The sequence below is a fragment of the Microcebus murinus genome, chromosome 13 (assembly GCF_040939455.1).
Source record: "Microcebus murinus isolate Inina chromosome 13, M.murinus_Inina_mat1.0, whole genome shotgun sequence".
In the NCBI taxonomy this organism is placed as follows: domain Eukaryota; kingdom Metazoa; phylum Chordata; class Mammalia; order Primates; family Cheirogaleidae; genus Microcebus; species Microcebus murinus.
The window spans coordinates 44,878,760-46,032,192 of NC_134116.1; the positions used below are offsets into that span (position 1 = coordinate 44,878,760).

Sequence of the window (1,153,433 nt, forward strand, 5' to 3'; positions counted from 1 at the left end):
TTTCAGTGAAACTCTTGCAAGTTTCCCCTGGTGGAAATTACCTCCTTAAGCAGGACCTCTATTTCAGCTGAGTTGCTGGTTATGAGGAAAGAATCACAAATTTCATAAATTGGCCACTGGAAGCCATGATGAGGGAGTCTATCCTACTTCTTCCTTCTATCCTTCTTCTTCTTTCTTGGACCCATATATCAGGCACTGGATCAGCACATGACCACCTCCAGGAGGACAATGCATTTGAACTCATTGTATTTTCCAAAATGGCTACAATATCTTCTATCCCATGTGTTTTTCTGCAACATATCTGTCATTCTTATATCAGGAGGTAGAATCTAATGCTCCCACCTCCTTAATCGGAGCTGAATTAGTAAGTATCTTGACCAAAAATAGTGTCAATGATGCTATTATGGACCAGATCATAAGAAGTTTTACAGCTCCCACATGTGTCTCTTAGAATACCTGCTATTAGAACAAGAGTATGGATACCAGATCATTGGGGTTCACTTTGGAGAATATCTACTGCATCATCTGTAAAAGAAAAAAAAAGCAAGTGTTAAGTTGGAGGAAAAAAGAATGCTATACTTAGAAAATGAACTTTTGAAAAATAAAAACAAATTCTTGAAAATTTAAACCTTGATATTAAGCATTAAAAATTCACTGGAAATTTAAAAAATAAAGTCCAGATGTTAAGATGTTAAATATTTCCAGATATTAGATTTGAAAGACAAAGTATTAGAAAATTATTTTAACAAAAGTGCATTGTGATAAAATATGTAGAAAGCTAGATGCCAATAATTCCTTCTATCCCATGTGCTTGCAACTAGTCCTATCATGTGATGGAGTCTATTTTCCCTCACTTTGAATCCAGCCTGGCTCTGATATTTACTTTGACCAATAGAATTTGGGAGCAAGAAAATCCATGATAGAAAATGGAGAGAAATGTCCATTTCTAAGCTAGCCACAGATATTCAATAAATAATACTCAGTTGCTCATTTACATAAAACATTTTGAAGAGGCAAATGAAACTACCATATGTTGGTATGGTATACTGAGTGAAGGAAGAGCAAGTATTTGTCTGCTAACACCTCCCTATCTCCTATATTTCAGTGCTTGAAGTTCACCTTGTGAAGTATTAAGTTTCCTGCTAACTTGTATTGATCCCTCTGAATAGTCACTAGGGAAGTCAAATCTGCTACCACCACCACACAGCATAGAGGTGCTTTATTTGAGCTTGAAAGTGGTGAGAACTCAGAATGTCTATAGTTTCACTAACACTGACTTGGCTGAAATAGATGCTGTTCTCTGTCCACAGTAGGTGCAGTGGAGGCCAGGTTATCACTTCAAGGAAGTCTGATAGAGTTAGTGGTATTAGGAGATCTAAGGACACTGTTGGCAGCCATGGATCTCCATTTGGTAAGCATCCCAACTCAGGAGATAGGTGGGACTGAGCAAATCTGTTAGAGGAGCACATACATTAGATTTCATGTCATCCATTGCTTATGCCCCTCAGATCTGTTCACATTCTTGAATATCTAAATATCACTCTAAGAAGAAAATATGATTATACTACTTATTTACCAAGAATATAGGAACAAATTCCTTCATGTGAGGTGGAAGCAGTTGCAGAATTCTAAAAAGCATCACAGAGGTTTAGCAAACCATCCACACTTTCTGTCACTGCAGCTGCTCTTGAGCTATGATTGACATTCCTCCATTCACTAATTTTAGATTCACCGCCCCTAGCCCCTTTGACTAATATTTCACCTTGCTTAGTGGAATAGTGAGGTGACCAAGATCTGCATATCCAAAGGTTCTGATTGGAGTTGTCTTTCTCATTTCAGCCTAAGTTTGCTGCATAGAAGAACCAAGAAATATCACATTGAAATGAATTCATTCCATACACATCCCTTCCTGTACCCATTGTGCACAAGCAACCCCAGCTTCTCTTGGTAATCACAGTTAACTATACCAGGGAGTCTAGTCATTCTTTCTTTGTCCCTGGAATGAGGATTCCAATATAGGCGAGTGACATTTGCAACTTCCATTTCAGTGAAACTCTTGCAAGTTTCCCCTGGTGGAAATTACCTCCTTAAGCAGGACCTCTATTTCAGCTGAGTTGCTGGTTATGAGGAAAGAATCACAAATTTCATAAATTGGCCACTGGAAGCCATGATGAGGGAGTCTATCCTACTTCTTCCTTCTATCCTTCTTCTTCTTTCTTGGACCCATATATCAGGCACTGGATCAGCACATGACCACCTCCAGGAGGACAATGCATTTGAACTCATTGTATTTTCCAAAATGGCTACAATATCTTCTATCCCATGTGTTTTTCTGCAACATATCTGTCATTCTTATATCAGGAGGTAGAATCTAATGCTCCCACCTCCTTAATCGGAGCTGAATTAGTAAGTATCTTGACCAAAAATAGTGTCAATGATGCTATTATGGACCAGATCATAAGAAGTTTTACAGCTCCCACATGTGTCTCTTAGAATACCTGCTATTAGAACACTTCCTTTCAGAACCCAGCTATCAAACCCAAGATACATGGAGAGGTCATGTATAGATACTTGATTTATTAGCCCCAGCTGAGCTCTCAGCACTAACTGTAAGTCAGGTGAGTAAGTTATCAGCCCCACCCAGCTTTGCAGATCCAGCTAAAGCATCAGCCTGAGCCTCAATTATCTGATCTCAGTCAACTAAAATCCCCAATGAGGATATTCCAGTTGAACCTAGTCAACCAACAGAAGAGTGAGAGAGAATAATAATTTGCTGAAGCCACTTATTTTAAGGGTAATTTGTTGTGCAGCAATAGATGGCCAGAAGAGTATCCCAAACATCACAAGGATTAACTTTAAGGTGATAGCTTAGCAGAGATTTCAATAAACACTTTCATCATTCCATGGGAACAGGCATTTTGGATAAATGGAAAGCATAGTAAGATCAGAAAATCCCATGGTCATGCAGCCACTATCATAAGTCATTCCTATTATATGTCTCCCTTAATTAGAGACAATGCTGTTTGAGATATTATGCTACTGGATCAGGCATTCTAAAGGTCATCAAGATTTAAATATGGCAGAGGGAAGACAAATCCATATACACAGTAATTATCAGTTTCAGTGAAAGCCATCTTTGTTCCCTCCAAAGTGGAAGGTGCCTAATATAATCTACCTGACACTACATGTTTTCTTTGAGTAATAATGTCAGCGCTGGTCTTCACCTCAGCATGTGAGCATTCTGCAATAGCTAACCCAGCCTTTGAAATAAGCAACCCATAATTTTGATAAGTACCTACCCACCAGCCATGCCACCATAGCTATTCTGTTCATAGGATCATGTTACAGGTAATGGGATAGCTGAAGAAAGAGGTTTTCTGACATGCATAGTACAGGTCATCCTGTCCACCTGGTTTTTGAGAGCCTGCTCTGTGGTAGAAGGTCACTAGTGGGCATTAATATGAGACACAAAGATCTGTATACTTTGTGTCCTCTCCCATAAGTTCACTCATATAACTCTTCTCTAGACATCCTTATCCTTAATCTTCCATTTTTATTTCTTCCCAGCCATTATCCTCTACACAGAATTTCATGTTTATCCATATATTGGATCATACTCCCTCTGTGCAAAGTGGATGACTGAGTATTTTGCTCACAGACTTGCCCTCTGATATGATTTAGTTTCATTAATGTTTTTCAGGGCCACCTATGAATGGGGGTATAATGTGGCAGCAGTTCATTTACTGATAATGCCAACATATTGTGATGTTCCATCTGTGAGCCAGGCCTAAGTCTTTTCTTCCTTTGTCAATTGGTCAAAAGTTATCCTCCATAAGGACATAGTTGTGAGTTGAAGGATAAACATTGAATAAACAGAAGTAAGTGACAAGGGAGTCTGGGCCATCTGTTCATTTAATTTACTTGTGCTTTCTGGATCTGCTTCAGCCTACTCCTAAATGTGTCACTTCTATCGAATATGCAATTGCTATACCACCTGCCTAACCTTATGACTAATTGAATTCAAAATAATTTAGTTTATAGTGGAGAGTTCTGGTTATACAATCTCTTGGTTTTCCTTAGTCAGGTGCTCAGAAAATATCAGATGCTCACATCAGAGCAGTTGTTGACATGTGCAGACAAAACTATACCTTTTGAATATAGGATAATTATCTGCTATGGTGGGTTTGGCTTTGCTTCAGGACCCTATATTATTAGCCCATATCCAGACACTCAATGCACAGTCCTTATTTACCACAGATTCCTCTAGCATAATTGGGTCTATGGATGAAATAGTTACAGCCTGCACTGAAGACTGGATCACTGAATCTCATCCAAAACTGACAGCATTCAGAATATTCTATTTAATGGTTTAGAGATATTTTCTCAAGTGATGGTGCATGTTGCCTTCATGATGCAAAGAGGCTTATGAAATGCAGTAGCTCTTTCTTTGTGTTGTACAGTGCTATGAGCAACAATTTGTATTTAATTTAATGCAGATGTCTTGGAATACCCAGATATCTTGGAACTCCTGAAAACGTCACTAATCTGCCAGGCATCAGGATTTATTACTATTTTTCTGGCAATATTTCCCTGCCCTGATTGTCACTTGGATATAAGATACCTGTTGAGGCTACACAGTCTATTTTGTGGTTTAATTCTATAATCAGATTTTTGGTCTTATTTTCAGTCAAATCTATCCTGTAACTATAGAAGATAAAAGTCTTCTTGAAATCTACTATAGAGGCTCTTTGGCTTTGACAGCCTATCTTAAGTTGGTGATTAGTTTTTAATGAGGTCTTCAAAGTCATACAGAAGTTATACTACATTATTAAATGTTTAATTATAACTGGCCTTATACTAATCAACTGCACTTGCCTTATATTTACACCTCAAGTGAAAATATGACTAACTATGATGCCATTGAATATAAGGAGTTATTAACACCCTACTTAGCAAACGAAACATGGACCTATTTCATTCAGTGTGAAGTCTACTCTAAAATCTCTACATCCTGTGAGTTGACTTGCCAGGGCCTGCTTGGTCAATTCTTTCAGTTCAATTTCCCTCTAAACTGTGGCTTTAGCAGAGGCTTGCATGATAATACGTTGTTGTTGTATGAAATCCTAGGTAGCAAGTGGGAAGTAAAAGTGGATATGCAACAAGGGTTCAGAGAAAGCCAATACAAGGTTTATTATTACCCAGCCCCAGCTTTACTTGGTATCATACCTGGGCTTGGATTTCAGAGCTGCTACAACTCTGACTGCAGTGGAAATGATGGAGACTGGCTAGTTTTTAGCCTAGGAACGGCATGACAGCCAGCAATGTTTAATTGTTTAGTGATGAGGTAGAGGAAGATGCTGTGGCCTTTTATTGATTAGACAACAGGAAAGGAGAGTGGGGATTAGAGAATTCAGGTGGGTACATAAATTGGGTCTGAGAACATAAATTACAAAGTACAAATCTAAATTTTGAAGATTGGACAAATTTTCCTAGTATATTCTGGGTTTTATTGTTAGATTAGTCATGTCAGGTAGACAGCGAGGGATTCGGGTCTCCCGGGGACGAAAGTGGGTGCCTTGCCTTGGTGCTGGCCTCAAGCAATTGCCCCACCTGGGAAGAAGGACAAGGGAGGGTCCCAGGGCCCCATCTTGGTGTTGCCCCACCTTAATTCTGCCCCCAGTGACTGCCATACCTGGGAGAAGAGGAAACGCCCTACCAATGTACCTGTCAGATCTTAGCATGCCAACTGCAAAAGAATGCAGAGGACTCACTAGCCCGCAGGCCAAGTGGCACAGGTACAATAGAGTCTGGAAGGTGATTTAAAACAACCTAAGACTAATTACCACATCATTAGTTTAAATCTACTTTGTGGTTTACCCTGACAAATGGGCTTTCAGAGAGGCTCATGGGATATCTGCAATAAGACTCAGGTCATATAACTCCCAGCTATCCAACAAAGTGGTTCTATGATGACATCTGAACTATGGGGAGGTCCTATCTGGACCAAATCAAACCCAAGATCTCATTTGCTATGATGAGAAGTCTGGTAGTCATCTGTGGCATATATATCTTGCTCTGTAAACCTGTATCTTGCTTTTCTCTATAATCCTATTCTGTTCCCCCTCAATAAATTTGACCTCATGCTTGCCTTATTTTGGTGTGTCTGGTCATTCTTGGGCCAAGGGCACACCAAGAACCAAGAACACAGAACAAGATTGCCATAAACAACAATCACACCTGGATTAATAGTAGCAATTGGTATCATTTTCTTCAGATAGTTTGTATACTAGGAAGTTAGATACATTTTCTTGATTTTTTTACTACAAAACACATTATTTCCAGTTTAGAAATGTAGTAAATGAAACTAAGATGAAATAACAATCCATTATCAGACAGTCTTTGTGATTCCAACCTACGTCTGACTTTAAAGCTTATTCTTTTTCTACGACAGCATGACAAAATAAAAATTTTAAAAAATGCTGCTGGTCCATTGCTTTGTAGTATAAAAAAATGAATATCTATTTTGTCCCTTTTAAACTTGTAATATAAATTTGGCATAATTTATTACTCTTACTTGACAGGTAAAAAACCTGAAGGTCTTAGAGGCTAACCATCATACCCAAGTTCAAATTCTTTGAAAGCAGAAAATTAAAAAAATACTTTCACCACAAATCTGCAAATTCAGTAAGCCACCATATGGACTCCAGGAAACAGAAACATTTTAAAAATATGGTTCACCTTTATATTATGCATCTTGTTTTCCCAGTGTTCATTGCTCACTTCTGCCTACTAATTTGGTTATATTTTTTCCTATTAAAAAGGAAGGCAAAACTCAACGAAGAGCTGCCATAAGATAGACTTTACTTGGAAAGCATTCCTACTAATGGAATACCACAGAAAAATACAGTAACTCATAATGTCTAAGAGGAGGGTATGTCTATAAATTATTTTGCAATGATTAATAAATCAGTTTTCTCTTCCTGCATTAGTAGCAAGTTCTAGATGTAACAGGGTGGTCTGTGGTAATAATAAAGGTGCTCTTGGGGTTTGTAGTGAGACATTCAAGTATAATATAGGCACCAGAGGCAGACTGACCTAAGAGCTAAACCTTGTATAGTCAATTAGTAGCTACAAGACTGAAGGGGAGTTAATGAGCCTTTCTGAACTCAGTTTTCTAATGTGTAGAATGGAAACATCTAACTTGCACATGAAATGGGAATATTCAATTTGTGTCAATGAAAGGTAATATTTGCAATTGCTTTAGTAGATGCCTAGTTCCAGATTCCTCAATACCTGGTACCTGTGGTTTAATTTCAATATTTTAAATCTTTATTGTATTGTGTATATATTTTAGAAAAGACAGAGTTTTCCTTCCTTTTACTGCGAGTACTCATGTATTCCCACAAAGCTGGACACGAATTGAGTAGCTAGCTAATTAATCTCAAAATGCTATATACCCACATGAATTAAATTCTTATTTTTATCATAAGTCACTCACTAAAAATAAAGAGCTGTTTTAGGTTGTGTAAAACATTGATTAATTATCTATCACAAAGAAAGGGTTCGGGGATATGTAAATTCCTTGCGTTTCAATAGTAGAGTATTTAACTCAAATCACTAAACTGAGTTATTTTATGGTCGAAGATGAAAAAAAAATGAGTTCTTGACTATGAGAAAGGGGTAACAGAACACAGGAGAATGACCCTATTCCCCATTTCTGCAGCAGCATGTGAAGTCTGTTGCTGTGAAGTGATTGAACAAAATCACATATGGGGAGAGGCAACAGCTGTCTCCATAAAGCCTTTGGCCTCCTGCTGCCCTCTGTCCTAGAGGCAGACGTGGTGGTTGATGGCTGCCCACCATGCTATACTTTATTGCTTCATTGACTGTATTGCAAATGCTGACAACGGTTTACCAGCCGCAAAGAAATTATTTGATTTACTCAAGTTCCTTTGCTACCATTTCAGAGTCTTGCATGTCCTTGGTTAAATGGTGCCCTTGTAAAATTGCAAGGCAAAAAATAAACTGTTTTCCCCTTAACCAAATAGATATAGTGCTGTGATGTGAAATTACTGAAAAAAAAAATGTGATTTGAGGAAATTACAGTTCCTTGTTTAGTATGTATTGTGCATGCCCTACAGCTTTCCCTAACCAGTAGCTCCCAATTTCATTTAAATTGTAATGATTTCCTTTAAGGACAATTAAGTTGCCTAAGAGCAGTGCATGCATACTAATGTCGCAGAGGCAAGGCTTAGTGTAGAAGAGAGTAATAACTGTTTATTAATATGATAATTAAGTGTTAATGCTTAGCAACCTAATGATATCTGTTAAATAACTTACATTTTAAAGCCAAATCCTGGCAAATGGAATTCTATTAAAAATAACAAAATGCAGCGAATATAAAAATAAATGATGCTAATCTGCCATTAATTCACATATATTTTCTGATTTGCATCTCATATGAAAGAAGTCCCCTATTCTCTCTTTTCTACCAAATATGCGAAACCAGTGTAATTATCCATGGGCATTTCAAAGAGTTTTTTATGCTTGTGGACGTTTATATATATTCAAAAGGAAGAGAACTTATAAAAAGTAAATATGAAGATGAATATCATTTTAGGATATTTTAAAAGCTATTTGTATTCTGGATTTTCCAAAAATTCTAATATAAGAAAATTATAATATCAAAAATATGGTATTCAAAATTTTAACACTTTCTATGGGTCCTAATTCTCAAGCTTCAAATTATCATTCTTCTTTTCACAAACTATTTCATAAATAATATTCTATATTTATTCCATAAATAATGGATACTTGCAATTTTCTCGGTATTATCTGATTATTTTCTTTTTAAAATTCACTTTTAAATTTTAAAATGTATACCATTTATTAACATTCAACCCTTTATTATTAATAATATATTTTCAGTGATATGTACATTCGACGGTGTCACTATCCATTACTAATTAAGAAAGTTCTAGCCGATGTTAAATGCTGAGAGAACAAACAGAAATTGTCAGTGTTCTCACAAAATGGGTAAGAGATGATTTGCTCTACTAGTGCGGGTCACTTCTATAAATGTAATGAATAAGCCTTTCATGTGTTGGTGTGTTGCTTCCTTCAGGATGCTCCCAAACTTCTCTGTAGGTTGAAATGAGATATAACAGTATCTTCTTCATCGAGTGATTTTTGCTCTTTGATCTGTAATCTGAACTTAGCAATAAAAGGAGGAAAATATCCTAACAAAAGCCACGTTCCTGCAATCCTGTGTTTCTTGCACTCTGCCAAACCTCTTTCCTCATTACTGCTCTGTTGCCTAAGTGTACAAACTGAGCAGAGTCCTCTGAAGAAGACAAAATGCCTAGTGAAGCTCTCTTCAGAAAGTGATGTATATAAATGTATATAGAATTAAGTCAGCCAAATGCTTAGTGTATTTAATAAAATGGAGGGTGAGAAATAGTTTTTTTGTTGTTGTTGTTGTTGTTTTTTTTTTTTTTTTTTTTGAGACAGAGTCTCGCTTTGTTGTCCAGGCTAGAGTGAGTGCCGTGGCGTCAGCCTAGCTCACAGCAACCTCAAACTCCTGGGCTCAAGCAGTCCTGCTGCCTCAGCCTCCCAAGTAGCTGGGACTACAGGCATGAGCCACCATGCCCGGCTAATTTTTTCTATATATATTAGTTGGCCAATTAGTTTCTTTCTATTTATAGTAGAGACGGGGTCTCGCTCTTGCTCAGGCTGGTTTCGAACTCCTGACCTCGAGCAATCCGCCCGCCTCGGCCTCCCAGAGAGCTAGGATTACAGGCGTGAGCCACCGCGCCCGGCGAGAAATAGTTATTGAATTTAATAACAAAGAACTTTTTAATGACCTTAAAAAGGGCAATATTCTTACAGTACTAGGAGCTGGATCAGACTGCAGTGGGATGAAGTGTGAATTGGGTTAAATTAAATCACAAAGAAATTAAAATAATGTTCATAAGGCTTGGCTATAAACAAAGGGAGAGAGATTGGGCATTAGTTAGAGGGAGAATATAGAATTGAGCACTATTTTAAAGACAGAGAATACATTTACTTTATATGATGAGATGTTAAAGGAATAGTTACTGTGGAAAGTGGTGTAAGATGAGTAGGAAAGGAGTAAGAAATAATGAACAAGGTCCCCAAAGAAGTAAAACGAGATGAGGGAACACAAATGGAGATTTGGGCCCTGAGTTCTATAGGAGCACTTGTCTCTGATAGTTAAGGAAAGGTGAGGTGGTTGTATTTTTAGTTTGAAAGCTGAAATCTCATACCAAATTGCCTTAAAATATTCAGTGAAATAAAACACACGGTTACCTAACCTTTTCTTTACTACAAGTAGTTTTATGTTTGGTGTATTTCTCTTCAAAATACTAAGCAATAGAGTTTTTAAACTACAGACTTTAACAGAACAGTCGTCATTATTCTCCTTTAGTCTGCAGACCTCTCAACCTTGAAGGTTGTTGCTGGTCTAGTTAGTCATTTCTTTTTCTTACTTCTGGCACAAGTTATCATCTTGGGTCTTTCTTTCAGTCTCTAGGGTAGTGAGGTATTCTTTCCTGTTTGGCCCCAAGTTCATCTCTTTGGCTTCTGATCAAAATTATGCTGACATACTGTCTACCTCCTTGCAAACTTGGCTGATATCCATAATGTAAGTGGAGAAGGCTTCCGTCTCTTGGCTAATTCTTCTATTCAGATAGGGACATAAGTCCTGTTTCCTGCCTTAAAACATGCTAGATATTATGTTTTCCTACTTTTTCTGCCTTATAAAAGGGAAGGCATATATCTTATCTTGTACAAAATGTTGTAAAGAAGAAATGGCAGATAGAAAAATAAAAGATTGCTTTTGCTATAAATGCTAGTTAGCTATTTATATTCAGGAGTTTGAACTTTCCATTAATATTCCAAGAGCTTGGAAGTTTTTGTTATTTAATGCATGTCTCCTGAGCAATAAATGAAGGAATAGGATCCAGATATCTTGAAATAGAGAATAATAGTTCGATTAAGTTGGAGTTTAAATGAATTCTTATTTGATTTCATAATTAAGTAGAATAAAATTTGTGTGTATGATCTAGCCATGTGGAAATACTAAAAATAACACACTCCAATAAAAATGTTTCCACAGAAGATTATGTTGGAGGCCAAACTCAGCTTAGGGAAAACTAGAAAACGCAAAAGTCTGGAGACAGCATACCACCAAAAGTTTTCCTTGTGGCCCTAGTGGGCAAACACATGTTCCAGTGGTTTGGGTTGGGTAAATGGCTAACAGGTGAGTTTACTAAGGGATTCTAAATGTGCACAAAAAATTTATCCCTTGGTGCCATATGTTTCTGTTATATTTATTGTATTTTTTCTTAATCAGATTTTCTAATATGACTTTGCGTCAAATGCTTATAAGAAATTCCATATACTGCCTAGTCGAATGAGGTTATTAAGTGGACCACACTATACAGGAGATCATATTAATAAGACACTAAATCAGAAAGCTTCATGCTAATGAAAGTATCATGGGTACTTTAGTTTTTAAAAGGGAACTAAAAAATAAACTATTGATTTCATATATAAAATTGAGCCCATATATTTATATGTCTTCCCTGTACAGGGGAAGAAATTATCAAGTAAGTGTGATAAGTTCTACAACAGGGCTAGAAAAATAATAATATTGAAAAAACAGAATCAGTGCTATCAATAGAACAAAAATTGAATGAATGTTTGTAATAGAGGAACGAAATGAGATTGGATTAAGAACAAAAGTTATTTTTATTTACATAGCATTTGATTACATATATCAAAAGAAGAACAAACAGGAACAAGTAGATTTGTTGATTCCTGCCCCCCCCCCAATATGCACACCTGTGTGTAAGTTTTGTGGGTGGTTGGGGTTGAAGAAGTTTAGAAACCACACCAGGACCAAATCTGATTTTGACTTACATTCTTAGGGTTATTTGGTGACTCATGTAGACAATCTAGAATGGAGAATCTACTAAAACAGTCAGGGAAGCCATTTTCCAATGAAATGTTAGACTGTGACTGCACTAATAACTACAGAAGAAGAAAAACCTTCAGTAAGCAGTGAAATGACCAAATCGGAATAGTCTCCACTTCAACATCTTTCCTAAATCCTTCTCATTTAGGGTGCAAAGTATTTTTAATACCTCACAGGCAAACGATGAAAGAATGTAGAGATTATGTAGCATTAGGCAGATATTAGGTCAAAAACAGAAGGAACCCTATTAGCACCCTTCACTGAGCCCAGCCAGCTACTACATTCGTCCATGGGAAAGGTGCTAGAGTGAGTTCTACCCACCAGCTTCTAGCATCAGAGGTTTCTGCCCTACCCTAGCATTCATTTGGAGAATTCTCCAAGCATAGAAGAGAATTCAGTGATGAGCAGCCAAAAAGTTCACTATGTTGTTTATGTCCTCGGTACCAAAAACACAAAAACCTCAAAACTTAATATAATGCCATGGTCCAAACTTATAAATGTCATATTCTCTGAACCCATCGTAATAAAACTAGAAATTAACAACAAAAAGCCAAATAAAATAAAATGACTGATCACTTAGAAATTGAACAGCACTTGTTAATAAATCTGGGATTAAAAACCAATTCAAAAATTCAACTACAGGAGTATGCTACAAGAGGACTACAGCAGAAATGAGAGCTAATCTGCCCTTCAAAATCCCAGAGGAGCACGGAGCTGTAAGTCAGCACTTAACATGAAGAGCTGAACTAAGAAGCAGAGCTGAAAACCAGAGGATTCATTGAAGGTCTATAAAAGGAACAACCGTGCACAATGCATGTCACTCTCCCACCACTACACACACATACACACACACACACACACGCACACACCCACTCACCCACCCACACACACACACATACACACACAAGCTTAACTTTTGGCAAAAGGAAAAGCAGTTATTCTCTAAAGAAATTGAAATAGTAATAAAGTGAGAGCAAATGTTTCTAATGGAGTTTTGGAGTCTGAGAGTAAAAATCCTCTCTCTTCTAAGAATTTTAAAGTCCCCGACTGGCAGCCCATCTGTTCATCCTAAAGTGAAGACTGACAGTCAACCCTAACTTTCCCATACTTCGAGGTTTCTGTGAACTTCCCAGGCAGGGAAAGTGAGAAATCATCTTGTATATATACCAAAAGAAGAAATCCATACCATCTTTTAAGTGGTTATTCAGGTGTCCTCAAATTTTTTAAACAGGGGGCCAGTTCACTGTCCCTCAGACCATTGGAGGGCCATTGGAGAGTGTGGTGCACATTCCACACATGCACTGTGGGCCCTGTACAAGTTGGCTGCTAAGCAGGACAGGCAGCAACAGCTAAAACACCCAGCGGGCCGGATAAATGTCCTCAGGGGGCTGCATGTGGCCTGCGGGCCGTAGTTTGAGGACGCCTGGCTTAATTCTTAAAATAAATGGACAAGCAGAGATTTCCATATATATATATATATATATATATATATATATATATATAACACCAGTGGCATGAAAATAACAACCAAGATTAATAAAACAAAAGCTGGATTCCCAGAGAATTATGTAAAGGAGGGTATCAAAATATATAATTAGTATATCCAGAGAAAATGGGGAAAAGTTGCATTTTTAAATTTTATGTTTTATTGACATAATAATTGTCCATGTTTATGGGGTACAGTGCAATGTTTTGATACATGTATACCATGTGTGATGATCAAATCAAGGTAATTAGCATATCCATCACCTTAAACATTTCTAATTTTTTTGTGTGGGGAATATTAAAAAGTTCTCTTCTAGCTATTTGAAAATATATAATACATTGTTGTTAACTATAGTCACCCTATAGTGCTACAGGACAATAAAAATTTTCCTTCTTTCTGGTTGTAATTTTGAGCCCACTAAGTGAACTCTTTGAATCACCACCCTCCCCAATTCCAGTCCTGTAGAAACCATTATTCTACTCACTACTTCTGTGAGCTCAACTGTTTTAGCTCCTACATGAGTGAGAACATGCTGTTTTTATCTTTTTGTGCCTGACTTATTTCACTTCACATAAGGTCCTCAAGACTCATCTATGTTGCCACAAATGGCAGGATTTTGTTCTTTTTTATGGCTAAATGATATTCCATTGTATATATGTACCACATTTTCTTTATCCATTCATCACTTGATGGTCAAAAAGTTACAATTTTAACACAAAAATAGAACACCAAGGGGTGGAAAAAGGAAAGATCAGAAAAGAAAAAAAAAAAAAAACCAACCATATATGCTGGTGAGTCAGATACCTTCTCCTCATGGTCATTTATATTTGAAAATTGTTTGGCTGAAGACCATGCCAAAAATTCAGGCTTAAAATGCTATTATCGCCAAGAGAGGAAAGAAAATTCCTAAAACATTAATTAATGTGCAAATGTTATTAAAATGTTTTAATAAATCAAAATTTTAGCAGCTGGGCACTAGTAGGTGTAGATGGGGTAAAATCCTGGGGCAAAATGATAGAAATAAAATAAAGAAGGATATCAGATATTAAGGACACCTGCTTACACCAACAGGCTTAGAATCTACTGTCAGTGATTAGTTTAAGATGCTAGCAGACTCTAAGTTTCACCACACATGAATAGGATCTTCTAAATACCTTACTTAGGCCTCCCACCCAGGTGTACTGAATCAGTACCTCCAGGGGCAAGGCCCTAGTAAAAACCTAGGCTCCAATCAGGAAGTGAGGAAATGAAGAGTGGGTGAGTGGGCGGATGTGCAAGCCCTCAAATTCCACACCTGGAAGAATAAAAGGAAAGTCAGCTCCAGGAATGTGTGAATCTTCTGGACGTGGAGCCTGAAGCACGGATGCACCCTCTACGTGGTGAGTAGGCTCCTCTGTTTCTGCCCTACCTCTTCTGCTGTCTATTACAGTAACAGCGTCTCTAAATTTGAAGCACAAACTCTCCCAAAGGAAAGGCCTGCTTGGTGTAATCTTAGATCAGTCACGTTGCTTTTCTAACCCTCAGTCTCTCCTTTAAAATAAAGATGCTAATACCTACCATGCAATGCTGCTGTGAATATTTACTACAATGGTAATATGAGGAATACCTAAAAGGGAGCTATTAACAATGGTGAGTTTGTAGCTCCTACTAACAAATAGTTTGCCTAGACTTTTATCTATAAATATGAATAGCATTGCTTTTTTCCTAGAAATATTTACAAACATTATAATGACTGCTACAGCTGCTGTTTATATTAATAATATTATACTCAGGACTCTCTAGTTAGCTATTGATGTGGATATGTTTTCTAGGACAAATACTTAAGATAATGCATAATATTAGTTAATTAAGCATTTTTTTTTTAGTCAATAAGAGAAACTGTAAGGCAAAGATTGACAAAACTTAAAATGTACAGAAACCACCAGGAAAATTTGTTAAAGAAGCAAACTGCTCTCCCAGACTTTCTGATTTGGGCCTTGGCATAATTCATGCAGAACCCATAGTTTCCCAATTCTATACTTGGGGAATCAGTCCTTGCATATGAATTGTTGAGAAATTAAAATATCTTTGTCTGTCTCTGAGTCAGCTATTTCTGGTTGAGCCATTTATTACATCTTAAACTATTAATAGAGTTTAATATCCCCATCTTTACTCTTACTTTAATTCAAAAGGAAGAGAGTTCTGCTATAGGGAACTCAATTAAGCCACTCATTACTATAAATATGATGAAGGTAGAAAATTTTATATTACCATAACTCCTGTAAGGTACTTGCCAGCAGATCCAGGAGAAAGCTTAGCAGAATATTTATGCTGCATCTAACTTCACAGGTGCAAACTGTGAGTAAATCTGCAGTTGAGTTATTTGATCAGTGCTAGTGCTGTGATGTGATAGCTCAATACACAAGATCCGGCTCAAATAAATTGAGGTGGGAAAATGGGTTGAATGTAGTCAAACTGCCATTTCAGATTCTTGTTTGGAGATAGAAACAGAATAATTTATTTTAATTTTTAATTGGTTGTTCTGTTATCCAAAAGCCATAAGTCCATTTGTTTAATAAATAACTACTAAGCACCTACCATGTGTCAAGGAACATATCTGAGAGGGTAATTTATTCTTAGGCTTATAAAAGGCTTTTAGTGAAACTTGGAGTTCAATTTTGTCATGAACTAAGAGAATAATATTGATATTAAAAGGTAAAACTGTGTATGACTATTTCCATTTGAAATTTTCTACACACGTCTGTCCCCAGGGAAAGCAAGTTGGCTGATTCTTGAGTTTTGCACTTATGAACCTCAGTCAGTTATACGTAAATTATCAATTCATCAGCACATAGAGCCACACAAATGATTTCATTCTAATCTGTATTTTTATTTGCTTATCAAAGGATTCACTCTGTTTTAAAGCCTCAATAGTCTTTTAGTTCTCCACAGGTATCTTTTAGGGCTCTAGGAAAGAATCCTCAAACATATCCATTATAATTACCAAAAGAAAAAGAAATTCAGAACATTTTTGACCTAGTAAAAAAAAATTCTCTCCTCTTCCTTTTCTCAAAATAAATGCCTGGAATGATTAAGATAAGATTTTTAAGTATGACAAAATATGTTTACTAAGTCAATATTAGGTAATATAGTAAGTAAAGTTGTATGTGATAGGTAAGCTTGTTCCACTAATACATTTGAAAAAACTTAGGATTCAGATTTTTAAAAATTATTCATAGTGGATTAAACATAAAATATATGGGGATTTCCTTAAAAATTCAATGCTGTCCGTCTTTGTCAGAAATATTTTATCATTATTTCTATAGGAAAATCAGATTTAATTTATATCATTTTGACTTAAAATATCATATATAGATCTGTAACCCACCTTATGTGTCAAGACTACTTTCTCTTGGCTCCCTTTTTTTTATTGGTAAATTCAACTTGACTTTTTTTTTTTCCCTAAGGATATCAGCATTATAAAAACTACACCATCCAAGGAAAACAGAAAGGGAACTTTGAAATGACCTGGAGAGATTATACTGGCTCTCTGAGTACAGTGAGGTGCAAGTAATCAAACTGGTGGGAGGAAATAAAACTGATGAGATATATAGATAGTAATCTGCTAATGGAAAAATAAATAAGTTCAAGGAAGATCTAGGAGAGATAATGGGAAATACAGTGAATAAGACCTTCCAGAGAGAAGGCCATTTTAATGACAAGTTGATTCTGATAACTAGAAATTTTGATACTAAAAGAAAGGAATCAGATATAAACAAGGAGATGACCGCAGCTTTAGGATTACGTGGGCCCTAAAAGGTCATTTCTTGATTATATAGTATTCTAATTAAAACCCTATTTCAGTGAGTCTAGTATTAAAAAATGAAAATATTCATGGAAAGAGTTAATGTGAAGAATGCAAAAAATTTATAGGTACTCACATGGTAAGAACTTTCTCTGTGTTTTCCTCCGGTACACCCATAACTATACAGAATATCCTGTTTGTTGCTTTACTTGATTCATTCTGCTGTGCATATTTTGTACTTTTTGAGCAAGAAGACAATAAGTACTGTGGTGAAATGATGATGGTATAATCTCTGAGATCTCTCATGCCTTCCTTCCAGCAGAGAAAAACTGAATGGTGTATATTAGCAGGTCTTATGTTTTCTACCAACATCTGGTGGTACAGAAAGTTCCTAAACAAGAGTTGTGTGCCATCGGGTCTCTGAGCTACTTTCTCTACACACTATGCTCTCTTCCCTCTAAATTTTGAGGTGGAAGATTTCTTCTCACTTAACCTTTTTGGGAATGGGTGAAACTGCTAATCAATTATTCTTTCCTTTTTCCTGCCTTCTAAACCAATTGAGAGATGTGAAATTGTGGTGTTCAAAGTGGGCATGTTGTCACTAACAGACATGCTGGAGAAAGCAGTTCAGGGTGATTCTGAATTCGCTTAGTCCAGAGTCCTGGCAGAGCCCACTTGAGAATAAACTGCAGTCTGTAGAGCTGAAGTGTTTATGTAAACCATTGTCTCTCTCTGGCCCTGGTAGGAAGGGAAGGAAAATAGATCCTTGAGCTTAGAAACTTTGCAAAATTGGTACATTTGATTGAGTGAAAGGTAAAAGTGAGGATTAAAAGAGGAAAACAAGAGTGTTTCACTAATTGATGTACTTCCACATCAAAGATGAGATTATTTTTAGCTGTGAAAGAATCCAAATATGGTGAATAAAACATGGCAGAAGCTTAAATTCTTTATCACTAAATTCTGTGTGTAGTAAGGGATTATATGGCAGCTCCAGGATCCTGAGGAACCCAATCCTTTTTAATTTGACTTTTTTTTTTTTAATACAAATTCCACTTTGTGCTTCAAGAAAACTCCAAATTCAGGCAATACATCCAGTAGCCAACAAAAATGAGGAAAGAAGAGGGGAAGAGTATGCACCCTTCCTTCAAGAATACCAACCTACAATTGCACACAGCCATTCATCCTATAGCACATTGGTCAAAACTAAGTCATTTTCAATCCTTATTTGCAAAAGACTAGAAAATGCAGTCTTTATCCTGTGTGCTTATGCTCCAAGCTAAAATTTAGATCTCTAGTACCAAGAAAAAGAAAGAAAGAAAGGGAGAGTGTAGAGTAGGGACACAACGAGCAATTTCGACTATACTCATCAACTTCTTACACACTAATGTGCTGCTGGAGTAGAGTAACAATCGCATATTTAATCATTGATTTTCTTCCTGTGGCCAATGAATTTCCAACTATCTGATATGAATTATTACCATTTACTAGTTTGATTAGTGCTAGTGTTTTATTTGCTGCTTTTCTTTTTGTTTCTTGTTTGTTTCATTAGGTGTGGGGGAAAAAGAATGTTTTGACCCTGTGTTTATTTTATCTTTTCTTTGTCACCTTTGTTTGGTTTATGTCATTGTATTCACTCAGAGTACTTAGCATTTTTTCAGCCGTGTGAGACTCACACTCTACACTTTTAAGAAAAGATGTACACATATAATAGACTCATACATATACATATTCTCTTATATTATTTCAGCTGGGGTAGCAGTTATAAAAAGAAAACATATTTCCATAATTGTCAATTGATTCTTCACTAAACTTTAAAATGTATGCATCTTCTCTATCTTGCTCAATTAAAAGCTCCTTGTGGATCAGTTTGTGTATTTTTCTTTTTTTAACCACTTTATTGAGATATAATACACATACAAAAAGCTGTACATATTTAATGTGTACAACTTGATGAATTTTGAGGTATGTATAAACCTATGAAATTATCACCATAATCTTTGCCATAAAACTGTCCATCACCTCTAAAAGCTTCCTTCTGCAATCTTATTTATTACTACTGTGTGTGTGATAAGAATACTCAATCTACAATCTCCCCCTTAACAAATGTGTAAGTACATGATACAGCATTGTTAACTATAATCACTGTGTTGTACAGTGGATCTCTAGGACTATTTCTTCTTGTGTAACAAATCTTGTGCCCTGTGACCAATACCATCCTCTTTCCCCCTCCCACCAGTCCCTGGCATTCTACTCTCTGCTTCTTTGAGTTTGACTATTTCAGATTTGTTATATATATGGTATCATATACTATTTATTTTCCACGTCTGGGTTATCTCTTAAACATAATATCCTTCAGGTCCATCCATGTTGTTGTGAATGACAGGGCGTCCTTTTATAAAGTTGAATAATATTCCATTTGTAAGTATACACCACATTGTGGACATTTTGGTTGTTTCACGTCTTGACTATTGTGAATAATAGCGTAATGAACATGGGAATGCAGATATGTCTTCAAGTTCCTGATTTCAAATCCTTTCAATATATATCAAGTAGTAGAATCACTAGATCATATGATAGTTCTATTTTTAATTTTCAGAGGAAAATCTATACTGTTTTCCATAATGGCTGCACCAATAGACATTCCTACTAAGTGTATACAAGGGTTCCCTTTTCATTTCTTTGCAAACATTTGTTAACTTCTGTATCTGTTTGCTTTTGTTTGGATAATAGACAATAAGCACAAGGTGATAAATCACTGTGGTTTTGATTTGCATTTCCCTGGTGAGTGATGTTTAGCACCTTTTCAAATATCTATTGGTTATTTGTATGTCTTCTTTGGAGAAATATTTATTTAGTTTCTTTGCCCATTTTAACTGGATTATTTGTTACTAAGTTGTAGGAGTTCCTTATATATTTGAATATTAAGCTATTATCAGGCATGGTTTGTAATATTTTCTGCTGTTTTGTAGGTTTCCTTTTCATTTTGTTGATTACTTCCTTTGCTATAGAGAAGATTTCAGTTTGTAATCCCAATTGTGTTTACTGTGCTTTTGAGATCAAATCCAAAAAAATCATTGCCAAGGCCAGTGTCAAGAAGCTTTTTTCCAGGAGTTATATAGTTTCAGGTCTTATGTGTAAGTCTTCAGTCCATTTTGAGTTGATTTTTGTGTGTAAGTATACAATTTTATTTTTTTGTATGTGGAAACCCAGTTTTTTAATACATTTGTTGAAGACACTATCTTTCTCCCATTTAAAAAAATATTTTTGGCTTTTTTTGTCAAAGATCAATTAATAATTTCTGCTTTAGTTTTTCTGGAAACTCTGTTCTATTTTTCTGTATGTCTGTGTTGTACTCTTTTGATTACTATTCCTTTGTAATATATTTGGAAAACAACATGTGATGCCTCCAGCCTTTTCGTTCCTCAAAATTGCTTTGGTTATTTGGGGTCTTTTCTGATTCCATATGAATTTTAGAATTTTTTTCTATTTCGGTTAAAAAAATGCCCTTGGGATTTTGATTGATTGCATTGAATCTGTAGATTGTTTTGAATACTATAGACATTTTTAACAATATTCTTCTAATCCATGAGCATGGGATATCTTTTCATTTATTTATGTCTGTTTTCATCTCTTTCATCAGTATTTTATAGTTTTTAGTGTACAAGTCTTCCACCTTTTTAAGTTTCTAAGTATTTTATTTTTTTGATGCTAGTATAAATGAGATTGCTTTCTTAATTTCCTTTTTGGACAATTTGTTAGTATATAGATAGAAATACAACTGATTTCTGTACATTGACTCATGTATTTTTTATTAATCTTAAAATTTGCACAGCTATAAAATAAGAATGAATAAATTTTGGGGGGAAAAAAGTGAATAACAACAACAACAACAAAAATGGGTAAGACAATTCATGTAAAAAGAGATAAAAAGAGAAGGAATGTAACATGGGTGAATTATTTATGCTCAATCTTATAAAATAGAAATATTTGGAGTATAGGTAAAAACAGGCTAGACCACCATGGGAATCAATTGAAAAAAGACAATATTCAATGTCCAATTTAGGGTATCTACCTATATTACATATTAATTTATCATTATTCAAAATATGTAATTGGAAACATTACTAAATATGTAAATTGTAGTTAAAGTGGGCAAGTTAAAGTGGGCAAGAAAATATTTTCACTAATTAGTGTTCATATTTGCCATTCATCAGTTGATGCACAAAATAATTGAATAATTTCCCTTATATGCCATTGTTTTCCTTTACTGTAAATAAAATGAACTCTCATGAAAAGAACAAAAAAAATTCTTCTGAAAATAATATTTTATGTCTTAATACTTAAAGACAAACCTCTGGACAATATTACTAGGAGTAAGCTCAATGACTGACATTGTATATAGTTAATTTCACCAAAGTAAACATACTCATAATGACAAAAACATGGATATATCAAAACAAAATTTTATTAATGCTGTCATGACTCTTTGTGGATTGTTTTTATTCCATAAAATTGATAATACTATGTGTGTTAATCTGTTTTGTATTGCTCTAATGGAAATACCCAATGCTGGGTAATTTATAGTAATTTATTTAGCTCATTATTCTGCAGGCTGTGCATCGTACCAGCATCTGCTTCTGGTGGAGTTTCAGACAGTTTCCAATCAAGGTGGAAGACAAAAGGGAAGCAGACACGTCACAAGAAAGGGAGGAAGTGTCAGACTCCTTTAAACAAGCAGCTCTCCCTTAAACTAGTAAAGTGAGAACTCACTATCCCAGAGAGGGCATCCAAACCATATCATTATGTAATAATAGGGCCACTGTGTTTTTGTGGTGTATGAGCCTAAACAGGCTTTAAGGAGATTTGGATTCTGTACCTAACTGAACTGTTCCACATGATTAAGGCTAACTCTGAGAAATAGCTTAGAGAAAATGAATGGTTAATTTGGAACATGGTATCAGGCAAATGAGTTTTACTCAAACTATCTTCTCCATATAATTCTAGACTAGTAAGTTTTCATTTTTTCTTTACATGAATGTAATTCCCCATTGTATGTGCTGAGTACTTGTATTATCAATTATCATCATATTCAATTTCAGAGTGACTTGCCACAGGACAGTTTAGATGACAACCTTGGTCTCTAGGTCTTTGCTACTCATCAGGAATGATATAATCTATGCAGGTATAATAGATGATCATTATTAAACTATATAAAATTTTGTATGTGTGTTTTTAAATGCCTCATATATCAAAGAACGTGCTGTATAGTGTTATAATGTCATTCTTGTTTTCAATATCCACTACCATGTCCGCAATAGAGTTTTCAGCATCAATGAAATAAAAGTCTGGGTATCTTTTAATTAGGCAAGATTGAACCATTTTTTGCCTAGAATTAAGTTAGTTTAAGAATTACGAAGTGCAAGGTAAGATGCAAATGGAATGATTGTCAGGCTGATGGAAGATACATGGTATAGACATTGGCATCTTACTGAAAATTCTGGTTAGTGGCACAATTGTCCACTTAGAGCAAGATTTTATAAAAAAAAAATTACCTAGATCATGAAAGAACAGGAAAACATCTGTAATAACTAGTTGCACAAGTATATCAAGGTAAACTGGAAACAGAAGCCAAATAATTTAAGGTCCATGTGATTTTACATGATGGTGAGCAACACATTTTCTATGACAAGGATAGCAAGCTCAACATCCAGAGTTTAGATTGTCATTGAAGGTAGATCCCAACATTATAGGATTAAGGAGTAGAGCAAAGCTTCAATCTGATGACAAAATCAATATTGATCTATATTGGAGGGAAACAACTTATAAGACACAGTCTAGTTCTGCTTACAAAGCCACCAATGTAAGAGAAAGAAAACTATGAATTTGGAGCAAATGGACTCCCATATATTCATCCATGAAATTCTAATCCATGTGAGTCAAGAAGGCTATAAATAATCCATGGGAAACACTATCAGTCAAGACTGCAGTGGTAGAACATCAATCATTCCAGGTGGGTGAGGTTGAGGAAGGCATGACCAGAGGAAATAAGTTGAAAAGTAGGAGAAGATAACCAATATACAACATTTGCTTTTGCATAAAATAAGAATGACCAACAGAAAAAATGTTGAAAACAAGAGAAATGGAGTAAATTTTCAGATTTAACAAAAATGTTTAAGGGAAATATGTATAACAATTATTCTAAACAAAGGATTTTCAAATCAATGCTATGGAATTTGACATATTTAAACCAAGAATAAATAATTAAAAGTAGGGTAGTCAAAAATGAAATTATGATATACTCTATAGTTATTACAAACTTGAAGAGGATATGTAATTACAATGTAGAAACAGGGATGTATTATGTGCAGAGAGATACTGACGTGACTGTCACCGAATTTAGGGCTGTTTCCAACATTTTTGTTTCAACTAGAGACAAATGACAGATTTTTTTTTTTTTATAAAGCGATATAAGACTAATTTATAAGCAATAGCTGGCCTAGAACTATTTAGCAGCTCTAGGGTTTTCAAAAAATATTTTTTACAACTTGTCCATCTAAATATCTTTTTCAACCCCAATAAGGAAGCTAATCTTCAATATTTATCATTAATATCCAGCCCTGCTCATCTTCTTTAGCTATATTCAGGCTTTCTGAGCTGAGAAAATCTCAGCTTTGTAGTCATTAATGATCATTATCCTTAAATGAAAATGTACTAGAAATAACTTTTATATCATTCTTAGTGGGTAATTTAAGAGATAAAATAGGAATATTAATGTTGAAAAAGTATAGTGTAATAGTCACTAAGCCTGCTGAAGAGAATATCAAGCTACAAGGATAACCAAGGAAAGAAGTGTCCTTGTTTGATATTTCATGTAAGGCCTTTGCTATACCATTTCTCTTACCGAGGGAAGAGAAAGAGAGGAAAAAGAACAACTTCAGCCCTGCCTTCTAAAGCAAAAAGAAAGTATGCCAACCAGTCCAACCTAACACTAATACGACGCTTTGTTTCCAGTGACTTGAAATATCAGCATTCTGTAATTGCGAGATTAAATTATTTATTAAGGCCCCAATTCATTCTTGAACTCTCTGTCTTTTAAGCTGACAATTTAATATAACTTTTACTCTCCTTCATGAAGAAGTATACGTAAGCATGAAGTCCCACTTGGCAGATACTGCCTCTGTGCTCTTCAGTGGAAACAGAACCCTCAGTGGTAGTATAACATCATAATACTCCCGAGACTTTGTCTCAATAGTAGGTAGGACTCAGCTAGTCCAGAGTCAAATGGTGATGGACACTTACCCGTGAGTTATACAGCATCTGTTGAGGTTATGCCACATGCCAGTTCGTGCTACTTCCAGATCAACTCAATAACACCCCTCTGTCATAGTTCTTGACATTCCACTGATTCAGCCCTGTGCTGTAGTGTTTAATAGTCACAGGTTGATTCCACTCATATCTCTCATTCCTATAGTTCCTGAGGATTGTATATTCTACTTACCCCTTTCTTTCATTCTCTTATTATACAACTTTCTATTCCTTCTATTTTATTGTATAATCCAATGCCATTGCATTGCAAAAGAAGGTCACTCTATTTAGTCTATTTGTATAAACTTTTATTTACTTCTACAAATTGAAACCTGAATTTTCCCTAGAAATTACAACTTTTTCTGCTGTCTGCACAAGTAGAAACTGGTCTTTCTCTCACCTAACATTATTGACCATGAAGCCAGAGAGTCATGACACATTCTTTTAAGCATGTTTTTCAAAGCTTGATCATTGTTTTCACTCTCACATAAAACTCCTTTCAAATTCACACTCTCTTGCCCTGCTTTATCATTAATATATTTTGATGGATCATTTGCTCACATTCATTCAGGAGTTAAATTGAACCAAAGCCTCCTTCATTATCACAACTCCTGCTGTAAGGCTGAAAAATATGCACATCAATTTGGATATCCATCAATCAAGTCTAAATTTTTAAACATTTTTCTCTATTCAGTGACCTCTAATACTACTCTATTTCAGCATCTCACTCCAAAAAATATATGAAAACTTGAAGTCATTATCCTAATTTCTTATTACCACTTTCTAACCTTTGTTATCTCATTTTTTAAACAGTACACCTGATATAGACAGAATGGTTTAAAATATTATATTTTTGCAACTGGGAAAAAAGAGAATTTCTTAAACTTTCAGGAGAGTATAAATAGCGATGAATTTCTTGATGTTGTAAAGAGAGGACATGAAACAATTTTCTTAAAAAATTTCAATAGAAACAAAATGCCAAATATATATTTGTAAAGTTGAACAAAATAGCAACATCACTGGTGAGATTAATAAAAACACAAAGGGCATAATTAAAAGGATATGATCACAAAAAAGTTTAAAATATTTGAATGTTAAAACACATTATCAATAACTCAAAACCATAGACAAATAGGCAATTTCTTAAAGAATAGAGCTTAACACAACTGACTCAGGAAGTCAAAGAGAAACTGAAATGACTATAAACATTACTGAAATTAAAACGGGACCTGAAAACTTACACCTTGGACAGGAAAATAAAAAACAAAACATGCTAGGCCCAGATAGTTTGTGTTCTTATCACCTTGTTGATTTTCAAGCTTTCAAATAAGATTTTTTTTAAAATTCTAAGGCTATTTATCCCTAAGTAAGGTTTTATTTTTAATAAAAATGCTTTTGGGAAGACAAAATTCCCTGTTCACAAATGAAGAAACAGAAAATTAGAATGATGAGCTGCATGGTCAAAGGAACAGTAATCTCCATAACTGTTCTCATTACAATGGCTGCAAAACAAACTAGCATGTTTGTTTTAAGAACTCAGTGACTTAAAACATTTATTTTGCTCATGGATATGGTACCTGGGAGGCATATCATAATTTGTAGACATGTTTTAAAAGCATCACAGTGACTGGGTACAGTGGCTCATGCTTGTAATCCTAAAAGTCAGGAAGATAACTTGAGGCTAGGAGTTTGAAATCAGCCTGAGCAACATAGAGAGACCCAGTCTCTACCAAAAAAAAAAAAAAAAAAGAAAATAATTAGCCAGGAGTGGTGGTGTATGCTTGTAGTCCCAGCTACTAGGGAGGTTGAGTGAGGAGGATGGCTTGGGCCCAGGAGTTTTTGAGGTTGCTGTGAGCTATGATGATGCCATTGCATTCTGTCTCCTACCCTAGGCAACAGAGTAAGACCCTGTTTCCAAAAAATAGAAAAAAAGTCATTATAGTAGCCATAAGACCTGTGTCTTCAAAAACATGGATAGAACAGGGAGACTTAAAACTGAGAGTTCCCCAAAGAGAATAGCCACAAATGATTGAGAACCTGAGTCTCACTCTTAAGGAAAGTGTATATGAGGAAAGTCAAACCCAGAGAGGGAGAGAGAACATAAGTGTATTGATCTCCACCAGGATTTGAGAGAAATAAACATGTCACCTTTCCCTTCTTTGAGAATTTGTAATCACCAATCTATCCCTAACGTGAGTTTGGAGTTTGAGTCTGGTAAATGTGAGGTCAGTCTAAAACTGAAACATGTGTTGAAAAATATTAAATATTGAAAAATATATTGAAAAATATTAATATCTGCCTGAATCAAAGTAAACAGTTGCCCCCAAATTTTCCAGAGAATACTAGAAAGAAAAAAAACACTCAATTTTGAGATTCATAATAGAATGATAAAGTAGCAGTTTTGTACTCAATATTCTTTCCCCCATTTCTCCTTAATAACAGAAACTCAAATTTGTTGTACTAGCAAGGTATACCTAGTCAGGAGACATGGTGTTCAAGCTCCCTTATAGACAGTGGGTAGACAGGTGACTATTCTGTCCAAGTATAGGTTGTTGCATCAGGATCCTCAGAGGACTTCTTAAAAGAGGGCTGACTCAGTTTTACTTGTCCTTTGACCCTTTTCTCTTGTCTTTCTTCCTTTTCTCTTGTCTTCAGAAAGTGATTGTTATGTCATGACTAGAACTCTTGGAGTCCTTTTTGGAGCCCAAAGATAAGATTTATAATTATCTGCCTACTTTGAAATCTTCCATTTCCTCCTTTTAAACAACATGAATTAACTGTCTTCCTTCCTCTTCCCCTTGTTCTTCCTTTCCTTATGTATTGTGTTTAACATGGTATAAGAAGAAAATGTACAAGCATTGCAAAAGTGATATATTTTTCAAATATAACAAGAAATCCAGGACTAAGGTGGTGACCTTGTGACGTCTTCAATGCTTCAAAAACAATCTACTTATGGGGCCTGAGGTCATTGAAGTGTGACATTTCCCCTCCAGTGCAACATGACATCTGCATTCCTAAGTGTAACAAAGACATTCCAGAAGATAAAAGGGGAAGGAGTAAAGTTAAAAGGGAATGACAACTGAATGTCTCTTCTAATCCAAGAATAAACAGCTGTCCTGTGAGCCCTGCCAAACAAAATCTTATTGGCTAGAAAAGTGTCAGCCCTCACCTAGATGGACAACAAATGGGAGAAACCAAGTGTTAGGTGGGCACATTACTAAGCCAAACAAAACTGGGTTGCAGTTAGAAAAAAAGAAGGGCAGAATGAACATGGAGTGGACATCCAGCACTGTTACAGTATACATCCTCTTTCCCCAACAATCTGATTTTCATTTAATTTCATGTAGCAAGCCAAAGTGATTGGAATATTTAATATTTAGCTCAAATGAGACAAATGCATATGAATTTCAAGAGAGGAAAAAAGTCATGGAATTTCAATAATGGCTTTAATTATTGTTATGTACAGACCATTTGGCAAGTCTTTTAAAGAAATTACATTAGTGTGCATGGCAGCATTCAGATTGTTATATTTATTTAGCATTAAATGAACATTCTTCTCTAATTTATTAAAAGAAAACTAGGATAACTTTTCCAACTTCCTGGTGAAATCTTTTGAATATTATTATATTCTTAACCCAAATGTCCTTATTATATTTCCCTCAGGCGTTTAGCCATTTTGTTACATCTTACAGCAGCAATAATTCTCTATTCCATAAAAAAGTGGAATTTTACAAGCAGGACAAACGGTTCCATAAATTAAGAGGAATACCTGCCTATGCTGAAATAACGCATTTCTTTCTTATTCATACTTTTGTGATGTATTTGTCTTGAAATCACACTCTCATTTTTTTCTTAAATTTACAGCTTCTTTTTATGGGTTAAAAAATCCAGTGAAAAATTGGTTGACAACTAGAATATCAAGAAACAAGGAATTTATAAGGAAAATACATATTTCAGATATGAATGTGTTCTCAAAACATGTATCTTATCCTAAAATATTTCTGAATATATTTAGTAGAATAAGATTTTTCTCCCAACACACTTTTGAGTAATAGTGTGTATGTAAATTGTCACATAGTTGAGAATTCTTTATTGTTTTTCTAGACTAAATAATCTCATTGCCATAATACATTCCTTCTATTTAAGAGAAAGTCTTCTAGTATTAATCTAATTCTATACCTGACAATTGCTGAAGGAAACTAATTTGTAGAAACAATAGTATAGCAACAGTAACTTACACTCTGCATTTCAATAAACTTTACATATTTTATCTGATTTTTTTTCACATGTTACAAGTAAGGAAGCTGTATCAGAATGAGTAAGTACTTTTCATATTTCCACACTTAAATTATGTAGTTGTTGATAGAATAAGGAATGGAACTCAAGTGCATTCCACAAGCTAGACATGATAATAAGCCGTGTAAAAATTGAAAATAATATTTGTGGAAGTTAGCTTTCTAGCATTTCTTTTCCCTTTTATGTAAGAACCTATTAAATGTCAAGAAAAAAGTATAAAAGTCCAAGTATTACTCATTTTTTTCATAACAAATGTGGCTTAAGAACTTTAACTTCAGGATTATGAAATATTTCTCTCATGATATTCTAAGAAAAATCTCTTGGCAAAAGCCAATACTAATTTATATTTTTATAGATGTATAATTAATACCTTGAACTTGTATATTTTCTCTGCAAATGGATCAGACTTCATTCATAAATATGTATTAAGCAACTACTATATGCCAGGACCTGTGCTTATTGGAAAAGTTTGTTAGTCTATAAACTGTCATAAAAAGAAAAAAGTCCAGGTTTGCAAGAAGAAAAAGTTAAAGTTAAAATTAGTTATGTATCTATTTCATATGATTTTTTAAAAATAAAATGCTTACTATTTCATTTCTATTTCAATTTCAGATTAAATGCAGAGCTAAGATTGCAGAGAACACTTAGAAAGTCATTCTAGTTGGAGAATCATGAGTTCTCTCCATTCAACAAGTATTGCTAAAAGTCTACTGGAAACATCTAGGCAATTAAACAGATACATGAATGAAAAAGACATACACAGTGACCTTAAGCATTTATAAAATTTAGAAGTTAAAAACACTAATTACAGTACAAGGCAAAATGGGAGGTAGATTTTTTTTCTTACAAGTGTTCAGTACAGAAAGGGAGAAAGAGAGAGAATGAATATTGCTCTGGGACATCAAAAAGTGCCTTCCCTGTTTAATCTTCATGACAGATTTGCAAAGTAGACTTTCTTATCCCCATTTTATTGCTGAGGAAAAGTGAAGAGATTTGATAATTTGTAGAGTTTCTGTCAAATTATGTCTCAGAGACTTCCCAAGCAGAGTGCAGTGGCATCATCATAGCTCACTGCAACCTCAAACTTCTGGGCTCAAGTGATCCCCCTGCCTCAGCCTCCCAAGTAGCTGGGACTACAGGCATGTGCCATGATGCCTGGCTAATTGTTTCTGATTTTAGCAGCGATAGGGTCTCGCTCTTGCTCAGGCAGCTTTCAAACTCTTGAGATCAAGCAATTCTCCTGCCTTGGCCTCTCAGAGTGCTAGGGTTACAGGTGTGAGCCACCACGCCCAGCCTGTCTCAGAGATTTTTGGAAACAAAGTATTCCCACTGCCTCTCTGCCCTCACCCCCTATCCTCACCACCACAATGACCTGTATTGATCATAAAGTATCTGTAGAACAAACATTTGTTGGATTACGTCACTTAAATTTTGGAGGTGTCTGTTTACTATACATAGGATATTTTCAATCAAAGCCACATTGGATAAAAGAGTAATAAATGTCAGTGTTTAAGTATAAAGTGATGAGAAATGTATTTTGTCTGGAGTATACATCCTATGTAGGACAGTAATGGGGGATCATATTGTAAAGGCCAGTTGGGTCTATGTTATGGAAGTCTTTTGATGCCAGATGAAAAGCAACTGTCCTCAATTCTGTGGGTATAATTCAATATTTAGGGAGCAGGTTCAATGTCATTGTATGAAGATTAATCGCTAGCAAGTAATGCATAGAATAAAAATAATTTCTAATCTAATAAATTGATTAGCCTACATTTTCAAGCTGTACTCTCTATTAAATGGATATAAACAATTCTTCTCTAAAATGTTTTTTATTAAAGACGTGGAATGAGATAAGTTGAAGACAATCATTTTTGTAATAGTTAAATGTTAGCTGTATTTATTGGACACCTAAGAGACGGCAATAATGTTAGGAATATAAATATTTTATACTAAGTCAGACACAGTATCTATTCAACTAACCGATACTTGAAGAATTGCCAAAAGCTATTTTTGTGAAAACATGGTGGTTTCACTGGAAGTAAAAACAAAAATTAGTATCCAGTAGTTTGTAGCAGTTGCAATTATCAATGTAGATGAGCAAAAGTACAAACACCAGTAGATGAATGAGCGATTTTTGAAACTCATATAGAAAGATAGTGCACACCCAGGAAGTCTGAAGAAAGGTAGCAGATCCCTGCACCATGCCTAACCTACCCCAATTCTCCATATATTCTAATTATAAACAGTGATAATCTGTTGAGTGTTAGGGAGAAAAAAAGAAAAAGTTCCATCCAGTTCTATGGAGATGCTATAAATGTGACCAGAAGACGGCCTTGGAAAAAAGATAATAGCAGAGCTAGTATAAGTAGAACATGATGCAATGCCTAACATGCATTTCCCTCAGCCCTAGTATCACCCCTGCACAGATAATTGAAATATACGTACAGTATCTTTGCAGATTTAAACTTCCAGAGAGGCTATATCCTATTTGAAGACCTCTGCAACAATACATGATCAAGTAGTAGTATTGAAATAGAGAGTATAAATTACAAAATATATCCATATTTGTTTAGTATATTTGATTTGGTTTGACATTAGGAAGATGAATGGTGAAAGTGATGTTTATAAAGTTTAATTTGCACATTTGACTAGATTTGACCATAAGAAACCTTGGAATCAAAAGATATTAATCCGGTTTCCAAGAACAACAGATCTTTATTGAAATACACTTTGGAATTGCTCTCCTGTAGCTTCATAATATAACTAGGAAATTAAAATGTCCAAGATGTCCTGCAATAGCAAAACATCTTTAACTTGATTTGAGTTAAATATTTCGTCAAGTGAAGTGTTTTGTTCATTGTTTCTTTGAAAGCAGCCTAGTAACATCTCTTTAATATCAAATGGAGAAGTGCAAGACCAGAGTGTTTTAACTAGTGTTTTTCAACCTTGGCACTGTGGACATGTTGGACCTGTGTTTGTTTGTTTGTTTACTGCTGCATAACAAATCACAAATTTGGTGACCTAACATGTATTTTGTAGCTCACAGTTCTGTAGATCTGAAATTCAAGACAGCATGGCTGGGATCTCTGCTCTGGCTTGGCTTAGCATTCTCATCTAGAGACTCAAGATCCTCTTCTGAGCTATTCCTGTTATGGGCAAAATTCAGTTTCTTGTGGTTGTGAAATTGAAGTCTCTGTTTCCTTGCTAGATGTCAGCCAGGAATTGCTCTTGGCTCCTAGAGGCCCTTCTCAGATCTTTGATCGATGGTCCCTTAAATCTCCACAACAACCTCCCCTGTGTTGAATCCCTCTCATGCTCTGCATCTCTGATTTCTTTCTCATCAGGAGAAAACTCTGCTTTTAAAGGGGCTCATACCTGATTATTTCCCTACCTTAAAGTCAGCTGTGCTACACAACAATCATAGGCTTGCAATCTCATATTCATGGTTTAGGGATTATACAGGGTGTGTACACTGGGGTGGGGTGGTAAACGTTCAGAGATATCTTAGAATCTTGCCTACTATCAAACTGGATAATTCTTTGTGTTACGAGTGTTGTTTCATGCATTGTAGGATATTTTAGCATCCCTGGCCTCTACTCACTAGACAACAGTTATACCCTCCACACCAGTTATCACAATCATGTGGCTTTGGAACTTGTCAAAGTTGTTTAAGCTTAGAGACAACTGTTTGAAACTCTATCCTATTATCATGAAACTCAGTGCAAAATAAAAATATGCATAGCCCTGTCTTTTAAAAAGTCCAAGTATGGATTGAATTAATTTATAATTTTATTAATAACATGGGCTAATCATTAAGTATATCATTCCAACATTAGTACAATATACATTTTTACTCATGGAAACACAGCATTAGTTAAGCTTTACTACTTGAACAGTAACCATGACAAACCCCAGTTAAAAAAAAATAGGCAGATAAAGGGCAGCATATTGGGAGCTCAGGAACTTCAAAGAAATTGGACTCTACTTAGAATATTGAGATACCTCATTAATACAAATCATATCTTAGGACTACATCGGCCTTCAGGTCCTAGTTTCCTTTAATTTGATACAGATTTTCTACCTGTGGAATTTTCTCTACCTTGTTCAGATTCATTTATATCTTCAATAGAGAAGATTTTCAGGGTTTTAAGTTCCAAAATTTTCCAACTAACTCTGTAAAATAGAAGTGTCTTTTATTAGTTCTGAAAAGTATCTTTTGTGAGTTTCTGGGGACAGCCTCTTGAAATGTTCTCAGATTGCTGAAAATTTTCATGTCCATCCTCTCATAATATTTTTGAATTTATGGATTTTTATAACATCCCTCATCACTTTTATTTCTCCAGGTTGAAGAGTTCTAATTTTTTTTTAAAATCTCTACTTATATAGAAGCATTTTTGCCTCCATAATTCATGAGGACTTGAGTTTTTGTGATGAGAGGATAGTTTGCTTTTTTGAATCCTTGATGCCAGTTGTGTGGAGAGAAGAGGAGTGGGCTGAACTGGCACAGTACACATTAACTGTGTGACTTCAGAAAATTGAAAGTTAGATACTCATTGCCCTTTTACCTAAGAATTGTACCACATACCTTTTAGGATTGCTAAAAAATGCAAAGTGTAGCAGATAGGACCCAATATAGTATTTAGCTTTTAGAAAGCTCCAGTAAATCTATTCATTTGTTTAAGCAATACATTTTGAAAACAAATCTGTGGCAATGCGGAGTATTTAGGAATTGGAAACATGCACATGTGAGTACACGTGCGCACGCACACACACGCACACACACACACACACACACACACACACACCCCACAAATATACACACTAGGCATGGCTTCATTGGTCTAGTAATATTTTTTTCCTCCTATGAAGAGGAAAGAGGAGGACAAAGATGCTGATGATAATGTTTTCATCCTGCTTATTCTAATTCTGAGAAGACCTACTAGTAAGAAATAGACTGCTAGTTCATATACTGTGATCATCCTCTGTGGGGAACTTAACAAAATACAGACACCCAGGCCAACACCACAGCCCAGGGTACTCTAATTCATTAAGTTTCTCTTGGGAAATACTATATAAATGTTCAAAAAGGGCCACTGGTAAGTTCAATGCATAATCAAAGTCCAGAAGTTACAGCCATCTGGGCAGTGATTTATGGCTGCAAACAGCATCATCTACTGACCAACTGAGTATTAATCTTTAATAATTTTATTGCATTGATATGGATTTTTTCAGTGTGGTAATTTCTTATCTGAAGTGCAGTTTCCAGAAATGTGTATACTCTTTCAGGTTGAATACATCATTACTTTATAGAAATGTATAATAGTATTTCTGTTTTGTGTTTAACACTCCCTAGGATTCTCAATGCCCCAAATATTGTGATGATATATTTAAAACAAAATACACAATGACACTTATCCTGGAATACAACTGACATAAAGAATTATATTAAAAATGAAGTAATGTCTTATACCTAGTACAGGTATCAATATCTACTGTGAAGTTCATATGTTTCTTCTCCATTTATACAATCTCTCATGATAATCTTTAGAGTTTGCTACTCATTCTATTTCATTCTCCAGAAGTTTTAGTGACATCTACAAATCTAGCAGATTTACTAATCACTTAAAAAATCTTATATAATAATAAGAGTGGGAATAATAATCTTATTAAAGTAAGTAAATGCTGATGGTCTCAAGTAATTTTTAGAAATCCTTTTGTTCACAGCTTTCAATCTAGTATTTACTTCTAATCTAAAATAATTTTCTTTAATTCAGTTTTTTAATTCATTACCAATTATTACCTTGTTTCTACTAATCATTTGGGTTTTTTATAGTAGATTTTTTTCAAAAACATTTTAATGTTTTTGGTCTAATTGTTCCCCCATTCCTAAAAAAAAAAAAGTAAATGAACAACAACCAAAACAAAGCTCTAATAACTAAAGTGATTTCCACTTACATAAGTTTTGTTTTTATTCCTTAATATGTACAATGCCATAAATACTCCCTAATCCTACCTTTCATTACATCTTCCCCAAAAGAAAAATGTACAAAAATGAGACTAACTTTTTGATACTTTCAGGGTAAAATTAATTGGTATGCTTAAAGGAATTATTTGTTAATTATAAGGTATTACATCTTCATAATTTTCCTATTTTCTTTCTCCAAATTCTTGGTACTTGCCTATTTTGTCATCTCTGACATTACCTTCAACTAATTGGCCTTTAAGTTTTTACCACAGGTATCAGTAAGGCACATATTTTACTTGGTGACCAAAAGAATGTCAAACACAATGGATGACGCTAGAGGCATTTTCCCACCCCAAGTTATATACTTTTCTCCAATGTTCTTAGATAAATAGTAGCCCCAGTTCAGGGTGTATCCCAATGTGTGTTCATGCATGTGTGTCATTGAGCTTCTTGCTGAACCTCCAAAACTGGATTTTATTTGCTTTGCAAAAATGAAGTAATATCACATTTCCTTTACTTCTAGTGTCCTGGAGCAGTTACTACCCATTGAAAATACAATTCGTATTGGTTCTTTGCCTTCCTTTAGTATTGTTGGTTCATAATAATTCTGAAATGCACCATTTTCTTTAGAAATTAGAAGTAAAACTCTATAATTGAATAGAAACTAGATGTGATTTGGGCTTTTGTAGTCTTCTAGAACAGATGCATGTGATACCCCATTAAAATGATGGACAGAGTCCCAGAAAAAGAATCCTAAGGTTAGTAAATTTTGCATTTTTTAATAAGAGAAGTAAAGCTATTTGCTTATGACTATTTCCCAAAGGCACTAAAAAGCATTTATTTTTACCAAGGTTATTATTCAAGGCAAGAAAAGTTTGGAATTCTCTCTTTTAAATATATAAAGTATATGTTATATTTTCTAGGATGATGATGAGTCACAACTAAAAATATGTACTTTTGAATTGAGATGTCTCACACTTGAAAAAAGCCTAAAGGCAAAAATGCTTAGATATTTGAAATTACCAAGTTTTATATGCTAACACACTATCAACTGACGGTGTGTGTGTGTGTGCACGCGTGCATGTGTATGTATGTGTGTGTGTATATATATAATAAAAATGTAATAATTTGTAAAAGATTTTTACTCACACAAAAAATTACTCTCAACTTCCAGGAATATTATATTTACCTTTACATTCAGAAAACAAGATTCATAAAATTAAGTCAACCAGCAAAGAAATAATACTGGTAAAACTGAAATAATTTATAGGAATTAGAGTCACAGAAGGTAGATGGAAATATCACTATCCAAAGATTAAATATTTGCTGAAATATGTCATTAAGCAAACTATAGTAAATGTTTCAACACATTTTCATCTTATACTATATCTTCATAGGACACCATAATTTTTTTGGTTTTCTTTTTTTTTTTTATTTCGGCATATTATAGGGGTACAGATTTTAAGGTTTCAATAAATGCCCATTTCCCCCCTCCCCCCAAAAGTCTGAGTCTCCATCATGACCATCCCCCAGATGGTGCACATCTCACTCATTATGTATGTATATACTCACCCCCCTCCCCCCTCCCACCTGCCCAATACCCTATTACTGTAGTACCTATGTGACCACTTAGGTGCTACTCAGTTAATACCAGTTTGCTGGAGAATATATCTTGTGCTTGTTTTTCCATTCTTGGAAACTTCACTTAATAGTATGGGTTCCAGCTCTAACCAGGAAAATATAAGATGTGCTATGTCACCATTGTTTCTTAGAGCTGAATAGTACTCCATGGTATACATATACCACATTTTATTAATCCATTCTTGGATTGATGGGCACTTGGGCTGTTTCCACAGCCTTGCAATTATGAATTGTGCTGCTATAAACATTCGAGTGCAGGTGTCTTTTTTGTAGAGTGTCATTGGATCTTTGGGGTAGATGCCCAGCAATGGGATTGTTGGATCAAATGGTAGAATCACTTGTATCGCTTTAAGATATCTCCATATTGCTTGCCACAGAGGTTGAACTAGTTTGCAGTCCTACCAGCAGTGTAGGAGTGTTCCTCTCTCTCCGCATCCATGCCAGCATTTATTGTTTGGAGATTTTTTGATAAAGGCCATTCTCACTGGGGTTAAGTGATATCTCATTGTGGTTTTGATTTGGTTTTCTTTTTATTTTCTTTTTTTTTCTTTATTATTTCAGCATATTAGGGGGGTACAAATGTTAAGGTTATGTATATTGTCCATGCCCCCCCTTGAGTCAGAGCTTCAAGCGTGACCATCCCCCAAACATTGCACATATCACTCATTATGTATGTATATACCCATCCCCTCCTCCCCCTCTCACCTGCCTGACACCCAATAAATGTTATTCCTATATGTCTACTTAGGTGTTGATCCATTAATACCAATTTGCTGGTGAGTAAATGCGTTGCTTGTTTTTCCATATTTGAATTAGATACTTAATGAAAATACATTAAGTACAAAGGAGTCACTAAAATATATGTAAAAGTTAGAACTAGGCCACAAAAAATATTTAAATATTCAGAATTGTGATGTTCTCTTTTATGTAGTATTTTGGTTTATACAGCCATTGGCAAACTTTATCAAGTAATAAATATGTATCTTAGGCATAGTTCTATCAGTTTTAAATATTTTTTTAAAAAATAGAATAACTATACAAATTTTAAAACTAACAATTTAGTAAAGAACAAAAATCTAAACTCATTATAATATATTGAGCTAATGGCCACAGCTTTGGAAGGCAGACTGTTTTAGAAAACTAGCCTGGGCTTTGAAATGAGAATGAAATCATTTTGAATTTCTGCTCTGTTATAAATAAGCTTCATGAATCTGTCATATCACTTAACCTCTCTAAATACAATTGTCCTTCTGCAAAATGAAGATGTAAGTTCCTGAAGGTGTTAAAAGGCTTACCTGAGACATGGAATTTGTAAAGTACTTAGTTGAGTACCTAGCATGTAGTAGGCATTCAATAAGTAGTTACTATTGTGTTCAATAGTAAGCAGTTTTTTCCAAGTGGGAAGAGTATAGAAAGGCATATTAGGAAAGGTTTCACTGAGATGATATTTTAGAACTTGACCTCAGGTGATGGCTTTTCCTTGTGTGTGTGTGTGTGTGTGTGTGTGTGTGTGTGTGTGTGTGTGTGTGTTTCTTCTTTTTATTTTATTTTATTTTATTTTTTTTGAGAAGGGGTCTCACTATGTTGTCCAGGCTGGTCTAGAACTCCTGGGCTCAAGTGATCCTCCTGTCTCAGTCTCATAAGTAGCTTGTACTACAGGCACACACCACTACAACTAGCTGAGGATGACTTTTATATACAGTCTACCTGTCAATACCATCAATTTACTCTAAAATTGTGTTTGTCCCTGACCTTAAAAACCCTTACATTTTTTTTTAAAAAGGGTACAACATAAAGAAAACCTGCAATTATGTTCATTTAAAAAGTTAAGTTGAATCACAGTGACCAAAATATGATGACCAAGAGCAGATTTTTAGAAATACAAAGCATGACCTTGAATTAACTATACTCAACATATCTAAGTCCTATCACCTTTAAATTACACATTACTTTAAATAAACCATTATTGACTTGATAAATTTTTCTAGGAATCAGAACAATTTTAACTATGGTTTAACAGCTTCCCTGAAAGTATTTTTTGATATTTCTAATGAGTTGCTGGGAAGAGATTACTCATGGTGAAAATAAGTGATTTTGGCCGAGCCATTTTATAGACCTCCAGACCTATAAGCCCTTGTATCACTCAGGGACCTTTCCTTCAGAGACATGGAAAGAAATGATTAGAATGAGGAGAGGCTGGAAGTAGGCAAAACTGCTAACAAGCGTAGAGATCAAAAAAGTAACATAAATTAGTGGCCAGGTCCTGATCCTTGGTTCTATTTTCTATGTGAGTAAGTGTTCAAGTTTGCTTTGGGAATATTTGGGCGTGTTTACATTATTTACAACATTATTTCTCAATCATATAATTACTAAGTTCCTATTAGATGTCTAGGACTAATACAGGAATATCCAAAAGGAAAATAAAATGCAGCACACTCTCCACACCTTTGAGAACTTAGTCTATTTGGTCAAAGAAAATGCATATTATATGACAAGAGGCCATGACCAAAGAAACTGGTGGGGGCACGTGGTACAAGGGAAAAAGAGGATGTTACCTGGGGAGGGCTGAGGCTTTCTGGATGAAAGGAAGCCTTGGTTAAGGGCTAAGCCTTGCCATGCAAGAGTTAAAGAAATGAGGAAAGGAAAAATAGCATTGCAGGAAAAAAATAATGCAGTCCTAGGGTGGGAAAGAAACTACTATGATAGAGTTGAACTTTGAACTGATTAAGTAAATGTGTAAAATATGCATTCTTAAAAACGAAAAGACTGAGATTTTTTAATTGGCAAACTTTCTGCTCTTTAACCCTATTTCTATATATCATTGTCTGATATAGTATAGTGAGTATTAAAAGACTAACTTTGGATCAAACATGGAAAAGAAGAATCCATAATTTTTGGCCCAAGAGAAAGTATTGGGTGAACACATGCCACCATCTCACAGGCTCAGAAGTGCACAGGTAGAGCGCACGTGCCAGACCCCTGTGCCTTTCACAGCCTCTCTGCCTGTCCAGGTCGGCAGAGTAGTTTATGAGCGCTCAGCATCGTTGAAAAGAGAAGGTTGGCAACATGGGGGTGGTTCAGGTAAACTGAACAAAGAATCAGACTCAAAAGTCAACAAACCCATTGAACTTTCAAGGTGAGATAGGTTACTGTCAAACAGAGTTTATACTACAGACAAATAAAGTAGTTCCTTGGCCACATGGTTATGGGTAGCATTCACTCACACATTGCAAAAGAGCAGATACTTGCTCAGTTTCTACACAGCTGTGTGGCTTTGTGGAGAAGGGGTGACTGATCACGTGGAGCTGGCACAGACTAAGTGATGACTCCACTTGTTCTCAAATTGAAGACCTTACAGATTTTAGGGCTTAGCTCTCAAATCCAAGCTTTTGGAATTAAATTTTTGTTTCTCTCAAACTAATGCCTTTGAGATGAATGTTGAAGCATGTTTTGAAAGTCAAAAGATAAGTACTGTCTTTCTAGTTATCTGAACTTTTCCTTTCCTGGAGGCTGGCAATGTGGAATGCCACAATTTCCCAGACTACAGGATAGTAAGGTTAATATGGGAACTCATATAAACATGCACACACACATATATACCTACACACATGTATACGTGTGTGTGTGTGTGTATATATATATAGCAAATAGGTTTATTATATATCTATTATAGATATTTTCAAATTATAATTTTTAATGGCTCCTTTGAAAAAATGCTCCATCAATAAATAGATTTAGGAAACATACTTTTGTTTATGTTTTTTGGTAAGTGATCATATATATTATCATATGAAATATTAATAGTATATGAAGCTTATTTATATTATATATAACATTCCCAATTAATTTGACCATAGAACCCATTGCTCTAAATATTTTACCCTTTCATGAGTGCTGAAGAACACATTATGCAAAATGCTTCTAGATGCCATAGAAATTACCTTTTTAAATGAGCCCTTTTTCCTCTCTGCCATCACCTACCTCCACCTAACAGCTCAGAGACAGTGGAAACACTATCTTATTTATTCTGGACTGTCAGTATCTGACATGTTAATAAATTATAGTTGGGCACAATATAGTTTTGTTCAAATTCTCTCACAGTTTGGAGATTTTTCCTGGTAAGTGTATCAAGAACATTCATTCCTTACCAAGACATTGTGCATATTTAAATTTTGGCTTTTATTATTGTCATGTTGGCACAGCTTTCTAAGGATGAAGGAAAATGAAGTAAAACTATATTTAAAATCTTGTAACTGCTTAATTAGTAAATTATTTTTCTTATGCTTTGGGATATATCTCTTGTGCACGTGATATGAAACCCCATGTTAGAAAGAAACGCAAAATCTGATTACCTTTAAACAATTATGATAACATATAATTAAAGCAGAAAGGCAAACAAGAAACAAAAACAGTTGTATTATCTGACAATCTTACTATTTAGAATGCATTATGATATTCTATATTCAGTAAAACACATATAAGCAATTTGTTAGAAAATAAAATGGTATAAACAAGCAACTACCAAAGGAAATAAAAATAATATACATCACTTAAAAATCTCAATTAAAAATTTTTCTCCATTAGATTAGTAAAAATTTAAAACATTTATCTTAATGTTAGAAAGGTTTTGAGTATACTGTTGGTCCGTCTTTAAGTTGGTACCTATCTGGAAGACAATTTAGAAACACATCAATACATCACATGCATTCCCTATAACTCAGCAATTACCATTCTAGATATTTAGCATCTACAGAAACAAAGATAAATATATATGTACCATGATGGTCAACACAGCATTGATTTTTAGGAATAAAAAATTCATGGGAGTAATTTCTTTTAATGTCCCAGGTTTATTGAGATAATTTACAAATAAAATTGTAAATGATGTCCCCACCAATACTGGAGAGGGTGAACTTAAGTATTTCCAAGCAGAGATGTCTATTTAAAAACACATATAAAAATCTACAAGCACAGTTATTTGTACCCAAGTGTGGGAGGAGTATGGGGAGAACCTGAGAGAGTCTAGTGTCGTTATAGACCAAACTGTTAGCAGGTGAAACGAGAGTATATGGAAAGGACAGTGTGAGAAGAGGTCGTCCATTCTCTACCATATACTGTTCAGGTTTTCTTTTTCCCTGAAGGAGTTTGTACAGCTTTATAGCTTAAGAAGATATTTTAGCTTGGTAAAACATTTCTATATATGAATACTTCACTTTGATGGAGAAAAAGAATATTAAAAATAAGATCAAAAGTGAAATTTAATCCCTAATGTAAAACAATTCTTTTCATATCATACTAAATAATCATGTTTAACTTGGATTTTTTAAAATTTCTATAACAAACTTAAATTATTGAAGAAAATACTAATTTTCAGTCATTGAAAGCAAATTATTAGGGGTTTGAATTTAGGCAGATGATTTAATTTTAGGATACAATGTGGTAAACAAAGATAATGCAGGTATACAGATTATTAGAGTTATAAACAGCAAGTATAATTCATGCTGATAGCATATTTTAAAATATAAAGAAGTGAATGCTATTGAAACAAAATCACTAAAAATGGTCAAAATTGGAAAATAGCAAAACCTATGTAATTAAATATTCAATGTGAATGATACTTTTAAAAATAAATTGAGACTTGGCAATTCCTCTATGAATCTTTTAAAGTCTTCATAATATGCATATCTTAAAGAAAAATTCCAGTTTTGAAGTATAAATAATTTCCCAGGTTCATTTTCCAAGACTTTACAAAGATTTTTAGAGGAAAATAAACCATGTTCATGCTGGATGATTTATACCTCATAAAAGGTTAGTAGAATACTAGAAACCTGAGCAATGCATGCATTTATTTTAGTATAGCCAACTGAGTTTTATTAAGTTTATAATTCTGTGTTACAGGAGAGATGCACATGCCTTATAGACCTGACCACTGTATCATGATGTCACATATGTCATAGATTGGAGCCCAAACCTGAAACCTCAGAAAAATATCAAGAACAGACATCACAGGAGTCTGATAACTCTCTTTAAACTCTGTTAGCTGTCTACAATGTATTGTGGGCTTTTAGGTTTGCTTATTTGTTTAAAGAACAAAAATGTACTTATTATAAGTGATAAAATTACTTTTTTTTTATTTCGGCATATTATGGGGGTACAGATTTTAAGGTTTCAATAAATGCCCATTTCCCCCCTCCCCCCAAAAGTCTGAGTCTCCATCATGACCATCCCCCAGATGGTGCACATCTCACTCATTATGTATGTATATACCGGCCCCCTCCCCCCTGCCCAATACCCTATTACTGTAGTACCTATGTGTCCACTTAGGTGCTACTCAGTTAATACCAATTTGCTGGAGAATATATCTGGTGCTTGTTTTTCCATTCTTGGGATACTTCACTTAGTAGTATGGGTTCCAGCTCTAACCAGGAAAATATAAGATGTGCTATATCACCATTGTTTCTTAGAGCTGAATAGTACTCCATAGTATACATATACCACATTTTATTAATCCATTCTTGGATTGATGGGCACTTGGGCTGTTTCCACAGCCTTGCAATTATGAATTGTGCTGCTATAAACATTCAAGTGCAGGTATCTTTTTTGTAGAGTGTCACTGGATCATTTGGGTAGATGCCCAGCAATGGGATTGCTGGATCAAATGGTAGATTCACTTGTATCGCTTTAAGGTATCTCCATATTGCTTTCCACAGAGGTTGAACTAGTTTGCACTGATAAAATTACTTTAAGGGGGAGGGGATAACAAATATGAATTAAAGAGCAAGCAATCTGAGAAATATCTAGGCAGCAAATTTAAAAGCCAAATGATAATGCCCTAGAACAATTTGAAAACTGCTGCAACCCTCTTTTGGTCTGTGTGTAGTGCTATAACAAACTACCACAGACTAGGTAACTAAAAAACAACAGATATTTATTTCTCTCAGTTCTGGAGTCTGGTAAGTCCAAAATCAAGACACCAACCGATTCAATGGATGGTGAGCGCCTGTTTCCTCAAGGATGGCAGGTTTTTTGTTTTGTTTTGTTTTGTTTTTGCAGTAACATCACATGGCACAAGGGATGAGGGAGCTTTTAGGGGCCTCTTTTACAACTATACTAATTCCATCTATGAGGTTTATACCCTTATGATCTAATCACATTTCAAAAGCCCCACTTCCTAACACTATCATCTTGGGCCTTAGGATTTCAGCATATGAATTGAACAGGGAGCAGGGCATAAGCATCCAATGCTTTGCAAACCCCAATAAAAGATTAAAAAAAATATTTGTGAATTAGAGAAGAGGAAAGGAGCAAAAAGAATGGAGGGAGGCTGAGGGTATGTCTGGCAAGCAGCTGGGCCAGCAGAGAGCAGACACGAAGCATGATTCTTTTAGTACCTGAGGTTTAGTCTGGTTGTAGGAATGTTCCTCAGGAAGTGCAGACAGGAACCAAGAGGGTAGGCATTATAAATGTTGACATCTAAGGCAAAGTGATGAAATCAAGTTCAAATCAAGACATATCACACATAATCAGGCAAGTAAGTAATTGGTTTTTAAAGTCCCTGGATGATGATGATGCTCAGGATCAGGCCAATGACAGTATTTGACTCCTCCGCTGCTTTGTGAATTAAGGCTAACTCCAAACAAGGTGGGGTAGAAATGAGAATAGATCTCAACACATCAGAAACAGGTGGTTCAAGATGCCTTCCAAGCTGATAGGAATTCTGCACAGACTCAGAACAAGTAAAGAACTGAAAAGGAAACCGGAAAAATAGGACTGGGCAGGTACAGATAGAGATAACAGAGGGGGCTGGGCTCCATGCATGTTCAGGTCTCACCCTGTCATTGAAGGTACCTGGTCAACTCTCAGGTTGGTGGCAGGCCCACCTGCTGGTAGGCTAGGCTCCCAATTTACTAAAGGGAATATTCTTATTTATTTGGGACTGCAACAACACAGGGCTGAGTAAGAAGGAACAAACATTCATCCTTCAGGGGAAACCTAGAGCACTCACTGGTACTTTATAACCTGGAAGGTCTTTCTGTTTAGCTTGTTTATTTGATTTGTTTTGCTTATATTTGTCTTTCCATATATGAGCAGTGAGTATAACCTTTCAACATAGTGCAAAAGCCCCAGCAACTTAAATGGAGGAACAAAGAGAGATGCTCTTTCTTAAGGCTCTTTCTCAAATGGCTTTACAAACAGAAATTTACCTTGAAGTGAATTCATGAACTCACAAGGTGATAGTCTTTCTTTTAAGAATTTAATTTCTGCTGAATGGCCAAGCAAGAAAAACTGTCTCTATACTCAGATAACTATGACCGAAGACTACCCCTTCTGCCAATCAGTAAGCTAAACATCACTTGCCACCCTAGAGAAATGGGATGGGCAGTAGTAGGGAAGATGAGCAAGGAGACATGACAGAGCAATGAGAGGTGAGATTTAAGTCTCTGCCCTGAACAATGCATTCTACATGCAAACTGACAAAGAATGTTAGATGTTTACTGAATGTTCAAGCAGAAATAATCAGATGACTGGATGCTGTTCCAGGGGCAACCAGCACAGGTGATGCTTTATTCATTTTGATGTAAATTAAGCAACTTATGGGATATATTTCTAAATCTAATATATTTAGATTGTATATGTGTATGTGCACATGTGCATGTGTATGCATATATAACATTTACTTTTCCCAGTAGGCGAATGATTTCATGTTTGTTTTAACTTTTTCAAAAGCCCCTCTCACAATGACTGTAAAGAAATACAGCAAAATCCACAAGGGTGAAGAGCACAGAAACTAATAAGCAGATGTGAAGCTTCCTCTAATTTTTAGAAGATCAAAAAACAAATGAAGCATATATTCAGACAAAGGGAAGAAAACTGTAGTTCGGAACACAGGAAGTTTGGAAGTAAGCCTGGAAAAACCCAAGACACACAGCAAGTTTGAGAGTAAGAAAGACTTACGTGACATGAGGTTATATACTTGCTGATATGTGCGAGAGAAACCCGAAATCTCAGTCTGACGATGTAATAGAAGTTCACTCTTAATGGGTGAACTCCTGATCAGCGATTGGCCCTCCTCTAAAGCATGAGTCCTGGACCATGGCTACTTCTACCCTATGCCTTGAGCATCTTCAGAAAGAAGATGCAAAATTAAACCAAAACAAGAACTATCTATGCAGAACAATCTGTTAAAATTTTACATTCAAAGTAAAAGGATACTATGAAAAAGAAACCTTCAGCAAGTATGAAGAAACATTTAGCATTTCAAAATATGATTGGGAATAGAATTTTTTTAAAGCAATAATAGAGAAGAAGGGAATTTCTCTGCTGAATAATGTCTAATAAATGAAGAAATAATAAAATTAGAAAATCCTTATTTTGTAACACATAATATAATTGTTGATTCAGGGATTCATGTGAAAATTATCAATGGATGTCAGAATTAATTGGTGCCAGTTTGTCAAGTAACAGAATATGGAGAGTCAATGCATTATCCTGCGGATCATTTACTGGTTGGTTGAAAGGAGGAACAATCCCCTATGATGAAAAAGCTTGCAGTTACTTCCTTAATAAAATGACCATATTTTCACGTCATGAATTGTGAAACAATCTGGCATTATGGGTCTCCTGGCGTAACTGAATATGAGGAACACAACCTCACCTATGAACTATTGCCCTGAGTGTTCAGCTCTAACCTAATCAAGACCTGCCCCTGTGCTATACAATATGGTATTCACAGGAATTGTGACGAGTCCAAATTAAGATGTGCTGTAAGGGTAAAATGCATACCAGATATTATAAATATAGTACTTTAAAATAAAGTAAAATATATTATCATTTTTTATATTAGTTACATGGCCAAATGAAGTAGTTTGGATAGATCGGGTTGAAGTAAACACTAAAATAATTTCACCTTATGTTTTGAGGCTATTATGACATTTAAAATTATGTATGTGATGCAAATTGTATTTTCTATTGGGCAGCACTGCTTTATATCTAACTTCAAAACACAGGTCACAAAAAATTGCTTCCCTAAGAGGAAGCAATTCAGCAAATCCACATTGTGGAATGGTCTACCCTATAACTGTTCTAAACTCATCAGAAATTCAATAATATGGAAAAAAAATAAGGGAGCTGTTTTAAACTGAGACTAAAGTAGAACAACAAAGGCAATGTCAATGGATTAGATTGAATTTAGAAGGTGAAGAAAACACAAATGTCCTGGGAATGAGCTTAAAAAATTCAATAAGAACTAAATTTTAAATGATGTTATTGAATTACTATTACTTTCTTAAGTAATATACCTAATGATATTATATTTATGTAGAATATCATCCATATTCTTAGAAGATGTATTCTGAATGATTTTTCAGTAACAATCTATATATTACTTTCAAATGTTTGAACAAATATATGAGAAAAGAATCAGTAATTGGAAAAATATTAAAAATTGCTGAAACTGGATAGAGTATTGTACGATTTTTCTACATATGAAAGTTCTCTTATTAAAAAGGCAAAAGTCCAACTTAAGAGATGGGCAGGAATAGCCAAAAATTTTACATCTTCTATTCTATGGTGGTATCCTATTTTCTTCCATACATATTTACATTGATTTGATATGTATACATATATCTAAAATATATATATGCATATATAGGAAATAATACAGAACTATAAGAAATCTCCATTAAAATAAGTTATTATATACATTTATATTGATTCAATTCTTTCCCTTCTATTCAGTGATTATTTGCTATTTGTGTTCAAAACACCAGATGTAAATATGGTGACAATATTCCATCACTATCATCAACTCTGTAATTTTTACTCATGTAAATGTAAAATTGTAATTGAATAAAATTGTATTGGATTTTATGGATATTCATTGTAATTAAAACATCAAATTATGAGAAGAAAAATACTTTTATAGTAACTTGTCATAGATTTCACCCTTAAATAGGCATCTCCACAGCTTTTAGCAACTTGGCAAATTACATTTTAATGCTACATATCTGTCTTATTTGGATTGACTTGAAATTTACCCTTTACTTTCTCTTCCTAATCACAGAATTACATTTATAATTTCTAACTCTGTAAGTGCAGATCTCCCATAAAGAAGATACTGAAATAGAATCCTACTCATCTCCAAAAACTGCAAATACACATAACATTGGTTAAATGATACAAAGTCGACTGTTTTACAAAGTTCTGTAGTACTCTGGAAATTAAGGATCATGTAAAAATAAATTTTGTACAGCAACATTTCTATAATTTTAACTATAAATGTATATATTTAATAGTCATTTAACTTTAAAACAGATACTACAGATACCTGAAAAGATTGTCATAGAAAACAATATGTTTTTCTACTATTCACTGATTTTTGACAATGGAAACTTCATAACTGCTAATATTTATATTTAAATAGGCTACTAGCAAGGTACCTCTCTTTTGATACCTTTTTAGGGCCTATGTACCCCACAGAGCATAAGTCACCATTAATTGATGAGTAATTCCCCAAGAAACAGACCTTAGAAATCAGCACATTGCGTAAGTTAATGAAACAGGACTGGAAAATGTTTGCCTTAAAGAGGAAAGACAAGAAGAAATAACAAGAAAAGCACAGGTAATTTTGTTGCCTCTGAAAGAAATATTTATTATAAAGTATATACATTATATATTAGCATTATTGAATTGCTAGTTTTTCTAGCTATTGATTCTTCTCTATATTTTGCAATAATATGACTATTTCTGATCTGATAATTAATTTATTCATAATCACAAAATTAAATGACCATCCAATAAATGCAACAAGTTGAAAACATGATTAATAAAAAGTATTTCATTCAAATAAATTCTTTGACAGTGTATTTGTATTTATATTAGAAAGCATAGCCCAAAATCCTGAATGTCTTATGGTTGCCATTAAGCTAATTTTAGGAAATATAGGATTTTTTTCAGATTTATAATATTTATAAAAGTTATAGCACAGGCCCATTTCACACTTTCGGGCATTTTCGTTTTCCTATGCATTACAAAAAAAGTCCTCTAGATGGCAGTGTTTACCACAGTTAGAAATTATTTTAGCGCTATTTTAACTCTTACAATGACATTCAATTGAGCTAAAAACTAAATAGCTAAAATTCGATTTTTCTTGCACTCAACATTTCTTCAGCATTTTTGTTTTGCTGTGAATGAATGTTTAATTCAGCAAGTTTTTGCTTATTTATTAGGTGGTTATTGCAATTTAATTTGCAAGTATTCAGGAACAATTAAGTTGACCCAAAAACTTTAGAATATAAATATATAAGTGATCTGTATCCTTTGAGGGAATTAAAGTAAGTTATTGAAAATATGGTAACCAGGATTAAAGAAATCTTAGCAACTAATCACACACATAGCATTTTTTCCCAAGCTTATATATAATCACAGATTTGAAGGGGGTTATAGATGCTTTGTTAGAATTTATAGTCTTAGAATCAAGGCAGGTTTCACCTTGTAGGTGAAATAATTTTGTTTTAATTTTTCTCACCTGATGAACATTCCAAATGAGTCATATATATATATCAGAATCTAGGGCAATCATATTTTTTCAGAAAACTTGTGGGTGGGTTAAAATATTTTTAACTATTACATTGTAGAAATGATAAAAGCATGATATAAATTTACCTTTCATTCTGGATATATTGCACACAAATATAAAACTAATAAAAATACCTCATATATCTATTATAGAATCTTTTCTGAAAATGAGGATGGACAGAAATGTCCAATGTAGGCCCTGTGGTTAATTTGAAAATTTGCTGTGCCCTTTATTGATATAAAGATAGAACATTGGTTGCCAAAGCTTAGGATAAATTTATTTCTTCAGATTTCAAGTATTATTTTCGACAAATAATTTGTAACATATTTACTACAAATTCTTCTAGGTCCATACAAATGAACTCCAGTGATATTTTAATTTTTGATTTGGAAATTTAGAGACAGATTTTCTAAAATAATATATAAATATACCAATGCTGTTCATCTACAGCAGAGTTCCTCAATTTTGGCAATACTGCCAGTTGGGACAGATAATTCTTTGCAGTGTGTGTTGAGGAAGGGGGAAGTTGTCCTGTGAATTATAGAATATTTACATCATCCCGGGCCTCTAGTCACTAGATGCAAGTAACACCCCACCTCGTCCTTCCCGTGAAGCCCCTCCTCCTTCCATGCTTCAAATATGGCAATCAAAATGTATCCAGACGGTGCCACATGTCTCCTGAGAGGCACAATTACTCACTCCCAGTTGTAAACAACTAATACAAACATTTGATTATTTTTTTAAATGTTCTTATTCTCCCTTATAATCGTAAAATGCCAATCAAGTAGCTCTGAGGAAACAATGGCGGAACAACAATAATGTTGGACAATGACTGGACAACAATAATGAAAGGAAACCAGGTACCCACCATTAAAGGTTCCCCATCTCTAATTCCTTCTGTGGATCATCATTTTTCTCACGTTTTCTTTCTCAATCTTCGTTTGGTATTCCGACCTATAGGATGCTTCTAATCACTACATCACTAATTGTTCACAGAACAATTAGACTGATCTCAGAGTATCTCTCTTACAGATTCAGGTTCTTTGGTGAGTGGGTTTGGCCCATTTTAAATTTATCTTCATAACTGCAATCAAGTGTTAGCAGAGTGAGTCAGATCCATCAATTCCTGCATGATAGCCTGAGTCCACCCTGTGTGAAGATAGCTGCCTTTTAAAATAAACATGAGGATGAAATAGACATTTACAAAGAAGGAGAAACTCTTGGGTGAGCTTTGGAGATGACTCAAAGGTGTCCACCTATGTATTTTATTACTGTTGACACCTTCCATGCAGAGCAGTGACCTGGTACCCCCACATTGCTCAACAAGTGCCCTAAGCCCCCCTGTTCTATTCAGTCTGTTTTCCCCTAAAGGATACCAGGCTCCAAATAGCTGCACCCCCAGCCCAAAGTAAAATTAAAATTTAGCTCTAGATATCCAATCTCTGAGAGGAAGTAGGAGAAAACCTAAATCTAATTAATATGTGGATGATATATAAATTCCTTGACCCTCTGCACAGTACTTGCATCAAAAGAATGCTCGGTAGCAAAATTAATCTCTGAATGGTGAAAAGGTAGGAATAATTTTTTTTCCCAAAGTTCTGTTTTGGCTTTCCCCTCTATTCCATGAGATGTGATACATTGTATTTAAGATGCCTTTTAGGTACTTGCTACTCAAAGTGTGGTCTGCAGATCAGTAGCATCACAATCCCCTGGGAACTTGCTAGAAATGTAGGACTTCAGCAACCCCTCTAACATATCAGAACCTGTATTTTAAGTTAACAAGATCTCTGGGAAATTTTTATTCACATTAAAGTTTGAGAAATAGGAAATCAGGTTCAGTTAATTACCCTAAAATTTTATTTAAATCACAAAGTCAACTTTAGTATGATATTATGTTTACAATAATAATTTCAGTAAACAATCTGGACCAACACAAACATTATAGAAACACTAATTATTGTAAACTAGATTGCTAGTATATTTATTTATACATATAATCAAGAACTTGCTAGTGAGTATTCAAACTTAAGGTTAATGGAACAAGCAAAATGTTCAAAATCTAAAATATAAAGGAGAGAGATGATTCTCAGGGTAGAAAGCCTCTACTGTGTAAAAAAAAAAGAGTAAGAATACCCATTTGAATTGTGCTTAGGATATTATAGATATTGTGCTAATCAGATTTTTTTCGGTATAGCAGGTATTTTTAATAGGGATTTTTTTATGTAGTGAGATTTTTAAAATAAATTTTTGAATGAACTAATTAATAGATTTATAGCACTGAATATATAGCCTTTATGTGTCATAATTCATGAAATTCTCACACTTTTTCCTACTAATTATGGTATTTACCTAAAGTTTCACTTGGTTTTTAGGATCTACTTATCTCTCTTTATATATCCAGAAGTTGGCCTTATTCTATGGTGAGGGAAGTATGACTTGTAAATAATGTAATTACTCTCTTTTAGTATAGCCATTAAAGACACCTCCATTGGTATAGTTATTACTTGTAGAAATTAAACAAATAAAATAAATTTGTAATTAGAGCATAGATAAATAAAACATGTGTTTGTTTATTTATTCTTTAAAATCAAAACATTCCATACATATTTTTGTAGCATAAGGAAACATTTATAACCATTTCAAAATTATTATAAGTATTTATTGTCATATTTTACAAGTGATATTTTTCTGAAGAGATTTTTTTTTAATTAGGCTTTATAATAAGCACCACATATAAATTTTCTCATGACATACTATTTTAAATCTCTCTCATAATAAGCACTACATATAAAGTTTCTTATGACATACTAATTTTTTAATCAATCTCTCTCATGGTGCCTCCTGGCTTACTTTGAAGCACTAACCACATTCCATACAGCTAAGAAGTTTCTTTGAGGCTTTCCTAATCCTTTCTGAATGTTTCACCATTGTTACACCAATGTGTAACTGAAGCACAGTAAATTCATAGGCATGAGACTGAAAAGATGTGCATTGTAGGACCATTTAAAGGCTTATAACAGTGGACACTACAGAATTGAGATTTTCATTTATGCAAAAACTATTTTAAACAATATTTGTGTATAGATACACACAGACATGTAATTTTTGTAAGCAGAGTGATATTAACTTAATGCCCATGCAAAATATAACAGTATCATTTAAAGGCTGAGCAGTTCCTATTTCCATCACTTAGGTGTTATCAGTGATATGGAGTTAAGCCAGCAGCACAGAAGTCAACAGTATACGTTGTCTCCCTGACTCATCCTAATTCAATTAGAGGGGGACTGTAAGTGGAATTTGGTTCCTAGGAAGAGACTATAAGAGAAAAATGAGGCTTATCCATCTTGCCCTATATTTTTAAGTCTATTTATAAGCACATTATGTAACAAATTGGGCTTCTAGAAGAATATCATGTGAGTTTATTAAAAAAAAAATGAGAAAGGGTTGGTCAGAGAAACAGAAAATAAAAATTTCCAAAATAATGTTGTTTTGGATAACATATTGTAGATAACATGAAGTATTCTACAACATACTCAAAATTTAATGAAATAATTTTAAAACTTATTGTAGTATATTTATTTATATTTTTTAAAATTCTAATATCTAAAAAAATAATTTTCCTAATTATTTTTGGAGAAATGCTATTGTGTTTGAAATGTGTTCTTTCCTCAACAGTTTTCTGTCTCTATTGTTAAGTGTAAATACTAAAGGTGCTTCCAAACAATGTGCATGCTTTTCCTATGTCCTTGGACATTATCATTTTATAAATCTGAATTGAATAGATAATACTTGATATTTTAATCTAACAGTTTTTACCTACAGAAATAAATGTTACAAGGTCCCAAGAAATAGAAACTTTTTCATATTGCATTTCACTGGAAATTATGACATTAATCAAATTATTGAAGATTAAACATGATATATATTTATTCTCTTTATGCTATATTTAAAACATTTTTTCATGTTCTCCTACATGATTGCTTAGCTCTACCTGTGATGAAGAAACCATTTGTTATGAAAGCTATGTCTATAAATAATCTGAAATCTTAAAAGAGGAATATCAAAACTTGAGAATTCAGTATTTTCTTTATTTATATAGTAATCATGATAAAATACTGGTAATGGTAAATGTCAGTTTATATTGTGATAACTGTTAGAGCTACAAATCTGACATTTATAATCGTTGTCAGTCATAAAATTATAGCAAATTGGGATAAATTTAGTTCAGTCATTCAAAGAGAATGAAGGTTGTCACCTGCTTTCCTTTGTGATTTGATTACTTTGGACTAGGTTTTCCTTAAGAAAAGGAGTGAAAAGAAAAGAAATGGTATTCAAAAGGAAAGAGCTAATAATAAATAGTGAAGCAAAGGAATTATTCAAGGAACTTACTACACTTTGCTAGTTTGCACAGCCTTAAAAGGTGCTAATTTTCGTTTTGTGGTGTTAAAATTCTGCATTGTCATTTTCTAAACAGTGATAATACAAATAACCCTTAGCATTTTTAGCACAATCCCCACCCCCAGTACAGTGCAATAGTCTAGTCTCTTTTGTGAAATAGGGACAATAATACCTGCTGTGACTGAAGAGCCCCTGTGATTGATTGATTAATGTCTGTTAGACACAATAAGACATCTGGATTAAATGAATTTTAGAAGTACAGGCATAAAAGTATTTTTTATTTAATTTTTAACTGATTTGAATATAGGACTAGTATATTAGAAGTTAAAAATATTAGCTTTGAAGTCCTTGAAAAGGTCATTTGATCATTCTAAATACTTGAGTCTATGTCTTTTATATAAAGTGTAACTTACAGAAGAAGCATTTACAATCTCTGTGTGAAGTGTAATTTCAAAATGCTGAGTGGTAACTAGAAGAAAATCGTAGACGAAAATCCAATTAACAAACTGAATTGCTTAATAATTTAGGTTATTAAATGTCATTGCATGGAAATTGTTGTTTAAATATACAAATAGAACAATATTAAATTTGTGGGATATAAAATAATTTCATTAACTCAATATCTGTTTGTGTATATATCTGCAATAGCATTTTAGTCTTTAGTTAGCTGACCGAAGGTGACTTAGCTTCACAAGTATCCCAAGATCTATATAACCAGCAGAGAACACTAAGGCAATTTTATTATAGCCCATATGGCATGATTCCTAAAGTACTAATCAGGTACAACACAGGTGAGAACATCATAATTCCTTGCTATAGAAAATATGCATTGATAAAGATGGATAAGTGTTAAAGAAATCTAATTGGAAGTGTAATATAAGTATGTATTGAGAGATCTATATTGGAAATCATATAATTGGAAACCTAACACTTTATTAAATTCACTAAAGAAAATAAAATGCAGCACAATACCAATAGATGTTCCCTTACAAAAATGAAAATTAATGTTTTCCTAATTCATAATTATGCAGATATAACTTTTAAAAATAGTACAGGAGAGGTGGGTTGTGAACAGCTGTCATTATGCAAATGGTTAATATAGTGTTTTGGACAAAAGCCTCAAGTTATAGAGAGGGTTAGGAATATGACCCTTTATATTTAATTTTCTTCTAGGAATATTAATGAGATCTCTAATAATAGTTCTCATTCTAGAATTTAGAAGTTGGAATATAATAGGGCAAACAAATCTCAACTATTCTAGCTTTAAGAGGGAAAACTGGTATGTTTGAGGAATTCCACTAATTTAGATATGTCAAATAAACACCTATAAGATAGAATGCCCTGAGTCAGTAGCTCTATTTCTATATTATATTCAATCTCCTTTAAAAAGGATCTAGACATATTTCATTCTGGGGCTTTGACCTGTGGTTTTCTTTAATTGAAGTCTCATAGTCATAAATTAAATCATGTGATGACTTTTTTCTCTTCTCTAACCTACATCTTCTGTTCCTACTAAGATGTAATAATGGGTTGTTCTAACAAGTAAAGCTATCCCTTAGCAAACAGAAACAATTCCGCTTGATAAGGATGTTAAATAATTATTGCTAAGCTATGTGTTGGGACTACAACATGACTTTGAAGTGACTACGGTATGATTAGAATATGATATAACTGATGCTTATGAAATGAACTGGAAAGTGGCTCTCCTGCTATGTTTATTGTAAATGTATCAGAATGATGGTTCATTTATTTAAACATAGTTCAGAGCATAAAATAGGTGAGAATTGGAACAATGTACTAGCTTTAATTGTAGATTTTGTGAATGGCAAAATGATCATTCACTGTTATAAGATAATAGAATCATCCTTTAATTCACTGGTCTTGTAATTGTATATTTTTCTCTTGACTTTGGATACTTAAGCAGTTCTTTTTATTGTTAAATTTTGTATATTCTAAGCAAACAAAATGTTACTATAGTAAGAGTTACTTGGTTATTTTTAAAAAATACCAACATACTGCCTGCAAGAAAAATGTTTTATAGCTCACATATAAGGGATTAATAGATTTTACAGTGGGCTTTTAGACATTGTAGTTTTACTGTGATTATTCACCCGAGGAAAAGTTAGAATAAAAAAAGAGCCTTACAATTTCATGTGTGGAAATTATGTCAAAGGAGTTGCTTAAATAAAATATACAACATATAGCTTGGTAGGTTTGATTGGTAATGTCTTTTGTTTTTACTTTTAACTTAAACACCTAAAATTACGTTATTATTTTAAAAGAAGACCAATGTATTCAAAAATAAGACGTATTCTCAAGCCATCACAATGCATACGTACATGTACATGAAGAGCCTTCAATGTACATCCCAGTACAAATGAGGAAAAGAGGTTTAAAATACATGCCCTTCATTCCTCCTGTAAGTTAGGACAAGTTATTCAATCATGCATTAAGACCTTAAACAACCTTTATAGGTCATTCAGAAAAATACATTTTTTTTTGTTCCAAATGAACTGTCACTATATTAATGCCTCAAACTTTACTCAGATATCTGTGTTGTAGGTACAACCATTGCACAAACCTTCGTGATTTACGGATATTAAAAGATCAAATGTAGGTAGTGTTTGGGGGTGCAATATTTGAGGAATAAGGTCAATTCTTTCGGAGTCATTCCATCCAGTTCTTGTATGAAAATAAGAAACGTGAGGATACTACAGAGCTGGAGTGACAGAAATAAATTGCACGGGGGAAAAGGGGAAAAGACAAGTATTACAGTAAAGTTGCAATCAGCAGAAAATGCATAGGGGAAAGGAAGTGTTCCACAGCCTGGGAAACAGCTGCACGGGATTCCTTTCTTCCAGCCTCTCGGAAGCAAAGTTTGCAGTTAGGTGAGCTGAAAGCGGGTTTTGCTGCTGCCGCCTGTCTGGCCAGCCGGGTTCTCAGGATTCGGGGCGCTGCAGGCGCAGAAGTGCAGGGACAGCCACGGATGGGCCGTCGCCGCCAGTCCTGCTGCGCGAGAGGAGAATTCGCACGCACGGAGGACTGGCCGGGGCTGGCCAAAGGGATCCCACAGGCTGCTACTTTTTCTTTCCTAGGCAGTTTCCGTGACCCTGCTTGTAGGAAGGGCTCACATTAATTTTCTCTCCAGTCTCGACTGAGATTCAAACATCCGCTTCCCCCACCGTTCACTATCCGCCCTCTCCGCCCTTCTTTCCAGCGTCCCCGCCAGCAAAAGCGTCCGCGTGCAGCACCGGGCGTGCTGTCCGTCTAACGCGCCCGGGGGATCGCCGGCCCGTGCTCCCACCGAGCGGTGGCGACGCTTCTCGCGCCTCGGGTCCCGGACAGACTCCCCCATCTGTGCGTTTTGGCCCCTCCACTTAGCAAGGAAAAGTGCGAAATGTGCGCCCGGAGACGAGCCGCCTCGGTGACCCCTATCCGCCAGTGGCGACGCCCAGGGCTCCCCGGATCCGTGCTCGCGCGCCCCGCCGGGCTCCCGCGCCGCCCACGCCTGCCAGACCGCCCGGGCTCGGCGGTTCGCTGCCCCGCAAGCGCCTGCCTGCGAGCGCCGCTTCCGAGCGGGCCTGGGGAGCGCCAGCGCTTCGCTCCCCGGCCAGACCCTGCTGGGCATGCTCAGTGCACCTCCCGGAACCCGGCTCTCCCGGGGCCGGGATCAGATCTCCGGGTTTTCGCGGCTGCCGAGGGGGCGCGGAGGAGGGGAAGCTGGGAGACAGTCAGCGCCTTGTTCCGCGCCCCCTCCCTCGCGCCGGCCGCGGCCGCCCGCACCGCAAGATGCAGGCCAATCAGGGGCCGGGGGCGGGGCCTAGGCCGTCACGCCCTCCCTCTGGGCTTATTGAGAGTTATATCAAGAAATTCAGTTCAGAGAGAGGAGAGAGGAGAGGGAGAAGGAGAGAGGGGCAGAGGAGAAGAGAGAGAGGGAGAGCTTGCGAGACAGGAAGGAGCGCCTGAAGAGTCTCTGAAGCACGAAAGAGACAGCTGATTAGGAATTTCTGGGCAACTGTCACCGGGAGAGCAGCCAGAGAACCACCATCACCCCAACTCTGACGTCTCCTCCAAGAAGTTAGAGACTTAAGCAGTATTGACATCGGGTGGAAATGGTACGCTTGATGCTGTGGAAAATGCCCCTGAGCTGAAGAAGTGCAACTGGATGTTGTATGTGTGTTAAATACCCAGCAGAACCCAGACCCAGTGGGTAATAGAGACGAAACGTGGAGAGAATGACTAACGACAAATCTGTGAATTTGTTCTCTGGAGTTGCTAATTTGCCAGCCCGAAGCAACACATTTTACAAGGAGGAAACGTTTCGCTGCTTCTGATTTCTCCCCAAACTGGTGCTACCAGATGCATGGCTTTCTATGTGTTGGAACAAATCATTCCTAACTGCAGCATACTGGGAAAGGGGAAAGGTTGAGGCAACTAACGTAAGTGTAAAGTTTTGCATGCACAATTGTAAATTCTGTGTTTAGATATGTCCTCAGTGTAGACGAGGGATGTTTGTAATTGGGTGGACTGTTGGGGCAGAGCTCACCTACTCGGCTGTATCTGCATCCCTACCTGCATCTCTGCCGGAACTAATCGCGGGCATCAGCTACCGTGCAGCCTAATGCAGATAAGATTAGAGCCTGAGAACTGACCAGTCCTACTCAAGTAGGTAGCTTCCTGGAGCCTTTGCACCCATTTAAATTGCAGTTAAAGGAGCATCTAAGCAGAAGCCTTTTTACCTGCATTATCGCTTTGCAGTATTTATGTGTGGCAAATGTTACCAATATTATAACCAGAGATCAGGATTAAGAAACTGCCTTTTTTTCCCCCCCCCTCTCTCTTTTATGCTCAGTAGAAAATATTGTGATGTTACATGGGAATGTTAGCTGCGTTTCACTTACATCTCGGCACTCTCTTCCACGTCTAGGACAAGGAATGTTATATTATTATACATTTTTAAAAGTTTAAATGTGCTTATTAATCCTAATGGGAATAATTTGTCAATATGGAGAAAGGAGAGCAAGCTCTGGGTAAGAAATTTGAAGTCTTGGTATTGTGCTTTTAGGCAATGAGGATATGTAGTGGCCGGTGACTATTGCTTCTGATGCTGCAGCAGCATGTCCGGATGCTCGTTTCCCAGTAAGATTGTATTAGAAGGCAGTTGAAGAACTGGGAGGAAAGAAAGGTAGTCTTTTTAGAAAAAAGAGATGACTCAGTGTAGCAGAGAAGAAAACACATTTGACATGTGACAAAGCAATTAGCAGGAACCACAGCTAAATACTTAGGGTTTTTCACTTGCACCTAAAAAAACTGAGGGAGGTGGGTTAGAGGCCAGGAGGCGGTGGGTAAGACAGGGGGAGGGGAAGAGGAGAACAAGAATGCATGTTTTGAATTAAAATAGTAATCTAGAAACAACGTGGGTGAATACAGGTAAAAATAGCAGCTGTCCTTAATTCAAAAGTAGAAAATTTCATTTTCTCTGGGCAAATGCAACAAGCAGGGGATATTTAGTGTTTTTATCCACAGAGTTAACTTGCAAACAGTGGCAGAGCAAACTACCATGTTTACTAATATGTAGTGGAAAATATATTGTGATATTTTGTGATGGTGTGTTTTTATTTACTGAAGAATAATATTGTCTATACGATTGTGTTGACAGTGGCTGTCTCCAAATAAGTGATGAGATGTAATGCATCCTCCAGTCCATGCACGCTTCCTCTTGCAATTCGTACATCATTCCTCAGTGGAAATCTTTAAGCCCTAAAATCCAGGAAAAGAAAATAAATACATTATCATGGACCTGAGGGATTTTTACCTGTTGGCTGCTCTGATTGCCTGTTTAAGGCTGGATTCCGCAATAGCTCAAGAACTTATATACACTATTAGAGAGGAATTGCCTGAAAATGTGCCCATAGGAAACATACCAAAGGATCTGAACATTTCTCACATCAATGCTGCCACAGGGACCAGTGCCAGCCTTGTCTACAGACTGGTTTCTAAAGCTGGGGATGCCCCTTTGGTGAAAGTATCCAGCAGCACTGGAGAAATTTTCACAACCTCCAATAGAATAGACAGAGAAAAACTCTGTGCTGGAGCCTCTTATGCTGAGGAGAATGAGTGTTTCTTTGAACTTGAGGTGGTGATCCTCCCCAATGACTTTTTCAGGCTGATCAAAATAAAAATAATTGTCAAGGATACCAATGATAATGCCCCCATGTTTCCATCTCCTGTCATCAATATTTCCATTCCAGAAAACACTTTGATCAACAGCCGCTTTCCAATTCCATCAGCAACAGATCCTGACACAGGCTTCAATGGTGTACAGCATTATGAATTGTTAAATGGGCAGAGTGTTTTTGGACTGGATATCGTGGAAACTCCGGAGGGAGAGAAGTGGCCACAATTGATTGTTCAGCAAAACTTGGATAGAGAACAGAAAGATACCTATGTGATGAAAATCAAAGTAGAGGATGGAGGCACTCCACAGAAATCCAGCACGGCCATACTGCAGGTCACAGTAAGTGATGTAAATGACAACAGGCCAGTGTTTAAAGAGGGTCAAGTGGAGGTGCATATTCCAGAGAATGCTCCCGTAGGTACTTCTGTAATTCAGCTCCATGCCACTGATGCAGATATAGGCAGTAATGCTGAAATCCGGTACATTTTTGGTGCCCAGGTTGCCCCTGCAACCAAAAGACTCTTTGCTTTAAATAATACTACTGGGCTAATTACAGTTCAGAGGTCCTTAGATAGAGAGGAGACAGCCATTCACAAAGTGACAGTGCTGGCTAGTGATGGCAGCTCCACTCCTGCTCGAGCAACGGTTACCATTAATGTCACCGATGTAAATGATAACCCTCCTAACATAGACCTCAGGTACATTATAAGTCCTATCAATGGCACCGTGTATTTATCTGAGAAAGATCCCATCAATACAAAGATTGCCCTAATTACAGTTTCAGATAAGGACACAGATGTGAATGGCAAAGTGATCTGTTTTATTGAAAGAGAGGTCCCATTTCATTTGAAGGCAGTATATGACAACCAATATTTGTTAGAGACCTCGTCTTTGTTGGACTATGAGGGCACCAAAGAATTCAGCTTTAAAATTGTTGCCTCTGATTCTGGGAAGCCCAGTTTAAATCAGACTGCCCTGGTAAGGGTTAAGCTTGAGGATGAAAATGACAACCCACCAATTTTCAACCAGCCTGTAATTGAGCTGTCAGTTTCTGAAAACAACCGACGTGGGTTATACTTAACAACTATTAGTGCCACAGATGAAGACAGTGGGAAAAATGCAGACATTGTTTATCAGCTTGGACCGAATGCCTCCTTCTTTGATCTGGACCGAAAGACAGGAGTTTTGACAGCCTCCAGAGTCTTTGACAGAGAAGAACAAGAACGATTCATTTTTACAGTAACTGCCAGGGACAATGGGACCCCTCCCCTCCAAAGCCAAGCGGCTGTGATAGTTACTGTTCTGGATGAGAATGACAATAGCCCCAAGTTTACTCATAATCATTTTCAATTTTTTGTGTCTGAGAATCTGCCAAAGTATAGTACTGTGGGGGTGATCACAGTGACAGATGCAGATGCTGGAGAGAATAAGGCTGTGACTCTTTCTATTCTAAATGACAATGATAATTTTGTGTTGGATCCATATTCTGGAGTCATAAAGTCAAATGTCTCATTTGATAGAGAGCAGCAGAGTTCCTACACTTTCGATGTCAAAGCCACTGATGGAGGACAACCACCTCGTTCCTCTACTGCAAAAGTAACCATCAATGTCATGGATGTCAATGACAATAGCCCAGTTGTCATTTCTCCACCATCTAACACTTCCTTTAAGTTGGTGCCCCTCTCAGCCATTCCTGGCTCCGTGGTAGCAGAAGTTTTTGCAGTGGATATCGACACTGGAATGAATGCTGAACTTAAGTATACAATAGTGAGTGGAAACAACAAAGGCTTATTTCGGATTGATCCAGTAACAGGTAACATCACTCTGGAAGAAAAGCCAGCACCTACTGATGTTGGCTTGCACCGTTTGGTGGTCAACATAAGTGACCTGGGGTACCCCAAGTCTCTGCACACACTTGTGCTTGTGTTTCTTTATGTTAATGACACTGCTGGAAATGCCTCCTATATCTATGACTTGATCCGCAGGACTATGGAGACCCCGTTGGACAGGAACATAGGGGATAGTAGCCAACCCTATCAAAATGAGGACTATCTCACCATCATGATTGCCATCGTCGCAGGCGCCATGGTGGTCATAGTTGTGATCTTCGTCACTGTTCTGGTGCGCTGTCGCCATGCATCAAGGTTCAAAGCAGCTCAGAGGAGCAAGCAAGGTGCAGAATGGATGTCCCCGAACCAGGAGAACAAACAAAACAAGAAAAAGAAAAGGAAGAAAAGAAAGTCTCCCAAGAGCTCTCTTTTGAACTTTGTTACTATCGAAGAGTCCAAACCCGATGATGCAGTTCATGAACCTATCAATGGGACGATAAGCCTGCCGGCTGAGCTAGAGGAGCAGAGTATAGGAAGATTTGACTGGGGCCCAGCACCTCCAACAACCTTCAAGCCTAACAGCCCTGACCTGGCCAAGCACTACAAATCTGCTTCTCCACAGCCTGCTTTTCATCTCAAACCAGACACTCCAGTTTCTGTGAAAAAGCATCATGTGATTCAGGAGCTCCCTTTGGACAACACCTTTGTCGGGGGTTGTGACACCCTGTCCAAACGCTCTTCCACTAGTTCAGATCACTTCAGTGCCTCAGAGTGCAGTTCCCAAGGAGGCTTCAAGACAAAGGGCCCCTTACACACCAGACAGGTAAACGAGCACTTTTACTGGTCTATAAGTACTGCATACAAGTGCCCAGTCAACCAGTATTAATGTGCCAGTGTGTCTATTGTTTTGGCCTAACTTTAGCTTAGTTACAAAGAGGAAAAAAAAAACTTGACCCCTTTTCTATTCCTCTGGGGCTCAGTTGAGAATTTTTAGAACAGCTTTGAAATTTCTGAGTTCTGAGAATTATTTAACCTCCCAGTTTCCTTCAAATGGCAAAAGATGAAAAGAGGAAATTATTCCAAAATGTCCCAAGATAATGTTTGCTGAAGAGGAAAACCTGTCCTGATATGCCAAATTCTACTCCTGGGGTTTCCAAATTGACTGCTTCAAGATTTGCACATTACCTTTTGATCTAAAAAGTCACCTTCAAATCTCAAGTTTTAAATGACGTTTGAAGGTCTGACTGCAATTACGGTCAGAGCTGTGGTTGCTAAAGGGGTTAATTTTTTTTTTAGTCTCTGAACAAGATAGTAGAATATTAAATGTACATCAGCTGTGAAGCACATGATCGTTGATAGATTGCAACTAAGCCATATAGGAAGTCTTCTCTTTGATTTCAAATTATTTTATTGTACTATATTAAATTGGGTATTTAATAGAAAGATTTTTAGTGTCCACAATGGCCAAATACTCTTTCAAAAAAAAAAGAGAAAAAAAGGAATGCTTTCTGCCTAATATAACTGATTTATAGAGAAAAGAATGAATCCATTGTAAATATTCTCTCATCTTAGTAATGCATAAGTGATCTGTCATAACTCATTTTAAACTGTGAAATATGCCATATGAAGAGGGATTAAGAGGCTAAGAAACTCATATTTCAACCAAATCCAGAATTAGTTTTTCTTAGGTCTAATAATTCCTTGTTAATAAAGATTTAAATGCAGCGCTGTCTAATTTATTTCACTGGTGCTTGTCTGTTGCCACAAAATTTGAATATCGATAATAGCCTGTAGATGGCACTAGGGTATCATGTCGCTTATGCTGGCCAGGTGCCAATCCCGCAGTAGCAAGGCTAGGGGGGAGGGAAGGATCAAGCTGGTAGTACAGCCAAAGATACCTTTTATTTAATGATAGTTGCTCTGGAGCAACTAGCATTTAAGTTCATTTGCTTGCTCTTTTGTGATTAGCTCTCACCACACCAACTTTCTAGGATTTCGTAATGCAAGTTCAATCTTTGTTGGTAAGGAGTCCAGAGTCCACCTATGGTGATGACCCATCTGTACTTGTTAAAAATAAGGAACATATAGATTTTAGAAAGTCAAGTAAAGCAAAATTAATTTTCAGTCATTGATTAGTCTTTGGAGAATCAAGAGCTTTTCTTTATAGGCTGGGGAGGAGTAGTGTGTCTTAGTGTCTTATTGAAACTGTTTTCCCCTTGACATCTATTATTTATTGCTCTGGAATGACTTTAAGGCTTTGTGATAATAAGATATTTATAAAAATAATTTTGACAGTGAATCACACAGATACTCCCAGAATATTAAGTGTAATGCCTATGAGTATACAACCAAAGTTTCCATTTCTTAAAGTAGAATATTAAACATCTAAAGCATTTTAAAAGTACAAATGCTTACAGCTTAAATACACAGGATAAAAATAATTTAAAATAAATCAGTATACAAGTTATAAAGGAGGATATGAGGTTATTACATATAAGTAAAAGTTCGAACAACTAATTTTTTGTGTTAATTTTATTAATATTTGAAAAGAGAATGTTTTAAAATTTAGAAATTGTTCAGACTTAGTAAAGGCTTTTAAAAGTTATTAAATAGTGAATTATGATAAGAAAAGTAATTTATGAAACTAAAGGGGTTTAATTAAAAATTGCTATATTAATAGAAAGAAAGAAAATGGGATTTTGTTATTTACTTTTATTGTGAAGGTCGCTTATAATATACTTACGGTATTTGATGATTTTCATAATTATGTTGAAGAAACTAATATGATTTAAAACACTTCTTGTAAAATCTGAAATTTGTTTTCTAAAGAAATATTCTGATATACTTCCAAATCATCTTTCTTTTCATATAAGCATGGTGGGTACTTGCATTGCTATACAAACCCACTTTTTTTCTGACTTCTCCCCCAAAAGTTGAACTTATAGATATATATAATGCAGTGACATAAATGTTAAGTGCATTTCAGCAACTTATAGAAAAGATCTTTTGTTGGAACTAAGTCAGTCATAAAGATATTTGTTTGTATGATGTAATCTTTCAAATAGGATGCTGAGTAATTCTCTAACTGGAAGGAAAGTGCATTTTAGGCATTCCTTGTGACCATGTGTCACATTACAGTTCTCCTGTAGGCATTCCAATGTTCAAATGAAGCTATAATTCACTATTTAGATAAAGAGCTATTGAAATGGCTTTGCTTATACCTTTTAGAAGTTTTCATGCTGAAAAAGAAAAGTGTGATGTTGGAGAAAAGGAATATTGGAAGTAGGTAGGGAGGTGATGGTTATATACAAAGCAATATGCACAATTTTAGGAAAAATGTGCATGTTTTTTATGAATGAAGAACATAAATTATATATTACCCTTTAAAAATGTGTTTTCATTGATCTATATAATTGTTATCTAAAGATATTCTAGTTAAACTAAAAAGTAAAAACTTTTTTTAGCCCCTTCACTTCAACTAGTGGCTTTTATATAAAATGTGCTCTCAAAGGTACACAATTTGAAGAAGTGATGTTGTATAACTACAAAAGCTTTCAAAGTGATTTATAAATTCAGATGTAATCTGTGAAGATTTTATGAGTGGGCACAATTGCTATTGCCAGGAACCTTCTTTCACTTTATGCTGCTAATTGATATCTGAGTTAAATGCAAGATCTTGAGTAAAGGGTTAACAAAGTTAAATATCACAAATTTGTATTGTATACAGTGAAAACACAGTGTCTGACTTTTACAGCATGGGTTTGTTTGTGGTGCATGGATTCCTACTTTGTCTTTTTTCCCCTTGCTGTTTTTCCCTTGTGTGAACCTGCAAAGAACACAGGAAACAATTGTAAATCATATTCCTCATTCGCTTTATTCTACTAAGCTTTCATTTTTTTTGAACATAAAAGATCTGTCACTGGATTTTCCACAAATTATTTTTTTACAAATTTTTGGAAGTGCCCTTAGCCTTCACAGATTGAGATTTTTTTATTATTTATTTATTTTTTTTAGCAAAAGACTATGTCTTGGTATTTATTTATAAACACACACACACACACACACTCTACAAGGCTAAGAAAATGACAACATAATTTCAGTAAAGCTTTAAGTGATAAAGTACATTGGTATGTTTGCCTAAAAGAAAACCAGTGTCATTGGTGGATATAATTTTAAAATATGACATTATTTCCCAAATTGTAGGGTATCTCAGAATCACCTGAAGAACTTCTTAAAACATGGATTGTTGGCCCCACCCCAGAGGTTCTAATTCAGTACCACTGGGGTCAGGCCTGAAAATCTACATTGCTAAAAAGTTCCTAGGTGATGTTGAGGCTGCTAGTCCAAGGACCACACTTTGAGAACCACTGCCTTCACTTATGGGAACAGAAAATGTCAGCTCTCTCCCTTTCATATCATCATATCCAGAGGACTTGTTTTTGCCCAACTCTTAGCCCACTTATTGACAGCTGTTTTATTGTAGCTGGAGGCTTTACAGTAAGCTGTTTATTGCTGCTTCCCAACCCGTTTGACAGCATTTGGGGAATTAATTTGCTTAACCCCTGTGTGCTTTTTTGGGGGGAAGGGAGGAGGGAAGATAAATGAAAATGTTAAAGTAAAAGAAAATAGTGACCCATTTACATTTGACAACTTCCTCAAGAAATAAAACAATCTGTATGAGTGGCACTAGAGTTTGTTTCTTAATAAACAGTCATTTAATTTTCTAAATGAAATTCTCATTTTAGAGCTTCAAACGTCCTAACTTTTCACAATCTAGAGTATTTACTTATACATACATTTGTGTATATATTGAAGAATTTATACATTGAAAATGTGCATGCATGGTGTACTTAACATGTGTACATATATTTTTACAATGTAAAGGGAATCGCTTCTTTTCCAAATCATTTAGAGATACTATATTTATGATTGCTTTTCATTTTTGAGTAATACACTACAACCACTCCTGAAATGCTATTATGTCACATGAAATGCACAAGGCAGTCACAGAATTGATGATATTTAGAACAGTCAAAAAGAGAAATGCAATTTAAAGTGAAGGGAGCAAATGTTAACTAATGTGAGACAAGCAAAAACTTTATGATATTTTCAACTATTAAATTTTGGAGTACATAAATAATTAAATAATGATGGTTGAACATGGGTGGCATGTAGAGAAAAATTATTCCCCAAAATGCAAATTTTATTTTTGAAATGTTATCAGTTATGATTTTTATTTCTGCTTCTCTTTGGCTAAGTGCCCTATGGTCATGAAGTCAGTATTCATATTTGCAGGATAGGAGAATCCCTTGGATATTGATTTAAGTTTTTGAAATGAGGATGTGCCAACCATTCATACTGGTTAACTTTCCTATTGGAATTTCTGAGACAAATATTTGATTATTGTTTTTCCTCTTGTTAGTCCTAAGCTAGGAAATTCAAAGTGCATTTATTTTATCATTCATTCCTAATAACCTTAAGAAGGATAGAAATGAAAAGTTGCCACTGTATTAAACATAGGAATGCCTGCTGATTCCTGAACACTTGTTAACACAGAGAAAATAGTTTGTGTAGTTAAAATGTTCTATTCTCCTATATTCTAAATTTTGTTGCAATCAATTCTAGATAAAGAAACAAGGCACATTGGTGTTCCCCTCAGTTTCACATCAGTCATCGTCATGGTGTTACAGGAGAGGCATTGATATCATAAAAATTAACTTTTAAATATTGTACTTATAATAATACGTTCTATATTCTTATTTAAATAATTTTAAACTATCATTGGCCTTCTCATGATTGCACAAATTAAAATTTATGAAATAGTAAAAATAAAATAGAATTTAGATTTAATGCAGAATCTCAAATCTAAAAATCAGATTTTCTCATAAGCAATTGAGATTTATATTGAATCTTGAGGTTTCATATTGATATATCTAACTATAAAGTACACCCAAAATATTAGATATGGCATCTTAATGTATTATTTTTACATTAAATTATTTTACACTGGAATACTTAGATATGAAAGTGATACCTTTACATTGTATTTTCTTGTAATCTATGTTTCCATAGCTATTTTTATTTTATTTTTGAAATTTTTTGGTTTCTAATTTTTTTTTTTTTTGGTTGGAGGAATTGAAAACTCCCCGAATACTGAAAACTACAGTGGTTGTGTTGGTCCAGCCATACCAATCTGGGTGTTTATGCGATTTCAGGGCCAGGTCAAATGTCTATATACTCCTTTTTTTTAATATTGTCAGTTTTACTTTGCTAAGCTCTTAGTTTCTATATAGTTAGAAACAAAACAAAACTGTGAATCTAGTGTATTGTTTGCTATTTTCATTTAAAATCCTTTGGTAAGCTCTCTCTTAGTCTGTTTTCTTGAAGGTGATCCTTTATTAAAAATATAGTCTCTTGCCAATGTTAGTAAATTGATTAATACCTTATATATTTAATTGGGTTAGAAAATAAGAATGATTTAATGTGGATTTTTTTTTTTTTTTTTTTGAGACAAAGTCTCACTCTGTTGCCCTGGCTAGAGTGCTGTGGCATCAGCCTAGCTCACAGCAACCTTAAACTCCTGGGCTCAAGCAATCCTTGTGCCTCAGCCTCTCGAGTAGCTGGGACTACAGGCATGTGCCTCTATGCCCAGCTAATTTCTCTCTATATTTTTAATTAGCCAATTAATTTCTTTCTATATTTAGTAATGACAGGGTCTTGCTCTTGCTCAGACTGGTTTCGAACTCCTGACCTTGAGCGATCCTCCCAGAGTGCTAGGATTATAGGTGTGAAGTACTTTGCCCACCCCTTAATGTGGATTTTTAAACAATTTTTCCTTTCTTTTTTTTTTTTATCCTATTTCTCTTTTCTAAATGTCAGAGTTCTCAGTCAGACTGGAAAAAACTTTTAAACAAGTCCTTAGCAAACTTCAAATAATTCTTCAGACCTAATTTCACATTTAATATTTTTTTAATAATTTACTACATATCAGGGCCCTAAAATTTATATCAGGTTTGTGAAAATATGACTCTAATCACAGGCCAGGTATTAGTGAACATTCGGGAATGCAAGTCAGGTGCAAGCTTACTCTAAAGTTTCTTGGAGGCATAAGAGTCAGACTTTCTAATAAGTAATAATGCTAATGTCTTGTGGCCTTTTTAATAGCACTTCCCAAATCTGCATCATACTATAGAATTAAGTACAAATGTAGAAATATGATCTCTCATAAGGAGATAAGGAGATATACTCTGCTGTTTAAGATTTCATCAGTTGTTATTTCAGAAAACTGTCAAATCTGTCAAACACTTCATTTGGAAAGGAACACATGCTTTTTGCCTTTGTTTGATACAAACCTATTGGGCTGTCAGTCATCAGAATCATAGAACAAAAAAGATATATTACCATGATTGACACTTTACGTTTGATTTATATTATTTTCCCCAAGCCAAGATTCATTAAAATTTGAAATTCCTAAATAAGTTAAACAACTGTCCTTCCTCAACAGTAAAGTGTGATGACAAGAATAAATTGAAAAAACAACCCATATTTAATCTTTTCCATTCATATTTTTGTCCTATAGGCAGTTTGTCTCCTATAGACAAGAACAGAAGCAGAATCAGTAGAATTTTCTGAGCCATAGCATGTAACTTTAAGGAATTCTGAACTCAAAGTTATTCATTAGGGATCTGTTTTTACATATTTATCCATTGTTTAAATGCTATATGAAAATATTTTCCCTTGATCTTTAACAGCTTGACTGATTACAGTCCCATAAGCATATATCACATGTAAAATGATGGACTTGGGACCACCTGTACAGTTAGGAATGGTGAAGATAGAAGCACAGGCAAGATCTTTGAGGCATATTTGATTGATTCTCTTGGGTCACTTTACACTGATTTTTCCAGATCCTTGAGAATATATGAGAAATTAATTTATCTGTTCTTGAAAGGACTTCACTACATACAGCTTCATCACTTATTATATTTTTAATTATGTGGGCTGCAGGAAAGAATGGAAATTTGGTCAATTTTTATTATGTGTGTATAATATCTTACATTTTTTTTTTCTATTGACTTAATGTTTATTGAGTCAAACGCTGAAGTAAATGGACTCCTACATAGGTTTCAGAAATCACGTCACATTCTTCCACAGTTTCTCTTTCTATCTGACCATCTCTACATTTTCGTACTGCATTGCTTTGTTATTATCCACTCTCTGGGCCTTTTTCAGTCTGGTAGCAGTTGATTAAGAAACACGCTAATCCCTTTCAGGGTATTGAGGAACTAATGGATTGCAGAGTATTTGGGTCTTTAAGCTTCTATTGTAAACGGTATGAAGAATTGTCATTGATCTGATATTTGCATATATCTCTCACAGTGCTAGTTACTTTGCCTCCTTTTTTGTCCCTTTAATCTTCAGCTTTCATCCTGAGAATATTTATTTTAGTCGGAAATAAGCATGCCAGTGATAGAAATTTGGGATTCACCTCCAAATGAATGCCATCACAGACAGGGAAGCTCTGGCACATTTTGCATAGATCTGTATGAACACAGTGAACCCTTCATAAGCTCTTAGATTGCAGGAAATCAGTGCTGAAAATTAAGTGGGGTTTTAAAGATTTGCAAAGTAGAGAGCTTTGTATAATGCTGGTATTGCAGGTGCCTATTAAATATGAAGTAAAGGCTTTGTAATACAACTAGCTAACACATTTCCCTCCACATTAGAGTGATTTATAGCCTAGGGAATTAGTCTTGCCTATTTTTTCCAAATGCAGATACTTTGGATGTGTCTGAAAGAATAAAAATCTCAAATACATGCCTTGGAATGGGCAGATTTGCTCTTTGATGATTCTAATTATTCAAGAAAGACAGTGCAGGCCTGCTTGTACTTGCTTGTGGTACCCCTGATGCTCAGATCTGGCCTTCACCTCTCCTCAGAAGAAACTCAATTGTGTGTTCAAACTCTCCTCCGAACATAAATCAGATTAAAACCTTAGGTATCTATAAGACTATGTAGTATTACCATAATGAAAAGGTCTAAGTACTAAGTGAATGCTTTCATCCTCATAGGAATTGCTGTTGAATCATTTCTCAAACTGTATTTTTAGAATTCATCTTTGCTCCATTTGTAAATAGTGCATATTTATAGCACAGCATTTCATTCTAGACATACATGGATTTCAATATATTTACCTTGATGACAGTGTTCAGTAAAATCACTTGGAGTTCTTTAATGCTCAATGTCTTTGGGTAGACCTGTTAGAAATAAATCGGTGGAAATAGTCATGCATATTTTAAAGTGATTTTACAAATCCTATGTTTTTGCCTACCAGAAAAAAAAAATATATAATCCATGTGCAGCCCACAGTAGGCACAGTGGCTTGTGCGAGTCATCATAAATGATTGATTTTTAAAATAAAACAGTTTTTGTGCAAGACAATAGTGACCACAATTCAACGAATGATTTTTTTTCTTCTCATTAAACAAACCTCAATAAGGAAAAGAATGGGAGCACAGAAGGATTTATGAAATGAAGCTGTATCTTTTATAGGAAGAAAATGTCTTCTGCTGACAGTAGTAGTTCTATAGTAGATATTTTTTTCAGGAAAAAAAGGACTGGTGGCTTTTTGGATTCGGAGGATGCAACCAATCTGTGCCTCTGTGTGATAGCAGCTGCATGCTGAGTACTTTCAAATACACAGCTACATAGGATTCTGCAGGAAACTTTCCGTAGAAGGTGCAAGTGACAAATGGATACAAAATGGAGTGAGTTCTGAGTTGTGAGTTGATACCCTCCTGTGTTACATATTCATGTCATTGAATCAATTTTCACATTTTAAGTCTAGAATTACAATAGCCTTTCCTGTATGAGTCAGCCGTGAGCACACCTGGACTGGCAACTTTTCTTTGTCCCATTTCTTAGTATTCACTAGGTGGAATACATTTGTGTTACTAATATACATCTGGTTTCTTTGTTTCTTGCTAGATTTAAAAATGAAACAAAATTATTAATATTTCTGCAATCTTCCCAATATATGTGTGTGTATATATATGTATATTCTTGCTTAAGGCAACCATAATATAACAAATAAGACCTACAATATGTCCTTCTTGGTAGAAATAGTAAATTCATATTTCTTTTCATTTATGGTTTCAGATAATATATTTTTCTTTTGCTATTTTTAAAGTTGTTTTTCCTACTGATGTCTTTTTCAAAGTTAAGGAATAACCTTAAATTTTAGTTACATAGATTAATAATGTTTCAATGCATTCCCAACCCATTTAAATTTCCAACATAAAAGAGATGGTAGAATTTATATGAAAATAAATTGTCTCGGTTTTTTTTTTTTTTTTGCCTCAAAATTGAAATAAGAGTCAAAATTGCATGAGACCATAATAAGTTAAAGCAGACACAGTCTTTAGGATATTTTGGTTTGAGATGAACTCATTTTCATTCTTGGTCTTGATGGCACAATCTGCCACACAGTGGCTGCAAAATATGTTGAATTAATACATCGATTGATTTTTAAACATGGTAATTATTAAGCAAAAGCATTTTAACACCTAAAGGCTCTGTTTTAGACAATTGAATTTTGCTTTAGCTAAGGGTTATTGACTTCTGGATGATACTGGGAGCAACAGTCCTCAGGGTTTGAACTATTCCTGCAGGACCATCTGTTATTGGCAGGCAGGGGCTCTGCGTCCTCTCCAGCTGATGCAGTGTCAACCCCAGGCGTATATTCAGGATTGTTCAAAACAGGGCCCTAGTTCCTGATGATCTTTCAGTCTCAAATGGGAGTTCAGTCAAACCAAATACTGGTATATCATTACTTAAAGCATAACAATTACAAAGAATATAGGAAAGTCCCTGAAAGGAAGAGGCTGTGTCTTTCTTACCGTCGCATTTCCAATACTGAATCTGCAACCAACAAAAAGAGTGAACTTAGTAGGAATTCAGTAAATGTGGGTCTAACATGAGAAATATCAGCAGATATTAGAATTATACTTTCTATATGTGTAATATCTTCTACTGATTTAATTTCTAAAACAACCATAGAAAGAAGACATTATCATTCTTGTTCAACATATACTCTTTTGTCACTTAGGGGTGTCTGTGGTTTCCAGTCTCCCTCATTTCTTACACACCACCGTGTCTGCTCATCATATCATGTTTTCCATATTAGAATATAATGTGGCGAGGATGACCTAAATAAACAGGGTCAGATTCCTTCTCTTTGAAGCCTCCTCATGCAAAACTTTCATTTAAACCTTTGAATATTTGCATTCTAAACATAACGATCCATAGATTTACTTTATCTTCTTGATAGAGATATAAGAAAAATAAGGTATAACACTGAAGTCTTCTTAATAGACTTTTGAACCATCCAGACAGTATGCTAGAATCAAGTATAAATTCTATAAAAAGAAGCAAAATAGTAATTGAATAGTGATTAAGGCAGTATCTAGCTACTCTATTAATTTTAGAAAGATAAATTTGGTGTCCAATAGAACTCATAGAATAGTTTCACTTTTTCAAGACTCCAAAGGACCTTTGAGATTATTTGGCCTATTTAATTATTTTTCCAACTGAAGAAATGGAGACTGGGAACTAGTTTGATACTTGGAGTAAGAAAAATGACTTGGCGAACTGCTACATAAAGACTGTGTGACATTGGGCACATCATTTAAATGTACCAGTCCTTGCTTTCCTTGTCTATTAAATGGATATAATCATGCTAAATCCATAAAGTTGTCATGAGATTAAATGAGCAGATATATGTAAATGTCTAGCCGATTGTAAAAAGACATTTAAAAAAGTTTCTGTTTTTCTACTTCTTTTGTCCAAGAATACCAGCTTACCACTGGCAGAAGTGCACACATTCATTTAATGAATTGTTCTTTTAGCTTTGTTTTTGGTAGTTTTCTTGAATATGAGCTTTAGTACATCTTTTTCACAAGCAAGTCATCTGCATTAATCTGATTTTGGATTAAAACATTATTTCTTGATTAGTTAGGACTTTTGAAAAGTTGATCTTTGTAATACAGTATCAGAATACAGCATTGGGATGTTCTGTTTCTGTCTTAGTCCCTGTTATTTCACATTTGTATAATTGTTTCATCTTTCATTTTGAGTATTTTACCTATTTCATTTGTGTGTCATGTTTTAAAATTATTCTGTTCCTTTTAGTATTTTTTATTCATTTACTTCCCCGTATGTTACCCACAGAAGGTCCACCCGTCTGGAGATTTTCACCTTACGCATTCGCTCCTATTATAAAACAACATATAAGAGAGTGAATCTTTTTCACAGTCAGTACTTAACACAGCTGGAGTCATTTGAAACCTGCTGGTTCTTGCTTCCAATTATTCCATAGACTAGAAAGCATCCCTGTTGAAGCAATGGCATCCATGGTGTAATTAAACTAGTTAAAATGCCTTGGAGTATATGGATTATATTTCTGGGATTCATTAAATTTATGCCAGAAGCATAATAACCAACATCTTTTATTACTTTTCTTATTTTAAAATAATATATATATATATATAGTAAGTAAGATTTAAATGTCTGGATATAGAAATTTATAATATTTGAGTATGTGGTTGACATAATAACAAATGAGACCCAACAAATAAAAATATAATACATATGATAGTACCTAACAAACATTAGAACAAAAATCATTTCCTTTTGTTAGAATAGCTAGAATCATCAAGATAAAGTTGCTGATTTGGATGTTGAGCAGAATATAGTGAGCATTTGTTACTAATTCAATTAACTTTATCAACTAAATAAGAACTAGATATAGTCAAATTTCAACTGGTCTTACTGTGATTTGGATGGTATAATTAAATTTTTAACTTATTCCTGACCTTGACCACCTTTCTGTGCAATTCAGTTGTTTTTAGATTGGCCTTTTAGTTTAATTCTAGTTTTATGTGGTAGCAGTTCAGTAAGAAAAAGGACTTTAAAATAAAACAAAACAAACTGGCAATAAAATATCCATTTTTTGTGCTTAGAAAAGCTTAATGAAACAGATAAAATCTGGCAAAGTAGCATGGTTTCCTTTAGGCTTATGTGTGTTTTATGCTAAGATATGATATCCATTTTATAGCATTGCGATACTGAACAGGGTAGGGACATAGTGTGGATATTATCTTGGGTACCAGACATCATAAAGTTGTAAAGATTATAGCATGGCATATACTAGATGTTCAATGAATTCTACTTAATCCCACCACAAGGGCAAACATGAAAACAATCAGGCTAAATGACAGCATTCAACAAATTTTAAATGGTAAAAATCAGGCCTTAAGGATTTAGAGTCATTGTTTTATGTGAAATATTTAGCATTCTCATGGCATCAAGTACATACCATATGAAGCCATATATTTATTATATACATCTAAATGTAAATTAAGATAGCTATCATTTTATGTTGTCCATATCAATGGTTTTCTCCATTAATTTTTAATAATGGAGAGGTTACTGTCCCAGAAAGTCTATGTAAATTCCAATTCAGATAATTGCCAAATACTTACTATATGAAGAAAATTATATTACCTGTATTGTACTTCTCACATCTTTCCCCATAAGAGCAGAGTTCACTTGATTTTCTCATACAGTAATGTAAAGGACTTTTTCTGTCTACTACACACTTATCTTATTTGGGCATAAGTCTGACAACTAGATAATATCCAACTTTTATCACTAGACTACTGAACCATTTTATATTTTTCTTAATAGATACAAATACTTATTCTAGAAATATATACTATAATTTTAAATTTGTATTGTCTTTAAATTAGCTGATATATAACTGTTAAATTTTCTGCCACCAAAGACCTGTAACACAATCCATTGATATATACACAAATTATTATTTTTTAAATTTTTTGTTGATTCTATTATTCAGCATACATCTTATGAGTCACTTCTATGATCCAGGAATAGTATTAGAAATGAGAATTTTTTAAAAAATTAAAAAGACATTCTCTTTGCTTTAAAATATTTCAGTGAATTTTTAACATAATACTTTTTTTCTTAGAATTTCCTTATTTAAAAAAATATGAGTTCTCTCTCTGTTTTAAATAGATTTCATCATTTCCCTGAAATATATAATATTTTATAAAGTCTCTCTCTCTTTTTTTTAACTGCTCCTGGAGACTTGATCTTTCAGTGGGGTAATAAAATTCTAAGATCTATTACTCTAATTATAAGAATGCCAGGTTTAAATTTATCCTTTGGTTAATTTAGAGAGAAATGCACTTTTTCATCCTTAAAATCACACTTCTTCCACAGGCAAAGGTGTTAATAAAATATAGTTGCAAGTAAAACTTCATTTTATAAAACTATATGAGAGTAGCATATTTGCCATATTAAAGATTACTCTTAAAATATGGCATACATTGATAATGTTGAGTAATAACCCAAGTTAAAATAGACAGCGGTTCTCTAAAAATGGAGTTTCACTTGCAAAGAAATCCATTTCTAAAGGGCTATTTCAAGTCATGGTATTCTGAAAAAGAATGTCTGGTTTCAAACTTCACCCTGTGAAAAGACGCAAGTCTAACATGGACATGTAACATAGATGTTAAATTCTGGCTAGAATAAATTTTTGGTTTAATTGGCTTTTGCCTCCAGATGGTTCTGATTTTGGCAAGTTCATTTTCTTATGAATATGTATCACAATATTTCAAGGAATCAATGCAATGACATAAATGTTGAAACTAGAGGTTTTTATTATATATATTTTTTCCTGAATTGAGAAACATTCATATCCTGAAATTTGTTTTTCTATAATAGATAAAAATGTCATAATTGGGCTTTTTAGGCAAGACAGACTATTTTATTTTTAACTCAATTATTTTTAAATCACTAATTTATATATGGCTGAATGTTTATATAAGCAGGTCATTCCAAAATTTTAATATCATATTTAAGCAAAACTCTTATTTTGAAAAATAATGCACATAATGCCTCACCTGCACATTCTTGTGCAAACATATTTTAAAAGATAAATCTTTATTGCCAGAAAATGTACTATTTTAATTGCAATTAGACTTCTGTGATAACCATCAAGCTGGTGCCTAATTCTAAAAGGATCTTTCCAACTGTTCCGTGGATGCATACACTTAGGCAACTATCACCAAGTAATTACTACAATTTAAATGAACTACAAAACTGAAACCTGCCAAAATATGTAGACCTCAGGAATAAAATTTATAATAGCACTTGTTAATTAATTGGTTAAAATATAAGTAAATCTTTTTGAAAATCAGAAATGGATTGATACGACAAATCGTATAACTATATATAATTCACTTTTTAATAATATGAAAATATGAACTGTTTGGTAAACTAATTTAGAATCAAGAAACAGGAAATATTAAGCTAAGATAGATATATTTAAATAAAGGTAATAATGGAAATCACATGAGTGTTGCCCTGTCTGTAGTAACTGATTTCTACATAAAATCAGAAATGTGGCAATCTCATCATTACTCACAGAGACAATTAACTTAGTGTTTGTACATCGTTTCAGTTCTTTGCTTGTTATGATTTTAATAAGTGATTATGCAATGCATTAACAGAGAAAATAAACCAGTAGTAATTTTTAAAATCAATATTTGGATTTCCTCATTTTCTAAACTTTGATATACATTACATTCTCATTTTTGGCTATAATAATGTCTATTCAAAACCATTTAAAGTTTGCTAAAATTTCATTTAGCATATTGAAAATTAAGTTTTCTCCTTTGAAAATTAAATAATTGGACTCAGCCATTTTTTCATTTCTTTTATTAAAAACTGAACTGCAGTTTTTGTTAATTACTTAGGAAAACATCACTCCTTGGCAGGTTTTCTCTTGTCACCCAACATCCATCTGGCCCACTTCTTTCTTTCATCAATTAATATATGTTCAAATAGTGCAAATCAATGTTAACATTGGCTCAAGAAACACAATTACAAAGTAAATAACATTATTCAGTCCCTCCTAACAGTGAAGTATTTGCAATATTTGCATTGTTTGTATAATCTATGTTATCATCTGTTGTATTAGTGTTGATAACAGAGTATTGCCTTTATCGTCTTAAAGGCCTTTGCCTGATTAATTTTCCCTTTCTGAACTAGAAAATTAACTTTTTGCTCTAAAGCAGAAATCATGAAACAGAACTGTAAAACCACAAGCAGATTATTAGTATTTATAGTTTGGAAAACTATCAACTTTAAATCATTATGTAGCTGCCATAATTTTTATCAGTAATATTACTCTTATGTTTGACTTTATTGTCTGTGGTGAGACATTTAGATGAATTTAGTATTTCAACTTTTATGAATGTTGGAGAATTGCACGTAGTTTTGAGATGTATAAATATAATAAAAAATATCAGTAATAATTTTGACTGATGAAGTTGATTACCAGGATAAGTCTTAGAAAAGTTAATTAAATCAAATAATACTCAATGATTATAGGAAACCTATTGATTCAAAGAAAAAAAATAGAGTTAAATTGAAGAAATTTGAATAGAATTCTGAATAGTCAGAACTGCCAATCTATTGCTGAAGGAAAAATCAAATTTGGGATTTAAAGGACTGAATTGCAAATTAGCTGAAATAACACCCCAATATACTACTTGAAATGTTAAACAAGTGTTATTGGTTACATGGATGTAAATTAAAACTGTGCTTTGCCATAAAAGAGCCTACCACATTCTCTTCAAAACACTGCGGAACCAAGGACCAAAAGGATGGTTCTGAAACCTGGACAGCAGCCTAGGACTCCTAACTCTGTAATACCTCAATGGTTTCTGAATCTCTCCATTTGCTCGCAATTTCTCACTGCTTACTGCATTGTGCTATTTCATCTTACAACAAGTTTAGGAAAATTAGAACAGTTATTTTAGAGTTTTGGGTGGAGATATGGTAAAGAAACTGTGGGTGGATGGGTTTAGGAGTTACTTTGCAAGTTTGGAAAGTTAAGATAGATGGAGGAGATGTAGTTCCCAGAAATGCCACATTTTGGCCACAAGACACATTTTTATCATATCAAACAACCTCTTCTAAGGCTGATATCCCGAATGTACAGCAACAAATATACCCTCCTTAAAATATTCTAAATGCTTCCAATTTGAATAGGGGTTAAAATACAGATGTGGTAGATAAATCATACAAAAAAACATAAATTCCAAAGGAATTCTTCCAACGTTATAGTCCTCCAAGTGTGCCAATGACATATCTCAAATAGATGGTGCTCAGGTGGGACATTTTGAGTAATGGCTTAGTTGTAGAACTCAAATACTGGGAATTTATTGAGTTCTGCTCTTGCAATGCATTGTGTTGGCTTTCAGGACAATACTCCAGCTCTTTTCAGGGGGAAGAGATGAGTGTTCCCTAATAAAGGAGTGGATGTTATAGCTATTACTGAGAGATAGGAAAGATCTATAAAATGTATAGTCTAAAGTTTCATTTAAAATACCATTGAAATAAAGTTGGTTGAGAAATCATGAGTGTTTTCTTGTCTGCAATGACCAACTTCAACACTAAAGCAGAGATGTGGCAGTGTCAGCGTCACATACATTGTCAGTAAACATGGCACTGTTACAAATACAGATTTTGTATCCCTGTCTCTTTGCTTCTTTTTATAAGTATTCCTCCAGCCACTTATATCAAAGATCTATATTCTGGTCAAGGCTCCAGTAGTGCCAGCTCCTGCATGCTTTATTGTCAGATTCAAACATGACCAGCAGCAAATATACCTAATTTTTTTTCAGCCAATTCTTTGTCATTTCTGATAACAGTAGTAAATTTATTTGTAGCAATAAAGAAAATATGAGAGAAACCTTTTTTTAGTGCCACATGATTTAATCAGTGCTTGTGTCAACTTAATTGTTTCCTAATCAAATACTGGTATCAAATTGTTTGTTCAAAATTGCCTGTGTATTATGGAGATTTTGCCCCTACAGCAAAAAAGGGACATAAATATTATTAACACTAAATGACAAATATATTCTTGGAGAATAACGATATTGCTCTATGGACATTAAAAGCTTTCTAAATATTCATTCCACAAATATTGGTCATGTGGAGGCTAAAAATAAAATCTCCAATTTTTAAATCTTATTAATTTATGTGACAGGAAGTTATAAAGAATATAAAAGTAATATAAAACAAAAAATTGATCTGTGTCAAATGAACACTCTAGGATTTTTGCATAAGACACATTTTGGCTATTTTGGGCATTCATTAATTGAATGAAATGTAAGCAGTTTCTGGCAGGGTGAGAAGCTGGATAGGCCAAGACTTGAAATCCTGTGAGTTCATGAAGCATTGTCAGAGTGTGCCTTTCTGGAGACAATATAGAAATCACAGCTATTTGATTAATCAAATCAGTTCTCTATTGTAAAAGTACAAAGAGATGATGTCACTGGAATCTGATTTGGAGTTGGATGCTTGCAGATTAATAAACTTGTGTGGACTATGCCTTCCAGTGTTTTGCCTGGAAAAGAAAGAAATTCATTAGGAATTTAGACAAAAGCAACAACATAACCATAATAGAGTTAGAGTAGCCTATATAGAGGAAAAGCTAACAACAAAAATAATAAATTCATTAATCTCAATAGTATGATATTGAAATTGAAACTAATTATTGATAACCTTAACATAATCAATCATTTGCTTTTTATTACTAGAAATTTGAACATGCTTTTAAACATATGTAAAAATGATCAAAACAATCCACACTAATTTCAGCTAAATAGTAAACAATTTCACATAAGTGGAAGATATTTGGGGCTTTGTAAAGAGAAGATCACAATGTTCCCCTTGTCATTATTATCTTTTTGTTTCCAGAAGTTCAGTTTACAATGCTTTGAAAGTAGATTTCCAACACGATAATGATAGTAGCTGATATTTACTGAGTGCTCACTATGTGCTTGGCATTCTTCTCCGTACTTTACACATATTAAGTCATTAAATAGGACCAACTACTTTTTGAGGCATGTACTGTTGTTATTGTCCCTCTTTTACAGCTGAGAAGTTAAATGATTTGCTTCATGTCACAGTTCTAGTAAATGTAGAGTAGTCCGAGATACCAGCACTTGAAGTCTTATGCCAGAGACTGTGGTCTTAGCTACTAAGCAATACTGCCTCTATCATTGAAGTTTCATATAAAACAGAAAATTGTAACAAATCTGCAATAATCAATTGTGCCAAAAGTAAATTCTTCCTGTAAAGGTAAAAAAGATACCTAAAATCTAATTTAAATTTTTATTTATTTTAAACAAGGAAGACCATACAAAGGGTAGAGTCCTGGGGCTGGCTTCTTAAAATTTTTTTAGTGTGCAGATTTTGCCACTGAGTGCATAGCATGATGATGCAACAATTTCTGAGATATAGGAGATTCTTTACAGTTTACAATGAACTTTCACGGGCAGTACATAGTAAAAATAGAAATTAGCATTTGTATGTTTTAGGCAATAGGATTCTTTCAAAAACAGTGGATTTTAGCCATTAAAGCAATTTGCTTATCTCAAAATAGAGCAGAATTTTGTAATTATTCTTATTGTAAACTACTCCCTATCTCAGATAAGAAGAGATCTAGAAGTGGGGGAGGTCAAACTTTAATGATAACAACTAGATCTCACTTCTCTACTAGACTAGAAAGATGCTTTCATTAAAAAAAAAAAAAAATCTTATTCCAGGCCCAGTTCCCAAGTGGTTTAGAAGTGCCAACTACCATCCATGACTGCACAAACCTGCCAACTAAGATCAGCATGGGCCTTCCCTCAACCTATCTGTAATACACTGGGAGAATACATTTGCATTTCTATTTAGAAACATGCATATAATAAGCTATTTTATTATTGTTTATACAATTTTAGCTGTTTTCCTAGAGTAGAATTTTCACTTTTATCACTCAACCACAAAAATTATTGTTATTATACATAAATAAATATGCCATATTGCTGGCTGCTTAATGTCTTCCTTGCTTAAAACTTTAACAATATTTGGTAAAAATTTGTCTACCACATGTTGACCTTTCAAGATCCCTCTTAGACCTGAGAACTAAAGAAAAACCATTTCAGATGTATAGTGAAATTAAATTTGGTTAACATGGATTACTATGATCAATGCATTTTGATAAAACTTCTAAGTGAAAATGTTACAGTTGTAATTTGAGGTATATTTGAAGGTTAAAATGCAAGAGCCAAGAGTTATGGATGCTTTCTCCATTTTGTTTGGCAAAAGAAATTAATTATTGGAATAACATGCTACTCTTTTTGTCCATTGTATGTAGTGCATGTGAATCACGAAATCACTTTCATGAATGCTGTTCTTATTTAAAACATAAATTCTGCAACATTCTTAGAGAATCAAAAAGATCTGTGTGTTCAAAGAGAGTTTCTTGGTATGAGACAAACTTAAAATTCTAAACACTTGTAGTTTAAACCTTGAATTTCTCACATTGTATTGTGAGAATTCAGTTGTTTTCCAAAGCTTGAGTTGAGAGAGATTTTGGGGCAGCAGCTTTTTATTGATGATCTTTACTGATAAATTTTAGTAGGCAGAAAAATTTCAGTTATTCTAATTAAACAACAATGTTGAACATGTCAACTGAATGTAGATCTTATGTTGTTAATTACACAAGAATTTGGTAAGGGCGTACTTTTACATCAATCATTGATATAAGAAAGTTAACTTCATTTGTTAAATTTTCAATGAACTAGATTGGCAGAGTTTCCTTTGTTTAAATTATTAAGGAAAGATATTGGGAAAGCCATAATTCTTAGACATGAGCTTAAAGATACACAGGCAAGTTGCCTTTTAACCCAGTGGCATATTCAAAGGTAGATATCATTTATGGTGGAGATATGAGGAAGAGTTTTTGTCTGTATATTTGTTTAAACAATCATGTTTAGAGAAGTTTTTTTTTTTTTGAAGGATATTCTTTTTGATGGGACTCATGTTTAATTAGACCAAGCATAAAAACACTTTAATCTCTTTTCAGCAGATTTTCATGAAAGAGTGCCAAATGGTTTTGGTTTCACTATAGGTTACAGTCTTCTGATAGAATTCCCACTTGGGATTTGGAAACCAAAACTCTGTCATGCAGACATGAATACAATAGCCTAACATGATGTGTTGATTTAGCTTTCTAGATTACTTAAAATATAGCTGGAATTCTCTTTTACCTAGGGACAAAACATACAAGGCTTTGTGAAAAAGTAAATTAATTTTGCATTGACATTCTGGGTGTTAGTGATAATTTGTAGTGACATTATGCCTATTGGTTATGATTGTGACAGGCAGGCAGACTGGATCCAACTGGACATTACAAGAGCCAAATTTAATAGTCTTAGTATTGGACATTTCTGCCTTGAGGAGAGCAGAAGCTTTACAGCATGCACTTTGTTTTCTACCTCCACAATTATGGATTAATATACATCAATTCCAGGCAGTTGAGGAATGACATGAGAGGATTAATGGAACCGGACAGCATTATACTAGTGAAGTGAAAATTCTGTCATGATTTTTCTGCAATGATGTAGTAGACAAGGCAAATGAGCACCAGCTCCTATCCTTTGCACCTTCAGAATTTCAAGAAAGTGAATGAGAACAGAAGTGGAAAAATAACTATGTAACTAGAGCTGACATAATAATTTTTTTATCAAATACATATACCTTTTTACACAAATATTAAGAATTGGTTCAACTCAGTGACCCAATACTGTGTATAGTATATGATTTTATCCATTTAATTACAGTCACTTTTAGTCTCAAAAATATTTACAGAAAAGGTATGCTTAGTTCATGGCCACAATAAGAAAATTAGATGCAAAAATGATTATATACAATAAAACTTATGTGCAATCAGATGCATTTTGCTTTATGAAATGTGTCTGGGGATAAAAGAGTTTCTTATACATTTTTAACGTTTTAATACAAATATTTAAACTCCAATATATTAAAGGTTCCTCTAACTCTGTTTTTATTTTGTTGTTGTTGTTGTTTTTTTCCTACTACAAAGTTTATCTATCACATTTAAAATTATGGCAGTATTTTCTATGAATAAGGCTGTGATTTTTTTTCAAGTTATTTGAGAACATTTTAACTGTCTTTATTGCAAATTGATTGTTTCCATGATGGCACCTTAATAAAATTTTCATTCTTGGGTTTTAATTTGGTAAGCTCTTGCACATAGTTATACACTTGTTTCTGATGGGAATGCTAATCTTTAGATTTTTGACAATGTGAGTTTTTTGATATGTCTATTCAGTAGAAGATGTAGACATCTTTTCCTTAATTGCATGCATTCTATTTTTGAACCACAAAATATATTTAAATTCTGTACAAGGATTAGCAAAAGTGAACTACAGCAATATTAAAATGACTTATTTGGTATCATTTTTACAGACCCAGCTCACTTAGCAATGACATTCTAGTAATTCACAGTATCTTTTAAAGCTTGTTTTTTATTATCTCTTGAAATAGTAATTTTAAAGCCAAAAGGATCAGGAATATGTCAAATTTAAGATGATCCTTTGGAAATGAGAGAAATCATGAACTCGTTATTCATGCTATATTTGAGGTGATTGTAAATACATTTTTTGACATACAGAATGACATTAAAACAGAATTATAAAGTCTGTTAACTATAGTGATGGAGTTTAAGAGGCAGATAAAATGAAGTGATTCTTTAACCTTTCAATAAATTTGTCTCCCAATTTAAGAGTATTTGTATTTTATGAAAACTTGTTTATATTTATTTGCTTTAAAAATTAAGAAATAATTAAAACATTTGAAGTTCTTATTTAGTTTCTAACATTAGGAGAGAGTGGTCAAGAGTCTGGTATGTCTTAATTTAGGGCGAATGTATACATACTTCATGGTTAAGTGAATCAATGCTACTGTCAAGCTCTTAAAGCACTGTGTTGAGATGACATAGTTATTTGTTTAATTAACCCCTGGTCATTTTACCAGGAAAGAAATAAGATACTCTTTGGCAATCACATGTAATTTGAATTATACTTAATCTTTTTGTTACCCTGGAAATATACAAACATGTCACATACACACACACACAACCCTAATACAAATATGGACAAAAAGAACATCCCCACTTGTATGTTCCTACATTTCTTCTTCTCATAAACTAAGTGTTAATAGCTCTGATGGTATTTCTCTCACTGAAAAATAAGGCACCATGCTGAGTAAGTCAGAGCCCATGTTTTACAGGTTTATGGTCCTCACTAAAAGTAGATAAAGTCTGCATTTGTCTGTGTCCTCAACAGAGCCCCCCTAATATCACCTGACTTCTTGCAGAAAGTGTATATGCTTTTCGTTTTAACCAGTAAAAGGCAACTTGGTGAATTATAGAGATTGACTGGGTGCTTGACATGTGGTGCAGCAATATTAAAAGAGTGGGAATTTTGGTACTGGGGAGATCTATGACAATTTAACTTATTGTTTTAAGATATGCTTTTCTAAAAGCATATGGTGATATCCTAATATTCTGGAAACATAAAAATGTAACTTCAGTTCACATTACAATAGATTTTCTCATTTTGCTTTTGTGGTCCAGATGTAAAAAGTAACAACAATAATCATGTGCTCCTGGTCATTTTATAATCGTTTTCTGACATTACCTGGCAGTTTTTGTAGACATAGCCAGATAACCATATGGTTCATGATTTAAATTCATAGTATATCTTTTAAATCATTATTGCCTTTGTAATTTTTGAGGGTGATCAGTGAGTGGTCCTTCTCACTTTATCACACCAAAATAGGTGGTTATGTTTGTTTTTTTTTTCTTTTACCTTTTAAAGAATCCTATAGAAAATAAAACAATTATTTTCAAATTTAAAAAACTTGTTAATTTATATTTATTTTACTTCTGAAAGAAAGCCACATTTTTAAATACCCCAAATTAATTATCAAGTGTAACTATGGGCCAAAAATCATTTAATATGGCTGAGAAATACATCACTTATTGTGCTATAATGTATGAATAATAATAAATGTAAAAACACTTGACATCACATTTTCCTATAATACTATTAGTCTATAGGTAGCATTTATAATACGGTATATTCTATTGCTACTTTGTGAAATAAATTCTCGAGATTCCTAGAATCCTAAGGCACTACACAAAGCATTATTATTGAAGAATTATAGCAGAAGATTCTCCAGTTGAAAGTTGATAATTAAAGATAATTATTTACCATAAGTATTGCAGAGTAGATAAGAAGTTCAATGTAGCAATATATTTCTATTTTGATTTCAAATTAAGTTTTTATTACACAAAAACTAATTGGCTCAAGAATTAGGTGATCTATTTTAGAAAATTTAAAATAGCTAAAATGATGTTGAAATATGTTATATAGATAATTTATCAAAAATTTATTACTGTTAATGATTGGTAGAATTCTTTTCTCCCTATGATAGTCATTTAAGTTGAATGGGAATTTAGTAATATACAGGGATGCATCTTAATATCTATATTTGCTGAACAGTGGTAAACATACAATTAAAACTTGTCCTCATTAAAATGGACTTTTGTACACTATAATTTGAATTAAGTAATAAATATATAAAGTATTTAAAAAGTTGTATATCAAAATGTATAACGTTCCATTATTGGCTATATTTTGTAAAACATTTTTGGTGTAATCAGTATTACTCTCACATGTCAAATCAAGTATTCTACTATTTATTTAAACAGATATATACCTAATGTATTTGGAAGCTTATTGCACTCATATAATTGTATATATTGTGGCTTCAAAAGTCTGTACTTATTCTTGCTTTAAAAAAGTAGTATGTGCATTTCTTTCCGATTTATTTTTAATTAATTATATTAAGGAAAACATCCTTTACTAAATGTACCTTAAAATTCACAATAAAGTTTCAGAAATTGTTTTGTACAATGTTGAGACTTTGTGTTGAATTTGTTTGTGAACATTTTTTGAAATTGTGCTCTGGTCTTTTAACAAGGATTCTCTTAACAAATCTTATTGATAAAATGATGAGTTAAAACATGTGGTTTGGTTAACAGCTAGCCCCTGTTTAATTGAGAGGTTGTTCTCCTAATCAACTAATTGCTCATACATGTGGAACCTTGGCTAAAGGACACCAACTGAGTTTCCCCCCTTCCCCCAAATCACTAGTTACTCATTATGTCCACTTTTCCGCATTGCAATGTCAAGCAATTTGCACTTTAACTGAATATTCTAGACTACAGAGAAGCAGTTACAAGGAGGTAATGTGGAGAAAACATATGCACCTCTGTTAAACCATTTATGTTCAATTTACAGAATTTAAACAGATATTTAAGTGTAAAAACATTATATTTGACATACTATTTTAAAAGATAGGGCTAGACTCTCAAATACAGGAGATATAAATGAACATATTTGGTTTGGGTTTGCTCACTGAAAAATAGCCTCACTTATTTTGCTAAGAATATTCAGATTTCTGGGCTGAGATCAAGTCATGTATCATTATGAATCACCATGGTATTTAATATCACCCTATGAAGGCTGCTAGGATACAACCACTTAGCTATTGCCACAGAGAAAAACATGTACTTCTACACTGCTGTTTAGGGATGTATTTGCTTTAGCTATGTGTTCTTTATTTTGATTCCCCTATGAAAAGAAGTGAGGGGTTCAGTTAAATTTACATAGCAAATGACCTCAATTCTAGATTGATTATTTTATTTGTGTACTTGTTAAAAACAAAAAATCATTGATGCCATTAAAAATTCCCAGCATCTTTCATTTGAAAAGGGCTCCATTTTTAAGGATATTCATTGAAAGAGCAGAGATGAAAACTTACTAATCATAAATGTGAAATGCATATTCCAAAATTGCTGTTGGTTTTCAAGTTATATTTATTTTAACCAGAGACACTTAGCCCATTCTGACCTATTTGCTAGTTTTGCTTTGTTTTTGCCTTTTTTTCATTTTTAGATTTTTTAATGAAAAGGGAAATTTAGTCAGGTCCATTTGACAAATCTATTTGACTGAAAATATTGTCAGCTTGCTTTGAGGTTCTGATGCTGCACACAAAATGGAACATGTTTTTAATTTCCACCCATAAACAAAAATAGTTTGCATAATGAAGTAGTCAAATTTGAAGACTAACAAGAAGTGAACAAGTGGCTTATTGATATCTTAGTTAAATATTAAAAAGCTAGAGATAACAAATGCTTTTCTATAAAAAAGAGGTGAATTCAAATATGTATTTTCCACTTTAATTAGTTCATTGACATTGTTTCTAATTTTAATATCCAGCCATTCTATCCATTCCTTTCCTGTTTAACATTTTTTTCATGAGATATAATTCCTTACAAAGATTTTTCCCACATTTCTATGTATAAGTAATACGCATTATATCAATACACATCAACACAATACATTATCCAAATCATTTTTACCACTTAATTTCATTTCAAAAATGTATTCTGATATTAACATGGAAGACTGCATATGTATTATTCTTCACATTTTAGAAGACACAAATGATTTTCAACTGATAAAAATGGTTTGGGAGGGAAAGGAATGAATTTATGCCTCACCAACAGTATATTTTGATAAATAAAACCAGCTAATTTAGTTTATACTCATAATTTAATTATTTAATCACTAGGAATAAAATTCTTAATCTTACAGATGTATACATATATGGATATGAATACACATTTATATTTAAATACCCAGATATAAATATAGTATATATGCATATAGGTATAGAATATATTTTACACATAAGTTTATATAGATTTTAAATGACTGAAATATTAACTTATCTATACCCTAAAACCTGGAATTTATGTTATACATTAAATATGATCAGTTATCTATTATGCAACCGACCAGATTTTAACACACATATTAATGTCATTTGTTCGATATATTTTAAAAATGTATTAGCTTTATTAAATTTTTGAATATAGTTTTTGAAATTATCAGCACTAATTTTTTTCTTCACCTAAATTTCATAGGCTAATGTCACTATTTTTACTATAGCTGCTTTTGTTATTTAAATATGTTTCCTTAATAGTTCACAATCACTGTTTTGATTTTTAAAATGTACATTTATTAATATGAACATATAAATAAATTCAGAATTCTCAAATTAGTTTACATGAATCATCATTTTAACTTTTGTTTTTGATAAGTTATATTAATACATTAAAATACTATGACAAATAAAAAGAGTGATTCCACATTTCATTTATTTAGTGTTTATTATTTACCTTTTTTATGTTGTGTGTGTTTTGCCAAGTGGATGTTTATGCATAATTTGATGTGTTTCACATGCTGCAATTAACCTTCTGAATAGAAGATTTGTAAGGTAACTGTTTTGGTGGGGAAGGGGATAAAATTGGAAATTTCATATGCCAAGTAGGATTTAAAAACCTGATAAAAATTCAAAGAAAACCTGGCAGAATTCTTGGTACATAGTAGGCATTCAACAAATACTTTTTGGATAAATAAATTACAAGAGACTCTTCATGATAAATTTCTTTGTAAGTGTATATCAGCAATTATAATTTATACATTTTTTCAAATAAAATTTCATATAATCTTGTTACAGAATAAGATGCACATTAGAGTCAATTTTAGTATTTTATTTCATATTTTTTCTTTACATACCTGCAAGATATAACAAAGTGTGTTAAATAACACCTAATATTTGTTTTTTTGTTTTGTTTTGTTATACAAAATCTCTATATGATATTTCAAATAAATTATGGTCCTTATAGTTCAGAAAAATCATTGGACAACTACTTGCCATTTCTTGTGTAAAAAAAAATTTAATAAAATATTCTTTTATTTTTAAATTATCAAAAATAATGAAAAATGAAAAACCTTTTTGTTTCCTTTTGATAACCATGTATTACTTTCTTTGCATTACTAGTTAATTCATGTCTTGCATAGAAGTGTAAGAGTTCTAGAATTAACTCATTTATAAATTATAACTATTATTTGGTACATTTATGAGGCTTTTCGTAAATATATATGTTAAATACATACATGTAATATTGTGCCTTTTAGAAATTACTTAATCACTTTGCAAATTCGTGATAGCCTTAAGCATATAAATGGTTATCGGTATAATTGAAATTTTTTTGCTAGTTTAAATATTAAATTTGAAAATGGACAGTTCTTAAACCATCAATTTGTGTTTTGGATTCATTTGATTATCATTTAAAAGCTATAGGCCCACTCTCCAGAGAAATTCATATACTACACATATTTATTTTTAATTACAAATCAAAGTTTCCACAGACTTTGTGGAGCCCAGCTATAAAATCTTCCTGGAGCCTATGGCCCCAGGTAACAACCAAATAAAAAGTTATTGAACTGTCAATGCACCTCAATAAATATGCTTTGAAAATAGCTTAGAGTATTTCAAATAAAAGGAATTTAATATTCTTTTCTCAGCACTAGCTATTTCTTGGAAAATGAACTTTCTTTGGAACCAGTCCCTGCTATAGAATGGCTAACAGTTTGGCTCCCTTATCTTATGCAGTATAAAAGTGAGGTAACACATTAAAGACAGACATTTTGCCATAGGAATGAATGCATTGATCACATTAATGAAATGCTTTAATGTATAGGTGATGCTGTTAGCAGACATGCAAATATATAGTCAGAGCCAGCCAAATAGAATAGGGCAGCTTTAAATTTAAACTTACTTTTGATGTATGCAGTCCTCTTTATTTGTTAAATTTGATTTTTTTTTTTTTTTTTTTTTTCTTTTTTTTTTTTTTTTTTTTTTTTTTTTTTTTTTTTGAGACAGAGTCTTGCTTTGTTGCCCAGGCTAGAGTGAGTGCCGTGGCGTCAGCCTAGCTCACAGCAACCTCAAACTCCTGGGCTCGAGCGATCCTTCTGCCTCAGCCTCCCAAGTAGCTGGGACTACAGGCATGCGCCACCATGCCCGGCTAATTTTTTGTATATATATCAGTTGGCCAATTAATTTCTTTGTATTTATAGTAGAGACGGGGTCTCGCTCTTGCTCAGGCTGGTTTTGAACTCCTGACCTTGAGCAATCCGCCCGCCTCAGCCTCCCAAGAGCTAGGATTACAGGCGTGAGCCACCGCGCCCGGCTTGATTTTTTTTTTTACATTTTGTCCATTGTCCTTTCACTGCTTTAAGGTTGCATAGATAATCCCTGTGGAGTGACAGTACAAAGGTATAATTTCCTGTTCACACTCACATTTCCAACCTAGACTTTGCTTGACATTGTCTTTCATCTTACAGAGATAATAATAAAAACAGTACTTTTTTTGCTTATAGCCACATAAGTTTATGAATTAACTTAAACTAAAACAGTGTTTGAACCCTACAAAAATGTGTAATTGCTATTTCTATCCCCATTTTTCTGAAAATTAAAGCTAAGCGTTCGAGCCTTTTGTAGGGTCACACAGCTCCTACATGGCTAGATGTTTTTTGCTTTGGTTTGGTTTTTTGTTTGTTTTTTAATCTAACACTCATCTCAAGAAACCAGATTGATTTGAAAAAGAGACCAAAAAAATACATTTTATAAATAAATAAATGAAATGTTTACATAAGCATACATCAATATTTACTTGCCCAGAATTCAAGTTTGAAAATATGTATAACATTTTATCTATTTATAATATTTTAATAGTATTTGTCATATATGTAAAACTACTTTTCGTAATACATTTTCACTATATGTAGTTTCCCTTAACTCATGATCAAAGACATTTCAAACTTAGTGAATTTGTATGTTTTTGTGTGTTTTGTTTTTCTGTGAATCTTCTGCTAGAACCAAAAGATGAGAAGTTCTGATGGTTTTCTAAGACATCCTGGATGAGATTTCTAATCAATGCAAACTTATTTTCATGTCTCAAGTACCATTATTTCTTTAAGATGTATTTCGCTATTCCCCTCCAGTTACAATTCATCTTTAGTATTTGGCTAATTCACATCAGCATTAGAGCTACTATACCTAGTAATTATTATGAACTAAATACATCCTACACATTCTTTTATTCAAGGATTGTTTTTAACCCTCAAAACGGCTCTACGGGGTAAATGGTATTTTTATCCTCATTGCATTGATGAAAAAACTGAGTTTCACAGATGCTAAGTGATACTAAGTAATGTATCCAAAGAGATTCTTTAACTCTTTGGAGTTAACAAATTAAGTGGAAAAAAACCCAAAAAAACAAAAAACAACAACAGCATTTCAACATAGCTTCTCCTTTAAAAGTTAATGATGTGTTTATTTTTTAGAACTTAATTGAGGCACATCTTACATATTATATAATTCATTCATTTAAAGTACACAACTCTATAACTTTTAGTAAATTTATGAAGTTGTGCAATCATCTCTATAAATCAATTTAGAACATTTTCTTCATTCCAGTGAGATCTTTTGTGTCCATTTACTGTTAATCACTGTTCCCACCCCCAGCCCCAGACAGCAATTAGTTTACTGTCTCTATAAAATTGACTTTTTGGGGCATTGACATATTCATAAAGTAATGCCATATATAATATCTTGCATCTTGTTTTTAGTAATCATTTTGGTACTACTTTTAAATGAATGTAGCTTTACATATCATTACAATTATTAATATTGCAAAACTGTAATAATGCCTCCTTATGTCCCTATGAACATGAATCTGTCACAGCATTACCAGTTGGCACAGAGCCTTTCTTTACTCAAAAAGTTCTGGTAAAATCAGATAACAAATTATCATTGCTGTACTAGAACTGTAGTTACTTTTAAAGATCTTGAAATGTATGAAAACAAAAAAATAATCAAGATATTAATTACACAGACTATATTGACTATACTTACATAAGCCTTTTTTTCAGTGGTTTGAATGTATGTCTCATGGAGAGTTCTCAGTTGACACAACTGATTCAGGTTCCCATTGTTAATTGAGCCAGCAATTCTCCTTTCACACATAATACAGCCATTGTTGTAAACATTCCTGACTTTGTATTAATGTTGTCTCTTTGTTATTTGTTTGAAACATTTTTCTTTTGTTTTCTTTTGTTTCTATATTTCAGCATCTGCTCTAACTGTTGAGTGGTTCCAACTGTGCACCTTATGTCAGAGAAGTTAAGAAATCATGAAACTTTTCAGTCCTTCCAGAGCAAATTAAATGAGTAGAAACAAATACTCAGTTTCCTTGCAATTATTTATAGAGATTATTAGTAACCCCAAATTATACATTTTAAATGATAATAAACCTAATAAAATAATAAATGCGAATATTATTGTTGATGAGAAGCAAAGATATTTATATTGTGAAATAGCACACGATCCACATTTTATTTGTTTTTAATCTTAAAATGCCATTCCTGGGTTTTTTAGTAATAAATTTAATTCCCAGACTGTAAATTTTGAACAAATATTTAAACAATTTTATTGTCTTAACAAATATTAAAGAGATAATATGAAGAGATGACCAGAAATAGCCAATAACGGAGTAGTTCTTTGAAAAATCATCAAACCTACGAAAAATCAAGTACAAAAACATAATAGAGATGAAAGAGGAGTCACAAAGCTTATTTTAGATTCCTGTTTTCATGATTGAATTTTTGTCCCCTATGTTTTATTTTGGAGAAAATGATTTTTGGAGTAACTCAACATTTGTAATACAGAAAAATATTAAATGTATTTTAATTTCTATAGTGCTCATATGAGTGCAATGATTAATTAGTAAATATTTGAAAGAGCTTAGAATTGTGCCTAGCACAAAGTAAACAACATTAACTGTTTGCTAAGTAATATTGATAAAACTTTCAAAACTAAATTTTCTTCTTAATTTAACTTTAACAATCGTTTTTGCTTTCACAGTCTTCTTCCCAATCATTTGTAAGAAAATATTCATCTTGATTCACATAGTAGAAAAATTCTAAGTAATCTATATGTATAAAATTTGAAAGTTTCATTGTTTCGTTTTAATGTGTGTATGTGTAACTTAAATATTAGTGACACCGAAGTTAAATGTTAGCCCTGTTTGTGTAATAAAATCCGATTTAACAGAAATATTTAAAACTGGTTTCACTTCCATAGAAATATGGACAGAATTAGTAAAAGGTCGTTTCCATGGGGATTTCAGGAGACTTTCAAATAGAAAAATTAAAAGAACCTTTCTTTTGAAGCTTCCAAAACTCAAAACTAGAAGGTTTATTTTAAATTATTACTTGTAACTAAAGATCCCTTCTTTCCTTTGATGGAAGTAATTAAGAATATATATCCAAGGTAATCTACAGTAACAGAGGCTATGCATAAGAGATTATTTTTATATGATTTATTTCTTTTAAAAATCTCACATTTTAGAGTTTAACAGATAGGTAATCTAAATGGGATTCATGTTCATTTCTTAAACCTAGACCAGATTTGATATATCTGTGCTTACTTTCCTGCACTTATTTTTATGGTATTAAATATAATGAAACCTGGCTAGAAGAAAAATAGATAAAAGACTTTGCAAAAAATACTGCGTGACTGGAAAAGATGAATTTACAAAAGAAGAGTGCCAGAGACTTTCTTTCTCTCATGTGTGTGTGTGTGTTGTGTGTGTGTGTGTTTTAATCTCCTGTAGTGCATAGCACAAATCCTCATTTACAGTTGACCAAGAACTAAATCTTCAAGGAAAAGGAACATCTTATGACACCACTCTCTTTGGTATGGGATTTACTTGAGTTGACAGACATCTTTATTTCACTAGGCTAAAAAAATTTACCCTGGACATAGGCAAGATCTAGCATGTCACTAGATATATATTTGGTTACAAACAAATCTGACTGTAGTCGGGTACATATGAGCATAGTAATAATATGTTGTGCTATAATTGGAATTTCAAGTACATACTTCCAGTTTATCTTTCTAGTTTTTACAAAAGCAATTAGATGTTGAGGGATAAAGGAGCAACAGAACTGAGGTGCTCTCCATGAGAATTGGTCAGAAAGTTCCTGTGAAAGAATTTACCTTTCTGCTATTTATTGAAAGAAAGTACCATCTCTCATGAACTTCCTTACTATTTATTGAAAGAAAGTAGCATCTCCCATGAACTTCCTTACACATGGAGGGAAGTTATGTGTGTTCTTGGCAATGATTCAATGGACAAAATATGTGAATTGATTTTAAAAGGTTCAGTTTTGCACATAAAGGTAAAGAAATAACTATCCCTCTTATAGATTATCCATATTATGTTATCCACATCTCTTGAGAAATCTGCCCCACTCACCATGAGATCCACTTTTCTGAGGTTAGCCACCAATGCCCAGTTATTCAGCCTTCCTTCCATTTGATGAGATAGCCCAGGGCCCTTCTGATACATTTCTAACATGGTCCCTCTAGTTTTGAATTCAGTTTTTAAGTCAGAATGAGTATGTTCTTATCATTTGAAACCCAAAGATCTAAAAAAGGTGTGATAAAAGCACTTACAAACACATGGGTTTTATATTTATATTATAAGGAAATATATATGCAGCTAAGAAGTGCTATAGAAATGGAAACTATTATTTCTGACTGGGATGATCAGAAAAATCTTCACAGAAGAGATTGAATCTTGAAAGAAGTGTCTCAAATAAAGTTCAAGTCAATAATAACTTATATTTGTTTGGATGTTCAGGGTTTTTTTATTTTATACTTTTTCACTCAATGATTCACAAAATTTAATAGGTTTGGAAAAGCAGATATTTTTCTCTCATCTTAACATTGACAAAATTAAAGTCAAAGGGTAGAATGCATAGTGCAAGAAGAACATGTATTATAATCTTAATATGTACTAGGAACTGTGTTAATCTCTTTCTAACTCTCCCAGTAATTCTTTTAGTTATGTTCTGATTTGCTTCAATTTTTAAAAATGTATATTTTAATTGGCTTATTAAAATTATATATATTTATCATGTACAGCATGTTGTTTTGAAATTTGTATACATTGCTCAATGGCTAAATCAAGCTAATTAAATATTGATTTGCCCCAATGTCTACTAGTAGGAAATCATAGTAGCAGAGTGACTTGTCTAGGTTTGATAGCACGTGGTTCAATTACAGCAAGAACCTGTCATCGCTGACTTAGTTCAATTTCTTTCTTTCATACAGTTTCTCAAAAGAGGATTAGCAGAGTTTTAACAAAGAAGAAGAGAGGAGAATGCTCTTGGGAAGGGCATGAGACAGGGTAGGTAGAGGAGAGAGAATAGCAGGCAGAACAATATAAGGCAAGTCCTGGTGAGGGTGCTAACAGTTTGACCTGCAGAGATCTGTGCAAAGAGAGGAGTTAGAGAAACACCAGAAGTGGCAAGCTGGTGTTAAATTGCTGTGAGCCCATGATAACTTTCCAGGTATTTCTGTTGTCTCCACTGTTTTCAAACTGCAATGGGGATATGTTTTTAACTTTCCATGAGAGTATATATTATTTTCCTTTAAAAGTGGTTGAAATAGTTATAATCAGTAGGAAGCAATTCAAGGTGGTGAGCAGGACAGGGACATAAACAAAAGAGTGGTTTATAGAGATAATTCTTCAAATTTATCCAAATACTTATCAAGTGTTTTTTGATAGCCAATTATAGTCTAAAATCTGGGGACAAAAAATGAACAAGATATCATCTCTATTTTTCAGGAATTTATATATATATATATGATATATATATATATATATATATTTTTTTTTTTGAGACAGAGTCTCGCTTTGTTGCTTAGGCTAGAGTGAGTGCAATGGCGTCAGCCTAGCTCACAGCAACCTCAAACTCCTGGGCTCAAGCGATCCTTCTGTCTCAGCCTCCCAAGTAGCTGGGACTACAGGCATGAGCCACCATGCCCGGCTAATTTTTTCTATATATATTAGTTGGCCAATTAGTTTCTTTCTATTAATAGTAGAGACGGGGTCTCGCTCTTGCTCAGGTTGGTTTCGAACTCCCGACCTCGAGCAATCCACCCGCCTCGGCCTCCCAGAGAGCTAGGATTACAGGCGTGAGCCACCGCGCCCGGCCAGGAATTTATATTTTTAAGGAATGTACATTCTTCAAGGAATTTATAATCTAGACAGAAAAATGTACTAAACAGATGAAGTAGTTATAAAGTAATGTAGTAAGAATATATCTGTATTACTTTTGGAATTAGGATTTAGACAAAAGTAAAATTGAAAAGCTCAGAGAACGAATTTGTTTTTCTTCAAAAAAAGGGAGTATTTTCAGGGCAATCCTCAAAGTAGTAGTATATATTGAAGCATCAAAAATATGTTTCATTGTTTTGAGAAATTCAATCTTAAGAAATTCAGTCACATATGAGTAGAATGTAGGCTAAGACCTTGAGAACATCTCATACATCTGTTAGTGTTTTTCAGCAAGATGGAAAATGGAAATTACCAATTTGACTTTTTTACCATTGTCTACTAATCTATAAGAAGGTCAAATGAAAGGTTACCTTCATTTTAAACATTACTAGGAAGTTTACTTTAAACATTACTAGGAACATTTTAAATATTACTAGGAAGGATCAAGAACTTAAGGAACATAGGACACTAAAAAGGCTATGTGTATTTTATCTGAAAGGTAAATTTAAAAAAGTCTGCTATATTTTGAAAATATATAATTTAAGATTACAGAAAAGATTGAGTTATTAATACTAAATCTATTAACATTAAAAAAATCTTTGTTGACAAAACCATATTATTAGCATATTTGAGCATGTCTGCATTTTAAAATTTAATTACTAATTTATATTATCAGCTTTTTACTGGACTCTGATCACCCAATATTTTCAAAGTAGAAATCCAAAGTTCTATCTTGGAAAGCACATTATTCAATTTATTAGTTTATCTTTCTCAAAATGATTCATTAAGTGCTCAGTTTCCTCTCTATATTGAATTAACTATAAACAAATCAAAACACAATAAAACATTTCCTTGTATGTTAAGGTATCAAAGTCTAGCTGGACTTACCATAAAGAAGTCCAGTAGTCTTAGATTTTAGAAAATAAAAATTAACCCTACAAAAATTCATACATTTATTATCAAACATTAATATTCTGTTCACAATTAGCATATTTACCTATTTTATTTTCTACCTATCTAATATTTTGGTGCATTAGAAAAGAGGCATAACACCATAGTATAGTAAGAGTCAGTTTCAAGGGGCTAGTGACAGGAATCAGTTAATAGCTTTAAGCCTCAATGTCTTTATCTGAATGATCAGAAATTTAGCGTAGAATTTCCAGGAGTCCTTGCATATTTGACATTCTATTAGGACTTCCCCAAAACTGTTTGAATAGTATAAGCCTTATAAAATGAGATTTGCAAATAATCTGTCTATTGATCAATTTTAATTTCAACAAGGGCATCAACTTTTCACGTACCTTTGTGCGAGTATCAAAATTTGTATTACTTTCAATAATTTTCCTTTAAGAACACTTTTTATTTTGTTTAAGAACTAACTACATCCACTATCATATTTATATAAGTAAATAAGTACATCATATTTTTTTTTGAAGAAAAGTTACTTTATCTTTGTAGCATTAGCCTACTAGCTTCTTTTTTTCTTGCTAAGTTCTGTATCTTTACCTAGAATGATATTTTCCACGTTGTCACATGGCTTTCTTGATTACTCTGTTCAGTTCTTTTCTCAGTACTGCCCCTTCAAGGCTGTTTATACTATATAATTTATATCTATCTATTTCTATTTTGCTTCATAACACTTATTCACTACCTGACTTTATTTTGTACCTTTATTTTTTAATTGAATATAATTTATGACTAATTAGAAATAAACTTGATTAGGAATGTTTCTTTATTTACAATTCAGCTGTATCCCTGTTGCCTATACTGCTATGTTGTATAAAGCAGACACTAACCACATATAACAATTTAAATTTCAATTAATTAAAAGTAAGTAAGACAAATATTTCCTCAGCCACACTAGCCACATTTCAGCAGCTTATTAGTCACATGTGTCCATGTTTGATGGACATCACCAGAGTGATTGATATATAATAGAGTCACAATAAATAATGCTTAATGAATGAGTAATAAAATCCAAAATCTTAAATAAAAGTTAATATATACTTTTTGAATTAAGACTTTTCATCTTTGTTTTTTTAAGATGGAATTATTTTTATATAGTTATAGATATTATAAAAGTGAAAACATAAAGCTTACTTCCCAACTCTATTTAAAAAAAATATTAATTAAGGGGGCACAAGTGTTTTTTTTACATGGATTTCTCATACAATGCTTAAGTCAGGGCTTTTGGTATGCCCAACATCAGTGTATGTCTGACACTTATTCACAAGTAATGTCAAAGATTTTCAGGGAAAGCCACTGTAATTTATTTTCTCTTTTTAAGTATGATTCCAAATATTTCACTAAAAATATTTAAAAAATAATATTGAAATTAGCAAACAATGTATGTTAGTCAAATAGAATTAGTGCTACTATACATGATTACAGGAGGAATTACACTTCCTTTGCAATGAAAAATACTTTTTACTTAAGTTTTTTTCTATGATTTCATAAATAACAGCATTATCAAAATGAAAGTCCCAAAATCTATTTAAAAAAACCTTTTATTTGCTTCATATTTTCAGGTACAATAAAGATTTAGAAAAAATTTAGGTAAGAATTGAGAGGGCTGAGTATTTATGACAGAAAATAATATATTTTCTGTATAAATTATGTATTAGTATACAAATAGCTATAATATTAGTATAGCATTGTTGACACAGCAAAGTAAGTGACTTACTATCTCAGTAAAGTAAAAAATCCCACATAGATGCATAGAAATTGGTATGATAAACATAAAACTCAGTTTTCCCATTTCTGGTTAAAATTCAACTTTATTAAGCAAATCATAGCATATAAACTGTCTTGGTAGTTTTATTACTGTAAATTTCTTATGAAATTTTTGCAATTTGATTTTACACTTAAAATTCACTCTCTTATCTTAAAAACATAGGCTTTAAAATCTCTGTATTATCTGGTGGGGAATAACAATCTTCTAAAACTGACTACAATGATGGTTGCACATAGCTGTAAATATACTAAAGTCATTGGATTGTGCACTTTTAATGGGTGAATCATATGGTATATGAGTTATATCTGAATAAAGCTATTAAAAATAAAATATCTGTATTGTGGATATAGTTGCATTTTCTATTCATCTATGTCAAAAAATAACAATATATGTGATTTCTAAATTTCATTACAATTAATAGGCATATATACATGATAATATGTGTGATAATACATATTTATGTATAAAGTTGTATAAAATCTAGAATACAGTTCAATAAGAGCATTATTTGTTCAGTTGTACTTTAGAAAAACAGAATTTTATAGCTATGCCATTTAAAGATGTTAGAAGGTCCTCTGCTGGAAATAGAAACTGTTATCTAAGGAAACCCATTATCTAATCCTCATAGGTTACAGCAAGCCATACTGTGTAAATCAAATCCATTTGTGGACACTTTGGTGCACATTTCTATACTCTGCCTATCCTCTATCCCTAGAGGTTCAACAAGACATGAGGAAAGACAGTTATGATTGTTTTCAGTTACTGAAGAAAGAAGCTTTTATATTTACTGGGAGGATCAGAGAGCCGTCCTACAACCTGGAGAGCTCCCTGGGCTCCAAGTTTTAAGCTGTTGGGGTGTGCTTGTTCTTTTGTTTGTCTTTCAGGGCTTTGTGGAACAGCATGACCATCATGTTCAGCTTTGATGCCTGTGGGGGATAGGTTAGACATAAAACACAGTACAGAGAAAGACAGATGCTTGCTGCATTTGTATTGAAAAGTTTAGAGGAAATATGTTGAAAGTGTCTGGGTCCACAGAAATTGAAACAAACAAACAAACTGACAAACAAAAATACCTGTAAATTGCTGTTAAACTTATGGATGGTTTCCTCTTTTAAGACTCATTGAAATGATCTTAATATTTCAATGCTTGCTTTAAAATACTGTCTTTTGTGCAGACTTTAACAGCTGAGCCTTATAAAGCCCACGAATTTTCCATGTCTGAAGCTTAATGAGCAGCTAATGTATATATTTATTTTGGGGGTGTAACAAAACAGTATGTTAAAAAATAAACATTAGTGTATCTAACTAATTGCACATTAATTAAGAGTTATTATCCAGTTGATCTTTCACCAGTGGAAAATGATTTTCTCTTTCCTCTTTCCTTCATTCATCCTAATCTTGTCCTCTTGTGGCAGATCATTAAACATTAACTAATTCCGTTTGAGGTCTTGCTACTCAAAATGCCTTCTGTCCATGAACCAGAAGCATCTGTGTCACCAGGGAGCTTGTTAGAAATGCAGAATCCTACTAAATCAGAATCTGCATTTCAACAAGATTTCCAGGTGATTAAGAAGCAGTCTTTTAATGTAGTATGCATTATATTGCAGTAGATATTTCCTAATCCTACATAAATTTTTGATTCCTGAAATAAGATTGTGGTTTTCTATTACATAAAACAATCAGTTCATGAGTTTTCAAATTTAGAATCGCTTAACATACTCAAAGGTGAGTCGATGTAAATTATTTTCAGATTCTCTTTATCCATTAAGACAATTGTTATTATGAGTATATACTCTTAGGATTCAAGAGAGAATGAGATGTATAGCTCTTTCCAACAGTAGATTGTTTCATGTTTATTGGTATTTTATTTGTATTTTTCTTTACATCAGAACAAATTTTATCTTTTGAAACATCTTAAATGTCATTAAAAATGTTTCCAACTAGTTGAAGAGTATCAATGGTAGAGTGTCTCAATGATACTGAATAACAGAGTTTTTTTTTTTTTTTTCCCAGAAGATTTGGAATATATAGTCCCTTATAATGTCTTTGAAATCCTTAAGAATCGTAGATTGAACGCCTGAGCAAATTAAACATATCAAATGATTGGCTTTAGTTTATAAACTCTAATTGTGTTAACTTCACATGTAAAGATTTCCTGGCCTATGATGAAGCACATTATTGTAATGTATACTTATTATAAATATACATATATATATGTACATTGTAATCACTTGTACTATAGGCCACATATTTAAATATTAATATATTTTCACAAGGGGTCTATAACCCTGAATCATGACCCCCCATCTTCCCCCCCACACCCAAGATATTATTTTTTTAATCTATACTCATCCTCGATTCCTAGTTCTAATTTTAACTATTCCATATAATTTTCTTGAGAAATATTTCCTCTCGCCATGTTAGCTAATGGTTTTTCTACCTTGAAGTCTTTCACACATTCAATTATTTGAAATCCCAGAAAATAATTTGGAAAAAATACCATTTCAATTTTTGTGTCAAAAACGTCATAATTGATTATGAAGCCTAATGCATTTAATAAACATTTCTTGTTAGCTTAACAAATTTACTTCTTTCTGGGCCATACATTTTTAACCATATAGCAGAGATACAGTGGATTCTCAAAGTAAAATGTAGGATTACTGAGGAATTTTCAAAATGTCACCAAGTTCTTCTTAAGAAATCTATTATGTGTACTACACAAAGTATAGCCCTATATTTTAAGATTTGTTATAAGTAGCTATTTGTTACAACACTAGCTCAATATTAATATATTTTATTAAATTCTGTGCAAAGAAAAATAAGTTGTTATTTTATATTCTCATATCCAATTGTTGATGGTTTTTTACTCTTCTCCACTAAACAAATAAAATGAGGGAATATCTAAAATTAAGCAATGAAAGTAGAAATACATATTGCAGAAATACCATTTAAGAAAATGTAACATACGTAACCTTAACACTTGTACCCCCATAATACACTAAAATGAGAAAAAGAAAAAAAAGTAATATGAGAATATAACAATATTCGTGATGTTGGTCGCAGCATTTTTACCTTTATTTTAATGGAAAACAAGCAATATATTTATTTTAATTACCAGGCTCTGCAGTGGATCAAAAATTAGTGTGACAGTCAGTCACTGTTCTCAAGGGCATTGCTAGGTATGGGAGGTACGTGAGCTGAGTAGACAAGTAATTATCATAGAAGGTAGTATATGACAAGTGCCATAAGTTAAAGTCTGGACTATGTAGTACAATAATTCTGTGGAAGAAGTTATTGCAGTCAACAGAAAAGGGATGCGTCAAGATTAGGTTGAATGATCTTTTGACAGGTCAGAAAAGGTCACTTGAAATTAATGGAAAATAGTAAAAAAAAAACCACACTATTTATAGAATTCATGTTTTTATTCTTTAAGATTGTGAAATTACTTTCTCAGATAACACAAGAGAGGTGCATTTTGCAAGTAGAATTTTTATTTACAATTTATGAACACCCCTCACCCTACCTACATCTCAGTTTTTAAAACCTGTACCTCTACAAATACACAGAGATCTCAATGAGGATCAAATAAGACTATCACATGTTCAAAAGGCAAACATGGTTCAGAATTAACACAGAATCTATGGCATTAAAATGACCTTAACGTTCATGTTCATAATTTTTGTTGTTAATGAATCTGTGTGACTTTAATTACCAGTGTTGTTTCCTGTGTCATTTCATAGTATGTTCCAGACACCAACCACCTCAACAAAGTTTTATCATACATTTTCACTAATCAAGTGGTTGTGAAGTAATGATTAAGGAAAAAGACACTGTTCTCTTTCTTTACTGGGCATGAAACACAGAAAATTTAGTCATATAAATTATTAGATGTTTTAAAAAGAGGCAAATGCAGTATTAGGGCCCTAGTTTTCTCATAAACATCATGTATTTAAGTAAGAAGAGAATGAATAGAGTAGAATAATTAGCAAAAAAGATATTGCAAATCTTTATATTAAATCTTATTTTATAATCACTTAAACAGTGTTGTTATTTTTTGCATACTTTCTTAAACAAATTGTTATTTTAAAATATAACAATGATCTTTCATTACAAAAGTATAATTAGATGCATTACTTAAACACCATTTCTCCTTTTCCTCAAACTTCATTCATGTTATCATTTTTAAGTTTTTGACTTTTGAAAAATAATAAGGTGTAAAATGTAAAAAGTATTATAATTATAGTGATTGTTTTTACCAAGTTTCTCTGAGGCTCTCCTCTTTAACCATATCCCAAAGACCCAAGAGATACATAGTAAAAATAACAACTGAAATATTTGGAGTTATGGATGGACTCATAAGAAAAAGCAAGAAACAGGCTGTGGATGTCAGAACTTATAAGGGAGCTAGTTCACAGCAGAGTTTTCAAAAAATATATTTACCCCCATTGCCCAAAATTCCACCTTGCATACTTAATTTTGTATTTTTTCTTAATGGTTTGAATTCCAGGATTGGAGTTGTTAGAAATAATTTTGATTCCAGCCACTTGCTTTGTTACTGGTCTGGGGTAAAATTTTAGCCTCTCTGATCCTTAGTTTCTGCATTGTTTGCAGTGAGGGCTCAAATGCATTTGAAGGGCTAGGCCTAAAATATGAGTAATTATTCTTACTGTTATCATTATTACTAATGGCTATAGTAGTAGTAACATTGTAGCAGTTGTTCAAATCTATAGATAAGTAAATCTATTTTATTTCTCCCAACACTTAGCTAAGAAAGCTGCAATGAGCAAACAGGGGCATTGTTCATTTTCTTTTTTCGGGAGATTGAAAAAAATGATAATTTTAGAATTTAGATCCTTCCTGCAATGATGTCTTCCAACATTGCATGAAAGTTAGAGATAGTAGTGAAGAACTTATGGCATAATAAAAGCACTTGAGGACCAGGACAGAGGGACCTAAAAGAGGGTGCCCCCAAATAAATTTTATCTATCTCCTCACTTTTCCAGAAAAAATTAATGAACACTTTATTGGACTTCCTTCAACCAATAGTTTCTTAGTCTGGGAGGTGAAAATTTACCTTCAGTGTATGGAGGGATGTCACCAGAGATTAGTTCATCTAAGTTCTAATCAGTAAGGATTTAAGTTGCATTCTGAGGGGAAAGAAAAGTGACTAAATGTTTTTAGTAGTGGGATAGCTGGATCTGACCTATAATTTTTAAAAGATCATCAGATTACTATGTGTGGAACTTACCTTAGAGGAGAAAGCATGAAACAAGAATAGAGATAATAATACTTTCAACTAGGGATAGCTAAAAAAAGGTAGCGAAGAATCGTGAGAGCTGGGATATGTCATACACATGTGGTAGAGCTGATATGACTTGTTGATGGCTTCAATGTTGGGGTGTGAAGGAAAAAGAGGATTTGACTCCTTGGTTTTTCACTTGAATGACATGGGAAATAGGGAATCCCGAGTCTTGAATAGATTTAAGAAAAACTAGGAGTCCTATTTTAGGCAGGAGTTTAAAAGACCTCTTTGATATCCAAATAGAAATGTTAAGTACCTGTTTTTCATTTATGAGTCCTGAAAAGTAAGGAGGTTGTATCTGGAGATATATATTTGAGGTGCACCATTGTGTTGCTTTAATGTCTGAAACTATGATATCAGTGTCTGTAGCAAGTGACAGAAGAGATACAAGGAGAAAGCCCTGAAACATGCCCACACTCAGAGGCAGGAGGAGAGGAGCTGCCAAAGTACGCAGAGAAGTGTTCAATAAGGTGAGGAGAAAACAGGGACAGTGGTGCCCTGGAAACTCAGGGAAGAAAGTGTTTCTAAAAGGGGTGAGGGGAGATTGGCCGATAACATGCTGCAGAGGGGGCACACAGGTGTTAGAAGGCAGAGAGTTGATCATTGAAGATAGATAGTGTTTGTGTCTTCAGAATGGTTATAGAATTCATTTTGTATTTTTTATATGTCCTGCATTTTCAGTTTCTTCTATGTCTCTTTCGTGACTTTAAAAGAAACAGCTTGATTACATTGTCTTTCCTTCTTTCCAAGATTAACCCACATTACTTGATTTCACACCCACTTATAGAGCTGACACCGTCTATAATTCTTACCATATTTAGGATATTTATAGAGAATGTTCACGTTATACTGCTTCTGTTACTGTTACCTACAAAGATTTAAATACCATGCCATCTTAGCAAGTTAAAAAATATGTTAACTTTCTATGCTTTTTAGTTGTCTTGATATTCATTTCACAAACATGTTTTGAAAATGGTCTATGTGCTGCTTCTACCCAGTCCTCTTTCCTTTTTCTCCCAAACCTCTTGTGATAGGAATTTCCTCTACAACTTGTAAAATTACTCTGCCTAATGACACCAGTGATTTCCTAAGTACTGAAACCGGTGGCTTCTTATGATTATTCTCCCTGTGCAGCTGCTTTAAGTAGGAAGTTGAAAAAAATTATTTGCACCATTTGCAAGTTGGATTTACTGTGGCTTAAATTTCAATAATAAATCCCCAGGAACTCCTCTTTTGACTTAAGCTTTTCATACACTGTAGTTTGAAAGCCACTGATCTAGAAAAGCAGCATTATGTTAATGTCTTTCATAGAGGACGACACCTAAGGTAAAGGCCAAGCTGATTGTCCCTGGGTTCCTACTCATCTCTCACTGTTAAATTTCACATTAATTTGAGATTGATTTTTAGTAATTAAAATCACAGTTATATTAGCCTCTTGACACAGATTTAAAATGAAGAGCTTTAACTTTATAAACGATAATGCTTATTGCGGTTGATGGTTCTAAAAGGTAACAATACAACTCGGTAAACACATTTGGAGTTGCTCTCCCTGAACATGAGCCAGCATCATAATCTGCTTATCAGTGAGAAATGTTCAGGGAGTGTGAAATTCAACAAGACAAGCCAAAGAAAATTAATTCCGACTTGCTTCAGAAATGCCAATTGACCTAATCTTCTCAATCTATTAATTTTGAAGGTAGAAGGAGCAATAGATAGAAAAGCCTAAGGGGTAATCACAATGGCACGAGACTTAGGAGCAGCTCTCAAAGTCAGCTCTGCTCATGAAGACCAACCAGGGAATTTTGAATAGTTATTTTAAATGGGCACTGGCCATGCAGAGTCTTGCAGGTCAAAAGCAAAATCCAAAAATCAATAACAAAAAGTGAATTAGGGAACCTGAAAACATAAATAATGTGATGGGTTGATTTAATACAAGTGACTCTTAGAGTTGGAGGCATCCTGTAGTAATAACAGAATAGTGTCTTTCAGTGAGCCATATAGAAGCTCAACAGTGGGCTTTAGTAGCAGATTTGAGTATAAGAAAAGTTTTGAATCATAATACTTGTAAAATGGTGCAAATATTAAAAAATTGCTGTTAGTTATATAATATAAAGATTGTGCTTGTGTGCTTCAAGCCGTGTAGCTGGTTTATTCTTTCATTTTCCATTAGAAATAATAACAGAATGTGTCCATAATTATGTATCTCTAATTAAGGCGATAAAACTGATCTTCTAGAAAATATTATAGATTGTTAAAAAGCATCTCAATCTATGACATTTAAATAAAATATATCTTAGCACTTTCATTCTGCCTTTCAAGGCAATTGAATTTTGTAGAAAAAAATTATAAGAAATAATATCGTCTGGTCATTTGGTGATTTAAAAGAAGTTCTAATATAGGTGATTATAATTGACAATATATATGCAGCAATACATAAATTTTATTTTGGAGTTTTACCGGATGTCAGAAATACAGATCATGGATTTTTTAGCAAACTAAAATTTTAAGTCTATACTACAATCAATATTTGCTTTTATGTTCTACTTCTCTCTTCCCTTCTCCTTAATCTTGACTTTGAAATAGTTTTAAAGATGATAGAAATAGATCTCCAAGAGAAGTAATGAGAGTAACTTGAACTGAGCAGAAATGATGTAGACGAGCTTAATTTTTTAATCATTTTTCTCCAAAATAGCAACTCTTGGTTATAGATGATCTATGCAATATTTAGTTCATAAATGAGGCCCTTAAAAAGGCTGCTGGTATTGCCACCTTCAATTCTAATGGAGTATGACAGGCATAAAAACTAGATTAAATACCAGTGATTATTATAAATTAAATAAAAAAATGGTTAACACTAGAAATCTGTTTTTACTTAACTTGGTTTGTTAGAATATAATCCCTGTAGTCTTGATTTGACCTCTAATCTAGTTACTTTAACAACCTAGTTCATAGTCATTGAGCAGCTGTGTACTGAATAGCGTTGGCTGATGACCTGTGAATAGATTGTTGTAGATCAATCACAGCTACTGACCCTTTTTGGTAAGCACTTTTACCTATTTAAGCCTGCATGATCCAATTACAAGAATTAGTTGTGCAGATGTTTAAATAATACAAATGAAATTTCTACATGGAGTTTTGGGTCTCACAACTTTGAAAGTGAGTATTGGTTCGACAATTACTATTAGCATTGGACACTAAGTAACCTCTCTAAACCTCAGTTTTCTCATCTGAAAAACAGAGATTTTACTATTTAACTATAGTGGCTAAAAAAATGCAAACTCAACACAGTGCCTGGGATATAGTAATACATTTACTTATGTATTCATCACTCAATAAATGTGTATTGAGCAATTATTATGTGCCACAGCAGTGTCTAATTGGAAACTCAAGCATAAATATACAGGTTTATATTTAGAATCCCTGTCCTCGTGGACTTTGCAGTAGAACTGGAAAGAAAAGTAACCGAGCCTTTGCATCTTTCTATTTCTGATAAAGTGTAGAGCGCCAAGTTTTGTAGCTAGGGTATCTATTTGCAACCATATTGGACCTCAGGAAAGTCTTTGTCCTTCAAGAAGTTGTTTCAAAGAAGTTAAAAATGAAACTATTTGTGTAAATCTTTACTGAATGTCTGGCACAAAATAAGCATACAGCAAATGTTATCTATCATTAATATGTTTAAGATAAGATCTAGAAATTCTAAGTTCAGTAGAACATAACTGAAGCAAAATTAGGGGGAAGGCGATTCAGGAAAATGCAACAGAATGTGCAAAGAAGTGGGGAGAATGAAAGTGGCACTTAGAAGAGTTAAAAAAATTGAACATGGCTGCTGCATAGACAAACCAAAATAAATACAATATTCAAGGCCCAAGTTATGAAGAGGCCAATTATAAACTAAGAAAATGTAGACATTATTCTAAGTTGTAGCAGAAGCACATCAATGTTTTCAATGTAAAAAGTAGACAGACTTGAAGTTCTGACTCAAAGGTTGGGGGGAGGGCAAGGGCAATATACGTAACCTTAACATTTGTACCCCCATAATATGCTGAAAAACATTTTAAAAATTGTTGACATAATGAAATGCTAAAATAACCATAATAAGGAACAATTTTTGAATGTTAGAATAGTTATTGTGTGATAAGTACTTCACATGCAATATCTCATTTATTCCTCCCAACATATTATTTGCCTTCATTTTACAGTTGAAGGAATTGAGACAAGCACAAATAAGTGATTTTCCTAAGATAGGACAACGACAATGGTGAAATGGAATTCTAACCTCTTTTATAGTAGTTTGACCTTTAACTATCAATAGCATTTTCCCCCATCTTATGCACCTGAGCAAGATCTCTCCCAGTATTCAGAGAGGTAAGATGGGAAATGGCAGTAGCAAGAAATCAAGAAATAATATCACCTGCACTAAAGATAATGGTGATGCAGTAAAGAGAAATGGACAAACTTGAGAGATATTTAAAGTCAACCACATATGGTACCTAATTGTATGTTAGGTTAGAGTGAGAAGTGTGATTCAAAGGTGTCCTTCAGGCCTGGCTTGGGCAGTTGAGCAAGTTCCCTATACTGAGCTAGGGAACATAATGCAGAGGGTTGATTTGAGGAGTGGAGGTTAGAAATCATGAGTCTGAGTTAGGGCATGTTGAGATTGAGGTACCTGGGATATAACCACCTTGAGAGGTCTAGTATGGTAAAGTATGTTTCACTGTCTGGAGGCAGAGGACCATCAGTGGTAACTGGTAACACATGATATGTGAATCCTTGACTGCACAAGGTTATGACAGAGAAGAGAAGACAGCAAAGGACAGAAACACCAACATAGGGGAATCAACACCAATATTCAAGGATTATGCACAGAGGCAAGATTACAGGGTTGTGTATTCAGAGATGGACAGAGGAAAGCAGGGGTCAGGGGGTGAAAAGATGAGAGAGTATTATCAGAGAGATCAACAAAAGGAGAGAAGGTCAACTTGTCAAATGCTGTGAAAATACTAAGGAAAAGGATAGAAAATGAAATACATTTGGTGAAAGGACTCCTGTGAGAGAAATTTCAGCAGAGTTGTGGAATCCAGATGGCAGACAGGCAAGTGAACAAAATGTTGAGGTGAAAAATTGGAGAGAGAATGAAGACAATTTTTTAAAGAAGATAGATTCTGAAAGAGAGAAGATACAGAAGCTTGGAAAGGTGGCAAGTGGTAGAGGATTTAATTAAAGAGAGAAAGCATTAATTATTTAATAATAATAAGTGATAGGAATTTTTATTTATTTTTATAGACCACTATCTATAAAGTGGTAGAGCAATATCAGAAACTTTGCATGACTTGTGAGTAATCATGTAAATAATAAAGGCATCTTACTGAATGTTTACTCTGGGCTAGACAGAATATTCCTTATTCACAATAGGCACTTAAATTTTTGTAAGAACTTATGAAGAAAGCGTAACTGTTCTCATCTTTTTTGAGATGAAGAAATTACCACCAAGATAGATCACACAATTAGTACCCAAGGTGATTCAATAACTGTACTGACTTTCTTATCTGAAAGCAAACCCATATAGCATATATATTTTTAATTTTTTGTTTGTAATAAGATCACAGGACTCATATATTTATATATTAGAAAGATAAAAGTAGGATAAGTTAAAAAAATGGGGGCTGATAAAAGTATCCTCACAACTTAAAAAAGGGACTGTCTATGTAAGCGACAAAAAAAAAAAAAAAATTCCCATAAAAGAACCAGGTGGATATTGGGATAGATGAAATTTGATCGAGGGGGAAAATCATGTATTCTTACTTAATGTCATAGATATATTCTTATTTAATGTTGTAGATAATATGTATTCATTTTCACTTTGTTTAAAAATATTAATACTACAGGAAATGTGAAGTTGTGTAGGACTGTAGTTGAAGCATTTCTAGATATCTTTCATAGGTCCTAATAGAGGCTCTTTTTGTTTTTGTACTTTTAAAAAACATTCAAAAATGTTTTATAATAATGGGATTTTTAAAATTTTACTTTTAAATATTATGGGCCCATAATAGTTGTCTTTATAGGGTACATGTGATGTTTTGACACAAATAATGTTTGGATAGCAGAATGATTTTAGTCAAAAATCTTAACATTGAATTGAAAGTAATTTTTAGTTGAAGAGGAAATAAATGAAGGGAATGGGGCAAGATACATGTGCAAAGATCCAGGCAGATCATCTAGTTAAGCATGGGGGATTGAACCTGAAAAGATTTATGGGACCCTGAGCAATTTGCTTTATGCTGGTAATAATTGCAACACCACTTGTTCCCTACTTCCCTTATTAACTTTCTCTGCATCACCGCTCTTTTGGAGTTCATCTATCTTAATGAAATATTTGTCTTTTGTCTTTCTTTCCTGCTTTATATTTTAGACCTTATAGAAAATTGAAACTAGTTTTCTCAGCTGGACACATTCACTAGCCAGAGGCGAACTTTGCTTCCAAGTTAGATTCCATGCAATTTTCCCCATTAGGCATTTGTTTCATTGTCTACATGAGAGCAATAAAACTTATCAGCTAGCTCAATCAAATACATCAGCTGGAAACATCTTCTTGCTGTGAATGAAAAGACTAAGTTTTTTTTTTTAAAGATAGTTTATTTAGATTGTGTTGTTACAACAATGTGGATCTGTTGTTTGAACATTTTCAATGTCTGCATTTTTGTGTATTTGTAAACTCTAGTGAGTGTTGGCATTTCATATAAGTACTATCACAATTTTCTTTATAATTAGTTAAAGTATGGGATTTGAGATATGGGTTTTAGATGAGTTCACACAAGTATAGAAATAAGTACTTTATCTGTAACTGATTCAAACAATGTTTTTTTTTTATTTCAAAGTATTAATTAAGGAGTTCAAATGTTTTTCTTACATGGATACCTTGTCTAACGCTTAAATCAGGGCTTTTGGTGTGTGTGTCACCAGAATAGTGTTAATTGTTCCCAATTGGTAAGTTTTTATCCCACATCTCCCTCCCTTCTCTTGATTTCTCCTGTCTTTGATGTTGTTTTATGCCCTTGTGTAACCATCTATTAGCTCCCACTTGTTAGTGAGAACATATAGTGTTTGGTTTTTCATTCCTGAGATACTTCATTTAGGATAATGTTCTCTAGTTCCATCCAAGTTGATCCAAATGACACTATTTCATTCTTTTGTATGGCTGAGTAGTACTCCATGGTGTTTGTGTGTGTGTGTGTATACACATACCACATTTTTTACCCACTCCTGAATTGATGGGCACTCAGGCTGATTCCACATCTTTGCAATTATAAATTGTGTTGCAAAGAACATTCAAGTATAGGTGTATTTTTGATAAAATGATTTCATTTCCTTTGGGTAGGTACCTGGCAGTGGGATTGTTGGAACAAAATAGAAAACCCAGAAATAAAACCATATACCTACAACCAACTTCTCTTTGACAAAGCAGACAACAACATGCATAGGGGAAAGAAAGCCCTATTCAGTAAGTGGTGCTGGGAACACTGGGTAGCCATATGCAGAAGAATGAAACAGGAACCCTACTTCTCACTGGTAAGGTTTCATTGTCTTTCTCATCCTAAGGGAAAACATGTTGTTGAGGTCTTTTTCACTCATCTAAGATGCCCTGTGAACCCTGTATGGGAAGGTTCACTGGTACAGAGGGTACGGCGAGCAAGTATGAGATGAAGGCTTAGGTGGAAAGAGGTGAGGAAATAGAAGCTGGATTTCAACCAAAAGGAACATTTCTGTACGTATATATGTGGGTACATATCTAGTGTTTATTTGATTTTTTTTCTTTTTCCACATTTTATAGCCCTTGTTTTTTCTAAGCCCTGCATAGTGTTCCTGTGGATGGTTAAGGTGGTTCACGTGTAAGAGGATTAGTGGGGGGAAAAGTTCAGATTACTTACCACATCAGGGTGATTTATTCACCATAAATTTTGGATTGTGGCGGGTAGAAAGCAACTAAGATCACTTTATTTCTGGGATTGCAAAAATTACTTTCCTACAATATTAATAATTACTTTTAGTCATTAGAAAGCTCATTTCTCTAAAAAATGTCATAAATCTCTCAGGAATGAGCACTTACTGTCCACGTTTAGAGGATCATTAAAGATATATTTAACAAAGTTATGTTTGCTGCTACCCATATCTGGATGTGTATGCAAAAATGTTCAAAAGCAAATTTCCCTACACCCTTTCAATTTGTGTAAATGCCTCTTTATCAAAGAACATTTAGTATTGTTTAGATCAAAGTAAATGAATAAGTATTTTTCTGTCACAAAAGAGGCTTTAATTTCTTTTTAAATTTACAATGACTCATTAAACATCAATTTGACATGAAAACAAAATAAATGAATTAAAGGTTAGTTTCAGATGGAAAGAAAAGAAATCTAGGATGGATGCATCAGCTGTCTATTTAATGCTAAAGGAACTTCCCCCACACAATCTTGTCTTGCCTCATCCATGCTTACCTGAAAAATGAAGCTTTAGCTATCGGTTCAATGAACAGATAAATTCACTATCAACTGTGTTTATAATTAACAATGTTTAAAAGCAGCACAGCATTCTTAACTGAACTTTCTATAAACAGAAGCGTTTTAATAAACAAATTTCTCCCTTCCCTTCCCCCTCCCTCCATATGTATGTTCGTCCATATTTATCTATTGATTGTCTGCCTATTTGCTTTTAGTAGTATATTTCAAAATTAATATTTTATATACAAGGACACAAGGACAAGTTGTATGCATATTTGAAATGTGTATACTTAAGAGAGACATATAATTTTCCTATAAATATTCCTGTTAGTTCAGTCAATGTTTTGTCATGCAAACCATTCAATCTATGAAAAAATGAAGATGCTTTAAAAATTTTTCTCCCACCTAAAAAATGAAGTGATGAGTATAATAATTATAAAATTTAATATCTAGAAATTATATGGGTTGGTAATGTTTTTGGCTCTTATGGATAGTTTCTTTTGAGAAGTAAAACCTGTCACCTAAGTTGTTGAAAAGAGTAAGTTTTTGGTTTTGTACAAAATGATCTTTTAAAAGTACAAATAATTCTTACATACAACTCTACAGATTAAGCCTCTTGGGGAAGATTTATGGTTTGATATGAGGGTGGTGGGGTTCTGTTTTATTTTTGTCTTTTAGCTGGAGGCATAAAATACCATTTTATCCCTGTAAAGAGTACTTAGAATTCAAAATTCAAAACATATCTAGGCACACACTTCCTGCTGCCTCGCTAACCTATTTTCCAGGGTCATTTTCTTTCAAGTGCAATTAAAATTTTTCTCTGTCGAACTGAAGTGTGTACCAGAGGCTCTTGGGATTTGAGTTCACCATTCCAGACTTTTATCTAGAGCAGGTAGCCTAAGTGAATTTTCAATCTTGTGAAACTCCTGCAGTGAGGCTGCATAGGGGAAAATGGAGCTAAGTACTGACAGATGAGCCACGAGTCCCTATGTTGTGAATCAGGGATGCAGGTGAAAAAAAATATATATATAATGTGCTGATCTTAAAGGATATATCTTTCAAGGGGCTAAACTACTCACTCCTACATTTTCTGCTTTAATACTCCTCACAGGAAGGTGGATTTAATATCCATACCTCTCACATGATATACTTTCCCACCCTCTACCCCTATTTCAACTTATTTTTGCATTACTAACTGCAAATTCTATTTAATCAAGAAGATCACTATGGGAAAAACAAATCTTAATGTAGATAAGCTTCAACCCTTCCTTTTCTTGCTCCTTTTTTTTTGCCCATTTGTAAAAATAATCATGATGGTCTAAATTTCCTTTACTTTCACTTATCCTTAAACAAAGATTTTTTTGTTGTTGTTATTTTGAGTTTCCAGAGCTGTAAGAATCAGAATTTCAGAGAGTTGAGTGACTCTCTGCTTTTCAGACTTTAACTGCTTGTGGCTACAAAGATGTTGAGTTTCTGCCTTATTTAACTTAGTCCTACAGTGCATTAACTTTGAATTAGCTGCCAATATTTAAGAATTAAAAATTACTAGCTTCACTTGAGTGTTTGGATGTACTGGCAACACCACCCATTCTTGAATGGCCACAAAAACGTTCTGGAGTCAGGCTCCTGCCATCATTTTAGAAAATACAGGCACCCTCAAATTTGAATAGTACCAACAATAGCCTGTTATCCCATCACTCGAAGTCCCATCACCCATCACTCGAAGTCTCTGCTTTCATTCTTCATGTTACTTGTGAAACCATTTAGCTTCACTTATTTACTTCAACTACCTTTTCACTGACCTCATTTAAGTGTGTTGATTATTCTATAGGAAGGGTGTAGACGTTGTAAATTTTCTGCCATCTCTTATGAATTAGTATGTGCTACCTGTTAAGGTGTGTTTAGAATGATGCTGGAGGTGTCTGTGCTCAGAAGAAAACTCTGCTTTCAAGAATTCCACTATGTGCTAGGGGAGGCCAATGAGAATAATCATGCTAGATATAGTTGACATATACTTGAGATATGAAGGACAGTAAGGGTGCCTGAAAGAGTCTCATGACAGCAATTGGAAGAGAAGCTGACGTTTACTGAGCATTTATTTTTTTGTCAGACTTTAACACACCTTTATGGACTTCGGCTACATAATAATCTTGTTAGTCCCTATTTACAAATAAGAAGCTGAGGTTCAAAATCTCCTCTGATGTGATAAAACTAATAAGTGATGGGCTTAAGTTTTGACTGTGTATCTCTCTCTCTTACATTATGCTCCTTTAGTGTTTTGAAAATTTTCACATCTTTGAGAGCAGCAAATTAAATGCAGATATCTCTATCAGTAAAGACCTTTAGGGAAATAAATTATACTACTTTCATTCATTGAGGGCTTACACTGTGCCTGCCATGTTGTTAGGTACTTTGCATAGGTTTTTTTATTTACCTGTGCAATTTCCCAGTTTGTAGGAAAGCATTACAGTCGCCACTTTATATAAGAGGCAACTCAGCTTTAGTGGCCTCACATAAGGTATACAAGGTCATAAAACCAATAAGTTGCAGAGGCAGGATTTAAACCCTGGGGGATAATTTCTTAAATGTATAGTTTCTATGCACTACACCATTAAAGGTATTGATAAACATGCATAATAGCAATTAACATATAACATAACCAGAGATAAATCACTACAATCATAATTTTGCCTGAGTCTAGTTCCCAAGAGTTTGAATGAGATCATATAGCTCAGTGGCTTGGCTGATGACTCCCAGTTTCAATTCTGACACACGTGGAAGAAGTATATCAATTTGCAGCAATATTGAATGAATTTGATCTTCTCAGAAATTGAACATAAATGATAAGTGGCAATCTATGGACCCCAAAGGAATCTGATGTTAATGAGAATAGACCCCCAAGCACCATCATGAGCTGAAAAAGTCAACCATTACCTTCATTTTTAAATTCTACCCTAACTCTTATATGTTTATGATTGCTTATACTTAATGTAGATGCCTTATCTTTAACTTTGTCTTTTAAATATTGTTTGGATTGGAGTGCATAAAATTAATAAGAAACATTATTTCCAGTAGGTAAATCTACTTGGTAAAAAAAAAAATTGATAAAAATCTCTCAGTGATGATATGGCACCAGTCTATGGTAAATGGATTTTGCTATGCTGTGTTTAATGTAGGAGAGATAAGTTCTTTGGGACAGGAGTTGTCCAATTCTATGATATCACCCTTTGATAGCACCAGGGGTATGGTGACCATATTTTTCTCTGGATCATGATTATATGCAACTTTTTAATCCCTAGTGTTTTTAATTTTTACTTTTGGTAAAGATATTTAAACAGGCATTCCCATTGTTATTATATTATTCTTTTGCAAAAGAATTATATTGCACAAGTTTAATTCTTAAGGTGTAGCCTTTCATAAACTGTCCTTTACTCTTGAAAATCAAATGACATTTCTCATTTTATACTTTTTTTCATGTTTTCTAGGCAGCCTCTCTCCTTATCTGGTATAGAAATAATCCTTTCACCTTAGGGTTTACCCAATTTTTAGGTCACTTTTAGAAAACATTTTTTGAAACCTTATGTGAAGTGCATTCGTCTATGTTAGGAAAATTATCATCATCTCCGTTTACAAGGAGTTATTGTCTACAGCTGTGTTATATGAGTTACTATTTTTTGAAGGTTGGACATTGACTTACATGATTATGTAAGTTTTAAATGTTGTTAATAAAGCATTAAAATCAAATACAAGTGCTGAATGAAACTTTGTAAAAGAGAATAAATATAAGCAAATTAATGATTTTATATTGCTGTAGTGCCGATACATGTGAATAACATAAACTAGTTTTTGTTCTCAAAGAACGTATCATCTGGAATGAGAAAGCAGTCTGTAAATAGTCAGATACCAATTATATAATAAATCATACAAAATAAAAGAACAAGATTATCACAGGATGCTCTACATAGTGGTGCACCTAAACCATTCAGGGAGCTGGTTGTATTGCTTTGTAACTTGACATTGTAACTTGACATAGTCAGATATAGTAGAAAAAGAAACAAAGACCCACAAGAGTCTTTCAGCAATGAGCCAATTGGGCAAAAAATACAGAAGAGAAAAATATGTCCTAAAAAGATTAATTCAGTTTCTTAAGATTTCAATTAGTAGAAGCAGCTTTAATAATAAAAATAAATGTTGCTGTTAAATATCTTATTAGGAAAATACACGTACACTTCATCGGATTTTTTTCAGTAGCTTAAGATTTTATGTGAGTTAACATTGACATGGCAGTTTCAATAGCTACAGAGTAAGTTAAAACATTGTTTAGCTTACAAAATAATCTCTTAAGTCCACTGTAGAGCATTTCAATGACAGTAATTAAAGAACACTTCAGAATCTGTTATAAAATTCCAGTTAAAAGAGGCCAAAAGAAGTGTAATTATCAATGATATTATGAGTTAATAATATTCTGGAATTAAAAAATAAATAAATTAGAAAAAAATCTATGTAAGAGCTTTCTTTTTTAATAAAAATGGAAGGACTTTTTCTATTTTATAACATAGAAACACATCAGTGTGGAAGATCTTAATTTTTGTAATGAAACATTAAGTTTAAATACAAACACCATAAAGAGTGTTGCAAATTATATATAAATAAATTGGAACTCATGATTTTAAAATGTTATAGCTTCAATTTCCTTAAAAGGTGGATTTTCAATAATTGTATATTTACGGCTTTATATTTGCATTCTTGGTTCACACATCAACCACAGTCAGTCATCTGTATTTCAAGTGTGACCATGCTCTCCATTCAACAACAAACATTTATTTTATACAACGATGCTGAGGACTGCCAGTGTCACCAATGTGAGTAGGATAACGTCTTTAAACATAAAGAATGTTCAATATCTTGAAAATATGTGAGGTTAGAGAAGAGTATGTAAAACATATACAAATAACTGCTTGTTCGACAAGTATTTTTTAGACATGTATTAGAACAGTTGCTTACCCTTATGAACAGTCAAATAAATCCAGGCTTGTTCATAAAAGATGACATAAAAGTGATTCATAAGAGAGTTGTAGGGATTCAGAGAAAGTTGAGCTCCATCAAATTAGAGATTTCAAATGTTTAAAGATTGAGGTAGCATTTTTAATTTTTAACTGTTATGGGTATATAACTTGTATATATTTATGCGATACATGTGATTTTTTCACATAGGCATACAATGTGTAATAATCAAATCTTTTAAATGAACATTAAATGGAGATAATTGATAATTGGTAGTCTTTTTGTGTATTTTTTCATGTATGCTTATTGCCCCTTTTTAGAGTCACTGATGTCCTTTTTAGTATTCTTAGTATAGAGCTAGTGTACTCTCTATATTTCTTCTTCTTCCTTGTTTATTTCCCCATGGTTATGAACATTCTGTATCAGCCTTTAGAATCAATGTTCCTGAACTACAGCAATACAAGATGGTGATATGATGCTGAGGTTTAGCAGAGGGATTATATATTGAAATCATTTCCAAATCAGATATCTTACATTAGAAGAGGGGTATAAGAATAAAGGCTTTGTCACAACTTGTCATAAATGCGAATATGGATTTCCACTTGCTCTTGGATAATAAGTGATTTTCTAGAGAAGTTGTCTACAACATATTTACCTTTATCAGTATATTTTCTTCTCTCCCAGAGTTCTATTTGTCATTTTTAATATGAGCTTTTGTTATCTATTGCTGTAAAGCAAACAATTTGTTTCTTCATGAACTAGCAGGCCTATGACCTCAAGCTCCTGGAAACAGCTCTGCTTTTTCTACTCTTGTTATTTGGGTGTATTAGAGGAAGCTTGGTTTATGACTATTGCAGGTAACTCTAAATCCCTTTATGCATTACCCTTCATGCTATTGCTAACATATTAGATTAAGAATATAACTCTAGACAGTTAATCTTTTATATTTGATTACAGTGCAATAATTACTATCAGGTTGGAATCAAGAATAAAAATTTAAAAAAAAACATGATATTTTGATTAAATTGGGGCTTAGAACTTCAGCATATTTAAAAAGCTGTTGAAAACAAATTTGAAATGAATAGATGCTGAAGCTGGACCTCAGTCTGTTATTTAAAGTAAGTGACTCAAAATGTTGATTTTCCTGCCACAGGGGAAGCTCAACACATGTAAAGAAAAAGCTATTGACTTAAAGCAAATGAGTTAGAAGGCCACATCCAAAGCCTTTCTATAGTTAAGTAAAAACTTGATGAAGAGTGGCTTTTTTCCTTCTGAAGCAGTAATTTGACTTTATATACTAGAGAGTTATATGATACAGTGCTTTTCAAAGTCAGGTATTGTCCTTATTGATTTTTATATTATCATTTTTCAATCCTTACAATCATACTGTTAAATAAATATAATTATTTTCTTCCCATTTTAAATAATGGGAAACAGAGACCAAAAGAGTTTAAGTAATTTGTTGAGAGCTGTGCAATTATTATATTTGGTAGAAGAAGCAGATTAATTCTAGCACCAGATTTCTCTGCTCTAAACCATTTCACTAAGGGCACACATAGCCCTTTATAAAATCAAATAATGTAGCTTAAATATTTCACACTTAGATTGGATCAATGATTTAGAAAATAATAATGAATTCTCATAAATTTAAGATCATAAGACATAATAAGGAAGGGAATTGTTGTAGGACAAGGAAACCAGAACTAAATTATATAATTACTAATGACACAGTGTTGAGAACTCTTGCTTTTCAGTTTTCATTCTAAACTTAGGTGACTATTAATATCATGCAAAGTCCATTTCCAGTGTTAATCAAAGAAAAAATATTTTCCAAATAATCAAAAATATATAAAGTTGTAGTCTTTGAGGCAGGCAAATGCAGACATACTGCACATAGACTTTGTTCACTTTTTGGGCCACTTTTAGTCCAGCATTATACCTTTTTTATCCAGATAGAGAGAAAGAACATTATTTCACTTATTACCACTATAATAATATGGCACAGAATAAAAAAAGCACAACAAAGCAATCAAAATAAAATAATCTATCAAAAACCCTTATAAATTCTTATCGGTCAAGCTTTATATATGGGTCTAATAAAATAACTACACACTTTCATTTGACAGAAAATATCAATTATGTTGTGTTACCAAACTAAAACAATATACTAACAAAATAATTTCCATAAGCTCATTAAATCATTATATTGGGGTACATATTCAGATATCCACATTTTGTGTAGTATGAAACTGGGTTTCCAAAGAGGTGAACTGACTTGTTTAAGATTATACTGTGTAGTGAAATCAGGCTTCCAATCAAAGATTTTCCATGAATTCAATCCATTCACAGTTATTTATTGGATGACTTGTCTAGGTTACACATTAGAGGTTGGGGGTATAACACTAAGCTAAACAAAGATAGTCCTTATGGCACTTACCCACATGTAATAAAAAATAAAAACAAGTAACAATTTATTGTATGTAAAGTGCTCAAAAGGCATCAAAGAAGAATGAAACACAATAAGGAGCCAGGGAGTTATGGTGGATGTGAAAATCATTTTATATGGAGTGTTTAGCACAGGCTGTGCCAATAAGAAAATCAAAAGAAATCCATTCTAGAGCCCATGATCTTAACTATTTAGGCAAACAGACCTATATCACTGCTTTTCTAACTCAAGAAAAAAACAAATTTAGAAAGCCTAACTAATCATATTTTTTGAATGTGCTTAAATCATTACTTATAGAGAATATATTGTCTGCAAAATGAGTAGAGTTATGTAGCATAAATCAACAAACCAGTCATTCAAATATGATATATTATACTAGTGAAAACATGCAAATTTCCATGCATATTAAAAACTTTTTCAAATTCACAAGAAAATGAACTTAAATTTTTAAAATAAGATAATAATTAATGCCTATCCAACTGTCATTTTTTTAAAAAGAGATAAAATATTAAAAAATTAACTTAGATTCCAAAAAATTCTCACAAAGAGTTGTTGGCAATATAACTTAGAATAGCTTTTTTTTTTTTCCTGAAGGGGATGGATAGGTAATAGATAGAATAAAAATCTTACTTTGTACTAGCTTCAATCTCAATTCTGACATTTAATTCCAGGATATTTTAACTGTTCATAAAATGGAGCAATATCAGAGTTACTGAGAACATAAGTGAGATTTTTATCACAGAACATAGTGCAGTAAGCACTCATAAAATATTGGCTATTATTATTGTAAAGTATATAATAGTATATTCTGCAGCCAAAATATTCAGCTTTAGAATTCAATTGCATGCTAAAATTTTATTAATATGTGGGTAAATTTAAAAAGCACATTACCAAACAATATTTATAGTGCAATCTCACTTTGTAAAAGTAATCATGTATTTTATAATGGATAACCATATTTATATTGCAATTTATTATTTAATTAGTTTAAACTTTTTATTCATCATCACAATTCACTAATAAAAAATAAAATGAGAAAAATAATACCAAAAGAATTAACAATTTTGATTTCTGAGTGGTAGAATTATGTGTGATTTAAAAATTTTTATTAATTTGTTCCTTCATATATTATTTTCAACACACATTGTTAAGTACCTACTAGGGTCATGTTTCAGATGCTCAGGATGATGTGGTCAATAAGATCACCAAGGTCTCTGCCTACTGAGTTTTCATGGAGTTGTCTAGTCAACAGGTACATGAATTAATTTGTAAGGTAATTTCCACAGGGTTAGTGCTGATAGGAACCCAAACAGAATAATGGGATAAAAAGTGATTTTTTGTAAGGGCAGGAAGAGGAAGGCAGAATTTCCTATGTATGAACGTGGTCAGGGAAAGTCAAAGGAGTTGAAAAACTAACTGAGGACCAGGAGGATGTGACCAAGAGAGACCTGTGAAGAGAAATCTGCTCAAAGTCTTGGGATGAGAATAAGCTCTGCCCATCTGAGGATGGAGAGATGAGCATAGCAGAGTGTATGCATTCTGAAACGGTAGTGGAAGTTTGATAGCACATCCCAAGGCTGGAGTAGAATGTTATATTCTTTTTAATACTTCTGATAGTTTTTTTCAGTTTTTCTATATTAGACATCTGTTTTCAAAACTTTAACTGAAATTTATATCTGTGATATTTAAAAAGGGCAGAAGTACCTAAAATAAAAATGTTTATAGATAAAATTAGAACAACAGAAAATAAACTTGAAGATTCATTATAGTTGCATTATGTGCAAAGGCACATGCATTTGGCAATAACTAGAAGATATTAAAATGAGAAAACTAAATTTTTTAAACTTTCAACTAATTAATTTTTACAATAAGGTAAAGGAAAAATCATATCATTTATTCCCTTCATAAACTTCAGGAATCTCTTTTATCTTTTTCTTCAAATTCTTGTAGGCTGCCATTATGCCCCTTTCTATTATCATGGCTTGGTTTCAGATCACTAATAAACAATTTGGATTGTATTTTCTGATAGTTTACCTTATAAGGTACAAGAAAAATGTAACAATGTAAGTCACTGATTAAAGAATTGCACATTTTGGACACCTCAATGTAAGTGATTATATGCTTTTGTAAAACATGCAGTGATTAAATTCAGTCACTTGACATAGCAAATTTGGGGATTAAAAATAAACTTTTCTCTTGGTCTGCTTTGGCATATGAGTAACTAAAACCAGAAATTGTAATTACTGTCTGAATATCTTCCTACAAGATCAAATGAGATGTTAAAATGATTTGAAGTTAGACTTTAATGTTTTTGATATGACCTTGTTATAGAAATCCTGCTCTGGAATTTTAAATGGTTGGAATATAATGACAGATATGTAAGATAGTAAAGTTACAGTATGTATAGATGATCATTTTAATAATGTTGTTTTACAAATGAGATTAAAATACCCATTTTGTCTTCTGAAAGCACTATTCAGGATCCTGTATGGTTTTTCAAATGTAGGTTTATAAATACTTTCTTTAATACAAATTATACATGAGAGTAGCTTGGTTCATCTCTGTTAAGCAGTGACAAATTTATGAACAATTGGGACAATTTAAATTGAAAATCATGATATTGCACAGTTTTATTTATCAGGGCTAGGTAAGATCTGTGTGTGCTTCTTTGTATTGTATTCCTTTTGATTCTCATTCATGCCATGCGCATGGAGTTGCTACAGTAACCAAACATGTCAAAGTCTGGCTTTGGCTACTTCTCTGGTTTTATAAGCCAAACTTAAAAATGTTACTCTCTATATATGGCAGCTAATTAATTGTCCTGGCTACTCAGCATCATGATCTAAATGTGGAAAAACTGGATAGCAAATAAAGGGCTGTGAAAGTACATATATGGTTTTCCCCATATTTTCTTGTTAACTTTTCTAAATTTCACTACTAAATTTAATGACATACTTCAGAAATATTTTCTGTTTTAGTGCTTCAAACCAAAGTACTATTTTTTTTTTTTTTTTTAGTTAGGAACAGCACAGGCAGTTGTGTATTCCACAGATGTCTTTTTTTTTTTTTTTCCTGAATACATTATTACTGAAACAGTAATGTCTACGGGGTACTGGATCAGTTTTCCTTCCTCTCTGATGTGGAAAAAGATGTTAAAGACTCTGAAGCACCTTATCTTCTCTACTGACTCGGGAGTTTTAGAAGAGGGCATTGAAGTATGGCCAATTTTCTTTTCTGATGTAGAATCCTGCAGGCCAGGAGCTAGGTCAAAAACTGCTGACCTTCAGTGAAGAATTTCTTCTGGTGATCAGATAGGAAAGGCTTTTGATGGTTGTTCTGTGAGCTAGCAGTCCAGCAAGTCAAAGTCCACACTGTTTATAGTATTTGGTATGTGGCATAAGAGATAAACTTTAATAAAACTATTCTCTACCAAAATTCCCAAGAGAATATATCTAATCCACTTTAATCAACCAAAATTTTGAAACTAAAGTTCTAGAGACAATCCTTCAACGAGTCAGATTCTTTCAAAAGGTAACATGTATTTTGAAATACTTATATTTTAGGAGAAATTTGAACTGTAATTCAAGAAAGGGACTAACATATCTTTTGGTCTTGTCAAATGTTATAATCTACAAATGTTAGTTTTGTACACATGCACATTATTTAGGATGGTTATCTAGGCCAACAAGTACTAATAAATGGAAGGAATAAAGCCAAGGAAAATTTAGCCTGAATATGAAAAATTAATAGCACTAAAATTATTGGCTTTATAATTGCTTCCCAGAAGATATGGCAAAATACTCCACTCCCAGGGTCACTTAAGAGGGCTGACTTGAACAAAATGCTTAGACTGTGGATTAAGCTGGCTAATAAGTTTTGACCCTCTCTAATTCCCAAGCTCTGTTGATTGCACATAGAATCTCACAGTTATCATTTTAGTAAGTCCAGGGTAGGGTGAAACTCTTTATAATCCTTGGAGGAATTATGTTGTTGCTATTATTATAGCATCTCTGCTTGTGAGACTAATGGGAAGAGGCACAGATTACAGAGAGTTAGCAAGAAGAAATAATCTCCTTTTCTCTCCTTAATTAACTGTTAATTTCCCTCTCCCTACTCCCATTAACCCTGCCTGACAGTTCCTAGAAATTAAAGTGTTTATTAATTCCTGGTCTTCTGTACACTGTCATGGGTACATGCTATAGTCAACAGTTCCCTGCCATGAAAAAAAAAAAAAATCTGCATGTGTGTCTGTGACCTGCAAAAAGTCACTTACTCCTCTTGGAGTTCAGTGGCTCTCTTTGGAGCTTACCCTCAGATAAGCTGCAAGAGCCTTGAAGTTTATGGATAAATTAATGTTTAAAACAAGAAGGAAGCAATTTAGCTATTCAGAGGAGACTGGAGTCAGAGGGTGCTAAGCCAGGTGTTCTGTCACTGAAGAGGTGTAAGCATGAATGTGGCTGTACAGCACCAAGGCAGACCTCCTGAATAATTCATCACTGCCCTATGCTCTTCTGAGGCCGTACTCCTATTTATGAACACAGATTATACTGTTATTGATTGCAATCCTCGCGGAGGCATTTCATTAACTGGGAGGTTTGTCTGTTTGCATATGCTTTGTTTCCCTGAGAGTATCCTTGTATTTGAACAGAAATTTATATCTGAAGTAAAATTAAAGAGAATTGTCTAACAATTCTGGTTCATTCTGCAATCAGGAAGGGGATTGGAAATGGTTCCCTCCAGATACCCAGGTTGTTAAATCATTTTATTCCAGTAATTGGACTGTGATCCGTAAGTGTGATGAAAAACACCCTAGAAAAGTACCCTTCCCAAGAATCTCTCTACCTACTTTATTTACCACTGCTATTCCAGATAGATTATCTGAAATTTCAGATAAATGTTCCCATGGCATTTGGATTTCAGAAGTGCTTAAAATATATAAGTGATTCGGAAAATTGTTGGGCCATTCAAAAGCTAGCTCCTAACCACATTAATTCAAAGGGTGTGAGAATTCAGTTGTATTCAGTGCTGCATGAATGTCCAGGAGGGGACCCAGAATCTGACGCAGTAAGAATAATGGTACGCTTAGGCTCCTGGGAGCACAGCAGCCTCTTTTAAGAGGGATCATGAATGATGCCTGTACCTCATGATACTGTAGGAACTGCTTCAAATAAAATCTAATTTATATCTGATAGAAACGCAATGGTGGGAAGGGTTACCACACCCAGAATGTTGTCTAAAATCATGGTATTTAAACCATAAACCCCAAAATAAGAACAGCCTTGAACTGACAAGGTTGGACTTTTAATCAAAATTGAAATATGTAGATAATTTTCTATTGCAGAAAAGGCAACTTATAAAACTTTTGGAGTATTTGCTGTTGTTGCATTTTGTTGTTGTTGTAGATAATGATTTGCTAGTTTGAAATCTACGAAGCTGAAGAGAAATGAATCACAAAAATTCAGAGGAGTCAGAATTTCCCAGATGGCAGAAATGCTCATCTGAGGAGACTCTTCAGAATGTCGCTGAGCTGGAGTTCTTTGACAATGGACAAAGTAGGAAACAAATTCATATCAGAAGTTTCTTCATTTGCACAGTTGCAAAGAAGTCCTTAAAATCCCAGAAACACTGCAAAAAGTAATAGAAAATAAAACAAACCAGAAAAAAGCCACATTCTTAAAAATATATATTTTGGCTAAATAGTTTAATTACTTCTTTTTTGCAGTATTGGTATCTTTACACTGATTACTACATTGTTTTCAATGTCAGGTTCATTTTTTTTTCTCTAAATGAATTTATTTCTTAGAGTTGGTTACTGAATGAATCCATTCTCTAAAAGGATATGGTGCCATTTGTTAGCTCAACAAATTATTTACCATTTGCCCTTTTAGTCATTTTTCCAGTTATTTTAAAGTTTTTAATGAAAATGTTTAAATATGGCTGAGTAGTACTCCATAGTATACACACACCTCATTGTACTAATTCACTCATGTATTGATGGGCACTTGGGTTCTTTCCACATCTTTGAGATTGTGAATTATGCTGCTATAAACATTCAAGTGCAAGTAAATAAATTGCAAATCTAAAATAATATTTTATTTTAAAAAAAAAGTTTTACTCTCACTTCTGGAACTCTGTCTGGCTTCTCTGATCTCCATTATTTCTTATGTGAGGTTCAAGCAGTCACACTATTGCTTTTCTTTTTGTAAATTCCATTTCATTTCAAGAAGGTTTGGGGAAGGCCAAGTGTGCCAATAACATGCTAGATGTGATGCAGCATGATGGCCTCAGGTCAAGTCATGCCCATGCACAGCCCAAAACATTTAGCAGGAAACCTTTTCTCTTAGCATCAATTCTAACCCCTTTGCCATAATTTATATGTCTCTGTATAGAGTGCTCCACTCTCCTGGTTTGTCCAGGACTGTCCTCATTTACCCAGAAACCTGTGTCTCAGGAATCCTCCAATCTCAGTCAAATTAGGACAGCTGGTCACCCTACATGGCAACCCTCTTGTTTAGAGTTTCTCCCACTCAAATTTCTCCTTTCCTTCCAACCATTTCCAGTTGTATGATCTTGAAGAAATCATCTAATTTTTCTTATCTTCAATTTCTTCATTCATAACATAGGAATGATGATAATATCTCTTTTTATGCTTCTTTTGAAGATGAAAGATAGTGTGACTGGGCCAATGTCTGGCTTATGATCCATGAGCAGAAATGATAACCTTCCTCATTAGGAGTTTGATTGCTTTGGGCTACAGGGAGACTGTTACTTCTTCCTGCTGATGAGAAATAAACTAAAGTAGTATAATTTTAACATGGTATGGACTCTTTGCCTAAGTCATTCAGTGGTCATAAAATTAGATAATGGTACTAAAAAACACCATAGAAGGCAAGTCCCATTTACTGTATCTCATAAAGAAAAAACCCGTAATAAAGAAACATTTGTTTTGCATCTGTCTTAGTCAGTTTGGGGAAGATCATAGGATAGGTGGCTTAAACAACATTCATTTATTTCTCACAGTTCTAGAGTCTTGGAAGTCCAAGATCAAGGTGCCAGTATATCTGATGTCTGGTGAGGGCATTTTTCCTGGTTTCTAGGTGGACATTTTTTATTGTATCCTCACATAGCAGACAGAGAGAGAGAGAGAGAGAGAGAGAGAGAGAGAGAGAGAGAGAGAGATTGAGATTGAGATTCTCCCTTTCTTGTTTCTTGTGGTAAGGGCACTAACCCATTCATGAACCTCCCACCCTCATAACCTAATTACCTCCCACAGACCCCACCTCCAAGTATGATCACAGTGAATTTAAGCTTCAACAAATAAAGTTTGGGGGAAAACAAACATCCAGTCTACACCAATGTTCATGCTTTAGGGCCTTTCATACATTGGGATAAAAAACACTGAACTGAAGGTGATAGTCTACACTTTTAACTCCTGCTTTTGGTTTGTAAGCTACATAAGTATTCAAACAAAGGATATATGGAACCAAGCAAAGGCTATAAGGAACCAAATAGGTGCTTGTTTCATTAGCTTTCATTGTGTGAAGCAAAATGAGGAAGGATGCATTCACTTCCTTTGGACCTAAAATAAGTACTAATAAGTATAACTTTGTAATTTATCTCTTAAGAACATTAAATGGGCCAGTGATACAAATTATGTAAATTATAAGAGCTTGTACACAGTGTAATAAAGAAAGGTATTTTAATTATAATTTTTCAGGAAAAAAAGGTAAGATTCTGACATTCAGTTACCTTTGTAAGAAGTTTACTTTTAAACTCACTCCATCTCATTTGGCATCTAAACTCACCACAGATGCTTTATGATTTTCTGTTTTTAATTAATGTCAACCCCCAGGTTGCAGTGAGAGTTGTCTTATTTCCCTGCCAGAGCCCAGACTGAGAGAATTATGCTGGCAATGAAGAAATGATGATGCCCATTAAGGTTTCAAACTCAAGTTTCAAACTTCCCAAAAATCTGTGTCTGTTTGTATGTTAGCATTAAGGCTGCCTTCTGCTAAAGGCCCTTGTGATCACCAGAAAAATTTATTTAATAAATATTTAGGCTAAAATTGACCACAGTCATAATTTTATTTCTATTTATTTTGCTCATAGGTATTATTATTTCATTAACTCACATGCTAAGTTTTATTTCCTATCCAATAAAAAAAATTATGCAGAATTATAGACATTTACCTTTCCATGATCTCATACGAGTCTGAGAGTCAGCAGAGTTTACCCATAGTGTAGGACAGTGTTATAATCATACATGTGCCTTCTCAGAGAATTTTAGAAAAGTGAACCTTTTTAAGCTGCTGGGTAAAAGGTAAATAATAATTCTCAAACTTGCCAGTATTATGCTTTGCCTCTATCCATTTAAATAATATAATTTGAGCAGTTAGTATATGTACGTCTTAAAGGCATGTATGTTTCAAACATGACTATAAGAAAACTCAGCTGTCAAGAAACTTGCAATTTAATAGAAGAGATTTTTAAATTACATCAATCCTGATAGTGATAATGGCCTAGGTAACATATATGCAGACTGTTGGGGAAAGGAAGAATGTAAAGAAAGATAAGACATATGATGCAGTTAAGATATATTAATGCCTGAACATTTAATAAATTAATATTTATACAATATATGGCAGGCATTGATCAAGGCACCAGGGATACAGTGGATAACAGAGAAGATAAGCAACATATTTTATAAAGCAAAAGAAGAAAGAGGTAAAATTTTATTATTATTTAACAGATAATGTTAAATACCCTGAGGAAATGTGTTGGAGAGTGACAGGCAGCGGGGATATACTATATAGACTAATATCCCATAAATTACAATATTAGAGCCGAGATCTGAGGGGTGAAATTGACCAGCTGTGTGAGACTCAGGCATGTGAATGTTCCAGGCATGAAGAAGAGCAAGCCAGAAGTACTGCAGCAGGCATAGGTTTGCCGGTTGTATTTCTGAGTTGGTTCTAAGGTATGGATAAAATTTAGACACTGAAGCAAAAGCCCGATGAGATTGATGGTACTTTCTAAATTTATTATTTCCACAAAACAGCTTCATTGTGTTGGCTAGTTCAGAGTGAGTCAAATATTTTACCCTTCTTTGTACAGTTCTTAGTATTCTATATATTTCCTTTAGGGTATCTAGCTTCTGTCAACAGTGAGTAATTCCTCAGAAAATACAGAGGAAATAAGGAAATCACCCCTGGGAGTCAGAGAGGATGACTTTTTAAAAATCACCTAATGGAACACATCAGGCATCTAGCATATACTCCGTTGTTATAAAAGTACAATGACATTTGTTTTCCATACGCTTAATAATTATTACTTAAAGTTATGATCCAATTTCAACATAAACAATTTTTGTTTTCTATACCTCTTTTTTGCTTTTGGAAATCTTCCCATACTTGCTTAACAATCTAGCCTCTGATACAGTAATATTAAGTAATCACTAAAGCAAAGCCTTATAACAAATTTAAAAATATTAGAAGGGCCTGAAGCATTGAACTATCTCTGAAAAACCTGAAAGATTTGGAAATGATACTACAATTACTTGAGCCTGCTTGCCTATCACACTGAGTTCCAGACAGAGCTTTAGTTTGCTTCTGAAAAATAACTGATGTGAGCTTAAAAAGATAAGTTGCTGAGAAATAGTGAAATATCTGATAAGCTGGGATGGGATGCCAAAATACAAAATTGAAAATCATCTGTGCAGAAAGTATAACCCCTTTGACAGGCCGGGATCGGTGGCTCATGCCTGTAATCCTAGCACTCTGGTTAACCAAGACTGAGGATCACTCCAGGTTGGGAGTTCAAGACCAGCCTGAGCAAAAGTGAGACCCCGTCTCTACTAAAAATAGAAAAAATTATCTGGGTTTGGTGATGCGTGCCTGTTGTCCCAGCTACTTAGGAGGCTAAGGTAAAAGAATTGCTTGAGCCCAGGAGTTTGATGTTGCTGTGGGCTAAGCTAATGCCATGGAACTCTAGCCTGGGGGATAGGACAAGACTCTGTACAATAAAAAACAAACAAACAAACAAAAAAAACCTTTGAATGAAAATAGACATTAAAAGAATATGATTAATATTAGGTAAAAAGAAATAATTATAAGATAAAATGTCTTAAGACAACATGTTACAAAAACAAGATAGTATCTCTTTCTTACGTATCTTAAACTGGTGGTTGATTATCCTATATATTTACTTTTTATGTCTTATATGAGGAGAACTTTCCCATTTTAATTTTCTGTTTATTTTTATTCTTTTTTCTCTTACATTTGTTTTCAATTCAATGCACCATTCTTTTTAAATTAGTTGCATAAAACAATATATGCCTTTGAGCAAGGTGCCAAAGTATATGTGTGTATTCATTTTGTATCTTTTTAATTCTAAGGTCACAAGGCCAAACGAGACTGATATTGCTTTTGTTATTCATACAAAATGATATCCTTTGGCAATTCAGTTATTTCAGGGTGAACTAAATTTTTCAACAGTGCCTGTTAGACTGTAAAGGTATTATTTCAGCAAATGGTGAATCTTCAGTAACTTCAGATAAAAGCATCCTAGAAAAAGAAACCTCTGGGTAAGCAAAAGGGGTAGATAGTAGAGGATTTCTAAGTGCATCAATTTTGCAAAAAATTGCTTAATTGTATGACTTTCTTCAACATATGGAATGCCCTTAATATGTCAGGCATATCAAATAATATAGAGAGAAAATGACACAGATTTTACAGGTGAGATGCTTACAATCTGATAAATAGAAAACATGTTTAAACAAGTTAAGTGTATTGTGAGAAGTGCCATAATATATTTGCTTAAAAAATATTGTGGAAAGGAAAACTAATTCTGTCAGACAGGAAGTTAATAAGAGGGAGCCTAAACCGGGTCATAAAACCATACTGGTACCCCAGGGCAAGTAAGCGGGGTAAGAAGAGGGGAGAACATGCCCATAAACCCAGAGGTGAGAAAGAGTGCAGGTTCAGGTGAGAGTGATTAGTGCTAGTTGGAGAAATGTCCAGAATGCTGCATTATGGTGGGGACAGTGGTCAGAAAAGAGGAAGTGGCATTTACTTCCATAATAAGAGCTATCACCCTATATACAGGTTAGAAAGAGACATTGCTTCCTGGAGGTCTAAGCTTCATGCCTCTAACTACCATCCTAAATTTATTGGTCCTAGGTATTAAAATGTAAAATGTTCTCATCTTCCACATTCTTATTCCTTGAGTATAATTTTGAAAGAGATTCTCCCAAAGAAAGTGAATTTTAAAGTAGCATTAATGATGATTCTTTCTTCACATTGATGGAGGAGAGGCTTTGTTCTTTTTCTTGTGCTGTTTTGTTTTAAGAATATAAGGACAAGAAAACATGCCTCTGAACAGAGCTGATATGCCTTTCTTTCCACTAGGGTACCAATCATTTTGAGGCTGCAGACATTTTCTTGAGATGTTTAGGTCTGTTATGTCTAAGGGGATTCAATTTAATCAGAGATTTAGAAATATTCTGTTATCCACTAAAGATATGCTGATTTTTAACTGATTTACTGCTGTTCTTGCAAAATTGAAGAAATGTTCAGAGATTTAGGTTAGAGAAATATGTTTTTCATAATTTTTCCTTCATCAATAAGGTAAAATCAGAAGTTTATCAATGTCATGCTTTTTACTCTGAAAGGTACAGAGAGGCCTTAGGCACAAGTGGATTTCTGGAACCAGTAGATTTCATAAATTTGGACTAAATTGTATCAGGCATGGAGTGCTGCCAAATTCTAATTCATTAGTTCACTGCTTGGCAGAGTTCCTTTTTCTATCAACAGTAAAACACACAGGTTTCTTCTGGGGGTATGGAATGTTCTCACTTCCAAAAGGCAGCTAATGCTTTTATTTAATGTAAAATTTATAATTCTTAGAACAAATATGACACAAAAAAGGTCTTGTATGTTCTGTAGTTCTAAGAAGATAAAACTGGGGTTAATTTGTGAAGTATCATTCAAATTTCTCTCATGTAACTTGGGATGAATGTTTTAAGAGATGATAAATCCTTAAGAAATTCTTAGTTCACTCACATAGTCCTGCAACAAAAAAATTGTTTCCCTGTAGGCTAAATGATGATACTGGACCTTTGAGTGCACTGAGCTTTGGTCTCATAAAAATGAGTGCAGCCTAGAACATCTCCTGGGTGGGAGATGTTCCCTGTCGCTCTCCTATGGCTGATACTTCCTGAGTCTTGGACAAGGCCTCTAAAGCATATAGTCCCTGAGCATAATTATATTTTTCTCTTTCTGATTGTTATATGCCTCAGTTGAGATCAACCAAAAAGATGATTTTTATCTTCATTTAAGTATTGCATAAAATCTTTGTCAGCTGTATTAATATAAGAGAAGTATTCCTAATTGTTAGTTGGCTCTGTGAAATGAGGTCATTGAATCATAGGGGTCTTTCAGTTCTAACCTTACGAGATTTTGGATGGAACACCTTCCTCTTAGATTTCCTCCCCAAGTTGAAATTATGCCCATTTCTTTCAAGCAAATAATCAAAAAAGTTGCAGCTATCGGTTTACAGCAGAACCCAATTCTGCTTCTTTTTGCATCTCAGACACATGCACCCACACCCAGAAATGCTTAAAGAGAAATGGAAAAGGAAGTAGGGTATGAGGTCATGTTCTTTTAGTGCAGTTAATATTAATATTTCTAAAGAGGGAGAAATGAGGGAATATAAAAGTGAAAAAAAGATTCTGTCTCTACTTACCAAAAGTTTGACTTCGGTAGCAGCAAAAATATAACAATAAATGGCCCTATTTCAAGAAAGTACAGAGATAAAACCCACAAATGTGATAAAGACAAAATACAACAAAACAATGAGCTGTAAGTATTCATGTAAGGATTAGTTCTGAAAAGAATGGCCAAATAGATCCTCAAGAAGAAAATGACCCTTCCACTGGACTTCGAAAAAGATTGGGAATTTTTCTAGAATCAAATAGGTAAGGGCAGAGGAAAAGGCAGTGTAAAGTAGAAGTTGTATATGGAGAATATTGAATCCAGTTTTGCCATAGATTAAATTTTATTTAGTCAATGGACAGTAGGAAGCAATTGGAAGATCTTGGACAGGGGAGACTCACAATTAAAGTTGGTTAAATAAAAAGGTTACCCTAGATGCAGCATTTAGGTTGGTTTCAGGGGAATTGACCACTAACTCTGTTTGCTGATAGTAGTGCGGTAGAGAAACATAGTCTTCTTGGAGTTCTGTTAGGTTAGTGAACACAACCAAATATCTGTGGTTACAAAGGGTGAGTAATAGTAATAGTTACTCCATTTTTAAGTGGTTTTATTGATAAGTCAAAAAAAAAGGATGTTAGTAAATGGTTCTCTAATTAGAAATTGTTGATCTCACTCATAGATATAATTACAGGCACTTATTTTTGATGTATTGTGTTTAAGAATCACATGATTTAAAATACTTATTATTAAAGCAAAACTAAGAGATTGAGTGGAGGAACACAATGGGACCATTCAAATGAATATGAAAGCTGATAATTATATTTCTCATTAACATTTTTACGAGATATCATAGTTTTTTCCATTCTTTTTTACCTGGCAATGCAGTCAAAATGTGGCTTAAAAATATAATAATCTCTGTTAATATTGATTTTTTTCTGACTTGTATGGAAAGTTATGTCTTGGACTTTTTGTTTTGATTAAAACTCAAGTTATGTTTTATCATTTAAATATGGATTGCAAATATATCTGCCTGTATTTGACCTGCAAAGAGTTTTAGCTTTGGAATTTGGGTTTTGAAAGTGAATATCAGTTACTTTTGCAACCAAGAAATACTATAACCTTGAGTCTTGGTTTCTTTCTTTGGAAAATGGGAAATTTAAAAATACTATACAGGGTATTTTAAGAATTAAATATGCTAATTTCCATTAAAGTATTCAGCTAAAAGCATAATTTTTTAAATATATATCTTTTTTTAAATTTCAGAATGTTACTGGGGAGGACAAATGTTTTGGTTACATGGATTGCTTTTGTTTGAGTCAAAGTTATGTATGTTCATTACCCAGATAGTGTGCATTGCACCCATTAGGTATGAATTTAACCATCCCCACCTCTCCTCTTCCGACCTGCTGATTTCCCTTGAATTTTACTACCATATGTGCACATGAGTATTGATCTATATGTTTCAATTTTCTAGTGAATATATATGATTTTTGTTCTTCCATTCTTGTGATACTTCACTTAAAAGGATAGTCTCCGGTTCCATCCAGGTTGTTACAAAAGGTATTAGTTCACCATTTTTTATGGCTGAATAATACTCCATGGTATACATATACCACATTTTATTGATTCACACATGTATTGATGGGCACTTGGGTTGTTTCCACATCTTTGCAATTATGAATCATGCTGCACAGACATTTGAGTGCCAGTGTCTTTTTTATAGAATGTGTTTTTTATCCTTTGGGTTAATACTCACTGGTAGGTTTGCTGAATAAAATAGTAGGTCTACTTTTAGTCCTTTGAGGTATCTCCATACTACTTTCCATAGAGGTTGTACTAGTTTGCAGCCCCACCAAAGTGTTCATTTCTCTCCACATCTTCACCAGCATCTGTTGTTTTGGGACTTTTTGATAAAGTCACTCTTTCTGGAGTTAGGGGATATCTCATTGCAGGTTTTATTTGTATTTCCCTGATGACTAGACACATTGAGCATTTTTTCATATGCTTATTGGCCATTAGTCTATCTTTTTTTGAAAAGCTTCTGTTAATGTCTTTTGCTCACTTTTTAATGTTGTTTTTGATGTTTTCTTGCTGATATACTTGAGTTCTTTGTAGATTCTGGTTATTAGCCACCCCTTTATTAGATATATAGCATGCAAATATTATCTCCCATTCTGTTGGTTGTCTATTAGCTCTCATGATAGTTTCCTTGGTTGTACAGAAGATTTTTAATTTGATCAGATTCCATTTATTTATTTTTGTTGTTGCTGTGATTGCCTTTGGGGTCTTCTTCATAAATTCTTTGCCTAGGCTGATATCTATAAGAGTTTTTCCATCCTCTTCTTCTAGAATTCTTATAGCTCTGTGCCTTAGGTTTAAGTCTGTTATCCATTATGAATTAATATTTGTGAGTGGTGAGAGGTGTGGATTCTGTTTCAGTATTCTACATATGGCTATTCAATTTTCCAACCACCATTTATTGAATAGGGATTCCTTTCTTCATTGTATTTTTTTTTTTTTTTTTTTTTTTTGCTTTGTCTAAGATCAGATGGCAATATGAGGATGGTTTTATATCTGGGTTCTCTGTTCTGAACCATTGGTCTGGGTCTCTGTTGTTGGGCCAGTTCCATGCTGTTTAGGTTACTATAGCTTTGTAGTATAGCTTGAAGTCTAATAAAAGGATGCCTCCTGATATTTTCTTTTTGCCTAAGGTTGCTTTGGCTATTCAGGGTCTTTTCTGGTTCCATACGAAGTGTAGAATTATTTTTTTTTTTAGAACTGCAAATGACATAAATACTTTAATGGGGCTTACATGACATCTGTAAGTCACTTTTGGTAATACAGACATTTTAATAATGTTGGCTCTGCCAATCCATGAGCATGATATATTTTTGCATTTGTTTACATACTCTCCAATTTACTTCCTCAGTGTTTTATAGTTCTCCCTATAGTTCTCCCTGAGGTCTTTTACCTCATTGGTTAAATATAGATTTCTCTTTCATCTAAAACTTCTTACTGAGATGCTCTGGCAGCTGATGTGGTCTAGTCAGCCATCTTGATCACCTAAAAGCAGAGAGTTTAAACACTATACAAATGTATTTTTTATTACTACTGCCATTCCCTAGCTTTAAAGTTAATAATCTTAGATTTTTATATAGGAAGAAAACACTTTTAAAGTAATTTTTCTTCACAGAAGTAGAAATTGCAATTCCTTTGTGATCTTAGGGTAACAAGTAATCATAAAATAATCCAATAAAAATTCATGACCATTAAAGTAATATTTATAGTCTGATTGTCCCTTTAACATTACTTTGTTTTGCATGAAAGTAGAAGTTTTCTTCAGATTTGTTTCTTTTCTTTCCTTTCCTGCAAATACAACTATAATGATAATCACATTAATGAATATTTATCAAGTCCTAACATTATGCTGGGTACCATATTTAAAATAAGATATCTCATTGAATTCTTATTAGACCTGTAACGTGGGTACTATGATTATAAACATTGGATAAATTAAAGAATGAGACTTAGAAATATTAAAAATATCATATCCAGCATGACACAACTAGGTGAAGCAAAGGTTCAGCTCAGGCAGTGAGCATCAGGATCCCGTGTCCTTGCTATATTGTGCTTGCTGTTTACATATTGATGGGAAGGTTTTTTTTTTGTTTGTTTGTTTGTTTTTTGAGACAGAGTCTCACTTTGTTGTCCAGGCTAGAGTGAGTGCCATGGCATCAGCCTAGCTCACAGCAACCTCAAACTCCTGGGCTCAAGTGATCCTCCTGCCTCACCCTCCTGAGTAGCTGGGACTACAGGCATGCACCACCATGCCCGGCTAATTTTTTGTATTTATTTTTAGTTGGCCAATTAATTTCTTTCCATTTATAGTAGAGACGGGGTCTCACTCTTGCTCAGGCTGGTTTCGAACTCCTGAACTCGAGCAATCCACCCGCCTTGGCCTCTCAGAGAGCTAGGATTACAGGCGTGAGCCACTGCGCCCGGCTGATGAGAAGGTTTTTAAGATTCACAAATTATAGAAGGGCAAGTCTCTGTCTTAGCACTTTTTTTTCACATAATTCTTCATCTTAATATTCCTTTAAGATGTGCCATAGTATTGACACATATTTGGCCAGTAAATATATTTGAAGGACCATATAGTAGGTTAGAGCAGGGATTTGGAAGCTCAATAAAAGTTTGCTTCATTGGATGATTCATTCTTGAGGAGACTGACAAAGTTATGTAATAGTCTTACATCATAAGAATCAAAGACATAATGTACATTTTTTAAAAAATCAAAGTAACTTGCTTATTCATTAAATTCATCCTGGGGCAGTTTTCAGTGGCTATATTTTTGTAATTTCATATGTAGACCCAAACCTTAAAGAACATGAAACCTCTAGGCCTGGATAAGCTTCTTCCCAGGATTTCAATGGTAAATAAAAATGTCTTTACAATATGTGTAAAGAACGTAGAGAAGGACTTCAAAGGACATGAAAGAAAAAAATGACTGAAGTAAAAATGCTAAGTTTTAAATTTAAATGAATATGTTGATTGATTCAGAAAAGTGGTAATTTTAAAAAGAATGTTGGCTTCATTTTCTTTAATCTTTTCATTTAAAATTAAAACTTGCATGGGTGTTCTAACCAAATGCTGGTTATTGCATATAACAAGAAACAACATAATTTACTTTTTTCTTTTTTTTTCTTTCCCTGTGATTCATTGCACATGTGCATGTTTCTGTTACCTAGGAGAGGAACCAGTGCACATCAGCTGTAAAAATCCAAAGAATATAAGTATTCCTGTAATTGGTCCCTAACTGTCTAGAGAGAGCTGCTTCACACAAAGAAATGGTCTTGAACAAATCTTATTCGATAGTATGTTTCCTTCAAATCACAAAGGGGAAGAAAAATACAAATTCCAATTAATGTAATTTTGCAGGGAAAAAAAAAAAAGACATGGAAGGTATCCTTAACATCCTCGATATGCTTATAAATTCTCAAAGCCACTGAGACTTAGTGAATTCTGAGGACTTAAAGTATGTTAAAAAGATAGACCCACATTTAAATGCTGATCTCAACTTTTCACTGGGGACCACTAAAAAGCCTTTCAGAAGAAAAGACCAGGATCAGCAAAACATGAAATCATTATAGCAGCAGACTTTCTAGGTCTGCTTTATATTATACTTTTGAAAAGGACATTTGTTTAAGGATATGATGGTTTTATCCTGCATGTAAAGCAAACTCATTTACCAAGGTAGGGGGTGGGAGGAAAGGAAGGATGGAATGCTTTGACTGTGAGGTCACAAGCCAAAACCAAAAAGAGAACCGGCCCAGTTCCCAGCTATTTTTTTAGCAATCCATCTTCAAAAGCATCCTTTTAAAATCCAATGAAGGGCAATATGAACAGTGGACATTGTAAATGTGTCCGTGAAATATAAAGAGATAATTTTGGTTATTGAAAAGGTGGTAGTAATAGTACAGTCCCCAAATTTTCTGGCCTTCTTTCAAAATTACTCGATCTCAGTTATTATTTATTTTTGTTTAAAAATAAATAACTGGATAGGGCACCCTCTTCCAGCCTATTAACACTGTGAACATTAGCCAACGAGGTCACTTTAAAGCAATACAAGCATAGATTGTCTCCAGGCATGGTGCAGGCTGCCTGAATAGGAGAACCAAAGACTAGGCCCTGACTCTTTGGACATAACCAAACAGCATGTTATTGCTCCCCTAGTAGGGTACACACTCACGATTTTATATTTATGATATGTACCTCCTCTCATGCTTTCCTAATACCCTACTTCCACCTCTGTTATTAAAAAATACAATAAATAGATATGAATAATGGCAAAGATAAGCCATTTTATTTTTTCAAAATTATTTTTCACTCAAAAAATGAAGGTCTGACAGAAAGTTTAAGCATCCTATGTTCAGATGTTGATCATAAGAAATTCAATGAGAAAGAATGTTAAGCTTAAAAACAATGGTTCAGGAAGCCTTTTCAGATGAACTGTAATACTTGTAGAATAAAAAAAGAAAACGCTATAGGCTAGATGAGGAGAACAGAGAAATGGTCCATTACAGCATCTTTTCTACATTGTTTATTTACTTTGTATGTATAAAAATCCTTCTACTTGCCTCTGGGCAGCTATATAACACAATTCAAAAACATAAATGAATAAACCTTAAAAATCACAGAATCACAGTTGTTTCTTGACAAACTAGAATCTCACTTTCTATCAGAACACAGAGAAGGGGTGTGTGAGGTGGAGGGAGCTTTAATATTTATATTTACTTTATGAAAATGTTCAGACAAAAACTGCTCTTAAGTGGAAGTTTGTTTTGACTGGATTGGGCTTTTCTGGCAGAGTATTTTTAATAAAAGAGAAAGAAATTGCCAGTTATCCACAAGCATTGAAAGCATTTCAAAATTGGAACCCCTTCATAAGTCCTTAATGTAACCACTGCCGCTTCTAAATGTGAATAGTCTCAAAGATTCCTGGAAGGATCTATTTTGGATAGGGTCATTAGGTGGTTTCTGATGTGCCATGTATATTTCTATGCACTTTACAAAATTTACTGAGCAGATGATTTTTTCAAAGATTTTCATTGACACAAATAATGGCAGAAAGCCTGAATTAAGATGTCCATCCAAACAAACCAAAGATAGTCAGACTCTTTTGTTTTTTGATTTTTTTATATTTTAGAAATTTGGCTTCAAAATTATATCAGTAAATTTCTTCTGGGGGAAGAATACATTATGTGTGATATTCTTCATTGTACAAATCATCATATATTCACATTCATTTTATGTGTATTTTATATATATGTTTAGTTTTGTACCATCTTAATTTGCAAAGTAATTTATCCTGAACATGTAGCTTCATTAACTAAAATTTTAGCAAGGGCTTTATTAAATACAAGGATTTCTGCTCTTTTTCAATATTGAATATAACAGAGAGACTGTTTAGCATGAATTTCCTGGAAACACTTGAAGACATTTCAATGTCATTTTATGTTGACTGAAATGAAACGTGTACTATTTCCTCAATTACCTGCCTAAAACATTCAGCAAAAAGAGACCTATTAAATCTGAAGATTAAAGGCAAGCCATCTTTATAGCAGACAAAATTAATTCTTAAACTTATTGCCTTGCAAGTTAAGAGAAAAGGACTTTCTGATTATAGATATTAAGACCTTGTAATGTCATCTTTCAAAAGCAAGTATTAATATAAAATCCTTATAAAATATGATTTTGGTGTCATTTTATTGACAGATATATCATCTCTTCTGAAGTTTGAAGAATGTCATTGAAGTGACTTTCTAAACACTTTAGGAAGACTTTTATTCATTATACTAGTATATTTTATATCCTATAAAAAATAGTACAGTAACCATCTAGAAGTAATTTGCCTTTTGAGATGGACTAGTTTGCATTAATGCCTCCCTTAGTCTTTATCCGTAAAAGATTTCTATTACTTATTTCTGGATTTTAAGTCATACATCTGAACATATTTATTGAAGCATCAAAAGGTGTTCTTTATATAGTCTACAGTTTTATACAATAGGGCTTACAGAATAAACTATAATGCAAATGATAATAATAATAGGATAAGACATGCTTTCCTATTATTCATGAACAGATTCTTGTTATTATTGAGACATCATATTTTGTCTTAATTAAGACCCTTGAGCTTCTGTGGCACTAAATAAGGTGCATAAAATCCCTCAACATTCCTATCATGTATGAGAAAGGAAGAACAAAAAAATTTGACAAGGTAAAAATAATTAATTCAGAACACTTGAAAGAAACCTAAGCATCTTAATAGAGAGGTACTTAATTTACAAACATCTTGTTCTGACTAACTCATAAGTTCTTGAGGAATCCTACTTCTTTGGGGTTTGATACTAATATTTATACATTCATGCAAAGGCAGCTTTGAATAGTCATCATGCATACATGTTGAGATAGATTTCCTTTTTTTACTGTCATCATTGCATTGTATTATGGTATATAACAGATTTTCCCTTAAAACCAGAGAGAAAATGAATATCTGATTTAAGATAACTCTCACACCCCTATTATTTTTTATGTCAAACACTAAGGATGATAGGGAATCTGAAAATCTGTGAACACCCCTACCTCTTAATTCAATCCATGAGGTATTTATAAAATAGGATAATTTATGTGATTTAGTATCTACAGGAAATTAATGTAGAAATTAAGAGGGTTAAAGTGACAGGTGAGATTTAAATCACTGACAAACATGAGAGGTTTTAATTCAAAAGAATTTGACTGCTGAGACAGCATTTCTCATTTCTTACCACTTTGTTTTGTATGAAGAAAATACATAGTGAATTATAGAACCTTTGTATATGCTCTTTGCCTATTTTTTTCCCTAATGTATACCATGCTAACCTTTTATCAACAGCTTTCAAAAGTAAGTAGAATAAATTGTTCGGAACATTGGATCTGATATACAAACATATTCTTTGGACACGCTATTAGCATTGTTCAGTAGTGAATGAAAATAATCGTTTACACAGGGATTTAAGACCCTTGACATTTTTACTCTTTCAGTGTCAGTTTGGTATATAGCAAGTGTCTAATGTTTTACACATTTAATACATGTACTTGTTCCAAGAACTATAGATATTTCCCAGAATGAATATTTTATAAAATTTATGAATTTTTCACTAATTAACTGAGGTGGCTCAGAATTAATAGACATTTGTTCTTTATTTGAACTGCATTTTCTTTAGTAATAACAACAACAATAATAAAATATTAGTAACAGCAAGGCTCTTCTTATACGATCGCTATTAATTAGGATGAAAAACAAAAAATGAAAAACAAGATCATTGTTCCTAAAAGACAGTTACCACAAATTTTACAAAGTCGTAGCACCTTCTTCCTCTTCCGTTTTAAAACATTTTCTTCCTTACATTGTTCCCTGGAAAATAAGTCCACTATCATTAAAACAAATTAAAAATCTCTTTTGGAAATTATGTGGCAACATCATCAAAGGGAATTGTTGTTCTAAAGAATTCTATTTGCATTTCCTCTTTATACATTTTAATGTTGGGAAGCTCTTCAAATGTACCTTTTTGCCATTTTTAGACTAAAAGAGTTCCTTTGTGATAGTTTTGCCCTTCAGGGAGATATGAGACCTCATTCCTCAAGGGAAGAAATAGAAAGTGTGTTTTCTGGCAGTGTTTATTCTCCCAGAATGTGCAAGTGCATAATGCTTATGACTCCCCTTACTATCTGTAGGAATGCACTTCTTCAATTTCCCTTTCATGGTCTACCTAAAGCATGCAAATGCTGTGAAAACTTTAAATGAGATTGAATTTAACATAGGGCTTTGGATGGAGGACTCTCGCTGAGAAGGCGTATCCCTCACTCATGATCTCACTGCCCCAGAGTTCAGTCTGTTGTCTGCCCAGCAGTGTCCCTTCTTTCTTACTAGATTTTTGTGATTTTCCTGAAGCAGTAAGCTCAACAGAGAAAGAGCATATTCTCAGAAACCTCTCCTACATTTTTCGATTTAAATACTACAGATGTATTTTCTTACTAGACCATTTTGGAGGAAATGGGATAGCTTAATGTTGCTATTCAGTTTACGGATAAAAGTAAAGGAAAGAAGAGATGAGTAACCTGGTACTTAATTCATATTAGCTTATTATGCTCATCTGCATTATGAAGTCAGTGTGACTGGACCAATTTTCCAATAACTGGCAGAGGGAACACTACACAAAACCCTAAAACCTGGAGCACACTTAATTTAACCACAAGGTTTCTTAATTTTAAACCTTAAATTCCTTAATATTAAATCCTCTTCTACCTTATAGGATTGTTGTAAAGCTCAGTTTAGGAGATTTACAGGAAAGTATAAAGAGTAAATTGTATAAAAACAAGTTATTAAAACAATTACAATAGTCTTATTGTTATCCAAGATACTAATGATGTATTTGATGAAACAATCTTATTTTGATATATTTAATATATGTTTTAAGGGAAATAAGCAGATTTCTTAAATGCTTATTTCTTCATTTCATTGCTTTCATAAAACTTATGTTTGTTTCTAAGTTTTATGAAGGTTTCCATTTCAGAAACCAAACTGTGATATCCGTAGAATTTATTTAGATTCATTTATTCTTTTAACATTTTAATTTTACCTTCTTTAATACCACTGTGCACTCCCAGACGTTATCTTTGTTCATATTGTACTCTTTGTTTGAGTACATACTGGAGCCAAACACTTTTAATTGCCAGGAAGAGAGTAGTGAACTAAGCTGTTACCTTTATTTTCATTTAAAGTTCAAACATCAGGTATGAATGGGACCATTGAAACTGTTGCTGATTTAAAAGCCACAAAATTAATGTGAATTATAAGCCCTGATTGTTAAAATACCGGTTTTTGATATAGAAATCAGTTTGAGCCCTTTGTCCTAGGTCTTTGATGTAGAGCAATTTTATTTCTATATTGAATCAATGTAAGATCTTCACTGAGGTAATTAATGGTGATAAATGGAACCAGATAAAAGTCTATTAAAACTTATAAATTTACTAGACCATACAAAAGTGTAATTCTATTTGACTTTCTTAAAACTTGCAGTAGCAGAACAATGGGAGGAAAATGGATTAATTGACGACATTCTGGATCCGAATGAACATATTCTGATATTTACATGTATCCTACTAGGCTGTCATATCAGGAAAATTGTTTGTTCTTTTGATGGTAACATAAAACAGAAGTCACCAAAACCACCACAATGTTCTCTACCCCAAAGTGTATTTAGATAGTTGTCTAAAATTGTTTCATATAAACTTTCAAATCCCATATTTATAAATGGTGTAGAGGCAAGTCTTACAGCCCCTGAAGGTACTAACACTTTGAAAATAAAGAATTGGTGGTGCCCAAAATGCACTCCATATGATGTTGCCAGAAAATAATGAATGATAAAGATGAGACAACATCTTAGTTGAGACCTAGGAACACCGTTACTCTACATAAGCTAATACTGATACATGACTCTGTTTTCTACCTTTCATCTTCCCACTGCTAACCTTTCATACCATCTGCTTTTCAACTCTTCTTTTACCACTCAGCCCACCATTCCTACTCAATATGTGCTTGTCTCTCTTTATTTTTGTCCATCTTAAGGACCATCTTTGTTTGTAGAATTCCAAACAAAATGAGTAAAGCCACTCTAAACTTTTTTCTTTAGGGCTCTAATTGCTATTAATCACATTTTTTTTCTTTTCTCCTTTGTTAGGGATCTAGTTCCTTACCTCTTTTGATGGCCAACGTTGCTCTGCAAAGATAGTTTCCAATAAGACGTAAACAGCAAAATAGCAAGTATTACAAACAAATGAAGGAAAAAATGCAAAATTAAAAAAGTTAGGATCATAACATCGACTCAGGAAAGAATGTATCCACTGAAGGACCATGCAAGACACACAATGTTCATGTCATACTTGACTTCACACTTTCCAATAGCCAACATGAGGAGATAAATGTCCTACACAGGATCCGTAATGTCCAGAGCATGCTTTTATCAAAATTTAAGCACTAACTTTTTGTTACTCTAAGAGGAGATAAATATATCTTCTGATGGTACAAATAAACATATCAATGGCAGAGGCACATTAGAATTAACTAGGGGGAGGGTTTAAGAAGTACCAGTACAGGCCTCACTCCAGATAAATTAAATCAGAAACTTTATGGGTGGAAACCAAGAATTTATCGTGTTTTTAAATGCACTGAACATAATCATAAAGCGCCTCAGCTTGGAGAACACCTGATCTGCTCCATACTTCTAAGAGACAGGACTGATTTCTTGACTTGAAGTAGCTAAATAGCAGATGTATGTACTTGTTGTTATCATTTTCCTGGGTTTTTTGATTTCTATGTCAAAGAGTTTGAATTGGTTACTTTAAAGGGTCAAGGTTGCAATATTTACTTCTTGTTTTTCCACCAGTGGACTGATTTTTGCCTTATCTCTAATAGCTTTTGTGCCATACGTTTTCTAGAAAAAGCTAAGATATACGTGGATTGCCACCCATGGTCATCATAATTAATGGTCAATTCTGGTTATGTGAGCCAGACACTTTGTACAACTAAATTCTGGACCCCAGGAGGTACATTTAGTCTTTCAGACAATAATTGACTGAAAGTGTTCTCGTCATAAATCAGTAGCCATTGATGCCAGCAAGCATGTTCCTTTATGATTTAACCCTTCCTTAAACTTCAAGAATATTGTTGCTGTAGAAAACAAGACAATGGGGGGTGATTAGAAAATAACATTTCCAGAAGAAGGGAAGGTGGCTGATAGATTTACCCCACAAAAGGTATATTTCAGAGGAAAAATAATTCGATCTTGTCACAAAAATAATTCCAAATACCAAAAAAGACTAAAAATAAATTCAGTCGGCTTAATTATAAGTGTTTATCATTTGCAACCAAATATCAGCTGATGGGAACTGCTTAGGAGTTAATGGAAACATAATTACCTTATTTCAAGGGTTCATATGCAGAGTCAGATGGGGTAGTGCAGAGCAGATGTCATGCTATGGGCAACCTGAACCTATTACAACGATTGCCTCTCAACTGGATTGGGTAACCAGATGTACTAGTCATACACTTTGAAAGGCAAAACTGCTGATTATCGGGGCACTTCTAATTTTAAAGTAATAGTAATATATTTGGGATATGTTCAAATCTGTGGTGATAGTGCATATTAATGGCCATTGCAAATTCAAGAAACAGCAGCTTACAAATAAGTCCCTGTATGGTTTTGTTTTATTCATAGAGAATTGGGAGAAAAGAAAATGAAGTCAGAGAATTTGGTATTATCACTGTTACTTTCATTGGTAACTTCTGTGCTGGAATCAAATGGAGAATTTTCTCTGTTTGCAATATCCAACTGTGCCGAATCTCTGAGCGATTAAAGCTTGTTAATAGTGGTGAAGAGTCAATAAGACTGCTCAGAGATTTGAATGGCAATGTTGAGCAGTCAGAACAAAAACCAAATTATTTTAAGGAAGCAAATTTGATTCACACGTAGTGTGACAGCCGACGTCAGAAGAAAGCCTTTTGTTAATGTTTCAGATGGTTATGTTATTACTTGGGTGATTTGACAGAATCCACCATGGCTTATGCAAAATAGGATATGGCAGATGTCAGGGCAGAAGAAGATGTACACGTGATAACACTGACTAGAGTTTTGCCTGAAGAATTGCGAGGAGTGTCATTTCCTTCCTGTATCAACCTAATGCTTTGGATTCTTACTATGGCAGATCCATTTTCCCGATCACACAGATATACATACAGTTGATACTGACTCCTATTATTTTACTTTAAACCATAACTGTTCCACTTTTTTACCTAGGAGAATTTCGTGTGGCTTGATCAAAGTATTTAGTGACTCTTATGTGTATAGGCTACTTTCAATGATATATTAACATATTAGCAATAAGTTCAGAACTTTAGATAAACAGGTGGCCCAGACTATAAATAAATAATGAATAAACAAAAACATTACAACCAAATTTGAAATTTTTCTGAAATTTACACAACCCACATGAATAATGGGCACCATGTATTGTGTGCTTGTGGTATGCCAGCCAAGGTTCTGAACATTCCAAATATTTCAGTTCATTTAGTCCTCACAACAACTCAATGAAATGAGCATATATTGTTTTTGCCGTTTTATACAGGAAGACACTGAGAATCAATCAAGCAGAGTACTTTGCTGAGAATCTCTCAAATAAATAGTGAATGGGATTCAGAACTACTTCATATGATAAAGAAGTTTGGGCATTTTTCTATTTAGCTAAAATGGACATCTTCCCAATCTGCTAAAAATTCTTACAAATATCAGTTTAGGTAAGAAACCTCTCTCTCTCTCTGTCATCAGACATTTTTTTTCTTTACCACATGATTTATGCATGACTACTGAAAATAAGACTGAAATCACATTGTTTATGGATATTCCTTTCAGCTTCAAAAATTTTCAGAAATTTTTCACATGGAATTGAACCTCTTTCCTCTTTTTGGGGGACATTTTTTGAGATGCACTTTTTAGGAAAAGCCAAGTCATCGATTATGAACAAAGAAAATCAAATAATCCCTGTGGTTGATGACATTTTTAGGCCAAGCAGCTTTTTTAGTAGCTGGAAGAGACCACCAGTGAAGAAAGAATTCCCTTTTATTCCTGTGTATAAATAGCACATAAGTAGCTTCGGTAGACACTGTAACAATAGCACTACCTCACGCTATTTCAGACAGAGCTGAAAAAAAATGTGCATAGGTTAAATGTTCTAAAATGTATTATAAAATTACATGTCACAGGAGCTGAAAGCCAATTTCCATTACAACACAGCTTTCCCGTGTAGAAGTTGAGTCATCTCTATTTTGGTAACTGCTCTTTATCGCCAAAGATAATTCACGCTATATTTTCATCTTCATGATGGAAGTGAGAGGATCATCCCAAAGTTTTTACTTACAAAATTGCACTTGACAAAGCAGGCTGAGGAAATAGTGATAGATACGCTGGTGCTTTCATTGAGCTTATAGTTTGAGATTTTGATGGAAAAGATTTCATTTAAATAGATTAACCAACAAGTTGTTATCTTTACATTACTACCTGACTATGGCTTGGCTCTATGAATAGGCAATGATAAAATATTTACTGAATAAAATGAATGAATGAAAAGTCCTAGCTTCTCACATTGCTACACAAGTGATACTGCAGAATAAATAAATATAACTAATTTTCATAAATCACTATATAGAGACTTCTATTCATAGACACATTGTGTAAAATTTGGGGAGAGAGAAAATAGAGCCACAGAGATTTTAATGTTATGGCTATTATTATTATAATTATTAACTAGCATTAGTAAAAGATAAAGGTAAGGTCCAAGCAATTGATTCAGACTGCAATTTTAGTCTCCATTTCAAGGCATTTGACAGTACTATCTATCAGAAACTATAGCATTTATGTATACTTTAGTTAGCCTTCATAGTGGATACAATTAAATACAGCATATTGAATTTTCAAAGTATAAACGCTGTCCTCCCAAATTTTCTTACTTAAGCATTATATGATGCAACAAACCTAAAGGACCAATGGCAGGTCTAGAACATAATGAAGAGAAACAGGTACTGCAGTGAAAAGCTGGTTCATTCCCCACCTTTTCACTTCTACAGTCATTCATCGTTTAACGGCGAGAAACATTCTGAGAAATGCATTATCAGTCAATTTCATCATTGTGTGGACATCATAGAATGTATTTACACAAACCTAGATGGTATAGCCTACCACACACCTAGGCAATATGGTATAGCCTGTTGTCCATAGGCTACAAACCTTTACCGCATGTAAATGTTTTGAATATTTTAGGCAATTGTAATATACCTGGTACAGTAAAATACAGTATTATAATCTTATGAGAACACTATCTTATATGTGGTCCATTATTGAACAAAATGTCATTATGTGGTGCATGGCTGTACTTAAAAGCTTAAGAATATTCCGTATGGATAGAGAGAAATAGTAATATCTGAGGTGGCACCTTAGCAGACTTATCAGAGGGGCCCTTTTTTGCTTTCTGGGAACAGGCATGTTATCATAAATGAAGGTAGCATAGATTCCCTGCAATAGACACTACTAGGTCTTTAATTATTCCATTGCCCAATATAGTAGTATATGAGAACAAAAAATCTGATAGAAAAGCATGCCAACCCCTCTCTTTACTTTGCAAATGTAGTACACATTCTCCCACTTGTACTTTTCTCCAAGAGTATTTTGTTGGTTTAATTACTCCTTGAAAGTTTACTGCGTGTGTTTTCAAATTCTCCTTGTCCATATATTCGTTCTCCATCCCTCCCCTCAGAACTCTGCCATTTATAAACCACTACTTGTTGGCATCTCATAAACACTACCCACTAGTGTTCTTATTGTGAAGTCACCTTATCTAGTAAAATGGTTAGATGTTCAACATGGTCATTTTAGAAAACCTCAAGTTTTATGTGAATCAAAGTAAGAAAGGTTGACAAAGGAAAAAGAAAAGAAAAAAACTCCTTATAAAACATGACCTATAGGAAGAAAATGGAGGGAGATGTAGAAAATATAAATTGAATATATGCAATTGGAGTTTACATTATGTTATTTTCCAAGCTATGCTCTGAAACTGAATGTCTAGTTTGAGCTATGACATCACCCAAGAGCTTCTATCCTCCCCTAAGTCATAGCTTTATTAAATAGCAACAAATAAATACACACATACTACAAAATATTTTAAATAAATTTTATCAATTCACAACAGACATTTTGATATTTCTGAAAGTTTGCTAAATCTTACAATCAATGGCATCTTAAAAGTACTTGATAATTTTTAATGGCATAGGAAATCATAGTACATTGTATAATTGATGGCATTGTAGATTCAATGAAATACATTATTATTCACAATAATAGTTAATGTTAATCTTCCCTACTTAGAAATGATTTGCATAAACCTAAGCATATTATATAAGAGGCTGGAAATTTTTTTTCTTTTTACATTTCATTGCCACCTCTTAACTACATCTTTCTAGTTGCTATAGCACAAAAATCAACTAACACAACATGATTTATTTTCCTCTTTAAGTAATCAGTTGTTTGAAAGAGTTTTAAACATAAAATTGGATGAAGAGTCAAGGAGTTTAAACTGCCATGTTACTCATGCCAGATGCCATTTTTGCATTGTTTTAAAAGCTCTTGGAGTGTATTTATAGATGGCTTGTTTGCTCTGATGCATGTTTGTAGGTGTGTATTTGCTGCTGTTTAGCAGTATTTTCAGATGTACTGTAGCAGCAAGCCACCCCACAACTCAGCCTTGGATTCCTTAAAAATGTTCCTTTGAATATAAAGAAAAAAGAAAGAAAGGGGGTGGGGGTGGGCAAGCTTTAAATAAAGAAGAATGCACATGTTTAGAGGAAAATGCTGCAAGAGGGAACCAAAATTTCAATGACTCTGATTCTCTGGGGTCACCTTAATTCTGCGTGAACAGGAGGGCTAGTGATTCCAGGTCCCTTTGGGAAGACTATGTGTATGAACCATGGTGAATTAGAGTGCCAAAAGGAACAGCTTATTCTGGATTATTAAAATGGCTAATTCTGTGATAAAGGGTGATTTATATCACTTATTACAAGTTTGTGTTTTTATCTAAATGAAATGACCTATATCTAAAAACCTCAGGGAGTGTTTTGAATTTTAAATTCTTCTGAATCCTGATCTGTGCTATATTGAAAAAGGGAAAAGAACAAGATACAACCATAAGAGCTTTTGTTTTTTAAATTGAATATTTTTGTCAACATTGACTTGCATAGTTTTATCTAAAACACTTGGGGGCAATCTTAGAGGATTTAATAAAAAATAATCACCTTTATAAGAAGTTAAATTGCTCAACATCAAACATAATTATTGGATATACATAATTTTAAAGTCATCAAAATGCTACTGATTTTGAATGAGATTATGAGTGGGAGTCTTCAAGACCTGCTTTAATAAATTTTTTAAATGAAACCTATCTGTCTATAAACATTTATAGTCATTTTTAGGTAGAAGTCTTTCCTATTCTACCCTTCCTGTGGACTTCCTAAAAGAATACATAAGACTTCTATATATTCCTAAACTAAATTAGTACATGAAACAGTCACTCTTTTTAGTATTACTTTTGATTAATTCATTGTGTGAAGAGTCAAGACTTGACTATTAAGATATTTTCTTAGCAATGTGTTTTTTTTTTTTTTTAATAACCTTTCATTTCTAGATGAAGGACACAAGAAGAGGCAATTCAGTCATTTAGATAAAACACAAACTGCCTGCCAGGGAACCTGGGCTTGTTCCAATTCTCCTCTTAGGCAAATCTTTTATCTTCCTCTGATACAGACCAGGGTTCTATAGTGCACTAAACTAATGAAAAGGGTTGTCTTTTTCTCTAACATTATGACATAGAATTTAGGTTTGAAATTATAGAATGGTAGAGGAGAAGGCGACCTATAGTCATATAATCCAACTTTTCAAGCAATATAAGAATTCCAATTCAGAATTCCTTACAGACTCATTCAGCCTCTATGCAAATGTATTCAGATATATGAAATTCATAAATTTTTAAAGAAAGCATATTTCATTATGGAGCTTCAGTTATAAATAAAACTAAAATCCACTTCTATGTTATTTTTGTCTGTTGTCCCTATTTCTATCCCCTGAAACAGAAGTAGATGGAACAACTTTTCTCCAATTTAGGACCCATCAAAATTTTGAAGCAGCTTATTGTGCCCTTCTTGTTATTGTAGATAGATCTAGAAGCCACATTTCAAATTTATTCTATATTTTATTTTTGCAATCTTACCTTTCTTTTCAAAAATCTGATACATATATGGGCATAGGAAGCCCATGAATAGTCTGGCAGTGTCAGAGTATTTTTGAAGTCTTGTTTCTCATGCTTTGGGTACCTTTTTTAATTTATCTTTTGAGGAGCATCACTGAAATATCTTACAAGAAGATGGCATTTTAAACTCCAGTACATAAAATGAGCATTGCAGGAATTCAGGAAACACGTAAAGTGGTCAGAATAGGCTTCTTGGACATAATTGGATCTGAGCACGGCCTTGAGGAATGCATAGAGTTTTAACTAGAAGAGAGAATGAGGAACATTTTCTTTCTGTCTGACATAACACTTTGTATTGAATTCTTGAATCCGATTGATCTCATAATACATTAAGGACCTCGATATTTTTGACAGATGCTTTGTCAACCATGTCTGTAGTCGTATATTTAAAGTTCATTTATTTTTTAATGCTATGTTCTGTAATTTTTGTAAATTACTACTAACATTTATCTTGTTAATTCCCACCCCCTATTACAGTCTGTTAAAATTATTTTTTAATTTTTGATGTTATCTGCCTTTGTTGTTATGAACTATGTGATATGTTCTATTTGGCACATATGCCTTCTACATCTTAATTTAAGCTATTGCTTTAAACATGGAGAAAATGGAAAATCTTTGAACTGTACTTTTTGTTTGCATACATACCAGGAAGTAAACTCAATTGTGAACCCACCTAAGAAATATCTAGCTGGAGAAATCAGAAAAAAATTTCTTGGAAGGTATAGTATAGCCTTTTAATTGTGGACTGGAAGGTGAGCAGACCTGGGGGAAGGACACAGGTAGAATGGGGAGCAGATTTCCAATGATCCAAATACATTCTCGGAAGTCGGAAAGTACAGGAACATAGTTCAATGGGAGCATTGGTTGCTCATTGGGAAGAAATGAAAACCGAAGTTCAACTAATATCCATTCTTTCCTTGTTTCCATAGATGAGAAAACCAACTTTAATTTTCTAATTCTCTGATTCTTCATCCTTTTTTTAAACTTAACAGTAAAAACTTCAGTCATATCCAAAGGTACATAAAGTAACTTGGTAAATAATTAAACTAAACTAGACACTTACGTTTGTAATCCTTATGAAGAGAAAGCACCTGCTTCCTGATAACAGGTAACAGCAGCAGAAGTTCCAGGTAGGCCTTCAACTGACTTGGTGTAAGGTCTCATAGTCAAATGTGCAGATGGATGTGTGAGCAGGAGTTGAGCTCTTATCAAAGGTAGTCTTCTATTATCAGAACAAGGACAGGGTTATGTGGGGTATTACAATGTCTATTGAAACTGAAATTATATACTTATAGTAATAATCTCTGTCTGAGAAGCACATATCTCAGGTAAAATCATAAAGTCCATGCTGAGCTGCTGTTGCAGCCAAAGATAACCATTGAGATAGAAACTGAAAGTTCTGTGAAAATTAGATGAAGACATGCTCTTAGTTGTTGTTTTTCATTTTATATATTTCCCAAACTTTCTCTGAACTTTCTCCATTTTGTTTTTGCTACATTTCTCCGTAATCATTATTAATGTTTTCTAACAAGTGATATTGAAAACTATCATATCACCCAGATTTTGTGAACGTGATATTTTCTGACCTGGTATAATTATAGTAGCAATGAACTGTAAGGTTAGAAGTTAAGATGTCAAAAGTTCAGAAATGTATTACAAAAACTTGGCAGAATTTGCTATTTTAATCATATGTGTTAACCTTATAAGTTTAGGAAAGATGTTGGTAAAGCGTGCCTTATTTTTCTTTCAAGTCAATTTTCCTGCAGCAATAACCAGTCAGAGAGAGGTAAACTGTCTCCCATGATCAGTGGGGATGACTCCATCTCTAAAGAGGTAGGATTCCTTTAATAGCAACTTCCTTCATCCCTTCTATAACCCCCATTTTGTGATAGTAGTAAACTGGAGACCAAAGGTCCAATTATAATTTAAAATGTAAGTCTAAATTTTCTATTTAATTAAAAAATGTGGTACCTGGCCTAAGCTATAAGTACAGTAAATATGCACCAATTTAGAGTATCTGATCTTTTCTTCTTTATTCTCTTTTGTTATGTCTGTATTTTAATCTATCAGCATTTTATTATTTTAATTGATATCTTACTTTCATTTCCTCACTGAAAAAAGCATTATAGAATATTAAAACTATTATAATATCCTTTAAGCAATATGCCATTTTTGGAGTACTAGACCTATTAATTTTAGATAATTCATACAGGAATAAAAGACTGTAGAACTACCTTACTTGCTACATTTAGAATTAAAGACATATATTATCTATGATAGTTATCTAATAGCTTTGCATTTTTTTGTTTTGATTTTAAATACATATTCCTCTTGGATGTATTTTGTTTCTGGTAGCAAGATGGTATCAGAGACACATTGAAATAATCCTTTACTGAAGAGCTAAGTGACTACATCTGTCTCCTGTTTCTTTCTTTGTGTGTGCAGAAAGTGAAAATGCTCATTCATAATAAGAAAATGTAAGTCTGGTAGGCACCAAGGTTTTAATATTTAATTTTCTACATTATAAAGCAGACTCTTCTCTGCCTTCCCATAAATGCAGAAATGGATAAGATTAATTAAACATTAAACCATTATTCTTTGTGAAAGAAAAGTCCATTCCTATCATGTTTGATATACTTTCTTTCCAAGGTGATCTTTCCCAAGTCTAAGTCCTTTTTTAAGATTTTTAAAATAATTAATAATAAGGAATGTAGTAATTTTACTGTCATTTTTCTTTTACTTTTTTCCTGGCGTTATTTTGAAAGACTTTAATATGAATTGTGAATTGAATCCAGAATATATAATTTATTTGATATTATCAGACCTAACACTTATTCACTAATTTTGTAGTAGAACTGTCTAGAAGAATGAAAAACAAATTTTTTCTAGCTCTTTTAGCTATAGAGAATATATATACTCTCCATAATATATATTTGATTCTTACCTATATAATGTGTGTGTGTATAGATAGATAGATAGATAGATAGATAGATAGATATAGATATAGATATTTGACTCTAGGTAAGAGCAGATGATTGTGTCCTTAGCAGACAATCTTGTTAAAATTCATGAGTATATTGTTTTAAGCAGTGACTCATTCCTATATACTAATAAATTCACAAGGTAAAAAAGTCCAAGAAATATTGGGCCCAAAATATAGAGTTGAATAAAGCTAGAACATTGGTTTGAAACACACACACATATATATTTTTCATGCATATTACTTTTATCATGCATTTGTACTGTCTAACATGTGTAAACAAAACTCATAATTGCTTGCACTTTTTAAACTGTGGGCATAATTACCATGAACATAATTATAGCATTTGCCAGATTCTGTTCATTGCAAAGGGGTTTTGTTTTCCTCTTTCTTCTTCTTTTGTTAGGCAAGGTTATAAGCTATATTCACTGTCACATGGTATGTCTTCTGTACTTTATAACAACATAGAAGAAAACCCACAGAAACATTTAAGCATAAAATAGAAATATAACAGGATTGTTTATAATCATTATTAATAGTAATGTCACAACAAATTTTTATCAGAGGATTGACTTCTATCCTGAGGTGTCATCAAGTTAAAAAAAAATAAATTTCCAGTAATTAAGTGATTAGGACCAAACAGGAGAATATGTCTGCCTTTGGGAAGAGACAAAATGATTAGATAGACTAAGCTCAAACTTACCTCTACTATCCCCTTCTGACCCTTTCTAAGAGTAGTTATGGTTTCAGCAAATTGTTAAACTCATGTACCACTGAAATTTCTTTGAGCAGGATTGTAGACTACTAGCTGCTCCATCCTCCTTCCCAGGAGGCACTTCATATTGTAACATAACGGTGGAAACTCAAGATCTCCTAGGGGAATTCAAGCAATGGAAATGCATGTAACATCATCGTTTATCCACAAGGCTTAACAGAAACTCGACTTCCTATCGTCCACACTTTAATGGAAGCAAAAGTTTACAACAAATAATACAAACTGGGAGTAAAAGGGTGATAATAACCCCACTGAGTGATATGAATCAAATAAAATGAAAAAAAAAATAAAATAAAACCTAAGGAAGGTCTTTGTGGTACCCAACTGCCATAACTTTGATTAACCCTGCTGTGTTTCAGCACCCAGGTCATGTGGACCCTTTGACACCGTTTCTTTGAGATGTCAGTCACATTTCAATAACTTTTCAGTGTGGGCTTGTAAGTCCTGTCTCTTCATTGACTTTGAATGAGGCAGGTTGCTGATGAATGCAGCTTGAAGTGTCACTCAGAGATACCAGCATTGTGTTGCCTTTGATTGGCATGTCCGGGGGTTGTGGAAAAATTCCAGCATATCCAAATGTGCTTCTCTAAACACTGACTGTCTTTACAGCAGCGTTTTCTCCAGTAGAATCTGCTCATACCCTTATGGTGATGACTTGTTATTACAATGTTCCCTCTCACTATAGATGAGGTACAGCCTAAAGGGAGGGGTAGGTTCATGGGACTTGGGAACTCAGGCTGTGTTTGCAATTCTGATTCCCATAAGCCTTTGGGGCTACAATTTAACTAATGTATCACATTAACTGCCACCTGCAGAGTCTATCTAGCAACCTAATTACTTTGATGAGAATACCTCTGTAATACCGTCCTATTTGGCAAAAACAAGTGTTGCTAAAAAGATCCCAGAACATCCAGTTCATCTGGAAAAAAAAATTATAGAAGCATTCCCTTCATTAACAAAATGACAGACTTATAAACAACTGATTTGCCAATTACCCTTATGGACCATAAAGTGCTCTTGTCCCAAGAATTAATTCCTTTTCAAAAGATGGCATTAGCTGTTGGTATCCACACTAGTACAATTAGAATAAGTATGGCTTTATATGTATATATATATACATGTGTGTGTGTGTGTGTGTGTATCTCAAATACAGAAAATCTTGAAATTGAATTCAGAGATAGCTGAAGTAACTGGGCATGCCTAAAATGTCCTTCCCCATAGCACAAGCCTTTGTTCTGTTGTAGTGCCAAGAGGGGACACACCCACACACACGCAAGTACTCTGCAGTGGGTTATCAGGGAAAGAATCACCACCAAGGTCTCCCAAACTTCCATCTTCATGCAGAGAAGTATGCTTAGGCTAGGTATAGCTAGACAAGTCACAGGAAAAATACTCCCAGGAGCAGATTCACTGCCCTTGTGATATAATTAGGGATCAAGAGACAGAAACATTTGGACAACTGTGTACAGCTATAATTTCATGCTCATAAAGTGACCTTGGGTGGGGATAATTTCAGAAAACACCCTTTCAAACTGTTCTTCCATTGAGTTCATCAGGTCAGGTGAGTCAACCTCTCATGAAGCTAGAAGAAAAGCTGCCTCCATGGGCATCTGGGTTTGTCTCTCATTACTAGAGACCAAATTCAATTAATTTAATATTAATTTCAGTAATAAATCTGCTTTTATAATACAAATATCTCTGGGTCTATCATAGGGCAATGATAATTTATCTATTATTTTCTGCATAATTCCATTATTTCCCACCTAACCCATAGCAAAGGACAATGGACTCAAGGAAATAAAAACCTTGATTGCCATGGAAATGAAACACCATGGCCTAAAACAGCGGAAAGACAGTAAGGATATCTGGGAAGTCCCAAAGTTTCCAAACTTTGCAACGACAAAATAGTTTAAACTATTTTAAAAATTTGCCTTGAGTCAGCCCTTTTTCTCCTCAAAATAAGGAAACTTGTTTATTCTCTTCTTGGCCATGCCTGCCTCCATGCTGCCAATATACAGAATCATTAATGCCTTAATCCATAATTAGTTAATTACTAATAAGTTAAACAAACTTTTGGGAATTATCCGTGACATCTAACCACTATGTATTGCATTGTTTCCATATTTAAACAACTATAAAAACACATATATTTATAAATTGATATTTTCACTATACTGATCTAATGAGTGCTTATTTAAAAGAAATAAAGTTTCATTCTATTTATGAGTATACTACAGTTTACTGAAGAACAATGCTATGGGTTGATTGAGATAGTTAAATTAAAAATGAAATAGCTTTAGTATAATAACCTACTACAGCATAGTGGCTCAAATCTCAGGCTCTGGAACACATTGGTATAAATTTGAATTCTGACCACTACTACTTAGTACCGCTACTTATATGATGTAACTGGGTGTTTTTTTAACCTTTTTCACTTCATATTTCTCATCTGAAAAATGAGGATATTAACAGGCCACTGGAAATATTAAATGAGTTAGTACAAGTAACACAAAACAATGAAGAACATGTGATAAGCACTTGATAAATGTGAGCTGCATTTGATACACATACATATTCATAAAGAAGAATTTTTTATAAGAACGCTATAGTTGGCAGTTAGTCAAAATAAAGGGTAGAATAAAGCAAGACACTGTGAAAATGTCAATCCAAAACAAATTAACCGAAAACAAGTAAGAATATAGGAGAGACAAGTACATTTGAATATATAAGAGGTGCACATAATCTATATTTTATTGAGTTCAAAACTAAGAAATAAATTCCAATTGCAGCTTAAACTGGATGATGGTGATATTTATTGATAACAAAACAGATTAGTGACAAAAATTCAAAAATGTGTAGTTCTTGGTCCTCTCTGCTTATTCACATATGCTGTGCTCAAAATTGTGCTGTATTTTAATTCGTAGCTTATTATTTTCTACAACAAAAGGAGGAAGAGAGATTCTTCCTTGTCTGCCATAGTTTTGTTCCCTTCTACGTCAGACCAGGTAAAGTCATAGAGCTCTTAATTTCAGCCATGCCCTCCATACCCATACAGTGTGGGTATGGGGGATTTCTCCCTTATAATCTTGTACTAACTTTCTGTTGGCAAAAGTGACACACATGCTCTGTACTCAGGCTGCAATACATAACTCCACAGGTTGAAATTCACATCACTATGAGGCCCAATGGTCGACTGAAGAGAGTACCGATCTAAAAGCTAGGAAGGAAAAACAGGTAAACGTTTTCTGAGTATCTTCTCTGTGTCAGAGAGACACTTTACATCCATTCTTCCATGAAATTCTCACACATCTCTGAGCACTCCAATTTTGCAGGGAAGGAAACTTACTGAGGCTGAAAGACTTTGCCCCAACTCAGAGGATTCATGAGTTGCAGAACTAGGATTTGCACTGTGCACTGTGCACTGTGCACTGACTCCAAGACCAGGAGCCTCCTTCTCCTTCCAAATGACCTGGGTTCTAGTTCCAGGCTTGTCACAAGCTATGATAACTTAATAAGTCACACTCCTAATGTGTTAATTTAGGAAGCTGTACCAGGACCCATCTGGAGCTTGAGCATAGCTAAATTAGTGAAATCCAATGAGGTGAAAACAAATACATTCATGTCATTAACGTGAATGCATCACACAAAAGGGACACAGAAATCTCTTTGTCAAGAGAGAAATACATCTAGCCTCACAGGTATACGGCTTCCTGAACAATTTATTCCTCTGCCAGGTTAGATGAAATCTACTTTGGACAGCAATGGTTATGGGGTGGGAGTTGGGGTAGGAGATTTAAAATCCCAGAGAATCCAAAGTCTCCTTCTGTTCCCACTGCTTCTAATTCACTATGTATTTCAAAACAAAACTCCTTTTACTTTCTCTTATCTCCTCTTCCTCCTCCGAAATTTAATCAAGGCAAAAGAGAAGCATTGCCTTGTGAGGTCAATGATCTACACCAACAAATAATACCACAGAAAAGTAGGGTGATATGCTGATAGGTGTTAGGTTATGAAATTTAATAAAGAACAATGTTGCTTGAAAAGTGCTTTGAGTCTGTCATAAATTAATACTGGGCAACCAACAATATGTTTATTGTTTTACAGCAAAGAATTGATTAAAAAGCCCCATAGGACTGTCTACCTTGTTACAGAATTAATTTTTAACATGTTTTTCTACTTCACAAGATTGTAAGCTGCTTGAGGAAAGAAAGCAGGTTATTTATTTTCTCTTATTTTTTATTACACCTATAATATTCCCATATACATGTTGGGTTTTCACTAAGTGTATATTAAATTCTTCAAATAAATATATATGCTTACTATGTCTGAGATACTTTCACTAGTAATTTATCCAGTTAAGTTTAGAGTTTTCATCTTTTTATTTATTTTTCATGAATAGCGAAACCTGAGCATACTTAAAACTCAGTTTGATCTTCCTTATCCCCAGTTGATAGCAATATGGCATACTATGGGTGACACTGCTTTGACAATATTTAGTAGTTGAAGAGTGCATATATTATACTCTTTTGAAATCATGGGTTCTTTATTATTTAGTATTTAAAAACAAACAAAAAAGTTATGATTGAAAATAATTGGTAAATTACAATGAAATATTTATATTCAGTCATAGCCAGACATGATAGTAAGCATTTTGTTAAGTTTTCCTTTAACTCTTCAGATGATGCATATTTTTGTGAATTAAGGTACTGTTTGTGGAGATTCCTTAGTACTGAGCATCTTACTAATTAATCTGAAATAATGTACGTATTAACATATATATATATAAATAATAGACATTTTATAATCTCCTGTTACACAGTGTTTTATGAAAGAAAGTAGAGAAATCAACTAACTTATTTGAATTTTTTTCATCATTTCTTTGAAACTTGATTTTTCTCAATATTCAGATCCTATTCTTTAATATCTCAAATTTTATTTAGATTAAATAAGAATGGAATGACAAATATTACATTTAGTTGTAAGCACAAACTCTTTCCTAATCATACTTTGAGAGCTTAATAATCATATTAGCCAATGATGAGTATCATAAAATTACTTTAGTAATATACATATCTGAATAAAAGAAAATCAAAGAAGGGCTTAAGATAGTGCTTAAAATGAAAGATATAAAAACATAGAAGGTTTTCTATCCAACCGTGTGTATGTTTATAAAGGATGGGGAGCATCTTTCTTTGCCTTAATCATGTGAATAGAGTTGCTATGTTGGAGCACAGCCAAGTCTTGATTGACTCTAACTGGGGATAGGCTAGTACAGGAAAAGATGAAGCTCTGGGCATCTCTCAGCATTACTTGTAGGAAATATGCTGCCATATATGTCCGCTTGAAAGTAGCAAACTGTGGAAATCTATTTATTTGTTTTCTGCTCTGGAAACTTAACTTTTGTAAATCAGGTAATAATACAAAAATGGGTAGAATAAGGTTCTTTGCTGCAACATATCTAGAGAGATGAGTAGATTTTGTTCTTCCAAATTTGAAGGGAGGACTCAGGCAAATTTAAAAGTGATTATGTTAATATGCCAATGAGGGAATGAATGAGAAAACCTAAAAGAAACTTAGGAAATCTGAATATTAAATTTTATTAGCTCTACGGAGTAACTGTTTTCAATATTTGCGTCACCAACAAAGTCAGACTTTTTTCTCCAAAACAATAAAATTAATTTCATGGGTAAACTTATCTACATATTAAAAACAATATTACTTATCTGATTTCCCTGGAGAACTGTCTGGTAAGATAAAGTTACATTGAGCTGAATAGGATTCTTTGCTTCCTAAATGCTAGTTCACACTGAGCCTTAACTTTCTCACCTGTAAAATGGAGAGAATACATGCTTCATGAAGTTATTGTTTGTAATAAACTAGCAAATGTGTATAACATGCCAAAAAAAATGAAGGCATTCCAAAGATATTGTTCCTTTTTCTCAGGCATCTCTACCATGCAAGGAAAATGATCAGTGCTTACAATTAAATGCTATATTTTATTATTTATACATCCACTTCATTTATTGCAGTTGGCATTGTCACATCTGTAATTCATTTATTTATAAATAAGGAAAAAAAGAAAGACAGAAATCAGGAATCTGGATCATATAATAGGAGCTGGATAAAGGTCTAGTCAATAAATCAACTTGGCCATTTTAAGATAGATGCATGTTCTTCTTTAAAACAATACATTTAGGGTATATTCATCATAACCAACTATACCATTAAAAAAAAAACACAACAAAACTGACAAACAAAAAATATCTAGAGATAGGTAAAAAAGTTGAGGCACAAGTTTGTTACATGATTTCTATAAGATGGTATATGGTTATTCAATGGCAAAACCAACATAATGCCAAATATTTTGCACTATCAAATGCAGACTACTTTCCATTTTATAACAAAAAGATTTTCCTTACAGAGACAGAAACAATCATATGATCTGTCATCAAGAAAATTCTATTTATTGCTATAATACGAAAACTTTTTCTAGCCAAAAATTCTTGAATAAGTATACTTTTAAGCAGCATTCTCTTGAGATCACTGATAATATGTAAAAGAAGACTAGTAAAAGTGATACAAAGTAATGTGAAAAAGGGCAAAGAAAAATACTGTAATTATTCTGTATGGTGTAGGGGGAAAAAAAGCTTAAGATACCACAACACACAACAGAGACATTAAAAGTTAACATTGCTCCAGGCAGCAATATGTTGTAATTCTCTGGCAGAACACAGAGCAAATTTTCCCAATCCCAGTACAGTAACTCATGAGGCCTGCAGGTTCAACACATTTTAAAACGACAGCTCGTTCTCACTGTCTGCTTGAGGGACAAATAGTTGGATCATCCAGGAGGGGCAAGAAAAGTACATCCCATACAACATTTTATAGTCTAAATAAATCATAGTTGCAAAATTTATAATGTATATAAATTTTTATACTTTATAATAATTTCCAAATTTTATGAAGTAAATATTTATGTAAAGAAATATCCTGAAAGTGATGATGATGATGTATTATAGCTTTGTATATCTGTGTCTGTCCCACCTCTCTACTCTGAGTCATTTGAAGGACTAACTTTGTCATTAATTTGTGTCTCCAGAATCTTGCTTAGTATATGCTAAAAAGTCAGTACTTGTTAAAGAGATTAATGAGTAGGTAGATTTTGTTAACAATGGAATGTTCCTTCTCAATGGAATAGTAACTCTAGTCCCTTTTCCTCTATAGTAGCCCAAGTGATTTCCTCAAAATAAGGTATTTTTCAGCTGTCAACAAAAATAATATGCTGGTTCCTTATTGCAGAATTTCTATATTTTGCATCACAATACATTAGAAAGTAATTTGAAAACTCTAAAGTATGATATAAGTGAGAAAAAGTATGATTAATTTATTTCAGCAAGTATTTTAAAAGGAACTAAAATTTGACATTGCAGACTCAAATATTAATGAGACCTAATTTTTATCATACTGGATGAAGTATTCCTGTGACTAAACAACTGATGGAATGTGATTGAGCTATGCATGAAGAGCTTTATAAGCAATAATGACAGAGAAATTGAGTTTATTGTGAAAGGGAAGAGTTAGAGATAATTACAGAAAAAGTGACGCTTTGAACTGGATCTTTAAGATTGGGAGGTACAAGGATTAAAGGAGAGGGGGAAAAAAGGAGGAAGGTCTGGATAAGTAAAGCAAAGTTGTTGTGGCACCAAAAGGAATTAAACCCTCGCTTCTAATGCCAAATTCCAGGGATTAGTCATGAAGGCTATCAGTGGTTCACATGCATAATGGACAGTATCTGCATTCACATGGGTGGCCTGTGCAAAAAGAAAAATCGATGTTAAACATTTGATTATAGATTGCATGTAGCCTCAGATAAGGACAATAATACAAAATAAATGCCTTTTCAGGATGCACCATCAGCCTTCTACAGGACATTAACACAGGCCTGTATTATTACCTTTTAATGCATGCACACGATATGCAACAGAATGTAGAAGACTTACTTTTAATTCACACACAACATATTTAGGCTTGAGAAACAATAGAAAGTCTTAAATTCTTCAGGAATTTCAACATTTTTGTTCTTAGGGATGGTATTAGATTATTAAAGAAGTGGCATATCAAGTTACAGAGCAAGAGGAATACACATATATAATCTTTGTTTTCTGCATTTATTTTCTGAAAAAACAGACCATGGAAGATCTAGTAATGTGAAACAAAAGGTCACTAAAGTGTTTAAAATCCAATATTTCCAGCCCAACCTACTCAGGACTACTTGGTATAGTATTTTCCTAATCATTTTTGCACAATTCTTGGAAGCCCTAAATCTATGTATGTGGCTCACTCCACCATAGCATATCCTAGTTATTTAAAGAACATTACAAATCATTGCTTAAATAACTCTAAAATATGTGGGCTCCACCTCTCAGAATAGATTGCATCATTTGGCCAATCAATGCTTAGGTCTAAGGGCTACTCCTGAATTAAGAAGAAACAAATGAATTTTTGTCATTTTCCTGTTGTAAGTCAGCCCTACTTCTTATTTGGACAGTTTTTCGGTGTCTACTTGGCTCTATATTTTGGTTCATGACCCCTATATTTTTTGCTAGTTTATTAGTGAGTAGAAAGTCCTGCATTCATTTATCTTATATTAGATAATATAGACTAATCTAAATGCCATTTGAAATATATATATATAATTTTTATTTTTTTATGGAGATAGTATCTCACTCTGTTTCTGAGTCTAGAGTGCAATGGTGTCATCATAACTCTCTGCAACCTCTAACTCCTGGGCTGCAGGGTCCTTCTGCCTCACTTCCCAAGTAACTGGGACTACAGGTGCATGCCACCACGCCCAGCTATTGTTTTCTATTTTTAGTAGAGATGGTGTCCCACTCTTGCTCAGGTTGTGAAAGATATTTTAATAGTCATATGTAGTTTGTTAAAGGGAGTAAAATTTATATACAGATAAATAAGCTTGCCTTACTAATGCAGTGGTAGCTTTCATGATGCTGAGGAGAAGGATGTTTTGATTATAACAATTATAAGCTAGCTCCCACAGATGACTGCTTATAGAAAATATGTACATACATCATACATTTTATTCCTGGTTAAGACCCGGGAGATCCAAATACAGCTGATTAAATGGTGATGATAATAACAATACCATCATCAAAAATCAAATCAAGAAGCAAACTTTCAAAAAAAGAAGAAAAAGAAAAAAGAAAAAAAAAAAAAACTCCTAAACTTTATAAGGCTTTAGGCCAATAATGGATTTCGAGATGGAAGCCTTTTGTTTTTCTATCCATTACAGCCTGGATGAAAGGACATTCTGTTTCTTACTTGATATATTCTAAACATGATCTTACACAGTTTGTGCTTTAATTCACTGCTATAAACCACCTGCTACTGCAAAGAAGATGTTTTAAATCCTAAGCACAACTAAATTAATACTCATATGATGCATGCCAGGTCATATAGCTTTTTTTCTGAGCAACTAAACTAATTTAAATAAGTTACTTGTTCTACATTCAGATGCTGACCCTGATAAATTGTGGTGACATCCAGAAATTTACTTGTTAGGAAAAGGTATTCAGGATAAATAGGTTGTGGTGTCAAGGTGCTGCAGTGCTATATATATGTGTGTGTGTGTGTGTGTGTGTGTGTGTGTGTGTGTATTTAGAAGCTTGCTTAAATTTTGATACTATGTTCAGGTCACTCTTCAATTGAATATTATCATACTTTTTGGCTTCTTGCTTTGCAAAAACTATGACAAGTTGGGAAGTTAATTTAAAGGTGTATGTGTATGTTTTACCTTGCTTGGCTTCCAGTCATATTTATAATAGATCTTTCACAGACAAAGAAAAAATGCTGGGAGCTCACTTTAATGAAGCATAGATAAACAAACAAAATCCATTATGCCATATGGCAATTATGCCATACGATTGAATTTATTACCAAATAAAACTGTTGGCTTATGCATTTCACAGTTTATACTATACTTATCTAGTGTTTTTAGAGGTTTTCTGTAGGGTTAGTTGCCTAGACTTATACACACACACACACACACACACAAATACATACACACAAAAAGCCCTTGTTGTAGGAAGTGTAGGAAAATGAAATCAAACTAGAACAGTGAATAAAAGTACAGACTAGTTCTCTTCCAGTCCTTCCATAAAACAAGTGCCAAGAGCTCAGAAAACATTTACTCCAATGAATATAACATTCTATCTGTTTGGTTTGGATAGGTATATCCTTGTAGCAAGTATCTGCAGCAGAATTTTCTAGAGTATGTGGTCTTTGGTTTCTAAAAAGTAGGTAGATATTTTCTCACCTTAAAGTGATTTAACATTGCCCATATGAACTCTTACCTGCCAGTTAGGATGCTACATATTAACTGAGTTCAGACAATCTCAGTATTGAAATTTAAATTCATTTTTTCATTTATAGAGTGATGTTAAATTTTTCTTAAAATTTCATGTATTCTAGCCCTGATCATCCAGTCAACTTACCCAAGCTCCTCATGGAAATTACACTAAGCTAATGTCTACTTTTTGGGGGGAGTCACCGAATAGTTTTTGCATTTTTATGTGGGCTATCTTGAAATCCTCAAATAAGTTATATTTGAAATTTGACATTTTTATGACTCAAAATCTTTCTTAATTTACACACTTAATTAGGTCACATTAAGGAAAGTGATTTTAAAAAAATCCAATGCAAGCATTCATCTGTGAAAGTGGACATTTATATTATTACTCCAGATAAGATTGCTCTCTGTGGTTCAGAGCCCCTGATGCATTTAATAAGTGCAATTTCATACCATGCATACATAGACAACCTTATAAATAGCATTCAGTGTAACTTTTATTCAGGCTATACATTTATACTTACTCTTTTTCCTTTCTTACTCTTTCTTTCATGTTTCTCATTTTTCATTAAAGCTACCTTTAAAATAAACTGAAAATGTGATGCTCAGTGATACTTATATTTATAGTCATCACAATCCCATCCCCCAAGAACAAAGCTGGATGTGAACCACCCCCTTACTTCCACTTGGATATGCAGTTTGACTTTCTCAATGGAGTTGGCAGAGATCCTTAAGGCTGAAAGGGAATTCTTCAAGGAGGACAATAGTGCTTTTCTTTGGCAGTAGGAAAAGATGCAAGAGAACACAATTAATTCCCTCCTCTCCCCTTCAATGGCTCAATTCAGCTGGGCCAGTTCACCAGCATTTTCAGTGATTGGCATGGAAAGGAGTACAGAAAAATGGATCCACAGAACTCCTCCTCAACAGAGACAACTCACTTATCTATAACCTGTCAAATTTGCCACCAATTAGTGTCAGTATCATTAAGTTCTTTACAAATTGGTCAAGATGCTTTTTTTCTGTTTTTTTTTATTATTATTGATTGTGTTCTAAGAATATATCCTTAAAGTTCATCTTCCTACACTATCTATTAAGTTTCTTTCTTTTACTTTTTTTAAATGGATAATGTAAAAATATGGTGATATAAAGTTGTGAATAAAATTTTTCCTAGCTCATGTAGAAATGGAAATTCCCTGAGAGGCAGCGTTAATAATGGGTCGACACAGTAAGTTTACTGGAATGAGTTTGACACCGTGATTGCATTTCTGAGGTGCATTTGTTGTTGCTTTGAGGGAAAATATGTATATTGGGTCCAACAGAGCATAGAATTTTAAATTAACCTCTTATTTTCCTCACCTGGAACATAATCATTTCAATAATATTTTCTTTTGTGTGTATTTATGGTGAGTGGAACAAAGAAATAATAGGTTTGATTCTATTAATATTTGCCAGCCTTATTTCAGTTAGTTGAGCTTAAAGTGGGGAAATATTAGTGACTGTTCACCCATGGGTTTTTTAGGTAGCTTGAATAAGTCTCAACCCAAGATTTTTTTTATCAAGTTGAATTCAATAATAATTTATCCTCTTCAGATTCTAAGAGCCATTAATACTTCATTTGGAGGGTATTTCAATTAGCTCTCTTATCATTTCCCTCTTCTTCCTCCCTGACTGGATAAATGTTCCAAGGAAGCAAGGATAATGTCCAGATGACTTTCAGAAGTTATATCAAATTTTGTCAGAATTTCCTTTCTAGGTAAATAAATTTTTAAAAAATAGAGAAATATAATTAAAAATAATTTATAAATATGAAGATAACATAATGCTTTTATCTAATTTTATCTAATTTTGCATTGCTGTGTTTCCAGCATTCTCTGGTTAATACTGTGATCAATATCAACATATCTAGGCTTGAGGGTGTCTGTGAGTTTTCACATACCAATAATAATAATAATAATAATAAAGACAATCTTTCAATATCAGGCATCTGAGAGAAAGAAGGTGAATAAGATTTTTTTTAATGTTCTTTTCCAAATCATATTACTCCTCCCAGGAGGTTAGCAACTTAAAGCATGTTGGAGTAAGGCAAGAAGAAAACCAACAATAGGTTATTAATAGTAAAAACATGAAAGTGTTTAATTTACTTACATTGCTACTGCAAGGGGCTCCTAATATTTAGCTCCATCTATTGTCAGTCTATGTTGCTTGCTTGTGCTTTCTCATTTACTCATCTCAAAATCATATGAGATAGGAGCTGATGATATTCTCATTTTGATGATAGGAATCAAAGACATACTGATTTAAAAATACAAGTAGGTTATATTGTGAAACAGTTTTTTCAGCTGATGAAATGGCTTCTTGGAGGGTTTAAGTAACTTAGCCAGGGCCACATAGCTGGCAGCATCTGGATTCAAAACCAGATAGTCGACTAGCAATTTTGGTCCTCATGACTAAGTAAAGCTGTTACTCTTTATGAAGTAAGTCAATAAAGAATAAAATTTGAAAGAATATATATTATTATTCTCATCCTGATATACAATGAAAACATGTCAAAGTTTAAATTTAATTTATTAATTAATGAGGGAAGCAGTAAGTTATAATATCTAGTCTGAAGGAGAACCCCAAATATCACACATTGTAGTCAGATAAGGTATGCTGAAATAAATTTACAAATAGATATAAAATTGGCAAAACAAGTAAACATCCAGAGGGGGATAATCAATTGTATTTCACTGGACACAATTTTCATTTTGATGAATAAGAACTAATTGCATTACTAAAGGTATTAATTACACATTAATCACCTTAAGTGTTCCATTGCTGAAAAGGCATATAAGAATCACTTTATTCTCATAGACACCTTTATTTCAGGCAAAAGATATGTAATAGCAGCAGCAAAAGAACAACTTGTGTTAAAGTGTTCAGAAATATCAGGTACAAGCTCTTTTTCTTTTCTTTCTTTTTTTTTTAATTTCAGAATGTTACGGAGTACAAAGGTTTTGGTTACATAAATTGCTTTTGTACCATTTGAATCAAAGTTATAAATGTGCTCATCACCTGGATAGTGTGTATCATACCCATTAGGTGTGAATTTATCCATCTCTTTCTCCCTCTTCCCACCTGCTTGTTTTCCAGTGAATGTTATTTCCATGTGAGCACGTAAGTGTTGATCGATTAGTTCCAAATTAATGGTGAGTACGTGTGGTGTTTATTTTTCCATACTTGGGATACTTCACTTAGAAGAATGGTCTCCAGTTTCATCCAGGTACAAGCTCTTTTGTCCTCCCACCCCTGAGTGGGTTACACAGAACATGCATGTCCCCAGGGCTTGAACCATCACCAGCTTGTATGCAAAGCATCTCTGCCAGGAAGCCCAGAGTTGGCTCAGAGTGGGAGCTGTGCTGCTCACATAGGTACATCCTAACTATGTGACCAGCATTAACCTTGACATCCATCCCTAGGCTTCCCCAAAACCAGAAGCAAATTATAAATCCAACTATTATTACTAAACAATGCTACTAGTCTTATACATCCTATTCCAAAGCAACATATGGACTTATGGCTACAGAATATCAGTTATCTATAGTTAATAGATTCTATAGTACTGGGTCAATAGCTATAGAAATTAGCATGTGGTAAATCTAAACTAGCTGAAATTACCCACACTATGTACTATTATTTTTCTACAGTTTAAATTCTATCTGCACAGAGGTATAACAAAACAAAACAAATAAACAAAATTTCGTGAAAGACAATGAGATAATGATGAGGAAGAGATAGCACAGATGAGTTAAATCAAAGATGCCAACTAAATGTCAAAATCTTTCACAAGTTTTTCATATTAAACATACTAAAAAATAAAGCAATTCCTACATAAAGCTAGTCTAACAAGATGTAAAGTCAACACTCCAGACAATATTTTCCTTTTGTTTTCATCTAGCACCAAATTTTCTGATACATGAACACATTTATTATTGACTTTTTCTGGGTTTTTTCCCTCACCTCTTGAAGATTTTAGTTTAAAAGTTAGGATGCACAGAAGGGACTGTTGCATAGTTCTGGAGTTAATTTAAAACTGTTTATTTGCAAAAATAGTTGAAATTTTACATTCATCAATATCTTGTCTTATAGAGTAACTGTGCAATATATTTATTTAAAGGTGTTTACAACAAAGAATATCTTTCTCTGCTCTTCTTCATTTACCTCATTCCATTCATTTAATTAAAAAAACCAAAAAGACTGTGAGAGCAGTTTAAACTATGTAACTGCAGATACCTTACTGAAACTAAATGAAAATGTATTTCCCATAATTTGAAACTTTGAGCTTTGTCTACTGCATATATTCTCAGTGGAGAGATATAGCCCCTAAGATGGCTAAAATTGGTTCCTGGGGAAGGAAATTCTTATTCTTTGTGTGCTAAAGTACATATATACATACATTACATAAATAGATATATACTTTACCTGTGATATTATAATTTCATGGCATTGGCAATTAAGAAAAAATGTCTTAAATGCTGCTTAAGAAAGATATTTTTAAAAAAGGATAAAAAACAAAATTCTACTATAGTTTATGGGATAATGAATTACAATATAGTCAATTGATGAGTTTTGTCTACTTTTTTTTTACATTGTATGCAACCAAATGTTTTGACATTGAGCACAGTGAACTCAGACTTTTCTTTTGAGTTACAATGAAGCTATTTCATGTTCTCTAATTTGATTCAAATAAGAAAATAAATAAAACTTGGGCTCTATGGTTTGAAGCATTATTATTTGTGATGTACCAAATTCAGCACCTTGATTTTTAATTAGCTCTATCCAGCAAAACAAGTACATTTCATTGACTTCCTCAGTGATTTCATTTCTTTGTATGATCCAGGTGTTTGATAGGCAAAGTTGTGATGGTTACTGTATCAAAGGAAAACATGATCTGGCAACGCATAAACTAATGTAAGGTGTTCCTATGACCATATGGAACATGAGTAATTAATAACGATGGAAGGAAGAGTAATTATATCACTTGCAGTTTTTTGAGGAATATTCTTCTAGCTGATAATGTGGTTGAATTTATAAGACATGGAACACTGGAAATCACCTGCATTAGGAATGTATTAAACATTTCTCTTTGCCTTTTCCTAGAAATGCAGAGGATACATAGTCACAAATAATTTGTGTGGGTTTTAAAAATAAATTTATATTTATCTAATTAAGATTACAGGCTGATTTAATCTACTTTACTATACTTTTACTTAGTATAGTATTATATTGTGAATTTGAAATTCCAATGAAGTTTCAACCTGAAGGCAGAATATTAATAAGGAAACAGAGTCTAAGAGTAGGAAATAAGATCACACCAAGGCCAGTTAGATGATTTTAACTGAAAAATGAAATATTATTCTGAGATTGGGCTAAAGTCACAAGGAAAAGGAGGCCCACATATATACGTGAAATTATCTTGAAGAGGCCTTACATATTTTTGCATTTTAATCATATAAAAAATGTTAAGTTTATTAAATGTTTGAAAAATTTATAGCTTCATTTTTAAAAAATTCTTTGATAGAACCTCAATTAGTTACTATACTTTATTAGGTATCCAAGATACAGTGTGAATGAGAACCCTTTCCCTGTAAGACTTGTGATGCTGCAGATGGAAAAAGCAATATACATTGAGAGTTACAGTAGAATGTATCTGCTGTGGATAAAAGCTCTGCTGCCGAATGCAACACATGGGTTTAAATATGGATCTTCCACACAGGATCTATGTTTTCTTGGACAAATGTTTCTTTATCCATTAAATGACAATCATAATAACTGTGTCATAATGCTGCTTTGAAGGTAAATATATATAATGTGCCACATATGCTGCCTAGCACAGAGTAAGACCTCAGAATAAATTAATAATAGGGATAAAGAAAATGATGATGGGAATGATATTAATAATAATTGAATACATGGCATTGTAAGGAGTAATGAATAGAAGCACACATGAAAGTTGGATCCTGACTCTAATCCAGGTCAATTACAACTTAAGTGCAGAAAATGACAGAAGTGTAATCTAAGTGGCAGTATTCTGATGCACAGATAAAAATGTGTATAAAGCTAATGTGCTTACTGAGAGAAAAGGTGAGAAGGGACAGAGGCATGAGGTAACAAACAGTTGGATTAGTGGGTGGATAAACTAACTACATCTAAAATTATGTGAGAATTTCCTAAAATTTAGTTTCAGGTTAGGGCAATAACATCATTCATTATATAAAGTCAATAACTTGATTATAAATAACGATAATGGTGGCATGCAAAGCTTAATTAGCATAATGAGATAAAAATTGCACACAGGCTCATGTTTTTTGTAGCTACTATAGTTTGTCTTCTGTTCCACTGGTCTTATCAAAGTCACTCAAAAATAAGACTTCACATGCCAATTTCCAGTGACTATCCCACCTCCATTGAAATAACTAAGAAAATAGTGCCTATAGAAAAAAATGAGTGGCAGAAAACAATCTTGTTAATTTTACAAGAACAATTAAAAATAAGTAATGTGAGAATGAATTGTACATTTCTCCAGTCTTCCCTTAAAATAATTGTTGGTGGTAGTGTGAGGAATTTACTATTTTCATAATGGGTCATTGCTTGGCTGGTGTTTGTTATATAGCCCTTGGAGTGTACCACACATGTGTAGTACAGCCTAAGAGTAGTCCCCTTGGCCTAGTACTCACATACCTGGAAAGCACATATGTTTGTTTATTTGTTCAAGTCAAGTCTTCTCCCCCCCCCCTTTTTTTAGACAGACTCTCCCTCTGTCACCCTGGCTAGAGTGCAGGGGCATCATCATAGCTCACTGCAGCCTCAAACTCACTCCTGGCCTCAAGTGATCCTCTTGCCCAGCCTCCCGAGTAACTGGGACTACAGAATCACACCACCACACCTAGCTAATTTTTCTATTTTTAGTAGAGTGTGTTCTTGCTCTTGCTCGGACTGGTCTCAAACTCCTGATCTCAAGCAACCCTCCCCCCGCTCCGTCCCTGAGCCTCCCAGAGTGCTAGGATTACAGGCATGAGCCACCGTGCCTGACCTCACGTAAAGTCATATAGCCAGAAGTATTACTTGCCTACAAAAATATAGAAAATAATCATGTGTTAATATCTCAAATGATAATTACTACATTTTAATTCCATGTGTTATTAGATTTTTTAGTTCTCTTATTTTGTATTCCAGGTTTATGTACTTAATTTGACCTCTTATGCTTACTTTACAAAAAGAGACTTGAAAAATATATATTTGTATACACATACATGCACACAGAATTAGAACTTCTTACTGATTCTGGTTAAAGAAATATTACTCCAAGAAGCCATCATACAAAGAAAGAATTGTATGCCATATAATGAAAGGGGCATGAGATTTAATTAGATCCTGCTGTTTATTTATTCAGACAGTCAGTCAGTAAGTATGCATGGAGTAGTCACTTGTTCTACATGCTAGGAATAGAGAAGGCATTGGCTTCATGGAATTTTCAATCTAATAGATAAGACTATAAACCTGTGATAAATAATTTATATAATTTCAGATAGTGAGCATTACTATAAAGAAAATTAATAGGGTAAAAATAGACTGGGTGAGAATGCTTTATTGGGGGATAGTATAAAAGTAAGCATTGGCTTAGAGTCAGAGAGTTAAACATATAAATCAAGGCTCAGCCATTTCCTAGGTGCGTTACTTAGATTCAGTGAACTTCTGCTTCCTTATCTGTAAAACAAGGATCACACCAACCTTGTAAAATTATCGTGACATTATAAATATTGTGTATAATGCCTAGTGCATAGGTCTTCAATAATTGTCAATTATTAAGAACCATACAACGAAAGTTACACAGATCCTTCATATAGTTGTGTCTTTTCTATAATGTTCCTTTTTCTAAGAGATGATTTTTTAAAGGCATCATAAACAAAACACTTAACCAGGTGTATGTATTTAACTTTTACTTCTCAGTGGAACTGAAGTAATTATTCTGTGGTCGTGGGTCTTTGTTTCTCTAAAATAGTGCAGAGAGAGGGTGGTCACATGCTCATTGAGTATTTTTAGAAATTATTTTATCTCAGTTTACTTGGTTCAAATGCATCATTACTGGCTGGCATTTCAGGGGCCACCTGGCTTATCATCTGCACAACAACATGCTGTGTGACTTTAAAAGAATCATTTCCATATTTTAATTTTCTGTAAATGAACACTTTTGCATAGCAGCTTTCCATATGATGAGCTTAAATCTAGATTATAAGGACTCTTGAAATGTGTACTTACTTAGATGTTGCTTTGTTGGTCTATTTATTATTTAAGTCTTTCATTTTTGTATGTGAAGCATCCTCAATTGAATTGTCAAGACTTTGAGATCAAGAACCCATCTATATCTTCATAATATTACAGAAGGGAGTACACAAAATAAATGTTATGTACATACTAAGTGGTCCACTTGTTATGGTTAAATATAATGATATTACATAAAGCACTTCAAGATGCATACTGTCCTTGTCTCCATATATCACAGATGTCTTGATATTTCATCTCATAAATAAAAATAAATCAAAGCTTCAGGATGCAAAAAATAGCTTGTCCCTAAATTAAGTAGAAAAATATAATAAATAATTGACCCAGCTGTTTTATTAACCCAAAAGAACAACTTTGATATAAATAAAATGTTTTCCTATTTCTAAAATAGTTTAAAATCTATTTAAGTTTAACCTTACTGAAGAGGTATTTTGAAATACGTCTTATGTCATTATGATGCTAAATATAGGGCTTTTCTAGAGACTTTTATTCAAATGGTTAGCATATGTATTGATAACACATTAGAAAGAATTACACACAAATTTTAGAGAATTTTTTAAAAAATCTGTAGCAAAAGTTTGTCTGTGCTTTCAGACTTGGCCTATTTCTATAAGCAAACCAACTGAAGACAGATGCATTTTAAAAAAGAAATATCCCAAGTTACATGATTAGACCGTGTTACTGGTTTACTTAGGAAAATGCATTTGATCATTTTCATAACAGATGATTACCTAAATCCTATTGGCAAAATAGAACTTCAAAATAAGTTAAGATTATATCTGCTAAAATGATGTTAGTTTCTGAAGGAAAAGTGAGGAGAGAGTGAGGAAAGGTAGGAGAAGGGTGAAAAAGTGGCAAAGGTTGATAACCCAGTCCCAAGTTAGAGATTATTTTTTATTTTTTTTTCCTTGAGTCATGACTAATCTTCATTACCTCACTTAAAATTTCTGATTTATGAGAGTCTGCAGAGGGTTAGATGTCATTGAAAAAAATTTTATAGAATGTATGCAACATATTTTTAGTTTATACAGATGTTTTCCAGACACTGGGCTGAGATCACTTACATCATTTCAAGTAGACCACATAATTTTGACTAAAATTGATTGAATATGACATGAAGATCATGGTATTGAGCTAAATTGTTAAAATCGTGCTAAAATATTTTGGTGGCCAAGTTAATAGTTTTGCATTATGGTTCCATAATAGAACCATATTTATTTATTGAGCTATAACATTGTTAAAATGTAAAACAATATATATTCCCTCAAATGCATAGTCACTGGAGTAAAATTAATGTATACTTATTTAAATTTATTAAAATGTTCGATTTTTCCACACCTCACTTATTTAATATAATACCCAGTTTAATTAAAATGGTGGATTTGTTTGATAAAGAAATAGTGATTTTCATGTTCCTATTTTCATGTTATTTTAAACAGTCCCTGTTATATCCTTGTGCATTATTCTTTATTTCTGTAGTAAATATTTAGATCAGGCTATATGCTATGCAATACTGATGGTACAAATGGAGATTCGATTTTTCTCTACAAATAGATTTTATTATTGTCCTTAGGTGTTATTTTTCTACCTTGAATTGACAAGTTGTTTATCGCTTTGCCATGGGTGACTTCTTGTACACATCTGCCTCCTTCCCATTAACTGCTACAATTTAAAACATTATGTGTTGCTTATTATGCATAATCTTTAGTTCTGTATAGCTATGCTAGCAGCATACCAGTAAATAATTTGTGTGTACCATTAGTTATTTTAATTATTTTTAAAAGATAAATATCCTGAATCAGAACTGCATTATCCTTAATATACCATGTTAAAATTAGAATTGTAGTATGGCCAAATTAACTTTTACCATAAAATATGAAATCACAACTGATGATTATTCTGCTGCTTTTCACTTAAAGATGATTTAATCCTTTGCTACTAAATGCAGAATATGCCCAGAAATACAGTTAATGCTTAAAATAACCTTGAGTATCTTACATTTCTTTTATATTTTATATAGAACATTTAGACTTTTAACATAGAGCACTTACAAATATCTAGCACATGATAAGTCCTTAACACATTTATGTTAGATGAATGAATAACTTAATAAACAGCAAATACATACAAAGAAAAGCCCCCAATTTTTTTTAAATAAATTATCCAATTTAATCTTCACAGTAACTGTGAAACAAGCAAGGGTACTGTTATGGACTGGCTTTCACATGTGAGGCACTTTATATACTTAATCTCCTTTAATTCTTACAGCATTATCTTCATCTTACTAATGAATAGATTTGAAAATTTATATGACTTGGTCAATGGCATCATTATTGAAGTGGCCTAGTGAGTATTGATCAAATTTCTGGCTGACTTAAAATCCCATCAAAGTTTCTTTCTTTACACTAAAATTAATATATAGAGATATATAGTTATAAACATATATGTGTATACATTTCTAAGATACAGTTGTCCCCAACTATAAACCAATACATATATGCATAAGTGTATATGTTTTGATATTATTAGATTCAATGATGTATATAATTAAATATTATGTATCTGATATACTAAATATACTTATCTTGGGTTATTAGTATGTTATACAATTAAGTGAATGTCAAAATATAAGCTTTGGAACTTAATAAATATTATTCTTAAGATATGTATAAATTGACAAGAAGAAAATAGAAAGCTGCTTACATAAAAAAAGAAAAATCAAAAGACAAAAAAGTATTTTATCACAGTTTTAAAAGGATGCGACATCATTCCTTCTCTCACTCATCTTCTAAAAAGACTACGTTTAATCTTCAAGATTAGATGATTTCTAAATGTACATCATCAAAAATCATGTATTTTCTTCTGAGTTGAGTAAAGAAAAAAGAACCATTTATTTTATAAATAGACAAATTTTATAATAATTATTTCATGTGCTCACTTCATCTCTGGATACTCAAAGAATTTGCAGCTAGAATTATAATATTTGAGAACTTTCCTGTCAATGACTCATTCTTTTCCAGTAATCTAGAGTGTGATTCTCAAAACCTGTGGCCAAATAGCATGGTGTTTTGTGGGCTGATATAAAGTGTTCTGCTTCTTTTGTTTTTATTTCCAAATTTTAGAGCTCCTTTGCCCAATAGTATCATTTTAATTTACTAAATTACTGACAGACTAAAAATCCATTTTATCTGATTTTATTCTTAGATCAAAATTACTACAAACCTCTATATTTTTGGTCTTTTGCCAAAAATGAGGGCAATTTGACATTATCTTCTTTCCAAATTTGTGATCCAACTATTAGAAAAAGACATAGAATACTGAATGAATGAAACAACTCCAAGACCAAGAAGAATTTTGAAAGAGTGTTAGGAGCAAGATATGTTGACTGTAGACTAGCTGTAGCAGAGCAACGGAAAAGAGAGGATCTGAGTTCAAGAGTGAGATCATCTTGTAAAGGAAAAATATCAAAAACATTTTAGCAAAGAGATTTTCTTTTTATTATTATTTTAGTGAAGTGGAACTGACTTAAAAGTGAGATTAAGGATTCCCTTGTAAAAAGAGGCAGGTCCTAAAGTTTAAAACCATTTCATTGTATAACCAGATATGATTTATATGTTTAGTTGTCTTAAGGGATCATTTGTAAAGTGTTGTGTTAGGGAAATTTGACATCATGTTACAGCTACACATCAAAACCTGTGTTGTGTTTGGGAAGGAAGATGGCTCTTAAGCAGGGAGAGAATGTGGAGAGTGCAATATTATAACAGGCCCTGTCATTGGTGTACTCTATGTTCCAGATACGTAAGGGTCCTTTAAAAATTCAAGTGAATTCATTATTTTTGCCATAAAATTCTGAAATATTTGAGTTTCCAGCAGTTCAATGCATAAACTTGGTAGTTAGAAGTAACAGAGATACATTTCTTATTATCCTCACAGTTAAATCTATCCTAAAACCATCAGGATATGCTTAAAACTCCAGGACCCAGATTGTAGACATGGTGCTGTCAGTTGATTCTTTATATGAATTTCATGAATTCCATGTCCATTCTTTGCATGAGATAACAGAGAGGAAAACATAAAGTTTAGGGAGTTGCTGCATTATATGGCAATCGACAGCAAAGCCTTACTTTGAGTATCTAATATAAGAACTATTTATTAAGTATATATGTTTATCTTGAAGTTTCTGATGTTAGATTCTTAAGACCACTAAACTCTAGCAGTTGGCCTCTTTGAAAGTAGATTGAAAGTCATTCACTTAGCCCAGTACATAACCACCCAATTGTATGAATTCCCTGCTCAAAGAACTTCACTGGCTCCCCACTGTCTACTCAATGACAGAAATTCCTTAGTCAGGCATTCGAGTCCCTGTGCAATCCACCGCTCTCCTATCTAATTATGTGAATGCAAGCTAAATTACCATGTTTCTTGTCTATCATACATCGCTTCTGTTTTAACATAATTTAAAACTATTTCCTTTACTTTGTAAGCAATATAGGTTTATAGTAGAAGATGAGGCAAATATAGAAAAGGAAAAAAAAGAATGAAAAGCCCTTGCTTTTCAACCACTTGAAGAAAATCAACATGAATTGCTAACATTGTTAGCAAGTTTGAAATTATGTTGAGTTTAGAGGTTTATAATCTTACCCTAATGCAGTATGTTTAAATTGTTTTACAATGTTAAACAATATATACATTTTTGTGGGCATCTCTGATAATTACTTGCAAATAAATTCTTGAAAGTGAGATTACTGAACTCTAAGGAAAGAAGATTTTTAAAGATTTTCAGATTATATCAGTTCCTTAACCTGCAGACAGCCTCACTAATTTAACCTCCCAACAGGCAAGGATGAGGTATCCATTTATTTCTCCAACCATCTTCACATGTGTTGGTATTTGACATTTTAAATTTATGAATACTTTATTTACAGCTTTTATGATTTTCTTAGTAATATATTTTTATTTTTATTGAGTTTTAACAATCTCAATATATTATATGTATTATATGGCGCTTGGTCACATATTGTGACATTTCTCTCAGAATTTTTACTTACATTTTGTTACATTTTTACAAACATTTAAAAATACGTGTATAGTGGAGCTATCCCTTTTCCTTTATTGCTGTTCTTTTTGCCATAATGCCTAGAAAAATATTTTAGGTAAATATTTACCTATATTTTTCCATGTTCTTTAATAGCTATTAATGTATTATTGCCCTACTGTATAAGTACATTATTTTTGTATGTGATGAGAGGTAGAAACATAACTATGTTGTCATTCACACAAATTTTTTATTAGTAAATTAATAGTTTTTGTTGTCACTTTAATCATATGAAGTAAATTCCCTCATGTATATACTAATCTCTCTTGATTTTGTTTTATCACTTGTATCTGTAAATTATTCTACCAGTAGTACAGTGGACTTATACTATGTTTTATATTTAACAGTTCAAGTGTAATCATCATCTCTTTTCCAGAATATCTCAGTCATTGTTAATTATTTAATTTTGTAGATTAGAATCTATTTGTCATGTCCCTCCTGCACCCTCAGAGAGAAATTTAAAAAATTTAATGCGTTTGTTGTTTACTTTCAAAAGTATGAAGGGTAAATATAGATGATAATTTGGGCATTTAACATGTTTTTTTTTTTCTATTTGAAAGTGTTTTCTTTCATCCTTTAGTACTCCTTTTGATTTTTATTATTTTATATGTGAAAACACAGATATTAGAGCACTGTTAGCAACATTAATATTTTTGAATGTCAGTGTTTTATATTTGTGCATGATTCCATTTTTAAAATATGCTCTCAGTTGTAGATGTAATTTGCCCATTTTACAGATGAGATCATTGAGGCTCAGAAAGACTTCAAGATAGTGAGATCACAAAGACATGTGACAAATGCTCTTAATAAAAGAGCATTTGTTGTGCTTGAATACAAACCTATAATTATTTCTGTCCATAAACTACTAAGAATCAAGGGATCTGAGGTCCAATTCTAGCAGTTTCATTATTAGACTATGTAAAATCACTTCTGTCCCTCACATTTGATGCATTTTAACCAAAACTCTGAAGGACTTGCAGTTTTCTGATTTTTTATTTTAGAACATTTTAATGTAGGACTTTTTAAAAGGGACCTCTCTGCCTTTTTATGATAGAGAAGGCTTATTAAAACTCACATAAATACTATGGCTCCCATAGAAAGAAACATTTTTATAAAGACTTAGTAGTGGGGCTAATATATTGTAGAAACTTGGAAATCTTCAATTATTTAACAGCATTGATATTCTGCTGAGAGACAATGCCATTGAGCAGTTCCATTCTATTCCATTATATATCAGCATTGGTTTTCCATTTCACAGTATTGGTTATTGATTGTTTTTGATTCTTTTTGTTACTCCTTTTATTTTTTCCTCAATGTCACACATTAATGTTTACCACAAAAAACCCCACAAAAACTCCTTGGGTCATAATTATAGATATTATAACCTAAACCTAGTCGTGAGTGATACACATGGAAATATTAGTTAGTTGGAGTGCATACATCAACATAAAAAATAAACAAGCAAAAATATCCTTACCTTATTTTAGAGTTACACGGTTCTACATTTGTTCTACATTTTGAGTTCTGTGAATACAAATACATATGTATGTATATATATATATATACACACACACACATACACACATATATGTGTGTGTATTCATATATGTGTGTATGTATATACATATATACATACACACATATATACACACACACATATATACACACATTTGCTCACACATATATAAACCCGCATGTATTTAGTAGGTGCTAAATGGGTGAAGAAAATTTATATCCTACTTCATTGGCAGTAAAAAAACAATTATTGAATTTTTTAAAGAAATCACTTTAATCACCCTATTACATTGGATTTCAGGATCAAAACTGAAATCCAAAATCCTATTGAATTTGCTATTCACGTATAAAATATACTCCCTTAACTTCTTTTTGTTCCAGCGACATAGGAGCTGATTCAGAGAGTGATGTTTAAGTGGCAATACACATCACAAAAATTGTTTTTTGATAATGTGTACTTGCTTATGATCAGATTGCATCTACTATTGTTTCTCCCTGAAAGCACAAATAAAAATATAGGAATTAGTGTTTGCTATTTTGTTTTACATGAGAAACCTCCATTGCTGGGTGGCAGTGGCAGGGGATATGGGTGAGGAATAGCATTGCTCTGGGGAGCTGACAAGACATTTGGTGTCAGTGAGTCTGATTTCTGCTGACAGGGGATGCTTCTTCAGTCTAATGGCCATGAGTAGGCATCTGAGGACAGCCTTGGGGGTGGGTGGGGGGATCAGGGATTCCATTCATGAATCACTTTGCATTCTAGAAAAATGTACCCATTTTCAAATGAGTGCATTTCTTTCCCAGTGGTTTTATCTCTTAGCTCTCTTTCTCTTCTTTACTCTGTGCTACTTTTTTGAGGCCTTTTTCCATAGATATTCCATTAGCAAGAGAAGTACAGATATTCAGCCTTAACTAAATAGGCTGAGAAAAAATGAATAGCTTATAGCAGTTTGCAAGCAGCCAAGCAATGAAATTGTCAGAGTGTTTGCTAATATTAGATAATATGGAAAAGAAGAAAAAAGTCTGTGAAAGTATCTCTCAGGAAGAGAAGAGCAATTAAAGGTCCTTTTGGAAGAATTGTTGGTAAAGCTGAGATAAGATAAAACTGCACTGATTGCTTTTTTGTGCTTATTTCTGAAGTTTCTAAGTGTTAATTCTAATATTAAATTAATATTATTCCTTAAACATATACATATGATCTATGATAACAATATTTCCTACATCTCAGTAGGCTTTACATTAATAAAGTTAGTATGATTCAATATATAAATATATCCTGTGTGCCAGTAGGCTGCACTTTACATATGTTTAATATGTCATTTTGTGATCTCCAAGTGTTTTTTGCTTTCTAAGAAAAAAAGCTAAAAAATCCATATAAGATCATTGCACAATTCCTGGTGCATACTGAGCACTCAGTAAATTGGCTCATTATTATTTTTATTATCACTATGCTTACTACTATTTCATAATCAATAATATAATCAGAATAAAAAATGCCAATAGAAGTATAATCTAATTAGTTAATATGTTACATGACCTAAAATGCATTAATATTTTAAGCAATGTCGTGTTCATGAGAGAGTGGGAAGAAGGAGCTTTTAACAAAGTTGTCAACCACTTCAGAGGCAAGGGCAAAAAACCATAGACTTAGTGACATGTCTACTCTAATGTTTTCTTTTATTTTCTTTTAAATATAGTTCAGTGATTTAAAATCACCAGTAAGAGTGTATTTGAACTTCTAGAGATGTGTAATAGATGTTATACGGGGCCATGGAGCACAGGGACCCATTATTATATTTCATTGTCTCTTTTATTACCTGAGGGTAAGAGCAGGCAATAGAACAAGGTGTCAAACTTACATTTAACCTTTGCTAGAGGAAGAAGCTAGATGAAGGGTTGAAAGGTATTTCGAAGTTATTATCCTTAGAGACTCCTCACTTGCTGTTTCTTTGCAGCTACCGAGCATGAATGTTATCCAGTCTGGAGTGTCAGCCCCTCAAATCAAGTTCTACTTAGTCCTGTTGTGTTCTCCACGGGGCCCTTCACCTGAGTGCCTCTGCTTTATCTAATGCATTGTAGATGAGTTAGCTTTCCCCACTGGGCAGTCTAGTCAGATGAATTGTGCTTGTAAGTACAATAATCTCCATTTCTGAATATTTAGAAAAAGTTATTTCTCTACATTATTTCATTTTAGGATATTCAAGATCAAATACCACATTCGCTGATTTAGTTATACTCCCGTAAGTTAGCTCTGTAGTGCCAGATAATAAAAGTTAATATTGGAAGACATTGAAATTTACCTCATGTATTTGCATTTTTACAAATTCAATCAAACATTTTCTATGATCCGTTAACTTTTCACTTGAATTAGTGATTTCATGCAAGCTACATTAATTATTTGACATATAGTGTATGTAAAAGGGTCATTTAGATTTGTCGAGCCAGACCTGTTCAGCAAGTTCTCTGTAAATCCTTTCTATAACAAAAAAGGAAAACTGGAGCATCAAGCTAAAGTTCTAAAAAGTCTGCCTAATTGGCAACTATAGTATTCACTGCATTTCTAGGTTCATGGAAATTGACTGTACTCTTTGGTAACTTTGGTGTTGCTTAGTTGACTAGAATCATTGGAGTGAGAGAATAATGACAATATGAATCCACAGATTTTAATGTAAAATCTAGATTCGGAGGGTTGAACATCAGGTCATCTTTACAAAGGATTGCCTGAAATGACATTTCTTTAGGCAAATGCTTTGTAATTTCTTAAATATCTGCATCACTTCTAGAAATAACTTAACCCATTACTTAAACAACCCACTACTATCCATCTTTTAATCAGGAATCAGTTTTGTTGTTTTACTGCTATTTTGTTTTTGGCTGTTTTACTGTCACATTTATTTTGATTTCTTTCTGATCTTTTTTGATTATTCAGGCCTCTTTATTTGTATTTTGTAACATATATATTCTAACCATCCTTCTCTGTCTCTTAACAATAATAAATCTATTTCATCAAGCAAGAGCAGATTGTGGGAATACAAATCTCTATCTCATCCTTCCTCTCTTGTATTATGCCCTTAAAATTCCTTTATTCTAACACTTTTGGTATGAGGTTGTCATGCAAACTATAAATCTCAGAAAAATTTTAGTTTAAATAAATGTAATCAGAAACAGGATTTTGCTAAAGAACTTAAAAATAATTGTAGCTAACAGAATATAATATTTATAATCAAAAGACAGAAAAATGACATTATATAGAGGAGATTTTGAAAAAGAAACTGTTTAATAAATAATACCCTGATTTTTTTCTTATGCTTACTTTTAAGAGGTACTTTCCTTAAGCATGTAAACATTCTTTAAAATTATATTATTTAATTCTAGATATATAGAATAACAACACTAAACAATGCTTGAGATACCTCTTTGTACCACCACTTAGCAAATGAGAATTGTTATAGAATGTCATAATTCAAAAATGATATAAGTATTTTTACATTCCACAAATTTATGTTTATTTATTCCATACTGGTTTTTAGCACTGTGTGATTTTTTTTAAAGAGTCATTTGTTCCTCCTGTATCTTCAGTTGGTTAGCCTGCTACATAATTATTTGTTTTTAATCTTGATAATGAAGCCAGTTTTGGTGTTTCAGTGCTTCAGGGTCAGAAATTAATCGTGAGTATTTTTGTGTACATATGATTGTATGTGTGTGCATGTTTAACTAAATCTGCTAGAATGGCTTCTGAAGAATTGCTCTAGCTTCTGCAATATTATTTTCATAATTTTTACTCATAAATGTGGATAACACTTCTCAGCTTCACAAGGATGTTGTTTGTTATTAGCTAATTAAGAAGTACTTAGCACGTTTCTATAGCACCCTGAAGTCCTTATCTGATAATCTGTCCCTCAACAGTAAAAGTTAGCTCTTCGTAGGTTTTCCTTGTTTCTATCAGTTCTAGGTATGTAGTTTTTCTTTATATCAAAAACTTATAAATGCTTTTCTCCACCATAAATTTGCTTTAGTGCTGGCTCCAGGATGTTAAAATTTAAATTAAATCTTTTTTTCTTTCCTGAAAAAAGTAACTATAGATCAAATGGTTATGGGAACAGAGAGGTCACTTTATGGTAGTTGTAAAAACTTTTTGTGCAACTCTTATCATAAAAAGCCGAGTTACTATTATAGACATAATGAGTCCCTCTTTTGGAATGGTAAACAGCTTAACACTTAGTGGGGTTTTTCCCTCATTTTAAAAATATTTTATTGCTAGACTTTGCTTTTTATTTGATGGTGTATTTTTAAATTGGTTGCTCTCTACTAATATAGTTTGTTTATATGTTTTTTTTATTTTGTATACAGATACAATGAATCAATTGCCCATAACTTTCACAAGGTTAAATGAAAACAGATGAGCAGGATAACTTGTAGTTAAACTTGTGTTTATATTTTGAAATTATTTCAATTTTTATTATAATATCCTTAAAGCATTTTTAAAACTGTGCAAGTCATGCATTTGAAACTGAAAGCATAGTACAGGAAAATGATGTTACCATTTTTACAAAGTTTTTTTTGTTGTTGTTAATAGACTCTATGGAGAGAGAGAGAGAGAGAGAGAGAGAGAGAGAGAGAGAGAGAGAGAATGAATCTCATTCTGTCTCCGAGGCTGGAGTACAGTGGCCTCATCATACCTTACTGCAACCTAAAACTCCTGAGCTCAGGGGAATCCTCCTGCCTCAGCTTCCTGAGTGAGTAGCTAGGACTACAGGTGTGCCCCCAACACCCAGATAATTTTTCCATTTTTTGTAGAGACAGAGTCTCACTCTTGCTCAGGCTAGTCTCAACCTCCTGATCTCAAGCTATCCTCAGCTTCCCAAAGTGCTTGGATACAGGCATGGGCCACCCCTCTGACCAGTGGACTATATTTTGTAGAGCAGTTTTAGGTTCCCAGCAAAATTGAAAGAAAAGTACAGAGAATTCCCATTTACCTCCTGTCCTAGTACATACACAGTCTCCTCAACTATCACCAGCCTACACCAGAGTTTTACATATTTTATATTTACTGTTAAAAGACATAGAAAACAGAGGCAGAGACATGATGCAGTATCTGCAGTGTTACCATTGCAAATATGGTTGCTCTGTTATGGTACACAACATTTATACTTGCTCAGTGGTGTAAACGAGGAACTCTCATAAAAACAGAAAGATGTGAACACTTCAAAGTTTTCCTTTAGCCCCAGGGGTCCCCAACCTTTTTGGCACCAGGGACTGGTCTCATGGAAGACAATTTTTCCACGGATGGTGGGGGAATGGGGGTGCCGCTCAGGCAGTGATGGGGAGCAGCTGCAAATACAGATGAAGGCGGGCCAGTCCCTAACCAACCTGATATAAATGAACCAGGATCTCCTTCCTTGAGATACTGAGGATTCTTGTTGTGTCATTAAGAACTATACCTATCTAGGGTGAAATTATCTGGAGGAAATTAAATTCAGGATTTCTATCTCTTGGTGTAATGAGAATATATTCTAGAGACACGAGATTCAAATAAAAATAATACTTTTAGTAAAATCTTAAATAAAGTATTCTGAGTCTAGGAAATAGAATGCTATTCAAATGATTTGGTAGAATCTTATTGGTTGTTGCTATACGAAAATTTAGTTAAAACTGACGGCAATACTGTAAATTGATAAGGAAAGTGCATTATAAGAAACACTACCCCCAACACGTGCACATACAATTTATTTTGTATTGTTTCTTTATTAATGGCTAACCTATCTAAATATTAAGTAAATTTTTTTCCTAAAATAGGAAGTCTCAATTCTGGTTTCTTAAGAAAAAATTTTTTTCTAGACAATATTAACTACGTTTTGGCAAAAAGAAAATGTTTATTATTATGTGCTTGTTCATCTTTAGCAGTGCAATGTGTATAATTATAAAAGTTAGCATTCTGTTCCTTCCTAGTTTTGAGTAACTAACTAAAATCTTCAATTTGCCATGGGGGAGTCAGACATGCCTTTTTGTAAAAGACATTTGGTTTCTAAATGTTTTTTAACTGTGGCTCTTTTGAGAGGATGAAGGTTCTAACTGCAGTTATTTTGACCTTGTGTTCTTATATAATAAACCCAGTAGAACATGATACATAAGCTATTATCTGACACTTTGTTTTAGGCTGGGGGAAGAAATTAATCATTTCTTTGGTGACAGCCTCTGTAGGTGACAAGTACTATGATAGGCATTTATATACATTATCTCATTTAATCCTTGAAACAGAAATCCAATGGAGAGAACTGATTATCAGAAAGTGAATAATGCATCTAAAGTCACACACATAAAAGGCAGAGATAAAATTCAGTAAGATGTAATGCCTCAATGGTTAATTTGATATGTACATTCCTGTCAAACATGTGTCCTCTCTTCTGTAGTAACAAAGAAGATGTTATTGTGGGCAGTTCTGACATCGTTTTATTATTGTCTAATTTACTGCACATGAACATATGGACTAACCCGGTGGATCTTAAATATATTACCTTTTTTATATAAACACTTAACATCTTTTATGAATTGGTAATGTTTTTAGGCAATTCATATTTTCAATGTAATAATAGAGTTCAGATCCAAACTGTAATAGTTAACACGCAATCCAAGTGAATTCAATTGTGATATATAGAGTTTGTTAAGAAACTCTGAAATACTTCTTGGACACAGCTGTATTCCATGCTGTCTGAGTAATTGGAATGCAAGTAACACTCGATTGAATCACACACAAGCCAAAGACTAATGCCTACTTCTGTGCTATTCATGCTTCAGTGAAGGTGGCAAAAATGAACAAAACAATATGAAAGAAGATTTGTCTTTTGGAAAAAAAAAACTCTCAAGCTTTTAAATCAAAATATATATGTCATAAGGAGAGCCAAATGTTTCACAGTTTTCCCATCAGCTGGGCAGACAACTTAATTTTCAACTATGAGGTGTTTTTTAGTTCTTAAAATATTATTGTTTCTTAATTGTTGTATGAGATTTTGGCCAGATTCTAGAGCTAACAAGACAAATTGATAAGTTCATTCAAGGGAATGAACCACTTTTAGTTCTAATGGCAGTAATGGGAACAAGGTTAGTTTTCCCAAGAATAGAATTTAGAAAATTCACAAGATTTAAAAATCAGAAGATTCATAATTCAAAGAACTGGCTTGATATTTAATTTTTAAACATATCTGTTTTATTAAGTGTGTTTATACAGGCAAAATAAAAAAGAAGCTAAAGTCTTTCTTGGTAAGTGGAACAACAGTGCTGGACATGGGTTTGTACCTTGGCATTCTCTTGCTATCTCTGGTGTATTGGGCATGATGCTTAAACTTATTTTCAACATATTTGAAAATACAAGCAGAGGTTTCTAGGGGAAAGAGTCAGAGTTAAATTTTATAAAATATCCATAGCATACAACATATTGAATATGCTCCATGAAGGTCAGCTTCATTTGATCCTCCCCTTATTAACCCATGACTATTAGCAGACCTATTTAGGAATGTCAAGCTACATTTGACTCAGACGTGAAAATGGTGACACCAGCAAGAAGGGCTTTGTTGAAAATTTGAAAGTTATTAACTGGAAACTTGAAAGTTACACGAATGGAAAATTGAAATATGAGAAGAATGGCATTATAGTAGAATGATTGGAAGACTTTTCTGTCAAGTATTCTCATTAGCCCATGATTTGAGTTCACTCCCGTAATTGCTACAGACTCTGCTTAGGAATGTCCTATTCTGCCCCTAAACACTCACAGGTTCTGACACCTTGTTTGGAAATGTGTACTACATTTCCTAACTACCTGTGATTTCATATCCTAGCTGTAGATCAGGGGAGTATAAAGATTTTCAGTGATCTCAGCAAATAGATTCTTCACAGTAAGTAAGAGTACATGGAGAGGAAGAGTAGAAAAGTCTTGTTCTGTTTTCAATTTCATGGCCAAACTACCCATTCCATATCTGGTACATTTTCTACAACCCCATATTTTCATCAATTTCCTAAAATGAGTAGGTAAGTTTATCAAGATAAATTATAATACATAAATAATATTGCAACCAGTTAGTAATGTTGGCTTTGATTAGATCATAGACCAAAGGCTGTGGCACCATTCCTAAATCATTGCATTCTGAAGGTGATGTCCAACCAGTGGTCTAATGGTGAATAGCTCCAATCATAAAGTCCCTCTGTCTGTAACTTTGTAGCTACTTTGCAAACAGGTATTGCCTCTAGTGGCTGAAATCTCTTCAAATCTGCTGTATTTAAATAGGTACATTGGTGTCCAACTGAGAAACAGAAGCAGAATATGCTAATTTTTAGAGAAATAATGAGAATATTTTTATCTGAAGTCTATTATTCTGATGTATTTTTGTTTGGTTTAGAGCCATGATATTCTAGTTGACAATCTTAATTTTTCTTTTAAAGACAATTTAAATGAATCAAATTTAATTCTTCATAAACCAATAAAATTAAACTCCCTTTATAGTTATTTTTTTGGGATTTCAAATGGTAACAAGCTGCATCTCTCTTTTGGTGCTCAAAATAGTCTTGGGTAACATCCTTTCAGGTTTGATAACTGATATTGTATTCTATTTAATATAGAAATTACTATTTTTTTTATTTCTATAGAGAGGCATGGTAGTCTATATCGATAAAAAGCTGAAATTCCAGCTAATATGTTAACCATGCCAGGCTTGTTGGAACTAAGAAAGGCTTAAGCCAATATTAGAAACTGATTCACATTGCACACATTATTATTTTTCTGTAAGAAGCCTAACGATGTTATAAAACTCGACATTACACTTGGAGAGTAAAATCACTGGCTCCTGGGATATTTCTCATTGTGCCTTTTATGGGAAATAAAATGGAATAACATAGGGGAGAAATCATGTGGTTTAGTGTTGTTGAGATGACAACTTTAGCAAACAAGGTATGCTACCATCAAGGAAGGCCAGAGCAATATTAGGCATTGAAACTGCCTCCTCAGTCCAAGGGAATAAAGTACAGGGGAAGAGTTATGATAGTGGCAGTAGTTCAAATCTCAATGGGCCCTTGGAAATGAGATTTTTGCTTTGCTCTCTTAGGTTTTTGCCTGAATTCTAATAGCCATATATATATCCAGGTACATTGTTATTGAGTAATTTTCTTTGCAATTCAATACAAGTTTAACAAGGAAATTAATAATAAACCATGTTATTGAAGTTTTGAATGCTACAAATTGAGTACTATTAATTCATATAGTCAAAAGCAAAATATTGAAAATATATTTTTTTAAAGTCTACCAGTAATGGGAGATTGGGATTGCTTTACATGTATGTATCATAAGCCAGATATATTATAGATTCTTGATGTAGAAATAATGAAAATTTAAGTCTCATAAAATAACTTAAGAACAACTCAAGTAAATGGATACAGGTTTTTGTTACCTTAAAACTAGGATTAGAATGAAAATAAGTTAATTTAAAACTGATGATTTCAGCATGAACCAGCAAGTCAAATCATTATAGAAACTATGCAACCAGTCTTAGAGTATATTGAAAATATTAAATCTTCTTTCTTATTTTTTTGTTTCTATATTTAAAAATAAGTATAACATACTCCCTTTAGAGGATTACCTTAAACCCTATACACCAAAAATATAAAACAATTTGCATAAAACAATCTGCATAAAATATTGTACCTTCTTTTTCTCATATTTTCTGACACGTTTAATAATTTTTGTTTTCATTTTTATCCTTCCACGTTTCAGGATTTCATTGCTATTTAGTACAACCTTTAATTTTGCAGCTGGCAATGGTTAGTTCAGTCACTACCATTTTTGTCCTCTTGATGTTTTACAATATGAATCCCAATATGGGCTATATAATACGTAAAACAAAGCCATTTCATTGGAGATGAAAGCACATGATTACATTTATTTCTTAGGAATCACTTGTGGATTGACACTATAAATAATATAAAGAAAAAAAACAATAAAGTATCTCTAACATACCTGAGGCAATATTGACAGCCAATTGATATTATGATTGGAACCATGCCAGACTGTTAACCAATCTATTAATTTGTACACACATTTTATAAGTCTAATGCTTATATGAGTATTAATATTTTTATTATACAATTGAGGCTACTAATACAAGGTAGAAAAGGGCAGGATCAGATATATGAGACCTCAAAGCCAGTGATCTCACAACAACAGTATAGTGTGTCCTTGAAGGAAATGCTAAACAAATTTAAAGGTTGGGGTTGCCATTTCAGATTCATACGCATATAAGCTAAAAATCTACATATAACAGTAAGAGAACAACATTGGCAGCTAGTCCTTCCAGTCATGGCAATCGACACATTCAACAAAACATGACAATATTTGTAATTGGAGTTTTATAAACTTTAGCTTTTGTAATTTATAATAGAATGGATTTAAATTTGCAAAATCTGCACCATATTAGCTTTCTCTCTTGCATTTTTCATGAAGTTTTTTGTGTAGATAAAACATAGATTTTATTTTGAATTTTAGTTTCATGTACATTTATAATATTTAAGTCATTTAAATAAAGAACATATGTGGTTTTAAATTCCATTGCACCAAAGGGATGTAGAATTCATTTAAATTATTACTTAAGTTCAAACACATTATGAATTTACAAATTCATTGAAGGAGAAACGAATTGAAACATTTTAGGAAGCATTGAAAAGAGAAAGAAGTTGAAACTGAGTCATTTCTAACCACTGCCAAATATAACACAGAAGTTTGAGGACAAGTACAATGAAGTTCTAAAAATGATAACACATTCTTAGATCTATAGTCTTGCTAATGTTAAACAAAAATAATTTCAGTGAAGACTATGGAATGAGACTTAATATGAACACTGATTATATCATTACCTACCTGTGTGAACCTGGATCAAGTCAATTAAATGATCACAAATGATACCATGTGTTCATTTACAAAATACTGTCTCAGATTATTTATGAGTTAACAAGTGTGAGTATCTAAAATGTGGTTGACTCAAGCCTTTTTGTGATTTAATATACCCTGCATAAAATATTGTACCTTCTTTTTCTCATATTTTCTGACACGTTTAATAATTTTTGTTTTCATTTTTATCCTTCCACGTTTCAGGATTTCATTGCTATTTAGTACAACCTTTAATTTTGCAGCTGGCAATGGTTAGTTCAGTCACTACCATTTTTGTCCTCTTGATGTTTTACAATATTCTTTATTCATCCTCCAATGAATTTATGAATCCTAAATTATAAGTATTGGCCATACAGTAAGCATAAGTAAGCACCAAATGAAGAAACAAATATCATCATAATTTTTAAGTTCAATATAGGATTACACCTTCAAATAGCTTTTTAATTCAAGTGTTTATGGCCTTAAAACATGTATTCAGTAATGAAATTTTACATGAGTATCCAAAAGCCATGCTATTCAAAGTGTTATCTAGGGACCAGCAACATTAGCATCACCTGGAAGCTTGTTGGAAATGCAGAGTATCAAGTTCCACACAATATAGTGAATTAGAATCTGTATTTTCACAAATTCCCACAGATCATTCATATACATATTAAAATTTGAGAAAGACTGCCCTAAACATTTTTTGTCCAACCATAATCTTCATTAATCATTTAGTTTGTTTATTCAACAGATATTTATTAAGTGCCTATTTTAGTTTTCTGAAATTCTTTCATTCTGATGTTTTGAGGTTATGGTCAATACAAAAGGGTAAAGGCTGATTTTGAATGACAAGTCTCAACAGACATTAGCCCCTTAGAATGGGCTACGGGAGAGGTTGAAAAGTCAATTAAGGAACTAAGGAAGAGCAACCTGTGTATTTGGAGTGCTGTTAAATGCAACATGGCAGATGTGACTCGCTGTGGTTAAATGTACCTTAAAAGCTGATTCCAGGAACAAGAAGGGTAAGGAAATGACAACAAATATAAAATTTGTACTTTTTTCCCCAGGGATATGTCTATTAACATCTGAAAAGAACAACAAATAAGTCTGAAATGCAAGCAAATGTAGGGAACAATATTGATGTTCTAGAGCAGTGATCTCCAACCTTTTTGGCACCAGGGACCAGTTTCAAGGAAGACAATTTTTCCATGGATGGGTGTGGCAGGGGAGAGGATAGTTTCAGGATTATTTAAGTGCATTACATTTATTGTGCTCTTTAATTTTATTATTATTACAATGTAATGTATAATGGAATAATTATACAACTCATCATAATGCAGAATCAGTGGGAGCCCTGAGCTTGTTTTCCTGCAACTAGATGTGCCCATCTGGGGGTTATGGGAGACAGTGACACCCGAAGTGTGTTGCTTATATCCAGTCTACACTGTAATTTCGTTTTGGTTGCTCTCACTGCAGAAAACCCTGCTTCCCAAAGATAGAATGTTCAAAATGGAAACAGCCTTTTCAGTGCTTTTGCGGCAATCTGAGGATGCTCTGCCTTGACTTTAATCCAGAATATATGGAGATTTGAAGTTGTCTCAAACATACTTTTAAGACCACCAACATTTGCAATCTCACACAGTTTGATCCTTTTCTAGCATAAAGGCAATTCACCTGGATTATTCACAAATGGGTCACAGATCCATTCTGTCCCAATTAGGGGGTCTTTGGTGGTTGGGAAGTAATGCTCAAAATCTTTTGAAAGCTGATATAGGTGATCATGCACCAGGTGGGAGAAAGAAGGCCCTGGTTCAGTCTCTTTTTCAATACCTCTGCTACTATTTGAAACATGTCAAAAATTCCAATGTTCACTCATCACCCCCATAATTCCAGTTTGGCTTTGAATGCAGCCACTTTATCCGCCCGCCGACTTGAACACAGTTGTTGTTCTCCCCTGAAGTGACAGGTTGAGTTTGGTTCATTGAGCAGGTTGAATATGTCACACAAGTAAGCAAGTTTTGTGACCCATTCTTTGTCGCTGAAATGTGTTGCCAGTGGTGACCCTTTTTCTAAAAGAAATGTCTGGAGCAGCATTTGTAACTCAAAAACTCTGACCAGTGATCTACTTTTAGAAAGCCATCTTCCTTGTGTGTGTAAGAGAAGATGTGTGTGCTCTGCCTTCATCTCTTCATAGAGCCGTACAAACAGATATGAGTTAAGGGCATGTACTCAAATGCGGTTGATAATTTTAATCACATCCTGCAAAACATTTAGTTCAGGTGACATTTTTTGGCTAGCTAGCATTTCTCTATGGATGACACAGTGTGTAGACTCACATTCAGAATCAGCCTCCTTGACCCAAGTAGTGAAACCAGAAAGCCATCCAGTCATGGCAGCCACTTTATCCTCGCATATAGCAACAAAAAGTGACAAATTCAGTTTTCCTGATATGTAATCATACAAAGAATTGAGTAGTTCTGCAGCTGTGGTATTGGTTGGCAACAAAAGTGCACATAAGGTATCTTAGTGCATATCCTCCTGAAAAATATATCACAAAAAACAAGCATTGCTACCTTGTTGTCAACATCATAGACTTGTCAATCTGGATTGTGTACCACAGTGACTCATCAAACCATGCTCAAACAACTGTGCCTCAAATATCCTCTGCTATTTCATCAATTTATCTAGTTATGGTGCTAGACTGAAGCCTTTCCTAAAAGTTCATGGCAAATGTTCTTAGCAGCAGACAGGATCAACTCTTCACCAATAGTAAAGCCTTTCTTAGCTTTAGCAATGTGGTTAGCCGCTGAGAGTGATGCTCTCAGTGTAGACACATTTGGTGAAGTGGTGGCCTTCAATAATGGCTTCTGTTCTTCATGTTCAAGTTTTTTCTTTTGAAAAAAACCAAAGGCTTGTCTTTTAATGCAGAGTGCTTGTTCTCTGCATAGCAAAACAGTTTTGAAGGTTTCATGGCTTCATTGGATAGTCAGTTGCCACATATTATGCAAAATGCATTTGGAGAATGTGAGTCACCTGTAGCAATGGACTCGTAATTTAAGTAGGACTCTTGGTATTTTCTTTTAAATGCAGTTTTCATGTTGTTGGTAGTCTTACAGTCTTCTGCTGTCTCATCATTGGGTCTTTCCCCCTTTTCAAAGAAGCTCTTCAGCAACATTTGTTTTTATACCCATTTTTGCTAGGGTTACCTTGTGGGCTTACCAAAATTGTGATTGAGACAAGTGTGCATTAATGGAAAGAGGCTCGAATGGAAGTGGTAAATGAAATAATGGGCAGGTATGCCCAGACTAAAATAAGTATCAGATTCTGACTTAACGCCTGCCACCAGACGCAGCTGTACAATTCAAGTACATCAATTCTCTTGCTACTACAAAGCGTGCCACCAGATGCAGCTTAATTGTGACTTGTCACTCACTGATAGGGCTTTGATCTGAGTCTGCAAGCAATTGATTTATTAATATTATGGTCTCTGTGCAGTCAAACCTCTCTGCTAATGATAATCTGTATTTGCAGCCCAGCCGCTCCCCAGAACCAGCATCACTGCCTGAGCTCCACCTAAGAGCATCAGGCATTAGATTCTCATAAGGAGCGCACAGCCTACCAGATTTCTCACATGCTCAATTTACAGAGGGTTTGTGATCCTATGAGAATCTAATGCTCCTGATGGCTGATCTGACAAGATGCAGAGCTCAGGCAGTGATGTTAATGATGGGGAGCAGAGTGGGTGTAAATAGAGATGAAGCTTTGATTGCTAGCCTGCTGCTCACCTCTTGCTGTGCAGCCCTGGTTCCTAACAGGCAATGGACCAGGGATTGGGGACTGCGTTATAGAAGATTCAGTATTTGACCATCGAGACCTTTTTTAAACAATGGGTTCTATTTCATATTTTAAATAATTTTATTTACAACATATATCTAAATAGTTATATTTCAAGAGCTTTTTTTGTCCCAGTATGATAAATTTTTATGTAAAAAAATTATGAAATTTTCATAAAACTCTATATTGTTTGAAGGCAGAGTCCAAATTTGTTTATCCTCCATATATCTATGGCCTAATATGATATATGGGTATAATATATGCAAAAAATAAAAAGCAGATGTTGAATAAAAATTTATTGAGCAGAACTTGACAGAAGTCTTTGAATTTATTCACCAGAGCCTTATCCTTCCTCAGATCAATCACTGCTATCTCATCAATAATAGAAGGATCGCAGAGGTTATACTTCTTGGACTTTATTAATAAGTAACAAACTTATTTAAAAGCCAAATAAAAATATAATTTTATACAAAGAGGCAATTATATTTCTGTACTTGTCTATAATAAAAGTCAAAAAGTGATGATTTTCTAATTTTACATCCTCCACGCATACTTTCTTCTTGTTGTTATAATATTCTGCTACTGAGTGTGGAATTGGATGTTAGAAAATGATGCAGACATTATTAATGATCTTTACTCTTCCTGGTTTTGATAAATGTAGTCTGAGACAACCTTAAACTTCACTGGGTAAAAAAAATGTGAATGAAGGCAATGAATTCACAAGAGAAATATAAAAGAAGATAGAGTGTGCTTGTTTATATGCTTTTATATGCTTTTAAATTCTGTCCTCTTTCTAGTTATGTTTTCTGATCTTATAGCTACTGCTCTTAGTCTTCTTTCATCCCACAAATTAAATATGATTCTATTAATTCAAGTGTCAGAGACAGGCACTGCAATCATTGGCTTCCTTGCCTTGCAGTGGATCTTACAGTGGTTAGGGCACCTAGTTTATAGCTTAACTTTTTTTTTTATTTTTACTATGAGCCCTGATGTATATTATGCTTCCATCCATTAAACACTCACTTTTCTTTTTCCTGGCTAGATGAAATAATTATACTATTTTCCCAAGTCTTCCTGAGACCTCTTAAGGAATAGTGATAACTTTCCATCTTTAGATGAGAACAAGTTAGCTAGTCTGTCAGAGGTTTAAATCTCATTAGTTGAGATACTCAGGTCATCATTAGGGTTTTCTTATGACTTTTTGCCAAAATTCTATGTTATTTTATATCAACCTTATAAGGACAATTCTGGAAGAAGATCTATAAGGGAAAAAGTTGTTTTGTTATTAATGAATTCTTCTGCCCAAGATGTATCACTGGCACATTTTAGATGCTTAAGAAAACTCAATGAATGAGTGCATGGTCTGCAGACTAGTATATTTAGAATATCATCTGAAGTTGTTTGCATACCCACTTATAGAGCTGGGTAAAACTAAACTCCAATTGAAAGTAACTTCAGATCCACTAGACGTGGGTTAATGTAATGCATTAAACAACACTATGACCTCATTCACAGAACTAGAGGTAAATGTCACATCAAGCCATTCAAGCAGAAATTCGTGTTCTTTAGGCAGTAACTCTGAGAGAATTAAAAAAAAAAAAAAACCTATGAAATAGACCAAATTCCCTATCTTTCACATTGCAAAGTAGCTACAATTCCTAATAGTTAGGCTCAGCAGCTTTTTGGGCTGATCAGGCTATTTTGGTGCTATATCAAGAGAAAATTTTGACAGTCTTGGCTGGCAGTTTAACCTCCTTCAGAACTGTTACAATCTGGTGGGGGAATATCCATGGAATACTAAAAATCTATCTTGTTTTAAACCAGTCATTCTCTTATAAATAATAGCTGTATTTCATGCATGATCCTCTTTTTGTTCTGTTGCTGCAGAAGCAGCCAACTAGGCAACAGAGGAAGCAAAAGTAAACTCACATATTCCCAGTTCTCTTGGCACCACTGATGAAAATGTCTATAATGCTTATGATGATCCAAAAGAAATCAGAAGAAAAAAACATGTTGGCTTGTGTTGTGTAAGTAAAGTGTGTGTAACAGGAGGATGGGGCATGGACAGCCAATGTTTGCCAATTGAGAAGAACAAGGCTTGGAGAGAGAGTGTGTTTTACAGCTCCAAAGCATGCTGCCGTTCACGAAGACTAAGAGATGAGCATTTAAAAAATTTTTAACTCACAGAACTTGCTTTTACCATTTATCTGCTAGTAATGGTTGAATTACTTACTATATTAAAATGTATTTCTTAAGGAAGATTAGGAAGTATAAACCTTTCTCTCTGTAGATTAGAATAAAATGGGGTTTGTGACATATTTGAAAACTGGTACTAAGAAGATTTATTCTTGTATCCTTTAATCTTTGCTCTCATGGAGCATATCACATACTTTTCTGAGGCCTGAAATTTGGAAGCCTAGTGGGGGGTTTTAGCTCACATGTCTTCTTGAGAGAACGGTTAAGCCCCTTCTTTGAAATCCAGGCAGTCCAGGTATTGTATATTAGTAAAAGACCTTCAAAATGACTGTGCACACTGAAACTATGCAAAGAGAGCTTCATAATCAATGAGAAAAATTACAACTACTCTGTGACCTCTTAATTGCTGTTTAAACACTGAACCTGTTTTTTTGATGATTATGAAGGTATAGGAAAATGAACAAATGGTAAAACTATTTTTTTAGTACACTGTAATTTAACCTTAGAAACATTGAGGGTTAAAGTTTTGCAAAAAAAATCTTATTGAGAGTAGTTTAAACAGTGCTTTTATTTTTCTTTTGTTGAGTATCTTCATATGGGCATGCATATTTTCATGCCTTATTAAATTGTCATAATCCTTTCTAAGTTTGAATCAACTTTGCAACATTTTATTATTTGCAGATTCAAAGTTTTTCTAAGAGTTCCTTTATTGTAAAGATTTTTACCAGTGTCACTTCCTCTGGGACATCATCTCTGTCATCACAGCTATTTTCCTCATTTATATTGATAACTTTATGATCGCTAAGTTCCTCTGGCTGCGGAGCTGTAGTCTCCTGAATAGCAGTGTGAACCTCTCTATACTCAGCTATTTTTTCTATAACGCAGTTATGTTATATCCAAATTTTACTTCTGATGCTGTTTTGTTTCTTTGCTGCACTTTCATCATTGTTGGCCAATTACTTCTTTCAATTATTCATTTTTTTTGGTAAAATATTGTGTGGTTTTCTCACTGGGAAACAGAAGGTGACAGAACTATATGATTTACTGTCTGTGCAATTTGAAAGAAGTGTCAAAATTGGTCACTGATATTCACATAGCAATTTGTGAATTAAACAGCCAACAGCAGTTTGTACTATGTAACTGTCCGAACTGTGCATTATCTTATCCAAGGTTAATACACCCAGGTGACTGAAAATTGAACTATGTTCTTGGGAGATAAATAAATAAATATTATGGTTTATAAGTAAACCATGATAAATAAAATTAATACATATTGCAAATGTGCAAATGAGGCCTAATTTATAGATAATTTGTTACTGAATTCTATCATTTAAGATACTTTATACCTAAAGATTAAAATCTTTTTAGATTCTTTGTCAAAAAACAAAGCATTGACAGTCCCTAGGCAATATTTGGTTTGTTTTCACACAAAATTATACCTGTATTTAATTTACCTGAATAGAATATTAATATTAATACTTTTCTTAGACATAAACATGGTTAGGGAGAAAACTCTAGGCTATATCAAGCTTGATCCCAGGAGTTCTTTTGGATCAAGGATTTTTTTCTTTCGCCTTCTACATTCTGAAACTTATTACTAATTCACCTATATGAGTGATAACATTGTGGCTAATTCATTCTTGTAAACTAGGTTATGAGAAAATACTAATTTATATTGAGAGATCTATTTACCCTCCACCCGTCATTTGGACAAATTTATTCCTCATTCAAAGTCAGGATCCTTCAGTCAAGGGATGAAATCACTTATTGGAATATTGCTTGTTAGGCACCGAAATAAAACATAGTAATATTTAGGTCTCAAGGTATTTTCCTCATTCAAATAAGCATATTCAATAATTTATCTTTCTCTATTTGAGAAATATTGTTCTTTTGATCATAGGTGGCAATTATTAGAATCAGACTACTTTATCTCCTAGTTGGTGTGAAATACATATTGACAAATTTAAGTTCCAAATGCTTATTGTCAACATTGCTTACAGGTCACCAAAATTAATTCATTTTATAACAATTCCCTTGTAAATATTTGTATTATACAATTCATAACAGTAATATTCTACATATATTTGATAATAGCTAGCACATGCTAAGTGAATGTTAAGTGTTTCTTTATCTTTCCTTTTTGCCTATTAGTTGTTTTTCTTGTTATTTTAATAATCTTTTTTTAGGGACATACAATATTGCTGCTTGTGGAGATTATAAAGCTCCTTAGGATTCCCAGGGCAATATTCAGAGATCCCTATCTTGATTGATTTTGTACTGGGAATATTTACTATATTTTATTTTTGTGGGTATTTAAATTATTGATGTAAAGACTCATTAATAGAATGAATTTTTCCCTTAAAGGAAAACATAGTGAATTTTTTAATATAGACCCCCTTTAACATATAGACTTCTAATCAGCAAATATACTGCCCTTATAAGATTTAATGGCAAAATATACCAGGAGCTAATGGGGCAAAGGGTATATCCATAAACTTTTAATCCATGTCCTAGATTTAGAGAAATTTACAAGAGCTGGAAAATTAAAACAAACTGAAAATCTCTTTTAAACTGAATTTTTAACTCATTTCAAAATGAGTCCTCCCATACTAACAAATTGATTATGTCATGTTTATATTTGGAATCTCATGAAGGTAGTTTCCAGAACAGCCCTCTCTGGTGTTTCATAGTTGCAGGATGTCTTGCACTAACATGATGTATACTCTGACATGTTCATTTTAAGGAGTCCTTTGTGCTATGTGCCCATGTTTCTGTTGACCATTTCCTTGTCATTTTTTTTTCTTAGTCCTAGGTGAAAAATAGTGATGGAAAAGTAAAAAAAAATAAATAAATACAGGGCTCATAATGTCTTATAAGGATACTTAGTGATATAAAGCCCCAGAGCTGATTATTTTCCTGTAACATTCTGTTTATTCATTTTTTAAATGGTCATATTTCCTTTTCCCAGTTAAAGTTCGACATTTTAAATTAGTATAGAGATCCTTTCTTCTTAATAACTCTAATGACACACATTTTCTGTTGCTCTCTCTAATTATTTATTTAAGGCTGATATAAGAATGCCTCCCAATAGACATCACCAAGTGGCCCTAACCCAGTTATGTTTTTAGACTGACTTTTGTTATTGTAACATGATTAAAATATCACATTAATTATGCAAAACTCTATAAAATGGAATTCAACAGAGAAATATGTGCATATTAATAATACATACATTATTAATCTGTATGAATCAGTTATAGAATATATCATCAATACATAGAGATTAAGTGTACCTTTATATCCTCATTTTCTTTAATCTTATACAGCTGAAAAGAGAAAACATATTTCAGGCTTAACCAGGACTCAATATCCTTTTCATTAATTTTATTTTAACTTCATAATCTAATTTGAATAATTATGTGGTATATTGGAAATTTCCAGAGGTAGTCTAGTATTTTTTTGGACATGGATTTTCATTTAACAAAAAACAAGTAGAAGTCAATTTCAAAAAAAAAGACAGAGTTTCAGAAGTTTGCTGTTAATTTTTATTTAAACATAGTAATGTGAAAGTTTTCTAGGCTGTTTAATAAGGAATTTGTATATTAGGAGAGCTCTGAGCACAGATATTGTTGGAGCAACATGAAGACATGAGGATGATAAGAAGTATCATTGACATATATAGACTTATGATTGGATATTTTTTTCAAAATGATTTTTGAGAAAAAAATGAAAATCTAGAATGAGGGATAACAGGATATAAAGAGATAAAACAATGGGTACAATTTGGATTTAAATATCAAACCACAACTCAGAGTAATATTAAACAAAGTGGGTAAATGTATAAGACCTAAATTATGTCTTGTCAGAGGTCAGAGAGGATCTTCCAATAAAGGAAAGTTAATTATTAACAATAGCCAAGAAATGAAATCAACCTAAATTTCCATAGATGGATGAATAAAGAAAATATGGCATTTATAGACAATGAAATATTATTCTGCCTTAAAAAGGAAGGAAATCCTGCTACTGGGATGGATCTGGAGGACATTATGCTAAGTGAACAAGTCACAAAAAGACACATACTGCATGCTCTCACCCATAAGTAGAACCTAAAAAGTGATGAATTCATAGAAGCAGAGGGTGGAATGGTGGTTGCTAGGGGCCCAGGAGGGGGAAGCAGTGAGTTGTTGGTAAAAGAATAGAAAATTTCAGTTATGCAATATGATTAAGTTCTAGAAATCTACTGTATAGCATATTGCCTATAGTTAACAATACTGTATTGTTTACTTAAATATTTGCTAATGTTAGTATATGTTATAATAATAATAACAATAATGATGAATCAGAGGATGGGGAGAAATTTTTGAAGATGATGGATAGGTTTATGACATAGATTGTGCATTTAGATGCCTTAAATATGTACAGCTCTCTGTATGTCAATCAGACCTCAATAGTATAGTCTAAAAATTAATTAATTGAATTAAACTTAAAATAAAAAAAAGAAAGTTAAGAAAAATCTGATAAAGGAAAATAGTTGGATTTCTGATTCTTGCCAGTCTCCAGGGTATAAATGTTAGATTTCAGATATTAATAATATATGTAATGCTAAAGATAGGATAGTATTTCAGCATTTTACGAACAGAATATTTGAAGTACAGGAAACTGAATATTTGAAGTTGAAACTGTAGGGTTTCAACATAACTCAAAATTAACAATATAAGGGAACATCCTGTTCTACAAGACAGTCAAAACTAGGCAACTATAGTTTCCTAATTTCCTAAGCACAGATGATGTTTGGTTAAATTTATAAGAAAACAAAACAAACAAACCAGAATTACCACATTACACAAACTATTACTGTCACAAATAACTATTTATGACATGTGATTACCATTTTCTTCTATATTCTTATCTTTGAATCGATTCCACTCACTATTACCAACATAATAAATTGGACAATGTTTAAATTATAGAATAATTAGGCATAACTATTTCTTTCTGTCAAAACTATATTGGATCATAACCACTACTGCCTTAAGATAAGAACATTTCAGATTAAGTTTGACTGGCAAATGTTTAATGATTTGCTAATCAAAAATTTTGCAAAATATTAAAAGTTCTTCCATTAGATTTCAAAAAAAATATCACACAAATAAATAGGTTTGTTTTCTATTATGCACCAACATATAGCTAATATGACCATATTCTTTCTGAATAATTTAATTTACAGATTGTGTCTTCTGTTGACACTTCTTTTATCAGGAATGATATTAGAAGTCATGAGAGCATCAGCTGTATTTGTTGACTACAATCTTAATAGGCTGTTAACATAGGACAATTGATCCTAAGGAAGTTTGCCTAAACATTAATTTGCTTTTATTTTCTAATTTCTACTAAAATCCCAAATTGATTTATTGATTTTGATTTGCTAATATACCTTAATGCACAAAGCAGTCATAGTTACCTGACTACAGTATTGGACTAAATATTACCACTTCATAGAAATACAACAATTAGAATAAATATTTCTAAATATTATATTTACAAATAAATAGCTAATCAGAGAAATGCATAAAGAGGGCCTTTTGGACATTGGCTACTAGTCCAAAAATGTTATTATTGTAGCATGTGTCCATCAGAATAGTAATTTTTAAAAATTTTGATTCAAATAGCCTTTTTACATAGTGCCCATGAAAATTCCAAAGTTGGCATTCTGAAGTCTATGTGAAGTACATGGACAGGAATAAAATACTTGTCATGGCTTATTGAGTAACTTGTTAAAACTTTAGAGCTTTAACAATGAATTAGGAATGATAAAATTATGTTTTAAATTACTATAAATATTATTAATTTACTAAAACAGTGTTTCTTTTCCACTTATAAAAATACATTTACAAACTATTGTTTTATGTTTGACACAGTTCAAGATATTTGTAAATAATAAGTAATTGTAGATTTCTGACTATTTTAGTTTTAATATACCTTTCTTTCATTCTTTCACCATGAAATGTATCCTAAATGTCATGCTTTTTTGCTCTCAAAAAATCCTCACTCCAAAGTTCCCTTACTCTGATCTTTAGTGCTTATCTATCATATTTTAGGGTCATGGTGATTGTACTACAAATGCCTTACATGTAGATTTCTTTAACTACTCTTGGATTGTGTTCATTACTATAAACTGACATTTTCCTAGTTTCTTATTCATGGGCCAGATCCAGACTGGCAACTGCAGGACTGTAATAGAGAATTGCTTTCTGATTTATTGGAATTCTATGAAAGATTTAGATATAAATATAGAGAGGGGCTTGAGATCATAAATAATGCTTTATTTTAATATGCCAGCCTCACTCTCTTCTAATAAAGGATCCATTGCGGTCTAATTCATTACAAATGTACTAAATTTCTAGAAGTTTCAAGTTGCAGCATTTACACCATATGAAGATAAATAAGACGTGATTCCTGCCCTCAATGGCTTAGATTCCAATGGGAGGATGAAATCTTGTTTAGGAAGTTCTATAATAAAAAATCTCTTCAAAAAATATTCTTAAGTTGGAAAAATTACAGAACGGATATATGTGAGGCACACATGGGATTTGAGCTTGCCAGTTTTTGACCATGTAAAAATTTAGACAGGTAGAAGGAGAATGAGGGCAAGGTAGGAAGTGCAAAGACAAAGTTGAAAAACATGACACTTTTTTGAGGAACAGTATGTTGGTTGGAATCCTCCAACAGAAGCAGGCACCAAGGTGAGAGAAGGCCCAAAGATATTTATTGAAGGATAAAGGATAGGGGCCTGGTGAAGATAGGGAAAGCCTCGAGATTAATGTGCGTCTCATACCTGTGAAAGAAGTGGTGGACAAGGAAGGACTAGATAGGGAGAGGCTCAGAACTAAGTGTAGGTACAAAAAAGTTTGGCTAGGCTGATGGGGCAGCTGGGAGCTGAGGTGCCAGCACTAATCCCCTGGCCACTCTTTGGTGGCAGCAGCCCAGGGTAAGGATGGCTTCAGGATTGATGGGTGGCCACTGAAAGCCAACTATGTTCCTGCAATATATTTGAAGGAAATTACAGTGGCAGATGTCCATTGACATTTCAGCCATCTGCAGTAATGCCAAGTAGTTTTGTTTGGCTGAAGCATGTAGAATATAACACAGAGAAGGAGCTGGAACCACATCATGAGGAGCTGAGATGGTATGATTAAGAATGTGAACTTTCTGTAATGGAAAGATTCAACAGTCTGGGCTAGAGTACCATGGCATCAGCCTAGCTCACAGCAACCTCGAACCCCTAGGCTTAAGCTATCTTCCTGCCTCGACCTCCTGAGTAGCTGGGACTACAGGCATAAACCACCATGCCCAGCTAATTTTTTCTTTATATTTTTAGCTATTTAGTAATTTCTTCCTATTTTTTAGTAGAGACAGGGTCTCAGTCTTGCTCAGGCTGGTCTCAAACTCTTGAGCTCAAAAGATCCACCTGCCTCGGCCTTCCAGAGTGCTAGGATTACAGGCGTGAGCCACCAGGCCTGGCCTGATAGATTTTTTAACGGGGGTAGGTTGGCTACACAAACCAAGTCAGTAGCACCTTTTATACTAATTCAACTGAAAAATGGCCCAAATGTTGATAGTAGTGGCTGAAATGCAATGTCAGTGAAATTGGCAATGGAATCAAAGAATTGGAGAGACATCATAAGAAAGATGAAAGAATGGGAAGAGAAGTGATTCTAAGTTTAAATCCAGATTTCTCAAACAATGTTTATGTCATCCATTGATCCATTTATTCAACAAATGTTTATCCTATTATGTGTCAAATACGATTTGAGAGAACAGTGGTAAGTCAGACAACAAAAAAGACAAAAATTCCTTTATTAATGGAGTTTGCATTTGAATGGGGTGAGACTGTAAAAAGTAAAATATGTATGAAGTGATGATAAGTATTGTAGAACAAACAAACAAACAAACAAAAAGCAGAGGGTACAGAGAAACCAAGAGTGCCAAGGAGATGGGGAGAGTCTTGATCTTTCAAATACAGTGATAAGGGACACCTCATCAAAATGACAATTAAAAAACAAATAGAAATAGCCTAGGAAGCATAGTGGTGAATATCTGAAACAGAGTGACAAAGAAGCCAACAAGAGCAAAGGCCCTGAGAAAGCATGTCTGACATGTTCCATAGACAGCAAAGGGGCCAGGGAGTCTAGAGAAAAGACAGTGACAGGGAGAGTGCTGGGGAACAATTCCACAAATTAATGAGTGATGCTGATTAGGGAGCATGAGCAAGAAGACACTGCGTAAACTTCAAGGTCAATTTTTGAAGAGAGGAGTGATATGATCTGGCTCCTATCCTCACTCTGCTTGATCTTGGGAAGAGAGGGTAGGCGACCAAGTTCAGAAAGAGGGCAACCTCATTCAAGGCTCTTCCAATATCAGGCAAGAGATGTTAGCACTTATGTGATGGGAAGGATTTAGATTTTGGATATGTTTAATCAGACATAATCTGACAATAAAAACTGCTACCTGTCATTATTATGCATATTTACCTTTCAAAGTTTAGAGCAATGGTAATAAACATATGTGTTATGTTACTTTGAATACGAAAATTAAACTGTATATTGTGCATACATTAAGTAGAGCTGGTGATCTGTCTTGATTAAATAAGATATACATACTATTTTTCCCCTTCCAGTAGTCTTCAGAAAAACCGCTTTGTTTCAAGAAGTGTTATGATCACTTCTATTAACAGTTTTTATAGAAATTAAAGAGGGCATTGCAGATGATTATTCATCTGTCAAAAATGCTATTTCCCTTCCTTGTAGTGGAGTTCTGGGTTTAAAAAACACTGGAGCAGAGAAGTCTTCCTTGACTGAGCACCCATATCACAGATTTCCACATCACCACTTTGCGCTCCCATAGCCCTCTCTATGTCACCTGCCATGGCATCTTTTCTTTGTAGATCATGCCAATTTGAACCTGTATCTTCGCTTTATCCAAGTAGCCCTTTGTACTGAATATGGTTTCTTCTTCTGCTTCATTATATATTTATTTTATTTACCAATTTTTAATGCATATTTATAGCTATTCACATATTGAAAAGGCATAGCTTCTCATAAATTTACTGAACCTCATCTATTCTCACAAATATAAATGCCCTATTATGCTAAATCTCAATATGTGAACTCGCTCTCAAGTGAGGTTTTACATTTATTACTGTCTATAAGAGATCTGTAACTGAAATATTGAAAGTGAAATATTAGGACAGTGTCTGGCACATAAAAGTGCTCAACATGTTTTTTTTTTTTTTTGTACATCCCCATACTATTCTATTTTTTATTTTATTTTATTGTATTGTATTTTATTGTATTTATTTATTTATTTTGAGACACAGTCTCACTCTGCTGCCCTGGCTAGAGTGCCGTGGTATCAGCCTAGCTGACAGCAACATCAGACTCCTGGGCTCAAACGATCCTCCTGCCTCAACCTCCCCAGTAGCTGGATCTACAAACATGTGCCGCCATGCTCATCTAATTTTTTCTATATATTTTTAGTTGGCCAATTAATTTCTTTCTATTTTTAGTAGAGATGGGGTGTTGCTCTTGCTCAGGCTGATTTCAAACTCCTGACCTTGAGCGATCCTCCCGGCTCGGTCTCCCAGAGTGCTAGGATTACAAGGGTGAGCCACCATGCCCGGCCCCCATAATATTCTTTAAGGATCATACTCATCATTTTTTGATCATGCTCATTTTTTTTTGAAATGGTTGGAAAAATATATGTTATAAGTGAAATGGTTTAGAATATGAACATTTGCTTATTTTCAGTTTTCTTTTAATTTCAATTAAAGCTTTGATATAAAAATAAATTAATAATTCATTCGTATGATAGCCTTCCAACATTTTTATCTAAATTCTTCCAATTTTTAAATGTATATAATTGCAGAATGGGACTTTACTACTATAAGGTAGAGTATTCTTACAGTTTTGACATATTATAATATGCCAGTATTTCTATTTATTATTTGTATAACTACCGTCATTCATTTATTATTTTATTAATTAATGAAAAAAGCACATTTGAACAATTCTAACTAGAATAATCAGATTGAGTGTTTTACTATTGTTAATAAGGAAAACAATGGGCATTTTTGCAGTTTTGTTTTCATGTAAAGCACAGAAGGTATCAGGTTATATGTAAAAATATTAAACAAAGAACATGGAAATAAGATGTGATGGAATTTTAAGTTGATGTGAAAAGAGATGGAGAGATTTTAGAAAACATTCTGAAAAGTTTCTATCGTAATTAAGAAAGGGAACAATAGTGATCTCTTGGTCCCTCCAGGAAGAATGCATTGTCACCAAGGAGAAGCCAGAGCTTGACATGGCAAAGCAAAATTTGAAATCGTATGTTCTCCGCTCCCCTCTCTTATGATTTTTTTTAAACAACTAATTGAATCAACTCAAATGTTATGCTACATAAGAAAAATAAGATTTTTTTTTTAATTTCAGCATAATATAGGGATACAAATGTTTAGGTTATATATATTGCCCTTGCTCCCCCATCAGAGCTTCAAGCGTGTCCATCCCTCAAATGGTGCGCATCTCACTCATTATGTATGTATACTCCCATCCTCTCCTCCCCCCTCCCATCTGCCCAACGCCCATGTTATTCTTATATGTGCACTTAGGTGTTGATCAGTTTTACTTAACTTTTAAAATTTTACAGTTGAATGGGACCATTTTATAGTACTTGTCTTGAGTGTTTTTTCTTTAGATGATATTATAAATGAAACTACTTCCGGAGTGGTACTTCAGGAAATAAATATCCTCTTGGATTGGTTTCAAGACAAAACTATTTTGTAATGATTTTACTCTATAAACTTTATATTGTAGGAAGATAGATGGATAGATAGGTAGAGGGATAGATAGGTAAACAGTATTTTAGTCTATTCTATCTGCTATAACAAGAATACCATAGACAGGGTAGCTTTAACAGCAAAAATTTATTTCTCACAGTTCTTGAGGCTGGGAAGTCCAAGATCAAGGTGGTAGTAGAGTCAGTGGCTGATGAAGACCTCAGTTCCAGGTTCATAGACTTCTGTCTTCTTGCTGTGTCTTCACATAGGGAAGGGGCAAAGGGGCTCTCCCTTGCCACTTTTATAAGAGCACTAATCCCATTAATGAGGGCAGCCTCATGACCCGATCACCTACAAAAGGCCCCACCTCCTAATACCATAATGTAAATTAAGAGTTAGTGTTTCAATATATAAATTTTGAGGGGGCATGTTCAGTCTATAGCTGATATATAGATAGATAAATAGATAGAAAATTTCATTTCAATGGAATAAAAGAAATGATATGGACCTAGTCTTGCATTTGCAGGGCTATAGTGCAAAAGTGTGACAGAAACCAGAAGATGAAGGCCTCAAGATTTACCACTAGAAATTAAAACGTCTTAAAGGAATTCAAAAGGTGGACCTTTAGTAGAAGTACTTAATTTTATTGGAAATAAAATATATTTTTATGTTGAAAACTGGGGTGTTTATCATATATTAAAAATGGAAGTAATAGACATTTATTATTTATTTAATTATATATATTATTATATTAAGTATTCGAGAAAACTATCACAAAAAGATGAAAGCTAGAAGACACAGTTAGAAATTTCTTTGAGTTAAAATGGTATAACATGCAAGTACAGCTATCAGCTGAAGCCAGAATATATAAATCCTAGGAGATCTTCTAAAGATCTCAAAATTTTGAGATTTTTGAATCTCAAAACTATGTTTAGAAAATATATTTTATTACACACAGAATAGTTTTACATAAGAGATTGGTGAAAGCTATAAAATTATAAAAGTTTAGAATGTAAGCAAATGATTCACTGATTTTTTTTTTACCAAAAAGTTTTATCTTTTAAAGATCTTCTGAGATTTATACATTCTAGCTTCAGTTAATAGCCTTAGGTGAATGTCGTACCACTTTACATCAAAGAAGTTTCTACCTGTGTCTAATAGCTTTCATCTTTCCCCTTTTGTTGTTCATAATATGCAATGCCATGTTTTTCTGTAACATGTCTTTTTACTAACCCACAAATCTATTGGAGATCATGAAAAGTATTTTTATCAGATATAATCACCAGTGGAATCCAACAAGATGATGTTTTAGTCCTTCCTTTTAATTTTGCTGCATTTAAATTAAGAGGATAAATGCATTTTGGTAAAAGCAAATATGAAGTACTGACAACATGAACCAAACATGGCTGTTATTAATACCAGTCTTGATATTTACTATTAAGTCATATTGCTTACCATTCATCTGGTAAGAAATAAAATTGTTGTCTTTGATATATATTTGCCAAAATTCAATTGGTCAACTATAAACAGACTCATGTACAAAATAAACTATTTTGATTACTTTCAGGCATGTTCCATGACCATCACTTTTAGTAGAATTTTGGATGACTTTATCACTTGATATATAAAGTTTCATCATAAAATTATTGAAAATGTATTATATTTGAAAGAGGTAGTCAGTACTATCTCCTAGGACAATTTTCCAGATTCATTTACCTCAGCTTTGTTCTGGGATACCATCTTTCAAATTGTGATTCTCAGACTATTTCCATAAGATGATAATAGATACTTTTAAAAAACTCAGATCTTTAGGCCTCACCCCAAATGATTTGGATATGCACACCCAGCAATCACATTTTTAACAAGCTCCTTGTGTGATTATCAGGTGTCTAAAGTCTGAGAATATGAAATGAATTTCAGGGAACCAGTTGAGCATATTTATTTGTGCTTGTGTAGCACCAAAGTTATCTTCAAAAAAATATAAAAAATACAATTCATTTCTGCATGTGGGTCAACCATTGTTGCAAAAGTTTTCTTTTGTGAAAAGAATAAAAATGAACTAAAATTATTGACCCCTAAGAATCATCTTGTATACATTGTTCGAACCCTTCCAGCAGTAACAGATATGTCTAATGTAATACAAATACTGAGATTTATTTATTTATAATTTATTTATTTTTTACACAGGCACTTCAGGATAGGAGATTTATTTTTCATTTTAGTGTTTATGCCTGTATTGTTACATAATGGAACAGATGCTGCTTGTAGGAATGTTGGAGTATTTACCATAATGCCAGCACTTACTTTTCAGAAGTATGTTCCATAAGAAATTCCCTCTCTGGTCCTTGGGTTTAACCATATGAACCCAAGGACACCCTCCACTGTCAACAATTAGGAATTGATATCTTCATATGGATAGTAAAGGAGAGAAAAAACAAAATGTTTTCCTCACCCATCCAAAGGTTCATGGCTGACACCTCTAAAACAAAGATAGATCAACAAGAGAAGAGCATAACACATTTATTTAAGCAAAGCAATATGTGACATGGGAGTCTTTAGAAATAAAGACCCCAAGACCCAGGGAAAATGGTGTATTTTTATGGACAGCCATGTAGAAGTGTGATTGGAGGACAAAAGGGTATGATCCAATGGTCACAAGCTGGGGAGAACTCAGCAAGGCCTGTTTGTTCTGATTATTCTCTAAGTCTGGGTACCTTTATTCCTTTCCTCTGGGTAAAGGGCAGGACCCTTCTAGAATGAGGGTTTTATGACCTACTTTGAGGGGAATTAGGTCAGATAATTCTCTTTATGGCCCCATAGGGAAAAGGTGGGAGAAGGTCATAGAGTGACCTTTCTACTTCTGTGGTTTTCTCAAATTCCTTCAGTTTAAAATACTCGGTGCCAAAGTGTCATATTTTGGGGTATTGTATTCTGAGCCTCAACAATAAATACATAGAGGTCAATAGTCACTCTTTGTTTGCTCAGAACTACATCGTTCAATGATCTAAAATAAGTCTTATGCAAAACCCTGCAGCTATTAGTTCTCAATTACATAAACTATATTGTAACTTCTGTACTTTTTCTAAGATTTATGAAGTAACAGGGTATTGAACCATGTTTTCTTAAGCATTTTTAATATTAAATAGTATATCTTAATATACTTTTTTGTTGATGATACAATTCTAATAAATTTATGTTTTATTTCTATAGGCAATATTGTTAAAAGTCAGTTTGCTGGGCAAAGATTATGTTAACTTTAACTTTGATAGGTACCACCAAATGACTTTTTCACCGTTGTTTAGATTTAGATTCCTACCAAGGTTTTGCCAAGGTTATCGGTCATTTATCAATTTTCATTTTTTTTAATTTTGTCAATTTAAGAGTCAAAAATTATATTACATAGTGATATCTGTTGCCTTTTTTTATTTAGTGAGGTTAGCCTTTTATATTTCCTCTTTTGTGATTTAAAAGGGTGGTGATCTTTAATTTGGTTTAATAAAATATTACACCAAGTGGTTAAGCATGAAACATAGAAAAGGGATCACTAAATTATTAAATTTGATCATTCTATTGTCATTAAAAAATTTGGCTCTTCCAATTTTCTTTACTATGCCTGGGGGTTGAGGGTCTGGGAAGAGGGAGTTGATTTACCTTAAAAAGAAATATCCCTAAAGAGAAATTGCCTCTTTTCTGGGAAGTTAGAAAGAATCAATATGTAGATCTGGGCATTCAGATTATTACCTCAATTTCCTAGAATGGCATTTTGTCAAAATATATGCCAAACTACCTAGAGCTTAGTAGCTTGATAAACATATAGACAACTGCTCCAGAACTGCTGAATTAGAATCTCTGGAAGGTGAGGGCAAGGAATCTGCATTTTAACATGACCTACATGCAAACTGTAATTTGAGAACCAATGCATTGAGGAAAAAGAAATGAACCAATTTGTACATAATTATTAGATTTTACATTCAAGAGCTAAATTGAACAAATAATTAGAAATACTTTCTACAGATCACAATGATTTTGTAAAAAGGAGAGCTTAATTTTCATTTTAAGATGCATAATTTACAAAAGAGATATACATTAAGGCAGACTATAATGATTGTAGATGTCCTCTATATAATTTAATCAGTGGCAATTTCAAGGCTTAGATGAAATAGCAAAGGATCACCATAAAGCGGTTGTTTTGCTTGTTCTACATAATCATTATAAACAAGCACAGCAGGTAGATTACTGAAGCGACTGTGAGACTGTAGAGGAAAAGTTTAAAAATAGTAGAGTCCACCTTCATGCAAACTGTAAGGTATTAATACTTCTCATGCTTAACAATGAAAAGCTGTCTACTTCTCAATACATTCAGTGTTATTGATTTCAGTAACCTCATAATAGTGTTGACAAATTGAAATGAATTTCTTTCTTTCTTTTTTTTTTTAACTTGTAAAGGTGAAATGAGCCTCACTTTTTCTTTTTAGCAGTTATGCTTGGCAACACTTAACATCAGGTGGAGGTTAAGTCTTATGATTGGTGTCTTTTTTTTTTTTTTTTTACAAGCCGATATCTTTAATGAACATAGATGCAAAAATCCTCAACAAATACTGTGTTAGAAACTGAATCCAATAGTATAGAAAGAGAATTATACACCAAGATCAAGTGGGAATTACCCCAGTTACGCAAGGCTGGTTCAACATTCTGAAATCAGTTAATGCAATCTATCACGTAACCAAGCTAAAGAAGAAAAATCACATGATCATATTAGTAGATGGAGAAAAAAGTATTCGACAGTGTCCGTCACTCATTCATTATAGAACGTGTCTTTAAAATTTTTTTTGTAGGTATACACAATCAAGGTGTAAATCTTAAATTATTCCCTAGTAAAACAGAGTAGTAGTATGCAGCCATTTAAAACTTCTACGTAGAAAACAACTCTATTTCATTTAAAATAATTTTTGTATTAATAAAGTAATAATTTTAATATGGGTAGACCAGTGGCAGGGTTGATAAAAATTAAGACATGGACAATTAATTTTGAAGCATTCTGAATCACAGAATGTTAAAAGACAGAGGGAAGCTTAATGAACTTTGTCAAAAGAAGTTCTTAGTCTTTTCCTTGATGTGACACAAAGGAGGAACGATACTCACATACCCAGCATATTCTTATGTACCTATATACCCCACATTTGACAGTCCCAGGATTATTCTAAGAAGCAGAGCAATTAGCACCACAGATTTTTTTAATCAACTAATCTGCTTAAATCTGTTCCCATTAATACTGTTTATTCTTATCCTTCATAATGGTAAAAAGGCAAAAATTTAATTAGAGTAAATTTCCTCACAGTAAATAAATGTAATGATTTCCTTCCCATAAAGAAGTTTTGTGGTCTACCAAAAACAAATTCAGACAGAAAGGAGATAGTCTATTATAGGGTGTGAAAAGCACTAGCCTGAGATCAAGCTGTTCTTTCTCAGCACCAGACTGGGAAGCAAGGGAGACTTAAGCAGGCTTGCAAGTGGCCTGATCCCTTTTAGGTGGGGCATAATCCTATTACCCTCTAGTTTTGATTGAAGGTTTTTTTTTTTTTTTTTTTAAATTAGTGGAGCATTCATTTTTTAAAAAATTGAAAATAATTTGAAAAAGAATTGCAAAGTTGAAAAGTATTTCAAATTTATTTTCTTTCAAATGTTATTTTCTCTACCACTTAACACCAATGCAGAAAATAAGGGCTAACCCTATATTTTCTCAGCTCACCTCTGTTTATTTGGGGTTTCAGGTTGATTTGGAGGGTAGTGGAACATACTGCTATCATTTATGATGTTCTTTTCCTTCCTTAAACTAAAGAATCTTTTTTTTTTGAAAAAGCATATTATTAACCATTCTAGAAATTCATTAGAAAGTGATTACTAATATAACAAGTGTTATACAAATGTAAGTTAAATGCCTTTTATTTTATGTCTTAAAAAGTTAGTCTTAAATGTGAAACAAGTGGTTGTATTTCATGTTCATTTTTATATAAATGTTACTATAAGAGTATTCCCAATTGTATAATGTCAGGAAAGTTTTAAAATTTTTCAAGAAGGAAATTTTGTGTGCAACTAAATTTTGCTTAGAGATCTTTCTAAATGAGACAGGATGACATTTTTTAATTCAAAGGCTTACTATTTTCAATTCAATAATTTGGACAGAATGATAGTCACACATGAATACACTTTTTTGTTAGGATTATTCTTTATTATCATATTTTCACATTACAGGATAATTTTAGAATTTGAAGTTGGATTAATTGTTTTTACATATAAACAGTTCTTAATGAGTTAAATGTGTCACTTTGGCAAATGTTTGAAAGAGAATTATTTTTCCGTTATTTTTTCTTCTTTCAATATTTTGCTGCATGATTCTAAACTACAAGCAATGGGCTGTTCAGAAATGAGTTTGAGTTTGGGGGTTGGGATCAAACACACCTGTGTGAACGTCGACTATGCCATTTACCTGTTGAAACAGAGATAGACTATTTCATTTTTCTGAATTTTAGTTTCCTCTTATGAAAAAATAGGTAATAATATTCAAGTCTTAGAGGTATTATTAAATATAATAAATCTATTGTTCCTAATTTTCTAAACACAATAAATATTCATTCTCTCTCCTCCTATTCCTCTTCCTGGTGGATAGAGACCACATTTCAGGTATCTTTCTATATCCAGCTTTTAGCATAATGCATATTTCTTGTGGCATGAAAAGCTAACTTTTGTTGATAATTACTTTTTGGAAAAGTAAACTTATAATAAATAAAGTTCACATATAAACCATATTTTAGAAACTCCTCAACACTTGAAAGATATTTTAAAAGAAATTTAAGTGTGGTAATATTTGTTAAGCATATATTGATCTTATTTATACTACTGCTTGTGATTGTGCTCTGTATAATTAGAAAGCATTTAACATTATTTTGTACTTATTATGCTTGTTTTACAGTGCTTTTTCTATTGTACAATAAAAATGTGCTATGTAGGAAGGGATTTGTCTAGGAGTTATCAAAAATAAGTACTATCTTGACAACTTTCTCTAACCCAATGAAATTATAAAGAATTACAAACTCAGTGACTGGAGAATGTCAGACCTTTCTTGGATCTAACTGAAGACTCTTTGGACCAAGGGATCATTAAACTTAAACCACACACAGACTTGCATGCACCTGATCCTATCTGCAGAGCAGTTTTCAGTCTTTAATATTCAAGTATATCTTGGATGAAACTGCCCTTTCCTCCCCCATGACCAGGACTTAACATCCCCAAATTCTTTCCCTACATCAGTGACCTACACAGAACACTTCTCTACTGTCAGGCATTCTCTTGCCTAACACATTGGTATACTCAGATTTTTGTTTTATTAGCTTAGGTTATCCAGAATAACCTTTGTTTTAGAATTTAAAAACCTTTGTTTTATTCTTTAAAATTCTTTCTTTTTTAAAAAGGGATTAAAAGAAAAAAAATTACATGGCTATAGGGTGGCTACTTTGAGAAGAGGGATGATTTTCTTACATTAGTGAAGAATGTGCCATCCAATAGGGTAGCTATGCAGCACATGAGGCAACTGAGCACTTGAAATTTAGCCAGTCGAGTGATTTGGAAAACAATACACAAAAAGGGGAAATATCTCATTAATAATATCTTATATTTATTACATGTCAAAGTGATGCTACTTTGGATATATGAAGTAAAATTAACTGTATTATTAAAATTCATTTCACCTATTTATTTTCATTTTTAAATGATGACTAGTTGGATATTTAAAATTATATATGTGGCTTACATATTTATATTGGGCAGTCCTGGTATAGAACTTAATTTACTAATAATATTTCTTTGATCATTAACACAAACATCTTTTCTCACAATTAAATTGAAGAATATAAAGTAAGATGGCCAGAAACAGTAATGAAAAGATTTCATCTAGAATCCTTGGTCAAAAAACTAACAAACAAACAAAACAAAACAAAAAAAAACACCACAAGAAAAGCGGCAAATAATCTTGGTAGGCATGACAGCCCTAGGTGTTTTCCACGCCTTAGCCATTTATCTCTTTCAGAAGCAGAATTCAACACCACTAATAGACAATAATACTATTGTGGATATAGATTCATGAGTTTAATATGGGTACATTATATCTGCTCTGAATATAACATTGAAGGGGCATTATAAGTGTCATATTCTTATAATCTGATTAGGGAAATATTGTATGACAACAATTACAGCCCAATTGGAAATATTGAAATTGGTCATAATAGGGACAAAATTACTAGATGTGTATTAATGTGGATGCATAAAAAGTGGCTTATTTTATTTTGTTAACTATGTTTATTTTTTAGCAAGAAAAAACATAAAATCTCTATATTTTAAAAATAATATAACAAAAATAATTTTTCTGCATAAAAGTCTTCACTTAAGATTTTTAAGCATTTGTCCCATAAAACAGAGCAAAAAAAAAAAAACAAAACAACAAAAAAGAAAGAAAGCTTTTTCATATGTGGTTTACTTTGAAGCACTCATTCTGTTCAGGTTTTAAAACTGACTAACCCAAATTTATGGCCTGCTTTGTAATGGTTGTTAAGTATTCCACTCAACTGATAGGCTAAACATGCATCGATATATTTTTCCATTATAACCCTCCCATCATTAACCACTTCGGTACGTTGCTCACCGGCCTCGAAAAACCTTGCCCACAGCCGGCACTCCGCTCTGTAGTTTGTACTGTGCATTGAGGATGAATCCGTTTTGCTCTTGTGTGATGAGGAAAGCTTTAAAGCACTGAAAGCTTGTTTTACTTTACAGGCAGCTTTAGTTGTAATGTAAATACATGTGCATATATGTTTTCATTACGTTATTTTTAAATGTTCACAATTTTATTTTGATAAATGAAAAATTAGAAAAGTCCTATCATGGCTGTCGGCTAAAGTCGATGCTCGGCTGTGTGCCTTCCTTCATATCGTGGCTATCGGCTAAAGTCGCTGTGCACGTTCATCTGTGGCTATCAACTATAGTCGATGCTGGTACCGAAGTGGTTAAGTATGCAGCTTATAATATTTTTTAAAACTAAATTACTTAAGGCAGGAGTGTTTAGTGAAAGAAAACACATGTTATAACATGAGTCTTAAACATATTCTCCAGAAAGTTGGAGTCAGCTTTTACTTTTACCAACAGTACAGGATACCATCTTTTTTTTCAAACCATGATATCTTTCAACTTTAATTTTTTAAAACATGTACTGATTTTTGTTTTCCTCCCTGATGGCGAAATATTCCAATTAACATGTGCCGTTTAAGCATAGCCTTAATTTTTTTAAGTATAAAATCAAAGTACCACCAAAGGGGTGACAAAAGCAAAATTCTTATTCTTTCATAGTAAGTAAAAAAGTATTAGACTTGCAATAGAACCTGCTGTCTCTACCAAACATGAGACTTTATAATTTTCATGTCAATTATTTTGCCAGAATCCTGGGTTTGGGGACCAAAGATGTCATGGTGGGAGTCTGCCCTGGGTTTTTGGAGTGCTCTTGGCCGAAGAATGACCAGACACACCAAAGTATTCAAGGCCAGACTATTATCCCAGCCTACTAACTCTTTTCTTGGAAAAATCACCAGCAAGGCCAATATGATGGAGTAATCTCAGACAAAGAGCAGTTTCACAAGAGCAGCTCTTCATTGTAGAATAAAATGGGTCTGTCTCTAAAAGTGGAGTCAGACGGACCAACTCACTCACTGACGCGCTCACTTACTACTTCTTGGATTGTTTCCTTTCATTAGCCCAATCTGGAGGTGGGCTTTTGGGAGGTGTATGTTATCAAATGATCAACAGGTGTCCTCAAAATTCCATCTGCAGATTCAAGCTAACAGCATGTTAATTACCCTTAGGTCACTCTAGGTCACTTTCTAAATCTTATTATGCCTGGGCAGGGAATTCTTAGATTGAGAAAGCATTCCATACTTCCCCAGGTGTAGCAGTTGCTCTGGGGGATTAAGGGTGGGGCAGCACCAAAATGAAGTGGCCCGCCCTTATCCTTCTTCCCAGGTGGAGCAATTGCTGGAATCACTACCAATAGGAAACCTTTGTCTCAAGAAAAGCCAGAGATCCTAACTATCTACGCAACAACTTGATTGACAGTTTCCTCGTTTCTAAAGAAGTAGTGATGGTAGGCAATACTTTCCAGTGGAATTTTTGAAATTCGAAATTAAAACTGACCAAAGCTGTATCAGTATCCTCTTATAAACCCTATCATTATGGGGTACTTAGTGGAATTTTTAGCCTTCATAGGTTCCTAACATATATGATATGATTAATCAAATTCCAAATTCAATTACATTTCATAGAGTTTTATTGGAGCTGAAGTTTAATCTGGAATTAGAATATAATTTTAGCCCAAATATTTGTGAAAGTATAATTATACATTTAAGTGAAAGATAAGTACTTATTCTCATGTACTCTTTTAAAATGAGACTAATAAAACAACTTTTTTATTGGCAAGTGAACAAATCTAAACTCTTAGAGTGTGCTCTTAAAAAAAGCTTAGCTGTGGCAGGTGTGGGGGAAGAACACTTGCTGTGTTTCTTTTCATTTTCATTTGTCACCATTTAGTAGGCTTGCAACAAAAGAATGATTGAATGCATGATTAACATCATGTAAGCATGCTTCACTCTAGTTTCCTGACAAGATACCAAATCCTCTGAGTTTTATGTGAGAAGTAATCTCAAGATCCAATGTCAGTATAATTCCCCAAGACAGCTTAAATATTTAGCATTCACTCTTAAATCAAGTAATCCCTTAAATTCATTCAGATTCCATTTCTAGATATATAGATATCAATATCTATCTATATTCATCTATTATCTATCTCTTCATATGGGTATATACATATACATTCACAAATACACATACACATGCTTTTCCTTTGAATTCTAAAGGATTGTTGAAATATGTGCCATTTGTTTCTCTTTATAATACTCTAATAAAATACATTAAAAAGGTGTACAAGTTCAACAAATTATATCTTCTGAGAAAGGCTAAACCTGGAAAAAATAAGTGGAAGAAACATTTATTGTGATTACTAGACTAGAGTCTCAGTAGACTAGGATTATTGTAAGTAAAATTGATTTGTCCATGATTTGATTTTAATCTAGCTTAGTAGAATCATATTCTACAAGGAACAGATATTTAATTTAGTACATTATTATGAAAAGGCTTCAGTTCAGAGCAGTTTAATGCATTTGATACGATAAAAGCACTAACTGATTATTAAGTTTTTAAAAAAGTTATTCCTTGTTATTTTATTACCATTCAAATAATTTCCTCTGCCTGTAATATTTATATTAAATATGGAAAATATTTTAGGCTCTTACAGTGGTACTAAGGCTGATTGTCTCTATAAAATGCAGCAATTTAGGAAGAAATAAATAGCATTTAAATTTTTGCTGCACAGATTGCTTTTTTTCTGATCTAGTGATTTTTTTCAGAGAAACCACTTGCCATAGAATGAGTTGGAGCTGTCTAGTTGCAAGCTACAGTTGTAAACAAGGTTCTATGGAAACCAATCTCCTGTAATTTTCCAGTCTACTGTTTTCCAATATCAAGGAGTTAGAACACTTGGCAATTTTGAAGATGCTGCTCAACAGAGGTCTCTAGCACTTTAACAGTTGGGACCAGATGGGACTATTTTCTGAGGTTAACAATCAGGCCAGGAGAACTATCCAAGCAAAGAAAAGAAGCAAAAGGGGAATTCAGAGGGTGGAGTATCATATTTCTTTTTCCTATTGAATACTTTATGCAAAATGTTCTTGCTCTCCTTTTTTCCTATAGGCTGGGCTGTTGACATTCTATAAATATCATTTCAATTCATCCTATTCCCTGTTGCTCTATAATCTATTTGATGTTCATTTTTTGTGTTGTAATAAATACAGAGAATATCTACTTTGTATGTACAAGTGTTAAGACTGCTTTTCCTTTTCTGTAAATCGTGATTAAAACTATCCCTTAGCTCTTTGCCATTAATTTGATTCATAGAAATTTTGTTATAAAAAGTTATAGAGTCAACTCCAAAAGGCTCTGTGCAGGTAGCATGTAATTCATTATTGTTTTTAAAATGAAGTGTTATAAACTATGTAAGACCCCATGGGCAAATCAGTAGTATGGTGCAGAGAAAAGGAAGATGATCATTGAAAGACTGTAGTAGCTTTTTTTGCTTTGGAAAGCGTCTTAAATTCTGTGAGCCTCCGGTTCATTTAGTAAGCTAAATGGAATCTTAATATCTACCTGCAAGAGTTACTGTGTGTGTATTAAAATTATAAAATTATGCAAAGTAGGTAAAGGACCACCTAAAGCTTAGCGTGTAGTTGGCCCTTAATAAATGGTAGCTGCTGCTTCTGATATTTATGCTTCCCGGCTCCCTTGTGGTAGATGGTCCCCTGTGAATAGTACACAATGAATTGTAGACTGAAGTGAGGTTTATCCCTGCTGGGCTAGAGCATGTAATTGCTTGTGGGAGATTGTCCAGAACTCTATACTTCCCTCTGCCATGGCAACCAGCAATGTTACAGGTAGTACTTGCTCCATGAGCTAAGACCCCAAGGTGAATAACACGCAGAATACAGCCTCAGCTGACCTGAGACAGACTTGTAATATGAGTAACGAATACACTGTTTGCTATAAACCATTAAGAATTTGAAGCTATGTATTGCACCATAATCTAGCCTCTCCTGATTTGCATAACCTTTAAGTAATTATAATATACTAATACCATCATAATTTCATTTGTATGACTTTGTTTAACAATTTTTAACAACAAATGCTGATTAGGAAGCTTTAATGCATATTTCCTGGATTGCTTCTCTTCCTTTTTATAAGAAAGGAAATGAATATATCCTGTTGTTCTCAAACATGTTAGAAAAGACTAATTTTACATCATCAATTTAATTAAGCTAAAGCATATTTTGCTAATTTCTACACAATTTTGACTTAGGACACAAATTCACTCCCAATACTTCTGATTTCAGAATACTTTTATAATTCACTAGATTACTGTATGAAATATATCTGTATACAATTTTGCAATTTTTTTTAAAAAAGGAACAGTTCTTAAAGACGAGAGCACCAGATGTTATACAGAACCCACAATTGTTCATAGTTCCTGATGATTATCTTTTTCTTCCTTTTCAACATATATCTGCCTCCGCAAATGTGAGCTAACAATATACAATGTGCAATATGCAGTCGTACAGTGAAATGGCAGGAGATGTGCTTGCCTTTTATATTATCTAAGATGGTTAACATTGTGAAAGAAATCTTGCATCCTCTGCAAATTTCTCCCTTACCACTCTTGGGAACTGCAAAGAAGGCTTTTCTTTTGTCAAATGACTCCGTAGCATACTCATGCCCATTCGGATAAACACTGGAATTTTTCTTGCAATGTGTCGAGGGATTTGGGATGCAGGTCACAAGCTTAAATGTGTTGTGTGTTTTTTGTTTTTTAATCTATCTAATCTCTCCAATTTCTTGTCTGTGTTTCACTATCTATTTGGAGCAAATAAGATTGATAATGGTACCTTGCTTTCCTGTCACTCGGGCCAGGTGAAACAGTATCACATCGCCCAAGCTGAATCAAGGCAGCACTCCTTCAGCCCATGCCTTATCAGTAATCTTTGACTCCCACCAGCTGGAACTGCTAGAGTGCTTCTTCACTCCTTCTCCTTCCTCCTTAAGATTCAGGAGTAATGAGAATTCCCTGCCCTTGCCGCCTGTGAGTCCTGGACTGAGATTACATCAGTTCATTTAGCTGGAGCTTTTCAGGCACTCCTTGGCAGGAATTGATTTCCTTATTTTGGTCCCTTTTCTTTTGGATTCTGCCCAAAAGACATACTCCAGAAAGTGAATTCTACCCTTGCAAGGTATGTTTCAGATAATTACCTGAAAATGTTAGAGAATGTTAAGGCAGTAGGGAGGTTGTTTTTCTTTATTTGTAAACCCACCAAGAACATGTGTATGATACACTTTTTAAAAAAGTGCTTTTCTTCTTGAGAGTTTGTTGAGGAGTAAAAGGCGTAAACGGAAATGAGAAAGTTAATGAATTTGCCTTTCAAATAATTTCCTCAATAATAGTCTAAGCATAAAAGGTCCTGAAACTATACAATAAAAACTTTTAAAAAGACGTGTACTTTCAAACGAATCCTTTCATCAGTGATGATGTCATTTACAACATGCATCTTGCTGGTTTTCAAACAGCAGCTTCTTCGTATGCAAATATAACTATTATATAACTATGCTAAATATATAGAAAGAGATATGGTTAAAATGTTTTTGCTCTCAAAAACCTTGCAGTTCAGTTGATGCAGTCTAATGCACAGAAAAAAATAACACCTGTTGATAACTGCTGGGTAAAGAAGCCCAGGTTATATTCTCTGGAAGCATCTCTCAATCGCTTACCCTATGGTAATGGAAACAGTGGAAGACCTAGGGAATAGCAAGTCACTTGTTTGAAGGGGACAGTTTAACTTTTGTTTTTGTTTTCACTGCTACTAAACAACACATATTATCTTTTTTCATATTTCATCTGACATACTATAACGTCACATGAGTAGAAAACGGTAATTAACTTTTTTAAAAAGTCACTCGTCAGCTATGTAAAGTGTAGCTTTATTTGGTTCTTTAATAATAATTTTTAAAAATAGGACAAATCAGAATTTATTTGTGAAACAAGGTACTCTTTTTTGACAAAGATGTTATGCAGAGGAATTCTAGTTTAAATGATCTTGAAGGCTTTAAAGAGAATATATCACAGAAGGTTTATATACTCTCCACCCATGATGGATTTGGAGGGAAAATCCAATCCACATTACCTGGGAAGGGAATGGGGGGTGAATGGAATACGACTGTCTTACTTTTGATGCTACGTAGTTTCGAGTCAGTGAATATTGCTGTCAGAGTGATTTAGAGAAACTAATTTGTGGAGAGAGGAGGAAATGGTAGTTAAAAGGCTGATTTGAACTCCATCTTGTTTCTATTATGTAATAATGATTGTCAGAATTGTGGTGCCGGTAGTGAGAATGGAAGTGAAAGAATTGATCAAAGTTATTTCAAAACAAAGCAAAAGCAATACTCAGGTCTTAGGGAGTGAGTAGGTATGATAGACAGATGAGAAAAAAAAAAGCATTATTTATGAAGTGACATAGCAGAGAAAAAAAGAGAAAAAACCAAAACTAGGTGTTTGTGGTTGAAGAGATCCCAGATTTGAAGCTTAGCTCTTTGCAACTGAGACAGGAGAAGTTGGTGGACGTTAGCTAACTTTTGAGAACTTTCATTTCCTTCTGGGTAAGATGGGAGTAATAATGCATAAAGCATAGGGCTGTCATAAAAACGATATGGAGCAAAGCATGGGAAATGCTCACTATGCATGATCTCCTTTTTGTGGAGTGCCTGTCCTCATGATATCCTTCCTGCAGCATGTTAAGATGTTTGCCTCTCTTATGACATTTTATAGTGAAGATCAAGCAATGTAACTAACCTGTCCTGAGTCACACAAATAATGAATAGCACATTTAGAATTTATATCTAGGTCTCTCTCCAAATTCAAAGTTGAAACCCCTCGTACACAGTTCACACTTAATAAATAGCATTTCTCTTCCTTACAGACAGTGTTTGCTATACTTTTTGAGCCTGTAATGAAAGTGATAGGCCCTCATACCAGAAGAAAAATAAAACAAAACCAAACAAAAACAGACACACATAGACACAAAATGTTAGCATTATGGATGCCCTTAAGGCAGTCACTGATAGTCAACTTCAGAGTTCAAAGTTTTCTATAAAAAAACTGGAAAAAAAATGTTAATTAGAAAGTCAATGAAACCATAGAAATAAGTGCATCCCCTCATTCAAAACATTTCCTCTGCTAAGCTTCCTGTGTTACCCTGTTTGATTAGGCAAATGTTTAGTTCCCTCATTAGTGTCTTGAAAGGACATTTAGATCCTCCTGTGAGTGGACTCTTCCCAAGAAAGCCACAAAACTACACTCCTGCCTGCATAACTCAAATATCAGAGGACCTCCTTGACCACTTCATCTACAATCACCCTCCACAACATGTTGCATTCCATACCCTGCTGTATTTTTCTTTATAACACATAATTACTTGATAGTATCTTATGTTTTTGAAATTTGTTTTATTCCTATTGCCCTGTTGGTTTGTCTGGGCTCTGTCTCCAGCAGCTATCATGATGCTAGCACAAAATAGACAGTTGATATCTATTGCATAAATGAATCAAAGAGTTTCTGTGCAGCAGGCAGTTACGGGTAGACAGCAGCACAACTACACTTGCTGTTTTAGATAAAAGAAGAAGGAACAGGAAAGAGAGGACAAAGTTATGCCTGAGCTTTTGGTTCAGGGTGCTAGACTGACCCTGTGAGAGCTCAGACTCTCCGGGGAACAGCTGTGTAAGAAGAGGAAAAAGAAAGCAACATGAAGTCAGTACAGTTGGAATGACCTCAGATAGGTTATAGTTAGCTACTAAAATGCCCCTTCAACCCTCTTTTTTTAAAAAATAAATGTTGAAAGATGAGACCCCCTCCACTTAAAAACTACACCTAAAAACAAGTAGAATGCCTATATTTATGATTATTAGATAGCTGACATATATTTGCAGGTTAACTATCTGATTAGTTTCAGGATATGGGCTTCATCTCCAGCTAAAAGCACTTTTCAAAGATGTGCTAATGCATAGAAAACTATTAACACAATTATTTGTTACTGTTTGAGAGTCAGATGTGAACCAGTTGCACAGATGTTCTGTTTAACATTGATCATAGACATGCTGTTATGGCTATTTAAGATCACCCAGGTTCTTCAAAGCATAAAAGTCTGTTTGCTCTCATTTATAGTATTCCTGTGGTGGGAGGAAAAGTATGTGTGGTTATAAGTTCAATTACAGTTCCTGGTTTATCGGTGGCAGTGTCCTAGACTAGACTGTGGCCCTGACGAGGTCAATGCAGTGAAAAATGAGGATCATGCTGAGTACAATGGAAACTTAAAATGAGACTGGGTTTAAATTCACAGCTGGGACTTGCACACTTGGCACAGGAGAACATAGGGTCACTATAGTAAGATAAGGAGTATTCAATCATATCCTGCAGAGAGGCTAAGATACTGGTTTTGTGGCTCTTGTTTAATTGCCTAGAACTTTTCCCTGGATGATGTATATGTTCACATGTGAGTGTTTATGTGTATATACATGGACATGCAGGTATATGTGTATTTTGAACAGATAAGCATTATTTACATACCGAGAGACAAAATTTTTGAAGTCAGAAAAAATTCCTTTTCCAATAACATAGCAATTCTTTTACAATACTTTAATAGAAAGAAAATGTCCAAAATGTGAAATATAAGGATTTAGAGATAACACTTCCTTGTGAATTTAAAAGCTATTGTTTAGGCATACTGATGTTTAAATTAGATATACATTGAGAATATGTAAGAAAAATCTGACTTCTAATTACACATTTATCATGCAGAATTTCAGAGAATAATACTAAGAGTCAGAAAACAACAACAACATGCAATTGTAGCCTAGAAAGAGAAAAGGGAAGGAAGAGCATCATATGCATAGATGGACTGGTGGTCTGGTGGACTTATTATGTGCCTGGTATGTCGACTGACCTTTTTTTTTTTTTTTTTTTTTTTTTGGTGGTTATACTATTTATCCTCAGAGCTCATTTAAAATGTAAGTATTATATCTATTTTTGGAGGAAAGAAAACAACATTTCTGAATCATTCAATAATTTGGTCACAGTCAAATTGGTAGCCATTTATAGAACCAGAATACAAACCTAGGTCTTTCTGAATTCAAAGTCAACCTTTATTATATCAGGTCTTAAGCAATTTTCCTTTTTTCCTCCTTTTCCCACAAAGTAATGTTACCTTGTTTTATTGTTTGCTTGTTTGTTAGTACATAATTTACAAAAGGTCATCAAAGAGTAAGCCTAATTTAGTGCTGGGAATGCATGAAAATTCCTCAAACACAGGAAATACATAGTTAATAGGTCTGAGTTAAGTACATTTCAGCTATTGAAGGTCAGCTACGGTGCTGTTGATCTATGACCTGTAATATGAACATTTTGATTATTTTCAAGAGTTGTCATACTGAGAATATCCTCTCAGTCATTTCCCTTGATCAGGTGCCAATGGATAAAAGATTGGATTGAATCTAAGAAAGGGAAGTTAATTAAAAAAAATGACTGCTTCCCTTTGGATTTCTGTCATTTATTTATTCATTCATTCAACAAATACCTACTGGTACTTCCTACTTGTGTAGACCTAGTCTGGATTTTTAATAGAGCCTAAAGGTTTCCACAAGGGTTGTGAACACAAATTTACAGACAGGTAATATAAAAAAGAGAAGTAGGTGTATGGAATCTATCTATAATTACTAAAAAGACACCCACCATATGTAAAAGTATATAGCTACTACTTAACACTGAACACTTGCCAACTGTTGCCATGTAGTGATATAGCATTGCCTGAAATATAATTTTTATGAGAAGATAAAAAATTTATATTTTTATTTGAAATCATTCATTTAAAAATATTGGCACAATATTTTTGTTGTTATTTAAGTATGTGCAGAAGAACACATTCAGCGTATAGCTCAACGCTGTGAAATGCTTCATCTGTGGAGATTATACTGTTTAATGTTTTCCACTACTAGATAGTTCCTAGAGGACTGTGATCATGTTTGCATATGCAAGGTTTAGGAGGCAATATATGTTAATAATATTGTTTGTTTAATAAGGTAGAGAAACTTATTCATTTAGGAAGTGATTGGTGATGCGCCTCTGACTGAGGTTGAGAGATTTTATGAGCACCTACTATACCAATGGGTACCTTGAGTTGATAATGTCATTTAATGGTACAAGCTAATGTTGTTAGTATTGCCCATTTTATAAATGAAGAAATACAACTAGGGTACATAAAGTTATATTCTATAATGAATACATGTAATCTTCAAATTCTTGTTTCAAATTATATTCCTCTAAGACATTGTACAAGATATTTAACCTTGCTGATCCTCAATTTTCTTACATTTAAAGGGAACATAATAAAACCTTTACAGATCTTTTGTGACATTTATTTGAAATAATGTATAGATGTCCTTTGAAGAGTCTGTGACACCTGGTTGGTTTGCAATGAAGAGTAGATAATACTATAGCAATTGTTTTATATTTAAAGCCTATGATCTGTTTGTTATGCCTCCTGAGGAAAAAGGTTGCCTTGTAGTATATGAGTCATATTGAATTCCATGAAAGCAGTGGCTTATTGTCTTTTCACACATTTGGTTATTTCTAAGAAACAATGCCAGTGGATGGTCAGGAAAACTAATGGCCATGCTTCTCTTTGGATGTAAAGTAGGCTTTAGCATCTCTCTCCCAGGCTCCTTTCAATCAAATTCAGGCTGCCCAGTTAATTCCATTCAGCAACAAAGCAGCCTTTACTTTAAGGAAAATCTATTTTGAATCATGGATTTCAACCTGAAGAATACATCAAAATTCATGGGGTAGTTTTGTTAAGCTACATGTATTCCTAACTCCAAGGAGGCACGTCAGAATAATTGTATACCGAGTTAAGAACCATTGGTCTTCAAATAAGCCAATTTCAACCAGAAATGTTAAAAAGACAAGAATACCCAATTTATGGTTATAATATATTTCATTTTAATTAAGTATAAGGTCATAAATCTGAGAATTTATGACAAATAGGGTAGTAATATAGTTACAGAATAAAGAGTTGTTCATCTTTGTATCTCAAATTTCTTGTACAGCATATATAAAGTTGTACTTGCACAATCCATGCTGTCTTAAAAGCTTGAGTTTAATCTGTAGTTTTTGTCTTTGTGATAATATGGTAGATGGTGATGGTGATGATGATGGTGATGGTAAAACATCCACTGACACTCATTAATACCAGGCATTATGCTCAGTGCTTTTCATTTATCATCTTATGCATAATAAAGTCATCATAATATGCCATAACTAAGTTACCATTTTTATCCTCATTTAACAGAGGAGGAAATGAATGAATGGAGAGGTTAATTAGTCAAAATTCACACACTATTATAGATTTGTGATTTGAACTAAGGCATTATGACTCCAGAAGGCAGGCTTTTCATTTTACATTTTGTTGTCCCTCATGAAGAGTAGGAAACTCTAGGGAGGCTAGGAGTCTTCCTTAAATGATTCTGAGGCATACTCTATCAAGAAAGCTTCTTTATCATCTGCAACATCGAACCCCTGTCCCCTCCTTTAGTGAATATCAATAATTTACTATGATTTTACTGAGAGCAGGAAATCAACAGAGATACAAAAATAGACATAGAGATACATAAATAGCATCTGATCAGCTAGTTAAATAGAATACTTGTACTGATGAGGTCCAGAAATAATCACATTTTTGTTAATTAGGCCTTCAAGTGCTGGTTTGTAAGTACCATCTGATCTTCTAAACAAATAAATACTTGGCACATAAGTAAATTGCAATTCTGGCCTCATTTAATACATTGGCCACCTTATGAGAATTGATATAACCTCTTAAAATAGCCTAATACCTGAAACTTCTCCTTTTGAAATAACAGCACTGAATTTTAAAGATTCCACTTAAGCAAAATGTATGCATTTTTGCCTGTTTCCTAAAATATTCTATTTCTTTTTTCTGTAATGTTTGCACTGTTTGTATTTAAGACATTATTTTTCTTAGAATATGGATCCACCCCCCAGGAGGTCTTGAATACTTTTATTTGAATCTAATCAGAAATCCTAAGGGGAGTACTGTGTATTTAAAGACATTCAGTGAATGTGGATTGTGTGAATACTAATTCTGCCCATTCTACCTGTTCAGATATATCCATATTTTTCTTAAAATCTTAGCAACAACACCAGAATTTTTTTCATAATAAAGAAATTTATCATTTATAAGCTGGAACTGCTCAGCATTCATTTTGACCAATATGTTCAATGGCAACTATTAGTCTCATATTTAAAGTTTTGACATATATACTATAATAATATAATATCAAAAGCCTCACAGCAAAGGAGAGTAATTTTTAAGTACATACATTTTCCTCATAAGGGAAAAATCACAGACAGGATCAAAAGAGTTCAATTACTTTTAAGTGGAAATAATAAACTGTAATCCTCCAAAGGGACATTGAGTTTCATAGAAGGACCAACACAGTGGTGCAAACTTTAACAGAACTTTCAGCAAGAATTCAGCCCCATGAAATACATTTAGAATCATATGGTTCTCTGGTGGTCTTAGCAAATAGAGCTGTGCTTATTTTACAGTTGCTCAACCAAACACATTCACTCATTTATTCATTCAAAAATATGTATGTTTTTCTACTGCATCTTGTATCTACTGCATACAAGTCAGAGTGCTGGCTAAATATGACAGATGCAGGGACATGAATGTTTCTGATTAAGGACTGTGATTTCTCTCAGGATGAATTTGGTCCTCTTATTTCTACTTTTAACCCTTCAATCTGCTTTGGTTCTGACAAGTTTCTCAACATTAAAACACTGCAATGTTTTTATTTCTTTTCCGAGGTGTTGAATGTTAACATAATAACTCTGTCAAAACTTGCATAAATCTATTATATGTGCATTAGAAAAGGAAGGCTGGAAAAACTCTAAAGCTTTACCAATACTAATTTATCTAACTTAGATGAATTAGACAAAAGCATGATATTCAGGAAATTAACTGTAATAAACCCAAGATCTTTTAAACCACTGTATACAAAAGTTCACATATTCCAAGATAAAATAAGCAAGAGTCTTTGTCCAGTTGGCTGTGGCTATATGTGTGTATATGTTTAATATAAAATATGTTTGTTTTTATATATAAATTAAAATATATGAAAAAATACAATTTTAAAAGAGTAAATTCTTCTTAATGAATTATTCTGTTAACTAAGTGTCCTCAATTAACATGAACTATTAGTGATATTTTAAAGAGATTTTGGAAATGATTCTAAATATATAGTCAGAAAAATTTTTTTTAAATTTAATGATTTGCCTCTCCCTTCCTTTTTCTCTTTATTTACCAGTCTGTCTATTACAAATGGGTTTGTTGGTTTCCCCAAGGTGAGTGTTTGGTGATGGGAAGGTGGAAATCAACAGTGTTTGTCTTCTATTGATGATAGTTCAGAGGTCCCACAGTTTTAGAGCATCTCGGAATAGGGAGTTCTCTTCCACTGAAAGGAGTGTCATATGAATATCTAGTTCATTTGGGGCTTTCTGAGGATTCAATGAGTTAATAGTTGTAAATTGTTTAGAACAGCATCTGGCATATAGTAAGTGATCATTAAATGTTAGGTATTCAATATTCAAGTAATCATGAAATTTGTTTCAAACATGGGTCTTGAAAAATATTTAAATAATAAACTTAGATTGTGCCATCTGTGTTGTCAAGATACTTAATGTAAATGCCAACTTGGCTTAAAAGGCAAACCATACGTTATGTATGTTATTCTACCAGTGAATTGTAAAGATATTAGGCATTGCTTTGTTTGGGGGCACAAATATGGAGGAGATTAATTCTGCACAAAGTCATTCTTTTTGAGATAGCTTATGGTCTGGAGAATAAAGATGTTCTCTCCCCTAAGGTCCTTTATGTGTACTATGAGTGTCTTAATGTCTTTTATGTGTGTTTCAGTCTCTGTACCCCTTCTAATACCCTTTATGTTTTTTTTTTATACTGTTAACTGAAATTTCCCACCCCAGAGTGCCATAATTTATTCCTTTTATTCTATAGCACTTTGCTGTTTCTTATCCTATGTCCTGTTTCCTGTGTGCTATTTGTAGCTTTTTTATCCGTATGCTCTTTTCTTCCATTCTGGGGTTCCTGGAGGATAGATCAAAAGTGAAGTTCTAAACATATGTATGGCATTTATTTGGCATTTATTTTTGGACAAAGCTCTGCCACATATTTCTCCTTTTTTCCTTTTTTTTTTTAAAATAAAATGCACTGGACAACCTAGATATAAATTGAAATTTCCAGTTTCTTTCACTTGTAGATTGTGCCCAATGTAAGTTCTATTGAAATAATCTTTATCACCTCTCCATTTGGGCTCTTTCCTGATGCCACTGGCTTCACTGAAACAAGGCACTCCATGGCACATAACCTCTCCACCCTGTTTCAGACTGTAGTCTGCATGCATCTTTAGCTCACTAATTTCCTTCCAAGTTCTGATAGAACTGCTTACTTCTCATGTCCATATGGGCAGCACCATATGGATATGTGCAGCACATCAAATACATTCTGTCTAAAATAGGACAATCCACTGCTCTGCCTGTGTGGTTTGTCTTGAGTTGATAACGTAACTACCTCCTCAAACCAGAAACCTTGAATTATCCTTTGAACTTCCACCTTCTATCTCTACCATCAAACAAGCTGCCAAGCTTGGTTCTTTTGCTTAATACATATCTTGTGAATTTATATATAATTTATATATCATCTATAGAAAATCTCACTTCCTCCCAGCCCACATTTATCTCCCTTCTGCCAGGGTTTTTCATGGAATGGCTGCGCCTCCCTCCTACCTGGTCTTGTATGCATTGTAACTCAACCCACTATTGTGCTTTCCTTTTTTTTTTTTCTTAAGCTGCTACTTGAGTGATCTTTTATAATGCAAATGTGATCCTTCTAACTAAAACTTCCCAGGGGTTTTCAGTTATCCTTCAGATAACCTCCCAGGCCCTTAACCAGGCTTACAAGGTGATCTGAGAGCTGACCCCTGCAGACCTCACTTCTTTAAATTCTTGGAGCCCATTAACCTCTCATTTCTCTCTTAGCCTTAGGGCATGTATTTTCCCTGCCTGAAATCACCTTTCCTTTCCTTTCCCTAACCTCTCATTAAAGGGCTAACTTGTACTCTCACCTCAATGTCATTTTCTCAGGATGCCCCATTGATCCTCTCCTACTGAGCCCCTGGCTGTATATACTGTACTCCCCGTTTGTTTATCTCATCATTCTTGTTGCTTATTGATATCTCCCAGCATACAACACCACCAAATAATTATTTGGGAAATTGAATTTGGAGTCAGAAACACAAGGGCCTAATTCTAACCATATCACTCATAGCAGAGTGACTGTGTATGCCACTTAATTTCTCTGAGTTTTATTTCCTTCATTTATAAAATGTGGACAATAATATCTGTCTTGCATGGCTGTGGTAAGTTTTAATATTGTATGACATCAGACAATGCCTGGAACGCTTAAAACATAGCATGAATGGTAGCTATTACTATCTGAACATTTCCCAGTGTAAAATTTTCAACTTTTCAATTAGTTGTATAATCTATTTATCCCACCTACTAAAGATGTGACTTAGCAAATAATATGATAGCTTAACATATATAAGGAAAAAGAGAGAGAATGTGAAAGGCAGGATAGTTTCTGCTTGCCAAATTGTAGAAAATGACCAGCTTCCCTTAAGTCTTTTCTTATTGGCCCTTCACTATTTAGTAAAGAATTTCCCTGTTGTTTTTACCTTTTCATGATACTTATGCTGCTGTTTTTCTTTTTAACTTTAAACACTAATCCTTACTCCAAAAAGATGGCAACACAAGGGGAGTGAATCAATGCTAATTTCAAACTAGTTGAATGTTTTCTCCCACCTTTTTAATATATTTGCATTTTACAAGCACCTTTTGGAAAAACAATGCCTTACCCCACGTGCTGTAATAGTTATTTTCATTGCTGAGGTCAGTCTGCTGGATAAATATTTTGGATCAGGTTATACTTAAAGGATCTCTAAACATTCTCTGGGTAGAGTGTGATCCCTGGTGCTATTGTGTCTCCATTTGTAGTCATTAATACAATTCAAAAGCCAAGTGAAAGACTAAGATTTCTAATCCCCCAAAGATCTATATCTATTGCTTGTTGAGCTTTTAGTTGTATTTTTATTACTAACTCTTGACATGTTTGTATATGCTGAAGATTTCAATTAAAACAGACAGCGGGGTGATATTGAATCAATACTTGTTGTTTTGTATCTAGGGAAAAAGAAGCAATATGAAATATGGAAATCTGAGAGAATATAAATACTCTAGGATACGCTGTGAGACATACCCTCCTCTTTGTCAGACAGACATGATTTTTAGAGCAGAGAACTTGCTGGCTTAAAGAAGACAACTTGCCGGTTTCATTAGTTTCGTATCTTACGCTAGACAGAGTCACTGTTCCAATCATTAAAGTATCCATCCTAAGCTTCCATTAAGTTTGAGCCAAATGACAGCATATTTTAGAAGTGCTTTGTACAATAACAATATGTAGCTGCCTACTGCTTATAGATGAGTAACCTTGTGATAACTAAAATCTGAGTTCTACTCTGTTTTTCATTCCTACTTAGGTTTAATTTTTATGCGCTTGCCAAGAACATAATTATTAGTGATTCTTATAAATACCTGGTGGAGATCACATTCAAAGAGAGTCATTCTTAGAATAGGAAAAAAAAATGCAAATATAAAGTACCAATGTGGTAAGAATTGGGTGTTTGAGATCACCATTTTCCTTATGGTAAATTTGTGTTTTTCCTCCAACCTGCTCAGGAGTGTGTGGAGAGTACAAACAGATTAGATAGAAAGAGCAATGAATTGCTTAGACGTATTTAAGGAAACTTCAGAATAAATGCTATCAGATCACAGGTATCTCTTGCGACCAAAATTTGGATGGGAAATCTTCAAAGAGCAAATTTCTAGTGAAGAAAATAGTGATTTTATTTTTACAACCAAGATATTTCATTATTTTGTGCCATACTGTGCACCCCACAAAGTATCATCCTGGGATTCAGAAGAGCCTGCAGGAAATCTTGTGACAAACATTTAAGGTCAACTAGATAACATTTTCATTCTCTATGATTCCCTCTGAATTTAATATTGTTCATTCTGAAGTCATTGTTCTCTGAAGGCAAGAAGCAGAATAAACACTAACTGTTGGATATCTTGTCTTGCTGCCTATCTGCAGACTTTTTTGGCTGCATGCAATTCTTCCAGAATATGATAGGAAGAAAGTATTTGTGTTTATACATTTTGTGTTTTTCCTGAACGTATTATTTTCCTACAGACTCATAATATTTCTTAAACTGTAAGGTACAAGTGTTTCTCAAATTGGCTGTTATTGCTTAGACTGGCACAGTAAATAATCTCCTTTGTTTGAAAAGTTAACCCTGAGGAAAAGATGAGGATACTCGGAAAGCTACCAGTAAGTACTTGGTGCCTTGTTTAAACACATGGCTCCTTTATAGTCAGCCACGGGTACAGATTCCTACAAAAGGTGTTAATAAGTTCTTGATATACACACACACACACACACACACACCTATGCCTCCTGGGCTTATGCTCCACCAACAATGAGGTGAGAACTATAATAGTCTACCCCTTGAGAAAACTCTGTTCATTGCTGGGAAGAAGAATCTGATTGCTTTTCCATAATGCCTGGAATATGTCGTATCCCTATTGTTGTAGATATCCAAGTATAAAACATAGTGTAGTAGATGCTTTGTTAATTTTTCACAGTTTACATAGTCCTACTGTTAGGAATGTCATTCCTTAATACAATCCTATAAGACAGTTAATCAGGACTATATAAATGATATGCTCAAGATTCTTTTTAAAGCAATGTGCTGGGCCCATGGACTAATTACTTCTATTTTGTTCAAACATTATGGTTTTTACATTTATGTACATGTTTTAATAAGCACAGAGAGCATAGTATTAATGAAAGCTACTTTCCATTAAAACAAGAAGTACCAATTAAGGAAGGCTAAAAATTAAAGAGAGCACACCATTTTTAATTTTAGCCTATTAGAAATATGTGATTACAATGCACTCACATCTAAAAAGCAATTTACCTTTCAAGGGTGACTACAATTTTTGGTCTCCTAAGGTTTTCAGTGCATGTTGGCACCATAAACCCTGCAGTACTACATTTAGCATTGTAATGTCTTCCGGCAGTTTTGCTTTGAGCTCAAGCTGTAATGGCCCCTTGTGTTTGCCTGCCAGTATAACAGAGGTGCCCCAGCAGCAGATTCAATTGTAGAGACTTGATATGATCACCTACTGTGTGCAAAAACTCTGTGAGTCATTGAGTAGGAGACACCTGTGAGTAAGGCAGAGGCCCTGTCTATAAACTGCCCACAATCTAGTGGGAGGGGTACAGGCTTTACTGAGCTTTTAATTAAAGCCAAATAGCTTCAGAAGTAGCAGGCCCAGCAAAATTCCACTCGGCACACATTTGTTCTATCCCCTACCCACCCATTCATTGTTATCTTTTGTTTTCCCGTGCAGTATGATTTCTTTCTTTTGGCCTCCTTCCTCTGAGGCTGAGAATATACATCTGTGTGGGAGTAAATGCCCTGAGTTACTGCATAACCACATGAAAAACAAACAGAAGGGACAGGCAGCATGCTATGCTTTTAGCAGCATGGACTTATTCCCCTTTGCTCCTGACAGTGTCACTTTAGGCCCTGAGCATATGGGCAAGGGCTTGTCTTCAGAGCCACTTATGGCACATATATAAAATTTACTGTGCCTTCCTGGAAAAATGCAGTGTTATGAACCACTCGGGAGAGGGCTGGATTTATGGATAGGGAAAAATACACCCAATCAAGCTATTAAACGCTGGCTTCCATGCCATTTTCAGCCTTGAGGACACAAGGATATGCATGAGGAGCTCTCATGTTAGGCTCTAAGATGAGCAAGTGTTTGGATCCTTTTTGAAATAAATTACCTGTCAAGATCTCTTTCAGGGATCAATCATTTGCACTATTCATAGTTTGGAATCATAGGTTTTTGAGGTCGATCATTAGAGATAAGGCAGTGGGTAACATATGTAATGACAGAAGTAGCATAAAAATTATTTTGCTATTACTGAAAAGAAATATAATGTCAAATAGCCTTTTCTCCAGTAATTAATCCCTCTAAATTAATTTTTCAAAGAATTCTGGTTCATAAAATGCACTGTACTTTTGTTGGTAGAGAAACTGGTAACATGTTCTACAGGGCTTTTGGTTGAATAATCATGAAGTATTAATTCATGTATGTCCTTGAATCAACCTTCCAGTTTGGCATTTGCATTCCCATTTCACTATGAAAGATATTTTTAAAATCAAGAGAGTTGGCTTTTGGTGTAAGTAAGCATATATTAGAACACAAGAGCTTGGTAACATGCTGTTAGCCCCTATTTCACTTGGAATGATAATGTACATTTTTCACTAATATGGTTTAATTTTACTAAAATGCATTACATTCACTCCTCCACAAGTTTATTTGTGAAGCTGTATCAGGATTGTCTCATGGTGAAATTGTGAGCTCAAATTGATAGGCAGCAGGGGTGGGAAAGAAATGGAACACTCATAGAGACAATCTTCTGGATGTCAATTTCCAATGAACAGAAGGAGGGAGAGTCCTTTGTATGTAACTATATATTTTGCATAACTTAACCTTTAAAGTGTTGTGTGACTTATTTATATATAAGAAATCAAAAGAAAATGCCACTCTTTTCAATTGCAGATGTCATTTTGGTTAAAGCTATTATTAGAAATACATAAATTAAGAATTTAGAAAAGTGTTTTCTTTTTACTTGGGTGGGGTTCAAAGAGGGAAGAGAATGGCAAATACACTTTGGCAGGTGCTGCTTACTATTTAACTCCAATATTTCATCTCAGTGAGCTTGTGAGTACCATGGCCTTTTGGAAAAGGCATTAGAGTTGGTGTTAAGAAATCTGAATATTAGCTGGTTTTACCACTAGTTGTATAACCAAGAGGACATCATTAGTCTGGGCCAGTGCCTCTCTTCCATTAGCACTTTAATATGTTATATATGTATTATAGCCCACACATATCACTATGCAGGCATAATGGTAATTCCTTTACATATTGCTCTATTTGAAATGTCATATAAGAATATTTACTAGATTATATTGCAATTATCTGTTCATGAGTCTAACTCTCCTATGAGACGGAGATGGTCTTATTGACACATTAGAAGCTTAGTAAGAGTCATTAAGCTGAGTTGACCCTCTATAGCCCTCATTTCTCAGTTGTTTCAAGTTGGTTTTTTATTGTGTCAAATGAAAATAAAATCATATTTCTACTCATCTAAATAAGGAAAGTTTCCTTAGTGCTTTCTCTATTGTTGTTATAATGTATTATGGCATAGTATTTTTTGGTATATGATTCCTCTGTTATCACAGATCATTGCTATTTCAATTTTATATTTATAGCTCAAATGACTCACACGGATACAGTGAACTAAATACATTCCCTCAACAGATTGTTCTTCGTGATAAAATAAGTGAAAAAAAAGCCCATAGATTCTTTCATGAGATGTTCAAACATATAGCAAGGACACTGTGTTTACCAAAATAGGAATCTTAACATTGTTCACTGTGGACTTACCTTTAGATCTTTTAAAAAAGCTGTGTCTTTTTATGTGTTTATGTTTGTTTCTGTGATACAACTATTAAGATTGTATTAAGCTTTAGCAGTTTTATCAAACAGAAGAAAATTTTTATGATTGGCGCAGTTTTGTTAGTCTGTCCCTATCTGTTAATCTTAAAACATATTTTAAGAGTTATTTTCTAAAATAGTCTTAGTGTATATCTCTCAAAGCTGAGTGTAAAACCCATTAGCAGCCCACACTGAGAGCTAATTGCTGGAGTATAATCTTGGCAACATTTTTATAACTGCTAGTGAGGTCCACATAGCTAAGGGGGCACATTATTGTATAATAATTATATTCTCAGGGGATTTTGTTCTTAACATATTATAATAGCATGGGCCACTGGCCAATTATGGAATTATAACCTGTTGGGATGAAGATCTCCTATTAGTATAAACTATTTTTGAAGTGTTTTGAGTTTATATTCATGGTGGATGCAATGAGTAACAGTTTGTTAAGTGCACTTCCTTTTTCTTTTTCTCTTTCATCATTAAAATGCTCTTGTACTATTCAGGAGAAAAGAAGGTAACAAGAGAAACATAAAAATAAGGAGTAAAATAAACATAAGAAAAAAAACAAACACATACAAAAAAAAATTAAGGGATGACAATTCCCAAAGTTTGATGGAAAGTTTCTCTGGACAGCCAAAATGATGCAAAGGTTGATCCCTTTTGAAAAGCAACACTGAAGTTTCTCATCATATTCCATTAACCTTTAGTAGTAGGTGTGATAAGGACATTAAAAACATTCACTTCTTCATGCTAAACTGTGATGAGTTTTCCAATTCCTTGGCTAAATAGCATCTTTGACTCTCCAGGATTTAGTGGCTTTTGAGGTCATTTTTGAGGTCATTCTTTTGAGGTCATTGTTTATTTTCAGACATAGGACAGACTTTTCTGTTTAATTGCTTGCTGGGTGATACCAATGTGTTATCAAAGAAGAAAGCAAGTGATGCAGAGATGTGAGGTGGAAAGACAAAGTTGTTGATGACTAGAAGGAGCCAGGTACAGTCGTGTAGACACAATGAGACGAGAAGTGATGTTTAGCGCATCATAGACAATACAGGGAAAGAGGACTGGAAGGATATTATACAATATAGCATCTAGTTTAGCCTGAACATAGAATTTATGTACAGGTTAGTGAAGAATATAGTAGGAAAGGAAAATCTGAGTCATGCTGTAGAATACCTTAAATATCAAGCTGAGGACATTTACCACATCAGGCTTTATAATTGGTTATTAGGCAATGACATGATATGATTGCTGGACAAATGGTTGTGTTCCTAATGTTATTTCACCCAGATTTATGCTGAGGCTCTTCCTACCTCTTGGGGATCTGAGTAAACTTGCCCTATCCCCCTAACTCTCTATATTTTGTGAAAGCCTCTACCTTTCCCCACAATTTGTAAATTCCCAAAGCCTCGCATTTCCCTTTCTCTGCTCTATTTCTGCCCTCTATGTATGCACAATCTCTACTTCACTCTGTATCTGAAAGAATGTTAGATTCAGGTCCCTAATTTTTCCATCAAAAATCCACAACATATAATTTACATTTTTAATAACTGTGTAGAAGATTTAAGAGGCCATACCCCTGCATTTCTTCTTCCCTGTACTCCCTCCCTCTCATTTCATTCATTTTCTCCCCCTTGATGAAGCCCTGATGCAAACTGACATCCTTGCCCTTAAGGGACTCCCTCACCACCTTTATGAATTTGCTCATATTCTTGAATAATTAATGTTTAGTAAGATTTAGTCACAGCCTGTTCCTGTCTCTGAAACTGGAGTGTAAAGTCAGCAGCCTTTCGAAGATCCCAGGATATACTTTAACATCTGCCATTTCATTTATGATACTCCATTGAAAGAATTAGACTCGTTTTAAAAGGGATGGCCTGGAGCAAGTTTAGGGCATAATTCTCTTGGAGCTGAAGAAATAAGTGAGTTATTGCACTCTGTACGTGTGTGTGCATATATTGTGCACAAACACACTTCCATACATGTCGGGAATGCAGTGAATACTTTTGAGAAGCGCTAAGAATTCCCTGTGAAATTGGCATTTGGGTTATCATTTTGATAGCCATAGACAATGGGACAGAAATTTTTATCTCTTCAAGCCACTCTAGTGATAGCTTGCTGTTATAAGGTTATATTTCTTCCATTTTCTGAATGGAAGGGTATTTTAAGCCTCTGTTTTTGAAATATTCTTACTTTTTTCTATTTTTCTCTCCATTGAATAAAGCTTCAGGATAAAGAAGTTTCAAAAATTAGTCCAATTTCTTTCTTCAGTCATGTCAATGTTTTCAGTTTTATGGCTGGTATCTGTCCCTCCATTACTCATTCCCAGTAGAATTCTGATTGTGTTTGGGTATCTTCCTAGGACACCCCAGAAAGTCCCTGCCCCAAGAATGGAATAGTGTTAAAATGATCTAATCTTGTTAGCCCCATTCCTCTTTCCATGAATTATAGATAGGTTGGTCTAAACCAGTTTAAGCTAATTTGATGAGAGGTTTGCACTAGCATTCAAACCAGTGTAGAAAACCAGCATTTCTCTCCTACATGACATAGACAAGGAGAGGTAGGTAGGTAGGTAGGTAGGTAGGTAGGTAGGTAGATATTAGTAGATAGATAAATTCATGATTATTACACAGGGAGCCATCCTAACAGCAGGTATCAAATTTATGAAGCAAGGACAGAGCACAGAAGAAGAAAGGAACTGGCCATTGATAGTAATTTTAAACCACTAGATAAATTCACCCTAACTTGCTTTAACTTTAGATTCTCTTGTTAGATAAGCCAATACTTTTCCACATACTTAAAGCCATCTCTTCTTTCTTATTAAGTCATCCTAGGTGTTTCCTTCTTATTTGAATCTATAATTTCAGCTATTGCATATTTTTATCTCATTGTCCTACAGGCCTTAAAATTTTTTATCACATTTTTTCCAGTGTTCTACTTGCTATATGTTTTATCCCTGTATTTGGCATTACCCATCCGCTTTGTCACAGAGAAAGAAATCTTAGATCTTCCTCTTGCTCTTCCTTTCCCTTCCCCCATCCAACTGATCACTAAGTCTTATGGATTCAGACTTCTCTGTATCACTTAAATGCTTATAGTCTTTCTAGACTAGCTTCAACTGACTTTCTTCAAGTCCCCATCATTCTTTACAGGGATTGTTGCGATAGATGCCAATCACTCTCTCAGACTTCCCTATCCTAACAATCCAATCTCCAAATTGATTCCAAGAGGAGCTTTCTAAAATAAAATTTTGGCATGTCATCTCTCTGCTTAAAATTTGTAAGCAGTTTCCTATTCCTTGAGGATAAAGTCCCAAATCTTTTGCATGACATCTGAGATGTATTTTGTCTTTTTCTTTTTATATATTGCTATGGAAGGATATCATGTCCCAATTATACTGAAATTGTAAAATTCTCTAAATATGAATTATTTTCTCACAACTTGAATTTTCAAATTCACCTCCTTCTATATAATCCTTCTAATTTATAATGTTTTTGTATGAGAGACTCTTTTTTTATCCTCCAAGACTGTCAAAGATTACCTTTTATGTAATTTCTCACCTAACATTCTTTAGAAAGCATTAGGTATTTCTCTATGGCATTCCCACAGCTTCATTCCATGCCTATATTAATAGATTTAACAAGACAAATTCTAATATTTTCTTGTGTGTTTCTCTACTAAACTCTGAACTCTTGGAGCTAAGCACCATTAGTCATTGTTTTTCTGGTATTCTAATTGTGCCTGGCACATAGGAGACAAGCAATGTTTGTTTTCAAATGAATAGCAAGAAAGAGAATTGCTAATGTAAAGAATAAAGGCTACTTGTATATGATGTCAACCCAATTTGTTAAAACGGAAAATTTTGAAGAGCTAATTGTTTTTGTTTGCAATTGTCTTTATGATAACACATGGCCAGCTTTATGTTTGTTTTGATTGTTTCGTTATAACTTAGATACTTGAAATCTTGCTTTGTAGTTGTATATTGTTTTTCTGTTCTGGAATGTATTCAGCAACAGGAAATAAGCTGGGTTTGTGTTAAGAATTTAAGTCATTAATCAGGAAAACACTATTGAAATAACAGTCTTTATTTATTTATTTATTTATTTATTCTACCAAAATCACATATTAATTACTTGATATTAAACAAATGCATATTCGGTTTGATTTAAGGAGAGACTATAGAAAGTAGAGATAGAGCCAACTCAGGAGATGATCTGTAGCTTATTTTGGCAGATAAGATGTTGCAGCTATCAGAATAGGCGAGGTCATATAGTAACAATACACACATACACACATAACCTCAGAGGCTCAATACTACAAAACTGTACTTCTCACTTGTGCTATAAGCCCCATGTTTGTAGAACACCTCCACTTTACACAGTTTGTTAGACATCCAGGCTGAAAAAATACCCACATCCTGGAGATGCACCATCAAAAACAACCCATAAGAACAACAACATAGGAAGAGAGAATGAAGAATTGTACAAGGGTTTTTGTAGCCACAACCAAGAAGTGACATTCTTCTTTTTGATCACAAATCAGTGGCCAGAACTAGTTATAGGGCCTTGCCTAACGGGCAGGGGGCTGGAAACATAAGGGAAGGAGTACATGGGATAGTCAGTGAATATTTCTTTCTGCCATAGTCTATGGTACCTGTTTTATAGATGTGGCTATAGCAATCCAGTCTTGGAAAAGTTAGTAAAATTTTTGAGGCATCAGGGAGAGAAAATAAAGACCTTTAATTTACCTCTTTCAAGTAAGCAATACTGTTTTTCACGTGAATCTCAAGTTTTAGAAGTTCATTATATATGGTACCACCTCAAACAGGGTTTCAATTACCTGCAGTTAACCACAATTAGAAAATATTAAAAGGAAAATTCCAGAGATGAACCAATCATAGTTTTAAATTGCGTGCCATTCTGAGTAGCGTGATGAAATCTCTCACCTTCCCACCCCATCTCTCCTGGGATTTGAATCATCCCTTTTCCCAGCACACACACCTTCTGAAATAAAATACCATTTGCTTCAGAAAATAGTTATAAATTTAAGACATTATTCTTATAACAACATTCTAATATTAGTAAAAAGTATTTTTAACCTTTATTTTTGAAATATACTTGTTTTCTTCCATTTATTCTCCCCACTGAACAAAGCTTCAGGATAACAAGTTTCAAAAATTAGCCCAATTTTTCTTCAGCCATGTCAACATTTTTGGTCCTCTGCCCACTATCTGTGACTCCACTCCTCATTTCCAATGGAATCCTAATTTGTGCTTGTTCCTTCTCAAATAAAAATACATATTTTTATGGCTTCAGTGTTATTTCATCAAACTGTAACATAATTTATTTTTATAAATACATTTTTATTGTTTTCCAAAATTACAAACATTTTACCAGCAAAATATATTAAATATCCCTTGTCTCCAAGCCAACATCCTCACCATCCACTCCCCCACCTCAATCTGTACTGCAATTTTTAACCTAAATGTCTTAGTTTGGGCTACTGTAACAAAGTACCACAGACTAAAGGGCTTATAGACAACAGGAATTAATTTTTTTACAATTCTGGGGGCTGGAGTACTGAGATCATAATACTAAATTGATTGGTCCTGGTGAGGTCCCCTCTTGCAAGTTTTAGAGTGTTGATTTCTCTTTGTATCCTCACATGGCAGGGAGCTCTCTGAGGTTCCTTTATTTTGTAATATTTATTTATTTTAAGAGATAGGGACTTGCTATGTCACCTAGCCTGGTGTTGAACTCCTGGGCTCACTGCCCAGGAGTTGGATCCTCCTGCCTTAGCATCCAAAGTAGCTGGGACTACAAGTTCTTGCCATCACCATGGCTTTGGGGGCCCTTTTATAAGGGCACTAAAACCATTCATGAGGGCTTCACCCTCATGAGCTTATTACCTCTAAAGTCCCCACCTAATTCCTAATTCCTAATTGGGAATTCCTAATTCCTAATTCCTAATTCCTAATTGGGAATTAGGTTGCAACATATGATTTTTGGGTAAACACAAATATTCTGAATATAATACTAAGCAAAGCAACTACTTAACAGAAAGCTTAATTATTGGTTCTTAATATTATCTTTATTTTTGTAAACAAGTCATATTAATGTGATTATTATTATTTAAGAACTTTACTATTATGAACTGTTTTTATATTTCTGAAAACAGATGCTTGTTTTCCCCACACCAACCAATTCTTGAACTTTCTAAATAAACAGCACCTCAGTGAACTACAGTTCAATTTGATTTTGACAGTAACTATCAAGAATTAGCACAGATCCACCAGAAGAAGTCCTTGGTCTCACAACACTGAATCCCCTTCCAACACCAATCACAGTTATTTGAGGTCTAGAGTATCCACATTTTTGTCCATCCCCAGCTACAAAGTTGAGGGCTCCCATGACCCCCTCTTCAGGTGTGATAATTTGCTAGAACAGCTCATAGAACTCAGGGAAACATTTTACTTATTATTAGTGGTTTGTTATAAAGGATATTATGAAAAATACAAATAAACAGCTAAATGAAGTGTCTCTAACACAGGAGCTTCTGTCCCGTTGGAGTTGCAGTGTGTCACCCTCCTGGCACATGGATGTTTTCACCAACCTGGACATTCTCTGAACTCCATCATTTAGGGTTTTTATGAAAGTTTCATCCCACAGGCATAATATATTATTAACTCAATCCCCTGCCTCTCTCCCTTCCCTGGTGTTTGGACATGAAGCTGAAAGTTCCAAGCTTCTAATCAAGGTTTGGTCTTTCTGACAATCAGTACATATGAAACCATGCAGGGGATTGCTAAGACTTGCCTCATTAGAACAAAAGATTTATGTAGGAGCTCTGTGTCAGGAACTAGGGCTAGGGCCAAATATTATAGCAAAAGATGTTCCTATCACCCCTGTCACTCAGGAAATTGCGAAGCTTTTAGGAGCTCTGTGCCAGAAACTGGGGAGAAAGATCAAACATATATTTCTTGTTATATCACAATATTACACTAGTGTGAAGAAGGGTGGATTAGTTGGTTAGATTTATAATTTCACTAGGAAACGAGATCTAATCTTGGTTCAAATATAATTAAATCAGATTTGAGGCATGTGCATGTTTCTTTAGGCAACCTGATATTTTATTATATTATGAGCAAATTATATTAAAAATTAATACTTTAAATATCATACCCAGATTGTATTTTCCTAAAATCATATGTGTGTATATATACACACATACACGCATATATATGTACATTTGAATTACTATATTTATGGTAATTAAATTTATAGTCATGTCTATAGCGATCTTAAAATATCTCTTTAAAAAGTTTAAAATTTGTGGCTTTTCATAATGTGATCAATGTTACAGTATTTTTACTCCAAAAACATTTAAATTAAATTTAATTCATTTTAAAGTTCCAAACTGATTTCTTATACTGGCAGCCAGTATCAAAGGCTATTTCCTTGGATTCTAGGTGAGTTCTTGATTCCAAGTGAAATTTTGTGCAACTTATTTTAAAGCGTTGTGATTTCTGTTTCTGGTCTAACAGCTGTTTTCATCTTTTACACATGAACTGGTATTTATAACTTAATGTTAAACTTTTAGGAATTATTTTATTTACTGGAAGATCTTACAACTATATTCTAATACTCACAGTTTTGTTCTTGGAATGACCCCCTTCATTTTGCCATTTCAATTTCAATTATCTTTTCACTATTTTTATTAACAAAAATTATTTTATAGGCCAATATTCTCAAATTCTTATCATGCAGCAAGATATTTCTCCACTGGTCATTAATTCAGGTTCTTTAGGAGTAAACTACTGTACATTTTGAACTGGTCTTCTTTCTTTTGTTTTTTTTTTCCTAAAACCAATATATATATATATATGTATATATATATATATATATATACATATATATATGTATGTATATATATATCTTTATTTCAAAATATTAAGGGGATACAAATGCTTTAAATTACATGTGTCATTTTTTTAATGCTTGAGTTCTGGCTATAGGTTTGCCTATCACCCAAATCATGTTCATAGTACCCATTAGGTTGGTTTATTTCCCATGATTGTTTTCCACTAGATTTTACTTCCCTTAGTGCATGTGTGTGCTCATTGGTTAGTTCTAATTTAATAGAGAGTTCATGTGGTGTTTGTTTTTCCATTGTTGAGATACTTGACTTAGGAGAATTGTCTTTAGTTTTATCCAGATTGTTGTAAAAGGTATGCATTCATCTTTTTTGTGGCTTAGTAGTACTCTATGGTGTACATATACTGCATATTATTAATGCACTCATGGATTGATGGGCACTTGGGCTGATTCTATATCTTTGCACTTGTGAATTGTGCTAAAATAAACATTTAAGTGTAAGTGTCTTTTTTGATAAAATGACTTTTTTCCTTTGCATAGATACCCAGTAGTGGGATTGCTGGGTCAAATGGTAAGTCCATATTTATTTCCTTGAGGAATCTCCATACTGTTTTCCATAGAGGTTGTAATAATTTATAGCTCCATCAACAGTGTATAAGCATTCATTTCTTTCTGTATCCATGTCAGCATCTATTGTTTTAGGGCTTTTTAATAATGACCATTCTGATAGGGGTAAGGTGATATCTTATTATGGTTTTAATTTGCATTTCCCTGATGATTGATTTGTGATATTGAGCTTTTTTTCATATGTTTATTAGCCATTTTTCTTTATCTTTTAAAAAGCTTCTGTTTGTGTTTTTTTACACACTTTTTAATAGGGTTGTTTGTCTTTTTTTTTTTTTTTTTTTTTTTTTTTTTTTTTGAGACAGAGTCTCACTTTGTTGTCCAGGCTAGAGTGAGTGCCGTGGCGTCAGCCTAGCTCACAGCAACCTCAATCTCCTGGGCTTGAGTGATCCTTCTGCCTCAGCCTCCCGAGTAGCTGGGACTACAGGCATGCACCACCATGCCCGGCTAATTTTTTTATATATATATCAGTTGGCCAATTAATTTCTTTCTATTTATAGTAGAGACGGGGTCTCGCTCTTGCTCAGGCTGGTTTTGAACTCCTGACCTTGAGCAATCCGCCCGCCTCGGCCTCCCAAGAGCTAGGATTACAGGCGTGAGCCACAGCGCCCGGCCGGTTGTTTGTTTTTTTACTTGCTGATTTGCTTGAGTTCTTTGTAAATTCTGATTATTAGCCCTTTATTGAATGTGTAGTTTATGAATATTTTCTTCCATTCTTTAGGTGGTCAATTTGCTCTGTTGATTGTTTCCTTAGGTGTACAGAAGCTTTTTAATTTAATTAAATCCCATTTATTAATTTTTGTTGTTGCCACAATTGCCACCGGGATCTTTTTCATAAATTCTTCGCCTAGCCTATGTCTATAATAGTTCTCCCAACATTTTCTTCTAGAATTCTTATGGTTTCATGCCTTAGATCTAAGTCTTTTATCCATCTTGAATTAATTTTTGTGAGTGGTCCTCTTTACCAGATGGTCCAGTTAATTTCATGTTGTGGAGATACTAAAGTATAATAGGCATATATTTTCATTTATGAAATGGAACAGTCCTGAACCATGCATGACCCATCTGAGTTTCTTTCAGTTCTATGCTCTAGCTCAGTACTTTCAGTTCCAGAGAGGAACTTTCAAAATATTTCTGTCATGTGAAAGCCACAATACAGTTCTTATATCAAGAACTGCAAAACTCTTCATATCAGTTAGATTTACAAAACATAATAAGACCAGCATTGTGTATTCAACGTAAACCAGAAAATTCCTCTAAGATGGTACCTATAGATCAGGAATCAAACCTTAATCATTTTGTGTTTATAGTTTTTGTCACTGTGGATCGTGATAGTTCACAAAGATGGCCATAATCATGAACAAACAAAACTTTTAAAATAACATTTTTGGAGTTGAAAAGTTGTGTTGGATTTTCATATTTGTTTATAGAATACATACAGTAAAGCTGAAGAATATGTCAATATCCCCAGGCTCAGGAGAGTGCATCTATATAAGTCAAGAAGCCAAGTCCATAAACTGTTTCAGGGCAAGCCAAGCAGGTAACAAAACTGCATGTTTAACATTGATAAAGTTTACTTCCTAACTGTACTTAACCCAGAATTGAAAAGGAGTTAAACAAAAACCCCAAACCTCCCCTGAATAGATATAGACACTCCCACCCCCTATGAAACTGCAACCAGAAAATAGTGTAGGATTTTGTGGAAAGTTGAAGGCGATGTAATCAGGGATTGAGGGGCAGGCTAAAGCTGCTTTTAACTAAGTCTGTGGGGTAATTTGAAAACTAGATCCTCCAGCCTAGTACTGGGTATATGTTAAACCCCAGTTTTAATTTACAACCCGTAATATAGTTTCCTTGGCAGTGATTCATAAATCTCCATTTCATTCGGACAACTGCTGCATGTTAATGGCGCTTTCTCCTGAGCAGCTTCTATCTATACTAAGCCTGCTTCTCTGACCACAAGGCTTCCGCTTAGAGAATACCACCCAATGCCAGTCTTAACAAATGCATAGCCTTATTGAAAATGTGCTGGTGCCTCACATTGTTATGCGGGTCCATGGTCATTAAAATTTTATCATATAAACCCTGCTGTCTGCACAGAAGAGGAATTGAAAATGTTGGCAACGGATGATCACATATTTTATCAGAATCTCCTGAAAGGGAAAACCAACATGTTTAGAGCAGGAAGGAACCAAAATAACATTGCCTTTAATTTACATATAACAAAATGTCAACCCCCCTGAAATTGACATTTATCTACTACAGTTCATTTTCACATTTCCCTTGAATGTCTCAGTTTCCCAAAGTTGCATGGCAGTTTGATCCAGTTGCACATGATATGATTTTTACATTTTTCTTGGAAAGCTGATATGAATCAAAGGATGCCACTGAGACCTGAAGCTAAAGACATCAAGCTATTGATTGCAGTGTTGACTTATCAAAGACCTGAGAGATTAGAGGGTTTAGAGCTTTATATAGGAATAGAGATTTGAATAGCTGGAACCTGATTTGAAGACTGTACTTTAGTTTAGGAAAAGTAGATAAAATATAAAACAATGGGGACAAAAACCAACCCCACAGTACCTAAAATATTTTCTTCAAATGCCCATACATTCCCCCAACAAAAATCCCTCCCTACAGTAGTGTCTGAATACATTTTGTTTATTGTGAAATGTGGCATTTTATGTTTTTCTTTTTTAGATTTAGAACAGACTGTGACTCTACTAGAATGCTGATATGCTGTTCCAAGTTTGGTCTTTGGCATGAGTACTCATTTTGAAAATAGAAAATCTATCAGTCTTAAAAATGCATAGAAATTGTTCTTTCTTGTCATATTTTAACATTTTGATGCTTGGAACAGTTTTAATAATTTGTCTATAAATTCTCAAGGTTAGAATTAGAGTATGGTCAGATAACTTTTCAGGGGATAAGAAAATCAACCAAGGACAAATGTTGGATTTTGTGCTAAATTTTAAGTATTTGTATAGATGATCTATCATTGTTTGTAAGCAACCTCTGAGTATTCTTCCAGAAGTAGTGATAGATTTTCTCTGATTTATCTATTTATGATTTATTATTTATGATCTATCTATTTATGAAACAACTAAGCAAATTTTTTACCTTAGAACTTCATATACACTATGAAGAAATTGACAATTATTTGATAACAATTGAACACATTTTCTTTTTCCTTTAAGTATTGTATAACACAGTTGTGCATATACAGATACATGTATAAGCAAATATATGCATATGTGTATATATGTACACACTACCAGCAAACTGTCATATTTCAAGACCATTGTGTTCATTAAGTGATTATACAATCCTTTTGTGTAGGAATAAAATATTATTCTAGGATTGATTTGGATAGTTGTTCAAATTGACTACACTTTCAGTGAGATATCCCTGAATTCATGTGCATTGAATGATGATTCAAATAAGTTTTGAAGATTTGGACAGACTAACTTTCCCTTTGTCAATTTTCCATTTATTTCCCCTTTTGTTTTTCCATATTTCATCTCTGACACATAGATGCAGCCTTTCTTTGGAAAAAAACACTTCCTGACCAATGGGTTAGTTTTCTTTTTCCTTTTCTTTTTACCTTTTTCCTGCTTGCCTGGTGGTCTCTGTCATTTATTTGGAAGTTGACTTCTTATTGCAGTGATCAACAGCCCTAACTATGAAAAATATTTCATTATGCTGATTCAACATTCAATAAAAAGATAGCTGCAGTGTTTGATAGCCCACAATCACAGCAAAAAGAGAGAGATCTTAATTTTCATCTTATGAGGTTGATTATTATTGATTCTTTATTTGTGCATTTCTGTAAAAGGAATAGCAGAGAAGACAGAAAGTCACAGAAGTAAGTCAAGCTTGTATTCTAAGAATTTTCTCAGACCTTCTAATTTTTTCAACTACACATCACAAAAATCAAGAATGAGCAACTTAAAAGAAAACTTAAAAAGCAGACTGAAAACAAAGGGCAATATTAAAAATCAGTATCTCAGATTTTTCAAACTGTTAAAATCCTACTGGTAGATCTGCAGATAATAATTTACTCTAATTCCTAGAGACACAGAGGTTGTTGTGTTTTGGAGGCAAGGTCTTCAAATTGTTATTTAGTACCATGCATGGAACAGCATCAATCTTGTTATATGTTAGGAACTATCTTCTTACATTTTCTGGCCTGGATATAATAAAACTAATTATAATCATGCTTCAAAGTTTTAATTCAAAATAAAAAGCATGAACATTTTTCCAAAGAGTCTCATGATGAGTTTCACTCAATATCATGCTAGTAACATGTAAAAACACCCTGGTTTTGCATATATACCCTAGGACAAGGGAGATCATTTTTTCTTTTCATATTCAGCAGAATTTTTACATAAATACAAACAATTCTACACTTAAGTTGGAATTATTTAATAAATTGTTCTTATTAAGAGTAAAGTTTTAATTTCAAAAGCCATTTACATTTGCATTTGCACCTATAATCTATGACTACTGGCTTTTCTAACAACTACCACTGGAAGCTCAATGGCTAATTGCAAAATTCTTGTTGGTACAAGTGCACCTGTGCTCTCCATAGAATTGTTCCTCTTATTAATACTTATTTGAACTTTTTTAGGGAAATTATTATTTTCCTTTATTATTGGCAGATTTCCATATCAATTGAAGTCTAAGTAAAATGCCACAAGGGATGTGTCTCTTTGATAGCAGAGTTTCCAGAGGTAGCTTATCTTCATACTGTAATAATGAATCATCTACAAAATAAATATTAATGCTCCAAAAAGTGCACTAGCAAGGCAAATGTTTCAGACATAAATAATGGAAAAAGAGATAAAAATACCCAAATAATTAAAAATCAAGTATTTTATAGAATTATATTATAAACATAGTCTAATGGACTTTTGGAAAGACCTAAGTGTTATGTGAATTGTATTTTACAGGTAGGAAAATAGTTAAGAATTCTAGAAGAAATAATTACTATTGATTGTAGAAACTGTAGATGATTTTTAACTTCATTACATATATTTAAATTTTCAGAAATAATTTTTTTTCTTGTCTGTTTGGTCATTATAAAAACTATGGATGTTTCCAACTTTAGATTATACAGTGGTTTTATTATTGGTTCTTAATACTTGCTTTCAAAATTGTTTATGGCTGGAAAAAATGAGGCAGCATTGCGGCTAACTCAAAGCTTTCCATAAATGGTTCAATTTTTCACCCTTAATTCTTCAAATATTAAGTTACTATGAATTAGTAATTCTTTTTCTTTTACTCTCACTATGCTGCTTTTGAAGCCATGGCATGTAGATATAGGTTAGTTGTTCTAAGTTTCCTGTATCAGTGCCACTAGGAGTATGAATAGATAACTGTGAATGACATTTTAAAAATACTAAATAAATAAACTGACTTTAGGAGTTGGGATGTTTTAGATCTTCTCGTACCTACTTTATATTTTATTGTCAAAAATGAAAAATGTAGCTTTCTAAGTCATTAAGGTAACACATTTAATCAACAATGGAAGAAAGATGAAGGTAAACGTTAAATATATGCAGTGAGAGACTCTCAACTTTCAGGATAATGATGTTAAGGAGATATACAGAACAAACTTATTTATTAATTCATAATATTTTTACATATTTGTGGGGTATGTGTGATATTTTGATACACAGTGTGCAATGTGTGATGATCAAATCACAGTATTTAGGATATCTATCACTTCTAACATTTGATCTCATGAAGTCAGAGAGTAGAATGATAGTTACCAGAGGCCAGGAAGAGTGTATGGGAGTGGGGATTAAAGGAGCTTGGTTATAAATATGTCGTTAGATGGAAGGAATAAATTCTAGGGTTTGATAGCACAATAGGGTAACTTGTTAATAAACCGCTTTTTTCTTTTTGGTTTGTGTTTTATTTCAGCCTATTACAGGGATACAAATGTTTAGGTTACATATATTGCTTTTGCCCTGCCCGAGTCAGAGCTTTAAGCGTGTCCATCCCCCAGACGGTGCACACTACACCCATTAGGTGTGAATATAACCATCCCCTCCTTCTCCCACCACCTACCCAACACCCAATGAACTGCTTGTTTGATGCAGAGTAGGGGACAGGGTACCTCTGGCAGAGATATACTCCTGGCCTCAGTTGAAGCTACATGCTCTAGGAAAGAATGCTGAGTCTAAGAGATCCTTCTAAGCATTCTCAATTACTAGAACAATTATAGTCTTTCACTATGCCCACATGTGCCCATTGAAAATGTTTTACTAAGCTACAGCTCCAGAGCAGGATGTGCCTGGGACATTTCTTTGTCAACTCCTACAAGATAAAACATAATCTCTTTCTAATAACAGGGTCACATAACCAGCAAGAAAAGTGACTGGCTCAAATACTGCAATGCGATGGATGTTCCAAGGCTTCTGTTAATTTTTACAATAGTTTTGACAGGAAGATAAAGGGTTCTGACTTGTTTCCACGTACTATTTATTAAATCAGAGACTTACCTGGAAAGATCAAAAACATAATAGAAATACAAAGTAAAAACTTTGAGTTTGGGAGTAGAAAACTGGAGAGTAATGAGAGGTTGCATTGGGTGAGTATAATTATTTATGTTGAAGTGTTCTGGCCAGAATTTGATGTGTTTTTCTGATTGGAAACAATGATGAGTAAGCATAGTACCATAATGCATATCGATCATTCAAAAGCACACTGCAAACTAAAAGGCAAACAACTTAGTCAAGGCTCTTAAAACACATACAGGGAATTATGCCAGGAAAGAAAGCTGCTTTCTAGGGAACATAGAGATATATCAGCTTTTGAATGAAGAGGTGAACCACTGAAAAGCTCTTTTTAGAAAAGATGGAAAAACCCAGCAGATTTCAAAAAAAGATAATTCTTTATGGTTGGGCTTAAGGCCTGCATGAGAGTCTACACATGATATTTTAAAGAGCTAGGAAATTAGAAAAAGTATTATAAAAATTTGCAAAGACTGCATTAGCATTTTTCTTAGGCAGCCATTATATTTCTCTCATGCTTCTTGGGTTTGCACAGCTTTTCACATATAAATCTCAAGTAAGGACAAACTGTAGGAGGATTTCACCTTCCCCTGTTTCTGCTCTTCCTTCTTGATTAAAAAAAAAAAGTATTTTATCACAATTACTTTTTAATCTGTCTTGCCCTACTATTATGAGTTCCTTGACAGCGGATCATTTTTTTTCCCCATTCATTTTTGCAGAACCAGTGTTTAAGTCAAAATATTTATTGAATAAGTTAAGAAATTGATGGGAATATATTAAGGGATTTATTTAAAATTACAGAGTTCATATAGGCTATTTTTACAAGCTAACTTGATTTCAGGCCAACATGATTTTTCCAGAATCATGTTTCTGATATAATTCAACTCTAGTAGTCTACATTATGTTAAGAAAGAATAAAGCTCTTTGAGTATGCCAAAATATGTCTAGCTCTCTTGTTTAAATTTGTAGGCAATTCATCAAAATCAAGATGTCATTTATTCTAAAGTGTCATTATGTGTGTTCTAATTTAAATAACATTTTTGAGTGGAGAAGAAATACATATTAGTAAAATATTTAGAAGAAAAATATATTTAGAATGAAAGTACAAGAAAGGAAAGTTTCAGTGTCATAAGCCTTGGGTTAAATTTTAATAGTTAAACATCTTTATCTTTTTCTCTAAATGTGCACTATTTAAAAATGAATTCATTACATATGTATAGTATTTGCCTGTTTCACAATGTAGAATTGCTATTTATCATAAAAATGTGTTTGCTATTTTTTGAAAGAAAATAAGCACACAAAAGTGAAAGAGTATGCACAAAATCAGCTACACAAAGTACATATATATGTTTATGCATTTACTTATCCTTCTTCATTTTAGAAATTTTTAAAGATGAATTTGTTGAGTATAATTGACATTGGATTAAGTGCACATATTTAAAATGCAGTTTGATAAGTTTTAACGTGAATAGACCTATGACATCATCACTACTATTAAGTCAGCAGATATATCCAACATTGGCAAGTGTTTACTAAATCCTTTGTAATTCCTCCGTCCTGCCCTCCTTGGTAATTTTTAACCTACTGTTTTAGGAATGGAATTCCTTTTAACTTAGTAGATAGTGGATATTCAACAAATGAAAATTAAATCAATACTAAGTTCACATTCCAAAGCCATTCTTTTTAAAGACGATAAGCTAGTTAACTTTTGATACCAGTGGCATGGTCATAATTATATACTTTTCATGTGCCCCTGCAGTCTGAAGAGAAAAGAAAAATAAAATAAAAGGGCTTCCTCCATATCAATAGGGCTTTTTGAACACTTAATGAAGAGAAAAGAAACCCATTCATATTAATTTTTCTTGAACATTTCATAAAGTATATTTGAAATGACTTATTTGATGTTTCATTACATTTGCCCAGTATTCTTAGAAGGACTTGTAACAGATGGCCTGACTTTTCACAGGAGAGCTAAACAAATATACTAAACCATTCTTACTTATCCATTTAGAAAAAATAAAAACTTAGAATATAGCATCACAGGTAAATAATTTTTTTCCTCTAGCATTTGTACACACACCCACTCACACACATACATTTATTATACATTTTACTGATATAAAGAATGAGTAGCTCATAATTTACAAATAAAATATACTTCATAGTGAATTCTATATAAAAGATTGGTTCTTACAGATACTTTCATTAATTAGCTGCAAATGACAAATGAGTATACTTGTGACATGCATATTAATATTTTCATTTATGTTTATAAGTAAAACAACTAAAACAATGAAGATATAGTTCAGAACATCACTCATCAATGCTATGAACACATTTTGTTGAATCATAGTTTTTAAATGCTAGAGAGTGTTTTATCATTTTTTTTCCTATTTACAATGTAACAGCAACAGACATGATATATTTTAAGTTTATGCTGTATTACTAATATTTCTCTATCACTGTCTTAAGTCTAGATAATCAAAGTCTAAATAATCAATAAAGCCATAAATAAGGCCCTGGTGTATAGTGTTTTCCAGTTTTTATGATGTAAATACTTTCACTGTATCCAATTTCAAGCTCCTAATGTTGAATCATTGAACGTGGAGTTCAGATGGGATGCACATAGCTCACCAATATATACTATTTCCCCAATGCAGGTACAACAGTTAGGAAAAGAATCTCAAGGACATAGATAATAATAAAATAAGCCAAAAAGTTATTTTAATTTATTAAATTATATGTCCATATACATTGATTTTAATGACTGCATTTAATAACTGGCTTACAAAATTCCTTAAAATTTAAAAGGTTTTAACAGCTCTTGTACCTAATTGCCCATAGAGTGCTGCACACATTAACATAGAAACTATTTAAATTGATCAAAGGCCATTGAGTATGATGGTAGTTACTCAGCTCTGATGCAAATCTTTGCCTTTTAGTAACCACCTGTTTTTTGGTCAATCTTTACTGATATCAACTTAAGTGTTCAACAGAATGTAAACTTCTACATCTTTTGATCTAAATGACCAAGTGTGTTCCCATTGTCTTTTTAAATTAGAATATACCGATTTAAGGTAAAATACCCAAATCAGTTGTTTCTGGCTTCCTGATAAAGAATATAGATTAATACATGGGCTAATAGTTGTATGCACGTTTCACTTTTCTGAAGTGCTAAGATATGAAAAAAAAAATATAGCAACCAAAACTACTTCTCTTAATACTGCTTCTCCTCCTCCTCATCTTCCTCTTGCTCCTTTTCATTTTTCTTTTTTTTTCCTCCTCCAGATAAATGTTTTATAATATGGAGCATTCTTAAAATATAGTCTAGTTTATTATTGATGTAATTTAATACATTATTTTTTTTATATTAATTCCGATAGATTTTTTTTTTTTTTTGCTTAAAAATTACATTTGAATTTTCTTCTTTCCAATCCAACTTGTTTTGCTTTTAAGTGTTTCCCAATCGCCTTTTTGTTATTTCTTCATTCTTTTGGCTGCTTGTAGCCATAGCAACAACCTGTGGTTAGCCATTGAGAGTCTCTCCATCCAGTAGCTTTGGAAAGGTTGGTTAAATGCCAGAGTATGTGTTCATTCAAAACTTCAAGAGTGTCCACTTACGTGTCCAGTCTTTGATACAAATTGAAAGTTCTCTCCTCTGGTTGTTTCTGCCCAGGCAAACTGTCTTTCATTTACTTGTTTCAAATTCTTCACTTGGATATTAGGTGTCGCTTAAAGTAACCATTAAGATAAAAATGATTCACTTCAAAAATGTCAATTTTATGTGCTTTTTATTTCCTGGAAGTTGATTGTGTTGGCACATAGAAGAGAGAGTTTTACTATAGAATTTCTGGTATGCCTTTGAAGTTCTGAAATTGTGTTACAAAGGATGCTAATGTGATTGCTTTTTTATGGGTAAAGAAAGGCAAATGACAGTTGGTGGAGAACAGAAAAAGGAGTGTGGGGACTGGGGCACTAATTTGGAACAGGTGTTGATCATTTTTGCCTAGAACATGTAGTGTAACTGTAAACAAATGGTCTCCTAAAAGAAAGGCTCAAAGCTAAAAAAGCTAAAAGAAAGGCTTTCCACGACAGGTTCCCTAAAAACCTTGCTGAAAAAGAAATGTGACTGTAAAACAGAAGTTTCAAAGTGGTTAACAGTGGTTGGTTGGAAATAAGAGCTGAAAGAGAAAACTGCATCGTGGTGATTGGTTTGATTTGGTGAATAAATTGCTATTTTCAGATTCAATTTGTATCAATAGGCAAAGGTCTGTACACCTGCACAACCTGTCACACTCAGTACCCAGGTCTCTGAAGCAGCCAATTGTAAACACTCGGTTTACCTTTGACAATAATTGCACCCTTATTCCTGAAGCTTTAACATAGGAGAGGCACCTTTGATGTCTGATTGTCAAGCAATACTCTTTTCTATCTCTAATGGAGAGAACATCATGCTTTATAAATTTAGAGAATATCACATAAAATTCTGCCTCCTTGTTTTTAAAATAGCTGAGAGTGTTGAACTGTTAGAAAGATTCAGCTTTATTAAATGTGACTGAACACTAGAAGTGCAAGATACTGTTTCCTTAAAGAAAGTAAAGAAATTACATTTTGGTTATTTACGATGCCCAGTGTAGCAGGTTGAGTTAAACAGGTATTCATGAATGTCATGCATGGTTCCTGGCTAAGAAGAGAAGGAGCAAAGTAATCTTACACACTTGTTTTCACCTTTCATGGGTGAGGGTTAGGGTATAATAAGCTAGTCTTCTGAAATTTTGATTCAATATTCAAGACCCTAATTAAAGATCATCTCCCTGTCCACTCACTTAGGAGCTGGAATATTCTTATGAAATGAAGAAAACTTTCATTTTTAGCCCTCAATGCACGCAAATTAATTACTTCATAAATATTTTTTTCTAACTTTCCACTTGGTGAATATTTTAAAAATCTAAGTTGCATATTACATGCAAGTATACATACATACATTAATGTATATGTATCTGTAGAAACCAAAATAATTTACATTTAAAAATTACAATATAATTAGTATAAAAAGAGGCACTTTCACATTCTGTAGTACATTCATAGTAGTATATAAACTGTTAAACCCAGAGTTATAAGAGAAAAACCATATAATTTGTTTCAATGATATTAGTACTTTTCTAGTATCAAAATTTTTATGGATACTTCAATAAAATAAAGCTACAATACTTGTCATGTAAGTATGCATTCAAGTATTTAATGATCCCTTTTTTTCCTGTTCCATTCATTTATTAAATATTTATTGAGTATTCGGTGATCAGGTATTGTGCTAGATGCAACTATGAGTGGTTCTTGCAGAATTCCACGTCTCTTCGAGAGGACTTACAGGTAGAGCAAAATATTCTTCTTTCTCAGCTAGTAGTTATACAGTTTAACAATATGACATTGCAGTTGTCACTTTGCTTCTTGAGTTTGAAGCTTGACTAGGTCTGTACTGGGTAACTTATGAATGAGTTGTACAGTGAAAGACAAAAAATGCAAAGGGAAACTGAAACTTTGAAAAAGCAATGTTTCTTTTATTTCACATAAAGAAAGAAAAAATATGATATACCAAGAAATACCAAGATAGAATATGTAGATATCTATATAATGAAAAAAATTACATTTAAATGTATACCTTATTTGAACAGTTTTGGTTTTACCTCAGTTTTCTCATATATATTTTCACTCATGTTTTAGCTACTGATAGAAATCTCATATATTCAGATTTGTAGGCTCAAAGGACTGAATAAAAACATATCATAATCCCAAATGACTCAGGTTAACAGATGACAGATACATAATCTAGTTCAAACCAAACACATTGTTACTGGTGCTATTATGATGATTCTATCCCCATAATTCTGTATATGATAAATTATAACAGGCTAGATTGATTTATTTAAACTCTCATCAGATATTTGTTTATTGACTGAAGTCTACATGGCATTTTTCCCTGTGGGAATTTGGCTAGTACACAGGGGAACATGCCAACTACATATTTTACTGTTTTGACTTTTCCAGCTGCTTTCTTGATGGACAGTCTGTTTCTGATTTATCTTTGCTGTTTCTGATTTATTTTTGCTTTGCAATCAGTTTGAGAATAAAGGAATATCTGTAATTTATCTTCTTATGTGTGGGGATACTTTTACAGGGGTTTAGCTCTACCAGACCCATATTATACCTGTTTAGTAATCAGACCAATATGAATACTGCTTGAGTTGCTATGGATCTAGTGAATCTTTACTTGAGCAATTAATCCAAGAATAATTTTGACTGTTGATGTACTCTAGCTTCTATTTAACTGCAGCTTGTCAATTGCTGGTGGGAACAGGCAGGTGGTTGGAGGTGTTGGCATTAGTCACACATGATATATCATAGTCAAACTGAGATAGGTGAGCATCATGCAACCTAATAAAAGCTTTTATTGTTTATTTTGTTTTCCTATTTTTTTTTTTTGGTTGGTTGTTTGTTTTAACAAATGTATTCTGCTTGCAAACATTTCTTGACTTTTGGGAAAAAACAACATATATACTACACAAAGAGACTAAAAATAAAAATATATGAGATAACTTAATACATGTTCATCCTGAAATATCAAATATAATGAAACATCAAAAGCTTGTTTGCAAAAAATTTATAAAATCCATTAAGTCCATCAAACACACACAAAAATATACCTAGGCAATGCCTAGTTTGTGAACAACTGAGAGAGTGTATTTAATACAGCAAATTATTAGATAAAAGTCACCTTATCCAGAGTCATTCAGGCAATCCTTTCTCCCAATTAACTGCCAGATAGCCAAAGCAGTTTGCTCATTATCCCTAGAGTAATACCTGGTATACGCTTGTGCTCCCCCTAATGTTTCCTTCTGTCCTTTCTGGAAATCTCTTACAGCTTTTCTGCTTTCCAGATAATTTTCTCCTTGCCAATTCTGTATGTTTCCACAGCCTGCCTGCCTTTGATGTTATTCTTTCTCTCCTTAAGCATTAACTGAGCACTTACTATGGACAAGTCAATGATTGGGCCCTGGGAATACACCAAGCAAAGAATACAATGCCTTTCTTCAAGAAGCTTAAAGTCTTGTGGGAGATCCACAAAAAACAAACATTATAAAAGAAATATGTAGATAGAAAATTAAAAAAGGAGCAACTGCCTGAAGGTGTTGAGGAAGGCCATATGGGAAACTTTTTGAATTGACATTTTAAAAATGAAGGAAAGATTCTCACATGAACTTTCTATGGGGGGATATTTCAAGAAGCAGAAAAAGAAAACATGATTAAACAATGACATGAATAATAGTGCTGTTCAAGGAGCTGCAATTATTTTAGTTCTACTTTAGAGCAAAGTGAGAACCAAGTAGGACAGTTAGTGATGGTGGTTATAAGAAGTCATGAGATCAGAAGTTGCTTATTTGTCAAATAACTTAAAAGTTTATCATGGTTTTGAGTTGAGGAAGGAGGTGACATGATCAAATTACATTTCAGAAAGAAAATTTACTCATCAATGTGCAGGATGCATTATTGAGCTTAGAGTCAGAGAGACTAGACCAGGGAACATTGCAATGAAATTATTGTTGAGATAAGGTGACTCATAGTTTTTATTTGTTTCTTTTCGGGAGTCTCATTGACAATTTTTTTTCAATTTATATAGTAACTCATTATTAGTCTATACTTTCTATTATCATCTTAAGTCCTATATTTTGTTTATTTTTTTTGAAATACAATATTAATCTTTCATTTGTAATTAATTTTACCCATTCATGACTCTTCCTCACTAAATTTCAAGTTCACTTAGAATCCTCGTGTTGTTATTTAGTTAACACAACTTTCCTTATTCTAAACATAATTTGCACATAATTAGCAATTAGTCAATATTTGCTGAATGTATTTGTGAGCCATCTCAGCTTTCACAAGATGGTGTACAAGAATGGTAACATGAGAAAATATATTGCATGTTGCAAATAGGTGAATTGCTTCAAATCAAACAAAAATTTGTAAAACCAAGAGATAAACAGATCAGCAGCAAAGAGTTGGATTACTACCAAGCAAGGAAGGTATACAAATGTGTCTGAGTTCGAGCATTTGCTCTTAAGTCCAGCTGAGTTATATCTCTGGGTCTTCAATGTTGTTATTTCCCCTCTCCTACACCATTAGTTCTACATTAATATGTGCTTTATGCAGGACCTATCTGAGATTTTTAAATGTGTAATTTTTCTTTGTGTACTACAAAAACTTTTAATATTTTTGTCCCTATTTGCCACACTGTTAAAGTCATGTGCACAATAGTTTTAATTACTCATAGACTGTTCATAGCAATGACTTTTTAAAATTCCTGGAGATTTTATAATTCTTGCTTTGTAGGAGGTTGTTACCAACAGTAACATTTACATATTACATTTGGGATATATTTAAGTTCTAAAAATACTAAAATAGCAGAAATGTTTAAAATATAATTTATCCTATTTCCCCTTCATATTTGATACAAAAATGTAAAAATAGAACTCTATACTCAGTAAACCTGGGATCATGGGCACATACACAGTAACAGGTGGGCACCACTCCTTTTTCTCTCATGGTGCCCATCTGCTGGTACCCATCTGCCTTATTCTTGTAAACAGGGTATTTTAAACTGTAAGGGAATATCAATGTCTGTAAATTGCTTAGAGAGCAAGATTTATTTAGATTCCCCAAAGTGATGGTATAATTCACTTAAAGTGAAACTTCATTTATAGTAAAACCGAATGAACGTTCAGAAATCTAAAATGTATTGTGTTGTTTAAATTGCATTTTTGGTTTATACATACAGAGCCACTTTTCTTGGAGCAGAGTTTACTCATAAAATCAAATTGAATTCTACTCTATTTCTGTTCAACTTATGCCCTAAATGAAATCATTCTATTTTTCTAAACAGTGGAAGACAGGACGTGGCCAGCTTTGTCTGGCCTGTATATGATTCACATTTGCCCACGTGTCAGCAACTTCTTCATACACTATGGCTATTTCAATAGCATCCACATTGTTCAGAACTATTGGAGGTTGCACATTGATTGTATTGCCCTTCTGAGAGTGTAGAAATGCTCTCAGAGGACACAAAAATGCCTAGTAGAAAATATCATTGAGCACTTAATGGGTGCCCTTGGGTCCTGTGTAGTAGGTGCTATTATTAAAAAAGACTACAATGTGAGAAGTACACTCTTGAAGGCTTATATGGGGAATTCTCATGTATAGCCTATACATAAATATAATAATATGAAAGAGCAAATGCTTTTATATCAAATCATTATATGAGACTATTGCTAAAATATTAGCTATAAAACAAGTCAAATGTGCTTGTATTCTGATTTTGATGAGTAGTAGCTTTGATGATATAATGGGTCAGTGAACTATTAGAATATGGGGAAAGTACAAATAAAATTTACTGGATCAAGACCAAAACTCATTTTTCAGAAGTTCATTTGCTGAGCTCCATAGGAGATTTGTAGGATTGTAAGGCTTGAGGTAAATTGGCAAGATGATTGGGGAAATGACACAATAACTTCCTCTCTATAAAGGCTTTGAGCCAATCTACTTATTTGGGAAGCTAATTTATCAAATGCATCTCTTAAATTATATAGCCTGCTTTTCCTGAGTAGCTCAAATTGTTTTACAGACATTATCTCATTTGTCCTCATAAAAAGATGGGAAGTTACTATTGAATGAATGCTTCATGGAGTGAATATGTTAATGAATGGAAATTCAAAGTAAGTGTTTTTCATCTCTACTGTATCACCCACTGGCTTTGTGACAATAATAAGTAACTTAGCCTCTATTAGTCTTATTTTCTTTAAACTATGGGGAAATATTTATACTTTTCACTTAATATCATGTGGAGCATTGCAAGAAGTCATGCCGATGCACAGGAAAATTCCTGAAATTCTTCCAGAGAAAAGCTCTAAATTTTAATAAACTTAAAGCTATACTAAAGCATGTTTTGGTATTGAATTAATCTCATCAAAAGGCAGGTTATACTTGTAGCATATCACAATGATCTTAATTATTGAAATTAGTTATTAAAATATGTGTTGAGCTCCAAATATTCACAAGGGACTTTGCTGGTGTGGGAGTTGAGGTGAATAATATGGTTGCTATCTTTCAGGAATATAGAATCTGATTGGAGGGGCAGACACACAAAGAATTAATAAAACAAAACAAGTAGTCGAGAGCCATAACTACTGGTGTGAACAATGAGCCATAATAGTGTAGATAAAAGATAGATTAATTCTGCTTCGGTGGAATAAAGACAACAATTATGCAAGCACAGAAATTAGGAAAGGAAGTTGGAGCCAAAACATAAGGAACTTGAATAATAGATGAATCCTATTAATGGAACTATCAAAGTTTTTGAGCCTTTTGAATCTGATCAATGTATTTAATCTGTTCAATGTATTTGAAAGATCATTGTGATGGTGGTAAAAAAAGTAGATAAGAAATGAGTTGTGGAGAGAAACAGAGGATAAATCCAATATGATCTGATGATTTTGAAGTTTAGTAAATAGGTCAATAATGACACCATTGATCAAATACTAGAAGTAGAGGAGAAGCAGCAAAGCTAAACAGAGACAAGGGGTAACTAACAAAGTATGATATTTGTAAATTAAGCTTTATTATCTTCTGTATTCCACATTCTCACTTAAAATTCATGCTATATTTTTAACAACCACCCCAATATTTTCAGATTTGACAGTTACCTGTTTTTAGACAATAGTGGAACCACAGGAGCCAGTGTGCCTGTTCAGGGGAGAGAGAACACAAGAGAGTGAGGCCCAAATTCAAATAACAATGAAGAGGGCATCTGCAAAGAGATGCTCATGTAGATGGCAGAAAAAGGTGGTAACTGAAAAGCCAGAAATGAAAGCTCTTATACACGTTTTAGAATAAAATCTTAATAAGGGGTAACCTAACATTAAATGATTTAGTGAAGTCAAGGAAACTTGATTAGGACTCATTTTGGAAGATCAAAAATTAATGTTTGCTGTTGACAATTACAGATTCACTGTGGAGTGGGAGGCAATGGTTATGCTATAGGAAAAAGAAGATGAGGATAGATAATTAGTTCAAGAAGTTTGGTAACTAAGGAGAGGAGAGATGAGACAGCTTCTTGAAGAGGAACAAGGCTCAAAAGAGATCTTTGAACACGGAGGGTATTTTAACCTATTTACAAACACTGAAGGGATGGATGGAGGCAATGGAAATTCAGAAAGGAGAACATAGTATTTCTAGAGTAAAGCTGCAAGAAATAGGAGAGGCATGAGATCAAAAACACAATTCAAAACTAATTGAGCCACTTTTTCCCAAGAGACTGCAAAGAAGTAGGCTACTAGTGGTACAGAAATAGGTCACCTGCTGAGGGGTTAGTTGTGTGTGTCGGGTGCAGGGGTGGGATTTTGAGAAGTGTGGTTATGGCCCAGAACTTTGTTAAAGAAAATGGGAAAGAAAGCCAAGTGGCTATGATTAAGTGTGCTTGGTAGCACTGAGATCAAAGTAGTGATATTATTGAAGGAAATTCATACTTTAGGTAAGTACAGCAATAGAGGGAACGTTCTGGGGAAAAGATTGAGGGTATCAATTTGTTTCTTTAGCAAGTGAATAAAAGTTCTAGAAGACACGATCAACCTAAAAAGGGCATTTTGCAAATAATTTGATATTAGAGTGTCCAGCATAGGATGGTGCAGTGGCTGCCTAAGGCAGTTCCTACCTCTACAAACAAAGGTCATCAGTATAAGATAATCTTACTTATTAAACAAGCTCAGAGCAGCTGTCTTGGGATAGTATTCTAGCAAGAAAGTAAGTTGGAATTTCCTATTAATCTCACTTTATAGAAAGTAGTCCTTCTTTGAGTGGGAACAAATAAATTACCTAGATTCAACAAAGAAAAGAGTTACAAAGTTCTGACTATTTTCAAATTTGAACAGAAAAATGTATATTTTGGTCTGGGTTTTCAGATCTTAACTAGAAAGGAAACAAGTGTTTCTAAGGAGTATGTAAATATAGCTTGAAGTGGGCTGATGGCCAGAACATTGGGTTACACACTGAGAATTAGAACAAGAGCATGGATCCAGAGAATGCTTGCCTCATGAGGGGTGTAATGTTTCTAGCAGTGCCTGTCATCCACCCTCATGACCTTTCCTCTCTTGGCTATCTTACCTTTTTTTCATAGTTAAGGTCAAAAATCTTATGTTAAACCTGTTTTTCTCCAATCCAAAATTGTTTTTGTGCTGTTTTATGCTGTTTTTATGTTTTTCGCCTATTTAACTTTCTTTTTTAAAAAATTCATTAACAATATCCAAGGACAAACAATCAGCGATGAGTCAGTATAATATCTGAGAAATGGCAAGTGAGCAGGCTCAGTCTCTATACAAATCATTCATTATGCCACCAACACAATGGTTTCAATGATATATTTAAATTTTGTTATAGTTACAGTGTATAAAAATCAGAACCTTGATCTACTTCTGGAGTTTATATCATTTTAAGAAATCAGAGATGTGGAGAAAGAATTATGTATACATTTGTTTATAGATATATATGGTATAGATATATATATGGTATATATATATATATGTATGTATATATATATATGGTTAGATAGATATACGGTTAAATAAATCGACATCCATAGGTGAAATCATGATTTTTTATTTAACATTCAATGATATGGAATAAAATGCTTATATGATAAAGTTAACTAACAAAAAATAGGGTATGAAAGTGTGATTCATATTTTAGGAGGCAGAAATATGTGTGTGAGTGTGTGTGTGTGTGCATGTATCTGTGTGTGTCTGCCTGTGTCTGTGTGTGTCTGCCTGTATCTGTGTGTGTGTGTGTGTGTTACATAAAAAAAAGCAAACACATGATTAGGAAGTGTGCTGGAAAAACTGTAATAGGATTTCAGCACTGGTTATTTCTGAGTGGCGATTTCCTGGGTGATTTATGTTTTTCCAATACATTCAACTAGATACTCTAAAATTTTTACAATGACCATGTATCACTTTTTTAATCATAGAAATGCTATTAATAATAAAGAATATTTATGTGATCACAGTTATAATTTTCTTATGCCACAATTTTATGGCATGCTTATACACACATACACACATACAGTAACCTAATCTGGTAATTGGGACTAATTATCTCCTCCAGGTGTGGGAAGTATGTTCTTTTGCACCGTGATACTTGATGCCAGCCAATTTACACTTAAGTCCTTTACAATTGATCCTCTGGGCCTTGTATGATATAATAACACTATAGAATTTTCTCTACAGTGTGATTCTTTAATCTTTTTAGACGAAATGGAAGTATTTGTTTGGAGTGTTTCAGTGTTAACCATGTGATTGAGTTGAAGGAGGAGAGTGTAGGAACCATCACAATTATGGGAGTGGAAGCTGGATGAATCAGAGGCTGTCTCTGCTGTTCATGACGTGGAATTCAATGTGATTCACTAACCATTCAATTTACTTGTAGCCTTCCTGTTCATTAGTCCATTAATTGTATTAACTGAGTGAAACAATGATTCAGAATTGTCTTATCAGTGTTCATTCAGCAGGAGAAATCTTGAGGTCCCATGGTTTGTTATGCTTTTTTTCTTTCCTTCTTGCATCAATGAAAAATTAGAAAAAGTAATTAAATACTGTGGGTAATAACTTGCTTGTTGTACCTTGAAAAAGAATGTAACTCATTATAGAAAACCTGACGGCCAGGCATATTTTCATTCTTTCTTGCTCTTTTTTCTCATGCACACACAAACACACACACACATAGACACATATATACTAGCAGATATTTAAACATAGTTTTGCTAATGTGACTATAGTCTAACTCACTAAATCCATAATTCTCAATAATACAACTATTACTAAAAGTACTATTAGAGAGAGAAGAGTTATTGAGGCCTAAATTTTGGCCAGATGCTATATAACATGCTATAGAAATACACATTTTTGACGGCTTTCAGCATTCATTTGCTAATGTTTATATTGCATAATAATTTATTTTATAATGTTCTGAAGGGGTTAAATTTATTTTATTTCTCATATCTTAATATTCTATTCAACAATAATGGAATCACCATTAAAAATCTTTTTAACTCAATTCTTACAGATTTAGTGTTTTAACTAAAAAAATAGAAGCAATGGAGTGATGAAGGAAGGAAAGAAGAAATAGAAACTACTGTTCTACATAGTTTATTCTAATCAAGACAAGGTCATGTATTTATCTTTAGTTTCAGGATTTAATGGATAATTGAATTAAAATATGTCCTCTTTATAAAGATATAAAGAAGAATTGACATGCTGTTTTTGCTGAGTAAAAACAAGATAAATTTGAAAATAGGCACTTTATTATTTTGGAGTACAGGTTTACTGATATTGGTAACCACCTAATCATATTTTTAAGGAACAGGGGATCTAAACATGGACATTTCTATCAAGAGAAAAACATTTTTACAAGCTAGTTTTATGAAGAGCAGCCCATGCTATTCAGCTTTCCAGCCATCATGCATGACTCAAGTATGTTATCTAACTTGTTGGTACTGTTATGTTTAATTTGGTTAGTCTTTTAGAGGCTTCTTTAATTAAAGATGAAATGCCTCAGATCATATTACAATGTTTTAGTGATGCTTCATGTGGGAAACAGGCTCTTTTTCCCATGACTATGAAGGGTAGGTGCTATATACAAGATGCTTCATTTTTGACATACCGACAATACTTCACATTAATTGAATCACCTTAAGATATTAATTTAACAGCTATCTAGTGAAAAGCATTTTATCAAACTTTCAATCTCCTATGATAAAACCAAAATAGTTTTGTTTTAGGAAACTAGTAATTATTTTGGTTCATCTTTATTACATGAAGTCAATAAAAGGCATTTAATAAATGTAAACTTGTGATTAAATATTTCACTAATCATGTTTTATTAGGCTTTAGACTTTAAATGCTGGATATAGGTGCAGATTTTTCTGCTTCCTCATGACCACATTGAATATAGTATATGCCTAGTAAGTATTATAGATGATAACTCTGTAAATAAATATTTTATCATAAAGTTGATACAAATAACATCATGATTGAAAGGAGCAATAAAAATTCATACAAATGCATGAAGAAAAAACAGTATGGTACTATATTCAGTAGAGTTGTAAGTTGTAAGTTTTTGCCCACATGTACATGTGTCTTAATTTCCTTATTTTTAGCTTTATATTGATTTAGGAAATTGTATTATTCACCTTGTAAAGTACATGAATATTATGATAAATATCACGGTATCTGTGAAATTCGTTTGAAACCATAGAAGAAGGGTACCTGACAGGAAATAAAAATAAAGTATCTAATCTTTCTGCTTCAGAAAAAAGGAAATCGAATAATCCCACATTTGATCTTGCCCATTCGTTTCTATTAATACCTCTTGGTAATGGTGACTGATCTGAGTTTGAATTACTTTCCTTTAAATTGGTAACGTCCAGTGAAATGTTAATATGTCCCAAAGTGTATCTCTGTTACCAAGGACAAGAAATTGCTGCAGAAATTAAGAGTTGTCATGAATTGGGCAATGCATACACAACTAGGGAAAAAGATATTACAAATAGAACAGGCTAACCTATTCATAGTAGATTCTTGAGCTAGTACAACACTCATCAAAACGATAGCCATCATCACAATCTGTTAACTAGTATTTTGTCCACCTGAAAGCTATAAAATATGACATTTTTATATTCTCCAATGTCATTCTCTTGACTTCCAAGTGTGCTTGTTCTGTTTGGAATTGGTGTGGTGTTATTATCTGCCTGTGATGTTGGGCTGTAGCTAAGTGAAATTAGCTTCCTGCCTCATAGGCTTTTGTAGGCAGTAGAGAAAAGAAAAATTACTAAAAGAACCTCTTCACTCCCTCTGTGCCTCAACGTAATGGAGTATAGCTTGTAATTTACCTGCTAAGAGTTAAAACCTTGAAGTCCTATCGTTGGGGGTGGCTTGAATCTATATTCGGTATTAGCTGAGGAACTCCGAGGAAGTCATTAACCTTTCTAGGATCCAGTTTTATCTTAAAACAACAACCATTGTAACAATAATAATAGTTAATTTTAGGGAAAATTTGAGGTTAGATTGTATTAATATGTGTAAAGCCCTTAGCACATTGCCTACCAGTTAGTAAGTCTTCAATAAGTATCAGCTGCTATTGTTATTTTAATTAACTTGATTAACTTGTTCTTTACATCTATAGAACATCAATTAATTAATAGATATGTAGCTTAGTAAAGTAATATCCAAAAAAACTTTACATTTATCCTCTTTAGAGAGAAACACATATAAAGAACTATTCCTTGCCTTTTAAGTTTGGTAGGGCATCTCTTTATTAAGTAGAAAAATTTCATTCTTAGGAATAAACATGTATAGTGTTTACTATGTGACTCGTTGCATGTCTTTATTTTATTGATACAATCAACACTTGATTTGATAAATTCAACACTAAGCACAAAAAATAAATGAATTAAATACAAAGTAATTAAAAAAACTAGTAGCAAGGCATGACAGTTAATAATCAATAAAGTGGAGCTAGATTAGTAAACAAAGAAATGGTCTTAATAGTCAAGGATAGGTGGAATCTGTTGTGTGGAGTAAGGACTAAAGGACTTCCCAAATGAGGGAAACAGATCACACAAGGCACATGAATGAAAAGGAATTTAACATGCTCATAGATCAATTAAAAATCTTAGATACTTGCAGTTGAGGAGGATCTAGGCTTTGCGTGACTTGAAGCTTATATATTTTAGAACTCTCTTTAAGGAAAGAAATACAAATTAATTATAATTTGTAATTATTATATAATTGTGTAATGAGGGGTCTTAAAAAATATGTGTTAACTGCTCTATAAATCCACAGCTATCTAGTAAGAGAAGTATGCAGTAAGTATAATCAAATGAATATGGTGGCCTCAAATTATGAACAGCTCTGAAATCCTGTAAGAGTTTATAATTGTGTGCTAGAATAGTGGTTCTCATAGTACAGTCCTAGCATCAGCCTCATATACAAACTTGTTAGAAAGGCAAATTCACTAAACCTCACTAAAGGCAAATTCACTAAAGGCCCAACACTAAAGTTGCAGATTCAAAAACTCTGAGGCCAGTAGCCTGTGTTTTAACAAAGCCTCCAGTTGACTAAGATACACACCAAAGTTTGATACCCACTGTGTCGGAAGATAGGCTCTGAGCTGCCATAGTAAAGGTGAGTTTGGTAATAGCACACTCTCTGAATGAAAGAGATTTGGGTGCATTGTGAATGTTCAGAATTGCCTAGAGGAGAGGCATACAGGCAAGTGGTGATTCTGCTACATTGGTAGGCATATAATGCATATAAGAAAATACATAAGAAAAAAAGGAATTGGCCAGATATGATTGTTGCATGTTAGGAAGAAGGAAAGTGTTTATTTTTGCTTAAGTCCAACTTCCCAGGCTGCTTTAGACAGCAACAATAAAAGTAAAAAGAGGTGGTTTAATGGAAGGAGAAGACGAGATTGGTGGATGGAGAAGGCATAGAAAATTCTGTTCTGAACATGCTGACTCTGATATGTCAATAAAACATCTAAGTAAAAATATCTAGTAGCCAATGAAGTAAAGGAACCTGGAATTAGTTGCAAGGACTGGAAATATAGAGTTAGCATATTTCCTGGATAACAATGTAACACAAAATAACATGTAATTATACACCGTCCTCACCTCACAAGAAATAAACCAGTAATTTTATCGATTGTATACTAGCTGATTTCTCCTTGCTCAAATTGTTTACATAGAAAAGAAATGTGATACAGTTCTTTTCCCAGTGGGTAGCTAGCACTTAAAAGAAATTCTACTGTTGGTTATAGTGCTTTTTACTCTCCAGTAACTTTGAATAGGCTTTAGCAATTTTAACTGCTAGGAAGAATATAAACAGAAATAAAGGATTTGTTGAAAACTTTTCACTATTTTGTTCCATATTATTATGTTTTTTTTTTTCATTCTTGTATTCCAAATTCTGTACAGCTATATACAAACTACATTTAATAAAATTTATCATTTTATTTGTACTTTTAAAGTATAGACATAATAAATATGTTTGTATTTCATGACAGATGCTAATATGAATGGTGAAGTAGGCTCCAATTAGAAGCTTTTCTTTTGGGTACAATGATAGAAGACCAGAAGTGTTTTCCACAAGCCAGTTTTTCAAAAAGCAGTGATATACTTGTATTTTATGTCTGAAATAATGGAAAGTCAATATACTCGTGAATACCCCCACCATTCCCAAATTCAGGAAAGGCACATTAATAAAAATGTTAGCCATCATCAATAGACTCAGAGAGATATAGATTTGGGGATTTGCTCACACAAATTGTTGATCAACCCTTGACAAAATGAGGAATATAGAAACAAAAGGGATATCACCTGCATGTACATGAGGATTCCCTTCAAATTCTCTTCATGTCCTCCACCACAGGACATGAACATAGCACATGGTTAGCAACTTTTTGCTAAATGAGTGAATTGAAGTTATTTACTTCTCCTCTATATCCCAATCTCCCAACTGTGGAGGAAAGCCAGGAAGATAGTAGTGGGTGTTTCCAATTTTGCCACACATAATATAAGAATATCTAAGCTAATTTAATGTAGTAATTCTCTCCATACACAGAATTTTAATTTTTAAAATCATTTTATTAACACATTTTCTAAAATGTGTTATTATTAAATTATATTTTCAAATTAAATATTTTAAACCTCTCATGAGCCCACTGTCCTATTGCAATTAATGTTTTAATTCTTCATTTTCTTTTCAGTTTTTACAATCATACATAATTGTATTTATCGATTTATTATCATGATTTATAGAACCCATTTATTTTTTATTCAAAATTATATTTTAAAAACTAAATGTTTTTTTCATTTTTACTGTTATTATTTTGGTGGCTGTACAATATTCAATGTAATAACATTGAATTGATATTCTAAAATATATTTAGGCATTTCCACCCTTATATTTTGTTGTTTTAGAAGTTGTGGAGTATAGCTCTTTCTACTGTTGTATACTTAGAATATTCCACAAAAAATTTTCAGAATAAGTTTTGATGTTCTCTGGAATATTTCAATATATTATACTCACACATTGGTGATAGTGTATATGCAAATACTTTGGATCTTGACATGGAGACCAAATTAGGTTTAGATAGAGTTTCTTTCTTTAAAAAAATATTTTTCCCTTTGAAATTATATACTTGGAATTAAATTCTATATTATATATTTGACAAATATATGAAATTATATATATTTCCCTTTAAAATTATAAATATAGCATAATTAAGTCATTTACATAAATAAATCATTATATTTTACTAAATATATATTACATAGCTACATATTATATATAATAATCAAATATAATATTCTCTATGTAGTAACGTTTACCACATAATAGAAACTAAATAAATGAAAATTACATCCAAATAAGTGCTTCCAAAGAAATTGATTTTTTATAAAAAGTGACCTTAATCCAATTTATAAGGCTAAAAAAACTATGTTTTTAAATATATCCCTTCACTGATCTACCTTTTCTTTTTGGTTATTGAGTTCCAAACGATTGTTCAGGGACCAGTGTGAAAGAGATTGCATAAAATCACCAGAGATATGGCTAAAAATACTTATTTCCAGATCTCATCAACCAGATCTTTAAGGGTTGATGCTTGAGAATCAGTATTTTGAATAAGTTATCTAGGTAATTCTGATAATTTCAGCCAGGATTCAGAACCAATGACCTAGATTACCAGGGACGCCCACTCCATTTCTATTCTGGTTTTCTATTTTTTATATTCCTCCATAATCCATCCTCCATACTTCAAATAGACTCCATTCTCTTTGGGCTGGATCTTAGGGTATTATTCTATTTCCTCTCTTAAAATCAAATTTTAATACTATTATTTAATGACGCCTATTGCTGCAGCTTTTTAGATTTATTATCTAACCCCTCTCTAAGGCCATTCTGGCTATGTGGTGGGACAAAATACATGTGAAATAAGCAGAATTATACTATTTAAATAACATTGAAACACGTTATTCATTCTTTGCTTTCACTGAGAGAATGCAATCATCATTTAATATCTAGCTAAATGTATTCCTTTAGTTTGGAAACTAGAAATGTACATATTACCTGTAGAAGATATTTAAAATGCACATAGACATTATCATAGTTGAATTTAATATGATTGCCACTGTAGTAGGTACAAGGGCCTAAAGAAGGGTTGGTGGGAAGGAAACTGACTATCCACTGGATATGGAATACCAACCTCAGAGAGAACACATGGAATGATTGAGAACAATAAAAGGTGCACTTTTATTTTTAAAAGTTTTGAGTGTGTGTGTGGGGGGGAAGGCAGAGTTCTAAAGACAAAGTGATAAATGCTACAGAAAGTATTGCAGAAAATCCTGCCTAGCGATTTTTGAGTAGTAAACTGCTAGCCAAACACACTTACCCAAAACTTCAGAATGAAAAGCAAAGGGACTTAAGCTAACTTAAATAATAATAGAAAGTCCTCTGACTTCATCAAGCAACTTCCCCTCCCTACTCCTCTTTCTACCACTTTTTTCAGAGATCTTAGTTTTGAGGATGTGAAACTTCTACTTAATCAGTGGGGAAAGCAAATGGATATTTGACAAGCAGAAATGTCTATGACTCTGCCTGCTTTAATGTTTGTTTTTTATTTATTCATTTATTTCTTCCCCAAGACAGGGTCTTGCTCTGTTGCCCAGACTAGAATGTGGTGGTGTCACCATAGCTCACTGCAACCTCAAATTCCTGAGCTCAAGCGATTCTCCTATGTGCATGTCACCACACCAGGCTAATTTTACATTTTTTTGTAGAGGCACAATCTCACTAGGCTGGACTTGAACTCCTGGCCTCAAGAGATCCTTCCACCTCAGCCTCCCAAAATGCAGGGATTACAGGTGTGAGCCACCACAGTTAGCCTGCTTGCCTTATTTTGAAATGTTTCCTCTAATCTCCTGATGAGGTTTTTAAACAGTAAATTCTACACAGTGTATATTCTCTTTCTCCTATGTTCACCTGTTTCCAAAGACCTTCTTTTCTGTCAGCAGGATTACAGAGAAGACAAAAAAGATGCAACAAATAATTTTAAAATGAATATTTGCCATTTTAAAGTGGACCACTTTGAAATAGTTGTTGTTTTTTCCTTAGATGTTGACATTTACAGTTAGAGAAAACTGATTTGAAGATTGGTTGGAAAATGCTAACAATAATAATAATAGCTAAGGTGTTTATTTATATGTTATTTGTCAGAAATAACAATAGCCTTAAATAAAATAAAATCTCATCTAATCTTCCTCCAAATCCCATGTATTTAATACCATTTCTTCACCCACTTTATGCTAAGGAAATTGAAACACGATTTAAGAAACATCTCTAAAGTAACACATAGTTTATTGCTGTTGACTAAGGCTCATTTTATTTAATACCAAGTGTGAGAAAATGGATCCCAACTTGGACACCATGGAAGCCCACATTCTATTACTTATTGTATATTTTTTAATATATGTATTTTAAAATATGTTCTATGTGATGAAATGCTTATACCAAAATCCAAGATAATTTTTTTTAAATTTCAGAAGCCAATATTTTCTGTGAATATTTTAAAGGAATCTAATTATTTTATAATATTGTGAAATTTTTTCAATCTATAATATGGCTTTTAACCATATGTTTACACTAAGGAAATGTATATCACAAAAGGAAAAAAGTTAATTTTTTTTCCCTCTGAAACCTACTCTGTTCTATTAAATAAATCAAGGCCCTGATAACACCACACTACAGAATAGGAACATTTTTCACAGGCATTTTTCTCTTACCAGTTCCTCAAAGAACTTCATCAAAACTAATGGGACTATAGAGAAGATTTATCAGAGGCTCGGTCAGGTCTGTTACATTTCTCCTGCACATGGGAACGGGCACATCCATCTGCCTTCCCCAGAGAGGAGGAGGATAGAGAACTCGTGATAGATATTATACCTTTTAAAGAGACTATTTTTTTTTAAATAAAGGCTCTTTCTTCCTATGCTATTCTCTAATAATGAGTAGCAATCATTAAAACTGTTCCTGTAAAGTGTTATTTAATTTTGTAGTTATAATGGATAGACTGGAGAGTAAAATATCTTGAGTGTATCATGACTAATTTTGCAACTGGGACAGACTCTTGGGCAGTGCATGAAGTAATGAAAGTTTCTGCTTCATACTATATTGGTTCTCTTTTAATCTTCATTCAAATTATTGAACGTGAAGCTTCGAGTTATATTCCAAGTCCACAAATGCTAGATCTAATAATATGTGTGCCCATCAAAAGCTGGTTACAATTAAGAAACATATCTTGTATAGATAGTTTCACATAGAATAAAAAGTCGAAACGTGAATGTAAACTTCTTTTATTATAATTCCTTAAAACAATATGGTGACAATATATGTTAATAATGAGTATAATATGGAATGAAGAGATAAATCAATTAAGTCTCTTTTGGTGTTTTTCTCCCTATTTTTCCATTAATTAAAATGTTGAAAGCATAGTGTGAGGGGCTAGAATGTAAGTTTTTTTTTTAAATAAAATGGGTTTTTAGTAATCAGATAACATCTTTATTGCAAGAAAGTTTGTAAAATTGCTTTTAGCATATAATTTAATACTTTCAGAAGTATTTTTGCTCTACACAATGGACAGCAAAATCACAGGAACTTGCCATATATACATACGTGTATACACTTAACATTGTGAGAGAGCTCCTCAAATGAACCAGGTCAATCAGTTTTATTGGGAAACTGAGGAAAACAATTCTCCTAAAAGTCAAGATGCTTTCATAAACCAATGTGTGGCTCTGTTACAGTCATCTCTGGCTAAATGTGATTTCCATATTCAACATTAAAAACAAACAAAGCAGGCTCCATGTACCCACAGGAATTACAAAAAGGCCCAGGACATAAATGGCTGAAAATAAAAGAACTTGATAGCCTGATAATTAATGGATAGATGAATATGTCACTTTTTAGCATCATTTATAATATGAATGAGAGACAAAAATAGCATAATAAACCTTATAATTAAAAGTACAATCAGATGACAAATATATAGAAAACAGAAGTTCATAGAAGATTAAACTCTCTGTTAGGAAGGGTAACCATTTTCTAATAAACGTGAAGTATGAATGATTGGATTTAGCACATTGCTAGTCCTACATGGAAACAAAACAGGGATCATATTTAGTTTCTAAAAATTGGTAGTTTTTAATTTTGAAAAGAGGAAAAAAATCACGACATGTAAAAACTTGATTCCTTAGACTCCTGATTAATTATAAAATTAATTTAAACACAGAATAATGACCTTTAGGACTGTGTTAACTTAAAAATTCAGACTTTTGTAAAATATGGTTCACATGCCTAGACTATAAGCATTTTGATATGTTTATTATAGCAAATTTTGACAACTTTATTTTACCTATTATTTTATTTGAACTAAATTAGGAAGTTATTGACTAACTTATGAATTTATTATAAGAAGCTTTACAATCCTTAGTAAATATCTGTTTTAGAGTGAATTTACTGACAGCAAATTAGATTTTTAATAATAAAAATTTTTCTTAATGATTACTCTGCCATCCATAGTCTAGCAATTGATAGAGTGTAGTTTCACATAAAATCCAATGTTTTGAATCTTTTACAATTTTTACCCCAAAGAATTCTGTAGATAAAGGCATTCTACTCTAAAGACTCTAAATAGCTTTCTTCTTCTATTAAGGAGTTGGTTGTAACTATTTCTGGGAACAAAGAGCACAATTTCTTAGCATTATTTCACATAATAAATATTTATTTTACAAATGATATAATACAGTAGAAACCCACATTTTTTTGCACAGAAACTTTGAGACACCAACAATAAGCTGAAAAATCTTCCTGATAATGAATAAATTCTTACCAGATTCCGGTGGAGTGGTTACCTGTATTGATAGACATGAAAACAAGGCAAGTAAGAAATGAATGCTAAGAAGGCTACTATAGCAAATGTATCCAAGTTGTTTGAATGGCAAAGTTGCCTCCAGTAGGGTCTCTCCTTAAAGAAAGTACCATGGGGGGACTCCCCTGTCCTCTCTGCCCCACTAAGAGTACACAGCCCCTTCTGTTCCTCCTACTTCTCAGATCCTATGATGCTCTCTCTCTCTTTCAGTCACAGCCAAACAACACTGGTCCTAATTAAACCAAGGGGATTGACATTCTCTCCTAGGTACTTAGAATGCTTTACCAAGAGCATTCTCAGACGGTGCCAAACAGGGAACAAGCCATAGCTTTTCCCATATTGGGATTTCTCTCTATCCTTGTTTTGTAAGTAGTAGAGAAAGAAACATAGTAAAACTTTAATTCCCTGAAGCACATCATAGCTCCCTATTCTTGCCCCTGTATGACTGGTGAAGTTCATTTTTAGGGATGTAGTTTGTAAAAATTTTAAGACACAGTTTTAAATGTTGTACAGTTTTGGAATTATGTTGCTGTTTCTTACTAAACCATGTGGTCAATAGAAGCAGAATAACTGTATATTTGAGTCTTAGTTGAAATATCCAGTCTCCCACTTTTATTAGTGTAAGGTGATTGATTTTTAACAAGCAGCTTGTCAGGTCTCTAGGTGGAAAATAAGCATTTCAATCAGACATACCTATTTGTGTGTTGAACTTATTAGCTGTATGACTTTGGCAAGAAAGTTTACCCTTCTAAGACTCAGTTTAATATTTTGTAAATTGGGGGTAGTTTTAATCACTATTTCTCATCTATCTTTTTGTAAATAAGTCATAAAACTGACAGTCCTCATAGTAAGTGCAAGACAAAAATATCAATAAAGATTTCATATTAATGACTTTAGCACTTTAAAAGTATCAGGAGATTAATAATTTAAACTAAAAGAAAATATTTTTATATTTGTTTCTTAGCTTAAAAGTATTTTAAAATAGTGTGAACAAAATTAATTGGTCCTGAATTAATCCTGAAATCCATGCTAAAACATGGATAAAAATTAAGAATGTTATTATTTTCTTTCTGGACAAAGAGATAATTGATTTTATTCCTTGTAAAACTTATTTTCCCAGAAATATGATTGAAGACTAGAAATGGTGGTATCACTTATCCTTTTAACAATTAAATTTATTTAGTTTAAAAGTTCAAAGAATGGAGGCCGGGTGTGGTGGCTCACACCTGCAATCCTAGCATTCTGGGAGGCCCAGGAGGGCCGACCACTCAAGGTCAGAAGTTTGAAACCAGCCTGAGGAAGAGCGAGACCCCGTCTCTACTAAAAATAGAAAGAACTGGCCAACTTAAAAAAAATATATATGTATATGTAAATAATTAGCCGGGCATGGTGGTGCATGCCTGTAGTCCCAGCTACTCAGGAGGCTAAGGCAGGAGGATTGCTTGAGCCCGGGAGTCTGAGGTTGCTGTGAGCTAGGCTGATGCCGCAGCACTCTAGCCCAGGTAATAGAGTAAGACTCTGTCTCAAAAAAAAAAAAAAAAAAAAAAGTTCAAAGAATTCAAAGAATGTAGCAGAACCTTGAAATATATGGTCCTTAGAACTGTAAGTAGGTTTCCTTATCTCCCTTCACTTCTTTTTCATAGGATCTTCCTGTGCTACTCTCATTTCCTATTAGCATTTCTACTATTTGTTGCTGCCTGACACCCGTATCTCAACCTTGCCTGACATCTCAGGCCGAATTAATTGAATTCAGAGATTAAATGACATTTGAAGTGGACTTTGAAGGATAATTATGAGTTTATGAGACTAAGTACAAACGAATAAAAGCTATAATCCAACCAAAGGCAGAGAGATAGAAAAGAACCCAATTTGTTTGGGAAGTCGGGTGTTATATAGTAGGGATCCCCAACCTATGGTGAGTTGTGTAATTATTTCATTATATATTACAAGATATTAACAATAGAAATAAAGTGCACAATAAATGTAATGGGCTTGAATCATCCTGAAACCAACCACCCTCCGCCCCCCAGGTCTGTGGAAAATGGTCTTCCATGAAAATGATCCTTGGTGCCAATGTTGGGGACTGCTGTTCTATAGGACAGTTGGCTAGGGAAATGGCTTTTGTTAAAGGACCAAGAGAAGGCTGGTCTAAATGGTAAAGGACTCTGAGTCTTTCAAAGACGCTTATGGTTTATATTGGATTTATACATATATAGTAGATAATGATTGCTTGAAGTATTTGTTTGCTTTTTGTTTTATTTTTGTTTTTAATTGAGCCTTAATAGTGTGATGTGATTTTTGTGGCTCTTTCATTGTGTAGAAACTACATGGGCAGCAGTAAGGAAAATTAATTAAAGAGCAACATGGAATAAAGGAATAGAGAACAATTAGGATTTAATTACAACAGCCTGAGTGGAAGATTGATAGGGAGCTAAACTAAGAATTGAATGTAGGGGCTATTTATAAGAGACATTGTAGAGACCACTGGCAGGAATTTGTGACTGATTTGAAGTGGACCTAGCTAGCTATGAGGACAATGGAAACATCAAGGATGACTGAGTTATGTTTTTTGTTTGTTTGTTTGTTTTACTGTGGCAACTGCTGGGATGAAAAGTTGATATCTTTCATTAAATAAATAAAAAGAGAAAGAGAAAGTTTGCAGGAGAACCTGAGAAGTATAGGTTTAATTTGAGAATATATTAACTGAGGTGATAATTATACAAGTTTGGAATCATAATAGGTAGTAGGACTATGAGAATTTGGAATTCAGAAAAGTGAACAGCACTAAAGATAGACATTTTAGAACTACTAGCTATTGGGGTATGTGGTAGCCAAAGTTAAGATGTGTTAATTTTATTTGGTTGATGTGGCTGACATATTGCTATTAATTTTCTTTCATTTCAAGAACTCCTTAAGCCAACATTCTCCAAATTATAATATATTCTCTTCCATTTTTGTCCTCTTTTAAACTCCTTGATTCTTCCCTTAGGCCCTTGCACATTCTCTTCTCACTTGTGAACACTATTGCTACTCTCTAACCTGGATTGATTCTTATTTACCCTTAAGGCTTCTATGGCTGTCCAATTTAGATAATTTTGCATATCAGAATTTTTCCTGTCACTTTATACTCTTGGTGTATAATATCAACAATCACAATTTGTAACTATGTATCTCCATAATTGCATTGAGTGCTATGAGAATTAAAAACAAACAAACAAACAAACAAATCTGCCCAGTTTCATACTTACTATACCCTTAGTGTAGCATGTAATCTGGCCTAGAATCCTTCCTTCCTTCCTTCCTTCCTTCCTTCCTTCCTTCCTTCCTTCCTTCCTTCCTTCCTTCCTTCCTTCCTTCCTTCCTTCCTTCCTTCCTTCCTTCCTTCCTTCCTAAGGACTCAGTGAATTTAACTATAAGTTTCTTTTGAATACGGCCTGATTTTCAAGTTCCAAAATCATAATGCTACATTAAGTCTGTGCTTTCTCTTGAGTGGAATATTTAGGAGTCTATTATTCACCCCCCTCCACACACACATCTCCAGTGTCCTCCATGTCTTATCAAACTCAGCCACCACTTCAAAGCATAGACAGCTCTTATCCTACCAAGAACTCTTCCTTTCTCTTTTCCTCTTCTTCCTAATGCTAGTTGAAAACTTAAGTAGTTTTCAATTCCAAGCTGAATTTTCTGTAGAATCTTTTATTTTTAAATTTAGAATATGATCTTAATCTAACTTTTTAGCTTTTTCTACTATGATTTGACAACAAACTTGGTACTTTCCAGCTAACTGGAACTATTCGCATTTGGACAAGTGCATTTGGCAACTTCATGATACTATCAGTTTTCTTATACATTCAGTCAGTATTTTTATGTGCATACTCTATGTCACTAGACTCTGAGAGTAAACATAAACAGGACCTATAAATTTAATGCTATTTCCTTCCTTAAAACACTCTCCCCCACAAGCATTGCTTATTAAAATTCTTCAAATCTTTGCTCAAATGTCACTATCTTAATAAGGCCTATATCACCTACCCTAATTAAAACTGTATTCACTCACTCCTACCAGGGGGCATGCTGAATACCAGCTGTCCTCCTCCACTTTTTCTTTTCTTCTTAGTACTAATGTTCTAACATGTCATAAAATATACTTATTTATTTTGTCTATTGAATATTATTCGCCTTCACTCACTAGAATGTAAGCTCCACAAGGGAAGGCAGAGACCTTTGACCATTCACCAAGGAACTCCAAATGCCTGGAAAACAGGAACATTCAATAAAGTATCTGGCTCAGAAGACACTCTCTAAATGAAATCTCCTTCAAGGACCCAAGCTACAGTTTATATAGCACTTGTCTCATGACTCTCAGATAAGGCACAGCATTCTCCTTTGCTGTATCTTCCTATTGAATAAAAAGCCCTGCAAGGCTAGACAGTGTTGTTCATGTATTTGTATCTTCCATAGCATTTAGCCTATAAACCCAGTAAACAGCAAATAATTACTGAAAAAAATGAATGAGGTTAATACACTAGGACATGATATACTGTGATGATGTACTATGTCTTTCAAATATTGTGGCCTAGTTGAGTCTAAGGCAAACCATTGTTTTGTTCATTTAGGCTGTTTTCATTTAAATTCAGTATATAAGAGGATTTTTAGACAGCAGTGATATAGATGATTTGTTCATTCTGAGCAGGTCAAATATATTTGATACAAACTATATTTTAGTAGCTTTATAGAATTAGATTGAGCTCTGCCTAAAAGAAGAAGAGTTCAAGAAGCTGTAGTGTTTGATACAGGAACACATAATATAACAGATGTTCTTTTCTTCTTTATAGGCACAGAAAACCATCTTAACTTTGCAAAATTAAAGCGCAGAACTGACACAAATATTGAACAATTCTCCTAACTTCCCAACCCAACCTCAAAACTTAGGGTTTGAAAATTGGTTACAGCTGTTCCGTTCTATTTCTTAGGTGTTTTTCTATGTTTGTTTGTTTTTGTTTTCGCTTTGCCCTTAGTGGTGGACACTTTTATGCACCAGCATTCAAGCAGAGCCTCTCACTGCAGGTGCATTTACCATTTGGGGAATGTGATGCCCTTGTTTTGTTAGCCTCAGCATTTTCCAAAACCTCACCTCGCCCGTGGCTCTTGTGAATATATCACTGTCCACCTTCTTTGCCTTTTGTATTTACCATTGTCTTATGCTTCAGCGTTTCCGATGCCCTTGAGAAGCCATAAGCATGCTTTACATTTGAAAGAGTGCCAGCTCACTTAATCAGGCTGAGTTTGAGAGGCATGGATGAATTTATTCTATCTAACATTTAATAAAAAATAATTTTAAAATGTGACTTATGCCATGACATGCTTAGCATTACCCTTCCAGGTTTAAATCTGAGAGTTGTCAGTGCCCTCCCTAGTCTGGAAACAAGACATGTTATCAATCAAGTGCGTGGGTGACAAGGCCGCTGATGTCTTCCCAAGGCTCTTGTTTAATAATTAATTTTCCAGTGTAGGCATGTTCAGTAAATGGATTACAAAACTTAAGCCCATTTAAAAGGTTTTAGAAATTCATTATTAGTTTTAAAAGATGAATGCACAAATTAACTACCCATGATGGATGAAGCATACCAAATATAGCCAGGTCCTGTGTGGTTTTAGCCTATAATTATATATAGTATAGAGTAGGATAAAAAGTCAGTACAGTTTTATAGACAATGCCACTGAATCACCGAGGAAGTGATTCATTTCAAAGGAGACTCCAAAAGGGAGATCAGATGACAAAATTGTGCTTTGAACATTTTCATCTTTTCTCTTGCTTTCAGAAGTCCTTAACCATCTAGCCTCTGGGCAGATTGACTGCTATTTCTGGAGTCAGTACCTCAGCTAAAGTTTTTTTTTTTTTTTTCCACAGAATAATATTATGATTTAGAATGAAAGAATTCTTATCAGTTATCACATCTTAATTTCCTTAATTAAACTTCAGTGCCAGTTATCAAGCTGTTATCTTTCAGCTCCAAACCTACCAGCTTCGTGGTTCCTGGGCTGGCTCTCAGCAAACCACATTCCCCTTTGCCATCTGGCTGCTTCTTCAGTTTGGCCAATAGGGCATGCTGGAGGGAGGCTGAATGGCAGGGGAGAGGGAAACTGTTGCTTCTTCCTTTGCCGGGCTGTCCCTTTCATGATAGCCACAGCAATCCACAGCAATGGCACTGTGTCCTGGCAGCAGCCATTTCCTGGTTGCAGTGCCAGTTTCTTTTTTTTCTTTTTTTCTTTTTCACATTCCTGGAATCAGTCTCATCATGACTCGGAGTAGCCAGGCCATGTCCTCTCTTTAGCAGTCTGTGTTCCAATTCTATGGGGCCCTCTGCCAGACTCCTAGTTTCTAATAACCCCAAAGTCTTTTGTTTCCTAGGCTGTACAAGTGTTCAAGCCTTCTCACCATTTCTCATAACTATGTTACCTCAGAGTCTTTTTTCTTATTCCTTTCTTTCTTTTTCTCACTTTTCATTTGTATCGTTAGTCCTCCAACACTTCATTAATAATTCCCCATGTTCAATTTTCTCTGTTTAAACAATTAATGTGCTCTGTGTTTTCCCAACTAGACCTTGGCTGGAACAAGTGCCACAGACAATCAATCAATCAATCCATCAGTATAGCCAGTTTGTCTCCAGCTACTAAAGGGACTCCATAAGATTGAATGATTAGAGTGTTCTATCTCTTTTATCTCAGGTCATTGAAAGTATTTTACATGCAATTATAATATATGTAAATTAAAAGATTTCTAATTCAATATTATTAGCAGGCTACTTCATAGCTTACTTACTCATTGATCCTTACTCTCCCACTCTTCCTAACTTTTCTATATTTTTTCTTGTATTTTAAGCCAGGGTATAAGGAGGAAGAGGAGTATGATAGTGGTTACAACCTTGAGAATCTCTTTCAACATTCATGGTATATGAGTTTGGAGGTCCGCTAATCCAGTCTCTCCACTGCCCATTCCATGATCCTTCAAAGTAAATTAGAAGCTTCAGGTAAAAAGCAGAGAAGCTACCCACTTTCCATTATTGTAATAACAGGTTTGCTTTCAAAATTTATTACTCTTACTTCTTAGTTACGCCTCAGATTACACTTAACAAAGGCTATGTCATGAATTAGTCTAACTTCCCACAAATGAAATTAAGTTAGAGAAACCAGAGGCAAATATTTTTTATAGTAAAACTATTGGTATTGTCATATTTTTCTGTACACAGTATCCAAAGTAAATCTCAAGTAAATTCAAGAAAATAGACAAAACTATTTTCTTGATTAATTTTTAAATGTATAGTTTACTTATTCTTTTTTTCAATGGACAGTTCACAAACAATTACTATGTATTATATGACATACTGAACACTAATTGAATATTTTAAGTGGAAAATTATTTGTGGAATCACTCTTTATTAAATAATAACTAGTGTTAGCAATACCTCTGTTACATGAGATAGTGGTTTTATAAAGACTGCAAATTATTTGTCCCATCTAGACTCTGTTTCATAAGAAATTTAAATTTTAGTATCTCAACTTGAATGTAAAATATTTCCCTCATATGATATTGCCAGACATGTTTTCTTCTTTGCTGCATTTTACATTTGAGATCTAGTCCATTCAGGATCTTTTTTGGGGGGAGGAGGGTAGTCAAAGCATTAAGTGATTAGAGACTTTTACCCTATAGCTCTGATTTACATGCTTATAAAGATAATTAATAGGCCAGAATAACGGTATACTTTCACCCTAGAAGTTCCTTGATGATGAAATTCCATGGCCCATTTTCTCTGCTGTGCTGTTTTTTGTCTTCTGGGCATGCATTTTAATCAGTTTGGTTTGTTAGTGTGATTAGTCCAAACTCGTCCAGGGCTGTACATCTGAAATAAGTCATTAATTAGCCAATATTTTTGTAGAACCCATTATAATCATCTAAGAATGTCAGAAGGCTGTTGAAGTTGGAAACAAAAATTTAAAAGAGCTCTGAAATTAAAAGAGCTCCTCTTCCAAAAGGAATGTGGTGACATATGTTAAAAAAATAAATGAATTAATATCAGAAGAGAGGCATAAGAGCTAAAGAGAAGACCATTGTTTAGATGGAACCAGGCTGGTCCACTGCCAAAGAAAACAAACAGCATTTCTGATTTAAAGTTGCCTCACTCTACTGGAGGGGGTGGTTTCCCCAGTACCAGATTAGATCCCTTGTACTGTCTTGAGACAGTGACAATCCCTTTCTTCCACTGTACCCTTACTGCTAGCATAAAATGTAAAACACAGTAAAACCTTTAGAAAATATATGATGAGTGCATGTATTGGTAGAGATAAAGGAACCATTTGTTTTCCAAGGGGAGTAATTTCCATCTTTCTTCTCCTGAATTCTCTGGTTATAATCAGATCACTGCTAGATCAACAGTCAAAACATTTATTTAGAGGTTACTGGTCATCATCTTAATATAGTTCTCTAAAAATCTGAAGTATTATATTACACTGATTTTTATTGTAAAATTATGCAAAAACATTTATTCTATCAAGTACTGATTTAAAACTTCCACCTAATTGGAAGGATATTATCTTAAATTAAAAAATATACTTACATAATCATTCATCTTTTTCTAACTTCAGAAATGTTAAGTAAGGCATGAGAATTTTCTTAATAATCAAGGAGTATGCCCTAATGATTTTTACATTAGCTCCTTCCTTGCTTCTATTTATATTTATGCTGGTGAAATTTATTAGTAGTCTTCATAGAAACACTATTATTTTCCCCTGAGGAAAATATTTTATTTCCCTCATGTAAATATCATTAAGTCCTGAAATAAAGAATTTATTTTGACTTTTATTTTGGGTTTTTGTTTGTTGTTTGTTTTCACATCAACCTCATACTTAATACTCACTTAAAATTATTTCCCAGACTTGAGTTCAGGTGAAAATGTTAATGGAATTCAAAAGCAGTTAGTCAAGTGAAATTACAATGAATAAATTAAATTTGAGGAAGACTGAAATAATAAAAGGTTCTAAGTTTATGAAAAAAGTAAATCAAAATTATGCTTTTAAAAATATAGTATGTAACTAAAGTAATTTCATTTTGAAATTCCTCATGATATTTTTATATATACTTTTTTCTTCCTGGAGAGTATATAACCTTTTGGGAATGTATAGAGAAGACAGTTAATTTTGCTAAGAAAACATTAATCATGCATTCTTGTTCTTCAAATATATGATCAAATACCTTACAAGGGTCAATAGCCTTGCTCTTATTCACTGCAATGAGAAAAATGTGTCTCGTCTGCTCTTCTCTATTAATAGTTTTTAGATACTAATGGCTGAGTCCTATGAAATTGAGTTTATACCTATTGATGTCATAGAGCTCCACCTTAATTCTACCATATATATAGCTTTAGGGCACTGTCTCACAGAAAAGTAGCCTTGTAGTGTGGCTTGAAATCTGGTAAAATGATGCCTCCTGATTTGTTCTTTTTGCTTAAGGTTGCTTTGGCTATTCAGATTTTTTTCTGGTTCCATACAAAGTGTGGAATTGTATTTTCTAGATCTGTGAAAATGACATTGGCAGTTTAATTGGTATTGCATTGAATCTGTAAATCACTTTGGGTAGTATAGGCATTTTAACAATGTTGATTCTGCTGATACATGGTATGTTTATCCATTTGTTTATATCCTCTGTGATTTCCTTCTTCAGTGTTTTGTAGTTCTCCCTGTAGAAGTATTTTCCCTCTTTGGATAAATATATTCCCTAGGACTTTTATTTTCTTTTTGCTATTATGAAAGGTATTGAGCTTTGATTTGATTGTCATCTTGACTATTGTTGGTATATAGGAATGCTACTGATTTCTGTACATTGATTTTGTAACTGAGACTTTGCCATATTTATCAATTACAGGATTCTGTGGCAGAATCTTTGGGCTTTTCTAGATATAAGATTGTATCATCAGCAAGGAGCAATAGTATGACTTGTTCTTTCTCCATTTGGATACCTATGATTTCTTACTCTTGTGTGAATCCTCTGGCTAGGATTTCCAGCACTATGTTGAACATAAGTGGTAACAGTGGGCAACCTTGTCTGGTTCCAGTTCTAAGCATTAATGCTTTCAGTTTTTCCCCATTGAATATGATATTGGTTGTAGGTTTGTCATATATGGTTTTTAGAATATTGAGGTATGTTCCATCTATGTCTATTTTGTTAAGAATTATTATCATAAAATGGTGCTGAATTTTATCAAATGCTTTTTCTGCCTTCATTGAGAGGATCATATGTTCTTTGTGTTTTTGTGTCTATTTATATGACAAATCATATTTATCAATTTGTATGTTGAACCATCCTATTTCTGGGATGAAACCCACTTGATTATGGTGGAATATATTTTTGGTGTGCCACTGAATTTTGTTTGTTAGGATTTAATTGAGAATGTTTGCATCTATACTTACAAGGAATATTGGTCTCTAGTTTTCATTTTTTGTTGTTTCCTTTTTTGGCTTTGGCATTAAGGTGATATTGGGTTCATAGAATGAATTAGAGAGAATTCCTTCCTTCTCTATATTATGAAATAACTTTTGTAGTATAGGTATCAGTTCTTCTTTGAACGTAAAATTTGGCTTTGAAACCATGTGGTCCTGGACTTTTTTTGCTGGGAAATTTTTTATTGCTGCTTCAATTGTGTTACTTGCTATTGGTCTGTTCATGAGTTCTATTTTTTCCTGATTGAGCCTAGAAAGCTTGTGTGTTTCCAAGAATTCATCTATTGTCTCAATGTTTTCAAGTTTATGTGGAAAGAGATGTATTCTCTAGAGATGGTATTTCTTATTTCTGTGGTATCAATTGTAATATCTCTGTTTTCATTTCTGATTGAGCTTATTATGGTCCTTTTTCTGTTTCTGGTTAATCCAGCCAGAGACCCATTGATTTTGTTCATGTTTTCAAAGAACCAACTTTGTGTTTTATTAATCTTCTATATAATTCTTTTGGTATGGATTTCATTTAGTTCTGCTCTGACTTTAGTTATTTCTTTTCTTTGCTGGGTTTTGGGATTGCTTTGCTCTTCCTTTTCCAATTCATTAGAGTGATTATTTTTGATCTTTCTGTCTTTTGGATGTAGACACTTATGGCTATGAATTTTCCTCTGCGCCTGCTTTTGCAGAATCCCACATATTCTGCTAACTTGTGTCCTCTTTGTCATTTAATTAGAAAAATTTCCATCTTAAGGATTTAAGATTTCCATGTTAAATTTCATCAGAATTTAAGATTTCCATCTTAATTTCCTCCTTGACCTAATAATCATTCAGCAGTAGGCTGTTTAATTTCCATGACTTTATGTAAAGTTGAATATTTCTATTGGAATTGATTTGTAATTTGATTCCACTGTGGTCTGAGAAGATACATGGTAGAATTTCTATTTTTTTAAATTTTTGAGACATGTTTTATGGCCTAGGATATGATCAATTTTAGAGAATATTCCATGAATCGATAAGAACATATATTCAGTGGGTTTGGGGTAGTGTTCTACAAATGTCTTGTAGGCACATTTGTTCTATAGTTCCTTTTAAATGCATCATGTCTTCACTTATTTTCTGTTTGGAGAATCTGTCACATTCCATGAGTGGGGTGTTGAAGTCCCTGGCTATTACAATGCTGCTGTTTATGATTTTGTTTCTATAAGGTAGGGTTTCCTTTATGAATGTTGATGTACCTATGCTAGGTGCATAAATATTTGGGATTGTTATTTCTTCTTGTTTGATTGTTCCTTTCACCATTATATAAATACCATATTGTGTTTCTTAACTTTTGCTGATTAGAAGTCTATGTTATCTGATATGAGAATGGCAATGGCCACACTAGATTTCCTTTGGTTCCCATTTGCAGAGAATATTGTTTCCCATCCATTCACCCTGAATCTGAATGAGTCCTTGTGGGTTAAATGTGTTTCCTAGAGACAGCAGATACTTGGCTTGTATTTCTATATCCATTCAGCCATCCTATGTCTGTTGAGTGAGGAGTGTTAGGAAGGGATCCAATCTGCAGGTGGCAGATTCAGGTCAGGAGGGTGGTTTCTAGTGGTGAAGAAGCCAGGGAGCAAGCAAGTAAAGGGACTGCAGGAAAACACAGAACACCTGACAATCATGTATACCAATCATCTGGTAACATCCCATACTTCTCCTAAACCCTCCCCCTCATACCATGCCAATAAAAGGAAACCACCTGGGAGTCTTTAGTGTCTTTCTCCACTGTTTGTGATTGATCCATTCCTTTCTCTGGAATGTATTTTCACTTTGTGTAGCTTCCTTCCTTTCTACAATTGTGTAGTTTGTTTTCTTTCTTCCTTCTTTTCAACTCTAAAACCTGTTTGTGTGAAATTGCTTCCTGTCTGTGTTCACTCTGTTGCACCGGCCCTCCTTGCAATTCTTTCATGCTAGGAGCCAAAGAACCAGGAAAGCATTTCTCTTTCAAAAACCTAACCCTGACAGCAGTTCAAGCCATTCACATTTATTGAAAGAATTGATAAGTGGGTGGATTTTCGTTCATCCTGTTGAGTAGAACTTTATTGCTTTATTATACCTCTTGAGCTGTCATAGTATCCAGGCTCTGACCTTTAGCTTTGGGAAGGAAAATTAACATTAACAATAGTGAGAAAACCAAACTTGATAGAGAAGTAATGCCCAGGTCCCCTTTTCTTGGATATTCTCTCTAGTAAGCTTATTTTTGACTAGAAAACATTCTTTTGTGTTGGGAAATAATGGAAACTTTTGATCAAAGTTAGGATGAGTAGGAGTTGGAAGATGGAAATATATTGGCTGTCTGCTAGATGATGAAAATATCAAATATAAATAAACATAAATCTTAGCATCATTATAAATCCAATGTAGAAACATCTACTTTATTCAGAAATGTCAGTTCTCTTTGAATGTAAGACACTGCAATTTTGCTTACCACTGAATTTGTTTTATATATATATATATAGGTTCTCACATTTGCTTAATTTGTTCTTTTAGAATATAAAAAGAAATGTTATATTCTTTTGAGAGAAAAAAAGATATAGAAATAATGGATTGTATTAACAAGTATTGTCTCTTGAGTTTTCACCAATCCAGGCATAGCTAATGCTTGGGGTTTATTGCTTATAATTATTTAAAATATTCTAAGTTGTAGAACTTTATTCTATTTCACTTCTCAAGACATTAGGGCATAGAAGATTATTACTATTTTAAACTCATTCAATTTAGCCTTTGAATTGGCAGGGCCATTCACTGATCAACTATCAAAATTTGCTAAGAATTAAAAAACTTTGCAAACAATTACACAAAAACAAAAGAAAACAAAGAGACCAACACTTTTTCTTCCATCTAAAAAAGTCAAAAATCTTTGTTAGCTAAAAGAAAAATTTGCTGATAAATTTATTATAATGCTATAGCCTGAAAATTTTATTTTTCATCTGTCTTGGAAATGTGCTATTACAGAGTGCTGTATTTGTTTTTTCTAAGAAAACAGCCTAGGCATCTAGCAGAGCAGTAATTTTGAATTGTTCTACAATGCAAGTAAAAATGCTGCCAGTCTGAAGAAGTATCCCTTTTTGTGTCCCCATTGTGCTCATGCCTCACCCTGTTCTTTAATATTCTGTGTGAGTCTGAGGAAGTGGCTGCTATACCAAGTGCTTATTCAATTAGACACTCTGTCACATGAAGTGAGAATGTAAATTTTAACAATAATTTGGATATCTAAAATAATTCACAAGTACATAGGATTGTTAGTTCATTATTCATGAATAAAGTGATTTAGAACTGAAGCTGAGATGAAAGCCTTTCTGGTAAAGAGGTTGAATAAAAAAGAAAAGACTTAGGATCACAAAGTAATTTCATAAAGTGCTAGTTCTACAATCAGGAAGTGACATTCATTACTTGATAAAATTAGTGGAGAAATAAATTTTACTCTGTTTCTCAAATCGTTGTATTTGTAAGATCATAGGAAACAAACCATTGGAAAGATGAAATTAAATTTTAGTTTTTTTATTAGCTACAATAATTATATCAAGAAACTTTTCTATTCCTAATAGTGATGAGGCTTGGTCTGATTACATAAGGTCATTTGGGATTTTGGTGGACCAGATGTAGAAAATATTTCTAGCTAATTTAACAAGTGATATCCATAAACTAGTTATAATAAGACTTTAAAAATATTTCACACCCTAATTGCTCCACATTATTTCAATTGGTATCACAATCAGTTCATGATTTGTAAAATATAGAACATTTATGCCAATACTTATTATTAATCATGATTGGGAAATGGCTGTAGATCTTTAATTCCTGCCCCCAAAGTCCCTTCTCTAAAACTCACCTATCCTCTTAGTAGTCTCACTGTTGCTTTGGGTATATGTTATGCTCTAACCAAGTTTGCTGCACGTGAAAACTTCTTTCATATGTTAGCAACTTTTCACACCATTTAGCTGTCCTGATTGGCTCCCCATGGTCTTTTCTGCAATCCCGATTGGTAACAAAATCTCTGGATAAGGAGTTACAGCGCCTCTTAGGTTCAGATCACCATCGCACTACCTATCAATGTTGAAGCTAGGAACAAGTCGTCTAATGCTTCTGGGCATTCATTTCTTTATCTAGAAAAATAAGTAGGAATAGATGATTCTTATCTCTATTTCATCAAGTTCTGAAATTCTAATTGGCACTAATTCTTTTCTCATTCTTTCATTTGTACTTTTGCCCAGTTCCTTCATTTACATCCCATATGGGAAGTATTTTGTGTGTTCTACTTTCTAAACCATTTTTAAGCACTCACAACAGTATATAGAACAATACTCTCCAATAATAAAAATTCAGTAAATATCCCAATAGTATGTGTTATCGTTTCTGCCATGGAATGTAATACCTTTCTTAACTTCTTTTTCAAATATAAAATTCACAAACTTGCCATTTTGTGCTTTGTGAGAGATAAATAGTGTAAGGAGCTCTCAATTGTTTTTTTCTCTGAGAGTTTTGAGAGTGGATTGGAAATGGGAATCTGGCAAAAACATACTCTATGTGAGATTTTATTGTATGAAAATCAGACTACCTGTTAAAAAGTTGTCTGTAAAATACATAATTTAATTTTCATGTTGCATAACCAAATTTCCATGGCCTCAATTAACTTACATACATTTTCCAATTAACTTTAATTTTTTAGTAAGCTAGGACTTTAGTCAGGTTTTAGAAATAAAATTTCCATTTAAAACATTATTTTGAACAGATATTTATGGTGTCAAGATGTATATTCTGAATCCATTTGGTGTTTTTAAATGAAACATCTATATTAAGTTAAGGTTTAGAGCCACTTCCCTTGCTTCAAACCAGGAGTATGTTGCCCAACCCCTTCATCTGGTGATTATTATGTAAAAGGAAATTACAAAAAACTAATGTGGAACATCTTTTCTAATCATGAAGCTGTAGCATCACAGTTTTGCGATTATGCAATTCTTTGCAATATAATTCCTGCCTAACAATGATTTAGTTGATTAAAAAAATAATGAGCATATCATCTGGCTTTTTTTCATTTTGTAAATTTATTAGTATAATACATATTATGTAGGTTGTTGATTGTGGCGATTCACTAGAAAAGTGCAAAACAAGGTCAAATTGGAATGCAGATGAGGTCATAAACTTTTAAAATAGTCAATAAAGCAATTAATGTATCAACAGCATGTGCTATTAAGCAGTAATGTAATGATGCTACTGATCACACCAGGGTCCTCTGAGTGTTTATAAATAGGCAGGGAAGCTGGGCTCTGTAGACATTTCACATGGTTGCCACAGAAAAATACCAACATTTCGCCTTGGAATCATTAACATAATTCCATTTCAAATGTTTCCAAGGAGCTAAAGATATACATATTACAAACCATACTTTAAATAATCAAAACAAAAACATCTAATATCTAAATCAGAGCCATTTTTAATTATTTACTTTTTAAATTATAAAAGCAATACCCAATCATTGTAATAAATGCAAGTAAAACTGAAGTTTGAAAATTAAAAATCAAAATCTCTGCCCTCTTAAATGCTATTTGTGGAGATAGCCTCAATTAATAGTTTAGTTTGAATTATTCCTTAAATTTTTCTCTTTGCAATATATATATAAATAAAATATATAATATATGAGGCATATGATATATGCCCATATATTATATATGCATAGGATTTTAGTAATGGAATCATACTATATTCTGCATATTTATTTTTCTCCATATCATTCAATTATGTGCTTGTTTTTATTTTTACTTTGGATACTTCAAATATTGAGAATGAAGCAAATCTTCTTATGAATCAGTATATAGGTTAATATTCAGTATAGTTGAAAATATCTTGCTATATATTTTTAGGCATCCCAAACCATCATGGTTTTAATACCCCTAAAAGCTATTGTAAAACCAATACTGAAGGTCTGCTATAGAAATATTAATAAGATGCTTAGGTAATACACATTCCTGGAATAAAATAATATATGTCATTCCCCCCCTTATCAATTGTATAAATGGACTATCTGATATTTGGACTTTATTTTCAACACCACTACATTTTAAAAGTATTATAGGGTTATACTTAATTCCAGGTCCCAAATGAAAAACATTATTTAGTTGCATTTGTTTTGTGATGATCATTTATTCATAAAAGTGCCAAAGAAAGTGCAGAAACCACTTATGTTTCTGTTTTGCCTGACATGATGAAGAGACCTTACCAGTGAAAAATAGACAATGTCTTAATTTATGAAGTTATAGGCCACATTCATGGCTAAGAGAATGGAGGCAGTGACTATTGACCAGATGAGGATTCATGGCTAGGACTGACTATCATTTTTCTGCACACTTTTTTTTCCCTTCCAGATCGCATAAAGAGTTTGCAGCATTGCATTGAAATTGAAGAGCCTAATTCGGCCCAACTCCAACATACAAACACACACATCCACAACTAAACATTTATTTTACTAATTTACATGCTTTTGTAGTTGAGAGGAGATAAGCTATTGTCAGTCAGTCACCCTGCAGTTATTATTACAGAGCTTGAACAGTACAGCAGCTGGGCATCATTCACTGAATGAGTAAATGTTATATCAGTCATGCAAATAAGCTATGTTGATGCCTGGTAGAAATCAGAAGGGAATTCTAGGCTATGAACTTTGATACAGTCCATGGTTGAAGAAAAAATAACTCTAAGCTTGTTAATATCTGAAATTTCAAATAAGCTTTAAGAGAAAAAATCATATGTAGAAGTATTTAACCATATATACTCAACATACTATACTAGGCATAGCTACTTGTTCATAGATCAAATTATGAAAACAATTTAAATATGTAACATAATCATAAGAATTTAAGTGTGAATAAATTAATCCTTTATGTTGATATTTAATTATCATTTAGCACTTTTATGCTATAAATGCCCAAATGTACTTTTGTATTTATTCAATAGATAGGATGTATTACCAGGGATTGATCTTGGAACCATAGTAAAGAAGACAAAAAGTATATATATTTTTGTCAAGGTAAAGAGGAAAACAGTAAGTCAGTGAATATACAAAGGGATTTCATCTTATAATAAGTACCATGGAAAAGATAACCCTGAAAAATAATAGTAGAGACCATGACAGACAATAATAACTGGACCAGTCAGGTATACTTTCCTAAGAATATAACAGTTGAACTAAGATCTGAATGATCCAGAGAAGCAATAATTAGGAGGGAAAGTTTTTCAGGTGGAAATACATAACAGCAAGTGCAACTAACCTGAGGCAAGGGTTCTCCTGGCAATTTGGAAGAATGGAGAGACAGCCAATACACTGGGTACAGGGAAATTGAGGTGGACAGTCCACATTTATGGAAGACTTTTAAAATCAACTTTTGGAAACAGTATAGGAAATTATTAAAACCTTTGTTATCACTAAAAATGCAAAGAAAATATACAAGTATTATTTGAAATTACTTGTGTTGTTGTTTTGTTAAAAGAGATAAAAAGATATTCAAAGTTATTTAGTAGAAATCATTTTGATAGTAAATTTTAATTACAGTTAAATTATCCCCTTTGTAATTCATTGTATGTAGATGGACATTATTTCTATTATTTACTTACTAGAGTCTAAACAATGTGTGGTTTTGTTTGTGAAATACAGTGGTGAAAAAAATCTTAGCATTCATAATACCCAAATATTTCTTCTCTCCCCTTTTACAACTGAGGAGACCAAAGGCAAGTTGGTGTCCGTGATTTGTCCTAAGCCAAACAAGCTGTGATAGGGAATCCTGTAGAAGTAAGATCTTCAGAGCACTCAGGCCATGTGTGCTTTCCTGCTGCAACACATGCAAATCTATACAGAAACACTAAAGAGGTGGAAAAATGAAGTTCATTCTAAAATGTAGATTATTGGAATCATAAAAGCATATGACAATTTTTATGACTACTTAAATGTCTGATTTAAGTAATTCTTAAAGCAACCCTAATAGATGGCTAATGCTATTCCAGACATTTTTAAAGAAATACATAGTGAATGAATTTCTTGTTCTGTGTTACAAAAAGTAGAATATGAACTAGTAAACAGGTTTGCCCAATCCTAGTATAATATTTGATAACGTTACAATTTTATTTACTTCTATTTTCATGAAATAGTGAATATTGTTACTTAGTATGAATATTTAGTTGTATAATATAAATATATATAAAATATAGCAGGTATCTATGTTTAGGAACATTTATTTCTTGTTTATTTAGTGGTACTTGTTAGAATATAATGTATAAAATAATAAGTTTTACCAAAACTAGCTTTTCAATAGAATAAAATATTTATTTTCATTCGATTACCTCAGTGAAAAATAAGAATGAGTGTATGGAGTAAAATTTTATGATTTCTGTTTCCAGAGCACACACTAAACTCACGTTTTAATTTGAGAATATTTTTAAAGCCATCTGCTGCATCTCTAGTAATTCTGAGAACGCAATCAGTTCCCAATTACCTTCTCAAAAGAAACATAAAGTAAAGCAGTGAATAATCCGAAGACTATTTATATTTGGCTAATTATCTTTCTATATTCTCTTTCTTTTTAGTTTTTTTCTTTCACAAGTTACACATACATTTCACCTCTCACACACTCATTTTTTTCATGAATTGAAAATGAACCTTTCTTTTTTTGTTATTTATTTATTTATTTTAGTGACCCATCTCTGCTGAATAGTGAAGGGCAACAAAGCATTCTGTCATTTTAAGCCACCTGCAAATTTCATTCTACAGCGGAACTTTTGAAACTTTGATAACTTTTTCCTTAAAAGGTAGTGACAGCTCTGAGCAGAATCTTTAACACTTAAGGAAAAGAATAATTTCTTAGCAATCAAAAATCATCCATTAAAAACAATGAAATGTCTTCTTTCTTCCATTACTTAAAACATAATTTCGATGTAAATATAAAGGTATGAAGAAACACATATGTGCTACTGTGGCTATATCTCTGTTACAGGATTGCATTATTAATTCTGGCAGGATTCCCATTCAAGTTAGCCTGCAGTTCTGGCAGCAACTTTTTCATTTGCATGTGTTTGAAAAAGCCCACAGGAGGTCATAATATTAATAATATGGCAGATACTCTTGACTGACAACAACAAAAAACCTACCTCAAACTGTACTAAACAAACAACCAAAAGACAAAAATGTGTTGACTTTCTTATTGGAAAGGCAAGAACATACAGGCTTCAGATCCCTGACTTGATCAGGGATTCTCTATTTCTTTGCCTTCTTCTGCATCCATCCTTGCTTTGTCTAAAGATGTATCCTCTGTCTGGCTTCCCTTTTGGTGGTGCAAGCAAGTGTTACACAAGTTCTGGAGCTCACAATAGTGCTTGCTACCTGGAACCATCAAGCACAAGTCCTAGGTTTCCCTCTAATTGGACCAATTCATTCATTAACTTACCCTGAAATAGTAACTGATTTCTAGGGAATACAATGTACAGATGGATCTAAGTTGGGTTATGTACTTGTCTTTAAATCAGCCATTGCACAAGGAGTTTTATTGTATGGATTGGTAAAGCTGCCTGGGGCGGTCCTGTTTAAAGCCAGGAACGAAATAATCTTTTCTAAACTATGATAATATGTAAGTACAAAAATACCAAATCCTACAATTTATCTCCTTAAAGGAACGAGAAACAAACAGAAGTACATTTATAATAAAAATGAATGTAAGAAATGATTTTTTGTTGTTTTGATTAAAATGGTATATAATTTCCTTCATAGATATATGCATTATATTTCTTAAAAGTGGTTTAGTTACCATAAAGACTGTATTATGTTAATTTTATCATGAAATAAAAATGATTGTATGAGTTATATCTTATTTTTTATTACTCAACAAGTTTTGTAAATGAAATTTATAATGCTTGCAAATGTTCACATTTGGAACAAATAACATTCACAAATGTTTAATATTAATATATTTAATATTGAATACAATCATTCTATAGCATATTTCATATTTATACTGTAGAATATTTTATACAAGACTACTAGAAGTCTGCTTTATCATGGAGGTCCTACAAATAAAAACAAGATAATAGTTGTATGTTACTGAATAAATCTACAAAATTCTGCTTTTGGGGCTATCAATTGGTGGTGGTAGGATTTCTGAAAGCTTAATGTCACCAGGTTTATTAATTCAACAAATATTTATTGAACCCTCTATATGCAATTTATCATCCAAAAGCATTGTTAACAAAGAGAAAAAAAAATCCCTTCTTACCCTTTGTACTAGTGGAGAAAGACAAACAATAAGCAAATAAACAAATAAGTAGCATGTCAACTGTTTCTAAGTGTAATAAAACAACAGGAAGAAAGTAAGGTAAGTGGATAAAAGCCAGGGTAGAGGGTGCAAATGTGGATTATTAGGTGGGTAAAGAAGGACTTTCTGATAAAAAAAAAAAAAAAAAGGACATTTGAACAGACACCAGAAATAAGGAAGAAGCAGGCCAAGAAAAACCCAGGCTGTGAGGAGGGATTACTGGGGCACTGTTGGAAATGTTCCAAGGTCAGGGAAAAACCTAAGTGCAATGGCCTAAACCAGGAGCTCCTTGGTTTATTTAAAAAGCAAGGCTTGCGTCTGTAATCTCAGCTATTTAGGAATTAGAGACCATCCTGGGAAACATAGTAAGACCCTGTCTCTAAAAAAGAAAAGGTTTTAAAAATTAGCCAGTCATGGTGGGCCATACTTGTAGTGTTAGCTGCTAGGGAGGTTGAGGTGGTAGGATCACTTGAGCCCAGGAGTTGGAGGCTGCAATGAGCTATGATTGCTCCACTGCACTCCGGCCTGGGTAACAGAGCAAGACCTCATCTCCAAAAACAAAAGAGAGAGAATTAGAGGAAGAATATAAGAGTTAAGAGTTGAGGTTGGAGTCAACAGGGACTGGAGTATGGACAACCTTATATTGAAGTATATATGTTAAGGACTTTAGGTTTTAACCTGTGAAGGGAAACTATTTCAGAACATTGAGAATAAAACTGACATAATCTGACATATTTAGAGGGAATATTTGATCTGCTGAGTTGAGCATAGGCTTTTACAGTGGGGAAGTGCATTATCTTTTGTACTTATATAGTCTTGCCTTCCAATGTTTCTGTCAATATTTTAACAATTACCTCATTTAATTCTGACAACAATCCTGTGAGGAAGATGCTGGCTGTTTTTACCCCCCAGTTTACACATTAGCCATGAGGCTGAGAGAGGCTAAATCTCCTGATGCTAAAGCAGCAAAGCCAGGGTTAAAAGGAGGAGGTGCTACATAGCCAAGCTTGCAACCTTGGTGTGGCCTTATATCATGTCCCATTCGGCCTCTCTTACACAGTTAATTAGGATTTGGTTAACAGCACATTGGCTAAGGGTACTGCAAATTTAATTAAGGAACTAATAAAACAGTATTTCTTTTAGTAGACATTTGTTTTTTGAAAAAGAATTTTAAAAAAACCCACGAAAACCAAAGGAGCCTATATAGGACAAGCATTGTTTTATCAATTCTGATCTTATTAGTTTAAAATTGTTTTTGTTCTTAGAGCATACCAAAAGTAGGAATACTGGAAATAAACTTTGTTTACCTGTATTCAAATACTATCAAGTTAAACATAAATACATAACTATGTAACTGTAACTACCATAAATGATATTGCATATGGTGTCTAGAACATGGATTAAAAAGAGAAAGGAAGATAATAAGAGAAAGATAATAAAATACTTTAATCTGCCTTTTCCTAAATATAAATGTAAATAAAATTATTAGACTGTGTTATTTAAGTAAACTATCATGGTCTGTAGTCTAATTTCTCTCAGATAATTTAATCCTTGCCTCAAGGGCATGGGGAAGAAAAAACCATGATTCTCACCCTTGCTCAGCTCCCTTTCAATAAAGTAATGGGAACTATTTGTCTCACTTCTGGGTTGAGATTGCAAGCATATAATTAATGGTGGGACAGTTGAGAGATATATACATAGATAGATAATCTCTCCCATGTTTTTGTAAGTACACACATGCATTTGTGGGAATGATTATATATGTGTATATAATATATATGGGTACATGTATGTGTATATGTGTGTAGTTTAGTATAATAATATAATAGGTTAAATATTTCCTCCCCAAATTTCTTACTGAATATAAAATGTTTTTTTAAATTAGAGGGGTTTTTGACATGAATTCTTTTAATTCAAGCTGGAGAAGATATGCATATTCTTGCTTTGAAAAACTCTATTTCCTGTCTTCAGAAATATATGTACATACCCAGATACCCTATTTGGTAATTGAAATACCAATAGTGTCTAAGGTATTTGGTCTCTCTGAATGATTTTGTGGGAATCATCCTTTTCTTCACCTGTATTGATTGTCACTTGCAGAGGTTGGGTTGCATTATTTAAGGGAAATTGTTAACCTTTAAAATAAATCTAATTATCTATCCACACAAACATGCACACATATAATCACAGCAGTTTATGGTATCTATGTAGTGTAATTTGTCAAGTACTATACAGTTGCAAGTACCCACTGACTATAAATATGTTTGAAATACCCTTTTGGGAAATCACACTTTTAATACCAATATAGAAATTGCAATGCACTAGATGTTGAAATGCACTACTTAGGTATTTGGAGAATTCATCCGTGTTAATAAAAAATAGAAAGCAAAAGAGAGATATGGCATAGTGATTAGTATGTAGTTAACACTGAATAAATAGACTAATTATTTTTGAGTGTTTCTAAGATCTCATTCAAATCCTTCAACAACCTGTGTGGTAGGTATTATTGTTACCATTTTAAAAATGAGGAAAATGTTAGATGTACTCACAGGATTTCAAATCCAATTTTATCTGACCTCAAAGTTATGATTTTCAAACCATGTGATTTGAATGTAATTATATGAAGAACAAAAGTATATTTTCATGAAAATTAAGCAGGAGTGTAGAGATACTATTTGATTTGTAATATGCAAGAAATACAGTAATGAACTTAAATCTGCTAAGAAAGAATGAGGGAACACACCAAAAAGAATAGAGGAAATAAATGATTTTGGTTCTACAATGAGCGAGATACCCCTATAGGTGAACTGCCCCTTTCTCAGGACTTTTATAAAAATTTTAATGGATAAACATAAATATACTTTCTCTTTTTCCATCAAAGTACCTTTTTTTCCTTATAACTTCTTCAAATTTAAAAGCTTAATGAAAATTTCACTCTTGAAATCATGAAACATATAAAAAATTTAAATATAATTCAAAACTATTTATAAAATAATTCTATTTGAAGTTTAGAAGCAAACATTGCCAGGGTATTGGAGAATCCAAGTATTATTTTCTCTTTTCCCAGAATTTCTGCTTAAAACATCCAGACTCACTGTTTTATTTAACAAGATGGGGTTTCCTGGGAGTGGTAATCTGAGTGAGCCAGTTTTGATAGAGGTGCCAGAAATTATCTAAGACATTTTTGATCAGGAGGACTTGGCAGATAGGACAAGTAGGTATGAGTGGTCCTCATTTCAGGAGAGCCTGGGGTAGGTAGGTCTTAAAGACAACTTTCACAAATTAAACCAAAGCAAAAGAAAGCCACTTCTAGCCCTACCTTTATAACCAAATATTGAAGAATATATATAGTGTAGAATATGTGTAGTATAGAATCTATATTCAAACACTTGTCCAGATCTACTTTTACATAGATATGAACATCTATATAATTACGGCTATTTAGTGTATCTGTGGAGCATATGCTATAGGAAAATGTGTATTTTATAGGATATGATTATAAGAGATTGGTGATTTTATTTTATATTTTTGTTACTGGTAAATAAGTCACTCTTGGACAGATTTTCTGTTATAAATCCTACCTATTTTAGACCAATGTTTTATGTCAACTTTTAACTTTTACTCTTTCAATATTTAAAAGTTGTCAGGCATTTAATAATATTTGCAATTGGCATGAGAAATTAGGAAAGTGGATAAACATATTGCATTCAGTAAGTAAAGAACTTTAGAGAATAATAAAAATATAATTAAAAAGTTAACAAAATAGAAAAGTTTTTTCTTTTTTAGTAGAAATTGAATAATTGACAGACTACTTAATAAGATGTAAGATTTCAATAAGTTTAAATTGAATTGTTTTAATAAGTCATTAAAGTAATAAAGAAAAAATTAAATCTTACTCAAGTATATTTTTTACTGTAATTTACTGCCTTTCAATTTATATCTTGGTCTTATTTTACTTTATTTTGGAAATTTCTTTATGGGCAATACTTTATACATTCTGTTAATAGATACAACACATAGAATATAGCACATGTTTAAAATAGACTGTTTATGGCAAAACACATGGAGCTTACTTTAATAAGCATTGTACAAAGGCTGACTATGATGGAACAAATATAGCTTATAAAACAGCTTGGAACCAGCATGTGTGTTTTTATGTATTTTTTGTTTATTTTGTTGTAGATTTATACTGAAGTTCACCCTAATTCTCTTTGCTACTTAAAGGGTTTTGCTAAAAGATTTGTTTATTTGACAGATATTTAGTAAGCTCCTACTGAGTGCCAAGTATTATGTAAGGAGTAGGACATAAAATAGTAAAGAAAGCAGACATAAACATAAATTTTATGATTCTTCAAAATTAGTGATTAATGAAATTTTAAATAAATGAGCATGCAAAGGAATATAGGTTTATAAATTGTAATAAGGATGTAATGGGAAAAGATATGAGAAAATATAAAGGGACTTACTTTATATCAAATCAGGAAATGTCTTATAGAAAGCAGTGCTCAAATTGAGATCTGAATGATGCATAAAAATTTCCAGAAGATAGAGTAGAAATTAAAGTGGTTAGAAATCATAAGAATTGGGCAAGATAATACATCTTTTTCTTATTTTAAATGAAAAACCATTTTAGGTAGAGGAGTGCATAATCCCATTTTACTTTTATAAGATTACCTTGGCAGTCTTGTGGGAAATGGACTTGGATTTAAGTTGTGGAGATGAATGGGGACGTGTATGTGCGTGAGAGAGAGTGAATATGTACCATGATCAAGATCGCCTCTTGATGGATTATATAGAGCTGGTGAGGATGACAGGTTTTAACACTGCTCCCCATTGTAGGAATATGAGCAACTGAATAATCAGTGCTGCCATTTATTGAGATGGAGAAATGAGATAAGGAACAAGTTGAAAGAGGAGTCAGAAGTTTAAACAGATAGATAAATAGAGAGATAGCTATCTCAAGTTAATATGAGTGTCATTGCCACATAAATGGTATCTAAACAATGGAAATAGAATATGTCATCTTGAGAAAAGAAAATAATTACTCAGAACTGAGCCATGAGGAATTTCAACAGTCAGTAGTTAAATAGAAGAGAATGAGATAAGAAGAAAGAGAAAGAAGCAGAGGAATAGGGAAAAATAACTAGCAGATTGTAGAGTGAGAAAAGCCAGAAAGAGAAAGAGAGAAGGAGAGGGGAGAGAAGAAAAGGAAGAGGGAAAGAGATTCAAGTATAATATGGTTAGTCAATTGTGTAAAATGAGCATAGACAAGAATCCATGTGATGTGATAGACATAGAGATTATTGATGGTCTTAGAAATATAGCATTTGGAATTGTAAGGGAGATAATCTGATTGGAGTATACAACTCTTTCAAGAATTTTGAATATGAGTGAAAGAGGAGAAAGTAGATAGTAATTTGAAGGAATATGGAGTTGGTTGTGTTTGTCATAAACTGAGAGTCATTATTGAATGTGTATTGTTGGGATATTCCTTTAAAGAGAAATGCTGAAGATTCAGAAGAAGTTCTTTGAGAAAGCATGAGGTGGGAGAAAAGAAATGGGCTCTAGAACACAGATTATATCAACTTTTTAATAGGAAGAAAGCTATTTCCACCATTGTTAATGAAAAAGATAATAAAAATGATAAATTCAGGGCCATGTAGATCTACAAACTTTTTTGATAAAATACAAGAATGTTTCAAATGACTTATTTTCTCAATGAAAGGTAATGCAAGGTCTTGTTTTTTCATTAGAATCCATACAAGGATATTCAGTTACAAAAATAAGAAAATGACTTAATTATAAGAAAATGCCTAGGGTCCATCTTTGCATGCATTGCAAGTCTATATCACTCAAAGACAATGAAAAGTCCAAAGTTTGTAGTTTCATTTTTGTTTAGGCTTAAAACTCTTTGCTCTGATATTTTATATCAACTCAATACTTACAATGTGTCAAAAAAAGGTCATGCCATTCTTTGCTACTCAAATATGGATATTTAGCATTAGAATAAAATTTAATTTTATATTTTCCTTATAAATATAAATGTGGATTTTTTAATAAATATAAATGTGTGTAATTTGGGGCCCTTACAACTTCATATATATAGTTTTATAAAAGATAACTATATATAGTCATATATATATTCTCATAGAAGATAATTAGTAGCTTAAGAAAAAAAACAATGTACGAGTCTCTGATCTAAAATTTACATACTTCCATAAAAGAAGACTGACTTAACATATTTTATAGATGATGTAGAAAACTGAAATGGGAACATATATTAATATCTCATATTAAATTTTACCTTAAAACACATATATCTGCACAATATATACCTTCAAAAAACTTGCCATATATCATGCTAAATAATAGTTACCTATATTTCTTATAATTATGCAGAAATTTCAATAGCTTTTATTTTCTAGATGAATAATATCTTGAGCAAGGACAAAATCAATTTTGTTTTTTTTTTTTTTTTATATTTGGTTTGCAGAGTTACTTTACCCTAAATATGTTAAAAGAGCTATCTGAAAATATCACTTAAAGGGTCTCTAAAATTTCATCATCTGAAAATAATTCTCCTGTTCTCTCACAGTCAGTGATAGCAACAATAACAGCAACAACAACAAAATCCCAACAAAAATAATAATGCAAGACAAAAACATAGATATTAATAACCTGAAACAATACGTCTAAAACATCATTTCTATATTTGGCAAATTAATCTTTAATATGTTGGTTTAATAAAAATTTAGAGATATTTAGGGTTTTCTTCCATTTATATTAAGAAGGCTTTAGAGTATTTTAAAGAATAAAACAGGTATGAATAGGAATATTAATTTGGTATACTTTCACTTAATATTATTGGTATATATCTGGGTTATCTGCTTTGAAATATTACAATTTTGCCTTTAAAATCAGGATTCTTTTAATTGCATCAGAGCTATTTTCTATAGGGAATCTTGTGGCATGGGCCATTTTCAGCGAGGAGATCAGATTTTACCAGAAGCACCATTTCCCAGCACTCTTTTCTGGTAGAAGCTGGGTTCCTAGTGGAAATGCTGCTGCTATTAGGATGATCTGAAGTACTCTGGAGAGAGACCTTCTGCTCACTTACCATTCAAGCTGGAACCTGCTATGACAGTTGTCAACAGTGCCCTTTCTGATGTCTCCCAGTTGTGTTCCATTTAGAATAAGTACTTAAAGAGACACCTGCTAGGAAAGCCAGAATAGAGAAGCTGCATGATTCTGGCAAACATATGTATACAATAATATCCCTTTCCTACCTTGGGCAATAACTTAATAAAGCCTTTAAGACAACAGAATCTTAAGTAGTCATCCTTTTTGTTGTTGATGAGAAGGAAGGATATGGATACCAGGATCAAAACTTTCTTTGTGTGCCTACAGCTGTGATCTGGGCACTACCACGTTATCCTGCTGCTATGACGCCCCAGCCATATGCTGCCGTTTATAGTACAGCCTATGATTCAGGCTGCAGCGCTTGTGAAATTGGCATAAAGGCTGTCATCACTGTACTCTAAACACCCTGCAAGCCAGATTTTTCTTCTTCCTATGGAAATTAGGCAAGATTCCCCAAATGTCAAGCATATAGATAGTATATATTTTAAAGATGTAAAGGTATATCTTATAAGAAAAGCAAAGGATTATTTATTAGTTATTACATAGGGAGAAGCATAAAAATGTCACAAATTGATTAATGACACAACCCAAACTTATTACAGGTTTCTGGCGAATAAGGAAAGTCACTTAAACATGGCAAACTAGGTGTTTGGCTCACTGGGGGTGAATTGGTAGGTGGTCTACTTTTCAGAATTAGAATTAGGAAAGTGTTTTTACATGGAAAAATAATTAAAAGTTAGGTTCAGATTTCTAAAAGAGAAGTCTGATTTTATTATTTTATCTTTATCCTCAAGAATTAAACTATGAAAACATGCTAATGCAGATGGTCCTATAGGAAAAAACAAAGCTAAAATAAACTTTCTTCACTCCCTCAAACATCAGATTTGTTCTTTTCCTCTTCTTTGATTACAGACAGATAAAATGTAACATCATGGCCTAGATGTAGGTCACACAAATGACAAATTGCAGTTTGCATTTGGTTTTATCCATTTCTCTGACTTGCAGCTTAAGGGACTTGTTCCAACTCTAGCACTACCTGTCTTGGCTAAGTATTGACTCCTGTTGTTCATCTTGCTCTTGAGCTTTACTGGGCTTAATCAGTTGCTACTCCTGGTAAAATACAGTATATATGGGAATAAGGTGTGTGCCTTGTGGAGGGCGATCTACAGTTTGTTCATGAAAAATTATTTGCAACTCAAAGAATTATTTTACTGGAAAAAAATCAGGTAGTGAAACATTCCACAGAGAAGATGAGTTTTATCCAATGGGCCCATATAATCCTGCTCAAATCATATGCACATAAGAGGTGCCTAGTACAACTTTAAATACATCTCCTGTGTATATTCTTTAGACTGACTACTTTATAACTGACTACCATATATTCTATACATATCCTTCTAATTTCTTACAATGAATAATAAACCATTTTTCCTCCAATATTTAAACATAAAATAAACAAATAATTGCTTGTAACCAAAAAAGTGATTTGTCAATGAAGGGACTTTAGGATTGAAGATATCCATTAGACTGATTGAAGTGGACAGTAGACAATAGTTACTTTGTGTATTTTTCCTCAAAAGACAAAGAAACTTCTCCTAGACAAGAGCAAGATTACTTTGCACATGACCTACCTTTTAGAAGAAATATTTTCCTCAGTGCTTCCTTTCCCTCTACCTATCTTAGCTTCTTATCATTTTATAAAAAATATAGCAAAAAATCACTTTTTATGGACTATTTTATATGATTAACTATATTGCACTGATTACTGAATTGCTTTCCGCATAGTTTCATTTAGAAATATACTACCTTTCAGTCATTGTGAAGTTGCTTCTAGAGGGGAATGATATCATAGCACCTGGTATATAAATATATTGCCTCCTACCATATTTTATTGCAATTATTTCTGTTTCCTATATTATACTGAGAACTACCCAAGGTCAAGTACATTCATTTTGTATTCCTGGCACCTAGTTACCTAGTTCCTGGCACACAGTGTGCACTTGAAAATGTTTTGCCGAATGAGAACATTAATAAATGCAGAAATGACTGTTGGATGAGTCTTCTATTCCTTTATCCCCTCTTCTGCCTACCTCTCTTTATCTTTGCTCTAAGAAAAAATGTTATCATTGACTAGATTGTTTGAACTTCTTAGAAATGGTTTTCAACTTTATGTAAAGTGGTTAGAAGCATGTTTTGTTAATAGTGCCTTGTTTCAACAGCTGGGTATGCTTGAGAAAGTGACTTAACATATTTATACTTTTGTTTTCCTAACTATAAAATGGAAATAATAATACCTATCTACATAGTGGGATGGTTTTCAGCTTAAAGAACTCCATACACATAAAGCGCTTAGGATAGTGTCTAACACAGAGTAAATGTGGAGTCAATATAAACATTATTATTAATTCTTACCCTAAAAAAAAAATCCATTGAGATAATTTGACGTTAGAATGGATTGTCTTTTCCTTGCCAAATAATTCATATTTTATTGACATCTCTCCAATTGAGGGAACTTCATGGTGTTAAAAATAATTCTGATTACTATAATTCACTAATTTGAGGTAATTTATATTTCTGCTTTTTGTAGCATGGCCTATCCATATTTCTGCTGTTCACTATAAATTCCACTAGGCTAAACAGAGATGCTTTATAGGCATTCATTCTGCTAGTTCTTGGTGAAGATATGGACTTTTTAGTGGAAATTTTAAACCCACAATTTTCTTTTATTAGCTTAGTACAACGATTAATATTCTCAAAATAAACAAGAGAGTAAAAGCCTAAGCATCTCTAACATCAGACAGCCTTTTATTAGTGTCATATCAAAAGTCATTTAAATACTATGTGGTTAAAACTGTCTTATTTAAACCAAGTTATGTCATAACACTGTTGCAGAAAAGGTGAATAGTTCACATTGTACTGCATGTTCAGTCGCTCATAATTAAACTTTACAATATAAAATTTCATTGTAGTGCTGCTTTCGACTCTCAACTGGCATAAGACCTGAAAAGCTCTACATGTGCAGTTTGTCATTTATGAATGGGTTTTGTTTCCAATATGTTTAATTAAGGTCAATTATTTGAAACTAGAAAGATGTTTTACTACAAAAACAATGTGTTTAAAGAAGTTAAGTTTGTAGGCTAGCCCGCAAATGACTTGCCCATGTATTACCTTAAGAAATAGTTCTATGGGATGTTACTAATACATAACTGTTACATGAAACAATGCTTTCAGAAGTTAAAAATGGGATGCCAAGACTGTCTCACCCTCAAATATGAACTGTAATTGCCCCATTCCCCTGCTTCTTTTCTAATCCAATTTCTGTACAGATGGAGTCAAGCCTTCCTCATTTCAAACCTGTAGTTTAAGGCTGAAACTTAAACAAGGTAAGTATTAGAATGACTCATAGAAGGAGTTGTAACTTGAGAGGGAGGAAGACAATGGGGTTAGATCAGGGCAAAGAGAGCTGAGATTTTCTTCTCTACAGTCTTTGCAGCTACTCCTTTGCTTCAGTAGCCTCCAAATGGGGGGTATGCTCCTTAAGGGGCAGTTGAGATAATGCATTACAGTGTGAGAAAAATATTAGATGCTCAATTCATTTCTTCTTAAAGATAAGAAGTAAATTTAACTCGCTGGTATTTAATATACGGATTGAAACTCACTCCCCATTAACAAGGTCGTTGTGGTCATATACAGCTTAGTGAGGTATTCTGACAGAGGAGTAGGGAAACTGTAAAGTGGAAGATGGACAATGGATACTTAATTACACATTTTCTTTTATAGTAGTGAAAAGTACCACATTCCTAATACATAAAGTAACAATTCTATTATTCCACTATAACTACACTAATTCTCAGCAATGGAGAAGTGTCCATTTTCAAATGGACAGTGCATAAAAGTAAACATAATATAAGCAAATGCAAGCAACCATCAAGAAAATGAAATGTATACTTTTGGAATAAGTTTTCTATCAGATACATTATACTTTTTAAAAACTATCTGTTCTGATAAGAACTAATACGACTAAATTGAAAATCTAAAAGGTATTTAAAATCAGATATTATGTCATCCATCTGTTATGAATAATAAATTTCATTCTAGATTTGTATTGTGCCTTGATAGATTTGCTAATAATAAAAATACATGCATATAACTAAAAATTAATAGTTACATATAGCAAGTACATCCTCACACTTAATTTTTTTAACTGATTCAAGTGCATTATCAAAGTATTAAATATGTTGAAACCACTGGTCTAGACCACCAGCCTGTCACCTCTTCCTTTTTCTTTGAGGACTTCCAATATCAGTGTGTCTTTTCTCCTTCCACTGCTCCACTTTGTCTTATAAGTATAGTTTTTTTCCTTTTCTAGCTCTCTGTGGAACACAACCCAGTCTTATAAACATTTCTTTTAATGAAATACTCATGGTGTACTGTCTTGTTATTTGATAGGTTTTTTTTGTTGTTGTTCTTACTTTTATCAACTTATATCACAAGGAGCGGATAAAAAAGATAAAACTGAACCTTTAGATTTCTGAAGGACTAAGGCGACATTTCAAAAGACCTTATGGTTTTTAGTACCTGAGTATTGGGAACTAGGAAAAGAGGTGATTGCTGAGGATTTGGAACCAAAGACTATGTCCTGGGGAAGCCACAAGAAGTAAAGAGCTCCTCAGAGAGCTAATTCCCCAAATGACACTACAATTCAGTGAGCCAGGATCTGAATTCAAAGAAGCAAAGTAGCAGTTTCAGAGTATGGTTACTTCCAGTTATATTTTATAGAGTGGTGACTGGAGAAAGGATGGATATACTAAATGGAAAATACAGAAGGAAAGAAAGTCTCTGAAGACAGTTGGCGGTTTACTTGATGCCAGATAAATTTGTATATATGAAATATGGAAGAAGAAAAGAAAAGTGTCTAGTTTTCTAACTTAGTTTTATTTCTTCGTCTTCTTTTACCATTAACATTTTAAAGAAAGGATTGAAAGACATGTACTAGTGTGAGTCATAGAGTTCAAATTTCGATCAGAATTACCAGTGACTCAAGTTGGTCTTGAGGCTCTGTGGTTGCCAAAACCAATTTCAGACTTTCTGTATCAACATAATAAAGATTGAACTATGGCAAAACATTCTTGTGAAAAATAAATGAGATAGCAAACCAGTATTTCTGATGGATATTTTGGGAAAGTGCCATAGATCTCAACAACTAACCCACAAATTAGTTAGTTCAGGACTTATTGTAAATGATGCTTTAGTAGTTTGAGAAAAATGAATTAAGAAGTATGACACACATGCTTGGTGGGAGCATAGAAGTCATTTCTTAAGCAGATGAACGATTGAAAAACATATAATTTGTGTGACTTAAGCCATGTTTCTTCGAAGGATTCAACACTAGGTTATAGTGTAAGGTAAGGAAAGGCCCACTAGAAAAACAGGCATTGTATGTGGAAAAAAATCTTTCTTCTGCCACTATTTGTGTCCATAATTATTCTTATATGTTTGGTATAAAAACACAATTATTCTGTTTTACATGTAGGAGAATGCAGGTTTGAATATCTTTTAGTAACTCTAAGAAATGAAATAATTACCCATGTATGTAATTTGATTTCTTGCATTGTTGTGTAAGTGTGTGTGTGTGTGTGTGTGTGTGCACGCGTGTATACTAGTAATACATTCAGGTGGAGCTTTCTATAATTGGTGTGAATTTGTGAATTTGCTTAAGTAAGATTGGGAAGTAAATAGTTATAATGCCACATCTTAATTTTCTTCCTTGGTGTTGAGAATGTTTCCATATAATGGAGGTCATATAACTAAAAAATTTATAATAACTTTAAATTATTAAGATCATATGTAATGATTTAATATTATCTTTTGGTATAGCACATTATTGCTTAACAATAGCTTGAAGTTACAACTGTAATGTAGTTAGAATGACTACTAATGAAAATGTTGAAGGGCAAGGAACTGTTTATTTTTATTCCTTCTAACTAAAATACCTTTTGGCCTTCTAAGGTCTCTTGGATATATTATTTGAAAAGACTTTCTCCCATTTTATTATTCTTGTTTTGTTTCTGCTCTTCATCAGGACAAACACATGTTCAAGGACACATCTGAAGGATAGAATTTATGGGCTGCCTGTTCCAGTGTGCATTAGATTTGCAGTCATTGAATAGATTAGTTTAAGCAATTAAAAGAGACACCATATAAACCTTACACAAGCATATAATGATGCCAGGAGGCAGTAATGGCCTTGAGAGAATATAAATCAAATAATCAGAATAAGATTATATTGTGGTTCGTTTTCAGAAATGCAAAGGAGAAAGCATAAACTTTTTCATGCATTCATCCTTGATCTTATTTAATGTTTTTGAGAAGACAAGAAAATGTGATTTTAAGAAAGGGATTTTTAAGGACACATCAGTAAACATTATTCTGGAGGTTTGTGTTTGGTTTTGTTTATATTCATTTGCATATTATGGACTGCTGTTTGCATAATAAGACCACTGTTATTTCTAGTCAGTCCATGGGTGATTACACATATGAATAACACAATCGTGTATCCTTTGTGATATACATTATTGTAATCTATGAAAATATCCTGACAATTCTCTGTACTGAAGACCAGTGAATCATGCTACAATGTTAGATGACAATTCCATAGTATTATACTGCCATTTAAAAGGGAGAAGATTCTAAAAACACACATACAATTTGTCCAAATAGACTTCAAATATGCAGTACTGTGATTAGAAAGCTGAGCTCATGCATGGCTACAGATCAGGGCAACTTGGCCCCCTTTGATCAATATCTATGACTTACATAAGTGCACAGTGATCTGCATAGAGAAGATGGTCAAATAATTAGACTGAGTAGGTGGTGATTCCTACACTGATCTTTATAGGCTCTAGACATAAGTATTCAATATAAGCCAGCCTTTCTTTTTTTAATAGACAGACACCCTCAGAGACTTTTAATTATAATGAGAAGGGGAGTAGAGTGGCTAACAACATAAACTTCACTTCCAGGAATACTCCTAATGCTGCCTGAAAGTGTTAGGGTCAGTTTTGTGACTGGGAAGGAATCCACAGCAAGAACTCAGGAGAAGAAAGCTGGATGCATGTTAGAAAACAGGGCTAAGCCTTTTTTAACTCTTTGATTTTTTCTTAAGAGTTGCCAAAGAAATGACTCACATGCTTGTTATTCTTAGTATGCATGCATGCCCACATAATTCTACATATTCCAACAAATTATTTTTTAGGTCCTTCTGCCGTGAAAATTATGTGAGAGTAATAATCATCACACTATTCCTAGTTGTTATACATCTAGATTTTCTGAAATTCTAATCAAGCATCAACCTGGAACAACTTTCCTAGGTGTGAGATATCTAGTTTCCTTTTGCAAGAATATCTAAGGCAGGTTTGCTTTTCCATTTCCTCCTCTTTCAGAGAGTATGTATTTATAATTTTTACGGGGGAAAAAGATAATTGTAGCTAGAATAATATCTTTAAAATATACATACTTTGGACACCTAACCAAGAGTGAAAATATAGTTATCAGTATGATTATTTTATGACCTACGATTTTTTCAGGAAGTTTTGTTATAAATTTTCATTTTCAAAAATAACATGTAGCTAATTAAGTTTCACGATTGTGTACATGTCACATTTCAGATTTATATATGAAGAAAATCTAACAGCTTATATTCAGAATAGATTTCGCTTCTATAATTGATTCTGTGTATATCTGTGACAATGGAATTTTAATAAAAATGCTTAAGGTCAGAGCACAAATATTTCTGATATTTTTGGTAACAGATGCTCTAAAGTGAATCAATCAATGCTTGCTATCGAAAAATGGTTTGAAAGAGAGGTATTTAATTAGCGTGCATGATCCTGTTTCATGTAGAAAGTGCTGGTCAAAAAGTGAAATTCAGATTTCTCAATCATACTACTGAAATTCAAGAGTACAGTATAATATTCTTTCACCTGACAGGATTATGCTATCAACATAATTGTAAGCTCTGGACTGTAGTGAATTTACATTTATTATTACCATGTAAGCTGTTGAATATAACAATGGGCAATACAATGTTGAGATGAAAAGTATCTATATTCACCCTTGAGGGGTTCTGAATTGCAAAAAGGGTTAAATGATGGATTTTTTTAAAAAAATAAAGATTAGTGGGTTTAACACTATTTCATAGCAAAATGTGTGATTGAAAATTAGGTATGCTGCAAACCTTTAGAAAAAAATATCACTAAGTAGTCACAGTAGCAAGAGTACCAAATAGAGTTCATTTTTAATTTTGAACAAATAGATCGGGAGTTTACTGGAATGCTATAGAAATAAATTAGCAATGTCGGTATGGCTTTTGATAGTCTTTATTATATTTCAGGGAACAGGATAGATAAATATGTTCTATTCGTTAGATCTAAGGGGATCCAGCTGTACTGGAAGGGAAACTGTGTGTCATGTGGTAATAGACAGGCTTTGGTGTGAGAAGGTCCCAGTTGAAATCCAGCTCTGGCAATATCTGTTTAAGTGATATTAAGTCATTTACCATTTTAGTCTCTTTTTCTATAAAATTAGATTAGTATATTAAATGGTTGTTATAATTGTTAAAGATCATATATGTATGGCTCCTAAAATATAAGTGATCAAATATGGTAATATGTGAATATCATCTTGGAAAGAGGTTTCTGGTATAACATATGAATTTGTCCCTAGACTATTTTTATGATTTTGATGTAGATATGTAGGTTATGCTTCTTGTATTTGCATGCAACATGAAGTTGAATTGGTGGCTGATATATTAGATTATTGACAGAATTAAAGTTTAGAAAATCTTGATGGATAGAAACAATATATCTAAGCTATCAACATGAAATAAAGTCCTCTACCTAAATACAAGAAACCAATAAAAGAAGGTCGAAGGAGTCATGATTTGACAACATCTCATCTTAAAGACTTAGGTGGGAACTCTTAGTTGATTGTAAGTGGAATATGAGTCATCCTGTGATGAGAATGCCAAGAAAAGCTAATGGAATCGTGGGCATCATTAATAGAAATATACTGTACAAAGCCATGGGGGGTAATTCCCACAGTTCTCTACACTGATCAGAATAGCTGGAAGATAATGTAATGTTTTGGACATTGCATTTTGAGAGACATTGTAAAATTAGAAGAGGACAAAGAAGTGTCTGGAAATGAGGCCACATAAGGATAGTTGGTAGGTAAAGTGTTATAGTCACTTGCAAGTATTTCAAAAGCTTTTATATGGAAAAAATAAACTTATTCTAAAACTTTATCTGACAAAACATAAGATTAATGGAAGTTATATAAGCAGGTAAATTTGGATTTTTCTGTAATGAAGTAACTTCTTTCTAACTGAACTGCTAAAAATGGAATGCTTTCCCTTATGAGGTGGTAAATCTCTTGCCAATGTAAGTGTTGAAGCAGATGCTGAATGATCTCCTGTTAGAACTGGATGAGAGGCTCTGCATTCTACAAACATATACTGAGTGCATGCTAGGTACCAGGGTTTCAAAAATCATAAACAGAGACCAGTTTATTGTCATGACAGTTTATTACTGTGAAAATAGCAATATATTCTAGGATGCAAGGAAGGAGACGAAGGAGCATCTAGCCTATCCCAAGTCCTCTAATTATCCTGCCAATGTGAAATTTTATAGTAAGTTTTAATAGGTTAAAAATAAAATGATCAAATTAAATTCTTGATGTCAAATTATTTAATTTGATTTAATTCAAAGACTTTTTATATGTCATTTTTAAGAAAAAATGTGTTTAGTTTGTCTTCTTCATTTTTATATTATATTTGGTATTATAGTTTTGTATTGGGTGTATCTATGGATTTTAGATAGCCCTGTGACTTATAAACCATGCATACATCTCTCGAAATTAGGGAAACTGTGTTACATTAAAGCAGCTCTGTCCTAAAGAACTTTCTGCAATGGTGCAAGTGTTCTATAACTACTCTGACCAATGCGATAGTCACATGTGGTTTCTGAACCCTTTAAATATGACAAGTGTGATTGAGGTACTACTTTTCAAATTTTATTCAGTTTTCATTTGCTCAAATTTAAATAGTCACATGTAGTGAAAAGTAACAACATTGGACAGTGCAGCTTTAAACAACTGGATTAATTTGATATCACTACATATAATTGCACCTATCAAGACATACATGTACAGAACATACAACTAAAGAAACTATTTTCTTTGCATTATGAGGATTTGGATATATGCTACTATTTTGGGTGATGTTTTTACTCTATTGTAACATGGAATCTGTCTCATGTTTGACAAAGTATAGTATACCTTGGTCTTTAACCTCATTCTTCTATTTTCAGGTCATCAGCTGCCTTGGTATAGTTCTCCTGCTTTGTTCCTTTTCTTTCACATTAATCTGTGAAAGTGTGCTTTTGATATATTTATTTATTCATATAGTTGGAAATCAGTCTATGAGCCACTTTTAGTTTATTCACTTGGGTTTAAGCCATTCCATTTTATTTGCTCATGTGTCCTACTTCTAAGTTACTAACAAATCTGTACACGTCTTTTCCAGTTTTCTTCTCATTTTCTGATTCTGTGTCTCATTTTCTCATTGCTTCACTATGAACTTCATTTCTGAATATTCCACTGAATGTGCCATTGCATCTATGAACAGCTGTCATGCCCTCATGACCCTGTAGCAAAAGACCTCAGACACTAAAATTATTGTGAAGGGTTTTTACATCATTGTAAAAGAAGCTTTAAAAAAGTCATCTTAAAATCATAGAAATTTAGAGCAAACATGAATATAAGAAATATTTGAATCTCTCTACTGCTTTTGTGGAAACTGCTCTAATTCATGCTTTTAATCTTTCTAGGAAATATATATTTTTTAATGGAATGATTCCATTTTCCTAAGAAAATCCTCATTATTGGCAGCCCCCACTGAATATATATCATTATAGACACCTTAGCATACTGAAGAATTGATACACAAATTTTCATTTGGCTGTTTTAAAGTTTATTACCCACATTTTCTGCTGCATCATTTGTTTCTTATTCAGAATATTAGTTTTACTTTTTATAAAAATGTGCTTCTGTCATCTTGTTTGATACTTGAAATAACTTAAACCAGTGGAGTAGGTAGGGCAAACAATACTATCCCTATTTGCTAAATGGGAAGACAAAAGCTCAGAAACCCAAGGGATTTACACAAGAGTTTATGTATATTGAGTTGCAGAGATGGGAGATGGACCAGGCCTTCTCTTGCTTAAAGTCCCTAATCCCTACGCCAAGAAATAAGAAGCACTATGTGAATATAGGATGCATATTTGTACAAATATGGCATATAATTCAGCTATTTCCTCATTCATGGTGTAAATTAGTAATGAGAATAATTTCAAAAGGATTTAGGTGACCTAAATTTCAAAGTGTAAAATACTCTTTGACCTTGAATTTCTGGCTTCTTTTAATTTATGATTTGGTATTGGCTTGCATGTTTTGAAGAAATGTATCTACAATGTATTTTTAGATAAAATTTACATCTATTTTCATATATTTTTCTTCTCTTTAATGCAACAGCTATAGCTGACATTAAAAATAATCCAAACTTATTCTATTAATATGGTAATAATGTTATCACCTTCGCTATGTTATTAGAGAATAATGAGTTGCTGTGATTAAAAATAATCGTTCATTCATAAGCAATACAATAAATAAATTATGGAACCTGCTGCGATAGATTAATAATAAATTTCTGTTCTAAGGTATGATGGCCCTAAGGGGAGAAGGAAAATAGGACAATTTAATATAAATAGGAGAGAGAGAGATCGTAAAAGGTCATGGTTGGAATGTTTAACTGTGCAGCTTGTTTTTTGGGGTACATGGAGGAGGCTGCAATAGCTTGATGAGTATAATCTGGAAGACTTCCTAAACATATGGAGTGGTGAGAAAAAGTGGCACAGAAATGCCAGTGAGGAAAGATGAAAATTGGATAAACCAAGGGAAAAGCCTGGGGGAAGGGAAGTGCCTGAAGGATGGAAACTAGAACAGATGTTGGGATGGCCATTGTGTTTTCTGACACCATGAGATTATTTTGACTATGCTCTATAAAAGAATAATCTCCTATAATAGTTCAATAAAGGGCTAAGCTGTCTGGAACGGTTAAAAATGATTTTACATGATAGCAATTTCTAGTTTCAGCATATTAATTAAAGTAGAATTTAGAATTAAGAATGTCCAATAATAGATAAGCTAGAGTTTTTAATTTTATTCATTGCATAGCATCATAATGACCTTATTTTATAGTGCGTGTTATTTTCCTTCTGAATGTAAGAACATTTTACAATGTCTGAAAGATATTAAATGCTTTATTGTTCTTTCATTTCTAAAAAGAAATATTTAAAAATGTTTTTTGCTCCAAAATGTGCAAACACTTGCTTGTTCTAGTTATTTAATGCATTCATTCTAGTAAATGAAAAAATACATAACAATATTTTTAGAATTTTAATTGATCATTGGGCAGATACAAGGTGTACAATTCTGTAATGTCCTTGAGTTCACAATTGCCCCAGATCTCTCACTCAAAAAATTTATACATTATAACATTAATTAACTTTAAGCACACACTTTTACTTCAAAAGAATATTTATGTATAGATGCTTGTTCTAGATAATTGAAGAACTATTTCTCGAATGGCATCTTGTCTATCATTCTGAAACTGACTGAAATGTTGCCAAGAATGGACTCAAGATATTAAAAGGAAAATTGCAGGGAAGAGTTGAGGCAGAGCTGCAAAGAGATCAGCTGCTTTTTTCCACAAAGCTAGGTCTCTTAGATAGGGGTCACCACAGAGGATAAAAAAATTGATAAGAAATAGAGAGAATAAAAGAATACACAGAGTCTAAGGTATAGTTTATAGTTTTATATAAAAAGATCAGAATAATCACAGCAGGGTATTTAGGAGACTGGACATATTTTTTGTGAATGTCCAGTAATATAGTTAGATTCAGGTAGGTTTTTATAATCATAGACATCAATTACCTGTTCTCAGGGTAACATGTTTGCATATCAGGGAATGTAGTTGCTCGGGGAGACAGGTAGTGGGTTAGGGTCAAAAGTCCTTTCAAAGGGCTTTTAACAAGTTTTAATCTATCTAGGTGAACAAACAGGCATAAAGTCTTTTAGGGACTAACTTTTAAGTTTTAAGAGGTAGTTGTCAATTAATAGAGGTAAAACAAAAGAGGTTTAGTGACTCTATATTTCTTTGATCTAGTTATTGTGGACTTAAAGGCAGACAGGAGAAAGCAGGAAACATGCTTTTTTATAAAACAAGTTGTTTATAACCACCGGGGCTCATCTCTGAGCAAAAGGCACTCATTGTCCCATCCTGTGGGCCATATTTGCCCTGTCTTGTCTTTTAAGAAAACAGGGAGGTGCACAAATTTTGAGATACTGGGAAGCCTTTTTGGAAAACATCTCTACTGGAGCCATGAGAGCCCTCCCTTAATAGCAGTCTCTGATAAGTGAATCATTGAGTTCACACATTTTTTTCAGGGTAAAACTCTGTAAACTCCTGTTTTTGTCTTTAATATAGCAATATTGGGTGATATAATAAAACAATGGTCTTATGAGCCACATCTCATTAATTCCTCAATCATATTTTCCCAACAGAAAATTTCTTAAATTAGAGACATGTTAGAATCCTGAAGAATATTTTTTCAATATTTTTTCCAGGAAAACATCCCACAAATCAGCAGTCCTCTACCTTTTTGGCATGAGGGACCAGTTTCATGGAAGAACAATTTTCTATGGACTGGGTGGTGGGGTGGGGGTAGTTCCAGGATGTTTACATTTATTGTGCAGTCAAACCACTCTGCTAATGATTATCTGTATTTACATATTTGCAGCCACTCCCCAGTGCTAGCATTCCCACCTCAGCTCCACCTCAGATGATCAGGCATTAGATTCTCACAAGGAGCTGACAACTTAAATCCCTCAGGTGTGCAATTTATAGCAGGGATCATGCTCCTATGAGAATCTAATGCCACCGCTGATCTTACAAGAGGTGGCGCTGAGGCTGTGATGTGTTCAGTGGGGAGCAGCTGTAAATACAGATGAAGCTTCCCTCCTCTCGTCTGCTGCTCACCTTCTGCTCACCTATTGTGATGCCCGGTTCCTAATAGACCACAGACTGGTACTGGTCCATGGCCCAGGGGTTGGGGACTGCAGTCATAGATGATTTATACTTATAGATTGAAACATAAATAGATTAAGTCATAAAAAGTACACAGTAGGAACAAGCACGACATGTACTCACCAGCAAATGGTATTAACAGATCAACACCTAGGTGGACATATAGGAATAACATTTATCAGGTGTCTGGTAGGTGGGAGGGGGAGGAGGGAATGGGTATATACAAACACAATGAATGAGATGTACAATGTTTGGGGGATGGTCACGCTTGAAGCTCTAACTCTAGGAGGGAGGGGGACATGGGCAATATTCGTAACCTTAACATTTGTACCCCCATAATATGCTGAAATAAAAAAAAAAGTACACAGTAGGTTTATTTTGCCTTGCAGCAATCATTTTAAATAAAAAAAAAAATAGAGAATTTGGCAATGACCCAGTAGATCAAAGCCAGGGAATGCACTAACTCCAAGTCATAGAGGTACAATTTGTTTATTACTCAAAGTGGTAGTGTTTAATCACCACAATTCATTTCCCTTATGGTTTTCGTGTTTGCTAACACCATTGGATTCTTTTTTCCTCTCTTTATCTGGTAGGCTTAGCCTTGTCTCAGAGGAAGCAACAAATATGAGCACAGAGAAAAGTATTTGACTTGAACCCAGTCTTTAAGTGCATCAGATAACATTTTCTTCCACAGAAAGTGTTAGAGATATGTGTCTGTTTAATGCTTACTCTATGGTCATTAAAGATAATCACGCTACCACTGGTTTCCTGAATATAAGCAACAGGCAATTTTGGGCTATTTATTCATTTTGTGCAGTTTTAAAACTCATGAATTATCAACACAAGAGGTAATTTATTATTGTATTTATTATTAAGTATGGAAGCTTCATAGTATTGCCAATAGTTTTAGTATCATTATTTTTTTCCATAACATATCCTAAATTTTTTTGCCTTTTTCTTTCCTTTTTTTTTTTTTTTTAATTTCAACAGATTTAGGGGATATTAGTGGAGTTTTGTCAGATGGATATATTGTATAGTGGTAAAGTTTGGGCTTTTAGTATTCCCATCACCTAAATAATATTCATTGTACCTGATAGGTAATTTTTCATCCATCAACCCCTCTCTGTCCTCCCCCTTTCTGGGTCTCTAATGTCCCCTATACACCCTCTGTATGACCACGCATACCCATAGCTTATCTCCCATTTATAAGTGAGAACATGTAGTATTTGGTTATCTGTTCCTGTATCATTAAAATGTTAATGTTTTACTTAATGCACAGTGTGAACACAAACTTCCCTTGAAAGGACATCTAAGATATTATACCTATTTCTACAAAAAAACAGTTTCCTTACTCAAAATTGTTACTGTACACAGGTCAGGAGCACACAAGATCTTCTTTTAGATTGATAAAATTAACTTCTGTGTTCACTATATGTTGACTCATTAAATTTTATTTTTATTATATCCCAAAAGAAGAATACTGAACATTTGAAGTTTTCAGATGGAGGTACTAATCCCACCTTTATCCCTTTGCTGACAAATGTGTTTATAAGATTATTTGTATATTATATTACATCATCTTTGCATTATTGGGAAAAGGGGAAGGGATGTCTTTTTTAAAAGTGCTAACACCAGTCATGAAAAGCAGAGTTTACCCAGTCATGAAAAGCAGAGTTTGCCAGTTTAGTATACTTAGTATAGGAATCATTAGGAATATCTATTCATAGGTAGTGAATTTTTAAATTTAACTAGATTCCCATTGGATGTAAACCCATCTCCTGGATATTCAATTATGAAAAGGAAATAAACTAAATAGCAAATACAAAAGGCTGGAAATGAGATTGTGCTTAAGAGCCAAGGTGTAATTTGGGAATTATATGACATTTTACTCCTCTGGAAATTGAGTCTTTTCATATGACAGTAATCTAATGTTTGATTTTTGTACATTGCCTTTTCATATAGTTTTTCAATGATGTGTTATATATAAAAGAGGAGATCTGCTTATACAGCCATGTACCACGTTAATGACATTTTGGTTAATGATGGGCTACTATATTAAGGTGCTCCCATAAAATTATAATACCATATTTTTACTGAGCCTTTTCTATATTTAGACATGTTTAGATACACAAATGCTTATTATTGTGTTAAAATTGCCTTTGGTGTTCAGTACAGTAACATACTGTAAATGGTTGAAGCCTAGGAGCAATAGGCTACAGCATTCCTAGATGTATAGTAGGCCACACCATCTAGGTTTTTGTAAGTACGCTCTATGATGTTTGCACAATGATGAAATTACCTAAGGAAGCATTTCTCAGAAGGTATCCTGCATGACTGCAATCACTGATGTTTTTCTTTGGAGGTGTCTATAGCACTTGAGAATACTCAGTTCTGACTCATCAGTTCTGTAGCTTTGCTGGAATACCTGAGGACAACTATTTACTTTATCTACTTTAATGTGGATCTAGCAGAGCGACACACATCTTCATTTAGAAGATTAAAACTATGTCAGCCCATCACCAAATTTTATACATCAAAGATCCTTTTCATCATCCCTTTATCCAATAGAACCAATTTTATCTAATGCATTATTAATTACGTGCTTTATAATTTTTAGTAGCCAAAGATATCTACAATTTATATCAAAGTTTTTGATCAACACAAAAAATTTTGTACTACTTTTTTCAATCAATTCAATTCTATCCAAACAAAAATATTTGATACTGGATAAATATTTAAGTTACATTAATTTAATTTAATTTCAATATCGCTTATATTTTGAAAAAGCATATAAGCTTCTATTATTCTCTCTGAGGTCCATCTTTAGGATTACATTAATTTTGTCAGTTCACTCAGTATCTATTTATTTAGCATCATGCAATGTGTCTGGTATTGAATACACAAAGTTGATGCAAAAGAGACTTATTTCCTTGCTTTGTGCCACTATTATACTCAAAGTCTAGTAAACCTTATTTCAGGGATATAATCCCCATGTCATTCACATGCACAAAAATAAACAAATAAAATAAAATAAAATAAATCATTGAGCTCTCTGATTGCTTTTATGACACTCCCTTTAAAATGATGAACCATAGAGTGTTCGAACATATGCTTTAAAAAGCATTCCAGTATTTCTTTTATGGTTCTATTTTAAATTGTATCATTGTTTAAAGAAAAATAGAAATGATAAAATTTTACACTAAAGTCATGTTAAAGTCAGTACCAATTGATTGAAGAAGTTGAAGATATAAAAAAATTTGAATATACAAAGCTGTGTATTAGTTTATCCGTTTAAATGGATTTTATAGCTGCTACATTTTAGAGATGACCAATAAATCAATTGTGTAATGTTTTGATTATTTTACCAATTGGCAGTTTAGACTGGTCAACCTTCCATAAAAATGAAGCTAACCATGGTTAGATATGTGTGGTTTTAGATAATTTGAAAAATGAAATCAACTTTTTAAAAAATTTAACAAATTAATTGAATGTTACTATTATGAATTGCATTAGTGATCCTATTTCCCTTTGAAAAATATTTTCCTCATTCTATATAATGCATTAAAACTGTAATGAATGCTGTTATTTTGTTTTCTTAACTGCCAACTATAAATTCTGTTAAAGTAATAATTTTGACACCAGTGGCTAGAATATTATAGTTTCTAAAGAAAAATTATTTATAATCTTAACTACTATTTCATGTAAAATCCAAAGAAGTATATAATAATGTGAGAGTAAGTTTCATTATTTCTTGGACGGAATTTAATTAACAGGAGAACAACTCCTTCCATGAACCCACTGTTGCCCTTTGAAATTCTTTGGAGTGGTTGAACTCCTATCAAATACTTTATAGTATTTTCAAAGTTACTGGAGGAAAGACAGTAGCTAAAATGAATGTAGATGTATAACTTATACAGTAGTCAACAAAGTACTGTGAACCACATGAGGTCCAGTGATCTGACATTGCTTGGAAATATTTAATTATAGGTCACTTTTAGAAATTAAAACAATTATTTTCATTTTATTTGTGATTATTTTCTATTACACTGCTTCTGCAAGATGTTTACAGAACACTGACACCTAATTTTGGGTCATGACCAAAAACTTTGTTTGAAATTATATATATTTTTAAGACAACATGAGGTCAGCAGAGATGTTTTGATTTCAGTTCAGCTGCAAAAATATAAAAACTGATCTTTATTGCATGTAAGTCAATTCACAAAATTTTCCGATCATTCTCTGTACTTTATTCTTGTCATGTCAAAATCCCTCCCTAGTATGTATTCTGTTGTGTTAGATGCTGTTTCAGAGTACTGAGTCACTGAAGAAATGAGATAAATGCCCTCAGTATGTTAAATGGGTTTGGAAACCGTGAAAAAATTTGACGGAGTTTCAAGCATTTGAAAAAGCATGTTGATTTCTACTTCATTGATTGAGGCTCAATGACTTAATAAAAGAGTAATCCAGGTTGTTCTAGATATAATGTCAAAAGAATGTTTTCTTAAGTAATTTCTTAATTGACATTTTAACTTATGAAGAGTTTACAATGGGCCAAATATTTTGATGATTTCCTTCATACCAAGAGGATACTCTTATTGGTAGTTTGTAATGGCCATACACTTTTATAGAAAGAAGTGATGAAAAATGTTTTTCTAAACCTTAAAGTCAAACTTCCCTTATTGCAACTGCTATTGCCTTCATATAACACATTTGGAGGCTCTAAGTGCTACCTCTTTTGTGTGCTTTCTGTTATATGAAGAGTACTGTATTCAAATAGGTGTTCTGAAAACATATTGTGACTATTCCTGAAATTTGTATACTTAAAGATGTAAATCTGTTATTTAAAATTATATTAAACCATATACGCTTTTACTAACTTGCCACAAATTGGAACATTTCTAAGTGACCATTTAAAATTCAAGTTCTAAAAAATGGAAGAAAAGACAAAGGTTGAGTTTAGTATAGAAATGATAGCAAGTTTTCAAAGAATAACTATAGTCAGACAAATAAGATGGCAAATTTAAATAGTTTCATTTCTGAGAAAAATGTCTAAGTATAAAACACAGCATGACAAATCTCTGCAGAGAGAACCACCTCCTCTCTAGCGTGGGTACTCAGCTGAGTGACACTTCAATGGAAATTGGGGGAGCTCCTATTTATGTTTAACTTAGCTTAAAAACAGCAAAGCTCTGTGCCTAATATAGAAATGCTCTCAGAAGATCTAGCTCATTTCATGGAAAAATAAAAGAACAAAAACTTTGAAAAAAATTATCTCAATGAATAGCCTGTCCTAGTTGTGCTAGTAAGGGAGGAAAAATGAATGGAAAGATATTTTTTTCCGAAATGTTGTAATATGTAAGAAAACAATGAGTCTTTAAATATTAACTGTTGTATAATTTATGTTTATAAAATTAAAGCCACTTAAATCCATGTTACTGATTTCTCATCTTTTTCTTCTCTGTTTATGTCTACCCTCATAAAATCTAAGGCATGCCATGAAAAAAGTGAGCAATTAACCCTTCCATATCAGTACTACTCCCTGACTGTGTTTTGTCATCTGAAACAATCCCTACTTCCTTTGATCTTGTTATTTCCAAACTGGGAAATTAGTCATAGAACTCTATGTTTTTCACTCAGTCCAGGTCACAACTCTAACTTTCTAAACACTCCGGTTTTAACACTCAGATTCCAGGATTATTCTCTTCATCACTAGATTTTATCTCCATGAGTTGTTCTCTTAATCATATTGTTCACTCTAGCTGGTTCAGTTATAGTGTATTCATTGAATTCATTTCTTTTGCCTTCAAACATGTCTTAATCTCGAACACATATTCAGGCATAATTCTTCCTTTTCTAAGTATCAATTACTTTTCTTATTGTTTTTGGAGCTAAAATTCTCCAGTTAGGTGATATATTCCAAATGTTTCTCTTATCTTATTCTCATAAACCTTATCATCTTAATCCATCATGAAAAGTATGATACCTCTCAAGTTTTTATTCTTCATCCCTTTGTATCTTACTTTTGTATTACTTATCTTGGGATGTCATAACAAAATACCACAGACTGGATGACTTAAAAAACAGAATTTATTTTCTCCTATTTCTGGAGGCTGGAAGTACTAAATCAGGGCACCAGCATGGTTGGGTTCTGGTGATGGCTCTCTTCCTAGCTTGCAGACGTCTGCCTTCTCAGTACATCTCACGTGGCAGAGAGAGAGGCAGGCAGCAAGCTCTCTGGTGTCTATTTGCATAAGGGCACTATTCCATCATGAAGACCCCACCCTCATGACCTCATTTAAAACTAAATATCTCCCAAAAGCCCCATCTCCTAATACCACATTGGGGTTAGGGCTTTAATTGCAGTCCTTATCAACTTTTCTGAATTACTTAACATTGCTGACTGATCTTCCTTTAGGAGAAGATCTGCTTTTCACTTCATGACATCCCACCAATGCATTTTCATTTGCTTTCTCTACCAAAAACTTCAATGAGGTCATAGATTCCTAATAGGCAGCACATTTGCAGATTATGTGAAACTTGGAGTTGCAGCTCTCTGTTAAAAGTCTGTATTGTAAGCTGGACAAAAGTCAGAGTAAAAAAGAGTTCATTGCAGCTACCTACACAAGTATGGTTAGAAGATTATGCGGCTTATCAGCACATGTCAGAAAGATGTTGGGATTTTAGTTGCGGGAAGTCTCAATATTAGTCAATAGTGTGATGTGACTGCCAAAGTGCAAATGCAATTTTAAGCTACTTTAGTCAGCACACAGCTTTCCAAAAAAGGAAGATAAAAACCTCATTCTATGCTGTATCTAACTGCAAAGCATTGTTACATTAACTTCTGGGAGCTACATTTCAAAGATATATATTAGGGTGAATCAAAACCAAGCATTATGAGTAGCCACTGTGGAAACTCAGAAAATTCAGTCTAAAGTGACATCAACTTGGAAGCCAAGGCTTCCCATGTCTTATAAATTGGAATAAAATGCTAACTCGAATAAAAAAAATCATCTTTGTTTTTTGGGGGGTTGGAGTGGGATACAACAACAATGGCCAATCTGAATATACAAACATTTAGGAATATAAAAAAGAGTCCAATTCCTATTTGTAATGTTGACATTACAACTGTTGCTTTTTCCACTACCACATTACATCAACTTAAAACAAAAGTTAATTCAAACCTTGTCATTGTCAATGTCTCTGTCATCAATAAGTTTACCTTGGGGGCCATTTAATATGTCATCTCCATTTTCAAGTTATTTGAGAATCAGTACTTTTTGAAGTTGATGTTCTCCCTAGAAATCTTAATTTCAATGAACCATATACTCCTTCCTTCCTTTAGTCAGTACATTCAATTTGAGCCCCTAATAGCTCCCAGGCACTGTTGTAGGTATAGGTATTAGGAATGACTCTGACCAAGAGTAACAGAACCCAGCCCTTATGTTCTTATCTTTGCATAACAAGAGAACAATTCATTTTTAGTTCATCCCTTAGGTATATATTTCTTACTGCCACAACAAATACAATTTCTCATTTGAATTTTCAAAGTGATCTTTAAAATGTGTCCTTCAAAGTCATAGAACACTTGCAGATTTTAGTTCATCCCTACTGACTAGTTATTCAACTGTGTTAAAGTACTTTGTCATTTCTTTTTAATAGTTGACCTGTTTAAGCATCCAAAATAGAAATTGATTCATGTTCTCAAAGGCTGATATATCTTTCTCAAACACGGCATATAACATGAAAGAATCCTTAAGAGACCCAATATAGTGTGAACCCTTTTGTTCCAAGGGAGAGTTTTTGGAAACATATTGCCTTAGATTTAAGTCTATATGGTACCTGATAAACCTTTTAAAAGTGACATGACTCTTTTTTACTCCAAAGGATTTATTTTGGGGAGGTATATCTCAGCTGATTTTATTTATTTGTATACTTATCTTACAATTATTTCTTAATGTGCTAATAATTTTAGTGTTCTAATAAATGAACTGACTCTTTTAATGACCAATTTTACTATCACAGGAAATCCTAACATAGAGCTGGATTACCAACATTGGATTGATTGATTTAAAAGCTCTACTCAAGAATCTTTAATTCTCTCTGAATTCTAATATGTCATATGATTTTAACTTGGTAAGAGGTTTTGAATAATAAGATCATGGATAATCAATGACATTCTATTGAGCAAGGATAGGTGGTAATCAGAGTTGTGATTTGAGATGTTCCATCTGAGGTAGAGCACATTTAAGAGGGAAGGTTTCCTAATCCAAGTGTCCTTGGTCTGTGAGAGAGGGTGCTGTTTGGTGTCACACTTTGTGCTCAGAGCATGGTTGAGTCCATGAACTGAGACTTGAACTAGTCTACATCTCAGAGGTTTGGTCCAAGAGACTATGGGAGAAGCCCAGGTTCCCTTTGTTGATACACTCCAGCACCCTTGATATGTTAGTGATCATTCAAGCTAACGTTGCTCTTGCAACAACCCAGAAGGAACTCTGTCAGCTGCAGATTATCCAATCTTTAGCTTAAAAATTTGTAGGAGGCAATGTGGCAAGTGTAAAGTAGTGGGCCTACGTGTAAATCATAGTTTTTGAGATCACTGGCAGGGTGGTCTTATGCAAGTGACTTAATCTCTCTGAATACCAGTTTTATGGATAAAGTAGAGAACATGGTTTTCATCCTATAGGACTGTTGTGAGAATATACATATAGAATGTGTATATATAGAAGTTATATGTTTAAAAATAACATACCTATGTGTATATATATACATATGTATACACACACACACACACACACACACACATATATATATATATAGTGAGAGAGAGAGAGAGGAGAAAGAGTTAAAAGTGTCATAGGGTCATAAGTCACAGACTAGTAGCAGTTGCAGAACATCAAAGAAAATAGATATTTATGTTATTTCAAGGTTGCAGAAGATCCTGAAACTCAATAGATTCTACTGCTAAGCCTGACTGTTCTATACTGATGACCCTGCCTAATCAGAGGTTTCTTCACTTGACATTGAGCTCTAGGCAAATTTAACTGCCTGGTGGGAAACATCCTAGTTGTCACATGTCCCTGAAATTGTATTTGATTTGCTGAGCTGCAGAAGTGCTGTATTCTAGTTAGTAGCAAAGGGGAGAGGTGAAGTAAAGACCATTGTTATATCTTCCAGTATCTCTGCTGGAAATAGAGTGTTTTTTCCTTGGTGTTCTGTGATGACCTCTATTTAACGTAAACTTGCCTACTGGAATTCTGAACCTGGAGAAGAAATATATATCCTAGATATACTAGGTGTGAAGACTATGAAGAAAGCCATCTCAGACATATACTGTACATTTGGTTTGTTGGTGAGGGAAGTGAAGTGATAAAAGAGGAGCCACAAAGACTTAACAACAAAACCATTATTAATGGGTACAGGGTTTAGGGTAGACTTGTGATGAGAAAGTTCAGGAAAAAGGAAAGGCGAGAAGACATTACTGCAGTTAGAATTCACTTTTGTACTATTTGCAATAATACATCTGTACAATGGAATACTTGCCAAAAAATTTCTGGAACAAGATTATATGTGTATGTTTACAAGATATAAAATAAATATTACAATGACTAACCTTGTGGTTGAGAGAAGGAGTGGAGTTTTCATCACTCATTCAGTGAGTATTCTTTGAGCATGTTCTATGTTCCCAGTGTTGTGTGTACTGTAGGTGCAGGGATGAACAAACCCTAGTAGGTGGGGGACTCAAGACAGAGTATAGTAAATAATTTCAATCCTCTAGCGTATGACTTCAATGTTAACATTTTTAGGTAGAAACTTTTCAAAACCATATTCTTACATATGAATGATTATTCTTTATGAGTGAACTTTGTACAGACAAATGCCTGTAGCATGAGGTTACATGTGTATATTTGTGCATAAATATGTTGGATTTAACATTTTTTTCTCAAAAATTGTAACTCTGGTGACTTCTTTTGGTGTTTCCTGCTTTCACATTGAGGGTTGAATAGCCAAGATGTAATGGAGGTTATAGCATATAATTGATATCTGTTAAATCTGTGACCTTACATTTAATATTTTATACTTCTTTGGCTTCACACTACTATTTATCCTCTAGTCTAGGTAAACTATTTCACTCTGTCATGATGAAGAATTTATGTTGGATGAAATGGATCAGAAAAAAAATGGAATATAAAAACAAGAAATACTCATTTCTAGTATACCTATCATATACTCGGCATTTTCATGTATTTAAAAACAAATCATTAACTTACATTAATTTTTTAAACATATCTGTGAGGCTGTCAAAGTACACTGTAGTTGGGCACATCAGCTTGAATAATTAGAACAGTGGTTGCTATAGATGCAGGAGGTTGAACATCACTTAATAAATACAAGGAAACAGAATCTGTATCAATTACTACCCAAGGTGCTTCCACAATGTATTGTGCTTTTGCTGGGGAAGCACTTGTACCCTGTCGTGCACCGTCAGCAGCCTGCTATTCATGAAGGAGAAACTAGCCTGTGCGTAATCACATGAGATGTTCATACATAGGAATGTAAGTATAGAAGATGCAACAAAATTTCGAGAAACAACTTGCAGAGTTACCAGGACTTTTAGTAAAGCCAGCTTGCTTACCTTAGGACAGATGCTCACCCCTACTTTAGCTAAAATCATCTCTAGTAACAGATGAAAGAAATAATTACAACACACTCCATGTTTATTTTATAGGGAGGGGATTAACATACAAATTCACCTTCTCTTTTGAAATTTCCTTTTAACAGCTAGATCCCTGCAGGCACTTAGAGATAGAAACTGTATTTACATACAAAAAAGAATTAGGAAATTAAGGTTGTTATCAGGAACAGAACTTAGTAACCTCCAAACTACCCTCTGTTTAAACAAATGCTCTAGAAAGTTCAGTGAGGAAAGTCTAGATAGCACTATCAATTCTGTGTGTTTTTGTTGGGAGATTTAGCTTTGTGGATTTGACATCTGTGACATTATGGATACTGACTTTATGAGCGCAGGGAGAACATTTTGCTCAGACGCACTCATCTTTGCTCTCTTCTTTCCAGTTCACTCCCCCAGCATTTAAAATGAACACTCAGGTTGCTTATATGAAAATAGGATCTTTGAGGACAGTGTCATTGGTGACTGCTGTTTATTTCTCATTGGAAGTTATGATGAGGTATCATCATAAGCAAATGTTATATATTTCTGGTGCACTGAAAAGTCAAAAATAAAACAGAGGAATAAGTGAATACTTACACCCAAATCCTTCATCATTATGAAGCATTTGTTAATAATTTATTTTTATGTGGCATTGAACTACATACAGGCTTCGCAGAGTGAGTTAAGCACTCATTGCACCATGTACTAGAGCTTTACAGATAACCAAGCAACAGGGCAGGATGGAAGACATTTCACCCAGTAAACATTGAGAAAAATAAATTAAATGATAAAATTCAATATTTTCCTGGCTTACAAGCCAAGGGTTAAGTGTATCTGATAGAAAATTCACATTCAACCAGCTGTCCTTAGTAATGAGAAAAAATAAATACACAATGGGAAAACCTGTCCCATGCCATATGACAGATGGATAGATAGATAGCTTGTGGAAGCAGAGCTGTTTGTTGTTAAGTAGACAATTTTAAGCTCTTCACATGGTTTTAATCGTTTCAAAAAGTCCACATGATCACCTGTCTTGAATGCTTATTTGCCTTGTCAAGGTCCTCACAGTGCTGAGTTGATATTTTCCAGGAAAGTATTTTCCACATATAGATACCTATGGACACCTGTTTTATTTTTTAAATTCTGCCACTTATGATTATTAAATATTAAGAGGACAACCCTTAATTTAACCAAATATTTAAAATGACCTAATATACAAAGAGGAAAAAATATTTTTCCGGAACAAAAGATATCACTTAACTTAACTAAAAATATCAAGACTAAAAGATATCATAGACAAAGATTCTTTATGGAGGACTTGCAGTGTTTCCCAATCCTTGATAAATTACATAAATTATCTCAAATTTTTAAAAGATTCCTACATGACATAGCATAACAACATAGTGAATTTGTAGATGAGGAAATTCACCTTTCTAAAGGTTGAATAAATCTCACAGCTATTAAGTGAAAAAACCTGGATTCAAATCTTTTGATTTTACTCCATTGCTGGATAATTTCACAGACACAGGCCAGAGAATCACCAAATTCGGGGAAATTTTGTGGATCAAATTGGAGTATGCACCATTTTTGAGCTATAGCTGAATCGGATTTTTGCTTTAACATGGAAATTTATTATTTTTTGTCACTATACTTATCACCTAATTTAATATATACAGACATTCTTTATTAGGCAGCATTATTTTTCATTTAGTGGGATAATCTTGTTTACTGATGTTTAATGTTCCAGTAATCATCTTAAAGTAAATAGAGTTAATATAGAACCTAGGCCTCTGAAGGTCCAAAGACATGTCTTCTAACCATTAGATTCCTCTACTAGATTATAGTTGTTGAAATTTGCTTGAATAGCATTTTAATTCTGACTCCAAAAGCCTTTCTGAGTCTTTCTTCTTTTATGCATTTACTTCATTTAATCAGAACCAGTGTCAGGCAAAATTGTGAAATATAGAAGTTCCTATTTCAGGGTATTCATTCTCCTGCCAGTATCCCTTTTCTCTTTATCTTGTTTCTGTACTCATTTTTCCAAAGCTCTATTCTATTTTTTGTTTTATTCCAACTAGTCTACTATGATGATAGTTGATAAAAGATTAAGGCTCTGAATCTCCCAGGAGTATTTACATTTTAATGGGGGTCTTTCCCCGATCAAAAAAGATTCCAAGATGCAGAGGAATGAATTCTAAAGGTAACAGGCGTGAGAGATATTTTTAGATAGGAGCATCTGGCTCGCCCCTCTAATCACATCCCATAAGCTGCCTACTCCATTTATTTGTAAAACCTTGGCTTTGCTGTTTACAGTGAGAATGTTCCCTGTAATTGCACAAGCTTTTTCAGAGGTTTGAATCCTGTCTTAGAGATGGTGTGATATTGGTACCTCAGTGTTTATTTCCTCTCCTAGTTCTGCATTTTTGATGACTGGAACAAATTCCAAAAGGCTTTTTAACGATGATGTAAGGCCTCAAACAAAATGAAAATCTGTTGTTTTAGCATATTTGGAAGAGAATAATTCAGCTGTCACAGGATGAAAGACTTGTCTGGAAATGCCATCTTTCCTTCGTGGTGTTATGATGCACACCTAAAAGGGAAATACCATTTTGGATAAATGCTAGAGTCCTCTTAGATATAAAGAAAGGAATTCATAATAAAGCACCCAGAAAGCTTTTGTCACTTCACCTGCAGAACTCTCTCTTTAAAGCATATTTAGCCAAGCTAGTACGCCTACTTGTTTTATCAAATGAAAGAACTGAAAAGATTAAAAGAAAGAATTTTTTTTTTTGCTTTTAAGCATTGATTTAGCATATATGCTAGATTAAATTGTGTGCTCTCACATAGTAATTTTCTGTGCAAAAATAGACACCCTACTGGGTAGTTTCAAACCTAAAATGCTGAATAATTTTCCAAAAGGCTCAGTAATTAAATGTGATGATAATGCATTAAAAATGGAAAACAATTTCAGGAGGGAGGCTTTCCAACATATCCTTGTAGTGAAGAAAGTTGGGAAAACATCCTGCAGAACTGGGTCTCATTTAGTCAATTAATTAATATCCTACTATTTGGCTGCTGAGTACAGCATTCTTCTTCACAAAATGTTAACGTTGGCCACTGCGTTTTAGTATTTCCGTAAAATCCTCTAGGAATTTACCTATTTCCTGCTGTACATTAGTCATTGTTCCTAACATTCTAAGGATGCTTTTGTATAATAGAGCTTACAATCACAGATAAGCTTTTCCATGCCATACTTCTTTGTTCTCCTGTATCATTGCACAGACTCAAGAATGAAGTAAAAAGAAAGAGGCATGAAAATCTGGGCCATACTTTTTTATTTCCTGTATCACTGTACATATTCAAGAATGAAGCAAAAAGAGGCATGATCATCTGGGCCCTACATTCAAATTCTGCATTCCAACTTACTTGCCAAGAGCAGGCATGACTAATTTTGAAAAGTAAAAAGTTAAGACACAACTCATACAACAACTGAAGTTTCAAAGAAGTCTCTAACCATGACTTTGGTTTACTGGTCAATCATTAATCACCAGAAATCTATTAAAATCCTAGCGTATACTAGAAACTATACTGACATACATTGCATCTATTTCTGAAGTCCAAATAAATATTAACGTATACATTTTGAGGTATCTGGATAACCTAGTATGTCCAAATGAATATGATGAGCCAAGCATTTCTCCAGAATTCCTAACTCATGTCAATAACAACACTATTCTCTGAGTCATACAACTAAAATTTATGAAAGCCTCTCTGAAAACTGCATTAGCCCCCACACACCCACATCCATTGCAGTGTCTTGTCAATCCTACTTCTGTAGAATATCTTACATCATTTTCCCACAATTTTAAAATTCTTTCTACCATATTGTATTTTCTTCTAGGTTAAATCATCCCAATAACCTACCTGATATCACACCTTCATCTAGTGCTCCTGTACAATCCATCTAACTCATTGAAGACAGATTCACCTTCTTAAAGAGTCCCTCTAATTATGTCAACCCTTAATATTATTACATCCCAAATAAAGCAAACTCGTTAGCCTGGGCACGCACAATCCTGCACATTTTCACCCCCGATAGACCTACCTTTCTAATCGTGTCCCATTTGTTTCCCCTAGTAACCAAGTTACTAGCAAAAATGAATGACTTATTACTTCTTAAAAAGAACATCTCACACTTTTCTACCTGTAAACAGGTACTCATGCTGATTCAATTCATCTGGTCCAATCCCCTAATCTTCATTACAAATTTATCACCATGAAGTCTTTTCTACCCACACCCCTATCTGCAACCAACAAAAAGTAAAATAAGTAGCAAGATGTTGTTCTTTAAACTTTTCAAAGCTTTATCTTTACCTTTCCAATGACAATTATTTTCTGCCTTGGACTGCAGTAAACTGTGTATTTCTTATAACACTCTAAGGAATCTTTTTTTTTTGAGGGAGAGCATAATTATCAGTTCATTTTTATAGTAAAGTTCATTTGCTTACAGTAAAATTTACATTAAAATCATATTGTCTTTGACCCTTGATTTCCTCATCTATAAAACAGGAATAGTAATTTGTTATTATCAGGGCTGTTTTGACAGTTAAATAACATAATACTATGTGAAATTACTTTAGCACATGTGTGCTTACTTTACCTCTCATTATGGAATGTCACAGACAGAAATGTACAGAATGAAAATTTCAAAAGAACTGTCTGATCTTGAATATTTCAGCCTTAGTAACCTGTCCTGCTGCCCATATCAATCTTCACCCCAAAGAGACTCTTCATGACAGGACAAACACACTTGAATTGTATGCATGGAAATCAATCTAGTTGATATTACTTAGTTAACATTTTATATTATTAGCTAAAATGTGACATTTAAAGCTACATTTTTTTTGTTTTAAAGTTAAGAAGGCTATTTGTATTAAAAAAGAGATTCATTACAAAAATACAGTACATTTATTCAACATGTGTTTTGTACAAGGCATATGGTAGCTTAGCTTTGCCGAAGACTATAATATTTGGAGAGGTATTTTTGAAAGATTCATATTAATTCCATATTATCCCCTTGGACTACTAAAATTTCATTAGGATTTTTTTCTAATAGATATATCATTTGTGATAAGATCAGAAATAAAAGAAGAGAGTGTTTTTGCTACAAAATTCATAAAGACTAGAGCTTGGAAAAGCCTAATAAGTCTTGGATGCTCTAGTTTTCACAAGCTGTTATAATTTTGAATTATATATTTATGGGCCTTTCTATGTTCTTTTATTCTACCCCTTTTCTGTTAAATACTCAGTACAATAGCATGTGCTTTTTTCATGGGTGTTATGTATTACCCTTTGCAAAATATTCTTAAGGGAACAAACTGGAAACAATATGTGTCTCTAAATGTAAATGTATGAAAATTTTTGTATTGTTTTATTTTCAATAAGATTTAATTATAACAATGTTTAATGAAAATCTATTTTGTTCTCAGATACTATTTTGTCTTGCCATGAGGCATCTCCTTGGGGTGAAGATTATTGGTATGGGCAGCAGGACAGGTTACTAAGGCTGAAATATTCAAGATCAGACAATTCTTTTGAAATTTTCATTCTGTACATTTCTGTCATGTACACCATGACACATACAAAAGAATGTCAGGATTGACACAAATATCAACCTGTTATATGAGAAATGAGGAATAAAGGCCAATTAATAAGAGAGTGGATGAAAATAAATATATTATATTCACTGAATGGAATATTTTATAATAGCCCACATACAACAATACTCAAAAGCATGGCTGCATTTTAACAACATAATATTCAGGCAAAAAAAATGGTTCAACAGACCTCATAGTTATTTATTTTTAAAATACTTCAAACACCCAATAAAAATGGGCTAATGACATGCTCAGGCATCCCACAAAAAAAGGAAATAGATATAGTCGATAAAAATAGAAAAAGAAATCATTAGTGATCAGGTTAATGAAAATTAGGGCTACAATTTGATGCTATTTTCAACCCACATACAACAATACTCAAAAGCATGGCTGCATTTTAACAGACAAATATTCGGACAAAAATAATATTCAGACAAAAATATTCAGACAAAAAATATTCAGACAAAAAATTCTGACAAAATATTCAGACAAAAAATTCAGACAAAAAAAATTTGGTTAATATTTTTTCAGACAAAAAAAATATTCAGACAAAAAAAAAACATGGTTCAACTGACCGCATAGGACATGGTTATATTTTATAAAGTTAAAAGAAAAGCTAACCATAAAAATATATGAATACATATTAATAAAATAAAAGTATATAAAAAAGTAAGCTAATAATATTGTGGGGTAAGGAAAATGCCTTCTTTTTATCCTTCTAGTTTGTTTGGCTAAGCTATGAATGAAGTCGACATAAAACAGATTAACAGGAGAAAAACAATTTTAACGATGTACGTATGCACACAAGTCCCACAAAAAATAAGATACTCAAAGCAATGACAGATAATCAAAACTCAAATAGTATGATGTGCTACAGAGATGGGTGCTTGGAGCTTCTGGGGTGAGGGTTAAGACAATTATGGGAGGATGAGTGAAAGTAAGGAATAGTGATTAAGGGTTGCTTTGTTATGCAGATAAAAGTCTCTCTGATGATAATTGTGACAGAGCAGCTCTCTTTCTGATACAGATAACTTTACTAATAAGTATCTCCTTTATAAATGTAAACTTTTTTACATAAGGTCGAGGAAGCTTTCCAGAGCTACCCCAGTGTCTGCAGTTTCTCAAAATAACCAGCTTGAAATAATCAATATGCCAGAGACGTATACTTTGGGGTGGCATATTCTGCGGTCCTGCAGTCATATTTTGGAATAGTGTGTCCTGAGCCACAAGCAGAATAATCAACTCAGAATTTAGGCTGGTTATCTTGAATTGGAATGTTAGGGAGAAGAGATACAGTAAAATTGCATGCACACACATGTGCACGCGCCCGCACACACACACAAAGGCTAGATTGGCAGATGGGCCTTAAATTTATGCCAAAAATGGGTTTCTTAACACTGAATGATAAAATTACATTACATTCTGCCACAAACAGCTGCACAACCTCAAACCTCCCCAAGTGAGGTTGTACATCTACCAAATGTAGAGCATGGAAGAGTAAACACAGCACAAAGAGTGTATTCCATGGGCAGCTGGCTTAAGTAAAAAGGACAGAATGGGAGCCATGGAACTTTCTGTGGGTGGTTGCTTGAGAGCTAAATAAGGTGAAGTACAAAATATAATTGGCGTAGTGCCTGTCACAAATAATCATTCAATATAAGCCTCTCAATCTCTGTGGGGAGAACTAAAAGATGAAGCAAGAAACTGAAAGTATTTATGGAAAATTGCACCTTATAGAAACTGGAGAGCATTTTATATCTTTATGCTAAATGTGATCTCTAAATTTTTCATATTTTAAAATTAAGGAGGTAGTTTCACTAAAAGAAGAAATATTAGAAAAAAATATAGAGCATTTATTGAACACATATTTGGTGCAAGACATACAGTGGTTCAGTTGTGAAAAGTATTGCTTTGAACTATTCTTAAATTATTCATCATAGCTGTTACCACCATATTCCTTACGCAAAATATACATTCAAGAAATTGCTTAATACTTCTCAAAGTCATTTAATAATCATTTCACTAGATTCTCACAATAATGCTAAAATATAGACATAGAATCATTATAATCCAAATCTGCCATTGAGAAATATAAATTGCTAAATTTTCAAGAGGTAGATCCAGGTTAATGCAGTTTGCATTCAGGAACGGCAGGGACTGAAAGACAATTCATTAGTCTTTTTTAGACAATTCACAAGTCACATTTTTACTTTGTTTCAAGTAGGCTTTCTGGCTCACATTGGTGCCATTCAAAGAAACAAATATCTACCGTCTCATTTCTCTCCTCCCCCTGCCCACACATACTTAATTGCTTGAGGTCTTGTCATATTTTTATATTGAGAGTTAGAAAATTATACCCAAGAAATACTATTTTTTAAATATAAAGCAAAAGTACACATGTCCTTTAAATATAGAGATCTATATCAATCTCTAGGGGACTCCAGAGAAAGCTAAACTCACGAGTATACAATTTCAAAAAGAATTTTAAGACCTTAGAGTAATTTTGTTTGAGTCTAATGGAGATAATTTTCATGTAATTTCAAAACTTCTAAGTTGAGTAAACCAAAAATGTTTAAGAACTAGAATTACCACTAGAGATATTATCTGGGAATAGTGAAGTAGAGAAATACCAGTTCTCTATGATTTTCATAGTCCTTGGTTATCTGTCTAGAAAATTGGGGTGGAAAATCCAAATAATGTTTAGTAATCTTCTTCCATCATTCCATTTCAAATAGACAACTATGGCTATGACCAATATATGTTCTACAATTAATTCCATGAGGACACAGTGGGGGAAAGGCGGTAGGTAAATGATAGAGTGCATTATTAGAAGGAGCAAAAAACCCCCACACATTTTAATATTACAGACCATCTATAATATAAAGGTAATTACCTGACTTATTCTGCTTAGTTTTCATGTTTTGCAAATGCATTATGATGACATGTTGTGATAACCACTTTTAATATAAATAAGCATGAGGCAATAATTTTTAAACTAGTGCAATGCTTAAAGGAAATGAGTCATGATATGCTTCCCAAACTATCAAATAGGGTTAATTAAAACTTCAGGTTTTTTGTTTCTTCTATTGTAAACTTCATATAATAACAGGAGTGATATATCGATGCCCATGCAAGGAAGGCTGTGAGGTTACAAGCACCTCTCTGTTCTCCAAGTTTGCTTTCCCAACACTGTTAATCCAGAACCTTGCTGACCTGTTTTTCTATGGGGATTCAGACACTTGGCTCAAGCTACTTGGATTAAATCAGAAAAACAATTCCATCATTTAAATTAAGAAACTCAGGTTTCTTATTAGATCTTTCCTAGCATTGTTTTCAGCTCAGAAATCATGTCATACAGAATGATTAAACATACCTACTGAAAGGATAAAAATGATTTTAGACAAGCTTCAGTAAGGCATGTCCAGATCAGCTAAAGAACAGGAGACAGCCCAGGTTCTCTGACACGTTTTGATCTCAGGCTTGGTAGCTGATGTTCTTATTTCATTTCTTCATCCTTCTCACATAAGCTAGAAATGTTCCTTTGGTTACATAAATCAGATAGGCAGAACACACAGTGTAGACTTAAAATATGGACATATATTGAATTCTGTTAAAGAACCAATTACTGCTTGCCAATGACCAGTAAATTCACTCGATATTTCAAAAAAGATTGTTGCAATAGTTCGTCATCCCAGAATGATGAAATAAAATGAAAGATAAACTGGATTACATAAATGTATCTAAAGAGCTTCATGCTCAGGCTATCTCAGCCTTATTTTTGGAGAATATTGAAAGACAGGTTTATTGAGTAAATATCAGAGACACTATCCATTTGAAGCAGAAAAGCTTCATGCATGTGCAAAGATTGACAGAAGTGCTACACCAGTACCTCACATTCATTGAAATTTGCCCAACTCATTGAATTAGGCATTGGTAGTGAGATTAATGCATTAAAAATATGATGTAATTCCATGGAATATATAATATGCTGTAACATAATGCCAATAATCCATATACTAAGTATACTCACCCATGTCTTAAACCACGATTTTGTATATTAACTCAAGTGCCTACCCAGGCACTTTAAAAAAAAAAATTTTTATTGTTTTTAGAGGCAGGGTTTCCCTATATTGTCCAGACTGCCTCAAACTCCTAAGCTCAACGGATCTTCCCACTTCAGCCTCTCGAGTAGCTGGGATTACACTGTGTGCCAACACACCCAGCGCTATTTTGTATATTGAAATGCCAAAACTTGTTTTCACCATCTCTCCTTAAAAACAGAAAATCCCTTTTATCAGAATATGTCTTGAAAAATCACTTAATAAGGCAAGCTGTTGTAAAGATACATTTTCCCAAAAGAGAACTGTTATAAAGAGTGTGTTATTGACCAAAGAGATAGAATAAAATATATCAGAGATGAATACAAACACTATATCATAAGGAATAGATACAACGTCAATAAACTTTATTATAATTTGGAATAGAAAAACTATGTTCCAAGGTACTAACATGTTTTTAAGGATCCCCCAAACCTTATATTATCATATGAATGAACTCAAAAATAGTGTGATAAAGGTATACTGCCTCTAAAGTTTAGATTTTAACAGTCTATATTGCAGCAAAATTATATATGATACATATACATATATCCAACTTCTAGACACATGGTCCATTATAGATAATAACTTTCATACTGATTTTAAAATGTTTTTTTCATTCAAACCCAGTATCTACCATTCATATTTTTTCTGTTAGTTCAAATACAGATTACATATTTTTTATATATGAAATGTGTCTTGATTATCTATATAAAAATGAGAGATCTGGATATAGTTTTAAGCATAAGTTCTTCAATTAGTTGCTTCTGTAATCCTCCATTTATTTTAGTGAGAGTGATTTTATGAGGATTCTGATAACCAAAATTTCTTAACCTATAAAATTACATTAATTAGAAATAAATTCTACTTTAATTAAAATATTGGCATTCTAAATTATTTTTGCAAAGTAAATTTCTTCCATAAAAATCTATGGCAGCCATTCTAAATGATTTTAATTTACATAACAAAAAGTATCCGAATATTTACTAATTTTCCTTTTCTTTAAATGAATTTGTGACATAATTATTGCAAAATCAGTCCGTTAATTTTGTTAGTTGTCTTTGAAAATGTAGGACCTTTTTGAAAAAACTGGATATTTTCTCCTCTTTCACTACTTAATGGAACATTAGTGGGTTGTTAATTGGATGAAATTCAATCAAGATGGTAACTGCCTTTCTAATGAATCTATTTTTATTTTGAGTATGATATTACTTCAAATAATTCCAGATTGATTCAAGGACATATGTTACTACCAAGAAGCAAAAATATGTTAAAATATTTCTGATTGATTCCTTGGATGGTATGACAACATATATCATATACAAATGATATTCCAAATATACATTCCAAATATTTTAAAATATTTTATAATTTTGATGAAAAATTGTGGTACAGAATTTAAAGAATAAATTAAATAAAATAATATCGGTAGTACAATATTAATTGAATGCCCAAAGTCAGGCAATGTTTTAAATACTTTAAACATGTTTATGCAAATATAACTTTTTAATGTAAGTGTATCATTAGCTACATTTTATCAATAAAGAAATTAAGACAGACAAATTTAATAACAAACCTGGGAGTCTCTAAACCCAAGCATCAAGACTTATTGATATCTATAGGGCAAAGTACAAGTAATGTCTTCTCTGAATTCATGTCTCAGGATCCACTACCTGTATAATACTATTTGAAGAACTAAGCAAAGCAATGTTCTCATTTCAGTATTTCCTTCTTTGAAGTTCATGCATATATTATTTGTTTTCTTTTATGATTCATACATTTGGTGCTACAATGCTTTTCTTCTGTTTTCTTTTTGACATTTTGTAGTTTATATTTTATTTCTAAGTCCATAATACATTGATTTTGGCATAAAATATGGAATAAAGATGAGGTTCTTCTATGCAAATTAATATTTGTTGAGAAAATAGCTTTTATTTTCTACTGAATTTTCTTTATATCTTTGTGGAAAAGTAGCTGTTCATATGTATGTGGGTCTATTTCTGGGATCTGTATTTTGTTCCATTGGTCTATCTTTTTATCTTTATGTCAATCTCAAGGTTTGATTGGTTGTGGCTTTACAATACATTGTAAAATCAGATATTTTAACCTTTCAACTTTTTTTTTTGAAGTTGTTTTGGCTATTTGAAATCCTTTGCATGCAAATTATAGAATAATCTTGTCAATTTATACAAAAAAATCCTGATGGGATCTGCTAGGAATAGATTAAATCTATTGATCAATTTAGGAAGAACTGACTTATTTAAAATAGTGAGTCATCCAAGCCATAAGCATGGCATATTTCTCCATTTATTTAGGTGTTCATTAATTCTCTCAGCAATCTTTTATAGTTTTTAGTGTACAGATCTTACACATACCAAAATTATCCCTACATATTTAATTTTTATATTAGTTTCAACTGTAATGTTTCTAAATTAATTTTTATTTTTAAATTTCAGTGGTTAGTCGTTAACCAGCATATAGAATTACAATTGAATTTTGCCTATTTATCTTGTATCTTGCAACCTAAACTCACATCTTATATCCTAAACTCATATGTTAGTTCTATTAATAGTAGCTTTTTGGTATATTTCATTGGATTTTCTAAGTAGACAATGATATTATTTATAAATATATACTATATGTGTGTGTAAATTATGAAATAGTTAAAAAAAACCGTGTGTGTGTGTGTGTGTATGTGTATATATAAGGTTAACTTTTTCATTACTGATTTGGATGTTTTAAATTACATTTTATTGCCTTGTTGTATTGGATAGAACTTCCAGTATCATGTTAAATGTAGTGACACTATACATCTTTGTCTTTTATTTGAACCTAAGGGGAAAGCATTTAGCTTTTCATAATTAAGTATAGTGTTAGTTATGGGTTTTTTTTACTAGATACTCTTCAACATGTTGAGAAATTTCTTCTCTATTCCTAATTTACTGAGAGGTTTTATTAGGAATTTATGTTGGAATCTATATATATTTATGCATGTATATATTATATATACACATATTTTATATGTATATGTATTTATGTATATGATACTTATAAATTTTATTAAAAAGTGATAAAATTGATTTAATAAAATATTTAACCAATCTTGTACTTACATTCATGGGCTAAATTACATTTAGTCACTGTAGTAGGGTTCTTCAGAGAAATAGAGCTAGTAGCACATCCCAATATGTTTAGAAAGAGCCTTATTTTAAGGATTGACTCACATCATTATGGAGGCTAGCAAGTTCCAGATATGCAGGGTGAATAAGAAATCTGGAGACCCAGTAGAGCTGATGTGTAGTTCGAGTCTGAAAGCTGGCAGGCTGAACCAGAAAGAGCTGATGTTTCACTCTGAGTCAGAGGAAGGAAAAAAGCTGATGTCCAGGTTTGAAGACTAGAAGGAATTCTCTCTGATTCAGGGGAGAGCCAGCCTTTTTGTTCCATTCAGGCCTTAATTAAATTGGGCCCGCTTACATTAAGGAGGTCAATCTGTTTTACTAAATCTACCAATTTAAATTTATTTTGAATATTTGGATTTATGTTCCTGGGGAACATACAGACATTTGGTTGTCTTTTCTTGTCATTTCTCTTCCTGCTTTTGGTATCAGACTAATGCTAGACTTATAGATTAAGAAATATCCTTCCCTTTCCCATTTCCTAGAAGAGTTTCTGTAGAATTTAAATTATCTGTTCCTGGAAAGTTTTAGAGAACTGTTGAATTTATGGACATCATGTTCTTTCTCTTTTCTTTTTTTCTTTTCTTTTCTTTCTCCTTCCTTCCTTCCTTCCTTCCTTCCTTCCTTCCTTCCTTCCTTCCTTCCTTCCTTCCTTCCTTCCTTCCTTCCTTCCTTCTTTCTTCCTTTCTTTCTTTCTTCTTTCTTTCTTCTTTCTTTCTTTCTCAGATAGGGTCTTGCTGTTGCCCAGGATCAGTGGTACAATAATAGCTCACTATACCATCAAACTCTTGGGCTCAAGGGATTCTACTGTCTCAGCCTCCCAAGTAGCTAGGACTACAGGCATGTGGCACCATGCCTGGCTAAATTTTTTCTTTCTTTTTTTTTTTTTTTTTTGATAGAAGCATGATCTTGCTATGTTGCCCAGGGCTGATATTTTTATGACTCATTTTTATGTACATTGTTGGATTATCAACTATAACATTTTATTTTGCTATTTTTATTGGTGGGTTATGATTTTTAGTATATATCTATAATGTACTACATTCTGTCTCCCAGTAATCTTCTACCTATTAATATATAATATAGAAAATACACAGTAGTACATTTTCATATGATATATATTCTAAATGCTAATTTTATGGTCAGGAATTTTAAAAGTAAAAATGTATTTTACTTTGAATTTGGGATAGGGTATTTACTGGTAAGTAAAGTATACTTTCTTTACATTTTGCCTTCAAGTATATGAACTATGGATGAAAAGAACTTTTTTTCATTATCTGATCACTTTGTTTCCAAGAGCTTATGGATCCTGAAAAGTAAAGGAAATCAATGCATATTTTTTTTAGCAATTGTCACGGATTCTTTTGTTTTACAAGGAGTCTTATGTAGTATAGATTGCTCTAAGTAAATTTTTAATAACTCAAAGTGAAAATATGGGACAGCTTGAGGGGAAAAAAATCTTTGTGTCCAAATACAAGCAAAATCCATTATCTTAGAGTAGCTAATGCCTTATATGCTACTTGAATGAATAAATATCTTTTATATAAATATTTTTATATAGCTCAATATAAACAAATATACTGATATGTGATTCTGAAATTAATTGAATATTTTTTGAGTAATTGTATATTGAGTAATTTTATAACTCTATTGCAATTACTTTACCTGTGATGTGTGTGCATGTACAATTTCAATTGAAGTGATTTTCATATGTGAAATTTGCAATTAGATAGACACACCCAAAATATATACATATCACTCAAAAGGAAAGTGTGATTCTATTAATAAAGTAATTTTTTGTCCTTTCTTGACTCTTTCAATAAAGTTATGATGATGGGGCTTAAGGTGAAAAAGAGAAGGAAAAAAGATGAGAAGCAAAAAGAAAATAAGTTTCATTTTCCTTTGTTTTTAAAGGATAACAACATAGACAGTGGTACATGCATGAAGATAGGAATTACTGAAGAGAGTATTGCAAACTCTAAACAACCATCACATGTAAAATGGCTTTTTGATCTATGACTGCTGCAGTTGTTTATAGGGTTTGCCACAGTATATTTCTTGTGCCTCAATTAAGTCAAGATCTTTCATTCTGAAAGAGCCATGGTAATAGCTTCATAAAAGTCCATAACTAAAACACTACAGCTAAATTAATGGATTATTGCATCTTGCAAACTTCACTGTATTCTAATTCTATGGCTTTGTAAAATATCAATTTTTAATTTATTCTGGTTTTTAGTATTAATTAAATTATTTTATTTAACTCAACTTTGCAACTATGATTATTTTAAGTTAAAGAAGCCCTGTTGATACTTTCCTCTTTTATTTTTTCTAATGGTAACTAATTACATCTCTGTGGTACTAGAGGTCCTCTAGTCTAACCATCAACTATCTCTGAGAGATAAGGGTTGAGCTTCTTTAGTTTGGAAGACTGAACTATCTGCCACTTATGGAGATTGCTAAAATTTATTCTGAACCATAGGAAATGAGCCATACTTTTAGAGCACTGGAAAACATGCCATACACAATATTGCTCCATCTTAATGATTATTAACTTACATACTTTTTGAATACATATCTAGCTAGGCATAAAGCAGTGAATTAGCAATACATTCCCTGCCCTCGTGTTGCTTGAAGACAGATTGGGAAGATAGGCACTTGAAGCTCTTACTCGAGGGGGAGGAGGGGTATGGGCAATATATGTAACCTTAACACTTGTACCCCCATAATATGCTAAAATTAAAAAATAAATTAAAAAAAAGAATAAAGAAGCAAATATGTAACTTTAAATAGTGATATACATTATACAGAAAGGAAAGGGTGATCTCAATTTTCTATTCTACATGTAACAACTTCAGATAACTGTTAAGAGCATGCTCTTTAGAGTTGGCATTTTTCAATGAGAAAGCTAATGCCACCACTCTAAAAATTTCTGCAAGTTAAATAACTGAGGTTGAAAATTTTTAGCTGTTTAAGAGGATAATAAAACCAACCCCATAAAATCCTTATGATTACCAAATAGGATAATGTATATAAAATCCATACCAAATGTCTGGCACATTATACAGATTCTAAAATGATTGGAGCCATATCTATTGTTATTACATGTATCTGACAAATAAAAGTAGATGGTAAAACTGGAAAAATTATATTGAGAACTATAATAACTGTTACAAATATTTAAATCTTATTTTTTATTGCTTGAGAAAAAATGGAAATTGTTCTGTCTTTCCAAATTATACACCACACAGTTTTATGAAATGGCTCATACAATCAGATCAATAGGTTGTCCAATCTCTGATAAATTAGTGAGACATGTCGAACAATTGTAACAGAAAAAAGTCTTAGATTTAATTTTAGAAGAATATCCCCATTTTACAGATGGCACTATTAGAGTTTAGAAAGGTTAAGGGACTTGTCAATAACTCACTATTATTAATCAATAAAATATTGCAATTCAAACTCATATATCTTCAAATCCAAAGACATTGTCAGCTAATATCTTTCTTATTTAGCAGCTGGTTAATAAAAGAGCTAGATGTGAATTCAGATCTCCTATGTCCATGTACAGAGATTTTGTTTCCAAGCACTGTCTTACTTCACTTTAGTTTCAACATAGTTTATATTGTACTTGTCTATATTTCTTTTGAATTTTAATTTTGCCACCCAACATGATGGCACAACTGTGTTAAATTTATTCTTTCTGAGATCTGGTGAAATATGTCTTTTAAAAATTAAACATCTTTTAAAATAACCCCTTAATTATTCCTTGTAAAGATCCAGATCTATCTGGTTTTTTGAACTCACAATATTAATTCAGAAACAAACAAACAAAAAAACCTGAGGCTCAGAAAAATAACTACAAGTTGTGTGGTCATATTGGAAAATGGTTATGATTAGAAAGTATGAAACCCTGATGTTAAGCTGTGACATGCATGATATTTAAAAATTATTCCAAATGGTATTGATTGAGTCTCCTAACACTAGAAAGCATAATTTGTATAAGATATTTAAAATAAACCAGGTATTATTTTAGACCCAAAGAAATATACCTCCATTATTAATATTATAGAAGGTTTCAGGATCAGTTCTTCAGAGAATTGTCTGTAACTAACTTTGAGAATGTTAGAACTGTTAAATCCTAATTTAACATTTATTTTTGTTTCCTTTATTTATTTTGAGCTAAATATTCTTCTTTTTCTGCTCTTTCACTGTTAATGTCTACATTGTGATCAAAACAATACTTCCAGTTGAAAACCTGTTACGTAATTATTGTGCAGGATAAAGATTTTGCTTTCCGTTATTCCACTGGAATTAAAAGTAACTATTCACCTTGACAGAGCTTATTTCTTCATTTGTTTGTGTTGTCGCTATGTTTCTATTTTTACAAGGTACACCTGGTTTTTCTCAATAAAAATAGGAAAACAGAAACCACTGAGTTTAACTCTGTATCAACTTAAAATTACTTTGCACGTCTTAAGTACTCAACTTAAAAATGAATGAATTAGTGAAGCGTAAAATTACAAACACATGAAAATGGAGCAGAACATCAAAAGAAAATGTTATCATCATAAAATATTCACTAAAATCTCCTTAGCATACAACAGTTCTGCTTTTTGCATTATCTGTTTTCTGTACTTAAGCTTCACTGAGTTTTGACATTTTCCCTAGATGGTTTAGATTGGTGAAGATCATTGAATAACAGGCAACTTAGTGAAATTAACAAAAGATCATTTTGTCGAGTGATTCTGCTGAGTCAATCCCAAATTGAGTTATTGGGAAATACTTGGGTGGGGTCATTTGCTTATCCAGTAGCAAGGCAGAAAGTGGGCAGGCAGGCTATAGGTATATTGGGTATATTTGTTTATCAACATGATTTGTATTTCTATAAATTCTGACATTTTAAAATTTATTATTTTGGTCAGTGTGATTATAAGTAAGTAGATCTTTGTCTTCTCTTATTTCCATTGGAACCCACTGTTTCTTTCACCCGGATTTTTTCTGCATAGCTTATATTTTTATACAATTATTGAATTGTAGATGTTTCATATAAAAACAAATGTCATGTTTGAGCTGTTTAATTAGAGCTGAGGCAAATTAATACAAATTTTCTAACTAATATTTACAGAATCTAAGACACTTCACAGGATTCTAAATTTGATTGATGACACTTTTATCTGCCTTGTTTGCCTGACATTCAAATTGCTGAAGATCTAAGCAGGAGAACTGAATATTTTGTCTTGACAGGAAAACTAGTAAAAATATCTCTTTCCCTGGGTAAAGTACTTTTATAAATCTAACCTATGAATTGACTAAGATATTCTTATTCCCAATTTAGACACTGGGGTCTAATACATTTACTTTACTATTGTAGCAATACCAAGTCTTGAAGTTTTTCTCGGTGGGTGCCAAATTTGGCTGTGTAATTTGGGTTATGAAAGAACATCTACTATGTGATGAAATAAACTATTGACAAATCATCTTAATCTTTCCTGTTGAGTTTTACAAAACAATGACTTGCCTTATTTGGCTAAAAAACTGAGAAACTTATATTTTCTAAACTGATTAATACTCTCTTTTTTAACAATGCTGGAAATATACTGATGTCATAGGTGAAAGGCATTTTGGTTCACAGTTTATTAAGAAAAAAGTTCTTTATGAAAAGTAGGCATTTGCTTTCTGACAGACTCACATACACTAAGAAGTCAGACAAATTTCAGTATACAAGGGGTAAAACCTAAAAAGGCAAAAAATATTGTGTCAATTTATTATAATATCAAGCAGTGATATAGTTCTCTGGGTGATGGTATATAAAAAATGTCTAATATTTTAAAAATTTTGCTACATTATTTCAATTTACATCTCATACAGCTCTAAGAATAAGGTTCCCAGAGACTCCAAAAATTTATTTTAACTACATATGTATTAACATATGATATTACATCTTATATATTTCTATATTGATATAAAAACTATATTAACTATTTCTAAGCAACTTGCTATTTTTAAAATTTTTGGTACATTACTGGATATTCTAGAAATGTGTTGTGGACATATTTTTTCCCTTAGTTACACTACTGTGATTTTTTTGTATTCTGAATTTGCAATATGTAACTTAAAACAGTTTCATAAGTCTTTTCTCATACATATATATACACATATGTATGTATATATATGTATGTGTGTGTATGCATATATGGGTATTTACATATTTGAACCTAAAAAAATAATCAAAGCGTTTTTTCCATCTATATTTTCCAAAGTGAATTATGTGACTTCTCTTCTTACACGTGATAGTAAATCAGATATTTAATTAGAATATGCTACACTTGAAACTATTTTTCTAGAGAAGTATTCTTTTTAAGTCTTTCTTTCATTTGGCTTTGTTTTATTTTGCTGATGTGAATTTTGAATATTCATCTGATTTTATAGTTATAGCAGACATATTTCAGAAATCATTTTGGAATCAAAGAAGTATGAAGGGCTTCAAAATCTCAGTTTTTAAAATAATTATTTAGGGCTGAAAACCAGTTGAAGGGATGTTCCTAGCTAACACTGATATTTTATGGAGGGAAAAAAGGAGGCACAGAAAATCTGGGTGAATTTAATGTTAAACACCTAGGAAGTGGCAGAGCTAAGATTTTTACTCAAGGCTTCTGCATCCTATGAATCAAAAGTGCTCTGGTAGTCTTTCAAGATGGATCATGAATTATTCTATAAGTTATCCAGAAGGACAGAAAGACAGCTTCCTTCCTGTTAATGACAGTGAGTACTAATATTTGTGTCCATTTGACTACCGACTTTCCTCTCACTAATCTACCACATACTTCATTCCTATTAATACAACAGTTTTATTCAAACAAAAGAAAGCACACACATATACCCACACAGATAAACATACATACATGCACTCTAGTACCTCATCTATTCTTAGTCACTGCAAATATAAATTCTTTCAGACACTCCATAGTACTTCCTGACATAACTGCTTTGGGGAAGAAGCATGTTGGTAATCATATTCTTTCGCTTCTGGAAAATTTTCATAAGAATTGAGATTATTGACAACATTAAACTTGAGTATAATTAGTTGGATGGAGTCAATGGGTGATGAAACCAGGTATTAAGGACTTGACACAGGAAATGTCTCCATTCAAGGGAAATTCCTACAGAGCAGAAAACTCATGCCAGTTGTTTGGTGTTTCCTGGTCTTGAGAACATTGGAAATATAATGCATTGAAAATCCAAGGAGTGATAGCATTTTTATCTTTGATTTCTTGTGTGTGTGTGTGTGTGTGTGTGTGTGTGTTTGAGAGAGAGAGAGAGAGAGAGATCCCCACCCTTCTCAAACATCATTAACTTCAGAATAAAATTAAATACGTTACATTTGTCTTTGACATCAATCACATTTGCGTACACTTTCTGAGGATATAACACAAGCATTCTGATTGGCCATAGGAATTATTTTTTTCTAGAGACTACTTAGCAATATATTTATAAATCACTGTGGAGGGTGAGTTTATTAAGGCTGTATTCATTTTATTCTTATTCTATTTTTTTATTTCAGCATATTATGGAGGTACAAATATTAAGGTTACGTATATTGCCCATGTCCCCTCCCCCCTCGAGTCAGAGCTTCAAGCGTGACCATCCCCCAAATGTTGCATCTCATTCATTGTGTTTGTATATACCCATCCCCTCCTCCCCCCTCCCACCTCCCAGACACCTGGCAAATGTTATTCCTGTATGTCCCCTTAGGTGTTGATCCATCAAAACCAATTTGCTGGTGAGTACATGTGGTGCTTGTTTTTCCACTCTTGAGATACTTCACTTAGCAGAATGTGTTCCAGCTGTATCCAGGAATATACAAGAGGTGCTGTATCACCATTGTTTCTTTCTTTTCTTTCTTTTTTTTTTTTTTTTTTTTTTTTGAGATAGAGTCTCTCTTTGTTGCCCAGGCTAGAGTGAGTGCAATGGCATCAGCCTAGCTCACAGCAACCTCAAACTCCTGGGCTCAAGCAATCCTATTGCCTCAGCCTCCCAAGTAGCTGGGACTACAGGCATGCGCCACCATGCTCGGCTAATTTTTTCTATATATATTAGTTGACCAATTAATTTCTTTCTATTTATAGTAGAGACGGGGTCTCACTCTTGCTCAGGCTGGTTTCGAACTCCTGACCTTGAGCAATGCACCCGCCTCGACCTCCCAGAGTGTTAGGATTACAGGCGTGAGCCACCGTGCTTGGCCACCATTGTTTCTTAAAGCTGAATAGTACTCCATATACCACATTTTATGCATATACCACATTTTATTAATCCACTCATGAATTGATGGGCACTTGGGTTGTTTCCACAATTTTGCAATTGTGAATTGTGCTGCTATAAGCATTCGAGTGCAGGTGTCTTTTTCATAAAGTGACTTTTGATCTTTTGGGTAGATGCCCAGTAGTGGAATTGCTGGATCAAATGGTAGATCTACTTGTATTGCTTTACTGTATCTCCATATTGCTTTCCACAGAGATTGAACTAGTTTTCAGTCCCACCAGCAGTGTAGGAGTGTTCCTATCTCTCCGCATCCATGCCAACATTTATTGTTTGGGGACTTTTTGATAAAGGCCATTCTTACTGGAGATAGGTGATATCTCATTGCATAGTTTATTCTTATTCTTAATACATTGTTTGTATTGTTTGTAATGGTAGACCATGTATATTCTGAGACTTTTTTTACATTTTTAATTTTTTACAATGTGGTTAGCTCATCTTTGACTATTAAGTGAACAACGAAGAAAAAGACAAAGTGATATTTATAAATGGAATTGGACTCATAAATAAAAATATATAACATTGTGTTCATAAATAATGCAGATTTTACAAGGCTGTAAGCTGATTCCTTTTTTTGAAGTAAATAGGTTGAGGATAGTTCAGTGAGCTGAAGTCAACAAAATGGAGTTGAAAAACATTAGTTGATGTGGACAGAAAAGATAGGTTTCCCTTTTGAAAATTTTAAAACCCTGAGCACATTCAGTGTGTGTTGCTACTTAATGCATTGTTCAAGTATTTCCTGCACATCCAATTTTTATGAGAACCTTAAAAGGCTTCTGGTAGACAGTTTAATCACATTTCCTCTTACCACTTGTATGTGTGCTTCTTATATGGAGGTCATTGTCATAAAAAGGAAACTTGTTTGGCTTCTCAGTGTGACTTATCATTTTTTTTTTTTTTGGAGGGGTCAGGGGACAATGGAGGCCTGAAAAAAACATTAAAGCAGATAGCATTTATGCCATTATGCCATTGCTTTTTTTTTTTCAAAAATGTGCTATCCATAATATGTGCAATACACATATTTGTATGTCTCTAAACTTGGCTCTACCTTCTTCCTTGCCGTCTAAAGGAATTAATGGCCATGATCATTAATAGATAAATGGCAACAGGACAATTGTTCATAATTCCTACAATGTATGTGTAGTCAGATGAAGTAATCTTGTTAAAATAGCTTCATAAAATTTTCATGCTCATACTTCGTCAATGGCTTTTACACCAAATATCCTATATTTATAGATCAAAGGCTGTAAGGAATTCAAACAGAGCTCTGAAACAGAAAACCCCAAGCAGTGTCCTCCCCAAGTTTCATTTTCTACCTGTAAATAATCTTTAGTTGAAGTTTTAGCTGCTGCTGTCACTGAGAGGGCATAGCAAAGTACTAGATCAAAATTACTAGAGTATGTTTTATAACAGGAACAATGGAGGAAATAAATTTTGGTCATTTTGTGAAAACTACTCAAAATGATCTTTAAGGTCAGAAATGGTGTTACAGTCTTGAATGACCAGAGCCTTGGAATGAGGACAGAATGCTCAATTGTGCTACCTTTAGGTAAAATAAAGGTATATATACCATTGGCTTGAGAGAGTACTCTCAAAGTCTGCACAGGGCTAGATCATATAATAGGAATATAATTCAGACATAAAAAGACCATATCTTCACTTTATAAGGTGAATACTGTTTTCTTATTAACATTGATGACCAGGAAACATAGACAAAAATCTGAATTTAACCACATAACTGCCAATTAATAGTGTCAGAATATATGCCTCATTTTGGCACTGCTACTAAATGATACAACACTTAGGAGGTTGAAAGAGCGCAATATCTCTTTCAGTTTTCTATTTATTTTTCTATCAGAAATTACAAAAAGTTTTGCATGGTATACAATGTGAAATTCACTGCCTCACTGTATCCCTCAGTATCTACCCATATTTCTCTTATTGTTTTCAATATATGGATTTTAGGGAAACTCGAACATTTAGAAATATAGCAACATAGTTTTAGAAAATTTCTTCAGTTATTCTGAGCTTAGATTTCCAAACAAGAAAATTGGGAATAATGCCATCTACCTTGTGTATTGTCATGGGAACATGAAATTCTATGCATACATTCCAGACAGGATAGAATATCTGAACCTTGTGCTAAATACATGGTATCAGTTGTTACCATCTTCATTATCATCACGACACCATCATGTTATTAAAAAGAGGCCAATCAAGTCTGCATTAACTTGGAGATATTTCAGAATATTTGTAGTCCAAGTTTTACCTAGTAACTGACCTGCCAAGCCCAAGCAGCAAGTGAATACCAAACTGGGAAGGAATTCATGGCTCCTGACTTCCAGTCCAGTGTTCTTTTTACATGATTATATTTGGAAAGAATAAATATTATAAATATGTCTTTCCTACCATTTTCCCACCCTTACTTTGTCAATATTATGGTTAGGGGGATATGAATTTAGCTAGGACCTCAAATTAATCAGTGTTATTTCATTGATGGTAATTACATGGATACCTATTTTCATTTTCTAGCTAGCAAATGTTCATTCAGTAGTTGTTATTGGCTGAATTGTGTTCCCCTAAAATTCATATGTTGAAGTCCTAACCCCCAGTACTTTATAATCTGACCATATTTGGAGATAGGGTCTTTAATGAGTTAATAAACTTAAAATGAGGTATTAAGGGTGGGCCCTAATTCAATATGACTAATGTCCTTATAATAAGAGGAGATTAGTACATAAACACTCATAAAAGGAAGCCCATGTGAAGAAAAAGGAAGAAGACATCCATCTATATATCAAGGAAAAGCACCTCAGAAGAAACCAACTCTACTGGCACCTCAGTCTCAGACTTTTAGCCCCCAGAATTGTGAGAAAATAAACTTCTGAGGTTTCAAGCCTCTCAGTTTGTAGTACTTTGTTATAGCAGCCCTAGAACACTAATACACTAGGCGCTAGACACTCTTCTGAAACTTTATCCACATTGTGTCATTCAGAGCTGAAATTTAAAACTAGTCATCCAATTTTAGTGGAAACATTAATTTTTCCAAATGTAGACTTCATTATTTTCCTTGGAATAATGACCATCTGAAATCAAGGAAAAACAGTAATAACCTGGAAATCTCTCATTAGAAAGCCATACAAATGTTATTCTAACACACTTTCCTAGTTCATTCCTCTAAAACTACTTTGAACTTTCATGTGCAGTTGTCATAGAAAATACTTTGTCATGTTTTACTAATTTTTTGTGTGCTCATCACTCTTAAAAGAATGTAAAGTAAGCTCATGTAAAATAGGGACTCTACCCCCAAGCACTTAGCACACAAATTGTATTGTGTAGCACATGTAAGTATGTGATAAATGCTGGTGGAATTACAGCCACCTCTATGAAATGCCGATCTGAGTACCTATGCTATGCAACTGACTGCCTTGGTGGTGAAACAGTTTTATAACATGATCTTTTAAATACCTCAATAATTAAATTTGCTTGGATGGTCTCCAGGAGAAACTACCTCATGCCAACGTTATTATAGTGAAATTCTAGAATGCTAATTCTGGTTCTTGGTTGTAGAGATCATCCTTGGTACCTAAAGCTAATTAACATAGTGACACCAATGTTAATCCATGAAGCTTACAAGTGGAAAACCCAATTAGGATGATGTGATATTAATTAGAAGAAAATAAGTTTGGATGGAGAGCCCAGTGATACAATAGGAGTGTCAATATGGTGTACATGGGGTTGGGCTGTGCGGTGAGTGGGGTGCTGTCCAAAGAGGGCATTGCAGTTGCAAACAATTACTCTGAGATACTGTGAAGATTATATTGACAGTATTTCAAACATTATTTAACTCTTTTAAAGAACAAAGGTATATCATAAAATGGTGGTAATTTATTTTATATACTTGTTTATTTATTTGCAGGTACTATAAAGTAGTTAAAAAGGGAAAGGGGGAAGTCATATTCAGGGGAAATCCATTATGAAACAGCTGCTCCTCCACTACTCAGAAAAGGCAGGGGAGCCAAGTGCAATGCTAAACATGTGAGGAGAGTGGTTTTTCTATTTAAACTCATTATTTTGGTTAATGGTATTTCACTGGGAAAATATGGTTTGGAAAACAAAATAACCTCTGGAAACATAACATTGTAATTCAGGTATTACTCCTGTCATTGCTGTTTTATTCAGATGATTATGTGTAGATAATAAATAAATGAAGCCTGCAATGAATGAATTATGATTAAATTACCATATCCAGAGGCAAAGATCCATTTTAAGAAGTATCGCAGAAAATTGTTAGGAAAGTATTTTTATGCTGCTGACTATTTATTTTATTATATGTTATTATATTATAATACAGTTGTACATTATAAATGTTTTGATAAAGTGAATATAAATAATTTTAAAAGGGACTAAATATGCTATTAACAAAAGAGGAATTGAATATGTAATAGGAATAAGAGGAGAATGTAGAAAATCAACTTAACAAGGTTAAATAGAGGATCAATAAATAACAACTGAAAACTACATAAATGTGTCAACCTTCAACTCAGAAACAGACGGGATGCAACTAAAATGTTGTAGCAGGAAAAACAAACTTTTATATTCTAGTATCATTTAATTAAATCAGGTCCGTGTATTGTGGCTTGTCCATATTGGACTACAAGAAGAATATATAGAGAGAATTTTAAAATACTAAATGAATTTACATTAGGGAAAACATTTATTAGGTGTATATTACAGAGGCAGAAAAGACAAAATATAAAGGAAGGTTTTTATGACTGAACATGGAAGTGTGTTATTTTTACATTGAAAGCCATCTGAGTTTTTTAAATAACGTAGCTTACCCAAAGATTATTTACAAATCATATGTTGAACTCTCTGAATGGACGATCATCTATCACTAGCACTGTACTTTCTAGTCCATTTAAAAGTATTTAAGAATAAAATATTGATAATTGAATCGAATTAATAGAGAATAAATTTAAAATTTATTTTAAAGCCATTTATGCTTTTTAGTTTATAAATTATATTCTTTCTGTTTTGAATTTGACAACTTCAGATCGGTTGCTGAGATCCTTAGTGTTTTTTGCAAAAAGTCATATTTATATTTGTGCCATTCATTTAGTATTCATATTACTTTGTGAGTTTTGGAAAGTATTAAGAGCTTATATTCTGTATCCCAGTGTGCCAGTTTGCCCTGTGGGATATTGACTTGTACTAATCCACATCCCTACAGACTGAAATAATAATATAACTACTCCAACCAACTCAAAATTTTAAACAATCTAACTCAGCAGTGAAATTCCTTTAATATGAGCATACCTGTAGGTATTTCTTTTTCTTTTTTCTTCATGTGTATATACTTGATATATGTACGTATGTATGCTCATGTATGTATAATTTTTTCATATCAGTGTTAATAATATACTTTTTAAGATATTTATGAGACTGATTAAACACAATTACAGATTATATTTTGATTTGATTTGATTTTTGTATTAGTACATTATGAAATTCCTTACATATGTTCTTTAAATGAAGAGCTTTCCTAGTACATTTAAATACTGGTAGAATCTCATTTTAAGTAATATTATTCAGAACACCAAAATTCTTACCTACATTCACACCCAATTAAAAAAATTAAGTTAATTGAAAATATGTACAAATTTCAAACATATGTTTTCCATTTTTTTCCTCACATAAGACATGTGCCTAACTGTGTAATATGTTTGAAAAAAATAATGTGGTGAGGAAAATACTTTGAAATGGGACTGCTTTATTATATTCAAAGCAGTACTATCTGAACGGGTTAATACATTTTTTCATCAATCCTGCACTATCCGTATTTGAGGGTTGCCTGAAATAAGATTTATTAATAAATATGTCTCTGAATATAACACTAACAATTTGATTTGATAAGTGCTAAAAAGACAGGTTTACCAATTGGAGAAGTAGTTTTTAAATGATGTACTTCCTGTGGAAACAGAGGGTTACTTGTTCAAGAATTTGTGGCCACAATTGAGTTCTTACCCAAAGGAATTTCCAGAAGTTTTTAAAATAATACAAGTTGAAAACTAGTATAAGGGTCAAATATGCTAAGGGCTGCCATTTAAGTCATAGGAGCTGAGAGTAGGTAGTGTCTTTAGTGTCATTTTCTTTTCTTGGTCCATATGATTCTTGCTTTACTTCTCTTCCACTATGAGTGGGTGCTTTTGAAGTCTGCCCTAAGGTTGCTAGCTCATTGCAGGGAATAGACAAGGCAGGAAGGTCCTATATCTTATATTTAAAGTAGGTTTAAAGATATGTTAAGCTTGAAGCTCTGACTTGAGGGGGGAGGAGGGGCATGGGCAATATACGTAACCTTAACATTTGTATCCCCATAATATGCTGAAATAAAAAGAATAAAAAAATTTTCAAGCATTCCTCAGCTGCCATTTGAAGCTGTTGTAAATACTATGATAACTTTTGTGTGTCTCTAGTATAGCATATTGTAACACAAGCAGCAAGAAAATAAACATTTGGCATTATTGGCAAATAATAAGTGATCAATAAGAAAATAAAAGATATGTTAAGCACTGAATTTAAACATCAAATGGACAATATTTACAGAAATGGGTCATAATTAGTAAAATGGAAAAGATTGTGGAGATGCCTTAATAAATTTTTGTTGATTGCTAGGAACTGCTTCACATTCATTATAAAAGCCATAACAGAACTGTGCAATTGCCAACACTTGGGCCCTGTAACTGTGCCAGGAAATTCACATCTGGGCTTTTTAACCAATTAGCTCTATGACATTGAGCAAATTACTTATTCACTCTATGACTCAGTTTCCTTATCTGTTAAAATGAGGATGTAGGTTGCACACATTGCATTGGATAATGGTGAAGATTAAAAAGAAGAATACATCAGAAGTACTTATAACTATGCCTGGCACCCAGTAAACAATGTTACCTATGATTATAGGCTTTTTATTTTAACCTGCAATTTTAAAATAGCTTCAAAAATATAGAACTAGATATGTTAATTGTCTTGGTTAAGATAAAGTCTTCATGATTTAATTTACAAAATGAAAATGTTTGAATACAAAATATTTAGACATAACTCTGTTAGAAAATAAGGTTTACGTATAATTACCTACACAACCAAAAGATGTGCTATATTTTCTCACTTTATTTATTCTCTATAGTCAAGATTTGGTACACATAATTAGCTATCAAACATGTGCCAATTGTATAACTGCTTATATCTATTAGCCAGGTGCAGAATAGTTTATAAATTAATTCTGTAAATCTGATTAAATTATGTATTCTGCCATTTTCCCCTGTTCAGATAGTGGGCATACAATTATTTGATTATCTACTCACCAGGTATCTAAGTTTTTCAAATTTGTGTACATGTTCTAGTGATCTGAACCATGCTATGTTAACCACATTTTGTCTTCAGTTTCTGACTTGAGGATAAATATTCTCATCCCTTTCATACTCTTGTGATATGATATAACTGAATATTAGAATATCATATATAAATAAAAAGTGATAAATATGCACTCCTAATTCTATTGGTTTTTAAACATTTAATAATATAATGAAGTATTTTTAAAAGATAAAAAAAATGAATGAGTTGGAAAAACCTGACCTAATAGCTAGTCTTGGTAGCATTACTATTTTCCCAAGGAGAATGAAAGGGAGATGCATTTTGATTGGTTCTAAGACATAAAGAAAAGCAAAATTGTAAAACTGAAAAAGACTAAGTTCCTCATTTCTAATACAATAGTGGCAAATTAGAATTTTCTGCAGTAGTAGCAATAGGAACAGATTGCATTTTAAATCATCATATCATTGACAGACAATTACATTCAGAACTTTCCAAGCATGAGGCAGTGGCAATGTTTGTTCACCAACAACAAAGTTATTCAAGCCAAAAGCCCAGGGAGGATATGAACATAAGGAAGTTACTTCTGGGTGAGTTGCTGGAATTAATTTCTCCTATTATTTTCCTCCTACACATCTCCTGTAGAATCCTGAAAATTAAAGATAGAAAATGCCAGTTAGCACTCCTTGAATCAGCTCTCCTGCCCATTCAGAAGCAAAGTGTACTACCTGTCTCTCCAATCTTAGTTTAGGGGGAAAATTCACATAAAAAGAAGGCAGAGAAGTAGTTTCCCTGGATTTGAAGAAGCAGTTGATAATGTTTTTAAATTTCAAATGTGACACCTTTCAAGTCTTTTTGTAAAATATTAGTAATTTTGATGAAGTGTATGTCTGCATCACATTTATTAATAAGTTTTGCACAATCATTTTACCAGTGCACAGTTAATGACAAGACTGCCCATCACTTTTACCTAGGGGGATTTTATAATACTTGAGTATAATAAATTGAAGATATGATATGGTTTCTCTCTATGAAGGAAAACAAATATTGGTATTACTTATACATGAGACAAGTTCACCTAAAAAGGATGTCATCTCAGGATATAGTCCACAAAGTTTACACAGATTTTTTTTTTGTTCTCTCAATAGTAATATTCCTGTGACAATGTTTTGAGCTTAACTGCTGTACAAACTGATTAGCTATGTGAAAACCACTGCCAATGACTTGAATAAATTTCAGAACAGTTTAAATGACTGTTCAAGCCACTAATCTTAAGATTGTTTTGTAGTTTTGGATATTTCTCCAAAAGTTTTGCTAACCCCTCACCTCATCCTATACTCAAAATAGGAAGTATTCTCAAAGACTGCCTTGTATTAAATTACTTTTTGTACATGCACCCTTGGGGACAGATAATCTGAAAGATAAACTACATTTTAGTCCTTTCGGTTTACTGAAAAACTAAGCAAAAACTAAGTTTTTCCAACACCTCTTGGTGATATTATGAAATTTGGATCAGATTGAAGAAATCCAGTTTCTGTTTGTAGAGTTACAATAATTAAAGGTGGTTAAGAATGTTGAATTTTAAAATGCTATCTAACATTTGTAATTTATTCACTTTGAGAATATACTAATTATCTGAAATATTTTGTCTACATTTTCTGTTTTACCAGGAAATTGTCTGGTATAAGTCTATGATCTGTTCTGGGATTATATTTCAGGCAGAGGTTTTTGCAAGGGAAAGCAAGAACTTCTGTCAGTTTATTATGTATATATTTTAGGGTCTTTATACATCATGAAATTCAGTACAAGCCTTGAGCATCCTCACTGCAAGAGGAAAACTCCCTTATTAAATTCTGAGCTTCACTCTAAGATAGTTTTATGTAAATGGTAGTCTCACAGATTTTAAGAATAACCCTATAATCTGGCTTCAGCATAATTTCAGAGGCATTCATATGAAGAGGCATTTTTAAAAGACTGATTGAAAATATGCAAACATTCAGGAGGTTATTGTTTTAGTATTCCTTTGATTTTGGAAAGGAGTTTTTTTTTTTTTTTTGGTCTGAAAAATTATGGCTCACTGGAAACAGGAATTCACTCAATAGAATTGATTTGGAACACAAAATACTACATAATTTTCAATATATCCATGTTACATAAATGCAGAAGGCTGCATAATTTTACATTACATGGCTTTAGGATTGGGGATTTGTGTTTGTTTTTGCTTCAACAATCGCCTGGAAAAAAGATGATGAATTATGAGGTGGTTACAGGCTTTAATTTTTTGATTGAATGGAGGAATTATATTTATAGAAGGTCATTCACTCCTGTGGGGGAAGGTTATTAATATAAGAAATTATGTGCTGAGGTAAACCACCTCAGTCAGACAGTGAAATTCATCATTCAGGACTTGTTTAGGGACATGCAAAATGCACTGTAAATTGAGTGTCTCCCTTTCAAGGGGATTAATGCTACAGCTTGGGAATTTTCAGAAAGTTGTGACAAGAGTCCTAAGGTTTAGTGACAGAATACAGTTATTTTTTCCTTTATTTACTTGGAAACCAAATCCATTTTGGGATATCTCTTTTCATTCTTATTCTGCATCTTATTTAAAAATGTCGAACAATATCTGTCTAATCTTATCATTCCCAAGTAAAGGTTAAAAGTCTTAAAATATGTAGGTTTATTAAGTCAAGTCTCTTACAGATAAATGCAAACAATGTTTAAATATCAAACATAGTTCTGAACAATAGTATGCCAATGCTTATTCTCAGAATAGTGTTGTAAGGGTCACAGCATGTTATTCAGGTTATTCTAGGGGCAAACAAGTTATCAGCTATATGATTATGTTTCCAGAAGTATAAGAATATTAAAAACATCGCCCTAGTTTTCTGTTTAGAAAAATGAACACCATTCTAGTTTTAAAACTTAAAAAGAAATAGTAAAGGCATATTACATGTATTTTTAAATTTTAATATCAACAGAACCTGATTTTGTATAGTCCCTCATACTTTTCAGATTTCTTTCACATTTAATTATCTCATTTGAGCCTCTTGGCCACCTTCCCTGACAGGCAAGAGAGGGGTTGTTATCCCCACAGGAAGATTGAGTCCTACATGTTATATCACTTGCTCATGGTTTTACAATGAATACAATGTTTTTTGTCCATTACAACACTCTGAGGACTATGCCTCCCTGCAACCTCTCTAAACTAACAGTCTATGAATGGCAGTGTAATGTTTAGTTCCACAGCATGATTTGAAATTGAAAATACTGAATTTACTTGAAAATATTTTTAAGAATCTATTATTTGTTACACATTGTGCACAACACTGGGGACATCTTTGGGGCAATAGACACAAAACCACACATAATTAGCATACAGATAAATGAATATTAGAGAGATGATATTTGTTCTGGATGCAAAAGAGGAGGAGGATTTAAAAAGGAAGGTGTAAAGCAATGAGTTGGGATTTGGACAAGTTGGTTTTAAGATGCCTGAACGAATCCTACATGAAATATTTTGCAGAAAATGTTTTTGTTTGTTTCAAATGAAGCATAAGAGAACAGTAGGTTCTGAAGGCATAAATTTGGATACAATTGCTTATAGGTGTGTAGGAGACAACTGAAAGTGTGGGGTATGACAGTTCCCAGAGAAATAGTAAATAGTGAAAAGATAAGATAACCAAAAATACAGACTTGAGAAACACCAATGTAAAAAATGTTTCCAATGGGAAATGAATAGTCAAGGATATTGACATGAACAGAGATACACAGGAGCAGACAGATTACCATTTTGGGAAAAAAGAATGATGGATTTCTAAGAGTAATTTTTGTCCAATATTAATAAAGCTGGGGCAAAACTGGGAATTAAGTAAGATGAAAGTAGAAAGTGCAGAATACTCTTTCCAAAGTACACAATGAGAGAAAAATGTGGAAAACAAAGAGTTGACTACACCAGTGAAAGATTAATTATAGGTAAATTAATTTTACCATGATCAAAAACCATCCTCATAAATCTTTTATAAGGGAAGTAACAAAGTTGTGTCATTATTTAGATTTATATCCATCTGATATGTAAGGGGTATTTAGTAGCCTTATCGTGATATTATAGTAGAAATAGGGGGTCAGCTAGTTGGCCGATGGGCACATATTCTATTTCTCTGCTTATTTTTTTCAAGGGGGGAAAATTAGTAAAAATTACTACCATAGTGATTATAAAATGTTAAATGGTAAATTAAGATACATTCTCCTTTTTTTTTGCCTAAGAATTAATAATACTGAATTTGAAAGTTTACTTCCCTTTGTTTTACTTGACCTTACCATCAATAAAAGGTAATAATGTGTTACATCTACTACCAGTTTAAAAAGATAGTCTTAATAAAATATGATATTACAATTATAAAAGTTGATGATAAAGACATTTTTGGTTATAATAAAAACTCATTTACACTAGTTAAATTAAAAGAGATCTTCTAAAATTCAAGGAGAGACAATAAAGAACACATGTGTCCTTATCTAAAGTAGAACAAAGAATAATAAATCGAGGCAATTTCTCTCTATTCCTCTCTCTTTCTCTCTCTGTCTCTGTTAACTATACATTTCTGAAAACATTTGTTTCCTTTCTCTATACTATATTCTCACAACTTGTACATGGCAGCTGTTGGGTCCTTGTATACACCAACAATTCACTTTCAGTCACCAACTAAGACCCTCTTCTTTCCCTCTTAGCTTAAATTTCCACAAAAGCATTGGGGAGGAACCAATTACCTTTGAGCATAGGCATATACATTTCATAATGTAAGACACTGGTCATCCCAGGTTTTGCTTATCTGGACATCTAGGCCACAGCACTTTCCTAATTTACCAGGAGAGAGGGAAATGAGAGAGAGGTGATTGTATCTTTTACATAGGGATGTCTCTTTAAGGGATTTCAATATAGCAGAGGGAGATGTCCTTAATAGTTTATCATACACATGATGTTAAAATGAAAACATGGCATTTTAAACATGCAGAATTGTTCATATAAATAAAGAGAAGTGTTACTCTGGAGCATTTAATAAGGGTATATTTATGTATCTCATTTATCCTTTTATAGAATTAAAAGAAATCTTCTGGCAGATTCTATCTTGTGTACATTCTCTTTGTATCACATGCTCACACCAAGAATTTGTTATTTCTTTCCCATAAACTTATTTTATACTGAATTACAATGAATAACTATCATAAAAACAAATAGCATGTCGACACATTTATTCGACCAGAGCCCTCTTGAGATAATGTCTGAATTTTCATCAAGACTGTAGTGATTAGTGTTTTTGATTATGATAATCAAATAACTCATTAGTGGTTATGTTTCAAAAAGGATTTCAAATATAAAATGTTTCTATAATATGGTGAGTCATTTGGCTCAGGCTTTTCAAGTAGGGAAAAAAATTGAAAGGACAATTTTGGCCCTTAATATCATGCATCAGTAAAATAGATATAAGGAGTGTGTCCCACTTTTACAAGCAACATATTCTGAAAGGCCTAGTTTCATGGCAGTTCATTTTAAAGTGTACTCTTCTTTACACATAAAGAATAAATTGAGCAGGAATCGTCGCCTTGTCTAACTTGGGATCAACATAAACCATTAAATGAATGGATAAAGGTTTCAACAAGTGAAGTGTTTTATTAGTTGGTGTTCAATATATGAAATAGGGAACTGAAATAAGGAAAAGTAGATACAGACTTTATTTTTAACGAAAATTTCATCTGCAAGTAGTTTCAGTTTAATGAGCAGCAGAAAATAAGGTTTTGTTGTCTTTCATTTGTACATTCGATAGCTTGTTTAAAAGTTTGTAAATATTTGCTGAATGCACACTTTATTAGGTGTGTGTTTGTGTATGGGTTTGCTTTCCTTAGGTAAGCTTTCCTTATTGTGTTTAGCTATTTATTTTAATAAGACTGTAAACAAATTTCTCTACTTCTTCATGCTTTAGAGAGCTCACTAGGGAATAGGAATGGGAAACTATATTCTGTATTTTGAGAAGATATGTACAATGTCAATTAGCTTAAAAACACAAAATACAAGTTGGTAAAGTTCAGTCAAGCCTTGCTCACAAATAGCCATTAACACAATAGGATCTAAGTTATTTGGATAAATTACACATATAGTTGTTATACTTAGACCTATATTTTGGGCTATATTCAAACACATATATATCAGAGTATTTGGGTTTAAATCCATCAGAACCTTCTTTTACACTGTTGCTTCAGAATGTCTGATTGGCCCTTTCGACTTCACAGATACTGAACTTGAGATATTTCAAGTTGAATGAAAGGTGTTTTTTAGGAATACATTTGAATATGGAGTTAAGCAGATGGTTTTCTTAGGATTTGGTTAAAAGAAATTTTGCCCCTATTAATGGACATCTGGATTAAACGAATTCGAGCCTCTAAATCCAGTTTATTGATGAATCTCTGTGATTAGCCTTTAACATGGCAGTGATCCGAATGCCCTGTGAGAATATTTTTTAGCTGTGTTATAAGGTCCTTTTAGACTTTGTGAACCTACAATTTAAAGTAAGGGATTGAGAATATGTCTGAATTTTTTTTTGCTTTGATTATCTTAAAAAGAAATTAAGATAGCTTTTTACCTTATGTCATCTAAACAGAATAAAATTCATCATTCATTGACCTCTAAATATTTTATCTTGGATCAGTCAGTCACTGTGCTTTAATTTCCTCATCTATAATAGAGGTGAGGAAAAAAATTGTAACGTCTCTTTCAACTCTAATATTTTTTGAGCCTACCAAATGTTGAAGTTGCCCAAAGGGAAAAAAAATGCTACAAATTCTTACTTGCAAGAACAATTTTCAAGCCCCGCTTCCAAGCTCTTTACAGAGTTTCTGTGCCACAGAAGGGAGAGAGAAAAAGACGTAACAGAACTTAAAGAGATAGGACTAACAGAAAGGAGAAGAGGGATTCAGAGCTACAGAGCTCAGTGTCAGGAGTCTGACTTATATTTACTCTGATTTCCCATTTCTTTTCATGCCTAGTCTCCGAAGAAACCAGCTACCTTATGCAGTTGAATCCTTCTACTTTGCTACCCATACAAAAAAACCCCACAAGCTCCTACCCTTTATAAATTGGATAAAATTATATTTTATTTTAAGCATGATCCATATCCATTTGGGTGATTCCAGAACATTTTGTTCACAGGATTAAATAAGATCTTACTATTTTGATACAAGAAAACCAAAATAAATGGGTGTGATGGTCTCATTCTCTGTTTATCTTCAGTCTATTAGTAATAAAATGGTAAGAAAAAGATTGTGTGAATAGTCTGCAAAGTCTTTTCCTTCACTGAAGGTGAGTAAAAGAGTCCAATCGGTTTTGTCAGATCTGTATCATCTAAGGTTGAGTTAAAAAACTGTTTTATGAAAGAGTTTGAAATTATAATAGAATGATAACATAAGATCACATGCTTCAATGAATAATTAGATTGTGTATATATAAAAACATTTATAATATATTGATTTTTCTAAAATTATCTACCTTGAATTATGTATTATCTTCATTTGAAAGTAGATTGCTATTATCAGTATTGTTACTACTAAGAGAAATGTTTTATAAAATGTTCTCTCTATATATATTCTTTAATCATGGGGGGGATCAGGGGGGATCTTCAATCCCCCCCTCCATGTCTTAAAAAAACTTAAATATTAATTCTTACTCAATTGGATTAAATATAGTTGGTTTAATATCACCGTGAGACAAAAACACATTGTTCTCTGACAGAGAGCTATCATTCTATATTCTGCCATGGAACACTATGTAGGAAGAAAATAAGACTAATTTTATTATCGTTAGGTTTTATTCCTCTTTCCTATATTTTGAGTTTTCTAAAATGATATTTACATATATTGCTGAATATATTTGGGAGATGCAGAAAACTCATTAAAATGGCCACATTTAATATACTGTCAATTATTTGAAGACAAAAACACTTATTTGTATTTTAACTAAGTTATTAAATAGATATTTGAATGAATGAATGAACACATCTGAGTTAATCTTCAGAAAAATTACAGCATTTAATGTTCTTCTGGAAGACAGTATAGAATCATATAGTATTTCATCAATTTCTTTAAAAAATTATTTTTTAGTTCTGTTTCATATTTATTAATACACACTTTCAAAGTGGATTTGTATATGTTTCTGTAATCTATTTCTGGTTCATTCTCATACCTCCCTTCATCAGTGGAACAACTCCATGAGCACAGATCAGAGAAGTGTTAGTATTCTAGAGTCATCTAAGTGTTACAGTTCTATGACCCGAGGATTAAAAGATAAACAATAAAGTGGTTTCACTGAACTTATATTAGTTTGAAGCTTGGAGACAAAGAAAGTAATTCAAAAGACAGACTCTATTAGCAGTGACTACATCTACAGATATTTCCTTGTTTGTTAAAGTATATTCCTTCGGGGATTCTTTGCCCAAATCTATAAGAAGAAACATTTTTAAGACCTTGAAAATAAGCATTTTCCTTTTGTGCTTTGGTTTTGTTCCATAAAATACTCAGAACTTTAATTTTTTTAAAATTAGATTTTAAAGAATACTCTGGCCTTTTAAACATTCACAGCTAGATAGATTTCAGGCTTGCTGAAGAGTTCCTCTCCAACATCACTGTGATTAGTTTCTTTAATTTGGCCTGATTTATTCTAAAATATTTCAAAAGGTATTGGAAGCACCAATTCTTTTTCTGGAAAGAAAGTAGAGTCGAGGCTAAGGCAGTAAACATCAGAGTTTTTTTTGTTGTTTTTTTTTTTGTTTTTTAAATCATACCTTTGATTGTGGTGTTTATTTCTTCAGGAATAAAAAATGTATGTGGAACACGAGAGTTAAAAATCATAATTTAGTTTTAATAGAGTAGCACATATTTTCAAATATATCAGCAAGATAAGAGCAAATGGTTATAACTGAAACACTGGCAAAGTTTTAGCTTCTCTGCAGTCTCTTTATCAACTAAATTATTTACACCATTTTATAAAGGTCTAAAGTTAAAAGAATGATGTTGAAAAAACAAAAAAAACCAAACAGCTCTACCTTCAGTTTTGGGGTAACACATCTAACAAGAGTTTGCATTTTTGAGTTGGATAGGTAGAGGAGATCTTCTAGTCCAAACTCTTTTTACAGATAAGGATGCCAAGGCTATGAGGCAAAGTCAGATGGTGGTATGGTGGTAGAGCCAAAGTTCAAGTCCAATACCCTCAAGTAAGAAATGGCATTTCCCCAGTGTATTCTGAAACATTCTTTTTAATCTAAATCCTTAATTAAAAAGGTATGCATTTTTATTCAAAACACTGGACAATTTGCATAACCGAATTTAAAATCAAAATATGAAACACTCAACTTACAGAAACACATTTTGAAATTATGTATTCAAGGATAGGGTTTGTTTGTTTGTTTTCAGTGTACTATAAAAAACAAAGCTTGTGCACTTGCTCTTGCTCTCCCTCCCACTCTCACAGTGTATGGTCTTATAAATATAAATTCAATCTTCAGGGATGGTTTTAGAAAGTTTTACAGTAAAAAAAGCATATTAAACTACTGAAATTATCTAAGAATTTGCCCTGAAAAGACAATATTTAAATAACTGGCACAGCCTTGAATTTTAAATTCACTTTAAAGCACTTCGGATTTGAATGTCTGAATTTATTACCTGATTTCTTGGGCTGAAGGTTGACTTGCAGACTGTTGTTTCTAAAGATTGGCACATGGATAGTCAAGTCTAATATTATGTTAAAAGTTTATTCTGGGGAAACTTTTTTCATGATATTCATCATATAAAGACATAATCACATCATTGGAAATTATATTCAATTGAGATTTTTACAAATCTCTCTTCTTACCAGAGAAATTTCAAAATATAATTCTCAGTGTGGATAATCTTTTCAGAAGTGTTTCACCCTAAAATTCAGGATGTGTTTGTGTTAGACATTACATATATTAACTTAGTATGGTAAATGATTTATTTATAGCACTGTTATAAATTTATAAATAAATATTTACATTCATATAATATACAATTTGTATATAGTAAACTATGTCATAAAAATATAGTACTTGATTTTGCCTACCACATACTTTTTCAATACAAATATATGCAATCACCTACATAAAACATGTATTCATAAAAATGGTGTGTGTGTTTGTGTATGAGATCACTTATAAATGCAATTTATCATGGTTAAAATGGCCACCCTGGCATAGAAGTAAAATATTTATTGTATGGAGAGCATATCCCTAAATCCCTGGACTTTCTTCCATCCTGATTTATACATGCATGTTAATGCCAGTTAATGGAACATACTATAAATTAATACTGTTGTTTTCTATTAAGTTAGTTTTAGCATTATTTGACACCCTTTTAGAACTCCTTAGAAATTTTAAACAATTAAAAAAATTCATTGACTTGTCTATTCTTGAGCATTAATTACCTTGAGTGAAGATGAAATGCAACAATGGAAACAAGGAAAGACAATTTCCTTCCCTGAAGTCTCTCAAATCAATGTGGAAATGTAACAAAAGACTTCACTCCTAAATTCCCAGTGAATACTTTTAAAACAGGACCTCTCCTAATATGTTTGAAATGTAAAATACATGTTTTTAATCTATTTTTATTTGTCTTGAGAAAACTTCAGTTTTAGTTGTTCTTCAAGGTGTAAATACAGTTAAGTGCTAAATACATGTTGGAAATCTCAGAGATTTTATAGCAATAAATAATAAAATAAATTTAAATGAACTGCAAGACAATTGTCTTTACTATAATCCTGATTAATTCCGCTATAGAAAATGTCGGTTATTGTATTCCTTGGAATATGTTTGGACAGAAGTTAGCATTTATTTTTAAGTGTCTGGAAAGTTCCAAACTCCTGCATTGCTTGAATCCATTTATTTAAAATGCAGAATTAAGTTGCAATGTGCAAGGCCTACTGGCATTAATAGAGCTTTGCTCAAGCAATATAACATGTAATCCTTTTGTAATTTAAAACCTTTCAATGCATTATTGCTCTTGTGAAATTGCTTTACAGTAAGGTACAAGAAGGGGACCGATGGAGAAATTATAAAGTATAGAACATTAGGTGTTTGAAATATACTTTTTGAGGAAATTTTATTTCGATGCATGCCCACAGCAACTGGGTCAAAAGAGTTGCATAAAACTCTAATATAACATCCATGAACCATTTAAAGAAAAGTGTTGTAATACACACAGAGGCAGCTATGATTTGTGGTCCTCATAAAAGTGGTTTTGCATTGTTCCTCCTTGTTGAGTAATGACCTGAAATTGCATCCAGTTTATCTATATAAAATTAGAGAGGTTGGTAGTATAGTAATTGCTTATGAAGTAATTTATAGCTAGATGTGGTGAAATAGATGGGCTTGTTCCTGCATTTATTTATTTAGCAAAATTATATTCACACCCCTGCACCCAGCACCCTAGCACCTCTGTCTTGAGCACTACTTTTGGCACATTTAATGTTCGGCTCACAATGATCTGTTCCATTATTGCACATTTAAAAGGAACCTGCTGAGTAACTTTGACATAAAATGCTATTGTATGATTCTAGATTGAACTACCAAAAATTCTACAAGCATACAAAACTTATTTTGCTGTTCTCCTGGCTTTCATTAAATAGTGTACAGAGAAAAGGAAACAAAATTCAGCCGAGGATAGCCCTCTCAAAAGCTGAATAATCACTTATTTTTGGAATGTATCTCTGTCTCTATTGCTAGTTCTATCTCTGATCTATCTCTGTCTGTATTTCTGCATTTGTCAATAATCTCCTAAGAAAAGCCTTGAAAGTCATACTCAGACAGAAAATCCTGACACACATTCTCAGGGTAATGGACAACAGAGTAGCTAAACTTTGTAGTAACCAAGATATTTATGGCAAAAGATTGTTTGGAAATACCACTTATGCAATAAAACATTGGGGGAAAGCTATTTTGGGTCACAGTACTTGGCCCCTACACATTTTATTAAATTGTCAGAATTGTTTGAAAAATGTCAGGCAGCCTATGACAGAGACCATTACATTGTGGAATAGCATATAAAAGGAGAATTTCTAAACAAAGAAAAAACATATAAGATATTTCATCTGGTACTTCAGCTTAAACCACTTACCAAGTTACTTTCAGACTTTAATTTCACATTTTTAGATTTTTTTTTCTAATCCTCCTTTTACTTAGATTTGTTAAGATTTTTTCTATAAACAAAGCAGTCCTTATCTCTTATGTTTTGGAATACATTGGTTCCATTTATTGTATCATAAGGTAGTAAATTGAAGTAAATGTTATACAAATGCTTTGCAAGTGACCCACTTGCAACAACAAAGCACACAATAAGAAATATCTTTTTATCTGTTTATTTAACTTGATCATATGGAACTATAATTGAGGGAAACCAACTGGTTTATTTAACGGCCTGTGCCAAAAGACTATATAAAATCAGCTTTTGTTTTCTCATAAATCCCATGTGCAACAGTCAACTTCTCACTGTTCATTGAGCAGTAGTGACTACCTCCATCTGGCTAGTCTTCCTGCAAACCTGGATTAAAAATGGAATGGCTTATTGGAACAGAGGAGAAAGGAAGTGCTTTTGAGGGAGAAGAGATAAGATCTATCCTTGAGATATCAGTAAGGGAGGGGAAAAAAAGGTGTCTCTAGATAGAAAGGAGATCTGGAATGGGGATTGTGAGAAGGGTGGAAGAAAATTTACATAGAGGAAGTGAGAAGAGTTGTCAGTGGGTTCCAGGGAGTATTGAAGCATATCCCAGTCAACTTGCATAGGGATTGAAGGGGTCTTCTGCTCTTAAAATAACCAAGAGCGTGGACTTTGCAAAGTCCACTGTGTAGGAACATGTGGCAGTGCCCAGAAGTTGAACATGAGCTTATTTATTCATGTATACAGTGGGTAAATTCAAATTATCTACTTAGTTAACATATTACTATGGCAAAGTGCTCTTTGCCATGAGCTGCTAAGGGTCTAGTTGGAGATACCAAGCATGATGAATAAATCCACTGCTTTGTTTAATATTCCTTATATAGGAACTCTCAAACTAAGGTACTAATGTACCTTATTTTTGTGATAGCATGTGTGATACAAACAGTAGGTCCTGAAAATGTTAATTTTGCAATGAATACGTTGGGAACAAAAAAAAGTCAATAAAGAAATGATCACCCAGGGAGTAAAAAGCCAAAGCAAACTAGGTAAATGTAAATCATTGTGAAAGTCTTGTGTTTATTCATTTATTTCACTTGGAAATATTTATAAAGAGCATAGCAATGATGTAGGCATTGCCCTATGTGTTGGAGAAGAACTGTCAACAGAAGCATGTACACTCTTGGAGTGAAAGAGATCAAAACAATGTAAATGCAGTAGAGAAAGACTTATAAACTATAGTACCAAAGGAGAAGGAGGAACTTTCATATTTATTCTTCACCAGGCTTTAGAAAAACATTTCCGACCAAAAAGTGACCAAGCCCAATCAGAAGGGACCTAATATGTACATGTTATCTTCACATCTGAAGATGCACAATTTTTGGATTTTGTAGTTTATAAAGCTCTCTTAAAACCGTTACTAATCATCCTGTGCTGTAGATGGAATAGATTTTTAACAAAATCGTACTAATTATTTTTCTATATGTGTATTCACTGTCAGATATCTGAAAAAAAACAGAAAAAGTGGAGAGAAATTAGAAAAATACCTATGTCCTCACTATCCAGAATTAAAATATACTAATATTTTGTGATATTTGTCTCCAATTTTAAAAGAAAAAATAATTATTTTGAAAGAAGAGAAGGAGAACAATTTAAAAAAGATAAACAGACTCCCTGTATACTATAGATACAGTTAATATTCCCTTTGTTTCTTTTTGTGGTCTGCCTTTTTTCCTTATTTCACATAAGCAATCCCTGTCTTGAAATTGTTATGCATTGTGGACATCTCTATTTCTGTGATTTGATTAGGCATTTTTTTAGTATTTGGTTCTAAATTTTATCATATTACATTTTCATTTTAAATCAAAATATATACCACCCAAATTGAATACCTACACATTCTATGAAGTTCAATGAACATTTTAGCTTTGTTTTCTAGTCATGATTAAAGATGACAGAAAAATAAGCCATAAAAGAAAAATGCATAGAAAATACTAGAGAGAAGGCTATGGATATACGCTCAAGGTTTCCTGAATTGAGATGGAATAAATTTCAGGACATTAAGTGATTAGAACAAATTTTCAGAAATAATGAGAATCTATATCATGGGTCACATAAAATATAAATGTTATCAGTTTCTAGAAATACTTATAAAAATATGTGCTTTGATACAAGCATGTTTGAGAATGTCCTCAAACATTCCTAAGAGTCCTTTCCTTGTCTGCTTACAAGTAGAAAATTGTTCATATATCTGTCTGAGAATGTATTTTGGAGTTAAGAACTATGGGTGTAATTGTCAAACTGATCAACTGCACTGGAGAAAATATTTATACTTTCTGAGAAAGTACTCAGGCCTTATCCTCTCTAGGATCCTCCCTATCCTTTCCATTTTAACACCACCAATAATATTAACAGTGAAATGATTCTAGAAAGAGGGCATGAGAAGAAAGCAAGCCATGAGTGCCTGGTGTCCTGGAAGGCTAGTGACATAAAAGTAACAAAAAGAGGGAGTGATCAGTCCTTGTAAGTTAGATGAGGACTGAGAATGCCCTTTGAATGACTAATGTGGACATCTTTGGTAATTATAGTAAAGCAATTTCAGAGGAATGGGGGTAAGGAAACCTATATCTCCAAAGAAATGAATGGAAAGAAGTTTAAGACATCAAGTATTGGCAATTCTTTAAAGTGGAATTTTTCTATAAATTTGAGTTTTTAAATTTACTTTTAGAATTTTTATACCAAAAGTTTTAAGAATGTTTTAGTATTCTTTGTGAAAGGAATCCTTAGTTTATTAAAATGGGTAGGAATAACATTTTCAGTGGGAGTTTTTTAACAAATGGAATTGTTATTTAATGAAACCTATAACATAAAAATACAAGGCCTTTATAAATAATTGCAAAAATTTTGTAAAAATGCCTTTGATTTTTAGCAAACAATCTTGATTTTGTAAGAAGGTAGGAGGAGTAATGGAATAATAGTGCACATAGCTGCTGCATTGCAGTTGGGTGGGAAATGTAAAGTACTCCCTTTTCAGCAAAGAAAACAGCCATGTCTTATTTATGATTATGTGATCTTTCATAAAACTTTTGTTGTACTTGCTACTGTTGATTTTTTCTTTCTATTGAGATCATGGTTATGAAGTACTTTCTTAGGAATTTGTGTCAAAAATGAAAGAGCTAACAATACCTGATTATGTGGCAGGTTTGAGTACGTATTTCTATAGGTAGAAATGACAATTTTCCCAAGAACTACAATGGGCGTGTTGGGGAGGAAAAAAACATCAAATGGGTTTTAAAGTATAAAACAAATGTATTTACAGTGATTTACATTTAATCTATTGTTATTGAGCTCTAGACCTCTCAAGTTTGATTTATATATGTACCCTGCAATATTAAATCTGATTTAGCAAATCCATCTTAACAATAATTTGTTATATAGTCATTCATGTTAAATTTGGCCACCAGTAAAATTCTTTGGTGAGAGATATCTTTAGTCTTTAAAATGAATCCTTTTGTTTTAGGCTGCAACTTTCCTCAAATTAGAAACTTGTTCAGAAGGATTCACAGTGATTACATTCTTTTTCCTTAAGAATTTTTTTCTTAAATATTTGGCTATTTATAATATTTGATCTCAAAATATTATTTATAGTGTCTTTCTTTCTTTTTGTTTTTGCTCTAATTCATAGATTTATAATCCCCAGGGGAAATTTACATCATAACATGCAATTTTTGAAAGTGAAGAAATAACAGTGGATTCAAATTTGCCTGTGATGACATTTACTGTTCTGTAAACAGAGGATTCTCCAGGATTAACACACGAGAGGCTTAGGGGTGAAGTCTTACTGGAATGGAAGGACTTACCAGGGTGTCATGGTCATATTTTATATGTATTCATTTTGCTTATGTTGCATATTTTCTTGGGGAACTTGGGAGCGAAAGGATTATTGATTAAGCTCACCCTTGGCACTGCCGCTGTTTATAAAGCACCTATCCACTGGGTAGTCATCCCTTATATTAAGTCCAGTTCTTTCACTTCTCATCACTGGTTCTACTGCTGAATTTAATGCACTAATAACTTCTATCTATTCTCAAATCAATCTTCACATGCTCCATGTTTGAACAATCATCAAACTACTCATGGCTCTTGAGAATTAATGTCTTTTAGCATTCTCATATGTGGTTCCTTAAGTCTTGAATGCCTGCTAACTATCATTTCCCCATCAATCTATTTCTTGATACTCTCCCCCTGTATCAAACCCTGGAGTGTAGTCATTCTTTTCTCTGTCCCTTAACAATCTGCACACGTTTTCATGTGGCATTTTCACATATGATAGTGGTTATTTATTTTCGTATATGTTTTCACTGCTAGAGTGAGAGTATTACAGTTATTAAATGCCATATCTTGATGAGCCAGTAAAATTCTGACACATAGCATGCACTCAGTAAGTGTCTGATTATAAACTAACAAACTTAATAGTGTGAGTGAATAAATAAGCAAATAGTTGAATCCACTTAGGGAGATATGGTAGAGTAGAAATAGCCCAAAACTTGTAGAGTTATTACTGGGAGTGTTTTACAGGGCAAATCCTTACACAAATGGCACTGAATACATCTGAACCTCTGTCTTTCCTATCTGTGAAAGGATTATATTTTCTACCTGTCCGCAGAGTTTTTTTTTATAGATAAAACATAAATTCTTGTATGTGAAGCTACAAAGCATTATATAGATAGAGGATTTTTTTCAGGTTTGGAGGTGTTATGATACATCCATTAAAAAGTATAACCCAATATGTGGTGGGTTCAATTAAAAAAGGGAGAACAAATGCTATGGAGGAAGATATCAGACTGAAGGAGGAATGAGTCCAAAATTTACTATCCTGTCATGGGGGTCACACAAAGAACTTTAACCTGAATCCTGGGATTCTAAACTCTTGCTACACATTAGAATTCCCTGGGTATTTAAACGTATATATGTCTGAGCTCTAATTTAACTGGTATGAGGTGGGGCTCCATCACCGACATTTTTAAAAAGCTCCCCAGGTGATTTTAATATAGAGCCAGGGTGAGATGCACTGCTGGGCCACAGAAATACAGGAAATGTTTCTCAGGAGAAAAACTGCATAATACATGAGATCTTTTAAAAAGATTAATCAGCATGAATAGATATGAGGAGAGGCTAGAGACAGGAATTGAATGATTAAAGTGTCTACGGACATCACAGATGAAAATAACTGTTTTAAAGTCTACTTTTTTTTTTTTTTTTTTTTTTTTAGAAAGCCAAGAAAGCAGCTGTGGAGAGAAAGGCCTTCATAATAAACAATGAATTTGTTCAGAGAAACTTAGGAACATTCAAATCATTAATATTGGCAAAGCAGCATTTGACAAAGTACACATAAAAGTTACTTAGGTTGCAAGCAGAGGTTAAAATGGCAATCACCATTTGTTAAATTACTCATGAAGACTTCCCAGAGGCAGAAAGTTTTGAATAGGGTTGAAATTAAATTGTTGATAGAGAGCACAGGCATAATAGAATTTTTCCATGCTGAAAGTTTTATAACATAGGCATTGGGTTTAAGAGCCTTGCCTTCCTAGTTGTCATATAGTTATTTATCTTAAACAAACCAAAATAAATGAGATAAATTAATTGATATCTTCAAATATAATGCCAGTACTTCAAAGTATATTCAAATATATAAAATGGTGGTCTTGGAATGAAAATATAGTGAACTCAATATATTAAAACTCTAAAACTCATTTACTTTTAAAAATTTCCTTGACAGCAATTTCCTAACAGATTTTTCTTTGAAATGGTGAACATAACATTTTATTAATAAACAGAAAACTTGACATACTAGTTTGAAAAAATGGTACCTTCCCTCCTAATGTCATAAACATATATGCATATGTTGTAGTTTTGTGGAAGAGGAATGGGTTTATATCAATGATGAATCTTTTCTGGAGGTGCCATGGTATACTTTTATTAAAATTGAAACCTTAAAAACTATGCAAAGTTATGCTTAATAAATGGCCAAACAGCAAAACTTATAAACATTTTTTGCCTTGAATCTAATAAGAGATTTAGGAAAGAAAGATGCAGGGAAACAGGAAGTGATGAATGTCATTTTCACAACAGAACTCTTGTGAGGAATATGGAAAACAGTCATTTTAATATTTTTGCAGAGAAATACAAGCCATAATTTAATATCTTATGTTCTATAATTCACATGTATGTGAATTATAATAATTCCAAGTGAATTATTTTAGTTCACCTGTTTTAAAAATGCTTTCTGTTTAATACCAGAAAAAGGGAACTAATATTTTAAGACACTAAACTTTTAGTTTTTCAGTTTTATCTATTTCAAGTGTATCATTTATAAGAGCAGTTCATGGGTAGATAAAGATATGGGAAATGGTCCCAGAAAACTGGGTAGCAGCACACCTTTGTGTAAAAAAAATTATGCCTCAGTCTCCTCATCCATTAGTGGAAATAATAATATCTTGTCATGGGTTAATACATGTATAATATATGTCAGACACTTAAATAATACCTCACACAAATAGTAGTAGCACCACATAAGTTTTAACTACTAAAATTATAAATGTAATAAGTAAATATTGATTTTAAAAAGCAAAGGAAAAGTAAAATAGCTAAATCTTTTATTTCTTTAGTTTTACTAAAAACATTTGGACAGTTTGTTCATTTGAAGGACATTTTCTATCTTTTTGGTAAAGACTCAATATTAATGCATGTATCTCTGAGTGTAGACCCTTGTTAGCTCAAATGGTGTTCCTTTATTAGGCTCGTAGTAAACAGCCATGTCTCTCAGTGGGCACTCTAAATATGGAGTAGTTTGTCACAATTATTTGGTAATCTCTTTCAGTGTAACTCACACAGCAAAAGTGACACTATTCCTGTCACTCCTCAGAAATGTCCCAGCTCTGCGGGTTTCCACATGCAGGAGAATGAAGAAAGCCATTACGAGGTATGCCATATCTCTGTAGAGACCATGTTAGTACTGAGCAATTTTCATTTTCCTAATGATTTTAAATACTCTATGATAACTAGCATAAATATTTTCTTTGCTGATGTCCTCTATGGTCACATTTTTAGACTAGTGCTTTTAATTATAACTTTAAGTAAATAATTTTAGAACAGAAATCTAACTATTTTTTCCCTCTTGGATAATGGTCCAACTATTAAATATAATGTTTATAAAATTGGATGAAAAGTATTGATTTTTACCTATTTTTACACTTACAAAATAGGTGCGATGTGCACCACCTGAGAGTAGGACATGCTTGATGTTTTGGTAAGGTGGGGGGGAGGGGGCGTGGGAGGAATGGCAAAGGCAATATATGTAACCCTAACAATATTTGTACCCTCATAATATGAAAAAATAAAAAATTTAAAAAAAAAGAAAGTAACAAGCAATTGGACTAATAATGTAAATCAACATCAGAACTCTGGATTTACATTATTAGTCCAATTGTCAAAGAACAGTGAAAGTAAATCTAGTATGCTATATTTATAAACAAAGAAAAGTAGACAAATTTTTAGAAACTTTTTATGGCACAAATTCTTACTTAACCCCGTCATGCTCCAGGCCTATTGCAATCTGCATGGTCTTGAACCAGGTCACCTATAAGGCCCCCGTCTCTGGTGATCTATGAAACCAAATAATGATGATGAAATTGAGAATTTATATTTTGTAGCCTGTACTCTGTGCTAGGGACTATTTCAATCACTTTATTTGTATATTCTCCTATCATTTACATTTTTCCCTTGGTCATTTTAAATTGATTTTGATTATAAAACATCTAATTTCTTAAGTATCCATTTTTTTTAATTCAGAGAGTTTTTTTATAAAATAAAACTTGAATAGAAGAGAGAAGTGATGTCAACTTTAGAGTTCTTTAAAGCATTCTAAGAAATAGGATTTCTGTATAAAAGCTTAATACCTGTAGACTAATAACAAAGTGAGTAGGTTTAGTAATTGACTTCTTAAAATGTATTAATCTATAGTTAACCATTCTTGAGAATTAACAATGAAAGATGATTATAATATACAAAGTTGGCATCTCTAATATATTATTTTTTCTTTATATTTAATAATGTACCAAACCTGGTAAATGTATGTGTTTTCCTAATTTGATTAAGAAATGATTTTTTGTGTGTAATTTATATTTCTCCCCTTTAATCACCTTATTAAAGCAAAAAGAAGATGTTTTTTCTAACATAGAAAAATATTTAACTGTATAAAACTACACTGTTGTTCAAATAGCAGTCATATTCTGCATTAATTAATGTTAATAAATCTGGATGAAGTTATTAAATTTGTATTATGACATTAGATACAAAATAAAACCAAAATTGATGTGACTAGCAAGCTTTTAACCATTATTAAGTTATTCTTAACCTATCACTCTTAAACTTAGATATAACAATTATTGCTTAATTGTAGAGAAATGTTAACATCAGCTATTGAGAAATTTTTGTGCCAGGCACTATTTTAAGCATTTCATATGTATTATAATAATTCTTCTAGTCTAAGATATCACTGAGTATATAATATGCTATAATTTTATGTACCACTAGGGAAAAACATGCTATCAATTGAACTCTGATAAATGTGTATTAAAATTTTTTTTAATATGCACTGAGTTTTAAAATATGGTAAATAAAATAGACTTTTTCATGTTAGAATTATTGAAATATGGCTTATTTAATACTGACAACAACACCGTTAGATAGGTATGATTATTATTCTCATTCTACAGATAGGGGGAGACAGAGACACAGAGACATTATGTAATTTGCTCAAATTCACATAGACAGTAATTAGTGGGGTTGAATATAGCCACACCCACATGGCTTCAGAAACTGCAAAGATAACTACTCTGTGATATTGACTAAGTTAAAACAAACAAACAAAAAATCTCACAGGCTATTTGACTGGCAGGGACCACAGAGATTATATATTCATATTACTGAAGCATATATATATTACATATAATGTAAAGATAATAGAGATGGCATAGCTTGCCCTCTGTCACAGAGCAAGCCAGTGATATCACTAAAATTCACTCCTAGGATTTCTGATCCTGAGTAATCTGTGACTCAACCTTAAAACATTAAAAGCATTAACATTTCCCAAACCAGTGTTAAAGAAAATGATTCATACTTGCAATTTTTTCTCAAATTAGGTTTCAAATAAGGTATTAAATTTAAACTTCCATCTTTAAATTTTCTCTTCCCAGTATACCTCTGTGATTGGATACACAGAGTACCATAATGATTAAAATAGAAGCACAAAATTTAAAAAGTGCACATTGTTTTCATGCCATAAATGCATATCACCTTTACTAAGCATCTTTGATCCATAAATTTTATTGTCATTTCCCTTCTATTACATTTCATTCCTTTTTCACATGGAAAAGTATAGAATGCAAACTGAGTTTTCAGTGTCTATATTCTGCAGTCTGTAGTAAAACATCTCATAGTTATTGGAATTCACACAAGACTGCATCTCAGTATGAGTAGCTGTTCCCTGTCACTGTTTCTGATGCTTGAGCTAAAGAATTTTTACAAAATGGTCTAGTGTTCAGTGTATGAATTTTTGAGATAAGACTTTTCCCTTGTAGGGATGAAAACCGAAAATCAATGTCAGATGGAAATCTTAACTCTAAGAGTTAGGGAGATTGGTGGAAGGGTTTCAAAATAAGTGTGAATTCTAGCTGCCAGACTTTGGAAATGTGGCAGTTATCACGAGTGTGAAATTCATGGGTGCAGATGGTTGATTAAGATATCCCAGGATGGGCTCCTGCTACAAATCTCCACAGCAAAATTGAGAAAATCATTTTGATAAGGAAAATATTTTTGACCTTTTATGTAAATTCATAAGACAGACTTTGCTGGATTCATAAAATTCATAGAAGTAAATTATCGGTTTCATGAAATTGCCAATTGTGTCACATGATGGAAATATTTAATAGAGTAAAAATGTCAAATAGTGAGTAAGAGGCGTGTGTTAGAAGGGAACTAAAATATGGTAAACTGTTACTATTACTATATGTCTTGTATTTCACATTCATCACCTCATTTAATATAATATAGTCTTCAGGGTAAGTATAATTTCCCTCCCCATTAGCATGAAGTTATCTGTGCACTTTGAGCCTAGATCACCAATCAAGGACATGCTGAAAGCTATAGTACAGTGAAGCTCAGTTTGTTACAAAGCCTAGAACTCTAGAACTAGTGTTTAAATAATATTAAATAGTGTAGGAGCAAAATGACATTACCTGTTCCTTTCATAGAAAAAAGGAAAAACATAAAACCAAGCCAAAACCTTTTCACTTTTGTCTTAGTTGGTCTTACCATGCATTGTCTTTTCTAAAAATATGCATATTCTAAACAAGATTTAGTATGTGGGTATTATAGTATACACTTGTATTTTCCTGTTTCTGCTCTATAATAAATATTATAGTTCATATCGTATTTTCTTCTTTGTGGTATATTTTATAGTTGTATTGCCCAAGTACATTGGCATAATTATGTACAAGTACATAAATAAATGTGCTCAGTCCTTAGAATAGATATTAAAGTGGATATAAGCTTTTAACTTAAAATAATTAGTAGGTAAATCATTCACTGGAGTTTTTAAATGTGTTATAGTAATGTTATTTAGGTGTAATAAAGTTATTTAAATTTAATAGATTTTTACTATTCACAATCCAGTTTAGTTTTATTTTCTTTCAACGTAAGACAGCCTTTTATAAAACCCCAAATGTAGTAAAATATATGCTCAAATATACATATACACACATAATATACATACATACATATATATTTTGGAAATAATTCCTAATATATCAAAATATTTAAATTCTCAGTAACATATGGCATTGGCCTCTAAAATCAGTAAATGAAGAAAAATGATAAGTAATATATTAAATCTCAGTCAATGGGAAACATTGCATATACAAACAATGAGTGGAGAAAGTATGTTGGAGGTCAGTATGGCTCATGCACTAGATTAGGACAAATTCCCCTTTCCACCCTCTTATCATGAAAGGTCCAAATACGTACCTCAGCAAAATAACAAATAATATACATCATGAATTGGAGAGTTTTTAGAGTTAAATTCTAACATGTACAACTTGGAAAAGTCAAAGATTTTATGTCATTTTATGTAAGATTGGCCTTGCGAAAAATTCCTAATGAATCACAGGACAAATTTTGGCTACCCATTCTAAGCAGTATTTAGAAATCTTTCCCTTTGATATGAATCAGTTATGTGTAACTTGTATAGAAGTAAATTTTCACTAAATGCGTTAAAAATATTTGTCAAGCCACTATTAGCTTCTAAGTAAGCAAACATGAATTTGAAACAAATTACCAAGAATTCAAAGAATTCACAGTACAGTAGTTTGTAGACAATGCATACACTCATGTCTAATGTCTATGTATAACACAATTTGCTAGAAACATATTGGTTTGTCTCACCTTGTTGAATTTATGTTTGAAAAATTTTAAGAAATGTTAATTTTAGAGGTATGTAGGCAAATAGTAAAATAGGCATATTTGATCCAACCTGCACTACCTGTCTCTGCTTTCTGATGTGAATTGATGTAATTTTTAAAATGGGACAATAAATATGTCCCTTAAAACAGGTAAATGTAGATAAAGTGCTTGGCATTCCTTCCTGTTTCTTGCCTACAAACATGATGTTGAGACTGTTCTTTGGAGGGGAAACAAATTATCCATCTTCTCCTTTTTGACCTTTTCCATAATTTGATGAACCCAGTCTATGAGTCATAAATTATCAATTCCTTCCTTCCTTCTTTTCTTCCTTCTGTCCTCTCTTCGTTCAACAAATTTTATCCAGCAAGTAGACAAAAGATCTATAAGTGCTGAATACATCATTCTGAGCAAACAGACATGGTTTGTTGTGTCTTAGATATTACACTCTAACTTATATCAATATGTTACCCTAAAATGTAAGTAGTGCTAAAATAAGAGATGCTCCAGATGCAAGAACACATAACAAGAGTAATGTAACCTAGTATACGAAAAATATAATGTTACCATCAGACTTGGAGGATTCTACTAGATGACTGTTCAGGAATGATATGGTGTGTGGTGGTAAAGGAATGAGAATTGTTCTTAAGTAGACAGCGTATATGAAAGCAAGGTGTCAAGAGAAGGCTTCAGAGTTTTGAGGAAAGTTCCACTTGTTCTTTATCTTCTCAATTCCATCCTCTTTCCCGGCTCCAATTATAAGGTATGGTTTGAAATGCAAAACTATAGTGGCTACAAACTTCACATTCTTAATGTGATATCTACACATATTTTTAGTTGCTAAGAACAATGACTATATAATATTTCTCAATGTGTGTTCAATATAATTGGCTTCAAAACTTCTAAACCCTTAATTATAAATGCAGATATGCATATTTATGGGTGCATTTCTACAAATAGATTTTTAATTTAAAAATTATTATATAAAATAATTTTGTATATAACATAAATAGTATATGATTACATCTATAAACATTCATATATGACTTTATATATAGTTAATAACCCCCCTTATTAAAGAGAGTTTACATTAGTGTTATTTTCCAGAGGATAAATAAATGCACCTGAACAGTGTACAGATTGGCCTTATGAATTATTTCACTGGAAATTCATGGAGAAGATTTTAGTTGGATATTCCCTGTATTTCAGCAAATAAAAACCAGTTATCAAATTTTTCACCAGTTTAATATTTCATTCAATTACTTAACACTGTATAAAGTGTTAAGTAACATACTTTTACTTTTTATTCAACATGTGCTGCCAGTTCTTTCTTCTCCACAGAACAAGTGAGCTTGGTGTTATTCACAGGAAGAGCCACATTTGACAGATTTGCTGATGGTGTCAGTGATGGTCGCAGCCTTGATGGACAGCACCGAACCTTGCTGTGGCCCAGCTCCTGCTAATTAGTTGTTTGAAGCCACTCTGTGTGCCACAGGCATAGGCTTCTCCTCCAAAGACATCTTTACCAATCAGAATGACAGCTGTGATGCAGCTGTTTGTGGAAAGAATGGAGTGCATGGGGGCGGGCAGACAGTCTTTCAAATAAGCAACAACCACAGTATCTTTGACTAAAGGATCCTGAAGATAAAACAGCCAAAATGTAGAATACAAAAAGGTATAAATCAATATCAGTTGGATGAGCATGGAAATCACACATGAAATGACATAAATAATGCCACACTTGTGAGAATGAGAGGAAAATGCAACTGCCTCAAAAGCACTTTTTAAATTCATTGGAGTAGCATGTTCTTATCATTAATGCAGCTTAAACATTTGCTTATGGAATTAACATGGATTTGTGGAGTTTTCAGAAGGTTCTGCACATGTCCATGGATACTAATGGGGAAGCCCTCCAGAAAGCATGGTAGTTGAAAACCTGACAGTATATGGTTATAAACATAACATATTTGGAATACTAAATATCCCAAGATACTGGAGACATGAGAGAAGAGTAAAAGTCATATGTGAAAAGTATGTAGAAATGGAAAAAATACCAAGTATCTTTTTCTTTTTAGAAAAGTATACTTATATTGAAATAATAATGACTGAAATTCTCTTCCAGTCATTGATGACTGTGAATGTGGGATCCCTTTTTAACTACTACTTGAGTGATATGGAAATCTCATGGACAAAGTACCTATTGTTAAAAGTGCACACTGACTAACCAAATTAAATAAATATTTTTCACATAGCATTTAATGGTACAAAACACCATTCCAATTCCAATATATCCACCAAGAATCATCTTTTTATGTGAGATATCTGTTATTTTATAAAATAAATTTAATGGTATACACACATTATAGGGTTTATAAATATGTTGTAAAATATGATATAAGCCACAGAAATCCTAACAGTGAAAGATACTTCAAACTTAAAATAGATTTTTGGATATTTGCAATGTATATTTATATGCTCATAAAACATATATATAATGTTATTATAATCTATAATCATATGTAATGATTACTTTAGAGGGCCTGAGATATAGTTTGGTATGTCACCGAAATCTAAGAGAAATTAAGGTGGAATTACAACTAGTCTTCTTATCTATTTTGTAGTACATAGAAGTCTGTATATAAGCCAAAGAATTTTATACCTATTTAAATGCTGGGATACATTAATTTATGCCAATAAAATAGAAAAATGATACAGATACTTTAAATAGTACACTATCTCAATGTGGACTTGATTTTAGCTTTTACTTCAATTTTATGTAATTTTTAGTTTAAAAATGTTAGAAATTTATTTACAAATGGATAAAGCATCATAAAATCAATCTAATTATTGAGGAATAATTACCTGGACTTAACTTTCTTTCTCTAGATAGTTTAGAAAAACAGTGAATTTATCTCAAACAGTAGGTGTGTGTTGCATACATTAAGTGCAGATTAAATCTCTAAAAAATACATTAAGCAGAGACTTTCTCATTTGTTTCTTCAATTTTGTAATTAGAAGAAACCTGGAATATTCAGTGTCTACAAAATATTAGGCATGAAAGTCATACATTATTAGTCCAAAACCTCCAGGAGTTCCTTATTTAGCAGCTTAGAGATAGAGTCTGAAACTGAATTTTAGAAAAATTTTCAAATTTCAAAATTTTCAAATTTTCAAATCTAATGAGTTTTATGAGGGAGATGAACAAACAACTGAAGGCAGAGTTTAAATGATCCATCAGCAGGTCATGTAGCTAAATTAGTGTCTTGCAATCTAAGGATGAGGACCAGTTTTTTTTTTTTTTTTTTTTTTTTAATGGACTGGATATAACAATAGAATAGGTTGTATAGAATAGAATAAATAGGTTAAAGTAGAACAAGGAGACAAAGAAAGGGAATAACTGGAAAAAAATAGAAGAGAATTAAAAATATTAGAGTGCATGGCATATAGCTAAAGTATTATTTAACTTAACTTTTATTTTAGGGGTATATTGTTTTGTGTACATGTGTGTTTTACTACATCTTGATGTGCATTGATCATTGTGAGTCAAGGTCCAAAGTTTCAAAAGCACTGGTAAGAACTAGTTCATGTTTCCATACTATGGTATGGAAATCATATATTCTTCAAAGCATTTTCATCATATTAACTGACCTAACAACTCATTGGGGTAAAATCTCCTATGAATCCTTGCTTACAGGTGAGTAAGTGAAGGCATAGAGAGGTGACTTACACACAGTTACCCAGCAAATAATGGTCTGTGCAGGGTTCAAACCCAGATGGGCTGTGCTTTTAGCCTACTAATCTAAGGCTGCTGACAAAGATGGCAGCAGACGCAGTATTAGAGACCAGTCTTTTAATCCACAGTGTAATGCAATACTGTTTTACTTTATCAGTTACCTCTGCTATTAGCCTAAACCTCAACCCTAGGTCAGAATTTATTGATGTGTGTTTCATGGATTAATTGTCCAGACTGAATGAGGTTGAGAAGTTCTGTCCTCAGCACCTCGTCTTGGTGATTCACAATTGATTTTACATATAAATGCATTTAACAACCATAAAGTAAATTTATCTATTTATATTTGTTCACTTATATATAAAACTCTATGATTATAAAACTATATTTAAAAAACACCTATTCCATATAACTTATTTTGGAGAATACTGGCCGAGGTCATGAATGATACCATTTGCTAAATGGGTTTTCTAATGTTATAATTAAGACTCTTAAAATGTAATTCTAGTCAGTCCTCCAATTTTAAATAAGATTCATACCAGAAATAAAAAATAAATGAATATGTGATGTCAAAGATATGCTTGCGTGTGCATGTACACTTGTTATGAAAGAGGTAAAAGTATTTTTTAATCTGAAAAAAATACAGAAACAGGAATTTTTTAAAAAGCATACATTGTGAAAAAAGGTTCATACTTTTTCAAATTGATCTCATAGTCTAATACGCCTATTCTCTTGGTGTATAATTATTTCCATATTTATGCCTGGAAATCAAACTGCTTTTAAGTGTACTTTCTGGCTGACTTATCTCAATTTTGACTTGATAGGTATTTAGGACATAAAAGCTGTCTAAAACAAATGGCTAGTAGAAAATTTCACCAAATATCATTTTACTGTTTAATTTTAAGTAATTTATAGACAAGCATTTTTTCCAAAATTTTACAGGAGTTTTATTATTGTTTTCAATGTGGTGGCTGGTTTATTTATTCATTTACTGGCATAGTTATATAAGAACTCTTCCAGTTGAGACCACAGAAAACCTTAGCCCCCTATCCACCCCACCCCCACCCCAGGAAGGAGAAAGCAACAACCATTGTGTTGAGTTTAATCTTAATTCAGAATGTCTCTAGAAAACACTATATGATGATTAATATCATAAATAAGACACATATTGATACCATCAGGAGAGCAAAATTTATATTCTAACTATGAATTGGAAAATTAGATAAACAAATTATGGTAGTTTATAACAATAGTATGTGACAGTGAAAAGAAGAAACCACTGATACATGCGATAGCATGATAACATGGACAGATCTCAACAGTATTATGCTAAGTGGGAAAAAAAAAAAAAAAAAAAAAACAGACCCAAAAGGCTACAAGCAGTTTGATTTCATTTCTACGACATTCTGGAAAAGGCAAAGCTATAAGGACAGAAATTACATCTGTGGTTGCCAGGAGCTGGGCTTGAGGAAGGACATTAACTACAAAGGAGCACAGGGAAAGTTTTGGGGCTGATTAAATGCTCTTTAACTTGATTGTGGTGGTGGGCTGTCAAAAAAAATTTTTACACTGACAGTTAAACAGGGAAGGAAGTTGTTATTCAAGACTGTTGCAATAGGTAGAGTGGTAGAACTCAACTTCATCGAAATAAAAGCTCTAAGCTAGTGGAAATGTATTGGAGGACATTAGGTAGGAGATTGCTCAATGTGATTAGGCCTTCTGAGTTTGCTAATTGGCTTTTTATCAAAGTTAGGCTCCTGTCCTTCCACTAAAACTAGGAGATAGGGACACTATCTTTTTCGATGAGTGCATTTTAAAGGAATGTCTTTAGGGCCTTGAGAAAGACAGTCCTGAGTTGTAAAACTGGCAATGCTGCATCTCAAAGGATCAGAAAAAAATTTACAACTGCAAGTTTTCTAGAGTAAATGGTCTCTTAAAAAAAAAAAAAAAGAGGTCAGAAGCCTGTGTAAAGTTTAGTCAAGCTGAGCAGAATGATAAGGGTGTCTTGGTCAGTTTCCATGACTGTGTGTTTGGTCACAATTCATAGAACTCTATACTCCTAAAGGGGTGAATTTTCCTGTAGGCAAATCATAACTTAATAAACCTGATATTAAAAAAAAAACACAGCTTAGAAAGATGTCATCTTTGGAATAAAACAAGAGCAGTAGAATCATGATGCCATGTGTCGATGGAAAAATGCACACTCTAAAATAATTTAAAAAGGTTTATTCTGAGTCAAATGTGGGCTATCATAGCCCAGGGGGACAAGTTCTCAAGAGGTCTTGAGAAAATGCACCTGAAACAGCCAAATTACAGTTTAGTTTTATACATTTATAGGGACCGGAATTACAGGTAAAATCATAAATCAATACATGGAAGGAATACATTGGTTCAGCCCAAAAAGATGGGGCATCTCAAAGTGGGACCTTACAAGTCATAAGTGGGTTTTAGGGAATCTTTAGTGGGCATTTGGTTGAAAGAGTCAAGTTTTGTCTAAAGACCTGAAGTCAGTGGAAATGAATGTTTGAATTAAGAAAAGGGGGTCTTCTATGTCTCATGTATTGCTATACTGGAATTAGGTTAGGAAGTAAACCACATTATATTGGGTTAGTAAAACCCATTTAATGAGATTTTATCATTTGTAAGCATGACTCACCAAGCTTCTTAAAAGGAATTTGGGCAATAGGGAAATAGGTCAGAGTTCAGTCCTTACATGGAAAAAGTGAGATTATAATCCCACCAGAAATGAGTCCTTTTCTCTTCTATGTATAGAACATCTACCACCTTTCTTTAGTGACATGATAACTTAACAACTTAATGTATTCCCAGATATCAGGCCTCTGCTCAGAAAAACAAAATAGAAAGTACAGTTGCTACAGATAATGAAATATGTTTGCTTGCATATGTTTCTGTTTCTTGAGTGGTTAAGAAAACCAAGAAGCTGATACCCAGAGGAATGTATTTGATTTAAAAAAATCAATAAAATAATATATCTAAATCTATCCCTTAACTCACTATTCCCACCACTTCACAGAATTGGAGCGATTGTCCTAGTTTTTCACCGACATCCAATGTACATAGTTAGGTAAAAAGTATCTCAGGGGGAGTGAGCTTTGCCTTATTGAATGTCCTTGTTTCTCAGAATGCAATAGTACCGTACCAGAAAAAGACAATTTCTGTATGTTGACTCCTGTACTGCTGAATGCTTTATTTTAATTCCAGAACCAGAGAGCATCTATTCTCCTTGTAGTAGTGATCAGAGGGCAAACTCATTTACACCATGGAGTAATGGCAAGGAGTTTTAGATGCAGGGAACTAAGATCTCCAGAGAACAGCACACTTTATGTATGTTATTAACAGGATTCACAAGTATCTCTCCCCTGCTTCAGTTGCTTCATTGAAAACACAAAAGGCTCATTTACCAGCACCCATAGGCAAAAGAATCATAGAACCAATCAGTCAATACACTTACTTCCCCCTTAGGCTCCTTCATGACCTTGAGAAGAGTGATGAATGATTTAAAGGATGGAACAGACAGATTTCATGATAAACCAAAAAAAAATTGTGTTCTGCTGCACGATGAAGAGAGAAATAAAATGGAGAAAGCTAGATATATGTTTAGTTTAAATAAGACCCAATAAATTCTATAACTGCTTTGTACAGTCTTGGCCCCGATTAGAGGTACTCATCCTGCACAGTAATCAGGACTTTCTCTATAAACCTCAGCCTGTTACAGTTCTTACCACATTTACTTTCTCAATATGATAGTACTTTACAGCTATCTACTAGATTATGGCCAGAGTTCCTAGCAGTTATTGATAACCAAACCATAGACTTTATATCTCGACCAGCACAGGCAGGAGGAAGGCAATCAGCACAGTGAATTTCCTAGCCTGGATATATCTTCCTGCAACTTGAAGATGATGACTCAGTTCTACAATTGAGCTTGTGATTCTCACTGTGGTAAAACTTCTTATGTCATTTTTATTTTTAGCTCTTTGGCACAATTATAGAAAATGATTGTAGAAAAATCACAGCTTCTGTAAGGAGGAGCCCTGCCTGCTTTTATTTTTTTTTATTTTTTTTTTTTTTTTTAAGGACAACTTTTTATTGCTACCAGAGGCTTTTATCATCAGTACATGGTGTGACTGCAATACCTTTTCCAGACTGTAAAAGGAGCTCAGGATCCAGAGGTCATTAAGAGAAATACAGGGGGGCTGAGAAGGCAAGGGGAATAACTTTTGTCAAGGAAATCCTAACAGTTTAACATAAAACTAGGGTACTGAATACAGTTATTACATGTTATAGACTCAAATCATAGAGCTGCTCCAACACTTAGACAGTCTCTCCTACGATTATTGAGTGAAAACTGAGCAGTTACAAAAACCTTAATTTTAGTTATTACATACATGTTTCTTTGGTGAGCACCTGGATATATTAACTTTATCACAAATTCTCTTATGCAAATTCAAAGATGCTTTCAACAAATCTAAGAGTATCCTAATTACATGCCACTTTTAAATTTCACTTTAAGATAAACAAAAATGAAAACGGTAATTATTTTTAAACTGTAGAAATTGAAATGAGACAAACATAAAATCAATGTGATAATATTTTCTATTGTCTATATTCTTTTTCTATTACCACCTCTGATTCATATTGGACAGCTCCCTCCAAAGTACCCTTTTCAGATTAACTGGAATTTCAATCATGGATTAAACATGGCTGTCACACTGAAATAATCTGTTCATTAAATTGCTAAAAAATAATTTTTGGGGTTTCCTATTCAGTAGAAGTCAGCATAGGTAAACATGCATAAAATTCATTAAGTACTCAATGGAGAAGCAAGCAAAAGGAAAAATAAATCAGGACACTGGAGACAGTTTTGCTAGCTATGAATTTTGGAACTTTTTAAAAAAACATTAAATGTGAATTTTTTACATGGGGCAAGCTATATTACATTCCAGCAGAAAAAGAGTACAACTGACATACTAAAAAGAAATTTGCTTATTAAAAAATTTTGCATCTTTTGGATTTTTTATATCTTTTTTTTTTTTTTTTTTGGTCTTTAAGTGCTTAAATAACGTTGAATTAGCTGGACAAGTAAATGAGGGGTTTTTTTTCTGGCTCACTTCAAATCAGCCTGATAAGGCATATATCCTTCTATAGCCTTTCCTGGTCTTGCCTGTTCTCATCCCCAGAGTAGTCTACCTTAGTTTGCACTTGAAGGTAACACTTATTGAATCTACATGACAGAAACAGGCTGCAAAGGTGGACAAGGGGAAACATGTCCCTCTTGTCTTGACAAATCAGTGCCACACACAGAACCCACATTTTCTGAAGCATTATCTTCATTATAGAGCCGTTTGATTCCATCATAGAAGTCATCCACTTCCATTTCCTCTACTTTGCGCTTAGCAGAGGTGTGCTTGCACCCACTGGCAGCTGGGAGATGATGGTAGAAGGCTGCTGTACCTCTGACTGGCACTTCTGGCTTGCTGTTGTCCTTGGAGAAATCTGAGCCTGGGACAGAGGAGGGATGTAATCTGAACACTCCTTTGTCACAGGTCACCAAGGTGTGCTTGAGGGGACGGTAGACATAAACGGAATTTAGAGGCAGGGAAGACTGCAGAGTAGAAAGGTGATGTGCCACAAGCTCCCGACAGTGGATCAACTGGGAGCTATCCATCTGTGCTTTCTGAAGCAATTCAATTGTAAGAGGAAGCCAATCAGGAATAAGTTTCTCCATTTCCAAACTAACCATGGCTAAAGCAAGCATGGATCCTTTGAATTGTAGAAGCTGGTTGCAGGCCATACAGTGAAGTAGTTGCTTGGTGAGGACCGCCAAATGTTGAGACGGGCTCAATTTGGGCAAATTGAAAAGTAACTGAGGCCTAGTTGACACTGCAATGGCATGGAAAATGTGAAGAAAATCCAATGGTGTGGCTGTGTGAAGATCCCAATTCAACTTATCCAGAATAATTCTCTCCATTCTCAGAATTTCAGATGAGGAACATCCACAGAAACTGTCTCTTGCCAATACTTTCAGTACTGGAATTCTCTCATCTTCCTCAACAGTCTTGGCAGCTAGGAAAAAACAGCTGATTGCAATACAACTCAAGTATTTTGGATGGGCCTTTACAGTAGCTAAAAACCTGTCCAAAAGACTGCTAGCCAGAGCAAATGTTTCCGGGTAAAGGTTGAATTGGTACTTGAGTTTGGCCAACCACTGAATTACTTCATCTCTCTGGGATGGAGAAACATTCTGATTTGTAGGCATTTTCGGCACATTGACCTTCCACATCTGGGCTTCCCTAGAGATTGCCTTTTCCAATAGGAAAGACAATCTCTGGTTTTCCAAAGGTCCTGGAAACTTCATGATATCCTCTGGATCTGCCTGCCACCCAGCTTGATGTAGCTACCTCTTCCTCCTCCTCCTCCTCCTCCTCGGCAGTGCTGTAGGCCTCACAGTGGTGACGCGGGGTCATCCGGGGACCCGTTACCACCGCATGCTCCTCGGCGCGCGGCGGCGGGGCGCGGGCCGGGCCGGCTGAGGAGGGAGGCGAGGGGACCGGGCCGCGGGGCGCAGGCGCAGGCGCGGGACGCACGGCTGCGGCCGGCGGGCCAGTCAGCGAATTAGTTCCATGGCGCCCCCGGGCCTGAGGCCGCCGCTCGAGCCCGGGTGCGGAGGGGGCTCCCAGTCGCCATAGGGCGGCGGGGGCCGGGGAGAGGCGGGGGGGGAGACCGGCTCTGCCCCTGCCCGGGGGAAGCGCCTCCGAGGGGAAATGGTGAAAGGGGGGGAAAGGGGGAAAAAGGAAAAAAAAAAAAGGAAGGGGAAAGGGGGAAAAAATAAGAAAAAGCGAGACAGAGGCGCAACCGCGTCCGCTCGCGGGGAAGGCTGGGGAGGGAGGGCCCTGCCTGCTTTTAAGAGGTTCTAAACGTTGGGGAAACTCACATACACTGTGCAGTGCATTTCTTGGTGGAGAAAGGCAGATAAAAATTTGTTTAAGAAAGGAAGAAAAGCAAAATTGCAAGACAGTTTATCTTTTCTATTCTCCACCCTCTCTTTCTTGAACCCTGCCTTCTGTTCCCTTTGCCTCAGCTGTTACCAGAAGTCCTCACTCTTCTAAGGCCTACCTTTCAAACATCACCTGCCTGTGATTCATGAATCTATGTCCTAAGTGTGTAGCAGAACTAAGATTGGTGAACGTACAGTTGATGAGAATGACAATCTGGAGTAGCTGGTCTCCCACATCCCTCTCACTGAGATGCAAGTGAGCAAAATGTATTAGCATAATAGCCAGAGGTGTTTGCAAGCTGAGTTCAGTAAAACCATGTCAGAGTAATTTGATATATCATAGAGTAACTTTTCAAAAGAATGACAAAATATGGGCGCAAACTTTTGGGACATTACTTATGTAACAATATCTCATCATTAACCACATTATGTATATGATTGTCCCTTGATTTAAAAACAATTTGATAACTTTAGGGTTTGCAACAATAGATTTTTTAGATATTATGGAGAAAATGACATTAACATTTCTCAAATAGGGTATTTTTTTTAGTAGTTTTAGCAATATAGGCATGCTTTAACTTCTCAGCCAGTGTCTAGTTTATTTTCAATACCAGGGATAGTGTAAAATAGAGATACGAATGGGCAATCTAGGTAATATTGAATAACATAACTCATACATAATTGTCACTTCTGAGAGTATATTAGAAATGAGTGCATTAGTACTAATATAACTATTACTTCTGTTTGGCAGTAGCTAGAACTACTGCTACTTTTGGTAACTTCCTATTATTACTGAGTACATGTTATTTATGAGGGTACTCTATACTTGCAAATCAGTATATTCCTTATTTGAAAGTTTCAAAATGCTTTTAATAACATCTCCCTATTATATAATACAAATATTCTCATGCTTCCTTTCCTACTTTATGTTTGTTAAAAAATGTCTGCTGTAGAAAATAGAATATAGCAATTTTTTTCTAGGGCAGAAAGCACATCTCCGTTTTTAATGCATGAGCAGGCGTTTTGGTTCATTAAGCCCAGTGGCACTGATAGTAAACTAAAGAGGAATGAAAGGAAGAGGAGCTGAAATACCATCATCCCACTAATGATACTGAAGCTGCTCAGCTTTACTGGGAGGCTGCCCAGACATTCCCTAATAGAAGCCATGATCCGGGATATGAACTTGGTGTTGTGGTGCCAAAATTGCAAATCCAGAAAAAAAAAGGCATTGCTAGAAGATTGTCTGGAATAATTTAAAGGAATATCTAGAAGTATGGTATGTGTGTGTATGTTATTATACTTGTGATGGGTGAATTACAGAGAAATTCTATCCAAAAAAGGATAGAAATAGGATACAACAAATAATGCAAGTGAGGAGTATTCTGTTATTTTAAGACTGTGTCAAGTAAGAATAGCAATTGTATCACCAGGATATATGGATCTTAGGTTGCATGAATTACAGAATATCTAGATAGCTCAGTGTCACTTTTGTATTTGAAACACTTAGCTCCTGAATGTTAAACAGTTTCTGATAAATGTAAATTTTTTGAAGAAAGGAACAAAATGCATGGCTCTTCAAATAGCCACACATTTCAACATATATCATAGTCCTATTAGGTATTTACTGACAGCTATAATAATTAACATTATTATTTCTTTCATAAATGAATATTATTGTTCCCAGTTCACCCCTGCAAATGAGGGAATACATAGAAATGTGCTCTTTGAAACTGGAAGGAAGAAAACAGATTCTCTGTTCAAATTGGGCTCATGCCCAGTTTGAACAGAGAATCACTCAGCTGTGGATGGCAGCTTTCGTGGCCTCTGGCTAACACAAACTCCTCAGTGGCTTTTCAAAGCCACTTAGAATCAAGTTCCAGCAGGCTCAAAGTAGAAGCTGCAGCTGCAGACACTGAGGAACACCTATGCGCTCCTAGTCTCATGCGCACAGGCCCCTTTCTCGGTTTAGTTCTGCTTTTGTGCAGGAGGATGGAGGGTAGGTAGAAAAGGGATGTTTGTCTCCCTCAATTTTCTCCTCCTTTTTCACAAGCCCTCAGAGTGAGATAAACCTTTTGGAAACTGGTCAGGCTTCTCTGAAAAACTCAGGTAAGAGATTGGGCTTGGTGACCTATTTGCCCTTCACAATCACAGGGAAACACAGAAATTCCTTTTATAAGTTTAATGGTCCAACAAAGGCAAATGAATCAACAGAACAAAAGCAGTAAAGAAGGCCGGGTTTGATCGTTGTACCTGAGATCTTGCTGAACATTTAAACGTGGTGTGAAAATCGATCAATGGTTAAAGCTGAAGGGACTTCCATAAGGAGAAAAAACGGTATTAATAATTCATACAATACCAAGAGGAGCCTATAGGGGTAGGCCATGGAACATATGGAAGAATTGAAGAAAATCCAGCAGAGATATCCTTAAATGAGTTTTTAGATAAATAAACCAGTTTTACGAGAAGGAGGGATAAGCTATATCTGGGTCCAAGGTGTTTACAGCCCAGCAGAAATCCCCATTTACTATCAGTGTTATTATAATTCCTCCAGTTTATTTCAAGTTTTGCTCTTATATACTTCAAAATAAATATACAGGAGAAATTAAGTATTCTATCAACTAGGGGATTAAAAGGCTTTTATTAAACTAAAAACATTGTAGAGTTTAGTAGCATCACCTAGCAAATTGGAATATTGGCTAATTTGGCAATATAAATGCATAATCTCAATTTTTACTTTAACCTTTTCTCCTTGTCTCACCAGTTTCCTATCCATTAAGTGGTAAGCCCAGGAAATTCTGGTAAGCCCAGGAAATATTTATTTATTTATTGGTAAAAGTTTAGGAGTATAAGTGCAGTTTTTTTACATGGATATATTGAGTAGTGGTGAAGTCTGGGCTTTTAGTATATCTATAACCTGAATAACATACATTGTACCCATTAAATAGTTTCTCATCATCCATACCCTTCCCACCTCCCCACCCTTCTGAGTCTCTGATGTCTATCATTCCACACTCTATGTCCATGTGTATACGTTATTTAGCTCCCACTTAGAAGTCAGAATGCAATATTTCACTTTCTGTTAGTTTGTACTTTTAAAAGATATCCAATAAAGGAAAAATCTTGGACCTTAATGAAAGCAAAATCTTGAAGCTATTACATAATATAAATTGTTATTTTATGTTATCATGTCTCAAAAGCAAGTTCATTAAATACAAACTATCTCAGCTAATTAAAAATATTCTTTTAATCTTCTATTTAGCATACATATGTTAGTATATTGATTATTCACCTTCACACGGATATTTTCTTAAGTACTCTGGAGATGTACATTTATCAAGTTCCTAACTTCAACACACACGTTTTCTAGGGCTTAATACAGATCCTACACACACATTTTTTTTGCAACCTACTTTGGACTATATGCTGTAATAAAGCACATAAGGTGAAAGAAGAATAGAAGATGAGAGAGATCCAGGCTGATATATCAAAGAGTGTCTCATGGAAGTGGTGAGATTTGAAGAGCATATCAGAAATTAGAAGCAGAGCTGTCAAAAGTTTAGAGAGCTTCTCAGGAAATCTTCTTGGTGTAAAATAGTCTAAGCCAATGAGGTAGTCAAAGTAAGGGGCAAAGGCTTGAAATATTTAGAGTATATTATGGTATACAGAATGCACTATCAGGATAGATAAATTTTAATCAATTTTTATTGCTGATATGATTTGTAAACCAAAAATAATATTCTGATGCTAAAGAGTTATTGAGATAGGCAACAATAGAATTAAAAAAATAAAAATTAAAAAAATATACTTTTGAGAGAAAAAGCATGTAACTTGTCATATTTCTTGTTGTAATTCACAAAACTTATAAAGGAATTTTCCCTTTCATGCACTAATGTTTTGGGAAATGGGAAAGAAAGGGAAAGAGAGATGATGAACTATTTTTATCATTTGATTGATGTGGTGTACCCACTTTATATTCTTTTATTTTTTTTCAAAGGCATCCCTTCTTTTCGATTACCTAAAAATATTGTAAACTTGATCAGTCTACAAAAGCTTTTCTTTTACAGTTGGTCTTGTCAACTACCAATATTACATTAGCTAATAAAGATATTATAATAGCAGGAGAGCCAGTCTAGCTTTAAGATCCTTTACTATGCTATTTTTCCTTTTATCTTCCTCTCCTTCAAAATGAACATACCACCACCAATGCACTCTTGCAACATATAACCACAGAAAATCAGTGTAACTAACTACGTTCTTTCAATACTCCTCCTACCTTGCATTGGCAGGTGAGTGCAGGACATTATGTGCACACAAAGTAAGAGTAAGAGACAAAGATAAAATACGTAACAGTGATGTGTTACTGACTAGATTCTAGAAGCTGTGGGAACACAGGAAGCAAGTAGATTCTGATAGAGGCCACGCTGAAGAACCAATACTGGGTGATATTTAAGGTCTGTCTTGAGTGACGATCAAGAATTCAGTAAGTAAACAATTAGGAGTAAAGACCCTTGAGGTGGAGGGAACAGCAGGTTGGAAAGGAAGGAGTTCAGATATAAGCATGCAGTTTTTTAGGGGAGGAGTGGGCCATCTGCGAAGGCTGGAAGAGCATTTCTCAAACAATACCCAATAAGATCGTGTTCTGAGGAAAAACAGTAGCAACGAAACAGACACACAAAATACCTTTGTCTAACAACAGAAAATATTTTAACTCCAGGTTTTTTTCCTGGAGAACTTTTTAACCCCTTTAATAGGCTAGTATATTTCATTACTCTCTCCTAAGATGAATCATTACAGGAAAATCAGTTGTGCCTTAGACCCCTATCTCTGGAGGCATTTAGTGTGACTGATATTTTATGGAACACAGCATGGGAAAGGCTGAGTTAGAATATTCTTATTCAGTAAGTAAAATGTTCCTCTTTTGTTAGAGGAAGGGAGATGCAGGTATTTCAGATTCATTGGATACCTGTAACTGGGACGTATTCTTTCAAACACACGCACATACTCACACACACACACACACACATACACACACACACTGATTATACATCTGACAATAGACCTAATACACTGTAAGCATAATAAAAAGATGATTTAAAACACAATATAAGTTTCTATGTAACTTGCAGTTGTGTTCACATTTTACAAAGGAGATAAAATACTATTTTCACTTCTGGAAATGACCAAATATTCATAGAGCAGGTGGCATTTGATCAGAGCCTTGGAGGTGATATACATGTACACAAGGGACTTCTAGGCAGAGGGAAGAGCATAAGTCAAAGTCTGTCCAGAGCTTCGGGGGATGGTGAGGAGCGCTGACTCAACTGGATGTGTGCAGCATGTGTTGGAAATTAAAGATGAGAAAAATGAGAAAAAAGGTTAATCTTATCTAGATACTGAAGGACACTCAATGTCATGATTAGGAGTTTGAAAGTTATTTTCTAGTCAGTGTGAAGGTATAAGTTTGTGAATTGTGACATCATAAAAAGGAAGGAACTTTGAGGACTTCATGAGATCAGTATTATTTATCTTCAATTAAGATAATGTGGGCAGATAGACCTTATGCATTGAAGTATTTTGTTGATGACAGTTTAGTTTTATGGGATTTTTATACATATATTTTTTTAATGCTATCCACCTGTAAAGGAACTTCTTTCCCATTAATTTGTGTCACAGTAAAAAAGTAGTTGCTGAAATCTTGAATTTAAACCAAGAAAAATTTCCATTGAGTATCTGAAATGTTAAATATATTTTCATGGCCTACAAAATTAAAATTTGATAAACAGATGTTTATCAAATGCTAGTCTGATTGGGGGAAAGTCATATCTACATACACGATGTTTTGAGGGTCATTATATGCTATATTATATGGAATTAAAATATAAATAAAATAGGTTAGAGTATAGACAGAGGAATGCAGGTTGCCCAGTGCCAAAAAAGAAAATGGAAACAGAGCCAAGTCTTGATGGATGAAGAAAATTTGGAAAGGTAGAGCGGAAGCATTAAGTTAATCTGGAAGGAAAAAGCATGGGCAAAGCTGTGACATCAAGGTTTGTTGCATTACTCATCTGGCATTTGGGAGGAAGAGGCAGGATTCTGACATGACAGATATTGTTTGTGGAGTAGAAGGGCATTAAAGAAATATGAGGCACATGATGATAACCAAGAGTTTCAATTTAGAGAAGAGTAGACTATCTTAAGGTTTTTAAAAACGCTAACCAGAATTTCTCCATGGCACATGAGATAAATGATAGTTTCACAAATGATTACATTGCCACCAAGAAAATTTCTGAGAAACCAATGGGTTTCATGAAAACAGAAATATACTTAATTTTGAATTGGGTGACTTGGATTCCTAGCCCAAATAGGCAATGCAGCAATAAGTTATATTTTAGATAAATGTAAATTTGCTTTTGAGAGTAGATTCCATTGCATACCAATTTAATAGTTTATACATAAAATGCTATGACTACTAAATTAACAGGACATGTATTTTTTAAATCATTGCTTAAGATTATCTTAGGTAAATCTATAAAGTTCTCCTGTTTTACCCACCAGTAACATTCAAGACATTTCCTTCCCCATATTCCATACATACAGTTATTTCTTTTCATTTGTCCCATTTCTCTTGGTTATAAATTCAAGTATATACACAACTTAAATATTTATAGAAGGCATTGGAAATAATTCTGGAGTTTTAGGACTATAATTCTGGAAAACTTATATTACTTTCCCATGCCATGTACAAGAACTCCTTTTTAGATGATTTTTGTTATTTTCTTTTGTAAAATATCTTTAAGTAATATCCTTCAAAATCACGTATTATTATATATCTCTTACTAATATAAACACTTCTCTAAATTACAAATCAAAACTGAAAACTATGGTATTCTACTAATAGTTTAATTAGCTGCATTTAATAGAGCGATATTATAGTACATAAATGACCTAACTACTGCTAGCTGACAACCTACTATTGTCAGGCATATCTAAAATATGTGAATTTTCTCACTTAAAACTCAAAAAATATTACTTTCCCCCATTTTTACAGAGGAGATTACTGAGATGTAGAAAGGTGTATCAATTTTCCCAGGATCACACAACAAGGTTGGTGTTGGGATCCGAACTGTGACCCTAAAATAACCATTCTCACCATAACATCACACTCAATATCATTGAAATTTTTCAAGCAATAAACAATTAAACTAATTGGTTAATTGTTAAACCAATAACCAATTGGCTCACAATACAATCATTTGTGAATTGAATTATTATGACAAGGAAAATAATCAAATATGTTCTGTGATCATACTGCCCATTATTTACTTTATATATACCATGCCAATTTGGATACTGTGACTTAGTTCTCAAGTTGTAGGTAAGAAATCTTTTTACTTGTATAGAACTGAAAAGGTGGTCAGACCTTGAGATTGAGACAATTAAGATTATTTATTCTGGGGCTATGAAATATTAGGTATAATAGAGCCTGGGAAAGAGACCCCCCCAAATAAAATTGGGTTTCTTTGCTTTAAATTTAAGCTTATTGCATTTTCTTGTCCAGCAATGTAATTATTTGTTTTCTTTCTATTTTTCTGTATATAGCCCAACAAAGTTTCAAAATCTTTCTGCCCTGAATATTGGTTTTCAATTACTGAGAATAAGCCATCCCATTGGAAAGGCACTTGTCTCATCCTCATCAATTCTCCTCTATTTCAAAGTTGTTGCTGTCACAAATGATGATGTCTGATGTTTGAACTTCATAGGATGATTGTACCCAGGGGCTTTTTAGGCAGCTGTGTTTAGTGTCCCATGGACATTAAAAGTAATGCCCTTACCATCACTTCCTAACAAAGTACTAGTCATATAGTAAGTACTATGGATCCAGCCAGTTGTTTTATCATTATTCTACTTACTTTGATTTATTCCTCAGTACTTCAATAGCACAATGCAGCCAACCTCTTATTTGTTCTATTCACTGCAGCTATGCACTGGGTTGAGTGCTTCACAGCTATTCATCCTTCCACAATAACATCTCCTTTCTTCTCCTGTATCCTGGAGCATCTTTTGGATTTGCTTGTATTCCTTTTGTTTGTATTTTGGTTCTGGGATTTGTTTGCATTCATTTGTAATAAACAGGTTTTTTTTTTGTCTCCAAAAAAAGCCACTTAAATTGTTTAAATGTGTTGGTAAGTTTAAAGGATTCCTTACTTCATTTGTTGTTCTGCTTTTTAATTTTACAGTATTAGAAACTGTGCAACCTATTGTGAAGTTAATGTGAATAATATTTTTATTTAATTAGACAGTTAATGTGTTGTCTCACAAATGTACTTTTGAGATTTCCTTTCATGTTTCCTTCCCATCTCTGGGTCTGGGCAAAATAAGTAGAGACATCTTTTGTCAAAGATACCTTTTAGTTGAGGTTATTTTTAAAATGAGCAAGATGATAAAATGGACTTCTTTCATACTTATGCTATTTACATGTAATTTGTCCAAAATTGACATTCAATATTTGGAAGTGCATTAGTTTCTTTTGCAAAGCTACCATGCTATCTGCAGGGATGTGTATGTGTGTATATTTCACAGAGGGGAAAAAGCAGAATAATAATTGGTAGTCAACCTCTGGGGATTGCAAGGAAACCAAGCACATTCATTCTGCTGGGTTCCCTCATTTCTAGGTATATTGTTTTATAGCCATCTATTTTCAATATAAGAATGTATTTTAGAGTAGAGGCTGGTCTGTGACTGTTGCCAAAGCAATTAGGTAGCCAGCTGTACAATTAGCTTAAGATTTGTATTTATTTGTTTTTCTACCACCCTAAAGAATTCCTCTACTGGTGGTTTGGTAAGAGAATTCTACTATTCATCATGACAAAATTCAAAGTAGAAGAAACATGCTTAAAAATTGTGAATTACATATATATATATGTGTGTGTGTGTGTGTGTATAGATAGATATGTTTCATTTGACTTCAGAATAAGTCACTGCTCTCTACTCTTTTTATGTGAGTTAACAGCAAATCGGCTAAGTGTCTGTTTTCCAAAAGGACTATTTTCTCCATGGGAGAGGCATAGCTTTCACAAATAACAGCTTTACTGTTTCTATAGTAATGCCTACTCCTTATTACACTGAATGACTGTGTATCATAGTCAGGTTATTCACCCTTATACATGCATTCCCCTGTTTACTTGTTTTCTGCTCACGTGATGCCCTGCCCAACTGGGAAGTGGCCATCATTAGAAAATAAAAACAACACAAAATACTGAAAATATCATTCCAGTGTTCTTGTTTGTCCTCTACTGTGTTGTTCATCTTCTGATCTAGGTTTTATTATACTTTAAACCAAGGGTCCTCAAACATTTTAAACAGGGGGCCAGTTCACTGTCCCTCAGACTATTGGAGGGCTGGACTATAGTTTAAAAAAAAAACTATGAATAAATTCCTATGCACACTGCACATATCTTATTTTGAAGTAAAAAAAACAAACGGGCAAAAACACCCGTGGGCCGTAGTTTGAGGATGCCTGCTTTAAACCCACCAAGATTCCTCCTAAATCTTACATTCCCAATTATTTTACTTCATTGGAAAAATCTTTGTTTATAAATAGATTTTTCTTATATTTGTCTATTTTGTTTTGAGTTCTAATGTGTACAAATCATCACCTATTGCTCATTCTCCTTTCAGGTCCAAAGATGCTAAAATCTAGTTGTTAATTTTGTCTGTCCATTGTGGTACCCAACATCACACTCCATAAAGATCCGATAAGGTGATCAAGACCAAAATATGACAAGGTGTTTCTTTAAAAAAAAAAAAAATGGTACGACTGCTCTTATCTTTAGCCTTTTTGTCAATTTTATTGCATTTATTTATCTCACTTTTTTACTTTCTGCATCTTCTTTTTTCCCTCTTATAACCTAGTTATTATTTTTGTATCATTCACTATCTGTGAAGATATTTCTGAAGGTTTTCTAAATCTCTTAGACTGAAGGCTGGTGTCAAATGCTGATCAAAAAAAAAAAAGAGTATTAGATTAAAAGTTTTGTCTTCTCTAATGTTTGATCTGTATTTAGCAAGTTAAAAGTTAATTTAAGCACCCAGAAAGGTGAAAGGGCTGGTGGGAGTCATTGAAGTATGGAAGTGTTCTCTATTCTTTACTGAGTTCAAAAGAATACAGTGCCAGGTAAGGTATTTTAACTTGCAGGAGCCACCCACCAGAGAAAAGAAAGAATGTAGGTTCTAAGGAGTTGAAGAATACATATTTTTTCCTCTATGAACATCAAATATTGTGTACTTGAAAGGTGCAGTCCAATGAAAATGTTGTTTCTTGACTAAGGTGTTGGTTTAAACATAAAACTAACTGTAAGATGCCTTGGGGGAAAAACTGGAGTAAAAATGATCTGATTGCTTGCACAAGTCTCTAAAGCTCAGAATCGGCAGAATGCAGGCACATTTTCCCAGAGGAAACCCCTAAAAGCCTATTGAACTGAAGTTGGTGACTCCAAGGCTTATGTAAACTTATATTCTCTAGTTCTTTAACTATTTCTGACTCAGGATTCTCCTGGAATTTAAAACCACTTTGGAAATATTTGAGAGGTTTAGGTAAAAACCAAAAAGTTTCCAAGAGAGAAAGTAATTCAATAGTACTCAGATTTGCATTTCTTTAAATTTTGCTTCCTATTAATTTTTTTCCATATAAATTTTATTTTATTTTGGGTTTATTTATTTATTTATTTTTATTTCAGCATATTATGGGGGTACAAATTTTAAGGTTTCAATATTTAATAATACTATTTGCCTATAGCATACAACAGTCTCTTTTGTTGTTTAATTGATTACGCCCTGGCTAGAGTGCAGTGACCTGATCATAGCTCACTATAACTTCGAACTCCTGAGCTGAAGCAATCCTCTCACTTCAGCCTCCCAAGTAGCTGTGACTATAGGCACACATCACTGTGCCTGGCTACTTTTAAAATTTTTTTTGTAGAGACAGAGTCTCTCTAGGCTGGTTTCAAGCTCCTAAGCTCAAACAGGCCTCCCACTTTGGCCTCACAAAGTTCTGGGATTACAGATGTGAACCACTGTGCCCAGCCACTTTTGTTATTTTGAATAGAAATCCAGTTTTTGATGGTCAAAAGAACATAATCTCACTTCCCTGCCTTTCAAATAATGTATGTGATTCTTTTTCAATTTTAAATTTGGCTAAGATTAATTGAACATCAAGCATGGTTAGGAGCTTTCATATACATTGTCTTATTTATTCTACTCAACTAAATCTGTGAGATAGGTTTTATTATTTTTATATTTAGATTATAGACTATTACAGTATATAAGGGTGATTCAATATCAAGTGATGACAGCTGTCTGAATTTCAGGATAGTGTTTAATATATATATATAGTATAACTTAAGGAAATTAAAAATATTATATTTATAAAAATAGTATTTGTGAAACTACCAAATTTTCTTTACAGTTATGTTTTACTTGCTGATACTTAAAACATTTTGATCTTTAGAAGTCTCTTCTCTATACTAATGTAAAAAATAATTTCTCTGACATAGTACTACTATTTTTTATGATTCATTTTTAGTTTGATTACCAATTAAGCTATAGAAACTACACTTAACATAAAATTGTCCATAATGATTATATTTGTAAGACAAAAACAAAAATCAAGTAATATCCAATACTAGAGAAATAGACATCTCTCCAAATTCACTCTTCTAAAAATTAAATTTCATTACTCTCTTTATCGACATATTGAAGAGCAAAGAAATGTATTTTAATTTAGAGTCAGGAAATCAGATTTGAATTAACAATATGAAACTTGATGTCATATGATTTCTTTTTTACCTCAATCCTTCTGAAGCAGTTATTTGTTATGCCATGCTTTCATTCTTAATCAGCAGTAACTGAATATCCGATCTGTAGTTATGATCTTATTTTTACACCGAGTAAGACAGATGCACAGTAATTGAGTAATATATTTTTTTTACTTCCTTACTCTCTGATTCTGATTCACAATATTCACTTTAATTCACAGTACAAAGTCTAATCAGTTCCGGTCGTTGGTTTAAGTAAGGTCTGGCAATACTTTGGTGAATAACTTTATCAACTACTGAATATTGTGATAATTCACATTAGGCATTTATTGATTCATTATCATTTATATGATGGCAAGACAGGAAAGCAAAGTTTACAATGAAGATATTCAATGCCTTGATAAACCGTTTTGGTGGTTAGCAATATCTAAATTTAAAATTCAAACTCAACCTTTTATGACAAATAGACATATTAGAATTGGCTGCCTTTCAAGATAAAGGTAGGACTTCAGGGCCTGGCATCCTGCCTGACACATAGCATGTGTTTACACCATTTAGGAAGAATGAAAGTTTCCCCAAATTATTCCACAACTTCAATAATCTATAAATTCTAGTATAAACAAATATGAAGGGTCCATTGGCCCATTCACATTTATAGATAACTATAAATTGGTAATAATGAACTATAAATAAAATAGGGAAAGATTACTTTTTAAGAATCTAGATAACAAACATATGGGATTATAAAGAAAAGCCAGGGGAAAACATGATTCTTATGGTAAGTGGGAATTTTTCCTTGGTTGACATTTAAAAATATATTGTGCAGTTTCTTTGGTTTTTTTTTTTTTTTTTTTTTTTTTTTTTTTTTTTTTTTTTTTTTTTTTTTACTGAAATAGACATTGGTGTGGAAACTGCCAAATTCCTTCTTGTAGAAAAGGAGAAAAATGTTTAAAGCAGCTTCTCACCCCTGTGCTTTGTATGCTCTGCGTATCTGGCATCATATGCACTCAGCGAGAATCCGCACGTGTTGATGTTTACCAAGCAGCAGGGTACACCATTTCCCACCGCAGTGCATAGGAAGACAAGCATAACATATGCTTGAATATTCCAAATAATTTGTTAGAAGATACATGTGGATCTACATCTAATATGAAATTAATTTTTCACAAATGCAGACTTCTGTAACCAGATTTTTACACAGTAGGTTGTGATATTGTAATCCCTCATTCATGAGCCATGTGTTTGGATTATGCTACTTGAATTATCAAAGTCATCTTGCTGTTTGAATGCTGCTGGCATCCTACTTGAAAACATTTTATAATCAAGTCTAGCTCCTTTAGGGAAAATGTTGATACTGCCTCTGTATGTGGTACAATAGAGGTTAGTTTGTGGCTTAAAGCTAACTTTTTTGTATTCTATGTATTTATGAAACATCCATTTTCCAAAAGATAACTGAATTCTGATAAATTCTCTCTCTCTCTCTCTCTCTCTCTCTCTCTCTCTCAGACACACACACACACAAACACACAAAAATACATGTGGTGGTTTTACACACACAATCTATACCTGCCTCCTTACCTCTAAAACTCTGATGAGAAAAGTAACTTAATGGCCAACAAAAATGGTCAACAGTTTTATAGAGTTTGATACTTAGAGAAGGTTTCAAGCCTCCAGATGCCCAGTGAAAAGAGCTTTATCTAATTAAATGAGTCTTGCCAGAAGTCCTACCAAGTATAGTCTACTGAGCACCTGTCATAAGCCAAATATCTCCTTAGTTCTCCTCATTTATCTCATTTACTTCTCATAGTTTTGTAACATTATAGTTATTATCATGCGATAGTGACGTAAAGCAAAAGGAATTCTATACATTACTATGTAACACAGTGCTGCCCCTGCGCTTAGTGTATTCTAGCCTTAACTTTTTATTACTGACTTTGGTGAACATCCACAAAGTAGGTTTATCATACCTACACGTAGTATGAAGTAAAATCTACAAGGTAGATAATGGAATCAGGGTAAGAAAATCTCCAAGTCACAAGAATATAAAAGATAAAAAAAAAAAAAAAAACTGTTTTATGTGTCACTCTCAACATGAGTTAGAGCTAAAGAGAAATATAAATAGAAAATTCACATCACCTAGCTTTTCAGTGAATAAAATGATAATACTTAAAGGCTCAAATTCATCATAATACATTTTAATCCAGCAAAAGTTAGGTTCTTACTGAAAATGATAATATTCTCTTATACTAGATGAAGAAATGTTCAGGATCATACCCTGGATTAATAAATGTTCAGGGTCTATATTAAAGAATTTAATGATGTGACTTTATATTGGGTTGGTCAGATAATATTTAGAGTTTCATATTTGATTCTGGGTTCCAGATTTGAAAGATGTATATCTATAGTAAAGTATATACAATGGAAGGAACTTGGAGAGATGCAATCTGTACATCATTTCCTGTGGCAAGCAAGGATATGATATATTTGGAAAACAAGAAGGCTTAGGAAGTTGGGGATGGAAGTAGGGGAGGACCTATGTTTGTCCTGTGTATCTTTAAACACTAAAAAGATTATCTGGAGGAAGTGGAGTGAGCAAATCTGCCGTGTTCAATGGGAATATTACATGAAGATTAGAAGAAAAACCTGACACATTGAAGGAAAATTCTTTAGAGCAAGAGGATCTATTCCACAGTAGAAATTGAATGATAAATAATGAACTTCTTGTCCTTGGAAATGCATTTCTAATATTAAAAAAATAAATTGGACTGTTTGACATTCACTATTCCTTCCATTTTGAATGCTTAAGATTATATACTTAAAATGTAGAATGAACTAGTGAGAGAAAATAGCTTATGCATATTTTAAATATATAAAAATGTCATTCCCTCTATAATTTAGTTTTTATGTTTTAATGTTTTTATAGATATTATGGTGACATTTCTTAGCAGGCAATTATAACATAAAATAACATAAAATAGACTGACGCATGAATGTTGCTTACAAAAAAATTCCTATTCAGATACAGGTTAGGATGACTTAATTTTTTTTCTTAACTTGTCAAGGAAATGGTTTCCAGAATAAATGGAGAAAATAGGAATGGTTTATAATATTTAAAGTTACTTTTAAAAATGTGTCTAAACACATTAAGAGGTTAGATGCTAGGACTGAAGTTTTAGACTCATGAATTTCAAAATGAGCTGTCTTCCTATAATCATCCATAAACAAATGGCATGATATATCTTTATATTTAATTAGTCTATATGTTGCCATCATCCCTTCACCCACTACATTTAAAGGTATGAAAGATATTGTTGCACAAAAATATTTTTGATTTCATAAGAGCACATTCTTAGAGTAAATTGTAAAAAAAAGAGAGAGGTAGAAGAGTTCGAATTGGCCAGTATATTTGAACATATCATTATTTAATTTTAAAGACTTGATAGTTGAATCCCACAGTATTTAATCCATATCTGTGTTCAAATATTATATTGGCTTTTTATATTTGCATTTCAATTGGCCTCACCGAATAATGCAATATAAAGAAAATCAGAAATAATGTTTTAAGAGAATAAATACAGATGAAATATTTGATTTTAAAAAGGATTTTTTGAAATTTTATTTAAACTCCTTTTCATGCTGTTTATGGACATTGCAATTTTCTATGCTACTTTTTCCTAAGACTGTAGTTTTATGAAGTATTATTGTACACTAAACCTTCTCCAAATATTATATTTTTACTAGATGTATGCTGGAGACATAGGTACAGGCAGATTGGCAAAATTATTTCAATGTTATTTATCAAAATTAGAATTGAAAAGAGCATGTCAAATTCTAGAGAAATAAAAGAAGTAGAATCTTGTGTTTCCCAATGAATTGATTCACTAACTTGATGAACATAAATTACTTTTACTGATACTTGTGCAAATCTGGCAATTAAATAGTTGTGGCACATAATGAAAGTGTATTTCACCATCTTGAAGTCAAAGATCTACAATGTATCCACAACATCATTAAATTTGACACTGTCATCAGATTTGGCTCATGCTTTAATAATTTTGCCATGTGTCCTTCATGGAGAATTTTGGTATCCAGCACTGTTTCAGACAGTTCTACAAAAGTTCAAAGTCTAGTCGTAGACAGACATGTTAAAATAATCAAAATGCGGTTTTACAAATATACCAGAGGAATGTTTGGGAAGAATTGTCACTCATTCTCATTGGGGAACTTGGAGAAGGCACACAATGGAGATAAATTCAAACATGTGTCTGGTAAGATGAGAAGTCTGTTATGCAGTTAAGATAGGGGAATATATTTCTGAGAAATAGAATAAAATATATAGGGAAAAAGAAATTAAGTAGCACTGGCTAGAAAATAAATTTAATTTTGTATGCATGCCAGAAAAAAGTTTTGAAAGTTTGTGCAAGGACAAATCAAGATGTGTATCAGACCAGGCACAGTAGCTCACACCTATAATCCTAGCACTCTGGGAGGCCGAGGCTGGAGGATTGCTTGACCTCAGGAATTTCAGACCAGCCTGAGCAAGAGCTAGACCCCTTCTCTACTAAAAATAGAACAATTAGATGGATGTGGTGGTGCATACCTGTAGTCCCAGCAACTCAGGAGGCTGAGGTAGGAGAATCACTTGAGCCCAGGAGTTTGAGGTTGCAATAGCTATGATGTTGCTATTGCATTCTAGCTGGGTGACAGAGCAAGACTTTGTCTCAAAAAAAAAAAAAAAAAAAAAAGAAAAGAAAAGATGTGTCATATGACAAAAGGTAATAAATTAACATGACAGTAACATGGGCATACATATACATGTATGATAGAAGACTACGCTGGCTGCAATATGAGCAGAAGGATTAAAATATACCTTATCCTGATTCAGAAGGATAATTAGAAGACTATCACAAAATCCACTTATGGAGCAATGAGTAACAGAATGACACAGCCTGAGACCATCACGATCATTTTGTTATTCTTATCCTCTGCTCAATTTCTCCTATCTGTGAAGAGGAATCTAAGAGAATTGTGTGTTAAGTAGACTTCACATCCTCTCCATAGACCCAATCTTATTTTCTCTTCTTTTCTTCTATCCTTAGTCTTTTCCAAGTCTTTTAGTTACTAGGAAAACTATAATAAACAAGGTATAAAAGGGTGATGGGGAATGGGTGTGTGTTTGTGTGTGTTGGGGGGGGGTGATGTTTACAAGGTTTTTCAGGTTCAAGTGAATGAATACATAGTTGACCGGCAACAAAATGTCACTCGAATTTGTAATTGTTCTTGTATAAAAACTAAACATGTAGGTACACAGAATAATTTTTTTCCCATCAATATCATCATGGTTCAAAATATTTCTGTTAGAGAGCACAGCATCTGGATGGGCACAGAAGTTAGATGGGAAGCCAGACAGTTTAAAAAATGTATTTGACCTCTCTTCAAATAGAAGACAGAAAAATGATTCAGTTACCTTCCCCGGAAGGGTTGCAAAAATAAAACAAATAATGTATGCAGCATATAGCCTAATGTAGACCTTCAATCAATGTTAGTTAGGGCAATGATGAAGATAATTAAGGCTCTATGCAAGGACAATGTTAAAACTCCTCATTATTGTTACTGCTGTTAATTGTTTCTTATACTCAGCTTTAATTTTTTTCTCTTATAATAAATATTCATCTTCAAATATTTCATCTTCAGTAATAAGCCAGGAACTATGACAAAGAATATCTTACCATAGGCAGCCTTGAACTACAGCTGACAGTTGTAGGTCAGACCTAGAACAGGCACAGAATCTACAGTTGGTTTCATCCAGGACTCGTGAATGAAGTTGTGTGTGGTTTGATTGAATCTACAATTTAGTGCATAGTCAGTGGGCCAGGCCTATTTAATCAAGCATTTTATTCTCTCACAGCATAACATATTTTCTTCTATTACTTTATCATAAATACATCTTTAAAATAGTTTTTAAGTGTATATTTATCATGCTAGTCTATAAGTAACTCATAGAGAGTCATATTTTTCTCATGTTTTTAAATCCTACGATTCTTAGCAAGGTGTCTGACAAATGATAAGCATGTAGTAAATACCTATTCATTAGTCAGATATACAATCCATTTTTCCCGACTTCTCCTTGAAGTGAACTGAATTTAGAAACTGGAATTCAATCGAATCTTTCCATATTTTTATATCATGTCTCTTATCATTGTGCTTAACTGTAAGTTTATTTCACAATCAAATTATACATGTCCAGTATTCATCTTTGGTTCTTATTTCCTCTGGGCTCTTGTCAGTGATGTTCTTTCCTCACATCATGAGAGACAAATAGTACCAATACCTTTTACAGAGAACCCCATACATTTCTGGTCTCACATTTTTTAATATTTTTCTTGTACATGATTGGTATTCCTCAAATATTTATTAAAATATGTAAAAGAAACATACAATGGTATATTTTGTAAATACATCTATAAAAGAATATGAAAACCACAGCCAGTAATTGTATAGGATTCTAGGATTCCATTATAATTGTATATTATCTTCTATAAAAAATTTGATGATGATTTGAAAAATGAGTTAGTCAGTATTATCAAAATTCACCATGTAAATAAATGTAATTAAAAAACTAATTATAGTATTTTGTCATGGTAAAATTACCTAATTTGCCCAGTTGTGCTGTTATCTTCATAGACTAGTATTGAATTTAGCCATGCTAAATTTGTATTGCATATTACATTTTAGCAGGAGTTTCAGGAACCCATTATTAACTGTCAGATGTCATTTTATATCAGTGAAATTTGAATCACTCATTACATTCTGGCATTTATATTATGACAGTAATTCAGTCTAGGAAACCTATTTAGAGAGAGATTTTAATTTTCGCTAATTTATTATTTAAATAATGTATTTTTTGCAATCTATCAATTATATTTATATGGATACCTACTATAAAGTAAACTTTTAATTAATCAGAATCAAATTAATTAAAATCCACATTTATTTGTGCATCAGTTTACAAAAGAAAAGTAGACTTTTTATACTTGATTTAAAAGGAAAATGAAAACAGTGAAAGAAGAATAAAAAATGATATTTGGATTTTTTTTGAAAAGTGGATACTTGTAGAGTCAGAGAATAGTCATCTCAATATTCTATACTTGACCCCTACAGAATTAGGGGTCAAGTATAAAATCATTTAGAATCATTTACATTCTAAATGATTTTTGAAAGCATTACTTTTTGTCAATGGCAAAACCCATGTTATCAAAGAAAGAAGACAGTTTGATATACATCCCATGATAATGCATTTTGGATATATTTTTAATAGCATGAGTTAATTAGTTTTCCTCAACTTTCAAATATTCAGCACAGTTTGTGTTTCTAAGTTTTTCTTATAGCCACACTCATCAAACATACATACCTCTGCTTTGTCTCATATATTTTATTGTTCATATGAAAATACTAAATCCTGTGCCATTCTGTAATTCAGCATTGCATTTTGCAGCCTTCCTAAAGGGAGGATGTATTACTTAGAGATAAGTAATTAGATATTTTAAATATTTAGATACACAAATATCATTCTATACTCTTAGTCTCTCTTATTGAGACAAATTGTTCCCTGGTTCTGCATCCATAAACATCACCAGAGAGAACATTAATAATCATTAGGTAGGTGCCTCTGTAGGAATTGGGAAATAGTTTAATGGGATTTTAACTTAAATAAGACCAACAGTGAGTAACACTTACTTTGCTATGGATCCTAAGGGTCTGAGAGATAACCACTAACAAGAAAATGATCATTTATCTTTTAGTTACTCTTCCTTTTCTATGTCAGTTCAAGGATAACAGGCTCAAAGAGTAAAACTGAGATAGGAATCCAGACCTATTAAATGTTAAATTAAAAAAATACAGCACAAGAAACTGATTTGCTTATTAATATAAAAAATTTGAAAACCATGCAGATTTAGTGTTGATTTTTCATTAATGACATCCATTGCCTTAGAATAACTGTGCTTTGCCTTAGATTTGCCAGATTTCAAAAATGTCACCAATTTAGTATATCTCTCTAAATGATTAAGGAGATTCTCATTCAACAAATACTGTATGCACCCATTTATACTCGCTATTTCTCTTTTTATGTTCTTGTTTCTCTTTTCTTCCATCACATCAAAGCAATATGCTACACACCTTCTATCCTCAATATTTTTTTATATAGAAATGGAAAGGTATAATAAAAGGGCCACATTTCAGTGAAAATGAACTTGAAACAACACATTTTACGAATAGCCTTTAATTCTACATAGGCCACATGCATTTCTGGTTCAAATAACTTTTGAGAAGAGTTAGAGGCACACATTTCAAAGGGTACATTGTCAGAGAACTAGACAACTTAATGTCACTACGTATCAGTTCTGATATAACTGCTGTAATTCAAAAATTTACTTTGGAAATAACCTGAAAGAAGTATAAAGTAAAAACAATCTCCATGCCACTAGAATGAGGCTTTATAAGAGCATATTGAGAAAGAAATGGACACTCCCAACACATCCTCTGTCCCTCCCTGTAATGGTCATTGGGCATCCCTAAGCAAGAGGAAAGATATTTTGTAATGTGTTTTTAGCAGAGACTCACTGGAAATTATGTAATCTCTATTACCAAATACTTCTGTCCTATTGGTAAGTCAGAGAATTAAAACTGCCTCTGTAAAAGAAAAGCTGAGAAGGATCAAAAGTTGTAATTTTTTTTTCATAGTTCCATAGGTTGTACTTAAAATAAAACTAATTCATTTTAGTAAAAAGAAAATTATTGCAATTAGTAAATACAGTATGTAAAGAAGTGTTTAAAATTGTAAAGATAATTTGATTACCTCCAAAAATAATAGAATACTGCATTCAGGGACTGTATGGTCTGTTGGTGTATTATTAGTATTTTCTCAGGAGGCAAGTGTGTCTATATATCTGAAATGTCCTTAGCTGCCATAATGAGCACAGTGGATTTTTAATGTACCTATAATATTCTTAAGGGTGAACTATTTTAACCATACCTACAAATTCATTTTAAAGTTCTTTGCCATTTCTCCAAACTACTTAGATTATATTTTTCAGGAGAAGATTAAGAGTAAAGAATATAGCTTTATGTTATGAAGAATAAAACTCTATAGAAGTATGAAGATTCTGTTTTAGGGACACACATGTGTAATTTTTTAATATATTTGCAAAACTCAATCAGAAGAATCTGCCTTAAAGATCTTGTCATAGCCCTTCCTCTTGTATTTGTCCTCCTTCTGTAGCTCTTGTCTTTCCTCCAGCTTCCCACCATGACAAAGTGATTGAGAACACTTTTGTTCAGCGACTGTTCCTTTTTGGTACTTTCCAAGTAATTGGTCAGCTTTCAAGTTTATTTGCATTTTTAAAACAATGCACAAAATAAAACATCCTCGGATCTGCTTAATGTTTCCTAGTTTCACTTCTAAAACACAAACAAGCCATCCAGGCCAGCCACCTGTAAAACACTAAATGAGCCTTGTGATTATTGGAAAAGAGAGATGCATGAGAAATTTTGGGGGCAGGAAAAAGGGGCAGAGTTGACTCTAAAGAAAATGAGTTTGCTTACGCATTTTGGATAGAGTGAAATATTAAAAGAAATATTCTAAATATTCAAACATATTTTGAAATGTGTTTTGGTAGTGATACAGTGAGATATTGAGAGTAAATCATGTATAATCACGTCTATTATTAAATGAATTCAAGTGTGACACATCAGCAGAAAAGGAACCTACACAGATTTTAGAATAAAGATGGGCTTGTTTCAAAGCACCTACTATCTGCTTTTCTGTCCTTCCACTTTCCTTCCTTGAGGGTCAGGAGGTGCATGGAATGTGCTTTAGGAACTAAATGGCCCAAAACTTCTGAATTGTTGCCATTGGGACCAAGAAAATGAGAATAGCATGCAGAATGTTTGCATTAGAATTTCCTATAATCCTATAAAATATTTTTTTTTTTTTTTTTTTTTTTGAGACAGAGTTTCACTTTGTTGTCCAGGCTAGAGTGAGTGCCGTGGCGTCAGCCTAGCTCACAGCAACCTCAAACTCCTGGGCTTGAGTGATCCTTCTGCCTCAGCCTCCCGAGTAGCTGGGACTACAGGCATGCGCCACCATGCCCGGCTAATTTTTTTTTTTTTATATATATATATCAGTTGGCCAATTAATTTCTTTCTATTTATAGTAGAGACGGGGTCTCGCTCTTGCTCAGGCTGGTTTTGAACTCCTGACCTTGAGCAATCCGCCCGCCTCGGCCTCCCAAGAGCTAGGATTACAGGCGTGAGCCACAGCGCCCGGCCTAAAATATTTTTTTGTATTATAATTTCCTATAATGTCCTGTAGTGCCAGAATTTCTCTAAAAATTGTGTATGTCACACAATTCATAAGGTGGCATATATATTTTAAATTTGGTGTTATCCCAATAAGTCAGTTTCAGAATGGACATAACCATACATTTTATTTGGACAACTAAAACTCAGTAAACTGACTCCCTGAGATTTACCTCAATTATTATTTATGATTTTCTAGGCAATTTACTTAGCACTTTTTCTATGTATTATCTCAATTAATTCTCAAAATCAAAATCTGAGGTGATTACTATTATTGCCTTAATGATGAGCAAACTGAACCCTAAAGCGGTTAAGCAACTTTCTAAAAGTTTTTTAACCAGAGAAGACAGAGCCAGAATTAAAATCTAAGCAGTTCATATTTAGACCTTACTTTTGTTTGGTTTTGATCATTACTCTAGCCCTATAGTACATTTAAGTTAGCCTCTGAGTAAGAATATTTACATACTTGAGTGACACAACTATTTTTAAAGAAATAGGATATTGCATACATGAAAATGTGGCATTCACCTCTCCCCTGTTAAGACAAATAAAATGTGTATAGATGAGAGTTTTTTACTTGTGATGGACTGCTAAAACAAACAAAAAGTTATATTTTTTCAAACGTCCAATAATGTTATGAAATTTTTCAATATTTAGTTTTTCTCCCATAATTATCTCTTTAAAATGTTCTGTGTTGCAACCATTCTTTCTACTTAGGTGTGCTTGAAAATGACAAATTATAGTATAAGCAGCAAATGAATATTAATTAAAAATCCTGGACATAGCAATGATGAGAATCATAGAAAAGTCTTTCCTGGTGGAGATGAGCTCATTTCATGAATCTAGATTGCTCATGTTATATGATATAGTAATAATTTGTGTTAGCAAATTATTCCATCCTTTATATTAAAAATTATTGGCTTGAGGGAATTTACAGAGTAGTTAGAGAGAAAACATAGGGAAAAATCATTATAATACAGAGTGACAAATGAAATGAAAGCTATAGTCAGGTAGGATACCCTGAATATGAATGAACCAATTCCATTCTAGGGCATCCTAATAGGTTTTTTGAGAAGAGAACCCCAAACTGAAATTTAATGACTTTGGAAAAAAAAATGGACTTCATTTCCTCAAGACTTTACATTTCAGTTATAATAATAATAAAGTTATTAACTAACTTTATTTGCACCACTTTATTGAAAAATAGCAAAAGTAAAATACATATATGACTTTAAATTCAAGTAAGAGATTTATATTTAACATGCGTTTGAGTGCAGAATGCCTAAACAGAGGAACAATATGGGAGTTCCATGATAAGCAATGATGTAGTGAATGTAAATCTTCTTCTTTCCTCGATAACAGGAAAATATATGTTTAGCTAACAGAAACAGGTTTTTTATTCACAAAATTGCTCAACATATTACACTTTACAACCTGACACCTACTCATCATATACACAGGCCACTGAATAGATGCTTTTCTGGCTTAAATCAAAGATTTTCAGCAATGATTCTCATTGCATGCACTCCCTTTTGAGCTAATAAACACCAACAAGATATGAAAAAAATGCTTAGACATGCAAAATCCATTCTATAAGGATTGTTAGGTATTAGTAATTGAGGTTTGAGAACACACAATTTAAATAATTACAAAGCTACTGTAAAGGCAATAGAGTCATGCTGTTAATACTGTTCACAGTAATACTTCTGTGACTAATGGTGGCATATTGCTGGAAAGTTGAATGGGAAACAAACAATAGATGGGAATGTTAGAGTTCATAATTGGGTTATAAAATGCTCATTTTGTTTTCACTTTTTCAGTAGTCCTTCTTTTATAAAATGAGGACTGCAAGAGAAAAAAGATAAAAGTTTACAACATTTTTTTTCCATGAGTGCTTTAAGTCCTTCAACTTCAATATAGATTTGAATTTCTTTCCTTGTTCTGTAATTTTGTTAATGGTAGTGTATAAAGTATAATGTCAGCACTATTTCATTTATTTAAAAGCAATGCCATTTTATTTATTTATAGATATGCAAAGCTCTGAAAATATTAAAATATTTTTCTAAGAGTTGAAAATAATGGGTGAATTGTATGTAATGGAAACAACATGGCCCATTGAAGGCATTTAGTGTCCAGAATGGAATAGCCTTTGACTGATTAAGTGGACAGACTTTATTGACTACATTATTAAATATGAAATCTATTAAACTTAAGTACAACCTTTCCCCCCTTAAAATGTTAACATCAGTGCCAGTGGGAGAGTAAAACTCGTGACATTTAGAAAGGAGAGAGATTCAGATGAGATTTACCAGAAAGAGGATATATAAATAATTGAATAGGAATGTCTGTAACAATGCAGCTCTTTTAGATAATGCGTGACAAATATTTCTGTTTTCTGATGGGGAAAAGTTTCTAATAGAGGGCTCAATCAGTTGTTCCTTAGGCATTGCAATCAGGGTAATTTTGGAGGCTTCCTTCCAAGTTCTGATTTATCACCCCAGTATCCCAAGGGCCCTCCATGTGATTGCCTTGGCACTGATATTTATGCTGGATGAACTGAAAGTGCCACACTTAACTCGATATTATCCTTCCTTGGGTCACAAGAGTGCTATCTTTCAAGTACATTTGGGTGATTTTCACACCACCCCATATCTCACCAACACGAGAGGTACCTCTTCTTTGCAACTTAGAAGCAGCCTACTAGACCTGTAAATAAAATTCAGCAAGTCTCAGTAAACATTTCTTTTCCCAGCTGGGATGCCAGTTCACAGAAGAGGAAAGTCAGTGCACTCAAGTGGGATAAATTAGTGCATTGGCTCATAGTACCAGCTTCGCAGCTGTGTCATGATTTCCTTTAGGGGTCTAGGAAAATGTAGCTTTTCATGCCTGATATTCTTTCCATTATTGTTATCTATCCTCTTCAGAGGTGTAAAGAAATGACCTTTCCCCTGGAAATGCCAAACTGCTTCTTTCAGAGAGACTGCTGTTGCTTCTAAAGAGACAGACCTCTGTTTCACTCTTTTGAAGAATCTGCCATTGCAATCACAGGTAAAGTACTTAGCAGGAGGAAGACAGTGTCTTGAGTCTCTAAGGTAGGCTCAGTCTCACAACGGGGCACTGGGGTTTGCCACTGCCTCAGTGCATTCAAGCTGCCAGAGCGCTTCTTGCATGCTGATATCTTTAGATAGTAAGACCTTCACTGTCCTTGTTTACATTCTTAAAGTGTGGCTTTTCTCTCTGCTGCAAGTTTGCAAGCTGACAGCTCTGGAATTTGAATTTTTCCATGTCTTATCAAATCAAGTACGGTAGCACTGACAGGGGCTTCCTACACTGCCTCCTCACATTAGTTTCTTGTGTAACTTAGACTAGAGACTGGTGTAAACTATGCTCACCAGCAAGCTGGACCTTGGGACAAAGGTAACAGGCCTACCCCAGCCGAAAGGCACAGAGTGGCATCCCACCAGGGGCTTCTGCAGATACTCTTATAGCTTTGGATAGAGTGTGAGCTTATGGACAGTGAGTTCATTCATACAGACTAGGAGGCAAAAGAGTCTCCTTTTGAACTCTTGCTGAAAACAGATGTCACTTAGGACAGGTATTGTTAGATTGGTTTAGACATTGACATTGTTTGGAAATGAAAATTGTTTACTCTGGGAACCTTGACTCTCTTACTCTCCTTTCATTTGCATAACATTAAATGATTGGCCAATAGCTTGATTTCCATACACACACACACACACACACACACACACACACACACACACACACACGTCTTTTTAATCCAATCTACCTTGTACAGAAGTAGATTGAGAACCTAAAACAACAAGCCATAATAAACATAGGCTGTGGATGTTTATAAATTTTTAAAATTTGAAAGTCTATTATATTTAAATGGCTTTGAACTGCTTAAGGTTACAACAAAAGCCAACTTTTTTGATTTTTATTAGTAGAGGTATATTTCCTTAAAGACAAGGGGTTACAGAACAATCAGCAATTATGCAACAATGGCACCAGAATGTATTCCCCCATGTACTTTTCCCATGGATAATAAAGTCGCTCTTAAACTGTATTTTCTCAAAATAATTTTAAAATTCCTATTTTAGAAATGCTTTCCTAATCAGGTTACTATTCACACAAGAAGTAATTTCTTAATTAAATGTTTGTTACTTTATATTATTTCACCAGAAACAATATTGCATACTGGTTTAATCACCAAATTTCTTCACTAACCTTGCACTGAAACGATTTTTGTGCCAGATATTCAGACTTTCTGTTTGTGAGAGCATTTAAATACTGACTATAAAACTCAAAGATAGTTTTTATGAGATATTATATAAAGCCAATTAATCTACCTAACCTAAATTTTACCCGTGAACTGTGCTTTAAGCTTAAGTGTTGGTTAAGTGTTGGCATTTCAAAGGCCCTTCTTGTCCAAATACAAACATTAACAGAAATTAATGGGAATTTCAACCAAAGAAACAGTGAATCAGAGTGACAATTCACTATACCAAAAAGGAAATGTTAACAATGGTGAAAAAGAGTTCTGAGTGTCCTGCAAATAGAAAGATTTCTGCTAAATTAAACATAGTTAAAATTTGGATGACCAAATAATCATTTGGATGAGAGAGAGTTTTATTTGTATTATTGACTTTTAAATGCATAAACTAGCATGGCAGCTCTTTGCTGTTCTTTTTAAAAATCACAATTTATCACACCCACATATTCAGTAAGGTGGCAAATGATAGAGCCAAAATGAATGTCTTTGCTTTGAAAAGATTTTTTCTAATATCTGATATTCAGGGCACTGAACAGTAGACTTCCCAAAGCTCATTTTTGCCAGTAATTACTATAAAATATTAAATAAAATTATGCAGTGATTATGTAGACATAATAATATTTATATCAGAGGAGATAGGAGAGAGAATGGTAAGGGCCTTATAAGGCATTAAGTGCCTAGTCTGAGCCAGACATTCTCCTAAGCACTGTGAAACAAAAATCAATAGAGGTGTGGGGAGTTGTTACCTAATCAGGGAGGCAGACATGTAAACAAATAATTACAACATGGGAGAATTGTTAAAATAGAAGACACTTTTAACCCTTACTAGAGCGTTACAAAAGCAATCTATGTAAACAAAAACATTGGTACCCCCATAATACTTTGAAATTAAAAAAAAAAAAGGAAGAAGACAATAGAGGCCTCTAGGAATATTATGCAAGACTTGGCAAACTCTGTCTCGTGGAAATTGGTAGCCTAAAGTTGGCAGAGCAGAGAAGCCTTCAAGGGTGGGTTGTGATTTGAGCTGATTCTTAAAAAAAAGAGAAATCAGACAAATAAAAAAGAAGAAGAAAGAAGGGAATTCCACACACAGAGAAAGTATGCACCAATGCTTGTAGGTTTAATATGAATATAAATAATTCAAAATGTCTGGACCCAATGGTGGTCTGTGGGGTCATGGCAAAAGATGAATTTGAAAAGACAAGAATATAGGCCATATGTAATCTTGTATGTCATGTGAGGAATTTGGACATTTCATCTCTACCACAGGAAGACAAGGAAATATTTTAAGTAAAGTTTATAAGGATCAAAACTGGTTTCTAGGTAAAATGAACACAATGAAAAGTATCCTATTATTTTTTTTTCAGGTTTATTTAGCGGCTTATTTAAGGAAATATCTTCCAAAATATAATCATTAGTAACCAAAAGAGAAAACAAGGCAAATAAAAACCAACTAAGTTATTATGATTAAGCTTTAGGAACAGGCAGAGGTGACCTTATTAATTTAGTTGTGTTATTCATCCTAGTAGGGATACTAATTTAAAGTAGCATTAACTAATTCAATTGAAAGAAAGATTCTATACATTCTAGTCAACACTGCACTTTGACAGTGTGGTGCTTCTTGAGTTATTAGATCCAGGTTAAGGGGTAAACAGTTCAATGACCGAAGCCGTGTTTTTTGCTTTGTCACCTGCTTTGAGGCTTTGAGGCTGTGGACAAGGCACATAATATCAGTATGTCTATAAGTTTGGAAAAGAAGGTCCTGTACCTTCAGTGTGGGGGCCATATTTCCAAAGAAATAGATACAGGACAAACTGATCTATGAAGCTTTCATATTTGCTATATTTCTTTTCTCCATAAAAATAATATTATTTAATCTGAAATCACCTGTATAATTAGAATTGGAGGGTTATAATTAGGAAAAACAAGGGAGATGAACATATAGTCCCCAAATTAAGAAGGAATTTGTTTAAACTTCTGATGTATAATATATGTTTTATATTAGTGTTAATATATAAATAGAGAAATATGAACAATGGACTGTATTTGTTCCTTAGTGACCTCCAGAAGTTGTTTTTAACATCACAGTTTTCTAAAATGTATAAGTAGAGAAGTTGCTACTTCACAGACTACTTACTGTTTTCTTAAGATTTTTTTTCTTATCTTCTCCACCCTAACTCCCTTGCACACTTATTGCTAATCAATAAGATGGAAAAAAAAATCTTGACTGCTCATTTATTTTCTAAGGGATTTCAGTAAACCAGAAGTACCAATGGAATAATGCTTATTTGCTACAATGCAAAAGAGTCCTTTGAATTTAATAAGTATACTTTGTGAATTTATGGTAAAGCACACCTTTCTCAATAGCCTCTGACTTCTTCAAAGACTTTGCTGTAAACTATTTTGAACATTCAGAGACCCTAGAATTTAAGACAGCTGAAGAGAATTTGGCATAATCAAATTATTAAAAAATAGAATCTTAAAGAAAAAAATTAGGACTAAAATAATATAGAATAATTTTAAAGTGACAAGGTTGAAATTTAAGAGATCAAGTCTTTATATAAAGACTGTCAAGTTCCTTATATTCCATTATGTAGTTTTTAAAAGAAAAAACTTTATAAAGTTTTGTATGAAAAAAGAAATGTGTTAAATAGAATACTCCTCCCCCAAGGTAAATACCTCTCTCATCAAGATAAAAGGGTTTGCACCTAGTTATTAGGGGGTATGATTGTAGCAATACTATTTTGCAAAAAGTATATAGATGAAGTTATGAATACTGTATCTCTCGCACAGGCATCTCTAATATCTGTGCTAAGTAATAGTTACTGAAAATCCATGTTTACAATGGAAATCCCATTCCCAACATACCGTCTCAGGCTTACATCATCTACTAATTTATCAGCATGTGGTCATAGTGCTGAAACAAAGGGATAGATAGGGTGGATAAACCTTTTATGAAAATTTTAACCAAGATTCATGATGTTCTAGAGAAAGGACAATGAGAGAACACATCTATCCTGTCTCTAAAGAAACACGGGGAGAAATTAATTTTCTGTCATTGTTGCTATGGGTTTCAGAAAATACTTCCCAGGCATAAAACTATCATTTTCAAAGGAAGCTATTTATTGTGGTTGATAACCTATTTTCAGGTGATCAGAGAAACTAATTATTACTGTTTCATATTTATTCTGTAAGACTACATGTCTCACTTGCATTTGAGCTCTCATAAGTTAAAAGGAGACTACATGTGACTTTCTCACATTTCCCTTGATGTGCAGTGTATTTTACTCTTCTTTTACTATTTCTAAGATGATGATAAAGCCTTTAAACTAATATCTCATCTGTCAAACCTGCTTCAGTGAGCTAGAAATTATCAAAACACTATCACATTTTATGTTTGTATTTATATGCCTCATCGAAGTTAGTAAATTATTTATTTATTAGTGTGGAAGAGCAAAAGACTTAAAAAGAAACTCCTCTGAATCTTCTGAAACTCTTCTGTATACAAGAAACTGTTCTTGTATTTAAAAGTAAAAGTGTTTATTAAAGTAAAAACCCACAACCATCATGTATTCAAATGGTCTACCTATCCCCCATTTACTTCTTTATAGAAATAAATTGACAAACCAATATTATTACTTTTTTGAGAGTCATGATTTCATCTCTTTATTTTTAGAGTAATTTATAAGATTGTTAATGTTTTACTCTTTCAATAGATATCTATGAAAACAAGTGGCTTATTTTTTCTCAAGTAGATAGGCATATATGTGTACTTATGTCTATGTATATATAAATACCCATAAATTGTTATTCCTTATTAAGAGAACAGAAAGAACATTAGATAAGTATATGAACAAAGGGTTTGAATTTTTAGCTCAACCACTCAGTTACTTATTTAATACAAATTGCTTAAATCTCCAAGCTTATTTATCTATCCATCTATTTATCTATTTGGTCAGTAAGTTTGGATAATAAGAGTAATAATGACACCTAATTTACAGAGTTGCTATGAGAATAGAACTTGAATATATAAACTGTTTAACATAGAGTCTGGAATAATAGCTCAATAAATGTTAGCTATTTATTTTAGTTCTTTGCCAGTTGAAAAGCTGTTTATATTTCTTTGAGAAAAAAGTCTAGCAAAATCAGAAAATGAGTGAAAGCTACAATAGCATAATTGTACTCTTTAATAACAGTGGTCCCATCACAGCAGATTGGAAGATTTGCACTTTGTCAGCACTCAGCACATATTAAGGAAACAATCAATCAAGACATTATTACAACACAGCAATCCCTAATCCATTATTCATCTCTGAAACACTAGTTGTAAGGCAAAGGTCTGTATGTTGGAGCTAATTTCTCATCTTATGTTATCATTTTTTAGTGAATGAGAGGAATGCCTTTTCTTTCATGGCCCAAGTCCACATTATTGTTGAATACAGTAGAGTCAGAGGGACATGATCAAATGTCACAGACTGCCATCTTCCAATTAGCATTGGTACCACCATGCCAAACTCACACTTACTCCCTTTATAATTTCCTCAGACTTTGTCACTTATGAAATAGTAGAAAGAGAAATTTAGTGTTACCTAAATTTTTCTGACCCTATGTTTAGATTTCCATTTAGAAAGGAATACATTCAGTTCTTGTTATACACAGTAGTTATGTTCTATAAAGACACCTTGAACAATGAATTTCTGAATACTGAACTATTGCTCCCAGGAGAAATGCAGGGTTAGGTTCCTGCAACCCTCTGGTTACGTTTTCATATATTGATCAATACATGCCCTTGTTTTATGTGTGTTTCTGTTTAAAGACACCTATCTCATACATACTGCTGATTCATTGACATTGAACTTCTGGTCAACAACAGCATAACTCATGCCTGAGCAAGGTTTATCTAACATATATTTTTTCTGTAAGGCATATCACAGACTTTTTGTGCTTAGTGTCATTAAACAGCACTTCAGCACAATCTTTGAGGTCTATTTTAAATAGCAAAATCACCAACAAAAAGCACAAAATGCAAAAAAAAAAAAAGTGGCAATAAGTAGTATGTAAAAAAGAAACTTGCTTACAATATGAGAGCTGAAACAGCTTTGCCTTGTTCAACCTCAGCTGGGAACATGTGCATCAGTGATTCAAAAATTTTAGAGCTATGTACATGTCTGTGAACAACTGCAAAAATGTGAATATTGATTTTGGGGTTACAAATACATTTTAACAAGTAGGTAAATTTCACAAATATGGAATCCATGAATAATGAAGGTTGACTATACCTATACAATAATCCATATTTTTTAACAAAAATTTATTCTTACTCTAGGATAACAATCATCCTAGCTAATTTATAATAATAATAGTAATAATAATGAGCATTTTTGAGTAAATGTCAGGTAGGTTTATATTCATTTAATAACCATGCCTATACTGTTCTTTTATAAACAAAGAAATAAAGGCTTAAAGAAATAAAATTAAATTCACATAACTAGAAATGGACTAGGAAGGGCTCAAAGCAATGTCTGAGTTCAAAGACATAAAGCTCTTAACCACTAGGTTACACTTATTATTACAAACAGTACAATATTCCATTATTCCCAGTAGAACAACATTAGTAGCTAAAAGAACAATATTTTCCATTTTAGTGCTCCTTTGATTTTTGGATTTTATGTTCAAAGTTTTACTTACCTCTGAACATACTATTGAAATGTAAAATAATATTTTCCTCTTTGTAATCTTATGAGTCCATATTCTTCTCAGTTTTGACTACTTAAATAATTCCATATTATTTTTAACATACATTCTCATTAAAAATGATTCATAGCCAGACACAGTGGCACATTCCTGTAGTCTCAGCTACTTGGTAGGATGAGATGGGAGAACTGCTTGAGCTTAGAAGTTTGAAGTTTGAGTCCAGCATGAGCAACATAGTAAGACCTCAGCTCTTAAAAAAAAATGAATTTATGTTCCCAACTAAGGTTTATTAAAGATTTATTTTAAACAAGACATTTGGAAGTTTCCCATAGAAACATAATAGATAGTGTCCTAGACCAGCCCCTCTAAGCCCATTTATTTCACAGTGAAAGTGGACTGTAGAAATTAAGATCAGAGAAGGATGAATTACAATGCCTACATCAACAGATTGAGAGGGAGATAAAAATTAATATATTTTTGCCTATCAGGTCACATAGCTGAGTGGTACTTTCTAGAAAGATGTACCTCTGTTAGTAGGTAGTCAACATTATCACCGTCATCATTGTTATCATTATTGTTACTATTATCATAGCCATCACCAAACATTGCTATCATTTATCAAGGATTAAGACTGCTATGGACTAAACTGTGAAATTTATATGGTGAAATGCTAGCCTCCAATGTGACTCTTAGGAGTTAGAACCTTTATAAAGGTAATTAGGGTTAAATAAGGTAATAAGGGTAGGGCCATGATCTGGTAGGATTAATGACCTTATCAGAAAAGGAAGAGAAACCAGAGCTCTCTCTTCATGCTCACATTCAGAGGAAAGGTCATGCAAGGACATAGTGTACAGGCAGCTGTGTCTGTAAGCTAGGAAGAGAGCCCTCATCAGCAACTGACTTGGCTGGCACCTTGATCTTGGATTTCCCAGCCACCAGAACTATGAGATACAAATTTCTATTGTTTAAGCCAACCAATCTATGTATTTTGTTATGGTAGCCTAGAGTGAGACAATGACACCAATATATTGTTGATATATTGATGTATATATTGATATATATCATCATTTTGTTATGCTAAGAATTTTAATATGAATTAGGATGTCCCTTGGTAGTGAAAGAGCTCAAGTCTCCAATAAGTTAAATAACTTGTTCAAGGTGAGAGTCAATAGAAGTAGTGTGTGTGTGAGGTCATGGTGGTGGGGGTTGTTGAGATATAACTCATGCAGTGTAACTTCAGAACATAAACTCCTAATGATGAAACTATACCTACTTCCCATAGATGCATATAATTATAACTTTTAAATATTTTTATGGTAGATATATAATTTAAATATTTTCCTTTTTAAAAAATCACTTTTTATCTTAAATAATTTATTTATTGAGAAGTTTTATAATTCATCATTGTATAAACCTACTGTTACACGGAGAATAGGCCCTTTGTCAATAAATTTATTCATATTTCTGTTTTAAAGGCCTCATGAGGCTTTATGATACAGACAGGAATTTTGCAATCCATTCAGAAGATATTTTTTTTCCCCTCTAATAGGTTGAAATAGTTCTAGATACTAACGCTTTTGTGGCAGAATTCAAAGGAAAGTTGTCTAAGGCAGCGTGTATTTTAGAAGAGTTTCTCAAATGCTTTCCTGTCCTTTGTTATACTTTATATTTTTAAGTTCTTTGAAAGTAGGTACAGTGCCTTATATTCAAAAGATGTTAGAAGAACCTAAACTAGATTTCTATTGGTTTAATTTGACATTTCTTTGAAAATATGCAAGTTGGCAGAGGAAGAATTTCCTCAAGGAGGTCCAAAATTTCAGTTCAGAAAAGACTGAGTTGTCTATAGGTGCACTGTTTCAAAGCGTTTAACCTGTGATGTAACTTGAGAGAACACAAGACCCCACATAAGATATGTGAAAGATCAGTTGGGCGTATTTTCAAACAGAAGAATTTCCTGTAAAGGTTGACTCCCTTCTTTGAACTAAAAGTTTTTTAATGTTTCAGCTTAATGTGCAGTCCTATCAGAATTTGCAATCCTTGCAAATGGCAAATACCAACAAATGTAGGGGGCTAATTGTTGGAATATAATTTCACATAAGGGGAAGAAATCATATTTGTTCCTTACGTTAAGCTTCAGTACATTTTAAAGTAATTTATTTTAATTTATTTCAAATAACTTCCTAAATGAAAAAAGATAATAACCACTTCTTGCTATTTAATGTCTCTTCCTATTATGTTGGTATTTTAACTTACTTTTAACAGTCCTACCTTAGTAAGAACAACAGCAATCTAAATTTCTCTTGTAGTGTCACTCTAATAACTTGAGCAATCAGTCAAGATCTCTGCACCTTCTTTATAATGGCACGATATTATTGTTGTCTTTCTTTGGTAAGTGGGAAATTGAAAGAACAACTCTCCATTTCTCTCCCAGGATGTTAAGTGACCATTAGGGACTGACCCCCTTTTCCCTGAAGAGTGACTCAGTGCTGAAAAAGATCAGTTGCTCCCAAGTATCTACACAGCCTGATCTGATATACATTTTATGCTAATATGTCAGCACCAGGGTCAGCAGCCTTTTTCTGCAGCTCCTGTTGGCTTTGTCTCTGGGAGCTCTCCTTGAAGTCTTGGGGATACTAAAAGCAGCATCACTTGGTGGCTTTTTATATTACCTGAGACTTCTTCCAACCTCATTTCTTATTGGCAGTGAGTCCTAGTCATAATTACAAACCTCTGATTTCTGCTTCTTTGTCTCCTCCAAAGGATTCAATCACATGTTCTCCCCTGAGGCTAGATATAGATTTACTAACTCTCCAAGAATACATTACCTTAAAGTGGCACAGTTCTCCAATCCCACTCATGCCTGAAAGGCATTACTAGGTAAGACTTGCAGTTACTATCTATCCATCTATCTACCTATCATCGTCATCTATTTACATATGTATGGCATCATCCCTGATAATGTCTTATCACACGGGCCTCATTGAACACATATGTACATATATACAAACAAAATTAGTCTTTGAATCCTTTGCATCCTCAAGAAGAATGTCTCATGACCTATATTTTAATATGACCACTATCATTGCCATATATTACCAGTATTAAATATGCTTTCACATTGAACTAAATGGATGAATGCCACTATATTTTATATCTTATTTAGTAATATTGGTAGTAGTAATATTTGTCAAGGCATAATATATTAATAGAATATTATAACTTGAACAGATGGCAAAAATAGCTACAAATGCATAATATACTTAAAAATGCTAATGTATTAGAACTTTTAACTTAAAGGAGATCACACAGAGAAGCATATTTGGTAGTGAAGTTAGTGTAAGCTCTTTATAACACATGAAAAAAATATTAATTTTCTCTCCTCTTATACATTCTAGAAATTAAGTCCCCAAAGTATGTGGCATTATCTAAACCACATACTTATGAAAGGATTTGAGCAATAGAGCACTATTTATATTTAGCAGTTGGTGACAGAGCATGAACATTTATTAATACTCCCACACTAAAATAATTAAATAATGCCTCCCTGGATTTGCTGTTATTGCTTTTTTAGGGTAAATGTTTGATTAATTATGCCCTAACAAAAAAATTAAAATGGCATTATTGTCTTATGCTGGTAATGTAAGAAAACAAGAAGATGTGATTGACCACTTTAAAATATCTTGCCTTCAAGAGGTTTTGGCAAAAGCTAGGGGTGGAAAATACAATTACAGAATTTAAAAAGTATGTTAGCTATTTTTAAATTATAAATGTTCCATAATTTTAAACATAACATATTTTTATTAAGCTTAATACTTTTCATATTAACTTATAGCCAAGTAGAAGGGGAAAATCATTCTCTGTAATAAAAATAATACATCTTTTCATTCAAATATTACTTGTTTTTTAGGCCCTGAATATTGGAGACATGCTGAGATACAGGGGATTTGGGTACTTACAAACCATGGGCGGTAAGATATCAGAGATGCTGGAACAATCAAACCAAAAACACAAGCTCAGTCACAAATACATAAACAGACACACATACAAATACATAAATAATTACAGTAGACCTCCTTCACCCATCTAAGGTTTCCCTTTCTACAGTTTCAGTCACCCATGGTCAACCACAGTTTGAAAATATTACATGTAAAATTTCTGTGCGCCATTCTGAGTAGCATGATGAAAACTCACGTCATCCTAATGTTGACTAAGGGCCTGAATTGCCCCTTTGTCTCGCATCTTCTGGACATGCTCCCTGGCTGTTAGTCACTCAGTCACTCAGTAGCCCTTTCCAGTTATCAGACTTACTGTTGCAGTATTGAAGTACGTGCGTTCAAATAACCCTTATTTTATTTAATAATGTCCCCCAGAGCACAAGAGTAGTGATACTGACAATTCAGATATGCCAAGAGAAACCATAAAGTACAGTCAGGCACAGTAACTGACGCCTGTAATCCTAGCACTCTGGGAGGCCGAGGCAAGGTGGGAGGATCGCTTGAGGTCAGCAGTTCGAGAGCAGTCTGAGCAAGAGCGAGATACTGTCTCTACTAAAAATAGAAAAATTAGCTGGGTGTGATGGCACACTTCTGTAGTCCTAGCTACTCAGGAGGCTGAGGTAGGAGAATCTCTTGAGCTTAGGAGTCTGAGGTGGCCGTGAGCTAGGCTGATGCCACTGCACACTAGCTCAGGTGATAGAGCGACACTCCATTTCTAAAAAAAAAAGGAAAAAGAAACTATAAAGGGCTTCATTTAAGTAAAATGGTAAAAGTTTCTGGACTTGATGAGGAAAGAAAAAAAGAATAAATATGCTGAGATTGCCGAGATCTACGGTTTAAGAACAAATCTTCTATCGGTGTAATTGTGAACAGTACATTGTTACATTGTTCCATTTTACTATTAGTTATTGTTAATATCTTACTTTGCTTCATTTATAAGTTCCACTTTATCATAGGGGTGTGCATGGGAAAGAAATGTGGTATATATGGGGTGTTCAGTACCATTTGCAATTTCAGGGATTTACTGAAGGTCTTGGAAAGTATCCCCCTTGATAAGGGGAACTATTATAATTTAAATACATACAAATAGAAATATACTTTATCAAAATTTGTAGGTGAGAAATAGTAAATTTCTTACTTAAAAATGGCTTATATCATAGGAGATAAGGAAAATAACCTCTTATGGAATCAATTTTATAACAGAAAAATTACTTTGAATGCTTTAAATGAATATTTAGGTATATGAAAATAATTTTATATAAACTGTTTTTGAGGCAACATTAATGCAACTCCTTTCAAAAGGGTAGAACTACATAAGAGCTTTAATGTATTGAATTTAGAAAATGTGTTTTTTAGATGTATTTTTATTTCTGATGCATAGTTTCTAATATTTATTTATTTTTCTGTTCAAAAGAAATAAGGAAGATGATTCATTTGAATTTTGAAATCTCTAGCTGAGTATAGTGACCAATAATTTTATTTGTGAATATGAGGGAATAGAAGGAAACCAAAACCAAATAAAATACAGAAGAAAAGAAAAAAAAAAAGGAAAAAAATGTAACAACTCTCACAAGACCAACAATATAAATTATTTTTCTCTAAAAATAACATGCAAACCAATATCTGCATTAGTTTATGTGATGGAATTGTTTCTCAATTGTGGTATTTTAGGTAGGTAATGAAAACATCTGGTTCAATATATTAGTAGTGAAAAAAGGTATTCATATATTCTATCAGTTGACAAGATTGGAATGTGCTTCTATTTTTAACAAAATATGTCAACCAACAGTTATCCATGTTTGAGATTTCCTTGTAGATTTAAAGAAAACAAAATTAAATTTTATTATTGAAAAGATATCATGTTTATTGACACTTTTCCCCAAGTTCTTTACAAATCATTTTTTAAATATACAGCCAGTACCCTGTATTTAGCTCCCAGAAAGCTTTAATTCACTGCTTGTAGACAAGCTGGTTTTGCCTTTTTTTTTTTCCTCCTGCATTATCTGTGTGTGTTTACATGTTCCACTGTAATGGCCCCAGATGAAGTATTATGGCCCATCTTGTTGATAATCCATATTTTAAACTCTGTAAATACATGGATGACATTATCAGCTATCATTGTACTGATCTCCACTTTAAGTATCTAAATACATATTTACCAGCTTAATCTGTGTCTTGAAAGGCCCCTAACTGTGAATTTATATGATAAGTATACTGATGCAATGCAAACTGACCTTTTATGCGCTGTTATAACTGCTTGTTGTTATTATCATTAAAATAAAATACAAAGCCATAGGGTACATTTATAGTACACATTGAATTTCAGAACTTAAAATTTTCCTTTTCAGTAAATTGTTCCCCAATCCATGGCAAAAGGCTGTCCATGGCTTTTGAGCTTTCTCTTAACATTTTATTTTGTGTGTCCTAGAAACTATGAACATGCTAAGATCCTATGAAAATATGAGAAATGCATTATGGATTTCCTTTTCCTTTTGGACTAAATTTGCTTATCCATAGCATGTGTATATGTGGTAGAACAAGGTATCTATTACAAGATGTCTGGTTTTAACACGGTATCTCATTTGTAACAAAAACAACCATTGACATAAAATAAGATTTTTAGATATTCTTCACTTTACAAAGAATTCCTGTAGACCAGATATTCCTGGTTAACATGGTACTTAGGTTATGTCATCTTTAGGGACTTTTATATCATTTATAGGGTTTAGAGTAGTTTCTTGTGTCTTATTTCTCTGAAACATTATCCACTGATTCAAACTAGAGACCAAATTTGTATATAATGTTGAATATGAAGAATTTGAAACAAAATTAAATACAGGATTAAATGGTAATATGAATGTCCTTGTTTTTTTCTCTTAAATTAACTAGATTAAAATCTATTTTAGCTTAATCACAGATTTTCACATACTCTTTCCCCATTATTCTTTTTGTCATTAGTTTCTCAGAAATTCTTTAAAAAAATATATTAGAAAGTAGACTAGTGTTAATTTTTGGAGTCAGTTTGATTAATTCCACCATGCATTAGACATCACAGAAGTTTGGTGATTTCAGCCACAAATACACTTATATATATGATATCTCCCCAAAAGAATATGCATAAAGGCGACTATGTACTTGTAGTTTGGACGTACATTCATTTAACATCCAAGCAATGGCACCAGATACCATCTCTTAATCCTGTTTCCTCTGGGTTGTTTCATTGACACACTCTGCTCTGTGGCCCGAGGAGCCAGCCCAACTCACATGTTCTCAGCACACAGCCTTGTCCAGGAGTGTACATCTTAGATCTGATATTCACCCTGTCTCCCTGTGAAAACGAGCCATGTGCCTATCCCTGAACAAGTAATAAGTGTCTAGGGGGACACACGATGCTGTTTGGAATGGGCCTTGCCCCTGGTCTCAGATTTAGGGATCAAAAGTGAGAAAGAAGTCCCTCCAAAACAAATGTGGGACACTATTACTGAAATAAATGAAAGTGGATTCTAGGCTGAAAGCAGCAACAAATAGTCAATACATGTACTCTTTAAGATTTTAATATTTAGACCATGTTCAGCAGAGAATATTGTAATGTGTGTTTGTGTGTATGTTAATGTGTGTGTGTGTGTGTGTGTGTGTGTGTTAGAATACTCTAATAGACTTGGTCATCTAGAAAAATTTCAGCTACTTATATAGGCAGATATCTTTGTTGGTGATGTTAGGAGGTTTATAGTATTTGGGTTTCTCCATCTGTCTCTTTCTATGTGGAAACACAGCCATTTAAATTTCAAAGCGAAGATTGCAGTAGCACTCCTACTTAATGAAGGTTTAGTCAGAATTATCTTTGCTGAGGGCACACACCTGTGTGTAGCTGGCATCTCAAACCTGGGTCTACCTGAAGTTCACTGCCGATAGTAATTGATTTCCTTCCTTCAGTCAGCTTAACATAGATCAAGAGTGAAGTGGCACTTGGCTACACACACACTCTCAGCAGCTGCAATTTTGCTGTTGCCTGTCATCCAGAGTCTTTCTTTTATGGTTTCCATAAAGGCTGGGAAAGTTTCTGAATTTAATTTTGAGACACTAACTGATTCTTCCTTATACATTTGAGTTAGGGAGAAATCCCACAATACCAGATCTGAAAAAATATTTGCCTCCTTTCATTTCATTGTCAAATTCTTACCTTTCCCTCTTTTTTCAGTGCCTGCAAGAGTTTTATAATTCATTTTCATTACTCAAACATTAGGAGATAATAAGTTGTTTTTATTTTTCAAAACTTAGCATTAATAAATGAGTAATATCATTACAAACACAAAAATATATACATGATTACACATATTTTGTTGCTTTATGTCTCAGATTTGAAATAATTTTATGCTATCCTCATGTCATAAAAGAGATGAAATGTTCTTATTTCTATAATATGGGGAAAGTAATGCACAATCCAAGGGGCTACTTGTTGTAGTACTTATTGTACAACAAGTCAAATACTCAATGGGAACTGCTGTTGCTTTTGCAAGTGTCACACAAAGCCTGAAAAAGTTACTAAAGAAAAGGATGGGGGTGGGGGAGAGGGGACAGGGATTGCCCTTCCCCATTCAGTGCAGATGCCTTTAAAGAACTGGGATTTCAATCACATTAGAATTAATTTACTATGTATGCATTGGGAAAACTAGCAAGGGAAATACATTTTCCTTTCCAGTGTAATGCTTAAAATAAGAACCAGGCCATAGGTAAATTATTTTGTAGTAGACACTGTTCTCAGATATAATGGTAACTATAAGAAGATTTATTGGATTTCAAAAATCATCATACCATATAGAATAAAAATTAAGGAAAAACATTATTTCAACTACAAAGTTAATGGAAACTACATTTGATGCTAGTGAAGTGTTGCATTGTATACCTAGAGGAGTCCATGCTAATAGTCCTATCTAACTGTCATTTTCTACTACCTTCTTTGCCCCTAATTTCCTAAGACAGGGATCCCTGAGTTGTGCTAGGTTCTCAATTGTTCTGAAATATCTGTAATTCCTCCCTTTAGAATGTCATTGCTTTTCCCACGCTCTCTTAAATCAGCCCCTAATCAACTTTTATTTGAATTAATGTAATGATTTTATATCTCATCAAATACTTTTCTAGTGAGAAAACTAAAGCAATGAAGAGATTTACTCTGAGGGGACTACAGGAAAACTTCAGATCTATGGTCAACCCTTCAAATTAGATAGGAGATATTTTTGAGCTACAGGGTAAATATTGGAATGTTTCTGTTAATATTTGTCAAAATAATTTTGTTGTTATTATATTTGACATTGTTATTATATATGATATTCACATATGTCAGCAAAAGTGAATTCTCAACAAAAATAGGTGGAATGGATTACAGATCAGGCATTTCAAATATCACATGGTTCTAAAATTAGAAATCATTATTTTTCCTTTATTGTTATGAAATATGTTGAATATAAAAACTACAGAGAAAATTTGCCATTTAAGTTATTCTAACATTTTATAACCTGTGGCTAATTAGTAACTATATTACTAGATTCTAACTATGTTAGAAAAAAATAATTTATGTTCGCTAGCATGCTATGCTGTTTTGATTTGCACTGCTTATAGTTCATTTAGTTAAACCTGAAAAACAGGCATATGGGGGGAAATCACATAATTTTCATGCAGTAATCATAGTAGAAGGATCCCTGATTTTTTCCCAAATATATTTGTTAAGAAGATTTTTATACATGCCTATATTTATGCATTCCTTATTTAGGTGGCTACAGGCTATTGTAAAACTCTTTATCATAATTTTCTTCATTTTTTAACTTTGCTACCTCTTAAAGATACCCTGTCTTTTAAAAATATTTGGATATGAATTAAAAGCCTAGATTTAATCACATTTTTTAAATGATTTATCTTAAAGAATAAGATACTTGTATACTAGAGTTTTTATTTAAGCAGCTCATGAGGTAACAATTACATGAGAATTCAGACTGAGACAAACCACTGAGGTACTGTTTTCAGTACCCAAATGGCCTCTATGAAACAGAGCATCCAGGGGTATATTTTCTTTTAACTTGACTTCATTTCTCCCTAATTAGTAGAGTGCAGTGTACCATTATGATGCCTGCTTCACCCCCTTGGTTCTTGCACCTCCCCTTGGGGATTTCCCAGCTGCTTTGCTTTACTGTTGTAATTGAAATCTTACTTGTTCCAGGCTGTAATTGATAGTGAACCCAACCATTTTATGTTTGTCATGCAACAGATGTACAACAAAAACACTCAAAGTGGCATATGGAAAAATGTCCCTACTAGAGTGAAATCAGATCCATTCCTATACCACAACTTACATTCTCTCAACATTTTAGGTTTTTGCCTTCTTACAAGTGCTTTGTTGCTGCTGCACAAGTCAATATAAAATTATAATATTCATTTGATATATAATGATTCTTCTTTAGCCTTGTTACATGATTCTATAGTAACGATTACACAGAGTAAAATGGATTAGTTAACAAGTATAGGGCTCTTTGTATATGTCTCTTGTCAAAGTGGTCACCAGTTTTAATAAAATAATTAACCTTACATAAATGTGTCTATGTCCATAAATCAATCAAGAGATATTTGAATTAACTATACTTTCTTATTTCTAAATATTTGCAAACACAAAATGAACCTCCAAATCAATTAATTCGAATTACATCTGTATCCAAGAGTCAGAGGCTTTGCTTCAAATATATTATCTTTTCAATATAATTTTTTGATTCCATATTACAGGCTATATTAAGTATTCAGAAAATGGTGCTGGATGTTTTATAATATTGCTTGATAGACTTTTGTATGGGTATATTGTCATATACCCACTGTCAAAGTCAGTGGCTTGATTAGTGTGGAAAGATACACTGTGGATTGAGCAGGACAGAGACTAGGGAAACTGGCCATGTCTTAGGATGGCCAACACCCTTTCCAGGTGGAGTGAGATGCCCGAATGCAGTGTCCATGGCATTAAGACTTTTTAGGCGGGTACCTTATGAAGTCAGATCCAGAAGTCAAGATCTGAAAAGAAAATATGAAAGAAAAATGAATCAAAGCATATAATGAATGGCAACTTTATAGTTCCAAGTACTCTTTTTAGCTTTCTTCAGAACCCCAGTCAATCCCTGAAAATGTGAGGACTAGCGTGGGAGGGAAAAATAATTGACAAGTGTTTGGAGGTGTGATAGCACACCAACCAAGAGTTTGAGGATGCGAATCAGAGCTCTGAGCCCCAGTGGAGACGTAAAAGGCTAATTAGCTTACTGGGGCGGAGGAATGAATAACTGATAATCTCAGAGAGGTATTTTTGAAAAATGATTGATGATATGACAGCATGTAGATTTGAAGAAAGAGAAGTGGAGGCAGGAAGATGAGATAAAGCTTGTTAAAATATCCAGGTACGATTCAAAATTGAAGACAATGGCAGAGGACCTTGGGGGGACCCCATGCATAAAAAGACATTTCTGAGGGGTGACTGGCATGACTTTCTGCCACATTCTGTGAACAGCGAAAGAAACAAAAAGTGGAAAATGGCCCAAGTATCTGTAATCTGACTAGAAACTGTTTTCACATTAGTAAAAGAGAGAAGGTATTGGAAAAAAAACAACAATAATAATAACAGATTTGGGGGATAAAGTAAAAAAATGGGGACATAATATCTTGGAAATTGTGCTGATATATCTATATAGTATAAAGTGCATATTCAAGATGAATTTGGAGTTCAAGAAAGTGAGAAATGTAATTGGACATAAAACATAAGAATTGATCATTTCATATTAACAAGTTACATAATATTTTAAATATATTTCAGAATATTCCATAAGATGGCAATTTTAAATATAAATGTTAGGAAATTTATAATATTATATTATTTTTAAAGTGTTTAAAAAATATTTTCCATCTTTTGAAATAAATAATGTTTATATAAAATATATTAGGAAACTAATTAAAATTTCATTATTGTGTTTTGTAGTTTACCAAAGCACACATTGGATAATCATTTGAGCATGTTAGTTCTTTGCCCTAGTTGAAAATGTATTTCCAGTGCTTTTCTTTTTTCAGTTCTGAATTATTCAGATAAGTGATGTTATTTTAAAGTGATCATTTTTTTCTTTTGAATAAAAGTCTACTATAGAGATTAGTTTATCATATATTATAAGCAGAAGAGAGAAATGAGTTGCTCTAAATAATTGTAATACATCATGTTTTCTCTTTAAGTCAGAAAAAGGATAGAAACACGGCACTTATATTTAGCTGTGTTTGTAATAAGACATGGCTATAAACTCATACACTTTATTTCGATTGTAATATTAAAATGCAAACATTCACATGAGTTTTTATGTACTATAGTTTTTCATGCTAGCATGAAAAATTGTGTTAATATTGGTTTAATTTTAATGAAGTAGAACAAAAGGTTGTAAAATATATCAAATACATTTTAGCTATTAATATCAGAGTAAGTTCTTTCTATTGGAAACATGACTAAATTTAACATTATTCTTAATGCATATACGAATATGTACAAAGTATTTATTTTATTAAAAATTCTTAATGTTTTTTTCTGAATCGGAATCAACAATGAGCTTTTTTAAAAAAATTATTTTTAGAAATTAAATTAAATTTAAATACTTCTGCAAATATAAATCTGAAAGCACATGATACTGCTGAGTTGATTGTATTGGCCCACATTTCTCAAATGGCTGAAGTGTATCCAGAGAGGGACTCTAGAAGAAGGAAGTTGGAATGGCTTTCCAGGTAAACAATAGGGAGTTTTTGAGATGTACAGAAAAGTGAAAAATGAGGATAAGATAATATTGCATTTTAAATTTTTTATGCTTTAATTTTAATATTTGATGTTTAATTTTTCTTTATGTTTTGGTGAAAATTTGGTATGTAGTTTCGTTCACACCATCTTCTTACTGCAATTGAAGTTTTCGGGCGCGCTGATTAAAAAGGAAGAGAAAGAAGCTCTGGGTGTTAATTCCCGTGGGTGTTTGGTTGGCAGTTGTGTCCTGTAACTCTGTTGCCTGGGGATTGCTTTTATCTTCTTGAAACCTATTTGATGAAAATATTACAAAAATCTCATAGCTCCATAAAAATGACTGAGAAGGTTACTATTTAAGGAGAAAGTCATTTGACCATAAAGAATTGAAACGTGATATTTTGTATATGTCTTTAGTAGACTTTTGGTCAGGGTATCATTGGAAAGAAGGAACAGAAAAAGGAAGGGTTTCTGTTCACTACACAGTGTTATTCTCTCCCTTCCCATTCCCATTACTTGGTATGGAGAAGGAAAACAAGAATCAGGAACAGAGAGCAAAGGAAAGAGTGGAAGAACAAGCTTAAAGATGGAAGGTTTTCTACAGGAAGACTAGCTCAGAGAGGAGCTGAGGAACATAGTGATTCTGAGATGGGTCTTCGGAACCTGATCGTTCTGGCTTTACCATATATTTTTGCCTCATTTTGTATAGGACTGTTAACTTCTCTGTCCCTCACTTTTCTTCTGTGTAAAATGAAGCCACCAACAGTATCTTAATTCATGAGGATTAAGTGAGTTAATACTGGTAAAGCATTTGGAAAAGTATCTGGCATATTTTAAGTGCTAAGTATTTATTAAGTGCAAAATAGAAGGAAACTCAAAAGAATACTGATTTTGGAGAGAGTTTGGAATTAAGGAAGACAATTTTAAAAATGAAAAGCTTCAACTAACTGTATTTCAAATATGCAAGCTGAAACAGTTGACCTTCATAATTTTGGCATCTCCTATGACCTGGCAATTCCATCCATGCATGGGTAACATGTGCCAAGAAAATCCTCCCACAGTTTCCACACAGGTGGTCCCATACGTCAACACCGACAATGGGCAATGAGGAGGATGCTGATTTTTAGCATTTCCTTGGGTACATATTTTATACTGGACACTTTTATAAGTAGTTTTTATACTTCAGCACTGTTATTCCTCTGGCTAACTACATGAGGCAGACCAATTTATAGAAAAATTTTATGGCTGAGTGGTATTCCATGGTATATATATACCACATTTTATTAATCCACTCATGTATTGATGGGCACATGGGTTGTTTCTACATCTTTGCAATTGTGAATTGTGCTGCTATGAACATTTAAGTGCAGATGTCTTTATTATAGAATGTCTTTTTTTTTTCCTTTGGGTAGATACCCAGTAGTGAGATTGCTGGGTCTAATGGTAGGTCTACTTTTAGTTCTTTGAGCTATCTCCATATTATTTTCCATATAACAAAAGCATTTGCCCCCCCTGGAATATTCTGAAATTAAAAAAAAAAATGAAGCTCAGAAAAGTGACTTATCCCAGATCATGTAGCTATCCATCAGGGATCTGGAATTCAAGCTAAGCAATCTGACCCAGAATCTTGCTTACCCATCAATCATAGCAAATAGTAGTCAGGAACAAAGCAAGTCAATGATAAGTTTATTCAGAAATATTTATTCAAATTTCAAAAAGGGCCAGAAACACTTCCAGACATCATCGAAGGTAAAGTATGTGTGTATGGGGGAGATGATACTTCCAATCTCAAATAGCTCAATTTATTTTGCATAAATCAGATAAAAAAAGCAAAAATTACCATTTAGTGAAATAAGTACCAATGTAGGGGCACAGAGAATAGATTTAACTTCTACATCTGTAAATGTTGGGTTCAGATAAAGATATAATAAAGGAAGGAAACTATGAATGAAATCACTAAGAAGATCAATAAGTTTGTTAGGCAGACAAAAGTGGGTATTAGGAAGACATTCCAAACAGAAGGAATAGTGTGTAAATTTTTAGAAAAACTCCATGAGAATGGTATTTAAATAAGAAAGGTGTTCATTTCAGCAACACATATACTAAAATTGGAAAGATACAGAGAAGATTAGCATGGCCCCTGCACAAGGATGACATGCAAATTCGTGAAGCATTCCATATTTTTGGCTGGGTACGGTGGCTCACGCCTGTAATCCTAGCACTCTAGGAGGCTGAGGCGGGCAGATCACTCAAGGTCAGGAGTTCAAAACCAGCCTGAGCAAGAGTGAGATGCCGTCTCTACTATAAATAGAAATAAATTAATTGGCCAACTAAAAATTATATAGAAAAAAATTAGCCGGGCATGGTGGAGCATGCCTGTAGTCACAGCTATTTGGGTGGTTGAGGCAGGAGGATTTCTTGAGCCCAGGAGTTTGAGGTTGCTGTGAGCTAAGCTGATGCCACAGCACTCTAGCCTGGGCAACAGAGTGAGACTCTGTCAAGAAAGAAAAGAAAAGAAAAGAAAAGAAAAGAAAAGAAAAGAAAAGAAAAGAAAAGAAAAGAAGAGAAAAGAAGAGAAAAGAAGAGAAAAGAAGAGAAAAGAAGAGAAAAGAAGAGAAAAGAAGAGAAAAGAAGAGAAAAGAAGAGAAAAGAAGAGAAAAGAAGAGAAAAGAAGAGAAAAGAAGAGAAAAGAAAAGAAGAGAAAAGAAAAAATGAGAAAGAAAGAAAATAAAAGAGATCATTTGTAACATTTGAATAACATAAACATTATTGGCACTCCAGTCCTCATATTAATATTTATCTTAGACTATTGGGAAGAAGATCTCATATCAGATTTTGATTCTCAAGAAAGAGGGGCCAAGAATATATAATAGAAATAGAAATAGAAATGCCTTTTATATAATAGAAATGCCTTTTCATTTTGAACTTCATTGTTCACTACCATGGACATTATCTAGTTCAAAAAAATGTACATAGTTTCTTTCAACTTTGTTATCCCATGTGACTAAATGTTTTCTCACTTTTATTCCTATCTATTCTGTGCATATCTGCTGTTCTCTTTGTTTCTGATGTCTCCACTACTTAGTATTGCTTTCTTACCCAAACCTTAGTATTTCTCACACCTGGAAAAAGATATGTAGTTTTTTTTTATATTTTAAATTCATATGCTTTTGATTTTCAACTTTTATTTCAAATTAAATTTCTAGGGTCATAGTCAAGTTTTATTTCCTGTTTGCTTTTTATAATTTGAGTAAATAACTTCTTTGTCCTTGAAAATCTTCTTTAATCAATATGTATTTAATAGATTAGGAGAAGGGTCAAATTAAGATCAGTTCTCCTTTTCAATTTGATAATATATGACTGTCTTCTAAAATTTTCTGTGCAAAAGAAATAAAGCTCATTGATTATAAATTTATTAATAGGCATTCTAGCGTAAAAAATGTCTGTTGGGATGGTTAGGTGGTAGGACAAGGACATGTTTTGTAGCATCATTACAAAGCCACAAAGAAAAAGTTAACCCAGCACATAATACAGATTCAGTGGGAAAAAAAAATAGAACTGTAGATCGTCCATCACTTTTGTGTCATGACCTCTGCTGGATCTACTAGCAAATTCTGTGTTATTGAATCACAATGACAGACCCAAATACAAATGTCGTGACTTTGCTGTGTTCTCTGGGTCTTGCCATATCACCATCACCATTTTATATTCCCTTCCTGGGGACACTTTGGAAGATTTAGAGGCTTTCAGCCTAATCTGACTGGCTCCACACAAACAGCTGGAGCTTTGCCCAGAGCCGAGCCTGATTATGTCAACAAGACAGCTTCGTCCACAGGGGAGCTCCAGCCGGGTGTGCGGGAGTTCTGGGAACCGCCATGAATTAGCTTTATACGCTCCAAGAGGCAATTTCCTACAAAAACAGACTTCACAAGCTGCCAGAGGAAATTGTTTCCCATTGGAACTAGGCCTAGCTCGTGATTGTCTTTAGTGACTATGCCACTTTAGTAGTCAGTCCTCAGGACATAGCAGGCCTGGCCCTTGCCTTCTTGCATTTCTCCACAGAACCAGGCCCAGTTAACACGGAACACGTCAATACAGTTCTCTAGTAATTGTGGAGCTATTGTTTTGCACCCAATTATTTAAGTTACTGTTTTTAAGTTTAAAATTTATCTAACAAGACAGTTATGTTCTGACCTAAACTTAAAGGTTGCTGCTATAACTTAAAAGAGGGTATTCTATTAAACATAGCATCCAGGTTAAGATGACAAATAGAAAGCACTCTACAGTTCATTAACCTTTTGCTGAAGTGTGAAATGGAACAATAGGAAGCTTCACTTACAGATGTACTTAAATATTAGTGACATTTAAGTAAGTGTTATGCATTTTTAACTCTTTGCTATATTTCTTTACATAGAGTGTTCTACCTGGAAGACCACAAGAAAGGTTAACTCTTAGATTCTCCTGTGTGCAAAGAATTGACATCTTACAGAAAACCAGTTACTGTTTAGTTAAGTACATACATAGTACACTATACAGATAGCAGACAATCAGTGATAGAAATGACTTGACCATGGCTTGAACTGTTTAAATAGATGACAATGAGCTGACAAATACTTAAGTTCAATGAACCTGCTACCAAAATATCTGGTTCTATGGAAGAAAAACTGCTCTTTGTAGAGTGAAAAAGTTCAAATCTTATAAATTCATTCCTTTGCAATAATATAACCCTCTTTTTATACACATTCTCTATACACTTTGGTGTCCTCTCAACATTTGTTTGCCAGTTTGTGTTCTTGAATATAATTTTTATATGTCTAATGGTCTTTCACTTTATAAACTTTTAGGTGCATACATATTATATAATTGTATCCAAAATTACAATTTATATTTATAAATTTTGTAGAAGGCCATGAGAACACTAGAATCTTCTCAATCCCTTAGACATTTGCTTCATAGGAAGTACAAAAGGTCCTGTGATGTTTTAATCTAAAAACTAATGATTATATACTTATGAAGGCCTACTCCACAAACATTTGATATAACTTCTGTCACACAGTTGTGACTTCTTTTCTATATGAAATTGTTAAGCAACTGTAGGTGGAAATAGGAAGAAATGTACAAATCACCATTGATTCAATCATTCACCTATTAAAAATAAGGTATCCATCACATACCCTAGTAAAAATAATCAAAACATTGTAAAGATTACAAAGGTAAGGGATAGTGCCCACACCCAATGTGATTATTCTTCCTAAATATGAAGGATAGGTAGATGGTGAGTATAGAAAAATCAGAGTATTATGTTGGCCACAAGAGAGGCAGAGTGGGTGAGGAAGACAGGATTATGATCCCCTTAGCCTTGGAGTGGAGAGAACATCAAGCAAGGTGTTATAGAGGATTTGACATTTAAGACTGAAAACAAGCTGAATTTACACTGATACAAGTACAAGTGAAGGATGGAGAGCAGTCAAAGGGATCAGTGTGAATAAGACAAGATCTGGGCTCCAAAGAAGAGTTTCAGTTAAGTTTAATTAGAAAGAAGACAGATAAGTTGGGGCATACTGCCTAATGTTACTTGGAGAAATCTGTAAAGCAGCATAGCACTCTTTAGATACATTTACCTGGAATTCGTGTGCAAGGTAGTTGGAAGAGGAGAGATTAATTGCCTAGGAGAGTACATGGTACAGTATATGTTTTAAAGTAGGAACAGTGAAAATGAAAAGAAAGGAAGACTTTGAGATACAAAAAGACCTGACAACTGATTCAACTGATGTGAAGAATAGGCAAGACATTAAGATTCTGAGCCAGAGTGATTTGGGGCACATTGCTTCCATCAACAAGTATGAGGAGCAGAGGAAGAACACAGGTAGCAGTACAAATAATTCAGTGCTGTGCATGATTAATATATCACTGGTATTGCAGCCTAGCAGCTTAAGATCTCTGGAGAAGACCCAGGCCCAGAGAAACATTTGGTAATTATGTGATTTAAACTAATGGTTAAATGTCTCTGAATTTAAATTAACAGCTATTTCATAAGATTGCAATTGTGAAAAAAAAGTGTATATTTTAGATTTTGTTTTATTGGATATTTTGGAAAGGTATTTAAGCATTATAGCCTAAATTTATCCAAATTGTATCATCCCATATATATATATATATATGTGTATATATATATATATATACATGTGTTAATATATAAACAGATTGATAAATGTATAATCATTATTCATGTCTTAATATACTCATTAATACATAGTGTGTACTTAATATACATTTTTCACATGTATGTGAAAAATATTTTGATAAAATATATTTTATACAAATTTAATTTTGCATAAATGTGTCTGAAGCTTATTATTAATAGTCAAAATTTATCATCATTAACAATAAAATTTAGGGAAAAAACATACAGTATTATAAGGAGTTAAAGTATTTAAATTTCTGCAACTTTTTAAGACACTTCCTTGAATCCAAGGATATTCTAATTGCTTTAGCAATTAATTACCTGTAAATACATTATCAAACCCAACTATGTATAAAACTTTTGTATGCTATATGTTTATTACAAGTTTTAGTTCTACTGAAAACAGATAATATAATTTTTATTTATAGCCTTTAAAGAAAATGTTTTTGTATTTTGAGTTGGATTTGGTTCCTCTCAGCCACCAATTCTCCCTTTGCATTGTGTTATGTCAAAGAGGATTTTTTTTCAGATACTTGTACAGTTATCATCATCATTGAACTCTGAAAATTGTAGCAGCCTCCTGTGTTTTGGTCTGTACTCAATACATGCACAGCTGTGTGAAACGACAAGAAATGTATTTGTAATCTTGCCCCATAATGTTATATGCCTTAAAAAACAATGGCATATAAGGAATCATGGAGACCTTTTTGTGCTTTGTTTTGTACACTGACGTTTTTGTTATACTAGTTATTTGCCAAGTACCTAAATCTATGAGCATTGTTGTTTTGGATGCTCAGGGTCATGTTCTTATACTTGGGTAAAAATCCAGTCTTAAATTTTTCCTACTAATTGTAACCCAAATGTACTAATATGGTGACTCACATTGTACATCTGAGAGTGAAAGACAGCAATTCATCATGACAACAATTGATTTGGACACATCTTAATATACAGGCTCATTTCTCAGTCTCAGTTTTAATTTGGTGCTTGAGATGAAATTCTATTTATGAAAATCAAATAGAGGTTAACTGAAGATTAGGCTGTTCTGCTGTTTAAATGTTCTCAGCTTTGATATGACACCAGTGTGGCATCCAGGTTTTATTTCTGTGTTTGTGTTGGTTTCATCTTCCTGTCTCATTTCTTCAAGTCAACAAACACACACAAATGGTGAACAAGAATTAGTATGCTTGTCACAGCTTGCTATCATTTTGGAATTCCCTTGTAAAAATTCAGAATATAAAAGGCAAAGGAAACAATGCCTGTGCAGTGCAGCTTAATTTCTAGGAAAGATTGGTGTATAGAAGCCACACCTCATGCATTCTACCGCCAATATTAAAGAGCTTTTTTAGCTTGAAACAAAAAGAGTTCATAGATATATTTTAAAAGTGCAAAGTGCTGTACGCCAGCTAATAGGAATAACAGTACACACTTTAGGTCAACAACCTAGTATGCACCAAAGATATGTATGACAGAAAGACACACTACTGCCTGAGACTGAAAACCCTTACCTGCAGAGGAATCCATCCACAGAGAGCCTGATTCTCTGTGTATTAACCTATGGGATCTTTTTTAATAGTTGCAGCTGTTTCCATTTTATGTGTTTTATTTCTACTAATTTTTTTTTCAGTTTGGTATTTGTTCCTTAGGTACAAAATGTATGAAAAGAACAATTTAAAATGTTATAATTTAACAAAAGGTATACATTATCTAGCTTTAATTTACATATATGCAAATCATTTTTAATTCACCCTCCCTTCTCTTCCTAGACCAAAAAAATATATTTTTAAAAATTATTTATGAAATTGTGAAAAATAATCAGCTGTATAACTGTTTATTTAAGATATCCTGAGTTAGTTTGCATATACATTGGCCAAGGATAAATTGAAATATCTAAAATTTATACATTTTGAATTTTATAGAATTGTCCTAAGGTTATTATTGTGTGGACAGCTACACTTAGGGTAAAGGACTTAATCTAGATATCCACCGGGTCATAACTCAAATCTTAATCTCTTGATCTTTTTTCATGATTTAAATATCAATAATACCTTTAATTACATATGGTAAATATTTATGAATGTACATATATTAATATTGTCTTTAGTTCATATTCTATTTAATTAGAATATATTTATTAACTTGGTAAACTCTGAGATGGTTTTTATTTATGAAAATAAATTTAGTTTTATATGCTCTTTTTTGGAGCAATCAATAATGAAGTCAAGTTAGTGACCAGTGAGAAACCAGGCAAATTGCCACAGGTCAATAGTCTCTAGGCTTGTCAAAAGTCAAGGTAGACTTCGAACAGTCATACAGCTGTGTTCAGCCAGTGTTCCTTTCCCTTTACACATATATTCCTACCTCTATTGTTAAAATTATATCTTGTGCGTATGCTGCTAGTCACTGAGAAGCCAAGTTCATGTTGCGTATTTTCATTTCTAGCTGCAAGTATTTGTTCCAACTATATTTCCATTAAGGTTTTATTGATGTTTTTGTAATATTTATAACTTGGCAAGCCCAATTTGTTGTTCTTTTGTTTGGCCTTCCTCTCCACAAATTCAAAACCAAAGGTAATGAAAAGCTGGAACAATTTCCCTTTCTTTAATATAATTTTTATATGTGTTAGCCTTGGGGTTGGATGTAAATGAGCTATTTTTGAATATAAACTTTGAATTTCTGAATAGTGATTTGATAAATGTAAAATAGGCTGGGAAGTTGTGATTTTGAAATAAATTATGGAACGCCAGGATTCTAGACATAAACTACAGTTTTTCAACATTCTAAAAGGGATTGCTCTTTATTTCACTTCTGTTTTGAAAGTCGAGTTAATTGAGGAATAATTCACATAGAGTAAAATTCACCCTTTTCAGTGACCATTTAATTATGTTTAACAAATGGATACAGTTGTGCATATCCATTTGTTAAACATAAAACTGCCACCACAATCAAGATATGAAAAATTTCCAGCATCTCAAATAATTCCCTTCTACTACTTCATAGTCAACTGCTCCCTTAATCTCAGTCCAGCTTATAGTTGCCAGTAATCTGTTTTTTGTCCCCACATTTTTGCTTTGTCCAGTTGTAATACAGATAGAATCTTATAATATGTTACTGATTGTGGCTTTTCAATTTTCTCTCACTTTTAGAAATGCCCTTATCAATTCCCTTATTTGGCTGTATATATAACACCTAATAGAGAAAAATATCCTTACCAAATGTTGGCGTGGCAAAAAGTATACTTTTAATGCTACATATACATAAAATAAAGAAAAAATTATTTTCTCCCCAAATTATTATTGTTTTAGATGTAGGGCTTACAACAAAATTTAAGGAGCGATCACTTTGGATCTCCAAGTTGTGTTTAATAAGTGATTCTAATTTCTATAAAAATGTTTTTGTTATTCTATCTTTTCCTTGACTCCCTACACTCTTTGTCACTTTTTCTTAATATACTATTTTTATATTTACTAAGACAAGTTAGTGATTTATGGACATTTAAATTAGTTTAGCTGTGTTCTGTTATTCCAAAACATTGTGTACTCTCTGATAGACTTTTAAAAAACAGTGCTTTTCTTGGATGATTTATGATCTGCAATATTGTTCATAGATTCCCATGGTTTCACCTTAAAATGTAAATTGAGTAACACAATTAGGATATATATATACACACATATATATATGGAAAAAGCACATACGTTTGATATACCATCCATATATACATATATATGGAAAAAGCACATACATTTGATAATTGAGGTGAAACTTAGTATTTGGTTCATTTGTCAGTCATATTATCATTATTTTTTTAGGAGTTTCATTTTGGTAGTACTATATTTATATTGCTCTTATGAAATGGTTACATCAGTGGAATTCTGAAATTATTATGCATTTAGAATAACATTAGTATCACAGAGAACTTTTGAAGTCCCAAACTATGCCTTGATTTAGCTTCTTATTCCAAGAGGTTACTGATTTACACTTATGCTTTCGTTTATGCTCACATCAGCTCTATAAATTAGTTATTAGGACTTTCATGTTTTCAACTTAGTATTCTATGTGTTGTCTTTTATTTTGTCTGGCACTATTTTCCTCAGATGTTATTTCAGATGTCAGTTTGAATTTAATTTCTAAGTAGATATGCTTGCCATTTTATCTGTAATGAAACAGGATAGATCAGTTTATATTCAGTAATAAAATAAAAATAAATAATAGGTACCTTTTGTTGTTTAATTAATATATTTTAAGAACATATGTAATCCCCAAGGAAGGCTTCTTATCTTTTTACATTTATGGTGTGTCCCTAAGTATCCCATAGGTAAGGGAAGTGTAAAAGACTGTCATCCTCATGTTCCAGGTCATTCTCTTTAGGTAAGTCCCTGGTACCCATTAGTTCACATTTAAAGCAACTCTACTGCTTAAAATTGAACATGGATAAAATATAAACTCTTGAGACCCTCTCCACTAGCTATCAAGCTCTTTGAATATATTTAGCCTTCTCTCACGAATGGTGCACAATCACCCGGTCACTCCAGGTTTTTGGATAACAGTCTTCACTCCATACTTTCTAATTATTAGCAAGTCCAGTGGACTCCTCCTTTGAAACATAGTCCTTGCCTGAAACTTTCCCTTCACTGCAACCATCACCAGGACTCACATTCAATTCACCACCATCTGCTGCTTAGAATATTAGTAGAAACTTCTGACAGTCTTTGCTTTCACTATTATCTTTCTATAGTGACTCAAATGATCCAGTCTCTGCTACATCTCTGAATTCATTTTATGCCCTTTTCCTCTGAATTAGTTTCCTACTACTTCTGTAATAGATTATCACAAACTTAGTGGCTTAAAACTACACAAAGTTATCCTACATTTCAGGAGGCTGAAAGTCCAAAATCAGTTTCACTGAACTAAGATCAAGGTATCAGCTGATCTTATTCCTTCTGGAGGTTCCAGGGGAGAATCTAATTATTGGCCTTTCTTGCTTCTTGCATATTGGCTCATAAGCCCTTATTTGCATCACTCCAACTTTTTCCTTTATATGTCCTACCCCTCTTTTATAGTCAAGTCTTCCTCTACCTCCATATTGTAAGATACATGTGACTATAAGTATGTTCCACCCTTATTATCCAGGATATTTCCCTCATCTCAAAATTCTTAATTAAATCTACAAAGTCCCTTTTGTCATAAAAGATACCATCTGCAGGTTCTAGGGACGAGAACCTGAATATCATTGGGAATTGTTATTTAATTGACCATACTCCCTGCTTTGCTCTGCTGAAGCCCAAGCTGTTTCCTTAAACAAGTCAAGCCATTTACAGCCTCTGAAATTTTTTTGTTTATTATTCCTTCTGCCCAAAATATGACTTCTTCTTATCCTTTATGTCTCAGCTCAAAAGCCATCTGTATTTTAAAAATCTTCCCTTCTTCCCATTCTCTCTTTAGTTTTGTATTATTTTCTTCACAGCCCATATAATTCTGATATATTATTTTATTTTTTTTGTTACTATCACATTGCCTCCACCACGATAAGGTCAGGATCTTTGTCCTCTTCATTGAAGCATTTCCTGGATTTACAGTAATGACAAGAACACAGTAATCTCTTAAATATAAATTGAGCAATCTAATGCATTATTCCAAGTATATAGGCAAGGAAACCTACTTATAGGCGTTAAGTAAATTGTTTAAGGTCACACAGCTATTAGCGGCAGAACTGAAATTTCCTTTCAGATTTGTCTGACCTCAAAACCCACATTCTTTATATTGCCTCTTTTTTAAAAAACGGAATTTAACTCCAACCACCACCTTTATTATGTATCTGCATAAGCCACAAGAAGAAAGAATCAAAACCAGGAAAGACAGCATTTGCATTCTTTTAGGGAATCCTGGAGAGCAATGCGCCTGTAAGCTGTATTGGAAACTCTCTTTGCTTTTTTTCTGACATTGTGCCATTTGGATCCAAATTGTGGTGAATCCAAGCTCAGGGAGTGATTTATGTAAGTTTTTGAATATGTTGTACAATATGGTCCTTAATATGTAAGTTTTCTTTGTATCATCCCCCAAATGATTATGGAATGTTAAATAGAATCATTCTTTGGGTAGTTTAATTGAAATCATTAGGGAGTCTCTAGGTTATAATTCAGCACTAAAAATATAATTTTATATGTGAAATTACACCTTTTCATTTATTATTTCTTTAAAGATAACCATCAATGCCTCACCAAAGGATTGATTGTGATCAATAGGCAAAAGTTTAACTATTTTTTTAAGGAGATGAGAATGATTTCCTTCCATGATGCCATGTAGTTTGTGGTGTTTTTTGGCACCATTTATTGTGTCAAGCTGTTTGTCTATCAGCCATATTCTTGAATCACCACATTCATGTGGAGTAGTTGTTTGGACATGTGAGAAAACTAGCATTTTATTATGTTGAGTTTGTTTTGAAACACGTCTACTTTTCCCACTTCCTTGGCAATTTTGATTTAGCTAGACAGATAGCCTAACAAACTTGTTTTATGCTTTTTAAAAGCTTTCCTCACAATATGCTTTTAGTATAAATTAGAGTTCAGACAATAAAGTTTATAACCGGTTCCAAACTTTACCCCAATATGGTAGGAAAGATGTACAACGCATCCAAAGGAAGAAAGTATTGTAAAATACAATATAAACAATTTGGGTAATTCTATGAGTTGTGTATTAAATTATTTAGAATATTGAATACTAGAGCATAGTTGCTGAGGTGAACCAAATATGCTTTGAGTCCAGGCCTAGGCTGTAGACATACATCAATAACCAGTCTGTTTTCCTGAAGATCAATACATTATCATTTTCATTTAAAATTATATTAGGTTGTCCTATGGAAACTCATTATTTAACAATATTCATTGGTTAACTCTTTCATATAAAGAAGAAATTTACAAATTATTTTCATTTTATACTATAAAACATCTGCTTTTTATATTTAATCTGCGTTTTCACCTACATATTCATAATGTATATTAATTTCTTCCTATATCTAATTAAATATTTTGCAGTGATTTTCTTTGTATATTCTATACTGCATGCATAAGTTGAGCTCATGCGTATTGTATTTACTACTTCTTTCTGTTTTTTAAATGGGACATGACTCAATATGCTGCTTTTATTACATACATTACATGAAAACACTGTGATCATCAAAAAGACTTAATTCTTTCGTTTTAAAATTTATGGAAAACTAAAACCATATAAATATATGTGGAAAGTACAGCTGCTTTTTTTCTGTTCATCATATAAAAATAATCTCAAATTCCTTCATATGTACAATTTTAGTATTGTTAAATTTAAGCGTAATGGAAAACATGAGACTACATTTCTATTTCTCAATAATTTTGCATATATTTGAAAGTTGTTTTTTTTTTTTTGAGACAGAGTCTCACTTTGTTGTCCAGGCTAGAGTGAGTGCCGTGGCGTCAGCCTAGCTCACAGCAACCTCAAACTCCTGGGCTCCAGTGATCCTTCTGCCTCAGCCTCCCGAGTAGCTGGGACTACAGGCATGCGCCACCATGCCCGGCTAATTTTTTATATATATATCAGTTGGCCAATTAATTTCTTTCTATTTATAGTAGAGACGGGGTCTCGCTCTTGCTCAGGCTGGTTTTGAACTCCTGACCTTGAGCAATCCGCCCGCCTCGGCCTCCCAAGAGCTAGGATTACAGGCGTGAGCCACAGCGCCCGGCCGAAAGTTGTTTTTTATTTCAAAGTATTACTGGGGTAAAAATGTTTTTGGTTACATGAATCAATTTGTAATGCTTGCATCAGGGTTACAAGTGTGCCCATCACCTAGATAGTGTTCATTGTACTCATTACACAGATTTTCACCTATCTCCTCCTCCCCACACCCTTCTGCTTGGCTTCCATTGAGATTTACTTCCCTCTATGCCCATGTGTGCTCATCAGTCTGTTCTAATTTGAGTATATGTAGTGTTTGTTTTTCCATTCTTTAGATACTTCATTGCACTTGCTTCACTAAATGTAGAGATAATTATGTATTACAATCTATAAAAACAGACATAAACTATTTGTACCTGTTAAAATAGATGTACATTTTAACATTCTGCAGTATAGTTTTATACTCAAATATATTAGCAATCCCTATGTGGCACATATGTGGTAGCTTATGTCCATCCAGAATTAAGGAAATTTAATTGATTTTATTTAATGTATATCCTTTTAAAGTAATAAGACTGTTTATATGTTAATGGTTTTAAAAACTCAGGAAGGCACAAATTCAGATTAATCTGTTCAGTGTAGCTCTAGTACTACATCATGAAATTTATATTTATAATTATGACTCTGCACATATCACAAACTAAAAGTAATTTCTTGATGTGATTCCGGTTCTAAATGTTCAAATATTGGTAATCCATAAAAACATGTTCATTTTAACTTTTAATTAACTTAACCAGAGATGTCCATTTCCTAATAATTATACATAAATGTGAGAGCATGCTAAACATTTGAGACCTGCATGTCAAGAAAAAATATAAACGTATGAAATAATTAAATTGTATACATATGCATGTAAATAGAAAATATTAATACTTATGTACATGTGTGTGTGTATTAAATGAACCTCATTATATAGTTAGCAACACTTGAAGAATTGAAAGCCAAGGGACTGTTGAAGTGAACCATACTGATTTTTACTGACATGTTAAAAATATTGATATAGGTTGAGGCACAAAATTCAATAACAAGAGAGTTGAAGCAACTCTAAACATTTTACAAAAGCACTGTTCATATAAACTGCTATTTTACCAAGAGTAGTCAGTTGATATAAAAATCACATAGACAAACTCAGTAAGAAATTTGTGAAAAATAAATGTGCAGAATGAAAGAACTGTCTCCAGGCAAAATTAACATGTTTCTTCACTAAATCTTCCAGACATGTTGCTAATTATTTCCAGTCATAGTATTAAGGCACATGGGGAATTGAATGAACCACAAGAATTCTTGCATAAGGATATCAATTTCATATGGGAGCAATTAACAGATATTTTTAAGTTGGGGATTCTTGACACAGAATTTGTAGAACTGCTATGAAATTAGGATGACTTCATAAAAAAAAGTTCCTGCATCATTTACTACTCCAAATTTATTTCTTCTAGAAAATAAATGGTCTGACTTACTGTCTTAAGGATGCCATTTAAAATACTGACTTTTTTCTACGAGAACTAAGTACTTGTTAGAAGATGTGCCGTGCCATTGCTAGTGAAGTATGACTCTTATGAGTTTGGCTTCCCAGAAAGTCTCAGAGGGATATAAAATGGTCCGTTTAGCTTATGTTTATATAAACCCTATTACTCTGTAAGGTTCAAAAAGGAATAGCTACTATATTTCTATGATTCAATTTTCCTCTTGTTGCCTATTTCTTTCTGATCCTCTGATATATCTTCATTTGTTTCCTAATCCAGAGGTCTAAGAGAGATCTGAGTGGGAAAACATGATTGTACATATTTATCTAGTGTGAAATACTTCTTTCAGCTGAACATAAAAGTAGAGATGAACATTTCCAGCCTTTAACTTACAACTGTATAACAGAAAATTCAAGGTCACTAGAGATATAAAAGGTTTACAAAATAGAACTAAAAGCATCTAGTTCAAGTTGAATTTATACTATAATAAGAACGTGGTATCCATAGTTTATGAATAGAATAATTTTATCAGGGAATCCTTTTAATACTCAATGAGTTAAACAGAGGACAGAAAGTCAGGGGTATTGACAAAAAAGCTCTACTAGGAGTAGAAGAAATAATACATTAATCCAAAATTTTCTTTATGCCTTGCAATAGTATCTATTACAGTACACAGAGCACAGCATAGATTATGTTTTTGGTTTGCTTTTTTATTACTAAATTTATTGTCATTGAATGAACAAATAAGCATTTTTTTACCTAAATGCTTACAAAATACCGTATTAGAACAAGTTGAATATAAAAATCTGCTGGTTATTCATAATGTTCTTCCCTGTCATAAAAACTACTTGCTTTAATTTTTTTTTTTTTTTTAGTAGAGTTGGGGTCTTGCTCTTGCTCAGGCTGGTTTCGAACTCCTGACCTTGAGCAATCTGCCCACCTCAGCCTCCCAGAGTGCTAGGATTACAGGCATGAGCCACCACACCTGGCCAAAACTACTTGCTTTAAATTACTCTTTGAATAAAGGATAACAGGGAAGCATTCTTCTTTTTAAGTGCCCATGATTCTCTTTTCTATCAAATATATGGTTACCCTTTTCCAATGAATTAGAATAAAGAGAAATTGCAAAAGTATCTTTTAAAAGATCCAACAGTTAGTCCTCCTAACTAACTCATTTTTAGAGACTCTATAAAAGTCTAATGAGAAGTGTTATCCTTTAACTGATTAGTTTCCAAAAACAAATAAATCTCCATATTTCTTATCGTGGTAAGAGCCTACAGATCAGTCTTACTGATCTGGACTAAAATGTGGGTAAGTAACAGAATGCAAAGGCTTTCTCTAAGGTCCTTTCAAAGTAAAGTAAATACTTTTAAAGTAAAGAAAGAGTCAAACAAAAATGCCTTTTGAAAGATTTGTTTTTCCTCCTCATCAATTAATTTGGGAGGAAACAAGTGGCAAGTTTTATGATGGGATATATAAATTAAAAAAATAAGTGTGTATAAGTGGCATCTCTGTTAAGATAGGAGAACCCAATAAAATTTGGCGAACCAGTGGTTCAGGTACCTTTCCATTTTATTTGTTTAAAATATGAACTTCACCACCAAGCATTTTATCTTTTTCATGCTCAATTGGAGAAAGTGATGAGCTGGAACACATCTGTTGGTTTTGGCTGCCCTAACGAACCCCTTCTTTGGAGGGTATTTTGTTGTAATCATACATATTGACATCCATTTTAAGTTTACTTTAAATCCTTTGGCTTTTCATTTGAAATAACCCATCATACCTTTTTGGACAGGAAACACTGATTCCTCTCACTTCTGCTTATTTTTCTGGCTTTGCCAGAACTTGCAACTTGGAAGCAGAATACAATAAGTAATTAATTAGTCTATTGATTTTATATATTCTCAGTTTAATTTTTTTCACATACTTTTTTGCTGATACTGTGCCACAACATATGAGTTTAGATATAGTCATTTTCTATGTTTATTTAATATAAGTAAAAATTTCATTTAAAAAAATTAAATGCTGATTAAATTTGGATTTGGAATAAATCCTCCTCTCCTGAGAAACATTATCAACATGTTTTGAATTTAAAAAGTAAACAACAGCATAACTTCAATACCACATAAATGCAGCAATATAATTAATTATAAAAGTGAATTTAAGCCCTGCATATTTTAATTAAAATACATGTTTTCTCATTTGCTCAAGCTAGTGAATCCGTCCATAGCTAGGAGAAGACCAGCTCCTTACCAGAGCACTATGCTGAAACCAGTCAAAATTTCAAACTTTTAGAATAAAAATTTATTCTGAAATGAAAATGTTATAGTTGAAGAAACTAAATTAGACTGTTTTTTGGGGGGGAGTCTATATACTTTGTAATCAGCATCAGTGATTTATTTGGATATATTTAGTTCCTAGAGAGATAGTTTTCTAGAATCTTAAAAAAAATGTGAGAATCAGTTTTTATCGCTATAAAACTCAAAATCAATTTAAGTGTATGATGTTATTAGTATGAAATTACCAAAGTAATTTTACTATAATATTAAATATTACAGTAATAATCTATATAGATTAAATAAAAATAGAAAATGCTAACATATACTCATTTAAATGCTCATTTAGCTTCTATCTATCGGCATTATAAAATACAATATGCATATTATAAAAGTTTTATTGGTTGGACTAAGTTCAACAATTTGTATCAAATGGAGAGAAAAAGAGATGGAACATATTCTATACAAATTAAAATACCTAAACAAAATAGTATCCTTTGAAATATTTTTCTCCTATAGACTGCCTTTTACAGGCCAAAATTTAGGAAATGGGAGGGGAAATGCGCAACATTTATCATTCATCATTCATCAACATTCATAAGGAGTTAATAACATTCCAACATTTTGTGATCTCACCAACATGATATCAATGCAAATGGTATTTGCTATGCAGTTGTCCTCAGTATCCAAGGGAGATTGGTTTCAGGACTTCCAGGGATATCAAAATCTGCAGATGCTCATGTCCCTTCTATAAAACAGTATCGTATTTGCATATATACACATCCTCCCTTGTATACTTTCAATCATCCTTAGTTTACTTATACTATCTGATACAATGTAAATGTTATGCAAATAGTTGTTGTACTATATTGGTTTTTGAACATTTTTATTATTTTTTATTATTGCATTATTAATTTTGATCTTTTTTAAAAAATATTTTCCATCCACAGTTGGTTGAATTTGAGGGTGTGGAACCCTGGGGTGGATACAGATGGCCAACCGGGCAATGACAGTCAACGCGTTCGCACTTTAAACATGCAATACCAACAACACACCAAAACTCAGAAAACCATGTCTTGTTTCACAGAAAAATTATGTCTTGTAACATAAATTCCAACCTGTGAAAATTGAAAATATTTGTGATTACACCTAATAACCTTTTGAAATACATAAAGAGGATTTCTTCTCCTACTCTCTCGAGGGTGTACACAGCCTGGGAAAGAACACTAATGCTAACTTAGATAAGAAAAAAAGAATTAAGTTTAAATTATTGTGTGAGTGATATGAATGTTAGTGTGTGTGAGAGAGAGAGAGAGAGAGAGAGACAAGAGGCGTGAGAAGAGAGAGAAAGAGAGAGAAAAACGTGTGCATAGCCATACTCATGTACTTGGGTTCTAACTCTGGCTATATTAGTGCTTGATCATTATTCTTCTGATCTAGAAGAGGTTTAGTTTTAGTTTGTTTCTTTTGTAGACCTTTGCCATCTTAGCTAGGGCCACAGCTTGGTGTCCTTGAAATAGGGTGCAGCCTGTCCTAAATATATAAGCTGCGTTCTGCATACCTAACATTTATGTAAATTTGGAGCAGTTAACTTCATCACACCTTAATTTTCCACTTTGTGAGAAGGAATTACACTCACTCACTTATAGAATTGTTTCGTGGAACATACGTGATACATGTAAAACATCTGTCATAATGACTAGTGCCACTCTATAAACATTTTCCTAAACTTTAAAATAATATCATGGAAACTAACTGCATTTGTTAGAGATATGTTGTATCATTAGGGAAGATAAGCCCAGTGTAATATTTGCTCTTAATTTCAAAGTTCCATTTATAGATGTAGTGCATTGGAAGCTGTTGGTTTTATTGGGAGTCTAGTAATGGTCATTTGGATATTTGTAGGCAGAGAGATAAATGCATGTAGTTTTTTGTGTGCATCAAACTGGGAATGCTTCAGGCATGGGTGACTAAAACACTTACATTATTGTCTAATTTGATAAGTATTTATTTTTATAAAAGTATATATAATACTTTATAATAATAGCATATACATGTAGTAGATTTTTATGAATATATAAGGAGATTTTAAAATGCATTATTTTGATATTTCATATTTTTTCTCATAAACCTCAACATTAATTAAAAACAGCTTAATAGGTCTATGCTAGAGAAAATTATAAATGGAAAATAAAAAAATCAAGCTACAAAGAAGCTACAATTGCTGGAGCTTAAATTTCCATGGTGATTATAATTACTCTGCAACAAGTTATTGAATACATTTTGAATAAGCCCATTTAGTTGGAGGGCACTACTCCCGTAACATTATATCTTTTTAAAAATTTTATTAATTAAAAGGAGACTTAAATACCTCCATAAAATGTTATGTTTTGATTTCTCAGGAGCAAATAGCCTCAGTATGCATTTTTTCCTGTGACTAGTGGATAAGCTAAAAATTACTGGCATTTGTGTGTTTTACTTCAGTGCTACATTTACACATTAATGTGACTGTATTTTACTAATTAGTCCTAAACTGCTGGTAGCTTGGTTTTCACTTGCTCCACTCCTTTCTTTGGCATTTTAAAAGCCTATGTTTTGGTAATAACTTTTACTATTTTTAAACTTGGCCACCAATTTTTTATTTAGATCATTTTTCTAAAAAGTCTAGGCTTTTTGTGAACCTGAGTTTTACTATATTGTATATATTAAGGCACTCATCTGTGTTCTCTCTCTCTCTCTCTTTTTTTTTTTTTTTTGAGACAGAGTCTCACTCTTGCCTGGGATGTTCTCTTTTTAAGAACATTTGGAGGACAATTTTTTAGGTAGCATAGTTAACAACAATGGTTAAATCTGTTATATTCCATGAAGAACAAAATAATAGGCAAATTATACTACTCAATACTATCTAAATAACCACCATAAAATCAATACTTTATCCAAAGATATAATTTTTTTTCTTTCAAGTTTTTCTTTATACACGAAAGGTAAATAAGGTTTATGTTTAAACCTTGATGCCTGTTTCCTTCCTTCCTTCCTCCTTCCTTCTCCTTATTTACACATTCAACAAATATTTGAATATCAACTTTACACCAGGAGTTATGTGGTCATAATCTCCGTTCTTAATTTTTTGGTTAAATAATAGGAGAAATCTACTTTAATGCATGCTTTCTTGCTTATGGTCAAATCTGATACTAGTTTTTATTTCTGTAGGAATTGCTTTTGGAATTCTGAGAGTTAGAATGCCTTGAGACAGCCATCTCTGTTCCATTACACCACATGCATCAGCCCATGGTAGTGATCCTCTCACTTATTGACAAGTGACAAGGGTTGGGGCTTATGAAAAATCAATCTCCACAGCCATCACTGACTCCATTCACCATGCCCCTGTCAGGAAATGGGAAAGCGAATAGTTTCAGATAAACAATCTGCATTTATGGGTGTGAGGGATTACATCAATTGTCTATTGGAGGGAGAATGGTTTGCTTTTCTGAAGACCTAGCCCCATTTAGGCCACTACAGAGTGACTATCATGCAAACAATGAACCATAGATTTGGAATAGTGTTGGGAAAAGCTGGTGTCTGTCATGGCTGCTACTGGAATTACAAATGCCAAGGAGTGGTATTACCACTTGGCTTTTATAGAAAAAAATATTCTTTAATCCAAATAAAAATTATGGAACTGATAACGCTGTTCTTAAGTATTTCCTAAATTTTATTTTCTATTCTGTAACAACTACACTGTGGTCACCTAGTCATAGGACTAGTCCTTCTTATACATGCTCATGGAAATAACATTCCACACTTAGATGCAGTGCTCTGCACTATTCCATTTTATGGTACTCAGTTGCTCTCTTTCTTGCATATACTATTTTAAATTCCCCCAGGCTCCATCAGTGCCTTAGGCTGTGAAATCAGAATTGAAAATGAGTTGCTCCTAGACAAATCAGATACATTTTTATGCAAATAATTTCTCCCTCAGTATTATCAGGGTACATTAATTTGAGTGTTTGACATAGTGATTTATCAGTGTCTGTAATATGTCACTTTAACATTAGAGTCCTCCTGGCCCAACAGAATTTGGTTGGAGTGGTAGCTAAACCTTCTAGGTTGTTCTTTTTCTTTGTGCTGTTTCCCTTAGATGCCTAGTTTAGTATTATACTGTTCTTACACCATTTATTCTACAGTAATGTTAGGGAGTTTTGTTCACACATTTTATATGTCATCATTTTATATGTTATCATTTTATATGTTTTATATGTTAATTTGTGTATTTTGACACTCCCCAACAGTTTTTTAAAAATTCTTATAGGCATTATGCTTATACTGAAAGTTCAACTCAAGAAAATATTGAAAGAAAAGGCTCAATCCATAAGTTATTTTACTAAAACTTTATGTTTTATGACTTACTCTAGCCAGGTGTGTGAAGATATTTTCAGCTGTTAACTTTGTAAGCAAGAAAAAGAAATAAACAAAAGAAAGAAGAGAGAGAGAGAGAGAGAGAGAGAGAGAGAGAGAGAGAGAGAGAGAGAGAGAGAGAGAGGAAGAAAGAAGGCAGACAGGCAGGCAAGCAGGCAGGTAGGAAGGAACCTGGAACTTGGAAATGACTGCCAGTAAGCAAAGATTTTTTTCAAGAAATAGTTGTTAAAGTTTGGTGAAATATTTTAAACATAGAAAAAATGGCACTTTTATAGAGATGCTGACTTGAGAGAATTTCATAAAACATCTTTATTACTTATTCCCTTCATGGTTACAAAATCTTTGACAATCATATTATACCTGGCATAGGAAGGTGCTTAATGTAGGACCACAGGAGCCCACTTAGCATATTCTTTAATACAACAGTTTTGGCCCCTGTATAAATTAGAATAGCAAGAATACCTCTTTCCACTTTTTTTCCCCTTTAATGGACATGAAAGCCAAGAGGCTGTGAACTAATAATTGAAATCAGCATTTTTAATATCTAGATGTTCACCGATTTAGTAAGTTTTTGTTTCTTTATTGAAAAGTTTATTTGTAAACAAATTTGAGGCAAAATTTGTAGTAGGTATGACTACTTTTAAAAATTTTTTTATTTTTAATTTTTAGTAGTATACAATACTTGTCTATTGGGCACACATGATATTTTGGTACAGGGAACATTCTAGCTTAAATCTTTTAGCTATTTTAAAATATACAATAACTATTATTGACTATAGTCACCTTGTTGTGCCATTTTGTACCCGTTAACTATCCCCACTTTATCCTCTACCCCGTACTACTCTTTTCAGAGTAACCATTGTAACCATTGTACCAGAGTAACCATTGTTCCACTCTGTTTCCATGAGTTCAAATATGCTTGTGCTAAAATAATATTCAATGAAATTGTCATCAATTTTCAAAAGTATCATTGGAAAATGTTCCATTTCATGATCAATGTTAGTTAAGACCGTGACCACTGGTAAGTGTAATGAAATAATCATATTTATATCAGATAAAAAATAATTATATGTGTATTCAGTTTCCTCATCTGTAAAAGAAGATAGCAATACATATCTTGTGATATTATTGACAATATCATAGAAAAGAACTTACTCAGCTTCCATAATACTACCTGTTTTTCTTAAGCTTGAAGTGTTTTGCCAAAATAATAGTTGTTACTTGAAAATATTTTGCTCTCTAGCAATCAGTTACAAGATTTTTTAATATCTTTAAAATACAGATTTTGCAGCATAATCTAAGGTCTCCTAAGAAAATAGAAATAAAGTGTATTAGTGTTAGAAGTTTAATGTAAGAATGTAACATCGTACACTTAAGTGCTCACTCTAGTCTATATAAAATAGAAAAAGCAATAATCATAGCTACTACTGATTGAGTAGCTACCTGTCTCCAGTACTTTATGTTTATTATATTCCAGGAACATTATAGGCTCTATAATTTTGTCTTGTGTTTAACAGATGAGGAAACTGGGAATCTGAGAAGTTAAATAACTTATTCATTGTCTTATAAATAATAAATGAGAAGACTGAATTTAAATTTGAGTGTATCTTTTGAACTGTAAACTCCTAACCCTTTTATATTGATTTCGTTTGATTTGCCAATTATTGAAAATATGACATGAATAGAAGTTACCTTAAAGAAAAAAAATATTCTGTATTTATACTAATCCTCTGCTTCCAAAAAGAATTTTAAGTTCATACAAAAGGATTTTAAACTGTATATTTAAACAGTTTGTTTGTTGTAACATTAACAGAAAAAAAGACTAATATAGAGTGGTTATGAAATAAAATATGCAAATATGAACATAGTAAATAAAACATAATTCCACAACCATACAGTTATTTTGGCCAGCATTTTCCACACATAGTCTCCTTTATGCTTAATTCTCTTTCCCTTGGTATTTCATGCCTCTCTTTTATTACTGTGTCTTGTGCATTTATCATTAACAGATTTTTTATTATTATTATTATTTTAATAATGCTGCTTTCTTTAGTCACTAGGCCCAAGACCAATATATAGAATATTCTTATAAAATTTAAGAAGGCTTCTTATCATATTGACTTTGTTAAATATATCTTCAGTAGCATTCAATAAATTCAGCAGCATTGGTTAAGCACTTTTTTTTTTTGCCAAGGACTAAAGCAGTTACTAGAATTATAAAACCTAATAAAACACTGTCCCTGCTTTCAAGAGTCTATAAGTACAGCAAGATGTAAGTGTAAACAAAATAATGCACTGAAATTAGAATGCATTGAACTGAAAATCTCTACATATAGGTACTAAATTGTTATAATCATTCACCATTGCTAGTTACACACGAAAAAATACTGTCTCGATAATGGTATTAGGGAACAATTTATCGAAGCCTTAGAGTCCAAAAACCTTGCTACCACATTTAGTTCTTTGCTTGAGTTTATTGATTTCTTTTTTCTACTTGGGCCACAGAATGTTATTCATTGCAGGGTAGGTATTTGGGAGAAAAAATAGATTACAAAAACTCCATAAAGATCTTGTGATCTTTGTCATTTTGACTGTTTTCTGTTATAGTTAATTTAAACAAAATTGTATATAAAATTTAGGTATATTTAATGTATGTTATGTACAATAACTTTTATACCCAGACTCAAGGAGCTCTTTAAAAAAATAAGTATATATTTTCAAAGTTTTTATGTCATAGAAGAACATTTATTGGGGTTTTTCAAAATATAATATGCATACAAATCTCCTGAGGATCTTATTAAAATGCAGATCTGTATTCTGTAATCTTGGGTTGGGCCCAAGATTCTATATTTCTAATAAGCTTCTAAATTTTGATGATACAGCTGGTTTATGGTCTGTGCTTTAGGTAACAAGGACCAAGAGTATTCATGAGTAGTCTGCATCCTGTAAATATGCATTCTATAGCGTATTTCACCACTAGCCTACTAATGCTTTATGGAGAAGCAGGGATAGAAATATTTTCAATAAACTTTAATGTAATCTTATGGGACTTGAAAAACTTATCAAGCAAGTATTAAAAACTGGGTCACATGCCCTCACATCTATTAATAATTAGTTAATTCTGTTTGTTGAATTTAGCATAAAAGTAATCTGAGAACAAGTTGTCATAGTAGTATATAATTGTTTTTAAAAAATATTATTGTAAATATAAAAAATATATGCCTTATATTTACTATATATCGTAAACTTATATTACCCATGTGTTTTTCATGAACCTTTATCTTTTAAACCTTTTATCTGGTCTATATTGTTTAAGTTATATTGATGATACACCTTTGTCCTAAAAATGTTTGATTAAAATAAAATTTCAGCAGACCTGCCTTCGTTCAATAACAGAGAGAATTAAATCAAAATACCAAAATACACTCCTTTCCTTACAGCTGCAAAGATTTGCTTTGACTTCTAGGCTATGATATTTCTACATTTTTATTTGATAGTAATGTCTAGGTTTGTTTTGTTCCCAAGTCTGGCCACTTTCATAAGTCTGGTTATAAATTGTAAAGGGAACTACCTCCAAATACTCTTTTTTTAAAAAAATTTATTTATTTTTATTTTTTCACTATATTATGGGAGTACACATGTTAAGGTTACCTATCTTGCCCTTGTCCCCTATGCCCCTTAGTCAGAGCTTCAAGCGTGTCCATACCCCAGTTGGTGTGCAACGCACTCATTATGTATGTATATACCCATCCCCCCCCCACCTGCCCAACATCCGATAAATGTTATTCCTATATGTCCACTTAGTCTTAAATAGAAAAGATCTGTCTCTTGGTCTGCTCTGTTAGAGCAATGACTCCTAAACTGTCCCCAATCTATCTTTAGCATACTAATCTGTATCCTCCCATATCTAGCCCTCCCAGGATGCATCCACAAAACAAGAAACCAACTGAAATGCTATGTATCTGCTCCCTTTGTATTTTACCATTAAAGAGTTCAGAAAAGTTTATAAACCTTTTACAGTCATGGACACCTCTGCAAAGTAGAAAACTATTAGTAAGTTTAATTAATGTTTAATAATTAAGACTTTGTATATTGCTTTGTATAACATAAAGGATTAAAAATTGTAAAGGCCTGAAATATATAATTTGTTGAAAATATTACATTTCTTTGTCTTATACTTGTGAAAACATTCAAAAATTATATTAGTAATAATCACAAATATTTATTTAGTTGGTTTATACTGTGCATTATGCGTACATTATCTCATCTAAAGCTCATTAAAATAGTATTTATTTTCATTTCAGAGTAGAAAATTGAAGCCAGAGAAGTTAAGGAAATCACATACGCCTGTTGAAGGACAGCAATGGGTTTTAGACTTTGTGATTTAGCTCCACGTTCTTATATACCACCCTATGATATTTGTTTTTATTTAAACAATTAGATAGACCAGAGTATGATGATTTCTTAATTGTTCAATTTAAAGCATTTGAAAAATAGTGTGTTTCCCACATTCATATTCAGCCATTTGACAATCATTTAATCTTTTAAGCAATGTAATGATAATATGCCTGGAAATCTCTAGGCTAGAATACAGTATAGTTTGGTGAAGAAAGAGAAAGATGATGGAATGATAAAACTGTAACTTTTAAGACTATGATATAAAATAATTCTGGTAGTTGCAGTATATTTGCATTTCTCCTTACAAGAGAAAATAATTGAAATGGTCTAATTTCATATTGAAATACTAAAAATACTTTATAAATCTGGCATTTAATTATGAACTAAATTTTAAGGTTTGAGTATGTTAGTGAAGTTTAGATTTACATCATTAAGGAAAAAATAAAAGTAAAGTAGCTGCTGTGATAATTTTCAAATTTAGTTATTTAAATATTAGAAATGTGAGGGGAGTATGTTGACAGAGAATTAAGAATAATTTTTACCATAAATGTATACAAATGTCCCTGTTTTTCTTTTGAAAAATACATAACAATTGCTGTCATTTGTTATGTATATACTTGTTGCCAATAATTGAAAATTAAATGAATTGATTGCATGTAGGTACTATGCTAAGCATTGTATTTGTCTCCTTAAATACAGCCCAGCAGAGTAAATGTTATTATCCATATATATATATATGACTTAGAGAGATTAAGTGCTTCACTTAAGGTAATATAGCAAGAATTCATACACAGCAGATTCAGGATACAAACGTAGAAATAATGTTCCTAATCTATACACCAGTTCTTTAATTATATTTATATGTGGGTTGTAGAAACTGTTTGTAGAGTTGATGACTAGCTCTTTGCTTCTACAAAAACAATGACAAAGGTAATCATATATAGCCAAGATTATACTAGGAACAAATGTTTAGCAGATGGGACTGTTCTAACATAGTAACTAATAGTCTAACTCACGTTTGATATTGGCTTGGAAACTTAAGTTTTCAACAAGAGATGATTATGTATATTTCAAGCATCTTCTAAGCCATGAGTTAGTCAACATTAGATCATATTACCTAAGGCTATTCTGTGTTTATTACCAGATCTCCAAATTGCAAGTTGTCTGGCAACACTGAAATGTTCACAATACCCAGCCTCAAAAAAGTAAAATTAAATAGAATTTTATATGGGATTTAAAATAAGTTTTAACATAAATATTTTAGCTGGAATATATATACATTCATAAACACGTATTTATGTGTATGTTTATGTATGAGTATAGAAGATGTAGATCTGTTCACACATATACATATATACACAAGATTTGATATTTTCCCACTGGATTTGAACTATTAAAAAATATATACTTTGCATGCATAAAAGACACGCTGTCTGCAGTTAGAGCCACCGTTGGCAACCCATTGAAAAAGTCATGTTTTTTTCTGGAATTGATTGATAGTTTGCTGAGAAAAAGAACAGTGAGCTTTGAGGAAAAAAGTTATAAAACAGAAAATAAATATGAACTACTGTGGTATTTGGCAACCTTTTATCAACTCTACTAAGCCAAAAGGGCAGTCTGCCAAACCTCAAATGTGATTGCATTGTATCCAGAGCAGATAAAAATACTGTAGCAAAATAAATAAGAAAAAAGGCAATGGTATCATCTTAATCTGAAGAAAATATAAAGGAATTGGAATATTTCTAACTTTAATATCAACATTTTTTTTTCTTTCATAAAGCATGAAACGGAGGCAAGATTATGGTATAGTTCCAGCAGGCATGCACCTGGTTGGGTGTCTTTGTGCCTGTTTTTTAACTTCAGTGAACCTGATGTCCATCCTGTGTAACATAAGGGGATTAAAGTGCATCACCATTCATCTCCTCCCAGAAATAAAATCTATATTTCTAATTTTATAGATTAATGTGAAATTTTATTTGTACTCATTTTAATTTTAAAATTTGCATATTTCTTGAAATTATTTGTGAGTACAGAGTTGTTAACTCTGAATTCCCTAAAATGTGCACAAGCCTTAAATTATTGCCTTTGGATTTGTGCTACTGAGTATCCTGAATAAGTTTGACTGCAGAATTAATTCCCTTGTTTGGCAATTAGGACATGAGAATATTCTCCAGAGATCTGCTACATATCCTGTAGGATTTCTGTCGTAGGTATACTTTAGGAAACACTGCAAAATTGAATTTTTCAAAATTAGAGCTATTTAATTTATGCATTAATAACACTGAACAAAGTTAGTGCTATATAGATAGTATCACTGAATTAAATACTTTAAAGTCCTGAAGAATATAAGTAAACAATGAATTGAAAATATTTATTACATATCTATCAGGATAAGAGGCATGATAGAATAGGATACATCCCTACATTCCAAGCAAAGTACCTCTTCCATGGAACTTCCATGTGGTTAGTAAGCTTAGCCACTGTTCTTAGGACCCTGGATAAATAATGCCTATGAGGTTGACTATGTATCTCAGTTTGTCCAGGACTGTCCAGTTTGTCTTCAAGTAGTTATTAATAACACCTCCTTTCACTATCAAAAGTGTTTGAAATTATGCAATTAAATATTTAGTCACCCCATCTATAAGAAGTATAGGAAATCCCTAAAAACTTTCTAGAGTTGAACATCTGGTCTTCATAAATCTTTCTCTTACACTTCTGGGAAACTATGGGTTGTGTCAATTATATCTATAACTTTGCAGAAAAAGAAGTAGTAGTTTTCATATGAGAAAATTTTCTCATATGAGAAAAAGCTAGGATAAGAACTATCTTGACTCTTAGAAGGATAATTCCAATTAGCTAATAACAGATGCTTTGAGCAGTAATTGGACAAAGGAGGCTTCCTATTTGTTGATTTTTACATATCATTTCCTTTGATTATTGATACTGCTTCATTGCAATCCTACAATCATCTTGAAGTGTTTGTGAAGCCATGTTTTTTAACAATATTCATCTTTACCCCAACCCAGAAACTTTGTAAAATAATTTGTATTTTATTCTTGACAGTTCAGCAATTTAGGAATCATGTAAAGTGTTTTGAAATATATGTATTCCTTTTGTTTGTAACAAAGTGACTAGTCTTCCCTGCTCTTTACATGCCTGTGATTTCAGAAATACATTCTTATGATTTATTGGTGATCAGGCAAATAAAATATTGATAAGTGCTCCTCACCCAGAGATCTGTTTTACAGCTGAATTATCTGAGAGTGTTTGTGCAAAATACAATGTAGTAAACTGTGGCATCCTACTAGGGAGACAGAAAGGGAGAATTCAACTCATATAGTAAGTAAAATAGTAAGTCTCCTCAATGGTAACAGTAGAGCCACATGCTTAAATGCTGCTATGACAGCAGGATTTCATTGATTTTAACAAGGCAAATGACTGCTTGTAGCAAAATCATGTTGTGGTCACTCAGTAGTCCCTGTCAAGCTCAAGGTTGAGTTGTTCAAGTAGCCCCTGGCACCCAGTGAGCCAGAGACAACTGGTTATTACACCAAGCATCACACAGATCACTTAACAGCATGTCTGTCTCAGTCAGTTGGAAAGCACCTCCATATTTTGTGGATTATTCCACAAGCCAGCATAGTTATGCCATGTTTTCAGATACCATTTAAAATACTTTACTAAGCAAAGCAATATAGATGACAGTTCTTTCTCCTGGGTCAAATTATCTGTAACATTATCCACCCATTTCTGCACTGAGCAGTCTCTAAACCTGTTTGCAATATGCATATAAAATGAATCATTATTGTAATGACATTCGAAACACTCTAGAGTAATGGAGAGGAAAGGAAAAATAAAATAAAAACCTGCTGCCTTGGTACGGAAGACAGCCGAAGGAAGGGGCGTGCATCACTGGAAAAGTGGTTTTGGGATCTCAGAGCATTGCTGCAGGAGCTCTGATGGAGCGGTTGGTAGAGGATAGGTGGGATCTATCGGACGCTCCGGAGTTGGCATTAAGCGTGCAGTGAGGACCCTTAAGGATTTGCTGTTCAGATAGGATGAAGTTGCTGTGTTTGAAATTAGAGGTAGCTGAGAGGGGGGAACCTGTTTAATTTAGCTCTTAAAAGTTATCCTTTGACCTAGTGGTTACTTGGCTGCCTCGGTAGCAATGCACATGCCATCCCTGCATTTGACAGCTTTTAATCAAGCTATTTACTGTGTCCAGAATTGAATGTTTATACAAGGCAGAAAAGATAAAAAGAAGGCTGGCTTATTTTATGGCATAGGGCTGGAAACAGCACACATTAGTTGTGTACATCTAGGGACAGGATGCCACCTCTGGAGAGGGTGACATCATAACTACACCCTTTCTCTTTATAGGAACGAAATTCAGTGTTTACTGTGTAGTCAGAGTTGATCCAATTTGTTAATTTGTAAGTTTCACTTTAACAACTCAAATTCTAGAAGTATATCAGTCACATAGTAACGACTTCTGCACTTCACTACTTAACTGCTAAGTTAAAGACAACTCTGTCAGAATCCCTAAACACCTGGTTGAATGTGGAAAAAAAAAAGATCCCTTATAATAATCTATTAGTACTGTTAGAGTGTTAGTGACCCCACTGCCACTCTATTTAATTAGCTAAACACCTCTTACTCTGAAATAATTGGGAAAATAATAAAACAAGAGAACAGTAAAAAATTGATATATACTGAGATATTTGTTTGTCTTGTTTTGCAATGCTATAGAAAGAAAGAAATTATCTTGTAAATCACATATTAATAGTTTTTTTATTACTTGGGTAGAATTTTTAAAGTTTAATGACTCATTTGAGTGAAATATTAAGTACTTTTAGACTTTACAACACCCTAGAGAAGTGGACATTCTTTATATCACATTAAAGAACCAATGAAATGGATAGTACATGCCATGGTTTTCAATTGAATAACCTTCTCCATTGTTTTTGAGAAGTAGGCAGTGCAATATATGTCATTATAATGGTAGTAATTACATACCTGATTTCTTAATATTCTTAAGGTAGAAAAGGTGAATTATCTCAATTTTTATTTATTAAGCAAAATTATGCATTGTATTTACTAAATTTTTCATTTCTAAAAATATCCTATATGAAGCAACAGCCTCTTAGGTGCCAGAGTCTGTCCACAGCATTTTATGTCACAGAGATAGTATGTTAAAAGAGAACTCATTTGTCTGACAAGTTTTGTCTCTGTGATCTTTTAATATTTAAGTCAGTTATTAGAACTGTATTGATGAAACATTGATTCATATTGACTGGAATTATTATTATTATTATTTTGGAATTATTTTTTAAGAGCAGACTAAAACAAATAGCTCTAAGGAAAAAACTGAGTAATAAATTTTATCCATAGTTGGCCTGTTTATAATTTGTATTATCATTTTGTTGTATCTCCTCCCAGACTTATTTAAAAAACAAAAACAAAAAAAAAGCTTAGTTAAAAAAAATAGAGCCACCTAGTCTCCATGTTATGAAAATTAGGGATTCAACACATAAATAAATATACACATTTATTATCCTGATTTGGAATCTGGTAAATATGCAATTTAAATAAACTACTTTCTAAAATGATTATAGTGAGTTTATATAATTTGTAGAGAAACAGGCAGTATGGAGTTTTAAAAACAACTGTTCTAAAGATTTTCAAAACCCCACAGAATTGCTCTCCATTTGCTTAATAATATATCTTAAACTTTATGCAATTTGAAGAGCATATACATTGAGTTAACATATTTTTCTAAATAACCCAAAACTGGCAGATAATTTTGAACATTCAGGAATTGTATAACTTTTCTTGCTTGAATTCACATATTAGTTTGTACAGAGTTCTGCTTGATTTTAAAAGCATTTTTCCCCTTAATCCTCAACCAAATAAAATGATAAATTCTGACACTCTGTTAATTTGCATAACAATTGGCTACAAAGAGTAATTCATTAATATTCAATGAAGTTCTAATTTGCACAATGCCTGCAGCAATATGTAAACTTCATTTTGCTTTAAGATGGAAATTTGTTACAGTGCAAGTATCAGTAAGTATAATTTTATTAATCAGTCTCAATGAGCATTTGATTCTGTGACCTTGATGAAGTATATACTTTTATCCTAGGACACACAGGAGACAAAGAAATTAAGGTCATTTATTTTCTGTTGGTCACTGTATTACATACATAGTTCCATGTATTTGAACTATAGTGCAAGAAGCCTTCAGTATTCAAAAGAAAGCTAATATTGTTGGTTAACCTTCCCTAAAAGAAAAAAATAATAAAGCTTATTTCTTACTATGTTCATTAATTTAGTCAACTAGCATTTTTTTAAATATTTGTTGTTTCCCAAGCAATTTGTGAGGTTCTGAAGATACTTACAGACCTGTTTCTCCTTCCTGGGGCTTTCAGACTACAAATTTTGAGCTAAGAAGAATATGTTTGCTGTAAAATAAGAATGGAAATGTTCCAAATACATTCTGGTTTGATCTGAGCTTAACAATAATAGTAAGAAGAAGAGATAACATTTTTGAATGTTTACTATGGTATATCAGGCACTATTCTAAGTGTAGAGCATGTAGTAGCTCATTTAATCTTCATAACAACCCTAGGGAGTAGGTAGCATCATTATCCCTATTTTTAGTTAGGAAAATGAAGAATAGTGAAATTGTTAAATGTGTTTATGATATAAAAAGAACAATTGGACCTATATTGTGATTTAAAATCAAAATTTGATTTCTACCAAGATTTTCTGCCTAGATTTAAATGTACCAAGGCACTTAACCAAAATCAATATGCGGTTGATGCATCTTACTGACTGAAACCCTATTTAAATTTTTTTTAGAATAGCAAAGTACTTTTTATTTATTCATTTGGCATACTTGTATATTCTTGAGCATCTATGATGTGTCTGTTCAAGGAACTGAAGATGCATTGGTCAGTAAGACAAAGCCTTGTAGTCTTGGTGTTTCCATGAGAAACACCAGAGACAAATGGTAAACAAGTAAACACATATATGCATAATATGCTTTGAGGTAGTGGTGAGAAAAAGATAGCAGTGCAAAGTGATTGGCAGTAATGGTAGAGTGAGGTTAAATTTTAGTTTGAGTAGTTAGGAATTGCTTCTCCAGATAGTTGAACAATGGCTTAAATAAAATGAGGAGTGATTCTTAACAACAACATGAGAGAAAGTACTTCACTAGGAGGAATAGCCCCCAGGAGCAAAAAAAAAAAAAAGAGAGAGAGAGAGAGAGATTTGTATTTTGGGGGTGGAGATAGAGGGTGGGGGGAATAAGTTATGCAGTTAAAAGAATATCTGGACAATATTGTGGATTTTGGTGACCATGAAAAATAGTTTGGATTTTATTCTAAATATCATGAGAAACTAATGGAGAATTTTAAAGAAGGAAGTAACATGCTATGGATTATGATCATAAAAAAAAAAGACTCTGCCTTCTGTGTAGAAACAAACATATAGTAAAGCAGCTAGAAGGGTGGCAGGGAAAGTTAGGAGTCCTCTTCCCGTCTAGGAGACAGGCCCAGGATGGTACAGTAGAGGCACTGGGACATGGTCCAATTCAGTTTTCTGTGATGCCTGGTGTTTTAAAGCTATTACCCAGCTATTATCCAGATGGCTAACAGTCCAAATTTTAAGCAGATTCATAAAATTTCTTGATCTAGATTCTGATGTAGTTAACTAACATTTACTATAACATGGGATTTTGACAAAAGTTAAGAGAAAAGATGATTTAAAATCACTGATTCTTCCTTACCATAAATCAGTGGTAAAGTATTTTAATTTAAATATTGGTAACATAAGCTATATAAAGGTCAAGTAGAAACAATGTGTAAGCATTCTTTATTCGCTGAGACTACATTATGAATGAAATTAATACTGGCCCTTATATTTCCTAGCAGATAATTGCTGAGTATTGCCATTTGTTGGGGGAAAATAAGTTTATACCATATTGGATACCTTGCTAGTAAAGTAGGTCATATGCTTATAGGTGACTAATGACAGTGATAAGGTATTGGAAATATTCCTCCAATGTAGCCAGGTTTATTCAAGTGACACTAATAGTGCACAGTTTCCATTTTGCCAACCATCTACGATAAGCATGCCACGTGTGGCAGGCTCTTCACAACAGGTTGACTGCTGCTCCTTATTCAGTCAGTGTGCTTACCTTCTTCACTGTTTGACTGCATAAACTATCTCCAATACTTTCCATTTTTTTTAAAAAAAGCAATATGTAGACATAAATCACAGAGCTTCTAGATAAGAAGGAAGTTTAAAGTAGTGAAATGTGGTTGTGAAATGTGTCAGAGAAAGCACAGTAAAATAGTCTGTTAAAGAGGAGGAATGGGAATAAAGATCATATGGTCAAATAATCCAGAGCCATTTTTCTGTATCTATGCTACACCAGTCATTTCAGATTAAAAGCACCTTCTTCGGAAAGAAAATATTATGGATCTAAGATGGATGTATTTGATATTGGGAAGGTGATGAAGTGAATCACATGAAGCAGCCCTGAGGTCTGGGAGTTTGTGGTCAGCATCTCTCCAGGGTAGATTCCCATTAGGCAAAACTCACCCCCAGGGTAACTCTTGGATTGCCGGGAAATCATTTCAAATATGTTCACCTTTATACGAATGCAGAGGGGGCCACTTTTTCCTTTTCTAATTTTCATAGAAGAGCTGGCCTTTTTCCCCTGGGACATTAGTCTTTTGTCTAGATTCAATGTCTGTGCACACTTATACCTACTAATAGAAATGCTTATACTTCAAAGGAGAAAGGAAGATGAGGGTAACAGAAAGAAAATGGGATTAGGGGCTCTCCTAAAGAAGCATTTCATTCTTGAGAATCATTGGCCATGAAAAGATGATATTTCTAATTTTAAAATCAAATCCTTCAGGATATTTAATGTTTAAAAATTATTAGAAGGTTAGGTTAACTTATATTTAGAATGATGGTTTGGCAGAGATAGTCATATATTTTATAGGATTGTATCTGTGTTAGTACAGAATGTAGTGAATATCTAATTTAATACCCACGTTTGGGGGAAAAAAGACTGATTTTATTTAACTTTTGAGAATAACTTTCTTCTCTTTTTTACTCCTCCTTTTTCTCCCTCATGCTGCCTTCTTTTCCCCCTTTTCTCATAACACACATAGACACAAGTACACCAAAACACAAAAACAAAAGGAAACATTGAATGCTTTCTGTGTGTATGCGATGAGAACACTATATTATGATTAGATAAGGCTGATATAGAAGGCTAGAGAAAAAGGTTGCAACTTAACTAAGAAAGATGCATAAAGACCCTGCTGAAAGTCACAATCTTCTGTGCTATCTATATACAATGATGCCCCTTATTAAGAAAAAAAGAAGCAATTTGTGTATTTATTTAAATGCACATACTCTTTAAATGTAAACATTAATGTGGGAGATTATATTATGTACAAATTAAAGATATGTCTATGTTATAGTTTCAATGTTGAGTTATTTTGAAGGAAGTATCGTATGTGTTTTATTGATCATTGCATATATACTGATCGTACTTAGTGATTTGTCTCTATTATTTATGCAAAATTGTTTTGTAAGTTAAGATTGACATAGTTTACTTAGAAAATTTGTTACTAGAAGATTAGTACTTTATGTTTTATAGTAACTTCATTATATAATAATCTTGAAGCAGCCAAAAATTAACAATTCAAATAACCATGTTACTATGGTAAAGTGCTAGATTCTAATTAGAATCCTACATGTATTTGGATTATGGGGAAAATCAATTTTAAATAAACATACATCTTTGTGATCTTGCATTTTGGATTACAACTCTTTTTCAATTTCTGCAAGAAATCTATATATGGGTAGATTGAATAAGTCTTTAGAGAAATGTATGACTAATGGCCTAGAATAATAGAAAAAGTAAAGCAATACTTAAGTTAAAAGGTAACTCCCGATCAACAGAGCTCTATCTAAAAGATAGAGTCTTACTTATTTTACATGGTATAGAACTAACTCAATCATGTCTTTGTCTGTTTTCCTAACTCTTTCTCCCTGTCTCAACCTTTCGACTAGCCATACTGAAGTTCTTAAAATTCTCCTTATGAGCTATAGTATTTCATTACTTTGTATCTTTGCATTTCTTATTTACTTTGCACAGAATTTTCTTCCTCACTGTCCACACCCATCTTTGAAAATCATTTTCTGCCACAGAAATCAAACTTACTTCCTATTTATTGCCTTGCTATAAGTCTAACATTTTCCTACTTCTCCTATTGTGATAATTGTTCCCTTCTTGAACCATTAATGCATTTACATCAATTTTATTATGTTAATAACACAAATATAGTATAATTATGTATTTACATGTATGTGTCTCTGAGAGTTTGTGCTTCTAGAAGGCAAGAACTATTTTATTCATCATGTTTACACTGTATAGTAGAAGTTCAATAAATAATTGCTAAAGGAATCAATTCCTTAGAACATACATTCAGAATAACACTATAAATCTTTGTTCAGTTTATTACTTATGTGCACTTCATATGGGGAGCATTGGATTATGTTTGTCTTTTCTCAATATCATCCAAAATGAAAAAATGTTTATACTTAATTATTCAAACCAGAGAATTCAACTTGTTTGAGGAAGCTGTCACTATCTGCAGTAGACTAGGGTACTGCTTAAATGACTATCACTAATTGAAAAAAGGAGCCTAATTGGCTATAAGCAATACCACTGCATTAATGAGAAAATCACATTAACATGTTGTTCCATGGTAGGCTTACTTGTTTTACAGACAAGGGGCTGCAACATTCTTCTTTTCTAGCTCTGCATGCATTACACAAATGTCAAAACGCTATATACAAGTGGAGTTGGCTGAAGAAATAAGCTTCCTTCACACACATTCAAATGGATCAGGAGTGGGCATGACACATAAGTGCTAGCCAACTGCAGATGAAAGCCAGAAGTAGCTCCTAAACCAACGGCCAGTGATAACTGGTAGAAAATGCTTCCAAAAACCATGCTAATTTTTTATGGAAAATCATATTGAGGCTAAAGCCTACATTATTTGTTTTGCTGAATAAATCATGGGTTAACTTGTTCGTGTTGCCTGTACTATGGAGGAGGGAGCGTACAGACAGCCATCCTAGAACATTACTGGGCAGCAGTTACTGCTTCCCAAAGGAGAGAGGCAATGAATCCTTCCAAAAGCAATGAGCAAGCACACAAACAAATCAGTGGGGAATGCAAAAGGATACAGCAGAATTCAGTGTTTGTAGTAACAAAGAGATGCTGTTTTATAGCCACAGTAAAAGTTCAGTTGTAGAACAAAATGAGTGCAAACATTCCTTCTGTAATGAGCTGCTTTAAATTGACAGCATTATCATGTTTTACCATCTTTGCAAAACATTTTTATTAGCTTGATTGGCAAGGAGTAAACAGAACCCACTTCCTTTCCTCTGTCATTTGGATGTAGCAGAATGTCTTATATGGAAATAATAAAAGCCACAAAAATAAAAAGGGCATAAAAATAGCACTGCTAATTGGGAAACCTCCAATCACCAATAAAAAGATTAAATTAATAAAATAATAGGAATATATCACATTTTAATTTTTTCCTCCAGGCATAGATTAACTAGAATTATTTAATTAAAGAAGTTTATAAATTATTTGTCAGGCAGTACCTTTTATAAAGGTGTTAGCAATAAATATTTTTGTTAATTAATTTACTGTATCTTTATACATAGTATTACAGACTGAGCATCTCAAATCTGAAAATCTGAAATCAAAATCTGAAACTTTTTGTGTGCCCATATAAAACTGAAAATGAATGCTCATTGGAGCATTTCGGATTTTGGAATTATTGATTAGGGCTGATGAACCAGTATGTATGTAATGCAAATATTTCCAAATCCCCAGAATTCCAAATCTGAAACACTTCTGGCCCAAGCATTTATAATAAGGGATATTCAGTCTTTATTTATTTTAGACTACAGAGGAAAAATTACTGACAGTACATAAAATAAACTCTTAAGAAACTTGATTACCCTATATTGACTAGCACTTAACATAACATCCACCTTTTTCTTTAAATTTCAATGTGTGTGTGTATGTGTGTGAAACTCTGATTAGTGACCTTAGAACTGAAATCTAATCAGAATTAATTTACTTTAAATTTATTTATTAAAAATACTAGATGTAATTTTGAATGTTTTAGTGAACTGGAAGTAGAAAAAGACCAAACATGGTAATAACAGTGCAAAGGCTTTTATACCATTTCATCGCTTCATCAAGAACTTTACAGTGCGATATACACCTAGGATGAAAAAGAGAGTTAACAGGCTGTGATGCAGTATTGACAGCAGGAGAGTTAAGGTCAAGCAAAGTTGAACGGCAGCATTACTGCCAGCCATTCTTCCTTGTAGATCTGAACTTTAATCCACAGAGATTGTTAAAGCCTCAGGTAGAGGTTGGGTGATAATGGTGGCTGTTATCCCAAGGAACAGATGGTAGAGTGAGTGACACCTATAAATGTGCAGGCTGTGTTGCTTCAGTGACAAGATGCTAAACCCTTCTGGCACTCAAGTAAAAAGACAGGTGTCTTGACACAAAAAGAGGTATCGAAACTTTGCCTCTAACCATTTGTAACGGTGGAGCCAATTCTTCAAACCTAAGTAACTGAAAATCTAAACTGAGGTGTATTAACATAGAAAGATTACTTTTGGGTATTTCCCATCAATGTTTCTTTTCCCACTCCCTCCCTCTTTTTACTTCCTTCCTTCTATTCCTTCTTCCTTCATCCCGCCTACCTTTATTTCTTTCTTCATAACTGGTCCAGATACCTGTCATCTAATAGTAAATTAACAAACAAAATCTATTCTGTTTCTTATTTTAATGGGTTCATGCATTTATGTGAAAAACCTCTATTTCTTATTTGTAAAACAAATAAAATAGCAAACAGACTTTTTTTGATAGAATTATACATGACAGCAGAGATCTTCAGTTACCTTTATGTTTGCTCTAAGTGTAGTGTGAAGTTAATCACGTATACATATACAGTTTATTATAATTGTAATTAGCAATGTCAGGTTTAGAGATTCATGTGGCCAGCAGGGAAAACACAGTAGTGTTAAAACAAATTTAACAAATGTACTTACTTTAAATTCCATTATCACTTCAAGAGATTACTTGTTTTAAAAGGTATTAAAGCTAATAACATTTAATCTACTTGCTTGAATGTAACAGCATTTTTTTGGAAGCCAATGAAAATAAAGCTTCAATAATCAAGCACAACAGCTGTTAAAGTTTTCAGCACAGTTCTTTCCAAAAGAAATTAGGTTCTAATAGCCAACTCCTCATACTGTCTTTTTCTTCTCTTGGATTTTAAATGATATAGTTACATATTTTTCTAGAAAGAGAGATAAATATGATGGAACAACAAACTACATTATAATACTCCAATTAAGTGTTTTGGCACTAGAAATGAGTAAATAAAGACATTATAAATGTGGAAAGAAAACATGAGGGTTATTTAGATATACTTCAGTGCAGTGGTAATATAAGTGAGTGGTACCACTAAAACCAATGTAGTAGTATTTGGAATTAATTACACCTTGGGTCCTACTTTACTTCACCTGTAAAATCAGTGACTCATTGTAAAGTAATACTAAGTATTTTCTATTTCTTTTATTCACTCTATCTTCTTGCAAGAAAAATTTATTTCCTTCTATACATAGCAAAATGCATTCAATTCATCCTCTCATGCAATAAGTCTAGTACTTGATGAATGAATACAGTTGGCTTGGGGCATGCATACAGTAAAGATTAATTATCAAGAAGAGTCCAAGAACTCTGTGTGTAAGTGCCTGGTGTATAGCAAATGCTTATAGACTAAATGGAGGCTCAGGTTCTATGTCTTCTGACAATGCACTATAAGGTACCGTGTTGCCAGTACTTTTTATATTACATGTGCAGTATTGTGAACCTTCTTAATTGGTAGCAAAAGCCCATCCTATATTTTGTTAGTTTGTTTATATTGTTACACACACACAAAAAAAAATGTCCCTATGATGTAGTCTAATCAACTAAGGTGGAAATATTCTTCATTCTTTGATTCATTGTTGAAATTAAATTATTTTAATTACTTTTGTTATTCTATTAAACCTTTTAAATACCAACCCAATATATTAAATACTCAGAGTATTTGACTTGTTTTGTCACCCTACCCATAGTACAACCCCACTCCCATAAAAAAAAATATATATATATATATACATATATATATATATATGTATTCTGTCTGGAAAGTATCCAGCCAATGTTAACGTAATGAGAATGGTTACATGGCTGGCTGGATACTTTCCAGACAGACATTTTTATATACACACATATACATATGTATGAATATTGAATATGTACATATATATCATACATATACATGTACGGCCAATTTAGTGATCAGAATTTTTCAAAGGTAACTTATAGTAATATACAAAATTGTCACAAGTTTGGGTTTTATAATGAGTTGCATGTACATAGTCTGTTTTCTCCCAACTTCATAGAATTAAAATGCATACACATGTTCTATGTTTAATAAAATCTTATGTTCACATCATTTTCAATGCTGTGTGCTTAGAATAATTTATCCAGTTGTCTATATGAAAATAATACAGGCAGTTCTCTACTATTGTGGAATTCTTCATGTGACTCTGAAATAAAAGCTGAAGGTGATAGATTGATCAACAAGAAAAATATTTTCAATTACTGCATTATATAAAACCACACAAATATACCTTAATAGACTCTTGGAATTTTGTGAAGTGAAATTTGCAGAACACTGTGGTGGAGCAAAGTAAGCATTCTAAATAGGATATTATTGATTTTTATTGTAAAATTCATAACCCAGGTCTTTAAGAGTCTTGAAATAAGTATCTATTGACTTTGGGTCAGTATAACAAAGATTTTTAGTGCATAATTCAATATATTTGGGTGGTACATATAGTGTATATTTGATATACTACAATATTTATATTTATATTATCTACATGATAAGACAGGAGTTAGTGCAGTTTATAGATGTCTGGAAAACTATACTCCAAAATGTTATTATATGTGTGTGTGTGAATCTCAAAATCTTTACAGTCCTGCAGTCAGTCATTCGAACATTGTCAATAGACTAAAATTATTTTACTGAAGGTTTTATCAGCATAAGATAGTAATGAGTTCTCTTTTTAACACATACTTAATTTTCTTATCAAACACTGCACAAGTTATAATATATTGAATATTTCATCATAAATTCTAATATGAAATAATTGTCAAACATTAAATCCTCTGTGTTTTATGACTCACCAACCTTGATTTTACTGTACTTATTTAAAATGTATTAATTTCTCTATGTGTTTAGGTGTAAAGGATCACTCTTGCATTATAACAGATTAGCAGAGCTACAATAGAAAGTGAAGTCACTCCACCTACTCTTGCAATAAATTCAGTGCATGGTGTAAGGTGATAGCTAACCTCACACAATAGCTTCTGCTTCACTAAAGGCTTGGAGCTGGAGAATTTGCATAGTAATGGTAAATTGCCTGTTTAGAAGTTGTCTTGCCTTTGAGTATTAACTTTCCTACATTATGTTTGATTGATTATTTATTGAAATTTAACTCCCACAGAGAGCCTACTTTGACTGGCTAAGATAAAATACAATTTTAAAAACAGTTTAGGTGATTAGTCTCCTGAGTGACATGAGATTTTATCTTAAATCTCATATAAAGTTTCATATATTAAAAATATAGCTAAGGATTTCTGTCTGCACATAGAAATATTATTTGGAATTATATATGAGATTGGGTGCTTGAAAAAAAATAAGAATATTTGATATATATGAGACAGGTGGCATTTTACTTTAGTGAGATAAGGATAGAATTTCCTCTAAATATTAATGGGAGATTTAGTAATTCATTTGAATAAACACATTAAATAGGCCCTTGCCTCACACCATACACAAAAATCAATTATAGATCAATTAAAGAACCAAAAATATATAATTGCAAATTAATAGACTTTAAGAAGTCAATGTAGAAATCTATCTCCACAGATACAAATTTCTTATAAAGCACACCAAAATTATAAACTGTGCAGAAAAAGACTCATAAATTCAACTATAAAAAATTAGAAACTCTCTTTATGAGAGAAGTCAAAAAATGTATAAAAAGTCAAAGTAGAAGATACTTGCCACTTATTTAACTCATGGATTACTATCCAAAGTATATCATAAATCGTAAGAATCTATGACAAAAAGACAGTAATCCTTTTGGGAAAAAAAAATGTCAAAAAATTTTACAGAGGCGAAAGCCTAAAGGTTCATAACTATATGAAATGATGTCCCACCTTATTATGGAAATGTCAAGTAAAGCCACAGTTAAATACCATTGCACACCTATCAGGTTGACCAAAAATAAAATAAAAAGGTCTGACAATGCCAAGTGTTCTACAGTTGGTTCAGTGAAATTCTAACCCTCTGTAGAAACAAAAATTGGTCGAGTCACTTTTAAAAATATGTTAGAATTACCCAGTGAATAATACCCTGCAACCCAGCTATTCTACTACAAGATAAGTGGCCTAGAGACAATTTTATTTGACAACAGTATTGGTAACTAGACTTCAGCCTTACTCAAATGAAGAGAATTTATTACTGAAGAATAGATGAGTTTGTACACTGTTCACTTTTGTTTACTCATTAATTTAACAAATATTTGTTAGACACCTACTCTATACCACATATTGTTTAAGATGGTGAGACTATTGCAGCAAACAACACCAACAATAATCCTATCATCATGGAGCTTGAGTTTTGGGAAGCCAGATACTGAACCAAAGAAGCAAGTGGATTATATGGTATTTAGAAGTTGATAACTGTTACTGAAACCAATAAAGCATGAAATCTGAGTATAGACTTCTAGAGGAAGTCCAATCTTGAATTTTGCTTTACTAATGGGGGATATATGAAATTTGTCTTGGAGGCGGAAAGTAGTTTTGGTTGCTCTGTAAGTAGAGGCTAGCTTTTAAACAAAAAACTTCCAACTGAAAACAAAAACAAAAACGCTATGGATAGATTAGTACCATACTGCGTAGAGACTCCATTGATAAGCTGGAGGTAAGATTTTTAGTTTGCCCAATTTCCAAGGAAAGAATCACTTCATGATGCCCCAGGACTGCAGGCACAGGCTGAAACAGAAATGCTGGCAATGCTAATGGTCTGGCTAATAAGTCCCCTAGGAGATTGCCTTGAGGTGGAATGATGCTGGGTAAATGTCTAGGTTATGGCTTAAGCCAGGGGTCCTCAAACTTTTTAAATAGGGGGCCAGTTCACTGTCCCTCAGGCTGTTGGAGGGCCATTGGAGAGTACAGCGCACATTCCACACATGCGCACTGTGGGCCTGAGGCAAGTTGGCTGCTAAGCAGGACCGGCAGCAGGCAAAAACACCTGACGGGCGGGCTGGATAAATGTCAGGTGGGCCACATGTGGCCCTCAGGCCATAGTTTGAAGACTCCTGGAAGCATTCACACATAGCTGGACTGTGTCAGATTTCATCCAGCTGAACTTGACCCAGTTCCTCAGGGTCTGAATTACCCACAATCCATAGGGATTCTGTGAGGATTAAATGGGACAACATCTCTAAACGTCCTACTCCAGACACCTACTAGAAAGCACCTACAAGTAGAGATATTTGTTGTCATAATTGTTGCTTGAGGGTTTGGAATTGCTGATCCTTCCCATTTTGAAGGCCAGGAGAGAAAGAAGACCAGAGAGATTCTTACAATCTAGTGGTTTTTTAGACAAACGGGGATTCTAGATGTTCTAGACAAAATGGAAGTCTTATCTCTAGGAAACTGTGCCTGAATCCTATGTTGCCAGGGAGGAAGAAAGACTAAACAGGGGAAACAACAGGGATTAACCATTGATTTTATACAATGCCGCTGTGAGGATAGTGGTAGGATGAATTAAGTTTGTTGGGATTTATTTTGTTGTTTTACTTTGTTTTGATTTTTCCCTCGAGCCTTTCAGATATTGACTTGGAGCCCAGGAAAACAAAAAGAATCCTGTTTTGCTTTGTATCCTGGGAGATGACAGACTAAAATTTTAACCTGCAATTCAGAGAAAAAGACAGTGAGCTGGCAAGCAATCCCAAAACTTAATTTTAGAACAATAGAGAGATGCTGAATGTGCAGGGCATTATATTAAATGCTTTTAGAAATACTATTCAACTTAACAGTCAAATCTCTATGGTATGTATATTATTATTCCATATTAGAGATGAGTAAGGAAACAGTCAAATCATAGAACTTGCCCAGGTTGCTGCTATGTTTTGAATGTATCCCCTCCAAACTTCATATGTTCGAAACTTAATCTCCAAAGCAAGAGTGTTGGAAGGTGGAGCCTTTGGGAAGATATTTTTAGGCCATGAGTGCTCTACCATCATAAATGGATTAGTGCCACTATAAAAAGGGCTTGGGGATGGGTTTGCCTTCCCTTGTCGTTCCACCTACTGCCATGTGAAGATGCAACAAGAAGGCCCTCATCAGATACTGGTGCCTTGATCTGGGCCTTCCCAGCCTCCAGAACTCTGAGACAATGAATTTCTGTTGTTTATAAATTATCCAGTCTCAAGTATTCTGTTATAGCACAAAATAGACTAAGACAGTTGCCAAATTAGAATATGGTACTTAAGAGATTTAGACCAAATCTGCACATCTTGTGCCCATACTGTTCCCAGACCACTTCAAGTGTGAGCCAAGATAAGAGGAATAAGACTGCATATTACCAACCTCTATACTGTTATCTTCGGAGAAGCCTCTCTTAAGAAAGTGAATTACTTACCTTAATATATTCTCTTGTCAAAAACTTGATTACTGTGCCAGAGGTAATATCAAGGGATATATTCCATATGAGAATAAGAAGTTATTACACTGGATTCTTAACTGGTTTTGGGGGGTGGAAGGTTGGAAGGAGAATTCTCCCCAGGTGATTCTGAAGGCCAGCTAGGTTTCAAAAGCACTGGGTTGTAACCCAGTTGTAAATGATATTCAAAAATATCATTTTATAATTACAAAAATAATACAAGAAATACAAACTTAGTGCTATATTTACATTTACTTTAAAAAAGTTTTCACATTGGAAAATGTTAATAATACATGATCATGTATAAACAAAATTCTGTGTTCTTTACACAGAATTCTGTAAAGAACAGAATTGTGTTCTTTACACAGAACACAAAAAAATTCTGTGTTCTTTTCTTTACAGAAAAACTTCTGTGTTCTGTGTGTTGCCCTAACTTTGTGTTTCAGGGAACAAACTCTTGCAAAGGGATAGGAGTTGCACCAAGTAACACTGCATAGAGTTGAGAATCACGTGATTGACTTCACATACCACACATACACACACACACACACACACAAATATATATACACACACACATGAATTTTCAAAGTTAGGTTTGTTTTTTGACTTAATTTTTGTCATCTTGAGAAACTTGGCTAAGATGTTGTATAAATCTTATTTTTTGATTTATTTTGTGAATCTGTCACTATTAGTATTGTATTTAAATTTTTTTGGTGCATTGGACATCTCTTGTAAGTCATCATTGGTGTGTTTTTACTTTTTCTTATTAATACACATGCCAAAGTCTTTATTTTCTTTTTTCTTTTTCTTTTTTTTATTTTGGCATATTATGGGGGTACAGATTTTAAGGTTTCAATAAATGCCCATTTTACCCCCTCCCCCCAAAAGTCTGAGTCTCCATCATGACCATCGCCTAGTGGTGCACATCTCACTCATTATGTATGTATATACCCACCCCCCTCCCCCCTCCCACCTGCCCAATACCCTATTACTGTAGTACCTATGTGTCCACTTAGGTGCTACTCAGCTAATACCAATTTACTGGAGAATATATCTGGTGCTTGTTTTTCCATTCTTGGGATACTTCACTTAGTAGTATGGGTTCCAGCTCTAACCAGGAAAATATAAGATGTGCTATATCACCATTGTTTCTTAGAGCTGAATAGTACTCCATGGTATACATAAACCACATTTTATTAATCCATTCTTGGATTGATGGACACTTGGGCTGTTTCCACAGCCTTGCAATTATGAATTGTGCTGCTATAAACATTCGAGTGCAGGTGTCTTTTTTGTAGAGTGTCATTGGATCATTTGGGTAGATGCCCAGCAATGGGATTGCTGGATCAAATGGTAGATTCACATGTATCGCTTTAAGGTATCTCCATATTGCTTTCCACAGAGGTTGAACTAGTTTGCAGTCCCACCAGCAGTGTAGGAGTGTTCCTCTCTCTCTCCGCATCCACGCCAGCATTTATTGTTTGGAGATTTTTTGATAAAGGCCATTCTCACTGGGGTTAAGTGATATCTCATTGTGGTTTTGATTTGCATTTCCCTGATGATTAGAGATGTTGAGCATTTCTTCATATGTTTGTTGGCCATTCTTCTGTCTTCTTTAGAAAAATTTCTGTTCAAGTCCTTTGCCCACTTTTTAATGGGGTTATTTGATTTTTTCTTTCTAATTTTCGTGAGTTCTAAGTATATTCTAGTTATCAGTCCCTTATCGGATGCATAGGATGCAAAAATTTTCTCCCATTCTGTAGGTTGTCTGTTTACTTTCATGACTATTTCTTTGGCTGTGCAGAAGCTTTGTAGTTTGATCATGTCCCATTTATTTATTTTTGTTGCTGCTGTGATTGCCTTTGGGGACTTCTTCATAAACTCTTTGCCCAGGCCAATGTCTAGGAGAATGTTTCCAACTTTTTCCTCTAGAGTTCTAATAGTTTCATACCTTAGGTTTAAGTCTGTTATCCAGCGTGAGTTGGTTTTTGTGAGAGGTGAAAGGTGTGGGTCCTGTTTTAGCCTTCTACAGGTGGCTATCCAGTTTTCCCAGCACCATTTATTGAAGAGGGATTCTTTTCCCCAGAGTATGTTTTTGTCTGCTTTGTCAAAGATGAGATGGCTATATGAGGATGGTTTTATATCAGGATTCTCACATCTGTTCCATTGGTCAATATTCCTATTTTTGTGCCAATACCATATTGTTTTAATTACTACAGCTTTGTAGAATAGTTTGATATCTGGCATATTAATGCCTCCCATTTTGTTTTTGTTGCCTAGAATTGCTCTTGATATTCGGGGTCTTCTTTGGTTCCATACGAAGCATAAAATTATTTTTTCTTTATCTGTGAAGAATGCTGATGGGATTTTAATAGGTATTGCATTGAATCTGTAGATCAGTTTGGGTAGTATAGACATTTTGATGATATTGAGTCTGCCGATCCACGAGCATGGTATGGATTTCCATCTGTTTACATCCTCTGCTATTTCCTTCCTCAGTGTTTCATAGTTCTCCCTGTAGAGGTCTTTTACCTCCTTGGTTAAGTATATTCCTAGGTACTTTAATTTCTTTGTTGCTATTGTGAAGGGAATTGAGTCTTTGATTTGGTTCTCAATTAGATTGTTGTTGGCGTATATGAATGCCTCTGATTTCTGTGTATTGATTTTGTATCCTGAGACTTTACTAAATTCATTGATCAGTTCCAGGAGTTTCTTGGGTATTTTCTTTTATGAAATTTAATCAAAGTTAAAATTTTCTCAAATACCAATGTATTTACTGTTTGTTTACTGTTTGTCTTAATTGTCAGTGCTTCCAATTTAAATCTTAAGCTATTGCTATCTTTATATCATACATTTACTCAAATGATATTTCTCCAAATGAAGCTAGTCCTGTCTGCTTGTAGGATAGAGCAGTTGAGAGAGGATGTTGTTGACTCTGGTAGGCCAGGAGTACAAAGTGGATGATTTAGGCTGCAAGTGATAGAAACCGTGATTCAAACCATCTTTTTTTAAAAAAATAAGAAAAATTGTTCTTCACTTAATTATCTTGATGAAATCAGATCAATAGCTGAATCATGTCCCTGAGAAACTCAGAACTTTCTTCCTCTATATTTTGCCATCAGCAAGAGTTTCATCAAGAAGGATGCCAGTGACAATTGGGTCAGTTTTCATCACATGTAGGAGTCCATAAAAGCAAACCTTTCCCTCAGGTGTGAGGTATAATCCTCTCCTTTGGTCCAACTTGTATAATGGATCTAATTCTTAATTGGGAGTGTCATCGGGGCAATGTCACATGGCTGATTGTCATGAGAATGTACTTTCTGAAGGGTGGAGCCCAGATGCCCTTGATGCATGGGCTATATGTAGTGTAGATACACACCTCAAATAATGCCAGAGTTCTATTATGAAAGTGAAAGAAATGGATATTGGCCATTCAACCAATTTCCCGTTGTGGCTAATATGAGCAGGAGGACATTGATTAGACTCTCAGAAAAATATGCATATAGAGATTAAAATTTTGCTTCATAAGGAAGTAATAAATTAAACAAGATAATATAACAAAGTAACCATTTAATCCTGGACAGTACTCTACTGCCAAAATTGTTACCTATCTATTGCATATAAGAATATGATCTTCATATCACTATTGTTTTTAAAACTCCAAAATTGATTGCTGCTGTCTCTCTCTAGTTGGATAAATGAGAGTCTCAAGCAGTAAATTCTTTTCTGGTAAAAACCACAAAAACCTCAACAATAAACAGTAAGTGAAAGTCAAAATGTACAATGACCTATAAATGACCTGTGTGATGTTGCTCCTCAATTGAGGAAAACGGTAAAACAGTCAGTAAATGATACTCACAGTATCTCAATAGCTTTCTATTAGATTACAGAATTTAAGGTAGAGTTGAATGATAGACATGCAGAAATGTCACCTTAATATTGCTGATATTCTTGACTTGTTATGAGAATGAAATTTTCTGAAGTAGACTGAAAACAGTGACACATTTCTTGCCTTGATAGATATACCTCTCTGATGTAAATGTTTCTAAGAAACTCTACTTTCATATTAAAAACCAATAGAAATTTGTTCATCAAATAAATGTAAATAAAGCAAAATTATTGGGAGTAAAATAAAAAATATATATAATTAAGTGAATTATTTGGGCAAAGTTTCAGTGAAAGGGGCTGTAAAATGATACTCTTCTAACGGATCGGTTTGAAAGAATTCATCACTATTATTAAAAATATTCATGTCTTCTGACTCAAAATTCTACTCAGCAATTTTCTAAACGTACAATCAATGATTCAGACATTGATTTATTTACTAGTTATTATAGTTTATTATAGTAAAACATTAGACAAACTTAAAACACCTAATGGATAAATAAAGCATGGTTTAAACCTAGATCAACTGTTATTTACTTTTGGAGAATATTTAATGCCATTGATAAAAAAGCTGCTCTCATGTTAAGTGAATAAAGCAGGTATAAAAAATGTCATAGCATCATCTTATTTTTTTTAAAAAGGGAATATAACAATTATTAGTATTTTTGTGAATATTATATTTATAACATTTAATAATGGAACTGCTAATAAGAAGTTTCAAAAATGAAATAAATGGGGAAGGTAGTATGCAGATGAACTCTTTATGGTTTAGAAAAATATTAAGATAGAGGTGAACTATAGTTTATAAAGCATGAGCAGGGCAATTATGCATGATTTCTCTCTTGGAAACAGCAATACAATGTCTTGACTTCAGAAGTATGCTTTAACTGATCTATTTATAGAAATGAAATTTTTACTTTAAATTGTTTTGTATTAATACAATATGTGCTCAACCAAGCATAAAGCTGTTTTTGTTTGTTTTAATACAACATTTATGGAGACACCTATAGTAGAGTTTTACACTTACAAATTTTTGAGGAAATGCCTGTGCAAGTTAAAGTAAGAACAGAACTTTAATGTTAGTAACACTCTATCAGTAAGGAATAGATTCAGCTATATGTAGAAAAACAAAAGAAGACTCATTTAAAATATATCAAGGTTTACTTATCTGAACATAAGCCTGAAGATGGGTGGTCCAGTGTTTATGGATTGGTTCCTAGTATGCTTGGAGACCCAATATAACTTCCTGGCACATGGCTTTCAGTCTCAATTTCACCACAGGTCCTGGAGATTTTTTAGAATTCTAGACTGTATTCCTCTATTCCAGGTAGACAAAAGCAAAGGACGGAGAAACAGATAAAACCAATCTATTTTAAAGAATACTTCCCAGATACGTCACACAACATTTCTGCTAATAGCCTGTTGGCCCAAATTTAGGCATCAGGGAATACCTAGATGTAAGGGATATTGGCAGGCCTAGTCTTTTACATTGGTGGCAATCTCCCTGGCTAAGCATTACAGTACTATTTCCAAGGAGGAAGACAAGAGTGGTAGCGACCGGCAATCTCTATGTATGTAAAATTAAATTTCTATTATGAATGATTTTGACATGGCTATCCTTTCCTTAATGAAATTTATGTTTAATTATTATACCATTTCAAATTTATTTGAGATTTGAGATTTATTTCAAGATTTATTTATTATTTATTTATTTGAGATCTATTTCAAATTTGAGATTTATTCTGTTGTATTTCAGCCCTCAGGTCAAATTAAATCCTATGCAATGATACAGCAATTGTTAAAAATGAATTTAAAAGGCCCAAATGTGTGATCTTGCATACAGTTTGATAATACTTATGGTATTTGAATACCACTGTGTTGCAGCTAAAGTCAGTCAGGAAATATATAGGAATAAAAGGAGTGATGATGTTAGAGGAATGAATATATAGTGTCAAATACTATCATTACACAGTGCTAAGAAGTATATCAGCATAATTATCTCCTTAATTTTGTTTATTCTGTAATATCTCTAGAGTTTTTTACCTGTTTTATAACTGTACTTGAATAAGTTAAAATAATAACCATAAAAATTGATACATCAGTTTCTAATTTGAGTAAGAGATGCTGTTTATTAGTTTCAATTAGGTTTCTTTCATTTCTTCTGTTGTTCATGACATTGTTCATGATGCACCTGTTTCTACATGCCATGTTTAAAGGGAATTGTCCTGCTGATAGCCAGGGTTAAAGTACTATCTAGGTGTCTGTGATTTTCTTTTGTGCAGTGACCTTGTCTCTCATGGCTGCAACATGCAAAGCCTGACCCATCCCCTCTGAGCTATGGCAGGACAGGACAGGATGAGAAAGAACAATCAGATTCCCTCAGTATGGAAGGTGACTTATAAAATAAAAAAGGAATAGGCTGAGAACATTGGGAACAAAAGCAAATAAAAAATACCATGCAGAAGGAGTCTAGAGGATAGCCCTCTGGGACAAGAAATAAAACAGTGGGGAGCCAAGAAGATCTGTACTAGAGAAAAAGACAGAGGTACCATGCAGAGACAAGTAGAAATCCATGAGCAACCAAGGCCATGTATGTGTCCCTCTAGTGAGCTAAATGGCCTATGGAGCTACTTTGATTCTAGTCCTAGACCTGCCTTGCTATTTTACAGAAAGTTTGTATTCCTGCAATACGAAGAATAAAACTAAAAACACATAAATGTGAAATTGTTTAGATTAATTTATGTTAAATGAGCCATAGCTGTACAGTGGGTCATTAATTTTAGAAATATTAATAATATCCATTACCATTTGACAGAAAAGCGAGCTTATTTATCTGACTGAAGTTATGTATAATTACCTATTATAGGACACACTCCTCTATTTGAGATATTCTCTCTGAATAAATTCTAATCCAGTGCTGTAAAATAAAATTATAAGGTGAGAACAAATGCAAGCCACATTTGTGATTTTAAATTTTCTAGGAACCACACTAAAAACAGTAAAAAGGAATGCAAAAACTTAATTTTAATTAATTACTTAATTTTAATAATATAGTCAATTTAATCCCATATGTCTAAAACATTTCTTTAGAATGAAATTGATATGAAAATATTAATGACATGGTTTAGATTTTTTTGAAATCTTATGTGTATTTTACACTTAGAGCACATCTCAATTTGGACTAGAGTCATTACAATTGCTCAGTAGTCACATGTGGTGACTGTTTACTATACTGGGCAGCTTTGTCTCAAAGATTACCATGATTGATATTCAATTTAAAAAATATCAACCTATTAATCTGACAGTTGACAGCCATCTCTCCTAAACTTTCTCTTGCTTTCTTAGTTCTTTTGTTAAACTAAGAAATAATTTATGTTACATAAGTTATATAATTATTTAATTTATTTAGTTATTTATCACATTATTTAACATAAATTAAGTAATATGTTTAGGCTTGTCTATGCCATTAATTTGTAGGAATTAGGAATTTTTCATTTCATAAATAAAATGAATGCGAACTCTGAGAAACATTTGCAATTAGCAGAGGAGGCAGAGGAGAGCTAGGAGGAAAGGGGGAAGGACTCACATGACAAGATGTAATAGGTTCATGTTAAGACAACTGGGAAAAAATTGAAATATCAAATTCTGAATCCAGGAAATTTAATATATTGAGAATTAAAATATTATGGATTTAATAGTTGTTGTTTTTCATAAAGAAAATAAGCTCATAATAAGGAACCACATGTATTTGGGACACATTTTCAGAAAATTCCTACAGGCTGTTGACTGTTTGAGCTCTTGACGTAGCCATTTCATCCTAAACTGATTATTATGTGATTTATTTTGTGGAAATAGCTTAGTAGATAACTAAAAAAAGTTCATCACTTATGTGCCAATTCCATGATTAAAGTATTGCTTTTATCATTATGTTCTGGATAGAATGGAATTTTAAAAACCCAAATCCCTGAAACACTTTTCAAAATATATGAATTCATATGTGTTGTCAGTTTAGCATGTTACATATGTCACTGAGTCCTTACATAGCCAAAAAAATTTCATGTAAGACCGAAGATCATATAAGTCTAATGTGTACTTTTAAATTTTCTTCCCCAAAATGTGTTCTTTTGGTTCCAAGGACAAAATATAAGTGCTTGGTCTTCAGAGACCAAGCTTCTACTAATTATAATTTCCTATGCTGATTTTTAATTCCTTTGTAATATCAGTAACTGTTTTAACACCTTGTCAGGCATTCAGGAACTTCCATCTGTGCAGCATAGTGTATTTGTGAAATAAACCCATCTGCACAGCTGATTAAAAATTGGATTAAATCCATATTTTAGCTTTACCCTGCAAGAGGTGAATCCTAGTACAGTTGTTGCCATTCAGGACAAAATCTGGAATTACTTAACATGTGTGGAGCAAAGAGATCAAAAGTCATTTTCTGTTTGAGTATTTTTTAGTTACTTTTAATTCAATCCCAATTTAAATAAAACCATATAATGCTTAAGTATGATATCTTGGTCCAGTTAGAAACAAATCTCTTTTTATGATTTCTTTATAGTGAAAGGGATGTCTATGTTAAGTTCCACCTAGTTTTATACTACTTACTATTGCCTACTTCATATGGAGAGTAATTTAGGGGGAAATTAGAATCACAAATTCTCTGGAAATGCTCCCCACCCTCATTTGTCAGTCTTTAGTCTGGCTTAGAACTCCACAATTACAGTTTCAAGCCATTATTTCAGTTAATATTTTACTGATTTTACTAAGTTTTTTAACTTCATGTGCTGTGGGGAAAGCAAGAATACCTTTTTAAAATTCGGTCAGTCAAGAAATATTTATTGAGTACCTATTATGTGCTAGGTACATTGGAGATAAAGTACTGAGGTAAATAAAAATAATTACTTTCCTAGGACTTACAGTTTCTTTTGGAGGAGACCTCAGAAGGAAATACACAAGTAAGATATAGTACATTAGAGGCTCATGAGTGTTAAAGAGAATTATAAGGCAAGGATATTGACTAGGGAATAGTATGCGGGAGGGAAAGGGGGAGGCGTCCGTTTTAAAAAGAGTGGTCTTGAATGTCAATGAAAAAATAGCAGTTGAGTGAAGAACAAGCTGCTTGTCCACACTGGTATCTGAAAGAATGTCATTCTAATCAGAGGAAATTGCCCTGTTGATAAGACAGGCAGCACCTGATAAGCTTGAGGAATGGCTATAGCTGGGTCATGCAGGCAGGATTTGCACCTGGGGGTTGGCAACTGGGGTCTGCATCTTCAACACTCTGCACAGTCTCACATGGCCATGCTCAATATAGCAAGACATCAATGCTGTTCCTAGCGAAATATAAAGCCATATCTTAGGAAATAGGAATTAAAAAAAATAAAATTAGACAAAAGATAGATTTGTTTATTTCAGTAAAAGGCCAAAGTTGAAATCTCAGCTTGGCCAAATATTAATAGTAGCTCCATGAAACAGGACATAGTAATTAAATTTTTGTTTCTCAGCTTCATCATTGGCATGTCAGGTATGTGTAATTTAGAAATAATATCTTACAGCAGTCATTAACATGTCAGACACATAGTAGACAATATCTAGAGTTAGTATGTAACTATGGGATAATTCCTATAGAATTTTCAACTTTCTCAATTACCTCTTCAGTAATTTTTCCATTCAATAACCATAATGTAGAGGTACACTACTACAGACAGCATGGTAAGTACAAAAGTGGGAAAAGGAATCACTGCTGCTACTGTAGAAGAAAGATATGTAAATAAGCTAAATATACATTAACTAAAATGAGGGTTTTTATAAACACACATTAGCTTAAAAACCTAGGGACTAAAAAAAATTTTCATAAGTATTACTTATGAAATTATTAGAGATGAGTAGGAGCTTAAAGAATGGAGATGATTTTGAAATGGAGTTTGGTAATGATATTTCAAAGAATAGGTTAAAAAGAGCAAGGTCTTGAACACATAGTATGGAAAAAACTTGCAATAAAAACAGAAGTAGTTTCAGGAGCTTCCAATACAGTAGATGGAGGCATGTTTATATTGACTAATGAGGCCCCTTGTAACATAGGGAAGTTGAGGAAGGCTTGGATTACTAGAATCCATGGATTTGTGTCCATTTGTAGGAGAACTCCCATGATACAGTTGACCCTGAACAATGCAGGAGTTAAGGGTGCCAACCCCTGCACCATGGAAAATCTGCATACAAATTTTCACTCTCCCAAAACTTAACTACTAATAGCCTACTGTTGGCCCAACGCCTTACCAATATCATGAACAGTCAAATAACACACATTTTGTATGCAATTATTTGTTATATACTATATCTTAAAGAAAGCTAGAGAAATGAAAATGTTACTTAAAAAATCATAGGGAAGAGAAAATATATTTACTATTCATTAAGTGGAAGTGAATCATCACAAAAGGCTTCATCCTAACAGTCTTCATTTTGAGTAGGCTGAGGAGGAGGAGGAGGAGGAAGAAGAAGGATTAGTCTTGTTCTCAGAGGTGGCAAAAGAAGAAAAAATCCACATATAAGTGGAACAAAATATTTGAAACTGGTGTTGTTCAAGGATCAACTGTGTATCCATGAATCCTTAAATCCAGGGTCAATATGTCCTGGTTTGCTGGGAAACGTCTCCTTTTATGCCTGATAGCCAAGCTTAATTATTAATAGCCTTATTTCACTCTCGAAAGGGTCTCATTATAGACAAAATTTATATGGACACTCTACAAATATAAAGGCAATATTAGGCATATGGAAAATGTGAAGTGATTTAATTCTTCTACATGCTTCTTGAGACACTGATAAATCTCTTTATCCTACTTCTTATTCTTCAAAAGTGATACCTTTTAAAAAGCAAACAAATGTTATGTCATTTTTAAAAGAAACACTGTTAGTTCATAATGCTTAAATCAAAGCTGCTCAGGTAAAATGTTCCTCCTTTTGTGAAGCATTAGCAGTAATCAGCATAAAAAATAGGAACTTAATCATCATGCAGATAGAATCTGATAATTATAAAGTATTTCAATGTCATATACTTAGAAAATAATAGCCAAATTAAATCAAGTGAGGAAAAGGAACAAAGTTAGTTGATGGTAAAATGGTAAAATTCCCCACAGAGCCAAGTACCCAAACTTGAATAGATAAAACAAAGCTGTCTGATTGAGGGTGAATAAATATGAACATTGGCTAAAAGTTAGGAGGACATGGGTAATTGTAATTATACACAATAGAATTACTGCCCACTGAGTACTGATTTTACTCGAATGTAGGCTACTTTAATGCTCAGGTGATAATAACAATACGTCATTTGGGGTATTGTAAATCACCTCGAGGGATCAATATGAAAACTCTAGGGTTGAACAATGCCCAAATGTTGGTACCTTGATGAAGCACAATAAATACATAGGCTTCTTTTATAGAACAAGTGGGACTAAAATATAAACACAGTGCATTATGTGTAGCATAACAACCTCAATCTGTCCCTTTTATATGCTTTGGAAATATGTTAAATATCTTTTAAAATTTGCTGATGAGTTCCCCTCAGAGTAAAAAATCTAGTAGATGAGCAGGAAACAGGAGTGACTCAGTCATTTCACCCCCCTTTCTTCTGCACAGTGATAAACCATCTGTTTGGGAGCTGCTTTCTTCCTCTCATCACAGAAGCAGAAGGTGATTCACATAGGGACAGTGCAAGCACGTCAGGTTTTCAAGGTGGCTTTTTATTCCACCAGGTAAAGATTGGGTGAGTCAGACATTGGCTCTAAAAACAGCAAGTCTCTCTCCTGTGATCTTCAGTCCCTTATGAATATAACTAAAGAGACTCAGGAAGAGTTGTATTCTGCAACTTGAAGCAGATGATTATAAATATGTTTGCATGTAATTGTCTTGTTTTCTTAATGCAAACGTTAATGTAAAAAATAGAAGGAATAGGCGCAGGAACACTTATTCAGACCATCCTCAGCTGTCCACTATGGTAGCCAGTAGCCTATGTGACTGTTTACATTTAAATTAATTATAATTAAATTTAAAAATTCAATGCTTAGGCTAGGCCTTTTTTAAATTCTCAGTAACTGCATGTGGCTATAAGTTACCATATTGGACAGCACAAACATAGAACATTTCCATCATTGAAGAAAATTTTACTGGAAAGCTCTAAGCATGTCATTTTGTATGTGTGTGCCCAAAACATTTATAGCAATATTATTTAAAATAAAAATAGCTGGAAACTACCAACATGTTCAGGACTAGGGCAAAGATTAAGGAAACTATGGCAAACTCACTCCACAGACCATTACAGAGCAAATAAAATGATCTTTTAGCAAAAGGTTTTTAACAAAATGGGGACATAATAATAGATAATGTCAAATAAAGAAAATAAATTATGTATACACCAGTAGTTCTCTTTTGTATTTAACATGATGGGAGCAGTCATACATGGATGACACAATAGCTAGCTGACTTATAATCAGTCCTGTGATTGAACGGACACTCATTACCTTAAGAAGTGAAATTCTACAAGTTATACATTTAGTTTAATTTATTCAGGTTCATGTCTAATCAAGCTAAACATAAGAGGGTTGCTGGCATTCTTTGTAATCAACTACATTTAAATGGCTTAAACTATTTTTGTTAGACATTTTTTTTCCTGGCTTACTTTCCACCAAACAATGTTAACCTATATAGAGATAATGAAGAAATAAAAGTGCCTCTAATATGCTAGGTATAAATGTTGATAGCCCTCTGATATTAGTATGTTTTGCAATGCTGTGCTAAAAAGTTATATATTTGATATTTGAGAATAATAAAAATATATCCAACTTGTAAGATTTACTTGGATATTTTCAGAGTTTTAATTTTTGTTATTCTCATTGTTTAAAAAATGTTCTATTATGCCTATGTTGAGCCCCTTTATGATATTTAGAAATATGATTGTATAAACCAAGATTAGTTCCATGTTATGGTAATTTATATATGAGTATACATTGTAAAAATACAGTAAATAAAAAGATAAATAATGTTTCTGATTAAGTTAATTTTGTCAGAGACAATGCAAATAAACACTTTAATACTAGCTTCTGTAATATTAAAAAAAACACATTTCATTTTCTTATAGTTTACCTAACAAAAATCCAAAAATAATTTTATAAATGAGGAAAGAATTAACTAGAAATTGAACACTTGAGTGTAAACAAGTTCTGACTCTGATAATGAGGTAACTTTACCTCTGATAACTGAACTTTGTATTGCAAATTAACATCAAATGATGCCACAAACGATAGGAGTTTAAAAAATGTATAGAAACATGATTTTTTTCTCCTGCTGCAGGTGTCTTGAGGCATGCAGGATGATTGCTAGAGCAAATTTGATCAGATTTATGCATAAAACATGGTGTATTAATAAAGTTGTTTTATTGCATTTGCCAGGTGGTTTCTTGTACATAAAGCAATATTCTTAAGCTAACATATTTTTTTTCCAAATTCCTTATGCCAGAATGTTGACTACTGTATGCCTTGTGCTTAGAATTCAGTTGTTCCATGTTTTTTGTGAAATTTTAATTATGATTAATTTAAAATTGTGATAACCTTTTATAAATAGAAATGATGTGGATTATTTTTTAGCTTGGTGTTTCTCCTTTTTTAAAAAATCTACACATAGTCCAAAATCTCTTTGCCTTTCTAGAAATACTACCATAATGTTACCTCAACATGTCTATCAGGTTCTTAGTGATTTATGTAACTTTTTCTCATTTAATACGTCTAATAATTCCATGGGGAAGATTTTGTTAGTCCCATTTGTATTTGGAAAACTGAGAATTAGGGAGGTAAATCAATTTGCCTAATGTCTATAGGTAATCAAAGTCAGAGTCCAAAATCTGAGTATGATTAGACCTGACTGCAAACCAATGTTCTTTATCAAAACTCTATACTGCCTCCTTCCCTTACAGCAGATCTATCTATTACCTGCCAGTTTCTGTTTTGGATTCTGATATTAACTCAGGGAAGACACGATGTGACTTTGAATCTTGCCCTCTTAGCATTTTTCATAATTTTGATTATTACTATTGTAATTAACAGTTTAATATCTGCCTTCCCTTTCAAAATGTAATGTCTAGGAGGGTGGGACCACAGTGAACTCTTGTTAAATATTTATGAAAAGAAGAACAGATAAAAAGAATTCAAAAACTAAATGACAAAGACTAAAAGATAGAAAAAAAGAAGGAAGAAAGGAAGAATGGAAGGAGAGAAGGAAAGAGAAAATGGACCAATTCCTTCTGTATATCAAAAGCTAATTAAGGCTCAGAGTTTGGTGGCGTGCCCCTCTGAGCCCGGCGGCGAAATAAAAGCTGATTCTCCGAAAAAAAAAAAAAAAAAAAGCTAATTAAATAAATTACTGTATTAAAATTCAGATGAGTACTATAAACAATTACTGGAACACAATTGGGGTATCAACTAGATAAAATATGACATTTAAGCTGAGTCCTAAATGAAAAACAGAAGGTAATTCAGGTGAAACTGGAGTGATACGGAGCAGCCAGAACCTACTGTGTTTTCTAACTCAAGAATTTAGGATTTATCTTTGCAATTGTGAATTGTGCTGCTATAAACATTTGAGTGAAAGTGCCCTTTTAACAAAATATCTTCTTTTCCTTTGGGTAAATACCTAGTAATAAGATTGCTAGATCAAATGGTAGGTCTACTTTTAGTTCCTTCAGGAATCTCCATACTACTTTCCATAGAGGTTGTACCAGTTTGCAGTACCATCAACAGTGCATATGTGTTCCTTTATCTCTACATCCATGCCAGCATTTGTCGTTTTGGGACTTTTTTTTTTTTTAATTTTTTTTTTATTTTGGCATATTATGGGGGTACAGATTTTAAGGTTTCAATAAATGCCCATTTCCCCCCCTCCCCCCAAAAGTCTGAGTCTCCATCAGAGCCATTCTCATTGGAGTTAGGTGATATCTCATTGTGGTTTTGATTTGCATTTCCCTGATGATTACAGACATTGAGCATTTTTCATGTGTGTGTGTTGGCTACTAGTTATTTTCATTTGAAAAGTTTCTGTTCATGTCTTTTGCCCACTTTTTAATGGGGTTGTTTGATTTTTTTTTTCTTGCTGATTTGCTTGAGTTCTTTGTAGATTCTACTTATCAGCCCTTTATCATATGTATAGCACGCGAATATTTTCTCCTATTGTGTAGGTTGTCTATTTGCTCTATTGATTGTGTCTTTGGCTGTGCAGAGCTTTTTAATTTGATCAAGTCCCATTTATTTTTGTTGTTGCTGTGATTGCTTTTGGGGTCATCTTCATAAATTCTTTGCCTAGGCTGATGTCTGTAAGAGTTTTTCCAACATTTTCTTCTAGAATTCTTAAAGTGTCATGCCTTATGTTTAAGTCTGTTAGCCATTGAGAATTAATTTTTGCAAGCGATGAGAGGTATATATCCTGTTTCAGTCTTTGATATGTGGATATCCAATTTTCTCAGAACTTACCAGTGACCATATTTGTATTTTTGAAAGGTTTATATGGCTTCAGTGTTCAGAATAGACTTTAAGAGACAAACTGTGGATTTTTGACCTAAGTGTCCAAAGAGGGAATAACTTGCCAGGATGGGAAAGAGAGCTACTGTTTTAAGAATAGAAGAGGCTGTCTAGCAGAAGCTGTAGCCTTTGTTGGAAGCACAGGTTGACTGCAAGGACAGCCTGTTAATGACAGATCCCCAGGTTTAATTACCCAGACTTGTATGTCTATGCACCACCTGCTAGTGTCCCATTGGCTGAACCCAATAGGAAGTCGAAGTGCAGAAGGCTCCTGTAGAAGCTGTGTAAAGGAGTAAGCCTACTGGGCACAAAACAAGTGGATTAAAGAAAATATCTAGCACACCGTCATAGATTTGTCCTCTTAAGAAATGTTGGTAGCTTGGTCTGAGACTTTGGGGCATACAGTAAAACCTATGGATGTTAGATGCTACTAAACCTATTCATTAAGCTGATCTATTTGCCTACTGAGAGTATATGAGTAGTACCCTTTCTGTCTATCATAGCAATTGAACATTGCTTCTGCCTTTCTCTTAACAAAGTTTAGTATGTGTTCACTATTAAAAGTTACATGCAACCCTATTTCCCAATATAAATGGAGTCATTCTTATTTTGCCATCTCCATGCTTCTTTCCATGGAGATTTGTTTTTAAAATATTATAGCATCGCAAAGTGTTAAGATGTATGCAAACGGTCACTGGTTTCTCAGTCACTTATTTTCAAAGGGAAACTACCCTCTGCCCTACCCCAAATGAGCCCTTCTACCTCCTAACCCCTAATAAAAACCTAGAATTTTTATGGAACTTTCAACTTGTCTTCATATAGATCCTTCAAATGTAAAAATAGGAGGTTTGGCCAGATAAATGATCAATGAGTTTCCCTGACCCTCTACAATTCTGTGGTTCCATTTCCTGGAAGATCATCTAATTGAAAGCAAATGTTTGTTGCAATGTACATTTAAGGACCTCATCTTCAAAAACAGAAGCCCATTTTAACTTCAATCACAAAGTGATGTGATCTTGTTGAATTTCTAATTGCAAAGAAGCTACATGTGGTCTGTAGGTCAACTTTTAATAGCATAAATATATTTTGGTTGAAAGAATTGTAACCACACTGTAATCAAAGTGGCTCCAAGAAACCTAGAAAATTGCCTATTTGACAAAAAAAGCCACACATAAATATCACTATTAAAGATGCTAGGGAACTTCAGGAGATCACTTTCCCAAATATTAATTTTTCTATATTATCTCTACTTTCATTGTAGTGCTACACCCAATTAAAGCATCAAGCATTTAACCTATACTTGTGAAAAAAGCAGTTTATGATGGGTGTAATCATACTCCCATAGGTCCAATTATCTCAGTTGGCTCCCAATTAATCCAGGGAGTTGTTAGGGCCTCCTTTTAATTAGATCTCTTCCTCTCAAAGAATAATCTCTTTTTTCATATTTTACTTTATTATTTCCTTTACTGGAACCCTGCAGAGTGGGAATACTATTTTAAAATGTACTTGTTTGTTTGATGGCTGGTTGAGACTTAATAAAGATGATATTTTTAACTAGAGTTAGCTTCTAAGTAGAGATATAAATTAGTCCTTCTCTATGAAAATTAAATGCAAATATGTACAAAGTGAGATGAGTCATACCTTGTATATTTTAAGTTTTAACATTTTTCTCATTAAGTCCCATTGATCTTTTACATAATCTCCCCAAATATGAAAACCAGCATAGAATTAACGGGGTGTTTGTTTGTTTGCTGTTTGTTTTGCACTATCTGATTTGCCTGTTAATTGCATTACTTTCAGGGCATTGATTTATGTTATAAATTAAGATATTAGTATAATAAAATGAGCTCCAGAAGGAAGACATTTGATCTACAGTGCCCTTTTGCCTGTTCAATCTCCTCTAGGCCATAGATAAAGTACCAAGGATAAAAGGTTGCTTTGTCAGCAAGGGGTTTCTTTTGTATTTGCTTACAAAAATACAGCTGGTATACTCTTGTATTCTCTTTAGAGTTCGTCAGGAAAATGCTTTGAAATTATGGATTAAAATCTAGAGTTGTGCCACTCTTTCCAGCCAACTTTCTAAGCTGTTAAAAATATTATTTTATGTATAAGTAAAACTTTCTCATTAAATTCATAATTTATACAGCTTTATAGGAGTAGAATTCCCTTTATCATATCCCGCATACCCTATTCACTTGGCATAGAGTGCATTTCCCTAAAGAGAAAGAAAGTAAACCACTTTATCCTTAAATTTATTGACATTACAGGAATTTAGGAAATGAGGCTTCATGAGGACTGAACTGCCTTAAAAGCTTTGTTGTGTATGCATAGCCTTATGCAAATAAGTACAAATTTAAATTTATGTTTGGAAAACCTGGGTAAGCACTTGATATATAAATTTAGTCCAATTGTTTTCATTATTTATGCTATTTTAATTGTATCTACTATTGCCATGGGGAAAATTTTACACATTTAATGGAGAGCCATATTTTCACAGACATGTCAACAAATAATAAAAGTCATAAATATACAAAAACACCTGTATATACAAAACAATCAGATACAAGATTCATACTAAAATAGGTCTTTCTTGGCCGAAAGCCATTAGACTGAGACCCTGACTCTAGAACTTGCTCAATCCTCATCTTTTCCACCCAAGAGTTGATTTGTCAACCTCATACATACCTTCCTTATACGAACTATCACAAGTTGTTACTAATATTACTCTTCAAATCTGTCTACTATACTAGACTGTGTAAACATGGAAGTCTGCCTTAGGCACCTTAGAAATCTCTGCAGTTCCAGCTCTTCTTGTATTGCCTGGAATATTTATATTGTTTCAACAAAAGTTTATAAAAGGAAGGGGGGAGAGAAAAAAAAAGGAGTATTCTTAAATTTATTCAGTGGAATTGCTCCATAGACAAGATATCCATACTTAGAATTGCTGCCACTTGTAAATCTCCCCATGTTTTTATCAACTCTTTTATTAAGCATCTCTTTATGATACAGAATTATTTTATCCTGAATTCTACACTCCAGTGGGTGTTATTAGAAAGACGCCACAGAGAATCTGGCCCTTTACTGTCAAGCTGTTCTACGTAATTCTTTCCTAAAAGGTACCTATCATGTACTTTTAGTATCAGTTCAAAAGGATCTGTAGGTATATTGCTATTAAGGTGGGTGTCAATTTTAGTCTCCGGCTGGCATTAACTAACATAAATGTATGTAAACGAGAGACACCAGTTTTTAATCTTAAATGAAAAATACCTGAATAAACATTAAATCAAGCACCATTCAGATTGGCTAGATTCACAGTTGTGAATTGTTGCTTATTGATCAATGAATTGTAACAGTGGGATTTGTTTAAATGAATTAGGCTGAGATATTGCCTTAAATTTAATGCATCTGCACTTTGCAGATAAAACCTTCCCTTTGGTCTTCTGGGAGATCATCTTCCCAGCACAGTACTTGAAAGTCACCTCCATTGTGTGTTTCAGTGTCTCCTTTTTTTTGGCTGCTTTGTGTCATACCGTTTTCAGATGGACACAATCTCTCTTTGCATAGGTTTATATCTATTATGTTTTTAGACTCTAGATCAGACCTGGCAGTTGGTTTATGTAAAGAGATTTCAAACATCTATACCCAAACCATTAGATATTGATTATATTGCTTACTTGCGTTAAAGTAGTGTTACTGCATTTATTTCTCATGTAGAACCCCATTGTATTTTCTTTTTTGCTTTTTATATCAGTCTTGTGAACAGTATTTATTTATTTATTATTATTATTTTTTTTTTATTTTAGCATATTATGGGGGTACAAGTGTTAAGAACCCTATTGTAGATTCAAGTGACAACTACATTAGATGTTCAAAGAAAACTTATTAAATGAAACCACTATGTGGTACTCTAACATCATGTTACAGCAGCTGATATCAGTTGTGAGACGTATTGAGGAAACCAAAATCAAACCTTGTTTTTGAGCCTGCTGTTATATAAGGTCAACTTCAAGTCATATAGCACATGAATGTCTGAGCCATCCCAATAAGAGAATTTCCCAAACACATAGGAGTTAGAATGTTAGCATATTAAATGCTGTCATAACTGACTGAAACAGTTTTTAATATTCTCCCTCTCCTTCTTCCTTTTGTTTTCTCCTATCCCCTTCCCAACTCTGCCTTTTTTACTCCTTCTCTTCCTCTGTCTCCTTCCTATTCTTATTCTTTTACTCTCTGAAATATAAAGTACTTTCCAAATTCAGAATTATAGATTTCTGCTGTGCTATGTGTATTACTGTTATCTACACAGTCCATATTAAAAATACTTGCGAAGATTATATTTTGATATTGCTGGGGTGAGATCTTGGATTGTGTTTCTTTTCTTTCTGATGCCTAATTATTTTGGGGAATGATTGGATATACTTTATGTGCTGAATGTTCCAGAAAGCTCTTTCCTAAGCAACAGCCTCTTCCTAAGCTCTTTCCTAAGCAACAGGGCCATAGTCCAATGAGTCTCTCTTCATTATAGACTCTTTTAAGACTGACAGAGTGACTGCTGCACCTAGCCCTATCACAATCTCCATATCCATACACAGAGCTGCTGCCACTTATAAACCTCCCCATTTTTTATTAACTCTTTTATTTAACACCTCTATAGGATAATTTCATAATAATTTTCAATGATAAACTTTGTTTTTACAAATAAGCTATACAATAGGACCAAGTCCCTCTAGTATAAAACTTTATTTAGAAACTTTAAGATGAGAATATATATTGTGTTTTTAAATTAAAACAAAAACTGAGATGCTAACAAAGGTAGTGCAATGCCTAAAGGAAAGCTATTCTTTCTTTGGTTCTATATTCATAGTGTAGACCCCTAGTCTTGGTCCATTTTTCCCACCGTGCTACATGAAAATGGATGCACTCAACCTCTACGCAGTCCTTTGTAAGACAGCGCTAGCAGCACCTATTTCTCTCCCCCTCAGGAAAACATATCTGAGTGAAAGTATGAATGACCTCAGTGCTAGAGTATCTCTGACTCTGTTCCAATGTACTTTTGAAGTAAAACATTGAAAAGTTAATTATTCTCAATTTATGGGCCTTTACTATTTGTGTCAAATCGTTGTTTTACAAATCATTTTTATGCACTTTGCAACCCAGACTTTGTGAAATATTGGCTTAGAGCTGATTGCTGTGAATACCTGTGAAGAACACCACATGCAAGATAAAAACACAACCATTTATCCAAGACCAGACATGTTTATTCACAAGAAAGCAACTTTTAGCATGAGATAGTTCTATTTTGTAGTCCCTTGCAAAAATATTAACAGTCATGAACAAGATGTCATATATTAAGAATACTCCTAAGTACAAGGTTTTAGTAAATATTTATCAACTTGGGGTCCACATAGAAAACTTTAAAAAAAACTATTTTCTTAAATTATAAAATGATAATTACTTTAAATTCAATTTTTTCTCTTTGTACAAATTTATCAATAAATTAGTATGTTTTTTCTTTTATTGTATTTTTAATGCTCTTTTAGAATTCTGGTAATAAATTGTATATGTGGAAAATATCAGTAAATCAGGGTTTTCTTAATCAATGTGTACGTCCAATAATGATGGAGCAAAGTTGTAAGCATTTTTTGAATTTGTAAATCATTTCTTTGCTTGCTCAAAAATCATGGAATCTGTATACATATGAAGAATCCTGCCCATGATTTTAAAATCCATTCCATAAATTGCTTTAAAGGATATACAATAATTTCTTTCCTTAACTTTCTTTCCTTTGTGTCTTAGAAACCAAACATTTTAAAGCTAAATTATAAAATTACATTATATTATGAGAATTTCTATCACTTTCTTCAAACTATTCAACCTTTAGTTTAATAGAGGTATAACTTAATGATCTAGGGTTGTTTCAATGTCTAGAATTGAAACATCCCATATAATCTATATGGAAAATTTTATATGCAAATGGTAATGGTTCTGACCCAAAGGAATTGAACTAAGTTAACTCTTGTTTGAGTCATAAGTTCCTTGTTGCCTGGGTCATATCTTTTAATAGTCCTTAAGTTTGTTTAACTTAAAGAACATTTTCTTTAAAATAAAGACAGAATGCGAATCAAAGTTTTTTTTTTTTTTTTTTTTTTTTAATACTATGGAATACTACTCCATCATGAAGTAGGATGAATTAAGGCCTTTTCAACAATTTGGATTAAACTGGAGACCATTATTCTAAATGAAGTATCTGTTTTTTGATGTATATATGCACATTTGTGTGTTTGTATATAATCAATCATTTTATTTTTATCAATATATACATTTTCTCTACCTCTTTAATATTATAATATGGAAGGCCCTAGATATATAATTTATTAATAATTTCCCAATTTAATTTTTGAAGAGATAAAATTGCAAAGAAATACTATTAAACAAAACATGAGATCTAGGCAACTTTGGCCTAAGAATCCTTGGACTCATAGACCGAGTCTCTGGACTATCTTCCATGTGACTTCCACTCTGTAATCAGCCTTAGTTCTATCTCCCCTCTCCCACTTTTAACGAGGATGTGAGTTCTCATCCCCCCTCTATTTACTGTGACATACAGTTTCTTCTTCCACTCTTTTGGATTTCCTTGTGGGCATCTATAGGAAAGTGAGATAGAGTGGTAGTCACAGCTATAAAATATTTGGCTGTATGAGTTATATTTAAAATCTGGAATGAAAAATCCTATTGGCCTTGATAGAATCATCTTTATCTTAATCTAACCTCCTTTCTGTCTCCATTGTGCTTACATACTTCACAACCTTGGAACAAAATATTGCCTTTTATTTGGTTCTGATTTTATCTTTCAATACAACTGCTACATAGTTAAATATAGCTTGCTCTTATTTGATTAATGCCTTGTCTAAATTGTATGTTTATTTTTCACATTGATATGTATTTATTATAGCTTTCTTCACTCTTGTATATAGATTATACATAAAATATACAAAATATACACAAAAGTGCTATTTTATGAAATTTACATATATGTGTAAATACACAAGTAATTACACACAAAAATTAAGTAGTCTTAGACTTGTGTAGTGGCACATGGCCTGTAGTCCCAGATACTCAGAAGGCAGAGAAAGGAGGTTCACTTTAAGCCCAGGACTTTGAGGCTACAGAGTGCTATGATTACATTTGTTAATAGCCACTATACTTCTGTCTTGGCAACATAGTGATACCCCATTTTATTATGTTGAACAATTATTATGTTGAAAAATTATTCACAATGTATTTACTTCAAATGCTGATCTCTAACTTTAGATGTAAACTGATTTATAGTATATATCAATTGAATTTCTTTTTTATTAATATTTCATGAGAGTTCTATGTATGCTAATAAATTTGGATACTTATATAATATGTCCTGACCCAATGACTAGGCATAATATATATTTCATAATATGACTTATTTAATCACTTACTTCTTATTAGTCTATCTGAATTTTCTATTTCTTCATAATTCAATGTTGGCAGGTTGTATGTGTTCAGGAATTTATCCATCTCTCTTAGGTTATCCACTTTGTTGGTGTGTAATTGTTCATAATAGTCAACTACCAGAGGCTGGGGTAGTTAGGGGGAAGAGGAGTTGGTGAGATGTTGGTGAAATGATACATATTTTCAGTTAGACGGGAGAAAAAAGTTCAAGAAATCAATGATACAGATGGCAACTATAGTTAATTATTATACACCGTAATCTTGAAAAACACTAACAGACGAGATATTAAGTGATCTCACCACAAAAATGATAACTATGTGAAGTAATGCATTTGTTACTTAACTAGATTTAACCATTTCACAATGTATATATACTTCAAAATATCATGTTGTACTATTTTATGTCAATGAAAACATTTACATACTCTCCAGCAAACTGGTATTAACTGAGCAGCACCTAAGAGGACTCATAGGTACTACAGTAATAGGGTATTGGGCAGGTGGGAGGGGAGAGATCGGAGGGGGATGGGTATATACATACATAATGAGTGAGATGTGCACCATCTGGGGGATGGTCAGGCTGGAAACGCAGACTTGTGGGGGGAGGGGTAGAAAGGGCATTAATGGAAACCTTAAAATTTATACCCCCATAATATGCTGAAATAAAAAAAAATTTACAAAAAGAAACTATGTTTATTTTGTGTATTACTTAATTTTATGCTCATGCCAATAACATGTATAATAATAATGTTGGATGTATGTAAAGATAATTACTGACATTTTAAATTTCTAATCTATTTGAGAAAGCAGCCATGCATTTAAACTAAGCATCTGAACTATTTCAGTTATTCAATAATAAAATATTGGAAGATATTTATTATTCATTTGATCAGAATTTGGCAAAATCATATTTTATGTACTTCTTTACTTTTTCATCTACACACAAAAAATTTTAGTTTAGTCAATATTGAGATGATTAATGCTATCTGATGCATATGAAGATGTTTAATAATTACTGTTGGGTATTTTCTTTCTAAAATAGAAGTTTTCCCTTTTTCGAAGGGTGAAGTAATATTTCCCCCCATGTGTTTTATATGTTTGACTCTGTTTCATATAATACCATGCTTGAACTCTAATCCTATATCCTGAAATATAAGTTTTCTAGTCCATTTTCCATAGTTCACATATTCCATGGAGTTTTCAATTTTTAATGAGGGCATGTAGAATTAGATTGAAAGAATAAATGAATGGAACAACCTAGTGATGGTAGTTTAAGTGAACTTGGGCCTGCACTCTCAGAGCTATGCTCCTGTTAGAGTTAAACTAAGATCTTAGCAAGATATCTAAAAATAATTTAATGGCTTAAACAATAAAAGAAAATAAGAGTTAAAGTGAAACAAAGAAGTTTATTTTAAGTAATTATCCAAATTAGCTATTCCAAGTCAATGAATGGATGTCGTTCATGAAATTATTCAAAGACCCAAGGAAAGGGCAATTTTGCCATCTTCAACTGGTATTTTCAATGTCAGAAAAGGCAAAGGATAAGAGCACTGAAGATCCCAGATGAAATTGACCCAGAAATCACCCATATGACCACACCTAGCTGCAGATAGTACTGAAATATATAGTCCTTAGATGTGCAGCAATTCCTAGCTACAATTCTATTACTGTAAAATAAACATAGAACATAATTTGGTATGTGATTAACAATATCCACCACAGTCTCCTTGTCAATGACACAAATATGTTTTTTGAAAAAAGTAGAAAGTTCAGAAATGGATCAATAGAAACATGGGAATTGCAATGTTTGCTGCTCCCATGATATGCACGTGTGGATTCAGACTGGTGTTGTATCAAAGATTATGCTACAAAAGACCTTGTTGACTTCATTGATATGAACATCAAAAGCTGTGGATCCATTTGCCAATATCTCTGTGTAATCTTTAATAATGAAGAATAGTATGTCATCTAATAGAGTATTACAATTTTTACATATTCAGACTTTACAATATTATATGCTAATCAATTTAGTAAGTTAACTCATAGTTTACAAAGTAGTAGTCATTAATCTTAGTCATTTCTTATTCAAGATTCCTTGATTTTTCATAGTTCTGATATGTTAGGATTTGGTAAGCATGTTCATATTCATCTTACCTATATTTCTCATAATTTTGAAATATAACAATTCTGAACTTAAAAGCTGTTTTTTTCTTAAGCACTGGATACACTGCTTTACTCACAGCATTTATTAAAAGTTTGTAGATCTAAATCTAATTTCAGATGATTTCCAACAGTAGCCCTATCTTCATTCTCTTAAATAATGTGACTGTTTACTCTGGGCCTTCAGTGGGTCCTTGGTATTAATCAAGATTTGACTACAATTACTGGGCACTCATTATTAATAAAGCACCATATTGGGAGCTCTAAGGAATGCAATCTATTTTGACATGCACAGAAAGCCACTCAAGTGCAGAGGCCTCCTGATCCATCACCATATGGACACATGAATCTGGGATTCAATTGTGCCCTGGAGAATTTTTCTTCATGTGTCAACTTCTTATTCATTGGAACTTTTCCTTTTTTCTCTTCCATTATTTTGTTTGTCCTTGTTTTGCTAGAGAATATTTTCAAATCCAGGGAATTTACTGCTTATTTCCTCAATTAAATGATTTTATGGAATTCCTCTACCCTGTTTACCACCACCTAAAACCCCCAATTTCAGTTAGCTTTATCATTTTTAGAAATACAGTTAATATGCATTTTAGAAAATCCAAAATGTATGTTTTACTTTAAAAAGCCTAACCAATCTGCAATGTGGTGGATACCTATATTGGGGACGGGGGAGCTTATTACTTGATCCAACAGAGTATTGCTGTACAACACAGTGGAAAGATGATGAGTTTAATATTAAACAATATTCACTTATTCACAGCACCACTGCTTTATTTCATCTGAGCAGACATATACTGGACACTTGGGATATGTCAGTCACTCCCCTATGTCCTACAGGCTCACAAAAGAGTATGACGATCCTAACACTCAAAAGTATTTACAATTTACTAACTGTGTGATGTTGGGGATTTAGTTAATATCTGTAGGCACCAGTTTCTTTCTCTGTAGAAAAGGAATAATATCTGGCTCATAAGAAATATTCTGAGGATTAAATTAAATTTATTTAATTTCCATAATTATAATAAATGTGATCTTTTATGTTTAAGCTCTGGGCTCAGCAAATTTTTAGTTCTATGGATTAAACTGATTTTAAAATTGTAACATTGCTGTTTTGAGGGTTATTTGAATATTGACTTTGCACAGAGGAAGCAAAAAGTAAATATCCCCAGAGTGCATTACAAGCTGAGTAACTCGAGATAAGTAATTTATCTCTAATTCATTCCACATAGATATAATTCTTTTAATATTTTACTCATTAATAAGAGATTTCTTCACATAGAAATAAATTCTAGAGGTATATTCTTTTCATATAGAGCTCAATCTTAGGATATTAATATTATGTATGACATATGTATTTATAAACACGTGTAATTTCTTTTGTGGCCAGGACCTCTCACAAATAAGTCAGTGGAATACCAGTATGATTTATAATTTTGATCTAGGAAAAACCAAAGTTTTAATTTTAGTTGCTAATAAAAATGCTAGACATATTTCCATTTATACCAGTTTTATCAATCTATTTATAACATAGTTATAAATCATCAACTGTGTTTCTCTATGGAATTGTAAATGATTCAGAATTGTTATTCCATGTGTAGATTAAGTATATCCTGAAGTATTTTCTTGATCTCTTTTTAAAATGTTTCTTGAGCTCTGGACTATATGATTTAATTCAAAAATGAAAGCAAACTTTATAGTCCTTTCCCTGCTTCTAAAGTGCCACACACACACCCCTCTTGCAACAAAGAGAATGTAGAAAAGACCCAGAAGTCATTTACTTAAGTAGAAGCAGAAGTTCAGAAAGAAATGAATAAAATGCTATGTTACCAGAAATTAGAAGAAAAAGAATGATTAAGTTGATTCACTGAAAATCAAGACATTTCTAACTAATAGAAAATATGAAGATTCAATATTAATATTAGTACAACAAAGTTGTTGTTCACAGTATTTGTCCTCATGTGTTTGTGACACTGTTTTCATTATCTGAGTACCTCATGTTTAAACAAATTATGGCATAGTTTTGTCTTTTGCCATACTGCTTAAATAAACATTATCATTTATCTAGAATGATTTAGTGGTGTTTAACTTTGAGTCAGTGCAAAACTGTTATATCTCTATGTATGGTTGAGATAAGAGCAGGAAGATAGACACTACAGGAAAAAATAGAGAACAGTGTACTATAGAAAGCTTGCTCTGTTCACCTTATCCCACTAGTCAAGGTCCTCCAAGGTAGATTTTTTGATTGGATGATGGTATCACATTCATTTTTAAGTGGGAAAAATTTTTAACAAAGTTCTTTTGTTATGTGAAATTTTACTGCTTTGAAATTTTTTAAAAAGTTAATTTTAATTGACATCACACTTGTACATATTTATGGGGTACAGGGAGTTTCACTACATATAATGTATAGTGGTCAGATCAGGTTAATTAGCATATCCGTCATCTCAAACATCTATAATTTCTTTGTATTGGGAACATTCACTATCCTCATTCTAGCTATTTGAAATTATGTATTATTGTTAATTGTAGTCATTCTGCAGTGGTATAAAACACTTGAACTTATTCATCCTATCTAGCTGTAATTTTGTATTATTTTGAGAACATATTTTATTATTTGAGAACCTATTAAAAGTTTTAGGGAATACAGAAAGTTTTTGGGAATACAGATATGAACATGTTTAAGAAAAATGTTTATAGTACTGAGAAGTCACTGTCTCTTTTTTGAGAACTCCAAAATTTATATCTTATCCCTCAAGTTTCCTTTGATGCTCTCTCTGGCTCCGATTACCTACTTATGAGCTCCATTTGAGTATCTCAAACACTCATTAAATTGACAAAATTAGACATGTGATTGACCCTTGACATTTGTTCTTTCTCCGTTTTTTTTTTTTTTTTGTCTCACTAAGGTTTGATTACACATATATTGATACCTTGACCCTGATTTTTCTGTTTTTGTGAACTCCAAATCCAATCCATATTGCGCGCGTGCGTGTGTGTATATGTGTGTGTGTATGTATGTATGCGTATGAGCACATGTCTTAGGTCTTTCTACCACCACTTCAAATTCCAGTATTATATCAAAGCAGACAACTGCAACATTCTCCTAACTTTTCTCCCCAGATTCCATTTTGGCTCTCTCTAGTTCATTCTGTACAAGGCACTGAAAGGAAAGCTCTAAATTCTCAAATATAATAATTTTCCTCTTTTAAAAATACAATGTTTTCTTTTTGCAGTTTTAAAAATACCCCAGATTTTAATAATATTTAAGGTGACATATAGTAGACGCTGCTTAATTCTTCCACCATGGCTTATTCCTTTCTCCTTACCACTCAGTCTACTCCAGCCACATGTTTATGTCCATTCCATGAAAAAACCAAGATGCTTAGAAATTGGCTCCTGCTGCTCCCCAGCCACAAATGCTGTTTCCTTGAGCTATTTCTTTGGTTGGACCCTTTCTATCATTTGGCTTTTAGCCTTAATCTCACACCCTCCGTGTGATCTTCCTTGTCTTCTTTACTATACTAAATCATCTCTTCTTTTTGTTTTTCTTAACCATGCTTCAGTTTTCATTTTTATTCATATATAGTTTTACTGGATACTTGTTGCCAGCACTAAACCATAAGTTCCATGAGTCCAAGACCATTTTCACATCTATTTAGCAGATTGCTGATTGTAAAAACACAATTAGAACTGTGCTGTCCAATATGGTAGCCACCAGATACATGTAGCCATTTCAATTTAAATTAATTAAAAATTTAACAAAATTAAAAGTTTATTTCCTCAGTTGTACTCACCACATTTCAGCAGTTAAATAGACACATGAAGCTAGTGGCTATCATGTTAGACAGTACAGGGACTATGTCCATGATCAAGAGAAGAGTGTCTTATTGAACAGTGCTGCTTTGGAATGAGTAACATTTCAGTTGATTGCTTTCGAGAGATCTCATCACTCTACTGAGACATACTTGTTAACATAAAAAGCAATTATTCAAACCATGCATTATTGCTATCTGGAATTAGTGAAATTCTGTCTCTTACAGTGTAGCAAAGAGATTTTAATGGTGGAAGGGGTTTTTAAAAAATTGTTTTTGTTTTTCTTGGCCTTTTTGTTCATTCTGTAAAAAGTGAATTATCTTATGTCTTGACATGAAAGAACTTAGATTTCTACATTGCAAACCTTGCTCAATGCTTCCAGAGAAAATTTCTCTTTGAAGTCATTGGGAGATCCAAAAAGGAGTAGGAGATAGATGAATTGAGCCAGGGGCAAAATGTTATTCCTTTTTATGTATCTATAAAATGAAAGAAATATATACTTGATGAATTGCAGTCCATTTGCTCTGCTTTAGAACTTGTACAATGCCTATGTTATCATGAAATATAGATGCCAAGGACAACTGGAGTCCCTGAAGAGGGGATGGGAATGTCAGAAGGAATAGGGGAGAACTTAACAAAGAGACTAAGTAAAAGCATGAGAATGGCTGAGTCTATTGTTAGCTGTTTGTTATTTTCATGTTCTATACAAAATTAAAGTGTCTCCTGTGTTATGATGTATCATGTGTTAAAAATCCATCTTCATGCATGTGTACTCACTATGTCTTCAACAAATGTTATACACATTATACTTATAAATAAATAAAACACATCTGTCCTCAAAACGTTTAAATAGTAGTTTGATATTAATACAACTACTCCTACTTCCCTTTAGCTAATGCATTATGGTTATAGCTATACTTATTTTTTCATACTTATTATGAACTTTTATTTCTGAGATTCCTTGTACTTATTTTGGGCAAAACATTTTTAGATTTAAAAAAAAAATCAACCCTAGATTTTTTTTTTAATTTTAAGAGGTTAAGTTGATTATATTTTTTGTATTTTGTTATAGTAGTTAAATTTAGTCTTTCATTTGTCATTCTAATTTATGCTTTTTTTTTTTTTTTTTTTTTTTTTTTTTTTTTTTTTTTTGAGACAGAGTCTCACTTTGTTGCCCAGGCTAGAGTGAGTGCCGTGGCGTCAGCCTGGCTCACAGCAACCTCAATCTCCGGGGCTCAGCGATCCTACTGCCTCAGCCTCCCGAGTAGCTGGGACTACAGGCATGCGCCACCATGCCCGGCTAATTTTTTGTATATATATTTTTAGTTGGTCAATTAATTTATTTCTATTTTTGGTAGAGACGGGGTCTCGCTCAGGCTGGTTTCGAACTCCTGACCTTGAGCAATCCGCCCGCCTCGGCCTCCCAAAGTGCTAGGATTACAGGCGTGAGCCACCGTGCCCGGCCATAATTTATGCTTTTATACTTACTTTTTATTATTCTTTTTTGTTTTACACAGGTGGATTTTTTCGGGGTTGGGAGAATGGCTTTCTATTGTCACAAAGACAAAGGCAGCTTCAGAGATAGCATAGAGAGAAGCAGAAATTTCACTTTATATTTCAGGCCTCCTTTAAATGGTGAAGAGGTGCCTGTTCCACTCCTCTATACCCTCCATTAGCAGTGATGGGGCAATAGCCCTCCACCATTCTCCTAATCTCAGTTTGGATAGTCACAGACCCATGTCAGGAAAACTCTACTTTGACACTTGCAACCCAGGTCCTATGTCTCCCTTGTCTCTGTTCCATCTGCCTGCACCCACATTAATAAGAAGCAGAGTCCTGTCTTTAGAAAGTTGTCTCTTTCTCCAAGAGGGCAGTCAGAGGGTCCCTTTGAAAAGAGAAGGTGCGTTACCTTTTCCCATTGGACCCCCTAAAAAGATATGGACAGTGTTGTGTCTCAGTGCTTGGCTGGCAAATGTCACAATTTTCTGCAAGATTGAGAAAGCATCCTCAGCAGTCTTGAGTAACATCTGACAAGGAGATGTCAGCCCCAGTAACAGGACACAGGCTAGATTACAACGGGGGTGGTTGCTTTCACCTTGGCTCCTGTAAGCTATGAATTACCTCCATCTCCCCTGCCATGTTCTTGCCCCAAGAACGTACCATGCTTTTGGCACTGTTGTGTCATCCAGCAGGAGTAAAAATCTCAGCTCCATCAGAGGAGAGAATGTATTGGGAAATGCAGAGCTTAAGAAGAAGGCAAGACAGTAACATCCTCCCATTCTCCTACATCCCTTCTGTCACCCCTACCTCATAACGCAGTACACAGCTTTACTGTGGCTAAGAGTTTGAGCAGAGATCCAGGGAATTGAATGAAGTCAAAGAGCTTTACTGTTCTCCAACAGAGTCAAGACCTGGGGAAGAGTTAGGATTCCTGCTCTTGGGTAAGAGGCGAGGTTTGTTTTGAAAGGCAGACTAGCCACACTTGTAAGCAGCTGAAATAGGGACAGAAGAGGAGGCCCTGGAAGAAATTCTTCTCTTATTGATCCTATTTTTTCTAATATGGAATTTATTTAAAATATTGGTTGACTAATACTTCCCAACTTCTTTTATTTTGCTTTCCTGTTGTATGTTCCTGGAAATGAGTGACTTAGTTACAGGTCTGGCTTTATGAACTTGTGGTCCAGGCATTTGCATAGGGTCACATATGCAGAAGGACACTGAACTTATATTAGTGTTCTGCTGCTACCACCCTGAAATTATGACTTTTGTACATGAAGTCCCATATTTTCATTTTTCACCAGGTCCTACAAATTATGTAGCCATTCCTGATAAAATTTATCTGTAACAAAATTTACCAAAATTGGTCTTACTGGTATCTGTTATTTCTACTTTTTGCTCAACTATGACTTGTCTATTTACTTCCTAAATAGCTCATAAATTATCTTTTCTCCATCCCTGATGCCACTTTTTTATTTCAGGAAAATATTATCTCTCACTTGGACCATTGTAGTAGTTTTAAGGCTTTATATGTTCTCTCTTTTTGTAACTCAGCCTTCATAACACTAAAAGAGTCATTGCTTTAAACAAAGATATACTCGAGATTGTCCCTTATTTAAGTGGTTATTATTATTCATGACAAACTACTTTTTATAAAATTATTTTTCTATTCTATATATGTTTGCTGAGTGCATTTCTTTCACATATTTAATGTTTTTCTTATTGTTTGGTAATTAACTCATTTTAAATATGAATCTCTTTCTTGTACTAATGAATATTCATCATTCTCTTTTATTTAATAGTAATGATGTGCTTTTTATCTAAGATTGGATGGTACCTTTTGTTTTTAAAGAGGTATATGATATCTTACCTCTGATGTATGTATATGAGAGAGAGAGAGAGAGAGAGAGAGAGAGAGAGAGAGGGAGGGAGGGAGGCTGAATAAACCTTTCTCATGGTACTTACATACATGTCTTTTTGTGCTTATTCTTTTTTTTTTTTTTTTACGAGAGTCTCACTCTGTTGCCCAGGCTAGAGTGCCATGGTGTCAGCCTAGTTCACAGCAACCTCAAACTCCTGGGCTCAAGCAATCCTACTGCCTTAGCCTCCCGAGTAGCTGGGACCACAGGCATGCACCACCATGCCCGGCTGAGTTTTTCTATATATACTTTTAGTTGTCAAGCTAATTTCTTTCTATTTTTTTAGTAGAGACGGGCCTTGCTCTTTCTCAGACTGGTCTTGAACTCTTGAGCTCAAACGATCTGCCCGCCTCAGCCTCCCAGAGTGCTAGGATTACAAGTGTGAGCTACCGTGCCTGGCCTCTGCTTGTTCTCTATCTTTTCTTCTCTTATGGTATTTTTACTTTTTATTTTACCTTTAAATTATTTTTTAATTGACATATAAAATTATATGTATTTATTATCTAAAACATAATGTTTTTAGGTGTGTGTGTGTACATATATATATATATATATACACACATTTCAAGTGTGTGTGTATTATATACACACACATTATAGGATACTTATAATAGAATCTAGAGCTAGGATGAAAGGACCAGGCCAGTGTCAAGCCTCTGTGATTTCTCAGTACATTTTGTCTCCTAGCTCATTCTAGTCCTGAAGCAGAGCTTAAACTAGAGGACTGTGTTGGAACCTAAATGTATATAGCTGTAAGGGTTAAGTGTCCATCTTCACTCTTGATTTAAGGCATTGTAGATTTTCACTTTAAAATATATTAGAATCTCTTTCTAAATTCTGGCATTGAGCTAGTAAGAGCAAGAAAGAAAATTTTCTAAGGTGGTTAAGATAACTGATTTTGGAACTAAACTGAATTCCAGTGGCACCAACCTTTCTTAATATGATTATGTCCCTTGGGTCCTAAACCACAGTTTTCTCATGTGCAAAACCAGAGTGTAATGCTGAGGTCATAGAGTTGTTCTGAGGATAAAAAGATGATTGCCTAGCACATGTTAAGCACTTCGTAAATGGCTGTTGATTATGATGTAGTATTTGTTGTTGTTGCTCCTGGGGCGGGTACAGGAGGGTGCAGATGGATTTTGATCGTTCTGTCATCATAGCTGATGATTGTTGAAAATACTTCCAGAATTTTAAGCAGGGAAAGCCATTGTTATAAATTGCAGATGTTGCTGGCACGCTCCCACCCCCACATCATATTATTGGTGGATATAGAGGTTTGAGAAGATGAAGCTCTTTGTGTTCCCCAAAAGTCAATACTCTAGCTGAGTATTTTTTGTGTGTATTTTTAAGCAATAGTATTTTTTGATGATGATGAGTATAAACAGAGGTCTAGAATCACACATATAACTGTACAATTTTTACTATTGGTTCCTTTTCCCAAACCACCATGTGCAACTTTCAATTAGCTGTATATGGAGTCTGCTGGGCTAATGTACCATACCCTTGTGTGATTAAGTGGAGAGAGAGTGGCCACAATTTTAAAGTATAGCTATGGAAAATAATCAAAGTCAAAGCAAGTGTACACTTGCGTTTGAAAATACATGGCCACTTCTAGAGGATTATCTTAGTAATACTTGACTGGTCTGGAGGGTTTCAGAATGGGAAAACATACTGAACCTTCCTTTTGATTTGTTATGGTTTCACTACTGTGCACCCATCCACTTCAAAAATGAATCATATTTTTGACAACTGCATAAGATAGCCAAGGTATATGTGAAATAAAATTTATTTCATTAAAGTTATCCCAAGAATAACAAAACAGATAATTCTAAAGGCATCTGCTTCATATTCACCTATTGCTATTGGATCAGGTTTCTCATATTTCTAACAGCTGTTTAAATTTCTACAGCCTTGTCAATATAAAATCAGTAATATAAGCTAAACTTTCCTAACTCTTTAGATTTCCTACTTCCTATGCTTTGAGATATATCAGCAGTTCAAGTTTTTCTGCTTGAATGTGCATGTTCAGTACCACTGAACCCAAAATATGAAGGTCTAATGAATTGGCTTTAATGGTTTCCTTACCTCCTTAAATGTTTTTGTTTTAATTGGTTATACCACACTATATCCTGAACTACATTGAAAAGTTCACAGCATTGATGCTAATGGTCTCTTTCTAATTACTACATAATGAACAAGGTCTGACAGTGCAGTTTTAGAGGTTAGATACCACAATTAGTAATTATTGTCATATTTTTATGAAGTAGAATCTTAAGGCTTCCATAATAATGTGAAAATTATATATATATATATATTTGTGCTGCGGTGTGTATGTGTTTGTGCATGTGTGTGTATTAATCTTAGATGAATGCCTGGAAAAATGTACATTTAGGGTATTATATTTTTAGATTATCTATCAAATACATATATATATGTACACATGTATCTATGTACATGCATACATATACACACATACACATAGTTTGGAGGAAAAAACACCACTTAAAAATTAAATTCTTAATCTATTCGGCAGAATCACATTTCAAGTTTAGTATATTCTCTATTAGTATATTTAACAGTATGGGTCATATATCTCTCTTTCTCTCTCTCTCTTTCCCTCTAGTCTGGAGTTTGAACAAAATATTCACATTGGTCACAATTAAAGTACGCTATCTAATGAAAAGAGTCAGGGTCATGATACATATTTAACAGATTTATTCATACTCTTTTTCATTATAAATGTATGCTGCTTTATTAAATTTTTATAAAGTTTTCCTTACACTAATATTCAGAAGGGGAAATTAGCAAGAAATCTAACATCAAGAAAGTTGGGGAAGAGAGATGACCCCATTTAAGAATCTAAAGCACATACAATACAAACAATGCCAAACATTGTGATATTACTTTTAATACTGGTCTCCAAAACATTGATGTTTTCACCAAAGTAGTGAGAAAAATTTAATCTGATTCTGGTTATCCACGTTGATTTCAATTTGCTGTCCAGTAATGAAAATATTGCTATTTTTTGAAGAAGTTTGATGCCAAATCTATCAAAAGAGCAATAGATGATAGGTAAACTTCTTAGAAAAAAGACCCTAAATCTCTTTTATACAAACCAATATATATATATAATATATATATATTTATATTCCTTTGTATATATACTTATAGTCACTTCTTGCAATTTTTCCAAGACTTTCAACTTTTGTACTTATTTTATTATGGATAATTTACTACCAATGATTTTAAATCCCATTTTGATTTCTGCACTCTGTATTTCTTTCTCTCTTCATTCTAATTCTCTATCTTATTTTCCCTCTTGAAGAATTTGATGTTTTCAGGGAAAGGGCATACAATTTAATCAGGAATTATATTTATCTGGTATCTTTATCCATGGTTGTTTCAGATATTTGCACACATCAAAAATATATTATATAATCAAAAATTAAAGAATATTGAAGTATCTTTCATAATAGTTCTTATAAATCAACTAGTTTTTAAAGCTAATTGTAGTTAAAACACACTTTTCATATCTGAAAATTCTTTTTAATCTTCCTAGTAGCACAGCATTATTTTTAGGTGGTGTAAGCAAAGTGCACTAAAAAGAAACATTCCCATTATATTTTTTTGTGAACAAAAGTTACCAAAAGAACAAACAAGTGAAAGATATACAACAATATACAGGCCAAGCCAACTGAATGGAAAGAGAATGAAATAAGAGAAAAATAATTTAAATGAATATATCTCTGTGTTTAGAGAAAATGAGTTAAATGAATCAGTCAGCAGTAGCATTTCTTAGAGAAGAAAAGCTCAATACAGATGTTGAGAAAATATTTAAATTTTAAACAGGAGGGCATTGGGAGCAAGTGAAAGGATCTAAGGGGGTAATAATGTGCTTGAGCAAAGTAAAAATGTTCTCTGTGTTGGCAAATCCTAATCATTTCTTGCTGTGATAATTAATCAGACAGCTAAACACTAGCCACTCACCTGCTTCAAAACATAAATTTTACTTTATGTGCACAACAAATTACCTTTCCATACACACATTTAAAAATATATACAAATTCTCCATGGGATGGGGGAGATGTTTGATAGCTGCCTTTGGTGGAAATAATTATTATTAATTTAAGATTAGCGTACTCTAGACAGACTGTTAGCATTCCTGTTCTATCTAAGCACAGCCATGTGAGGGGCACAAGGCTGTCAGTGTGTTGGTGGAAGCTCTCCCACTGTTCCCAACAGCTGCTGAAATCACAAACATTTCAATCCTATTAATTCAACATGAAAAAATCATTAGCATTGTACTGAGGTGTTGGAACCAGCTCACTCCTGCCTGGTTGATCTCTCAAGTCAAATTAGGAAACCTCCTGCTCAGGAGCAATTTACCATTTGTTGAATAAAGCATGTTATTCTGGCCACATTGTGAGATGGTGCTTCTCTTGTTTGCCTTATAAGCAATAATGAATTTAACTCAAGAATGAAATTGAGTATTAGGGCTTTGAGAGGAGAAGCTTTTCTCTCACATATTTTTTCAGGTATGATATTTAGAAAAAAATTAATAAAATGTTTAAATGAACAAGATATCAGCAACAACAATAATACTTAACAGTTATTTAATTTTTATTAATGCAATATATTATTCTAATTGTAAAGGTGTATTAACCCACTTGATCTTCACAACAGCCTTATGAGTTTGGTACTATTACTTCCATTCTCCGATGAGCAAACTGAGGCACACAAAGAAAAAGTAAATTGCCTAAGGTTTTATAGCTAAGAAGTTACAGAGACTGAATTTGAATCCAGGCAGTCTGTCCCTGGAATATGTATGGGTTTTATACAGGTGAATGTACAAATGCAAAATAAAACAAAAGAAATAGAGAAAGAGTATCCAAAACCTTTTCTTTCTGAGATATTTATAGGCAATCTCATTTTATTCCTGGAGGTGAGAAAATAGTCAGTAAATGCCAGAACTAATATAAATTTGAGATATGAGATTTATGAAAGTCAATATGTCAGTTGGCCAACTGGGACTAGAACCTGTATTTCCTTTCAGTCTAAAACTCTGTCCATGTTTACCCTGGAAGAATAACACATTGAGTATAACCATGATTTTTTTAATATCTGGATTTTTTCTCATATTTGTGTTGGATATAATAAGAAGAATGAAGGACAATATAATATGTATTTGCCCTATTATATAGAATTTGCCTAATATACAAAATAAAATGATGACACATGACTTTCTATGTAATTAAGCAAGTACCAGAGTATATTTTCTTGGGGGAACATGCTTTGGTTATGAAGGATGTTCAAAAACTAACACAAACATGGTGTTTAATATAAGCCATTAGTTGTATGCCTTTCATTTAGTCTTTGACTTCTTACAAAGCAACAACTCACTGATATCACTGATTAACCTTTACTTTAAGTCATATTTTAGAGTCCATCCACATAGTATTAGCTGTGCAATCCAGGTATATAAAATTGTTTATTCTTTTTCATTCATAGAATAAGGATTTTAGCTCTGTCAGGCCTACTTAGTCTTTATAGAGTCATAAATTTACTCCTAGGAAATATCAATTGAATATGATAAAAATTGTTAATATGTACCCCAGGAATTAATGACTGTTTAAAGAATGATCTATAATTTAAGAATTTTGGAGACAAGAGCTAGAATTCTGTTACATGGACGTATAGGGCTCTCTACTACCAGTCATGGTGTTGGGGGGAGATTTCAAATGACACATGAGTAATATGTCATTTTTTACACCTTATGGGCAACTTTTTATTGCATTTATGACCTTTCTCACATGCATTTTCCCTTTTGAATCTTTAAAATATTTTTTGATGTGTGTGTGTGTATGTGTGTGTGTGTGTGTGTGTGAAGTATGTCTATTTTTCCTAGCAGATTTTAAAACACTTTAGGAGCAGGCACTATGCCTCAGACATCTTTAAGTTATATCTCATCACCTTACTTCTTTTGTGTTCTCACAAAAGTTATTTCATTCATTCATTCATCAATTTTAAAATTGTTTTTACTTTTTCATGTTAGTTTTAATGAACAAAAAAATGCATATATTTATGGTATACAAATGGTGTTTTGAAATACATATATGCGTTGTATAATGGCTTGATTGAGCTAATTATCATAAGCATTACTTCACTTATTTTTGGTAGTGAGAACACTTAAAATTTCTCTTAGCAATTTTCAAGTATACAAAGCATGTTATTAACTATATTCACCATGTTATACATTGATCTCTGAACTTATTTCTCCTGTCTCAGTGAAATTTTGTATCCTTTGACCAACCTTTTCCTGATTCTTAGTTTAAATTTATTTAATCTGTTTAAGACAATAAAAGAAAGTAATAAAATAGCATCTATTGTGTTATTTAATCCTGAGAGATAACCTATTATGACTTTTGCAAATTTATGGGTTTTCTTTCAAGTTATGTCTATACCATCATGAAGATTTGATATTCCTGATACACAGGTTCTTCTCAAGCACTTAGAATGCTTTCCTCAAATGAAACCTGGTCCCTTTCACATATCCCTTTCCAACACACCACTACTGTTCTCCATGACAATAGCTTGGTCATCATTTTAAGGTGATAGAATTTAAGATGGTGCTCATAGACATCCATTTGGAGAGTCTGTGAACTTCTGAAGTTGACTGCACTGGTGTGTGTAGCTCAGTTTGGGGACATAACAATGATAGATTTTCATTAGATCCTAAAAGAGATACCTGAGGTATAAAAGCTTCAGGAGCCACTGATTCATGGATAAGGACTGGACAACTGTGTGCAAGCTAAACTTATCCATCTTGAATCAGTATGCTAATGGAATAGTCAGAAACCAGACAAAAACAAACAAAATGCAAGTAGTCATGTTTTTATAAGAAAAATAGAAATAAAGGGAAAACAAAGATACATGTTAACTTAGTACCTTTTAAACAATTATTATTTTGTGAATGAATAAAAAAATAAAAGATATTACATGTTTTTATTTGTTTTTCATTAAAATTATTTGTTAATTCCACATCATTTTTGTGTTTATTTTATGCAAGGTACTACCCTGGATCTTATGTGAGATAGAAAAATATAGCTTCTCTTATTTTTTCTCTCCTGAACTTATATTTTATATGGCTTTATAAGTAAGACAAATGATCCTAAAAAGTTACCAGATAAAGAAGGCTGCAGTTAAGGGTAGAATGAGGAGGAAGATCTCTGGGAGATTAAGTCATCAGTTATGTCTTTCTGAAGAGAGCTAGTTTCCGCATGACAGATTGGATTCGGATAAGTGTAAAGGAAGTTTACATTTCAGAAATGTGAACTCCATGAGCTCACATAGAAATGAAACTCTTCTAAGCATCTTGAAAATAAAAAAAAAAAAAAAAAAAAAAAAAAAAAAAAACAAAAGAAAACAGACTTCCCTCTTCCTATTATGTGATTCATGCTTGGAAGCACTGTAAAATTTTGTAGTGACTATTTTTCAATGTCTGAACAAGCATTTATACTGCCAATTAGGTATTACCCTGAAAACTTTGTTTTTTATTAGAAGGCTGTATTAATTTGCTAGGGCTGCCATAATAAAATACCTCTATAAGAAAATAAAATTCAAAAAAAGACTGGGTGGCTTAAATAGCAAAAATTTATTTTCTCATAGTTCTTGAGACCAAAAGTCCAGGATCAACATATGGGTGAATTCGGTTCTCCTGAGGCCTCTCTCCTTGGCTTGTAGGTGGCCACTTTCTCCCTGTGTCCTCAGATTCGCTTTCTCCTGTGCAAATGTGTGCCCTGCTGTCTTCCTGTGTGTCCAAATTGGATCTTCTTATAGATACTGGATTGGATTAGGATCCAGCCTCATAGTATCATTTTAATGGCTACATAGGCAAATACAGTCGCATTCTGAGATACTGAGGATTAGGGATTTAACATATCGATTTTGGGAGATACAATTCAGCCCCTAACAAAGACCAAAATTCAGGCATAAGAACATAAATATTATAAATATATTAAACTATCATAGTGTGCTATATCTAAATAATAGGTAATACAAGACACATGCATCAAAATTTCAATATAGTCACCTAATTTTTATTGAATAAGTGCAAGGTGCCAGCAGATGAAGTGAATACTTTCACATACATTGCCTCACATTCAATCTTTAAAGTTACTGCACGTGGAGATAAGGCCAAATTCACAGAGTAAGTGATCTCAGATTCAATCTCATAAAATTCTGACCCCCAATTTATTGTGTTTTCTACAACAGCTTACCTATACCTAGAATATTTCCTATATGTACTAGAATATTTGTAATTCTATTAATTTTACTTTACCTGAGCTCTACATGTTTCTATGCATATACAGTTATATAGACATCTAAGTGGGAATAAATGTGCATGATATGGTATGTCTTTAGCTTATGAGATATTTTCTGATGTCTCATAAATCCTTTATCTTATTAGTTTGAAACCTCTCCCTATTTTAATAAAATGAGCTTTATTTATACAGGATTTTGCAAGAGTTTGATAGTTATACTTTACATTATATTTTGGAGCATCTTGCCAGTATGTTGTGTCAAATGAAGGTGGTGGAATATGCCTGAGATTTTTCAGCTGCCCTAATTAGCTGATATTCTTTTGAAACTCTGAAAGTCAATAGCACAATCTGTTGTAGATATAATTTTGCAGTGAACAACTATCTAATATCTTTGGGTCACAAAAAGTACCCAGTATTATATTCATGTGACTAAATAAGCTATTTCTTGTATTTTAGCTAATCATGTTAATCAAAATTTATATACTGTTCTAGTCTTAAGATATTTTAGCCTTAATCAACTCAGCCTTAAAATAGGTTTGGGAGCTATGTTAACAAGGAGAGTAGTTCTGAGCATAGGATTTATAATGGAACTGGTTTTGAATTTTGGCTTTACCATATATTAAGATTAATTCAAATTAATTATTTCTCTTTCTCTTTGAAAATAGAGATAACAATATGTATGTCACAGCCTGGTATGATAAACCAAATATATAATACATGTGCAGTGCCTAGCATATAGTTAGTATTCAATGCATAGAGCTGGTATTTATTTTTACCAGATACATATTTTGATTATTTTTTGAAAAATTTACAACTAAGCAGAGGTAGACATTGATTAATATTGATGTCTAGTATAGAAAACTTACTATACTAAAAGATTGACAGTTGGGTATTACTTAGAGTTAGCCAAACTGCAAAGTCTGGGGGACATAGTCCCCAAGACTATCTTCACTTCTGATAGCAACTGCAAGTTTGGAAGATTCACAAGACTATTCTCAGGTATAATAATTTACAAGATGGTGTTACATAGAACTCAATGAAACTCACAATTACAGTTTATTATAGGGAAAGCCCCTATCATATATAGCATATGATTGGTTTACCTGGCATGACTAGTCCATACCTTAAGACTGTTAAGTGTGGGAAACCTTACCATAAGACCCAACATGGCCATCCCCTGCCCTAAACAATGATAACCTATTAGCTGTGTGGTAGGGATTACCTACCTGAAGCTAAGGGAAAAGGCCAGACCTCTTTATAAGCAAAGCCAAATTGCTTACTGTACAGGTATATTGCCTGAATACAGATAGATTGATGCGTTTTGTTTTTGTTGCATTGTCATTTTATAAAAACTCAGTAAGGTGATTGATAAAGGACTGTGATGTAAGAATATAAATAAAAATTGTTGCTATTTTTATGAAAATTAAGTGTGATTTTCAGTAGTGAATATTAATATTATAGAAACCTGCAAGATGAATCTTGTCAGCCTTAAAGCCTTCAGAGTGTTAATACTGTAATAAAAGTCTACTTTTATATATTTTTCTATATCTAAAAATGTCATTAATCATAAAACTACTATATCTATAAAAGTTAGAACACCACATATCTACATGGAATTTCCAGAGAAATTTATTGAGATCTGTATAGAGAATTGATCTATATTATTGTTAATTTGTAGCACATGAGCATATATTCAAATTAGGGAATGAATTCTTGTCATCAGGTTTATGCATGTGTGTTTTCAGTTACAAGATTAATAAATTTATCCCTCAAAAGTGATTAGTGTAGAGGAAGGTGATATAAATAATTAAGTAAAGGTGATTGAGTAGCACTTTTTAAAATTTAAAAATGTGAAAGCAATAATTTGTGGCTGTACCTAATAGAACTTTAAGAAGTTTTAAAGTTTCTGTCCTATTGATGTCATAGTTAAAGAGACATTGTGAATAATGGAAATATCCTGAAGAAAATAATTATGTAAATGAAAACACTCTCTGATGACTAAGTGCATAAAATTATATGCAGAGGGTTTTCAAGGTGATTCAAGGCCTCAGAGCCAGATCTCAAATCTATGTAGCCGTCATGGTCTATATCACAGCCTATAAATCTTTATTTGTTTTCTCAGTGGTGTGATCAACACCTAAGACTGTTAAAATATATAATTTAGTAAAATGTAAACATATATGCTTCAATTGTAAATTTCCATTTTAGTATCAGAGATAGTAGAGTTATACATGTGCATAAGAATATAGATCTGTTTGTGTGTGTCCAATTTGGAATGAAGAGAGCTGCAATAACTAAGTAGGTAAAATGCCAACAGTTATTATCTGTCAGAAAGATCTTTCTCTCAAAGATCACATTTTGGGGAATATTTTGAGGTTGTGGGACAATTAAAAATCTTAACAATCTAATTTTCATATATTTTTCCATCTGCAAAAAAATAATGCTAGTCTTTAAATGAGCCTAAGTTCCAGGACTCAGTTAGTTCTGTATTAACATAATTTATGTAATTAGGCAATTTAGCGGAAATAAAGCATCAATTCTTACTGAGGTAAGAAAAGGAAACAAAGCAATGAAAACATTTGGTAGCTATTTAGGATTTAGAAGTTTGACTTTGAAAACATTGGAAAATAATTTTTAATTCTTAGAATGCTAAATTGATTTCTCTCTGGGATAGTAATTTTTTTCTTTTAACTCAAATAGAAGCTAATACTTGTATAACTTCAAATTATTTTCCAAATTTCACAAGGCTCATATGGACACATGTAGATATTACTTGAGTCAGGTCAATATAGACATTAAATTTTGTATTACATCAGAGATGGTAGTAGTATGTTGACTTTTAAAAATAGTATTTGATAGTACAATAAAGAAATTATAGTTTCAATTTATTGTATATTTCAACAATTTATTGTATATTTCAATATAACTGGAGGAAATTTGTAATTTCCTAACACAATTAAAAGATAAATGTTTGAAGTGATGGATATCCCAATACCCCTAAATTGATCCTTATGCATTGTATAAATCTATCAGAATATGACGTGTTTCCCCAAGATATGTACAACTATTATATAGCAATTAAAATTTTTTAAAAATAAAAACTTAAAGCATTAGTGTACATAAAACTAATGATCACATTTTACTGTGAAATCAAAAGTATATCTTGAATATAAGAAAGAAAATACATGAAATAAATTATTTTTTTAAAAAATGTATTTTTAACTTTTCAAAGCAAATGTACTATTTCTTATAATCCTCCACATATGGTGACATTCTTATGTTCCACAAAAAATAGCAAAGTGGCATCAAATGTTTTAAGAAATGTGACAGGCTCTATTTGTAATGATATAGTGTATCAATTTTGTTTAATATTGATACAAAATATTTCAAACTGTGTTTCAAGGAAAGGTATGAAAGACAAATCTGTTGATAAATAGAACATATAATTTAATATTATGATAATACTAGTTTGGGTTTGAGGTATGGCATCTATAATATTTCTCCTTTGACTTATTTTGGGTTTCACTGCTGTGAATTATTGAAACTTGATTCATTTATGAGATATGTTTATCTCAATTCAGTTCAAAGTGAATTTCCTTTTCCTTTCCATGCAAGAGCTCATATTGAATGTTCAGTTCAGTGGGACTATAATGCATCATGCTGTGGCTTGGGAAATATATTTATAAATGTAATAATATACAGATAATTTTCATTTCTATTTCATAGGAAACACAAAGTTTTATTTTATTAGGCTAATGACACAATATGGAGTATTGTCTAACCATATTATTCAAGAACTCTAAAAGCATAAGTAAAATAAAATGAGCCTGAAATCTAAAGGCTCAAAATAACTTTAAAAATCTATCCTGTTTTCACTGGAAACAAATTCAAACACAAATTTGATAGAAAATGTCCGACTTTGATACCAATCCTATATATAACCATGATGATTGTACTGAAGAAATTCCAAAAGCTTTCTTAGGGGGTTATTTCAATTTCTAAACTTTATCATTATAAATAAATTAAACCTCTAGTCAGAGTTTATTCCTCTAATTGTCACCATTTCCTCTTCCACAGACTTGAGAAATAATCTTCCATTCTCTCTGTATGATTCCTTCCTGAACCTACAGATTTCTAGTTAATCACATTTAACCATCCCCCTATGGAGTTACCTTTATTCCTTCTTTGAATAATGAAGTACACAGTGTATGCCCACCCATTATGTTAGTCACTCTTTGAGTTGAGGGATATTCAATGATGAGATGATATAGATATAGGCATATGCTCCTGTCCTCATGGAGCTTAGAGGTTAATAATTGTAAAATGATACAAATGTTACTATGATGACTGGTGCATGGTGCCCTGGGAGCTTATATTGAAAGAATCTAGCTCTAAACAGAAAAAGGTAATGTTTCCTAGAGTAATAAATGCTTAGGCTGAGATCTGTAAAATGTGTAGTAGTTCATTAGATTAAGAAAAGCAGCAAAATATTTCTAATATTGTTGACTAAGCTTTCTCACAGACACTTATGTAGTAGAAGTTTAAAATAACAATTATTTAATTATAAAATGTGCAAATGTGATATGAAAAGATATCAAATATTTTTAAATGATAGGAAGGCTTCTCAATATCTCCAGTTTTAAAAGGAAAGTAGAAATAAAAGAAAAAGAAAAAGATTCCAAGTTATGAAAAACATGAATGCATATATAAGATATTGGCAGTAGAATTAAGTAATCAAATGATTCCAATTTTGTTGAATATATAGAAAACAATTTCTACATGAAAGAAGTACAATGGAGAAATAGGTCTACTGTAGATGGTAAACTATGTTAAAAATGAAATGAAGGAAAAATAGTGATATGACAATCATTCAGAAGACTTTTATTAAACATGTATTACTCCACAGGTTTTGTGGTTATAGGGACTAAGATAGAATATGATGTGATGTTTTCTACTCTCAAGCATTCATAGTTCACTTTGGCAAGTTAGACAAATAAATTGGTCTGACTTACTTTAGCCCATTGTGATACATGTTAAAATCTTGATTAAGACAGAGGCTCATCAGTGCATAAGAAGTCAAGAAATTTCGGGAAAGTCTCATGGAGGAGTTATCTCTGAGTTCTATCTTGAAAAAAGAATAGGAGTTAGCCAAGCAAAATTGGCCTAGTAGATTATCAAAAGAGTTTTCTCAAATAGAAGGAGCAACAATAGCAACTTAAGTTGTTAACTAGAATAAATAGCAATTTTGTTACCGTGGCAGGAAAGAAAGCATGCAGAGGCTCAGGATGATGGTAGATAGCTGAAAATAACGGTTTAAACAATCATCAGAAGTTTTGCATAATACTTTAAGAAGTTGGGACTTCCTACTCAGGCTAAACGAAAGATTTGAAGATTGTTAACCAGGGGAGTAAAACAAATTGATTTGCAATTTATAAAAATGTCTCTGGAAGCAAAAGAGATGGTGAATTTTAAAAACTGCATGCACATGACTAACAGCAGGGAGTACACTTCTTTGCCTATTGTACTAACTCTGGACTGAGATGAGAGCCTGCTCCAAGGAGAATTTGTGATAAATTTTGAGCCTGAAGGAAATGGATAATTAAAGATTTCTAGCAGGGTTTTAATTTGAGTATCAATTGACTGGGAAGGATGTGAAAGGATCTTATTTTACTCATCAAAGGAACACAAGAAGAGAAACAGCTTTGGGGAGATGATGAGTCTACTTGTAAGCACCTTAGATATTTCTGGGATATCCAAGTTGATGTTTCACAAATATCTATATCTATGAAACAGATGCATTTATAGTTGGAGAACACAGAAGAGGTATCTAGACTGATGATACAAATATGTATCATCAATGAATAAATGATAATTTATGAAAATTAAATGGTAATTATAAGGATGAAAAACACCTTGCACAGCTACCAGATTATGTGAAAGGGTAAAACTCTGGCAAAAAGCTAACATTGTAGGAGCAGATAAAAGAAGAACAAGAACCCATGAAGTGACTTGAGAAAGCAAGAGAAGAGAGAACAAGTAGAAGGTGTGTCAAGGACCTTTGTTTGTCAAAAAGCATAAACTGTAAGGGATAGTAAAGTACGATGGAGTCAAAGGTCAAATGAGAAAATAATATTGGAGTAATAAACTACTATAACAAGGTTTTGCTTATAGAATCAGACAGTTATATCCCTGGCTACTGGATAATATTAATATACTCTTCATCTGAAAATCAGTAGGAGAATAGCAGAATTGAGACATTAAATTTAGGTAAATGCACCAATTTTCATAAGAGTCAATAGCAGAAATGGTAACTTGTTGCTAAAAGGTAGAATGCTTATGAATCCAAAATTTCATCACAACTTAGGAAAGAATGATCAACTGGAGCCACACTGGGTTCACCAAAATTAATAATTATGGTCAGCACAATTACAATCTTAGTAGACACATACATCAGGAAATGGAAGCCCCTTTTTTATTTCAGCAAATCCCCAGCAGACTGCTGTGGCACCCTCCTAATTAGTCAAAAACTAGACTGAAAATTTGCATGTTAAACGAAGAATCAAAATTTAAAGAAATCTAAGCAGGGTCAGTTTAAAGTACTGTATTTAAATTCAAGGAATAATTGTACACATTAAGAATGGTCAAAGTCCAGCTTGAAGAATATTAAAATCTTGAATTAACTTACAGATTGAATATTCCTTATCTGAAATGCTTGAGACCAGAAGAGTTTTGGACTTCACAATATTTTTCAGATTTTAGAATATTTGCACATACATAATGAGATATCTTGAGAATGGTACCCAAGTCTAAACATGAAATTCATTTATGTTTCACATATACCTATAGATATAGCCTGGAAGTAGTTTTAGACAATATTTTAAATAATTTTGTGCATAAAACAAAGTTTGTGTACTTGAACCATCGGAAAGCAAAGATGTCAGGTATGGGATTTTCCACTTATGGTGCCATGTCAGTACTCAAAATTTCAGATTTTGTGTCATTTTTGGATTTTGGATTTTTAATTTTCAGATTAGAGATGCTCAATTTATATAATCTCCTAAGGGATAACAGCATAATGTGATGACTGACAGACAGAGATAGAAAATATTAAAATTAAAATCAAACAAACAAAAAAAAACTCTAATGAAACTCCTAGATTTTATTAATTGACATGTCTACACATTTCACAAGCCCCAAGTGATGAGCATAGAGGTTAGGAACAAAAAATTATTTGGAAACTCCAGTGTACAAAGGGAGTTGAGCAGTCCAGTATTATTGATATCCTAAATTTAAATTATACTGAAAAATTAGGTCTATCAAACAACACAATTAAAGTGGTTGATTGTATGTAAACCTGTAATATGGAGGATGGTTAATAGCACTGAGGTGCTTTAGGCAGGATATGGCAATTTTCCTTAAATATCTAAAGACCTATAATGAAAAAAGGGAGATTATGTTATTTTTATTATGCTAGATAACCCTATAGGAATTATAGGGAAGCATATGTTGAATTAATGTGAAATTATGGGGAGATATATTTTGAAATAGTTCACAACACTATTTCACTTGTAGTGTTAACTATGCATTTTGTGTCAGTAAGTAAAATGCTTGCCTGTCAAAATAATGAGTTCTTTGCCACTATGGGTATCCTAGAAGTGTTAACTACCAGAGATTTGTGTAGTCTCTAAGTTTACATAGACCTTAAACTTATTTAAATTCAATTATAAATAAAGTTCCACAATACTGGAAGTCCATTGGAAAAATGTGATATAGGGATGCTTTTTATTTCATACCCAGTTTTACATTAACTTCAACAACAAGCATCCTTTTTTGGAAGAAAAAGGAAGAATAAGATGAGAGAGAAGAAAATAATTCAGTTTTACTTAGTGTATCGATGCCTCAGTCTATGCATATGTCTAAGTCTGTGCCTCTGTGCCTCTCTATGTATTAATATATCCATGATGCACATATTAAAATATTGCCTAGGAAAATGCAATCTAGTTTTATTTGACTTTCCTTAAAATTCCATATTTTGTAGCACACTCTAGTGGCATTCTGTCCCACTGGTGTAATAATTTTGGTACAGCTCTTCTCACAGTTTTATTTTTTGAGAAATAGAGCGTAGAAGGAAAGATAGGCAATGGATAATGGAGCATTACCTTTTATTATTAGGCAAATGACCAATAAAAAACACAAACTGTCCTTTTTGGAAGAAAATGTAAGTTTAATGTGTAAATAACGATAATCTTAGCAAGTGTTCTGGATTTTTAAAAGCAATCCATAATCTTGAGAATATGCAAGAAATAAGGCAAGTAAGTAGGCCAATGAGTGAGGTAGAAGCTTCTTGTTAATAGTGAATGCCAATATATTTGAGAGAGTGGCCTCTAAAAGTTATATTGGCTAACTGATAAATTTGGCTACATTATTCAAGTCAATTTAGTTCTCCAAACATTTATTTAGCACATACTATACTCCAAGAATTGTGCTAGAAATCAGTTATCAACATAAATAGTGCTTTATTTGGGGTGTTTGGTGTATGGAGAAAAAAAAAACCTCTTTCAAGCTATAACACTTTAAGCATTGCAAGATTATTTGAAGGTAATTTGGGGATCAATGAAGCAGTGAACCCACCAAAGCCCCAGAACATCTGGGCCTCACAGAGATAACAGTAGATTTTCAAAACTGTAAGAGACATAATGAGTCAGTGTGCCTCTACTGACTTCAGTAGTATGCATTCTTGAATCTTTTTACTCTACTTTTTTTTAATTATTTCAGCATATTATGGGTATACAAATGTTAAAGTTACATGTATTTCCCTTGCCCCCCAAGTCAGAACTTCAAGCATGTCCATCCTCCAGATGGTGTGCATCATACTTGTCATGTATGCATATGCTCATCCTCTCCTTCCCCCTCCCATCTGCCCAACACCCAATAAATGTTATTCCTATATGTCCATGTAGGTGTGGAAACAACCCAAGTGCCCATCAATCCATGAATAGATTAATAAAATGTGGTATACCATGGAGTATTATTCAGCTATAAAAAACAATGGTGATATAGCACCTCTTGTATTTTCCTGGATAGAGCTGGAACCCATTCTACTAAGTGAAGTATCCCAAGAATGGAAAAATAAGCACCACATGTACTCTACTGTTTTACGTTAAATAGACATATATATTTCTCCATTTTATTAACTTGTATGTTTGCATGCTGCTTTTACCATCTAACTGCTTTTTCTTGTACATTTTGTTAAGACTCCTTTTATCCTCAGCTCTGTTTCTTCTCTATTACACCTCTAACTCTATTTCCTGAATTCTCACAATACATATTTTCACCTTCAGATCACTTGTAGGATCTTTCCGGGTTGCCTTTTTCAAAATTGATAGATAATCCAACACCCTTCCATGCAGTTATAAATATTCCAACTTCTCTCTCACTCTTTCTTTCTCTCTTACTTTTGTTAGGAAAACTTGTGAAACATTTTGAAATTTTCAAAAAAGAAAAAGTTTAGCAGATATCCTATCTAGCACACTCATATGGAATATTTCTACCTTTCATTATGTTAAGCTAGTTTACAACTCTGGAACTATAGTAAAATGATAATAATGGAAATTATCCTTATCCTTAGAGATGCAAATTAATTGTCTCAGGAAAATAAAATTGATTATTGCCTTGTGGATAGTTCTGTCCTGGATCTATTTGCAAATTCATTTCAAAATTCTTCTTTCTTTAGACATAGCTATTTGGAACTCAGGAAAATCAGCAAAAAAAAAAAAAAAATCAAACAACCTTATCAAAAAGTAGGCTAAGGACATGAACAGAAACTTTTCAAAAGAAGACAGAATAATGGCCAACAAACATATGAAAAAATGTTCAACATCTCTAAGCATCAGGGAAATGCAAATCAAAACCACAATGAGATATCACTTATCTCTAGTAAGAATGGCCTTTATCAAAAAGTCACAAAACAGTAAATGTCGATGTGGATGTGGAGAGATAGGAACACTCACACACTGCTGGTGGGACTGCAAACTAGTTCAACCTCTGTGGAAAGCAATATGGAGATACCTTAAAGAGATACAAGTGGATCTACCATTTGATTATCTTTTGAACCAGTTAGAACATCTTACTGGTCCCTTTATTAATTAATGATATACATAAATTATTTGACACATTCATTTTATACTTTTATGAGAGTTATGATAATTTCCCTTTTAAAATGTATCCTTTAACACTTTTTTTTAAAAATATATATTCTATTATAGGCCCTTGTCTAGCTGTTCCAACAGTCCACTATCTATTTATCACAGTCCACACAGCGGTGCTGGGAGGTAACTGGAGGGAAAGAGAGTGTTGGGAACAAGATTATGTAAGACCTTGTAGAAATTTTTAAAACTCTGACTTTCACTTTGTGTGAGAAGAGAACTGATTGACACTTTCAAAGAATCATTCTGACTGTGGTTTTGATATACAACAGGGGGCCTAGGGTAGAAACAGGGAAATCAATGAAAAGGCTGTTATATTAATAGTAATCCAGAAGAGAGATGATAATATCTTTGACCATCAACCAAGCAGGTAATTGTAAAATAGTGTAATTAAATAAGATTCTTGATATCTTTTGAAAGTTGAGCCAACAGAATATGTTATTGAATTAGATGCAAATTATGTGAGAATGAGAGAAATCAATAATTCTATCAAGATATTGGGCCCGAAGAAATTGGAATGGTGGAGCATTTAGAGAATATGTGTCAAGGGGATGGAATTTGGGGGCATGTTAAGTTTAAGGAACCCATTAAATTTCTGAGTATGGATGTGGTAGAGGAAGCCAGGCATCCAGGAAAGAATTCTGGGCTAGAGATGTAATATTGGGAATTATTAGCATTCATGTGGTACTTAAATGCCAAGCATTTATTGAAATATACAAAGACTACCCAAACAATAACAAAGAGAGGCTGAGATCTTATTATATCAAGGGAGTCAGCCCCCATTACTTGTGCTTGGCAGACTTCAAGGCAGGTAGGGGAAGAAGAAAACTTTACAGTAAGGAACAAACTAGGAAGACTTTAGATGTGCTTTGATTAGAGGTTATTGGCATAAAGAACCTGGAGATAGGCTATATAGAAGTGAGGTCTCTTATGTGATTGGTTTCAGAACGTTATTTGGCTTTCTCTGTTTGATCTGGAGCTGGAAGGTGGAAGGAAAAGATGAAAGGAGGATGGCAAAATAAGAAGCATTTGTTGACAAAGTCCTGACCTTTACAAAACAATTGCTGCAAATATTGTTGTTTGGTTTCCTGGGCATCTTTGGGGGTCAGAGTTGTATTGTCATATATACATCTTCAATTGCTCACAATAAATATGGTGGTCAAGGGAGTAAATATAGGTAGAAAATACAGGGTGGAAACTTAAAGATTTACACCTATATCAGTGTGTATAGAATTATTTTGTTGCTATATTGGATGAAGCCAGGGAATGGTTTTCATGACCACTGGTGGCAATTTCAAGCTGTGTGCTTTTGTGTATTTTCCGTGGTGCTTCTGATTCAAATTTAACTTGTCTTTGCAAGGACACGACTCACTTAAATATTGTTTTTGGCTTGTTGAAATAACACCTGAAGTTGAGAACAATCAAATGAATTGCGTGTAGATGCTGAGTATTAAATTGTTATGTGGCGACACCTAAGATAGCAGTCAAGGTTATTTGGAAAGAATCAAAAGGTTTTCTAAAAAGAAAAAAAAAAAATTCTGGGCACAGTCAACTTCATAATTGATTAATTTTGTCCTTATTGTAATTTTGCCCACTTTTGTTTTTCATCTCTTTTCCTCTTGCATTGCAATCTGTTGTCACATTTTTCTTTTCTAACTTTTGTGGCCTTCTTTTAAAGAATAACTTCCAATTAAGGAAAGCCGTGTACTTTACATTTTAAAGGACTCTGTTTGGGATGAGGATCACTACAAGCCCTGTGGCACAATGCAACTTTTAACAACTGTCCAAGCGTTGTGTGGCTTTTTACCATTGCTACTTGGCTCTATGCTATCCAGGGCTGCAGCTTTTCATTAGAATTCTGGGCAGGTTGCATCATGTTGGCAACCCTCTCCTTCCCTTTATTACTATGCCCTTCCTTTTACCCCTTCGCTTTTGCTTCTTTTTGGATCTTTTGTTACCCAGCTTCTTTAAGCCTCTTTGACTTGCTTCCTTGTCCTCTTTGTCTTCTTCTGTTATGATTTATGGTTTTGCCCCACGCTTTCCTTCTTCAGGCTATGTGTTTCCAAGAGACCTCCTTACCTTAAACCGCAGTCAACAGAATGCCTAGCTACCGGACTTTCACTTGCAATTACATTTTTAAATAGAGGTCTGAAATAAGTCTCATTAATAGTTATATTAAATGCATATAGGTCCTTTAGTATAACTGTCTTATCCCACTTCCCTGAATTTGTAAAACCTAATGCTATGCCCTTTTGAATGTTCAATTCTGAAATTTTATATAAGAAATGACTGTGCATTTCTTCATGGATGTGTCCTTTTCCATAAGATGTTATATATGGAGGCTTCTTTCAGAGATCTGGAAGAGGCTTGTTCGCACTTCATATTTTTTTTCTTGGATATGAGGCAGAAGAAGGAGAGAGGAGATATGAAGGAAATGTCATATAATACAGGGCAAAGGAATTAGGCACACCTATTAATAAAACACCTAGGATATTAGATATTAATAGAATCGATTTGATTGTGTATAATAGGAAACAATGTCAACTTACTTAATCTGAAAACAATATAGGGGGATTCATTATGAGAATGCATGGGTATGATACCTTGCGACATGGGAGCAGAAATTAGAAAGTTTCTTAAGTCAGAAATAGGAGTCGTTCATTGTTTATCATCATGCGTTTTACGCTTTTCTGCTTGTCTTTTTGCACAAGGAAGAAAATGGCTACCCCACTGATCACACATTCAAAAGATCAACAGACACTGACACAAAAATCTCTTTCACCAGAGATTTTCAGGGGAAAGGAGCTCTGCTTGGCCTACTTAATCCAAAGGTCCAATTAATAATTATTATAGAGTAAGGAGTGGCATTGCACAGTTCATGTCAGACTTCCAGTGAAATCCTTCTTTCTAATACTTTGTAATTGTTTAATTTGAATAACATACTCAATCTCTTTGGGATTTAGTTTTTTTTCATTTCTAAAATGGGGACGTAGTACTTACCTCATTAAATGAGATGACCAATAAGTGCTAGCTATTGTTATTGCCAAAAATAAAGCATTAAATATAAGCATATTCCAACCATTTAATTATTGAGGAGCACATTCTAATTTGGTATACTCACATGCTTGATACATAGTCTCATTTTAAAGAAAATAAACACTAAAAAGGCAAGCAGCACTTATCCCTTAATATTATGAGGCCATTCACACATAGTTGACAGTACTGGCAAGTGTCCATGATTATCTAGGTCACCCTAAGTACTGCAGAAAGTAGGGAGGGTATTAAGTCTTCCTTAGAGCAAGTATATTTGGATAATGGTGGAAGATAAATGACACCCAAGAGGATGAAACAGACTAGGATGTCCCTTTGGGGTCTGTGTTCATAAATTTATTCCTGCAGAAAATGATTAGAAACCACCGTGAGGTTATAAATTGGAGACTTATGTCATTGGAGGTTCGGGGAGATATGAGGTATTTCTAGTACTTGAGGCAGAATGAGAGCAGCACTGCAACAGAAGTCTGTGGGGGGGCACCTGGAAAGATACAGTCTTCAATATTTTTAGAAATTTATTGGATACTTACTGACTAGATATGAATGATATTGGCCATGAAAAACCTAGCAGTGGCATGACAATTCCTGATTTCAGAGTCAAAGTAGCTGCTAATATTTCAAGAGAGCATTGTCAGATGAAATGCAGTATGACTGTGTTAAAAATACAAATTGCTCTCTAATTTCCAGTGTTTTTATCTGAATCAGGATATAGTTGTGGGAGAACATGAGTTCTGTCATATTATAACAAGAAAAACCACTAAAATATCCAAGATCTAGTGTAAATATACTCAGAGAATTTTTATAATTTAGATTAGCATCTCCCAAAGCATATTGCACATTGGATGTTAATATGTGATGTAGAACACACTAGACTAAACAGAGGTAAATAGATATCTTTACTGCAGGATTTCACAGAGACTTTAAAATGCCAGTGTGCTTTATGAAGTCCAAGCTGGGCATATGTAATATACTGAATTTCTGGGATATATTTGATGTCAATGCCCTTTTCCATGGTCTACCTTGTGAGACTTGGTATTCAGAAATCTCCACTTCAGGAAACATAACTTCATTGAATTATTTTTCCATATCACATTATAATTATTCCCAAATTAGCCAAATATCATCAACACAGCTGTACAACAGCAGGCTAGTTTTACACATAATTCATTAAAGTACGTGAAACTCCTGTCTACAAATAATTTTTGTACCAACTTAACACTAATGGTTACAAACCCATAACATTTGGGACTTTTGCATAAATGAATTTTTTATGTGTATGACAATGATTCTAACATTGTTATATAATCACTTCAATGAGGTCCACAGACACTATGGACTAACTTATTGCTATTTATTTCATTCCACCTTATAAGTTTTCCCTGGATATATCCATAATTCCACTTGGACTTTTAGATCCAGAATATTCAATTATCAAGTTCCTATTATATTCTTTAATTACCCTCATTATCATAATTTTCTCTCTTGTGTTTTATTGTAAATCAGAATTTATTGCTATCATAATTTGACTCAATGTCTTTGGTTGGTTGTTATTGTTTATGATTGGCAGATGAATACTAAAACTCATTCCACAAAATATATTTAATATTTTAGTCCCCTAAACTTTTAACTTTGCATTTTGTAGCAAAAATTTGTGTGGTATATATTACATTTAATTCAGATCTTAGTGGTTCTTAGAAGAAAAAAAATGTGTTTTCAATTTTTTAAAAAGTACTAGTTCTGTATTTCTAAATTAATGTTTTTTTCTCTTTATTTTCATATTATCTAATATAAATGTTTTCAAATGAAATCTAGGAAATGGTCCTTAGTTAAATGTTTTTTTTTTTTTTTCTCAGTCATGTTTAGTTCTCCTAACAGCTGAGTCTTGGTGGATGGGGGATGAGAAATGGAAAGTAGTAGTAATGAAGAGGGATATTCAACTGTAACTTAAGGTTCACAGATACTGTCTTATTCTGTGGAACTTCCATGCTCAATTTTACTTAAACCATTGATATTTTCATCAATTCTTGTCCTTCTATTTGTTGATTATATTACTGGCTGAACAACTTCAGATACTTACAAAATCATCTGGAATCATTTTCAATTATTATGTTAATTACATTTTGATGCCGAACATCTTCATGATAGTTGTTTAGAGAAACATCTAGAACCTCCTTCAAATTACTTATTTAAACAAAATTGATACAAATGTTTAGCTGTCTCCTTCCGTACTATCATCACCTTATATTGAGCACTTATCATGTTTCTTGTTTATATCTGTCTTAGTCCATTCAGGCTACTTTAACAAAATATTTTAAACTGGGTAATTTATAAACAACAGAGATTTCTTTCTTACAGTTCTGAAGGCTTGGGAGTCCAAGATCAAGACACTGGCAGATTTAATATGCACTAAGGGCTTGCCCTCTGCCTCATAGATGGCACTTTATTGCTGAGTCCTCACGTGGCAGAAGGACCAGGGAGTTTTTTAAATCTATTTTATAAGGGCACTGATCCAATTGACTTCCCCCAAATTCCCACCTCTTAATACCACCAAAATAGAGATTAGGTCTTGACATAAATTTTGGAGGGACATATTCAGACCATAGCAATATTTAATCCACAATATTAGCATTGAAGAACATGAGGAGACTCATTTACAGTGATATTAATGTCCTGTCAAAGGCCATCTAGCTAGAGAGTAACAGAGCTGGGATCAAAGCCCAAGTTTAGCTATTTCTAGCACCAAACTGCAATCTATTAAACCACTCTTGCCTTCTACTACACTTTTAGAATTTATTATTAAAATATACATTATATAGTGAGTTCCTGTTTGAAGATAAAAAGTACATTAGGCCGTATTAACTAAGTTTGGTAAATTTGTATAAAAACAAAATTCACAGATGCTCCATGCTTCAAGGCTTTGGGAACATAAAAATAAGAAAATATTAAAACTCTTTTACTTATAGGTCAGGCTTAATATCTGACCTTCTACCACCATAGGACATGCTTAAACATGATGTTTATTTGGGGGGCTAACATTTATTTTGGTGCTTTTATTTCATTGTAAAATTAGAATCATCAAAACCCTTTGTGATTATTCACTCTGTAATTGCTTATAATTCACATGGCAACTTAATCATAAGCTTTCTAGAAATGATCCTCTGGCAATGACTTTTATGCCTTTGTTTTTCTTCTTTTTGCCTTTTAGCACTTAGCACTTTTAAGACAGGTGATATCAGAAAAAAAAGTTTTACTATCTTTTAATTCTATTATTCATAGTTTGGAAATATAAACATAAACATGAAGTCATTTTTCCAGCAGCATAATATAATGGATTATGGAAAGAAAGTCAACTGTATCTGGAGCTCTGAGTTTGAATCCCCTCTTAGTGGGGTGGTATAACATGAGTATTTTTAAATTATTTAACCCCTCTGAATCCCAATTTGCACAATAATAAAACTTTTACACAGCAGAATATTATGAAGTATAAATAGCACAACATATACAAAATCACTTTATAAACTATAAAGTGTTGCATATATATAGCATCTTCTCTTTCAATTTGAATAGGTCTTAAGATAAATTAAGTATGAATTCTAGCCCTTTGTGATTACCTTCTAATTTTGCTAAGTATTTACTCATCTATAAAATGTGATGGAAATATTTATTTACAGAGCATTTTGACCCTGAGCATATTTTAAATAAGCACAATGGTGAAAAGGCAATCATTTTCCTTTCTTCCCAACACTTTACCATCATCCAAATCTAATCAATGTGCCTTGTTTCAACTGTTTTTTTTCCCCAATGTGAAAGACAATCTGTAGCTATTAAAGTTAGTTGAAGTATGAAAAGATTACAGTATGTGTTAAAATGATCTTGATTATTTTGAACATTGTTGAAAACAACAAAATGATCTCTACCTTGTTCTGCTTGAGAAGTATGAATCTGTGTAAATAAATAGATACTAAGTGGCTGGGCACAGCGGCTCATACCTGTAATTCTAGCAGTTTGTTAGGCTGAAGCAGGGAGGATCCATTGAGCCTAGGAGTTGGAGACCAGCTTGGGCAATAGTGAGACCTATTCTCTACAAATAATAATAATAATAATAATAATAATAAAGCAAAAATTATAGCAGGGCATGGTGGCGCAAGCTGGTAGTCCCAGCTACTACAGCAAGACCTTGTTTCACTAAATAAATAGATAGATAGACACTTATAAATTAGGTTGGACATCCAATGCACATAAGAGGCATTTAGGAACTTCTATTCTGCAATCAGATCTAGGAACAGACAGCATTGTTAATACATTGATATATGTGCCTACTCAGAAAATATCACAATAGAGAATATTTAAGAGATTTGAAATGAAAGTCTGTGAGCTGATTACACATTTTTTTTTTCCTTTCTTAAGACAATGTTAAAAGTGGCCTGTAAAAATTAGAGCCATTTAAGAAGCAGACCAGACGGTATATAAATTGAGATTGACAAAACTCTTAGCCAAAGTTGCAGTTATATGCCAGACACATCCTGCACTAAGGTTCGCAGCTCCATTTCATTTTAAAGTTGCCATATGGTGTAAATAACTGGGAAACACCTTGTGGAGTTCCCTAAGAAGTTAAAAAATAAGGAAAATTAGATAATTTTATAAAAATTAAACCCTAATAGAATATACACATAAAACTCACCATGCCATAATAAAATAGTTCCCAGGCTAGGGAATATAGTAGGCTGGGAGTACTATATTTAATCATAAAACCAGGAACAGATTCAGGGTTTCTGGGGCCTGAAGTTTATATAATTTGGAGAACTTCTTTCTGAAATAAATATGTTAGTTTTGAAAATCTCATAAAAATATATTATCATGTGGACTCTTTTTTCTGGCTTCTCCCCAGGCCTTGGAAGAGACCTGTTCAAGTGAGAAGCTTAAGCTTCTTAGCTTAAGGGTAATTCTACCACTGAGTGCAGCTGATTGAATACATGAGCATATCTGAAAGAAAAACATGTCAATAAGACAAAAGTAGATCAGCCAAGAAATTTTATAATCAGGAGACTCCCTGAGATAAATATTGACATTACCCATCTGAACAATGCCAAGGAGAAGAATCACAGCTAATAGATTTGAGAGTTTGAGTTTTGTCAGCAGAACGGTCTATATTAAGAGACGAATCCATCTGGCCATTGTAGAATCTTACCTGGATCTGATTCTTTATTTAACAAGCAATATTGGATTAATCCTCACCCAAGCTCTCCCACTCCCCTACTCTCCCAACTCCCATGCCCACATCCTCTGCTTACAGGAAGAGGATGAACAGGCAAAATGAATCAACCCCTCTCTTATCTACTGCATTTCTTATTGTAAATTAGTAAACAAGCCTACTGATTACATACATAAATTTGTCCAAACCTGAACGTTACTTAATTATCTCTCTGAAAGTAATTGGTAGACAGCTCACATGTTGACTAAGTAACCCAGAATTTCTGCTTTCACCAAGCATACACAGCTATTTTACTGTAGCTCTGTTAATATTAGCAGAAATTTTTCTAGTCTTCCACACAAAAACAAATACTTTCACAAAATAAATTAAAAGATCATCAGATGAAATTTTTAAAATATTATAAATCAGAGATATAAACCTATTCTCAATGCTTTGTAGCTACCCTCTTGGTTGTCTCTGATAGTATCAAGCATGCTATTTATTAATCTTATTTTACACAGTTTAATATATTTTAGAGAAGTTTCTTTAACTGTTTCAGATAGGAATAATCCACTATCTCTATTTTGCTTTATGAAGTATTTTAAAAGTTCCAAATCCTACTTTATACTAGTATATCTATGAAAGCAGACAATGTTGAAATAAGGAGGAAAGCAAAACATGAATGTGAAATGGGGTTTTTCTTTAAGTTAAACTGCCTCTGAAATGCAGACACTAATGCACATCATTATTGATCTATTGGTTTATATTATCTGTTTATTGTTGCATTTATTTGTCTGTGCATTATTTATTGACACCTTTATACTCAGCGGAATCAGATAAAGACTAGACTTTTTATTATAGGGAAGTAGACTGTTGCGGAAGTAGATAGCACATTGTACACAAAGATGTGCACAATGATGAATTATATATGTATATCATCTGTTCTATAACATCTTACAGTGCCATGTAAATTCCAGAGTTAATTTATAGAGCTGAAACCCAATTATAAACTATATATGGCTCAAGCATACTATAAATACAACATGTTGACTACTGAATTATTCATACTCTTATTTTCAAGTGAACAAATGTCTCATTATTGCATGTTCTTCTTATTAATCACCTCATTTTTAAGTCATATATCTGTGAAACTTGAATAAGCCCATAATTAGCATTACTGAAATACCAAAAAACCCTGCAATTTTGAGAAGGAGATATTGATCATTTTGGTGAAGTAGTTTAACAGTTGAGGTTAGAAAGAAAAATATATTATTTGTGATAGAAATTATACATAGTGGGTGCTGTATAATGGAAAGTAATTTAGAATGTTGGCCATATATATAGAGAGAATATATATATTGAATATATATATGGGCCAATATATATATATATATATAGGCCATATATGTATATATATATGTGTATATATATATATATTGAAGTTCAAGGGGTCTCTGTCAGTCTAGAGAAATAGAAAGATGCTAAGGTACTGACAATTTGGAGCTGAAGTTAGAATTGTATTTGATATGACAGGAACAATCTATACACCTGTTTATTGTTCTCTGCTGAAAAGTACTAACTTTTTGTATTTACATCTTGGTGATCCCATAAGACTATCAATGTTTTCTTATTCATGGTCTCTCCAGTAGAGGCAGTATAATCACTGCTTTTAACAGACTCTGAGTCAATTTCTAATGTTTGACCTATTTTTGCTTGGCCATATCCCCTAAATTATACTGGTGTTGGAGAGAGTTAGTAAGGATGAGTTATTAGAATTAAAATGAGTTAAAATTTTTAAATATCTGCTATTTCATTGGTTCTCAAGAAAAGGCAAAGCTATTTAAGTTTCAAGGAAATCTCACTTAGGCATAAAGTGAGTCTTTTGATAGGTAACTCTTTTTCTTGATCACCTAACTCAAGCCACATGATATGTTAAAATCATACTTTTTTATAACATTCAGTGTGTATCCATCAATATAATCTCAATTGAACTGATGGTGTAATTAAAAACAGAAAAAGGATGAACACCTAGGTAAGCCAAATTAAATAAATGATAGATAGACATACATAAATAGATAAGTAGTTATATGCCATTTATTTGCTGCTGAGTACTTTTATAGCCTTTACTTATTGTGTTGTTGCTGTGAAGTTACTCTCTACTCCTATAAAATAAATGTAATGTTTTCTTTAAAACAACATTGAAAAGCAATATCTTTTTCCATATGTGCAATATCTATATCTTAACAAAAAGTTATAATTGCATTTATATTCTATAGCATTAGCACACTTAATTAGCCATTGCCTAGGATCCTGCAATAATCTTCAAAAGTATATTAATTTTACATTTAGAATAAATTATAGGATGAGAAAACAATAAACTAATTGATCATACATAAGAAATAAGTAGGGTTCAAATTATTAGGTGCAAAAAGAATATATAGCAGGGCTGACTCTATATGTCACTTTGCATTATAAAGAGATGTAGTGGGATATGAGGGCTTCACCAAGCTGCATGGATTGCTTACCTCACATAGATTTAATAGATTTAAAGGTCTTCATCCTCATTTTCTTCATGTTAACCAGGCTGAGAAGGAAAACAAAGAAGAGGAGTCAGTCTTGCTCTCTCAGGGGTGGCAGTGCTATAACAACAATCTGTGTATAAGTGGATCCATACAGTCCAAACTCATGTTGTTCAAGAGTCAACCGTATATATCAGAAATATTTTAAATACTTGAATGAGCCCTTATGGAGATGATCTGAAAAAAATCACTAATCCAAAATGTTCCAACATTTAAATTTACATGTGATTTATAATATAAAATAATAATGTAGCTGTTGGGAAGGAAAAAGAAGCTTTGAAGAAATGGGGAATGAAGAGGACAAAAAAGAAATTCCAAGAGGGATAGCTGAGATGGTGTTATGTCTGGCAACTAGCTTGAATCATTTCCCCCCCCTAAGAAAGCAAACACTTAAACATATTTATTCAGAAAAATGGCACAGTGACATGAAACATAAGCACTGGGTACAACATAAAACATTTATATAATTTTGAAAAGAGGTATGACTGTTTTGTTTTGTTTTGAGAACATCTTGGTAAGGTTATTGTATTTAATGTCTGTACTCCACTTTCTGAAAGTTTAGAAACTCATTCCATGGTCAGATTGTTCACGAGTAACCATACAGTTCCTCCCCCCCCAAAAAAAGCAACAACAAACAAAAAAACTAGGTCATACTATCTAAAAAATTAATGTTCCATTTGGAAACATACTAATGTTGGATAACTAACACATTCACTGGAAGCAACTACAAGTAACAAATACAGCAGAAGATTTGCTGGCAAACAAAATATGAGCTCAAGTTGTTGGATTATCTAAAAGGATATTTTAATTGTCTTCTTAATTTTGCAAGCACTTTCCTGATTAAACAATTTAATTATTTAGGACTGTAATTAAGGGCTGAAATTGCCCATTGGCTCTCAGCATATATTTAACATAATATATGCCTTTCTAATTTATGTAAGAAAAACCAGTTCAAAGGGTACAATATTGCTATAATGTACCAGAAAATATGTGATGTGTATGCCACATTAATAGTTCCACAACTCTACATTCAGAATTAACAACAGGAAACAATTTTGGACTGTCATCTGAAGGTAAAATTTCCAGTATAGAACAATTACAAAGGTTATCCAAATGATTTCTGCTTCAAAGCTTGGCAATTCTCATTTTCCTTTCAAAGAAAAATGTAATTTAAAATTGTAATAAGAAATTATTTTGTGTTCAACTGTATTAGTTTTTCATTTCCTTGAGCACATTATAGTATTTATTTTTGTGTTTAAATCAATAAGAATTCTCATATTTGTGTGTAAGCTATTGTATGGAAAATAAAACTTCAGGCTTGAGTTTTCACAAGAATTATTAAAATTAACCCTATCATATTTAAGGCGATTAGCAAATGAATATGTGCTGTAGTTTTTTGTTTGTTTCCATTTCGCTTGACTATCAGTGTTGCAAAATTATAACCCTTTTTTCATTCAATTGTAAGCTGACAAATGCATTATATCATATAAATAACTACATGCGCAATGCCTATAATAAAACAAAAACAATTTAGAGATACTAAAATATGCAAAAGAATACCTTAACTTATACTAAAATTCGTTAGGAAATTCAACAAAAACAATTAAATATTATTCCACTTTTAATTTTCCCAATAGCTAGCTATATAACTGTTAAAAATTCAGACTCACAGCTAAGGACTTTAGCCGGGCTCTTGCTCTATAACCCATGAAGGAGGACCATAATGAAAGATAGAGAACAACTTCATGAGCTGGAAAGGGATCACGCAATGTCATAAACCTGGGAACTGGGAAACAGAGATATAAAGTAAAAGTAAAGTTGCTGTTTTTGAGTTTGAATCAAATGTCACCAGTATGTTCACTGTCCAGAGCAGAAGCCAACAAGGGCTAAAAAATAAAGTAGGACTATTGTAGCAGATGTTCCTTGAAACACTGAGTGTATATCAGACTTCAAAAAGCTCAAGGCTAAAAGTGTAAAAAATCTCAGATAATGTGACCCTGGATTATAAGAAGGATAGGTCATGTGTCCTGAAGGATAAGCATATTTCAAAATGAACGTTAACTCTAATTTTCATTATTTCCAATATTACTGAAATAATCCAGTGTCTACTGATCTTGGGTTTTTATAATCTTTTATGTGTGAAACGTGAACATTAAATAACATTTTCTTTTTAAGCAAAAGACTACTGAATTTTTTCTTATTTTTGGCACTTGATGATGTGCATCAATCAGGCTGAAAAATACACTCTCAACGTCACAGACTCCATGTGATCCTTAATAAAAGCAAACTATAATACCTCGGTTGCTATATGTCAGGTTAATTCTTCTTCCTCAGTACATATAGACCCCTTGCTTAAAAAGTCAGTATACAGACTTGGAACTCAACATGATCTGAATCTGTGGATCCCAGGGTCTTAAATATACTTGATGACATCTTGCTTTATGCATTTAATATTATGATTGTAATCATATTTCTGTATCATTATATATGGGTCTGCCTTGTTCTTTGTGGCAGTTGTATAATGTTTCATTGCATGTAGTTATCAAAATTTTCTTAGTTAATTCTTTATTGATAGGTGGTTCTAATATACTATGGTTAAAATTACATTCTATATTTTTGTTTGCGTGGTAGACAAATAATGTTTTCTTCCCCAAGACTCCATGTTCTAATCCTAAGAACATGTAAATATATCATCTTACATGGCAAATGGGCTATGAGCTGTGAATAAATTAAGGAGCCTGTGATAGAGATTATTTTGGATTATCAGGGTAGGCCCCATGTAGAAAAGGCAAGGAAATGTATTCTTCCTGAGAATCTCAAGGGGAAAGTAGCCCTTCCAGCATCCTGATATTAGCCCAGTGAGACCTGTGTCCAACTTCTGACCCAAAGAAATGTAAGCTAACACACTTGAATGTTATAAGCCACAAATTTGTGGTAATTTTTTATAGCAGCAATAGAAAACTTAATATATTATAGTCATATTAACATTTATGTTGATACCCTTTTCCAGAAGTAGAGTTACTGAAATACAAAAATCAATAAGTTTTAAAAGTGTTTCAGGAGTATTAAGTCTGCCCAGTTGGAAAACACATCTTTTATAGTAAAGGAAATATCATACATAGCAAAGAATGTTGCTGTCTTGTCATCTTGTATATTTTTCTCTTTTAAAAGTTTAAAGGTTAGATATTATTGTTGATGGCTTTAGGATAATGCAATGCATTCTGTTTTCTTCTGGAGCTGAAAATGAAATCAAGTCAATTGTAGCACCATAGTAATAAATAATAGAAGACATAAAACATTCTAGCAAAATGTACAAAAAAGCTATATATTAATTTTCAGTAAGAAAAATAAAACTTATACTAGTTTCAGTTATAAGTCAAATGGGACAAATTTCTGTCCACAGTCTTATACCAGTCTGTGTAGTAAATGTTTATAGTGTCAAATACAGTGACAATTATTCCTTTTATTAATAGTGTCTGTTATTTATCTTAATAGCCGACTTCTAGTACTATGGGTAATTTTTAATCCGCACCTGTTTAAAAACACAGAAAAATCCACTGATATTTTTAAATCAGTATGATAAATTTTATTTATTTTACATGAGAGATACTTCCTTTGCTGACAGTATGTAAGTGATCTTACTTAATTCTCTATGTGCGTAGGTATGCATGTATGTATTGAATAATTGATTGACAGTCTCAACCCTAATCCTTGATCAAAATTAGCCAATGAAAATGTGAGTGAGACGCTAAGACTTTACTTTGACATTCTTTGACCTTACCTATTTCATTCCTCTCCTAAAATGCTTATGTCTCCTTAAATGAAGGGAGATCTTAAATTTGCATCTCTTGATTCTGCAAAGTATATATTCTCTCTTCCACATTTATTACTATCCCATTAAACCTGCCAGTTCTGTATCACAGCCCTAGAGGTCTTTGCTAGAAGACAAATTAAATTAATTATTGCCAGTGATTTTTAGCATATTATTCCCATGTTGCAAACATGTTTATTTTAGCATTGATGTTCAAAGGCTATTGTCTTGACTCAAAACAATATACTTGACAGTGACACCAGACAGGGAATTCATGTTTGCTGCTTTGTTTGTTTTGTTGGTAGCTCACTAATCATATCATATTTCTGTTTTTAATATCTGTTAACTCATATGCTGACCTGGAGAATGGGGCTTGAAATGATAAGACAACACGATTGCAAAGGACCACAGAGTGTACCACATTGCTTTTCCTGGGTTTACTGAACCTGGGAACAGAAGCGAATAAGTGTTTCTGAATTCTTAATAGTGATTTTCTCTGATGCAATTGTATTTAGTTATTGTCGAGGCTACAAAATGTATTTTAGAATAACAGTATAAAATATATTCATGAAAACAGTTTATTTTTAGAGTAAAATAACCAGTTGAAATGTATAGTGTCTTACTGTCTTTCATCGTGCCAGGGTCCCCTAAGTCTGTAAATGTTAATAATAGCAGTGTAGAAAATATTATGTTATTTTTGCAGTGAATTGGAAAAACCTCCTTCTAGAAAGTTGTGCAGTAAATCAATTGTCAAGTCGTGTTTTCTACCAGCACATCTCACTATATATTACAAATGAAAAAGCCTGAAGACTATCTTATGGCTAAAGCTTTCAATCTCAATTCTGATCTTGTCCCTGAACTGAGGGCTTACTTAGAAACAGTATGTTTCCCAAAGATATATCAGAGAACACCATAACTACTATGACACTTTATGGCTGGTATAATCATCTTCCTAAACCAAACCTCTGAAAATTTGGTCAGGGGCAGAATGAATGATCTCTATCAAAACAGCAGCTGAATGTCAAGGATTTTGCTAGTGGGTCTTGAAGCCAGGAATTGTTTTGCCAACACTCTACTTTTGAGCTACAGGGCCTGTGGTTTAATCGCAAATTTGCTTCTCCTATCACTGAAAATAGTGTCTGTTATTTGACTCACAGACTGAGGAAGCATGTAGCTTCGGTATTTCTGTGTGTTTCTGATATGGAAAATGACTCGTCAATAGTGCACATTTATAGCTTTTGTACACTCCAAAACTAAGATGCTGATGTTATTGTCATTTAGAGACATCTACAGATGAGTTTTTAGCTTTCTATATCTTTATATTAATTTTACTGAATACAGGACTAGGCCTGTAAAAATAATGTCTAAAGGAATATTTCCTGGAGTTGCAGTTGTTGCCTAACTATTTCAAACTAGAAAAAAAAATATCTTGGAACTAAATCATCAAGTACACTTTAAAGTTTAAAATAAGCATTGAAATAAGATATATTATTTGTGTTTAATATGAATGTTTCCTTCAAAATAAATAAGCAAGGGTAAAGAGAATTCTTTGAATTGGTGCAAAGATAAAGAAGTAGAATAATTTTCTAGGATGAACAAAAAGTACTTATCATGGCATATCAAGGAGAACATATTAAATCTTATAAATATTTTAAATAACATATTGGTTGGCAATTCGATACAGCATGATATAGTCAGGAAGCATTCAATAAATGCTAATTAATGGTGATTAGATAAAATCCTGCCAAACATTCCCCTTGTACACAAAAGATAAGTGAGTGACCTGAACAGAGACACGCACATGTTTCTTGTCCATTGCTGCTAATTTGTCATCCTTACAATCTTGATAATCTCTATGGGTTATTTCCATTGATGAGTTAATTAATTAATGTTTATTATCTGAGTCTAGTAAAAGAGCCTATGTAATCCCATTTATCCCTATGTTGATTGGCATGAATGAATAAAAGTGATGAGCATTTCTCTGTAAGTGTAGAGTGAATTAAGTGCTGGCTAAGATAAGACAAGTTCATTTTAAATTGCCAGTTCTTGAGGGTTACTATAGCTTAATAGCTAACATTATATGCTGTTTTTTTTGTATTTGTCACTTGTTTTTTCTAAGTGCTTCATCATCGTGTCTCTCCTCCAACATGGTGAAATGAATGAATCAACAGCACAGATATGTAGATTAAGAAACCTAGTCAAAGTTGTTGTGTAGTGTTCAAAATAGCAAAATAAGTTAAAATTTTCAACCTGAGTCTATTTTAAATAGCAATTACTTAGCTTCCTAGACCACGTTTCCCCACATGTTTTGGATGAGGACCAAGTATTATCATGCTAAGTTCACCTCTTTCACATTAATAATATCTATTAGTATCCATGTATTTTTTTTTGGGGGGGGGGTTAGAAGGGAACTTGCCAAAATTAAAATATTTGTTGTGGGGAAAAAATTTAATGGTACCTGAGCCCATATTAATTTGAAAGGTTACTTTTTCTGATTTATCCTTCCTTACCTTTGACTCAGAGCCTTGCCCCTAGCCCTGTGATCCTACATTTGTCATTCTAAAGGATTGGGACTCAGCCCAACATCTGTGGACTGATACCCACACAGCCCTGAAATATGAGTTTCCATGATTGAGCTAGATGTTCTCTACTAACCCATGTTCTTGGCTGGAGGGGCTGCACCCATGAGCATTTAATATTACTAACTCTTTAGCCCCTGCCCCAACAAATAATTTTTTGCTTCTTAGGTCTTCCTCACTCCACTCTGGTTTCCCAAGTTTTTACTGGGCAAAGAATAAGACCAATGGCTGGCCTCTTATCTTTCATGACCTGCCACTCACAACTTCTCAGTCACAATTCTCATCTGTATCTACTGTCTAAGGACATCATTTGGCACTTGGCATTTGTTTTATATCTTGGCTGTATAGATTTTTTATAACTTATAAATATTACTATTACAATCACTACTGCAGCTACTAGCAGTTAATATTTATTAGGCATGTGATATTTACCTAACTTTGCTAATTACTTCATGTACCTAAGTTGATGAGATCCTGACAAAAGGCCTAGGATCTGAGTGTTTCTTTACTCTGTTAGGTTAAAGAAAAAGAGTTTCAGAGAAGTTAAGAAACTTATCCAAATTTTCACAGCTAGTAATTGGCAGGGTATTAATTTGAACCAAGGTCAGGCTGACTCATAAGACTTTGAAGACAGTCTCTGTATCTAGTCCCTGTATCTTTGTATTCCTATCACCATTATACATTGTCTTGAAGCTGACAATGCTGATGCCAATAAGTTTCATGGCCTAGGTTTCTAAGCATTTCTAAGTTAAATTATTTCTTTGAAAGAATATTTTCCCATTCAAATACATACTCTGATCTTCACATGTTGGATCAGCTATAATTAATGATTCCTCATTTACATAATATTAGCTGTCTTTTGGCCCCAAGTGTATTTTTATTCTTCCCCAAAGTATTTCACTAAAGCCACTTGAGTTACGATCAATAGCTGATGAATAACTTCAAAGGAAATTGTCTAAAATCAGATGCCTATAGGGCCAAGGAAAAGTAGCCATAAGATGAAGGATTTTTCCTTTCAATAATGTGTTCTCTATGGCTTATTTCCATTGATAATGAACAATTGAATATATTTATGAGATGTAAAATTAAGTTTCCTATAGTTCTCTTATGTTTATGATTATTTGTATGGCTTATTGAAGTAAATCCCTAGTTAAGTTTAACTTATTCAATTTTATATTATATTTTCTCTATGTATATGTACTTGTCTTATAAAATTGTATTTCTGTATGTGGAGAGAGAGGAGTGAACACTGCATTTTTAGATTTTATTTCTTTGTGTGATATATTTTCACAAACAAGAAGATGTTTGTTGCCTTGCAAAATTTTGAAATATATATGGAACATAAATTTATTTATGGAAAAGGCCATGCATTACACAAATTTCTCAGGCACTTTCAAGCTTCTCTTAATAAAATAGATGAGGTAAATTTTATTCAGGTGTGTTGGGGGATTGGACGATTTGTTGTCTTCCTCTAGCTAACTGTATAATTTAGGAGGAAGTCAACATAAGCAACAAACATGTTGAATCAACATATAGTTAAGCTTGGAAAAATGTGTTAGCATCCAAATTTGATTAATGCCAGCAAAGAGAACAATCTTTCCCAGGTCACATATAAACATTATTATAATAGCAGCAGGTTATACACTACATATTTTGTCTTTGTTTTTCATTTTAGAAAATGATGTCCTGGCATGCACATGTGCTATGTATAATATTCCTATGATGTAAAATTATCCCAAGATAACTTATTTATTTTCATGAATAGAAAGAACTGACTTATCTCTTCCATAAAGGCTCTATGATGATCACTATAAATTTAACCCTTTGCAACCATTTCTAGAATAAGAAAAAGCAGACATTTTAATTCAACATTTTAACATTAAAATTCAAAAAAATAAAATGTTTAAATTTAATGATTTTATATTTACACATTCATGAACACAAATTACTACAAATTATACAATAATAAAATGTTTGGCATTAGAAATATGTTCAGTGTAAAAATATTTCAATACCAATGTAAGATTTAGCAAAATGAAGAAATGTGTCTATTTTAAGAGACTCCAAATAGAACAAAAGTGAGTAAATTAGTTGCATTACACTGCTTGCATTTTCTAAATCAGTATCTAGAGAATTGTTTCTGTACAACATATCTATTACAATGGAAATTTATTTCTCTTTGCCAAAAGTTACACTTACCAGTCTCTTTCTCTTTCATGACATCATTTTCATTGCCATCATTCTGTCTTAAGAATTTTCTATAATTTATGAATAAATTGGAAATCTTCCTCTACCCTCTTCTTTACCACCTTTTTCATTTACTTTAGTTTTCTCAAGTGCCAGAGGCTTACCTTATTGTCATTTATTCATTTTATATTTAGGAAAGGATAAATCCAACTAAATTTGCTCTAATTTAGACTCTTAATAAAACATGAATTTTCTATGTAAGGCAAAAATGTTACAGAAAGAAAACAACACTAAGAAATGTCTAGTCTTAGGGCTCATATCAACTTAGCCTCAGGCAACTAAACTGTCTTGTCACATATATCATATCAGTTTCAGCTTTAACTGAAGTGAAGGCATGTTACAAAATTGAAACTATAATTTTTTAAAATGTATCATAGCTTTATTTCATTCATAATTGAACATATCAAGCTTATTTCATGAGCAAGGGTTTTCTTAAAAAAAAATAAAGGCTAATATACCTTCAAAGTTTTATTTCTGCATAAGTGTTACATGCATAAGTATACAAAAATAAATCTTTTCAAAAATTGATTTTAACTTTGTGCCATGATACTCTAACAAAAATGAAGCATTTCTGGTATTTTTAAAGGCAAGAATAATCCATGACACCATGCTTACTTTGATCACTTTTTATTCCTTTTTTTTTTTTAAAGAAAAAAAAAAAGAGACAGGGTCTTGCTCTGCCACCTAGGCTGGAGTGCAATGGTGCACTCATAGCTCATTGCAGCCTTGAACTCCTGGGTTCAAGCGATCTTCCCACCTTACCCTCTAGAGTTGCTAAGACTACAGTCACACCCCACCACACCTGGCTAATTTTTTTTGTTATTTTTTGTAGAGATAGGATACCACTATGTTGCCCAGGTGAACTCCTGGCCTCAAGCCATCCACCCAAATGCTGAGATTACAGGTGTGACCTACTGCACCCAGCCCACTTTTTATTCTTTTTTTTTTTTTTTTTTTTTTTGAGCAGTTTCCGTAGTGTAGTGGTTATCACGTTCGCCTCCCACTTTTTATTCTTAATGGACTAAATCAACGTCAGTGACTGAGAATGTATGGACACAAAGGTTTTACCAAATGGAATCATTTTCTTTCTTTTTCTTTTTTAATTTATTTTATTGCAGCATATGATGGGGGTATAGATTTTAAGGTTTCAATAAATGGAATCATTTTCTTAATTTCAGTTCAAGTGTCCATTAAATCTATATGGACTAGCTTGAGAAAATAAAGTTTTTCTAAATCACATCTATTCCTCTGGATTAGGAAGGTAGGTAACACTAAGAGAGATTTGAATATGATTGTTTATAGGCTGTAAAATAAAACAATAGCTTTATTGTTCATTAGATCAATTATTTAAAATCTAGAACTGGGCACAATTAATTACATAAACAAAGTGGATACAATCCATTTTATAAATGTAGAGCCAAAGCGAGAGAGTTATTTGTGGTGTTGCTTACATGAGCTAGTGAGAGGGAAAAACAATTTCCAGAAGGAATTAATGGGCTCAAGGGTAGGTGTTGAATAGAATTATAGATGCATGTTTAATAAAAAATTTCAACGATAATAAAAGGCATTACATAATAGTAATAAACTAGTATATTAAAGTTCTGGGAAATCTAAACTGGTATTTATTTTTAGGACTTTTAAGTAACATTAATAATTCTAATAACTCAGTTGTATTAATCTGCATTCAATGTATAATTTCATTGTTTATTACAAATTTCTCCTGGAAAAATACACGCACACATATTTTTACATGCATGTAGTATATGTATTCTGGCATTTTATTTTTCAAAATTTTTTCTTCTATCACTAGAGGCCTCATTCCATTATGATTGTGGTAATTGGAGGTAATTGGAGACAGAAACATTCAAATGAAATCTAGATGCCATGTATTCTAAATTTATGTTTTCCCTTAGAATACTGGAAGGCTTATCAATCTGAGTTTAATGTTTTGATTCATATTTCCTTTAATCATAGTATGTTCATAAATCTTTTTTTCAGCTTTATGACACATACTTGACAGATAAAAATTATATGTATTTAAGGTGTACAACATGATGTTTTGCTATACATATATACTGTGAAATGATTACCACAATCAAGCTAATTAACATATCCATTACCTTACACAGTTACCTTTATGTCTGTGTATGTATGTTTGTGGGTGTGTGGTGAGAGCACTTAAGATCAACATTCTTAGCAAATGTCAAGTATACATTATTACTAACTATAGTCACCATGCTGTACATTAGATCTTTAGAATTTCTTTATTCTACATAACTGATCCTTTGTACCATTTGACCAATATCTCCCCATTTTCTCCACCACCCAGTCCCTGGCAAACACCATTCTACTCTGCTTTTATGCTATCAACTTTCTTAAAATTCCGCATATACATATATCTGTTTTCTAAAAATAAAGCTTGTGTTCTAAAAGGTTTATTTTGTAAATTTCCTTTTAAATGTCTTTATTTTATTTTTTTTAAATTTTTTTATTACTGCATATTATGGGAGTACAGATATTGTTAGGGTTACATATCTTGCCCCTACCCCCTCTCCCCTACCCCGCTATGCCAGAGCTTCTAGCGTGTCCAGCCTCCAGGTGGTGCGAACGGAACCCACCTTGTTAGTACATACCCTACCCCCCTCCCCCTTCCACCTGCCCACTTCCCGATTACAGATTTTTTTAAGACATTTTGGTTATAATGTATATCTTTACCTCTCCCTAAAAAGGGGTAGAAGTAATCCCTCACCCCACCCACAATGCTCGCCACTTCCTTAAAATGTGGGTCTCCCCTCCAAATCCCTGTTGAACACTACCATTTTTTGAGCACCATAGTTTTAATCAATCAGTACCAATTTGATGGCGAGTAGATGTGTAGCCCCTTTTCCAGATCTTGTGTCATCTCACTGTGTATTACGGGCTCAAGCTTAATCCAGGATAGCATAAACAGTGTTAGCTCACTATCGTTTCTTAGGATTGAGTAATATTCCATTGTGAGCATATACCACATTTTAGTTATCCACTTATGAACTGATGGGCACTTGGGTAGTTTCCATGACCGTGCAATAGTGTATTGTTCTGCCAAAAACATTCGGGTGCAGATGTCTTTATAATAGAGAGACTTATGTTCTTTTGGGTAGATGCCCAACAATGCTATTGCTGGGTCGAATGGTATTTCTATTTCTAGCTGTTTGAGGTATCTCCAAATTCTTTTCCACAAAGGTTGCACTAGTTTGCAGTCCCACCAGCAGGGTAGGAGTGTTCCTGTCTCTCCGCATCCTCGCCAGCATTTGTTGTTTTGGGATTTCTTGATACAGGCCACTCTCACTGGGGTTAGGTGGTATCTCATTGTGGTTTTGATTTGCATTTCTCTAATGATTAGAGATGTTGAACATTTTTTTATATGTTTGCAGGCCATTATTCTGTCTTCTTTGGAGAAGTTTCTGTTCATTCCCATTGCCCATTTCTTGATGGGGTTGCTTGGATTTTTTCTTGTTTATTCTTTTAAGTTCTAGGTAGATTCTTGTTATTAGACCTTTATCGGACAATATATTCATTCTCTACACTTCTGATAAATATTTTTAGTGGTTGAAATTTTAGTGCTGAAATTTAATTTTAAATGTCTTTAGTGCTTCATAATCTCCACATTTCCTTGTTGAAATGTGTTTTTTTTAAATGTGAACTCATTTCTTTAAAAATGTACTTATTCAAGCAAATCTTGAAAATTTAACTTTCTTTATATTATTAAGTTTTGTATGAGTCCATGTTCCCGATGTTGCTGTTTGAAAATGAAACATAATAAATACAAAAGGAAGTATAAATGAAAATGCTCTCTGGGCAGCACAACCTTCCAGTTAAAAGACATGTTCTTCACAATCAGACCTGGATACTTGTGCTTTTCCCAGACTCCTGACATTGGGCAAATGAGTCATTGTATTAAACATCAGTTTCTTCACTTGAAGAAAAGTGAGTAACAATACCTGTATCACAAGAAGGGAAATTATCAGGGCTAAATGAGAAAATGTACATGGTGTTGAGCACATAGCTAATCAGCAGTAAATAAAAAACTTTTGCTATTGTCACTATGTTATCATTTACTATTATGCTTCAACACACATTATTAAAGAAATAAAATTCAACTTAGAGAAGCCTAGGAAATTACCTTATTACTAAAAAAAATAAATAAAATCAAATAATAGCAATAGCAACAAACAATAGTAAATTCAGTTGATGAAGCCTTGTGGAGCAGCCCTCAAAATAATGCAATTTTATGCTGCACATAAATATTCAGGTAAAAAAAAACAGGCAATCACAATAATTAAGAATTTCATGATCCCTTAACTTCTGCTGAATTAATCTCAAGTATTGGGTGGCCTGAGGATTGATAACATGTATGTATGTATTCAGAGGCTCACCATCTGAATCTGATGCTATTCCTCCATATAAATGTGTCTTTTTACTGCAGGTGTCAAATCTGCAAATATCTCTAATTTTTACTTCTTATTACTATTTATTTTTGTTTATTCCAGACAAAACTTAAAAACGGAATTCTATAAATTTTTTTTAAAAAGGGATTCTAATTTTCTATGCCTAGAAAATGTATGCACTAAACTTTATAGAAAGAGGATTTTCAAAGCATGGAAAGGGATAGAAAATAATTTAGCAATGTGTGACAATTATTTCCATTTTACATATATGTTTAAAGTCTGCATGAGAATCTTGCTGTATATAACAAAAGAGCTTCATTGTTGGGGTAGGGCAGCACATTTTGCCAATTCAGCACATTTGACAGAACAAATAAGTTTGCTTTTGAAAGTCTCCTCCTGATTTATAAAGAACACTTAAAGTGTTTCCTTTTGTTGAACTTCAGATTAATCAACCTAGTATTTTCAAGCTGGCCTTCAAATGTTTCCCTCTGTGTTTCCCTCAACTGTAGTTGCTTGCTGGAATTCTTGGTCTTTTGAGAGGTCGCAGTAAAACAATGCCCAAGTTGTGTGTAATGGGTTCAGACTGCTGGTGCATTACAGCTCATCCTTTTCACAACCTTTGAAAGGCTTAGAATCTTATGTTTTATCAATGGTGCATATTAGTTTTAATCGCAATTATGTCCTAAGAAGCCTTGTAAAATTAAAGAAAGAAGGGAACAGAATGACACCGGTTTTTTTTTTTTTTTTCCGCAGGACCTCTTGTCGGCTTCTGTCTCATTATGTTAACAATCTGCCAAGAGAATGAAGTCAGATCTCGAGAGCAGACTAGATTGATTTACTTTACAGGCCTTTCTACCCAGCCTAATTATTGCATTACAAATAGCGATTCTTTCACCCCATGAAGGAGCACTTTGATTAGTGCCTGCAATACAGGTGCCAGGGTGTGCTATGGTAGGTGCATGTTAACTAGCTCCCTGCATCACAGTCAAAGGGCCCTAACAGCACTGGAAAAGGAACAGATGCCTTGTTGTACATATTTCTGATGTCTCTAAATTAACATGTTTATAATAGTTATAGAGAATGCCATATGACATTTTTATTGTTAGGTCACAATGGACCCACTGTATAGCATGGTTCCTTAAAAAACAAACACACATCAGCCTAACATAGTTTCTCACTATTGACTTTATTTTTGATATAGGGTTAAATATTTTAAATCTTCTTTTACAGAAGAGTCAGTATAGCATTTCTAATTGCAAATTATAGTTGCCTTTTGTAGTAGGTTTCTGTGGCTGCCATAACAAATTACCACCAACTGGGTGTCTTAAATAACAGAAATTTACTTCTTCGAAATTTTGAGGCCAGAAGTCCCAAATCAAGGTGTATGCAGGGCCTAACTCCCCAGGAGGCTCTAGGCAGGGAACACCTTTCACGGCTCTCTCTTAGATTCTGGTGGCTACAGCATCCTAGGTGTTCCTTGGATTGCAGTGACATCACTCCAAACTCTGCTTCCATGTTCACATTGCCTTTTTCTCTCTGTATCTCTCCTCTATGTGTTTCTTATAAAGGCACTTGTCATCGAATTGAGGGCCTCATGGGTAATACAGCATGATCTTATCTGAGGATAATTTAACTCAAATTTGCAAAGATGCTTTTTCTAAATAAGATCACACTCAGATTTCAGGGACTTGGACACGGACATATGTTTTGGAGAACCACCATTCGACTTGATAGATCACAGACATGCCAGTTGTCAGTGTGTTTAGTGTTTTGTCATATATTTGCTAGTTTTTAAACAATCGTTTTCTGTTGTACTAATTAAAAACTCACTTTAAGATGAAAATTGTTTCTCATCAAAAAAGAACCTAAGAGAAAAGTAGCACCAATCAGTTAAAATAGGAGAAAATGATTTCCTTCAAAAGGGAAGAGTTTGAAATATGAAAGAAATAGCACTAGCACTATGCAAAATAAAAGTGATGAATTGCTTAAAATTAAAAAAAAATTCAAATGCAAAGCATGCTTAAAGCAGTGGTTCTCAATCATAGGTGATTTTGTCCCCTCCAACCACTTTCCAGGGGACATTTAACAATGTCCAGAGGCATCCATTTTTTTGTTGTTTTTGAGACGGTCTCACTCTGCGCCCTGTACTAGAGTGCACTGGGGTCACCATAGCTCACTGCAACCTCAAACTCCTGGGAGCAAGTGATCTCCTATCTCAGCCTCCCAAGCAGCTGGGACTACAGGTGTGCGCCATCCTGTCCAGCTAATTTTTTTGTTTTTTGTAGAGACAGAGTCTTGCTCTTGCTCAGGCTGGTCTTGAAAGGATTTCTGACCTTAAGTGATCCTCCCATCTTGGCCTCTCAGAGTGCTGGGATTACAGGCGTGGCCTATTTTAACCATTTTCAATACAATTCAGTGCCACAAAGGATACACATGTTGTTATGCAATCCTCACTACCATTCATCTCTAGAACTTTTTCATTTCCCCAACTAGAACTCAATACCTGTTAATCAGTAACTTCCCATTTCTCCTTCCACACAGACACTAGTGACCACCATTCTAATTTCTGTCTATGAATCTGACTATGCTAGATACCTCATATTAGTGGAATTAAATAGCATTTGTCCTTTTGTATATGGCTTATTTCATTTAGCATAATGTTTTTAATGTTCATTCATATTCCAGCATGCATCAGAATTTTATTTCTTTTAAGATATAATAGGAATTATATTACCTTGTACGTCGATATCGCATTTTGTTTACCATTCATCAGTAGATGGACATTTGAGTTGTTTCTATCTTTGGGCTATTGTTTAAAGCAGTGCTATTTAAATGACACTATGAATATTGATGTACAAAAATTGGTTCAAGTCCCTGCTTTCAATTCTTTTGGCTATATACCCAGAAGTGGAATTGCTGGATCACATAGTAATTTATGTTTACTTTTTTTGTGAACTGTCATATTGTAGAGAGAATTTCATTGTCATGACGGGGGTGATAGTGTTGTTGACATTTAGTGGGTGGAAGCCAGGAATGCTGCTAAACATCCTACAAAATATAGGGCAGCATCCTCCCCCATAAACAAAGTATTAATATTATCTGGTCCAAAGTGTCAAAAATATCCCTGTTGAAAAGTGTGCTTTAAAGAAGTCTTCAATTAAGAATGACCTTAGTTTCAGGGTGTGGTGGATCACACCTGTAATCCCAGAACTTTGGGAGGCCCAGATGGGAGGATTGCTTGAAGCCAGGTTCAAGACTGGCCTGAGCAACATAGTGAGACCCCGTCTCTACAAATAATAGAAAAATTAGCTGGGTATGGTGGCAAGTGCCTGTAGTCCTAGCTACTAAAGAGGTTGAGGTAGGAGGATCTCTTTAGCCCAGGAGTTTGAGATCACAGTGAGCTATGATTGTGCCATTGTCCTCATACCTGTACAACAAAGTGATATTTTGTCTCAAAAAATAGTAACAATCCACTCATGAATTGATGGGCCCTTGGGTTGTTTCCACAACTTTGCAATTGTGAATTGTGCTGTTATAAACAATGAGTGCAGGTGTCTTATACCATGGAGTACTATTCAGCTTTAAGAAACAATGGTGATATAGCACCTCTTGCATTTTCCTTGATAGAGCTGGAACCCATTCTACTAAGTGAAGTATCCCAAGAATGGAGAAACAAGCACCACATGTACTCACCAGCAAATTGGTATTAACGGATCAACACCTCAGTGGACATATAGGAACAGCATTTATTGGGTGTCGGGCAGGTGGGAGGAGGAAGGAGGGGATGGGTATATACAAACACAATGAGTGAGATGTCCAACGTTTGGGGGATGGTCACGCTTGAGGCTCTTACTCGAGGGGGGAGGGGGGCATGGGCAATATACGTAACCTTAACACTTGTACTCCCATAATACGCTAAAATAAAAAAAAATTAAAAATAGTAACAATAATGATCTTGGTGATATTACTTTCATTCTTCTGAATATTAGAAGAGACATACAGAATATTGCATTATAACATTTTTAAATAATGCTCCAACCATTAGACATTATATAATACAATTTCTCTTTATCTATTTGAGAGCCTGTTACCTTTATCTCTTGTTGTCGTTCTGTAATATATATTGATGTAACAAGTTGACACTGAAAAAGTTTGCTTCTTAACTCCATTACTTTCCCTCAGGCTTATTATTATTATTATTATTATTTTGGTGGGGGAGTAAAGTATTAATTTGGAGAAATGATTTATGACATCATGCATGAGGACTGCTAATATTAATGTCCTAAAATTATTATTAGATTGTCATTTCCAAGAGCATATCTTAAAAACATCTATTTTATTTTATTTAATGAACAAATTCTTAAAGATAAGCACATCAGGGACTTTCAAAATCTTGAAGGAAAAATTTAACAACCAGTGATTAGAAGGAAATAACTTTTTTTTTTTTGAAAGGAAGTAATTTAAAATCTATACTTGTCATAGAATTTTAGAGCTAGAAGAAACTTGAAACTGTAGAGAATCTATACGTTCATGGAACTCTATAACTATTACTCATTAAATCCACAGTGTCTGTTTCACTGATGGAGAAACTGATGTTCACTGGTTCCTCAAAAGCATCCAGCTGGTGGGTGTTGGGGCCAATAGTGAAACTGTCTCTGCTGGCTGGAAAGGCTCATCCTGTCCTAACCCTTCAAGTCTCTGGTTCAACCTTCATTTTACAAATAAGAAATCTGAGACCCAAAGAGTTTTAATGAGGCCAAAGTTGCCAAACATATTAGGACTAAGCCCAGCTTCCAATCTTCTGTGTTTTCTTCTATTTTATTTTGATTTTAATTTAGTCTAGGAACCATTAGACTCTCAGCCATCCATTGATCAATCCAGGCTAACTGACAGCTCTTCTTAGCCAAACAGGTTTTACCTGCCTGGACAGCCAGTAAACTTTGTCCTTCAGTGTTGGTAATGGAAGTTTCCATTAGATCATTTGGTCTACAAATTAGAGTCAAAATAACGTGACTACAAACATTTGACTGCACACAAGTAAAGTTGCACAGTGTTGATTAATTAAAACATCTTCCCAGAGCAATCTAGTTTTGCTGTTGGAAAGTCAATTATGTTGCCCAAGAAGAGCGATGGTTTGTATAGACATAAAATAAGATATATAGTGGGGAAGACCTACTGAATGAACAAGGCCTAAAGAAGGAGCATAATGGCCTCGTCTTTACAGAAAAGTTAGAGAATATTTATTTTGCCTGGCATTGATATAAATATGGAAATTATTGTAAGAGAGTTCCCTTATGTTCTTTTTAAGATAAATGTTGCACAAATAAGTTAATATTTCAGTTATCTTTTTATTACAAAGATTGAATAATTACCAGACAGGATATCAATGATTTATACTGAGGAATTGAGTTGTAACATAAATGTAGTTTCAGAAATCATTAATTTACTGCCCCTAAAAATTATTTCTTCTTTATTTAGTGTTATACAGTTTAAGAAAAATTTTTTTTAAATCCACCATATTTACATATCACCTGTAGCATAATTCTCATTGCCAGTGAATTTTAATCAGTGAATGATGTTCTGCTTTTAAATCACCAGACATAATTCTATGAGTTTAAATAATTTTCAATAAAATAAAGATTTTTTAAAATCCAAGATAGATAACTAACTAAATCTATTGTGGTTCTTCATCATGTTTATGAGTCATGATAAATGGAATGATTACATGACAATGCAAAAGAAATTGTGTTCTAATTGCTTTTTAATATTTATTCTCAGAATGCAAACCATGATATTGATTATTTAACCACTTATGAAAATATTAAAGTGGCCATAACAATATAAAACCAAACTTAATCACCTCATAATTAAGCTACTATTATGTTAAACACATTTAAACTCACATTCAAGCTCCGTTAAGGACATTCAAACTGGCATGTGTAGTTTGGTATTTATATTGCAGTCAGTTAATTAAAAGTATTTTTATGAAGCAGTTTTTTTAAAAAAATTACCTGTGTGAGTCAGGATGCAGTTAGGAAAATAGAAACTATGTTGGTTATTTTAATAGAGAGTTTTCAATATTGGGAAATGGTTAAAGAGGTATTGGAAGATTAAAATGACAGTGGGAACACTGAGGAAATATTGAAATAGCAACTACTGGGAACAGTTGTCATGCTGAGGAAAGGGGAGACAAAGGGAAGAGGGTTATCAGAAAGAACCTAGAAGCTTGGAGGAGGTAGGTACCCCGTGTAGCTGAGACTTGATCTCTGAGGAGTGGGGCCCACCTGGCTAGTACTGATTTCTCAAGATCTTGTGGGTCATTTTCCCTAGGGACAGAACCCAAACTTCAGTCACTCAGATGAGGGATCTTAATGGAGTTGGAATTCTAAAGAGGTAGCATGAATAGCACATTTTATGAGGCTTGGTGGGTCTAGAAGTATAGAAAGGAGCTAGAATCTGAAAAGAATTGCAACTGGAACCAACTGCCCCAACCCAGACATAGTAGTATCATTGCTTGGGCGTTGTCAGGAGCTGACAGGAACACTCTTTCCTGGAAGGTACAGGTTTTATCTTCATAGGGTCCCTCCTGAATGTACCAGCCAGGCAATAGGCAAACAAACAAATGAAAAACACCTCCCCCTGCCTTCCAGTCAGCTAATTCCCTCATATTGGCAGGACCCAGGAGGGGCCAGCTAGGAAAAAAAAAATATGTTTCGACAGTTCATCCTCTGTATCCTAACAACAACAACAACAAAAAAACAGAGTAGATTCAGACTGAAATACAATGGCTTAATAGTGTCTACCCTTGACTTCAAAATCTCTCTTACAGTGTGATTATATTATCATTACATTTACTTCTAGCATTTAAAATTACCATCAACTTACTAGTTAATGTACCTAAAATAATTACTGAAGGAGAAAGCGTGAATATATTATTTGTGCTCAATATACAGTCACATCAGATGAACTATTATTACTGAGACTTATTTTAAATATCTCACTGTTGAGGATATGGTAGCTAGACATTAGATCCTGGTTTCATTGAAGCTATTACTGAAAGAGCTTGGATTGAAAATGAATTATATCATAGGCCTTAATTCTCAGATTTAGTTACAGAAACTAGAACCAACATATTTTGATTCTAGACTTAAACTGGTTTTATTATGACACAGTTAGTTACTAAAATATTTCTATAAATTATTAATATGTATTTTTAACAAATACATACTTAATTTGGCAAATATTTATTGAACACCTGAAATGTGCTTGACATTGTCTGAAGTTCTGGATAGGCAAAGATGAAGGAGAAATAACTGTTTTAATAGTATGACATTATATACATAAATATATACACATATGTACAGCATATATTCCTTTTGCCTATCTAACTTGCACTCCAATTTCTACTAAAATATTTGTTTTAAAATCATTAGTTAACATGTAGCAATCACAAATTTTTGCAATGATGTTTTTTCCTGTATGGACCATATTTTTTAACCTACTGTTACATTTATTTGAGAGTAACCACAAATTAATGCCTGACATCACCTGAGGGTGTCCCTGATGCAATCAATATAAGCCAAAATACTCTCTTGAGGAGTAACTGCAACTTCAGTTGTGTGATAATGTTTTTTCCCTTAACTGACCTTATAAATTAACTTGCCTGCAACCCACACAGTTGGGTTCTGATATTTTAGTTTATGTTGATCATCTGACAGCCCCTTAGGCCAGCGCTGTGCACAGCCACTATTAACAAGGTGTTTATGCTTTTGGTAATGCATTTCTTAAAATGACATTATATACAAGATTTTATTACAGACATCCTTTATAGAAATTCAGATGAGTTCCTTTCAGCTTTGAGTTGCAATGTCACCCATACACAGATGACTTTTTTTGCATTTTTAGAATATTTTCAACTGATGGTATAAAAGCATTTTGAAAACAACAGGACATTAACTAGATTTCTCAGCTGAGATATCCCTATGGGTATATCCCATACTGCTAACCAGCAGGGCTGCTAAATGTCACCTGCAAATTCCACCTTCATTTTTTTTTAATATTTTTGTGTATTTCAACCTCATAGTTGTGAGGTAATGTGTAGCTGAAGACATATCAATGTATTCTACTCTCTCTTCAAAAACTGTTAACTGGATCATTGCCATTTGGCATGCAAAAGTGTCCTGCAGTTGGAAGCTCAATTTCCTAACCACCGCTTCCACTTTGTATTACTGATATCAAGACTAATTAACTAGACTCACCTAATAATATATTTGTCTTTTATCTTGTGGGTATATTACGTATTTTCATTTAGTAAGATACAATTTGACCCACTCTGTATATGGTTGGGAAAAATTTAAAGCCTGCTAAAATAATTTTTATTTGCTATTAGGAAAACAGCTAACCAAATTCTAGGGAACTTGAATATGTAAACAATTGGCAAATTGTCCATGGAGAGCAATCTCAGTAAAAATTCTGACATTTTTCATTTAAATAAATGCATTTAATAAAATCATGATTATGACTATTTAATAATGTTATTACCAAATGTTTATAGGTAATTGTTATATGCAAGGCACAATGATATATAGCTACTTATAAACTCCTTTTTCTTTCTATTCTTATCTATGGGTTCTGTAAGAATATTAAAGTTTTTTTTCTTAGTATAATAATATAAAAAGCTTACTGAAAGAGATAGTCAAATCTGAGAAATGGCTTATAATTAATACATATTTGAATGTGACTTGACAATCTTAAAACTTTTCAATGATTATGAAAATATGTTATAATACCACAGTTTGGGGATATAAGCAGAAACATGTTGCTACCTTAATTACAGATGAAGGAATTTATATTCATAAAGGGTAATACATTTTGACAAGATGACATGGTTAGTGTTAGAACTTGGGTTAGAATGTATGCCTCCTGCTATCTGTATAAATGTACCTTATAAGACACTATCTTGAAACTTCTAATAATCTAACACAAAGAGCTTGATTTCTTTTGAGTTTTCATGATAGGTATTATTGGTACTACTCATACTCATTGTTTCACATTTAGTTTCTTATATCATAGGTATATTTGTAGGTTCTCCTCAAATAGTCAATTCCTTGTTTATGTCACTAAGTGTGCCCAGTACACTACAGTGTCATGTTAATAACTGGTAACATACTCATTTACAATGCTACTCTTCCTGATTAGAGATTGTATATAATTGTTTTGTAAGTACATCTCTAAAAAATAGTACCATGATTGGAATATTTTACAACAAAATTAAAGGTAACTCTAAATGTAATTGTAACATCTATAATATTTAGGTTATATTGTTGTATCACAATTAAGGGTATTTGTGTTAAACATTACATAGTAACTTAACTTGAATCAGCTTAATTGGATTCAACTAAATGGATGGTTATGGCTTAGTCTGCGTATGTGTTAGTGTCACAAATACATTGGCTACATTGGAATTATAACCGGATATCTTACAGAACTGAAATAAAATTTCATGTTATTATTTTCTTTTATACGTACCTACTATATGAACTTTAATCAATAGCTGTAGAGTGGACATAATTATATTATTTCATCTCAGTATTTCCTCTTGAGTGTTTTATTGTAGATAAAGAACATTAAATTATGTAAAGTCCTTCAAAACCAAATATGATGCTTTTAATCCAACAAAATTGTTTCTCTATTTTTCAGTAATGTATATATCATGATCATGGAAATGTTTTCCCTTGGAAATCCTAACATGTTATACATTGATAAAACTATAGTTTTAAATTCCCTTCAAGCCTAACTAATGTCTTATTCGGATTTATAACTTAGAAGGTGTATTGAAGTTTGAGAAAATTACTTCATGCCATATGGCAGCTAATGTCAAATAAACTTTGTTGTAGCATGGGCAACATCTAGGCTATTTGCAATTGATTTATACACCAATGTGTAAAATTGTAAGTGGAATTCAGAAGCACAGTGCTCTATGGCTCAAAATGACCTAACCAAAGTTTTGGGTGAAGGACAGTGGATATTTTAAAATGTATTTTCCATGCCCATCGAATATTGCCCAGGTTTATGTATGTGGCGCAGCATCCTTTCTTTTTCCCAGTGGAAGGTCTTTTATTTTGAAATTTGTCATACTTTCAATGAAATTAAGATATAATGAACATTTCTTTGGAGATAAAAAATAAAAGTATGGACCATGATTTTAAATGTAATGACTATAATATTAAACTTGAGAACACATCATTATCATACGGTTAGTATTTTATGGTATTCACCACATTTTTACAAATATAAGGCATACATTTTTTCTCTCATTCCTGTTTTCTTCTAAAGAACTCTAATTTCAATGAGTATAGAATATGTGGGTTTATTTTCCCAGTGGTGATTATAGTGATTAAGTTTATTTTTCTTCTGAGATATCAAGACAGATATTATAGCAATTTTCAGATGCAAAAGCAGCCATGTTTAAATTTTTTCTATCACTTACTGTGTTAAAAGTTTAAATAATCAGGAAAAATCAGCTATGGTTTCTAATTTAATATTTTAAGTACTATATAAACAAAACGGTAGAGAAAGGATATTCTGACACTACACTGGATCAGGTGTTATTTATTAGCATCCTTTAAGCACAACATAATACAAGGATTCAGTATTAGTCTAGCTATGTCAATAGATGTATGCAGCACTTGAAGATGATTTAAATTTAGGTAAAATATATCATTTAAAACTTAAGGAAATATTTAAAACTTTAATGCAATATGTCCCAGGCTCACACCCATGACATTCCTGATGCAGTTCATGAGATATGGTTGAGGGCAGAGGTCTCATTTGCATTCTAGCATCAAGTTAGACTATCTACCAGGACTCTTTAATTTTACTCTGAGAAGATACTAATATATACTTCACCTAAAAATGTGCTTTGTTTTGGAAGAAATTTGGGAAAGAAAAACAAGCAAAGCTCATTTCTGATCCTGATTTTGGCATCTATCAGCTGTAATATTTTGCCAACTCAAAGTTTCCTCAGGTCTGAAATGATGACTTTTTTTAGGTGATCTAAAACTTCCATTAAAGTAACTTATAAAATTGCCTTTTCCGACATACTACCTGCACTGTGGTTGGAGCCTTTCCCTCTATTTTCATAGCCTTTCTTACTGTGTCCAAAGGCCTGCAATATGTATGTTATTACCTTATCTGTAAATTTCTTGAGAGCAGGAGATAGCTTAGATCATTCTTTAATCCGAATACCAAGCAAATGTAACTATTTGCATAGGTTATTTTTGTATTGGTTGAAAGAATAATTGAACGGTCACTGAAGTCTGTTCCACATTTGGCAGTCTATCAATTTTTGTCTGGATTATCACGAAGTTTTCTTCCAACTTTAAAATTAGACAATTCTACATTTGCCTGTTTTATATAATACTTAGATTTTCTTAAGGGACTTACGTCACCTACCTTCTGCATTGTGGTGATGAACGATTTGAATGCAAAAATAAAACAGTAATAATTTTTTGCATCCCATCAATAGCTATTGTTTGAATACTAAATGCTAAATAACTTAGTGTGCTGTGCTCATCCAGAAAGAAATAATACGTAGTTTATTGCTGTATTATTCTTTCTAATATGCATGATTTATCCATGTGCATGAATCACTCTCACTGGCATATATCTCTACTTTTATTTATATACATTTTATGTGGTCCAATTCTGTAAGCAAGAGAGATAATGCTCATCAAATTTGTAGCTGTATTTAATTTTCAAAGGATGGACTTATTTTAATTGAAAAGATAATACTTAAGATATATCTCGAGGCATAGTCTTTAAAAAATAAAAAAGGAAGAAAAGAAACATTCAATAAAAATCAAGTCTGTGCCTGTGCCCTGCTTTTCCTCAAGTGGATAGTACTGTTTTGTCAACAGCTCCATCTGCAGACGAGGCACAGCTCGTGAATCTCACTTAGTGATCAGATTATAAAGAATGAGCGCTCAGCCTGCAGTCGTCTATTAAAATTTGATTTGAAAGGCAACACTCAAAGACACCTTTTTGAGGTTAATTTTTTAGCAATGTCAGCTTTTATATGATTTCTGAGAGGATAGCTGTAGGCTCTGTCAATAGAAATTCATTGGGAGAAAGGGACAAAAGCAATAACTATTGCTGAAGGCCTGCAATCAAGCATAATAAACTCTTCAGTCAGCTGTTTAGCAAAGTACACATCAAATTAATTTTTTCCTAAAAAAAAATTGATTTATCTGACCATATCCCCCAATGAAGGCAGATTCTAAGCTGTCATGTACTCAGTGCTCTTTCCCAGGTGAAGTGGGTGAGAACAATTCAGTTCCCACTGCCTACACTGTAATTTTAGTAGTTTAAATAATATGTGCTCCTAGTAGTAGTATTGTCAGCAGTGATTCCACAATAACGGAGGTGGGGGGGATGAATTTAGCCATGCTTGAATGTACTTCCTATTGGGGGTCTCTAGTTTTGGAACACTAGAGGGCTGTATAAGTCTTTTTTAAATAACCTGTACTGGTGTTAGATTCCCTGAGAAATGGGGTTCACATTATAAATCAAAATCAAACCTCAATATGTGAAAATGCAAACCAAATTCATAAGGATGGCATATACTAGTGGCTTGACATATATTTGTGTTTCCTTATAGAGTGTATTTCAAAGCATAATTACTATACTTGAGAACATCTGTTTATTGAATCATTGGTCTTCAATGCAACCTCGCCTTAATTTTAAATGACCATAGATTTTTCCCACACAGCCACCATAGGTAATATATTTTCCTACATAATTAATATGTTTCTAATGGAACACATTAATGCTATGATACAAAAAATATTGCATGTACTTACAATAAAGGTGTTGCTGTATGTGTCATATACATACCAAAAGGGCTGCTGGGAAGCTAAAATGAGGTGATAGTGGAAAAAATGCTTCGAAAATATGCAAGTGCTATATAAGAATAAGGGGACTATATAGATATTGCCATTAATCACTAAGTTTCTATAATACAATGACTCTCAGATGGTAGTTTCTGTGGCAATAGTAATCTGAATTAGATTAGGTAAAGTTGCCTTGGGGAAGCATTTGATACAAAACCACATCACAAATGAAGATAACTCCCTCATACTCTTTTTGGCTTTAATATTTTTATATATCAACTGTTGTTACAAGCCATGATTAGTTTTTCACTTCTACTTTCACTTGAAATAGATATTAACACTTTGTACACATCTGTACTTAAATTCTCTTCAAAAAGTAGAAAAATCCTTTTACACGAGACAACTGAACATATATTTCTGAAGTGCTCTCTATTCATCTGCAAAAACTGAGAAAGAATGCTGAGCCACATCAACCTGCATAGACAAATAAGTGGGACACATGATCTCAACATTAAATAATTTGTTTAATTATTGAACATCTAAGAGTACAACAATAAGAAGGAATAAAGATATAGGGGTGAGTTCAATAAGCTTCACGCATTTTGGACAGAAAAAGATGATGAGGCAAAATCAATTGAGTGGGGTGTATAAAGTTAAGTATACCAATAGTTGTGAAAGAAGGCAGAGTATAACAAATGTCTTAAAGAGGAAAACATTAGAAGAAGAAAATAGCGTGTATAGAAGCAAGTGTTAGACAACCCTTAATAAATAAGGTAGGCTTTTAAAGAAGGGCTTGGGATTTTGGTAACATAGAAAAGTACAGATGAAGAAAACACTATTTAGGAAAAAGAAAAACATGGACAAAGTCTCCCAGGCAGAGAAGAACATTACTCTCACTCACTTCCATAACATAAACTTTGGAGTCAAAATAAAGACTTTTTTGAACTTTATCTTCTAAGAACTACGGTATAGACAATAAGCAGCAGGAAAATCAAGATCTTTTGAAGAGAATAATTTTATAGTACAAAGTGAAAGGTGCAAAAGGGAAGCAGACAAGGTCACTTTGCAACCTCCTTTAACAATTCAGTTTGGAAATAGGTGGTTTCAGTAGATATGGATGGCAATTAAGTGACTAAAATTAAGGAGTAAGGGATAAAAATGCATGTGACTCTATTTGGGCTTATGTTTCTATTAATTCATTTAAAACACATTTATTATGCAATTTCTAGACACTAAAGTTGTATTTACTTATTTTACATACAATATGATTTTATCTGTATAAAATTTTAGAAAATGCAATCATCTCTAGTGACAGAAAGCAGATCGGTGGTTGCCTGGGGAGCTGAGGTGATGGTAGGGTGGGGAGGTAAGGGCAGGGATTACCAAGGGCACAAGAAAACTGTTGGGGGTTAGGGCTTCATGGGCATATACATACATCAAATTTATCAGATTGTCTACTTCAAGTATGTATAATTTATACCTAGCAATTATACCACAACAAAGGTATTAAAAATTAAAATACTTTGACATAGTAGAAGAATAGACAGAGCCTCTGGGCTCGGATTAACTATGGTAGGAGTTGTGGAGGCTTTCTTCTGATGGCTTTAGCTCTGTCAGTGAAGTAGGGGACAATGTCATCAGCTGAGAGAGATGAGGATGGAGTGAGGTGCAATGAGAAGGATGGTCTGAAAGTAACCCCATGAGCTTTTTGTGCTGTATAGACATTTGGCCAGCTGGGATTGAATGGGGATATGATTTTCCCTCATTCTTTCTTTTTTAAAATCTCAGTAGTTTTAGGGGTACAAGTGGTTTTGGTTACATGGAGGAGTTGTATAGTGGTGAATTCAGGGCTTACCTGTAACCCAAATAGTGATTACTGATAGGTAATTTTTTCATCCCTCCCAACTTTCTCCCTTCTGAGTCGCCAATGTCCATTATACCACTCCATCTGATCATGAATACCCATAGCCTAGCTTCCACTTACAAATGAGAACATGAGATATTTCATTTTCCATTCCTGAGTCACTTCATTTAAGATAATGGCTTCCAGTTCCATACAAGTTGGAACTGCAAGGTATCATCTCACTCTTTTTCATGGCTGAGTAGTATTCCATGGTATATACACATCTCCATTTTCTTTATTCACTCCTCAGTTGATGGGTGCTCAGGTTGATTTCATATATTTGCAATTGTGAATTGTGCTGCAATAAACATCCAAGAACATGTGTCTTTTTGATAAAATGACTTCTTTTCCTTCAGGTAGATATCCAGTAATGGGATTGTTGGATTGAATAGTAGGTCCACTTTTAGTTCTTTGAGGAATCCCCATACTGTTTTCCAAAGAGGTTGTATCAATTTACATTCCCACCAACAGTGTGTAAGCATTCCTTTTTTACCACACTCACACCAGCATCTATGTTTTTTTTGAATTTTTAGTGATGGCCATTCTTACAGAAGTAAAGTGAAATCTCACTGTGGTTTTTAATTTGCATTTGCCTGCTATGTATGTTGAGTATTTTTTCATATGTATGTTGGCCATTTTTCTGTCTTCATTTGAAAAATGTTCATGTCCTTTGACACTTTTTAAGGTTTTTTTTTCTTTTTTTCTTACTGATTTATTTGAGTTCCTTGTAGATTATGGATATTAGTACTTTTTTTAGATATATAGTTTGAAAGTGTTTTCTCCCATTCTATAGGCTGTTTGTTTAATTTATTGATTTTTTTTTTTTTTTTTGCTGTGCAGATGCCTTTTCATTTAATTAAATTCCATTTGTTTATTTTTGTTTTTGTTACAATTTGCCTTTGGGGTCTTAGTCATAAATTCTTAGCCTAGGCTGATGTCCAGAAGAGCTTTCCCTATGTTTTCTTCTACAATATTTATGGTTTCAGGTCTTACATTTAAGTCTTTAATTCATCTTGATTTAATTTTTATATGATACGAGAAAAGCATCCAGATTTATTCTTTTTCATGTGGCTTATCCAATTTTCTGAGCACCATTTATTGAATTGAGTGCCCTTTCCCCAGTGTATATTTTTGTCTGCTTTGTGAAAGAGCAGTTGGTTGTAGGTATATGGCTTTATTTCTGGTATCTCTACTCTATGCCATTGATCTAAATATACATTACAGTTTTATAAGCCAAGAGAATATATATCAATATTATTGGTTGTCCAAGAGGTCAGTGGACATTCAAGTCTAAAACATAGAAATAAGCCAAAAACTAGTTATATAAAATTGGGAGGGATTGACATAGAGTGATGTTTGAGCTTAAAGTAGACACAGTCTGAGAACATGTAAAGACATAATGAAACCCGCACAAAATGTATTTTTGCAGGATCTGGAAGAAAAAATTTCTATGAAAAAAAGTAAAACACAACAGAGTAAGAAAAAAATGGAAAAAGTAATGAACCAATAGATATCAATGAGGCAGAATTTTAAAAAGTGGTTACCTAACATTTTCAAATATTAGAGAATGGAAAATTCTTATCTTAAAATCTCTTAGAGTGACTCATGGATGTTGTCATCTATTCCTTTCCTAGTATTTCTGAGCTGGAATCAAGTATATTCTTTAGTTAGCCATATAAAAAATGCTCAGTTTATTGGAGTTTGTGATGTCTCACAAGGAGTACTCATGCATCTCCCATAATAACTGTGTTTCATTAGTCACCCATAGTTTACTTTGCAGTTATCCAAACTGTATCTGATACTATTTAATGTGGTAAATCTACATGTCTTTTCTGGGCATAATTAGGGCCCAAAACCTTTTCTTCTAAGTAGTCTTATATAAAAGTTCCACTTTGTATTCAGTTTTCTTCTCAGATTTAAGTTATAGTTAAAATTCTTAAAATCTGTATTTTTTGAGAATTTTTCTAAGCTGAGTAATATCCATTTTGCTAGTCCTGTGCTCTGCCCAGGAATTTAGCCATTGAAGGAAAGAATGATGGCCTGAGAGCAAGAAAGGCCTATGTCCAAATCCTGGGTCTGTTGCTTATCAGGAAATTATTCACCCAGCAAATTACACACATATGAGAAAATGTGGCAAAGTGGTGAGAAGTAAGAAATAGTCATATTACCACCTTGCATCCTTATTCACACGGACATAGTAGACTAGATCAGTGTATTCTTTATAGAGGCTATAAAATTTTTATTTTGTCCAATGATTTTCTTTTTTTGCAGCATCTGGAGAAATTGGGATTAAATTGTTATTTTAATTGCAAACATTTTATTTAGCCTACAGGTTGAATATGTTGGATGACCTCTCTAAATAACTTGAAATACCAATAAATTGATGGCATGCCCTTAACATATTAAGAAGTAAGATTCTAACAACAGGTAGGGTAAATGAGAGATATGATCAATTTTTCAAAACAATCCAGAAGCACAACTGTAATTAAAATATGGTACTCTTAACAGGTTAGCCTGTAGGAGTCAAGTAAATATACGACTAAGCTGTCATTTATTTTCTTGGAGTGTATGCTAACTCCAGGTATTTCTCAGTTATGACTAAATCAAAGTATTTAAAAAAAAACCCTCAAATTATATGCAAGGCATTGTACTAGTATGATAGTCCATTTTGCATTATTATAAAGGAAATACCCGAGGCTGGGTAATTTACAAAGAAAAGAGGTTTATTTGGCTCATGGTTCTGCAGGCTGTACAAGAAAGCATGGCAGTAGCATCTGCTTCTGGTGAGGGCTTCAGGGAGCTTCCAATCAAGGTGGAAGATGAAGGGGGAACAGGGATGTCACATGGCAAGAGAAGCCGTGAGAGAGCAAAGAGGAGGTTTAAAGAAGGAGGAGGTTCCTTTAAACACCCAGTTCTAGAGTGAACTAAAAAAAATTAGAATTTACTCATAATCAAGGGGAGAGCACAAAGCCATTCATGAGGGATCCACCCCATGACTTAAACACGTCTCACCAGGCCCCACCTCCAACACTGGGGATCAATTTTAAACATGAGATTTGGAGGAGCCAGACATCCAAACCATATCAAATAGTCATTAAAAAGAACTAGAAGTATTAGAAATAGTCCCTCTCCCTATAAGGTTATGATCTATTTAGGAGCGAGAAGTCATTGAATCTTGAAAAACTTAATAGTACTACACAGCACAATATTGATGTTACTATTTATAAATGAATCAATCAGGGACTGTGCTGAAAATATTGCTGTGAGCTATAATACTTTCCTTTAGAGGCACTTCGGATAAGAAAACGGGCTTGAATTTGAGTTTGAGAAATCTCTAAAATTAGGTATGTGGCAATGACGGGGAAGGCACTTGGCTTAGCTTTACAACATTAAGCGAGGAGATACAGTTTAAAGACTATGCCGTTTGGCTCTGTCTGCATACTCTCAATTTTAAACCTATGATCTACTATTTCCAGTTAATTATTCTCCCTCAAAACCCCTTACTCCCCCTTAGCTTGTCTTCTCATTTGTAAAAGCAGAACAATACCACCTATATCATAGGGTTGGTGTGAGGATAAATGAAGTAAAGCACCTAAACGGAGTGCCCACCCGTATAGTGAGTGCCAGCTGTTAGCTGTTGAGATCTGGGCTGTGAATGTGTCCCTTGGACTGGAGCAGAGGGTTCCTGCAGGAGTGAAATGAGACAGTATAATCCCTGCAGTTTAGAGCTTAGTGTGGGGAAGGGGAATTGGGATCATTTGGAACTTTTTCTCAATTCTGCTGTAACTAATACCTGTTTGTTTTCGAAGCCAAAGTGGTATTAGATGGCTCCATTGAGGGCAACAGCTAATGAATGGTGACAAGCATGACTTGTCAGTTAAACCATGTAAATTGACAGTGTGTCTGGGCTAAACTGGTGTTAGGCAGATAGTTTGTGAGTGTCTGCTGGGCAAAAGGGAGGGGAAAAAAGACAAATACCAAGAGTCTTTTAGACTTGCTATTATCACTGAAGCCTCTTTGATTGTGGGCTTTATAAGCTACTCACCTTCTGTGTCATACCAGGTTGTAACATTGTATTTAAATGACAACTGCCACTGCAAGTAGATTTAACAAGGCAGTGGTCCCCAGAGGCACTATAAAATGTTCCCAGCAAACCTCTGCCATTTGTTTCTAACCACTCTGTGGACTAATAAAAGCTTGAGAAAGCAAGAAATAGGGCTGCAATCCCATTCTCTCTGCGGCTGCTCATGTAAGACCACAGTTTTCCCTGCACCTGAGATGTTTGCCCATACAGAGTTATTTTTCAAGCTGCCTGTGGAAACTGAATAGATCCTAATGCCACAAATAGCTTTCAAAGCTTCAACTTTGATACAGCTTTGAAAGTAATTAGATAAAGAAAATTAATTCCAGTTGGGAAGACATAAAACATTTCATTTGGAAACTGACATGAATAAAATTATAACTATGGTAAATATAAAATATGAAATTCTAAAATTACAATACATTCTGACTTTAATATTTCCATACAAATTAATGTTTTGTTAACACTCAGTAAAGTACTCAATAGCCAGGAGACCAACACAACAATCAGAAAGGAGGATGTTCTTTTTTGTGCAAAGCCTTTGGGCAGACTCAAACTCTGAGACTGAGCTGGAAACAGGAAAAGATTCTGCAAAGAACAGCTGAAGCAATACATCAAAGAGTGCTCAATTGGGCATTCTCTCTCTCTCTCTCTTCTCTAAATAAAAAGATAGATGATGACGACAGATAGATAGATAAATGTAGCTGCAGACATGGACATAGAGATAGAGCATGCATTCTCAAAAAGGCAGTATGGCCTAAAGGTTTAAAATTCAGTATCACAGGCACAAAAATCTCAGATATTCTAATGGTGATGGGCCCTCCGAAGGGCCACAATATATAAACAGCTATGAAATATATGTGTGGTATCAAAATATCATGGAGCAGAAATGATTAGGAAATAAAAATCCCCCAAAGACTCAGTGATGAGATAATTGGGGGAAAAAAACTGAGAAACATTGATATGGCTATATGTACTAGTATGATAGTCCATTTGCATTATTATAAAGGAAGTACCCGAGGCTGGGTAATTTATAAAGAAAAGAGGTTTATTTGGCTCATGGTTCTGCAGGCTGTACAAGAAAGCATGGCACACACGCACATATACATTTACCCAGATGTAGACTGATAAACATACTTTTCCCTTCAGTACAATTGTATAGACATTCATGAAGTGCCTACTATGTGCCAGGCATTGTACTGCCTCTGAGATATAACAGGAAATATGTTCTAAAGGAGAATAGACTCTAGATGGAAAGAGATATCAAACTATCACTTGCAGAGATGATGTGGGAAGGAAGAAGTATAATGCTGTGGGGACATATAGCAGAGGAACCCTTGGAAAGTGAATTTAATGAGACTTGGATGATAAAAAAGAAAGCAACTGTGCAAAGGTGATGGGAGATAGTGTTCCAGGCAAAGGTACTAGCATGTTTAAAGACCCAGAAGTCAGAGGCAGTGAGGCATGTTCAAAGAAAAAAAGGAGATACAGGAGAGCTGAGATCTAGAGACAAAGAAGAGGCCAGTGGAAGTTGGTAGGACTGAAGAGGTACAGCTCAGATGGTGATGGAAGCCACATAAGTCATGTTAAGCATTTTGGAATATTTCCCCAAAGAAAAGGGAACCCATTTTATAATTTTAAAAAAATGAATGATTCATTTGATCAGAGTTATGTGACTAAAATACTGGATTAAGCCAAGTTAATTTCCCAATGTAAATGGAAACATTTATATTGTTCTAAATGTTTGACAACAGATTTCCTACTAAGAACTAATGAATACTTTTGCAACCATAAAATGCTCTTGTTTGAAATGAAAATTGAAAGCTGGAATCTTTGCTTGACAATATGCTGTCTGGAAATTGGAGGAAAGAAAAATATAATGTGATGAATTATTTAAGCAAATATACAAAATAGTGGATTGTGAGGGGTAAAAATTATTGTGACAGGTTTTTACAGGGCATGTGGGACCTTTTGGATTAAGATATCTGTGACATATGCCTTAACATTTTTGCAGTGAATGCAACAGTCTATGATGATGGAATGACTACACACAGATTTTGAATGAGGGTGGTTATATTTGAATATAACTAAGCTGGTTCCCCAGGACCTATATGATTTCAATTTATTTGCACTAGCTTATGGAACAGTTGGGGTTCCATCTATTTGTGGCAATAGGGGATGGAAGGGCCTGTGTGAGCTGTATTCAAAGTATCTTTCAAATGCCTTTTTGTTAAAGTTTAACACGTTGACTGCCATACCAGAAAAGAAAACATTTTTCCTTGGAGTCACAGTGTTTTATTATGAAAATAGAATAAAAACTTCAAAACAAAATGATCCTTTCTAATGTAATGTAAACTTTGTTATTTTTTATTGTTTTCTGTGAGTGAGTTATATGCAACTTGAAAAATCGGTCTCCCGACTCCCAAGGTGAAACTAGCATGAGGTAGATACAACTCACATGGCAGTTAATGTGTTAAAAGGAGTTAAAGATTTTAAACTATTTCACTAACAGTGGTACACAATTCATGAAATGATCCCTTTGCCCTATGAATGTTTTTAATTTTTCACAAATAGAGTGAATTAAAAATAAAACTTTACCTCAAAATATTTTATACAAAAGCAGGTAACAAAATGTGAGAATATAATAGCCAGAACATTTCTAAGATTTAAATAATTCATATAGGCACATAAAAATACACTGCAATAAGGCCTAAAAATGTCTTTTTATTATCTATTTTTCTTGTATTCATGCATAGTTATTATGAACATAGGTGTAATATTTATTTAGTATGTTAATTTTACTATTTTCTCTTTTTTTGTTGAGTGATATAGGGTACCAGAGTACTTATAAAATATTACACTCATATTAATCATATTTCCTTGAATTAGGTTACTTGTGTTATTCTCCTTTGAGTTTGTGTTTGGGGAAATTTATTTCATTACTGTATATTGTGTACAGTAATGAAATGTACACAATATACAGTACACAATGTAAATGGCCCCTGGGTTCATTTAGAAAGGTACAGAACTTTTGAAATGCCATTAATCAAAATAGGAAATTATAATTGACAGTACAACTTTATTTTATAGCTGTAACTCATGGATGAAAGTAAGGCCTGAAAAATTGTAAGCTTTTCCAAAAACACTTTGTGAAATAGCAAACTCCTAGGGGAAAAAAAAGAACATTACAGAGTAAATGGATACAAGGTTGTCTTTAAATTTACAATACTAAAAAGCAAAATTAAATATACTAACCCAAATAAAACTATCCAGGTCATCTAGAGAATAAACTTTGCATTAAGTATAATAGGCTGCAAAATTAGTTGATTGATTGATTTCATTCTAAACTGGCAAGATCTCATTAATCTCTGTCTCTCCTCAATGAAAAGAAACTTCCCAAATTACCTACAAAATAGAATGGCCATTAATTACAAAGTGAGGAAACACTGAATCAGCATCAAAATATCTGTGTATCATTTCTGTTGCTTTCTGACTTAGATTAATTTCACAGAATTCCAAGGTGATGCAACATAAAACTACAATGCTTTTAGATGACAGCATGCATGTGACAACTTGCTAAGTGCCTTGGACATAGTTGAGCTTCCATAAATAATTGTCAATGAAATACAGGAGTTGAAATTGGAATCTAAACTCTTAAACACATGTGCTGACTCTTATGAGAATAAATAACAAGAAGGAGAAAAACACGAAACCATAGCTAGGTTATCAGTATTCTTCAGTAGTATTAAAGAAGATGTTAAAAAGGCAATTTAAGTTGATTTCTCCCATGAATCATCTGCCTTTATTTAAATAGAATTTTCAACAGATCATCTAATTAGATGCATTCAAGACATTGCCATGTATCAGGTGAACTAATTTTCAAAAGCATTTGCATAAAAATTTATAGAAATTGTTCTTTTCAACATTGGAAATAAATCTATGCATATTATATTACTAAAGCAATTATGTCTCTATATTCCTAGATAACATATTTAAATAATCTATTGGGGATTTGCTTTTCAAATTAAATTACTGTAACATTAACATTCCTACATTCAAATGTAGGAATGAAATGAAGATTTCAGATACATTAACTTTAATCTAAACCTTTTCTTCTCTTTGTCTTTCAGAATAATGCAAAAATAATTCAGAACAAAAATATTCTTACTATTAAAACACACATGAGAAGGTTATTCTGAGCTGAAAGGACAGTATAATCTTTATCCTAAAAGCTTCAGAAAGCCCATTTGAATCTAGTGCTTCTGTTTGTGTGTGTGTATGTACCTAAAAAAGTGTGTGTTATTACCATGTGCACAATGCAATTGCATTTAATATTTTCGAGGTTTCAGTTTCACCAAGATGATGTTATAATAATGTAGATATTTGAATTATATTATAATGACCATTATGTCATAATTATTTTATAAATGATACTCTATAATTATCTTATAAATAATTCTAATTAATTTCAACAACTAATGAGGAATAATTAAAATACCATATCTAAAAATTTTAAATATAAATTTTTTTTTCAGAATATGAATTGTATATACAATACGGTTAAGATTTTGACGAGAAATGCATTTAAATGATTGAGAGAATACTAAAAATGTACAATTAGTTTAACTAAAGCTTTGTATGAAAAGGTCTGTATTATGTGTTTATATAATGCACTCAATCACTCATCCAAAGTGATCACAGTAGATAGGTTAAATATAATGAAAACGTTCCTTAGAATTTTTATTTTTACTTGGAACATATATTATATATACAGTCACCCAATTTTTGATGCCAGGTCAAGGTTTTTCTTTGAATGTTCAGTGGAGTACTGCCCATTCTTTCTTGCAAAAAGCAAACAAAGCAGTGTATTAAGTATGAATTTTAGTTTGGGGTTTCTTTTTCAGGAGTCTGAGTATAAAATCCTTAGAGATTTTTTGAATATTTCTCTATTTTTCTACAATTGCTCACACCAACCTCAACAGAATATTTTAGCAAGTTTATCAAGGCTTTTCTAGCTATTTGCTATTTGGTTTTGCATATAAAGAAATTGTTAAGTTTATTAAGCATATATAACAGCTTAAAACAGTGCTAGGTCCATAATAATTTTATGAAAATATTAACCATTATTAATTTACTTAATCACTCTGAAACTTGGCTTCTAAATCTGTGAAATGGGTCTTTCATAATATATATTATGAACTTAAGTGACTATTTTGTGATACATCAGAGTTTTGTGTTCCATTTTGGCTTGTGCATTTTAAATTAGTACCAAATTTAGAAAGTTTTCCAGTCTTACAAAAATGGAAATAAGATCTATATTCTATATTTTCTATGTGCTTCTGAAACTCATTTCATTAATTGCATTAATTTATACTCACATTTAAAAGCACATGATTTACTATGACAACTATTGACTGTAATATTTATTGCAATTTTTAATGGACTTCAAAAATAAAGCTCTAATAAAGAATATACAAATAAAGAAAATCAAGAGAATAAGCTAAGGTCAATGTTTGAAGGGTAATACCATGAATAGACAGGAAGGAAAATGAGAACCAGGATGTGTTTATAAAATAATCAATCATAAATTTTCAAAATTTTAGAAATAACTTACAATGATAGTAAAAACATCTCTTTAGAGGATGGTGTTCATTGATGTTGAATTACAGTTAAAAAGGGAAATTACTATTGCTAATTTTTTAGTAAAACAGAAATTATTTTTATAACAAGTATTCAAATGCAAAATAAATATTTTAAAATGAAAACAATCACTGAAGAAGATTATTAACCTATACATATTTAAAAATATTTCTTCAATATTCCATATGCTGCCTATTTACTTAAAAAAAAATTTAAACATGTTTATATACATTTAAAGCTAGTCTACTTACTACACTAGATTTTGAGACAGCAGAGTTATTATTTATATAACATTAAACAAATAATAAAAACACTGTTGACAAGTGGCTTTTTATAAGTTAACCTAGACATGCATTTATTCTCATTTCAAGGTACTTAAAATGAAATTTCACATTGATTATATAGCATTTATAAAATTCTATTATGTTAAAATTGCTGTCTAGGCATTGTGTTTATGGTTTTCTAAATTGCTTTATAAAGAACTTAAGATGACAGGTACCCTGATGACTGTACACCCTTTAATGATTTTCTAACCATGGTCAATCCATTAACCTTCATGACATTCCTGTATCACTATCTATATCTTCTTGAGTTTGATCTAAGAGAACTTTTAATCCTCATACCTACTTTGAGTAGTCGAAAAATGAATCAATATTGACATATAAATATATATTAAAAATTTTATAGTATAAGGGAAAACAAATATAATTTTTATGGTTGCTAATTGAAATAATATTTTACAGAAAATGATGCTTCTGTACATCTGAGGATCTATGGTTTCATGACTTTAACAGAAGACACATGATCGGCACCCTAAAACATGCATAAAACATTTATAGAATGAGAATAAGCTGCATATATTTAAATATAGAATTAATTTTTTTAGTTCGATGTGAGACTGATCAATAGACAGATGGTGCTACATATGACTCCTGAGTTTCAATATCAATAAGTTGTTTTTTTTTAAAGGAATAACAATATATGAAGAGACCTGTTGTTTAGGGTAATAGGCTTAGGTGAAGAGCCCAGCTTCACCAGTATCTTATTACGTGATCTTAAACAAATTTTTAACATCTCCACAACTTTCCAAGTTTTAAACATATATCTTTAGTCACTTAAGAATTACGGCCAATATTATTGGATAGGCCTATTTAATTTTTCTTTAATATCTTTGCAATATTCCAAAGAATTTCTATGATACTGATTAAAAATAACTATTGTATAAGCAAGCTTAGTTCTGTGGAATAGAATGTAACTACTAAAATCATGTTATATTTCTATTGGACTGAAATTATTATAATTATATCTTTTGTAGAAGATGGGTTATTCAATGAATCACTTTAAAATGGGGCAAATAGGTTTTCACTATTTTTCAAAAGTAACAGCTCTAAGGTAAGGATTTCCTTGAGGATGCCATGCTAAACAGCATGAAATGAGAGTTATTAAAATTGTGAATCTTCATGCTGTAAAGATTGGGATTAAATACATAAAATAAATAGCACAGAGACTGACAAATGATAGATGCCCCTTAACAAAATCCAGGGTTACAAAACAGTGCTTATTTGTGTATGTTAAAATTATCTAGATGCAGTTCTAAGTTGTTATACAAAGTTGAGAGGAAGTTGATCAATCTGCTGGCTTCAAATTATTTTGTGTAATATGTGAATATAGACCAGAATAATAAAAGTGGAAATGAAAATTACAGGAAAGAGATCCAAGAACTCAAACTTCTACTTTGGCAAACAAAAGCTGACACAGAGCGGTTAACTGATTAGCACAAGAGCAAGACTTTTTGTTGACAGAACTGCAATCCAAGTCCAAGCATCCTGGTACCAGTTCTTCCCATTCTGAAGTAAGATGAAGGATAGGTTAAGAAAAAGTAGTATTTGCTCAGCGCAAGTTAGAGATTCAGTACTAGGTGCTTTCAAACTAATTTCTCATCCTACAAAGTAGACATCATTTGTGATCACTTTAGGGAAAAGGCAAAGGAGGCTCTATTTGATTAAGTCACTGTTTCCATTATCACATGAGTTACTCCAAATTCATGGATAAAATATTTGATCCTGGATCTAAATATAGGTCCTGAATGTAGATTCTGAGCTACAGTGAATATGTTTGACTACACTACTTTGCAGGAGATATAGCACTATTTGTAACCAGAAACATGCAATAATTTACAAAGCAATTACCAGCACAATTCTATGCAAAGTCTATTAAATTTGCAACTTTGAAAGCCAGAAGTATTTCCATTTCTTTTGTTTATTTAATAATATTATTCTAAATTGTGTGACAGTGATGTTCATGATTTCAAATATAGCTTTTGAATAAAAATCAAAGCATGGGCAAAGGCACAAGTAACAGTTTTCTGAAAAGAACACACAGATCTTTGTCATTTGTCATTTGTGTTTATTGAATTTTATTCTTTAGCTTAAAAAAATTGAAACCATAAAAAGTCTAAAAAATGTCAGCGTAGGCTTTTGTCTTAAAATCTTCACTCTAATTTTACAGATAAGGAATCTAAGGCATAAAAAGAAGCTAAAATTCTTATTCTCAAAAAATTGTTATCTAATTTTCAAGTAATTTTAAACAGACCCCACCAAAATATATATATATAAGATTGAAATAGCAGATAAAAGCCCCAATCATGACAAGAATTAAATTAAGAGATTATCAGGACTGATTTAAAATTAAATATACTGGGAAATGTTTTTAGAAAAATAATTTAATGGTAATTCCCCTTTACTCCACCTGAAGCAGAAATTAACCACTCTTTTACATCTAAACTCAATCTGGATTTTCATATCTACATAATAGGAAATCTGTTTATTGTGATTTATCTTCCTGTCACGTTTAGAGTATCTTAGAGAAATCAAATGAATACTAATTAAATTAAGCTGAATTACATTAAAGACAAACATTTGTTCTAATAGATGATAGACTTAAACTCAAACATCAACAATTGTGGTAGAGTAGATGATGAAAAATTTATCTCTTTGTTCTAATCCTTAGATTTAATTATATTCCTTTGATGGTCTTTACATTTAGTGAAAAGTCCCTATATTCAACATTACAATATGTAGAAGGAAAACTACAAATGGAAGCTTTTTTGTTGATTGTACAATTCCAGATATAGCACAAGTTAATGTAATAGTCTCCTCACAGAGCTCACTTACATTAGCACTAAACTCTCCTATTGGTTTTCCATCTGCAGCCAATCACTTCTTTACTTAATAAGATGTAAAGTGGAAATTATTTCTATATGCATAAGTGCTGTCAATAAAAATTGTTGGCAAATAGTTTTTTTTTAATTTATACCACAGAGAGTCCAAACAACATCTTTTTAAAATTAAAGCAAAATAACAGTGATTATTCCTTTGATAATTTTATCAGTAAGGTTTACTTTAGAATATTCATTTATTATGCATATTAGTATCCATTTTTAAAACACTGTCATAAAATTAAATCCATTGATTTTGGAAATGTTATATTATCTGTATTCCTTTTAAGCATCTAATTTAATGGTAGAAAAATCTGTTATATACTATTTGATGGGGATCCAAAAATTATAAATTAACTTCACATTTTATGTGAATAAATGTGTTAATATTTAATTTTATATACCCTGTGTATAAAATTAAATATAATATCTCCAACTTTTTAGGCCTTATTGTAATTCCCTAAATGTGTAAATAGTAAATAAGAATATCCAAACTAATATGATAGCAAGAGAATGATACAAGGAAGATAAATTAATTACAACTACATAATGATTTAACTAAATAATTAAATTAAATGTTATTAAATAGTATAAATTATTTAAATGGATGCTGTGGAATATAATAAGTCACTTCATTGAACCAATATCTAGACATTGGGCCTCTGTTGTGACTTCATTGATTGACGTTGAGAATGAATGATATATTAGTTTGCCAGAGCTGCCATAACAAAGTATCAAATCTGGGCCTTTTAAACAATAGGAATTTATCATTTCTTAATTCTGGAAGCCACAAGTCAAAAATCGACGTGGCTAGAGAGTTGGTTCCTTCTGAAGGCTGTGAGGGAGAATCTGCTCCATGCCTCTCCTGTGGACAGCATTCTCTCTGTGGATTCACATAATCTTTCTTCTGCGCATGTTTCCATGTGCAACTCTGTCTCTGTGTCCCAATTTCCCCTTTTTATAAGAACACAATCATATCAGATAAGGGCCCGCCCTAATAACCCCACTTTAACTTGATCGTCTGCAAAGTCCCTGTTTCCAACTAAGGTCACATTTTACAGGTACTGAAAGACTGCGACCTCAACATCTTTAGGCAGGGACAATTCAACCCATTACATATGGACATCACTTAAATTCATTATGTGATGAAGCTTTTCCAGAAATAGAGGTTAATGTCTGTGAATGTATGAAAACAAGCAAAATTCTGTAGAATATACTTTTCGGTTATAGTTAGTGTCCTATAATTTTCACCTTTCTTTACAGTTCCCTTTCTCTTCTTGTTGAACTGAGTAGCTATCAACTGCTGTAAGGTATATTTTTTAAAAAATTGTGCCATCAAATTGGATAAGGTTCAATATTTTAAATGGTGCCACTACTAACTTTTGGATCACAACCCCTAATTAAGATGATAGTGTTTATATAGCTTTTATCTCCAGTCTCAAATGTTTTTTTTTCTCTAACATACATTTACTGAATATCTACTATGTGCCATATTTTCTATAAGATATATCTCACTGATATGAGTGATGTCACTCATATTTATTAGAGATGTCAAAGCAATAAATTGCTTAGATCACTTATTTTATTTAAAAGTTCTATCTATTTTTTAACAAATATTTATTGATAGCTACTATGTTGCAGTATTCTATTAGGTACTGGCAAAGTAAGACAGAGTCATTTCCTTTGCAGAATTTATAATCTAATAATGTAACAAATAATTATTTTTTTAATAAAACTAAATACATAATTTCAAATGAGGAAAATTAGATAAGGAAAATAACACAGGATAGTCAGACAGTGACTCTGGGGAGGATCAGAGCTAGTTTACATATGGCATTGTGGTCAAGGATGTCCTCTCTTAGGAAATGCCTTTTGGCTGAGGATGCAGCTCACAAAACTCTTTTTCTGCTGTTTACAAGAGAAGCCAAGTAAGAACTTTGAACAAATATGGTGACCTATGTTTAGTTTTCTCATTTACACACTACATATATAAAGTAAAAATTTTGTGAAAGTGTCATTTATCCCAATGTGGAGAGAGTGATGTAAAAATATGCTTGATGGTTAAAAGACCCATTATTATCTATGTTCATTTAGTGTAGATGTGTCAGCTCAAGTAACTACTAGTTTATCCCAAATTAATATCTTCTTTTGTTTTTACTTCCACTTCCTTATCCTCCATTGGTATTGGGTTTTCAGAGATGCTGTAGAGAGGCTCAGGCTTCTTGTTAGGAAATACTGCCGTAATACCTCCAAGAACATTGGCTCCATTTCTGTCAACCTGGCACAATTCACACGTCTTCAATTTGCTTCATTATTTATTGTTCTGTAGAACAGTGACAGGATACTTGGCTCTGTGGGAAAAAAGAAAAAAAAAAAGATATAAGGCTGCTCTCTGCCCCAAGGACATGCAATTTAAGTTAGACAATTCAGACATAAAACACAATGGCTGAGAAACTGGTTTATTTTCAGAGTAAAAAAAACCTGAGTTTCCATACTTGTTTGCAGAGGTTGAAAACTTACTGTGGGATATTAACAACAAAGAAAAAAATGGAGAGATAGAAATGGAGAAATAGGCATTGATATTATTTTTATTTTTGTGTTTCAGACCAATTACTAGATAAATTTCATCTCTAAAGATGAAATGATGTATACAAAGTTCATGAAGCTTTAGATGCACAAGTAGATATTCCATTCACTTGCTATAAGATGTAAAACAACTGAAATAGATTTAATGAGGTAAATGAAATCCAAAACCAAGTGCAAAATGAAATTAACCCTTTGCACTTGGATGTCGAGTGTGGATAATGTCGAGTAGATAATGAGAAAAAAGCAAGCGAGTGCAAAGGGTTAAAGAAATTTCTTTTATATGGGTGAAATATTTCACTAGTGAGTATGAAAATGCTATGATTATCAAATCACTTATCTAAAAGCAGTGTGACAGAAATTATTAAAAATAAATATAAAACCATAATGCAAGAATGAAAGAGTAAAACCTGTTAAATACTCTATATTAAAAAAATCTGTGCTAAGAATAGAAATTGTCTCATCATTAGTAATGAGCTGACTCATGCGTACTAAACCCTCAAGATATGTCTTTGAAAAGAAGTCAGGGAGAGAGAGAGAAATTCTTCAGAGAAGGAGTGATTCTCAATTATAAGTTGCTCCCCAAAGTTTGGTCTGTAAAAGCCAGATGCTTTGCAAAGTTTTAGAGGGCTACCTTCAATCATCACTCCTTAATACCATCTATATTCCACCAAGAAATTCATATCTCCCTATGAATTGCTTAAATCAAACAAATAGGCTTCTTATACTGTTTATTTTTTGAGTGAGTAAATGAAGAACAAGTTGAATTCACTACTAAATGAAGTTTGGATTAATTTCAGGATTCGGTGTCCTTCAGTGGAGTGCAATTCATAGTTGACGTCATGTATGTTGGATTGATGAGCAAAAGGAAATTGTGTGGGATTTGGGCTCCTGAGGGTAAGAGAGAAGAACGAGAAAGGAGGGTTAGACAAATTCTCGAATAAATATTACTGCCTATCAATTTTGTTGACCAAAACCATGTATGCCACCAAAAATGTCTTTCCTTTAATTATAATATATTGTTGCCAATATTTTGGTTATATACTTGTCACTTACCTTTTCAAACCATTCTAAAAGAAAAGGCACAGGAAAATAATCACTCTAATCCGCTTTACTTAACATGGGACTTAGGACTTAAAGCTATAGAAGCTACAGAGCCAGGGAAACAAATAAGAAATCTAATTCCCAAGCTCCTGAAACTCATATCTTTTCAAATCATTCAGTGGATTTTATTCATTGTGCTTATTCCACTGTAAAATTAGATGTACAAAGAAATACATAATTCTTGTATTTGTTATTGGTTATAAATCTTTAGAACAAGCTTAGGCTACAGTTATTTAAAGCTATGCTTCATGACCACATTTGCACTTTTTTTCCCCAATACATAGTTAATAATACTTAGATACTTATTAAGATTCATTTAGTTGTAAAGCTAAATATAGCTTGCCTTTAAATTACATTGGTGTAATAATATATAGTACAGCACTGTGCATAGTACTTGATGTGTATGCTATTGGTCAGAAATAAACGAAGCAGTTAGGGGAATAAAATGGTAACCCTCTATGCAAAAAATACTAAGTTCAAACATGCCCATTTGTAAGTATAGACAGACCCTAGAACTTCATAATTCAGAAGGAGGTATAAAGGCTAATAAGTAATAAAATACTATAAATTTAGAGTTCTTAACCTGTGACCCATAAACTCTACTAGGTCCATGGGTCTACATACAGTACTTCAGAATCTTTGTTATTAACTTAATAATAAGTGCCTAAAAACAAGAGAGTCACACTCAGTTAAGCAAAGATTTTAAGGACGAACCCAGGAAAAACACAGCCCACAAAGTATATGTTGTGGATTAGAAGAGGTTGAAAAACTTCACATTTAAAGGGAACAGGGGATACACAGGAAAACCAGAGGGGTGAAAGAGGCGAGCAGTGAGGCAATTGTAAAATTCTCTTCGGTGCTCAATAAATCTACCTAAGATAAGATGAATATTCAATAAAAGGAGGTAAATAGTGTTATAAATCTACTCAGGGTAGGTAGAGTGATCACATCTCTTCCTTGATTGTATCTTTGGAGATAAACTTGTAATCGACATTTAAGAGTCTAGTTAGGCTACAGTTCTAAGGTTATAATAGACATGCACTAGTTTTGTAGGGACTATATATCTTGAAGGTTTTTTTTTTAGGGCTGAAGGAAATAAAAAATGTTTTAATGCAAAATACATTTCTTTGTCATATATTGAGATGTCAGGGCAAACAGGAATATGCTGTAAGGCTGTCTAGGTAGGAAGGGGTTGTAAGGGGGATATTTGTATTGGTAGAGAATCTGTTAAACACAGCCAGGCACTGCCTATTTGATTTGAGAGGGGTTTGCTGAAAGTCTGACTCCCTTAAATTTCTGAATAAAAACATTTCCTTTAGAGCTATTATCCTGCAGCTTATCTGCATAACAAGACCACCTTGCCAGCCAGGCTTCCTTTCTCCCTCCCATGTCCTGTCCACCAAAAAAAAAAAAAAAAAGAGAAGAAGAAAAGTAACCTATTTAGTCATTTTACAATCCCTTTTATTTCGTAATAGAGGATCCCTGTACCACAATGGGTAGAGGATGGCAGTGCTTGTGCGACTCAGTTCCAAGGTTCAGTTCTCCCTTTTGGCACACAGTACTGTCAGGGATTTTTACATCCCATTAATTGCTTCCTAGTGGCTAACATTCATACTTACTTTGACTTGCTATATTTGAGGTATTAGGTAAAACGATTTGAATATATGAAATATTTTATTAGTTTTATTTATTATACCCTGACACTCACAGTATAGTATATTTTGAATCAGAAACTCTTATCATCATTATTAACAACAATAAAGAAATGGGTGGTTTCCTATAGAGAATCTGACACATTGTAGAACAATTCTTCTGGAAATTTATTCTAGAATCTACCAGTACTGTGTGTTCAAAATTCTTAGACTATTTCATTAGGGTACAGAAAGATATATTGTAACCTTCCACGTAGTTTAAAAAGAAAAACCTAACTTTTAACTTACTTCTGGTATTTCTACAAATGGGGTCACCTTACAGAGCTTCTGGCAAAATAGCTCTATGTGACTGCTTCCAGAGAATCCAAAAGATAAAAAAAGAAAAATAAAACCCCACAGATTATCCTAAGCTAGTTAGAGGAATCTGTGGCATGAGGAGTGAATGGGACCTTGAGCCAGCTGGAAGCGGGACCAGACATCCAACAGAATTCCATCTGGACTGGGCACCAGAGCTTCCCTTGCTGCCTGTGCACCATGGAACGTTCCCTGGCTTCCACCTAGTCTGGTACTCTGGCCGTCTCTTCTCTACCCTAATCAACAGACTGTTCCACATTTGACCCGCTCTGTTTTCCAGCTCTGACTTCTGGATGTGCCCCTGTTGCCATGACTACCAGTCCTTGGTTTCGACTCAGCCTGGCTTCTGGTCACAGTTCCTACACTCACGCACAGCGGAGTGCTTAGTTCCTAGCTTTGAATTCAGTTGCAACAGTATTTATCCATTTACTCCCCGCCTCCAATTCAGCCATAAGCTCCTGAGTTTCACCCTTGGGAATCTGAGGTCTAAGCCCAAGGTCTCAAAAATGGGCCCAAAGGAGACAGTGTCATCTTGATGGTTTGATGCCATTTGGTTCCTGTCCACGTCCCTCTTGAGTGGATGGTTTTGGAAAAGCATTTCATTACTCACCTTTAGTGAGGAATACTTCCATACCCTAATCTAATATCTCTTGGAGCCATAAGTAAATCAGTCCTGCCAGCATGTGTTTATTCTTCTGTGAATGATGCCAAGTGTTAGGCTTACATGAATATATCCCAATAATTCAATTTAAAATTATATTGAGTTCGTACAATAGGAAAACATGTGCAGAGGACGGTACTAGATATAAGATGACCACATAAATAATAGTCAGAATATACCAGGTGCACCAGAAGTATATCAAAAAATAATAAAAGCAGAACAAAGGGAGTCCATAAGTGACAGAAATTATATATGTTGGAGGCATCAAAGAAGTCTTCCTTGTAGAGGTAGAATTTGATATGGGCCTTAATGAACTACCAGGATTTGGTCAGAAACTTGGTAAATAAGTGAACCTAATATGAGAAAACAAAAAGGGAAAATGGATGGAATTGGTAAAATATGGAAAGTTCTCAGGAAAGTGGTTAACTTTTTATTTTGGCAAAAGAATGTTATTGGTATAGGAAATTAACAGGAGAACAAAGTTAACTGTTAGACTGGGTTTGTCCACTGAGGGATTCAAAGTTTGTATGTATGAGTAGGCTACATTTTATTATGTAAGGACTGGTAAGATGGTATGTGTTTTATCTGCCTTAGAAAGATTATTTCTTATATTGCAGTGAAGAGAGACTGGGAGTAGGGTAGCAGGATGGGACAAAGCTTTATAAATATTCTAGGGTATATAATAAGAGGGTATAAGTGGGTATAATAAAAGGGTATAAGTGCCTAAACAAGAGTAGAAAAGAGGTGAATAATAAAAGAAATGGTGGCTGTGAAAGAAAATGCATGGAGTGGAACATGCACATATATATACTATGTATGTATTTTAGTATATGTGGTATACTAAAATGTTTATACTATGCCTGCCTCTCTAAGGATATTATTGTCTATAGGAAATATAGATCATAGTTTAAAGGGGAAATAGTCACTCTTTTTTTTTAGCGAATAAACTTTAATCATGAATTCTTTCTTGGATTTCATTGACATTCTTAGGAATCATAATGTCATTTAATAAAGTGTTCTAAACCTGATGATGTATCATGATCATATGAAGAACTTAATTCTTATTCATATTTAGTAGTATTAGGTTAGGTGTTTGAATATTTATTTTGAACAAAGCTAATAGCTATTTGGTAAGGATCTGCAAGTTGCTGATTATGGGAAAAGAATGTCCATGTTCAGCCTCCGTCTTTTCCTGGAAGTCAGGAAAACCTGCTACTAATGTTCTCTTAACCTGATTACCTCACTACAAGTTATTTTAAGGAAAACCAATACAATGACTCTCTTATTTGTATGTACCCCAAGACAGATAAAATTATACAGACTATAAACGGCATAATTATGTATGCATGCAGGCAAATTATACAGAAAAGAATTTCAGTAAAATAAATCTTGAACATGATTGGAAACATTTTTTTTTATTGTTTGATGGAAATTACTATTGGCCAATTAGTATACATCATATTTTGTATATGGCTAACGGGCTAGTGAACTTATCCCACAGTGGTCCAGCTGGATGGGTTTAGTGTGCCCTGCTAGCAGAATTATAGTTGAAAGTCTGTGGTTGTTTTTTTAATCTTGCTCCAAGCTCCATGGTGCTCAGCTAAGCAAGAAGCTCCAATTGCCTTCAAAGATGACTCTTCACCTGAATGAGCACTGTGGGGTGCAGAGTAAGACGAGAGTTTGGCCTTGTGTAAGAAGATTTAACATATGCCTCATTTTAGATCAGGCTCTATCTAAAAAGGATTCTATGGAAGCTTCAAGGCATGTACACATCTCTAATTCACAATAGGAAATTATGAATCACAGGGTAAACCAGAGTGAACCTTGTATTTGAAAGAGACTCAGGATATGAGGATTAAAAATATATGAAGATTAACTAATTTTTCATATCTGGACTCTATGTATCTAGTTCTTGTGTCCAGAGGTACAGTAGTAATTTACAGGTCAGTAGTGCTAAGGTAAATGCAGATAAATACATGTAGATATTCCTCTACTCTTTGAAAATATAACAATATTTTAGAATATAGGTCACTTCACTATGTTAGCAAAGATACTTGCTTAGTTATGAAAACTTTCATGTTTATTTCTCAAATCTCTTTCTGTCACTGACTACCAAAGATGATGATATATGCTCTATTCCCCAAGGCCTTTTTAGATAGTGCTAATTCAGCGGCATTTTTCTCTTATGCTGTCTCGTTCTGCCCAGATTTTTCTTTTCTCTGACATTTAGGAGAATCCTGCTGCCTTCGTAGCTCTAGAATAATAGTAATGATTAAAGAAATCCCTCTTCTTCTTTTTGTTGTTACTTTGAATAAATAAAAGCCTTTATTTTAAATATCCAGGATATCATCAATCTCCTAGGTAACATAAATGAGAAATCTGCCAAAAAATGTATGAAATGTCATAAGGCAATATCATTAGATGCTGCAACCTAATTAGGAACAGGACAACTTACTTTTATTTTTGTTTATCTCCCTTCATATCATCTACACTATAGTGTTAAGATTTTCCTATAGAAACTAGTTTGCCATAGTGTTTTCTGGGATAAAGGAAAATATATGATATTGCATTGTGTCATTTAACATTATATACACAATATTGCTACTTATTTATTTTTAAAACTATAATTGAACTCTTGATATTTCATGATTATAAAATATAAAATGGACAATTGAATATTCCATAACAGAAGTATTTTAACTCAAAATTAGTTATGTCTTAGCCACTAATTCTCTTTATCATAGTTTTTCTTACTGATTCTCATATAACATGCCATGTTTCAAAATTGAAATATTTAGGTCTCACTTTTTTGTCTTCTCTTATTTGCACTTGAGTGGTATTAACCAGGATAAGAACAAGACCCCAGCCCTATACCAACTCCATCCTCCACACTGTGGTCCTTCATCCATGTATCCATCCTTTCCCATGTAGCTCGTAGCTCCTCAAACATGTCTGAGAGTCTGCTGCATGCCAGTCCCAATGCTGGATACTCAATATGCAATATCATGGACAATGAATATAAATCAGGAGAATTGTTTGATTGTTTGATATCTAAGTCTTATTTTCCATATTGCCTTTGAATCATTTATTTTACTAGTTCTTTTGCTGTCATCTTTTATATACTTTATATTTTCCTCTCAGGGTTGCCAGTGCACTGAAGAAATCAAAGTAACTGAGACTTTCCTATCTCCCCTTGCCGACATACACAAACACACACGCACACACACACACACCTCACTCATAAGCAATAATTTTTCATCATGTCACAGCATTAAACAAATGCGGGAATGAGAATCTTAGTGTGTCACAAGATTAACCTTCCATAGGAAATTGAGCCTAAGCTATTTTGTTGGTTGACTTGAATGCTTATATCCTAGAAAGTGTATGTGTTAATTAGAGCCAAAGAACTATGATATTATAATTCCAGAACTGTATGGTTATAAATATAAATCAACCAGAAAATGCAGTTTGTTCAAAATTCACCCTTCCCTCTTTATCAATAGCATATTTTGAAGTTAGTCGTATATTTCCATTGCTGCATATGTAAGCTTTGTCTTCTTGTGTCAGACTATATGTCTATGTGTGCATTTATTTGGTTTATAATGAAACTAATTGTATATGTGTGTGGATAGAATTGTAAGCCAATTTTATTTCCAACTTTTTCATTTGAATTAGCAACAAATTATGGTGTAAGGATTGGTTCAACCATGATTTCATGGACTAACCCAGATAAACAAGGGCAAACCTCAGGGGACCTCTCAGTGGTAAAGCAATTTTAATTAGTAAATGATCCTGAAGCTGCACATTGAAAACAAACTATTACTCAGCATACAATATTGGTGCTGCCAGTCAGAGTTCTCATTCACAGCTTGTGAAAAGGCAGGAAGCTTTGGGGAAGAGCTGGTGAGGGGTAATGAGAAGTGTCACTTAAAGTTAGTAAAGATCAAAGTGAAGGACACTCATCCTCCTAGCACTAGAACTCATATCAAACTGTCAGGTTTAGGAGTTATCTCAATTCTGCAGTTCCGGCAAGGAGAAGGAAAATGCTTAGCTATCTACAAGAAATAAGATTCTTCATCTTGAAATTCTTAGTTATTAAAGGAAACAGGAAATGGTGGCATAATTATGGCTACAGCTAAACCAGTATGTCACCAAATCATAATCCTCCTCAAAAAGAAAAAAAAAAAAAGATGTAAAGATTTATAAATGGGATTTATTTTTTTACTATTTTGCTTACAAATATCAAATTATTAAGTTTTGATTTTTAAACTGATATACTCACTTCTGATTTCAAGTACAGTATAATTTTCTTTTTATGTTCGTCATGAATTATGTTTTAGATTTCAGTTCTTCATAATAAACTACTAATAGTATATTACAAATAAGTAAATTGCTACATGTATTTCCAGAAGCATCACTAAAATATTTATATTATGCAAACTTAAAATTACTGCTCACTTAGAAATTGAAAATTAAAGAGAAATATCAGCCAAAAATGTTTGGGCTTTGCTTCAAAGATGTTTTACATGTAAATGTACTTGGCATTTGAAGTCAGATACCTGAATAGATTGGTCACCATAATCGGCTGGATGTCAGTATGCGGTATCTGAACATGCCTCTTCTTTCATACTCTCAAGCCACCTTATTTACACGCAACCTTATTAATCAGACAATGAAGTGGCTAATTATAAAGTAAATAATGACCAAAAAAGAAACCCAAGGTAGAAAGCAATGAAGAAATAAACAGCTCAACTCCATGTTCTGCAAGTAGCCGGGACAGCTCTTCCTTCTGCAGGTAGATGAGGGCTGGTGCTAAGGCATTTGGAGAAAATTAATAGTCTCACTTTTCCAAGGGAACCTTACCAGGCTGGAAAGTTTCTCTTCTTCCAATATTCTTCTTCCCCAAGTTATAATTCATTTACTCTGTGGTGGTGTGTTATAATTTTCAACTCACAGTGAAAAAAGCTGGAGTGAGAGGAAAAAATATTTCAGGCATTCATCTGGCTCCAAATGTTAGAAAGATTTAAATACTGATCACTTTTCAGGTGGTGTATCTTAACGTCTACTAGCAGTTAATAGTCTTGCTTCAACACCAGGCAAAGCAATAGCACCTCAAATGGTGTCTTCATCAACTCTGCAGTTACTTGTTGCACTTCACTCTTTTTGGCTACTTGTACATTCACTAGTCCTAGGTAAAACTATGCACACACACACACACACACACACGCATACAGATACAGGCACACACACAGATGCACACACACACACCCAAATCAGCTCACCTTTATGACAAAAGTCATACTGCATTTATGATGATACAGAGAATAGGTGATGATACAGAGAAAGAAGAGTTTAGGCAGGGGTGAGGTGGGTGGGCAGAAGCAACAATAGAAATGTTTAACACATTGACTACCACACTAGAAAAAAATATTTTTCCTTGGGGCCATGGTGTTTTATTATGAAAATAGAATAAAAACTCCAAAACCAAAATGATTCTTTCCAATTTAATGAAAAATTTGTTATTTTTCATTTTTTTCTGTGTGTGTTATATGCAACACAATCCACATTTTTAGAATTAAATTGTCAATATTAATTGTAACAATAAGAACATCAACAGGTAAGATTTTCATGAACCAAGTGGAGGGTTTTTGCTTCACAAGGCCCTGGGCTCAAAACCAGCATGAGTTAAATATAACTCGCAAGGCAGTCAATGTATTAAAAAGTCTTTTGGAAAAAAATGCAGGAGGATGCACGTTATTTTAAAATTGGAGAAGACAATTGAAACCTGCTAATGGCTAATCAAACCTCCTTTTCTCTGCTGCTTTTGGCAAACACAAATATATATCCTAAATAGAGGAATAAACCACATTAAACTTCATCTGCTTTCAAATGTCCCTGGGCCTATTTAGCATAGTTATTTTTCCATAAGTCATTCTGACTTGGAGCAGGGGTCCTCCCCAAGGATGTAAAATGTAGTGAGACTTATTACTGAGTCTGATAAGTTAGATGATGTTTCACCTCTGTTTGGATGACTAGTGCATGCACGAAATAAGCCTTTGAGACTGAAATTCTCTGACTTAGTCAATACTTATTGAGCACTGTTCTAAAGCTAGAGATATATTTGATAGTAAAACAAATATGACCCTGTCTATGTGGTGTTTATAAGCTTTTGGAAGAGTACTCAATTTAACATTGCATTCGCCATTGAATATGTTTTTGTTGTTTTTTTCAAATTTTAGTCACTTTTTTCATCACTGGTGGTAATTGAGTCTTTTGTTGTGTTTCTTTTAATTTTTTTGCAGAGAGAGAGTGCATAGAAATAACAATAAGCAAGGGATTTTATCCTAACAATTACATTTATGAAATATGACCTGGAGCATGTTACATACTGTATATCTTTAAGTCTATTTCCTCCCTTGCCCAAACAAAATACGAGTTTTTAAGTCAGAGTTTGATGAATATGATCTTTAGTATAAAACTCCCAATGTAATGATAAGAAAACAATAAAAGCTCAAAAATGCTTAGTTCCAATCTTTTCCTCCTCATGGATATCAACATAGTATTTCACCAGATCTGAAAAGTCATAGATTGCAAACTAGAGAGTGCCATTATTTTACATACCAATAAAAATTAGTGTTGACAACTAAATTACAACATAACACTCCATCACATTGATTATGTGGCACATCTTGAATCTAGAATTCATGTATACATTTTTAAGAAAGCATTGTAAATAAGCAAATGAGTGTTTAAATTGTGCTTGTGAGACATAATGTTTTTGGCATTTTAAATTTGAAGATCACTCACGTTAATGATATAGAGAAACCATAAAATTTATTACTATATGTCCATACATTCATGTATGTATTGAGGAAGGACATGAAAATTAAAAGTAAAAATTAGCTGGGCATAGTGGTGTGTGCTGGTAGTCCCAGCTACTCGGAGGCTAAGGCAGGAGGATCCCTTGAGCCTAGGAGTTCAAGGTTGCAGTTAGCTATGATGATGCCACTGCACTCTAGCCTGGCTGACAAAGCAACAACTTGTCTCAAAAAAAAAAAAAATAGAAAAAAAAAGGAGGATGGAAAGGATGTCACAGTCTATCCATTCATAAGGCTTATAATGTAATAAATGAAATAGACTGGAACAAGTAATTACAAATGAACTAGGTATTATCAAGGAGAAATTCAAAGTACAGTAGAAATAGATAATAGAAGGACCTAACCTACTCAGGAAAAACTTCCAATAAGGGATATGACAAGTCAGTTAGGACCACATGGCTTATAATGAGAGACTACAATGCAACTTATAATTATATGTAAAATATCTGAAATAGTAACTCTACAGAAGCAATCTCTAGTCCACTTTGTTTGTATTTGCCTGTGGAACACAAACTCTGTATCCCCCAAATAAAGCTAACATTAAAGATTCTTGATGTTATTTAAGCATGTTTCCCAAAGCTCCTAAGGATTCTTGATTTTTTGCTCTATCCTTCCAAATACGTTAATATAAACATAGATGTAGTTCTGTTTACCTTTTCAGGATTTAATTATCAGGTTCTAATAATGCTGGGTGCTTAAAAATGGTACCCTGATACACTCTGCCTTGTTTCTTTTAGGATTTCTCAGGATAGCTGGTATTTCAGCTAATTTTCTAAAATTAGTATCAAAATCATACATAAAGAAAATTATGACTGATCATAGCTAGAAATAGAAATTTCTCAAAGGCAAGTATCATGTCTTATGTGACTTGATATGTCTAGCACCTAGTATCATGCTTAGCACATGACAGGCACTCAAAATATGTATTGAATGAAAACATATAACAATTTCCATAATCACAAAGCTTTCTTTTCCTTAATGACCTTGTCAAAATGATAGAACTAGCCTGACTTTTAACACAAAAAGCAAATATTTATCTGTTCAGCAAAAAATACTGAAAATTCATTTAAGTTGACAGATATAAAAAAAAGTCAAGCAGATATGCTTGGCATTTTATAATAATTAAAAAGTATATATAAATGCAAGTGAAAATGTATTCTATAGAAGTGTTGATGATTTTATCAAGGGATTTTTTTTTCACCAATTTAATTCTGAAAGTCATTCAGAAAGGCAAGTTATATTCCTGCCTACAGTGTCTTCTTCTCTAAGAACTCCAGGGACTCTGCCAGGGATGACCATTGTATTATAAAAGAAAATACAGAATCATTACCTGAATTTCAAGAATGAAAACCAGCAGTTCATCCCAAATGAGTACCGCCTGACAAATGATGAAATACAGTTTCCTGATCACAAGTAAAATAAAATAAGACACCAAATAACTGTACAGAATAAGGACTAGAAATGACCTAAGTGTCTTCCAAAATTTATTTATTTTCACATGAGGAAAACATTTAAAATGTTAAGATTTATATTATTTACAATGTTATTATTTAAAATTCTTAACTTTAGAGACTCTTAGCAATGCAATGAATGCTGGAATGAGGCAATTTTGGCCAGAATATTTTTCATGTATTCTTCTTAATGTGCTTTTTCATTACATAAAATCAATCCTTTAAAATATTTAGTTAAAATATATTTAAAAAATTGTGATGTGTAAGGAAATTTAAGGCATTTTGACTATAAAGTGATTTATAAAGGAAATATATATTGATGATACATATTAAGGCACATAATGCTTGGGAACAATATAGAAATCCTAATGTTAATTATTATAAAAGTTGTTTCTTACATAAACCTTTTCCTTTGGTGAATAATTGGTTGCAATGGTAATTTGTAGATACAATTGGAGACAGCAATGAAAGTAAATAATAGAAGGTTCTCACCTACACAGAGGAGGAATGATGACTTTTGCTGGAATCAAAAACATCCTAAAATGTATCTACTCCTAATTGTGTTTAATTTCATATTACAATGATTAATCAGAGTGAATGTCTTTATTTTCTGCTATTTTAACTACAAGAAATGATCTCTCCTGTTTTTATCCTATTATAAGGATCGTTACAAAAATGGGAAACAATTAACACTGGGTTTAATGCCTGAGTGCTGTAGAGCTGAAGTAATTGCACTCAAGGTCTGCTAACTTTTTAATCAGGCATTTGGTTGCAAGCTGCTCGCAATTGATTCTGAGAGAACTAACACTATCGAAAGAAGAAAGCAGGTGTGCCAGAAAAGCAGGCATGTTGGCAAAACAAATGAAAGATTTTAAAAGGAAAGGGAAAATAAAAAAAAAAAAAAAGCAAAACCAATGCAAAGTGCTTGTCAGCAGGCTATTATTTTTTTGGCAGGGCCTATTACTGAACGTGGCCAGCGTGTGCACAACATAGTTGTGGAAGTCCCACTGACCTACTGCTTTCAAAGTGTGATACTAAAGCTTAGCAGTGAGGAGCCCTGTCCATCCTCATGTTAGGGAATTGAGTTAATTAACAGAGAAGGCTTGAAATATCCATATTCAGGAGAGTTAAGACAACATGAGAGGTTTCTGGAATTACATTCTAATTAGAAATGTTTCCTCTTTGCATTCAAGCTACTCTTTGAAAAACAAATTTGGTTAGGTACTTTGTTCTCTCTTAAAGAAAAAAAAATCTACAGTTTCTCTCTGAAAGCTAATGATTTTTTTTTCTTTCTTTAATAAGTGTCATTCTTCAACTGTGAAAGTGACTCCTTCTAGGCATGTTGCACACATTTAAGGCAAATATATTGCTTAAGAGTCTGGGGGGAGGAGGTTTAAAATCCCCTCTTCTGTAGTATCTTGAGAAGGGAGGTTCTAAGAGTTAATACTCCTGTAAAAGTGCTTTACACTCGTAGGAGAATATTCTGACAACAAGTGGAGGAATACTTATGAAATTCCAAATTTGATATTTTTTAATAATGTTTAGGTATACTGTTGATCTCTCTTTATACAGAAAGAAAACCAAATGAAAGATTTGGCTGTTTACCTGGTTGAATTCTAACGCAGTTGATATTATTTTCTTAAATTCCCAGAAGAAAAGAAGAGCACTTGAACATTTTAAAAAGAGTATAACACAGAACTAGCTCTTGAGCAGAAGAGCAAGTTAGAGCAAGAAGAACAAGAAAAGGAAAACAACAGAAATGAGTTTCCTCAGACAAAATCTTATGTACATTTTAATTATACTCGGTTGCCTAGGCCAGCAGGCAATCTATATTAGAATTCATTAGGATCGCTCAGGGTCCAGGATAAGGTATATAGAGATCAATGGATCGAAAACATTATAGCCAATTACATCAGTTTCTATTCTAGTTGCAAACAAGTTATAGAAGTCTCAGCTCCTTTGTGTGCATCACTTTAGCTTCCAATGAACTCTCCTTTAGCCTCTCCTACTGTAAACAGCTCTCCCTGAGTCACCACGACATCTGTTATTTCTAGGTAAAGGGATAATACAAATAAAAGGAAGGCACCTGGCATCTGGCCACCTGCACACAAAGTCACTTAATCATATGGGACTCTCACATTGCTATGATCTCCTGAATTTCAGGAAGGATGCCAAATGGAAAACAAAGAGACTGGCAGGCAAGAAGCCCCTTGGTGGCTTGGATTACGTCACAAGGATGGGCTTTGCCAGATTAACATCTCTGCTATTTCTGACTCCAAATGTGATTTTAAACAAAGTCCTCATTCTCTGTGTAGCATTTCATAGCAACTGGAAATCAAGTATTGAAGTAGTTCTCTGGGATCCAGTAAATCTGAATGGCAGGTGTGTTTGTGCAGGCCTGTGTGAATTATTTTCCAAGAACTCATGGAAATAGATGCCATAATAACTTTTCCTGCCAATGGATAAGGAAAAGGCATACCAAACTCCTGGGCATGTTTGTGAATGTGAAATGTCACCTGTTACATGGATTTCCTGTCCATTACCATGTTTTTATAAGCCTAATGCTTAATCTTTCAGAGCCTCCACATCAAAGAAATCTACAGTCGGCCCTCTGTATTTAGAGATTCTGCATCCATAGATTCAGCCAACTGCAGACCAAAAACATTCAGGAAAAAAAAATTATAATACAACAATAAAAATAATAGAAATAAAAAACAGTGCCATATAACAACATTTATGTAGCATTTATAGGTATAAGTTATCTAGAGATGATTTAAAGTATGCAAGAGGATGGCGTGTAGAGAATATGCAGATACTATGCCATTTTATATCAGAAGAGATCACAAAAATCTACAGATTTTTGTGTCCGCTAGGGTCCTAGAACAATGCTCTGTGAATACTAAGGGCTGACTGCATTAATAAAATCTTGCTTTTGCTAGATTTCTATTGTTTGAACTTTTTGTGCTGAGCGGTTTGAGCTTTTTCATATTATTGGTGTCAGCGTAGCTCACAGCAACCTCAAACTCCTGGGCTTAAGCAATCTTTCTGCCTCATCCTCCCAAGTAGCTGCTACTACAGGCATGTGCCACCATGCCGCTAATTTCTTTCTATTTTTATTAGAGATGGAGTCTCGTTCTTGTTCAGGCTGGTCTTGAACTCCTGACCTTGAGTGACCCTCCCACCTTGGCTTCCCAAAGTGTTAAGATTGCAGGCGTGAGCCATCACACCCGGGCTAGACTGTGCCATTCTTAATCAATGAAGTCTTTTCAGTATCTAACAGAATCCCTGATATAAAGTAAGTGATCAACAATTTTTGTTAAATAGCTGACTGAAGAACTCTAGAGGGAATCTCTTTATTTATCTTAAACATTTCAATCTTTGTTTGTTTGTTTGTTTGTTTTGAGACAGAGTCTCGCTTTGTTGCCCAGGCTAGAGTGAGTGCCATGGCGTCAGCCTAGCTCACAGCAACCTCAATCTCCGGGCTCAAGCAATCCTGCTGCCTCAGCCTCCCGAGTAGCTGGGACTACAGGCATGCACCACCACGCCCGGCTATGTTTTTTTTTTTTTCTATATATATTAGTTGGCCAATTAATTTCTTTCTATTTTTAGTAGAGACAGGGTCTCGCTCTTGCTCAGGCTGGTTTTGAACTCCTGACCTGGAGCAATCTGCCCGCCTCGGCCTCCCAGCGAGCTAGGATTACAGGCGTGAGCCACCGCGCCTGGCCTATTCAATCTTAACATATGTTCTCCACATTTAGAAAATAAAATACATAGCTCAAACTCTCGGGTCTTAGCATACATTCTTCACATTTACAAATCCTTCTAATATTTAATGAGGACTTATAATTTAGATAGTTTTCCTTTTACTCTATTTTATTAATATATAAGTCTTTTGGTGAAAATAGACTAAGTTGGAAGTTTATAAACATATATTGATAAAATAGATTTATATCTCAAATTGTTAACTTCCAATTTCTTCTTTCACCAGAAACACCATGATTGTGGTTTTTTTCCTAATAATATTGTCGTACAAACTTTAGGAGAGATATATGGAGGGGATGGAGAGTAGGGGAAAAGGAGGTGTCTTAAGACCATACCCTTGCTCTAAAGAACTTTGTTTCCATCAGAGTTTCCCAGTAAATAATAATGGTTAGCTGCTTTATTTGATCAGTTACCACCCAAATGGCAGGTCTAGTGAAACTCTCCTAGATTTTCATATGTATAAAAAGTTAGAGCTAAAACAAGATGTCTGAACTGAATTCTTTGTGCACTTTATCGGTCTGTACAGCCTCAGATAAGATGCCTTCTACAGACATTAAGGTCTATGATCTATTCCAGAAAAGGTAATTCCTTAATTCCCAAAGTGCCATCATCTATCTTCTTCCACCTGTCAGACTAGGACATGGACTAGATCAGAATTATTTTCTATCAGGAGCATTTTATTTTATAGTCATGAAATTGACTTTCTGAAATATGTCTCTAGATATAGCAAGACTGGTTTAAGTCATTATTATTAAGTTATTAACAGGAATTAAAATGTCTATTTAATATATAACCTCTAAAGTTTACACTTTCAAAAATTTAAAAAATAGACAATTGTAGACAACAATCACAAATGTATGGACTCAGAAATACTTGTCTGAAATACATATAACATAGAGCCTTTATGACTGACTTAAAATGGCCCAATCAGGGCTAAATATAAGGATGACAATGATTATTTATATCATTAACATACAACACACACACACACACACACGCTCAATAGAAATAAGATTCAGCATAATATAGAACAGTGCTATCATCATTCAAATTACTTGAAAAGGGCCTGAAGTCCCCTTGATTTCTACCATAAAACTCTGCCTAATTCTTCTCTTTGTCTAATCTCTTTTTTGTTGTTGTTTTATTTTTAGGTAAGTTTTAGGTTTACAGAAAAATTGTGCACAAAGTACAGAGAATTCTCCATCTACACTTTCTACTTGAACACAGTTTCCTCTATGATTTATATCTTACATTAGTGCAGTATCTGTTAAAATTGATGAACCAATATCAGTGCATTTTTTAAATAAAATCCATAGCTTACATTAGCATTAACTCATTGTTCTCTAATTTTTTCATACCCTAGATAATGAAAAATTTCTTTCAAATATCCAATTTTACTTTAGCCAGGTTTTATTTATGTACACATGTTTAAGTAATTGTTGAATATAATAATTTCACTGACAAAGTTATTCCAGGCTAGCAATCTGTCCATCATTTTTAACATTATATACATAGGATGATACATTTATAATTTTTAAGAATCTAAATATAAACCTTTGAAAATTTAATATATTTTTTCAAATTGTATGCTGCCTTATCGTTCTTAAATTTTAATGCATGGACCAAATTGTACCATATAGTAAATTCCCTCCAGGTGTGGGAAATATTGTACAGGTTTTATCTGAAACAATCTTTCCTTCTCTGCCCTAAACAAAAATTAGAAGGTATTTTTGTGCACACATGTTATATTTAAAGTCAAGTGGACTTCCTGGTGTTTCTGTTTTTATCTTCACAATATATTGTTAAAACTTTTGGCTCTTTACTTGCTTGATTGCTGTGGCCACATTTAGAACACAATGTTTGGAAGTGCAATGCCTTCTAAAGGAACTACATTTTCCTGAGTACAACTCAGTATTTTACAGACGCTACCTAAATTTACAGAAATTTTTGACATATAGAAGTTCTTGACATATGTTTGAATTTTATATTTGAATTCAGGGAGAACAAATTATCCCCAGTGCACAAATAACTGAAATTGGTGACTCAGTAATGTTTTCAAAGGAAAGACTAAAAGCCACAGGGCAAGTAGCGATTATCACTGAGATGTAGGAGTGATTTTTGTTTCAAATATCAGGCTCAAAGTCACAGTGACTATCTGTAATAATAGGTGGATTTTTTTTTTGAAATAAAGTCCAGCTACTTTGACTGTTCAGAACAAAGAATCCTCTACCCAGGAGAAAAGAGATCTAAAATCTTACTCATGTTTATTCCAACTGGGTTAGTTTCTCTATTTTCTTAAGATCATTATAAGGGCTCTGATTCTAGCAGAGTAGGTAGTTACATATCACATTTTTCAAAGGAAGAAAGGCTTAATACATATTTTATTCCAATCTATCAGGACAATCAATGTTTTATAATATATTTATTAAATTTTATTAATACTTTCAAACATGGTATTATTTCCATATCCAAATGTTATTATTCAATCTGTATGTTGAAAACTTGTTTCATAAGCTGTTTTCTTAGATTTCTATAAAATCCCTTAGGAAGTCCATTGGCATTCAGCTCATTTTCTCATACCATACTGCCTTCACTATTATTACTAAATTTATGATCCAAAAAGAACATTCCTGCATATAAGCTGAGAATAAAATTGAGACTGATCTTTATTTAAGGAACAGAAATTATGCATTTAGATGAGTGCTGTCCTTCAAATTGCCCTCATTTGTAGCTACACTTAATATTGTCATTTCTCAAAATATTTTGGAACTTCACTTTTGTAATAGTCCTCAAATATAATTTTAAGCTACTGAAGAAAATGTACCATACTGCTTTATAAATCTTTTAAAACACTACTGTTCACCACTACTAACATATTTTAGCACTTTCAAAAAAATAAAATCAGTTCATAAAAGGCAAAATCTTGGCACCTTGAGGCTGTGCAAGATAATAGCAAGCTGATTATCAAAATAATCTAAAACCACAAATTCAAAATCTCTTAAAATATATTGGTATCACTACTATGGCATTCAGATAATTAAGTATCTGATGCTTAGAAGAATAGAATAGATGTTCTATAAAATTTCTGTAAATTTAGAAAATGTATTTCTCAGCTTATGATTACAATTGTATATGATGAATTTTACATTTAATGAAATATTCCTAAACAAGTAATTTTTGTCATGTAATCAGACTATTAAATATAGCCATTAAATATAGGCTATTTTTGGGCTATAACTTGTGGTATCAGAATTTATCTATATTAATTTACACTTTCCAGATTCAATTAATAAAGTTTGAATTTTATTTTTAATATTAATAAGTAAAGCAAAAATCTCATATATATTTGACAATTTCAGCCTCTAAGAATAGGAAAATTACATGATCTAAGACATGGGAAGTATGTCTCTCTGTTGGTGCTTGTGCATAAGTTTTGCAATTAAGGAAGGCAAGTTAGAAAATGCTTGTCCTTCACAATACAAATATTTTCGCAAAAAATAAATTTCTATGTTTCTTTTTTATGTAGTAATTAATACAGACAGTTTTGCAGTGGATAAGTCATCCCATATCACTATTTCTATCCATCTGTCCATCCATCCATTATTTACATATCCCTTCATATCACTTATCAATGATTCCAAGATTTCAGGTGAAATTCCAGGGATGCTCTTTTTTTGTGTGCTCTATATGGTCAAAGACAGCCATACCTCTTCTGCTTTCCCTCTCTCTCCAACTGTGGAAAGCATTTCTCAGATCTATGTCATGGTTATAGGAGTGCCTGGTAGAGAAAATGCAGTATTTGGTCAATAGTGTCATTATCATGCTCTGCACTTGTATGCCCATATTCCCATATCCTGTAAGTGTAATTCAGATCTTTATATATGTTCTGTAGACTCTGCCTGACTCTGCCCTTTCTCCATGTGTATTATTCCCCCCATTAACCTGCTGATGAGGATCAACTTCTTTAACATGACTGTTTTGGCAGATCCTGTGCTAATTAATAGTTACATGTCTTCTTGAATTGTAGACTAGAAAGTAATGCTACAGGAACACCATTCCCATTGCCATTTTCCTTTTTTTGCTGAAAAGTACATGACTGATGGCTCAGAATTAATTATAATCCATGATCCGTCAGTGATAGATATCCACTACATGAACTAGGACTATTTCAAAAAATTTCTTACTCCTTTGCTGCTTCTAAAAAGAATTTCAATGTTCTTTAGATTACACAAATAAGATCAAAAAGTTAAATAAATCAAACTGCAATGTGTGACACAAGCTCTGTTGAAACAGATTATACCACATTTTAGGTACAAATTAACAATCCTTCATGAAGATTTAAACAACCATATTGTACAACAATGGCATTTCTTGCGGGCTTTATACGGCAATCATTTCTTCAACCATTCTATTTGTGCTTCATCCTCTAACTTGGAATAACAGTATTTGTCCTCTAAAGGCTTGAATTACTACTTTTCATTCTTACTGGGTAATTATGATCTTGTGCCTCTTCAGCAATACGAGAGAAGTTTAAAGCATGTGTGCGTGTGTGTGTGTGTGTGTGTGTGTGTTTGCTTCTTTAAACTCTTTCCTGAGTCAAGTGGCCATCATCTGAGGTTAATTATAATAGAACGTAAAATTGGGGATACATCCTGAAAGCTTCCACTTAAGAAAAAACATGACCCAGTTTGGTTTTACAAGTCTTTTTTTTATTGAGAATTAGTAATATTACCAAGGAAAATGTTAGGAAGATTCCCAATCCTTCTTTTGTTAATTCTGCGAAAGCTAGCTGAGACAAATTCTTGAATACTAGACATCAAATCAGAATCTATTTTTGTTATCAATATTGACAGGTCTGACACACATGTGTAGTGTTCATTGTTATCCAAAGAAAAGCCCCTTTTTTGTAAGATCCCATGTTATATCAGTGACTTCTATATATTTGCTTAATAACAGGGATAATTTAGTGTAATTTCTAATTAAATTGCTACAACTATCATTTATACTGATTTTGTAAATATGATAAGGGTAACTTACTTAATCACAGGGATTTGTTTGTACTAGAAAAGTAAATTGGAAAGAACTCTTGCTGAGTTTTTCCTCCATATTTCCGAACATATAATTTATAGATATAAAAATTCTATTTGCAGATTCAGGAACAGCTGCTCCTGTTTAATGTAGTCATTTTATATTTTGTATGCTCAGATAATGTACTGCATTCCTACTGGGCAATGAGAAATAGGTTGAGGACATTTCTGATAGCAGGAACTAAATAAGAATATAAGAAGCAAAATAACCAACAGTGTAGACAATTTTTAATCCTCTCTGTTTGCCTTGGACCACAGAGGAGTTTTAAGGTTGGGGGTGATGCTCCCAAACCAAAAAAAGAAGTTGATTCGAAACATTTTTGTTCTAAGTTTCCATAGGGGAAAAAGATGTAGAGGGGGGATTTTTGTTTTATGTTTGTTGCAAATATTTTAATTCAAACACCAAGGCTACGCCCAAAAGGAGTACAAAGAGTGTACTTTTCTCTCAAGTTTCTTAAAGCTACCACTTGTTTTTCCACAGGAAGATAAATGCCACCCAACTTTCTCTCAGATCTCTGACATCAAAAGAAATCAAAAATAAATTACAGTATATTAAACATGTCACCATATGTCATTAACATGAGTCCTCCTACCATAGCAAGTTCTGAGAGATACGCTCCATAATTTACAAAGCCCAGAAAAATATAGATCCTAAATTTGTTCATTTCACAATAAGACGTTTACAAACTAAAGTAAATATTCTAAGTTTAAGTTAATGTGAGTTTCCCCCACACATTAAAACAAGGCTCAAAAACATGCAATTCACTAATAAGTTAGAATGAAAATCGATGGCTCTATCTTCAAATGAAGCAGTTGCTCTGTGGCAGATACAGGTTAAAAGAATAATAAGCATAATGCAAATGAACACCCACTATATTCCCTGAAAATACTGCTTGACTTTAAATGGTCAGTTATCATCTGCACCCTTTAAATTATAAACTTTTAAAATATAACTCAGATAAATCTAGAGACCAAAAAAATTAATTTTAAAGTTGCTGACACTTTTAAGTTCATCACCTATGTTAAGTGAAGTTGTTATATCTCTTTCTCAACGCAAACTGAACCTTCCCATTTGTCTCCAAATATTCTAAAATGTAAGCATTGAAAGAGGAAAGGAAAGGCTGACAGGGAGTGGAATGTTACCATGTTTCCATTTTGCTACTTCTAAAACAGGGCAGCTCTCTCTTAAAGATTCTTGATGAGAGAAGAAAATTTTTCCCATGGGAAAGCACTTTGAAGAATGGACAATGATATTTCATTTATACTCTATCCTTTTTAGATTTCCTACATAAATTCTGGTTAACTCATCAGTAAATATTTATTATAAGCTCATAAAATGTCAAGTATATACATTCCTGACAAAAATTTGCTAGTTTTTATTTCATCAATCCTTGTATGAGGTTGTTAACATTTCTGTAACAACCTAGATGAAAAAAATTGCTCAAGGATATGCAAAGTCAACAATTATTCTGTATTTGAGTCAAGAATAACCTACTGTTACAGTCTCCATTACTCTTCTATCACTTGTATTTTTTATTTTCACAAATTGGCAATAAATTTCAATTTATGGCTGTCAACAGATCTGTGAATTGTTTTGGCATGAACTCAGAATACACTCCCCCTCTTTTATTTTTTTCTGCCTAGGTTGTTGCGGATTAATACAGTGAAGGTCTCTCATTCATGGACTGACCTTGCCTAAGTCTGCATAGTTTGCAAGAATTATAAAAAGGTGACACAGCTGCTGGCCAAAAGCATCCTCAGAACTGATGACAATAGCTTAATGAAATTCTGCTGTTTAGAATATGATCTTATTTAGAAAGGCATGGAATATAGCTTTCGCCTTGGTCACTGTTGTAGTGTTAACAGCTAGAATGGTGTCTAGCATATAGTAGGTACTCAATAATCATTTATTAAATGAATAGACAAATTAGGAGTGCTATAATAGCTTTATGTTGGAATCATAAAATGTGGTTTTTAGTTTGATTTCCTTTTTTAAACCTATCAGATATGTCACTTTACCTTATTTCCTCTTCTAAAAAACATAACAGTAAAATAGATTATTAAATCTCCAAATCATTTCCAGCTCAAAAACATAAAGACTTAGGTTTTACATTAGTGGAACCATTTTAACATAAGTACTTCCAATAAACACCATAGAAAATTAACTCAGTTTACCAGTTATAAATTATAAAATGACTCATTATAAAAGAATTTCTGTGGTCCTAAAATATTTTACTTATAACCACTAGAAAAGTCATTTATAATTTATCCTTCAAAACTATTCCTTATTCTTGATAATGGGCAAATTTTTTTCTCATAGATGTTAGTACTTTTTCAAAATCATAAATCCAGAGTTTCTTAAGATATACCACTTTGATTCTCATCTTTCAAACATACATGAAGAAGTACTTGTGTGTTAATATTTGTTACCCTTCAGTTGAGTCTGCAACTACTCAGAGTAATGGCGAATTAAGCTTTAACAATAAATTGCTTTTTGGATTCCATTTACTTTATTCTCTAAACCACAATGAGTTTTTCCTTTAATCTGGATTTTATTAAGAGGAAGTGTACCTGCATTGATTTTAGATGGCAAAACGCTGTTGAGAAACTTACTGTAGACTATATTTATGACAGTTATTTAAAAATATCAAATAGCATATGGTGTTTTAAAAATAAGAACAATCAAAATATTTCTAATTCAAATTATAAGAAGTAGTTGCATCAAAATGCAGTTTCTAGTCTCCATATTTTTTAACTCTCTTTGGGATGATTTCCTTAGCTACTTTGAGAAGAGATAATTGAAAATATTATTTGCAATAAAAAAATCAAATTGTCATTGTATTTATGCATAGATAAAGCAAAAATGAGTTCAGATATGAAATTTTACCACAGTTTTTGAGCTGGAAATCATAAGCAGTTTCTGCTATATATATTAATATGTGTGTATATATTTAGAGATAGATATGTACATAAATAGAATGATAGATAAATTGATTATGCATTTTTTCTTAAGCTTGGTTAAGGAAACTATATCAGAATGAGGTGTAATATTTCTTTGAAAATGCATTAAAATAATTCTCTAAAAATATAATAATATTTAAACCACTGCGAAGCACTTTCTTCTATTTTTATAACAACAATTTATAATTTTAAATAGGAAAATTATTTTAAATGTCTGTCATTAACTACAGAATTTATGTATTTGATTCTAATCTGTGCAAACTCAAAGTGCCATGTATACACATATTGATGTGTTCAAGATTCTGCAAGTCAGAAGGTGCCTCACTGGTTGAATTCAAGAAACATCACCAAAGAACCTCCACAATATTTTCTTCTTGAAATTTATTAAAATGGAAAATGAGTGAAAATTCAAGGTGTCTAGGGAAAATATACATGTTCTTGCATTGAGTATTATCTTTTAAGAGTCACTGAAAGAATGAGTCACCTAAGAAATCCCGGTCATTGCTTGAATGTTTCTCTTGTGTATTTCTTACTGGCACAGAATAATTGGCTTAGTGTGAGATTCATGTTGTTATTGGTTATTTGAGGAGAAGGCAGTGATCTCTGGTAATGATTAAAAAACCAGGTATAGAAAGTAAAGAATGAAAGGTAGAGTGGGAAGGTAGGATCAGATGGTCCCTAGAATACATGGTTCCTCCTTGGAAGATTATTTGGCAAGCTCAAGTGAAAGCCAATATACCGTATTCCAGATTTTTCTATTCTCTTTAATTAAACTCTAATTTGCCATAAGTGATGAAGAGAAATAATTAAAAATTAGGTATGTTTTACTATTGCAAAGGTAATACATGAAAATTTTAGTGTGGTCAAAAGGAGAAAATACCATAATTACATGACCAACCAGTGGCACTTTAAACACGTGGTACATGTATAGCAATTAGTTTATATATGTTCACACACCAAGACACATTAACACAAATGCAATTCAACATAGCAAAATATTTACTGACTTGACTTTTACAATACAGTATATATTTTTCCATGTCAATAAATATTAATTAACGTAATTGTAGGTATTGCATAAAATTGAATTGTATGATATTACATACTAATCATCTATTAGGCATTCCACTTTGTTCTTACCTTTTTGCTATTTTATGCAAATAAACAATATAACAATATATCTTTGCACATGGAAATTCTTCTAGACTGACGAGACTGCAACTGTAGGCTTGCATGTGAGTCATGCACAAGAGAAACATTCAAGCAATGATTGGATTTCTTAGGTGACTCATTCTCTTAGTAACTCTTAAAAGAAAGTGCTCAGTGCAACACCATGTGCATCTTCTCTAAGCATCTTGAATTTGACCTCATTTGCGTTTCTACTAAACTGTAAGAAAAAAAAATATTGTGGAGGTTCTTTGGGGATGTTTCTCAAATCCAACCAGTGCGGCACATTCTGGTTTGCAGGATCACAAACACACACATATGTCCAGGCACTTTGAGTTTGTGTAGAGTAGAATCTCTAATGAAAACTTTGGTCAGAATTCACATCAGCAGCCCTGACAGAAAATAGCATAACGCAGCCTTGGTAGTTACATTTTTCATCTTATTTTTTCTCAGGACAGACAGGGATCTAGATATAACCTGTCAGTGATAAATCAGGTAAACAAATGTGACATGGAAACCCATTAATCAGACAGAGGCAATAATAATAATAATATTTCCCTCAGCAGAAAATTGAATGAGTAAGAAATAGATTTAGGAAAAGAATATGTTAAGTGCCACACTCTGGGGAGGCTGATTATATGATTATAGGTGTTGTCCCACTTCAGCCAGGCAGGGTTTTACTACATTTATAACCCGGTTCGGGCTTATTTCCATGAAGATCAGCCAAGACACAGAAATTCTCAGAGGTAGTAAGTAAACACTTCTCCCTCTTTACTTTCTCCAAGGAGAAACCGTGTATTCTAGGCTGTTCACCTTCTCCATCCTTCACTTTCACTTAAGAGCAGCTTCACCTCAAGGGAAGTCCTGGAGCTGACAAGATCTACAGGGGCACATTGTGAGACACAGGATTCTGTGGTTCATGCATTTCTCTTGTGAAAGAACAATATGTTTTCTTTCTGGGGTGAAGGAATCACATCTTTAAAACCAGCCAAATGTCGATAGACCTAGAGGTTAAAAAAATATGTAGCTTTAAATTTCAAGGATTATAGCTCCCTTTTATTGAGTACCTATTATGTGTCAAGTACTACATAACAGGAATGATTTATCTATTTTTAGCTGTACAACAATTCCTATGGGAAAGGTATTATTTTCTCCATTTTTCAAAGCCAGGAATTCATTCAAATAGATAAAGTACCTTTCCCTGGGCCAGCCTCTGCAGAAAAAGGGCTCCAAGCCAGAAAGTCTGGTTCTGCTTCTCACTTGGTACTCTACAGCTCAACCTGAAAAGTACTTTTGAGCCCTTAAAGACACCCAGATCTCTTGTTTCCTAACAGTTCACTGTTCTTCACTCCTGTGAATTTCAGTTTAGTCTGGTTCTCTCCTTTCATCTACCTTGATAGTTCAGATATTCTTCTATTGGCATCAACCATTATAATGATAAATTAAAGATGAATTTGTTTGATCAATTTGCTTCATACCATAATATCCACATACCAATTCTTAGTCTATATGCATCACTAACCCCACTTCCCATCAGACTGATAAATTGTGAAAAATTCTGTCAATTAAAACTTAAACATCTTTGAGTCAAATTAATTCAGAAATATTTTCATAAACCACAGTAGTTTAAACATTGTATCACTTGAACATATAGCACCACATTGCAAATAAATTTCAGTAAATTTATACCTTTTCTTATTCTCAAGTATAAAACATTAAAGAAATAGCATAGTATTATTTATGTGAGATGGAGTCTAATAAGCAATATTTGAAATAATTTTGGAAAAAAAATGTTCTACTTTTTATTTCCGGTATAATCATTGTACCAGGCTTATAGTAGATGCTCAATAAATAATTGTAATGAACACACCTTAAGAACTGTTGGATTGAGGCATAACTGGCATTGCATCTTTGGACATTTCTTAGGAGAAAAAAGTGTTCTAATTAAAGCAACATTAATTATGTTTCGAAATTATGTTTTGAAATTACATCACAGATGTAATTTTTTCCTTTTTCTTCAGTTTATGAAACATATATTTTTTTCTTTTTTTTTTTTCCTTTTCTAAAAAAGAGGATTCATTTACTGCCAATGCAAAGGGTTAATGTCTATGTTACATAGAAGAACTCACACAAAACAATTTAAAAATGCTTAATAAGTCAGAGGGCAAAGGATGTGGAGACATAATTCACAAAAGATAAAATGCAACTAATGACCAGCATATATGTTCAACAATAATGTTCAATGACCAAAAATAATATTCAATCTCACTATTAATTCAGATTAAAGCAACACAGTTCTACTTTTCATCTATTAAAGAAAAAACTGATAATGCTAAATGATAGTAAAGAAGTGATACAATTGGTGTTCTTGAGCACTCCTGGAAGTGATATGAATTGTTATAACCACTTTATAACCTAGTTTGGTAATATGAATTGTGAATGAATAGTCGTTTAAAATATTCATGGCCTTTAATCAGCAATTTTATTTTATTTTTATTTTAATTTTAGCGTATTACGGGGGTACAAGTGTTAAGGTTACATATATTGCCCATGCCCCCCTCCCCCCTCGAGTGCTTCAAACATGTCCATCCCCCAAATGTTGCACATCTTACTCGTTGGCTTATGAGACTTACAGAAATGTTTTATAAAGATTTCATAATCATCCATTTCATCATCTTTCTCTTATGTCTTGATTTCTTTTTATCTCTAGAGATATCTCTAGAGATAATACCAAACATATTTAAAAATCCATGGACTTTTTAGTAAATCAATTGGAGACTCAGAAATAGGGAGGCTATGAGGAGGTGAGGGATGAAAAACTACCTATTGGGTACAATGTACACTATTCAGGTGGCAAGTACACCTAAAGCCCAGACTTCATGACTATAAACCATATCTATGTAATCAAACTCCTCTTATACCTCCTAAATTTATTGAAATAAAAAAAATCGCTTTAAGCTATGTTTGCTTGACAGTCATGTGTAACAGGCAGTGTGGTCCTTCACAGTGTCTTTATCATAAAAAGATTCTGATATTTTAAGGGCATATTATAATATAAACTAAAAATACTTATATTATCGGCTTTCCCTAGAAGATTAAATGCATAGGAGAGAGGAATCACTGTAATAAATAAAAATGGTAATATGAGCTTCCTTATACAAGAAAAAATCAATTTCAAATATTAATATTCAACTTTGGCTTGCCTCTTGTATGGCACTCACCTAGGCACTTTTCAAACCCTTGAGAAGGGAATGATATCTATGAGACAGATATGCATGAAGGTGAAATATGTTGTGATAGAGGCAATTAATACCATTTATGATTATAGTTTATGTGACATTGGCATCAGTTCATTAAAAATGTACTGAACTATCAACTAATTTTACAAAGGTCATTGAACTGCAATAAAGTGCTATCAGCTCTTCTCCATTATGAATCTGGGCTGGATTTGAACCAGTGACTTATAGAAAATAGGTTCTATTCTGTTGTGAGTCTATAAAAATGATTTCTAGAGTTGCAGTATATCTATCTATAGCATTTTCTTTTTAACTGCAAACTTTTAAAAAAAAACTTTTTTATAAATTGTCTCTTGAAAAACACAAGTTTCAGATACCAGAAAATTATTATATTATTAATCGCAGTTATATATTATATATTTTCTTATTTATATATTCATCATTTTATTAAATCTAAAAAAAATGTAGTCATATGTGACATGATATTCAAAGGTCTTTTGCTGTAAAGCAAAAGAAAATTAGGTTCAGTCATATAGTGCAAATTTATTACTCTCATACAATTCCCTAATGCCTAAATCTCAGCACCACGACTATAAATATATTCATAGTTCATGGATTATATCAGCAAAAAGAATATTTACCAAGAGAACTAAAACAATCTGTGCTAAAAGAAATGCACAATTTTATTTTTATTAAAACATTAAATTTTATTGAAGTAACTATATATATACTTTAGGTCACTTCTGAGAATGACATTGTGCAAGTAGATGCCAAAGTCATATTCCAAACACCTTTCAATTACTATGTTCTATCTACTATTAGTAGAATATTATTCTATCCTTCTGCCATTCTGATTAAAGACTGGTAGTAAATATCTGGGGCAATGGGTAAGAATGATCTACTAATTTAATGTGTATTAAAATATAGTCTTTTTTCATGTATATCAATAGCAATTGCATAGAACTTGTTTATTTAAAATAAGAATTTTAATACAGCTAGCTCAGTGTACCACGAGACTCTTAAAATAATAATTTTAGTTTACTGTTCCAGTATTGCTTTAAAGACGCTCATGTATATAAATTATCCATTAAAAATAAAATAGCAGGCAGTAGTGTTTGAAATATATTGATTGCAAAAATTACCCTAAAAACGTCAAGTAAACTCGTGTTTCATCGTTTAAAAGAAACAGATTGTCACATTATCTATGTATTTTTTCAGCTCTATGAAAAATATATCTGCATGTTTCTTATTTAAATTTTTCTATAGTTTTGTTGACTAGTATAATGTGATTTTTTTGTTGTGTTGTTTTGTTTTTCTTGCCTTTCTTGCTATACAAGATTAAATTATACAAGATTGAAATTCTTGATATTTTGCTGATTGGACATTACATAGTAAATAGTAAAAAATGAATGTTTGTTCTTAGCTTTGCTCCTAGTTTCATTTATTTTGCTTTTACATTGTGTCACTTGTTGAAAGTTTTTTTGATTTTGTGTTCCGCTACTCCATTGTTTTGGGGAGGAGTGTTAACTGGCATGTCCTGTGGTCTTCTTTGTAGTCGCAGCGCCGTGTTACGTTTCACCTGCCCGATGGCTCCCAGGAAAGCTGCAGTGACAGTGGTCTAGGAGACCACGAGCCGGTGGGTAGTGGAACCCTGATCTCACACCCTCTTCCTCTGGTTCAGCCACAGGACGAATTCTATGACCAGGCCTCTCCGGACAAGAGGACCGAAGCAGATGGCAACTCTGACCCCAACTCTGGTGAGTCCCCTTCAGTACTTGGACTGCTTAGAGTTCTGGTTTTGTTGTGAGCTTGAGCTTTAAACAGTAATCCGACAGTGCAGGTACAGGGGACATTTGGTTCTTTTTTGCTGGCTCTATTGTTGTTGTTATATGCTTTGAAATATACAGTCTAATGCCCTTGATATGTTATTGGCTATTAAATTGGAAGATGAGTCTTTATTTTATGAACAATGAAAAAAGGAAAAAAAAATGCTACAAATATAACTGAAAGAAGCCATTTGTATCAAGGTATCCTGATGTCAAAGATGTTACAATATGAAGGCTCACCTTTTAGAACTGATAAAATACAGTTAAGTAGAATAGAATCAATTAAGGAAAATATAGATATGTTTATATATACAATTGTCCTGTGAATTTTTATTTTCCAATGAATATTTTATAAAATAAATAAAAGAGTGCTACAGCAATTTTAGAATTTGTCTAGCAGGTTTTCTGATTTTTAGTGGAAACTTATCCTAAAAAAGATTATATGTTGATTAAAAATGTGTGAAGGGGGGAGATAAAAATTTTCAAGTTGGTATTTTGGTATTTTGTCTGTTTGGATTCTGCATAATTTGGGTTTTTGCTGGTACATTTAATGGGATGTATTTGGGTAAAACCTTTATTCACCATAGACCCACACCCCGCCTCAGAAATTATTGCCTATTCCGAAATCCTTGTGGCAGTACTTCTTCCTTGGCTTTTGGAGGACATCTTGGGCGAGTCCTACATCTTTGGTCATGCTTTTGCTAACAAAAATAACCGATTACTTTACTTTATTAAATAAGTATAAAACCTTATATGTTCGATAATTGTTATGATCAATCCAGTGTAATTATAATAATTTCTAATTTATTTAAATTAAAAATTGTTTCCTGGTGGGAGATGTTGGTAGTGGATGAGGCTACACATGTGTGGGGGCAGGAGAAATATAAGGAAATCTCTGTACCTTTCTCTCAATTTTGCTATGAACCTAAAACTGCTCTAAAATTAATAATAATGGCAATAATAATCCATTGAAACTAGACACAGCAAAAAAAATAAAATAAAATAACTCATCTCGAACATGCTCTAAACTGGTAGCCTGCAGTGGGAATTTGGGATAAGATGACTTTTTCCTAATTTTCTAGCTATTTTGCTCCTATTGCTTCTGACATTAAAGTGCCTCTGACATTTCTATGGTTGAAGTAGAAATATAAAGAGTAGGTAAAAAGCATAAAAGGGCTTTCTTAACCAGTTCTGTCATAGTAATACAACATTTGTGTTCTTTGACTTCCAACATTTTAAACTATTTCTTTTTGTCTAAGGAGGAAGCAGATCTTTTGAAGGTATGCCTTCTCCCACTCCCCATCTATATCCCCAACTTTGCAAATTTCTTCTCATTGACAAATACAATGCATCTGAAGTTACGTTTGTATCTTTTTTCTGCTGAGGTTTTTCCCTATTTCAGGCAATCTTTCAGGAAGATCTAAGTAAACTCCGTGTCAGCTCTAGCTTTTGCTGTTTCACATCCTATACCTTGGTCACATATGGAAAACAAGTGCATCTTTTCACATCACATATCCAGAAGGGCAGGTCAAACTCAAAGAGGCAATTTCTTATCACACTGAATTTGGGAGAGATGCCCACTATTCTCTTTAGATTTCATGGCTTTGATCAGTCTAAGCACCACTAAATCTAAATGGTGCCAGTGAGTGAACCCTTTCTAAACTTGTGTAAAGACGTCAGAGTAGATAGAATTCACAATGCCTTCCATTTTCATTGCTTTCTTAGTCTCCAACTTCCCCATCTCTAATTTTAAAATATCTCTTATTGGAGTGAAGGAAAGAGTCTCACAACTGATTCTTCATCATCTCTTCTCTCTTCTGCAAGTAGGTGGGAGTAATATGCTCCTCTTGTCTTTGGGACTCAGACAAAACCAAGACAAAAAGACACCATTTTAAACATACTTGCAAATATTGTTTTGGGACTCAGACAAAACCAAGACAAAAAGACACCATTTTAAACATACTTGCAAATATTGTTTCGGAACTTATCTATAGAGTTTACCAGAGTTAATTTAAAGAGATATCTTCAAAGCCATTGCAATATGTATAATTCTGTGTGGAATATTTACAATTAATAAGCCTAAGACAACGTTTCATGAATATTTTCTAGCCAGAATAATGAAATATTTTAAATGCTTATGAAAAAAATATCAGGATGCATTGAGTTAAATCAATGGGTTTCAAAAACTAATGAACATCTGGGTAATTTTCTAGTTAATTAATTGAATTGGACATTTAAACATATTCAACAAGAAAGCAAAAGTGGCTTTTTGAGTTTACTTCATATATGAATAAAAGGATACTTACATATTTTCTTTGCCATAGAATTATGTGACTGTGGTCCACAAGGGCCAGCCAAGAAGCATCTAGGAACAGAAAAAAAAATTGTAAAATCATGATACATATATCTTCACTATTATAACAGCAATTGCAGGCACAAAAATGGAAAAGTTTGTTGACCTTCATGAGAAATAATACATTACTAGAAAACATATTTGGAGAAAAGTAAAATTTAGGATTAAGTGCAAAAGCTCATTTAAATATGTATTTTAATATAAACATGGTTTATCTTTTATAGCTTAGTTATTAGAAATAGTAAATTCTAAATTCAGGGCAAATATATGAAGGTATTATGGGAAATTTATTGTAAAAAATAATCATGTGTTAATATTTAATTTCATTTTTTTGTTTGTCTATTTGCTTATTTGCCAGAAAATACTCTAGTCAGACCATAACACAGTATAGCAGCCATTCCTTGTAAGGTTCCTAATGGAAATTTATGTTCAAGGAAAACAAAATAAATAAACGTGAGATCAGATTAGCATGTTGTGGATGGTTTTGATGGTTGGTGAGTTCATCAAGACCAAATGGACACAGACAAGTAGTTTTTTGTTTTTGTTTTTGTGTTTTGGGGGGCTACAAAGAATTATACCAATCTGCTCTGCTTTCTCCTAAACCTACAATTTACAAAGCCTACCTTTGAGTTTTCCAATCACAGACAAGGAGAAAGAGAGAGTATTTTGCCTAGCTTTTAAAGTAGGTTAATCTAGGGTGCCCTAGGCCAGAACTTTATTCAGTATGTCTATCTGCTTATCAAATGCTTCTCAGACCTGGGCAATGGCACCCGGCCTGCTGTCCAATGGGAAAAGATTGAAGTGGTTTTAAACCAGGGCAAAACAAAACAAACAAACAAACAAACAAACAAAAACCAAATAAACAAAAAGCCATTCAAACATACTTGGAGAAGTCTCCAGAGTTTTTTACTAATCTAATCGGATGGAACAAGAGACCCAAGAAACAACACAACCTTGCATACTCCAGTATTCCACCAAATACAGTGACTTCACTTACAAGGATAATGATCAATGGAATGTATTTAAACCTAAAGGAACAGTGCTCTTTGGTGGTGACAATGTCCTTATTTATCATTGGGAAGGAAGGAGAAGAGAAAGTAGGGAAATGAGGAACTCCGAGAGTCCCTAGAGGCTAACAGTTCCCTTGACATTTAATGGGACATAAAATTTTAAGCTCCTTTGTGAATGTCTAGAGCAGAATTAATTAGAATAACCTAGAAATAGTAAGAGATTCAAACTGAATGCTAATTCATATTAGGATAGTATTATGATATATTGTCTTGAAATGTTGCAGTCACATTTTTATAATTAATGGAGGAATTTGTGAAGTATAGTGGAATTGATGCAGTAATCATCAACAGCAATAATCTTGCTATTTTGTTCTCAACTATTTCCTTTGGATTCAATGGAGTGTGGTCTGATAATTCTTGAAGAGCCGGGATTTTATAGCAAATGAAGTAGAAACCATGAATGTCAGTATTATCAGTAGCATTACTAAGTAATGTGCATTGTACCTGTGTGGATTCCTATTTTTTCAAATGCGGTTTTCATTTTTTAAAGAAATCATTGAAAACTACTGCTGATTTCCACAGTAAATGTTTTCATTAGGTATTTTTTTTCAAGGAAATGAATGCAAATGATTTCATGGGGAGAAGTTTTTGTGCACTTTAGGCTTTCATATAGGGTCTTGCTTCTAAACACACACACATGTACACAATCACATTAATCTACATTATTCTTTATTTTCAATGTTGTATAATACTTTGGGTTATTACATTATAAATTTTTTATCGAACTTATTATTGTATCGAACTCTTGATTTTTGAAAAAATAAGTAAATAATGAAAGGTCTTTATATACAATACCAAAAATAAATTAAAGTTTGCAATTAAGCAATAATTATTAGGTTTTGTAAGTGATATTTATGTAAATCTAGAGTAATCATTACTGCATCAGGTATGGCTCTTCTGCCATTAACTCGTGTGTACTGGAAATACAGCTTTCATTGTGTTTTCCTTTCTTTTTTTTTTTGAAAATTTCTAATCTTCATTACATTGGTTTGGCACAAATGTTAATCTTATTTTCCTGTAATTTCAAGTGGTCTTTATTATGGCAAAAGGAACTGACATTCTGATCCCTGGGTCATCAGACCACTTACGTGTCTCTTATCTGATCCACATGGATCGCAAATGAAATTGCCTTTTCTCCTGTCCTCCTGGCCTCTTTAGGAAAATGGCTGATACCTTCATGCCATGGGAAGGCAAAGGAGACTCTGGATTCAGTGCCTAGATGCACAATGTGGGCTATTACTCTTGGGGATCTTCCTGCCTCTCTAGGCTTCTTCATAGAATCTAGCTTCAAGGACTCTAATCTTAATACTCCAGATTTCTCTGAGTGCTGCCCCATAAACATGACATAGGATCTCTGCTCTCTCTTCCCATCCCTTTCATCTCTCTCTCTTCTTCCCAGCAGAGATGTCTTAATGATGTTAATGTCTAGGGTTGAGGATCTCTATTGTTTTTCTTGATATATCTCCCTCAAAGGCACAATTCTTCTACTTTTTTTTTTGCCTTAGTAACAATAAAAAACAATTTCAAGATGGTTTAGGACTTTGCAAATTAACTGAGTGCTTTTTTTTACTCTTCTTTATCTTGTCTCATCCTTATGTGTGCAATGAATATGAAGTCAATGTCTGTTTTTAAAAAACTAGGATAGGTAAAGGGATATATATAAGCATAAAAACTCAACATATATTAATAATTCAAAAGTATTTTAAAAAATAATTGTATAAAATTACATTTGTGTTTATTGCTAAAATGATTACACAGCATTCTATTTAAATGTACTGTAGATGGATATAAAAATAATAGACAAAAGGAACTATTTTTTTAACAAAGTATTTTTAAAGAACATATGGTGAAGAACTTCACCCCATTAATTATTGATTAGCCTGAAATACAGTTCTTACAGGAAATGCAATATGCATACTTGATTTGAATATCAATTCACAGAATGAGTTGCTGCCCTAGAAACCTCTAATGGTGACCCAGAATTATGTTGGTTTGTTTCTTTTTTCAGTATTATAAAAAGATACTACAATTTTGAGATAATTGTAGATATATGAATATGAGCTGGATTTTAAATGAGATTTAAAAATGAATACTTATTTTGTTAGAGGTGATAATGAATTGTAATTTTGTTCAAAGGAAGTCCTCATTGGTAGTGATAAGGTTCTGAAGAATTTATATAAGAAACAATATGATATCTGGAATTTGTTTTAACACTACTCTAGCAAAATAATAATATTAATAATGGTGGGAATTGATTCAGCTATAAAATTTTCACAGTTTTTGAGGTTGGGTGTTGGCCATACGGATGGTCTATTCTTTGCTCTCTCATTTCTTATATGTTTTAAAATTTCACGAATACAAAGTTTAAGTATATAAAAGATTGATACAAAACCCAGAATCGATATATGGATTATATGAGCACACATTTTATTTCTTCCTGCTTTCTCTATTGTTTTGATGCAAAGATATGATTTAATTTACAAAAGTATAGTCAGATGTTTTTGTGTATAGCAAGAATATTTTATACATTTAAGTATGTTTTTAATGGTGAAAGTTGCAACTAAACAGAGATTTTCAGTAATTACATATGTATTTGTAAGACAAGAACATAATTTGATAATTTCCTCCATTAGAGAACTTTTGAGTAAAATAAAGTCTTTCAAAACTTCCCTCTGGAATTTAGCAATAAAATCATTAACCACAAACCTCTTTGCTGTTCAGTTTGTAGAACACCCAAGAGGAATTTAAGGTAGCATACTGATATCCTCCTGGCAAACAAATAGATAGTGTCTCTGTGTTCTAGTCACATCCAAGTTCTAGAGAACACTTAGCCAGCTGTCCTACAAATGATGCACCTATGTGCATTATTATTTGCACTGATTTTTGTCACCTTTAGTGCAGGCAAAAATTTATTCCATTCACAAATAGCAGTAAATCATGTTTACTTAAGAAGTTAACATGATCATAAACTCCATGTAAAATTTAGTAAAACCATTAATTCTAAGAAAATGGTAAAAGGATTTTCAATTGAAGATTGTTATTTTCTTAACAAATATAGCTAGACTGATGAACTGATTTCACTAATTTAAAAGCAGACAAAAACAATTATGTTATCAGATCAGAAACAGGTGATTACCACTAATTCAGAATTAAGTCTTAATCTTTTCCCATTGAGAATCATGAATAAAGTTATTTTTACATTGGATATTTCTTTAAATGTTATTTTAAAGGATTTTCTGCTGTTTAATCATGTGTAAAATTGCAGATTATATTTACTTTGTAAAAGCCTGCCTGTCATGTGCTCTCACTTTACCCAGAATATGTTATGAATCAGTTGTTGAATTTCTCACTAAGTATACTTTTGAAACTTGATTATTATTTTGTGGTTAATATTTAATAAAGTCTATTTGTCAGCCAGGAATTCTGGTAAATATTTAGATATATTATATAAGATCCCACACCAATACTATAAATTAGATAGTATTGTAAGTAAACTGAAATTCAGAAATTTTAAGTGATTTTTCTAAAACTACTTAGTGAGTAGCTTACTCAGAATATGAACTCAAGAGTGTCTGACACCACAGTTTATGGCTTTGCTATTTAGAGAAACCTTCTCCAGTGAATACATGGTTTAATACAGTGTATGACTCAACACAATCATAACTAGAATTGCATTTTAAATTATAGGGCACTGATTTTATTTTTAAGAGGAAATTTGAGAAATTGAATATTAAGAAGATGAATAATCTGCTAGTAGGGTGAACAACTTGTGACAGAACTACTTTCCCAGTTTTTGGCGTTTTTGTTTTTGATTTGTTTTTGTTTGTTTTGGGAATCAGGTTAATAAAAATTTAGACCTTATTAGGATCCTATAGTTCATCCAGAATAACATTGTTTTATATGGAGGAATAAAAAGGGAAGTGTTTTGCCTAAATTCACATAGTTTTTGAGTCAAGAATAAAACCCATCTGTTGACTCATGTCAGTGCTCTTATTTCTGGGGCAATCTTTCCTTTTATATCTTTCCATATATCTTTTCCTCAAAGAAATAGGTGCAATTATTTGATTTAACAACTGTCTCCCCATTAATCTCTAAAGACTGCCTACTTGCTTACTTATCCATTCTCTATGCATAACAGGATCTTGCATATAGTAGGGTGCCAATATATATTTGTTGAATGAATAAATATATCAATATCACAAATACATGAAAATATAATCATACAAATTAAAAGTGTCCGATCAAAACAAAACCAAACAAACAAAATCTAGAAAATGCTACATTATGTAATCTGTAGGTACCTTCATGTTTAGACATTGAATTCTTCTTTTCAATTTTTTATATTTTTCACAAGTATAATGTATTTAAAAGTATAATTTTATATTATAATGAGGCAACTTATGTGGAAAGAACTTGATCCAAGGCTGAGGAAAAATGTGATCAATATATTTTTTGCTATCAATTAAAAATGTACATTCAAAAATATTCTTCCTATCAGTCCTGAACATACAGGATACACATGCTCAGAAAAATTAAAAAATTTAGAAATTGGTCATCAGAGACTGGCTGTTATTTGGGGAAAAATATCAAGTTAATAAAATAAAAGACACCAGAAAATCCAGAAAAAATAAAATTACTTATCCAATTTCAATCCTGAGGAATTGAACTAATCTTAACCTGCCAAATAAAATCACTAACAATCATATATCTTGAGAATTGGACATGAATTGTATCTTTTGTCACAGTGTTACATTAAATATTTTTTACACCATGTTTCTAATTTTTCTAATTGTCCCGGGTTAAGCAAATTATGTAGATCCAAAGAAAGTTGTTCAGAAGTTTCACATTGTCAGTCGTTGGGTTCACTTCCCCATGGGATTTTTAGAATCAATTCAGGGTGATCCTACAATAGTGGCCTCTGAGTTAATGAATCTATAGTTCCTCAGGGAATACTATAGAGAAAAGTTAATCAATCCTACTGTGATTTGAGTTCAAGAGAGAAAAAAAGTTCTAAAACTCAGTAATATAGAAAACATAATTTGATTACATCTTTTATTCTGAGGATTTCCCTTGCTTTATAAAAAACATATAATAAATCTTGCTAGATGTCAACTGGGAACTGCTCTCAGCTCCTAGAGGACATCCACAGATGCTAGCCAATAGACCTACAACATGACTGCTTAGGTCTTCAAAGCCAGATAGGGAGGAAACTCTAGAATACATCTGGAGCAAGAGAGTCTTATGTAACTTAACACAATCACAGGAGTGACTTTGTCACCTTTGCCCTAATCAATTGATTAGAAGCAAGTTTCAGGTCTTGCCCAAACTGAAGGGGAGGCAATCACAGAGAGTTGTAAAAATCAAGAGTTGGGTGTCATGAGGGGTCAACCCTAGAGCTTGTCTGCCACAATCCATGTACAACATAGTCATTTGTTGTGTCTCTGTGTGAGTGTATAGATATATATCCACATATAAACGTATATATCTTAGTTTCCTTTATTAATTTTGTCTCTACATGGTTCTCCTATTTTTAAAAAATCATTATTCATTCTGCAAATGCTTATGTAAAGTCAACTATGTGCCAGGTACTTTGTTAGATTCTGGGCATAAACATTAAAATCTAGACCCAGTAAACTTAACACATTGACTGCCACGCTAGCAAAAAAAAAATTTTCCCTGTGGCCACAGTGTTTTATTAAAACAAAACAATCCTTTCTAATTTGTTATTTTTTACTGTTTTCTGTGTGTGTTATATGCAACACAATCCACGTTTTTAGAATTAAATTGTCAATATTAACTGTGACAATAAGAACATCAGGTAAGATTTTCACAAACCAACTACAGGGTTTTGCTTCACAAGGCCCAGGGCTCAAAACTAGCATGAGTTAATACAACTCAGAAGGCAGTCAATGTATTAAACAGCTTCCAGTTTAGTGCATGGGTTCTTAATCTGAGTTTCTTGGTCCAAGAGGCCCAGGGGAATGCTTTAGGGAATCTGTGAAGTTCTTGAAATTGTTTTGCAATTTTGTTCTATGAGTGACATGTATGAGGATTTTACAAACCTCAAAAAAGAGACAGAGAAAAAAAAGAAAAACACTAATTTCTATAGGAGAGAAGATACTAGATGCCAATAAAATTACTACTAAATCAGAATAAATGCTAATGATAAGTGTGTAAAAAAGGTGAATTTTAGCACAGAATAAGAAATAAAGTAGCACTCTGGGAGGCCGAGGTGGGTGGATTGCTCGAGGTCAGGAGTTCGAAACCAGCCTGAGCAAGAGCGAGACCCCGTCTCTACTATAAATAGAAAGAAATTAATTGGCCAACTGATATATATAGAAAAAAATTAGCCAGGCATGGTGGCGCATGCCTGTAGTCTCAGCTACTCGGGAGGCTGAGGCAGGAGGATCGCTTGAGCCCAGGAGTTTGAGGTTACTGTGAGCTAGGCTGATGCCATGGCACTCACTCTAGCCTGGGCAACAAAGTAAGACTCTGTCTCAAAAAAAAAAAAAAAAAAAAAAACAAAAAGAAAGAAGGAATCAATACAGATTCCATAGATAAAGTGATACTTTAAACAAGTGGCATTGAATGAATAGAAATTATTTAAGTATGTAAAGTACATGTGTGTGTGTGTTTATGCATTGTAGGCTTCTTGGTGCTATAAAAGGTCATAGCCAGTTGGGCAAGCAGTGAAAAATTCACCATACGCATGTATTATTAATTTCACCATGATCTTTAGGTCTCAGACACCTAACTTCCAAAACAGGACAACTAAAACCTGAGGATATTGTTATAAATAATTATAGTGCCTGATACACAGTAGATACTCAAGAAATGGTTGATGATAACTTTTGAAGTTAAGTGACAGTAAATGAAACAGATTAAAACATAGGTTAGGACCAGATTTTGAATTATGGAAAGGATAGGATAGATTGTATTTGAATATAAGAGATAAAAGAAAAGAGAGCATTGAGGGTAATTCTGGGATTTTAGTTTACAAGTCTTACTGGAAAATTACACAATTAAGTAAACTATAATATAAATTGAAAACTCAGATTAGGAACTAAATAATTTTTAAAGTTTACATTTGAGCTGCTAGGTAATGTTATGTAGAAACTAGACAAGTGATTCTGAATTGGAAATTGAAAACTGACAACATAGAAGGTGAGTGACATTCTGAGAGTAAATACGATAATTAGAACAAAGAGCAAGAGTCCAAGAAAGAAATCATGGCAAAACTTATATTTAGGCCAGGCAAAGATAGAGGCAGGGTGAGAGGAAAGAGCACAAAATTAAGAAAGTAAAGTCAGAAAATCATATGAAAGTTGCAGGAGTAATTGAGTTCTGTGCATAGTTAATGGTGGGTTTTTTGGAGGCAGTGTATTATAGAATCGTGTCTAAGGACACAGGCTGTGGAGTCAGACTAACTTCACTGACATCTGAACCACAGGGTTGTTGTCACATAGTGAAGGCTTAGTTTACAGAGATTGTTAATTTAATTGTCATTACAATCAATAGATAGTGAAAAAGTGTGCAAAAAATAAAACATTTACCTTAATTATTTATCAAAAGTTTCAAGTTTAAAAAATGATCATGGTGAATTTTGAGTTGTAAAATCATTCTTACACAATGGAAAAAGAAATATAATTCTTGGAAAGTGTTTATTTCAAATTCCAAAAACTTTATCTTTAAATACTGTTTGTGTGATACTTTTTTCATACTTACCATGCCTGATGCGGGCTCCAAAACATCACAGTTTGTAAAAACTAATAAAATACATAGTTTTTATTTATGCTCCAGTATCTTCATTGTTTATCTTGAAAATAATTATGCTCACTTTCTTACTTTAAATATGTATTATCGTACTGATTTTTCACAGTATTATAGTTCAATGTTTTATTACCATTTTATTTTAAAAGGGGGGTACAATGAGATGATTTTCTACATCACTTAATCTAGTTAAATGATTGCTATAAAGCAGACAGAGACACAAGCTTTCTCTGCTAGAAAGTTTTAGTTCTCACCAATTTCAAGTATGACTTTTATTTCCAAAAAAAGAATTATCTTTGAATATTTATTAGATAAATTTTTTAAGTTGGTAGTAATTTTCTATTGTGTTTGACCTTCTTTAAGGGATCACAAATACAGTGTGTTTAATAGTCTGGTACAAAAATCTGTAGAAACAATGTGCCTCCTAGTGTAAAGTAAGAGTAATGTCAGCCTTCACTGATGTGCTGTCTGAAACCTCATTTCCAAAGTTGCTGGCATGGAATGCAGTCTTTTAAGGAGTCATAAAGAATATAGCATTTACTTAATCCTGAATGGCAATTTGTCTTACAGGAGAAAAAAACTATTCTCTGTCTGTCTGTATTTATAATAATTTGAGAGTGGTAAAAGTGATAGAAAAATTGATACTCAAATCAGTAGCTGTATCTAAAAAATAAGGAATTTACTGAATTTAGTAGCTCTCAGAATTATAAAGTTAATTTTGCATGTACCTCAAAATAAAGCTATTTCACAAAATAAATGGAAATCAATTACTAATTGTAAAGAATAAATATTCATAAAAATCAAACTAATATAGTTTATCTGTATATACATGTAAACATGCATATATAAAAATGAATAAATACAATTGTCTGATTTTTTTAAAAGTTTGAAATTTTTGAAGCAATTTTACCTATTTTATTTGAATGCTATTTCGATATGCATTTCTACCAGTAGATTGAGAATTACGCAGATTAGTGTCACTGACAAATAATACATGGATGCCCAGATTTTAATAACACTAAAGTAAACTTGCCAGATAAAATACAGAGTGGCCAGTCAGCTTTGAATTTCAAATAAACAACTAATTTTTTGTGTTTCTAAGTATGTTCCAACTATTGCAATAGTACATTATCCCTTGCAATATTTGGGGTAGAAATATACTAAAACATTACCTTTAATTTCTGTGAAATTAAAATTTAACTGACCATACTGTATTGTATAAGGCAAATTTATCATTTATATTACATTCATTTGCATGTTCAGAAAATAATCAAATTTTAACATTATAAGTTCAGTTTGTACTTCTATTTAGCACTATAAATGCATTGCTTTCTCATAGAAAGGTGATTTTGGTGTTGGTGTTTTACTCGTTATCACAGTTTCTGCTTAAAGCTTTTTGATCCATTATTCTGTTTGTTGTTTAATGGTACTCTTGATGCATCATATTTTAGGATTCCTTATATTCATATATTCACTGACTTTTACATACTTTCTTTGTTTCCATGATCTATGCCTAAGTTTTTAGGATTTAACCACTTCTAAAGGATCGTATGTCAACATGAAGTTAGGAGAGTGAAAAATTGAGATTAAATTGGTTTCTGGAACTTAAAGGCTTAAATTGTATATCCTAGCAAACATATCCATCTTGAATACACAAAATGCATTTTTAAGACATCTCAAGTGAGAGACTGAGAAAAAGTGTGTGTAGGGATTAACTGCTATAGAGACAAACAGATTGAGTGTAAATCATGCTTCATCACCTTGGGCAGGTGGCTCTAGCTTGTCATACAATTGCAATGGGTTAAAACACATAACTGACTTGAATAGTTCTAGGTTATTAGTAAATCTTCACTTATGTTAGTTATTTTTATAAAAATTAAAGTCAGCCTAGACAATTATCTAAGCATAATCTTTGGCTTCAATTCTGTCCTCATAACTAATAAACAAAGACAGATACAAAAGACCAATCTTCTCTATATTCCAATTTCTTGCTAACTGGTTGAAGAAAGATATGTATTGTTCTGTCAGTGTATCTTGAATAATCAAGATAATATCTTAGCTATGCATTTTACTTTACTTGTATAGCCAGTCAGAATTGTTTTTAAAAATAATGAGTTTAATACCAGTTGTTTGAAGAGTTACATAGCTTTAGTCTAAAATGAGCTGTGAATAATAACATGGAGGGAATTTTGTATTTTTATATGACTGACCCCATCAACTACATATCGGTTTAGTGGTGAACTTTTTCTTGGGTACACATGAGGAATAAGAATAAAAATTGTATGTTATTCTAGACTCCTAATCCTTATTTGAATTTTGGACCTTTACAGATTTATTCCTATTAATTATCCAGAAATCTTTTCACTTCTTTGTATTTAATAATAATCTAGCTCCAAGGCAGATCTTCAAATGAGTAATATACTACACTTTAGGTGAATTTGCTAGTTAATCTCTGCAAATCAACTGCATAGTTAAAAATAAAATAACAACAATTTCTATTTAAGTACTCATTGGAAGGGAAGAATTAAATCATGAACTTCCTAAAGTACAGGCATTGGTTTCATTGATTTTTTTTTTATTTCATGTTTTTGTGTTTTGACATGAACAGGTATTTTATCATGCCTGAGCATTCAACTGAAAACTTTTTTCACATTAACAGTAACATAAGAAAACATAAACTAGCTTTAAAAATTTTCTATGAATGAAAATAGAAATTGCTTTAGTCAAGGTAGGGAGTAGATTATTTTTTATGTTTTATAAAACTGAGTCTTAAACTAAGCACAGTATGACAATATTGAAACTGTATCTAGAGACCAAAAACAGATATAGGGGCCTTGTAAAACAATAAGCCCAGACTTAGGAAAAGTACCATGCTATCATGAGGAGTGGGGCCTCACCGAAATGCTTTCTCAAGGTTTCTTTTTATTAGGGAGATACATTTTTAAATAAAGTCAAAGAAGGTTCTTCATTCAGCAGAGGATGTTGAGTTCTGATTTAAGCTGCTTAAGGAATAGCTATAGAATATCTAACAGTAACTCTTCAGTAATCTCTCCTAAGTCATAACTATTGCATAGTAGAAGATTATGATTTAAAATAAGAAGTTCAGGTATTTTGAGCCAGAAATACCAATGCTCCACAGGCAGTAAAATCTTGACATAAGAGACAAGCAGCATAATAAAGAGGGAAGAGAAATTGGCCTATATTCTATCAATTTTACGTCTTGCTAGCACAATCAAAAGGCTTTTTGGTGCTTTACTTCATTTATTGTTCAAAAAGGGTATAAAGTATGAATGTATTTTATGGTCTGCAGGGCCCTAGGAACACAAGTTTCAGAATCAGGCAAATTGAAGTTGACACTGGCCCTGTACTTTATAGTTGTGCTGTGGTTTCAATGCACTTTCTCTCACTCTTTCTCAATCTGTGTGTGTATATGTGTCTGTCTATCTGTCTCTGTCTCTCTTTTTCTCTCTTGACTTCTCTGTCTCTCTTAGCTAATAATGTAAATATCTTAGCGAGGATGTTTATGCATTAGTAATAATCTAAGCAAATGTGAATAAGGTCTCGCAGATAACAAGAGCTCAAAAATGGTCAGTATTAATGTTATTAAGTAAGAAATGCTGTCTTTTCTTATTGCTAGTAGTGTCCTCGGACCTATTCCTTCTAACATGATGCTTCTAATCAAATTTGAATTGAAAACTAAAAAGAAAATTTTAATTCAGACAGACCTAGGAGATATTCTCATGTATGAAGTACCAGCATTTCTATTTTATGAATACAAGGCAGTCTATTTTGACTATTCAAATATTTTTATTTGTTTTGTTTTCAAATTTAAATACTTTTAATATTTTTTAAATATAAAATCAGAATAAAGGCAATATACATGATTATGACAGTTTAGGTGGTATTAATTAGTTTAGGAATTCTCAGTTAACTATTCAAAATGTATATAGAAATATACAAATGTATATTTGTATATTTGTATCTGCCAAATGTATATAGAAAGTATAAATTTTTGTACAGTTTTTAAAGCTAAAATCCTACCACTGTCTTCTATTATGTTTATCTTCACATGATAGCAATTCATAAATTATTGATTTAAGCTACATTAACAGCCGTTTGAGTCATAATAGGGGTAACTGGTAGTGAAATAAAATTTCTATGAAGAGATAACTACAAAGTAATACATTCACTTTTTTGTTACAAAGTATTTAAGCTAACATAAGGAAATATTAGATTTATATTAATTTACTTTATATTGTTCTCAAAATGCTATTCACACAGAAATCAAATTTTTAACTTTTATTTGGAGCATATTTTTTTTAATTTTCTGTATATCTCTGAATTGCTTATTTATTTGCTCCCAAATTAACTGCAGACGGATAGACATCTCTGGTTCGTTAGTACAAAACTTAGTATGCGGCATTTACCTTCTCATTGTCATTGAATTACATAAGCAGGTAGAATAAAATAGAGTGTATCCTCTCTCCATGAGTAGTAGCATCACATGCTACAATATGATAATCCTCTAAAGTTTACCACAATAGCAATACTGACACCCACTTGAAGACCCCATTTGATAACACACGAAGTGGGGGTTTCTATGGAATGTAAATGCGAACGTAAAGGAGACCTTGAGATATTTGTTAGCTAATTTCTTTGCTGTAAATTGAAGGATGTACTTATTATATAAAAACAATTCTCTATTTTCTGCACTGACAGATATATTTTTTTCCTCACACAGTTCAAGGTACTGATTTTTATTTAAAACATTTTAAATTGATTACCTGACTATTTTAGGAACTGTCATTTCCCTTTTTTTTTTAAATTTTTTTCTTCTTGTTTTCTGTCCTGTGGCGATTTGGAGGTCTTTTAGCATACCTAAAGAGTACCTAGGTTTGAATTTGGGGCTGAGTGTTGCTCAGGGTATCTCCTGCTTGGAGGAGTTTGACAGAGAGATCTTCTATTAGCCTTTAGGGTGAAGTTCAAAGTCTGTCTATTCCCTTTGCCTCTTTCCTAGCACTATTAGTTTGGGGAATTGGAGATTTGAGTGAGTGATGTTACTTGCCCTCTTATTCCAAGCGTCTGGAACAAAGTGTTAACAATAAATGCTGCCTCTTTGTACCAGTTAAACAAATCTAAGATATTTTCTTAATATTAAAATTTTTCCCTCCAATTGTATATTTAGAAGAAATGTATGTGATCATTAATATATGACACTTTGTAATTATTGAAGAAGTAGTATGATCTCTTTGAGGTTATAAACTGTAGAATGTTTATCCCGTGCAAAAGACCAGCCTATAAAAATTACACAATAAATTTAAAGCTTAATCTGAAAAACATGATACTGTGTAAACTCTTTATAATCAGTTATCATAAACATGTAATTTATAGTATTATTGCAATATTTTATCAGTGTGTGTATTTATATATATGTGTGTATATATTATATATATATACATATATATAGAGAGAGAGAGAGAAAGAGAGAGAGAGTCTTTTAAAAAACAAATATGCCACAAAATACAGCTATTAAATACCTTCTGATCCAGATTGCTCCCAGAGAAGCATCTTTTTTCTTTGGACATTCCAACAATTCATTCATTCATGCATTCAAACATTTTCTCCATTTATTTATTCATACATTTGGCAAATTTTTTCTGAACACTGACTATTTTGCAGGATGTTTGACAAAGCTTTTTTTAAAGAATGTGCTATATTTCATTGGCTTTTTTCTGCTTTATTCTACTTTCAATGAAAAATATCATTATATATAAAGTGCATAGTCATAATAATTAGATAAATTATGAAACAGTCATATAATGATCAATTCATTTACTTTCTCAACTATCTTTATTATAATTCAAGTATATACTCATTTGAAAACTTTACTACTTAGCAGTACCCAAGGATCCATGTAGTATTTTATTTAGCAGATATTTAGATCTTGTACTTATTTTTCTGTAATAAACCCAATCAAATAAATTTTGAGACTAATTCATTGTTACTATGAGAATAGATAAATATGGATGTATAAGATGTCAACACAGTGTATTAACATAAATAATTAAAACAACATAGAAATTAATACTAACATTGGAAGATTATAATAATGTTTTCTAGATGATGCTTTATTTTGCCTTTATTATAAGTAGTAGTTCACATTGTAGGGTCCCTATAATGTTTTACTCCAAGGACTATGGTTACTACCACATGTTTAACGAAAGGAAAGTAGAAGACACTATGTAATTTATACACAGTTTAGACTTGCATAATAGATATACTATTCATTGAGCATATACAATGTACTAGGCCCTGAGATAAAAATCTTTTCTTTGCTGTAATTGTTGCATCCTTATTATAACCTTATGAGTTAAGTACATATTTTCACATACAAGAAAACTAAAGCTTAAATTTGCTAATAATTTATACCAAGGACATCATCCTGATGAGTGGAGGATAGGGTCATGGATTTAGATTTCAAGAATTTAATTAATCACCTCCTCAAGTCATTCCTTTAACTAATGTTATATATATATTTTTATTTTTTAACTCTATAAATATATGCAATTTTTATATGTAAATTTAAATTTTTATTTCAAAATATTATGGGGGTACAAATGCTTTTGATAACATGGATCATTTTTGTAATGCTTGAGTCAGCGCTATAAAGTGTTCCCATCATCCAGATAGTGTTCATTGCACCCATTAGGTAAGTTTTTACCCATCCCTTCCATGCTCCTCCCCCCGACTTGATTTACACTGAGATTTACTTCCCTCTCTTCACTTGTGTGCTCATTGGTTAGTTCCAGTTTAATATCCAGTGCATATAGTGTTTGTTTTCCATTCTTTAGATACTTCACTTAGGATAATGGTCTCTAGTTCCATCCAAATTCTTGCAAAATGTATTTATTCATCTTTTTTGGCTGAGTAGTATTCCACGGTATACGTACACCACATTTTGTTAATCCACTCATGAATTGATGGGCACTTGGGTTGATTCCACATTTTTGCAATTGTGAATTGTGCTGTAGTAAACATTTGAGTGCAGGTATCCTTTGGTAAAATTACTTCTTTTCCTTTGGGTAGATACCCAGTAGTAGGATTGCTGGATCAAATGATAGGTCTACTTTTAGTTCTTTGAGGAATCTCTATACTGTTTTCCATAGATGTTGTACCATTGTGCAATCCAACCAACAATATATAAGCATGCCTTTCTCTCTTTATTCATGCCAGCATCTATTGTTTTGGGGCTTTTTAATAAAGGCCATTCTAACTAGGATAAGGTGATATCTCACTGTGGCTTTAATTTGCATTTCCCTGATGATTAGTGATGCTGAACATTATTTTCATATGTTCATTGGCCATTCATCTGTCTTCTTTTGAAAACCTTTTGTTCATTTCTTTTGCCCAGTGTTTAATTGGGTTGTTTGGTTCTTTTCTTGCTCATTTGCTTGAAATCTTTGCAAATTCTGGTTATCAGCCCTTAATCGGATGTATATCTTGCAGATATTATCTCCCCTACTATAGGTTGTATATTTGCTCTGTTGATTATTTCATTAGCTGTGCAGAAGCTTTTTATTTTAATCAAGTCCCATTTATTTATTTTTGTTGTTGCTGTAATTGCTACTGGATTCTTAGTCATAAATTCTTTCCCTAGGCTGATATCTAGAAGAGTTTTTTCTATATTTTCTTCTAGAATTCTTACAGCTTCTGCCTTACATTTAAGTCTTTTATCCATTCTTGAATTAATTTTTGTGAGTAATGAGAGATATGATTCTTGTTTCATTCTTTTGCATGTGAATATCCAATTTTCTCAGCACCATTTACTGAATAGGGCTGCTTTTCCTAAGTATATATTGCTGTTTCCTTTGTCAAAGATCGGTTGGCTGTTTGGGGATGGTTTTATATCTGTGTCCTCTGTTCTATTCCATTGGTCTGTCTCTATTTATTGTGCCAATAACATGCTGTTTTGGTTGCTATAGCCTTCTAGTATAGTTTGAATTCTTGTAATGTGATGCCTCCAGATTTTTATTGTTTTTGCTTAAGATTGCTTTGGCTATCCATGCTCTTTTCTGACTCCAAATGAAACATAGACATATTTTTTTTCTAGATATGTGAAATATGACACTGGTATTTTGATGGAAATTGCATTGAATCTATATATCACTTTTGGTAGTACCCATACTTTAACAATGTTGATGCTACCAATCCATGAGCATGATATGTTTTCCCATTTGTTTGTGGCATCTGCAATTTCTATCCTCAGTGTTCATTAGTTCTCTTTGTAGAGATCTTTCACTGCCTTCATTAAGTATGTTCCTGGGTATTTTATTTTCTTTGTAGCTATTGTGAATGGTATTGAGTCTTCGATTTGATTCTCAGCTTGACTGTTAATCGGTGTATAGGAATGTTACTAATTTGTGTATATTAATTTTGTAACCTGAAAGTTTGCTGAGTTTATTTATCAATTCCAGAAGTCTTTTGGTGGAGTCTTTAGGTTTTTCTAGATATAAGATCATATAATCAGCAAAAAGTGATAATTTGACCTCCTCTTTCCCGATTTGGATACCTTATATTTCTTTCCTTTGCCCAATTGCTCTGGCTAGGACTTCCAGCACTATGCTGAATAGAAGGAGTGACAGTGGGCATCCTTTTCTTGTTCTAGTTCTTAGTGGGAATGCTTTGAACTTTTCCCCATGCTTTCCCCCATGCTTTGAACTTTTCAATATGATGCTGGCTATGTGTTTGCCATATATGGCTTTTAAAATTTTGAGATATGCAAAACAAACACCATATAATCATCTCAACAGATTTAGAAAAATCATTTGACAAAATTCAGCACTGTTTCATTATAAAAACGCTCAACAAATTAGGCATCAAGGAAACATATCTTAATGTTATATTTTTAATCTTAATATATTTATATTTAGGAAATAGGATTTTAGTGATTTTGTATTTTAATATTGCTCCTGAAAGCCAGTTAAGTTCGGACTATTTTGATTATGAGTGGGATCTGCAATCTGAGATTCACCCCTAACTAAAGGATTTTATCTTTCTAATCACAAAACACAGAAGAACATCATAATTCTAGTATTACAAGTGACTTTAACATAAATATACAGGTGGTAAGTAACAATAGTATAATAGCTCAGATTTTCTTTTAAGTTTTGTTTAAACAATATTTAGGTAATTTTATATTACTATTTAAGCTTCAGATAAGAGAGAAATGCTAACACTTAGTCTAGGATGACCTCCCTGAAAAAAAATTATCCCCTAGTTGAGATTGCCAGGTTTAGCAAATAAAAATATAGGGCACTCAGTACAATTAGAATTTCAGATAAACAATAAATAATATTTATATGTACCATAAATGATTTAGGATATACTTACACTAAAGCAATATTTATGGTTTATCTGAAATTCAAACTCAACTGAATATTCTATATTTTATTTGGCAAATTTACACCTAGTGGAAAATAATGATTATGACTTCCTATTGGTAATTTTGTTCATAATAGTTACATACAGTGCTGGACCTCCAATATAATGGGATCAGAATGAAGACATACTAATTCATTCTAATTCCCTACAGGAGCAAGCAGGTTTTACTCCAGAATTTCAGTACTATTCCCTTGATTGTATTTTGCCAAAGCACCTGTTACCATCTAACATACTTATGAGCTTCTCCTATTGGAATGGAACCTCATAAAAAGCCGTTATTTTTTAAATTTTAAATATTGACGGGGTACAAATGTTTTTGTTACACGGATACCTTGAATAACACGTAGGTTGTGGTTTGTAGCATGCCTGTCACCAGTGAGAAATTTTGCTTAGTGCTGTTTGCCTAGAACGATGCCTGCACATCGGAGGCACTCAATGAATATGTTTGGAAGAAGTCAATGAATGAATGAATATAAAAAATATTCACTATAATGATATCAGGAATTCTACACATATTATAGAAGATAATATGTACATTTTTTTCTTACTATTACGAAAAACACAAAAAAAGTTGCAGTGACTCCCTGTGCCCAAGGCAGTGAACCAACCATTTGATCTCACTGCCTGTCCTCCTCATTCTGAATTTGTGTGGGAAAAAAATAAGTGAGTGGGCGAGAGCCTTGTTCCTCTGCTAAGTCTAATCCCAAGGACCATTGATAGATGAAAGAGCTGCCTGCAGCTTGAAGAGATGTGTGAAGGCTGAAGGCAGCCCTTTGATTTCCATTTCACTGCCCCAAACTGCATTTTAGATCCTGCAAATCTTGGCAGACCCTGGAGGAGGCGAATGTCCCTGTTATCCAGAATAACGAATTATACTTGAAAAGTGAACCCACCCAAAGTACTGCTGTTGGAGCCAGGAAAAAAAATTGTCCCTAGCACATGGTATATGAATCCTTACTATCCAACCCTGGGAATTACAGGAAAAAAAAAAAATCTTATTCAAGCCACATGTGATATTGTATAACTTTGTATTTGCATCATCAAGTCTACTAAGATAATGTATAAAAAACATGTTTATTCAACTGGCAAAACTGATAAATAAATAAAACTGTTAAATAAATAATCAGAGTGCCAGTTCTGCTGAATAGTCTGTCATGTGGACACTTCATTTACTGTTTAGCTGAAGGCTGAACAGAAAAGAGAACAGTAGCCAAGTAGACAATAAATTTTAAATATAGATGAGGCTTTATTATTAAGCCTACAGTTCAATATTTGTAAAAGCTACTTGTAAAAACCATATACTGTCTTTTGCTACCTTCTGTTTTGCCGTTTTCTTTTGTATCTTTCCCTTCAGAACTTTTGTTCTTAACCTTTGTTATTTGATAATGTAACATATCATACGAAACACATTTGAGGAGTCCTCTTTGTATAACAAAGACTTATACAGACATTAGTTGTTGATTTTCAGTATTACTAGGATGCATCTTCTCCACAAATACAGTGAGTTTGTTTTAGGATAGCAAAACTTGGGTCCCTTTTGGTACAAATATGATTTTGGCAAAGTACTTTGTCAAATACTTAGAAAATATTATAAAAGAATCTATAAAAAAACTCCACCTCATATATATGTGTGTATATCAATTGTGGTACCTTTTGTACCTTTTGGCAGAAATTGTAGTTGGTACACCATAAAATATTACAATAATGAATGCTATTGTATTAAAATAGGAAATTTTAAAAATAATAATATTTTGAAATATACTTTAGGCTTTCCCAATGATTCTGATATCTACTTTTTTCCAACACCCAGAAAACTAGGAACAATTACCATCCCATCACTTTGTGGCAACTTCATTTAGCCGAAACTTTGTAACAATATGTAATTCTTGTTTTTAAGTAAGAAAAAATACTATGGATGTAGTTATTAATATAGTTGTGGCCCTCACAATAGAGATCTTTTAAGGAAAATTTATGCATAGAAATATATTTGAAAAAAGTTGTTAATGGATGGTTTACATTAAAGATGAGGTTGAAAAGATATTTATAATTTGTTCTATTTGTCTGTATCTATTTTTTAAACAAGCTCTTACTCTTTTGCCCTGGCTAGAGTGCAGTGGCATCATCATAACTCATTGCAACCTCCAGTGCCTGGGCTCAAGCGATCCTCCCACCTCACTCATCCTCCTGAGTAGCTGGGACTATAGGCACATTTCATCAGGCCTGGAACATTTTTATTTTTATTTTGTAGAGATAGGGTCTTGCTATATTGCTCAGGCTAGTCTCGAACTCCTGGCTTCAAGGGATCCTCCAACCTTGGCCTCCCAAATTGATAGGATTACGGGCCCCACACCACCACTCCTGGCCTATTTGTCTGTATTTTCTAATCTTACTTTCAGTTCTTATTAAAGTAAGCAGCTCTTGTTAATAGTTTTTAAAATTTATTTTTATCCATTGAATTAAAAATTTTGGTAAGCATCTTAGGAAAAATCTGTGACCCATCTGGTAATTCATGCTTCTTTAGATTCATATAAAGTGGAAAAGATAAGTTAACTTTAGAAGGAGGTGAGTGCATAATTAATAATATATAATAATTTACCTGAAATCACAACATAGAGGTTTATTTTCATATTTAGGTAGCAAAAAATTATTTAGTTTGAATAAAAGTAACTATCTGTCCCATTATCATAATGAACTGATGAAAAGAAATGTACACACACATAACTATTTACCCATCTATATACAGATTTAAATTAGTTTTAGAATATTTATATTCTGCAAAGAATGTTTACTCTATAAAAAGCCATATGTTCCATCAGGAGTATTACAAATAAAATAGATATCAACCTGAAAAAGAATCTGTCCCTTTGAAGCATGCAACAGAAGAACTCTGAGCTGCAGAGAGTTGCTGACAAAGTTAAGGAAAGAATAAGATAAAAAAAATACCAGGAAGAGAAAAGTTTGAAAATGAGGAATGGAGCCATAGCTGAGCGCTCACTTTGAGGAACTATATTTTGGAATATAAATTTGACAACCCAAAATATACATTATAGCATAAAAACCATATTTATTTTCATAAAGAGAAGCCTAAGTATCCATCATAAACAAAAGAGGAGTTCATATTAATAGTTATAATTGTGTCTGATTAAAGAAAATATTACCAGAGAAAATCAGTGGAATAAAAGGTCACACCTAAAGTTTAATTGAGCAGGCATATTTATTATAATGTTCTAGCAGTGATGCTTTGTTTGGTAATATTCATTTTTCTGTTGATTTTGGACTGCATAATTAAATAACATGTCTTAATGAGATAAATTATGTGGGAAACTAAAATGTAAAACTCTTCAAAAGCGGGTTGGGGCATCCGAAACATGAAACACTTTTAAAAAAAATTCTCACACTTTTGAGTAAGTGTCACAATGTACACATGGAACCTGAAAGTAGTGAATGGGGGCCTGTTTATATTAATGTAAATACATTAATTAAAGTTCAAATATTCCTTAATGCTTTATGTAGGAATGTCAATCTATCATTTGCAAGTACATATTCAATCATATACTTCTATGAAAGTTTTATGAGCATACATTAAATACATTTAACAATGTTCAATGACTAAAGTATCATTACACTTTGTACATGGCAGAAATTTCTTTGATAGTATATAAAATTATTTACAATTTTGGCAGCAATATGTTACTAAATGTATCCAAGGAATTATACTTTCTTAAATTCAAAATAATTTTAAATGAAAATGTTTAAACCCTTTTTGTGGTTATTATAGACACATTCTTTAAGTTAAAAAGCAGCTAACCTCTCTAAATTAGCTAAGGCTATACTGAATTTCTACACATTCAATGTCTATGCATAGTCACAGCTAGCATAAATCAAAAGTTATATATGATACTTTTCACTGCATGAAGTTCAGCACCCCAACGTCTGCATTTTTCAAGAGTCAACTGTACTATTTAGTATGAAAATTTAGTTTCATACTGTTGGTTAATCTCTCAAAGATTTATTTTCTCAAAAAAATCTTATGAAAAGCCAAAACTGCCTTTGAAACTTACATGTTATATTGGAATTAAAAATAGGTGATTAAAATAATATATTCAAATTTTTGTTATATATTAGTCATAAAAAATCATTTTAACTATAATTTCTTTTCAAAACCATATGAGTTATTTTCTTGAGTGTGCTTTTAGAGTATAGTCATGCATCTCTTAACAATGGGGATACTTTCTGAGAAATGCATCCTTAGGTGATTTCTTGTGATGCAAACATCAGAGTGTACTTACACAAACCTAGATGGTGTGGCCTACTACACACCTAGACTATAAAGTATAGCCTATTCCTCCTTGGCTACAAACTCATACAGTATGTTCTTGTACTGAATAGTCTACACAATTATAACACAATGGTATTTGTGTATCTAAACATATTTAAATATAGAAAAGACACAGTAAAAATGCAGCATAAAAGATAACAGATGGTACACCTGTATAAGGCAGTGACCATGAATGGAACTTGCAGGACTGGGAGTTGCTCTGAGTGAGTGAGTGATGAGTGAATATTAAGGCCTAGGATGTTACTCTACACTACTGTAGACCTTATAATCACTATATTCTTAGGCAGCACTAAATTTATATATATATAAAAGAGATTTTTCTTTCTTTAATAATAAATTAACCTTAGCTTACAGTATTATTTTACTTTGTAAAATTTCTATTTTTTTAAACTTTTGTCTCTTATAATAGCACTTAGCTTAAAACACAAACACATTGAATAGCTGAACAAAAATATTCTCTTTATATTATTATTCTATAATCTTTTTTCTATTTTGAAAATTTTTATTTTATAATTTTTAAACTTTTTTGTTAAAAATTAGGACACAAACACATTAGCCTAGGCCTACACAGGGTCAGGATCATCTATATCACTGTCTTTCACCTCCACATCTTGTCCCACTGGAAGGTCTTATGAGGCAATACCCCACACGGAGCTGTCATCTGCTATGATTACACTGCCTTCTTCTGGAATGTTTCCTGGGGAACTTGCCTGAGGCTGTTTTACAGTTAATTTTTTTCTAATAAATAGAAGGAGTACACACTAAAATAAAGATAACAATGTACAGTGTAGTAAATACATAAACCAGTACCATAGTAATTTATTATCATTATCAAGTATTATGTACTATATATAATTTTATATGGCTGAGGGCAGTAGGATTGTTTATAGCAGCAACAGCACAAAGATGTGATTAATGCAATGTTCTGTGACATTATGATGACTACAGTTTCACTTGGTGACAATAGGAATGTTTCAGCTCCATTTTCATCTTATGGGATAACCATCATATTCGCAGGCCATCATTGACCAAAACGTCCTTAGGCAGCACAAGACTCTATTTCTATCAGTTGTAACAACCTCTGAAAAAATGTCAATATATATAACATGTTCCATATATTAAGATATTTGACTTGATTTAATGGTGATATTAATGATGACAGGGTCATGGGACCAATTTACAATTACAATTAAAGTACTTATATTTCCAATAGGTTTGTGGCTTGATTAGTTAACTCTTCCCTTGCTGATTGAAGTCAAGACAATTTTGCAGTTTCTCAGAGAAACTATTTTTATTGTCTGCATTCATCAAATTAACTAATACACTAATTGACTTGAACCATTTGTAAGTAGCCAGTGAAATTCTCAAGCAAAATTATTCTTAAGGGTGTGTGTGTATGTTTCTGCATGTGTATGTGTGTGTATTTTAAATAATAGACCTATAAATAGGAAAATTTGTTGAAGAAACTTTAAAAGTTTAAATACTATTTTTTAAATAGAAAAAGCACTGATATATTTTCGCAAGAAAGGCGTCTCACAATGCTTTCTATCAGTTGGGAAAAAAATCCAGAAGTCATTAGCTCTGGCCCAAAGCTACAGTCTAAAGAATAGGAACCTTTGTGTGAAATATATTCTATATGAATAAAATATTGTAACCTGAATATTGTAACCTGAGTTATAAAGACACTTCAAATATAAAGTTATATCTTCTTATACTATGACTTCACAGAAGTGTACAAATGAATCCAAGGTTTGCCCCTGGGAAATATTTATTTATGAAAACCAATGGAAATGAAATTATATACTCTCTCTCTCTCCTTGTAATTTTATAGTAATTAAGAAAAAAAAAAACCATAAAATTTAAGGTTAAGTATTTTCAAGTAAATAAGAGTGTTCCCTGGGACTTTTATGTAATTTCAATCTTAATGCATAAATCTAGGGGAAAAAAACAAGTATAACATGGTAGAAAATGATCTCTCTAAACACACACACAAAGGCACGTGTGAGCACACACACCTACTATTAATTTATTTGTCTAAAAAGTATTTTATATTTTTTGTCATGAATGCATAAGAAAGAGTGCAGGCATAAACTAATGTCAACGCCCATACCAATATCCATAATTACTGTTCATAAAATATAAAGCATAAAACAGATATGACAATATAATACTCTACTTTGGCAGAATATATAACAGGCCCAATTCCTGTGTGCTGGTATAATGCAATTAAGTCATGCACTTACAAAAAATGTTAGGAGAAAAATATATAATTACAGAATTGCTTTATGTAGTTTTAGATTGTATTTATCTTTTTTCAGCTTATTAGAAACATAAGAAAACCAGTCACTGGAAATAATACCAGCAGAGTAAAACAGAACCTTTTCGTTTGTTTGTTTTCTAGAAAAAACACAGTTGAAAATCAGATAATATTAACAGCAAGGCAATTCCTCAGTAGACTTCATGGTACTAAAATAGCTTGTTTTTGAATTATCTCACAATGAATCCTGAAACCATGGTTCTGATCATGGATTTTTACACTTGATATTGAACATTCTGGAATTCAAATCACTTTGGAGGCCTGCATAGTATATTCAATAGTGTGCTCTTGGTCCATTGGACTAATAAACATATTGAAAGTAGTTAGATGCAGGGGAGCTGTTTAATTCCGTTTCTGGAATGCATGTTCCATTCATTCATCTGTGATTTTATTGCTTTAAAAATTACTGAGAGATTATATGTGACTGAAAAGGAAATATCAATGAAATATAGTCTAAAATTGAGAAAATTGGGTGTTTGTATGCATAACATTACATCAATCAAGAGACGTATTATTGTTAGACATTGAGAACCATTTGAAATTGAGAACCAATTCTGAAATCCCACTATAATAAAATTTTAAGAAAGTTATATTAGAGACAAAATCATACACAGAAAATTTTAAGATACTTAGAAGTTTTTTCTGGCATTTTTTTGTCTCTAGAAGGTATGGTCTAAGTTGACAGCATTCACATAATTAAAATTATAGTACACAGTTTAAACAATTTTTACTCTTTATATAATGAACTTAAATAATTTTTAGGAAGCAAATCCAGTTCTAACTATAAGAAAGATGTTAATATTTTAGGCAACAACTTACAATATTTGGTAAATGCTTTACCAGTAACCTGCTGAGCGATATCCTAAATCCTTAGGAGTTTTAAATATTTCTGAATAGGGACTTTAAATATTTATAGTTGTTTTGTTAATTTAAAAAATCCTCATTTAAAACCAATACACATTGAATTCCCAGAGCAACTTTTTTTCTTTTTAAGATATGCTCATACAACTATATTTCACAACTATATCAAGTAGTAAAATAGAAAGCTCAATTTACATTATGGACAGTTAGTGACAACAGTACTAAATGCAAATAAAATATGTATGATGTATATTAAAATAACTTCAAATAAAATATTTTTAAATGTTCAAAAAGGTAGTTTTACAAAAGATAGAAACAATTCTAAATTTTCAGTTAGATGTAATGAAAAAATAAATTACAAGATTTTAAATTGTTTACTTAAACTAATTAACACAAAGGCAGCTTTAAGGAAAGCAAGTATTCTCCTAATTATGCGCTACTTTGATTATCACTGTCTTTCCTTTAGAGCAGTTTTATGTATACACTGTACTAATCAACATTATTTCATTTTAGCAATATAAGGTAAATAATTACAAGGCCAAATATATGAGCTCATTCTCTCATGTTCCTGATGAGGTTCTTATAAGGCTTTTATATAAGATCTGTTAATTTTCCCCTTTCCCCTAAAACACATTTTAAATTTGTAATACACCCCTAGTTGTTTAATCTCCATTAATGTGTCATGTGCTAAACAAATTTAAGCAAGCACAAAATTTTGCATGTTTAGATTAATTAAATCATTAAGCCAGTAGTTGCTATGCTGCAAATATCCATTTGGCCCTGTTGAATTTATTATCTAATATCTGTGGGAACTGATTAGCAGTTTTGCTCATTATTAAACTAAAATTGTTGCATAAATCAAGGTCCTAAAACATTATTTAGCATGGTTGTTCCCTGAGCCATTTTTAACCTTTCTGGCTCAAATACTTCATTTAGTTTAAAAAAGATAAATATGTATTAATTTCTTGAGCATAATCTTGAATATAAACCATTACAATATTTAAACAATTTGATCTCAACGTGAGATTGTTCTTATATATCCTCTACATGCGCTTTCCATTTAATATAAAGGTAACAACAGCAACAAAAAAGGAAAACAGAGAACAAAACTAGACTCTCTTTTGAGTAGCCATGGCTACCTATAGTACAAACTCTACCCATGCTTCTTTTGTAGTATTTGAAAAGAGGTTACTTGGGAAAATTTAATCAAAGCAAAATTTTTTCTGATAATGCAATGAAATAATAAATAGTAGATAAGAGAGTTCTACCACATAGATTTCAAATATTTCTGTTAATTTTTAATAATTTGACACATTTAGTTAAGATAAAACAACAATCCAGTGATGGAGAACTTTATTGCCACATCCTTAAAAGTATTTGACTCATTCATTTAACATAAATGTAAAATTTCATAAAGAAAGATTTCAAATAGCAAATGTCTAGCAATATATGTTACATAGAGAAGAAATAAAAATATATATTTCTCAAACTTACATATAATGTAGGTGTTGTATGTACATATATCTATATTCTTATATTCTTGTGTGAATATCCATATATATCCATGCATGCACACACACCATCTTATTTTCACTTCTGGCTTTCATTTTGTAAATTCAAGAATTTTCCTCAAAAAAGGGACAATGTTCAATTTGTTTATGTATTCATAAAATAATCATTTATTAAGAAATGAGATAGAGAATATATAAGTTTACTGAAGGTTGGCATAAAAAATTTTCCCTGTTTGGATGAGGGAGCATGTAATATTAATCATTTGTGCATGAAATAAAAGGAATTGCTACATCATATGGAATTAAATTTTGCATTTCTTAGATATCTTAAATATTGGATCAAAACAGTGTGACTTTCTTTTGAATCATGGAAATATATTCTTGTTTTTTGTAATGTATTATTGCATATTATTGTTACATGATCTTACTGATTAAAAATAAGTATTTATTAATGTATATGAATGCAGTCTCTGACCTTGGGCATTTAATATGCGATCCAATGCATTTCTTTCAATTCTATTTATTCACCTCGAATGATTATAATCTTTCTTTTTCACTTACTTTACAGTGATGTTCATATCCTAGAAGACTCTTACAATCTTTGGAGAGTTTATATCTATTCTTTTCTCCCCCAAAAAGTAATGCTTCCTAGTTGTTAGCACCTTGTATGTAGAAATGTGATTATCAATAACTATTTATAAATTTATTGTAATTTATGCCACTAATAAGAAGAAGTTAACATATATTTTCTCTCTGGCACAAATATCCTGAATTCTTTTTTTCTTACTAGTTCTGTCATTGTTAATTGATTATAATTAAAAAGAAAATCTTCTCTCAAATTAGAAATCCTCTTCACAAAGTTAGTAGAGAAAGAAAACATTTTATTATCAAGTAAGTATTAAATCAGAATGTGATGTGCGTCATGAGCAATCCACTAAGAGACTGCAAAGGTATAAAGAAATCAGTCTACAAGTAAGATGATTTGATAAAACAATATGTCACATGTTGTTCAACCTAACTTTACTCAGTAATAGGGGTGACAATCGGTATTAGTTCATTGGCTTTATCCAGAAGAAAAGCAAACTTCTCATGTCTTTAAGACAGGAGGTAGGTTTGCAACTTAGAGCAAGGTGCCTACAGAGTTAGAGTCCTACCCTCCCACAGGAACTGGGAATAGGAATGCTCTCTCTCTCTCTTGCTATTTACATGTCAAAGAGATTGTTCCCAGGTCCTTGAGAAAGACATTCAGAGGTCATAAAGCTGACAAAATGCCTATCTAGTTTTCAAGAGGGCTCCTAAGCTTCACTGTGTGTATGTGTGTGTGTGTATGTGAGGGGGGGGAGCAAAAATATTTTATTTTTTTAAGTAAATGATCTAAGAAAAAGGAAATAGTAATTTCTTCCCTTATTTTCAACAAAGAGAATTAAGCCTCTTATTTTTAATTTTCTTTTGTCTTTAGCCCATCAATTGTTTGTTTAATACAAAGTAACCTCATGTTATCTTAATTTTGGGTGTCATAATCACTTATAATCTGTGGTCATCAGTATTTTATTCCCAGAGAACTATCTATTTTTCTTAAATTAAGATATTGGAATGGCATTTGCACATTTCCTTCACATACATTTTCCATCTGGACGATTTTTCAGAGAGCTGTGGTTGTTGGTTTTTTGCTCCTTGCCTTTGATTCAGAAAATTGTGTTCAAATATTGTGGTTGGCTAAGTAGAATACTGTCCTCCTGAGAATGTTATGGGCATTCTGATCTCTCATATCACATGCCTTAGTCAAATTTTTTGACGTCAGAAAATGTTTTGCCTTGATGTATCACTTCTAAATTAGCTTAAATTTAGTGGAGCCCTATTTCCAAGTAGATATTTAGTGTAGTTTCATGATATGTTACATTAAAATAAATAATAATTGTTTCGCTTATGCCATACAATCTGTTGCCCCAAACACTATCATCTCTGAAAAAAAAAATGATTAAAAACTTTAAAGTACTTTATATATATAATAATAATAGTCCCTTCACGCTTCAAATCCTGATGAGTATTATATAGATATGTAAAATATTTTGGTGTCATTTAGCAGAAAATTATTTACAGTTTGTAACAAATTATAAGTCCATTTCATCCTCTGAAATATTATTCTTTATTTTTTTGTTTTCCAAATACAAACTTATAATTAAAAACAAAACAAAAACAAAAAGATTTTCCCCTTCCTACTGCAGAAAGCATATTACACATGGATATTTGCAATTGTACCATTGACTAATGCTTTCTGGGTATTAGAAAAATATTTTTTTTCTGGCTCTATGGCCAATTGTCAAATAATTTTCTTTTGTAAGGAAAACCACCAAATATTTTAATGTTTTTCAGTGTTATAAATGAGTTTTTATGTACAGAATAATACACATGTGGCCATAAAGTAATATTCCTTACAAATATAGTGGCATCTTTATTCAGTTTTAGACTGCTGGAGCTATATGAAAATCACTTTCCAGGGAAAGACTATGTATCACAGAAATTCTATTCCATATCTGTTTTTCCTCAGTTTATTTTTACAAATTCACATTTCAATTTATTACATTCCATGTCTGCCAGGCATATCATTATAATTCTGATGCAACATGTGAAAATCGAGTGCTGATTAATATAACACCGTCAAAATTACCTTTTGTAATGACAAGAAAGGAAACCCTGAGGAAGGTGATCTTCAATCAAGGGTCTATATGTAAACCTTGGGTGCATAGAAACAGAGCACTTAAGATACCAAAAACTTACTGTGAAGTTTTATCAGCTCTTGACAAATACATTCAAATTTAGATAACATTTCAGAATCACTGACAAAGATTTGAGGATACATGGTCCACTGGATTCAGGAAATACTACCTTTCCTTGGGCCTTCGTCATTGCTGTTATCCTTAACCGTAAGGTACAGTGGAAAGCAAATGTCCAGATAATGCTCATTTTGTATGTTAAATAATAGAAAAACAACTGAAATTATTTCTTTGCTATGTTCATTTTTTAAATTTTTTCCTTTCTCTGACGTTAAATTATCATATCTATCCATACATTTCACTTTCTAAGCAAACATTTTCATATAAAGTAGTCTTAACCATTGAATAAACAACTATTGTTTTACCTTCTTAAATTCTTGTCATTATCTCCTTGTTCCATTTATTTTGAAGTTTTTGTTTGTCACTTTCCTAAAGTGTAGTTATAGAAAATTAAGCTGTATTTGCATCACAACAGACAAAATAGATAAAAATGAGAAAAAGTTCAAACAAACCAGTCAGAGTGAAACTATATGTATCTGGAATAAACAATATAAGAGATCCCATCCATGGAATATCCTTTCTAATCTGGATTCTTAGAAGTAAGAAGAAAATCCCATAAAATAAAGAGAGATTACAATGTTTTTGAAAAGTGCTATATGTCCCTGCTATCAATGTAAATTCAGTTAATACCTTTTGCTTTTAACATCTTGAGCCAAAGACATATCAAATTTCAGCAGCACTGCATTCTGAAAAGTTCTGAACCATCAATTAACTATTAAATATTGAGGCAGGAAAGCATTAAATAGAATATTTTAAATCCTTCCTTCCTCCCCAACCCTTATTGGAAGCTTAATACTGATCTCTGAGATTGATCATAACACTTTACGAACAGCATCGTATTCTACTGAAATTGTGTTGTACATTTTTTGTGTCTTGTCCAACAATAAAGCACTGCTTAGTTGAGTGAATCTTGCCTTAATGATGAGGTTAGTCCAGTCACCTTCAGGATAGATAAATCTTTTATCATATTGTACTTATTTGTACTTCCATGTATTGAGAGGTACTACTACAGACAGGCTCACATCAAATTTATACTTCCTGAAAGTCTCTCTGGGTAATGTGGAATCCATTACATAGTTGACTAAGTGGTCCCCAACCTGTTTGTTACCAGAGACTGCTCTCATGGAAGACAATTTTTCCATGCCACTGGGAGGAAATAGTTTTGGGATGATTCAAGAGCATTACATTTATAGTGCAGTCAAACCTATCTGCTAATAATAATCTGTATTTGCTCCTGCTCCCCAGCACTAGGATCGTTACCTCATCTACACCTCAAATTATCAGGCATTAGTTTCTCTTAAGGAGCCCACAACCTAGATCCCACGCATGCACAGTTTACAGTAGGGTTTCCGCTACAATGAGAATCTAATGCTGCTGATGATCTGACAGGGGGTGGAGCTTATGCAGTGGTGCGATCAATGGGAGTGGCTGTAAATACAGGTGAAGCTTCATTAGCCCGCCCACAGCTCAGTTACTGCTGTGTGGACTGGTACCTAACATGCCACAAGACCAGTACCAGTCCACAACCTAGGGATTAGAGACTGCAGGTCGACCTCACATAAGCAGCAGATAAATTTCTCTTTCCATTGGCATATTTCCAGTGAATACTTTTCTATCAAGATTATCATGAGAACACACTTTATTTGTAATGTCCTAATTTGAAGTTTAAATGATGCAGGCATTTTTCTTTAATATTAGAAATTATTATATCATCTTATTTTCTCTCCAGTATGAGTACCCCCCTGCAATACTTTGTATTGAGATAACTAAACTATCAGAATTTTGCACTATTTCAATATTTTAAATCCTGTTGCCATTGCAGATCTTTTTTCCTGGCTTATTCAAAATTCATTGTTGTTAGATAATTACAAATTAAAATATGTTCTAGGCCGATTGCTATTCTGTCTGAGTCAACTCTTCTTCCCTTGAAGCTTAAATCATAGCTGATCATTACTTGTTATATGCTAATTGATTTCTGTTAAATTTGGCTTCTTTTTGTGTTGCAGTAGATCAAATCACTTGACAAGACTCCTAAAGTGAGATTTTGGTATTAGTTAGTTTTTTTTTTAAGATAGTTACCATCTGTGGGTAACTTTTGGTTTATATTGGCTTAATTTTTCATACTGCTATTACTTTCAATGTGGTTCATCTTAAGGTAAATGCAATATTAGAAAAATTGAGATTTAAATGAGAAATATATTTTAGGCCAAGTGTGTTATTTACAAAATATTGGCATGAAAAGAGCTGTATAAAGCATATGAGATTCTGTAAACCAACATATCACAGTTGCTTTATTTTATGTACAAAACAACAAAGTTTAATATCAAAACAATTAGTAAACAAAAAATTGAATGATGGATTGATGACAATGCCTCCTGTTGGACATTAACACAACATTTCATATAATTTTTTAACTGAAATAAATACAGAAAACAAATTTTTGGTTGATTTTCATAGACTAAGATTAACTTAATATTAAATCATGAAGAACAACTGAAGGACATATTATTTTTAATATCAAATAAAAATCATCCATAGTTTTGGTGTAATTTTGTAATTTTTGGAATCATACCATGACAAAACCATGTTTTGGATTAGTATGGATACCGATATTTGAAAGGAAAAAGCTTTATGTTAGATTACATATTTTATTATATATTTAATGAAGGTAGAGTAAATCAATATAAGGAAATAGAGAAATAGAGCTACATGTAAAGAAAATCTTATATAATATTTTCACCTGGAGAGTTAGGTAAGGAAACATTCTTCCTTTTTTTAGATTTAGTTTTAGAATGTCTGAGTGTCAACTGGAAAAGCAAATATTAAGAAAGATTGTTTTCAACCTATACTATACCTGAGCAACAAATAACCAAACATTGAGAACAACTTTCACCAAAGAGTTGTATATTTCAATTGACTTAACTTCCAATCATTTTCTGAAAATGGCAGTCATAGATATCATTTAGATTTTCTTAAAGGGATCCTCATTCTCTACTGAATGATGTGTGGATTTGTTGTCCCCAGAGCATTATTATTTTATAATCTGAATCTAATTTTCACTTGCTTGAATAGCCTAACAATTCATGGTTTAACATTAATTTAGATAACCTTTAAAAAGACTATCTCAATTTTATGATATATTATATTTAGAATATTAGTTGGAGTCATATTAATCATAATATTAATCATATTAAGAGCCTTTTTATAGATTTCAGAATTTCTTATCTAAGCCTTAAACATGAGCATTATCACATGCTAATTAAATAATCACTATGGAATGCAAATCTAATTTGGTTGGTTGATTGGTTGGTTTAAATAATATACACCTATGCAAATATATAGAAAACAGGAAACCTTAAAACAACACAAAACAAACTTACATGGCATCTACAGAAAATGACTGAGAATTTATTTTTCTTTTAGAGTTCCCCCTGTTTTTCCCATTAGACTATGAACTTTTGTGTGGACAAAATCAAGTTAACTCTGCTTTTAATCTGGCTTGTGAGGTATGTCAATCAGTTCTTGACAGGACATAATATATTTGAGTCTTCCTTTTTAAATAGCTGTGTGAAATTTCCACAGTCACATAATCTCTCCAGATGTAAAATTACTTAGTTTGACTATAATATATATTCTCAGACTTTTTAATTTCTTAAATTATAAAGTTTTTCAATCAAGCACAGTATTATTTGGATTTAAAGCAGCTGTTGGAGTTGAAGACAGAGTTAGAGACCCAGAGCTCAGGCTGTTACTCTCCCAGGAACTAGCCTCTGTATCACTGTCACTACCACCTCCCTAAGGGACATCAGGTACTTTGAGCTCCTAGAAATCCATGGAGCTCTGATCTGCAAATTATGCCATCTACATGATTATCCCATACACTATTTTAAAATTAACATTTTTATATTCTCATGATACCACTCTATAATTTTTTATAGAGTGGTATCTATAAATTATTTAATTTAATTTTTAGTTGACACATGAATATTATACACATTTATAGGGTACATAGTGATGTTTCCATACATATTATATATGATCATAGGGTAATTAACATATCCATCATCTCAAACATTTATCATTTCTTTGTGTTGGACACATTCAATATTCTCTTTTTAACTATTTGAAAGTATATATTATTGTTAACTACAGTCATCCTACAGTAGTATGGAACACTAGACCTTATTTCTCTTACCTAGCTGATAATTTTATTATAATTAAAGAACTTCGCAGAATATATTGCTTTATTTCAAGTGCACTGGTTCTAACTAATCTAAGTTAGAAAATATAAGTATGTTGAAAGAGATATATAGACATAGAAACATTTTATTTATAAGTTGTATATTCAGTAACTTCAATTAATTGGGTTTAAAGACTACGACATGTTCATTTTTTTTCCAAACTAGGTGAGAGATACCCAACTACTAAAGCAACATTTCTCGATTTAAGTAAAAGTGAACATTTAATATAACATACCCATTTAAAAAGAACAAAAGCCAAAAGGAAATATAGAAATCTTTCAGAAGTATTCATTATTAAGAAACTTAAACTCAACTTTTTCTGTTCTTTTTTTGTAAAACAATGGAAAACTTTTTTAAAAGTTCCCATAACAATAGAGTTAAAATTCCCCTGGAAAAATATGATTTTTCTCTGTAATTTTGTCATTTCAAGATACTCTCTGTGTTAGAATACCAAACCACACAATTACCAACCTATATCATACAGTCAGCTGTATTAAATTCCATAAATTATATTCAAGAAAAGAACGTGTTTTATCAGTTTGAAATACAATCCTCAGGGATTTTATCTGGGATATCTTTCTCCAGTGGACATAGAAATAAATGAAAAAGTATAATAGATTTTAGTGCAAGGAATATATTTAGAAATTTCCCTATGCACACATTTTCATTTTATTTTAATTTTTAACAATTTAAATAAGTATATGAAGTGTGTATGAACCCCCCCCCAACACACACATATATGAGGTTCTGTCCTTTCCGTGCAAAATAAAGTAAAAAGTAATAACAGTAAAAGCCGATGGGCAAAAATTGATTCATAAATGAGATGGTGGCATTCATCTCAACGCTCTTATTGGAAACCTAAATCTCAGTAAATTTGTAGCCTAAGGATACAATGGGCTTAAAGGATTTCTGTCTCTGAAGAAAAATTAGAAGGCCTTTGAGGTAAGGTAAATGGAAAAGGTTGTTTGGGCAAATGTGGAGCTCTAGCACTATTAAATGTTAAGCACCATCAGGGGGTATCTCAGTCATTAACAAGAGTGGCATGTGGGAGATTGTTTCAAGCAGGAGAAAAATTATAGATGGCTATGTGAAGGTGGCCCAATGCCATAGGGAAATTCTGTCAAGCAAGAAATGATGTTTTACAAAGTTATTGTTAAGAAGTGAAGAGATTGTGGTCAGTTTCTCCCTCTCTTTGCCCAGTCTCCTCAAATATCAAAGAGCAAGATAGGCACAAGATACAGGGAGCAGGGGAGACATCTCAGAGGTGCATCGCAGTCAGCCAAAAACATGAGGGCCACTAAACATGAAAGAGTTCAAGAAGGATTATACTCCAGCAGTTTAGCAGTCTTGATTGACAGTGTTTTACTGGGTTTGAAAGTTAGTTAGTTTCATGCATGATTTTATAATCTCCAAGACTTTTTAAAAGTTTTTTTTATGATATTGCAAGTTAATTTCTGTTGTATTGCTGCAATATTCTTTCCCATGAGAAGGGATCATTTAGGAACTGATTGAGGGAATTTGTTTCTGACCACATTAGAAAGCTGAACACCACATACACACACAGACTACACACAGGCAGCTACTTTCACATAGCACTAGGCCATCCATCTGACAATTCTGAGAAATACCCTGAGGTTCAGAGCTATGAAAGAAGACATCGATGTTCTCCCAGCTGGAAGCATGTAGTAAGATAGCAGTTACCTAAGTTTCATGGGTACCAAGGTGAGTTTACCTTTAGAGTACTAACAAAACATTGCCTTTGGATGTTCCTTAAAGAATTGCTTAAAAGATGGTGGCCAATGAAGATGATATCTGAGACTTTTTAAAATTTAATATGGTGTTCTTTTTGATTACATTCTAACTTGTTTTGACATATATATTCTGAGTAATGATACATTAATTTTTTTTTCTTTTAGATTTAGTATTTTTTTTAATTTTTTTTAATTTTGGCATATTATGGGGGTACAGATTTTAAGGTTTCAATAAATGCCCATTTACCCCCCTCCCCCCAATTTTACTATCAATCTTTCCTTTGAATGAGTTATATTTATCTAGCCAGGGAATTAGTAATATAGTTCAGTCAATAAAATCAGTTAACTATAAAAACAACAAGAAAAAGTGTTGATAACATGTTGAGTCTTTTTAAATCTATTTTTAGAAGTAACATTATATTAGCCAAGAACTTTGAATTTATTTCTAGACTTGCAACATAAAATTTCCAGTCATGGGAATATTGTGTAATAATATTATAGAAGATATTTTAGTGCCATAATATTTTGGAGCTCCTCCAATTTTGAGGTGAAGTACATTTCACCACAAAGTGAATCTAGGAGTGCCATGTCTCTGGCTTGGGCCAGTGAGGTGTTAGCAAATGTGGTGCAAGCAGAGGCTTGACAAGTGTTTGCACATTGAGTCCTTCCAGGCTTTGCTGCATGAACCTGAGACTTCAGTTAAAGTTGCCTGGGACAGCCTTCGGCAGGAAGAGAGGTACAACCATTCCAGCCACATGGCTGAGCCCAGAGCCCCGCCGATACCGCATCAGGCAAACAAACAGGTGCACTTTTAGATCTGCTTTTCTCAGAAATGCATATGATCTCATAGTGATTACTTTCTTCCAAAAAGTGTTGCTTAGATTGAAAATGAGAATCAATTAAAATAATGTGTAATTTAATCTCTGAATTTTAGCTAATGTGTTTATGAGTATGTGTGTGTGTGTGTGTGTGTGTGTGTGTGTGTGTGTGTGTGTGTGGCTATTGCATATTGTTATTCTGGTCCTCTGATATTTTTCATTTTTTCAAATGTATTGTTATTAATCTGAATAAGTTGGTCTAATCTGTCATTATGCTGGTACTTTTTCTACTTTTAGTTCATTTATGTTTGTTTCTCCATGAATCAATTGCAGAATCTTAATAAAGGAATCAAGACATTATCGACAGCTATGGTCCCCAACCCCCAGGCCGTGGATGAGTACTGGTCCTTGGCCTGGTAGGAACCAAGCCTCACAGTAGGAGGTGAGCAGTGGGCAAGGGAGCACAGCTTCATCTGTATTTCCAGCCACTCTCCATTGGCTTTTATCACTGCATAAGCTCTGTCTCTTGTCATCGGCAGCATTAGATTTTCATAGGAGCCAGAACCCTGGGCATGCGAGGGATCTAGGTTGCCTGCTCCTTATGAGAACCTAATGCCTGATGATCTGAGGTGGAGTGGAGGCAGGGATGCTGGTTTTAGGGAGTGGCACCAAATGCAGATGATCATTAACAGAGAGGTTTAACTGCACAATACATGTAATGTGCTGAAATCATTCCGAAACCTTCTCCCCACCTCATCTGTAGAAAAGTTGTTTTCCAGGAAACCGATCTCTGGTGCCAAAAAGATTGGGGACTGCTGATCTGCAGGCCAGTTAACAAGTGTATGTGCTGACACTCTGTTCTAAACGTTTTCTCCTGTTCCTATTCCTTAGAAGAAATTTTTAAATAAGAAGTCTGTGTTTGATGTGGTTTGAAATGGAGCAAGCTTATATCACAGAGATATAGCGTGCTAACCCGATAGAGTTGACCCAAAATAAATCACTCATTTAATGGGCTCAGCTTGAAACACAGAGGGTAGGCCACAAAAGAAGCAGAAGACCGCTTTTAGCCTCTTTTGTTTTAGGTCAAAAACTGAAACTGAATTTGTTGGTCATACATTCATGTTCTCAGATCATTTGTTCACCTCCACATGCTGCAATACAGTCCAATGTAATTATTAGTCTTTTAAAAAGAAAAAAAAAATAATAAAAAGGCCGGAGGCATCAGAGGCCACCTGTGAGGTTCTGTGACTTCTAGATAAATGAGATCATGATAAAGTCCTCTGCCTTGTGTCAGTATCACTAGCTCTTTATTTTCATGACAATGCAACTATTTTTCTAAAGGTAAAATGATGAATAGTAGGGAATATTTTAAGAGATCTAATTTCTGAAATATCTTTTTAAGTTCTTAAATGAATAGATAAAATATTCTTCAAAGCAAATTCATTTTACTTTAAAAATAGATTGATAAGGCAAGATAGAACCTTAACGAATATTACTTATTCAAGAAGTTAGGTCGGTAATGCAGAGATAAGAATCTGTTAAGAATATAGAAGAGGAGATACACATTTACATGAATTTTAATTGATTGCACTGGCTATTTATAGGAGGGATAGTAAAGGTACTACTTATTTTGAAAATGTACCTTAACTAGTTTCAATTTCTCAAGATAATCATAATTTTTTATAGTACAAGGTGATTTCATTTTCTTAAGTGTCTCATCTAAAAAACGATGTCCTCTCCAGAAAAATAATGCATCTATGCCTTTAATAAAATAAATAAATGCATAGGTCACCTCCTATGACACCTTAATAGCACATTTTTACCACCTTATTACCTACTAAATATTATATAAAGTGGCTTTTTTTTTTTTTTTTTTGAGACAGAATCTCACTCTGTTCCCCAGGCTAAAGTGCCATGGCATCAGCCTAGCTCACAGCAACCTCAAACTCCTGGGCTCAAGTGGTTCTCTTGGCTCAGCCTCCCAAGTAGCTGGGACTACAGACATGTGCCACCATGCCCGGCTAATTTTTTCTATATGTTTTTAGTTGGCCAATTAATTTCTTTCTATTTTTAGTAGAGATGGGGTCTCGCTCTTGCTCAGGCTGGTTTCGAACTCCTGATCTTGAGCGATTCTCCTGCCTCGGCTGACCAGAGTGCTAAGATTACAGGTGTGAGTCACCATGCCTGGCCTAAAGTGGCTTGTTTACTCTCCCAACATTCACCCCCATTTTCTAGTCCCTTAAATTTCTAATTCTACCTACTCTCTAACCCCCATCAAATTTGTGTGCTTTCCTAATCATATACTTTTGTACAAATGATTTTCTCTAACTAGGAAGACTTTACCACTTTTCCTTACATAATAGAGTTTTATTTATCTTTAATTCAAATACTGCCTTCTCTTAGAAATGTTCTCAGCTTATTTCTAGTTGTAATTAAACCCTTCCTTTTCATATTCTTGAGATAGTTGCTACCAATTTGGGCATGAAAAAAAATAGCCCCTACTTTAATTATGAGCCTCTACAGGTCAATTACTATATTTCATTTCTTCCTCTGTCAATTCTCATTCTTTGTGTGTATTTGGAGTTAAATAAATGCTATTTGAATGTAATTATTGATATTTTTGACAATTTTTAAAGTGATATAGATTATTCTGAAAAATATTTAAGAATTTTTCTAGAATTAGAGATGATCTAGGGAAATATGAAGAATCTAGGTTTAAATAAATATTATGGCAGCATAATGAATTATTTGAGCTTGAGGTGACTGAAACTTAAATGAGTCAATTATTTAAAGATTGCATGGTGACAGTATCTAATGATTGTCTACTTTGGTCAATATTTTGGTAAATTTAGGAAACTAGTAAGCAAAGTGTAATGACTAGCTTGTTTGGAGCAGGCATATTTGATCGCAGTCTTAGAACTGGGGGCTTTCATAAGAATCTAATAATTATGATTAATTCTGTGCTCAATGACAAAATAGTCCTGTTGAGTATGTATTTTATCAAGATTGCTTTGAGATGTTGCAGTTAAATTCAGTGTGTTCTAACATGGTTTTGTAAATAAAACTTGTAACAAGATATGGTTTGCAAGGCGAGCGTATCCCTTTTCCTTGACTACAAGCTTCTACTCCATCCAATTATTGTGAATTACAAGATAAGCATTTAATAAACTCTAAAATTAGCCAGACTTTTTGAGTTTCTTCCAAAGCAATTGATTCAAATCAAACATGACATACCACTAGACTGTATTTTCCTACATCATCGAAGTGTCTACTATGGTTTGGGAAGGAATCTTACTTGTGAGCTATAAGTTATGGACTTCTTACATGATAGAAAACATAAGCACACAAACAGGAAAGGCCAAATTATACTTTATCTAAATTATGACATCAGCTCACACTATCCATATATCCTACATGTAGTGAGGTGTAGTTAAAAAAAAATAAAAATGATAGTATTTCTGTTGGCCATCCTTTAAAACAGCTAGAACAGATAGCAAGACATTTTCTTTATCTGTTTCATAAAATGAATAAACAAAAAACCTTTTTACAAAAAAATAAAAATAAAAAAGGTTGCTTCATGCTGGAAGTAGCATTCACAGGCTTTTCTGGAAAGTATTTTCTACCTAAATAGCATAGTATCTAGAGAGAGAAAATAATTAAATAGAGTATGAAATGATAAAATCCTTTGAAGAGTTTTATTCCTAAATATTGAATAGATAATCAAATGGTAAGAAGTATTATCAAGTCAGTTAAAATGAAGAACATGCCATAGGCAGGGGATCTCTATGCATTTATTTATTTTTTGATGCATATGTGCATTATTTTTCAGAAGAGAATACCCATTTTTAATCACATTACAAAAGTTGTTCATGACACCAAAATGAACCACTACAAGAAAAGTGCATATGGACATATTCACAGTTGTGTATACAATTTCAAGAACATGCTATAGCCTACGTATGGATCCTCTTTAGCAGAGGACAAAATGTAAATGAGGGTTTATAGAATACTAAGCTTGGTATTGGTGTCCAGATAAAAGGAAGAATCTAAACCACGAGAGACAATCACGAGTTTAAGTTGAGTAAATAGAGGATTTGTATTGAGACCACAAAGAGAGATTCGGGAAATGTAAAAAAACATTAACACAGTTTGATGCAAGATCCCTGTCCTAAGGAGAGTGTTCAGATGGAACCAAAATCTTGCTTCTCTTACCGAGAAGTAGATTTTATAATGGATCCCAGTAGTTTTGAACTAGTGTTTTGAAAGGAAAATCAATTTATGATTTCAAATTTAGTCATTTATTTATGCCTTCGTACTATTTAGGTAATTTTGATCAGAGAGTAGTAGTTTCACAAGTCAATGGACTTGATAGTCCTTTCAACATTAGAAATTTTTATGAAATATAATTTTAATTAATTGTACTGAATGTGGGAGGTCACAGAGGGATGTCTCTCAATTTGTGTTAAGAAAGTTTAAAAGAACAAGATTTCCTAGAAATAGAAAATATCAGTCAATTTGTTAATATTTTATCTTTAATATGAAATGAATAGCTTCTTGAGATGAATGAAATATCAGGATGATTATTTAAATGGCTTAATGACATTTTAACTAACCCAGATTGTTCTTAGCATAGGTTTCATCTAGATGAAGACATAATCTTACTTTCTATTATAGAATATAACAGTGTGAAATTCCAAAGGTAAGCTAAAATTATTATTTTTTAAGAGAGAAAAATGCAATTTTGTTCTTTTTTTTTTTTACCAAAAAAAAAAGGTTACTTTTCTATCTCATCATGATAAGTTAGGTGTGTAATGATATACACTTTGGTCTCAAGACATTACCCAGAATGACTTCATGGAACATGGACTCTCATTGGCTTTCCAGAAGAAGATTTAAGTTTAAGACTGACTGAAAGAGAACGTGAAAACAAATGGTATTAACTGATCCTATATTCCGCATCCACATGAATAGTCATTATGCTGGCTAGATGAGGTACATTTTTCAAGATTTAAATAGGTTGACTGGTGGACAGTATAAGTTTTGTATTATTATGTAGATTTCTGAGCACAGCTTCCAGTGGTAGGCATTTAAACCACAAAGAGACTGAAGAAAGAAACGGAGACTGCCATTGAGTTGCTGGTTTTCATAGCAGCACCTGGCACACTTCATTTCTTGAGCACACATGGACTATAATTCAGTTTCTGTGGATGAAATTGAAATCCTTTGAGGAAATCGTAATTAAATGATTCTGCTTCATGATGAAAACTTTGTTTTTACATTTGAAGGAACTTATATATCCTTTTACCCATCTTTTATGTGCATGCTTCCTTCCAGTGTAAGTTTGTTCTTGTGAGAAGTAGAAATAAATGATATAATTAAAAGTATCTCTGAGAATTCACCAGTCTTACTTCATGGTATTCACGTTTGCTGTGCATCTTCTTTGAGATGGAAAACCCAACAACAGATGGTGTGTCTAATGGCAATCTCCTTATTATTTGCCACCTAGTACTTAAGAAACCATCACATAGCAAAATATGACCTGATTTAATAATCAGGATACCTTGATGCTTATTTTAGCTCATATATGGAATGAACGGACTTGCCAGTGACAATAAAGTTTTGAAACTTTGATGTGCTTTTTAAAATTTGTTCTAGTAAGCCAAACCATTTTCTCCACATAATCAATTTATAAAGTTTTGCTGTGTGGAATTCAAAAATTAAAATTCCATGATTTCTATTTGTGAGGAATGGGTATCATGACTTATTTTATGATAACGCTTAGTAGCTCTCATAGCATTTTTAAAAATGGGCATAAGTGTCTAATGTAAGAATTATAGCCTCATAAATGTAGGAATGTCTGTGGAAGTGAAGTTTGGAAAGGATGAAGCTTGTAGGTCAGGGTCACTGATCACCACTGTGGTTAGAACTAATACCATGCTCAGCATTAATTAAGAAAACTATATACAATAATCAAGTAAAGGTTACACAAACAGCCCAGACTTCACCACTGTGTAATATATCTATGTAACAAATTTGCGTATGTACCTCCTTAATCTATGAGAGAGAGAGAGAGAGAGAGAGAGAGAGAGAGAGAGAGAGAGAGAGAGAGAGAGGGAGGGAGGGAGGGAGGGAGGAAGGAAGGAAGGAAGGAAGGAAGGAAGGAAGGAAGGAAGGAAGGAAGGGAGGGAGGGAGGGAGGGAGGGAGGGAGGGAGGGAGGGAGGGAGGGAGGGAGGGTGGGCGGGAGGGAGGAGGAGAGAATGAAGGAAGGAAAGAAGACAAAGAAGGAAAATTCCCACCTCTGTAATCTTCCATTTCCACTTCTGTCTTCTTTCCCTGTTTTGATACTTCTCAATGACTTTCTATATCAGCTTGCATATATATAGGAAAAAATTCTCAAAATTAACATGGCAATTATTGAGCTTATTGTATTTTAACAATCTTGAGCTATAACCTGCATACCATAAGATGCACTCAATTAAAGCGTACATTTTTCTCATTTTTAGTATATTCACAAAGTTGTACAGCCATCACCACTATCAATTTTAGAACATTTTATCACCTCAAAAAGAAGTTCATACCCATTAGCAAATATTTCCCACCAACACCACCACCATTTGACAATATTTAGCACTTCATGCAAGGTTTAATGACTTTTTCCACACATGCATTATGATGATAGCACACATATACTTGTTTAACAAGCATGTATTGACTATCTCCCAAGTGCCAGATGGAACAATCAGTACTCAGTATAGAAAAATGAATATAACATTGGATGTTGGGCCTCAAGCAACCTATAAGAAAGTAATCTCATTAGAAATAAAGTTATATATGCCAATAATTCTTAGAAAAATGAGGAATATATTTTAACAAAAATGTTTTAAATTGATACATGAGAATCTGCAAAAGAATCCAGCAAAAGAATACTGGATTAGATTTACCTGGAGTGAAGGAAATATGAAGTTCATAAACAGGTATTATAGGAAATTATTTATTACCTTTTAATTAAAATATTCATTTAGTCTAACACTGACTGACCCATTTGTATTAGGCTTTAATCTACAGTCTTTAGAGATGTATAGATCCTATTGATCCTGGAAGCTTGAGAGATCAAAGATACATTTAAATGAAAGATATTTGAACATCTTCAAAAGTCTTTTTATGGTTCAGATCTAATTTTGACTCTGAAAATATTACCTGGGTTTTTGAAATTGTGTCTGGTATCAGCTCACTTAATGTGCTCCATTGAGGGCAATTTGAAGATTATTTTTTCTAGCTTAATAGTTAAGAACATTAGTTTTGTCAGATAGATCTAAAATGAATCCTACCTTTGTCAATTTCTTTTCTTCCTACTCTTTTTCTTTCTTTTTTTCCTCAAATAATTGAGAACCTACTGTGTGCCAGTCACTATTTTAGTATGTTTTTAGACAAGTTTCATCAAATATTTTTATTAGGGTAGATGATGCCATAAATAAATAAGACCAATCTAACTGTCTTATATGCCCATTTTTTGCCATTTTTTTTGTTGTGACAACAATTTTGATTGATAACTTCCTCTCACCTCCTCTGTCCCCCATTATGCCATGACATCAGCTGTCCAAATTGACAGTAAAATTGCCAGCATAGATAATCCATATTTCCACCACTGGAATATATTTCATATAACAATCATTTTCCCATTCATGTTTTTGACCTTCAACAAATTAATGTGGCAGTATTTTGTTTGGGATGATTTAACATTGCTTGTGCCTGTTGCAATATTTTTTCCAGTTCAAAGTTTAGCATTTTGGCTCCTGATTATATGTCAGTATATTTATATGAAGTCATTTTATGGAGTAGATTTTATGATCTCCATTACAGAACACTTATTTTGATTTATATATTTATATTTTAGTTGTGGCTAATGGCTACTGCAGAATGAAACTAATAGGGACATCAATTTCAGGAGAAAGAGTTCCCTATTTATTATGCATGCCAGAACTACAGACAGAGCAATTAAGAAACCATGTACCTGTAGAAGAGAAGGGCTTCTATGACATATACCATTTTGGTGGTTATTAAAAAATGGGAAAAAGCTTATTCTAAGAGGTCCCAGTCCTACTGGTTGATTATTAAGTCTTCTTGATCCACTGTGGCAGGAAACAAAGGCCCATATTGAGTGTCTCAGGTGGAGATCAATGATAGAATGACAAGTTACCTTGTCTTGCAGATAGTAAAGCAACACTGAGATTTGCAAAGATTAAGAAAGCATGAAGACTGGCTGAAATTTCATGGAAAGAGGAATGTGTAGCTCGTTGGCAGGGACCAGTGCAAACTCAATTGGTTCCCTCAAGGGCTACTAAATTGATTGTGTTACCTAATATTATGTGTTATTATGTTATAATTGTTGTTTTTAGCATAGTTTGCCCAGACAAATAATGCAAGAAAAGGGATATTCAATAGAGCTATTCAAAGACTGACTTTCTTTTTTTCCCTCTACTTAACTCATTATTATAGATCAAGATAGCTTCTAGTTTGATACATTTGTTTTTTTCTTGTAAAATATATTTGTCTGAAATTGAAGCATTGGAGATCACTGTATTAGAAGTTGCTATCATAAGCAGGCTTTCTAGTTATTATGTTCCCCATGAGCCCAACAATGGCCACTCAATAAGCATGTTGAGTGTTCATCCTGGCTCTACAACAGGCAAACTACAAGTATTTTATCCTCTCATTCATTCACCCTACAGAGTACATAGTTATTCTCCTCACTTTAAAGATGAAAACAACTGCAGCTTAAACTTAAATACTTTGTCCATAGTCAGGCAACTAATAACTTCCAATTCAAAGTCAGGTCTCACTGTTGAAAACCCTTCACTATGGCTACATTTTTCCATTGAGGATATAAATACCACATTCAGATAGGAAGATAACATGAGTCTAGGTGGTATGATGTTTTCCTTTATGCTGAAGAATGATCTAACAAATTATCTGAAAGAGTAAATTTTTCTAGTACATACATTTTAGTAATATTTATTTTTTTTTTACTTGTGTCATGTCTTCATGAAGAATACTGAGTACATAAGGGGAAATATCTAAAATTTCAAACTTTTAGATAAATTTTATCATCTCTGAGTAGGTACATAATATACATTCCACACAGAGACAAAGATTAATTTTGATCTCAATCTACTCACTGGTTGTGATGAGAGGAAAGGACCAGAAATTAGTTTGTGATTACAGTTTTCCCACCTTTCCCTCAGCATCAGCACTTTAAAAAATAGTAAATCTCTGGCGGAAGTTTATCGGCTGAGCTTACAGTTGTGTGCCCTATTTTTCAACTTTTCATGCATCTGTCACTTTCTAGGTTTTAGCCAAGTTTGCTGAGCATCAGAATCCTCAGTCAACAAAGTGCTAAAATTCATAACTCTGAAAGCCCTCCTTTAACCAATAACTAATGCTCTTCAACTCAAGTGGAACTTCAAAACTTAAGAAAATATGAAAGCAATCTCCTATCAGTGAGCCAGGCTACTTCTATTTCAATTCGAGGGGAGGATACAAGAGTAATAGAAATATAGATATGAAGTATACATCCTGTGCAGTGTATTTTAAGGCTACTGACTAGGAACAATGACAAGTCTTTGAAATAGGTGTCAGAGCATACCAAGTTTTCTTTCAGTATAAGTATTTCATGCTCAAAATATAAAATTTATAGAGGGATAATATAAATATTATTATAAAATGTCTTTAGTCAAACAAAATTTAAATTTACAAATCCTTCCATTATTCATTTTTGTGTTTTATTTCCTTGATAATTTCTGTCCCTGAAATCCATGATAGTTTTTTTATTTTTTACTGTAAACAATAATTCTATGATTAAGATGAATCAATTCTGAAAATAATACTTTAAAAAATTTAAGGTTCATCTTAATTTGTGTATTATTGGCAAAAAGTACAGATGATGATATTTCTATTTTTAATTGACTACATATTTATTTCTTAGTTGGCTGGTTCACTACCAAAATCAATAACAATAATTCTGATCTCTTGAAACATAGCAACAATTTTTGAAATTAATTCAAATTATATAAGAACAGGTTAGTTTTCAGTGAGATAGTTTGTCAATAACTCCTTCTATGAGGTTATGTGCTGTTTTTATTCAATGAGCTATAATATCTTCATAATTATATGTATGTACTTACATACATATAGTTTATTACAGTTTTTAATGTAAATTTACATGACAAGGAAAAAGCAATGCACTGCATTGATAGAAATGTCTTCCTCTAAATAAATTCACTGATGAGTTATACATGTTTTTATTTTAATTACCCATAGAAGCTATTGCTCAATATCATGGCTAAGTATTACATCTAGTTTTTTTTATAGCATCTTTTCTCCCAGGATTTCATTCTACGCAAGAATGGAAAATTGAAAAGGAGTGAGATTGTGGCAAAATAATTGATGTCCCTTTAGGTTTTCCCCACGAGAATGCTCCCATAATAGCTTAAATTCCCCTGATTTAGGTCTCACAGTTTAGCTTGTCAATATGTAATTATGATTCCAAAACAAAACAGATTACTTTGCAGTTATGGTGTGGATGCTGTCATGCTGAATAAAAAAGAAGCATTGGCTAGAGGAAGGGAATGTCTCATTAGTACTTTCTTATTTAATGATCTACCAAGGTTAGGACTCTAATTGTGAAATGCTATCTTTAACAATCTTAAACAAGATTCCTCCAGAGGCTCGATAATAACTGTAAAGGTTTGAATCTATGACCTCAAATTTGACTGCTATGATTATGGACATTATAAAAAGAAATATAGGTACAAATAGCTCTGTGTATGTCTATGTGTACATTTAAAAAGAAACCTCCGTGTTAATATATAACACCTAATCACAGTGCTACCAAATTCATTTACATTTAACATTTTGGGTATATATATATATATAGTAATTTTGAATTTCTAAAAAATTATCCAAGTACTGAAGGATTTATATTTGAATAGTTGGTGTGGATTTACAAAATGGTTTCTAACCTCATGGTGACCATAAATGTAAAGGCTACCTAATTGGATTGTTGGAGGATTTTGTCTTTACTTTTTTTTCTCTGCTGCAATGTTTTATGGTAACTGCTCTTTTTTATTTAGGTTAAAACTAATCCAGTGTGTTTAGCTTACATATTTTAATGCAATGACTTTTTGTACGATACCCATGTACTTATTATAGTACTAAAACATATAGTACTAAAACATATTATAGTACTAAAACATAATGTAATTAGTATATTTATTGAGCAGCTACTACCTATAAGATTGTACTGAGTATTGGAGATATATAGTTTCTTTTCTCATAGGACTTATCTAGTGAGTAAATCACAAATGTAAATAATTTATAAAGACTTTATTAAATTTAATAAAGAAAAATTACAGGGTGTTTTGAGAGTCAAGAAAAGAGAAATTGGATAAATGATATAACTGGATAGAGATGAGAATATCTCTGAGGAAATGACGTTTTAGCTAAGACCTAAAGGAGGGAAAAGTGCTGATGGATGAAGAGGATACTGTACAGTGAGAACAAGGAATTCTAAGGTATAGTGGAAAGTAAAAGGAAGGCATATTTTAAAAACTAAATGAAGGCAATATGTTTGGAGTATACCCATTGAAGAGGAAAGTGGTAGATAGGAGAAAGCTCACAGAATCTTACGGACCTTCCAAGGATTTTCAGCATTATTCAAAAAATAGTTAAGAACCACTGAAAGATTTTAAGTAAATGCTGAGGGGGAATGGCTATGTGGATGATTCAGGGGAGCTCATCAATGAAGACATCCAGATTTCTGATTTAAGCAACTGGGTGAATTATGGTATTATTTACTGACGTAGGGACCATTAGAGGTATGATAGGTACTTACGAGAAGTACAGGTGGATATGTCTGTGTCAGGAGCAGGGGAGAGTTAGGGTTGAAAATGTAAATATAAGTATTTTCCAAATAAACATACCCATCTTACCGATAGACTACTCCTTATTTCCTCTTTTAAGGAGTTTAATCACAATGTAATCATTTGTGAATATAGAAAGGCCAGCTTCTATGAAGTAGTCAAGGGCAGAAGCCACACTGCAATTCAGTGAAGAGTGAGAATGATGGGTTAGAAACTGGGAGGCATGTGGCTTTTGCAGGAATTTTGGGTGGAAAGGGGGAACAACAAAGTAGTAGATAGAAACATTGGCTTGAATAAATTATTTCTGAATATAAAAATGATTTAATCTTTTTGAAATATACATAAGAGAGTGGGAGTTTAAAGACAGAAAAGAGATTGACTTAGCAGTAAGGTATTGAGAAAGCTGGAGAGATTGGAATTTGCAAGCCACAAGAAAATCGTAAGTAACACATAATCCATTTTATTAATAAAAGGAGCATATGAAAAGAGGATGTGTTGGTAGCTTGTATATCATCAATTAAAGGCCATTGTCATCTGAAGGTTCCTACTTTCTTTATGTATTAGTAGAGTAAATCATTTTCATGAAGGAGAGAGACTAGTTCAGTAAAGGAATAGAGGAAGAGAAATGAGATTGTGGAAGCAGGGGAGCAGAAGAGAGGCTTGAGGGGACAAGTGTCTGTGGAAAGGGTACAAAAAAATTGACCAGAACACCAACATAGCTGTTGGCCAGCAATGTTGAGATGCCTCTCAAGGCTGGTGACCACAAATAAGTCACTGAGCCATCCACGTTGTTTGGTGTGGTTTTTCTGCAGCAATGGTTTGCAGTTTGAGTACAGGCATATAGAAAGCAAAAAACTAAATTTATTGAGAGGTGATGATTTTTTGGGTGATTTTGTCCAGGATAACAAGAGCATTTAGGCTATTGACTAGATGGATTTCGTGCTCACACTATAGAATTTTAAAGCTAAAAGTAGAGAAGAAAATGCTGGAAAAGACTGATGGAGAGGAAGTAAGCAGAGGGAAAATTAACTAACAACTCAATAAGGTAAAAGAACACAATAGTGGAGTGGCTTAGGATACCTATGCCCATATGCAAGTAATATTGACTGATAAGTTGCATTACATTTTATTGATTTTGTACCAAAGGAAAAAATCAGCAGTACTCAACAAAATACCTTTAATTATGTGATTATAACTTGATAGTAATAATTTTACAGATGTAAGCTTATAAATTACTTTTCAGACGATAAGGCATTGCACATAGACTATCTCAACCTGACACATTAACCTGTGCCAGCTAGTATGCTAGAATCTAGAAATAAAAAGATGAACAAGACATGATCCTTTCTCTCAACCAACTCACATAGGGCAATGATGAAATCTATCTAGGTGGATTATACAAAATTACAAAAAGGAGGTGATAGTTGAATTGAGTTCTAACAGGGAATTTAGAGAGGTTAATGGATTTACCCAAGTAATAAAAGAAAAAAACAGAGTGAAGAGACTACCTACAGAATGGGAGGAAATAGCTACAAACTATCCATCCAACAAGAGATTAATAACAAAAACATGTGAGGCATTCAAACATCTCGATAGCAAAAAATCTCCAAATAATGTGATAATGGACAAATGATCTGAGTAGACATTTCTCAGAAAAAAGACACATGAATAGCCAAAAAGTATATGAAAGAATGCTTGTCGCTAATCACTATGGAAATGCAAATCAAAACCACAATGATATTTCACTTCACCCCAGTTAAAATGGCTATTGTCAAATGATAAGTGCTGGGAAGGACATGGAGAAAAATGAATTCTCATAAGCTGGTAGTGGGGATGTAAAATAGTATAGCCATTATGGAAAACAGTATGGAAGTTCCGCAAAAAAACAAAAATAGAAATCCTATATAATCCAGCAGTCACACTGCTGGGTATATATATGTCCAAAAGGAAGGAAACTATTATATCAAAGAGATATCTGCGCTACCATGTTTATTGTAGCCTTTTTCATAATAGCAAAGATATGGAATCAACCAAAGTATACATCAGTGGATGAATGGATAAAGAAAATAGGGTATATATACACAACGAGATATTATTTGGCCATAAAAAGGAATTAAATATTGTTGTTTTCAGCAACATGGATGAGTCTGGAGGTAATTATGTTAAGTGACATAAGCCAGGCACAGAAACACAAATATTGCATGTTCTCACTTGTATATGAGAGCTAAAAAATATTGATCTCATGGAGGTAGAAAGTAAAATGATGGTTATCAGAGGCTAGGTGGTAGGGGAGAGTGTGAAGAGAAATTGGTTAATGAGTACAAAAATAATAGAGTTAGAAAAAAGGAGTAACTTCTAGTTTTCAATAGCACAATAGAATGACTATAGTTCACAATAATTTGTTATATATTTCAAAATAACTAGATTTGGGATGTTCCCAACACAAAGAAATGGTGAATGTTTGAGGTGATGGATATCCCAATTACTCTAATTTTATCATTTAAAAAATAAAAGTTTACATAATCAAAGTCAAAAGTTGAAGTAGCATTCAAGTCTTCTGAATCTAAATTTTATTCCTTTATTTTTTTTTTCTATTTATAACACACTGCAAAAGCACATACGTTGTAGAGCAACAACATCAAATTGTAGATTTTTGTATGTAATCAAATATTCATATTAATTCAGGCATACATAATGACATATTTGTATCCAAGACCCAGCCAAGATAACCAGAAATACAATGTTGGATTGAGAGACTAGAAAAAAAAATGCTATATATTTTTTTTTTTATTTTGGCACATTATGGGGGTACAGATTTTAAGGTTTCAATAAATGCCCATTTCCCCCCCCTCCCCCCAAAAGTCTGAGTCTCCATCATGACCATCCCCCAGATGGTGCACATCTCACTCATTATGTATGTATATACCCGCCCCCCTCCCCCCTCCCACCTCCCCAATACCCTATTACTGTAGCACCTGTGTGTCCACTTAGGTGCTACTCAGTTAATACCAGTTTGCTGGAGAATATATCTGGTGCTTGTTTTTCCATTCTTGGGATACTTCACTTAGTAGTATGGGTTCCAGCTCTAACCAGGAAAATATAAGATGTGCTATATCACCGTTGTTTCTTAGAGCTGAATAGTACTCCATGGTATACATATACCACATTTTATTAATCCATTCTTGGATTGATGGGCACTTGGGCTGTTTCCACAGCCTTGCAATTATGAATTGTGCTGCTATAAACATTCGAGTGCAGGTGTCTTTTTTGTAGAGTGTCACTGGATCATTTGGGTAGATGCCCAGCAATGGGATTGCTGGATCAAATGGTAGATCACTTGTATCGCTTTAAGGTATCTCCATATTGCTTTCCACAGAGGTTGAACTAGTTTGCAGTCCCACCAGCAGTGTAGGAGTGTTCCTCTCTCTCCACAACCACGCCAGCATTTGTTATTTGGAGACTTTTTGATAAAGGCCATTCTCACTGGAGTTAAGTGATTATGAAACCATTAGAATTCTAGAGGAAAATGTTGGAAACACTCTCCTAGACATCGGCCTAGGCAAAGAGTTTATGAAGAAATCCCCAAAGGCAATCAAAGCAGCAACAAAAATAAATAAATGGGACATGATGAAACTACAAAGCTTCTGCACAGCCAAAGAAACAGTCATGAAAGTAAACAGACAACCTACAGAATGGGAGAAAATTTTTGCATCCTATGTATCCGATAAAGGACTGATAACTAGAATTTACTTAGAACTCACGAAAATCAGCAAGAAAAAATCAAATAACCCTATTAAAAAGTGGGCAAAGGACATGAACAGAAACTTTTCTAAAGAAGACAGAAGAATGGCCAACAAACATATGAAAAAATGCTCACCATCCCTAATCATCAGGGAAATGCAAATCAAAACTACAATGAGATATCACTTAACTCCAGTGAGAATGGCCTTTATCAAAAAAATGCTATTTTTATGCCCAAGCATTTAACTATTTTAAGACCTCAGAAGAGTTATTTACCCATTCATGATTGAGTTTCTCATTTGTAATTGTATATACAATAGACTTATTTGTCTATCTCACAAGTTTTTTATGCAAAATGGCTAATAAGAATAATTACATTATAGCAGTCTTTTAACAGTTGAACTATCAAGTGATAATGAGGATGTTAGCCTGGATTACAGCTGATATGTAGGGCAGAAGAAAACAATTATCTCTCATGGCAAAAAGGTAAAAAGAAAAAAAAGAACATAAATCCCATTTAGTTGCTAATTTTAGACTAAATAGAGCTTGTTAAGTCTTTGATAATGCCCTTATATTTTGTCATAACATTAAATCTATAGCTATTATAATCTCCCATATACAGTTAGGTGAGCAAATCATAGGTCTACAAATACCAAGCAAAGGGTCAATGTTTTCAAATTACATGTATTCATTACTCATAAAGAAGCTTCCAAATGCAATGTAATATTGTTTGATATAAGCTGTAAAAATTTACAATAGATGCTTGGGAGGACCAGAATTAGATCAGAGTATCTGATATAATAAGTGAGTATGCTATTTGAGTAGGGTCACTTACCATATCACAATGAATATTCTCTCATAAGAAACAATGAAAATTTTATTAGGCCTCATCTAATATACTTTGACAAAACAAAAGTTCTTGTTACTTTGAATCAGTGTGGTAAGATTTTGTATCTTTTATACCTGAAAATATCAGGATGAATGTTAAAAGGATTAATTCTAATATTAAAAATGATATATTTCCATTAGTGACTAGTTCATTAATACAGATATTTATATATTCTGGTCAATTTCACCTTCCCTTTTTTTTTTAGATATACAGTATTAAATCATATAAGTAATGAAATTCATAAAACGTATACTAGACGTTAATTTTCCTTAGATTTTGATAGCTATTTATTTTAATGTGTTCTCTAATTGACAAATGAAAAAGTATATTTTTTAATGTGTCTTACAAAAGTAACTGTCATAAATGGATTCTTCAATTGCCTTCAACCTCTAGAATACTGTATTCAAAATCCATTACCTAAATCTAACCATTTTGTGAAGCTAACCATTTTCCTCTCCTTTCCTTTTCTAAAATCTCATTTTCCTTAGTTTTTTGCTCACTATAAATCTTCTCTAACCAATTTTCAATTGAAATGTTAATAGAGATAATTGAAGATTCACATGCAGTTGTAAGAAATGACACAGAGAGGTCCTGAGGTCACTTTGCCAGGTTACACAATGGTAACATTTTGCAAAACTACAGTATAATATCACAACTAGGATATTGAAATCAATACAATCTGCCTATCTTATTTAGATTTCATCCGTTTTACTGATACTTATTTGTGTGGGTGTGTTGTATAATTGGTTTTATACAATTTTATCTCAGGTGTAGTAGGTTCATGTATACACCACAATGGTCAAGATAGTAAACAGTTCCCAAAACACAAAAATCTCTCATGTTCTTTAATAATCACACACACCTGCTTCCCAACACCTCTCCATTACCTACTCCATCCCTAACTCTTGATAAGCACTAATATGTCCTCCATTTCTTAAATTGTATCATTTCAAAAATGTTATATCATGGCATCATATAGTAGTTAACCTTGGATATTGGCTTTTTTCATTCAGTATAATTACCTGGAGATTTTTCCAAGTAATCACATGTATCAGTAGTTCATTCGTTTTTATTGCTGAGTTGTATTCCATGGTGATATCAATTTATTGAGTCATTCACTCATGGAAGGACACCGGGACTCTTTCTGGTTTCTGTCTATTAAGAATAAAGCTGGCGGGCGCGGTGGCTCATGCCTGTAATCCTAACACTCTGGAAGGCTGAGGCAGGTGGATCATTTGAGCCTAGGAGTTTAAGACCAGCCTGAGCAAAAGCGAGACCCCATCTCTACTAAAAAAGAAAGGAAGGAAGGAAGGAAGGAAGGAAGGAAGGAAGGAAGGAAGGAAGGAAGGAAGGAAGGAAGGAAGGAAGGAAGGAAGGAAGGAAGGAAGGAAGAAAGAAAGAAAGAAAGAAAGAAAGAAAGAAAGAAAGAAAGAAAGAAAGAAAGAAAGAAAGAAAGAAAGAAAGAAAGAAAGAAAGAAAAAGAAAGAAAATTAGCTCGGCAACTAAAAATATATAGAAAAAAAAATAGCCAGGCATGGTGGTGCATACCTGTAGTCCCAGGTGGAAGGATGGCTTGAGCCCAGGAGTTTGAGGTCACTGCGAGCTAGGCTGACACCATGGCACTCTAGCCTGGGCAACAGAGCAAGACTGTCTCAAAAAAAAAAAAAATTGATCAAGCTGCTATTGAATATTAACTTTTTGTGTAAACAAAACTTTCTGTTTCTGTAGCATAAGTAACCAAGAATACAATTGCTGAATCATATGGCCATTGCAGGTTTAGTTTTGTAGATTTTGAAATGAAACTAGTTTCCAGAGAGGCTATACTATTTTACATTCCCACTATAATATGAATAATCTAGTGTTTTGTGTTTTCATCAATTAATATGTGGTCATCTCATATCTTATCTGATAAACTTATAAATGTTCTAAATATTCTTCATCAATAGAAACAACCCCATCCAATAGATAACCAAAATTGTCACAAATGACTATTTGACTATACAACTTTTGAAGTGTCTATAGACTCTATAACCTTAAACATTATATTGAGTAAAAATGAAATATAATGACACTGAAAAATATCCATGGAATATTTTTAAGTGGAAAAAGTTTATATGATTATATGTATTATACATAATATATAGAGAAAAAAACAACAATATATTAATTAAAGTTAGTTTTAAGTAGTGGCCTTATAGGTATAATAATAATTTATTTTTATCTGCTTTTTGAATTTTTCTAAAATGATACTTCATAAAAAAGGTAATAGAAACTCCAAGTATTCCAGTATTTCATGCTATATATTGTTTGCACATCAAAAACCTGTCTCTCCTACATCTAACCAATGTGCAGACACTCTCCTCTTTGCAGAACTTCCATTAATTTTCATCTTCTCAATCCAATGGGGGTTCAGAACACAAGCTCAATGAATTAAACAACAGAAATGTATTTTATGGATTTTCTCACAGTTTTGGAATCTGGGAAGTCTATGATCATGGTGCCAGCAATTGGGTTCCCAGTGAGGGCTCTCTTCCTGGCTTGCAGATGGCTGCATTCTTCCTGTGGAGAGAAAGAGCTCTGGTGTCATGAGATTAGGGTCCCACCTTTATGATCTCAGTTAGCTTCTATCACCTCCTCATAGATCCTATCTCTAAGTACAGGAACAGTGGGGGTTAGGCTTTCAAAATATGAATTTTGTGAGACGCACATACACATTCAGTCCATAACACACTCAATTATACACAATAGATATATTTATTAAGAATTCTTTAGGCTTAGAATACAAACCAATGGAAGTAGAATATAAACCAGAAAAATATGTATTTTAATTAAAATGTGGTTCTAAATTAGGCTAGAATGGATGTAATTGTATGTGGCTTACCTAATAAGAATTAAATTTTAAATCAGAAACCTTATAAGCACTACAAGTTTTCTCTGTTCACGAGGATACTTACCCCTGGCATAATTTGAGAGTAAAAAAGTAAAGTCATGATTGCAATGTCAATTAAATTACATTTATACTTTAAAATTGTACTTATGACAGTTTTAAAGAAAATTTTCTGTTGTGTTGTTGATATTGTTGGTAACTTGTGCTTCACTAAATATTGCTGTAAACATATCTTCTTGGACTATTATGCAAACGGAAGAAAGTATATGCCCTTAAGAGGTCTCTGCATTTCTGTTAGGATCATGAATTTGCATTGTAATATCATTGATGAGGTCAAGATTATTGATGTATTAGCAGAAAAATGTATTCATCAGTGTTGTAAAAATGAAACATATCAAAATAATGATTGAAGGTCAGTCAGAGATTGACATTCTGGTGTAACGGATGGGAAGGGAGAAATAGGAAATGTATCATGGTCATGAGCTGACTTAAAAAAACAATGTAAAATGACCCTTTGAAAACATTATACCCACACTGTGTGTTTTTAATTCAAATCTAGTCTGGTACTGTCATATATGCAGTCTCCTCCTCCCTAACTAGAAAATGAACTCCATGAGAAAAATGCAGATATGTAGAGTCCATCATATCCCATATGACACCCAGCATGGGGATCTTCACTGAAAAATACTCAATATGTCTTGTAAACGGTATTGATTTAAACTGAACAGCACTGAATTCAATAAGACTTTCCCCCTATGATTGGCTGAAATTCTAGGTAGCAATTGAATTTTAAGGATTTTTTAAACATAAAAATGGAGAATTATCTCCTCACTATTTTCTTTCATTCATATACTATTTTTATTTTACCTATGTTTTCCACGTAATCCTAGTGGTTTGCTTGTGATTTTTATCATCTCTTCTTCAGCTTACTAATTACAGGATGCCTGTATGACTATGACATGTCAAAATAGGCTCTATTAACATTTAAAACACGACGTTTAACTCTTGGCACATAATTAAATGAATGCATCAAAAATTTGAGCACGATTTTTTATAAGATGCTGTCTTACAAAATTATAACTAGATGTTAAAATTATGACCTAATTGACCATCTAGACTGGCCCTTAATTTGGTTTCAAAGATGTAAAAGACAGTTTTACTTCAGACCGACTAATAACAGGCCAAATCACTTTGACATATCAACTATTAAGTCTCTGACAGGCAATGTTACTGTTAGTAAAAAAATGCATGTAAAATATACAGTGATTTTAATATAGTCATTTTCCTTTTTTTGTTTAAATTTTGTGTTATAAACTCTCTTACCTTTTCACTGCCTAGTTTTATGAGAAGAAAGGAAGAAGCAATCTACTCAGACTTTATTGCTATTTCTTTATTAGGCAAGGCAGATACATACAGAAAACAAAAACATCTAAGGGAAACTTGCTTCTTCATATGGAGGTAAAATTGGATTAAGATCCTTGTTCATCCTGTGGATATTGAAAGCTCTACCTATATTTTATCAATATTTATAGTAAGCTTGCATTCTTCCAGCTGGTCTGCTTTCAGAAATTCATGTCTTTATCCTGCAGTCTACTGATCCAAAGGGATGCACCATTAGTTCTTTGTTCTATAAAAATGAACACACTCCTACAAAGTATTTTTCAATGTGGTCGACCATTAAAAAAATTGTTCTAGAGTGGTGGAAAATCTGAAGAGTACACCAAAAATCAAGTAACTTCCAATCCTTCACAATCCTCCCTTCTCTGCTATCTCTGCAGTTTTGTTTCCATAGGACAAAACATAGGACCAGATGTTTAAACAATGAATAAATCAGTCTGGGCAACATAGTGAGAGACCCTGTCTCTGCAAAAAATTAAAAAAAAAAAAAAAAAAAAGATTAGCTAGGCATGGTGGCATCCACCTGTAGTGCCAGCTACTCAGGAGGCTGAGATGTATAGATCACTTCAGCCTAGGAGTTCAAGCCTGCAGTGAGTTATTTTCATGCCACTGCACTCCAGCCCGAGTAACAGAGTGAGATCCAAAAAAAAGATTGGCTTTATATTTTTATTCTCATAGACCAATATCCAATAAATTAATAGGAACATGTATAAATATAGAGGAATATATGTGACTATCTGTGTATTTTCTTAAGGAACGTGACTCTGCCCACAAGGTTTTATTAATAACATGTGTGCTCTTTCAGAAAATAACATTTTTAGCACAAAAAAAATCTTGTGATTGAGTATGTAAATGTTGAATGATGGAATTGCCTGAAGATGAGATTACTAACTACGTGAGATGTATACAGCAGAGTGTGAAATCTAAGATTGAGATAAATTTCAAGCTTTCTCTGTAGTAGCATTAACAGCTGTTCTGTAAAAATCTGCCATTCTCTCTACTTTCTGTGAACCCACTACTGAGAAAGTTTATTCCAGGAATTAGTTTCACTGCACTTTCTAATCTTTTCATACAGCTCTTCTTTATTGTACCTTGTGAATCTTGAGGGTAGATCAGTCATGAAAATGAAAGAACAATGTTTATCACAAAACTAGATTATTATTCTTTTGCACTTAAGTTTTTATCACCATTTATTTATTTGCATGTTGTTTTGTTCTCAGTGTAAAGGCGAAAACACTGTACATAAGCAGTTAGGAACAGTGTTAGGTTAAAAGTTCAAGACAAATTTACCAACGAAAATGATTTATATAGCAATTTAGTACCCATAAAATATGAATGAGTATATGGTATGAAGAAAGTACATTTATTGCTCTGAAACAGTTAAAGAATATGTACAAATTTTACAATATTATACTATATTTGTAGAGCTTCCTAAGGGAAGCATATTCTCCACATGGTGTCTATCAAAGAGAAAAGAGTTTACATCTATGTGCATGAGTATAACTCTTCCATTGATTTATGGACAAAAAAAATCCTCAGGGTATCAAAAATTAAAAAAAACCCTACATTATGCACATGACATGTATGAGTGAGCTTAATTTTGTATTTGCATTTGTGAGATAGATAAAAGCTGCACTTTGGGAGATAACTCCCTATTGACTGTTCATCAGAAAAAGAGTTAAATGTGTTACAATTTCAGCTACTGGATAGAATATTTTATGACTAATATATTAACTTTAGAGAGGAAAATTCAAATAACTAGAAGAAAAGGTAGAAAAAAACCCCATAGAACTCCCTGTTTTAAAATTCCTGTACATTTTCAGATGGCTGTTGATGTTAGGCAGTCAGTGATATCATATGTAGTAACCCTCCCTTTTCTCTTTTGGCATTCTTCCTGCCGTGTTTCAAAAAACATGATTAAAATTTTTGCTAAGCCATTGATAAGAAAGTCTCAAAACTTTCCATAAAAATATTGAAACAATAAACTCTCTATTATTGTCAATACAAAGCCCTTTCTTTTCTCCCACAAAGGTATCTTAAGTTTGGACCATGTGCCAAACACGTTTTTAGTCCCTGGGGATACAATGGGAAATGACAGACAACGTTTTTTACAAAAGGCAGTAAAGGAGGTAGAACTAACAAATTTTAGTAGTAAGAGAGGGTAGAACTAACACATTTTTAAAAGCTATATAAATAACAACAATATTTCAGTTGCAAAAAGTGTCCTGATAAAAATAAAACTGGGTAATGTGATCAAAAAGATGGGGGGAGGGGATGATATTAGGCTGTTAATCAAGAATGGCTAGATAAGGAACCACTCAGAGGTAACATGTAAGCCAAAACTTAAAAACAGAAAGATGTCAGGGGTGGGAGAATGGTTCCAGCAAAGAGCATTCCCAGACAGGGATGTATGAATGACTTGAAAATTGAATGGGATTGACTCAGGAAGAAAATCAGGAAGACCGCAGGGGGGTGAGAGTGGGGGTGGGGGAGGAGGCACGGTAAGTGAGAGCCAGTGTGCTAAGTGAGGAGAATGAAGGACTGTGGTCAGATCAGGCAGCACCTTGTTCTGAATAGAAGGAGTTCAGGTTTTATTTTAAACACAAGGAGAAGCCATTGTGAGGTTTGAAGCAGGGGAAATATAAGCTCTCATTTATAATTTTGATGGATTACTCTGGCTAGAGTGTAGAGAATGGATTTTTCTGAAGGCCAGAGTAGAAGCAGGGGGAACAGTTTACAATATGCGGCAGCTGCCCAGGCAGGAGATGGTGGTTTTGACTAAAGGAGCAGGAGTCAAGAAATAGAGCTTAAGTGGATTTGCAGGATCTATTTTGGAGGCAGTACCAATAGGACTTGCTGAAAGATTGAATTTGTCTGTGGGCAGCAAAAAGGAAGAGGAATCAAATCAGCTCCTAGGTTTTTGGCCTCGCAACTTGGTAGACTGTGATGCTGTGATGCTTAAGAGAATTAGGTAAAGGAAACAGGACAAGGACAAGTTTGCACAGGGAATGGTGGAAAGAATCAATAAGACTTCTATTTTGGATAAGAACAGTTGGAGGAACATGTGAGACATCAAAGTCAAGATGAGATGTCAGTCTTTGATACCTAAATCCTAAGGCTGAATGGTGCCTAGCAAAACCCAGGACTGTTAAATAAACGTCACAAAAGTCAATGAATTCAAATAAGAAAGAAAGTATTTAGAGAACATGTAAAACTGACTTTTGCTTAGGGTATTACTATATATATATATATATATATATATATACATATATATATATGATGTATATAAGCACAGGTATGTGCAGCATGTAAACTTCAGAATCACAAATATACATATACATATACCCCAATTTTAATATGATTAACAAGTGTAAACATAAACTGCTAGTTTTGTTTTATTTTTTCTCACATGGGATGGCTCTGAGTCCTGTGACTCAGTTTCACAACTCTCCATCTCCTTACTCAAGGGAGACAGGTTTGCTGTGACCACTCATGCGTTTAATACATCTGCTTTACTGAGATCTATTTGTGTCTAAAACTAGGAGCTCTTTAAAGGTTTAATGATGTGTAAAACACAGCAGCCTACATGCTGGGCTCAGAAAAAATATAACAGGGATGATGATGTCATCAGTGATAACAGATTTACATTTTATCATGATTTGAATATTACTTTTCTTTTTCCTTTTAAATACATTTGTATGCTTAATTAGTGCTTCATACGATTTCCAGAATTCCTGTACAGTTCCCGACTGCTGGACTAATAGGTAGGGTGGGGAAGTGGCTGAGCAGTGGTAGAACTACTAGTATTTAGACAAAGTAGAAGTTAGATAAGGTGGCCTTAAATCAAATACGTATTTTAAAATATGGCTCTGGGGGCAAAGATGTGTTAAGTTAAATCTTCCTTTCAACTCTTCAATCCAACAGTATCTCCCAGCCAATTTTATTAGTTGGTCATTTATTTGAATTCACATAATTATTTACTATGACAGCCATATTGAGAGTTTCATCATTCACTGGGTGATCAGGCTATGCCGCCAAGGTTAAAAGGCAGATAAATGTCACACAGGGAAGAGACCAGTACATAATTCGAGGTTGCAAAACACAAAACACACATGCCACACTTAAGTCATACGGTGTCTACTCACAGCAAGAGAGGAGAGAAAGTGCACATGATCCAGCTCCTTGCATTGTGTTTGGTCCCTCAGGGTCAGGGGAGCCACTCCCTAGCAGTGCTATGTGCTGATGTAGCTGCACACACCTCACTTTATGCTGCAACAGAAGGGTCCCTCCCCTTATCTCTGGAGTTTGAAATACAGAAAGCATGGGGCGTATCTGAGGGCCATTGACACATGAGCTTAAACAGAACAAAGGAGTACACAGAGTCTGAAACAGGAACAGATATTCCCATACAAGGCGACAGGCCCCAGGAGTTGCTGTGAGGGCTCGTTATCTGTTGGTAAGAAAGTGTTCCAGGTTCAAGGCCCATTCTTTTGTGGTCCAGTGGGGTCCATGCACGAGACTGCCTTGCCCAGCACTGAGAAACCACTATTATTTTGAGACTAGATAAACTTGATACTTCCAATTGTTAATTTCTGTTCCTCTCCTATATGTGTAAACATGATGCTTCTTAGCTGGTGTATCTTAAAGTAACTGAAAATGTGGTATGGTCAAGGGAGAAAAGAATGGGCTGTGCATCGTGTTAACTTCCATTTGAATCCTGATCCACCTTATAAAGTTATCAGATAATTCCTTAACTTCTATGAAGTCCAGTTACATAATATTAAAGTGCAGATCATGTCTTCCTCTAGAGATGTATGGGATGACGTAAGACCACCTGTAGGAAAATTCTCATCATAGAGCAAGCACATGGTGTCCTCCAATACAATATCAAAGGCACACTTGCCTAATTTGTGAGTGTAGGAACGAAAAGGTTCAGGAAATATGAGTTCTTAGTTTATTTGTTTAAACAGTGTTTTACTAGATCACCAAGATTACCAGGTGTCAGAAAAGTGAACATACTAACAGTTTTGGCAGGATGTAAGTGAGTGACTAGAAGGGTTAGATATTTTACTCTTTCTTCTCTTGACAATTTTCGTCTGGTTATTACTGAAGGTAAATCTTGCTAACAGAAGTAACAGGTTTGAAAGTCAGTCCAGAAGACAGACTAAACGGAAAGTTTCCACTCCTACCCTTTTAATGATTGCCACTGACCTCGCTTATCAAGTCTTCAAAACTCTGTCAGCTCTGTCACTGCAGCACAAATTAAGAGCTCTCCACTACCACCAGGTAATTATGTCTCACTCCATTGACAACGTCTTCCATTTGGTTTCCAGAATTTGAGTTCCCTTAATTACAACTAAAAACAATCTTAGGAACAGCCTAAAGAATAAGCCATTTCAACCTCTGCCCTAAGGAGTCTTGAGAACCAAATTTTAGCTCCTGGCTGACTGCATCCCGAGTAGTCTGAAGGGAATCCAGCATTTTCCAGACTAAGCCGATACCTCGCATCACTGAGTCCTTTTACTGCTAGTGCCTGCCCTCTCTGCTTGAGGCGCTGACTTCGGCAGTTGCTCTAGAGGAACTGACTGTGTACTAGGGCACTTTCTGAAAGTTTCAGGGAAAGAAGAAAGGTTTTTTTTTTTTTCTCCTCTCTGTGCCAAAGTAGGCTTTGGGGGTATTTTCTTCCTCAGCAACTCTTTAACTCTCCCCTTGTGAAATATCTTTCTGTGTACTTTGCAGAGAATGGAATCTCACCAGAGGCCTTCTGAAATGACTTCAGAAAAGCCTACATAGGAGTCAAGTGCAGTATTACCTCTCTTCCACCCCCTTACAGGCCAGCTGCAGAACTCTTGACCTCCTTTTTGACTATGCCAAATTTTTCATGTCATAAAAGGCTTTTTCTTAAATATAATTTATGTAATAGTTTGTAAAATGATTCCTGAAAACAGTTCATTTGATTAAATGAGCTTTCTTTCAATGTGATAATGGTAATTTAGTAATAAAAGTGAAAGCAATAGTGTCATAGCTGGCTTATTATCATTCATTTCTGTTCTTTGTCCATAAATTGATCCTACTTCTTACATTGACCTTTGCATACGGTTCTACCATAGTCTTCATGTGTACTCATTATGTACCTTTATGTCTGTCAGGGACAACTCCTATTAGCGACAACTTCTCCTTCAGATAATTAGTTGTATCCTTAACTTTAGTTAAGTTTTCTATAAAACTTAACTTTGATAGAGTTCAAACAGAACTCTATAAACTTATAAACATTTATCATATTATAACAGGCTAGGCTTTTTTTTTTTCCTTTAAATTTTCTCTTTGTTTTTAAAAATGCTTAATGAATTTATAGGAAAATTCTGTTATACCTAGTAATCCTTCTGCCTCAGCCTCCCGAGTAGCTGGGACTATAGGCATGTGCCACCATGCCCGGCTAATTTTTTCTATATATATTAGTTGGCCAATTAATTTCTTTCTATTTATAGTAGAGATGGGGTCTCACTCTTACTCGGGCTGGTTTCGAACTCCTGACCTCTGGCAATCTGCCTACCTGGGCCTCCCAGAGTGCTAGGATTATAGGCATGAGCCACCGCGCCCAGCCCTTTTTTCTATATTTATAAGCAAATGAGAAGCATGTTTCTCTGAAGTTTTCTAATTATCTGTAAAAGAAACATCCCCAATAAAAAATAATTCCACAATGTAAATTTATAAAATAGACTCCACATATTAGTATACTTTAAAAGTCTCTGTGGTTATATTATTTTTTTACTGATCATTTTTTTATTTAAAAATTTGCAATATCTCCTATTTGGACTAAGCAAGGAAAGTCTTCTAAACTTCTAACCAAATCTTTCTTATATATAATAAACAGCTGCAGTTTCAAAATAATTATGTCAGTAAGTTTTTTACTTGGTCTATGCACAACCCCAAATACATTCATTTTTTATGTTTGCTGGGAGATTTTTCCACCCTTATATTCTTCTCTAATCTATTTGAACTTGAAAGGGTAGACTACTTCCTCAGCATTTTTTGGGTGTCTCTCTTCCATAATCTTATTGATGAGCTCTTTTGTAATTTGTAAAGCAAAATTAAAATCGACCTGTAATCTGTTAAAACAGTGCTAAGCACTCGCATCAACCATTAGCTCTGATAACTCCTTTATCTTTGTGAAGAAGAAAAGGCTTTTAAGTATTGATTTTAAATAACAAAACATAGCTGCCAATCTAGTTTTACCTGGCACACACTTAGGTTCACAGGTTTTGTTCTACCTATTTCTTCGTTGCCCTTTTGGTTATGAAAAAATACATTCTTTTGTCTCAAGAAAGCAGCGTAGAAATGTTTTTATTTCTATCAATCAGCTATAGTCTGAGGATTTGCCACAATATAGTTCTAAGTAAAACAATTTGTGAAAAAGAATGGAGTTGGAATGTTCCTAACACAAAAAATGATAAATACCCAAGGTGATGGGTATCCCAATTACCCTGATTTGTTTATTACATATTGTATGTCTGTATCAAAACATCACATGTACTCTATAAAGATGTACAACTATTATGCACCCATAATAATTAAAAACAAAAAAATCAAAACAATAATAATTTAGGATTTTATTCTCAGTTTTTCTTTTAAAATGTTATGATTGAATTAAGTAGTTCAGGTCAGCATGATAGAAACAATTTACTAGTGAAACTTGGTTAGTGTAGTATAATAGCATTTATAACGTATAAATTATTGGTTATTTATTATGAGAGAGAGAGAATAACCTCCACCAATATAACTCTATTTGTTTTTCTATATTTACCAATTATCTTGTTGGAGGGGTCATCTGATTAATTTTGGCCAATGGAATGTAATATGTATTGCCATGCTAATAAAAATCCCAATTCTTCAGTTTCTCTTTTTTTTAGCTGAAATGACCTAGGAGACTGTATATTCTTGATGGAACAGCTACATAAGAATGGAATATTGGTTACTCCCTGAATAACTGTGTGAAGAAACACTTACCTGTGAAGGTCATGTAAAATTAATGAAAAATAAGCTTATGTTTATATTACACCAATAGAATCTCAGGGTTAATTTGTTATCACATGAAACCCTAGCCTTTCCTGGATAATATTGTTTTAGACTAACTCATATGTGGAAAGGATATCATCACCTACATTGATATATTCCATGAAAATTTACTGGAAATCTTTCATAAATTTTATTCTCTATGTTGAATAGGGGGCTACTTAACATTCCATTCAGCCCCTCATACGTCAAGGATAAGAGTGAGTGAAAACCTAGAATAGAGTGAAATCCTTCCTTTGTAGAAAGAATTGTGCTTGCTATTTTAATTCATCTTATCAAAGAAGATTCAAAGTCAGAACATCTCTAGAGTTTATAAAGACATTATAGGCCAATTCCTCCAAGATGACAATTTTTAACTCATTTATAAATCCTACTAGATTTTTTTATGTTATTTTCTAGGGTTCAGTTGTCATATACCTTTAAAGGAATTTAAAGACATGATTTGTTTTCATTGAATTATATGTAATTTCTACTAATTATCTTAGTCTCAAGTTTTATATTAAAAAACTCTTGAAATCTAAGGATTGTTTATATTTTTTATATTGTAATAGAAAAGATGCTCATAATTCATATACAATGTGTATAAAGCTTTTAATTTTATCACATTAATTATCTAAAAATTTAATTCTGATTTTAAAGTATGAAATGTTTACCACTGAAGAAAAGATTGAATTCCTGCCATTTTTGAAATATTATTGCATATTCTATATATGGAAATGGAAAGTACCTATATTATTCCTTTGAAAAAAGTCCACCCAAAAGTAAACCACTTATTTACAAACAGAGAAATAGATTTTAAACCTTAATACTTGAATAGAAAAGTATTTTATTGTAGCCAGTTTTTCCTAGTACCCATGTCTTACACTGATGATCTAGGGGAAACAAATAAACATATAAACAAACCAACAAAGTAAACATATGTAACATTTTTAGTGATGATTATCTACAATATTTAGAAGTGTCATAGGACTGTATCTATTGTTAATTAAATTGCTTTATAGAAGACTGAATAAATTTTGAATTGATTTTACATTGCATTCAAAGCTTAGTAATGGTAACTTATGCTGCAGATAAGAATCTGAAACTAATTTCACTCAACTCATGTATTGTTTTAGATAATATGGGGTAAATAAATGAATATGTGACAGGCCCTGACCCAAGTGATCTACCAATTTTAATGGAGAATATCAATGTGCAAATGACAAATTTTAATATAAGTTGATTATAATGGTATGACAAATTGAGAACTTTAGTATGCAAATAAAGCTTCAAATCCTTTCAGGAAGAGAGATTAAAAGAAATAATGTAAACTAAAGTACATAAGTAGCAGTGGGGAAAAAGAATAAATTAATTTGTTAATATGATGTTTTTCCTCCAAAATTTTTAATAAATCTTTAGTAACTCTTCCTTTCAAAAGTTCTAGATTTTCTTAATGCTCTTTGCTAAAAATGACATCATACACCCATTTAATAAAATCTCCTACCAAAGCAATTTATCTATAAGCTAACAAAAACGTCTAACATTATATTGATTTGTCAGGGTTACTTTTTAATATAAAGTACATCTATTATAATTATTTATTTTAATTCAGAAGAAATATAGTATATTTATATAACTAGCTACCCATTTAATATATATGCCTTTATTCAGTAAAATTTTGAGGCAGATCAGAAGTACACTATTGTCTTAATCCTTTGAAAAATTACTATTTTTAAAACTCCCTTCTCAGACAAAATCTTGTTTCAACTTCAGTTGCTGAAAATGTTCCTACTTTAAAGTTTCAGCGGTAAATACATTATAAATATCAAAACCAAAGTTATAGCTATATATACATATTATATATAATTACTAGAAAATAAGTGTGTGGCTTTTTAACAACTTTGAAGAGTTAAAGGATATTATTTAGGTGGTTAGAAAAAATAATTACTATTGATTAGCAATTGGCTCAGCTTCTCTAGAAGGGTTACTGAGGTCCTAAAGTACAGAAGAGAGTGTTATAAACGACATTTTGTTCTCTCTAGTCTGTGTTGGACTAATCATTTCTTTGTTTGAAATGTCCTATTGACATAGCTGATGTATCTCAGAGGCTTTGATATAAGGAACAATTTGGAACTAAAGACCATTTTAGCATTTAAAAAAGAAAATGCTCAGAAACCCCCGCAAAAGCCATATAGAATGGAATGGAAATTATAGCACCTATCAATTATTACTCATTATATATAATATGACTTTATGAAACTAACAGCTCTTCTGGATTTATGTGATGAAATCGAAATGGCTCCAAAATATGTAAAAGTGGGGACCCTGGCAAGTTGCAGAGAAAATAAAATGCCCATATTCTGTGTGTGATTTAAAACAAAATTATTTGTGTAAGCTCTGACATTTACTGAAATCACATTTCTATTGAGAGTCAGGTGTTTTTTCCCCATGAATACCATCTCAAAACAATAATAATAACCAGTTTGTCTATTTCCACAGAAGTATTCTCTCTCTTTTTGGGCACTTTTGCCCTGATTGAAGTAGTTAATAAAGCCATTTTATAAAACAACTTTCCATGCCACATTTTATTACACATGATATATATATATATATATATCTGAGTCACAGATCTCGATTGGAATTTTACATTAATCTAACTTATCTGATAGTTAAATTTACTTTAAGAATAAGCATTAATTCAGGCAGTCAATGAGAATACAAGTACTTAGTGAATTTTAGCTGCACTAGGTTACAAGTTAATTGTTGCAGATGGAAGGACGAACAAGGAACATTCTGTGGGTACCTTCTTGAGTATTCTTCCAAAGTAGTTCAGTGATTTTATCTTGAAATTAGAAAATCTTTTTGACCAGTACAATTCTCTATCTTTCTTCTTTTAGCTAGTACAAATTATTAAATCTCTGGACCAATCATCAGCATATCAAACACATTATGTTGATTTTCATACATATAATTTTCCTTAAAGGATACAATCAATATCCTATTCATTTCAGTATGTCCAGTGCCTGACATGCAGTAGGTTCTTAGTGTATGTTTATAGAATTGAACTAAAGACAAGCTGGGTAAATGAACAACACAAGGGGAGTTGAGACAGTCATCAGGCTTTTGCATTGGATTCAGTAAACAGGTCAGCGGTTACTGGGATTATACCCAACGGTTGCCTGAGGGGGAGTAACATCATCCAAATTCCAAATTTTGGTCTTGTATTAGGCACATCTGTGCAAGACTACTAAGTCAAGTATCACAAGAATGGAAAAACAAGCACCACATGTTCACCATCAAATTGGCATTAACTGACTTAACTGACCAACACTTAATTGTACATATAGTAGTAACATTCATTGGATGTCGGACAGGTAGGAGGGTGGAGGAGGGTTTGGGTATATTCATGCCTAATGGGTGCAGTGCGCACTGTCTTGGGGATGGACATGATTCAAGCTCTGACTTGGGTGGGGCAAACCCAATATGTATAAACTAAACATTTGTAACCCTGTAATATGCTAGAATAAAAAAAGTGAAACTTCAGGATGGCTCAAAGAAAAAGGGTTGGTCTAGCAATATAAAATGGAGTTAGAAGGTAAACATTCAGGCTGGCAAATATTGAGCCTAGGAGACCACAGAAAAATAGATCAGAAAGAAACTGAAGTTGAAACTCTTCAAAGAATTACATACCAAAGTGGTATAGGCTGAGATGGGGGAATAATTTAGAATCTAGGAACCAATATCAGGAAAGTTCAACCAAAATTAGATGTTTGCAGTGATGTGGTTACTTTTGAGCCTCACTGCATTGCCTTGGACTGTGTAAGAGCAGAGATCAGGGTGAATATCTATCTGCCTTAGACCAGACTTGGGTAGGAAGTGGGTAGGACCAAACAAGACACCAGCGGGCTCATCTTTGGTGGACTGGCAACTGACAACTATAGAAAATTAACATTAATATTCTAGTGTTCAGCCTTCTCATAAATGGGTTCATTTTACTTTTAATATTCATTGATAAATAATATAAAAATCACACACTTCTCTCATTAGGATAAAATCTTCTTATAATATACATTCATTTCTTCATTCAAAAAACTGAATTAAGCAAATGTAGGTTATTTGGCCCCTAAAATAGCTATTCTGTAGTGTACTATATATATATATTTCTGTTTCATTTTTGAGGCAGAAAATTATTCCACAAGCTTTGTAATACAGAAAATTAAAAATGTATGATCTATAAATGTGCACTTATAGTCGATCTTAGCCTTGGAGTTTAAATTAACCAAAGTTTGTTTCTATTTGAGACTGAACTCTACTAAAGAACTTCTTCTATATCATTGAGAAATCAATGTTTATGTTTGCACTACCACTTAGATATAGAGTATATGGAGAATTTTTAAAAATTGATTAGCTGTCACTATGAGGGTGGCTTAAATTTGGCATGATTCTAGAACTCGTTCATTTCCTGTCACCTCCTCCCTCCAAGTTTTCCCCTACGTTGCCACCTTCTTTGTGATTCTTTTTAATAGGAGAGAGAAAGCCAAGGGACAACAGAAGGACATGTGATTGCAGGTGCCCTTTCCTCACCTGGTGAGCAGTGCTATGAATCATATTCCCTACCTCTTCTGCAGTAAGACATATTGTACTTCAAGTCTGTCCCTATAAAAAATAACAATCTAGCTTCCCTTTGGCGGAAAGGGCTTAAATTGGATATGGTCCTTTGGGATCTGAGTTCCAAGGTCATTTTAGGGAGGTTACACAAATCACGTCAAAGTAAAGACACTTTTGGCCAACATAAAATGAAGTGTTTGTTAGTAGAGAAGCTCCGATTCCCTTAGAAAATAAGAAATTAAAAAAAAAAAAAGTCCCACAAAATTAACTGCAGTCACCCTGAGCTTGAAACCCCCAGCTGCCAGCATGTGAGAGTAGATTAGCCGCATTTCTGAAATTGTCATGAATTACTTTTGCTTTCTCTCAATTGAGAGTAATGTCAAGGGGCTAATCAAACAAGTTGTAGTAGAGAAATCAGGGATATTAGTCTAGAGTATCATTTGTAATGTCATAAACATTCAACATACAATGTCTCTCTGGTGTGTTTGTGAATCACTTAAAAGGTAAAGAATGACCGCTGTTTGATAAAAATGCCAAGCTATTTAGTCAGCATCATCCCTCTTCCCTCCAACAATTCCGACATTAGTTAAGATGAAATTTAGCTGCCAGTGAGAGAAAACACAAAATAGCATGTGGTGTAAACAAGATAAAAGTTTATTTTTCTCTCATATAAAAATACAGAGCTGGTATGGGGCTTTGTGCTATCAGGGACACAGCTTTTTTTTTTTTTTTTCTTTTTTTTTTTTTTCTGCTTCACCATGCATGGCCCTAACTTAAGGTCCAAGATGGTAGCTCCGTAAACCAGGCAGAAGGGTGGTGGAGAGTATGAAGAAGAGACCAAATACATACCATAGCTAATAATACTTACAATTCCTTTAGCCTCAAGGAAGGCTGGAAAATACATCCTGAAGGCTGCATGCCCAGCCAAAATATATATTTCTCTGGAACAAGGAGAGAAGAGACATCAAAGGAAAACCAGCAGTCCCCACACCTCATTTGTTTCTAAGAATCTTTATAAAATGTTGAATTCTTGTCCAATACTTTCTGATATACAAATGCCAAGGTGATTTTAGATAATGTTGCATACTAAGAGATTTATAAACTTTGTGTGATATTCTATTACTTGAATTTAAGCTTGTCATTCAATAATTATTATATAATACAAATATAAAAGCAAATCTAATAATAAGCAGATAAGAATATAGATAATTTTATATATCAAGAAATTACAATTAAAGAGTTAAAACTTCTTCTATTGAATTAATTTCTGTGACCTCATTTAAAAATAATTTTGAATTATAGACTTTCTTTTTTAAAAAATTATGGTTTCTTTTTGCTATATATAGAAGGTGAGTTTTCAGAGGAAATTTTGTTGTTTGTTTCAGTTAATGTTAATGCAGATTTTTGCCTACTGAAGAATCTCAGGAAAAAATGGTATTACTGTGACCATGAATCTTGGCATTTCCTGTAAACTCATCTATTAATTCTTTTAATACCAATAACCAACACAATTAGTTATATTCAAAATTTAGATCAGCTTTTTCATAGTCAAACTTTTAGAAAAATTGATTTGTTTTGTTAACTGTCTTTAAAACTTTTCATATCAAAGTTTACTTGGTACCAATGCTTCACTAGGTAGTATGCTTCTGCTGAAACTAGTTTAGTATACACACATGTACTCTCACACACAAAAACATATTGGTAGATATGTGTTCATTTATTTCACTTGTTTATAGAAAAGTATATTTAATTCCATAATCACATACTCAAGTTTGGAATACTAGGTCAAACAAAATTTAACAAATACTTTTAGGAACTTCTAATATACTACTCAGTATTGTATAATATCTCTTCCAGAGGGGAATATAGTATGTAAACTTACTTGACCACAGATCCTCTTCTCTGACATATATAAGTAAATAATCTCATAGAACCAGTATTCTATAGGAAACATTTTAGGGAGTGATGAAAATTATCAGTTAATATACAAATAGTTGGTCTGTGTAATTGTTAAAAGCAAATCACCAATTCAGCTTGAAATCTGGGTTATAAAATAATCTCCGAGAAAGAGCCTTCCTAAGGAGAGGGTGGGTAACCTTGTCAATCATTTCATGAGAATTAAGGATGTCTAAAATGAAAAATTCCTTCATATAAAAATTTTTAAATTTTGCTGAGTTAAAAAAATATAAACCTAAATCTATTGTGAATAATAATTACATACGGCATGATATGTTCATTATTTCACTTTGTTTATTTAAATTTTATGCTCAATAACAAGCAATTCTATTGAATGATTTTGTTCACTGCTCTCCTTTTCCTGGATATCATTTATTTACCACCTTTATTTCACTTTACTTCTCATAGATTAAAGACAAAAAGCAAAGCAAAAGTAAAACATGCATCATTGGAAGGATGTAGCAGGAATGTTTGCTTCTAGGAATACAAAAATAATATAATTATTGACTATGAGAAGCTTGCATTTAAGAGACGAAAAAAATCATGCTTGTCTAGAACATGACTTGAAAACATGAAATTCTTTAGAATTGATGAGAAAAATTGTTTAGGACACAGAAAAATATTTATATTGTCATAATTCTAATCACTTTTGAGAATACCAACAGCATATTTATTAGTTGTTACAAAGACCAGAAATATATTTGTATATAAAGCAAATAATTTTGAATTAATTATTCTGAAAGTGACAATAAACGTGTAAATGCCAAACATCAGAAACTATGAATCCTGGTTTTCTGACCACAGTACAACACAATTAAATGTTAGTGACAGGATTGAATAAATCCTGCTTGAAAGATGCATGTAAAACTCAAACTGCAGCCTGTTTTGAAAATTGCTAAAATTTAAACATTGTGTAATGAAAAATTATATATATATAAGTATGAATTTTTTAAAGTCAATCTACAATTCCAGGTCCTTAATTATTAAGTTAACAAATAAAGAAGAAAGTTAATAACTGTTCCTTCAACTTGAGAAATTAGGAATATTTAAATCCAAAGAACTGGGAAGAAAAAAAATTAATAATTAGTTTTAACTTATCAATAAGTGAAAAGGGACATAACTTAGAAAACAGAAAAATGGTAGAATGGAAATATATGTGTAAGAAATTTGGAAAGTCTAATCCATAAGAAAGGGAGAAAACACAAAGCAGTAGGAAAAAATAGAATATAAATAAAATAAAAAATAAAACTTTTAGCGTATTTTATAAAGATTTATCTTTTGCTATTAATTAAAATAATTTTGTAAATAAAAATATTAAGGCCGGGCGCTGTGGCTCACGCCTGTAATCCTAGCTCTTGGGAGGCCGAGGCGGGCGGATTGCTTAAGGTCAGGAGTTCAAAACCAGCCTGAGCAAGAGCGAGACCCCGTCTCTACTATAAATAGAAAGAAAATTAATTGGCCAACTGATATATATATAAAAAAAATTAGCCGGGCATGGTGGCGCATGCCTGTAGTCCCAGCTACTCGGGAGGCTGAGGCAGCAGGATCACTGGAGCCCAGGAGTTTGAGGTTGCTGTGAGCTAGGCTGACGCCAGGGCACTCACTCTAGCCTGGACAACAAAGCGAGACTCTGTCTCAAAAAAAAAAAAAAAAAAAAAATATTAAAAATAAAAAAAGTTAAAGCTTGAATTATCTGAAAGGTTACACACAGTGTTTATCATATCCTTCAGAGTCAGAATGCCTGTTTCTAAAACTTAGCTCTGCTAATTATCCATTGTGTAAAATTGGGCAAATATGGGGACTCCCAAGCAGCTCATTTTTCATTTATGTATGTATGTATGTATGTATGTAAGACATTGTCTGGCTCTGTTGCCCAGACTGGCGCTATCATAGCTCACTGCAGCCTTGAACTCCTGGGCTAAAGTGATCTTCCTGCCTCAGCTCCCAAGTTGCTGGGACTATATATGCATGCCACCATGCCTGACTGATTTTCTTTTTTTCTTTTTAGTGGAGACGGAGGTCTCCCTGTGTTGTTAAGGCTGATCTCAAACTCCTGGCTTCAAGCTATCCATCTGTCGCCTTAGGTTCCCAAAGTGTCGGGATTATAGGCATGAACTTCTGTGCCTGACCTCTTTTTTCTTATCTATAAAATGGTAATAACAATAGAACCTATTAATACTTAATAGTATTGTTGTAAGAATTAAATAACAATATTTATAAAGCACCTAGTGTAATTTAAATACTATAAAGTGTTTACTAAATCTAAAATTGCACCTCTTTTCTATTTTAATCTTCATTTATATAAATTCTCCCATAATTGCCTCATGTAGTAAGAAAGCATATGTCAGGTGTGCTTCAAAAACTTCAAAAAAGTGTATCTGTCAAAAGTACTCCAAAAATGTATTATTTTTGTGTAGGACATAAAAATCTTCCTTATAAGTGGAAAAATATGTCATGTAAATTCACACAACTCATTCTCACATTTAGCTCTCTCTTTTATATATATGTGTGTGTGTGTGTATATTTAGTTTATATATATATTTGGCTGATACATATTTGGTATATATATTTGATTTATATATATGTATTTGGTTTCTATATATTTGGTGTTTATATATACACACATATTTGGTGTGTATGCATATATATGTACATATTTTGCATATATATCAAAAATTTCAACGCTACACAAGAAATACATGCCAGAGGAAAAGAGTTTCTTGGAAATAGAATAAGATGAACTGTAATAAGTTGAAAAAGTTTAATTCTCCTCTTACTTATAGTGGTATATTTTTTCTTGAATTAACTATCCAAATAAAAGGACCTTTTAACATTTATTTCTGATTTTTAATAATAAAATATTTTAATAGAAAAATATATCAATGACATTTTTGATCAAATTAAAATCTCAAGATTCCTTTCAATGTTTGGTTACTTTGGAAGATCACTTCTTAAATGCAAAACATGAGCATGAGTATTATTTATGAGTATCATATTTGTAATCACCTTTGAAAAGCTCAAATAATTTTTGCCATGAAAATTAAAATCTATTCTGCTCAAATGTAGGATATTTAAAGTTTATAGTGCTATAGTTATTATGATCACAACAGATACAAATCGAAGTATAAGACTTTCATAAATACAGAAAATGAACACAATAAAATTTTTAAAAAGAAGAAAGAAAGAAGTAGCATTTATAATTTTTTATAAGAATAGACTTTAGAAATGGAGTAATGGTTTGAATTATAAGGCTCTAATATTGCAAAGTGAAAATGTCTATTGTAAATACATTACCATTAACTTTTGGTATGCTACATCTCATTATGCAATGAAGAAGATATAATTGTTCTTCTCGATATTAAGGTTGTAAAAAAAGGGCATTAAAACACAAACATACTTACATATACAGAAATACATACAACACAAAGTTTCTACGATTTATAGTGTTTTAGGGTCATTTTTTATAATTAAATATTATTTTTTAACTCCATGACTTAATTTATATATTGACATACCCATTTGAGGCAGTGGATTATTTAAAAATGAACATTCTATGTTACATGCTAAAAGTCTTGCTTCTATATGGATAGTGAAATGGAAAAAATCACTTCTTAAAATTCCAACACTCCCAAGAAGATATCCTGTCAAAAGTTATTGAACAACAATATGGCAATTATTTATGTTATCTTTGGGTAAAATTAGTGGAACTATGTGCATGGGCACCTTTATCTTTTACCAGAATTAACAAGAATGTACCTAAAACAAATACAGGGGAGGAAAGAATGTTCTTGCCGATACTGGAAGTAGTGCAGAACTCAATCACCTTTGTGCTCATAACAAAATCTACTGTATGGTTCAATGGGAAAGTATACAATGGTTACTAGAAAGTCAATGTAATTAACCCTAATCTCCCAATAATTGCCTTGTATACTCTGTTGATTTCAACAAAGAGAGAAAACAAAGTATAAAATGGAGAATGTAAGGGTACTGTTTTGCTTTGCTTTGTTTTCCACTGAGCATATAATACCCTCGAATTAAGAATCAATGCTCCTAAGGCACTCTGGGCTCTGCAAAGCCCCACACACGTATAGAAGCTTTAATGTGATCTGAATAGTAGGTAAAGTGTTTTTTAGCAATTACTGCTTATATAGCAGATGAGAAGTGATTAAAATAATAAATTGAATTTCATTTCTGTACAGTCAGTGATGTAAGTAGGTGGAAGGGTGAAGTAATTACAATAATACATTGCTTAACAATGAGATATATTTAGAGAAATGCATCCATAGACTATTTCATTCTTGTATGAGCATCATAAAGTATAATTTATATAAACCTTGATGGTTTAACCTACTACAGCTAGGCTACATGTACAGCATATGACTGTACTGAATACTGTAGGCAATTATAGCACGATCGTAAATATTTGTATATTTAAACATAGAAGAGGTGCAGTAATAATATATTATTACAGTTAAAAAATGGTACACCTATACAGGAAACTTACCATGAATAAAGCTTGCAGGACTGGGAGTTGTTCTGGGTGAGTCAGTGAGTGAGTGGTGAGTGAAGGTGAAGGCCTAGGACATTACTGTACACCACAGTAGACTTTATAAACACTGTCCACTTAGGATAGACTAAATTTATTTTAAAAAGTTTTTCTTTAATAATAAACAGCTTGCTGTAACATTTTTGCAAATTTACTTTTGAATTTTTTAACTTGTGACTCTTTTGTAATAACACTTAGCTGAAAACACAAACATTGTAAAGTTGTATGAAAATATTTTTCTTTATATCCTTGTTTTATAAGCTTTTTTATAAAGCTTATAAAAATGTTTAAAATTTTTATTTTTAATTTTTTTAACTTTTTAAACTTTTTTATTAAAAAACAAAGACACAAACACACACATCAGTCTAGACCTGTTATACAGGGTCAGAATCATCAATATCACTGTCTTCCACCTCTACATCTTGTCCCACTGGAAGGACTTCAAGGGCAATAACATGCATGGAGCTGTCATCTCCTATGATAAAAAAACCTTCTTCTTGGCCGGGCGCTGTGGCTCACGCCTGTAATCCTAGCTCTTGGGAGGCCGAGGCGGGCGGATTGCTCAAGGTCAGGAGTTCAAAACCAGCCTGAGCAAGAGCGAGACCCCGTCTCTACTATAAACAGAAAGAAATTAATTGGCCAACTGATATATATATATAAAAAAAATTAGCCGGGCATAGTGGCGCATGCCTGTAGTCCCAGCTACTCGGGAGGCTGAGGCAGAAGGATCACTCGAGCCCAGGAGTTTGAGGTTGCTGTGAGCTAGGCTGACGCCACGGCACTCACTCTAGCCTGGACAACAAAGTGAGACTCTGTCTCAAAAAAAAAAAAAAAAAAAACAAAAACAAAAAAAAAAAACCTTCTTCTTGAATACCTCTCGGAGGACTTACCTGGGGCTGTTTTACAGTTAACTTTGTTTCTTTATAACTTGAAGGAACACATTCTAAAACAACAATAAAATGTATAGTACAGTAAATACATAAGCCAGTAGCACAATAGTCTTTATTATCACTGTCAAGCATAAGAACTCTACATAATTTCATGTGCAATAGTTTTATACGAAAGGGAGTGCAGTATTTTAGTTTATGTCAGCATCACCACAAAAACGTGAATAATGCATTATAATACGATGTTATGGCAGCTATGACGTCACTAGGTGAGAAGAACTTTTCACTTCCATTATAAGTTTTTGGTCCTATCTTCGTGGATATGGTCTGTTGTTCACTGAAATATATTTATATGACACATGACTGTATAGGATAATAGATATAATATTTCTAAAATTATAAAAGCCAAATTTTATCAAATACATAAGCAAAATTAACATACATCATCTAATTAAAACAAGCCTTATTTTTATTACACTTTTTTGAAATATTATTTACTCACTTGATATGTTTTTATCCCAGAGAATAAAAACCTAGATATAGGTTAATCAATATCAGAATGTTTATTCTGCTTCTCTAAGAACAATACAAACACCAAGATTTGTTGATGAAGATAGCCCTTGTTCTATTTGCCTTAATTCTAAGTGACAATAAAATAAATGACAATTCACATGCAAATCAAATAAAGGGAATTAAATATACCTTATATTTTTCTTATTGTTCAATGTAACCAGATAGTCTTAGGGTACCAAACAATTTAAAGGAGGTCTAGACTTCCTTAAATCATTTTTATACTCACTATGTCTTTAAACTAAACAGTCTCTTATTCAATTGGTCAAGTAATATTGGATCCGCCTAAATAAAAATGAATTTCCCTTTCACATACATGTGTTATGTGAATGTGTGTGTATGTACGTGTGTGTGTAAAACCACTCTTACTGACATTAATTGAATATGCTTGAGAAGTTCTGAAATTTATTTAAGAACTAGGCATATCCCTTAGTCAACATTGTGTGAATTTTCATCCAATTTAAGAAACAGATGTAGGTTCATTATTAAGTTTTTACTGGTGATAGAATTCTGGACCCAAGAATTATGATAGAGGGTAGTTAAATATTAGTGATATAGAGAGATCCAGTTTCTGTGGTCATAGGAGCTTGCTGCTATTTAAAACAAAACATCAAAAACTGTATGTATCATACGTGTAAAATATATCTGTATCTGAATAGGAAGAAAATTATTCAGTAATCATACATTTCTAATTCTGTGTCTAAACAATGGAATCAATGTATTTATATTCTGAACTTATGTGTATTCACCCACTGGAAAGAAGTAGCTGTTCGGACTCTGTAGACAGCCCCACCAAACCTGCACACCAGGTGAGGGTGTGATCAGGCTGGCTGTGTCCCCATTTCGTCTCCTCCCTAGAATGCTTCACAGAACATGATTCAAGGGTAATCTCAATCGTGGTAATTTTTGCTTAGCGATAAAGCTCTTGTTGCACAGCACCCCTGTGTTTCATTTATATATTTCATTTTTATTATTTGTTTATATTGCATGATGTTTGCAAGGGAAGGGTTTTAAGAGGTATCGTTTTAAATATGTTTAATTCAGCTGACTTTTCTGTTTTCCTTCTTTGGCTTCCTAACAGTGCACTTGATAAGTTGTAGAGCAAATATTCATTGCTCAAAATGAAAATAATTTTAGCCTCTGACAACATTAAATTTTGTATTAGTCATTTTACTCAGATAAGTATATTTTTTAAAAATTTGAGGTACATATTACATATACTACTGATTATTTCATTCTATCTTCTGGTGATATGAAAGAATAATGGCAGTGATTTTCATATTCTAATGTTCAATTGATTTTAAATATTTAATGTTCTTCCTCAAGAACACCATTATGTTAATGAGCATATAGAATGGAATAAAAAGTAAAAAGCAAAAATATAAAATTATTGGAAAGTAAAGATACTCCAGTCAACACTTGGTTATAATTATATTTGTGTATGTTTTTTTCTAAGTTGGAGGTTGCATTTTATGATCATGACTTTCTATGCACACATATTAATTTGAAAATTATAAATATTGTAAATTTCCTTGATTATGATAACTATGTGGCTCACCCTTTTTATTTTAAAGAGTTCTTCAGAACAACAGAACCAATGAAAGAGAGATATAGAAATTTAAACTTAATATTTAAATACAAACACACAGATGCCCATACATAATGAGATTTACTTTGATGAATTGGCTCACATGTTTTTGGAGGCTGGCAAGTCCAAAATACATAGAACAAGCCAAAGAATCTGGAAACTATGGAAAAATTCAATGTTGCAATCTTGAAGCAGAATTTCTTCTTCCTCAAGAAACTTCAGTTTTTGCTCTTAAGGTCTTCAACTGATTGGGCAATGCCTACTCACATTATTGAGGGCAACCTCATTTATTTAAAGTCAGCTAATTATAGATGTTAACAACACTGATGAAGCACATTCACAATAGCACCTAGGTTAGAGTCCGATTGCATAACTGGGTGCTATAGCCTAGCTGAGTTGAGACATAAAACTAACCATCTCACTCTTCACCTGTAAATTCTGCTTGTCAAACCTAATTTAATTTTATAGTCTGATGTCATTAATGGAAATAGTCTGTGTAATATGTCACAGAGTACTTTACATAAATAAGATATAAATGATATAATTTATAGTGAAGATGATTATTAGTCTAAGTCTACCAAAAAGCTTTACATATCCTTCTTTAAAGGCTTCATATCTACTATTTCCTACATATTTCTTGGGACTTGTCCTTAACTCATTTTACCTATATGTGCAAGCCTTTTAAGTGAAAACAAATACTGTGGGAATAAAAAACTGGAAGCGCACATATATTCCAACTCCACCAATTTATAGATAAAGAAAACTCTTATGGTCTCTGAGTCTATGGTTCAAGTCAATGCAGGAGCACATTTTCCTAGTTCTTTAAGAGTTTTGTTTGTAATTAAGTACTTTGTAGTGGGTTCAATAGTGTACACCCAAAATTTGTGTCCACTTGAAACCTCAGAATGTGGGCCCAAAGAATCTGAGGTTGTTGTGAGCTAGACTGACACCACTGCATTCATTCTATCCCAGGCAACGAAGTGAGACTATGAGAAAGAAAGAAAGAAAGAAAGAAAGAAAGAAAGAAAGAAAGAAAGAAAGAAAGAAAGAAAGAAAGAAAGAAAGAAAGGAAGGAAGGAAGGAAGGAAGGAAGGAAGGAAGGAAGGAAGGAAGGAAGGAAGGAAGGAAGGAAGGAAGGAAGGAAGGAAGGAAGGAAGGAAGGAAGAAAAGACTGTTTAGAAATAGGGTCTTTGTATTTAGTTAAGAGGAGGTCATACTGGGTAGCATGGGCCCTAAATCCAAGGACTCCTTCCCTTAGAAGAAGAGAAACAGAAACAGAGAAGAGAATATCATGTGAAGACACAAACCCCACCGGGAAGATGGTCATATATAGGTAGTGGTGCAGATGAATGTTACACTGCCAGAAGCCACCAGAAATTAAAAGAGACAAGGAAGAACTGTTTCCTGGAGGCCTCAGAGGAAGTATGGTCATGTACATCTGGATTTTGGACTTGTAACCTCCAGAACTGTCAGACAATACAATTTTGTTGTTTTGAGCTCCCTGGTTTGAGCTAATTTTATGTGACGACTCTAGGAAATGAACATACTCATTACTCTTAACAGTTGGAAGCGCCTCTACCTTCTGTACATTACTTTAGAAGATAACTCTTCCATAAGAAATCTCAAATGGTTTGTGTTAAATCTAAGCAAATGTTTGGACTTTGTGTCTATATAGAGGGTATGTCCAATTTTGCAATGTCTCTTCAGTCTTGCAAAGTAGAAAAAGTGTGGAATGGATAATATTGTCATTTACACTTGTTGAGGACGAGGGACTGCTCCTTCAGAGAGGTATATTTAAAATACCACATCAGTTGAATTGAATTGAATTCTACTGACTCTAGTCAAAACTTCTATCCCAATCCAACTTGTTTTCCCAATAGAATTAATTGACCTATCTGGTGTTTGAAGTACAATAAGTTGCTTCCATTAGAATACGAATGAGCAGCCAAGGCTGTCAAAGACATAACCTGTCAAGGTGTGTTGCTCAATTTAGAGCCATGCTGCAACCAAAGACTCATTAAGCTGATCTAATTAAATAAAAACAATAACCCAAATAATTAAGGACAAAGTCATGACCTTTAATGATCCCTTAGCTTATAACTGATACAAAATGAATTTTAATTACCACTAATGGTTTATTGTATATCTAAGGTACGAAGCAGTTATAACCTGCCCAAAGGGAGTCTCCAGTTACTTTTATGCACTTGGTACCCTTCTGGGAATCTGCATTAATTACTCTTACACAGAAACAAAAGTATGTAAAGTTCTCAAGGCATTTTCTGACAACTGTCAGCATAAGTGTACATAAAATTTTAATTGTATCCTGGGTGGCATCTAATATAAAATTATCCTTGAGAGCTTTTAGGAGAACTTTAAACTTCACTTGCCATGCAAAGAAAGTTTAATAACTAATTTTCTGATTATGTTGTTCGGGCAGCACATGTTAAATTTAATTTACGTGAATAGAACTGACAGTTTGATGTGTAATTGAGACACAATTTAATTTCCTAGTAAAATTACCAAGTTTACAAAAACAGTACTACATTATGTGTTTATATGAACCTATGATATGTTCTTCAGTAGTTCCTTCATAAACATGTGCTTGTGTTTAAAATAACTTTCTTTCCCCACAAAATACAACATGTTATGGTTCAGTTTTATTTAGCAGGCTATTTGGCAATCCATTTTTAATATTTTATTTATGTTTTTAATTTCAGAATATTATGAGGGTACAGAACTTTTGGTTACATGGATTGCTTTTGTACTGTTTGAGTCAAATTTGTAAGTGTGCCCATCACCCAGATAGTATACATTGTACCCGTTAGATGTGATTTCACCCATCCCCTCCACCCCCTCACAACTGCATGATTTCCATTGAGTTTTATTTCCCTCTGTGCACATAAGTGCTGATCGGTTCCAATTTAATAGTGAGTACATGGGATGTATGTTTTTTTTATTCTTGCAATACTTAACTTAGGAGGATGGTCTCCAGTTCTATACAGATTGTTGCAAAAGCTATTAATTCATTTTAATGGCTGAGTAGTACTCCCTGGTGTACATATACCACATTTTATTAATCCACTCATGAATTGATGGGCACTTGGGTTGAGGCCACATCTTTGTGATTGTGATTTGTGCTGTAATAAATATTCCACTGCAAGTCTCATTTTGATAAAACGACTATTTTTCCTTTGGGTAAATACCCAGTAGTGAGATTGCTGGATCAAATGGTAGATCTACTTCTAGTTCTTTGTTAATATGCTAAACTTTGTGTACTATTTTGAGTATTTCTTAGAAATGAATTTCAGAGAGACCCAAGGCAAAAAAAAAAAAAAGTAGTAAATGTTAACCTTTTAGTGTTTATAAGAAATAATCAAAGGACATTCACTAGTTATGCATTACTGCATCAAAACAAAACAAAACAAAGAAATAAAAAGCCCAAAACTGTTTGAATTAAAACAGTGATCATTTTTTTAGCTTCAGATACTATGGATTAGCAACTTGAGCTGAGCTCAGCTGGGTGATTCTTCCAGCTATGGCTGGATTCTGTGATTATATTCAGCTACCAAATGGTGGACTGGCTAAGAGATGACTAAGGTCACCCATTTTTTTGTTGTTGTTAGTTCCCTGTTGGCTGAGGTGATAGAACTACTAGGCCATGTGTCTTTTATCATCCTATAGGCAAGCTTAGGCTTGTTCACATGGCAACCTGGCTAGCTTCCAGTAGTCAGAGTGGCAATGGAAAAGGCCTCCTGAATCCTCAGCTCAGAACTAGCACAATTCTATTTATTTCACATTCTATGGCTCAAAGCGAGCCATTATCCCATCGAGATACAAAGTTTAAATACATAGACTGTATATATTGATGGAAAAAACTACCACGTCAAAATGCAAAAAAAAAAAAAAATGTGATTATAGAGTAGGAGGGACAATTGTGGTCATTTTGCAGTCTGTCACAGGATGCTTGTTAAAAAGGAATGGTTTAAGACTCTATACAAAGAGCCTAAGTTGGTTGGTCTGGAAACCACTTCAGTAATATTCATTGATAGAAAGAGTACATAATGATGTTATGAGCACTAATGTTCTTGTATTTCATATTAATCCAGTACTATTAAATACTGTATTACATACACCTTTTTAAAAAGAATATCCCCATTTACATAATATAATTTATATTCCTTATAAACATACTTTACTGACTCCAGTAAATTATTTTATGCTTACAAATCAATGGGTCATTTCTAGGAAAATGGTGTCCCTGTCTATAAAATTTCAAAGCAGTATTTCTTTTAAATTATAAAATCCTCATGTTGTCTAGATTGTAACATTTTTATCTTGAGAAAATTTCTTTAGGCTTTTGTGTTTTGATATAGGGCTTATTCAAAGTCATATACTTCACATGGAGTATCTTATAATACAAAAAAAGGCACAAATTCATGGTTGAGGTATGTCCTAATTTTTATTTCTTTATTTTATTTAACAAAAAGCAAAGAAGAGACATAGAACCTGAAGTATGGCTCTTAGGAAAGATCCCTAAGGAGGTTCCATTTGAACTAAGTCTTACTGATGATGACAGGATATAAGTTTAACGTTTAAGGAGTGTGAAGCTAGTAGTGAGAAAGAAAAAAGGAAAATAACCCTATTTGCACAAAGATGTCATGTGGGGGTCAATGTGCCAGGCAAACCAGAAAAAAAGGTGACGCTGAATGTCTTTGCCAGGGGGCCTTGGAATCCACACAAAGAGCTTCACTATTAGCCTGTGAGGTATGTGGGGATTTTCAGGAGGTGAAAACTGGAAGTTTTCAAGTCACAGGGAAATGCCAAATCCAGGCAAATGGTGCTAACTTTGGGGTTTGTGCAGAGGGAGGAGGGAATCTGTAAAATCCTTGGATAATCAGAAAATAAAGAGCCCATGAAGGATATTGAGAAGATCATGGCTTTGAGAAGATAAACTTGAGTGACGAGAAGGTTATAAAAGCCAGAAGCCTGAAAAGTGCCCATTAGCAGTAAAGATTTCAATGGTGACTTCAATGAAGGTATTTCCAACAGATTGAAGTAAGGTGTTTAGCGAATGTTGTTAAATAAATGGAGGTTGTGGGTGTAAACTATTCTTTTGAAAAGTTCAGATTAAAAGGAAGTAGGATTTTATTTTTTAAATCTTACTATGAGTATATTAGACATTTAAATATTAAAATAGCTAGTTGGTAGAGACATATGTATACATAGTTTCTTGTACAGTTTTGCTTCTATATTATTTAGTAGTTTTAGAAACATGAAATACTATGTTGAAAATAGAAATTTAGATATATGTGTATATATATAGTTTTTCTATTTTATTTAATGTTTTTAAAATCAGAAGATACTGTGTTGAAAATTACATTTCTCACTGAATAATAAATTTTCGTCAGATATTTTGCTAAGAGGAACCTCTTATACTCCCTAGAGAGAAAAATGCTCTGCCCCAAACGTATAGTGGACTTCATCCTATGTGTGATAGTTATTAATAATTTATATGTCAACTTGGCTAGGCCACACTACTGAGATATTTTATCAAACATTATTTTAGATTTTTCTGTGATGGTATCTTATAAATTAGATTCACATTTAAGTCAGTGGACTTTGAATAAAATAGATTACCCTCCATAATATGGATGGACCCCATCCAACCAGTTGAATGTCTTAATAAGAAAAAGATTGTCCTTCCCCAGTAAAGAAAGAATTCTTCCAGCAGATTGCTTTTGGACTTGAATTGCAAGTCTTTCCTGGGCCACCAGCCCACTAGCCTACTCTGCAGATTTTGGACTTGCCAGAATCTACTGTATGTGGATTGCTTCTTTTTATCCGGAAAACTCTTACTAAAATGCCATGAAATGTGAATGTTGAAGCATTGGGAGGTGCATAGTAATTCTGTAAAAGGCTTCATTCTGGTAAAAATAATTTCCTTGAACTTTTTAGTTGTAGGCAATGTTTGATGAACATTTGTATATGAAAAGTATTGAAAAGTATTAAATCATTACCTTCCAGTGATATAATCTTTTTGTAGCTGTTTCTTCACTCCTAATTGCTTTCTATATACACATTTTAATTGTTATCCTATCACCTTTATTTCTGTTTCTATGAATAATATACAGGATGCAACAGTTCCATGCACTAATTAATTGAACTGTAAGTGAAACATTTGTACCGTGTGAACATCATTAGCCTGAATTTAAGAGTATTTTTGTCACTAAACTAGACAGCCAAGGGAACTCTTATGAAATATGTAAAGAAAAATATATTTTACCTTTTTGTATTCCTGCATTGTATTTTTGGTTTTCCAGTGACCTTATCAAGCAGTATAAAGATACAAAATTAAAAGCAAGAGGAGCAATTCACAACAAATTTCTTAGCAGGCCCTTTTGGTGTGTAGTGAAAATTTTATTAAGAAAGCTTTTAAGTGAACCTAAAACAAAAATGCTTACCTCACTTTTGTCACTAACCTACCCAGAGCTAGAAGACTTCCTATTCAGTGACTGTGATCAAATGTGTCCTAGGTAAAATATTTATTTTAATTAAATTAACTGTTTGAATGACTTCTGTGTTAATCTTTACAGAGTAAACACTAAAGACTTCTCAGTAGTCTGCAAGGCTCTGTGTAATTTGGCCCCAGGCTCTCTCCTTGACTTCATGCCCTCACACAGCTCCTGCCTCTCTCTACTCCAGCTCTACAGGCCTCCTTTTATTGTTCAAATATGCAAAGCAAATTCTGCTCTTCACTCAGGTATCTGCATACCAAACTGTTTCATTTCTTTGAGGTTTTCTGTTTAAAATGTTATCATCTTGGTAGGCTTTGTATGTGATATAAAATATCAACTGACCCTATTTCTCTTACCTACTTATTATATATATATATAAACATATGTGTACCAATTATACAAAATATATACTAATTACATAGTTAATATGGATGATATAGATGGATTTTGGGTTCACTTCATTGCAGCCTCTGTATCTATCAAGAGGAATGCGGTGCTCAGCACTCGCTGGGCATAACGCATCACTAGCTGGCTAATGAGCCCCGAATACTCAGGGGTGCTCATGGCTGGGCTGTGCGTTATCAATGTGTGCAATACCCAAGCATGCTTCTGGCATTCCCACCAAACACATGCTTGATAGCTACCCATTCAGTTACTCCTATACTTTCTAAAGCTTGATTTATTCTTTAGATTAACAGTGTTGAGAACTAAATAAGCAAATTCATGTACATTTATAATTTTAATAATTTCATGCTCTACCCCCAAAAGATTTCAAAGAGATGTGTAAGAGTTTTACTTCCTAAAATTCATTGACTTAGTCATACAAAACACATGAATTGAATGTATTTCTGAAACTTTTCTTTTGTATTTCAACTTAACCTGTTTATATATTGGTAAAATCAGTGTTGTGCCTGCTTTTAAATGCACACTGATTTCAACTTCAATGTCTAACTACTTTTGGTACATTTTCTGATAGAAAAGCATGGCCCCATAACTTAAAGTCAGTACTGTATGTAGCCTTTTCAAGATATTATATTTATATTTATCCAGTTTTCAGGAGTTTGTCTATTCATTTGGATGTTTTTGCATAATTCTGTAACATTTTTCTGATTCCTCCAAATTATTCTTTATGATTTGTTCTCATATTTTCTAAAAAGTGTAAAAATATCAAGACTTTCTTCACCTGTGCTCAGTGGCAAAAAACACATGGAAAATAGAAAAAGGAGGCTTCCTTTTTGAGGATTAAATATAATATATGGGATGCATTTAGAAGATAGTCATAAAATAAGAATGCAACAAAACATTTCTAAAAACCCAACAAATAAGTTTATTTTTATGTTGAAAGAAATAGTGCTAAGTGATTAAACTAATTCCTGGTCATTTTTTGTTATTATTATTTTTTTCATTAAATCCTTACCTGCATGATATAAGAGAAAGAGCCCTGGGTAAGGAATCAGAAGCCGTGTATTTGAGCTTCAGCTGCCTTACTCCCTGAGGTCTATGGCCTTGATTAAGTCACCTAATAAGCTGAAAGATCATATTACTTATAATATAGAAATAATACTTTTTCTACAACCATACAGGATGGTAAGAACAATCCAGTAAGATATTGCTCAAAATTGTTTTCTAAACTTAACAGGTCATACAGATATCTGTACGTCTGTGTATGTGTGATCTTTTAAGATACAATTTGATAAATGATTCCCTTATTTCAATGTTATTATTACAAATATAGCTAGTAGTTTTCAAAAACACTTCAGAGTGGACATTTTTGTTTTATTCTTTGAAACTTTCTTCTGGTAACTAGCATTGTATTCTTGGGAGAAACTACTTCTTCATACTCCTATTTTGACTCCAGTTATGGTAGGGACTGCCAATGATGGAATCATACAGTTGTGAAAGAACTGGAGGGCATGTTACCCAAGCCATGTCAATCAGAGAACTACCTGAGCATTGTTTTAATTAGATGACTATAAGAGGGTTTTCTAAGATTTAAATCTAGGATCCTTCCAGAATCATAATGTCTGCTTTCTAGATAGTCAAAGGGAGCTTTTCATCTATTACATTCTGAATCAATCCTGTTTGGTGTGAAATTCTGACACATCATAATTCAAAATAAATTGGTAGTTTATACATAAAGTGGCATGAATTGTTGTATGTGTTGTATTCGGAATTATTTCTGCTATTACTCTTCCACATGTGGGTAGTAAGGGAAGGAGCAGAAGTGCTAGAAAATAAAGCAAACCTATTAGCTTGCTATTCTAAGAGTGTTTCAACACGAATATTTGTGATCATAGTAAAGTATTTTGGACTTCAAGAGATTGCAAAAATATTTGGCTTCTATTTTTTTTTATTTTATTTTATGTTGGTTAAAAAGAACATTTGATTCCTTACATAAATCAGAACCTTGTGGCAAGTTGCTGTAAGGGAAACCAGGAAAACTTAGAAAATGTTTAGAAACATTCCTTTCACATGTCATTTGACATTTAATTTACTTTCCAGTTTCCAATGTTTCATGTTGTGAAGAATATAATTTAAATATTGTTCTGTGACCTGATTTTTCCTTTTTTTTATCAATTAGAATGTCGAAAATTTAGTGGTTAGCTGATTTGGTTTTCATTCATGCCACTTGTACATGAACAGTCAGGCAGATTTGGATCAAAGGACTCAGTAATACTTCCATATTACAAAGCCATTTAATACTTTGGGGTCCAGGTGTATTTTTATATAATAAAGTGAGAAAAAATGTGAGCCACTGTTTTATAATAAAATATGCCTGCCAGGTATTAATAACTATAGCTTTTGTCACACTTGACAAGAGCTATTTTTGAATTTGTTATGAATTTCAGAATCTCTAACAACAGATTATGCTGCCAGTATTCATAAGGGTACTAAAACGGCTGTCAGCCTTGATGTATGCTGCATTCATTAGATAGTTATACTGAGTGAAGAGTTGCTGGTTAGTATAGCTAACATGAGAAAATGTGCAACTAAGGCCATGATAAAGAAAACACATGTAGGAGAAAGAAAGGAAAAGAAATATACAATACAAATTTAATTAAGGCATCTGCTAAGAACTGAATGTTTTTTCTTACCCTTTCCCCTCAAATTTATATGTTGAAACCCTAACCCCCAATGTTAGGGTTTTAGGAGGGAGGGCTTTTGAAATGTAATTGTATCATGAGGTTGGAGCCATCATGAGTGCAATAAATGTCCTTATTAAAGGGAGCCCAGATAGCTCCATTGCCCTCTCTCAGTCATGTCAGGGTTCAAAGAGAAATCGTTAGTCTGAAACCTAGAAGAGGACTTTACCAGACCTGACTATACTACCATCTTGATCTTGGAATTCCAGTCTTCAAAACTGTGAGAAATAAATTTTTGCTGTTTATAAGCCACCTGGACTATGGTACTTTGTTAATAGCAGCCCGAACTAAGTCAGAATCTTAAACAAACAAGCAAACAAACAAAAAGAAAAACAGAAAAGCAACTGTTCATCTTTATAAAACTAGAATATTCACATTCTCCTGACTTTTTCACAAGAAAAATTGCCCTGACTTTTAGTCCTAGAGAATATCTGCTATCTTCTATGTTATATAATTGTATCAAAGTGACATTATACTAATACTGGCTGAATTTTTAATTGTAAATTAATCTAGTTCACTCTTGAAAGTTCAAATCTTAATATGCATTAATGAAAATAGGACATTTTTAAAATTTCAAGATATCAAGATGTTACAAATGTTTTTGTTACGTGGCTATCTTATATAATACTTAAATCGAGGCTTTTAGTGTGCCCATCACCTGACTAGTGTTCATTGTACCTGATAAGTAAGTCTTTACCTCTCAACCCCCTTTTTTGGATTCCAATGTGCTTTGCTTCTCTTTGTGCCCACGTGTGTCCATTGTTTAGCTTCCAATTATGAGAGAGTAGATGTGATGTTTGTTTTTCTATTCCAGACATACTTCACTTAGGATAATGATCTCCAGTTCCATTGAAGTTGCTGCAAAAGACACTATTTCATGTTTTTATATGGCTGAGTAGTACTCCATGGTGTATGTGTGTGTGTGTATACACTATGAATTGATGGGAACTTAAGTTGATTCCACATCTGTGCAATTGTGAACTGTGGGGCAATAAACATTTGAATGTAGGTGTCTTCTTGATAAAATGACTTCTTTTCCTTTGGGTAGGTACCCAGTAGTAGGATTGCTGAATCAAATTGTAAGTCCACTTTTATTTCTTCGAAGAATCTCTATACTATTTTTTATAGAAGTTGTACTAATTTGTAGTCCCACTGACAGTGTATAAGAATTCTTCTCTCATTGCATGCATGCCAGGGAATCTATTGGTTTGGGACTTTTTAATTGAAAACAGCACTTCTAAAAGCAACAATAAGGAAAATAATTGAATAAAAACAAACTAAGTGTATTTGCAGCCATGATGATCATTTCATATTGTTATTTTCAGTTATACTTTCAAATCATCTAATTGGATTCCTACCCTCCATAAACATATGGCTCACACAGAGCTTCTGAAGTCAGCCAATCACATTAACATTGGATTTGATGAAATAAATTGAATTTATTTTTTGTTTTTGTTCTCTCTGTGACTTTAGATTTTGATTTCAGTTTAATTAAATATAGTATTAGATTAGACAGTAAACTAATAAAGTAGTTGGGTAACCTGCAGAATACTTGGTGACTTCTCTCTCAGCTTATGTCTCCTAAGACTAACAGCATAAACAAGTTAAAATAATATTGTGGTGGAATAAGTGCATCTCGCAATGAATAAGTAATGACATTTGGTCTATTTAAATTCAATAGCATGAAGAATAAATTCTTAAAAGCAGACTTTTTATCAGCGAGTTTAAGATTGAAATATAACAGTTTTAAAAGAAATAGATTTTAGAAATATTTTGGATATTAAATTTGCAGCACATTGAAAGATAAAGTTTTAAATTTTAAATAATTTTATGTTTTTATATTCATATTAGTTTGATGATATATATTCATAATAGTTTGATGTTACTATATATGGGAAAATATATAAAATAAGGTACAGAAGAATTTTCAGAAAAGTACCTCTTTTTTTGGTGTCATAAATTCAATATGGTATATTACATATTGGTATATTACATATGGTATATTATATATTACATACCCCTTAAAATTTTTTTCTCTTTTTCAATTACAATAAAACTATAGCTTTTGAGAAACTTTAAAAAAGAAAAATCAAACATTTCAAATGCATAAATATAGCAAAGAAAATTTTCTATAACTTAATCTTTCTGGCTTTAGTCCTGTGTCTATTTTTCAAATTTTCAAATAGATAGATAGAGATATAAAAGAAATAAAGCTCATTGTGTTGTTTGTAAGTATTTTAAAATTTAATTTAACATTTTTCATTTCTTTCAGACAATTTTCACATCCTATATATTCTGCTGATTTCAACAGTTGACTACATACCACGAGGGTTAATTGACTAATGTCTTAAGATTTAGCTATAACAAAGTGTCTTAGGTCCAGGGAACAATGATTTTTTTAAAAAAGAAAAAAATACTCTTCTCTAAAAATAACTAGTATACTTAAAGACAAAGATAATTTGACTATTAATTTATTATGAGTATACTAATAGTTTTACACTTTCTAGTTATTTTTATATACCCTTACTATTTGACTAGAAACAGTATAAATCATTAGATATGGAAAGGATTTGCAGTGGTTTAATATGAGAAAACAAAAAGGGAGTTAAAATTCCATAAAAGAATAGATTAATAGTCTGGAACAAACCCATGATTTTCTGGAAACAGCTGGTGCCCTTTCACCATCATTTCAAGTGAAGGCCCTAGTTTTATGCTTCTCTGCCAGAAATAACATCAGCCCAGAAGCCCTGAATCCCAGCAGCACTGAACTGCCAGTGTTCTACTAAACATTAACACACAAGTGGCTTCTGAGGACCACACAAAGATGTGTTTCTAAGACTATAAGATAACCTTTTAACTTCTTCATAGATGTTTGATTCATGTATATCTTTAAATCACTACATCTTACCTTTGTTTAAACAATATTTAAAAAAAATAAACTATGGGGTCTAATGTTGTCACTTAGTTTGAAATAAGTAACACTTTGCCAAAAGTGCTGCAATAGCCAAGCACAAATAACAGGTAGAAAGAAAAGTGAAAACCAAATAGAATTTCTATTCTGACCCAGAAGTGAGCAATTACAAGATAAAATTAATCAAATATGTATCATGAAAATAAAATAACATTTCAATTCATTGCCAAGAATTTTTGTTTAAACATTTAATTTTGCTTCTCTATTTACAGCTCCATTTTAATGTTTTACATATTAAAACATGCTGATCTATTTGTAGATGTTTTCTAATCCTTAGTCAAATTCTATGATGATTTATGGGGAATATTTAAGTGTAGAGATTTGGTTTAAAGATTTTCAGTTTATGAAGTAGACACAGATAACATACTAGAATGTAAGCAAGAGAACAATTAAAGATATGTAGAAATTCTCTTCATTTTTACAGGGTAGGAAATTATAGCCCAAAGAATTGAAGTTAATAGGAGCCTGTGGCCTAAGTCTCTAAGTTCCATTTTTATTGTTATCATTGATTAATAATCACATGATGGAAATCTACCTTAAAATCCAATGAGCATATTATTTTAGTGCTTCATTTAGTAGAATGAATGACCAGTATTTTAAAATGAATATTATTTAAAGCCTCAAATAAAAAATGTGTCCCTCATTTGTCCAAGAGCCCTCTTGCATTTTACATATTTAGAGAATGAAACACCCTAAATGATTTAAAGCATAATTCAAAGCATAATCAATGCTTCTTAGAAGAGCCATTAAAATTTAGATGAGGCTTTTTCCTCCTTTAGTATAGATTCTTAATAGCAAAGAAACTCAAGTGAATGAAAACAATGCATACCATAGCAAGAAGATTGTGCCTTGAGACTTTCATGATATACTATCCTATTATTTTAACATTCAGCTTTGATGCTGGTAACAGTGCTTTCGACCCCCAGATTGAAAGCAATGATTTTTAATCAGCTTTCCATATATAACTTTTAATGAGCACATCATGGCAATCCATTGAGATTAAGTGGGGATAAAGACTGTTGTTTTCTTGTACTTGATAGGAATAAAGCAATGCATCCTCCCAGTCTCAAAATAAATGCAAAAGTGGAGCTATCTATTATCAGAAAGTTCTCATTTATCTTTTGTTCTTTAGACCAGCGGTCTTATCACAATCAGAGTCTGATAGAACCAATATTACCAAGAAAGAAGGAGACAAAGGGAATCAAAGACAAAAAAAAAAGTTTAAAACAGAATACAGAGGGTTTTTTTTGTTTTTTGTTTTTTTTTTTACCTCCAACACTTTTTAATCATTTGAAGTTATTTTTAAAATCCTTTTTGTTAAGGCACTCCTGCACTATCATGATAATAGCATGGGAGAAAACACTGGAGGATTTAAAAAACAAAACAAAACAAAACAAAACAAAAACACAGACTCTTTTTAACATCAAGCATCATGGCCTGGCCTGAGGAAATAGAAGAAAATCAGTGGTAAAAGTCAGAGAGTTTTACATAAAGGTGTGCAAGCACTTCAAAAGGAAAAGAGATTATTAATGTGTTTCAGAAGGCAGTGTTCTCCCTTGAAAAAATCCTCATAATTATAATGCAACCAACATTAGCAAGAATATAATCATGCTTTCTAACTGGATGAAACATCTTGTTTTCTCTCTATCATCTTACTTGCTGGTGAAAAGAGGAAAAACTTATATTGGTGATATTAATTATATGTTTATGTTTTTGTTGGATCAGCAAGTACACGGATATAGGCATTCCTAATGTATGTTGAGGATTGTCCTAACTTTAAATACGATTTGTTTAGACTTATACTAGATTGATGAAGAATCTTTTTCTTTTTAATGCCATAGTTCACTTAAGGAAGAAAAAAAAAAAGATACCACAAAGACACTTAATATCACAGAGACAAGAATCTAGAAAGTAGAGATAAAACTCTGGAAATAATTTACCTCAATGAATAGATATCTAATATTTAAAGCATTGCAGTAAAAGGGAAGTAAATGTTACTAAGTCAGCATTAAGTTTTCATCTCATTTAAGATGGTTTCAGGAGATAAGCCACACACCGTCTAAAAATAATGAAGTCTGAATGGTTGGCCTCTGGGAATCCTTCCCACAAACATATCTTCTCCTACTCTGCTAGTCTTAATGATTTCTTTCCATAGACAAAAAGACCTTCAAATCCTAGGTCATAACAGAAAGATATAGGAGAAAATTAAAAAGAAATTAAAACCTGCATTTTAATTTGAAATTGTAAGTATAGAAGTTATTACCTAATAAACTCAGGTAATGGCAATTTAAAATACAAAATATCAATGTAACTACATATGCATGGAAAGAGATATGTGTATCTGTGTTTATGTTCATGAGTTCATGATGTGTTATGTAAATGTGTTTGTATGAGTGTTTATGATTTTAACTCATATCATAAAAGTTGTGGATCATTAAATTCCTAGAAAAGAAAGATGTTGTTTTTCCTGAGACAAGCTAAGTCCTTTTTTTTCCCACAGTGTGGTGATATAACTTTTTTCCAGTATGCAATATTGTCTTGTGTTCATGTGGTATTGATCTGTATGAGGAACCTTTTGTCTTATACCTTTGTTCTCTAACTGTGGTATTTATCATGTTTTATATCACAGATATGTACTACCTATTCTATAAGAGAGATATAAGAAGAAAGAGACAAAACAATACAGTTTGATCTATCAGATAGATAGCTTTGCAAACAAACAAAAAAATACTTTAAGAAAGATTTCTTCTAAGATCAGACGAGATCGGGTGCTTTCAGTGTGGTATCGCTGTACACAATTTCAAAGATGTGGAAACAACCCAAGTGCCCATCAATACATAAATGGATTAATAAAATATGGTATGCATATACCATGGAGTATTACTCAGCCATAAAAAATAATGGTGAACTAATACCTTTTGTAACAACCTGGATGGAACTGAAACCATCCTCCTAAGTGAAGTACCAGAAGAATAGAAAATCAAACACCACCTGTACTCACTATTAAATTAGAACTAAATGATCAACACTCATGTGTACATATGTTAGTAAAATTCAATGGAAATCAAGCAGGTGGGAGAGGGGAGGAGAGGGTGGGTAAATTCACCCCTAATGGATACAACACACACTGTTTGGGTGATGGACACATTTATAACTTTGATTCAAACTCTACAAAAGTAATTGGTGTAACCAAAACATTTGTACCCCCATAATATTCTGAAATTAAAAAGAACAAAAAATTTTAAAAACCAAATTTCTTATATAAAAAGAGATTGCATAATATTTAGTTATAGTATGGTTTTATTCAACATTCTAGAGCCAATCAGATTTCATTGCATCCAAATAAATAGTGTAGTTACTAGTTTTTGGAACAAATATAACTCTACTGATACACAAACAAAAATAAAGAGATAGACATTTTTCTTGCTCAAAAAATTCATACACATAGTAATAAAAGACAGTCTCACGTTTTTTTTCCCCAAAATAGTTTAGTGGAATAGGTTCTATTTTCTTAGCTGTCAGTACTATTATTGGTGGAAAGATGGGGTATATAGCTAGAATTTTCCAATTCCCTTAAGTGGGGAATCAGTTTGTGTCTATAGAAATGGTGCATTTCAAGTCTTTTTCAACCTGTCAGTATTTGAGAGTTATTAACTTCAACTTCCTTTCTGTCTTTTGAAATCTGACACTGATTTGTCCTGTATTTCCCAGAGGCCTTTATGTGCAATTAGCCATTGGATTCACTGAGTAATTACTTCATTTTTCATGTAAAATGCACTTGATTTATTATATACTTGGGAAGGAATGGCAGAGATAGGTCAACAGCAGTTAGAAGAGATTAAAGGAGATATTCTATTTAACTGTGGAAGCCATCAATCCCCATAAGGCTCTGCTAGAGAAGAGTAGGAAGGGTGCCACTCAAAGTTTAAAAGTGGTTTCCTAGATGAATATGCCACTACTTTGAATATTAATTGAATATAATGGGAGGTTATTTTCTTAAGAATTCTATGTTACAAACTTATCCATGTGAATAATAGAATGATGCATCAGTTAGGACAAATTCAAGAAAAAAATAGGCTTTTAATTCTCAGTAAGAGTTTTACAGCTCTTATCAATTGCGTAAATCAGTGCAGTTTTACTGTTTAAAATTTTATAAAAGAACATTGCCCTCTTCCTCCCTATCCTTTCAGGAGGTTTTGCTAGCAATTTTAGTGCTCAGGTAATACTTTTCTAAATGGATTTTCCTTGTTCATGGGTAGGTTACTCTGACTTAAATAAATGATATTTCACACAATAATACAAAAGGTATGACTGGCTTAGAGTGAAGAAAGAGTGTTTCCTTTTGACTAGGTACTCACATTTTATGTGTAGTTTAGTTGTTGATACTGTACAGCTGAAAATTACACTTCAGTTGCCTGGGAAAACACATTTTAGCAAGATGCCAGTACTTTGTTTCTGTTTGTACAATTGCACTATCACTAGGAGCTTCCTCAGTAGACTAGTTTCCTTCTGTGGGTCTGGCATCTGAAGAGAGGATAATTGAGTGACCTTGTGTTGCTGAGGAGGGATGCCAAGTCGGTAATGGAAGACTCCCCTGTGAAGCGAACTGCTGAGAGTTTTCATTGCCCAATATAACAAAGCAGGGGTGGATCTTTCAGAAATTATAAAGCTAGCTCCAAAGGGACCGCACTTTCACTTCCTCTGCCATTTCTGTTTTTATATTTCTAATTCTAGTCATCTGAGAGGTAGTGAAACTGCAGGAGGAGAAAAGAAAAAGATACTCCTTCAGGATTATCACCCTTTACTTTAACAATATATTATTTATTGTTTGTGCAATTGAATTTTTTCCCCTGTAATAATAACATATTCCCCTCTTTCACTGTAGAGATTATCCCATGTTAAATCATCAAGAGAACTCCTTTAATTTGATACATTTTAATGTTTATTCAGGGACACGTATGGGTGTCTATGTACACTTGATCAATGTGTGCATGATTAATGTCTTTGACAATTTACCTTTAGTAAATGATCTTCTCTTTTATATTTCTTTTATTCTTGTCTTCTTTACACATTTTTGGGCCACTTGTCAGGTTATATTTAGAAATATAAAAATGCAAGCAATTTCTTTTTGTAGTGTCAACCATATAGAACCTCATCAACACAAAGTATACTATCCAATCTAAAAATTAGAAAGTACAGAAGACTGAAATTTCTACTTCGATGCATTAGATATATACTCCCATAAGCACCTTAATAATATTGCCTGTTTTATATAAATTAAAAAGGAGGGGCAAAGATGAATACAGAGAAAGAAAAGACCTACACCTGTAGGTTAGAGTAGTAGGAAATATTCACACCTAACCCACAAAGAGATGAATTCAAGGAGAGATGAAATACTTCTATCATTTAATTTAAAGGAAAAATGATGTGACAATATTTTCTGGTCTGAAATTCTTCTTCTTCTTTTTTTTTTGACAACTTGACTAAAACAAGGTAGCCAGCTATATTTCACTCTGACCTTTACTTACAGTAATTTGGGAATGATTACAACATAGAAAGATGGACAACAGAAAAACATAAGTTTTACATAATCAGGTATTTTCTCCAAGGAGTGTACTGTAAGACTATTAGTTTTCTGAAAAGCTTTTGAAGAGGATTAGAGCTAGCTGGTTTTAGCATTCCAACAAAAAGCAGGCCTAGGACTGACAAAATCCCCAAAACATTCATATTCAAATCCCATAGCCACTTCATGGCCTAGCTGCTCACATTTAGGGCAACCAAGCATGGAATGGCCTTTTTGAGCACTACAGCAGTTGTGAGAATTCAATGATATGCTCACTGTACTTTCATGTACTTTTGCTTGCACCAAAGATCATCATGTAAGTTTATTATGTATAAGTAATCCAAAAGACAGGTTTCTCTTATTCACAGAATTCTTGTTTAAAATTTTTTAAAAAGTTAAATTTCAGCTTTGACATACTTTTGCTAAGAATATAATAAGTCTGTTTAGAACTTCTATTCATGTTAAATTTGACATTAATATGTTTCATGTATTTGTTACTCTACCAGAGCAAATCTATGGTTTCAGAAGTGTTGTATGGTCACTTCCAATGTAGTGAGAATTAATATCTTTTCAAGTACTCATAAAATAAAAGAGCAAATTATGGTAAAATTAACAAATATTTGTGATCTAGAAGGGATTGTGATGTTGTACACTGCAAAGAGAGAGAGAGAGAGACAGAGAGACACAAAGACAGAGAGACAGAGAACCAGAGACAGAGAAATTTCTAAGCATTGTATAAGTAAAAATAAATACATAGTCTTTAAGACTGTTATGATTTTCTGGCATTTTAGCTCAGCAAAATTTCTGAACTTTGAGTTGTACAGAATTTCTGCTTTGGGGAATCTTCCCTCTAACAAAATGGTTAATCAAAATATTTACACAAGACACAGTGCTCTTATTTTCATCTTTGTATAGTATGGCACCACGAGATCACGGTCTCTTTACACAGTATTTGCAACTCAAACTTCAAGTGTTCTTCCTTTGTGCTCATTTGGTGCATATTTAAAATAAATTGCATCATTCCTTCTCTAAAGGACTTGCAATAGAAAGACTCCAGTTAGTAGGAGCATTCTCCTCTTCTTGATAGAAATGGAGACCTGGCTTTTCACACACAGCTATTGTTTATTTTTATTGAGAACCAATTATGTCCAAACCTAGAACTTAGCCCTTAGAAGACAGCAAGGAATAATATAGTCACAGCCCCTTCTAGTGGGGGAATCAAACCAAACTCCAATTAAAAAGTCCAATAAGTGCTTTTGAAAGGGAACAGCTGTACAATAGAGATGCAAATAAATGGAAGGATTTAAACACTATTTCACAGCTAACATCTAAGGATTCAATTATGTTGGTGGAGAAAGAGAACTAAGTCACGAATAACACACATAGTCTTAGCTTAGACAATAAGGTGAAAGCTGTAAAATCTGAGGAAGATGATGACAAAGCTGCATTCTGGACATGCTGATTTTTAAGTATTTTTGGAGAACACAAATGAAATGTCTGAAGTGCAGTAGAATGTATGTTGTGGGCAGAAGCCTAATTTTAACAGCCTGAAAGTTTCATGAGAAGTAAAGAGTCAGAGACATTCGATGTAAACAAACGTTGTAAATAAATTTGACTTTAAAAAGCAAGAATGAATGAGTGGGCTAAAAAGAAAGGGTTTTTGTTTGTTTGTTTTGTTTCTTGTTTTGTTTTAAGTTAGAGGAAGATTTGGACAAATGTAAATGCAGATGAAAGAGTTCCAGAAAAGAAGGAAATGTCAACGGCTAAATAAGGAGCCATAAATGATAGTATTTAGTTCCTGGGAAGAGAAGAGTCCATTGGATGTAGAACACACATGGAGGGGCTAAGATTGACAGAAGACTGGCCAATGTTAATTCTAAACACAAGAGAGTCAAAAGAACAAGTCAGGAAACCTGGAGTATTGTAAAGTGGTAGAAAATTGGGGGAGTTCCCTACTGATAACATCTGTTTCCAAGAATTGACATGAACTTTTTTGGAGGGACACTGATGGAGATGAAGGGTTAAAGAGAGTGGAGAAACTTTAAAATAGCCATTGTAGAGAAGGGAAATGAGAGTGTCAAGGGAGAACTAGAAGCAGTGTCATAATTCTGATAAGTATCCAGCTGAGATTAGAACCACAAATTAATAGTGACACCAATCTGAGATTTTTCTCTGGAGGCATGCAAGTGCACACACACACACACACACACACACACACACACATTGAGTCACTCAAGATTTGTAATAGAAAGAAATTGCATCTGAAAGTTGTAAGATATATAAAAACAGGGACAAAAGATGGCAATTTTTCAGGATAGTAGAGGTATCACATATTTTGGTTTAAAAATCATACTACCTGTTTTATGAATGAACAGTCTCTACTTTTTGATTTCCCAAAATATGTCATTATAAACTATAACATATTGGGAGATGTTTGCTTCACCAGAAAATTGCTATAATTTTTCTAATCCTTTTGCATTTTTCAGCAAAGGCTGAGTTAACACTTGTGGGTATGGGTTGCACTAATCAAACATTCTTTATTCTGTTCCTCTCCCTTTGGGTTCTCTTCTAATAGCTCTGCATTTCCAGATTTCTCCAGGCAATTTTGCAATTCCAGATTATAGTGTTGTCATTAACACTCCCCTTTAGCTGAAAAAAAAAAAGAGAGAGATATTGAAGCATGGCTTGAAATTTGCCAGGTATGGCATTACCCTTTTCAGAAATGCTTAAATAGAAAGGATGATGATTACTTGTTCTGGAATTACACATGGAAGTTCAAGACACGGGTCCACAAACACAAAAGTCCAGTCTTCTATGGCAGATTAAAGATACACACAAAAACAGTAATGGGAAAAAATTCTGATATTTCTAATAAAAATGAAATTCATGTCGGAGGAAATTAATAGTTGTTTTGTATATTATTAAACTTTGAAGATTTATCATATATAAATATTTTCAATTTTTATTAATTTTTATTTGATTTTAACTGAACAAATTCCATAAATAGATTATCACAGAAGAGTTTGAAAGCTCATATTGGCAAAAGCAAACAAACAAACAAAACAAAAAATGAGTTTAATGAACTCATTAAAGCCCATTCCCACTATTCATGTTCTTTCCCTCACTTTAATCATTATGTAGCATGATTTCATAATGAGCTAAGCTGATCTTGATTATTTAAATACCCGTGGAAGCTTCATTGGTAGAGACTGAACTTATAAAATATACAAGCCAATTCAAAACTTTCTAAAAGTTCTGTTAGGTAAATTATTTTACATTTAAGTAACTTTCATAGTTTAAATTTATAAAAATGCTAACAGTTTTTTACTATAATGTATAATTTTTTTTTCTCTCTCTCTCTTTTTTTTTTTGTCTGCCATGGCTGCATAGATATCTAGGTTCTGGGCGTGCTATAGATGTTATCATTTTGACCTAATTAACTTCTACATGGTAATGTTAAAAATAATAGTATTATTAAAAGCATCCTTATTTAATCTCTTCTAATCCCTCATTATGCCTTTTCCCTGACTCTAAACTCCTCTTATAGTCTGTCTGTACAGTTTTCTATTGAATTACTGTGTACATAGTATTAATGTCATATACATGCTCATCCACATTTGAGAAAGGAACTATGTTTTGAGAAGACACATTACGTGCTACTTGAACAAATGAATTACTGTCATTATCTGTAACAAGATCACCATTTGGCATTTTATTTTTCTCATATCATCTTCCTTTTGTTATTTCAACCTTTGGTAAATTACTGGACTTCTGTTTTAGTTCTTCATCTGTAAAATGGTCACAATAATGCCTATTTTATAGAGTTGCTGCAAGGAGTAAATAAATTTTCTCATATAATCTGATAGCATAGTACAAGTTTTATGGAGTTGTAAGTTATGAGGATGATAATGATGAAGATGGAGGAGGAGGAGGAAGAGGATGGGGCATTTCACAGAAATGTAATGTTGCAGGAAAGGCAAATGAGAAATTGATTTAACTTTCAAGAATGCTAATGATTCTTCCCTGAACTAACTTATATGACTTCACCTTAAACCAGCCTTGCCTTAAATCATTTTGAAGAAACACCCCACAAGAGGAACACAGTACATTATTCTGAGACTGCAATTTCAATCCAGGGAACTATGCCAATGTTATGATATTATGCTGTCTACTGGTAGCCAATAAGAATAAGATATTGTGTTAGTTTCCTGAAACTGTTGTAAAAAATAACCATAGAATTGGTGACATTAAAAAATAAAAGCCACAAAGCAAAACCATAAATTTCTCCTCTCCTACTTTTATAAGACAGAAATCTGAAATCAACGTGCTGGCATGGCCCTACCCCACAAAGAGGTTTTAGAGGAGATTCCATTCCTTCTGTCTTGCAGCTTCTGTTGGCTCCACATGTTCCTTGGCTTGTGGCTGCATCACTCTCTCTGGCTCCATGGTCACATACCTTCCTCTTCTTCCTTTCTGCCTCCTGTCTTTGTCCTTTGTAAAGACATTTGTCATTGTATTTATGACTCAATCAAATAAACCAGGATGACCTTATCTCTAGATCCTTAATTTAATTACATCTGCAAAGACCCTTGTTTTCCAGATGAGGTCACACTCACAAGTCCAGGGATTTGGGCACAAACATCTTTTTGGAAGGCTTCCATTTAACCTCCTAGTGATATTTATAGGTTATGTGATGTTTGTTTCTAAAAATTTGGTGTAATTGTCCTTCTTATTTACTTTTGAAGTTACTTAATCTATTTCCTTAATACTGAAAGTTATGTGATCCTTATTTGAAGTCTTAGTTAAACCTTTTCAAGAGATCTTGAGTTTATATCAGATTTCCACTTTCCATATGTCAGCATAATTTTTAATGTGTCACTTATTTTGGTTCCTAGCTATGTATTGTGTTAAGATGTGAGGTAGTTTTTTATTTTTTTTAATTCCATGCCTTGATCTTGCCCCTTAGTATTATGATTTAATACAGCTTTGGAAGGGTTTCTGATATTAGTATTTTAAAAAATCCCCTGAGTTATTTTTAAAGTATAGCCGAGGTATGAAAATGGACTGTCTTATGACTAATTCTTAAAAGTTTAGTATCAAATTTCTCTTCCAGATTTTAATGAAAAAGTACAGAATCTGTTCCAGAAAAATGTATGTATGTGCACACAAACAAAGTAACTAGTGTATTTAAAATATATGTGTGTATACAAGTTCTTCCATAGATATCCTAAAGTTAGAGAGGCCAAGATTAAGGATCCTTAAAGACTGTGTTTGTTTTTTGAATGGTTGTTTCCTATATCAACTTTTTCTAAAGCAAGCCCCACCAACCAAGTGAATTCATCTGGGAACAATTTTGCATTTTGAGGATTCAATCACGTGGTGTGTTAAACCAAACCTCTCTCTATATAAAATGTTTCTCACCATAACACATCCCACTGTTGTTATCACTGTCCCCAGGCTTCAGCAATACAGTGGGATCTTCTGTATTTTCACTTACTAGAACAATATCAATGCTCCTACTGAAAGGTAGTTTCTTTTGACAGTTTTTATAAAATTGAAATTCTGTGTTAGCCACCTAAGATTGTATCTGTGATGTTCATAAAAGCAGTTTTTTTTTTATTCCGTCTTCAAAGAGGTGACTGTTTTTTGAGTGACTGACAGAGAGCAAGATTCTGCATCATGTGGCAGAAACGACCGACCTCACCATGCCCCATTTCCTTTCAAATTGCACAGGAAAATAAATGATGAAAAAATGTGAAGGAAATGTTTCAGAAACAATCTTTCATGTTTCTAACCACATTACACAACACATGGAAAGGCTAATACTGTATTTTATCTCAGTTAGTGTAACTCATAGCCATGCTTTCAACAGAGGGAAAAAAAATATTTAAATGCAGGTCTTGGTTTAATTTGGAACTGATTGCTCATTAATCTTTGGAATAGGTATGCAAGCTGTCTTCCAAATGAAGGGGAGGCTGTTGGCTGCTTACCCTGAACCCTACTGTGCTGTTTTCAATTTGTTTTTCTCTATGATATTTAGTCTTTCATTCAGTGTTTAATACTAAACATTAATGGGGAAAATATTGCTTAATGAGCTGTTGTGTTGGGCAGAATGCAGTCATACACGCCTCCTTTGCAAGAGCTCACCAGCTTGTGCCAGTATTTAGATAGTGTCATTAATCATGAAACATTTCATTCTCTTCTATCTTGGAAGACAAGAATTTCCTGATGTCATGAAAACGAGTCCTTTTAAAATTGGGTGTGAATTAAGACATAAGATATCTAAGTACAAGGCATCATATGGTTCAATTACTGTGAGGCAAATACCCCATTTATGGTTCACAGTGCATCTGTTGTGGACTTTATTACCCTTGAGGCATAAATAGAATCCAGAGTTAAGAATAATTCATACTGCAAATACACAGGATTTGAAGATTCCATCATTAGAAAAGATCAGCTAAATAATTAGATGCCCAGTAGATCAATTCTAAAAGTAACAAGCACTAAAATAAGCATGTATGTTCCCTGTGTTGCAGCTCAGATTTTCATGTGGCTTTTAACTTACAGGTTGGTCTGCTGCAGGACCACTGCAGGAAAATGCAGCAATGCACATGCCCTGGTAATTTCTCACCCAATAAAATCTCCTACACGATACTATGAAAAAAAAATTAAATGCATTTAGTTCAAGTTCAAATCACTGTTTTCTTCTATGAACAGAACTGAATACCTCAGGGATTTCAGAACAATTATAAACTCCAAGGTAAATGGAAGAGAGAAAATAGCCTTATATGCACCTTTAATAGAAATTCAAAAAAGTCTGTTGACACTGATATTTTATTACACAGTGCTTATGAGTATAAAAAGGTAAAAAAAAAAAAGATGCTAAAGGTAAATAATAGTATTGAAAACAGGAACAGGATATCAAGAGCATTTAAGCCACAGACATCCCTGAAGCACACTGAACGTACTGAAGCACAATGTTCCCTCCTGTCATCCCTAATAGTCAGGAGAAGACAAGTCCTCCTCACTTTTTTGTCCTGAACCTATTTGGATTGTTGCTTTGGCAGCAAAGGACAATCTGAGTAATAGGAAATACATGTCAGTCAAAAAAGTTTTATTTAGTGTAATCCCTTGTCAGTAAAATATGAAAGTGTAGACTCTGTTTTAATAGGACTGCCATCGATCAGTCACATAAAAAGAAAAGCTCAGAGTCTTTTAAGCTAGTCATCCTGGCTTTGCACAGTATTTTCCAGTGGCCTAAACTGCTTCAGTCTGTAAAATCAGAAAAATACTTAACAAAGCTTATATAATGGAGAATGCTATTGTGTTGTGCAAATGTGGATTACAAGGCTCTTTAGTGATACGAGGATCATGACCTCTTGTAGGGAAGGAAACTGGCTTGTGGGTTTTTGGGTTTTTTTTCTGTTTTTCTCTTAGTGTCTAGCAAGGATCTGAATACATGATTCTCACACATTAAGAGGATTCATAGACTCTTAAAATCTTAGGCCCAAAAGGACCCTAGGGATTCACCAGACTGACTCATTTATTTTTCAGTTATGGAAATTGAGACTCAGAATCTCTAAGTGGTTTACCCAAGGACATACTGCTAATTAGAAGCAAGCCTCAGATTATAAAAAGTGTTATTCTGACTCCTCTATTGATGGTCAGTTTGATCATCACAAAGCTTTTGCCCATTTTCTACCACAAGTTATGTATATAACCCAATTAACAGTGAATCTGACTTGGTATATATGGCCAACTGTACTGATTGTACTAACAATAAACAATCTCTAGGTCTATATCCTTGTTAGTTTTAAAGGATTGAGAGATATTAACTTATTTAATACTTACCCCAAGAGAGATGCATTTCTCAGAATGGAATACCAAAATACTGAGAGCCGAAATAACCTGCCCAAGCTCACAAAGCTCAGACAACTTTCCAAAGCACACTATTACTCTGGCCAGGTCCACAGAGGTTCCCAGCCTCAAACACAAACTATGCCCAGAAATGGGTCCTTCCCTGTGAATCTAGAGAAAAATGTATGTTCTATCTGGGTCATCAGGCTAGTTTTCCTTTATTTAAAGTAGGTTTACTTCAGAGATCTTGTTGCACTATTTTGCAGTTGGACCTTTCTTGGGAACATTATGTTCTCACAATTTGCCCAGCTGTTAATACACGAGTTTTAGAATTTTGATCTCTTCTACCCTAAAAGTTTTAAAATTCTCTGTGAAAGGTGATTGACCTCTCTGTTGTATTCCCTAATTTGCTCTTACTCCCTCTCACCAATAGCATTGCAGTCCAGGTGTTTTGGAGTATACTTAGAAAAAAATTATTACCACCACCCCACATACATTCAAAATAAATTTATATTCCCCCTAAACATATATAACTTCAAATATACCAGAATGTGGAACATTTTTGTTCATTTTTTCATTTATTCATTCATTCATTCATCCAATTCATTCATCTTTCTCATGCCTACTTCAAAAATGATTTTATTGTAGCACACACAATTTTAAAAATTGTAAAATCATTAAAAGAAAGTAAAACAAAAATTGTTTATTAAAAGGATAGAGTTATGGCGGGAAGGGAAATTTAAGATAAGCTGGCAAAACTGAGTTTGAATCATAGCTCTGCGTTTCCTGAAGGCCAAGTTTGAAAGGGAAAGGCAATGAATTGGGTAGCAGTCTTTATATGATAAAGGAAAACAGCAATTCAATAGCTGACACACATTTTCCTTTAATGTTGAATTCTGGGAGGAATTTCACAGGAGTCTTTAAGAGGGGCTTTGAATAACATAGTGGATATTGTCCTTGATACCAAGGTTTTTCTTGTTGTTGTTGTTGTTGTTGTTTTCTAATTACAGAGATGTCTAGGAATGCCTGTTTCATTGGAAAAGCTAAAAGCCTAATTACTGTCAAAGGTCCTCAAAGCTATCTTTACACCCACAGTTATGCAGCCCAGATGTGTGGCATTCTGGTGATCTCAAAAGCTAAACGGATCAAGCTTGGAAGATGTATAGTTTATATCATAATTGGATTTCTTGCTCTACAATGATTTAATAAATCAATTAGTTATCAAGTGTCAATATGTTCCTGGAGCAGTGAGAAATACTTTGAGATCATATTCAAAATATAAACTTTTAAAAAATCATTCTTAATTTTAGCTATATTATGTTTTAGTTGAAAAAAATACACTTGCATAAATTAAAGGATACTGGAAAATACAGTTAAATTATGCTTTCTGTTATGTTCTGTTTTATATATAGTTTCCCAAGGGTTGCCAAACTTTTTCTGTAAAGGGCAAGATGACAGGTCTTTCAAGCCTTGCTGACAATATAAGATGTCTGGAAACTACTCAGTTTTGCCTAAGCAGGAAAACAGCCATATACAATGCTAAAAAAATGGACTTTGTGGGATCTGGCCTGCTGGTAGTAGTTTGCAAATCCTTTTTTATAGCAAATAGCATTTAATTTAATTCTAAACTATGTCACACTGGCTGTAAATGTATTCAGTTTAACAGAAGAGAGATTTTTAAGTAAAGAGATAGGTACTAAAAGTTTTAATGAAGAGGATAAATTTGATTAGGTCCATAATAGATAAAATGATACACACACACACATACACACACACAGATCAAGATTGGGATGGATAGCTTTTGAGAGTGGGCATCTTATCAATTTTAGACATGTAGCCAAATGCTTAAAGACAAGATATTGGATAGTCTCTGAACAGTAATTGGATCCATTAATCAAAATACTGAATTGCTCACAAAGAATATATGGGAAAATTATATGTCATGCTATAATGTATCATTACTCTACTTTCATAAACATCTTTTATCTGGGAACTTTTAAAATATGGCATATATCTGAAATATTTTTTGTAATTTAATTAACACATATTAGAGTACAAATGTCAAAGGCTTAGAGTACCATTTTGGTTTTTCTGTGTCTACACAGCAAGATAGAATAACATAAAAATGCAGGCACATCTTTTAAAATTATTATTGATAGTACTAGCAATAATAAGTAATTATTTTAGCTTTACTAGAAGGACCAGTAATCATTAAATCGTCTGGAACTATTGTATACATGTTTGCCTTAATATATTTACAATTTTTATCCATTGGGTGTCATGTGCATTCTGTAAACTCTTGATATATAAACTTAATGTGTCTTTTATCTGTTGAATTGCACTACTGTGGCAAATAAAGTTACATTGAATTATTACACTATTTTCACGTAGGTGAGAATTAACAGGAAAATAATGGTAGATGGGACAATATTTTGTTTTGAAACTAAAGTATTTTAAGTTGTCTTCAGAAGAAATTCTGAAAATAAATTATTTTATTTTTAAAAAGAACAAAACCAATGAGTATGGGACAAAGGATGTTCCATTGCATACTTGTAAATGTAGTAAAGTCATTCTCCTTTATATAAAAACAACAATTAGAGTTGCTACAAGTGTAACTGATTTTGAGGCTAAATTAGTGATAACAAGACATAATCTATAGCTTTATTTTATGTGAATGCATTACTATACATACAGAAACATAATCTCTTTTTTATCCTAATTCTGTATTCTCAAAGAAACTTTTATTGTTTACAAATTTGAAATTCCTTTAAGGAAAATTTCTAAATTAGTTTTATTAAGCATTGGAGAAAATAACAAGCAACAAATTTGCATTTGTTGCTTATCTAGAATGCTTCTATATGATTATCTAGAATGCTTCTATATGATTCATAATTTTCTATAAAGTTTACTAATTATTTATGATTTTGTTAAATTGTATGTTCCATTTTTCCTTTTTTAATTATGAAAGATTTACTACATAGAGAAAAAATGAAATATCTATGTACTTTCTATCTAGACTTAGCAGATACTAACATTACTGTATTTGCTTCTGGTTGCTTAATTTTTATGAAAGAAATAAAGAATTACAGATACAAAATTCTCTCCTCCTTCCTACCTGAGATTATCATTTCTAAATATGTATAATTTTATGATTTTTTAACATAAATATCCCCGAAACAAGATATGATAATTGTTTTATTTTTTCATTTTACCTAAATAATATCATATTTTTATCCTTTTGCAACTTTTATTTTAAAATCATATTATCTTATTAATATTTTAATAATAAATTTGATTATATGTATTTATTCAAATATGGTTAATTAATCTGTTCAAATATCAATTATATTTTGATTTCTTATTCAAATATAATATATTGTGTTTGTTTAAGCAAACCAAAGTTAATATGAGTAGTTTGGTAAGATATAGAAATACCTTTATTTATACAAAACTGGACATAAAGCGGTATCTTGAGGGAAATTCACCAGAACTCCTTTATGGGTTTTCTGTCCTTTATTTAGTCACTGTGTTATTTATTTTAAGGGGGAGATACTAAGGAACCAGAAATGAGACTGGTAGTGCTCTCAAGGCACTTGCAGAATACCAGGTATAACCAGTAAGCTAATACAGTTTTATGATGATGAAAACACCATACTTATAAAACAGAATGGAAATAAGTAGATGTGTGGGTCCTGCATTTAAACTGAGACAAATATCTCTGTATGAAATGGACTATTACAGGTTTATCTTCAAAATCATTTCAGAAATACACTATAGTAGACCAGTGGACCAGATAATCACATACAGTTGAAAGTGTGAACGATGCAGTGTAGCCATTCATTCCTTTTACATTATGTAGCAGGCAGAAAATTGGTAAAAATTTAAAATGCCTGTAAATAGCAACCTCTTCTGAATAGAAGTATCCAGAATGCTTACTAAATAAGACAATGGGGGCTTTACTAAAGCAAAAGATTTTTTTATGCCAGCCACAAAAGCACACATGACAAATAAACTCCTTTGGCGTTGAATTTCCAAATTCTATATAATATAATTTTAAAACATTTTTAATGTAAAGTGTTGCCTAAGGCATCTCCTGCCTACATTCAGCAATCCATTTTTCATGTCTTTCTTCTTTCTGAATCCACTCCATTTTACCATTCATTAATTTTTAAACTCAAACGATTTATTCTTTAGACACACTGTCATTGTCTGTCTACATATAAGGACGTGTCCCCGCATCAAGTCTCAATCTCACTGCCAAATGAATTTTATATTATACAAACCAGGTCTAGGTCTTTGAAACAAGGTGAATGTCCCCATATGTGTGACTAATTCAAGCCCCCCAAATAAATTTTATTGGCTTACATTAGGGACTTAGGATATGCCAGGCAGCAATGTCTTAGAAAAATCAATTTGGGAACTTTGCTTAGGTATACAATACTGTGTATGCCTAATCAAACTTTATTTTACTCAGACCTACTTAACCAGGTTTGCAAATAAGAGTTCATACTTTTAAAGAGATGAATCTCCATTTGGTCTAAATTCACCCAGTGATTATAATCTACTTATTTTACTTCCTAATATGTGGATGTGGACTCAGGGTCACGGAACAGAATTCACCCAAGAGTTGTTGAATCAGCTAAAACAAAAATGCCATGTCAAACCTCCCTTTGCAGTTAGTGCTAGTCACTGCCAGGAAATAGCTTTCTGAAACCGAGTTCTTAAATTTAATCTCCACTTGATTGAATTAACCACACATATCTGAGAAGATGTAAAAGCAAAAAAAAAAAAGTTATATCATTGCCAAACTATTAAAAAAAAAGAATGATTGGATCTTCTGACGGAAAAAATATCCCAACTTCAACTTATTTCAAGGGCATAGTCAGGACAGAGTTTGGGCATTTTTTTTTTTTAAGTTAAGAAAGGTTACACATTTGTATTCTGACAGCCATTCTATTGTTTTTATTAAAGACTGAAGAATGGAAGACTATGAGAATATTTAGCTGTACCTGATAAGATTTTTTTTTTCTTTAAAGATGACCCCAACCTGTGGAAGATGATTTATGAAATCATGGTTTTCATTATTGGACTTGGTGCTGACTGTGTTGTTTTTGATTGATGGCCTTGTAGTTTTCCTCTTCTTTTGTCTTCAGTAGAGAGCAAGGGCATAAAGCACTGCTAGCAGATGAAATTATGTAAAACATGGCAATAGTTAGGGATAGGTGGTTTGGAAAAAATGTAAAAGAAAACATTAAAATAGCTTAAAGACATAATACAGCAGAAGGCTTTATTTTATGTTTTTATAATGGATAATTTATTTTTTTAAATTACATATACTGTGGCAGATATTTTATAAAAGTTTCATTTGCTATGGAAGCGAATAATATTAGAATGCAAGATAAAGGGCATTGTATTCAGTGTGACACATAAAATGTTCTCACAGAGAAAAGCATCTGTTATTTAATATTTTTACAGGCAAACAGAAAATAGATTAGTCTGTTTATATAGTATATACCATGTATGACTTTTTGTTAGAGTTAATAGCTCTAAAACTTAAATTTCAGATAATTTTCTATCATATTAATGACATCCAATATGAAATAATTTTTATTATTTTTTGTAAGACTAAAAACTCTGTGTGTGTATTTTCTTTAAAATTTATAAATATAATATGCACATGCTGAGAAAATGATGGGAATAGACTTTCACAACAAAGCCCTGACACAGACTGTGTGGATATTGTGAAGGTTCACTCAGGACTAAAGAGAGCCAGAAACACCTTCATTCCCTTCCTTTGAAATCCTTCCTCGTAACTCTCAGAACCTTATCCTCATTTGATATTTTGTTAATTCCAATTTCTCAGTTGAAGGGAACATTAAATAAAGCTGTTTAAAAGCCACATATTTTACAAAATGCATTTATACATAATTGACACAACCCACTTATCAATCATTACTAGTTCTCTTCTATTATGAATTCTTATCGTATGCATATAATACTTTACATATTCATAAATATTTTGTTAGATAAATTAATTACTTTGTATATGTCTCTACAGGTTCCTTAGGAAAATAGGTAAGGATGAATCTGATAAATATAAATGTTGCAGGGACTTCTTTAAGGAAAGAATAGAAAAGTATGAATATCAACATTACTTAAGGAAGTAAAACATAATAAGAATGAGACCTATGCAAATGAGAATCCCTAAAAGTTAAGCTTCACTGACTTTGTGATAAACCTATCTCTAAATTTTTTTCAAAATGGATAAATTTAAAAAAATATCAAACATGGGTAAAACCCATCAGTTATAATGACCTGAGCAATCAATGCCACCATCCATCATCACCACCGCCACTGCTACCACCACCATCATCATCATCATCATCATCAGTTACTGAGCACTTATTAATCGATGAGCACACATGTGCACAGAGGGAAGTAAAACTCAGTGGAAATCAAGCAGGAGGTGAGGGGAGGAGGGGATGAGTGAAAATCTACCTAACAGATACAATGAACACTATCTGGGTGATGGACACACTTACAATGACTCAAGCATTATAAAAGTGATCCTTGTAACTGAAAGTATTTGTACCCTATAATACTTTGAAATAATAATTTTAAAAAGAGTGTTCCATTAGAGTAGAGAGACAAAACTACCAAAACAAGATGAAAGGATTTTTAAGGATTTGGGTGAACCAGTGGACACATAATGGATGGTGTTGTGAAAGGGAAGTTGATCAGTGGGATGCGTCAAGCTCACTTAATTAGTCCTGACTTTGCAATTTTTTTTTCTTTATTAGGCTAGTTTGCTAATTGCCACCCATCTAAGAAGTTAGGCTCCTAAACTCCCACAGAGATTGAAATAGAAGGGTGCTATCTCCCTCAAAATTTACATTTCAAAGTCGTGGTTCCTGGGTTCTTTTTTTTTTTTTTTTGTAGGATATTATGAGGGTACAAACATTTTGGCTACATTTTATATCATTGCCTCTTCCTAGCGGGAGTTAGAGGCATGCCCTTACCCCTGACAGGTCCTATAGGTGTGTCCTATAGGTGTGAGTTTACCCCAGATTCTTGAGAAAGATTTTCTAGGTTGTAGAACTGGTAAGAGGCTGGGAAAGATTTACCTACATTTTAAAGAGTTGGAGAAGGAATTTATAATTTCAAGTTTTTCTAAGATAAATGCTCTGAAAACAGGGAAATTAAAGGTCTAGAATAAGGAAAAAAAAAAACATCTAAAGTTTAGTCAAGCTAAGGGAAACTTGGTCAGAGATCAGTCACCATATCTGTACAATCCAGGGTGAGAATCACAGAATTTTCTACTACAACATAAAATCCATTTTACATCTAAAAGAGTATGGTACATTTATGAGTACTTATGTGCCAAGCAGTGCTCAAAATTCTTTATGTTCATTATTTTATTCGATCTTCACCACATCTTGAAAAGTCTTTTTCAAGATCACCAATTTACATGTGAAGGGGGTGGAAATGTTTGCCTCACTCTCAATAACAATCATACTCTACCACCTCCTCTAAGATTTTCCCAAAAGAAAGTAGTTTCTAGGTTCTTCATTGCAAACATAAACATATTTTCATAAAATTGATCGAATTTCACAACATCTGTTGCTCAGTCTTGCCATACTGTGCAAAATTGTAGGAATGAATAAAATGATCATCCCTTAACTGATATGATGAATGGTACTAAATAATTGTATTTGCTGTGCACATTTTGTGACTATCCCTGGGGTACCAAGATTTCCTGTCTAACGATGATCAGGTGCTTATGAAAAGTTAATATAATTGATTACAAATTTCTTGATGGTTTTTGTATGTACTCAACATTATCTGTGTTTCCAAGTACGGTCAACTCTTTGATATTATGATTATTAATGAGCACCACAAAAGTGAAGAAGTCAATGTCTTTTATCCGACTAGCACACTTTTTTCCAGATTACATATTTTTGTTATTGAAGTGAAATTCGCATAACATAAAATTAATCATTTTTAAAGTGAACCATTTAGTGGCATTTAGTACATTAACAATGTTGTGCAACCCTGACCTCCATCTAGTTCCAAAACATTTTCTATCATCCCCCCCAAAAAATTTCTATCTATTAAGCAGTTATTCACCATTCCCTCCTCCTCTAATCCCTGATTATTACCAGTCTGCTTTCTATTCTAAAATATCAAGTCTTTTTCAAATGTAAATTGTTATGATTATCAAGGATACAAATAAGAGTTAACACTTAGAGCAGTATTTATTTAGAGGGTATGATGTCCCAGTCTCTATTATAGATGCTCTATATCAAGTAATTTGATCCTTTTGACAACTCTGTGAACAAACTGAGGCAGAGAGAACAACAGCTTGTGAGAGGACACACAGAGAACCAAGGTAGAGCCAGCTTTGAACCCATTTAGTTTATGCAATTTCCACTGGACCAATCCTACATCTCTGCAGCAGATATAGACACAGCTATGTTTTCACTGAATGCATTGATGCTTTACAATTTATTAATGCTAGAACATGGCACGTACAGGAAAAAAAAAATAAAACAATAAATTACAACTACAAGCATATACATACAGGTTTCCTGACAAGGATGATAAACTGGGTAGGCCATGAACAGGAGAGAGGATGTAGAAAAAAATGAAGCCCAACTCTATCCCCATGTAGAGTTTGCAATAAATTATTATTTTGTGATTTGTCCACCCATGATACCCATTCTGAATTTTTGCTACATAAAAATGAAGAAAAAATGTATTTCAACTTAAATACATTTTGCCTTAAGGAGCTTCAGACAGTTTGAACTTGAAATGCAGCTTGTGAATGAATATTTAATTTCACTTTCCTTATAAGTGAAGTTGAATCACTTTTGCAAGTCTGAGGGTGACAGTTTCAAATTTCAGCTCAGGCAGGCAATCAACAGAGAATAATATTACAGCAGGGGAAAAAGTTGGTGATTCAGTAATGACATTTTAATGTTACAGAACAGAGTATTGGTATAGAAATTTGCAATCCCTTGTGATAGCTTTCTGTTGACTTAACAATCAATACCATCATAACAATAAAAATATGCAAGTCTCTAGCTATAGGCAATGCCTAAGAATGAGAACTTGTCCATCATTTGTTACAACCTTCCAGGTTTTCCTCCATAACAAAGTATTTCCCGTGCATTTAATCTGGTGTTATAAACCAAGGTATAGACATTTAAAGATATTGAAAAAGTATTTCTTCCTCTTAGCTATTATTTATTAAAGCAAAGGTGGCTTTACAGAACACGTGTTTACAGAACACATTTTTATGTTAGCTTCTAAAACTAATTTGCATTTTTATTTTAAATTCAAATAGCTTCAAATGCAATAGATAGCATCTTATCATCATTAAGCATTTATTAAGCGTTTTCATTGTGTGGCGCCATAATGCCATAATCAGGATTTGAAACAGACATGGTCTCTGTCCATTAGAACAGCATAACCTATAACCTGCTCAGTGACCGCAAAATGGACTCCAGCCCACTCAGTGTCTTTACTTACTGAGTTAAAGAATAATGACTGTACCTATCCGATCTTTTCTATTAATGATGCTTGTAAGTTGATCTTTTTCACAATATATGAGCATTTTCTTATTTCTGACATGTTTTTCTGTTTCCAGGGAACCTTGAAATAAACTGTTATTATGTCCATCTTCCACAGTAAGAGAAAAGAATGAGAAATAAGAGTAGTGCATGGCTTTTCAAATTTTGAGTTAAGGAAATAACATCATAAAATATGTCCAGAATTGCTTTGTGGGGTAATTTAACTCTGTTTATAAAGTATGTGTAAACTTACAGCCTAATGAAAAACAATGTGATAATTGGATCCCTCTCTCCCAACAAATACTTTTGGCATTATTTGTTTACTTCAATGGGGTTTATAGTAAATATCTATTTGCCAAGGATAGGGAAGACAATGAAGCATGATGTCTACCCTTGAGGAACATATAATCTATTAAAAATTTACTATAAGATTTATTCTGCATATGTGCAGGAAATATATAAGAGTACAGATTAATCTTCTGCCTTAGTAAATGCATCTCATGGGAGATAAAAATAGAAATAGGTTTTGAATGATGAGTAGAGTAACATTTTCCCAGGTTAGGAAAGGTAGGCAGGGTGTTCTAGAGCAATGAAATTACACTAGCAAATGTGCATCAATCTGAAAGCACAGTATGTCTGGAGATTATACATAATATGATATGGAAAGAAAGACCATAAGATATGTAGTGAGAGGGTTTCTGAAGATAAACCAGGAGGCCAGTTTTGAAGGATCATGTTTACTCACATTAGAAATTTGAATTTATGCTGAAGAAATTAGCAATTATTGAAAGGGAATGATTTGTTAAGACTTTCTGAGGGAAGATAGCCATGAGAATGGATGTTTAAACAAAGAATGTTTCACTTCATAAGCATTATTTATCCAGTCCCCAGATCCAAAGAGAAATGTCCCTAATACCCCTTTCCAATAAGCAGAGTTAATCAATCTACTCTTTTATCCATTCATCTCTTTCCACATATATTTATTGAACATCCATTATGTTAGCCACAATTCTTGGCTCTGTGGATACAGAGATAACTAATGTTGACCATCTCTGCTCACAGAAGTTCAGTTTACTGAAGATATGTGAATTGCCCACTGATAGGTAACAAACTTCCCAAAACCTTAGAGGCTTAAAGCAATAACCATTTTATTTCTCATAATGCTGTGCATTGACTGGGCAATATTCTCCTGATGTTAACTGGGGTCACTATTGGGGCTGCATTCAGCTGGAAGCCAGCTGGACTTCATGATTTATGATGACATCACTCATGTAACCAGCCTGGATTCAAGGCTGTGGGAAATAGGTTCCATCCTATGAAGAGAGAAGCTGAAAAGAAGTATGGTGGTCAGACTATAGAGGGGCTTAGACTGAATAAATAAGTAAGATAATTAGGTAGTTAGATATATCAAAAAATACTTTGAAGAAAATAGACTTAGTCATGAGATGCTAATGAATTCTGCAAACCTTTTTAGAGAAAATAATCAGCCAAAGCCTAAGCAGGTGATATTTACGTCTAACCGGAAGGACAAAATGAGCTAGTAAATATAATGGCTCAACAAGGAGAGGCAGAAAGTAAAGAGTGACTGTTTCTATGGAGCAGAGAGAAGGTCAGTGTGTCTGTCCTTAGCTTAGTGAAGCTACGAAGCAAGCAGCATGAAATGAAATTGGTTGTGCAGTTAGGACCCATTCTGACTTCTGGGTCTTGTATGCTATAGTAAGAAGCTTAAGCTTCTCTCTGACCCTTCTGACACACTACTTGTCTCTTCTGTTAACTTAATAGTTTTCCACTGATGTGCTGATATCTTATATCTCTTCATATGACAAGGGCCTACATAATTTTTGCACATAATGGGTGGTCAGTGTTTTCCATCTCAGTGAAAATGTAGAGGGAAAAGGAGGTAACTCCCCCAGATTGAAAATATTAATTTTTAAATCAGTCAGTGAATGAAGAACATACTTTAAAAAGGGCTTTGACTTTATTATCTTTTGAATCTTAGATTAAGAAAGCATACATATTATTATTATCCTCTTTGCAAAAGTGAGGCAAATGTAGCTTAAGTGAATCAAGTCACCTGCTCAAATTCACCCAGAAATTATTGGTGTATCTCTAATTATCTCTATCCAAAATTCAGTATCTCCTTTCATGCTCTCGTTTTCACAAAGGAACATTTAAAAAGGGGAAAATATCAGAAAGAGAAGAAAAAAATACACAGTAACATTTTCTTAAAATAATAATTCTATAGTATCATTGGGACTTACCATAGGAAACAAATCAGTTTGTGTATTTGGTAAAATGCAAATTCTACTGCCAAAGTGAAGATCTACTTAATCAAATAGTCCCCATGAGGAATCTGGAAATATGTATTTTTCACACCCCTTCCAATAAAAACACTGATTTATTTTGATAAAAGATGACTTATGCTCCTTGCCAGGGAAAGGACATTTATTCTGAAAACTTTCAGCAAATGACTTATTCCATTGCTTAAGAATTATGTGATATTGGAGATTAAGTGCACTATGAAGTTAAATTAACAGTAAGATTAAATGAAATTCCAAATTGTAGATAATAAGCATGTTTGTGAAAGGAATCAACTGGTCCTTAAAAGAGTATTTTACAAAGAATATGAGCAGGACCATATCTATATTGTTTTCCTCCGTAAAAGTAGCAACTAGCACAGTGACTGGCATTCTTCTTTGGCTTAAATTATTTTTGTTTTTCACTTTAATTTCCCCTTCATGTTGCAAGTGTAAAAACAAGCAAGAATGGCAACAAGCCATAATTACAAAATTAAAATGAAATGTTTAAATCAGCTAATTCTATGTAGTTTACCATATTCCTAACTGACAAAACAAATAAAACTTAAACAAATTAACTAAAAAAACAGAACATTTTAATGCGGGATTTTTCCCTTAACAATATTTCAACAAACTGCCTGAGCATTTCCTTCTATTTTATTAAAAGCTTTGTTCTTCATTAAGTTAACTTCTATTTCAGTATCTAGACATTTGTTAGAAGCCTGTACTTTCATATTCTTCACATTCTTTTATAGTACATGAGATAATTATTTAAAAGTTTTGGCAGATAAAATTACTCACCTCAAGAGATGATTTTTTTCTTAATGTGTATTTATATAGTTTTGTTTGTTACAAAAGAGAATATAACACTGGTGTGTGTTTTTTTAAATCTAATAAAACAAACATTAAGAAAAATATTTTGATCATAAAAAGTAGACCATAATTTTTATAGTCTATTATATAGAGCAGCTCTGTCCAATAGAAGTGAGTCAAATATGTAGTTTAAAATTTTCTAGTAGGCCGGGCGCTGTGGCTCACGCCTGTAATCCTAGCTCTTGGGAGGCCGAGGCAGGCGGATTGCTCAAGGTCAGGAGTTCAAAACCAGCCTGAGCAAGAGCGAGACCCCGTCTCTACTATAAATAGAAAGAAATTAATTGGCCAACTGATATATATATAAAAAAATTAGCCGGGCATGGTGGCGCATGCCTGTAGTCCCAGCTACCCGGGAGGCTGAGGCAGAAGGATCACTGGAGCCCAGGAGTTTGAGGTTGCTGTGAGCTAGGCTGACGCCACGGCACTCACTCTAGCCTGGGCAACAAAGCGAGACTCTGTCTCAAAAAAAAAAAAAAAAAAAAAAAAAAAAAAAAAAAAAAAAAAAAAAAAATTTCTAGTAGCCAGGTTTTTTAAAAAAGTAAAAAGTACACATGGACTACAACAATAAACTTATTTATTCAATGTGATAGTTAATGCAAAATGAAGTTGTATTAAAACAATAAAGTCTTTTTGCCAAAAACATTTTACATTTCTGTAATTTTTAAAATTTTAATTAATTAAATTTAATCACTACACATGTCTCAAATTCTCCCTAGCCACAGCAGTTACCTTAAAAATAGCATAGAGAGATCAAAGCTGGCCATTGGCAAAATCGCAAAAAAAGCTGCTGTTTCTCACATTTATAAAAATTCAGCCTTTACATCACTTTCTGAATGCCTAACACATTAAATCCAGACCAGAAGAGCACTTTAAGGGTTTTCTTAATTGTTTTATATTTCTACTCTCTTTTCTGTTAGACTATAGTGCTTTGTCAGAAAAAAACTAACTTTGGCTCTAGTTCCTTAATCCTTTCCAGAAGCCTTAATGCTTCAAGTTATGTAAAATGCACATCTTTCATTTAAAAAGTTTCTCAAAAGTGAATTTGCTAGTGGAGGGGAGATTTTTTTGATTAGTTTGATTTAGAGTTCATATTCTTCAATGATGACTATTAATCCTAGTCTTCTCACTTATTTTTTAATGTGCCTGCAGAATTTACTGGTAAGATTATCACTGCTATTGATAAAGTGCCCTTTTCATATGGGTAAATTTTGCTTAAACACATAAACCTGCAATTTTGATTGAAGCATTTGTATGAGGAAGTGATCACTTACACTTACTGGGATAAAATGGGATGGGAGATAAATAACAAAGCTCATAATGAATAGAAAGGAAAATTTCCTAAAATCACTCTGTTCTCTCCCCCTATGCTATTTAATGAAATTCGTTATGACACAAGAGAGTATTTGACATTTGAGAGTCATCAAAATGTTTAATGATGATTCACAACCTGATGAAATACTTTAGAGTCTAAGACTGCCTCATCCTTGATGGAAAAATGGTATGTAAACATTGATGTTCATGCGTCTCACCGTCAGGGAGAAATCCATCTCACAGGAAAGCAGAGCAAAAACTTGACAAGTAACTTGACAAGTACTAATTTCAACAATCCCCTTAATTTTAAATGGAATATTTTTAAGAATATGCATATTAAAATTTTAAATTAAAAGAGATTTTATTTTTAGCAGTGCTTAAGTCTGACCCTCAAGTTATTGAGATTTTTTCTATTTTGCATTAAATTTGAAAATTCCCAGTGATTCATTTCTTATAAAAATAGAGCCACTAAGTAATTGATTCAGTTGTTAGAAATGTAGTTAAGCCTAATAAAGTTCTTGGACATGTGAATTATTGTACTTCAGATGTGAGCTCCATCGGTATTTTTTGTTATTCTTAATCTCATCCAAATGAAAAAAAAATGCTATATGGAACTAGGAAAAAAGAGCAAATAATTTCCCTGACATACAGAGAATGTATTTCTACTGGAAATGGTGATTTTATAATATTAGAATATTAATGGTTCTATTAGCATATTAATGAAGTATAGACTACAGAATTAAAATAGAAAGTAAAAGTATGATATATATAGGAAAAGCTAGACATCAAGAATATATTGTAGTCTTTGCTATAAGGGAATAAGTTCTTCTTAGGAAACTTCCAAAGAATAAAATATGTTAAAGTTGTAATTTTCATGATGTAAAAATCATATCATTTCAGTTGTTGGATAATTCCAATAAAAATAACAGTAACCAGCATTTTTGAGCACTTCCTACAAGCCAGTTACCCTGCTAAATGTTTATTACTCCATTAAAAATTTACCCTGTTAGAAAATTTTATTTTTCATGTCTTGTATATTTAAATAAAAGGAAAGAAAAAGAAATCCTTAACATAATGTCCCCTTGGTTCATCCACGTTGTTGCAAAGGACAGGATTTCATTCTTTTTTTATTGTGAATAATGCTGCAACAAACATGGAAGCACAGATACCTCTACGGAATACTAAGTTCATTTTCTTTAAATATATATCCAGAAATAAAATTGCTGAATCATATTATAGAAATCTGTAAGCCATGGGTAGGAATTGCAATCAGAAACAACAATATAGCATTCATATACATAACATATTCTCATCAATACTATTATACTCTAAAAGTTTCATAGGAAATGATTAATAACTATTCTGAGCCACAACCCAATCCCGTGGGCTGTGTGGTTTGAAATGGCGTGCTGGAGATTTTCCTATGCATCTCCAACAACTCTGTCTCCATCACCACCAACTTGAGAATCATGAGTTTTAGCTACTTCAAGATAGGTTCAGTTCACATAGCTAGTTAATTGCAACAACAATGTTTTTTACATCTGGCCATACTGTTTTGGACAAACTTTTAAAATGAATTCATGCACAGTATGTTCATTCTTCAATGTTCAAATATGTATATCTTGAAAGTTTATTTTTTTACATATAGACCTTCTTTAAATAAAAAAGAAAAATCTATTTCAAATATTTCTTATAAAGGAAAGAACAAATAAGTCTATTACCTTTCCTTTATTCCCCACTCAAATATTGCCTTTCTTTTAATTTCAATTTGTAGTAGTATTATGTTTTTAATATGATACTAAGTCAAAATACATATGGTATAAAGATTTTTCTAGTGCCCAAATCCATAAGCTCTTCATCTCTCCCATTCACATCTGCTTTTAGGTATTCAGGTCTGACATATCCATCAGAATATAAGTAAACAATGATGAAAGGTAAAATGTTCCATCAACATTTCATTCTGTTTGTTGTTCTTTAAGTGAACTATTGCCATATGACATTTGAGAATGACATCCTAGATGTTTAAATCTAAAAATTGCTCTGGCCTTGTATTTTGATTTTGTTGATGAAAAGCAACTTTTGGTGTAGCTGCCAATGAACTTAAGAGGCAAACTCAAGGCTCAAGTGTAAGAAATATTTTTTCCAAAGGTAAGATGACAAATACTTCTCTGTTCCTTTAGCTCTTACCTTTTTCAACATCATATGACATAAGATATCAACATTACATTTTATTTATTTGTTATGTTTTCAAGGCATTATTGTTAGAATATCATTTAATATTGTGGAGCTATGTCTCTGATTAAATTATGACATGATGTACTTGAAAACTTGAATATTTGTAGCATTGGGAATTATATATGACACTATAATATCATAAATAGATGACAATTTCCAAACAGTTATAAATTCCACTTCAGACCACAGAGATGCTGAAGAAGTGAGTATGTTAGTAATCAATGTGAAGGGTTTTTCTCTATGCTCCTATCTCTATTTTTCAACACTTCTTGCCTATGTTCTTTTAACTTGGGAATGAGAACATAAGACTGGGAATACTAGATAGCAACTAAGGAGAAGAAGAGTGTCAAAAACAGTAAGAGTGATTATAGCAGTTTTTCTCCACTCCATTCGTACACTTTCTTAGCTATTGTAACCTCATGGGGAGCAAATTGCTGCCTGTAAGAAACACCTGCTTCCAAGTCCATGAACCTGAATTATCAACACCTCTTAACCACCTAGTAATGCTAAAAATGTCTGCTCATTTCTTTTAGTCTCAAATTTCTCATTGTTAATATGTGGTATTTGAAACATGATCTCTAACATCCCTCTCAACTGTAAACTTGACAACTTGAAAGTGATAGGAGAGATGGTTGATTTCTGAGCATAATTTAGATTAATATTAACTATGTGACTTTTGGGCAAATGAGGACTTCAGTTGAAATTATACCCAACTAAGAAAGATGAGCAGGATTTGGCAGAATGCAAAACGAAGTATAACCTATGAAATATAGATGATTTATAAGTACCACCCAATTCTTGATACAGTTTTAATGTACTTATAGAAAATAAGCAAACTATTTCAAAAATCCATTGCAAAATTGTTGAAACAAAGAGCCAATTTGTGGTTTTTAGGTGTCAAGAGAAGGAAAATACAAGATAATAACATGAATTATGTAGCCTTGCAAAAGAAATAACTAATCACAGCCAGGACTGCAATAGATTTAAGAGCCTTCAAAGAATATCACAGATAATCATAATCTTACATTTCCCTGGAATTCTAGTTTTTAAAAAAAAATACCCTTTTTTTACTTGCATTTGGTCTTTCCACTAGTTAGAACTTAATTGCTTGTGATATGAGGCCATGTTGACTATTCAATAAGGGACAAGTAGCTAATTGTTGGTACAAGTATGTAATTGTAATTCACTGAGGAATTATTGACATTATTTTGTGTGTTGTTTCCATAATAACTAACTTGTATAAACCTGTATAGGCCACCAAGAGACAGATGTTTACAATAGATAACTGACACAGAATATTTATTTATTCAACCAATATTATTTTTAAGTTCATAGCACTGAGAGGGCTATAAATACATGCCAGGTTTGAAGTACTAGCTTGTACAGGGGGCTTGGTGTCAGCATTAAGAGAAAGTAAATATTCTAGTACAGGAAACATCTAAAGAATGGAAGAAAGGTATTTTAGGACAATTATTCTCTTCAAGAAAATGTGCTCGGGAATGTGTGGAATTGAAAATGAAAAAAGGTACACATAAGAATAGTTTGGTTATAGTGGAAAAAGATTGAAATGGGTTAAAGGAGAACTAAGTTTTCAGTTAGTTTACTGGACAGATGAATGTTACCTTATCAAAGTCTGATTTATTTTGCATAACAGAGGAAGAGTTATATTTTGAATATGTTCAACATAGTTCAACCAAGTTAACAATTTCCCTAGTCAGAGGAAAATGAATGAAAACAATATTGGAGATAGATATTTGAGTGTTTACAACATGAGAAATAAGGACAATAATAATAAATGTCAAACTTTTACATGTATTTACCATAGGTCAGGCACAACCTTAAACAGTTTATTAAACATATGAACCATATAATCTCCTCCGCAAGCCAATGTTGGTAGGTATCAATACTACTCCTATTTCACATAAGGGGAAACTGAGTCACAGAAAAGATGAGTAAAGTAATTTGCCCAACAACACAATATGTGGCAAAGCCAGGATTTGGACATAGGGAGTCGGATTGTAGAGTCTGTGCTCTCAATTACTAGCAAGAATTAGTGCATAGTGGATTTTGGAGAGATCAAGGGCTGAAACTTGAGCAGCATGCACAGTATGGGGTGGAAGGTGGAAATGTAGCCAGTAGAGGAGAAGGAGTCACCAGTATGATTTCTATCCAGAGCCAAATTAAACAACTGTGTCTTTTTGTAATGTTCTATTTCAAGAAGGAAGGTTTTATTTAGACCGAATATCCAGATGTTTTTAAAATTTATTTTTTAAATTTTTTTGCAAGTAAGCATTGATTGAATGCCTACTGTTTCCAAAGCACTATGTTAAATTTAAAGCATCACCTTAATGCTAACTTGACCAAGGCTAACTCCCTCCCAATTCTTTCCAATCTGACCTTGAAAGAGATACCATTGAATAGAATAAGAGCTGAGGGTAACTAGCAGCTTTAATGCTGTATCTCAGATGATTTATTCCTAAGTGCACAAATATAATTCTGTTTAGTGTTTCTAAAAGTGTCATCTGTCTTGATATATTTTTAATTTTTAAAAATTATTTATTATGAAGATTTTTAATATGCATATCCCTTAAAAGCTGCAAACTCCAGAGTTTCTGGTGTCTGGTCCAATTGTCGGCAGAGGTAGAATAAAGGGTCATCGAAATTGATAGATAGATGATGGATAGATTCACACACACAAGCACATACTTAAATCAACTTAGGTAATTCTGATGTACAGTCAGGATATATTTACCTCCTCAAAAGTGTGACAAGTTCCAGACAGCTATTTCAATCACTTAATAGTTTATTTATAAAATCAAAAACTACCTCTAGTAGTTTGCATTTTATTGTTTGTCAGGCTTGGTGGTTTGTTGTCCATGTAAGCATTGTCTATTCCTAGTATAAAGTGCTGTGATGAAATGCCTCAGTATCTTGCCAGTTCTTAGCAGTTGATACAATTTCAAGCATGCAAGTTATATAAATGAGAAAATTCTTTTCATAAATAGCTTTGTTGACCTTATTCTTTAGCCAACCAGATTTATTTTACAGCAATGTTCTACATCTCTGAATTCTCATAAACAGAACATTTACATTCCATTTCCTTTCAATTATTACATCTTTTCTCATTGATAAACTAACATAAAATTATTTTAAAATTATAAGTCTTAAAAATGTAATTCAACCAAGGTTATCATGATCATTATTGCTATTGTTATTTATTAGTTTATTAGTGATACATCATATCATCTTCATTATTTTACTATTACTTCACTATTTTACTATTTTACTATTGAAAAATATTATTAAACATTTTAAATATTGCAATCATCATTAAGCATATGATGCATATAGCAATGAGCATTCATTATATGATATATTCACATCATCGTGTGTATATATAACATACAGTGTGAATATATATGAAAAATGATATATTGACAGAATGAGTTCTTTTTATAAATCAGTTAATCATTCAAACTTCACCAACACAGTGCCTAGAATAGAGTAGGAAATTCATAAATATTTTCCAAATAAAAAAGTGCATAAATTCAATGATAAAACAATGCTTTAAATGTATGCGATATATTTTCCATGGTTATGGCAATTCCTTGGTAACTACTTATGCTCTTTGGATATTTACATTTAGGCTTCTTTTTCTTGACCAATCACAGCTAAGGGTTTAAAACACGTTTTAAGCTAGTTGATTAAATGACCATGCTTCCATGAGACATGAGTGGATAATTTTGCTTATTTAAATATTAAACCATTTGGGCTATTATTATTTGCTCAAGTAGGTCAAATAATGTATAGATGTGCTAAATTTACCAATACAACTGTCATTGTGATGGGACATTTGATTATGAGGAAGAAAACCACAAGAACAATCTGCAGTAACTGTAAGTTTAAGTTAGGGACGTAATTTGTTGCTTTGTCTCATAAGGGAAGACTTTCTAGCCAGTATTAAACCCTGAAAGAATATACTTGCCAGACTAACAAAGTACAACTGAACTTTCCTTCTAATTCAAGTCTGCAAAAATATATAAATGTAATAATCCCTATATCTGGCTTTCCTCTTAATAGTTTGCTTTACTCTGGAATATGCTCTAATAAATTTATAATCACTTAGGAAATATATTTATTATTCTATTTGCTTATTACATAGTATTTTAGTCTACATAGCAGCTTCAGGTCTTCCCATAGGTGTTGAGAACTCACTCAGGTTATTTTTAATGAGGCAGTATTTTCACTTCATTAATAAAACATTCAAAAGGACTGAGTTCCAGGATCTCACTTAGCTCCAGCCTATTCACCTTTTCTTTGTAACAATGTATCTAATTTGTTGTATTAATTTGTATATATTTCATGTATTCACCAGAGGAATTCATTTAATTTGATCATGACCTTATTATTCAAAGCTTAAATGTGAAACATAACCTTTTCTCCTCAAGTGGTGTCACAAAAGGTTGCATCTTCGTCGTGCAGCAGATCAATGACTGTCATGCAGAATGAGGCTTCCACCAGCTCTGAGTGGCACCTGGTGGTTATTTATAGCATGACCAGCAAAGCCATCTATCTTTTCTGACAGCTCGCACTGTTACTAACCCAGCATCATGTTTTTCTCTAACGCTACTTGCAGAACATCCACCCATCTATTCATCATTCTTTTATTCAACCTATTTTAAAACATATATATGACATATATAATATATATACGAAAGACCTATTTAATGCTAAAGATAGAATGACCAACAAGATATCTCCCTACCTTCAGAAAACTTTACTATGTTCTCTATATTGACTGGAAAAAAAAATTGAATGATATAAATTTATGTGGCTATATAAAACAAGGCCTGTAGACCCAAGGACCTCATTATCTTATAAGGAAGTGTAACTGTGGAAGAAAAAAACTACAAATCAAGGCAGCTAAGAGTAAATACCATGAGAAAGTGGGAATACAGTAAAGGACAGAGAGGAAATGTCTCTTCTGCAGTGTTTCTCTCTGGAATCTCTTTTAAGGGAGATTATTTTTCAGAAACCCTGAGCATGAATTTTCTTCCTCATTTCATTACCCAAATTGAATTATATATGCCTATTTGAGAACCAAACTTCATCACCAGAAGAATGCCATGCACATATGGCTTTGGGCTGGGCTGCAGGAATCAATCACTTTGACACCAATGTATAGTGTAGGGAGTAGGACCTATCAGCCTCATGCTGTGAAATCAGCTTAAGCCAAAGCACATGAGCTACAGAGATAAGGTGTGGATAATTGAACCTGCATCCATGGGAAGGAGGGACAGGGAATGGATACTAATAATTAATCAATAATTGTTTAAAAAATAGTAAAAACATACCTTTCATTATGAGGAAAAATATACCATTATAAAGCAAATATATATTAAAATTAACTTAGAAACTGATAACGTGGCAAAAGGAAATTCATTTACATGATACAGCACATGAGTTAAGCCCTCACATATTTAAGCATTAAGCCAGACAATTCAAAACAATACCAGTTCCTCAAGAGGAAACCAGATTCCTTGTGGTATCTTACTTCATGGAAAATGTAGCAACTAAAGAAGCAATAATAAATCGGCTTTCTAAGTGTTGAACTTGGGAAACTACAAGTTACTTAACTCGCTCTTATGGCATATTTGTATTCTCTGCTGGATCATAATACTGTACGTCTCCAGTATATATTTGCAGACTGAGCACAATCTCTCTCTCTCTCTCTCTCTCTCTCTCTCTTTCTCCATCTCTCTCTTTCTCCCTCTCCCTTTTTCTCCCTAGCTACCCCCAATACACACACACACACACACACACACACACACACACACACACACACACACATCATTTCTTTTGCCAAAACCTGTTTAGTTCTAAGCAGCAAAATTTACCAGAGAATTTCAGTAAAAGTCATTTTCTCGTTACATTTCCTATTGTGTTTTAAGCCAAAGAATCCTTAACCACTGTCTAAAAAAGAACCATGGACTATCAAACGCAATCCATATAGCTGGGTACTATCCAAGTTTGTGTTCATTAAAAAATAAAAATAAAAGGCAAGGGAAGTATCTATTTTGTAAGAGTCAGTAGCAGTGTTTAGTGAAGTTTAGTTTTAGTTTAAAAGAAATGTTGAGGAAAAGTTAAGAAACATTCTGTAAAACTATCATATTATCCCAAAGTGATATCTTGTGTCTATAAACCGAGGACTTAATTAGCTACAAGAATTGGTAGGCTGACATTAAGAGAAGATGTGGTTCTCTACAGGGTAGCCGGAAGCAGGGACAGACATGCTGGGTGAAGAAAAGTCACAAAAGATTTTGACTAAAGAAATATATTTTACTCAGATTTGACTTTTATCCATTAGAAAAAAGATTCTTTATGTAAGGTACTGAGTCGATAATTGCTCTAGCTTTGCTCATAGTTCTTTGCATAATTTTTTTGAATTTATGTGCTTTGGTTGATCATTTAAGAAATAGTTAAGCAAGTCATAGATTTACACAGTTGACAATGTTCTTCCTTAAAACATTCTATTAGATCACCACCTCATGTATTTAAAACAGTTGAACATCTCAAGCTGACCCATAAAAACCAAAACTGAAAACAAAGCATAAGCCATAGAAATAGATGTAGGAGATATAAAAAATAAATAAACCTTGTGCTAAATCTCATGAACTAGACCCACAAAAAATGTTCTCATATTCTTGCCAACTTAGTTATCAGGTTTTAAAGAACACAGAAGATTAAGAAGCAAATTAGGAGAAGGTATGGATAGCTATTGGCTATAGGCTAGCACTTTGAGAGCAGCAAAAAATAGAGCCTACCAGCCTGACAGTGTTTGGGGTCCTCTACAGGGAAAATATTCACACAAGCTCAAAGAAAAACATAATCTTCCCAGGACTTTTGGTAAAAGGCAAAAATTCTGAGGAACTTAGTGTCTTTGATGGCCGTCAGCAGAGCACAGGTGTTTCTGTCCCTTACAATGAGCCTGCTTATCCATTATATATTAATACAACATTTTCTCCTTAAGATGTCAGGAAAGAGGATATAAGATTTAGAAATATTTCTACACAGTGCTTGAGCTTTTATGTTTAGGGAAATCAGGAGGAATCAGAAATCACTAGCTTCCTCAGTTGCTGAGAGTTCTGTAAGTGGAGTGGTTTTCCTGTTTGAGGACAATGAAGTCTGAACATTTTAAGACTGTAGCTCTCCGTGTTCTTATCAAAACAGAAACTGATTGTGCTTTAAGCTACTAAGACTTTAAGTACTTAATTGATGAGGAAACTTCACTGATTTTCTTTCTTTTTATGTGTGTTTAGTGCGATCAACAAAATCATGCCACCAACTAGGCATAGGCATACAAAGATGGAAATTTCTTCATGAGATTTGAAGTGGAGGAGGTTCATATATAAACAGATAGTGAACATGGAATTATATGCTAATAAAACAATATACTGGGGGTAATTTGGGAGTAAGAACAAGTAACAGGCTGGGTGTGGTGGCTCACTCCTGTAATCCTAGCACTCTGGGAGGCTGAGGCAGGCGGATCGTTTGACCTCAGGAGTTCGAGACCAGCCTGATTCTAAGCAAGATCGACACCCTGTCTCTACTAAGAAAATAGAAAGAAATTAGGTGGACGTCTAAAAGTATATATATATAAAATTAGCCGGGCATAGTGGCGCATGCCTGTAGTCTCAGCTACTTGGGAGGCTGAGGACGGAGGATGGCTTGAGCCCAAGAGTTTGATGTTGCTGTGAGCTAGGCTGATGCCACGGCATGGCACTCTAGCCTGGGCAACGGAGTAAAACTGTCTCCAGAAACAAAACAAAACAAAACAAAACAAAAACAAAAACCCTGGACTGGGGAAGGCTGGTTTGATGAGTAGATAAATAGTTTTTCAATGCAGTTACACAGTGATATACGATATACAGCATCTGCTGTCAGTTATACCCAAATAGGGAAGAAACATGGCTAATTCAAATGAACAACAATAACAAAATAAAGCTAAAGACCATTTAAGTTTAGTTTGAAAAGGATCTGCCAATACGACCCTTCTGAAGATTAAAAATTTTGCAAATTGTTAAAATTATAATGACACCTAAACAGCAAAGAATTTACAATGCAACTAAAAGGCAACTGTTTGTATACATACACACATAATTCAGTTTATAGATTTTATATTTTATATATTTTGGTGTACATGCCTGTGGGAACTAATTAATAATGCCATTTTTATTGGTTGGTTTGTTTTATTTAAGTGTTTAATCCATCTGAAATATATTTTTTATGTAATGCAATATAGGGATTCAATTTTATTTTCCTCAAGATGGATTACCAGTACTTCTTATGCCAGCAACTTTTATTAAATAATTGATCCTTCTTACACAGAAATGAGTTATCACCAGTGTCATGCATTAAATTCTCACATATATATATATAAATTCTCATCTATATGGGTATGTATATATGCTCTATTTTATTCATGGAAGTTATTCCTCTAACAATACCATATTAATTTTGTTACAGTAGTTCTTATAAAGTTTTCTGATATCTGTGTTCTTTTCTCTTGCTATTACTGGCTATTCTTAACTATCTATTTTTCCATAGGAATTGCTGGGTTTTTATATTTGTGCCACGTAATTGGTCCTAAAATTCTTTTATCTTTTCTTCATGATTTATCACTATTTTAAAAATACTTTTTTTTTTTTTCTGTGCTCTATGGTGTCTCTTGCATTTGGTTTTTTAGGGCCCTCATTTGTTCCTCAATTGTGACCACCCCCTTTCAATTCACATACTGAATTGTTAATTGGTAAATTAGGTTTGTTAGTACTGAACTTTTCTTAGTATTTGAATCTCTATAGGTCATCTCTCTCCTTGAGTAATTCTGTGTCACTGGATCTATTTCGTATTTCTCTAATTTCCCTCCAGATATAGGGTATGTTAGCTTGATTTTTATTGCTCAGTGTTGGCTCCTTCTAGCTCAGGAGTGGTTGTTGGAGTTCCTTAGTGTCAGCAGTTTGATTGCAGCATAAACCATCCCTAAAATCTCAGTGGTTTTAAAACAACTATCAGTTCTCAGTCATGAAAATAGGTTGGATGCTGTGGTTCTGCGCCAGGGAAGCTGTGGCTTTACTCCACATCTCATCCATTTGAGGACTCGGCTCTGATGTTGAACTCTCTGCAACACAGACTTCTGCAAGCCAACATCTTCCCTGGGTGGGATATTTTCTAATTTCAAGCTTACCCAGTCAAGGTCTTCCCATAGATCCTTGGTCCTCATTGCATTAAGCTGAACTATCCATCAGTTTAACTCTGGAGAAACAAAAATTGGAGTTGATAATAGAGGTGAAGAGTTTTTCAGGTATGTTTCTAGAATTCGCCCAATAGAACTGTACTTAGTATGGATTGGAAGTGGTAACTCATTTTTCATAGGGATAGAATATTTTTGATTATACATACAAGTCATCTCACTATCTTTACATGTATTCTAAGCATTTTATGATACTTTGATAAAGTAAATTTTTCAAATGAAAGAAAAGCATGTTACTATGTCAATGCTATAAATACCTGCTGCTATATTCAATTTATAGGCACAATTATTATAATAAAGAAAACATCTATAAGGAAGAAATTCAGTGATAGACATATATGTATATTAGTGATTCAATAACTATAAACTATCTCTTTATATAAATGGGAATTGTTCTTTTTTTCTGGATAATAAAAAACTAAATGTGTCTGTACTAGGGCAATGCTTTAGTGAGTTATTGCATATCGCATATATATTTTTGTAGTTTGTGCAATGACATCAATCATATACTTAGTTCATATATATTGAGAACCTATAACTATTCACTTAATATTCAAAGTATAGCTTGATCCACAAAGGAAATCTCTAGCATTGCATCCTGGCAAAACAAGAGAATTAATTGTCTCAATCTTTGTAAATGTGTATGTTTAGTGTTCACTTGATGTATTATTATCCAAAGGAACACTGGTGATATATTAAGTGATCCTTTAAAAATATATAATACAGACATATTAAGTATAATTAATTATTAAATCCACTGGTCTCATAAAAAGTTTATATGTATATACATACCATTGAATTTCCATGATTTTTTAAAAATGAAGTGCAGCAGTTAATGATGAGTATGCATGCACTATATCATTTCCGAAATTACACTACTAACTAAAATTCCAGTGGTGCATTATGAGCTTTGTCTGAACACACACCTATTGCCAGTGACCATCTTTTCTAATGAATATAAACTTCTAGCTAGGTTTTCCGATTAATCTTTGTAACAACCAATGGAACATTTAGTGTTGTTATCCCTAAATTAGAAACATTAAAAATAGGCAATTATTAAATTTATGAGAGCATGTATATCATGTCTCTAATTCAAAATAAATACTGAAACTCAATTAAAACTCTTTAGTTCTCTCTGAATAATGCTCATTTGTTGTGAAATGTTGGTATTATTTTAAAACCGGACTTTATGCCATGCATATTTTATATGATAACATATATTTTAATAGGTTGTTTTATAATAAAATGTTTTGAAGAATGCAGTTTTTATTGGATTATTTTTGAGGCACAGTCTCCCTCTGTCGCCCAGGTTAGAGTGCAGTGGTGTCATCATAGCTCACTATAACCCCAAACTCCTGGGCTTAGCTCAAGCAATCCTCCTGCCTCAGCTTCCTCAGTAGTTGGGACTACAGGTGCGCATTACATATTCATATATACATATACACACATGCATTTCCAGTTCCTTCCCTATTTCTTTCTTCCATACATGAACTCCTGAATGCAAGGGCCAAGTCTTAGTTAATATTTGTAAATCTGAATTTGGACCTCACTGGCTAATATATATATATATACAGGCAATGTTTGCTGAATGAAGAAATTTATTAATTTACTCTAAACAATCTAGATATCATTTTATAAATTAACTGTTCATAATTAAAAAAGGTGATTACTGCACAAGAGTAATTATAAATATCAAGAAATAGTGTCTAAACCTTCAAAGGTAAATTTTATAGCTGCTAGTACATGAAAAACTTATGTAGAAAATTTGCCTCCATGAGGTTATTCCATCAGCTTTAGAAATGTTTCCATGACATAACACTCTACTCTTGAAAGAAACAAACAGAAAAAAAAAAGTAGTTTTAAATTTTCCCTAAGCTATGCTTCAAGTTTTCAAGAATACTATTTAACTGTCAGGACTGAATACCTTAGAATTTATCATCTGCATTTCTATTTCACTTTCTTACAAAATAGAATAAAAAAGTGACAGATATCAATGTTTTAAAATTGATTTTGTGAACACATAAATAACTAAAATTGCAGGTACATTTTATTTTTAATACTAGAGCAGAACTTTAAAGGGTACATGTGTATATCTATACATCCTTCATCAAATACATAACAAATATTTGTAGAGCTCACTTCACTTTACAAAGCACTACTACATGTTTTATTCTATTTGATTTTTATAGCAACAAAGGAGTGATTTACATAATTACCTTTGTTCTACAGATAAGGAAACAAAGTCTCGGAGGAGTTAAGTGGTATTCCCAAGGGCAAAATTTGAATCTAAAGCCACTTCAGAATTCAGATTGTATATACTCTTCCAATGACATGAAGCTAGTGATCTCTCATTGTATAATATACACATTTATGTGATCATAAAATTGTCCTGGCACTGAATAACTCTTCAATATAGGGAATAGCATGAGAGTTTCTCAATATCAACAAAAATAAAGCTAGGAGAAATTATAATTTAATCATATAATCTATTAAAATTACATGTGTGTTGCCAAAGAGTGCCTAGAAATACACTCTTTTAGAATTTACTCTTCTATGTCCAATTTGGGGTACTTTATGAGAACACTAGGTAAAATATGACACCCTCTGTTGCCATCTCTTTTTACAAATACAGATAGCAAAGTTATCTCTAGAATAGAGGACTGTTTTTATTAAAATGAGTTATCCTTTGCTTTTTCATGTGTATACAAATATGAGTATATACTGATGATGATGATTTTTCCATGTTTCACACTCCATGTCTCCTCCAAGCTGCTAGGGACATAATAAGAACTTCCTATACCCCACATTTAGGAGTTTGTTGTATTGGTGAAGGTGTGGTTGTGATAAATTTTACCCTCTGATTTCCATACCCCAGTTGTCCCTTTAAATAAAGGTACTAACACAAATATCCTCTTCTCTGACCATAACATATTAAAATTACAAATCCTGTGTTGATACATTACTTGCTTCCTATAACAAAAAAGTGCAAATAACACAGAAAGAGACAATTCTGTGTAGTTTCTCTAATGAGAGAAACTAATAAACATTTCCAAGGCAAACATACAGATATAACTGCACATCTCTTCTGTGCAGTTCAGTTGAATTAACAATCTCCAAAATAGATTGTAGACTTTTTAGAACATGAGTCACAAAAAAAACATTTTTCCCAGCATCAATCATAGGGTTTATACTCTTCCCAACAGCAAAAGTTCTCTTCATTGTCCACAAACTCCAGAGCAAAGCACAGTGGGGCTTAGTATGTGTGGAGGAAGTGTGGATCAAGGGCTTGGAGAGGTGAGGGAGACAGGGGTCCTTAGAAAAATATTATCAAAGAACCATTGATTTTGTTAACATTGTGAAATGAAACATCAACCTTATTTCACCTCTTTTATCTTAGTGATAAAGATGGAATTGTTAGATTGGCTTTGTTAAAAGTAAGAATATATTTATTCCCAGAAGTAGTAGAAAATACTGAGAATTAATCTAAAATATGGGAGATTAAAAGTAAAAAAGAAAAGAGGAAGTAAGTCATGTCACAGCAATGAAAATGTTGCTACACTGATGAAAGAACTACTTTTTTTTTGCAGATCTTCAGAGTTGTCCTACCAATATCCATTCCATGGTATGCCTCCCTTTCTGTGCTTTCAGAACCTGACTGTATTTGAAGTGGCAGTATGTCCACCACCATGTGATAAAGTGATCATGAGAATTTGATTGTGTTATATTTTGCCAGCCACTAGATTTCTCAGTCTTCCCGCAGGTAGATGGTAGAGTGACCCACTTCTGATTAGTGAAAAATGAGAGGAAGTCTACTGCAGAGGGGGCCTGTATATCTAGGAAAGCATGCTTCTTGGTACATGGACATCAGTGACTAAGGCTGCATTCATATGTTAGTCCTGGAGCTGCAGTAGCCATATTGGGACACTGCATAACAAACATTAGATTAGAAGGTCAACTGCCAAAAATGGCAGAGGAACAAATAGAAAGGGACTGGCTCTTGAGGACATTGCTGAGACCGATCTCCATCATTGTTTTTCTATCTTTAGCCATCTGGTTATTGTGGAATATTAGTGTCTTGATTGCTTAGGCTGCAGTTAGGATTCTGCTGTTAAACTGTTGCATGTACCTGAGAACATTCCAAACTAATAAACTAGCCCTTCAGTCTGAAAGTAGAGGAAAGGCGTGCATCAATACAGTTTATAGTTTTTAGTTAACACACTGAATTAAATAATTTCAGAACTTTGTGTTTTATTTTTCATGTTGATATTCGTGTGTGTGTATTTCTCTGAATGACTTGTGGTTTTCATTCAGTATTTCCTGAAGTATCTTTGTTAATGCCTTTTGCTTTGGATATCTTTGAGACCTCTGAAAGAAGTAGAGATTTTAGATTTTGCTTAATTAAGAGATTGGGTAAAAAATGTAGATTATGAATATCAATTACTTTTTCAGGGACAAAACATTAATAACTAGATCTACAGTTAACTTTGTATAATTCAACATTGTCCCATGTTGTTTAAATGGATTTAAAAACATAGATGTTTTAAATGGAGATATATATATATATATATATATCCAAGTAATATCTTGGATATATTGCAGATTCAGTTCCAGACTACTGAAATAAAGCAAATAACACACTAAAGTGAGTCATACAGTATTTTTGGTTTCCCAGTGCATTATGTTTAGCTGGGCACAGTGGCTCACGCTTGTAATCCCAGCGACTCAGGAGGCTGAGGAAGGAGAATCACTTGAGGCTAGGAGTTCAAGACCAAGCCTGGGCAACATAGTGAGACACTGTCTCTAAAACAATAAATAAAAAAATAATAAAAATTAGCCAGATGTGGTGGCATGCACCTGTATTCCCAGCTACTTGGGAGCCTGAGGCAGGAAGAATGCTTGAGCTCAGGAGTTCAAGGCTAAAGTGAGCAATGATTTCCCCAGTATTCCAGAGGCTAGGGATAGAGTGAGACCAAATCCTTATGGTTATAGTATATTGTAGTCTATTAAGCGTGCAATAATATTATGTCCGAAAAGATATACATACCTTAATTAAAAAATAACTTATTGCTAAAAAATGGTAATGATTATGTGAGCCTTCAATGTGTAGTAATCTTATTGCTGATGAAAGGTCTTACCTCAATGTTGGTGGCAACAAGGAAGTTTGCTGCTTCATTTGATTCTACCTTTCAGGAAAGATTTCTCTGTAGCACATGATGCTGTTTGATAGCATTTTACCCAGAGTAGAACTTCTTTCAAAATTGGAATCAATATTCTAAAACTCTGCCATTGCTTTATCAACTAAATTTATATACTATTCTAAATATGTTGTTGTTCTTTAAACAATGGTCTCAGTATCCTCACCAGGAGTAGATTCCATCTTAAGAAACAATGTTCTTTGCTCATCTATAAGAAGCAATCACTCACTCATTTAAGTTTTATCATGAGATTGCAACAACCAGTCATATCTTCAGGCTACACTTCTGATTCTAGTTCTATTGTTATTTCCACCACCTCAGCAGTTACTTCCTTCACTGACGTCTTGAATCCCTCAAGGTCATCCAAGAGGGTTGGAATAAACTTCTTCCAAAATTCTGTTAATGTTAATATTTTTACCTCCTCTTATGAATCACAAAGGTCCTTAATGACATTTAGAATGATGAATCCTTTCCATAAGGTTTTCAATGTACTTTGCCCAGATCCATCAGAGGAATCAGATCTACGGCAGCTATAGCTTTATGAAAAGTATTTTTTTAATAGTAAGACTTGAAACTCAAACTTACTCATTGATCCATGGGCTACAGAATGAATATTTTGTCAGCAGGCATGAAAGGATTAATCTCCTTGTATATCCCCATCAGAGCTCTTGAATGATTGGATACATTTTCAATGAGCCATAATATTTTGAAAGAATAATCTTTTTTTCTGAGCAGTGGGTCTCAACAGTGGGCTTAAAATAATCAGGAAACCATCCTATAACTAGATGTGCTGTCATCTAGATAGGCTTTGTTCCATTTCTAGAGCACAGGCAAAGTAGATTTAGCATAATTCTTAAGGGCCCTTGGGTTTTCAGAGTATTAAATGAGCACTGACTTCAACTTAAACTTACTAGCTGCATTAGCCTCGAAGAAGAGAATGAGCCTGTCATTTGAAGCTTTGAAGCCAGACATTGGCTTCTCCTCTTTAGCTGTAAAAATCCTACATGGCATATTCTTTCAATGTTAGGCTGTTTCATCTACATCGACAATCCATTGTTTAATGTAGTCACCTTTATCAATTATCTTAGTTAGATCTTCTGGATAACTTACTGTAGCTTCTACAGCAGTACTTGTAGCTTCACCTTGCACTTTTATGTTATAAAGTTAGCTTCTTTACCTAAACCTCATGAACAAACCTCTGCTAGCTTCCAACTTTTCTTCTGCAGCTTTCCCACCTCTCTCAGTCATCATAAAAATTGAAGAGAGATAGAGCCTTGTTTTGGATTAGACTTTGGTTTAAGAAAATGTTGTGGCTGGTTTGATCTATTCAGACCAATAAAACTTTCTGCATATCAGCAACAAGGCTGTTTGGCTTTGTTATCATTTGTATGTTCAATGAAGTAGCACTTTTAATTTCCTTCAAGAACATGTTCTTTGCACTCATAACTTGGCTAACTGTTAGGTAAAGGAGGCCTAACTTTTGGTCTATCTTGTCTTTTGATCTATCTTCCTCACTAAGCTTATTCATTTCCAGTTTTTGATTTAAAGTGAGAGACATGTGTTTATTCCTCTCACTTGAACACTTAGAGGCCATGTAGTGTTAGTTATCAGCCTAATTTTAATATTCGTGTGTTTCAGGGAATAGGAAGAGATAGGAACAGCAGGTGTGTGAAGCAGACAGAACACACATTTGTTAAGTTCATTGTCTTATGTGGATATTGTTTGTGGTGCCCCCAAACAATTACAATAGTAAAATCAAAGATCACTGATCACAAATATAATCATAATCCACATTTGAAATATTGTAAGAATGACCAAAATGTGACACAGAAACAAAAATGAGCAGATGCTGTTGGAAAAATGGTGCCAATAGACTTGCTTAATATAGGGTTGCCACAGACCTTCAATTGCTAAGTTTAAGCAGTTTAAAAGGATGGATAAAATGCTTTTTAAAATCACTTTATCTTTTCTCAAAGCTAATCCTAGTGGAATGTAGATTCAAGTATGATTTGCATATGATTTATATTGATAATAATAATAAACTTTTATAGAAAATATTATATACCAGGCATTTTAAGTATTTAAATATTAATTCTTTTAATCTTCACAAACACCCTCAGAGACAGGTATCATTATCCCAGCTTTTCAAATGAGGGCACAAAGACACTGAGAGGCAAAGCAAATTTTCTTAATACCATATAGCTAGTAAGTTTGAAACAATTCAAGCCCAAGATGTCTGTTGGATTTCTATCCTTTGATATCCATATCTTTCCCACAGTTCTTCTGAAATCTCATATAATTTAGGTAAGCATAAATTCCCATGGAAGTCAGATCATAATCATAGCTAATAATGAGATTTATGCTTATGAAGTACATGCTGTTAAGTGCTTGAATGTGTGTTATCCCATTTAATCCTCACAGTTATCCTCTTAATTAGGTATTATTACTATTCAATTTTATAGGTAAGGTTCAGAAAATAAGTTTCCCAAGCCATATAGGTTATAAATAACTGACAACCAGGCCTTTTAGGTTGTGTCTGCATATAGAATATATGCTTTTAAAGAAATTTTTCTAATAAAATATGCTCTAATCATATTGTCTTATTTCTCTCACTTTCATTCTCTCTCACACACATACACTCACTGAGCTGCCCTCTCTCCTCCTGTTTGTGTTCCTTCTTATGAAATAACTAAAATGGATTTATTTAATAATTTAAGTAAAATGACTATTGGATGATTCATCCTGTAATTCATAACATTAGATAATAACTCTTAGGACAGTTATCAAAAATGAATTATCCATAATAATATTTTACCTGCTTATTTAAATCTGTATGATCTAAGGATATTTGCATCTTAAGAAGTAATGTTTATGTAGTGCTATTCATTTGCAAGCTGAGAGTTGATATATCATCAGTATCATCAAGTTAATATTATACCTTCCTCCCTGGGTACAAGTTATCTGAGGTGTGGACACCCCTTGTTTATGATAATAAAACAATGTCACCAGCTCAAGAGAAGATATTTGCCTTCTTAGGTGATGTGGAAGAGAGTCCAGCATCTGATCTCTTGAGTTTTAAAACATTGGCATGTCACATATCTACATAATGTCCACTTTGCAACAGACATATCACTGAACTACTATAAAATGTTGGAAATATAACCCATCTCCACTACTGAGAATGTATACTCCTCTCTCTCGTTTACTTAAATGTATCTGAATGTTTTTAGTTAATCTGACAATAGTTGAATGTATAATAGTTATGTTAATTAGGATTGCATATCATCAAATGTAAAACAAGATTGAACCATCTCATATATAACAGTAATTCTGCTAATAATTGTCTTTATAAGAAAATAATATTTTGCTTATCTCTGTAAAAAATCCTAATAATTTGTGAAATACTAATATATAATTTTAACAACCTTTTAGTAATTTAAAAAATGTAATTCTGTTTTGGGGGAGGGACCTTCAGGTAATTAGTCTTAATATTTTGAATTTGTACCTAATAATGGATAGAAAAAAAGCAAACTGGTAGGATATACGAGGAAAACTTGAACAATGAACCAGTTTTTGATTTGTAAAGATATGGATGTCTTACAAGTGTGGTCAGTTATGATTTTAGGGAATTTGTCTTAGAAAAGTTTTGAGAAGACCTTTAAGTAAAGAGAACCCTTTAAGTAAAGAGAACCCAGTCACAGCAAAAAAGGAGCAGAGTGGAGAGAGTTGAAGGCTGAAAGGGGAAAGAAGCACATTAAGCCTAAAATGGTGGAAAAACAGAGTTAACTTGAAGAACAATACAAGATAAAGGGCAAGGAAAGAGATAGGGGTTCAGTTGGAGTTGAAATCAGAGGCAGGATTCAGAGATAGATTGAAAATGGATAGTATAAGGCAAACTGGTTGCTAATGCTTTGTGATAATACTGAAGTCTAACAAATGCTTGCGACTTGTTAGTGAACAGAAGGTCTTAAACTTCCCTTTCTGGATATAAGGCTGTATGGCCTCACTGATGATTTGAGTATTACTCTCTCCTTACAGGAGTCCATTTTGAGGTCGTATTACTAAATAGAATTCATGTTACATACAAGTTTGTTACATTTTCTTTTATCTACTTCATGTGGACATAGGAAAAATAAAGATGATAAAATATAGTGTAAGGGAGAGAGGGGAAGACAAACGAGAAAAGGAATATATTCATGAATGAAAAATTGGAATGTTGAACAAAACAGTATGCTAATTCCAAATGGTTGGTCTCCGAATGGATGAATTCTTATATATAAGAATATAAATAGCACCTTACAAATGAGAACATAGGAGTTTTAAGTTATTGTTTATGAATTGAATAGTATGTAGTAAAATATCATGATAAAAATCCTTATAAGGAAACATATACTTTGTGCAAAGCTATTTTCAAGTCACAGTAACAGCAGGGGTGTAAGAAGGTAATTAACATATTTTGTGCATCTACTATGTGCCAGCAAGTGTGCTTTGTACATATGGTCTCTTTTAGCATAACTGGCAGATATTTGCTAATCTTGTATCTAGATAGTCTCTACAACCAACAACAAATGCTTTTCTCTGTGCTGTAACCATATAGCACTTGTATAATAAAAAAACCCATCTCATTATATTTAGTGATTTCTTTTCCTTAGCCTTTTTATAGAACTCATCTCTTCTACCAGTCTGTATGTCTTCACACATTGCCTAATTCGATTTTGTACCTATCTGTTGTGACACAGTGTCCCGAAATGACCTTTAACCATAGGGGAAAAAAAAGTCTCTAATCCCAGCCTTAATTATTCTTAGGATGATAATGAAACGTATTCCAGGAGACTCTAAGTAACGTCTTCTGCTCCACCTCAGAATTCATCAGTACTAAGAACAGTTAATTTGAGGAACCCAAATTTAAAAACTCTGAAATTTAATATTTGGATAAAAAAGATATAGGGCAGATTGTGACTACTTCCAGTCTAAGAAACACACAATGGCCCAGTGATACACAGTGATACGAGCCATGACATATCAACTTCATTTGCCTTTCAACTGCAGCCGTTTAAATAATTTCATTAAAGTTTATGCATATTAAACAGTAAGATTATGTTTTATGTTTTACAATTATAACAAACTATTGAAACAAAATTTTACTCATTAACCATTAATATGTTTATATTATAATGTATGTATTTTATGTCATTTTTTATGATCTTTTAATTTAATATTGCTTTGAATGAATAGTAAAGGCTTTTTGCAATATCGACTACACATAACTTTAAAATGTTAGTTCAGCAAATATCTATTGGACACCTACTGTACTTCATACTATTAGTTATAGTTCTGTCTATTCTACAGATCAGTACATAGATGAAAGAAGTGAATCTATCAGGTTTTTTGTGTTTTTTTTCTTTTATCCATTTAAATTATGTCTTCTAAACAGATAGCATCCATATGAACCCAGAGAAATAAGAACCATCTTATTCTTTGGGGACAGTATTTATGCTCTATATGCCATGGATCTGTGTTTCCTGAGTCACACTGGTTTGTCTATGCAGATAGATAAGTCAAAATGAGAAATTAATGTAAATTTATGGGTTGATTAAATATAGTCATTATGATAAAAATATTCATATGTTATCTATGCTTAAGTTTATATTAACATATTTAATGCATTTGTTATTACATTCAATTTCCTTAAATGCCACTAAATAAAGCTAAATGAATACAAAAAGTATTTTAATATTTGAAGTATTTTGATAGACGTTAAAGGTTTATGATTAGTATGTGATAGCAAGATTAAAGAATTAAGGATTTTTAAATATTTTATTAAAATAGCTGTTATCAGCAATGTTTGATAATGGCAAATTTACCCAGACATATAGAGACCTGCATATCCATAGGAGATACAGAGTCAGATCTGTTTCTTTTGTGGATATTAGGAGATTCAAAATTTGCTTTTCTCTTTGTAGCATTATGAAGGAAGCTTTACTAGTCCCCAAGGAAAAGGCAAGATCTGCATTTAAATAAAGATATTAATAACTTGAGATAGGCTCTCTTCAGAAAGCTGTTAAGTGGTTTAAGATACTTTGTATAGGTAAGAATGTGAAGTGAATTGCTAATGACACATACAAAATGATTCTGAAAGGCTCATTTTTGTTATTTATCACATTGTATGCAGAAAATTACTAGTTATATTGTAATATGACTCCTGATAAATGCATTATTTAGGAGTTATGATAGAATTTAAATAGAGATATATAAGTTTAGTTTCAGTATGCATCTATTAGTGGCCTTCATTGTAGTAATTATACCTTATGTTACTAAATTGAGTATATATACATATGCCAATGGAAATAAAAAATAATATAGACTTTTATTATTAATTTATAATCATATTAGACACATTATTAAAAGTAAGACTGGCAAATGTTAATACTTCAATACTCATTACCTACTAACTTTTTTTCCAATTTTTTCTGTGTGCCTGCTTTGGCTTTTTATTAAAATCTCAACCAAGATTACCATCAAAAATTGTCATATAGATAGTAATGATAAAATATTTTATTTCTTCTATAAAACTTAGCATATCTGTGAAGTCCAAAAATCATTTAAATAAATTGCCAAAGTTTAATATCTTAAATTATATATGAACTACAATTGTCAATTGAAGTTCCTGGAGTACCCATTGCAAATCAATCAAACAAAAAGTCTGAAATGTAAATAATATACTAAAAAGATTTTGTAGCCTACTAATCACGAATATTAGTGTTTGAATGGAATAACTAGAACCATAATTAATAAAGCAGCAAATATAATGATCTTTAATTCTTTAGGAAATGATTTAGTACTCCATTGAATTAATAACACAGGATAATTATTTTAAAATATAGAGTATATACATTCTTGGCCTCATATTCTTTACTCTTTGCAGTGTTTTCTAAGTTCGAGAAGATTCTTCAAAACAAATCAGAACATAAGCTTGGATGCTTTAATTCATTGAGAAACTCCTTAACTGAGAGAAAAAAGATTTTTAAAGATGGGATATCTGGAATAATTTTCAGTATTAAAATATAGCCACCAGTGTCCATAGTCAATAACTTCAAGTGGGCCAATCCATAAAACAAAATTTTTATAATATAGATGTGTTTTTCTTTCTGAAAAAGGTGAGCTACATTTCTATTTTAAATGAGTAAAAATGTTACATGAAGAAATATAATTGTGGGGAACCACCATATAACCCAGATCCTAACTCAACACACGTTCCCTTCTGTTACTCTACTTTTCTGATAATAGCAGGATGATTTTGAGGTTATACTATCAAGCTAGCCTACCAGGATTCAAATTCTAACTCTGTCACTTAGTTGCTACATAACTTCAGGCAAGCTACTTAACCCAACTTGCCTCAATTTTCTCAAATGTGAAAAAGGATAATAATAAGACTTTCTTCATAAGGTTGCTGAGAGGATTAAATGCATCAATAGTAAGTAAACTGTTTTACATAGTGTCTGGCAAATAGAATATGATATATGTGTTAGGTACTATAATGTTAAAGTAAAAAAGTCAAATTTCAGTCATATTAAAAAATCATACATTCATAAGCTGATGAAATTGAAATTCATTAAAATGGAATTAAAATTATGCCCAAATTTTATTTTTACAGATTCCTCTAGTAAATCACTATAGCAGTAATCTTTTTTTTAAAGAACAACAACAAAAGCAACAGCACTATAAGATCAATTAAATAAAATTGACTGTTTTTAGTTAAACTTGTAGGAGCTGAGTAACTATTAGCAATGACTTTTTGCTTATTTCTTTTCGTTGTCAAGGTAACAATTTCACAATCACCTTTTCTTACTGCCTGCCTCTTCTCTGAAAAAAAGGCATGTACAAACTAATCAGTCCTTTTAAAATGTAGCTAAAAATATGAAGTAGAAAACACAGATTGATTTTAGTGCAAGTAGCATTTTTTTTAAAGCTCTAGGCAAGGATTCGCCAGTGATCTGTTTTACAAGATAAGGAATCATTCCCCCTTGGTGCTCGGTAGAAGTACTGTACTTTCTTCATATCAGATATTAACAGTTAAACAAAAATAATGAAGGCTGCCTTATATTGAATACTTATTATTATCATCTAGTGTGCTTTATACTTCAGTACATTTATTGAAAAATCATTTCAAATCACCTATAGATCAGATATTAATATGTTTTCATTTTATAGATGTGAAAGTTTAAACTCAGAGAGATGACAGTTGTCCAAGTGTGCTCAGCAAGAAGTAGAATAGGTAGGATATGATCCCAGTCATGTGTTTACACAGTCCTTAATGCTAATTCCTATATGAGTCTTCAAGTCTTTGTGGATTTTAAGGCTTGTGTCTGTACAATGCAACTTATATCCTCCCTTGGCTTTTTCATTAGTTATTTATAACATCTCACATTTTTCGATATTTTTGTACCTCATCATAGAGAACAGAGACGTGTTTGTTATGACATTGAGTGAGGCCCTGTTTGAGTGAACTTTTCTTCACAGTTAAACTGACCTAGATGCTTGTAAGTTACCAATACTCTTTTGGAATAAATCACTTTTCAAAGGTGCATTATCCCTTTCAGATTCCCAGAGCATTTTAGTGACTGCTGCTAACATACTTAGGAAATTGAGTTAATGCATCTTATAAAATTGCCTACATTTTAGGAAATAGGCACTGGATAAATATGATAAGCTATGTATTAAATATGCATACATGCTGCAATTCAACAGAAAGATATATATAATTCTGAGTATAAAAGTGCTGTTAAGTCACACTGTGCCTTGAATTGTATGTTCTTGTTATTTTCTCTCTTATCTATGTGTATGTGAGTATATATGTATATATATACTCACAGATGTCACAGTCACAATTCAAACTAGCAAGGGAGGGTCATACCACATGTTTTAATTATGGAAGCAATTATACTAATACAGAAGTGGCATCAATCAGTACTTTCTTAATCACTTATTAAGAACAAAAAACAGAGGAAAAAGAGAGAAAGCTAGAGCTGGCACTGCAGCTCAGGAATTCATCAGAGATCACTGTAGAAAGTGGATAAAGTCTAGAAAGACAGGCAGGCAGTGTAATTCACAGTATCATCACTCTGCCATTAGCTTTGAAAGGCGATTAAAGTGGCCCTGTCCGTGAAATGCCATGGCTTTCTTTATCAGTTACAGACACAGCAGATAAAATGTCCATGATAGAAGGATAAAAGAGAGAAAGGCTGAAACTAAAGGAGCGGGGAGAGACAGAAAGCAAATCATGAAGGAATGGGAGCCCTGCAGAAAGCAGGAATGCATAGCTCTGTGTACAAATAAGAGGTGATCTGAGATACCACTATCTCCATATTTTCAGTGCACTATAATTACATCTTGAAGGAATATTTTATAATTTAAAAAATATAATATAATAAAAATGCTCACTGTCATTGAAGAAATAACATCAGTATGTACGTGGTAACATAGTATGTGAGATAAGAGAAATCTAGTTTGATGTATTCGGTTACAATTTAAGCAATTATTTCCTTTATTCTTTCCTTCCTTCCTTCCTTCCTTCCTTCCTTCCTTCCTTCCTTCCTTCCTTCCTTCCTTCCTTCCTTCCTTCCTTCCTTCCTTCCTTCCTTCCTTCCTTCCTTTTAGCAATTATTGCCTTCTATAAATTAGTATTGATATAATATATATAGTTAAGATGTCTGATAAGACAACATAATGTGGTTTTGTGATAGGTAAATTTTTTTTGCGTGCAAACAGGTATGTTGCTATAGTCTATGTAACAAATTAAACTGTAAACTCTTACTATGTATCAATTATTTAATTTATAAGCATATTTGAAGAAATACAAAAAGGAATTATAGCTAGATTTAAATAAAATGGAGACAATGTAGTCTCAGAATGATAATGGATATGAGAAAGACATTAGCCTGAAAACAGAAATATTTTTGACGCAAATTCTTTTTAGGTCCTATACACACACATACAACAAATACAAAAAACGCAATCGTGCAAAATAAAAGCATAAATGACTCCTTTGGAAAACATCCTACTCACACTATGTTTCCACAATAGTACTTTTGCATATATTTTGGCCAATTTTTTCCTTACCTCTATTTCCTTGGTTGCAGATTGACCAGATCTCAGTGGACATGATTGTAACTTCAGGTATTTACGGTAGAACATAGAAGAATGCTTAGAAAGTTTCTCTGTAGAAGGGATGTACTCACAACACTGTTCAATTCATTTTCAATGTAATCTCTGTAGAGATGGATACCATGTGTGTATCCTAATTGTTAAAATTTGAGGCATGCATGCTATTGAGCAGAGGATTATATTATATATTATCATCTGTGTTTTATCCATGAATAAACTAGGACAGTAGTCAAAAATATATGTTATTGGTAATGTGCTTTCTGTTTGGGAGACATTTAATAGTTGGCATTACCATCATCACTGGACTGCAAGTAGACAATACATCCTCATGAAGTATAAGGCATGATGAATGTTCTTTTCAAGAAATTAGAATATGAGAGTGGGTTAATAAAAATAAGGCAATACTAACAGTTTCATTGCTAGGTGAGCCAGAAAAATGGGTTTTCTGCCTTATTTTTAAAAATGGATCTAATAGAAGGGTCTGAGATGATGGAATATTTGACCAGGCTGGTGACAGTAGAGACAGTGAGAAGTGGATTGTTTCTCTGTTGATTTTTCAAGGTAGATGATTTGTTGACAGATTGTAGGTAATGTATGAGAAAAACAAGCCACATATTGAAGGTTTTTTGCTGTTGCTTCTGAAATAGTTTGGTGGAGCCATTTCCTGGGATGATAAAGAATACAAGGTGGACATGTTAGTACTTAGGGAAGACAGTAATAGGACACTTTTCAACATGTCGAATTTAAGAAACCTGTTAGACATCCAGCAAAGGTTAGAGGTATGTCCTACCCCTCCACGCTGTTTGCCACATCCCTCAGATGTGGGTCTATTCCCCCACCCCCCCAAAATTCTGGTGAACACCACCACCCTTTGAGCACCATATTGATAATCAGTCAGTACCAATGTGATGGCGAGTATATGTGGAGCCCATTTTTCTGATCTTGTGTCACCTCACTTTGGATAATGGGCTTAAGCTCAATCCACAATAATATAAGCGGTGCTAGCATCCACCTGGAGTATGGAAAAGGGACTTGAATAAACAAATCAGAAAGAGGACAAGGCAGCAATACAAACTTAGATTTCAGAGGCAGATGGGAAAGTGCAATTAGGCCTCTAGATATACTATAAGATTTAGTAAGAGAAAGTCATTATTGACATGTATCAGAGAGATTTCAGTGAAGAGAAGTAATCAGGGAACCTTATTGGAATGGCTTCACAAGAAATGAGAAACAAAAAATTGGAGAAACAAGTATAATAAACTTTTGAGATTTTTTTTTTTTTTTTTGCTATACATAAGAGCAGGAAAATGGAAGAACTATAGTGGGATCAGAGGTCAAGATATATTTTTGATTTCTTTTTGTTTGTGGTGTTTTTCTTTTTTGATTGTTTTGAGTCATTCAAAAGAAGACATAGCTAGCACTGGAAAGCAGGATAATTGCTGGGACATGCTCTGATGTTAATAACAGGGGATCGTATCTAGAGCGTGTCCTAAACAAGGAATGGACAATTGAATCAGAGAATAGGAGGAAAGACTGAGGATATGCACACAGATAGGAATTGGCTGGTAGGTGTGGGTGCTAGTGCTTCCTCAGAGAAGTAGACAAAGTCATCATCCAAGAATGAAATTGGAAAAGTTTTAGAGGAGAGAAGAAGATAGACAACTCCTACTCAGTAGATTTGGGTATTTGACTATGCATGAAGTGTTTCTGCAAGAATCCACACAAAAGCAGGAGCAGTGGTTGCATTTATGAAAGAGAATCAGCAAGACTGAGGATTGGGTTGAGGAGATACCAACTTTTTATCCTGTTAAATTTAGTCTTTTTTATGTTGTTAAACTTGCTTTTTCCATATGTACATATTAAAATATATACAAGCATACAAAAGCATTACCTCCTTTGTGAAGTATTTTGCTGTATTCCCTAGGTATTAACTTTTTGGGGGTTCCTTTATTGCGTCATATTTTATACTAATTACTTAAAAATGAATGAACAAGCAAATATCTCTTTCTGTTCATTGTATTAGAAATTCTGTAATGAGTGCAAAGTGCACCATCTGGGGGATGAACACACTTGAAGCTCTGACTCTGGGCGGGGAGGAAGGGAGGAAAGGCAACACACGTAACCTAAACATTTGAACCCCCATAATATGCTGAAATTTAAAGAGAAAAAGAATAAATTCTTGAAGGTTAGGGAGTATTTTTTATTAATACATTAATTGCCATGTGAGCTATATTTAACTCATGCTAGTTTTGAATCCAGAGACTCATGAAGCAAAACTTGGGCAAAACCCTGCAATTGGTTTGTGAAAATCTTACTTCTTGTTATTGTTATTTTTACAATTAATATTGAAAATTAATTCTAAAAATGTGCACTAAATGCATAGAAGTCAATAAAGTTTGTCATTAATTTAGCAAGGATCATTTTGTTATTGAAGTTTTTATTCTGTTTTGGTAATGAAACACTGTGGCCCCCAGGGGAAATATTTTTTTCTAGTGTGGCAGTTAATGTGCTAAACTTTTTTGCCACCAGGCCTCTGTAATGCCTAAAACAAATTAAGTAACAAACAAGTGTGTGAGTGAGTGAGATCCTTTGTGGAATGTGGTGCTTCTTTAAGTCAACTCCATGACATTAAAATTGAAACAAAATGGTGAAAATTGCAAGCATTCTTATCCATATGTTGTACTTCTGGGTCTAAAACAGTTTTTCTAAAATGTGTTTCCCAATCACCTGGAATCAAATCACTTGACATACACGTTAAAACATAGCTTCCTACCATTCCAGGTATATTAAAACATTATCTTCTCAAACACTAAAGTTTAATAACCACATTTTAGGTAATAGGTTGTCATTAAAGGAAAAAATAATGTGACCAGATATCTTTTTGGAATAATTATCCCTAAAGTAGCATAAAGAATAAACCCACTCAGTGGGAGTGAGACTTTTCAGAAGCAGCACTGCCTGTCTTAGCATGGGGTCCTGAAAGCAAGGGGTGTGAGGAAAGATAGCACAAGTGCTGAGACATCCCTAGCAGGCTTAGTTAGACACTGCAGGACATATAGTTTCAACAGAATTTAGGAAGATGAAGGAATTGAAGACTTAAAATAATCTCCTTATTTATGGGCTTGAGGGAATGCTGATACCTTATACAGAGGTAAGAGATTCATGACAAAAAATAGGGTTATTGCTGAGATGGGAGAAGTGGAAGGTGTGAAGGAGATTAGAACTCAGAAATGGATTTATTGAATTACAAGTAGTAATACACCAGTGGACAGAACAAGATAAATATTTCTAATTTGAGTATTTTCTCATTCTCACTTGTCCATGGTAGAGAAGGAGGTAGAGGGGGGGAAGAAGGGAGGGAAAAAGAGGAGAAAAAGATAGACAAAGAGAAAGAGAGAGAGAGAAATGAATTTTATAAAATTGAACTGATTCAAAAATTGTGTCATGAGATATAGTTGCATTTTTGTGAGAAAAAAATAAGAATCTGCAAATATTTGTAAAAAAAAAAAAGTAATTCTGGTACCAAGATTCCATATTTTTTACAGTGAGAATTCTTTATTTCTTTTGGTGAACTTTGAGCTTCTTGAAGAACACATTGAAAACATTAATGCTGAACTTAAGGCAACTTTCTTTGCTTACTAAAATTTAAGTACATTACTTAAGAGTCTATACTATTATTTCCTTTAGCTTAAGTGAGAGATTATTTACCATATTACTATATTTTAATAAAATATTTTATTGGACAATACAGAAGATATTACATATATAAATTTATGTGTCTATTTTATTAAAACATGCATAGACATAATTTATGTGGGATTATGTAGATAATAAAAGAAAACTCAATACTTTTAATAATAATAATTTCACAATCTCATTATTGGGTATTTACCCAAAGGGGAAAAAAGGTATTCTATAAAAAAGACACTTGCACTCAAATATTTAAAGCAGCACAATTCACAGTTGCATAGAGGTGGAATCCACCTAAATGCCCATCAATACATGAATGCATTAATAAAATGTAGTATATGTATACTATAGAGTACTGTGCAGCCATAAAATAAAATGGTGAACTAATATCTTTTGTAACAACCTGGATGGAACTAGAGACCATTATTTTAAGCAGAAGTATCATAAGAATGAAAAAACAAACACTACATGTACTCATTATTAAATTGGAACTAGTTAATCAGTCAACACCCATGTGCATATATGGTAGTAAAACTCAATGGAAGACAAGTAGGTCAGAGGGAGGAGGAGGGGACAAGTAAATTTACACTTAATGGGTATAATGCACACTACCTAGGTGATGGGCACACTTACATCTTTGACTCAAATTGCACAAAAGAAAAACTTAAGGAAAAGGTTGTACCCTTATAATATTCTGAAATAAAATAAATAAAAATAAATAAAATAAAATTGCTTTGATTAGTTTAAGCTAACCAAAGCATGAGAATATTTTTTTGATGTGAATACAACTAGACCATATACTGTCTACCTTAATAGTATAATTATTTTGAAGTATATAAATCACACTAATTGAGCTGTCACATATACTTACATTTTACTGAAATTAATTTTATATGTGTTTAACTGGCAATTTAGTTATAATCCAAAGCTCAGCTATTTAGTTTGAATCATTATAAATGCTCTTAGATTCAGCTTATGACAGAATTGAAATGATTTCTAATGCATTTTACTATCCTGAAACTTTTACATTTAAATTTCTGAATTTATTGGAAATATTTTGGTCCCCTGTAAAGTGTTTTTCATCACTTAAATTCTAGTAATTTCGAGGTTTTAATAAGATCCCCGAGGTTATGATCCTAATGATTTTGATTTTCACAGGCTGTTGTTCTGTGGATGCCGCAGTGTAAATCAGTGTCACTTCTTGCTATTAAATCTCCCAAGTCACATTTCCCCCAAGATGGTACAGATGTATAAATTACTACTGCTGAAACTTCACTTTCTACCAGATGTTCAAAAAAGGCTAATACGCTTTCACCCTAAATATGGCTTAGTTGTTTCCTTTCTACAGAAAATTTGTGTTCCATGTAGCAGTATGGTAGCCTGAATGAAGGTAAAGTTTCTTGTGGTCAAGGAGAAGAGGATGAAAAATTAGCTGCAGTATATTAGAGATATCCTTTTTAACTGTTTCACATGAAATAGAAGTTGGAATCTTTGAACACTAGAATTAAATTCTAAAAGACACCCTGACATTAAGATACTTACATTTGTCCATTTCTAAATTGTCCCTTTCCTTCCTAAAAGTACTACTCAAATTTAGGAAGCTGTGCCCAAGCACTTTCCTGCAAATAGTCCACTTGCAGTCCCCTCTCTGGAGTAAATGGAAAAGTAACAGATTTGTTCCTTTAAGCATGTCCAAGCCTTTGATTACTTCTATTACTTCACAGTCCCTATATCTGGCTATTAAATTGTGCAATTTTCCTACATCATAGAGTTGGGCTGCTTCAGGTTGAGCACACTGTACTCTGTCTCTAATTCCAGTAAAGTCAATTATATAAACTCTTTTGCTTTTACAAAATGCTCTTTAGCACACTGGTTCTCTCATAGCAGGGAGAGCTAAGCAAAAGAGAATTGTGGAACCTTTTCAGGTATAGCTGTGTTCTGCTCAGCAGGTACATTTATTACTAATGGGTAAAATAGTCTCCTTTTTTAGCTACATAATGCTTCTGAAGCCTTCCGTTTTCTGGTTTTGATAGACATTCCGGTTACACTGAGAAAGGAAGGTGAGTGCCATTGATCACACCGTGAACCTGCTGTGGGAGCATTTTTTTTAATCATTCACTTTCCTTCATAAGACAGGGACTGCATTTGTCTTAATGGGCTGATTTGCATGGTATACTGGGTTAACCACTTGACACTGCTCACCAATCTGTGCAAATACACATAATAAAAGGAGATTCCAATATTTTTATTTTATATTTACAAAATAAATATTTGAGCAGAAAGAATGTCTTTGATCACCTTGGTGTATATAGTATAAAACAGGCATACTCTAGCTCAGTTAAATTATTAACACTGATGAATTGTTTTGCCGCTTTTTTCCCTAGATATCTACTCTCATATTAGTAAATGATACAGAATTATATGTATATTCATGGCTTGCTCAAGCCAATGCCTAATAAAACATCTCTTACTAATAATGACTAATTGTACCTTTGAGGAAAGCATAATGATTTGGGGAGGGAGAAGATACTCTCTCATGCTGTGTATATGGTATTTCTGTGTCTGAGCATGGCATTTCCATGGAGCCTATGCGGATATAAATGAGTGAACTCAATGAATCCAACAAACTTTTTATTTTACGTATTTACTTTTTTGCTATTCGAAGTGAAGTCCATGAACCCAGTAGACTACAAAGCATCATATTTACCTGGGAACATAATGAAAATTCAGAATCCCAGGCCACATCCCAGACTTATTGAATCAGAATCTGTGTTTTAAATGCACTATGAAGCTGTGAAGTCATGCTTGGCAGACCCTGTTTCTATTCCTGCTCTCTCTCTCTCTCTCTTTCTTTCTTTCTCTCTCTCTCTCTCATTTTGTTGTTTGGTGTACAGCACGAATATATGTGGTAGAGTACAATTGGAGAGGGAAGAACATCAGTAAAATTTTACACAACATATTCTAAGCCATTCCTTCTTGTTTGAACCTGGAATTCTATCTGCCATTTAGAAAAATAAAGGTAGTGCTCGTTTCAGCAGCACATATACTAAAAATTGGAATGATACAGAGAAGATTAGCATGGCCTGTGCTCAAGGATGACATAATTCATGAAGCTTTCCGTATTTTTAAAAAGTTCAGTTAAACATGTAATAAATACGAAGTGATCATAAAAAAATAGAAAAGCGAAGGTAGACCTCTGACATTTAAGAGAAAGTATTCTGTACTCTCTTGAACACAAAGGGGAGAGTCAAGCTGATTGTTTATAATCTCATTGAATTTTCCCAGTAGGAGAGTATATACCTAAGGAGGTAGTTCTCTTCCTTACAAAAGATCACTCCGGAGATTAAGCTACTTCCTCCACCATAATTACAAACATACATCTAAGACATGCTTGTGTGTGTGTGTGTGTGTGTGTGTGTGTGTGTGTGTGTGTGTGTGTGTTTGTGTGTGTGTGTAGAGAGAGAGAGAGAAAGAGAGAGACAGAGAACAGAGAAAGAGAGAATGAGAGAGAGAGAGAGAGAGAGAGAGAGAGAGAGAGAGAGAGAGAGGGACAGAGCCAAAAAGACAAAGAAAGAGAGAGAGACAAAGAGGCAAAAAGAGAATTATATTTGATAGGCTAGACATGCATCATACAATGTAAAAATAATTTTATTTGGGTAGCTTGTTCAGGGGTGATATTTCAATTTGTACCAAGCAAATTTTTAGTTTTTTTCTCACAATTCCTTGACTATCAATTGTTAATATTTTTTTCTTGGAGTAACAGAATTCATTTAACTGAACTCTTCATATGTATTAATAGTAGAAAATAAGAGTGACTTTCTTCCTCAGCTCTGAGAAATGGCAAATAATGAGCACACTTTGAGGGAATGACCTGCATTCCCTAAAACTTGTGATGCATACATTTCTCTCTCTGTTTTAGAAATGTAAGGCAATAAAAAATTTAAAATTGGTTGAATCATAGACCATTGTTTCCCAAACCAGTGTGCACATTAAAATCATCTAGGGATCTTTTAAATCTTTCAAAGCTTAGGCCATATTCCAGACTAATTAAGTCACAATCTCTGGGGGTAGGACACAGACATTAGTATATTTTGAGATTCCCCAGCTGATTCTAATGTGCAGACAATTTGGAAAGCTATTGTTAGAGACAAAGATGTGAACTTGGATGATTTGAACTCTAATATTTAGCACCCCCGATCTTTCTACTGAGTTTCATTCTTAGATAAACAATTCATGTTCCAACCAAAGTTCCAAATGAATATCCCTTCCTGATTTCCTTATTTCTGATACTAGCACTTTCATTCTTCAAACCCTTGAGGTTTAAAGTGTCAAAATTAGCTTTAACTCTTCCTCTTTTCAGTTTTTAAGTTTTATTTATCTCTCTAAGTCAATCCTTTCAAATAAGTATGTTAACTGGGCTTGGGTCCTAGTTATTGTTTGCTGCCTGTAGCACTTTGTGCAGATTTTTCAACAACTATAGTGTACTGGTAAAGGGGCTAGGGAAAGGCATGATTTGTACCATTGCCAATTTCCATGGTGCAAACACACCGTTCATGGCTGACTTCACATTAACAATTGCTTCCAAACATTGTACATATTTAACAATCAGCTCTTGCAAGCTGGTAGGAGCTGGCTCGAGTATACCACTCCAACAGGTACTCAATAAATACAAGTTGTTGAATAGATCACTGATCAAGGAATTGGAATGCTATGATAGATCCTCAGATTGTGAATGTATTTGACATTAACATCTATTTGCTTGTATGATAAGTTTATTTTCAACTTATAATCAATTATAACCATTTTTAATAACTAATGAAAAATTTGCTTTGATACTACCATATTTTTATTTACAATTTACTTGGTTATTATATATTGTGCAATGCAATTGATGTTGTTTCTAAAGTAGCTATTTGTTAATTCTGAAGGCACTGTATGACGACATTGCTATGAAAAAGACAAGGATTGTACATACACATAAAACAATAAACTTCTACAATTGTAGGCTTCACGTTTTGTGTAAAATTGCTTTAATGTCACTATATCTCCTTCATGTAAAGCAAAATCACAATCTATGTAAGCTATAATATTATCTTTTTTTGCAGAGCTCATTATATAGACACTCAGTTTTTTAATGGATTTAGAGGTATATGCATTAAAATATGCAAATCAGTTAAGCTAAAGCCATTATTTTGCTGAGTTATTTTTTCAAGATCAATGTTACTTCTCAACAATCTTCTGCATTCAACACAAAACACCAATTTCAATTCAGTGAGGTCTAAGAAGAATAGAAATGTACAGTATCCCAGAGGAACTTGAAGATTAAAACGTTTTTTGGCTAAAGATGATTTATTTAGTTTTGGTATAACTGAAACTATGCAAAGGGAATTTTCTAAAATGTAACAAATGTGATTTGTAGTCTTAAATTCCACATGAATGAATAACTAAAGAAGTATATGAGTCAGGCATAATCTTTTAAGTAGTTTTATTATGCTAGGGATATCTTAGGAACTGACTCCCAGTTAATTTATTTAGCTTTTTGAAGATAGTCTCCTGGGGCTATGCTTAGTAATGGGAGGGAGGAGCATATGAACAGTCTAAATTGTTCACCAGCTTTAACCTTCCTTGTTTTAGTATCTAATAATTTGTTTGAACAGATATGAAAAACCTTTGGCCAATTTCTCTTGTGCTCTTTCCATAAATGCTAATGATCTTATCAGTATTATTTTCTGAAAATGAAGCAACAACTAGAGTATAGGTAGAAGCTTCCAGCATTGTCACTGCTTCTGAGATTCTATAATGATTAGGATGGAGTGTCACTAGTGAAGGGTTTACATGCTGGAGTAGTTTAGGCAATTCGGCAGGTGTTGAGGGAAAGAAGAGTCTACAGCTCCTCTGTCTCTGTTACTCAGTAGCTATACCTGTCTATCCCACCGACTCATCTATGTGACCTTGGAAAAAGTCACTTAAAACCCAGGTATCTTTATTCCAATACTTTTAAAATAGGAAGATAATTTAAATTTAAATATCTTGTAGTAGCTTTGGTACAACATCTATTCAATGCTTTGCAGTCCCCATGAGAAAAAGCCCAGGCTTTTTACAAATCGTTCTTATCTGTTAGTTATGTTTCTACTTTTTAAATTTAAATTTCACCTCACTTGGCAGAGTTTTCTGAATATGCACCATTTCTCCTCATGATTTCTCTCCTAATGTTACCATGTAGAAAATTCTTGTCAAGTAAACCATCTTGGGCAGGTTTAGAGCTCATTCCCCCATGGGTTCCAATTTCTTGTTAAAGTAGCTTCAGGCTGATAAAGCTCTTCAAATTAGAAAAGGTAGCAGTTCTACCTTTAGATATTTGTATTATATTTATGAATGATAAAATTGCTTTCCACTTTCTTCCTTATCTCTTCTATTATGTAGGTCTATAATTTGGTATAGTTTCACTTGATAGTGCCATTGGTTTTCTGTCATGCTAATTTCCATTATATATTTTAAACAACATACACAATGTTTATATTGTATATCTCTAGCTGAACGTCAGTATGTATCATAAAGCCTGTATGTATGTATCATAAAGCCTGTCAGTATGTATCATAAAAATTAAATGGTATAAGATAAAGATATTATAATGGCACAATTAATTTTACAAATGATACAGCACAAATTTCATGTTAGTTTTTTTTCGTTTCTCCCCACTCCTTTTTTGTCTAGAATACAGATGCTTTTTATAGTAAACAAAAAAATTGCAGCTATAAACTTAAGGTGGGGTTTAGATAATGCTGTTCTGCATGAGAAAGACAGCTGCACACCTCCTCACTGTATTTTTGTGTACTGCGTATGATTTACATAATCTGTATAAACATTAAGGGATTCAAAAGCAAGCCCAGAGCTAACTGTATTGAATCTAGAAACTGATAGGATATGCAGATATTTATTAGATGCTAAAACATCAAACATTAATGAATAGCTTTAAGCATGCTAATACATTTTGTCTTCATGTTTATTGGAAAAGTCAGGTAAACTGGCACCAAATCAGCTAGATGCTCAAGGGGCAATCTTCAAAATGACTTTCTACTACTCCTATGAGAAAAAACTTTTTATCATATATTTTTTACTTTCATAATTGTCATCTATTTTATGGTTTTACATTTTAAGTGCTCCAGAAATCCACTTCAATCAATATACCTTCAATACTCTAACTCAAACTGAAAAACTAAAAATTAACAACAAAACACATTTTTAAAATTCAAAAGTAAAACTTTGTGTCATTATTATTTTTGACTTCTGCTTGAAAGAAATGAAAATCTCTCTCTTACCCAGAGATCAGACCCAATATCACAAATGCTGACAATTCTACATTCCTCTGTACTATGGCATTGAGTGACAAGCATGGTTAGGAACTGGACCTTCCAACACTGTAAACAACCCTGCAGCAGAACCCATGAATATACATGCTTCTGTGACTCAGCTGGTTGAATTCCCTTCCTCTGGGTCGACCTCTCCACAGGCAACAATTTACAACGGACTTAATGTCTTCCACATGAAACATCAGGCCCCTGAAAGTTGTTTTCCCTATAGTTTCAACTGTAAACAGACAGCAGTAAATTGCGAGTTCTTATTTTCAAGAATTAGAAGCAGCATATTTTGCTCCTTCTTGAGTTAAACTACCACGACCCACAAAATAAATAAATAAATAAATAAACACGTTGCTTTGATATCATTTAGTGATCATGATATATTTGTCACTCAGGCACCAGCTTCGGATTTTTCTACTACATAAACATTATTACCTCCTGCAGGTTGTCATCATAGGAGAGAAATTTAATGCAGTAATATATAATTGACATAATTTGAATTAGTTATTTAATTTTTAAACTAAATGGTTAGGTCTACTATATGACAATAATTTCATAGTGTATTTTCTCATGGGAAAAATTTGTGAAAGTCACAGCAAGTTTGTACTCTTTGAATGTCACCATTTGTCTTCTAGGTAGTAAGACAAACTGTCTTGCATAAGATTTTGGATAGAAATCAGGTGCTGTTTTATTGTACTGGTGATGTATGTAAACTGATTGCCTTTTACTATACTTCCAATTAAATTATGTACGGATAAGGTAAGCACTTTATGTTACCTTTGGAAGCGATAGAGCAAGTCAGAGAAAGATGGAGAAGTAAAGAAAACAGTAGAAATCAGCAAAATGTAGAAAACAGAAAACGATGACACAGTCTCCTAATACTTTGCTTCAGTTGGAGGTGCTGTGGCTTCCTAAGGTTAAGTTGAAGTCAATACATAGATTTCTTTGTACTAGAAATAAGTCTCCATTAAAAAAATAAAAACTTCTTTTGAGCATAGATTGTTGGTTCTAAATCTAAATACTGTATAGCTTATATTTAATATGGATGTAATTATATTTTAGTAAATAAGAATAAAATTATGATCTGAAATAAGCTAAGCAGAAAACTACTTAAATAACTGCATATAATATGTAAGGTTGAATAAAAACTAAGGTCTAGGATAAAATAGCTAAGGTATTATGTATTATTTAGGAGATTTGGTACCAAATTGTAGAGAGCTAAAGTTTTTATTCTGCACAAGATATCATTAGCAGAAAAAGCATGATTTGTCTCTCTGCATGTAGCAGTTTGTTAGGTACTGTACAGAGTTAATTAACTACCTGTTTCCAAATCCTTAGGGCCTTGAAATGTAGGATTGATAGCAATATTTTACACACACACACACACACACACACACACATACATGTGTGTGTGTGTATATATATATGTATATATATATATATAAAACTTTAAAACAATGGAGAGCAAACCAGAGAGCACAATGAAATTAAATGATTCAAGGTATATTATTCAGTGACTAGAGCTGGTAGTTTTAGGATTAACATGTGTGTAGAAATTGAGCCAAAAAAAAAAAAATATCATGACACTTTCTCAGGGAAAACTTCCTACAGGAAGATGATGTGAGTTAAGTCAGTTGGCTTGCAGCTATAAGGGAAGTATTGAAATCTGTGTAGTTTAAATAAAAAGTGGTTCAACATTAACTCAGTGGTTGCCAACTTTGCTGTAATTTGCAATCACCTGGGGACCTTTTAAAAATACTAATGCTTGGACATTTTGATTTAATTATTACGGGGCATGATCTAGACATTGAGATTTTAAAAACTCCCTAGACTATTTTTAATGTACAGCAATGTTTGGGAATTACTGGTATAAATATGATACTGTTTAAAAATTATGTATCTCAGGGAAGCTATTTCATTTTTCTTAAATAATAGCATTTTACATTTGTAGCTTTTCTTTAGTATAAATATAAATATGCTCTTTAATTGAAAATTGGAAATGCATACTCTACTTGTATTCAAAAAGCAATGCAGATTATTTGGGTTGTCAATAGGTGGTAGACGCATTCAGTGAAATTCTATGTAGCATTAAAAATGTATGTATTGAAGCCTCATACATTATTGAGGGTAAATAACAAAATAATAAACTTTTTATTTTAGGAAAGCTGAAGAAACATTCATACAGTATGACATCATTCATATAAAGTTTAAAAAGATATAAAATAAGTGCTTTTGTTTATGAGTATGGAATAAAAATAAAAAGCATGAATAGGCATATTATTCACTAAATTCAGGATAATGATTGCTTGAAAATGGGATAAGAAATAAAATTGGGAAGGGGCACACAATTATGTTTTATTTACTTAAATAATATCACAAATGCAGCAAAATGGTAAGATTTGACAAAGCGGATGGTAATTCATACATGCAATCATATATTCTTTATGATTTTTCATGTGCTTACTAAATTCCATAGCAAAATGAAAGAGTCTTTCCAGTTCGTCAAACTATACAAGAAAGAATCAGGCTATGAAACTTGCCAGAAAAAAAGATGGAAAAATACAAACTGAATAGGTTATAACATATTTTTAACAATTTAACAAGTTGAGGAAGTGCAAGAATTAGAATTCTACAGTCTTACAGAGGAAATGAGTAAAACTGAATCAAGAGGAAACTCATAAATACAATTTGAGTTTAAAATTTATACAGTTCTTTATTAGCAGAAAGTGGATTTTGAAATTTTTGGCTTGAATTATCTAGATAATTTCATTAACTTTTGTTGACTTATTAATGTTTAACCATCAGATAAAACACATATTTTCAGATTATTCAGATATATTGGAATGTGTTCATATGTTCACACATTCCATAGTATTTTCAAATAGGAATTTTAAACCCTTTTTGCTAAGAGATTTTGTATGAGACATTTGAAAGAGGAGTCTCAAGTCAGATACATTTATGTATATATTCATGTATTATGTACAGTTATTATAGTAAAACAATATCATAAGAAACCAGATATTATAAATAAAGAGAAATATATTTTAGAGAAATATATTTTAGAAATATATTATAAATAAAGAGAAATATATTTTAAATTGATTTTACCCTAAAAATACAGATCTGATAAAAACCAGTGAACCCACTGAGCAATTTAGAATGGAAGGAGAAATTCAATTTGGAAAGATTAGCCAACTGGAAACAACAGGAATTTATTCATTTATTCTCTAATTCTCAAAACATTTATTTGGAGTTTAATATATGCCTGATATTGGCCAACACTGAAACATAATAGTTGTCTTTGAATTCTTATATATTATAGGAATAACAAAGAATGTTTTAAATATAACTTTCTATATTTATTCTCAAAAATGATTAAAAACTATTGTGAGAATATTGTTATAAATTTAGACAATCACTTTTTTGGGAGGAGAGGAAGTTGTATAAAACAAAATTATATTTTATATAACTTTTTAAGTTTTAATATTCAGAGTATGTGTTTTTATATATGAGTGAGAAAAGAAAAAACAAATACAGCCAATATTAATATGTGTCAAATCAAGAATGATAATTTAGGCTGAGCTTGAGAGAACTAAAATTAATAAATATTAAATAAAAATATTTTATAATTGACTTATTAAACACATAACTCAATTAGCTAGGTGATGCTTTTACCTTGACTTGTTTTTGTATAATCACAGGAATATGTGAAAAGAACATGTCAAATATCTCTGAAAGATATAAAAAAATCAAAGAAAATCAACTGAAATAATTATTTCTTTAAAATGTTTTCCCAATTAGAAAATGATTCTCATTGTTTCCAAAATGGATTCATAATTTTTAAAACTACACGTTCAAAAGTGTCATCTGACATTCTCTCTGTACTAATTTATATTCTTAAAATTTGTCTTCCCTGTATCTTCCCAAAAATGATATGCAAAGATTAAGTTTTCTTTAAAATGTCACCAGTAATCCCCTGATCTGTGCTTTACTTCCCAACCCCCAGAAAGAGGATAGTCTGGATCTCCTTCCCTGAAATCCTCCGTGACTAGATAATGAATTTTTAAGAGATAAAGAGAACAGCTTCCCAAATGTCTTTTATATGTACTACCATTGACTAGGAAGAAGAAGATCATTTCATTCTCTGCACTGCTGTCTTTTACACATCTGCTATCATTGGGAAGGTCAAATTTTGTTATTATTTATATTTTGTATAGATAGACAAGGTAGGTCCTTAGGACTTTTTCTTTAATGTCATATGATTTGCATGTTGAATGCATTTGTGAATGTTCTTAAATATTATATGTGCTAATTAAAAATCTGATAGTGGATAAATTTAAGTTCGCTATTTTTCTTTTTCATTATACTTCAATATATTTTATTTGCCCAGATATAAGCTTTTATGTAGTTATAAAATAATGTTTTTTTAACTCACCTATAAATTACATGTTATTTTTGGAGGAAAATGTATTTTTTAAAGAAACAATTCTTTATTTGGAGACTTTTTCCCATACTAATGGATATATTTTGGTTTGGACAAAAATTATGAGACTATTCTTATCAGAAAGAACAATGACAATACAAAAGAAGGTCTTAGAGGGCTTTTAGTTCCCAAAGTATATATAGACATGTGAAAAAGGTTATTAATTATATCTTAAAATCATAATTAATTATTCCAAGAATAACTATCATGTTTTCTCTATTTTTAAAATTTTATGAGTTCTTTTTGGGTTGATTATTCACAATGAGGTAAATTTTAATGAAAATATTTATTTCACTCTTTTATATTTTTGAATTGGTAGTAAGAGATATGCATATCTCATTAGCTATAATTACAGAATAATAATTTTTAAGAAACAGCTTTGGCTAATGTGGAATCCATTGATGTCCTAATTTCAAATTCTCAGAAGGAATCTGATTAGCCCAGCTTGGGCCTTATACCACTGCAGAAACATGGCTGCTGGGAGCCTCCAAAATGGCATTTGTACAGATGTCCCCATGAGTATCCACAATGGTTGGAGGATTACTGGGAAGAGAAGCTGATTTAATTAACTTCAAGAGTGTTTACGTTAGCACAGCTAAAAGTCATTCATCATTATAATAGGCACTTGGAGGAACAAGGAAGAAGAAGCAGAGTTTGCCTTTAAAGATGTTTGTGATTTCCTGGGGATAGACTATCATGCTGGGGACCTACAAAAAGGAAATATTAGAGAACAATATCTCCTAGATTATCACTATGTGGAAAAATGTATTTGACCGTTAGTAGGAAGAATCACTGTCTAGGTCAGCTCACTCTACTGTGCACAGCTTTATGTAGGAAGTTAGATTTGAGATTGTTTTTGAAAGGAGTGGAATCAGATTTTTCTTTAAAGGCAGAATTTTATTTTATTTATTTTTTATTTTTTTATACTTTTCTTATTTCAGCATATTATGGGGGTACAAATGTTAAGGTTACGTATATTACCCATGCCCCCCTTCCCCCTCGAGTCTGAGCTTCAAGCGTGACCATTCCCCAAATGTTGTATTTCTTACTCATTATGTTTGTGTATAACCATCCCCTCCTCCCCCCTCCCACTCCTTCTTTTCCTGACTCTTGCAGGCTGGGTTAAAAGCATTTTCAAATTCTCTCAAAATGCATGTTCTACTTGTAAGATGCACGAGCATGTGATTAGATAATTTCTGACTTGCAATTAGGGAGCATCCTGAAGACAGAACAATGTTTTAGTCTGCATTTCATATGTCTTGCACTGTGCCAGGCACCAATTCCTTACACGAAGGCTGATCAGCTGGCTGGCTGGCTGGCTGGCTGGACATATATAAATGAAAAAAATTGGCTTGGTTAAAGTCACGTAAGAAGGGATACCTATGAGGTCTGTTAATAATTACGAGGGGAATGTCTTATCTAAAACAGCATATGTTCAGGTAAAGTGATATATTGGTTATATGGGCAAGATGAATCTATAGAGCTTTTCAGTGGCAATTAATATGAGTCTGCACTTGACCTAAGAAGCTTTGAGAAAGTTATTGAAGACTCTTAGTCAGGGGAATGACCTCATGGAATTGGTAATGTGCACAGATTGAGAAGACTATAGTCCAGGAGTTTATTGCAGTAATCAGGGCATATAGCAATGAGGTTATGGTCCAAAGAAATGAAAGTGATAATGTGACAATACAGGTAAGTCTTAAGACACTCGAAAGAAAAGATCTCCAAGAAATATATATAAATTATAAATGAGGATGAAGAATGGAAAACAATCAGAAATCTATCCAAAATTTTGAGTTTGGACTATGGGGAAAATGGTAATACATGGCAGAATTGAAGACAAAATGGAATTTGTTTGGGAGGAAATATAAAATAAGCTACCCTTTGGACCTATTGAGTATAAAATACAGTGTGCATTTTAGATAATATAATTAAATAGCAGTACGGTGATTTACAAAGGCTACTCAAGGGCCATATTATTAGAATATAATAATTAAAATGCCCTATCTCCATCCCAGAAATTATATTTTTCCCTTTCAGTGTTTACCTAGATGTTTCTCTTTTGCAATCTTGCTACATAATCAAGTAATTTTTGCTCATATATTAGATAATAAAGTTGTTATCAATTGCAGTGATATGAACATCCTTCATAGGATTACTGAAAACATAAGAGTCATCAAGACCTAAAAGAATATTTAAGAATTTAGGGACCTTATAGCAGGAAAGGCTCTTCCCCAAACTAAAAAATAAACAAAAATACTGAAGGAAGTATGGTCAGCATGTCAAAATTATTGAAAAATTGGCTATTGTCATTATAGTCTTTGAACTCTAGTGGTATGCAAATTCATTCTAAGTTGCTAAACAACCTAGGGAAAAGGAAATATTATAAGATCTATAATTTATAATTCTGGATTAATTTTTCATAGGCTAATAGTATATTTTAAATCTTTATCTTTTATTTTTTAAATAAAGCAGTTGCTAAATAGCTAGATATCAAGACACTTGATTTTTAGTCTTGCATGTTTCACTTGAGAGCTTTGCAACTTCTGAAACTTGATTCAGTCTTCCTGAATCTTAGATTCATCATTTAGAAACAGTTATTTTTTGAATGTGTTATCGTGTTGAAAATAAAATGTACTATTTGAGTGCAAACAATTGTGATTATTATTTTATATGAATAATTAATAAAAGATATTTTCTTGTTAAACTAATCCTAAATAACCCTGAAAACAGTAAGTAAATAGTGACTTAAAACAGAAAGGTACTATCACCATTTGAGCACCATAATTTTAATCAATCAGTACCAATTTGATGGCGAGTAGATGTGGAGCCCGTTTGGGGGAGGGGGAGATACACATCTTAGGGTTGTGGCGAGCATTGTGTGTGTGGGGGGGGAATACCTCTAACTCTTCCTAGGGAAAGGCAAAGATATACAATGTAACCCAAAGGTCAAAAAAAGGAAAAACAAACTTTTATCAGGTGGTGGGCAAATGGGAGGGGGGAGGGGGGGTGAATTTATACTTACAAAATAGGTGCCATACGCACCACCTGGGGGTAGGACACACTTGATGTTTTGGTAAGGCAGGGGGTGGGAGGAGGAGTGGCAGGGGCAATATATGTAACCCTAACAATATTTGTACCCCCGTAATATGATAAAATTAAATTAAATTAAAAAAAACACCCTAATAAAATTGAAGTGAGATGTTATCTCTTAAACATATATAAGTGAACATTACACATGGAAAGGCAATATTATACCAAAGCACCTATTTGTTAAATCTAGATATGTGACACAAGTATAGGAAAAGGCAGTGTACAAAAAATTGTGAGACACAAAGGTGCTTGTTCATAAAAAAACCCTACAAACTATATTTTTATACACTGTATGGCAGAGCCTCGTTTTATTTAATTTTTTCATGTTTTAATATTGATGAAGACAAAAACATTCTTCAAAATAAAAGGACTTTAAAATGTCCCTTATGAAATTTATTACCTGAATTAAATGTTTGTCTTCATAGCCAATTCTGATTACAAAAGCTGAATAAAGTATGTCATTTTTTTTCCTAAAATAAAAAGGTATATTGAAATTAATAAAGTTTTTTATGTTTAAGTTTATTTTAAAATGTAAATATAACAGCTGTTTTGGAAATTTCAACTTGAAAGAATAGAGCCTACTTAATATTTTGCAATAACTAGATTAGGTAAATTATATTATTAAATAAAACACATTCTGCAGAGGTAATTCTGTAAAATACTAAAAATATGGGGTTGTCTAAATTAAATTTATATGTTTCCTAAATGTTATCTGTAGAATTAATTCCTTTCATTCATTTTGTGCAGTGTAGACCTGGCATTAGAAATATTGTTGATTGAGTGAATTTTAATACCCATTATTTTCCTAAGCTATCAGAAATTTTGGCATAAAAATTGCATGAGATATAGATTACTATTTGATGACATTGGCAATGCCACACTCTGCTTGAAAACGCGATTAGTCAATACTTATATTATTCAAACATGGTCTTGTACATTCAAACACTTGCTCATTCTTTTCACTGCTCCCCATACTCTTCCAATAAAAATAGGATAGATCCCTCTATGTCACTGTAAATGCTTAATCTTCTTTCAAAGTCTCTGCAGAATCCTCCAGCCAATAGGAAAGTGCTTTCCCTACTTTCTTCATTTCTCTTTGCTCATAGTTCTCCAGATAATACTCTATCATTCATTACCATTATTTAGGCCATTGCTTTCTAAATTTCATAAGAATGAAAGGTTCTTAGGCAGAGATTCTTAATAATCTTTGAATCCTATGACATACTGTATTACAGCATAAATATGATAGGTGCTATTAAATATGTTTTGTTGAATTGTTGCAAAATGGCAATTAATTTGTTTATTGTAGTATTAGCTAGTTGTACACAATCTAGATTTTGTATAGTTATGAAAAATTACACATAAAATCAACTGATAGTTACTGAAATTTTCTATATCAAATTTGGCTCTCTATATTTTTTCATTGATTCTTTATTTCTTGAAAAACTAAACTCTTTTGAAATGAATTAATGGAAGTATTGGAAGTTTGGAAACATTCTACTTTTTCCTTCATACTTTATGATGGTGGTTTCTGAAGCAATATTCTTGTCTCTTGTGTAAATTAGATAACATTCATAAAATAATGTTGATATAATATTCCTCTGTTTTGTGATATAGGAATAATAAAGGTCACTCATGTACGATTTATATTAGTATATATAGGAAAACTTTTTCTAACCATTAAATAGAATTATGCATAAATTCATGATATTATACTTTTTAAAGAAATAGTATAATTGGAATACCTACCTACATTAATGTGCAATGCTGTATCAGAGTTTCATAAAAATTTAGAAAGGTGTTATGTATAAGCTTAAATGCATAATTTGATTATTTCATTTACTTGGAAAACACCAGACAAGTCTTGATCTTATGTACTTATTTATATATTTTAAAACTTGCCATTCAACTTTATATTTTATTTGTGAGATATTGTTATCTGAACACTCATGTGAGGTGGACATGGTAGTATTCATATCTCCATTATACCCATAGCACAGTAGAATATTATTGAGGTCCAGTGGCAAGCCCATAATTCTAAAAGTAAGAGTAGCAGAACAGAAAATAAAGTCCAGATCATTATTTTTTCTCAGAATGAATCCACATTCTTAACTAAATATAGTATAAGAAAAAGGAGGAAGAAGGCAGACAGGAGGCAGCTATAATGAGAAATAAAAGGAAGATTAAATAATCACTTTGAAGTTATATTTTGTCATTGCATGGCAAATTTAATTATGAAATGGTATTCAATTTCACTCTCCTTAATTTTCCTGTTTGTCTGAAACATTCTGAAAGCCTTCTTCTGGTTCTATGTTCAAATACAAGTGACTAATTGAGTATTTAATATAAAAATAACTTAAGATACAGAGTTTTTTTTTTCTTTTTTGGTCTTAGTGTTTTATAGAAGATTATGTAAGCTTACTAGGAGGAGTAGATGATTTGATACACTTGTCTCTTGCTGAGCTACATTAAGAAGACTGTCTGAACTATCAAATTTCTTTATATCAAAGACTTCTCACTTCTGCTGGGGGCTGAAGTGTTGATTGAAACTAAGAAAAAAGACCGAACTAAGACTACTAAAAAAACCAAAAATACCAAAATGTGGCTAAGTTTCTGTGATCACCATTTGTTCAGCTACAATTATTTTATGCTTTCAACAAAACTCTTGCAGCATAACCTAATTAATTTCTTGAAACAAATCTACCAACTTGAGTGTATGGCTGCAAAAAATTATTTGAAACTCAAAAATAATAGGCAGCAAATGTTTTAATTCTCTCTGCAACAAGCAAAGAGTTTTTCCTCCCAGCTACATTTCCAGGTATTTTCCTATAATTAATATAAAACTTTTAATATGTGGTCTAAGTTGCCTTTGATAGCTCACAATTAAATCTCTGTCCCAGTATTTTTGATGTGGTATTATCAAAATAACATGTGATTTTATACAAATTACCAAGATAGGTTTATACATAGAATTTCAAAGATTTTGACTTGCCCTCATAACTCAGTCTCTTTAATTTTAGGATTAACCTAGCTGCCTGGCATTCACTCAGTTTACCACAGACATCCATATGAACTGTACATACACATCCAGAGTACACAGTGAATGACTATTTCTCTGGGGAGATATTTGGAATATTACAGTTCCAAGCCACCTAAAATGTACTTCTATAGCCACTTCTCTCAAAAGTATGTGAACTTCCAGCCTTAGATCATCCAAAATTACTACATGATATAGACTTTCATATCTCAAACACACCATTTTCTTGAACTTGAATTTGTGACTATTTTTCACTGAGAAGTTCCTTTCTAAATAGCCAATAACTAAATTCCCCACTAACATTTTGTTTTCTTTTTTTACTGGCTAAGGATAGAAAAGAAAGGATCGTATTCAGCTAAATATTACCCAATTAGGAACTAATTTCAATGTAATAACTAAACAACTAAGACATAAATGACTATGGTGAGGTTTGCATAATGAGAAAGAGGTAAGATATTTTCTTGATGTTGGTAGGTCTCCAAACTGATAAAAACAACTCAGATAAAATGTCACTACCTGATATTTTTTCAGTACTTGAAAATATATTGAGCTGAATTAGAGGTCTGGTAAAGATATATTCAAGACCAGGATCTAATTACGTTTTACTTTGTCTTTGCAAACTTAATTTGTTGAATTCCCAGCTTTTACAAATTACTAAATAACTTTCACTCACTTTATTTCAATTATTATTTCATTCGTTCAAGTAATTCTAGCAAACAGGTTAGCTTTATCCTAAATAACTATGCTTTCAGTTTATGTTTTACTAAATGTTGTAACATTTATATACCTGACATTTTAAAAAGAAACACAGTAAGTGGCAAACTGATAAAAAGGAACTCAGTCCAAATTGCCAGACAAATTTAATTGGGCACAAATATTAAAACATTAAGTAGGAAAGAATGCAAAGTTAATATTTTATTTTCAAAAATAAAAAAAGACACAAGTAAATTTCTTGGGAGAATTTCTTGGGAGCATTTGAATGGGCAGATTCCTCTGACATAGAATCATAATATGTGATAATTATTCCGTCATATTCTTTTCTTTTCATTTTTTTTTTTTTTTGAGACAGAGTCTCACTCTGTTGTCTGGGCTAGAGTGTCATGGCATCAGCCTAGCTCACAGCAACCTCAAACTCCTGGGCTCAAGCAATCCTACTGCCTCAGCCTCCTAAATTGCTGGGACTACAGCCCAGTTATATTCTTAAAGCATTAGGAGTTTATTGTGAACACAGTGTAATTTATGAGCCTAATATTAGACTCAAATATCCCAGGCTAGTAGTAATGTTAATTCTGAATACACATGTTCAAGAATTGTGCTGAAAAATATCATAAAATGAAGGCTACAATTGATAAAGGAAATCTATCTTGCATCTTGCAATTTAAAAAAAATATATTAGATTAGAGATGTTGAACATTTCATTTTTTTATATGTTTGCTGGCCATTATCTTGTCTTCTTTTGAAAAGTTTCTGTTCATGTACTTTGCCCCTTTATTGATGGGGTTGTTTGATTTTTTTCTTGTTGATTTTCTTGAGTTCTAGATAGGTTCTTGTTATCAGCCCTTTATCAGATGTATAGAGAGCAAATATTTCATCCCAAATTAAAACCACAATGAGATATCACCTAACTCCAGTAATATTGGCCTTTATCAAAAAATTCCAAAGCAACAATCCTGGGGAGGATGTGGAAAGATAGGAACACTCTTAATACTGTTGGCGGGACTGCAAATTAGTGCAACATCTATGGAAAAGAATTGGGAGATACCTCAAAGAGCTAAAATTAGAACTACTAAAAACAGAATAATGACCAGCAAACATATAAAAAAGTGCTCAACATTTCTAATCATCATCAAAAGCAAATCAAAATCACAATGAGATACCACTTAACTCCAGTGAGATTGGCTTTTATCAAAAAGTCCCAAAACAACAAATGTTGGTGTGGATGTGGAGAGATAGGAACACTCACACATTGGTGGGACTTCAAAGTAGTACAATCTCTATGGAAAATAGTATGAAGACACCTCAAAGAACTAAAAGTAGAATTACCATTTGATTCAGCAATAGTACATTTAGGCATCTACCCAAAGGAACAAAAGTCATTCTATTTTAAAGACATCTACACTTGAATGTTTATGGCAGCATAATTCTCTATAGGAAGGAAGTGGAAACAACCCAAGTGCCCATCAATCCATGAGTGGATTAATAAAATATGGTATATGTATACAATGGAATACTACTCAATTATAAAAAATGATGGTGTTCTAACACCTCTTATATTTTCGTGGATAAAGGTTGAATCTATCCTCCGAAGTGAGGTATCACAAGAATGGAAGAATAGGCACCACGTGTACTTGCCATGAAACTGGCACTGACTGATCAACAGTAAAGTGCTTACACGATATTAATATTCTTTGGGGGTAGGGGGCTTGGGAGTGGGTAAACTCACAATTAATATACCTGGTGAGCATTGTAGCGTGAGAAAGGGCATGTCTCAAATCATGGTTGGGATGTGGCAAAGTCATAACATGTAACCAAAATGTTTGTACCCCCATAATTTTCTGAAATAATAAAAAATATTAGAACATTTTCAATAATTTTTATGAAGCTCAGAAAAAATAACACTCTATAAAGTTCACTAAATATATATGATTATAAATAGATAAGTATAACTTTTATATTTTTAATATGTTTTAATAAATGCTTGATCCCAGAGAGTGAAGAATAAAAAAATACTTGAATAAATCACATCATCATTGTCATGCTCCTAAACTCATGAACCGGTTAACACTTTTAGAAAAAAAATGTTAAACTTACCATCTTAAAGTTCAAATCCTAGTTATTTTTAGGAAATCAGTGCTGTTGGTCTCCCCCACCACCACTACTGGTTTATTTATAGAATGTGATGTTCACTTATAAATGCATTTAATTTGTTTAAAATAATTTTGTCAGAATATTAAAATAAAAATTCAAAAATTCTATTCTTGCAGTCCTACAGTCCACAGCTTCACTAGAGGAAAAAGTTCTAACATTTTTCCAACTCTACAATTTTAAGATTTCTGACTGTGATAGAAAACATAAATATCCTTTCATTTAATATGAACATATGACTTCTTGATCTTCAGTCATTGCCCAAGGGAATCACAATGAAATTGCATTCACCTGTCTCACCTTAAATGTAGAATGTGCTTTAACCTAAGCACAGAGATAGTAACATTCCTTTCATATGTAGCATGGCTCTTTTAATAGCCCTTATACATCTGGCTTTTAGCCTTTTAATAACTCTAGTTTCTTTCAGGTGTACCTCATTTGGGGGCCTCTTTTTCCTACTCATCATTCAGATATTCCAATAATGCTTATTTTTAACTGAATTGCCATGCACTGGAATAAACATACAAATCCATATTATTTATTTTATATCATTATATCCAGCTGTCTTGTGTTCCTTTTTTTAAATTTCCAAGAGTGGATTTTACCTTTAAAATAAGGATTAAGTGCTGAACTGGCAAGCCTATCACATGTTGGCTACTCCTTTTACTAGGATTACCAGCTGGACATTGGAATAAAATTCTGCTTATGAACTTTCTGTTTCGAAAATGCAAATATTCATATGTTTTCACTTGAAACATATACACACAAATACATATATACACACACATGCCACATATAAATTCTGACCATTTCTCTTCAATACCTATTAGCTTTGAGTATTATAATTTTTTTTTCACTGATGGATAATGCTTCATTTTAAAATATTTAGGACAAGCTTGCAGAAAATTTCCATAGTAGGTGATTATTGAGTTATTATGACATTTCATTTTGTGGAAGCTCATGCTTAAAAATTAGCATTGGAAGACTTACCAAGTCTTTGAAATATACATGGAACAGAAGGGAAAATATATGTATATGTTTATGTTTATATTTTGTATATACATATATATGCAACACATACATCTACATTTATCAATTTACCTATGTAGATAAATAGATATAGAACCAAGTATATGTAAATATGTATAGATCAAATATCAAGTAACTTTCTGCAATGGACTAAATCTTCCTCTTGAAATACAGAAGGTAAGAATCATAGGAGAAAAATAAGGTACTCAGATTTTTTACAAAGTACAATGGTCTTCTTTTTACCCTCAACTTTATTGAGGTATAATTGGAAAATAAAAATTATATATATTTAAGGTATACTACCACATGATGCCTAAAATTTGTGTACATTGTGAAATAGTTACCGCAATCATTGAATGCTACAATTCTTTATAATATGCCAATATTTTTGAAGTTTAAGGTCTCTAGGATTACAAATTATTTTTTCTGTTAGCACAACAAACTTTCAGTGAAATTATCATTATATGTATGCCACTCTTGGCTCCAGTTCTCATAAAAATCCTTTTCAAAATACCTTCTCTTTAATGCATAACATTCTTGGCTAGATTAAAAAACGTCTTATTAGGAGAAAGCAAAATAATTTTTTTCATTGTGGAAGTTTTCAAACAGTTAAAACTCATAAGTTCATTTCCTGTGCCTCTGAGCTATACTATGTAAAAGTCAGTCTAGTAAGTTATAATTAGACATGTAGGATAATTCTAATGATGTCTTACAACTGATGAAATCAGTCTCAGCCTTGTCTACCACCTGATTACCATGGAAACCATTGCTGGCCAACAGAGTAATTCTGATCAAAAGGAATTATTATTAATCCTCCCAGTATATGTTGGGTAGGGATTTGCACAGCTTTTGTTAAAGTTTCTTTTGGAAGCTTAAAGGTCCAGTAAGGGTAAATATTAATTCTTAATGTGCTGGAGAGCAAGAATGGCTTAGTCTCTGTGGGGCACAACTGGCTCTCAGTAAATCAGATATTAACAGATTATAGGATCAGCCTTGCACTATCCAGGGATTAGAGATAAACAGGTAAATTTGTAGAGGAGGAAAATAATTTCTGAAGCTGACTTAACCAAGTCATTGCCTTCTCAAATTGAAACTTAAGAATGAAAGAATGTATAAAGAATTTGAAAATTTTAAACAATATTTATGATAATTACCTAGAAATCAGATGGTAACATTGAACAATTATTTTTCTCCTTTGTATACAGATAAGTATGAGATGTAGATGGTAATGAACAATGGTCTGTGATGAAAAGCATGATGTTCTTTAAGGATCTTTTCTACTTATCTATCCATGTATTTACCCAAGCTATTGCTTAAAATTCAAAAATCATAAAATCAGACAGCATGAATATTACCAAGAACTGAAGACAAGCTCTTAATTAAATGAATCATCATAAATAGTATTTTCATTTAAAGTTATGACAATACCATATGTGTTTTTCGAAGTTTTACTTTACATTTCAAGATAAAAAATACATGAAAATGAGCACTATTTGTTATATTAGAATTTTGCCACTATGAATCATGAACATTTTGGAATTCCTTTGCCATGCTAGTTTGTTGATACTATAATGAGTATGGAGAAACTCAAGCGAGATTAACAGTAACACAGAAACTAATTTATTCAGAGAAGTGAAAACTTAAAACCTTGAACATTGCCACTCTGTTCCTAAGATTATGTGAAAATTAAAATTGCTATACCCTTTTTGACCATTAAAATACATCATTTTAGGCCGGGCGCGGTGGCTCACGCCTGTAATCCTAGCACTCTGGGAGGCCAACGCGGGCGGATTGCTCAAGGTCAGGAGTTCAAAAAACCAGCCTGAGCGAGACCCCGTCTCTACCATAAAAATAGAAAGAAATTAATTGGCCAACTAATATATATAATATAAAAATCAGCCGGGCATGGTGGCTCGTGCCTGTAGTCCCAGCTACTCGGGAGGCTGAGGCAGGAGGATTGCTTGAGCCCAGGAGTTTGAGGTTGCTGTGAGCTAGGCTGACGCCACGGCACTCACTCTAGCCTAGGCAAGAAAGCGAGACTCTGTCTCAAAAAAAAAAAAAAAAAAAAAAAAATACATCATTTTGCTCATTTCAGGAGCACATATATACATAAAATCTATTTTCAATACCAACTATAAATTTTTTTAGCTTGTTGGACCAGAGATGAATGAAAATTTGTTTTGAAGTGTTCATTGAGTACGTGGCTGTTAGTTAAATATGTTTATGTTATAAAAAGATAAGATAAAACCAAGCCAATATTTTCTGAATTATTTGTTGACCTACTCTGATCTTTCATGTTACTTAATGTATTTTGTGTCTGTTTTTGTTTTCTGATATGTGCAGTTAGCCCCTTGTTTTGCTCTTGTTTTGGCATTTACAAAGAGTCTAGGCTTGAGTTGGCAGTTGTGCCATGCATTTTTGGCTTGCCCTGATGAAATGTGTTAGTTTCTGCAGCTGTGTAAACTGAAAAGGGAAATATCATGTAGAGATATGCCTGGAATTAGGAACTACCATTTACACTTTTTGTTAACTTAAAAGTTAATCATGAAGGTAAATTATGTGTTTAATATGTATTTCCTTTTTTTGTGGTCAGTAGTTAAAAAAAACTAAAAAGAAATATTATGATGAGCAAATAAATGCCACTATATGATATGAGAGTCCAAAGGGTTTTAAAATCAAATAATCATTTATCAGTAAATTCATGTTTTATTCTAAGAATATCATCTCTAAAGCTCAGGCCAAAATAATTTAGGGTAGATAAAGCTAAAAAACAACAAACTGGGATTAAATATATTCTTTTAGATAATTAGTAGTTCTCTGCCTGAAATCTGAAACTTATTTATTTAGATAATTAAGATATTTTACATATATTAATTTAATCTCATTCTTTGGAAAAATCATTCATTTGTTCATCATCATAGATTTATTCCATTATATCTTTTTGCAATAAAAAGAATGCTGGTCCATGACCTGATATTCAAGGGAAAAAATTATTTTTGCACATTTCTCCAACTAATTAATTAAAGACCTCATCTAATAGTAACCTTTGACTAGAAAGCTCTGTAGTTTTATATCAAGGGGAAAATATGTATCTTCTCTTTGAAGGACTAGAGCATGTTATTTTGTCCCTGCTCTGTTCCCATTCTTCCTTAAGAGTACATTTATGTACTCCAGATATCCTCCAGGGACTTTTGTAGTGTTCTCTAAACTTTAATTAATTTATTTATTTTCATGCAACCTTTGCAAGATAATTACAGGAGATTCAAAGCCAACTGATGTATGCAGCAGCCTATTTTCATCCAGCCATGTATACTAGAAAGAACTCTTGTAGAAGCAAGAGTTGGAATCCTCCCCCATTCCTTCATGTGGCTGCAAACATTGCATCTAAAGTTATGATGTGGATAAAACCAGATAAATATGCCTAAAGTCTAAAGTCATTCAGTTAAGATTAAAAACCTAAATAGATTATTCTTCCAGAGGATTGGGATTCCAATTTGCTATCTGCATACATAACCTGGCAGCTGGATACAATCTTAGGGTGTATAAAGAAATTGTTTTAAGATCTATAATGTAGAAACCCTGAATGTATAGTACAGAAGAAATGTAGTGCTAATAAGTCATAAAACACACATAGTATTTTACTGTTTTGAGATATGTTAGTTTTTAATTATTCACTATTCTTTTTCTTTATTAATTCATTAAAATAAAAGCCCTAATGAATTTAACAAAAATATAAAGTAATAAGATTTTACACATAAAGTGACCATTTTAATGGTAGTTCTTGTCTTGAATATTATTATTGTAATAATAGATATAAGATAATAAGATAATTTATTAGCTCTGGAAATGCTGGCTTTCCATTTAAGAATTTCAAAACAAACCACTAAAGTCAATACACTCTATATATAGTTCATGTATTGTTCAAAATACTTTTAAATAATTATTTAAGAAAAATCAATTCTGTCAAAATAGTTTATTTAATACTTACCGTGATTTGCCAACTTATATTCTAAAAATAAAAACATGATTTTTTTTTTCTTCAACATATTTTCTGGTGATTTTCTTAATAATTTTCCTCCCCTACTTTAAGACATTAAAACAATTATACACAAACCCCCAAAACTGGTCTCTAAAATTCTCATTGCTTTGAGAATACAAAATTTGTCTATGGCCTTGGTGGATAATTTTTGAAAACACTGGTGATATTCAGACTTGTTAATGCAGCTTGTCAGCCCATGCCCATAGAGAAAGTGTTTTATCCACCAGAGCTTTTACAGATAACACACTTCACTTGCTAGTGAAGCAACATCCAAAGAATGGTTTTAATGTTCTAGAGATGTAAATGGAGTGTATGGTAGAATGGCAATAAAAAAGCAATTTCATTTAGGAAAACTCATTTCTTAGTGTATATTCTGTGAAGGGATATTGTTTGATTAAAATAAAAGACATTAAAATTCAATAAAGACAGAACGATCATGGTTGGATGACGTTGAGTCATTTTAAAGTTAATTATGCCTGTGGTTGCTCTTGTGGCTGTGTAGCTGATATATGGAATGCAGAATCTGTGTTTTCATGAAGCTATATTTTGAAAACAAGATACATACAGTCCCTATGTTGGATGCACTAGAGGAGCATACTGGCAAGTAGGAAAACCAAAAGAAAAAAGGCATAGAAAATAAAAATAAGAATGTCAGAGTTTCTTACAGAAAAAAAAATATATCAAACATACTGCTCTGTGGGAGAAATTTTCAAACAGTTGCTTTAAAGAAAGAAGAAATGCAACAGGGTTTATTACCCAGGTTGTAAAAAACCCTGTCTGCCTGAGCCCCATCTCCTTCCATTTGTTAGCTATGAACCTTTACACTTGACTTCTCACCTTTCTGAACTTACTTTCTCATCTTTAAATTGGAGTTAGTGATATCTATTTTACATAAATCATATTGCAGAGATTACAGAAACATTATATACATTACAAAATTAACACAGTTTCAAATTTTCATTAGTAGATATAATATTTATAAATATAATAGTCATTGCAGATATTTATTTAACTCTTGAAATCTTCAGCCAAAAATCTAAAAATCATTTCCAGGTATGAAACACAAGAAATTAATAATAAATTAAGCAATGGCCTAATTTCTTTTGGTAATGTTTTAGGCATTTTCCCTTATAAATAAAAGTGGCAGTGACTTCAGCATGTGCCTACATGGATAAAAAAACATGAAAGGAAAATTCTCTCAGACATTCTTTTATGATTAAACTATAAAATGTCCGCATACAGTTGTTGCTACATTGGCATATGAAAGTGTATGCTTACACCAACAGTTTGTTACAAAAGTTTTCATTATGCTTAGATAAATTAGTTTCCACACTTTGTTTAGTAAAAACAGCTACTTATCAATTATGTCATATATTTAAGGATTCTTATTTTTTTTTCTCTTAATATGACTAGGCATTTCATCTTGTGTTATACATGTTTAGTTCAAGGTAAACTTTAAGTTGTGCAACAAATGTACACTTGAGAAATTAAAGATAAAGTATGTGTTCCCATTAACTTACTTACAAACTAACATAGATTATAAAATTGAATTTTAAAAATTATTTCTTCTAAGCCTTTATTAATTCTTCTAACACAGTAGAGCTGTGGCAGGTATTTTATGACACAAAAGCAATTTGAACCTCATGAAAACCATGAACAAGTTGAGAGATAGAAATCAGAAATTAAAAAGAATATATGTACAGAATTTTATATAATTTATAAGATGCTCTGAGACCTAACCCCATTATATGAAACAATAACATGAACAACGAGCTCATATTTTAAAATATAAGATCTATATTGGATATGTCAATAATAAAATCACCAACAATAACCACTGTGATAGCCCCCATTTATTTAATTCTCAACACATAAGGAGCAGCATACTTTATAAGTATTTATTTATTTGTATATATTTAAGGTGTACGTGATATATTGATACATATATATATCGTGAAATGGCTACTACACTTAAACCAATTAACATATCCATCATCTTGCATAGTTACCTCTCTATTTTGAGGATAAAAACACCTAAAATCTACTCTCTTAGAAAATTTTCAGTATACAATACAATGATAGTGACTATTAAAGTTATCATGCTGTACTTGGTTTTTTGATCAGCTAAACAAATGTGCTGTTATATTATTGACCACATTAATAAATGAGATATGTAATACTTAAATACATTACATTTTCTTTCCAAGTTCATGCAGATCATAAGTGGCCATTTCAGATAAAATACAGCTGAATAAAGAGAAGTGAATTAAGGCAATTCCTGATTTGAAGACACAAAGTTAAGCCAGAAATGGGCAATAAGGTTGTTACCACAAACGGAAGTTACATACTTAAAATCCAGAAGGAAATGGTTATTTCATCTTATGCTGAGTTACATTATTTGCAGACAATTTTCTGTATAAATGTGTTTCTCCATGATCTTGGATTTTCAGCAGATCTGCTTAAATTTGATTTAACTCAGACTGTCAAGGGTATAAGCATTTTGGGATATTTTGGACAAATTGTTTTAGCACTAGGAAGAATTTTCTTCCTTTCTCATCTTCTTTGACTGCTCATAGCTACCTTTGGTTATTGAGTTGACTTTAGTGGTGGTATTAGCATAGGCTTGCTGCTGTAACAACCCCTCAGCTCAGTGGCTAAACATCATACCACTTATTCCTTTTCCTATCATTGTCCAGAGTGGGTCAGAGAAGAGATTTGTGGTTATTTCATCATTTGCTATATTTTAGACACCTTCTCCAATCTTTGAATTTGTCAGATAATGAGGGTTTATGTGGATTTTTATGGATTGGGCCTGTAGGTGATGAAAAACACTCATGTATATATTCCCCTGGCCATAATAGTCATATATCTGTTACCCACAAATAAGGGAAAATGGGAAATATTTTTTGATGCCCAGAAGAAACAGGAAAATTGCTCTGGGAATAATTAACCAATCTCTGTCATTTTGCACCAGAATTATTTACTGATTCAAATATATATCAATAGTTATTTATCTATAAAAGCCATTTTACTCTACTTCTCTTGCTAGTGCCTAAATGCATATAACACACGATGGGAATGCACAATTTATTTGGATAACATGCTTTGCCTTTGATGTCAAAGAGGGGCCAGTACACTTTTCTATTAAATAAAAACTAAACATTTTATTGAAGTATAATACTATAATAGAGTTAAGTAAGAGCATAAATAAATACTTATACAAATTGAAAATAACCGTGTAAACAGCACCCGGATCAAGAAACACAACATTGCCAACATCCCAGATTTCCCCCTAGGACTCTCTTCTAGTTTTCTTTTAGTACATGTCTTTAGTGAACATATGTATGAAATTATTTTAGGTATATACATAAGAAAGGAACCGTGGGGCTTAAGAGACATATTTTTCAGCTTTAGCATATACTGCCAAGCCAAGCAGTATTCCAAACTCCTTACGCCAATTTACCCTCCCACCCACAGCGCACGAGACTTTCTGAATGTGTCACATCCTCACTGATGGCATTTTCTTTCCTTTTTATTTTATCCGTTCGGTTAGCATGTAAACTATTTCATTATGATTTTATTTGCATTTCCCAATGGCTAATGTTGTTGAGCATCTTTTTAGTAAAGGAGGGTTTTTTTTTTAATTTAATAATTTATGTGATAAGAATCTCACCCGTTTGCTACTTTTTTCTGTTTTTTAAAGCATATCTTGACATTTCAGAAGGTGCCTTGTTTTCTCTCCTTGTTGTCAACAATGTAAAACTACAGAAATTATCCATAGTGGTTAGGTATGCATCTTGGATTCCTGCTTTCTCATCAAAGGGTAAAGTGAAGATAGGAAGCCTGATTTGCTTGATCATTATTCCTTTACTGTACACCAAAGAGAATCACCTGTGACTACTCTCAGCTGAGCTTGGCATAAAACTGCTTCTATTATAACTTTTTTCAGCGCACTAAATTTGTAGTTTCTGAATAAATATTGATCATAAAGAAATCAATAAGAAAATCCTAGCACACTATTGAATGGAAATTGCTCATGAAGTTTTCTCTCCCATAGTTTTTCGATTTCAAAAAAGATTGCAGTTATATACCATGTCTATTAAAAGCTTTAAGCAATCTAAAAGGTTGGAAATTAAGTCTGTATTACATATTAAGTCAACAATTACAACAATTTAATTGAAAATAAGGCACAGTGTAGGTTTCCAAAGACAACCGAACATGGAAAAAAATACAGCAGAAGTAAAGTTAGTATACTTTACTGCATTCAGAAAGAGAGTTCAGAACATAGGAAGAAGTATAATTGAACAATCCAGAAGCCAAGATGGGAAAACAAGTTATTTTTAGAAGTTACGATAGATTAAAGCCTTTAAGGAATCTCCAACACCACAGAGATTTTGGTGATTGTCTCAGTTCATTTTGTGCTGCTATGACAGAATACTTGAGACTGGGTGATTTATAATGAACAGAAATTTATTTGCTCGCAGTCTTGGAAGGCTGGGATGTCCAACATCAAGACACCAGCATCTGATGAAGGCTTTATTGCTCTGTCATCACATGGCAGGAAGTGGAATGGAAAGGAGGCAAAAGATGGCTTAACTTACGCTTTTATGAAGTATTAACCAAACCCATGAGAGTGGAGCCCTCATGCTGCCACCACCTCCCAAGGCTCCTGTCTCTTAACACCCCCACAACTGCAACCAAATTTCAATATGATATTTGTAGGGGACAGACATTCAAGCCATAGCAGTGATCCTCTTTATACTCGATTGAGATTTAAAAAATACTAAAACATAAGGTAAAGAAAGTCCAACAAATTAAGACATGATTACTACACAATGATTTTTTTTTTTATGTTAAAGTATTTTGAAAATAACTCCATTGCTTTGCTGACATCCTGACACTGCAAAGTAAGTGAGCCTTCAGAATGAAGTGTGAAAAAGATTCACTAATATCCAGAATCCCAAGATAGAACTAAAATGTTAGAGCCATAGAGAAATCCATTTTCTTCCTCGAGAGCCTGGTTTCCATTACAATCTTCAAGCATGGATATGCCTGCAACCATGAAATCCTAATAAAAGATTTCTCTTTTTAGCTTTTTCTTTTCTTTTCTTTTCTTTTTTTTTTTTTTTTTTTGCTGACTGTTAATAGATGATTAAAACTGAAACATTTCAGTAGCTTACCATTAAAGCCAACATTTTATTCTTCTTAGGCAATATATAATACCTCTAGTCTCCCCTTTGTCTTAGCAAATTCAATTTTAGTAACTATTATGTAAAAGTTGCTTTGCTATATATAATATTAAAGCATTAGCATGTGAGTTAAAATGAAATGAGTGAATCCTATGAAATTTATGAATTCCTCTTAAAATATTATCACTGCTGTAACATATTAGTGACTTTAAAACACCAAGTTGGTTCATGTGATAAGAAAGCAATTAGCAGGCTACCAATGCAAATACTGATAAGACTTTTATACTGAATTACCCCCTTTGATGAAACACTGGTAGTTTCCATTTCATTGCTGATTCATATGCTCTAGATAATGCAATAACACTCAAAATGGACATGACATTAAGGGAATCATATATCCTATTTTACTTTTTTCAATATGGATTTTTGCATAAAAGGAACTAGAGTTAGACATAGTTGCTTGTCAAAGGCACAATAATTTTCGGTCTCACTTAATTCTTCAATTTTAAATAACAAATAATTTTAACCAGACACTCTTCCAGTTATAGCTGCTGTCATTTCCTCCACCATTACAACTTACCAAAAAAAATGAGTGATTTCCAAGCCCTCAAATGAATTCCTTTGCATTTTTATGATCTCCTTGGAATTATATTCTTGATTTTTGATTTCCACATTCTGATTTCCACATCCATTATTCTTTTATTCTTACTCAACCCTCACTTGTACTGTAGCCTGTACTGATTTCTAGGCAATTAGACATTATCTCCTTTGGGCTCTCCTACCATATTTTTTTTTCACATTCCATAATAGCACTCTTTCAATATGATCGCATTATTTTTATATATCTTTCTTTGTTTCATAGACTCAGAGCATGACTCATAGACTCTAGCATTATGGCTAACATAGCATAAAACTTTCACAGTGTTTTTAATGAATGAATGAATTCATGCATTTACTATAGTTTGACATTGGAAAATAGCTTACAAATAAAGTTAATATGCTTGAACATCATTTTCAGGGTATATGCATGCCATTTGAAAACCTACATATATTCTAAGTTTACAGGTTTAAACAAAATTGATGACAAGTCTTAATACTATAATTCCATTTCCTTGGTCTTACTCATACTTTTATCTGCTCAATAAGCACTCATCACCCATTTTGTGCCAAACATGACATTATACTAATGATGCAACAGTGAACACACAGGGAAATTCTGGACTTTGACGTACCTTACCTTAGAGGCAGAACATAAACAAATGACTATGTGATGGGTGTTCTAATGATGAATATGTTGATAGCAACCCAAGAAATGCACAACCTCTTTGATTAAGTTGAATAGACAATTAATTTTAACCTATCTTTTTCCAAAGACTGAAATTCAACTGAGAGTAACAACAAAAATTACCGGAAATACTGCATTTTCTGCATAAAATCCATATGTATTTTCAAATGTCCCTGGTATTCATTTGTAAGTTAAAGAGCTTTGGAGAGATTCATATGAAGTCCATGCCATAAAAATGAACTGGCATCACCTGTGATCAAACTGGCTTCCTTACTGATTTTGATAGAATTATTTAATTTCCAACCATTTTTCACAGAATGACTTGATAATTTCATATTTTGCATGTTTCTATTTTTATATCCAAGGTAAATTAAAGGGGCATTGAATATAACTCTATCAACATTACTGTATTTAACTCATAGGTCAGGAAAATTAATTATTGCCTTTTGACCATGGATAATATCTAGCTGAATTATCCAAAGACCAGTTAATACCAATGAAATAAAGACTTACTTCCGAAAGTCTAATTGACATACCTCCTTTAATTTTACCATGGAAAATGATTATTTGACCAGCACTGTAGTTTTATATTATATTTATAAAAAATACCCTTCTAATATGATAGTATTAACAAATAAAAAATATGTTTTATTTAAATTAAGAAAAGGCAGTCTTGAATGGGACCAATGTTTAATCTGTATTTTCAATACCTGATCTGGCATAAGAATACATAGAGTAGGATACTTGACATCAGGTAATAAAAATTATTATATTACAATACATTACAACTCAGCTTCTAAACTACTATAAACTAATCAGGAGATATGCTTTAATATGAAAGCATACATGTGTTTAAACAGCTGTTAGGAATAGAATCCATTTCTGCAGCATCTGAATTGTTCATATTAGTATGCAGGCATTATTCTTTGATCTCTAGATTTGTTTATGAAACAGATAAATAGCTCAAAAAATGAGGAAGGTTTCCATTAGTTCTCAATTACATGTTAATTAAGATAATTTTTATGAGAACATTTTTTGTATGTTACATTTACTTAGATTTCTAAAAAGATGAAAATATAAGGAAAGATTAATTGGTTAGTAATTATAAATATAAAATTTCGAAAACTCTAAGGCACTAAGATTAAACTAATAGTTAACGTTTATTCTTTTAATTAACATTTGGCAAGCTTGGTATTGCAAGTTAGTCTTATATAATTTAGTTGATGAAAATCCTAATTGACATTTAATAAGTGTGTTGATTAAAATATATGTTGTTTTGTCTTCCATTTCAAATGACAATTACCTGCTTAAGCATCCCTTTCATTTCACAGATTAATAAGAACAATAGAATTTTAATATTCCTCTGCCCCAGGACTGTCATTTGTATGATTTATACTATATAGGATTTTCCTAATTTAGAATTTATTTCTTCATAGTGAATTAAACATCTTCCTTAGGGCATTGAGCCGTATTTTACTGGTGTGCACAATCTATGCCCTGGGAGTAATCTAAGTGCGTTGGGGAACCATGTGAACTCGAACAGGCCAGTTGGGTACTATTTAGTAAATAACTACTTAGACTAAATGGTATTTGCCTTTTCTTTCTCATTCTAAACTTCTTATCATTTTTATTTTCTAACCATCCCCCACAATTCTGCTTTCTTGCTTCCTCCCATGTCTTCAGTCCTGTGTTCACTTGATGGGGGCATACAGTAGGCTGTACGTTAATAGACTGTTAATAGCAAGAGGGTCCCAAGAGATGAGAAGGAAAAGACCCAGTCTAGAAATTTCTTCTCTAGTCTTTTATCTCTTCCAACTTTACTTTTCTCTCTCTAAACTGTTCTCTTTTCCTCTTCCCTAGTTTTCTGTAAGGTCTGCTGAAAATTTATAGGTTTCCTATTATACTCTTTAGTCATTTCTCCCATGGTCTGCATTTTTCTTTCTGGTTCATCCTGAGACATAAATAGGTCTCTATCCAACTTGCCTTTCATGATGAGACATTAGTTTTTCTAATTTTACTAAAAATTGTATAGTGAAAAAAAAAATAAGTAATTTAACAGTCTTCATGAAAAGGAATTTCATTTATGGATATCAGGCATGCTATAATATTTATGATAAAAATTGTGGATAATTATTACTTTGAAAGTACTCACGCTTTACTTTTCTCAGGTAAATTACATCAAGGCTCAGACATCATGTTGTCACAAATTCCCAGAGGTAACTGTAAGAAGCCTTCTCCTCTCATATTTTTCTGTTAGACCTGTATTCATTGGACATTTTTGACATTGGACATCATTTGCTATGATATTCCACTTGATTCAAAGTTTCTGTGTAGCTAAAGATTACCTAAACATTTGGATAATAAATATGATCTATTTTATTTGCTAACATTTCCTTATAACTTATAAGCAAGATCACATGTTTAAATACATCTACTTTTGCCTGAATGTAAAAGACACTGCAGAGAAGAAAATATTGTGGCACCGAATCATTAAAAACACAACACATAAAAAGTCTTGCCATATCAAGCATCTTCCTATTTGAAAATACTGAATTAAATAAAATAAGTAGTAGTATTAATCAAAACGGACAATGTTAGAAATCTCATTGACAATATTGGCTTGTCATTCCACTTGTCTTTTTTGATAGTCTATGAAATCATATCAAAGATAATGTTGAGATAAAACACTAATAAATCTTGGAAGTCACTGAAATGTAATCGTCCATGTTCTTGCAAAGTTTTTCTTTTTAAAGGCTCTTCCCATATTGCTGTGCTTTTGAAATAATCACTTATTGTGTCTGTGGGTATCTTGATTTTGAAAAGTAAGACTATCAAATGAAAGCCTTTTAGGTCTACTTTGATTTTGATAAGATCGAGTCAACACATATTGTTAAACCCTTCTATGTTCATGTTATATAGTAGAAAATTGGTATTATTGAAGCAATATGGTAAAAGCCTTTAAAAATCTGTTAATATTGCATATTATGCACACAAATTATCTTGTTGATAAATCAACATAAGCACTGAACACTTTGAATAAGATCATGGAACATTCTGTTATCAAAACAGATGCTTTGAATTTCTATCTTAACTGCCATTTACTGTCATTGTCATCTAGACCAATTTATTTAACCTGTTTGTGTATCAGTTTCTTACTTTGAAAAATCAAGATATTAATACTATCTCATAGGATTGATGTACTAATTAAGCTAATATAGAGAGAGTACTTTGTATTTTTTCCTACACATATAAGGTGTTAAATATGTTTTATATGTCTTATCATTGAATCAAAAATAAAATCAAATTTTGCATTCTTGAATATGTAGTAATAGGAATCTATGACTGTTATAGACACTGACTTGCACTGAACAAAACTTTCATCTCTTAGGACCTACATACACATTGCTATCACCAAATTTCTTGAGAAGGGGCCTTTGGTAAGATGTATAAATATCTCTGTATTTTTGAAGCAGTGTTGAAAGATATTTAATGTACTGATAGAGTATCCAAGGTATGCTTAGTAGCTAAGCTGTAGATTTGCATATTTACTTGTGATTATATGAATTACTACATGTAATCTTGTGACTTGGGAATTAAAAGTTCAAATTTTTCAAACGTCAAATCTTCTCCATCTTTGGGAGACAAGGTCATGTTATAATCACACTGCAGACCTTTTTTGTCTTTGCTCACTTTGAGTCGGACTCCATTGCAGCATTCGTCACACTGCATTTCAAATGACTGTTATGTATGTCTTCCTTCAACTAGTACAATATGCCAAGACACTGCCATGTGTCAGTGATAAAAATGAATAAAAGATGTTTACTGTTACCCCAGAATCAATAGCAGCCTAAGGAATCAGGGAAAAATCTCTCGATGGCAGCCCCTGTCACCATGTTGGTGTCCCACAGCTACTAACACAGGGCCAACACCTGGTCACCACTTAGCACATGCATGTTGAATAAATAAATGAATATGTTATGCTATTGCTTCACTGGAAGGATTTAGCAACATTCTTAAAATTACACCCTCCACTCTCCCTCACAGACTACCCCGAGCCAAGATCTGCAGCTGTGAAGAAAATAGCAGAGCTAGTTTCTCTCATTCTTACTCTACTTTTAGCTTAGCCTATTCTTATTCAGACCCAAATTTATTACATTTATTGATGTGGAGATATGCCCTTGATATATTAAGTGAAAGAATTAGGTTAAAATGCAATGTGGCATATGATCCCATTTTTGGATTATGTATGCATGTGTCTGTCATTAGTAAAAAAACAGAAAAATACAAACTGGAATGGTTATGATAGCTTCTGTTATGAGGTTTAATAAAGGGCAATATTTATTTCTCTGGATGTTTGTAATAAGCATGTGTTACTTTCATAAATAGAAATAAAAAGGCATTCTATAAACAGAGAAGGAAATTTAACTAGAAATAAATTGTAAAATGGCCACTGAATCTGGATTTGAGTCCATCTACATACAAGAAGGCTCTTTTGGCTACTTCAAATATGGTTTATAGAAACCCCTAATACACTTACCTTATGAGTAAAGAGGATGATTTGGTGAAGATATATTCTCACTAGCATTTGTAGTCCCCTTAATCAGCTCTGTAATTCTAAGTATGATCTAGATCCTAATTTGCCAACTTCACCACTGATGCTAATACCTTGAACAAACTGTCCTTGGCTGTCAATAGCAATCACAGCTGTGCCTGTGTCTGCTAGTGATTCAAACCAGTTGACCTAAGTCTTAAGAACTTTTAAAATAACCAGCAAAAGTTTTTTTTTTCTTTTTTCTACTTCTTCTTTACCTGCGGGCCATTGTTCTGTGTCTTTCTATCTTTTGACATTATGAATGATGTCCTTCTCTTAGTCTCACGGTTACCTTGAAGATATTTATAGACCAGGTTCTGATCCCTCTGGGGGCCTTCTTCAGTTTGAATTCTTCAAACTCTATTTTATATCCTCCAAACCTCATTTCCTAATATATTTATTCTAGCAAAAATGGTCTGTATTAGAAAACAACTTTTTTTTATATATTCTTTTTTATCCATTGTGGGTGCAAAATATTAAAAGACAAAAAGGAAATGACAGATGAAAAAAGAAAAACATCAAATAACACCAGAGATTTTTGTTGTTCCTGTAGTCATCATTTACATGATATTTTCCCTTCTCCTATTTAGTGCCTGTTCTTTAGGAAATGGCATTGGCTTGTTTTTCCTTTGCACTGAATTCTTTTGTGAACATCCTAATTAATCACTCTGTTTTCCGCAGACATGCCATTCTTAAGTGCTTTATCTACAGTCTCAGATACAGTCTCCTAATTTGCTAAATTGCAGTAGTCAGTATCAGAGTGGATTTTACTGTATGAACATATTTTGCCTCAAAACAAATAGTGTGTGCTCTTCCTCATTTCAGGTTACTATTATAAAACTGCATGTGCTAGAACTATTAATAATTTAGTCACATGCATGTTACAATGAAACTAAAATTCTCTTACATCTCAAACTCTTTTTTGATACTAAGATCCTATTGTATACCATGAAAATATGGCCATTAATCAACTAAATGTTCAGTTATTTGGTTATTTATAGATTTACATTATTTTAAGCAAATTTAAATTTTTTAATGTTAGGGCACATCAGTTTTAGAAGGTTGAATATATATTTTAATATTAGGATTGAGCTAGTGTTCCATTTTTATTGATTTATATAATTGACATACCAATAGCTGAATTTAATAATCTAATTTATAAAAAGTAAAGAAGAATATCTGAGAATGATTTAAACCTATTAACTCCAAATATCCCATGCGTTAAATCATACATTTATCCAGTTGAGAAATATATATATATATATATATATATATATATATATACACATTGTTTGTATACACACACACACTCTCAATCAATTATTTTAGAAGCCTTATTGTAGACATTAATTTCCCTGCTTTATAAGTGAGGAGGCTAGGGGTAAAAAGATTATATAACTTGCCTGAAGTTGTGTCATTTGACTGTCTTTTACATTTCACTCTATCTGCAGACTAAGAATTGTCAATAAAAAGATGACACAGTTCTAATGTCTGTCCTGAGGGAGTTCAGAAATGCTGCAATTTTATATGTATCCTATACAACCCATCGCGGGCACCTTAATCTGGTAATTTAGTGCTGTAAATTGAGCTGATGATACACATTTTACAAATCTTTTGTACAAAGATTCTGCAAGGACACATATCTTAGAGAAGTTTTCCTGACATTTTGTATTCATTGATTGTGATATTTGTTTCTATCCTTCATGTATGTAGAACTAAATCAGGTATTTGAAAAAGATTGTATGGAAACCTGATTTACCATTTAATATGGAGACTGGTGTGCAAAACATGTTCTAAACTTTCTCAAAATTCCACAAAACATACTATACTGTTGTCCAAAATGCTACTATTCATAGCTACATCTGGTTTCTTTAAATAACATATTTTAAAAAAATCAATAAGAGAAAAAAAAAGCAAACCTTTAGTTTGCAAATTACTTAACAGTTGATTATCTTAAAACATACTATGTGCATTCTCTTGTTGTATTATTTAATACTTAAAACTATTGGCATTTTGATTGAGCTCAGTTAATTTTCTTTGTCATTATCAACATGAAATATTTAGTAGGAGTATGTAATGACTGACTGAATGATTTACTGAGAGTTGGGATGAATGGGCTTACTGTGACTAAGATGAAATGCCTGATGCAAGGACCCCAAAACTTGATTGACACAACTACCTGCAGATTCTTCTCAAGAATATTTTTGCCCTCTTTTAATTCTTGATGCACCACACTTTAGAAAAAAATGTGGGCAGAGACTAAAATATTATGTTTTCTGTCCACAAATTATGTATTAAATAAAGGAAGTCATTCTGTGAGGATACCATTCAGATAGAAATGGGCAGGTGCCCAGATTTTACTCCTGGACAACCGACTTCCAATTTACAACTGTGATAAGAGCAAACTTTTATATCGTCAACTAATACAAAACATGTGTCTATGTAAACCAATGAGCTCTTAGTTTCCCGCACGTGAGATGTGGTTAAATGGATTTGAAAGGATGTGCATTTATGGAAGAATAAATGCAAATAATAAAAGAAAACAGATATCATATCAATAAGTCAAGTGACTAAATAGGTTTCTGCTCATTTCATCAATGAATGTGCAGTCAAGAAGTACTGTAGGTAATAGAGAATCATATAATTAGCATTTAACCATTATGGTAGTAATTCAGCTTTGTAATCAGAAGTATTTAGCAGATATATTAAATATTTACTCCTCATAGGTTCATAACCTACATTAGCATGACCATTTCTACTTTTATATTTTTTTAAAGAAATTAGTATGTGGGAGATTTTTTATATTTTATTTTTGTAGAAAACATTTCATTAGTCTTTTTAAAGCATCTGTCAAATTTTCTGATGTTGACATTGTAGCTTAAATCTCCTCCCTTTATTGTTTTGCCATGTGTTAATATACCATAAAAATGACAGCATATCTTTCTGATTTCAAATTTAAAATATAAAATCAGAATTTATTACATTAACTAGATAGTAATTATTCTTAATAAAAGATACAATGACAAATGCTCTAATTATAAAATGTGTTCATGAATTGTTTTTTATTGTGGGACTCTATTTGTACATTTATTACAGAGAAGAAAGAATATCTACATTCATTGTAATAAATATTAAAGGGATAATTAATAGCTAACTATATAGTTACTTTAAATGTGGTAAACTTTTTCTGAGATGGCAGTAAAAAAAATGCAGGAAGTTACTAGCAAGGTGTTGGCCTTTAATAAATGCCAGATACTTTAAATTCAATTAAATAAAGGTCCCTTTTTAAGTTGGTAACATGAATTTCCAATTAACTTTTTAAAAATGTATTAGTTTACGCACATGTTCTGTGAATAATAAGACTTTTGTGCATGGATTTCTAACATTAGATAGCACGATTTTCCCTGTGTTGAGAAATAGAATCAAAGAAAACAAATTTGCATTGTTCAAAGTTCAAATAATAGTCTGGAAACAAAATTGTTGTAATAAAATAGAGATACCAATAAACTAAATGATTATTTAAGACCATTAAACACTTCAGTGGAGGTTCCCTCTCTAGGTATGGTTTAAATTTAGAAAATATCATTTACATTTTCTTTGTTTGAAAAAGGATAATTACAGTTGTGAAGTCTACTGCTCTCATTAGGTTGTATTGACATTCGTTGGTCCTAATTCTCTGGTTGTTACAGGGAATGCTTTTGCTTTTTAATTTATGTGATAAATTCAATTGAAAGAAGAAATAATTATCCTACTACCCATTGAATAGACAAAAGTGTCCATGTGACCAGTTGGATCACTGTTTTTTCCCCACCCTCCATAATCAATAACTTATACTAAGAAACTAAATTCCTGGTCCTGGTTATCAGTCCCTATCAGCTTGTACCACTACATTGCATCTGGATGGACATCATTTTAACTTATTAGACTACAACTTATCTTTCATTGATTACTTTTTAGTTGGATGTCTTCCTCTCTTGTTGCTGATGAAATTTGATAGAGATTACAATTCTTCATGAGCTCAGGATTCACACTTGTCTCTTCAACAGAGAGCACATTTACCCTATTTACTACAGTTTTTTTTTCCTCTAATAAACCATCTACAGATGTTCAAATTCATCCAATTTATGATAAGTACTAGTCATTCTAAACAGAATGATTTTGTATAAAACCTACTCCTCCACACAATTTGGCCTGTACATATACAATGTAAAGTGCTATGATAGATAATCCTGGTGACCTAAACATATATTCACCTGGTTCCCTATTTTATTCCTAAAATATAATTGATACCTTTGGAGAATTTCATAAGCAAACTCCTCTAGGACCAAGACACAGCCACAGGCATTTTGTTTCTTCATTTTCTGGAAGAAAGATAAATTCTGCAGCCATTGGGGTGGATATTCTTTTCCCAGAAAAGGGACGTAGGGTCTCTGATGAGATTGAAAAAGTAAAGAAGTAAACGTACAACTTATTATCCATGTTTTGGTTGTATTCACTTTCATTATTGGCAAACCATGGGAAACTGAGTTATACACTCAGCATGACAGCAGGTCACTGATTCACTCTAAATTGTATATCTTCTGCTGTTTTAAATATGATAACTTCAGAAGGCATTGGAATTAAAAAGTTAACTGTGATCAAAGTTGTCAAAGCTTAACAGTCTTTATCTGTGATGTCTTTCACAAAGTTCTTTAGACAGGAAGAGAGATCAAATGTTATTCGTTTGATAGTGGAATATATTCAAACAACATATATATTGCAATAGTCTTCATTCTTTTATATTTATTAAATAATAGAAAAGATCATAAAATGATAGACATAACAAAACTTTAGATTTTCAATTTTTCACTCAAAGTATGCAAAATAGTTGATGTAAAGTAAAATATTAGCATTCTGTTTGCTGTGGGTTGGCCATCCTGGTGATACATTCTTTTCTTAACAAATGAACTGTGACTGCATGTGTTGTTTTAGTTATAATTGCAAGAATCGCTGGTGAAGTTTCCAAGTAGCAATTTCTTTAGTTTTCAATATAATATAAGTAATCAAAGACTTGTTGGTATAATTCCTGGTACCAAACTCTTGCAGAAGATTAGGTATAAATTTATTCCTGTGCCTCTTAACTGCAATCATATAAATGTTTACTAAAATGGGAATTATATAAATTGATAAATCTGATACTTTCAGATGACATATTTCTTTCTCCTTTTGCTTTTGCTGTTGTTTGCTTTTGTTTTAGTAATATAAAACTTTGGGCACTGTACAAGGAATGTGGTAATCGAACTTTGTCAAGAATGATTATGAACACTTATAGGCAAAGTGGGAAATATGCATTGTTGTTGTTACCTAGACAGATTCTCACTTAATTCATCTTAATTTTACATTTTCTGGTCTTTTGCCTATGTAGATGATGAAGTCTCTGGGCTAAAGGAGACCATTCATGGCCACCCAATACTTATGCTCTTTCCATACTTCTTCCAATGGTCCTCTATACCATATTTGAATAACTTCAAGGAAAGGAATTTACACGTCTTGATGAAATTAGTTTTTTCTTATGTTTACTCAGATTGAACATTTTCTTTCTTCAAATATTAAACAAAAATTCATTTTTATCATCATCACCCACTTATCCTACTTGGGATTATACAGAAAAAGCCTAATATTTCATCATGTTATAACATTTAAAATATTTGATGACATTTATTTTCTTTGTGATTCATATCTTCTCCTTTGGATACTGTTCTAAGTTCCTACATCATTCAGAATGTTTTCTCAGGATGTGCCTCCTGATAATTATTCTGTGTTCTCCGTTTGGCACTCAGAGCCGAGCATACTCATCTCAATGGTCTCTAACCAATGCAGAGTGGAAGCCAACTTCATTGCTGCAGACAGAATTCTTAGTGGGAACCCTACAATGTATGTGAATTGTGAATGTATGTTGCCTCTGCCTTGGAGGCTAAATTGCTGTTAGATTTCTGCACGTCTGAGACTATGGTAAGTGAAATACCATGATAATTCCCTGCTGCAAAGCCTGCTTGCCAGATTGAGTAAAGTAATACAGGTTCAGGGCAATGTAAGTTTGATTTCTGAAAATACTGTCTCATCTTAGGCTATTATTCTAATTTTAGACATTTACAAAAATATTAAATTAGTTATTTGAAAGAAAGTGGGAATGATATTACATCTATATTTTTAAGTCTACTGCCCATTTGGTAGATTCTTGTGTCTTGGACATGATATGAAACAGATTATCTAAGAATTTTTCTGATTTATTTTTTTCAGTTTTTTTTCTTTGTTCTTTTTTTATAATTTTTCTTCCATGGCCTAGTAATACATATTCTCTTCCTGGGGCACATGAACTACTAACAATCTCCAGATGTTATCTTCTTGTAACCTGACTCCTACCATTGAAGGAGAAGATAATTTTAGAATACTCAGGTCATACTTTTTTTAGAGTGCCCAGAAGAACAAAACAAAACACAATCCCCTCTCTCCCACCCCCCAAAATAGAAATATCTATTACAACAGCTTGGAATTCACTGAAGCAACAACACTTAGAATTTAGTAATGAGCCATTCCTCTGGCTTCACATCTGTTAACATTTTTGCTGTAGCCTAAGATTTGAAGGGAATCCAATAAAAATTCCTGACAGTAATCAGAAAATATTCTGATGGGCTGAGACACTAAATCTTTTTTATAAATTTTATTTTTTTAAACAAAGAAGTACTATGTGATCTCATATGAATTAATTTACAACCCCCCAGTATATTAAGATGACAAACTTATGTTTATACTACTTTTCCATTATTTGTTTTTTATATGCATGAGATGAGGTAATAGAATGCTTCTTTCACTTCCTTTCATTTTACCTATTATTTTATTTCTCTTATTTAACATGTCTTTATTTTATTTTCTTATCATTCCTATCTATCTACCTTTGAGATAATAAGTCCTTCATTCTTCCAAGTTGAATGAAGGTGGGAAAGATGTGGGAAGTGTCTCCCCAAGAAAGACAGAGAGGGATAAGGGAATGTGAGCTAGCACTCTTCAGCAAAGGATACATCATTCTATTCCAAAATAATTTTGACAGTTGTTATACATTGTTTGGATATTACCTAGCCAATTATAGTAGAATTGATTTGTGGGTGGTAGGAATTGACATGCAATGAATTTTACCCATGAAGAAACTGCATTTATCATGATGTGTACAAGATTGGAAGTGTGGCAATGTAGTGTAGGTGGTCAGTGAATCTGAAATGTTTTCTGGAACAGAAGGATTTGAGGGAGGCGTTTTGGCAGACATTGTTTTCATTATAAATACTCTCCTGGGCTTTTAGTTAATAGCCCAGCTATTTTTATTTGAAAGAGAAAAGCATAGTAACAGGATTAGAAGGATGAAAGGTAGAAGGCGAGAAAAATAGAGGATGACTGAATTTGGTTTAATATTTAAATATAGCTTTAATCAGAAGGCTAGTTCTTTTTTAAAAATTAATATCTCAAATATATTCACCTTGCCTATTGTAAAAATTTTATCCCAGGCATTATATTAAGTGCCACAAATTTCATTAATTCCTCTTGTTCATATTTTTATAATTGAGGTTTTCATCTATTGATACTATGTAGATAGCTAAGAAGTTATGAGTATCTTCCTCTAAGGAGTGCTATTTCTTTTAATAGTAAATTGTTTATATGCTCTCAGATGTCATTTTTGTCCTATTTTTTAAGTCTACTTATTCATAAAGGAAAACAGATATCCATTTGGGTTTGTTCATGCATCCATAACATTTTTACTCTTAAAATTCAAATCTGTTTTATTTTCCAGGGGGCAAAATAAAAGTATTACATAATAGTTTTCATGTTGAAATATTACATTTCCAAAGCTGACAGCAAATTATAGTGAGAAGAATTATAATAGCAATTTGATCACATGGGCAAGCCTTCTCTCTCAGAAATAACATATGTTCTACATTTCAGCAGTATTTAGTAGCATCCTAAAAAACTATAAGCCTTTAAACTTGTTTAACTCCTAGACTTCATTAGCGATTTTTATCAGACATTCCGAGCTCAACTACACAAATCAAACATGTTTATGATTCCATAAAGTTAACATAAGGTCTTCCTTAGGATCAGGATCAATCATAAAGTAATCTGCACTCTCTGGTAGCTTTGGTCATGCCAAATGTTCTCTACAAAGAGAGGGAGCAGTTGCAGAGCACTATAGTCCTTTCTCTCTGAAAGGCAGTTTATTAATGTGAGAAACCTAAGGCCAACTCAACAGTTTCATGTAAACTTTGGATAACCAGACACTACTTTATTCTATAAGAGCTGTACAGTGTGACATATGCCAAAGCAAATAGCTTTTGTAGTTAAGTCAGCATCCCACAATTTTGTAGAAAACCAAACCCATTTGTTTATTTTCATTGCAGCTGAAAAACACTGACACATGAAAGCAAGTTGATCAAATCTGTTCCAAATTGCAGAGCGAAATTTAAAGTGTTAGGAAAGAGATGAAAATAAATGAACTGCATAAAACGCATGTCTAGTCTTTGATTTTTTTTTCAATGTAGTCTTCTTTTTAATCTTTTAAGACAGAAATATAATACTTTTCATTGAATTTTTAGGTATTTGAATGAGAAAAGGCCCTTTTTCTAGCTAATCTACACAAGAGTTGTATATAAGGAAGGGGGAAAAAAAGCACATTTAAGATTACATAGCAAAAGGATCAGTTTAAAATCTGAAATTGAAGATTTGAAGCTACATTAGGAGATACTTTGGTTATACTGTTTAGAGGGCCATTTGTATTGTGCTGGTCAGCCCCACATCACAAGTCAGTAGTTAGTGTAGACATAGAAATTGATTTATTTTTCTCCTCAGTTTAGTATAGCCCAATGCTAACAAAGACTTTTCAAATAAAACATAGTCACAAGTCTGAGGATTCTAAGAAAAAGCAATTTAATCTAAAAGAAATATTTATATCTTTTCAGTTGTTTATACATTAAATTTAGATATATAGGTATATGTGGAGATTCATAGAAAAATGCATGACTTAATAACTATAAAGCTATTAAAACTGCAATGATTTCATTTTATAGTTTAAGCACAATTATGTATTTAACACATTAACTGTCATGAGAGTTGTATTTAACTCATGCTAGTTGTGAGCCCAGAGCCTCAGCAAGCATATATAACTCACATATCTTTTAACTTTGGGAGCTGCGAGAGCTATTTTTCAAGTTGCATATAACTCACAAACAGAAAACAATAAAAAATAAATTGGTGTTCATTAAATTAGAAAGGATTATTTCGTTTTTGAAATTTTCATTTTTCTAATCTGGCAGTCAATGTGTTAAATATCAAAAAAACTACATCCTAGAGTTCATAAGTGAATAAGTAAAATGGACATACAGAAAGATGGTAAGTTGTGGAAAGAGGAGAAATGAATTAGAAGCACTTGCATTTTTCCTTGTAAGATTCCTTGTCTTGTGACAGTTAAAGTCATATGTATAGGTTTCAACTTGCAGAACAATGTACTTGGAATTAGGCACACGATGCTTATTAACAGTAACAAGGCTTGTTAATCCAAATCTCTGCAGACCCCACTGAAAATATCCTTTTGTGCATAGGTGCAGCAAATAATGAACATATTCCCTCTGTGTGTTTGTTTAGCTCAAGCAGTGCCTTCAATTTTCCCTGTAAAATATTTTTGATATTTAGGGCAATTTACACATCGAGCCTCCAGTCCACTTACTGTCATGCCAGATTATTTTTACTCAGTTAACAGAAGGACAAAAATTGAGCAGAGGCCAAAGGAAATCAACTGAAATACTAAAAGTGAAACAAGTTTTTGGACACTGGGATTGGTATGGACAGATTGTTAGCCTGAGGAAAAAAGAAGGTAACTTAATAGCATGGTTCAATTATGTGACTGTATCTTAAACTCCATCTATCTCTGCTGAAGGAATAAAAATATTTAAGATTAAAGAAGATATTATTTAATGTGTATAAACAAAGAGTGTCTGTAAGAATACTATGGCAAATGAAGTAACAATAGGGACAACAAAATCTACTTTACAAGGAATGGTTCATTGTAGAAAAATCCTTCTCTCCTTGCCTGTTTTAGATTTATGCTAAGGAAAGGGCCTATTAGTGATGTCCCTTTTAATATATTACAACTCTGAGTTTTGAGTGTAACTTTTACGGCATCTCAAACATTAATATCTCTTGTCAAGCTGGGCTTGACAGTTCTATATGTATGTTCTCCCAAGAAAAGTTGAATAGCAGAGAATTTTTTGATATATGCTCTTATAGTCCCTATGTAGATCATGGAATTTGTTTGTGATTTTTAAGGGAGAAGTAACTGCTTGGAAATAGTTTGCATAAGGACATTCTTGTCATTTCTGTTTCTATAGGAGTAGCCCCTCATTCTAGTGAATAATGTTGGATTTTGGTATCCATTGCCACATTCATAAGTAGCTGTCTAGATCAATATTGAAATAAAACCCTTCAGGGAAGGTTGGATTTACATGGTAAAAGTTGTAAACATTTCAGAAGAGAAATCCATTTTTTATATGTGACATACTGAATTTTTCTTACTGCCTCCAAGGTAGTTTATTTTAGTATATCTATCTACATATCTATCTATCCTTCAGTAATCAATTTCAAACATCTTCAATATTATAATCCTTCAAAATCTTGAAAATTATAATAGCTTACATTTCAGGAAATTTTCCATAACATTTAAACCAAAGATATAATATCAAAGATTTTTTTTAAGTGACTGCACCAAGAAGTGATTATTCAATTCATTCAATTTAAAGAACTAGTGCAAACTCTGTTGAAAGCAATAGGGAGATACCTCAAAGAACTATAAGTAGAACTACCATTTGATCCAGCAGTCCCATTACTGGATATCTATCTACCCAAAGGAAAAAAAGACATTCTATAAAAAAGACATCTGCACTCAAATGTTTATAGGAGCACAATTCACAATTGCAAATATGTGGAAACAACCCAAGTGCCTATCAATACATGAGTGGATTAATAAAATATGGTATATGTATACCATGGAGTTCTACTCAGCTACAAAAAACAATGGTGACATAGCACCTCTTGTATTATCCTGGTTGGAGCTGGAGCCCATTCTACTAAGTGAAGTACCCCAACAATGGACAAAAAAGCACCACATGTACTCACCATCAAATTAGTATTAACTGATCAACACTTATGTGCACATGTAGTAGTAGCATTCATCGGGTGTCAGGCAGGTGGGAGTGGGGAGGAGGGGATGGGTATATTTACACCTAATGGGAGTGGTGCGCACCATCTGGGGATGGACATGCTCGAAGCTCTGACTCCAGTGGGGCAAAGGCAATATATGTAACCTAAACATTTGTACCCCCATAATATGTTGAAATAAAAAAAATTAAAAAGAAAGAAATCTAAAAATATATATAAAAAATAAAGAAAGAAAGATTCCCTTGTTACGGGATGTTAGGCATCATGTAGAACTGTGGAGTCATTGAGAAGTACAAATACTTTTTCCCTGTGATGTGAATATCAGTCATATAAGAAAAAATCTAAGTTTCAGACATTTAAGGAGCAAAACCAAAAGGGAAAATGAAGTAAAATATAATATTGATGAATATTGGTTCTTTGAATATTTATTTATTACTATTATAAGAAATAACACAAGCAAGTGTTGAATTTATTTGGAGAATTCTATCACCAGCTAGGTATTTCATTGTTTTTTTAGAAATTGTAAGTTCAAGCTATCTTATTATGGATATAGTCCATTTCCTCATCAGAATTTTTCCAGATTGTTGGTAACAAAGAAACAGGAAAAAAATGACTAAAAATATTTTATCTTTCCGGGGGGGGGGGGGGATCAGCATTTTCTGCTAGAGTGTTTTACACTAAGCTTGTGGGCCAAAAAGAATTATATGATTTCGACTCATAATCTCTTCAAAATGCCCCTAATTCAGTGAAAGATATTCAGCTTCTCACTTCATTCCACATCCTCACACTCAGCAACATTTCTGTCCTGCATGAGCTAACCTGCTCAGCAAGAGGTCTAGGTAAGACTGCAGTGGCTGGAGAGTTTCCAAATATTCTGGTCTTCCACTTTCTGGAACATGAAAAATCATCCATTTGAACAGTAACATCTGGTCCTAAAAATGGGCATAATAGGTAATCAAAATAATCAGAAAGTGACATTGGCACACACTGTAGTTTCCAGTGGCCACTCAGAAATGTTTAGCATTACCTGCGCGATTACATCTATCATAATTGTTCATTAGTTGTACATGAATATAATTTGTTATTCTAGACCATTTGAAAACATATGAATGTGCTACAGGTTTGATCACTATAAAACAACATTAGGATGCTAATCCTTATGAGGAGAACTACATCTCTACATTGAAGCCCTCCTAAATATGTCATTTAAAAATTGTCATTGAACTTCTTTTTTTCCTTTAGAATGACAACTTCAGAAAAACACTTTTATTTTTCATATTTCTGTTAGTATCATTACAGATAAAAAATAAACACGAAACCTACTCTTCTCCTACTTGGCAGTTATAGTTTATTATTTGATATTCAAGTTAAAAATCTAAAGTTGATTTCCCGTGCGGAGTGAGTTTTAGCCAACCATCTGCTCAGGAGAGGGGAAAGGCAGACAAAGCTCATTCTTTCCTGCTGCTGCTTTTCACTGCTGTTAGGTGACTACTGGGAACCTTAAAATAGGATTGCCAGGTTTAACTTTTCAGAATATGGAGTAGGCATATGTGTCTACTAGGGATTTGGGGCAGGGAGGGGTGTACTTAGACCAGTGGGACTAACTAACTTATTAGGTACTGACTTTGCTAAATGCCATAGATGGGAGCACAGATGACACAAACATGTTCTGCTTCTCATCTCAAATTCGTGATTCAGCAATTAAAAAATGAGATGATCTTGAATATGTGGATCGCCTGGGAACCTTTGTCTAGACTTAAGTGTTATTACAATAACTAGATTTCTTAATCTGGGGATTTCAATTTTAGGAATGTATATGTTAGAGAAATCTAGTTTTGGTGCTGGCAACCAATTAAGGGAATATCTAGCACAAAGATATAGTATGAAGCCAGAGAATTTGTGATGATGCTCAGATGTAGAAAATGTTGGAAACTTTATAGTGTTCATGGTGAGCACAATTGTGGAAGAGCATTCCTGGGAATATAGAGTTTGATAGTTTGCCATTGAAATGTATACTTTAATCAAAAAAACAACAACAACAAAAAGTGAGAACAATTAGTGCAATACCAAAGCAAATACTTAAATCTAAAGCTACATTTTGAAACATAGCAGATACATAAATCATGTTTTAAGTGACCATGGGATTCATAGGAAGGAAACATATTTCCATTGAAATAGAATTTTTTCTTATCTTATGTCCTGAATTTATTTTCTCATATGTATGGATATTTTCTTGGGCTCCTGTCTCCTTTTCTTCATTTATCAACATCTATGTGGTGTTCCAGCATTAAATCTCTGTTTTTACCCAATCCAGACCACACGTATACATACTCATTTTAATCTTTTCTTCTCTCTCCCTCCCTTTCCCCATATATTCTTTTCTGTCTTTTTTTTCCCATTATATTACCTAATCCCTACATAGAAAGAATTTATATATGTCTGCTTTACTCCACACAATCTCTTAAATACATTCCTATAAACTTTGAAGCAGGAAGATTTTCGTTCTTATATATAAGTACATTTTTCCCCCAGAAAAACCTTAAAGGCTAAAATTTTTCAAATGAAACAGAAGTAGAATTTTAAAGCAGGAAAATGTTTACTACTTTATTCTATTTAACATAAGCCTATTAAACTATTTAGTGTACATGACCTTCATAATTACTATTTGAAAAAGAGAAAAAGAGGAAGAAGAAAAAAAGGAGGAGAAAGAGGGAACGTGGGGGAAAGTCACGAGGGAGAAGAAGAGAATACTATATGCATTTGTGTTTGGTTTTCAAGACTCAGAGCAATTAAACGGTCACAAGGGGCTATCCAAAATGCTTATCCTGGGTTCCACTATTCAATGAAAGTAAATCAAATTCAACCGATAGTCAAAATAATGTTTTATATTTCCATATTTTTAAAGAATATACACCAAAAGTGTATTCATTAGTATCCATTATTTAATCTTATTTATTTATCCTCTGTGTATGCCAATATATATCCAGAAAAAAATATAGACCTTTTATGTTACATTTACCAACATATTAAATTCTGTAATATCTGTCAAGAAAATAGTGAATGTGGACAATCTCTAACTAGTCATAAACTAGTTCTTGCTGCTTCTCTGCCCTTTAAAAGTGGCTCCTACCAATAAATATATATATATGTTTCAATTCAAGAAATTTTCGCTTGAACTTTGTTTAACATCTGCATTGCCTGTATCAACTATACAATACATTGTGTTCTAGTGAACCTGACCTTATATTCCTTAACAATGTTTAAAATACTAAAATATAAACTGCTTAGATAAAATTTCATTAAGTAAGTAAACGTAATTTAAGGATGTTAAGTGAGCTATCTGAGGGATTGTTTTTTTATTTCAGTGGCTAAAAAACTATTATGTTGTATTTTAAACAGTCAAGGATCTTAGGAATATGGAACCAATGGATTGCAGTTCTTAATGTTAAAAATTAGTGATGACTAGAGGTTTCGAATACTTTGTAATGAAATAAAATGAAAACAAATAATCTTCCCATGAATGGTGTAGATGCCTAATGAAATGTTTAAGATGTGATGTATTGAAATGTTCTAATTTCAGTTTTATCTACATTAAAAATCACTGCTACAGCAACAACTTAAAAAACACCCTATCCTCCAACCCCATGGCTAAGATAGATGAATGCTGCTCAAGGGCAGGCCACACAATTGAGTCTTCTCTGCTACAGTTTTATAGAATAAATTTAGAATAATAAAGAAGGTCTCTCTATTAGTGAGTCCAAACCTGTGTCCTTTATTGAACACAGTATTTAGCATGCAAGAGTGAGCATAGATTGGAAGAAAGAGATTCTGTCAGGGAGCATTCCTAAGCCTCTTCCTGGAACATTTTCTTCTCTTTCGGATATATTTACGCTTGAGCATATTTATTGCTGCCTTTTTCATTGCTTTGTTAGTATTACTAGCATTTTAAACTTTGAAAAGTTTTCCATCTCCAAGAGGAAATGATGTAAGTCGTTTAGTAGTAGGACATTGTGTCAGTGGAAAGGTTTTACCCTCTAATGCTTGTAAGTGTGTCTTTTAGGCTATAAGGGAGATCTGTGCCTTGTTTTTGAGATGAGCCCATAAACTCTGTTTTTGTAAGGCACTGCTTTCTTTAATCGCCTCCTGGGTACTTCTTTCTAAACCACTATATATGGTTTTGCTGAATCACAGAAAATAGAATTTTTTCTGTACTAAAAATCTCTTATATGTATTGGAAACAAAAAATGGCAGTATTAGGTAAAAATGTGATGGAATAATTTGCAATTTCTTGGCATTTATAGATATGTATGTATTTTACTGTCATTAATGCTTGACATATGTGGTTGTTTTGTTCATTTGTTTGTTTTTGTTTGGTTTTGTTTTCGCAACATACTAGGTGCTGATAATAAAATGGTGAATAAAACCAACAGATCCTCCTTATGAGGTTAAAGCTCTAAGAAATTCAGAGATTAAGGATATAATTTTGGATTTAAAGACACCTAAACTGTGATCCTAATTTGGCCAGTTACTAGCCCTGCGTTGTAACTTTTCTGAGTCGCAATGTTCTCATGGGAAATAATAGATAATAATCACTTTTTAAAGATGTTTTTTTTTCATAATGAAAGCAAGGATCCTAAGAAGGAACTTAAATTCTAGGAAGCATATAATAAATATTAGTTATTAGTAGTGTTTGATGTGTGCTAAGAGCGTAACAGTAATAGGAGCAGTTTGTACACTGACTGGGCATATCACAAACATTGTCTGCAAGCTTCCCAGCAATTCTAGAAGGTGTATATAGTCATCCTGTTTCCTAGCTGAAGAATCTAGAGCTTAGGGCAAGAGTCTAATTAAAACTCGCCCAAGTCTCACAGCTGCTACTTGTCCGAACAAAGGCAAAACATATTCAGCTGATGCCAAAGCCCATTAATCTGGTACTTATTCCAAGGTTTGCACTGCTTGGAGGAGCCATTCTCGTTTTTCCTATTTGGGAGAGAAACAGATTATACCTTTTCCTATCCACAGCCTGCATTCTAAAAGCAACATGACAGTCAGCTAACCTCCTCATAAAAACAGCACTCTGGGCCGGGCGCGGTGGCTCACGCCTGTAATCCTAGCACTCTGGGAGGCCGAGGCGGGCGGATTGCTCAAGGTCAGGAGTTCAAAACCAGCCTGAGCGAGACCCCCGTCTCTACCATAAAAATAGAAAGAAATTAATTGGCCAACTAATATATATAATATAAAAATTAGCCGGGCATGGTGGCGCATGCCTGTAGTCCCAGCTACTCGGGAGGCTGAGGCAGCAGGATTGCTTGAGCCCAGGAGTTTGAGGTTGCTGTGAGCTAGGCTGACGCCACGGCACTCACTCTAGCCTAGGCAAGAAAGCGAGACTCTGTCTCAAAAAAAAAAAAAACAGCACTCTGGTAACCAGTTAGCAACCGTGGAGCAGATTTTGGCCTTCCGCTATGAAAATAATCTCTCCGTCTAGCATCACCTTGTCCCTAACTTGTTCCATTCCAAATCAGACCCCTTATACATAAGATCACTTCATCTTCCAAACTAGGACATTTCGGACAGTAAAATAGGGCACTAATAATAATTACTCAGGGTTAACAGTTGTAAACCAGCTCTGTCTTGGGGAGACAAAGAGATACGGTCACCATATTTATAAGACTCCAAGGATTAGATTATGTGTTAGGTTAGGAAAATACTGATCATGAAAGGAGAAACATTCTTTAGCCCTGTATTTATACACATGAACATTTCCTTCTTAAAGCCAGAGTAAAATCACTGCATCATTAATGCAGCCTTTAATCCATTCACAGTCACCTTCTGTAGCACTGTAGTAACAACTTCCAAGTCTCCTTGCTTCTTCAGACCCAGGGGGATGAATAGCATGCGCCCTCTCCGTGTAACATTTAAATAATCTGTTTTATGTTCAGGAGATCTATGGATAAAAACATTTTATGTTCTCCTTCAAATCCTTTGGTCAGTGCCCATATATACAACCTATGTATTCAGGAGGAAATGTGCTGTGTAAAATGGTTTGTTCAATCATTGCTAAGTATCTCTGCAAAGGAATATGCATTTGTAAATTGTGCAAATGCAAATTTTGCTATCACAGCAACCACCAGTTATTTGCAAGTTTCTTATTGCAACCAACATCTTACAAATTGACTTCTAAGTTACATCTTTTATATCAGAGTAATAAAGATGAACAAGAAAATGATAAGCAGAATGTTCAGTAAGGTGATTGAACTGGGGGGAGGGGGAAAAGGAGAAGAAATAGAGCAAATAGAAATGGACAATAAAAAGATACCTTTATTATGATTTGCCTCAGATTTTACTTTTTAGGATCCATTTAGTATCAGTAAATTTGCTAAAATGGAAATATTAATATCAACCTCTCCATACCAGGTATCTGTGATGGAAAAAACTATCATTATTTTCTTTAAAATAATGTTATTGTATAGACATACCTTTAAATAACATGCAAGGTATAAGTAAATGAAAGGAGGATGAATTATAAATATGGTTTTACAGTATTAGTACAAGCAATAATGTTACAATTTACCTTAAAAATCACATAAAACTTATTATGGACCGCAAGTATATCATAATATGATAGAAACAAATCAACTCAAAGTAGAATGAAAAAAAAAAGACTTGAAGATAGATATATAAGTAAAAACTTTAAAAGATTATTTAGTTTCCCTCTCCCCCCAAAACAGCATAGGTAAATTATTATATTTACAATTATATTGTGAATTTCACTGACATATTTAAACTGAATGATTCATACCTTGACCCATGATTGCATTTACTGTCTTTTTCTTTCCTCCCTCCTTTCCTCTATGCTTGCTTACTTCATTCTTTTTTTCATTTCATTTTACTCACAGTTCTGAGATTATCAGCTTCTTATGATCCAAATATCCTTAGAAGAGATACACCCCACTTCTTTGTAAGCTTTATATTAAACTATACTATTACATTTCCACTTTTGAAAACTCACCCTTTCTTTATTATTCCCACCTTTCAGAAATTCTAGCAATAAAACCATGCTTCCATTCTTGAAAATGTTGCACTCTGCTCTCCTAACATTTCTGCCTGACTATAGTTTCTTTTCTATATTATTCCAAAAATAAGAAGCTCGTGTCTTCTGAGGGTTCCTATCACTTACACATAAACAAGCATCAGTTTCTTCCTTATTTATCAGATTGAAGCCAGGAGTAAGTAGTGCCTCTATTTATGTCTACTTTGTAAGAGATAAAATTGACTTCAAGGCAAGTCTTAAATTATATCAGATATTCTACTTTTAGATAACTGAGTCATCTTGCAGTTTTCATGATAGTTAATGTACTCATAAGCACTGCCAGCTCTAAACTGAATTACAAAAACATTTTCCATGTTGCAGGCATTTCAATAGAATATCTGGCTCTATCTTTCTTTCTCCAATCAATTTTTCTCTTTGTATACTTGCTTGAGAAACAATATACCTCACAGCAACTTTGGTTTATTCATCGTGCTCCAAATTTTTCCTCCTATTACTATAGTCCAGTAGTTCTCAAAGTAAGTGGGGGGGGGGGCTCATGGAGGTCTGGAAGTTCAAAACTGTTTTCACAATGATAATATGGCATTCTTTTCTTTTTCTACTCTTGTTCTCTTATATGTGGAGGTGAGTTTTTGAAAGGCTTTATCATGTGATGGCTTTATGCTCTGATTGCTAGTAGGATAAGAGATATCCCCTTATTCTTTCCAAAAATTTCTGTTTTAATTTCTAGTATGTTAAATATTGATAGATATAATCCCCATAAGCAGAAGCACTTTAGAGTCATCAGTATTTTTAGGAGTGTTAGTAGCTCCTGAAACTAAAATATTTAAGAACCACTCCTACAGTCCAGTCATAGGTAGTATTTTACCAAGTCTCAATGATAACTATAAAATACATAATTTGTTTAAAGTTGCAAGCATGTTTTCCTTATTACTCATACTCAGTGTAATTAAAATTGCACATCTAAAGCTATAAATGATTTTACCAACCTTTTCTTTGATAATTTCTATTAGAAATTACCACTACTTCTCCAGTATTTTTCTTTTTTTTTTTCCTAATACATCCATTATACCTAGAGAAGCTTTTTTGCCTGAGGACAGCGTGTTTGTTTTTAAGAAGTATTTAAAGAAGGAGACATTCATGTTTATTTCATTACAGGATATCAGTAGTAGTAAGATTTTAGTTAATTGCCATCACCTTTTGATAAAATTAAATTCCTGACATTTGGAAAGTTGATTTAAAACACAGAAAGACCTAAAGTTGATTGATTTTTGCTTATTATCTCTGTCATTGTTGTATCCATCTGATCAATTACTTTTATTTTTCTTTGCTTTGTGTACTACTGTTATGTGAAGTGCATTTTGCATCACTAAGAGTCAACATTATTTCAGTTTAAGATGCTAAGAAACAGAAGTTTTCAGCAGAGATAAATTAACATATTCCATATTTATATGAAATATCAGCATTAATAAGAATTTGAATTTATAATAAAATTAATAGTGACATCTCTGCTGCATCCATTAGACAATTTAATAAATCCAAGATCCAGGTCAATCAACAATCAGATTGTGATTATTATTGTTTCAAAATCTTAAATTAGAATAATGGATATAAATTTTTAATCTAAGCTATGTTGACATTTACTCTTATAACCAATAGTGCTATAATAATAACATAGATGTTAAGGGTGTTAAACATATTTCTTATATAAACTTTTAAATTCAGTTTCTTTTATTAAATAAATGTATGCAATTGTTTTGTTTTCTGAACCATAGAAACATGTATTGTTTATTTAATAAGAACTCTGCCACTGCTCAATTTCAGAATTGGTTTAATGGCAGGTTAATGATGTCATCAAAGACTGAAATGTTTTCCAGTCTTCCACTCTGTCATTTTTTTTTTTTCATCTTGTTACCATTTGTTTTCAATATGGCTACAATGGAGTCAAATATCATATATCAACTCTGTTCAAAGGCAGAAAGCAATCTGTGGGAGGAAAAAAGTACAATTTATTTATTTAGTTAGCTTTAAAACAGGAAGGAACGATTTCCTAAGAAACTCTGACAGACTTCTCCTAATGTCTCCCTGCCCAGAGGTGGATTTCATGGTCATTTTCTAGGGAAAGCAAAGTTTGGAAAGTGGATATCAAGTGGAAAAATCATGATTTGAATATTGGTTCATACCTCTTAGTCACCTGTTTGGATTGGGCACATCAACATTCTGAAAAAAACATGCTAGCTCTATTAGGAAAGGAGGGGTCATTCCTGTTAAATGGGAAACTAATAGTTTTTGCCACATGTGATGTTATAAAACTGGTGGGTTGTACAGGATGCTCAAAAAATGAAAGGTTCAGGAGCACAATTTGGATGGTTGGGAGTAGGTTCACTGGAAGGAAAGGATACATAACCCATATCTAGAAGGCAGAGTAAGAGTTAGCCATGTAGAGACATACAGAAAAGCAACCAGAAAGATATTTATCTAGGAATTTAAGTGGTATAAAATGTCTGAAGTGGTCTCAGTAATGAAGCCTAGGTTTTTATTCCATAAATTATATTTACTAGAAGGCAATTACAATGGATTTCTCCCCACCTTTGCATGGATATGTTTTCAATGCTTAAATAGTGCCAAGACTAACCCAGTATAATGTTTGTGCACATAGTCATTTGTAGTTATAACATTGCACTAGATCAACACAGTGCTTTCACACACTTATGATTTTCTACACATTTCAGGTGGTGCTACAGTCATGTTATTTTTTTTTTCTGTTAGTAGTTCAAAATACAGAAGATTCCTTATGGCATTCTGTTATGGGACATTATCGATCCCTTCTAGATTCTTCTTAGATTCTAAAGCACCATAGAATTGGACTCGTTGAGTGAAGACTCTTGGGATCTACTGGAATGCTTTTTTCTTTAGAAACTACACTATCAAGTTGAGAAGTTGAAATCTAACATCTTTCTTTTTGTTATTTGCTATATAATCATTAAGATTATGCATTTTCCACTCAAATTTACTTGAGATTTACTAGTCCCATTATATTAGTTTCCTTTAACCTACCGATAGTGAAGATATCCCATGAGTTTGCTTTGAATGGAGATGGAAACCCAATAATGCTGTCTGTTACTCCTGCTATTCATTACTACAAATGCAAATCTAAAAGTTACTTGAATATAGTATGACTCATTTCCATAGAGAAAGCCATAATTGGAGAGCCATAATTGCTAACTATGGATAAATAATGGCCACATATTTTTGCTTTTAGAGATTTATTGTAGATATGACTTCTCATTTATACATTAATATTTTTTAGGATTTAATTTTAATTAATAACAATTTTATTTCTAATCTTCAACTAATAGTGACTCCTTGCCTAAAAACGATAGTCATACATGCCAACAGTTTTCTTGCTGGCATTGATAAGCAAAGCTATATCGTAAGAGCCTAGTATATTTATCAGATTATTAGAAATAAAAACATGAAGGTAGCACCATTCACAATGGCAAAGACATGGAATCAACCTAAGTGTTTATAAATAGATGAGTGGATGAAGAAAATGTGGTATATTTACACAATAGGATATTACTAAGCCATAAAAAAAGAGTGTAATTTTTTTTAGCAATATGGATGGAACTGGAGGCCAATGTGTTAAATGAAACAACTCAGAAACACAGAAAGACAGATTTTGCACTTATACATGGAAGCTAAAAATTATGTACAGTGGACATAGAGAAATAGTTGACAATGGAGTCTTGGAAGGGGGAGAAGGTGGGAAGGAGCAGAATGATGAGAAATTACTTAATGAGTAGGAAGTATATTATTTGGGTAATGGATACCCTAAAAGCTCTGACTTGACCATTACACAATCTATGCATGTAACAAAATTGCACGTTTACCCATAAATTTATACAAATAAAAAAATGAATTTATACAAATAAAAAAAAGACCTTTTCTAAATCCAAATTTGGTTTAGATGACCTATCACAGTGAGTACTTCTTGCAGTGATAGGACCAGAACAGGCTGCATTGGTCTGAAATAACTGCAAAGTATGAGTTGGTATGGAACCCTGTGAGCTATTAGGGGGTTAACAGCGCTGTTAGACTACACTGTGAATAGCTTCTTTTCATGAATCCTAGCTTTCTCCTCTTAAATTGGATTGTAAAGTCTGAAAATAAAAATATGAGACTATAATTTTTAATCCAAGACCTAATTCTCACTTTTTTTTTTCTGCTCAACTAAACAAATTAAACATTCTTGTGTGTATAAGCAGGTATTTATTTTTAGTTTGCTGTGGGTGGCATGTTACTTAAAAACCCAGCTTGGTTTCTCTTTTTGCTTCTGTATTTTTTGTTTCATTCTTCCTTTTTTAAAAAATAAAAAGCCATTTTCTAGAGTAAATATATAAGGAGAATTGCAATTCTATCTTGACTGTTTTAAATTTAAATAGGTTTATTAATACACCTCACAATAAAATGGACAAGTGACCTGCAGGCTTAGGAATACATCTTACCTTAGTAGGATAATAAAATGTGTTTTTTTCATATTTATTTACTCTGACACTCCCATTCTAATTCCAAATAAATATCAGTAACATCACCAAATATATTCCCAGTTTCCTATTTTAAGCAATGCCAAAAGAAGGGGTGGAGGGGAATCCACTTCTGTCTAAACCACTTGAACATCAAAAATAAGCTGCTGGCAAGAGACAGAAATATGAAATCTAACCCTAGGCTTAATACACACATTTCAGAAGTTCCTTTTTTTATTTTGGCATATTATGGGGGTACAGATTTTAAGGTTTCAATAAATGCCCTTTCCCCTCCTCCCCCAACAAGTCTGAGTCTCCAGCATGACCATCCCCCAAATGGTGCACCTCTCACTCATTATGTGTGTATAAGGAAAAAACACAGCCCTACCTTTGGTGAGCTTATAGATGCCCAGTTTAGATCAGTGGAAGATCCTAGGAAGAGACCCAGGCTAAGTATTCAGGAGAGAAAAATAATTGAACACTCATGAGCCAAGTTCAATTCCTAGGAGCCTTCAAATGCATTCTTATGTATATTCCACTGTAGCTCTACAGCAGGTGTCCTCAAACTACTGCCAACGGGCCACCTACGGGCTGCCTAGCACATTTATCTGGCCCTCTGGGTGTTTTTGCTGCCACTGCCTATCCTGCTTAGCAGCCCTGGCCCATAGTGCACACTCTCCAACAGTCTGAGGGACAGTGAACTGGCCCCCTGTTTAAAAAGTTTGAGGACCCCTGCTCTACAGGATAGAGACTACTATTCCAAGATTTCTAAATTAAAATAAGAAGAAAACAATAAGGTTCTAAATAGCATCATAACTTGTCCAGGGTCCACTATTTGCATATGGTAATACCAGGATTCAATTACAGGTGTGTCTAATTCCAAGTACAAAGTCTTTCACTGGGCACAGTTCAGTTCAATGCTCCCGACTTAATGAAAGGTGGTATTCAGTACTATCTTACCCCTGGGTAGCAAAATCAACAAATCTCACAGCATGCAATTATTATTTTGTCCAGGTGCATGCTATCTGAACACTGTATAACACCTTTGTTACTTGTTGTGTTTTCTTCTTCTAATAAGGTTTGTTGTGTTCAATAGATAACAATCACACTTTCATTTGTGTGTGAGTACTCTCATATATTTCAATAAATATTAGCCATAGTCTGATAATTTACATGTATAACATATTGATGTTAGTTTTTGAACTGTCTAAATAGATCCTAAAATGTTAATTTTTACATATTTAAAGTTATATGTGTTAATTTCAGAATTCAATTCAAAATTCACTTAAATTTTATTTATGAATTTTTATTAAAATTTTATTTTAATTTGTACATATCATCTAATTTTATAAATATTATTTTCTTACAACTAATCTTTTCACTCTATCCATATTTTCTTCAAAATATGGGATATATCTTATGGCCTCATTTCTTCTAGTACTTACTCTGCCTATACCATACTACATGATGTTGGACAAATCGTGTAAACTTTTGGAATTTCACTGTTGTATTCTATGAAATGAAGGGTTTAAGCCAGAGCTTAATTAAGATTCTGTATAACTAGGATTATATGAAATGAAGTATATTGCCATTATTTCTATAAATTGAGTATATCTAATTTTTCTTTTTTAAAAAATTATTATTTCATAAAGGCAACAATAATTATAAAGGTTGCTATGAGCAATCACAGTTATTTCACACTAATAATTTTGTTCTGGTGAATTCACATGAGAAACCATTGACCAGTCATCTGCCTCTTCTATGTAGAACAAAAGAAGATGCTTAGAGGAAAGAAAAATTGATTCGCTAATTAGTTTAAAACTGTTTGACCAGTCAATAATAACAAGGAAGCATATGAAACATATTTTCACAATGATATTTTTAAATAAAATATTTTTAAAACAATCATTTTTAAAACAATTGCATGATTTGTTGCTATTGTGTTTAGATACAGGACTAAGTAGTCCTTGAATATATTTCCTCCAGTGATTACATGATATCAACCACTAACATCTTCTTGGAGTGGATGCCTTGGCCTGAATTCAAAGCATGTTTATGATTCCAAAGGTGTGTGCATACATTTTGTCAGAATGTTGAAATTATTGACGCAAATGATTTTGGATTCAATGTAAGACAAATAAAAGATCCATATTTACATGAGTCCCTACTTTCAGTCACATTTACTTTTTAAAGCAGAAATGATAATATTTGTCATAGAATGATAACAAAGCATATTCTCCATGACTCACTGATCTCTTTTTTTCTATGTCATTGTATTAATATTTCTCTCATTTATTTTTTCTCATGCTGGGTCGGACCATCAATTACTTCCTTTTTCTGATGCCCAAATTCAAAATCTACAATCTTGTACTCAACTGAAAGCTTATATGTGCTCGAAATCATGATGGGCTTTTTTTATACATGCTCTTACATTTATTACTTAAAATAATCACATGAAGAAAGGTATCACTAGACACATCTATGATTTCATATAAGGTAAGGCAAGAAATTAAACTAAGACTCACACTCTAAATCCCACATCCCACAATAGGGGGATAGAGCTGCCCCTAGACCCACAGATCTTCATTTGTTTGTCTGGCTGCCTATCTATGTCATTTATTCATTTAGTATTGTAGATAGGCATAAAATAAACACTGGGGTTGTAATGACTGGTGCTGATGAATATGTGTGATACATGGAATCAGTGTTAAAGTTACACTGAATGGTAGTTGACAATTTGTGAAAAATAAGCCTTAATTCAGGTCTGCAGCATGGGGTAAGTTTTTATCGAGTCAGTTTATCACATATTTGAGAAAAGCCACTATGCCCATGACAGGCGTTAGGCCCTTGGGAATAAAAAGATGAATGCATGAAGTTCTTGTCTTTCAGGAATTTCTATTTTAATAAAATGGTTATTAATGAAGGGAAAGTTGAAAGGAGCTCTATGACAATCAGAATTGTAACCTATCTTCCCTAGATGCTCTCCTGATATTCTAATATTCCATGAGAAAAAAGAGGCATTGGATATGTGTGCTTTGCTCTAGTTCCCAGGGTATTTCTGATTCTTAACTTCTCCATCCCTAAACCTTCATCTCCATAGTACTAGTGTTAAGCCTCTAAACTAGCTAAATATATTCTATATACAAATTGAGCCCTATAATCCATACAATCCATACTTCTTCCAACTGTTTTTGTTTATATTGAAACAAAATATATATTAAAATAGATTTAAATCTTCTTGGATAAAAGGAATTTCATTTCTTAAATAATCCACAATCCACACTTGAGTCAAACTATAGTATTGATAGAAGGTTGCTTTTTACTTTAAAGAAACTTTAAAAATACTTCATAGACAAATGGTATATAGTGTAATGACATTTCAGTGTTAATAAGAATAGATCATGCAAAAGATAATATTAGAGCATGCTTTTGTATCTTTGAGCACACATATTTTTTACCCTATATTTTACTCCCTAATTGTCAAATACTTAGTGTATTTGACAACTCTATAGACACACAGTGTATTTGACATTTTGGTTTCTGATAACCAGAAAGAAGCAGAGTATTTTGCTGATAAAAAATGTTTTTCTCATTATGTACCTATATTCTCTGGGTACTGTATGAACTCAGTTTTATTTATTTCAAATCTTCTGAGATATTTATTTTTATAGAGTCATTTTTAGGGGAGCAGGAGATTCTTGAATACTTCAATATTTCTCAAGATGGTCCATCAATTGTGTATTGAATGGAAAGACTGAAAGGGTGTCCTTCGACTTTTCTCATCTTTTAAGGCTAATCAGTAAAATTTAGACTTTTTGAACATCTCTTTGGCATTCAAAATTGTTCTCATATATGGGGACCTGATATCATATTTCTCTTCCCCAAGAAGCAGAACTGTACAAACAAGCAAAAAAGGACATTGATCCTTGTCATTATGTCTAGAAAATCACAGTAGTTTTCTAACTGGACTCCCCACCACCAAATCCCAGCCCACTAAGTCACCTTCCATAGTTCTACCAGGTAAAAAGTGAAATGGTGCTTTCTTCTTTGGCTTCACACCCCTCTCTTTCTCCTATCAGCCAAAATATGTCAAATGCCTCAACATTGTACAAGTTAGCCCCTAACAAACTCTATAAACACAACTCAGTTTCTCACCTTATCTCCTCTTTCCTCACTTATTCAGTAAATATTTTCTAATTGCCTAGTAAGTGTTAGCATGAGTGACAAGCCAGTAATAAATGAACTTCAGTCCTGCGCCATCAATAACTTACATCGTGCTCTTCATTTAAAAGACAATTCAAGCATCACCTGTGGAAACGTGTGTTTATCTTCAGTTAACCTTGATCCTTCTTTCATCATGGTACCTACCTGTAATTCCGTAATCCTAGAACAGTTTATGCATACTTTATTTATTTCTTGGATTCTCGTGTACAATATACCTTTGAAATTATTCACTTATGTAATAAATATTTGCTTGGCATTAATTATGTGTTAATGAAAGGCCATTGCCAAAAGATACTTTGGATTCCTATGGGCATTCCCTAATGGCATGAATCTCCCAATTTTGTCAACATGTCTATATTTTGCATTGTTTTAAATGTGGTTGGGTTTCTGTTCCCTAGCTAGGCATCAGGTACCTCTACCGTTGTGCCAGCAACAACTCTCCCTTCAGAGCTTTGTAGACACAGTGCCAATTCAGCTCTTTATGTAAAAGAAGTTAGCAGTAGTGTTGTGCCTGGGGATGTGTACAGGTTTTCTTTCTTTTTTCATTTATTCTTCCTACCCAAATCATGACTTGTCTTATCTGAGTGGATGAGTGATTACTTGTAGGCCTGAGATGCCATCTATACATGACTTTTCCATTATCAGTGTGCAGACAATTTTAGAAGAATGTACATTTTTTAGATCCAGGATCTTAACATCAACAAATAAGAATTAAATAATTTTAATACTAATAGTAATCTTACAGTTGGAACAATCAATTCTAGAACCTCTGAACGCTCTGTTAAAGGTCACGCAAGTCAGGTGAAACATTCAGTATACAGTAAAAATGAAGATGGAGCAGTGTTTTACTTTTTATCTAAAACAACATGCAAGATTTAAAGAGCTATCAATGTAAGAAATGCTGTTTACACAAGGATTAAATCAATTATTCCTTTTCTAGTGGGTTTTTAAAGTCTTACCTTAGGAAAAAGCAATGCCCATATTTCTCCCCTACTCTATTCCTTTGAAAATAAGAGCAATGTGCTGCTTGCAGAAACAGGGAGCTTCCTTTTAGCTCAGTCATGGTGGGGCAATTCAGAAACATAAAGATGCTACCTTAATAGCATCTCTCTTTTTTTTTTTTTTTTTTGCAGTTTAACCTGAGTGGTGTTGGCTAATTTTATCTATATAAGAAATGAAAGTGTGCAATTCAAGCCCAGAAATGTAGACTGTCCAGGAAAATATATTTAACCCACTGACTGATCTCTGCTTCACTTTGTGCTTTGCAGACATTAAAGCTTCCATTTCCAGTGGCAAACAACACTTTTAGTTTTAAAGAATAACAGAGAATTGCACTGCAAACAAATTGATACGAGAAGCTTAAGGATAAAGAATACACTCTGGGGAGATAACAGTGCATGGTACAATTATTACTTTTAATTCAGTAAGTGAGAAAATGTGTTTGGGATTTATTATAAAAAACATGACCTGAATTACATATCCAACCATATAAAAATTTCCAGGATTAATTTAATAAATATTTTGAAAAATATGAGATAGCTATATAGTTTTTGAAAATGTCATGAATAGCAATTTTTGTACTGTTACCCGTAGTTTTTCCCCTATTATTATTATATATTTAAAATTCATCTTAAAAATATATGCTTAAATTGATTTAACAAATGGTATTCTCAAATGATTAGCTGAAATAATTTCGTTTGCCTTGGAAAAATATTTTTTTTTCTTTTCTGTCACTTCCTAATCATACCATTTCAACTTATTCTTCTTTGATAACATTGTATTTGATACCTAGCCTATGACATATAGTATTCAGGCTACACAAAATAACAAGACAAAATTCCTTGTCATCATTCAGAATTTATCTATAATTCCTAGCTGTACATAGCAGTAGATTTTAAGAAGTTGCAAATGTGTCTTTTAACATATTCTTTTCCCCTAACAGAAGTTACCATATAAATTAAAAACAAAAAAGATATATTTGTGTGAGATATATATATATATATATATATATATATATGAGAGAGAGAGAAATTGAAGCATATTTTTTCCCATAAATTGTACATCAGATTTATTTTGAGCAACCTGATTCTGTAGCCAGGTATATTGGATGACATGGATTACTTTCATGGCAGTCATAAACTGAGCCCTTTAAACTGAATACATGATAAATTCCTTCTTTAAGACTTCTACAGTATAAGCTACCTTCAAGTTGTTCATTCATTTATGAAAGTTTAGGTTTGGTTCTCTGAATTGGGGGAAAAATTGCAATTCATGATACCAAGAAATGAGCATAGACTTCTTGCCATGCAACATTGAATTTGTGAATCTAACCTGAATATATAATGTGAGTTTCCTAAATTCATTGGCAAGTTCCTCTTTTATGAAATCACTGAAGCTCAAGGCTCTATTAGATACACTTGTTGACACTTGGGTGCCTTAAAAATGTACCTGTTCACTGAAGAAAATGATAAAACAGACAGTATTTGTAGAGTTTAACAGTATTTTGAGTCTCCTAGTTACATTATGCAACTTTCATTAGGAAATTTTAAGACCTTGACACAAAGAGTGTATGTATAATTGCATATTTTGTTAGCAGACAGTACCTAAAATTTTAAATAGGTTCTGATCGCTTACGTTTGCACAATTCTCTCTTATTTAGTCATTGGTTGCTATTGGATGTTATTTTCTTTTTTTCATTTTACTGGTGATAGTTTATTATATATTACATCATTATAATAAAATATGATGGAAAAGAATTAATAAATTCCAGATCACTATTAAAGTAAGAGATGATGCCAGTAATATATTATGTGCTGTTTTACACTGACTCTGTTAGTAAAACTTAAAGCTGTCATTTCAGTTCATTTTCTCAAAGGACTGCAAACTAAAAAACTATACAGTAATTATTTTACTATTTGATCTTTTCCTAATGGTAGGGTGCTGGGTTGGGTTAGAGGTGATAGGTCTAGGGAAACTATCTTGATATACTCCACTCTCCATTAAATAGAAATGACACTAGTTTATGTAACAGTATGGGAAGCCTTGAAAGAAAAAGAAATGCAGATCAAGATTTAAGATAAACGAAGGCATTAGCGGATCGATGAGCTGTGAAGCTAGTCTCAGTTCTCCATTATGTCAGTTTCTATGCTCACCATACAGATTGTATGTATTTCCTAGTATGTGATATTCATGGTCTCTAAAGCAATGTTGTAGATGGGTTGGTCTTGCCCAGATTTTTGGACAACAATTAAATGTTCTATCTATGGCTGTTCTCTCCCCTGGAATTCTTATTCATTCAGGAGATCTACCAGACAATGGGATCTAATTGTAAGGTCACATGATGACTTCTCTTTTGAAGGTGAGAATGAAAAATTAGTGGAGGGCCATGATACTGACCAACAGCTCAAATTGACCTCTCAGATTAATTCTAATTCAGGCTTAGTCTACCATGCTTGCCATTCATCAACAGAGTTTGAAAGTCAAAAGAATCATTTCACTGGGGAAATATATTCTCTTTTGGATCAGCATTTTGAACAATAGATACGGACATTTTAGACATTGATTGAATCTTAGCAAAGTTTTTCTAATAGAAAAAAATCTAAAGAAACATTTAGATATGCCAGCTTGGAAGCTACATCTCTGTTCTGTTTCTGTCTCTGTCTCTCTCACACTCTTAGGCTACAAACAATCTGCGACGATGAAAAGAAAAATAATTTCGTGTGTATCTGGTGGCATCATTTTCTTCCAGAAAAGACAACATTAAGGGGATAACATTCTGGAAGAAAATGTATAACATTCTAATCACAGCTTTCTACAATAATTTTTTAGTTGTGGTAACGATCGCTGTCTGGAATAGAGGAAATTTCATGACTAGTCTTCTTATTTTGAGTCTGTATGAAGCTGGAAGATTAGCTTCTAGGAAGCAAAAGCAGATCAATATGGCTCTGCTTATCTGATTTCACATTTAGCCCCCTCTAACTAGTCCAGGGAATTGAAGTCCCTTTACCCTCTAAGTTTGAGCCACCTGAAAGCACACATAAAGATCAAATTTTTAAGCTTCTTTTTGTACTCTATATTCATATACAAAGGAATTGCTGCTAAAATGAATTTATGTACCATTAGAGATTATGCATAAATCTCAAAGTTGCTTAGTTAAAATTCTCTCTGAAGTTTCTGGAAAATGAAACAGCTTTTGAAAATTATTATAGTTTCATATGTTCACCTTTATTCCCAATCCAGAACTTGACTTGTGTATAACAGCAGAACATATTTGTCCATATGTTTTTAGAAACCACTTTCCATGAACCAATTCTCATCTGCATCCAATGTAAGTAAACAAGTCATATTTTTTCAAAGTTGTTTCATATCAGATTCAGACATTTTAAAACATGATTTCAAAAATGAAGGAAGTAGAATATTGGGAATAGAAGATAATAAATGGATCTCATGATGGTACTTTAAAACACATTATAAAGATAATGACTAGATACTAAGATTTGAAATGGATAATTTCTTAACTCAATGATTTTGTCCAAGAAATAAAGAAAAATTTTTGCAAATGATTTTGTCATTGAAATGATTTTACAAATGCATATTTTGATAATGTGAAGGAAGTATGGTTAAAGAAAATACATGGACAGAAGAAATGAGATTGTTTGCATACATGCTTTAAAACAAAATGTTGAATAATAAATTATTTGAAGTAACTTAAGATATAAATATAATTAATTCAAGCTGAATATCTATATTAGTTGTTGCTACTTCATTTCTTAAAAATATAATCTGGGCCAGGTGTGGTGGCTCACGCCTGTAATCCTAGCACTCTAGGAAGCTGAGGCGGGCAGATAGCTCGAGGTCAGCAGTTCGAAACTAGCCTGAGCAAGAGTGAGACCCCGTCTCTACTAAAAACAGAAAGAAATTAATTGGCCAACTAAAAATATATAGAGAAAAAATTAGCCAGGCATGGTAGTGCATGCCTGTAGTACCAGCTACTCAAGAGGCTGAGATGGAAGAATCGTTTGAGTGCAGGAGTTTGAGGTTGCTGTGAGCTAGGCTGATGCCACGGCACTCTAGCCTGGGCAACACAGTGAGACTCTGTCTCAAAAAAAAAAAAAAAAAAGTACTTATAAAAAAAACATCTGAATATGTATGTGGGTTCTACTATATTGGGGTATGTTTCTTTATATATTTATGCAGAATGGGCTTTTTCCCCAAGAGACCAGCCTGATCACATGTTTCTGAAAATATATGTTTGTTAAAAGAATTTTGAAACCAGTATTCATGATATCTAATAATATAAATAATAGTGTCATATATAAGCAAAATGTTTTTCCCTAAGAATACAACAAACTTATATAACTTGCTTATTGACTTTCATGAATATTAAATCACATCACTGAATCAAGGGAATGAATATTTTTCTTTTAAATTCTTGAAAAAAACAATTTTTTAACAGTAAATGATATAAACTTCTCACCATTAAAAACAAACGCTATGAGTCTTCAAAGCCACCACCTATAACAACTAAATATTACTGAAAATCCTATAAAGTGTTTGGGGAGGGAAGTAAAAGGAAAAAAAAAACTTGGTGAAATCATAAATACTTCATTGACTATCATTGAATCTTGGTAACAGCCACTGTGAAATCTTTATTAATCCAATAAATGAAAAAACTAAAATCAGTTCACTGAAGGTAAAATCATTATCCAGTATACACTAATTCTATTTCCAGTGAGTAGGAAATATAATTCTTGAGTGAAATATAGTAGGAAATATAATTCTATGAGTGTAAACATAGTCATACATTTCACAGTTTCATAAATATAAATGATATATCTTCCATTCCTTTCAGCTAGAAGAGTACATTCTATTGGCAAACAATTATTAAAGATAAATATATCTTTACTTTGAGTGGTCATAGATGAAAACTGAGACAACTATAAATTAATGAAATCCTATGGTAGAAAGCTCACTGAAAATATGTTTGCAATAATCACTCTCTCTTAAGATATGTATTCTAGGGGATTTGACTGACTTCCAGATAATAGAAGGCTGAGTTTTAAAAACTGCCCAATATTAGCTTGGGAGAAAGAGCCCTATTTAAGTCTATTTCATCCATTCAATTATTTATTCATCAAATAATTGGTGCAGCCATGCACTAGGCACACAGTAGGCTCTGGAGAGAGAGGCATAGATGAAACAGAATGCTGTGTTTCAGAAGCTCCTAGTCAAACATCGCAAAAAGTAGTAATTGCATTAAAGTAGGTTTTGTCAGTAAATCTACTCAGAGAGCTCAGAGGGGAAAGCAACAAGTTCTTTGTTTTATAATCGTATGAGAAATTTTACACTGGAGGTAACATTTGAGATACATTGACGGATAAGTAGAAATCAATCAAAAGGTGGGGATTTTTGTTACTTATTTCATTGGGTAGAGTAGAGTCTTGTAATTGGTATCCTGAAATTTAAAGAAAGGTATTCATGTACTAAAATCATTTGTGCCCACTTAATATTTTTAAATTAAAAAAAAAAGCCTGTTCAGGTAAAAAAATTAATGTTAATAATAGTAAGCGATGTTATGTAACCCATGCATGATGGTGTTGAAGAACACCCAATTTTGTTGTTAATTCAGAAGTAAATAACCCTCCACTTCTGCTGGTTAGTACTAGAATATTTCTATGACACTGTAACTTTTGGAGTGCATTTACAAGTTTAGATTATAGTATAATTAATCTGCAACAGATTAATCTAATTAACAATTACATAAAAAGTGCTACTATTAGTAAGTCTATACTGTGTGAAATAAAGAAATAGATTATTATGGTTTAAAATTAAAATTCTTTTATTCTTGGATGATATAAAACATTCATCTAACTTAAACTTAATTTACTAATTCACCCCCCAAAATGAACATATTCATTATATGTTAGTCAGGGACACTGAGGGGTAGAAGGGAGTAGAAATACAAAAAAGGAGTCAAAGATACATTATTTGACTTTCAGTAAATAAGACAGAAAACAACCTTTAGTAACAGAGAGGGGAATTCATTTCACAGGAATTTTTATTGAGATAGAAGGTTTAATATCAGTTTCATAAAATAGTGGTAAATCATAAGTTAAGAGAAAAAAATGCATAATGGCATAGTATTATTTCTTGAACAGTGCAGACACAGTGCTGTTTTGGACTAATGGATAATATGCAACATTGTTGCAAAAATAATGTAATTTGTACATGTATAAGAGAAGAATCTATGGACCATTAAACTGATGTATTACCAGCATTTTTTGACTCTAGTTATTATAAAATATACCTTTTCTTCCCTTTATCAGACATGTTTCTTAGAACAAAATAGAAAATACAATTTTATCAGTCTTCATTTGCTACATTAAACACATATAAGTGACTGTCCACCGAAGATTTGCATATTCTATGAGTTCTCTCGATTGACGTACTATTCCCCAGAGTTCTAAACCAATTTTGGTTTCTATGAAATCCTCCCAGACAGGCAATATTTGAAACTACTGTTAGATTAAAATGTAAGTGTACCCATTTAATTCTTGTTACAACATCTGATTGCTTTCTTTTAACCTTACTGTTAGAATCGTCTAAAACTCTGTAACCATTTCACCACAAGCTGTAAATTTAAATTATAAATAGTACTAATTATAAAAGCTCTGAGAAGATTTTGAAAATATCATTTTAAGTATAATTAGTTATTTTCATTATATCCATCAACATATTATTTAGATAAACTAAACACCCTCTGGTTAATTTGTTGGACTGGAATGAGAAAAGGGAGCATTTTATGCTGAGTCAGTAGTTGAATTCATGGTTTGAACCATGGTCATTTTGGGGGAAGTGAGGCAGAGTAGAAGTAGGCGTGAGGAAATATTACAAAGTGGATTCAATTGATATTTATTAGAGGTTTTATCTTTTTATTATAACCTAGTGTGTATATATATATGTGTATATATATATATATATATATTCTTCATTTTTCTTTTTCCACAAATGCATCTCAACTCTCTTTCTTTGCACTATCAATACATGTACACAATCAACATTAGATTTTATGAAATTTTAAAACAGGCTACTTAACTAGTAATTAAAGTAAACATAAAACAATGGAATTTATTCAGCCCTAAGAAAGAAGGAGATTCTGCTATTAGTGAAAACATAGATGAACCTGGAGATCATTATGCTATTAATAAGTGACAAAAGCCAAACACAGAAATATGAATAGTGCATGATCTCACTCATATGTGGAATCTTTAAACAAAAACAAAACTAAAATACATAGAGAATAAAACATTGGTTACTAGTGTTTGTGGAGGAGGAGGGTGTAGGTGAAGAAATGGGGAAACATAGGACAAAGGGTACAACGTTGCAGATATGTATGATGAATAAGTTGAGAGATCTAAGATACAACATGAAGACTATAGTTATAACATTGTATTGCATACTGGAAATTCTCTAACAAAGTAGATTTTTGGTGTTCTTATCACATAGATATGAAAGAGTAATTATGTGAGAGAATGGGCATGTTAACTTACGTAACTCTAATACTATTTTGTTATATACAAATATGTCAAAACGTCACATTTCACACCTAAAATATATATAATGAAAAGTTTTTCTTAAGAAACAAAACAACAAAAAGAGTGTAACATTCATCATAATACTTTTTAATTTTCAATGAATGTCTTTAGCAAATCCTAACATATTTAACATTCTACATTTTTTTTGTATAGTTTCCTAAAGCTAAGGTTATTCTCTGGGAGCTGTAATCAAATTCCAATAGAATTATTGTATAAAATTAGATGCATTCAACCTTTAATAACATACAATAAAATTATATTTCCAGGGCCCAAAACAAACAATGTATTTAAATATGTTAAAACTAAAGATCAAATACATATAATGTCCACAGCTGGGATGCACAAATAGAAAAATTTGTATTAGTATAATGATATATATGTTAATCATTTCTATAAATTTCATGCTGTCAAAATAAACATTTATACTTTGACCTGAGGTATTTCCACTTGAATAAAGTGATTTATTTTAGATTTTTCAATTGAAATACATATCCTGAGAAACAAACATATTTAAGAAAAAAAACAAGAAAATATATGTAATAATTGTCAATAATCAATTCATATAAATAATTAATTGACATGTTTCTTTATAAGCCTTACATTGTTGAAATGTTATTTCTCCTCTCTGCTAGAAAAAATAGCTTGCTAAAGAAATTTGGTACCTGTAGTAATTCTTTATATTTAGAAACATTGTAGAGTGTTTGTGGTGATATTAATATAGTGTGTTACATAGGGAAATATAAGAATTTAGAAAATTCAAATGATTGTAAGAAATTCTCAGAAAGCGAGAAGACTGAACTCATAAATGAAACACTAGCACAAAAAAGTTGTACATGTTTTCTTCATATTGAAAACCATGGTGACACTGCAATTTTTTGTTATTGTTATTTTTGCTGGTATCTAGATATCATCAAATAACCACACTTGCTTTACCTCGAGTTGAAGCTAGATTAAGTAAGTAATATTCAAAGTTCTTGGAAAACAATTAAAACCAGTTAACAGGTTGACTTTGATGCATGCCATCCTTGAAAATAACACTGTACCTTCCCATAGGAGATTCGTTTCTGAGCATTTCAAACGAAACATAAACACCAAATTTTCTTAGAAAAAAGCCAATGGAATACAGTGTGTTTAAGTAAACTTCATGCTGAGTGAAATATGGGTGAACTAGGAGTCAAAAGACTTTTCCACTTATATTAATATATGATAGAACACTTATATAGAGGCATTACATTTTTTGTGTTCATTGCATCTTATTTTCCTCATCAGATAAATGTTCACAATGTAATTTTTCTTCTATTAATATTATTGATCATCAGAAATTAATGCCTGATAACATTTAATGTGACTTATATTGCGATTTGTAAATGTAAGGAACATTTTCTCAGATACACAGAATAATTATGGATATTTTATCATCCTTAGCTCATAGTTGTAGATTATTTTTCAATGATGGAAAAATCACTGAAATCACAGAAATCCTCACTGTGACACTGATGATATCTGAGAAATGTTCACTTAATCTATAAAAATAATTTGTTCCTAAAAAATAGTAGCTTACTAACTGATCAAGTGAGTAATTCATTAAAAAATTGTTCAGATATCATCAAAATTGCCACAAGAGGAATGCCCTATGTCTTTTTTATTTCAACTTTTTTAGTAGGAAAATAGTAATTGCTAATTCCCTCTTTATCTCAAATAGGACACCATTTGGGGGCTTTGTCTATTTTTTTTTCACTCAACTTAGCAACTACATTGTCTCAGTACCACTAATCCTGCCATTCTTGACATTAATATCATCCCCATTTCTAGATCTCATCAGATAGCTTTCCTTACCCATGGGCTAGGTGGCCTAGTCTTGCTAATTAGATTCACTTCAAAGAATCTGACCTATCTGTACACATTGGATTTGAATTGGGGTCATTTTCAAGAGGTACATTTGTTTTCACAGTGAATTTAGAAGATGAAATGTTTAACAATTAATAGATTTCCTGGGTAAGAGTTCACTTTTAAGCATGGTTATAAAAGAAAAGGTTGTACTATTTTTCTTCTATTCATTTACCCTTTTTCATCTTCATAGCACAACTTCTTTTTAGAAGAAATTATTGGAATGTCTAACCTGTACCCTTTACATAAGAATCTATGCCAAATCTTAGGTTTTATTTTTTTATTTTTTTCCCTTTTAATAATTCTACTCTTATGCATCCCTTATCACATTGAGTTTGCCCTTGATATAGATAGCAAAGCTCTAAGTGAGGGTTTAATTATAGCCATTTAGAGACAACGTAAAAACTCCTGTCTAATTTACTGCGGTTTTAAAGTAGAGTCTGGATGAGAATTTGAAAGTCTTAAAACTACTCATACATAAGATGCTTACAGGGAAGTTTTTACAGTTTGAAATTCTTTTCAAGGGGAAAGAAAAGAAGCAAGAGACTTTTTCATAGCTAAAATCGTATGGACAGACCTAACGGAATTTTGACTCCTTTCTGTTGTCTTAGCATTTGATTGCTTAACTGACTGGCTTTATGTTTACATTTTCTAAATGGCCACCTAACAGTCTTTTGTTGTGCATATGATTTAGGACATGTTTTTGGTTTTGTTTTTATTGTTGTTTTGTCTGTGCTTTTTGGAGAAAATTGTTTTATATCCCAAACCTAATATTATTTAATTTCAGTACTAAAGGTAAACCTTCCAAAATCTGACAGGAATATAATTTTTTAATTATAATATTTATAATCCATATGGAAGCTACTTCAAAGACATAGCACAGGTTTTATATACCTACGTCTTATTACCTGAGCACATACATATATTTTAATCAAATAAAATGTCACTAAAAAATGAAAAAATAAATGTCCCAAATACTTATCCAATATGTTTCCTTTACTTCAAATGCTAAAGCTATATTCATTCTTACAATGAATTCTAAATTCTTCCTATATTATAAGATACAAGTTTGTCATCTGTAGGACAGAAAGTTAAAGACCTGATTGACTCAAGAGGAATAAAAATATATATATATATATACCTAAGAGAGAGGCTATTGCCAAGATAATGGTATTCAGAAGGAGAAATACTTTCAATCTCTACTTTGAAAATATAATTTCAAACTCTCCTCTTCAAAGAAATAAAACCATTTTCTTTTTCTACAGGGGTAAAGATGGGGTAACTCAATAGTTTTGCAAGCATTGTGTACACTGATAGAAATGCTTCTCTGTATCTCTCTTACTGAAGGTTGAATTGCACATTTCTTTCTCAACTTGAATCAGAGTTAAATTTCTGGATCCCAAAGGAAAACAGATTACATTGTACCTTACAGACCATAAAAGGGGAGGGGGGAATGTGATTTTCTTTCTTTAAACAAACAAAATCCATTCTCCATTTTTTCTCCCTGAAATGCGTGCCATCTACTGTACTTATTACAATGGCAATTCATTATGGTGGTTTGTATAGCTTTTGTCTATCACTTCCCAAGTTTCTCACACAGGTCCTAAGTTCCTTCAGTATGCAGTTTAATGAAACCCATGAATTAGGAAAAGGATAGGTAATACGCTATTGGTATAGACAAGGGTTTGAAGCTTTTGTCATGAAATTGCAAATGTTGTTATCATTTTACCTATTTTGACTATCTTATTATCCCAGTAATAGAAACCTAATTATCATGTACATTAATTTAAGAAACAAAATATATTCCTCAGGATTAAAATAAATATTGCTGTCACCAAATCGTTTATAACCAAAGAGCAGGTTCTTTCTGAAAGAAATTATGGATTCTTTTCTGCATGTGACAGATGAATTGATGTCAGCTATATGTTTGAATGACTTATTTTTGAGATAATAAGTATTTATTGCTTTTTTTATTTCAAGAAAATATGAGAGTACAAACATTTTGATTGCATTTTATATCTTTGCCTCTCCCTAACAAGGGTTAGAGGTGTGCCCTTCCCCTCCACAATGTTCACCACATCCCTCAGATGTGGGTCTACCCCTCCATCCCCTGAATTCCTGGTGAACACCACCACCATTTGAGCACCATAGTCTTAATCAGTCAGTACCAATTTGATGGCGAGTACATGTGGAGCCCATTATTCCAATCTTGTGTCACTTTACTTTGGATAATGGGCTTATTAAGCTTATTAATCCAGGATAATATAAGCAGTGCTAGCTCACTGTCATTTCTTAGAATTGAGTAATATTCCATTGTGAACATATACCAAATTTTGATCATCCACTCATGAATTGACGGGCCCTTGGGTTGTTTCCATGTCCTTGCAATAGTGAATTGTGCTGCCATAAACATTCGGATGCAGATGTCTTTATTATAGAATGTCTTATGCTCTTTTGGGTAGATGCCACTAATTTGCAGTCCCACCAGCAGTGTAAGAGTGTTCCTGTCTCTCCACATCCTCGCCAGCATTTGTTGATTTGGGATTTTTTGATAGAGGCCAATCTAACTGGGGTTAGGTGATATCTCATTGTGGTTTTGATTTGCATTTCTCTAATGATAAAGATGTTGAGCATTTATTATATGTTTACAGGCCATTATTCTGTCTTCTTTGGAAAAGTTTCTGTCCATTTCTGTTACTCATTTGTTTGAATGACTTTTGATTTAATTAGGCCCATATATGTTATAAGAGTAATTCTTCTTAATTTTTTATTTTTTATTTTATTTTTTTAATTTCAGCATATTCAGTGGTACAAATGTTGAGGTTACATAGATTGCCTTTGCCCCACCCAAGTGAGAGTTTCAAGCATGTCCATCCTCCAGTGTGCACCACACCCATTAGTTGTGAATATGCCCATCCTCTCCTCCCCCCACCTGCCCGACACCTGATGAATGTTATTACTGTATGTGCACTTAAGTGTTGATCAGTTAATACGAATTTGATGGTGACTACATATGGTGCTTGTTTTTTTCATTCTTGGGATACTTCACTTAGTAAAATGGGCTCCTGCTCTATCCAGGATAATACAAGAGGTGCTAGATCACCATTGTTTTTTTGTGGCTGAGTAGAACTCTATGGTATGCATATACTACATTTTATTAATCCACCCATGTATTGATGGGCACTTGGGTTGTTTCCACATGTTTGCAATTGTGAATTGTGCTGCTATAAATATTCAAGTGCAGATGTCTTTTTTATAGAATGTCTTTTTTATCTTTTGGGTAGATGCCCAGTAATGGGACACAAAGTCAATTCTTCTTGAATGACCTTTTTCTTCTTTACCTGGAGAGGGACAACTTGATTTTTTGGTTTTATTTATTTCTTTGTTCATAAAGCACAGACCACTTTCCACAATCCCCCCGCCAATAATTCAGTATGTTTTTTTAAAAAAAAGAGTCAAAAGTAGTTCTACTTTTTAAAAAATAACTCTAGAAAGCTGATTTCCTGCATCAGATTTATTTATATATACATGCAAAAATATAATTCAGAGATAGCATTTTAAACCCTTTGTTTATATTCTATTTCTCCAAGTAGATTGTATGCTTTCCTTCTCTCCCTTCTCCACCTCCTCTTCTCCCTTCTGCTCCTCCTCCTCCCCCTCCTCCTCCTGCTTCTCCTCTTTTGCTTCTGCTTCAGCTTCTAGGGCAAAGTGGCTTTGGTACACAACTAAGTAAATTGTGCCAGTACCTATACACAATCCTCTCATCCTCAGAGATGAATCTCCATTCCACCATGGCTCATGGGGGCACTTCCTAGCTGTATCTATCACCCAAATCCTGTCTCTTCATGCTGCCTCTCTGTGTATCAATGAAATTATTCTTTTAAATAATTGAGCAAATATTTATTCATCAAGTCATGTGATCCAAGTGCAAAATTTTTTACACTTTATAGTATTTAGACTTCAGAGTAAGGATAAATTAACATTACACCTAAACTATACTAAAGCATTATGCCAAGTTCTGGCCTGATTTCAACAGAAATACCAGGGTAATCCAGCTCTATAGATGCTACACCTCTTTGGCTCACAACTTACTAAGCATTTCCTTGGTCTGTGATGTCCTGCAGATGCCCAACTCAACCTTTGTTTCATCCATTTACGCACAGAATGGGTGTCATATACAGAAACTGCAGTGTACAATTTTTCTATAACAGTTTAACTATGCATTATTTTCCTATCACTTATAAAATACAGTGATACAATGTAGGAGATATTATGATGCTAATTTATATTTATGAGAAGTATACAACATTTAAAGATTGTGGTCCTTTAAGTAACATTAGGAACACATTCCTTACAAATTAACCAAAATTATCATACTCCGGTACCACACTGCTGATGCAAACCATCATATTTCCACTTTGAAAAACTTCTTTGTAAGTTACCCTCAGCTGTCCGCCCCTCTCACATCCTCTTGTGAGGTGAAGCACACATGGTGGGACAGATGGCCAGAGAGAGGTGCCTCATCTATGTCCATGCAGCAGTTTCCCTGCGCATCTCTACCATTAGCATATGACTCTTCTGCCCTTATTTTCTTCTTCATCTGCTAGTGTTAAGCGAGGTAGTCACATCTGCTGTACAGATTGCAGGGATACATCCTGCTAAACAATTAGATAGGGATTGCCTATACAGTGGAAAATTCTAAGTGTCTGTCACTGCATGGTTTCCCTTGAGAGACAAAGGCCATATATTGACAGCTTGAAGGTGACTTGCCTGGTGAACTTTTGTCATCTTTCTAATTCAGCAGCAAACTGCAGGTTCACAGAATTGAATGACCTGCACTCTTTTCCTTATTTGCTAGATATCTAAAAATCCTAACCTTACATAGTACTCTCAGCTATAAATAAGACAATAAAACCTAGGCCTAGTCCTTTTATGTGTAAACATTCAACTGAATAATGCATAGGCAGTTATAGAGTTCTAGAGCTTCTAGAGTAACAGCCTTCCTAAATCTTTTCTCTTTAATGACATTTAATAAATACTTATTTACAAACAATACGGATAGAAAGTAGCATTTCCTAACATCAGAAGGTCCCAGGTCCAATTGCAGAAATTCTTGGATCATAATTCTTGAATGCAGCTCCTAAAAATAGTCTTATATTATTTTCAGTTTTCTTACTTAGCTTTGAAAAAAATGCACTGTTCCCAATGCCTTAATGATAGTTTCTGATAGAGTCAGTGTGAAAATTTATCGTTAAATACACACACACACACACACACACACACACAGATATACTCATTGTCCCAATCTCAGAAGTACATTTTACAGGGAGCACATGTGCAGTTATATGCAAGCACTTACCCATCTCTAGTTAAGGAGCTAACTGTAAAATGAACACAGGATAGATTACTTCTCACAAAAACTGGGGCTCTGGCAAGCTAGTATAAAATATTATTACATCTTTGAAATGTTGAATGAAAATAATTCCAGCACAGTTCATGTGATTAAATCTATTTTCATTTGAGCACACAGTTTGCACTTCTCTTCATCCTCAGGGCTTCTCAGCAAAGTTATTTCTATAATCAGTCTTTTAAAGAGGAATAGAAAATGTAACCTAGAGTCTCACTTTGAATAAATTTCCGTTATCTCCACAATTTAAATTTCTTCTGATTATGTTTTCCAAATGGATTTTAATATATTATTCTAATGAACAAAATTGTACATTCAGGATCAGCTTGTAACAGAATTGGAACTATTATTGAAAATAAGAATCTCATTTGTGGCAGTGACTACACCTAAAATACAGAGAGAAAGAAACATTAGGGGGAGAAAAGAGAATATCAGGCAAAAAAAGTTTAAAAATTAATGGACATATAGATATTGGAAGGTAGATAGCAAGAATCGTAACAATTCTTTTTTAATTGCATAGTCATATTTTAAGAAAAGAGACAGATGTAATTTATCAGCATGCTTTCACAATATTTCTGAGCACATGATAAGTCAAATTTGTTTGTTCCCATAAGCACTCAATCACCCGGCTTTATTGTTAAGAAGGAAAAGATTTTCTGGCTAATTCCTTCCAAACCTTTTATATTACTGACTCCAGCAGACTCTAGAATGCATCAGTGGGCAACCAACTGGTTAACTTATATATTGAATTATGTATTAGTATTGGCTTTTGCATATGATTTCAACATATTTTTTTTTAATTGGAAATATTTCTGGAGTAAAACTATCTTGATGGGGTTTTATTGTTGTTTTTTTTTCACACTTCGAAATAGTGGTTCCTATTGTGGTTGCTGCAACAGCAGGATCACCTGGGAACTTGTTAGGACTACCGTTTCTTGAGCCCTATACCAGACCTCCTGAATTAGAAACTCCAGGTGAGACCTAGCAGTCTGGGTGTTAACAAGCCCTCCAGGTGATTCTGATCCTTTTATGATTTGAGAACCACTAGCCTAAAACAGTCTCATTGCACAATGAGAGCACAGAGTGGTTGCTCACTAAACATAATTGTCTCACTTCAGTCCATGTGCATGGAAAACTCACAATTCAGGCACAGTTTTATTTTCTTCACAGACATGGTGATTGCTTACAAATAACAATATGTCTATAGCAAAGTGCAAAGTCTTCTCTGTACCAGTTACATTCTGTGCAGGGCATCTTGGTTAAGCTGGTTTTGAGTGTTGTCAGCATAAATATTTTTTTATTATTTTGCTACTATTCATAATAAATTATAGTAAAAGTCCTCACAACTGGTTTTACTTGCCCAGATAAGTGGTCGGTTATTTAATTGTTGAATAAAGTAAAAATAACGCAAACATTTTAATTTAAAACATGTAAATGTAGAGCTATTTGACAAATCTCTTTTATGTAATGCCATTTTTTATGTAAGGACCATCTTTTAGTGATAGTCTCCTTAATAGAGTTGTAGTTTTTCTTGCCTCACAGTATTACCATTCATCCATTTTTGTAATCTTTTCAGTAGATTTAAAGATACATGTAAAGAAAGAAGTTTAGATATATATTTTTTTGAATTTTCATGACACTTCCCTTCAACTGTCTCACATTTTACCCACACATAATTCAATAATACTTTTGTTTTTGTTTGTAACTTCCTTTCATTTTGTCTTTTAAGAGACATAACCTTTAGTTTTCATTAAAAAATCCTTCTATTTTACATCAATGTTAATGATATATACAATTTTTAATCAAATTGCATAATTATAAGAACAATTGCAATAAAAAGATAATATCAATTAAATTAGATAATTATAAAAAAGAGTAATTGCAATTTTAAAATCAAAGTTTAGAACAATGAGAAGTAACCCTTGATAAGCAGGCAGCCCAGTTGGTGAGAACTGAGGAACAGAAGCTAGTGCAGCAGAGAGCAGCTTCCTTAGTCTCAGTATTCAGTGCATGAAAGTTTTCCATCTTCAGATTTTAGACCACAAAAGACATCCTCATTTTATCTGCAGAGTTGGGTAAAGGCAGGAGTCATAAATGACCCCCTTCTGTCTTATGGTATGGGTTATTGTGCTAGATTTTCTGATTCAACCTTATTTTATTCCATTTTTGGTGATGGTACATTTGGGGGGCATGAAATGTTTTTTTTTTTGCATTTGGATGATTTTAGTCTTTAGAAAACTGTGAATTGTCTAACTTCATGAGAAGCCAGTTATATGGATGAGCTGCCTTTATTTATGTTTGTTTTTCAGTTGTGCGTGAGTTGTACATCTGTTTCTCAGTAGGTGCACAGTACGGAGAAGTGAAGCCTGATTTTTTTTGTTTGTTTGTTTTATCTCATGTAACACTTGACCCTACCTGAGTCTCACCTTACATTATGAGATGATGGAGTATTTGAGGAGGCATATAATACTGGCTCAGATACAATGGTTTTAAACTCTAAAATACTACATTTATCCAGGTCATATTTCATCTTAAATAATTGTTAACTCCATTGTTATAAACTATCCCCAATTTGTTACATTCGCTTCCTTAATTCTGTCTGCAATTTTATGAGTGTTTTATATCATGGCTAAATTCGCCTTACAAGTCAGTAAGAAACATTGCAAGATGTACTTGAAAATCCTGTGAGTCACAGTCACCAAATATTTAAGAAACACATGTCTGTTATTTATCATGATGTTTGTTATATTAAAATTGTATCAAATTATACAGGTGTTACTTGTAATGAATAAGAATGGAAGGACAAATATACTGCAATGTCTTTTTTTCTTATATGTTAACCAAAACAAAGCAATAGCCTCATTTTAGGGATGAATAAAATGTGTATGAAATTAGTAGGAAACAAGATATCAGGAAAACAACTGATTCACTGGAAGGATTGGAACTAAAAGTGCCAGGATTGCTGGGCAAATATGATTATAGGTAATATGTGGGGTTACTCCAAAGAAGTTTCTGACACCATAAGTAATATTTTTTCAGGAGACACCTGAGTAATAACATGAATTGTGAAAAGGTAGTATGACTTCATCTGCCAATTACTGGCAACTTTTGATAAAGTAACTATACCATCGGCAATGAAATTTCTGTTATCTTTCAGTAGCCAGTTAGATGTTTTTAATAGAGTTAATTAAGAATTAGACAGTACTTTATTAATCTCTGACCGGCTTTAGAATCTTCATAAGTAATACTTAGCCACTTAAATCTGTTTATCTAAAGTTGTCAACTGATTGAGTGCCTTTGGATAAATTCCTTCATTTCTCTGAGTCTAACTGTCCTCAATGACAACATTAGCTGTGATGATCTCTGAGTACCCCTGTAGCTTTAACCTACTCTGAACAGACTCTGGGAGAAATATATTTTGTTGCTCAACAAAAGAATATGCTCTGTTTTATAGACATACACCCTCCAGTTAGAAATAGTTTAGATTTAGAATATAAAATGCCATAAAGGCTGTGATCTTTCTAGATAATCAATCTAAGTATATTTTGAAAAGTGCAAGTTTGATTGAATGGTATAATGGAAAATATCTGGGCACAGGTGACTGAGAGAATTGACTGTAAACTCACCTACTATGTACTACCTGTGTGATTTGGGGCCAAATTACTTAACCGTGTCCTAATTTAAAAACAATAATAAAAGTCTATCTTCTTGAATTGTGTTGAAAATTGAATACAACAACATGAGTATAATGGCAAGCTCAGTTATAGAAACTGCTGCTCCCTGTTTCCCTAGCTTCCTATTGGCTATAATCTCAATGAACAAGAACATCCTATCAAATTTCTAAAAGTAGTATTATTCCATCACTTTTATTACCTTCTGGATGCTCATTTTTCCTATCTCCTTTTCATATTCTGTCAAATTCACATGCCTCTTGTTCTTTTCTCATTCCTTTTTCTCTAATGCTGTATAGAGTATTTAGCTGAAAGATCAGAAATTATTAACAATATGTATTAAGTAGGAAATCAATGTTGGATTTTAAAATTAAATTATATTAATGTAAATATACCATCCTGGCAAATGAGTTCAAACTTTTAAGTCTAAATTATGTAGTTTGTTCTCAGCATTGATCACAATGCACCGTGTGGCATTCATACCTAATAATGGCCTCTGCCTGTCTTGGACAGTCTTTGTGCTGCAACAATTAACCTAGAAATTGTTATCATTGTTTACACAAACCATCAAGGAGGTGAGCAGATAATAACATTTGCCTTTCTTATATACAGAGCACTAATAAAGGCATTATTGGAAATTCCTACTAATCCTATGAGATAAGCAGGTATTATTTATAAATTGTTTGTTTGGAGTCATAAGTGACTTTCCCAAGGTCTTATAAATAGAAAGTGTTGTAAGTCATGACTGGAAGTCTTCTATTATATTGGGCTCATACCCACACAGGGAGGATTCTTTAAAAATCTTTCACTGACAGGATCCAATAATTAATTTTATCCATGTGTTAAAATACTACCACCTACTGTTAATATAGAACAAATTTTTTTCTGCTGTGCTCATATTCATCTTAAAATAGAGTCTAGTAACTTTTAAAGGTTATTTGTGTGTGACATTCTCTATCTACTATACGCTGTAGTAAAGAAGCAATTCTGATCAAATATTAATACATGTGTATATCTGTGCTTCTTCTTCTTTTGTCTTTATCTTTTTTCCTTCTTTCTTTTTTAAGTAAAAATATTTAGTTGTAATGAAATACATATACCATAATATTTACCATCTTAACCATTTTAAGTGCGTAGTTCAGTAGCATTAAGTATATATAGTCATATTGTTGAACAACCAACCTCCAGAACTTTTCATCTTGCAAAATTGAAATCCTATACCTATTAAACAACAATTCCCCATTTATCCATCTACCCAGTCACTGGAAACTATCATTGTACTTTCTGTTTCTATGAGTTTGATTATTCTTTACACTTCACATAAATAGAATCATGAAGTATTTATCTTTTCATTACTGTCTTATTTAACTTAGCAAAATGACTTCAAAGATTCAATCATGTTGTAGCATGTGTCAGAGTTTCTTTCATTTTCATAGCTGAATAATATTCCATTGTTATCTATGCCAGATTTCATTTATTCAGTCATCAACTGATGGACATTTAGGCTGTTTTCATCTTATAGCCATTCCAAATAATGCTGCTATGAACATGGATGTATGAATATAACTATCTCTATGAGATTCTACTTTCAATTTGTTGGGATGTATACTTTAAAAGTGATTCTGCTAGGTTGTATGATAATTCCATTTTAAAATTTAGCAAGGAAGAGCTAAAGGGCTAATAATGAGAATTTACAAAGAATTCAAGCAAATCTGCAAGAAAACATCAAATAACCTGATTAAAAATTTGGTAAAAGACTTGGAGAGAAGCTTTTCAAAAGAAGATAGACAAATGGCCAATAAACATATGAAAAAATGCATGCTCAATATCACTAATCAGTGAAATGAAAATTAAAACCACAATGATACATCACTTTACCTCAGTTAGAATGGCTTTTATTAAAATGTCCGAAAACAATAGATACTGGCATGGAAGCAGAGAGAAGGGAATATTGGTGGGACTGCAAATTAGTGCAACTTCTATGAAAAACAGTATGGAGATTTTTCAAAGAACTAAATGTAGACCTACCATTTGACCCAGCAATCCCACTACTGGATATTTACTCAAAGGAAAATAAAAATCATTTTATCAAAGAGACACCTGTACTGGAATGTTTATTACAGCACAATTCACAATTGCAAAGATATGGAATCAACCCAAATGCCCATTCATTTTTTAGTGGATTAACAAAATGTGGTATATGTATACTATAGAATACTACTCAGCCATAAAACGCATGAATTAAGACCTTTTGCAAAGTGAGCACACATATGTATAGAGGGAAGAAAAATTCAGTTGAAATCAAGCAGGGGGGAAGAGGAGGAGGGGATTAGTGAAAGCCTACCTAATGGGTACAATGAACGCTATCTGGGTGATGTGCACACTTATAACTCTGACTCAATCATTACAAAAGTGATCCTTGTCACCATAAATATTTGTACCTCATAATATTTTGAATTAAAAAAGAAACATAATTTGAGCAATAAAGAGAATATATTGACTCATGAAATAACATAGCAAGGAAGACTTTATTCATGACTATTGCAATAGGGAAGAACGTTAAACTCTCTCTGATGAAACAAAAAGGGAGTGAGCTAATGGAAAAATACTGGCGGACCTTAGCAGGGAGGTTGATCTATGAAATTAAGCCATCTGCATTTGCTAATGGTTGTTTATTCCAGTTAGGCTTCTACTCTACCACAGACTCTATTTTTCTTAATGATTACATTTCATTAGAGATAGTTCCCAGGTCCTTAAGAAAGACATTCCTGGGATATAGAATATTTACATCCCAAAGGGGTCAAGAAAAAATTTACAATTGCACGTTTTCTAAAGCAGGTGCTCTAAGAAAAGGGAGGGCAGGAACCTAGAGTTGGGAAGGTACTTGGTGTAATGTTTAGTCAAGCTGAGAGGAATGTTAAGGCTGTCTTGGTAACAGTAGATATTTACTTTTCGGGACTACTAGATCTTTAGCAAAACTGTCAAATTTGTTCTTCACCACACTTTTCACTGAAGTAATTTTGACTCAGTATGTGACAGAAATTCTTCTCAGAGAAGGCACTTCCACTGCTTTCTGGGGAAAGTTCATTTCCGATATTTTTGACAAATAAAATGTCATCCCCCAAAAGCTAGAAATAGACTTTTTTTTATAACATTCTGTCAACAATTTCCAATACCAGTCTTTCTATCAAAAGCATTTCTGACTGGATCATTCCCAGCCTGCTCCACCATACGCCATGATCATTGCTAATTTAGGAAGAACCACTGTTACTTTCAAGTTCAGTCACTTTTAAGTGTTTAAATTCATACACCATGACTACATAGTTTCCCTCTATTCTCTGACCCATTTTAGAATTATTTATGTAACAAGAAACATAAAATAAAGTAACTTTTATTTTAAAAAAAGAAGTGGTATTATACTTTTCTAGGTAGTATGTTATTTTAAAGTCAAAGAGATTATTGAGAGTGCAGGAAACACTCTTTTCTATATCAAGAAGCTTGCATTTCACTAAAGAAAAGAGAAATGGAGGAGGAGGACTTATATGTAATTCATACCAACTCAAAACCCCATTAAAAAAGAAAAAATGATGGGATATTAATTTTAAGTTATAAAATAATTATGGAAAATAAAAGTGTGTAAGTACCAAGTGTCATGTCAAAGTGATACAGACAAACCTTTAAATATCCTCAATTTATACTAAATAAAGTGAATTAACAACTAAGTACAGTGTACAAGTTTAACCACCTATTCTTCTCAGATAACCATCAAAGTATCTACATACTTGCAGAAAAGGGCACAGATGTTCACCCTTAAAAACCTGTAATTAAGACACATTTATGCCTTGCAGATGCAGCCATTTCTAAAGACTAAGTACACTTGTAAACACACCAAACCAAAGTCTTTTTGAACTTTCTTAGTTTTACTTTAACAAGAAAAACAAAACAAGAATCCGTATCGTGTAACTGTATGGAAGTTTAATTAATATAACATTTGTTCTTTTGCCATGTAGATTTTACAGGATGTGTTGAACTTAAATTCAAAATATTTCATATTTTTCAGACACTATTTCTGAAATTTACCAGGAAGATTTATGTCTTATGTCTTAAACTTAGCAGTGTTACTGGTTTTAGCAAGCCCAATATAAATCAATATTTGAATGCTAAAAGGCATAAAAAAAAAAAACACCTATTGAAAGAGGGAGATTATCTTAAAATTTTGCATTGATAATATATTCAATAATTTGAACACATTTTGACTTAAAATTGTCTGCAAAATTCGAAAAACTAAATAATGCTGGCTGTATCCATTAGTGAAAGAAGCACAATCCTTTATACTTTCAAATCAATTTTTAGAATAAAATTTTAACTCATTTAGTAATGTTAAAGACATATAGAAAGTTCTCACTCTCTGTTCCAGAAAAGTTAAATTGTTATCTTTTAAGTAAACAGTTCATTGTTTTGCCTTCTGTTTTAAGCTAAATTTTACATACTTAATTTGGCTTCAAATATTAAGTGTGGCATTTAAATTTCTTAATTTAAGTTGTAATTTAAATGTTCCATTTGTGTTTCAAAAATATATTTACATCTTGACTTCTTGAGTATGCGTTAAGAGATGTAGAATTTCATGATAACTTCTAAAGATCACATGGAAGTTGTGTACAAATAGGCTTCCTTTTTGTGTTATATACTGAAGGTGTTTTTTGTTTTTCATTTTTTCTAAGACGATGGAGTTCTTGGAGTTATCTTTCTCAAATAAATTTTAGTATATTCTCTTTAACAATATCTCAATGGCTTCCTCTAGTCATCAAAATATAGTCCAAAACACCTGAACAATGCATAATTCTCATAAATGGCCACTTGTTTTACTTTTCAGGTTATCTGCTATCATCCTCCCTTCAAAAATGTGGGACTCTCTTGTTCCATGCAATGCTCCACGCTTGCCATCTTATGTCTTTGAACAGAGGCATGTGAAACCTTTATTTTTTTTCTACTGGCCATCTTTGAACCAGAATTTTTAAGTTTTGACATGATACTGCAATTTATCAGTCAAAAAAAAATTGTTTTAATGCTCCCTGGAGAGTGGCTCCTGAGTTTTAAGATTCAGCTTGTAGCTGCAATTTCAACACACTATTTGGAATTGAAGCAACACTTTGATTGACAAGGAAATGTATATTTATTTAAAATAATTGTTTTTTGACTTTCTTATATTGTAGCTTCTGTTCTATACTTATGCATACACAGTTTCTGTTTCATTTACCACTGTAAGCTTATTTTTATTTATTTTCAAGTAATTTTTAAGTGCCTCACCCTATTAATTATCTTTGGGAATGAATTTGAAGTGAATTAATTACACATTAGAAAAATAAAATGTTAGTTAAGGTGAAAGTAAAACAAAATGAATAAATGACCTACATAATATTTGTTTAATGTTGCTTTGGTTTGTATAGACATATGAATGATATATTAAAAATTAAATGTTGCACAAATAAATGTAATGAATTTAAAAAGTTACACTAGCACCAAAAATATGAAAATAAATTGTTAAATTTATGTGCAATATCCAAAATAGAAAATAAAATTATGATGAATGTTGAACCTTACTAAACATAACCACAGTTGATGAGAATTGCTGGGATTTACTAGGCATGTAATAGTTGAGGTAAATTATAATAATAAATGATTGTGAGTTGTGCTGTTTCTACCATATACTGTAAAATAACTCAGGTAAACTGAGCTAATTTAATATAATTACACACACCATCCAGGTACATAGAATCATGATGAAATCAATTATTTATTGATCTCTTGGTATTTTTATCAGCTAATATTTGCAGGATGCTTACTATGTGTCTAGGAGTTTTATACACATTTAATCTAAGAACTATGAAATGTTCTAGGAGAAATTATTAAAAGTTTAACACATTCCTCTGCCTCTAGGAATATGCAATTTAATGAGATAAATAATATACTTACATATAAGAATTTAAAAAATAGTTAGTATTAAAAAATCTCATAGCTCACGACTAATTTTACAAACAACAAATGCCATTAGGAGGTTTTAAAAGAGAGATAAATCAATTAAGGCTAATGCTTTTAGAGGAAAGATGGAGTCTGGCTTAGGGAAGTTTGAAAGATTGTCATTGAAGAGATAAATAATAGAGATTCTTGAGAAAAGATTCCTTTAGTCAACAAATTTAAATAAACATGCAAAAAAATTATTTATGGAAATGATCTGTTGACATTAAGTAATAGATAAGCAGAATCAAAGAAAGATGATAATTAGGAAATATGCTTTCCAGTTCTGCAAAGGTCAATAATATAATAAAAATAGCATTTTTCGTAGGAAAAAAATTGTTTTTAACATGAACTAATGAAATTATAAGTAACCCTATAAATCATCTATATTTAATCTGAAGTTCAAGGAAAAAATTATAGGTTTTCTTTGCCATTGTTTTGTCACAAATTTTGATTTGGCAAATCTTAGTATTAACAGAATTTGTTTGGAAGAAAGTTTTACTACATTTACATTTTAAATGATTGTGAAACATTTACAATAAATCACAAAGTGATACTTTCCAGATTTGCAAAAATTTTTGCTAATCTCTCATTACTCCTATATAATTATGTGATTTCTATATCCTAATTATATCCATTTGTTTTATAATAATTGATTAAATCATTATTGTATTCATTAAACATTATCTGTGACCTTACTATTTATCAAGCAATGTGTCGGGCACTGGGATGCAAAAATGAACAAATTTGTCACTGCAAACAGAAAAATACAGGCTTTTCTAATTATTTAATTGAAATGGACTACAAATTATTTGTACTTGCATCTATACACCTAAAAAATGTCACTTGATAACATCTGTATATTTTTCAACTTAACAAGTCTATCTCTTCCCAACCATCTCTACCAATGTGCAAGAAAGACAAAATAAATATACACAAATGATTAAGGCACAACACAGTGGTCACACTTTTAAAGGAATACAAGTAACTCCTAATCTTAAGGGATATGTTTCTGTTTCTAGTACTCTAATTCTGACATGGAATGGAAGTCTCATTTTTCACAGCTGCTCAGCTTTTCCTGACTTGAGGTAGCTAGTGACAATATGCCAGTTGAAACAACATTTGCACATGTTGACAAGTGTCTAAGGGAGAGAACCAACTGTTTCAAATACACCAAAATGAGTCACAAGCAACTGTCAGGCGACCATGTTCTCCAGAGGTGCCACATCACTTGGACTACAAGAGCCATTCATTAGATGACATTTCTCCAAGAGAGAACCTTGTCATTCTGTTCCATGCCTGCTGTAGGGGCTTTACTTTTGCCATGTGATGACCCAGAAAATAGTGTGTAGAATGGTACTGAACAAGTGTAAGAGAAAGCTGTATTTTAACCCCAAGTACATACATAGAAAAGAAAGGAAATTAACTTCATTTGTGTTACTTTTTTTCATGACGCCGCAGGCAAGGGCAATGTTTCAAAGGGCAGTCCTAATAAAAAGCCGTTCTGAGGATGCACCCATCCTTTGTGGAATACAGTGCTGCAGAATTAAGGGAATGGAAGTTTGTGAGAAATATCACCTGAGCCTTTCTCTGGTTTTGAATTTGTTAGCATCAGGGTCTCTATTTGACTTGAGTCCTCAATTTCCACTGGCAGTTATGCAATTATGTTCTCTCCTGTTTTCAGCATAATCTTTGCATCTACTCTGCAGAAAATGCAAAAAAAAAAATCAATCTGCACCTCGTGTATTTGAAGGATGTAGCAGTATTTATTTTCTCTCCAAGGTTTTCTTTTTTATATAGGGATCATTTTTTGTCCTTCTTTAATCTACAGTGGGGTTTCACTCTCTTTTTTCCCCATCTTTTGTGTATACTGGTAATATATTTCTAGCTGTCAGAAAATTAGGCAATTTAATGCAGTGGGTAGAAAGGAGATAATCCTAATCATTTCCACACATATCCTAAGTGCATTAGTTCTGTAAAGAAGAATTAAAAAAAATAAATAAACTTACTGCTGCATAAGATCATGCTTCAGAGAGTTGCTTAAATGAAACCCTCATTTTCTGTATAAACATCTTAAACATTCACCAGTTATGGTCAGTATAAAGTTGCAATGATGAAGGACTTGCTGAGGTTTTGATTCATCATACAGTCAATCACAATTAAAGATTTAGGGTCTCCTCCTCCCTCCAGATCCATGGATAAATGTATCTGGATATTTATAGACAATCAAATCGAGGATAGTTTATCAAATATAATATCACTGTATGAATATTCATTTAACTAAAATAATCACAAACAATAAAAAAAGAAAAAAAGAGAGAGAAAAAATAAACATTGTTTCTTTAGAAACTGAAAAAGTATTATAGTACACCCAACATTGTTTTGCCAGATCCCAGTGTCTGTTCATGGAGATATGTATACACTGACTTGGGGAAAAGTATGCATTATGCACAAATGGAATATGTTGACATGTATGAATATAGTCGCTCATATTTAAGTACATTTTCTCATATGAAATTTAGTAAAAGCTGATCTCTGCCATCCTGATTTTACATATTTTGGCTATAGAATTTTCTGTATAGTTGGTTTTGTGTCTACATAATAAGCAAAAAAGACTGAATTGGAAGAATATTCTGCATTATTTTCCCTTAAACTTTCAGTTTATGCCCTTTGTGGTAAACTCCCCAAAAGTATTATTTTAATATCAAACTTTTAGCTTATAAATTTCCTTATTATTATTACATGGTTTATCTTTTCATTTTCATCAACCCTAATACATATAGTTCTCCAATGATTTTTAGCTAATGCTTAAGCTAGATAGTCTAGTGCAGTTGTCCCCAACATTTTTGGCACCAGAGACTGGTTTCATGGAAGACAATTTTTTCATGGACAAGGACAGGGGCTGGTTTCAGGATGTTTCAAGTGCATTACATTTATTATGAAGTCAAACCTCTCTGCTAATGATAATCTGTATTTGCAGCCACTCCCCAATGCTAGCTAGCACTACCACTTCAGCTCCACCTTAAATCATCAGGCATTAGATTCTCATAAAGAGTGTGCAACCTAGATCACCCACATGCACAGTTTACAGTGGAGTTCGCAATCCTATGAGAATCTAATTCTGCCTCTTATCTGATGGGAGGTGGAGCTTATGAGGTGATGTGAGTGATGGGAAGCAGCTGTAGATACAGATGAAGCTTTACTCTCTCACCTGCAGCTCACCTCCTACTGTGTGGCCCAGTTCCTATTAATAGCAGGCCATGGCCCGGTACTGATCTATGGCCTGTGAGTTGGGGACCGCAATTCTGGTGAACAATCTTAATCTTGATTCATTTTTTTTTTTTTACCAAAGAACTTAAAAGGTATGAGAAAATATATTGCATTTTAATTTAGCTAATAAGGAAATATTAAAGATCTGCTAAAATGATGATAAATAAAATAAATCTAAAAGAAGTTTGGATTTTTTAGTCACACAGAGAATCACAAAAAAGAAGAATGTTTACCCAGTAGTCTCTCTCATAAATAAAGAGATAGGTAAGCTACATGAAATATGTGTCTTGTGCAAAATGTTGCTAATAGTCATTCGCAAGAGCTGCAAGTAGAACATAACATGGTGGTCCTTTTCCTACACGTTGTGTCATAACTGTTTGGTCTTGATCAGTTTCCAAGATCATATACACACCCCTGCCATGTATGGAGAGAGCTGTATTTTAACCACAACTGTGTGCATATGAAAGGAAAGAAATTAGTTCATTTGTGTTTTCTTCATGCCAAAGTAAGGGACAATGCTCCAAAAGGAAAGCCATAATAAAAGCCATCACTGAGGTTGCATCCATCATTCTGATATACAGTGCTGCAGAATTAAAAGAAGAAGGGGTGTAGGGATGGGGGGAGAGAGAGAGATAGAGAAATTGATACAAAGAAGAGTGAGAGGAAGGGAAATATACATACACATATCCTTCAGCTCTAGGAATATCTAAGATAGTAATCAATTTAATCACAGAAAAAATATGTCTGGAAGGACATGTCCATGTGTAATGTTTTTCACAGTAGATAGAAGCTTTCAGCATCACACATTTTTATTGATAACTTTCATTTCCTGAGTCCCAGTTACTACATGCGACATTGAGATCTTCCCGCAACAATGTCTTCAAGAATAGCAGCCTGATGGAAGAGCCCAAAAATTAGCTAATGCTTAAAGTCTCATCACAGAGACTACTGTATGGAACAACAATTTGACTAAAAGATATATATCCATTCTATTAATATATGCATATTATTAGACAATGATTTGCTCTAATTTGGTAGACTCAGTTTAATCTTAAAAAGGATTTTACATTACTGGTAAAACATACAAGTACTCTAACCATTTGAAAATTTTACTGATCAATTTTACTGAAAGTTAATAGATGAAATTGAGATTGCATTTAAAGTATATTCTAATGACATTAAGTGCTCTGGAAATTCTAACAGAAATGAGTATTTTTTTCCAGAATGATGTCAGAATCAGATGATAATTCCAAAATCTTGAACAAGGATTTAAAATAAAACTCATGGTAATTTAATCAAAATTTTTATCAATTTAAAAATCTAATAATGCAAAATTAAGAAATTGTTCTCTTCTAAATTTAAAAATATTAATCATAGCATAAGCCAAGTGATAGCATTAATATTACATTAACCAACTAAGTAAGCAATTTTGGATACCTGCTCCAACATTAATCAATGCAGTGGTTATCACTGCACATAAACCTACAAATTTTTAATAAGCTTATTCTATAACATATGTCCTCTTTAAATGTAATACCCCGAGCCATTTAAAAGTTTAAACTTAATTTTACCTTTAAATACATATCCTGGTGATCAATATGTACATAACTTGAGTTTGTGCATTAGATTTTTTATTCTTTTCTTGAACATAGAAAGCATCCTGAAATATAGGTTTTAAAATTATTTCAGGAACTCAACTTTAAAATCTGATTTTTATCATAATTTTCTGATATTGGAGATATCAAATGAATGACACTCAAAAAAAGAGAATCCTGTTAAATAAAGAAAAACTAACATGAAGGACTAATGTATTTGTTGCTACCTAATTAAATCACATTTTCACCTATTACTGGCTTCATGCGAATACCATCTCTGTATTGTTCTCAATACATTTGCATTAAAATTCATTAATTTGAATTAACAATTATTTATTCACATTTATAGCATATGTACACAAATAATTAGAGCAGTACATTTTAACTCATTTAATTAGAATTATACTTGGAATGATACTTATTTTACTGCCAACAGACAAAATTTGAACTGAGTGGAGGAGAAAAAGGGGTATAATTATGAGATTAGTGTACAACTCTTTCTGTCGGATGAGTAATATCATTGTGGGTCTATAGATCCAGTCTCTTTAATAGATGCCAGTGGTGCTTTTGTCTATAGTCAATGCCCCATTGACTTAATAGAAACACACTAGGGCCATGCTATTATGCAGATTACCTCATCAGCTATCCAACATTGGGCTATATGAGAGCACTTGAGAAAACACAGTGGTCGACCCACTTCATTTGCTCTCAGTGACCCATTGTTCTCAATGGTTTTCCATAAAAATTAGCTCAGCTGGGAGAAGCAAAGGTTTAAGAGATTATTAGGTACTCAAACAAATACCTTATCTAGTGGCGGATAATTGCTTGAGGTTCAGTTCCTGTGAGTTGCTCCTCCAACTCAAAAAAAAAAAAAAATCCTGATGTTTTAGAAAAGTATTGATGAGGTTAAAAAGAACCTTCATTTAACATTTATTTTCATTCACCTTGAAATCCCTTACTACTTTAATGCAATCAATCACTGATACTCTGAGACATGAATTCTGTCAATTTTCAGTGATTTTCAGAGAAACTAATATTACTTCTAATTTTTAATGTACAATTGACTCAAGCCACATACATTATGTATAGCTAAAAAAATTCAAACACCTGCATAAAAGAAAAGCAACTTTCAAATATTGTCAAATAAAGACTGTAAATAGCTGCTCAAACTATTTCATGTCTCCTTTAATTAACATTCATAAGCACATAAGAAAGAAAACCTCTGAGTTTTAAATTTAAATTAAAAGTCAAGCTGTTTTAGCAGAGAATAGGCATATTGCACACAAAAATGTCCTTTGAGAATCACAGTTACGGATTAATAAACACTCTCCCCCATTTTGCTGCTGGTGTGAGTTTCATTTTGCATATGCTGACCTTGGTTTAGGATTTAGAAAGTTTGTTATTAAACTTAAAATCTGATATCAAGGTGGACATCAACTGTTGCAAAACAACTATCTATACATTTCTCATTTTAGCAGCATGTATTTTCAGCTAACGTGCTAATATCCAGGGTAGCAAACAAGGACATATGCAAAAAAAAAGGACTTTTAGTTCTTATACAGATGAGACTATGCAGTAGATCTGGTTTGCAGGACTCTGTGATCCTCCCCAACATTTCATACCAACTGTCAACATCTCCCACGCAGACCAAATGTCTTTTACTTGAGATAAAAGTACCTTTGCCTAGAGCTAACCAAACAAATATCAAATTTGTTTTTCCATCACACCTAAAGATATTTGAAAGATGTATAGATAGCTACCATCACCCTAGCTCATATTCATCTGCCATGCATAAAAATATCCATACTTATACTTTGAACACTAGTAATTGTATCCTGTTCTTTATGAGCTCAGAAGTAATACAGAGATTCTGAAAACTGAATAGCCTGAACAATGCCCAAATCAATAAATTGAATGGTTAACTTTAGAGATAATTTCTAAAGATGATCTTTTGTTTCCGTTTAATTCATACCTTCCTCTTCTGACACCTTCAACTCAAGCCACAGAAGAAATAGTTTTGCTTTGTCCTGACTGTAGTAGATTTGCCACTGTTACTAGACAGTCTCAATGTTTCTCCTAGAATGTAATTCATCTTCATTGTTTCTGTGCCGACAGGATGGAACCTGCTTACAAATTTTACAGCTAGCAATACTTTTTATTGTTGTTCTGAAAGGGCTCCTGAGGGCTTTCTATTTTATTTTTAGGAACACTGTGATTTTTTTTCCCCTTTATGCTATACTTTTCACTATTATGAGTGATGACCCTAGAATACTGGGGAGGAAAAAGCAACCCACACCCACCAAACTCTGTAACTGTCATAAGTTTTAATGCAATCTTCCAATACATTGATTTATTGCAGGTGTTACGTTTTAACAATGTTATAGCTAATGAAGAATATCAACAGCCCTTGTGGAATGCTGACATTCCTTCAAACTAAGAAACCTTCTGTATGGCCCAAATGCCTTTCAGAGGGAAAAAATGATACCATAAGGAAGGCAATGTTCTCCCTTTGCTTTCAGGTGTTGAATTAAAATGTTAGGCAGCTAAAATGTAGATAATTTCATGTTGAAACTATGAAATTATGTCACTCAGTGTCAACCATATTTTTTAAATGTTCTGTTTTGCTTCTATGATATTCCTTAGGTTTAATTATAATTGAAAGTAGCCAATAAGCCAACCCCAATAAGCCAATATAGAATGAAATCACCTTTAATGAGGAATGTAACATCTTGTTAACATTTTAGGGACTTCTATCTATAAATCACGTTGGAAGAGGTATTTATCCTGTATGAAAAACAATACCAGCAAACAAACAAATAAACTTGCTGAAACTAATGCTTTCATGGTTAGGTTGAAGATGGAATTACAAAATACACTTATTTTTAAAAGAGATTTGCTCTCTTATTCTCTTTCATAATCAATTTTTATACTGAGGTTGAAATCCAGTTGCCAACTGTTTTGCAATAGTTTATAAAAATAGATTCAATCTTAATGAAAATTTCTTAAAAATGCACATCCTGAAGAAAGTTTTTAATATGTATTTATTACTGTCTTAAAAATGATATTTTATAATTATCCAGTACAGAAAAGTGAATTTAGCTATTTCTAAATCATTTTTAAATTTATGATGGGACTTTTTTCCATTCTGTAAGCTATAAAGTGTTTGTATATATACATCAATATAATAAGATTTTTTCCTTATTTTTACGTATCAACATCTATATAAAATTTATTAAATTAGTTATAACAGTTAAGTAGTTTATTTTTAGAGAAAGGATAATAAAAATGCAGTAAATAATTAAAATAATACCATACTGAAATAAAAACGATCATGTTTTTAACATTTGATAAAACTGATATTTTCCTTTAATTAGTAGTTTTGTTTAAATTAAAGTTATTAATAATTTACAACATATTGGATCAAAGAACAGATAAAATTATGTAAAAGTAGTATTCTATAATTATAAACCTATGCTGAATTTTGGTAAGCAATTTAAGTATATTACTTGCATTGCATCAAATCTTACTTTTAATTAGAATTACAATTTATGTTGCATTGCTCAGAGTATATTACTGATTAACATTTTTATGCTAGTTATAGAAGCAATATATTTATTCTGTTTACTATGATAATAAAATTAAAAATCTTATGCACTTTCTGCATTAATAAAATTACCTTAAAATTTATATAACATAGATTATATTTGAAGGGTGTTTTTGTTCCATTGTCCAAAAAAAGCTATATGTCCCATGTTGAAGTTGTTTATAGCTATCTAAATTTTGTTTTGTTTGTTGTAGGGAAATTGTGAGAGCATGTAAATAGGTCTTAATCAAAGCACATCCTTGGTGATCTAATAAATACTGATCATGCGATAATTGCTATTCTTCATGGTTTTATGGTGTAAGAAATAGACATCTGAAAGGAATTAATTGTTTGAGATTAAATCTTTGTATCCAATTTAACAACTAGGAATTTCAACACAGGTGGTTAAATACATAACCATGTTTGTGATCTACCTTCTTTAGGAAGAGACTGAGGATGATTATAAAGAATTAAAAATCCTGCTGGTTTGAACGACTAAAACAATTAGCTTATAAATTGTTTCATTCATTTTGGCATCTGTGGCTAATCTCTGTTAAGAGTAGACAATGTTCTCCCTACCTTCACAGGGAAACCATATGGTTTTCCCAACAGCATACCTTTCAAGGTTTTCTCCCTATTATTGCTCAGAAGAAATTCTCTGGTTCAGAAAAGTTGATTTCACCTATCTCCTTAAACCTTTTACTTTTTCTGTCTGTATGTTGGAGTTTTCTCCACTGATAGAAATACCATCCACCCTTCTCTTTACCCCCCAGAATCTTGTCTAGTCACCAACGCCTATCCTGATGCAACCTTCTTTATGACAGGGGAGGACTTCTAAATTTATTTCTATCTCTTAATTCCTGTGAAATCTTGATTATATTTTGCCTAGTCATGCTTTGTGTTTATCTTCTATCTTCTGTGAAGCTGAAAGTTCCATAGTGGCAGGGAATATAACTTGCTCATATTTCTAATTATTTTTTCTGCATGCTTGAATGGAGCAGTGCAAAGGTGGACTTCATTGTTCATTGCCAGGCTAACTTTCCAGGTCTACAATGTACTAACCCTATGACCTTGAACAAATTACCCAATAGCTGTGTATCAGTCTCCAGAGGTATACATTATACATAATGATAGTACTGTCTTCATAGGAATGTTATGATAATTAAATAAAATATTTAATTCATGCAGAGAGCATTATCTCACTTAGCATACTTTTGGTCAATATGTAAATAATTTGGTTCACTATGACTGCCAGGTTTCAGTCTGAACCTGTCAGTTCTTAGCATGCTCATGGCTAAAGAATGACCAGACATGCCAAAGATAGGCAAGCATGAAAATGAGGTTTACTGGGGAGAGAAAGACAGGATTATGTAAGTATAGGCTTACAGAGCATGATATATATGCCACAGATGGCAACCAGACTCACTGTCACAGCAGGGCAAGCAAAAGGAAGGGCAAAGAGAGAGAGAGAGATTGGCTATAGTCTGTGTCTTATTTTTATAGTGTCTGGATAGGGAGCTGCCTCATGGTTCAGAGGTCACCATGGAACCACTTTAAGTGGACAGTTGGGAGTCAAATGACCTGAGTCTTAACTACACATGTGGGTTCTAGGTCACTTTCCAGACTTTATGGTACCCATGTGGCTTGGCCCTTGGGCTAAAGAGTCCTCTGCATTCTTTTGCAGCTGGTGCACCAGTTCTGATTGGCAGATTCATAGGGCATTCCCTCCTCCCCCAGGTATGGAGAATTAGGGTTGGGCAGTACCAAGATGGAGGCAACAGCATCCACTTTCATCTTTAGGAAACCTGGAATCCCTCACTGTCTACCTAACATGACTACAAGCTCTTTTTACCTTTAAGAAATAGTCATTAATTTATGCAAACTGGACCTGATGTAATTGTGGTGGTCCCAATGTATCATCTTTGCTTTTGCCCTTTGTCTCACTAGCCTTTGTGAAGGAATGTCTTTATCATGGGTGATATAACGATAGATGTCAAAACTCTTCATTTTTTTGGAGTGAAAAACATTGACCAAAAAAAAGAAAATCTTAGTGGGAAGGGCAAATTAAGACCATTGTTATTGTAAAAAGAGAGGTATGAACCTGAATAAAGGATATATAGAATAAATTTGAGGAAATTATATTTTGATTCATCAAAGATAAGAGTTGGGAAAAAAAGTATATTGTAGAAATTGATGACTTTGCCAAATGCCTAAAAAGACAGATTCATTTAACAGAGTGGTTTTCAAACTAACTCTTAAAATACAAGGCTTCAATGAAGGTGCTTTAGGGATTCTGTAAAAGTTTAATTGGCATTTCAGTTTTAAATGTTTTATATGGCTTTAAGGCTATAATTTGAAAAGTACCTATTCAAACATATTGTATTTTAAAATCATTTAATGCATAATAGCTCTCCAATACTTTAACTTTTGTTCTGATGAATTGATTTTCATTAGTGAATATTTAATTTTTAATGCATAGAATATATTTATTCTAATAAAATTTCACTTTGCTTATAATATATGTTGGTTTTCACGTAATTTCATTTATTTCAGTTATTTCCATTAATAAATTATTTTTTACTACTTAAAAATACTTTAAATATATTGGTTTGAGAGTAAGTTGGGGCAGATACCCAAAAGAAAATATTATTCAGGCAGGATATCATTTTGGAGTCTGTGTTTCCACTGAAGTTTTGTCCTGAGAATAGTTGAGAAAGTATACTCAATTCTTGTTTGTTACAGTAATTATGTTCTATAAAATCACTATGAACACTGAATTAGCCAATACTGATTCATTACTCCTTGGGGAAATACAAGGTTAAGTTCCTGTGAGCCTGCGGTCACAATATTTTCATCAAACAATCAATACATAACCTTGTTTTATGTGAGTTTCTGTTTAAAGACACCTTATTTAATATATATTGTTGGTTCATTAACACTGAACTCAATGGCCAACAGCACCATAATTCATGCCTGAACTAAGCTGATCTTACAAGTACATTTTTTCCAGAAAGCATACCACAGCCTTCTCATTCTCAAGAATGCTATACAATTCAGCCCTGTGCTTGGGGGCCATTGTAACAGAATCACCATCAAAAAGCACAAAAATTCAAAAAATGTGGCACTAAATAGATAGTGAAAGGATATTTTTTCTATTAAACAGAATAATGACTGAAATAAAATGGCAGAAATTTGCTTTGTTGAACTTCAGTTGGTAACAGGAGTATCAGGTGACTGTCAAATTTCCTGCATGTGTAATTGCAAAAATGGTCATTGATTTTTGTGGTAACAAATAAATCTTAACAAGTTGGTGAATTTGCAAATACAGAATTTTTTAATAAGGAGGATCAAGTGTACTAGGCAATGACACATCATGAAATACGCTGTTAGACTGAATTGTGAAAATTTACCTTCAGCTTATACACTCACCTTGTCACTCTTGTGTGACCCATGGGCAGACAGCATTGACATCATTGAAGTGATTGTTAGAAGTGCAGACTCCCAGGCTCATCCCACCAGACTTACTGAATCAGAATATGCAATTTTAGTGATTTGTATGTGTATTAAGGTTTATACATGGAATATAGTGCAGTAATCTCTAATTGCTAAAATGGTGATAATAATGTCTACCTTATCCGTCCAGGCAAAAATTAAAGAAGAGAAGTTTATATGAAAATTTTAGGTATGCTCTTACATGTCATAAAAATGTACAAAGGGAAACAGTGGGCTCTTACAGTGGTGAAAAGAGGGAGGGATGTTTCTATTACATAGCTTAATCAACCTAGTCAAAATGAAAAACTTTCCACTTTTCATCTCATTTTATCCATATAAATTTCTTAAAATCTGTTTTTTAACAGCTACATTCTTTTCCATTCTTTTTTTTCTTATTTCTATCCCCATTCTAAAGTGTCACTTTCTACTACCTATTTTGATTACATTAAAAAGAAGAAGAAGAAGAAGAAGTATGTCAATTTTCTTTCCTAAGAATAAGCTTTGCAACTGATAGGGGAAATTATATTTTAAAAATATCACTCTCAAGATATTTGGGGCTATAATTTTTCTTATTAAAAGCAAAACAAACAAATAACTCACCTTTATCTGAAAGCAAGACATGACCATGCTAGAATTTCTTTACTGGATTGCTATGGTATTAAATACCCTTACATTTTATTTCTGGTTTTTGAAAATGACAGAAAGAATGTCTCTCTTTAAATATGTCAAAGAGAATGCCAACTAGAGGATAAAGCTACCTGGAAAATCAGAAAGAAAATGATATTTAATCCTATACATTCCAACATTCTTTGGGTAAATTTAAGAAAGAAAAGAAAACCATCTCTAACAAAGTTCCTAATGCATGCATGTGGTTATGAATATAGTGATAAAGAGAAGTACAAAGGGAAAGGTGTATTGCTGCCCTTAAAATATTGTCAAAGCTACTCAAAAGGAAATTTTTGTTTCCGTATCAACGTGGAGTTCTTATGTGCTGCTAGATTCTAACAAGAGGCTTTTCCTTCTTGCCAGTTGTTTCCATTCACAATATTTAGCCACCTAGTGACTGATTTGTGCCAGGTGGAATTTTTCCAAGCATGCAATATTTACAATTCTCTATTTACTAGTTCCTAGAGACAGTCAGATAAAAATACAGCAGCAAATGGTTTTATTTCCAGATAGAAGAATGTACATAAGTATCTGAGACTCAAATTCAGCCAGATCCCAGAAATGCATTGTTTCACCTACAGAAAAATTTTTTACTATATTTACAAAAATGAAAAATAAACATTGTATTAAGTAAGCATAGAAAAATTGAATTTACTTTAGATTATGAGATAAAAATTCAACAGATTATTAGCTATACAGATGAAGGTGTCAGTAAAAACTAAAAGGCATGCAGAATAGATAGTAAAATGTATTTAAAAAATTGCCTTATGAGTACCAAAAGACTTCCAAGAATTAATATAATATTATGTCAAAATCTGAGTTGAATTAAAACTGATACTTAAACACAATGTCAACAATATCCTTATCTTGTTTTATTTTCAATACTTATAGATACGCTGTGGGAAGTTTTTGGTCTAAGTTGATGTATGAACTATCTACCTCCCACTAGCAATGGGCATCTCTTAAATTCTACTTTTTAAGTATGCTCTTGAAGTTTAAGCATTAATATCTTGTATTTTTCAACCTCTTCATGCCTACAAGGTTTTATAACACTATTGATTTCAGTGACAGTGAATCATTATGTTTTTTGAGGACCACTCGCTTTCTACCAGTATGTAAGTGCAACTGCTGGAAAAATGTATTTTAAGGAAACTATACTTAGATCACAAGAAAAATCAAAAGAGGGGAAGGTAAAGGAAAGGATTTCATTGAATCTCCAATCAATAGTATTTGACCTTATCCAGCATTTAATTGATTGGTTCTTCAAATCTGTAAAATGGAGGATTACCCTCCCTGGTTAGAGAAGCTGTTTTACAGCCACCATATACATCTGTATTGATCATGACTGCATTAGGACATGGTTATCATTTAATGGATAGAACAGAATGGAAGAATTCATTTAAGTGTTACAATGGGCTGTGATCCCACTGTAACTTGCCAGATGTTTGTGACAATCGGTGTCAACTAGCAGTTTTATTTTGGAATTGCTACTTCCTGGAAACACTTTCAGCTATTGTTTATAAAACACATTAGACAGGTGACAAAATAAGTTATTATTAGGTACTGAGTGTTTGTATTTTCTCGAAATTCTTATGTTGAAGCCTTAAACTTCAATATGGCTGTATTTGGAGATGGGGTCTCTAAGGAATTAATTAAGGTTAAATGAGTGCATAAGCATGGGGCAACTGATCCAATAGGGTTAGTGTCTTTATAAGAAGAGACACCAAAGAGCTCACTCACTCTGCCTCTCTATTTGAGCATAAAATAAATAGAGGTCCTGTGAGCTTACAGTGAGATGGTGGCCACCTACCTACAAGCCATGAGAGGTCTCAGAATAAAACTTACCCTTCTGGCATCATGATCTTGGACTTCCTCTAAAACTGTGAGAAATGTCTGTTGTTTAACCACTCAGTCTGTGATATTTTGTTATGACAGTCCAAGCATATTAAAACAGTTATATGGCAGTGTATGAAACAGCAAGAGCATGCCAAAACACAGATAATGTCAAAGAAACTTCTGAATTAGATTATTCACAAACAAGGGGGGAAAGGAGTTATCTTTGGTTGGAATGCTCATTAATTTGCGATTAAAATAAATAAGCCCTTTTGAGAATGTTTCATTGCATAACACTGATAACAATTTTGAGGGAAAAGACACAGCATAAGAAAGGAATGTATAAGGTGAAACTATTTTTATTTTTTCATTTTATTATGGTGATGACATGTAGTGGGCCAACATTGAGAAGATATAGCTTGGATACTGACAGCTACTTTTTTGCTTTATGATCTTGGACATGTCAGCTAATCTCTTTAAAAGGCAGTTTCTTCATGTATAAAATCTGTATAATAATGCCCTACATAGATATTGTGAGAATTAATTGAAGTAATATGAACTAACTTAGCTCAGTGCTCAGTAATGAATAGTCACTCAAAAATATTTAAAGATTTGAAATGCTGTCCTCATGTTCTATTATTTCATAAATATTGACCTGGTTAAAGATACTATTATATTTTTTCTTTAAAAATAACTATAAATCAAATCTTTCTCCCTTTTCACATTACCTACTTTGGATATATATCAAACTAATTTTTTAGAAAGGCTATAGCAGCCTGATGACTGGTGCTTTTAGTATTATACACAGTAGGAGACTCCTGGCATAAAAATATAAAATGGGTCAAATTATCTTTCCATTATTAGCACCCATCATGATCCCATTAGCTTCTATTACTGTTTAAGTGAACTTGTGCAAGATACACCTAGCCAGGCTGTGCTCATCTGCCAAAAGTTAGAAGGATAATTTTGATACCTAAATTATGGATTACATGAAAGGATACACATAAAGTATTTAGGATAGTGCCTGGCATGGCATAAGTTCTTAACAAATGATTATTGCAGATAAAGTTATTAATTTTATCATTATTAATATTTTACACTTTATCATATGAAATACACAGTCCATCTTTTTTGTTATGTCTCATTAGTCCTATATTTTTAGGACCTATATACATGAAAAATTATGAGCAATGGTATTTCATAAGAAGGCAAATCATTTTGGCCTATAAAAATTTCTGAATCTATCAAGTAGCATAGACATTCTCAATGATCCTGTGATTAAAGTGAAATGGAAGCTATAGTAGAGTTGTAAAGGGAGGAATGCCATCCTTTGACAGAAATATTGAGAGATTATGTCTCTGTTTGAAGCACAGATGGAGAAAACAAGAAGCAGGAAGACAATTTAGGAAGGTTATTGCAATAATCTAAACAGGAAATGATGGCAATTTGGACAAGGGTACTAGGAGTGAAAGGGATGAGAGATGTCAGATTTTGGATTTTTTTGTGAAGCTCCACACAATACTGTTGTTCATGAAATGTGGAGTGGAGTAAAAGATAGTCATATAACTACAAGTTTTTTTTGTTTTTGTTTTTTCGCCTAGAAATATCAGGAGAATTGCTTTATCATGAACTGAGATCTAAAGAAGAAAAAACTGAGACTAGATGAGATTAACTGTGCAGTGAATGTAGTAAGAGAAGACCAAAGGTCTAAGGACTGTGGAGTGAGCCCTGTAATGCTCCAGTGCTTAGTTACCAGCTGTAACAAGGAAATGTGAGAAGGAGTGGGCGGCGATGTCACAGAACTCCAAAGGAGTATTTTCTCTAAGTCAAATAAAAGTATAGTATTTCAAGGAGGAATAATTGATCAACTGTGTCTAGTGCTGTGGTACAGAGATATGGAATTACCTGAAGATCTCCAGATTATCCGGTAGCAAAATAATATTGCTTTTAATAAACATTGAAGAGTCAGAAAGAAGAGTTTGGGGGCAAAAGGTAGTGATTGTATTTTATGACAAGTTCAATTCATGGTATTGGTGAGACATCAAATCAGATATATTTTTGACTTGAAATGTGAATCTGGAGGTCAGAGCTAGGTCAGGACTGGAAGTGTTAGATTGGGTGTCACACGAATAGAGATTATGTGGAAGCTGTGGATTCGATAATACCAATGTGCATGTAGAGTGGGAAGTTATCAATGAAAGGATCTTGGAAATGCCAAATATTTCAGGATAAGACAAAGACCAATCTTAAAAAGTGGGGGCAGGAGGAACAGTGAGCACGATATGAAGAAAACCAGAAACATAAAATTTTTTAAAGTCAAAAATTCCTTTTGACTATACAAATCAGCAGTTAGCAAGGAAAGGTGGTTCCCTAGCACCGACCCTTCCAGCCTTGTAGGACATACAGTTTTCATGGGCTCCATTCTCTCAGCTTATGACTGGTGTCTAACATTTTCCTTTTTCTGCATCTTCTGTTCATCCCATTGGCAAATCTTTCATCACCTACTAACCCAGGGAAAGGTAGCATTGCTGTTGTTGGGGACCATCGTCAATGCTGTCTCCTATTGCTCCAGAAGGCACTGGTACTCTCATCAGCTGCAGTTGAAGATGCTGGCACTTGGTACCTCTGGCACATCAGATGCCAGGAGCCCTGCCAGGACTGCAGGCTCTGCTGCTGTGCAAAGAGCTCTGGATGTGCCAGAGCTATGACATGTTAATATTTTCAGTCTTCTCCAAAGCACAATGTCACACTCTGATATAAGTGGGAGGAAACCTTCTTTTACCTTCTACATATTGGTTATAATCATTTCTGCTTTGGGTCCCAAATATCTAATAGCAGTTAGCTGTTATGGAGGAGATAATGGGAACTGAGATAGAAAAACGAAAAAAAAGAAATTGAAAAACACAGACTTATGTTTTAAATCATCCCTTTCCTTGCAACAACCAAGGCATGCATTCATGAATTCATTTATTCCACAAATATTTATTGAGAGCCTAGTATGTGCCAGCCTCCCTCCTCCAGCAAACACTGTCTGGTGGTTGCCATATAATGAGGTGTTTTCCTCACTCAGCCAACCTCATCCTAGTAGGCCTCTGGACCCTTGCTTGTCAAACTCATCGTCCTTTAGAACTGGGCCACAGCTTCTGACTGAGGACATCTGTTGTGAGCCCAGGAATTTATTTTCTAGATAATTCTAATGTGCAGATAAGTTTGATGACTATTTTTGGCATCTCATTTATATCTGATCATATGTATACATACAACTTAAATCTCAGGCTGAAACCCCTATCACACAAGGCAAGAGAAAGCTTACAGGTGAGATAAAGAGTATGAGTGCTTTGGAAAGGAAGAAGAACACGGCTTTTAGGAAATAAAATGGTTGGGGTTGATGATCTTGAAAAAAAATAATTTCGGTCAGGGAGTGGGTACTGATTGTATGAATTAAAGGGTGATGTGGAAGTAGAACCTATTAGGCATTCAGCTATTAATCATCAGAGAAACTTGATAGCAAAAAAAAAAAGGTAGGGGTTGCAAGAGTAAATTGCAACCATGTAAGCACTTGAGAAATACAGCCATAAGGTTAGGGGAAAGTGTTATTTTGTTGTCGTCGTTAAATTTTATTTTTTTGTTTTTAATAGGGGACCATTATTAAACACTTCTACAGTAGAAGGAGCCTGCAAAGAGGGAAATTGAATAGAAATGTGTCTATACAGTGTCAGGGTTTGGGGTGAAGGGTGACGATTTACAGATCAAGACCCACTGGTGTGCTGTAAGTTAGCAAGTCCCCAGGAATGAAAAAGGAGCTAAAAGAAAATAGGCAAAAGATTAGGGGTAACACAGAAGATAGGTTCTTTCTCTTAGAGCTTAATTGAGAAAAGGAATGAGTGTAAAGGAGAAAAGATTAAGATGAAAGATTCAGTAGTCTAAGTTAAATACCAGGTGGTGTCATTTGCCAGGAACAAAGTGTTTGGGCATAAACTAAGGCCTGAGATAAAGCTATCGTGTTGAATTGTCTCATGAGTCAATAGGCCATAATTAAAGGAATTGTGGAACAACAGTTCTGGGGGAGTTGTTTGAGGTTGAATAGCACATAGCTTTAGAAGAGACTGTCACTTCCAGTTTCTGAGTTGCTCCAGCAATAGCTGGCAGCTCAGAAGAGAAGCAAAGAAAGCAGTTGTAGTGAGGCTTTTGCAGGCAAAATTAGCCAGGTGGGCACAGCTGAAGGTCAGAGGAGCTAGGTCATCTAAGGTCCTTGCAGGGACATCTAAAACAGCTGATCATGGGGTAAAAGCTGGGCAGTAGGACAGGTGATGCTGGAGAGGGGTCAGTGAACCAGATAGGAAATGACTGATGTACTGTAGGTCTCAATTAGGATAAAGAATTCATTCTGTATGCACAAGAAAGAAGACATGATGCATTTTGCTTATAGATAATTTCACAAGTTTTGGGGGAGTAGTGTAATTCTGAGTGATACAATCATTTTTTCCTGTTCTGCCATTATTTTGCTTCCTAATTTGCAGTCCCCACCATAGCCAAAGGCCTGAAACATTTATACATTTTAAGTACACTGAATAATAAGGAAATTGTGTTAAAGTTATTTTTTTCCATCTAAACCTGTGGTCACCAGCCCCTGGGCTGCAACCCCTCCAGCCCCCATAGGTGGAAAAATTGTCTTCCATGAAACAACTTAGGAACTGAGGAGGGTGCACATGGCAGGAGGTGAGTGGCCAGGGATCTAGCCAAGCTTCATCTGTATTTACAGCCACTCCCCATCCTTTGCATCACCACCTGAGCTCCGGAAAAATTGTCTTCCATGAAACCAGTTCCTTGTGCCAAAAAGGTTGGGGACCGCTGATCTAAACAAAATGACTCACTAAAACTATTAAAATGCAAGATGTAAATGCAATATACTAGTGCATTCTATTTGTATATTGCATATGTTCAGAAACATGAATACATTAAAATGTACTTGGTATGCAATTGAGCCAGAGCTTTAATATATTTTTCTTTGGAGACGTTCTTAAATTTTCCATGCCAGGTACATTTTATATCACTGTATAAAATTTATATAGTAGCTGTAACTTGTAATTGTAGGATATAGTACATATTTAGTTATAAAAATGTGTTCTTTTGACAGAAAACCCCTCAGGGCCAGAAAGAGTTAATATAATCCTATAATCCTAAATTAAATGCAATGAAGTGATTTTATTTGTTCGAAAATTATCATTTGTATTTCCACTATTATTGGCTCCTTTTTTTCCTGAGCCTTTCTGACTCATATGCATTTATTTAGAATGAATAAATATATTTCTCAGAGTGCTTGTGATCCATAAATCTTTGCAGCTGTGAGGGGCCCTTGATATTCATCTGGGTTTATTCATCATTTTAAGGATGTGTGAAGCCACACTAGCTCAAGTTACCTGCCACATATGCAGATAAGAAAGGAGCTGGGGCAGTAAGTAGGAACCCCTAGCCACCGCTTTCTGGATGATACAGATCATGCACTCTATCTTGCTAAAGAAGAGATTTTAGAAACAAACCTCCCCATTCCTTCATTTCCATAAATACCCTTCTAGAAACCTAGGCTACTTCACCAACCATGGGCCATAGTATGGAGCATTGCTTTTTTGTAGTGTTGTGATGGACGGGTTTACGTGGTCATGTCCAACCTGGTATTGAGTCAGAGGGTTTTTCCATTCACAAAATAAGCCTCTTCACCTGGCTACCAATGCTGAAAGGAAAAATGCCAAACTTTATCCTAAAAGCTTATTTCTACAACCATATTTTCTAAGCTCTCCACATGTGCACACACACAGTGCATATGGTAGAGATGTTTCTGCATGCACACAAATTCCCAGTCAACAGTGAATGTTTTAGTGGTGGTGCGCTCATCATGAAGATAACCAAAGATGAGTGTTGACAAGAGCCTTGCTTAATAATTTTTGCTGTTTGGAGTGTTTGAGAGCAATCAAGAGATACTTGCTGTTTTGTTCCTACTTCAAGGAAAGGAAAATACTCTGTATTAATTAAATTCATTTGGCTTGGTAGTGTAAGTGTGACAAACATAGATGTGCCAAACTGCCTGAAAATAATTTGGGTCATCAGCAAATCACTGCGCCTGCCAGTTTGCAGACAATTCCTAGTCTTTGTGGTCTGTCACATCTCTTTTCCATTAGCTATTTACCATCTGACCAGTGAAAGAATACACTAATTTATTTCTTGAAAAAAGATATTCTGTTTTATTGACAGCTTTTTCCCTGTACACTTATTGTTCTGCAGTGCACAAGCCAATGCCTTTGCAAATTGCCCACTGGGATCTTTCCCCCAAACAGGGAATTTTATAGCAAAAGAGATGGAAATTATTTTTTAAAGTCTGCCTGTTCTGTTTTGTCCTGATGAAATGACAGTTGTTTTTAGATTAGCTCATACTCAGAGTATGTTTCAAGACACCTGAAGGAGTATGTATGAGGGTGGATATAGCATATTTCTGTGGATCAGACAGCAGGCAGGTTTTTAGCTCTGTGAGTGAAGTTCAAATCAGTATTATGCTCCTTAATTTACAGGAAATTCAGGGTAAACCTTTTATTTACAAACAGGGAATATTTGCCAAGAAGGAATAAAAAAGCAACTGATTAATCAGCATGCAGCCCTCATCTTGAAGGGCCTCATTGCCTGGCCCTTTTGAACGTTCAGGAGATTGGCCTTGCATAAGAGGGATGTCGTGTGGAAATGCCTTTGATAGCTCAGTGATTGAATCTATCATCCTTTGGAAAGGGACAGGACTTGGTTTAAAAAACCCTGACTGATAGAACACAGAGTGTGCATGGCTGGAAAAAAAAAAAATACCTCATTATAGCTCAGTGCTGTTGCCCTTTGGAGTAAAATGAGAGAAAAGCTTGCTCTGGTACTTCTGCTGATAAAATTCACTTTCTGGAACACAACCAAATCCCAGCATATATCATCCAAGAGAAATAAAGCAGTCAAAAAATTGTATTCCTAAATAGGCCTGGAACATCTTGGCAACTGCTAAAGCAACACAAAATAAGGAACAGTGCCCTACTAGCTCGACCCTTAAATTATGCAGCTGTTCATTACCCGAATTATACATCTCAGGCTGCCCTTTGGAAAAAGGCATGGAGCACAGAGCTGGAACAATCCCTGAATTATAGTACAATAAGAAAGACCTCCTAAAGTGTCACATGCATGTAGTAGAAGATAAGAAAGGCCAGCTTAAGTTCTTGGCATTTTAAAGAAGGCAATCAAGAAAGCCTTTGAATTCCTTAGTTTTCTTTCTCTGCAATTAATTTGCATTTTTGTGTGAGTTAGACAAAGCATCCCATTCAGATGTCAGCAGTCCTATGTCAGTCTTCTTCTCTGGAGATGTGCATGTGTGTTTTGGTTTAAGCTGCACCATATTTACAGGGGACTCTTAAGAAACATTCATAACAACAGCAGCAGGCCTACCGTATTTAGCAAATTAGTAATGAGGATATTTAGTATCTCAAAAATAAAGACATCATAAAAATAAAACCATTACAGAACTAAAGGACAGGACTCTAAAATTAATTTTACCACATGTATTGGATTTTCCTTTTCTGCAAAAAGTAAAACATACTGCACTAGTTAACTTGAGACTTGAATAGCACATTTGATTTAGTTTGTTGTAATAAGACTCAGATTCCTCCACTATACCATATGTACTAGTGATATTAACATTTCCATCCACTTGGTTGTGTTAATACATGGGTGAAGTTTTGGATCACTATTAAGCTAATACTTAAATTTTGCATCAGTTTATAAGTTTTGAACACCATTAATAAAGATACTGGCACTTTCTATCAGATTTGTTTTACTTAAAGTAAATAGCCAAATTAACATTTTACAATTCCTATTTTGAGGAATATTTGAAGAATACTTTGGTAAATGATTTAAGACATGTTCCTGCATAAAACAAATATCAAAGATTATGTGTGAGAGGTCAACACCGTACTTGGCAAAATTGAGATGATTGAAAAGTTTATTTTTGTCCCTCCAGTCTAAGCTTTCTGGGCTTGTTTACCATCCTCTGTTCCACTCCAAACCTAGAGTAGTAGACAGTACCTCTTATCCCCACAAAGATGTCCGTATCCTAAACCCTGGAACCTGAGAATATGTAAACATGACAAAAGGGACTTTACTGATGTCATTTATATTATGGGATGTTAAAATGCTAAGATTTTCCCGGATTACCTGGGTGCACCTAATCTAATCACATGACCCCTTAAAAACAGGTAAGTTTCTCTGGCTAGCAACAGAAGATATTGGGCAGAAGGAGGAGTCAGAGATATTTGAGGTGGGAGAAGATTTGAAGAGGGAGGTGGTAATGTGGGAAAGTGGGAGACCTTAAGATGCTGAGCTTGGCTCCCCGCTGACAGCCAGCAAGGAAACAGGGACCTCAGCCTTAAAAACACACAACAAGTTGAATGTACTCATAAGGAGATTCATCTCCAGAATCTCTAGAAAGGAATGATGTGCTGCCAATGCCTTGATTTTGGCTTTGTGAGACTCTAAGCAGAGGACCCAGCTGAGTGACTCTGTGCCCAGACTTTTGACCTACAGAACAGTGAGATAATAAATGGATGTTGTTAGGCCAATACATTTGGGATATAGTAGCAATAAAAAAATAAGACATGTCCTCTAGAATTTTTTCAGAAATTTACCCTTCCTGGGACCATCTGCATTTTAACCATTATCTTTACTAATAGAAGTAAATACATGTCACCGGCTACAGCAATTACAGAAACTAGTGAAACTGCTGTGGCTTCGTTGTTGTTGTGCTTGCTTATTTGGAAAGTGGGAATGAAAAGCTATCCCTGCCTCTCAAAACAGCATGTCAGAAGGTTGTAGAGAGTAATAATTAAATGCACGCTGGAGACAGACTGAAAGGACTTGAACCCTAACTCTATTACTTACTATTTATGTAAACTCAGTCAAGTTACTTGATCTTTCTGTGCCTCAGTTTCTTTATTGGTAAAAGAATAATAATAGTACCTATCCTGTTATGAGGAATAAATTCATTAATACATGTGATGTCTAGCATATAGTAAATGCTTTATAAATATGAATTGTTTTGATGATTATTATAGTTAGTTACCTTTACAGTTGTAAAATACATTTAGTTATTTCATAGGAAGTCTATTTAAAGGGAAATTTTCATGTTTAATTAATTTTGTAGTGTGTTTAAAACTATAATAGTGATAGTCTTGGCACATAAAATTTTGAAACACAACTGCTAATTCTTCTAAAATTGAAACATGTTCAGAAGCAATGGTGAGTCAATCTTGATGTAGAAACTGCTTCACAATATGGATACTTAAAAATCTGTATCTTCAGGTTAATTTTAATTCCAATGAGGTAAGACTTAACAGTTTTAATAAAAGTTCTTTTTTGGGGGGGTGGGGGGTAGGAATAACAATGTCAAGTTTCTCTCTCTTTGAACATATGAAGACAGTATTAAATGAACCTGTAGGCCCCAGCTAGCCCAGAGCAGAAGAGGCTAGACTCCTGTTTTCCATTTTTAGTTTTACTGAGACTTCAATCTAAGTGAGGTGGACACTTGCCCCGTTATAGCTTGTAGCCCATACCGCTGCTAGCAGAGCGTAAGTACACACTGCAAGTGTGCATATTTATGTCTCCCTTGAGAGGAGTGCAGCCACAGCTCTCCTCCCTGCTGTCCCTGTTCTGCCCTGACCATGCCCTCATTCAGGAGATTAATGGCCATCACTATACAAAAGTCCTTTGCCTGTTAGTACAGGAGTGGTTCAGGCCAACTAGCTTGGTGCAAGTGTATACCTTGTACTCCAGAACACACGTAGATATAAGATGTTTGTTTTCTTTTGTGCAGCAAAAAAAAAAAAAAAATTAAGAGAGTCATGAATTAGATTGGTGCTTCTTCACCCTTAATGTGCACAGGAAGTGCCTCTGGTCTTGTTCAAATGCACACTCAGATTCAAGGTCTGAGATGGGGCCAAGACTCAACATTTCTATCAACCTCCTGGATGATGCCACTGTTTTAAAACTCCTTGCTCCACACTTTGCATAGCAAAACGTAGAGCCCCATTTATACTCTAAGTAATTATTTTCTTGTAATTATCTACATGGCAAGTCATTGTCATCTATGAATAAATGGTAATATGTATGACTATGCAGTCTAATTGTTAAAAAAAATTTCAAAATACTTGAATTTTACTATAAGAATATAGATTTGGTGTCTGGCTGTATATAGGGACACCTGGAATCAAGATAGAAGCTTCTATGGTCAATCATTTCCCTTGAAATAAAGGAAAAAACCCCACAGAAATTTGAGATTTGAACTTTAGTATTAATACATGCAGAAAATCTAGTAATAAAATAATCTCTAGTAATTCAAATTTTTTTTGTAGAAGAAAAAATGCCTGTTTACCTATGAACTCACTACTTGTAGTAAGTTGGTTAATCACACAGGTGATCTTGAGCAGGGCAAAGGCAGGTCATTATATAAGGACCTCTTTATATAACGGTGGATATAGCAGTACCTGTGCCTAGAATTTTTAGATAAGAATTAAATGAACTAACTATGGAAATAATGGAGGAGGAAAGCGTAGATTAAAAGGAATAAACTCTTTTCAAGAGTGTAAAATGGCATATACTGGCAGATCCTTATTAAAGAACATCTTTAAGAGAAAGTTTAGCTGTTATTGTTCAATCTGTGGGCATAACTGAAATATGAAAGGGACTGAGTTTCATTTGTGATTAAAAATCTAGATCTAGTCATGCCAGTGTTTCATATAATTTAGATTTATTCAAAACCCATTGGTTTGGGGCAGTGAAAATAAGCCACATAGAATAAAAGTGTCACAATGAAAACTATCCCCTCAAGAAAAAAAATTCAGGTTCTTTCATGTCTCCCAATTCTACATTTCTCCTAGCTAAGAAAATTTGCTAGAATCAAACTAGTTGAGGAGAAAAAATAAATATATATATAAAATCCTCAGGACTTTTAAAACATTAGCTGCTTCTCGCTTTTTGCCAGATGAATTTTGGTTTCACATATAAAGAGCTTAATTTGAAATGTTTCACAATAATATTATATAATCACATTACTTATTTACTTAAATGACTGGATATTTTTAATTACTCTGGATTTTTGCATTGAGGAAAACAATGGGTAAGCTTTTGTTTAAGAAAATTTATTTCTCCTACCTTTTTCCTCAAGTATAGTTACATAGGGAAGGTGAAGGAGGAAGCTAATGTCAGTAGGTTGCTAAGCCTAAGGAACAATAGATTTTTAAGAGGTGCTGAGGGTATCAGCTTCAAAGAGAATCAAAATTATGTGCCTAGAGAAACTAAAAGTGAATAAAGGGCATTTTTGATGTGATAGAAGAGGTGAAGCAAACCAAAGAAGTGAACTAGAAGGGGCCACAGGTTGCTATAATATTCCATTTTTTAAAAAGTGCCTATAAAGTGTGGATAGAGCTCTTTATTTTTTTTTTGTTCATTCTGATATTTGACTCAATCACAATTTCATGTACAAAAAGATTAAAATTGGAGGAAAAAATTAAATAATATATTTTTTGTTCTTTAATGTAAAATAAGGCAATACATAAACTTTGCAACAAAAAATATATATGATTGTGGTACAGTATATTGCTTAGCGACTTTATTCTGAATGTCTCATTGTACTCTACATATTTTCAACAAAATATGTGTGACATAAAGAAGCAAGTAAAAATATACCTTTTATTAAAGGATAAATTATTGATGCAGCCTCAATGCCAGGGGTTTTTGATTATCTCTAAGACTTAGGTTAAGCAAAGTGGTGTAGAAGAGTTCTGTAAGGATCATCCTTGTACTCTTTTTGTTCTCATTACTATAGAGAATTGAAGTGAATGCTTTACTTGGTCTGTTTCAGCTTACCTGTGATCATAAAATCCATAACCGTGGCCATGCCGAGAGTGGAAGTTATGTTTTCTCTCTTCTGGTCTAAATATACTTTTAGACATTTTGTATGTGAAAAACTCAAGTCTCTGGAAGCTAAAAGATGTGCATGTTTGTGGTGAAGGTTTTCATTAATAATCTCAAATCATATGCTGCCAAGGATCTGCCACTGTTTCAAATTATGGCTATTTGGAGTTCTCATGTTTTTCTGCCAATGTGAAAATTGGTTTTGTGGGATTGTTTATTGCTGCTTCTTTACTCCTTTTTTTTACCCCCCTCCACGAAGCGAATACTTTATCTCTGCAGAAGCAATGGAAGCCTAAAAAGATAGAACGTTTTCATGTCAGAAAAATTAAAGTCATAAAGGAGATAGATTTCCAGAATTAAATTAGAATTGAACAAGTCAGTTATGTGTACATCCATCAGCCCAGTGGTCAGGATCTCATTTCCACTGAAGCAAACTTAGCTAGAGGGCAGAAAGAATTTCTAATGCAGACCCTCCACACCACACACACCTTTCACAATAAATTACACTGAGAACAGAAAGGATTCACTCGCCATTGAGTATAATGCCTTTGAAAAGGTATTGTTCTATATAAGAATACTGTTAATTAGGTTTACAACTTAATCTATGTAAGTATTAAACCAAATATTAAAAAGCTTCAGTATAGATCTACTGACTTTATCAGACCCCATGTATAATTTCGATTTTGTTGCTATCATTTCTTGCCATATTAAAATTAGTAAAACCTCTCATTTTAATGATTAGTTATCAAAAAATATCGAATTAATACTTGCTAGTGACACTATGCTAAATAATGTTTTGAATACGTCATGTATATATGTCCAAATGCATGCATATTAAGGACTGCTATGATTTTGACATAAGAAAGATAGATTGCAGGGAGGAAGAAAAGGAAGGGGAAGTAAACAGTAGAAACCTATTAGCTGGACACATTCCATGTTCTGTGTACTGTGCTACTTGCTTTCATTCATGTGTTTTAATAAGCTTCACTATAAATTTCATCTCAAATTTTACAGAATTGAAAACTAAAGTTTTGGCTGCCTAATTAACCTACCTGAAGTCACAAGGCTCATGTGTAAAATATACAGTTTACCTGGAGCCGGTCCATCTGAATCCAATGGAGAAGAGAAAATTATTCCCCTGATGTGGTCATTTCCTTTTCCCACCTTCATGATAGTAAATGTTATACAACTCTTTGGCCATATTCTTAATGATACTTTGAGTTCATGTGCATTTGTTTGTCTCTTTCCATTATGTACCCATTACCACACACAACTGCTTTTCTTTAGAAGAGGCCACGGTCTAGAAGATGATGGGGGATGAAGCTGGACAATCTATTCTCATAGGATTTTCCTTTATGTGCTCTGCCCGAAGCCAGATCATTACTACACTGCTCTTGTACAGAAAACCTTACTTAACACTGAAAATCAGGCCTTCAGAAACTGTGCTTTCAAATACAGTAGAAGCCCCTGGTACTTTATACTAATATTTTACTGGATTATGAAGAGAAGAGTCAAGTTCCTCTAATTTACTGTTAAAATCAGGGGAAAAAATGGCAAGAAGAAAGGTTGTAGGGTCAAACCACATTTCACAATAAGAAACAGACTGCCTATCGCCATGGCTATAAGTTTCTGAATCAGAGATCCCTGGGTTTAAATGCTGGCGAGACCACTTATTAACTCAGCTCTTTTGTGTGACTTAATATTGTTTACTTTCTGTTTCTTCTTGTCAAAAAAAGAATTAGAAGGCCCACCTCATAAGGTTATTAAGAATGAAATAAGAAATTGCATATCAGATACTTGGCATGGTGCCTGGTATATAAATACTCAAAAATTGTTAGCAAATTTTTGTTCATTTATTTTATATAGGTATTGGTTATTACCACTAATGTTACTAGCTAATAAGCTATGAGATACATAGCTTGTTAATAAATATTAAGTGGACATGATGCTAAGTGAAGTAAGTCAAGAACAGAAAACCAAGTATTACATGTTCTCGCTCATATGTGGGGGCTCATATGGAGGTGGAGAGTAGGATGGTGGTTAATAGAGTCTAAGAGGGGTAGGGAGAGGGAGAAAATGAAGACAGATTGGTCAATGGGTACAAAAATACAATTGCATAGAATGAATAAGTTCTAGTATTTGATAGCACAGTAGGGTAATTATAATTATCAATAATTTATTGTATATTTCAAAATAGCTAGAAGAGAACATTTGGAGTGTTCTCAACACAAACAAATGATAAATGTTTGAGTTGATGGGTATCTCAATTGCCCTGATTTGATCCTTACACAGTGTATACCTGTATCAAAATAGAACAGGTACCCCATAAATATGTATAATTATTACATATCAATAAAACTCTACCGATTTAAATGTTAATCCCATCTAAAAAATACCTTCAGGGTGACATTTATGTTCATGTTTGACCAAAATATCTGAGTACCATGGCCTGGGCAAGTTGACATAGAACATTAGCTAATACTGGGTTACATGAAATTCTTTTTAAGAATTAAACTTAAATCATTGTTATTAATTAATGATTGTTACTAATACATACTTCAAGGACCAAGGCAAACATGCATTAACAAACCGTTTCTTGATGTTTATTCTAATCAACAAAACTAACTGCAAAATCTTTTTCTGAAAAAAGCCTATTTTGTTTAAGTTTTTTTTCTTTTCATCTTAAAACCTGTAAATTTAATACAAAATAAAGAGACAAAATAAAAAATAAAGATCTTTGTTCATAGGTTATTTTACAGGGTATTCCAAAAGTCTTCATACAAAGGAAACATTTTGTAATGAATATTTTGAAATTAAAGTACATTTAGCTACAATTTCCCATTTTCCCTATGTATGGCAATTTTTGAGATATCCTGTGTTTTAGAATTTCTATCCAAAGTAATTTTTCTCCTTCACAAGAGTAGCTGGTCTTTAGGGATCCCGCTGTTTATTAGGAGACAGGAGAAAGAACTTTGCCAGGGGACAGCTGCTTGAGGCTGTATTGTGTGGAACATGGCACCCCTGCTGGTCTGGCCTTCGTGGGGGGTGGTGCCTAGTTCATCATTTCTACCTCAGTGCTATCCTGGTGTTGCAAAGGGAATTTTATACTTCTGATGTCTCCTGCAGTTAATGTCTGGGACCAGGTCAAATATAAAATCTCCATCTTACCTTTGACAACTATTCTGAGGCTATTACACTATTCCTGTTCCTGAAAATCTACACCTACTCCATACTTATTTCTTTTACCTACGAAAACAATTTCCAACTCTTGTCTTTTTATTTTACTTTGTCTTTTTCATTTTACTATGAATTTGACATGTGCTAGTAAAAAAATCCTTCTTGTAATGGGAATCCTGGATGTTTTCAATTCTATCATAATTAAGAGTCTTTGCGGTTAAATGCCACCTTTAGGTTAAATATAAACCAAGCATCTGTCAGCATAAATGTAAGAGAGCAAATAATGCCATAAATGCTAAGAGAGTAAAACTTAAACTGCATTGAAATGAGCTTGTCATCTCAATGAACGGTGACAAACACATCCGTGTTTAGCTCTGTAAAAGAGCAGAGTTAATAAGTACACACAGACACACACACACAGAGACACACATACACACACACACACACACACAAACCTTTCTTTAGAGTTGTGCTAAGCATCCTTGATTTTCTAATGTACATGGCTCTGCCCCTTCTTCTCTGACTTCTCTTGCCCAAAATGCCATTCCCATGGAACAAATCCCAGGAGCCATCTATCCTGGGGAGCTTGCTCTGGCCACCCCTCCCCTGAGAGTCTACACCTCATATGCTCTTATAGCACATAAGTATACCTCTGTCATAGCATTTGTCATCTTGTCTTCTGACTTGTGTGCCTCACCCATAAGCCTGTGTGTCATCTGAAGGTCTTTGTTTTCCTAGGAGCCCAGCACTGCATCTGTAGGGTCAGTGTTGAGCTAGGTAACATAAGTGATAAATCAGAGAATAACTGGTGAGCTCCATTGATTCAAGAATTATCAGAGAACTCTGTAGACTGTATTAATAAAAGGGCTTAGCAACATTCTCATTTGACAAAATGGAGATTATCATGGCAAGCCACTACAGTGGCTTGTCCAAAGTTCAATAAAGGCCTCATTCTAACATGATATATGTTCCTTGTCATACACCTTACTTCTTTTTGTTGCGGGTCCCCTCCGTTTCCCTTGAATGGTCACAGTAGCATCACTTCATAGTGGAGAGTTACTTAGCACTTCTAAATGCCTCCGAAATTTAGAAGGCAGTTCTTTGGTAGTTAAGCCAAGGAGTGTGGAGAGCCTTTGAATCCTCTTCTTAGTGAGACCATGGACAGCTGCCTTCTCTTTGCATTTTAAAAGACACCTACTGGCAACTTTGATTCTCTATTATTCTCCTTCACTGCACACTCTTTCTTTGCTTTATAGCATTTACGACAATCTGTAATTACTTTAAGTTAATGTTCATTTCTTTCACTGCAGTGCCAAGGAAGCAATATAGAATTCTCCCTTCTGTACCATCTCTCCATTTTCATCAAATCATTCTAAAGCCTATGCCCCCAAATAAACCATAGAAATTAAATAAACACATTGTGCTTCAGGTAAGGTCTCTTATCTTTCTTGCTAAGGAACTTGCTGTTCCTAAGTTCCCACATAGAGAAAGTCTGGCTTGTTTACTCATTTATTGCCACTGAACTATAAGCCTCATGGGGATATGCTGTTTTGTTCCTAGCTATAGCCCCTAAACCTAGCAGAGTATCTGAAACAACCAGGGCATCAGCAAAGATTTACTGAATAATAAACCTTCTACCAACTCATTTGGGTTTGTCACCAGTTTAAATAAATTTTCCATTAAGTCATAAAAAATTTTAAACCATTTTATGCTACTTTTAAAATTTATTTCATCAAATCCTCTGAGAATTTTGGATCACTTATGTGGTAGTTCCTTAGTCCAGGCAGACATGCCTAATGAGAAATTACAGCAAGCATAAAACCTTATAAAGAAACATATTATAATCATTTACTATTCCTCTGGCACTCATAAAGTTTGGGGCCAAAGAGCTTCCATAATAGTATTTCAATATGTGTTGACCAACCTTCATCCCTTTCATTGATAGATTTTCCAAGGCTGGTCTTTTCCAAAGGACAATCAGATATGGCACCACTTTAAATTGCAAAGTCTCCTGAGTTATCTAGAAATTGTGAGGCCTTGTTTATCCTATATTTTTCATGCAGTATAAATTCTTGTTTTAAATAACTGAGTTTGTTCTGGGAAACACAGACACATATTCATGCACACACACACATACATGCACACACATACACATGCACACACATACATGCACGAACATACTTTCTATTCACAGCACAGTTTAAAATTGGGGTCCATGATTTGTTTTGAGACTTATTCCATCAACCCCTAATCAGAATCCTTCCAACTATAATTTTTGCTTAAATTGGAGAAAATGCATTTGTGAGACATTATCTCAGACATAAATAAAATATACCACAACACACACTTATTCACAACAAAGTTCATAGCCTTTCAGATGCCAGTGTGATTTTTTTTCTAAACAATATCCTCTCTGCTTAAAATATAGTGGCTAGTTCAAGAATGATATTATGCTAAAGCTGGGTGTGATGAATACAGGCCTTTTGTACTTGAACACATAACTGCAAGCATTTTTTTAAATGCAGAATTGTATGACTATGTACAGGGTTTATTTTTTTTCTCTCAAGTGAAAAATAAGTCTTGAAAGCCTTTGAGATCTGTATTTTAACTTCACTGTACTAGAAGAATCTTATTTTTTTCCTGGAGGTTATTTTGTCCTCGATCTTTTCTTTTAAGGCAGGGCTTTTTACTTTTATTATTATTTTTTTAATAAATTATATTTACCTCCTTTGCCTTAGCAGAGTATAGGGTAGAAAAACAAACCAAGCAGTGGCAACAAATCTGTCCAGTGGGCTATAGTTGAAGCACAGTAGGTGTTGGCAGAAAGGATGAGAGTCTGAAACATGGTAAATATGCAGCATGGGCAAGTGCTTATGGTGGGTGCTGAATTTTGCCGCAGGACATGCTGAGGCAGACACTTGTATAGACAACTGCTTCTAAATATGTCACTGTATCAGCAGGAAACAGAAGATCTCCCCACTTCTGTTTTTTCAATTCTGCAAATGGGACCCTATGAGCAATTACTTGGTGAATTAGCAAAGCATCCTGAATAAACAGCCAGTGCCAAGCTATTGGACTAGAGGATTTTAGAGAGCAAAGAAAAACAGGAAGAAACTATTAAAATAAGCACTGAACAGACTTCTATATGATTCATGCCATGTGCAAGTGGCGTGTAAAAGGATGAAGTGATGGAGTGCAATGTTTCTCAGGCAGTCTTGCTATTGAGCACTTACAAAGTGTTTCTAATCCTCTAATTGGGTTAAATTCATTTAATTAGCACTGAAAAGATGCAGTTTAAGTGTTTAATAAAACGTTTATACTCAGAACAGCTACCAGATGTTTTTTTTTTATTGTAGATGTTGCAAAGTTATGCATTTTTTTCTAGAAATGAAGTGCTTTCTTTTAATAAGAAATACCTGTTTTGCTTCAGTAGATTTTGGCTAAGCTAGAAAAGAAAGTTCAGGTTTAGGGTGCTCTCTCTATCATTTTAGAAAGATCTGTTTTTATACTCTCCATTACCTATATACACTTACATTTACACACAATCGCCACAACGTACACATGCAAACACACAGACACACACTACTCTAGTAAGAGCTGAGAAAGAGTAAGGCTTCCTTTAGTTGACAAGGGTTAAAAAGCGATCCCTGAACATTTTATTAAAAGCCCATTTCATGTATTAGTCACAGGGAAAAGGTAAGAGATCGTGATGAATTACGGTGTTCTTCATAAACTGGGAACATTTTCTTCGGTGTGCTACACTCTCAAGGAAAAAGGAACCTGATAAACATTGAAGGTAGATTCTTTAGCATAACTGGGCTGGGAAATGGGGGATGGTGGTTAGGGGAGGTAGGATAATTAGTTGAAATTATATACTGAATTGAATCTGTACCTTTAGTGGCTGAGCAGCTCTCAGAATCAGTAGACAGTAACTTTTTCTCCCAAACTGTGTAATCTAGTTTTACCACATCTCAATAAAAATCAGAATATTTTTTAAACATTGAGAGTCTAATAATCATATAGTCACATAGTCAACTATGGTTGAGGGTTTTGACTCAAAATTACAGTTGGAAAGCACTGAAATTACACAGCTTTACTGTGTAGCAGAACCTATCTTGGTTATATGATATATATTTTTACGATGTGATTTACTATTCTCTGTCTTCTTCCATTATAACTGTTCGAATTCCTCAATCTTTATAGTAAACATTAAGCAAAAATACAGAATTTTCTCCAAAATGGAATTGATTTTTAAACTTATATTCTTGAAAATGAGAAAAGAAAATAGTAAGAGGAATGCTGTTAGAAAACGTTATCTTTGTTTGTTTGACATTTCGGTTACATTGTAACTTTTTAGCAGGCGGGAAGGGGGAAGAGAATAAGGGTGTATACTTACATAATGTGTGCGGTGCACACCACCGGGGGATTGGACACGCTTGAATCTCTGGCACTCCCGGGGAGGGAGGTGAGGCAGGGGCAATATTTGTAACCCTAACAATATTTGTACCCCCATAATATGATGAAATACAAGGAAGGGAAAAAAAGAAAAAGTTATCTTTGAATGGTTAACTGAAAACTGACAAATTAAAATAGTAACAAATCTTTTATAAATCAGGATTAAAAACAAGGTTTAAGAATTCCTTCTTTAAGGTATATTCCAATATAAAAATGAATGTTCGACTTTTAGGGACAGTCTCCAAGAAAATGCGCTTTGATATTTCTTTGAAGCTCAATTCAATATCTTTCTCTAAGGGGAAAAAAACACATCTTGACTGCAGAAATCATATTGAAACACTAAAGTGCTTACTTGTGCTGCTGCTGTCAGTCATATGCGTCACACTTGGTGACGGTCCTCAATCCAGGCAGAAAACCCATTCTCAGTTAACATGGATCAATTGGAAAGAATATAAACCACTCCACTGCCCTTAAGACATAGGGACGTCAACTCTCACACAGGTTGCTTGAGTGCTCACTAGAAATGAAAGCAATCTAGGAGGGTTCTGGTACATGGGAAGTTGGAATATATTATAAATTTTCTGTATTTTATATGACTAATGAAGTAATTTAAAATGATATACTAATATTCTACCTTAAGTATTGCATTGTTTACTACAAATGACAATATCATACTTCTAAGGCATTTCTCACTTCCATAATATTTTTCATCTGATACTGTCAAGGTGTTTATAGGTTTAAATAAGATGAGCCCATTGAATCACAGACCTGAGCCAGTATTATTTATGTCAGAGAATATCCTTGGTTTGATTTCTATAATTTAAAAAACCTAAAGAACAAAAGTAATAAATGATAATAATTTGGCAAAGCATTTTATTCAATGCCTTGAAAAATTATGTTGGAGGGATAAAATATTTCTAGCTTTAATGAGAGTAAACCTATGATGATTAAAAACTGACTGATGAATTTTATGCAACAACTAATTATAAAGTATCCTACATCCATTTTAGATACCTAATGGGATCTTTGAAGGGTTAGTGGTATTTTATTTATGTTTTCAACATGGATCTTTAATAAGTAACTAGAGGCTTATTAATTAGATGTCAGATGATGCCAAATCAGTTTCAAGGATTGTGGGAAAATACAAACAGTTTTAAAGAGATTAAAGACATAGGCAGGAATAAACAACATTGAGTTCATTCTGTTTTTATAGCTGGAAAATACAGAGTATAAGAATTTGGATGCATTGGCTATATAACTTTCATTTTATCTTTATAATGGTTATTCACAATCATCACCCAATATATTTATCTAGTTGATTTTTGATGTTCACAATAGCCTCATAATGCATCAGGTAATATATTTCATAACTTTAGAGATAAAGAATATAAAGTACAGAAAAGTTAGAAAATACCTCCAAACTTCACTGCCTGTAGTAGCATAGGTATTTGAACCTTGGTTCTCAGAATGGAGTCCAGAGCTTTTCAGCCCACACTAACCTGCCTCTAATGAGGGTATTCTTTGTATATTTAGATAGTTCATTTTTTGTTACTTTTAGGATAATATTTTTAAAAGAGTGACTAATATGGTACATATGGAATAAAGCAAGTCTTCCAAAGGACATAATTCAGGACAAGATAATTTGTTTTTCAAAGTTCTGTACCAGTTCTCCCATTCTTCCGATTCATAGAGGTGAAACAACTAAACCAAAATAAAAGCAAATTTAAAGAGAATTGTATTCTGTTAACCTCTTTTTCACCAAATATTAGGTCATTAACTATGAAATGTTTCATTTTGAATAAAAAATATAGTTTTTTATATCTCAAACAAGAAGCAGTACAATTAATCAAAGTATGCACCTAAACTATCCACACAGTTTTGCTATCTTAAGGGTAGCTTGTTTATGCCAACAGGGAAGAAGACTGGAGAGTGAGTGGTTAGGAAATCACCAAGGGCATTTTCCACAGCTTTTTGAGAATTGAATATTTTTCCTTGTAAGAAGTGGTCTAAAGCCTGGAAGAAGTGGCAGTAAGTTGGTACAAGGTCTGACGAATATGGTGGATGACAGTTTCCAAGTCCAGCTTCTGTAGTTTGAGCAGTGTTGTTTGTGCGACATGTGGTCAAGCTGTCTTGCAAGAGGAATGACCCGTCTCTATTGGCCAATCTTGGCTGCTTACTCACAAGTATCCTCATCATTTCCTCCAGTTGGTTGCAGTAGAACTCCAATGTAATCGATTGACCAAGTTTCACGAAGCTGTAGTGGATAATACCAGTGCTGGACCACCAAACATACACAACTGGCTTTTTTTGATGAATATTTAGTTTTAAAATGTGTTTCTGCACTTGGTCTTTATTCAACCATTGTGCCAAAAGCTTGCGATTGTCAAAAAGAATACATTTTTCATCACATGTAACAATACCGTGTAGAAATGGTTAGACTTTATGTCATGACAACAAAGAAAGGCAAGCCTTGAGATGATTTCTCTTCTGATGCTCATTTAATTCATGTGGAACCCATCTATCCAGCTTCTTTACTTTGCCAATTTGTTTCATATGGCCCAATATTGTTGGAATTGCAACATCAAACCTTGCTGCTAATTCATGCCTAGGTTGATATGGATTTGCTTCCACTACAGCTTTCAGCTCCACATTATCCACCTTGGTCTCAGCTCACTCACGTGGCTTGGCTCATTTTCAGGATTAAAATCACCAGAATGGCACTTCTCAAACCATCAATGTACTGTGTGTTCATTAGCCACATCTTTCCCAAACACTTCTTTTATATTTCGAGCTGTGCGCACTGCATTGGTTCCACAACGGAAATCATATTCAAAAATAACATGAATTTTTTGACTTATCCATGATTCCATAAAAATTGCTCTTAAAAAATCTATGAAAGAGAAGGATAATCACAAGCCAAACCATGTGTTTGAAAGAATAAGGATGAACCTTCACAATAAAAATAAAACAAGAAGTTTCAAAGTGAAATGTCAGAAACGCCAACTGTCAAACTTAGTACTGAAGGAAATTGGACATTTCATACTTAATAATATAATGTATGATACTGTGACTTTAAGGTACAGTATGAAGGATTTAGGTTTGCCAAAACACCAAGGCATCCCTAGCATCAAAAATTCAGCACATATTGGTCTGGCAATTTGTGAGGGTTATTGTGGAGGTTTTATCTTAGCATTCAAAGCAAACTAACACATATTACATTTTTGTAACTGTGACTTGGTGCGATTATTTCAGAGTTTGATAAGGAGGCTGTTAAGGCTATTTCTAAGGCTTTCTATACAAAACAGTGCCTTAGTCTTTAGAAAGATAATTCTGGCTGCCCTGAAGTTAAAAAATATTAAATAACTTTATCGGCCTGGTGCTGTGGCTCACACCTGTAATCCTAGCACTCTGGGAGTCCAAGACTAAGGCAGGAGGATTGCTTGAGGTCAGGAGTTCGAGACCAGCCCGAGCAAGAGTAGAAAATAGAAAAATTAGCCAGGTGTGGTGGCGCATACCTGTAGTCCCAACGACTTGGGCAGCTGAGGCAAGAGGATTGCTTGAGCCCAGGAATTTGAGTTTACAGTGAGCTATGATGATGCTACTGCACTTTTCCCAGGGTGACAAAGCAAGAATGTCTCAAACAAAACAAAACAAAACAAAACAAAACAAAAACTTTAGGGAGGCAAGGAGCCCAGGCTAAAGACATTGCAATTTTCTGGGTAAAAAACAGTAGGTCTGAAACCTAAGCATTGTGCTTAAATTGGATGGGAGAGGGGAGGTATTTTGTTTTATAATTTTAATAGCTTATTTTTATTTAAATTTAATGAATTTATTTTTAATCTACAAAGTTTAAAAATTGGATAGAATTTCATGATGTCTTTATCATTCTTTTCACCCACAGGAATATAATTATCATGAATTAAAATGCATTATACATCTACGAAACTGCCCTGGTTTCAATGTGTGTGTTTATAAAACAATGTAGAATCCACGACTGTTAATCTCAAAGGATTTGTATTTAGGAAAGATGGAATTCAGAGGAATACACTATCAAGAGAACACCATGGTGTCACATATATGTAAATAAGAATGGATTGATAATTATTTAAGTTTTATCCATCCATTCCCTGGTTTAAAGTTGTAATCAGAGTGGTATATGAGAAATATAATTTTGCTGTTATGGTACTTAGAACAGAATACTGAAAATGTGGGAAGCAGGAGGCTGGTAAAAACAAGGCTACTAGAGTTTTCTGGATGTGAAACAACCAGATACTGGACAGAGTTTGATAGAATAATGAGAGGAATAATGCACCTGAAACATATTACAAGGAAAAAATAAGCCGCAGTTCCTATCAGTTTTCTGAATAGGAGGTGGGAATGATCTGCCAATTTTGCTTCATTACGATTGTAATGAACCTCTGCTTCAAAGCTACTTCATTCTAATTCGGTCAAACTCCATGGACACAAGATCACATAGTTAATCTAATTTTGTGACTTTTTTTCCTCTCAGTATCTTTTGAAAGTACTTGTATTCATTAATAGTAACCAGAAGCATTAGATTTAACAATTTTGAATGAAATAAGGGTGACCTCCCACTGATATATTCATACATTAAATACATATAAGAGGAATAGTGATCCTATAGAAAATGCACAGGATATATAAATGCATAATGATTATTCTTAAGTATCATTATTCTAAGTAGATTCTGCAATAATAAAAAAGAATACATTCTTGTATCTCTGAAGGCTGGCTTACTCAATAAAAGAAAAGCAGAAATTTAACCTTGTCAGTTATAATTGTGGAATAGGTTGATACAGTTTAACTCAACACAACTGTTATCTCTGCTCTTAAAATTATTTTAGCTTCTGAAAACATTTTTCCCCATCTCATAAGCCAAAGATAACTCATCATAAGTCCTAGAGACATCATAAGCACATTTTAACCTTAACTCATAGAACTGGGAAGCAATCTGTTACAAACCTGAAGACCAGCGCTTATCCTTCTCATCTTAATAGAATAGCTTTCTGAATAACTATTTTCCCTCAGCAAAGACCACAACATCCATTGCTGAAATGGAATGGCAAATATTTTTTATATAAAACTAAAAGTAGGCTAGGGAATGTATTGTAAAAATATACAATTTTGCATTGCAGAGCCCCTGCCTCTTCTGTTGTCCAGAATTTGAGCAGTGTAACAGATTTCTAGTGAAAGGGATTGCTTCTATCTTACCAATAAATGATATTCATTATAAATGGGCACAATACTTGTACTTAGTCAAAGTGGAGATATTGACATCTAGTATCCAGAATGGGGATGACAGATAATACAGGCTCTAAGTTTGCATATGTATTCAGCATTACTTATTTTTAGCATTGGGAAGTTTAAGGTTCTGATGGCTAATACAGAAATATTGGTGACAGATAGAATTCTGCAGTGGTAAACCATAGTGAATTATAGTAATCTAAGTGTTCTGAATAATTCCAGTTTACAGACAGAGTATTGCTATGTTTATAGACTTATTTCGATTGCTCTGTTTACTTAGGAAATTTAACTTTTTGTAATATTTCTCCTTGCAATTAGGTTTTCTGTGCCATCCTTAAACTGTCAATTTTTCTACCTTTTCACTATGTTTTCATTGCATAGAATGACCAATGGCTGCATTTGTATTTGAGGCTATTTTAATTGACACACATACTTTTATTCAGGTTGTGTTTGTTTCAATAACCATTATTAATCTAAAATTAATGTCCTCTGACAATAACAGAGATATAGCAACATGGAATAAGAAGCTCTAAATGCCAGTTTAGTTCTAAGTAGCTGGTGACATTTAGCAAGTCACTTTATCTCTCTGAACACATCTTTCCTAATGGAAATGATGGAGTTAAGGGAATGCTCTCTAATGTCTGTCTTTCTTGGACAATTTGAAAACATTTGGTCTTATCTACAATATCCACCAGTAGATCTACATTTTTCCATCTTTTGAAGAAGAGAATACAGCAAAATAGTGCAGTGGGACTGTGCATATCAGAGAGCCCCAATGGAATTTTCTTAGACACAAAAAAGAAGCACAAGTCTCATGGGTGTCCAATAGTCTTTCATAGTTTGCTGTCCTAGCGTGCAGTACTTTGCTCACATCTCTCCTTTTTTCTTCCATTATAGTACTTCTTTAGAAAAAGTAAAAGAGAGAAAGGTGAAGCTAGGGCAGAATTGTGGCCAGATCTGGCTGGGTGTATTGCCTCATGCCTGTAATCCTTGCATTATGGCAGGCTAAGGAGGGAGGATCCCTTGATTCCAGGAATTTGATACTGGCCTGAGCAACATAATGAGACCTTGTCTCTACAAAAAATAGAGAAATTAATCGAGTGTGGTGGTGCATGCCTGTAGTCCCCACTATTTGGAAGGCTGAAGCAGGTGGATCACTTGAGCCCAGGAGTTTGAGGTTGTAGTGAACTATGATGATGCCACTGGCCTGGGCAACAGAGTGAGAATCTGTCTCCCCACAACCAAAACAAAAAGAAAAGAAAGAGAAAGAAAGAAAGAAAGAAAGAAAGAAAGAAAGAAAGAAAGAAAGAAAGAAAGAAAGAAAGAAAGAAAGAAACTATTATCTTATAGAGTGGATTCATATTGTATGTATGATATGCATTTCAGTGATACAGCTTCAACTCTATTTGCTGGACCAAGAAAGTGAGACAGAGAGGAGAGAGAGAGTTACAATAGTGTGGGTCATTTTTCCCAGGGATACTAAGCATATGGCCCTGAGTATAGTTCTGTGGGTGATATAAATGTGTTGTCTCAGTTCTCTCATGCTTCTTAAAATTTGAGCATCTTGATATGCTAAATTGAACCTCAATGATAGTTTTCACTGTACCTGAATTTTCCTTTAATCACTTACTTTAAAATCTACTTAAGATCTGATGCACCATAGGTTTCCAAAAATATGTTCCAAAACAAAACAAAACCAATAAAAGGAAAGCAAAATAAAATCAGTTAATCATAAAAGAATCTCTACACTTCCCATAAAAACCCTGCTTTAGAAACAATAATTCAAACGAAAGAGAGAAGCCAAAGGAAAAAAAAATTCTTAAATTCCTTAGAAGGAAAGCAAACAAACTTTTCTTTTTATAGTAAACAATTATTTTGTTAATCTTATTATATGTTTTATTTTTACACATACACTACACATATTTCCATTGCCTGTTATTGCCTAAAAGTGACTCATTCTTCTGGAATTGTTTTTTTCTTTTTTAATTTCAGCATATTATGGGAGTACAAATGTTTAGGTTGCATCTGTTGCCTTCCACCCATTCCCACCCGGAGTCAGAGCTTCAAGCATGTCCATCCCCTAGATGGTGCACATTGCACTCATTATGTATGTATATACCCATCCCCTCCTCCTCCCTCCAATCTGCCCGTTGCCTATAAATGTTACTCCTCTATGCCCACTTAGGTTTTGATCAGTTAATGCCAATTTGCTGGTGAGTACATGTGGTACTTATTTTTCCATTCTTGGGATACTTCACTTAGTAGAATGGGTTCTAGCTCTATCCAGGAAAACACAAGAGGTGCTATATCACCATTGTCTCTTATAGCTAAATAGTACTCCATGGCATACATATACCACATTTTGTTAATCCACTCATGTATTGATGGGCATTCAGGTTGATTCCACATCTTTGCAATTGTGAATTGTGCTGCTATAAACATTCGAGTGCAGGTGTCTTTTTTGTAGAATGTCTTTTGTTCTTTTGGGTAGATACCCAGTAATGAGATTGCTGGATCAAATGGTAGATCTATTTGTATTGCTTTAAGGTATTTCCATATTGCTTTCCACAGAGGTTGAACTAGTTTGCAATCCCACCAGCAATGTATGAGTGTTCCTATCGGTCCGCATCCATGCCAACATTTATTGTTTGGGGGCCTTTTTTGCAAGCTACATATCCGATAAAGGGCTAATAACTAGAATCTATTTAGAACTCAGGAAAATCAGCAAGGAAAGTTCAAACAACACTATCAAAAAGTGGGCAAAGGATATTAGCAGAAACTTTCCAAAAGAAGACAGAATAATGGCCAACAAACATGAAAAAATGCTCAACATCTCTAATCATCAGGGAAATATAAACCACAATGAGATATCACTTATCTCCAGTGAGAATGGAATTGTTTCTTAATAATTCAATTCACCAAGCAGAAATGTTAAGTACCTAGTTTAAGTGCAACTGTAAATCCCCTCTTAAAGAAAATGATACCATAGTTCCCTTTCTAAAGTTAATTTCTGAAGTAATGCCAAATATTCTGGAAAGGAATTTGGGAGGGTGTGAAGACACTCATTTAAAATGATCCTTGGAGATCTTTTCCCCTATTCTTCTACATAAGCCAGTCATCAAACCCAAAAGAGGACCAGAGAGCACAGAGACTAAGTACTTTAGGTGTCTTGAGGAGTCATGTCTCATGTCATAATTAACATCTGTATTGCTATTCTTGTTAAGAAAGGGAAACAAGGAATATGTTAACACTTGGAAGTGCAGACATTCATTTCCTCCTCATCTTATTAGATCTGTCAAAACTATATTTTTGCATTTAAAACTGAAAAAAATTATAATGTATCACAAGTCACAGTGAAGAAATTTTCCTGTTAAGTATGATTGGAATAATTAGAGAAGAAGAACCATAGAGCATTACCAGCACATAGTTTTTTGTAATCCACTTTAACATGAAATATAGAGATTTTTTTTATGTATCTAGTTTTGTTAGCAAAGTTTCAGATGAATATATATGCATATACAAATGAAAGCAAAATGTCCAGTAAATACTAATTATGAAATCATTGAAACTACTTCAGAAAATTTCATGTCATTGATTTCTAGAATATATAATTTCCAATGTCTATATGGCATACTTTTCTATCTGAAAATATAAGTTCTTGAATTAATATGGGCTTTATCATGCAGGCACCATCAAGTATGCTAAATAAACAGAGGAAATGTGGCCTGTGCCTTTTTCTCTAATGACATGAAGAAAGCAGATGGCTCGAGAATAGATGTGTCACTGCAAGGTGGTAAATCACAAACAGGGATAGATTGCCAGCTTACCTTAAATCCAGCCTGGTTTTCAGTTCTTACAGTTCCCTTAGAGCTGCCATTCAAGTTGAACTTAGCGGTGTCAGATTTTTGATTAATGTGTTTAAACACTTAGACAGTATAGACAATGTGTGACAGACCGAGCTGTGGCCATTTTTACAATCAATACTGATCATCCCAGCCAAAATGATCATAGGTTAATTTACATCTGTCATTGAGATAACCAGAGAGAATGGAATGGCTTGGCTTCTCTCCATTTATTTGGTACATTTGCTTAGGGACTTGAATACTCTGAACCCAAATGTGTTTTCATAGACAAAAAGTGTTATAATAATAATAAAAAAAAAATCTAGCATGTCCTTCAAAACAATAGCAAAAATAATGTGATAACAATTTAACATAAATTACAAATAATGATAATAATCATATCTTCCATGTTCTCGAATATACAATATATGGCCCTGTTAATGTCATTGAGATCATTTTATGCATCTCACTCATAATTTAAATTGAATAACGTTGATGAGGCAGTCACATCACAGGCCTAAAATATTCTAGTCCATTGCCACCAAAGCTAAGTATAGCAAACCCTGAGGCCTTAAGCAAGTGAAGAAACAAAGAACAGATAATAAGAAAGAAAACATCTACCTTATAGTGAGCTATAGTGAAAAAACCTCAAGCAGCTCTAGAAAGAGAAAACACTAAAAAGTAACTTCAAATCTCATAGAAGTTCAGAAAACAGAGATAGGGTTTGCTTATCTTGTGGCTGGAGCAAATAGAATGGTTTTGTTTTGTTTTGTTTATTTTTTGAAGTAAATTCTTTGTATGTTTAGAAACATGACCTATTCACAGATAGTGACCATTTTAATTAGACAAAAGAATGAAAACAAGTATGAATTTCAAGTATTGACCAGACCCTTTAGGCATTCAAAAGGCTCTGGATAGGTAGCCAACCAGACAACACACTTCCAAAGAGCGCTAGCTCCTTGAACAGTAGTGATGGCCAGTAAGCAAAACTGTGGTTTAAATAAGTTCAAAAACGCTATCATGGTCATGTTTACTTTCATCCATGCTCATCATGAGGTTTCCACCTTCAAAATCCTGATCTTTACATGAGAGAAATATAATTCACTGTTGTAATTTCTAGTACCTTTTGAGAAATTAATTAGCATATAACCCTCTTGCACCCCACAAACAAGCAGATATTTTCAAAAAATCATTAAATCTTTATTTTATAGCAAGTAGAGTGATCTAATGGCTAACTAACACCCAACTTCTGAGGAAAACCTTGGCTATGTCTCCTTATTCATGACTTTGGCTTTTTTCAACTTTATGTTTAGAATTTGAAAAGTAGTTTTTTAATCACTGGTATATACAAGGGATGTCTGGAAAGTATCCAGCCATTGGTAATATAATAAGAATGGTTACATGGCTGGATACTTTCTGGACAGCCCTCATATTTATATTTTGCTTCAGAGCCCAATCAGGCAAGATCATGTAGCAATGCCAGGTATATGTCTTAAGCTCTACCTAAGGTGTTTGTAGCATATTTAATTGAAAGGGGAATACATTTGATGCCTATAACAGCAATTACCAAAAAACCATGCTTTGGATTTAATGAAAAACACTCTTAAAGGGAAAGAGACTTAGTTCAGTAGGATTGGTTAAAAGGAGAACACTGAAGCTATGGCTGCTGATCTTAAATTATCTATTTAATCTGTTTCATCTTCATTCATCTGTGATATATTTTAGTAAAATGAGGCTTGTAGAATTAATTAAGACCTATATAATATAGTCACATTAGCTAAAATGATACTACTGTCAACAAGGTAGCCCTACAAAAGCTAGCTTACAGATAAATAGGTGGATACATACACATATAGTAACATATCCCCAAGTAGTTTATTAGTTATAACATGGTTATGAAATATGCTGTTTGTTGGAATTCCATTTACATTTCACGCTGATAGGGAGAACATTTTGGAGTATTTCGGACAGATAAAATATACTCTTAGTAATTGATTTTGAACCAAATCCATACCAATTGTTCTAGACAACTTAACTTTATAAATCTTGCCAAAGGTTCACAGATCTCAGAACCTTTGACTATCATCTAGATTAAAAAATAAAGGTTCACCGTGCAGTTCACTTCTATTAGAGAGAAACAAACTGACATCCTAAGCAGTATTGATAGTATTTGGCAAGGGCCAGCTGTCTTTTGATTTTATTGATGTGGTAGACTGAGGCACAGAGGCCAGGAATCAAGTGCTTTAAACAGACTTAACTCTATCAGGTCCAAAAGACACAGACTGTGATTTATAAATTCACCAATAATTTTACTTGCAATCAATATAAACCTAGCTTAGTTATTTTGTAATGTTCTTTTTTTTTATTTCAGAATACTATGGGGGTCAAACACTTTGCTTACATATATTGCCTTTGTACCACCCAAGTCAGAGTGTAAACCAGCCCTTGCAATATTCTCTGTAAGGTTCCCAGTGTGGTATTTGTTAAATACATAAAGTACAACATTTCAGGAATTTTTACTGAAACATTAAGAAGATGATGGAATATTTCATTCTCACTAGCTCACTTTTCATCAACTCACAAGGCTATTCTAAATTTTAAAATAATTTTCATTCTGACTTATTATCCTAATAATTGGCTTACATATTACCTATGGTTAATAAGTAATATTGTTTTCAAGCTGATCATTCATGCCTGTCTGTGTTAGAGGTGGATGACTTTAAAGGATTTTGAAATCCTGTTTAGACCAGTTAGGGCTTCAAATTTTGGATTCCAATTGGAAGTTTATCTCAAAGGCTATTTAATCATTTTATATCAGGTTTTTCCAAAATAACAAAAACACTTTCCTGCATTTACTTTTGTTATTATTTGCTTTTTATATTACAAGTTATTTTGCTTCCTCATTTTCTGGTGTCCTAGATAGATTCTTTTGAATCCTCCATAGCTCTTTCTAGGTTCTAGATGCATCTCCTTCTACTCTTGCCCTTTCAGGACTAGGGGTGGTAAGAGTTCCCTATTTTTGCCTCCTTCACCATTCCTTATTAGCTCACTTTTGCCCAGCCCAGACTCCATAATGGGTTACTTCATTAAACTCTCTTCAATTAATCCGTTTGAGTGCCATCTCTTTTATGGCAGGACACTGAAAGATACCCAAGCTATGGCGGCACATAGGGAGGCATTCTTTCATATTGTGATTAAGTGCAAGCCTCAAGCCTTCTGTACCTCAGATTCACATACATCTCCTATTGTGCCTCAAGCATTCATGTGCTTGGATTGAAATTGCTTTATAAGGCTCTTGCTGAAGTGTAGATATTCTTCCAAAGAATAACACTTAGCATTTTGGTCAATAATATTGTATATTAACAAGCTTATCAGAATAGTCAACCACCAGTTATACTCAAGGGATGGATTATTTTAATAAGATAGACTCAAAAATAATAAAAACAAGTTTCATTGTAAAGCAAGAACAGATCTAGATAGGAAGAAAATGTGATTAGTCATAACTCCTCAGAAAAAGTTATGGAAATAACCCAGAAGAAGCAAAAAGACAACCTTTCAAAAGATAAGGTCAAATTTTGCTTAACAAGTTTTTTTTTTTTTTTTTTTTTTTTTACTAGATATAGAACTTAATGGCAGTCTCTCTGCTGCTTCCATTGTGTTTTCTTACATTTACCAAGATACGTTATTCTGAGTGTGATGTAGGTTTTCCTAAAATTTTTCATGTAAATTTTATCTTTATCTTAAAGGACAAAACTACTAATAAACTAGTAACATACTAAAGAAGTGTAAGTTCTTTCATCAGAAAGTGCTAATCAATGACTAGCAATAAACAGAGTAGAAAATATTGTAGAAAATCTTAGCCAAATTTATAAAGATGTTAAAAAATTCACATGCAATATTTATCATTTTAAGGGAGAAACCTCTCTTTCAAAGGCTTGTATTAATGAAGTAATTTCTCTGGATTTGCAAGGTGTGTTCAGAGATAAACATATACTTTAGATTGGAATAGGTAATCCTCCTATGTATCACCCTGAGAGGGCAAGATTTCTCTCTAAAAACTCTATTATACAGGCCATTTTCAATAATGGAGTATTGGTATTTTTAACAGTTCCCTTAGGAGATTCTTTCAAAATATAACATTTGATTTCTTCTCATTTTTAGAGCAGTATTTCTTTTATGTACAACTGAGTTTAAGCAATGAATTGCACAATAACATTCTATATTCATTCTAATATGACATATTAGCCCTTTTTAAAATCACCTATTGCCCTACACTTTATGAAAAGTAATTGCATCCCTTATTATTATAAGCCAATATATTTATAGAGTCTAAGCTACTTTTAAAATTTCAGTACATTTGCTATACATTTTTTTTAAATCCTCCCACTTACTTGAACCTACCCGTACCAAAGGGCAGGTAGTTATCTGTATCTCATTAGATCTCTGCCTCAGTATAATTGCTAATAATTACTATGGTGTCTTCAGGCTTTAAATAATTGTTTTGTTATGTATCCTCTGAATCTGGATTTCTGAAGACATCTAAGGAGCTTTGTTGGCTAAAAGAATTATGAACTGTCTGGCATGATTAGATGGTTAGGTGGGATATAAGAAACGATCTAATTATGTTTTATGTTGGGGAATTTTCAGTTGCTTCAACTCCCAAGTAAGGTAGAATATATAAGTGCTTTTGGATACAGCCATTTTGCCCTTGTTAATACCATGTGTATATTCCAAATATTATTTTAGGAAAATTTTGTGCTTTGAATTCTCATCAGTGTTTCTCATATACAGGTTAAAAGTGTCAATGTTATTAACTATTTTCTCAATGTAAATTATTTGCAACATAATATTTTGCATATAGTCCTTTTGTTGTTGTTGTTGTTGTTGTTGTTAGCTCAAGGACATGAGACTCATCACAAACTTCATTTTTTTCTTCTAAATGTATCCAGTAATTATCAACAATGTGCAAGGCCATGGTAACAAATGTTGAGGATGTAGCTATCAAAAAACAAAGTGCCTGACTTTTTGGTGCTTACTCTCTAGTGTGAGAGATAGATGATTACCAAATAAGTACATTGTGAAAAGTAGTGATGAGTGCTCTCAAGGAAAATAAAGTTGGGTAAGGTGATAAAGAATGACTGGATAGGCCGGGCGCTGTGGCTCACGCCTGTAATCCTAGCTCTTGGGAGGCCGAGGCGGGCGGATTGCCCAAGGTCAGGAGTTCAAAACCAGCCTGAGCAAGAGCGAGACCCCGTCTCTACTATAAATAGAAAGAAATTAATTGGCCAACTGATATATATATATATAAAAATTAGCCGGGCATGGTGGCGCATGCCTGTAGTCCCAGCTACCCGGGAGGCTGAGGCAGAAGGATCACTCGAGCCCAGGAGTTTGAGGTTGCTGTGAGCTAGGCTGACGCCACGGCACTCACTCTAGCCTGGGCAACAAAGCGAGACTCTGTCTCAAAAAAAAAAAAAAAAAAAAAAAAAAAAAAGAATGACTGGATAGAAGGTATTATTATCATTCAAGGTGGTTAGGAAATGCCTCTATGAAGAAATGACTTTTGAGGGGACTCCTAAATTAGGTGAAGTCATCCTAAGGCCAATAAAAATAGTCCAGGCATAAATAATAGCAAATCCAAAGACCCCAAGACCATATTGAACTTGGTATATTTAAGGCACAACAAGAAATGTGGTTGTACAGAGTAGGGGAGTATAGAGAGAGAAGTAGGGCATGAGATCAGAGAGTTTGACAGGAACCAGATTGTGAGGGGCTCTCTGGGCCATGGAAAGGAATGTGGTTTTACCCATATGTGATGGGAAGCAGGGGAGAAAGGCATCCTGCTTTACATACTGTGTTAGGCTGAATAATAGTCCCCCAAATATATTAATATCTACATTTTAGTCCCCATAACGTGTGGATACTTAAGCTTACATGACAAACAGGACTGTGCGAATGTGATTAAGGAACGCATTTTGAGGTAAGGAGATAGTGGTCCTTCCGAGAGGGGTGCAGTAGGAGTCAGAGGAGAAGGTGATGTGATAACAGAAGTAGAGATTGGAAAGATGTGTTTTGAAGATGGAGAAAGGAGCCACACACCAGGGAACACAGATGAGAAGGTGAAAAAAGGAAAGAGAATGTATTTTCTCCTCACAATTTCTAGAAGGAACCACCTCTGTAGACACCTTGACTTTGTCCCAGTGAAACTGACGAACCCCAATAATGTAAGCAAATAAATGCATATTGTTTTAAGCCACTAAATTTGTGGTAATTTGTTACACTGCTAACAGGAACAAATACAAGCATGCTACCTCTATGTAGAGATTGGAGAATAGAATGTAGAAACAGTGAGAGAAAGGATTTCTGTTAAGAAATGAGAGGGGCTTGGGCTGATGAGTTTGCAGTTGATAAACTAAAGGCTTGCCAAGTGTTTGGCTGTGTGATTCCAGTTAAAGGCAGATGCTATCTTTAGGTGTTTCCTATTGCTAAGTAACAAATTACCACAGATTTAACAGCATATAGCAACACAAATGTATCATCCCAGTTGTCATCCATTTATAATTTCATGAGTCCAGGTGGGCTCAATATGCTTAGTTAGGGTCTCACAAGGCTGAAATCAAGGTATCAGCTCGACCAGACTCTTACCTGGAGGCACCAAAGAAGAATCCTCTTCCAGTTCATTCAGATTGTTGGCAGAATTCGGTTCCTTATGGTTGTCAGACTGAGATCCCTGTTGTGCTGGCTGCCCCATGTTGGGGTTGCTCTCAGCTATGAGAGGCTGCTCTCAGATACTTTCCATTTGGTTCCTTATATATTTAATGCCAGCAATAGCACATCAAATCCTTCTTGTGCTTGGAATCTGATCTTTCATCTGCTACTGGCTGGAGGAAATGCTCTGCTTAGAAAGGGCTCAAGTGATTAAATTAGTCCTGCCCAGGATCTCTTTGGTTCAACTAAAGGTCAACTGATTAGTAACTTTATTACATCTACAAAACTCCTTTTGCCATATAATTTAAAAATATTGGTGCAATATCTTATCATATTAGGCTAGAAAATATTGAGAGGAGGGGCATTTTAGATTTTTTCCTAACAGGTGCTAAAGGTGACTCTAGCTTTTTGTGTGTTCTTTTTTTTTCTTAGTAGAACAACCAGGTGATCAATGTGACATGTACAAAGTCATGGGAATTAGCAGTTTTGCAGAAAGAAAATAAACGCAAGCTTTATGTAACTTGACAATGCCAATTACTAAATCAATGATAATGACAAATAGGTAGTCAAATATACCAATATGGCCTGTAGAAGAAAGGTAAAGGGCTGGAAATATAAATTGGGGGAATGACCGGCATATATATGGTATGTAAGGCCACATAATTGTGTCAGCCCACATTGGGGAGTATAGATAAAGAGCACCAAGCATGCCAGCATTTAGGGGTCTGGAAAAGGCTGTGGCACCATCAAAGGAAACTGAAGCAGAAAGGCTACTGATGAACTGGAGAAATCAGGAGAATGTGATAGCACCTGGGGAACTTGTTAGAGTTCAACATTCTTGGACTCCACCCCAAACCTACTGAATCAGAATTTCCATATGTTTCCATATGGGATCAGCAATGTATGTGCTAAAAAGTCCTCCATCTAACTCTGACACATGATGATGTCTGACAACTTTAGTTGTCTACACCACTGGGAAAGGACAAAGTGAAATGAGATAAGTCCTCAACATTCTTACATTTCAAAGTGTGATTTTTAAACATCATGAGCAGCATCACTTGAGAAATTGTTAGATATGCAGGGACTGAGGACTCACTTTGACTTGCTGAATCAGAATCTGCATTTTAATAATTTTCCCAGGTGACTCACATGCATATTAACATTTGAGAACCACTGAGCTAAGATATATTAACTCAAGGTGACGGTAAGACAATCCAGGTGAAAACATACGCACATACACCTACAGGGACAATAACTGATGTTTTATTCCATTTTTAAAATAATCTTTCAGATGTCTTTTTAAAGTAATTAAATTATTATGTCTTTAAATCCTTAATAACTTAGTAAAGTATTTTCCTCAATTTGCCCAATGCTTAAAATCACCTGGGATAACTCTCCAATTCCTCTGAAGACCATGAGAAGTAGAATTCCTAGTCCAGAGACTAGGACGGAAACAAACCTGCACTTGTAAGTGCCCAGGTAAAAATTGTCAGAGACTGCCAGGTCTGAAAATAAACTTCACCAGTTTTTCCTTCCCTCATTCTTATTAAATATCCCTGGAATACAGGAAACAGTGGACATTGTGCAAAGGCAAACTACTTCACAAGTTTGTGTACTCTAGGCTTGGATTCAGACACGCAACTGCAACTTTTTTTAAGGGGCTAAAAGATTATATAAATTGCTTGTTTATTTTTAACTTGGATTTCAGCCTGAAATCAATCTCTAAAAAATACTTCATTGCTTTACATCTTAGATCTGCTCTTCAAACTGTGTTCCACATCAAACAACGTTTTACAAGTTTGTCTAAGAAACAATGCAAATTCCAAGAAATGGAGAGTAATTCAGGAGATATCAATATATAAATAAGTTTCTAAAACAAAAACATCAAATGCAATGAAAAGAAAGGAACTATAGAAGAAAGTAAATATGATCTGTAATAATGTAAATAAGGTATTTCACATCAAGCAATTTGGTTAAAATTTGAAAGTTAGTTTAAATAATCAATGAAGGTCTGCCTCATTAGGCTATTGTCATTCAATTAATTGCAAGGTAAAAGACTATGAAGAATACATAAAATTATGGGAGACAATTTTCTTTTCAGCATTTAGTTTTAGCAGATGAAGAAAAGGCAGCTGATATTCATACCATACAGACGAAGGCTGAAGATGTATAAGGAAGTGCTCTTCATTCTTTGTGAGCTATAAAGTCTGTTCAAATAGCAATATCCTCTCTGGCAGAGAATCTGCTGCTTGGTGCGGCCATGTGTTATTGTATTTGGACTGTCTCCATCTGCAAACGTTGACTTTTCATCTGTGACCAGCAAAAAAAATCTGTATGAGGAACGTGTAAAACATTTAATCCCTGTTTACTTGTTAACCAAAGCTTTTGTCAAATTCTGGTGGTATGGGTTTTTGTATTTTGTTTCTCAAGGTTACTATAGATGCATTCCCAAATGCAGAGCTAAAATTCTGATAAAAACCATTAGGTTTTTATTTAGATCTAAAAATATAGTTATTCCAAATATAATTTCACATTCCAAAACCTAAATGCAACCTCAGCAATAGAGTAATCTGCCAGAACAATAGTATTATAATTTATATGCCTTATCATGAGCTCTCATTAGTAAAATGAACTAACATCAGAAAGTTTGATTATCTGGTAATACTGATAACAAAACACAGTGATATTTAATTAAGGGATAAAAGAAGGTATAGAGGTCATGCATCAAAATCTAGTTTTTTTCACTCAATTTATAGATGAGAGACTGGGAGCTAGAAAATCTAAAATTACTTTCTCAAAGTCTATACTAATTCACTCTTCTACTAAAGTTAAAATCTATTTGTCTGTTTGCCCTAGCTATAATGATCATGTGACTTGAGATTTCTGGATTGGTTCTGATTTTATATATCCTATGCTACAATCTTTTGAACCTAACATGAGCTGAATCAGAAATTGAATATATTAATGAATGAATGGAAAACATTTCTCCCTGAAATATACTGAAATTTGCCATATCTATCTTTGGATTTAGGCTGCCCACATAACTATTCTATATAATTTCATACAAAATCTGAATTACAATGGCAGTGAAACTCACACCCTCTGGTTGTTTTTCAGTATAAGAACAGAGCAATAACTAAATAACTATTCCCATGTGGCATTGATTTAAAAGCACCAGTTGGGCATAAAATCAAGTGGTTTGGAGTAGAAATAGTATCCAAAGGAAATGAGGGCAATGGTGAACAATTTTCAGTTCTTCATGCCAACTGTCCTATTTGAAATTAATTTTTAACATGTTTAGATTTGACGCAAATTAACTGATTTCATTTGTAATAACAACTGTTCAATAAATGTAGAACATGATGATGGAATAGCAGATAATAGGCTATCCCAAGTGAATTTGCCTCTGACATTTCTTTCAGGTCCCTCCAGATTTATATAAACCTTTAGCTTTCTATTCAAGGTAATCCACACACAAAAAAGTTAAATTGTTACACTTTATCTCAAAAAATATACATATATAAATAAACAGAGGGTTAAAATGAGCTGGTAAAAATACCAAATTTTGTTGTATTAGTATCCTAGAGACATTAAAATTAATTTAAAATGAGTGAGTGAAAATGTTTTTTTTTTTTCCTTGAAATTCTGTTATAGGAAGATTGGTTAAGGCCAAGAGCAAGTATGAAAATTAAGATTTTTCTTAGCATATAAATAATAGCAAGTACAAGGCAAAATCATAGAGTAAAGGTCTACATAAAAAGGACATTTCTTTAAAACACTACTCTGCCTAAATGTCAGGCAAACTACTTTAGCAAATCTAAATCAGTGGACATATCTTTTATTTTAAGGTGTTCAGTAATGCACAAGTCTTTGCATACTATACATTCATGCTAATGTAAAGTCTTGGGGAAATACAGCAAAACTGGAATTTAAGAACAAATGTTTTTCATAAAAGTAGTGATAGATGTTCTTACCACAAAAAATACTTTGTAACATGACAATCAGAAGGGTATTACATCAAAGAGGAATTTTTTCTATTATAAAAATGGAACAATATGAAAAATTAAGTGAAATGTGACAAATTTGTCCCAAAATTATACAAAAATGACTTATCTATTTTACAATTCAATTTTGGCAGTCTGTTAAGATTTATTTACCTAGCAATAAAAATTATAAGAAAAATTAATTCATAGAAAAGGCCAAAACCTCATATAGGATGATGTCCAACCAGAAATGTAAAATGTCTGATGATTTTTTTCAGTTTTGTTTTTTTTTTTTTTTAAATATCAGTTTCTAGTTTTGAAATTAAAGGGTCTTAAATAGTCGGGTTGAAAAGTATTTGGTCAATAGACCAGAAGCTCTTTGTTAATTACAACATTACAGCACTGAACTAATCAATGAAGTAATGGTTCTGCTTCTTAGTATAATAAAATGACATCAAGGACCACTTAAGTATCCTACCATGTAAATATTGCTAGAGTTCCATTAATTTGGATTGTTTCACATTTTAAATTCACATCTTTAAAGATCAGTAATTTGGGCAACTTTCTGACAGCTATTAATGCCTAAACCTTTGGAAAATATTTTGTTTGGTTTTGAGTGAGAAGATGAGTTGTATGAAGATGAAGAGGGAAATACTTTGACACATGATATAATTATTAACTGAGACAATTTTCCAGAAGCTTGTTATTATGTGCCTTTGTTTTTTATTTCAACATTTAAATGCAGAAACAGATGGCTTGTACAGTCTTATCAGTACTTGAATTTTTTTTACATTCAAAAACAAAGAAAGATAACCAAACTCATAGATTGAAGATTGTGAAAGGGAAACCAAGAATTTGAGTTTTAAAATAAACCAATAAATGATTTAGTGTTAAAAATTATGATAGAGGATTTTAATTACTTTTAAAAGAAAGGAAATAAATTAGTGTAATGCTGAAATTATAGAAAGTATTTATAAGCAGTTTGGAATCCTGATCGGGATCAGGGTTCTAAACAGATATTACATAATGGATGTACCACAAACAGGAAATTATACAACTTATTAAAAAGTTGGAGAAACAGAAAAAATACACATAATCATGATTGCACATGCATAAACACACCCACACATAAGATCTCAAAACATCTAATAAGGATCCAACACAGTGACACATGTGATGCATGTTGGGTTTCAATAAATATTTGTTGAGAGGATGTATGAATGAAAAATATACGTATTCATCTATTAAGACAATTACTTACAGTAATAATAAAAATTATATTTCAAAGCTAAAGAATTATTGTTTAGTGCCATTGTGCGTGCCCAGCCTGAGATGGATCTTTACAACTTATCCAACAATTGGCTACCTAAGATACTTACCTAGGAATCTATAAAACTTCCATAAATTTATTTATAGGTTTTATCAAAATGTGTCAAGTTGATTTACAGAAATGAATCATGGGAAGTACAGTTCTCAAATAACAATTAATATTATTTATTGAAAATAATTCTGTATTTTGAAAGTTAAAGATTTTATATAATACACAAAAAATTTAACTGTAAATTGTCTTAAATTGACAATTATCTATAAGGAAACGTAATAAATGATATAACTTGGAATGAAGTCAGTTTGTTATCTGAAAAAAAAAAAAACTTCTCTAAATCAGTTGAATTACTTCCCAATGACATCTTTTACATCCCTGTCACTTCAGTGCTGTTAAGGCAATTTTTTGTTTCCCAATATAAATCATAGATCCCTGGGGTAGTGTTGACATCTGTTTTGTTCACAGCTATATTCTTGGTGCCTATCATAGTTCCAGCCCATAGTACATGCTCAGTAAATGTTTGTGGAATAAATAAATGTTATCAGTTCTGAAATTTTAAAAACTGATAAACTCTATTTCATCAAAATGTGTCACTTAAGGCTGAAAACCTAAGGTCCACATACTCTTATAGAAATACACACAAACACATCATTCTCAATCATTAGGTGATATTTCTGAATTTAATAAAGTGGCAGGGTATGTTGGATAAGACTAATTTAAAAATAATCTTGCATATTCTCTCTTTTTTGATCAGCTCAATAAAAACCTGATTCTACTGACATTTCTGAGGTAGCTGATAATTTATTTTTTTCCTTTGGAGATATCAAAAATAAAAGAAATCTTATTAACAATGCTATAAAAGTAAAGATTAAGAGTTAGCTTATAGGCTTCACGATATGTTACACATCAAATTGGTGATTAACTACTTTATCTCTATTGATGTCTAGAAAGGAGTGAATATGTTTAACAGGGAAGATAAATAATTCATTTATAAACTGTCACAAAGTATTGCTATGCAAAGGAATTTGCTGTTGAGGAAGTTTTGGCCTAAGGTTTGTGAAATCAGCATCTTCTATTATAATTACTTAAAAGTCTGCCTTTAAGCAGGGGATATCTTTAATAATTCTCAGAGCATTTTCAACCTCATAAAATTTTAATTAACAATTAACATTGTTCATAGATCACTACTATTGCTTAGCACTGTGAGGAAATCAGAAGGCAGATATACCATTATTTCCCCCATCAATGAATTTTCAATCTAGTTGGGAGAAAACAAAAATAAAAACTTGCAAATGTACTGAACTTCCCCTAAGAGGAGAAAATGTCATCAAAGTAAGCATTGAGGTAGCTCAGTTAGGGGATTTGTTATTCAATACAGGAAGAGCTGGAAATTTTCATGATGCATATGACACATGAATGGATATATATATGGAAACGTGCTTGTGGCCTCTGGGACACCAACTGACCCTTGAAGGAGTCAGTAATTAAATGAAAACAGGCCAGGCACAAAACATCTTCTTAGCCTGTGATTCTAATGCAAGCAAACATGGATTGGTTTTAGCAAAATGTGTTAGCTTTGTGGATGCAAAGTCACTGAGTACACCAAAGGGAACCTAAAAGTGAGAAATTAGTTTGAACTTTTAAAATGTGGCCAGATTATAGAGGGCAAAGAAAGACTCATAGAGAAGTTTAAATTAAATATCCAAGGAAGTAAGTAATCATTGGAGGTTTGTGAGAGAAATAGTTTTAAGTAATGAATATGTGTTTAAACAAAATACAACTGTTTGCTTTTGAGAGGATGGGAATATGGGTCAGATGGGAAGAAATTTTAAGGTTATTCTAAAGAGCACTTTTAGATGTAAAAATGGCTAAAATTTGAGTTTATATGAAATAGTGCATGTTAGCCACATTTTTTCACATTTTTTGTCCATTCTGATGTTTCCTATGGTTTGTTGTCTTAGGTCTTTGCCGTCAAAGTCTGCCCGTCTTACCAGACATTTTTTCACATGCAAGAAATAAGTAGAATATTATTAAGGCAAATAGATATTAATATAAAAATCCCATAATTATTGGGCATTTAAAAATGCTAGTTGTGCTAACTTGGGTTTTAGCAATGACCTACAATTATTTAGTTATTTTAATTGTTGACTAAGCAAACTTGCAGATATGTTTTCTTCATTTTCTTCTACATTTTTTTTTCTGATGATTCTCTGCTTTTGAAAATGCTTTATGCCTGGGGCATTCTTACCTATCCACTTAACCTCATTGGTAAAATCAATTCCTAATTTCCAAACTATCACTTATCTCTTGGCTGTTTAATCAAGGGGGGAAAAACAACAATAAAACTCAACTTATTTTTTAACCATTTTGCTTATTTTGCTTTTCAGTAAAAGGCTGATATCCACTTTACACAATAAGAAAAGAGTCTACTTAGGAAATCCTGGATAAAATATATGTTCTAGATTTCCTGCTGGTAAAAAAAATAAAAGATAAATTCTATGATGACTTTCTTCCCCCAGAATGTTGGTGCCCATGTGATTCAATTTGCAATTTAGATTTAGGTTTATACCTTAGAAATTTAGAAAATAGTTCAGCTGGTAGGAACCTAACATTGTCTTTGGATGCAAATGGCTTCTTTATTTACTTAAATTTCACAATTCTTGCAGCTGGCCAAGTGTGTCTTTAGTAAGACACTTTAGTTAAAATATTCTTTAAAATTAATACATTTAGTTTTTTTTTAATGTGGCAAAAAGTATTTCCACATGATTTCATATAGAAAAAATAACAAGTGTTTATACAGAAACATTTTATGTAACCACTTAGTGTATTTATTTTTAATATGTTACAAGTAGATTTTTGCTTATTTCATGGAGTTTTAGCATTTACATGTTCTTCAACATTGTACATAAAATTGTTCTACTGCTCATAGGTTACCACAAACATAAACCTTTTCTTAGAATAAAAATCAATAATAATATGTGTTCCTTGGAAGACTTGATAAAAAATGAAACATAATGGTTATATCTGTTTATTCACACATTTCTTTTGGTCTATCTATTTATCTATCTAGCTATGATTTTGGATATAAATACAAACTGAAGAAAGAAGAGATAAATCTTACCTCCATAAAAAATTTGATTTCTTTTGTGTTATTCAAAAAAAGATGGAGAATAATGTCTTTGAATTGCCTAACTTAATATACTTTTTTATGAGAAACTGACATCACTAATGCACTTTTTCTCTAAGGAGATAAACTAAAAGTTTTAACTGGTTGGGCACAGGAGCTTGTGCCTATAATCCCAGGACAGCACTTTGGGAGGCTGAGACAGAAGGGTAGCTTGAGGCTGGGAGTTCAAGTCCAACCTGGGCAACATAGCAAGCCCCATTTCTCTCTAAAAAAAAAAAAAAGAGCCAGGTGTGGTTGCACACACCTGTAGTACTACTGTAGTCCTACTTGTACTTGGGAGGTTGAGCTAGAGTTATCACTTGATCCCAGGAGTTTGAGGCTGTAGGTAGTTTTGATTGCATCACTGCACCCTATCCCTGACAATAGAGTGAGACCCTGTCTCAGAAAAAAAATTTAACCATTTTCTTTTCTTGTTTTCCCTGTCTCTTGTCCTCTACAGATGGGCCTCTGGGTCCCCGAGGATTAGCTGAAGCTACAGAGATGTGCACCCAAGAGTGCTTGGTTTTGGGTCACTCAGATAATTGCTGGATGCCTCCTGGCTTGGGTCCATATCAACACCCAAAATCTCCTCTCTCAACCTTTGCACCCCAGAAAGAATGGGTCAAGAAGGACAAGCTCGTGAATGGGCACACCCTGACCAGAGCCTGGAAAGAAGACAGCAACAGGAACCAGTTCAATGACCGTAAGCAGTATGGCTCCAACGAAGGCCATTTCAACAATGGCAGCCACATGACAGACATTCCTCTGGCCAATCTGAAGTCTTATAAGCAAGCAGGAGGTGCTATTGAGAGCCCTAAGGAGCACCAACTCTAAGAAAAGGCTATATGGGACCTAATAACTTTAATCTAAATAGACATGCTAATATCGTGTGTGTCAGAGCTTTATGTATTCAATAGATCTCTACAACTATGCCCCTTCTAGCAGGGATATCCATAATTTTGTGTTAGCACTATGGAGGATATAATGTTTTGCAACATAAGAGAGAAAATAGTTCTACTAGCCATGTGATCTTGTTTACTAGAATTGATTAAACTTTCCGGAGATCTCTCCATTGTGCAAATTTTTTTATTATTGCATTTTATTTTGACCCTGGACTGCTGCTATGAACAATAGAATATGCATTTGGAGAGTAAGAAAGTTACATGGATTAGAGTGACTGACAAACATATCCAGTTAGAAAATTGTGCTCTTTTTGTCATTGATTTGTGCTGGGACCGCTATACTTGACATTATACTTCAAACAAAACTTAAAAAGATAAGCATTAAACCTATTGTGCTGTTAACAACGTTAGTGGACACTTGTAAGTCAATCAGTGTTAAAGTATTTGTAAATAGAAGCAAGCTATTATTAACAACTTTTGTGTACTTATAATGTTCACCTAAAAATGTTGTAGCATAATTCTGTGTTTTATGGTTGCTTCTTTCCTTTTTTTTTTTAATTTACCTCTTTGTTGTTTTTTCTTTTAGTGAGGTGTTTCTGCGTTTGTAGTCTGTCTTGACACACATTGTTCAAAAGATCTCAAACACTTGTGTTTAAAAAAAAGGTTCTGAAATCTTTTTTGTATGATAGCTTATGATGCTGGAATTCTGTAAAAAATAAAGATGAAAGAAAAAAATGAAAACCTTGTACCAAAAGGGACCTCTGTAAAAGCTTGGAAATTCAGAACCTATTTTTTGATATTCTTATTTTCAAAGTAGGCAAAAGCAAAGTCACTTAATTAGTACCATTAAGTGAAAGAGTAATGGGAAAGTGTTATCTGTTAAAAGTGATATAATATTCTGTACTTGTCACTTATGCAAAACTAATGTCTCAAAATTAGCATATATGGCAGAAAAATCACTATTCAAAAATAGTTTAAATTTGGCAAATGTGTGTCTGCAACTTTGTTGAAATGGCAGTTTGTGTTAATTCTCATATACAATACTGTTGTTGTAACACAAGTGTTATTAGACCATAGCCACAAAATATTTAATGTGTTGTGCCTTCATGCTGTAACAGAACATTCTCCAGGTAGGGTAGTTGGGGTAAATAAAGGGATAAATCTCTAATTATTGCTGTTTAACTGTTTGTTATCATAGTTGGTCAATGCCTGGCAGGTACCAGCATATTGTCACTTAGGTCAAACCAACAGAGTGACAACTAATGTTAATAAGATCTCAGTTGCACGTGCAAACAAATCCAAATTTGAACATTCTTAGGAGGTTTTTGTTAAGGCATGACAGATGATTTAAACAAATAAATAGCATGCAACACAATGTCTTTATTGAAAGAAGTGAAAGTTATCTTAATGCCACGGTTCACCATCAGTTTAAAAGTAAAAAAAAAAAAAAAGTAAAAAAAAAAAAGGTTTGCTAATCTGATAGTTAATTTGTTCTTACCAAAAAATAAAATTACTTTGTAAATAGCAGTTCACATTTTTCCACAGTATAATGGAAAATAATGGGTAGGGGTGCATTGCTTATTGAAGTACACTTTTGTCGGTTTGTGAGGGGTGTTTGATGACTTTGACAGAATAAATATCTAAACAATTATCCTTGTTACTGCTTTGCCAGTTCTACGTTATTTACAGTTATTCAGCTCTTGCAATAAATGTTCTGAATTCCTGATTGTAGTGTGTCAATTCTTGGTCACCATTCAAAGTGGTTATTTAAACTCTAATTGTTGAGGTAGTATATGTTGGTAAAAAATATTTATTTATAAATTAAGGAAGAATTGTTGTGGTTTAATACCTATGTTCTGGAAATACAGTTCCAAGTTAAAAGTTCAATTACCCTAATGGACTACAAAACTCTTTTTTTTTAGGGAAATTCATGGAGAAAGCTTGTTTACTTTCTAGTCAAGATTCATACAAGTTTCATCAAAGTGAAATTCCAAGTCAAAGACTGGGCAGGTGACATTAATTAGTTATTTTCTTAATTCTGTGTCTCTTTAATAAGATTTCATTACACAAACTCTCACTTATTTCATTGTTGGCCAAGGCAAAAGAACAATCTGGGACAATGGCCTTAACATCAGAACCAAAACTTCATCTGTATTTCTTTTATAGTAGGAAAATGGGCACAGAAAAATGTCAAGGATATTAGGACACACTCAAACATATACCATGTGCTTATGCTCATCATAGAACAACTGCAGCAATGTCACTCATGTTGGAGTTTCAGACTAGAGAAGGAGACCTCACTTTTGTAGGGGTGGGGAACCTGTGGCCTTCTGATTTCAAGATTGGTCTTTTTCAAGCACCAAAGGAGGCAAGAAAAACTTCATCTTTCTCAGCTGCACCCCTTTTAATAAAAAGATCTGTTCTGTAAAATTTGGATGCAGTCAAAAGGCTCCTTTTAAGGAACTAGCAAGCTACAAGTGGCCTTAAGGCAGCAGCTTCCCCACCCCTTCGAGAGCTTGTGAAATGAGATTCACGAATTAGAGGCACAGAGGTAAAAATATTTGTTTGGGTCACTGGCTGAATATGACATCCTAACACTTCATCGCTGATCCAGCAGACCTATCCACTAGTCTGAGACACACTGTGGCACCACTCTCTCTTCCCTCACAGGGGCAGAGCCTGTCCCCAAGATACAGACAGGGAACAGGTCCTGAAAAGAGGCTACTCTGAGAAACAAAAATTAGAATCTATACCTACACAGTCCTTTCCTCCATTTCTTACCAATCAGGCAAGTCATTCCCCTCTGCCTTGAAGAGTAAAGAGTGAGAGAAACTAAAATAGATTCTCCCATATTTTTCCTTCCCATTAAGAATAGAGGAGAAATTTCTTCTCTCTATGAACAAAATGGGAGTTTGGAAAAGGAACTCCCTTTCCCCATCCCTACCATATTTCTCCTAATATATACAACAATTTCTACTCTTATAAAGGCATTCAGTTGTAAGATCTGTGAAATTTTAAGAGTAATAACACCACAAACCAAATCGAAGAATTTACTCATCAAGTAAATAATACATTTATAATGACCATTTCTTAAGTATTACCCACTCTGCTTTATTGTGTAAACATTGAGTATGAAGAATCATCATTTACCTTGAAATAAATGTCATTTCCATTACCTAAAAGAGCACATCTATATGAAGCGTATAATGACTTCTAGAGCAATTATCAAATATTATTATGCTATATACTAACAATTTTCTGAGGCAGGTAGAGAAATAAACTTTATAAAGCTGAAGATGACCTATTTGAATGAGCATCAACACACATACTCTAACATAAAATATATATTTAAATAATGGTTATTCATTAGTAGACAATTAAGTAGTCATTTTGCTGCACTGATGCTATTCAGCAAATCTCATTCAGGATCCCATCATTCCCATTCCGTAGCTAAAGCTAGAAATGCAGCTGAGGCCCAGGGCCATTCCAGTATTTATTAAACTGCTGGATAGAAGCCAGGAATGGTTAATTATTATTAGTGAAGAGTTTGGGCAGTTAGGGATGAAAGGGATGCCTTGTCGATCTCATTTCTAATGTGGATATCAGGCTGTTACTTTGTATGAGGGCAAACCAAACTATGAAAAGAGGGGTGGTGTTGTAAGTATAAAAATGCCTCATTGTTCTGCTTTGTTTTAAACAGAGCTGATCTTCCCTCACCAAAGGAAGCTCCTTCATTGGTTCTTTTGAGAGAGAGTGCTTTAAAATTCTACCAGTGTTCTTAAAGGCACAGTGATCACATAATGAATTCTCTATACACTGTTCTTCCCCTTTCACAACTACCAATCTAAATTTTAGATTATGCACCAATGAAGCTATACACTGTTAAAAAAAGTAAAATTAATCTCTTAGTACTAAAATATCTTTGTAAGGTATATACTCCTAAATCATGATTATCATAATGATATTTCCATTCATATTTAGTTCACTGAAAGTATAAATTAATGGTTATTCTAAAGATAGAAGTTTTTTATTATCTTGATGCTACCACCATCTACTTTTAAATATAAAATAAAGACTATATTTTCTACTTCCATATATGCATTTTTATTTCTTAGAATTCTTAAATGTTTCATCATAGTGAAATGAGTTCTGTCCATATTTTTGTTACCTTAACATCTAACATTGTTTTTGAAGCTTTATAGTAAAAACCTCTTATTTTTAAATAAAGTCTTTCATTTTTAGTCTCATACCTTTTTCTTTTTAATACCCTATGCTTATGTTCTTATTAGCATATGCATAGCACAATTATTATTGGACTCATTCAATGTCATATATTTAAGGCCCACATATTTGCAAATATGTTGAGCAGCAGTGATTTTCAAATAAATTACAGTGCTATTTAAATTCAAGCATTGCATTTTATGGATGTTTGTAGGTTTTCTTAAAGAGTTTTTCTTTTTTTATTTATCACTTATTTACCTCTAAATTCATCATTAGTTTTTGTTTTTTTATCATTGACATAATCCTGAATAATAATACCCAACAAAAATAATAAAAATGTTTACCATGGAACTATAACACAGTCAAGGTTTCCTACAATGTAATATTAAGTGATGTTTCTCTTTCTGGCTGTAAAATCATCCTATCTAACTGTGACTCAATAGCTCTTCTTGTGAATTTGAGCTAAGTATCATCACCTCTTTTCTAGATTATTAAATAAGTCCCCTAACTGCTCTCCTTCTATTTGGTACCTTTTCAACCTCCCCCCGCCCCCCATTTAGTCTATTTTAAGCATGCCCGAGTCATCCTTCTAAAATAAGGCTAGGCTAGATGTCATGCTCCTCCTCATAGTGCTCCAAGACTCATTTGTTTTTATCAGAATAAAAGTCAAAGCCCTTATGATGTCCTACAAGATTTATAAAGTCTGAATGCCTCTCTTCTTTTTAATCTCATCTCCATGACCCACCTTGCTCACTCCATCTGTCACACTGGCTCCTCACTACTCCCCAGACATCCAAGAATGTGCCTGCCTCAGGCTATTTGCACCAACTTTTCCTTTCCTGGAAATAGGCTTCTCAGATATCTGCAAAGCACCTCCTCCCCACCTTCAGGTTTTAGCTTGAATATAATCTTCACCATTAGGCCCACAGGGTGTTTCCACCATTCCTTTTATTGTGGAGAGAGATAGTTAATAGATAGATATGTTAGCCATTTTAATCATTTTAACCATTAGTGTACAACAGAATCTATACCAATAAAACAGTACATTTTCATTCTTCTCAATCCTCAACCTCTGGTAACTTCTAATCTACTTTATGTCTCTATGCATTAGCATATTTTAGATATTTCATTTCTATAGAAACATATAATATTTGTCCTTTTGTGTTTGGCTTAGTCACTTAATATAATGTTCGTTCTCAATGTTCATCCATGTTTTGTTAACATTAATTTATACATAGTGTAATGTAAGTGAATATGTTGTAACATGAATCAGAACTTCATTCCTTTTCATGGCTGAATTATATATATGTGTGTGTGTGTATGTGTGTGTACATATAATTCTATTTTGTTTATCCACTCAGCTTTTAATATGCACCAGATTTGTTACTACCTTTCAACCATTATGAATAATGCTTCAGTGGTGTACAAGTATCTGTTTGAATCCCTGTTCTCAAATTTTTGGAGTCTATGCCTTGGAATAGAATTTCTGGGTCATATGACAATTCTATGTTTAGCTTTTTGAGGAATTTTTAAGTTGTTTTCCACTGTGGCTTTGCTATTTTACATTACTACCAGCAATGTGTGAGGCGTTCAATTTCTCCATACCCTCACCAACACTTATTTTTCTTTTCTTTTTTTTAAAATAGCTATCCTAGTGACTGTGAGTGCGATTGTGGTTTTGATTTGTATTTCCCTAATGACTAAGAATATTTGACATCATTTCATATACTTATTAGCCACATGTGTATCTTATTTGGAGAAATATCTGTTCAAGACCCTTGCCCATGTTTAGTTGTGTTGTATTTTTGTTGTTGGGTTTTAGGAGTTCTTTGTAAATTCTGGATATTAAACCTATATTAGTTATATGGTTTACAAATATTTTTTCTCATTCTATACATTATCTTTTCAGTTTCTTGATAATGTCCATTGATGCATAAAAGTTTTTAATTTTCATGAAGTCCACTTTATTTTTTTTTCTTTTGTTGCTCATGATTTTGGTGTCATATCTAAGAATTCATTGCCAAATCCAGGATCATTAAGATTTACTGCTATGTTTTCTTCTAAATGTCATAAATTTTTGATCTTACATTAAGGCTGTGGATCCATGTTGTGCTAATATTAATTTGCACATAGTATTAGGTAAGGGTCCAGTGTTATTCTTTTGCATGTGGATTTTGTCAAGGGCCTTTTCCACATCAATTGAGATGACTATTTTTCTCCCTTTGTGCTGTGTGACATGGGTCGATTTTCTTAAGTCAAACCACCCTTGCATTCCTGGTATAAATCACACCTGGTAATGGTTTAATGTATAATTTTAATATGATGTTGGATTTGGTTGTTAGTATTTTGTTGAGGATTTCTTCTTCTATATTCATAAGGGATATTTGCTTTTAATTTTCTTTTCTTGTTATATCTATATGTAGTTTTTGTATCAGGGTATTGCTGGCAACACAATATGAGATAAAATATATTCCCTCCTCTTCTGTTTTTTGGAGAATATTGAGAAATATTGGCATTAGGTGTTGTTGTTGTTGTTGTTTTTGGGGGGGTTGTTTGTTTGTTTTTTGAATGTTTGGAATAATTCACCAGTGAAGCTATCTGGCTATCTGTTCCTGGACTTTTCTTTTAGAGGATGGTTTTTGATTACTGATTCAATCTCTCTTGATAGATTGGTTGACATTTTATATTTCTTCTTGAATCAGTTTAGGTAACATATATGCTTGTAGTAATTAGTGTATTTTATCTATATTATCTAATGGCTCGATACTCAGTTGTTTATATTAGTCCCCTATAATCCTTTTTATTTCTGTAAGGTCAGTATTAATGTCCCCACTTTTGTTTCTGATTTTCATTATTTATGTCATTTGTCTTTTCTTTTTAGGTCTAGCTAAATTTTGTCAATTTTATTGATTTATTCAAAGAAACAACTTTTGGTTGATTCTCCTTATAGATTTTCTGTTTTCTGAATATTTATTTCTGCTCTTATCTTTATTATTACCTTCCTTCTGCTAACTTTGGATTTAACTTACTTTTCTTTTTCTACTTCCTCAAGGTGCAACATTGGCTTATTGATTTGTGATCTTTCTTATTTTTTTAATATAAATATTTACAGCTATAAAATTCCATCTGGGTGCTGACTTCACTTTACTCCATAGGTTTGGTATATTGTGTTTCTATTTTCACTCATCCCTAACTATTTTCTGGTTTGTTTTGTGATTTCTTCTTTGACACATTGGTTGTTTAAGAGTATGTAGCTTTATTTCCACATATTTGTGAATTTTCCATTTATCCTTCTATTATTGATTTCTAGTTTCATCCCATTGTGGTCATAAAAGATAAGTTGTATGATTTCAGACTATCTAAATTTATTGAGTCTTGTTTTATGGCTTAACACATCTGACCACTGCCTTTTAAAATTGGAATAATTCCTCCTTCAGCATTTCCAATCCTATTTACAACTTGTTCCACATTTTTTTCTTCATAGCACTGACCACCTTCAGACATAACTATAATTTACTTATTTATAATGTCTGTTGTTCATTGTCTGTCTCTCCCCCACCATCCTAGAAGACAAGCTCTGGTTCACGGATGTATTTCCAGCCCCTAGAATCATGCCTGGCACCAAGTAGGTGCTCAATATTTAGCAAATGAGTGGATAAATGAACTACTATCTTATCTCTCAGCCTTTTCATTTACACAGCTTATATACATAGCATAAGGAGAAACTGATTCTACTTAAGTAATAGCCCAGTTTTCAGACACACAACAAGGTCCTTACAACAATAAATATAACACTGGTATCCTTTTGGGTTAAGTGATGGGAAAATTGTAACAAAATGCAGTATTTATAAACAACTGAAACACTCCGCTCTCTACATTTTTCCTTTTTCATTCCCTTCCATCTATTTGTTGGAATTTGTCCATTTTTTATGGGGGGACTATAAACTATTTTTTCAATGACTTGTAAGTGCAAAATTATCATATCTCTAGGAATTTGCTGCTTTGGAAAAAAGTACTGATAAAGCAATTAATTTTCATTTGTATCCTGTACTTTCCTTCATGCAATTCATTTTCTTCTCTGTATCCCTTGAACCCTGCCCACTCCATTGTGGCATGTGACTGCTAATTTGACAGGCAATTATGTCTTCCTTGACACTTCAACTTGAGGGGATCATACAAGCCTCTTTAACACCCTGCTGCATGCACTGAACATTCTCATCCCAGGGCTTCCTTCTCCACCAAGGACATGCTAGTGTGGCCATTCGCCTCATAGAAAAGACTAAGGTGATAGCAGGTACCACATTTAAACCACATCTTATTTCTACCACAAAGAGATTTTAGATCATTTTTTAAAAAATGAACCACACACCACAGAAAAAATAAAAGTTACAGCAAATCAAGGTGAAAGGAATATGTGTACATGTGTAATAATATATCAGCTTGTCACCAGTTCTGCACAGTTTCCAGGAATGGGCCATCCATTTGACTTTGAGATTATTGAATGTTAAAGAGAAACTCAAAATAAACAATTGAAAAACATTCCCTTTGCCAGTAGAGTAAGTAAATGTGTTTTTATATTTTAGGGTATCACATGCCTTTACAATGTTCTCCAAAACCTTGACAAATGGACATGAGTAACTTCATACTTTGAAATGGACTCACTTTTTCAAATTTATTATTGTTTTTACGTAGGAGTGAGTAAATCATGAATCTCACTGTAAAAATGATATAAAATTCTATGTAAAAATAATTTTACTTCACTTAAAATAGTGACATTTTTAAATGTTAAATTATATATATATATATATATATATATATATATATATATATATATATATACACATATATATATGTCACTTAAGTAATCTTGCTTACAAGTTCCACCCTTTGGAAAGCATCATAATAATGATGTCTCTGCTGTTCCCCAGGCCGCTGATATTACCAACTTCCCTATTACCATCTAATTTTCCTCTCCACACTGTAGAAAGACCATTTCCTTCAGGAAAGCCTAAAGTTTTAAAAGGATAAAATAATTTCCTTGGCTGCCATAGCCAGGAGGATTATATCCATATGAAACAAAATACATAAAGATCCAGCCTCAATGATGTGTCCTCATTTCCTTCTCCCTTGTTTCAAGCACCTGCAATGAAATTCTGTTTAGGATCTAGAGGATTACTGCCCATTCATATGAAAGAGTTTCTAAAAGATTGTTGAAATCTTTACTGCCCAGTGCATATGGGTTAGATGGCCTTTAGGTAACATTCATAATATGACACATCTGATGTACAATGTATCTTTTAAATAGAATTGTATTTACTTTGGGTTGGGATTGTCCCAAGCAACAGTGGAAATAGTGGGGCTTCATTAGGGCCCAGAGATCTTCCATGTAACTGACAGAGAGGTTTGACATATATATCATGAAACAAAGTATAATTTTCCTGGGAAAATCTATCCAGCTTCACAATTTTCAGATTGAAACTTCAATATATGGCAAACTTATTTGCTGTTCTTTGTTTTTATAATGGCATATAAATACCCTTCAATGAAATTTGTCTTATTTATTCATTAGTAAATATAATATTAATAATTAACACTTATAAAGCACTTATTATGTACTTAGTACAGTTCTATAGATTTATATGCATTAGTTTATTTATTTTCTCATATATATACACATATATATTTTTAGATATATGCTCTTTGTATTAGCATTGTACAGATAAGAAAACTGAGATACAGGGAGATTGTGTGAATCTACTCTATATCCTACAATGAACAAGTAGCAGTTCCAGCCTGATAGGCTGAGTGTAGAGTCTGGGCTTTATCCACTACAGGATACCACCTCCTTATGAAAGGTTTAAGAATTTTTTAACTCTGGGATTAAATGATGAATTCACATTATTTTATAAACAGCAATAAAATTTAATTCTGCAAGGAAAATTCCCCTTCCACTTCCACTTTGGTCTATACACTGGATTATGAACTTATATGTTTGTTCAAATACTTCATTAATTAAATATGTAACAATTGTGCTATTCATCCTTGGGGCAAAATAACACAGACTAAAGTGACACACAAGTATAGAGTGAATGGTATTGAGAAATCTAGCTAACGTTCCTGCTGCTAAATGAAAATGAATTCTTTTTACGTGCCCGAGGTGTGCCTATTCACAGCTCCTGTCTTTTACACTTGCCTTCTGTTCCTTACTTTGGAAAATCAGGTGAGGAACAAAGTGAGCCACACATCAGGCTTCATTACCAATAAACAGAGCAATAAAATGAGACCCAAATCAGTCTGATAATTAACTTTAGCAAGTCTATTTTCTTCTCGCCACGGAAACGCAACTCCCATTGACATCAAGGGGAGTTACGTGTTCACACAGAGAGAATGGTCTCCCCAAGCATCCTGGAGAAAGCTATATGTTAAGCCTCGAAGCATAAATGCCCTCTCTTGTTGCATCACCAATTTTAATCAACTGTTCTTACATCTACAGTTTGGCTTATTGTCCAAATGGAGAAGCTCCTTTTAATTTGACAAACACGAATCCAAGATTACAGATATAAAACAAATTACTTATAATGCCAAGGTCATACTACACCGTAGTACTTCATTAGTCTTCCCTTTTCCCCAGGAAAGGCTGATCATATGTTTTAAATGTCAATTCTCTATAGTTCACAGGCTTACAGTGCACTCTTTTGTAACACAGTGTGGTAACAAATGACACAAAGTATTAAATATAAATATTCAATTAATAGTAGTTTAATAATATCATTCAGTAAGCTGTTGCTCCATTAAGCCACTTGCATAGGGTAACTTTTCATTTCTCTATTATATTTTGGTCTTTAATTATTTGCTATGACATTACTGCTAATATTGAACATCAGGTACACAGAAAATATCTGCTTCTTTATGTGCACATAGAAATCAATATGAGAGAAACAACTAATACTAAACTTTTTGAGAAAGAAAATACATATGGAAATTCCTTTTAAAAATGTTAACCTAGGAGTTTTTGCATGTTTTATCACTGATGTATTTATCTCTCTCTCTCTCCCTCCCTCCCTCCCTCCCTCCCTCTCTCTCTCTCTCTCTCTCTCTCTCTCTATATATATATATATATATATATATATATATATATGTGAGTGTGTGTGTGTGTAGAATTATAGAGTTACACATACTTCTATATGTTATTTTTAGTATTTATTCCTAATAACTTATATGATTGTTTTGTGCTAATTAAATACTGCTTCTACAATTTGAGAATTCTGAGCAAAGATCATCTAGCACAAATACTCATATCCCAGTGGAATGACTTTTAAACTAATAATACCTAATGCAAATGAAATACCACTAGCAAAGAGGTTACTCTGGTTATGTATTCTAGGAGCAGATCAATTAATCTAAACTTAGGTGGTACAAAGTGAAATGCTTAACTAGCTCATGGTTTATGCCTTCAGGAATATTTAGTGGTAGTGGAGTTTCTTATAATATTTCAAAATTCATTAAAATTAATGATAGATTGAGGATAAGGAGATTTAGCTTATAAATCCTGCTTTGGTAAAAAAATTTAAAGGAGATAACTGAATTTTATCAAATTTAGAAATTTCTATTCTTAGTATAAATTCTGACATTTTATATATTTGACACAATCATCTTTTAAAGAAGTAAAATAAGAAGAAAAATTATATTTAATTTGTAGGCTTACTGTGAAGATTAAATGAAGTGATTCATTAATTGAGCTTAGAATGATTTCTGGAATATCATTAAGTGCTCCATGAATGTATTTAGTATCAGTAGTAGTAGTAATAGTTTATTTTAAACCTCTTCTAAGTACAAATAATTAAAATATAATTAAGCAGATGGTCACAAATGCATTTTTATTTATTTCTGTTCCTGTATACTAAGTGTTATCAAAATTTTCAGTAATGAAATTCCCTTTCCTCTCAGAGAAGATCTTGCCCTGACTTCAGTGATCAGGAACACCATTGGATGAGAGTCCCTCAACTGCTTACCATAACAAACAGGTAGAAACTTAGCTCAATCCTTGCTTCTTATCTTTCTTCACTTCTGTTAAAATTATTAAATATTCTGAACCCATATATTTCTATTCTTTCAGGCTTATATTGTACTTATTCTGTTGCTATTCTATGTTTCAGCCTGAACAAATTCAAACACGTATACATGCCAATTTAGGATAAATGAATAAATTATTCAGGAAACCATACTTACCACTTTTGAAAGAGATCTCTGATTATTTGGCTACCACAGCTATCTCCATACAAATCAGTGGGCCCAGCAGATGCCAAATCTTCCAAATTTTCAAGTCAAGCCTAAATTTCATAATGTCATATAAAATCTCTCCCTCTTCTTCTTCTTTAAAATATGTCATGAGCTTCAAACAAGCAAATAAATCTATGGGTCAATCATGGCTCAGGATAGTTGGATTGTTACTTGCCCAAAATTCCCTCTTTTGTTTTCTGTAGGTTCAACCTCTTTCATTTACTTGTTCTTTTTCATCGGTATTTAAGATTGTTCAAGTCTCTCTAACTTAAAACAAACAATAAATCATAATAGGAAACCTTTCTTCCACTCACTTTATCTATTGTATTATCTGTTTTATCCACTCTACAACCCTCTTGAAAGGGTGTACCAATCCATCACCCCACCATGATATTTTTCCTACCTCTAGTCATGCAATAAAATTTCTCCTACTAAATTCATAGAATTCTTGTGTCCAAATTTATTTCTATATTTAAAGGTCACTTTTGGGGCTTTACTTTACTCAGCCTGTTAGCATTTCATAACTTAGAGCACTCCACTGCTTCAGTTTTGAAACAAGAAACTGTGCTGGGTTTACTCCTCTATCCTCAGTGTGTGCCTTCTTAATAGTCTTTGCAGAACTCCTTTCTTTTTCCATGTTTTGAATGTTAGTTTTCCACAAGGTTCTGTCTTCTCTCTGCATATCCTAGCTGATCACATTCACGCCAATGGTTCAGTTACAAATGTCCCAAATCTACAAATGGAGTTCATCTCTCTCTGCTATACACCAGATGTGTGTAAACAATTCGCCAGTGAAATAAACACCCTGGAATCACCTAAAATTCAGTTCCACTCAGCTACTCTATGCAGCTTAAAGAAGACAAATCTTATGTCTAAACGTGGAAGTGGAGTTGGAGCCAGAGCCTCTGTGTTTCTTGTCAGGTGGTACCTGAGCCCCAGAACTTATGGATGCTGCTGTAGCGGCTAAGATAAGGTGTGATAGAACAACTGTCACAAGGGGGCGCCTGCATAAGCGATCGTGCTAGTAGTGAATGCAGGTAGTGGGATAGATCTTTCCACTGCATGAACTAACGCCACTGAGGGCTTGATAATTAATTGTGGCTTAGTAAATTTGGGGCATTGCTTGAATTGAATCTGATAAAGGGACCATGGTAGAGTAGGAATTTCTATAACATATATTTATCTATATATATTTATATATATGTATTTATAAATAACATATATTTATCTACATCTTGAAGTCTGAAGATCTATTCTCCACAATTAGTCATTATATTTTTTCTAAAATAAAATCTGAGCATATTAATCTGGCTTAAAATTGCTCAGCATTTCTCTGACTCTCAGCTCAAAAGCCCATGTGTCTTAAAATAGCTTGAAGACTCTACCATGCTCAGCCCTCTGATTACCTGTCCAGCCTCTTTTCAAGCTACCTCAAACCATGGCTCCCTTTATGATCCAGCTAAATTGTACTCCTTTAAGTTCCTTGAAAATATCATGTTTGTTTTTTATTCTTCTTCTGGGTCTTTGTGTATATTCTTCACTCTGAAGGTACATTCTTTCCATTCTGTCTCTGAATAGCTATACCTTCTCACTCTTCAGGTCAGAGCTTAAAATGTAACTTCCACTAGGAAGGGTTTTTCATTTTCTTTTTTTTCTTACAAAATATTAATATTACAAAATATAAATATTAATATTGATCTATGTAATCAAATATTTTGATTACATGGATCATTTTGTAATGCTTGAATCACAGTGATAGGTGTGCCCATCATCTAAATAGTGTTCATTGTACCCATTAGGTAGGTTTTATTTCCCTCTGTGCACTTGTGTGCTCATAAGTTAGTTCCAATTTAATAGTGAGTACATGCAGTATTTGTTTTCCATTCTTAAGATACTTCACTTAGAAGAATAGTCTCCAGTTCCATCCAGACTGTTGCAAAGGCATTAGTTCATCATTTTTTTATGACTGAGTGTTACTGAGTATATACTTAAAAGAAAAGAAGTCTTTCTTTTTTTGATTTCATAATATTACAGGAGTGAAAATGTTTTGGTTACATTAATTGCTATCAAAAAGACACCTGCAGTAGAATGTTTATAGCAGCACAATTCACAATTGCAAAGATGTAGAATCAACCCAAGTGACCATCAATTCATGAGTGGATTAATAAAATGTGATATATATATATATATACACACACACAAACACACCATGGAATACTATCCAGTCATAAAAAGAAAGGTTTTTCTGACTGTTCTTAAGTAATGAGATGCTATTGTTCTGACCAATAACACTTACACTGTATTATAATTGTCTATTTACTTGCCTGTATTTCTCACTAGACTCTAAACCCTTGAAAACAAGTATTATGTTTCTATTATTTCACAGTGAGTTCATTGGGTCTTTGACATAGCAGAAGCTCAGTAAATGCTAACAGAATCAATAAATTCTTATGGAATCAATTGATGATTGTACTCTAATTGTAGGGTCCTATACATAGTGAACTGTTTGGAGTCCTTGTAAGTGCACATTGCTACTATTAAGAGTACTTAGAAGACAACAAAGTGCTTGTTATAGAGATATTACAAGGTGTCAAAAAGGTATTAAAAGTATTTGTAGACCAAGTTAGGAAGACTGTTCTGCTTTCTTCTTCTCTGATATCCTATTCACATTGCGTTTGTCTTTTCTTTTCCTCTCTTTTTTTTCTGTCTGGAGAAAAAGTAGAATTCCTTTTTAATGCTAGGAGCTGGTTTAGGTTTTTCTACCTTTGCCATGCTGGAGCTGAAACAAAAAAACAGAAGCAAAGGTGACCTGCCTTTAGAAGGCAGGTGCTGTAGAAAAACGGACTGGTTTTCCCTTGTCCAGGTGACCCCTCCTTTGTACTCTTTTATTGCCTTATCAAAATATTATCAAATTAAATTAGAATTGTCAACTTATTTGCTGGCTACCTCCACTAGCTGGGAGCTATCTGAGGGCAGAGATTGATTCTTTAACTCTGTGGACTAAGCATCTTGTACAAGACTTATACTATGGCAGGCATTTAATAAATGTATAGTTAGAAATATGTAGTAAACTCTTCTGCTTCTAGAAGTAGCAAGCTATACTTTATATAAATATTAAACTATTTTTCAGTATTTTTAAAAAAGAGACATATACATTAATTATAAGTTTGACTAAATGGTAAGTATCATTTCTTCTAACTTGATGTTCTGCAACACTTTGTAACATGATATATAGGGCATGATTATGGATAAATATATAGGATGATGTAGCATTGGAAGATAAAGATCTAGAAACTAAAGCAGAAAGTTGAAATTCAAAGTTAAGTTCTGTTTCTTGTAAGTATGATTATTCCTTTGAAAGGTTTTATATCATGATAATAAAGCAGACATTGGACTTGATTATTCCAGCTTGAAGTTAAAAAATCTACTGCTTAAAGTTCTTTCTTTCTTCTTGATTTCTCCTTCTTAAACTTTATATTGTAGTATAAATAATTCAAAAACATTTCAAATTTTCAAATTCAAATATTAACTACTCAAGAATTACATAGCAATTGCTAAATGGCACTATAAAATAAAATGGTTGGGTTGAGAATATGAAAAAAAAACTACACTCAAATAGAGTTATTCAAAGTTTTATGCATTAAATGCTGAATTATGAGTTATCAGTCATTCTTAATAGGTGCATTTTATTTGAAATACTAAAAGATATTCCATAAGAGATAGTAATTTGCACTTACTTAATGCTCCAATATATAGAAGCAGTAATGCTTAAGCAGTGGGGATAAACTACTATTTTAAATTTACCAAGAGCTTTCTCCTACTGCTCAAAGTGGAATCTGGACTTTAAAATTATTGAAGCTCACAAAGTGGTACATATGAAATTTATAAACAGATTCTGAATTTTAGGTTGGACATTGGATTTGTGCTTGGGAAATACCATCCCTTTCTTCTTGTCAGGTCAACTTGGGAATAACATTGACTCATGCAGATGGGAGGCAATCTTGAGCTAGTAATGAAGTCTGAAAGAAGATACTCATATGGAGTAGTTACAATGTCATTAAGACGGTTAGAGCAGCAAGCAGCATGAGGAGATTACTGTAATGTTTATTCATTCCTTTTCTCCTCACCCCAAGAAAGACAGTGGGAATTTGACTCCAAGAATGAAGACAGAAGTTGCCTCCAGGCAAAATGGTTGAAGGAAACAATTGGTCCTGGAAATGAAAAGACTGCTAGATTCTAAGACCTTTATATATGGTACCCATTTTGAGGTTTCCTGTCCTGCAATATAGTTCTCGATGTTGAAATCAAATGTTAGCAAAAGTTGCATTACATGCTAAAGCTTGGTATTAATGGTGCTCTGTATAAATTAGCATAGAATCATTTCCCTTTCTGGGAAATGACAGGATTTGGAAAATCAATTTTAACACAAGAGGTCACAAAGAGAATCCCAGAATGACACTGTATCAAGGCATGGAAAGAGAAAATCAGGATTAATTTGTTGGACTAAAGCAACATTCCCTGGGAATCCTCAAAAATGGTAAAGAAGGTAAACCTATGAAAGACACATTTTCTGCAATCAAATAGCATTGGGCTCATAAATTTTGTTATTTTTTATGTTAGAGGGAGAGAAATTGCTTTAGCTGAAGAACTTGGGAACTGGAGGCACTGGATTTATGCATAATATAGATTCAGTTTATATACACAAGCATACATACACTTTTAAATATGTTATACCCTAGCAGAATGCTTGGATATTAAATGTTACAAAGCTCAATCATTTTCCCCAAGGAGAGAATTATATAGTTGCCATGGTTTGAATATGTCCTCCAAAGTTCATGTGCTGAAAATTGAATTCCCAAAGCAACAGTGTAAAAGAGATGGATTAGGTCATGAGGCTTCCACCCTCATGTACAGGTTAATGCCCTAATCACAGTAATGGATTAGTTATGGCAAAATGGCTTCCTGATTAAAGAATGAGGTTGGCTCATTCCACTCCCCCAGCATCCTCTCATCCTACCTTCTGCCGTAGGATGTTGCAGTAAGAAGACCCTCACCAGATGTGACCACACTATCAACCTTGGACTTCACAGCCTTGAGCACTGTGAGAAATAAATTTCTTTTCTTTAAAGAAAAGAAACCATAGCAACCCTGTAATTCTCTTCTTGGGAAAAATGATCCAGCTTTGTAACATTCAATATCCAAGCATTCTGCTAGGGTATAACATATTTAAAAATGTATGAATGCTTGTGTATATAAACTAACTGAATCTAAAACCCATACTCAGATTTTCCCTTTATTGGCACAAAACTGACTAAGACAGAAAATGAACCTAGAAGTAGGGCTGTTGCTATAACAGATATCTGAAAATGTGGAAGTGACTTTAGAATTCAGCAATGGGTAAAGGCTAAAAGAACTTTGAGGAGCAAGCTAGAAAAAGCCTCAATTGTCATGAAAAGAGCATTAGGGGTGATTCTGGAGGGGGCTCAGAAGAAGAGAATAGCTGTATGGAAATTCTAGAACTTTTTAGAGATTAATTAAATCGCCACAATCGGAATGTTTATAGAAATATGGAATGTCAAGGTCATTGTGACGAGTTCTCAGATGGAACTGAGAAACAGGTATTGAAAATTAGAATAAAGACCATCTTTGTTATCCCATTGCAAAGAATTTAGTGGAATTGTGTCCATGTCCTAGAGCTTTATGAAAAGCAGGACTTGCGAGCAATGAATAGCATGTCTGACAGAAAAAGAAATCTCCAAGCAACAAAGCATTTAAAGTGCTGCACAGCCTGTTTAGGTCACTTATGGTAAAATGAAAAAAGAGAGAAATGATTCAAAGATGAAATTTATAATTAAAAGGTAAGCAGAATGGAAAGATTTGAAAAACTCTCAGACCAGCCATGTAAAGAAAACCAAAGCACGTTAGAGAGATGAAATTAAAAGTGTGACCAATCATTAGCTAAATGATGAATATGAATATAAGGAAGCCAAAGGTCATCAAGACAATGGGATAATGACCCCAAAAGAATTTTGGAGACCTTCCAGGATAGCCCTCCTACCATAGTTCCAGAGCTTTAGGAGGGCAGAATTGTCTTGGGGAATGGCCCAGGATAACTTCCACAGCCTTGCTGTTCAGGGCTGCTTTAGTATTCTTCTCACATCACAGCTCAGTGCTCCTTCAGGGCCCCATCTGTGGTTCAAGATGGCCTCTGTGTGGCTTGGGCTGCTGCTCCAGAGGGTGCAAGCAATAAGCCTTGGTGGTATTCACTTGGTGTCAACTCTACAGACATGCATAATGCAAGTGCTGTGGGACCACGGCCACCTCCACCTAGATTTCAAAAGGATGTTACTAACAGCTTGGGAGCCCAGGTAGACTTGTCACGAGGTCAGAGCCAGCACAGAGGATTCCCATAGGGCAAAGACCTATGGTGCCTTGGGAGTGTGGCAATCCCCTATATTCCAGAATTATAGGGCTACCAGCATGCAACTCCAGCCTGAGAAAGTTACAGTTATGAGACTCCAACCTGTAAGAACAGCTAGGTGGACTAAGCCTAGAAAAGCCGTAGGTACAGGTCTGCCTAAGACCCTGGGTGTCCAACTCCCAGCTCAGTGCACCTAGAATGGTGGGGTAGGGGGTGCATGGAGTCAAAAGAGATTATCCTCCAGCTTTAAGACTTACTGTTGTTTTCCCTGTTGAGGTTTGGACTTACCTGAGAGAAAGTACCCATTTCTTCTTGCCTAGTTCTAACTCTATGAATGGAAATGTCTGTCCTATGCTTGTCCTACCACTGTATATTGTAAGCATGTAGTTTCTTTAATTTCACAAACTCCCAGCTGGAGAGGAATTTTCCTGAGGGTGAATCTTGCCTAGAGTCTCCCTCATAACTGATTCAGATGAGACTCTGGACTTGGGACTTTTGAGTTGACGCTGGAATGATTTACGATTTGGGGGCTATTGAGGTAGAATAAATGTATTTTGAATGTGAAAAGGACATAAATTTGAGGACCAGGGGCAAAATGCTATGGTTTGAAGGTACACCCCAAAGTGTGCGCATTGGAAACTTAATCACTAATCTGTTTGCAAAGTGGGACCTGTTAACATAAAACCCTGAGGTCTACAAAGGAAGAAAAGGGGACTTTATTTTCAGAGAGAGAATGCATAGGTAGCATGCATTCCCTCTTCACTTCATGATAGGTTTTGAACATTAGGTGGAATAATTTGATTCTTTAAGTCAAAAGGTAAATATAGGGCACAAAGTTTGTGTACAGTCTCTATGAGCTGGCTGAAACTGGCTTGAGATCTGCAGGTATTTATCAATGAGGAATGTTTATTACACCAGTCTCCTATCCAATGAGAGTTGTGGTGGGACCTCAAGGCAGTGGAAGAGGGTTGTCAGCATAAGGCGATCTAGGGGAGTCAGCTGGAAAATTTCCCAGCTGTAGTTGTTTCTGTAATGCTTTTCAGGAGCTGGTTTTGGGTTAATTGTAGGAAAGAAACTTTATGGAGTTTAATAAGGCAGGGATACATGACTAATCCCTCATACTCCTGGCCATGTGATTCTGTTTTTAGTGTGTCTCATTTTAGCCATAGGGAATCCATTTTTTCTATCTGTTGAGGCTCATCCCAACCCCCAACACAGATTGATACCAGTCTGGTCTGTGGCCTGTTAGGGACCAGGCTGCAGAGCTCTGCCCCCCTTCACTCCTGCCCCACCTGCCCCACTCCAAGGAAAAATTGTCTTCCATGAAACTTAAGAAGGGGGATGACGCTCAGCAGGAGGCGAATGGTGAGCAAGCCAGCAAAGCTACGTGGGTATTTATAACTGCTTCCCATCACTAGCGTCACTGTCTGAGCTCCCCACCCCCACACCCCCATCCCATCCCTGGAAAAATTGTCTTCCGTGAAACTGGTCCTGGTGCCTAAAAGATTGGGGATCACTGTGTTGGGGTATATTTTAACAGATCTTTAAGAAGTGATTAGGTCATGAGTGCTCCGCCCTTAGGAAGGGATTAATGTCATTATTTCAAGAGTTGGTTTGTTATTCTGAATGCGGGCTCCTGATACAAGATTGAGTTCATCCTCCTTCCCTCTCTCTCTTCTCTCTCTCTCTCCTTCTCCCTCTCTCTCTCTCTCTCTCTGTCACACACACACACACACACACACACACACACACACACACCTATGCACACTCTCTTGCCTTTCTGACTTCATAGGATGTGGCTGGAACAACATCCTCACCAGATGGGGGCCCCTTGATCTTTGACTTGCCAGTCTCTAGAACTGTAAGAAATTAATCTCTGTTCTCTATAAATTACTCAGACTCGGATATGCTGTCACAGCAACACAAAACAGACTAAGACAATGGGAGTCACATATGGTCTTAGGTGCCTCAAGAGCTTCTTTACATCATTGCTGGTTTTTTTCTGGTCCTCTGTGCTTGGGCAGGACATCACTATCTTTTCCATAGCCATAAGTCTCCTGCTTCCTTACAAAGCTTATTGACTAAACAGGGATCAAAACACTCTTGATTCCAAATGAACTGCTTTTTCAAATTTGAGGTGTTTATTGACAGAATAGGAAGGAGCTCTTTTCTATGACTCACTTTCATCATGCCATAAGGTCATAAGTCTTTCCTCCATTCCCCCCCATTATATTTTTTTTAAATATCAATTTTGTAGGAAAATATAAAATGATGTTGAGTTGCCACAGTTGGAACATTGTACCTTGAGAACGGCATCTGCAATAGACCTTGGATTTCCTTAAGAATTCAAAAGAGCAAGGAGTTAGGGATATTGTGCTGGGGCTGACTGGTGAAGCCAATAGCACTAATGAAAATAAGGGGAAAAGGCCACTCTGGCAACTCTCTGTGGGACACAAGGAAATATAGAGATGGATGGGCAATGTTAGGAAGGGAATGGGAAGGCATCAAGGAAAGCAAATTCCAGGCATTAGCCCTGATGGTATCTATAAAATTCCAAGAAACTCTTCTTTGGAACATAACTTGATACAGTCACCACTTACACAATTGTATTAGCTTTTAACTTTCAGCAAGAAATGTTTGTTAAAACACTGCTCTTAATGCTTGCCTTATACATGCAGAGGTGAAAAAGCCTTCCCCAATAATTTTAATTGATTAATCACACTTTTTTAAAATGTAATTTCCACTTTTTCTAAGTTAGAAAATTTACTTTGGTACACCAACCAAAAATACAGTCATTGGCTTAAATTTGCATAATTTGGAAAATTGATATTATATATTTCTCTGTGATATTGATTATTTAAATGCTCATTGCCGTTAATATTTCTAGAAGCCTATATACCATATCCATTCTGTTAAAATATAATTTTATCTTTTATGTGCAGCTGTATATGAAATACTGGAAAGATCATTTATAATTACTGATTTCCAAAAGCAAATCAAAAAGAATAGAAAGTAATCATGTAAATATTATTTTATTTAAATGAAAATGTCTGGTAATGTCAAGTTAAGGATACAATTGCCTACTTAGTCATTTTAACTACATGCACAGCTGAGAATAATTCTGCATTATAGTAATCTTGTATTTCATATGCCATATTAATTATATTATAATTAAGATACATATCCCACAAAAATAAAATATGCTTTAACTTGTTAATTTTAAATATTGACATTTTAAAATTTTTTACTAAAAAACTCAAAAAAATGAGAATTATAAAATTTTAATTCTTTTTTTTCTTTCAAATCATTTTATTATTTCTATCCATAAGATGCTAATAAAAATAGCAGGTATTTATATAATTTTTGAAAATCTACATGGAGATTGCTATTATTTTTTTTCTATTCATATTATGCTTCATAGTTGCCGTATGTTCAATTTTCAAAAGGTGGACTTTCTACCTCTCAGCAATGTTTATTCTTATTGTCATAAGTTCAAACATGTCAAGTGTCTTCTTGACTATGTGGGCTATAGAAAACATCTCTTTTGTTACAGAAATATGTTCTCATAATATTTTTGTTAAATTGACTGAACATATGGTCCTCTTTATTACTGAGGCTGAACTAGGACAATAAATTTTGAACTCTTTGCTGCACAATGGAATCAAGCCACAATTCTCTAACAGATTGATTAAATTAAATTGGGGTCCTTAAAATATGGTTCAATAAGAAAAAAATGTCTTTGGTCTTAGTATATGTATCTAACATATAATATTTGTAATAGGCTACATATTTAAATTCTATAATGTTTGGCTCTTATTCACTTTTTATTGCAACGAATTTATGTTTTCTACTTTTTTAATGTTATTTAAAGAGTGATTATATTTGATCAGTGTACTTTTAAAACATTTTCTTATCAGCTATCCCTAGGTTTTTATACAACACCAGTTTCCCAACTTTTCCTTTGTTGCCAAAGGTCTGATTTTGTTCAAGAATGGAACAGGTATTCTTTAATTTCAAGGAAGATGAGACTAGATGAGACTAGTCTTTGGTATGGAAGTGTGTATGTAACAAAATTCTAGCCAAAGACATGAAAAGGAAAATCTTCTGGGGACCTCTGAGATCGCTTTGTGGATTTTGTTTAATAAAAGGACATGCTGATTGGAATGTAGCTGTCCTGTTTTGATGAGAAAAAGGCCACAGGAATGAGCAAGGTGCTAACCCAGAGCCCTGAGCACATAAAGCTTATGTACCAACCCAGCAATCACCAACCTTTACACTTTTTAGTAAGTGAACAATCAACATCCTATGGTCTAAGCCACTGCCACATAAGTCTTTGATTAATCATATTAAGCAACTCTCATGGACAAATAGATGTAGCCTTAATTCTGACAGTTAGTACAATCTAAAAACAAACAAACAAGCAAAATCAATGGGATAGTATAAAATAGACCACTTTCCAAACCAAAAAGGAAAGTATGAAAAATGAATATGCCATATGGGTTCAATGACTTTTAGGTGTCTTTATCATTACATCTCACTTTCATACTGAGATAATCCTAGCCTAGGGCAATTTCACTTGCTGTCAAATGCAAGGTTGGGAAGACAGTATGATCTGGCTGAAACAAGATAGAAAGAAACCTAACTCACGATAAATGTGATATTGGTTCCTGATTTTTCAGTAGTAACTAATAGCGTTTAAACAACATTACAAACATAAGATAAACAAAAACAATAGACATATTTTGGAAGTATATTAAAATAAACTACATAATTAGCAATTATTTATGCAAATGAAATATAAATATTACTATCTATATGTAGTCAGGATCCACACTTACCTTGCTATGAAAACTATTCTTTGTTTTTAAATTGGGACCTACATTAAATTTTAGTCATTTGGATATGGAAGGAAAATAATGTTAATTTTATTAATCCAGAACCCTAATTTAAAAAAAGAAGCAATAATACCAGTGACCCAGAATATCTTTTGCTCTCCTTGTTGACATTCACCATCTGCACACCTGGGACCAAATGGCTGATACTAGGCCATGAAGAAAATGGGTCTATTTCCCTTTACTTGTGATGCTTACAAACCTTTTTCTTTTAATCTCCCTAATGTTTTAAAAATAATAACATCATTTCTTTTATCCTCTATACCATGTATAATACTTGATAAATAATAGCTGCCTAATAAATCTTTGATGACACACCAAGTTTTAACCTCACTATAGATAAAAAATGAAAACAATAGGGCAAATTTTTTTTTACCTAGCAAAGTAGCATTTTTAAAGAAAAGTTATTAGTGTTGAAGAAGATATGATGAAATAGGTCATTTTTATTCAATGATGGAAGCAGAATAAATTGACACAAATATATACCAGTTATGCATGCTCCCCATATGTGAAATAAAAAAAATATTTAATTCATGGGTAGGAATTAAATGAAATAATATATCAAAGCATCTAGCACAATGGGTTGCTGCATATTAATAGTAACATATAAATCCTGATAACCTATAAAAAAAAAGATAAGGAAGTAATAATAGGACACATTTTTATACTTCTTTTAAATTTTGTGTCTCCTGCTTGACCAGAAACTTGGGTACCATATTTATCCTGTTTAATATTATACCCTGATACATTATGCAGTGCTCATTGTAATGTCATTCAGAAAATATTTGCTAAATTCACATGTAGTTCCTCTTATATATGCTCATTTACTGAATATAGATTGCACTATTTTTTCCATTAATATTTATTAGTTTTTGATATTAAATCTCTATTTTGCAATGAGAGAGAGAGAGAGAGCACAAGAGAGGAAAAGAGGGGAGGGTGGGGAGAGAGAGACTGACTCTCTCTTACTGACCCTCTGGATTGTTTCCTTTTATAAGCCCAGTCTGGGGGAGGGCTGTCAGGAAGTATGGGATATTATCAAATGATCAACAGGTGTCCTCAAAATACCATCTGCATATAGGAGCTCCCTCTAAGCCCACATGGGAAGGCAGTGAACCACAATGTAGATTTAAGCTAATAGCATATTAATTACACTCAGGTTACTCTAGGTCACTTTCTAAATCCTATCATACCTGGGCTGGGGAATTTTCAGATGAATAAAACATTCCCTCCTTCCCCAGATATAGCAGTTGCTCAGGATGGGATTAAGGGTGGGATAACACATAAGGGTGGAGTGCCCACCCTTATCTTTCTTCCCAGGTGGATTAATTGCTGGAGATAGCACCAAAGCAGGGAAACTCTGTCAGGAGACGTGTCAGAGATCCCATCTACCTAACATTACCATTGCAATAAGTGAATAGAACAAACAAAATAAGACAAAATAGATGAGACAGACAAGAGACTCTGGTTGAGTGTTTTGTTGGCATTGTGAGTGTTGAAGATCTCGCTCTTCTCAATACAGCAAACAGCCAGATACTCTAAATTTGATTTCTATCTGCTCTGCTATGGAAAAAACAAAAGTATTTATGCTTAGGAAAGACTTTGTGTAGTTGCATGGTTTTAAAGCAAAGACCAAATGAAACAGAGAGGAAGTAAATATACGGGAAAACTTTTTCTCGGTTTTTGGGTGGTTTCCTGGTATATTTTTTTCTAAAAGTTTCTATACATCAGAACATATATGAATAAGCTTAATTTGTAGGATTATAACTAAATGCTATTATTATCAATATTGTTCTAAGAGCGCTTATTAATGTACCATGTCTTATCAATGCTTCCATGGATCTAGTATTTACTTAGAAACTCCTTATTCTTAATGAGACAATGCTCAATATGTTACCTCATTAATTCTTACAATTTCACTGGGAAGTCAAGATATGAAGATAAAAAAAATTAAGCAAATAATAACAACAATTGCAAGTTATTGTTGAACCTTTTCCATATATTCTAGGCACAATACTAAGTAGTTTATATCTACTAATTTATTGAATCCTCACAGCGACCTTATAAAGTGGGGCCATTTCCCCATTTTACAGATGAGAAAACTGAGGTTGAGAGGATTTAAGTAATTTGTTCAACATCATACAAGCATTAGGTTGTGAATTCAATAACCTGGCTCCAGAAAATAAAATCACTTACTAAATGTTAAATAATGATAATATTTAATTTATAAATGAAACTTACTTTTCATCTCATTGATCCCTTTACGCGCAGATTGTAAGTAAACATTAACACGAATTTTCGAGGTTACTTTTTCTAAGCAGGAAACCAAGACTCAAAATGAGTAAACTATGTGCAGTGATACTTGCATGCCCTGAACAAGAGTAAAAAGCCAGAATTGACAATCTCTCTTCTGTTATTCCAAAGCTTTTGTGGTTTTATCTGGCAGTTCTGTGGGCTGCTTTGTTAACTTTGAGGTGAATCTTCTGATTTTTGTCTCTTAGAGTTTTTAATATTCTTTATTTTCTGACAATTTCTTATAAATAGAGTAATTTGTATTCAGTATTGTACTGATTGTTTATAGAATTTGGCTGCAGATAATGGAAATGCCTTTTGTGAAAAGGTATCACTTTATTAAGTGGAAGGTGGGCTTTGTTCTCTTGATAACTTTTTGACATTGAGACTGCCAAAAGAAGATGGATTTGTATTTTAAATGCTTTGAAGTTGGGACAATTTAAATAAGGGAAATTTCAAATATCTCATCGAGACACAGTAAATTCCTTCATTGCCTGAAGCAGATAGAGAAAAACGGCTGACTCATTTGAGTTCTACTTTTAAATCTGTTTTAAAATTATAATGATGGAGTGTTTGTATGCGTTAGGAGTTTTCAGGTTTAGTAACATGCTACACTGAAAACCAATAGTACGAATGCTTATTGATAATATCAACATCTTCATTTGGTCTTAATTTTTTAAACATATCTACAAGTTGGAGCTTTAGAAGGTAAGACTTCAAAGGAATATTAGTTTGGCAAAATCACCCCTAGAGAGGCTCCTATTAAAAAAAAAAAGTTTACCATATTTTCCTCTCAATGTTTTATGCAAGTGAAATCAGATAAAAAAGCAACTTTTATAGGACAATGAATAATGAAAAATATCCTAAGATGTAGCCTGAAGAAGAATATATGGAAAGATACATGGTCACGCCTTCTCCACTTCCATTTCTAGATTAGTTAATATTCACCTTGCCTGACCCCAACCCACAATACATAATACATATGATATTATGATTCATCACCCATATCCAAATGTGCAGCTAAAAGTTTCAGAAAATATTACCTGTGATGCATTCTATTTGCTACTTGTTTTGCCGCTATAGGTATCATTTCATTTTAAAAAAAAAAAACAAAATACTGGTTATTACCACTAATTGAACTTCATGATCGACTACTTAAGTTTTTGAAGTTTTCTTGTTGTTATTGTTGTTAACAATACACATGAAATGTATTTATTGAAGCTGAAAAGTTACATTTTTTATATTCTAATCTTAGAAGTCCAGAAATAATCTATAATTAATCCACACTTCTCTATTAGTTTCCATAATGTCTCTGTTGCTATTGAAACAAAAAAAAAAGAGGAAACAAAATGAGAAAAAAACTTTCATCATGTTGTAGAAGTATTTTTGAAAATTTGTTGTGGCTAGATGCACTGATATAGTCTATCTACTGTCCATTAATTTACATGAAAAAAATGAAGCAATGTCACAGTTCATTATTCATTATTCATAATCTTTTACTGTACAGATTGTGATGGATTTCAACTCCAGTTTAGAAATAAGGCTTTAGTACTTAAGAAAATTTATCAGTGAAAGAAGGGATTTGAGACCTGTCATTCAAATTACAAAAGGAATTCTCACCCAACTCCTAGCTCAGATAAGTGCCAATTTCTCTTGGCTTTTCCTTTAGCAGAATAGCTAGAAGAGTGCCTCGGGCCACATAGTCACTGTTCTGCTTCTGAATTATCCAGTGTCTGTTTTGTTCTGACAGAGGCTACTTACCCTTCTTGGAAAGGGAATCCTTACAAATCCCTAGGGTCCATTCAGGCTTGTCATCCACCAAGACCTCCCGAACAATGTCTGCTTGAATCAAATCCATCAGAATTCAGAACTGGGTCTACCTTATTTCTCTTTGGGTTCTGATGAACTCTTTGCTTTTTATTCAGAAATGTTGCCAATGTTTTTAATCCTTGATAGAAGCAGAATAGTATGTGCTATTTCAGGTTCCAGAGTTAAATCTTCTTTCCATATATATATATATATATGCATATATATATATGTACATGTATACATATTTATGTGTGTGTGTTTAGTGTGTGTGTATATATATATATATTTCCAAAGCCAAATACTACAAGGGAAGAAAATATCCTTCTTTCCTTAACTAGAAGTAATAGAGACCTTATGTTTTCAGGATTCTATACATTTCTTAGTTACTCATAATATCCATAAGAAATTTTACTTCCACACCCCACACTTCTCTGCCACCTCATTTAGTAGACCCTTGAGTGTCAAAATACAGTCTAAAACTGCTGTTAAATTTGCAAGGAGTTTCTGTTGAATGCCCTCTCTTTATCTGCTAACCTTGAAACCACTTTCTCATAGTCTACAAACTTGTTCAGGTGCTCAAATTCAGAAAAAAAAAATTCTCTCTCTCTTTTTTCACCCCCCTTCTCAGTTCCCATAGTTTTCTGTCTTGAGTGACTACTAGTACCTCTGCCACTTCCTGTGATGAGAAGCAGCCTCCTCTGTGGGCCTCATGTGGTGGCCCTTAATACAGAGGGCACACAACATCTCAGTGTTTTCACAGAAAAAGGTCAAGTTCTTGTTGTGCTTCATGCACAAACACATCTGTTCCTGCCTCTTCCTCTTGTTCCTGGTGAAGTGGAATAGCTTGGAAATTGTAATCATCTTTCCCAGCTGTATATTTCTCCTCAAGTGCCCTCTTGGATAAGAAGAGACAGGGCAAGAGAACCCATCCTATAGATCTGCCCAGGGCTATTGGATGCAGGGACAACAGATGTTTTGCCCACATTCAGTGGCGATGGGGTCTCTCAGGTAATCCAGACAGATGAACATTGGCTTCTGCCTGGCATCCCGCCAAGGCTGCTGCAACTGCCATTGGGCCCAGGAATGAAGGTTTGGAAGGTGAGGTAACTTTTCTTCAGAGATCTCACTGCCCTTCCCATTCCAAGTATATTCTCTTTAATTAAGGGCAGTCCTTGATATCCTCTAAGACCTGTTCCTCAGTTGCAGATGCCTAGAGGAACTCTGCTTATAACCTGAAGCCAATTGCAGATTAGTTGGGCAACTGACTGCCCTTTGCAGCTCAGAGAAATGAAGCAAAGCTCAGACATTCTTTCAGTCAGAAGGCAGACAGGACTCAAAAGCACCTATTTGTTCCTGGAACAAGTGGCTCTTAGCAGTTCTGTGAGATCTGCCTCTGAAGCAGGTCTCAGAGAATGATTTCTGCAGCCAGTCTTATTTCAGCTTGTGTGGTCAGTGATGTAGCCATGGCATATACACCGCACTAAGAGGGTAGAACTATTAGGATCCTGCCTATTAAATATTGCTGGATCCTTCTTCCAGAAGGGAGGGCAGGTCTGTGTTATGGCTGAATAATTGTTTAGAAGCTCGGGGAGGTGAGCAAGGGAACTCCTGTGATTGAATCGGAGCAAGTGGGCCAGGCATTAAGATAATATACAGGATCTCATTTAACTTTTGTAATTGTCCTTCCAGCCTCTCCAACAAGCTTTAATCCCATCCTTGCTGAGGTGGAAACCGAAGATCTCAAAGGCTGAGGGAGGCCTAGTCATATTCTTACCTAAGTATGTACAACTCTGGGGCCCACCAATTTGTTTTGAAGATGAGATTGGCTTTCCTGTTTCCCTTTATGCCTAAGCTATGCCATTGCTAGCCACTTTTGTAGCTGCAAGAAAGGTGTAACAGAAATTTGGGTTGATGTAAAAGTTGTATTCTCAGATGATCTATCTTATAAAACAAAGTTTCTGTCCACTTGAAAAATATAAATTTTGTTAGAGGCCTGATTTTAATGAATAAAAGTTTACTTTGCCCTTTTTTTCAAATATTTTTCATAGGCATTTAATTTTGATAATCTGTAACTATTCACTGATTCAAAATTTCTTCATTGATAAACATGACTATTTTCAGGTAATTGTTTCAAGATATGTTTGCTGAAGGCAAAAATTCTTTTTATGAAGGAAAACATTTATTTTTGCTGAAAATATACATATTAAAATTTTGCCTATTAATGTACTACCTGATTATATTTACTAAATGATATAATTAAACTAATTGTTATCTCTTACTCTTTTCTTCTTATTTCCTAAGAAATCACTTCACTCATAGGGATCTACTCTAATCTTCTTAAATTAGTGAAGCTAACTCAAGCCTAGATACTGCAAAGGTTTTCAGAAGACCCCAGATGTGCAGATTTGTTGCCTGCAACCATGTGAAGCCTGGTGCTGATCTGTTGCCTGCCTGAATTCTTGAGTGTCTTAACCCCACTTTGATGTTACTTGCAACTCCCCCTCACATACATACTCCCTTTCCAGGATGCTATTGTAACCTGTAGTCTGTTTAGCTCAACTATACTTATTGTCCATAGCTGCATCTGTATCCCTCTCTACCTAGGTGCATTTTACGCAAAGTTTTTTTGGCTTTTGCATCTGACCCTATTCTCCCCATAACTGTTATGTTTCAACATATGAAACATAATGTTTCAACAAATTCTAGTTCAGAATTTGGTCCTGTGTTCTCTGCCACTGGAAAGAATCATTGGACAGTGCCTGGTTGCGCTGCAAAGTTTGTTACTTGCTTCAGCCATTTCTTCCTTGCCTATTTGTAGCCTCCTCTACCTACTTAACATCTACAATGCAAGTATTGACTGTACTTATGCTACATCTCACCTTCTCCCTTATATCTTCTTGTATTTGCAGTTCCTCTCTATAGATTGCCCACAACCCATCTTACTCCCTAGCTGTTGGCCATAAAGGAAATTGCTGGAAAATAAATCACATTTTCCCTTCAAGTTATAGCTAAAATAAATAGATGTGTTGTTCAGAGAGAAGGCTAAGCTGAAAAACTTAGTTCATTATTATCTCTATTATATACAGAAAAATATAGTATACAGTTACTTTGCCTATTCAGATATTTTTTGTAAATTTGTACTCTGACCTCCCAGACACTTCAGACTCTGTCCTCTTGGATGGACACTTTTATTGTTTTAGGTGATAATGTCAAATTTTTCCTTAATGTGATACATTCTAATATAAATTTTTATTAAAACTGGACAAGTCACAATTTCAAATATTTAATTATTCCAAAATAAAGTAGCGTCAAATTTATCAGTTTACCAGTTCTATCTACATAGAAAGCTTGTTTAAAATAAGTAGAATATGCATGCTGAGAATTTCCAATCCACACCAATTTTGTTGACTATTAGATTTCTAGCACCCAGCAGAAGGCCTACATTTAGACAATTCTTCATATATTTGTAAAATTAATTAAATAAACTAAGGCTCATGTCCTCAATTCAAATGCCAAAAGTAAAATAGCCTTAAAGAATATTTATCTGTGTTGGTAGAGGAATTTGTGATCTATTTTTTTGCCGGATAAACTATCATGTTCTCAGGAAAAGAAAAATAGGAGGAAAAATAAAGTACATAATTCAGTAGAATAATGCTGAATTATGTGGTAAATAATGCTTAAGCTTCCCTTGATTATTTCAGTTTATTTTCCCCTAGAGTTTTTAAGTGTTACAAAAGATACTGATATTAATTGTTCTAAAGCAAAGCTTCATTTTTCTTCCAGAGATGCAGGATGATTCCATGAACTCAAATTGGAACATTTCAAAGATATTTATGTTAATCAGTAGCTACTTTGGAGCACATTTATCCCTGTTAGCCTCTTTCATTTAGGAGTATGCTAGTAAGAGGAAAATGAGCTTGCCTGCTCATCTCAGCCTTCTCTCTCCACCTTACTTTGAAACAGTTTCTTTGAAACACTGTTAGTGCTACATTGTATCTACAGCTTTGTAAAACTGGGATATCTCACAAACCTTTCTGCTTTCCGCGTTTGAGGAGAGGATGGGGCCAACCACTCCTAACTCAGTCTGTCTTCCATCAGGAGTCCGCGTGGTGGAATAACAATCACAGCGTGAGACTTAACACAGGGAAAACAGTCGGTCAGAATATGAAACGATGAGCTAATCCTTCTAAGGATAGGAGACATCTATCCATGTAAATCTCCCTCCAGCTCTGCTGAGAGTCTCTGAACAGCTTCTCCCTCGAACGCTGTGCCATATAGCTAGACCCCGGGTCAGGTAGCATCTCTGCAGGTTAAAGAAAACAAGTTCTTTGGAAATAACACTCAGGTTGAATATATTTCCAGTGTCGGCCTGCAAGTGGCCCGAGCATGCCTGCATGACAGAGTCTCAGGGTAATGCGTCTGAGGAAAGGAAATTGTAGGGCTGTTCCCACTGACAGTCACGCAGAGAGACTCTGCTGGCAAACTTCTGGACTAACTCCAGTCATTACACATTTGGAAAGGGTTTCACACAAAGGTATTTTGTGCATGAATAGTCTAGAGGAATAGGTTTCTGGACCAACTAGTGGGTAGCTAATTTTAAAAAGTCAGTTTACCATAACAATTATTCTATGAGCTGTAGAGCCGATCTCATTAAAGAAGGAAGGGAATCATAAATTAGAGGGGAAGCAAACACATTAATATGCCTAATGCTTCCTCTCTTAACATGGACATTACAAATAAGATTAAGAATACAGCTTTATCTTGTCATTCCTTTCCCCTTTATTTAAAAAAAATAAAATAAAAATTAATGTTTAGTGAAGATTTTCAAATATGATAGCTCTCAGATTCTTCATTTGGTTTTTCAGGAACATTTACAGAATATCTACGTATTTGTTCAAAAACCTCTTCAAAAGCTTCCTAGTTATTTTATTAGTTTACTCAATTACCATAACCTCTTTTGTTTTATTGAAATATTTTGAAATTTCTATCTATTTGATTTCTCCAGTGGCCACCCACTTTCTTCTAAAATCTGTTTTGGAATTAGAATGAATTGCTTAAGGCTGTTCATGATAGCTATTTGAGAAAATAAAATATGTATGCCCCATCTCATATTTTGTTGAAAAACCTTCAATATTTTTATTCTCATTTATTTGGTTTATTTTAAAATACAAGCTTTTGCATGTGTATTTTTATATTTTTACTCAGGTGGTTAAAACATCCATTCTTCTCTTTTATTTCTCTCTCCTCTCACAAACTTTCTCCAAACATTAAAATATATTTTCAAATTTTATATATTTTTTTCCTTTAGGAAAAGATTGTAGGTATCTATGTAATATATGCAATGGACTAAACATTTATAAGATATATTTCCCCAGTTTTAGGGATAGTTCTAAAAGTCTGTTCTCATAAATCTTACTACTAAATTCCATTTTTATTCATTCATTTATCCCACAAATATTAATTGAATATTTATATATCTTAGGCAGTGATGGGTTCTGAAATGTAGGAGCCTGAGCCCATATAAGTTTGGAGTCTGTTTTATATAAAATACTGTGAGACATTTTACAAAATGACAAATGTTTACCAAAAACCTATGAACTGTGAACACATTGTTTGGGGCCTTTTCTAGGGTCTTGGAAAGGCTTTTAGGGTTCTGTAAGGGGTCCTGAAGTTTAAGAACTTCATTATCTTCATAGAAAATCTGCCTCCTATTTCAAGCATATGGCCAGTGCTGGAGATATAGAGATATAGAAGGTATCTTACTAGGACTACATTTATGAAGCTTATAGCATAGATGGAAATATTTAAACAAATCTCATATCCAATCAAAATTTCTGCTTCTGTTCTACTCTGGGTAATCTTTTTACTTGTTCAGCTTCTCCTATCTGATCTCCTTTCCCATTCCATACACTGTGGCTTCTGGTACCCAGCTCACTCCATTCAATTCCTTATTTTTCCCATCACATGACGTGCTATTCATGCCAACGTTAGCCTTTGTTAGAACCTAGCTAATCCAGGATCAGTGCTTTGTTTGTGGGTAGTTCATCCTACGAATGTGTATTGTAAACACTCAAGAAACAGAACTATGAGCATTCTCATTCCATGGCTATTTCAAATAATTTCTTTTTTGTAAGCAATAATTCCTCCTAGGTTATACCAGGTAAAGAGCCATATTTATGATCATAAATTAGTGTTTTTATGACTTCTTTCTCAACCCTTCATGAAATCTAGATACAATCAGACTCCTCTAAAAAGATCTGAGCATCATTAAGGGCTTGTAGCAAAAGCTCTCCCCAGACTAACCCCTTGGCTGCTGAGATAACTGCTCTCAGATTCTGGTTTGCTGTCATTAAGTCTACAGTTATGGCCATTGTCAAAGTTCACAGCATTTCTCCAAGGTGCAACCATAGCTGTGATGCCTAATGAAGTCTACACTGAGGCTATAATGCTCAAGGTCAAAGAAGTTATGATCTGAATCTGGAAGAAAATGTCCAGAGTTTTGACAAAACAGATGGAACATCTTCCAGTACTGCAGAGGTTGAAGCCCTGATGCACTAATTGCATGATTAGACAATGTCTCAGAAAGTCTGTAGTGGAGAAAATAAGAAAACAAACATCATCATCACCACTTGATATTTTTTGGGTTTTTTTTTTAACGTTATAAAAAAGTTTTCAAGCATACATAAAAGTTGAAAGAATTTTTAGTGAACATTATATAACCACTACATTGATACTCCTGCCAATATTTTACTGTTTTACTGTATTTGCTTAACCACATCTCTACCCATCTATCCATCCAGATTCTGGTTTTTTGATACATTTTAAAGCACACTTTTGCCTACATTCTTTTCAGCATGCATAACATTAAAACTAGAGTGAATGGGAGTATTTTTGGAAGTGAGGAGTATTAAAATAGCAATTTTCTCTTTTATTTCTTGTGTAATAAAAAATCTTGTTTTATGGTTATTGCTTTCTTTGATTTTTTCTAAGAAAGGTTTGTTGTACCTTATTGTTCTGGATTTCATCATTTACCTTCAAATTCAGATTGTTCTCCACAACTCCTTAAAGGACTTGGTGACCTTATTCATATTCTACTTCTTTACTGAAACTTCTATTTTTATTATGGGTAGCTCTAATATTGATTAGCAACCTGGATGCTAACTCAGAACTTGTTATGACCTAGACACAATTTACTTGTGAGATTATTGGGAGGCAACACTCCATGGCATTTCTTCACTTCAGTTTGGCTTATCTTGTCAAAGATTTTTGAATAACAAACAGCTTCAGCAACTCTGTCCCTCTGCGTTAGAAGACTGATTTGTTTCCTGCCCAGTATAGTATAGAGAATATCTTCCTGCCTGAAAACATTTCACTTTGTTAAAGTTTTCTTCCTCTACACAGAGATTTGCTTACATTCCAGGGTAACAAGAAAATGATTCCTCTGGGAGCAAATGTTGGCCAAGGTTGCTAGAGCCACCTTTATTTGATGTGTCCTGGACACAGTGTACCATAGCTGTGTGCTCAACATCCACCTGTGCCTGCTTTAACATGTTACAGCATCTCTCACACCATTCATTCTTCACTAAATTACCTTTCAGTGTGTCATCCAACACCTGATTTCTCTTTCCTTCATCTCATGCCTTTGGCTCACAACTTAACTTACCTGTTGCCCTTATCTTAAAATTTCTTCAATACCTTGTGCAACTGCTGCACCCGTACTATAAATATCCTATTCATACAACAAGCTGATATCTCTACTCTTGTGCTTAGACTTTTGGACTCTGCTAGCAGAAAAGTGGAAGGTAGGGTTGACATTTAAGGACTGTGATGACTTTAGCTGGGTCATCAATCCTACCAGCAATTTTATATTATTTTGCTCTTTTGTTTGTTTGTTTGTTTATTTAATCTTGCTCTAAATCCTTTTCTTTTGCACTCCTTCTATAAGCTATAAAATCTATCAATGTTTCCTCATGACTTTCAAGCTAAAATCCAGACTTCTTAGAATAGTTAACTTTCTACATGGTCTGGTTTCAGATTGGAATGCAAGGCTAATCATACTTCACCAATACAAATGACTTGCAGTTCCCCAAGTAAGGGGTGATCTGTCATGTCTGATGTTTTGCAAATGCTTTTCTTCTCTATGGATTGCACAGCTCTTTCCATCTAGTGGAGGTGTATTAATGCTTCCAAACTTGGTTCAAACATCAACAACTCCTAGCATGGCTTTGAGGACAGATCTACCTTGATTCAATTCCTTACTTAGCTCAGACAAGGTACTTAACATCTATAAATTGTGTATTCTTACAGAATGTATATAATTATGCTTTTTAAGTTTGTCGTATTAGAGAAATAATAGTTACGCTTTACAGGTAATGGATATATTACCCACAATGTCACTACACAGTTTACATTTAGCCTTCTGTCAAGTCAGATCACAAGAAAGTTTTCTTTTGCTTTACTACTTAGTAAATTTTTCATAATAGTCCACATAGATAAACAGCTGGCTTATAAATGCTGTATCTCTATGCACAATAACGTTTAAAGTAAAAATAAAAGATTTATTTTTCAACTCAATATTCATAAAGTAGCTACCAAATGACAAGTTCATTTTGAAATTTAGTGTCTTAAAATTTTGTATCTCTTAAAAATTGGTACACTTTCCTCCATCACACAAAATGAATTATGTAACTCTGGAATGCCAGAATTTAGAACTAAAGTTAGTGTATAAAAATGATAACTACATTCCCTTCACAGATGCCTTTTTTTAACATTGATTTGATTTTTCTCTATGTATTTTAATAACCTTTTACTTTAATACTCAATATTTTTAGAAATAGGTAGACATTCACAGGGAAATAAACAGGAAATAACTAATTCTGTTTTGAAAGTACAGTGTATACCTTCAAGCAATTTGTTATTCAAAATGTTCAAAATCATCTTAGATTAAAATGAGTAGCATAAAAACACTGAACTTGATAATGACATTTCAAAAAATAAAGGATGACTTTGATGAAAGCATTTATGATTTAAAATTCTCCTGATAGTAACAAAATGTAACCCTGTTTAAAATGTTTTCAAATAAATTTCATTTGAGCCTAAAAACATTTCTGTTGAGAGAAGTAATAATAAGATCCCACCCGCTGATTCCCTCCATAGATTTTACCAGAAACTTTAAAATCCCAAGGTGTTTTATAATATGAGCACTGTCCATTTGAATAAATATAAAGTATTAATTAATTTGCTGGTCTTTGGATTGGCTGGAAATTCTTACTGATTTACCTGCTTAAGAATGTTTGGAAAGTTGCTTCACTTCTAGGTGCCTCAGCTTCTCCATCTGTGAAATGGAGATAATAAAATATCTACAAGATGGTGCTACTATAATAATTAAATAAGATAGCACAGGTTAAAAAAGAACTTACAAGAGTGTCTGATATTTAAAATGTGTCAATACTATTAGCTATTTTTATTTCAGGTTCTGAAATTTAAAAAAAAACTGTACTGAATTATCAATGTCTGCCAGGGGTAGAGAGAGGGAAAAGGTAGTTATTGTATGTAATCTAGAATAATACTGGAAGCAGAGAGGCTGGTTGAGAGGATGTGATGTCAGGGTAAAGCAGTATAGAAATTATTACAAAACACTTGCTTGGGGGAAGACAAGTTATAAATATATGTGATTTTTATTAAGTAATAAAATAATGGCAACTTTCTGAGCCATTGAAAAAATTCCCATATGTTTACATTTAAAGACTCTTTCTAACAAATGTCCATTTCTTTGAGAGTTGAGAAAAGCCAAGAATGTGCTATGAATATCAAGAATCCAGTATTGGGGTGGTATTTTTTGCTGCTGTTGTTAGCACTTTTAGTTTAAGATGCCTTGAATTGAAATAAGATCTGAAAGAAGAATTGAAATAAGATTAAAGATGATATAAAAATATATGAAATTAGTGAAAACTCTGGCATAATAGAATGCAAATAGTACAGAAACAACATGACCCTTGAGAGACCTATATCAATTCAAAAATATTGTTTATCTAAATAAATCTCTGGTGTGGTCCATTGACTGACTTTCTGACATCACAAGTATGAGATTTAGTAAGATATGACACATGCAGTACAGATGCCAAGGAAAAAGAGAATTTAACATTGTTTCATTATTTTTACCAAGAAGATATAATTGAAATGCAAGGATATTATTTTAAATATTATAGTTAGAAGTGAAATAGAAAATAGTTGAATTGGAAGTGTAAGCTATTCTGAACTAACATAATGTATAATTAGCCTCCAAATTCTAGTTTGTAATGTAAATTTTATTCTTCAAATTTTGAGATTGTAATGTATTATTTTATGTAATGGTAATTATGCTGAATTAAAAACCATTTGCTTGATTCTCTCTTCAGTCCTTCATTCCCAGAATTACTACAACCAAACCCTCTACTAGGAGGCTTGCTAGTGAAGCAGGAAGAGACACGATCCACAGTTTATACCCTGTTTCAAACCCTTTAAATAACATACACTAGGACAAATTGCCATGATTTGTCAGAGCTTCTGTGTTCCAACTTGTATAATGGGGATTATAGTCCATACCTATACCCCCAAAGACCTACTATAATCGAAGCATTGTATAGAGTAAGAGCTCAATAAATGTTTTAGAGATATGCATTTCACAGTTGAGACATTTTTGTGCAATGGAAAGAGAAAAATAGTAGAGTCCATTAAACTTTGTTTTGCTCCATGCTCTTTCTGTGGCCTCAGGAATATTAATGACTGCTCCTAAAATTCAGGTACCTCATTTGTAAAAGTGGAGCTATTCATACGTACATCAAAAAAGTACTGTGGCCATTAGGGTAATGTGTGTAAACCGCCCAACACTGCTCTTGACTTAGACAGTGGGCTCTCAATTCATGGTCTCACTTCTTTTTACTAAATTACCCTGTAGAAACTCTTAAATAAGCTAACCTATGTGTGGTCTTAAAAGTGAATTTAAATAAATATTTAATCATTTAGTTTCTGTTTTTAAAAATTACAGGTATGAACGAAATTTTATATGCCAGAGTATAAAATTTCAGTAGTGCTACTGGTATTTGTTTTCTAGTTCAGAACATCATTTTTTTTCCCTCCAAGGTGTAGGATAAGGGGAGATTTGTTATTGTGTTCCTAGGATGGGAACTCTCTTAGCCTGGAGACAGGATAAACAAGTGTTTGTGATACTCCAAGTGATAATAATAACAATAATAATGGTAATCTAAAAATAGTGGAGCACTAAAGATATCAAAGGAGTTGTTCAAAGCATTTAACATGTATTTTCCAATGTAATATTCTCAACAGCCTTAGAATAGCTACTTTTAACCCTCATTTTAAAGATGAATACTTTAAGGGCAGAAAAGTTAAGTAACTTGCCTAAATTCACACTGTAAGGCAAGTTATTCATCCTTGTGAAAAAGGTGGGGATTAATAGGAGAACAGGATGTCAGAAATCTAAAGAAAATACTAAAAAAAAAAAAAAAAAAAAAAAAAAAAGTTAGAATAGGGGTCTCATAACTACCATTTTTTTTATGCTGGCTTTCAAAAGAAAGCTCAGAGTGTTTTTGTCTGTTTTTATAATAACCACTATCACTATCACCACTTACTTATCTTCAATTTTCTTTTCTTCAGGCTCCAATTGGGATTGGGTAATCATGTCTCCATTGAAGAAGTTGTTATCACACACTGAGGTCCTCAAATTGGCAAACTCAGTGACCAGTTCTCAAATAGCCTCTAAAGTCTGAGTAGCACTGGCCTGGTGGATGCCCACATGAACTTCCTTCTGTGTGAATACTTTCCACTCTTGATTTTCTTTTGCACTGGTCATTTGCCCATCTCCTTTGCTGGCTCTTCCTCCTCTTTGTACCACTGAAACTTAAACTATTCTAAAACTTTCCCATCTTCTACACTATGCTCAAGCAACATCACTCAATCACAAGATACTACATTTTCCTTCTATGATAACAATTCTAAAATATAGATCCCATGAATAAGTTCTTACCTGCCCTACAGCACACCAACACTTGCATCCTCCTGTATTGCAGATAATGGCACTGCAATCTACCCACTTGTTTAGATCAAACTCCTAGGAGTCATGCTTAATTTTACTTTTTTTCTTCACATTTACCTTTAAGGCTAGTCACCACCCCCTTTAAACTGTAATGTACATATAACCATTTCTTAGTATTTCCACAGCTATACTAAAGTGCAGCGGTCTAGCCACTGGTTTCCCTGCTTCCTCTATTTCCCCTACACAGTCCCTTCTCCAAATTGCAACTAGAGTCATCTTCTCAGATCTGCTGTTAGGTCACATTGCAATAGAACAAAATTAAAACTTCTTACCTGGTTTGTAAGTAAGGAAACCAGACTGCCCGGGTTAGTCTTTATTTACATGGATTGTCCTAAATGGCTCTAGCCTTTTACTCTCAGTGCCTTTTTATGTCTTGTTAATAGTGTCCCTTTCACTCTAAAAATCTGTTAGGGGGTCTGATACAACTAAGATGCACACTGAAGCAAAGTAATAAAATGATCCTCCTATTTAACACACGCTTTTAGAGATGAATAGAGAAATACTATGTGAGATGTTTATATCACAGCTGTAATGAAGCCCTGACATAATAATTGAACTGGCAGTTCAGCTGAGGCTCACAACTATTCATTAGAGATGAGGGCCTCTGAGTTGATTAAAAAGAGATTTCAAAGAAATCTCTAAGTGATTCTTATCTGGTTTCAAAAAGGATATGAAAAGCATAAAATGGGTGTGGTAGAGAGAATAAAAGCCCCACAAAAATATTCTCATCCTAATCCCTGGAATTTGTGAACACTTCATAGATGTGATTAAGCTAAGGACTTTGAGATGGGGAAATTAGTCTGAATCATTCAAGTGGGCCCAATGTATTTAGGTTGGTACAAAAGTAATTGTGGTTTTAGCACTGTTGAAATTTGCCATTTGATATTGGAATACATTCTTAAACAAATGTGATTATGTTATACATCATTTAAATGCACATTTCTCACTTTATATTTTTTGTTAATGACTGATTACTTGCTATTTATTTTATATTTATTTTAGACTATGGAAATAATATTAGACAAAAAGAAAATTCCAGTGATTTTCTTATTCAAGTTCAAAATGGGTCGTAAAGCAGCAGAGACAACTCACAACATCAACAATGCATTTGGCCCAGAACCTGCTAACAAATGAACAGTACAGTTGTGGTTCAAGAAGTTTTGCAAAGGAGAGGAGAGCCTTGAAGATGAGGAGCCAGTGAGGTTGACAACTACCAATTGAGAGCAATCGTCGAAGATAATCCTCTTACGACTGTATGAGAAGTTGCCGAAGAACTCAACATTGATCATTGTGTGGTTGTTCGGCATTTGCAGCAAACTGGAAAGCCGAAAAAGCTCGATAAGTGGATGCCTCATGAGCTGACTAAAAATCAAAAAGTTCTTGTTTTGAAGTGTCGTCTCCTCTTCTTGTATGCAACAACAAACCATTTCTTGATCGGATTGTGACATGCCACAAACAGTGGATTATATATGACAACCAGTGACAACCAACTCTGTGGGTGGACCCAGAAGAAGCTTCAAAAAACTTCCCAAAGCCAAACTTGCATGAAAAAAACGTCAGGGTCACCGTTTGATGGTCTTCTGTTGATCTGATCCACTACAGCTTTCTGTAGTGAAACCATTACATCTGAGAAGTTTGCTCAGTGAATGGTTGATATGCACTGAGAACTACAATGCCTGAAGCCAACAGTGATCAATAGAAACAGCCCAATTCTTCTCCATGACAACACCCAACTACACGTTACACAACCACTGCTTCAAAAGTTGAATAAATTGGGCTACGAAGTTTTGCCTCATCTGCTATATTCTCCTGAGCTTTTGCCAACTGACTACTACTTCTTCAAGCATCTTGACAACATTTTATGGGGGAAAATGCTTCCACAACCAGCAGGATGCAGAAAATGCTTTCCAAGAGTTCTTAGAGTCCTGAAGCATGGATTTTTATGCTACAGGAATAAACAAATATTTCTTGTTGGCAAGAATGTGTTGATTGTAATGGTTCCTATTTTGATTAATAAAGATGTGTTTGAGCCTACTTATAATGATCTAAAATTCACGGTCCAAAATTGCAATTATTTTTGCAGCAACCTAATAATCACACAGGCCCCTAAAATGTAGAGAAATTTTCCTAGCTATAGTCAGAGCGAGATGTGACTACAGAAGAATGTTCAGAAAAAAGCATCATTGGCCTGGAGTAGTGGCTCATGCCTGTAATCCTAACACTCTGAGAGGCTGAGGCTGGCGGATGGCTCAAGGTCAAGAGTTTGAAACCAGCCTGAGCAAGAGTGAGATGCCTGCCTCTACCAAAAATAGAAAGAAATTAATTAACCAACTAAAATACCTAGAAAAAATTAGCCGGGCATGGTGGCACATGCCTGTAGTCACAGCTACTTGGGAGGCTGAGGCAGAAGGATTGCTTGAGCCCAGGAGTTTGAGGTTGCTGTGAGCTAGGCTGACGCCACGGCACTCTCTAGCCCGGGCAACAGAGTGAGACTCTGTCTCAAAAAAAGAAAGAAAGAAGCAATGTTGCTGACTTTGAAGATGCAGGAAGGAGGCTACTAGCCAAGAAATGTGCATGGCCTCCAGAAGCTAGAACAGCAAGGAAACATATTCTCTACCTCCAGAAAGGAACACAGCTCTGATAATGAGACTAGCTCAGGGAAATCCATGTCAGACTTCTATAGAACTGTAAAATAATAAATTTGTTTTGTTTCAAGCTACTACATTTATATAATTTTTTACATAACAATAGAAACCGAATAAAATGAAAAAAGTGGCAAGGTTATAATTTTGTCTTTTCTCAGTCACTGCTAAGATTATGAGCACAATTAATTTAAGGTCCCTGAGGCCAGTCACAGTTTTATTGCTAGACCTTAGCATATGGCCCTGTCTAAGGTTTAGATGTTTGTACTCCATCGCTGAGGAAGTTTCCATTGATAGCCTCTTATAAGAAAAATATCACTGACAACTCATTTGGAGATCTGGGACTCGCTTAGAAGGTCAGGCTGTGCCAAGACAGAGACTTAAACACAACGCATGCTGTCTATACCGTCCATGAGTGATGTTGCCAGGTACTCGGGACCTCTGCCCATCCAGGCATTGGGCTTATAGAATCCTGCCTTCCCTTCTCCTGAGCTCAGAGGCTTTGAGTCTCCATGTTAAACTCCTCATTCACTCCATAGAGTTGAGTTCCCGTAATATCCTAGAACAATTACAAACCCTATGAAGCTCAGTGTACCATAAAAAAAAAAACAAGTTTATCTACCTATTTTGGGGATCACACTGAGGAATTTTAAAATACCTTGAGGTGGGAAGAAAGAGAGAAGACACTTGATATAAATGGCTACATGAGACAGTACCAAGAAAAGGCAGGCAATAACATGAATCACATTTCTTCTATCTTCTCATGGATATTTTAAGTCATTCCAGGTAAGAATACATATTGTATGTGTACCTGCCACTCTCATAAAGTCTTACCAGTCCTTCAGTGCTGCTTCAGAGCTCTTGAATTATAGAATGTAGATTTTCTTTTGGCCTGAACTATTGTTAATAATATTCACTAGAAATTGATTACTCAATGTAAACATTTTATCCAGGTTTCACAGACATTTTACATAATAACTTTAAGAAAATCTGTGGATGAGATTTCTAAATTTAATTTCTTCCATTAGTTGATTTTAAATGGTGTCCAGAAATGTACAAAGATGCTCAATTTATTTTTTAATGAGGAGTAGGAATTAGTGCTCTCTCGCCAGTCAGTCACATCACAACTTACAAAAACCCACTTTTAGTAAGTGTGTAATACCTATGTTAGTCCTATCTTTCTTTTTTTTTTAATTGACAAATAGAAATTATATATACTTATGGCATACAATTTTTTTGAATTATCCATTAGTTAACTTTATGTAATGTTGTTTTTCTTGGTACATCTTCTACCTTCTACACATCACTTTTTCTCTCCTCACACGAAAATTCAGCACATTTTGAGAGAATTGCAATAAATATATGTAAATCAAAATCTTGCAAACACATGTTCCCCAGGGTATTTAGGGTAGGAGGTTATTAATGAAAAATCAATATAACAAATATTAAGCCATTAAATTGTGAACAAACTTTTCCAAATTACTTAAATCTCATTCTTCTTATTGTTTTTCACAGTGCTCTAGGAAGTGAAGAGTGGTTATCTTTATATAGCTTTCTCACTGGTTTCCGCTGCCTGTGCAGTTGGCAGCAGAACCCACACTAACTGGTTTATATGAGTAGAAAGAAGGCAGCACCCAGGAGCCTGTTAGGAAAGCAGCAAATTTGGCTCCACCTAGATACACTGAACCAGAATCTGTATTTGAACATGAGGTGATGTACACAAATGTTAAATTTTGGGAAATGCTGGTTTAGGATACAAGTCTCTCAAACTGGTACTAATGGGACTAATTATCTGGAATCATGGAGACTATCATACTTCTCAGCACTGGTATTCTCAGCTGCCACACAGTAGGCAAACACTTTCACGAAACAACTTATCTTCTGCCTACTCCCATCCTCCGTGGTTTTACCCTTCTTTCTCCTCTGGACCACCCATCCCTGCTCCTTCACTTTCAGTATTTTCCAGTGGGCCACAGTCAGAATAACAAGGGTAATTTAATAATAAGATGATGATGATGATGGGGATGACGACGATGATGATGATGATGATAGGATGCTTCTTCCAGCATCTGTGACACAAAAGACACCCTTCAATTCTGCAAACAAAGATACAACTTCTTTCAGCATTTTAAAGATACTGCTGCTCATTCTATCCTACCTGGTATACCTCAGGATGTTGAAAATTTGCTTATCTACTTCTTGCTTGTAAGTTACAGTGTTTAGAAAGCAGTTTTTTTCATTCTCACAGAAAAGGCCCTCATCTTTTTTTAATTTATTTCAGCATATTATGGGGGTACAAATGTTAAGGTTATGTATATTGCCCTTGTCCCCCCTCCCCTCTCTAGTCAGAGCTTCAAGTGTGACCATCCCCAGACAGTGCACCTCACACTTAATGTGTATGTATATACCCATCCCCTCCTCCCTCCCAACCTTCCTGACACCTGATAAATGTTATTCCTATATGTCCACTTAGGTGTTGATCAGTGAAACCAATTTGATGGTGAGTACATGTGATGCTTGTTTTTCCATTCTTGGGATATTTCACTTAGTAGAATGGGTTCCAGCTCTATCCAGGAAAATACAAGAGGTGCAATATCACCATTGTTTCTTTTAACTGAATAGTACTCCATAGTATACATATACCACATTTTATTAATCCACTCATGTATTGGTGAGGCCCTCATCTTTTGATACTTATGGCATCAGGCTATTCAATTATCTCTGCTCTGCATCATCACTGTTATCATCTTCCTTCCCTGTCACTGTTTCCTATTCTTCGAAGGCTTTAAAACTCAACCTTTGTCTTCACTGATAGTTAAACACATCATTCAACAGCAACGTTGTTTGACCTTATTTACAATGACTTTTACCTCCACACATTTTAATCTCTCTTTTACAAAACTGGACCTTGGCATTATCCAAAATTATTATACCTCTGCAAACAGTATTATTTCTAAAGAAAAGATTCTATTGTGTTAGAAAAATCATACAAATCTGCTCACTTTTCAAAGTTGATCATTTTCCTACAAAAACGTTTAACTCTCTTAATCCTCTCTCTCTATGATACATGCCTTGTGAGATCCCATTTCAGCTCGATTCATGCTTTGCCTTCTCAGCAACTATATCTAAACAACTGAATGTTCCTGAAGAATGACATCAGATGGCCTGTTTTTACTTTCTACTGCTCATTTTCACTTAGAACTCATTATCACGGACTTCAAAGGGTCACTCAATTGCTCTAAAATTTTATACATTTTTCCACTCTGTAAATAAACAGTTTTATAGCTTCTTTTTATTCAGTATTTCCACATACCCCCTTCACCTCACTTTCAGCCAATGACCTTACCCAGATAAAGAGACAATAAATCTCTTCAGAAAAGAACAGTATTACATTCCTAAGCCAAACTATGTAAACAATAACTGAAAGTTACTGACTACTGACTATATGCCTGGCATTTTATATATCATCTCATATTATTCTCATAGCAAACCTCTAACGTAGTCTCTGTTGATATTGTGCACGAGGAACAGAAAAGTTAAATGATTAGCCCAGTTTACAATAGAATGTGGAGTCAAACCTAGATGATCTGACTCTAGGGCCCATTCCTCAATTATTGATATTATACTGCCTCCAAACTATAAACTGGTATGCACAGCCTTGACTTTTTTATGTAATCTGCTAAGTAGCTGCTATGTGCTAGACTGTGTTTTATGGTGTTGTGGATAGTAATAATTATACGAGAAAATATCTATCAGAAAATAGTAATTATTATCAACATGTTTTTGTTGTTCATAAGGTACAGGATTCTGTCAAGAAATCAGTGTTCTAGTCTTTGTTCTGAATCTCATTAACTTTTTTATCTTCAGTAATTCCCTTATTGCCACTTGGGGCTTAGGGGTACCATTTTTTTGTTGTTGTTGTTAATGAAGAAGATTGAATAAGCACTAAAGACCCTCCTAGCTTTAACATTAAGATTTTTAATCTTATGCACCAATTTTTTTTTTCTGGCTATACAGTGAATAACCAGACCTGGACACAGGATATTTCCTACACAGGATGTTAGCAAAAGGAAGAGGCCAGTTATGTTTACATGTTAAAGCTAAAGGACACAATTTACATGTTTAGGATATCTGCTGGCATCAAGGAGTATATTGTACCATGCCTAAATCCGAAGGTGTAAATCTTCACTAATCTTCCTTATAAAATATTCTCTCAAATTGGCACTCCCTTCACATTTCAACTCTAGTCCATACAATTCAGAGAAGTTTGTTTTGTTTTATTATGGTCTCATTCTATTGCCCAGGCTGGAGTCAGTGGCCTGATCATAGCTCACTGTAAACTTGAACTCCTGGCCTCAAGCAATTCTCTCACCTTGGCTTCCTAAAGCTCTGGGATTTACAGGTGTGGGCCACCGCCCTTAGACTTAGAGGAGTTTTTATGAGAAGAAAAGAGATTAAAAAGATTTCAAACTTGAGAATTTCATCTTTACTTTGGAGGCATATGTAGTCAAGGTGATCTTATATTTGTTCTCATTTGGTGACCTTATCTAAATCTTGCAAATTCTTGGATCTTACTACATATAGCAACTATTTATAGCTTGGAAAATTAAGACTCATAAATATCATCTTCCTAATATCTAGGATCAGACCATCACAAAGATTATGTGCATCCCTAAGATCTCAGCTTTATCTAATTCTGCAATCACAAAATGAGAATAAGATAAGAGAACATTCAGGATATTAAAGGATCATAAGGATTTTTCAGAGAATTGAGGAGAAGAGAATCAAAGTCTAGTTTTAACTGGACTATAGAATTTGCCACTAGCTGTCAATTAGAGCTCATTTTGAATATTTTTTTGAGACAGAGTCTCGTTTTGTTGCCCAGGCTAGATTGAGTGCCATGGCATCAGCCTAGCTCATAGCAACCTCAAACTCCTAGGCTCAAGCAATCCTCCTGCCTCAGCCTCCTGAGTAGCTGAGACTACAGGCATGTGCCACCATGCCCGGCTAATTTTTTTTCCTATATATTTTTAGTTGGATAATTAATTTCTTTTCTATTTTTGTATAAATGGGGTCTCGCTCTTGCTCAGGCTGGTTTCGAACTCCTGACCTTGAGCGATCCACCCACCTCGGCTTCCCAGAGTGCTAGGATTATAGGTGTGAGCCACCAAGCCTGGCTCATTTTGAATATTTTTGATTGCTGTCCCAAGTCCCACTTAAACCAAGCCTAACAGAAAAAAAAATACTTTACAAAAGAGGGCAGAAGTTAAAAATTGTTAAAAAAAAAAAAAGTGATGCTGATTGATAAAGTTTATTTTTTTATTTTTATATTTATCTATTTATTTTTTCCCAAATTCTGTGGGTACAAATATTGTTAGGGTTACATATCTTGCCCCTGCCCCTCTCCCCACCCCGCTCTGCCAGAGCTTCAAGCGTGTCCATTCTTCAAATGGTGTGCCCTGCACCCACCATGAAAGTGGGTAAGACTTATGAAAAAGCCCCAGGGGACACCTAAAATATTGCAAATATAATATTGTCACGATATTTCAAACAGGCATAAAATATTTCATATGGAATTTTGACCCTCTAAAGTGCTCTGAGTTCCACTGGTCCACTTACACACAAAGAGCACTTGTTGGACTTCACTTCTAAGTCAGAGTGTTTGCTGTATTGACTAAGACCTTAGGCAATCTTCTACCTTTCCGCTCATGAGATGAAGCAGTTTCTTATCTTCAATTTCTCTTCTATAGGATGTAGGGTTTTCATGCTATCCATTCTACTCTATCTTTAGAGAGAATGTAAATCTTCCTAAAGGAACTAGAATCATCATTTAAAGCCTTGCGCTTAGCTGCAGAATGATTCAAGCAGAGACAGTAACTCCCTTACCAGTGATCCTTAATTTTGACTTACAGATTTTGGCTCTATAGGAGATATTTCTGTATCTGTGTTCAGGCAGTCTCAGACTTCTCTGATGAGACTGATAGAAAAGGCATTGACTTGCATCAATTGTGATGATAGGTTTTATGACTGGACTGAGATCAGAAATTCATTTTACAGACCACTGAACAATTGCTAAATGCCTGCTCACCTCAGTTTCCAACCATTCACTAATAATTTTAGTCCTGGGGTGGATTTTATGAATACTGGTCAAATGCCACAAGAGTGGAAATTTGAATTATTGGAAAAAGAAGAATGATTTTGCTTTAATATGTGACCTCACTGTCCTCTAAATTTCCTTTTCAATTTTTTTTATCATTTCTTCTTAATCCACAAAAGCAACCAATATTGCTTATTAACACTTTTACTACCATTTTTTATTTCATGATATTTTACTACCATTTTAAATGAATGGATTTATAATAGATTGAACTAAAGTTGAAAGTCAAATTAATTTACCAAATATTATATCTTCACCACTCTGGTATTACTTTATTTTTATATGTTTAGACTGTTAAAAAAGCAAAGAGTCCTCCACAGAGAGCACTTAATATAGACTTTCAATGTAATATGTGTTTTAAATAACTGTGGGGATATTTATAAGGAAAATTGTATTAGTGTTCTACATAATTTTTTACCTTCTATGTGGATCACAACATGAACATCAGCTAAATTTGACTTATAAAATATGTTGACAAATTAGTGATGGAAGGCTAAATTTCTTCCTAAAAGCAAGAAAGTTGTGAGTGTGTGTTTGTGTGTGTGTGTGTGTGTGTGTAACAGTCCAGGGTGGGAGTTTCATGTCAACTTCATGCCACTATGCAGGATCCCAGGCTGCCACACACACCATTTGTTTCTTAAGATGTTGACAAGCCCAATCAACTAGAAGGGGTAGAAAGTATGAAGGAGTCTATTTGAAAGGTTATAGAAAACTTATAGAAGGATGAAAGGAGTTAAGAATAAGATAAGTCACATACGGGAAATAAGTATGTAAGAGACTCCCTGTTAAAACCCTTGATTTCAGGTGACAGAAACCTAATTCTGAATGGCCAGGAGAAGAAAGTAAATGTGTTAGCTTATGGATCCAAATGTCCTGGGAAAGACTAGTTTCAGCTATGGTTGAAAAGAGGGGCTCAATGAGTACCATACATACCCATCCTTCCTCTGCCTCTGCGTTCTGCTTTCCTCCCTGTTGGTTTCACTTTTAGGAGGCTCTCTACTTGTAGTTGCCTTCAACAGTGCCAGGGACACAACCTCAAAGTCTCAAGAAGAAGAGGAAAAGAACAGTCATCATCATTCCAGGAAACCTTACCACTTGTTATCTTTAGCTATGACTGCCCATGCCTATGCCACATGTCTATCTCTGCAATCAGGGCTATATTTTAATCCTATCAGAACCACCTAAAGAGAGAATGATGCAGGGAGGTTCCCAGGAAATTGAGGTTGGTTTACTTTATGAAAATATATGCCATGCAACCATAATCACCCAATATCCACTAAATGTAAGGAAAAACTCATGTTTGTTAATTAATATATTGTCTTCAATGTAAAAATTGTATTATTGTACTTCATTTTTTTTCAAATACAGTGTTTTTTTAAATCATGAATTCACTGGCCTCTAGTTATGATTAACAGCCTTTTGCATTTGAAGACCATATTGAAATCTATTATAGATTTTGATATGAAATTGCTAATTTTCAAAACTTGGCTTAGACCATAGGAAAACACCTCTGTTTGTTAATGCTGGCCCCTTAGGCCACCATTTTGCTACTTCTGTCCTAAATTCATCAAGAAGATTAGTTGGGAATTTTCCCCAGGATGGCAAGTGTTGGAGGCTGGTAATTTGTGGGTAAGAGAGGAAAATTCCTCACACTTAAGGAAAAAGTAATAATAGTTTCTCAGATTGGCAGAGTGGTGTCAGACTTGTCATCAGTATATTAAAGGCTGAAGAGCTTGGATGGGAGTAGGTGGGAAATACCTTTGATGATGTGGACCCTGAGAACTATAATCTTGATAGGTTGTAAAAGTCCATATGGCAGGGCTTTGAGCATAGGTTATGGAAACAACTTCTTCCTGCTGAAGAAAAGCCAACTGCGCTTGTGCATTGGTATGGTCAAGGAGCGTTGGCAACAGCAATTAACTGACAGCCAGCTGATTCCATTTTTTTCCTATGGTAGCTACAGCTTTCTGGTAAAACTCAAGGGGAGGAGAGAGAATTATAGAAAGTAATTAACACAATATGGTACCTCATGCCAATATTAATGGGTATAGAATCTGAACCAAATTTTTAAAAATAAAGAAATGTGACATTTCTTATACCAGATATATCATGGAACATTCTTTCCTGTTACATTAGCATAGATCAGAGATCCAAGGAGGGCACACTGATAGATCAGATACCACTCCAGTGCTCAGTGCTAACAGCACAGGATAAGGAAACACACACATATGATTGCAAAAGATGGAACAGATGAAAGCGTGAAATGAAGTGCAAATCATAGGAGTAATGAGATAATGTTTTTAGGAGTCCCAAACAAATTGAATAAGTATCTATTGAAGATTGGGAAACCATGGTAATGTTAATAATAGAAGAAAATTTAAAAAGTAAGATGATTATTCATTATATCGCCCTAAAATAAGCCACTTAAAGTAGACAGTATCTGAGATGAGTGACATCCCCAAGAGACATACTGGCCTCTTCTACTAATGAGGAGCTTGATTCTACTTTGTTTTGAAAGACATGTTATTTCATCTCTCTGGAATTACCTGGGGCCAAGGTCCCATAAGCACACTCAAATCATCATTGCACACTAGTTAATGACAACTCTGCCTGACACAGGCCTGCGTCTCTGACCTTATCCACCTTCTGTATCAGAAGAAAATGAAGATCATTATAGATATTTTTTCACCTGCTTTAAAGCTTCTTTGAATGATAGATGCTATTTTCCCAGGAAATAAAGATTGGGGTGGACATGGGAGTAAGGAATCTGTTGCCTCAGTAATCTTCTAGTTTTAAGCCATTCACATAGAACATGGATGTAGTTTCATTTTCTTTTTTCTCTTTCTCATTCAGAAACAAAAAAATTTTCATCAAAGTCATTGTTTTCTGGTGGTAGGTAAAGAAAAGAAACATAGGACATTGATTATATAGTTGAAAGGGCATTCTTGTGACTTGATAAAGTGAGATAATAGTAAAAACAAATGCCAATAAAAAGAGCATTCTAGAATAAATTCACACATGGAAAAATACGAAAAAAAAAACCATATGTGGCTTTGAAATATCCTCATTGTTTTTTAAAACTGGAATAAGAAAGATGTATAATACTTAATGAAAAATTATTATTAGGAATTAAATGAATCATACTAGATTTTTTCTTTATTTCAAAACCATAAATTAACTTAAAATAATGAGCTAATAATTGAATCACTTCAATTTAGATAATTTTATCCTATGCTTGTTGAAATTAAGATTCATTCAGAGTTATAAATTAGGAAATAGTTCAACTATTTAAGGCAAATATAGAACAATATTTAGTATGTATGATTTTATACTCATGAAGAAACATATTTTTTACATAAAGCCAGTGGACTCAATAATTTTGCTAACATAAAATATTATGTTTATTTTTTAGAATTAAAATGAAAAATGTAATATTCTACCTTGAAATACATGAGCATTTTATTAATTGAGGAAGTAATTTTGCCTTTCATTTATTTTCCTAGACTATCATCATGGTTGTTGACCTCTGTTAGCTGTCGCATTATTGCAGTCCCCTGTTGGCAAACTGGCCATTGTTCCACAGCAGGAATTTGTGCAATTGGTAAAGGAACTTAGGATAGAATCTGTATCTGGAATATTTGAAAAAGAGACTTATGCATAGCTTCATTCTGTGTCTTCACTGAATAAAGATCAGATGTGAAGTTACAGGAGAGCCTGATTTGAAAATTAAGTATAGGATAATTGTTTTTGTTACTAGAGGAAACAGTTACATGTTGCCTTACATACATTTTAAAAAGCTTCTCAAGTCACTTTACATTACTTGCTTTTTAATTTTCCTTTTTGTTGTCCAGTCAAAAGAGTAAGTTTTCAAGCAAATAAAAAATGCAAAATGCCATATGTTTCATTAGTTGACTGTTTATCCTTTTCCCAAATCCAGCCTTAAACTACTGCCATCCTGAGGAAGGAAAATCAGTTGTGTTGTTAAATTGCTGCCTGGCTTAGTGCTCTGTGAAGAAGAACATGGCTATGAGCAGCCAAGGACCATTATGATTTAAATGTACACAGAGGTCATCTAAACTTGGGTTAATCTTTTCTCCATTTTTCACACTCTGTTTAACAATCACTACCATTGACATTCATACTTTCGTCCCTCTTCAGGCTTGCTCTGACCTCACCAAAACCAGAGCAGGCCTGCTATAGTACCACCGGTCAGAGCTCCCACCTGGTTGTTGAGGGATTAACCAAGTTTGCCACACATTGAAGAGAGATTAGTTACGAAAAATAAAGGAAAGGAAACGATAATCTTTTGGCTGGCAGAGCAGTCTAAGAATGCTAAAGAGTTACTTTACTGAGCTTCTAAAGAAATCTCCCATCAACTTTTGAACACATATTAACCTATTCTGTATACTCTGTAAAATGTATATACTTTGTTTCTATGGCATTTTCTAATCTTTTTGATACAGAGTCTTGCTCTGTTTCCTGGGCTAGAGTGACATGGCATCAGCCTAGCACACAGCAAACTCAAACTCCTGGGCTGAAGGGATCCTCCTGCCCAAGCCTCCTGAGTAGCTGAGATTATGGGTACGCATGACCATGCTTGGCTAGTTTTCTATTTTTAGTAGAGACAGGATCTCACTCTTGCTCTGGCTGGTCTTGAACTCCTTGCCTCAAGTGATTCTATCACCCGAGCCTCCCAGAGTGCTGGGAATGCTAGGTGTGAGCCACTGAGCCTAGCTACATTTTCTAATCTTGATGGAATTTTACTTAAATAGATTATTTTGCACAGATAACAATGTGTCAAGTAAAAAACAAATTCCAAATTATCAAAGACAGACTTTATTAGAAAGGATTATTATAGAGGGAGAAGGATTTCAGTAAGGGATAGGGGACAATTGAAATAGAGAGAACACTTTAACCATAAGATTTGCAAGTATCTAAAAGTTATGTAAAATAATAATAATAATATTTTCTTTTATATTCAAGAGGAAAGAAGGTTGGAAAGAACTGGTGGATGTAGAAGAACTGGGAGGTGGAAGGGGGAGTGACAGGTCAGTAGATGAGAGATTGGTTTACATTAAGGCCAGCAAATTCTCAGGAAGGTCTATGTGCTGGCCCTGGCTAAAGAAGAATCAAAGTTTGGGAGTTGGGGAAAGGACAGAGGCTTAATAGAAATTTGGATAGAAAACATTATCTGTTTGTTCAGTGGGGACAGTAGTTCAGCTAAACATTTATGAGGCAAAGAATGTGAATTTGAAGGGTCTGTGTCTGGCTTTGTTGTAAATAAACAAGAAGGACAATCAATTCTTAAAAGGTTTTGAATATCACTAACAATTTTTAAAAGGTGCTATAACTGTAATGTAAAGAAGTAAAAGAAAGAAAAATAAATTATAGTGAAATAAAATATATCTTGATATGTAAATACTCAAACATGAATTTACTAGAAATCAAAATGAAATATATGAGATGTTGGCATCTCTATATAGATTAACCCAGAACAGGATATCTAGAAAAAGCAGGCGGTGATTCAAAATATGTGACCAGACTCCTCAATAAATGGTATTGGAAAAATTGGATACCCACATGCAGGAAAATAAAAATGGACCCTTATCTCTCATAATGTACAAAACTCAACTCAAAATAGACTAAAGACTTAAACGTAAGACTCATATATATAAAAATACTAGAAGAAAACATATGGTTAAAGTTCCATGATGTTGGTCTGAGTGATAACTTTTTGGATAATACCTCAAAAGCACAGGCAAAAATCCCAAAAATAAACAAATGGGATTATATCAAACTAAAAACTTCTGCACAGCAAAGGAAACAACAGAGTGAAGAGATAACCACAGAATGGGAGAAAACAGTTGCAAAGTACACATCTAACATTAATATGCAGAATATATAAGGAATTCAAATGACTAAACAACCACAAAATAAACAAATAACCCAATTAAAAAATTGACAAAAGACTAGAACAAACATTTCTTAAATGAAGATATACAAATAACCAACAAGTATATGAAGAATGCTCAGCATCACTAATTACTAGGGAAATACAAATGAAAACCACATTAAAATATTACCTCACTCCAGTTAAAATAGCTTTTCTCAAAAAAACTAAAAATTAATGTGTTGGTTAGGATGTGGAGAAAGGGGAATCCCTTACAAACTTTTTGTGAGAATGTAAATTTAGTACAGCCATTATGAAAAGCAGTATGGATGTTCATCAAAAAATTAAAAATAGAACTACCATATGATCCAGGAATCTCATTAATGGGTATATAGTCAAAGGAAAGAAAATAAATATTTTAAGGAGATATTTAGACTCACATATTTATTGCAGCACTATTCACAATAGCCAAGATATAGAATCCAACTACATGTCCATTAATAGATTAATAGATACAAAGTGGTATATATACATAATTAAAAATTAATATTATTTAGCCATAAAACAAAGACATCCTTTAATTTTCTACAACATGGATGAAACTGGAGGACATTATACTAAGTGAAATAAGCCAGGCACAGAAAGACAAATATTACACTATCTCATTGGTACTTGGAATCAATCTAAAGTCAGTCTCATGGAAGTAGAGAGTAGAATGTTGGTTGCCAGAGGATAGAGTGATTATAAGGAAGTTTAGTTGGGGAGAAGTTGGTCAAAGCATACATGGTTAGAAAAAAGAAATAAATTCAGAAGATCTATTTTATAACAAAGTGACTATAGTTAATAATATATTGCATTATTGAAAAATGTAAAGATAGTAATTGTTAAGTGCTCTCTCAACAAAAGTGATAACGATATGAGGTAATGCATTTTAGCCATTCCACAATGTGTACATACTTCAAACTGTTAGGTAAATCGCAAGGGACCTCCGAGAGACTCTACTAGGGACAAAAGTAGATGCCTTGCCTTGGTGCTGCCTCTAGCAATTGCCCCACCTGGGAAGGACAAGGATGGGCCCCATCTTGGTGCTGTCCCACTTTAAGCCTCCCCTGAGCAACTGACACACCTGCCAGAAGGAGAAACCCTGCTAATCTGCAAAAGAATGCAGAGAATCCCTGGCCTGCAGGCCAGGCAGCCCAAGCCCAGTAGGATTTGGAAAGGTACCTAGAGTAACCTAAGGCTAATTATCATGTCATTAACTGTCCATCAAAGTAGGAGATGTCTGAACCTCAAGGAGGGCCCAACCAGACACTACAAAATAGAAACCCAGACCATAATTGGAGCCTTTTTGTTACAACAAGAGGCTCTGCTCATTTGCCCTTCCTTGGAGAACATATCTTTTTGCTATTGCTCTGTAAACCTATCTCTTGTTCTTCCTCAATAAAATTCATTTCACTCTTGCTTTGCTTTTGGTGTGTCTGGTCAAGAGCACACTGAGAACCAAGAGCAGACAAGATTTCCAACCTCAAAACCCCAACAAAACCATCATGTTGTAAATGATAAATACATTCAATGTTTTTTTGTTTTTTTTTAAAAAAATAAATTAAATCTGTGAAAAGCAGGAAAATTATTGACATGATTTTATATGATGAGGAACAAATCTTGGTTAAATTCTAAAACTAATAAATAATCTTCCCTAAATTTAAAAAAGTTTGCTTCATTTTTGGAAGCTGTGTTTCTACTGAATCCATGTAAAAATATTTGTGTTCATATATGTCTTACTCCATTTGTGTTTCTATAAAAGAATACCTGAGGCTGGGGTAATTTGTGTGGGAAGAAAAGGTTTACTTGCATCACAATTCTGCTGGCTGGGAGAATTGGAGTCTGGTGAAAGCCTCAGGCTGCTTGCCCTATGGTGGAAGGTCAAGAGCAGTAAGCATGCTGAGGATCACAGGGAGAGAGAAGCAGCAAGGGAGAGAGAGAAAGGGGCAGCCTGCTTTTTTTTTTTTAACAATGAGCTCTTGTGGAAACAAATAGAGTGAGAACACATTCTTTACAATGAGGACAGGCACCAAGCCATTCATGAGCAATCTGTCCCTGTGACCCAAACCCCTCAGATTAAGTCCCACCTCCAATATTTGGGATCAATTTCAACATGAAATTTAGAGGGGACAAACATCCAAACTATAGCAACATATAAAAGGCATGGGTTGCCAAGCTCATATAAAGTTTCTCTCTCTCTCTCTGTTTTTTTTTTTCCTCAAACTCCTGGGCTCGAGTGATCCTTCTGCCTCAGCCTCCCGGGTAGCTGGGACTACAGGCATGCGCCACCATGCCCGGCTAATTTTTTTATATATATATCAGTTGGCCAATTAATTTCTTTCTATTTATAGTAGAGACGGGGTCTCGCTCTTGCTCAGGCTGGTTTTGAACTCCTGACCTTGAGCAATCCGCCCGCCTCGGCCTCCCAAGAGCTAGGATTACAGGCGTGAGCCACAGCGCCCGGCCTGTTTGTTTGTTTTTAACCTACGTAAAACAAAGAGGTGGAGAAAAGATGGCCTTCAGATTCCCTTCAGCTTGATTGAACTTTTAGCAGTTTTCTTCCTAACTCTAGGCCCCGCACCTCCCTTTTCTTAGAATATTTACTTTATAGAACTTGCTGATTGTAAATCCTTTCTCTGGCTCTTTGAGAGGTAAATCTTCTCCAAGCCTTCAGGTAGTTTTGTAATCTGGCAATGTCTTCCCAAGAAATTGTTAACAACTTCTTTGAAATGTAATCAAGATAATGCCTCTATTTCCCGGTCTCTGAAAGGGCAGGACCCTAACTTAGATGACTCAATTAGCAAACACAGTTGGCCTAATCGTACTGAAGAACCACCTTCTTAACGTCCTCTAATGTTTTTCCTTAGCTTACTACACACCTTAAAAACCACTCCAACCTTTGGTTGAGAGGAGTGGAGTTCAGTCTCTCTCCCTCATTGCAAAAGTTTTGAACACAGTCTCCTTTGCTTGTTTAACTTATCTAGTACAGTTTCTCTTTGACAGACCCTCCAGCACATTGCAATAGCTCTACATCCCAGGCTCCTGCATACTAAATGTCAGCAACATCTCCCAGTTTATAGTGCAACCCAAAACCTCCCACTGCATTTTGTCAAAATTCCTTCTGCACATGATATAACTCACTAGAGGTCCACTGATTTAAAGTTAAAGTATCTGACACCTAAAGACCTAAGTTTATAATCTGTTTCCATACCATTTATTGTTACTTAATTCTAAGGAAGTTACTTAAACTGAGTAAAATTTAGTTTTTTGGGCTGGGCGCTGTGGCTCATGCCTGTAATCCTAGCACTCTGGGAGGCTGAAGCAGGAGGATTGCTCGAGGTCAGGAGTTTGAGACCAGTCTGAGCAAGAGTGAGATCCTGTCTCTACTAAAAATAGAAAAAAAAATAGCTGTACAACTAAAAATATATAGGAAAAAAATTAGCCAGGCATGGTGGCACATTTCTGTAGTCCTAGCTACTCAGAAAGCTGAGGCAGAAGGATTGCTTGAGCTCAGGAGTTGGAGGTTGCTGTGAGCTAGGCTGATGCCACAGCACTCTAGCCAGGGCAACAGAGTGAGACTGTCTCAAAAAAAAAAAAAAAAAAGTTTTTTGTTGTTTATAAATATATAATGGTGGAACCCACCATCCATATAACTAATCCAAACGTATCTTATACTAGAACCACTTTATAAGTAATTTAGGTAGCAATGTCATAGCACACTCGTTTTCAATTTATCTCAATTCAACTCCATTTGAGAAAGAGAAGGAGGCTAAGAACATTCAGAAGGACTGGCTGGAAGCAGGTAGTTATCGGTTTCCTGGACCTCCTGGAGAAAGCTATTGAAGAACTAATTAAAGGCCAAAGAAAACATTGCCCAACAAAAGGTCCTTGTAGCTTGTAGACAAATGCAAAACAATAAACACAAAAAGGGTAGCAACTTGGTAATTTTGCTGAAGAATTCTAAGTAGTGACAGGTTTGAATAAATTATTTTCTAAATATCCTTCTAGGGGATAGCCTATAAAATGTATTAGTAAACACATTATACATTTATACATACTTAGATCCATTTTGATATGTATAGACAAAACCAAATTTATTATACTTTATGCATGAGTAAGAGATTTAGAAAAGTAATTTTGAAAATTACTTATCAAAAATTTGCGAGTATTGTTGCATGTACTGATTTTAGACTCTAATCCTTCCTGGCAATACAAAAGGCAGAGGAATCTATATTATAGACTATTTAATAGCCAACAGTTATAAGGCAGTTATATGTGCCTTGTTTGTGCTAAGCTTTTTACATGCATCTAAACTCCACAACTCTTTGAACTAATTACTAGTTTATCATCTCTATTTTCCATATGAGGAAATTGGGCACATGTACATAAATAACTTTCTTATTTAAAGCCTATGAACATATACACTTGATAATTTCTCTGCTCTTCAAAAATTTTCAAAAATTATTTTCTGATTACCTGATATTGGATGTACAGAGTAGAAAGTATAAACAGTAACAGATTTGCCTTCAGAAAATATACTCTGTAGAAAAGGGAGAGAAAGCAGTAGAAAGTCAATATCACAGGAAATACAATAGAGATAAAATCTTATATAGCACTTTAGAAACCATAGAAAAGAAAAATGGCTGCTAGTTAGGAAGGTCACAGATGTAGCCTTTGAGCATGTATATGTCACAATAGGGTAGAGATGGAAGTGAAGTATGTAAACTGCTTGAGTTTTGAAGTGAGAAGACCCAACTTCCAGTAAAGAGATGACGTGACCTTTTTGAGCCTCTGAAGAAATTTTAACTGAGATGTTGCAAGCTCTCTTAACCTTCTTCCATTTTTTTTTTTTAATCCATAAAATGGGTATAAAAGAAAGGCTGGCTCTGGTTCTAGGGCTGCAGTTTAGGCAGCAGGTTTTGGCTCCTTACACTAGTTGCTTGTGACAACAATTTATTTTGTTATTTTGGGCATTCATTCTGATGGATTGTGGAAATACTGTACCAGTTATTAACAATATTGAATATCACCTCTGCTTATAACTTATGACGTTTTTGTGAATATAAAATCAGATAGTTTGTGTGAAAGTATTTTGTAAAGCATTATGTAAATGATAATGGTAATGCTTGCTCTGGAAGAATTTTGTCAATTTACAATTTAAAACAGCTTGCAAGTATACTTCATAATATCAAAACCTTGTCTTATTTATCTTTGTTTCCCCAATGCCTAACTGTCCTAAATAATAAGATTCTGTACTTTGTGAACCCATCTACCTGCATAACTAAAGACAATGACCTGTGATTTGTAGGGGGGACTAGGAAATAGTTTACATGAATCAGATTCCTGTTCTTAGCACATTGAACTAAGAATATTAGAAAGAATTTGTCAGTTGGTAGAGAAACAGAAAAGGAAAATAAAATGACAATGAAAAACAAAATAAACCAAAACTCCTAAAACAATCCAGACTTCTGTTATGTTCTTGACTCACACTCAAGGGCAGGACATTAGTCCCCACATATTATTGCAAAGGTTTCTAGGACCTCCTTTAGTCTAGAAACATTTCTTGGCTTGTTCTTGAGTAAGCTCCACCCTTGTCAACATTTAATCTTTAAATTTCTGTGGCCTGCTTCTCATTAGTTCTAACCAAACACTCTCTAAATCTGACACAGTGAGAGTTGTCTGGAAAGCATCAATATTTGTTGTTGATACCATTGTTAATATAATGAGAACATATTATATGGCTGGATACTTTCTGGAGAGCCTTCATATTTTTGATGACTCCTTTGTCTTTATAGCAAAATTATCCTAATTAAAATAAATGACTTATCCGATTTTGCATTCCAGTGTTTAGCAAAGTGCCTTGCACAAAATCAGAAATAAAATATCTAAGAAGAAAATACCTATATCCCTTTGTTCTGTGAGTTTTTGTTTGAATTGTCAATACTATTTTTAATATATATGTATATTGAAGAAGATTAAATGAATAAAGAAGGGAAGCACCTTAAAATCCATTAAAGTGAAAATTTTCTCCTTTCAGAATATCTCCAAGTGACATAATTTCCCCTAAAGACATATGAATTGACCTAAAAACTTCTTTCTAAAAATCTTTTAAAATACACACCGTAAATTGCCCTTAGACAGCATTGGTATTCCTGTTTGAGTTGATAAAAACCTTTGTAGTTCACTGCCATCCTCATTATGCATGAAATGTGACTATATGGAATATACTGTGACTTTAGGAGCAATAATGTATTACCTTGAGGCTCACATAGATCAAAATCTGATGACTAGATTGAGAGATAGGATAAAATGCAGGTTGAGCAAAACTGCTTTTACTTGAGGTTTCTTGACTTGACAGAATAAAGTTTTATGGTTATTTGGTCTATTTTACAGAGAGTATCATGCATCAGTCAAGAAGGCTGATGACCAACCTACTATTCTACTGGCTCTAATAATGTGTATTCATCTCTTTTCATTTTCCATGATAATATTTTATCATTTTAAAATTCTACCTTTATTATAGTCCACCTAAGCATATTTTTATCACCACAATGCTTCCCACAACGTCTTGTTCTTAACTTATCTCTAACACGGATTGTTCATTAAATGATTCGTATTCTAATCCTAGTAAGAGCCCAGGGAATGTAATTCTTAAAAATGAAATAATTTACAGAGAAAGTTACAAAATTAATTACATACTAACAATTAGACTTACGCTTATATAGATTTACTATTTATTCTTTTACTGAGGCTAGTTTTCTACCAATTTTAATTATCCTTTTTTTATTTATATAAATTTATGGGGTACAAATGCAACTTTGCTACATACATAGTAGTCAAGCCAGGGCTTTTAGGGTATCCATTATCTGAATTGCCCATTAAGTAATTGCTCATCATCCACCTTCCCTCTTATCCCAACACTCTTCCTATTCTCAATTGTTTATCATTGCACTCTCTACATCCACGTGTACATCTGAAGCACCCATTTATGAGTGAGAATATGCGATATTTTGCTTTTTGTGTCTGGCTTGTTTCATTTAAGACAATTAGCTTTTTTTGTTTTTAATAGACTGTCTAAGTTTTAGCTTGACACAAGACAACTCAGCCAATTACTACATTTTCCAGCCTCATTGGAAGCTTTCTCTGAATAGAGATGATGTGAACCACTTTCATGTAGTCCCCTTAAAAGGAGATGTTGCCCTTTCCCCCCTTCCTCCAAGGTGTGGACATGGTTGCAAGAACTGAAGTAACTTCCAAAGGTCCAGAAGGTAGAAGCTGCATATTGAGAATGACAGAGCTGCCCTATTAGCCATATCCTACCAAAACATACCATAAAATAGAGACATATGACATTTTAAAGCTTCTATAACTTTTGTTCTTTTTGTTAGAGCAGCTCAGACTATAACCTAACAGTCCAATAACATTTAAAAATTCAACTTCCACTATCTCCATTCACTTCTTCATGTTCATCCCTTTTGAAGAGATCACTCCCACTTGTCCAGCTGAGAGAGCCTTAATTCTTTTTCTTTTCCTATATCATAATTGCCTTCTTTCATCTCCTGGGCTCTCTTCTATGTTTCATAGGCACAAAAGTCACTCCACTTTCTGTCCTGATTTGTAGGCATTTTAAAATCAGCCATAATCCTTGTGATTTACATATTTCTAGAAGTCAGGGAATGTATTTAATATTTATATCTTCATTCTCAGCCTTCAGCACATTGCTTGGCACACACTTCTGATTCAGAAATGTGTTTTGCATGAATGAACACAGAAAACCTCCCAAAAGGGAACCAAAACCAGAGAAAAGCAGCTTGGGGACATTGGGATGGGGAGGGAGGAGCTGCCTCACTGCCAGGTTTCCCTAAGGACAGAAGAATAAGGGAGAACACCAGAAATGGAAGGCTTGATTGTTATGCATTTGTGCCTCTGAGTTGGTTTTTTTTTTTCCCTTAATTTTAATTTTAATTTTTGAGTGCCAGCTGGCAGAGCCCACTCCTCCCCTACCAGCTGCCTGCCTGAGATGCTGGCCAGCCGCCAGCAGCTGTGCCTGTGGAACGAGGGCTCCCGCAGTACCCTAGGCAGGCCACTGAACAGCACTCCTTTAAGCTTTCTTGTTAACTCCCATTTCTTAGCATCTTATCATTAAGCCAGTCATCCTTTGCACAGTCAACTTTCTTCAAGAATTAAAGTGGGTGGAGTTCTCTAAAGAAATGTTTAATTTGCATCAACTTTATTTTCATGACCTTGTGCATGTATTCTAGGCACACTTTAAATTTTTGTTTGCATTCACAAGTGTTCAAAGGTGCTGAACAAAAGCTGGTATCTCAGGTAGGTGACTGCTTACTTCTCATTGATTTTCCTGGTATGTGAGAAAGTTCATGAAGTTCTTTTTCTTTTTCTTTTTTTTTTTTGCCTCAGGTTTGTATTCACGCTCCTATTAGTAGTGACCATAAGTTGTCACCTAATAGAATCAGTTCAGTGACCTGTACAAACTAAATTAACAATTTCTATCTAGTTCCTGCTGGATATGTGTCTAAATCACAGTTGGGTACCTTGTTAGCTGCCTCAGTTAGGAGTTCAGTAAGAGAATGAAGCATCCTCTTCTTTTATCCCTGGGGATTGTCCCTTAGTGTACCAGAGGCTCATTAACAGCTTTGTGGCACTGAGATTGCCCACAATATACTTGTTCTAACAGGTTTTCTTACTTTGAGATATGGTAAATGTCTATTGCAAATCCTATTGACATTTAATTTTTAAATTATCTTCTGTATTTGTTTGTAATTTACTCATAATGTATGCATCCTTCCAATCTGTTGATATATTAATTCTGATTTATGATTTAGTAAATTAAGGAATGGTTGGGTTGCATATTAAACTTCAGAAGTGACTCACAATATATTACATTTATATTTCCCTTTAGAGGTCCACAAAGTCCTTCCAACAATACTATCTGGGAGCATATTGGGGGAAAAATACATGTTTAATTCATCTTTATATTCTTAGCATCTAACTCAATGCTAGCATGTGGAGGCTACATAATACAGGACTTTTAGTGAGCTCATTTGAGTTTTCCAACAAGTCAAAGAAGATGATGGATGTGATAGTCTTAAAACCTGCCCCCAAATTCTTTGACACTTCTTGTATTAGTTTTCTATTGCCTCTGCAACAAATTGGCACAAAGTAAATGGCTTAAAACAACACAAATTTAATATCTTACAGTTCTGGAATCTATAAGTCCAAAATGGGTCAAATATCAAGATCGGCCTCCTTGGGGCTTGGCCTGACTCTAACCCCTGCTTTTTTCATCACATCTCCTTGTCTAACTCCGACTCTTCTCTCTCATATAAAATGTTTGTACCCCTATAATATCCTGAAATTTAAAACAATAAATAAATAAGATGTACTAAAGTGATCAGCACAAAAAATAAATAAATTAACAAAAGTCTTTGTGTTTACATCGAGCCTACCTGGATTACCCAGGATAATATTCCCATCTTAAAATCCTTAACTTAGTCACATCTACAAAGTCTCTTTTGCCATGTAGAGTAACATTCACAGGTCTCTGGTATCAAGAAGTGGCATTTTTGTGTATGAGGGACACTATTTAGCCTGCCACGTTCAAGAGGTGGAGTATACCTGCCCTCCCTTTGAATATGGACTGGCTTTAGTGACTTGTCTAAATAATAGAATGGAATTTAGTGTCACTACTGTATTTTAGAGGCTAGGTTATATGATTCAATAAAGTTTCTAACTAGTTCTTTGTCTCTTGGATTTTGAAACCCTGAGGTACAGTATAAGAAATCAGGTTACATTAAGGTTGCTATGGTAGAGAGGCTACCTGGAAAACACACACACACACACACACACACACACACACACACACACACACACACACGGGGAGACCACACACAGAAATGATCAAGAAATATCAGCTGTTCTAGTCCCCAGAAGGTTGAGCCTTCTCATCCTAGACACAAGACTTGTAAATGATTGAGTGAAGAAGACATTGAAATGACTCTAGTTCCTAATGTCATCTGACTACAACCATGGAAAAACCCCAAGAAAGACTGCTACTTAAGTCCAGAAAAAAATTACAACAACAAATTCATGAGCAAAATAAATTTTAGTTACTGTTTTAAGGTAGTGCTTTGTTACATAATAATAGACAATCAGAAAAATAAGAAGCATTTTTTTTCCTGAATTTACAGGTGAGAAAACAGAGGTGTAAACATGTCAGGTTACATATAGAAATATTCCTGAAGCAAACCCAAGTTGAAAAATAATTAGAGTGGTATTAAACATGTTCCTGACCAGATCTCTCAGGTCCAGGATCTACTATTTGTTTACTGTGTGATTTTTAGCATGATCCTTAATATATCTCTATCTCATTCTCCTCATATGTAGAATAGTAATAATAATAGTGCCTACTTTATAGGGATGCTCTGAGAATTAAATGAAATAATATAGGTAAACATAAAAGAGTACCTGAAATTATTTATTTATAATTATAATTAAAATTATAATATATTATTTATTATTTGAGTTACAAATTTGGTGTTTTTCTCAGCCTTATCAGTTTCCTTTACAAGTAGTATTACCCACCCTCATAAATTCACGAATGCTCAAAGATATTTTATGAAGAGCTCCCAGTTGTCTGGGTTCTAGCTCTAATGTCCCATTCAGAAATTTAGCAGGGGGTAGGGGAACTCCTGAATGTATGGCATCTTTGGCTGGCAGAAACTCTAACTTGAACATTTGTCGGGCACAAATAAGAGATTCTAAAAAATATTACTAATGTCTCACACTTTCTCTAAGCCCATAAAGAGGCTCTTTCTTATGAATAACCCTCTTGTCAGCAAATCAATTCTGTATTCCCATTGTACTTTCTCCCACCATCTGCATACCTTCAAAGATCTATTACTCCTTCCATTCGCCTTTTTACCTTTTACAGGTAAGATACTCATCTATGATGGAGAAGAAAGCATCCAACCACATTGCTATCAGTAAAGAATCTAAAGTCATGGTATCTATGCCTTCAACACTTGTCAGCAAACCTTTTATATAATCCCAGTTGGTTTCATTTCCTACCACATTTAGCCCTTATTTCAATAATTTGTATGTTTTTAAAATCCCCAACTGCTCCAATGCTTTTCTTTTTCTCTAACAGATGGTATCAGCTCCTAAATCACAGAAAAATATAAAGTCCATGGGCTCTAACATTGTCTTTTTTCCTTACCTAAAAACTTATGTGCATCAAGTCAACCAGCTATTGTTGGCAGGCCACATCCAATGTTTAATCCCACCTGATCCCTTTTCAGCCAGTCGTGACAAACTCATGTCTCTCTAGGGATTTTAACTACTGTTAAGAGAAGTTTAATGCTCTCCTGTGGTTTAACTCATCATTAGAACTCCTCCAAAAAGCCCCAGAGTTATGGAAAGAAAAAAATAGATATCTGTCAGAGATTCCTTAATTTTGTTTGCCTTTTACTTTTCTTCTCTATTTGCAATCCCATTACTTCTGCACTCACAGGCACATACTCTTCACAGTTACATCTCCACTTTCTTCAGAGCTCAAGACTCTGACCTTAAAAGTAATAATCTATTTGTACATGGAATGGAAATATTAAAGGGGTTGGATGTCTTTCCTCTGAGGTAGTTATTCCTACATTCCAGAGGCAGATGAGTCATTTTTTCTGCAACTGAAACTTGAACAATACATTCTACTATCAAGAAAAATCCAAGTTAGTAGAGAACAAAGACCCTCCTAAGAATTTGAACTGGCAATCGTTAAGACAAAAACAAAATATTTTCTCAATTCTTAGTATTACTAAGAGTGGAAACCTAGAATTGATGAAATTTTTGGTTTAGAAAAATGGTGCAATCAGGCTTTGCTCTTACTCCATTCCTCCAAAGTAAAAAATGACATGGTATTGAGAGTGGAATTGTTCTGCAAAGGTTTATAATAAGAAATATCTTCTTGTATAACTTTAACTATTTAAAATAAAGCTATTTTAGAGTTGTCAAATGGTGAATCAAAAAAGGATGAAGTCTTTAAGAGAGGCAGACTTGATCCAAATACTCAATGACAGAGTAAAGTAAAAATCTAGCCACAAAGAGAGTCCCTGAGGTGTGATTGAGAACATTTTTACTTTTATTTATTTTGTTTCAGCATATTATGGGGGTATAAATGTTTAGGCTACATATGTTGCCTTTGCCTAACTGAGTCAGAACTTTAAGTGCGTCCATCCCCCAGACAGTCATTAGGTGTGAATCGCACTCATTAGGTGTGAATATACCCACCCCCTCTCCCCCCTCCCACCTGCCCAATACCTGATGAACGTTACTAACTATATATGCACATGATTGTTCATTAGTTAATACCAATTTGATGGAGAGTACATGTCGTGCTTATTTTTTCATTCTTGTGATACTTCACTTAGTAGAATGGACTCCAGCTCTATCCAGGATAATACAAGAGGTGCTGTATCACCATTGTTTTTTGTGGCTGAGTAGTACTCCATGGTATACATATACCACATTTTATTAATCCACTCATGTATTGATGGGCACTTAGGTTGTTTCCACATCTTTGCAATTGTGAATTGTGCTACTATAAACATTTGAGTGTAGATGCCTTTTTTAGAATGTCTTTTTTTTTCCCCCTTTGGGTAGGTGCCCAGTAATGGTATTGCTGGATCAATGGTAATTCTACATGTAGCTCTTTGAGGTATCTCCATATTATTTTCCATAGAGGTTGTACTAGTTTGCAGTCCCACTAGCAGTGTAGGAGTGTTCCTGTCTCTGCATCCACATCAACATTTATTGTTTGGGGACTTTTGATAAAAGCCATCCTCACTGGAGGTAAGTGATATCTCATTGTGGTTTTGATTTGCATTCCCTAATAATTAGCAATGTTGATCATTTTTTCACAGTTTGTCTTCTTTTGGAAAGTTTCTCTTCATGTCCTTTGCCTATGTTTTAATGGTTTTTTTTTTTTATTTTTTTCTTGCTGATTTTCCTGAGTTCTATATGGATTCTAGTTACCAGCTCTTTATCAGATGTGTAGCATATAAATATTTTCTCCCATTCTGTAGGGTATCTATTTATTCTCATGATAGTTTCCTTGGCTGTGCAGAAGCTTTTTAATTTGATCAAGTCCCATTTATTTATTTATGTTATTGCTGTCTTTGGCTTTGGGATCTTCTTCACAAATTCTTTGCCTAGGCCAACATCTATAAGAGGTTTTCCAACATTTTCTTTTAGAATTCTTATAGTTTCATGGCTTCAATTTAAGTCTGTCATCTACCATAAGCTGATTTTTGTGAGAGGTGAAAGGTGCAGATCATGTTTCAGTCTTCTACATGTGGCTATCCAGTTTTCTCAGCACCATTTATTGAATAAGGATTCTTTTCTCCACTGAATATTTTTGTCTGCTTTGTCAAAGATTAGATGGCTATATGAGAATGGTTTCATATTTGGGTTCTCTGTTCTATTCCATTGGTCTATACCTCTGTTCTTGTGCGAGTTTCATGCTGTTTTAGTTACTATAGCTTTGTAGTATAGCTTGAAGTCTGATAAATTGAGGCCTCCCAATTTATCCTTTATGCTTAAGATTGCTTTTGCAATTGAGTCTTCTCTGGTTCCATATGAAATGTAGAATTATTTTTTCTGGATAAGTGAAGAATGATGTTGGTATTTAATAGGGATTGCATTGAATCTGTAGATCATTTTGGGTAGTATAGACATTTTAACAATGTTGATTCTGCCAACCCATGAGCATGGTATGGTTTTCACCTGTTTATGTCCTCTGCCTTTTCCTTCCTCAGTGTTTCCTAGTTCTTCCTAGTTCTCCCTGTAGAGGTCTTTCACCCAACATTTTAAAAAGCAATACAAAATATTTAACTGGTTTCTCTTTTATTTTATTTTGTGGTTGTACTCCTTTATAAAACACATTCATGAAAAAGTTTATATACAGGTTGAACATTCCAAATCTGAAAATCCAAACTCTCAAATGTTCCAAAATCTGTAACTTTTTGAGTGTCAACATCAAGCTCGAATAAAATGCTCTTTCAGATTTGGGATACTCAATTATTAATGAAAATATGCCAATATATCAAAAAATTCAAAAATCCAAAGCATTTTGGATAAGGGATAGTCAACCTATATTACAAATCTTTGTTGATGCTGCTTTGAGAAATGGGAAAATAAGAGCAAGGCATTCAGAGTGGCCAAGTGACAGAAGAAAGACATCCACTACAGAAAGTGAAATAGATGTAAATCTAAGACCTGAAACTATAAAACTATGAGAAGAAAACACTGATGAAAAACTCTAGGACAAGGGTCTTGGCAAAAATTTATTGAGTAAGATATTAAAACATTGGAAATGAATGCTAAAAAATGCTAAAATTTTTTTTAATGCTAAAAAAGATAATTCATGGAGATATAGAGTAGGACAATGGTTATTAGAAGCTGGAAAGGGTAGTGGAAAAGAGGAAGTAAAGAGAGGATGGCTAAAGGTGTAAAGAGTAAGTAAAGAGAGGATGGTACAAAAATACAGTTAGATAGAAGGAATAAGATCTGGTGTTTGGTAACACAAAAGTTAAAAATAATTTATTGTATATTTCAAAATAACTAAAAGAGCAGAACTGGAATGTTTCTAACACAAGAAATGATAAATGCTTAATGTGATGGGTGCCCCAATTACCCTGATTTGATCATTACACGTTGCATGTTTGTATCAAAATATCACATGTACTACATAAATATGTATAGCTATTATGCATCCATAATAATTCAAAATAAAAATTTTAAAAATAATACATTTGGAATCAAAATTTGTAGAAGAACATAAATATAAAAATAACCCCTTGGTAAACCTTGGCAAATTTTAGGAAGTCTATTGATTTTTATGATTACATGGGATGGGGCCTCTAGCAATAATTTTTGGATATTAAAGGGAATATTAATTCAAGAAGTATGGAAGAATTTTGTTGTTATTCCAAATTTTTACCCCAGTCTACATAGTGTTCAAAAGCTTAACAGTGACATAAAATAAAACAAATTCTCAAATTGAGTTGAGTGTTTATTCCCATAATTACTCATTTTCTTCAGCATTTCTTATTAATCAGTAGCACCTGCACACACCTGGAAGTCATCTCTCTCACCTTTCCTTCTCATTTCCTACATCAGCTCATCAGGCTATATATGTTCTACTCCTTAATAATAATAACTTTCAAGTCTCTCTTCAACAAGGCACCCTCCCCAACCTCTCACTCATAGCTTTACTTCTCACTTGGCACTATGGACTGAATATGTGTGTCCCTGTCCCACTCCCAAATCTATACATTGAATTCTTAACTCCCAAAGTGATGGTATCTGGAGGTGGGGCCTTTGAGAAACAATTAAACTTAGATGAGGTCATGAGGGCGGAGCTACAATGATGAGATTGATCCCTTTGTAAAAAGAAGAGACAAATCTCTTTTTCTGTGTGCATATATCAAGCAAAGGCCATGAGAGGATAAAACCAGGAATCTGGCCCTCACCAGGAACCTGACCATGCTGGCAACCTGATCTCCAGCCTGAGTTCCAGCACTTAGAATTAGAAGAAATAAGTGTTTGTTTTTAAGCCACGAGTCTATGGTATTTTTCTTATTGCAACACGAACTAACCAAGACACCTGTGTTACTTCATCAGACTTGAGAAACTCTGGCCACCTCTTACTTTGTTCCTTCCTGAATCATTCTGCATCTGGCTTTTAGGACTATCTTTCTACAGACCAAATTGGATTATCTGTTTATAAGGTATTAGTTTAATTTATCAAGTACCTACTATGTGCCAGCCTCAGCACTTTGCCCTTTACCTATATAAATTAATTTAATTTTTTAATCACAGCTCAGCTATGAAGTAGATATTACTCTTATCATTCCATAGGAAAGTATACTAATGGAAAAATAAGTAACTTTCTCAATCAGTGTTAAAATATAAAAATACAGGGTTCTCAATTGCAACCCTAAGCAATAATACATAATGCTACCTTTCTCAGTGTTCCTATATGTTTTACATATAAGTCCCTTTATAATTTCTTCCATTGACTACTTATCTCTTCTCCTTTGACACTCTAATTTCCAGCTTATAAGCTTTATCATAGCTCTGTGCCTTTGCACACTATTGTCAGTCTAGCCAACTTAATACGTTCTCTAAAGCTCATCATGCATGTGATGTTTTGCAAAGAACCACCATCATCCACACACCTTGTCTATGGTAATTCTTTTCCTACAATCTTCCACACAATCCCTTGCTTATCTCTCACAACATTGGGTTGTCATTGTTTCTTCTGCTGCCTCCCCAATAGTGTGAGAGCACTTTGAGTATGACTGTTTCTTCGCATTCTATAGCAAATAACACAGCACCTTACTCATTGTTTAGTTTCCATAAAGATCTGTTGAATGAATCACATAAGATCCTGTGTGATAAGTACTGTTCATTCCTTCCTAGCATTAGAAGTTGTAGTTTTGTAAACCAATCTGTTCCCAGTTACCCTGATGACTGAGAAGTTCAGTGTTTCAAATATTGGTTTTTAAAAAATTTATTTTATTTCCTTACCTATGAAGTTTTATATCTGTGTATAGCTTTAGAATTTTTTTTTTTTACTTTTGCATTTTAAGTAACAGTGTCTATTCTTTTGAAGCACACTAGGCCTAAGCCTCAAGACTTGAGACTATAGAACTTGTAGAAAATTTCATTCTACTATTAAACTTTGGAATGTAATTTTCAAAGTGCAAACAGAATCCAGGAGTTATATTTAGTTTCTAAATTGGCATTTAGTTGGAGCGTAGTATTGAAAATTGTCTTTCAATTTTCTGTTAGCTTGTCAGCTGGTATATGTTCAATGACTTCAAGGTATTATATGTGCTACCATAGTAGCCTAAGTAGCTTAAAAATGATCTGTGACTAGTGGAATTAAATTTTCTATGGAACAAGTGTCTTCTTATATAATAATGATCATAAAATACTGTTCCTTTATATTAGGGATATAATATGAAAAAAACCCGAGTTTTTTCATTCACAAAGGAATAAAGAGTTTAATAAAGGGCCTTAGGGTTATAGTGTATTAATAGATAACAATATATTCATTTTCTTTATCTGAATAATGATTACATATTTTATGAGTTCAATCATCAGCCTAGGAAAACCCATTCAGTAGCAATACCAAGAATCATGTATTTTTCATTTTGTATTAATTAAATCATGCCAGGCATAATACAGGTTGCCAAGATAAAGAAATTTTTCAGCAGTTAAATTTCATACTTGTTTATAAAACAGAAGGTACTTCAAATTTTATTAACCTGATGCTTATCATTTTAATTATAAAGACCAAATGTCAAGTTGTCTTTACAAGGATATTTAACAAAGCATTTTTTTTTTTAAATTCCTGTACTGTATTTGTAGTGCAATATTCTGGCATACATTTTAGGATGAAAGCACCTCCTTTCCTCATTATTATTTTTTATTGCTAAAGTAAACATCTTAGGGGTATATTAAATGTGGTTGCCATTTTTTTCTCATTTTCATGTAATACATTCAATTTAGTGTTTCTGCAAGACACCAGAGAAGATCTGTGCTAAAGTTAACAGAGAGAAAAAAAGCCCACTGATATTAATAAGGATAGATATAAGTTTATACATCATTTATAAAAGTGTTTCAGGGAAATATTTATAGCATCAAAAGTTATTTTATCTTTTGCTTTTCAAGGGGTGAGAAATGCATTAATTTCTTTCTATTTTGTCATTGTCATCCTGACCTTGTTAGAACTGAGGGAGAATTGGAAAGTTTGTTAGTTTGCTGTGACTGACACCACAAAATACTACAGACTGAGTGATTTCCACAGCCGCGTAGTTTCTCACTTTCTGGAGGCTGGAAGTCCATGATCCAGGTGTAGACAAGTTTGGTTTCTTCTTAGACTTCTCTCCTTGGCTTGAAGAAGATTGCTTTCTCATTATGTCCTCCCATGACCTTTTCTCCATGTGTGCACTTCCCTCTTGTCTCACTGCACATCTTAATCTTCTTCTGAGGACACCAGTCAGAGTGGATTAGGGCCATCCTAAAGGTCTCATTTTAACTTAAGTACCTCTTTAAAGGTCATTCCCCTGAACATATTCACATTCTGAGGTACTAGGGGTTAGGAATTCAACATATACATTTTGGGGGGACATAATTCAGTATATAACAGGCAGTATCAGTACATTGCCACAAGCCATGTGATCTCTTTCTTTTTTATGTTTTACAATTTAAATTCTTGTTATAAGAGAAAAAGTTTGGGAGATCTGTAGATAGCTATATTGAAGGAGCTATTGTAGTTTTCTCATACCAAGTGTTCATAGGTTTGATTTATTAAGGATAATGGGTCTTATTTAAATTACTATTATTTCATCATATTACCTACCTTTATGCAATGTTATCTTTTTCTTGTGATTCCTGTGTAAATTGTTTATACATTACAAACTGCATTTATTAGGACTGTCACATGAGATTAGCCTTTCACTCTGCTGTAGCATAATAAATGGGAGAAAAGAAATAATTCAATATGATTACTATTGTATGATAACTTAAAGGTGCACATAAGTCTGAAGGGAGCAGAGGAGGAGAACTACAAATGAAAAACTTTCCTCATGTGAGGTCTCTAAATATAAATCTAAGTGATATTAAATTGGTTAAAATTAATTTCCCCAAAAAGTAAGGAAAATATAAAAGGATATTTCTTTTTAATGAAATAGAAAATATAAAAATGACTGGATTTTTAAAACCCCAATAATGTGTTCACTTTATAGTATATTTAAAATTGGGTTATTATAAAATTTATGATTATCTATTTACTTAGTAATTGAATCAAATATCTTTCATCAAAAGTGACAATAGTTGATTCATTCAAAGAGTATATCCATAAAGAAGAGTATAAAACTCAAATTTGTGGCATTAGCTCAGTGTGAAGCAGCATATTATAAAGTGGCATCATGGAGTGCCTGGAAAATACAAATGTAACTTAGTTTTTGACCTATCTGCCATGACTAGAGAAAGACCTCCTATGGTTCTTTATTTCTCATCCCTATTGAGGAATTGCCACAACATCATGATTTCAGGTACTATTCAGTCTATGTTATATAATTTTTTTTCCTCTACCAAGACTTCTAGTTTTTTAATTAATGGTATTTTAATAAGTAATTTGCTTCTAAAAAAAACATGTAGTTTTCTTATAAGCTATTATTCTTGGTTGAACCATTGCATATGTACCACTTGATAGGCATCTGGGATACAAGCTAAAGGGGAACCACTTGCCCTCAAGTTCCTGAAGTGAACTTGTAGAGACAGAAAAGCAAACTAACTCTCCAAGACAATGTTTTAACTGTAAAATTAGAGGTAAATACATGGTGCTTAGAGTCAAAGATTATGGATAATTAATTCAGGCCCAGAAATGGGGTCGATGGGTGTTATCAGGTAAGTTTGCACAAAAGATCACAGTATTCAAAATAAACTTTGAAGGACCTAGGTATGGGTAGAGTATGAGGAATTCTCAAGGAAAAAGTATTCACATATGCTTTTTATAATTCTGAGGTGTGTTCATTCTGTGCCCAATTTTTTGAGGGGTTTTATCATGAAATGGTGTTGGATTTTGTTGAATGCTTTTTCTGCATCTAGTTTTTCTGAATCAAGTGAGATGATCATATAGTCTTTGTTTTTGATTTTATGTGGTGAATCACATGTTTTGATTTATATTTATTGAACCATCCTTGAAACCCTGGTTTGAAGCCCACTTGGTCCTTGTGGATTATTTTTTTGATGTGCTATAATTCAGTTTGCTAGTATTTAACTAAGGATTTTTGTAGCTATATTCATAAGGGATATTGGTCTGTAATTTTCTTTATTTGTTGTGTTCTTCTCTGGGTTTGATATGAAGGTGATACTGGCTTTGTAGAATAAGTTGTGGTGGATTCCTTCCTTCTCAATATTAGGGAATAATTTCTGTATTATTAGTACCAGATCTTCTTTGTAGATCTGATAGGATTTGGCTATGAATCCATCTGGTCCAGGGCTTTTTATGTTGGGAGGTTTTTTATTACTATTTTAATCTTACTGTTCATTATTGGTCTGTTGAGGAGTTCTCTTTCTTCCTGGTTGAGTATTGGGAAGTTGTGTGTGTTTCCAGGAACTTGTCAATTTCCTCTACGCTCTCTAGTTTATATGCACAGGTATTTAAGAAATGTGCATAGATGATGTTTTGTATTTCGACAGTATCAGTTGTAATATCACCTTTTTCATTTTTGATTGAGCTTATTTGAGTTATTTCTCTTCTATTCTTGGCTAATCTAGCAAGAGGTATGTGTATTTTGTTTATCTTTTCAAAGAACCAACTTTTTTTTTCTTTATTCCTTTGTATTGTTTCTTGTTTTCTAATTCATTTTGTTCTGTGCTGACCTTTGCTATTTCTTTTCAACTACTGGCCTTGGGTTTGGTTTGTTCTTCCTTTTCTAGTTCTTTGAGGTGTGACATTAGGTTGTTAATTTGTGATATTTCTGTCTTTTTAATGTAAGAATTTAAGGCTATGAATTTTTCCCTGAGGAATGCTTTTGCTGTGTCCCTTAGATTCTGATAGCTTGTGTCTCCTTTGTCATTGAGTTTGAGGTATCTTTTGATTTCCCTCTTAATTTCATTCTTGACCCAATAATTGTTCAGCAGCAAGTTGTTTAATTTCTGTGACTTTGGGTAGGTTTGAGCAGTTCTCCTGATTTCTAGCTTTATTCTGCTGTGGTCTGAGAAGGTACATAGTAAGATTTCTTTTTTTTTTTTTTTAATTTGTTGAGATCTGTTTTGAGGCCTAAGATAGGATCGATGTTTGAGAATGCCCTATGTGCTGCTAAGAAGAATGTGTAATATCTGTTAGGTCCATTTGAGTAGAAGTTTAGCTTAAGTCCATTGTTTCTTTATTCATTTTCTGTTGTGATATTTTATCAAGCTCTGATAGTGGGTTGTTGAGGTCTTCAGCAATTACGATGGTGCTATTTATTTCTCTGCTTAGCTCTAGTAAAATTTGTTTTGTGTATCTTGGAGCTCCTGTGTTGGGTGCATATATATTAAGATTGTTATCTCTTCTTGTTGAATTGCTCTCTTTACCATTATGTAATGGCCCTCTTTGTCTTTCTTTACCTTTGTTGGTTTAAAGTCAATTTTATCTAATATGAGAATGGCTATACCTGCTGTCTTTTGATTTCCATTTGCATGGTATATTTTTTTCCATCCTTTAACATTAAGTCTCTGTGTGTCTTTGTGGTTAAATATGTTCTGAGAGACAGCAGATTGCAGATTGTGTTTTAGCCAACATCATACTAAATGGGAAAAAGTTGAAAGCATTTCCCCTAAAAACTGGAATAAGACAAGTATGCCCACCATTTCTATTCAACAAAGTTCTGGAAGTCCTACCCAGAGAAATTAAGCAAGAGAGTAATATTAAATGTATCCAAATTGAGAAAGAGGAGGTCAGACTATCACTCTTCGCCAATGATATGATGTTTATCTAGAAACCCCAAAGATTCCACCAAGAGTCTCCTGAAATTGATGTATAAATTCATCAAAGTCTCAGAATACAAAATTTATGTACATAAATTAGTAACATTTCTATATACTAATAATAGTCAAGCTGAGAGTCAAACCAAAGACTCAATGCATTTCTCAATAGCTGCAAAGAAAGTAAAATACCTAGGAAGTAAAATACCAAGAAAGCGAAAGATCTATATAAGGAGAACTAAGAAATTCTGAGGAAATAAATAGCAAATAATACAAACAAATGGAAAAAAAAATAGTATGCTCATGGATATCCAGAATCAACATTGTTAAAATGTCTATGCTACCCAAAATAATTTACAAATTCAGTGCAATACCCATCAAATTAACAAAGTCATACTTCACAGATCTAGAAAAAATAATTCTATGCTTCATTTGGAACCATAAATGAGCCTGAATAGCCAAAGAATTCTTAAGCAAATACAACTAATTAGAAGACATCAGATTACCAGACTTCAAAGTGTATTTCAAAGCTACAGTAATCAAAACAGTATGGAATTTGCACAAAAACAGAGATATGGACCAATGTAAAAGAATGGAGAACTCAGATATAAAACCATTCATATACAGCCAACTGATCTTTTATGAGGTAGACAACAATATAAACTAGGGAAAAGAAGCCCTATTCAATAAATGGTGCTGGAAAAATTGGATAGCCACAAGAAGAAGAATGAAACAGGATCCATATCAATTACTGCTCACAAAAATTAATTCAAGATGGATAAAAGACTTATTTAAATATGTGGCATAAAAGTATAAGAATTCTAGAAAAAAAATGCAGGCAACACTCTTCTAGATATCAGCCTAGACAAAGAAGTTATGACTAAGACCCCAATGGCAATTACAGCGACAACAAAAATAAATAAATGATACCTGATTCAATTAAAAGCTTCTGCTCAGCTTAGGAAATAATCAACAGAACAAATAGACAACCTAAAGAATGGGTGAAAATATTCACAAGCTATTCACAAGATATTAGATAAAGGGCTGATATCCAGAATCTACAAAGAACTCAAAGAAACCAGCAAGAAAAACACAAATAATACCATTAAAAAGTGGGAAAAGACATGAACAGAAGCTTTTCAAAAGACAATAGAGAAATGACCAATAAATATATAAAAATGCTCAATGTCACTAATCATCAGGTAAATGCAAATTAAACCCACAATGAGATATGACCTTCCTCCAGTTAGAATGGCTTTTATTAATGAGTCCAAAAAGAATTGACGCTTATGTTGATGCAGCAAGAAAGGAACACTTATATACTGTTGGTGGGACTGCATATTAGTACAACCTCTATGAAAACAGTCTGATGATTCCTCAAAGCACTAAAAGTAAACCCACCATTCAATCTCACAATCCCACTACTGGGTTTCTACCCAAAGGAAAATAAGTCATTTTATCAAAAACACACCTGCAAACGAATGTTTATTGCCTCATAATTCACATTTGCAAAGATGTGGAATCAACCCAAGGGCTTGTCAATTCATGATTAATCAATTCGTGATTGTGGTATATACCACGAAGTGCTACTCAACCGTAAAGAGGATGAATTAATACATTTTGCAAGAATTTGGATGGAATTGGAAACCATTATCCTAAGTGAAGTATCTAAAGAATGGGAAAACAAAGACCACAGGTGCTTGCTATTGAATTGGAACTAACCAGTGAGAACACGTGTGCACAGAGGGAAGTAAAACTCAGTGGAAATCAAGCAGGGGAGCTGGAGAGGAGGGGATGGGCAAAACCTACCTAATGCATACAATGAACACTATTTGGTTGATGGGCACCTTTATAGCCCTGACTTAAGCATTACAAAAGCAATCTATGTAACCAAAAACATTTGGACTCCCTGAATATTTTGAAATAATGGAAAAAGAAAGATCATTGATGCCAGAACTATTTAGATATAGTAGCTGGTACAAAAACAAAATTGCAGTGGTTTAAGTGCAAAGAAAATGAGGCAGTGATGAATGGCTCATGTCCTGTCCATGGTATTATGATTCCTGAAATTGCTTCTGTTTCTGTGTTTATTTATTTATTTATTTAATTTGTAATTGAAATTTCTTCTTACATAGAAATTCATCAATGAACTCCTGAACAGGGCTGTCTGGCTTTCAATTCTAATTTAGCTCTTCTCTTTGGTACATACAGAAAGTTAGAAGGGAATCTAAATTTATTTTTATTTTCTCACCTGAAATAACCACCATTATACTGGGACAAGAGGTCTCAGTTTTAGTCCTGTGCCCTCTAGCTGCACCCCTGTGCAGGAAGGGCAGGAAGTATACATAGGCCATGTCCCAATTTCTAGATTATTTTATAGATTTCAAATTCCCTGGCAAAATTGCCCTTAGTCCACTTTCAGGACTTGCAAAGTTCTCTTCTCCATATCGATCCACCAGAAAAAAAGCACACCATAATGGTGTACCACCTTAGACCCGGAATGTTTTGCTGTTTGGAGACAAATAACAAACATGGACATGTCAACTGTGATAAACAAATGCATGGGTATGAAGCTTCTCACAACACTGGAATCTGGGGGAAAAGCTCAGAAGCGCATGTTGTGGACAAGCTCTGTTTGGCCACCACATTCCAGCAAGAAACTCCAAGGGGTCCAAGAAACTTGAAGTTCACCTTCAAGGTCATTATCAATGTATATTTGTTGAGGTAGGAGACTAGTAGATTTTATTTAATAGTTTGTTAGCTTGATCTATAAATATTTTAAATATTTAGACAAAATATTATATAAACCTCCATTTCTACTCTGGTCTCATACCAACTGTTAAAGGAGGATTACATATGTGCAGGGGATAAAGGACAGTATAAGTTGTGATTTTGGTCAATCCATTTATTATAAATGATTTATAAATAACACCTGGTACTCTGGTATAATGTCTGGTTCCTTGCTCTGGCACTCTGTTTACAATAAATGGCCACAATTATGCCTATAGTTGCATCCATGCTTTTAGATAATTCTTTCCTATGCAATTCTGCCCTTAACTGTGTGAATTATTTCAACCAATGTGCGACAATATCAAAGAATGTAAGCAGACACTTTCAAAGTGCTCTTACACTGGGGCTTGCCTTCTTTTGCTGCTTTGAGATTTCTATCATGTAAAAATTCTTGAGCTAGCCAGTTAGATGGTAAAAGACACATGGCCAAGTTATCCTATTGCCCCAGCTGACATCAAGTCTACCATCAGACATATGTGTGGGGCCATCTTGGCCCATCAATCCCGGCTGAACTGCTAGTTGACCATATGGATCAGCTGAATCAGACCAGATCAGAACAGCCCAACTGAAAAACAAAAACTGAGAAATGATAAGCATCTGTTGTTTTAAGTCACTAAATGTTGGGGTGGTTTATTACACAGCAAAATCTACTGAAACATTTTCTTAGGGTTTTCACTCCTGAGTTATTTCTCATTTCCTTTGTAATATACTCTAAGCTCCACATGCTGTAGAAGCCTCTTTAAGATCTAATCTATGTTTGTCCTTTTAGCTTTATCTTTTATATCTCTTCCCATCTCTAACCCTTGCTTCCCATCTTACTGACATTTATAACTGCTTGCAAGCTTCCAAATATCCAATGCCCTCTCATGAATCATTGACTTTGTTTAAAACTCTCTTCCTGCCTTGATTACTCTTCTGCTCCATATTCTAGACCCCTTCAAAGGTAAATATCTGTTCATTTTTTTCAAGACCCATTTCCTACCTTTGAATTCTTTCTGGTCCACTGACATAGAGTACTGTATTTTTGTCTTCTTTCATTGCACAATAACATTTAATTGTGCCCATTTATTAATATGTATTGCTTTCTTTCTATTATAAGTGAGCCAGCTTTTGACAGCATTACCATTACATATTTGTTTCTGCATCCTCAATCTCTAATAGAGTTGATTATATATACTTAATGCAGGGTTGGTGAATGACAAATGAAGAAAGAAGAGAGAAGGGAAACATAGACCAAAATAAAAAAAAAATAGATAATAGATACAGACTTTTTGTTTTGTTCCCAGGACTTAGGTGGAAAGAAGACAATAATTCAAATCATGGGAAATATTTTTGTTTTGTTTAGTTTTGTTTTTGTTGTTGTGAGCTTATTGTTGCTTTTTAAAAGTTTACTTGACAGGACATCCTAGAGAATGTTTTTGTTATGAGCAACAAAAATATGAAAATAGAGGCAGAAGGATTCATTTTCAGATTATGTATCTTGAGGATGGCACAGTTTGATGCATTAGGTTTGCTGGTTCTTTATACGAAGAAATAATTTTTTTCTGATATAGAATGTAAGGCTTTTGGTGTGTGTGTGTGTGTGTGTAAGAAAGTCGTAATATAGGAAATTGAGCAAGTTTCTCTGATACATTGTTGATACTTACTACAGGAAGCTTCAAGCAATCAGGGAAGATCTTCTGCCGGAAGTGGAGGAGCAAGAGAGGTATTGCAGAACAGAGGAGTCCAGTAAAGGTCTGGAACAGCCAATGTGTTGACCTTGAGAGTAAATCAATGATATTTAAAAATGATACTTTGGAAACTTGATTTATTTCCTGTTGTCTTCCTTTATTGGCAAAGCTATTTATTGTGCTCTTCTTCTGTTATTTTTTAATCAGCCTTTTTTTGTCAATCATACTTTCCCATCTTATTACAGAAATTATTTTATTTTGGTTTTTCTAGAGAATAGAATAATGTCAGTTATATATAATCTTTATTTGGGTGAAAATGGCTTTATAGTTTTAAACCTTTTGATTTTAATATGATACTTAAATTTCTCATAATAATTTCGCTGTGTTTCTTTTCTTTTCTTTTTTTTTTTTTTTTTTTTTTTTTGAGACAGAATCTTGCTCTATCACCCTCGGTAGAGTACCATCATCCTAGCTCAATGCAACTTCAAATTCCTGGGCTCAAAAGATCCTCTTGCCTCAGCCTCCCATGTAGCTGGGACCACAGGTGTGCACCATGCTGCCTGGATAATTTTTCTATTTTTACTAGATACAGGGTCTGTCTCTTGCTTAGGCTGGTCTCTAACTTCTGAGCTCAAATGATCCTCCGGACTCAGCCTCCTAGATTGCTAGGATTATAGGAATGGGCCACCACACCAGCCATCATTTCACTTTTATTACTTCTGTTTTGTTAGAGAATCCATAGTGAAGGAGATTTATTCAGTTTGAGTTATTTAACATCTGCAAGGATTAAATTGACAGAGTTGTTGTGATAGAATTAATATCCTCCTTATTCCTTGGCGTAGAAAGATATGAATAATTTGAAGTCTGATCCTCATCCTTCTCCTTCACACATCTTCTGGCTTCTCATGAAAAGATCAACTTGTTTCAGAAAGAGTGTATAAATCTCTCTTTAGAGTATGACTGTGAAAATACATAGCTCTAGAAGAAATACTTTGTTAGAAAAATTTTAAGAAGAATCACAATGAAATGAAAAGCATCCAGATGTTGGAATCAGAAAAAAAAAAAAAAAAAAAGCCTGAGTTTAAATCTGGGCTTGGCTTCTCATTAACTTTTTGACCAGTAGCATGTTTCACCCTCTCTCTTAGGGACAGTTTCTGAATTTAATATAATGAGATTACTGTTAATATCAACTTAACACTCCTAAAGTGGCAAGGAAAATGTGTGGCCTATAAGAGGTTCTTGATAAATGGCCGCCTCCCTCTCCCTTTCACTCTTCTCAACCACAGCAAGGTAAAACTTTAAAAATGTGCAGTCATTTCTTTGTGTGGATAGGTATTTCTTCATGGAGCCTGAGTTGTGCCCTGTGCTGGAGATGTTTAACTTTACACATTATATACAAACACGGTATATAATTCTTATTAACAATATCATCTTTAAGACTTCTTTAGAGATATTTGTATTTGCAGTGCCCAATTTACTTTTCTTTTCTGTGTTCTACTTTTGGGTGTTCTTGAATTGTACATGAGTTACACATTCAAACACATGTGAGGTCATACTCACATTTATTAATACTCAGAGATTATTTTTATTTACAAATTAAGTCCAATCAAAGGCAAACACGTTTTTGTTTTCTAGTGTCAGAGTATTGAATTTTTCTAACATACTTTTTCAATGATAGTGGTGTTCTTTAAATGTCTAAACCAATGATGCTATTGTTTAAATGTTCAGCTCTGCAAAGTAGGCTGAGTTCTAGGTATTTAGCATATGAGAGCATAGGCTTACTTCTTGTATTGCTGTTAAAACAAACAAAAAAACTTTTGTTATTGAGATTGCAATACTCAGTCCCAAACCATCACCTCATCAGATAGATGCAGTCTCTGTTTTCTCTTACCACTCTAGTTTTCAGTTTCTTTGTTTTCTACCCACCAAAATTCCCATTCCCATACATTTAAATACTTTTCTTGTTTATATTTAAGGGCTACCACATGATGTTTTGATATACTCATACACAGGGAAATGGCTAATATATCAAATAAATTAATATATTCCTAATTTGACATATTTATCTCCCCTTTTATGTGTGTTAAGAGCACCTACAATGTATTATTGTACCAAACTTTCAATATATTATAAAAAAGTCTTAGTCATCCTATACACCTGCAACTTTATGCCCTTTGACTTACATTTGCCCATTTTCTCCCCATCCATCTCTGGTAACTATGATTCTATTCTCTAAGTATTCAACTTTTTTTTTCTTTAGATTCCACAGATAAGAAATACCATGAAGGTTTTTTTTTGTTTTTTTTTTTCTATGTCTGCCTTATTTCATTTAGCACAATGTTCTCCAGGTTCATCTATGCTGTTACAAATGGCAGGATCTCTTTTTATCTGGCTGAATGATATTTCATTGCATATATGTGCCACAATTTATCCGTTTGTTCACTGATGGACACTTTGGTTGCTTTTATATATTGACTATTGTAAGTAATGCTGCAAAGAACATAGGAGTGCAAGTATCTCCAGTAGGTGCTGATTTTATTTCTTTTGTGTACATACCCATAAAAGGTATTGCTGGGTCATGTGATAGTTCTATTTTTAATTTTTGAGAAATTTCTATGCTGTTTTTCATAATGGCTCCACTAATTTACATTCCTACCAACAGTGTACAAGGGGTCCCTTTTCTCCATACTTTTGCCAACACTTGTTATCTCTTGTATTTCTGCTAATAGCCATCCTCAGCTATGGTTCTTTGAATAGCTTAATTTTAGTATATATGTGGAAAGATATTCAGGATACTTAAATTTGAAAAGTGAAACCCAGTTTCATTCATTTCTTAAAATTTAATGAAATAAAATCCTCAAATGCTTCCCTTTTTACCTTATGTGGAAAAAAACCCAAAACATCTTAACCATATTTCTCTCCATAGTAGAACTACACAATAGATTTGACATGTGAATCCTTAAAAAAACAAGCTACTACAAACCATTGTGCAACATGGAAATCTTCAATAGCTTTGCTGGTAGAAGGGAATATAATTGCTGGCCTTTATATCCAACCAAAATTAGCAGTTGCTATTTTTCTACTCTAGAAAAATGCATCTAATAGCAGTTTACTGAAACTCTATCATTGCAAAATGTCACTAGTGTAGAAAAAAGCCAACTCATATAATCAGAGAAACACTATGTTTAGCTCATTTCTGCAGCTTATCAACCCCTAAATTTGATAGTTTTTAAATATAACTACAGCAATAAATTATGTAGTTAGAAGATATGATTCACTACATAGGACTTTGATTCATTCACTGCCACTAATGATTGTAGCCACCATTTCAAAGTGTCACATTGAAATAAAATTTTAGACAAATGTTATAAATGTGTAAGACTATAATGTATAAAAATCCCTGAAAAGAAAACAAAGGCTCCCTTGATTCAAAATTAAATATACAAATATAGAATTGGTGATTTAAGCAGCTTTAAAAATTGCTTGTATAATTTTTTCTAAAGAGATATATTTTTAATTTATCTATAGTGAATACTTATCATGCCAGTTACCAATTTATTATTTTTTGGCTCCATATCCACCTTTGCCCTTTCTTATTATATTGGAGCTGTTCCACCTCAAGACATCTTTTTCTTTGATACCTGGTATGGTGTTTGTCATTAGATGGTATTAATAAAAGTCTGGAGGGCTATGTAGAAGGAGCTTTTCTTTTTGGTTTTTTTACTCTTCCAGCTTGAGGAAAATTTGTTGGCTGCCCCAATCCCCTTGAGCAAGTCCTACCACCATCCCAATGGCAGCTTCCGTTGTCACTGTATAATAGGATTGCTGTATTTAGCAAATAAAGGTACAAGATACCCAGTTCAATTTGAATTTTATATACTTTTTTTGCAATATTTGGGACATACATGTACTAAACTTTTATTCTTTGTTTATCTGACATTAAAATTTTGCTGGGCAGTCTTATATCCAGTCAGGCCTGGAGAGCTGGCATCCTCATTGGCAGCTCCCTGCTCAGCAGTCTAGATGGAAGAACCTCTGCAAATTTTGTTATCCAGTGAGCCATAGACACACCTTCTTCAACAAAGTCTCATTGCCAGCCCAGGAGGGGGTGTTGGGTGGTTCTTCTAAGTTTCTGTGCTCTTCTATGGATAATCTTCCATGGCCATAGATGTAGTATGTCTTCTCTATATTTGTCATTTCTGCATTTTTGAGCTGTCACTGGTTAGCAGTTAATCGCCTTTAGTTAATAATTCTTTGTGTTAAACTTTCCCTATGCTAATTCCTGATATAGTGTCTATCTCCTAACTGGATCCTGACTGATGCAAAGTTGGTACTGGAAGTAGCTCTAGGAGATAAACTTTTAATGATGGGTTTTGGGGATTAGTTTGGTTATATCTATGGCTGTGAGCACAGTGCTGATATCCTGACCATTGAGAAGCAGGATACTATTAATTTAAGGCATGTAGTGGCATCACAATTAATCAAGCTACCACCTGTGTTTGATTTTGATGAAGAGCCAACTGAAGCATGTGCCTTGGGAGCTTAAGTGGCAGTGGCACTTGACCATTATGGCAGTGATGACACTTATAAGAACTGTATGAGAGGAGTCTGCTGAGTGCACTGGAGCTCTTACAAAAAATAAATGACAAGTTCAGCTCCTTTAACCCTCAGTTCAAATCATGATCTGAAAGCCAGAGAGCTTCCATGACAGCTTTGAAAGAATCTCTTATTTTATATCCACAAAGTTAATTTTGCTCAAAAATCAAACATAATAAATGTACAGATTGCTAAATAACATTGATTGAATTCACAGTGTCACCATGTTTCCCATGTGAATGTTTCATTGCTTGGGATAAAATGAAGCCTTGAAGCTTGGATTGAAAATATTTGTTTGGACCCTGATAAAAAAGATATGTCAGACTCCCAAGTCATTCTGGACATCCCCAGACGTGCAAATAGATTTAAATGCTGGAATTTTGCACTTACATGAAGGAGACCCAATGGCTCTCATCCTCCAATGTCTTTCCAGCATCTGGATGAGCGGCTTCCTTGTTAGCAGTGTAAGGGAGACACAGTTGTGTTCACCTGCCAGCAATTTTTATGGACATTACACCAAGATCTTTCTAGTGTTTTTTTTTTCTTTTTTATTTCAGCATTTTATAGGGGTACAAATGTTTAGGTTATGTATATTGCCCTTGCCCCACTCAAGTCAGAGCTTTAAGCGTGTCCATCCCCCAGATGGTGCACACCACACTCATTATGTGTGTATATACCCATCCGCTCCTCCTCCTTCCCATCTGCCTGACACCCAATGAATATTACTGCTATATGTGCACTTAAGTGTTGATCAGTTAAAACCAATTTTATTAGCATCCCTGCAGCTGGCTTCCATAGAAGTATGCTAGGGATCTTATGGCATTCATTCTCCAGTGAGTTTTGCCTGGATCCCAGCACACAATTTCCCTTTGCTCTTGGTGTTTAGACAAGTCAGGGAGCCACACAGTCTAATGAGTTTCAACACCAGCAAAGTGGGTAATTTTTTTTACTCCCCAGCTTTGGCCTTTCAGCACTAAAGCTACTCAGTTAACTTTTCTAATATCCAGGAGACCACAGCTGCACCCTCAATATCAAGGTCTATCTCAGCTTTGTTAGGGGATGAACTCTCTTCCAAGATTGCTCCTTCTCTGTGTACTACTCAACCTTATAAATAGTACTTTTATACATTCACTTTTTCTGTGTCCTTTAGAGTTCTCTTAAATAACTTTTAGGAATTTATCACCACCTATTATTTACTAGTAATAATTTTATTTTAAATTCTTCTTGTTCAGGTAACTAGTGTGTTTTCTTTCTTTTGACTGGACCCTGATGAATACATTTATAATTATATTCTACCCAGATTTTCTGCCCTTGATATTTGGGAAACATTTTGACAGCTCTCTATTCCACCACAAATTTACAAGATGTCATGTCAGTTAGATATTATCTGTGGTGGCTGCAGTGTTCAAGATTCAGTAACCACTGAAGAAGAATGGCTGTCAATTCATAGCAGCTGTTGTGGAGTTAAGATATAGGGACATGGAGGGTTATGTCCATAGACCTCAGAGACTATTCTTTGGGCAAAGTTTATGCTCCAGCTTGGATCTTTTTGATGCCAATTTAATTAATTCTCTTTGTTTTTCTATTAGCCCAAACTGGCTTTTATTGTTTGCAACCAAAACCCTGTCTACTACAGAAACAAAATATGAATGCAGATTGCTGAGAAGTATTTTTTGTTATTTTGTTTTGCCTTTTTAATTTTTTAATTTAATTTGATTTTTTTTTAGCGACAAAGTCTTGCTCTGTCATCTGTCACCCAGGCTGGTACACAGCAGTGGGATCATAGCACACTGAAGCCTGGAACTCCTGGGCTCAAGTGATCCTCCCCCTCAGCCTCCCAAAGTGATGGGATTACAGGAGTGAGCCACCATGCTTGGCCTATTTTGTTTTTTTAATAATTATCCTGGAAACTTCTGCTAGACCAGTGATTTAAATCCATCATTGAATTGGTATGCAATTAAAATCTTAACTCATGTGACTGATTAATTTTATTTCTGAAACTAGCTAAATTAAAACAAAATAAACATCAGATATGCTATAAAAGTTTTCTTAGTGTGGGGATAGCCCTACATGGAAGGTTAAGTTTTAAAGTTGTGGCCATCTGACATGTTTTGTAATGGGCAGGAGCCAGAATTCCAGTTGGTTCCAATGGGCTCTTCCCACTCCATTTCTTCGAACACAGGTCATTTTGATTTTCAACATGAACATATTTACTAGGTGATGATTTACTTTCCAAATGTTTTCTTCAGTGTGCTTCTCAATAGTTTGTCTCTCCATTTTCCAGAATGATGGAGATAAATGTTTGGATATGAAATAGAATTTTAATAAATACAGAATAACAATGCATTTATGTTTCAATGCTTGGATGAATTAACATGTTTATAGACTTGGCACTGAGAAATTTTGCAATTGCCAAGAATATGATGCCATAGATCCAGAGTGAAATTAACCTTACTATCTCCACCAAATACTCTGTTGCATAGTCTGAATTTGTTTCACAAGCAAACAACTATTAAAAGATCAGTGTAGGGAATTCAATGGTAGTTTTGCTCAGGAAACAAATATAGTATATAAAAGCTTTGTGTATAATACAGAATAGATTCTGTATTAGATTCTAATTCAGAATAGATTCTCAAAATAAAAACAAGATTTTAATATATAAAAAGAATTGTACTATTGTATTTGAAAGATAATACTTTCTGTTAAAAAAATAAAAATATATTTTGACAATATTTATACTTGGAGTGTGTATTCTGAAATAAAACTATGATTTCCCAGGAATACTGAAATTTTTGGATGAAGTCAATGACCAGTTTATAAGCAGCAGACAGGCAGAATTTTAAAGATAATTAACTGATATAGATCAGGTATATGGATGAGGCTTCCTAATGCAAATTTCTAAAAAATACGGAAACTAATTCATTAACTTTGTGATTATCTGAATGGTAGAATCAAGAACAGTAAGGAAAAATTTTATCATTTAGGAAAAACTAAAAAACCTTCAGCATTGTTAAGAGATGGAAACTAGTGGACGAGAGGCAATAATAAATCCACTAATTTAAAATACAAGGAAGAATTGCCCCTATAAATTAATCTACAAAATGCATGTATAATGATATGACCAAAGTTATTCAAAACCACCTCAAAAAGATTTCCTCAATATAGGGCAAAACAACTTAATGGATAAGGTAATTTATCTGAAGGTTTAAACTTGAAATCAAAGTTTTGTTAGAAGAAAGGAAAAAAAAGGGAGTCAGAGAGACTAAAGTCAGCAGTGCCAATGCAAGCCTCTTTGCTAAAATCGGTGGTTTTGAACTAGTGTTCCTCAGTCTTTTTTCAATATACTTGGCAGTCCTACACACATATATTGGATTAGAGTTTTGGAAGTGAGAAAAAAGATTTTTTCTTTTAAAAATATTTATTATATGTAAAATAAATCTAGATAATCTGTTGATTAAAGCATGGTTAATTGAAGCTCTTGAACCCCCTTTTATAACTCTTCTCTTTGAAAAGAGATAGATTGTAAAACAAGTTCACAGTAAAATATTAAGAGAAAAATTCAAAACATGTGTTTGACAAATATGGGTTCTCATTTTTCACATAGGTTTGCAGTAGATATTTTTGTGTTAGATTAAATTGATAAGCAAGGACTGAACATTAATATTTGAAAAAAATATTAGCAATTTTAGTCAATTAACTAAAAGAATTCATCTAAGACATACCCAACCATACCCCCTAATTATACAAGTATTTCAAGTTAGCAATTTTTTTTCAATTAGTGAACATCAGAATCACTTGGAGAGCTGTTTCATTTATATCTCTGGTCAAATTGACTTCCTCAGAGAGGTTTGAAACCATTCTAGGTAAAATACCCACCCAGTCCCTCTCAGGTTACTATAAAACTCTTTATTTTGATCACTTGTTTTTATTGTTTGTTTCTTTACCTGAAATTATATATTTTCTTGATTTCTTATTTAATTGGTTTCCCTCTTGGGAGTATATAGCATAAAGCCAAGACTTTTAAAATATTAAATTAACTTTAACTTTTTAATTGAAAGTTTGTTTTAAATTGTTACTGTGAGCTTAGAGTTTAGGACACTACCTGTACCTTAAGCAAATAATAATTTTAACATGAATGTTTTGTAAGTAAAGAACCATATATGGTGTTTTCTTTCCAAAATATCAGTGGCCTAATTTACAATGCCTGAATTGTCTAACGCTTGTAAGCCTCTTTTGTCTGTTCTGCATTGATTTTCTTTATATAAGATGACCTTATTGAGAATGAGAGGGCAGCTACTCAAAGTACTATCTTTTAACATTCATTTTCCCCTATGAAATTTGACACAACACACCTGTTTAAACTTATGTCATACCTGCATTCCTAGACATTTTCTGATATCTTTTCACTGCAACCAGATATATCTTCAAAATATTTTCAATTTTTCACTTTATACATATTGAGTACTTTTTATACATTTATAACTAAATAAATGTGCTAAAAAAACCTAGTGCCCCTTCCCTCTCTAAGTCTTCCCAAACACAGAACTGATTGAGTTCTTCTGACATTCAAAATTATTGCCTTTTAACTCTTACCTCTCAATATTCTCATATAGACACTGTAGAATACCCCAATATAGGAGGAGGAATTAATGAGAGAAAAATCAAAGAAACACTTGTGGTTTTATAATTCACTAGAGTGTGAGAGATGCTATGGTGATGTATATGCAAAAGATTGGTCATGAGATGATAATTACTTAAATTGAATAATAGATATATGAAAGTTTAATATTATATTTCCTCTAATATATAAATGTATAAAGTATACATATGTATATACATATTTGTAATTTATTAGTTCTTAGTTTACCACTTGATCTTATGCTCATATATTCTAAATGTTAAATAGAAGTGCTTTAAGAGCATTACATATTTGCTTATATCTATATAATTGAGTGGATATTTATCTTTAAGTTGTATATTTTAAGTTAGGTAGGATACTTATGGTTTTATATGACAGTAGGTATGTAGAAGACATTTAAGAAATCAGAATTATTTTGTAAATATTTTTAGGTGTTTTCCTGAAGCATTTTCATGAACTTAAGAGGAGTGTTAAATCATAATATTGCCTCAGAGTGTTTTAAATTATTTTTCATTAGGCAACAACTATTTTTAAGTCACTGAAGGAGTTTAAAAAATAAGTGAGTCATTTAAAGATAGGATATAATGGGGGGAAGAAAAAAGTTATGTCATTATGTTGAATAGGACTGGGTAGAGAAAGGGGAAAAAGAAAAAGGGTATCCACGAACACTTATAAAATAATAAGGAATTCAGTGGCTGCATTAGTTCCTTAGAGCTTCCTTAACAAAATACCACAAAATAGTAGAATTTTGTTGTTTCATAATTTGTTGTTTATGGAGGCTTAGAAACCCAAAATCAAGGTGTTTGAACCTGTAGGGGAATCTTTCCTTGTTGCTTTCCAGCTTCTAATAGTTTGCTGGTAGTCTTTAGTGTTCCTTTGCTTCTATTTGCGTTTAACTCGAAACCTCACTTTCATCCTCAGTTGGTGTTCTCTTCATGTGTCTCTGTGTTTTCCTTAATAAGGCTACCAGTTATATTGAATCAGGGGCCTATGGTACTCCAGTATCAACTCATCATAATTTAACTGCATTTATAAAGACACTATTTCCAAATAAGATCACATTCTGAAGTACTGAAGGTTAAGGCTTCAACATCTTTTATATCATTTTTTTAGTGGGAAGGCACAACTGAACTATAAGAGTAGCTTGTAGGAAATATTAGTAGAAGTGTATTAATTAGATGGAAAGATTACATGATAGTAGAGATACAATAAAAGGCTTCCCAAATTAGTAAAACTGTGCACCTATATCTTGAATAAAGTAAAAATATTGGCAGTTGGAGAAAGTGCAGTTTTTATTTGAGAAACCATTAATAATACAATTTGACTGGAGAGTAAGTTGTGTGTAAGTATAAAATAAAAGGATGAAAAACTGAGAGAAATCTACTTTATGAAGAGACTTAATTACCAGGGCAATGAGAGATAGTAGTTGATTCTCTAGGTAATATATAATCAACACATGGTACATGAGAGGTTGATATGCCTGGAATCTGTGTGTTAAAGATAAAGGTAGTAGAAATTTGTTGGTTGGACTAGAGTGTATACAGTGCAGGCATCTGGGATTAAAGTCCAGGTTAGGAGAAAAGACAACCTGGACTAGAGCGACAGAAATGGCAATGAAAAGTAGGTGCCAGATTTTTTTTTTTTTTGCGTCACAGTCTCACTCTGTTGCCTGGGCTAGAGTGCCATGGTGTCAACCTAGCTCACAGCAACCTCAAACTCCTGGGTTCAAGCAATGCTTCTGCCTCAGCTGCCAGAGTAGCTGGGACTACAGGAATGAGCCACCATGCCTGGATAATTTTCTCCATATACTTTTAGTTGGCAAGTTAATTTCTTTCTATTTTTAGTAGAAACCGCATCTCGCTCTTGCTCAAGCTGGTTTGGAACTCCTGACCTTGAGTGATCCGCCTGCCTCGGCCTCCCAGAGTGCTAGGATTACAGGCGTGAGCCACCACACCCGGCCCAGATTTTTTTTTTAATCCATGTTTGAATATCTTTGTAACAGAATTGACATAACGTGTAAGATTCATTTTTATTCCAAGCACATTTTCCTTTTTTGTTTAATGACAAATGACAAATCTCAAAAGTCATCTTCTAACATTTGGTGTTTATGTTGTCTCTGGAAAGATTTGCAGCAAATTACGTCAAAGCAGTTAATTTAAAATTATTGCAGAGTTATTGTATTTAGAGATCATGTTATTAAAATTAACCAGATTCCATCTTTGTTTATACTGTTATGCTTTATTTTAGAAAAGTTATAGTTTAAAAATACCTTTTGATTTTTTATGAGGCAACTTAATTCTACTTCCTTTCCTACATTGAAAGGTTTTCTTCTCAGGAAAAAGAATTCCAAAAATATAGTTAAGAAAGCATTTTATCAAGTCAAGAAAAATACATTCAGTGACAGCTAAGAATAAATGTTTCCAAATGAAAACTGTATGCCATAAACAATACTATTTTTTTTTTTTTTTTGGTGTACGGGGAGTAATACAGAGCTAAATATCAAGTGATTATATTTGTGAAAATACCATCCATCTTATTTGTATGATTAACCTCACTTAATGGGAAGAAATTATTGCTTTCCATTTTTATTTATATATTTTTTAATCTAAAATTTTCAAGTTGATGTTGCTGTAAAAACCAAGAATGACCCTTTAGGTGTTCTTTGCATGGTAAAGTAACTCGATACGTGTAAACTCTTATAATTGTCTTTTACCTTGTTCTTTTTGATTTCTTTAAATACATTTCAAGGCCCATTATTTAGTGCTTTGAAGAATGTATTCAAAACTATGCACAAGAAGGCAGCACATACCAAGATATGAAACACAAATTCCATTATGGAAGAAGATTAAATAACCAAAAATCAAGGAAAATCTAAACGTAATTTCTAAGGTTGGTTAATTTTTTTTACTAAACTTGTAAAATAGTTATTACTGTCAGGTCAATCACTTTATGCTTAAAAATGCATCTTTTTTGGGGGGGACACTAGTATTTTTTTATGTTTGGAAATTTTTAGATACCCAGAAATTTAATTCAGTTCTATGAGAATAAAATGGGATATTAATCTAAGCTATTCAAGAAATATGAGGACCAAACTATACTTTTCTGAAAATACTTTCCAATCAAGCTTACCTGTGTAAATAACATACATACTCTGCAACAAAAATTATTATGGAAAGTAAAAGGAGTTTGGGAACTGAAGTGGGGGACACACAAGGAGGGCTGACATTCTGGTGACATCAGTCCAAAGCTGCTGATTATTTTTGTGGGTCTTTCAAAGTCTCTCTTGTTTTTAGTAAAGCCATGTGTGCCTGCAAACGATGTATAATATGTGTTATTTCTGGATGAATGCACTTAATTATCTCTAAAAATCATTTCACCAACAGATGTCTCCTCCTCCTTTTTCTCGTACTAATCATTCTCTGCAGTTGCAAACTTTTTTTTTTTCCCTGAGTCCTTGTGTTCCCTCTCTTCTTCTTTCTGAAGGATTTCTCCTTGAGGGCAATTTTCCTCTCTCAAAACCAAAATGTGAAGCAACATAAAAGACATCATAAAAGCTTTGAAAACATTCCCTGGTGCATATTTTAATATAACTACCAGATTTGTCCAAACAAAAAAAAATGAATTTTCATTATTTGAGTAATTTTTGCAATGGAATTGTAATCTGAATTTATCAATTTATCTATTCCTTATTTGTTTATTCATATAAGTGTGGTTATAAATCTTTATTTTGACAGTGATTAGAAAATGAAAAGAACTGTATAAAATTTTATCGTTATTCATTTCTATTTCTATATCCCATTTTGTGAATCACACCAAGTAAGTTGTTTATATATTAGAATCATACATGGCTTATTGATATAGATCCCTAGCCCAAGTTCTAAGTCTCTAGAAAAACAAGCAAACATAATCTGGGTTTATAAATGTAAATAAGGCCAATTGTGATTTTATGTGGTCTTTAGCCAATATTACTATCACATTTTAGATCGTATAATCTTGGCTCATTTAAAATGATTATGGTAGACATATTTGCCTTCTAATATATTATTCAACTAAAGATTTGATATGTACAATAAAATCAAAGTCACTTAAGTGTTTGGAGCCAATGAAAATAGAGAACCCTTTATATAGGAAGACAACACACTTAAACCTACCAGTTTTTTATGGTTGCTTTAATTAAGAATGAGGATTTAAATTTTGCTAATTCTTTTATTGCCTCAAATACTTTATATTCAATGGGTTCTTGAACAGGTGCCCACACTTTGCTCTGAGAATCTTCACTTTATTTTTTCTTCTTTCTTTTTTCTTTCTGTATATCAAGGGCTTAGAAAAAGTGGTTCTCATTTTGGAAGAAGTCCTGGCATTTTTAGTTTGAAAAATTTTGTGAGATGATCATTCTTATATGTAACCCTGGTGAGGAATCACTAAATTGCATAATTATGATAGAGTACATCCTGGCCTTGGAAAGTCATGAGCAGGGTCAATCTATTTTTCCTCAATGGAATATATTCAAAAATTCCATTAAAATTTGGGAAGAATGCGGTCTTTTCAAATTTGAGTCTATTCAAAAACAGTGCTCAAAAGTATCAGCCAATTTGGGGAATAAAAATCCAACTGGAGACTATAGTGGAATTCAAATATATTATGCTAAGTTCGAAGTAACTTACATAGAGAGACTTGTGACCTTGAGAACATAGTTTAAAATTTATAAGGATTATTTTACTGCTCTGCATAATTATAGTGTTCATCTAATTGCTCTTATTCTATAATATGTTGATACCTATACTCTATGTAATAGATTGAATAATTATTTTATAATACTTCATTTTTTCAAAAAGAATATAAAAAGACATATAAAAATGAAGATTTAAATAAACTAAATATTGGAGAAAATGAGGATTAAGGCAAAAGACCAACCTTGCTAACATCAAAGTGTCTTACTGTGCATCACTTCCTATGTCTAGGCTCCTTAGCAGCCATTGTGTTTAAAGAAAAGCAATCATAATAGCTAGAATAATGATCTTCATAGTGGAATGCCTTAAAATGCTAGCACTTCTAAATGTTTTTAGCTCATTCATATTTTATTGTTCATTTTGATGTCTTCTTTATAATGTTCATAATATACTAATAGTGTGGATAAAAATAAATAAATACATATATTGAAGTACATAAGAGTTTATATGATATTAATGTATGAAATAAATACCAGTTCTTTAGCAAAGACAGTCTTGGAAATCCCGGGTACTGACAGAAATTTAATATATGAAGTAACACTTAAAAGATAATAGACAAGGGAAGGAAGCACAAATGCTGTCAGGAATCAGGTAACACAAATGCTTAAAGGAACTTGCTTCTACAAAAAAGGGAGTCATGGTCCTGTGCAGATATGGATGGTACTTTGTCTAAAGACATATGTATTATATATAACATATGATTTAGATATTACTTTATTACATATAAAATTTATATATATATTAGTATATGATAATGATATATTATATATATATTATAAAATGTTTAATTCAGCCAGTTATGTATATAATAATTTAAATATATTATATATATGTAATGTTTTCTATATATAGTGTTTCTTCACCAGGGTTACATATAATGTTATAAAATATTATATATCTAACATATAAAACATACATGTAATTGATTATATTAAACACTATATAATATACAAATTACATTTAAATATAATTAATATATATTAATCATATAGTATATTTCAGTTAACAAACAAAACTCTGCAGGCTCAGGCTTAGACTTTACTATCTCTTAAAATGCATAGTGCCCTCAGCAATGATTTCAAAACAAATAAAGAAGAAATCATATGCCTCTTAAATTAGTGACATTTAAAGAAGTTTAAGGAACAACATTAAAATACAATTTTATAGAGCCCCATCAAGATGGCGGATGAGAAACACTGCCAGACAGAGTGTCTCTGCAGAAAAGACAGATTCTAGCAGAAATTAGAAAAAAGAAGCAAGAAGACGAGCATACAGCGCACGAGGGCTGGAAGGAGGGGTACCTGAGACCCCGGGAGACTCCACGGGAGGAGGCTACGGAGGAGAACTGGAGGCTGAGACCACCGGAGCAACCCGGAGACCAGCGGCAAGGGTAGGTGGATTTGCTGTTCCCACTCCCCTGCATTCGGGACTGCTGGTGGGCTCCCCAGTGGGTGGAGAGACCTGCGGACACCAGCCCAGAGACAGCTGCCGCCAGCGGTGAGCCTGTAGCAGACATGGCACCAGGCTCCAAACTCCCTTCCGGCACATCTGTGTGCACAGACCCCAGCTGCACGGGAGGCGCCATATTGCCTCCCCCTCCCCTCCGCCGAGCCTACCCGCGGCTGCCCAGAGAGATAATACAGCCACCAGCCGGAGGCACCTCCAGGGAACAGGACCTTCCCTTTTGGGACCCTACAGCTGACTCAGGGGAACTCAGTCTGTGAGCTCCCTACCTGAACGCCCTCCTAGGTGCTGCTGGCACGGTGTTCCCAGGAGAACAGTGCCGACTCAGAGGCTGAGAGACATAGACCCAGCTTGGGCTCCCTGTGGGTGAATTGGGATCAGAACTCCTCTCCCTGCTGGGGATACAGTTTGAACTCTGGGACCCAGAGGTCGGAACTGCAGACCATATCCAGTGCACCCAGGGCTAGCATTGCCCGGGGCACAGAAGGGTTATACATGAACAGCCTACTGAGGTGTGTGTGCCTTCTGGGCAGATCAGCATCCTAGAGGGCAACCCTCCTCCCAAAAGGAGGCCATACGCCCAGCCCAGGTGGTGTTCCTGCGCAGGGAATCTCCCCACCAGCATCACAGTCCGGGGAGGCCTGGTGGTGTGTGGTCTGGCCTGCTGGCAGAGACACAGGAGTAGCTGCGGAGTTGGGGAGGGTGGAAAGAAGTGAGGCCTGCTCCAGACTGCGGGTCTCAGACAGCCCCACCCCCACACACAGACTTTCTGGCTGAGCGGGACCATTCCAGCCCTGCCCGGACAGCTTTTCCTGGAAGCAGAGAACAGAACTTTGACCACTGCTAATGACATTGGTGGTGCCTGAGGGCAGGCTTACCCAACCCAGCTCCGCCCAGAGCAAGAGCTGATAACAGGACACAAAATCAACAGCATAGCCTGTTCCTCCAAGCAAGCGCCACCTACTGACAGGGACGGCATCCTGCACAGCCTTTTCCTGGCACCCACTGAGTCAATATACAGGGAGTGGTCCAATCTCACCCACAGACACCACCTAACGGCTCAGAACTAAACAAGGTGTGTGAATACCCAAACAAAAACCTAAAGGAAAGAAACAACAACGGATCGACATGGGAAGAAATCAGCAAAAGAACTCAGGAAATATGAAGAACCAAACAGAAAACACACCCCCAAAGAGGAGCACCAGCCCCCTAGAAACGGACACCAACCCAAATCAGGCAACCAATATGACAGAAGAGGAATTTCGTATGTGGACCATAAGAACACTCATCGACCTGCAACAACAACTCAATAACCAACACAAAGAAACCAAAAAAAGCCTCCAGGATATGGAACAAAGGTTCACTAAAGAGATCGACACAGTGAAGAAAACTTTAACCGAAGTCCTGGAGATGAAGAATCAATTCAGGGAACTACAAAATACAGTTGAAAGTCTCAAGAACAGGGTAGATCAAACAGAAGAAAGAATCTCAGAGATTGAAGATAACACCTTTCAATTAAATAAATCAGTCACAGAGATAGAGCAGAGAAACAAGAGAAAAGAGCAAAGCCTACAAGAGCTGTAGGATTATGTGAAAAAACCTAACGTGAGAGTCATAGGGTTAGCAGAAGGGGAAGAAGACAACACTCAAGAGCTGGACAAGCGTTTTGAAGATATAATAGAGGAAAATTTCCCAGGCCTTGCTCAAAATCTTGATATACAAGTTCAAGAAGCCCAGAGGACCTCTGGGAGATTCAATACAAACAGGAAGACGTCACATCATGCAGTCATCAGACTGACCAAAATATCAACTAAAGAGGCCCTTCTAAGAGCTGTAAGAAGAAAGAAGCAAGTAACCTACAAGAGAAAGCCAGTACGAATAACATCAGACTTCTCTAATGAGACATTAAAAGCAAAGAGAGACTGGGGCCCCATTCTCACTCTTCTGAAACAAAACAATGCCCAGCCTAGAATCTTATTCCCTGCAAAACTAAGCTTCATATATGAAGGAGAAATAAAGACATTCTCAGATAAGCAAAGTCTCAGAGAATTCACCAAGACAAGACCAGCCTAACAAGAACTACTCAAAACAGTGTTACGCACGGAGAACCATAATAAAAACTCACGAATATAAAAACAACCAAAACCCAAAGATTAAAGGCCAGATAATACAATGGCTCAAGACAGAAATCAAAGCAACATCCAACCCAACAGAATGAACAGTAATCTACCTTATCTATCAGTTTTCTCAATAAATGTGAATGGCTTAAAGTCTCCACTCAAGAGACATAGTCTGGCTGAATGGATAAGAAAATACAGGCCAAGTCTATGCTGTCTTCAGGAAACACATCTAACCTGCAAGGATGCATATAGACTAAAAGTAAAAGGGTGGAGATCAGTATTCCAGGCAAGTGGAACCAAAAGAAGGCTGGCATGGCAGTTCTAATTTCAGACAATTTAGTTTTTAAACCAACAAAAGTAGTGAAAGACAAAGAAGGTCATTATATAATGGTGAAGGGCACACTTCAACAAGAAGAGATAACAATTTAAAATATATATACACCCAACTTAAGTGCACCCAGTTTCATAAAGCAAACCTTACTGGATCTAAGCAAATGGATTAATAGCAACTACATAATCACCGGAGATTTCAACACCCCACTGACGGCACAAGACAGATCCTCCAAACAGAAAATTAATAAAGAAATAATGGACTTAAACAAAACCCTGGAACAACTGGGTCTGACTGACATCTACAGGACATTGTACTCAAAATCCACTGAATATACGTCCTTCTCATCAGCTCACGGGACATTCTCTAAGATTGACCATATCCTAGGACACAAAGTAAATCTCAAGAAATTTAGAAAAATAGAAATCATACCATGTACCTTCTCAGATCACAGTGGAATAAAAGTAGAAATCAACCCTAACAGAAACTCACATTTCTACACAAAAACGTGGAAATTAAACAACCTCCTACTAAATGATTACTTCATAAATGAAGAAATCAAGATGGAAATAAAAAACTACTATGAGGAAAACGACAATGGAGAGACAAGTTATCAACTCCTCTGGGACACAGCTAAAGCAGTTCTAAGAGGAAAGTTTATCTCCATAAATGCCTATAACCAAAAGACAAAAAGATCACAAATAGACATTCTAATGAAACGACTCAAAGAGCTGGAAAAAGAAGAACAGACCAACCCTAAACCCAGCAGAAGAAGTGAAATCAACAAGATCAAATCAGAGCTAAACGAAATTGAAAACAGGGAAGCTATTCAGGAGATTAATAAAACAAAAAGTTGGTTCTTTGAAAAAATAAACAGAATTGACACACCATTGCCTAAGCTAAGGAAAAGCAGAAAAGAGAAATCTCTAATAAGCTCCATCAGAAACAAAAAAGGACATATCACAACTGATTCCAATGAGATACAAGATATAATTTATGAATACTACAAAAATCTTTATGCAAACAAACTGGAAAATGTGGAGGAAATGGACAAATTTCTAGAAACACACAGCCTCCCTAGGCTCAACCCGGAAGAAATAGATTCCCTGAACAGACCAATTTCAAGAGCTGAAATAGAAACAGCAATTAAAAATCTCCCTAAAAAGAAAAGTCCCGGTCCTGATGGCTTCACACCCGAATTTTACCACACTTACAAAGAAGAACTAGTACGTATCTTGCAGAAATTATTCCACAACATCAAGGAGAATGGAAACCTCCCCGACACCTTTTATGAAGCGAATATTACTCTGATACCAAAACCAGGAAAAGATGCAACAAAAAAAGAAAACTACAGACCAATATCCCTAATGAATATAGATGCAAAACTTTTCAACAAAATCTTAGCTAACCGAATCCAGACACTTATCAAAAAAATAATCCATCACGACCAAGTGGGCTTCATCCCAGGGATGCAGGGATGGTTCAACATACGTAAATCTATAAATGCAATTCACCACATAGACAGAAGCAAAAACAAAGACCACATGATTCTTTCAATAGATGCAGAAAAACTTTTGACAAAATTCAACACCCTTTCATGATACGAACACTGAAGAAAATAGGCGTAGAAGGGACATACCAAAAAATGATACAAGCCATATATGACAGACCCATAGCCAACATCATACTGAATGGGGAAAAATTGAAATCATTTCCACTTAAAACTGGAACCAGACAAGGCTGCCCACTATCTCCACTTCTGTTCAACATAGTGCTGGAAGTCTTGGCTACAGCAATCAGACAGGAAAATGGAATCAAAGGTATCCAAATAGGGGCAGAAGAGATCAATCTTTCACTGTTTGCTGATGATATGATATTGTATCTTGAAAACCCCAAAGATTCAACCAAGAAACTTCTGGAACTGATCAATGAATTTAGTAAAGTCTCAGGATACAAAATCAATACACAGAAATCAGAGACATTCATATACACCAACAACAATCTAATTGAGAACCAAATCAAAGACTCAATTCCCTTCACAATAGCAACAAAGAAATTAAAGTACCTAGGAATATACTTAACCAAGGAGGTAAAAGACCTCTACAGGGAGAACTATGAAACACTTAGGAAGGAAATAGCAGAGGATGTAAACAGATGGAAATCCATACCATGCTCGTGGATTAGCAGTCTCAACATCATCAAAATGTCTATAGTACCCAAACTGATGTACAGATTCAATGCAATACCTATTAAAATTCCATCAGGATTCTTCACAGATATAAAAAAAAATAATTTTACGCTTCGTATGGAACCAAATAAGACCCCGAATATCAAAAGCAATTCTAGGCAACAAAAACAAAATGGGAGGCATTAATTTGCCAGATATCAAACTATACTACAAAGCTGTAGTAATTAAATCAATATGGTATTGGCACAAAAATAGGAATATAGACCAGTGGAACAGATGTGAGAATCCTGATATAAAACCATCCTCATATAGCCATCTAATCTTTGACAAAGCAGACAAAAACATATGCTGGGAAAAAGAATCCCTTTTCAATAAATGGTGCTGGGAAAACTGGATAACCACCTGTAGAAGGCTAAAACAGGACCCATACCTTTCACCTCTCACAAAAATCAACTCACGCTGGATAACAGACTTAAACCTAAGGTATGAAACTATTAGAACTCTAGAGGAAAAAGTTGGAAACACTCTCCTAGACATCGGCCTGGGCAAAGAGTTTATGAAGAAGTCCCCAAAGGCAATCACAGCAGCAACAAAAATAAATAAATGGGACATGATCAAACTACAAAGCTTCTGCATAGCCAAAGAAATAGTCATGAAAGTAAACAGACAACCTACAGAATGGGAGAAAATTTTTGCATCCTATGCATCCAATAAGGGACTGATAACTGGAATATACTTAGAACTCACGAAAATCAGGAAGAAAAAATCAAATAACCCCATTAAAAAGTGGGCAAAGGACTTGAACAGAAATTTTTCTAAAGAAGACAGAAGAATGGCCAACAAACATATGAAAAAATGCTCAACATCTCTAATCATCAGGGAAATGCAAATCAAAACCACAATGAGATATCACTTAACTCCAGTAAGAATGGCCTTTATCAAAAAGTCTCCAAACAATAAATGCTGGCGTGGATGCGGAGAGAGAGGAACACTCCTACACTGCTGGTGGGACTGCAAACTAGTTCAACCTCTGTGGAAAGCAATATGGAGATACCTTAAAGTGATACAAGTGAATCTACCATTTGATCCAGCAATCCCATTGCTGGGCATCTACTCAAAAGATCCAATGACACTCTACAAAAAAGACACCTGCACTCAAATGTTTATAGCAGCACAATTCATAATAGCAAGGCTGTGGAAATAGCCCAAGTGCCCATCAATCCAAGAATGGATTAATAAAATGTGGTATATGTATACCATGGATTACTATTCAGCTCTAAGAAACAATGGTGACAAAGCACATCTTATATTTTCCTGGTTAGAGCTGGAACCCATACTATTAAGTGAAGTTTCCCAAGAATGGAAAAACAAGCACCACATATACTCATCAGAAAATTGGTATTAACTGAACAGCACCAAAGTGGTCACATAGGTACTACAGTAATAGGGTATTGGGCAGGTGGGAAGGGGGACGGGGGCAGGTATATACATCTATAATGAGTGAGATGTGCACCATCTGGGGGATGGTCATGATGGAGACTCAGACTTGTGGGGGGAGGGGGGAGATGGGCATTTATTGAAACCTTAAAATCTGGACCCCCATAATATGCCGAAATTAAAAAATAAATAAATAAATAAATAAATACAACTTTATAAGCGTGATTGGAAAATACAGCATGAGATTTTTTTTTACTCCATTTGGGTTTTAATAGAACCTAGAATATAATCAATTAAAAGTTATACTGTCTATCACAGATCTAAAGTGAAGGCATCTTTCTTTAATCGTCTTCTAAGATGATATTTATAAGGCAACAAGCCAAGTATTAGTTAGGAGAAAAAAATTATTGTGAGCGTTGAAGTTCTTTCAATATGTAAGTTCATGTGTTCTCTATAAGGAGATAGACCATAGATGTACAAGAACCTCCTGCAGAAGAAGTATTTTTAAATGATCTATGAGTTGAATCAAAACTAGGTTGATATAAAAAAAATTCCACATCATGGGCTATGACAGAGTCTGAACATTTTCAGGGCAAATGTATTGGGTATGAGGGGCAGGAGACACAAAACAAGGAATGAAGGCTACCTTTAGAAGGTGGAAAAGATAAGGAAATGGGTTCTGTCCTAGAGTCTCCACAAAGGAATGAAATCTGCTGACATCTCAGTTTTAGCCAGTGAGACCCTTCTTGGAGGGCTTCTATTTATTTATTTATTTATTTTTATTTTAGCATATTATGGGGGTACAAATGTTTAGGTTACATATATTGCCTTTGCCTGACCCAAGTCAGAGCTTTAAGTGTGTTCATCCCCCAGACAGTGCACACTGCACCTATTAGGTGTAAATATATCCATCTCCTCCTTCCCCTCCCTCCTGCCCAACACCTGATGAATGTTACTACTATATGTGCATGTAAGTATTGATCAGTTAATACCAATTTGATGGTGAGTATATGTGGTGTTTGTTTTCCATTCTTGTGATACTTCACTTAGTAGAACGGGCTGCAGCTCTATCCAGGATAATACAAGAGGTGTTAGATCACCATTGTTTTTTGTGGCTGAGTAGAACTTTATGGTATATACATACCACATTTTATTAATCCACTCATGTATTGATGGGCACTTGAGTATTTTCACATCTTTGCAATTGTGAATTGTGCTGCTATAAACATTCTAGTGCAGATGTCTTTTTAATAGAATGTCTTTTTTCCCTTTGGGTAGATGTCCAGTAATAGGATTGCTGGATCAAATGGTAGTTCTATTTGTATCTATTTGAGATGTCTACATATTACTTTCCACAGATGTTGTGGTAGTTTGCAGTACCACCAGCAGTATATGAGTGTTCCTATCTCTCCTCATCCACACTAACATTTTTGTTTTGGGAATTCTTGATAAAAGTCATTCTCACTGAAGTTAAGTGATATCTCATTGTGGTTTTGATTTGCATTTTCCTGATGATTAGAGATGTTGAACATTTTTTCATATGTTTCTTGGCCATTAGTCTATCTTTTGAAAGTTTTTTTTTTTTTTATGTCTTTTGCCCACTTTATTATGAGGTTGTTTGATTTTTTTCTTGATGAGTTTCCAGAGTTCTATATAGATTCTGGTTAAAGACTCAATACTCTTCAATACTCTTCTTAATAACATAAAGAGAAATAAAATACTTAGGCATATATTTAACTAAGGAGGTAAAAGATCTCTATAGGGAGATCTATGGAACACTGAAGAAGGAAATAGCAGAGAATATAAACAGGTGGAAAACCATACTATGCTCATGGGTTGGTAAAATCAACATTGTTAAAATGTCTGTACTACCCAAAGTGATCTACAGATTCAATAAAATTCCTATTAAAACACCAACATAATTTTTAACTTATCCAGAAAAAAGAATTCTATGCTTCACATGGAACCAGAGAAGACCCCATATAGCAAAAGCAATCTTAAGCATAAAGAACAAATTGGGAGGTCTCAATTTACCAGACTTCAAGTTATACTACAAGACTATAGTAACTAAAACATCATGACACACACACAAGAACAGAGGCATAGACCAACGGAACAGAACTGAAAACCCAGATATAAAACCATCCTTATATAGCCATCTAATCTTTTACAAAGCATACAAAAACATACACTGGGAAAAAGAATCCTTATTCAATAAATGGTGCTGGGACAATTTCATAGTCACATGTAGAAGACCGAAATAGGATCTGCTTCTCTCACCTCTCACAAAAATGAACACACGGTGGATAACAGACTTAAAACCAAAGCATGAAAGTATAAGAATTCTAGAAGAAAATGTTGGAAAACCTCTTATAGACACTGGCCTAGGGAAAGAGTTTATGAGGAAGACCCCAAAGGCAATCACAACAACAACAAAAATAAATAAAAGGGATCTGGTCAAATTAAAAAGCTTCTGCACAGCCAAGGAACCTATTACGAGGGCAAACAGAAAACCTACAGAATGGGAAAATTTTCACATGCTACACATCGGATAAAGGGTTGATAACTTGGAGGGCTCCTGACCTCCAGAACTATAAGATAATAAATCTATGTTGTTTTAATCCTCCAAGTTTATTCTAATTTGTTACATTCACAAAAAGAAACTAATATGGTATTCTTGAGTACTTTTAATATAACCTTTTTCATTCATTTAGATTTCTATTATAAAACCTATTAAAATAAGTTATATTTTCTATGCCTCTATAGCTTCATATGTAATTATTTCTCATCTGCTGGCAATATTAATGGTTTTATTGAAAACTGATGTTTCTTCCATTTTTTTCTACCCGGCATGCTTCTTTGTATGTATTTAAATAACATCTCATGCTTTTCTCTCAAAGTATACATTTTGGCTTTTTAGTCACAAAAACATTTTAGTTTGCTGTATATTGTGACTTTATTTATCTGAATTCTTTTTTCATCTTTGGTATAGAAGACACTCATATATAAACCCTTTGGTTTTCCATCTTTTCACATTCTCTTTCCTATTGGACTTTGAGTTGGCAGTACTAGCAAGATGTCCTTTGTCCTTTGCTGAGATTTATTAACTAGATGTATACTTTTAAAGTAAGTGAATAACAGTGTACATAGTGAGTTTGTCAAATACTTTATTCAGAAATTTAACATAATATCTGTATGCTATAATAATAAAAAGTGTAACACTCTACAACAACCCTTAGTGAAGTAGTTCATTCTTCAATTATGGAATTTGGACACAGACTAAAAATGTCATGTGTAGGAAGAAAAATAAAAAGATGTTTATATGATGTTAGTTTTAATAAAAGGCTTCCTAAGAATTATTTAAAGTAGAGAAATTAAAGTTAGAAGCTCTATCACTTCTTATGGCAAAAATTAAGATTTGTTTCATTGTCACTGGAGAGAAGCCTTTGGGGTAGTCACCCAAAGCTAATTGCGTGTGCTGGGTTTAATAAGGTTGGTGCCTAATGGACTTCATCACAGGGAAGTCTTTATTGCCCAAGAGACCTTGACATTACAAACATTAATAGAAAGGTTTTTGTCTACACATGTAGCCAGCTATTTACCCACCCTGAGTTAACATTAGATTTTTACTAAAAGGTTGATTGGTTCAGCCATCACTTTGATTTCCTGTCTCCTGTCACCTTTTGCAGTAATCACATAAGTAGTTTTTCTTGTTGTTTTTTTTTTGTGTGTTTTTTTTTAGCAACCTGGATTAAGAAAATAGTTTTTCATTTGTATTAAGAGGTGTTTTTCATTAAACAACCTGATCAAAGTTGCTATTTTCAATTTATATGCTAATAAAGTGTACTTTAGAACTTATAAACATGCATTACCCAGTGGGATTTTATTCCTGGATCCAACATAATCTATGGCCTCCGAGGATCTCTTCAGGTTATAAGCGTAAGAGAAAAGTGGTTGTCTATTGAAAAATATGAGGCCATATGCACAATGAGGTAGCTGATTGGAGAAATAAATATTAAGTTTAATAAGGCTTAGAACAAAATTTAAATATAACAAATATATATAATTTTTTGACATTAGTTATTCAGGGGTCTTTTTTCTAAGAATATTTTATGTCATAGGGGTGTTATAAACATGTATTGACCTCCTGTAAAGTGAAATTCCTTTACACTCCTTTGTTTCCAATATATACAACTTATTATAATGCCTAATAGACATTACGTTGGTCAAATTAAATAAATCTTATAAGACAAGCTAAGGCTAAAATGTTATTTTAAGATGATCTCTGATTATGATGTATGCTCTTGGTAGTGAATCTAAGGAATTTCTTAAGTATAAAGGATTGTGTTTGTTTTTAATGTGAGCATTCGGCCTGATTAAAAACTGATTCAAGGAAAACCAATATATAGGTCAAAAAGATTTGTATGAAGAAGCTTAAAATTAACATTCCACTCAAAGAAACATAATGTAGTTACCTGGTTAATGAAGATGTTTTCTCAAAAACTTCACTGTACGATAGAGAAAAATATCACCATTGATTATTAGAATACCACCTGAAGAGACATACAGAGACCTTGAGAAGGTAGAGACTGAATTAGCAGAAACTATGAGTAAACTAAAGCTATGAGTCGAAAGAATTCAGAAGCAAACAGAAATCAGAAGCCATGAGGAATCTGAAACCAAAAGATACATGCAGTTGATGTGGCTGGAGTTTGCTGACAGCAACAGGGGCTGGAGAAATGTAGAAAGAAGTTGAGTGTCCAAAATAAAGTTCTGCAAACACTTCCTGCTGATAGAGATAGCCATGGGTGGGAGAGCAGATGAAAGATATAGTATATCACAGAATTCTGTGATTATTAACCATGATTTATTTTTATTTCACTAGAATTTTTCAGCGGGCCTTTTTGGATTTTGTTAAAAGAATCAGATAATCTTTTCCATTTTATTTTTAATGTGATTAATTATATACATAGATATATTTTTATTTATCCATCTTAGTGATCCTTAAACACACCCTATGTCTTCGTAATGGTTTGTTTGTTTCCTCCTTCTTTTTAACTCTTCTTCCACCTCTTTTTCCTCCTTCATTGCTTTACTTCTTTTCTTTTCTGTTTATTTCCTATTTTACACAGTCAATTTGCTAGCAGTTCATTTAAGATCATTGTGTAAATATTTAAATCAGTCAAGGTGTAGTCTAGAAAATATCAGATATTTTTAAAAAGATAATATTATATAGGAAGTTGATCATTCAGGCACTAGAGAGCAAAAAAGAATAAGAAAAAGTCTAAAAGGGAGCATAAAGGTAACACAGAGATAGCAACTAAAGAAGCAGCTGTCACCCCTAGATCAGGAGGAAGAAGTAGAACCTATGGGTATTATCAGAACCTACACTATAGTCGGACAGGCCCCATATAGCTGGGTCCCAGACCTCAGAGAAGGTACTATTTGTCCTTCAGGACCGTGGACAGGGCCCCTGACACTCTGAGGAGGGGGCGTTGACCATCTGGTCTTAGTACCTCTGAAGGGGCACAACTGGTCTGGGATGCTAGGTACAAATCAAATAACATTGGATTTTTAATTAACTGTTTCTGATGAGGTGAACAACTTAGTCACATGATGATGACAAATTCAGCAAGCAAAACAAGGTGAAGCATGCTCATTCTCCCTCCTGCCTTCCTCTTTCCCTTTGATCCCTTTTATTGCTGAAAACCAAGAAGCAGCAGCTGACAAAGGAGAAATGTACTCTGCAGAGGCCCAGCTCCAACAATGCAAAAGTATATAGAAAGGTGGCTTTGGAGCTGAGAAACAATATCTTAATAAGTGACCCAGTGGAGCTGGTTTCTAATTTCTATTTTAAGGATTGTTGGTATGGTATTATATATATAAATAAATATATATATATATATATATATATTTATATATTTCCCCACCCCCCTGGAGTAGTTTATATAACATGAGAAGTTTCGAGCCATTGAAAACATAAATGCAATTTGAATAAACTCTCTGAGATCAGAGCCATTTTGGAGGGAATTTTAGATGATTTATTTAGTTTCAGACATGGTTACTAACATGCATGTTTCCTGCCTTTGCATAATCCTTGGACACTTTCTGACACCTTTTGGAACGCTTTCTGTTGCTGCTCTCTCTTGCATTCCTTCTACTTTGGTAAAACATTGTTGCATAATAAATACCTAGTGTGGTATTGATCTTTGAAAGTATGAGATAAAGTGCTGATTTAGAACATAGGAATGTTTTATAATGCAATAAGAAGTACACATATGGAAAGACTTAAACATATATGCCAACATACTCATATATTTACACAAATAATCACATGTTGAATAACAATCTTAATGTAAGTACATTTTTCTCAAATATATATGAAATTTTAGAATAACTTGCTTGCTTAAATAGAATTGATTGATTACTAAATCATAGACAGAAGTTTAAATATGATTCCTCTATGTGGGTTTCTCTCTCTTTAGCAAGTGCTTAAGAAACTTGTTTAAGTTGGATGCTTTAAGATTTTGAGGTCCAATATTAACTTACCTTTTAGTGACTTTGTTTAGTCAGTGCCATTTATCACTGGACTGGAATAGGGGCCATTTCTGAGGTAAAAGGAGCATGACAGAATTTTTGAAAATCATTAATTTCCTTTCTTCAATCTCATAGATTTTTAATGTTCTATGTCTCCTCTGGGGCACTTTCCTTTACTGATCATGTGGGTCATCTTGTCTAGAGATTCTAGAAATCCCAAGCCAACCTGTCTTTAAAGAAATCTCTCCTCCCATTTTAGTGAGTAGTTTCCTTTTATCAAGTTTTTTGGATCTGTGTTAAATAATTATGTTAATTTTTAAGTCTTCAATATGGGGTTAATGTTAATGATGTTAAACATTCTAGTGTTTTGAGACTAATGCATTTAATTCCTTAGTCTCAGGTATATTTTCTGAGCACAATGAGAAATTGTGAAATTGTGAATTGTGATGTGAAATTGTGTTCATCTTTCTGCAGAACAGTGTAAAAATATATACATGTATTATCCTCTCTTTCCAAGCTCTTCCTGGTTTTCAACAAAAAATACTGCTTAAAAGACTGTTTTATCATGATAAGTAGCCACTAAAATTAAAATATCAAGTTTATTGAGATATATAAAATATTGTCATTTAGGAAGATAAATATGGAAATATGCAAAGAAGTCTTTTTACATTTGATTTTATTAATCCTTACAAAAGTAGAAGAAAACACTTGCATTTAAACAATTAAAAGTCAAAAGAGAAACTTTAGTTTTGCTGACAATGTTCTGAGAAGAAAATTTTGTTCTTGACCCTGTCTTTTGTAATTATTTTTTCTTGATCTGAGAGCATTTTTCCTGGTCTACCAACAGAATTATTTTTTTCTTCTGTCTTTACTAGTAGTGTTCCAAAAACATGACTAACTACAAAGCAAATCTCCCAATGCATGTGTCAAAACAATGTGATACATGCCTGAGTGCAATACCAGAAACAAAGCTCTGGTGATGTTTCTAAAGCAACACTTAATTAAGTTGTTGTTCATGCAGTAAATACAACATCAGACTCTTGGGTCCAACATTCTGAGCTAAGGGACAACACAGCTTCACAGACTCTGATAACAGGACATACTTCAAGTAGAGCAAAAATACTCATCCAGAAGAGAAGCAGACATTTTATTAGATTATCTGATTAAACACTAGTTTTATAAACCCATTTTATTTTATACACAGGGGTAGCAAATGGGAAAAGTATTGTGATAGTCCATAGAGGTATCAAACTTAGCAAAATAATAATATGGAAGAATAATCTCACTTATAGTTTAAATGGTTAAGGGAAAGTTGTGTTGGATTATAATTAGGATAGACATGGTCTTATTTCTTCTTTAGAAATCAAATTTAACACTTTACACTAAGGTAGGATGGTATTATGCTATATATACTGATACACAGATATATGGGGGAAATACAATTCTGATAAAAATGACAAGGAGAATGAACTATAGTGTTCTTATAATACAAATCGTTCCTGATTGGTAATGCTTTTTTATCATTTATTTTAAACCATATTTTACTACTTTGTCTAAAATTAAGATAACTGAAACTCAAGGTTCATAATATTACATATATGGGAGAAATTTTGCTTAAGTAATACATGTCTTATCTCTTAATTAAAAAAAATAAGTTTAGGAGCAAATATAAAATTGTAGTGATACATCTTTACAGTTAAATCATATTAATCATTCAGCAATTGCATATTCTTATTAGACATATGGATTTTATTATAGAAGTAATACTTGTTTAATGGTTATCTCTAGGCCCATAGTAAATAAATAAATTGTTTATGTGCATAAATTTTGATTTTAACCCTATAGAGTAATTTATTCTATAAGTTTCAAAAAAGTGTTCCAGAAGGTGAGTTAATGATACAGCATATATGCCAGGTAAAAACAATGTTGTGAAAATATAAATTTGGCAAATGTATTTACACAAAAAGACAGAAATGAGATTTGGTAGGGTCAGGGGTGAGGTTAAGAGAATATTAGAAATAGATTTACTAAAAGCCAGGAATAATATAAAAGGGAAGGAATAAGAAATAGTTGGTAAATCAACATAAATCAATATACCAGCTTGTCCTAGATACTTGACTTGACTCTTCCAGCCTCCAATACAGCTTCATTCAATTTAGAGATATTAAAAAGATGAAATAACCTTTCTCATCTCTCTTACAGAGTCTGGATGTGAATAAAGTTTTCTAATTAGTTACACATATAAAGCTTAGAAGGCAGAAGTGAAGCTGAAGATATCTCCTGCTGCTATTTTCTCTTCAAGCAAGATGATGAGACATAATAAAGTGTTGGTGACCCAACTCAACAGTCTAATATCTAGTTCCCATCTTTCTGGGCACTGAAAATCACTCTTGGCTAATCTTGGTAGCTGTGGTGGTAACACCATCTTGGACTTTGGATCAAGGCTAGATGGAAGTACTTCAGATCATTAGTAGAATAATGGCATGCTGACTGTGGCACCTCCATGCCTTCCAAGGAATTGGTAATATTCTAGTTCCCCATGATAAATTCATTTCTGCTTGAAAAAAGTAGAGTGGTTTGTATTTTATGTACTGAAGCTCTACATACAACTGGTAAGGATTTGACTAGAGTGTTAGCAGTGATAAGGGAAAAAAGAAAAAAAAGTAAGAAAAGGGGGAGAAAATACAGTTATTTTTTATTGATTATTGATCACTGGCAATACACTGGTAACTGTCCTTATGATTTCACATGTCTGAATAGCTTGGATGACACATGTGAACTTGGAAACAACAAAAATAAAATCAATCAGTGTCCTACTGCCCACCAAATTTATAGGTTCAGATTAGATAATAGTGAAGGCATATTTTGTAAAATAGGCACCCTGTGCTTCTCAAAACACACACGTAGACACAGCCAGAGCTAGTATAGCATTATTAGAAACACAGAAAACTTGGAAAATCATTAGGATCCCTTCTTCATGTAAAATTCAAAAAATATAATTTTTAATAACCTAGAAATTTTCTGACATCACATAATGACTCGTTGGATACTTTTATGAAGAGTGAAATTTCAAAAATTTCCTCCATCAAAAGTTGAAGGTTTTTATTTGATAATGCCCATAAAAAATGCCGGTATACTTAATACTAACCTAGAACTGCTCTCAAACTCTAACCTACACTCCCATCTCACTCCAGCCCAGTGGCCCACTTGATCTCCATGACAACCACATTTGGAATCCATTCTTCAAGGGATTACCCACTGTCATTTCTGATCCAATCTACAGTGTAAGACATATATCTGGGTTGCTTCTTTTTGGTTCTTTCAGTTCTCATTGTTTCTAGTTTTATTCAAGGACTAGAGATCTGTCCTACATACCTAAAATCCTATTAACCTACTCAGCCTTGGCAGGTCCATTTTCTTTGGAGAGCATCTCCCCTTATATTATTTAGTCTGCTGAATGAATTCTTCAACATTAATATAGGCTGACAAAATGGCTGCTGCTGACCATTAGCCTTTCATGATCATTCTTCTAATGGAGTCTGGAGTGCCACACCCTGAATAAATATTCTGAAAACATTCCTGTTCCCTATTGTTATGCCCCGTCCATGGGAAACAACTATTTTCAGAACGAATTAGGAATGACACATCTATACTCTCTTCTCCAAACCCTAATGTGAAATCCTAAACTTCCTCTGCAGAGAAAGCCTTCTTGTATCCCTATGCCATCACCCTCACTCAAACTCCTTCTTCTGTTCTAACAGGTGGGTATATATCTTGTCTTAAAACAAAATAAATAATAATTGATACCAAAGTGGAAATAAACAAGCTATGAAATATTTATCATACCCAATATTATTTCCCCAGAGTTATTTTATTTGATACTTTATTTCATTTAGATAAAGAATCTTACCTCTGCAATGTAAAAGTCTCTTAGGAAGAGATATTCTCTATTATTAATTACTTTATACCCAGCTTTTAATATGATCCTTCAAAAATAGCACCCATATAATAGTTTTTATATGAATAAAGCAAAGTGAATGAATTTGACTTCACTCAAAGATAATTATTATTGTCAGTCAGTATATGTTGAGTATAATTTACTATTTATTTATAATTGAACTTAACTGGTTAGAAGCACACATTTAATTTTCCCACAGGAAATGTAAAGTTGCTACTTAATCCTGCAAAATATATGATATGTTCAGGAACTGCTACTGTTGATCACTTTAAATATTCTTAGTTCAAAGAAAAATAATATGGATAAAAGTAAATTATTCTTAATGTCTGTGAAAAGAAAATCTGGTTCAACTCAAGAAAATAGGAATTCTCCAAATAATATGAGGTAATAAAGGTACTGTAGCATATTTATTACAAGTGGATTAGCTTTTTCTTCCTCCCAAATCCCATGTATTTCTCAACAAATGACTTTACAGCTCAAATGGAAAATCATTTCCTATATACACAGGAAATGTAACCTAATTTGAGTTTTTGCTTAAGAACACGCAATAATGTGCTTCTGTTGCCAAAAAAATATATCCCCAAATTGGATACAAACGCCTTCTGGATTATTCATAGTTTGGATAATCCATGCTGCTGCTCTCTGATAGTTGAAAATTATCTGTAATACATTCCAGAAATGTGATAATTACTTAAAATAAAAATAAATCACTTCTATACTTGTAAGCATAATTTTGATATTCATACTCTAGATATTTATAATATAACATCTGTCTAAAATTTCATGTGCCATTTAACTATGGTGGATTGAATAAATTAGCAAAAAAATTTTTATTAAACTATAGTAACAAAAAATAAAGATGTTTAAAAACAAAAAGCATCTGTCCATTTTATACTATATCTTTGAAAATGGCATTATATAAAGATATATTTATTACTTTTTCCCAAATACAACCCACTGAGAAATCCTTGACCTCTATAAATAGTTTAAGTGAATATTTTCATCCTTTCTTATTTGCAGTTTACCAAATAAACTGCATTCACCTAATATTTGCTTGCCTCTTTGAAATAAATAACTACTCTGATATCTGATTACATACACAGTTAATCCAGAAAAAAAGAAGGATGACTCAGCAACATTTATATAGAGTTTCTATCTTTTACAAATTGCTGGTTTTGCTCCATGGAGAACATAGTGTGATGATATAAAAGTTTTCCAGAAGAACATTGAGAATTTTTATAAATAAAATAAATCAATTTCAGTGCAATTTCGCATAATATGAAAGGTAAATATTATAAACCATATAATTACTGTTGGGAATCTTCACAGCTCTCTCCCAGACTGATTGACATAATTGTTACATCATTCACTCACTGACTCTAAAAGTATTCGTTGACTCTAGTATATACCAAGATTTGTGTTAGATATTACAAACTTATAATCAGAAGGGCGTGACACTTTAGAGTACGGTCTATATTGCAGGTGAGCACAGGGAGCTATGGGAGCAAGTAGAAGGAGCCTCTCCCCTGGGGAACATCCGAGTGGAAATATTCATGATTAGGATTAACCCACTCCTGATTCTTTCAATTTTCCCGTATATTCCTCAGAATAGCCAAAGTTATTTTTCCTAAAAAAGAATCTCATGCTACTTTTCAAATTCAAATCCTTTCTATTACTTTCCTGGAAAAATTCAAACTTCTTTCATGGCTCCTAAGACTCTTTGTGATTTTCCCTTGCTCACATCTACAGACTCATCTTTAAGTAATCTTTTAATTGTCCTACATTACAAAGCCAAACTGCATGAGTCATAAAATCTTTTTTATTATTCTTCTACATAGAATGCTTTTTTCCAGCTTGCTTAATCTTACTCACACCTTTAGACTCATGTAAGGTTTCACCAAATGAGGAAAAATTTCCAGCTTTGCCAGCCTACTTAGATGACCCTGTTGGTATTCCCATATCATCTGGCACTTTCCCTTGAATATTTTTTAAAATTTTTAATGTTTAATTATAATGGGTACATAATACTTGTATATATATTTATGGGATATATATCATATTGTACCAGAAAGCCTCTAACAAACTGGAATGAGAAACATTGGAATACAAAGGCAGATTCATTATTTCTACATTACCAAGCTAATACAATGTCTGACACTTAGTAGGCAGTCAATGAAGATCTATTAAATAAATTAAATAGTAATTGATTGTGGAGCATCACCGAATTGCTTTTTTGTCTTTTACCATTACAGCGATTCACCCCAGGAAGAGAAGAATGGAAATTTCTAAGTCTTGGGGATTGCAAAACCTTTCAACTTCAACTTCCTAAGTGATATCTCCCCTTGCAGTCTTTTCTACATTAAATTTATCCCCAGATTGTGTTAGGAGATCCTCTTTTGGATGTTTTTAATCTCTGATCTGACCCTGAACTATCTTTTTATGATATACACACATATATGTGTTAATGTGCCCACAATTTCCATGTATATGTTTTTTTGCATCTAATATATAGTACAGTGTCTGGGACATGATATTTTCTCAATAATTTTTCCATTGATTTATTTATCCATTTTAGTAAGTATGTATTTAAGGGCTTCTGTCAAGTGAGAGAGATAAATATTAAGCAATCACACAGTGTTTGCAATATTACAGCTGAGATAAGCAAATAGAAAGAAAGTATATAATACTAGAGGTCAATTTAAGATAGGCATCTGACCTAAACTGGGACATCAGGTGATATTTTCCTAAGGATGTAAGTTTGAGGAAATTATAAATGTTGAACTGGTGTTAGCTAGGTGAAGGTGTGCAGGTGAAGGTGTGCAGACAGAAGGGCATTCCAAACAGAAGAACCAGAATGCACAAAGAACCAGTGGTGAGAAGCAAGACATGACCAATAATGAAAAGAATTACAGTATGTTTGAATCTTGAAGAGCAAATAGTTTGGTGGTGTTATATCAGAGAGAAGTGGTCAGGCAGAAATCAAAACACTGAGGTCTTCCAGGCCAAAGTAAAGATTTGAGTATTTTTTAAAGAAGTATTAAGAATCAGTCAGAGAAACTATCACTTGGGTGAATAGACACCTATTGAACCTACAGAATGGGAGAAAATATTCACATGCCATACATCTGATAAAGGGCTGATAACAAGAATCTACATAGAATCAGGAAAATCAGCAAGAAAAAAAAGCTCATTAAAAAATGAACAAAGGACATGAACAGAAACTCTTCAAAAGATAGACTACTGGCCAAGAACATATGAAAAAAATGCTGAACATCTCTAATGGGAAATGCAAATCAAAACCACAATGAGATATCACTTAACTCTAGTGAGAATGGCTTTTCTCTAAAAGTTCCAAAACAACAAATGTTGATATGGATGCAGAGAGATAGGAGCACTTATACACTGCTGGTGGGACTGCAAACTAGTACAACCTCTATGGAAAGTAGTATGGAGATACCTCAAAGAAACAAAAGTAGAACTACCATTTGATCCAGCAATCCTATTACTGGGCATCTACTCACAGGAAGAAAAGGCATTCTATAAAAAAGACATCTGCACTAGAATGTTTGTAGTAGCACAATTCATGATTTCAAAGATGTGGAAATAACCCAAGTGCCCATTAATACATGAGTGGATTAATAAAATGTGGTATATGTATATGAAGGAGTATTCTTCATCACAAAAAACAATGGTGAACTAACACCTCTTATATTATCCTGGATGGAGCTGGAGCCCATTCTTCTAAGTGAAGTATCACAAGAACGTAAAAGCAAGCACCCCATGTACTCACCATCAAACTATCACCAATTGATCAACACTTATGTGCACATATGGAAGTAACATTTATCAGGTGTCAGGCAGGTGAGAGGGGGGAGAAAGGGATGTGTTTATTCACCCATAATGGGTGTGATGTGCACTGTCTGGGAGATGGACACACTGGTAGCTCTTACTTGGGCAGACAAAGGTAATATATGTAATCTAAAACACCCCCATAATATTCTGAAATCAAATTTTAAAAAATCAATTGATAGGTCTTAAATAGGAGATGACATCATAATATTTTATTTTAAAAGCAACTGAAGTGTGATAAACAGAAGTAGTGAGGGCAAAGTAAATAAATAAATATGAGACTAAGGAGTCCCAGCAAAAGATGAAGAGGCCAGACCAAGTTCGAAATAATGCACACTGTAATAATGAAATAGATCTTAGGAGGTCAACTTAACAAAATTCAGTGAGTGGTGGGATGTGATGAGTGAGGGAGAAAGCTGAGTCAAGTCAATAGAATGGATTTTATTCCATTTTCTAGGATAGCATAACTAGAAATAGAATATAGAAATAAGTAAATGGATATGTTAAAATCAAAAGAAATAGTATAGTCTTAATGATAATGATACTATTAAAATATTTAAATAGAAACTTGAATTTGAAGAAGTCAAGTATAAAAGAAAGACAGTTGAAAAGGAAAATTTATTGTAAGGTTTGAAAGAGACAAATGAAGGATAATATCATTTTCAGAGGTCATTACAAAAGTGAAAGTCCTCTTTATGTTTCTGTTTGTGAACTGTGGGATGAGATGACCAAGATGAATGTGGTAATTTTAAAAGGGAGGTGGAATGATGTAAAGTTAAAAGTCAGTTGATGAGAAAGGACAAAATTGAGTGATAATGGTGAATGGATTAAGGTATTCAATGAATCATTGACTTGTTATTAAAGAAGCTATAAATAAATGATTAAGCACAAAGAGAGGAAACAAGTGAGCCAGGTGTTGAAGTCATCATCATCAAGGAGAGTGGAGGAATTGTATTGATCATTTGGAAAAGATGCAGAGTGATATGGCAAGACTTCAAATAAGTGGTGATAACTAAGGAGGAAGTGGGAGAGAAAGTTTCAGTGCGAGGTGGCAGCAGATCAATAGTTTAAAATTTGTACTACAGCATATTGTCAACGTTGGATATACCTCCCTTTTCAGTTGAGTTTGGGAGATTTAAAATGGCAATATGGCTACTTTTGTGTTCTACCGTCATCTTATGTTTTATGATTCTTTTAATTGTAAGAGACAGGTATACAATTCAAATTAACTTTTTTTAAAAAATGAGAATATAGTTCTTAATACTTCAACTGAAAATCTACTTTTGTGCGTATCTTGGAGTAGGTGTTCACAAGTGATGAGTGATTCTCTCTTTCCTTCCTAAAATCTTTTTTGCTCTGTGAAAGTGTAACAACAGGGAGGCACTTGCAAGATGGTGGCAAAAATAATTTTGGCAACTTGAGATCTATATTATAATTAGTTCTCACATCATTCCTCTTTTCAGAAAATACCAACAAAAATTATGGGGAGAGTTTGTACTGACCCTGTTGTTACATAATATCCTTAAACAAATCACTGTGGCCAGTGAGATGTTCTACTCTGATTGGTGAGACCTCATTCATGTGGCTACACTTTTGCTAGGAGTAAAGAAGTGGTGGCTCCTCTAAAACTATGTAGAATGAGTTCACTTTTGGAAAAAGGGTACTGTTTTCATGGGAAGGGAGAGTCTCCTAAACCTTCAAAAACATTTTTGTACAATGAGCCTTAAAGTCAACATTTCTATGCTGAACTCATCTTTCTCTAAAAACCTATTTCTCCTTCTCTTCCCTATTTATTTATTTCTTTATTTGAGACAGTGTCTCACTCTGTTGCCCTGACTAGAGTGCTGTGGTATCAGCCTAGCTCACAGCAGCCTCAAACTCCTGGGCTCAAGCGATCTTCCTGCCTCAGCCTCCCAAGTAGCTGGGACAACAAGCATGTGCCACCATGCCCGGCTAATTTTTTCTATATATTTTTAGTTGGCCAATTAATTTCTTTCTATTTTTAGTAGAGATGGGTTCTTGCTCTTGCTCAGGCTGGTTTTGAACTCCTGAACTTGATCCATCCTCCCGCCTCGGCCTCCCAGAGTGCTAGGATTACAGGCATGAACCACTTGCTGGGCACCCTATTTCTAAGCAGTGTCCTTTTCACTTTTTTTTTTTTCATTTTTGTTCAAGCAGTTATTCTGGGAGTCATCCCTTACTCTTTCATAAAACATAATTTTTAAGTAATTAGAAAAACATATGAAGAAAAATTTTAAGATGCAGTTAAAGTTTATGACAGAGACAAGGAAGATTCCTGAAGTATTTAAATACTACTACAGTTTACTGGTTATATTTTGGAACCAGTAATCCAAGAAACAATAATTACTATGATTATTTTTAGTCAGAAGTCGTTTTTGTAGAGTGGTTTAAGATGATAGGGTCTGGACCCAGACAAACTTATTTGTGGACTCTAGTCTACTAAACAATACTGGGTTTAATATTAGATAAGTTTCTTCATCTGTAAAATGGAGACAATTTTGAACCATTTTCATACAAATAATGTAAGGATAAAATGAGATGATGCATCTAATGTATTATCTCTATATGGTGTCTTATTCATGGTATATGTTCAATGAATAGGAGATATTATATGTTATAATTAGAAATTTTCTCTCCATTGGGAGTTGGCCTTTTCTCCTTGTTATGCCTTTCACATGAGGAGTATGCTGTTTTTCTTATTTCAGAGCAGGTTATATTTTTGTGTGAATAATTTTGTGTCAGGAAGGCCAGATTCCTAGCTAATCCCTTAGATTATTTTATACAGACATCACAACAATGGAAAATGGAAACCTGCCTGGCATCTGACTGCAGACTAATACCTCTTGGGATTATCTTCTCTTTAGGCTCAAAGAGAAAAAGTAAGAAAGGGAAAGCTGATCTGTTTCAGAATCTAAAACTAGAAAGAAGAGTCAAAAAATAGAAGAATGACTTAAATTTAGGCAGATATTTTTCAATTCATTTTTAGTTTTGCTTCAGCAACCTAAACCTCATTTTTTTGGTGGTGATTTAAGTGATTCTGTCTATCGTCTTTTTATGCGTCTCCTCCCTGTTTAATTTTAACAGTAGGGCTTGTTAAGAGCATCTAAGATGTTGTAGCAACTAGTCAAACCCCATTTTAATTGTTTAGTCAATAAAGCAAATAAGTGTTCTGCAAACTATATGAGTTTTGCTTTTTTTTCCTCTTAGAAAAGTATATGTATGTATTCAAGTAGAGATTAAAAAGATAGCATAGATACAATAACTCATTATAATTGGTTACTTCCTTCTTATGTGATAGACCTAAATTGAAATAAAAAGTTTATTATACTTCTGCAAATTAGTGCAACCTCTATGGAAAAAAGTATGGAGATTCGTCAAAGAAATAGATGTAGATTTACTGTTCAATCCAACAACCCTCTACTGGATATCTACCCAAAGGGAAAGAAGTTATTTTATAAAAAAGATACCTTCACTCGAATGGTTGTTACAACACAATTAACAATTGCAAAGATGTGGAATCGACCTAAGCCCATTAATTCATAAGTAGATTAAGAAAATGTGGAAACATACACACACACACACACACACACACACACACACACACACACCAGTGAGTACTACTCAGCCATAAAAAGGAATGGAATAATATCCTTTGTAGCAACTTACACAGAATTGGAAATCATTACCCTAAGTGAAGTATATCAGGAATGTTGAAACAAACACCACATGCACTCTTCAATAATTGGGAGCTAATGAATGGGTACATATGGTCATGAAGAGATGTAAAGGTCATAGGAAATCAAGAAGGGGGATGGGGGAGAAGGGGAAGGGTAAAAACCTACCTATTGAGTACAAAGAACACTCTCTGGCCTGACTTGTGCATGGATACATTACATGTATCCATGTAACAAAAACATTTGTACCCTTTTAATATGTTGAATTTAAAAAAATTTAAAAATTGAAATAAGGTACCTTAAAAAAGGTTTATTATGCTTCTGAGAACTAATTAAACAATTTATGACACAAAGTCAACCTACCCCTATATTTGCATATCCCCTCACCATGCAAATGTATTTAGACAATGGAAACAATTCATATCATGTAAATAGGTGTCAGAGTGTAGGAACTTTCTCTTCACCTCGTTTTTCTGTTGAGGGACAGAAATTAGTGTAACACAACGTAGCCCTCTTAGATTTCTCCCACATTCCTCACCAAGACAAGATTAGTAAATTATTGAACTGATAAATTTTGAAGCAGGAACTGAGTAAATATACTCAACATCATCCATCTTCTTTCTCTGTGGGTATTAGCCTCTTTACAGAAAGAACTCATTCTGTTCTCTGGTGGACCCTTCCTTAAGCTTATCTCAGGTTTTGTCAACCATGGCACCATAATATTTTGGACCACATACTTCTTTCTTGTATAGGCTGTTCTGTGCATTGTAGAATCTTTGGCAGCATCTCTAGCTTATACTCACCAGTTACCATGAGCACGCCCGTACTTGTAAAAATCAAAAGTTTCTCCGGATGTTGCCATATGCCCCTTGAGCATGAGAGGTTTCCTGCAATTAAAAATCACTGCTTTAAGTCTTACCTTCTCAGGGAGGGTTGCCTTAGATTGAATTTGTGTCTGAGGATGATGTACCTAAACCAGATTCTATAGTAACTCTATCTGTAACAAAGCTGATACCTTAACTTCCATCTATGTAGCTCTTTTGTCTCTCTCAAACAGTTCAAACTTTGAAAGAATGTGGGGTAATGGTCATCTACAATCTAAATTATGGAGAATACAATTATATTGGTTTATCTGTTTGAAAAAGAAAAAAAAACCTATAAATGCATTAAGGACACATGGATAGAAGATTACAAAGAGTTAAAAATGCTAAAACATAATCTTTACCTCCCCTCATATTAATTTGTATCAAGGGTATATTTTTGCATATTAAGCAGACTTTATTTCTTTAGATATGGAATAAGATGGCAAGTTTTGGATGGCACGATTGGAACATAGATAAAGGGCCAGTCTCAACTTGCCCCAAAACTCTTTCCCACACTGCTAATAGTAATGGACAAGAATACAGGTTCTGGTGTCAGATTAGCTTAAGTTATTTGTTAGCTCTATAACTGTATATAATATAAAAATTTCCTCTGATCTTATTTTTTTACCTCTCAAAGGGGATAATATTAGTACCTCTTTCATACATTTTTATTTCTATACATTACATTAGATAATATGTGTCAAGTAATTATCATGGTATCTGGCATATAGAATGCACTAAAAAATGACAGTCATAATTCTAATTCACATTCAAAATGATGACAGCAGGACAAGTATCTATTCATGGTGTGCTCAGGGCAGAAAGCAGAGGGATCATTGACACTCTGGGATCAGCAGAGATGAGAGGGACCATTTAGAACATCAGACAAGAGAGTGTAAGTCACCTGGTTGCTTAGCAAGCTTAGAAGGATAAAGGGGGCCAAGAGACTGTAGCTTCAAAGCATATAACAGAGTGGGAACATGCTCAAAGAGTAGGAGAGAGAGATTTACCAGTCATTAAGGAAAAAACTCACATAAAAACATTAACATCAGTACTTACCTCAGTTGAAAGAAAAACATTCTTAATTGGTAGAAAGTATACTTTGGTTTTAGTGAATGCAGAAGGTGTCGAAGAAAGCTCTGTCAGCAGCCCAATTCTGAAGGTCTTACTGTTTCATCAGAAGATAACTGGAGAGAACAAGAGAATAAGATGACACAAATTGGACAACCAGTATCAGTATTCAAATATTTACTCTAATCACACAAGATTTAGAGTTCCATGGACTTGGAAATAATAGTTAGATAAAAATCAGGATTGTTCTACATATTGAAATTAAAAACATATGGAATGCATTGTTTAATTTTCCAGTAAATGTTTTGGCAACTCTCCCTTAATCAGCTCATTTCCAAAGATCCAATAAAAAGACCCTGTTCAAGTGTTGTTAAAATAGAAACAGATGAACCCAAGTGGACACAACCAACCACATGAATACAATGAGGGTGCATAGAAAACATCTTTTCACAATTATATCTGACAGCTGTATTGATTGTAGTTGTAGAAGTGGTGCCTGAGTGGGGATTGTTACCAGATAACCTATTCTTGCAGTAGCAGGTTGGAGAGACATTTTCACATTGTGTTAAGTAGGATCAATGGCCCTAGGGTACAACCTTGCCCCTACCTGCTCAGCTGGCAAAGCATTGACACAAAGGCAGGTAACAAGCAAGGAATCAGGTGGGGATGTGAAATACAGAGTGCTGGTATTCTGATTTCTTCTTATTGCTCAAGTAGAGTTTTACATAGTCTCACTAACTCATTTTGGAAATCATATTGATAGGTCAGTAGAGAGTACATCATGGAGAAAATGTAAAAGAAAAGGAAATGACATACTTAAGAAATTTTCCTATACATTTTACTCTTTGAAGATTTTTGCAGGAAGAGACAGAGTGACAGCTTTGATTACACACATTTCAATGTCCCCAATTACCTCAGTTTACCTTTGGTTATTGTGCAATTCAACACTCAGGCACAATGAGTACGCTGTTATAACTCCCTTGTGACTTATGAGTAGAAGCAGGTCTGCACTCTGGAAACCGGAAAAACAATATGATTATCCTTCTCTTCTATCTTAAGACTTCAATCACAATTTGAAGAATTCAAGGTATACATAGTTATTTCCTTATCTTCATGTCACATAGAAAGCATTTTAAATAGAAATCTAGGAAGATGCAAAAATTTAGTCTCTGGAAATATTTTTTCACTTATATCTTAGTTTAAACAAATTCCTTAAACACATAATGTCATATATAAGATAGAGACCTTATTTTGCATGAATATCAGTTTCAATATTAACCATGTAAATTCATAATTTGAAGGAAACCATCATGTAAAACTGAGCTGTCTAGCTATTAGAATATAACCGTGATGATATGAAACTCCTAAACCATAAAAAATTAAAAGAGTGTACTTGGGGAGTAGTGAGGTATATTTTCAAAAACTCTAAATAATCTTTGTCAAACTGCTCTGACCTATTTTGATAGCACAGATTCTCAAGGGACTTTGAAAAAGTAAAAGTTCTGTGTCATTATTGTGATTTTATCTACACACACAGTGTACAATGGAGAAATGAAGCCAAAATTCAAGTCCAAATCATGGCTTATCTTCTTGACCTTTGAAGGTTTGATACCTTAACTTGATTTTTTAAATTTAATATTTCTTAGATTTATTTCCTATATACAGTACACTACACCTTAAGTCATAGCTGATAATTCCCAGCTGCTTATAAAATGATGAAAGTGTTTGGGAAGCCTGGAATCTGAGAATTTACCTTAAATGAAATATGTTCTTTCTGATCTCTATGGATTTGAATAGGCAGTTTCCTTTAGCTAGACTGTCCACTACCCAGTTCAATCCTATGCATTCTTTGACACTCAATTCAGATGTTAGTTTCCCTAGTTTATATACTATCTGCCTGACTAAGTTGTAATGGGGCTCTTATGCAACTTTGTGCTCATTTAGTTTCTGCTCCTATTATTTCATTCAAAAAAATATTTGCTAAATGAGATGTTTATCCATCTTGGGTAGCAAAGTTGACAGGTAATCAGTCTCAGCTACAGATACTGAAAGAAAGGTTAGTCTGGAGGATAGAAGATAACAAAAGAAAAAAATAATTATCTTGGTTCATGATACTACCATTTGTCCAGTCACTTAGCCCTAAACCTAGGAGTCATCCTATAAAAGCTTATCTTAATGTTATCTAATTTCCAATAAGTTATAATTCTGACAATTTTACTCTGCTAGATTTTTAAATCTACCACCTTCTTATGCACACCAAATATTATGGCCCCAGTTTAAGACCTAATTTGCAATTTTACCAAAAAAATTTGTTACTGATTTCATGTATAGACTTCTAGTACATAAAAAAAATATGCTTAGTATATATTTTATTTAATAAAATTTATTAAAAATACTTATTGCTGTTTTCTTTACACGTAATCCCTCTCTTTTTCTTAATTAGAAAATTCTTACTAAGCTCTAACTCTGTGTCCTATACTATACTAAAGAACACAGAGAAGATAAAAATAAGTTTGTATCTGAAAATAATTATCTTTCAGGCATTTATATATCTAAGTAGAGAGAAAAAAGTAAATATAAATCAAGGACAGCTGGGATATGTGTAAGCTTTATAAATATTTGTGGAATGGCTCAGTAAAGTTTAGCTTTGTAAGATAAAGATCATAAGTGCAATGGTAATGTAGAAATTAAGGAACCCAGTGAATATTTCAGGAAGGAGAAGCCAGTAAAAAGATAGGTAGACATCAGAGGTTCAGGGTAATTTGAGGAAGTAGATAGTGGAAGATAGTTTAGGTGACAGAAACAGAGGCCTCTAATGTCAGGACCTTTAAAAAGAGGCTTTAACAAAGGAACACAGCTTGGCATTTTCAAAGAAAACTTGCCAGAAATAAACACACTCTAAGAAAATCTTCTGTCATTTTCCAAGCTAATATATTTTGCTTTCTTCACCATGCCAGTTGGCCATGACCTGGGAGTTGTTCATAGATGTTATTTCCTGCATGAACCCTCGGACTAAGTGCTGTTTGCTCTGATTTCGTAGTATCTGATCCCATCGTGTTCCTCATTCATCATTGTTTTCATAGATTAGATCTTTGGCATGCTTTATATACCTTTGATTGGTGTGTCATAAGTGTTCTTGTAATATAGTTTCTAATTTTGACAAGGATTGTAAAGTGAAACACGGGCTGCAAGCTGGTGGCTCAGTTTGAAAAGCACAGACATCATGCAATCTAACAAGAAATATTCCCGACTAAGAACAAAACAACAGACGTTTTATTGGCTAGGTCAGAAAATGGCATCTGTTAAACTCACCTGGCAGAAGTGTTGCTTTTGGTCCACGTGGGAGCTGATGAAAAGGAAAGTGCAAAACACATACAGAGAACATGGGCCTTCACAGAGAGATGTCAGTAATCAGGTGAATTTGCTTATGTGCTACAGATGGCTGACACCAGAACCATATAATCTGACTGAATTTATATTGTGTACTTGGTCTCTTAGTAGAAAAACTATTACTCTTTTCATTTTCTGAGAGGGGCTGTGGTTCCAAGGTTATTTAGTGGTAATGTTCTGTATATTCCAATATAAGTAAGAATAGGCTTCTCTTTTAAAAAGTAGACCTGGACTTCCTTTGACAAGATGTTTCTAGAAGATGTTCATAGACAGAAAAGGGGAGTTTCCACATGGTTATTTTGATGATACATCATTTAACACTCAGGTAAACAGAGTAAAAAATTGCCCAATTTTCGTTTTCTGTTAAAAACTGGGTCTGCTGTATGTACTATCTAATAGCAGCTAGATTTAATCCTCTGAAATAGTTAAAAAAGAATAGAAGGGTACAGAGACATCAGTGGAGCAACATTGAAAGAAAAAGGAGAAAATGTCGGAACCATCATTCCATAGTTTTCTTACTATTTTTTTTGCCAAGCCAAAGGCTTTGGAAGAACTTTATTCTCTACCTTAAGTCTTTGCTCTGTAATATACCTTTAGTCTCCTCATTTCTCCCATTTTATTTTGAAGCTATTATTTAAACCTTGGCTGTAGAAAAACCTTGGCCAATAGTCCTATTCTATAATTAATTTGATGTTGTTTGCTTTTTTTCTCTACTTCATTGCAAGTCATTTGTATAACTGAAGGATAGACAAAGATGTCTTAGAACCATGATATTGTTGGAGATGCTCACCCTATAAGGATTTGAGGAAATCATCAGATTCATTAGATCTAAATTGCACATCCAAATGAGAGAATTAGAGGAAATAAAAGAGAGTGGGTAGAGAGAACCATAATATACTCTTGATATTTTCAGATTATATATTACAGAAGAATTAAAAAACATTCAGAGCCAGCAGCTGCATGCAGAATTTAGCAGGCTGTTCAAATGGAGAAAGATGGATTTGTGCATCTGTATCAACTCTGGCCACAGTCTGACTCTAGTACTTATGACTGATATCACTTAGCCTCTAGGGCAACATTCAAATGCATGGGCAGAAACAAAACAGAAATAGTTGAGCTCGGAAGAAAGCATTTATGAGAGCATCACAAACAGCTCATTTAAAAGGCTTTCAAAATATGGTTGTAATATTGCTCGGTGACTTCATTCTGAAGACTTTTAAAGCCATTCTTCTCAAAAATTGTAAGCTCATAAACACGGTTCCTTTTATTTCTTTCATTTTTAGTTCTTCACTGCTAGTTTCAGCAGCAAAAAGTGGAAGTGAACAGGATTGACCATTGTGATCAACAGACCTCGAATCCTACTCTGGTATACAGGAATCAAAATAATTTAATACTAACCTGTCTGCCTTTTTCTTATTGATATTGATAGCTAAAAAGATGTCAAAAATATGTGCTAATGCTGTGGAGATTACTACATGTGTCACATTTACCTGCCATCTGTAGCACACAAGCAAATTTCAGTAATTGCTAAAATCCCTTTGTTTACATATGTGTGTATGTTGCACCTTCCTTTTCTTCAGCTCTCTGATGGACTGACACAAAAGAATGCAGAATTTTAACATATTTTTAACTGTCACTGTGTTTAATATATGTTACTTTCTTAATACATTCTTTTTCTTGCTCCTCAGCTAGAAGTTTCTATTTGCTGCATCTTCACTAATAACTGGAGAAAGTAAAATGATAGTTTTCAATTTAAATAGCTTGTGATATTAGCTCTAAAAATTACAGGCAGCTTCTCAAAGTTGAGGACCTCTAACCAACAATGAGCAAGAGGGCAGGCACTCAGCTGTACAGTCTCAAGAAAATGAATTCTATTGATAATCTGAGGAAGCAGGGATATGAAATCTTCCACAGTCAGGCCACCAGATGAGAACACAGCCTGTCTAACACCTTGATTACAGCTTTTTGAGACCCTAATCAGAGGATTCAGCTAAGTCATGCCTGGACTCCTGACCCATAGAAACTATAAGATAATAAATATATGTTGTTTTAAGCTTTTAGGTTTGTGATAATTTGTCATATAGCAATAGATAACTATTGAGCTTTAAGTTTATATTTAAAGATTTGACAATGTAAAAACAATAATGAGACTAGATGAAAGTGCAAAATGAAAATGAGTATGCCTTTATATGAGAAAAAATCATTAATCAGAGACAAGTTTATACTAAATAATATAACAAAACACAAGTCATAATGAAAAATGTTCACAAGGTATACATGAATTAATGTAAATGGTCTTTTTGCATAAATGTCAACATTTGATATCAATGAAATTACAAACAAAAACACATATATCTCATATTATTTTAATTGTAATTTTCTAAAAACTACTAAAAATTTTCTAAAAATAAATCTTATTTATAGAGCTCTTATTTATAAGGTATTTTTAGAAAATTTTTAGTTTTTAGAAAATTACCATTAAAATAATATGAGATATATTTGTTTTTATTTGTAATTTCATTGATATCAAATGTTGACATTTATGTAAAAAGGCCATATTCCACTAATTCATGTATACCTTGTGAAAATTTTAAATAAGAGCTATTTTTAAAGACCATGCCATGTGTAACTGACATGTCCTAAAATTATGACCACACCCTATTGGCTCTTTTAAATGTAATGTAATTTCTAATTCCTATGCATTTTGGAACTTATTTGTTGTTATAGTGGCACATAATAAATATGTAGGTATTTCAGTATTTCCCCATCTAACCTCTGGAAAATTATAATACACATGGACACCAATCATTCTGTAGTGCTTAGAAATGGACAATAAAGACAAAAAAATATAGGGACTATAAAAGGAAATGGACTGGGACAAGTATTATTTTGGCCTTTGCTTCTACTCTTAGAACTTCTTACACCTGGGCCCTTCATACTTATATAGCTCTCCTGCTCTTGATGACCCCACCACGTAGTACCAAACCCAGGGCTTGGTACCAGGGCTTCTTTTCCCTTGTTTCTCTTTCCTATTTCATGTTTTGTTTCCCTATCTAAAGGTTAGAACTCAATGATATAAAAGCTCAAAGGTATGAACATAGAAAAGATGGTCCAGAATGGTCACTTCACCTGTTTTCAGGTTAGGCCTTTGTTTACTATGCCAAAGATAAAAATTATGTAAGACAGGACATCTCAGGAGCCCTAACATATTAGTTTATTTTTTTTCAAATAATCTTTTTATTTTAAAATACTTTTTGGTTTGCCAAAAAGTGAGAATACAGAACAGAGAGTTTCCTTATGCCCAATACCCACTTTCCTGTTATTTGCATCTTGCATTAGTATAATTGCACTAATATTGTCACAATTAATGAACCTGTATTAATATATTATTATTATTAACTAAAGCTCATATTCGTTTTCAGATTTCCTTAGTGTTACACGTCTTTGTTTCTGTTCCTGGATCCTACTCTAGAATTCCATGTTACATTTAGTTGCCATGTTTCCTTAGTCTGTAAGAATTTCTCAAATATCCCTTGTTGGTGATGACCTTGAAAGTTTTGAGTAGTAATGATCAGATATTTTGTAGCATCTCTCATTTGGGATTTGTCTGATGTGTTTCTCGTGATTTGATGAATTTTTGTAGAATTAAGTTCCATTCTCATCATATCTTATCAAAGGTACACGAATCAATATGACATAAGTTTTAATGTTAATTATGATCACGTGGATGAGGCAGTCTCTGCCAGGTTTCTCCACTGTGTAATTTTTCTTATTTTTCCTTTTTCCAAAGTGTATTCTTGGAAACCAAGCCACTATTCAACCCACATTTAAGGAGTGGAGAGTTTCATATAAAGTTTAAACAATGGTAGTTTTCAGGGTAGAATCCTTATTATGGATATAGTACAATGATACAATGATAATATAGAATATTGGCATAGACATACAATATGTATTATCAAATATTACATTTGTATTTAATATTTGTTTCTACCTATCTATATAAAAACTCTATTATTTTCCAAGTTGTGTAATTTCAGGGGTAGAGAAGACCTCCAAGGACCCAGAGAGAAATGGAAAAATTTACAAGGTTGTGAGTTTTCAAACTATCCCATGAATCTTTTTAAAGTCAATCATATTACAGGGTAGGATGAATGGAAAAAAAGAACACTATGAAAAAATTCATGAAGGAAAGCCAGAAGGATTCTCTGGACTGGAGAGTTCTTTGTCACAGGGGTATAAAGAAAACTATCTTATGAGCTTTATATAATTGATAACAGTTGATAGCACACAAACTAATAAAGTGTGGACCAGTGGAAATCAACCAGCAAAAAGTATTTGTAAATGGAGATATGATATAAATTATTTACAATAAAAACATGCATGGTATTTGTAATATATATGTGTATGCCTTTTGTGTATAATCATGAAATCATACCATTGTAGAAGAGATGAGACAATAAATGTTCAGTTAATATGGCAAGTGAAAATTATAAAAGTTTTAACTGAGAATTAGGAAAGCCAATGCAATGTATTCAATATACAATTCATCTTAAATAGATTTGTATTGGCTTGTGTATCTGAGTAGTCCAAAGGTAGGGAAGGCTTGCAGATCTGGTTTGATCAAGGACCTGTTTCTTTAAGATTTCTTTATTTTTGTTATTTTCCTTTGTCTTTAGGTTGATCTCCTCCATTGTTAAAGGTGATTAGGGCAAGCAGTGTCTTCATTTTCCTGTAGGTTGGTAAAAAGCACTTCTATCCCAGCTATACAAAGGATTGTCTTACAAACTCCCATCCAAGTACCAACCAGGCATAACCTTGCTTAGCTTTCGAGCTCAGACAAGATAGGGTGCATTCAGGGTGGTATGGCTGTAGACTGTCCTACAATCTCTTATATTTGAAACAATGATTATGGCTAGAGCCATGGAATATGTTGGTTGGTTTAACAGGAAAGAGCTTTCTATCAAATGCTCCTACTCCCAACACCTAACTTCCTTCTTCTAACTGCTGGTGAGTTTACTCCAGAAATACAGGGGCTCAAGGCCAGACCTATGGATACCCAAATAAAAACATGGGCAATTCTAGGGAAAAGAAGTTATAGTGGCCAAATATAGTAAACTTTCTATGTCCTAGCCTATTAGACAATATGTTTTTCTGCTTATACTAATATTCTGTCAGTTATGAAGGAGTTACTGTATATGATCTGCTTATTATTCAGATAATATGAATGCAATTCATGTGCTTGTCCATGATTTCATTATCAATAGACCACATGATTTTATAATCATGTCTCAGATCTCATCACATATTAAATATGTAATTATTGTAGAAAATTTTAAGGGGGCCTCAGAACACTAAAAATGTAGCAACTTGATCCTGATATTGTCACTAAGGTACATACTGTTTAAATTAAGCCAATGAGTGGTTGCATGAATGGACATGTATAATCAGGTATATAACATTTTTGTTTGAATGTGAAAAAAATCACATTTTTGTGTTTAATTTTCTTATAGTCGAGTTTGTAAAATGTTTCCTAGTATATTATTTTTAAGATTGAAATAGAATAAATAATTAGTTTAATATTGTCTGCTTTCAGATTTGTTGACTACATAGAATTATGCAAACTTAGAACAAATAGTGGTTCCAGCAATGAGACAATTATATGTTTAATTCGTTTTTCATTTGTAAGGGGCCATTGATGTACCACACATCTGACATTATTATTGTTGTTACTTAGCATTAATATAACATTGAATTTTTTTAAATGCTTTATAATCATTAATTAGTCATACTTCATAACACTTTGGTAAGGTAATGTGGTGATTATAGAAAATTAAGCTACAAATAATGCAGGTTGCTGCTTTGAAGAAATTACTACTTACAAGTGAATAGATGCCAAATTATAGGTTAGAAATCTGTGGAATTTTTAATCTTCTAGCATTGACATATGCAAACTTAGATAATAAGTCAAAAAGTACGTTTGTATTACAGCTATGCTATTTCTGCTATGTTAATAATATTATGACATTTGGATACTCTCTGTTCTGACAAACTTGCCTGTAAACTTGATTAGACTTTTCCATTTTGATTGAAGTCAAAGATTAAAAGATTAAAGAAAATAAAACACTGCAAGTCATCTATTTTTCCATTCTCTAGTCCTCACTTTATTTACATAATTTACATATGTTCTTATTTATCTGAAAGATTCCTTAGGAAATCTCCAACACCTTCCCTTTTTTGACATTTCTTAATACATCCATTACCTTTTCCAGGAAAGTCCATTTCTTTCTAAACCCACATTGTTTACAGCCTTACAAATACATGTCACAGTTACTTGCCAGAAAATTCTCCTTAAGCCTAGTAGACTGAGTCTTACCAAACTGTGAGGAGACAGAAAGGGAGCAAGCTGGATTTTCCAAGCAAATTTATGTAGCACAATAATGAGGGGGAATTTTCGTATTAATTTAAATGCCCTCCTTCTCCATTTCTCAAAGCAACTGAAGAACTTTCTGATACATAGACACCCCAGTTTGCCATCTTAATAGTTATAGAATGCCTAAAGAAACTAAGTAATAAGTACAAATGAATTTTTTAATGTTTTCTTCTACTAAGCTAAGACATCCTCTGTAGGAATGAAAAAGTGTTAATGAAACTACTTTATATGAAAACTGTGCAGATTAATATTTTCCAATTTGCTTGTTTAACGAACACATTTGATATGTAAGGGTTGTAATAGGAGGAGAAAATTTCCAAGGAAGGATGTAATTATTTAAAAAGGAAGAAGGATCCTTGAGGCAAGATAGATCACTAGAGACAAAGCTCAAAGGACCATCCTGGCAGAAGCATTGAGGATTGGACTGAGGAGCCCGGAGAGTGAAAGTGATTACTGCTCAGAAGTGGACCACACGACCAGAGGAGCAGTGGAGTGCAGGAACACCACCAGGAGGAACTGAGCAAGGGAGAGAGAGGAGGATAGAAGGGAGCAACTGGTATGAATTCACTCCAGGGAGTTCCACAGCCCAAGGAAAGAGCAAGGGTTTTTTTCTTCATCCCCTCACCCACGTGCCTCAGACCAGCAACAGGAAGAAGGACTTGGAAAAAAGAAGAAAAAAGGGCATTGCCTAGAAGAGAGGAATTAAACGTAATGCATAAAACTTAGTTTTTATCAGATAGCCTAATCCCCAACCAATACATTTTTAATTATTTAGAATAAATGGACCAGGTAGTACAAATAAAGGAATATGCTTTCCCTTTGTTCACTAAATTCTAACAATTAAGATGGAAAGATTACTTCTAAGATATATGTGTATATGTATGTTGGTGTGTATAAATACATATAGATACAGAAAGATAAATTTATGAACACAGATATATATCCATACATATATCTGTACATACATAGATACATCTATATAATATTATCTTTATTGGAAAAGATAATAGATTGATAGGTAGATCTATTTACCTACCTATCTATATGTGTATTTGTGTGTGTATATATATATATATATATAGAGAGAGAGAGAGAGAGAGAGAGAGAGACAGAGACAGAGACAGAGAGAGAGAAACAAATGAAATTGCTGATATTTTGCTATTTTTGACCTACAGAAAAGGCATTGCCTAGTAAAATAGTAGTTAATAAAAAATTCTGATTAGAAGTATAGTGTGAACACCTGGTATCATTAAATTAATACTGTCCTTGGAAACTTGTCTTCTGGTTTTAATTGTACTATTAACAGATTGATGATTTTGAGGAGGCCACCTTTTTAGGACACAGTTTTATAATCACTAACATAGAGAAGATTATATAGGTCAGAGATCTCTTAATTTCTCTTTAGCTTCCAAGTTTTTTATGCTTATTCATTCATTCACTAAATTTTTTTGTGATTTTTTGATATCTAATATATCATAGGCATTTTTCTAGGCTTTGAATGTAAGGCAGTGACCAAAACAGGCAAAGTTCCCTTCCTTTATGAATATAACTAACATTTGGTTATTCTTCCTTCACTTAGAATTAGAGAAATACTCTATCCAAAGAAGATACTCTATCCAGGACCTTATTATAGTTATTGTGAATAGAAAGATTCCTCTTTATAACCTAGGATGCTTGTGTAGTACTGGTTGTAAGAGTTGTCTACCCTAATATCCTATACACCAGGGAAGTAGGAGACTGCATTCAGCACTGCCTATTTTGAAAACCTGCACTTTATGACATTTTCTAAAATTTGTCTGCAAGTTTTCTCAATTTTAAAAAGAATGTAATGAGTTGGAGCAGCTGATGCAAGAAGGAAGTAAAAGAATCATTACAAAATTTTTGTCTGTTTTAAATTCAGAGCATGGCTTCTTCTCAGTGGTCTCTAAGGGTTTGTGTATAAAATTCCCTAGCTTTACATACAATCAAAATACTTTTCTCTTTTGTGTTTATTTTGGCCAATCTGACGACTAAGGAACTGGAGACCATTCTTCTAAATGAAGAGTCACACGAATGGAAAAACAAACACCACATGTACTTACCACTAAATTGGAACTAATCAATCAACACTATGTACACATTTGGAAAAAACATTTGTCAGAAATTGAGCAGGTGAGGGGGAAAGGGGGGGTAAATTGACACCTAACGGTACAACACACAATATCTGGGGGATGGGCACACTTATTATTTTAATGCAAATGTTTACAAAGGCAATTTATGTGACCAAAACATTTGTGCTCCTGCAATATTCTGAAATAAAAAAAAAAATAGAAGGAGACAACTACAAGGTATCATTGAAGCAAATGTCCAGTGATGTAGGCAGAATAATTTGAGGTAAGATTACTAAATAGCTGTAGTTTGAAAAACTACTTTTTTGTCTTTTGTGAATAGCAGATATTCTGAAGACATTTTCCCATAACAACTAAAAGTTGTTGAATCTGGGTTTGTACTCTATTGGCCTTCCTCTTCCCATGAATCTTTTCCCTTAGCTACTGCATTCATTGCCTGGATCCCCAAATTAGTAGAAAGCACATTCTCTTCAAAGATTGCATTATGCATACTTAACCATATGCAGAAGGTTTTGTAAGTTTGCCCAGTTTATGCAGTTATAACTGCACTAAAAGTTAGAATCATCTTGGAAGAGCTGAGATTCATATTTTCCACCATTAAGTACAGGTACAGTCAAAATGAAGCTCTAATAAAATTTTGAACTGAAATAAAAAGCAGTCAGGGAATCTAAACATTAATAAATAGTCCTTGTATAATTAAAATAGTATAAATATATTTAGGCTCTGTCAGTCATTAAAATGATATATCAATACTAGTAATTTTACCTTGATAAACTGCAAAATAGCTCTCCAGTCATTCACTGACATAAGGGCCTCTTTTATTTTCTCTATTAACATTGTCATGTTGCATTATTTTATTTCGGAGAATATGGAATGATTTAGAATAAGAAGAACTAGTAGTTTTTATCTTCAAATTAAGAAGTTTTGAATTTTAAAACATGTTCCTTATATAGCTATCATTCTATTCCTATTGCTTTATAAAATGTTATACAGTTGGAATATATTATTAATAAATATTCTAAATAAACATTTAGAAATGTCTACACTTACTGTTCTAGAAAAATTGGTATACCTGAGTATAAGACTATATGCATGATTTTCTTGGTTTTTAAGTGTGCAAATGTTACTTAACAAAGATATCTAAAGGCTTTTTTCCTTATATATTATAGAAAGAGAAACAGTGAATTCATATTACTGAGTGCTTAGCTTAATAATGGTGGGCCTTATACCTAGAGGAATATTAATGTACCTGTATTTTTTTCTGCTGTGATAACCAAATAATTTGGTTTTATCCTCGTTAACAGTCCTATTGCACATATTCTTTTATGTGTTTAAAAAATATTATAAGTCCATGGCCTTAGGCCACTTGTCTGTAATGCAATCATAATCCATTGATTCATTCTTCATTATAGCTTTAGCACACTCTGCCAGAAAATTAACAGTTTTGCATTCTCCTCTCCCCGGACTCTATCAAGAGTTCTAGCAAAGGAGATACTTGAAAGAAATCTTTATTACTTATAAAAGGATAAATAATCTTTCCAAATGTAGCTTTACTTATGTAGTATGGAGAGTGGTATAGAGAGAATCACTTAAAGTACTGAGAGAAGATTGTAGGAAAATGAATAAGCTCTCCCATTCCATGAAACGTTTTGTGTCGTGAGAGTCTAAAAGCTTCCAGTCCTGGAAGGTAACTGAAGAACATAAGAGTTTGTGGAGTTAGTTGAGACTTTGGATTCAGTAAACTGTGGACACTTGAACAAAGCTTAATCTGGAATAACAGGATCAGATAAGAGCGTTGAATGGGGCCTTTGGAGCCTGGTAAGGTGCTCATCTCATACACATAATAGACTCTCTGTACTTTTATTGTTCTCTGGGCCCAATGACCAGCTACTTAATACTGTCTCCAGTGATCCCTACTGTAGTCAGTGGGAGATAAAATGCATCCCGAATTCCTTGTTCTTTATGTGAGTTGAGCAGTTTGCTCTTCTGAACTTTTAAAGATAGAATTCAGCTTGACTAGCTGCCCTTCCCCCACTTTCTCATGGTAATTACTGTAAGGAGTTTTAAAATATAATTCTAGTGATTGCATTGAATTGAGAACTTGGAGGGTAAGCAATATTATTTTGAGGACAGACTGGGGCATGATAATGGCATCTAAAAATCGAGGAAGCAAAAGTGCTTAGCAGAGATTTGATGAGAAAAGATGAGAATTTCCTAGCCTGTGTGAAATTCACATTATGGTGGAAAAAGATGTTCTAGTTAATCTTTTATGTTTAAAAAGAATGGATTCACTCAAGTTACTTCTAGTAATGAAGAATTTATATTTTAAGAGTAACTCTGCAGTCAATGGATAAATTGTGTAATGAAGTAATAACCAGGTAGAAATCATAGTAGAACAAACTAAAGAGAAAATTCAGAAACCTAAGTTCTTTAGGAAGGTAAAACAGTACAGAGAGCCTTAGCTGTAGAAGACTGGACAGAGTCATGAATGACTATGTATTCTGCTATCATATGACCCATGTTCCCTCCAAATTTCTATTATTTCCCCCTTTTCCTACCAGTTCACTTTGTCTTTTCACTGTGCCTACTTATTTATTTGTCATATAGATCCTGTGTACTAATACTTTGCTTCTTTATAACTTTAACATGCCATGATTATTTATGAACCTGGCTTTTCCTTACTCCTACATCAGAGTTTCCTTGCATGAGTCTTTCCAGCTTCATACTCCATTGAAAGCTGCCTTTTTCTCTCCACATTTTCCAATTTAAATTCCTGAAAGATAAAATATGATCACCAAGTTTATCTGTGTTTTCTTTTCAGTCTATTGATCAAGTAATCTTGGATTGAGTGCTGATTCTTGATCCAACTTTCTATGATTTGAGGTGTGGTTAATCAAGTAATTGGAAATAAGGGTGTTTAAGCTTTTCTCTTGAAGACAAAAGTAGAAAAACTAGAAATGACTTGTTTCTTACAAAGAAATAATTTTAGAAGGGTATAAAGAGGACCAATGATAAGGCCATATAAAATAAACAGTGAAAACACAAGGAGGTAATAAACAACCCAAACTAGGAGATCCTTTTCATACTAATAATATACTACAGTAGAGTTGAGTAATCATTTTCTAGGTCATTAAGTGACTGAAAAAAGCTTTTCAAAATGAGGGAAGAACATATGTCAGGGCTCAGAGGCAAAACAAACAAACCTTCCATGATATATTTGGGAACACATGAGTATTTTTTCCTTGTGAAGGAGAAGATAAAAGTAGAAAATTTGCCAGTGATCATTTTCAGTAATAGTTAACAGTCAGATAATGGAGGTCTTGTCTTATATGTCAATGGAAATGATTAAGGATTTTATCCAATAGTTGATATGGAAACATAGAAGTATCTTAAGAAAGTATGTGATATAAACAGATATTTATGTTAGGAAGAAAATTTTTGACAATAGATGGACCAGGATTGAAGATTAACTAGACGGGTTATCTATTAGGAATCATAACATTGCTATCAAGAGAAGACAAGGGAATGGAATGACTGATGGTTGGAATGAAGCTGTAAGAATAAATGGAAGGGGCTTTAAAGAAGAGTCAATGGACCTTAGTGATAGGCTCCTGATTATACAATTAATGATAAAACATTAACAATATGTTATTAGAGTATATATTTAAATCATTCCTATTTTTTATTTTAATTATGAAATATAGCTAAAGAAATTATTATGAAAATATAGCTAAAGAAATTTTATCTATGATTTCTAAAGACACCAGGAATAATTCACAAAAGAGGAGATAATTGAAGGCAGAAAGATCATTTAACTGGACATGTGAGAGTGGGGGGAGGACATTCCAATATCAGGAAACTACAGAAAAAAAAATTTCCTCTTTCTCTATAAAGCTGAAATTTATGCCTTTGGTTCTAGAAGAACTGAAGTCACCTTTGCAATCAGAGGGACTATAGAATTCATCACAAATTCATTGTAGCTGAATAGATGAATAATGGGTACTGTTACATATGGATATTTAATTGGTTTATTTATTTATAAAATACTTACTATCAAACTGTTCCTCCTGTTTTGGAGCATAAATTCTACTGAGGGTAATAAGAACAAAAATAAAAAAAAGTAAAATATGTATTATTTTTCAGATACAGATAACTGGTCTCAAGAAAAATAGATTAGGTATTAGGAATGTGTAGAAGTGATATCTCATTCACTATAGAGCTGATGGAGTTGTGTCTTAGGAATGAGGTAGGATCTTGAAGCTATGGGACTCTATTGACCGATATAAATGAGTAGACAGCATCCGAGATTATTATTGATGAATATATTGGTGAGGCTACGGATTTGGGGAGTGAAAGAGTTGGGATTGTTGTATCTGCGTGCCAAAATCTTTTTCTCTCTGGTGACTCTTGAGTGAGGAGTAGAGATGTCAGAATGATGGAAGTCCCATCAGGAGAACTGTATTTCCCCAGCTCCTTCTTGTCTCCTGCCCATGCCAGTATGAGTGTGGGGAAAGGGGGAAGTTATATCTTTATCCCTGGAAGTAATAAAAGATCTAGAATTCTGATCAGAATCTATCCCTTTTGTTCTAATATCTGACATTAGCAGACTAGTTTTAATCACTCTGAATGTTTGTTGCATGGGAAGTTTATGAAAAATACAGTGTCTTTGGCCTCCACAATTTATATTCTAATTAGTGGAGATGTGATGGAATTTGGGAATCTGCATTTTCAACAATGTCCAGGTGATTCTTATCCAAGAGCTCTATAGGACACAATTTCACAAATATCAATATTGTTATTCCCATTTCCAACACAATAAACTAGATTGAAAAGAAGTGATTTGCCTGAAGTGGAGCTAATAGAACTGATATCAGAATCAGATTTCAGCATCTATCTCACAACAAAACTTTGAGTTTATTGGTGTCAGGCAGGTGTGAGGGCAGCGGAGGGGATGGGTATATTCATACTTAATGGATGTGGTGCGCACCATTTGGGGGATGGACACACTTGAAGCTCTGACTGGTGTGGGGCAAAGGCAATATATGTAACTTAAACATTTGTACTCCCATAATATGCTGAAATAAAAAAATCTGAAAAATAAAATAAAAAAACTTTGAGTTTAACTGCCATGTGGAATAAAGTGTCCAGAAAGCCTGCCAGATGACTTCCAATATTTCACAGAGTTGAATAGGGATAGGAAGACATCCTTGTCAAACATTTGCCATGTCATAAGCCTATACTGATTTTATTTTGTTTTATTATTATTAATTTTAAATAGGGCCTTTTTCTGTTACCCAGGCAGAGGTGATCATAGCTTGCTGCAACTCAAACTCCTGGGCTCAAATCAACCTCTTGCTTCAGTCTCCTAAGTAGCTGGGACTATAAGCACACACCACCATACCTGGTTAATTTTTCTAGTTTTTGTAGAGAGGGGGTTTCCCTATGTTTCCCAGGCTGGTCTGAAACTCCTGTCCTCAAATGGTTCTCCTGTCTCTGCCTCTCAAAGTGCTAGGATTACAGGTATGAGGCATTGTGCGCCTGGTCCCTATTCCTATGTTAATTCCCTGGAAGCTTTCCTTGGGGGACATAGAGGTTTAGAAATCATAACTCCGGGGTTAACAAACCCCAGAGAGAGGCTTTCATTGATTTATTTCATTTAGGCTTAGAAAATGATTTCCTACTTAAAGGGTCAGAAACAATCTTCGGGAAATATAAAATAGTCTTGTTTTTCTCTTCAAACACAAGTCTAATAGAATTTCAGATATTTTAAATTTGTGTTTAAAAATTTGAAAATTAAGGCCAAAGGTGTAATACAAACTGAATAATGTAAAATATCAGCTTAGATTTTGTGTATTTTTACATGTTTCATTTAAACACATGCATTTGTATACATATTATAGAGCAAAACGTTCATTTTGCAGTAGTACTTAATGCAACTTTCTCAGCCACACTGTCTTTAAGGTGATTAAATGACATAAATAAAATATTTGTATTTTGAATATTTTGCACTTGTTTCTTCCTTATGGTCAGAAAGTTATCAGTATCTTTATTCCTGATAGGTCATAGGAGTGACAACTTTTATATTTAATATTTGTATAAATACAAAGCCATATCTGTACAATATAACTTGGCAATTTACTATGAAGGGAAAATGCAGCTGGCTAGTTTTAGCAATGATTTCTATTATGAGTAGTACTTCTATGCATTCAAGATTTTATTTCAAATTTATGTTTGGGGAAGTACATGTATTGTCATAGATCAAAGTTTTACTGTTAGAAATATCTAAAGTGTTATTTTCTTCCTAATTAATCACAGAAAGTTCACTGATTCTGTATTTTCTCTTTTGACTTTCTATTTACAGGAAGATGGAAACACTGAAAATAAGGTTAGATTAATTAAAGTAATGCACTAAAACTGAATTGCCGTAACAGCTGGTGTGATTTGGACTTTGATTCTAGCAGCACAATGCACATAAACACTAACAACAAAAGGTCATATGTATCTGGCATCTTTCAAATTCACTTTATTTGTAATACTTCAGAATGCACAGGTGTATTCCTTTAGAATGCGCAGAAGTTAGGATGCATATATCAAAAAACATTTTATTTTTTAAAGATGAAATTGAAGGCAAAGACAATAATTTTGCATACTCCTCTGAACTAATTATTAAATGACTGGAAGTTTATATGAATTTGAAAATTATTTAAATTTTTAACTTAATTGATTTAATTAATTGATTGAATTTAGCTCATATTCACATAAATAGTATAGAACTAGATAATTAAAAAAATATTAGAGTGAAGAAATTCAACCAGGCTAAAGATATAAAATGGAGGTAGGAATGAGGTTATAAAAATAGGTACAATAAATTTTAAACCTTTCTCATGACGGGCCAAAATCAGTGATCATGAGAAGATAAACCTTAAAATATACAAACCCCTAAAATATACAAAATTCTTAAGATAAAAGCAGAATAGTTGTTTAGGAGAAACACATTTCTGATTTTAAAAAATATAGAAAGCAATACCTTAATGTTCTTAACTCTGTGAGAACACTGTGTGTGTAAAATTCATAAAAGGAGTTTTAAAATACGTGCATACAAAAATGCAGTATAAAAAAAGCAAAAAAAAAAGTTGATGTAGGGTAATAAATAATATTCCAAAGCCTAGTACTAAATTTGCTAATATTGTTTATCAGAGCATCCTTCAATATGAGACCCAGCTTGATATTTTTACCTGTATCCTTCTTCTTAGGGGTGTTAGCTTAAGAATTTAAACTCCTAGATTTTGAAATTACGACTGAAAGATAAGTATGATTCTATTATATGAAGTTTTATAATGGGCAAAATGAATCTATTATGATTGACTTCAGAACCATGATTGCCTGGAAGAAGGTTTAGGGGAAGATTGAGAATGGCATGAGGGAACTTTTAGAGTGATAAAAATATAATGCCTGAGAAGCCAGTTATGTGGATGTATGTATTTGTCAAAACTCATCAAACTGTGCACTAAAAATGGGTATATGTTAATACATGTATAGTGTATATCAATAAATTGATTTAAAATCAGAATTCCATATTAACTAATTTATACTTGAATTATTTTTTACCATGGCTAGTTTTCCATATTAAAAATACTATATTGTATTTATTTATTTTATCCTCTTCATGTTTAAAGACAGAGATTGTTTTATCTTGTTTATCACTATATTTTCACCTAATTCATAATTCTTGTTCAAAAATATTTTTAAATGAAAATAAATTATAAGATGCTCAGAATTACATTTTCATTGACAAGCTTAAAATATTTGAGGTAGGGGGGAGGAGGAAAGGGGTGTATGCTTCCATAACATGGGTGATGCACACCACCGGGGAATTGGACACACTGGGGGGAGGGGAGGCAGGGACAATATTTGTAGCCCTAACAATATTTGTACCTCCATAATATGATGAAATAAAAAAATATTTGAGCTATCAAAGTTTCTTTATTTAGAAATTAAGACATTATAAATGTCCACAGACTTATTATGACTTCAAGGGTCCCTGATTCCCATAGGAATGAGATATTTATGGTATTGTGACTGCACAGCTTTTTGTATAACTATATATACACTGCATGAATGTGGGTGTTAATGTTTCATATTGTCAGCTTAATAAAACAGGTAGTCTTATGACACTGTAATTTTATATACATATAAGCTAGCTGTACTAAATGGATAATATTATCAAAATGGCAGATGCTTTTATTTTTAGTTTTTTAAAATATTTTGTCACTAGTTTGTACATTACTCATCTTAATAATTTGTATTTGATAATGACATGAACAAAATTTATAGCTGAATTCAATGGTATCCTAAATATTTACATGCCATCCTCCTTTTCACCATATAAGGAACTGTTATACCTTTACAAGGAGACAAAGAATGGTATATATCTAGGCTCTCCTGGAGACTATGTTAGATCACAGAGGTGGTCTATCCCATGAGGATTTTCAAAACTAAGATTTAAGCCTGGTGTGGTGGCTCACACCTGTAATCGTAGCACACTCGGAGGCTGAGGCAGGTGGATCGTTTGAGTTCAGGAGTTCAAGACCAGCCTGAGCAAGACTGAGACCCCATCTCTCTTAAAAAATAAAATGAAATTAGCTGGGCAACTAAAAATATATAGAAAAATTAGCCAGGCATGGTGGTGGAGGCCTGTAGTCCCAGCTACTTGGTAGGCTGAGGAGTGGGATCGCTTGAGCCTAGGAGTTTGAGGTTGCTGTGAGCTGATGCCACAGCACTCTAGCCGGGACAACAAAGTCAGACTCTGTCTCAAAAATAAATAAATAAATAAATAAATAAATAAATAAATAAATAAATAAAATAAAAATAAAAATAAGGCTTAACCTAAAAGAAGCAGTATAGAATTTCACAGACCTAGAAGCAATACATGAGTATTTTAACCTGTCTTAGCTTTGATTTCCTTATTCTTAAAATAAGGAAATTGAGCTAAATATTTTAAAAGATGCCTTTCAAGTCTAAGTCTCTATGACTCTGCGATTATTATAGACTTTTTTTAAAGAACGCTACCTGAAAATCAGAATATAAGATGACATTTGAAGAATGAAATTGACTTTTATGAGTTTAGGGTGACATGGTAATGACTTTCGGAAAAACTTATTCTCCCATTTTATTTCTCAAACCTTGTATTACTATATATCTCCACTGAATATACAAATAATACCTAGAAAAAAACGGTCCATTGAAATGATTTCTCTCTATCTCACAGATATTAAGTAGTATGAACAATTATGACATCTTTGATCTTATATTTCTTCTACTTTATACTATTCTTAAAGTCCAGCATGATAGCTACAATTTGGTACTTCTTCAACAGAAGTACTAAACAGAAAGTATTCATCTTTCTTAATAGAAGTCATAGTAGAGAAAATATTTGTCATTGTCATTTCTGTTATTAGATTATAATTACCACTTTTGTAAGTATTTAACATTATAAATAATAAATAAAAATACTTGTATATTTTAATACATATTACTTTGACCTCAAAGTCTCTTTCTCATGTATTTGTGTAAGGTTTTCAATATTAATAGCTTGCACACACACACAAAAATTTCTTAGCAGATGGATATCCTGTGCAATATTGAGTACCTCATTAATTATTCAAGAATTTGTAGGTCTAGTTACAAGATCAAAAATGTCATTAATCATTAATACTGCTTGCTTAAATGCATTAGAATAAGCATTTACTTCTCACAATAGAAACACAAAATGTATAGATTATTCTTGTTTAAAAACTACTTTCTCATTTCATTCACTTAAAAGATAGTTCATCTTTAGTCCTTAACCTGTATTTTGTTAAGGGAATATTGCCTTTATTCTATCCTTTGGAGGAATCAATTTAAATGATTATTTAAATTATTTCCTAACTTTTTATATATACTTCTATTTGGAAATTATGTCCAAAGATAATGTTTTTAATATATATTTCAAAGAAGTAGATTTGGTGAAACTCTTAACATTCTACAAATCTGCAACACTTTCAAATAGAATAAAAAGGTCATGAATTTGGAGGCTATGATTTGGGGATTGAAATGAAGTGAAAACTGAGGTACACATAAAGGAACAATGACATAATTTAGGCCATGTGTCTCATTTTATAGATAAGAAAACTTAGACCAAATGGCAATGTGACTAGTTTAATGTTATTAGTTGACACATGCCAATTAGATGAAGAGCTAATGCTAGAAATGAAATTCCAGACTCCTTGGCAGTACATTGCTAAAGCATTATGCTGTTCTACAAACTGTAAAATATAACTTCAAACCTACTCTGCTTGAATTGTATAATTATCTAAAATTACTTTGCTTATAAAAACACAGCCTTAGGGTAGATTGTTTTGCCCTTTTCTAGAAGTATAATCTATGCTTCTTAAATGCCAAGCCAGGCACAATGAAAGCACAGGGCCCCTTGTGACCACCTGAAAGAAATCTTGTGCAGTTTCATAAAACTTCAATTTAGTAATCCTATTTTTATTTGTATGGCAATGGGAAAACACAACAAAGTAATTTTGAAATATCTGTTAAAATGTGTTATTTAAAAATAATTTTCTCATTAGGTCAATTATAGGAAGAATGAGGTCTACGTGATTTATAAGATGTTGAACAATTTGAGTTTCCAGAAAACCATGAGACTAAGTATGATTCTGAGAAAAACTAATTAATAAAGGTGATTATTTTCTCCAGTCTCTTTACTTCACTTTTTCTGACTTATTAACACCATTCACGGGTTTCTCAATGGCATTTTTTTTTTCTGATTACTAAACGCACTCCGTTCGCTTTTTAATCCCCAGCGGGTATTAAAGATCCTAAAGCACATTCCTAGGAGACTAAGGGTTTCCTAGAGGAAAAGTCAATAAGGTAAAACCAAGAAATGAAGCAAACTCTTTAGAATTCCTACATTATCATAATTTGGTGAAATAAAATAATTCCAAGTGAACAAAACCTACACAGATATAGATCATATATAACAGATAGATTTTTAAATCATATAACTCAGAAAATGCATGAAGAAAAAGAAGTTAACAGAATATTAGTAATGCAAAGACAGGTTTTAGAAACATTTCTCTCAGGTGCTTTTGTAAAACAGAAGAATCTTGTTTGTAAAAAGAACTAAGGAGAACCTCATGGAAAGTCCAAGGTATTATACTATGTCTTTTCTGAAACTGGAAGCCCATGATATATACAGGTCATCTCAGGATATAGCTTAAGTTAGAGAAAAATCCTTAAAATGGGAAATAAGGAATTAATGTTAAATTGTGTTTAAAAGGGAACAACTAGAAAAAAAGCATAGTAAAATATTCAGAAATCTTCTGAAATTAATAAAACATGTAAGACTTTATCAGATTTCAAAGTACTTAACAAATTTCTCAGCAAAGTGTCCACATAATAACATAAAAACAGTCATTCAAGTTGCTTTGAATCATTTTTATACTTGTCATGTAGTTATATTTTAGTTTGGAAATTGAAAAAGCATTCCCTTAATGAATTTTCTTTCTTTATTTCCTTGTATATTATCAATGGACAAATCATTGAGCCAGGGTAAAGGAATCATCTCTTTTATTTCTATAATTCCTACCAGGCATCAGCAAAGATAATGAAAACCAGTTCTTTGAAAAATTCGAAATTACCTGGTTTTTCAAGGTTTTTACCAACCTCATAAACTTAGTTACTATTTAGTAGTGAGTAAATAGCACAAGTTCAGGTCTGTGTCTTTTCTACTATCAGAAATCATCTCATTGCCATTTTTTTCTTCATATGTGTGTAAATTTCTAATGTAGTCTGCAACATAGAAACTCTCAGGTAATGAGTTCAAAACGTGAATTAGTTCTAGTTTACTTTTGCTTGGGAGTTGGAAGTCATTTTTCCCATATATCAATGTTTCATAGACATTTTGCATTATTTCAATTGTTCAGCGAAATTCAAGTATTATTTGACAGATAATTAAAATAAGTAGATTTCAAGGTTTAGCTGTGTTCTTTATTATAATATAAAGTGGCAAGGTTGCTGAATTATAATAGTATGCCTGGAATTTGGGAATAACCAACTGCAGTGATGATGAATAACAAAAGATAATGTCCACTGGATAAGGAGATCCACTGAGTTTTTGCTAAGCACACTCAGTATGCAATGGCTTATTTTGCTGAGCTTTAGTCTGCCAGCTTCACTGGACATGGGGGCTGGATAATTGGCACTGCTGGTTACCTTTAGAACCATTACCTGTCAATTCCTAGGTCTCATGGTAGTAGGCAATGGTGTTCATTGTCCATGGTTGTTATCAAACTTGTAAGTAAAATCTAGAGGGTTAGAGAGTTTCTCTAAATTAAAACATAGACATTTGCAGTCAGAGGAAATTAGATGCTGTGGCATTTCCTCATTTATTTTGAACTGGGGAAGAAGAAAAGGTTTGCTTACATAGCAAATCCCTCCGAAAACTTTCCTTTTATGTGCTCCAGAGAGTTAACAGTACACTTATATTCAGCAAAGAAGTAATGTTACTCAAACTTTTAAAACACCTGTATCTGGGCTTCGCCTAAGAAGATAATGGAACGAGGCTTTATTTGCAATCAATATTCTTGTTAAAAGACATTACGGCTTCATGGAACTCAGTTAAAACAACCTCTCAGAAAAGTAACTCAACAAGAGCAGATACCTGACTCTCTCTTCTCTTAATTTAAGACAGAAACATCAAAGTTGCAAGCCCTCAAGCAGTAGCAAAAGTCAAGTGCAGCCATTAGACTACAAAGCAGGCTTTGTAAATTATTAATTAACTTTCCAACTGTAGCATCCAGCTAGCTTCTATGTCAAATTATAAATATTAATCAGTAAGAGAATTATTTAAAATATATAATATATAAAATATTTTTAAAACATTATTATAAAGATCTGGAAAACATGTATGTTGAATTTTTCTAATTTAGAACCATTAACCATTAGCAAAATCTGTTATAGGTTTGAACCATTAACCATTAGTGAAATCTGTAGCATCACTGGAGTAACTGCAGCTTTATTCATTGCTCTAGTTTTCAGAATCAAAGAAGCACTTATACTCAGGAGAGATAAAGTTCCCATTCTCAAAGATTCTCTTCTAGCAGATCATAAGCATATGCACCTTGGGTGGTAACATGTGGCGTGTATGGTGATGTGAATGTTTTTCCAGGTATGGAGAGGGAAGAGATCTGTATTAGTCTCCTACGCCTGTGAATGTGTCTGAGTCCATAGGCATTTAGTAATATTGCCAACTTCTTTTGTGGCCTTAGACTTAATCCAATACCAGCCTTCCTTTATACTGCATGAAATGGACTGATAGGGAAGAATAGGGTTCCCCACTAAATGAAGCATTAGATCTCTTCCTCCTAAGCTCCCTACCCTCTTCATATGATTTGTCTGAATTGAGATGGTGGCAGTGAATTACTTTACTTACACATTTATAAGAGGAGCTCTCCTTACGGTTTCCTACATAACGTGTTCCCAGAAGTAAGCGTCACTGAACAGCAACCCCTTACGTGAGATTCTTTGTGTCTTTTTCTTTTACATGACAAATCTTCCTGGAATCCAGTAGACCAGTTAAGGATTACCTTTCAACACATTGTTTTCCTGTTGCATTCCTACTCATTTTTGGATGTGAAAATGGATATTGACTTCATAAATTCAATACTACTTGACTTTGATTGACAGGTAAGGTGATATGCCCAGGACTTTGGGAGTGAAAGTTATAGAAAGAATTAAATAGGCTTTCTCTAAGCTTCTATATTTGTGTGTGTGTGTGTGTTGTATATAGCTGGATACTTCTAAGACTGGGATTGTCAACTTCACATTTCATGAAATTAAATAAAATTTAGATGTTGTGTGAAACTAAATATTTATATTTTAAGAGATAACTTGTACAATTTGAATTAATAAGAACATTTGAGAAGTTTATCAATCTAGTTTTCTTCTACAAATAATGTGATGTTAAGGGATTTGGAATAGTGTTTTGATACTATAACAGAAATTCAGAAAAAATTCAGACTTTTTTTCTAATAGTATTTATTTACCAATCGCATGACCATAGATAAATAACATATCCTCTGAAGTTCACAGCTTTTTATTTATAATATTAAGCATAAAGTTTTGCCTTTCCTTACTGAGTCATTAAGTGAACCAAAGGGGATACTGTAATGGTAATATAACAAGGTTAATAATTTCAAAGCTGTAGACAAGTGCAAATAAAATTGTTATTATGCTAGATAATATGAGATCTGATATACACAATATTATGAAATACATTTGTATTTTTAGAATTATTTTGTAGTCTTAAATGTGAACAATTGCTAATTTCTTTACGGTCAGGGTGTATAACAGGACTAGTATAAATGGTTTCTATGTAATTTGACAGAAGTGGCACTATGTGAGTTAGACTGAGTATGACAACATGGAGCTACACATTGCTTTCCTCTCCTCAGCTAAATCACCCAGATGGACTACTATTGGGGATTGTATTGGATGAGCACACATTAGATTGCCTAAAAAGTAAAATACATGTGTTGTTGTTATTAAAGAAAAACATGTCAAATCCCAGAAAAGCAGAAGAAAACCATCATTTCTACTGACTTCATACAACATAATAAATAGTTTCATTAGCTTTCAAAATATCTTATGGAAGATATCAAAATGATTTCATATACAGTAATGCTGTAATCTACTAAGGCTGAGTGGTGCTTGAGATTGGATTTATTTTACCTCCTTAAATAGGAAAATAAATAAATAAACCAACCAAGGGTTAATGGGCCATATATATAAATATAGAAGAATTCTGGTTTTATTTTTCAGAATCTCACTATCTTTGCATTGAGAAAAATTAAAGCCTAGGAGATATTTTTAAATTGTCTAAATATACTTTTCAAAGGCAAGGCATAAAAGAATCAGTCCTAGGTGCATGCTGTTTGATAGCATAGTTGCTACCATCATTATTTCTAATTACTCTTGACATTTTGTCCATTATACCATGAGGTTCCTCTGAGGGTAGAAATAATCAGCTGAAAGTGAAGACTAGCTAATTATCTATATTGTATGAAGAAAAGTTGTGGTATTGTAGATGAAACATCAATTATGGAAATTGGTGATAAACCCTGACAGTGGAAATATATCTTGGAAATTACTCTTAGTCAAAAGTTTAGAAATCTGTGTTGTCATTTCTTGTTTCTCCTCTATAAACCAGTGAAATTTCATTTGCAACAAGCAATATATATACACAAGCAGTGTAATGAATAGCATAATGGGGAACTACTTTATAAATTATAATCATGTTTTAAGCCTGCAAATATAGGTGGTTTTAAAATTAATTAATTTATACAGAATAATTACATAGGTTGTCTCTGTTTCCACTGAAAAGCAATCATAATAATTAAACTTTTTCATATTAAACAATAAAAGCACTGGTTAATTTTGTAAATATAACTTTATGAACATTTTATAAACATAGTGGTGATATTCTTTATGTTCTTAACACAAAATTTGACCATATTATGCTTTTGTATCTGAATGTGGGTTGCTACAGAAGTCATTTGCACTGGAACTTTATCAATGTACCCTCAGGCAAAGGTTAACTTATGAAAAAAAAATAGCTTACTTGTAGCACTGGAAGTAAAGTCAATGTTTCCACATAATGCTATAACAATGCATTGGAAAATGAAGATTTTCCTCTTTTTATGAAGAATCTTATGTATATTTTGCAATTTTTGCCATGGACATTTTGTGTTTCTTGCTTCCAATTATCTTTTCAATTCCTTTTGAATTTGCACATTATGTTAGTAAATGCCACGAAGTGCCTGGTTTTTGAAGAAAATCTGTAAATGAAGGAGAATGTAATTCTTATCAACTAGAACAACCTCATAAACTGACTATACCTAAGCTGGGAAAATTATTACAAGCCAAGTGTGGTCAGACTGCCATTCTCCAGCTGTTCTTCTCTGGATCTCTGCATCAGTGTTAGCTATCTCAACCAGGAGCAATACTGCTCACCTAGGAGCAAACAGACATTTAGGGGTTTTTTTGGTTGTTTCAATGACTAAGTGAGAGAACTACTGGGATTTAGTGGAGAGCAAGTGTACCAACTTATGGAACAGTCTGTACAATGAAAAGTTGCCCCATCCTAAATAATGGCATCCAAATGCTAATGGGTGAACAGGATGAACCATGATATATACAGAAAATTCTTGTCTTTTAATGTCTAGTTACTTGTATCTGAAAATTTTAAAAAACTTTATAATGTTATTTTACAGAGTGATACGGTTGTGCAGGAATGATTCAAAACATAAATATATGCATATAAGTATATGCATATACTATTATGTACCCTCAAATTTACTGATAACAGACATGAAATAAAGTAAAATAATGCAATAAAATAACATTTGAAAATCCCTACTTTAGAAAAGTAAATATCTATTAAATTACACATAATAATGACCACATCCCCAGAATTATCAGTAGGTTTAGGACATTGTTTTAATTAGCTCAAGATCAAGGAACCAGTCAAGGTTTTAGGTTTTGTTGTTGTTATCTACATTTTTTTTCACTTGGAGTCAAAACCCTTTTAACTTGACTTCTTCAGGATAGTTGTATGAGTGAATATTCAGTCAGAAAAGCAGACTGTATATACATATGTGTGTGTGTGCGTGGAGAGAGAGAGAGAGAGGAAGCAACAGGGAAATGCAGCTTATTAAATGCAGCATAATTACCTTATGCGATTGTGTGATCTGGTTAAGCAATCGTTGTAAGGTTGTCTTTACATCTGATGCTAGAGTTGAAAATAGGCAGTTAGAAGGGAAAAGGAATGTAAGCTGAGGCAAAGCAAGAATAGGCTGGAACCCACAAATATTATAGAAGTAAGCAGTCCTTGTTTCCTCTAACCCTACAGATATGAGTGTCCTGCAGGAGAAGCTGATTCCCTTTGTCATGGAGCTAGACATAGAATTGATCCTGGAATCTGAGAAGCTGAAGGCAGATTCAGGGAAAGGTCTAGCAGTTGCAGGCCAAGTGCTAATCCTCATCTCCTCATCTAGGAGATAAGCCAGGAGATCAATGTGCATGAGCTACACAATGGCTGCTGCCTCACTTCCACTTTGTAAATACCGCACGGGAATCTCTCTTGTATTCTAGTATATGTAGTTCAGCCTAGTCAGGAGGACATATTAGGAAGCCACCAAAATAGTCACTGAGAAGATGAAAATTGTTTCTCCCTCTCTGAGCCTAAAATGATTTATTCAATCTATTCTCATAGAGTAGAGCTATGTTCTAAATAGATGTAGGCTGCATGATTTGTAACAGACCAATGGCAAGCAATGTAAATATGGCCTGAGTTGTAAATGGTTATACAACTCTAAGGTAAATACATTTTTAGTTCTTAATTATACAATTAATATCTATAGAATTGATTCCTGAAGGAGTAAACTAATTTAATGCAATACATTATTTAGATTTATTTAAAATTTAGTGGCTGGAGTAATCTGTGGAATACTTAAGCCATAGAACATGACAAGCAATGCAGTAGTTCTGATTAATGCACTTCTTAGGTGCCTCTAATCTGCATCAAAAAGATATTAATCAACTTTACTTCATGGTTGCTATGTCTTGTTGCAATTATAAAATGATCCTTTATTATTATTTCTAAATTATTAACAATATTTATATTTTCATTGATAAAACTATACATGACATCTAAAATAAATGCATTATTAGATAGTGCATATATATATATATATATATATCAATGATGGAGAGTTTTATTAACATTTATGTAATTCAATAATTTTAATTGTTAGTGAGTGTTCCATGTAGTCCAAGCCAAAACTCAAACTTGGAAATAATAAAAGTGATAAGAGTGTTAAGCTGAAATACAACACATACATATAGAATTTTTTATTATAGATTTTACTTACAACCATAAAAGGCACATTTGCACCTACTCCCATTATAGAACTTTCAAACTGCCACATTATTTACTTATGTGTGTCTACTCCCACCAAACTGCAGGATATAATAATTGAGAGCAGTTTGTAAAACATGCAAGTTTAGTATATAAAAACTTTGGCAATAATGTAGCATAATGTTAAAAAACTCTAACTTCTAGCACCTCGCCTAAAAGTGAACTATTCAGGTTATGAAACCCTTTATCTTTGAAACAAGGGAGCAAAATAAGATAACTTGAAACTATCATCCTCTTTAAATTTTTGTGTTATGCATTTTTAAATTCCACTTTACCTCTAACTGTCCTTATCCTTTTAATTAACTAAACATAGATGAGACACATAAACATAAATTTAATATTTTTAAAGGAGAAGAGAAGAAAAAGCATTGACTACATGGTAGCTTTTCCCAGTGTACAAAGGGATCACTGTGTGCATCTGCAGTGATCTTGCTATAGGCATGCAAATCCCACTGATAGTCTCTAAAAGACCACTGTTTTTTGGATAGTTGTTACTTTTCTCCTATATTGCCATTCTAGGCAAAAGCTTCTGAGTAAACAAATCCCTTTTGTATTGTCTCATTAATGAGAATTTATAAGAAATGAGAAAAACCAACATCTTTTTTGTCAGAGAATAGAGCTTGTTTTCTCACTAATACTTTAGGTCACAGCCGAAATTAGATTTTTCCACGTACGATTGAAGTCAATTGATCCACTCTTAGAGTTTGCTGGACAGAGTTTATCTCAGGTTATGTTCTCCTTAAACATATTCTGAGAAGGAGAAAATTAAGGATTCACTCTAGAGATTAACACAGGAAAAATGGAGAATGAGACAGCAGAATTGGAGAGAGGATGGGATTAGGTTGGGATTCAGTCTGAATGCAGACTTTCAGTGACCTTCAGGTAGCACAGAAACTGGGATGAAACTTCAGAGTTGTTCCAAGTAGAAGCAAGGAGGGGATGAATGGCTATATTTACACATGAATCAGTCATTGGATGCAGACTATCCTGGGAAGGGTCCTGACTTTGAGGAGGAGGATGCTAGTCAGACAAAACAGGTCTGAAGAGGACCATCAGCTGAGAGATGTTTAGCAGTAACGTTCCCACCAGCTGGAGGAACATGTCCTTTAGAGAATCCACTACAGAATGTTGTTGATTTCCTTTATGCACTTCCATACCTCCTTTATAATATCTATTTTTATTTCATTTGGAGTTTGAGAAACCTGAGCTATTTGATTAAAAAAATTGAATTTTAGATTCTTTTCCAAACTAATAAACAATATTTGATTCATAAAAATATCAGATTGAGAAAATGAATAAATCTTAAAGGCAATAAAGAAAACCAAAGAACAAGAAAAAGGTCCCAGATCAAATCTCATAAAATCATATCATAACAGAACAAAACATCTAGAAATTATACAACAATATTTGAATGAATCACAATAATAATATCTGGTATTCAAGATAAGCAACTTCAAGAAGAAACATATTTCTTCTTTATTTGTTTTCACTGAAAATTTTAAAGAAATATTATTTGATAGAGCCACATGCAGGAATGCATTCTGACCAGTACACTGCCATCCCCTGGTTGTCCCAGGATTCGAGCCAAAATGGACAGATTTCATTTTAGCACTTTAAAAACACTCAAAAATAATCAGACATCATGTTACATAAGATCAGCACATCACATTCTGATTACAGGTTATTCCATTTTATTTCAGTATAATTTTAAATAAATATATTCAGCTTACATAAGATGGGAGAGAATTGATTGGTTCAAATAAATAAGATAAAACCGAAGTCTTCCTGTAAAATATTTCAAAACATTTGAAAAATAGCTATAAAAAGTACATGAAGGTTAAACTTAGCTGAAATACAGTTCGGGTGGTAATCTTTTACAGTTAATGCTGCATTAAGATTAGTCAACATATATAAAAGTCAAAGAGGTGCGTAGCTCTGTTACAGAATTTATCAAACTACAAAAAATTTAGTTGCTTGTAGTTATCTTCTCATAAAACTTTACCTTCATTGATGGGAGAAATAATGTCCTTATAAATCTGAGATAAAAATAATATTGTAAAAATTGTTTGATATTATTTAAAGGACTGCCGTTTTAAAATATTCCTGGTAAGTAACATGGCCTTAAGTCTTTTTGTTGCTGTTTGTCTTTCAATTTTATAGAAGTTGTTCTAGGATTATTTTTCCTCCAACTAGTCCTAAACTCTTTGAGGACCAGGGGAATGTGGGATTTGTCTAGTGCAGCACCTAGAGCAGCACGTGGCATACCATGGTTGTATGCTTATGTCCATAAAAATACCAATGAATTAATAAATGTGTCCTGTAATGCCCGACTACGGAAGTAAGATTTCCCATAGTACAGAGGAGGAGAACATAATGTTTTTCAGCTCCTTTCCAAACATGAATAGTCCAGATCATATTGTCTTGTAAGTATATACCCTTAACCCTGCTAGGAGCATAGTCATAAGGCAATGCTGGTATTACCACTAGTCATATAAACATCATAGCAACTTTGAATTTTATCTGAAGTAACAAATATTGTTTTTTGTCTGTATAACTTTGATATAGAGAAATAATTTAAAAATCCTAATAAAATAAGTTTTCCTTGCCCCATAGCAAAGCCATAGCTTATACTCTCTATAATATGGATGGAAGATTTGTCTTTAGTATTCTTTTAAGATAGTTTACTAAGATAAATTCAATTTTGGCTCTAATAGTGTAAACCAATTCAGACTAGGTGACAAGGAAACTAGACTACAAGGAAAGTCTAGTTCAAGGAGAATGAGAAAGAAAGTACAATATAATAAAAGGGCATATTAGGATGAAAAGTATCTGGAAAGTATACAGCCATTGTTAATATAACAAAAACATAGTACATGGCTGGATACTTTCTGGACAGCTCTTGTATCTTTGGGATGATAAAGATATAGAACCTTTTCATCCTAAAATATTTCCTCATTGTTCATTCAAGTCAATCACCATGCCCCATAGGTAAAGACTGTTGTGATTTCTATGGATGAATGAATTTTAACTCAATTCTCCTCTGTCCTGTTAATTTAGGAACACAGAAGCTATAATATTGGTATAAGTAAAATTTCATATGCTTTCATAAAAACAAAAGAGAATTTTAGGACATGGTAGATTTTTGTGTATGTATGTGTGTGTGTGTGTGTGTGTGCAAAAATATCAACACTGCTTTTGTAAATTTTAAATAAATGATTAGAATAATTAAAGTATTAATGCTATTTTGAAATATACATAAATAATAACCATGGCTTTTATTCAAGGAATATATTAAAAATTTCAACCATTTTTATATTCCATGATTTTACAAAATAAATGGGAAGATTTTTGAAAGAAGTGGAATACCTTAATTGAAAGAGATATTTAAAGGTATGTTGGTTGATAAATTAAGACTGTGTAGTAATATATATATATACATAGAATAATATTAATGCCATAGCAAATAATGAATTATCTTTATATTAAACAAGCATAATACATTAATAAGCATGGTGCAAGATGGGAAGAATGAAAGCTATGAACACTTTTAGATAGGGAGTAATTTATTTTTATAGTTAATAGGATATTATTTTCAGATGTTTTGTTACTTATGCCACTGGCTAAAACATTTTATTAGCCTTCATATCAATCATGTGAGAGATTGTTTTTCGTATGTGTTCTAAGAGGGCAAGCTCTAAAGTTAGAAGACCTGAGTTTTTATCTTGACACTACCACTTGCTAAATGTGTGATCTCTCTTTGTTCAATTTCCTTATCTTAAAATGGGGTTAATAATTGTACCTACCTCAGAGAATTGTTGTGAGCAATAATAAGATAAATAATGGATGTAAAGCTATTAGCCTAGTGCCTAACACTAGATAAATCCTCAATAAATGTCTGTTCTTTTGTTGCTGCTGTGGTTGCTACAAGGCAAGCAATAAAAAAAAAGAGACAACTTTACATGTATGAATTTATCTTAATGCCTAATCAATGAAAAATTCATTCCTTCAATTCAAAAAGCATTGTTGAGAGCACACTGTGTATTAAGCAGAGTGCTAACGGAGTGCCAGAATGGATGCTATATTGTCTCTATTCTGGAGAAATTTCCTGGGCTAGGCAGAGAAACAGGCATATAAATTTTTATTATAATATAATGAGATAAATTCTATAATAGCTATATTTACCTAGCTTTCTATATATTAACACAGAAGACATCGACCTTGACTTGTGAGAAATGATACATAGATAAACTTTATGTGATTCATGTCTTAAAAGATGGTAATGAGATTTCCAAACTGGGAGAAGGGAAGAAGCCAAGAGGAGGATGTTCTTGACTGAGGATTCAGTATGGGCAATAGCAAAAATATATGAGAGCCTCTGGTGTGCTAAAGAATGGCAAGTGTCATGTGGAGAAGTAGTCAGGGAAGATAAGAAAGTTGGAGAGGTCATGTTGTATCATGCATGAAGGGCCTTGGGCATGAAATTCACCCTGTTGCCTCCCTTTCTTTGTTACTACAATAAACACAACTATCTCTCCTTATATATTGACTTCATAGAATAATCTTGTAAAATCAATGAATACTTATTTAATTAATAAGCATATAGGACTTCTTTTATTCTAATAGAAGAATGGACATTAAATATGAAGGGATAAAGAATTCATCTAGTATTTGACGGCTTTCAGTTGTGCTTCTCAAACTAATTTTGGCACAATCATATTTGACAATTTTCATAATCGCTTAAGAACAAGTCACATATTTCAAGTATCTAAGACTTTTGAGACTTTCACCAGTCTTTAAAAAATATATTTATACCTGCATAATTAAACAATTATTCATTGCGTTTTGAAAAATATTCATTTATGACAAAGTGATTTGTTCAATGCACTTTAAAAAAATGTTTTAAAAATATTCCCAGTAGAATCTACTGGCTCAGATAGAAATATCTTCCTCTTCTCAGCATCAATAAAAATGTAAACCATTCTCTCTTATGGCATTTTTGGTTTCCCTCTTCACTCAGGCTGGAGTGCAGTGGCACAATCATAGTTCATTGTAACCTCGAACTCCTGGGCTCAATCAAGCTTTCCTCTTGTTTCAGCCTCCTGAGTAGCTGGGACTATAGGCAGGCACCACCACACCTGGCTGTTTTTCTTGTTTTTTTGTTTGTTTGTTTGTTTGTTTTTTGTGAGACAGGTGTCTCGCTATGTTGCCTGGACTAGTATCAAACTCATGGCCTCAAGGGATCCTTTCTCATTGGCCTTCCAAAGTGCTGGGGTTACAGATAAGAGCTACTGTGCCCAGCCTCTTAAGCCATTTATAATATCCTATCATATATTATAGTCATTTGCTGTATTTGAGAGGGGCCCACAAAACTCTGAGTATGTATCACCACACACACAAAACCCTTTGTGAACTAAGCACCCAAACAAATTTCCTTGGGAACATTTTGGCATGCTTTGCCTCACTGAATCCTAGAATACTACTTGTGAGTTGATTGGACTGGGGAAGTACAGTACATTGACCAATTATACTACACATGCAAATAGATCGTTTGTGTAGTAAGAAGCCATTTTATTCTGGACAAATGATTGGAATAAAAGTATTACATAGCTCAGTTCCTAAAATTATCCTCATAGCACATACTTTGAAAAATTCAGTCTTATATATATGTTAATAAATTTTTTTTAATTTTGCATATTGGTTTTTCAGTGACCTATATATCTATTTCAATTTCCTTTTTCCTCTGTACAAATAACATTCTTCAGACATAAATAGTTTGTGGGGTAAACATTAAAAAATGTGTGAACCCTCTTTCATATAATACTAGAAAAATGAGTTTCACCAAATCTGTTCTTTATATACAAAGAGAAAAAAACAATTTCAATGTACTGTACTTCCTTAGTGTATGCTGATATTTGGAAAGAGCACTAGGACTACTTTTAAAACTACAGAAATATATTAATTCATCATTTAAGTAGGTATCCTATTTTAGTTCATTGTAGGCTTAAAAGTAAAATCACCTAGTTGACGAGCTGGAAAAACTCTACAGGTAAATTAGCAATTTATGTGCATTAAATTTATGAAAAGTTCAAATTGGTTTTGAGATGGCATTTTAAAGTTTTGACAAAGTTTAATCAGTCTTTTCTTACATAATGGCCCAATTAGTTTCATCTTAAGTTTTGTATTGACTTCTAACAACAGTTTTGTGCCACTAAGGAAAGATTTCTAAGATCTTTCCTTAGTAAAAAGATTATTAAGATCTTTCCTTAGTAAAAACTATTCAGATATTCAACATATTAATTAAAACAATTACATGTACATCTACTAATACCCATAATACATAGCATTATTTTCAGTATTTAAATTAATAGCTACTCTATGTGCCATTGCATTTTCATTATTTTAGAAATTATGTATTTTATGTTTTAGTTATCTCTAAGTGAAAAGGGATTTAGAAATTATGTCAGTTTCGTAGGTAAAATATGTGTATGGCCGTTAAGTGCACATTCAAATTGGTGGCACTTAACTAAATCCTACAATGGATATCTGTTTGAAGTGTGTGCATTATAATTATTTAAAGCTTTGTACATTTGGCATTTACTAGGTGAATGCATACCCTTCCTAGTGCTGGTGTTGCCTGTGAGTGGTACATGAGTACTTGTTCATAAAGCTTTGGTGCCACTTAAGCACCTAATAGAGGTTTGGGGTACAGTGACTATGAAGTGTTTTAATGAATCATGAGATTTTTAAAAGTATCATTGATGCCAGACTTTATTTCTGTGAAATGATTTGCATTCTTATTTTCAGATAAGAGAACTTGAACCCTAGAGTAGTCATAGGAACCATGAATGACTACTTCAGAGTATGAATAGAGAATAAACTGTATTTCCCAGCACACCATTTAGAGAGAGATGTTTCTAAAGTAAAGAGATTAAATCGGTAGTAAACATCAAAATGGTACTGTGCTCTGTGAGGTTTTATCAAAAATGGATTAAGTAATTCTGGATCAAAATAAATGCTTTCTTGAAGGTAGACATTAAATGGCATTTCTCTTGGTAGGCCAGGTTTGTCTCTTATCTATGGAGTTAGCCTTAGCCAATAGATACAGAGTATTCCTCTTTTGATAATTATATATTGTTTATGTCACCCAGCTCTACATTGAATTTCTTGAGGGAAGCAGTGATGGTTTATTAATTTTCATGTTCACATAAAGTACCCCTACATTATAGGTAATTAATAATATTTGTTGAATACATAACTTGACACAATCTGACATTTCTGGAAGGAATTCACCTATGATGGAAAAAATCAATGAACTGGAAGCTTAGATAATTAGAATCCTATAAATAATTTCCTAAATTGGCACTAGGATAGTGTTCAGATGGTCCCTAAAATGCTGAGTATAATTTATGCCCCCTATGGATGGATCTTGTTGTGCCATTTGATAATGAGGGACGTTTAAAGGGTTGGAAGAATGAGTTGAATCTTCTCCTCACAAAACTAAAGCATGTTCTTAACTGATCTCTGAGTCAAGAAGCCAAAAGTAGCAACATGTACTTCTTTTTCCCTTTGCTTGCTTATGTACATATATCTGGTACAAAATTACAATTAGATTCAGGTGAACACCACTGTATGTTTTTATATAGTTTATATTGTATCTTCTAATGTGACTGACCTAAAGAGGCTCTTTAAAATCAAGTAAAAAAATAAAAATAAAATCATAACAAGTTATTATATATGCAAGGAAATTGAATTTCATCATAGGAATAGAAACCGCTCTGTAATATGCACTATTTGCCTCAATGGTTGCCTGTCTTTGATTTTAGAATTCCTTTTATCTTTGAAATGTTAATGTTTTGTTCATTTGCTAATGTACTAACAAATATTATTAGACTGATCTGTATGAATTCTGTGTTATCATCAACCAAATAATTTTAGTCTTACACCTAAAATAAAATCTTCACAAATATGCTAGTCTCTGATATATTGATTTTCCTACCTCCCTTTTTGTATACATAAATACACATGGAAAATTTTAATAAAGGTCAGGATCCTTAAAATTTTGATTATTTTCATGGCCTCAGTTAATCAACTATTAGCTGTTTATGTTAAGGATGCCATTAGGTATAATGTAAAGATTAATAGTTATCCTAGAGTTAAATAGTAAAAACTTACAGTTTAACAATTTATAGTTAAATATATTTCAAATATTAATATAATGAAATATTGTATATGGAAGCTATTTTGACACAATTTTAATTGAGAAAATCTGGATACGCACATATACAAATAAATATGAATATACATACAAACACACATAGACACACACATATTTGGATCAAGTTTGTAATATGTGTATGTAAAAAATGGAAGAAATATGGCAATATATAAAACAGCTCTTCACTATTGGATGGTGAGATTATAGCACTGTCATTCTGTGTATGGTGTATGACTGCTGTTGCCAAGATCCTAAAAATTTAGTGAATTCACATTCAGGAAGAAGAATTATCTTTATATTGTCTCATTGTCCCCATCTGCTTCACTTTTTCTATAGAGAAAAGCAAGAAGACAGATGTATAAGCAGGAATCCACCCCAGAAAAATTAAATATTTAACAAGAAAGGATGCCAACTAATTTATATCAAAATTAGCAGTTTACATGGCATTACCCACTTTTTATTTCTCAGCTACATTTTTTTTTGCCTTATGAGGATAAGCTTTTAATTATACCCATAAGAATGAATTTACTTTGTATTAAACATTGTCCTTAAATGACACACTAAAACAAATTTAGTTTTCCTAGATAGCATAGATTCATGTTCATTATGTATGCTACTACAAGTCGTATTTTCAAGATCATATAATACCTTTCATTATAAAGATATCTAAATATTTTAAAATTGTATGACAATGTAAAATTACATTTTGAGCAATATTTTTAAAAAATTGTATATATCAGTTCCTTGGATCCAGATTTCTCTTTTTCATATTCATATAGATGTGTATTTACATAAATCATAACCCATTCTACACAGATTTACATAGATAACTATTCCACATGATTTAAAATCCAGTCATAAGAAAAACCATTAAGAAATATAAATAAGTTGGTGAGGTGTTTTTTGTTTTTTTTTTTACATTTTTATTTTATTTCAAGATAATATGAAAGTACGAATATTTTGGTTGCATTTTATATTTTTGCCTCTCCCTAGCAAGGGTTAGAGGTATGCCCTTCTCCTCCAGGTGTGGGTCTACCCACCCAACCCCCAAATCCCTAGTGAACACCACCACCATTTCAGCACCATAGTGTTAATCAGGTTAAGCAGTCAGTACCAATTTGATGGCAAGTACATGTGGAGTCCATTTTTCTGATCTTGTGTCACCTCACTTTGGAGAATGGGCTTAAGCTTAATCCAGGATAATATAAGCAGTGTTAGCTCACTGTCCTGTCTTAGAATTGAGTAATATTCCATTGTAAACATATGCCAAATTTTAATAATGCGCTCATGAATTGATGGGCACTTAGATTGTTTCCACTCCTTCACTATTGCAAGGGTGAGGTTTTTAAAAATAACAAAAATATGCAGACTTTTTTTGACAAATGTATTTTCTCAAATAAAATGAAATTTGGCATGAAGATTCTTGATAACAAAATGAACAGCAATGCATGCTCTTGTTGCATAATTACTTTTTCCAGAATCAATCTATCTTTAAAAAATTATTTTCATAGAATAAATTTTGTTAGTGAAAATTTATATATACAGAGAATACTAATACTAATACCAATAATACTATATATACATTAGAATACTAATACTAAATATACTAATAATAATTAGTATAACTAATATTAAATGTTACATTGGGTAACATTTTTTATGTTAACAGTAAATTCAGAAACAGATTTAATGTAGTAATCTTTATAGCTGCTACCAATGAAACCTGCTATTATCATTATAATTAAAAACACTGTTTTCTAATTATTGGGAAGATAGCATCAAGATTGAAGGCTGTGGGTTCTAGTTTTCCTTGCCCAATAGAAATGAGAGTATTCCTGAAAAGCAAACATATAACAAATGTAGAGGCTATGGAATGCTATTATTAATGATTCTTATTTTTTATTAACTCAGGAAATATGTGGCATAGTGGTTAAAAGCCTGGTGTTTGAAATTCAAAACCTGGATTCAAATTTGTTAAGTTCTATTTACTTAGATACTTACAACTTCTGGAAACTTTAATATCTACATATTTAAAGCTCCTGTCCCATGGGAGTATTGTAGGGATTAAATTAGAAAAGTTTATTTTGATAATTATTTCTAAATATGAATAAAAGTGGATTTAATAATAAAATATATATGCTGAATGATTACTACAGGGAATCACAATAGTAGGATAGCCAAAATTACCAGGGATAAATGATGCCTTAAAAAATAGGATTTGATAATGTACTACAAAACTGATTATATATTTGGTACATTGCTGATCACATATCTAATGCAATGCCAATTACTGCATATACATATATATATAATATATGTATATTATATATCTCAAATCTATAGTATTAAATAGAAGTTAGCACTTGTCTCTCATTTTGTATGTTTGGTTCATACCTAAGTATTTATTTATTTAAAAGATAGTTTCTATTATATTCTTGTCAATGAAAAGTTATTCTCATTATACAAATATGATTTAACAACTCAAATGGTACTTTTGATAATGTTTCATATATATATAACTATAATTGAAAAAATTTAAAAATAAAGGTTAAAAAATTTTAAAAATCAAATTAAATAAGGACATAACAACTTAAAATTATGATTTAAAAAAAAATTGGCCTTGGTTTATTTTGGCCTTTATTATCTATATTTATATGACATATGATTTATTCTTTTGTTTTAAAAGTGTTTATATTGTACAAGTCTTGAGTTGTTTAAGGAGGTTTACCCTCTTTCCTTAATTTTTCTTAGCTCATTTCTTAAGAAAGTCCAAATTCTACTTAGATAAATGAAAATTCACTTAATATCACAACTCAACCCTAATCAATGTCTGTTCTATGTAGCTTAATTATTCATATATGCTGTATAAGTGGAAACTGATTCTAATGCTATGCAAGTGGAAAGTAATATTCAATGAGGATAAATACGCAGTATGGCTGGTTTTGAGGATTTAGGGTGGAAAGGAAGAAATAGTCTGCCAATTATCAAAGATGACAAAAGCACTGACTGCATGAATATTCTGACTTTGGCTACAGTGACATTTGGTAAAAATAAGAGTTGTCCAAAATATCCCAAAATGTAATAAGCTGTCATGCAGGTACTGAGTTAATTCTCTGGCTTTCCTGGTCTTGAAACACACATTGTATAAACACTTGTTGGGGACAGTGTATGGGAACTTAAAATTGATTAAATGGCAGAACTAGATGATCTTATGTATTACAAACCTGCTCCTGAGTGCGTGTAATGCTAACCTCCATCCTTCATAATGAACAATCTCAGTGGCAGAAGATCTCTCAACTCCAGTCTTGTCCTTGCTTCAATCCATTTTGCACATTGCTCTCCATATTACTACCAGAATAATATTTCCAAAACAATAATGTGACTATGTTATGACCCTTCCCCTATCCTCCAAATTTTCTTTCTATTGTTTTCCTTGCTTATAGCACAATACATACTTTAAAGTGTATCTAACAAGGCCCTCCAGCTTAAGTATCCATCAGTTTTCCACCCATGCCAAATGCTCTTATCTCAGCCATACAGGACTATATGATATTTGCTGAATGTGTAATGTTCTCTAAAACTTAATACCTTCACTAGAATGTTTTTCCTCTCTGTGAATTAGGCAAATTCAAAAAGACTCTTCAGGACTTCGCAGAATGCTACCCCTCTGGAAAGCTTCTGTGACAACTCTTTATGCAGTTAGGCCTTCCTTTTGTGAGGTCATTAATACTCTGCATATTTTCTTTATAACACACATTGCATTATAATTGTTTGTGTATGTGTTTGCTGTCCTACTTAAAGATGAGCTTTTACAGTGTAGGTCTTTTTTTTTTTTTTTGTACTCTTTTACTTTATTCTTTCAGCAGAATGCCATGAATATAATAGTAAGTTCTCAGTATTTGGTGAATAAGCTATCATCCAAAATCTTATTAATCTTCATTTGTTTTGCTAATAATGAAGATTTTATGTAAACGATACTTATAGATGGGATGATTATGAGAATGTAATGTATCAGTCAAGTAAAATTTAGATCTGTGAGTACTACACAAATAGAGTAGTTGTGGAGGATACAATTAAATTTCTTTTAACATTACTCCAAATGTATCGTTCATAACAAATTAGGTGACTAATTAAGAAATAGAAGACTGAGTATATGAGTAACTTTTTTTCTCCACATACAGCCAACTTAGCTTTGAAAAAGCAGTCAACAATATACAATGGGAAAAAGAATCCCTATTCAATAAATGGTGCTGGGAAAATTGGATAGCCACATGCAGAAGAATAAAACACGACCCATATCTCTCACCACTTACTAAAATTAATTCAAAATGGATAAAGGACTTAAATGTAAAGCACAAAACCATAAGAATTCTAGAAGAAAACATAGAAAAACTCTTCCAGATATTGGCCCAGGAAAAGAATTTATGAAGCTCCCAAAAGCAATCACACCACCAACAAAAATAAATAAATTGGGCATGATTAAATTAAAAAGCTTCTGCACAGCCAAGGAAATAATTAACAGAGCAAACCGACAACCTACAAAATGGGAGAAAGAATTCCCAAGCTATACATCTGATAAAAGACTAATAATCAGAATCTACAAAGAATTCAACCAAATCAGTGAGAAAAAAAAAATCAGACAACCTTATTAAAATGTGGGTAAATTGTGCTGTGATAAACATTGCATTATAGGTATCTTTAAAAAAAAAAAAAAAGGAACAAGATGGCAGATGAGAAACACCACCAGACAGAGTGTCTCTGCAGAAAAGACAGATTCTAGCAGAAATGAGAAAAAAGAGGCAAGAGGATGAGCATACAGCAGACGAGGGCCGGAAGGAGGGGTACCTGAGACCCCAGGAGACTCCACGGGAGGAGGCTGCGGAGGAGAACTGGAAGCTGAGACCACCCACCGGAGCTGCCCGGAGACCAGCGGCAAGAGTAGGTGGATCAGTCACCTTTCCCCTCCCCTACATCTCAGACTGCTGATGGGCTCCCCAGTGGGTGGAGAGACCTGCGGACACAGGCCAGAGACAGCCACCACCAGCTAGCAGTGAGCCTGTACTGGACGCGGCACCAGGCTCCCAACTCCCTCCCGGCACCTGGAACAATTGGGTCTGACTGACATCTACAGGACATTCTACCCAAAATCCACTGAATATACGTTCTTCTCATCAGCTCACGGGACATTCTCTAAGATTGACCATATCCTAGGACACAAAGAAAATCTCAAGAAATTTAAAAAAATAGAAATCATACCATGTACCTTCTCAGATCACAGTGGAATAAAACTAGAAATCAACCCTAACAGAAACTCACATTTCTACACAAAAACATGGAAATTAAACAACCTCCTACTAAATGATTACTTCATAAATGAAGAAATCAAGATGGAAATAAAAAAATTCTATGAAGAAAATGACAATGGAGAGAAAAGTTATCAACTCCTCTGGGACGGAGCTAAAGCAGTTCTGAGAGGAAAGTTTATCTCCATAAATGCCTATAACCAAAAGACAAAAAGATCACAAATAGACAATCTAACGAAATGACTCAAAGAGCTAGAAAAAGAAGAACAGACCAACCCCAAACCCAGCAGAAGAAGTGAAATCAACAAGATCAAATCAGAACTAAACGAAATTGAAAACAGGGAAGCTATTCAGGAGATTAATAAAACAAAAAGTTGGTTCTTTGAAAAAATAAACAAAATTGACACACCATTGGCTAAGCTAACAAAAAGCAGAAAAGAGAAATCTCTAATAAGCTCCATCAGGAACAAAAAAGGAGATATCACAACTGATCCCAAAGAGATACAAGATACAATTTATGAATACTACAAAAATCTTTATGCACACAAACTGGAAAATGTGGAGGAAATGGACAAATTTCTAGAAACACACAGCCTCCCTAGGCTCAACCAGGAAGAAATAGATTCCCTGAACAGACCAATCTCAAGAGCTGAAATAGAAACAGCAATTAAAAATCTCCCTAAAAAGAAAAGTCCCGGTCCAGATGGCTTCACACCTGAATTTCACCACACTTACAAAGAAGAACAAGTACCTATCTTGCAGAAACTATTCCACAACATCGAGAAGAACGGAAACCTCCCGGACACCTTTTATGAAGTGAATATTACTCTGATACCAAAACCAGGAAAGGATGCAACAAAAAAAGAAAACTACAGACCAATATCCCTAATGAATATAGATGCAAAAATTTTCAACAAAATCTTAGCTAACCGAATCCAGACGCTTATCAAAAAAATAATCCATCACGACCCAGTGGGCTTCATCCCAGGGATGCAGGGATGGTTCAACATACGTAAATCTATAAATGCAATTCACCACATAAACAGAAGCAAAAACAAAGACCACATGATTCATTCAATAGATGCAGAAAAAGCTTTTGACAAAATTCAACACCCTTTCATGATACGAACACTGAAGAAAATAGGCATAGAAGGGACATACCTAAAAATGATACAAGCTATATATGACAGACCCATAGCCAACATCATACTGAATGGGGAAAAATTGAAATCATTCCCACTTAGAACTGGAACCAGACAAGGCTGCCCACTATCTCCACTTCTATTTAACATAGTGCTGGAAGTCCTGGCTACAGCAATCAGACAGGAAAATGGAATTAAAGGTATCCAAATAGGAGTAGAAGAGATCAAACTTTCACTGTTTGCTGCTGATATGATATTATATCTAGAAAACCCCAAAGATTCAACCAAGAAACTTCTGGAACTGATCAATGAATTTAGTAAAGTCTCAGGATACAAAATCAATACACAGAAATCAGAGGCATTCATATACGCCAACAACAATCTCATTGAGAACCAAATCAAAGACTCAATTCCCTTCACAATAGCAACAAAGAAATTAAAGTACCTAGAAGTATACTTAATCAAGGACGTAAAAGACCTCTACAGGGAGAACTATGAAACACTGAGGAAGGAAATAGCAGAGGATGTAAACAGATGGAAATCCATACCATGCTCGTGGATCGGCAGACTCAATATCATCAAAATGTCTATACTACCCAAACTGATCTACAGATTCAATGCAATACCTATTAAAATTCCATCAGCATTCTTCACAGATATAAAAAAAAATAATTTTACGCTTCGTATGGAACCAAAGAAGACCCCGAATATCAAGAGCAATTCTAGGCAACAAAAACAAAATGGGAGGCATTAATTTGCCAGATATCAAACTATACTACAAAGCTGTAGTAATTAAAACAATATGGTATTGGCACAAAAACAGGAATATTGACCAGTGGAACAGATGTGAGAATCCTGATATAAAACCATCCTCATATAGCCATCTAATCTTTGACAAAGCAGACAAAAACATACGCTGGGGAAAAGAATCCCTTTTCAATAAATGGTGCTGGTAAAACTGGATAGCCACCTGTAGAAGGCTAAAACAGGACCCACACCTTTCACCTCTCACAAAAACCAACTCATGCTGGATAACAGACTTAAACCTAAGGTATGAAACTATTAGAACTCTAGAAGAAAATGTTGGAAACACTCTCCTAGACATCGGCCTGGGCAAAGAGTTTATGAAGAAGTCCCCAAAGGCAATCACAGCAGCAACAAAAATAAATAAATGGGACATGATCAAACTACAAAGCTTCTGCACAGCCAAAGAAATAGTCATGAAAGTAAACAGACAACCTACAAAATGGGAGAAAATTTTTGCATCCTATGCATCCGATAAGGGACTGATAACTAGAATATACTTAGAACTCATGAAAATCAGGAAGAAAAAATCAAATAACCCCATTAAAAAGTGGGCAAAGGACTTGAACAGAAATTTTTCTAAAGAAGACAGAAGAATGGCCAACAAACATATGAAAAAATGCTCAACATCTCTAATCATCAGGGAAATGCAAATCAAAACCACAATGAGATATCACTTAACTCCTGTGAGAATGGCCTTTATCAAAAAGTCTCCAAATAACAAATGCTGGCGTGGTTGCGGAGAGAGAGGAACACTCCTACACTGCTGGTGGGACTGCAAACTAGTTCAACCTCTGTGAAAAGCAATATGGAGATACCTTAAAGCGATACAAGTGAATCTACCATTTGATCCAGCAATCCCATTGCTGGGCATCTACCCAAATGATCCAATGACACTGTACAAAAAAGACACCTGCACTCGAATGTTTATAGCAGCACAATTCATAATAGCAAGGCTGGGAAACAGCCCAAGTGCCCATCAATCCAAGAATGGATTAATAAAATGTGGTATATGTATACCATGGATTACTATTCAGCTCTAAGAAACAATGGTGACAAAGCACATCTTATATTTTCCTGGTTAGAGCTGGAACCCATACTATTAAGTGAAGTTTCCCAAGAATGGAAAAACAAGCACCACATATACTCACCAGCACATTGGTATTAACTGAACAGCACCTAAGTGGTCACATAGGTACTACAGTAATAGGGTATTGGGCAGGTGGGAGGGGGGTGGGGGGCAGGTATATACATATATAATGAGTGAGATGTGCACCATCTGGGGGATGGTCATGCTGGAGACTCAGACTTGTGGGGAGAGGGGGGAAATGAGCATTTATTGAAACCTTAAAATCTGTACCCCCATAATATGCTGAAATACAAAAAAAAAAAAAAAAAAAAGACTTCTTTTCCTTTAGGTAAATACCCAGCAGTGGGATTGCTAGATTGAATGGTAGGTTAGGTCAACATTTATTTCATTGAGGAATCTTCATACTGTCTCCCATAGAGGTAGTACTAATTTGCATTCCCATCAACAGTGTAAAAAGCATTACTTTCTCTCTGGATTCATAACAGCATCTATTGTTTTTGATTTTTTAGTAATGGGCATTCTTTAGGAGTAAGGCGGTATGCCATTGTAGTTTTAATTTGCATTTCCCTAATAGTTAGTGATGTTGAGCATTTTTTCATATGTTTATTGGCCATTTATCTATCTTCTTTTGAAAAGCTTCCATTCTTGTCTTTTGCCCATGTTTGGAATGGGGTTGTTTGTTTTTATCTTGCTGATTTATTTGAGTTGTCTGTAGATTCTAAGCATTAGTCCTTTGCCAGATGTACAGTTTACAAATATTTTCTCTCAAAGACTTACGTGTCTTAGTCATAAAATCTTGTCCTAGGCTAATGTCTAAAAGAGTTTTTCCTATGTTTTCCTCTAGAATTTTTATGGCTTCCTGCCTTACATTTAATTCTTTTATTCATGTTGAATTCATTTTTTATATGACGAGAAATACAGGTCCTGTTTCATTATTCTGCATGTGGCCTTCCAATAATCCCAGCAACATTTTATTGAATAGAGCTTCCTTTAACCAGCATATGTTGCTGTCTGCTTTGTCAAAGATCAGTTGGCTATAGCTATATGGTTTTATTTCTGGCTTCTCTATCTGTTCCACTGGTCTATGTCTCTACTTTTATAAAAGTGCCATGCCGTTTTGATTACTTTAAGCTTGCAGTATTACTTGAAGTCAGGTAATGTGATGCCTTCAGGTGTTGTTGTTGTTGTTTTTAATTTTTGCTTAGGATTGCTTTGGCTATTCAGAGTCTTTTCTGATTTAAAATAAAGGGTAGGGTTATTTTTTCTAGTTTTGTAAAAAAACATTAATATTTTGATGGTAATTGTCTTGAATCTGTAAATCACTTTAGGCAGTATGGACATTTTAAGGTCCATTTAGACGATGTTGATTCTCCCAATCCATGAGCAAGGGATGTGTTTCCATTTCTTTGAGTCATCTGTGATTTCTTTCATCAGTGTTCTGTAGTTCTCCTTGTAGAAATATTTCACTTCCTTGGTATATTCCTAGGCATTTTATTTTCTTTATACTATTGTGAATGATATTGAGTCCTTGATTTTACTCTCAGCTTGACTGTTATTAGTACATAGTAGTGCTATTTATTTGCGTACATTGATTTTGTAAGCTGAAACATTGCTAAATTTATTTATCAATTCCAGGAGTCTTTTTTGTGGCATCTTTAGAGTTTTCTAGATAAAAGATCTATCATCAGCAAACAGGGATAGTTTGACCTTATCTTTCCCAATTTGGATACCCTTTGTTTCTTTCTCTTGCCTGATTGCTCTGGCTAGGAATTCCACTAGTGTGTTCAATAGATAATGTGACAGTGGGCACTCTTGTCTTTTTCCAATTCTTAGGGGAATTATTTCAACATTTTCTTACTCAGTATGATATTATTTGTGGATTTGCCCTATAGGCCTTTTATAATTTTGAGTTATGTTCCTTCTATGCCTAATTGTTTGAGGATCTTTATCAGGAAAGAGTGCTAGATTTTATCAAACGTTTTTTCTGCATCTACTGAGATAATCTTATGGTCTTTGTTTTTGCATCTGTTTATGTGGTGAATCACATTTATTGATTTGTGTATGTTAAACCTTACCTCCTTGGCATGAAACCCACTTGATCATGGTCAACTATCCATTTGATTTGTCATTGAATTTGGTTTTCTAGTATTTTGTTGAGGTTTTTGGCAGCTTATGTTCATAGGGCATATTAGTCTGTAGGTTACATTTTTCATTGAGTCCTTTCCTGTCTTTGGTATCAAGGTGATACTGGCTTTAATAGAATGAGTTAGAGTGGATTTCCTCCTTCTCAATGTTATGGAATAATTTCTGTAGGATAGGTACCATTTCTTCTTTTAGTTCTGGCAAAATTCATCCTGGGAAGATTGTAGGATCTTGGTGGGCACCTGGACATGTAACAGGACTGCAGCCAGTGACAGAGTAGGTTGCAGGACCTTGACAGGTGCCTGCGCAAATTGCAGGATATTTGCTGGTGCCTACGCTGGTCACTGGATATTGACAAGAGCCTGTGAGGTTTGTGGGACTTTGCTGGATACCCAGCAGGTGTGGGACATTGGCAGGCATCTGTACACACCAGGGTCTTAAGCGATGCCTGGGTGGGTTACAGAACCACAGCTGGTAGTTGGCTGGCTCTTCTGGCCAAGCAGCTGGGCCACCGTGGCTTCCAGGGCTGGGGTGGTACAAAATGCCCCACTGGGGATATGCAATTGCTAAAGTTCTCTCTGTCCATGTCCAATAGTGGTTGCTATTCGGGTGGCAGTGGCAGCACTATTGAGATGGCAAGATGGTGATAGAGGATGATGAGGGCTGGTGAGTGCCTGCTCTGGTTAGTTCACCAGGAGTCAGCTTTTAGTGGGCCTTGAGGTGGTGCACAGCACCTAGTCACAGTGCATATCAGAATACCCACCCTCCCTGCTCTCTCTCTGACCTGGCAGGGGTAACAGGGAGGCAGCTGAAGGGAGCCAATCCGTCTGCAGACTGGGCTTCCTAGGGCTGAGCATGCCAATTGCAGTCTGTTGCCGTGACCTGGAACCAGAAGTTGGTGGGACTCCACTGTTCCTGTTCTCCAGTGCAATGCTGCTGTGGTTTCCAAGAAGCTCCCTAATCAGTTTAGAGGCCTGCTGTGATGTGTAAACTCCCTCATAGTTCAGATTTCAGGATCTGCTGGGGGAGTGTGGAACCTTGATGGTCTCTCTCCTAACCCCTCCCCATGTGCGTATGCTTCCCCCAATTACCTCCTGATCTTGGTGTGCAGATTGTAAGGCTGGTGGTGGGCTCCCTCCCTTCCCCAGATCAAAAAAATAAAAGGTTCATGAGACCAGACCCGCCAAGGACAAAACTGCCCGGCCTTACTGAGAGGAACCACACCCAGATGTCCAACCGGATGAGAACGTTTTGGCTCCTGGATTCCACAAATACCTCCAGCCCCTCCTATTTCTCAATGACCACCCAAGGTCACAATGGAAAATCCCCAGCTCTTCCCACCAAAAGTCCCTAGCCAGGCCAAAAGAGTATAAAAGGCCTCAGCCCCTTCAAACAGGGGTGACTTCTGGGGTCCCCCTCTCTTGGGGCCCCAGAACCTCATCCAGGAGTGTATAATAAAGCCACGTGGTTTGGCCCTCACTCTTTCTCTCTGTGTCTTTTCTTTTCACCGCTGCTGAAAAACCTTACACAGATCACCCCGCTTCTCTCTCCCCTTCTTTGGGTTTCTCCAGTCATTTCTCTGATGATTCGCAATGTGCTCTCCAAGACGGTCCATCCATTGGTGAACCTCTACTTGCAACCTATGATCCACTTCTTGAGAACAGTGAGTACAGGCTGCTTTCAGTCCATCATCTTGGCCCTTCCCCCAATATTTCTATTAACAGTCTGTTCAAGGCATACCCTTTAAAAATTATTCCAGCCTCTATGTAGTACCCAATTCCAAAGCCACCTCTTCGTGTTTATTTGTTACAGTGGCACTCCAATTTCAGGTACCAGAAATCTGTATTAGTTTCCTAGAGGTTCTGTAACAAATTGCCACAAACTAAAGCCTACCTACATTCTTTGGTTTGTGGCCCCTTGTTCCATCTTCAAAGTCAGAAGCATGACATCTTATTTTCTCTCTAGGCTTCCATTATCACACCACTTTACCTCTTTTTCTCAACCTCTTGTGTCCCTTTTATAAGGACTCTTTGATTATACTGGGCCCACCCAACTCAGATTCATAAACTCATTCACATTAAAAAGAGGTTTTTCTTTTTTACTATTATTCTATAAATTAGGAAGATGATTTTGAAGATTCATTACTCATCCTTCCACAAAAAAGAAAGATTTATTGTGATTGTCCTATCTTTGTTTCAGCACTATATTGGAATAACAGAAAGGTGGGGAGGGGGAATGAGAAAGATAACATGCTTTGTTTTATAGATTTCTTGGCAATACAGAGCCACATTCATATTTGAAAACCAAGCAACCACATCCCTTACAGTAGCATTTGAAATTTTTTGTTTGCTTTCTTGTTTTCCATAAGAAGGAGGTTGGTGAGTTCTATATATACAATAAAGAAAATAATATTGACACTTCTCATCCTACACACACACACACACACACACACACACACACACACAATTATCATTGGAAAACCTTCCTGATGAACAGAACTTGGCAATCTTTTCTTGGTTCTTGGTGTGCTCTTGGCTGAAGAATGACCAGATACACCCATAGCAAAGCCAGCATGAAACCAAGTTTATTAAGGAATAGCAGGTTTATTGAGTAAGAGGAAAATACATTTGCCATAGGTGATGAACAAGCCCCCGTTGTAACAAGAGGCTCTGGTCTGGGGTCCTGTTTTATATTGTCTGGACTGGGTCCTCCTCATGGCTTAATCATCATGTAGAAGAACTCTGATGCATAATTAATGACATGACAATTAGCCATAGGGTACTATAGGTCATTTTCCAGATCCTATTATACCTGGGCTATCTGGCTCATGGGCTTAGGAATTCCCTGCATTCTTTTGCAGATTGGCAAGGCTTTCATTCCTCCTTCTCCCTGGTGTGGCAATTGATAGGGGCAGGATCAAGGTGGGGCAGCTCCAAGGTGAGTCACCCACCCTTGTCCTTTTTCCCCAGCTGTGGCAATTACTGGAGGCAGCACCAATGTAGGGCTCCTGCTTTTATCCCTAGGAGAGCCAGAGGTCTCTCGCTAACTATCTACATAACAGAATTATTTCCATCTTTATAGACACATAGGGAGATTAAAATTTCAAGGCTTCCCTGATGTGATATATGTCACTTCCACACCTGTCCTTCAACAATTACAGCAGTCACTTTTTTTCTTCTATGCTTGTTGGCTAAAATAATGTAGAGATTCATTGGAGAATTTTGAGGAAGTCCTAGAAGATGATGATGTATGATTTAAAAAGAGGCAGGCTCCATAAATATAACTTGAAAGGGTACCCATGCAACACTTGATTGAATTATTGTCATGAGTGAAATATAAATTATTATTATTGTGTTCAGGCAGTGAGATTTGGAGAATTGTTTGTTACTAAAACTAACATTTCTTATCCTGACTGATATGCTATATTTCATTTCAGTATACAGATTTTTCTTACTCAAATACAAAAATGTTATTGATTTCTATTTCTAATTCTAATGATCATAGGTAAAATACTTTGGATTGTTCATGTACACTACCATATTGTTTGTGAATAATGACTTTTTTAAATTTCTTTCCAGTGATTATCCCTTTGTCTTACTCTTATATTTCACTGGCTGGGCATGCTAGATTAACATTGAGTAGAACTTCTAAGTCTTAATAATAGGCTTCTTTGGCTTATTTTTGATATTAAATAAAATTAACATCTATATGTAGTATCTGATATAGATTTCACTCTGGTATTTCTTGTAACATCTCTTTAATTAGATTTTTTAGTATAAAGACGTTCTTTTCTAATTTTATTTTAATAAAAATACTTCTAAAAATAATAAAAATATATGGAATTATACTAGATGTTTCTTTGTCATATATTGTTGTAATAATATATTTCTTCTTTTATTTGTTGTTGTTGTGAATTCTATTCACTGATTTTATAATGTTCATCCAACCAGTCTGCTTCCTGGAATAAATTCAACTAGGTTATGATGTATTATTTTTCAAATATATTGCTGGATTTTATTTGCTTGGATTTTATTTAGAATTTTTACACCCAGTATCATGAGTATTTTTAGATGCTAGCATAATTTTTTCATGGTATTGTCTTATTAACTTTTAACATTCTGAGGCATCTGTTCATATCGCTTTTGTTCATTGTATCCTCTTAATAACTTTTTAAGGTCTGGAGAATCTATAGTTATATTTCCTGTTTCATTCCTAACATTGTTTATGTGTGCCTACTCGCCTTTTTTCTTGATCAGTCTCACCAGAAGCTTGTCAGTTTTATTAGACTTTCAAAGAAACAACTTTGGCTTTGTTGATAGCAACCATATGTTTGATTTCTGTTTTATTACTTTCTACTCTTATCTTGACTATTTTTCTCTAATTTCTTTTAGGTTTGTTTTCCTGGTCTTTTATTAATTTCGTAGGAAGTATTCTCTGCTCAGCTCATTATTTTTCTTTTCTAATATAAGCATTTAAGATAGGGATCAGGAAACATTTCCCATAAATAGGTAGAAAGTGAATATTTTAAGTTCTGCAGGCCAAATATGAACTCTGTTGAATATCTTTACATTGTTTTAAACCCTGTAAAATGGTTCAAAAAAATTTTACCCCAATACTGTGCAAAAACAGTAATAAGCTTATTTGGCCAAGAAGCCACAATTTGCTGACCACTGATTTGTCCTAAATTTTCCCTTAAGCAATAGACTCTTAACTAACAAGTTTTAAAATATATTTAATTAATTTAAGTCTTTAAATATTTTCCAATTTCCAGTATCATTCTGACTTCGATTCATGAGTATTTGTACTTTTTTTCTTAATTTTGGAACATATATTTTCCAGTTACTGTTTTATTTTTCTAGTGTGTTTATGTTCTCTGTAACGCAGACTGCAATATCCTTCTGTATCCTTGAAATTTGTTTAGGCATGTTTATAGCAAGTGAATATTCTATATACATTTGAAAAGCATATATATTCAGTGTTAAATTCAGTGTGCTATAGGATTTTCAACCTTTTCACCTTGGTGGATGCCACCAAGGCTTATGACTTATACCTTTCAGAGTATGGATTGAGCAGCATCTGGGTCCACTTGAGCAGCATCTGGGTCCACTGGGGTGACTTGTAACCGGCTCCATGAACTCCTATACATTTTTTAAATATATATAATCCTCTACCTTAACTAACTACTGGACCCTTTGAGTTGTTTCCCAGAAAGGATGGCCTCAAACTATTAGCCTCAGGTGATCCTACAGTCTTGGCCTCCCAAAGTGCTGGGATTATAGGCATGAGACACCACACCTGGCATGAAATGATGGATTTTCAACAAGACAACGGATTTGAGATTCTGAAGGGCCCAGGACAGACTTCCTGATGGCAAGATTCACCATATCCTACAACCTGCCCCTAATGCATGCAGTCCCTTGTGAGATGTACCATGACCTTCCCCAAAGCACATGGCTCCCTTTAAAAGCACATGCTATCCCTTTGTCCAGGAGATGAATTTTAGGCAGCTTCTCCCATTCTCTTGTCATAATGTCTGTCATATTAAAAATTCCTGTCTTCCTTGGCAATCCTCTTTGTGTCAATTATTGTATTTTTATATAAGGATCACTGTATGTAGACTGAAACCCCCTTGCAGTTTTGATAACAGACTGAGAAGCGCTGCCTAGAACTCAGGGAGAAGAGTTCTGAGGTGCGGCAGGGCAGCAAATGCTGAGGTCCTGTGGACATCTCTCTGAAAACTTTGCCCTAAAGATCCTAGCTTGAATTGAAGATCTCTAAAATACAATTTGAGCCATCCTCTCATTGTTTTGATGAATAGAACCTTGCTCCCTTCTATCCATATTAATATTAATCTGCTAAGCAAAAGATTGCTTGGCTACAGCTTTAGTATTCTCTCCCAACCACCGCATTTTTTATATTTTACATGGCCAGGCTGAGAGTGTTCCAAAGCTTTCCATTCTGCTTACCTTTTAAGTATAAATTCTATCTATAAATCATTTCTCTCATCTCCTATTTTACTTTATTGGCCAAAAGAAGCCATGCAGCACATTGAATGTTTTGCTGCTTAGATATTTCTTCCGCCAGATTTCCTAGATCATTGTTCTTAAGTCCTTCTTTTCATAATGTTCTATGACATGGACACAATTCCACCAAGTTCTTTGCAACTATTAGATGGCCTGTACTCCAGTTTTCAATACCTTACTTTTCAATTCCATGAGATCTCCTCAGAATAGCATTTCTTGTCCACATTTCTACCAGCATTTCTATCAGTCATTACTACTTAAGTAATATCTAAGAAGTCCCATGCTTTTCCTATAGTTCTTTTTGAGTTGTTTCCAGAATCACCTGTAATGCTCTGTTCACAGCAATATAGACTTTTTCTAGCCTGCTCCTCCAAACTCTTCCAGCCTCTGCCCATTACCTCATTCCAAAGCTGCTTCCACATTCCCAGGTGTTTGTTACAGCAACGATCCCATTTCTTAGTACCACTTTTCTGTCTTAGTCTGTTTTGTGTTGTTATAACAGCATACCATATACTGGGTAATTCATAAAGAAAATAAATTTAATTTCTTATGATTCTGAAGGCTGAAAAGTCCAAGATTGAGGAGCCAGTATCTAGTGAGGATCTTCTTGATGTGTCGCATTATGGAAGGCAAAGGGCAAGAGAATGTTGCATTCACACAAGAGAAGAAGGGGATCAAATTCATCCTTCTGTCAGGAACCCACTTTAGGGATAAGAAACCCACTTCCATAAAAACATGACCTCCTGTTCACATGAGCAGAGCCCCTATCTCAACACTGTTGCACATGGGATTAAATTTTCAACTCATGAATTTTGGGGGACAGGTTCAAACCAAAGCACTTCCTTTATGTAATTTTTATCTGAAGATTCTTTACATTTTTTGTTAGAGCATGTGCTCTGCTATCCAGTACAACATGTTTAGAGATATGGAAGTAAACACAACTATTTTTTAGAGCCTTTTTTAAAATCCTTGTATAGTTTTCCTTCATTTGAAATGTTTATTTTTTTAATTAATTTCTAGTTTTAGGAACAGATAAATACTCATTTCAAGAAGAGTTTATATTTCTACTTTTTATAAGTTATTGACCTTTTTGTCACCTAACTTGCCATTGTTTTGTTGTAAATTACTCAGAACTATAGTTTTTTCAGAAAGAATTGTATTTAATACATATATAATAGACTCACCTCATGAATTATGGTATTCTGTACTTACATAGGCTCATTTATTTTTTTATCTTCTTGATCTTCATTTCCTTAGAGGCATTAATGACATCCACCTACTATATTCATGTATTCTATATTTTATGTAGTATTTTTAATGAATTATAATACTATGTTATTTGATGAATATTAGACTCATGACTATTTATTAGAGATAGAAAATAGTATCATTATGAGGGTCACAGATATCTGTATTCTTTTATGTTGTGAGTTTGGCAATAATATTCTGACACTGTTATTTTTCTTTCTTGGACCATACATTCAACATGAATAAAGTCACTGTTACTAAGTATAATACTCGGATTAGCTATCTTGAGACTAATAAAAATATCTGTTATGTTGAAGTAGAGATCTGGAAATTGAAGAAGTAGTATTAAGTTTGACACTTAAATATGATGTTTCCAGAAGAGTTGGTATGAAATACCAGCAAAAACAATGGAATGTAATATATTAATAAAGGTAGCTAAGACCAGATATTACTAGTGGAATTTGGAAGCATTTAAAAGTTTAGTTGGAGGGAGTACTAAACAATATATTGGAAAAGGAATAAGGTTATTCTCTAGAAGAAAAAAACAGAAAATTTTATAAAAACCAATTTCTTAAAGGACAAATCAACCTATATACCAATTCAATAAATATACTTATTTTTTAAGCTATTTAATTTTAGTTTATAGTGCTGATTATATCTTCATAACATAATTTTTAGAAAAGTTAATTTTATCTTTAGAAAAGATAATTTTATCTTTTCTAAAGATAAAATCACCTTTTTAAGAGGTAGAAAAATTAGACCACTGGTATATTTAAGAGCAGAGAGATGGAAGACTGAAAGGCTGAGAGAGAGAAGTGGAAAATCATAAAGAGCCCTTAGCTCTTCCATCTTTTTTCTACTCATTATACTATTTTAACTTTGCATCTCGGCTTATATCTATAACATCTGGGCAAGCAGGAAAAGTTGAAGATGTTCTCAATATGCTGTTACAAAGTCCAATGAAATCCAGTTGTAGATATGAGCATCCTGAATAAACTGCTATTGAAGAGGCTAAAGATCAGTAGCTAATAATAGCTTAGCCATGGAATGATGTGGCACCATGATATTAGTTTCCCAGTTTTCTTCTGTTTTACCAATCTGAGACTCTCAACACATAGCTTCCATTTTATAATCAAAGATAGTTCAAAGTTCTATTTTTCATGTCTATATTTAAACCATAAGAAAGGATAGAAGGAACATTAGATGTCATACTTCTGTCCTTTAATGGCGTGCCACAGATTTTGAACTCATCACTTCTTATTTAATCCTATTAGACTGGATTTAGTCACATGGACAAATACTGCTGAAATAGAAGCTAAGAAGTGTAGTCTTTTGTTGTGTGGCCATGCATACAGATACAATGCAGTGTTTTTGTTAGTAAAACATAATGAAGATATTGTGGGAAAACCAGTTCTTGATTGGTCAAATAAAACTAAATTTGTAGATTGATCATTAGGTGAATTGATCTGGTTCTGATGAGCTGTTTGGACATTTAGAAATTGTATGCACCCAAGTGTCTATCCAGTACGTGAAAGGCATACAATGCCTTTGAATGAAAGAATAAATGGCTAAGCCATCAAGGACTGGGTTAGAAATGACAATAACAGAGCACACCTGAACTCACAGACTCACAGAATCAATTCAGTCAATATTTATTGAGGGACTGCAGGCCAAGATTTATGTTAGGTGCTGGGTTAACAAAAATAAAACAGGACAGGCAACCTATTCATATGTGCCAAAAAATTATGATGAAGAAATGTCAAACTAATTATATAAAAAGATACAGATATTAAATATTCTTATCTTCTCCCATGTCATTATCACAATACCTCTGTAAAGTTTGAATCCTACTGGCTTACCACCAAAAAAAATCATAGGTGAGTGTATCATGATGCATGCACCTCTTCTCAGCCTTGTGTAGATCCATACATACATTATTAAGCAATTCATGAGTTTGATATACAAGTAGAATGTCAATGTATTTCCTAGCAATAAAACATTCTTGCTGCACAGACCATAAGACTCAATAGTGACATAATGAATGTCTTTTTTCTCTAGAAAATCTTTACAAGAACGCAAATTACAATAAAAAGTTTGCTTGATGTACTTGAGACCTCAAAACTACGAGACAAGTTGAATATTTATCATTTATGATAGCCAAATGCATCCATTTCACCACAGAAGTTTTTTCTTTCTGATCAATGAGGCTGTAATATTTGTAATGTATTGGCAAAAGTTTCTCCCACATGGTTTTGGAAATGGTTTCAGACCCCATTTATCTCCCATACAATTATTTTTTAAATCATACCAAAACTGACCAGCACTGTGCCATCCTAAACCCCACCCTGAGGTTCCGATTGATATATATTTTGCATAGATCTTTTCATGTATTTTTTTTTCTATCAGGTAATATAGAACTATATTTCTTTAATGTAATTTTTAATATCTATATACTTTTATCTTACTGTGCTAGCTTAATCATTAAAATTTATTAAGATTTATAAGGGGTATCTTAGTATATTTTCATATGTTTAAAATACAAGGAAAAGTGGGCTAAGTAGTATCTTTAATGTATAATAAAATACTAGGGAAACACAGGGGAAAGAGGAAATCTATTTGATTAAGGGCATCAATAAAAGTTTTCTCAATATAAACAATTGTATTTGATGAGGTTTGAAAGATGGATAAGATTTTCAAAATTAATGAACAAGAAAAGCAATGTGAGCAAAGGAATGTGTGCAAGAAAAAGACATAAAAATCACATGGCATGTTTATAAAGTGGTCAGTAATCTGGTATACCTGGGGTACATTAGTGTTTTAATATGAAATGATATTAGAAGAAAATTTTATTATAATGTGAGATACCATAATAAAAATAGTAATTTCAATTACTATTATAATTTTAATAATGTTTCAGTTCACAAATTCACATTAATAGATCAAGAAGAAAAGAACAGAAAGAATGAATTAATGGTCTCAATGTCAGATAGAAAAATCAGAAAATTAATAATAAATATATCCACTGGAGTTGCTTATTTAAAGTCATTACTTTATAGAGCATCTTGAGTTTTACCTTTTTTTCATTCTGTTCTTTTTCATCATCCTGAAAATAAAGGCATGTTTCCAGATAAGATTTCCTGTATCCATTGTTTATAATCATGTTTCTTTCAGTAGAAAATATATTGGAGCTAAAAGTAATCATACTGAAGAGCAGCCTTTGTCTTCTCAGCCTATCATGTTAATAGTGATATTATATAAGCTTTTAAAAATATAATTTATAAACATCCATATACATAAGCCAAATGTTTAAGGACTTTTGAAAATATGCCAAAAAAAAAATTTCTCAAACGAAGGCTGCGTTCTTCTGAATATGAACTCCTAAATCTGATACTAAACGCTAAACTAATAGAACTTCTCTGGAGCATATTATCAAGGCAACAACAGAAGTTGCCTTTGTTGGGAAACTCTTTTGTTATTGGCCAAATATTTATGCAAAGGAAATAAACTGTGTATGTGGATAAGAGCAAGAGACAAAAAACAAAAAAGCAAAAAACAAACAAACAAAAAAAGAACACACAGACTAAAAACATTTTGATTATAAAATTATTCACAATTGAAAATTATAATGCACCCAATGTTCATTTGTCTTAACGTTTGTCTCCCTAAGAAGCTATATTGCAAAAGCAATCAGTTGCTTAAGATTGGTTACCAAACATCATGGTAGCTCAGAAATATATGCTGGAAGTGTGTTTAAAAATATTGATATTGTATAGGGCCTCAAAAATCTTTACCATTAAAGAAATGTCCCTGTAGTATTATTTCTCCCTTGCCATATTCTATGGAAGAATGTTGTAAGTACACATGATACCCAGCTGAAGTGGCACAGTGCCATAGCTGAGCAGGGACTGACAGCAGCTAGTTATCATGTCACCTTCTAGTAGGTGCTAGGCAACACTGAGGTAAAGGGCCCACTCAGTACAACTCATGAACAGCTCCATTTTGATTTGTCTGGCCAATCATAAGGTCATCTACTTTCAGGTATTTCAACAGTTTGCCTAGCAGGAAATTAATTCTAGAAAATCTTTATCCATAAGAAAGCATAAAACATTTGTAGTTCTGAAGGCTTGGTACAGCATTGTCTCTAGGCAGATAAGCAGCAGATTCATGAATGCACCCTAAAGTATTCAACTTCTCTAAAAATGTTATTTGAACAAAATACAAACAAAGGAAATCTTACTTCAAGTATTTGGGGCACGGTGCCAATTCTCCTGGCACACTGATACTGGTTAAACAAGTTTCAGGTCCATTTAAATCCACTTGAACACTGAAGATTGAGAAGACTGAGGTCATAGCTAAGGAGATGAGAAACTTCACAGACTTTCCCCATCTTTATAGGGCCTGCGCCAATACCATCATCCAGAATTCTCATGAAAGAACCAGGGGAACAGAAGATACAGAAAACAAAGAGTTAATACATAAGTAAACAATAACCATGACAAAAAGCATAGTAAACTTTTTAATAAAATTAAATTTGTCCCTGTTCTCCCAAACATCACCTGAGGTGATGTACATATGCAAAAATTTGCATTAAATATGAATAGAAAATTAAAGAGTTAAACACGGACATTAGTTGTAGATGAGTCTGATAAATAAATAAGAAAACATGAATTTGCTTTGGAGGTGTGAAAGAGCTTTTCATACTAGTTCTTGATTGTAAATTAGCATCAATTCAAAAAAATCATGTCCACTAATGATTGTATGATAATTTCTTCTTTCAATTGTAATGATCAAAATTTTGCTATTATTAGTTCTTTGGGTATTGAACAACAACTTTAAACACCTATACTTTGGTTATACTCTTCTAAGTCTTTTCCATTTTTAGCAGGTTTACTGATAGCTCTATAAGGAGCACATCTACACAACACCATTGTTTGCTCTGGAGTCAACACCCTTGGTCATACCAGCAATGCAGTAACTGAAAACTGAAAGAAGAAATTGTTTCTTTATGTGTTGGTTTATGACAAAAGTGATGGTACTGAATAATTAGGAATACTTTAATAATGATAATAAGCAAACATAATGAGTACTCATTATATGCTAGACATAATTCTAAGTACATTGCATTTCTTTTGGGGAGGGTGGCCCAAGGAGGTATTTTGTTACTTTTTAAAAAAGAAATATATAGGGCTCATGGGTAGGTTGCATGTGACATTTTTCCATTATGTAAGTATAATAATATAACCATATAGCTATATTTCTTTGTCACTTGGAGAGTGCAGGGAAAAAATACCATAATCTTACCACTTAAGATAGCCACTGTAAGAATTTTGGTGAATATTTTTCTAGTATTATTACTGTATTATTTTTATATAATCTTGATACAAATTTTACCTTGGACATAAGCACCTTTAAGTTTTTCATAAGCATTTTCAATTTCAAAAATCATTTTAATTGTCATAAAAAGGCTAAAAATGACCTTTTTCTGTATATGTCTTTTCCCAACTTTTGCTTATTTTCATTGGAAAGATTTCTGGAAGTGGAATTAAGGAGGTAAATGTATATGGATGTTTTTATGATTTTTTTAAAATCCCTATGGCCTCCAAAGATTTATTCAAATTAACACTGTCACTAACTGTGTGCAACAGTGCTATTTATACTACACTATTATTTGATAATGTGGAAACTTAAAAAATCATTATAACAGGTGAAAAATTATAGCTAATATTTGTTTGTATTTCTTTGAATACTGATGAGGTTTAAGACAATCCCAGCTATTTGTTTACTGTTTTTTTTAATTCCCTAATGATATCATATGACTATTTATGGGATAGTCATATTTTTTATCAATGTATCTGATTCCTTTATATATTTGTACCATTCTGGATATTATTAATACTCAAAAAACCAGTTTGGTACAATTATTATCAAAATTTACAGAAGAGATAATTGGCCACCGGAAGTTTAAGAAACTTGCCCTCTGCCACATGTGTAGGTGGTGGAGCTGATAATTAAACTGAGAAATTATGAATCTAGGGTTGTACACCTTCCTACATGGTGAAATCTGTTAATATTATTATTTCTTCCTCTCTCTCTTTCTCTCTTTTTTAGGGACAGATTTTCAGTCTGTCACCAAGGTTGGAGTGCAGTGGCAAGACTGTAGCTCCCTGTAACCTCAAAGTCCTGAACTCAAGGGATCTTTCTGCATGATTCTTCCAAGTAACTAGGACCACAGGCATTTGCCACCACACCCAGCTAATTTAAAAACCATCCTCATATAGCCATCTGATCTTCGACAAGGCAGATAAAAACATGCACTGGGGAAAAGAATCCTTATTCAATAAATGGTGCTAGGAAAATTTGATAGCCACATTCAGTCATAGAAGACTGAAACAGGATCCATACCTCTCACAAAAGTCAACTCATGATGGATGACAGATTTAAACCTAAGGCATGAAACCATAAGAATTCTAGAAGAAAATGTGAGAAAAACTGTTATAGACATTGGCCTAGGCAAAGAATTTACAAAGAAGATCACAAAAGTAATCACAGCAACAACAAAAAATAAATAAATGGGAACTGATAAAATTAAAAATCTTCTGCATAGCCAAGGAAATTATCCTTAGAGAGAATAGACAACGTACAGAATAGTACAAAATATTTGCATGATATACATCTGATAAAAAGGGATTATAACTAGAATCTATATGGAATTCAGGAAAATCAGCAAGAAAAAAAACAATCAATCCCATTAAAAAGTGGGCAAAGGACATGAACAGAAACTTTTCAAAAGAAGATAGACTAATGACCAACAAACATAAGAAAAATGCTCAACATCTCTAATCATCAGGAAAATGCAAATGAAAACCACAATGTGATATCATCTAACTCCAGTGAGAATGGCTTTTATCAAAAAGTTCCCAAAACAATAAATGTTGATGTGGATTCAGAGAGATAAGAACACTCATAAATTGCTGGTGGGGCTGCAAACTAGTACAATCTCTAGGAAAGTAAGATGGAGCTACTTCAAAGAACTAAAAGTAGAACTACCATTTGATTCAGCAATCCTACTATGTATCTACCCAAAGGAGAAAAAGACATTCTATACAAAAGACATCTGCACTTGAACGTTTATAGCAGCACAATTCACAATTGCAAAGATGTGGAAACAATCCAAGTCCCCATCAATACATGAGTGTATTAATAAAATGTGGTATATGTATATCATGGAGTACAATTTAGTGATAAATAACATGGTGAACTATCTATTATATTGTGCTGGATGGAGCCAAAGCCCATTCTTCTAAGTGAAGTATCACAAGAATGGAAAAACAAACAGCACATATGCTCACCATTAAATTGGTACTAATTGATCAACAGTAATGTGCACATATGAGAAGTAACATTCATAAGGTGTCGGGCATGAGGGTGGGGGGAAAAGGGGATGGGTAAATTCACACCTAATGGTTGCCATGTGCACTGCCAGGGGAATGAGAATGCTTGTAGTACTGACTCTGGAAGTGCAAAGACAATTTATGTAACCAAAGTGTCTGTACCCTGTGATATACTCTGAAACAAAATTTTAAATGTTTATTTTGTAAAGATGGGATCTTACTATGTTTTGACAGATCATCTCAAACTCCTGTCCTCTAATGATCCTCCCATCTCAACCTCCCAATGTGCAGAGGTTATAAGTGTGAGCCACCATGTCTGCCCTATCATTGTTATTTTTGAAGGCAATTTTATAAATATAAATACTCTAAGGTTATTTACATATAATAAATGTCTTCACTTAAAATGCTGATTTAAGCTTAATAGAAATTAGTTTTAATTAATTTCAAGGCTGTGAGAGTGACTGAATTTTGAATTTGCATTTATGTCTATTGTGTTTTATTATTTTAAACAATCAATAGCAACAAAGCATAATGTAGGGGGGAAAAGTGTATTTCCTAAATGTGGCTGCTTCAACTACCTGTGTCTACAGTGAAACTTATCTCCCAACTGCTAAGTTTCCTTGTTTTTAAATGGCCTTTTTTCAATTGATTTTATTTACTTTCAAAGTGACATTTCAACAGAGGTATCCACTCTCATTTCTACTCTCCTTTGACATTTCTGTGACTTAGAGTGCAAGAAGCTGCTTGCCAAAGACTTGCTAGATTGATGTTGGGAGGAAAGGAAAAAAAATCTGCAGATAGCAGATGTTTCTTTTCTTCTTGTTGTGCCTATTACTTTGAAAAACTGACACTGCTTAAAAACAGATTTCAGATGTTCTGTCTTTCTGGCAGGAAGAGTGACTGTGTTACCCAAATAGGAGAAGTGTAAGTATTGTCTAAATAGGCAAGTTGAAGCTGGAGGATGGAGAAATGAAAAAACTCTCAGTAATGGTTTGTTGTTGTTTTTTTTCATCCTTCAATGAGTAATTTAATACAAGAAATCCCTAAGGTAACTGGGTGAGTACCTTAGTTATCTATTTCCTTTTGACCTTATTTGGGAATGACTAATATTCTAAAGAACACTTCAATGTATTTCTCTTCTTTTTTTTTTATTACTTAATAAGTGACATGGAAAATATTTCAAACTCAAACATAATTGCTTAGATTTGGGGGGAGACGGGCACATTTCCAAAGTCATAGATGAATAATTTAGCAAAAATTGATATAAGATTATTGTTATTATCATCACAAAAGATACCATGCAGGTCTCTGTTAGCACATAAATGGTCTTACACAAGTTATAAAACACAACCCTCTATCCCTAGGTATACTGATTGGAAAAAATTGATGTCTCTATGGGAAGACACATTTAAAATGACTTTTGTGTTTTCAGACTAAACGCAAACTCATGCAGAGCCTTGGATGACTAAACATGGGCTGGTTTGAAGGCCTTGCTTGAGTCCTACCTAGCATATTTGGTCAGGGCACAACTAAATTTTATTGCCCTGAAAATAAACTAAAGCATCCATCCAGAGATTTTTCAAGATTTTCTGATTTAATGTTCTGTTCATATAAATTTCATATCCTATATTCTATTTAAATTTGAGATCCAGAAAATGGGTTTAAAGGACTTATGAATGGCAAAACATTGATAATTCAAGACCAACTCAAGAAATTTTAAGAATGCTATTAATATGTGACAAGAATCATGATGTGCCTATCATTCATCTTCCTTCAGATTCCCCCATCTTCTCGAACTTTGCAGATGGGAGCTTTTGTTATCTAATAGATCAAGTTGAGTTATGAGCACCATTGCAGTTATAATGTCATCTGTGTTTTTTTAAAAAGTCTGCATATATTCTACCTTTACTGTTTGTTGCATAAGTAATAAAGATATAATAGCTGGTTAACTAAGACTGTTGTTATTGTTATTGTCTTCCTTTTCTCCTCCCACTCTTACTTATTATTATTATTTATTAATTTTCTCAGGCTATGAGTAGTAATAGAATAGTTCCTTTTATTTATACAGGTGGAATCCTGGCAGGTAAAAGTGTAATTCAAATTATTGAGACATTTAATACCTTCACAAACATTGCCAACCCTTCAGAATTGGAAGTTTTGGAAAATGGTAGATTTTTTATATAGTCCTCAGGATCTTATGGGAAATATAGGATAGAATCACCAAACATCTTCATATTCAAGGTTAGAGAAACAGAGAAATGGGACAATAGCAACCCTACAGATGATCTAATGACAGGAAGACATAGAAATGCAGTGAAGTGAAACCTTATTGAAAAAAGACAAGTCTAGGATGGTGACTTAGTTTTCAATATATTTTCAGTAATTTTGGCAAAGAAGTATTTACAACAAAATGTTTAATCCTCTAACTTGAGTGATGCTGGAATCATCCTCAGCCAGTGCCATCTTGATGGCAGTTAATATTTAAGTTTTAGGGAAAAATGATTAAGCATGTAAATAAAAAATAGAGAAATGGACTTTGCAGAGTAAGACAGTTTTCCAATAGTCCTTCTCAGGATAGTGAGCTAGTAGTGCCATACTTGTAGTGGAAAAAGCATCTGTGAGAGTGTGCTGCTTTAACAGCAATACTATGGGATAGGGAAATACAACAACAAGAGTGGATTTACCATACAATGTATGTCTCTCTTATTGGTGTGTGAAAACAGAGCAGATCCTCATTTTAAATTTAACAACTCAACCAAGTGTTTTGTTTGTCCGTTTAACAATAGGCTAGGGAAAGCCAGGAAGAGGGAAATACCACACTTTCTGCTAATAAGGCAGGTAATGGCAAGAGTGATTATTCAGGAAAGAAAGAGAAAGATAAATGTGACTACATTTACCTCAGATTAATGAAATAAGTCATACAAGATATATAAAACATCTATCATTATCTGCACAAATTTCTGTGCTTTTTATTGTATTTTGCTATTTTGCAAGATCACAAAGAATCATGTCTCTTATATTAATACAGTAAATGTATACTGTGTGATTATAAAATATAATAAAAGCTATAAAAAAGGGTATACTTCTGATAAGAATGTTACAATAAGATTCTACTCTGATACAGGAAAGCATTTGGATTGATTCCTTTATTATTTTGTTCACTGCTATCCCTTTTATCTCCATGCCTTATATCTCTATACTACAAGAAATAAATAAGTGAAAGATCTATTGGGTTTTAATCACTGGGAATTTTTCCCAAATTTTCCATCACAGAATACTTAAAAGTGAAATGCTACAACATGTGTAGTATTCTTTTTTAACTTGGGGTGCTAATTAACAGAGTATGTTATTCATATAAAAGATCAAATAATTTATTTCATGATACCATTAGATTCTAAATTTAAGTCTAACATACAGGAAAGCACACTGTATGTGTTTCAAAAAAAGTTATATTATCCTTATGAAGGGTGATTGTGTATTTGGGGGTCGTGTGCCTCTGTGTTTGCATGTATGTACTGTATTGACTGAACTTTATTGCCTGGAGGTGTTGAACAATTGCAAAATGTACAAACTATCAGTTTAACCTTGATAAACTCAAACAGATCTCCTGTAACTCACATATTTTATTTAATCATTTGTAACAGTTTTGCAAAATGGCAATTTATATTTATAATTTAAAATAGTGTATCTTGGAATTATTCCAGTTAGATACTAACTTGCAGAATATTCAAAATAAACTAAGATTTTAGGTTTAAAACTGAAATATTAACCAGCTTTGACCTAACCTCACTTTTTTTTTTTTTTTATTTTATTTTTTTTTATTTTTTTAATTTGAGACAGAGTCTCGCTTTCTTGCCTAGGCTAGAGTGAGTGCCGTGGCGTCAGCCCAGCTCACAGCAACCTCAAACTCCTGGGCTCAAGCAATCCTTCTGCCTCAGCCTCCCGAGTCACTGGGACTACAGGCACGAGCCACCATGCCCGGCTGATTTTTTATATATATATGTATTAGTTGGCCAATTAATTTCTTTATATTTTTATAGTAGAGACGGGGTCTCGCTCAGGCTGGTTTTGAACTCCTGACCTTGAGCAATCCGCCCGCCTCGGCCTCCCAGAGTGCTAGGATTACAAGCGTGAGCCACCGCGCCCGGCCTAACCTCACTTTTTTATCTGAAGCTAATTCTCACACTTGACAAAGTGTTATAAAAATTATTTTTTCACATATAAACTAGGAAATAAAATATTCTTAAATAATACTGGCATATGTATTGCTGAAGACAAAACAAGCTGTGTATATTTTACTGAAATTAGAAATATATGATAAAAATACATAAAATTCATAGATAAATTAAAGATTCCTTTGGCCAAATTAAATGGAATAAAAAGATAAGAATCTCAAATGAAAGTCAGTATGGCATTAGATAAAGATACTGCAATAGTACAGGTATCAAAAAGAGTAAACTGGGAAGTCTGTATGCTTAAAAAGTATAGCATTTAGTACAAAAAATGCATTACATTACTGCATGTTCAGACATTCAAACTTGGTTAGAGTGCAGCAAATGTTGGAGTGCGTGAACAAACCTCTTCAATCAAAAATAACTGGGGCATTTCTATCTGGTAGAAATCACAGATGATTAAGGTTAGAACCATAAGATAGAGAGTTGTATACTTTCTGGGAGGAAACTGGAATAGATAGTAGGAGAAGTATTAATAAAGAAAAATCACTGGGAAATGAGAAATAAAGAAAAAAAATACTGCAAGGAACTAGTGGCCTTTAGTGATTAAAATTTTTCTTTTGTAATATATGAGAATGTCTTATAAGCATTTTTATAAGGTAAAGGAAAAGTTTCCCATGGAGATGTAGATGTCTCAGAAGAAAAGGATTAAAAAGGTAAAAATGTATTTGAACTGAAATCTCTTCTAGAATTACTATTTCAAGAGTAACATGAAAACTGTAATTTTTATGTCTGTGAATATTCTAATTAACCATTTCTTGACTTCCTGACATTTGGAAAATTATTAGATTGCTTTTAGCATTTAGAAGAATGGGATTTGAGAAGAGTATAAAATAATTCTAGGAGAAAGAGACAGTGAGAGAGAGAGAGTATGAATGAATTTCCAAAGTATATGAGATGAGAAAAAAACCAAAGTTGATTAATAGGAGATCCAGAAAATAAAGTTTTGAAATACATCCATGGGTACACCATGACTAAATCCTAAAATTTAATTTTAATTTACTCTCATCATACAATCTGATTCCATAATTCATGGCAAGACCAGTGAATGTTATGAGTATGGGCACACAATCACTCCTATTTTGTGAAATTGGTTCCTTGATGACAAACAATGCTATGTGAAATGTCATGACAGTAGAAAAAATATTCTACTATGGACAGTAGTTTCGGCAGGGAAGTTGTGTGCAGGGAAGGTAAATCTCTATTCAAAGTATTTATTCTAGTAATAACAAAATACTGTTCCTCCCATGATGGAAGTGGTTCAGTATAATCAACTTGCCACCAGCTAGCTTGCTGATCACTCCAGTGAATGGTTTCATATCAGAGACTTGGTGTTAGTCTCTGCTGCAGGCATATGTACACTCAGTATAGCTATAGCCAGATCAGCCTTGGTGTCTGGAAGTCTATGTTGCTGAATCCATGCATAACCTTCATCTCTGTCATCATGGCCACTTTGTTCATGAGCCTACTGGGTGATGACAAGAGTGGCTGGAAAAGGAGGTGAACTGGTATGCACTTGATTATTAAAATCCTTTTCTGTTGAGGCCACCCTTTGTGGACATCCACATGGGACATATCTATCTTCACATTTTTTTTTTTTTGCCAATTCAGAGAGGACTATATATATGCTCCTTCCTCAATTTACCTTGTTACAAATTTCCCAATTATGTGCCTTCTAATTACCTGAGAATACAGCCAAACCATTGACCATTACCTATGAATTGGTTTATAATTGCATGTCTGGCTATTTTTTCTTTTAAGCAAAGTGAACAACGAAGTACACTATCTGGAGTTCTGCGCACAGGGTAAATTTCCCTTCACCACTGTCTTTTAAGAATGTCCAAGAAAGGGGCTATACAGCTGTTTATTTTGGGATGTTACCTGAATATGGTAAGAATCATCTGTAAATAAGGCTCAAGTTTCCTCTTCACTGCCAACCGATCATAGAGAATTCCCCATGAGGACACAAGTATAGACTGGGAAAGAGAAAGCAACATAGCAGGAGTGGGAATCATCGCATTTGGATCACTTCATTATGTAAATTAATTGTACATTTAGGGCCACCTAAGGCCCAATCACCTAGATAATATTTCCATTTGGTGATGGTGCACCACTGTGCATGCCCAACTTTATGGCTTGATGGACCAGATAAGACCTAGCTCATCATGGACAACTCAGATTGCATGATAACTTGGTGAGCCATGGTTGAGTGTTCAGACTCTGCTGAAGCCCAGTATCGAATCAATAGCTATTTCTTAAAAGAATTTTTATCTGTGGAGGATTGCAGGGCTTTGCTTCAAAATCCAAAGGCCTGTGTTGTGAATAATCGGTATGGGCTTCTCAAAGTCTCCAAATAATATTTCTATCTGTCACTGACATTTCTACCACCATTGGATCTGCTGGATCTTATTGGAACAAGTGGCAGAGCAGAGCAGCTTACACAGCAGATTGGAACAGTTACAGAGCCTTCTTTTATTTTGGGCTCCATTCGAAACTAGCAGTTTTGAGGGCTACTCAGTAAATTGGATGTAGTAACACACCCAAATGAGGAATATATTGTCTTTAAATTCAAAAGAAGTCAAGTAGCCATTGTATCTCTTATTTTATTTTATTTTGGTTATAGGAAAAAGCAGATACAATAGCTTATCCTTCACCTTAAAAGGGTTATTTCAACATGCTCCACAACATTGGACCCTTTAAAATTTTACTGGGGTAGAAGGCCACTGAATTGCAGTCACATTTATTTTCTACCCTCTGACATGCAAATTTCTTACCAATAAGTGTAGAATAGTTACTACATCTTGCTCACTAGGTTCATTCAACATAATGTCATCAATGCAATGGACCAGAGTGATATCTTATGGAAATAAAAAGGTGATCAAGATCTCTATGAACTGTAGCTATGTTACATGGGGAAAAAATAATTCCTATGAACTAAATTATGGTATAGGACTTTAGAGTTGATATACCTCTGAGGTAGGCCAGTGACGATATATTCCTTTCCAACTAAAAGTAAACTGATTCTGGTGGGTCTTCTGGACATGAATGGAGAGAAAGGCATTTTCTAGGTCAATAGATAAACACTGGGTACCAGGTGATGTGTTAATCTGCTCAAGAAATGAAACTACATCTGGTACAACATCTGCGATTGGAGTCACCACCTGGTTAAGCTTATGATAACCCACGATCATTCTCCAAGATACATCTGTCTTCTCTGTACAAGCCAAATAGGCAAGTCGGGTGGGGATGTGGTAGGAATCACCACTCCTGCATCCTTTAAGTCATTGATGGTGGCACTAATCTAAGAAATCCTTCTATGATTGGGGCATTCTTTTTGGTTTACTATTTTTCTAGGTAGAGATAGTTGTCGTGGCTGGCATTTGGCCATTCCACAATAATAGCCTTCACTCTACTGGTCATGGAAACAATATGAGGATTTTGTCCCTACTGAGCATATCAATTTTAATTAGGCATTCTGAAAATGGATAAATAACCACAAGATGGATTAAGGGACATACTAGGCCCACTGTGAGATGGATTTGAATTACAACTCTATTGATCACCTAAAGTCCATAAACCTCTACTCTCACTCACTGGCCAGAGTGATCCTTGGGGTCTGCTGGAATTAGCCTAGGTTCAGAGTCAGTGATCAATGGTCCCTGAAAGTTCTAATTATTCCCTTCTCCCCAGTGCACAATAACCCTTATAAAAGGCCATAGGTACTTTTTTTGGAAATCTGGCAGAACTGAATAGTATAAATTTTCAGTAGTATTCAAGGGTCCTTTCTCAAGGGGACCCAACCTCCCCTTCATTCAAAGGGTTTTGGTCTGAAAACTGGCTCATTTCTGGGAATTGATTGAGGAGCTCATTGCCTTTATGAGTCAGGTTAGATTTTTGTTCACTTGACCTAGAACTTTTCTGCTTATAACGATCAATTGAACATTTTGTAGACTTTTCATCTCTTTCACTTCCAGGAGTACCTTGATTAACTTGCCAACAACATAAGTCTGCATGAGTCAAATTATTTTTATTTGCTGCTCTGACTCCATTGTCCATTATAGTAACCATGCCCATCTTGTCTTTGAATTTGATTGCCACCCCAGGATTCAGTTACTCCCACTGTATTTAGGTTTTTCAATTCAGTGACTGCAGCTCCCACTGTAATGTCTGGCTTACAGAGATCCTCAGTCATCACAGAGCTCTTAGAAATTGCTGGGGCTCAACCACTGTGGGTGAATAAAAAATCCACTCTAACATTTGAATCTCCCTAAGTCTTTGAATTGCTATCTCTACTTCAAACCAAAGTATCTACAGAATTTTCACTTTATTCACTGTGGGCCACCTTCTGGCCTATGTTTGGCTAATCAAACAAACACATTGTGAGAGCCATTTCTAACTACTAGAGATGCAACATTAAATGCAAGATCTCTGCTCAGTGAATCCATATTAATAAACTCAGCCTGATTTGACTTTATTTTTCTTCCACCATTTCTCACAGACTTCGTATCCATTCCCACATGTGTTCCTAATATTTCTGTCTCCATAAGTTATAACATTCAAGTAATTCTTTTGGTGTGTAGCACATTTCTTTGGGGTTACACTTTGCACTTAGGAGCCTGCTGGGACTTGAGACTAGGTATAGGTCTAGAAGGAAAGAGGGGTGTGTTGGTGGCATGTCCTGGGGAAAATCAGTATTGTCTTGCAACTGCTTCAAGGGAGGCCATAATAGTTTCCTCAGGCAACACAGGGTTAATTCCTTCAGACAGGGGATTTAGAGAATAGACTATTTAGGAGGAGTTTTCTGAATTGGTCCTGGGGTTTCTGAAATTGGTTCTCTAATCTGATTAGAGATTAAGGAAAGAGGGAGAGAGAAAAAAAAAGAGAGAGAAAGAGAGGGAGAGGGAGAGAAGTCCACTTATTATGGAGGCCTAGAAATTCCACGATTTGCCATCCACAAGCTGGAGACCCATGGAAGTCAGTGGTATGGTTCAGTCTAAGTCTGAGGGCTTGAGAATCAGGAGAGCTTATGGTGTGAATTCTAATCTGAGGACAGAAGATCAATGTCCCAGATCATGGAGTAGACAGAAAAAGGGGCAGAATCTCTCTTCCTCTGCCTTTTGTTCTACTCAGGCTCTCAGTGGATTAGATGATGTCTACCCACTTTGGAGAGAGCAATCTCCTTTGCTGAATTCACAAATCCTATTCTAAGTCACCTTCACAGACACACCCAGAAATAATGTTTAGCCAAATATTGTTGCAGTCAAGTCGACATATAAAATTACCATCAAAGTATGTGACTTGATTCTGGCCAAAGGGATGTGTGGGTGAGGAAGCCTGCCTGGGCACCTCTGAAATATCTTTTTATTTTTTCTGATAGAAACAGCAAAAATACACAAACAAAAAAGAATTTTTAAAAACTTGCTACTGCTACCCTTGTTTAGAGAGGTAAGAGTGGATAAAATGTTAAAAGTTGCAACAGCCATCTAGCAAATGTGAGTAAGGACATCACTCACCTGCTCAAGAATCTAGCAGAAGGATGGGAATATCTTGGGAAAGCAATGGTTTCTCTAAGTCACAGAATAAACAACTGGACCATTTGCTTTGGAAATTGAGTAAACAATAAATGTTCTTATGACTTAAGCCAGTTTTAATTATGTAGTCCCTTATGTATAACCAAATGCTCCAGATAAAATGTGTAATAATAATATTTGCACATTATTCAAAATTAAGTGTTGCTTCTTTGGTCCTTATGAAAAATATCTTGAAAATGACTTGTCTAAAATTCAATGCTGTGAGAAAGAGAATATAAAGTGATTTAAAACAAACAATATGAAATCTGTCTTAAGATAATTAAAAATTATTGACAAATTACACATTTAATCATGAATATTTATGAAGTATCTATTTTGAGCCAAGCTATTCTTTACTTACTGGACACAAAGTACTGAACAAGGAAAGAGATAAAAACTATGTTAAAAAATAAATTTTTGCAACATATTAGATAGCCGTATGTACTATATGGAACATGTACTTAAATAAAATATATGCTATTTTAAACAAATACAACTCAGTAGGAAAATCAAGTTCTTTTGAAAATTAAAAGAAGATAAAAATTATCTTTTAAGTAGCTAGGAGTTATAGAGTTTGAGTAATTTAAATGATATTATAGCTGCTAATATAGCAAATCTCATTTCATTATTAGTCTTGCATCAAAAGTTTGAGAGAATGTTAATGCCATTTTAGATTTAGCATCATTATGCAATTCAGTGTTTGAACACACATTGTCAACATGATACATATCTGTAAATAGAGAATACAACAAAACACTTATGCTATGAATAATGATAGCATTGAATTATGCTATTCAAAATCACTTATTCAAATCAGCACCCAATATATGCTGTAGAACATACCCATAAACATATTGTTGATATATTAAAAGCTCTAAGAATAAATATAGTACTAAAAATTGACATAAAAACATTAAGTTTAATAGCAAAAGAATTAGACCATGGCCATTAATCCTTCCATTGTATATTAAATATAAAAATGTTAGCTTATTATTAGTAGTATTCACTTTAATAATTCATATCAATTTTCTGATGTCATTAATCATGGTGCTAAAACGGATTGAATTTTTTAACTCTTCAGAAGTCATCCTTTTGATACACAGAATAGTAAAAGTGAGAATAACAAAAACTCATGTGAATCACTACATGCATATTATTCTGACTCTGAATTGATTTTCATAAACAACTATGAAAAACCAGTTTATTCAGTGTTTTATAAGATTACCTGACTTAATTTCTCTTTTGGAATGAGAGTAAATTTACCCAACCAGCAAGGAAAGTCAGGTAACTACATTGCCTTCACTGACTCTCTCAGTTAAATTTTGATATTTTACTGAGAGGAGAAAAGAGCAACCACTTTGAGGGCGTCTAATACAGAGCCACACGCCAGCGGCATGCCTTAGATGAAAGCAGGACAGGAGAATCATGGCACATGGCTGCAACTAGTCACACATAATTCTTAAATGTGCTTTCATGCCTTCTTTCCAAGATGCTTCTTTGCTAAAAATGTCTTTCTCTCTTCCCCATCTGATAATCTCCTGTTTTGTCTTTCTGCACACAGCTCATAAAACACTTCTATGAGGCTTTCACTAATTTTTAACCCGGTCAACTTTCCTTTCACCTTTACTATGCTCCCTCAGCTCTTTGCTCAAACTCTTTTCAGGACTGTATTCATTACATTTATCTGGTAAATTTACTCTTCTATGCTCTGCAAGTTAACATATTCTTCATCTAATTTAAACCTATGAATCTCCCAGCTCCCCACCAAACAAATGAATATTCATCAACTCCCACCTCTTCCTGCAAGATGACCTGACATATATTTCACAGAGAAATTAGATGTCAGATAAGAGTGCTCTAAATATCCTGCTACCAGATAAAACAACCTATCTACAACCATACCCATCCTTTTTTCCATGCCTTTTATAAAACGAAGGACCTGTCCTTTGACCTCTGTAAGGTGAATCTGTACCAGTATCTTGAATCTATTCCTTCATCCTTCTTATGAACCTTATACCATTGCTTAATTATTTTTGCACTTAGAAAATTCAACTTTGACTTTTGCTTGATCATTTTTAGCACGATTTAAATACGATCTTTCATAGACAAATTTGTGCCTATCAATGTGATCCTGTACCCCATGTATATATTTTTGTGTTCATATTATTTGACTTCTGAAGAGTATTTCACATTCCTCTATCTCAACAGATCCTAGACGAAAAAGAAAGATCCTACAAAGAGCCATGGGATATTATAACTGTGACGCCACACTCTCTTATTCTTATAATGTCTTTTTTGGAAATAAATTCTTAATTAATAACCTCCTTTTCAGATTTATACTTCTTTATGCAACCTTTACATATTGGAAATATTTAAAGTTCCCTCTTAGACTCTCTTCTTTATGTGTATTCTTCATCTGGTCATTTCTTCCATATCCTCTAGGCTATTTATCAAATTGCTGTATGCCTAATGTATGAGATCATCCGCTGCCTTCTTGACATTTCCGCTTGTATGTTTCAAAGGTACCATAAACCAAACAAGTTCAAAAAGTAACTAATAATTTCTCTTTTCTTTGTCACTCCCCCAAACATCGTTTTCTTCCTATTTTTATTTCAATGAATAGAATCACTGGCCATCCAGTTTCACAAGTCAGAATTTGAATACTAACTTTGATTTCTCCCTCTATTCTAGTGTGTCATCAAATGTTGTTTTTTATAAAGCAAATATCTATTGATTCCATTCACTTCCCTTAATCTCACTGCCATCCTGTGTTTTAATCTACCATCATATTCCATCTAGACAACTTCTATAGCCTTCTGTTGGGTCTTACATGCCCTTTTATCTTATCTCCACATTTCAGACAAAATGATGTTTAAAAAAAGTGGGTAGTTCAGTGCTGTGGTTTGGATGTGGTTTGTCCCCACCAAAACTCATGCCACAATTTAATTGCCAATGTGAGGCTGTTGGGAGGTGGGGCCTTTAAGAGGTGATTAGACCTTTAAGATGGATTTATGTCTTTCTTAAGAGACTGAATTAATTCTGCAGGAAATAAATTAGTTATCGTTGTTAAAGAAATAAATAAACAGGTTAGTCCCTACTTAAAATTTCCCTGCTTTCTATGACCTAGGAGAACCTTTACTCTATGTAAGCTGATATATTCTTCCTTGTGTAAGCTATCTTCTGATCTTTCCAGCCTCACTTGGAGGACTCTCCTCAGTTTCTCAGAGCACCAGTCACACACTATCCTCTTTCTTTCCATTAAGTGTGCATGTTTCCTCCTACTAGATGGTATTTCTTTTGCCTGGAGCATACTTCTTCCATCTCTCATTCAATACGTTCCCACTCACCCCACACATATCAACTCAATTGTTTTGCACTCAACAAAGCCTTTCCTGACCTATATTACTAAATCTTCCATAGCAGTATTTCTTTTTGTGGTTCTTATCACTTTTGCCATGTGAGATTTTTCTGTGTGATCATTTGATTTATGATTAATTTCCATGAAGGCTTGTATCTACCTTTTCTCCCCATCATATGTAAGGGCCAAGCATGGTGTCTGACATCTAATAGGTACCTACTAATAGCCGTTGAATGAATGAATATTATTTTGTAATTTTTAGTTTACATTTCTTCTTCTTCTCTCTCTTTTTTTTTTTTTTTTTTGTTGTTGTTGTTGAGACAGAGTCTGGCTCTGTTGTCCAGGCTAGAGTGCCGTGGCATCAGCCTAGCTCACTACAACCTCAAACTCCTGGGCTCAAGCAATCTTTCTGCCTCAGCCTCACCTGGCTAATTTTTTCTATATTTTTAGTTGTCCAATTAATTTCTTTCTATTTTTAGTAGAGACAGATGGGGTCTCGCTCTTGTTCATGCTGGTTTCCAACTCCTGACCTTGAGCGATTCTCCGCCTCGGCCTCCTATAGTGTTAGGATTACAGGCGTGAGCCACCACCACGGCTTACATTTCTTTTTTCTCTCTTCCCCCTTTAAGGCCAGACACAATGAAACTATTAATCTTTGAATTCTCAGTACCTTAAACAGATCCTCAAATTTACAAAGAAAAAATTCAAGTTTTTCTTAAAGGGTGGTAGGTTGGGAATGTAAGGAAAAGAATATATTAGGGATGATGAGATAGAGCATTTTTAAATGTTCTCAAAAATGTTAATTATTTATTATAACTACAATGACATCTAACAAAAAAACATTGAATTTGAAATGATTCCATTTTCCCTTTGTTTTTACAGGTGTCTTGTACTTTGATTTCTTTTCCATTACCATTTCTAACTTCTGAAGCACTTTAAATAATTTACATAGGACTGCTAATGGGAATAAAAGAAGGAATTGCCACATTAAAAGCTTGTCAATTTCTGGTATCAGGCTCTTGTAAATAACTCATTTTTAAACTAGCAAATGCTACAGAAGAAGCATTGCCTTGTGTTCTCCTCCTGAATCTATTTAATAACTCACAATCCCTAAAAAATTGTTATAAATAATTTGAGGAATTAGTTTACCTAACACTTACATTTTAATTTCTCTCTTTGAATTTAAAAGTAATGATAATATCTTTGAGTATTTAATAAAGCCAATTTAAAAAATTGTGACTCTATAGTAAAGCTGTACTTAATTCCTGATATATAAAACAATCTCATATATCTCACATAAATGTTGCACCATTATAAAATGGGACCTATAATACACCAGATATGTACACATTAATTTCATAAAAATTGCCATTCTAATTAAATAAAAAGGTTTAATGTTTGAATTGAGATACTGAAATGTTAAAGTTTTTGAGATATTTATAAATAATATTTATAAATAAAAAATATTTGACAGTCTGGACTGAAATATACTAATTAAAAATCAAATATTATTTTATGATGTAAAATATTATTTTCACTGCTTTCTATAGCTATTATTTATTTCCCGAAATATTTTCCTTATTACAAGTTGGAGAATGAACCAACTGCATCCCTGCGGTTTGTCTCTGAATGATAAAAAAAATGTTCCCAATTTGGTGTTCCCCAAGTGTGCATTAGTCAGGCAGAGTTAATGGAGCTATCTATCACTTCCAGGTCTCCTCTGTGAGCAGGGAGCAATAGATGACCCAGCTGACTCAGCACAGCTAGTTTGTTATTCAAAGGCTGACTGCAGTTCCATTGTGGTGGACTCACTGCAGAGATCTAAGGCTCTGTTGGGTAAAGGTATCTGAACTACTATGTCAACTCTAGAAGTTATTCTTGCAGATTAGGTCTTAACTGAGATGGCATAGTTTGAAAAAATTAATTCCATTTGTGGATAAAAATAAAACCTTTGAACTAACATTTTATAGTATCAAATTGGATTTAGTCATTGCTGTAATAAATACATAAAAATAGGGGAAATATTCAGTAGTTCCTGTCAATCTCTGGCATACATAATCAATCAAAGAAGACAGACAGACAGCTAAAGCATAAGCAGTAGTTGCTGAAAATATCTTGGGCCAAATTACAAACAAGATTATAAAAAAGGAGCAATTAATTTAACATTTTATATGCAAACTGGTTATTAAGTAAATACCAACATTTCACTTCAAAATATATCATAGACTACTAATGTTAAATGCCAAAAGTTCATGCTATCTATCCTTTTGAAGAGTTCCACAAATTTGAGGATTTCAATGAATGTGTGAAAAAAATTGAGAGCAAGGTTGAATAGTTAAACTGATATATAATGTTATATTCTTATCCTGCATGCCCAACCTAACCACATACAAATTATAACATTTTTCACCTTTGAAGTATTTAATTCTTGGGTGTAGGGCTTTCTGTCATTTCTTTCCCTTTCCCTAGATTCCATCATTTTTGAATAATGTAGAGATCCAGGCATGGACCATCTTTGACATGTCAGAATGATTATTTCTAGAGAACTGTCAAGTTAGATCAACTTTCATTCCTATGCTAAAGCTTGAACTGGAGTATTTAATTCAAGAACTGCCTTTCTGAATTTGGCAGTATGACTCTAAGAATCTAGTGATAGATGTGAGATATATACCTGGAATTTGAATGATTTACCGAATGTTTGGAATCTGAATATAAATGTTACTAAATACACTATTTCTAATAATAAATTAATATAATATTACACTTGGTGTATAGTGAGTGAATTTTTGAAAGTTTTTATATGAACCTCTTTTCTTATAGGTAAATGATTCCTCTTAACTATGTTAAAGCAACCTAGAAATCAGTATACTATATTTTACTATTTATTGTTCATCATTCCAAAATATATTTTAAGCAAAACAGGTCACTTTGAAATATTTTAAATGTTGTTTCAAACTTGGTATGATTTTTTAAAAATCTAGATGCTGCCCATTTTCAAGATATTCCTCCAATTTCCAGGATATACTATTCAACAGTGCTAAACATTAACTTCAAAGAACACTCAAATCACATCAGTTTTGGATAGTGTGGGATAATATAAGTAGAAGAAGTAATTTTTCTATTGACAGATATTATTTTCCTTGAGAAAAGACTTAAAACATTTTAAACATTCTTAAAAAGTTAAACTTTTTTTTAATGGTGCATACAACCTAAATTGACACTAACTTGACAACCTAAACTGGTCACTAAAATAAAACATTCAACAGCCAAATTTCAAATACATAATAGAGATAAAATAACTCAGTTTCATAGCATATGCTTATGTTGTCACAAATAGTCTGCATGATGGAGTGAAAATACACCGTCAGGTTCCCTGTAGGAAATAGTTAAAAACTTAGGAAAAAAATAGTAAAATATTATCCCACAGAGCCTTTCCTGATAAATTATATGAAAAGTATAGCTGCCCCTCTGTATCCATGGGGAATTGGTTCCAGGAGCCCCTCAGATACCAAAATCTACAGATGTTGAAGTCTCTCATAGAAAATGGTGAAGTGTTTGCATGTAACCTAGGCACAATCTCCCATACCATCTCTATATTACTTGTAATACCAAATACTACACCATCAAAGTATACAAATGTCTGTATGCACAGTTTAGCTTTACCTATTTTTAACTTCATTTGAATTTTTATGGTATGCATGCATTTCTGACTTCCTTCTTTTGGTTGCATTTAGGGTAATAAAAAGTAACGCTTCTATGAATCAAAGTATCTTTGTTCTTAAAAGCACACATTTCTGCAAAGTATAGAGATAAAAAGGAATTGCCAGGTTATAGAGTGTGCAGATATTATGCCTTATCAATGTTGAGAAAAATTTATTCTGACACTTGTTAAAACAGTAAGGAACACTATTCAAGACTATTGCAATAGAGGTCAACTCTACTGCAATAGGAAAGAGAGATTCAGCGCATCTCTGATTACAAGTGCAAGTAGGGATTTATAGCCAAAGAGTTAGAGTGAGGGTGTCAGTGGGTGAAAATTTACTAACAGAAGACATCAAGGATAGGGGAATTTTTGCTACTCTTACCTAACAAGATTCTTACTAAAGGCAAACCAAAGACTTAGGCATCAAGCCTGAGGGATGAGGAGCTTGATCAGATATCAAGCGAGATCAAATATCAAAGTTCATCAGCTATCAAGGGTGGAGAGATTCTTGATGCACTGACTTTGCAAGATTATTGCTAAATGCTGGCCAAGGTCAAAGCTGAGTCAAAAAGAGAACTCCTAGGTGCCTGACTAAAATTTGACCAAGGAAAAAGTCTTTGTCACCAAATAATGCCAAACTCTGTTCCAAAAGTGAATGTGTGTCAATTAACACTCCTCTAAAAGTGTATGAGAACTTATTTTGCTCAAAAAACTAGCCAATAATCAAGCTTTTCAGTACTATACTTGTGGGGATCTAATGGTATATCATTTTCTTTTTCTCCATGACTAATAAGCGGTGACATATTTACATGTTTATGGGCCATTTGGATTTCAATTTTTATAAAATATGTATTTAAGTTGTTTTTATATCGATTGGTTGTGTGTTTTTCATTACTGAGTTTTAGAGATTCTGGATACAGTTTGGATATAAACCCCTTGTCAGTTGTTGGAAATGACATATCATCCTCCCTATGGTTAACATTCTAACAGTGGTTCTTTTTCTTTTTCTTTTTTTTTTTTTAGCGTATTATGGGGGTACAAGTGTTAAGGTTACTTATATTGCCTATGCCCCCCTCCCCCCTCGAGTAAGAGCTTCAAGCATGTCCATCCCCAAAACGTTGCACATCTTACTCATTGTGGTGGTATATACCCCTCCCTACTTCCCCCTTCCACCCTCCCGACACAGGATAAATGTTACTCCTATATGTCCACTTAGGTGTTGATCTGTTAATACCAATTTGCTGGTGAGTACATGTGGTGCATGTGGTGCTGGTTTTTCCATTCTTGAGATACTTCACTTAGTAGAATGGGTTCCAGTTCTATCCAGGAATATACAAGAGGTGCTATATCACCATTGTTTCTTAAAGCTGAGTAGTATTCCATGGTATACATATACCACATTTTATTAATCCACTCATGAATTGATGAGCACTTGGGTTGTTTCCAATGCAAAGCTAACAGTGGTTCTTTTTCAGGAGTAGAGGTTCTTAGTTTTGATGCATTCTTGTTTATCAATCATTTGATGTATAGTTTTTCCTTTTTCTATCATATTAGGACTTTTCTCACTACACAGATGTCGTGAAGTTATTCTCCTTTATTAGATCATTAATTTCCCTTTTCACCATAAAGACAACTTTACTATATGGTAAAGTTTATATACTATAAAGCTATATAGTCCATATGTCTGTAAACCTGTTTCTAGTTTCTATTCATTATGTATCATTGTTTTATTTTTCTATCTCTGTGCCAATATTTCAGGTTTTTAATTAGCTTTATAATATATCTTGATATCTGATAAAACAACTTTCACTTTGTTTTGCTACAATAAGTCTTAACTCTTCTTGACCCTTTAAACATTTATATAAACCTTACAACATTTTAATTCCACAAAAACCTGTTTAAACTTTGTTTGGAATACACTTTGTCACCCAATTTAAGAGATGACATCAGTTTTGTGGGTGGATCTCACCATTTCTTTTTTTTTTTTTTTTTTTGACAGCAGCCTGTATCTGTAGATCTCACCATTTCTTAAGCAGACTTTCACTAAATAGTCCTGTTGTTAATCCCCTATACTACCTCCCTCCATTGTGCTTCCTTTAGCAATAGATGCAGAAAATAATTTTTAAAAAAGAATATCTAGCAGGATTCAAAATCCTTGGCAGGAACAGAAAATGAGATTTGTAACCCAGAGCCTCTCTGATTCCATATGCCTAGGAACTTAATAGGTAAATTTAAAAATTATATATATTTAAGCAATAAGGGAATTAAATCAAGTATTTTTCTTAAGTAATTATCCCTCTACACTAAGAAATTATAGGTTTTTTCATGGTCTTTTATACTTTCCTTGTTACTGTCATTAGTTATAGGCCTCACTATTCTTCTTCTATGTAATTCAACTGAACATGAGCCATCAACTTTCTCCCCATTGTCAAATAACTGTTTTTCACTCTATTCTAGGATTTTTCTCTCCAATAATAGTGTGACAGACTCTGTAGGTATTAATATGTGAATAATATATATAGATATTACTAGCTGACCTATTCAAAAGAGATCAATAAGGTCGAGTGACAAAGGAGGAGAGAAATAAAGAAATATTATCACTCAGGGTAAAAATGTAAAAGCAGTAAGACAATTTTAGGCTAGTGAAAAACTTAACCAAGTCAATACAGTGTTAGGGATTACATGCTCTACAATTTTCAAATCATTGAAAAGACGTAATCCTGCCGTAAATAATTCAAATCTTGTAGCATATACTTACTCTGAGGTTCATTTTGTAAATGGTTTTGCTATTAAGATTTTTAAATGGCTGTATAATTATCATTTTGTCTCTAATAACATATTTAAATTTTTTATCCCCTTAATTTTGTCATTTAAACTTTCCAGCGGCAATTTTTACTTTTGACAAAATAGGTCTCTCTTTTAATGATGGGAATTGGTGTAAAGCAGGATTTGATTAATAGAAATCCACCCTCCATTAAACAATCATGAAATGTTTCTAATCTGCTAATAGAGTTTGGGGTAAGCCACTTAGAAATATAACTGTGTTTAGTATTTGTTATAAATTTCTATTTCTTGCCTTTCTAACCCATTATGAAATAGCTATAGTCAATTTATTTTAAAAATGTGAAAATAATTATTTTGTTTCAAAGAGAATTATTATTGCGCTTATGAACTATTGTTAATTTAAATGACTCAATAAATGAACATGCCCTCTAGTAACTGTTTTATTCTCATCTACTTTCTGAGACTATTATATTGTGCCATAATGAGAGAGATGGTCACCTTAAGTATTATTTGCAAGAGACAGCAATAAAATATCCTCAAATAATGAAAAATGCTCACTATGTCATATGCTGAGGACTTTCACATTAATTTAACTGGCAAGTTATCAATTAACTGATAAATAAATGCATTAAATATATATCTTAAATTGCAGAATGAATTTAAAGGTAATTGCATCTCTTCGGGGTGCCTTTGACCATGGTTAATTACTATTGTAATGTGGAGTTACGATTTCACTGCATTTTTAATAAGAGTCCAAAACCACCTTTGGAATTTTCTCCCTTATGACTCTTCACCAGATATTTAACTCGTTTTCTAATGACATACATTATAAGGGGTTTAGCAACTAAGGCAAAAATCGTTAAACCTGCCATTTTCATTTATAGGTCTTCTCATTTCTAATCAGTGCTTTTTCCACCATACTATTTAAACCATTTATTTTCTTTCTTTCTTTTTTATGTTATTCTTTTTTTTTTTTTACTCTCATACACCCTGGCATAATCCTTGAGAAAACACTTATGACTAACAGTTTAGTCACTGTTTTATAAAAATTACATTGTCTTTTGATCAAGGCTTTATTTTAATAAAAAGAGTAAAATAGGAGGAAATTTCATTTTATTTCTCATCATTCATTAAACGATATTCTTTTAATCACTTGCGATGTTCCTGTACCTATTGAAGAAAATAAAACAATGATACTATCTAAGAATAGATCTGATTTGTGAGTTGCCTCAAGATTATACAATTTTATGGTGTCTCTTTAAGATAAAAGAAGAAAAGCGTACCTTGATTTTTGTATATTTATGAAACTGTATGTCTCCTGAGATCACATTGCTGATGTTCTTTGCAGAGCCTTGGAAGGTGTCTCTGAAGGTCAGTATCTAAAGATTTAGCTTCATTATCTTTACAGTGAATTTGCCACTCTGAACAAGACACTCTCTTGTATGCCAACATGTGCTCTATGTGACTCTAACTTGCACAAGATTGGTAAATAGGGAAATGCATCAGTATAAAACAGTAGTCTTGTTTTTTTTCTGATCTCTATGTGGTTTTTGCCAGAAAGTTAATGATGATTTGCTTGTTTGGTTACTTTTGGTAATCAAATACTAGCAGCTCAATGTACACTGGCACCGTTGAGCACAGCAAGATTGAAGGAATACTGAACTCCGTTTATCTGAGTTTCTTTTGTACTAAGACGATTCTTCATTCACCTTAAAGACTTCTTTTTTATTAATTTGAAATAATTAACAAATAAAGATTGAAAATACTCATGGTGCACAATATGATGATTTAATATAGGTAGACATTGTATAATGATTATCACAATCAGATTATTAAGACCTCCATCACCAGCCATGCTATACATTATTAGATCCCTAGAACTTGTTTATGTTATAAGTGGAAATTTGTGCCCTTTGACCAACATCTCCTTTCGACCCCTACCCCCTGAGCCCCTGGTAACCACTGTTCTACTCTCGGCTTCTGTGAGTTTGACTTTTTAAGATAACACATATGTCTCAGGCTATTTTGCATTGCTATAAATGAATACCTGAAGCCGAGTAATTTATAAAGAAAAGAGGTTTATTTGGCTGATAGTTCTGCAGACTGTACACAAAGTATGACTGCTGTTTCTGGTGAGGCCCCCAGGAAGTTTCTGCTCATGGCAGAAGGTGAAGGGGAGCAGCATCACATGGCAAGAGGGAGGAGTTAGTAGAGGGGGAAAGATGCCATGCTTTTAAAAACAACCACCTCTCCCATGAACTAACAGAGCAAGATAACTCAATCATTATCTCAGGGAGGGCACCGAGACATTCATGAGGGATTTGCTACAATGACCCAAATACCTTTTACTTGGCCTCATATCCAACATTGAAGATCAAATTTAACATGAGATTTGGAGAGGACAAATAACCAAACTATATGGACATATAAGTGAGATCATGCAATATTTGTCTTTCTGTGTATTGAATATTTTACTTACCATACTGTCCTCTAGGTCATCCATGTTGTCACAAATGACAGCATTTCCTTTCTTTTTTATGGCTGAATAGTATACATCACATTTCATATATATATGTATAAAATGTCATCTATCTATCTATATCTATCTATCCATCTCCTTGCCTTCATTCATTCATATTTAAATGGGCACGTTGATGGATTCTCTACCCTTGATATTATGAAGATTACTACAAACATGGGAACAGATATCTCTTTGAGATATATTAATTTAATTTACTTTGGATATACCCCCAAAACTGGGATGTAGGATCATACAGTAGCTCTATTTTTAATTATTTGAGGAAACTCCATTCATTTTTACATAATTTCTGAAACAATTTACATCCCCACCAACAGTGTACAAGGGTTCTCTTTTCTCTACATTCTTGCCAATACTTGTAATCTCACACTCAACTAATCTTTTCAAGGGTGCTGAGAATACACAATAGGGACAGAAATGTCTATTCAATAAATAGTGCTGGGAAAACTGAATATCCACATGCAGCAGAATGAAATTGGACTCTTGTCTTACACTATATACAAAAATTTAAATGGATTCAAACTTAAACATAAGATCTGAAACCATAAAACTCTTAGAAGAAAGCATAGTAACAAATCTCCTTGAAATTGGTGTTGAAAATGATGTTTTGGATATAACATTAAAACCACAGGCAACAAAACCAAAAATAAACAGGTGGGACTTCATGATCCCCAAAAGCTTATACACAGCAAAGAAAACAACGTACTGAAAAGGCAACCTATGAAATTGGAGAAAATATTTGAAAACCACATGTCTTAACTACTTAATTCATCCATGTGCTCCGTTTTGGAAGTGTTTATTGCAAGTTGCTCCCAGCTCCCATTTTGTTCTTAATCTTTTTTATTTAGCTCATTCAATGTTTTTAAGAATTCAATCTGCTATTTTTATCATTTTTAAAGCTCTGTATTAAAGTTTAACATACAAACAAAATTTTCATGTTATAGGGACAAGTAAAAATTAAAAATAAGAGGCTAATTCTCTCTATTGAAAATAAAGGAAGAGACTTATCCCATTTCTTTTTCTTGCAGCATTTTCTTTTTAGAAAACATGTAACTATTTTCTCTTCCCTTTGTATATCTGTATATTCTTTTGAAAACCAGATAGGCCTTTTTTCAGCTTTATGACACAGGAATGTCTCTCTCAAGGACTGGGGCCATCTCTTTGAAATGTAAGATCAAGAGAGGTAGCACCCATATCTCCTAGATTCTGTAGGAGGATAGCAGTCTAACTCTGGTGGACTGGGCACCTTGTTCAAAGTTGTCACAAAGACAAGAGAAATGTGTTTCTCCTCTGGTTAAAGCCAATTAGCTAACATACATGGTCACCCCAATTACCAGGTAAAGTTCAAGTGAACTACACATGACAAATGGTGCTGTCAAGCCTCCCTACTTGAGCACTAGTTATTTTTTTTTTTTATCTTGAAAGAATACCAAGTAGTAAAATTGCGTGGTCAGAAAGTACGTATATACTCAAGGGTAGCAGAAAATGGAAAACAATGTTTGAAATTATTTGTATCATTTTACAATTCCATCAGCACATATGAGAGTTCCAGTTGCTTTATTTTATGGCCAACACTATATTTTCTCATTTTTCACTTAGTCATTCTAGTGAGTGTGCAGCAGTATCACATTTTCGTTACAATTTCCTTTTGGTGATCATTAATGAAGTTGGGTGTCTTTTCATGAATATGTTATATTTAGCACATTTGAATTTTCCCTGTCATGAAATATTTGTTCAAGTAGTTTGCCTATTTTTCCTGAATTGCCTGCCTTTTACTTTTTGACTTGTAGAAGATCCTTATCTATTCTGGATTTGAGTATTAGTCCTTCATATTTTTGTAAGGGTTATATTTACAGTAGCAATTATTTATCTAATAGAAGCTAAATTAATATTTTAAAAATTGTTAGTTTTTTATTAAGATTGTTATTGTTTTTGATAATACTTTTTTATGTTTGTATAGGATTTGGATGGTCTGCCCTCTAAACTTACATTTTTCAGAATCTTATAATTTTTTAGGGCATAATTTTATAACATGGGTTATAAACATGGGTTTTCTATTATAATATAAATGCATTTATTCATATTTTTAGGAAACATTTATTTTTTGATAGGAGAGAATTAAGTCATGAATGACTTGATAATTATAATGATGTTCTAATTAAGTTTGGTTATATGGGCTAATATTGATATAAAATAGTTTTTTCATATAAGGCTAAAAAGAAAAATGCAATTTTCCCTCTAAATGGATCAGGGAAATTGAATAGAATAATAATGTTATTTCTAAATTATGTTATTTTAAATATTAGCTATAAGCAATGGTTGATTTTTTTAATAGGCATCCTTTCTTTGCTTCCTTGCTAGAATAGCACTATAACTACAGCCAAGTCAACAATTTTAATGAACAGTTAGCTCATGCTAATTTAAAATCATTTCTATGGTATTAACATGGATTCCTGAAGCTAATACTAGATTACCATAAATAAAAGCATAATTAACAGCAAAGTATATGAAATTACTTCAATCAAAGTGTGAACAATAAAATCAACACAATCTCACCTACGTTTTCAAATTATACATGCATAACTCCAATGAATTGATATCTGGTATCTCTTGGGTAAATTATATGTATATCTAATTTTAACAGCATAGATTAGCTATATATCTTTCTATACATATAATTTATATATATGCCTAGTATATGTATGTATACTCAGTTGCTCAATTAAAAGAGATAAGAAAATAACATGATATTTTCACCACCGTAAACATTCTAGGAATAGTAAAATAGTCACACTTTACAGTTTACTTAGCATACATATTTGTTTCCTGTCCATATTAAGATGCCACCGAAGTGACAATATACATTTACAGAAAAGAAAAAAGCTGTTAGCACAAACACAGAGTAGGGAAGATCATGATGAATCTTATTGAGGTGATTTTAACGGATCTCAGAACCAGACTTTAAAAAGAGCCAAGGTAATGGTGACTATGACAAAGGAGAAGAAGCCACCGCCCAGGGTAAGTGCAGGAGGGATCTGCAGTGAAAGGGGTGAGGGGCCTCGAGAAGCGCTGGTGCCAGAACTGGTGTGGATAAGCGCTGAGGGCTAGAGTGAGAATGGTGAGAAACAGGAATTTTTATCTCTTTTGTCTGTGCCAACCACCTGCAGCCTCTACTCATCTCCTCCTTCACTCCCCTCTACAAATATGAGTATCCTCAAAAAGTGACTAACAGCCTTTCTCTAAGGAAAATGGGTGCCTTGACTTTGGACAGTGAAGGCTCCCAGGTCAGATATTGGTTCAAGTAAGCACAGAATTGCTTGCTTATGACAGTCCTGCCTTCACAAGCCTCACGATATTGTTCTTGCTTTCTAAAGTTGAGCGTCTCAGCTCATAATGTCCACCTACACGCCCAGTTCTTCCTCTCAGCCTTTCTTTTCAGAGGACACATGACATGGAAAGAGATCCAATAACCCAGCAGCAGAGGGCGCTCATAACCCTTACCTCAAACTTTATCTCTCCTATTCCTTCATTTTTTAAATATAAATTTTCAGTGAAGCACTTACACAAAAAATTAGCAGTTAGTAAAAAAGAAGATCAAAATAGACAAAGCCTTGGGATATATGGTAACTATGGAGAGACCATTAAAATTTTTTCCAGTTGACATCTTTTAGGGAAAGTTAGGAAATATTATGTCAAATAAAAAATTTTAAAAATATGAAAAAGAAACTAGCAGTGAAAAGAAAGAATCATCAGCTATCAGATATATGATGAACAAAAATTAAAATTCTAAGTAAATATTAGAAGATAAATTCAAAATTTTCAGGAAAAGCTCAGTAAAAAGTACAGAAAATGTGAAAGAAAACATGGCAAAAAGTGTCAATCTAGCAGATTCAAGTCTTCTCTAAAAGGATTTCCAGAAAGAAAAGTCAAACAAAATGGATCAAAAGAAATAATTAAAACATAAAATCTTCTAAAACCAAAGAAAAAAAGACCCAACTAGACAGATTGGAAAGCCTCACCAAAAATTAATCAAATAAAAAATAATAATTTAAAAACCCCCACAAAGACACATTCTTCAGAACTTTTAGAATAATGTGGTTGAAAGGGGAATCTTAGACTCTTAAACAGAAATGGTCACCTGAAAAGAAAAAAAATGAGACTGGTATCAGGATTCTCATCATTAACACAAAAGATTTTTAAAATAATAAAGCAAAGCCTTCTAAGTTCTGGGAAAACAGTGATATGAGTTTCAATTTCTAAGTTTAGTCAAATTACCAATTAATTATAAAAGCATATGAAGATAATTTTAACAACCAAGTACTTAAATAACTTTTAATGCATGTGATATTTCTGAAGTTACTTAAGAATATACAGAAAGAAAAGATATGGTAGCTCAGGAAAAAAAAATGATTCTATATATACTAAGATTCAGAAAACACTGATTTTAACTCAGAAATATGAAATCTGAGCCATACCATGGAAAAAGTCAGCTCATACTTGGAAAAGTGATCTAAGGGCACTTGGGCATTGGTAGAGTTTTTCATTTTATATTTAGTATGACTGTAAGATAGATATATTTAAAGTATGGTTAAGGCATATTATTATTTTATCAACAATAAAGTAAAACAATTTGACATTGCTAAATAAGCAAACAGCTGAATAAAAAGATTTAGTATGAAATAAACTGTCATATGGAAAATTTTGAGCAGTTAATGGACAATAGGAAAAAATGATTGCATTTGGCTTTGATGCTAGAAATGTTATTCAAGTACATAGTATTTATGACATTGAAAATTGGAGCTACTGAATTATTAAAATGTTAGGCCTCTGAGGACAGGGCATTTTTATTTTTGTTTTTATGTTTTGTTCTCTGTCAAATTCTCTTTGCCTAAATCAGTGCCTGGTATATATGGTAGATACTAAATAAATATTTATTGTCTAAGAGAATGACAGCTAACCTTAGCATACTTCAGGGCTCTTTAATAAAAAGATTTGTATAAATTTTATGAAAAATACATTTTAAAAATTTATGATTTGTTGCAAAAACAATAAATCATATTGCAATATAATAAAATATTCTTGTCAAAAGTATGAGATTATGAGGACTATTATTTGGGTGGTATTAGAAATTAAATATTTTTTTCATTATAGAGCACCAAGAATTAAATCTAGAATTATCAATGTAATAATATTTTTAAAGTTATGACCTTATAAACCTGTAAAATAAAAAATAAATCTAGATAATTAGTGTTTGCACTAGGATACTAGACTAGGAATAAGACATTATATAAAATGAGAAATTGTTTTTCATTATAAACTTTCATAATTTGAGGTTTTTTACTATGTGCATTTAATATTTTGATATTGAATAGGAAAAGGAGAAAAAGAAATCAGGTAAACAAAAGCAATCAAAGCAGAAAACCATTGGTAAAATTATTAATTGAGCTTTTATCCTAGTATGTCTAGATGCACGTGTGTATGTATTTAAGCATAGTTTGGTCTTTACCATAATGGTTGTCTTTATGGCTTTATTTTTAATTTTATATAAATCATAGAAATTATTTTCAAACTTTTCCATTTTCATACTTAAACTTGAAATGTTGTTAGAACACTATTCCCTTAGGAATATGATCATTGCTTTTACCCTATGATTTCTACCTCTTCTATTTCAGAATTCCCTGAAGGAGTATCTGTTCATAAAGATCAAATTGGTACCAACTGATCAACACTTATGTGCACATATGGTAGTAACATTCATCGGGTATCGGACAGATTGGGTGGGAGAAGGGGAAGGGTACATTCACACCTAATGGGTGCGGTGCGGACTGTCTGAGGGATGGATCACTTGCAGCTCTGACTTGGGCAGGGCAAAGGCAATCTATGTTAACTGAAACATTTGTATCCCCATAATAGGCTGAAATTAAAAAAAGAACAATATGGAAATAAACTATTTGGTAGTAATTGTAAGGGTACTTAATATTATTCACTGACCACTGAGTTCCCTTAGATTTTGATGTCGGATATGATCTGAGGCCTGAAAACCTAGTTGAGCTTTTCATTTCTTCTTTCACATCCTACTCTGCTTCCTTGAACACCATCTCCATTTACTGAAGCAAGAACTAACTTAGACAAGGAACTCAAACTGGCCAATCAAGCCTTTGGGACCAGATGCAGTCCAGAGATTGTTTACATCATGGCAGATGCTCTACAGATAGAAAATGAGAAAGTTGCATATGGCCCAGATTTGTCCTGGAAATTTTTTCACATTCTTTGCCATAGTAAATGAAAATGAGCCCACTCATAGGGCAGTGTCATCCTTAAATAAAGAAATTAACAATGTAGGAAGGAGATGTGAAAATAACTGAGGATAACATACCAAAATTGTGATAACATACTCTCATACTAGCTATGTAGTTTCCACATTTAAGGAAATAGATGTTTAAGCAAGTGCGGGGAAAATGTGCTTAGGAATTAGTAACTGCTTAAAAGAAGAAAGGAGGTGATCATAAGTTCCTCATCCTACTATTTGAGAGAGACGAAGGGTGGGGAAACCTGTCACCTAAGGCCACATGTGGCCTTCTAGGCCCTTAAGTGTGGCCTTTTGACTGAATCCACATTTTACAGAGCAAATCCTTTTTTATTTTTAATTAATACATTTTTGTTCATCCTTTATATTTTTATTTTTAAAATGAACACAATTAAAATACCAAAGAATAAAATGTTTCAGGCCGGGCGTGGTGGCTCATGCCTGTAATCCTAGCACTCTGGGTGGCTGAGGGGGGAGGATTGCTCAAGGTCAGGAGTTTGAAACCAGCCTGAGCAAGAGCGAGACCCCGTCTCTACTATAAATAGAAAGAAATTAATTGGCCAACTAATATATATAGAAAAAATTAGCCGGGCATGGTGGCTCATGCCTGTAGTCCCAGCTACTCGGGAAGCTGAGGCAGGAGGATTGCTTGAGCCCAGGAGTTTGAGGTTGCTGTGAGCTAGACTGATGCCATGGCACTCACTCTAGCCTGGGCAACAAAGCAGGACTCTGTCTCAAAAAAAAAAAAAAAAAAAAAAGATGTTTCAATGAAATTGATGGCTGCTACACTCATGATTTATTTCTAATTCCCCCCACGTGAATGGCATCACTACCTCATTAGGTGAGGCTGGTTGGCAAGAGTTTATTGGGGTCCAGAATGCAAGTTTGTTACTAGCTTTTCACAATGGTGCACTATATTTTTGTTTGAAGTGCAATTTGTGAACAGTTGCATAGCTCGACAGTATTTTTTAATTCTGTCTGCCTAACAGCTCATTGTGTCAAAGATGACCAAAAGAACATTGCAGGAAGAAAACAAACAGATTTTTTTTTTAATTTCTAAGTATTATAGGGGTATAAATGTTTTTGGTTACATGGCTTCTTTTTGCAATGCTTGAGTCAGTGTTATAAGTGTGCTTATCACCGAGATCGTGTTCGTTGTACCATTAGGTAGTTTCCTCCCTCCCCCCAATTGATTTCCATTGAGTTATACTTCCCTCTATGCACATGTGTGCTCATTGGTTAGTTCCAATTTAATAGTGAGTAGAAAACAGATTTTTAAATGAGGATTGGGAATTGCAGTATCTTGTTCCTACTAAAGATAAGATGATTTGCTTGCTGTGATACTGCAGTATCAACAGTAAAGAAATTAAATGCTCATCAGCATTATACCACTCATAAGGACAATAAATATTTTAAATTAGATGGAGAGGCAAGAAAATTTGTATTGCAGAAATTAAAAGATAAAAAGCAAAAGCAAAGACAACTGTTTCAAGCAGCAGACCTGGAAATAATGCCACTGAAGCAACTTAAAAAGTAGCTTATGTACTCAGGAAAAATGAGAAGCCATTCAGTGATGTAGAAATTGTGAAAGAAAGCATTGTCGAAGTTGTAGGATGCTTAGATCCCGATAACATTACAAAGTACCAACAACTGCCTCTTTTAAGGAGAAACATAACTGATTGACAGCATGAATTAACCTTCAACTTAATAGAACAATTTTATGCAATACTTCAAAAGGAAAATATATATATTATTCAATTGCTTTGAATGAATCAACTGATACTACTGACGCAGCACAGGTTTTATACTTCATCCTGGTCCTAACATAAGATTTTCTTTGCTACAAAGAGTTATTTGCTTTGGGTACTTTTGCAAAGAGAACCTGGGGAATAGATATCTTCAACAACTTTCAAGATAAATGTCATGAAGTTGGACTGAATTTGGTAAATTTATTCAGTATACATACAGATGGTGTACTTTCCATGGCAGGAAAATATGAAGAGTTTATTGCACAGATAAAAAAAAAAAAAAGTATTAACAGATCCAGATGTTCTCATTTCTTTTCATTGTATCTTGGATCAGCAAAAATCAATGGGCTAAACTTACTATTTTAAGAGACACTTTGCAACAAGTTGTAATTATTATTAACTATATTTGTGCAAATGCAACACCGCATTGTCAGTTTTCATAATAAGCTAAAGTTGAACCATAAGATATGCAGTGTGGATTTTCTGTGTCATTCTAAAGTATGTTGGATATTGCAAGGACAGGGATTAGCCAAAATTTTATCTCTGAAAGAATAGACAGTTAAATTTTATGAAGAATAGAATCAGCAATATTAATTATTGAAAGAAGATTTCTATAGGAATACAGCATTTCTGTGTGATACAAATCAAAATGGCTTGAACATTTCTTTGCAAGGTAAAACTAAGTCTATATATGATATGTGGCAAAAAAGTCCAAGCATTTAAATAAATATGTCTTTTTTACAAAACATTTCTTTTTCAAAAGCAAATTTTAGATGAACATTTCCCCAGTTAGCAAAGGTCATTGATGAGAAGGATGATATATGTGAATCATTTGAAGAATACACAGGTGTTAATTGGATTATACAATGAAAGGGTCACTGACTTTGAGAATCATGACATCACATTCAAATTAGCATTTCAGCCTACCCTAGTTGATATCATCAAAGCACCTAAAGAACTACAGATGGAATTGATTGACTTCTCAGTAGATGACATTTCAAAGTCAGTGTTTGATACTAAGAAAGATCCAACTGAAATATGCAAAAATGCAGTATAATATACATGTCTTCTGCAACATGCCTGAAAAATGCTTTCTTCCTTTCAACCACTTATTTCTGTGAATCTACATTCTCCTGCCTAACCCAAATCAAGATGCCCTTAAGGTTACAAATGACTGATACCCATGTAGAGATCAAGTGAAACTGCAGACTTCCATGCTGCAACTAAATATTCAAATGTTTTCCAAGAAAAAGTAGACACAACAAAGTCCTTAAAAGATTAGTTAACTTTAGTTTTCATTTTTTGACATTATTTTGTACATAATAGTTAGATTTTTACAAAATAATGTATGTTTCTAAGTATACATAATTGAAGTTTTTTGAATGTGGCTATATTTGATTATAGCTAAATTCATGTGGCCTTCCAACATGAAAAGATTCCCCACCCACCCTTGGGTGAGACCCAACAACTGACAGTCTGATACAGAACTGCAACTCACTGTGATAGTATTAAAATGGAGGCAAATAGAATTAAAACCTTGAGTGGATGCACCTCATTCCTGCTAGTTGTGTTGGAAATATTCACACTCTTCCCCAAACTGAAGATAGATTATATGCCTACCACTGAGTTAGAGGCCAAGGTTTCTTTTTTTCCTCTGCTGAGATAATAGTACTTACTCCTAAAAAACCAACCAACAGAAAAACAAAACAGAATATGTCTAGTTGGTGAAAGTAATATTTAAGAAACAATAGGAACCCTTGGAGGGAGTATCAGTGAAACACTGTGGTAGTACCTCAACCAGTATTTTAAAACAGAGAAACTATGAGAGGGAGTGTGATGAAAAATGCAGGCCCAAAGATTTGAAGCAATAGCATGAAAAATGGCTTAGAGTAGAAATGAACAGAATATACACAGGGGGTGCAAAAGGCTCTGCCTTCACTCATGCTGGGAAGCAGTGACATTTAAAATTGCATGTGGAAAGCAGAGAGTTTTGAAGAGACAAGTAAGTCATGGACATGAATACCCTATGGGTTCTCATCTGCTCTGAGAGCCACTCGTCTGCTATAATGAAAATGTTCTGCATGTGTGTTTTTATATAATCCTGCTTGTTATGTTTTGTAGATTGATGTTAGGTTTAAAAACAGGCCTTTTGTGAGAAGGAGGAGTATTATGAATCCAAGTGTTAAACTGCCGGTGCTCTTCAGTAAAGTGCTAATCCACACTTTGAATTTTGTAACTCTTAGTAAACCCTAAAGTGGGTGATGGAGAATGGAAATGTGAAAATAAATTGAGGAGAACATACCCAAAGTGTGATAATCTATTCTCATACTAGCTATGTAGTCTCCACATTTAGGGAAATAGATGCTTAAACAAGCGTGGGAAAATGTGTTTAGGAATCAGTAACTGCTTAAAAAAAGAAAGGAGGTGATCATAAGTTCTTCAGTTTACCTATATTGCAGGAAGTGAAGGCTGGGATTCCTAACTATCATCAAGCAACCAAAAGTCTTTCCGGGACCTAGTTAGAGCAGGAAGTGGCCAGCTGTCACACAGTGGTGGCCTTGCCCAGAGGTCACGTGATCAATTAAAATTAAGAGATTTCTCACAACACTGTAAGGAAATCCTTACAATTCCAATTGAACCTGGGAAACTATGGATAAATAGCTTGAGTTTAATAAACATTGCTTTATTTAGAAGTAGATTTCTCTTAGAAGTATTTTTTTTGTAGTCTTTTTGGTTTTTTTTAATTGTTTTTTTTTATTTCAACATATTACAGGGATACAAATGTTTAGGTTACATATATTGCCTTTGCCCCAAAGTTCTGAGTCAGAACTTTAAGCATGTCCACACCCCAGATGGTGCACACCACACCCATTACTTGTGTATATACCCATCCCCTCCACCCCCCCATCTGCTCAACACCTGATGAATATTACTACTATATGTGCACTTCAGTGTTGATCAGTTAATATCAATTTGATAGTAAGTACATGTCTTGCTTGTCCATTCTTGTGATATTTCACTTAGTAGAATGGGCTCCAGCTCTATCCAGGATAATGCAAGAGGTGCTAGATCACCATTGTTTTGTTGCGGCTGAGTAGAACTCCATGCTATACCTATACCACATTTTATTAATCCAACTCATGTATTGATGGGCACTTGGATTGTTTGTAGTCTTTGTAATGCAATTCAAAACTTTGTAGTTGTGAATTGTGTTGCTATAAACAGCTGAGTGCAGATGTCTTTTTTACAAAATGTCTTTCTTTCCTTTGGGTAAATACCTAGTAGTGGGATTGCTGGATCAAATGGTAGTTCTACTTTTAGTTATTTGAGGTATTTCCATACTACTTTCCATAGAGGTTGTACTAGTTTGCAATACCATCAGCAGTGTATGAGTGTTCCTATCTCTTCTCATCCATGCCAACGTTTGTTTTTGGGGACTTCTTGATAAAAGCTATTCTCACTGGAGTTAAGTGATATCTCACTGTGGTTTTGATTTGGTTCATTTCCTAATGCTTATGTTTAAGTTATGTTTTTGAGATGAGTTTCTTCCTTTTTTGCGCTATGTAAAAGGAATCATGTTTTTCATTCATTTTCATTCACTATTTAGATGACTTCTGCTTTATTTCTTACCTTGTGCAATAGGAATAAAAGTAGATAAGCAGGACTGTAAGTATCCTTTTAGAAATTATACTGTATCATGAAAATTTATTTTCTTTTTTATTACAGAAAAATTATACAAAAATGTTTACTATAATTAGGACTTAACTTTGTTAACATAAATATAAGAGTGAATGGAATTTTACAGTTTGACCTAATCACATTTATCCAACTCTAATAGAAACTGTTTTCTTTACTGTCTTTCTATAGAGACATCTATTAATGATCATTTATAAGAACGAAAACTATGAAAGCAATGTAGAATTTATCATCTATGTTTTGATAACATTTTGATTTTAGCTCTACTTTATTTTAGTACAATACTAGAAGTAAAGTAAATTGATCCTTCATGTACATACAGGGGGATCTTCTGAAATGCTCATATGCTGTCACATAATAAGTGCTATCTAATATGTTTTTCAAATCTCTTATGAATTCAATTACCATGAGATACAAAATAAATCAAGAACAAAAGAAACTACTCCAGCATATAAATGCCTTCTTCAAATAAGCCTTTGTTCTTCTACAAGGCAATGGATTAATTGTCATCCTTATTCTAAGCATCTGGTTCACTGCTTTGATTTAATGAAAGGTTAGGTTGACCCCACACTCAAACCATATTTACAAAGCAGTGGAAGTAACAATTATTACCTAGAGATTATTTATCAAAAGCAGAATTTTTCAAGGATGAAGAGATCACTATTTATCAAATAATTGATTTTGACAAGCTAGATAAAATCGACCTGAACTTTAGCTATTGTAGATATGTTAAGGATAATAAATTTTTCTGTTCAAAATTAATGCTAAATTGCCCCCCAAAATATACATTATTTCTTTAAAGTGCTTACATATTAACTATTTGATATGATCAAGTGAAAGCTTAAAGATTCTAAATATAGACTCTAATAGTTTCTCATTCGCTCTAGATTAGTATTTATATAGTAAATGCCAAGTTACTACATCTTTGATGTCATTCTAATCCCTTAGGCATTTCTAAGAAACAGAGGTTGTGGGTTACAAGATGCCTGAAGAGAAAAATGAGGAAACTTTACTATTAAATATTCAATATTTGTTTACACATAGATATATACACACGTATATGTGTGTGTGTTAAAAGTAGGCTTGAAAAGATCCATGGGACAGAATCATGTTGAAAGAGGAAAATAATCAAATTAACATAAATTGAAACAAGCTGCTCTAAAGAAGAGACATACCTGCATACTTGCTGATCATTCCCTCTCACATACCAAAAAAAAAAAAAAAGGAAAGAAAAACTTGTCCTTTTGAAAGCTCTTGAAGAGGATATTTTCCACATTATGAATGTTATACTCTGATCCTGATTAGAAAGGAGATACTATAAAGCTGGATCAGGCTTTCCTAAACCATAGAGTAATGAGATCTTGTATCTTTTCCTCCCCCAATCATTTTTGCTTGGTCTGGAAGCAGAAAGATTGAAGGATCAGAAATTGGCAGGGAGAAGCCATGAGCAGGGTACTGTCCCTTGTATTATGCCAGTGTTAGCAGAAGGTATTCTCAGATAAGAGTGTTAGCTAAGGTGTTAGGATAATCAGCTAATTAACGATTTTATGTGTAGCAGAAGGAATCAGAGTCCTACCAAGCTCTCAAGTGCAAGAATATTAAGCTTCCAAGTCCTGAAACACCAGAGGTTATCTACCAATAAACCTCCTAGCAGCTAAAGGGACTGTTCGCAACTCTAAGTCCTAGAGTAAAAATTCTAATTGTGGGATGGTTGGAACTCATGTTCTTATTCTAAATGATAGAAAATTGGCTAAAAATATAGACTGAAAATGTCCCAGAGGTTGAGAAATCTATTTGTTCATGTTTTAGGTAAAGACTTCAAAATCTGTTTTGAAATATGTTGCTCTGAGGGGAAAGCTCTATTTCTAGTAACAATTAAGAACTGGTTCTCTAACTTGTATGCTTATATTTTGCCACAAGCTGTATGATTTCTAACGGCAGTGGCAGTCCTATATTCTCCAGACATCACTCACTAGCAAAGCAGGCTGTGAAGCTACCAAATTGTCTGCTTCCAAAAATGCACAGCTAGACTAAGTACTAATAGAGTCCACAGATTCTACATTGATTGAATCCTTATTAAATGATTGAATAAAAGTACCATTCTGTATTCAATGATTCCTTCTTCATTTAGCAAACGTTAGTTGAGGGCCTACTAAATGCCAGGCACTGCTGTGACACACAGAGGATGCCTGCTAAGCTATAAGCCAGGCAGGATTTCAACAGGGGAGTTTGCCTCTCCTGCACTGTGGCTGGTTATTTTGGCACTGTGTCTTAGGAAAGACAGTAGTGGTGGATAGAAACAGTTCAAATAAACTCCTAGTAGGGTTCCACCTCTCTAGAGATTGTCTAGATGTGAACAACCTAGGTCAATTGCAATCGCCTTTGACTACATTCACAAACAGAAAATAAACTCATTAGGATTAGTGTTAAACACTACATAGAGAATAAGTGTTAGCAAATGCATTGATATAAAAGGAATACAAGTTGTAATCTAAAGAGGCAGTGAGTTATGATGATTAAACTTTGAATTTGGTTTTAATCTAGTTTAAAAGATTATTAAGAATCTTTATTAAGATCAAGCTTTTAAAAACTTTCATAAGATCTTAAGAAAGGGACAAGTTAAAAAATTCAAACATATATACTAATATATTGACCTAAGCTTTCTTTTTAATTTTCTTGTTTTGAAATATCAGAACATAAGATCTATTAGGAATCATTTTAGCGTAAAGAATAAAAGAGGCAAAGCATTTGTAAATATTTTGATAAAATCATTCTCAAAATACAAATATCATGAGTTTAGCAATAAACTTAAAATACTAAATTCTATTAAAATTGTGTTTTATATCTCCATTGTATACATTGTAATAGCTATACTCTTATTATGCAAGTTTGTATATTTGAGAAATTTAATTTCTTATTCACATATTTACATCTGAATGAACTATCAAGACTATAAAATACAAAATCCAATATTTTTTATTGCTGTATAATTTTTATATAGATTTTTAGGCCAAATAAACTGCAAACTTTTATTTTTATACATTTAAATTTGTGGATATGGCACTCACTGTATGCCTTGTAGGGCCCAGATGGAGCAATCTTGGTTTTCTAGAAAAGATTTTAAGAAAACATCATAATTTTCAACTTTCCTTTTTTTTTGTGACTCTAGCACTCAGCATAGTGACCATCCTTAGTAAATTAGTATTTCTTAAATAAATGAATAAATATCAAACATGTCTTTTGGTGGAATTACTAGCTCAGGAAAGGGTTAGAATCTTTTCAATAGATTTTTTTGAAAGCAAACTGTGTTCCACACATTGATACAATTTGCAGATGTTTTATCAGCAACTCCAAAATTAGACTGACTCACTATTATTGAGTTTTATTTTGTCTTTTTAAAATTACAAAGCAACAAACATGTTTTAGCATGAGGTTCCTCAATTTGAATAACTGAAGGATGCTGTATAATAATCCTGCTGGTATTTTCTTTTGGTCATATGTATCTACATTTTAAAAGTAAATGAAAGTACTTATTGAAAACTAACATCTGAAGGTTTAGATCACAGTAGCTCTCAGCCAGGAGGCACTTTTTGAAACTTACCTTTTATTGTCACAAGATGTTATGGCCATCCACAGAATAGAAGCCATGAATGTTGCCAAACATCCTATAATATGAGTGCAGCCTCCTACAACATAGAATTAATTATTCAGGCCAAAAGGTCAATAAGTCTGAGGTTGGTAAGCTCTGAGTTAGAAGAGGCATTCCTGTTATTTGAGACCTCAAAATAAGGAATGTAAGAATTTATATTTACTTGTTGAGCCTTTATAGTTCCATTCCACAGTTATTAATGACAATATTAGAATATTTACATATACATATATCTATATAAAGAAAAATAGCCCAATGACACAAACAAGTTACAGGTACAGATGCTAGAACATGAAAAGGCTTTCAGTACAAATAGATAAGCATTCTTGACCTTCCTCAATTCAGAGATTATATTATCTCAAAAAAGGAAGTTATATATTTTATTTTTCAGAAGCTATCTTTGCCTCTGTTAGGTTTATGTTGTCTTTTTAAAAAGTAGACCCCCAAATTTCAAAGGCTTAATACAATAGAAAGTTATTTTCTACTCAGCCAAGAGTCCAATGTGGCTGTTAGAATTGGAAAGTAGTTTTATTCCACGTGGTGACGACAGTGACCTAAATCAGCTCCATATTAGGGCTGTGCCATCTCTAGGATCTCAGAACATCTATTTTCAAGTTGAAGAAAGAGAGACCACATTGAACTTGTTTTTTAAATGCCTTGGCCCAGAGACTTACTCATGATTTCTGCTCATATCCATTGGTGAGAAGTGGTCATCTCACCCCACCTGGATTCCATAAGTGCAGAATGGCCATGTTCATCATTAGTTGGACATTATGTAAGGAAGGGGATACTTTATTTTTGGTAACTCTCTTTCACTGCCACAATTCATATCATTTTTTTCTGTCATCAATCTTCCAAAATCTATTAATTTGTGAGCACCCTGCTAAATTCTAGAGGCACATAAAAATGAATTGCGCTTGTTTTCAAAGGACATAAAATCTAGTAGGGGACTTTAATCATCTCAGAGGTAATTCCTTTGAGCTGAACTCCTGTACTTGAAGAAACTGAGAAGAGTGCTCTGGAACATTTCTATAGCTTTGTTTGTGTAAGTGTTTTCTCAGTACCATTTATAGTAATGATTTGTAAGCACATTTAATTTTAGGGAAAGATTATATGGCAAAGTTGCCTTAGTCAATATATATCTCTATTGAAAGTTGTTGCAAGAATTTCTAAAAACAAAGAATGTGATCAATAAGAGTGTTTCTTTTCTTATATAGGGACAACTTTGGATTCTGAAGCATTTCAGAACATTTACAATAGGTACTTTCAAATATTTAGATATGCAACTATCCAAGAAAATACATTTTCTTTTAGTTTTATTACCATTTTCTTTAGACATGGATACATTAACTAAAACAAAAATAAAATGAGATTTGAAAATATGGCCACGTAAACTCTTTCGCAAAGACAGATACCACATTTAACTATTCTCCGTGGTTATGGAGAAATTCATCTATCCACTCCAAAATTAGTACTATTCTTTCAAACTGGTGTTTCACAAAAGTAGGCCTTTAGAAAAATAACACAGATTGTATTTTTCCAACTGTGGCAGAGTTAGGGTTGGTGCAAAAGTAATTGCAGTTTTAGCATTGTTGAAACTTGTCCTTTTATATTGGAATACATTCTTAAATAAATGTGGTTGTGTTATACATCATTTTAATGCACATTTCTTGCTTTATATTTTTGTGAATGCCTTATTACTTGCCATTTATTTTATGTTTATTTAGACTATGAAAATGATATTAGACAAAAAGCAAATTTGAACGATTTTCTTATTTGAATTCAAAATGGGTCCTAGAGCAGCAGAGACAACTCGCAACATCAACAGCGCATTTGGCCCAGGAACTGCTAATAAATGTACAGTGCAGTGGTGGTTCAAGAAGTCTTGCAAAGGAGAGGAAAGCCTGGAAGATGAGGAAGGCAGTGGCTGGCTATTTGAAGTGACTATGACCAATTGAGAGAAATCATTGAAGCTGATCCTCTTACAGCTAACTACACAAGAAGTTGCCAAAGAACTCAATGTCAACCATTCTATCGTCACTTGGCATTTGAAAGAAATTGGAAAGGTGAAAAAGCTCAATAAGCAAGTGCCTCATGAGCACTCGATAAAACTACGATAAAAAAATATCGTAGTTTTCAAGTGTAATCTTCTCTTCTTGTATGCAACAACAACCAACAATTTCTCAATCGGATTGTGATGTGAGATGAAAAGTGGATTGTATATAACAATCTGTGATGAACATCTCAGTAGTTTGGCTGAGAAGAAGCTCTAAAGCACTTCCCAAACCAAACTTGCACCTAAAAAAGGTCATGGTCACCATTTGGTTGTCTGCTGCCATTTTCATCCACGATAGCTTTCTGAATCCCGGTAAAGCCATTACATCTGAGAAGTATGCTCAGCAATTCGATGAGATGCACCAAAACCTGCAATGCCTGCAGCTGACATTGGTCAACAGAAAGTTACCAATTCTTTTCCATGACAACACCCACCTCTAGTCACACAGCCAATTCTTCAAAAATTGAATGAATTGGGCTACATGAAGTTTTACTTCATCTGCCATATTCACCTGACCACATGCCACCCAACTACCACTTCTTCAAGCATCTGGACAATTTTTTGCAGGGAAAATGCTTCCACAACCAGCAGGATGAAGAATATGCTTTCTAAGAGTTTGTCAAATCCTGAAGCACAGATTTTTATGCTACAGGAATAAACAAATTATATCTCATTGGCAAAAATTTAGTGATTGTAATGGTTTCCTATTTTGATTAATAAAGATGTGTTTGAGCCTAATTATAATGATTTAACTGCAATTACTTATACTACTTTAGTGGTAGACTCTCTATTTAACTCAGTACATTATCTCTCAGAATGAAAGATTTCATTTATCACAACTCTATAGGATAAGTGTGACCATGTGACTAATAAGATAGAAGTAGAAATGTGCTATGGCTCCTATTGGACAATAGTTTTAAAAAAACTGATTCAACTCCCAAATCCATTGTCCTTTTGTGTTGTGTTCATTTTCTAGCCAGCACCTTGGCTCAGACAGATATAATTTCTGTAGTTATATTGGGCCATAAAGATCTTAAAAATATGCTGTACATACACTATTGCGATAAAGTGGAAGAATGGGAGCCTGAGTTTCTGATGAATGCTTTGGATCTCCCATACCTCACCTGGACATATCTCCAAATTTCTTTTTCAGAGGAAGAGAACTGCATTTATATCTTATTTAAGCTACACTGATTCATTTGTTCTTTTTCTGTCTTTTATTTTTAGCTGATTTTTATCCTAACAGATACTCATAGCAGGATGAGTTATTCTAAATTACATCTATCCTTTGACACTAATTAATCCTTACGTCTTCTGTAAGCCATTTTTCAACTGCTCTAGGACTGGGTGATCCCTTCTCTGAACAGTGGTTGAAGTTGGCATTTTTAATACTCTGGCTTATGACTCTTTTTCTGGCTTCATAAATTGATAAATCATTTATTGAAGGGTAACATATAATCTAAAAGGTGGACATATCATCATTGCAGCTCCATGAATTTTCAGAAACTAAATATGTCCAATTAACTATGATCAGTACTCTACAAAATTCCTTTGTAATAACTTCCAAATTCTACACTCCATCAAAAGATAACTACTATCCTGGATTTTAACAATATAGATTGATGTTGTTTAAACTTTATACAAATATTACTATAGGTTGTGTCTTGTTTCTTTCCCTTAATATTATGCAGGTGAAGCTCACTGCTAAGGCTGAAGATTTGTGTTCCCCCAAAATTTATATGTTGAATTCCTAACCCCTAAGGTGGTAGGATTAGGAGGTTATACCTTTGGGAGGTGATTAGGTCATGAGAGTTTCACTCACCAATGGGATTAGTGCCCTTATACAACAGACCCAAAGGAGCTACCTCACTATATGCAAACACGGAAAGTGCCATGTATGAACTGGAAAGAGGGCTCTCACTAGACATTAAATATTCTTGCACCTTGATCTTGGACTTCTCAGCCTCCAGAACTGTGAGAAATAAATTTCTGTTGTTAACCAGCCACTGAGTCTATGGTATTTTGTTATAGCAGACCAAATAAACTAAAACACTAGTTGGTGTTTTAATATGTTACATTAGTTTGTTCACTGTGATTAATTTATAATATTTTCTAGTATAGTATGTCACTTTTTTTTTAACTTAACTCTGATAAACATTGAGGTTTTTATCTAGTTTAGGAACATTAATGCTTCTTACTTTCTTTTAACTATCTATGATAAAACTGTCAATTTCTTCTTTGTTGCATAGCTTGAAGTATAATTTCTGGGCTATGGGATATAAAAATATTCATTTTAATAGAAATTCCAAATAATATTCCAAGGTACTTATGCCAATTTACACTCCCATATTATGCTGAAAAAATGTATTAATTGAATGAATAAATAAAAATGATGTTAAAGTTCATAAGTTAAAATTAATTAGGTCATTTTCTTAACACTGAAGATGTTTAATTTGATGTGTTATTGACTACAGAGAGATATCACAGTTATTTAAATATTAGTAATATATTTCTACAAATAAATCTCTTATTAAAATACATTTATTATCACTCAGAGTACTAGATAATAGATGTTTGGACAAAGCTAACTAAAAATATATGGTAACTAAAAATATGTTACAAATCCTAAGAAGATTGATTTGGTGATGAATACATTTCTTTATATGACTAAAAGTAAAGGACAATCTCCTACAATATAAACCATTCTTGACTGGGCCATGAACTTAACTGACCTGAGCTGGCATAACTTGTCACTGGCAACATGCTGGGCTTTATCTCAGCCTTTGAGACACATGGAGGCTTTATATTTTTTATTTATTTATTTTTCTTAAATTCTGTGGGTACAAATATTGTTAGGGTTACATATCTTGCCCCTGCCCCCCACCCCACCCCGCTCTGCCAGAGCTTCAAGTGTGTCCTGTCTTCAAGTGGTGCGCCCTGCACCCACCATGAAAGTGTGTACCCTTCCCCTTCTCCCCCCTTTCACCTGTTCACCTCCCATTAACAAATTTTTTTTAGACATTTTGGTTACAATGTGTTTCTTTGCCTCTCCTTAAAAATGGATAGAGGTAATCCTTTCCCCCCTATAATGCTCATTACATCCTTAAGATGTGGGTCTCCCCCCCTCAGATCCCTATTGAACACTACAATTATTTGAACACCATAGTTTTAGGCTGTCAGTATCAATTTGATGGCAAGTAGATGTGTAGCCCATTTTCCAGGTCTTGTGTCATCTCGCTTTGTATTACAGGCTCACCTTTGCTCTCAACACTTCTGGCTTTATATGTACATACTATAAATTCATGGTTCTGTGGTGATAGCATGGCCTTCTGGGATGCGTGTAAGTGGTGGGCACCTAGGAGAGATGTTGCTCGTTGGAGCGGAGCATTTATCTTGGTACTAGCAAAAAAGAATTTTGATTAAAAATGAACGTGACTCATCATTAATAATCAAGGTTAGCAGGTGTATAGTAGAGAGCCATACCAATTCTAGCTTGGGAATGTAGAATAAAAGGCAGCATGATGTTTGTGGGAGCATGTCATGAGCAATGGCTATTGGAGAGAGTGGGAATATAGTTACAAAGCTAAGTTATTTCGGAAAACTCCCTCTAAAACCCAGAACAATGAGGACAGATAAAGATTATCTGCAGGAGAGAGAACAAGCAATTCTCAGGCCACAGGAAAAGGAAGCAATCATGGCTCTTCCTGGGATAACAATATTCTGTGAAAGCAGGGAATCTATGGGTAGCCGAGAGACTCAGACTAAATAATTTCAGGTAGATTGTATGGCCCTGGCATATGAGTGTTTGACTTGGGAGAGAAAGGAAAGAGGAGGATGTGAAAGAGTTTAGGGAGTGGGAGTAAGGCAGGCACGTGGATAAGCATTTAGGTTAGCAAAGTGAATTCAACATAGGTACTGTGTTTCCCCCAAAATAAGACAGGGTCTTATATTTATTTTTTCCTCAAGAAGACACCCTAGGGCTTATTTTCAGGAGATGTGTTATTTTCCCCTCAAAGCCTCAGTTTGCAGCGTGCACAGGATGGCCGGGACCTGACAAGGGGAGCTGACCTTGTTGGTGGGGCTGCCCGCATCTTTCCTGTTACCTCTGGGATAGTAGCTGTCACGATGGGGCAGATGAGAAGGGCTGCTCATCTTCTTTACCGCTCCTGGAGGAAATGCATGGGTTGTGCAGATGCGCTGCATAGCCACACCCATCGCTAGGTCTTATTTTCAGGGTAGGGCTTATATTGGGCAAATTCTTAGAAATTCTGCTAGGGCTTATTTTATGCGTAGGTCTTATTTTCAGGGAAACATGGTGCCACTTTAAGAGAATTAATGATCTACCACAGGAGACACACACTCATTAAAAAATAATAATATAATGGATAAAATTCATATTAATATTGTGAGAAGTAGTCTTATAAAAAGGAAATAATACAAGAATCATATTCCAGCAAACTTGGAATTCAATGCTGAGGCTACCACTTCTTTATTTAGTTTCATTACTTGTAAAATGGAAAAAATAAAAGAAACTTGACATACATTTTTGTTCTTATCACAAGCAATAATAAATTTAAGTGGTCAGATCTATAACCTTAATAAAACCTAATGTGATTTTCATTATTATTATTGTTATTCTGCATCAGACACTAGCCTAAGTACTTTACATATTCTAATGTTATTTAACATTAATAACATTTCCATGAGTCATTTGTGCTCAGTACCTAATTATATATAAGAGGATTGAATCACAGAGAAGTTTAGACACTAGACCAAGGTCCACAACTGAGGAAATTGTTGGGTTATACTCAAATGTAAGTTCAATGTATCCTAAGCAATTAATACATAGTAGCTTAACAAATAACAAAATCCAGTGAGAACTCAGATATATGTCTCACAATTCATTTGTTTATAAGTAAACAGAAACTTAAAAGTATCACAGACTGGAGGAGTTTAGAAATTAGCTCATCTAACAATCCCAGAAACAATCAGTGGTAGAGATGGCCTTAGGATGATTGGATTCAGAAACTTAAACTCCCTGAGATTTCTCTCTTTTCCTTTTATCTTTGCTCCCTTCTCTGTGTTAACTGCTCAATGACAGTTGAAGCTGAGCCAAGATCGGCAGAGTGTTGCATCTTTTTGCCTTATGAGTACCTAGGAAAATGACACTTCTTTTCTCCAACTTCTGTTTGAACAGTACCTAAGAGGGGCTTTGATTGGCCAAGATTGTGTTAATGTGCTCACCATATACCAATGTGAGATGGAGTTCATATTTAGAAAAGAGCAGGCAAAAGGAGCAACCCAAGTAAGGTTACTGGGCTTATGTGTGTGAGGTATTTGTCTTATTACGAAGGTCAAACTGAGGAAATATATGTGGTCAGACAGAAGGGGCCGGTGATGTCCAGGAGGGCTTTCATTTCCTGAAGATTACACAAGCTTCATTTTATTCTATCATATAACTTTAAATGAATTCATTATGTTATTAATTATAGTTTTATTTGACAAATTTTGGGAGCCTTCAGTATATTATATATGGTATCCTGATAGAAAGAATGTGATGAAAATGAAGATTTTTGCTTAGAAGATAGGCTAGGAATATAAAATACCTGGAAAGGAAAAGAAGTCTTAATTCTTCACAAAAGGTTATCTGAATGATTTCCTTGATTATTTCCATCTTTTAAAAAGATACATATTATGTGGTAATTGTTCTTTTAACTACTGACACGATTAATGTCTAATGCATGAGAAATATAATTTATGGTTTTATTTGGCATGTACTTAAGCACCTGCATAGCAATTACTGGTGTGACATTTTTGTCTGCACTATAAAGCATTGCACATCCTCCCTTTCATCAGTTTAAAAATGAAGCAAAGAGGCTCGCTCCTTGGGGAGTACCTGCCCTGATCTTATCTGGTAGAATGAAAATATGATTGCCTTACTGACACCGTAAATTATGCTTTCCCAATTCTAGGTCCCTTCTGCAATAGAAATCTACACCTTTAGTATGGCTCTTTTGCTCTATAGAAAGTTGTTTTACCTTTATAATACTTAAATAGAAAATCTTTTTTTTTTTTGTCTTTTTTTAATCTCAAATTGTATGGCAATTGAATATCACAAAGGAGTATTTCTCATGAAGTACACGATGAAACATTTCTCCCTATCGTAATGACTAATAAATATAAGGATCTGATTCAAATGGTGAGTGAATATCAAAACTGAAGTTGAATGCAACTATATCACTTTCTTTCTTCGACACAAGTAGTTAAATGGCTCTTTGGGGTAAACTTTTTCTTTAACTTTTTTTCCCATTTACAATGAATCGGAAACACAAACAGCCAATAACTGTCACTACTTCGGAAGTTAAAGTGAAATCCTTGTTTGTGTGGTCTCTGTAGACGTGTTCATGGCAAAGGTTGTGATTTCTCCAAGATTCTTATTATACCTAATGACCTCAAATTCTTTTGGATGAAGTTGTGGGCTTGTATCAGGCTTTTCCCTTAACTGATAGCATTCAACTTCTTTTTATTATATTTTTTTATCTTTTTTCCTGCCTTTCTGTAATGTCACTTGCTTTTCCTTCTAGTCATTAATTTTGGGGAACTAAAAGAAAAAAAAACACATTTTTTATACAGCTCAAAATACTTTTCTATCAAACTGCTCTTGAAAAACCTATTTTTCATGACACAATCGCAGAATAAACCTATGGTTAATACCTTATTTACACAAGCTGAAGGCTATTATATCTGTGTTTGGCGACCTTGAAACTGCATTGTGCTCAGTGCCCTTTTTATAACCTTAATTACTGGGGAATATAGAGCTTTAAAGAAAGACTAACATTTCACTTTAACATCCACAATAATCTATTATAAAGCCAGCTAAGCCAGTCCCCAAATACAGAGAAATGTTATTACATGCTCAGCTAGCTGTCAAGGGGCCATGAGTCAGTGGCTTACAGTTATCAAAAGTAACAAGGTTGTTCAGAATTTCCTCCAACAAAGCCAGCCAGCTTATGGAAGGATTAAGCTCTCTTTGATTAGACCAACTGTAACATGTCCTACCCTTTTAATTAGCATTCCCTTTTGCTTGGTGGAGGCTGGTAATTTGACACTCACATTAGGCATCTCAAGAAATGATTTGGTATTTTGTCCAACTCATGAGCATTAGAGCCATGGTATATACTTCTGCATCAACTAAAATTTGAGCTGCTGAGGATTTATGTTCAAAACCCTGTAAAATCTCAAGGGCACTATGCCGCTAATAGACAGAATGTAATAACACTCCAATATAATATGTGGCAGGAGACTTGGTTAGCCTTTAGGCATAGTATATTACCCTAAGGCCATGCTCCTTTTGCTTTCTATCTTTGGGAACAAGAAGTTTTATGTCAGCTTTATTGATATTTTACAGGTGTACATTTTAATTCATACCTTAAAGCAATTCAGTGAGAAGACCTCTATGAGTGCTGCTGGATTACTTAGTTGGTGAGTAAATATAATTTTTCAGTGACCATACTAAACACAGCAGATCAGGGCTTATATAAAATGAAAGGAGGAGGTAGCCTCCCGCCATTCCTGAAGGAGCACATCATTTATTGAAAACAAACTTAGGCATAAATATCTCCTTTTCCCAACTTACAGGCTGTTTCTACTTACACCGTTCTATTTCTATGCACTCCTGTTTTCTTTGCTTCATTTTAATATATTTTACCAAGTTTTCCATACTATATTTCTTTCCTATACTTCTCTTAAGCCTCTGTCCCCTTTTGAATGGTTAAGTACTGAAGATGAAATTTCCCATTCTGAAAATTTTGTAATATTTCTCTTGTTTAATTTAAATGTAGTAAAAAAGGTAAAAGTAAGA

At 33.4% G+C, this 1,153,433-nt stretch overlaps 2 protein-coding genes and 3 non-coding genes across 10 annotated transcripts; 4 read left to right on the forward strand and 1 right to left on the reverse strand.

Annotated features, from left to right (window-relative positions):
- The first annotated feature begins 57,305 nt into the window (after positions 1-57,305).
- PCDH9 (protocadherin 9) lies at positions 57,306-922,181 on the forward strand. Of its 6 annotated transcripts, none has more exons than XM_012749778.2 (5): positions 57,306-57,889; positions 59,110-62,280; positions 377,652-377,753; positions 618,260-618,461; positions 919,948-922,181. In XM_012749778.2, exons 2-5 carry the CDS (start codon positions 59,245-59,247, stop codon positions 920,319-920,321), a joined length of 3,714 nt encoding a protein of 1,237 aa, XP_012605232.1. In that variant the 5' UTR covers positions 57,306-57,889; positions 59,110-59,244; the 3' UTR covers positions 920,322-922,181. The 6 variants fall into 6 exon arrangements, with proteins under 6 accessions (XP_012605232.1, XP_012605235.1, XP_012605234.1 ...); XM_012749781.2 differs by having other exon boundaries at positions 618,386-618,461; positions 919,948-922,179; XM_012749780.2 differs by lacking the exon at positions 377,652-377,753 and having other exon boundaries at positions 919,948-922,179.
- On the reverse strand, positions 390,082-392,640 carry LOC142874838 (cyclin-I-like). The gene is made up of 2 exons (XM_076009388.1): positions 392,441-392,640; positions 390,082-392,283 (listed from the first exon to the last, which is right to left on the reverse strand). Exons 1-2 carry the CDS (start codon positions 392,504-392,506, stop codon positions 391,264-391,266), a joined length of 1,086 nt encoding a protein of 361 aa, XP_075865503.1. The 5' UTR covers positions 392,507-392,640; the 3' UTR covers positions 390,082-391,263.
- Positions 440,040-440,146, forward strand: LOC142875271 (U6 spliceosomal RNA). The gene has a single exon (XR_012922667.1). It is a non-coding gene; the product is annotated as a U6 spliceosomal RNA (small nuclear RNA).
- LOC142875307 (U7 small nuclear RNA) lies at positions 618,897-618,961 on the forward strand. The gene has a single exon (XR_012922699.1). It is a non-coding gene; the product is annotated as a U7 small nuclear RNA (small nuclear RNA).
- LOC142875290 (U6 spliceosomal RNA) lies at positions 774,596-774,700 on the forward strand. Its single transcript, XR_012922685.1, has one exon. It is a non-coding gene; the product is annotated as a U6 spliceosomal RNA (small nuclear RNA).
- Positions 922,182-1,153,433: the final 231,252 nt, after the last annotated feature.

Coding starts and splice junctions, on each gene's coding strand:
- PCDH9 (XM_012749778.2), top strand. CDS start 59,245: ATGGACCTGAGGGATTTTTACCTGTTGGCTGCTCTGATTGCCTGTTTA. Junction 377,754..618,259: donor ATGAAGAAAGCCATTACGAG/GTATGCCATATC, acceptor TCTTCTTTGTAG/TCGCAGCGCCGTGTTACGTT. Junction 618,462..919,947: donor CAACTCTGACCCCAACTCTG/GTGAGTCCCCTT, acceptor TGTCCTCTACAG/ATGGGCCTCTGGGTCCCCGA.
- LOC142874838 (XM_076009388.1), bottom strand. CDS start 392,506: ATGACCCCGCGTCACCACTGTGAGGCCTACAGCACTGCCGAGGAGGAG. Junction 392,284..392,440: donor AGGAGGAGGAGGAGGAAGAG/GTAGCTACATCA, acceptor CCTACAAATCAG/AATGTTTCTCCATCCCAGAG.